Below are 1,153,433 nucleotides of genomic sequence, written 5' to 3' on the forward strand. Positions count from 1 at the left end.
CAGGATCCCTCTCCAGCAGAGAGGGTGCTGCGACCGCTTCAGGTCGGGACGGCAGCTTGCTGACCAGGTCTTTAGCAACAAGGTTTGCCGAGGGCAGGGCATCCGGACCCCTCTCCAGCGGAGAGGGTGCTGTGACCGCTTCAGGTCGGGACAGCATGGGCGTCGCACCAGGTGTCGATGGTAGCGCCGGTGGGATCAGCACACCTGGTAGGGCAGGGGTTGTTTTGGACTCACCCGGGGTCGTGCTGGAGACATCCAGTAGCGGGGTCGCTGTTACTGACGGTGGCTTAGGCTGAGCATGGGCGGTGCCTCCAGGCGGGCCTCGCTGCGGGAACAACCGCAGGTTTCGGATCGCCATTAACATTTTGTTCCTCCAGGCAGCTACCTTCCGTTTCCGCTGCTCCTCCATGCGGTCAGCAATTCTCTCCACCTCCGCTTCCAGCTCCTCCGCTGACATGGGCCTTGACCAGCCCTGCTCCTTCTGATCACTTTCTGCTGATGCTATCCTGCTCCTTCCCTCGCTCATGAGCTTCTGGTCTTAGTTTCGTTTTTGTTTCTCCTCCCACAGGACTGGGGATGTCCCAGCAGTCCGGGGACAGATCAATCCTCCCATTTCCTCTTCTTGTGGGGTCAGAGCGCTCTCGGGATTCTGGGACGATCACTCCTCTCCGTGGGCAGTTACTTCTTCTGCGCAAGCTGCAGCTTGTTGATGACGCACTTTCAGCGGTGGCAAAGAAAATGGCGGCGGTTCAAATTTTTCAATCGGACCGCTGAGGCACACTGTCACCCATCTGAACGGGTCTAGTCCAGGATCCTGTTCGTGACGCCAAAAGAGAAGATGTGTTGCCCCAGGGATACCGATCCAGCTTCAGGGACGCCACAGGGTCTTCTTCTGTATATGGCAAACAGGTATGTCAGTTTTGTTATATGTGTCGTGACGCCACTCACGGCTTGCGGTCAGGGATATGGGTGACCGCCACTGCAGATTTAACGAACATCTGGGGCTGATAGGGTCTGCAGTCGGATGTTGTGGCCTCCTGTGAGTGAGGCTGGCCCCAGGAGCTCAGGTGTGTAGAACAACAGGTCCCAGAATAACTCAGTCTCAGTCCAGAAAGTCTTTCAACTGCTCTTTACTCACTTTTGATATTGCTGTCGTGAGCTGACCCGGGCAATGCTGAGATAAACCAGGTTGAACAAGGGCTCCTTCAGGCCAGTCTGAGGGTAACCATTAACTCACCTTCCTAGCACTCTTTTTTCGGATAACCCCTCACTTGAAGTACCGTGGGGTCTATCCAGAGAAGTCGCTACTGCCTTTTCTCCCCTTTTTGGACCGTTTGCCGGCAGCGTGGACCAGGTGAGATGGCTTCTGGCTCTGTCTCCTTATGGGTCCCTGCATTGCTGCTGAGGCTCGGACTCTGTATGGTTGGTGAGGGACTTGTAGTTCCCCTCACCGGCAGGTTTAGCAGATAGTTAAAGTTGAGTCTACTCTAGGGACCTGTTCCCCGTACGTGCCTAGTCACCAGCAGTCCCCGTACTCGACTGACTCTCTCTCTGTCTTTATGACTGACTGCTAACTGTTCTCTTCTGCTAATGGCTACTCCACGCGCAGGGTCTGACTAGTGTGAGCGCGTGTCTGCGTCTCCTAGCAACCGCCGCTCACCACTATCAGACTGGCTCACTCCACTCCTTCCCTTTCAGCCTCTGCATTTTAGCTCCCAGGCCCTCCACTACACCCCTTGACAAGAATTGAAGGCCAGACCCCTCCAGGGACTGCCCAAGGGTCCCATCTTATGGTGTTGGAGCCCTGGTTGCTATGTGTCTGTGCATACACACCTCTTTCCGGCCTTTAGAACTACCTGGAACCACTGTCCCACCATGGGTGCAGTACTCAGTGGTGCCTAACCAGGTCAGGGGCGTCACAGGTACATTTACAGCTTTTTCTTCAACTCTACCCACAAGTGTTTGATAGCTTGAGGTTAGGGGACTGTGTGGATAATCTATCACCTCTACTTCATTGTTTCTGAATGATTTCTTCTGCAATCTCGACATATGCTTCCAGTCATTGTCCTGATGGAACATTATGTTGCTCTTTTCATACCTACAGTACTCGAGTGTACGAAGTAACTCATCTTGTAGGATATTCACATATATTTTAGCATTGAGACCACCACTGATCTTTGTCAAGTATCCTTCGTCTTTGGCTGTGAAAAAACCCAAATCATCAGGCTTCCTCCACTAACTTGACAGTTCCTTCAATTTCTCTATCTGTTAGCCCTATTTTCCCTTGTTTGCTCCAGACCCATTTGCACTCATCAGTAGAGTTGAGCGCGGTTCGCGGTTCGCGGTTCTCCAGTTCGCGGTTCAAGTGATTTGGGGGGCTGTTCTAGATCGAACTAGAACTCGAGCTTTTTGCTAAAAGCTCTATAGTTCTAGATACGTTCGAGAACGGTTCTAGCAGCAAAAAGCAGGGCTTTTTACAGCTACAGTGTGCAGGAGCCATCGCTGGCAGCCTGCCAGAAGCTGGTAACCAAGATAAACATCGGGTTTCCAAGCAAAGCGCTTTGGTTAGTAACCCGATGTTTATCCTAGTTACGTGCAGGAAGCCCACACTTCCCCGCTCAGCTCGCTCCGCCCCCTCCTGCACGCGGCATGTACACACGTACACACACACACACACACTCTGCACACATGGCCCCGCTCGGCTTACCTGCGGTGATGAAGTCCCGCCATCCCGACCTCAGCACTGTCACTGTCCTCCATGGCCGCCGCTTGTCACATCACCTTCTCTCGCTTCCGACCCGAGACTGACTAGCGGTGACGTCACGGGCCTCTTGCGATACTTGGCTGTGAAGAAGGCGGCGGTCATTGAACTCAGTGACCGGTGCTGTCAGTGTGCTGGAGATCACCACCGTGCGGAGCTGCCGCCCCACCACCGTGCGGAGCTGCCGCCCCACCACCGTGCGGAGCTGCCGCCCCACCACCGTGCGGAGCTGCCGCCCCACCACCGTGCGGAGCTGCCGCCCCACCTACACCCCACCTACTGTCTCCTCCCCAAAATCCTTTAGGATGTAAGCCCGCAAGGGCAGGGCCCTCTTCCCCCTGTGCTAGTCTGTCTATTGTAACGTGTACATGTATTCTGTATGTAACCCCCTCATGTACAGCACCATGGAATCAATGGTGCTCTATAAATAAACAATAATAATAATAATAATAATAATAATCAGCGCAGGTAATGTACCTCGCTGACAGCAGCACTTTTCATCCCCTGCAGTGACCTGGGCTGACCCATTGATGTTAGCTCAGGTCACTGCATTGCTCTCCCAGCCAATGGGGAACATCCTGCTCTTCATTGACTGGGACAGTGTGGATCGTCATGGCAACCCCTTGGATTACACCAGACCTGGATTTGTTTTTCTTTCTAATAAATTGGTTAAAGAGGGAATGTTTTGGGGAGTGTTTTTTCAAATAAAAATGTGTTTGTCGTCTATTTTTTTTATTACTGACTGGGTTGGTGATGTCGGGTATCTGATAGACGCCTGACCTCACCAACCCCAGGGCTTGATGCCAGGTGACATTACACATCTGGTATTAACCCCATATATTACCCTGTTTGCCACCGCACCAGGGCGCGGGATGAGCTGGGGCGAAGCACCAGGATTGGCGCATCTAATGGATGTGCCACTTCTGGGGCGGCTGCGGCCTGTTATTTTTAGGCTGGGGAGAGTCCAATAACCATGGACCTCCCTAGTCTGAGAATATCAGACCCCAGCTGTCTGCTTTACCTTGGCTGGTGATCCAATTTTGGGGGGACCCCTACGTGTTTTTTTTTTTTAATTATTTATTTAATTTAAAATAACAGCGTGGGGTGCCCTCAGTTTTGGATTACCAGCCAAGGTGAGGTTGCCAGCTGTGGTCTGCAGGCTGCAGCCGTCTGCTTTACCCTAGCTGGCTACAAAAATAGGGGGAACCCTACGTCATTTTTTTTTTTTCATTTTTTTGGCTAAATACAAAGCTAAGCACCCCTTAGTGGCACATGAAAGGCACCAATGGGTGCAAAATTACAAAATGCAGGAGAGTGGGACATTATGTGTCTTTCTGCCATTATAATGACAGAAAAGACTGATATGAAGTGTACAAGCACAAGAAAATCACCAGAGCGCTCTACGCTGTGAAAAGCAGTACAAAATGGCACTGGAGTGAACATGTGACCGCCTCATGTAGGATGAAGCTATGGATCCTGGGTAAATTTATGCATTTACCCTCCTTCAGTTTTTTTCCAGTACACAAAAAAAAACGGAAGGCACACGGATGACAAACAGATGACATGCGGACCGTCTACGGAACGGAAACGGATGCCACACGGATGCACCCGTGAAAAAAAACCGACTGTTTTTTGCAGACCGCAAAAATGGATCGGTCGTGTTAATGTAGCCTTATTCTGATCTGCCGTTTATAAACAGCAGGCAGAAATAAGTGAATAGCGCCCCCCCGGCGTCAGAAAATCTCCAGGGTTTCAGGGCTAGCTGAGACCCTGGAGATCATGATTCAGGACGTTTTTTCCGGTCCCCGCTCACGTGATCACAGGTATACACCGTACACCGATGATCACGTTACAGTAAATGACAGCGCCGGTAAAAAATTATTTATCTCCCATCTGGCATGAACAAACACTTCTCCACTTCTTCTCCACTTCTTCTCCACTTTTTCTCCACTTTTTCTCCACTTCTTCTCCACTTCTTCTCAACCTTTTCTCCACTTTTTCTACATTTTTTCTCCACTTTTTCTACATTTTTTCTCCACTTTTTCTCCACTTCTTCTCCACTTCTTCTCCACTTTTTCACCACCTTTTCTCCACTTTTTCTACACTTCTACATTTTTTCTCCACTTTTTCTCCATTTTTTCTCCACTTTTTCTCCACTTTTTCTCCACTTTTTCTCCACTTCTTCTCCACCTTTTCTCCACTTTTTCTCCATTTTTTCTCCACTTTTTCTACACTTTTTCTACATTTTTTCTCCACTTTTTCTCCACTTTTTCTCCACTTCTTCTCCACTTCTTATCCACTTTTTCTCCACCTTTTCTCAATTTTTTCTTCACTTTTTCTCCACTTTTTCTCCATTTTTTCTACATTTTTTCTCCACTTTTTCTCCACTTTTTCTCCACTTTTTCTCCACTTTTTCTCCACTTCTTCTCCATTTCTTCTCCACTTTTTCTCCAACTTTTCTCCACTTTTTCTACATTTTTTCTCCACTTTTTCTCCACTTCTTCTACACTTCTTCTCCACGTCTTCTCCACTTTTTCTCCACTTTTTCTCCACTTTTTCTCCACTTTTTCTACATTTTTTCTCCACTTTTTCTCCATTTTTTCTCCACTTTTTCTCCACTTTTTCTACATTTTTTCTCCACTTTTTCTCAACTTTTTCTCCCCTTTTTCTCCACTTCTTCTCCACTTCTTCTCCACTTTTTCTCCACCTTTTCTCAATTTTTTCTCAATTTTTTCTCCACTTTTTCTCCACTTTTTCTCCACTTTTTCTCCACTTTTTCTCCATTTTTTCTACATTTTTTCTCCACTTTTTCTCCACTTTTTCTCCGTTCTTTTTCTACCCATTAGCTCTGCCATGCATAGTGTAGCTCTACACCTACTGCACATGTTACTTTATGATTGACATCTCTTTCGTACCAGAGCTGTCTAAGCCTACTCTGACCCCATATTTGTCATTACTATATTGTCCTTGTACTGTATTATGACATTTGTATCATGTGTTTCATTTCTTGCTGTGTTGCAATTTTTTTGCTGCATCCCAATTGTACCTCTACATTGTTCGAGTTTATGTTATTGTTCTCTCACTCTTATGTGATACTGATTATTGTCATTTTTCATGATTACATGCAGATAAGTCCAATCTGACGAAAGCTCAGGCCGAAACGTCATTTGTAACTTGTTTTGGACAAAAACATATATGCTTCTGAAAAAAAATTTTTTCTTAATACGGACCAATAAAAAGTGATTTTGCATTACTATCCGTTGTGACTTACTGACTTAGTCTGGGAGATTTAGAGTGCCGAGGTTTCTCACTAATTTTATCTATTATTACCTCTGAGCACCTATATACCAGTGAGCAGAGCTTCCTCTACAGTAGTTCTCCTGATTAGGCATGCCCTTACCTCATGAGCAGGGCATTGCAGCTTTGGTAGCAACCATTACGACATGGACTCTGCTGCTGTGGACCCGGGGAGAGTGAGTGCAGATTCATTGCACCCACACTCCTCACATGAAGGGTCCGCACTCCTAGAAAATGGGGGATACGTTCCCTGAGTGTCTCCCCCCCCCCATATTCTAGACGGTCCAGAGTCGTCGTGGGACCCCTTTATTTTTTTTATTACAATAAATTGATGAAAGAGGAAATGTTTTGGGGACTGTTTTTTCAAATAAATTTCTTTTGTCGATTTTTTTTTTTTTTTGTTAGTACTGACAGTTTATGATGTTGGGTATCTAATAGACGCCATGACATCACAAACTGCTGGGTTTGATCTCAGGTGACTTTACAGCTAGTATCAACCCGATTTATTACCCCGTTTGCCACTGCACCAGGGCACGGGATGAGCTGGGGTGAAGCGCCAGGATTTGTGCATCTAGTGGATGCGCCACGTCTGGGGTGCCTGTGGCCTGCTATTTTTAGGCTGTGAAGGCCCAATAGCTATGGACCTTCCCACCCTGAGAATACCAGACCACAGCTGTCCGCTTTACCTTGGCTGGTGATCCAATTTGGGGGGGGCCCTACTTTTATTGTGTAATAATTAATATTTATAAAATAATTATAAAAAAGAGCCTGAGGGGACCTCCACATTGGATCCCCAACCACGCTAAAGCTGCCAGCTGTGGTTTTCAGGCTACAGTCATCTGCTTTACCCTAGCTGGCTATCAAAAATGGGGGGACCCAACGTCATTTTTTTTTAACTATTTTTTAAATAGAAAAAATTAATGGGCTTCCCTGTATTTTGATTGCCAACCAAGGTAACGGCAGGCAGATGGGGGTGGCAACCCATAGCTGTCTGCTGTATCTGCGCTGAGAGTCAAAAATACCGTGGAGCGCTACGTCATTTTTTAAAAGATTTATTTTTACAGCACTGTGATGTCCAGCAATCAAAATACAGGGAAGCCCATTTTGTTTTTAGTTATTTAAATAAATAATTAAAAAAATATATATGTGCTCCCGCTGCATTTTTTGTATTGCTAGCTAAGGGTAATCCAAGCAGCTACTGGCTGCTAACCCCCACTGCTTGGTGTTACCTTCACTGGCAATGGAAAATCCAGGGAAGCATTTTTTATTTTTTTTGCCAAAAAACTACAAAAAAAGGACTGGTCACATGGCTATTTTGACGTCACGATAGGTCCTGCATCTCTGCTGGCAGTGCGGTCACCGGGAGGATTCAGCGATCATCGGATGGAATAGCGGCAGGAGACAGAGTGCAAGAGGGATCACGGGGACCGGTAAGTGTTATGGCAATGTTTATTGACTGTATGTGTACATTTATAATGCATTTTTATGTGTTTGTGATTGCCTCCCATTATAGCCTATTGGTTCGAGTTCGGTTCGTCGAACGTTCGACGAACCGAACTCGAGCCGAACCGCGACCGGTTCGCTCATCTCTACTCATCAGTAAAGATGAGCAATGTTTGAGTCGAACGGTTCGCCAATTTAATGTTCGAGTGATTTTGGGGGGTGTTCGACGAACTCGAATGATTTGCTAAAAGTTCGACAGTTCGAGTTACGTTCAAGAAGAGTTCGATCACTGAAAGTGTGACTTTTCACAGTAAGTATGTGCGCACGTTGCGTATCTGCATGCGTCCTGCGTCCCCAGCACAATCCCTCTCTCTTTCCTACTCACCGATCACGGGCGCCTCGCTACACGGCTGTCACAAATCTCCGGCCGCTTTTCCTCTTTTGAAAATGGCTGCCGCTTCATTATTCAATCAGGTATTCCGTGCCTTCCCAGCCCACCGTCGCCCATGATTTGTTGCAGTCAGACAAGCCCCCACGATGAGTGACAGCTGTCTCACTGTAACCAATCACAGCCGCCGGCGGGCGGATCTATATCGTGCAGTAAAATAAATAAATAAATAATAAGAAAAAAAAAATGTGATCCCCCCAATTTTGATACCAGCCAGGATAAAGCCACACGGCTGGAGGCTGGTATTGTCAGGATGGGGAGCACCACGTTATGGGGAGCCCACCACCCTAACAATATCACCCAGCAGCCGCCTGGAATTGCCGCATCCATTAGATGCGGCAGTCCCGGGACTCTACCCAGCTCATCCCGAATTGCCCTGGTGCGGTGGCAATCGGAGTAATAACGGGGTTAATCATGACAAGCGTCTCCCCGAGACACCTTCCATGATTAACCTGTAAGTGAAAGTAAAGAAACACACACAGCGAAAAATCCTTTATTTGGAATAAAAGAAAAAAAACCCCTCATTTACCTCTTTATTAATCCCCAAACAACAATCCAGGTCCAAAGTAATCCACACGACACCATCAGCTCTGCTACATGAAGATGACAGGAAGCCCCGTAGAACACGAGCGCTTTGTGTCCTCTCCACGCAGCACCTGAAGTGAGCCACGCTGTCACCAGAGACTTCACTCTGCAATCCAGACGTCAAGATAACCAAATCTTCCTATGTTTCTCATTAGAGCCGGTGGCTCAATGGTTAGAGCTACTGCCTAAAAAGCATTAGTTCATGAGTTCAAGTCCCGGCTGCCCCGGTAAAGAATTTAAATTATACTTATTATTTATTTATAATTATAATTTAATTTAATTTAATTATGCACTGAGGGGAGGAGGCGGACATCAGCTGTCAGCCGCGGGCCACACCTCTAAAATCGGAGCAGTTCACGGAATGAGGCTGCATTGCTCTCTCCTCTTTCTCTCCTCTCTCTCTTCTCTCTCTTGTTCTCTCTCTCTCTTGTTCTCTCTCTCTTGCTCTCTCTCTTTCTCTTTCTTTCTCTCTCTCTCCTCTCTCTCTCCTCTCTCTCCTCTCTCACTTCTCTCTCTTATCTCCCCTCATTCATCTCTCTCTCTTCTCTCACTCTTCTCTCTTGTTCTCTCTCTCTCTTGTTATCTCTCTCTTGTTCTCTTTCTCGCTTTCCTCTCTCTCTTTCTCTCTCTCGCTTCTTTCTCTTTCTCTCTTGTTCTCTGTCTCTTGTTCTCTCTCTCTCTTGTTCTCTCTCTCTCACTCTTTCTCTCTCACTTTCTCTCTCTTTCTCTCTTTTTCTCTCTCTTTTTCTCTCAAATTCAAATTCAAATATGCTTTATTGGCAGGAGCAAAATATAATTAGTATTGCCAAAGCAAGAGAAATACAGTAAGTGTGGTGGGAGGGGATCAGGGTTATGGGGAGTTGGGGACACAATTTGGGCTCTGAAAATCCTTTGAGGGGCCTTATGTTCCACTCTCTTTCTCTCTCTCCTCTCTCTCTCCTCTTTCTCTTCTCTCTCTCCTCTCTCTCTTCTCTCTCTCTTCTTTCTTGTTCTCTCTCTCTCTCTCTTTCTTTCTCTCTCTCTTTCTCTCTCACTTTCTCTCTCTTTCTCTATTTCTCTCTCTCTCTCCTCTCTCTCTTTCTCTCTCTTGTTCTTTCTCTCTCTTGCTCTCTCTCTCTCTCTCTTTCCCTCTCTCTCTCCTTCTCTCTTTCTTTCTCTTTCTCTCTCTTTCTCTCTCTTTCTCCTCTCTCTCTCCTCTCTCTCTTTTCTCTCTTCTCTCTCTTTCTCTCTCTTGTTCTCTCTCTCTTGTTCTCTCACTCTCTCTTGTTCTCTCTCTCTCTTTCTCTCTCTCTTTCTTTCTCTCTCTTTCTCTCTATCTCCTCTCTCTCTTCTCTCCTCTCTCTCTTCTCTCTCTCTTCTATCGCTTCTCTCTCTTTCTCTCTCTTGTTCTCTCTCTCTTTTTCTCTCTCTCTCAAGTTCTCTCTCTCTCTCTTGTTCTCTCTTTCTCTCTCTTTTCCTCTCTTTCTCTCTCTTTCTCTCTCTTTTTCTCTCTTTCTCTCTCTCTCTCCCTCCCTCTCCTCTTTTCTCTCTCATTTCTCTCTCCCTCTCTCTCTTCTCTTTTCTCTCTCTCAGACCTGGCGATGATCAGCTGATGCAGTCATCTTAGTCGAGCGGTGAGGCCGGCTTTTTACCGCCCGGCCGCCTAAACTATCAGCTGCTGCTGTCGGACAGGAGTCTGCACAGAAGTATGTAGTTTTTGGGGTTTTTTTGCACTGATGCATCAGCTGATTGTATAAAAGCCATTTATACAATCAGCTGCTGTGTCATGTGATTCAGGCCCTTGAACCTGACACATCATCTGATCGCTTTGCCTTCCAGCAAACCGATCAGATGATATTGGATCCGGATTGGACGGCACGGGACCCTTGACCCAGGATTACTGCGGAGGGGGGTTCTTTATTTCAATATAGATGGAGTCACTAATTGTGCTGTGTTTTATTTCTAATAAAAATATTTTTCTGTGTTGTGTTTTTTTTTATCTGTACTAGAAATTCATGGTGACCATGTCTAATATTGGCGTGACACCATTAATTTTGGGCTTAGGGCCAGTTGATAATATACAGCTAGCCCTAACCCCATTATTACCCAGCGAGCCACCCGTCACCAGGGTAGCTGGAAGAGTTGGATACAGCGCCAGAAGATGGCGCTTCTATGAAAGCGCCATTTTCTGGGGCGGCTGCAGACTGCAATTCGCAGCAGGGGTGCCCAGAAAGCTTGGGTACCCTGCGCTGTGCATTTCAATCCCCAGCTGCCTAGTTATACCTGGCTGGACACAAAAATTGGGCGAAGCACACGTCTTTTTTCTTTTTAATTATTTCATCAAATTCATGAAATAATTAAAAAGAAAAAGGGCTTCCCTATATTTTTGGTTCCTAGCCGGGTACAAATAGGCAGCTGGGGGTTGGGGGCAGCCCGTAGCTGCCTGTTGTACCTGGCTAGCATACAAAAACATGGCGAATAATAATTTTATGGGGGGGGGCAAAAAACTCCTGCATACAGTCCTGGATGGAGTATGCTGAGCCTTGTAGTTCTGCAGCTGCTCTCTGCTGTCTGTCTGTATGGAGGAGAGCAGACAGCAGCTGCAGAGCTACAAGGCTCAGCATTCTCCATCCAGGACTGTATGCTGGAGGGAGAGGCAGGAGGAGCAGAACTACAAGGCTCAGCATGCTCCATTCACTAGTGTATGCAGGAGAGCAGACAGCAGCTGCAGAAAGACAAGGCTCAGCATACTCCATCCAGGACTGTATGCAGGAGTTTTTGCCCCCCCAAAAAATGACGTGGGCTTCGCCATATTTTTGTATGCTAGCCAGGTACAGCAGGCAGGTACGGCTGCCCCCAACCCCCAGCTGCCTATTTGTACCCAGCTGGGAACTAAAAATATAGGGAAGCCCTTTTTTTTTTAATTATTTCACGAATTTCATGAAATAATTAAAAAAAAAATGACGTGGGCTTCGCCCAATTTTTGTGTTCAGCCAGGTACAATTAGACAGCTGGGAATTGGAATCCGCAGCACAGGTTGGTGAGAGCTTTCTGGGCCACTCTGCTGCGAAATGCAGTCCGCAGCCGCCCCAGAAAATGGCACTTCCAACTCTTCCAGCAGTCCTGAAGCCGGGTGGCTTGCTGGGTAATAATGGGTTAATACTAGCTTTGTTTTACTAGCTAGTATTAAGCCAGAGATTCTTAATGTCAGGCAAGTTTGACCCGGACATTAAGAATCTCTAATAAAGGGTTAAAAAAAAGACACCACACAGAGAAAAAATACTTTAATAGAAATAAATACACAGACACATTAGAGACTCCATGTTTATGACTCCCTGTCAGCCCTCCACGATCCTGGTCTTCTGTCTTTTTTCTCCTTCAACCCATGCAGCTCTGCTACATCAGACACTGCATGGGAGGAAGACGCTGCTGCTCCGTGCAGTCTAATCACTCAGTGAGTGAGCAGAGGCTGCGGGCTGTAAGCGGTGATGTCACCACTGACAGGCAGGTTACTATAGCAATGGTGCTCTGATCCCGTGATTCCCAGTGCCGCAATTCCCCGGCTGTGGTAGCCAGTCCTTGCATGTGGGCTGACTCTGTAAAGAGCGCCCACATGCAGGAACGGGGAAGCCGACCATGTGCCAGAGCATCTTGCTGGTACACGGAGATGCTGGAACGAGCACCGCGTACCGGAGAGATGCACTGATAGGACCTAGCATGACATCTAGCCATGTGACCAGTCTGTAGCCAATGAGATAATAGACACGTGACTGGTCACATGGCTATTTTGACGTGATGGAAGGTCCTATCATCAGTGCTGGTTACCGGGAGGACACAGCAATTATCGGAAGGAAAAGCGGCAGGAGACAGAGTGCAGGACGCGTCGCGGGGACCTGTAAGTGTAATGGCAATGTTTATTACCTGTATGTGTACATGTATAATGTGTTTTTATGTGTTTGTGTATGCCTGACATTGTTTTCAATGGGGTTCGAGTTGGTTCGTCGAACTTGTCCTCCGTTCGACAAACCGAATCGAACTCAAACTCTAGGGGGGTGGCTCATCTCTACTCATCAGAGCCTAATCTATTGACTTTCATCTCATCACTCTAAATCACCCATTTCCAATCTTCTATTGCCCACATTTTGTATTTCTTCGCAAACTAGAGCCAATGCTTCTTATGATGAGATTGAAGTCTAGGCTTCTTCACCTTTTGTTTTGGGCCACCTTTCCAGACGTGTGTAATGTGCATCACACGGTGCTTGCATCAACATCTGTGATCTCTCTATTACGAAACATACGAGCTGCCTCCACTGTCGTGTCTGTCGCGCCAGAATTGATAGACCTTGTGATGAGCTGACTTGTTGACTATGATATTTTGACTGGTTGTCCACCTCTTAACTATTGCATGGATGAAAGGACTTAATTTCTTATTCTTCCAACTGTCATAGCACTCACATGATGTTTGTCAGTTTTCTTCGCCGAGAGACCACTGTTGATGAGCTTGATGATGCTGTTTTTCTTTTCTTTGGAAATCTTCTTCATGGCTGCTCCTCGATTCAAACCAGTACCAGTTCACTTGAGAATCAAAATAATAAAGCACGGAGCTATTAGTTAATGTAAGAACAGGTTGTGAGTTTTATTATACAGGAAGATTTTTTTTTTTTTTCAAACAACAGAAGTAAAACAGTAACAATGCAGTAACATGACAAGAATCTGCATAACTAATCATATGCTGAATAATTGCAAATCAAATTTATGTATGAGAAATCCAAGATGATTGCCTATAAATGATGGTAGTCTCGTGCTTAAAGCTGTAGTGGATGGTGAGATATGAGCATGAAAGTCAAAAGTCCAAAACATTGTTACCTTTTGCTTGTCCAAAAGTCCAACACACTGAGATTACTTTGCTGTAGGTGTAAGAGTGTTTTGAGTCTACACAGAGATATTTCAGTAGCGAAAAAGCTGTTACAATTGTTCCATAAAAGAACTAATAAATCAGATGTCTTTGGTGAATATTGGTGCAAAATCAATATGAGGAATTATCCAAAATGGAAAAAGACTGTATGATGACGTCTCAAAACTAGAGGGTAAAATTGTGAAGATTCTGAAGGACTGTATCACCTTCACTTCACTTACACCTTCATGACCAGGCCAAATTTTAAAGTTCTGACCAGTGTCACTTTATAAGGTATTAACTCTGGAATTCTTCAATATTTCCCAGTGATTCTGAGAATGTTTTTTTCATGACACATTATACTTCATGTTAATGGCAAATTTTGGTTGATATGATTTGCTGCTTTTATAACTGAAAATATTGAAAAAAATGTGAAAATTGTACTCTTTTCCACAAAAATATTGCTATAGCCCTAATTTTTCGTTTTCATAAGGGTAATGTGAAGCCCCGCAAGTATTGTGTCGGTGCATTACCTTCAGGGACTCCACTCGGCTGGATCCTGTCACAGGTAGGAAATCTTCTATTTGTCGTGACGCCACTCTCAGAATTGCGGTCAGTGGGGACCGCCACTGCAGATTAAGGGATGCCTGGGGCTGATGGTGGGTGCAGTCGGTTGTAGTAGCCTCCTGAGAGTGAGGCAAGCCCCAGGGCCCTGTGTAGGTGTGTAGAACCACAAGGCGCAGAATAACTCCACACAAGCAGAATGTCTTTCAGGGGTTTTACTCACAGTTGATGGCAGGGTGAGTAACCCGGGCGTAGCTGGGATGAACCAGGCTGGAACCAGGCGTCCTTCAGGCTGACTGATGAGGGTGACTACCGACTCGCCTTCCTTAGCCCTTTTCGTTTTGGGGTAACCCCGACTTTTAGTCCCTATGGGGGTCACCCAGGGAAGTTGCTGAAGCCTCTCTCCCCTTCGTTTTGTCCGTTTGCTTGTAGCCTGGACCAGGACACTCCGGCTGCTTGCCTCCTGTGAACTATGGGCCCTAACTGTGGCGACGTGGCTGCGGCTTTTGTGGTGTTGTGGTGTGGGCTTTGAGGGCCCCACACCGGCAGGTTTAGCAAGGAAAGGTGGATCTATCCCCGCTCTGGGATCTGCCGCCCGTTTGGGCCTGGTACTCCCTAGCAGTCTCCTTACTTCCCACGCCGTGCTCTCTCTTTAGCTGGAGATGGGTTTCGGGTAGCACTCCTAGGTGACCGTTCTCCCCCGTCGGTAGCCACTGCGCGGACGCTGTCAGACTGCAACAGCCCCAGGGGTAGGGGTCTGCTCCACTCGGAGCTCCCTGGACTCTGCACTGAACCGGCTCACTGCTCCTCCTCTCCTGTTCTTGCCTACGCCACCTAGCAACCAGGCTCTCTTACCACACCCCTTGAGTGGAGATGGAGGCTTTTGGCCCCCTCCACTATTCCAGTGGAGGTGAAGGCTTTGCCCCCTCCTGGGATCCCCAGGGGTCCTCTCAAAGGTACATGTGTGAGACCTGATCACTATGCGCCTGTGTAGTCACACCTCGGTCAGCCTTCTGGATTACCTGTATTGTACTGTCCCCAGCATGGGTGCAGTACTCAGTGGTGCCTGACCAGGTCAGGGGCGCCACATTCCCCCTTAGTTATCACCAGCACGTCCTCGGGCTGCAAGACAACATTTTAAAATGCTTAAAACATTAAAACATGTAAAACATTTTTAAAACCACCAGGTACCATACATCACCACCCTCCACCCACAAGTCCGTTAACCCACCCAAAACCCTCTCACGTTGGCCGCGCCTTCAGCCACTTCTGGCAGGATGTAGAGGCGGCTTTCATGGTCTGGTGGTCTTCAGGGTATACCTGGCCTGGTGGAGCCGCGCCTTCAGCCTCTTCTGGCAGGATGTAGAGGCGGCCTCCACAGTTGGTGCTGACCAGGTACCCTCTTTGTGGTGGAGAGCCAGGCCCCATAAACAGGCATGCTCTCTGGTCGCAGGTGAGCCAAGACCCTATATACGGACGTGCTCCCTGGTTGCAGACGAGCCAAGCCCCTAAACAGGCTGACTCTGGTGGTGGTGGTGCCCTCTGGTGTAACTATTTACACTGCGAGAGTTTGTGGCTATAGCCAGTTCATAGCCTTAAGGTTCATTTCTCACATTAGTTTATGTGGGCACATTGCTTAAACTTGAAAACGTTGCAAAACTTCAAACTGGTCAAACAGTAACTTCTCTTCTTACTTTACTTTTCTCTACTCCTCCATACCAGGGCTTGGGCCTGTAGGGCTGCGGCACCTGTTGGTTTCTTGATCTCTTTCATCGTCCGTAGTGGTCTCATCAGTGGGCTCTTTGTCTGTTCTTTCTCTATCTCTGTCTTTTCTTTCTTCCTCTGTGTCTGTTTCTCTTTCTTTAGGACATGGTGTTACATCTAGCGCATACCAGCCTCTTTCTCCTTGATGCATGGTAAACTGCACTGTGTCTCCCATTCTTAGGTTTCTTCCAGGATGTCCTCTGGGCAAATGAGCTCTCACGTCTCTTCTGTTGACAAAAATGCCTTCTTTCATACCAGGTGCTACTATGAAGCCGTATCCTGATTTTAGGCTAAAATCTTCCACTACTCCTCGACAAAGGGGTCCTCTGACCTGGGCTTTGGCTCTTCTCAGGAACCGTTTCTCCTCTAGGTCTCTGGCCGTTATTTCATCTCTCTGCTCTGGGGACTGCGGTGCAGGGAAAGACTGGGTTCTGTTACGGCGCCGTGTCTTGCGGACTGGATTCTGCGAGGTACAGCTTACAAGCTCCCAGGTGAGGCTTTTGGGTAGATCTTCTTCAGCAGACAGTGTTAGGTCTTCCTCATCCCAGCGGGAATATGGCAACATCTCCGGCTCTGGGCATGGATCCACTGCTGGTGGCTCCTGAGTCAGCTCCTCAGCTTCCTGGCCTCCCCTCCCCCTTAGTTCTTCTGAGCACTCCTTTGGTGGCAGTGCTGGGGATGGACTTTCATCAGCAGGCCCAGGCGGGGGACTCTTTGGCGTGGTTGCTGCAGGGGTTGCCGGAATCCTCTTGGGGGTATGCGGAGGTAGCATGTACCGGTCCACCATCTCCTGTGGGAACTTGGCCTCCAGGTCAGCCTTCAGCTGCCAGTATGCGGGGTCCTCACCTACCAGGGACTTCCTAGCAGGGACCTCCTTGGACTGGGGAGCGGTGTCTGCTCTGGCCTTGCAGGCCGGGGTAAATGGTGATACAATCTTATCTTGGCGGGCCGGGCAGGGCATCGCTGCGGCGGCCTGGATCGGCGTCGCTGTCGCGGCTTGGATCGGCGTCGCAGCTGCGATGGGGTCTTTGCAGGCTGGGCTGGGCGTCGCTGCAGCGATCTGGGCTTGGCGGGCCGCACCTGACGGGGCTGCGGCCTGGTTCAGCACCTCACTTGCGGCGCGGACGAGCGTTGCGGCTGCGGTAGGGTCTCGGCGGGCCGGGCCTAGCATGGCGGCGGCCTGGGTCAGCGTCACACCTGCGGCGCGGATGAGGGTCGCGGTGGCAGCCGGTTCTCTGCGGGCCGGACTGGGCGTTGCTGCAGGGACCGGGTCTTGGTGGGCCGAGCAGGGCATCGCTGCGGCGGCCTGAGCTTGGCGGGCTGCACCTGGCGTGGCTGCGGCCTGCTTCAGCGTCGCCGCGCCGGACGCCTCTTCAGGGACCGCGGACGTGGCAGCAGGGGTCGGGGCACTCGCGCTGGCAGGGGCATCACTGGACTCACCCATCGGTGGCAGCATCGGGGTCTGAGTCGTCACCGCCCGGTCTGGCACTCGGCGCGCGGCTCTCTCTTCATAGGCCTGAACCGCCGCGGTCATTCCCAGGAACTCCGCACGTCCCTCTCTGATCAGCCTTCCGACCCTGGCCTCCAGTTGATCGCAGAACTCGGCAAGCTCCCGACACCACCAGGCAGCGGAGCCTGGCTCTGGGTCTCTGCATTCAGACGCCATTTTCTCTAACAACAAGCTGCTGGCTTCTTTTCCGTTCCGCCGTCTCTGGACGCTTCCGCTCTCTTCACAAGCGAGGTCAGAACTCTGCAGGGGATCTCTGGGTAGCCACACCTCTTCGTGGGCGGTAACTTCTCCCAGCGCGGGCTGCTGCTGTTTTTCAGCGCGCTTTTCATGGTGGCAATATGGCGGCGCTTCCAATTTTCCAAGCGGACCGCCCAGGCACATAGTCACCTGTCTGAACAGGTCTAGTCCTTATCCTGTTCGTGACGCCAGATGTGAAGCCCCGCAAGTATTGTGTCGGTGCATTACCTTCAGGGACTCCACTCGGCTGGATCCTGTCACAGGTAGGAAATCTTCTATTTGTCGTGACGCCACTCTCAGAATTGCGGTCAGTGGGGACCGCCACTGCAGATTAAGGGATGCCTGGGGCTGATGGTGGGTGCAGTCGGTTGTAGTAGCCTCCTGAGAGTGAGGCAAGCCCCAGGGCCCTGTGTAGGTGTGTAGAACCACAAGGCGCAGAATAACTCCACACAAGCAGAATGTCTTTCAGGGGTTTTACTCACAGTTGATGGCAGGGTGAGTAACCCGGGCGTAGCTGGGATGAACCAGGCTGGAACCAGGCGTCCTTCAGGCTGACTGATGAGGGTGACTACCGACTCGCCTTCCTTAGCCCTTTTCGTTTTGGGGTAACCCCGACTTTTAGTCCCTATGGGGGTCACCCAGGGAAGTTGCTGAAGCCTCTCTCCCCTTCGTTTTGTCCGTTTGCTTGTAGCCTGGACCAGGACACTCCGGCTGCTTGCCTCCTGTGAACTATGGGCCCTAACTGTGGCGACGTGGCTGCGGCTTTTGTGGTGTTGTGGTGTGGGCTTTGAGGGCCCCACACCGGCAGGTTTAGCAAGGAAAGGTGGATCTATCCCCGCTCCGGGATCTGCCGCCCGTTTGGGCCTGGTACTCCCTAGCAGTCTCCTTACTTCCCACGCCGTGCTCTCTCTTTAGCTGGAGATGGGTTTCGGGTAGCACTCCTAGGTGACCGTTCTCCCCCGTCGGTAGCCACTGCGCGGACGCTGTCAGACTGCAACAGCCCCAGGGGTAGGGGTCTGCTCCACTCGGAGCTCCCTGGACTCTGCACTGAACCGGCTCACTGCTCCTCCTCTCCTGTTCTTGCCTACGCCACCTAGCAACCAGGCTCTCTTACCACACCCCTTGAGTGGAGATGGAGGCTTTTGGCCCCCTCCACTATTCCAGTGGAGGTGAAGGCTTTGCCCCCTCCTGGGATCCCCAGGGGTCCTCTCAAAGGTACATGTGTGAGACCTGATCACTATGCGCCTGTGTAGTCACACCTCGGTCAGCCTTCTGGATTACCTGTATTGTACTGTCCCCAGCATGGGTGCAGTACTCAGTGGTGCCTGACCAGGTCAGGGGCGCCACAGTAACAGGACAAAATGGACCATGTAATCTGTTGTGCAATTTCCCCTGAGTACACCAATATGCAGTGGAAAACTACTATTTGGGAGTACGGCAAAACTACTAGAAATTTTCAGTTAAAAATTGACTAGCATGACATTTCCAGGAGGGATTTTCCGGTCGTTGATTCCTATATTATTCCCAATTACCCTTACCCGGTATCAATAATATCACGGACACTGCTTGCGAATTTGTAAAAAATGGCCACAGCAGCCCTTTATTGCCTATTGTTTACACACTAACACAAGGGGGCGCCGTCCAACGGGCGTCCCCAACATTTAACAATAGGTAATACCATAATAATAATAATACAGTACGTAATACAATACGTAACCCTGGGTAGGCCCGGTCCAAAAACCACCTTCCACCACCAAAACATGATCCCTGGCCGCAACACACACCGGGCCGGAGATGAGGTATGAATCACCAACGGATCAATACCCCCCACCTTGCAGGACCCATGCCTGCAAGATCCTTGTAACCGGAGCCACTATATCCTACAAGTGACTCTCCAATCAAATAACATTATCCGTTAAACCGCCTCTGGACCAGACCTACCACCGCCATAAGTCCGGTCCAGAAGCCATACTCCACCACCAGAACACAATCCCTGGCCGCAACACACCGACCCAGAGATACGAGGCATTAATCACCTACGGATCAATACCCCAACCTTGCAGGACCCCATGCCTGCAAGATCCCTGTAACCAAAGCCACTGTATTCCGCAAGTGACTCTTCAATCACACAAACTGTCAGAAAAACACGATCCCTGGCCGCAACACACCGACCCAGAGATACGAGGCATTAATCACCTACGGATCAATACCACAACCTTGCAGGACCCCATTCCTGCAAGATCCCTGTAACCAAAGCCACTATATCCTACAAGTGACCCTTCAATCACACAACCGTCAGAAACACGATCCCTGGCCGCAACACACCGACCCAGAGATGGGGCATTAATCACCTACGGATTAAACCCCCCCAAGAAGCATCAAGTATCAACCGTGTCTCAAAACCTTCCTCTTTACCTCCAACTCAATATTATCCCCGGCTGCAACCTCCAGCCCAGAGATATGAGGCATCAATCACCTACGGATCAATCCCCCATGTGCATAACAGTAACTGTGACCTCAAAAACCTTAAAGCCCGTTAGCGACTTTAATCCAACAACATCCCTGAGCTGCAACCAGCCCTGAGATAAGAGGTACAGTCAGGGCCAGAAATATTTGGACAGTGACACAAGTTTTGTTATTTTAGCTGTTTACAAAAACATGTTCAGAAATACAATTATATATATAATATGGGCTGAAAGTGCACACTCCCAGCTGCAATATGAGAGTTTCACATCCAAATTGGAGAAAGGGTTTAGGAATCATAGCTCTGTAATGCATAGCCTCCTCTTTTTCAAGGGACCAAAAGTAATTGGACAAGGGACTCTAAGGGCTGCAATTAACTCTGAAGGCGTCTCCCTCATTAACCTGTAATCAATGAAGTAGTTAAAAGGTCTGGGGTTGATTACAGGTGTGTGGTTTTGCATTTGGAAGCTGTTGCTGTGACCAGACAACATGCGGTCTAAGGAACTCTCAATTGAGGTGAAGCAGAACATCCTGAGGCTGAAAAAAAAGAAAAAATCCATCAGAGAGATAGCAGACCTGCTTGGAGTAGCAAAATCAACAGTCGGGTACATTCTGAGAAAAAAGGAATTGACTGGTGAGCTTGGGAACTCAAAAAGGCCTGGGCGTCCACGGATGACAACAGTGGTGGATGATCGCCGCATACTTTCTTTGGTGAAGAAGAACCCGTTCACAACATCAACTGAAGTCCAGAACACTCTCAGTGAAGTAGGTGTATCTGTCTCTAAGTCAACAGTAAAGAGAAGACTCCATGAAAATAAATACAAAGGGTTCACATCTAGATGCAAACCATTCATCAATTCCAAAAATAGACAGGCCAGAGTTACATTTGCTGAAAAACACCTCATGAAGCCAGCTCAGTTCTGGAAAAGTATTCTATGGACAGATGAGACAAAGATCAACCTGTACCAGAATGATGGGAAGAAGAAAGTTTGGAGAAGAAAGGGAACGGCACATGATCCAAGGCACACCACATCCTCTGTAAAACATGGTGGAGGCAACGTGATGGCATGGGCATGCATGGCTTTCAATGGCACTGGGTCACTTGTGTTTATTGATGACATAACAGCAGACAAGAGTAGCCGGATGAATTCTGAAGTGTACAGGGATATACTTTCAGCCCAGATTCAGCCAAATGCCGCAAAGTTGATCGGACGCCGCTTCATAGTACAGATGGACAATGACCCCAAGCATACAGCCAAAGCTACCCAGGAGTTCATGAGTGCAAAAAAGTGGAACATTCTGCAATGGCCAAGTCAATCACCAGATCTTAACCCAATTGAGCATGCATTTCACTTGCTCAAATCCAGACTTAAGATGGAAAGACCCACAAACAAGCAAGACCTGAAGGCTGCGGCTGTAAAGGCCTGGCAAAGCATTAAGAAGGAGGAAACCCAGCGTTTGGTGATGTCCATGGGTTCCAGACTTAAGGCAGTGATTGCCTCCAAACGATTCGCAACAAAATATTGAAAAAAAAAATATTTTGTTTGGGTTTGGTTTATTTGTCCAATTACTTTTGACCTCCTAAAATGTGGAGTGTTTGTAAAGAAATGTGTATAATTCCTACAATTTCTATCAGATATTTTTGTTCAAACCTTCAAATTAAACGTTACAATCTGCACTTGAATTCTGTTGTAGAGGTTTCATTTCAAATCCAATGTGGTGGCATGCAGAGCCCAACTCGCGAAAATTGTGTCACTGTCCAAATATTTCTGGACCTAACTGTATTAATCACCTACGGATCAAAACCCCTATGCCTTGCAGAACCACGTGCTTGCACTGCACTTGGATCCAGAATCATGACCCCAACCAGTGACTCCTCCTGCGATTACCATTTCACCAAAATGGATCACTGACCATAACAATGGTCCCATATTTAAATGAGGTAAAAGTCACCAAAGGAGTAATACCCTTACCCAAACCAAAAACACCCGTACTTTCAATTACCTATCACCTGGGGCACTATAGCCACCTGTGACTCCCTGGCAACCATCAACTCCTTAATATATAATCCTTGGCAACAACCCTGACCCATATATAAGGCATTGATCACCAACGGAGCAATACCTCCTCCCTGCAGACAACCTTGTACCTGCAGGTCACCAGTAACCGGAGCCACTGTACCTTCCCCAGTGGCTCTCCATCCAAACACCAGTAACAATTAGAGCTCCTCTGGACCAGACCTACCCCCGCTGCTGTGACAAAGAACATAATCCCCATTATTTATGCTGACCATACACATATACATCATACACATCATATACATATATTCCCACATTACCCCCATCTTATTCACCCACTTCCAAGAATCCCAAATGACAATATACATCACAATCCACAAAGAAATCTCTTTTCTTTCGTTTTTTTTTTTTTTTTTCGTTTTATTTTATACACGACACTTTCTCCAATCCTTTCTTTTCTCATTTTTTTTTTTTTTGTTGTAATGGCTCTTAAAATTGAATAATTATACATGCTACATAAAGCTCCCTCTTTTCCTTCCACCACACTCCACCCCCTAACCAATCACCTTCTTTTCCTCATTGTTAAACGAACCAACACTGTTTAACCCCATCAACTCCCTACCCTCCGGGCTGTCATGTCGCCCCTACACCCTATGGGTTCCATGGCTTTCTTGACATTTCCAGGAGGGATTTTCCGGTCGTTGATTCCTATATTATTCCCAATTACCCTTACCCGGTATCAATAATATCACGGACACTGCTTGCGACTTGGTAAAAAATGGCCACAGCAGCCCTTTATTGCCTATTGTTTACACACTAACACAAGGGGGCGCCGTCCAACGGGCGTCCCCAACATTTAACAATAGGTAATACCATAATAATAATAATACAGTACGTAATACAATACGTAACCCTGGGTAGGCCCGGTCCAGAAACCACCTTCCACCACCAAAACATGATCCCTGGCCGCAACACACACCGGGCCGGAGATGAGGTATGAATCACCTACGGATCAATACCCCCCACCTTGCAGGACCCATGCCTGCAAGATCCTTGTAACCGGAGCCACTATATCCTACAAGTGACTCTCCAATCAAATAACATTATCCGTTAAACCGCCTCTGGACCAGACCTACCCCCGCCACAGAACAGGCCACGTGACACCTTGCGTGACCTGGACCCCCACACACCCAACGCTTGCTCCCCCAACTTGCAAGCCAAACCAACCATTAAAACCTTTCCATCTATCACTTAAACTCTGAGCATCCAATATATGCACCAGCCAGCGTACCCAGTCCACCTTACTGCACCGCACTCCCCTGATCCTTGGTGGCAGGAGCCACCGGGTCCCTGTGACGGCCACTCAGGCCCACCATGCCACAAGCTCCCAAACTATACCGGAATCCACACCATGCCCCGCTGGCTTTATTATAACCAATTAAATGCAGTACCGACTGTACCATCATCCTCCCCAGTACCGACCAAAGAACCACTGTACAGTCACCCTGTACAGTCAGTCCTCCTCCTGTCTCCAGCTGAATTAAACCACCACTGGGGTTGAGATACAACAACAGGATGACACTCACACTGCTTATGCTACTGGGTCACTTCGCACCCCAAACCTAGTTCTCCCAGGAAACCGCTAAAGTGAAACCCCGCTGTAAAACGACTGCAATCCATAGCCTTGAAATTTCCCCTACAGCTGACCTTGCAGCTTCCCCAGAGCCAAATATCACTACCGGCCTCCCCTGACCGATTTATTCCGCCATCACACCCTCTGACAACAACAGAGGCTCGAGCTGTCTTCCCCAGAAAATCCCAAAATCTTCCCACATACTCAACTACCACACTAATGGACCTTCTTCATCCGAAATCAGGCCCACTTAATTTCAACGAGGCCCACACGGCCTAACGGAACCATGCTCCACTCCAAAATTAACACGGCCTCAAAAAGCAAAACAACCGCAACCATCGCCCTGTACCCCTTACTGAGGCGAAGATATTGAAGCATTACCTTCGATCCCAAGGTCCCCAACAAGACCTCCAACCATAATGCATAGTCCGCTTGCCTCCGCAAACTGGACCACGACAAGCTCCCTGTACTACAATGCCCACCGGAAAATTGCAGCCACACCACTGGCCCGATTGACTCCATATGCAACTATGGGCATCAGGAGACACAACTTTACCAAACACCATGTCCGGGCCTTTCGATCTCAAGGAAAACCTTGTGACACGCAACCCTCTTTGAGCTCTCATATTACACCCCAAGATAAATTAAAACCTTGGCCACACCATAGTATCCGCTCAAAGCCGACCACCGAGGGGCGTACCACTATTTTCCCGTAACGCACAACTGCACCTTCAAACCAAATACCTTCGTGCCGTGAGACCGGAGCACCACGACTCCCTAAACAAACCCTTACCCAGATGCCCATACCTACCACCGGGCCAAGCATTCCTTTTTTTTTTTTTTAAATTGTATATGAATATTAAATAGACTCCACCAGCCCACAGATGCCAGGAATCCACCCATGCAAAACACCCAATAATACCAGATGGACCTAAGCTATCCGACTTACACTCTATCCACCACAAGTACCCAATCCTCTAGTCCAAACCATAACTCGCATAGTCCCCACCCGTAATCACGGCTGTCCGAAGAACTCCATTATTCCGTCCGTAGCCCACCATTGCTGATTAACCGAGTTCACCCACAGCAGCCCAAAGCTGCCCAGCACCTACATTGACACCAATTCAGTCACGCTGGACTCAACATTCCTCCCAGCACCAACCTCCACAATGGGATAACATGCTGACTAGCCACAAATTAACCCCATGTTACCATTGATGCGGTTGCAAACCTACAAGCCCATTACAGCAACCAACACTTCACCTTCTCCTACATTTCCGCTCTCCTTTATTCACTTATCCACAGCAACCCTCGCACCACACCGGGGCCCCGCACCTACACATCACTCACAAAAACCCCCTGAAAACTCCTCGCACACACACCGTACCGCGGGACCCCTCGCCCCTTTACCTTACCCACCATAATTCATCCAATAAGAACCACCATGCATCAGAAGATTAATAAGGAAACACCCCAGCAAACCTTCAATAACTGCGCCGTCTCACCCGCTCACATGTGCTGCAATCATCAGCCCCCTTAACCAAGTCTCACAAGACCTAAACTGCGGTCAACGCCGAACCTCGCCATCCCCAATCTGCAACTGTAACCACCGGACCTGACGCCACCTGCACCCTCACGGCCCCGCTGCCATGAGACCACCCCGTCCGTAACTCTGCCCCTGGCCTCCAGAACATGAACCCACACCCCCCGGGGACCACGGCACCAACCGACCTATGAACTAACCACATGCACCAAACCCCCCCAGCTGCTACCCATATCTCCAGACACTACTCCACTACAGCGACTGTCCCCCCACCACTACAAAAAGGCTGAAACTTAAATTGATTACCGCGCCAGGCTGCCTCCAGAGGACGCCCTCAGATCAGCCGTCACCGTCCTTTTCGCCAGTCGTCCGTCGCTGATTCCGGGACAGTCCCTCAAGCTGCAGGCACCAAATGCCCGCCGGGTTTGCCCCCTGACGCCAGGAGCACCGTGTCCACATGCCCTGTTTGGGCCAATTGTCGCCTCCACAATGCTGGGCGCTCCCCTCCTGGGGGAAGCCGCTACTGATGAGAGCTGCACCCTTGTCCCAATGCCTGCTCCAGGATAGACAGCAGGCCTCCTGTCTCCTCCTCGTCGCCACCTGCTGCGCCCAGTACTCCGGTCCCGATGATCCAGCCACACAGGTGAGGTGACCCTGCAGGCGCCTCCTGTCTCCTCCTCGCCGCCGCCTACTGCGCCCAGTCCTCCGGTCCCGATAATCCAGCCACACAGGTGAGGTGACCCTGCAGGCGCCTCCTGTCTCCTCCTCGCCACTGCCTGCTGCGCCCAGTCCTCCGGTCCCGATAATCCAGCCACACAGGTGAGGTGACCCTGTAGGCAGCCGTCCTCCGCCCCCCCCCGCGGAGGGAGGGGGGGGTGTTGTCCATCCACCGCCACTGGGCGCGCTCCCTGCCGGGAGCGGCCACATCGCTCAAAAAATCCAGCCTGAGGCCTCACACCGGAAGTAGGCCCCCGGGCTGGACACGCCCCCTTTTCGGCCGTCGCGGCCCTGCAGGAGATTCCTCCCGACAGCCAGAGCGGGCGCTGCAAGCTACCGCTGCCCACCCAGCTGCGGAGGGTCCCCACGGGAGTGGGGGCTCTCACGTTGTCCTCCTCACCCCCACCTTCCCCAAAAGACCCCGGCGAGTCCTGAAACTGCCAGCACTGCAGCAAAGAGGGGGGGGGGGAGGGGAAGGTGCCGAGGAGACACCCAGGCAGCTTGGGTGTGGGACTGCACTGCCTGGGTGCCCTGCACCGCCATGCTGACCAGATCCGAGGATTCCTCAGGACATCATGATGGAGGTTCCCCAGCCCGTCCAAGCTGCAGATCTGCGATGTCCGGATCCATAAGGCTGGATGTCATGATGGAGGTTCCCCAGCCCGTCCAAGCTGTCATCCAGGAAATGCAAGAGGAGGTAATTGACTCCCACCTCCTATTATATACACCATGAAGCTCCCTCCTTTACTACCACCACACTCCACTCCCCAAACCAATCACCTTCTTTTCCTCATTGCTAAACGAACCAACACTGTTTAACCACATCAACTCCCTACCCTCCGGGCTGTCATGTCGCCCCTACACCCTATGGGTTCCATGGCTTTCTTAGATAGCAGAAGCAATGTCACATTTGCAGAGCTCCTGATATCTCTAAACAGTGGAAATCCCCCACATATTTTGGTTACTACATCCCTCAAGGAATGTATCTAGAGGTGTGATGAGTAGAGTTGAGCGCGGTTCGAGGTTCGAGGTTCTCCAGTTCTAGGCTCGAGTGATTTTGGGGGCTGTTCGAGATCGAACTAGAACTCGAGCTTTTTGCAAAAGCTCGATAGTTCTAGATACGTTCGAGAACGGTTCTAGCAGCAAAAAGCAGGGCTTTTTACAGCTACAGTGTGCAGGAGCCATCGCTGGCAGCTTGCCAGAAGCTGGTAACCAAGATAAACATCGGGTATCCAACCAAAGCGCTTTGGTTAGTAACCCGATGTTTATCCTAGTTACGTGCAGGAAGCCCACACTTCCCCGCTCAGCTCGCTCTGCCCCCTCCTGCCCGCGGCATGTATTGTACACACGTACACACACACACACACACACACACACACACAGACACACACACATGGTCCCGCTCGGCTTACCTGCGGTGATGAAGTCCCGCCATCCCGACCTCAGCGCTGTCACCGTCCTCCATGGCCGCCACTTGTCACATCACCTTCTCTCGCTTCCAACCCGAGACTGACTAGCGGTGACGTCACGGGCCTCTCGCGATACTTGGTGTGAAGGCGCCGGTCATTGAACTCAGTGACAGGGGCTGTCAGTGTGCTGGAGATCAGCGCAGGTAATGTACCTCGCTGACAGCAGCACTTGTCATGCCCTGCAGTGACCTGGGCTGACCCATTGATGTTAGCTCAGGTCACTGCACTGCTCTCCCAGCCAATGGGGAACATCCTGCTCTTCATTGACTGGGACAGTGTGGATCGTCATGGCAACCCCTTGGATTACACCATACCTGAATTTGTTTTTCATTCTAATAAATTGGTTAAAGAGGGAATGTTTTGGGGAGTGTTTTTTCAAATAAAAATGTGTTTGTCGTCTATTTTTTTTTATTACTGACTGGGTTGGTGATGTTGGGTATCTGATAGACGCCTGACCTCACCAACCCCAGGGCTTGATGCCAGGTGACATTACACATCTGGTATTAACCCCATATATTACCCCGTTTGCCACCGCACCAGGGCGCGGGATGAGCTGGGGCGAAGCACCAGGATTGGCGCATCTAATGGATGCGCCACTTCTGGGGCGGCTGCGGCCTGTTATTTTTAGGCTGGGGAGAGTCCAATAACCATGGACCTCCCTAGTCTGAGAATATCAGGCCCCAGCTGTCTGCTTTACCTTGGCTGGTGATCCAATTTTGGGGGACCCCTACGTGTTTTCTTTTTTAATTATTTATTTAATTTAAAATAACAGCGTGGGGTGCCCTCAGTTTTGGATTACCAGCCAAGGTGAGGTTGCCAGCTGTGGTCTGCAGGCTGCAGCCGTCTGCTTTACCCTAGCTAGCTACAAAACTAGGGGGAACCCTACGTCATTTTTTTTTTTCATTTTTTTGGCTAAATACAAAGCTAAGCACCCCTTAGTGCCACATGAAAGGCACCAAAGGGTGCAACACTTTTTCTCCACTTTTTCTCCACTTTTTCTCCACTTTTTCTCCATTTTTTCTCCACTTTTTCTCCACTTTTTCTCCATTTTTTTCTCCACTTTTTCTCCACTTTTTCTCCACTTTTTCTCCATTTTTTTCTCCACTTTTTCTCCACTTTTTCTCCATTTTTTTCTCCACTTTTTCTCCACTTTTTCTCCACTTTTTCTCCATTTTTTTCTCCATTTTTTCTCCACTTTTTCTCCACTTTTTCTCCACTTTTTCTCCACTTTTTCTCCATTTTTTCTCCACTTTTTCTCCACTTTTTCTCCATTTTTTCTCCACTTTTTCTCCACTTTTTCTCCACTTTTTTTCCACTTTTTCTCCACTTTTTCTCCATTTTTTTCTCCATTTTTTCTCCACTTATTCTCCATTTTTTTCTCCACTTTTTCTCCACATTTTCTCCACTTTTTCTCCACTTTTTCTCCACTTTTTCTCCATTTTTTTCTCCACTTTTTCTCCACTTTTTCTCCATTTTTTCTCCACTTTTTCTCCATTTTTTTCTCCATTTTTTTCTCCACTTTTTCTCCACTTTTTCTCCACTTTTTCTCCATTTTTTCTCCACTTTTTCTCCACTTTTTCTCCATTTTTTTCTCCATTTTTTCTCCACTTTTTCTCTGTTCTTTTTCTATGGTTGGTCTACCCATTAGCTCTGCCATGCATACTGTAGCTCTACACCTACTGCACATGTTACTTTATGATTGACATCTCTTTCGTACCAGAGCTGTCTAAGCCTACTCTGACCCCATATTTGTCATTACTATATTGTCCTTGTACTGTATTATGACATTTGTATCATGTGTTTCATTTCTTGCTGTGTTGCAATTTTTTTGCTGCATCCCAATTGTACCTCTACATTGTTCGAGTTTATGTTATTGTTCTCTCACTCTTATGTGATACTGATTATTGTCATTTTTCATGATTACATGCAGATAAGTCCAATCTGACGAAGGCTCAGGCCGAAACGTCATTTGTAACTTGTTTTGGACAAAAACATATATGCTTATGAAAATTTTTTTTTTCTTAATACGGACCAATAAAGAGTGATTTTGCATTACTATCCGTTGTGACTTACTGACTTAGTCTGGGAGATTTAGAGTGCCGAGGTTACTCACTAATTTTATCTATTATTACCTCTGAGCACCTATATACCAGTGAGCAGAGCTTCCTCTACAGTAGTTCTCCTGATTAAGCATGCCCTTACCTCATGAGCAGGGCATTGCAGCTTTGGTAGCAACCATTACGACATGGACTCTGCTGCTGTGGACCCGAGAAGAGTGAGTGCAGATTCATTGCACCCACACTCCTCACATGAAGGGTCCGCACTCCTAGAAAATGGGGGATACGTTCCCTGAGTGTCTCCCCCCCATATTCTAGACGGTCCAGAGTCGTCGTGGGACCCCTTTATTTTTTTTCTTACAATAAATTGGTGAAAGAAGAAATGTTTTGGGGACTGTTTTTTCAAATAAATTTCTTTTGTCGATTTTTTTTTTTTTGTTAGTACTGACAGTTTATGATGTTGGGTATCTAATAGACGCCATGACATCACAAACTGCTGGGCTTGATCTCAGGTTACTTTACAGCTAGTATCAACCCGATTTATTACCCCGTTTGCCACTGCACCAGGGCACGGGATGAGCTGGGGTGAAGCGCCAGGATTGGCGCATCTAGTGGATGCGCCACGTCTGGGGTGCCTGCGGCCTGCTATTGTTAGGCTGTGAAGGCCCAATAACTATGGACCTTCCCACCCTGAGAATACCAGACCACAGCTGTCCGCTTTACCTTGGCTGGTGATCCAATTTGGGGGGGACCCTACTTTTATTGTGTAATTATTAATATTTATAAAATAATTATAAAAAAGAGCCTGAGGGGACCTCCACATTGGATCCCCAACCACGCTAAAGCTGCCAGCTGTGGTTTTCAGGCTACAGCTGTCTGCTTTACCCTAGCTGGCTATCAAAAATGGGGGGACCCAACGTCATTTTTTTTAACTATTTTTTAAATAGAAAAAATTAATGGGCTTCCCTGTATTTTGATTGCCAACCAAGGTAACGGCAGGCAGATGGGGGTGGCAACCCATAGCTGTCTGCTTTATCTGCGCTGAGAATCAAAAATACCGCGGAGCGCTACGTCATTTTTTTAAAGATTTATTTTTACAGCACTGTGATGTCCAGCAATCAAAATACAGGGAAGCCCATTTTATTTTTAGTTATTTAAATAAATAATTAAAAAAAATATATATGGGCTCCCGCTGCATTTTTTGTATTGCTAGCTAAGGATAATCCAAGCAGCTACTGGCTGCTAACCCCCACTGCTTGGTGTTACCTTCACTGGCAATGGAAAATCCAGGGAAGCATTTTTTATTTTTTTTGCCAAAAAGCTACAAAAAAAGGACGTGAGCTTCGCCATATTTTTGTATGCTAGCCAGGTATAGCAGGCAGGTGCTGGAAGAGTTGGATACAGCGCCAGAAGATGGCGCTTCTATGAAAATGCCATTTTCTGAGGCGGCTGCAGACTGCAATTCGCAGCAGTGGGGCCCAGAAAGCTCAGGCCAACCTGTGCTGCGGATTCCAATCCCCAGCTGCCTAGTTGTACCTGGCTGGACACAAAAATGGGGCGAAGCCTACGTCATTTGTTTTCTAATTATTTCATGAAATTCATGAAATAATAAAAAAAGGGCTTCCCTTTATTTTTGGTTCCCAGCCGGGTACAAATAGGCAACTGGGGGTTGGGGGCAGCCGTACCTGTCTGCTGTACCTGGCTAGCATACAAAAATATGGCGAAGCCCACATAATTTTTTCAGGGGGCAAAAAACTTCTGCATACAGTCCTGGATGGAGTATGCTGAGCCTTGTAGTTCTGCAGCTGCTGTCTGTTTGTATGGAGAAGAGCAGACAGCAGCTGCAGAACTACAAGGCTCAGCATACTCCATCCAGGACTGTATGCAGAATTTTTTTGCCCACCAAAAAAATGATGTGGGCTTCGCCATATTTTTGTATGCTAGCCAGGTACAGCAGGCAGCCGCAGGCTGCCTCCAACCCCCAGTTGCCTATTTGTACCCGGCTGGGAACCAAAAATATAGGGAAGCCCGTTTTTTTTAATTATTTCACTTATTTCATGAAATAATTAAAAAACAAATGACGTTGGCTTCGCCCAATTTTTGTGTCCGGCCGGGTACTCTGCACTCTGTCTCCTGCCGCTATTCCATCCGATGATCGCTGAATCCTCCCGGTGACGGCACTGCCAGCAGAGATGCAGGACCTATCGTGACGTCAAAATAGCCATGTGACCAGTCACGTGGCTATTATCTCATTGGCTACAGACTGGTCACATGACTATGACGCGTCATGTAGGACCTGCGAGTGCATCTCTCCGGTACATGGTGCACATATGTGTATCGCCGTGTACCGGCGACATGCTCTAGCACACGGTCGACTCCCCGTTCCGTTAGGGACCGGCTGACACAGCCGGTCATTAACAGAGATCACCGTTGCCATAGCAACGCAGTTAGCGGTGACATCACCGCTAACCACGGCTCCGAGAGCACCGTTGCTATGGTAACGCGTCTGTCAGCGTTACTGCTGTTACCGCTGACAGCCAGCACTGATCACTCACGGAGTGAAGGCTGCACGCTGCTTCCCGATTGTAGTGAGGATTGTAGTGAGGATGAGGTTCCCCAGCCCCAAGTGATGAGCTGGTGAACCTCATCCTCACTACAATCGTCACTACTACTACACTAGTGAGGATTGTAGTGAGGATGAGGTTCCCCAGCCCCAAGTGATGAGCTGGTGAACCTCATCCTCACTACAATCGTCACTACTACTACACTAGAAAGAAAGAAGACAGAAGAGCAGGATTGTGGAGGGCTGACAGGGGGTAATAAAGATGGAGTCTCTAATGTGTCTGTGTATTTATTTCTATTAAAGTATTTTTTCTCTGTGTGGTGTTTTATTTTAACCCTTTATTGGAGATTCTTAATGGCCGGGTCAAACGTGCCTGACATTAAGAATCTCTGGCTTAATACTGGCTAGTAAAACAAAGCCAGTATTAACTCATGATTACCCAACAAGCCACCCGGCTCCAGGGCTGTTGGAAGAGTTGGATACAGCGCCAGATGATGGCGCTTCTATGAGAGCGCCATTTTCTGGAACGGCTGCGGACTGAAATCCGCAGCAGATGCGCCCAGAAACCTCGGGCTAACCTGTGCTGCGGATTCCAATCCCCAGCTGCCTAGTTGTACCCGGCTGGACACAAAAATTGGGCGAAGCCAACGTCATTTGTTTTTTAATTATTTCATGAAATAAGTGAAATAATTAAAAAAAACGGGCTTCCCTATATTTTTGGTTCCCAGCCGGGTACAAATAGGCAACTGGGGGTTGGAGGCAGCCTGCGGCTGCCTGCTGTACCTGGCTAGCATACAAAAATATGGCGAAGCCCACGTCATTTTTTTGGTGGGCAAAAAAATTCTGCATACAGTCCTGGATGGAGTATGCTGAGCCTTGTAGTTCTGCAGCTGCTGTCTGCTCTTCTCCATACAAACAGACAGCAGCTGCAGAACTACAAGGCTCAGCATACTCCATCCAGGACTGTATGCAGAAGTTTTTTGCCCCCTGAAAAAATTATGTGGGCTTCGCCATATTTTTGTATGCTAGCCAGGTACAGCAGACAGGTACGGCTGCCCCCAACCCCCAGTTGCCTATTTGTACCCGGCTGGGAACCAAAAATATAGGGAAGCCCGTTTTTTTTAATTATTTCACTTATTTCATGAAATAATTAAAAAACAAATGACGTTGGCTTCGCCCAATTTTTGTGTCCAGCCGGGTACAACTAGGCAGCTGGGGATTGGAATCCGCAGCACAGGTTAGCCCGAGGTTTCTGGGCGCCTCTGCTGCGGATTTCAGTCCGCAGCCGTCCCAGAAAATGGCGCTCTCATAGAAGCGCCATCATCTGGCGCTGTATCCAACTCTTCCAACAGCCCTGGAGCCGGGTGGCTTGTTGGGTAATCATGAGTTAATACTGGCTTTGGTTTACTAGCCAGTATTAAGCCAGAGATTCTTAATGTCAGGCACGTTTGACCCGGCCATTAAGAATCTCCAATAAAGGGTTAAAAAAAAACACCACACAGAGAAAAAATACTTTAATAGAAATAAATACACAGACACATTAGAGACTCCATCTTTATTACCCCCTGTCAGCCCTCCACAATCCTGCTCTTCTGTCTTCTTTCTTTCTAGTGTAGTAGTAGTGACGATTGTAGTGAGGATGAGGTTCCCCAGCTCATCACTTGATGAGCTGGGGAACCTCATCCTCACTACAATCCTCACTAGTGTAGTAGTAGTGACGATTGTAGTGAGGATGAGGTTCACCAGCTCATCACTTGGGGCTGGGGAACCTCATCCTCACTACAATCCTCACTAGTGTAGTAGTAGTGACGATTGTAGTGAGGATGAGGTTCACCAGCTCATCACTTGGGGCTGGGGAACCTCATCCTCACTACAATCCTCACTACAATCGGGAAGCAGCGTGCAGCCTTCACTCCGTGAGTGATCAGTGCTGGCTGTCAGCGGTAACAGCAGTAACGCTGACAGACGCGTTACCATAGCAACGGTGCTCTTGGAGCCGTGGTTAGCGGTGACGTCACCGCTAACTGCGTTGCTATGGCAACGGTGATCTCTGTTAATGACCGGCTGTGTCAGCCGGTCCCTAACGGAACGGGGAGTCGACCGTGTGCTAGAGCATGTCGCCGGTACACGGCGATACACATATGTGCACCATGTACCGGAGAGATGCACTCGCAGGTCCTACATGACGCGTCATAGTCATGTGACCAGTCTGTAGCCAATGAGATAATAGCCACATGACTGGTCACATGGCTATTTTGACGTCACGATAGGTCCTGCATCTCTGCTGGCAGTGCCGTCACCGGGAGGATTCAGCGATCATCGGATGGAATAGCGGCAGGAGACAGAGTGCAGAAGGGATCGCGAGGACCGGTAAGTGTTATGGCAATGTTTATTAACTGTTTGTGTACATTTCTAATGCATTTTTATGTGTTTGTGATTGCCTCCCATTATAGCCTATAGGTTCGAGTTTGGTTCGTCGAACGTTCGACGAACCGAACTCGAACGGGACCCCCGTTCGGCGAACCGACCTCGAGCCGAACCGCGACTGGTTCGCTCATCTCTAGTGATGAGCACCACCCACAGGTGCTTCACATAATGTTGAACCATGAAAATGAAAAAATACCACAAAAATGTTGCTTTAATACCAACTTTTTCCATTTTCACAAGTATAACAGGAGAAAATGGACCATACAATGTTATACAATTTCTGCTGTGTACACGAATACCCCATTTCTGGTGGCAAACTACTGAATGGGTATGTAAAATGCTGTAGAGGGTCAGTCGTGGGCGAGGGCTGTGGACCCCAGCCCACCCTGGCACATCACAGACACGGGGGCAGTGTGGTGTGGGTGGTAAGTCGTGTGGAGGTGGTACCTTTCAGCTGCCATTTATCTGGGTCCTGTTCACTTCTATGGGCCTTTGGCCACGCTCGGTCAGAAAGGAGACAAACACCCGGTAATGCTTGCATAACTTTACTGAGCAACTTGCCCGCAGACAATTTCCATTTCTTTACAACAGACTCGTCATCATCATCATCTTTCAAGTACATCAACTTCTGTATCCGGCTCGACTCTACAGGAATGGCTGTAATGGGGCGACTTAACCTCCCATTTCAGACCCACTCCTTCAACATGGCAGCGGATTGTGCGGCCTGGCGCGCTAGACGGATGGACTCTCTTGCACTCCTGCCATGACTGCATTCCCTGATGTACTAGCAGGTGCCAGCCTAAGGTAGGAGCGCCCCAATTTCTCCTTTACGTCTCCATGACACACTGGACTTAGGCGGGCTTTGCACGTTGCGACATCGCCAGCCGATGCTGCGATGTCGCACGCGATAGTCCCCGCCCCCGTCGCAGGTACGATATCGTGTGATAGCTGGCGTAGCGAAAATTATCGCTACGCCAGCTTCACATGCACTCACCTGCCCTGCGACCGTCGCTCTGGCCGGCGAACCGCCTCCTTCCTAAGGGGGCGGGTCGTGCGGCGTCATAGCGACGTCACACGGCAGGCGGCCAATAGCGGCGGAGGGGTAGAGATGAGCAGGATGTAAACATCCTGCCCACCTCCTTCCTTCCGCATATCCTACGGAAGCCGCGGTGACGCCGGTAGGAGATGTTCCTCGCTTCTGCGGCTTCACACACAGCGATGTGTGCTGCCGCAGGAGCGAGGAACAACATCGGACCGTCGCGTCAGCGTAATTATGGATTACGCCGACGCTGCACCGATGATACGATTACGACGATTTTGTGCTCGTTAATCGTATCATCTAGGCTTTACACACTACGATGTCGCATGCGATGCCGGATGTGCGTCACTTTCAATTTGACCCCACCGACATCGCACGATGTCGTAGTGTGCAAAGCCCGCCTTACACTCCTCTGCAGTTGAGCCCTCTTCAGGTATCTTTGCTTCTCTCTCTTTCTTTCTCTTTCTATCCTGTCTCTGTTCTGCTGCTTTCACCTCCACCCGATGCACTACATGCTGCTTCTTCTGATTTTCTGTTAATCCTCCTATATTCCGAGAGCCTGCATATTCATGCTACCAGGGTGTTGTCATAGCTCATAGCTGTTTCATAAATAATGGAATGCAGATTCATCTGATCACAACATGATACTGTGTGTCATAGCTTACAGCATGTACTGCAGGCATTGGCTGTGCTGTTTATTCGCCGTCGGTCTTCCTGCATCACTATGTGCTATGGTGATGTGGGTGGGGGTCATTGGACTGCTCTAAGGGTATGTGCACACGTTGCTTTTTTTCCGCGCGGAAAAAAACGCACCCTCTGGCAGAGGGGAGAATTGTAAACAATGCTTTTTGAGAAACAACGCATCGAAAACGCATGCGTTTTTCATGCGTTTTTCATGCGTTTTTCATGCGTTTTCCATGCGTTTTTTTAGGTGCGTTTTTTAAGACTTGGGTACCTATACGTCAGAAAACCCCCACAAGTGACCCCATTTTGGAATCTGCACCCCTCAAGGATTTTATTCAGGAGTATATTAATCATTTTGAATCCACAGCTACTTCCCCCAAAATGTAGCTGTAGCAACAATATTCTCACTGTTGGGCTATGTGGCCATGATCCAGCGACACGGCGTCTAGTACACAGTGTCAGCCTTCCTGCAGAGATGTGAGTGTTTCCCACGGGAGAACGCAGCTGCCCATGCCCACGATTTGGGTTCAGGCTGCTGTGGAGCTCTATTCTACCTGCAGAGAACACTCAGCTATGCAGCATAAATTGACATGCTGAGGCTCGGGAAGCTGCTTCACAGGTCAGTTTATGCTGCAGAGAAAAGAAGCACAGTGGGCATGAGATTTCTAAAAATCCTTCCACTGTGCTTCTACTGCACAACGCAGCGTCATGGACGCAGGGAAAACACTCTGCGCCCAAAACGCTGCAAACCCCGATTGTGGGCATCCAGCCTAAAAAGCGTCAATGGAGGTCAAATATATATACAACGTCCCACCCCCCCCTGCATATTCTAAGCTGGCACCTTTAGTACCTTTCATGTGGCACTAAAGGGTGCCTAGCCTATTTTTGATCACAAAAACAAACAAAAAAAATGGCGTGGGGTCCCCCCTATTTTTGATAGCCAGTCAGGGTAAAGCAGACAGCTGTAGCCTGCAAACCACAACTGGCAGCTTCATCTTGTCTGGTGATCAATTTGGAGGGCTCCCCAGGTTTTTTTTTTTTATTTATAAATAAAAATAATAAAAAAAAAATAACATGGGGTCCCCCCAAATTAGATCACCAGCAAAGGTGAAGCTGACAGCTGAGGTCTGGTATTCTCAGGGTGGGAAGAGCCATGGTTATTGGACTCTTCCCAGCCTAAAAATAGCAGGCCACAGCCGCCCCAGAAGTGGCGCATCCATTAGATGCGCCAATCCTGGCGCTTCGCCCCAACTCATCCCGCGCCCTGGTGCGTTGGCAAACGGGGTAATAAATGGGGTTGATACCAGATGTGTAATGTCACCTGGCATCAAGCCCAGCAATTAGTGATGTCACGGCGTCCATCAGACACCCGACATAACTAATTGACAGTAAACAAAAGCAAAAAAAGACAACAAAAAATTTTTTATTAGAAAAAACACTCCCCAAATCATTCCCTTGTTCTCCAATTTAATAAAAAAAATGGGTCCGCAGAAATCCATTTGGATGTCCCACGTCGGCTCTGGACCTTCTAGAATATGGGGGCACGTTCAGGGAACGTATCCCCCATTTTCTAGGAGGGCAGACCCTCCATTTGAGGAGAGTGGGTGCAAAAATCTGCACCCACTCTCCCCGGGTCACAGCTGCAGAGTTCGAGCAGCCAGCACAGCTCACACTGAACACAGTGCTGGCTGTCAGCTGCTCTGCTCATGTGACCGGCCGGCGTCTGCTGTGAAGGAGGAGGGGGCCGCGGGGGATCAGCGCTGCGACCGGACAGGTATGTATGACACCGGGGGGAATTGGGGTGAACGGGCAGGGCCTGGGTGCATTTTTCTGTTGCATGTCTCAAGGCACATGCGACAGATAACATAGGAGCAGGGCGGCCGGTGCGCTACTGTGCGCGCGGCCATGTTGGATTTTGTTGGGTCGGGGCGGGCACTTTGGCGACTCCGGGGGCTTTCCTGAACTTTGCCAGGAAGTGAGGTCAACAGGAAACCTCTTGACCTCACTTTCAGGTAAATGCCTGTGTTCTGGCGTGCCGACAAAGGCCGCGGACCGCAACAAAAAAGCAGGTCACTGCGGCGTAGCTGCGTTCTGACCCCACATCATTGATTTCAATGGGGGAGAGAATGCAGCCACAACGCACAAAAGAAGTGACATGCTGCTTTTTTTTCCGCACCGATTTTTGGCATCAAAAACACTGCGTTTAGAAACGCAGCGTGTGCACTGATTTTTCAGCTTTCCCATACACTTTGCTGGGAAAGCTGAACGCATGCAATTTGCCACTGAAACGCTGCGGTTCAAAACGCAGCGTTTCCGCGGTAAAAAAACGCAACGTGTGCACACAGCCTAACAGATTCTCTGATTTGCTGTATAATCCTATGTGTCAGTGTTGGGGGCGGTCAATCATTTATTTAAACCTAAACAGAAGCGAGAAGGAAAGTAACTATTTTTTGGAGCCACAAACTTTTGGTTCAAAGTGGTTTATTGGAGTGTGCTGAAGTTTTAATGAAAGGATTAGTAAAGAGAATACAATATAATTGGAAATAAAAAGACAAAAAAAATGAATGTTTTAGGAACAACAAAGAGTAATGAGAAAGAGGAATAGTGAAAGGAGAAAGAAATTGTGGTGAAGCCAAAGATAGTATGTAGAGTTAAAGAAAAATTATGTTAGATAGGAGTTTGTGTTTGTTGTATCTTTTAAAAAGGGATAAGTATAACAGATAGTGTGAGACAAGGTAAGAGGATAGAATAAACTAACTAATAAAAGTTTTTCCACTTAGGAAGTATAAAGTAAGGAAGTTATTAGAGCTAGAAGTAGGGGTAAGGAGATGTGGAAAATGAAAAAATAAGGAGATTTTGGGGTTTTGTGTTTGATCTAACTTTAAAAAGTGGTGAAGAAAAGCAATTGATTTAAAGAAAAAGGGTAGAATAAGAGAAATATAGTCTGTGAAAGTATGGCCTTCGGACAAAGAGGTGAGGAGAATGGCGTGAAGTTAGAAGGGATGTCAAGTATGAGGAAAAATGTAAGTGACATTAACCTGAATATTTTGTAAAACAAGGGAGAAAAGTGTTAACAAAATTGGATTCTGAAATGAAAATGTTTGTGGAAATCAAAAATTTGTTGTGAGGACATAGAAAAATAGACAGGAAACAAAGAACTTTTAATTTAGTAATTTTTTTCTGGAGGATTTCTTCCCCAGCCATGCAGTAGCTTGTATTCTTCGTTGGTTCAGCAGTTATTTCTCAGCACTAATTGTTTCCGTGGCCTCCTCCATTTGGGTTTTACTCAATGTTCTGGCACTCTTTTACTTATAAAGCTTCATTTTCTAAAAGGAGAAGATTATGTCATACATATCTACAGTGGCATAACTAGAGTCTGATGGGCCCCGATGCAAAGTTTGAGCTTCTTCCATCCCCACATGTTGGGACTAACATGTGATCTCAACCCTATTTTAAAATGTGCAATTTTTATTAATATTCATTAAAATGTATCCACAAACAGACACACAAACATATAAATGAGAATGGATCACGTTAACCTTGTAAATAACCAAGGAGTTTTATATACGCACTCACTTTAGGAAAGGGAAGGGAAACTAATATAGCCCTATAAGGGTAGTGTATCCCTACCTAACAACGGAGGGTATGACACCATATGTTACCGGGCGCCCCCGTTCCATGTCGGCTCTCCCTCTCCCTCTCCCTGACACTGATATAGGGATGGGATGGAAAGCCCTATAGTGGTGCTTGCACAGTACAATATATATGAGTTCCCAAATGGTAATACTCCTCCCTGTATTGTTTTCCTTAGATCAAGAAGGTATCAATTTACTGATCTATAACCAGGAATTCCTATTCATGATACTAGCACTGTACAAGACGTATAGACTTCTATTCCTAATAAATTATCTTTATGCAAGGTAGTGATCCATAAGAGTTATTTACAACCACATATGTTACAGGGTGGTATACCCCAAAAGTATATTACAGTCACCTAGAGTCATATCACAAGTGGTTCAGATAATCTCCCCATTATACCTCAGGAGCTGATAGAAAAATGGGATACAGACACCCCTGCAAATTACTGCAAAATAGAAAAGGTTGCTCCAATCATATTCTATATAATATAGTATAACAGGGAGAAAAGATTAATTACTTCCCTGAGAAGCAGGAATCTAGGACTGCCAGACCTCAACGCATTTCTCCTCTCCCTTCAGAGGTTCATCAGGAGGCTAAGGGGAGACTGCAGCGGGTCCTGTTCAATAACAATCCATGGCTGGACTATAGAGCTTTCCATCCTATCCCTATATCAGGGTCAGGGAGAGAGAGAGCCGACGTGGAACGGGGGCGCCCGGTAACTTATGGTGTCATACCCTCCGTTGTTAGGTAGGGATACACTACCCTTATAGGGCTATATTAGTTTCCCTTCCCTTTCCTAAAGTGAGTGTGTATATAAAACTCCTTGGTTATTTACAAGGTTAACATGATCCATTCTCATTTATATGTTTGTGTGTCTGTTTGTGGGTACATTTTAATGAATATTAATAAAAATTGCACATTTTAAAATAGGGTTGAGATTACATGTTAGTCCCATTTTGAGCACTCTACCCATCTATTTAACTCTGTTAGTTCCATCCCCACATGTTGGTCAGATCTATGGGCCATTTCAGAATTTTAAATCCTATAAAGACATGCGAGTTCCTCCACCCCTGTTGTTCCTTCCCGGTGAAAGACCTGGCTCGTTACCTGCCAGCGTTGAGAAATATGTGATGGTGTCTCCGTAGCTTCCTTGTTTTGCATATTTCCCAGGGGGCATTGCTCTAGAATCACTGCGTTGAGAAACACGTGATTGTGCTCCGCGGTGCTGGATGTTGATCTCCCTAAGGTCAACCATCCTTACCTATGTAGTCTTCTACTAGGCATTGCTTCCACTAGCCAGTTTCCTACTCCACACTGATGAGAGGCAAATACCCCGAAACAGCTGTCTGTGGATGGATACCATGTTTTGGCATAGGTGGTTTCCTTGACTGGAGACTGCCCTTCCCATGGTTGTTCCTTCCCGATGAAAGACCTGGCTAGTTACCTGCCAGCGTTGAGAAACATGTGATGGTGTCTCCGCGGCTTCCTTGCTTTACTGAGCCTAGGCACTTCGGCGCTGACTAGGGAATCTGAAACTGTATTACATTGTGCAGGAGCACCGCCAAGGATCCTAGGATTCGGCTGGAAGAAATCCAGATTGGGGACGATTCGGTTACCTGACTACAGACTTTTCTGTGCTCGTGAAGCTTCCTACGCTTGTCACTATCCTGTTCTCAGTGGGTGCCTGCCAAAAGCAGGATGCTGCTGGTTTGGGGTATGTGATCCTGGAAGCTCCAAAGGCATGAATAGTCTACTCCCTGGTGAGCCAGTGCAAGGGTGAGACTCTGTTGCCTGTTACATTGTGTGGTTTGTATGGTTTTGTATTATATGCCTTTGACTGTTTGGGATACAATAAAGTCTAATTATTGTGGTTCCCACACCCTGTTTTGTCTGAGTAGTGTTCTGCCAATGGGTATGGAGTTCGAGCATTCAGTTGGGATGAGCCCTGGTCAATGCAGTTTTTCTAAAGGCGGCCAGACCAGCGGACAAGAGCACCCACTGACCCCATGTCTCCACAATTGGTGGCAGCGGTGGGATTCTACTCAGCCTGGGTTATACAGGGGAGCTGCAGGGAATGACCCAGCGGATGAAGACTATGTGCTACATAATAGAACCAGTAACAGCCTGAAAACAAATCGGTCCCAAGCAGATAGAATCAAGGATATTGGGGCCTGAAGCCATGAGAGAGGAGAGGGCTTGTGTTATGCAATCAGTTTTAGGAGTTTCAGTTTCCCTGCTGCCAGCGCCTACCGCCACCAAGGAAATTATCTCCGCTACAGGGTCATGCCAGTGTTTAAGGAGTCCAGCACTTTGAGACGCTAATGTTGATGCACCAGGTACCCACAGCTGATTGGGCCAAATGCCTGTAGACTAGTTTGACTGGTCGAGCCCAGGAGGCTGTCTGATCGCTTGGGCCTCAGGACTGCCTGGACTATGAGATTATTAAGGAAACTCTGTTGGTTGATTCGATAATCAGACATGTGGGGCTAACAGGCACAGGAGGATCGAAGATCCTGTTAAGCATTTACATCACGCCTTCAAACACTGACAGCGCAATTTAAATGGCCCCAGCAGCGATCGCGCTGCGATCGCGGGGCGCCAATGCTTCTCCATAGTAGCATGGAGTCAGCTGATGACCCCTGACACCGCAATGACTCATTTCCTCTGAGAGCAAACAGAGCACTGACTCTCACAGGAACGCTGCATTTCTGCTGATCAGAGCGATGCTGCTCTGCTCAGCAGAAATGAACAAGCAATCGGACTGTGCAGTGATAAAATCTCCTAGGGGGATTAGTTAAATAAATAAAAGCTGTAAAGTTCAAATCACCCCCTTTTCGATCCATCTAATATATAAAGCTGAATGTGTGTGTGTGTATGTCCGGGATTGGCATCTGCACCGTCGCAGCTACAGCCACAAAATTTTGCACACTCACACGTCTGGACCCCGAGAGCGTCATAGGCTATGTTTTGAGGGGAAATTTTAACCCCGCTCTTTAGTTATTCGCCAAAAAATCTGCCTCCATTAAAGCGAATGGAGCAGGGAGCCACAGTGCAGCCAGAACTTCAGAAGCATGTGCAGCCACGCCCTTATATGGAATGTTGGCGTGTCACAATGCAGCCAGGGAAAGAGACAGACGCAGACAGGGAAAGAGGCAGAAACAGACTGGGTAAGAAGCAGACATAGACAGGGTGAGAGACAGACATGGAGAGACAGACACAGACAAAGAGACAGACTGACAGGGAAAGAGACAGACAGGGAAAGAGAGGGAAAGAGACAGACAAAGACAGGTAAAGGGACAGACAAAGAGACAGACACAGGAAAAGAGACAGAGGGAAAGAGGGAAAGAGACAGGCAGGGAAAGAGACAGACAGGGAAAGAGACAGACAGGGAAAGTGACAGAGATAGACTATTTTGTTAACAGCAGTTATTAACCCGGGCTTAGCCGGGTAGTATAGCTAGTTTAAAATGAAGCAGTTAAAAAAAATAAAAAATACACATATTTGGTATAGCCGCATTCAGAAATGCCCGATCTATCAAAATATAAAATCAATTAATTTGATTGGTACAGGCGATCAAAACGTAGCATCTGCACAAAAATGGTACCATTAACAACGTAAGCTCGAGTCGCAAAAAATAAGCTGATCCCCAGATCCTAAAAAATGAGAGGGCTACAGGTTTCAGAGAATGGCGACAAAAGCGCTACTCTAATATTGGACGAACTTCTACACTGTGTTCCAAATTATTATGCAAAAAATATTTTTTCATATTTTCCTAAATTAACTTTATGAATTGCAGTCATTGTTATTTTCCAGTCATCTACTATTCGAGTATAATTGAAATGTTTTGATCAAGCTGCCTATGAAAACAGTATATTTTTTAAAATAATAAACACTCAAAATGCACTCAAAATACATGTTTCAAATTATTATGCACAGCAGAGTGTTCAACCTTTTTATTTTTATTTTGAAAAACAAAATGGTCAATTGTGAAATTATAAGCATTATCAGCTTATTACAAAATGAAATCAAACAGTTTTCAAGTCAAAACTTAATTCTAGGTGATGTTACATTTGCACATAGGACCCCTTGTTCGAAAGAAGCTTCTGAACTCTCTCTTCCATTGAATTTTTCAGTTTTTGGATGGTTTGTGCTTCAATTGTTTTGCATGTGGACTGAATACCCTCCCAGAGCTGTTGCTTAGATGTGAACTGCCTCCTGCCATCATAGACACTCCTTTTGATGATGCTCCAGAGGTTCTCAATGGGGTTGAGGTCAGGGGAAGATGGTGGCCACACCATAGGTTTGTCCTCTTTTATGCCCATAGCAGCCAGAGATGCAGATGTGTTATTTGCAGCATGAGACTGTGCATTATCGAGCATGAAAATGATCTTGCTGCGGAATGCACGGTTCTTCCTCCTGAACCATGGCAGGAAGTGCTGTTTTAGAAACTCCACATAGATTATGGAGTTCATCTTTACCCCTTCAGGGATCCTAAAGGGGCTGACAATCTCTCTCCCCATGATTCCAGCCCAAAACATTACTCCACCACCTCCTTGTTCGCACCTTAGTCGTGTTTTCATGGGGTTTCCATCAACCAGCCATCCTCCACTCCATCTATTTGGACCATCGAACGTTGCACGGAACTCATTGGTGAACAAAGCAGTTTGGAAGTCAGTCTTCATGTATCGTTTGGCCCACTGGAGCCATTTCTGCTTGTGTGCAGTGGATAGAGGTGGTCGACAGGATGGCTTGCGCAGCTGCAAACCTCTGAAGGACCCTGCATCTTGTTGTTTGGGGGACGTTGGAGGCACCAGCAGCTTCAAAAACTTGTTTGCTGCTATGACAAGGCATTTTAGCTGCTGCTCCTTTAACCTTACGCAATTGCCTGTTGGAAAGAGTCCTCAATTTTTTCTTATCAGCGCGCACACGTGTGTGCTGTGAATCAGCTACATACTTCTTGATTGTGCGATGATCACGATGAAGTGTCTTGGTAATGTTGATTGTAGTCATGCCTTGACCTAAATACTCCACAATTTGTTGCTTCTCAGCAGCCGACACATCCTTTTTCTTTTCCATTTTGGCAAAAATGTAGGCTGCTTAATAATGTGGAAAATCCTTCTAAGTAGTCTTGCCTTTATTTGGACACACCGGCCAAACTAATTTGCACAGGTATCTGCAATTGATTTCAGTGATATAAAGAGCCCTGACACACATCACCATCAATGAGTTTAACTGACAAACAAAAAATTTCTAACCTTATCACTCCTAAACTCTTTTTGCATAATAATTTGGAACACAGTGTATATAGTGAACACGGTAAATAGAAGACCCCAAACACAATTGTGCAATTGCACTTGTTTTGCAATTTCGCTATACTTGGATTTTTTTTTTCCAATTTTCCAGTACACTATATGGTAAACCTACTGGTTTTATTCAAAAGTACAACTCATCCCATAAAAACAAGCTCTCAAATGGCAATATTGATGTAAAAATAAAAAAGTTATGGCTCTCAGAAAAAAGGAAGGAAAATCGCCAGGGGGTTAAGGGGTTAATGAATATGAATATTCACTGCTCCCCACACCCATAGTCCCACCCACCTCTCAGCAGCAGCTTCAGTGCAAAGAGGTGGGCAGGATTACAGCCATGGGAAGAAGGCTATTCATATCTTTAATCGGCGGCCGGCACATTCCAGTGCAGGGACCTGACGGGTCTCTGTGCTGCAAATGAAAATAAAAATCACAAAGTTTGTCACTTCAGAGTTTTTAGATCTTTTAGTCAGATGTGTCTATGGTTCTTGAAAAACAATTATCAGCATTTCATCAGTTTTAATTTTTTTCTTGACAAATAAATCAAGTTTATGCAAAGACTCAATACTTAAAGTGTTGACTTCTATTTTTCAAGACTTCTGCACTCCGCACTGACATTCTGGATATCAGCTTCTGGGCTAATTCCTGACTGATCTTTACACATTCTTTCCTAACCAATTCTTGGAGCTTATCACAATTTCTGTGTTTTTGTTTGCCCACCCGCTTGTTTTTGGATTGACCACTGGTTCTCAATGGAATTGATACCTGAGGAGTACATAGAGCTACATCTCTATACAACATTTCGAAAATCCAGGTTATCATTTTTTTTTTTAAAACATGTCCCATAGTGACTCATATTTAGGCCAGGGCCACACGGGGATTGCTGCAATCCCCTCACATGACACTTGGCTCACGCTGGCAGTACAGCAGAGCCGAGTGTCATGCGAGTGTCCCTGCGACTGAGGTCTGACCGTGCGATCGGACCTCAGCTGTGGGGGGTGGGCCAGCACTGAGAAGGGAAGGGAGGGATTTATCTCCCTCTCTCTTCCGTAGCCGGCTATTGCCATTCTCGCCCTGCACTCGCGGTACACCAGTGTACCGCGAGTGCAGTGTGATTTTTCTCTCGCCCCATAGACTTGAATGCATTACAGTCGCAGCATTCTGCGATTGTTTTCTTGGTCCTATTAGGGCTGAGAAAATAATCGCTCATTTGTGCTGACACACAGGCTAATATTGGTCTGAGTGGAATGCGATTTTTTATCGCACTCCACTCACACCGATTTTCATGCCGTGTGGCTTTGGCCTTAGGCTTGAGTCACATTAGCGTATGGCATCCGATGCAAGAGCAACGGATGAGATATGCTAATGACCCCTGGCTCAAGTTCTGCTGTGAGCCTGAGCCAAGTGTCATACGACTGTGACCCAATCTTGCGATCGGGTCACAGCTGCAAAGCTGAAGGGGGGCGCTGTAGAGGAGAGGGAGGGGTTAATCCCCCCCATCTCCTCAATTTTCAGCCTGTGCGTATATCGCACTGCACTTGGATAACATCCGAGTGCAGTCCGATGTTTCTCTCGCATTCATGCACTAGTATCACTAGTATGGGTGTGAGTTATACGGCTCTCGCAAACAATCGCAGCATGCTGCAATTTTTTTCCTGAGTCCATTTAGGGCTGAGGAAAAACTTGCAGATGTGAGCTGCAGCATTGTCTTACATGGAGTCGAGGGCAATGTGAGATTTTCTAACATTGCACTCGTGCGAGTCCTACGCAAGTGTGATTCCAGCCTTAAATGTACTATTCAAGAGAACATCGATTCCCAGTCCAGGGAACCCCGTACGTGCATTTTCACGTTTTGCTTCCTCAAGGGGCAAGGCTTCACTGTAATATTGTGAAATTTATGTATTTCTATCAATTGTCTAGGGTATGTGCAATCAGTTTTTTGACATATAGAAAAAATCAAAATAATATTATGGTATAGCAATATGATTCAATGTTCTCTTGAACAGTATTTCTATATACCAGTGCATTTCTGTGTACCTGTATGCTATAGAGAAAATAAAAGGCAGACATTTTTTCTACTAAAAAAATAATGAAAAACAATTACTATAATTTCATTTTTTAATGTGGCTTTTAAAAAATAAATATTATAAACCAGCAAATAACAGACATATTTGGTATTCTTGTAATCGTCACAACATACTATACAGTAAACAGATTACTTATGGTATAATTGATAAATAGTGTAAAAAAATTATGTGATTGATTTTTTTCTCCATTAAACCTACTAAATAATTAACAAAAATATAACACTGAGGATGTGTTCATACATAAGTGCACATGCTGGTTTTCATCTGCACATTTTTATGTCGGTGTTCACATCACAAAACACTAATACAATCTTATCTGACTATTGCTGGTTTGCTTTTTTGCTGCATTTTTTTATGCTTTTTCACCTTATTTGATATGTTTTTGGTTCAGATTTGAAAGTTTTGAATTCTTATGTTTATAATACAGAAAAGCATTGACTCTTGCAATTGCATTTTTTAAATGCGTTCAGACTGCTCATAGAGAATCAAGACAAGAACTAAGCAAAAATTTGAGCACACCACTAGTAATAATTTTAAAACTCAAAAAAGTTCATTAGCATAATAACTAAAACAGCTACTAAAAACATCTAAAAACACCATAGGCAAAATGTCCAAAAAATAGAGCCCATACTCCATATGAATGAACCTGTAAACCTCACCATGGATCAAAATACTATATTTAAGAATTAAAAAGTAAACGTATACATCAGATATGCTTATCAAAAGAAATTAAGTGTAAGCACATAAATAACCTCAGGTGTATGACTGATGGTATGGTCCACACACTAAAAAGACAAGTCTTATATCAAAAATGAAGACAAATAAATACACAAAGTATTGTCCCTGACATAAGGCAGAAAACCTAAGGAGATCAGCAAACATGAGTGGAGATGAGCGAAGCCGCAAATGTTTGGGTTCCGCGAGTCTGAACGGACGTTAAAAAAAAGTCTGGTTCCAGACCAAACTTGACCCCGACTTTGAACCTGGATGCCAAACCCCTTATAAATCCATGGCATCCAAACTTGTTGTGCTGTAAAATAGTGTTTGTAAGGGCTGGAGGGCTGTCAAAGAAAGAAAATAAGGAATAAAGCAGGACCGTAATACTTACCAATCGTCCCTGCAGTTGTAAAGGCGGCTTTACACGCTGCGATATCGGTAACGGTATATCGTTGGGGTCACGCCGTTAGTGACACATCCGGCGCCGTTACTGACATCGCAGCGTGTAACACAAATGAGCGACGATCAATGAGCACAAAAACGTGAAAAATCGTTGGTCGTTGACACGTCGCTCATTTCCTTAATATCGTTGCTGCAGCAGGTACGATGTTGTTCGTCGTTCCTGCGGCAGCAGACATCGCTGTGTGTGATGCCGCAGGAACGATGAACATCTCCTTACCTGCCTCCACCGGCAATGCGGAAGGAAGGAGGTGGGCGGGATGTTACGTCCCGCTCATCTCCGCCCCTCTGCTTCTATTGGCCGGCCGCTTAGTGACGTCGCGGTGACGTCGCTGTGACGCCGAACGCACCTCCCCCTTGAGGGAGGGATTGTTTGGCCGTCACAGCGACGTCGCTGCACAGGTATGTGCATGTGCCACTGCCGTAGTGATAATGTTCGCTACAGCAGCGATCACCACATATCGTGGCACCGACGGGGGTGGGTGCTATTGCACGCGACATCGCTAGCAATCGCTAGCGATGTCGCAACGTGTAAAGCACCCTTTACATTAATTCTGGGTCCGATCATTAGCTCTCATACATATTCTGTTCTGCCCATACAGGCATAGGACAGTTGTCAGAGTTGTTAAGTGCTAATAAAGTTATTGTTACCTTACATCAATGTTAAATGATGTTAAGCTACTAGATGGTGCTCTAATTTTGTAGTGTTCAGTGTTTTCTTTTGTGGGAGTGTCTTGCTGCTGGGGATTTCCTGTGCATTCTGAGAGCAGTCTCCATTTTATAAGGAAAATACATCTGAAGGAAGACTGTGCTCTCTTGCATCTCTCTTGTTAAAATACACCATCCGTATGAAAATATATCTGGTAGTACTACGTGTAGAAACATTATGTTGAAACCTGTTATTGCATTGCATAAGTTGCAATGACGCATGTAATTAGACAGGATAGAAATCCACATGTATATGCCACCATTTTGTGGAGCATTTCCCCTATACAGTGTAATGTAATATCCGGATGCGTTGTGTGCTCCACACTTATTATTGTTGTCTGTATTCTTACAGTTTTACCATACTCAAATACATTCAACTCTGTTAACCAATAAACAAGTTTAGACTTCAAACAAACAGTCTGCTTACTTGGAACAGAGAACAGGTTTAGGCTGTATGTCGGATTGCACACCGTGAAAATGTGCATGAAGACAGAACAGTAAAACAGATGCTATTCAAAAGAAGATAGTGGATTGGACTATACGGAGCCATTACCCCCCACACAGTGCAACGTACAGGTACAGCAGTGGCCTCCATACAGTCACAAGTAAAGCATGCAGCCCCCCGCAAGTGCAGCACAGATCCATCCGCACTGAAGTCCCTTCCTGCATAGACTAAAATCTGTAAACAGGCATGCAATGTCTGCGACTCGGGCATCCTCAGTCAGGATGAGGTCGCAAGCAAGCTGCTCTAACAAGTCTTCAGTAAAAGAGTTTGCTGCTCTCGTTTGTGCAGAAGCGGAGGCCGCAAAAGTAAAATCCTCCTTCGCAGCACAAGAGATGCAACTAAAGCTAAGACAGCAGATCGAGAAGCAGAAAGTGAACGTCTGCAAGCAGAAAGAACATGCTTGCTAGCAGAACAAGCAGCTGAGAAAGCATGCCTGCAGACCTCTCTGGACAAACTTATTGCAGAAATGGAGGCAGCAGCGGCAATAGCCAAAGCAGAGTTCCTGGAGGCCGTGGAGTATCATGAATCCGAGGAACACAGCAATGTACTTGGACCAGACCTAGATTAACAGGATCTAACTCAGCGCATCTCAGAGTATGTCCACCAGCATCCCAGAATAGATGACAACCCTGATCCACGACACCGACGAGCCTATACCGACTACCCGAGATCCCATCCCGCAGTACTGCAAGCAAGAAAGTATGCAACAGATCGACGTCGACCACAACTACAGTTCTAAAGAACAGAAGGTTTCACCTCCATTCCGACTTAAAGGGACACCCTTTGCTTCAGAACCATATTATACAGACTACTCTGAGACTGAAGCTCCTAACAGGAATAATTTTGCTCCACACATGCAGCACGACAACAACACACCAGATAATTATGGCGCTAACAAAGCCACCATGGACTTTGCAAAGTTCACCGATCGTGCTGAGAACTATAGGTCATGGCAAGCCTCCTTCCGGGATGCCATCAAAGACTTGGGTCTTTCTCCTAGTGAGGAGTTAGATCTTCTTGTAAAGTGGCTCTGAAATGAATCTGTTGAACATGTCAAAAGAATCAGACATTAACATAAGGTATACAGACACTGGTCTTCGTATGGTATAGGAAAGACTCGATGAACTTTATGGTTCAGTAGAAACTATAGAAAATGCTTTGTATAAGAGAATATGCCTTTCCCAAAATAGTGAGTAAAGGTTACCAAAAACTCAGGGAACTAAGCAACTTCTTAGCTGAGATACAGGTTGCACAGGCAAAAGGAGATCTGCCACAATTGGCATTCCTGGACACTGCCAGGGGTGTCAATCCAATTGTTCAAAATCGTCCTTATAACCTTCAAGAGAAGTGGATCATGCAAGGTTACCGTTATAAACAGACTCATAATGTACCATTTCGTCCTTCCACAGTGTTTGTAGATTGTGTCACTCAACAGGCTAGAATTAGAAATTATCCCAGTTTTGATTTCACTCTGTCATGTTCCACTGCCCCTGGTGTCAAGCCCTCTAAAATACCAGTGGCAGTCCATAAAACTAATGTTACCTTCACAGGTTTTCCTCTCAGGGCAAGCAAGTCCTCTCAAGAAGAACTCAAATCTATGGACTTCAAGAAGCAGTGTCCCCTACACCGGAAATCACATCCTCTTCTGAAATTCAGAGCCTTCAGGGAGAAGTCTCTAGAAGACCGTAAAGGTTTCCTCAAGGAAAATAACATCTGCTTCAAATGCTGTGCTACAACATCACACTTCGCCAGGAACTGTGAAGCCAATGTTAAATGCGCATAATGTGGTAGTGTAGATCACAATACAGCCTTCGGCGGGCTTTACATGTTGCTACATCGCTACCGATAAATCGTCGGGGTCACGTCGTTAGTGACGCACATCGGGTGCCGGTAACAACATCGCAACGTGTAAATCCTAGGTGCGACGATGAATGAGCACAAAAGCGTAAAAAATCGCTGATCTGTGTCACGTCGTTCATTTCCATAATGTCATTACTGCTGCAGATACGATGTTGTTTGTCGTTCCTGCAGCACCACACATCACTGTGTGTGAAACCGCAGGAACGACATACATCTCCTTACCTGCGTCCACCAGCAATGCAGAAGGAAGGAGGTGGGCGGGATGTTATGGGATGTTATGTCCCACTCATTTCCGCCCCTCTGCTTCTCTTGGCCGGTCGCTTAGTGATATTGCGGTGACATCGCTGTGACGCCGAACGCGGGACATTGACACCCCAGTAGTCACCTCTCAGAGTAAAGAGATCTGTAAAGAACTTAAAGGAGGAAAATCTTGTTCAAAAATATGCCTCATCAGAGTGTATCCAGCAGGCGATCGGGATAAGGTGATCAAGATCTATGCAATCTTAGATGATCAAAGCAACAGGTCCCTAGCTAAATCCATCTTCTTCAACACCTTTAAGATTTTAGGCCCTTGTCCTCCCTACTCCTTGAGGACGTGTGCATGTACTGGCGAGACGGCAGGGAGGAAAGTAACTGGTTATAAAATGGAGTCTATGGATGGTCAGACTTGTTTACCGTTGCCAACGATACTGGAGTGCAACGTGATTCATGACAACAGGTCCGAGATACCTACACTGGAGGTAGCGGTGCATCATTCCCATTTGAAGAGTACAGCTCACCAGATACCAGAACTGGACTCCGAAGCTCCAATAGTCTTAAGGGGGCTTTACACGCTACGATATCGTTAATGTTTTGTCGTCGGGGTCAAGTTGTTAGTGACGCACATCCGGCGTCATTAACGATATCGCATCGTGTGACACTGACCAGCGACCTTAAGCGACCTCAAAAATGGTGAAAATCGTTCACCATGGAGAGGTCATCCCAAACTCAAAAATCGGTAAGGGTTGTTTATCCAGGAGGTTCATCGCTCATGCGGCAGCACACATCGCTATGTGTGACACCGCAGGAGCGAGGAACGTCTCCTTACCTGCCGCCGGCCACAATGCGGAAGGAAGGAGGTGGGCGGGATGTTACGTCCTACTCATCTCCGCCCCTCCGCTTTGATTGGCCGGCCGCTTAGTGACGTTGCGGTGACGTCGCTGTGATGCCAAATGTCCCTGCCCCTTGGAGGAGAGATTGTTCGGCAGTCACAGCGACGCCGCCGACCAGGTAAGTATGTGTGACGCTGCCGTAGCGATAATGTTCGCTATGGCAGCAATCACAAACAATTGCATGCGCGACGGGGGCGGGTACTTACACGCTCGCTATCGCTACAAATTGCCAGCGATATCGCTACTGTGTAAAGCCCCCTTAACTCCTCAGAAGAGACATACTACGTGTTCATAAGGCTAGAAGACAGATTAACGGCCACCAGAATGCTCCCTATGCGCAGAAACGTGACCAAGGATGACTCATTATTAGAGATGTCTGCCTAGGTGGGGTACACAAGCCGACTTCAGTCAACAGTATGCTCACCAGTACACTTGAAAATGGACACCCATCTCTCTTCCAGCCATGCCAGAGCAGTTTCCTAGTAAAATACTTACCACGCAGTGCCTCCCTGCCTTGTCCTTTTGCAGACCGTTCCTGTGAAGACCACGCTTGTGATAGCGAGCAAGATCACATACGAAGTAAAGCTTTCCACAGGACAAGAGAAGACAACAAGACAGCAATGACCATAAAAGACAGACTGTTCTTGGACATCATGGAGCAAGAAATAATAAAAGACGAGTCAAGAAGTTGGGTCGCACCTCTATCAATCAGACCCCAGAGACAACGCTTACCCAACAACAAAGAACCTGTCAATGGTCTATTTCTCTCCCTGAAACACAAACTTCAAAGGTCACCAAATACGAGAGAACATTTCTTTGCCTTCATGGAGAAGATATTCAAGACTAACCATGCAGAAATTGCACCCCCACTCCAAGACTCTAAAGAGTGCTGGTACTTACCCATTTTCAGTGTGTATCATCCTAAGAAACCAGGTCAGATAAGAGTAGTATTTGACTCAAGCACCAGATGTGAAGGTGTCTCACTAAATGATGTCCTACTGTCTGGCCCAGACCTCAATAACAGACTTCTGGAAGTCCTTCTCTGCTTCTGCAGAGATAAGGTGGCATTTATGGCAGACATACAACAGATGTTTCACTGCTTTCTTGTCAAAAAGGAACACAGAAACTACTTGAGGTTCACTGGTACGGCGACAATGACCCTGATAAAGGCATCGCAGAATACAGTCATGGCCAAAAGTTTTGAGAATGACACCAAAATTATATTTTCACATGATCTGTTGCCCTCTGGTTTTTAATTGTGTTTGTCTGATGTTTACATCACATACAGAAATATAATTGCAATCATATTATGAGTACCAAAAGGTTATATTGACAGCTAGAATGAGTTAATGCAGCAAGTCAATATTTGCAGTGTTGACCCTTCTTCTTCAGGACCTCTGCAATTCTCCCTGGCATGCTCTCAATCAACTTCTGGATCAAATCCTGACTGATAGCTGTCCATTCTTGCATAAGCAATGCTTGCATTTTGCCAGAATTTGTTGGTTTTTGTTTGTCCACCCGTCTCTTGATGATTGCCCACGAGTTCTCAATGGGATTAAAATCTGGGGAGTTTCCAGGCCATGGACCCAAAATCTCTATGTTTTGCTCTTAAGCTGATCACCCTTTATCACATTCTGGAGTATATGCAAATTGCCATTAGAAAAACTGAAGCAGTAGACTTTGTAAAAATTAATATTTGTAGCATTCTCAAAACTTTTGGCCATGACTGTACAAGATGAGAGTGCACATTTTTGGGAACAGTCCTTCTCCTGCAGTTGCTATTTATGGTCTCAGACATTCAGCTAAAGAAGGTGATGCAAGGTACGGGTCAGATGTTAGATCCTTTGTGGAAAAAGATTTCTACGTGGATGACTGCCTAAAATCCACATCCACTAGTGAAGCTGCAATCAGTCTCCTTAGAAGAGCTCAAGAAATGCTTGCTCTAATATGAGGTTGCACAAGATCGCTTCCAACAGCAAAGAATTAATGGAAGCTTTTCCCTCTCAAGACTACTCAAGTGATTTGAAGGACTTGGACCTAAGCACTGACTCCCTACCCATGCAGCGGAGTCTTGGTTTGCTCTGGGTTTTGAAGGTGGATGCATTCACTTTCCAAATTAGCAGAGAAGAGAAGCCTTTCACACGCAGAGGTATTCTGTCTTTTGTAAACAGCTTGTATGATCCTCTGGGATTGGCAGCTCCTGTGACCATCCAAGGTAAAATGATGTTAACAGACTTCACCCAAGATACATCTGATTGGGATGACTTGCTTCCAATGGAGAAAAGAGACCTATGGGCAGACTGGAAGAATTCTCTTGAAGCCTTGTTCAGCCTTCAGGTGAGACGACCATATGCTCCTGTGCCATCAACAGAAGTCAAATTGCAAAGACTTTGTATCTTCTGTGACGCCTCAGTCAAAACAATTACAGCAGTGGCATATCTAAAAACTGTAGATGTCAAGGAATAATGCCACATACGGTTTGTCATGAGTCACACAAAACTGGTATCTCTCCGCGAACATATGATACCCAGACTGGAACTCTGTGCCACTGTGCTTGCAGTTGAGTTGGCCGAACTTATCTCGACAGGAATGAGCCTAAAAATTAAGGATGCTGAATTCTACACTGACAGCAAAATAGTACTAGGGTACATTTGCAATGACATTCAACGTTTCTATGTCTATGTCAGCAATCTGATGCTAAGGATCAGGAGATACCCCTGCCCTAAACAGTGGCACTATGTGTCTACACAACATAATCCTGCAGACCATGCAACCAGATCTGTTGCAGCGAGCCACCTAAAGGACTCAACATGGTTTTCAGGTCCTGTATTCCTACACCATTCAACATCCTGCACTACCGGATCCAACATGTTTGAGCTGATAGATCCAGAGGCTGATGAAGAAATCCACCCGCCGGTATCCGTTCTAAACACGGTGACCAACTCAATTCGCATCGTTTCAGCAAGTTCTCAACCTGGAGGTCGCTTGTTGATGCCATTGCCTTTTTAATTCACATAGCCCAGTCTTCCAAGTCAGCATCACCTGCGAGTCAAAAACCTTGCAAAGGTTGGCATCACTGCAAACATGCCTTTACCGTTCCCAACCTAGAAATATCCAGGAATGTGATAATTTGCACCATTCGATATGAGTGTTATACTAAAGAAATAGACAAGCTCACCAAAAAGCAACCCATTCCTAAGGACAGTGCCTTGAAGAAGCTTGATCCAATGATTGACCAAGAAGGGCTGTTAAGAATTGGAGGTCGTCTTCAAGAAGCCGAAGTGGAATTTATGGAAAAACACCCTATAATAATTCCCGGACATCATCATGTTACGACTCTGCTTGTGCAGCACAACCACATCCTAGTGAAACATCAGAGTCGATTGTTTACTGAAGGGAATCTACGAGCCACGGGACTATGGATAGTTGGCGCAAAGAAATGTGTGAGCAAACTCATATACAACTGTGTTACCTGTCAAAAACTTTGTGGCATGTTTCAGACCCAAAAATGGCTAATCTTCCACCTGACAGGTTTAGTACAGATCCACCCTTCACCAATGTCGGTCTGTATGTATTTTGTCCCTGGTCTGTAGCTACACGGCACACTAGAGGAGTCCATTACAATGCGAAGTGCTGAAGGAGAGAGAAGCTGTGGAGAGATAAGGCGCAAATAGGGTATTATCCGGTAAACAGATGGGAGGTGAATACTCACCTGGTATGGTTGTGCCAGTCACAACCCCTTATTGAGCATGGAAATAGCGTGGAAGGCAGCGGTCCCGCAGCGGTATAACAATAATAAAAGCAGGAGGAAAGCGGGTTTAGATACCGTGCCAAAACCACAGGAGTCTGGAGGCTTCATTGAAACAAATGTGCTTTTCTTTCAAAAACAAGGATATATCTAAGTGACCCTAAACTTTTGAACTGTAGTGTATATGCCGCCATTTTGTGGAGCATTTCGCCTATACAGTGTAATGTAATATTCGGATGCGTTGTGTGCTCCACACTTATTATTGTTTTCTGTATTCTTACAGTTTTACCATACTCAAACACGTTCAACTCTGTTAACCAATAAACAAGTTTAGACTTCAAAGAAACAGTCTGTTTACTTGGAACAGAGAACAGGTTTAGGCTGTATGTTGGATTGCACACCATGCAAACGTGCATGAAGACAGGACATATTCATTGCGTCCCCTGTCCACTGTGAGTCCCAGCATCTGTGAGTGTTTGCAGTCAGATCACGCCCCCACCCTGTGTGACAGCGTCTGTGATTTGTTGGAATCACACATGCTGTCTGCATCTCTATAGTGGTGTAAAAAAAATAAATATCAAAAATGGCATAGGCCCCCCATATTGTGATACCCAGCGCAGATAAAGCAGATGGCTACAAGCTGCAGCCCCCAGCCATGTGTTTATCTTGGCTGTGTATCAAAATAAGAGGGACCCTAATTTTAAAAAATGGTTTGTGGTACCCCTCCAATTTTTATACCCAGGCATGGTAAAGCCGACAGCTGGGGGCTGGTATTCTCAAGCTAGGGAGGCACCAAAACACATCAAAACGCAATGTAGTTTCCTGTCAGAATATGCAGATTTGGTGCAGAAATTTAGAGTATAAATTCTATCATCAATCTATATTTCCTGCCAGAAAACCGCACCTAAACTGCATTTTTTTGTATTGAGATGCAAATATGGTCTGTGGTCTCTCTCCAATTTTGATACCCAGTCATGATAAAGCCGATAGCGGGGGGCTGGTATTCTCAAGCTGGGGAGGCACCAATACTGTATCTTCTATTAAAAAAATGCATCAAAACCAAGAGATATAGAGTTGGTGCAGGAATTTGGTGTATAAATTCTAGCACCAAATCTGCATCATCTCGTGCAGTTCTCTGCCAGTAGATGCAAATTTAGTGCAAAAATCTGGTGCAGACATTTCTGCACCAAATATGAATCTCATTGCACAAAAACGCACCTAAACTGCGTTTTTTTGCCAGGCGATATAGATTTTGTGCTGAATTTTATACACCAAATGCCTGAAACATATCTAAATCTCCTGTTAAAAAAAGCATCAAAATCGCATTTTGTTTAGATGCGGTTTTCTGCCAAAGAATGCAAATTTAGTGGAGTAATTTGGTGTATATATTGCAGCACCAAATCTGCATCTGCTGCCAGAAACAACGCAGTTTAAGTGCAGTTTTCTGCCAGGAGATGCAGATTTGGTGCTGGAATATATACACCAAATTTCTGCACCAAATCTGTATCTCCTGGAAAAAAAAGCATCAAAACCACATTGCGTTTTGATGCAGTTTTCTGCCAGAGAATGCAGATTTGATGCAGGAATTTGGTGTATAAATTTCTGCACCAAATTTGCATCTCCTGGCAGAAAACCGCATTGAAACTGTGTCAACGGTGTGTGTCGGTGCAGTTTTCTGTTAGCATATGCAAATTTGGTGCTGGAATTTATATACCAAATTCCTGCACCAAATTTGCATCTCCTGGCAAAAAAACCCCATCAAAACCGCATTGTGTATTGATGCGTTTTCTTGCCAGAAGATGCAGATTTGGTGAAGAAATTTGATGTATAAATTTAAACACCAAATCTGCATCTCTTGGCAAAAAAAACGTTTAGGTTTGGTTTTCTGCAAAGAGATGCAGATTTGATACTGGAAATTATACACCAAATTCCTGCACCAAATCTGCTTCACCCTCTAAAAAAAGCATCACAACCGAATTGCATTTTGATGCAGCTTTTTTTGCCTGCAGTTGCAGTATTGGTGCAGGAATTTGGTGTATAAATTCCAGCACCAAATTTGCATCTCTTTGCAAAAAGACTGTGCTTTACTGCACATTTGGTGCAGAAATGTCTGCACCAGATTTCTGTACCAAATTTGCATCTCCTGGTGGTAAAAAAACGTACCAAAAATGTGTCAAAGGTTTGGTGTGGTTTTCTGCAAACAGGTGCAGATTTGTTGCTGAAATTTATATACCAAATTCCTGCACCAAATTTGCATCTCCTGGCAAACAAAACATGAAAAATGCATCGCGTTTTGATGTGTTTCTTTGCTAGAAGATGCAGATTTGGTGCACAAATTTAATGTATAAATGTCAGCACCAAATCTGCATCTCCTGGTAAAAAAACCAAGTGTAGGTGCGGTTTTCTGCCAGGAGATGCAGATTTGGTGCTGAAATTTATACATCAAATCTGCATTTCCTTGCAAAAAAAGCGTCAAAACTGCATTGTGTTTTGTTTTTTTTTTGCCTGGAGATGCAGTATTGGTGCTGGAATTTGGTGTATAAATTCCAGGACCATAGCTACATCTTTTTTTAAAAAAATGTGGTTTTCTGCCAGAAGATTCAAGTCTCATTGAACTCAATCAGTTCACCTGAGATGAGGTCACTGAGTTCATCTAAGGTCAGTTTACCTGCAGTAACAGGTGGTGTACCTTGAAATCTCCAGCTGTGACTGCAGGTGAACTCAGTGGCATCACTGCAGTGTATGCCTAAAGCTGCAGCGGGCAGTCATGTTCTCTAATGTGCCCATGTACTTCAGTATGTCCAAAATAATTCACCAAAAAGGACATATATTCAAACTAAAAAGTAAAAAAAAACTCACCAATAAAAACCCATCATATTAAACATGCACACTAATGAGGTTTAACATAGGGCACCAGTCACACAGGTATGTGCAATGCACAGTGTCCGGCTTACAGCCTATTAATGACACCCTTCTATTAGATCAGGTGGGCTTCCCAGCACTATATACCGTATTTTTCACTTTAGAAGACGCATTGGATTATAAGACGCACCCCAAATTTAGACATAAAAAAAGTTGAAAAATGGGGTCCGTTTTATACTCCGGTGTTCTCTTACCAGAGGGGGGCAGCAGTGGTGGTGAAGCGGGGTCACAGAAGGCAGAGGTTGTGCTGGCAGGCGCGGCGAGTCAGTGGCAGCGGGGTCCATGGTGGCAGGTGCAGTGGCGTCTCTGGTGGCAGGTGCGGTGGCGTCCGTGGTGGTAGGTGCGGTGGCAGGTGCTGTGGCGTCCGTGGTGGCAGGTGTGGTGGCATCCGAGGTGGCAGGACGCGGTGGCGTCCGTGATGGCAGGAGCCACGGGGTCCGTGGTGGCGGCAGCAGCGGCGGCGGGTGAGTGATGCAGCAGGCCGGTGCAGTGAGTGTCTCAGTGTCCGCGGTCCCGGTTCAAATGATGGAACCTGGAGCAGCGCATGCACAGATGGATCTCTCATCCAAGGGCTCCATCTGCACACGCGCTGACTCCCGGAGCAGCATGTGCACGGATGGAGCTCTCATCCAAGAGCTCCATCTGCGCACGCGCCCACTCCCGGTGCCATCATTTGAAACTGGGACAATGGACAAACTGGGTAACCTGCTGCACAGCCGCCCACCCCGCACGCACAGAGTGGCAGCCAGTAGGCTGCCCGCCCACCCTGCGTGCAAGCGGCCGGGTACCTGTGCTTGCGTGCGTTCGGGTGGCAGCCGGGTACCTGTGGCTGTGTGTGGGCGGCAGCCGGGTGCCTGTGTGCGAGAGGTAGCCGGTTGCCTGTCGGTGTCGGCTGCCTCCCGCACATAGGCACCCGGCTGCCTCTTACACAGGCACCCGGCTGCCGCCCGCACGCAGGCACAGGCACCTGACTGCTGCCCACACGCATGCACAGGCACCTGACTGCCACCTGCACGCAAGCACAGGTACCCGGCTGCTTGCACGCAGCCACAGGCACCCAGCCGCCCAATCGCCGCACAGACAGGACCCCCAGGTAAAGCTATATTCGAATTTTAAGACGCACCCCCATTTTCCTCCCAAATTTTTGGGAGGAAAAGTGCGTCTTATAATCCGAAAAATACGGTAAATGCATTGACACACAGAACAGACATCGCAAAAGGGCCCGACTGCATCCTGCGGGAAATTGTGTAATAAAAAAATAATATACAGTAAAATTATAATAAATGTAAGATATTGGTCCATATTTTGGCCAAAATACATAAGCTCGTAACCCAAACGTCATTGGTCCCCTCACATTTATTATCATTTTACTGTATATCATTTTTTATTGCACAATATTCCACAGGATGCAACCGGGCCTTTTTGGGGTGTCTGTCCTGTGTGTCAATGCACTTATATAGTGCTGGGCAGCCCACCTGATCTAATAGAAGGGAGTCATTAATAAGCTGTAAGCCGGATACTGTACATTGCACGTACCTGTGTGACTGGTGCCCTATGTAAAACCTCATTAGTGTGCATGTTTAATATCAGCAACCACCCCATCCATGAGTCAGTAGGTTGAGAGTGTCTCTCTCATTGGTATTCTGCACCTGTGTTACCCCCATCTTTATCATGGGGGGCCGGCTGCATCCTGTAAGTGCAGTTGCCATTTTGACCTGTGTTGGCTGATGTTTTTTTTCTGGTGAGTTTTTTTTACTTCAGTATGTCACAGAGAAGGGATCATTACGGGACCTCTTGTGCATAACATCGGACTTGGGTGAAAGAGGAATCACAGGTGGACAAGGAATGCAGCATGCAAATATTTTTATTATTAATGTAAAATTTAGTCAAATTTCTTTCAGTGAAAAAAGTTATATCAAAATCAAAGATACAGTATGGAACAAAAGGACAGTGAACATGCAATTCATGGTAACAGCATATCATAGGCAAGATAGAGAGTAAAGGGTGGACTAAAATCACATTTATTTATCAAAAAGTAAAGTGCAAGTGCATGTACAAATTCCCCAAATATAGCAGCAAAGACGGTATAGGCTACATAAAGATAGCGTTAGTCAAAGTTGGTCAAACAATGTTAATATACTATTAGAGATAAAAATTCTGACCTGCACTATAATACGGGAATAATACTATAAATAATACGGGAATCAACCACCACCCCTCATAATGAGAGACTCCAACTTATGTAGCCTATATCGTCTTTGCTGCTTTAATTGGGGACTTTGTACATGCACTTGCACTTTACTTTTTGATAAATAAATGTGATTTTAGTCCACCCTTTACCTTCTTTATTGCCTATGATATGCTGTTACCATGAATTATGCATGTTCACTGTCCTTTTGTTCCATACTGTATCCTTGATTTTGATATAACTTTTTTTCACTGAAAGAAATTTGATAACATTTTATATTATTAATAAAAATATGTGATTTCTGCTTGCTATGGAGTTTGTGCAAATGTCCTTAGGCGCATGTAGACATGAGCCTGATTGGACCACTTAAAATGGTATTTTTTGGAATTTGGTTGATAACTGGGTGAAAGAGGGTGTTTTTTGTATTTTGTTTCAAATGCAGGATTTTTTTTCGGTGTTTGTTAATTTTCTTACATTTAGTAATGGAGGGGTCTCATAGGCCCCATCCCATTACTATTCTAGGGCTTAGTGGCAGCTGTGAGCTGTTATTAACCTCTTATATTACCCCGATTGCCTGACCACCAAGGCAATCGGAATGAGCTGGGTAAAGCTCCGGAGCATCTAATGGATGCAACAATTTTGGGGAGCCGGGGTGATACTTTTAGGCTGAGGGGGGCCCAATAACCATGGGTCTCTCCAGCCTAAAAAAACAGACAATAAGGAGAGCAGTACCTGCTACGCAGGCCAGATAAGGAGCCCAAATTCTAATCAGTATGAATATAGAGCAAGAATTAAAATATAACTTTTAATTTATACTGTCTAAAAAAGACCAACATACAAAAAGTGCAGTGCAATAAAGAATAATAAAATGGATAGATCTCACCAAAATTCTTTCCGAGTAGATCTCACACCACTGCATATGCGGGCAAAAGAGGGCCGACTTGGAAAAAAGGGGGGTAACAGAGTCAGTATATGCTAACCCCTGTCGTGCCCATGCATAAGCTTCCGCCCTAACAAGGGCAGCACCCAAGTCAAACAAACTGCCCCAATGATTAGCCCCTCCCAATGCGTTTCCCTTTCCAAATTAACAGAGAGTTCATCAGGGGAGAATTGGGACGTATAGCCTGCAATGGCAGGTATATACATACCCACAGCACACTTCCAGTCTATGTGTTCACACAGCTCAATTTCAGCATGTGTGATATTGGCCAGTGGGACCTCTGGCCATTAGCACACATGCTGAAATTGTTACCCCCCTTTTTTCCAAGTCGGCCCTCTTTTGTCCGTGTATCCAGTGGTGTGAGATCTACTCCGAAAGAAGTTTGGTGAGATCTATGCATTATATTATTCTTTATTGCACTGCACTTTTTGTTTGTTGGTCATTTTTAGACAGTATAAATTCAAAGTTATATTTTAATCTATATTCTTAAAAATACCAGACCCCAGCTGTCGAATTTATCATGGCTGGGTATTACATTTTGGGGTAACCACACACCATTTTATAAAAATCTTTATTTAAATATTGGAAAAAAAAAGCCGCACAGGGTGCCTCTTATTTTGATACATAACCAAAATAAGCACACAGCTGGGGACTGCAGCCTGTAGCCATCTGCTTTAGCTGCGCTTGGTATCACAATGTGGGGGACCCTACGCAATTTTTTAAATTATTTTTACACCACTATAAGGATGCAGACAGTGTGTGACAGTCTAAACCAATCACAGACACTGTCACAAAGAGTGAAGGCGCGGTCTAACTGCAACCAATCACAGATGCCAGGACTGATGGTGGGTGGGGGAAGCAGTGAATATATATGAGAGTTAATGAGCGGACCCTGAAGCAGTGTGACAGCCGCATGGGAGAATCAGTAAGTATAATGGTCCTCCTTTGCAGTCCCCCTAGCCCTGTCTACCGCCATTTTACAGCATAATGTTCAGGTCCCCATAGACTCTTATAAGGTTTGTCGTCCAAGCAGATGTTGAGAATCAAGAATCAAGTCTGGTCCTGAACTGGACTTTTTTTTTTTTCAAGTCCGGCCAGACTTGTTGAAAATCTGTGAGTTCACTCATCTCTACTTTGGACATTATGTACTGTGCTTTGTTAGAAGGGTTTTTGAAACAGTGGTTCCTCTTTAGATTTCCTTCCTACTTTACTCTCTCCAGTATCTCAGAAGATTTTTTTTCCAAAAAACACTTTTTATTGAGATACAAAAATTCTTTAAAAAAGGAGTATCCTCCTATTGAAACAATCTAAACATCTATTATTATACAAAAACAAAACATAAATTCTGCACATATGTGAGGAAATATTAATGCTTTGAACAGGAGGTGTTGAATCATCAGAACCTTGGGGTATATCAGTGCCCACAGTGGTTGAGACCTTTGAATACTTCATTGAAATTTCATATTGAATTTCTTTTGGTTGGTTGAAACTGAGCATACAGTGAAGATCAACAGGGGATGATACCTATAAGAATCGGATTGAGACTAATACCATATGATACTACTGGGGACAATGAAGATTATCATTGATTCGTCCTGAAGGGATGCAACAGTATTCCATCTTTCATAGAAATGAAATCAATGCAGTATATTTATGTATACCCTTAAGTAATGACAACTTAGAGCTCAACAAAGGAGAACGGATGAACTAAGCCATCTGTAACCACAGGACTCCTGTAATTATATCTTTGGCTAAATATTGTTTTTGCAGATTTATAGATGGACTCATCTTTTTGAAAAACAAATACTATCCATTTGTAAACCCCTGAAGAACCTCACTTCTATAAGGAGGGGAAACGCGTTGGGTATTTTTGGAAGATAGATATTGATGGGTTAGCATGTCTAGAAAAGAAGATTGGATTTAGACTCTGCTTGGATATACTGTATATGCAGGTTGTACTTTTGACTGGGACAAATTTGGCAAGAATGCTCACTAAGAACTTTATGTTGATACCTTTTGAGTTGAACGTTTAACAAATAAGTGGGTATTTCATAGCCAGTATTTATACAGAAATTATCATTTAGTCCTGTCCTGCATAAGTAAAATAGGAATTCTAATGGAGAACCATTTCATGTATTGTGTTTGATGTACAACTGTAGGATTTCTTCCTTCGGTATGACATCTCTACTGAGAGGTCCTCTCAAGGACAATATTGGTTAATCAGCAAGGGATAGATGCCCCTCACCTATTGTTTTGAATACAATATTGTCTCACATGTATGCAGAATTTATGTTTGTTTTTGTATAATAATAGATGTTTAGACTGTTTCAATAGTCTGCATGGATACTCCTTTTTTAAAGAATTGTTGTATCTCAATAAAAAGTTTTTTTTAGAAAAAAATTTCTTCTCTAATACTGGTAACAGTGAACACAAAGCATCAGTAAACTGTGAATAACTATTTTACTCTCTCTGCATTGCTGTCAGGGAAAAGACTCTTCTTCTCCCAAACTATGACAGAACTGTCTGCTTATTCCCATACTCTATTATACTGGTGGTAATAGTGTATTTTTCCCCACACTGGGTGTAATACAAATAGTGGAGATGAGCGAAACCGCAAGTGTTTGGGTTCCGCGAGTATGAACGGACGTTAAAAAAAGTCCGGTTCCAGACCAAACTTGACCCCGACTTTGAACCTGGATGCCAAACCCCTTATAAATCCATGGGATCCAAACTTGTTGTGCTGTAAAATAGTGTTTGTAAGGGCTGGAGGGCTGTCAAAGAAAGAAAATAAGGAATAAAGCAGGACTGTAATACTTACCAATCTTCCCTGCAGTTGTAAAGGGGGCTTTACACGCTGCGATATCGGTAAAGGTATGTCGCCGGGGTCACGTCTTTAGTGACACATCCGGCGCCGTTACCGACATCGCAGCGTGTAACACAAATGAGTGACGATCAACGAGCACAAAAACGTGAAAAATCGTTGCTCGTTGACACGTCGCTCATTTCCTTGATATCGTTGCTGCAGCAGGTATGATGTTGTTCGTCGTTCCTGCTGCAGCAGACATCGCTGTGTGTGACGCCGCAGGAACGATGAACATCTCCTTACCTGCCTCCACCGGCAATGCGGAAGGAAGGAGGTGGGCGGGATGTTACGTCCCGCTCATCTTCACCTCTCTGCTTCTATTGGCCGGCCGCTTAGTGACGTCGCGGTGACGTCGCTGTGACGCTGAACGCACCTCCCCCTTGAGGGAGGGATTGTTTGGCCGTCACAGCGACGTCGCTGCACAGGTATGTGCATGTGACGCTGCCGTAGTGATAATGTTCGCTACGGCAGCGATCACCACATATCGTGGCACCGACGGGGGTGGGTGCTATTGCACGCGACATCGCTAGCAATCCCTAGCAATGTCGCAACATGTAAAGCACCCTTTACATTAATTCTGGGTCCAACCATTAGCTCTCATATATATTCTGTTCTGCCCATACAGGCATAGGACAGTTGTCAGAGTTGTTAAGTGCTAATAAAGTTATTGTTACCTTACATCAATGTTAAATGATGTTAAGCCACTAGATGGTGCTCTAATTTTGTAGTGTTCAGTGTTTTCTTTTGTGGGAGTGTCTTGCTGCTGGGGATTTCCTGCGCATTCTGAGAGCAGTCTCCATTTTGTAAGGAAGATACATCTGAAGGAAGACTGTGCTCTCTTGCACCTCTCTTGTTAAAACCCACCATCCGTACGAAAATATATCTGGTATGTACTACGTGTATAAACATTATGTTGAAACCTGTTATTGCATTGCATAGGTTGCAATGATGCAAGTAATTAAAACGGATAGAAATCCACATATATATGCCGCCATTTTGTGGAGCATTTCCCCTATACAGTGTAATGTAATATCCGGATGCGTTCTGTGCTCCACACTTATTATTGTTGTCTGTATTCTTACAGTTTTACCATACTCAAATACATTCAACTCTGTTAACCAATAAACAAGTTTAGACTTCAAACAAACAGTCTGCTTACTTGGAACAGAGAACAGGTTTAAGGTCCAGTCACACTAAACAACTTACCAGCGATCCCAACAACGATAGGGATCGCTGGTAAGTTGCTAGGAGGTTGCTGGTGAGATGTCACACTGTGACGCTCCAGCGATGCCACCAGCAACCTGACCTGGCAGGGATCGCTGGAGCGTCGCTACACGAGTTGCTGGTGAGCTCACCAGCAACCAGTGACCAGCCCCCAGCACCGCGTGGAAGATGCTGCGCTTGGTAACTAAGGTAAATATCGGGTAACCAACCCAATATTTACCTTGGTTACCAGCAGCACGCAGCTACACGTGCAGAGAGCAGGGAGCAGCGCACACTGAGCGCTGGCTCCCTGCTCTCCTAGTTACGGCACACATCGGGTTAATTACCCGATGTGTGCTGCAGCTAAATGTGCACAGAGCAGGGAGCAGCGTACACCGGGTGCAGCTGCACAGGGTACATATATAGGGTATAGAGTACAGGGCGCAGCTGCACAGAGTAGGGAGCAGCGCACACTGCTTAGCGCTGGCTCCCTGCTCTCCTAGTTACAGCACACATCGGGTTAATTACCTGATGTGTGCTGCAGCTAAACGTGCACAGAGCAGGGAGCAGCGTACACCGGGTGCAGCTGCACAGGGTACATATATAGGGTATAGAGTACAGGGCGCAGCTGCACAGAGCAGGGAGCAGCGCACACCGCTTAACGCTGGCTCCCTGCTCTCCTAGTTACAGCACACATCGGGTTAATTACCTGATGTGTACTGCAGCTAAATGTGCACAGAGCAGGAGCCGGCACTGACAGTGAGAGCGGCGGAGGCTGGTAACAAAGGTAAATATCGGGTAACCAAGGACAGGGCTTCTTGGTTACCCGATGTTTACTGTGGTTACCAGCCTCCGCAGAAGCCGGCTCCTGCTGCCTGCACATTTAGTTGTTGCTGTCTCGCTGTCACACACAGCGATCTGTGCTTCACAGCGGGACAGCAACAACTAAAAAATGGCCCAGGACATTCAGCAACAACCAACGACCTCACAGCAGGGGCCAGGTTGTTGCTGGATGTCACACACAGAAACATCGCTAGCAACATCGCTGTTACGTCACAAAAGTTGTTCGTTAGCAGCGATGTTGCTAGCGATGTTGCTTAGTGTGACGGGGCCTTTAGGCTGTATGTCGGATTGCACAACGTGAAAATGTGCATGAAGACAGAACAGTAAAACAGATGCTATTCACAAGAAGATAGTGGATTGGACTATACGGAGCCGTTACCCCCCACACAGTGCAACGTACAGGTACAGCAGTGGCCTCCATACAGTCACAAGTAAAGCATGCAGCCCCCCGCAAGTGCAGCACAGATCCATCCGCACTGAAGTCCCTTCCTGCATAGACTAAAATCTGTAAACAGGCACGCAATGTCTGCGACTCGGGCATCCTCAGTCAGGATGAGGTCGCAAGCAAGCTGCTCTAACAAGTCTTCAGTAAAAGAGTTTGCTGCTCTCGCTTGTGCAGAAGCGGAGGCCGCAAAAGTAAAATCCTCCTTCGCAGCACAAGAGATGCAACTAAAGCTAAGACAAGCAGATCGAGAAGCAGAAAGTGAACGCCTGCAAGCAGAAAGAACACGCTTGCTAGCAGAACAAGCAGCTGAGAAAGCATGCCTGCAGGCCTCTCTGGACAAACTTATTGCAGAAAAGGAGGCAGCAGCTGCAATAACCAAAGCAGAGTTCCTGGAGGCCGTGGAGTATCATGAATCCGAGGAACACAGCAATGTACTTGGACCAGACCTAGATTAACAGGATCTAACTCAGCGCGTCTCAGAGTATGTCCACCAGCATCCCAGAATAGATGACAACCCTGATCCACGACACCGACCAGCCTATACCGACTACCCGAGATCCCATCCCGCAGTACTGCAAGCAAGAAAGTATGCAACAGATCGACGTTGACCACAACTACAGTTCTAAACAACAGAAGGTTCCACCTCCATTCCGACTTAGAGGGACACCCTTTGCTTCAGAACCATATTATACAGACTACCCTGAGACTGAAGTTCCTAACAAGTATGATTTTGCAACAGATCAGATAATTATGGCGCTAACAAAGCCACCATGGACTTTGCAAAGTTCACCGATCGTGCTGAGAACTATAGGTCATGGCGAGCCTCCTTCTGGGATGCCATCAAAGACTTGGGTCTTTCTCCTAGTGAGGAGTTAGATCTTCTTGTAAAGTGGCTTGGAAATGAATCTGTTGAACATGTCAAAAGAATCATAGACAGTAACATAAGGTATCCAGACACTGGTCTTCATATGGTATAGGAAAGACTCGATGAACTTTATAGTTCAGTAGAAACTATAGAAAATGCTTTGTATAAGAGAATTGATGCCTTTCCCAAAATAGTGAGTAAAGGTTACCAAAAACTCAGGGAACTAAGCAACTTCTTAGCTGAGATACAGTTTGCACAGGCAAAAGGAGATCTGCCACAATTGGCATTCCTGGACACTGCCAGGGGTGTCAATCCAATTGTTCAAAATCGTCCTTATAACCTTCAAGAGAAGTGGATCATGCAAGGTTCCCGTTATAAACAGACTCATAATGTACCATTCACTCCTTCCACAGTGTTTGTAGATTTTGTCACTCAACAGGCTAGAATTAGAAATGATCCCAGTTTCGATTTCACTCTGTCATGTTCCACTGCCCCTGGTGTCAAGCCCTCTAAAATACCAGTGGTAGTCCATAAAACTAATGTTACCTCCACAGGTTTTCCTCACAGGGCAAACAAGTCCTCTCAAGAAGAGATCAAATCTATGGACTTCAACAAGCAGTGTCCCCTACACCGGAAACCACAACCTCTTCTGAAATGCAGAGCCTTTAGGGAGAATCTGCTTCAAATGCTGTGCTACAACATCACACTTCGCCAGGAACTGTGAAGCCAATGTTAAATGCGCATAATGTGGTAGTGTAGATCACAATGCAGCCTTCGGCGGGCTTTACACGTTGCGACATCGCTACCGATATATCGTCGGGGTCACGTCGTTAGTGACGCACATCCGGCGCCGGTGGCAACATCGCAACGTGTAAATCCTAGGTGCGACGATGAATGAGCACAAAAGCGTAAAAAAATCGCTGATCTGTGTCACGTCGTTCATTTCCATAATGTCGTTACTGCTGCAGATACGATGTTGTTTGTCATTCCTGCAGCACTACACATCGCTGTGTGTGAAACCGCAGGAACGACAAACATCTCCTTACCTGCGTCCACCAGCAATGCAGAAGGAAGGAGGTGGGCGGGATGTTATGGGATGTTATGTCCCGCTCATCTCCGCCCCTCTGCTTCTCTTGGCCGGTCGCTTAGTGACGTCGCGGTGTCATCGCTGTGACGCCGAACGCACCTCCCCCTTCAAGGAGGGATTGTTCGGCGGTCACAGCGACGTCGCCGACCAGGTATGTGTGTGTGAAGCTGCCGTAGCAATAATGTTCGTTACGGCAGCAAGCACCAGATATCGCATGTACGACGGGGGCGGGTGCTATCGCACTCGAAATCGCTAGCAATTGCTAGCGATGTCGCAACAAGTAAAGCCCGCCTTACACCCTGGACCAACCTCACCGGTGCCATCGCAAACAGTGGAGCATAGTGAAAAGCACATGGACACTGACATTGACACCCCAGTAGTCACCTCTCAGAGTACAGAGATCTGTAAAGAACTTAAAGGAGGAAAATCTTGTTCAAAAATATGCCTCATCAGAGTTTATCCAGCAGGCCATCTGGATAAAGTGATCAAGATCTATGCAATCTTAGATGATCAAAGCAACAGGTCCCTAGCTAAATCCATCTTCTTCAACACCTTTAAGATTTTAGGCCCTTGTCCTGCCTACTCCTTGAGGATGTGTGCAGGTACTGGCGAGACGGCAGGGAGGAAAGTAACTGGTTATAAAATGGAGTCTATGGATGGTCAGACTTGTTTACCGTTGCCAACGATACTGGAGTGCAACTTGATTCATGACAACAGGTCCGAGATACCTACACTGGAGGTAGCGGCGCATCATTCCCATTTGAAGAGTACAGCTCACCAGATACCAGAACTGGACTCCGAAGCTCCAATAGTCTTACTCCTCAGAAGAGACATACTATGTGTTCATAAGGCTAGAAGACAGATTAACGGCCACCAGAACGCTCCCTATGCGCAGAAACGTGACCAATGATGACTCATTATTAGAGATGTCTGCCTAGGGCGGGTACACAAGCCGACTTCAGTCAACAGTATGCTCACCAGTACACTTGAAAATGGACACCCATCTCTCTTCCAGCCATGCCAGAGCAGTTTCCTAGTAAAAGAATTACCACGCAGTGCCTCCCTGCCTTGTCCTTTTGCAGACTCTTCCTGTGAAGACCACGCTTGTGATAGCGAGCAAGATCACATAGGATGTAAAGCTCTCCACAGGACAAGAGAAGACAACAAGACAGCAATGACCATAGAAGACAGACTGTTCTTGGACATCATGGAGCAAGAAATAATAAAAGACGAGTCAAGAAACTGGGTCGCACCTCTACCAATCAGACCCCAGAGACGACGCTTACTCAACAACAAAGAACCTGTCAATGGTCTATTTCTCTCCCTGAAACACAAACTTCAAAGGTCACCAAATACGAGAGAACATTTCTTTGCCTTCATGGAGTAGATATTCAAGACTAACCATGCAGAAATTGCACCCCCACTCCAAGACTCTGAAGAGTGCTGGTACTTACCCATTTTCAGTGTGTATCATCCTAAGAAACCAGGTCAGATAAGAGTAGTATTTGACTCAAGCACCAGATGTGAAGGTGTCTCACTAAATGATGTCCTACTGTCTGGCCCAGACCTCAATAACAGACTTCTGGAAGTCCTTCTCTGCTTCTGCAGAGATAAGGTGGCATTTATGGCAGACATACAACAGATGTTTCACTGCTTTCTTGTCAAAAAGGAACACAGAAACTACTTGAGGTTCACTGGTACCGCGACAATGACACTGACAAAGACATTGCAGAGTAAAAGATGAGAGTGCACATTTTTGGGAACAGTCCATCTCCTGCAGTTGCTATCTATGGTCTCAGAAATTCAGCTAAAGAAGGTGAAGCAAGGTACGGGTCAGATGTTAGATCCTTTGTGGAAAAAGATTTCTACGTGGATGACTGCCTAAAATCCACATCCACCAGTGAAGCTGCAATCAGTCTCCTTAGAAGAGCTCAAGAAATGCTCGCTCTAATTTGAGGTTGCACAAGATCGCTTCCAACAACAAAGAATTAATGGAAGCTTTTCCCTCTCAAGACTACTCAAGTGATTTGAAGGACTTGGACCTAAGCACTGACTCCCTACCCATGCAGCGGAGTCTTGGTTTGCTCTGGGTTTTGAAGGTGGATGCATTCACTTTCCAAATTAGCAGAGAAGAGAAGCCTTTCACACGCAGAGGTATTCTGTCTTTTGTAAACAGCTTGTATGATCCTCTGGGATTTGTAGCTCCTGTGACCATCCAAGGTAAAATGATGTTAACAGACTTCACCCAAGATACATCTGATTGGGATGACTTGCTTTCAATGGAGAAAAGAGACCTATGGGCAGACTGGAAGAATTCTCTTGAAGCCTTGTTCAGCCTTCAGGTGAGACGACCATATGCTCCTGTGCCATCAACAGAAGTCAAATTGCAAAGACTTTGTATCTTCTGTGACGCCTCAGTCAAAACGATTACAGCAGTGGCATATCTAAAAATTGTAGATGTCAAGGAATAATGCCACATACGGTTTGTCATGAGTCACACAAAACTGGTACCTCTCCGCGAACACATGATACCCAGACTGGAACTCTGTGCCACTGTGCTTGCAGTTGAGTTGGCCGAACTTATGTCGACAGGAATGAGCCTAAAAATCAAGGATGCTGAATTCTACACTGACAGCAAAATAGTACTAGGGTACATTTGCAATGACATTCAACGTTTCTATGTCTATGTCAGCAATCGGATGCTAAGGATCAGGAGATACCCCTGCCTTAAACAAAGAAAAACAAAAAGCCAGCACTAAATGTGCACTTCAGCACTAAAAATTCCAAACTGTACTTATTATAAAAAATTTTGAGATTTTTGGCAAAAAATTGCAATTTCTTGAGCTGCCTCGCCACGTCACGGCAAATCTCATTTGAGGCAGTCCTATACTAAAATATTTTTATAAAATGTGCCATACGGCCTCACATATGAATAGTAGAACTGCTCTTAGCAGCACTCACCTGGTCTATTTCAATCCCGTACCCATGACTGAGTCATGGCTGTGGGCGGGACAGGTCCAAGCGAATGCTGCATGAAGTAAATAGCCTGTGGACAAGGCCTGATGACTGATGTGAACAGTCACCAACCGCCAAAATCTAGACAGATGGAATACATCCCAAATTGTGGTGCATAGCAAGGTGGGGTTCAGCCACTGACCAATTCAATGAAGAAAAACAAAAAGCCAGCACTAAATGTGCACTTCAGCACTAAAAATTCCAAACTGTACTTATTATAAAAATTTTTGAAATTTTTGGCAAAAAATTGCAATTTCTTGAGCTGCCTCGCCACGTCACAGCAAATCTCATCTGCCTTAAACAGTGGCACTACGTGTCTACACAAAATAATCCTGCAGACCACGCAACCAGATCTGTTCCAGCGAGCCACCTAAAGGACACAACATGATTTTCAGGTCCTGTATTCCTACACCATTCAACATCCTGCACTACCGGATCCAACATGTTTGAGCTGATAGATCCAGAGGCTGATGAAGAAATCCACCCGCCGGTATCCGTTCTAAGTATGGTGACTTCTGACAACCAACTCAATTTGCATCGTTTCAGCAAGTTCTCAACCTGGAGGTCGCTTGTTCATGCCATTTACATTTTAATTCACATAGCCCAGTCTTCCAAGTCAGCATCACCTGCGAGTCAAAAACCTTGCAAAGGTTGGTATCACTGCAAACATGCCTTTACCGTTCCCAACCTAGAAAGATCCAGGAATGGGATAATTTGCACTATTCGATATGAGTGTTATACTAAAGAAATAGACAAGCTCACCAAAAAGCAACCCATTCCTAAGGACAGTGCCTTTAAGAAGCTTGATCCAATGATTGACCAAGAAGGGCTGTTAAGAATTGGAGGTCGTCTTCAAGAAGCCGAAGTGGAATTTATGGAAAAACACCCTATAATAATTCCCGGACATCATCATGTTACAACTCTGCTTGTGCAGCACAACCACATCCTAGTGAAACATCAGAGTCGATTGTTTACTGAAGGGAATCTACGAGCCTCGGGACTATGGATAGTTGGCGCGAAGAGATGTGTGAGTAAACTCATCTACAACTGTGTTACCTGTCAAAAACTTTGTGGCATGTTTCAGACCAAAAAATGGCTAATCTTCCACCTGACAGGTTTAGTACAGATCCTCCCCACCAATGTCGGTCTGTATGTATTTTGTCCCTGGTCTGTAGCTACACGGCACACTAGAGGAGTCCATTACAATGCGAAATGCTGAAGGAGAGAGAAGCTGTGGAGAGATAAGGCGCAAATAGGGTCTTATCCGGTAAACAGGTGGGAGGTGAATACTCACCTGGTATGGTTGTGCCAGTCACAACCCCTTATTGAGCATGGAAATAGCGTAGAAGGCAGCGGTCCCACAGCGGTATAACGATAATAAAAGCAGGAGGAAAGGGGGTTTAGATACCGTGCCAAAACCACAGGAGTCTGGAGGGTGTTAGTAAATCCCTTTTTGTTATTTTCTCAGGTCTACGCGTTTCAGGGACATATCCGTCCCCTTCATCAGGACAATATACAGAGAATACTAGTATTTAATTTAATGCTAGCTTAATTGAAACAAATGTGCTTTTCTTTCAAAAACAAGGATATATCTAAGTGATCCTAAACTTTTGAACTGTAGTGTATATGCCGCCATTTTGTGGAGCATTTCGCCTATACAGTGTAATGTAATATCCAGATGCGTTGTGTGCTCCACACTTATTATTGTTTTCTGTATTCTTACAGTTTTACCATACTCAAACACGTTCAACTCTGTTAACCAATAAACAAGTTTAGACTTCAAAGAAACAGTCTGCTTACTTGGAACAGAGAACAGGTTTAGGCTGTATGTTGGATTGCACACCATGCAAACGTGCATGAAGACAGAACATATTCATTGCGTCCCCTGTCCACTGTGAGTCCCAGCATCTGTGAGTGTTTGCAGTCAGATCACACCCCCACCCTGTGTGACAGCGTCTGTGATTTGTTGGAATCACATATGCTGTCTGCATCTCTATAGTGGTATAAAAATAAATAAATATCAAAAATGGCATAGGCCCCCCCATATTGTGATACCCAGCGCAGATAAAGCAGATGGCTACAAGCTGCAGCCCCCAGCCGTGTGTCTAATAAGAGGGACCCTAATTTTAAAAAATGGTTTGTGGTACCCCTCCAATTTTTATACCAATCCATGGTAAAGCCGACAGCTGGGGGCTGGTATTCTCAAGCTAGGGAGGCACCAAAACACATCAAAACGCAATGTAGTTTTCTGTCAGAATATGCAGATTTGGTGCAGAAATTTAGAGTATAAATTCTATCATCAATCTGTATTTCCTGCCAGAAAACCGCACCTAAACTGCATTTTTTTGTATTGAGATGCAAACATGGTCTGTGGTCTCCCTTCAATTTTGATACCCAGTCATGATAAAGCCGATAGCGGGGGACTGGTATTCTCAAGCTGGGGAGGCACCAATACTGCATCTTCTATCAAAAAAATGCATCAAAACCAAGAGATGAAGAGTTGGTGCAGGAATTTGGTGTATAAATTCTAGCACCAAATCTGCATCATCTCGTGCAGTTCTCTGCCAGTAGATACAAATTTAGTGCAAAAATCTGGTGCAGACATTTCTGCACCAAATATGAATCTCATTGCACAAAAACGCACCTAAACTGCGTTTTTTTGCCAGGCGATATAGATTTTGTGCTGAATTTTATACACCAAATGCCTGCACCATATCTGCATCTCCTGTCAAAAAAAGCACCAAATCGCATTTTGTTTAGATGCACCAAATTTCTGCACCAAATCTGTATCTCCTGGAAACAGTCACAGTCACAGCTGGAGATTTCAAGGTACACCACCTGTTACTGCAGGTAAACTGACCTTAGATGAACTCAGTGACCTCATCTCAGGAGAAGAACTGATTGAGTTCAATGAGACTTGAATCTTCTGGCAGAAAACCACATTTTTTTTGAAAAAAGATGTAGCTATGGTCCTGGAATTTATACACCAAATTCCAGCACCAATACTGCATCTCCAGAAAAAAAAAAAACGCATCAAAACACAATGCAGTTTTGATGCTTTTTTTGCAAGGAGATGCAGATTTGGTGTATAAATTTTAGCACCCAATCTGCATCTGCTGGCAAAAAACTGCACCTAAAAATAATTGCAGTTTAGGTACGGTTTTCTGCTAGGAGACGCAGGTTTGGTGCAGAAATGTCTGCACCTTATTTATGCACCAAATTTGCATCTCCTGGCAGAAAACCGCATTGAAACTGTGTCAACAGTGCAGTTTTCTGTCAGCATATGCAAATTTGTTGCTGGAAGTTATATACCAAATTCCTGCACCAAATTTGCATCTCCTGGCAAAAAACCCCCATCAAAACCGCATCGCGTATTGATGCGTTTTCTTGCCAGAAGATGCAGATTTGGTGCAGAAATTTGATGTATAAATTTCAACACCAAATCTTCATCTCTTGGCAAAAAAAACAGTTTAGGTTTGGTTTTCTGCAAAGAGATGCAGATTTGATACTGGAAATTATACACCAAATTCCTGCACCAAATCTGCATCTCCCTCTAAAAAAGGCATCACAACCGCATTGCATTTTGATGCAGCTTTTTTTGCCTGGAGTTGCAGTATTGCTGCAGGAATTTGGTGTATAAATTCCAGCACCAAATTTGTATCTCTTTGCAAAAAGACTGCTTTTCTGCAGTTTTGGTGCAGAAATGTCTGCACCAGATTTCTGTACCAGATTTGCATCTCCTGGTAGTAAAAAAAACGTACCACAAATGTGTCAAAGGTTTGGTGGGGTTTTCTGCAAACAGGTGCACATTTGTTGCTGAAATTTATATACCAAATTCCTGCACCAAATTTGCCCCTCCTGGCAAACAAAACATGAAAACTGCATCGCCTTTTGATGTGTTTCTTTGCTAGAAGATGCAGATTTGGTGCAGAAATTTAATGTATAAATTTCAGCACCAAATCTGCATCTCCTGGTAAAAAAAACACAGTGTAGGTGCGGTTTTCTGCTAGGAGATGCAGATTTGGTGCTAAAATTTATACATCAAATCTGCATCTCCTTGCAAAAAAAGCATCAAAACTGCATTGTGTTTTGATGCGTTTTTTTTTTTTTGCCTGGAGATGCAGTATTGGTGCTGGAATTTGGTGTATAAATTCCAGGACCATAGCTACATCTTTTTTCAAAAAAATGTGGTTTTCTGCCAGAAGATTCATGTCTCATTGAACTCAATCAGTTCACCTGAGATGAGGTCACTGAGTTCATGTAAGGTCAGTTTACCTGCAGTAGCAGGTGGTGTACCTTGAAATCTCCAGTTGTAAACTCAGTGGCATCACTGCAGTGTATGCGTAAAGCTGCAGCGGGCAGTCATGTTCTCTAATGTGCCCACGTACTTCAGTATGTCCAAAATAATTCACCAAAAAGGACATATATTCAGAGAAAAAAGTAAAAAAAACTCACCAGTAAAAACCCACCATATTAAACATGCACACTAATGAGGTTTAACATAGGGCAACAGTCACACAGGTATGTGCAATGCACAGTGTCTGGCTTACATCCTATTAATGACGCCCTTCTATTAGATCAGGTGGGCTTCCCAGAACTATATACCGTATTTTTCACTTTATAAGACGCACCGGATTATAAGACGCACCCCAAATTAATTTAGACATAAAAAAGTTAAAAAAAGAAAAATGGGGTCCGTTTTATACTCCGGTGTTCTCTTACCAGAGGGGGGCAGCAGTGGTGGTGAAGCGGGGTCACAGAAGGCAGAGGTTGTGCTGGCAGGCGCGGCGAGTCAGTGGCAGCGGGGTCCATGGTGGCAGGTGCAGTGGCGTCCGTGGTGGCAGGTGCGGTGGCGCCCATGGTGGTAGGTGCGGTGGCAGGTCCCGTGGCATCCGAGGTGGTAGCAGCGGCGGCGGGTGAGTCATGCAGCAGGCCGGTGAAGTGAGTGTCCCAGTGTCCGCGGTCCCGGTTTAAATGATGGCACCTGGAGCAGCGCATGCGCAGATGGATCTCTCATCCAAGGGCTCCATCTGCACACGTGCCCGCTCCCGGCACCATCATTTGAAACTGGGACCGCGGACAAACTGGGTAACCTGCTGCACAGCCGCCCGCCCCGCATGCACAGAGTGGCAGCCAGTAGGCTGCGTGCAAGCGGCCGGGTACCTGTGCTTGCGTGCGTGCGGGTGGCAGCCGGGTACCTGTGTCTGTGTGCGGGCGGCAGCCGGCTGCCTGTGTGCGAGAGGTAGCCGGTTGCCTGTCGGTGCCAGTTGCCTCCCGCACATAGGCACCCGGCTGCCACCCACACAGGCACCCGGCTGCCACCCGTACGCAGGCACAGGCACCTGACTGCCACCCGCTCGCAAGCACAGGTACCCGGCTGCTTGCACGCAGCCACAGGCACCCAGCCGCCCAATCGCCGCACAGACAGGACCCCCAGATAAAGCTATATTCGGATTTTAAGACGCACCCCCATTTTCCTCCCAAAGTTTTGGGAGGAAAAGTGCGTCTAATCCGAAAAATACAGTAAGTGCATTGACACACAGAACAGACACCCCAAAAGGGCCCGACTGCATCCTGCGGGAAATTGTGTAATAAAAAAAATAATATACAGTACAATTATAACAAATGTAAGATATTGGTCCATATTTTGGTCAAAATACATAAGCACGTAACCCAAACGTCATTGGTCCCCTCACATTTATTATCATTTTACTGTATATCATTTTTTATTGCACAATATTCCACAGGATGCAACCGGGCCTTTTTGGGGTGTCTGTCCTGTGTGTCAATGCACTTATATAGTGCTGGGCAGCCCACCTGATCTAATAGAAGGGAGTCATTAATAAGCTGTAAGCCGGATACTGTACATTGCACGTACCTGTGTGACTGGTGCCCTATGTAAAACCTCATTAGTGTGCATGTTTAATATCAGCAACCACCCCATCCATGAGTCAGTAGGTTGAGAGTGTCTCTCTCATCGGTATTCTGCACCTGTGTTACCCCCATCTTTATCATGGGGGGCCGGCTGCATCCTGTAAGTGCAGTTGCCATTTTGACCTGTGTTGGCTGATGTTTTTTTTTCTGGTGAGTTTTTTTTACTTCAGTATGTCACAGAGAAGGGATCATTACGGGACCTCTTGTGCATCACATCGGACTTGGGTGAAAGAGGAATCACAGGTGGATAAGGAATGCAGCATGCAAATATTTTTATTATTAATGTAAAATTTAGTCAAATTTCTTTCACTGAAAAAAGTTATATCAAAATCAAAGATACAGTATGGAACAAAAGGACAGTGAACATGCAATTCATGGTAACAGCATATCATAGGCAATATAGAGAGTAAAGGGTGGACTAAAATCACATTTATTTATCAAAAAGTAAAGTGCAAGTGCATGTACAAATTCCCCAATTATAGCAGCAAAGACGGTATAAGCTACATAAAGATAGCGTTAGTCAAAGTTGGTCAAACAATGTTAATATACTATTAGAGATAAAAATTCTGACCTGCACTATAATACGGGAATAAAACTATAAATAATACGGGAATCAACCACCATAATGATATAATGAGAGACTCCAACTTATGTAGCCTATACCGTCTTTGCTGCTTTAATTGGGGACTTTGTACATGCACTTGCACTTTACTTTTTGATAAATGTGATTTTAGTCCACCCTTTACCTTCTATATTGCCTATGATATGCTGTTACCATGAATTATGCATGTTCACTGTCCTTTTGTTCCATACTGTATCCTTGATTTTGATATAACTTTTTTTCACTGAAAGAAATTTGATAACATTTTATATTATTAATAAAAATATGTGATTTCTGCTTGCTATGGAGTTTGTGCATATGTCCTTAGGCGCATGTAGACATGAGCCTGATTGGACCACTTAAAATGGTATTTTTTGGAATTTGGTTGATAACTGGGTGAAAGAGGGTGTTTTTTGTATTTTGTTTCAAATGAAGGATTTTTTTCGGTGTTTCTTTATTTTTTTACATTTAGTAATGGAGGGATCTCATAGGCCCCATCCCATTACTATTCTAGAGCTTAGTGGCAGGTGTTACTAACCTCTTATATTACCCCGATTGCCTGACCACCAAGGCAATCGGAATGAGCTGGGTAAATCTCCGGAGCATCTAATGGATTCAACAATTTTGGGGGAACCGGGCTGATACTTTTAGACTGAGGGGGACCCAATAACCATGGGTCTCTCCAGCCTAAAAATACCAGATAATAAGGAGAGCAGTACCTACTATGCAAGCCAGATAAGCAGCCCAAATTCTGATCAGTATGAATATAGAGCAAGAATTAAAATATAACTTTTAATTTATACTCTCTAAAAAAGACCAACATACAAAAAGTGCAGTGCAATAAAGAATAATAAAATGGATAGATCTCACCAAACTTCTTTCCGAGTAGATCTCACACCACTGGATAAGCGGGCAAAAGAGGGCCGACTTGGGAAAAAGGGGGGTAACAGAGTCAGTATATGCTAACCCCTGTCGTGCCCATGCATAAGCTTCCGCCCTAACAAGGGCAGCACCCAAGTCAAACAAACTGCCCCAGTGATTAGCCCCTCCCAATGCGTTTCCCTTTCCAAATTAACAGAGAGTTCATCAGGGGAGCATTGGGACGTATAGCCTGCAATGGCAGGTATATACATACCCACAGCACTCTTCCAGTCTATGTGTTCACACAGCTCAATTTCAGCATGTGTGATAATAGCCAGTTGGACCTCTGGCCATTAGCACACATGCTGAAATTGTTACCCCCCTTTTTTCCAAGTCGGCCCTCTTTTGCCCGTGTATCCAGTGGTGTGAGATCTACTCGGAAAGAAGTTTGGTGAGATCTATCTATTTTATTATTCTTTATTGCACTGCACTTTTTGTTTGTTGGTCATTTTTAGACAGAATAAATTCAAAGTTATATTTTAATCTATATTCTTAAAAAATACCAGACCCCAGCTGTCGAATTTATCATGGCTGGGTATTAAAATTTGGGGGGAACCACACACCATTTTATAAAAATATTTATTTAAATATTGAAAAAAAAAAAAAGCCGCCCAGGGTGCCTCTTATTTTGATACATAACCAAAATAAGCACACAGCTTGGGGCTGCAGCCTGTAGCCATCTGCTTTAGCTGCACTGGGTATCACAATGTGGGGGACCCTACGCAATTTTTTAATTATTTTTACACCACTATAAGGATGCAGACAGTGTGTGACAGTCTAAACCAATCACAGACACTGTCACAAAGAGTGAAGGCGCGGTCTAACTGCAACCAATCACAGATGCCAGGACTGATGGTGGGTGGGGGAAGCAGTGAATATAAATGAGAGTTAATGAGCGGACCCTGAAGCAGTGTGACAGCCGCATGGGAGAATCAGTAAGTATAATGGTCCTCCTTTGCAGTCCCCCTAGCCCTGTCTACCGCCATTTTACAGCACAATGTTCAGGTCCCCATAGACTCTTATAAGGTTTGTCGTCCAAGCAGATGTTCAGAATCAAGTCTGGTCCTGAACTGGACTTTTTTTTTTCTTCAAGTCCGGCCAGACTTGTTGAAAATCTGTGAGTTCACTCATCTCTACTTTGGACATTATGTACTGTGCTTTGTTAGAAGGGTTTTTGAAACAGTGGTTCCTCTTTAGATTTCCTTCCTACTTTACTCTCTCCAGTATCTCAGAAGATGTTTTTTTCCAAAAAACACTTTTTATTGAGATACAAAAATTCTTTAAAAAAGGAGTATCCTCCTATTGAAACAATCTAAATATCTATTATTATACAAAAACAAACATAAATTCTGCACATATGTGAGGAAATATTAATGCTTTGAACAGGAGGTGTTGAATCATCAGAACCTTGGGGTATATCAGTGCCCACAGTGGTTGAGACCTTTGAATACTTCATTGAAATTTCATATTGAATTTCTTTTGGTTGGTTGAAACTGAGCATACAGTGAAGATCAACAGGGGATGATACCTATAAGAATCGGATTGAGACTAATACCATATGATACTACTGGGGACAATGAAGAAGATTATCATTGATTCGTCCTGAAGGGATGCAACAGTAATCCACCTTTCATAGAAATGAAATCAATGCAGTATATTTATGTATACCCTTAAGTAATGACAACTTAGAGCTCAACAAAGGAGAACAGATCAACTAAGCCATCTGTAACCACAGGACATCTGTAATTATATCTTCGGCTAAATATTGTTTTTTGTGGATTTATAGATGGACTCATCTTTTTGAAAGGCAAATACTATCCATTTGTAAACCCCTGAAGAACCTCGCTTCTATAAGGAGGGGAAACGCGTTGGGTGTTTTTGGAAGATAGATATTGATGGGTTAGCATTAGACATGAGCGAACCGGTCGCGGTTCGGCTCGAGTTCGGTTTGCCGAACGGACGTCTCGTTCGAGTTCGGTTCGGCGAACCGGTTCGGCGAACCACTCGAACCGCATAGGAAACAATGGGAGGCAATCACAAACACATAAAAACACCTAGAAAACACCCTCAAAGGTGTCCAAAAGGTGACAAACAACTCACAACATAACACAAACACATGGGAAAGTGACAAGGACATATACTCATGCGAAAACAAAAGAGCTGGACAAGGAAAAAGAGGAGGAGACACAGATATAGGCATGGCACGCCCTTCTAAAATCATGTAAAACACCGCAAGGTGACTCCAAGCGGAGTCTCCCTTTTTTCCAAAAATTGGGCCACACACACACCCACCCCTTCAGTGGCAGCACTTGCGCCCCAGTTGTACACTTCACAGGTAGATTTGCATCAAGCACATTCAAAAATACGCCATACTTAACCGTCCCCAGGATGACACCGGGGTAGGTAGCAAAGTCTTTCCTAATCCCAGCTCTGTGCATCTTGGATCATTTTTAAAAACAATGTAAGCAAGGGTTACTCCAAGCGGAGTCTCCCTTTTTTCCAAAAATTGGGCCACACACACAAACACCCCTTCAGTGGCAGCACTTGTGCCCCAGTTGTACACTTCACAGCTAGATTTGCATCAAGCACATTCAAAAATACACCATACTTAACCGTCCCCAGGATGACACCGGGGTAGGTAGCAAAGTCTTTGCTGAACCATGACTTGTTCATCTTGGCTCCTTTTAAAAAACACAGCAAGCAAGGGTTACTCCAAGTGGAGTCTCCCTTTTTTCCAGAAATTGGGCCCCACACACACCCACCCCTTCAGTGGCAGCACTTGTGCCCCAGTTGTACACTTCACAGCTAGATTTGCATCAAGCACATTCAAAAATACGCCATACTTAACCGTTCCCAGGATGACCCCGGGGTAGGTAGCAAAGTCTTTCCTGATCCCAGCTCTGTGCATCTTGGATCATTTTTAAAAACAATGTAAGCAAGGGTTACTCCACGCGGAGTCTCCCTTTTTTCCAAAAATTGGGCCACACACACACCCACCCCTTCAATGGCAGCACTTGTGCCCCAGTTGTACACTTCACAGCTAGATTTGCATCAAGCACATTCAAAAAAACGCCATACTTAACTGTCCCCAGGATGACACCGGGGTAGGTAGCAAAGTCTTTCCTGATCCCAGCTCTGTTCATCTTGGATCATTTTTAAAAACAATGTAAGCAAGGGCTACTCCAAGCGGAGTCTCCCTTTTTTCCAAAAATTGGGCCACACACACACCCACCCCTTCAGTGGCAGCACTTGTGCCCCAGTTGTACACTTCACAGCTAGATTTGCATCAAGCACATTCAAAAATATGCCATACTTAACCGTCCCCAGGATGACACCGGGGTAGGTAGCAAAGTCTTTCCTGATCCCAGCGCTGTGCATCTTGGATCATTTTTAAAAACACAACAAGGGTTACTCCAAGAAGAGTCTCCCTTTTTTCCAAAAATTGGGCCACACAGACACCCCATCAGTGGCAGCACTTGTGCCCTAGTTGTACACTTCACAGCTAGATTTGCATCAAGCACATTCAAAATACACAAGCATTTACTCTCCCCAGGATGACACAGGGGTAGTAAATTCCTTGTGGATCCATGACTTGTTCATTTTGATGAACGTTAGTCTGTCCACATTGTCACTGGACAGACGCGTGCGCTTATCTGTCAGCACACACCCAGCAGCACTGAAGACACGTTCAGAGACAACGCTGGCAGCTGGACACGACAAAATCTCCAAGGCGTAAGTGGAGAGCTCTGGCCATTTTTCAAGATTTGAAGACCAAAATGAGCAAGGCTCCATTTGCAAAGTAATGGCATCGATGTTCATTTGGAGATACTCCTGTATCATCCTCTCCAGACGTTGAATATGTGTCAGACTTGTTGTCTCTGGTGGCCTTGCAAAGGAGGGTCTAAAACAATTATGAAAAGATTCAATAAAATTGCTGTTACCAGCACCAGATACGGTGCTACTGGTACAGGTAGACTGTTGAAGATGACGAGACCGTCCCATGTTTGTCAAATTACAACTGGGAGATTCACTCCCTGCACCTGCACGGTTGTTTGGTGGAAAAGCCGAGCTAAGATCGACTAACAGCTTCTGCTGATACTCCTGCATACGTGCGTCCCTTTCTATGGCTGGAATTATGTCACAAAATTTGGACTTGTACCGGGGATCTAATAGTGTGGTAAGCCAGTAGTCATCATCACTTCTAATTTTGACAATACGCGAGTCATGTTGGAGGTAGTGCAGCAAGAAGGCACTCATGTGTCTTGCGCAGCCATGTGGACCAAGTCCACGCTGTGTTTGTGGAATAGAGGTGCTAACCGTTCTTTCTTCCTCTGACATCTCCCCCCAACCTCTTTCAACTGAAATTTGACCAAGGTCTCCCTCATCCGCTGAGTCTTCCATGTCCATGGACAGTTCGTCCTCCATTTCTTCATGTTCTCCTGCTCCTTCCTCAACTTCAGCTTCTCTCCTAGTTCCCTGTAATCATTTTTAGAGGCAGGTGGAAGGTCCTAAAAAATGATTACAGGGAACTAGGAGAGAAGCTGAAGTCCTGGACCTCCAAGGTGGTGTTTTCAGAAATACTACCGGTGCCACGAGCGTCACTAGAAAGACAGCGGGAGCCTATGGAGATAAATATGTGGCTTAGAAATTGGTGCAGGAAGGAAGGGTTCGGGTTCATGGAGAACTGGGCCGACTTCTCAGTCGGCTACAGGCTCTACGGTAGGGACGGGCTGCACCTCAATGGGGAAGGTGCAGCTGTGCTGGGGGAGAAAATGGTCAGACGGATGGAGGAGCTTTTAAACTAGGATCGGGGGGAGGGAGGGTAGTGGAGCAAATAAGGGGATAGATAGAGCAGATAGAGACAGGGAGACGGTAGGGGTCAATGAAGGATTAGGGGGGATGGGACATACAAGGAACGTAGGGAGGCTAGGAGTAATAAAGGTGTTAATAGGATTAAATGTCTACTGGCAAATGCAAGAAGTCTTGCAAACAAAATGAATGAATTGGAGACTCTTATGTCAACCATGGATTATGATGTGGTGGGCATTACGGAAACCTGGCTGGATGAAAGCCATGACTGGGTGACAAACATACAGGGTTATAGTACATTTAGGAAGGACAGGAAAGGCCAAAAAGGTGGTGGGGTGTGTATATTTATTAAATCTAACCTAAAACCTGTGTTGTATGATGACATTGAGGGGAACAGCAACAATGTAGAGTCAGTATGGGTAAATGTACATGGGGAGGGGAATAATGGAAAAATGCTAATTGGAGTTTGCTATAAGCCTCCTAACATACCTGAACAAATAGAGGGTGAAATGCTGGAACAAATTGAAAAGGCAGCTAATAATAATAATCGGGTTCTTATTATGGGGGATTTCAACTATCCAGACATTCAGTGGGACATAGAATCTTCTGGTTCTGCTAAAAGCTGTAAGTTCTTATCTACCATTCAAGACCATTTCCTCTCTCAGATGGTAGGTGAACCGACCAGGGGAGATAATTTGCTAGATCTGGTCCTGTCAAATAGACCGGATACAATTTCAGATCTACAGGTCCGGGAGCACTTGGGCACCAGCGATCATAATATGATAAGCTTCAACATAATATTCAATAGAACATTTCAAAGGGGGAATGCTAAAACCTGGAATTTTAGGAAAGCTGATTTCAACAAATTAAGGGAAGAGCTTAAATGTGTAGATTGGGACAAAGTCATGGTAACTGGGGATACCGAACATAAATGGGGTAAGTTTAAGGATATACTACTAGAGTCCTGTAAAAAACGTATACCCTCTGGTAATAAAATGTCCAGGAATAAAAAGAAACCACTATGGATAAATAAGACTGTACAAAGTATAATAAAACAAAAACAAAGGGCATTTAAAATCTTAAAGGCTGAGAATACAGAAATAGCATTGCAGGAGTATAAAGATATCAATAGGAAATGTAAAAAAGAAATCAAACAAACAAAATTAGCTAATGAAACAAAAATCGCCAATGACATTAACCCCTTCACGACCGTGGGCAGTAAAATTACGTCCTATTTTAACGTGACTTAACGACCAGGGACGTAATTTTACTGCCTAAACTTCATTTGATTGCCGTGGCCATAGCAACGGCTTTCAAATGATGTCCCCTGCTGTTTCTTACAGCAGGGGACCTTTGCTTGACCCCAGGGGGGCGGCATCGCCACTCCCTATCGACGATCGATGTGATTGGCTGTTCAAATCTGAACCGCCAACCACATCGATCGCACTAATTTCGGCAAAAATAATGCCCGAATTAGTGCGATCCTGTGAGATCCAGCTATGAGATGCCGCAGCTGCAGCAGCATATCATAGGTGGACCTCAAACATGCCGCCCCCAGCCCCTGCAGCACTGATTGGAGCGATCGTGCTATGACGCGCAATCGCTCCAATCAGTGTGCAGTGGGGCGGTCTGATCTGCCGGTGGCCGCCCTCCCCAGGCCTGTGCTGGCCTGTGAGCCCTCCCCCAACATGTCTGCAGCGTGGAGTGGCTGGTACTTTTGGTACCACGCCACCGCTGCTGCTGCCGCCGCCGCCTCTGATGTCTCCGCCGCTCCTGCTCCAATGGTAAGTATTCCGCTCCCTGCGCGCTCCCGTGAAGGCCCCTGCGCGCTCCCGTGAAGGCTCCTGCCCGTGCCCCCCCCCGATCTGCCCCCCTACGCCCCGATCTGCCCCCGGCATCCCGATCTGCTACCACCGCTGCTGCTGAGGTCACCGCTGCTGCTGCAAAGTGAGTACTGTGCTCACTTTGCAGCCCGTGCGCGCTCCCGTGGTGCCCCTGCGCGCTGCCGTGATAGCCCCTGCCGTGCCCCCCCTGATCTGCCCCCCTACGCCCCGATCTGCCCCCCGGCATCCCGATCTGCTACCACCGCTGCTGCTGAGGTCACCGCTGCTGCTGCAAAGTGAGTACTGTGCTCACTTTGCAGCCCGTGCGCGCTCCCGTGGTGCCCCTGCACGCTGCCGTGATAGCCCCTGCCGTGCCCCCCCCGCGATCTGTTCCCCCCAAGCACCCCCCCCAACATCCCGATCCGCTCCCCCCGCGATCTGACTGCCTCCCCCATTATTTCTATTCTGCTTCAGCAGCTCCCTCTCCGGTCTCCCCCTCTGCCCTCCCCCTCCCCCTCTGCTCTCCCCCCCCTCTGCTCTCAACCCCCTTTCTGCTCTCCCCCCCCTCTCCCCCTCTGCTCTCCCCCGACGTACTCTTACCTGTCTTCACCGGCCTGATCACATCTGCGTCCATCGCTGGGTCCTTCCTGGGCATTCTGCTGATCTGCCTGCTGCTCCTGTAAAGCTGTCCATCTCTCTGCCATCTGTTCCTCTGCAGCTCTTCTGGTCAGTGATCCTCCTGCTAGTTCTCTGGGTACTGTGAGTATAACTTTTTTTTTTTCCATATCCCCTGTCCATTTTTACACCTCATCCGTCCGTGCGTCACGCCAAGCGCTGATCAGGGATGCAGATAACGGATCGGCATCCCTGCTCAATTTTTGGCGTGACTTTTTTTTCCGTATCCCCGACGCTTTTTGTATCGCATCCGTCCGTGCGTCCCGCCAAGCGCTGATCAGGGATGCACATAACGGATCGGCATCCATGGTCAATTTTTGGCGTGACTTTTTTCCGTATTCACGACGCTTTTTGTATCGCATCCGTCCGTGCGTCCCGCCGAGCGCTGATCAGGGATGCAGATAACGGATCTGCATCCGTGGTCAGTTTTTGGCGTGACTTTTTTCCGTATTCACGACGCTTTTTGTATCGCATCCGTCCGTGCGTCCCGCCGAGCGCTGATTAGGGATGCAGATAACGGATCGGCATCCCTGCTCAATTTTTGGCGTGACTTTTTTCCATATTTGCGACGCTTTTTGTATCGCATCCGTCCGTGCATCCCGCCAAGCGCTGATCAGGGATGCACATAACGTATCTGCATCCATGGTCAATTTTTGGCGTGACTTTTTTTTTTACGTATCCCCGACGCTTTTTTTATCGCATCCGACCGTGCATCCTGCAGCGGCCGATCAGTGCACTGCGTTTGAAAAGGCAAATGGCGCTCCTTCTCTTCTGAGCCCCGCCATGCGCTCAAACAATTACTTTCCACCACATATGAGGTATCTGCGTACTCAGGAGAAATTGCACAATACGTTTTATGGTGCATTTTTTCCTGTTACCCTTGTGAAAAAAAAAGCTACCTAGTTGAAGCAACCGTTTTGTGGTAAAAAAAAAATGTTTCTTTTCACGGCTCAACGCTATAAACTTCTGTGAAGCCCCCAGGTGTTCAAAGTGCTCACCAAACATCTAGACAAATTATTTGAGGGCTCTAGTTTCCAAAATGGTGTCACTTGTGGGGGATCTCCACTGTTTAGGCACCATAGGGGGTCTCCAAACGTGACATGGCGTCCGCTAATGATTCCAACCAATTTTGCTGTCAAATGGCGCTCCTTCTCTTCTGAGCCCCGCCATGCGCCCAAACAATTACTTTCCACCACATATGAGGTATCTGCGTACTCAGGAGAAAATGCACAATACATTTTATGGTGCATTTTTTCCTGATAGCCTTGTGAGAAAAAAAAAGCTACCTAGTTGAAGCAACCGTTTTGTGGTAAAAAAAATTTTTTTTCTTTTCACGGCTCAACGCTATAAACTTCTGTGAAGCCCCCAGGTGTTCAAAGTGCTCACCAAACATCTAGAAAAATTATTTGAGGGCTCTAGTTTCCAAAATGGTGTCACTTGTAGGGGAGCTCCACTGTTTAGGCACCATAGGGGGTCTCCAAACGTGACATGGCGTCCGCTAATGATTCCAACCAATTTTGCTGTCAAATGGCGCTCCTTCTCTTCTGAGCCCCGCCATGCGCCCAAACAATTACTTTCCACCACATATGAGGTATCTGCGTACTCAGGAGAAAATGCACAATACATCTTATGGTGCATTTTTTCCTGATAGCCTTGTGAAAAAAAAGCTACCTAGTTGAAGCAACCGTTTTGTGGTAAAAAAAAATTTTTTTCTTTTCACGGCTCAATGCTATAAACTTTTGTGAAGCCCCCAGGGGTTCAAAGTGCTCACCAAACATCTAGAAAAATTATTTGAGGGCTCTAGTTTCCAAAATCGGGTCACTTGTGGGGGAGCTCCATTGTTTAGGCACCTCAGGGGGTCTTCAAACCCGACATGGCGTCCGCTAACAGGTGCAGCTAATTTTGCACTCAAAAATTCAAATGGCGCTCCTTGCCTTCCGAGCACTGCTGTGTGTCCAAACATTTGATTTCCACCACATATGAGGTATCTGCGTACTCAGGAGAAAATGCACAATACATTTTATTGTGCATTTTTTCCTGTTACCCTTGTGAAAAAAAAAGCTACCTAGTTGAAGCAACCGTTTTGTGGTAAAAAATTTTTTTTTTTTTCACGGCTCAACGCTATAAACTTCTGTGAAGCCCCCAGGTGTTCAAAGTGCTCACCAAACATCTAGAAAAATTATTTGAGGGCTCTAGTTTCCAAAATGGTGTCACTTGTGGGGGAGCTCCACTGTTTAGGCACCATAGGGGGTCTCCAAACGTGACATGGCGTCCGCTAATGATTCCAACCAATTTTGCTGTCAAATGGCGCTCCTTCTCTTCTGAGCCCCGCCATGCGCCCAAACAATTACTTTCCACCAAATGTGAGGTATCTGCGTACTCAGGAGAAAATGCACAATACATTTTATGGTGCATTTTTTCCTGTTACCCTTGTGAAAAAAAAAGCTACCTAGTTGAAGCAACCGTTTTGTGGTAAAAAAAATTTTTTTTCTTTTCACGGCTCAACGCTATAAACTTTTGTGAAGCCCCCAGGGGTTCAAAGTGCTCACCAAACATCTAGAAAAATTATTTGAGGCCTCTAGTTTCCAAAATGGGGTCACTTGTGGGGGAGCTCCATTGTTTAGGCACCTCAGGGGGTCTTCAAACCCGACATGGCGTCCGCTAATGAGTGCAGCTAATTTTGCGTTCAAAAATTCAAATGGCGCTCCTTCCCTTCCGAGCTTTACCGTGCACCCAAACAATTGATTTTTACCACATATGGGGTATCAGCGTACTCAGGAGAACATGCACAATAAATTGTATTGTGTACTTTCTCTTTTCTCCCTTGTGAAAATGAAAATTTTATGGCTAAAGTAACATTTTTGTGTTAAAAAGTAACATTTTCATTTTTTCCTTCCACATTGCTTTGGTTCCTGTGAAGCACCTAAAGGGTTAATAAACTTATTGGATGTGGTTTTGAGCAGTGTGAGGGGTGTAGTTTTTAGAATGGGGTCACTTTTGGGTATTTTCTGTCACCTAGGCCTCTCAAAGTCACCTCAAATGTAATGTGGTCCCTAAAAAAAATTATTTTGTAAATTTTGTTGGAAAAATGAGAATTTGCTGATGACCTTTGACCCCTTCTAACTTCCTAACGGAAAAAAAATTTGTTTCGAAAATTGCGCTGATGTAAAGTAGACAAGTGGGAAATGTTATTTAGTAACTATTTTGTGTGACATATCTCTCAGATTTATGGGCAGAAATTTTCAAAGTTTGAAATTTGCGAAATTTTCAAAATTTTCGCCAAATTTCCTAAATTTTCACAAATAAACGCAAAACATATCGGCCTAAATTTACCACTGACATGAAGTACAATATGTCACGAAAAAACAATCTGAGAATCGCCAGGATCCGTTGAAGCGTTCCAGAGTTATAACCTGTCAAAGTGACACTGGTCAGAATTGCAAAAAATGGCCCGGTCATTAGGGTGTTTTAGTGGCCGGGGGTGAAGGGGTTAAAATAAATCCCAAAATCTTTTATAAATACATTAATGCCAAAAGGAAAACAAAGGATAGTATCGGCCCCTTAAAATATAATAACAAGTTAGTTATAGAGGACAAACAAAAGACTGAGATATTAAATAGGCATTTCTCATCTGTATTCACCAAGGAACTGACTGTACCAGGGATCATTCAACAAGTGAAAAATCAAAGTCCACCACCCGATATAATTAATTTAACACAAGATGAAGTACGCCTACGTCTGAGTAAATTAAACATAGACAAATCTTCAGGGCCAGATGGCATTCATCCACGAATATTGAGGGAATTGAGCTCCGTAATCGACAGACCGCTGTATCTCATCTTTTTAGACTCACTTGTAACAGGGTTGGTGCCTCAGGATTGGAGGATTGCTGATGTGGTACCGATATTTAAGAAAGGTAAGAGGGTAGATCCAGGCAACTACCGTCCAGTAAGCCTGACATCAGTAGTATGCAAAGTTTTTGAGGGCATTTTAAGGGATGACATGCAAAAATATATTGCAGAAAATAATATGATAACTGACAAACAGCATGGATTCATGAAAGATAAGTCGTGTATAACCAACCTGTTGGGGTTCTATGAGGGGGTAAGTTCAAACCTGGATATTGGTAATGCAGCTGATGTGATTTATTTGGACTTTGCAAAGGCATTTGATACTGTACCACATAATAGCCTTATACTAAAGCTCCAGAAGCAAGGACTAGGGGACACAATATGCAACTGGGTAAGGAATTGGCTAAAAGATAGGAAACAAAGAGTAGTCATAAATGGTACATTCTCTAAATGGGCTATAGTCAGCAGTGGGGTGCCGCAGGGATCTGTGCTTGGATCGATTCTTTTTACTCTCTTTATTAATGACCTTGTGGATGGGATTGATAGTACAGTGTCAGTCTTTGCCGATGACACCAAACTATGTAGGAAATTAAAAACTGACCTGGATAGTACAATATTACAAAAAGATCTGGATAAGATGTCAGAATGGGCAGATACTTGGCAAATGAGATTTAATGTTGATAAATGTAAAGTAATGCACCTAGGACGGAGTAATCCTATAGCTGCGTATACATTAAATGGAAGTAAACTCGGGACTACAGAACAGGAGAAGGACTTGGGTATTCTCATTACAAATAAGCTGAGCAGCAGCACTCAATGTCAAGCAGCAGCTGCTAAAGCAAACAAGATTTTAGGGTGTATAATAAGAGAGATTAGATCCCGTGATCCCAACGTATTGTTACCCCTCTATAAATCACTTGTAAGGCCACATCTGGAATACGGGATCCAGTTTTGGGCTCCACATTTTAAAAAGGACATTCAGAAGTTAGAGTCAGTTCAAAGGCGGGCAACTAGACTATTACAAGGAATGGAAGGCCTCCCATATGATGACAGGTTGAAAAAGTTAGATATGTTTAGCTTAGAAAAAAGACGTCTCAGAGGAGATCTCATTTATATGTATAAATACATGTGTGGTCAATATAAAGGACTGGCACATGACTTATTTCTTCCAAAGACAGTACTAAGGACCAGGGGGCACTCACTGCGAGTGGAAGAAAAGCGATTCCGACACCTAAATAGGAAAGGGTTCTTTACAGTTAGAGCGGTCAGACTGTGGAATACACTACCACAAGAGGTAGTAATGGCAGATACTATAACAGCTTTTAAAAAAGGGCTGGATGATTTCCTCAGTACACAAAACATTGTTGGTTTTAAATGACTTAGTGACTAAATGTAGAACTGGTGGAGGAAGGTTGAACTAGATGGACCTAGGTCTTTTTTCAACCTAAGTAACTATGTAACTATGTAACTATGTAACTATGTAACATTTTGCCTGCTACCATGCGCCCTTGTTGATCCCTGTCCACCATGGTCCCATGCCTGCCGCGTTGGTGATGATGAACGTCTGGACCTTGGTGATGTTGTTGTGTCTTGCGCATATGAATCCTCCTGTAGTTCCTCCCCTTCCTGTTGTCCCACTCCTGACTCCGAATAGTGTTTAGCGTGTGCTCTAGCATGTAAATGACTGGAATTGTCATGCTGATAATGGCATTGTCAGCGCTAAACATATTCGTCGCCATGTCGAAACTGTGCAGAAGGGTGCATAGGTCCTTGATCTGAGACCACTCCATCAGGGTGATCTGCCCCACCTCTGCATCTTGTTGGCCCAGGCTATACGTCATGACGTATTGCACCAGGGCTCGGCGGTGCTGCCACAGTCGCTGTAACATGTGGAGAGTCGAATTCCAGCGTGTCGCCACATCGCATTTCAGGTGATGAACCGGCAGGCCGAAAGACTTCTGGAGCGATGCAAGTCGCTCAGCAGCGGTGGTTGAACGGCGGAAGTGAGCAAACAGTTTTCGTGCCCTGTTCAGAAGGCCATCTAGGCCGGGATAGTGTGTTAAAAATTGCTTGACAACAAGGTTCAACACGTGATCCATACAAGGCACGTGTGTCACCTTGCCCAGGCGAAGGGCCGCACCCAGGTTTGCAGCATTGTCGCACACGGCCTTACCAGGCTGCAGGTTGAGTGGAGACAACCATTTACCAAACTCAGTCTCCAGAGCTGCCCACAACTCAGCCGCTGTGTGACTCTTATTTCCAAAACATTTCAAGCTAAAGACCGCCTGATGCCGTTACGCTCTGCTGCCAGCATAGTAATGAGAAGTGCGTGATTCCTTCTGCGCAGTGAGAATGCTGGTGGCCTGACCAGGCAGGCTTGGGGCAGAGGTGGAGGACCCAGATGAGGCGGAGGAGGCAGAAGCAGTGGCGGAACTTGGACAGACAGAGGATTGACACACAAGTCGTGGGGATGGCAAGACTTGTGCAGCAGACCCTTCACCATCTATCACTATAGTTACCCAGTGCCCAGTCAGCGACATGTAACGTCCCTGTCCATGCTTACTGGTCCAAGTATCGATGGTGAAATGCACCCGTTCACACACAGAGTTTCTCAAGGAAGCGGTGATGTTGTGTGCGACATGCTGGTGTAGCGCGGGCACACCTTTCTTAGAGAAGTAGTGGCGACTGTGCATGTGGTACTGGGGCACAGCGAAAGACATAAGGTCTCTAAAATCCTGTGTGTCCACCAGGCAGAAAGGCAGCATTTCAGTAGCCAAGATCTTACAGAGGGATAAAGTCAACCTCTTAGCTTTGTCATGGGTCGCAGGAAATGGCCTTTTATTTGTCCACATCTGAGGGACAGAGATCTGGCTGCTGTGTGTAGACGGTGTTGAGTAGGGTGTCCCTGGAAAAATGCAGGTTTGTGAGGAAAGTGCAGGCGTAGACATGATGTTGCCTTCATCCAACGTTGGTGCTATCGATGTCTGAGAGAGCTGTACACACGCACTTGTTTCAGCTTCCAAACCAACTGACGAAATACCAAGCAAACTGCCTGTTGCGGTTCCACAGTGGTGGAAGTTGTGCGTGGAAAACCAGGTGTGACAGCTGTCCCCACAGTCCTAGAAGATTAAGAGCGCGCGGATGCACTGGAATGGGCAGGCGGTGGATGGTTCGCTCCGCTAGGCCGCATTGCAGCACGGTGAGCTTCCCACTGGGACATATGATATTTATTCATGTGACGATTCATGGAAGAAGTTGTCAAACTGCTGAGGTTTTGCCCTCTACTAACAGAATCACGATAAATTTTACAGATCACATAATTTGGGCGATCTTTTGCTATGTCAAAAAAGGACCAGGCTAGGCAAGGCTTAGAGGGCATACGACCTGCTGATCCACCCCGACTAGTGCTCAGAGGTACAGTGGTGGCTGAGGATGCAGTTGTAGACGTGCTACCAGTACTCTGACTCTGTCCAGGAAGGCGCAAGGTAACTTCATCGTCAGTTGCATCCTCATCCACCGTCTCTGTTGACCTCCTCGAGGGCCTGACTGTGGGTTGACAGTAGGTGGGATCTAGAACTTCCTCATCAATTATTGTGTTTGCACTCCCCTCACCCTCAGACTGAGCCTCTTCTTGCCCTGACCGAATATTTAAGTTGTCATCCCAATCTGGTATCTGCGTCTCATCGTCATCAGTATGTTCCTCATTGTCTATTACAACAGGTGTTTCAGTTTGTGAATAAGGGTCAACATTATGCTCAGAAAAGTGGTCATCACGGCCTGAATCTGAGTTACAAAGGTTCTGGGCATCACTGCAGACCATTTCCTGGTCTGTACTCACTGTAGCTTGGGAGCAGGCCTCTGATTCCCAGGCTATAGTGTGACTGAACAGCTCTGCAGACTCAGCCATCTCTGTTCCACCATACTGTGCAGGGCGGATGGAGACTTCAGAGCTGGGAGAAAGCAAGTGTGATTGGGATGACAACTCAGAGGACTGGTGTTTTTTGGATGCGGTAGTTGAGGTGGAGGAGAGGGCACTTGTTGGACCACTTGAGATCCAGTCAAGCATTTTCTTTTTTTGGCCATCATCTACCTTTGTTCCAGTTGTTCGTGTCCGTAAAAAAGGGAGCACATCAGATTGTCCACGGTAAGTAGTAGACATCTTACTTTTGCTGGAAGATGGTCTATCTTCAGAAGATGTTAATGGAGCTTTGCCACCTTCCCCACGGACAAACCCTTTTTTTCCTTTTCCAACACGCCTCTTCCTCTTTCCACCAGCATCTGTCATTTTGCCACTCATTTTGATTGCGACAAGATTGTGCACTTAAAATGTGGTAGTAAAAATGAGAGGTGGTGTAGATTGTAGCGGGGGTCTATCTTTATTAACAGCAGAATAAACAACAATAACTATCCCTGACAATGCAACTACGGCCCTTAAACTGGCAGCATAGTTTGCTAGTATAATGGCTTAGTAACAATGAGTTTGAGTGTGCAATGCAGAGGTGCTGCACATAGGTTTGCACCAGTGGGACACTAATGGAAGTCCAACAGCCACTTTTAGGATGCCACTAAGTTTACTCAGTGTTTGCTAGTATAATGGCTTAGTAACAATGAGTTTGAGTGTGCAATGCAGAGGTGCTGCACATAGATTTGCACCAGTGGGACACTAATGGAAGTCCAACAGCCACTTTTAGGATGCCACTAAGTTTACTCAGTGTTTGCTAGTATAATGGCTTAGTAACAATGAGTTTGAGTGTGCAATGCAGAGGTGCTGCACATAGGTTTGCACCAGTGGGACACTAATGGAAGTCCAACAGCCACTTTTAGGATGCCACTAAGTTTACTCAGTGTTTGCTAGTATAATGGCTTAGTAACAATGAGTTTGAGTGTGCAATGCAGTGGTGCTGCAAATAGCTTTGCACCAGTGGGACACTAATGGAAGTCCAACAGCCACTTTTAGGATGCCACTAAGTTTCCTCAGTGTTTGCTAGTATAATGGCTTAGTAACAATGAGTTTGAGTGTGCAAAGGGCAGGAGGGTACAGTGGCAGGGTTGTGGGTCTGGGTAGAGGAAAGGAAGCCTCCCTTTCTATCCCTCCTAATGGGGAAATGCAGCGAGGAAATCCCTGACCTTAGCTACACAGACGCTGTCATCTTGTGTAGCTGTTAAAATCTGTTTTCACGGACCTGACTGTCACCTACGGCTCTGACCCTGCCGGTATTAGCCCTTACAAGGACTAATAGAAACTTCTATCCCTATTCTGTATAGCGCTGTGTATGGAGCGTACACAGCAGTATCGGAGACAGGAGCTACGCCAGCGGTGACTGACACCAAGACGCAGAAGGCAGATAATGGCGTGCTGGAGGAAAATGTCCGTTTTTATAATGCATGGACATGTGACATGGACATCCTATCACACATGCCGTTGCTTCTCTGGCTAAAAGTCCACTTAGCTGTGTGTGTGTCTGGGATTGGCTGACATGCTGGCCCGCCCCACTACACGCGCGCGCTTAACAGCAGTGATCTGAATGCGCTGTTCCCGCACACTATACGCTGAAATTTCATAATAGTGTGAGTCACAGAGTGACTTACACTATTACAGCGGAAAGCCAGCTAGTAATTAGCTTGTCTTTTTGCTGCTAGAACCGTTCTCGAACGTATCTAGAAATATCGAGCTTTAGCAAAAAGCTCGAGTTCTAGTTCGATCTAGAACAGCCCCCAAAATCCACTCGAGCCGCGAACTGGAGAACATCGAACCGCGAACCGCACTCAACTCTAGTTAGCATGTCTAGAAAAGAATCTTGGTTTTAGACTCTACATGGATATACTGTATATGCAGGTTGTACTTTTGACTGGGACAAATTTGGCAAGAATGCTCACTAAGAACTTTATGTTGATACCTTTTCAGTTGAACGTTTAACAAATAAGTGGGTATTTCATAGCCAGTATTTATACAGAAATTATCATTTAGTCCTGTCCTGCATAAGTAAAATAGGAATTCTTATGGAGAACCATTTCATGTATTGTGTTTGATGTACAACTGTAGGATTTCTTCCTCTGGTATGACATCTCTACTGAGAGGTCCTCTCAATGACAATATTGGTTAATCAGCAGGGGATACATGCCCCTCACCTATTGTTTTGAATACAATATTGGCTCACATGTGTGCAGAGTTTGTTTGTTTTTGTATAATAATAGATGTTTAGACTGTTTTAATAGTCTGCATGGATACTCCTTTTTTTAAAGAATTGTTGTATTTCAATAAAAAGTGTTTTTTTAGAAATAATGATACTGGTAACAGTGAACACAAAGCATCAGTAGACTGTGAATAACTACTTTACTCTCTCTGCATTGCTGTAAGGGAAAAGATAGTTCCTCTTCTTCTCCCAAACTATGACAGAACTGTCTGCTTATTCCCATACTCTATTATACTGGTGGTAATGGTGTATTTTTCCCCACACTGGGTGTAATACAAATAAAGAAATGAAGTATATCTATAAGGATAGTTATGTTTTATACAAGATGATATGTGTTTCTTCTCTGTTTATGTTTATCGGCTAAATCATTTGCTCTGCAAACACACTGAGGCATACCGAGAGGTTCTACCTTTTCTATTCCTGGAGGTTGATCTTCTCTCTGCAGTTGACTTGCGGTGCTGTAATGGTTTAAGAAAATCAATTTAAGTCCTCTTTCACGTCAGTATTTTGCGTCAATGTTTCACCAGCGTTTCATCAGTATTTGTATGCCAAAAATAGGAGTGACTCCAAAACACACAACAGGTGTCAGTCTTTAAATTATAGTTTTTCTCTGTACATTCCACTTCTGGTTTAGGCCAATGAGTAACAATGAGTAATTATATCTTATCTGCTGCAGATCTACCAGTTTTCTCATTGATGAAATCTTTCTAACCCTATTTGCAACATTGATTGACAGCTTTCCATCTTTATTGTGCATAGACAGACAGGTAACAGTTAATAAATAACATTTCCCACATCTCTACTTTACATCAGCATCACTTTTGATACATAATTTTTGTTAGGACGTTAGAAGGGTTACAATTTTATCAGCAATTTCAATTTTTTTTAATACAATTTAGAAAACCATTTTTTGTAGTGACCACATCACATTTGAAGTGACTTTGAGGGGCCTATATGGCATAAAAATAACCTAAAAAATGACACCATTCTAAAAATGGCACCCCTCAAACTACTCAAAACCAAAAACAAAAAGTTATTAACCCTTCACGTGCTTCACAGAAACTAAAGCAATGTGAATGAAAATTTTGCTTTTTCCCACAAAAATATTACTACAGCCCCAAATTTTGCATTTTCACAAAATTTTCAGAAATTGCAGAGTACAATTTGTTGTGCAATTTATTGTTTGGGTGCATAGCAAGATTCAGAAGGGAAGGAGTACCATATGACTTTTTGATTTCAAAATTGACTGAAATTGTTACCGGACTCCATGTCGTGTTTGGCGAGCCCCTGATGTGCCTAAACAGTGGAAACCACCCCCAAATGACCCCATTTTGGAAACTAGACTACCCAAGGAATTTGTCTAATTGTATGGCGAGCACTTTGAACCCTAAGATGCTTAAAAGAATTTTACAATGTTGAGCCGTGAAAATGAAAATAATACATTTTTACCACAAAAATCTTGCTTTAATCTAAATTTTTCTTTCATTTTCACAAGGGTAATAGGAGAAAATAGACCCCAAAATTTGTTGTGCATATGTAGGGGGAAAGTACTATTTAGACACACTGTTGAGCTCTGAAAGGAAGGAGTGATGTTTTCAAGAGCAGATTTTGATGGAATGGTCTGCAGGTGTCATGTTGCATTTGGAGAGCCCTTGAGGTGTCAAAATAGTAGAACCCCCCCCCCCCACAAATGATCCTATATTGGAATTGATCTAGTGTTTTCCCAATATGTGAGTTTTATAATGTGGTGGCATATTTGCGTTGTGAAGAGTACCTCAAATTGACATATGTGAGTTGTGTAGAGTGCATCAGGGTGGCATATGTAAGTTGTGTAGAGTAAATCAGGTTTGCAGATATGAGATGTGGAGTAAGTCAAGTTGGCATATGTGAGTTTTGTAGAGTATGTAAGTATCACAACCGTTTCTCTGCATCTAGAGACTTCTTACAGGATCTGGTCCAGAATCTTTTTTTGCAGTTTGAGACTCCCCGCATTACACGTAATTCCCTTTTCTTTGGTGCTGAAAGGGTTAATTTCAGTTTTACTTTCCAGCACCCTCTGACTCCTGGCCTCAGGTGCTTCCGATTGGTGACCACTTCCTTCCCCTATATATGGTCACATCTCCTGGTAGAGGGCACCGGTTATTCTGATTCATTCTGAAGCTAGCCCTTGAGGTAGAAGCTGCTGTAGCCCTTGTTGTTTGAAGCCGTGTAGGCTGCAGTCCTGGTGTCTGACTGCATCCGTGAAGTTGGGCTTTATCCTATGTTGTTTCCCCTGTCTGTTGTACCTTCCCATATTGTTGTATTAGTGCAGTGGGAGGCCTAGTGATCCTCACATGCTAGCTCCCTAGCCAGGATTATTACAGGTTCTCTCAGGGCTTCAGGTATCTTGCACGGCAACAGGTGTGGAACCTGTATATGGACTGTCTAGCATAGTTAAGTACGGCTGCAGGTGAGGGCAGAATGTGTCCCATCATCCCTTTCCCTAGCACCAGGACCCACCATTGTTAAAGTGTCCCCAGTGTACAGCTTGTTTATTGTAGTGAAACCCCTGTTTGTTGTCTGTCTTGCACCATTATGGACCTTCCCCAAGTTTGTGCATGACATAATAAGCGTCCCAATCATTTCTATTGAGCCCTTATGGCTCAGGCTGCAGCATTAGCACACCTTTTCAGACTGTCAGAAGATGAGATTAATTTGCGATCTTAGGAGGTGCAACAACTGCAGCATATTGCGGGTCTGCTGGTCTCGGCCCAGACACATTCTGAACCCCAGATCGTCCTACCAAATAGGATTTCTGGAGGGCCTGACAAATTTTCCGTGTTCCAAGAGGCCTGTAAATTATATTTCTGGCTCCACTCTCGTTCCTCAGGAAGTGAGGAACAGCAAGTGGGGATTGTAGTCTCCATGTTGCGGGGAGATCCCCAGTCCTTGGCCTTCTCTCTGCTGACCAATTCTCTGGCAATACGGTCAGTGGATGAGTTTTTACGGCTTTGGCCCTGGTTTATGGTGATCCTGATGGCGTCTCCCTCACACAGCTGGCTGAGGAGTACTGCTCTGAGTTCCGGAGATGGGCTACAGACACCCAATGGAATGATTCGGCTCTGAAGGTCAGTTCTTTCAGAGTCTGTCTGATAGGCTGAGGAATTCTCTGATTCAGTATGCTGCTCCAAAATCTCCGGAGGCCGCCATGTCCCTCGCTATTAGGGTAGATAGACACATTTTGAAAGACCAACCGTGATCCGGTTCCATATAGTCCCTCCCCAGGAAGAGGTCCCACTGGTGCAATCTCATGAACCCATGCTGTTGGAGGGGGTGCCTCCTCCCATTGTAGGTCTCATGCAGTTCACTATCGGATGGGAGCCTCTTTCTAATGTGGTCACAGAAGTCATTACATTGTGGTTTGTCTGTCTAAACCCAAGCTCATAACTCCATCTAAAAAAACACTCCATTTTCCCCTCATTTCTGGTTAAAGATTTCCCAGGCCAAAGAGGAAATATCTCTACCACTCCTCAGGATAATATAAGGTCTTAGTTTTCCCCGATCCTACTCCTGAGAGTAAGGTTATGAAGTCGGAAGTTATTCTGATTCTGTTATAATTGACCGAGGAGGATCAAAAAATGCGGAATCCCAAAAAGGTTACAGAGAGGCTGGAAACTTAATGGACTGCAGACCTAATCCTGACACACAACTAACAGTAGCCGTGGGGCGTGCCTACGATGACCTGGACGCCTCGACAAAGCCGGAGAACTAAATAATCTCACAGATAGAAATATAAGAAAGCTAATCTGCCTCAGAGTAGTCCCCAAAGATAGATAGATAGCTCCCCACATGTAAAGGCTACGGTGATATAGAAAAAAACAATACAGAACCAGAAAAGACAGATTCAGCAAAAGTGAGGCCCAAACTATCTTTATAGGAAAGGATAGGAAGGAGCACTGTCTGCAGCCGTAAAAACCCTAATATATACCAGCACTACTGATATGGAAAAATCCTGAGGTCACACAACCTCTCCCCCACTTTACCAGCACTCAGATGTTACTGGGATCCAAAAACACTAATACAGATGAGGGACTGAATTAATACCAAGCATGACAAAACACATATCCTGCAGAATCATGGAGCTAAGTATACAGACACTCCCAGCAGGGAATGATCCCATTCCACCACGAACTCCAAAAAGGCAAAATAGGAATCATGCATTAGTATCAAAGCAGAAAAAGCAACAAGAAAGTGGAAAACAAACAGCAGAGGTACAAAGACTACTAATCTGAGATTGGTTCTGGAAGTGAGCAGAGCTGGTTACAGAATGTCCTTAACACACAGGAGCAATTGACCACCGGCAAGTAACAAGAGAAAGCTACTAAGTTAAATAGCCCAATCTGACCCTTGTTGCCAGTCCTCCACAGGTGTGTCGCTTTCATTCCACACATCAACTGCACCACCAGCACTGACAACAAGAGGGAGCTCCAAACTGGAAAATGTATTCACAACAGATTCATTCTGAAGCTAGGCCTTGAGGTGTAAGAAACTGCTGAAGTCCTTGTTGTTTGAAGTGGTGTAGGCTGCAGTCCTGGTCTGACAGTAACCGTAAAGTTGGACTTTATCCTTTGTTGTTCCTCCTGTCTGTCGTACCTTTACCTCTTATTTTATTAGTGCAGCGGTGGGACTAATAATCCTCACCTGTCAGCTCCCTAGCCAGAGTTATTATAGGGTCTCTCAGGGCTTCAGGTATCCTGTTGTGAATGTCATCCAAGTGGGTGCTGGTGTGGAGCTCCCTCTGGTGGCCAGGAATGGTAATGAAGCAGAGTCTGAATCTGTGACTCAAACAAGTGTTGGAATTAATTAGGAATCCAGGAAGTCCTATTGCAGACCAGCCTGGTGTATTTAGAAGAGCAGTTTCTGCTTAGCTGCCGCTGGTGATAAATATTCATTCTGCCTCTGAAGATGGCTTGGAGTTTGTCCTTCAGTTTCCACTATTTATCCTGCGCCAGAATTCACTCCAGATAAGTCTGCTGGTTTTCTTTGCCAAATTGCTGGTTTGGCATCTACGAGTGTTTGTTTTTTTGTTTCCATTTTGTGCTGTGTTTGTTTTCTTGTATTTGAGGATCTGGCTCTCTGCTATTTTCGAGAGGGCAGTTCCTTCAGCAAGAAAGGGAGTTTCTCCCTGTTCTGATTTTGATTATTTGCACCTTTGAATTCCATTTGTTCTGTGATTTAGTTTTTTCCCATTATATCTGCAGTTCTGTTTAAAGTGTTGGGCACAAGAGTACCTGCTATAGTGGGGGGAAGACTGTGTGGTCTTAGGGCTTTTTTCTGTCAGGCGTTTGGTATCTTTTGCAGGGTTTTTGCTGGCTGCAATCACTTTTCTTTCCTGTCCTATTATATCTAGTAAGTAGGGCCTCACCTTTGCTAATCTGTATTTTCTATCTGTGTATTATATTTTCTTACATCACCATTGTTACATGTTGGGGGCTTCCTATTCCTTTGGGGACTGCTCCGAGGCAAGTTAGGATTCCTTATTTCTATCTTTGAGGTGTAGTAAGTTTCTCCGGCAGTGCCGAGGTGTCTAGATGTGTTAGGAACATCCCACTGCTACTTCTAGTGATGTCCGATAAATAGGGGATTGCGGTCAGCTTAGTTTCCAACTACTTTTGTGGTTTTTGTTTTTTCCTGATTGATGGGATTTTTTGTGATCATCCACTGTTACCAGTTCATAACAGTATCCTGCTCAGCGACAGGTGCGGAACCTGTATAGAGACTGGCTAGGAGAGTAGGCTACGGCTGCTGGTGGGTGCAGGAGGGGTCCCATCATCCTCTTCCTAGAACCAGGGCCCACCATTGTTAAAGTGTTCCTGGTGTTGAGAATTTAGTAGTTCAGTGATGTGTGGTAGAGTCTGAAGCAGTCTTATATACACAGGACAGGTTTGTCTGGGCAGGTGTCGCATTGCCAAGTGGTGTCCTTCATTACCCCCCTTCTGTAACACTCTTGGTACCTTTCTTGTGACCTTCCTTTCTTTGTTGTTTGAGTAACCTCATCTGGGAAATGATGCATGGGTACAACATGAGCACCTTCAGTTCAAGAGGTACTGGGGCTCACTCCTTCCTGATTTCCAAATACTATGGCCTTAAACACTACCTCCTGTAAATGAAAGAAGGTGATGGTATGGCCTGCACATCATAATAGCACGAAAGCGTTATTTATGATGTACGATGTGCACAGCCAGCTTCTTGTACTACACCCTAGTTTTTCTCATGGCACTGTCGGGTTGGAGGACTTGATCAGAAAGAACAACTCCTCATATGTTTTTATTGTATTCAAGGGCACAGTTTGGTTTGTGGACCTGTGTAGATGAACCTCATGCAGTGGTGGTGGTGCTTCCATCACCATGTATTGTGGTCAAGAAAATGACATCCCTCTTGTACTTGACCACAAGCAGGTTGTCGCTATATTGGGCTCTGCTCTTTCCCTTTCTGAGCAATTGCCTGTGAGGATTATTCTGAGAAATATTATGAGGATTATGACAGTCAAATGTCAGTCAGCTTTCACTGTTCATTCAACCACCCCCCTGTCCTGCCCCTGCATCAAAGAATCCCCCCAGATCACTCACTAACTGGCTAAGGCGACAAAATACCATTAAGTCCAAGGAAGACAGCAAGTCCCCCTGCTGAGCTGAGTGTCAGCTTAGGATATAGGCGGGCATTTACAGGCTTTATGACCAATCTTCAAAGACAGTCTTCAGAGTTCGAGGTGCCTATGTAAGAGTTAAAATATTGGGGAGCGCGTCATTCCCACAAATAGGGCAGGCATATTTCTAGCTTCCTGACTGTGAGATGCAAGTCACACATATTTCCGCTAAATTGTGAGACGTACATTGTCATCGAAAATTAATAACTGGCTGTAGCAAAGCCAACAGACACCCCCTATTTCATATCTATGGATAGATAAAATCCTGATGGGAAATATAATGGTGATATCTTCCATGTGAGATGATTAGGGGCGGAGATATGTGGAAAACTGAAAATCCATATCTTTGTGGAAGATAAAAGGCACAACCCATGTCCAGCCCAGTCTTAAGTCATAAGGTGGGAGGGGGCATGGAATGTACCTAGATTCATAACATCAGTGTGGACATCTTGTGGGTGTTCTTCTCTGAGAGGTCATGTGCGATACACGTATGAGGAGTCCCAGGAATTCGTAGCTCTACAGCGCCTCTCCGTACAAGCCAACACCAGGCATATTCATAAGGAGTAAAGTAACTGATCCATTTGTGTATCTGTTTTTAACCATACTTTATCTCTAACTAGGCTTTTGACATATCTGTAAATTCCATCTTGTACGAGGTGCTACTGATAAGTCTTTGGCTTTGTGATCTTTTTTTGCTTTTATGGTAACGAATGTTACATCACATGAAAGCCTTATGTCTCTAATATATGTTTTCGAAATTTTGTGTTTGTTGCTTATGGCAACAGTGTTCTACGCACGAGGGAAAACAAAATGGTGGAGTCTAATGCGATATTAACAGCAACTGAGACCACAGGACTTATACAATTCTTGTTTCTGCAAGGAACATCTGCAAGGGATAATTATGGTGATATGTCGCAGACATTGGGGGATCAATGTCCTTCATATTCCACAGTTAAAAACTGAGTTGCCAAATTTAAAATGGGCCACTTCAGCACCAATGATGAGGAACGTCCTGGACGACCCAGAGTGGTTGTTGTTCCAGAGATCGTTGATGCTGTGCACATCCTAATACGGTCAAATCGACAAATTTCAACTAAAGCAATAGCATACATCATGGGGATTTCCCGTGAACGTGTTTGTGTCATTATTCATGAACATTTGGACATGAGGAAGCTATCTGCTTGGGTTGCCAAATGTTTGACAACTGATCTGAGAAGCATGCGAGCAAAATCGTCCCGGTCCATTTGTCAGCGTTTCCATAGGGACCAGTCGATCCAGGAAAAACTTCCTGGATCGACTGGTCCCTATGGATGAGACTTGGATTTATTTATATGACCCTGAAAACAAGGAGCAGTCAAAAGAGTGGAGGCACAGTAGTTCTCCTCCTCCAAAGAAGTTCAGGGTGCAAAAATCAGCCACTAAGGTGATGGCGTCTGTGTTCTGGGATAAGGAGGACGTGCTGCTAGTAGACTACCTTCAAAAGGGTTCCACCATCAATGCAAAGTATTGCATTGAACTTTTGGACCAATTGAAGGCAGCTCTGAAGGCTAAAAGGTGCAGCAAGCTGTCTAAAGGAATCTTGTTCTTGCAAGACAACACCTCCGCTCACACTGCACAAGCAACCACAGCAAAACTGGCAGAGCTGGGCTTCCAGTTGGTTGACCACACATATTATTCACCAGATCTAGCTCCCTCCGACTAACATCTGTTTCCAAACCTGAAGAAACACCTCAATGGTACCAAATTTCACACCATTTCTGATGCCATGGTTGCTATGGATGCCTGGTTTGAGGCAAAACCAAAATCCTTCTTTTTGCTGGGCTTACAGAACTTGGAATACAGAAGTAAGAAGTATGTTGACATCAGTGGAGAGTATGTCATCATCCTATCTCGTTTCTTTCTGGGTAAAGCCAAAGACTTATCAGTAGCCCCTCGTGTATAGTATATTATCTAGTGTGCCCTTAAGGCGATTACATTTATCATTTAATCTTAAGCTGTTGCTTTTATCTCAATCCACAGATCCCATTTCCGTGAGTTTAGCTTAGTGTTATACGCTATCTGGGCTAGGTTTTGGCGCTATATTGTAATGTTAACGGACCAGGCCTATATCTAAGGAGGAACTGGTGGCTGTCTACCACAATGTACTGAACTGGTAGAAATCTGTTCCACTGGGGCTAGTGGAAAGTTCCTGTTGGCATGTTGAGGTTGTGGGAAAGCTGGGTGCTGCGCCGGATGTTGCGTGGCCTGCTCTGTTCCTTTTTCTGTGCCTTCCTGTGCCCGCGGGGACAGGAGGTGTCAGTGCTGCATTGTGCCAAGCGGACCTTATGTACCCCTTGGGGGCGCGGAACGTCACGTGCTGGGGGAAGTGACGAGGACGCCATGCATGGCTTTGATGTATTAGAGACATCAGGGAGGGCCTGTGAGGTGCCGTTTCATCACGGATTGACAGGTCAACAACCGAGTGGAGCGCCCACAACTGACACTAACCCTGTCTATCTTCAGTAAAAAATACTGTAGTAGACAATGATTACTACAGTAATTTTTTACTATGCTTAATCCAGCTCTGTCAGCTAATCTAAATTATTATTTATTTTTGTTGGATTCCTATTTCCCCGTTTTTTGGAAACCAACAACTGGATGCTGATTAGTGATGTGCGTCACTGATCAGTGTTCAACATTTGCAGGAAGCAAGCATGCATTTGGTGCAAAATGGGGGAAAATTATGCACAAAAAAAGAAGTACTGGCCAAAAGTGGGCAGGGATGCTGATCAGTGATGTGCGCCACTGATCAACACTGTGGCTGAAGGATGCACGCACGGGGGTTGTGCAATAAAAAAAACTGCCAAAAATCGAGCCAGCGCTCAGCAGCAGAAGAGGTTGAGTGGGGAAGGGATTAGGAACTGAGGTATATAAGTCCCCAAGCCGATCTGTATAACATAAAAAGAAATTTTCTTATACTCGCCTGCGGGGAGGTCCAGTCCGATAGGTGTCACTGATCTTGATCCGGCGCCTCCTATCATCTTGCGATTGTCGTCCTCTTTCCCTGCTCCATGTCTATGACGAGTGCTACGCACTTCTCTCTGCCCTGCCAAGCGCAGAGCAACAAAGTATTGTACTGTACATGCACGGGCATTCTTTGACCTTTCCCCGCACCTGTGCATTACAGTTAAAAAGAAGTGTGCATGCGCATGAGAGCGATGGAGATCTCTGTGTGGATGGCATAGGATGCGTCATCCGCACAAAGCAGGGAAAGAGGATGGCGATCGCAAAAAGAGAGGAGGCGCTGGACCGAGACCAGTGACACCCATCGGACCAGACCGCCCGGCAGGTGAGTAAAATAAAAGATTTTTTTATGTTATACAGATCGGCTTGGGGACTTATATACAGAATTATAGAATGTTATAAAAAGGGCTCACTGGTGGTGACTGCAGTTTATACGGGAAAAACCTGATAACAGGTTCCCTTTAACCCCTTCACCCCCGGCCAATTTTTCGTTTTTTGGGGGGGTTTTTGCTCCCCTTCTTCCAAGAGCCTTAACTTTTTTCATTTTTCTGTCAATCTTGCCATATGAAGGCTTGTTTTTTGCAAGACGAGTTGTACTTTTAAATGAAACATAAGTTTTACCATATAGTGTACTGGAAAACGGCAAACAAAATTCCAAGTGCGGAAAAATTGCAAAAAAAGTGTGACTGCATTATTGTTTTTCGGATTTTTTATTCACCATGTTCTCTATATGGTACAACTAATGTGTCGGTGTGATGCCTCAGGGCGGTATGAGTTCGTAGACACCAAACATGTATAGCTGAACGTTTATCTAAGGTGTTAAAAAAAAATTCAGACGTTTGTCCAACAAAAGGGGCACACTTTTTGCGCCAGTTTGCAAGACCCGTAGCGTTCTCATTTTTAAGGATCTATGGCTTAGTGATGGCTTATTTTTTGCGCCTCAAGCTGACGTTTTTAATGGTACCATTTCTGCGCAGAGACCAAGTTTTGATTGCTTGTTATTGCACAATTTGCGGCAACCAAAAACGTAATTTTGGCGTTTGGAATTTTTTGCTGCTACGCCGTTTACTGATCAGATTAATTGATTTTAGATTTTGACAGATCAGGCATTTCTTAACGTGGCAATATTAAATGTGTGGATATTTTTTTTTAACCCTTTAATTTTTAATACAAAAACTTGTGAACGAGGGGGGGTATTTTTCATGTTTTTTTTGGAGGAAGAATTACTGCACCACAATTGTGAAAAAAGTATAGTTTTTATTACTACAAAAAATACAAAATACTGGAAATCACATGTGATTGCAGTTAGTGATTAGACATACATAGTTAAAATCCAATTAAATGAGACAGCGAAAAGAAGGTCACAGGGAGGAAGACAGGCTACCCCTTAATTTCTGTGCAGGGAACAGGATAGTTTGATTATATCCCAGATGGCCATATAAATAATCAGAGAAGCATAGGTATATCCCCTAAGATAATAGAGTAATGGAGTGCTTATACATAAAAAGTAACCAACAGGATAAGGTCCGAATCAGGGCCTGAACACAATAGTATGGAACACCACCAGCGAGTACATAGCATAATCTCATATGAGAGGGAAAAAAAAAAAATAAATATTATACAATGGTGGAGATTGGCACCTGAAGGACCTACCTGTGGTATGTATAGCACCCAAGGAGGGGAGTCTGTCAGCCTCACATGTAGACCCGGTCCCAACACGTGTTTCGCAGGTGCTTCAACGGGAGACCGTGACCAGCAGTGTACCAGCGGTGTATAAATAGAGATAAGGGGCGGGAATTAGCTGTGATAATCACCGCTGTGTCCAGACTCAGCTGAGTGCCCTTAACACACCAAGAGCCAGCACTCGATATGACCTCCGGGTTCCAGGAAATCCTCCCGGTGACGTCATACCCAGAAGCCATAGCGCCGAGGCCGGGTTGGAGTGAGCGCGCTCAGGAGTCTGTGACAGCGCTGAACAGCAATATCCATCTTAACTCCTGGCAGCAGTATGGGCAAAGAGCGCAATTCATATAACCATGATAGTTTCATGCAAAAGTTGACAGCAATTAGTGTTAATGATGTCTGGTGCTTGGTAAGCAGACACAATATGTTGTTTAAGTGTGAAATTCCTTATATTAGATCAGTTATACCATGGGCAATCCAGACAGACACTGAACAACAGCGCTCATCTTAAGTCCTGGCAGAAATAAGGGCAAGCAGCATGAATCATGTTACCATAACAATCTTAGTCGGAGAACCACACCAACATCATAACACACCCACAAAGTGACACCTATGGTGTCTGACCATTAGTAAAAAAAAAAAATAGACAATGGTTGCGGTTCGCTAGTAAAGTTCACAGTGAACGCAGATGTTCATGGCCGCTCCTCCAGTACTTCTGGATATACAGTTCACATTGTCCATCCCCTATACAGATGGTATATTATACACCGCAGGCATGAAGAGTAAGATAGAAATAAGAGAGATACAAGAATAAGAGTCAATATGGATCCCTGCTAAAAATAATATCGACAATTAAGGCATGTGGAAAAGCCGATGCCAAGACTTAAAGCACCAGATACTTATAATAAATTAAAAATAAAACTGATGAATCAATAATAATGAGATAGGGTGAAGAGGGAAACAACTCCATATATCCAAAAGAATGGAAGTAATGTTAATGCTGGGGGATCCCTCGTCTACCACAGTCGTGGGATGGCCATTTGCAAGCAAAATGGGGGAGGGGGGAGGGGATCTAAAATGGCCATAGCTCAGGCAAATCAGAAACATGTATGAGTTGGTGCTGAGAACCAGCTGAGTGTATATTATAGGAAGGGTGAAAATGAAAGCCTCTCATTTAGCCCATCAGGAGCAACTGTCCCAAGCCGAAAAATCCATTGGGCTTCTCACTGTGACAGTCGCTTCATGAGGTCGCCTCCGCGTATGCCCATATGTATCTTATCAATACCACAAACCACTAAGCTAGATGGATCGCAATTATGCTTCAGCTTAAAGTGGCGTGGTAATGTCTTGAGGGACTCAGTAGACTCAACCTCAGCTGCCGCCGCAATATCGCGTACATGTTCACGTGTCCTCCTACGGAGTTCACGTGAAGTTAACCCGATATATATCAATCCACACCCACATGTGGCATGATAGACAACTCCAGCAGTGCTACACGTAATGTAGTGAAGAATCTCATATTGTTTGCTGGAGTTGGCTGCCACAAAAGTGGTGGTCCGTCTGATATTGCGGCAGGCGAGGCAAGAACCACAGGGGAAACAACCTCATTTGGGGCGACCTGTATGAAAGGGCAGGCCCGATTTTGGAATGTAGTGGCTGTGAACTAATAAATCGTTCAGGCTTCTGCCCCGTCTAGCTGTCATAAGTGGGCGATCAGAGACCACCTTCCTCAAAACAGGATCTGTCTTAAGCACCCCCAATGCTTCACAAAAATCTGTTGTATATCATGCCACTGGCTGTTGTAAGGGGAAATTAATCGAGTGGCACCGGAGGATGACGAGCTGCGACTGATATAGGCACGGAACAGGAGACTGTTTCTGTTAGTGCCTTTTGCCCTCTGGTATCCTTTCTTAATCCACCTCTGACTGTACCCACGCTCCGTGAATCTCTCCCGCATGTCCACCGCCTGTTGTTCAAAGCATTCATCAGTCGAGCATATCCGTCTGAGACGTAGGAACTGCCCGACTGGAATTGATCGTATGGTTGACGGTGGATGACTAGATGTAGCATGCAGGAGAGAATTCACGGACGTGGATTTCCTAAAAATATCTGTTGCCACCGCACCATCTTCCATCACCGATATTCTCAGGTCCAGGAAGTCGATGGTTCGAGTATGGTGCTGGCAAGTGAGGTGGATATTGTAGCTGTTGGAGTTCAGCTGACGCACAAAATCCTCAAGCCCGGGACCGGTAACTCCCCAGACGACAAACACGTCGTCAATATAGCGAAGCCAGGACTGCGCATGGGAGCTGGCAACAATGTCCCCCCAAACACCTCCCTCTCCCAGTAGCCAAGGAAGAGGTTGGCGTAGGAGGGGGCACATGCCGCCCCCATCGCAGTGCCGCGTCGCTGGAAGAAGTACCGGTCATCGAAAACGAAGAAATTGTGTGAAAGCACGAACTCCAACAGCTCAAGGACCAGAGAGCGCAAGGGAGGATCCCAGTAGCTCATCCCGAGAAAGTATTCAATGGCCCGCAGGCCGTGTTGATGGTAAATACTGGTATAAAGGGTCTCAACATCCAAAGTCACCAGCAAAATCCCACCCTCCACATATAATCCATCCAGTCTCCTCAGGACGTCAGAAGTGTCTCTGACATAGGAGGGCAGCGTCTCCACAAGTGGATGTAAATAGAAATCAATAAATTTGCATGCCATATTGCTTAGCCCTCCAATGCCAGAGACAATTGGACGCCCTGGTGGACTGGTCGGATGTTTGTGAATTTTTGGAAGTAAATAGAAGGTGGGTATCACTGGCGACTTTGGTAGGAGGCCATCCAGTACCTTTCTCGGGATTATGCCTAAGTCAAATGCCCTCTCCAAGATCAGCCGCAGCTCAGTCAAAAACTTACTGGTGGGGTTGGAGGGGAGAGTGGTGTATGAATCCTTATTCATAAGCTGTTTATTAGCCTCTTTAACATAGGCTTCTTTTGACCAAACCACCACATTGCCCCCCTTGTCAGCCGGCTTAAATACAACTCCCTCCATAGACTGAAGCTCCTGCAAAGCCACTCTGAGTCTATGTGGTAGATTGGAACAACTCCTCCTGGTGGAGAGCATTCATAAATCACTCACCACCAGGTCATGGAATATCTGTAGTTGTGGGCAGAGCGACAAGGGGGGAAAAGTGGTGGATTTGGGCATAATATCTGTAGGAAAAAGGTTAGTAACAGCACTCTCACTCTCCATCTCCAAATACTCCAAATCCTGAAGAACCACTCGATCCACGTCCACCAGGGGGGTATCTTCAGTCTTGCTAGTGTAAATCCTGCGGAGACTGAGTTTTCGCAGAAAAAGATTCAGGTCTCTAGTTACTGAAAATAAATCAAAAGTAGAGTCAGGAAAAAAAGATAAGCTGAGTTTCAAGACTTCAATCTGATCATGGGAGAGTTGTATATTTGTCAGGTTTGATATCTCCATGTTACGCGTTTCCCCATTTCTAGTAGGTTCTTTGCCTCTTTTCCCTGTTGTCAAAAGGTAATTTAGGGGGCGCTTGGGTGGTTGTTGGCCTTTTGATCTTGCAGCTGTTGCCCTAGTAATAGGGCCCATAGGGAGATTACTAGCGTATGGCCCCTCCTCACATGATGAAATCGAAGACATAGAAACAGAACCGGACATAGTGGGCTTTCTGTTCTTTTTCATAGATTGCCCCTTCCACCTGTATACCAGATTGTTTTTATAATCAGAGACGTCTCTCTGGTACTTCTTAACTTCTTAGACTTGACAGATAATATATCTTTTTCCCATTTTGAGAATCCTTATCTATAGATTCATAGAATTTTTTAAAAAAATCAGCCCTACAAGACCTGATAATTTCTCCTGCGACTGCCCAATCTCCGCTTCCACCTCCTGGATGGATTCATCGTTTTGTTTGATCAATAATTGCATAAATGCTTTAGAGCAGCCAGTGGCAGCTGCCTCCCATTGTTGCTTGAATACCTCACTAGTAATGTTAAAAGAGGGAAATACTTGAATCCTCAACCCCCTAGGGATTAAATCCTTCTCCAAATATTTTTGCTCAGCTGAGTCTGGACACAGCGGTGATTATCACAGCTAATTCCCGCCCCTTATCCCTATTTATACACCGCTGGTACACTGCTGGTCACGGTCTCCCGTTGAAGCACCTGCGAAACACGTGTCGGGACCGGGTCTACATGTGAGGCTGACAGACTCCCCTCCTTGGGTGCTATACATACCACAGGTAGGTCCTTCAGGTGCCAATCTCCACCATTGTATAATATTTTTTTTTTCCCTCTCACTTGAGATTATGCTATGTACTCGCTGGTGGTGCTACATACTATTGTGTTTAGGCCCTGATTCGGACCTTATCCTGTTGGTTACTTTTTATGTATAAGCACTCCATTACTCTATTATCTTAGGGGATATACCTATGTTTCTCTGGTTATTTATATGGCCAACTGGGATATAATCAAACTATCTTGTTCCCTGCACAGAAATTAAGGGGTAGCCTGTCTTCCTCCCTGTGACCTTCTTTTCTCTGTCTCATTTAATTGGATTTTAACTATGTATGTCTAACCACTAACTGCAATCACATGTGATTTCCAGTATTTTGTATTTTTTGTAATAATAAAAACTATACTTTTTTCACAATTGTGGTGCAGTAATTCTTACTCCAAAAAAACATGAAAAATACCCCCCCTCGTTCACAAGTTTTTGTATGTATCCTATGGGGTTCATGTACACTACCATCATTATGAGGTTCGCTGTACTTGGTCTTTGTTTTTCCTTTAATTTTTAATGTGGTGAATGAGGGGTGATTGGAACTTTTAGATTTTTTTTTTTGTTTTTTTAATTTTTTAAAACTTTTTTTTTACTAGACCCCCTAGGGGATTATAAGGATCAGCAGTCTGATCGAGCATTCATTTCTCACACCTGTGGAATGTGGAATACCCACCTCTTGTTACTGGCAGCACTCGACCGGGTGAAACAGGAGGTGAGTCATGTGAGCTACAGGAGTCATCATATGACCATGTGCTACCATGGCAATCATCGGCTCACAGTGATCATGTCACAGCACTGACGATGGGGCCGGGTGAGTGAAGATTTACAGCGGCAGGGATTTAAATCGCTGTCACATTTTGATGGGTGCGATTTAAGGGTTTAACAAGCAGGATTGGATCATGGATACACCCGTGCCTGTGAGGCACACATGTCAGCTGTTCAAATCAGCTGACATGTGCAGGAATCCCCGCCGGCTGCTTTCAGCAGCCGCCGGTGATTACAACTACTGTATATGGCTTAGGATGTGCCGTTACGGCCCGCAGTCGTTAAAGGGTTAATGGCTCTCACTCGGTATAAAATTCCAGTGTTTGGTGGACGAAGCCCCGTCCAACTAAACAAAACTCAGACCACTCAACATTTAGTTGTAAGTGGGTGGGGGTTTTCCAGTTGTTGGGCAGGGTTATGGCCACATTACCATCATCTTAAATATGTGTTCACATGGGGTGAACACATATTTAGCAGGGATGCATTTAGGATCCAAAATATCAAGCTCTTTTTTGAGGAGCAGAGCTAAGGGAGTTGGATCACCAAAAAGAGTGGGACTGCCCTTCACTAATTGGTGCTGATATTGCACCAGTAATAGCTGGCCCTCAATGTTTCAGGCAATATCATTGCCTGAAACACTGGAATCACTGTGATTGGCTGTTTAGAATAAAGCAGTCACTCACAGCGATCGTAATTGTGGGGGAATGGCAATCCCTCCCACCCGTAGCCACAAATTCCTAAACGGTGCTGTCAGAGACAGGCGATACTCTCATGTGATCACTGTCACTGCAGTCACAGTGAAGCATAAAATCCAGGATGTCCTAGGTCAGGAACACATTGTCAATCAGGACATACGGTAGTGGCGTGCCGCCAATGGCACTTTTAAATATCGGAGAACTCTTTTAACGGTATTCCAGTCCTTTTGGCGCGGTTTCTCCACATATCTGCACAATATATACATTGTAAGTGACTGATCTTGTCGCTAACAAAATGAGTGGCAAAAGGACAGATGCTGTTGGAAAGGGGAACAGGTGTGTTGGAAAAGAAAAAAAAGTTTGTGTCCGTGGGGAAGGTGGCAAAGCTACATTAACATCTGCTGAAGATAAGCCATCTTCCAGCAAAAGTAAGATGTCTACTACTTTCCGTGGACAATCCGATGTACTCCCTTTTTTACGGACCCGAACAACTGTAAGAAAGGTAGTTTAATACTATTGTATGAACTGAGGATTTCGATCGCGTTAGGGCAATGACAACCAGAGATGGGTTCTAGGTGCAAGGAAGTTTTATAATATGCCACCAACAAATATGTACACAGAAAAGAATCATAAACACGGTATATACCTGCCGGGTTCAGAGCAAGGGGAATTCCCAGGACTGCACACCGGACTCCCCCAGGGAGGCCACCAGGAGCGAACCCCTATACAGGGGCTGTCTGGCGATCACCCCAGAAGGTCTAAATGCGCAGCAGCTGGGACACGAAAGGGCAACAGGTTATAGTCCAAAAATGTCCGTACGTGATGTGGAACGTGAGTCCTAGGGTGGATATGAACCGGAAGGAACCGGGCAGAAGCGCCGAACAGAGACGGCAGACGGAGTCCGGGACCAGCGAGGGCACAGCTTGATGAGACCAGGTGGAGTCCAGAGCCGGTGTCGGGTGTTTCAACAGGATCCAAATAGCAATCAGGAACTAAGAGCAGCAGGGCAGGAGTAGACAGGAAGCAGTATACTTAAGCAACTAGCCTAAGCTTACGGGCGGGCTTTTAAACAGATGAACAGGAAGTAGGGCAACAGAACAGAAAACTCCATGTTAACAAAGGGCAAGATCCTTCAGAAGCAAACTGGAAATCCCAGAACACTGACAGTACTCCCCCCCCAGAAACGTCCTCAGGACGAACCAGGGCCAGGCTTGTCCGGGTACCTCCGATGAAACTGAGCAACCTTCTGGGGCGCTCGGATGTTACCCACAGGTTCCCAGGAATCGTCCTCGGGGGAGTACCCCTGCCAACAAACCAGATACTGAAGCTGATGCCGATGGAGCCGGGAGTCAATAATGTCCTCAACCACATACTGCTCCTGGCCATCAACCATCACCGGTGGAGGAGGAGGCACAATACGTCCCTGAAACGAATTAGGGGAAACCGGTTTCAGCAGGGAAACGTGAAAGACCGGGTGTACCTTCAAATTCCGTGGTAGCTTCAGCCGACAGGTCACAGAGCTCACTATCCCGGTGATCTTTAACGGACCAATGAATTTCTGCCCCAGCTTCTGCGAAGGATCACCCAGTTTTAGATTCTTGGTGGATAACCACACCGAGTCCCCTACCTTATACATGGGTGCCTGTTTCCGGTGAGTGTCTGCCGACTTCTTGTAACGCTCCTGAGCCGAAGCCAGAGTTCTTCAAAACCTCTAGATTTTGCTGTAGCTCCGTCAATTTGTCTTCCACTGCGGGCACCGAAACTGCTACCGGTGACCTAGGCAAAATACTCGGATGATAACCCAAGTTATTGAAAAAGGGCGTTACCTTAGTGGAGCTGCTCTGAGTGTTGTTATACAAGAACTCAGCCAAAGGAAGCAGCTTCAACCAATCGTCCTGCAGATGGCTGACATAACATCGCAGGTACTGCTCTAGGGTTTGATTAGTCCGTTCTGTTTGCCCATTTGTCTAGGGATGGTATGCAGAAGACAAACAGACATCAATATGGAGTGCCGAACAAAACCCTTTCCAGAACTTAGAAGTGAACTGCACGCCCCGGTCAGAGATGATCTCATCCGGTACCCCATGCAACCGAAATATATTCTGGATAACCAAATCCACTGTCTCTGCGGCTGAGGGAAAACCGGTACATGGAATAAAGTGAGAAGCCTTTGTCAACTGATCCACTACCACCAATAATGGTATTGTTACCACCCGAGACGGGCAACTCCACAATAAAATCCATTGAGATGGATCCCCAAGGGCGAGATGGTACGGGTAACGGTTGAAGGAGTCCCGTAGGAGCCACACGAGGGACCTTGCACCGGGCACAAACCAGACACGAGTGGACATAGTCTTTCACATCCTTCAAACAGGTAGGCCACCAGAAAAAACGACTCAGAAATTCCTGCGTCTTCTGTACCCCCCTATGACCTGCCAACACGGAGTCATGGATCAACTTGAGAACCCGAAGTCTTACAGTCTCCGGGACATAAATACGTCGCTCTCTCAACCACACACCATTCCGAAGGACAAGAGTCACATCATTTGTGGGGGCAGCAAGAAATACGTCACCATCATAGGCCAGCTTGATGTCCTTCCACAAATCCTGGTCCCGGATTACTCCAACAATATTGGCATCTGATAAAACGGTCTGAGACAGGGTTCCAGGCACGGAGTCCGTGGCGTGGATTCGGGACAAGGCATCGGCTTTCCCATTACGTGACCCTGGACGGTATGTAACGATAAAATTGAACTGGTTAAGAAACAGGCTTCACCGGGCTTGCCGTGGAGACAGGCACCTGGCAGATTTAAGGAATTCCAGGTTACGATGATCTGTGAGAACTATCACTTGTTGCGCTGCTCCCTGTAAGTGGTGTCTCCATTCCTTAAAAGCGGAAATAATAGCCAACAATTCCTTGTCCGCAATGTCATAGTTCTTTTCTGCAGGGGACAACCGGCGAGAAAAAAAGGCACACGGGTGCAGGAGACCCTTGTCCCCACTCCTCTGTGAAAGGATAGCCCCTAATGCATAATCGGGAGCATCGACTTCCACAATAAAAGGGAGTGCGGAATCCAGGTGTATTAGTATTGGGGCCGAGGTAAAACAAACCTTGAGGCGATCAAAGGCTTCCTGGGCCTGGGCGGACCACACAAACTTCTGCCCCTTTTTGGTCAACAAGGTGATAGGATGGACAATCTCCGAAAACGTTGTACCTCCTTGATGTTTCTCGGTTCCGGCCAGTCTAGAATTGCCCGGATCTTGCGAGACTCCATGTTCAGTCCCCGCGGAGAGATAACATATCCTAAGAATTGAATCTTTGAGCAATGGAATTTGCACTTCTCCAGTTTAATATACAGGTGGTTATCCCTCAGACGGGCAAGGACTGTCTTGACGTGCTCCTGGTGTTCCTGTAGGGAATCAGAAAAGATCAAGATATCATCCAGGTAAATCACCATGAACTGGTCCATTATATCCCTAAAAATATCGTTGACTAGGTGTTGGAAAGTCGAAGGGGCGTTACACAGTCCGAAGGGCATCACTAGATACTCATAATGTCCATACGACATCTGAACGCTGTTTTCCACTCATCCCCGGGACGTATGCGGAGTAGATTATATGCCCCACGGAGATCCAATTTAGTAAATATTTTGGCCTGTCGTACTCTCTCCAATAGTTCAGAAATCAACGGTAACGGATACCGGTTCCGGATGGTTATCTTATTAAGTTCCCGGTAGTCGATACAAGGTCGCAGAGTCCCCTCTTTCTTCTTCACGAAAAATATGGGAGCCCCCGCTGGTGAGGTAGAAGGTCGAATAAATCCCTTGGCTAGGTTTTCATCGATATAATCTTTCAGTGCTTGTAACTCTGGGGCTGCCAACGGGTAGACAAGACCAAACGGGATTTCTGCCCCTGGGAGTAATTCTATGGGACAGTCATACGGTCTATGCGGGGGAAGCCGATCTGCTTTTTTTTGTCGCATATATCTGCAAATTCATTATAAACCGGGGGTAAAACAGGTACCTGTACAGTGCCCTCCACGTTCTGTGTTACCGGAACCGGTACAGTTGGCCTAATGGTCGGACCAATCTGGGGTGGGAAGGATATTTCTTTAGTCTCCCAATCGATGACTGGATTTTTAGACCGCAGCCAAGGAATTCCTAAAATTATCGGAAAATGGGGAGAAGAAATCAACATGAAAACAAGGGTCTCCTGCTGACCTGGTTTCATCACACATTCAAGGGGTACTGTCTCCCGATCAACTGGTCCGGAAACTAATGGAGAACCGTCTACCGTCTCCATGGTAACCGGTGAGGATCTTTGTTGAGTCTGGATACCGTGCTTCCTGGCAAAAGAAGAGTCCATGCAATTTCTCCCTGCCCCAGAGTCTATCACAGCAGATGTAGGAATTAACTGTCCCTCCCACCGAATCTGAATGGGAAGCGAGCAATGGGTGTATTTCCCTTCCGGGTCCTTAGGTGAAGTTGACATCAGTGTCGAGGGAACTACCGCATCCAGGTGTATACTTTTTTCAGAGACGTCGGACTCTGCGTCCGTGTTGTCACACTCTGCCACTGCTGCCAGTACCTTTTTCGGGCGATTGGGACGTTTTGGGCAGTCAATCAGAAAATGGTCCAATTGACCACAATAGAAACACAAACGCTCACGGAGCCGATGTTCACGACGTTCGTTGGTCTCTCGCCTTTGCAGAGAGTCCATTTGCATAGGAACATCCTCAGCCTCCCGTGGCGTCTTGTGAGCAGGTTCCCTAGAAGGAAAAGCAAAGTTGGTTACCCGGTTTACAGCTGCCCATTTTTCCTGTCTGCGTTCCGTCAAGCGGGTATCGATACGCACACAGTGTCGGAGAAACAGTTCAAAATCCTGTGGAGATTCGGCACGAGCTAACTCGTCCTTGATGGTACCGGACAGACCTTTTCTGAAAACCGACAATAGCGCATTGTTTCCCCAGTTGGTGTCTACCACTAACCTTTTGAACTCTGTGGCGTATTCGATGACAGACCACTTTCCCTGACGTAAGGAAAGCAGAGCCGATTCAGCGGTAGCACGGCGATTAGGATCATCAAACATTTGTGCCATGGCTGTTAAAAAGTTATCCAGGTTATTTAAGCGGATATCACGATTTTCAATCATAGGATTAGCCCAAGCCAGTGCTCGTGATGTTAACAACATGATTATGCATAATACCTTTGACTGGTCAGACCGGTAATAATCAGCATGTACATCAAAAAACAGAATACACTGATTAACAAACCCACGGAACTGACTTTGATCGCCACCAAAACTAAATGGAGGTAACCTAGGCATACCGGGGGCTGATACGGATGTAGTGGAGGCGGCTTCCTGAACCTTCACTCTGGCTTGTAACTCCTGAAAAGCCGGACCAAGTACCTGGTGATTGTGGCCCAGCTGTACCTCCACTTCTCTAAGCTTAGTTTGCATCGCCTCCATCTCCTGCTGCAAGGAGTTAATCATGGAGAAAAGTTGATCCACCCGTGTCTCCGTCATTGCCCCAGCGAAATCCTCTTTTTGTGGCTTGAGTATAATGTAATACTATTGTATGAACTGAGGATTTCGATCGCGTTAGGGCAATGACAACCAGAGACGGGTTCTAGGTGCAAGGAAGTTTTATAATATGCCACCAACAAATATGAACACAGAAAAGAACATAAACACGGTATATACCTGCCGGGTTCAGAGCAAAAGGAATTCCCGGGACCTCGCACCGGACTCCCCCAGGGAGGCCACCAGGAGCGAACCCCTACACAGGGGCTGTCTGGCGATCACCCCAGAAGGCCTAAATGCGCAGCAGCTGGGACACGAAAGGGGAACAGGTTATAGTCCAAAAATGTCCGTACGTGATGTGGAACGTGAGTCCTAGGGTGGATATGAACTGGAAGGAACCGGGCAGAAGCGCCGACCAGAGACGGCAGACGGAGTCCGGGACCAGCGAGGGCACAGCTTGATAAGACCAGGTGGAGTCCAGAGCCGGTGTCGGGTGTTTCAACAGGATCCAAATAGCAATCAGAAACCAAGAGCAGCAGGGCAGGAGTAGACAGGAAGCAGTATACTCAAGCAACTAGACTAAGCTTAGGGGCGGGCTTTTAAACAGATGAACAGGAAGTAGGGCAACAAAACAGAAAACTCCATGTTAACAAAGGGCAAGATCCTTCAGAAGCAAACTGGAAATCCCGGAACACTGACAGGTAACTGATGCACAAAAAAAGAACATGCTTGAATGGATCTCAAGTGCTCCAACAAGTGCCCTCTCCTCCACCTCAACTACCACATAAAAAAAACCAGTCCTCTGTGTTACGAGGGGGACCCGGGGAAGCGTGCCAAGATGGGAAATGGACAGCTTCCGCCGGTCAAGGTCCACTGTGCGGTGTAAGGGACCGCCGCTATGGTGGGTGAAGAGTGAGCGGGTTGCTGCTAGCGATCGTCTGGAATGTCACAGACGATCTATGTACACCGATCTGCCCTAACCCGTGAGGGTTGTATGGCACGGATCTCACGGCTCGGTGTACCTGTTGCACGGGGAAGCACAGAGGTGCCCACGCACGTGTGCCAGTGGAAGTCACGAGAATATGGCACGAGGGTAGCACAGAGGTGCCCACGCACGTGTGCTTTCAATAACCAGGTGAGTCCGGTGGAGACTTGAGGAGCTCACCTGGGACAGGAACACGGCCTGTTGAAGGGGATACTGCCGGAGCAGCAAGGCAGGAACACGGCCTGCAAACAAGGTACTGCCTAAGCAGCAAGGGCCAAGCCCACAAGAGACAGTAATGCCTGAGCAGTGGCGTGGCAGCACGCTGCCAGACATCCAAACATAGAAGGACGGTCGCGCGCCGCCATGATGGCAGGGGGAGCTTTTAAGGAGGTGCAGCTCCACCCGAGGGCGGGCGCGAGGCGGAGATGACGGACTTGACCCAATCAGGGTCCACGACGTCCCAGCCTGGCCAGTCAGGATTCACCACGTCACCAGCCTTGTCATCAAGCCGTGTGACGTCAGTGAGCGAATCAGGACCCACCACGCTTTGCACATGCTCACCCTCCTGCCTCTGGGAAATAGAGGCGGGATCCTCGGTCTCACAATGTGCAGAGATAACGGGAATCTCACTGCTTCCCTGAGCAGTAAACCTCTGCACATTGCGCAGCCTCGCAGACCTTCGGGGCCGCTGAGCAGGAGGGTCTGCGGCAGGCCAGGAATGGGGGACCGCTTCACTCCTTGTAACAGGAGAACCACTAGGTGTCACCCTTCTGCTGCCTCTCTGAGAAGGTATCTCCTGCACACTGCGCAGTCTGGCAGACCTTCGGCGCTGCTGAGCAGGAGTGCTCGTGGCAGGCAAGGAATGGGAGACTGCCTCAGTCCTTGCCTCAGGAGAGCCACGAGATGTAACACCTCTGAGTTGTCATCACAATTGCTTTCTCCCAGCTATCAAGTCTCCACCGGCCCTGCACAGTATGGTATACCAGAGATGGCTGAGTCTGCAGAGCAGTTCAGTCACACTATAGCCTGGGAATCAGAGGTCTGCTCCCAAGCTACAGTGAGTACAGACCAGGAAATGGTCTGCAGTGATGCCCAGAACCTTTATGAATCAGATTCAGGCCCTGATGATCAACTTTCTGAGCATAATGTAGACCCTCATTACCAAACTGTAACACCTGTTGGTGGAGACAATGAGGAACATACTGATGACGATGAGACGCAGGGAAGTGCAAACACAACGCTTGATGATGAAGTTCTAGATCCCACTTACTGTCAACCCACAGTCAGGCACTTGAGGAGGTCAACAGAGGCGGTGGAGGAGGATGCAACTGACGACGAAGTTACCTTGTGCCTTCCTGGACAGAGTCGGAGTACTGGTAGCACGTCTACAACTACATCCTCAGCCACCACTCTGCCTCTTAGCACAAGTCGGGGTGGCTCTGCAGGTCGCATGTTCTCTAAGCCTTGCCTAGCCTGGTCCTTTTTTGACCTTGCAAAGGATCTCCCAAATCATGTGATCTGTAAAATTTGTTGTGAATCTATAAGTAGAGGCAAAAAGCTCACCAGTTTGACAACTTCTTCCATGAATCGTCACATGAATACCAAGCATAATTCCCAGTGGGAAGCTCACTGTGCTGCAATGCGGCCTAGCGTAGCGGGCCAACCACCGCCTGCCCCTTCCAGTGCATCCGCGCGCTCTTCATCTTCTATTTCTGGGGGGACAGCTGTAACACCTGGTTTTCCACACACACCTTCCACCACTGTGGAACCGCAACAGGCAGTTTGCTTGGTAGGTTGTCAGTTGGTTTGGAAGGGGAAACAAGTGCGTGTGTACAGCTTTCTCAGACATCGATAGCTTCAACGTTGGATGAAGGCAACATCATGTCTACGCCTGCACTTTCCTCACAAACCTGCATTTTTCCAGGGACACCCTACTTACCACCGTCTACACACAGCAGCCACATCTCTGTCCCTCAGATGTGGACAAATAAAAGGCCATTTCCTCCGACCCATGACAAAGCTAAGAGGTTGACTTTATCCCTCTGTAAGGTCTTGGCTACGGAAATGCTGCCTTTCCGCCTGGTGGACACAGAGGATTTTCGAGACCTTATGTCCGTTGCAATGCCCCAGTACCACATGCCCAGTCACCACTACTTCTCCAAGAAAGGTGTGCCTGCGCTACACCAGCATGTCGCACACAACATCACCGCTTCCTTGAGAAACTCTGTGTGTGAACGGGTGCATTTTACCACCGATACTTGAACCAGTAAGCATGGACAGGGGCGTTACATGTCGCTGACTGGGCACTGGGTAACTATGGTGATAGATTGAGAAGGGTCTGCTGAACAAGTCTTGCCGTCCCCACAACTTGTGCGTCAATCCTCTGTATGTATAAGTTCCTCCAACGCTTCTGCCTCCTCAACCTCCTCTGGGTCCTCCACCTCTGCCCCAAGCCTGCCTGGTCATGCCACCAGCGTTGTAACTGCACACAAGGAATCACGCACACCTCCTTACTATGCTGGCAGCACAGTGCAACGGCATCAGGCGGTCTTTAGCTTAAAATGTCCTGGAAATAAGAGTCACACAGCGGCTGAGTTGTGGGCAGCTCTGCTGTCCGAGTTTCATAAATGGTTGTATCCACTCAACCTGCAGCCAGGTTAAGCCGTGTGCGACAATGCTGCAAACCTGGGTGCGGCCCTTCGCCTGGGCAAGGTGACACATGTGCCTTGTATGGCTCATGTGTTGAACCTTGTTGTCCAGCAATTTTTAACGCACTATCCCGGCCTAGATGGCCTTCTGAACAGGGCATGAAAACTGTCTGTTCACTTCCGCTGTTCAACCGCCGCAGCTGAGCGACTTGCATCGCTCCAGAAGTGTTTCGGCCTGCCTCCAGAAGTGTTTGCACCCTTCTGCACAGTTTCGACATGGCGACAAATATGTTTAGCGCTGACAATGCCATTATCAGCATGACAATTCCAGTCATTTTCATGCTGGAGCACACGCTAAACACTATTCGGAGTCAGGGGGTGGTTCAACAGGAAGGGGAGGAAGTACATGAGGATTCATATGCGCAAGGGATAACATCACCAAGGTCCAGAGGTTCATCATCACCAAGGCGGCAGGCATGGGACGGTGGGGGAGAGGGATTAACAAGGGCGCATGGTAGCAGGCAAAATGTTGAGGAAGGTGCAGGAGAACATGAAGAAATGGAGGACGAACTGTCCATGGACATGGAAGACCCAGCAGATGAGGGAGACCTTGGTCACATTTCAGTTGAAAGAGGTTGGGGGGAGATGTCAGAGGAAGAAAGAACGGTTAGCACCTCTATGCCACAAACACAGCAAGGACTTGGTCCACATGGATGTGCAAGACACATGAGCGCCTTCTTGCTGCACTACCTACAACATGACCCTCGGATTGTCAAAATTAGAAGTGATGATGACTACTGAGTTGCCACACTATTAGATCCCCGGTACAAGTCTAAATTTTGTGAAATAATTCCAGCCATAGAAAGGGACGCACGTATGCAGGAGTATCAGCAGAAGCTGTTACGCAATCTTAGCTCAGCTTTTCCACCAAACCCCAGTGGTGCACAGAGTGAATCTCTGTTAAAAATATACTCTTAAATATATTTTTCTTCAAATACGTAAAAGCGCATGAAAGAAAGGACTTCAAAAATGTAAAAAATAAATGTATTTTATCTATTTAAAATGGTTGCCAAAATTCAGTTACAGAAAGGAAAAATAATATACTTCATTAGCTTACGTAAAAAAGTTCAATGAGTCCATACTGATCAATAGAAAATCTTCATCCATCTCTCCTTGGATCCTGAATGGTAAGGCAGGGGTGATATACTGTAGCTTTTCAGCATGTGTTCATTTTGCAGCCTGGAAGGATTCTGGGACAACTGACGACGTGCAGGAGCAGGACTGAGCAGCCACCTCCTCCCACCGTGTGTTATATGACAACTGTCCAATCCATATAGGGTGTTTCAGTTGAACACAGTTACACATGACATAATCATTAGAAGCTTCTAGATGGAAGGATATATATATACCATGCTATGTCAGCATCTTAATACAGATACCTTATTATTTATTCCTTATAAAAACTTTATCAATAAACTATGTCCTTCCAATATAGACAAAACTGTGAAAACATATAATATGTCCTACTATAAAATGTTTGATAACTAGATGTATTAATTTTAATGTTTTTACAATTCCCCCTTGAAGCGGGTGAATTATTAATTATTATTAATGAAACCCCAAAAATGAATTAATACATCATTAAAATAACAAATCTTCTTTCCTTATTTCGCGATAATGGATTAATATCAATAATAACGATGAATAATAATCAATTTGCATTATTCATGTTGTAAGTTCAATAATATAATAATGTGGATTCATGTTATGGTAGGCCGTGACTGATAATCATATAAAAATATATAATTATACTTCCCTAAACCTAAAAAGATGCAAAACAAATCCGGTCACCATATGATGTCCTCTGGGTTGATGTCTTCTTATCTCCCATGCAATCTGGCATAAACACAGTCTCTTAGAAATAAATCCTTTGATAAAAGATGAATGGTTACCAATTTAATACAGTCCCGTATTGCGTTTATCATCATTAGATCAAGTCCATAAACTTTATTCTTTATTACAAAGTCCATAGCCAATGTTATTAAACCACAGTTCATGAGTGTAGAAGAATAGCATAAGTCTTTGATGTCTGTGCAGTGTAATTTACATTAGTCACCTTTATCCTCCGCGCTGCCTGTTGTCAAATCCTGGAACAGATGTTAAGTCGTTCTTGGTCAGCACGACAGGGGTTAACTTTAACACGTTATTGCTCTCCTTAGTAACTGTAGTGAGGTCTTAATGTACAGACCATGTGTCAGGGTTGTCCATCCTGGAACCATAAGATCACTGTCTTTCTGAGGTCCAGACGCGGTAATTATTTTGTATGTAACACAGTCTTATTTGAGATGTTACCTTTTGGACCGTTGAATTTCAGCCTTTTAAACCTTTTTGTAGAATCCCTTTTAACTTTAGAAAAATTAGTCTTTTATCTTAATCTTGATTGAAGTCTTCATTCCCTAATCTATATTCCAAATATGGCAATAACTATCACTAATAAATGTCACAGCGCATCATAACTCTAATACTATAATACCATGTCATTATTATTATCGTAGAAGTATTAATATAATTGATACTTAGAATGATAAAATAATACTGCATAATGGTATAGAGAATAGTATTCTCATGTAATAACCTTTTTTGCCATTGGTGTAATTACCTTTCCAAACCCATAGGTGGCAATGTGTTGAATGTAACCAAAATGTAATATAAAATATGAAATAATATAATGTGTACCTATAACATGTACCATACTATAAATATGAAAGGCAACAATGTGGCTTATTTAGTTAGATAATTTGTAAAATTATAAACCAAAGCAAAAAACCTTTTAGAAAAGACTGGATGATTCCATCAAAACACAATATTATACATTATAAATTATTATTGATTAAAAATATATGTATATTATTTGTAAATATAGGAAGGTAAACCTAGATGTACCTCGATCTTCCATCTTTATTACTCTAATTTAATTTATTTGATTTGTCTATTATTTATTAAATAACCTACTATATAAGAAAATGTGTAACTATAAGTAATATTTCATCCTTATTGTGTTAACATACTAATATAAGAATAATGTATTACTAGGAAGTAAATAATTGTATATATTGATGAAGGAAGTATTCTTTTCTTCCAAAAAGTGGAACTTTCCCTTTTAATATGATTCATATTTAATAAAGTAATATTCTTATATTAGATATTACTTAACTAAATGTTGAAGTGTTTTCTCAATTGAGATATTTAAAATTTGAATATTAAATAAAAATAATTAATATAAAAAATAGGAATAAAAGGAAAAATGAAAATCGGAATAAAAATAAAAATTGAAATAAAAATAAGGCCTTCTATGTATATAACACTTATGTCTTTAATAATACATCACCTTAATATTACCAGTATCTTATAGGATTTCCATACCTATCATATCAGTAACCTATAAAAATAATTAAGTCATGTAACTTTGCAAATAATACTCTTCTCTTAGTATATAAATGCATTATGATATACTTCAAATATATATTTTTTTCAATTCTTCCTTTGTACTTGAAATATTAATTATTAAAGTATTCTGTAGACACGTATATTTATCAAATATAAATATGTAATTTAAAACCCAACCTTTCCCTTTCAATATCATGAAATATGATGTTATAAAAATTAATATGTCAAGATTAAATTAAATTAAAATTTATGTTGTATATCTTCAAGACCATATTATAAATATTACTTCCATATTTGAAAAGAAAAATGATTACCAATCTGTGTATCAGTAAAAGAAGTAAGTAACACAAACCTGTATAAAAATTAAAACGTTAAAACCTTATTCTAGAATGTAATTCTTCAGAATAAACCCTTAATAAAGATCCTAACACATCTATACTAAAGAAATATGTCTATATTTAAAATATATTCTGTATAAATTCCTTCATTATTTATACTTATGTACTATAACTTATTTATTCTAAATAATATACATACATATATATATCTCCTCGAAGTTAAAACAGAAAAATTCTTTCTTTTTTTTCCTTTCCTTTGGAAGCTTCAGAGACCTCTCTTAACCAAAAAATTGACATCGGCAGCTGCTCAGACAATCAATCATTCATAGACACATCTATGCACACAAGACTGTCATGGTTCTTTAACATACATCCACATAGAAACATTGACAGACACATATCCATGTTTTTGATTTTCAATTTCTCTATGCGCATTTCAAAAATATGATAGTAATATGAAGTACTTCTTGAAGTATACGAATAATTTATTACATATACTCATGAGAAATAGGTGCCTTTGATAGTCACATACTGTACATTTGACCATAGAACAAACAGACATTTATTATTAGCTTTAGTAATTCAAGTGTTACATGCTCTAGTTACGTGCAAAGAACATTCCATTCCAAAACAGCAAGCAGTTTTTAATTACTCCACTTCAAAACCCAGATTACATTTCTAATAACTCTAAGGAAAATATATATTCATAAAAGAAACGTTAAACTAATGGTCCTCTGGCAATTGGTACCTGAGAAAATAATAATTATTATTATTAATCATGCTTTCGCGATCAGCCTTATCAGCCTTACACAATAAGATATATGTTACCTGATTGTGGACAAGAACAAATTTATAAATAAAAAGTTAATACTTCATCAATCTGCTTTACTGATAAATTCTGAGGGAAATAAAAGAATAAAATTATTATCATATTTATAATAAAAATGAAACACTTAGAATCAGTTACTTTCTCTTATTATTACATTTTAAATATTATTATTCATATACAGAGATCAAATTATTAATTTATAACATTTTAGATTATCATAACTAAATGAAGATATGACTTTGATTATACTATCACTACTTTTAACATATATATATATATATATATATATATATATATATATATATATGTAATGCATAGATTCACTGTATATGAATAATCATGATTATCAAATAGCAAAATTATTTTATCCAGAAAACCCCTTTTATCCAGCTAAAACCCAAACCTCAATTTTTTCAAGATCCGATCTATTACAGTAATTTCCAGAATATTGGAATGGAAATTATTTTGTAACTCAATTTTTCTCCTTAAATGAGAAAGAATGTCTCTCTCTGAAAGACCACCAAACTGTCGCTGGCTGTCAAATTCTCTGGACGACATTTTCTCTTTCACTAGTGACCAGGGGAGAGAATCTGCACAAGACACCTGTTTCTGTCTTTCAAAGCTTTTACTCATCATTTGTCTGGGATCATCAATATCTGATCCTGTGACCAATCCCTTCACTGGAGACAAGGGAACCAAAGGTTTTTCCTGTGGAAAAAGATTTTTAGATGCTAATAATTGTGATGGATTGTATGGTTTGTAATTTATATGCAATTTCCTGCAAATTTCATACATTTTGTCACAGAAATATCTAGATCTGGGAGACACTGTTGGTTTTTCACAGAATCTCTCCTTTTTTCGTGTTGGTTTTTCAGAATTACTTAATTTCTGTTTTGATTGACTTTGGTGATTTCTAACAAAATCGATAAATGTCGTACATTCAAATAGGGACTTTTTCTTTAATGCCACATCACAAGCTGTACCATCAAGGAAATTAAATTTCCTGATGTTTGTTTTAATGTTTTGTTTATTGAAGCAAAAGAAAATAAAAATACAAATATATCAGAAATCACAGTTTTAGCTTATACAATTACATTTGCATTAGCTGCTTCTCATTTTAACTCTAAGGCTCTAGTTACCTATGCGTTGTCTAGGCTTTCCTAATAATAAGCTGAACCATCGGAGACTGGGAAAGCCTAAATTAAATTAGTATCCTGGTTTCTGTTTTAAATTGCAACAATTTTTAACAACAAGTATCAAGGGAACAAGAAGTAGGGGGGGGAGCCAGAATCTAGAAGAGCGAATTTTTATCGCATGAAATTCAATTCCAAGACTAGAGACAGAGGGATAAAGAGACAATAGGAAAGGGGAGACAGAAAGAAAGAAGAGGAGAAAGGAGAAGATTTTGGTCCTAGGTCCGTTCATTCTATGGCAAGAATGGTTAGATAGCTATCACTCATCCCAATGGTGGAGGAGAGGTGTGGCTTATACTCCCCTATGTTGCCGTCTGCGAAGTCACTACTGAAAAATGAGGTTTAGACCTGTATACCTGCCAAGCCTCCCAGACCTGGAGGAAAGAGAGCATATTTTGACGTGAGAGGGCTGAGAGTTCTTCGACATAATATAATTGATCGATCTTCAGCAAAAGCTGTGTGAGAGTGGGAATTTTCGTTGTGCGCCACAGTTGGGCTATGAGTAGCTTACAAGCTGAGCTTACAAATGACGCCAGTTTTGAAGAAGCTTTATCTTTAGGCCACATTGGAAAGTTCAAAAGCATTTGACCAGGTTCCAGAACCCCCTGTTTGCCTGTGAGGTCTAATATTAACTGTGATGCCATCCGCCAAAAGGTCTGGACAATCGGACAAGTCCACCACATATGTAAATAAGTACCCTTGTCCCTCTCGCATCGCCAGCATTGATCGGAGTTGGAAGAGCCCCATGTACTAGACCAGGTGGGGACAATGTACCATCTCGTGATCACTTTAAATGAATTCTCTTGAACTCTCACACAGCAAGACGGACCGTGTGAGGCATTGTAAATTTGGTTTGTTTGTAAATCAGTAAATGTAGTACTCAGGTCCCTCTCCCATCTTAATATGTATGCTCTCTTTACCACCAGTTTTTTCGTAAGCAGGGTCTGGTACAGGTTAGAAAGAATTTTCTTGGGAGCCCGGGTTTGCATACAAGAAGATTCAAATGCAGTTAAAGGCCTGTCAAGATGAGTATGAGGTAATAATGGCTGAATCACATGCTTTAACTTTGTATAATGAAGAAACGGGAGCTTAGAAAGGCCTGGGTTCATACCCATCTCCTGTTCAGAAATCAGAGAGCCGTCCACCAGAAGATCAACTAGCGGAACATTCACCTTGGTCAGGAATGAGGATTTCATGGATGCGGTTTGATTTACATCGGCGTCTAATATGTCGGAAACTTGAGTTAAAGGGGAGAGAGGCGGGGCCAATATCTCTCTGTTTTCCTTCCATTTGTGCACGAGAGTTCTTGTGAGCACATTTGTGAAGGATCTTTTATCCCTCTGGGTAGCAGGGAAAAGTAGCATAGCTCGCAGGGGTGTGGGGGCTAGGTATTCTTCTATAGATATCCACAATTTAGTCGGAGGGCGTCTGATCCAGTCTATCGTTCTAGAAAGGATGGCGGCATTATAATATAACGATATATTGGGTAGTCCCATGCCCCCCCTATCCCTTGGGAGACTCAGCGTTTGAAAATTGATTCTCGATTTATGTTTGTGCCAGACATAATTGGAAATTAAGGAGTTACACTGAGAGAGAAAAGATGAGGGAATTGGTATGGGTAACATTTGAAAAAGGTAGATAAACTTTGGAAGTATAATGCTTTTAATTAAATTTTTCCGACCTATCCACGAGAGGAAGGGAGCCTTCCATGAGGCTATATGTGCGGTAAGTGTAGGAAGAAGGGGCTTGTAATTGAGGGCAAATAGGGATTTGAAGGTTTTCCCCAACTTAATGCCTAAGTATGTTATGTGACTATTTGGCCACCGAAAGGGGAACGTGTTTTGGAGAGATTTAGTAACTTTGCTGGCGATATTAATGCTTAATGCTTCTGACTTTGATAGGTTAATTTTGAAGTTAGACCAACGGCCATATTCCTCTAGTATTTTCATAAAGGCAGGGAAACCCCTCTCCGGTCTGGACATTACCACCATCAAATCGTCCGCAAAGGCGGCGGACTTGTGGTGAACTCCCTGTACATTGAACCCCTCTATGTCCCGGTCCTGTTGAATGGAGGCTAGCAATGGCTCCATGACCAGGACAAAGAGTAGGGGGGATAAGGGGCAACCCTGCCTTGTGCCATTTTTAATGTCAAGAGGGTGAGTGAGGGTATTATTTATTTTAATCCTGGCCGTGGGGGATGTGTACATCTGAAGGATTGCGCGTATGATATCTGGGGGAAAGTGAAAGGCCTCCAGCGTCCCCCGTAGGAAGGTCCAGTCCACCCTGTCAAACGCCTTCTCGGCGTCCGTTCCCAGCAGCACTAGAGGCAATTTATGAATCCTGGCGTATTGCATTAGGTTTATTACTCTCAGTGCGTTATCCTTCCCCTCTCTGCCTCTGACAAAACCTGATTGTTCTGGAGAGATGAGATCTGGAAGAATATCTGCCACTCGATTGGCTATTAAGCTAGCATATATCTTTAGGTCTACATTCAAGAGAGAGATGGGCCTATAATTTCCACAGCACTCTGGGTCTTTCCCATCTTTGTGTATTAATGATATGTGCGCCTCTATTGCTTGTTTGGGTATAGGATCACCGTGTAGAATAGCGTTGCATGAAGCTAGGAGATAATCCCCCAAAATATCAAAGAATTTCTTATAATAGATAATGGGAAGGCCATCTGGACCTGGAGCCTTCCCCACGGGGCTCCTGGACAGGACGGCCTGAATCTCCGCCCGGGAGAACGGTTTTCCTAAGGACTCCTGTTGTGTTTTAGAGAGTTTCGGGAGATTTAATTTAGTTAAGTAGTTTTGTATATCACATTTCCTCTTGTCTCTCTCTAATGTCGACTCTTCCGGTCGGATTTGGTATAGGTTTTTATAAAAGCGAAGAAATTCATCCGAGATTTGAGAGTAGTCTTGCGTACGGTGACCATGTGTGGTTTTAATTGCACGTATGAACGTACGAGCCTGTCTTTTTTTTATCATGGACATCATAAGTTTAGACGCCCTGTCCCCATGTAGGAACAAACGATTCCTCCAACTGAGATAGAACTTAGCCGACTGCTTATTGAGTATATCTCTCAGTTCAATGCGCTTCGCAGTCAGCTGTTCTAATGTCTGTTGGGAGAGGGACTTCTTATGCTGGGCTTCCAACATGGCTATCTCAGCATACAGAGTCTGCAAGAACAAATTTCTCTGCTTGTTGAGATGTGAGGAGATGGAAATCAGTTCTCCCCTAATGACCGACTTATGCGCTTCCCACAGCAACGGGGCCGCAATATCTGGTGCCTTGTTCTCTGCAAAATAATTACGGAGACATTCAGATATGCGCTTCTTATTTTCTTCCGAGGAGAGAATTGCTTCATTCAATCTCCACGTACGATGTAGCCGATATGGCCTCAGAAGTGAGAAACTAGTTGCAACATAAGCATGGTCAGAATAGGGTGTTGATTGGATCTCTGAATCTTTGACATTGGACAATAGGTGTCTAGGTAAAAAAATGTAGTCTAGTCTGTGGTATGATTTATGAGGATTAGAGAAGAATGTGAAGTCTTTTGCTGTGGGATGTTGATAGCGCCAGATGTATATAAGAGAGAGGGATTGGAGAGAGCATTTTATCCGAGATAGGTCTTTTAAAGAAAGGTGACTTTTCTTTGCAGTAGAGTCTAACTTGGGCTCCATAGCCACATTAAAGTCACCGCACAATATTGGAGTACCCTCTGAAAAATTGCGAAATTTTTTGAGCGTGGATAACAACCATCGAATCTGTCTAACATTTGGGGCATATACATTCCCTAGGGTTACCACAGAGCCCACTAACATACCCTTGACGAAAATATATCGACCCTCAGGGTCAGTAGCGACATCTTGGGTTAAAAAGGGTATATCCTTAGCGAGCGCTATAGAAACCCCTCTAGAGCCTTTGCGTGTGGAAGGGGCGTGAAACCAGGTGTTGTAGTGTGCTTTGGTAAAGCTTGGGATTTTGCCCTCACAAAAATGCGTTTCTTGGAAGAATATCATATCGGCATGCCTCTTTTTTAGGCTATGCAAGGTCTGTGACCTTTGTACAGGGGAGTTCAGTGCATGTGCATTAAGGCTTATTACCGTAAATACCTTATGGTGTGATGCCATGTTGGTACAATCGGGAGGACAATCTGTTCTTTTCCCATAGGAGTGAATGGCCCGGACCTATGACCAATGAAAGAGTGAAGAAGACAGAGAGACTGGGGAGTAGAGAAAGGTTTAAAGAAGAACAAGGTATTAGTATCAACATTTTCAACTTTTGAAATTCAAACAAAAGAGAGTGTGCCTCAAGAGGGAGCAAAAAGTGCAAAACCTCTGTAATAACTTCATATTTTAGGTTAGCATAAACAGTTATATATATCAGAAGACCCAGTCAGGAGACCCCTTCAAGGTGGCTCGCCAGCAAAGTTCATCTGCAGTTTCTTCGCCGCTTTGCGCCGGGATCTGTGGGTCTTTGGGGTGAGGCTATGCCATGGAGCCGGATCTGGAAGCATTTGTAGTGTAGCCGCCGAACGATGAATTTCCAGCTCCGGATATTTATCCAGTGTGATCCCCAAATCTTCACAGACCTTTCTTATGTCCGCAGAGGTCTTGGCTTGGTAGTGCTTTCCATTAGCAGTTATGGCGATGCCGAACGGAAATAACCATCGGTACGGAAACTGGCGTTGGCGTAACACCATTGTGAAGGGTTATAGTTGCCTTCTTTTGGTCAGGGTGGAGGAAGCAAGATCTTGAAAAATCATAATATTAGAGCCTTCATGACTTATAGAGTCCGCTTCTCTGGCTTTTTTAAGAATAAGTTCTTTAACTCGATAATCCAGGAAGCGGCAAATGACATCCCTTGGTGGTTCCCCTTGTTTAGGTCGGGGTCTCAGAGATCTATGGGCTCTTATCAGGTCCAATATTGGAGCAGGGTCAGAATCTATCAAATCAGAAAAGATGCCCTGTAGGGTCGGGATCAAAGCCTCATTTGCTACCGATTCTGGAAGACCCTTTAATCTGAGGTTGTTTCGCCTTTCTCTATTTTCATGGTCTTCCAGAATGGTATGAATTTGATTGATATTATCCTCCTGTTGGCGAAGACAGGAGATGACAGTGTTGGAGGTGGAGGTTATTGTGGCTTGAGCCGCTTCGAGGGATTCCACCGTGTGTCCAATTTGGCCAATTTCTTGCTTGATATCTGAAAGCTCCCTTGCTACCGGTTCCAACGCATTTTTAAGGATCCGTTTTATAAAAGATCTTGAGATGGGGAGACTCTTGCTATTATCCGCACCTTCAATGTCACTGTCCTCATCATCCATATCTGGTATGTCGTTAGTAGATGTACTTTGAGGGCTGCCTGTTTTGGTGTCAACTGTATGAAGATGTTTTTTAAGAAATTTGTCGACATCAGCCTGGGTGGTAGACTTAACTGGTCTGGGCAAAGAGCTGGCCCGTGCGTTGCCGATTTTTACCATGTTAAAGTCAGACATATATACTTTTATGCTTGAAAGAATATATAATGTGGGTTAGGTCACTCCGCTCCCTCCAGATAGCACAGATTTTAGAACATTATATTCCCTCAAAGAGGTGGAAATAGGCGAGGAGAGAAAGACTTTATGTTGGCGATACGGCTATGTGGTCTCTCTCTGCATCCTCTTCCTCCAAAGGCCACTCCTATAGCCTCAGTGCCCGTGCCGGTGTATGGGGCCTGTATTTGAGAATTTTTCCTGCCGCCCGCTAGTCCGCCACTTAAGGAAAGTCCAGATCTGGGCCGATGGGGTTCCCTGTAGTGTGTGAAAAGGGGAGAGGGGTGGAGTGCAGAGTAACCCCCTATGGCTCCTGATGCCTCCTTGCAGATCAGGAAAGAGGTCCCCTGCAACCGAGTCCCCTTCTCTATCCTCACCCTCCACCAGGCTGACCCCCAGCTCCGGGAAATGCTTCCCTGCACCTCTCACTCAGCACCAGCCTCTGGTCTCTTAGCTCCTTCAGCAGTAACCACCAGCAGCGTGTCCTGGCACTGAGCTGCGTGGACAATCTGTGCAGGGGGGCGCAGGACGCCGGCTGCACGTGACTGGGCCCGGCCGGTACCTCAGGACGGATTCAGGGCCTTTGTGCGGGGAAGCTGCCAACACGTTGACGGACAGAGGGAGAGGACACACTCACCGCCCGTTCTTCTCTCTGTGACCCGCCGAGGCTCCTGAAACTAAGCTCCCGGCCGTCGCGAGAACTCCCGCCCCGTCTTCTTGACTCCGCGCGGCCTCTCAGTGATCCCAGCAGCCTGCAGTATCCTCGGTCAGATCCCCTCGTTCACCCGACTGACGAGTGGAGAGTATCAGGACTCCGGGGCCCAGCTGGTCTGCTGATTAGCCCCGAGGACTTCAGGGCCGCAGAGCCGCCTGCAGTCTTCACAGCGCCACTCAAGATGGCGGCCGCTCTCCACCCGCAGCCGTCCGGGACGTCAGGGAAGCTGGGTCCGGGCCGGAGGGAAGGGTGAGAGGCGTCCTATCTCTTCTCCTCAATCCGCGCCCCCTGAGCCCCCGGTTCTCTCCCGGTGTCTTCCAGCAGGTGTCCGCAGCTCTCCGGGTCCGCACCACTTGGGCCCTGTCACTCCCGTTGCCCTCACCAGTCACAACGTTGGGGGGTCCCCAGAAGGTGTCCCGCAGATTGTAGCGGCCAAATAGGGGTCTCTCCTCTCTCTGGTGGTCCCCAGGACCTGGAAGCGGGGGCTAGGCGTGGGTATTGTCTGCCAGGGAGCTGGATGGTAGAGGATTTTCAGGAGCTCCCACATCCACGTCTGCCTCTGACGGTGGCCATTTTGGACTCTAAATTTCCTTATGAATGTGGAAATTAAAGATTTTAATCTGACATTTGGAATGACCGCCCTACATAAACGTTCAAAAACGGACATAAATGAGAACGTACTTTCATTCATTCAATTTGTAATTCCTTGAACATCTCATAATCTGGATTCTTCTTTCACAGATGAGATTTTTCAGCCTTGATATCTTTATCATTTGAACAATCTAATGTCTCATTGTCAGAAGACTTTTTTAATGCCAATTGTCTAAAGAAATGTTGGGATATCCACATACGAAATAACTGATTCGTCTCATTATTGGTTAAATTTAATTTTTCAACGGAACTTTCAAATATCTCTGAATTTCTGCATACATGTATTTTAGGATTATATGTGGGAATTAATTTGCATAAGTCCAATAGATTCTTTCTTAGTTTAATCCCTAACTTAGCCTGTTCTATTTTTAGAAACTGATCGTCGCCATGTTCTCTCTGCACGTGTCCTTCTCTGAAAACTTTCTGCACGTCTCCTACTCTGGCTCCTCCCCCTTCTGGCTTCTCTACATCATTTCCTGCTTCTTCTCAAAAGTCCCGAAGACATGGCACATGTCTACGGCCATCTTCATTACAGTCAGAATTCACAATATCACCTACTGACATTTCAGGTTCTACGCAGTCTTTGGATTTCTCTATCACTGACTTTCCTGACCATTCAGGTTGTCCATTTCTACCATTTTTACATTTTTCTAACACTAACTTGTGAAATTCATAGACTAAATGAAAGACATTTCTGATTTTCTGTTTCTCTCTATTAAAAGACCTTGCACATTCTACACGTGAATTCTCAAGTTCACACTCCCCATAAAGGCATACCCAGAGCTCCTCTACATTAGAAATATCTGAATAAGTGAACTGAAGTTTACTTTGCTTAACAAAAGAAGAGATAAAATCCATTTTCTTACCTGAAATGATCAGATGATCTCATGGATGATCCTCTAAGACTTGATTCACCTTGTTCAGCACGTCCAATACTTCTTATGGACTGACTTATTCTTTCTTGCTCAAAGACACGTCAAAAGAGTATCATCTGTGGCTTAGCAAAGTCTTTAAAGTTCATTTAAAAAAACATTCATGCAACTTGACTTATCCGTATTTCCTAGGTTCTGCGTGATTTTTATAAATTGTCGATTCCTGATCCTTTGCAGGAGATACTTATTACTTCTGACCCCCCTTATGCAAAGTGAAGGAAGAAGTACAAAAAATGTAAAAAAAAAATCACGAATGGCTGGCTCTCCAAAATGTTAAAAATATACTCTTAAATATATTTTTCTTCAAATACGTAAAAGCGCATGAAAGAAAGAACTTCAAAAATGTAAAAAATAAATGTATTTTATCTATTTAAAATGGTTGCCAAACTTCAGTTACAGAAAGGAAAAATAATATACATTAGCTTACGTAAAAAAGTTCAATGAGTCCATACTGATCAATAGAAAATCTTCATCCATCTCTCCTTGGATCCTGAATGGTAAGGCAGGGGTGATATACTGTAGCTTTTCAGCATGTGTTCATTTTGCAGCCTGGAAGGATTCTGGGACAACTGACGACGTGCAGGAGCAGGACTGAGCAGCCACCTCCTCCCACCGTGTGTTATATGACAACTGTCCAAACCATATAGGGTGTTTCAGTTGAACACAGTTACACATGACATAATCATTAGAAGCTTCTAGATGGAAGGATATATATATACCATGCTATGTCAGCATCTTAATACAGATACCTTATTATTTATTCCTTATAAAAACTTTATCAATAAACTATGCCCTTCCAATATAGACAAAACTGTGAAAACACATAATATGTCCTACTATAAAATGTTTGATAACTAGATGTATTAATTTTAATGTTTTTACAATCTCCCAGTTGTAACTTGACAAACATGGGACGGTCTCATCATCAACAGTCTAACCGTACCAGCAGCACCTGGTGCTGGTAACAGCAATTTTATTGAATCGTTTCATAATTTTTTTAGACCATCCTTTGCAAGGCCAACAGAGACAAGAAGTCTGACACAACGGCTGCAGAGGATGATACAGGAGTATCTCTAAATGAACATCGATGCCATGACTTTGCAACTGGAGCCTTGCTCATTTTGGGCATCAAATCTTGAAAAATGGCCTGAGCTCGCCACTTACGCCTTTGGGATCTTGTCGTGTCCAGCTGCCAGCGTTGTCTCTGAACGTGTCTTCAGTGCTGCTGGATGTGTGCTGACAGATAAGCGTACGCGTCTGTCCAGTGACAATGTGGACAGACTAACGTTCATCAAAATGAACAAGTCATGGATCCGCAAGGACTTTACTACCCCTGTGTCATCCTGGGGAGAGAAAATGCTTGTGGATTTGGAATGTGCTTGATGCAAATGTACCTGTCAAGTTTGCAACTGGGGCACAAGTGCTGCCACTGAAGAGGTGTCTGTGTGGCCCAATTTTTGGAAAAAAGGGAGACTCCTCTTGGAGTAACCCTTGCTTGCAATGTTTGTAAAAATGAGCCAAGATGAACAAGTCATGGTTCAGCAAAGACTTTGTTACCCACCCCGGTGTCATCCTGGGGACAGTTAAGGCTTGCGTATTTTTGAATGTGTTTGATGCTCAAGTTTGATGTTCATTGTTCCTCATGGTTCAGCAAAGACTTTGCTACCTACCCCGGTGCCATCCTGGGGACAGTTAAGGATGGCGTATTTTTGAATGTGCTTGATGCAAATCAACCTGTCTAGTTTGCAACTGGGGCACAAGTGCTGCCACTGAAGTGGTGTCTTTGGGGCACAATTTTTGGAAAAAAGGGAGCCTCCGCTTGGAGTAACCCTTGCTTGCAGTGTTTCTAAAAATGATCCAAGATGAACAGATCTGGGATCAGCAAAAACTTTGCTACCTACCCCGGTGCCCTCCTGGGGACAGTTAAGGCTGGCGTATTTTTGAATGTGCTTGTTGCAAATATATCTGTCAAGTGTACAACTGGGGCACAAGTGCTGCCACTGAAGGAGTGTCTGTGTGGCCCAATTTTTGGAAAAAAGGGAGACTCCGCTTGGAGTAACCCTTGCTTGCGATGTTTTTAAAATGAGCCAAGATGAACAAGTCATGGTTCAGCAAAGACTTTGCTACCCACCCCGGTGTCAACCTGGGGACAGTTAAGGCTTGCGTATTTTTGAATGTGTTTGATGCAAATCAACCTGTCCAGTTTGCAACTGGGGCACAAGTGCTGCCACTGAAGTGGTGTCTGTGGGGCCCAATTTTTGGAAAAAAGGGAGACTCTGCTTGGAGTCCCCTTGCTGTGTTTTACATGATTTTAGAAGGGCATGCCATGCCTATATCTGTGTCTCCTCTTTTTCCTCGTCCAGCTGTTTAGTTTTTGCATGAGTATTTGTCCTTGTCACTTTCCCATGTGTTTGTGTTGTCTTGGTGTTTTTAGGTGTTTGTGATTGCCTCCCATTGTTTCCTATGGGGTTCGAGAGTTCGACGAATGGTTCTACGAACGGCTCGTCGAACGGGGCACCATTCGACGAACCGAACCGGACTTGAACTCTAGGTGGGTGGCTCATCTCTAGTCAGGAGGTCTAGCAGCGTCTAAAGTCAGATTGTTGCTACTGAGGGCTATTGTCAGGCTGTTGTTTTGCCTCCCCCCTCTATTGGACAAAACGTCTCTTTTTTTATTTATTTCACCTCAGTGTGTATTATGACCATGTGTATGTTTTGGTGACATTTCTCAACACTGTAGGGTGCTTTAGTTTGTGATAATCGCATTTCTGGCGTACACACTATTTTGGACATTGGTTGGATACAATTGATGTTTCATTTGTGTAACTAACACCTGTGTACACAGTGAGAGATTTGTTTCTCTTAGGCTACTTTCACACTTGCGTTGGACAGCTTCCGTTGCTATCCGCAGCCTTGCGGAATTACGGTAACCATTGCAGGAAACCATTTTATTCCTCATAGACTTATATTAGCTAAGGATAGCAACGGATGGCCTTGTGTTGCATCCGCCCCGCGGCGCATCAGTTGTTTTGTCGCTGACCGTCAGTGACCGCCAGGCGGATGGAACGCTGCATATAGTGTTTTTCTGCACTTGGCGAAGTGTCAAAAAAACGCAACCTGCAGGAATCATTTGGTGTCCGTTGTTTTCATAATGGATGCCTATGGTGGCGGATTCCGTTAGAATCCGTCATTTAACAGATTCTGTTAATGCATCCGTCTTAACACAACTGCGCATGCCCAGATGTGTAAAGTCAAGGAAAAAAAACTATAACGGATTGCGTTATTTTTTACGATACGTAGCATCTGTTGTGCCACTATATGCAACGCATCCGTTGCATGCGTCACACAACGCAATGCTACGGATGCCGTTCAACGCAAGTGTGAAAGTAGCCTAACTGTTATTGTCCTTATTGGTGTATACAGTGGGAGCTTTGCATAATGTCAGCTCCTCGTGCTGTATTTATTGGTTGGCTCTACAACCGTTTATGTTGTGTGTGTAAAATATTTTAATTGGGAATCATTAAAAGTTATATTTTATTATTGTTTTCACACATTTAGTCACACTACTTGCTTGGCTTATATCATCCGTTTTTTTTTCAACACGAATCGTTCTCTCGGTATAATCGCAGCATGCTGCATTTTGTACTGCGTCTCAGCTCTCACACCCCCATGCAAGCCTATGGGAGAGAGAGAAAAAAACGCAATACGGATGTCATATGCATGTCATACAGATGGCATACGCATGTCATACGGATCCTTGGTGTTAACAATCTACAGACTTGCATAGCATGACACTCACATGACACTCGCATGTCATATGGATGCTAGGTGAGAAAAAAAATGCCAATTAACAACGTATATATAGGGAATATATATACATATAAGTTTCAAAAAATTATTCCCAAAGTGCAAAAATATTTATTAGATATAAAGGTGAAATATAATAGGTGCTAAACACCACATTAGCAACCCAAGGTGATCTCTTTAGCTTTACTAATCATGGGATCATGGGATAGTCTCGCCATCTGCTCCTGGATACCAGGGGCAGACCGGAGAATCACACAGGTAACGGTTTTATACCAACAAATATACACAGAGGTCAATAGGTTCAGTAATAAGCCAATACTCAGCAGTATCTCGATAGATAATAGCAATATCTCGATAGATAGTAAGGATCTTCAATCAGATGGTCCATCCACTTTTGTGGGCACATGAAATTGCTGTTGGCAAATGATATGACAGTCCTCAATGTATTGAAAACACCGTTGTATATAGATGATAAGCCTGGTGATTTTGCCTCAACGCGTTTCCCCATAAACAATGGTTCTTCAGGAGGCTATGAATATAAATATAGTCCATCAGAGATCCCGCCATAAAATCAGAGTACAAGATAGACACAAAATACAAGTTATACATATACTTGCCCATTAAAAGAAATAATAAAGCTAGAAAAAAGAAGCGCTAATATTTTACCAGATAAGCACACGGTTAAAATGTAATAAAATACACTCACCACAGATAGCATGAGATAATGGCGGCTGCCGCGGCCCCACGTGATTCAGACTTCAAAGTGGAGGGGAAGGAGGGGTTAAAAATACAAAATACAAGTTATACATATACTTGCCCATTAGAAGAAATGAAAGATATAAGATAAACATCAGAGATGCAGTTCCATGATGAGCCAATCCACTGATAATCCTGCCTGGGCACAGACAATGCTGCAGAGATTCAGCCCTCAGCAGTCAAGAAGGCACCATGTAAATGCATGTCTGCATGGGATATATATACCCACACCCAATTACAGCTGTCTCCCATCAAGACTTAGTAAATGAACGAGCAGTGACGTGTGACGTCATAACAAAGCCATCGTGCATGTGCGGGTCGCCTGGCAACAGGAAAAAACACAAATAATAGCATGTCAGTGTTTATATCCATCGCGCGCATGCGCGGGCCGACTATGGGACACCACAATGATCAAAAATAGTGAGCCGTTTTCAGACCGACCCCGCGCATGCGCACAACGGTCGCCGCTAATGTGAGCACGGATGAACACAGCGCTAGATCGGCAGTTATGCCCAGCGCCCAACTCACACATCACGTGAGCGGAGAGGGGCGTGCAATAGATAACGCCCATATCACCGTACACATATACAACCGCTGCACGCGCATGCGCGGGCCGGCTACGGGGCATCACAATAGTCAAAAACAGTGGGCCATTCGCAGCCGGTCCCGCGCATGCACACAGCGGCCGCCGCTAGTGCAAACGCCACATAAACAGATAAGCACAACGCTGAACCAGCGGCCCCGCCCCGCGTCTACCTCTCACGTCACATGACCGGAGAGGAGCGTGCATTGAGTAACGCCCACGTCACTGCTTGTGAAAACATAATGAGCATATTCCACTTTGATGGGACAGAAGCGGTGGAAATAAAATAGCCAAATGCATATAGGCAGGTATAAACAAACACAGCAATTGTGCAGATATAGATACATACATTAATGGTTTATACACTGTGTTCCAAATTATTATGCAAAAAGAGTTTAGGAGTGATAAGGTTAGACATTTTTTGTTTGTCATTTAAACTCATTGATGGTGATGTGTGTCAGAGCTCTTTATATCACTGAAAGCAATTGCAGATACCTGTGCAAATTAGTTTGGCAGGGGTGTCCAAATAAAGGCAAGACTACTTAAGAAGGATGTTCCCCATTATTTGGCAGCCTACATTTTTTGCCAAAATGGGAAAGAAAAAGGATGTGTCAGCTGCTGAGAAGCAACAAATTGTGGAATATTTAGGTCAAGGCATGACTACAATCAACATTGCCAAGACACTTCATCGAGATCATCGCACAATCAAGAAGTATGTAGCTGATTCACAGCACAGACGTGTGCGTGCTGATAAGGAAAAATTGAGGACTCTTTCCAACAGGAAATTGCATCATGTTAAAAGAGCAGCATCTAAAATGCCTTGTCATAGCAGCTGACAAGTTTTTGAAGCTGCTGGTGCCTCCAACGTCCCCCAAACAACAAGATGCAGGGTCCTTCAGAGGTTTGCAGCTGTGCATAAGCTATCCTGTCGACCACCTCTATCTACTGCACACAAGTAGAAACGGCTCCAGTGGCCAAACGATACATGAAGACTGACTTCCAAACTGTTTTGTTCACCGATGAGTGCCGTGCAACGCTCAACGGTCCAGATGGATGGAGTGGAGGATGGCTGGTTGATGGACACCCCATGAAAACACGGCTAAGGCACCAACAAGGAGGAGGTGGAGTAATGTTTTGGGCTGGAATCATAGGGAGAGAGATTGTCGGCCCCTTTAGGATCCCTGAAGGGGTAAAGATGAACTCCATAATCTATGTGGAGTTTCTAAAACAGCACTTCCTGCCATGGTTCAGGAGGAAGAACCGTGCATTCAGCAGCAGGATCATTTTCATGCATGATAATGCACCGTCTCATGCTGCAAATAACATCTGCATCTCTGGCTGCTATGGGCATAAAAGAGAACAAACTTATGGTGTGGCCACCATCTTCCCCTGACCTCAACCCCATTGAGAACCTCTGGAGCATCATCAAAAGGAGTGTCTATGATGGCGGGAGGCAGTTCACATCTAAGCAACAGCTCTGGGAGGGTATTCTGTCCACATGCAAATCAATTGAAGCACAAACCATCCAAAAACTGACAAATTCAATGGACTAGAGAGTTCAGAAGCTTCTTTCGAACAAGGGGTCCTATGTGCAAATGTAACATCACCTAGAATTAAGTTTTGACTTGAAAACTGTTTGATTTCATTTTGTAATAAGCTGATAATGCTTATAATTTCACAATTGACCATTTTGTTTTTCAAAATAAAAATAAAAAGGTTGAAAACTCTGCTGTGCGTAATAATTTGGAACATGCATTTTGAGTGCATTTTGAGTGTTTATTATTTTTAAAAATATACTGTTTTCATAGGCAATTTGATCAAAAACATTTCAATTATACTCGAATAGTAGATGACTGGAAAATAACAATGACTGCAATTCATAAAGTTAATTTAGGAAAATATGAAAAAATATTTTTTGCATAATAATTTGGAACACAGTGTATACTTAGAAATAATTTTAACGGGTACATATTATTAAGATTGAAACCTACAGCTGTGGTGTAAATACATATAGACAAAATCACAAGGGCAGTATAGGGAAAAATAACGATAAAGTCTGCCAATACAGACAATTCCCTAGAGGGGAATTGTTGCTCTCTTGAGTATGGATTACAGGGTCACGTATATCAATAAAGGACCATCAAACAGCTATGAGGGGAGAAAACATGTAAATAGCAGTTCTTCAGTGTCATTGAGCCCATCCTAAAAATCCAGGCTGCCTCCTTTTGCAAGAGTACCTTATCAAAGTTGCCTCCTTTCACATTTGGTTTAACCAGTTCAATCATTGCAAAACTAATATGTTTCACATCCCCCCCATGCACCGTGTTCACATGTCTCGCAATGGGCGTGTCTCTCCCATTGCGAATGTTGAGGAGAGCCATAAGATGAAATACTTAATTAACTTCTTGACAAGGGATTGTGGGAAATATATCGATTTGCCTTACATAATTCAGGTTTCAGATCATATACATGACACAGATATAAAGATGGTCACCATTTCCTGTTATCCACACCTTGCTTGGAATGCAAGGTATGTCCAGATGAAAGAAGACCACCATATAAGGGAAGATCCCTGGTCAAGCTGGAAGGCATCCCAGACCAAACCATCAGCATGGATGCACCAGATGACGTCCCTCCCATCGTCATGGTTTCATCCACTGGAGTCAGACCTGCCCATCAACAGCAACACGGATCTCCCCATTCGCTAGCCCATGAACTGTCCCACTAAATGGGCACATCTGAACTTGTGTACGCCCCTAGCCTATATCAAGAGGATGCGTGAGTCTCCTCTGTCTGTTTGGTGCCATTTTCTACTGTGACCAAGAAGAGATTACACATCCGACTGTGTCTGGTGTGGATTCTTTTATGCATGCACTTGGCCCATATCAATTCGGCCAGGCAGTAGGCAACTAGTGATCTCTGGTTAAGAGTTCACCTTAACATTATTGGTGCCCAACGTGGAGCCAATAGATGGAGACACCTGAAATCCTGATGAACCGGCAACTGGAATGGCATGACGTGCTGGACACCCCAGGAAACTGATCACTTCCTAACGAGAGTATGGTAAGTCTGCTGATTGGTGTGTGGCACTGATTGCCTGACTGTGTCCGGTTTGTTGGGGTATCTGTTGACGGGCAGACGGGTCTCACGGCTATTTGCCATATTAATCTCGGAAGAACCGTCACATATTCAGTTGCCTGCTGCCTGTTGTGTATTTGTGAAGAGAGCATGTGGGTTTGTGAGTGGTGTCTGTAAAACGTGTAAAGTATATGGTTTGTGGTTGCCTGTGATACGGTTTGTGGTTTTTGTAGTGCCAAGCTCAGATTGAGTGCAGAGCTTTTTGTAGTGCCAAGCTCACTGAGTGCAGAGCCAGATGTAAGTGCCAAGCTCAGATTGAGTGCAGAGCTTTTGTAGTGCCAAGCTCACTGAGTGCATAGCCAGATGTAAGTGCCAAGATCAGCTAGACTTAAGTGCAGAGCCATATGTAAGGGCCCAGCTTTAGCTAGACTGAGTGCAGAGCCTTACGTTATACATAAATCTAACCTTTTTAAAGTGTTTTCCTGGAGTGAATCGGCCGGTATAGACACCTTGTAGTCAGGGGTGATACTAGGTGGTTTTTTATTAGGCTAGTTATAAGTCCTCCAAGAGAGGCGAATCGGCCGGTATAGACACCTTGTAGTCAGTGGTGATACTAGGTATTTTTTGTATATTACTGAATGCAGAAATCAGACAGGAACCACGTGGCAGTATAAGGAAGGATTTGGAAGTGTGTGCTGCAAACTGCAGGTTTTCTTTAGTGTTTCAGTTATTTGTCATCTCCCCCGTCTTTTTGTTTGTCTCTTTTTATCTGGTATGCATAGAGAAAGATTGCTTGTTTGGTGTTGTTTATCTTGAGAGAAAGATGGAAAAATTGATGAAGCGGTGTCTAGTTGTGCCGGAAAGATCCAGATGAAAGTGGACTGTGTTGAGATGTGGGGACTCTAGGCTGTAATCTTGTGATAAACCATGTGCTAATCATGGAGGCAGACATTTTAGGTAAGATTTTAAAATGGTGGATGAAGCACATGGCTACAGCATGATTGAGACAAAGAAAACAAAGTGAGTCAGGGGTTGGTGTGAAGAAGACCATGTGCTCTGTAAATGTTTGAGCAATGGATTGGATGGAGTACTATATACTTAGACAGAAAAAAAAGTGTTTTTATCTATAATTAGACTTAGATCTGGGACATATGTGTGTGTATAAATATATATATGTATAAGTACAGACTATAGAAAATGGGGAGACAGAGTTTGAGCAGATGTGAGGTCAGTTTTCCCTTTTCTCTGCCACATGTTCCTACAGATTTTAAAATGGTGGATGAAGCACATGGCTGAATGGAGTAGTACATACTTAGACAGAAAAATTAGTGTTTTTAACTGTAGTTGGACCAGGACTGTGGATATGTAAATCTGTGTGTATATGTATAGAGTATGGAATATAGGCAGGAAGGATAATTGGTTGAACTTGTAAGTTTAGCAAAGTAAAATCAGTTTCTCCCTTCCCCCTCTCATGTGGTTCAACCACCCTTACACAAAGAAGCCATGTGCTATTCTGGCAGTGGCCATTTTGTTAGTAAATCTGTATGGAGCCCTTCAGTGGAGCTGACAAAACTGCAGCCACTGAATAACATGAAGTGTTAGTAAATGTTTATAGCACTAAAAGATGGAATATTGTATGATTGGGTAGTTGTGGAAGACACTTAATATAGATCCAGTGTGCAGGTTGGATTGAGTCAGGACAGTCACAAGGAGCAATATCTTATTAAATAATATGCAATAAAATTAGAAAAAAAAACCTTTAAATAACGTACCTTTGCAGTAGAGGTCATGATAAAGAAGTAAATAATAAATATTTCCGTTATGGATCTGATAGATTTAGCCTGAGAGTTGCATGTTTTAAAAAAAATAAAAATAAACAAATAAATCAACAGAAGAAGGGAAATGTGACTAGTCTCCTGCAGCTGAGGAAGCCTCTTTCCATCTGGTTTTGGGGGGGGAGCAATCTTAAAAACTTGTGGAACAGGGTTTTTTTTTGTCTCCCTTTGGAATCTATTGTGAGAGCAGCCCAAAAGAAAAAAAATAGGGGCTTCCTGCATTTAATTCATTGCAAATTATATTGGAAAAAGGTCATTGACAGTAGTTTTATTTTACTAATTTTATCCCAAAGAAATAAAAGTCAACTGTGGACATGTTTAGATTCATTGATAGCTTTTCAAGCATAGAAGTCTGTTAGATAATTTTTCTATGGCAAATCAACATTTTGTTTTCCCACATGGCCAGTTTATTTGTTCTAGATTCTTTTATCCCTTCAAGTTATAGGACAGTATCACAGAGATGCTGATAATGTCCTCAATGATTTAAAAATAAACGCCCCTACATCCAATATCCAAAGGTGTGCTACGTTATTATAGTTAATAATAATAATAATAATAATATAATAATTTATTAATATATTTATTAATAATTACAATAATTTGTTTTAAGGAATGTGGATAATTTATTGAATTCTATGTTTTATATTTAATGTATTGAATAATCTGCTTTCTTTTTATAGAAAGAATGAGTGCAATGCAGATTTCTGTGGTTCAAGCAAAGGTTATAAAAGCCATTGAAAGGGTTTTCCATTATTACGTTACAGATAAAAACAATATTTCTGGTGTTCCCGATTAGGTACAATCTATACAATGTGACTTTCATGCCTAAATGTAGAGCTCCGGGGCCACACACTTTTTGAATCTAATTATGTTTTGGATAATAGATTCATAAAGGGGGGGAAAGATGATGTGGAAAATCACACATATTATTTAAGGTTTTAATGTGTTCATCGATTGAGTTTTTCTATTGTTTTCTTTATATTTTTATCTGTAAGGAGTAGAGTTGAGCGCGGTTCGTGGTTCGTGGTTCTCCAGTTCTAGGCTCGAGTGATTTTGGGGCATGTTCTAGATCGAACTAGAACTCGAGCTTTTTGCAAAAGCTCGATAGTTCTAGAAACGTTCGAGAACGGTTCTAGCAGCCAAAAAACAGCTAAATCTTAGCTTGGTTTCTGCTGTAATAGTGTAAGTCACTCTGTGAATCAAACTATTATCACATTTCAGTGTATAGTGTGCGTGAACAGCGCCTTCAGATCACTGCTGTTTCTATAATGGCGATCGCCATTTTTTTTTTTTTTTCTTGTCTTCCTTCCCTAAGCGCGCGCGTCTTGTGGGGCTGGCCAGCATGTCAGCCAATCACAGACACACACACACCTAAGTGGACTTTGAGGCAGAGAAGCAACGGCATGTGTGATAGGATCTGCATGTCACATGTCCCTGCATTATAAAACCGGACATTTTCTTCACGATCGCCATTATCTGCCTTCTGCGTCTTTGGTGTCAGACATCACTGTCGCAGTTCCGTCCTTTGTCCTATCGCCGATACAGCTGTATGCGCTGCATACACAGCGTTAGACAGCTTAGGGAGAGCACATTCTAGCAGTCCTTTTAAGGGCTCGTACCGGCAGGGTCAGAGAGCCATAGGTGACAGGTCCTGCAAACAGCAACAGCGTCTGTGTAGCCCAGGTCAGGGATTTCCTCCCTGCATTTCACCATTAGGAGGGAATAGAAAGGCAGGCTTCCATTCCTCTACCCAGAGCACCACAATCCTGCCACTGTACCCTCTTGTCCTCTGCACACTCCAACTCATTCTAACTAAGCCATTATACTAGCAAACACTCAGTGTACCTAGTGGCATCCTATCTGTGGCTATTGGACTTTGCTATAGTCCCACTAGTGCAAAGACATTTGCAGAGCACATCTGCCTGCATTGCACACTCCAAGTTTTTTAAACTAAGCAATTTTACTAGCAAACACTCAGTGTACCTAGTGGCATCCTATACGTGGCTATTGGACTTTGCTATAGTCCCACTAGTGCAAAGACATTAGCAGAGCACATCTGCCTGCATTGCACACTCCAAGTTTTTTAAACTCAGCCATTATACTAGCAAACACTCAGTGTACCTAGTGGCATCCTATACGTGGCTATTGGACTTTGCTATAGTCCCACTAGGGCCAAGACATTTGCAGAGCGCATCTGCCTGCGTTGCACACTCCAACAAATTATAACGAAGCCATTATACTAGCAAACACTCAGTGTACCTAGTGGCATCCTATACGTGGCTATTGGACTTTGCTATAGTCCCACTAGTGCCAAGACATTTGCAGAGCGCATCTGCCTGCGTTGCACACTCCAACGAATTATAACTAAGCCATTATACTAGCACACACTCAGTGTACCTAGTGGCATCCTATACGTGGCTATTGGACTTTGCTATAGTCCCACTAGTGCCAAGACATTTGCAGAGCACATCTGCCTGCGTTGCACACTCCAACTAATTATAACGAAGCCATTATACTAGCAAACAGTCAGTGTACCTAGTGGCATCCTAAACGTGGCTATTGTACTTTTGTCAATTCACAGTATTGGAACGTTATTTGCAGCACGTCTGCCTGCATTGCACACTCTAACTTTTTTAAACTCAGCCATTATACTAGCAAACAGTCAGTGTACCTAGTGGCATCCTAAACGTGGCTATTGTACTTTTGTCAATTCACAGTATTGGAACGTTATTTGCAGCACGTCTGCCTGCATTGCACACTCTAACTTTTTTAAACTCAGCCATTATACTACCAAACAGTCAGTGTACCTAGTGGCATCCTATACGTGGCTATTTGACTTTGCTATAGTCTCACTAGTGCCAAGACATTTGCAGAGCGCATCTGCCTGCGTTGCACACTCCAACTAATTATAACGAAGCCATTATACTAGCAAACACTCACTGTACCTAGTTGTATCCTAAACGTGGCTATTGTACTTTTGTCAATTCACAGTATTGGAACGTTATTTGCAGCACGTCTGCCTGCATTGCACACTCTAACTTTTTTAAACTCAGCCATTATACTAGCAAACAGTCAGTGTACCTAGTGGCATCCTATACGTGGCTATTGGACTTTGCTATAGTCCCACTAGTGCCAAGACATTTGCAGAGCGCATCTGCCTGCGTTGCACACTCCAACAAATTATAACGAAGCCATTATACTAGCACACACTCAGTGTACCTAGTGGCATCCTATACGTGGCTATTGGACTTTGCTATAGTCCCACTAGTGCAAAGACATTTGCATAGCACGTCTGCCTGCATTGCACACTACAACTTTTTTAAACTAAGCAATTTTACTAGCAAACACTCACTGTACCTAGTTGTATCCTAAACGTGGCTATTGTACTTTTGTCAATTCACACTACTGCAAATCTATGTGCAGCACCTCTGCATGACAACCTCGTGCTCTGTTTTTAATAAGCTATAATGATAGCACAAAATACTGCCATTTTGTGGCATCATAGAACTGGCTGTTGTATTCCATTAGTGCCCCACTGGTGACAAGCTATTTCTAGCACCTCTACATCACACCCTCATGCACATTTTGCTACGCTAATGTTATAGCAAACTCATGGAATTCATTGCTGCATTTCATAATTCGGAGGGATAGAAAGTCAGGCTTCCTTTAGCTTTTCCTTCTGTTCATAGACAGCATCTCCAAGACAAATTTCCCCTCCACGTCTAAGTGTGGAGAGGCAGCTAGTGCGCATGCGTGTGCCGATGTACCCCAGCTGCAGCATAATTACAGTGTTTCGCCTAGTGAGTATGCTCAGCCTGACTGTGCCATTCCTGACGCTAAGTTTTCATTTCGGGATACAGCGCATGCTCCCACACTAAGTGTGAAAAGCCTCTTTGCACAGGTGCTTGCATTCCGTGCCGGGTCTAAGTCCTGTTTTGGGCATAGACACCATGCTAAAGCTGATAGTCTTTTTTCAGAGACTGTATTTCATGCTACTGAGCATGCTCAGGCACTTCCTGCATCAGAGACTAGGTCCGGTAATGAACTCTTTGGCCCTGGCCCTGATGTGGGGGTCCCATATAGACCACAGGGCATCAGGTGTCCTCCCAAATGGCTTGCAGAGGCCCACACCTATGACTTGTCACCGCATTATTGATGCTCAGACGATGACTGGTGAGGTGTTTGGGTCATGGCAGCCATGAGGTCATCATTGAAGTTGCGTTTCCAAATAGGACGCTAGTTATGCCACTCATGACGTGTCACTCTACTTTTGTCTCCAGGAGGTGCATTGTGGTTCACCCTGGTTTGGGGCGGACCCAGGTTATAAAAGGGGCTGGAGCCAACAAGGAGGTGCGCAGTCTTCTATTATGCTCCGAAAGAGCACACCTCCATGTGTTGAACCCATTGCGGCTTTAGGCCAGAGGTAGGCAGGGATCGGGTGGTGGATGCAGGCCACCACCACAGTTGGTAACGCAGAACGGTTAAGACCAGCTCCTGTCCTAACAGTCCTGCTTGTGCAGCCCAGTGGCATTAACAGGCCTGCTGCTGCTGATGCGCCTGCTGTCCACAGGTGTGGCCCCTACGCACACGGTCAGCGTACTCAATGGCCCCTGTGTTGTTAACAGGGAGTTCCTGGGCTGGGTGGGCATGTGGACCCTGTGACGCTAACAGGGCTCACAGTCTCCAGATCCGAATGGCGTCTAACTCGGTTCAGGCTACTATTAGTTTCATAGCCACACAGCTCTGTATCCTCCACCAAACCTTCAAGTTGCCAACCTCTCCTTTTCCAACTGGGAGCACGGTGGACACTGACTGCTGATGGGGATATATACCTTTCTCTTTCTTTTCTTATTAATTTTCGTTATATAGCGGTCACAGATTATATACCACTTTATCCAAATCTGCCAGTCCCACTGTAACAGATGTTGTTTCTTCAGCAAATGTTACAGTTGCTTAACCACCAAATCCACGGACCAAAACTTTTTTCCCCTTTCCAACACACCTGTTCCCCTTTCCAACAGCATCTGTCCTTTTTCAACTCATTTTGGGATATGACCAAAAGTGCAACTGTGCAGGGACACCGTACTCAACGCCATCTCAGCACAGCAGCCATCCCTCGGTCCCTCCGATGTGGACAAGTAAAAGACCATTTCCTCCTATCCATGACAAAGCGTTGAGATTCACTCTGTGCAGCACTGGTGTTTAGTGGACAAGTAGATCTAAGATTGCGTACCACATTCTGCAGATACTCCTGTATACGTGCGTCTATTTCTATGGCAGGAATTAGTTCGCCAAATTTTGTCTTGTACCGGGGATCTAACAGTGTGGCAACCCAGTATTCAGGATTAGTTCAAATTCATACAATCCGAGGGTCATGTAGGTAGTGCAGCAAGAAGGCGCTCATGTGTCTTGTGCATCCAGGAGGACCAAGTCCTTGGTGTGTTGGTGGCAGAGAGGTGAGAATCGTGCATCCTTCCTCTGCCCTCTACCCACAACCTCGCACAACCGAAATGTGAGCAAGCTCTCACTCATCTGCTGAGTCTTCCATGCCCATCGCCAGTTCGTCCTCCATTTCTTCATGGGCTCCTGCACTTTCATCAACACTTTTTGCTGATACTATGCGCCCTTGTTAATCCCTCTCCCTCACCATGAATGCCGCATAGGTGCCGCTGACCATCTGGACCTCGTAGATCTTGTTATCCCTTCCGCATATGACTCCTCCTGTACTTCCTCCCCTTCCTCTTGTCCCAACACCTGACTCAGAATAATAATTACAGTGTGCTCCATCATGTAGATGACCAGAATTGTCACGCTGAGAATGACATTGCCAGTGCTAAACATCTTCGTCGACATTTCAAAACTGTGTAGCAGGGTGCATAGGTCCTTGATCTGACACCACTCCAGCAGCGTGATCTGCACCACCTCTGGATCAAGTTATCCCAGGCTATATGTCTTACCGTATTTCAGCAGGGCTCTGCGGTGCTGCCACACACGCTGCAACATGTGCAGATTCCAATTCCTGCGTGTCGAAACATCGCATTTACGGCGTTTAACTGCCAGACCCTAAGACTTCCGGAGTGATGAAAGTTGTTGAGCTGCTGTGTGCGCACGATGGAAGTGAGCACATAGCGAGCGTGCCCACTGCACAAGGCCATGTAGGCCGTGATGGTGTTTTAAAAATTGCTGGCGAATTCGGTTCAACACGTGAGCCCTAAAAGGCACGTGTGTCACATTGCCCTGAGGATGGCCCGCAGCCAGGTTTGCATCATTGCCGCACACGGCTGTTAAGTCACCAACGTAGTCCGCTCCGTCAATTTGTACTCCGGTTGCCAGGTGACAACGTGTTCCTTTCATGAATAGTGCTGATGATGTGAGAGTAGTCGATGCCAGCGGCGCAGGTGGACGCAGGTTATGCTCACCCACTGGGCTGCATTACCTTGACAGATGCAGAATCTCTGGCTGAATGTAGCTGGTGGGTATCTCACAGATGAAATACCATCATTCAGCTACAACCAATGGGAAGACACCACACCCTTTTTTATGCCCATCCTGTCTGCAGACCACTGCCAGACATAGCTATGAACCTCTGGTTAATTTTACCCCCAGTTCAGTTTTATGATTTTGTGTGCTTGTTACCTGACTACTTTTCCTGCTTGCTGTTTATGTACCTTGTTGGCCGATACGCATTTCAACTCTGCTTGTTTTCTGATTCTTTCCTGGCCGTCCCATTCTGTTCCTGTTCCTCAATTAATGTTTTGACCCTGCCTGACTACTATTCTCTGTAATAGCGGTGTGACTCACATTTCCCATACATTTCAAAGTAAAGCTTTGACCGCCTGATGGCATTGAGCTCTGCTGCCAGCATAGTAAGGAGGTGTGTGGTAGTCCTTGTGCGCAGTTGCAAGGAAGGGTGGCCTGACCACACAGGGTTTGCGCCAAGGTAGAGGACCCACACGAGGTTGAAGAGGCAGAAGCAGTGTATTAACTTCTACATACAGAACAAGGATTGAAACAACTCGTGGGGACGGCAAGACTTGTACAGCAGACCCTTCTCCATCTCTCACCATAGTTTGCCAGTGCCCAGTCAGTGACATGTAATGACCCTGTCTATGCTTACTGGTCCAAGTATCTGTGTTGAAATGCACCCTGTCGCACACAGATTTTCTCAAGGAAGTGGTGATGTTGTGTGCGACATGCTGGTGTAGCGCGGGCATGCTTTTCTTGGAGAAGCAGTGGTGATTGGGCATGTGGTACTGGGGCACAGCGACAGACATAAGGTCTGTAAAATCCTGTGTGTCCACTACGCGTAAAGGCAGCATTTCGGTAGCCAACAGCTTACAGAGGGATAGAGTCAACCACTTAGCTTTGTCATGGGTCGCAGTAAGTGGCCTTTTATTTGACCACATCTGAGGGAAAGAGATCTGGCTGCTGTCTGTAGACGGTGTTGAGTAGGGTGTCCCTGGAAAAATGCAGGTTTGTGAGAAAAGTGCAGGCGGAGACATGATGTTGCCTTCATCTTGCCTTCAGATCTGTTCATCTTGTATCATTTTTAAAAAACACATCAAGCAAGGGTTACTCCAAGCGGAGTCTACCTTTTTTCCCAACATTGGGCACACAGACACCCCATCAGTGGCAGCACTTGTGCCCTAGTTGCAAACAGGATGTTTTGATTTGCATCAAGCACATTCCAAATCCACAAGCATTTACTCTCCCCAGGATGACACAGGGGTAGTAAATTCCTTCTGGATCCATGACTTGTTCATTTTGATGAACGTCAGTGTGTCCACATTGTCACTGGACAGACGCGTGCGCTTATCTGTCAGCACACACCCAGCAGCACTGAAGAAGACACGTTCAGAGACAACGCTGGCAGCTGCACACGACAAAATCTCCAAGGCGTAACTGGAGAGCTCTGTCAATTTTTCTAGATTTGAAGCCCAAAAGGAGCAAGGCTCCATTTGCAAAGTCATAGCATCGATGTTCATTTGGAGATACTCCTGTATCATCCTCTCCATCCGTTGACTATGTGTCAGACTTGTTGTCTCTGGTGGCCTTGCAAAGGAGGGTCTAAAAAAATTATGAAAAGATTCCATAAAATTGCTGTTACCAGCACCAGATACGGTCCTACTGGTACGGGTAGACTGTTGAAGATGACAATGCCGTCCCATGTTTGTCAAGTTACAACTGGGAGAATCACTCCCTTCACCTGCACGGTTGTTTGGTGTAAAAGCCGAGCTAAGATCGAGTAACAGCTTATGCTGATACTCCAGCATACGTGCGTCCCTTTCTATGGGTGGAATTATGTCACAAAATTTGGACTTGTCCCGGGGATCTAATAGTGTGGCAAGCCAGTAGTCATCATCACTTCTAATTTTGACAATCCGAGGGTCATGTTGGAGGTAGTGCAACAAGAAGGCACTCATGTGTCTTGCGCAGCCATGCGGACCAAGTCCACGCTGTGTTTGTGGCATAGAGGTGCTAACCGTTCTTTCTTCCTCTGACATCTCCCCCCAACCTCTTTCAACTGAATTTTGACCAAGGTCTCCCTCATCCGCTGAGTCTTCCATGTCCATGGACAGTTCGTCCTCCATATCTTCATGTCCTCCTGCACCTTCCTCAACATCTCGCCTGCTACCATGCGCCCTTGTTGATCCCTGTCCCCCATGGTCCCATGCCTGCCGCGTTGGTGATGATGAACGTCTGGACCTTGGTGATGTTGTTGTGTCTTGCGCATATGAATCCTCCTGTAGTTCCTCCCCTTCCTGTTGTCCCACCCCCTGACTCCGAATAGTGTTTAGCGTGTGCTCCAGCATGTAAATGACTGTAATCGTCATGCTGATAATGGCATTGTCAGCGCTAAACATATTCGTCGCCATGTCGAAACTGTGCAGAACGGTGCATAGGTCCTTGATCTGAGATCACTCCATCAGGGTGATCTGCCCCACTTCTGCATCTCGTTGGCCCAGGCTATACATCATGACGTATTGCACCAGGGCTCGCCGGTGCTGCCACAGTCGCTGTAACATGTGGAGAGTTGAATTCCAGCGTGTCGCCACATCGCATTTCAGGCGATGAACCGGCAGGCCGAAAGACTTCTGGAGCGATGCAAGTCGCTCAGCTGCGGCGGTTGAACGGCGGAAGTGAGCACTGCAGACAGTTTACGTGCCCTGGTCAGAAGGCCATCTAGGCCGGGATAGTGTGTTAAAAATTGCTGGACAACAAGGTTCAACACGTGAGCCATACAAGGCACGTGTGTCACCTTGCCCAGGCGAAGGGCCGCACCCAGGTTTGCAGCATTGTCGCACACGGCCTTACCAGGCTGCAGGTTGAGTGGAGACAACCATTTATTAAACTCGGACCGCAGAGCTGACCACAACTCCTCAGCTGTGTGACTCTTATTCCCAAGACATGTCAAGCTAAAGACCGCCTGATGCCGTTGCGCTCTGCTGCCAGCATAGTAATGAGGGGTGCGTGATTCCTTCTGCGCAGTGAGAACGCTGGTGGCCTGACCAGGCAGGCTTGGGGCGGAGGTGGAGGACCCAGATGAGGTGGAGGATGCAGAAGCAGTGGCGGAACTTGGACAGACAGAGGATTGACACACAAGTCGTGGGGACGGCAAGACTTGTGCAGCAGACCCTTCACCATCTATCAACATAGTTACCCAGTGCCCAGTCAGCGACATGTAACGTCCCTGTCCATGCTTACTGGTCCAAGTATCGGTGGTGAAATGCACCCGTTCACACACAGAGTTTCTCAAGGAAGCGGTGATGTTGTGTGCGACATGCTGGTGTAGCGCGGGCACACCTTTCTTAGAGAAGTAGTGGCGACTAGGCATCTGGTACTGGGGCACAGCGACAGACATAAGGTCTCTAAAATCCTGTGTGTCAACTAGGCGGCAAGGCAGCATTTCGGTAGCCAACAGCTTACAGAGGGATAGAGTCAACCTCTTAGCTTTGTCATGGGTCGCAGGAAGTGGCCTTTTATTTGACCACATCTGAGGGACAGAGATCTGGCTGCTGTGTGTAGACGGTGTTGAGTAGGGTGTCCCTGGAAAAATGCAGGTTTGTGAGGAAAGTGCAGGCGGAGACATGATGTTGCCTTCATCCAACGTAGGTGCTATCGATGTCTGAGAGAGCTGTACACACTCACTTGTTTCCCCTTCCAAACCAACTGACGACCTACCAAGCAAACTGCCTGTTGCGGTTACAGTGGTGGAAGTTTTGCGTGGAAAAACAGGTGTGACAGCTGTCCCCACAGTCCTAGAAGATGAAGAGCGCGCGGATGCACTGGAAGGGGCGGGCGGTGGATGGTTCGCTCCGCTAGGCCGCATTGCAGCACAGTGAGCTTCCCACCGGGACCTATGATATTTATTCATGTGACGATTCATGGAAGAAGTTGTCAAACTGCTGAGGTTTTGACCTCTACTAAGAGAATCATGACAAATTTTACATATCACATGATTTGGGCGATCTTTTTCTATGTCAAAAAAGGAACAGGCTAGGCAAGGCTTAGAGGCCATGCGACCTGTTGATGCACCCCGAATAATGCTCATAGGCAGAGTGGTGGCTGAGGATGCAGTTGTAGACGTGCTACCAGTGCTCCGACTCTGTCCAGGAAGGCGCAAGGTAATTTCGTCGTCGGTTGCATCCTCCTCCACCGCCTCTGTTGACCTCCTCGAGTGCCTGACTGGGGGTTGACAGTAGGTGGGATCTAGAACTTCATCATCAATTGTTGTGTTTGCACTCCCCTCCCCCTCAGACCGAGCCTCTTCTTGCCCTGACCGAATATTTAAGTTGTCATCCCAATCGGGTATCTGCGTCTCATCTTCATCAGTATGTTCCTCATTGCCTATAACCACAGTTGTTGGAAAGGCAGCATTTTGGTAGCCAACAGTTTGCATTTTATGAAAGTCAACCTCCAAGCCATGTCATGCCCTTCTAAAAGCATGTATAACACAGCGAGGGGACTCCAACCACAGTCTCCCTCGTTTCCACTCACTGGGCCACACACACCCCACTTGACTGGCATCGGTTGAGCTCCCTTTTGAAAAAGAAAAAGATGCTTTGCATGAAGCACTCTCAAAAATACGCGTGCCTTTCCCGTCCCCTGGCTGACCCAGGGGAAGAAAAGTCCTCTGAGAGCCATGACTTGTTCATCTTGGTTCTTTTAGAGACACAGCGAGGGGACTCCAACCACAGTCTCCCTCGTTGCCACTCACTGGGCCACACACACCCCACTTGACTGGCATCGGTTGAGCTCCCTTTTGAAAAAGAAAAAGATGCTTTGCATGAAGCACTCTCAAAAATACGCGTGCCTTTCCCGTCCCCTGGCTGACCCAGGGGAAGAAAAGTCCTCTGAGAGCCATGACTTGTTCATCTTGGTTCTTTTAGAGACACAGCGAGGGGACTCCAACCACAGTCTCCCTCGTTTCCACTCACTGGGCCACACACACCCCACTTGACTGGCATCGGTTGAGCTCCCTTTTGAAAAAGAAAAAGATGCTTTGCATGAAGCACTCTCAAAAATACGCGTGCCTTTCCCGTCCCCTGGCTGACCCAGGGGAAGAAAAGTCCTCTGAGAGCCATGACTTGTTCATCTTGGTTCTTTTAGAGACACAGCGAGGGGACTCCAACCACAGTCTCCCTCGTTTCCACTCACTGGGCCACACACACCCCACTTGACTGGCATCGGTTGAGCTCCCTTTTGAAAAAGAAAAAGATGCTTTGCATGAAGCACTCTCAAAAATACGCGTGCCTTTCCCGTCCCCTGGCTGACCCAGGGGAAGAAAAGTCCTCTGAGAGCCATGACTTGTTCATCTTGGTTCTTTTAGAGACACAGCGAGGGGACTCCAACCACAGTCTCCCTCGTTTCCACTCACTGGGCCACACACACCCCACTTGACTGGCATCGGTTGAGCTCCCTTTTGAAAAAGAAAAAGATGCTTTGCATGAAGCACTCTCAAAAATACGCGTGCCTTTCCCGTCCCCTGGCTGACCCAGGGGAAGAAAAGTCCTCTGAGAGCCATGACTTGTTCATCTTGGTTCTTTTAGAGACACAGCGAGGGGACTCCAACCACAGTCTCCCTCGTTGCCACTCACTGGGCCACACACACCCCACTTGACTGGCATCGGTTGAGCTCCCTTTTGAAAAAGAAAAAGATGCTTTGCATGAAGCACTCTCAAAAATACGCGTGCCTTTCCCGTCCCCTGGCTGACCCAGGGGAAGAAAAGTCCTCTGAGAGCCATGACTTGTTCATCTTGGTTCTTTTAGAGACACAGCGAGGGGACTCCAACCACAGTCTCCCTCGTTTCCACTCACTGGGCCACACACACCCCACTTGACTGGCATCGGTTGAGCTCCCTTTTGAAAAAGAAAAAGATGCTTTGCATGAAGCACTCTCAAAAATACGCGTGCCTTTCCCGTCCCCTGGCTGATCCAGGGGAAGAAAAGTCCTCTGAGAGCCATGACTTGTTCATCTTGGTTCTTTTAGAGACACAGCGAGGGGACTCCAACCACAGTCTCCCTCGTTGCCACTCACTGGGCCACACACACCCCACTTGACTGGCATCGGTTGAGCTCCCTTTTGAAAAAGAAAAAGATGCTTTGCATGAAGCACTCTCAAAAATACGCGTGCCTTTCCCATCCCCTGGCTGACCCAGGGGAAGAAAAGTCCTCTGAGAGCCATGACTTGTTCATCTTTGTTCTTTTAGAGACACAGCGAGGGGACTCCAACCACAGTCTCCCTCGTTTCCACTCACTGGGCCACACACACCCCACTTGACTGGCATCGGTTGAGCTCCCTTTTGAAAAAGAAAAAGATGCTTTGCATGAAGCACTCTCAAAAATACGCGTGCCTTTCCCGTCCCCTGGCTGACCCAGGGGAAGAAAAGTCCTCTGAGAGCCATGACTTGTTCATCTTGGTTCTTTTAGAGACACAGCGAGGGGACTCCAACCACAGTCTCCCTCGTTTCCACTCACTGGGCCACACACACCCCACTTGACTGGCATCGGTTGAGCTCCCTTTTGAAAAAGAAAAAGATGCTTTGCATGAAGCACTCTCAAAAATACGCGTGCCTTTCCCGTCCCCTGGCTGACCCAGGGGAAGAAAAGTCCTCTGAGAGCCATGACTTGTTCATCTTGGTTCTTTTAGAGACACAGCGAGGGGACTCCAACCACAGTCTCCCTCGTTTCCACTCACTGGGCCACACACACCCCACTTGACTGGCATCGGTTGAGCTCCCTTTTGAAAAAGAAAAAGATGCTTTGCATGAAGCACTCTCAAAAATACGCGTGCCTTTCCCGTCCCCTGGCTGACCCAGGGGAAGAAAAGTCCTCTGAGAGCCATGACTTGTTCATCTTGGTTCTTTTAGAGACACAGCGAGGGGACTCCAACCACAGTCTCCCTCGTTGCCACTCACTGGGCCACACACACCCCACTTGACTGGCATCGGTTGAGCTCCCTTTTGAAAAAGAAAAAGATGCTTTGCATGAAGCACTCTCAAAAATACGCGTGCCTTTCCCGTCCCCTGGCTGACCCAGGGGAAGAAAAGTCCTCTGAGAGCCATGACTTGTTCATCTTGGTTCTTTTAGAGACACAGCGAGGGGACTCCAACCACAGTCTCCCTCGTTTCCACTCACTGGGCCACACACACCCCACTTGACTGGCATCGGTTGAGCTCCCTTTTGAAAAAGAAAAAGATGCTTTGCATGAAGCACTCTCAAAAATACGCGTGCCTTTCCCGTCCCCTGGCTGACCCAGGGGAAGAAAAGTCCTCTGAGAGCCATGACTTGTTCATCTTGGTTCTTTTAGAGACACAGCGAGGGGACTCCAACCACAGTCTCCCTCGTTGCCACTCACTGGGCCACACACACCCCACTTGACTGGCATCGGTTGAGCTCCCTTTTGAAAAAGAAAAAGATGCTTTGCATGAAGCACTCTCAAAAATACGCGTGCCTTTCCCGTCCCCTGGCTGACCCAGGGGAAGAAAAGTCCTCTGAGAGCCATGACTTGTTCATCTTGGTTCTTTTAGAGACACAGCGAGGGGACTCCAACCACAGTCTCCCTCGTTGCCACTCACTGGGCCACACACACCCCACTTGACTGGCATCGGTTGAGCTCCCTTTTGAAAAAGAAAAAGATGCTTTGCATGAAGCACTCTCAAAAATACGCGTGCCTTTCCCGTCCCCTGGCTGACCCAGGGGAAGAAAAGTCCTCTGAGAGCCATGACTTGTTCATCTTGGTTCTTTTAGAGACACAGCGAGGGGACTCCAACCACAGTCTCCCTCGTTGCCACTCACTGGGCCACACACACCCCACTTGACTGGCATCGGTTGAGCTCCCTTTTGAAAAAGAAAAAGATGCTTTGCATGAAGCACTCTCAAAAATACGCGTGCCTTTCCCGTCCCCTGGCTGACCCAGGGGAAGAAAAGTCCTCTGAGAGCCATGACTTGTTCATCTTGGTTCTTTTAGAGACACAGCGAGGGGACTCCAACCACAGTCTCCCTCGTTGCCACTCACTGGGCCACACACACCCCACTTGACTGGCATCGGTTGAGCTCCCTTTTGAAAAAGAAAAAGATGCTTTGCATGAAGCACTCTCAAAAATACGCGTGCCTTTCCCGTCCCCTGGCTGACCCAGGGGAAGAAAAGTCCTCTGAGAGCCATGACTTGTTCATCTTGGTTCTTTTAGAGACACAGCGAGGGGACTCCAACCACAGTCTCCCTCGTTTCCACTCACTGGGCCACACACACCCCACTTGACTGGCATCGGTTGAGCTCCCTTTTGAAAAAGAAAAAGATGCTTTGCATGAAGCACTCTCAAAAATACGCGTGCCTTTCCCGTCCCCTGGCTGACCCAGGGGAAGAAAAGTCCTCTGAGAGCCATGACTTGTTCATCTTGGTTCTTTTAGAGACACAGCGAGGGGACTCCAACCACAGTCTCCCTCGTTGCCACTCACTGGGCCACACACACCCCACTTGACTGGCATCGGTTGAGCTCCCTTTTGAAAAAGAAAAAGATGCTTTGCATGAAGCACTCTCAAAAATACGCGTGCCTTTCCCGTCCCCTGGCTGACCCAGGGGAAGAAAAGTCCTCTGAGAGCCATGTCCACATTGTCAGTGGACAGACACGTGTGCTTATCTGCCAGCAGACCCACAGCAGCACTGAAGACAGGTTCCGAGAGAACGCTGGCTGCAGGACACGACAAGATCCCCAAGACGTACGTGGCGAGCTCAGGCAATTTATCAAGATTGGAAGCCAAGAATGAGCAGGGCTCAAGTTGCACATTAATGGAATCGATGTTTCCTTGCATATACTCATATATCTGTGTGTCCTCCTCTTTTTCCTTGTCCAGCTCTTTTGTTTTCGCATGAGTATATGTCCTTGTCACTTTCCCATGTGTTGTGAGTTGTTTGTGACCTTTTGGACACCTTTGAGGGTGTTTTCTAGGTGTTTTTCTGTGTTTGTGATTGCCTGCCATTGTTTCCTATGCAGTTCGAGTTCGGTTCGTCGAACGTTCGACGAACCGAACTCGAACGGGAGGTCCGTTCGGCGAACCAACCTCGAGCCGAACCGCGACCGGTTCGCTCATCTCTAGTAAGGAGGATACAGCAGACATACATATATCTCATGATTGCTCTGATGTAACAAGAATTGTCAGGTTTTGAACATGTCTCAGACGAGGCCATTGCTAATGCAGATTTTGAGTTTTTCCGTAGATGGATCCAGATACCAAGATGCTGGTTGATTCTGCACTGGATATGCTGAGGTTACACAACATGAGGTATTAAAAATCAAACCACTCCTCTCTCATCGGAATAGGAGAATGAGATGAAGATTTGCGATCACTGTGGTTTGTAGAGCGGAAAGGGGTAAGATAGTCAAAATGTGGATATAGGCAGCAGCCGGAGGAGATTCTCGCACAGGTGCACAACAAAGAAGCAGTGAATGGGCCTAGAGTTGAGAGTCCTTATACAAAGCAGACCAGTACCTCGGTGGCTCCTGTCACGTCGTCCGTGACATTGGTCACTCCTTGTGTTCTTAAATCCTTACAGGAACAAGCGATTCAGCAAGGAACGGAGTGTGAGACGCAGGGAGCCAGTGACTGAGAAAGGTCTGTGGATAAAGGGCGGTAAGCTTTCTCTGCCGTGAGCGTTCTACTCAATAATGGCCCAGGTAACCCATGTGACAAAGTTGTTGGGATGGACAAGATATGGGCGGCACCACTGCTCAGTACCCAGGTGGCCAGACACCTCCAGTCTAGTAAGACGTGTGCCTATTAAGGTAGAAAAAAAAAAACTGTAAAGACCTCATAGAAACACCCCCCTCATCTGCTCTACTGCTCCGGTGATTGCAGATTAGTCATATACATCTACCATGAGTAGGTTTATATGAGTTTTGTGCATGTTGTGTGAATTTCTTTTCAGGCCTGCTCTGAAACATATCCAGTATGGAAAACATTACTGCTGAAAAACTCATGATGCTGGTGGTATGTAAAGATGGAGTTCCTAAAAAGTGGTAAAAAGTACATATTCTATAGCACAGGTCATTATAAAGATCTTACAGTACCTGGGGATGCCCCTGATGAACCCATCTGCCATTGTGAAGAGGGGAGAAATGCGTTGCGCTTCTTTCATGCTAAATGTCTGACAAATATGCGTTTATTTTATTAGCCTGAGTGTGAATTGGACAGCGGAGGGTCTGTGATTGGACGAGATCTCCTCATGACTTTACCTGGCCTTATTATTATATTTATACAGTGGGTACATGTTATACATGTGAAATATTTAATTTATTTTAGGGTTTGGTCCTTGAATTTGCTGTATCATATTGATTTAAGCTACCAAACAGCTATGTAAATACAGAGGGTGAATATTTAATCTTTGGGAATGATTGGATATATATAATTGCATATTGACGCCTCTTTATCCCCGGTATCTCATGGTTTCTATATTTCCTCACTGACATTAGCAGCACGTATTAGCTTAGCAGTGTAGGGATAGGGAGGGTGAGCCGTCGGTGAGCGGGGGCGCCCATTCGCCTTATAGGGTGCCAACCTCCGCTGCGAGGTAGAGAGAGTTTAGGGCTATTGCCCCAATCCCTGCCCCCTCCTGTATTGAAATATCTTATTGTGTCTATAGTCACATGGGTGTATGTTGTTTGGAATTTTAATGATTATAACATAAACATGTAACGATCCACAAGATAATGGTGATCGCTGCAAATCATGTAACAAATTTTCCTTTTTCTTAATAATTAGATCTTTATATAAGATATTTTTGGTTTAGCACCTAGAACGTGATTATATTTCTCACAGATACTGCACATACAGTGTGATATCCTGACCAGTGATGTACGAGCCGTATACAACTGCCTGTATAGTGTGTTAAATATGTGTATCCTCCAATTCCAGATCCTAAATCAATGTCAGGAGCACGTGGTCTCCAGCCAGGAGACTGGGTGATCCTAAAAAGACAAGTCAGAATGAGCCATGAGTCAGAATCAGATGGGCTGATCCAGCTTTTCCCAACCACAGCAACTTCCATGAAGCTTGAGGGAAAACCCATCTGGAGACAACAGCCGCTGTAAAGAGTCCATCGTACCAGCAGAATTAGGGTCACAACACACATAGTGCTGGATTATCTCACATAGAACCTTATGGAGAATTTCTAGATTGGGGATGATACATGGGAAATAACCATAAGGGAACAATGGGTACAGGAACATTACGCAAATAAGGGCTCATGGTGGGAAAAACATTATCTGACCTGAACCAATCAATTATTTTAAGGGTTTAAGTGACTTAAGGATAACATACACTTATAGGTAACTGGTATTGTTTTATTTGTTGGTATTTGAAGCCGTAAAAGTGCTACTCTGTGTTACTGAAGGTAATCGGATCCATGTGTAAGGGAAATCTTGTTAAAGGCCTCCTGGTGGTAGATTATAGACCCGAGACAAGAAGAGATCCATTAGAGTTGTGATACAATCAGGTGTATTCGGGTAGAAAAGTCTCGAAAACGCGGACAGCACTCGGATATTGACTGAGAATCAGCCTTTCAGAAATAGTAATGCTAAAAGCTGCAGCATAACAGTAAGAAGCTTATTCTTACAATTGCCTTACTCTTTCTAATCGATTAATCTCAAATTCTGAGTAAGCTCTTCAGCATTAAATAAATCTGTTCTAGTTACCTGTACCTCTGTGAACTGTGTGTGCGGGATGTGATCAACTCTCTGATCAGCAGTCTGTATCAGCGGGGGCAAAGGCTTAGTATTGCTTGTATAGCGGATAGAAAAATGAAAAAGGGTTGCAGTTAAAGCATTAGAGCTGATGTGTTAGAGGACCATTGTAGGGTCAGAAGGTTAATAAAGTATTTAGGGGGGACTGTTGAGGAGAGCCATAAGATGAAATACTTAATTAACTTCTTGACAAGGGATTGTGGGAAATATATCGATTTGCCTTACATAATTCAGGTTTCAGATCATATACATGACACAGATATAAAGATGGCCACCATTTCCTGTTATCCACACCTTGCTTGGAATGCAAGGTATGTCCAGATGAAAGAGGACCACCATATAAGGGAAGATCCCTGGTCAAGCTGGAAGGCATCCCAGACCAAACCATCAGCATGGATGCACCAGATGACGTCCCTCCCATCGTCATGGTTCATCCACTGGAGTCAGACCTGCCCATCAACAGCAACACGGATCTCCCCATTTGCTAGCCCATGAACTGTCCCACTAAATGGGCATATCTGAACTTGTGTACGCCCCTAGCCTATATCAAGAGGATGCGTGAGTCTCCTCTGTCTGTTTGGTGCCATTTTCTACTGTGACCAAGAAGAGATTACACATCCGACTGTGTCTGGTGTGGATTCTTTTATGCATGCACTTGGCCCATATCAATTCGGCCAGGCAGTAGGCAACTAGTGATCTCTGGTTAAGAGTTCACCTTAACAGCGAATATCAGAAAAGTGTTCTCCTATTCGTTTTTTGATTTCCCAAAATGTCTTCTCCACATAATCTAAGGGACAGGAACATGTTGCTCTATAGATAACCCCAGATGTATTGCAGTTCCCAAAGTCTCTTAGAACGAATCTCCTGCCATTGGTCGAACTGGAGAAGAAGTTGCATTGATCAACAGACTTGCAAACACTACAATGGCCACATCTAAAAAAAGCGCAAATGCGCCTATCCAACCACGTACCTTCCGGACGTGGGGCCTGATACATACAATGGATCAGGTTATCACCTATAGTGCGTCCTCGCCTGTAGGTGATTCCGGGGTTATCCGGGATAAACTTGGTCAAATCGGGATCTGCTTTAAGGATACTCCAGTACTTTTTAACTATCCCATAGACCCGCTCTGATTGTACATCAAAGGTGCCTATCATCCGCACTAGTTCAGAATTTGTCTGTCACAATCTTGGGGTTATACGGGAATGCCTGTTAACATTTTTAACAAATCCTAATGATTGGTTCAAAATCTGCTTGGGATAACCCCAGTCTAGGAATCTGCAAAAAAGATCATTAGATTGGGCACTAAAGTCCCTATCCCTGGAACAGTTCCTGCGTATCCACAGGAACTGTCCCTTGGGAATTCCTCTCCTAAGTGGATAGGGATGGTGGCTATCCCACCTCAGGAGGGAATTCGTGGCCGTGGGTTTACGGTACGTAGTGGTATGTAATCTACCAGTATCGTCCTTACAAATGGTCAGATCCAAAAAATTAATAACATGGGGGTCACAGACAGATGTAAAACGTAAACCAAGCTCATTTTTGTTCAGGGAATCAACAAAACACTGAAAGGCAGACACAGAACCAGTCCAGAGGATGAGGATGTCATCAAAGTATCGGACCCAAAGTCTGATACATTGATGAGAGTCCCCATCCTCCCCCCCCAAAAAAAAACACCGTTTCCTCCCACCAGCCTAGGAATAAGTTTGCACAACTGGGGGCACACGGGCTCCCCATTGCTGTACCCTTAGCTGTACTTGGTGTTAAAAATAAAATAATTATGGGTTAATGTAAAAGACAGAAGCTCCTCTATCAGGCCACTATGTCTGCCCCAATCAACAGCTCTAGATCTAAGGAAATGATTAACCGCCATAATGCCCAAAAGGTGGGGGATGGAACTGTATAATGCCTCTACATCAATGGAGGCCAAGATGGTATTAGGTCCTACACTCATAGCTTCCAATAGTTGAAGAAGATGAGGTGTATCGTGGACATATTAAGGTAGAGAAGTTACAAAAGGACGTAAAATCCTGTCTATATAGATGCCTACATTTTGTGACAGAGAATCAATCCCTGCCACAATAGGCCTCCCTTTCAATGGGTGAAGGTCCTTGTGGACCTTCGGAAGGGCATAAAACACAGGAACCATAGGTGTATGGGGTGTGAGAAAATCATATTAATTCTGCGAGATGAGTCTATCAGATTTTGCTTTATCCAATATGGAGAGGAGGGCGCCCATATAGGATTTTGTTGGATCAGATAAAAGAGGTCCATAAGTACTTCGGTCTTTGAGGATGTCATAACACATTTTCAGATAAACAGGATGGCTCAAGACAACCAAATTTCCTCCTTTATCTGATGCCTTAAAAATAAGGCTATCATCATTCATCAAATCCTTCAAAGCTTTGCATTCCCTTCCAGATATATTAGATGAATGAGGAGGGCCAAACTGCGGGATCTTCATTAGATCCTTCTGAACTAATTTTAGAAAAATATCAACACTAGTACAGTTTTGACCAGGGGGGGATTTTTTGCTTGGTCGTTTTAAATTTGTGAATGGTCCATCACCCCTATTCCTGGTGTTCTCCACAAGTAAATCCGTTAGGGCACTAAAACAATCATAGTCCTCCTTTGAAATACCCATGGACCTGCACTGTTCTCGATTGTGTTGCTCAAAAAATAACTTCCATTTTAGTTTGCGACCAAAGAGCTCAAGGTCCTTCACCCATCTGAAGCAATCAAAGGGATTTGATGGAACAAAATTCAACCCTTTAGATAGCACAGCATACGCGTCTCTAGACAGTGTGCGATCAGATAGGTTTAGTATCTGCCCCTGCCCCGAGGTGTTCATGTTCGCAGGTAATAATTTCCAATGTTCCTTTGTTACAAAAAAGATCCAGAGGTACCCACTGAGGAGAAGGAGGATCTCTGTTGGACCAAAGGCCTATCCCGTTTTTTCTTGTGTTTTCTTGGACCCTGCCATATGTGTGGTAAGAAGGTACCTGCTTCTGTAGAATTATTGGTGGTTTAAGGTCTCTCTAAGTCTGATGTATCAATATCGGATGATGATACCACAGACTGGGGTCTATCAGTACCTGGGCCTGGATAGGCCTTGTTTTCTTTAAACTCTGCTAAATCCCTAACAAATTGTAGGTGTTTACGTTCCTTTAGGGTATTTTGATATCTTTCTACAGATGTTTGCAGGATCCCTTCCTGCCTCACAAAATCTGGATCACCCTTAAGATGTAGAATCCTATCAATGTTATTGTTGAGGACCTTAGTGGTTTCTGCAAATAATTTTTGTTCCTCTTCTAATAAGAGAGTCATACACCTCAAAGAGGATGCAATGGACTCTTTTTTCCAGAGTGCTAAGGAGAGAGACTATGGAAAAACAAGCGCAAATAGGGTCTTACCCCAATATATGTGGGGAAGGGAGGGGGGAGTCAAATTACTCACCAATTGCAGTTGTGAAAAGTCACAACTACTGTAAACGCATGTAATGTCGATCCAGGGCTGCAGCCACCAAAACCGGTAGATAACAGAAAGCGAAGGAGAGAGATGTTCAAATGCTGCGCCAATGGATCACTTAAGCAGATGTTCAGATCAATGTCACTTTATTGTCATTCAGGTAGATGCGTTTCTGGAGCATCTGCCCCCTTCATCAGGACCACCAGGAATAGAAATAACATCAAATCTGTCCCAGTCGGACGATACATACAATATATACATACAATGACGTCATAGGAACATCCCTCAAAAGAAAAAAATAGGCTGGAAAGGATGCCACGTTGTCAATCGTGATGTACTATATAACCTCTCCACGAATACATAAAAAAACTTCACGTGTAATCTAACAAAAGAGCGCTCAAATGCAGCTCCTCAAAAAAAATAATGAAAACAGTAAGTAATAAAAATATAAATACATCCAAAAAATACCTGTGTAAGGCTATGTGCGCACTGGGAAATGGAATTTTCTTGAGAAAATTCCGCATGCTCTCAAAGATTACCGCACCCATGGTAAAAAACCGCGGGAAACCGCACCCAAAAATCGCATGCGGTTTGCCGCGGTTTGCTGCGGTTTTACCGCGGTATTATTCGCGGTATTGCCGCGGTTTTGCCGCGTGCGGGTTGGGATGTGCTTTATTGCATTCAATGCAATAAAGCACATTGAAAAAAAAAAGAAAAAAAAAAGTCATTTAATTCTGAGATAGTAGACAGAAGAATAGATAGAGGGATAGACGGATAGACAGATAGAGGGATAGATAGATAGATAGATAGATAGATAGATGACAGATCACTGCATTTCCCACGGTCGGCAGTGAGTTCACATTACCGGCCGTGGGAAATGACTGGTAATTACCTCTGCTGTCTGCTGCTTTCATTCAGCGCTGTGTCTGTGACAGTCGCGGCTGGATGTAAGCAGCACAGGACCTGTGGATTATGCCGGAGCGGTGGATTACGCCGGAGCTTTGGTGCGGGAGGGGTTAATAAAATGGTGAACGAGGCTTGTTTGTTTTATTTAAAATAAAGGATTTTTCGGTGTCTGTGTTTTTTTCACTTTACTTACGGGTTGATCATGTCAGCTGTCACATAGACGCTGCCATGATCAAGCCTAGAGTTAATGGCGGTGGTCCCCCACCATCATTAACCCCTTGTATTACCTTGCTGTCACTGCTACACGGCGGCAAGAAGAGCCGGGGACACGCCGGTACTGCCGCATAATGCATGCGACAGTGCCGGGGCAGCTGCGGCTCATATTCTCGGCTGCCGGAGGGGGAGTGAGGCGGGGGACATTAACCCTGCCCCTCTCCCTCCCCAGCCTGAGAATACCGGGCCGCCGCTGTGTGCTTACCTCGGCTGGAAGGTAAATATGCAGCGGAGCCCACGTTCTTTGTTTTCTATATTTCCGTTTTCTTTCTATGTGTGTTCTATGTGTCTGTGTCTGTGTTCTATGTCTGTGATGTCTATCTGTGTCTGTGATGTGTTTGTGTTTACTCTCTGCTTTGCTTCCTCTTCCTGTAATGACATCACTTCCCTGCAAACCGCAGACAAGCGATGTACATTACCGGAGGTAAACCGCGAAATACCGCAGGGAATAACGCAGGAAAACGCAGTGAACCGCACAGAATTTGCTGCCTGCGTTATTCCCTGCGGGATTTCATGATTAACATTGGAGTCAATGGAGTGAAATCCCGCAGCGACGTGCGGAAAATAAGTGACATGCACTTGTGTTTGCTGCGGTATTCCCGCAGCAAAACATGCAGCTGTCAAATTCCGCCCAGTGCGCACAGGATTTTTTTTCTCCATAGGATTTGCTGGTGATTCACTGCAGAGATGTTATGAACATTTTCTGCAGCGAAACATGCAGCAAATCCGCGGCAAAATCCGGTAAGTGCGCACATAGCCTAAAACATAAATGTGTAAAACCCATTCGATTGTATACAATTACAATTTTATAAGTACAAGATCGTGAGCCTCACATTATTACATGTGCAGAATAGATGTGTGTTCTCCCGGGGTCAGGGAAGGGTAAAGAACCCTCAATCCTCTGAGTTTATTTGACATAGTATATAAACCGACAACATGGCATAAACACATGCCGCCACCAGAGCATGTCTATCTTACACCCGAAGTGTGGGAGCATAAGTGATGTGAAAGGATTAGGGAAACTTTACTAGCACTATAGAAAAAACTAGAAGCACGCTTCTGATCAATGGACTCAGACAGCGGTTCATCCAAGGACAGGAGTGTGGGAAAAACTGATAAGCGCATGCGTCAAAGTCTGGATCAAGAGCAAACCATAGTTCACTGGAGGGCATTAGCGTGGGAAAAAAACCCGTGCGCATGCGTTGCAGGTCTGAAGCTAGACAAAACAGTGTACCAAGTACATAATCGTGAGACACTAGCACATAGAAGATACGTGATAATGATACACACCTGGCACCCGTCCGGGCTGAAAATATAGTAACACACCATAGATATACACCAACGGAATAAATGGCAATGCAACCGGGGCAATAACCTAAGTGTATAAACGTGTATAGTGATGTGGAAAGCGAGAATGCATAAGGATCTGGAGGTAACAAAGAAAATTATCACCTTATCCCTGATCGACCCAGGAAAGGGGAGGAGTGAAAAATAAAAAACCGCCTGCATCACCTCTAAATGCCACCCGTGAAACCATAGAAAAATTCCACAATGGAGGTGATGAGCAAGAGTTCAAAGAAGAAACACTGGACAAAATGATGTGCAAAAATTTATACATGTAGATATAACCCATACGACTGTACCCGCTAAAACAAAGGGGGAGCTGAACCCAAATATGTGTAAGAATAGAAACCCGGTCCTAAAACACAAGACAAATTTAAAATATAAAATCCCAGGGCAAACGCTCTAATGCAAGCGTGCCAGAAACGACTTAATAATATATATAAAACATACATAAATAAAAACCTGAGCAAAGCTGCAATAAATTATTCTATAAAAAATTCCCAGCATCAGAATAGTAAATAAATAACATATATAAATCTGATAAAATTCAAAATGGTAATAAAAAACACATAAAAAAGTAAGGCTGACAAACCTATGCAACTTAAAATCAATGGAATAAATCAGTAACCTCATTAAGGCCATGAGGTTTTAAGGTATTCAATTTATAGATCCAATAAGTTTCTTTCTTATTTAAAGTATCCATCCTATTCGTAACATATGGGGGTATCCGTTCGATTGGAGTAACCTTCAGTGTGATTTTTTTATCATGACATATAGTAGTGTGTCGGGAAAGCCCGTGAAGCATGTACCCCACCTTAATGTTATGTCTATGAGAATTGATTCTATTGTGCAGGGCTTGAATGGTTCTCCCTATATATCGCTTATTGCAGTCACATTCAATCAAATAAATAACATAATCAGATTGACACGTAAGATGTCCTCGTATTTCAAATTCCACGCTCCCAGGGATACATCCAAAACCGACCCTTCCATGTTGGATGGACCTACAACATAGGCAATTCCTGGTAAGACACCTATAGGACCCCACAGGTTTGTTAGTCCCCACAATGCTAGAGGGACTCCCTCTAGCATTGTGGGGACTAACAAACCTGTGGGGTCCTATAGGTGTCTTACCAGGAATTGCCTATGTTGTAGGTCCATCCAACATGGAAGGGTCGGTTTTGGATGTATCCCTGGGAGCGTGGAATTTGAAATACGAGGACATCTTACGTGTCAATCTGATTATGTTATTTATTTGATTGAATGTGACTGCAATAAGCGATATATAGGGAGAACCATTCAAGCCCTGCACAATAGAATCAATTCTCATAGACATAACATTAAGGTGGGGTACATGCTTCACGGGCTTTCCCGACACACTACTATATGTCATGATAAAAAAATCACACTGAAGGTTACTCCAATCGAACGGATACCCCCATATGTTACGAATAGGATGGATACTTTAAATAAGAAAGAAACTTATTGGATCTATAAATTGAATACCTTAAAACCTCATGGCCTTAATGAGGTTACTGATTTATTCCATTGATTTTAAGTTGCATAGGTTTGTCAGCCTTACTTTTTTATGTGTTTTTTATTACCATTTTGAATTTTATCAGATTTATATATGTTATTTATTTACTATTCTGATGCTGGGAATTTTTTATAGAATAATTTATTGCAGCTTTGCTCAGGTTTTTATTTATGTATGTTTTATATATATTATTAAGTCGTTTCTGGCACGCTTGCATTAGAGCGTTTGCCCTGGGATTTTATATTTTAAATTTGTCTTGTGTTTTAGGACCGGGTTTCTATTCTTACACATATTTGGGTTCAGCTCCCCCTTTGTTTTAGCGGGTACAGTCGTATGGGTTATATCTACATGTATAAATTTTTGCACATCATTTTGTCCAGTGTTTCTTCTTTGAACTCTTGCTCATCACCTCCATTGTGGAATTTTTCTATGGTTTCACGGGTGGCATTTAGAGGTGATGCAGGCGGTTTTTTATTTTTCACTCCTCCCCTTTCCTGGGTCGATCAGGGATAAGGTGATAATTTTCTTTGTTACCTCCAGATCCTTATGCATTCTCGCTTTCCACATCACTATACACGTTTATACACTTAGGTTATTGCCCCGGTTGCATGGCCATTTATTCCGTTGGTGTATATCTATGGTGTGTTACTATATTTTCAGCCCGGACGGGTGCCAGGTGTGTATCATTATCACGTATCTTCTATGTGCTAGTGTCTCACGATTATGTACTTGGTACACTGTTTTGTCTAGCTTCAGACCTGCAACGCATGCGCATGGGTTTTTTTCCCACGCTTATGCCCTCCAGTGAACTATGGTTTGCTCTTGATCCAGACTTTGACGCATGCGCTTATCAGTTTTTCCCACACTCCTGTCCTTGGATGAACCGCTGTCTGAGTCCATTGATCAGAAGCGTGCTTCTAGTTTTTTCTATAGTGCTAGTAAAGTTTCCCTAATCCTTTCACATCACTTATGCTCCCACACTTCGGGTGTAAGATAGACATGCTCTGGTGGCGGCATGTGTTTATGCCATGTTGTCGGTTTATATACTATGTCAAATAAACTCAGAGGATTGAGGGTTCTTTACCCTTCCCTGACCCCGGGAGAACACACATCTATTCTGCACATGTAATAATGTGAGGCTCACGATCTTGTACTTATAAAATTGTAATTGTATACAATCGAATGGGTTTTACACAGGTATTTTTTGGATGTATTTATATTTTTATTACTTGCTGTTTTCATTATTTTTTTTGAGGAGCTGCATTTGAGCGCTCTTTTGTTAGATTACACGTGAAGTTTTTTTATATATTCGTCGAGAGGTTATATAGTACGTCACGATTGACAACGTGGCATCCTTTCCCGCCTATTTTTTTCTTTTGAGGGATGTTCCTATGACGTCATTGTGATTATATATTGTATGTATCGTTCGACTGGGACAGATTTGATGTTATTTCTATTCCTGGTGGTCCTGATGAAGGGGGCAGATGCTCCAGAAACGCGTCGACCTGAATGACAATAAAATGACATTGATCTGAACATCTGCTTAAGTGATCCATTGGCGCGGCATTTGAACACCTCTCTCCTTCGCTTTCTGTTATTTTCCAGAGTGCTAACAGTTGCTCTGAGGAGGCTCTAGGTGAAGGATGTATATTTATTCTTAGTCCTCTAGGGACAATTTGATGTTTTAAATAGTTGTCCAACCCCTTAATTTCCCACCAAGAGCGTATATTATTCTTATAGTTATACAATAACTCTTTAAAGGAGTCCCTTAAAGATGGTGTAGAACCCCCAGAGGTAAGATCATTAGTAGAAAAAACCTGGTTGGCATCCTCCAACCATAAAGCTATATTGATAGATCCTGTAAGGAACCCTGCCATACTCAAGAGGCTATTTCAATGCCAATTAACAACGTATAAATAGGGAATATATATACATAAGATTCAAAAAATTATTCTCAAAGTGCAAAAATATTTATTAGATATAAAGGTGAAATATAAAAGATGCTAAACACCACATTAGCAACCCAAGGTGATCTCTTTAGCTTTACTAATCATGGGATAGTCTTGCCATCTGCTCCTGGATACCAGGGGCAGACCGGAGATTCTAGATATAATCCATAACACATTTACATCACACAGGTAACGGTTTTATACCAACAAATATACACAGAGGTCAATAGGTTCAATAATAAGCCAATACTCAGCAGTATCTTGATAGATAATAGCAATATCTCTATAGATAGTAAGGATCTTCAATCAGATCGTCCATCCACTTTTGTGGGCACATGAAATTGCTGTTGGCAAATGATATGACAGTCCTCAATGTATTGAAAACACCGTTGTATATAGATGATAAGCCTGGTGATTTTGCCTCGACGCGTTTCCCCATAAACAATGGTTCTTCAGGAGGCTATGAATATAAATATAGTCCATCAGAGATCCCTCCATAAAATCAGAGTACAAGATAGACACAAAATACAAGTTATACATATACTTGCCCATTAGAAGAAATAATAAAGCTAGAAAAAAGAAGCGCTAATAGGGTTTTACCAGATAAGCACACGGTTAAAATGTAATAAAATACACTCACCACTTGTGGTTGTGAGAAGTCACAACCACCACAGATAGCATGAGATAATGGCGGCTGCCGTGGCCCCACGTGATTCAGACTTCAAAGTGGAGGGGAAGGAGGGGTTAAATCCGCGCAATCCGTCAAAGAATGCAGAAGAGATGTTGATAAGTTAATCAATCTTTTATTCCATCGGTCTACGCGCTTCAAGATGTATAACCTCTTCTTCAGGACCAGAATATCAACAATGCATGTACAGAGAGATGTAGCCCTTATATACATATAGGACCGCCTCCTAACACTTTGAAAAAAATCGGCGGGTAAAGAAAAAAACATCTGCATGCATGATACAGCGTTTTTACAATACTTTGTAAAAAGTTCATATAATGGTCACAGTATTTAATTGCATTTAAACTGAATAATAAATGGATAAATATTCATATAAATAGATGGGATAAAAGGAGGGGAAATTTTTTTGATGATCAGAAAAAAGATGAATTAGTGTGTCCTCTTAAGGGGCTAGAACCCCACAGAGGATAGGTATATCTGTTAAAAAGGGGAGCATCAGATAATCAATGGTTGACGCCACCAGGGATTTATCAATCTATGTATATATAAATAAATAAATAAATAACGCAATCCTAAAAGGTTATTAAGTATATATATAAAAAAAATGTATTAAGTATATATAAAAAAGTATTTTCGATAAGCATTCTTCGTCCCTATATGTATACCTAATGATGTTAAAAGTTTTTTATGTATAAAATTATAAATACTGTATAAAAGTATGTACTGGGTAAACCTGGAATAAAACTAATAAAAAAATTAATAAAAAATATGGTTTTATCATAAAAATGTGTGTTATAATTTTTATTTTATTTAATAAAATTAAAAAAGTTAAAACATTTAATTAAAAACAAGTTAATACTCGTTCCAAGAGAAACTAAAGGGTTGTTCTAGTCTGTAAGTATGGCAAATTGTATGAGCGCATGTACATGGTCTTGGCTGTAAAGCCACAAAGAGCAGCGGTAAGGAGAGGTTAACCGAGTTTGGAGCGTGGGGAAAAATGTTAGAGCGCATGCTCTGGATCTCGGCCATGTTACAGCAGCGGTAAGGAGAGGTTACCCGAGTTGAGAGCATGGGAAAAAAAGAGAAGGCGCCTGCGCTACAAGGTAAAAAAAAGTCAAAGAGCTGTACATAGATCTCCAGCAGAGAGAAAATCGCAATAATGGAGAAAACACACATCATATTCGGGATAAACATGTAAATAGATGATAAATATTTAAGAACATTTACCAATAACTAAACATGGTAATCATAGCAAATTTCGAGGCCAATAATTGAAAATACATGTGAAAAAAGGGGGGGAAGGGAGTATGGTAAATAGAGGAAGAACATATGTTATATTACAAACTGTATATGTATATTATAAAAAGGATGATCATACAATCCAGGAGATAAAAATCAATAAAAGAGATGTCTGCCTTTTTCTCATGTGTTAACGTACAATGCCGAGAAAGTCCATGTAAACAAAAACCTTTTTTAATGTTGTGCCTGTGGGAATTTATATAAATATTAAGGGGCACCTCACATGCCAATCTGAATATGTGGTGTACCTTATCGATTGTATTTGTGGGAAGCAATATATAGGGAGAACTGTACAAGCCCTACATAATAGATTAAATTCCCACAGGCACAACATTAAAAAAAGTTTTCTTTTACATGGACTTTCTCGGCATTGTACGTTAACACATGAGGAAAAGGCAGACATCACTGTAACACCTATTGAGCAGATCCCCACAGATGTTCCGAATAGATTGGAGGTTCTCAGTAAAAAAGAGACCTTCTGGATTTATAGACTCAATACATTAAAACCAATAGGACTGAACAAAGTAACAGATCTCTTTTATTGATTTTTATCTCCTGGATCGTATGATCATCCTATTTATAACATACATATGCAGTTTGTAATATAACATACAGTCATATGAAAAAGTTTGGGCACCCCTATTAATGTTAACCTTTTTTCTTTATAACAATTTGGGTTTTTGCAACAGCTATTTCTGTTTCATATAGCTAATAACTGATGGACTGAGTAATATTTCTAGATTGAAATGAGGTTTATTGTACTAACAGAAAATGTGCAATCCGCATTTAAACTTGGCCTGCCACTTCTGGGTTTAACAAGAACTGTACCTGTGTTCTTCCATTTCCTTACTATGTTCCTCACAGTGGAAACTGACAGTTTAAATCTCTGAGACAACTTTTTGTATCCTTCCCCTGAACAACTATGTTGAATAATCTGTGTTTTCAGATCATTTGAGAGTTGTTTTGAGGAGCCCATGATGCCACTCTTCATAGGAGATTCAAATAGGAGAACAACTTGCAAGTGGCCACCTTAAATACCTTTTCTCATGATTGGATACACCTGCCTATGAAGTTCAAAGCTCAATGAGGTTACAAAACCAATTTAGTGCTTTAGTAAGTCAGTAAAAAGTAGTTAGGAGTGTTCAAACCAAGAAATTGATAAAGGTGCCCATACTTTTGCACCGGTCAAATTTTGTTTAAATGCGGATTGCACATTTTCTGTTAGTACAATAAACCTCATTTCAATCCAGAAATATTACTCAGTCCATCAGTTATTAGATATATGAAACTGAAATAGCTGTTGCAAAAACACAAATTGTTATAAAGAAAAAAGGTTAACATTAATAGGGGTGCCCAAACTTTTTCATATGACTGTATGTTCTTCCTCTATTTACCATACTCCCTCCCCCCCTTTTTTCACATGTATTTTCAATTATTGGCCCCGAAATTTGCCATGATTACCATGTTTAGTTATTGGTAAGTGTTCTTAAATATTTATCATGTATTTACATGCTTATCCCGAATATGATGTGTGTTTTCTCCATCATTGCGATTTTCTCTCTGCTGGAGATCTATGTACAGCGCTTTGAACTTTTTTTACCTTGTAGCGCAGGCGCCTTCTCTTTTTTTCCCACGGTCTCAACTCAGGTAACCTCTCCTTATTAGTATTAACTTGTTTTTAATTAGATGTTTTAACTTTTTTAATTTTATTAAATAAAATAAAAATTATAACACACATTTTTATGATAAAACCATATTTTTTATTATTTTTTTTATTAGTTTTATTCCAGGTTTACCCAATACATACTTTTATACAGTATTTATAATTGTATACATAAAAAAACTTTTAACATCAATAGGTATACATATAGGGATGAAAAATGCTTATCCAAAAATTTTTTTATATATATACTTAATAAATTTTTTTTTATATATATATACTTAATAACCTTTTAGGATTGCGTTATTTATTTATTTATTGATTTATTCATATATACATAACGTAGATTGATAAATCCCTGGTGGCGTCAACCATTGATGATCTGATGCCCTTTTTTTTACAGATATACCTATCCTCTGTGGGGTTCTAGCCCCTTAAGAGGACATTCTTGTCCTGAAGAAGAGGTTATACACCTTGAAACGCGTAGACCGATGGAATAAAAGATTGATTAACTTATCAACATCTCCTCTGCATTCTTTGACGGATTGCGCGGATTTAACCCCTCCTTCCCCTCCACTTTGAAGTCCATTAGAAGAAATGAAAGATATAAGATAAACATCAGAGATGCAGTTCCATGATGAGCCAATCCAAAGATAATCCTGCCTGGGCATAGACAATGCTGCAGAGATTCAGCCCTCAGCAGTCAAGGAGGCACCATGTAAATGCATGTCTGCGTGGGATATATATACCTACACCCAATTACAGCTGTGTCCCATGAAGACTTAGTAAATGAACGAGCAGTGACGAGTGACATCATAACAAAGCCATGCACGGGACCGGGCTGCGAATGGCCTACTGTTTTTGACTATTGTGGTGCCCCGTAGCCGGCCCGCGCATGCGCGCGCAGCGGTTGTATACGTGGACGGTGATATGGGCGTTATCTATTGCACGCCCCTCTCCGATCACGTGATGTGTGAGTTGGGCGCTGGGCATGACCGTCGATCTAGCGCTGTGTTCATCCATGCGCACACTAGCGGCGACCGTTGTGCGCATGCGTGGGGTCGGTCTGGAAACGGCCCACTATTTTTGATCATTGTGGTGTCCCGTAGTCGGCCCGCGCATGCGCGCGACGGATAGAAACACTGACATGCTATTATTTGTGTTTTTTCCTGTTGCCAGGTGACCCGCACATGCGCGATGGCTTTGTTATGACATCACATGTCACTGCTCGTTCATTTACTAAGTCTTGATGGGAGACAGCTGTAATTGGGTTTGGGTATATATATCACACGCAACATTGCATTTACATGGTGCCTTCTTGACTTTGGATTGGCTCATCATGGAACTGCATCCCTGATGTTTATCTTACATCTTTCATTTCTTCTAATGGGCAAGTATATGTATAACTTGTATTTTGTGTCTATCTTGTACTTGATTTTATGGAGGGATCTCTGATGGACTATATTTATATTCATAGCCTCCTGAAGAACCATTGTTTATGGGGAAATGCGTTGAGGCAAAATAACTAGGCTTAGGCTTATCATCTATATACAACGGTGTTTTCAATACATTGAGGACTGTCATATCATTTGCCAACAGCAATTTCATGTGCCCACAAAAGTGGATGGACCATCTGATTGAAGATCCTTACTATCTATCGAGATATTGCTATTATCTATTGAGATACTGCTGAGTATTGGCTTATTATTGAACCTATTGACCTCTGTGTATATTTGTTGGTATAAAACTGTTACCTGTGTGATGTAAATATGTTATGGATTATATCTAGGATTCTCCGGTCTGCCCCTGGTATCCAGGAGCAGATGGCGAGACTATCCCATGATTAGTAAAGCTAAACAGATCACCTTGGGTTGCTAATGTGGTGTTTAGTAGAGTTGAGCGTGGTTCGCGGTTCGAGGTTCTCCAGTTCGCGGCTCGGGTGATTTTGGGGGCTGTTCTAGATCGAACTAGAACTCGAGCTTTTTGCTAAAGCTCGATAGCTCTAAATACGTTCGAGAACGGTTCTAGCAGCAAAAAGCAGGGCTTTTTACAGCTACAGTGTGCAGGAGCCATCGCTGGCAGCCTGCCAGAAGCTGGTAACCAAGATAAACATCGGGTATCCAAGCAAAGCGCTTTGGTTAGTAACCCGATGTTTATCCTAGTTACGTGCAGGAAGCCCACACTTCCCCGCTCAGCTCACTCCGCCCCCTCCTGCACGCGGCATGTACACACACACACACACACACTCACACTCACCTGTCCCCAGCCAAGCAGTCCACGACACTGACGTCCTCAGCGCCACCCACTTCGCACTCCGCCGCCAGCACACATGGCTCCGTCCACCTGCACTCTGCACACATGGTCCCGCTCGGCTTACCTGCGGTGATGAAGTCCCGACCTCAGCGCTGTCACTGTCCTCCATGGCCGCCGCTTGTCACATCACCTTCTCTCGCTTCCGACCCAAGACTGACTAGCGGTGACGTCACGGGCCGCTCGCAATACTTGGCTGTGAAGGCGGCGGTCATTGAACTCAGTGACAGGTGCTGTCAGCAGTGCAGGAGATCAGTGCAGGTAATGTACCTCGCTGACAGCAGCACTTGTCATCCCCTGCAGTGACCTGGGCTGACCCATTGATGTTAGCGCAGGTCACTGCACTGCTCTCCCAGCCAATGGGGAACATCCTGCTCTTCATTGACTGGGACAGTGTGGATCGTCATGGCAACCCCTTGGATTACACCAGACCTGGATTTGTTTTTCTTTCTAATAAATTGGTTAAAGAGGGAATGTATTGGGGAGTGTTTTTTCAAATAAAAATGTGTTTGTCGTCTATTTTTTTTTATTACTGACTGGGTTGGTGATGTCGGGTATCTGATAGACACCTGACCTCACCAACGCCAGGGCTTGATGCCAGGTGACATTATACATCTGGTATTAACCCCATATATTACCCCGTTTGCCACCGCACCAGGGCACGGGATGAGCTGGGGCGAAGCACCAGGATTGGCACATCTAATGGATGCGCCACTTCTGGGGCGGCTGCGGCCTGCTATTTTTAGGCTGGGGAGAGTCCAATAACCATGGACCTCCCTAGTCTGAGAATATCAGACCCCAGCTGTCTGCTTTACCTTGGCTGGTGATCCAATTTTGGGGGGACCCCTACGTGTTTTTTTTTTAAATTATTTATTTAATTTAAAATAACAGCGTGGGGTGCCCTCAGTTTTGGATTACCAGCCAAGGTGAGGCTGCCAGCTGTGGTCTGCAGGCTGCAGCCGTCTGCTTTACCCTAGCTGGCTACAAAAATAGGGGGAACCCTACATCATTTTTTTTTCATTTTTTTGGCTAAATACAAAGCTAAGCACCCCTTAGTTGCTACATGAAAGGCACCAAAGGGTGCAAAATTACAAAATGCAGGAGAGTGGGACATTATGTGTCTTTCTGCCATTATAATGACAGAAAAGACTGATATGAAGTGCACAAGCACAAGAAAAACACCAGAGCGCTCTACGCTGTGAAAAGCAGTAGAAAATGGCACTGGAGTGAACATGTGACCGCCTCATGTAGGATGAAGCTATGGATCCTGGGAAAAATTTATGTATTTTCCCTCCTTCAGTTTCTTTGCAGTACACAAAAAAAACGGAAGGCACACGGATGACAAACAGATGACATACGGACCGTCTACGGAATGGAAACAGATGCCACACGGATGCACCCGTGAAAAAAAACGGACTGTTTTTTGCAGACCGCAAAAATGGATCGGTTGTGTGAATGTAGCCTTATTCTGATCTGCCGTTTATAAACAGCAGGCAGAAATAAGTGAATAACGCCCCCCAGCGTCAGAAAATCTCCGGGGTTTCAGGGCTTGCTGAGACCCTGGAGATCATGATTCAGGACAGTTTTTCCGGTACCCGCTCACGTAATCACAGGTATACACCGTACACCGATGATCACGTTACAGTAAATGACAGCGCCAGTAAAAAATTATTTATCTCCCATCTGGCATGAACAAACATGATAAATCTCCTCCCCGGTCCCCTTCGGTCCCCCGGTGTCACCAAAGTGCCCCCCCCGATGCCTTCCCAGAAATCCAAGATGGCCGCGCGCTCAGCAGCGCGCCGGCCGCATTCACCCTACTCCTCTGATTTCTGTCGCATGTGCCATGACACATGCGACAGAAAACTCCTCCCAAGGCCCTGCCAGGTCACCCCCAATAACCCCACCGGTGTTCCCCGGTGTCCCACGGTACCTGTGCAGCGTTGATCCCCCCACTGCCCTCTCCTTCACAATAGACGCTGCCGCATGCACAGAGCGGCTGTCAGCTCAGCTTCCTGTGTTCAGACACAGTGAGTGGTGGTTATGCATCTGTAAGCTAAATGGGCGGCACGGTGGCTCAGTGGTTAGCACTGCAGTCTTGCAGTGCTGAGGTCCTGGGTTCAATTCTCACCAAGGACACCATCTGCCAGGAGTTTGTATGTTCTCCCCGTGTTTGCATGGGTTTCCTCCGGGTACTCCGGTTTCCTCCCACACTCCAAAGACATAAAGCGCTATGGAATTAATAACGCTATATAAATGAATAAATTATTATTACTGCAATACCCTGCTCATGAGGTAAGGAACATAATTGATCAGGAGAGCTATATACTACATTTCCAAATGGAGGGATTTGCTTTTATAGTTTCCCTGCTGAACGACTACCAAACATGAGAGTCCGTTATACGCCACAAGAAAACACATTTAAATAGCGAGCTCTGTTGTTAAGTATTCATTCAGCTGGATAACTGGACTTAAAGGGGTATTCCATACCCAAGATCCTATCCCCAATATATAGTAGGTGGAATAGCAATAATATCAACAAATACCAATATTTGGAAATGTAGAATAGTTCTCCTGATTAGGCATGCCCTTACCTCATGAGCAGGGCATTGCAGCTTTGGTAGCAAGCATTACGACATGGACTCTGCTGCTGTGGACCCGGGGAGAGTGAGTGCAGATTCATTGCACCCACACTCTTCACATGAAGGGTCTGCACTCCTAGAAAATGGGGGATATGTTCCCTGAGTGTCTCCCCACCATATTCTAGACGGTCCAGAGTCGTCGTGGGACCCCTTTATTTTTTTTCTTACAATAAATTGGTGAAAGCGGAAATGTTTTGGGGACTGCTTTTTCAAATAAATTTCTTTTGTCGATTTTTTTTTTGTTAGTACTGACAGTTTCTGATGTTGGGTATTTAATAGACGCCATGACATCACAAACTGCTGGGCTTGATCTCAGGTGACTTTACAGCTAGTATCAACCCGATTTATTACCCCGTTTGCCACTGCACCAGGGCACGGGATGAGCTGGGGTGAAGCGCCAGGATTGGCGCATCTAGTGGATGCGCCACGTCTGGGGTGCCTGCGGCCTGTTATTATTAGGCTGTAAAGGCCCAATAGCTATGGACCTTCCCACCCTGAGAATACCAGACCACAGCTGTCCGCTTTACCTTGGCTGGTGATCCAATTTGGGGGGACCATACTTTTTTTGTGTAATTATTAATATTTATAAAATAATTATAAAAAAAGAGCCTGGGGGCACCTCCACATTGGATCGCCAACCACGGTAAAGCTGCCAGCTGTGGTTTTCAGGCTACAGCCGTCTGCTTTACCCTAGCTGGCTATCAAAAATGGGGGGACCCAACGTCATTTTTTTTTTAACTATTTTTTAAATAGAAAAAATTAATGGGCTTCCCTGTATTTTGATTGCCAACCAAGGTAACGGCAGGCAGATGGGGGTGGCAACCCATAGCTGTCTGCTTTATCTGCGCTGAGAATCAAAAATACCGCAGAGCGCTACGTAGTTTTTTTTAAAGATTTATTTTTACAGCACTGTGATGTCCAGCAATCAAAATAAAGGGAAGCCCATTTTGTTTTTAGTTATTTAAATAAATAATTAAAAAAAAATATATATGGGCTCGCGCTGCATTTTTTGTATTGCTAGCTAAGGGTAATCCAAACAGATACTGGCTGCTAACCCCCACTGCTTGGTGTTACCTTCACTGGCAATGGAAAATCCAGGGAAGCATTTTTTATTTTTTTTGCCAAAAAACTACAAAAAAAAGGACGTGATCTTCGCCATATTTTTGTATGCTAGCCAGGTATAGCAGGCAGGTGCTGGACGAGTTGGATACAGCGCCAGAAGATGGCGCTTCTATGAAAGTGCCATTTTCTGAGGCGGCTGCAGACTGCAATTTGCAGCAGTGGGGCCCAGAAAGCTCAGGCCAACCTGTGCTGCGGATTCCAATCCCCAGCTGCCTAGTTGTACCTGGCTGGACACAAAAATGGGGCGAAGCCTACGTCATTTGTTTTCTAATTATTTCATGAAATTCATGAAATAATAAAAAAAGGGCTTCCCTTTATTTTTGGTTCCCAGCCGGGTACAAATAGGCAACTGGGGGTTGGGGGCAGCCGTACCTGCCTGCTGTACCTGGCTAGCATACAAAAATATGGCAAAGCCCACATAATTTTTTCAGGGGGCAAAAAACTTCTGCATACAGTCCTGGATGGAGTATGCTGAGCCTTGTAGTTCTGCAGCTGCTGTCTGTCTGTATGGAGAAGAGCAGACAGCAGCTGCAGAACTACAAGGCTCAGCATACTCCATCCAGGACTGTATGCAGAAGTTTTTTGCCCACCAAAAAAATGACGTGGGCTTCGCCATATTTTTGTATGCTAGCCAGGTACAGCAGCCTCCAACCCCCAGTTGCCTATTTGTACCTGGCTAGGAACCAAAAATATAGGGAAGCCCGTTTTTTTTAATTATTTCACTTATTTCATGAAATAATTAAAAAACAAATGACGTGGGCTTCGCCCCATTTTTGTCTCCAGCCAGGTACAACTAGGCAGCTGGGGATTGGAATCCGCAGCACAGGTTAGTCCGAGGTTTCTGGGCGCCTCTGCTGCGAATTGCAGTCCGCAGCCGCCCCAGAAAATGGCGCTTTCATAGAAGCGCCATCATCTGGCGCTGTATCCAACTCTTCCAACAGCCCTGAAGCCGGGTGGCTTGTTGGGTAATAATGAATTAATACTAGCTTTGTTTTACTAGCTAGTATTAAGCCAGAGATAATAATGTCAGGCACGTTTGACCCGGCCATTAAGAATCTCCAATAAAGGTTTAAAAAAAAGACACCACACAGAGAAAAAATACTTTAATAGAAATAAATACACAGACACATTAGAGACTCCATCTTTATTACCCCCTGTCAGCCCTCCACGATCCATGGTCTTCTGTCTTTCTCGTTCAACAAATGCAGCTCTGCTCCATCACTGCTGCATGGGGGAAGACGCTGCTTCCCGTGCAGCCTTCACTCCGTGAAGGCTGCACGGGAAGCAGCGTGCAGCCTTCACTCCGTGAGTGATCAGTGCTGCTGGCTGTTAGCGGTAACAGCGGTAACGCTGACAGACGCGTTACCAAAGCAAGGGTGCACCGATCATGTAATTCCCGGAGCCGCGGTTAGCGGTGACGTCACCGCTAACTGCGTTGCTATGGCAACGGTGATCTCCGTTAATGACCGGCTGTGTGAGCCGGTCCCTAACGGAATGGGGAGTCGACCGTGTGCTAGAGCATGGCCCCGGTACACGGCGATACACAAATGTGCACCGTGTACCGGAGAGTGCAATGACAGGACCTAGGACAGGACATGACGTCAAAGCCATGTGACCAGTCTGTAGCCAATGAGATAATAGCCACGTGACTGGTCACATGGCTATTTTGACGTCACGATAGGTCCTGCATCATTGCTGGCAGTGCTGGTCACCGGGAGGATTCAGCGATCATCGGATGGAATAGCGGCAGGAGACAGAGTGCAGGAGGGATCGCGGGGACCGGTAAGTGTTATGGCAATGTTTATTAACTGTATGTGTACATTTAAAATGCGTTTTTATGTGTTTGTGATTGCCTCCCATTATTTCCTATTGGTTCGAGTTCGGTTCGTCGAACGTTTGCCGAACTGAACTCGAACGAGACCTCCGTTCGACTAACCGAACTCGAGCCGAACCACGGCCGGTTCGCTCATCTCTAGTGTTTAGCATCTTTTATATTTCACCTTTATATCTAATAAATATTTTTGCACTTTGGGTATAATTTTTGGAATTTTATGAGAAAAAAAATGCACACCATACACAGGACACTCGACTCACTTTTCTTGGTGGGTTATCACAGAGATTGTTTAATCGCAAGTGGACATAGCCCATAGAAGGAAATCAGGTTGGTCTCACAAGATTTATTGGTCATAAAGCTGTGCTGGCTTTGGTTGATTAATGCCTTTCCATCCAGGTACCTAAATAAATGTTCTTTGACAATTTGCTCGAGGATTTTTCCTGCAATAGAGGTCAGGCTTACTGGTCTGTAATTCCCTGGATCCTCCTTTTTTACCTTTTTGTGGATAGGAACTACATTTGCCCTTTTCCAATCTAAAGGGACCATTCCTGTTTCCTATGACTTATTAAAGATTATAGTAAGCGGTGCTATTATTTCCTCAGCTATCTCTTTCAGGACTCTAGGGTGTAAATCATCTGGACCTGGGGACTTTGTTTCCTTTAAGTTGGCTAATATCAATTATTTTTTTTATGGTCAACTTGGACTCCTCCTGACCATCATTTCTATCATGATTATTGTTGATGCGCATTAGTTTTTGGGAGAAAACAGATACGAAATGTGAATTTAGTAGCTCTACCTGCTGTTCCACTTTGTTGACTGTTTCACCCTTTTGATTCTCCAGGACTCCAATGGTATTTTTCACTTTTCTTTTGCTTTTAACATACCTCCAAAATCCTTTTAACTTACTCTTGGCCTCTTCTGCAAGCCTCAACACCTGTTCGGCCTTAGCTCCTTTGATGCATGTCTTGCAGAGTCTGCAAATTGCCATGTATTCTTCTCTAGGTATAATCCTCATCTTCCACTTGTTGTATGTTTCCATTTTCTTTTTAAGCAGGTGATGTATTTTTTTGTTCATCCAACCTGGTTTCTTTAGGTCTTTCCCATTTTTCATTGTTTTAGGTTTTGTTAGTTCTTGTGCTTTAAGGATTTCCTTACGGAAGATTTCCCATCCTTTGTGTGGATTTGTGCTTAAGAATTATGTGGCATGGAATTCTAGCAACCCTTGCCTTTAGGCTATTGAAGTCTGCTCTGCTAAAGTCAAGCCTTGAAGTCTGTGTCTTCTCAGGGGTCCTTCCTCTTGCAACCTCAAATTCAAGGATAGCATGATCACCGAGTCCCAGTGTCCTTGCTACCCTTAGTCCCTTAACTATATCCTCATTGTTTGTTAGGACTAGGTTCAAGATGGTTGTTCCACTTTTATTTTCTTCTACCAGCCGGGAGATTAAGTTGTCTGCAAGACAGGATAAAAATTGGAGGGAGCCTTTACTCTTAAGGTACCGTCACACTAAGCAACTTACCAGCGATCCCAACAACGATAGGGATCGCTGGTAAGTTGCTAGGAGGTTGCTGGTGAGATGTCACACTGCGACGCTCCAGCGATCCCACCAGCAACCTGACCTGGCAGGGATCGCTGGAGCGTGGCTACACGAGTTGCTGGTGAGCTCACCAGCAACCAGTGACAAGCCCCCAGCGCCGCGTGGAAGATGCTGCGCTTGGTAACTAAGGTAAATATCGGTAACCAACCTGATATTTACCTTGGTTACCACCGCACGGAGCTACACGTGCAGAGAGCAGGGAGCAGCGCACACTGAGCGCTGGCTCCTTGCTCTCCTAGCTACAGCACACATCGGGTTAATTACCCGATGTATGCTGCAGCTAAATGTGCACAGAGCAGGGAGCAGCGCACACCACTTAGCGCTGGCTCCTTGCTCTCCTAGTTACAGCACACATCGGGTTAATTACCCGATGTGAACTGCAGCTAAATGTGCACAGAGCAGGGAGCAGTGCACACTGCTTAGCGCTGGCTCCCTGCTCTCCTAGCTACAGCACACATCGGGTTAATTACCCGATGTGTACTGCAGCTAAATGTGCACAGAGCAGGGAGCAGTGCACACTGCTTAGCGCTGGCTCCCTGCTCTCCTAGCTACAGCACACATCGGGTTAATTAACCCGATGTGTCCTGCAGCTAGCTACATGTGCACAGAGCAGGAGCCGGCACTGACAGTGAGAGCGGCGGAGGCTGGTATCGAAGGTAAATATCGGGTAACCAAGGACAGGGCTTCTTGGTTACCCGATGTTTACATTGGTTACCAGCCTCCGCAGAAGGCGGCTCCTGCTGCCTGCACATTTAGTTGTTGCTGTCTCGCTGCCACACACAGCGATCTGTGCTTCACAGCGGGACAGCAACAACTAAAAAATGGCCCATGACATTCAGCAACAACCAACGACCTCACAGCAGGGGCCAGGTTGTTGCTGGATGTCACACACAGCAACATCGCTAGCAACGTCACAAAAGTTGTTCGTTAGCAGCGATGTTGCTAGCGATGTTGCTTAGTGTGACGGGGCCTTTACCTGTGAGGGTTTCCCAATAAATGTCTGTGTAGTTGATATCTTCCATGATCACTATTTCATATTTATTTGAGAATGTGGCCATTTGATGTGGAAAAAAATATCATCCATATCCTCTGTTTGACCCGGTGGTCTATAATAAACACCTATTATGATGTCCTTCTGGTTTTTAACTCCATACATTCTTAAGGGTGCTTTACACGCTGCGACATCGCTAACGATATATCGTCGGGGTCACGTCATTAGTGTCGCACATCCGGCGCCGTTAGCGACATCGCAGCATGTGACACCAATGAGCGACGATCAATGAGCGCAAAAACGTGAAAAATCGTTGCTCGTTGACACGTCGTTCATTTCCTTAATATCGTTGCTGCTGCAGGTACGATGTTGTCCATCATTCCTGCAGCAGAACACATCGCTGTGTGTGACACCCCAGGAACGACGAACATCTCCTTACCTGCATCCACCGGCAATGAGTAAGGAAGGAGGTGGGCGGCATGTTCCGGCCACTCATCTCCGCCCCTCCTCTGCTATTAGACGGCTGCCGTGTGATGTTGCTGTGACGCCGCACGAACCGCCCCCTTAGAAAGGAGGCGGTTCGCCGGCCAGAGCGATGTCGCAGAACAGGTATTTGCATGTGACGCTGCCGTAGAGATAATGTTCGCTATGGCAGCGATTACAACATATCGCACCAACGACGGGGGTGGGTGCTATCGCTCGCGACGTCGCAGCATGTAAAGCACCCTTTAACCAAATATTTTCTAATAGATTTTCATTTCTGAAACTTTCATCTCCGTGGATATGTGTTCTTTTTTTACATACAGTGCAACTCCTCCTCCTCATTTGTTAGTTCTATTCTATTTAAATAGGTTATATTCCTGCATCTGTATGTACCAATCGTGCATGTCACTCCACCAGGTTTCTGTGATGCCGATGACATCATATTTTCCTTCTGTATTACTACCTCTAATTCTCCTTGTTTGTTTCCCATGCTTTGTGCATTTGTGTAAAAACATTTTAGTTTGTGCTCTTTTGCTCCCCTTTTCTTAGATTCCTTCTGAGTATCCTGTCCTCAGTCTTCTTTACCATATCTAGTATCCTTGTTTTATATGTTCTTTTCTAGCGTTTTTCTTCCCATCCCTTTTTCTTCTTTTCACTTTTCTCTCCTGATGAATGTGGCAAGTCTTCAGGCAAATGTGTGTTTTCCAGGTTTTGTGAGGTGTAACCTGTCTCTAGCGAGGAGTCCATCGTAGAGATAATTCACACTGTGGTCCAAAAATCTGAATCCTTGCTGTCTGCACCACCATCTTAGCCAGTTGTTCATTTTTAAGATACTATTCCATCTCCTGATGGCCATGACCATCAACTGGGAGAATTGATGAGAAAACTACCTGCACATACATTTCCTCACTTTCTTCCCCAGATTTTCAAAGTCTTTGCAGATAGTGGTTAGGTCATTATTTGCTGTGATATTTGTGCCAACATGTATCAGTAGGAATGGGTACTCGTCCTTGGAACTTAGGAGGTTTGGTATTTTGTCGGCCACATCATTGATTTTTGCTCCAGGGAGGCAGCATACTTCCCGTGCGGATAATTCCGGCCTGTAGACAGCTGCCTCTGTGCCTCTTAGTAGTGAGTAGCCCACAACTACCACTCTTCTTGTCTTCCTATGCACACTATTTTTTGACACTCCTAATTGTTTCTGGGTGACTTTTGCTCTTTTTTTTGTTGGAATAGTCTGTTTTTGAATTCTGCCATTTTCATTATTTTGCATGAGAGTTTAATAACGATTCCTAAGATGTGTGGGTGGTGACGGCTTTATGATTCGCCGGATTCTTTTGGTCACGTGCAGGGCTGGCCTTAGCCTGAATGGTGCCCTGTGCAAAACTGCCCTTTGGTGCCCCCCTACTGATTTTTTACCTAATTTCCCAGGAAACAAACGAGGACAGGAGGCCATTTTTTTTATATCCTAATAAAATTGATCTCTTCAAATGTAAAATAAACTCTAAATTTGTGCTGGAGAATCTGCACCTCAAATCCACCACGTTTGATCTCATTCTTTTAGAGGTCTTCCAATTTCAACCATTTATACCGTATCCCTGGATATTACATCATAGATGGTACATGCGGATCTCACCTATGGGGTGCACATGTATCTGGAGAATGAGGTGCTGCTGCTCTTCGTAGAGAGGTGATATAAATTCCTATACACTTAGAGCGGCGAAGGTCGAGGCCCCATTGGTGGGATCAGCATCTACTATACAAATCCTAAGGATAAACGTACAGGATCATGCCAGATAATGCACGATAGAGTCGGCGGCCGATGCTGTGTGTACTCTGGACTAAAAAGTCCAAAATACAAATGTTAAAGGGGAATGTGCGAAATTAGAAAAAAATCTCTGCTTTCTATGTAATAAAGAGTCCGCAGGTTGTATGTGTCACTGCCTCTCAGCTCCACTGACCGGAACAGACTGAGGTGCAGTACCACATACACACCATGAGGACGGGGGGCGCTGTGTATGTGTCACTGCCTCTGAGCTCCAATGACCTGAACAGACTGAGGTGCAGTACCACATACACACAATGAGGACAGGGGTTGCTGTGTATTTGTCACTGCCTCTCAGCTCCACTGACCTGAACAGACTGAGCTGCAGAACCACATACACACCATGAGGGAGGGGCCCTGTGTATGGAAGAATTATGGCATATATACTGTAATCCCTTTATTAATCAGTCTGGGCTCACACCAGCTGGCAATGCTGCAAATAATTTTGTTGGAAAATTTGTAAGATAAATCCACGCCGAATCGTGATATTCTGCAGAATTTCATAATACACACCTCAGCTGCTGCAGAACCTCATCATACACATCTAAGTTGCTGCAGAACCTCATCATACACACCTTCCATGCTGCAGAACCTCATTATACACATTTCAGTTGCTGCAGAACCTCATCCTACACACCTTCTATGCTGCAGAACCTCATCATACACATCTCAGTTGCTGCAGAACCTCATCATACACACCTTCTATGCTGCAGAACCTCATTATACACATTTCAGTTGTTCCAGAATCTCATAATACATCTCAGCTGCTGCAGAACCCCATAATACACATCTCAGCTGTTGCAGATCCTCATAATACACCTTAGCTGCTGCAGAACCCAATAATACACATCTGAGCTACTGCAGAACCGCATAATACACCTCAGCTGCTGCAGAAACCCATAATACACATCTCAGTTACTGCAGAACCCCATAATACTCATCTCAGCTGCTGCAGATCCTCATAATACACCTCAGCTGCTGGTGATGCATTACATTGATAAGGTCTTCATACCTACACTAAACCATTATATGTGATGTACAGACGGCAGTGACACCATGTCACGTATGAGACTCCAATGATAAGTTCTCTGAAAGTTGATTCCTCCTGCACGACCTCGAGTGGAAGGAATCAGACACTGACTCCATTATAGCAGTTGTGTATATTTTACTCTGATGCTGCCGCGTTTCAGATAAAACACATTTAATATCTGGCCGGGGACGATGCCACCAGGATGACGAGGCCGGTCCCCGGTGGCTTCTCCCTGCTTTGCTGCTCTGGACTGACCAGTTTCTCCCCTGTGTGACAGTCTGCACATTAGCCGCATCCCCAAAGTATATAATATATGGCTAGGATTTCACTTGCCAGTCTGAGTGGTCATGTGATCGCCCACCAGTGATTTGCGGACTGGGGGTCATCTGCAGAATGACGTCTCCTCCTGCTTCTCTCATTGTTATAATTTTCAATTTGAGAGAAACAGGAGGAGACATCATTCTGCAGATGACCACACATTGTAAATCGCATGTGAGCAAACAGAGGATGACCACTCGAATCAGCAAGTGAAATCCTAACAGAGCACATATTCCACACCTTTAGGATATGGCAGGTCAATATTCAGAATTATATTACATTACATGTGACAGGTACAGGGCATATGTAGGGTGTATAATAAAATATATATGTATTACCCTTACACATGCTCTGCAGCTACTCTGGCCGCAGCTGCAGGACCCACTGACATCATGTCACAGGCTCCCCCTGATGTCATTACACCTATCCAGGGCCCACAGTTGCAGAGCAATGGCGAAACAGGGAGCCAGTGGCCATTCACTCCTCAATGGTGTTCAACCATGCATCCAAGGAAATAGCAATGGCCGCCATCACCCACAGGCCCAGTCATTTTGCCACTGCATAAATTACACCATATACATGACACACATACAGTAGATACTATATAAAAGATAGATGGATGCAGGGTCAGACTGGGGTGTCACACTACAACTATATGCAAATACCTGCAGGAGCCCCCACACAGCCTCCTACGCGCAGCAGGAGACCCCACAAAGGCTCCTATATTAAGAAGTGGCCTCCACACAGCCTACTATGCACAGCAGGAGCCCCCACCCAGCCTCCTACGCACAGCAGGAGCCCCCACACAGCCTCCTACGCACAGCAGGAGCCCCCACACAGCCTCCTATGCGCAGCAGGAGCCCTCATACAGCCTCCTACACACAGCAGGAGCCACCACACAGACTCCTACACGCAGCAGGAGCCCCCAGACAGCCTCCTACGTGCAGCAGGAGCCTCCAGACAGCCTCCTACGCGCAGCAGGAGCCCCCCCACAGCCTCCTACGTGCAGCAGGAGCCCCCACACAGCCTCCTACACGCAGCAGGAGCCCCCACACAGCCTCCTACGTGCAGCAGGAGCTCCAACACAGCCTCCTACATACAGCAGGAGGCCCCACACAGCAGTAAAATCAGTAAAAACGCAGTGCTGGGACTGGAGGAGACAGGAAATTTACAACTTCTTACCTCTCTGCGGCGCCACCCCTGAAGCATGGCCGTCGGCGCCCTGTGCGACCGCACATGCCTAAAGCCGGCTATGGTCACGTGTATCCATTTTTCTGCATCTGTAGGTGCTCTGAAGCTTTTCTCCCTTTCCGTGTCCTTAAGGGTTGCTTCTGCTTTGTCCAAGAAATCCTTCCCTTCTTTAATGAGCTTCAGTGTCGCTATTCTTTCTTCCAACCCCTGTAGCTTTTCTTCTAAAAGGGCCATTAATTTGCATTTGTGGCAGGTGAAATTAAATTGTCCATTTTGTGCAGTAGATCCGTGAACATGTAGCATGTGTTGCAGCTCACCATGTGGATTTTCACCCGTTCCATATTTGTGTTAAATTCAAATGAATACTATATGGAGGAATATGGGAGCTGCATAATACTGTATGGAGGAAGATGGGAGCTGCATAATACTATATGGAGGAATATAAGGGGTGTATTATATTATATGGAGGAATAAAAGAGGTGCATTATACTATATGGAGGAATATGGAAGCTGCATAATACTATATGGAGGAATATAAGGGGTGCATTATACTATATGGAGGAATATGGGGCATGCATTATGCTATATGGAGGACTATGGTGGCTGCAATATACTATATGGAGAAATATGGGGGCTGTATAAAACTATATGGATGAATATAGTGTCTGCATAATAGTATATGGAGGACTATGGGGGCTGCATAATACTATATGGAGGAATATGAGAGCTGCATAATACTTTATGGAGGAATATAAGGGGTGCATTATACTATATGGAGAAATATGGGGGCGCATTATACTATATGGAGGAATATAGGGGCTACATAATACTATAAGGAGGACTATGGGAGCTGCAATATACTATATGGAGGACTATGGGGGCTGCAATATATCATATGGAGGACAATAGGGCTGCATTATACTATATGGAGAAATATGGTGGCTGCATACTATATGGATGAATATAGTGGCTGCATAATAGTATATTGAGGACTATGGGGGCTGCCTAATACCATATGGAGGACTACGGGGGCTGCAATATACTTTATAGAGGAATATGGGGTACATTATACTATATGGAGGAAAATGGAGTACATTATACTGTATTGAGGAATATGGGGGCTGCATTATACTAAATGGAGGAATATTGGGACTGCATAATACTATATGGAGGAATGTGGGGGCTGCATTGTGATATATGGAGGAATATGGGGTGCATTATTCTAGATGGAGGAATATGTGGGCTGCATAATACTATATGGAGGAATATGGGGGCTGTATTATAATATCTGGAGGAATATTGTGTGCATTATACAATATGGGGTGCACTATATTATATGGATGAATATGGAGGATGCATTATAATACATGGAGAACTATGGGGAGTGCATTATAATACATGGAGAACTATGGGGAGTGCATTCTAATACATAGAGGACTATGGGGTGCATAAACCATATGAAGGACTATGGAGTGCATTATACTATTGAGGACTATGAGGGTACATTATACTATATGGAGGACTATAGGGGCTGTATAATACTATATGGAGAACTATAGGGTGCATTATAATATATGGAGGACTATGAGGGTACATTATACTATATGGAGGACTATGGGGGCTGTATAATACTATATGGAGAACTATGGGGAGCATTATAATATATGGAGGACTATGAGGGTACATTATACTATATGGAGGACTATGGGGGCTGTATAATACTATATGGAGAACTATGGGGAGCATTATAATATATGGAGGACTATGGGGTGCATTATACTATATGAAGGACTATGAGGGTACATTATTGTTTTGTTAATATTTTTAGCACTAAGGTTCAGATACGGCTTTAAAGAAGGCAATTAAGTAATTTTATTATAAAGGTTAATATGAAATACAAACTTAAAGGAAAAGTATGATATTGCGTACACTTTTGTATATTGAACATACAAAGGTTAAGTACAGTTAAATACTTACATCACCAAGGAGTTTTGGACATCATCTGACTACAGTCAGAGAAGCATGACATAGACAGAGGACTCCTGGACATCACTGCCCGGACGTCTCACAGTGCAGCAAACACAAGCTTCTGTCTGTGCTATATTTCATCTGATCTTATATAGAGGCTTGAACAATATTACAAGCCTTAAAGTTAATGTGTTGTAGTCTTATTGATCCATGCCCTTTGATGGCCAGTCATTGGGCATAGATGAATCAGAGATACACCACACATCAGACAATGGGGTAATAAACCCACAGCATTCAAATCTCCCAAGAATACACATCAGGTATTTGAGCTAGGTAAATGGATATATTGTCTGTCTGTGTATATAGCAAACCCATAAAACATCAGATTGTTGAACTAAAGTAAATCATAAGGATTCTCTTACAATGGTATATTGTCTGTCTGTATATTCAAGACAAACACACAGGAACCCTTAGGGGTGCTTCACACATAGCGAGATCGCTACCGAAATCGCTACTACGGCACGGTTTTGGTGACGCAACAGTGACCTCATTAGCGATCTCGCTGTGTGTGACACTGAGCAGCGATCTGGCCCCTGCTGCGAGATCGCTGCTCGTTACACACAGCCCTGGTTCGTTTTCTTCAAAGGCGCTCTCCCGCTGTGACACACAGATCGCTGTGTGTGACAGCGAGAGAGCGACGAAATGAAGCGAGCAGGGAGCAGGAGCCGGCATCTGGCAGCTGCGGTAAGCTGTAACAAGGGTAAACATCGGGTAACCAAGGTGGTTACCCGATATTTACCTTAGTTACCAGCCTCCGCAGCTCTCACGCTGCCTGTGCTGCCGGCTCCGGCTCTCTGCACATGTAGCTGCAGTACACATCAGGTAATTAACCCGATGTGTACTGTAGCTAGGAGAGGAAGGAGCCAGCGCTAAGCAGTGTGCGCGGCTCCCTGCACATGTAGCTGCAGTACACATCGGGTTAATTAACCCGATGTGTACTGTAGTGTGACGTTGCACCTTGCAACATAGGGGGTTACTCGCTCAGCATGAGGGCTTCAGGTAGACACAGGAGGCACAGTTTCTTAAGATCACAGCCTGCTTTATTCTACTTCATAAAGCACCGCGCTGGTACGGACATCACATGGCATGTACAGGCAGGAAAACAGGTACATTCCCAAACCTCAGCCCTTCAGGTTATGTTCAGTCCACAAGTCCCTGCAGAGCCTTCTCAGATGCTGTTTCCTTACCTCCACCCATCAATACACCCAGCTACTTCCTCCAGCACAGGAACTTCAGTGCAGGGCCATGGGTGTGTCCAGAGGCCTGACTTTCATTCCTGGGACCACACCCCGAGGTGGAGATATGGTGAACAGCCGTCCCACCTATCTCATTAGCTGTCCACAACAGAGCCGGCCCAGGTAACACACCTTAACCCTCTCAGCACAGTACCAGTGATTATATCACATATCCTCCCCCTCTGCCCAAAGCCGGGGGGTTTTGGCACCTTGACATAGCGGACAAGAGCACCCGCTCTGTCCGCCCCGGACTACAGCCCTTGATGTACCATCCGCCACAGTCACCGGACCCTCCCCAGCGAACTCTCTCATACGCCCCCTGGTCAGTCCCAGCTCTCCAAGGCTGCCACCCACGGTCAGTGTAGGAGGGAGTCTCTCTCCCAGTCGATACTACCGTTCCGTCCAACCCTGAGCTATCCCGACCACTAGAGGGGTCACTATCGAGGGGTCTCAGCGGTGAACTGCCAGAAGAGGCGCCATATCCAAGCCCTCCGTAGGGTCTGTGTATAAATCTATCGTGGGCTCTTCTACCCGGGCATCGTCGTCTGTTTCTCGGATTGTGCACTCTCTTGTCAACGACATTGGCTAACGACACATCGCTACTTTCGTTCAGTCCTCTGGATTGTGTCTCACAGGCCTGAGACAGTTCAGAGTCTGTGTTATAGCCCAATGAATACCTGGGTCCTCTATGACCCTGGCTCCTTTTACCATTGGACTTGCTTTTGCCCTCTGAAGCAACACGTTCATAGAGCGGGCCACCTTTCTCTTCGGGGCCATAGCCCCTATATGGTCGCCATCCCACACCAACGTGGCGAAGTTGGTTTGCAATCCTCCGTCTTTCTCGATTCAATTGTTTTAACTCTTCCAGGTATCCCAAACGGTATTCTAGGAGGGCTCGTATATCTTCAACACACCCAGTTGTGCCCACAATGGCACATGGAACCATACCGACTTCACAGGGCCTCCTGGCTTCGTTATGAATATCAATTCTTAATGTCGTCACCCCGGTCTTATCAACCATCTCCTGCATGGCTCTTCCATGTCGTCCAATAAGTTTCAAGACCATCTCTCTGGGCACTTGCATGATCTCTTCCACAAACTCCAACAACCGTCGAGCTGTCTTCACCGCTTCTGCAGTTGTCCCATAGATACAAAATGTTCCACTGTCTTTATCTAAATGCACAGCTGTGACACCTGGAACCTTCCTGGCTTGCTTAATATTATTTCTTAGTGCTCTCAATGCCAGTCCAATTAATGCTTTCTTCACAACCACCACTTCTTGAAAGCCTGCGGTCAGCTGCGCCAAGCGTCTGGTGTCTTCATCCTTCTTTGCAGTGATGATCCACTTCGTACGAAGACACCGTAGGTGCATGTCACTCAGGATTGCCAGTCGCTTCTTTGTGACATCACTGAAAGAGCACACCACTAACTGATTAGTCTCTGCGGCAAAGTACACTTTACAGGCCCCTACTGCCTTCTGGAATCTCTCATGCACCTTCTCACTGGCACAGGCTTCTCTTAAGTCTTCCGGCACGTCTATCCGGCACTTGAAGACTGGTCTGCTTCCTTCACTGTCAAGGACACCAGACTGTTCCTGAGGTCTCTTGCCTTCCTCCATATTCTCCACCAAAGTCTTCACATGTTGAGTTACACACGCCTCGGGTTCCGCCCCGGCCTCAGAGCCTTCGGGTTTCAGGCTCTTAGCTGAGCCAATCTTCTTGTCTGCGATCTTGGTCTTACCCACTGAGTCAGTCAGGCTCTCAGCTTCTGATGAGACCTCATGTCCAGACTTCACCTCTTCCTCAGAGGCTCTTTCCGCTTTTACAGCACCTGCTGTGTCTTGGGACTTCACTGCATTCCCTCCAACTTCCACTTGGGTCTCTGCAGTGTCACCCTCTGCCTTCTCTTGGGCATTTACAGCATCGACTTCTACCAGGGTGTTACGCCCTTCAGCACGGTACTCTGTTCTTCTTAGAACCTTGGCACCATTTTCAACATTCATCACTTCACCACTGGGTAGCTTACCAGTCTGCTCACCATGACCTTTGTGGATTTGTACTCCACCAACACTGCCCTGGATTCCTTCTCCTATATTATTCTGTAGGATGTCATCTCGTACAGCGCTATCATCCAACAGACCTCCAGCTTCATGCATGGAAATTATAGGAGACACCGCCATTACGTCTTTGGTTGGTTCCTCCCCTGCAATTTCACCCTGCTGGTTTCTGTCGTGACAATGTGTCAGTTCAGTCTTTGATTCCTCTTTCTTTTGCAGGATATCACTGTCTGACTCTTCCATAGCAGTTGCTACTGGCAACGTGTTGTCATTACCCAGGTATTTCACTTTCTCTGCACCCTCAGGCGGCATACACTGTGCTACCTCTCGGCGCTTATTACGTCTTCGGCGTCGGGAGGAAGTTTTCCCCTTCTCACACTTCTGTACCTCACTGTCATGGCTTGTCACCTTTCTGGAGTCAGTGTCTTTACTGGAGTCATCGTCACTCCCCCTGGTGTCCTGGACTAACACGTCCCCACTTAACCAGATGTCGGCCCCCTTTTCTGGAGCTACTATAACTGTAGTGGTCACACTGTCACTTCCTTTTGGAGACGTCATGGTCACCCCTAACTCTTGACAGTCCTTATGTGGAGGTACCATCTCCTCATTGCACCCCAATATCCCACAGGGAATCTGTATAACCTCATACGGAAAAGAGGCTTTCTTAGGCGAGGGCCGACTCATTCCATTGCAATCGGTCCCGGCCTCTGTCTTCCATAAATCCTGAAAGAGCTCAAAGTCCCGTCCTATGATAACTGGATATAACAGATCTGGCGCTACACCCACATCAGGGCGTCCCAAACGTTTGGCCGTTTGAATCATCACCCTGGCCAGAGGATATACTTTAGTGGTCCCATGCACACAACTTCCTTCTATCGTTCTACCCACCATCACATGGAGATCAGGCATGGGTCTAACTAAGGTCAACCGGCTCCCCGGGTCTAACAGACCAGACACACGTAGCCCATTCAAGTCCACGGAGCACTTCTGTGGCCTCATACTGGATGGATAGCCTATACCGCAGGTAGGACATATGTAAGGCGAACCCCATTGCCCCTTGCTATAGTCTACCTGTTTGGCTTGTAAATGCTCCACCCCCTTGTGGGTCACCATCGCTTTCTGAGGCTCCGCCCCCTGTTGGGTAACTACCCCGTTCCGGGCCTCCGCCCCCTTTTGGGCAACCACCCCGTTCCGGGCCTCCGCCCCCTTTTGGGCAACCACCCCGTTACGGGACTCCGCCCCCTTTTGGGCAACCACCCCGTTACGGGACTCCGCCCCCTTTTGGGCAACCACCCCGTTACGGGACTCCGCCCCCTTTTGGGCAACGACCCCGTTACGGGACTCCGCCCCCTTTTGGGCAACCACCCCGTTACGGGACTCCGCCCCCTTTTGGGCAACCACCCCGTTACGGGACTCCGCCCCCTTTTGGGCAACCACCCCGTTACGGGACTCCGCCCCCTTTTGGGCAACCACCCCGTTACGGGACTCCGCCCCCTTTTGGGCAACCACCCCTTTTTGGGACTCCGCCCCCTTTTGGGGTTTCCATGCAACGTCCTTAGCCCCCAGTTCACACCGTTCGCCCTTATCTCCCTGGGCACCGAGTGTCCATACCGGCCCCCGAAGGGAACGCTCAAACTGGTCCATGGCTGCCACATCGCTGCACACTGACAGCTCCTGCTGTCCCTGCACCAGGAACTGGTACAGCTCCTCCACAACGTCTGCAGGGACCATTCCCTCTTTTTGGCTTTTAGCCCCCACTGCTGTCACTGGACCTCCAGGCACATGCTGTTGGTGCTGCTGGCTCTGCAGCAGCTGGTTCAGGAGCTCCTCCATGCTGCAACGAAAAGAGGAACAGGAGGGGCGCTCCAATGGGTAATACCCGGTGGTCAAAGACAGGGGGGGGGTTAGAGAACCACTAACCTTTCCGGGTTGTACCGCCCGTACAACCAGGATCTCCAGCCTGTGGTGTATCACTGCTCACCAAGCAGGGCCTTGCAATTCCGGCTGGCCTGGAACCTCCAGTCGCTGGACTCTCGCCACTGCAGCACGGGTCCCCAACGACCTGCTGATTCACCACCAGGTGCTTGAGAGCGCTGTCCCTGTTCGTGGACCCGCCGATCCACCGCAAACCGCTTCAAAAAATTTTCGTGGACCCACCGATCCACCGCAAGCAGTCCGTATCCACAGGAATATGTCCTAGGCCGTTGCCCCTAGCAACCAGGCTGCGTTGCCCCTAGCAACCAGACCGCATGCCCGCATTCTCCACCATATGTGACGTTGCACCTTGCAACATAGGGGGTTACTCGCTCAGCATGAGGGCTTCAGGTAGACACAGGAGGCACAGTTTCTTAAGATCACAGCCTGCTTTATTCCACTTCATAAAGCACCGCGCTGGTACGGACATCACATGGCATGTACAGGCAGGAAAACAGGTACATTCCCAAACCTCAGCCCTTCAGGTTATGTTCAGTCCACAAGTCCCTGCAGAGCCTTCTCAGATGCTGTTTCCTTACCTCCACCCATCAATACACCCAGCTACTTCCTCCAGCACAGGAACTTCAGTGCAGGGCCATGGGTGTGTCCAGAGGCCTGACTTTCATTCCTGGGACCACACCCCGAGGTGGAGATATGGTGAACAGCCGTCCCACCTATCTCATTAGCTGTCCACAACAGAGCCGGCCCAGGTAACACACCTTAACCCTCTCAGCACAGTACCAGTGATTATATCACAGTAGCTAGGAGAGCAAGGAGCCAGCACTAAGCAGTGTGCGCGGCTCCCTGCTCTCTGCACATGTAGCTGCAGTACACATCGGGTTAATTAACCCGATGTGTACTGTAGCTAGGAGAGCAAGGAGCCAGCGCTAAGCAGGCCGCTTTTTAGCTGTGTTTGACAGCTAAGCAGTGATCATAACAGCGACTTACAAGGTCGCTGTTACGTCACAGAAAATGGTGACGTAACAGCGACCTCGACCTCGTTGTCGCTGTCGCTTAGTGTGAGCCAGCCCTAAAGGATACACAAGATTTTGTAACCATGTACACTTTGTCTGATTAAACAATATGTTTTAGTATAACATAATGTATAAACTCAAAAATAGCCATTTTTATATTTGCAATACAATTATACAATATGGAGGACTATGGGGGCTGCAAAATACTATATGGAGAACTATGGGGTGCATTATAATATATGGAGGATTATGGGGGTGCATTATACTATATAGAGGAATATGGGGGCTGCATAATGGTATATGGAGAAATATGGGGAGCATTATAATATATAGAGGGCTGTGTGGGCGTCACAGTTGGGGATTTTACTGTGTTGGGGTCACCATTCATTCACACTGGCATATGAATTATAAGGCTATGTACACATTTCCGTTGTTTAGGATCAGTCACAATCCGCCACTCTGATAAACAACGCAATCTGTTTGGCGGATTCCATTGTTTCCCATAGACTTGTATGAGCGGCGGATTGTCACTGATGACCCTGCATTGCATCAGCCGCGTGGCGCATCAGTCGTTTACTGACTGACCGTCGACCGGGAGGGACGCAGCATGCAACGTTTTTTGTTGCGGCAAAAAAACGCACCTCGCAGGATTCCATTGGAATCCGTCAGGAGGCAGAATGTAAGTCTATTGTGCAGGATTCCGTTATCCTGTGTCATGCAACGGATTTCAGTGCAGGAATTTGTCACGTTTTACTGAGCATGCCCAGCATGTCCAGCAGAACGTGCACAATCATGTAAAAACAGTTTCTCTCTCCCCCTCCCCCCACGCATTTTTGAAACTGAAATGATCTCCCAGCGGCCAGCTTTTCATTGCATCAGATTATCGACTTTTGAGAGCGATCAGCTGATCGCCTGGCGGCCGGCTTTTCAGAGAGATCAGCTGATCGTTCTCTCTCTCAACGGAATCCGCTTTCTCATGACAAGAAATTCCATTTCTTGTCACCCGTTGTACAACGCATCAGTCACAAGCAGTAACGCAGGTGACTGATGCAAAAAAACGGAAATGTGAACATAGCCTAAGAGAGCAATGTGAGAAAATCTCACAATGCACTTTGCCCTATGGCCCCATTGTAAGAAAATGTTGCTGCTCAGATCTGCATGTTTTTCCTCAGCCGTAATCGGACTGAGGGAGAAAATCACAGCATGTTGTCATTGTCTGCAAGAGCCTTGTCACTTGCACCTATACTATATATATATATATATATATATATATATATATATATATATATATATATATACTAGAAGGTGGCCCGATTCTAACGCATCGGGTATTCTAGAATTTATTGTGTAGTTACTGTATGATTTTTGTTATATATATATATAGATGTTGTCTGTAGTTGCCAAGTATTTGTGTAGTGCGCTGTAAATGTTCTGGGTGTTGTCTGGGTGGGGGTGTGTGAAAGCGGTGTTGTTTGTGTGTTGCGTTGTTTGTAGAGCACTGTGTGTCTGCAGCGTTGTGTGTGTGTGTGTGGTGCTGTGTGTTGCGTTGTGTGTGTTGTGTTGTTTGTAGAGCGCTGGTGTGTCTGCAGCGTTGTGTGTGTGTGTGTGGTGCTGTGTGTTGCGTTGTGTGTGTTGTGTTGTTTGTGGAGCGCTGTGTGTCTGCAGCGTTGTGTGTGTTTGGTGCTGTGTGTGTTGTGCGGTTTGTATGGGTGTGTGTGTGTTTTGGGGGGAGGTATGTTTTGTGCAGTGTGTGTGTGGTGTTGGAGTAGTCCTGGAGGAGAGGAGTATAATAGTAGGAATAGTCCTGGGGGGAGAGGAGGATACTAGGAGGAGTAGTCCTGGAGGTGAGGAGTATAATGGGGGGAGTAGTCCTGGGGGGAGAGGAGTATAATAGGAGGAGTAGTCCTGGGGAGAGAGGAAGACAAAAGGAGGAGTAGTCCTGGGGGAGAGGAGTATAATAGGAGGCGTAGGTAGTCCTGGGGGAGAGCAGGATAATAGGAGGAATAGTCCTCTTGGGAGAGGAGGATAATAGGAGGAGTAGTCCTAGAGGTGAGGAGTATAATAAGAGGAGTAGTTCTGGGGGGGAGAGGAGGATAATAGGAGAGTAGTCCTGGGGGTGAAGAGTCTAATAGGATGAGTAGCCCTGGGGGAGAGGAGTCTAATAGGAGGAGTATTCCTGGGGGGAGAGGAGGATAATAGGAGGAGTAGTCCTGGGGGTGAGGAGTCTAATAGGAGGAGTAGTCCTGGGGGGAGAGAGTCTAATAGGAGTATTCCTGGGGGGGAGAAGAATAATAGGAGGAGTAGTCCTGGGGGGAGAGGATGATAACAGGAGGAGTAGTTCTGGGGGAAGAGGAGGATAATAGGAGGAGTAGTCCTGGGGGGAGACGAGTATAATAGGAGGAGTAGTCCTGGGGGGAGAGCAGGATAATAGGAGGAATAGTCCTGGGGGAGAGGAGGATAATAAGAGGAGTAGTCCTGGAGGTGAGGAGTATAATAGAGGAGTAGTCCTGGGGGGAGAGGAGGATAATAGGAGGAGTAGTCCTGGGGTGAGGAGTCTAATAGGAGGAGTAGTCCTGGGGGGAGAGGAGTCTAATAGGAGGAGTATTCTGGGGGGAGAGGAGGATAATAGGAGGAGTAGTCCTGGAGGTGAGGAGTATAATAGGAGGAGTAGTCCTGGGGGGAGAGGAAGATAATAGGAGGAGTAGTCCTGGGGGAGAGGAGTATAATAGGAGGAGTAGTCCTGGTGGGAGAGCAGGATAATAGGAGGAATAGTCCTGGGGGAGAGGAGGATAATAGGAGGAGTAGTCCTGGAGGTGAGGAGTATAAAGGAGGAGTAGTCCTGGGGGGAGAGGAGGATAATAGGAGGAGTATTCCTGGGGGGAGAGGAGGATAATAGGAGGAGTAGTCCTGGGGGGAGAGGAGTCTAATAGGAGTATTCCTGGGGGGAGAGGAGGATAATAGGAGGAGTAGTCCTGGGGGTGAGGAGTCTAATAGGAGGAGTAGTCCTGGGGGGAGAGGAGTCTAATAGGATTATTCCTGGGGGGGGAGAAGAATAATAGGAGGAGTAGTCCTGGGGGGAGAGGAGTCTAATAGGATTATTCCTGGGGGGGGAGAAGAATAATAGGAGGAGTAGTCCTGGGAGGAGAGGAGGAGATAATAGGAGGAGTAGTCCTGGTGGGGAGAGCAGGATAATAGGAGGAGTAGTCTTGGGGAGAAAGGAGGATAATAGGGAGGAGTAGTCTGGGGTGAGAGGAGTATAATAGAAGTAGTCCTGGGGGGAGAGGAGTATAATAGGAGTAGTCCTGGGGGGAGAGCAGGATAATAGGAGGAGTAGTCTGCGGAGAAAGGAGGATAATAGGAGGAGTAGTCCTGGGAGGAGAGGAGTCTAAATAGGAGGAGTAGTCCTGGGGGTGAGGAGTCTAATAGGAGGAGTCAGTCCTGGGGGAGAGGAGTCTAATAGGAGGAGTATTCTGCGGGGAGAGGAGGATAATTGGAGTAGTCGTCCTGGGGGTGAGGAGTCTAATAGGAGGAGTAGTCCCTGGGGGGAGAGAAGAATAATAGGAGGGAGCAGTCCTGGGGGGGAGAGAAGAATAATAGGAGGAGTAGTCCTGGGGGGAGAGGAGGATAATAGGAGTAGTCCTGTGGGGAGAGCAGGATAATAGGAGGAGTAGTCCTGGGGAGAGGAGTATAATCAGAAGTAGTCCTGGGGAGAGAGGAGTATAATAGAAGTAGTAGTCCTGGGGGGAGAGGGATGATAATAGGTGGAGTAGTCCTGGGGGGAGAGGAGGATAATAGGAGGAGTAGTCCTGGGGGGAGAGGAGTCTAATAGGAGGAGTATTCCTGGGGGGGAGGAGGATAAAAGGAGGAGTAGTCCTGGGGAGAGGAGTCTAATAGGAGGAGTATTCCTGGGGGGGAGAAGAATAATAGAAGGAGTAGTCCTGGGGGGAGAGGAGGATAATAGGAGGAGTAGTCCTGGGGTGAGGAGTCTAATAGAAGAGTAGTCCTGGGGGGAGAGGAGTCTAATAGAGGAGTAGTCCTGGGGGAGAGGAGTATAATAGGAGGAGTAGTCCTGGGAGGAGAGGAGTCTAATAGGAGGAGTAGTCCTGGGGGTGAGGAGTCTAATAGGAGGAGTAGTCCTGGGGGGAGAGGAGTCTAATAGGAGGAGTATTCCTGCGGGGAGAGGAGGATAATTGGAGTAGTCGTCCTGGGGGTGAGGAGTCTAATAGGAGGAGTAGTCCTGGGGGAGAGAAGAATAATAGGAGGAGCAGTCCTGGGGGGGAGAGAAGAATAATAGGAGGAGTAGTCCTGGGGGGAGAGGAGGATAATAGGTGGAGTAGTCCTGGGGGGAGAGGAGGATAATAGGAGGAGTAGTCCTGGGGGGAGAGGAGTCTAATAGGAGGAGTATTCACTGGGGGGGGAGGAGGATAAAAGGAGGAGTAGTCCTGGGGGAGAGGAGTCTAATAGGAGGAGTATTCCTGGGGGGGGGAGAAGAATAATAGGAGGAGTAGTCCTGGGGGGAGAGGAGGATAATAGGAGGAGTAGTCCTGTGGGGAGAGCAGGATAATAGGAGGAGTAGTCTTGGGGAGAAAGGAGGATAATAGGAGGAGTAGTCCTGGGGTGAGAGGAGTATAATAGAAGTAGTCCTGGGGGGAGAGGAGTATAATAGGAGTAGTCCTGGGGGGAGAGCAGGATAATAGGAGGAGTAGTCCTGGGAGAAAGGAGGATAATAGGAGGAGTAGTCCTGGGAGGAGAGGAGTCTAATAGGAGGAGTAGTCCTGGGGGGAGAGGAGTCTAATAGAGGAGTATTCCTGCGGGGGAGAGGAGGATAATTGGAGTAGTCGTCCTGGGGGTGAGGAGTCTAATAGGAGGAGTAGTCCTGGGGTGAGAGGAGTCTAATAGGAGGAGTATTCCTGGGGGGAGAGAAGAATAATAGGAGGAGCAGTCCTGGGGGGAGAGAAGAATAATAGGAGGAGTAGTCCTGGGGGGAGAGGAGGATAATAGGAGGAGTAGTCCTGTGGGGAGAGCAGGATAATAGGAGGAGTAGTCCTGGGGAGAAAGGAGGATAATAGGAGGAGGAGTCCTGGGTGAGAGGAGTATAATAGAACTAGTCCTGGGAGAGAGGAGTATAATAGGAAGAGTAGTCCTGGGGGAGAGGAGTATAATAGGAGGAGTAGTCCTGGGGGAGAGGATGATAATAGGTGGAGTAGTCCTGGGGAGAGGAGGATAATAGGAGGAGTAGTCCTGGGGGGGAGAGGAGTCTAATAGGAGGAGTATTCCTGGGGGGGAGGAGGATAATAGGAGGAGTAGTCCTGGGGGGAGAGAAGGATAATAGGAGGAGTAGTCCTGTGGGGAGAGCAGGATAATAGGAGGAGTAGTCCTGGGGAGAAAGGAGGATAATAGGAGGAGGAGTCCTGGGGTGAGAGGAGTATAATAGAAGTAGTCCTGGGGAGAGAGGAGTATAATAGGAGAGAGTAGTCCTGGGGGGAGAGGAGTATAATAGGAGGAGTAGTCCTGGGGGAGAGGATTGATAATAGGTGGAGTAGTCCTGGGGGGAGAGGAGGATAATAGGAGTAGTCCTGGGGGGAGAGGAGTCTAATAGGAGGAGTATTCCTGGGGGGAGGAGGATAATAGGAGGAGTAGTCTCTGGGGGGAGAGGAGGATAATAGGAGGAGTAGGTCCTGTGGGGAGAGCAGGATAATAGGAGGAGTAGTCCTGGGATGAGAGGGAGTATAATAGAAGTAGTCCTGGGGGAAGAGGAGTATAATAGGAGGAGTAGTCCTGGGGGAGAGCAGGATAATAGGTGGAGTAGTCCTGGGGGGAGAGGAGGATAATAGGAGGAGTAGTCCTGGGGGGAGAGGAGTATAATAGGAGGAGTAGTCCTGGGGGGAGAGCAGGATAATAGGTGGAGTAGTCCTGGGGGGAGAGGAGGATAATAAGAGGAGGAGTCCTGGGGGGAGAAGAGTATTATAGGAGGAGTAGTCCTGGAGGTGAGGAGTATAATAGGAGGAGTAGTCCCGGAGGTGAGGAGTATAATAGGAGGAGTAGACCTGGGGGAAGAGGAGGATAATAGGAGGAGTAGTCCTGGGGGGAGAGGAGTATAATAGGAGGAGTAGTGCTGGGGGTGAGAAGTATAATAGGAGGAGTAGTCCTGGAGGTGAAGAGTATAATATGAGGAGAAGTCCTGGGGAGAGAGGAGGGTAATAGGAGGAGTAGTTCTTGGAGAGAGAGGAGGATAATAGGAGAAGTAGTCCTGGGGAAGGGGAGTATAATCGGAGGAGTAGTCCTGGAGGAGAGGTGTCTGATAGGTGGAGTAGTCCTGGGGGGAGGTGTATAGGTGCCCAATGTGTGTGGGGGGCATGGCCGAGCGGGGCAGACGTGGCCCGAGCGGCGGGGAGGCGTAGCTGAGCGTTTGTGGGGCGTGGCCGAGGGGGCAGAGTGTGGGGGGGCGGTGGCCGAGGGGCAGAGTGTGGGGGCGTGGCCGAGGGGGGGCTGGCAGAGTGTGGGGGCGTGGCCGAAGAGGGGGCAGAGTGTGTGGGCGTGGCCGAGCGGGGTAGAGGCCGAGCGGGGGGCGTGGCCGAGCATGGGAGGCGTGCGCCGAGGGGGCAACTATGCAAAGCGGTTTCCATAGTTACCTGATGTATATCATTGTTATCAGCGTACATGTGTCGGGAGTCGGGGTATGCTAGTAAGCATGGTACACATCAGGTAAGTATTCAAAGAGACAGTGCTGGGTCCCTTGTTGGTCTCCTGCTGTGCAGCATGCATCAGCGTATGACAGCGGGAGACCAACGATCTGAATGGGCAGGGAGCGGGCATACGCTGGTAACCATGCTACACAATATTACCCGATGTGTACCATGGTTACCAGCGTACCCCGCCCCCCGCACGCACGGGAGCCGCACACCAGCGTACGCCGGCAACCCCAGCAATGCGAGGGTATGTGTCGGCTGGAATGCCGGCGTACGCTGGTGTGGGCTCCCGGGGGTACAGCACTCACCTGGGAGTCGGGGCTCTGGGTCGGTTCGAGGAATGCGTGTGGGGGGGCGGGGCCAGAGCGAGCATGCAATGCCTGAGGGGGACGGGGCGTGGCCGAGTTGCCAATGCGTGCAGGGGGCCGGGGCGAGAGGCCAATCCGTGTGGGGGGCGGAGCCTGGGCGAGCGGCCAATCCGTACGGGGGGGCGGAGCCGAGGCGAGGCGAGCGGCCAATGAGACGCTTGTCACGGTAATGACAGAATTTTGGAGCAAGACAGACAGACAGACAGACAGAATAAGGGAATTGTATATATATATATATATATATATATATATATATATATATATATCTATATATATATATATATATATATATATATATATATAAGTCTATGGGTGCGAGAGAAACATCAGGCTGCACTCGGATGTTTTCCAAGTGCAGAGGGAGGGATATACGCACAGGCTGACAATAAGATTAACCCCTCCCTCTCCTCTGCAGGAGCTGTGATCTGATCTCAGGAACGGACCACAGTCGCATGACGCTCGGCTCACACTCGCAGCAGAGCTTGAGGGTCATTAGCATATGGCATCCGATGCACTCAAATCAGAAGTGATACACAAGGGGTGACGATGATAACAACTACAGGTAAAATATATCTTTGTACCATGTTAGCCAGTAGAGATAAAAAAAATTGTTTGATTTTGTGTTATACTAAAGGCCACTTTACACGCTGCGATCTCGCTAGCAAGATCGCTAGCGTGTGTACCCGCCCCCTTGTTTTTGCGTCACGGGCAAATTGCTGCCCGTGGCGCACAATATCGTTAGGCCCCGTCACACATACGTACCTTCCCTGCAACGTCGCTGTTGTCGGCGAACCGCCTCCTTTCTAAGGGGGCGGTTCGTTCGGCGTCACTAAGCGGCCGCCCAATAGAAGCGGAGGGGCGGAGATGAGCGGGCCGAACATCCCGCCCACCTCCTTCCATCCTCATTGCGGGTGGCCGCAGGTAAGGTGAGGTTCCTCGTTCCTGTGGTGCCACACGTAGCAATGTGTGCTGCCGCAGGAACGACAAACAACCTGTGTCCTGCAACAGCAACGATATTTGGGAAATGGACGGCGTGTCAACAATCAACAATAAGGTAAGTAATTTTGATCGTTAACGGTCGTTTTTGCGTTTCACACGCAACAACGTCGCTAACGAGGCCGGATGTGCGTCACGAATTCCGTGACCCCAATGACATCTCGTTAGTGATGTCATTGCGTGTAAAGCGGCCTTAAGCCTGATTAAGAGATCTGAGTAGTCTCGAAAGCTTGCCATTATTACCATCTTTTCAGTTAGCGATTAATAGGTATCAACCACTGAGGACTCTCAGTTCTTTTCAACAATTTTTTTGATGATAACAGCTGACAGGTGTTTGCACACACCGGTAGCTATAGTGTGGGCCCTTAGAGTGAGTTCCTTCTGTGGGCCCTATACACCCGAGTCTGACCCTGGCTCCTAGTAAAGCCCACCGTTATATTTAGCTTAGGGTACTTTCACACTTGCGTTCAGCGGAGTCCGTCACTATGGAGAATAGCGCAGTCCGTTAACGCACTGCGCTATTCTCCATAGACTTGTATGGACAACGCACTGTAACGCAAGTGTCAGCATTGCATCCGCTGGACGACGCAGCGTCGTTATTTTGACGCTGCGTCGGGCGGAAGAAACGCATGTAACTTTTTTTGAGCAGCGCAATCCATAGGATTTCACTGCGGATGCTTTTTTTTTTATTAAATCACAAACTTTATTTTGTCTCTTGGTGGCTGAACGTTCAGCGGAGCGCCCGCCCGCCGGCATATGAGAGCGCTCAGCTGAGCGACTGGCCGCTGGCATGTGAGAGCGCTCGGCTGAGCGCCCCGCCCGCCGGCATGTGAGAACGCTCAGCTGAGCGACCGGCCGCCGGCATGTGAGAGTGCTCAGCTGAGCGACCGGCCGCCGGCATGTGAGAGCGCTCAGCTGAGAGCCCACCTGCCGGCATGTGAGAGTTATCAGCTGAGCGACCGGCCGCCGGCTATTGAGAGCGATCAGCTGATCGTTCACAATAGTCTGCTGCCAACTGTAAAGAAGAAAAAAAAATTAAAACAAAAAAAGCTTTCCGTTGTTTTGTACGATCCGTAGCATCCGTTGTGCCACTATATACAATGCATCCGTGCATCCGTGCATCCGTTGCATCCGTCACACAACACAATGCTGCTAGGTTCCCACTTCCGTTGTTTTAAATCCGTCAGGTCCGTCAGCAACGGATCAGTCGTTTTTTAGTTGTCAACTGATGCAACGGATGTGTTTTTCACAGGATTCCTTTCACAGGAATCCTGTGAAAAACTGATCCGTTGCATCTGTTGCATACGCTGTGCGTCCGTTTTTTGACTGATCAGTCATGATCCGTTTGTGTTTGGGACAGCCCAGTGGGTGTGCCAAACATGCTGGGCATGCTCAGTAGAGCATGACGGAATCCAGCGCTGGATTCCGTCGTAAGACGGATTACGACGGAATCCAGCACCATAGACATACAGTACAAGCATGACGGACTGCGGCGGATTCCTGCGCGGTGCGTCAATTTTGACGGCCAGAAAAACGTTACATTCTGCATTGCTCCCGCCCAGCGGTCAGTCAAAAAACGACTGACCGCGACGCAGCGGATGCAACGCAAGGACATCAGTCGCAATCCGTCACTAATAGAAGTCTATGGGGAAAAACTGGATTACTGCAAAATATTTAGCAGGATACTGTAATTCCTCAAGGCGATGGAATTTAAGGCTAGTTTCACACTTGCGTTGGACGGGATCCGTAGCATTGCGTTGTGTGACGCATGCAACGGATGCGTTGCATATAGTGGCACAACGCATGCTACAGATCGTACAAAATAACGGAAAGCTTTTTTTTTTTCTTTTCTTTTTACAGTTTACCGGCAGCCGACTATTGTGAACGATCAGCTGATCGCTCTTAATAGCCGGCGGCCGAGTGCTCTCACATGCCGGCGGTCGAGCGCTCAGCTGAGTGCCCTGACATGCCGGCGGCCGAGCGCTCAGCTGAGTGCCCTGACATGCCGGCGGATCAGCTGAGCGCCCTGACATACCGGAGGCCGAGCGCTCAGCTGAACGTTCGGCCATCGAGAAATAAAATAAAGTTTGTGATAAAAAAAAAAAAAAAAAAGGAGCATGCGCAGTGAAAAATAAAGGTTTCCGCTGCTCAAAAAAAGTTACATGCAGCGTTCCATCCGCCCGACGCTCACTAACGGTCAGCGTCAAAACAACTGATGCGCTGCGGATGCAATGCAAGACCATCCGTTGCTATCCGTAGCTAATAGAAGTCTATGAGGAATATAACGGTTTCCTGTAACGGTTACCGTAATTCCTCAAGGCTGCGGGATAGCAACGGATCCCGTCCGACGCAAGTGTGAAACTAGCCTAAGGCTAGTTTCACACCTGCGTTGGACGGGATCCGTAGCATTGCGTTGTGTGACGCATGTAACGGATGCGTTGCATATAGCGGCACAACGCATGCTACAGATCGTACAAAATAACGCAGTCCGTTGTAGTTTTTTTTCCTTGACTTTACACATCTGAGCATGCACAGTTGTGTAAAATCAGCTGCGTTAACGGAATCCGTCAAATGACGCATTCTAATGGAATCCACCACCATAGGCGTCCATTATAAAAACAACGGACGCCAACGGATTCCTGCAGGTTGCGTTTTTTTGACACTCCGCCAAGCGCAGAAAAACGTTACATGCTGCGTTCCATCCGCCCGACGGATGCAGCGGATGCAACGCAGACACTTGCGTTACAGTGCGTCGTCAATACAAGTCTATGGAGAATAGCGCAGTGCGTTAACGGACTGCTCTATTCTCCATAGTGACGGAATGCGCTGAACGCAAGTGTGAAACTAGCCTAACTGATGCAAAACACCTAGCCGAAGCCAAAACACCTAGCCGAAGCATCCAACGCAAGTGTGAAAGTAGCCTTCCAGAACCTTCTCAGCGGACACATACAGACCAGTCATGCCCACCAACAATATGGCCGCGCCTTCCACATAGAGCGACACTGAGTTTACTTCACTGCGCATGCTCGCTCTGAACTGCCGCTCTCATGATGTCATGCGTTCTCAGACTGACCCGGATGTGTTCGCCAGCTCCTTTCCCTTTTCCGGTGCTTTGGCAGCGTGTGAACACAGCCGATCAGCCATGAGTGTCCCGGCGTTTATAGATGTGTCTGAGGAGGATCAGGTGAGCGGGTCTCTGCGCGTCTTGTCCCAGAGAGGGAAGCAGTATGGAGCTGAGGTGGCTAATAACAGAGCCTTAAGATCTGCTGGGACTGTTAGTGCCACAGTATACGGAGACATGAAAACGGAGTGCATGGCTGTGCGACCGCATAGTAACCTTCAGGCAAATCCATTACTGTAAATTATCGTCAGTGAGATGTTATTTTAGCGTTACTAGGGCGGATAAATGGGCGCAGTGTCTGTAGTAACCACTTTGTGTCATGGGGTGTCGGGGCCCATCTTTTCTGTGGCTCTTGGGTAAATGACTGACAAAGCAGAGTCCTGATTGGTCGCAGACCAGTTTCAGGCACAGTGATGGAGTCCAGCAGATTCCCCCAGTGGTTGCTATGGTAACGGCCCCTTTTTCAGCAGTAGCCGTGCACCAACTGCCCCTTTTTGTATGGAGTTCTGTCAGGTGAAGTGTGGCATAAGGGCTCCAGGCTGCACATCCATGGTAGCCCGATCACATGATCCTGGAGCTGTCCCCCTCCGCCATAGTAATCTTCGGATAGCGGCGCTGTCTTCCCCCCACTGCTGACGCTGAGTCTCGGAGCGGTTGGAGATCCGCAGCACATCCATTTCTCTTCCTGTAATGTGCTTTTGTTTATTTTTCCTCATAGACTTAAGGCTGGTTTCACACTACGTCTTTTTAACATCCGTTGAAAACGTTATTTTAGCGGAAGTACGGATCCAGTGCAAATGCGTTTTCATTCAAAGGCATTTGCAATGGACTCGCGTTAACATCCGTTCACCTGCGTTTGCCTGCGTTATAGTGAGGATCCAGTGACTTGCAGTTTTTTAACATGTTTCAAAAACGCTACTTGTAGCGTTTTTGAGCTGCGTCAAAATACTGCAAATTGCTGGATCCTGAATATAACGCACGCAAACGCAGGTGAACGCTGGCGTGCTGATAGACAGGATCCTGCTTTTGTACTGAGCATGCCAGAACCAGTCTCGCGTGATCTGTCTCTCTCTCTACTCCCTCCCTCACCCTCTCTCTCTCTATCTCTGTCTTTCCCCCTCCCTCTCTCTCCCACCTGAGAGCTGCGGACACTCGTAACCAAAGTAAATATCGCGTAACCACTTCTCTTAGTTACCCGATGTTTACGTTGGTTACGCGTGCAGGCAGCCCGGCTCCTAGCAGCTGCAGACACTCGTAACCAAGATAAATATCGGGTATCCAAGCCCGATGTTTACCTTGGTTACCAGTGTCTGCAGCTGTCAGAAGCCTCCTCCCAGTCTAGTTCCCCTCACTCCCGATCACATGACTCCAATGCCCGCCCCTAAACATCCAGTGCAGGATCCTGCAAAATAACAGATGCGTTTGCATACGTTATTTGCTGTAAAAGCAGGATCCGTATTTCCACTAAAATAACGTTTTCAACGGATGTTAAAAAGACGTAGTGTGAAACCAGCCTAAATGTGATGTAGCAAAAATAAGTGACTGGATCTTTGTGTTTCCACAGCACAAGGTTCATCAATAGTTTATCAGAACTTAGAGACTCTCAACAAGCTAGAGTGACTGAAAATAAGAGACCAGACCCGCAGTGTAATAAAATGCACTAAAATACAGCTTAGTCTGCTTTCACACTACGTTTTTTTAACATGTGTCATGAACGGTTTTTTAACGCAAAAACGGATCCAGTGCAAATGCGTTTTTCATTTCAATGCATTGAAATGGACTTGCGTCAACATGCGTTATAGTGAGGATCCAGCGACTTGCAGTTTTTTAACTTTTTTCAAAAACGCTACTTGTAGCGTTTTTGAGCTGCGTCCAAATACTGCAAATTGCTGGATCCTGACTAAACAGCACGCAAACGCATGTGAACGCTGGCATGCTGATAGACAGGATCCTGCTTGCTCTACTGAGCATGCCCAGAAACCAGCCTCGCGTGATCAGTCCCTCTCTCCCCCTTCCTCTCTCCCCCTCCCGAGAGCGGACGCTCGTAACCAAGGTAAATATCGGGTAACCGCGGGCTTAGTTACCCAATGTTTATCTTGGTTACGTGTGCAGGGAGCAGGCAGCCCTGCTCCTAGCAGCTGCAGACGCTCGTAACCAAGGTAAATATCGGGTATCCAAGCAAATTACCCGATGTTTACCTTGGTTACGAGCCTCCGCAGCTGTCAGACTGAGAGCCGACATCTATCACGTTCAGTTCCCCTCACTCCCGATCACATGACTCCAATGCCCGCCCATAAACTTCAAGTGACAGGATCCTGCAAAATAACACATGAGGTTTTCTTTGCAAAAACAGGATCCGCTTTTGCAGCAAAAAAAACGTTCATGACGCATGCTAAAAAAAACCGTAGTGTGAAAGCAGCCTAAGAAACACAAGTACCCTGTATTATCGGACTGCAGAAACACTTGAAAATCCGCACAGTGGGAACTTAGCCAAAAGGGTATTAAGCAGCACATCACAGTCCAGGAAGCAAATGGGCTAGATATAAAATCCACCAATAGTTCACCCAGAGCGGATACATAGCAGGAATTGCATGCAGCTCAGGCTCTGGTAGAGAGTATTGCAGTGAAATGAGCATGTTACCTGAGAGATCCCTGCTGCTCCTGTGCTCTCTCATCTGCCTGTATTTGTTTACGTGAAAACTGCAGCTGATCACTTGTCTAAGCCATGATGCCCAGGTGGACAACAGGAGGTGCTGATCCCAGTGACTGGGTCATGTGTTGTAGACGGCACGTCACCACAGCAGGCCCTGTAATCATAGGTGTTTGCTGTTTTCTGGAGGAAAGCAGTCATGTTTTTCTAATTCCATAATATATGAATATCGTCATGTGCACATCTGTCTGGGCAGTGGCTGTTAGACTCGTGCTGCAGACTGATCCTCAGTGATAAGGTTTTGTGGTCTCCAGTAAATGTCCCCTGTCTTCCAGGCTGGAGAGCTTCGTTCTTGTCTGAAATCTAAAGGCGCAGAGATCTCGGAGGAGAATTCGGAGGGCGGCCTTCACATCGACTTAGCCCAGATCATAGAGGCCTGTGATGTTTGTCTAAAGGAGGATGATAAAGGTACAGATGTGCATTTTTCATGTTGCCGATGAAGCTATATATGACATCTGTCATCTGATGACCGCTCTAATGTTCTCATTCACAGATATTGAGAGTGTGATGAATAGTGTGGTATCCCTGCTACTGATACTGGAGCCAGACAAGCAGGAAGCTCTCATAGAAAGCCTATGTGAGAACTTGTCAAATTTCGGGGAAGTGAACGGCCATCATTGAGGCTGCAATTGTGAGTAATCCCTTCACATTGTGCTGTAGAATACAAACTTAGTTTTCACATGAAGCCGATACTATAGAGGTTTCCATGCCAGATTACTGGTTTGTGGACAACACCCAAATTGCTTTACCAAATGTTAGTCCTATACTCCGGCTAACAGAATTGTAATAGTGATGAGCAAATGAGTCACTATTTAGTTGATAGTTCTTTATTCTCATGTCATTACATGGAGTATTGGGGGTATCACACTTTCTGGTCCCGTCCATATCCATTTTATTGTACCAATGGGAGTTACCCCATATGCTATCCCAGGCCAGAAAATGGCCAAATTGTAGAACCCTATAATTTAAAGAGTTGTTGATGACTGAGTAAAAACTAATCTGAAGGCGATCTGTCAGGTCATTTGTGGTGGTGCAAGTAATATGCTACCTGAGCATTCTCCAGCCATGTAATTTTTAGTATTTTTTTTTTCCCCCCACCCTCCTTTGTTTGCTGTACCCTATGAAGCTTGCATGTGCTACAGCACTGAGTAGGTCATTATATGTTGCGGTACCTCCTATTCCACCATGTGTTAATGAATCACTAGGACACATGCCCATCTAATCCCGCACTTAGTCCTTCATTCTCATCCTGCCGCTCTCCTCTGTAAGTTTCCAAACTCACACACGTGGTTGCAGAGCATGTGCTGTGTAATGTCCTGGCATAGCGCCTGTATATTATACTTAAAATTTGTAGGCAAGTCTGAGGGACTGAGCTCTTCATGCCTACAGATTGGCAGGAGTATACAGGCGCTATGACAGCATAGTGTGGGAAAATAGCCCGGCGCATGCGCCATGTGATCTGTGACCGCACATCCTCATGATTGTGGTTCTGTACCATGGTGCTATATACCTCTATATAGCATCATGTTAAAGTGGTTTTTTACTGGGGAATGTATTTTTAATATATTGTGTTATACGAAAAAAAATCTGGCTTGTTCCATAAGTCCATAGGATGAAATCCCTTTGTCTGTTTATTAAATCAGATTTACCCTATGGGCCCATAGATTTCCTTGGGTACAATATTATGGAGCTGTAGAACAGCTAGTCTAGAGAATACATGATGTGCAGATAGTTTAACTGCTTTCCAAATCTGTTATAAATATCTAATCTATGATATAAATGTCTAGTTAATAAACAAAACTCTGCGTTATCTGACTTGTGTTCTGAATTTTATTTTCTTCCATTTGTACCGGAGTTGTGATTCTTATGGTGGATCAGTTTGAAATTGATATTGGTGAATCTCAATTAACCATACTGCCTGGCACAGAGTGGTCGTAGACGTCTCCAGCTGGCGATTCTGAGGCAACCAGTGATGGCAGAGCAACTCTGGTGGCAGGGCGTCACTGCCATCATCATGCTTATTGACAGCTGGCTGTGCGCTGCCTGACTGCAAGGAGCTGCTGCTCTATTAACCCTTTCAGCCCCAAGCCTATTTTGACACTAAAGACCAGGCCATTTTTGCAATTTTGACCAGTGTCACTTTGAGGTTATAACTTTGGAACGCTTCAGCGGATCCCGGTGATTCTGAGATTTTCTCGTGTCATATTGGGCTTCATGTTAGTGGTAAATTTAGGCCGATAGTTTTTTGCGTTTCTTTGTGAAAAAAACTGAAATTTCGCGAAAATTTTGTAATTTTGAAACTTTTTTAATTTTTATGCTCTAAAACCAATGAGGCATATGACACAAAATAATTAATAAATAACATTTCCCACATGCCTACTTTACATCAGAACAATTTGGGGGAAAAAAAAAAAAAATTTAAGGAAGTTATAGGGGTTCAAAGTTTATGAGCAATTTCTCATTTTTACAACAAAATTTACAAAGCCACATTTTTTAGGGACCACATCACATTTGAAGTGATTTTGAAAGGTCTACATGACACAGAACACCCAAAAGAGACACCATTCCAAAAACGGCACCCCTCAGGCTACTCAAAACCACATTCAAGAAGGTTATTAACCCTTCAGGTGCTTCACAGTAACTAAAGCAATGTGGAAGGAAAAAATGAACATTTTACTTTTTGCAACAAAAATGTTAATTTAGCCTCAAATATTGCATATTCACAAGGGTAGTAGGATTAAATGAACCCCCAAAATTTGTTGGGCAATTTCTTCTGAGCACGCAGATACCTCATATGTGGCGAAAAAACACTGGGCGCACGGCAGGACTCGGAAGGGAAGGAGGGTCATTTGACTTTTTGAACAGAAAATTAGCAAGAATCGTTAGCCGCACCATGTTGCGTTTGGAGAGCCCCTGAGGTGCCGAAACAGTGGTGCTCCCCACATGTGACCCCATTTTGGAAACTAGACACCTCATGGCATTTATCTAGATGTTTATTGAGCACTTTGAACCTCTGGGGGCTTCACAAAAGTTAATAGAGTTGAGCCGTGAAAATAAAAAAATTTTTTTTACACAAAAATGTTACTTCAACCAGGTAGCTTTTTTTTTCACAAGGGTATCAGGAAAAATTGCACCATAAAATGTATTGTGCAATTTCTCCTGAGTACACAGCCATCTCATATGTGGTGGAAATGAAATGTTTGGGCGCACAGCAGGGCTCAGAATGCAAGGAGCATCATTTGACGTTTCAAACGCAAAATTGTCTGGGATAATTAGCATATTCCATGTTGTGTTTGGAGACCCCCTGAGGTGCCAAAACATTGGAGCTACCCCACATGTGACCCCATTTTGGAAACAAGACCCCCATGGCATAGAAAAAAAAATAGGATGCACGCACAAATGTTCTGCAAAAAAGAGGGGGGGGGGACTACTAGGTGGGATGGAAAAAAGAAGTCCTGTCCAAAGTCGAGCACGACTGCAGGACGATTGCTGATCAGGTACCTAATTGTACATGTTTTGTTTTGTTTTTTTTTATTTGGGGTGCACAAAAAAAAAAGCAAAAACTACAGCAACAATTATGTACCTGATTAGCCAATCACGTAGCTGATCAGCACTTGGCGGCAGGCAGGTGGGGGAGGAGGGGGGGGGGGGAGGGAGTGGAAGATGTGATTGGGGATAGTTAGAAAAGAGCCACGAACAATACTTACAGGATGGATCAGAACAGCGGCAGATTGGGGGATGGCAGATGGGGGGGCAGCGGCATATAAAGGGAGCATCTGTGAATGTGAGACGGCGGCGGCTGGGATAGGGTGGGGGCGGATGGGAGAGGGCGCAGTGGATGCAGGAGCGGCAGAGGATGGGGGAAGGGGGGGATGGCAGAGAAGGGGAGTGGGAGGTGAGATTGGGGATAGTTGCCCTACAGGATGGATCAAGGCAGCAGGATCACAGGAGATGAAGGAGGCAGCAGATCAGGGAGGGTGAGAGGTGGGAGAGGGAGCGCAGAGCGGATCACGGGGGAGACAGGTGAGCAGAGCACAGATCACGGGGGGTGACAGGTGAGGGAGCGCAGATCACGGGGGGTGACGGGGTGAGGGAGCGCAGATCACGGGGGTGACGGGTGAGGGAGCGCAGATCACGGGGGGTGACGGGTGAGGGAGCGCAGATCACGGGGGTGACGGGTGAGGGAGCACAGATCACGGGGGTGACGGGTGAGGGAGCACAGATCACGGGGGTGACGGGTGAGGGAGCACAGATCACGGGGGTGACAGGTGAGGGAGCACAGATCACGGGGGTGACAGGTGAGGGAGCACACATCACGGGGGTGACAGGGGAGGGAGCACACATCACGGGGGTGACAGGGGAGGGAGCACAGATCACGGGGGTGACAGGGGAGGGAGCACAGATCACGTGGGTGACAGGGGAGGGAGCACACATCACGGCGGTGACAGGGGAGGGAGCACACATCACGGCGGTGACAGGGGAGGGAGCACACATCACGGTGGTGACAGGGGAGGGAGCACACATCACGGCGGTGACAGGGGAGGGAGCACACATCACGGCGGTGACAGGGGAGGGAGCACACATCACGGCGGTGACAGGGGAGGGGGCGGGTAGCTGACCAGGGGGGGTGAGAGGTGGGGGGAGCGTGCAGCACATCATGTAGGGGAGGGGGCGAGCAGCACATCACGGAGGGGAGGGGGCGAGAAGCACATCACGGAGGGGAGGGAGCGGGCACCGATCACGAGGGGGGAGGGGCCGGGCAGCAGATCGGAGGGAGCGGTGGCACTATGACAGATGGAGGAGGACAGGGATCGCGCATCACATCACGGAGGTGAGGGGGCGGGCACCGATCACGAGGGGGAGGGGCCGGGCAGCAGATCGGAGGGAGCGGTGGCACTATGACATATGGAGGAGGACAGGGATCGCGCAGCACATCACATCACGGAGGTGAGGGGGGCGGGCACCGATCACGAGGGGGAGGGGCCGGGCAGCAGATCAGAGGGAGCGGTGGCACTGTGGCAGATGGAGGGCGGCGTCAGCGGATCGGGAGATGTGGGGGGTGAGGGTGCGGGCAGCAGATACAAGGGGTGGGGGTGCGGGCAGGAGATCGGGGAGACAGGTGGCAGATCGCGGAGGGCAGCGGCGGCGCATCGGGAGGCTTTTCGCCGGTTTCATACAGTGCAATGGCAGCGCGGCAACTTCCGGGTCCCATGCGCCGGTCTCATAACAGCATGGGACCGGAGCTTGTCGCCCTGCCATTGCACTGTGCATACCTCCCAACTTTTCAAGAAAGGAAAGAGGGATAAAGTATGCGGCAAATTTTGGCCACGCCCCTAGCCACACCCCTAGCCACACCCATTTAGCAGTAAGGGTCATTCAGCAGATGCCCCGGACTGTTCATTCATACTTATAGCAGTCAGAATTTTTTTATATTTCTATGTGTCACTATGACATGTTGCTTATTTGTGCCTATCACACACGTTGCATAAATTCTGTTTCTTTTTGTTTCTGTCTGCACCAAACTACACAATAACAATCTTCTCTGTTTTTTTGGTTCAGATGTGAATCTGCGTTTTTAAGTGTTTTTATCGTACAGAGAAGCTTTTTCCTGCATTTTTTAAGCTCCACATAGAAACCTCCAAAGAAACCCCCCCACCCCCCCCCCCCCCCCGAAAACCGCAGAATTCAGCAGCGTCTTTTCATGGAATCACATCCACTTTACTTGGACAATTACACACAGCAGAATAAATGTGCAAAGAAACAGCAGAAAAAAATGCAGCATTTACACTACATGTGAATATGGACTAATTGTCCAAGCAAAGTGGATGAGACGTCCTGAAATCTCCGCTCCTGGTGCGTGTAAACACGCCGCTGAACGGTGCGGATTTGGTGTTTCTTTCTTTATAAGCTTCAGGATTCACATCAGCAACAAACATGTATCAAATAAGGGGGACAATGTATAAAAAATACCGCAAACACGCAATAATCAGAGAACATTGTTATTGCACTCGTGGCGCGGACACCTGCAGAAAAAATGCCGCATTTACGCTATGTGTGAACACGGCCTCAGTGATCCATTTTTATTACATTTTTTATGGGTTTTAATAAAGAAAAATAATAAATTGCGCCTTTTTTTTCCCGCCATTTACCGATCCCCATAAATAACCTGATCGCTGTGTTGTTCAGGTCATTACGATTACAGGGACATCAAATATGTCCATGTTATTTGCTGATTTGTGATGTTTATTATTTTATAAAAAAGTGCAATAAAATTACATTATTCTATTTTTTTTTATTATTTTTAGTAACTTTATTAGAAGAAAAAAAAATCCTCTTTTCCTCTCCCTCCAGAATACAGGACATAGAGATGCTGCTCTGTACAATGTAGCTGTGTCCTGTGTAATCTGCTGTGTAAGAGGCTGCATTGTAGGTTCATGTATGTGAAATCCTCCCTCTGACATCATCAATCCTAGTGGCTCAACAGCTAGAGCAGCTAGGAAAGCCAGGAGGTTGCTAGACACAAGTTTTGAACGTTGCTGGTTTGAATGCAAGGTGGTGAAGATAAAAAAAAAAAATAAAAAATTGTATTTGTATTTTTTTCCTCATTTCTTTATAGTAGTTTTATGGGAACAAATGAATCTGACTCTTTCACCAACATTGAGATACAGTATCTATCTATCTATCTATCTATCTATCTATCTATCTATCTATCTATCGCTATCCCTCTATCTATCTATCTATCGCTATCCCTCTATCTATCTATCTATCTATCTCTATCCCTCTATCTATCTATCTATGATTCTATCTATCTATCTATCTATGATTCTATCTCTATCTATCTATTATCTGTCGTGTATCTATATATCCCTCTATCATCCATCCCTCTATGATCCATCCATCCCACTATCATCCATCCCTCCCTCTATCCCTCCCTCTATCTCTCCATTCATCCCTCCATTCATCCCTCTATCCCTCCATTCATCCCTCCTTCTATCCCTCCATTCATCCCTCCATTCATCCCTCTATACCTCCATTCATCCCTCTATCATCCATGCATCCATCCCTCCCTCTATCCCTCCATTCATCCCTCCATTCATCCCTCTATCATCCATCCATCCCTGCCTCTATCCCTCCATTCATCCCTCTATCCCTCCATTCATCCCTCCCTCTATCCCTCCATCCCTCCCTCTATCCCTCCATTCATCCCTCTATCCCTCCATTCATCCCTCTATCCCTCCATTCATCCCTCCTTCTATCCCTCCATTCATCCCTCCATTCATCCCTCTATCATCCATCCATCCATCCCTCTATACCTCCATTCATCCCTCTATCCCTCCATTCATCCCTCCTTCTATCCCTCCATTCATCCCTCCATTCATCCCTCTATCATCCATTCATCCCTCCCTCTATCCCTCCTTTCATCCCTCTATCCCTCCATTCATCCCTTCTTCTATCCCTCCATTCATCCCTCCATTCATCCCTCTATCATCCATCCATTTCTCCCTCTATCCCTCCATTCATCCCTCAATTCATCCCTCTATCATCCATCCCTGCCTCTATCCCTCCATTCATCCCTCTATCCCTCCATTCATCCCTCCCTCTATCCCTCCATTCATCCCTCTATCCCTCCATCCTTCTATCCCTCCATTCATCCCTCTATCATCCATCCATCCCTCCCTCTATCCCTCCATTCATGCCTCCATTCATCCCTCTATCATCCATCCATCCCTCCCTCTATCCCTCCCTCTATCCCTCCATTCATCCCTCCATCCATCTTTGCAGCTGAATAACCTGCTTCTGGTGTCTGACCTGCAGTATATAGGTCAAGATAACAAAATCTTCCTATTGGTTTCAATAGAGGCAATAGCTCAGTGGTTAGAGCTGCTGCCTTTGAAACAATGACTCACAGCTCCACGAGTTCGAGTCCCGGCCGCCCCGAAAATCCAGAGCGATGATAATTTAATTTAATTTATTCACTCCACTGAGGGGAGGAGTCGGGACATCAGCTGTGAGCCGCGGGAGTGCGGGACAGCCCTGATAAATCGTGCAAGTCCCGCAGAATCCGGGACGGTTGGGAGGTATGACTGTGTACACTCACTGTGCTGGCGTGCTGCAGGGACGACAAGTGAAGCTGATGGGGCGGTCACCGGTAACACGTCCACTGTGATTGGAGAAATCGGTCACAAGGCCGATCTCTCCAATCAGAGCTACTGGAGCTAGGGAAGGGTGATCCAGTGAGGTCACCCAGCTCCAGCCAATGGCCAGTGCTACAGCTGCACTGGCCAGGGCTGGATTTCAATGTTTCAGTCATTTAAATGGCTGGAACATTACAGTGGCTGTGATTGGTTGAGCGGCGTTCGTCAGCCAATCACAGCCTCCGTAGGTCCGGGGAGGAGGCACCACCCCTCCTGAGGTCAGGAACAGGTCCCCTCCTCCCCGAATCTGCGGTTTATGTTAACATATTGCAGTCACCGGAGGCTCCGGTGACGCGATTCCGCCATGACGGAAAGATCCGTCCTTGGTCGTTAAGGCCCAGGGCACAAGGACGGATCTTTCCGTCCATGGTCGTGAAGGGGTTAATGTGACGTCATTGGAAGCCGCAGAGTGGCCGGCAGGAGCCGTCTGTCACTACTCTGAGCTGGTGCTGTGCAAAACGTGCAGATGATTACAAGCTACCTGCCTGTTAGTTCTTAAGACTGTAGATAAAAAATAACATTATCCAGGGTAACCCCTTTAATGTGTTATTGCTAGTATTGTATATTTCTATTTACAGGTTGAGCAATCTCTTCCATGGCATGGATAAGAGCACCCCAGTAAGGTACACCGTGTACTGTGCCCTCATAAAGGTGGCTGCTACCTGTGGCGCGATCATTTACATTCCTACAGACCTTGACCAGGTGAGTGCCCTCATCACATAACGGACGGGTATGATCCCCGGTATCTGTGCTAGATATATTTTACTGTATTTTGTGTGTCAGGTTCGAAAATGGATAATTGACTGGAACCTCAACACAGAAAAGAAGCACGTTCTGCTCCGATTACTCTACGAGGCTTTGGTAGACTGCAAAAAGAGGTACAGAACTTTCACCCATGTATATTCGAGGATGTTGGCGGGGAAGGATTTTTTCTTTTTTCCCTGCCATTGTTAGTGATGGGCGATCGTGCTAGTTACTTGATTGAGCATTGGATTTTTCAGACACAACTCCAGTATCAAGTATAATTGAAGTCAGTAGGAAACTCGAGTATTTTCAAACTCGGATGCTCGATCGAGTAACGAGCTGTGGTGAGCATGGTCACCCATCACTAGTCATTTTCTGTCTTTCGTATGTGCGCTTAGAAATGTTAGGATAAAGCTGCTGGACTTGTGATATTTGTGTGACCGACTGCTAGTTCAGAAGCAGGGTACATACCGTATTTTTTTGGTTTATAAGATTCCCAGTATATAATACACACCAAATTTAGAGGAGGAAAATAGGAAAAAATTATTTTTAATGTTAAAATGAGGGTCTTGCTTATAATCCTAGTGTATCTTAATCCTAATGCTCACCATGGGGGAGCTGCTCAGGAAGGTCACAGAAGGCAGGGTCGGCAATACTGCGGCCTCGGGGGTGTTGTGGCAGCGGGCGCCATTAATCTGGCGTGCTGCGGGGGTTTCACTGCAGTGGAGCGACTCAGGAGGGGTCACAGGATGCGGTGTTGCTGCAGCGGCAGGTGTCTGATTTCACTGCAGGCTCCATTGAATTGGCTGCAATTGACACAATGGACTTCAAGAACATGGTTGCGAAGGCGGCGCATGCGCAGAAAGGCCTCTGCCACCATTGTCTTGAAGTCAATCTGCGCAAGTTTATTGCATCAACTGCAGACAATTCAATAGAGCCCAGTCAGATAAGGCGCCCGACACTGCAGTGACACCCTCACTATCGCTGACCCTGCCTCCTATGGCCCCGCTCCACTGCTGCCGCCACCCTGGTAAGCCATATCAGCATTGTAAGACGCACCCCCAGTTTTTGGGGAAAAATGCGTCTTACCATCCGGAAAATACGGTAATAACTGCTTGCTTTGAGCTGGTTGAACAACACTCCTTGTTCATGCTTATGCAAAGTAATAAATAATGCTAACTAATTTTATAGGAAACAGTGTGAAACACCTTTTGCCTCCCACACCCATGCCTGGTGTTTTCAAGCTCAGTGTAAACTTTTGGCTGAACCAATTGAATTTGGCAGCCAAACCCCCCCCCCCCCCCTCCTTTCTCTTGTCACTTGTGATAGTGCCAATGGAGCCTGTAGTTATTAGTTTCTTTATATATGGTATAGCAATCGATTAATATTGCTGTCTCCAGAATTTCCGGACGCTGCAGACAAAACTTAGTTTTCCACGCATTTATCAAACCTGATGATTGCTATCCATGTGCTCCTCTGCCAGGGTGGTCTTTCATTCATAAAAACGAATATTGCAGCAGTGATTTATCATAGCTTGAATACTTTTGGGAAGTAGCGACAAAAGTGTGAAGACTTCTGCAAAGATTGTTCCCACTTGGGCAAGGATTTATGCGGGCGTCACACGATACGATCTATCGTGATCGCACGAGCGATCGTACCCGCCCCCGTCGTTTGTGCATCACGGGCAATTAGTTGCCCGTGCCGCACAAAGTTGTTAAACCACCGTCACACGTACTTACCTGCTGAGCGACGTCGCTGTGGGCGGCGAGCATCCTCTTCCTGAAGGGGATGGGACGTTCGGCGTCACACAGCGGCCGGCCAATAGAAGCGGAGGGGCGGAGATGAGCGGGACGTAAACATCCCTCCCACCTCCTTCCTTCCACATAGCCGGCGAGAGCCGCGGGACGCAGGTAAGCTGTGTTCATCATTCCCGGGGTGTCACATGGAGCGATGTGTGCTGCCCCGGGTACGATGAACAACCGGCGTAAAGAAAAATAAAACGACTTTTTAAAAATAAACGATGTGTCAACGATACACGATTTGCAAATGTTCTGCTTCGCTCATAGGCGTCACACGGGACGACGTTGTAAACTATGCCGGATGTGCGTCGCGAAAACCGTGACCCCCCGACGACATCGCACGATAGATCGTTTCATGTGACGCCCGCATTATTCTTATGGTTGTGAGATTAATGGATTGGTAGAAGCCTGAACACTCAGGACATGAGACTGGGTTCCGTTAGGACCTTTTGGCCTCTGCTCCTCTTCCTAGTCACTCCCATTCTCTGGGAAATCTGCAAAACCCAGAGCATACCCCTTCCAAGATCTTTAGCCTCTGGTGTGCTGAGTGTATGACATTATGGTCGCTGCTACATTTGCTAGTCATCGTGTCTTAGTAGAAGCTGCCACAGATAATATTATCCGGTTCGATTTTTAGCAAGAAAGATGATTTACCCAATAAATAAAAACAAACTGCAGCCAAAACTGCACCCTGTCAGAGCCTGGAAATGTCACAAAAAACACTTGTAATTGTAGGTGTGTTTTTGCTGCATTTTCAGTGCGTTTTTCACAACATGCGTTTTTATGACAAATGTTGACAAACGCAGGAAGAATGAACATGCTGCATTTTTTTTGTCACAGCTTTTGACAAAATGCTGACAAACTGCAATGTGTGCATAGCAAATCTGACTTCTCATAGACTTTGCTGGGAAGTCAAATGTCAAGTTCTGACAACAAAACTGCAGCCAAAAACGCAGCAAAAAACGCAGCGTGCGCATGTAGCCTAAGTGTGCCAGTGCAGGGCCGCAATTCTGTCCTGTAGTGATGACGTGCACACTGGGCTGGGAAAAGGGAGGATGGCAATTGCACAAGATGGAGGAGGCACCGGACCTCCCCCTAGGTGAGTTTACTAAAAGTGTGATTTTACGTTCTACACAGCGGCATGGGCTCTTTACAGTATTCTAGAATGCTGTATATAAGATCTCACTGGTGGTGGCCGCAGCTTATAGTCGCCAAATCTGGTGACAGGTTCTCTTTAAGATATCCTTGAGAAATCTTTAGTTTCGGTTGTGCTGGTCAGTATATTCAGATCAGGTTTACTGTGAAGGCTTTCCTTTCTAATTGTACACATGTGGAGATGTATTGTATGCACCTAAGTAACATTCAGCTTTTCTTTTCAGCGAGGAAGCAGCTAAAGTGATGGTGGAGCTTCTGGGAAGTTACACAGATGATAACGCCTCTCAGGCCCGCGTTGATGCACATAAGTAATATATTAGCTAAGTTTGTTTTTCTTTTAGATTTCCGAACAAGTGCATTTCTTGCCTGTGTTCACACTTTGCTCCCATTGGAGGTATTGCCTACTATATACCATGTGATGCCGCCTTTGTATAGGTATAATGTGGATGCATCTAGGCTTTGAGATACGCTGAGCCTGTGCTCCAGGAGCTTTCTTGTGCCTATGATGTATGTAACATTAAGTAAATCTAAAATGAAGCCTCCTATCCTTTACTTGTTGTATGTCGTTACCGTCTGGTATTACTGTGTCATTCTTGGTGTAAAGCCAGGAGATTGAGCAATGAGCTCTTACAACTCCCAATCATAGCAGATGCTCAGTGTGGATTATATGGTGCCTCCTTACAGCAATCACTTTACTATGGCACTAGTCTTGTTCCCAACAAATATTTATATGAATCCTTAAAGAGCTTGTCCTTTTTCCTGTTTATTTGATTGGCCCGTATATGTGCACAGATACAAAATAACAGTGATGTACTGACCCTCCCCGGGTCCAGCACTGCCTCTCCGCCTCTGCTTTTGTTCAGTAGTTGCAGAGGTGACGTCATATCAGTACACATCACCATGTAGATGGCATTAGCTGATGAGCGGAGTTATAGGCAGCGTGGATGATGTGTACTGTAGCCATGGTGTCACCACTACAAGACTGAAACTGGCGGAGAGGCACTGCTGGACCCAGGGAGGGTGAATACATCCCATTTATTTGTTTACATCTGTGCACACCTCATACAACAAAAACATTAAGAAGTACAAGGCCTAAAATATAAAGTTCCCTTACCTGTCTCACCATATTTACTACTCTTGTTTATTTTTGCCTTCTTTTAATTTGAGAAATAAAAGTTTATAATTTAGGCCTTGCTCCTTACTGTTTTTGTTGTATGATCTCTGATAGTTCATGGCCTTCTGTTCTGCGCACACCTATCAAGCCCCCACAAGTTGATTAGGGACAACTTTTATGAGAAAACCATTGACTACCTACTTTTCCAATTGGAGGCGTACAGAGGTACAATATAACTGCATATACCTCTAGTTGCTCCCTGGGTGTTGTGACCCCTTAGTATGTTTGGTAATACGGTGCTGGGCACAAGGCCTTACTGTGTATGATTGGAATCATTAGTTCTCTTAACAAAATAAAACATTGTCGGCTAACCACTTTTGACAGGTGTTACTCCCATTCATAGAAGCCCAATAAAGGGCAGCAGTAAATTGAAAAATGTTCTGGCATCCAGGGAGTTCTTTAGTAAAACACCTAGCTTTCTTTGAAGGAAATCCGTGACCAGGTTTTTCTGCCATATCTGAGGGCAGCATAATTAAGAGACCCTGATTTCAGCAATCATTTACCGGGCTGTTTTCTTTCATTTGCTGCAGACCTACCCGTTCTTTGAATGCTCGGCTCTGTATAACCCCCACCCACACCACACTGATTGGCAGATTTCTGTGTACACTGTGCATAGGCAGAAAGCTGCCAATCGGTAGTGGCGTCAGGGTTCTACTGAACTCGTATATATGGAAGATACTGCAGCAGAATTACTAGTCCTTTTGTGATAAAATCACTGTTTTGTGAGCAGGCGATCATCAAAACCATACAGCCTAGTAAGTGACACTTAGGTGGAATCATGGAATCAGGGTCTCTGCCCCTATATTATGCTGCTTTCAGATTAAGTGGCAGAATCCTGGTGACAGATTCCCTTTAAACCATATTAGAATTTATATACACCCAGTTTCTGGTCTTGCCAACATATTTCAAACTGTAGTTCTTACTCAAGTAACCCATGAGCAAGGATGGATGCCGGCCGAGCCTTGTTAGCCACACACGGGCTCTAGATGGCTTTTACTATGGTTTCAATATCGTTTAATGTTTTTATGAAGAGCTCCAAGATGCTGATCTGTGTTTCAGTACATTTTGCAAAGGAAAGGTTCTTCTAGGGTAACAAAACAATTATGAGAAGGAATGCTTGATACTTGAGGGATTCAATTGGCTTATCAAGTCCTATACTGATAAACCAGTCCCCATGGTTCCCATGCTTATGTTTCATATAGATAATGTATAGACCCTCAGTAGATCTACCTGCTTTTTTCCGTCAGGGCTGTGATGATGTGCTTCCCTTACAAAGCCATTCTTTTTGTTTGACTTAGATGCATTGTGAGAGCATTGAAGGATCCTAAGACATTCTTGCTTGATCACCTCTTAGCTTTGAAACCAGTGAAGTTTCTGGAAGGCGAGCTCATTCATGATGTACGTAGTGTGTTCCGTAATATTAATGATAAAGAAATGAATTGTAAAATATGACAAATGGGTTCTCCAGGACTATATTAGTGACTCGCACTGGTTGGCGGCTGTATCCCTTCCGATCAGCTGTCAGGTCCCGGTGAGGGTGCTGGGCACCGGACTCACTCTGATCTGATATTGATGACCTGTCATTATAGTCCTGGACAGACTTTTCCAATATTGAGTAACTGCTGATCATGTACAGTGCTGGCCAAAAGTATTGGCACCCCTGCAAATCTGTCAGATAATACTCAGTTTATTCTTGAAAATGATTGCAATCACAAATTCTTTGGTATTATTATCTTAAGTTATTTTGCTTGCAATGAAAAAACACAAAAGAGAATGAAACAAAATTTGTTGGTAGTCTTCAGACTTCATAATGCCATGATCACGGTCAAGCAGTCCAGTGCCAGAGCATCAAAGCAACCCCAAAACATCAGGAAACCTCCGCCATGTTTGACCGTAGGGACCGTGTTCTTTTCTTTGAATGCCTCTTCTTTTTTTTTTTTTTTCCCCTGTAAACTCTGTTGATGGCGTTTCCCAAAAAGCTCTACTTTTGTCTCTTCTGACCAGAGAACATTCTTCCAAAACATTTTAGGCTTTCTTAGGTAAGTTTTGGCAAACTCCAGCCTGGCTTTTTTATGTCTTTGGGTAAGAAGTGGGGTCTTCCTGGGTATCCTACCATACAGTCCCTTTTCATTCAGACGCCGACGGATAGTACGGGTTGACACTGTTGTACCCTCGGACTGCAGGGCCGCTTGAACTTGTTTGGATGTTAGTCGAGGTTCTTTATCCACCATCCGCACAATCTTGCGTTAAAATCTCTCGTCAATTTTTCTTTTCCTTCCACATCTAGGGAGGTTAGCCACAGTGCCATGGGCTTTAAACTTCTTGATGACACTGTGCACCGTAGACACAGGAACTTTCAGGTCTTTGGAGATGGACTTGTAGCCTTGAGATTGCTCATGCTTCCTCACAATTTGGATTCTCAAGTCCTCAGACAGCTCTTTGGTCTTCTTTCTTTTCTCCATGCTCAATGTGGTACACACAAGGACACAGGACAGAGGTTGAGTCAACTTTAATCCATGTCAATTGGCTGCAAGTGTGATTTAGTTATTGCCAACACCTGTTAGGTGCCACAGGTAAGTTACAGGTGCTGTTAATTACACAAATTAGAGAAGCATCACATGATTTTTCAAACAGGGCCAATACTTTTGTCCACCCCCTTTTTTTATGTTTGGTGTGGAATTATATCCAATTTGGCTTTATGACAATTTTTTTTTTTTTCATTGAAGACAAATTAAATGAAGATAATAATACCAAAGAATTTGTGATTGCAATCATTTTCAAGAAGAAACTGAGTATTATCTGACAGAATTGCAGGGGTGCCAATACTTTTGGCCAGCACTGTATGATCATTAATTCTTATAATAGACAAGATTAATAACTTGTGTTCTACTTCTATTACAAAAATGACTTTTCCTATGACCAGAGCATGTGGGAGCTTAGTGTATACATATATACACCTCGCCTTTTAACCCTTCCTAAAATGATTGAGATGAGCAATCTGTTTGGTTATAGCTCCTGACAATATTCGTGAGTGCTAAACTTTCTTCGTATGTCAAGTTTTACCAGAATAACAAAGATTTCATCGACTCACTAGGTAAGTGAATTGATGATCTGTAAAGTGTCTTTAAAATTATATTTTCTTTTATACTGAAACACAAGGATGTGTTCCCATCGCTGTGTTTCAACCTGTGACTCTCAGCATAGGGTTTCTTATTAAAAGAAATCTGTCAGTAGGTTTTTGCTACTCCATCTGAGAGCAGCAAAATGAAGGGACAGAGGCTCCGATCTCAGTGATGTGCCACTTGGTTTATTGGGTGCAGCCGCTGTGATAAAATCACAGGTTTCTCTGCTGCAGATGTTTGTAGATGAACCTCTCAATTTGTAAAGCGCTGCGGAATATGTTAGCGCTATAGAAATAAAGATGATTATTATAGCGCCCAGAATGCTGAGCTCTGTATAACTCCACCCATACCACTGACTGGCAGCTTTCTGTGTACATTGTATATCGACAGAAAGTTCCTAAACAGTGGTTGGGGAGGAGTTACACAGAACAGGAGACACCCAGTGCTCAATAATCTCCTGCTGATAAAACACTGATCTTGTTGAAACGACAACAGTCTACACAAAAGTGACCCATTGCTCCCATCAGGGTCTCTGCTTGTACATCATTGTGCACTTTGAATACAAAGAAAAAACCTGCTGACAGATTCCCTTAAAGATGTTCCACTCAGGCTAAGGCTTTGTTGAGGTTTCTTTCCTTTTTTGTCTGCTTCATTTCAAACAGATATGTGGAATAAACCTCCTGTGCCTTCCAGTTTCAAATGAAATCTGAGGGAACCTGTTGATTTAGATGGGGATTTAGACTGTCGGCAGGATTTAACACACCATTCTTTTTATGCATATATGTTTTCAAAGAAAAGTCCAGCAATACCGTTACATGGCCAGTCTGTTCCTTTGTTACTGAGAAATCAGTGTTTTAATTGACTTGAAAATGATGCTGAAGAGCTAGTGAACATCTGAAGCCTGTCAATCCAGCTCTGTTCTCCGCCCCCAGTGCTGACGCTGCCTCCTGCTTGGCTGAATGCTTATTTGCCTGGAGGAGGGGGTGCTGGTTGGAAAATACAGCTGCAGTCACAGAGGCTTCAGATCTATTCTAGCTTTTCAGCCTCATATAAATACTACTAGTAATGATATCCTAAAAAAAAAATTGAAGCCCATAGGTGTCAACAAGTCGTCATATGTTAAACAGTATCTGTGATATCAGACTACTTATGGTGCATGTTGTTTTACATCTGTGTTCCGTGGCACACGTGGCCTGCAATGCCATTTTATGTGGCCCCAATTATAGTCATGGTCGAAAGTGTTTACACCCTTGAAATAATTCCAGGAAATGAACTATTTCTTCCAGAAAACTATTGCAATTACTCATGCTTTGTTAAGCACTTTCTTTTGTGTGTATTGGAACAACACAACAAACGGGACAAAAAAGGCAAATTAGACATTTCACACAAAACTCCATCAATTTTTTTGGCTGACACTGTACCACAAATATAACTTTGTATTGCACAACACCCAAACCCAAGAATGGTGCAGACAGAATTGTCCCCCCCCCCCCCTCCCCTTAAATTAATATTTGGATACACACCTTTTGGCATAAGCTGCAATCAATCACTCCCTTTAACCATCATCAAGCTTCTTACACCTCTCAACTGGAATTTTGGGCTCTTTTGCAAACTGCTCCAGGTTTTTCATATTTGAAAGCGCCTTGCCCTAACAGCAATTTTAAGGCTACATGCACACGCGTTTTTGCCGCGCTTTTTGCTGCAGTTTTGTTGTCACAAAGTTCTCTCTTTTGACTTACCAGCAAAGTCTGAGAATTCAAATCCTGCGCGCATGTTGCCGTTTATTTGCCACAAACTTCGGACAAAATGTGTTTTTGCATTTTTGTCCCTGCATTTCTCACTATGCAAATGAGAAAGCCGCGGAGACACCATCACATGTTTCTCAACGCTGGCAGGAAACTAGCCAGGTCTTTCACCGGGAAGGAACAACCACGGGAAGGGCAGTCTCCAGTCAAGGAGACCACCTATGCCAAACATGGTATCCATCCACAGACAGCCGTTTTGGGGTATTTGCCCCTCATCAGTGTGGAGTAGGAATCTGGCTAGTGGGAGCAATGGCTAGTGGGAGCAATGCCTAGTAAAAGACTACTTAAGCAAGCATTGTTGACCTTAGGGAGATCAACATATCCACTGCGGAGACACCATCACGTGTTTCTCAACGCAGTGATTCTAGAGCAAAGCCCCCTGGGAAGTATGCAAATGAGAAAGCCGCGGAGACACCATCACATGTTTCTCAACGCTGGCAGGAAACTAGCCAGGTCTTTCACCGGGAAGGAACAACCACGGGAAGGGCAGTCTCCAGTTGCTCTAGAATCACTGCGTTGAGAAACACGTGATGGTGTCTCCGCAGTGGATATGTTGATCTCCCTAAGGTCAACAATGCTTGCTTAAGTAGTCTTTTACTAGGCATTGCCCCCACTAGCCAGATTCCTACTTCACACTGATGAGGGGCAAATACCCCGAAACGGCTGTCTGTGGATGGATACCATGTTTGGTATAGGTGGTCTCCTTGACTGGAGACTGCCCTTCCCGTGGTTGTTCCTTCCCGGTGAAAGACCTGGCTAGTTTCCTGCCAGCGTTGAGAAACATGTGATGGTGTCTCCGCGGCTTTCTCATTTGCATACTTCCCAGGGGGCTTTGCTCTAGAATCACTGCGTTGAGAAACACGTGATGGTGTCTCTCTGCAGTGGATATGTTGATCTCCCTAAGGTCAACAATGCTTGCTTAAGTTGCATTTCTCACTAGTGATGGGAGGAGTCGTAAATCAATCCCCCATTGACGTGGGGTCGGCGGGAGATTGATCCCTGTTATCTGGCCAGATGCTGGTCCCAATATAATCTATTGGGACAAGAATCCGACGCAAAGGGGTAGGAGCAAGCGCTTTATTCGCACTCATCACCAATGCGGCTGTCACATCGCTCCCATGGCCTCTCATTCTTCTTTCGGGGACGCTCATTAGGCTCATACATATTCACTGCTTCCTCTGCCCACCAGTGTCTGTAATTGGTGACATCGTGTGTGATGCTTCCAATCACAGACCCAATCTGCAGGTCTGTCGTGGTATAAAAATAAAATTTGGCGTGGGGTCTCCCCATATTATGATAACCAGCACAGGTAAAGCCCACGACTACAGGCTGCAGCCCCCATCCGTGCCCTTATCTTGGCTGTGTATCAAAATAGGAACAACATGTGGCTTTTATTATTTTTTTTTTTTTTTTATAGAATGTACCGTATTTTTCAGACCATAAGACGCACTTTTTTCCCCCCAAATGTTGGGGGAAAGTAGGGGGTGCGTCTTATGGTCTGAACATGGGGCTGCGGCCGGGAATGAGGGTGCTGCGGTGGAGCAAGTCATCGACGGCACGAGCAGGCTGTGGCAGCGCCTGCCGTGACCACGTGGGCCCGCTCATTACATATGCACGCCCATCATCCCGCCCATCATCTCTCAGCACTGAAGCCAGCGCTGACAGGTGGGAGGAATGATGGGCGGGGGGTGCTTGCATAGTAAAGAGCCTACCCGCATGATCACCCCTGGCAACTACAGCCTAGAGTGATCATGTGCGGCTGTATTCACTACCTCCCACGCATCATTATTAGCGCGGGGGGCAGTGAATAAGTACGGTACACTCAACCGGGCCGTAACTGTTCCCCTGCAGCATCGCGATCTCCTCCTGTCTGCCGGCCAGCTGATCTGTATAGCAAGCGGTGAGCACAGAGATGACGTCATCCCTGTGTGCGCTCTCCACACACATCAGCCGGCAGACAGGAGGACATCGCGATGCTGCAGGGGAACGGCTCCACACAGGTCACCGCCGGGGGCAGTGAATCAGTATACTCACCCGTCACCGTTCCCCCTGCAGCACCGTGATCTCCTCCTGTTTGCCGGCCAGCTGATCTGTGTAGTGAGCGGTGAGCACAGCGATGACGTCATCGCTGTGCGCGCCGCTAGTCACGCAGGTCAGCTGACCGGCAAACAGCAGGACGAGCGATGCTGCAGGGAACAGTGACTGCTCCACACAGGTCAGCAGTGCTGCTGCCGCCACAGACAGGGGGAGAGTGATGCTGCATGGACCGAGGAAAGGAGTATAAACGTTTATTTTTTTTGTGTGATACAGGATACGGGCCATATAGCATGATGGATGGGGCCATATAGCAGGATGGATGGGGCCATATAGTAGGATGGATGGGGGTATATAGCAGGATGGGGGTATATTTCAGGATGGCAGTATATAGCAGGATGGGGGTATATAGCAGGATGCCAGTATATAGCAGGATAAGAGCATATACCAGGATGGGGTACATATACAAGGCAGGAGGATCATTACCAGTATGGGATACCTTAGCAGAGCATTTGGGGACATTACCCCCATAACAGTGTAGGCAGCAGATCCTCGCCCCCTAACAGTGTGTCATGACCACATTTTTTGCTTAAAATGTTATTTTCCTATTTTCCTTCTCTAAAACCAGGGTGCATCTTATAGTCCGAAAAATACAGTAAATACCGTATTTTTCTTTTTATAAGACCCACCGGATTATAAGACACACCCCAAATTTAGAGAGAAAAAAAAAATATAAAAATGGAGTCAGTCTTATACTCCAGTGTTGTTTTACTGGAGGGGGGCAGCAGCAGTGGTTGAGCGGGGTCACCGGAGGCAGAGGCTGTGCTAGCAGTAGCAGCGGGTCCGTGGTGGTGTCAGCAGCGGATCAGTAGTGGCAGCGGCAGGTCAGTGGCAGCGGCGGGTCAGTGGTGGAACAGGCCAAGCGGTGAGTGTCCCAGTCTGTCCGCAGTCCCGGTTCAAATGATGGCGCCGGGAGGGAGCGGCGCGTGCGCAGATGGAGCGGCGCGTGCGCAGATGGAGCTCTCATCCAAGAGCTCAATCTGCGCACGTGCTGACTCCCGGCGTTATCATTTGAAACCGGGACCGCAGACAGACTGGGACACTCACCATAAAGCCACCGCAGTCCGCACAGCTACCTGCCCACCCGCACAGAGAGGCAGCTGGCCGTCAGCAACCAACATGCACCTGGCCGCCTGCATGCAGCGACACGCACTTGGCTGCCCGCACGCACCCGGCCACCCGCACACAGAGCTGCACAAATAGCCCCACCCCCCCGGTAAGCTATATTCGGAGCTTAAGACACACCCCTCATTTTCCTCCCAAATTTTTGGAAGGAAAAGTGCATCTTATACTCCGATAAATACGGTAATATAATTTAAAAAAAAAAAAAAAACGGCATGCGTCCCCGTCCCCCACCCCCTCCCCCCAGATTTGATAACTAGCCAAGATAAAGCCAGACAGCTGGGGGCTGGTGTTCTCATCAGGCTGGGGAGACCCACAGTTATTGGGAGCCCCCAAGCCTAAAAATATCAGCCTGTAATCGCTCAGGGTTGTCACATTCATTAGAAGAGACAACCCCAGGACTCTACCCGGCTTTTCCCGATTGCCCTGATGCGGTAACAGTCTGGGTAATTTAGGGGTTAATGGCAGCCCACAGCTGCTACTAAGCCCTAGATTAGTAATTGAAGGCAAAACAAATGACTTATGGCACATTTTTATATTATGTGGGTACAACCATGCAATCAAGTGACAGCTTAGGGCCCACAACCCACTCCATTTACAATATGGAAAACAGTTTTTTTGGGTACAAAAGTGAAAAGGCTTTATTGATATAAAAGATTAAAAGACAAAATTTACTAATGACAATACATGATTACACACGTAGTCAATATGCACAATACGTGGTAACACAATAATACCTGAAAATAGAGAACAGTTACAAAAAGGTACAGTGGGTGGGCTTAGACCAACGCTAAGAGTGCACCACCTCCTATCCGTTTACACTCGGCCTTCCCAAAAGTTTAAAGAAGCAACCATAGCTATAGTAGATGTCTCAGCGGGAGAGGGGGAAAAACGGTGAGGAGTATTACCAGTCAGGGTCTCGGTGCTGGAAGAAGCAAGCCGGTAGGAGAATCTCCCGTATAACCCGACGTACATTTCGCAGTATTTACGATGGCTTAAAGGGAACCGGTCACTAGAATTTTCGCTATGAAACTAAAAGAATCCCCTTTTGCAGCTCCTGGGCTGCATTCTAGAAAGGTTCATCTTCCTACTGGCCCACCTTTGAGACGTAAATAAACACTTTATAAAATCTTACCTTTTGGTATGCTAATGAGCTTTGCTGGTCACTGGAACGGGCTGCGTTGCGTCCGTTATTCCCCCTGTTCGCCGTCCCCTAGTGTTGATTGACATAGATGAGGCTGCCGCCCTCATGTTACTCAGTGCTCCTGAAGTCTCGCACATGCCCAGTGGCACTATCGCGGGACTGAGCACTGTTTAAATTGCGAGCGCCGGTGATCTTATAGTGCAGGCGCGAGATTATGGGCGGGTACTTGGATGACGCTGGTGATGACATTGTCTTCACGGGGACTAACGATATTGTGCACCACAGGCAGCCATTTGCCCGTGACGCACAAACGACGGGGGCGGGTGCGATCGACAGTGACATCGCTAGCGATGTCGCTGTGTGTAAATGGGCCTTTATTCTGTTTTTGGTAAACAGTAGAATGTTGTGCTTTATCAAAAACTAAAACTCTATCTTGGTCTCATCTGTCCACAAGACACTTTCCCAGAAGGATTTTGGCAACCTGCAGTCTAGCTTTTATTTTTTTATTTTTTTGTCTCTGTGGCAGGAAAGGGGTCCTCCTGGGTCTCCTGCCATTGTGATTTATTTGATTCAAATGTGGACGGATAGTTTGTACTTAAACAGATGTACCCTGAGCCTGCAGGGTTGATTTCTTATTTTGGCTGGTTATTCATCACCTGAACTATCCTGCGTTGCAATCTTTCAGAAAATTTTCTCTGCTATCAACACTAGGGAGATTAGCTACAGTGCTATGGGTTGTAAACTTCTTGACTTGCGCACCATGGACAAAGGAACATCAAATCTCTGAGAAGAATTGTAACTTTGTAGTTATTTTTCAACAATTTTGGCTCTCAAATCCTCAGACAGTTCTCTTCTCGTTTTGCTCTCCATGCTTAGTGAGGCACACGCAGACACACAATGCAAAGATTGAGTCAACTTCTCCCATTTTTATCTGGTTGCAGATGTGATTTTCATATTGCCCAGATCTGTTACTTGCCACAGGTGAGTTTGAATGAGCATCACATGCTTGAACCAAAGTTCTTTACCCACAATTTTGGAAAGGTGCCAACAATTTTGCCCTGCCTATTTTGGGGGTTTTGTGTGAAATTATGTCTAATTTGCCTTTTTTTCCCTTAGTTGTTCCAGTACACACAACCTAAATAAATGCGTATAACCAAAAATGTGTAATTGCAATGATTTTCTGGGAGAAATACTTGATTTTTCTGGAACAATTTCAAGGGTGCCAACACTTTTGGCATTGACTGTATGTATAAAGTAGTTGGTATCTCAGAGGGAAAAAGACCATCTCTGCTTAGGAGCAGGGGTGGGCAAGTGTAAAAAGAACATGGAGTGCCCCAGGGTTTCTTAACCCCTGTTTAGTGCTCCAGAAAGGCACATGTGAGTAAATAGTGACCTCCTTAGCCTGCAATTCTCCATTGTAGTTTATGGGAATGTGACGTACAACCAGCTACTATAACACCAATATCCTTCAGTGCAATAAATTATGGGTGTGCGGGGTCTGATTTGTGGGCAAGGGGACCCCCTATTTTTCAGATGTATTGAGTACTTATAGTGAAACTTGCATCAGTTACAGTTATGGCATATACTGTTGATATGCCATGAATCTCTAAAAAAAAATTACCTTTTCTGTTTTATTGCGGCTTTTGGAAGTAGTTAATGTGACAATATGGCCGTTGGGCCAGAAAAGGTGGTGCACCCCTGGTATGTGGCATTTCAACCCCTGAAAATTGTAACGTGGGCGTTAAAGGAAAATCCCGTGCTTGGGTTACCTGACGTGAGCGGTGTTGCTTTTCTACATACATAATCTCCAGTCGGGTCTGCCCTCCTATTCCGTCATGCACCACGGCACTGTCAGTTGCGCAGCCGCAGTTCAAACGATGCTCCTCCGATTTCCAGGTCCTCACTATACACACACACACACACACACACACACACACACACGTGAGCACACACACGGACGTGAGCACACACACACACACAGACGTGAGCGCACACACACACACAGACGTGAGCACACACACACACAGACGTGAGCACACACACACACAGACGTGAGCACACACACACACAGACGTGAGCACACACACACACAGACGTGAGCACACACACACACAGACGTGAGCACACACACACACAGACGTGAGCACACACACACACAGACGTGAGCACACACACACACAGACGTGAGCACACACACACACAGACGTGAGCACACACACACACAGACGTGAGCACACACACACACAGACGTGAGCACACACACACACAGACGTGAGCACACACACACACAGACGTGAGCACACACACACACAGACGTGAGCACACACACACACAGACGTGAGCACACACACACACAGACGTGAGCACACACACACACAGACGTGAGCACACACACACACAGACGTGAGCACACACACACACAGACGTGAGCACACACACACACAGACGTGAGCACACACACACACAGACGTGAGCACACACACACACAGACGTGAGCACACATACACACACTAAACATAGACATACACACACTGCTGTATACTCAACTGTCCGGGGCCGCTGCTTCTACTGTCAAAGATTTATTGCAGTTGAATGCTTTGTGGCGCCGTAAAGCATTCAACTGCAGTAAATCCATGATGACATCCTGCAGCGGCCGCTCCGTACACCGGATGCTATCACGGAGGGGTCTGTGCTGCAGCTGGAGGCACCGCGGGCACGGAGGACAGTTGAGATATGGCATAATAGGGGGCAGAAAGAAGCCAGCAGTAGCACATTACTAAACAATGGGCTCATTACTGTAGGGGACATGAGACACCCCCCTCCCCTGCCCCCCCAACCAGATCTGTATGCCCCCAGCCCCCCCCACAAGATCTGTATGCCCCTAGCACCCCCCACCACATCTGTGTGCCTCCAGCCCCCCCCCCCCCCACCAGATCTGTGTGCCTCCAGCCCCCCCCACCAGATCTGTATGCCTCCAGCCCCCCCCCCCACCAGATCTGTATGCCTCCCAGTCCCCCCCCACCAGATCTGTATGCCTCCCAGTTCCCCCCCCACCAGATCTGTATGCCTCCAGCCCCCCCCCCACCAGATCTGTATGCCTCCAGCCCCCCCCCCACCAGATCTGTATGCCTCCAGCCCCCCCCCCCACCAGATCTGTATGCCTCCAGCCCCCCCCCACCAGATCTGTATGCCTCCAGCCCCCCCACCAGATCTGTATGCCTCCAGCCCCCCCCACCCCAGATCTGTATGCCTCCAGCCCCCCCCCACCCCAGATCTGTATGCCTCCAGCCCCCCCCACCCCAGATCTGTATGCCTCCAGCCCCCCCCTACCAGATCTGTATGCCTCCAGCCCCCCCCCACCAGATCTGTATGCCTCCAGCCCCCCCCCACCAGATCTGTATGCCTCCAGCCCCCCCACCCCAGATCTGTATGCCTCCAGCCCCCCCCACCCCAGATCTGTATGCCTCCAACCCCCCCCACCAGATCTGTATGCCTCCAGCCCCCCCCCACCAGATCTGTATGCCCCCAGCCACACTCACCACTGCTCCTGTCAGTACCACTAAGCATAGACAGATGTGTTCAGTTCACCGCACTCCCAATGCGATAGTATCGAGCCTATTCCTAGTATTTTATAAAGAACAGTCTTTACATTTTAAGTTTTTCATTTATGAAATATATGAATTCCTCATTTTCAAGTCCTCTGCTTGCTGTCTGTGATCCTTCCTTGTTTGCATCTGGCAGTGTGGGGGAAATTCTGATATGGACCTGTATGTATCCATGACAGGTTATCTGGAGTAAAGTTTGCCATTCAGTGGCTAACAAAAGATTTTGAAAACTGGATTTAAAACAATTGATTTTCTTCTGCCTTCCATATCCGATATTGATCAATTGCACACTGACAGTAGCGTACGTTTTAGTTTTGATGATGTAATCGGAATTTTTACAGGGAATGTAACGTCAGAAAATGACCTATGACTTAAAGGGAACCAATCACCAGGATTTTTGTATATAACCTAAAGCCAGTGCTGTATAGGCACTATCAGGCTGATTCTCTACATACCTGTAGTGGTCAGCTCGGATGTATAGATTTTCAAACGCTAGAAAGTAAAGTTTATAAAATCGGCAGCGTCTTGAGTGACAGCAGCTGAGGATCAGATAATATCTGGGGGGAGGGTATTCAGAGGTATCCCCTCCCCCTGTTAGAATTAGCATAAGTATTATAGAAGCGATTCACTTTTTCTCTTGCAGGACCTGTGAGGTCATACCCATGTGACCAGAAGGGGCGGGACTTCAGGCAAGGAAGCTGATACATTAAAGCAGCATTCTTCTGTTGGCTGTGGCCCCGCCCCTTCTGGTCACATGGGTATGACCTCACACAGGTCCTGCAAGAGAAAAAGTGAATCTCTTGTATAATACTTATGCTAATTCTAACAGGGGGAGGGGATAACTATGAATCCCCCCAGATATTATCTGATGCTCAGCTGCTGTCACTCAAGAAGCTGCTGATTTTATAAACTTTACTTTTTTGTATTTCAAAACCTAAACATCCGAGCTGACCACTACAGGTATGTAGAGAATGAGCCTGATAGTGCCAGTATAGCACCGACTTTGTTATATACAAAAACCCTGGTGATTGGTTCCCTTTAAGTCAAGTGTTTATGTTGCATGTATTTTTTTAAAATGCTTTTGTTATTTATTCATATTACAATCTTTGTGTATTTTAAAAAAAAAAAAAAAAACAAAACAAAAACTGCAATTTTCACACTGGTCACAGGGACTATAGACTACTTCCTGCCCTTTCAGGAAGAGTTTTCAGCAGCTTCTTATCATGAGAGGCAGGGTTATAAGGACAGGTAACCCCTCTATACCCAGCTGATAGCACAGGAATCCACCAATAACAATAGTTGATGTCTCCGCTCCTTTCTATTCACAATCCGTTTTGCACACACTAATCTGACACTTTAGTACAAAAGTTAAGGTGTGCATCGGACTATTATAGCTATGTATATGTGCTATTACCTGAAGCAATAGGAAGTTAGTGTTACAAATAAAATAAAAATATAAAAAAAAACAATAGCCGGTGTGAAAATTGCATTTTTTTTTTTTTTTTTTTAAATCTGCATTGTACTGTGTGTGGAAAAAAAGAATGTAACACACAAATCTGATTTCAACACTTACAGGGAATGTGTCATCACAAAGTAAGTCCAGGCTGTCAGCTTATCTCTTAGAGCAGCAAAGAATTGGGAGTGTTGAATCCATCATGCCCAATACTCATCTAATCATGAACTATCCATAAATATATATCTATTCATGTCCCTCTATATAATAAATGCTTTCAATATTAACATTCCTGTTGTAAGTAATAAAGGTACACTTTGAAGCCAGCTTGTCACTACCTTTGTGACCATTGAAATAGGAAATCTCAATATAGGCTGCATGGAGGGTGTCGTGTTGAAATTTGGAATCTGCATTAATTGCAACTGCTGAGTGATGATGGTAAGAGGCAGGTGCCTCCAGATTTCTGCTCTTCATGCAATTTGGTTGATTAAGAAAAGTGTCAATAGACTTGTAAGGAAAACACAAAACTGGGGTCCTGCAGACTTGGCAATCTTGTCTTTTGCGGTTAATTTGTTTCATAGCGTGCATCGCTTTGATGGAATGTTAATGTCAGCAGCTCTTTTATTTACAGACCAAGGAAAAAGGGAGTAGTCATTAACACTGTGACGCTCCCCCATTCATGTGTAATTGACTGTTTCAAAAGAGCACAGGTCCATCAGCTATTGTGCACATTACAATTACATTTTCCATATTGAATCCCCCTCTTTCCCCATCCATTCTGACACTACTACCTTTCTGTGGAAAGGGGTCAGCGCCAATGCCAGACACCGCAAATGATGCATTTCAGAAATAAATGCTCTGCTGTTCTGACAACTACATCTGACATGAGATGAGGAGAAACAATACACTTGAAATGTGTAAACCCTTCTGCAATGCATGTACACATATGTTCCATATGGCATGGGAGTTATGAAACGATAGAGAAAACCAATATAACTGTATCCTTCCTCTCAAAGTGTTGTTCCTGTAGCTCCTATTTGCCTGATTGTAATCAAGAGGATTGTCACACTTCCATCTGTACAAAATTAGATACACCTCTATATCATAAACATGTATTAGTTTACAGCCGTATGAACCAGATATGAATAACCCCCCCCCCCCTCAGTATTTATAAAATTTCAAGGCAATCATGGGAAATATATACTCAACTTTATTCATAACTTGATTAATTAAAACAATTGCAAAGAGATCTGGCAGCAGCAGCAGCTTTTGATTATTTCCCAAGTGCATTCAGTGTGACAGAACATTTCTTAGACAACCATTGATAGCAGCCGGTGTGCGGAAGTGCGGAGACTTCTGCATGTGGCACGAATACGTGATACTGAATAAAAATTCTGTTTCTATTTTTTTTTTTTCCCTCCATTTGCATGTCAGTAATATCTCTCTCCGTCCTGTGAGCTTCTTAATTCCTGGATAGAGGTCATCGAACGGCCAATAATCCGGGGCCGGCGGATCACTAACAGATTTAAAAAAGAATCCGATCCGCTCCGGAATCCGGTGCCCATATAAGTCAATGGGGACTGGAATCCGGAGGCTAAAAACGTTTCTGGATGAGCTAGGGGGCTAGGAGCGAGCGCGGCATACTCACCGAGGCGCTGTCATGGCGGCACACTCTTTCCGGGTCACGCTGTTAACTTCCGGAGCCGACAATTCAATATTCATTGTTTTCCCCGCCCACCGGCTCGCGTTGGTTGCAGCTAGACACGCCCCCACCCTGAGTGGCAGCGTGTCAGCTAACTGCAACCAATCACAGGATGGCCGGTGGGCGGGGAAAGCAGTACAGTCTGTCTGTCAGTTCACAGTAGTAAACACTCGGCAGTACAGTTATAGCGCTCGGCTGCAGCCTCAGCCGTCGCGCAGTATCTGTGCTGTGTATACAGTGTCCGGAGTCACACGTGCGAGGCTGCAGACTCGCATGAGCTTCTCGCACGTGTGACTCCGGTGAAAGTAAAAAAAAAAACAAAAAACGACATGCGGTCCCCCTAATCTTCACATCCAGCCATGATAACGCCGACCGGGGGCTGGTATATCCTCAGCCGCAGCCGTCCGGTATGTCGCATCTATTAGATGCGACATACCTGTTTGTGATACCGGCTCTTCCCGCTGGCGTGATGTGGTGCCAGTCGGGGTAATAGCAGGGGTTAATAGCGGTGCACGGCTGCTGCTAAACCCTAGGTTTGTGTGATAGCACAGGCGTGTCTCAGATACCTGCATCACACAAACCTGTAAGTGACAGTAAATAAACACAGACACACAGAAAAATCCTTTTATTGGAATAAAATACAAAACACTCCTCCTTCTCCACTTTATTAAGCCCCAAAGAAACCCTGCAGCCCCGACACAACCCACAGTATCCACAGGAGAAGTCCCGCGGCGACACATACAGCTCTGCTACATCTCAGAGCGAGCAGCCATAGAGCACGGCTGCCTGCTCTGAGTGCAGCCTAGCAGCCTATTACTGAGCTGCGATGACTGCACGGCAGAGCTGTCACAGGCTGGGGGCGCGTCAGCCAGGAACCAATCACAGCTGAGAGGACGGCCGGTGGGCGGGGAAAGCACGGAAAGCTGTGTAACTGCATGCACAGCACAGGAAGTGAAAGCGCGACCCAGAAGCAAGTGTGCCGCCATGACAGAGTCTGGTAAGTATGAAACGCTCATTTATTTATTGTTTTTAACATTTTTTATGAATTGCAGATTCCGGATCGTGCAGCCGGAATCCCGCGCCCGGTCCGGGGATAGCGCTGAAACCGCGCGGATCCGGATGTTTACAGTCCGGGTCCGCTCAGCACTATTCCTGGACTCTTCCTTCTTGGTGTTGCAATTTCAAGTGTTGATCATCATATGATTGATGCTAGTTTGTCTCCTGTGTTTCTGGGACATTTATATTACCATATTTCTCGTACCATAAAACACACCCCAAATTTAGAGGTGGAAAAAAAGTTGTGTGTTTTTTTAATGTAAAAATGGGGGGCAGTTTTGTAGTCTTATATTCCGTCTTATAAGCTGAATGTAGCTTATAGGGTGGCCGGTGGAGTGGGGACATTGGAAGGCGGCGGCAGCATGAGTGGGGCGATACTGTGGGCTGGGAGGAGGTGTGTACTGGCGGTGTGAGGCCATTAATCTCCAGGCAACAGACGCAATGGACTTCAGGAAAATGGTGCCGGAGGCGATGCATGTGCAGATTGAGATCTTAGTTTTGCATTTGTTTTTTTGTTTTTTTTTCTTCCTTTTTTCCAAGGGACACTTGTTTTGTGCAGTTGTGTGACGTAGAGCTAGAGGAAGCCAGTCAATGCGTGCAGTCACAATTGTGTAATTTAAATGCCATTAGCAGCAGCATTTAAGTGGTTAAACTGCAGAAATCATAGTGCGTGCCAGACGCTGCAGTTACAGGCAGGTGCCAGCTAAGGAAAGCTGCATCCACACCCGTTCAGTAAATCATTTCAAGGAAGGGTCTTCACAAAAAGAGCTAAATTAGTGTTATTTGATTTCTTGGTAAGGCTGCTTTCACACATCCGGTTTGAGCCGTGCGGCTCAATCCGGCTGTGAATCCTATGCAACGGATGCGGTGAAAACACTGCATCCTTTGCATAAGTTTTTTTACATGCGGCCCGTCCGGTTTTTGCCGATTGCGGCATGTTACTGAGCATGCGCAGTGGCAAAAACCGCATGCGGCTGCCGGATGCAGGTTTTTGCCACATCGCGCCACATCCGGCATCCATAGGGATGCATTGAGAAAAGCGCCTCATCGGCCGGATGCGGTGCGATGCGGGTTTTTTTGCCGCACAAAAAATGTGCCAGGCAACGTTCCATCCGGCCGCCACATCGGCTAAATCTGCCGCATGCCGCAAAAACCGGACCGAACGCAAGGCCATGCGGCACAATACGGCACTAATTAAAGTCTATGCAGGAAAAACGCAACCGGCAGCAACAAAAAAAACGATTGCGTTTTTCCTGCAAAGTGCCGGATTGTGCCGCATAGGAAAAACCGGAGGTGTGAAAGCAGCCTAATAAAAATAAACAAAGAAAACAAATTTTGCAGGTACTAAAAATACAATGTGTGTGAACCACATGGATGCGGCTGTAGCTACCATGGAAAGCAATGCTTGAGACTGATGACCGTGCAGTGCGCCTCACAAATTCCCATGATGGCAGAGCATTAGCGAGCATTGGCTGAAGTTAATTGTACTGGGAAGTTTATTTTAGATGAGATCTAATTTGATTTGTGTTATTTCTCCGGCAGGAATGTGCTGATTGCTTGATTACTAATTAGAATTCAAGCGTTACAATTTGTCATCCAGATCGCCCTCTCTTGTACACCTAATATTTCTCTGCACACATCAACCCTGTTTGTGCTTTTCAAAATTAATCAGCCTACATTTGTTAATTATGTTAATTTGTACTAATTGATTTTTATACTTTTAAGATGCTTGACCAAAGGCCTTTTGGTTGCTTTAATTTGTTTTTGCTTCATAGGTGGTCTGCTCTTCTGCTGTAATTCCTGCTAATTATACACTTAATTAGTAACTTCTCTTGTAATGCTGTAAACCCTGTGTTTTATGTGTCCAATACAGTACATTTGTCATTTCATAAAGGATTTTATACATTATGTATAATAGGAATATGGGTAGAAAACATCAGTTTTGAATGCATCTTAAGCAGTTTGCTGCCTTTCAATTAAAGCACCACTCCAGCAGGTTTAGTTTTTATTTTAGCGCTGAAGTGGCGCTTTAAATCTAAGTCCCCTGCCCTCTGTCATATACTCGCCCTCTGTCATATACTCGCCCTCTGGCGGTTTCAGCTTTTTTTTTTCTTTTTTTCCCCAGCATGGCTCCAGTCCCGCTGCACCATCTTGTGCCTATTGCTTCTGACTGGCCGGACATTACATCACAAGCTCCCAATGCATCTCTTTAAGAGCCAAAACCAGGCTCTCATAGACTTGTATGGAGTGGTGAACTCTGGTATGCTCCAGCAAATACTGGCGCAGCCAGCAGGTCACAAACTATCTGAGACCATCCGGAGCGGTGACAATATCCAAATAAGACACTGGCAGGTGAGTATATGACAGGGGTCAGGGGTCTTATGTCTAATGCACCACAGCGGTGGGAAAAAACCCCACTTTGGAGTGGTTCTTTAACCCCATAGCGACGGCCTAACGTCTCAAGACGTCGGAAAAACAGGGTACTTATTCTGTTCCGACGTCTTGAGACGTCAGGCCGGAAAAACCCTGTAGCGCCCCCCAGTGACGAAAAATCTCGGGGGTTTCAGCTACCGGGGGTAGCTGAGACCCCCCAGATTATGAATCGGGGTGTTTTGTATGCACCCCGTTAATGCGATCGCCGGTATACACCGTATACCGGCGACAACAAAAAAAAAAAAAAAAATGGCTGGTAAAATTTATTTATTTCCCATCTGACGTGATCAAACATGTCAGATGAGAAATAAATGTGAGCCCTTAGTGCCCCCAAAGCCCCCGGTACCGGAGAAATCCATCCAACCCCCCCCCCCCCTCTGGAAAATCCAAGATGGCGCCGACGCGCGCTGAAAACTCCCGCCGCCGCCGCCTCTGCATTCATTTCCCTCCGATCTGAAATGATCAAACATTTCAGATCGGAGGGAAATGTCCCCCTCCTGACCTCTCCTCCGGTACACCGGAGCTCTTTGGTCCCTGGAGCCCCCTCCAGTTCTTCAGAGCCCCCCTCCGGAGCGTGCAAGATGGCGCCGACGCGCGCTGAAAACTGCCGCCGCCGGCTCTGCATTCATTTCCCTCCGATCTGAAATGATCAAACATTTCAGATCGGAGGGAAATGTCCTCCCCCTGACCCCTCCTCCGGTCCACCGGAGCCCTCTGGTCACCGGAGCCCCCTCCGGGTCTCCAGAGCCACCCCCCCTCCCCCGCATTCATTCTGCTCTTTCTGCCGCATGTGACACGTCACATGCGTCAGAAAGGTGTCCCCAGGTCCCACTAGGTCACCCCCCATCACCCCCCCCAGCCCCCCAGCCCCCGAGCCCCCGGTCATACGTTACCTGTCTGGTGATCCGTCCCGCGATCACGCCGCCTCCTTCTTGAATGCTGACGGCGCATGCGCAGACAGCGGCTGTCAGCTGGATTCCTCCCCCGGTCCACAGTGGAGCAGCCTGTGCATCAGCGACGTCAGTCTTGCAGGGACGCTGACGTCACTGATGCACAGGCTGCTCCACTGTGGACCGGGGGAGAGTGAGTGCAGTAATCAGCAGTCTCTCCATGTGAGGAGTGTGGTCCTCACATGGAGAGACTGCTGTTCCAGAAAATGGGGGGTACGTTCTGTGAGCGTGCCCCTCATATTCTGGAATGAGGTTACTGCAGGTCACTCTGCCCTAAGTTGGACCGGGGCAGTGTGAGTGCAGTATTCTCAGATTACTGCACCCACACTGCTCATGGAGAGCTTGCTCTTCCAGAAAATGGGGGATACGTTCCCTGAACGTGCCCCCCATATTCTAGAAGATCCAGAGTCGGCGTGGGACCTCACGGATTACAGCGGATTACAGCGACCGTAATTTCTTTATTTTCAATAAATTGGGGAAAGAGGAATGTTTCGGGGAGTTTTTTTTTCAAATAAATTTTTTTTGTCTTTTTTTTTTTGTCTATTACTTGACTGGGTTAGTGATGTCGGGTATCTGTTTAGATGCCGTGACATCACTAACCCCAGGGCTTGATGCCAGGTGACATTACAGCTGGTATCAACCCCATATATTACCCCGTCTGCCACCGCACCAGGGCGCGGGATGAGCTGGGGCGAAGCGCCAGGATTGGCGCATCTAATGGATGCGCCACTTCTGGGGCGGCTGCGGCCTGCTATTTTTAGGCTGGGAAGAGTCCAATAACCATGGCTCTTTCCACCCTGAGAATACCAGACCCCAGCTGTCCGCTTCACCTTGGCTGGTGATCTAATTTGGGGGGGACCCCACGTTTTTTTTTTTTTAAAAAAAACGCCTGGGGAGCCCTCCAAATTGATCACCAGACAAGGTGAAGCTGTCAGCTGTGGTTTGCAGGCTACAGCTGTCTGCTTTACCCTAGCTGGCTATCAAAAATGGGGGGGACCCCACGTCGTTTATTTTAATTATTATTTTTTTGGGGGGCTAAATACAAGGCTAGGCACCCTTTAGTGCCACATGAAAGGCACTAAAGGGCGCCAGCTTAGAATATGCAGGGGGTGGGACGTTATATATGTTTGACATGTATCCATTCATCCATTGTAGCATTTTACGCTGTACGCCCACAATCAGGATTTGCAGCGTTTTGGGCGCAGAGTGTTTTCCCTGCGTCCATAACGCTGCATTGTGCAGTAGAAGCACAGTGGAAGGATTTTTAGAAATCCCATGCCCAATGTGCTTGCCCAATGTGCTTCTTTTCTCCGCCACATAAACTGACCTGTGGCGCAGCTTCCCGAGCCTCAGCATGTCAATTTATGCTGCGGAGATGAGTGTTCTCTGCAGGTAGCATAGAGCTCCACAGCGGCCTGAACCCAAATCGTGGGCATGGGCAGCTGCGTTCTCCCGTGGACAACACTCACATCTCTGCAGGAGGCTGACACTGTGTACTAGACGCCGTGTCGCTGGCTCATGGCCACATAGCCTAAAAGTGAGACATTGGTTGCTACAGCAACATTTTTGTGAAGTACCTGTGGATTCAAAATGCTTATTATACTCCTGAATAAAATCCAGTTTCCAAAATGGGGTCACTTGTGGGGGTTTCTAATGTATAGGTACCCAAGGGGCCCTGCAAATGTGACATGGTGCCCGCAATTTATTTCAACTTTTCCAGAATTCAAATGGTGCTGCTTCCATTCCAAGCCCTCCCATTTATCCAAACAGAGGTTTTTGGCCACATGTGGGGTATCCCTGTGCTCATAAGACATTGGATAACAACCTGTTGGGTCCACGGTTTGTTGTTGTCTCTTGAAAAAGTGAGAAATTTGATGCTGAAGCAACATTTTTGTGAAAAAAATGAAAATTTTCAATATGGCAACCTAAGCTTATCAAATTCTGTGAAGTATTCGTGGATTCATACTGCTCACTATACACCTAGATAAAAGCCTTGAGGTGTCTTGTTTCCAGAATGGAGTCACTTGTGGGGGACCTCCACTGTTTAGGCACCTCAGGGGCTCTCCAAATGCAACCTGGCGTCCGCTATTGATTCCAGCCAATTTTGCAGTCAAATGGCACTCCTTCCCTTCCGAGCCCTGCCATGCGCCCAAACAGTTGATTTCCACCACATATAAGGTATCGCCAAACTCAGGAGAAATTGCACAATAAATGTTATGCTGAATTTTTTCCTTTTACTCTTGTAAAAAAAAAGCTACCTGGTTGAAATAACAATTTTGTGGTAAAATTTTTTTTTTTTTTTTCATGGCTCAACGTTATAAAATTCTGTGAAGCACCTGGGGGTTCAGGGTACTCACCAAACATCTAGATAAATTCCTTGAGGGGCCTAGTTTCCAAAATGGGGTCACTTGTGTGGGGTTTCTGCTGTTTAGGTACCTTAGGGGTCCTCCAAATGTGACATGGTGCCCGCAATCTTTTTCAGCCAAATTTCCTTTCCAAAATTCAAATATTGCTCCTTTCGTTCCAAGCCCTCCCATTTGTCCAAACAAAGGTTTCAGACCACATGTGAGGTATCACCGCGCTCATAAAAAAGTGGTTAACAAACCTTGAGGTCAAATTTTTGGAATTACCTCTTGAAAAAGTGAGAAAATTGATGCTAAAGCAACATTTTTGAGAAAATTATTAAAGTTTTCAATATGACAACGTAACGTTAACAAAATCTGTGAAGTACCTGTGGATCTAAAATGCTCACTATACCCCTAGATAGAAGCCTTGAGGGGTCTAGTTTCCAAAATGGTGTCACTTGTGAGGGGTTTCTTCTGTTTAGGTACCTTAGCGGACCTGTAAATGCAACATGGTGCTCGCAATCTATTTCAGCCAAATTTGCTTTCCAAAATTCAAATATTGCTCCTTCTGTTCCGAGCCCTCCCATTTGTCCAAACAGAGGTTTCTGACCACATGTGGGGTATCGGCGCACTCATAAGAAAGTGGGGAACAAGTTTTGGGGTCCATTTTGTTGTGTTAGTTCTTCTAAAAGTGAATAAATTTGGGTTAGAGCAACATTTTTAGGTAAAATTTAATTTTTGCTTTTTTTCATTCCACATTGCTTTTGTTCATGTGAAGCACCTGAAGGGTTAATAAACTTCTTGAATGTGGTTTTGAGTACTTTGGGGGGTGCAGTTTTTATAATGGTGTCACTTTTGGGTATTTTTTGTCATCTAGGCCTATTGAAGTCACTTCAAATGTGATGTGGTCCCTAAAAAAATGGTTTTGTAAATTTTGATGTAAAAATGAGAAATCGCTGATAAACTTTGAACCCCTCTAACTTCCTAACAAAAAAAAATTTTGTTTCCAAAATTGTGCTGATGTAAAGTAGACATGTGGGAAATGTTATTTATTAACTATTTTGTGTGACAGAAATCTCTGGTTTAACGGTATAAAAATTCAAAAGTTGAAAATTGCTAAATTTTCAAACTTTTTGCCAATATTCAATTTTTTTCTTCAATAAACGCAAAAAATATTGTCCTAAATTTGGTACTAACATGAAGTCCAATATGTGACGAAAAAACAATCTCAGAATCACCGGGATCCGTTGAAGCGTTCCAGAGTTATAACCTCATGAAGTGACACTGGTCAGAATTGCAAAATTTGGTCTGGTCATTAAGGTGAAAATTAGCTCCGTCACTAAGGGGTTAAGTTCTTATTCTGGATGTCATTTTACTAATGAACAAACAAACCACACTGTACTTGCTTTCTCCAGGTCCAGCAAGTCTCCACTAATGTGTATGGCATTGGCTGCGACCCTGACGTCGTATAGGCAGCACAAAAGCCAATCATTGAGCTCCGCAGTTCTGAAGGCAGCGCTACAGCAACACTACAGCCAATGTCAGACACTGGAAGAAAACAAACCCTTGAAAATATAAAAAAATGTTTTAAAGTAAATTTTTATATCTTCTCATGGGATGACACTTTGGTACAATATGAGGTACTCCGTATACAGCTTGTATACCGGTGTCAATTTGGTTTGCCCTCTAACTCAAGTCATTAACCCTTTCACATCCCAGCCTGTTTTCACCTTCATGACGAGGCCAATTTTTTTCAACTCTTGAATTGTTATGCCCTTAAAGCAGAGAATTGTCATATTTACCACATATCGGCTTTACATCAGTACCATTTTTTTTTTTAAACATCAGTTTCTTTTGGTTAGGAACCTCTTTTGCATTGCTGTATTGAGGTGTAGCTTTATTTTTTCGCTAATAGTGCCATTTGGTGGCTTGTTTTTTTGTGGGACAAAATAACGTTTTCATCAATACTTTGTTTATACATGAGTTTTTGATTGCATTTTTTTTTGTCAGCTGTATGATGAAGAGACTTAGTTTTTACGATTTTTTTCTTTTTTTTGTTTTTTTTGTTCTTTCTACGGTGGTCACTGAAGGGGTTAACTAGTGTGACCATTTTATAGACACAGCGATACCATACCATATATTTGTTCTGAATGGAACCTGTCTTGTTAACCTCTTTATGGTCTTGGCCACCGTACTGCAGCTCAGTTAGTGTGTTGACAGTCTTATAGTCTAGGCCAGGGGTGGGGAACCTCCGGGCCGCATGCGGCCCGCCATGACCTTTTATGTGGCCCCCGGGCAGATTCCCGGGGGAGGCAGTGCTCGTGCTGTCACTGTGGTCTTGCTGCCGCCGGCCCTTTAAATCCACACATTGCTGTTTGTGCTGCAATGTGTTCTCCCGTCGGCCAGTGCCAATTGTGGGCGGGTCTACAGCAGCCTCACAGCTTCCAGCGTTATGTGTCCGCCCCCTGCCCTCCGGAGATCAGTGCCTGCCTTCTCCTTCTGATGATGTGTGTCCGGCTCCTGCACTCCGGTGATGTGAATGCAATGCTCCTGTGAGTCCAGCGCCGACCCTCTGCTGCTATGTGCCTTGCCCAATGCTTTGTGCCTCCCCACCCCAGTTCTGTAAACCTTCTCCCCCAGAGTTGCATGAAACTCTCAGCGCAGTGTGCCCCCCAATGTCCTGTGTGCACCCCTCCCCCATTCCTGTGTGCAGCCCCTTAATGTCCTGTGTGCACCCCCACACAATCCTATGTGCAGCCCATCACCCAGTCCTGTGTGCACCCCCCCAATCCTGTGTGCAGCCCATCCCCCAGTCCTGTGTGCAGCCCATCCCCCAGTCCTGTGTGCAGCCCATCCCCCAGTCCTGTGTGCAGCCCATCCCCCAGTCCTGTGTGCAGCCCATCCCCCAGTCCTGTGTGCAGCCCATCCCCCAGTCCTGTGTGCAGCCCATCCCCCAGTCCTGTGTGCAGCCTCCCCGTGATGTCTGTGCCCCCAGCCCCGCTTGTGGAGTCTGTGGCCCCAGTTAATTAATTGCTTCACCCAATATAGCAGGGTCATTTAAACATTGATAATTTTGTGCGGCCCCCGAAGGTTGGTAGAAATTTCCAAATGGCCCCCTACAGAAAAAAGGTTCCCCACCCCTGGTCTAGGCCATCTTTATGTAGAGCAACAATTCTTTACAGACCCTCAGAAACTTCTTTGCCGTGAGGTGTCATTTTGATTTTTCAGTGACCATTATAGGAGTGTGTAGCGATATTGCTAAATTTAAAACACTTCCCCATTCATACCTGAGACCTTGTGACACTGAGTCACATTACACTGAGGAGGGAAAATGGCTGATTGGGCACAATTTGTTCATTTTTACTTAGGGGTGTACTCACTTTTGTTGCCAGCAGTTTAGACATAGCTGTGTACACATTTTGCAGTACTAGACTCAGTCAGTGCTATTTCTTGATAAGCCTAGATCTTTTTATAATATTCACCCACTTTAAGATGCTCATAAAATTCAAGATTACATTGTGTATTATACAAAGAACATTATCCTCCCATACTGATGGCTGATATATGAATACAAAATGGTTTAAAAATAAAGAGCAGCATCTAGAGGACAGGTACGGGTTTTAGGTTTTTTTTTACGTTATGTAATTCTTTGTATCTTTTTAGGACTTTCACATGAGCAAAACATGGAAAAAATGAGGCTTCTAACCTTTATGGGAATGGCTGTTGAAAATAAGGAGATTTCATTTGATACCATGCAGCAGGAGCTGCAACTTGGGGCAGATGATGTGGAAGCGTTTGTAATTGATGGTAAGTCTCCCTCTATGGTAGTCAGCTAAACGTATGTAACAGTTTTCTATGTGAAAAACTAGAGCGATAAAAATAAAGAAAAGCGCTCCATGTGTGTATCAATCGGGCTAATATATTGTGAGCATGTCAAAGGCGCTCCTCTAAGGGAGTTGTGCTCACCATGGGCTAAGCGTGTATACTCCAAAGAGCTGAGGAAATAGGGAAAGGGAAACTGTCGTCTGGGTGCTACAGGAAATAGGATTCAAAGTAACGAGACTTTTAATTCCTACTCACTTCAAGGATGGACAGTTTACTTCATCACATATACACACACAATATGACACATGGCCTTTATACAGGCCGGTAGTAAGATCAAACTCAAAATAATTACCATATTTTTCGGACTATAAGACGCACCGGACCATAAGACGCACCCTGGTTTTAGAGGGGGGAAAATAGGAAAATAACATTTTAAGCAAAAAAATGTGGTCATGACACACTGTTATGGGGCGAGGATCTGCTGCTGACACTGTTATGGGGGTAACGTCCCCAAATTCTTTACTAAGGTTCCCGATCCTGGTAATGATCTTCCTGCCTTGTATATGATTCCCATTGTGGTATATATGTCCCTCATCCTGCTATATACTGCCATCCTGCTCATATACCCCCATCCTGCTACATACCCCCATCCTGCTCATAATATACCCCCATCCTGGTATACTGCCGGTATCCTATGGCACAGACAAAAAATAAACGTTTTTACTCACCTTTCCTCACTCCCTGCAGCATCGATCATCTTCCTCTCTGTGTCAGCGACAGCGCCGCTGACCTGTGTGGAGCAGTCACTGTTCCCCTGCAGCATTGCGATTTCCTCCTGTAATGCGGCCGCTGCTGTGTGTGGAGAGCGGAGCGCAGAGTGATGACGTCATCGCTGTGCTCACCGCTCTTTACATAGATCAACTGGCCGGCAGACAGGAGGACATCGCGGTGCTGCAGGAACGGTGAGTATACCGTACCCCCCGCGCTGATGATGATGATGTGTGGGAGGCAATGAATATAGCCGCACATGATCACTCCAGGCTGTAGTTGCCAGAGGCGATTATGCGGGCCGGCTGCTTACTATGAGCGCATCCCCACCCATCATCCCGCCCACCTGTCAGCGCCGGCTTAAGCGCTGAGAGATGATGGGTGGGAGGATGCATACATATGAAATGAGCGGGCCCACGTGGTCACGGCAGGCACTGCACAGCCTGCTCGTGCTGCTGATGACCCGCTCCACCGCAGCACCCTCATTCCCCCGCAGCCCTACATTCAGACTATAAGAAGCACCCCCCACTTTCCCCCAACATTTGGGGGAAAAAAAAGTGCATCTTATAGTCCGAAAAAATACGGTACTTATTTTGTTTATTGGGCTCTTTTAGAACCATATATTCTCCCAAAACCGCACAATAAAAATTATTGGTAAACAACAAATAACAATTACAACTTTGTATACTGCAAATATACTATATTTGAATATGATTAAAAAAAAAAAAATGAATTTAAAAAAATGTTGTCCAACCAGCTCCAGAGAGAGTGAGTGTTAACCCTAACCTTGCCGTGTAAGCTCAATAGTTTCATTGAGATCCTCATGAGTAAGTGTAGGTAACTTAAAGATCCAGAAGGACTTCTTGATCAATCTCTGAGATCGATCAGGATATTCATCCAGTATATATTCTATTATTTTTAAACGTAAACACTATAATTTTTTTGGTGGTTGCTTATAAAATATCTAGATAAGATGTGGGTGAGTACTCCACTTCTGATGTTACAGTGCCTTGCGAAAGTATTTGGCCCCTTTGAATTTTCAACCTTCTTTGTCGCTCTATTGGGAGACCCAGACAATTGGGTGTATAGGCTATGCCTCCGGAGGCCGCACAAAGTATTACACTCAAAAGTGTTAAGCCCCTCCCCTTCTGCCTATACACCCCCCCGTGCTCCCACGGGCTCCTCAGTTTTTTGCTTTGTGCGAAGGAGGTCAGACACGCACAGCACAGCTCCACAGATTAGTCAGCAGCAGCTGCTGACTATGTCGGTTGGAAGAAAAGTGGGCCCATATAGGGCCCCCAGCATGCTCCCTTCTCACCCCACTCTTGTCGGCGGTGTTGTTAAGGTTGAGGTATCCATTGCGGGTACAGAGGCTGGAGCCCACATGCTGCTTTCCTTCCCCATCCCCCTCAGGGCTCTGGGTGAAGTGGGATCCTATCGGTCTCCAGGCACTGAGACCGTGCTTCATCCACAACTCCTGTGGAGCCTGCTGGATAGGAGCCGGGTACAGTTCAGGGACATGGCCCTGCTACGTGAAGGTACTCTGTATCCCTGTTGGGACCGCGCACGGCAACACCTCAGCTTTGCTGGGTGTGCTGGTGCACCGGGGACCGCGGCGCTGACCGGGTTCAACTGTGCCATTACACACTCAGCGTCGCTGAGTGTGTTTATATGTAGGGGCTACCGCGCTAACCGCCGCTGCCATGGGAGACTGCGGCGCGGCTGAGACTTGTAGTTCGCCGGGGACTTCGGCGTCGGCAGCGCTTTTACGGCGGCCACGCGTATACTCGAGTCCCCGGCTTGCTTGCGGCCTAGTTTCCCTTTCTCCCGCCCTCAGCCCTGACAGGCAGGGGGAAGGGCGGGACGCTGCACGGAACGAGCAGCACTGAGGGCTGGAGTATGATTTCCATACTCCACCCCCCTCACTGTGCACAGTGTGAGCACCTCGGCCACGCCCACGGCTCCCTCCTCTCGTCAGGACGCCGCAGCCATTTCTGTCAGCTCCTCCGACGCTGCAGAGGGGGACAAACCCTGGGAGACCCAGACACGGTCTCTGGTGGCCTCATAACCGCTTTAGGCGGATGGTAAGCAGCACCTGTGGTGCTAGCCCCATGGTGCTGTAGTGTATTGATACATTATTTGTTTATAGTATATATTTTACACTGTAGGTGCACAGTTCATTCTGGGTATATACCCTAGTGTGTTACTCAGGGAAAACAATAGCATGGCCCACAAAAGGCAGGGGTGCCAAAACACAGGCTTATTATGCTGCCTGCGTCGCTTGTACGACCCAGCTGCCGGCAGGTTCCATTGACCCTCATTGTGTGCAATGTTCGGCCCTGTGTCACGTCTTCAGCCAGGGCCTCTGCTAAGAGGGGCCCAGGGGGAGCCACCTGTTGACACTGTCCTAGTGACGGGGACGGAGTTTGCAAAACTCTCTGAGAATATGGCTAGATACTAGAAGCCTTGCAGTCCAGGCCGGTATCTCAGCAAAGGGACTCTGTTGAATCATTGTTCCCTGGCCCCCCTCAGTTGGACCAACAATGTCCTCCCGGGGTATCTCATACATCCCAGGCTGAGGGTTCTGACTTAGACCCCAGCCCCAGACCGACTAAGCGGGCTCGCTTAGAATTTCCCTCGACATCATATTGTTCAGGGTCTCAGCGGGGGGAATCTCTGATTGATGATGCGGAGACAGCTGATCAGGATTCTGATCCTGAGGGCGCTCTCAATCTTAATACTCCAGACGGGGACGCCATAGTGAACGTTCTTATTGCGTCCATCGATCAAATGCTGGATATTTCTCCCTCAGCTCCTCCGGCGGAGGAGTCAGCTTCTCTTACACCGAGTATGTTTCTGGACCACTCTGATTTCAGAGAGGCAGTCCAGATTCATCATGCTTGTCCAGATAAGCGGCTTTCTAAGCGCCTTAAGGATACACGTTATCCTTTTCCCCCTGACGGGGTTAAAGGTTGGACTCAGTGTCCCAAAGTGGATCCTCCATTCTCCAGACTGGCGGCTAGATCCATACTTGCAGTGGAAGAGGGGGCCTCGCTTAAGGATGCCACTGACAGGCAAATGGAGCTCTGTTTGAAATCCATCTATGAAGCTATCGGAGCTTCTTTTGCCCCAGCATTCGCAGCTGTATGGGCGCTACAAGCTATCTCAGCAGGTCAAGCGCAAATTGAAGCAGCCACATGCACGGCCGCGCCACAAGTGTCATCCATTACCACCCAGACCTCGGCAATTGCGTCTTACGCTATTATTGCTGTCCTGGACTCTGCGAGCCGTACGGCGGTCGCGGCCGCCAATTCGGTGGTACTCCGCAGGGCCTTGTGGCTACGGGAATGGAAGGCAGATTCTGCTTCCAAAAAAGCGCTTAACCAGTTTGCCAATTTCTGGCGATAGGCTGTTTAGCGAGCGTCTGGATGAAATCATCACACAATCCAAGGGAAAGGATACATCCTTACCCCAGTCCGAACAGGACATACCCCAACAGAGGAGAGGGCAGTCGAGGTTTCGGTCCTTTCAGGGCGGGGCAGGTCCCAATTCTCCTCGTCCAAAAGGTCTCAGAAAGAACAAAGGAACTCTGATGCATGGCGGTCTAAGTCACGTCCTTAAAAGGCCACCGGAGGCGCCGCTAACAAAGCGGCTTCCTCATGACTTTCATCATCCTCTAGTAGCATCCTCGGTCGGTGGCAGGCTCTCTCGCTTTTGCGACACCTGGCTGCCACAAATAAAAGACCGCTGGGTGAGAGACATTCTGTCTCACGGTTACAAGATAGAGTTCACCTCTCGTCCCCCGACTCGATTCTTCAGGTCATCCCCGCCTCCCTAGCGAGCCGAGGCTCTTCTGCAGGCGCTGCGCACTCTGAAGGCAGAAGGAGTGGTGATCCCGGTTCCTCTTCAGCAACTGAGCCACGGTTTTTACTCCATCTTGTTTGTGGTCCCAAAGAAGGACGGGTCTTTCCGCCCGGTCCTGGACCGGAAACTGCTCAACAAACATGTAAAAAACCAGACGGTTCAGGATGGAATCCCTCCGCTCCGTCATCGCCTCAATGTCCCAAGGAGATTTCCTTGCATCGATCGATATCAAAAATGCTTATCTCCACGTACCGATTGCTCCAGAGCACCAGCGCTTCTTGCGCTTCGCCATAGGAAACGAACACCTGCAATTCGTGGCACGGCCGTTCGGCCTGGCAACAGCCCCACGGGTTTTTACCAAGGTTATGGCTACTGTAGTAGCGCTCCTACACTCGCAGGGTCACTCGGTGATCCCGCACTTGGATGCTGATCAAGGCACCCTCTCAGGAGGCATGCCAACGCAGCCTCGACGCTTCCCTGGAGACTCTCCAGGGTGTCGGGTGGATCATCAATTTTCCAAAGTCAAATCTGACACCGGCCCAATCGCTGACATACCTTGGCATGGAGTTTCATACCCTCTCAGCGATAGTAAAGCTTCCGCTGATCAAGCAGTAGTCACTACAGAAAGGGGTACAATCTCTCCTTCAAGGCCAGTCACACCCCTTGAGGCGCCTCATGCACTTCCGGGGGAAGATGGTGGCAGCAATGGAGGCAGTCCCTTTCGCGCAGTTTCACCTGCGTCCCCTTCAATGGGACATCCTACGCAAATGGGACAGGAAGCCGACGTCCCTCGACAGGACCGTCTCCTTCTCTCAGGCGACCAAAGCTTCCCTTCAGTGGTGGCTTCTTCTCACTTCATTATCGAAGGGGAAATCCTTCTTACCCCCATCCTGGGAAGTAGTCTCGACGGACAAGAGTCTGTCAGGGTGGGGAGCGGTTTTTTCTCCACCACAGGGCTCAGGGTACGTGGACCCAGCAAGAGTCCTCGCTTCAGATAAACGTTCTGGAAATACGGGCAGTGTATCTTGCCCAGAAAGCGTTCCAGCAGTGGCTGGAAGGCGAGCAGATCCGAATTCAGTCGGACAATTCCACAGCGGTGGCATACATCAACCACCAAGGTGGCACACGCAGCCGGCAAGCCTTCCAGGAAGTCCGGCGGATTTTGATGTGGGTGGAAGCCACGGCATCCACCATACCCGCAGTTCACATCCCAGGCGTGGAAAACTGGGAAGCAGATTATCTCAGTTGCCAGGGCATGGACGCAGGGGAATGGTCCCTTCACACGGACGTGTTTCAGGAGATCCGTTGCTGCTGGGGGGTGCCGGACGTCGACCTCATGGCGTCCCGGCACAACAACAAGGTACCAATGTTCATGGCACGGTCTCAAGATCCCAGAGCTCTAACGGCAGACGCCTTAGTTCAGGATGGTCGCAGTTTTCAGCTCCCTTATGCGTTTCCTTCGCTGGCACTGTTGCCCAGAGTGTTACGCAAGATCAGGACCGACTGCCGCCGCGCCATCCTCGTCGCTCCAGGCTGGCCAAGGAGGTCGTGGTACCCGGATCTGTGGCATCTCACGGTCGGCCAACCGTGGACACTACCAGACCGAACAGACTTGCTATCTCGAGGGCCGTTTTTTCCATCGGAATTCTGCGGCCCTCAACCTGACTGTGTGGCCATTGAGTCCTGGACCCTAGCGTCTTCAGGGTTATCTCAAGACGTCATTGCCACTATGAGACAGGCTAGGAAACCAACGTCCGCCAAGATCTACCACAGGACGTGGAAAAATTTTCCTGTCGTGGTGCTCTGCTCAGGGTTTTTTCTCCCTGGCCTTTTGCCTTGCCCACTTTTCTGTCCTTCCTTCAATCTGGACTGGAAAAGGGTTTGTCGCTCGGCTCCCTTAAGGGACAAGTCTCAGCGCTCTCTGTGTTTTTCCAGAAGCGCCTAGCCAGGCTTCCACAGGTACGCACGTTCCTGCAGGGGGTTTGTCACATCGTTCCACCTTACAAGCGGCCATTAGATCCCTGGGATCTAAACAGGGTTCTGATGGTTCTTCAGAAACCACCATTCGAGCCAATGAGAGATATTTCCCTCTCACGACTTTCGCAGAAAGTGGTTTTTCTAGTAGCAGTCACTTCTCTTCGGAGAGTGTCTGAGCTAGCAGTATTGTCGTGCAAAGCCCCTTTCCTGGTGTTTCACCAGGACAAGGTGGTTCTACGTCCGGTCCCGGATTTTCTCCCTAAGGTGGTATCCTCCTTTCATCTCAATCAGGATATCTCCTTACATTCTTTTTATCCTCATCCAGTTCACCAATGTGAAAAGGATTTGCACTTGTTAGATTTGGTGAGAGCACTCAGACTCTACATTTCTCGTACGGCGCCCCTGCGCCGCTCGGATGCACTCTTTGTCCTTGTCGCTGGCCAGCGTAAAGGGTCACAGGATTCCAAATCAACCCTGGCTCGGTGGATCAAGGAACCAATTCTCGAAGCTTACCGTTCTGCTGGGCTTCCGGTTCCCTCAGGGCTGAAGGCCCATTCTACCAGAGCCGTGGGCGCGTCCTGGGCTTTGAGGCACCAGGCTACGGCTCAGCAGGTGTGTCAGGCGGCTACCTGGTCGATCCTGCACACTTTCACGAAGCACTATCAGGTGCATACCTATGCTTCGGCGGATGCCAGCCTAGGTAGACGAGTCCTTCAGGCGGCGGTTGCCCACCTGTAGGAAAGGGCCGTTTTACGGCTCTTTTACGAGGTATTATTTTACCCACCCAGGGACTGCTTTTGGACGTCCCAATTGTCTGGGTCTCCCAATAGAGCGACAAAGAAGAAGGGAATTTTGTTTACTTACCGTAAATTCCTTTTCTTCTAGCTCTAATTGGGAGACCCAGCGCCCGCCCCTGTTTTTTTGTGTACACATGTTGTTCATGTTGAATGGTTTCAGTTCTCCGATATTCCTTCGGATTGAAGTTACTTTTAACCAGTTTATAATTCTTTTTCCTCCTTCTTGCTTTTGCACCAAAACTGAGGAGCCCGTGGGAGCACGGGGGGTGTATAGGCAGAAGGGGAGGGGCTTAACACTTTTGAGTGTAATACTTTGTGCGGCCTCCGGAGGCATAGCCTATACACCCAATTGTCTGGGTCTCCCAATTAGAGCTAGAAGAAAAGGAATTTACGGTAAGTAAACAAAATTCCCTTCTTTTCCCACATTTCAGGCTTCAAACATAAAGATAAAAAATTTAAATGTTATGATGAAGAATCAACAACAAGTGGGAAACAATTGTGAAATTGAACAAAATTTATTGCTTATTTTAAACTTATTTTAAATAACTGAAAATTGAGGCGTGTAATATTATTTGGTCCCTTTTAAGTTAATACTTTGTTGCGCCACCTTTTGCTGCGATTACAGCGGCTAGTCGCTTGGGCTATGTATCAGTTTTGCACATCGAGAAACTGAAATTCTTGCCAATTCTTCCTTTGCAAATAGCTCGAGCTGAGTGAAGTTGGATGGAGAGTGTTTGTGAACACTAGTTTTCAGCTCTTTCCACAGATTCTCGATTGGATTCAGGTCTGGACTTTGACTTGGCCATTCTAACACTTGGATACGTTTATTTGTGAACCATTTCATTGTAGATTTTGCTTTAAGTTTTGGATCATTGTCTTGTTGAGAGACACAAATATCCGTCCCAGTCTCAGGTCTTTTGCCGACTCCCAACAGGTTTTCTTCAAGAATGGTCCTGTATTTGGCTCCATCCATCTTCCCATCAATTTTAACAATCTTCCCTGTCCCTGTTGAAGTAAAGCAGACCCAAACCATGATGCTGCCACCACCATGTTTGGATGTGGGGATGGGGTGTTCAGGGTGATGAGCTGTGTTGCTTTTACGCCAAACATATCATTTGGCATTGTGCCCAAAAAATTCGAATTTGGTCTCATCTGACCAGAACACCTTCTTCCACATGTTTGGGGTGTCTCCCAGGTGGCTTGTGGCAAACTTTAAATTACACTTATTATGGATATCATTGAGAAATGGCTTTTTTCTTGCCACTCTTCCATAAAGGCCGGATTTATGCAGTGTACGACTGATTGTTGTCCTATGGACAGACTCTCCCACCTCAGCTGTAGATCTCTGCAGGTCATCCAGAGTATTCATGGGCCTCTTGGCTGCATCTCTGATCAGTCTCTCCTTGTTAGAGATGAAATTTTTGAGGGACAGCCATGTCTTGGTAGATTTGCAGGTATGTAATACTCCTTCCATTTCAATATGATCGCTTGCACAGTGCATCTTGGGATGTTTAAAGTTGTGGAAATCTTTTTGTAACCAAATCCGGCTTTATACCTCTCCACAACAGTATCATGGACCTGCCTGTTGTGTTCCTTGGTCTTCATGATGCTCTTAGTGCATTAACCAGAACACTGAGACTCACAGAGCAGGTGCATTTATACAGAGATTTGATTACACACCGATGGCTTATATTTATCATCATTAGTCATTTAGGACAACATTGGATCATTCAGAGATCCTCAATGAACTTCTGGAGTGAGTTTGCTGCACTGAAAGTAAAGGGGACGAATAATCTTGCACGCCCCAATTTCTTTGTCGCTCCATTGGGAGACCCAGACAATTGGGTGTATAGCTTCTGCCTCCGGAGGCCACACAAAGTATTACACTTTAAAAAGTGTAACCCCTCCCCTCTGCCTATACACCCTCCCGTGCATCACGGGCCCATCAGTTTTTCTGAAGACAGAAGGAGTGGTGATCCCCGTTCCCCTTCAGGAACGCGGTCGCGGTTTTTACTCCAACCTGTTCGTGGTGCCAAAAAAGGACGGCTCATTCCGTCCCGTTTTGGACCTCAAATTGCTCAACAGACATGTGAGAACCAGGCGGTTTCGCATGGAATCCCTCCGATCGGTCATCGCTTCGATGTCCCAAGGAGACTTCCTAGCATCAATCGACATCAAAGATGCCTATCTCCATGTGCCGATCGCTCCAGAGCATCAACGCTTCCTGCGTTTCGCCATTGGGGACGAACACCTTCAGTTTGTGGCACTGCCTTTCGGCCTGGCGACAGCCCCACGGGTCTTCACCAAGGTCATGGCATCCGTTGTAGCGGTCCTACATTCTCAGGGCCACTCGGTGATCCCTTACCTAGACGATCTCCTAGTCAAGGCACCCTCCCGGGTGGCTTGTCAACACAGTCTGACCGTTGCTCTGGAGACTCTCCAGAGGTTCGGGTGGATCATCAATTTTCCAAAGTCAAAATTGACTCCGACCCAGTCACTGACTTACCTTGGGATGGAGTTTCATACTCTCTCAGCGATAGTCAAGCTGCCGCTGGACAAACAGCGGTCGCTGCAAACAGGGGTGCAATCCCTTCTTCAGGCCCAGTCGCACCCCTTGAGGCGCCTCATGCACTTCCTGGGGAAGATGGTGGCAGCAATGGAGGCAGTTCCATTTGCGCAATTTCATCTGCGTCCACTCCAATGGGACATTCTCCGCAAATGGGACAAGAGATTGGCGTCCTTAGACAGGAACGTCTCTTTCTCTGGCAGCCAAGACCTCTCTTCAGTGGTGGCTTCTCCCCACTTCTCTGTCGAAAGGAAAATCCTTTCTGCCCCCATCCTGGGCTGTGGTCACGACGGACGCGAGCCTGTCAGGATGGGGAGCGGTTTTTCTCCACCACAAGGCTCAGGGAACCTGGACTCCGACAGAGTCCTCCCTTCAGATCAATGTTCTGGAGATAAGTGCAGTGTATCTAGCCCTCAAAGCGTTCCATCGGTGGCTGGAGGGCAGGCAGATACGCGTACAGTCGGACAACGCCACGGCGGTTGCGTACATCAACCACCAGGGCGGCACTCGCAGTCGTCAAGCCTTCCAAGAAGTCCGGTGGATTCTGCTGTGGGCGGAGGCCACAGCCTCCACCATCTCCGCGGTTCACATCCCGGGCGTAGAAAACTGGGAAGCAGACTTTCTCAGTCGCCAGGGCATGGACGCGGGGGAATGGTCTCTCCACCCGGACGTGTCTCAAGAGATCTGTTGCCGCTGGGGAACGCCGGACGTCGATCTCATGGCGTCTCGGCACAACAACAAGGTCCCGGCCTTCATGGCACGGTCTCAGGATCACAGAGCTCTGGCGGCGGACGCCTTAGTTCAGGATTGGTCGCAGTTTCAACTGCCTTATGTATTACCTCCTCTGGCAATGCTGCCCAGAGTGTTGCGCAAGATCAGGTCCGACTGCCGCCGCGCCATCCTCGTCGCTCCAGATTGGCCGAGGCGGTCGTGGTACCCGGATCTGTGGCACCTCACGGTGGGTCAACCGTGGGCGCTCCCAGACCGATCAGACTTGCTGTCTCAAGGGCCATTTTTCCATCTGAATTCTGCGTCCCTCAACCTGACTGTGGCCATTGAGTCCTGGCTCCTAGCGTCCTCAGGGTTATCTCAAGATGTCATTGCCACTATGAGACAGGCCAGGAAACCAACGTCAGCCAAGATCTATCACAGAACTTGGAGGATCTTCTTAGCCTGGTGCTCTGAGAAGGGGTTTACCCCCTGGCCGTTTGCCTTACCCAGGTTTCTTTCCTTCCTTCAAGCTGGATTGGACAAGGGTTTGTCTCTCGGCTCTCTCAAGGGACAAGTATCGGCGCTATCCGTATTTTTTCAAAAGCGTCTAGCCAGGCTTCCGCAGGTCCGCACGTTCCTGCAGGGAGTTTGCCACATAGTCCCACCTTACAAGCGTCCGCTGGAACCCTGGGATCTCAACACGGTTCTACGGGCTCTTCAAAAACCACCTTTTGAGCCGCTGCGGGATGTCTCTCTATCACGTCTTTCGCAGAAGGTGGCATTTCTAGTGGCGGTTACATCACTCCGAAGAGTGTCAGAGCTTGCAGCGCTGTCATGCAAAGCCCCTTTCCTGGTATTTCACCAGGATAAGGTGGTTCTGCGTCCTGTCCCGGAATTTCTCCCTAAGGTGGTATCCTGATTGAGATGAAAAGGGGATATCTCCTTACCTTCATTTTGCCCTCATCCAGTTCACCAATGTGAAAAGGATTTGCATTTGTTAGATCTAGTGAGGGCTCTCCGGATCTACGTGTCTCGCACGGCGCCATTGCGCCGTTCTGATGCGCTTTTTGTCCTTGTCGCTGGCCAGCGTAAGGGGTCGCAGGCTTCCAAGTCAACCTTGGCTCGGTGGATCAAGGAACAGATTTTTGAAGCCTACCGTTCTTCTGGGCTTCCGATTTCCTTCAGGGCTGAAAGCCCATTCTACCAGACCCGTGGGTGCATCCTGGGCATTGCGGCACCAGGCTACGGCTCAGCAGGTGTGTCAGGCGGCTACCTGGTCGAGTCTGCACAATTTCACAAAACACTATCAGGTGCATGCCTATGCTTCGGCAGATGCCAGCCTAGGTAGGCGAGTCCTTCAGGCGGCGGTTGCCCACCTGTAAGAGGGGGCCGTTGTTTCGGCTCTTTTTATCGAGGTATTCTTTTACCCACCCAGGGACTGCTTTTGGACGTCCCAATTGTCTGGGTCTCCCAATGGAGCGACAAAGAAGAAGGGAATTTTGTTTACTTACCGTAAATTCCTTTTCTTCTAGCTCCTATTGGGAGACCCAGCACCCGCCCCTGTTCCCTTCGGGCTGTTTGTTCTTTTGTGTACACATGTTGTTCATGTTGAATTGTTCTTTTGGTTCATGGTTTCAGTTCTCCGAACATCCTTCGGATTGAATTTACCTTAGACCAATTTATAAGTTTCCTCCTTCCTGCTTTGGCACCAAAACTGATGGGCCCGTGATGCACGGGAGGGTGTATAGGCAGAGGGGAGGGGTTACACTTTTTAAAGTGTAATACTTTGTGTGGCCTCCGGAGGCAGAAGCTATACACCCAATTGTCTGGGTCTCCCAATAGGAGCTAGAAGAAAAGGAATTTACGGTAAGTAAACAAAATTCCCTTCTTTCAGTTTATTCTTTGTTACAAAAGTTTAAAATAAGCAATAAATTTCGTTCAACTTCACAATTGTATCCCACTTGTTGTTGATTCTTCACCAGAACATTAAATTTTTTATCTTTATGTTTGAAGCCTGAAATGTGGGAAAAGGTTGAAAAGTTCAAGGGGGCAGGATACTTTCGCAAGGCACTGCATGTCCATGCTTATTCAGTCTATGTGGTTGGGTTGGATGATACATTCCATATTGAAGACCACAGCTGCATTGAAGCAACTAAATCACAAAGCATGAGATACAGTTTAACCCCTTCACCCCCGGCCACTAAAACACCCTAATGACCGGGCCATTTTTTGCAATTCTGACCAGTGTCACTTTGACAGGTTATAACTCTGGAACGCTTCAACGGATCCTGGCGATTCTGAGATTGTTTTTTCGTGACATATTGTACTTCATGTCAGTGGTAAATTTAGGCCGATACTTTTTGCGTTTATTTGTGAAAATTTAGGAAATTGTGCGAAAATTTGGAAAATTTCGCAATTTTCAAACTTTGAAAATTTATGCCCATAAATCTGAGAGATATCTCACACAAAATAGTTACTAAATAACATTTCCCACTTGTCAACTTTACATCAGCGCAATTTTCGAAAGAAATTTTTTTTTCGTTAGGAAGTTAGAAGTGGTCAAAGTTCATCAGCAATTTCTAATTTTTCCAACAAAATTTACAAAATATTTTTTTTAGGGACCACATCACATTTGAAGTGACTTTGAGAGGCCGAGGTGACAGAAAATACCCAAAAGTGACCCCATTCTAAAAACTGCACCCCTCACACTGCTCAAAACCACATCCAAGAAGTTTATTAACCCTTTAGGTGCGTCACAGGAACCAAAGCAATGTGGAAGGAAAAAATGAAAATTTTACTTTTTACACAAAAATGTTACTTTAGCCATAAAATTTTCATTTTTACAAGGGAGAAAAGAGAAAGTGCACCCTACAATTTATTGTGCATTTTCTCCTGAGTACGCTGATACCCCATATGGGGTAAAAATCAATTGTTTGGGTGCACAGCAGAGGTCGAAAGGCAAGGAGCGCCATTTGAATTTTTGAACACAAAATTAGCTGCACTCATTAGCGGACGCCATGTCGGGTTTGAAGACCCCCTGAGGTGCCTAAACAATGGAGCTCCCCCACAAGTGACCCCATTTTGGAAACTAGAGTCCTCAAATAATTTTTCTAGATGTTTGGTGAGCACTTTGAACACCTGGGAGCTTCACAGAAGTTTATAACGTTGAGCCGTGAAAAGAAATAAAACATTTTTCTTCAGCGCTCTATTGGGAGACCCAGACGATTGGGGGGTATAGCTACTGCCCTCCGGAGGCCACACAAAGCACTACACTAAAAAGTGCACGGCCCCTCCCCTTCTGGCTATACCCCCCGTGATATCACGGGTTCTCCAGTTTTAGCTTTGTGTGCGAAGGAGGTCAGACATCCACGCATAGCTCCACAGATTTTAGTCAGCAGTAGCTGCTGACTATGTCGGATGGAAGAAAAGAGGGCCCATATAGGGCCCCCAGCATGCTCCCTTCTCACCCGTGGATGGTGTTGTAAGGTTGAGGTACTTATTGCTAGTACAGAGGCCGGAGCCCACATGCTGTTTTCCTTCCCCATCCCCATGAGGGGCTCTGGGTGAAGTGGGATCTTACCGGTCTCCAGGCACAGAGACCGAGCTCCATCCACAGACCCAAAAGAACCTGCTGGATATGGAGCTGAGTATCGTCAGGGACAGGGCCCTGCTACATCAAGGTACTCTGTGTCCCCATGCACATCGCGCCCACACACACCAGCATTGCTGGGAGTGTTAGTGCGCCGGGGACAACAGCGCGGAGCGCTGGTGCTATTATTCACTGCAGCTTTGCTGAGTGAATTTATGTATTGAAAACGGCCGCGCCGGCCGCTGCTGGTTGTTTTTTTTTTTTTACATTGCGGCGCGGCTGGGACTTGTGGTGCGCCGGGGGACTTCGGCGTCGGCCGTGCACATAGGACGGCCGCGCTTATTACTCGAGTCCCCGGCTTTGCGGCCTAGTTTTCGTTTCGTTCCCGCCCCAGCCCTGCCAGTCAGAGGAGGGGCGGGACGCTGTACAGAAGCTCAGCGCAGGGAGCTGGAGTCTGCTTTGCATTCTCCAGCCCCCTCTCACTGAACACAGTGAGACGCCGGGTTCCCGCTCTTGGCTGGGGCTCGCCCACGGCCCGCCCCTCTGCACAGGACGGGGAAGAGAAGCCGGCAGCCATTATGGTTTCCACTCTGGGAGAACGGAACCAGTCACAGGTTTTTGGGCGACCTCGCACCCGCTCTTGTGCGGGCGGTAAGCAGTACTGACACCATTAATGCTGAAGTGGGTTTTTGGACTGTGTGCTGATATGCTATGCACTGTACTGTACTGTCGCTATTCTGGGCAACAGCAGCAAATAAGCAATGCTGCTGAGGCACAAGCTTTCAATGCTTCTTCGTTTGCATGTGCTGCAGTGTTTACTGTCAGATTGGGCAACAGTAGCAGTAGAGCAATTTGTGCTAAGGCACAAGCTTTCAATGCTGCTTCGCTTGCATGTGCTGCACGGTTTATTGTTATGCTATACATTCACTGTATGTCGCTACTCTTGGCTAATGCGCCCAGATAAACAGACAAAGGCAGCAGTAGAGCAATGGTGCTACGGCACAAGTTTTCAATGCTGCTTGACTTGCATGGGCTGCAGTGTTTACTGTCATGCTTGTATGCTATACATTCACTGTATGTCGCTATCCTTGGCTAATGTTCCTGGATAAATAGACAACAGCAGCAGAAAGGCTAGGGTGCTAACGCGCAAGCTTTCAATGCTGCTTGGATTGCATGGGCTGCAGTGTTTACTGTCATGCCCGTATGCTATACATTCACTGTATGTCGCTATCCTTGTCTCATGCTCCTAGATAAAATGTGCCAAGCCACAAGTTTTCAATGCTGCGTGTACTACATGTACTGAAGTGTTTATTTGTACTTCATGCTTGTATGACTATTCACTGTACGGTCGCTATCCTCGGCTAGGCTCTTAGATAGCTAGACAACAACAGCAAAAAAAAAAAAAAAAAAGACAAGTTGCCAATGCACGGGCTTTCTATGCTGCTTGTACTGCATGTCATACGGTCCCAGGACCCCCAGTGCGTGCTATTGCTCAACCGGGGTCTCTGCTATATGTGGCCAAAGGAACCGCCTGTGATCTCTGTCCAGAGACAGGGACGAAGTTGCAGTTTTTTCCGCTGATATATTGTCTGTGACTATGACTGACATCTTACAGACTTTGCACCCCAAGCAGACCGTGGGCAATATGGTTGCAATGACCCTGGCCGCCCTGATTTGGAGCATCTCAAGGCGCCAGAGTGATTCCAGGCATCCCAGAGAGCAGGCATCCGACACGGTCGACAGTCCCAGATGGCCTAAGCGGGCTCGCTGGGATTAGCCCTCGACTCCATCACTGGTCAAGGTCCCAGCTGGAGTACTCTCTGTACGATGAGGCAGACGTAGCTGTTCAGGACTCTGATCCTGAGACCGCTCTCAATCCGGATACACCGGATGGTGACGCTATAGTGAATAATCTTATTGCGTCCATCAACGAAAGGTTGGGTATTTCTCCCTCAACTCCTCCAGTGGAGGGGTCAGCTTCACAGCAAGAGAAATCTCTATTTCAGTATCTCAAGCGTATATTGAGTACTTGTTTAGCACTCTGACTCCAGAGACGCAGTCCAGAAACGACACGCTTATCACGATAAGCGTTTCTCCGACCGTATTAATGAGACACGTGTCGCTCCCCCCTGACGTGGTCAAGCGCTAGACCCAGTATCCAAATGTGGATCCCCCAATCTCCATGCTTGCAGCTAGATCTATAGTTGTAGTGGTGGATAGGACTTCACTTCAAAATGCCATTGACAGGCAGATTGGCCTCTGGTTGCAATCTGTCTATGAAGCTATCGGCAAGTCGGTTGCTCCGGCAGTCGCAGCCGTGAAGGCACTCCAAGCTATTTCAGCTAGTATTGCGCAGGGGGTCGCTGTCACAGGTACTCTCGGTCCCAGCAGCGTCTTTAACTCGCAATGTCGGCATGGCGAATCATTCTGTTATTGCTGTCCGAGACTCTACGAGCCGGACGTCAGTGGCCTCCGCCAACTCCGTGTTTTTACGCAGAGGCTAGTAGTTGAGAGATTGGAACAGAGGCTGCTTCCAACGAAGTGCTTAACCAGGTTGCCTTTATCTAGTGATAGTCTGTTGGTAAGGGTTGAATGAAATCATTCAACTATCCAAGACGACTCAAAAAGCCCAGAAGGGCATAGATTCCTAGCGGGCTCAATCACGCCCGGGGAAGGCAGCCGGAGGAACCGCTACCAAAGCGTTTTCCTCATAATTTTCAGCCCTCTCACTCCGCAACCGCGGGGGGGCAGACTCCCCCGCTTTAGCGGCATTTACCTACCGCAGGTCAAGGGCCTGTGAGTGAGAGTCAGTTTGTTTTCAAACTACCGCACCGACCGAGCCGAGGCTCTTCTGCAGGCGGAAAGAGCGGTAATCCCTGTTCCTCTTCAGGAACCAGATACGCATTTTGCTCCGACCTGGTCGCGGTGCCAAAATAGGACGGCTCCTTCCGTCCCGTTCTGGAATTTATACTGCTTAACAAGCACGTGAAAACCAGGCGGTTCCGGATGGCGTCACTCCGCTCCGTCATTGCCTCTCTGTCTCAAGGAGTTTTCCTAGCATCAATAGACATCAGGATGCTTATCTACACGTGCCGATTGCTCCGAGGCACCGGCGTTGGCTACGATTCGTTATTAAAGACGAGAATATTTCGTTTCGTAGCCATACCCTTTGGCTGGCGACAGCCCCACGGGTGTTCACCAAGTTCGTGGCAGCAGAGGGAGCAGTCCCGCGCTCTCACGGTCACTCTGTGATCCTTTACTTGGGCAATCTACTGGTCAAGGCACTCTCCTTTAGAAGCATGCCAACACAACCTGAACATGGCGCTGGACCCTTCCCAGAGTTTCGGGTGGGTCTTCAACTTTTCAAGGTTGAACCCAATCGCTGGCATCTCCTGGAGAGTTTTCACACTCTCTCAGCGATAGTGAAGCTTCCGCTGGACAAACAGCGTTCACTACAGACGAGGGGGCAGTCTCTCCTTCAAGGAGGCGCCTCATCCAGAGGCGAGTTTTTTTCACGCAGTTTCATCTGCGTCCGCTTCAATAGCACATTCTTCGCTTATGGGAGGGAAGTCGATGTCCCTACACAGGAACGTGCCACTTTTCCAGACGGTCAAAGACCGTCTTCAGAGGAGTCCACTCTTCAACTCAGTGGTCTGGAGCTCTGGGCAGTGTATCTTGCACTGCAAGCCTTCCTGCAGTGGCTGGAATGCAAATAGATCCGAATTCAGTCGGACTATCCACAGCGGTGGCATACACCAACCACCAAGGCGGACTACGCAGTCGACAAGCCTCCCAAGAGGTCCGGCGGATTCTGCTATGGGTAGAAGACAGAGCATACACCATATCAGCTGTTCACATCCCGGGCGTACAACACTAGGAAGCAGACTTCCTCAGTCGCCAGGGCGTGGACGCAGGGGAATGGGCTCTGCACCCGTTTGTTTTCAAGAAATCTGTAGCCGCAGGATGAAGACGGACGTCGACGTCATGGCTTCTCGGCAACAACAAGGTCCCGATTTTCATGACGCGGTCTTACGATCAAAGAGCTCTGGCGACAGGCGCCTTGGCTCAGGATTGGTCACAGTTCCAGCTACCGATTGCTGCCACACCATCCTCGTCGCCCCAGATGGCCGGGGAGGTCGTGGTACCGAGATCTGTGGCATCTCACCGTCGGTCGACCGTGAGCACGACGTCATTGCCACCATGAGACGGGCTAGCCAGCCGCGGTCTGCCAAGATCTACCACAACTCGTGGAAGATATTCTTATCTTAGTGTTCTGCTCAGGGAGTGTCTCCCTGGCCATCGGCATTGCCTACTTTGCCTTCCCTCCTGCAATCTGGTTGGGAAAGAGGTTGGTCGCTCGGCTCCCTTTAAGGGCAAGTCTCGGCACTATCCGTGTTCTTTTCAGAAGCGTCTAGCACGTCTTCCTAAGGTGCGCACGTTACTACAGGGGGTTTGTCATATTGTGCCCCCGTACAAGCGGCCGTTAGATCCATGGGATCTGAACAGGGTACTAGTTGCTCTCCAGAAGCCGCCTTTCGAGCCTCTGAGGGAAGTTTCCCTTTCGCGCCTGTCACAGAAAGTGGCCTTTCTGGTTGCGATCACGTCGCTTCGGCGAGTGTCTGAGCTGGCGGCTCTGTCATTCAAGGCTCCCTTCCTAGTTTTCCACCAGGACAAGGTGGTGCTGCGCCCTATTCAGGAGTTTCTCCCTAAGGTTGTATCCGCGTTTCTTCTTAATCAGGATATATCCTTACCTTCCTTTTTGTTCTCATCCGGTTCTCCGGTATGAAAAGGATTTACAGTTGTTAGTTCTGGTGAGAGCACTCAGAATCTACATTTCCCGCACGGCGCCCATGCGCCGCTCTGAGGCATTTTTTGCCCTTGTCGCTGGTACGCGCAAGGGGTTGCAGGTTTCTAAAGCCACCATGGCTCGATGGATCAAAGAACCAATTCTTGAAGACTACCGTTCTGCGGGGCTTCCGGTTCCTTCAGGGCTGAAGGCCCATTCTACCAGAGCCGTAGGTGCGTCCTGGGCATTACGACACCAGGCTACGGCTCAACAGGTGTGCCAGGCAGCTACCTGGTCGACCCTGCACATTTTTCACCAAACATTATCAGGTGCATACCTATGCTTCGGCGGACGCCAGCCTAGGTCGAAGAGCCCTGCAGGCGGCAGTGGCTTCCCCATAGGGGAGGGCTGTCTTGCAGCTCTAACATGAGGTATTTCTTTACCCACCCAGGGACAGCTTTTGGACGTCCCAATCGTCTGGGTCTCCCAATAGAGCGCTGAAGAAGAAGGGAATTTTGTTACTTACCGTAAATTCCTTTTCTTCTAGCTCTTATTGGGAGACCCAGCACCCGCCCTGTTGTCCTTCGGGATTTTTTTGTTGTTTGCGGGTACACATGTTGTTCATGTTGAACGGTTTTTTCAGTTCTCCGATGTTACTCGGAGTTAATTTGTTTAAACCAGTTATTGGCTTTCCTCCTTCTTGCTTTGGCACTAAAACTGGAGAACCCGTGATATCACGGGGGGGTATAGCCAGAAGGGGAGGGGCCGTGCACTTTTTAGTGTAGTGCTTTGTGTGGCCTCCGGAGGGCAGTAGCTATACCCCCCAATCGTCTGGGTCTCCCAATAAGAGCTAGAAGAAAAGGAATTTACGGTAAGTAACAAAATTCCCTTCTTTACCACAAAACTGTTGCTTCAACTAGGTAGTTTTTTTTTTCACAAGGGTATCAGGAAAAAATGCACCATAAAACGTATTGTCCATTTTCTCCTGAGTACGCAGATACCTCACATGTGGTGGAAAGTAATTGTTGGGCGCATGGCGGGGCTCAGAAGAGAAGGGCACCATTTGACAGCAAAATTGATTGGAATCATTAGCGGACGCCATGTCACGTTTTTAGACCCCCCCATGGTGCCTAAACAGTGGAGCTCCCCCACAAATTACCCCATTTTGGAACTAGACCCCTCAAGGAATTTATCTAGATGTTTAGTGAGCCCCTTGTACCCCCAGGGGCTCCACTGAAAGTTGATAACGTTGAACCGTGAAAATTATTTATTTTTTTTTAAAAAAAATTTTTACATTTTTGCAGCAACAAGGTAGTTTTTTTTTTTTTCTCTTTTTACAACGGTATCAGGAAAAAATGCACCATAAAACGTATTGTGCAATTTTTCCCGAGTACGCAGATACCTCACATGTGGTGGAAATCAATTGTTTGGGCGCATGGCGGGGCTCAGAAGACAAGGAACGCCATTTGACTTTTCAAACGCACAGACGCGGTGCACTGATCGACCGCTGCAGGACGCACGGTCGGCTGAGATACAAAAAGCGCTGGGGATACGGAAAAAAAAAAAGTCACGCCAAAAATTGAGCAGGGATGTTGATCAGCGCTCAGCGGGACGCACGGACAGATGCGATACTTTTTTTTCCGTATCCCCGACGCTTTTTGTATTGCATCAGTCCGTGCGTCCCGCCGAGCGCTGATCAGGGATGCACATAACGGATCGGCATCCCTGCTCAATTTTTGGCGTGACTTTTTTTTCCGTATCCCCGATGCTTTTTGTCACGCCAAAAATTGAGCAGGGATGCCGATCCGTTATGTGCATCCCTAATCAGCGCTCGGCGGGACGCACGGACTGATGCAATACAAAAAGCGTCGGGAATACGGGAAAAAAAGTCCCGCCGAAAACTGACCACGGATGCAGATACGTTATCTGCATCCCTGATCAGCGCTCGGCGGGACGCACGGACGCATGAGGTGTAAAAATGGACAGGGGATAGAGGGAAAAAAAAGAAAAAAAAAAAAGTTATACTCACAGTGCCCAGAGGTTTAGCAGGAGGAACAGCTTTACAGCAGCAGGCAGGAAGTTGGACAGCTCAGCAGAAGACCCAGGAAGAAGGACCCAGCGATGGAGGCAGATGTGATCGGCCGGTGAAGACAGGTAAGAGGACGTCGGGGGGACAGCAGAGGGGGACGGGGACAGCAGAGGGGGACGGGGGAGGGGGACAGCAGAGGGGGAGGGGGACAGCAGAGGGGGAGGGGGACAGCAGAGGGGCAGGGGGACAGCAGAGGGGGACAGCAGAGGGGGAGGGGGACAGCAGAGGGGGAGGGGGACAGCAGAGGGGGAGGGGGACAGCAGAGGGGGAGGGGGACAGCAGAGGGGGAGAGCAGAGGAGGGAGATACCGGAGGAGCTGCAGAATAGAGATCACGGGGGAGGCCGGCAGACCGGGATGTCTGGGGGCAGACCGGGATGTCTGGGGGCAGACCGGGATGTCTGGGGGCAGACCGGGATGTCTGGGGGCAGACCGGGATGTCTGGGGGCAGACCGGGATGTCTGGGGGCAGACCGGGATGTGGGGGGGCAGATCGGGATGTCGGGGGGGCAGATCGCAGGGGGCACGGGCAGGGGCCATTACGGGAGCGCGCAGGAGCAAATCACAAGAGCGCGCAGGGGCTGCAAGAGAGCAGGGGAGGAGGGATACCGGAGGAGCTGCAGAATAGAGATGTCGGGGGGGCAAATCGGGATGTCGGGGGGGCAGATCGGGATGTGGGGGCACGAGCAGGGGCCATTACGGAAGCGCGCAGGGGCTGCAAGGTGAGCACAATACTCACCGCTCCTGCTCCTGCGACGTGACGTGACAGCAGCAGCAAAGGTGGCGTGGTACCACTAGTACCAGCCAGTGCTGCACGCTGCAGACATGTTGGGGGAGGGTCCCCAGACAAGCACAGGCCTGGGGAGGGCGGCCACCGGCAGATCAGACCGTCCCACTGCACACTGATTGGAGCGATTGCGCATCATAGCACGATCGCTCCAATCAGTGCTGCATGGGGGGGCCACGGTGTCTGCTTGCTTCCAGCCAATGATCGGAGCTGCTGCAGCTCCGGTCCTAGCTGGATTTTACAAGATCACACTATTTTTGGCATTTTTTTTTTGCCGAAAACAGCGTGATCAATGTGATTGGCTGTTCAAATCGGAACCGCCAATCACATCGATCGCCTATGGGGGGTGGCGATGCCACCCCCCCTGGGGTCAAGCAAAGGTCCCCTGCTGTAAGAAACAGCAGGGGACATCATTTGAAAGCCGTTGCTATGGCCACGGCAATCAAATGAAGTTTAGGCAGTAAAATTACGTCCCTGGTCGTTAAGTCACGTTAAAATAGGACGTAATTTTACTGCCCGCGGTCGTGAAGGGGTTAAGAATACATAAATAGGGAAGTCCTCACCAGTAGTCCTCGACTGGAAGTTTTTACACCAATGTGAGATTATCCTGATTTGAGTTCAGAGAATCAATAGCAGGGGTGGGCAATTAATTTTCCCATGGGGCCGCATGAGAAATTGGGATGGTTTTAGAGGGCCGGACTAATATAATAAACTCAGTTCTACCCAATGCTGCATATAGTATATACACTAACCCTCCATAAACAAACAGTAAGTTAAACAATACAAAGATTCAATAAAAATATGGAGGTCAGTGGGAGCATACATACTGGCCCTGGTGGCCAGTGGGAAGCATACGTACTGGTCCCGGTGGCCAGTGGGAAGCATACGTACTGGCCCCGGTGGCCAGTGGGAAGCATACGTACTGGCCCCGGTGGCCAGTGGGGAGCATACGTACTGGCCCCGGTGGCCAGTGGGGAGCATACGTACTGGCCCCGGTGGCCAGTGGGGAGCATACGTACTGGCCCCGGTGGCCAGTGGGGAGCATACGTACTGGCCCCGGTGGCCAGTGGGGAGCATACGTACTGGCCCCGGTGGCCAGTGGGGAGCATACGTACTGGCGGCGCTGAGGGCACAGGCGGGCAGCACTGCAGCAGCAGAGCCTGAGGGCTCCTCTGGCTGCCTTCTCTGAGTCCCCTGTGTGTCTGCTTCTTCTATTGCAGGCACAGGGGGGACCTGATAAGACACAAGTGCTGGACTCTCCCCTGCTCCCCCCTCTTGCATGCACTCTGCTCTCTGCCTGCTGGTGCACTTACCTCAGTTGCAGAACAGACGTTTTTGAAGTGGCCACTGTGCAGATGAGCCGGTCATATGTGAGGATCCTGGGTAGAAGGGGCAGGCAAAGGGGGCGTGGCCAGCATCAACAGCAGCAGGAGGGGACAAGGAAGGCATCCGAGGAGTGTGTGTGTCCAGCATTCAGAGGGGGCGTGGACGACGGCAAAAGGGGCGTGGCTAGCAGCATAGACGCCATGGAAGGCATCCAGAGACTGTGACCAGCATCCAGAGGGGCATAACTGGCAGCAAGAGGCGGCGTGACCGGCAGAGTGGGGGCGTGGCAGCTGCTTATCACTACACTGTGGGATACATAGCTCCCGGCAGTGAGAGTAGGGCTGAGGCATAGATCAGGCCACGCCTCCAACTCTGAGCTAAGACGGGCGGGCCGGTCACAGACAGGTGCCCAGGTCTGATCAATAGAGTTCATCTAGATCAGAGGTCTCACACGCGGCCCTCGGGCCGCATGTGGGTTCCAAGGCTGCTTGTTGCGGCCCGCAGACCTCTGACTATTGCGGCCCAATTCCCGGGAGTCTGCGCCGGCAGGACTTTACTACAATTGAATCATTTGTGGTGCCGCGCAGAGAAGCGTTCTGCATTATACCAATGGCTGCTGCCCGCCAATCAGATGCAAGGAAGTGACGTCGCTGTATGACGTTACCTCCTTGCATCTGATTGGCCGGCGGTAGCCATTGGTATATACACAAACAGTTCCTCTTCGCTGTACCGCAAATGATTCAATTGTAGTAAAGTCCTGCTGGCCCTCGGGCATAGAGCTGCGATCGTCACAGGCCGCAACAAGCAGGTCGATCAGTACTCGCTGCGTCCTGGATGTTGCGAGTCCTGACCTGCGGGGCTGCAAGTCTCCTCCTTAGGAGACCGCAGCTGCCCGTGCCCGCAATCAGGGTCCAGAGTGCTGCAGTCTCCTTGCTGTGTTCTCCCTACGGGAGGGCATGTGACTCCACAGCATAAATTCACATGCTGCGGCCTCTGCAAGCCGCACCGCAGGTCAGTTTTTACTGCTGGCCGCACAAGCACAGTGGGCACGGGATTTTTAGAAATCCCATCCACTCTGCTTGTACTGTACACATTAGCGTTTTGGACACAGCTGAAACATGCTGCATCCAAAATGCTACAAACCCTGATCGTGGGCACAATACTACAAGGATGGGCACAATACTGCAGGGCACAATACTGCAGGACATAGTACTACAAGAATGGGCACAATACTACAGGGCACACAGATGGAGACATTCCTACAAGATGTTGGCTAAGATTACTATATGATGCTGCTAAATTTAAAACAATATTACAAGAAGGTGATAAAGTTCAAAATAAAGCATGAATTTTATTTTATTTTTTGCCATTAAAAATGCTGTTTTAGATATAAACTTGACTAAACAAAAAAATGCAGGTTTGTTATAATAAGCAAAAAAATGTTCAAAGAGTGATCCAAGGGTGTATAGAAAAAAACATGAATTCATTAAAAAATGTCACTTTGTCCTGCAAAGAATGCGGCCCCTCTCAATTTTATTTTTTTTTCTATATGCGGCCCATACAGCTAGCTGAATTTGAGACCCCTGATCTAGATCTTTAAATTGGCTGCACTTACACTTGAAACACTCAATGAAACACTTTACTGGAGAGACAATTTCAATGAAACACTATAAGGTTGAGGTTAATACACTCCACACTCTCTCTGAAGTTGGTTAGAGCACAGTTTGATCAATTTAAAAATATTTTAGTGTTGCGTTTTAGATATTCGTCTTTTATGTATGTGCAGTATACAAATGTGTTTGTGTTTTTATGGCTGCTGTGATGGGTGCAGCAGGACACAGAATTTGTCGGCCGGCACTGGCGTTAGCTGATCGGGAGTCAGCTGAACTCCTGATGTCACAGACCGCACACGCTGCGATGGATGCAGGTTAACAGCAGTCACTGCCTGCTGCCGATCACATGTGACTGTGTGCGGGCTGTGTGGTCAGGAGTTCAGCTGAGTTCAGATCAGCTGACTCCAGTGTCGGTCGATTACTTGTTCTGTGTCCTGTTGCATCCATCACAGAGTGTGCGGGCTGGAGTTCAGCTGAGTTTAGATCAGCGGACTCCAGTGCTGGCCGAAGTCAGCTGACCTCACAGCCCGCACACGCTACGATGGATGCAGGGGGACACAGAACAAGTAATCGGCCGACACCAGAGTCAGCTGATCTGATTACTTGTTCTGCTGGCTGTGTGGTTAGGTGTAGAGATGAGTGAGCAGTAAAATGGTCGGGTGCTCGATGGGCAAAGCCCATGTTGATTTTTTTTTTTCTCTTTCTTTCATAAAAAATTAATTAACAAATAAAAAAAAAGAAAAAAAAACCCAAACATATAACCCTAACCCTAGTGTTAGGGGTAAAAAAGAAAATGCGTTGGATCCCGCTGCATTTTCTATTGCTAAGGGTAACCCAAGCAGCTACTGGCTGCTAACCCCCACTGCTTACCTTCACTGGCAATGGAAAAGCCCTTTTTGCCCAAAAACTAAAAATAAATGACGTGGGCTTCGCCAATTTTTTTTTGTATGTTAGCCGGGTACAGCAGGCAGGTACGGGCTGCCCCCAGCTACCTATTTGTACCCGGCTGGGAACCCAAAATATAGGGAAGCCTTTTTTTTTTTTTTTTTTTTTTTTTTTTTTTTTTTTTTTTTTTATCGCCGCTCAGTGCCAGAACTGGAAATAGAAGCCAATTAAGAAGAGACTTGAAATAGTAAGATACATTCATAGAGAAAATAAAAAAAATGGGTGAACCACCCCTTTAAGTCTCCTTACTTTGGACTAGGCTTGCCACTGTGTCTTCTTTCTGCAGCACCCGGTTGACACAGTTTCCTTTCCCTTTTCTCCAAATACAGGAGTGAGTAATGTTGTGGTGGTTTGTTTTTTTTTTTTTATATCTCATAACTATGTACTGTAGGTTTTTTGACGCCTCATTGGGGGACACAGGACCATGGGTATTATGCTGCCTATCCATAGGAGGACACTAAGTAGATGCAAAAGCATAGCTCCTCCTCTGCAGTATACACCCCCTGGCTGGGCCAGGCAACCTCAGTTTTAGCTTAGTGTCTATAGGAGGCACATCTCTGCAGACTACTGCAGCAAGAATTTTGTTTTTAGAGGTCGACGGTTCCTTCGGGGACCGATTTCCCAAAACCATCAACAGGTGGGAACGCGGAGTGTTGCCTTCCCGTACCACCTCCTGCGACGCTGGATCCTGGGCTGTTACTCACTGGACGACAGGTCTCATGGCACTGATTTTCCAGAGCCCAGAGCAGATGAAAAACTTCCTCAGTTCCTCTTGCAGGCTCTGAGTTGATATTCGCTCCGCACCAGCGTGACCAGACTGCCATCTCCACAGGAGCTGAGGTGAGATAATTCCGATTTTTTTTTTCCAGAGCCCCAGAGCATTCCTCAGTCCCTCTGGCAGGCTCTGAGTTGATGCACGTTCTATGACCGGGCACAGCTGGTGTCCGAATCTGCACACTGGCTCCCTGACAGGAAATTGGAGCAAAGGTCACACTGACAGGATGCACATGGGCTGTGATTGCAGACACCTGCATAGCATTCCACCTGTGGCGGGGGGGAGGGGACAACTCCCTGGACTAAGTGCACCCGCAGCTGCGGTACACTTGCAGAGGTTTTTCTGTCCACCATTGTTGTACAGGGCTGGAGGGGGGAAGGGGAGTCCCTTCCCACCATTTTTTTGTTTATTATATTTTCTCATGCCTTCTTCTCAGAGCTAAGCCCTGCCCCCTATGACACTCGATAAGCCACGCTCCCTCACGAAAGCACGCGTAACCCTCCTCACACAGGATCTGCAGAGCATTGCTGCAGAGTATTGCTCCCTCTTGTGATCAGAGCCTGTGGGCGTCTCTCAGAGCTGGCTTCCTCCTTCCCACAGGAACTGTGACGCAGGAGGGGGAAGGGGTCATCAGGGTTCTGGATGAGTTATAGCCTCACTTGCATATTAACTCTGCAGAGCATTGCTCCCTCATTACAATCAGAGTTTGTGGCTCATCAGCCAGGGGCTGCAGTCACATGTTTTATGCCCTGCACAACTACAGCAACAACTATAAGACTATTAATGTATCCTGCCACGCTGAGCTACTAGGGGATGATAGCACCTCTTCCTTCTGTGAGTCCGGTGCCTTTGTAGCTCCCCCCCTCCCCCGCCACCACCGCAGCAACCGCTGCCAGCCCAGAGAATACGGCTCCCAGTCCCCCAGAATGGGCACAGTTCCCAGAACCTGGTGCTGGCTATGCAACATCGTCCTACACCCCTCGGGGCCCCTGGACAGAACGCAGCCTGATGACACCTCTATAGAGGGTCCTTCTGATAAGAATCAGCCCTCTGCTTCACCGGTTGCAGATCAGAAAAAGGGCATGACCCCCATGGGTCTCCCTCTGGGGTACACAGATGGGGTTCTCCCACATGTTCCGCGGTCTCTGAGGAGCCGGAGGAAGGGGAATGATGCTTGTACCGGGATGATTCCTTGATTTCAACCTCCCCGAGCGATCAAGCTGCGATGGACTCCCTTATTGCAGCAATCCACCAAAACTCTGCATGTGGAAGATCTCCCATCCACTACTACTGACTCTGCGGTCTCCTTTAAAAGGGTGAAGAAACCTCAAAAAAAAGAGCTTTTTGACGCCGCTTCGGTATCCGTAAACTCATGGACTCCCGGTACCCTTTGGCTTAGCTGTCTCTAAGGGCTGGGCCGATCCGGCCTTGGTGGACCCTCACCCGCCTTCCGCCTGCCTGAAGGACCACTCCTGTCTTTTACTTGATGGATCCTCCTTCAAGGACCCGACAGACAGACAAGTGGAGCAGCTCGATCACTCTGCCTCGAGGTCGCGGGTCCCTATCCCCTTCCGTGTGGGTCGCACAGGCACCAAGACTACCAGTTTCCCTCAGACCCTCACAGATGTAACTGTTCACATTGCTGCGGCGGCAGAGTACCTCATGCAGGCCACCCTTGGCGCTGCTACCTGCGCAGTTATTGCCGCCTCAAATACCATAGCCATCCGTAAGACCCTCTGGTTCCAATAATGGAGAGCGGACTCGGTCTCTAAGAAGCCTCTCACAGTACTCCTTTCCAGACCGATGGTTTGCCGATTGTCTGGACAGGCTCTTTTTTTGTCTGACGCCACGGTAGGAAAAGAGTACCTCCCTCCCCCAACTCTAGCCCAGGATGTTGTTTTTTTTTTTGTTGGTTTTTTTTTACTAGACACGCAGGGCCCGACCTTCTCAGCCCTCCCCGAGTCCACCTCGTCCTGGCAGTCTAGACAAAGACCGACTCCATCTGGGCCGCCGCCTCAGACCACAAATGGGTGTGATACCTTGTGTCTTCCGGTTACCACATTGAATTCTGGACCCGATCCCCTGGTCAGTCTTTTCACTCAAACCCCCCCAAACGCTCAAACACCACGAGGCCTTCTCGGCAATCCACTCCCTCCAGACGGCGGGGGTGATGCTACCTGTTCCAGACGGCGAGAGGTTCAAGGCCTTCTATTCCAACCTCTTGTGGTCCTCAAAAAAGGACAGGTCAGTTCGTCCCATCCTGAACCTTTAATACCTGAGCAAACATGTGCACGTAAGGAGATTCAGAATGGACTTCCTAGGGTCCATTATTACCTTTATGGTCGAAGGAGAATTCCTTGCCTCCCTAGCTTCAGGGACGCGTACCTGCACATACCCATCGCTCCAGCTCACCAAAGTTCCTCCGCTTCGCGGTTCAGGACTTTTTTTTTTCATTTGTGGCCCTACCCTCGGCTCTGCCACAGCACCAAGGGTCTTAACTAAGGTCATGGCGGCCGCCATGAGTGCCCTTCACGCCAGGAGAGTGGCTGTTCTGCCTTGCTTGGATGACCTCCTCATCAAGGGCTCAACCAGCGTGCAGATCTCTGTGGGCACCCTATCCCGCTTAGGGCGGCTTCTAACTCCAGTCAAATCATCCCCGGTCGCGTCAAAATCCGTCACCTCCCTGGGCATGTCCCTGGACACTCTTCGGGGCTTGATATTTCTCCCTCAAGTCAAGGCGACCGCTCTACAACAAGCGGTACACTGCCCTCTACGTACTCCTGTCACTTAATACGATTCAGTATGAGAGTGCTAGGTAGGATAGCGTCGGCTATAGAGGCAGTGCTGCTCGCTTAGCCACACCACCGCCCACTGCAGCTTGCGCTTCTAGCTGCCTGGGATAAGAGCCCCTTTTCCTTGGACGAACTTTTTACCTGACACCTTCAGTCAGGTATGCGCTTTACTGGTGGCTTCAGTCCTCTTCCATATCGAGAAGGAGTTTTTCTCCCCCCAAGTAGACTGGCTACTCCTGACCACGGACGCCAGCCTCTTAGTCTGGGAAGCAGCGTACTGGCTCCACACTGCTTCGGGACGTTGGACACCCCAGGAGTCTTCCCTTCCCAGAAATCATCCTGAAAATCAGCGTGATCTTCTCGCGCTCAGGTCATCCCCCCCCCTTCTGCTAGCAGGTCGTTTGATTCGGGTCCAATTGGACAATGCAACAGCTGTGGCCTATGTCAATCAGCAGGGAGGTACCAGCAGCAAGACAGCTTATCTCGAGGTCTTCAGGATCCTCATCTGGGCTGAATCGACGGGGGTCTGTGTTTTCAGCGTTACACATACCGGGAGTAGAGAACTGGGTGGCGGACCTTCTAAGTCGCCAAGGCCTGGCCGCCGGAGAGTGGTTTCTCCACCCAGAAGTGCTCCCACACATCTGCACTCACTGGAGTACACCAAGTCTATGGGGATGCTGCAGAGCCGAGTGGGACCGCACTGTCAAAAAATGTGTGTTCTGGATGCTTTTCCCACTCTGTCTATGGAAGAGCAAGCATCCAGAACGCATGAATTCTCCAGGAATGTGCGCACGTTGCGTTCTGCCGATTGTGTCTCAGAACGCAGCTTTATCGGCTGCGTTCTGAGACACACATGCAGTGAATTACATGCTGCGGAATAGAACGCAACGTGCGCACATAGCCTTTGTGTTACTGTGAGATGCATTTTTTTTTTTTTATTGCGGTGTAGTATAGGACAGGTGTGAGTCTTTCATGTGGTTTTAGACATAAATAACATTACGTTTTTATAGCTGGTCTTGTGTATATGTCTATATACTTAGTAGTTATATATCGGCATCACTCCACAGTTAAACCCTGCAGCCCTCACAGTCTTTATATAAAGCATTATGCAGATTTTCCAGTAGGATTTTACCCTAACTATAGTGATCTCTTACAGAGCCATATTCCCCTAGCTCTGCAATACAACATTCATTCTGACTGTATGATATGAGACAGAGCTATAGTTGATCTCCTGAGAAGTCTATGACGGAGCCATAATATCTCCTCGGAAGTAAAACCCCTACTATAGCCATGTGGCCAGCACGTTTTAGGGGATATTATGAGAAATTTGCCCTGATTTGACTTATGAGAAAGTTCTTATTCCGTTGTTTGGTGTATAATGTCAATCACTATCAAGCCCCCTTTTAGAAAAAGCTGGTAGTTTGCAGTATGTCCATGACTTTTAGCACAATCTAGCTCCTTTTTGCAGCATTTTCATTTTGTAACATACATGATGCTCATATTTGTAATTACAGCCGTGAAAACAAAGATGGTGTACTGCAAAATTGACCAGACACAGAAGAAAGTTGTTGTGAGGTAAGGTAATCATTTCTCTGCTGCAATGTGCAATCTAGAGTTTTTTTTCTTTTTTTTTTCTTTTAATTATTTCTCATAATATATGTTTAATATTTTAGCCCGTTGCCATCATGTGCTTGTAGTTAAATGCTGCCTATTTATTATAATTTTATTAAAGCACAGAGCTGAATGTGATTAGCTTACTTAATGAAAGTGTCCTATTTTCCAGCACATTTCACTTAATGACCGTGAAAGTGGCCTGAATGCTAATTAGCTGCGCATCTTTCTATAGTTGGGCTTGTAAAATGGGAATTGTACTTTGGAAGCGGCGGCGCAGAATGAGATGATTAAACAACAGTTTGAGTAATTGCAGCCCGATCATGGCTGTATTCTAGGATTTACATTTTGATTTAATTTTTATAGTCACAGCACACACAGAACGTTTGGGAAGCAGCAGTGGCAACAGTTGTACGATATTCTCAACTCCTGGAAAATTAACTTAAACAAAGTGAAAAACAGTCTCCATAGCATTTCTGACGCCTGAACACTAAGAGCGCATCCCAGCAACTCTGGACTTGGACCGTTTCATCTGGGCTTCACATGGATCTGAGGGGCTGTACATGTTATAAATAAAGCTGTTTGATTCTAAAGTTAAGTGGTCATTATGAAATCTATACCTTTTTATTCTACATAAGCTGAAGGCAGCCAACAGTGTTTTTCATGTGTTTGTACGTTATATAGCTATCCATTGTTTACATTGTTGGTCTATATTTAAAAGCCATGTATAACAGAAAAAAGACAGTTAATGCTGGCTACATGGTTTGCTTTCATGTGGGAGGCCAGGATATTCTGCTAGCTGCTTTTTGCGCTATTCATGATGTTAGATGTGTCAACCCCACAGGCTCCTAACAACTATGTAAGCGAGAGACTTCCATTTTTTCATTTGATAAACACAGAATTATTAAAGGTAGTAGTGTATATGTAATCCTAACTTCTAAACGTATATGGAAAAGCTTGGCATGGAAGGGCATTTCCCTTCAGGCAGGGCAGTGGCAAAGCCGAGCCCTGGACAATTGTAATCCTCTCTTTTCTCACATCAGGAAGATCTTGTGGTTTTTTTTTTTTTAAGTTCTGTAGGTAAACCTGAACAACAGTAAGAACTGTTCATATGCAGATTCATATAAAAGAAAAGCAATGTGCTTTAGAGTCTTCAACTATTTAAAGAGAAACTGACATTTGATAAATGCTGCCCAATCCAGAGGCAGCATGCATCAGGCACTTGCCATCACTGTTTGAACATGCTATTAATAGCCGCCAGGGACCGAGCTGCACTGTCGACTAGTCCTACAGATGGGTCCCCATTGCTGTCTCTCACCAGCTGCTCTAGACTGACAGGTCTCTGTCTACATGCTCATATAGGAAGAGACCAGTCAGTCCAATCATGTAACTAGTTTGGCACATTTCTGTTTTCTTTCACATAAAATCCATATAAAGAATATGTGAATACAATGGAACGGGTTAATCATTACCTGCATGTCTTTCACACTCGGCAGCCCTTACATCACTTTTTTTTTTTTTCTTTTTAAATTATTTATCTGATACATGATGGTTCCTGCACCACACCATGACATAGGGCTGTTGCAGCCAAATCACTCTGTGTCTGGCTTTAAGAAAGGGTTGTACCTGGTATGTGCACATGTCTCCAAGGTGAATGTACAACCATATGCCCCATCGGCTCTCACCATCTTCACTTAAAGGATTGCTGCACTTTTTCTTCATTGACATATCAAGTCCAGACTAGAGCTGCTCAGAATCGCAAAAAAACGGAATCTGCTCTGGAATCTGATGCCCATATAGGCCTATGGGGACCAGAATCTGGAGATTAAAAACTTTGGTGGCAGGGATAGGGGGTAGGAGTGCGTGCGGTATACTCACCGAGGCTGTGTCATAGCGGCAAACTCCTTCCGAGTCACGCTTGTCCCTTCCGGAGCCGACAATTGACTATTCACTGCTTTGCCCGCCCACTGGCGCGTGTAATTGGTTGCAGTTAAACGTGCCCCACTCTGAGTAGCAGCGTGTCAGCTGACTGCAATCAAACCCAGGCGCTAGGAAGGCCGGTGGGCGGGGAAAGCAGTAACTACACCATACTGACCTGAGCGTGCATGTAGACAAACATACGGCCCGCTCCTGTCAGAATATGCGGCTGTGCTGGGTGATGCGATGTCAGACTCGTACAAGTTTGACATGAAATCACCCGGCACGGCCTGCCGCTCTCTGAACATGAGCTTGCATGTACACATAAACGCAGACTGCCCGCTCCTGTCAGAAGAGTGTGCGGCTGTGCCAGGTGGTGCAACGCGAGATTTGCACGAGTCCCTCGCAAGTGTGACTCTGGGGTAAGAGAAACCGCATGTGGCTTTTTTTAATTAAATAAATAATTTTAAAAAAAAATAAACGAGCCAAGATAAAGCCAGCTTGGGGGCTGGTATTCTCAGCCCACAGCTGCCCGGTATTGTCGCATCCATTAGATGTGACAATCCTGGTGCTTTATCGGCTCTTCTCGTTGCCCTGGTGCAGTGGCAATCCGGGGTAATAGGAGGGGTTAATAACCGCTCAGCTGCTATTAAACACTGGGTTAGTGATAGCACAGGCGTCTGAGATACCTGCATGCAATAACCTGTACATGAAAGTAAAGAAGTACAAACACAGAGAAAAATCCTTTACTTGGAATAAAATATGAAAACACACCCTCTATCACCACTTTATTAACCCCCAGCACCCTGCAGGTCCGGCGTAATCCACACATGGTCCCAAGACGACGCATCCAGCTCTGCTACATCTCACAGCTAGCGGCCATAGAGAACGACCGCCGGCTGTAAGTGTAGCCTATGACTGAGCCGCGATGAGCAATGACTGCAGGCAGACGCTGTCACAGGCTGGGGGCACATCTGACTGCAACCATTCACAGACGACAGGACGGCTGGTGGGCGGGGAAAGCACAAAAAGCTGAAGTGCACAGTACAGGAAGTGAATGTGCGACCCAGAAGCAGTTTGCCGCCATGACACCGAATCTCGTAAGTATGAAACTCTCAATTCTTATTTTCTTTATTTTTCCAGTGCCAGATCCGGATCGTGCACCTGGAATTCCGGGTCCGGCACTCGGGCATCTTTGAAACCGCGTGAATCCGGACTTTTACAGTCCGTATCCGCTCAGCCCTAGTCCAGACATGTATTGTAGTCAGACACTCCTGATTTCTGAAGAGCCATATGTGTGTGGTTGCACAAGTTGGAGTACACCTCTGTGCCTCATCACAAATACGTCCTAAATCTTACTCAACCAGGTACAGCAGTGATTAACATTTCAACTAGAGATGACCAAACCTGAGGTTTGAAGTTTGGGTTTGAACACAGACTTAACAAAAAAAAAAAAGACTTTGGGTTAAAAGTTTGAGTGAGTTACAATTGCAAACCACTCAAGCGAGCAGCGCTGTGCTTGTGTACGAGTGATTCTCAGCCCTGTGCAAGCCATGTGCAGTGTTTGAACGGCTCACGCCAAGGGTAAAAGCGTGATCAAATGCAGTGTGCACACAAAATAAAAATTGGAAAACCTCACCCGCCCCACCTGTAAGTGTTTTGCTTATGGCTGGCTACATGTGGGTGGAGCCACAAACTGCCCAATTACTGACTGTCATTGAGGTCTGGGTCAGACCAAATCTTATCGGTTCGACTGTACTGGCGAACCAAACTTCAGAAGTTCGCTCATCTCTAACTGCCACTCGTCATGAATTTGCCAAATGGCAGTCTCCACATCCCTGTCCTGCCCCAGCTCTGATAACTTGGGCAGGACAGGGAGACTCTCATTCGTCAAATTCATGACGAGATAGGCTAGAGATAGAGAGTGAGAATGCCAAAAAGTTGCAATATTTTAGCAGCCTCAAGTTGTGCCAAAAATGATGCGACTTTTCAAAGCTTTGCACCAAAATTCTGATGTTAAAGCTTTGATAAATCAGGCCCTTTCTCTGACGCCTCATTGGGGGACACAGGACCATGGGTGTTATGCTGCTTATCCATAGGAGGACACTAAGTAGATGCAAAGATGTTAGCTCCTCCCCTGCAGTATACAGCCCCTGGGCTAGCCAGGCTACTCCAGGTTTAGCTTAGTGTCTATAGGAGGCACATCTCTGCAGACTACTGCAGCAAGAATTTTTTGTTTTTAGAGGGCGACTGTTCCTTCGGGGACCGATTTCCCAAAACCATCAACAGGCGGGAACGCGGAGTATCGCCTCCCCGTACCCCCTCCTGTGACGCTGGATCCTGGGCTGTTACTCACTGGACGACAGGTCTCATGGCACTGATTTTCCAGAGCCCAGAGCAGATTAAAACTTCCTCATCCCCTCTTGTAGGCTCTGAGTTGATACACGTTCTGCACCAAGTGTGACCAGACTGCCATCTCCACAGGAGCTGAGGTGAGATCATTCCGATTTTTACAGAGCAGATGAAAACTTCCTCACTCCCTCTGGCAGGGTCTGAGTTGATACACGTTCTGCCAGCAGGCGTCAGAATCTGCACACTGGCTCCCTGACAGGAAATTGGAGCAAAGGTCACACTGACTGGATGCACATGAGCTGTGATTGCAGACTCATGCATAGCATTCCACCTGTGGCGGGGGGGAGGGGAGAGCTCCCAGGACACAGTGCAGTCGCAGCTGTGGTAGACTTATTGAGGTTTTTCTGTCCACCATTGTTGTGCAGCGCTGGAGGAGGGAAGCGGAGTCCCTTCCCACCATTTTTTTTTGTTATATTTTCTCATGCCTTCTTGTCAGAGCTAAGCCCCGTCCCCTCCAACACTCGATAAGCCACGCCCCCTCACACAGGATCTGCAGAGCATTGCTCCCTCTTGTTGTGATCAGAGCCTTTGGGCGTGTCTCAGAGCTGGCTTCCTCCTTCCCACAGGAACTGTGACACAGGGGGAGGGGGGGGGGGAGGGAGCATTGCTCCCTCATTACAATCAGTTTGTGGCTCATCAGCCAGGGGCTGCAGTCACATGTTTTATGCCCTGCACAACTACAGCAACAACTATAAGACGCTGAGCTACTAGGGGATGATAGCACCTCTTCCTTCTGTGAGTCCGGTGCCCCTGTAGCTTACCCCCCCCCCCCCGCCACCACCGCAGCAACCGCTGCCAGCCCAGAGCCTACGGCTCCCAGTCCCCCAGAATGGGCACAGTTCCCAGAACCTGGTGCTGGCTATGCAACATAGTCCTCACACCCCTCGGGGCCCCTGGACAGAACGCAGCCTGATGACACCTCTATAGAGGGTCCTTCTGATAAGAATCAGCCCTCTGCTTCACCGGTTGCAGATCAGAAAAAGGGCATGACCCCCATGGGTCTCCCTCTGGGGTACACAGATGGGGTTCTCCCACATGTTCCGCAGTCTCTGAGGAGCCGGAGGAAGGGGAATAATGTTTGTACCGGGATAATTCCTTGGTTTCAACCTCCCCGAGCAATCAAGCTGCGATGGACTTATTGCAGCAATCAACCAAAACTCTGCATGTGGAAGATCTCCCATCCACTATTACTGACCCTACGGTCTCCTTTTAAAAGGGTGAAGAAACCTCAAAAAAAAAGGGATTTAACGCCGCTTCGGTATCCGTAAACTCATGGACTCCCGGTACCCCTTTGGCTTACCTGTCTGTAAGGGCTGGGCTGATCCGGCCTCGGTGGACCCTCACCCGGCTTCCGCCTGCCTGAAGGATCACTCCTGTCTTTTACTTGATGGATCCTCCTTCAAGGACCTGACAGACAGACAAGTGGAGCAGCTCGATCGCTCTGCCTCGAGGCCGCGGGTCCCTCTCCCCTTCCGTGTGGGTCGCATAGGCACCAGGACTACCAGTTTCCCTCAGACCCTCACAGATGTAACAGTTCACATTGCTGCGGCAGCAGAGTACCTCATACAGGCCTCCCTCGGCGCTGCTACCTGCGCAGTTATTGCCGCCTCAAATACCATAGCCATCCGTAAAGCCCTCTGGTTCCGATAATGGAGAGCGGACTCGGTCTCTAAGAAGCCTCTCACAGTACTCCTTTCCAGACCGATGGTTTGCCGATTTGTCTGGACAGGCTCTTTTTTTGTCTGACGCCACGGTAGGAAAAGAGTACCTCCCTCCCCCAACTCTAGCCCAGGATGTTTTTTACTAGACATGCAGGGCCCGACCTTCTCAGCCCTCCTCGAGTCCACCTCGTCCTGGCAGTCTAGACAAAGACCAAGGAGTCTCGTCCTCCTCCATCTGGGCTGCCGCCTCAGACCACAAATGGGTGTGATACCTTGTGTCTTCCGGTTACCACATTGAATTCTGGACCCGATTCCCTGGTCAGTCTTTTCTCTCAACTTCCCCCCCACCCCTAAAGGCTCCAAAACACCACGAGGCCTTCTCAGCAATCCCTCCAAACGGCGGGGGTGATGTTACCTGCTCCGGACGGCGAGAGGTTCAAGGCCTTCTATTCCAACCTCTTGTGGTCCTCAAAAAAGGACGGGTCAGTTCGTCCCATCCTGGACCTCTAATACCTGAGCAAACGTGCACGTAAGGAGATTCAGAATGGACTTCCTAGGGTCCATTATTACCTTTATGGTCGAAGGAGAATTCCTTGCCTCCCTAGCTTCAGGGACGCGTACCTGCACATACTCATCGCTCCAGCTCACCAAAGTTCCTCCGCTTCGCGGTTCAGGACTTCTTTTTTTCATTTGTGGCCCTACCCTCGGCTCTGCCACAGCACCAAGGGTCTTAACTAAGGTCATGGCGGCCGCCATGAGTGCCCTTCATGCCAGGAGAGTGGCTGTTCTGCCTTGCTTGGATGACCTCCTCATCAAGGGCTCAACCAGCGTGCAGATCTCTGTGGGCACCCTATCCCGCTTAGGGCGGCTTCTGACTCCAGTCAAATCATCCCCGATCCCGTCAAAATCCGTCACCTCCCTGGCCATGTCCCTGGACACTCTTCGGGGCTTGATATTTTCCCCTCAAGACAAGGCGACTGCTCTACAACAAGCGGTACACTGCCCTCTACGCACTCCTCTCGCTCCATACGATTCAGTATGAGTGTGCTAGGTAGGATAGCGGCGGCTATAGAGGCAGTGCTGCTCGCTTAGCCACACCACCGCCCACTGCAGCTTGCGCTTCTAGCTGCCTGGGACAAGAGCCCCTTTTCCTTGGATGAACTTTTCACCTGACACCTTCAGTCAGGTATGCGCTTTGCTGGTGGCTTCAGTCCTCTTCCATATCGAGAAGGAGTTTTTCTCCCCCAAGTGGACTGGCTACTCCTGACCACGGATGTCAGCCTCTTAGTCTTTGGAGCAGCATACTGGCTCCACACTGCTTCGGGACGTTGGACACCCCAGGAGTCTTCCCTTCCCAGAAATCATCCTGAAAATCAGCGCGATCTTCTCGCGCTCAGGTCATTTCCCCCTTCTGCTAGCAGGTCGTTTGATTCGGGTCCGATTGGACAATGCAACAGCTGTGGCGTAGGTCAATCGGCAGGGAGGTACCAGCAGCAAGACAGCTTATCTCGAGGTCCTCAGGATCCTCACCTGGGCTGAATCGACGGGGGTCTGTGTTTTCAGCGTTACACATACCGGGAGTAGAGATCTGGTTGGCGGACCTTCTAAGTCGCCAAGGGCTGGCTGCCGGAGAGTGGTTTCTCCACCCACAAGTGTTCCCACACATCTGCACTCACTGGAGTACACCAGACGTGGATCTAATGGCCTCAAGGTTGAACGCAAAGGTACCCGCGTTCTTAGCCAGGTCACGTGATCCACAGTCCATTGGCGCGGATGCTCTAGTCTCCTGAAGTCGTTTCAGTCTGCCTTACATGTTTTTCGCCTCTGCCCCTGCTGCCGCGAGTAATCAGGAAGATCAAGGCAAAAGGATTCCTGGTGATACTAATAGCACCGGACTGGCCCAGGTGCGCCTGGTATGCTGAATTAGTACGATTGCTCATGGCGCCTCCTAAGCATCCCAGACCTGCTGACCCAAGGGCCCATTTCTCATCAGAACTCCAGAGCCCTGAAGCTGACGGCCTGGCTATTGAGACCTGGACTTTAGCAAGAGCGAGATTCTCTCCTGCGGTCATCTCCACCATGTACAGTGCCCGAAAGCCGGCCTTCATCCCGTTTTTTCCACCGTACGTGAAAAACTTTCCTTTCCCAGTGCAGGGAATCTAATGTCCAACCTATGCCTCTGGCGATCCCCAGAATTCTTTATTTTTATTTTTTTTTTTTTTTGCAGTCAGGTTGCAAAAGGGGTTGGCCCTCAGCTCCCTTAAGGGGCAGGTTTCATCTCTCTCGATATTCTATCAATACCGCCTAGCTTGCAATCCGCAAGTCAAGACTGTCCTCAAGGGTGTTTCCCATCTAGTTTCCCTGTAGAAACGGTCGCTGGACCCATGGGACCTCAATCTCATTTTGGACGGTATCCAGAGGTCCCCTTTTGAACCTGTTAAGGAATCTTCTCTTGCTCTTCTCTCCTGGAAGGTAACATTCTTAGTGGCGATTACGTCCATCAGACAAGTTTCGGAACTGGCAGCACTCTCTTGCCGCGAACCCTTTCTGATCTTTCATCAGGACAAGGTGGTTCTACGCCCCCTTCTGGATTTTTTCCCGAAGGTTACTTTGCCGTTTCATATGAACGAGGACATTGTTCTGCCTTCCTTTTATTCACACCCAGTCCTTGGGGTGGAAAGGGTTCTATATTCGCTAGACCTTGTGAGGGCTCTCAGATATTACATACCTAGGACAGCCCCTTTAGGAACATAGACTCCTTGTTCGTCATTCTTGAAAGGCCCAAGAAAGGAGAGGCAGCTTCATAGGCAACGCTGGATTCGCTTTGTGATCCAGGAGGGCTGCGGACTCATTCCACGCGAGCAGTTGGCGCCTCTTGGGCCATTAGGCATCAGGCTTCAGTGGAACAGAGGTGTAAGGCTGCGACCTGGTCTTGCCTACATACTGTTTCAAAGCATTACTGAGTCCATACCCAGGCTTCGGCTGAGGTGAACCTAGGTAGGAAAATTCTGCAAATGATAGTGGAGTACCTATCTCAGTAGGCGCTCCTGGCTATCTGAGACTGGTTCCTAGTCCTTGGGTTGCGTTGTTTATTGTTTACCCACCCATGGGCTGCTTTAGGACGTCCCATGGTCCTGTGTCCCCCAATGAGGCGTCAGAGAAAAACGGATTTTTGTGTACTTACCGTAAAATCGTTTTCTCTTAGCCATCAATGGGGGACACAACACCCTCCCTTTTGCCCTGTTGGGCCTTAGCTTTTTTCTGTCTCAATACTTTTTTGTTATGAGTATTCACTCACGTTTTTTGTTACTTGTTCTCCTTCTGCTTGTGTACTAAAACTGAAGTAGCCTGGCTGGCCCAGGGAGTGTATATTGCAGGGGAGGAGCTAACATCTTTGCATCTACTTAGTGTCGTCCTATGGATAAGCAGCATAACACCCATGGTCCTGTGTCCCCCAATGATGGCTAAGAGAAAACGATTTTACGGTGAGTACACAAAAATCCATTTTTTTTCACAAGTCTTCCAAGTGCATGATTGACGCCAGGATCCATTGCTCCGTTTGCTTTAATGGTAAAAATAACCTGACATTCTTTTATTTTTTATTTTATTTTTTTATGTGCAACAGGTTAGATTACCGTTCGCAAAGATAATGAGGATGTTAATGTTTTTATTCTGAAATAACAATGGAATGTAATAACCTGGATAATAGTTTAACCTATTAATAAATAAAACAAATTATACACAGAAACCTAAAAGTGAATAACAGCATGTACATATAATATACTAACACAGCTCACAAATTACAGATGTGAATCTTTCCTCTCATTCCTCTTGTATCCCAGTATCCTCAGACTTCCTCTTCCTTGACCCATTTAGTTTGTTATTAAATAAGAACCTCTCGATTGCACTTATCTGCCGCTGTATGCTAGAAATATCGTAGTTGTCTTTGTTGCTGACTGTGACCTCCGTACCTGTAGCGTTCGGCAGGTTAATAAGAGAGGATCCCATAGAGTCAGTTACAGCAGGGCAAAGATTTTGTTTTTTTTCAACCAAATCTGACTAGAAAAGGAAAAATTTGAAATCAGTTAAACAAGAAAAGGTTGGTACAAATGCAGACAAGTGCTCTGTTTACAGATTGTTTTCTTAGGGGAAAAAAAAAAACTTAGTTGAAAAAAGACAGATGTCCTTCCAAGTTCAACTGATGGGATGAGACGGGGTAAAAGCCCAAGAAAAGCTTTTATTGCCCTCCTGACCCCATTTGTCGATCTACGGCATCAAACATTTAGATTTACATGTACATATTGATGTTGTTTTCTTATAAAAAGCATTTTTTTTAAACATTCATGGTTTCCATTGCAACCAGCCCTTACAGTGCACTACTCCACAGAGTCATAGGACTTCTTCACCATGAGAACGCTCTTCTGATGATTGAGCCTTTCTTTCCTGACGGATGGAGAACACCTTGTATTTTTACAGAGTTTGACATGAAACTGCTTTTGACTATAGTTTTTGTGTGGGCCATTTACACGATAAAAATATTACTCTCCCACTCCTTCACCCTTTAAGATGTCTTCTTAACCTTTCCTGCCAAAGCCTTTTACTTTCCTAACCAGACCAAATTTTTCAGATCTGACCTACGCCAATTTGTGGTAATAACTCTGAACTTCTTCAACGTATTCCAGTGATTCAGAGACTTTTCTTGTGACACGTACTTCATATTAATGATACATTTAGGTGGATATGATTTGTGTTTATGGTGATGTAAATTTGCCAAATTTTTTTTAAAAAATTTCACAATTTTATTACTTTTAATTCTTATGCACTAAAAACCGTTATACTGCACAAAATAACATTTACCACTTCTGATTTACATCAACATCATTTTTTTTGTTTTTTTTTTGTTTTAGGAAGAATGTTTAAACGTGTAGCAGTAATTTTTCATTCTTAAAATGAAATTTACAAATCCCTAAATTTTTATTTTTTTTTCAGTTTTAGGGACCACTTCACTTAATTTACTTTAAGGGTGCTTGAGCGTTCCTTTTTTTGTTGCAAATTTGATGCAGTTTATCATGCAGATTGTTGCCCAAATCTGCATGTATATCCTTATGCCAGTGAAGTCTGAGAATTCTAAATTGCTTTGTGTTGTTTTTGTTTTGTCCTTGCAGTTTTGAGTGCAGAACAAAATCTGCAGCATGTTAATTCTTGGTGCGTTTTTTTTTCCCTAGCAGCTTTTTCTTTGCCCTTCCAGGCATTGATTTAACAAAAAAAAATGTGTGGTAAAAATACTCACCAAAACATGCATGCATTTTTTTTGGTTAGTTTTTCTGCCACATGGTGTTTATCAGAAAATTTCTACAGCATACGTACATACCCTTAGTGGTCTATATGTTAAGAAACATGACCCCCATTGTAAAAATGGCACCCCTCATATTATGCGGTATTCAAAACTACAAAAATATTGCTTTGGCTCCAAATTTTTTTTCATTTTCAAAAAGGTAACAGGAGAAAATGTACCCCAAAATTTGTTGTGCAATTTCTCTGATGAATCATATGTGGAGGAAAACTGGGCACATGAGAAGGCTTGGAAGGGAAGGGCTATTTTACTTTTTGATTGGAGCACAGATTTGGCAAGAATAAACTACTCAATCACCAGAAACCCCCAAAACTAACCCATACAGTCCTCAAAGCTTTAATCCATTTGCATATTGAACCTACAAATGTTTCACAGAATTTTAAAACATTGCACAGTGAAAATGAAAAAAACAAAAACATTGCACAAAAATGTTGATTTAGCCCCAATTTTGTTTTTTTATTTTCACAAAGGTAACATGAGAAAATGGAACCCAAAATTTGTTGTGATATTTCTCCAGAGTTCACTGTTACAATCATGCGTGGTGGACAACTACTGTTTGAGCACACTGCCAAGCTCCAAGAGGAAGGAGCGATGTTTTAGAGCTCATGCTTTGATGGAATTGTTTGGGGGTGCCATGTCACATTTGAAGAGCAATTGAGGTGCCTGAACAGTAGAAACCAACCACAAGTGACCCCATTTTGGAAACTCCTTCCTTCAAGGCATTTAGGGGTGTGATTAGCACCTTTAACCCACAGATGGTTCATAGAATTTTATAATGTTGAGCCATAAACATGAAAAATTACATTTTTACCACACAAAAAATTGGTTTAGCCCCAAATTTTTCATTTTCACAAGGGTAACAGGAGAAAATAGATCCCAAAAGTTGTGCAATTTCTCCTCAGTATGCTGATACCCCATATTTGATGGGAAACTACTGTTTGGGTACACTGCCAAAAGGAAGTAGTGACGTTTTGGAGTTAGTTTTAATGGAATGGCTTGTGGGTGCCATAATTCATTTGAAGAGCCCTTGAGGTGCCAAAACAGTAAAATCCCCCCACAAATGATCCCAGGTTGGAATTAATCAAGGGTTGTAGTTTACATGTATGTGAATGTATAATGTGTTGGCATATGTAATTTGTGCAGAGTACATCAGGGTGGCATATCTAGGTGGTGCAGGGTAATAAGAAATAAATTTAGCAAACTATGGATGTATTGTGCACTTTGAAACATTCCTTTTATGCATAGGCCAGGTTTGTCGGGGGGTAGGTATCACACTGAACAATTGTGTCCTTTCTTATCCCACTTCTGTAGCTACGAGCGACTGTTAACGAGCAAAAATACTCACCTTATCGTTGCTCGTTGACACGTCGTTCATTTTCAAAATATCGGTCACATTCCTGGATGGAGGTTGTTCGTCATTCCTGAGGCAGCACACATCGCTCCGTGTGACACCTCGGGAATGACGAACACAGCTTACCTGCATCCCGCTGGCAATGAGGAAGGAAGGAGGTAGGCGGGATGTTACGTCCCGCTCATCTTCGCCCCTCCGCTTCTATTGGGTGGCCGCTGTGTGACGTCGCTGTGACGCCGAACATTTCTCCCTTGTCAGGAAGAGGATGTTCGCCGCCCACAGCGAGGTCGTTCGAGAGGTAAGTACGTGTGACAGGGGTGACCGACTTTGTGCGACACGGGCAACAAATTGCCCGTGACGCACAAACGATGGGGGCGGGTGCGATCGCACGATAAATTGACGCATGTAACGGGGCCTTTAAATGTTCAATCTTACAGTATTGAAGGGGTCAGAAAACCAGTCAGTATCTGGTGTGACCATCATGTGCCTCACACTGTGCAACACTTCTTCCCAAAGAGTTGATCAAGTTGTTGATTGTGGCTTGTGGAATGTTGGTCCACTCCTCTTCAGTGGAACTTTAACACGCTGTCCTATACGCCGATCCAGAACATCCCAAAATACTCATTGGGTGACATGTCCGGTTATTATGCTAGCAATTTAAGAAGTCAAATGTTTTCAGATCCCCGGAAATGCATACAGATTCTTGCAATATGCGGCCAGACATAATCATGGTGCAACATAAAGTGATGATCGTGAATGAATGGCACAACAAAAAGCCTCATAATCTTGTCACTGTATCTCTGTGCATTCAAAATGCCATCAATAAAATGCACCTGTGTTCGTTGTCTATACCATACGCCAGTCCATACAAAAACCTCACCACCACCATGGGTAACTCGATTTACAACATTGACATCAGCAAACCGTTCACTCACATACATTTATCTGCCATTTGCAAGGTAGAGTGAAAAACAGGATTCATTTGTTGAGAGAACACCTCTCCAAGCCAGATGCCATAGAATGTGAGAAATTGCCCACTCAAGTTGGTTACGACAACAAACTGAAGTCAGGTGGAGATTCAGATGAGCATGCAGTTCCCTGAGACATTTTTGACAGCTTGTGCACAAATTCTTTGGTTATGAAAACCAATTGTTGCACCAGTTGTCTGGGTGGTTGGTCTGATGCGATCTTAGGCGGGCTTTGCACACTACCACATCGCAGGTGCGATCTCGGTGGGGTCAAATCGAAAGTGACGCACATGCGGCGTCGCTGTCGATGTCGTAGTGTGTAAATCCTTTTACATACGATTAACGAGCGCAAAAGCGTCGTTATCGTATGATCAGGGTAGGGTCTGACATTTGCAATAATTTAGCAGCTGCGATGGTACGATGTTGTTCCTCGTTCCTGCGGCAGCACACATCGCTGTGTGTGAAGTTGTAGGAGCGAGGAACATCACCTTACCTGCATCCCGGCTGCAATGTGGAAGGACGAAAGTGGGCGGGATGTTTACGTCCCGTTCATCTCCGCCCCTCCGCTCCTATTGGCCGCCTGCCGTGTGACGTCACTGTGACACCGCACAACCCGCCCCCTTAGGAAGGAGGCGGGTCGCAGGCCAGAGCGACGTCGCAGGGCAGGTGAGTGCATGTGAAGCTGCCGTAGCGATAATGTCCGCTATGGCAGCAACACAAGATATCGCTACGGGGGCGGGGACTATCGCGCTCGGCATTGCAAGCATCGGCTTGCGATGTCGCAGCGTGCAAAGTACCCCTTAGAGGTGAAGATGCTGGAAGTTCAGTTCCCGGGCTGGTGTGGCTATATACAGTTAGGTCCAGAAATATTTGGACAGTGACACAAGTTTTGTTATTTTAGCTGTTTACAAAAACATGTTCAGAAATACAATTATATATATAATATGGGCTGAAAGTGCACACTCCCAGCTGCAATATGAGAGTTTTCACATCCAAATCGGAGAAAGGGTTTAGGAATCATAGCTCTGTAATGCATAGCCTCCTCTTTTTAAAGGGACCAAAAGTAATTGGACAAGGGACTCTAAGGGCTGCAATTAACTCTGAAGGCGTCTCCCTCGTTAACCTGTAATCAATGAAGTAGTTAAAAGGTCTGGGGTTGATTACAGGTGTGTGGTTTTGCTTTTGGAAGCTGTTGCTGTGACCAGACAACATGCGGTCTAAGGAACTCTCAATTGAGGTGAAGCAGAACATCCTGAGGCTGAAAAAAAAAGAAAAAATCCATCAGAGAGATAGCAGACATGCTTGGATTAGCAAAATCAACAGTCGGGTACATTCTGAGAAAAAAGGAATTGACTGGTGAGCTTGGGAACTCAAAAAGGCCTGGGCGTCCACGGATGACAACAGTGGTGGATGATCGCCGCATACTTTCTTTGGTGAAGAAGAACCCGTTCACAACATCAACTGAAGTCCAGAACACTCTCAGTGAAGTATGTGTATCTGTCTCTAAGTCAACAGTAAAGAGAAGACTCCATGAAAGTAAATACAAAGGGTTCACATCTAGATGCAAACCATTCATCAATTCCAAAAATAGACAGGCCAGAGTTAAATTTGCTGAAAAACACCTCATGAAGCCAGCTCAGTTCTGGAAAAGTATTCTATGGACAGATGAGACAAAGATCAACCTGTACCAGAATGATGGGAAGAAAAAAGTTTGGAGAAGAAAGGGAACGGCACATGATCCAAGGCACACCACATCCTCTGTAAAACATGGTGGAGGTAACGTGATGGCATGGGCATGCATGGCTTTCAATGGCACTGGGTCACTTGTGTTTATTGATGACATAACAGCAGACAAGAGTAGCCGGATGAATTCTGAAGTGTACCGGGATATACTTTCAGCCCAGATTCAGCCAAATGCCGCAAAGTTGATCGGACGGCGCTTCATAGTACAGATGGACAATGACCCCAAGCATACAGCCAAAGCTACCCAGGAGTTCATGAGTGCAAAAAAGTGGAACATTCTGCAATGGCCAAGTCAATCACCAGATCTTAACCCAATTGAGCATGCATTTCACTTGCTCAAATCCAGACTTAAGACGGAAAGACCCACAAACAAGCAAGACCTGAAGGCTGCGGCTGTAAAGGCCTGGCAATGCATTAAGGAGGAGGAAACCCAGCGTTTGGTGATGTCCATGGGTTCCAGACTTAAGGCAGTGATTGCCTCCAAAGGATTCGCAACAAAATATTGAAAATAAAAATATTTTGTTTGGGTTTGGTCTATTTGTCCAATTACTTTTGACCTCCTAAAATGTGGAGTGTTTGTAAAGAAATGTGTACAATTCCTACAATTTCTATCAGATATTTTTGTTCAAACCTTCAAATTAAACGTTACAATCTGCACTTGAATTCTGTTGTAGAGGTTTCATTTCAAATCCAATGTGGTGGCATGCAGAGCCCAACTCGCGAAAATTGTGTCACTGTCCAAATATTTCTGGACCTAACTGTATGGTCAGCGATTGTGTGACTGGTTTGGATGTACTGACAAATTCTCTTAATCCCTTCAGCCCTCAGGCGTTTTGCGGTTTTTTTTTTTTTTTCCTCTCTTTCTTCCCATAGAGAGAGCTGTAATTTTTTTATTTTTCCATCAATTTTCCCATACGAGTGCTTGTTTTTTGTGGGACGAGTTGTAGTTTTAAATGAAACCATAAGCTTTAGCATATAGTGTACTGGAAAACAGCAACAAAATTTCAAGTGTGGAAAAACTGCAAAAAAATGTGCGATGGCACAATAGTTTTTGGGATATTTTATTCACCACATTCACTATTTGGTAAAACTGATGTACTGCTTTAATGCCTGAGGTCGGTGCGAGTTTGGAGACACCAAACATTAATGGGTTTACTTGTATCTAAGGGGTTAAAAAAATTCACAAACTGTCCAAAAAAGTGGCGCACATTTTGCGCCATTTTCCAAAACTCGTAGCGTACTAATTTTTCGGTATCTATGGCTTAGTGAATGCTTAATTTTTGCGTCTCAATCTGACGTTTTTAACTGTACTATTTTTGTGCAGATGCTACATTTTAATTGCCTGTTATTGCATTTTGCGCAAAATTTGCGGCGACCAAAAAATGTCATTTTGGCGTTTGGAATTCTTTTGCTGCTACACTGTTCACTGATCAGATTAATTGATTTTATAATTTGATAGATTGGGCATTTCTGAATGCGGCGATACCAAATATGTGTATATTTTTTATTTTTCTTAGCCTTTTAATTTTTAATAGGGCGAAAGGGGGTGATTTGAACTTTTAGTTGTTTTTTAAATTTGTTTAAAACTTTTTTTAACTTTTTTTTTTATTTTATTAGACCCTCTAGGGGGCTATAACGATCAGCTGTCTGATCGCTCTTCCATTTCTCCAGATCACAGCTACACAGCTGAGATCCAGAGAAAAGCTGCTTTCTTCACACACACAGCAGCCTGCCGGCATTGAGAGAAAGTGACCCATGATAGCTACAGGCGTCATCACATGACCCTGTGCTACCACGGCAATCACCAGAAGTCACATGATCACGTCACGTGACTTCCGATGGGGGCGGGTAAGTTATCGTTATGGCTGTGCACATATGCATCTCGCTGTCATATATATATATATATATATATATATATATATATATATATATATATATATATAATATAGAGAAAAAGACATGGATCGCACATCCCAAAAATACATTGCTCTAAAAGCCGCTAGGCAAAAATTTAAATAGAACGTGAGGTTTTTAGTTACAATTCTGATCAGACTGTATTAAGCCCACTGCCACGTCACGGCGAACCTCTAGGGTGGGTCCCTATCCTAAGCCTTTGTGGTGCGGCACTGTGCACCAACCACTGCTGCAGCGACAAAGCACCAGCAGGGCAGGCGACCCGGTGCCTCACAGCACCCATGCTGCAAGGCAAAGCCCCCAAGGCTCCAGGCTGCACTGCCCCACTGTCACGACACCATCACAACAGCGGCCACCGCACAGCACCAACACACAGTGAGAGGAGCTGCGCACTCACCTCCCACTGGCTCCCATAAGTGAACTGGGAGCAAAAAAGGCTGACCCCTCTTGCAGTCTCCTGCTAATTAAAAACACCTGTGCCAAATGGGGGGAGTGCAGATCCAAGCAAAAAAGGAGGGGGATAGAACATATTAATATAACAAATGTCGCTGCAGCAGTGGTTGGTGCACAGTGCCGCACCACAAAGGCTTAGGATAGGGACCCACTCTAGAGGTTCGCCGTGACGTGGCAGTGGGCTTAATACAGTCTGATCAGAATGGTATATATATATTTAAATACAGAGTGGAAGCCTGCATTTCATGATTCATTTTTTCACTTTTCAGTTAGCACATTGCATTTTTCATTGCATTTGTCAACATGCTTGTGGCATTATACTATTATCAAATTGTTGATGTGCAGCCTTCATCTTTAGTGATTATGTATTTTTGGCTTGCACTCTGTATATATATATATTGGTGCTCACTTCAGTTACTTTTTTAATATGAAGTTTTTTTCTGAATGTGAATACAGCTCCGCCCCTTTTCGGACATGTTTTTTCCATTTCCTATATAAGTTAGTCCTTGGTTACCCCTCTCCACACACAGCAGTTTGTAATTGCAATGAGATGACACATAGGGTCACAGAGCTAGGGGTCCCAATATAGAGATACAGCTTGGCGAGGTTTTGGGGCTCGGTTACATTAATCAATGCAATTGCTAAATATCTCTTTTTTCCTAATAGTCTTGGCAGGTATGCATTTCATGATTCATGTTTTCAGTTAGCACATTGCATTTTTCATTGCATTTGTCAACATGCTTGTAACATTATACTAGTATCAAATTGTTGATGTGCAGCCATCCTCTTTAGTAGCAGGCACACATGTCAGCTGTTGAAATCTGCTGATATGTGCGCAAATCGCGTGGACAGCCCACGGTAACCTGTGGGGATTAACCTCACACAATCCATGACGTACCCAGTACGTCATGGGTCGTGAAGGGGTTAAACGCCTTTGAAGATGGCTTATGGTTTACATAGACGCCTTTTGTTTACATAGAAAAATTTTAGATCTTTGAGTTCAGCTCAAAAATGGGGTAAAAGGGAGCAAAATCAAAAGTGTTTTATTTATTTTTTGTTCAGTATATGTTATAAGTAGGGATAAGCGAATGTATTCGCCCCTATTTGGTATCCGAAGGTGTGACGGGGTGTACATCAGAGCAAAGAGAGACAACAGGCCGAGGATGATCCAACAGGTTTACTAACAGGAATACAGGAACAGCACACGACAAGTCCAAATAAAACAGATTCGGGGGCACCTCCCGATAATCCAAAGTGCCAGATCACAACGTAATAGTCCTTTTCAGAGTCCCAGAAATCCCACACAATCCACTGGACGGCGAGGTCTGTCCGCAGATTCAGATCTCGCTCCCTTCCTCTTCAAAAACTCAACTCCCAACTGCATTTAGAAACAGGAGTGAATTGTTTGAGCTCGTGGGCCCGCCCCTCAAGGGTAGGGGTCTATGCAATGGTTGGGCCCACTAGAAGATTCTAGAAGGTTGGCTCCGAGATGTCTACAGGTTTGTGTAGTTGGCGTTATCCACTGCTTACGAAACAATGAGAAGTTCCCCTGGCTGTGTGGACAAGAGATAATTGCATTATGGGCCCAGAGACACAGGAGATGGGGGGAAGGTATGGTTACTTACATCCCAAGACATTTCAAAGTGTTCAGTAAGTACAACCAAAGGAAAGTGACATCACATCCTGACATAGTATACAGCAAATACAGTGAGAAGGTAAAATACATCATGACAATTCCTTCCCCTCCCAACTTGTGTACGTACTAGGGACCTCTACAGGTCGCTGGTTAAGTACACGCAGGCATGGCTGACAGGACTCAAGGCTCCTCTTGCCTGGACAGTCCATCTGCATTTTGGTGTTGGCTGCCCCTTCTATATTGTATGGTAAAGTTATAGGGCTGCAGAGCCAGGCTCCATCGCAGTAAGCGTCCATTGTCCCCAGAGACTCTGTTCAGCCAGGTGAGGGGATTGTGATCAGTAACCACAGTGAATTCCCGTCCATACAGATACGGCCGTAGTTTCTTAAGGGCCCACACTACAGCCAGACATTCCTTCTCAACAGTTGCATAGGCCACTTCTCGGTCCAGCAGTTTCCGGCTGAGATAGGCGATGGGGTGCTCGTCCCCAGCTGCATTCACCTGGCTGAGGACAGCTCCCAGTCCATAAGCAGAGGCATCCGTTTGCACAATGAATCTCCTCTTGTAGTCTGGAGCAGCCAGGACAGGATCGCAGATCAAAGCATCCTTCAGCCGGTTAAAAGCCTCATCACAGGCTGGAGTCCAGATCACCAGCCGGGGCATTGTTTTCTTGGTCAGGTCGGTAAGAGGCTTGGCCACAGTACTGAAATGAGAAACAAATTTTCGGTAATAACTGGCAGTGCCCAGAAAAGCCATAACTTGTTTCTTAGTTTGGGGTACAGGCCAGTCTCTAATAGCCTGGATTTTGGCAGGCTCAGGTCGGAGCTTCCCTCCTCCCACTCTATGTCCTAGGTACTGGACTTCCCCCATCCCCAATTGGCATTTATCGGGTCGAATAGTTAGGCCGGCTGCAAGAATCAGGTCCAAAATAATGGCTACTTGATTCAGATGTTCCTCCCATGTGTGGCTGAAGACGGCGATATCATCCAAGTAGGCACAAGCAAAGTCATCACATCCCCGGAGGATCTGATCCACCATTCTCTGGAAGGTGGCCGGGGCATTTTTCATTCCAAAAGGCATGCTTAGAAATTCATACAGACCAAAGGGGGTTATAAAAGTGGACCGTTCTCTCCCTTCATCCGTTAGAGGGATCTGCCAGTATCCCTTACTGAGATCCAAGGTAGTGACATATCGGGACCCAGCCAGTCGGTCTAGAAGTTCGTCAATACGAGGCATTGGGTAAGGATCGCTGACGGTATGGTCGTTTAGTCGCCGATAGTCCACACAAAATCGAGTACTCCCATCCTTCTTGGGTACTAACACCACAGGGGAGGCCCAAGGGCTATGGGAGGCCTGGATTACCCCAAGCTGTAACATCTCCAGTTCGTGCTGCATGGTGTTTCGAACTGATTCAGGTACCCGGTAAGGAGCCAGTTGTATGGGACGGATGCCCTGAGTGTCCACATGATGTTGGGTGACGGTGGTTCGACCTGGTTGGGATGAGAAAGCAGCCCGTCTCTGTTGAAGCACTTCCAGCATCTGGATTTTCTGTAAGGAGTCCAGGTAATCTCCCAGGGGAACCTGTTCCACAGTGGATGGGGCTCTCGCTGCTTCCACGAGATCAGGTAGAGAGTCCTCATCCTCTTGACCATCTTCTGAAGCCAACCGACAGCTTGCTATCATTGGAATGTTCCGGTCATGGTACTCCTTAATCATATTCACATGGACAGTCTTTTGCCTTAGCCCCTGATCATCTAAAGCAAGAAGGTAATTGGTATCATTCAGTTTTCTGAGAACCCGGAAGGGACCCTCCCATGTGGTCTGCAGTTTATTCTGCCGATGGGGAACAATCATTAAGACTTGTTGTCCTTCTACAAACTCCCGATAGCGTGCGTTACGGTCATACCATGTCTTCTGTCTGGTTTGAGCCATACGCAAATGACTCTGTGCAAAACAAGCAAGTTGGGCCAAGGTTTCTCGCAGCTTTAGGACATAAGGGACAACAGGGGTTCCTGTATCTTCAACTTGCCCCTCCCAGTATTCCTTGAGCAGGGTTAAGGGTCCTCGGACCTTTCTTCCATAGAGTAGTTCAAAGGGGGAGAACCCAGTGGACTCCTGGGGAACTTCCCGATAGGCAAACAAGAGATGGGGTAGGTACTTCTCCCAGTCTGAATCTCGGTCCGTGAAGGCCCTCAGCATATTCTTCAGAGTGCCGTTGAATCGTTCACAAAGTCCATTTGTTTGGGGATGATACGGGGTCGTTCGGATCGCTCGTACTCCACAGGTGCGCCACAGACACTGGACCAACTCTGACATAAACTGGGAGCCTTGGTCCGACAAGATCTCACTGGGGAATCCTACTCTGGTAAAAATAATAACCAAGGCCTCGGCCACCTTGGCTGCAGAGATACTTGACAAGGCCACGGCTTCTGGATATCGGGTGGCGTAGTCCACAACAGTGAGAATGTACTGCTTTCCAGATTTACTTGGTTTAGCCAGAGGTCCAATGATATCAACAGCTACTCTTTGAAAGGGTTCTTCTATTATAGGGAGCGGTTGCAGGGGTGCCTTTGGGTGATCTCCGGGTCGCCCTCTACGCTGACATATGTCACAAGTTCGGCAGAAATGCGCCACTGCTTGGGAAATCCCCGGCCAATAAAAAGTTTGAGTCAATCGTCTCTCGGTGCGGGTTTTGCCTTGATGGCCAGCCGTAGGAATGTCATGAGCCAGGTGTAATAGGGGAATTCTGTACTTCTGAGGAACAATCAGCTGTTTGCTATAAGTCCAGGGCTTATCTAGGGAGTCGGCATTGGCAACCCGATACAGAAGTCCATTTTCTCTGATAATTCTTTCTCCGTTTTCCCCTAGCTGCCCTATTTCAGCCCGAGCTCTAAAGCTAGCCAGGGTGGGGTCAGTCTCTACTTCTTGTCTAAACTGAACTTTATCCCAAGTAACATTCATATTATCCCCACAAGAAGAATCACTCACCGGCTGTAATGGCAGTTCTGGTGGCCTCAGTTCCATGGATGGGTTGTACACGTCCACATGGGCTGCTCTCTTGGCTTGACTTCTGGTTACCGCACCGACAAAGTGGCAATGAAGATTCCCCACATCATTTCCTAGAAGAACGTCTGCAGGGAGGCCGCTCATCACACCGACCACACATTGTTTTGCCCCAAAGCCATAATCCAGGGTCACACTCGCTCTTGGAATATATCTCTGGGTACCTCCTGCCAGTTCAATGGCAATTCCTGGTCCCTTTTGAATTGCTTGTGGTTGAATTACTCGGGGATCGGCTATGGTGAGGAAAGCCCCAGTGTCACGGAAGCCAACAACTTTTTGGCCATCCAGCACGACCTCCTGTAGATGTTTGTCCTGAAGATCAGAAGAACAGGTGGCTGGAGCTCGCACCCCATAGACTCCGGGTAGGGGAGCCAGGATATCTGAGTCACTTGGCAAGTCATCAGGCACAGAATCCAGCTCTTCTCCTGGTGAAGGTGTCTGTAGGTAATGAACAGGCAAAGGCGGTCTGTAGCTGTTCTGTCTACGAACACCTGGACATTGGAATTGCATGTGCCCAGGCTGCCCACATCCATAACATCTGCGCTCTGGGATTCTTCCTCCGCGTCGTATTCCCAAAGGTGGAGCATGAGTAATGCGAGGCACAGTCACACGAAGGTCCCCATGAGTTGACGGTCTAGGGTGATGGTGAACATTGGGGCCAGAAGGACCAGGGGCCACCAGCGTTGGGGGGTTGGTGTTTTTTTTCTCACTGGGTAGTAGTTTTTTCCACTGAGGCTTGATGGTGAGAGCCTCATCAGCTAGAGCTGCAGCTTCCTCCACAGTGGCTGGTCTCCTTTCACGCACCCATTCCCGGATCTCAGAGGGGGACTTGAAGTAAAACTGCTCTTTTAGGAGGACCTGGAGGACGGTCTCCAAGGTTAAGGCCTCCTCTGCCTCCAACCAACGATGCCACAGATGTTTGAGTTTGTGGGCATACATCTTGAAGGACACTTCCTCATCACATGCTAGAGTACGGAACTGAGTCCTGTAAGTGTCTGGCATTACAGCATAATGTTCTAGAATAGTCTGTTTAATATCCGCATACTCACAGTTCCACCGAGGGTCCATAGCTCTATAGGCTGCAGCAGCTCCACCCTCTAAGAGCCCAACCAGATGCCGGACGCGCTCCCTTTCTGGGACTTCCATTAATCGACACTGATGCTCAAAGTCCTGGAAGAAGCCCTCAATGTCACCAGCAGCCTCATTAAACTGCTTGAAGTCTTTGCGGGACACTCTGGGAAGTTCCCTCATGATGGGTGCTGGGGTTACAGTCTGTCTGGAACCTCTCGCGGCTTCCACAGCGAGCTGCTTATCCAGCAATGCCATCTCCTCCATCCTGCGCTCCTTCTCTTCAGCTCCACGCATGGCCTCCCTCTTATCTTCTATGGTGGCCTCATCTCCAAGCAGTGCCATCTTTTCCTTGTACCACACAACCCATTGACTTTTTTGGGTATTCACCTCCGGCTCCCGTCTTTGCTCCCCTTGCTGTGGAAATTGTTCCTCGGTGCCATCTTGCAGGCAAGCGTGTTCCAATGCCTCAATTAGTTGCTCCTTAGAGAGTCCTTTTTAGCCGACACCTAATTCACGGGCCTTTGTTTGTAGACTCGCCACAGTCCAGTTCCTGTATCCTGAGGTTCTGGTTTCAGACGTCGATTGGCTGTTGTCCTCCATTTCTTCTGCTCTGATCCCGCCGCTGCCACCAGTTTGTGACGGGGTGTACATCAGAGCAAAGAGAGACAACAGGCCGAGGATGATCCAACAGGTTTACTAACAGGAATACAGGAACAGCACACGACAAGTCCAAATAAAACAGATTCGGGGGCACCTCCCGATAATCCAAAGTGCCAGATCACAACGTAATAGTCCTTTTCAGAGTCCCAGAAATCCCACACAATCCACTGGACGGCGAGGTCTGTCCGCAGATTCAGATCTCGCTCCCTTCCTCTTCAAAAACTCAACTCCCAACTGCATTTAGAAACAGGAGTGAATTGTTTGAGCTCGTGGGCCCGCCCCTCAAGGGTAGGGGTCTATGCAATGGTTGGGCCCACTAGAAGATTCTAGAAGGTTGGCTCCGAGATGTCTACAGGTTTGTGTAGTTGGCGTTATCCACTGCTTACGAAACAATGAGAAGTTCCCCTGGCTGTGTGGACAAGAGATAATTGCATTATGGGCCCAGAGACACAGGAGATGGGGGGAAGGTATGGTTACTTACATCCCAAGACATTTCAAAGTGTTCAGTAAGTACAACCTGATATAGTATACAGCAAATACAGTGAGAAGGTAAAATACATCATGACAGAAGGATAATGGGGTATTCGAGGTATTCGCTATCTGACGTTCGCTTCGATACTTTCAGTTTATTTTTTGACTTCCTGGCGCCTTTTTCCAGCCAAAGAACACATCTGACATTGCTTGCCCTCACAGTAATACCGCAGCCATCTTTGTTGTGGTGTTACTGTGATTTGGCTTGGCCGCACAGCGTCATAGGGGCTATATAAGGCTGCCGCCATTTTGTGCACGCATTCATTCCTGAGCTGGGTGTGTAGATATACTGTACTGTGTGCGGAAGAGCATTTCTACAGCCAACTAATAATAGTCCTTCTAAGGGCTGAAGACATTTTGCATTAGCTGCTAGCGACTGTGTTAATCATAGAACCAGGTATACGGACAGTGCAGTGCGTTGTTTGATATTGCGTTCCTGCTGCAAAATCCAAAATAGTCCTTTTAAGGGCTGAAGATAGTGTTTATTAGGTACTAGCAGGTGAAGAAATCGCAGAAATAGCTATAGGGTCAGTGGTAGTGCATTGCTTTTTTCGGTGAGATCCGTTCCTGTTTAAACCGGCAAAAAACAAAAATCATCATAGTGCTGCATACAGTCTGTTACTGCAGTGTGTAATATAGGGAGAGCTTTTTCACAGGCAGGAAGAGATTTAAAGCTGTCCTGACATCTGCTACTAATAATCAACAATCCCAGCACTGCTACATCCCTTGTGTGTGTTCTACTACGAATAGGTATTACAACTTCCTAAAAAAAAGTCCCAAAATTGACAAAACAATGGGTTCAAGTGTAGTGTAGTGCCTGTCGGCCACCATCTCGATTCATACCAGCTCAGTTGCGTCCTTGTGTTGGCTTCATGGCGTACATAAACTCCATAGTACCCTATTGCTTAAAAAATAGTGTAAGTTTAAAAAAAAAAGTAAATAAAAAAAAATTGCTGTCACAGCCTGTAGTTCTGCCTGAAGCCTAATACCATAATATATAGCATTCTGGTGGTGGCTTCATGTCTTACAGAACTTAGATAGTGGCCTGCTGAAACTAACACACAGTGTCAGGGTTACCAAATTTTAATTAATATCTGTGTCAGTGGCTGTACTTCTGCCTGAAGGCCAATACCTTACTAGCAGCAACCTAGCATACTTTTGGCGACTTTATATCTTACAGAACCTACATAGTGTCCTGCTCTAACTAAAACACAGTGTCAGTGTTACCAAATTTTAATAAATACTCGGTGTCAGTGGCTCTACTTTTGCCTGAAGGCCAATACCTTACTAGCAGAACCTAGCATACTGGTGGCAGCTTCATATCTTACAGAACATACGTAGTTAAACACCGGGAAAAGCTGGCCATACCAAAATGGGTATAACACCGGGGAATCACTAAATAGTGATCCCTCGGTGGGTATATTCTTTAAATAACATGGTGAAATCGGAGAAGAAAAGAACAAAACCAAGGGAAAGAATGATGGTGTAATATAAATACTTTATTAATTATAGTGCAAAAAATGTCCATAAAAGCATAAATGGTCAGAGACAAGAGAATGAGGTAAAATGTCAAGGGATCGGCTGCACAAAATGACAGTAACAGTGAAAGGACCCCTTTCCTGCACAGAGCGACCCAGTGTGGTAAGGGCAAAAAGGAGGAGGAGAGATGAGAAACAGGCCTGATAAGGAAAAAAGGTGGTGTACTGGGAAACATACGTTTGAATCTAGCAGTGGCTGCAGTAACGAAGTGCATGGGCTGGGAATCTAGTTTACCACAATGCAATGTAAAATAGTGTTTCTTTATTTAGTGGTTAGATGGCCAGTCCATGCGCTAGGACAACCAGTAAAGACATACAGGCTGTGCATATAGATAAGATGTCCCTCCTATACATGCACTTCCACTGCAGAGAAGTTTGGTATAAGTGAACTGAGATTAAATATACATGGGTAAGAAAAGCGACCCTTTGTCTTTTAACAGGTAACTTTTGAATTTCTCCAGAACATACATAGTGTCCTGCTCTTATTAAAACACAGTGTCAGTGTATTACCAAATTTGAATTATTACTCTGTGTCAGTGGCTCTACTTCTTCATGAAGGCCAATACCTTACTAGCATCAACCTAGCATACTTTTGGCGGCTTCATATCTTACAGAACCTACATAGTGTCCTGCTCTTACTAAAACACAGTGTAATTTTTTCCAAATTTTAATTAATTCTCAGTGTCAGTGGTAGAAATGAGCGAGCCTCTAAAGGCTCGAGTTTGGTTTGGTTCGTCGAACGGAGGCCCCGTTCGAGTTCGGTTCGGTGAATTGTTCGACGAACCTCTCGAACCCCATTGAAAACAATGGGAGGCAAACACAAACACATAAAAACACAAAGAAAACACTTTCAAAGGTGTCCAAAAGGTGACAAACAACTCCCAAGACACCACAAACACATGGGAAAGTGACAAAGACATATACTCATGCGAAAACAAAACAGCTGGACGAGGAAAAAGAGGAGTTGACACAGATATAGGCATGTCATGCCCTTCTAAAATCATGTAAAACACAGCAAGGGGACTCCAAGCAGAGTCTCCCTTTTTTCCAAAAATTGGGCCCCACAGACACCACTTCAGTGGCATCACTTGTGCCCCAGTTGCAAACTTGACAGGTAGATTAGCATCAAGCACATTCCAAAATATGCCAGCCTTTAGTCTCCCCAGGATGACACAGGGGTAGTAAATTCCTTGCTGATCCATGACTTGTTCATCTTGATGAACGTTAGTCTGTCCACATTGTCACTGGACAGACGCGTGCGCTTATCTGTCAGCACACACCCAGCAGCACTAAAGACATGTTCAGAGACAAAGCTGGCTGCGGGACACGACAAGATCTCCAAGGCGTAAGTGGCGAGCTCAGGCCATTTTTCAAGATTTGAAGCCCAAAATGAGCAAGGCTCCAGTTGCAATGTCATGGCATCGATGTTCATTTGGAGATACTCCTGTATCATCCTCTCCAGCCGTTGACTATGTGTCAGACTTTTTGTCTCTTGTGGCCTTGCATTGGATGGTCTAAAAAAATTATGAAACAATTACATAAAATTGCTGTTACCAGCACCAGATACGGTGTTGCTGGTACGGTTTGACTGATAATGACGAGACAGTCCCATGCTTGCCAAGTTACAACTGGGAGACTCACTCCGTGCACCACTGGTGTTTGGTGGAAAAGCCGAGCTAAGATTTAGTAACAGCTTCTGCTGATACTCCTGCATATGTGTGTCCCTTTCTATGGCTGGAATTATTTCGCCAAATTTGGACTTGTACCGGGGATCTAATAGTGTGGCAACCCAGTAGTCATCATCACTTCTAATTCGGACAATCCGAGGGTCATGTTGTAGGTAGTGCAGCAAGAAGGCACTCATGTGTCTTGCGCATCCATGCAGACCAAGTCCTCGCTGTGTTTGTGGAGGCGAGGGGAGAATCGTGCTTTCTTCCTCTGACATCTCCCTCCAACTTCGTTCAAGCGAAATTTGAGCAAGGTGTCCCTCATCTGCTGAGTCTTCCATGGCCATCGAGAGTTTGTCCTCCATTTTTTCCTGGTCTCCTGCACCTTCCTCAACATTTTGGCTGCTACCATGCGCCCTTGTTAATCCCTCTCCCCCACCGTCCCATGCCTGCTGCCTTGGTGATGCTGAACGTCTGGACCTTGTAGATGTTGGTATCCCTTGCGCATATGAATCCTCCTGTACTTCCTCCCCTTCCTCTTGTCCCACCCCCTGACTCCGAATAGTGTTTAGCGTGTGCTCCAGCATGTAAATGACTGGAATTGTCATGCTGATAATGGCATTGTCAGCGCTAAACATATTCGTCGCCATGTCAAAACTCTGCAGAAGGGTGCATAGGTCCTTGATCTGAGACCACTCCAGCAGCGTGATCTTCCCCACCTCTGCATCTCGTTGGCCCAGGCTATACGTCATAACGTATTGCACCAGGGCTCGGCGGTGCTGCCACAGTCGCTGCAACATGTGGAGAGTCGAATTCCAGCGTGTCGCCACATCGCATTTCAGGCGGTGAACCGGCAGGCCGAAAGACTTCTGGAGCAATGCAAGTCGGTCAGCTGCGCCGGTTGAACGACGGAAGTGAGCAGAGAGTGACCGTGCCCTGTGCAGAAGCCCATCTAGGCCGGGATACTGGGTTAAAAATTGCTGGACAACAAGGTTCAACACGTGAGCCATACAAGGCACGTGTGTCACCTTGCCCAGGCGAAGGGCCGCACCCAGGTTTGCAGCATTGTCGCACACGGCCTTCCCAGGCTGCAGGTTGAGTGGAGACAACCATTTACGAAACTCGTACCGTAGAGCTGACCACAACTCCTCAGCTGTGTGACTCTTATTTCCCAGACATTTCAACGTAAAGACCGCCTGATGCCGTTGATCTCTGCTGCCAGCATAGTAAGGAGGTGTGCGGGATTCCTTGTTTGTAGTTACAATGTGGGTGGCCTGACCAGGCAGGCTTGGGGCGGAGGTGGAGGACCCAGACGAGATTGAGGACGCAGAAGCAGTGAAGGAACTTCTACATAAAGAGGATTGACGCACAAGTCGTGGGGATGGCAAGACTTTTTTCAGGAGACCCTTCTCCATCTCTCACCATAGTTACCCAGTGCCCAGTGAGTGACATGTAACGCCCCTGTGCACGCTTACTGGTCCAAGTATCGGTGGTGAAATGCACCCTGTCACACAGAGTTTCTCAAGGAAGCGGTGATGTTGTGTGCGACATGCTGGTGTAGCGCAGGCACACCTTTTTGGAGAAGTAGTGGCGACTGGGCATCTGTTACTGGGGCACTGCGACTGACATAAGGTCTCGAAAATCCTCTGTGTCCACCAGGCGGAAAGGCAGCATTTCGGTAGCCAAGAGCTTACAGAGGGTGAAAGTCAACCTCTTAGCTTTGTCATGGCTCGGACCGAGATCTGGCTGCTGTGTGGAGACGGTGTTGAGTAGGGTGTCCCTGGAAAACTGCAGGTCTGTGAGGAAAGTGCCGGCGGAGACATGATGTTGCCTTCATCCAAACTTGGTGCTCTTGATGTCTGAGAGAGTTTTACACCAGCACTTGTTTCCCTTTCCAAAACAACTGATGACCTGCCAAGCAAACTGCCTGTTGCGGTTAAGAGGTGGAAGGTGTGCGTAGAAAAACATGTGTGACAGCTGTCCCCACAGTCATAGAGGAAGAAGAGCGCGCGGGTGCACTTGAAGGGGCAGACGGTGGTTGACCTGCTCCGCTAGGCCGCATTGTAGCACAGTGAGCTTCCCACTGGGACTTATGCTTGTTATTCATGCGACGATTCATCGAAGAAGTTGTCAAACTAGTGAGCTTTTGGCCTCTACTTATAGATTGGTGACAAATCTTACATATCATATGATTTGGGAGATCCTTTGCGAGGTCAAAAAAGGACCAGGCTAGGCAAGGCTTAGAGCCCATGCGACCTGCAGAGCCAGCACGACTTGTTCTCAGAGGCAGAGTTGTGGCTGAGGATGCAGTTGTTGACATGCTTTCCAGTACTCCGACTCTGTCCAGGAAGGAGCAAGGTAACTTCGTCGTCAGTCGCATCCTCATCCACCGCCTCTGCTGACCTCCTTCAGTGCGTGAAAGTGGGTTGACAGTAAGTGGGATCTAGAACTTCATCATCAAGCGTTGTGTTTGCACTTCCCTCGCCCTCAGACCTAACCTCTTCCTGCCCTGACTGAATAGTTAAGTTGTCATCCCAATCAGGTATCTGCGTCTCATCGTCATCAGTATGTTCCTTATTGTCTCTACCAACAGGTGTTACAGTTTGGGAATGAGGGTTTACATTATGCTCAGAAACTTGGTCATCAGGGCCCGAATCAGAGTCACAAAGCTTCTGGGCATCACTGCAGACCTTTTCCTGCTCTGTACTCATTGTAGCTTGGGAGCAGACCTTTGATTCCCAGGGTATAGTGTGACTGAACTGCTCTGCAGAATCAGCCATCTCTGTTACACCATACTTTGCATGGCGGGTGGAGACTTGAGAGCCGGGAGAAAGCAAGTGCGATTGGGGTGACAACTCAGAAGACTGTTGTTTTTTGGATGTTGAAGTTGAGATGGAGGAGAGGCCACTTGTTGGAGCACTTGCGATCCATTCAAGCATGTTCTTTTTTGGTGCATCATCTACCTTTGTTACAGTTGTTCGGTTCCGTTAAAAAGGAAGCACATCAGATTGGCCACGGAAAGTAGTAGACATCTTACTTTTGCTGGAAGATGGCCTTTTTTTCAGCAGATGTTAAGGTAGCTTTCCCACCTACCCCACGGACACAAACTTTTTTTCCTTTTCCAACACGCCTGTTCCCCTTTCCACCAGCATCTGTCCTTTTGCCACTCATTTTGTTAGCAACAAGATTGGATACTTAAAATGTGGTAGCAAAAATGGAGAGGTGGTGTAGATTGCAGTGGGGGTCTAGCTTTATTGACAGCTGAAGAACCAACACTGACTATCCAAAACAATTTTAGTATGCCCCTAAGGGGCCCTTTGCACACTACGATATCGCAAGCCGATGCTACGATGCTAAGCGCGATAGCCCCCGCTCCTGTCGCAGCTGCGATATTTTGTGATAACTGCCGTAGCGAATATTATCGCCACGGCAGCTTCACATGCACTTACCTGTCCTGCGACGTCGCTCTGGCCGGCGACCCGCCTCCTTCCTAAGGGGGCAGGTCGTGTGGCATCACAGCGACGTCACACGGCAGGCGGCCAATAGAAGCGGAGGGGCGGAGATGAGAGGGACGCAAACATCCTGCCCACCTCTTTCCTTCCGCAATGCAGACGGGACGCAGGTAGGAGATGTTCCTCGCTCCTGCGACTTCATACACAGCAATGTGTGCTGCCGCAGGAGCGAGGAACAACATCGTACCGTCGCAGCAGCCAAAATAATGAAAATGACCGACACTACACCGATCATACGATACCGACGCTTTTGCTCTCCGTAATCGTAGTTAAAACGATTTACACACTACGATGTCGAGAGCGATGCCGGAAGTGCGTCACTTTCAATTTGACCCCACCGACATTGCACCTGCGATGTCATAGAGTGCAAAGGGCCCCTAACAGTGGCAGCACAGTTTGCAATTAGAATTACGTTGCTAAAAATTGACAGGTGTGTACAATGCCGAGGTGGTCTAGCTTTATTGACAGCTGAAGAACCAACACTGAGTATCCCGGTCAATTTTAGTATGCCCCTAACAGTGGCAGCACAGTTTGCAATGAGAATTACGTAGCTAAAAATTGACAGGTGTGTACAATGCCGAGGTGGTCTAGCTTTATTGACAGCTGAAGAACCAACACTGAGTATCCCGGTCAATTTTAGTATGTCCCTAACAGTGGCAGCACAGTTTGCAGTTAGAATTGCGTAGCAAAAATGGACAGGTGTGTAGCATGCACAGGTGCTGTACCGTGATTGGCAGCAAAGGAACACTAAGGTAGTATTCCAGACACTTTTATGATGCCACAAAAAGTGTCAGCTCTTTGGGAAAATAAAATAGCGTGGCAAAAAATGGGCAGGTCGGTAGAATGCACGGGTGCTGTGGGTCAGTGGACAGAAAAGGAACACTAACTTAGTATTCCATACACTTTTAGGATGCCACAAAAAGTGTCAGCTCTTTGGGGAAATAAAATAGCATGGCAAAAAATGGGCAGGTGGGTAGAATGCACAGGTGCAGTATGTCAGTTGACAGCAAAGGAACACTAACTTAGTATTCCAGACACTTTTAGGATGCCACAAAAAGTGTCAGCTCTTTGGGGAAATAAAATAGCGTGGCAAAAAATGGGCAGGTGGGTAGAATGCAGGGGTGCTGTGGGTCAGTGGACAGCAAAGGAACACTAATTTAGTATTCCAGACACTTTTATGATGCTACAAAAAGTTTCAGCTCATTGGGGAAATAAAATAGCCTGGCAAAAAAATGGGCAGGTGGGTAGAATGCACGGGTGCTGTGGGTCAGTTGACAGCAAAGGAACACTAACTTAGTATTCCAGACACTTGTAGGATGCTACAAAAAGTGTCAGCTCTTTGGGGAAATAAAATAGCGTGGCAAAAAAATGGCCAGGTGGGTAGAATGCACGGGTGCTGTGGGTCAGTGGACAGCAAAGGAACACTAACTTAGTATTCCATACACTTTTAGGATGCCACAAAAAGTGTCAGCTCTTTGGGGAAATAAAATAGCCTGGCAAAAAATGGGCAGGTGGGAAGAATGCACGGGTGCAGTATGTCAGTGGACAGCAAAGGAACACTAACTTAGTATTCCAGACACTTTTAGGATGCTACAAAAAGTGTCAGCTCTTTGGGGAAATAAAATAGCGTGGCAAAAAATGGGCAGGTGGGTAGAATGCACGGGTGCTGTGTGTCAGTGGACAGCAAAGGAACACTAACTTAGTATTCCAGACACTTTTATGATGCTACAAAAAGTTTCAGCTCATTGGGGAAATAAAATAGCCTGGCAAAAAAAATGGGCAGGTGGGTAGAATGCACGGGTGCTGTGGGTCAGTGGACAGCAAAGGAACACTAACTTAGTATTCCAGACACTTTTAGGATGCCACAAAAAGTGTCAGCTCTTTGGGGAAATAAAGTAGCGTGGCAAAAAAATGGCCAGGTGGGTAGAATGCACGGGTGCTGTGGGTCAGTGGACAGCAAAGGAACACTAACTTAGTATTCCAGACAATTTTAGGATGCCACAAAAAGTGTCAGCTCTTTGGGGAAATAAAATAGCGTGGCAAAAAAAATGGCCAGGTGGGTAGAATGCACGGGTGCTGTGGGTCAGTGGCCAGCAAAGGAACACTAACTTGCTATTCCAGACACTTTTATGATGCCACAAAAAGTGTCAGCTCTTTGGAGAAATAAAATAACGTGGAAAAAATGGCCAGGTGGGTAGAATGCACGGGCGCTGTAGGTAGCGGGACAGCAAAGCCCAGCACAGAGTTTGCACGGACCTGCTTAACAGCTACGGCTATGAACGCCTGTAAATCAGCCCTGAAAAGGGCTTAAATAACCAGTAGCAGCGGGAGCGGGAGCAGTGTATCTCACCCACACGCAGCAGACAGATAATGGCGGCGACGGGGAAAATGGCCGGATCTTATAGAGCAAAGACATGTGACATGCACAGCCTATGACACAAGCCCTTGCTTGTCTGGCAAAAATCCACTGTGCAGTGTGTGTCTCTGTGATTTGCTTACAGCCTGACCCGCCCCACTGTACACGTGGTTAGTGAAAAAAAAAAAAGGCGATCGGCATTCTCTCAGCACTCAGCTCAGCAGCAATACTGATCTAAACCCCGTCCCCCCCCCACCGCACACTATACGCTGAATTTTGATAATAGCATGATTCACACAGTGACTCACACTATTACAGTGAAAAGCCAGCTAGTAACTAGCTTGGCTTTTTGGTGCTCGAACCGTTCTCGAACGTAACTCGAACTGTCGAGCTTTTAGCAAAAAGCTCGAGTTCGTCAAGCCTCTCGAACAACCCCCAAAATCACTCGAACATGCAATTGGCGAACCTCGAACATCGCTCAACTCTAGTCAGTGGCTCTACTTCTGCCTGAAGGCCAATTCCTTACTAGCAGCAACCTAGCATACTTTTAGCGGCTTCATATCTTACAGAACCTACATAGTGCCCTGCTCTTACTAAAACACAGTCTGAGTGCCAAAAACCAATACTAAAATAAAAGTGGTGTCAAACCCAGTTTTCTTTTAGGGCTGAAAGACATTCACAACATCTTTGTCGACTCCTCCAAGTGGTACTTTGTCAGACTTAGAATGGTGTTCCAAACGTTATTCCTTATTGTTAGTAGTTTTTCGTTTGTGAACCCTCCCCAACCACACCTATTGCCAATCCATATCATACGCATAAATAGCCTGGGTCTCAGCTTCCCATACACGGTAAGTTTTTTAACTGCATGAGAGGACACACACAAGCTAGGGACCCCAACGTAGAGAAATACTTTGGTGTAGTGTTGGGGCTCTATTGCATTGATCAATTCAGTAGCTAAATTTCTCTTGATTCATATGTTCATGGCAGTAATGCAGATTCCATTTTTCACATTTTCACTCTTACATATAGCTATTGGATTTTTCAAGTCAGTATTCACACAGCAGTTTCTGCTATTTCATGTATTCCCCTTACATAGTCACTGGTGTGCATACCTTATCTCCCCATAGTGATGTTTTTTTAGGTTTTTGCACCCAGTTCAGACTTAGAATGGTGTTCCAAACGTTATTCCTTATTGTTAGTAGTTTTTCGTTTGTGAACCCTCCCCAACCACACCTATTGCCAATCCATATCATACGCATAAATAGCCTGGGTCTCAGCTTCCCATACACGGTAAGTTTTTTAACTGCATGAGAGGACACACACAAGCTAGGGACCCCAACGTAGAGAAATACTTTGGCGTAGTGTTGGGGCTCTATTGCATTGATCAATTCAGTAGCTAAATTTCTCTTGATTCATATGTTCATGGCAGTAATGCAGATTCCATTTTTCACATTTTCACTCTTACATATAGCTATTGGATTTTTCAAGTCAGTATTCACACAGCAGTTTCTGCTATTTCATGTATTCCCCTTACATAGTCACTGGTGTGCATACCTTATTTCCCCATAGTGATGTTTTTTTAGGTTTTTGCACCCAGTTCAGACTTAGAAAGGTGTTCTAAACGTTATTCCTTATTGTTAGTAGTTTTTCGTTTGTGAACCCTCCCCAACCACACCTATTGCCAATCCATATCATACGCATAAATAGCCTGGGTCTCAGCTTCCCATACACGGTAAGTTTTTTAACTGCATGAGAGGACACACACAAGCTAGGGACCCCAACGTAGAGAAATACTTTGGCGTAGTGTTGGGGCTCTATTGCATTGATCAATTCAGTAGCTAAATTTCTCTTGATTCATATGTTCATGGCAGTAATGCAGATTCCATTTTTCACATTTTCACTCTTACATATAGCTATTGGATTTTTCAAGTCAGTATTCACACAGCAGTTTCTGCTATTTCATGTATTCCCCTTACATAGTCACTGGTGTGCATACCTTATCTCCCCATAGTGATTTTTTTTTAGGTTTTTTGCACCCAGTTCAGACTTAGAATGGTGTTCCAAACGTTATTCCTTATTGTTAGTGGCTCTACTTCTGCCTGAAGGCCAATACCTTACTAACAGCAACCTAGCATACTTTTAGCGGCTTCATATCTTACAGAACCTACATAGTGCCCTGCTCTTACTAAAACACAGTCTGAGTGCCAAAAACCAATACTAAAATAAAAGTGGTGTCAAACCCAGTTTTCTTTTAGGGCTGAAAGACATTCAAAACATCTTTGTCGACTCCTCCAAGTGGTACTTTGTCCTATAAAGGTATCTTGCAGTTTTTAGACTTACAGAAACCGCTATCATGGGAAACTATTAACACAAGTTTAACAACCCGGCATCAGTGTTGTTCCACTGACTGTACAAAAGGTCACGTTACAGTATTCAAATAATCAAACCAAAAAAATGGGAAAAAGAGGCGGTAAGGGCCGTGGACGAAGTGGTAGTGACAGTGGTGGTCGCCCAAGCAGTGTGACCAAGCCAAAGAAAAAGGTTCCTGTTTTATCTACCTCTGCCTTCCTATCCCAATTTTCTTGTCCATGTGGGAAACCACTCTTGCGCCCTGAGCAGTGCGAACAGGTAATGAGTTGGCTAGCAGAAAATACCTCCAGTTACTTGTCGAGTAGCAAATCCCAAGGGTCAAAACAGACAGACTTGAGTAGCCCAGAGGCTGGCCTATCGAATCCTCAGCCTGGTCCTCCTTCCTCACAGCATCAGTATTCTAAGGAAACATATGACCCCAAAGCAGGTTACTCTGAGGAACTGTTTACAGGACCCTTTGACCTTTCTTGCCTCTCACCACGCAAAACCACCAATGCAGGTGAAGCCATGGGGTGCAGTGATGCACAGATCTTTCAGCACCAGGGCCAGAAGAAAGCCATGTTGTTGGCCGTGATATGCTGGGCAATCAGATGGAAGTGTTGGAGGATGATGAGACACAGTTGCCCTCAGGTCAGCCTGAAACCTCCATTACCGAAGATGTTGACCTTCAGCAATTTGAAGACGACCTGGTCGATGATGAGGTGACTGATCCAACATGGACGGGTGGCATGGATTGCAAGAGCAGCAGTGCAGAGGAACATGTGCCCATAGTCCGCAAAAAGGCTGTAAGAGATAGGGTTTTGACCACTGCCAGAGGTCAAAAACTGTGCACATGACACCACCACCTGTGCCATCTCAGAGTCCAAGGGTCTGTGCACCACCTGTGCCATCTCAAAGTCCAATGGTCCGTGCTGCGATTGTGTGGGAGTTTTTTTCCAAGAGTCCTTCGGACCAAACGGTTGCCATTTGTCAAATCTGTCAGACCAAGCTTAGCAGAGGCAGAAATACTTCCAGCTTGGGCACCTCCACCATGAGAAACCATATGTTAGCCAAGCACACCACTAGGGGGTTGAAAGCCCTAGGTGAAAAAAACACTCTGCCACTTCCCCCGGACTGCCTGCTTCCCAAACTGGTGTGCAAGAAGGTGGCACTGATGCCTCCTTCTCCCAACCTGATGTTGGCCAAACTCAATCATCAATGCCCACATCCGCTTTGGTGTCCCAGTTCAGTTGTCCATAACACAGATCTTCAAAAAGAAGCGAAAATACCCCGTTACACACCCAAGGGCAGAAACCATAACTGCACACATTGCACAATTGATAGCCCTTGAGATGTTGCCGTATCGGCTTATGGGAACAGAGGCTTTCCGCGACCTTTTGGTGGTGTTAGAGCATCGGTACTCTGTGCATAGCCGCCACTATTTTTGACGTTGTACCGTCCCCGTGTCGCGGGCGGAGGAGGGGACGCTGCGCTCTCCCACTGCTCGGGTCCGGCCGCTGCTGCTGCTCGGTGGTGGCTCGAGCGATGGGCCGGATCCCGGGGACTCGAGCGGCGTTCCTCGTCCATGAGTGAAAAGGGTGGGGATTGATTGTGGGGATTTGAGATTGTCCGTGACGCCACCCACGGTTGTGGTGAGATTGGTGACACCACCGCTGCTCTCGACGGGGATCCCGGGAGCGATGACAGGGAGCAGCCTGGATGTTAGTTCTCCCCTCCGTGGGTAGGGGGGGTTGGTTGTCCCAGGGCCCGGGGATGGGGTAGGGATGGATGGCAGGTGGGTTACGGGGCCTGGCGAGGTGCAGGGTCGCGGGGGCAGCGCTGTGCCGCACGGCACGGTGGTACTCACTCAGCCAATGATGAACACAGAGTCTCCGGTAAAACAAACGGCTGGATGGACGGGTGCCACAGACGGCTGCGGTGTTTTTCCTCCCGGCAGGTTGATGGTGACTGCCTTTCCCTGCACCTGTGTAGTGTAACGGTTCCATTGGGTTCCCACCGGTAACCCGCTCCCCAGCTTGAAGGTTGCTGAAGGAGCCCTTTTTGCCCGCAGGCTCTGGCCCTGGGAACTTTAGCCTTGGCGGTGACTGTGTTTCCCTCTCTCGGTTGGACTGTTGCCTTCTGTTGGGACTTGGCTGCTGGGAAACCCAGGAGGTTCCCTTCGCTAACGGATTCGACAAATTCACGGCGACTCCTAGCCTTGTCGGGGTCCGTAAGCCCCTGCCGGATGGTGCTGGCTTCTCTTTGCGTACCGGTCCGGTACCGCCGAGCCACCGCCCGTCCACGGTCCTTACGGCTGGCTCCAATAGGCCTCTCCTGCAGACGGTCACCACCGTCTGCCAACCTTGCTGATCCGTCCGGGCCACACACCCGGACCACTTTCTGTCTGCTCGTTTACCACTTTCCTTCCTCTCACTTTCACTTCCCAACTAAAACTGACTCTTTTTCCCGCCTCCAGGACTGTGAACTCCTCGGTGGGCAGGACCAACCGCCTGGCCCACCCCCTGGTGTGAACATCAGCCCCTGGAGGAAGACAACAAGGGTTTTTGTCTGACTTCGGTGTGCCTGATCGGGAGTGTGGGGTGTGTTGGTGTAGTGCTCGTGACGTCCTGGATTGCCCAGGGCGCCACACCCGCGCTCCACAATCACGTGTCCGTAAACATTAAATGGGCTCTCACCAACGCCATAACAGGGAAGGTCCACTTAACCACAGACATGTGGACAAGCGGAAGTGGACAGGGATGCTACATCTCACTGACGGCACACTGGTTGAACCTGGTGGCGGCTGAAACAGAGTCTGAGCCGGCAACATCCCGTATAATTCCCACACCCAGAATAGCGGGCCCCACTTCAATCACAGTTTCAGTAGCTTCCTACACAGCAACAACTCCCTCCTCCTCCTACTCTTCATCTGGCTTCTGTGCATCCTCCTCAACATCCGCCGGTGTCCAACCATCAATATCATTCCCCAGCTGGGATCTCTGCAGCACTGTCTCCGCAACACGCTCTACTGAAGCTCATCTGTATCGGTGACAAATCGCACATGGCACCTGAGGTTTTCTTGAAAGCAATAACTGAGCAGACAGATGAGTGTCTTGCACCGTTAGACCTCCGTCCAGGGATGGTAGTGTGTGATAATGGTCGTAATCTGGTGGCGACTTTAAAGCTTGGAAAGCTTGTACACATTCCGTGTATGGCCTACGTTATAAATTTAGTAGTTCAGCACTTTCTCAAGAAATACCTTGGGATACCAGACCTACTTACCAAGGTACGACGTATTAGTGCCCATTTCTGTAAGTAATCGCCCTCTTTTGCTGGCCTGGCAGTGCTGCAGCAGCTCTTACACTTGCCTCGTCTCAGAAAAATATGTGACCTCCCTACGAGATGGAATTCAACTTATCATATGTTGGCCAGGATCCATGAGCAGCAGATGGCTGTATCCCAATTCCAGCTTGGACATAACCGTCTAACGCAGCTGCCAGACATAAGTACTGCAGAGTGGGTGTGGATTGCAGACATTTGTCAGGTCCTAGAGAATTTTGATTATTGTACCAACATTGTGAGCAGTGATGATGCTCTTATCAGCATTACCATTCCACTGATTTGTTTATTGAAACGCTCTCTGGATGGTCTGACTGACCAAAGTGTTCATGCACCTGAGGTGTCTGTGGATCCTGACTTCACAATGGTTGCTAGTAATCCACATAACCTCGGCCAACAGGCTCAGGCCACCTTTGGTCAGCATCATGAGGATGAGGAGGAGGAGGATGAAGAACAGGAATGCTTTGAAGTTGGTAACCAAGGGATTGACAACCCAAGCTTCAGGGCTATCCAGCATGGATGGCCTGAGGAGGAGCAGGAGGAGGAGAGAGAGACTGAGGAGGAGAGGAGGTTTAGGGAAACAGAATGTATTCTTAGCAGTGACTCACAAAGGTTTCCAGTTCAGAGTCTGGAACACATGGCACAGTTCATGTCACACTGCCTTTATCATGACTGTCGGCTAGTACATATTTTGGCAGACAACAAATACTGGTTATGTACCATCCTTGACCCATGCTACAAAGACAAGTTCGCTTCGCTACTTGTCGAGGCAAATAAGGATTGTACTACGGAAACATTCAAGAGGGGTGTAGTGGAGCAGTTGATCAAATGATTATCCTCAGATCATGCTGGCATCAGAGGTAGTATATCATCTCAAGCAGCATGATTACAAGGGAGGGCTACGCATAGTAGGAGCAACACAGACGGGGGACTAATGTGCCAAAACTGGTCCATTTTCCACAAACCGTCAACTCAGAACCAGACACCGGTTGGGGGAACTATGACAAGGAGGGAACACTTGAGTAAGATGGTGAGGGACTATGTAGGTGACCGTATCAGCGTGCTTTCAGAGTCTACAGTTCCCTTTAACTATTGGGTTTCTAAGCTCAACAGTTGGCCAGACCTCGCCTTATACGTTTTGGAAGTGCTAGCTTGCCCTGCTGCGAGTGTGTTCTCTGAGCATGTTTTCAGCTCAGCGGGGTCAATAATAACAGATACTCGTACACAACTATCCACGGAAAGTGCAGACAGTTTGACGATGATCAAAATGAACCATAGATGGATTGCCCCAGAGTATCACAGGCCGCCTGTTAACAAGACCCAATAATAAGTGTAGCCTCAAAATGTTTAAGTTCAAATAAGTTCCATTGTTTCTCATTCAAGACTATTTTGTCATGACTAATCTAACTTGTTATGCTGCTGCGATGTAATTGTTTGGCCCAATCACCCAGGGCAATATTTTTCAAGCCTTTGTACTTTATGCACTGGCACAACCACAGTCGAGGCTACACTACCTATAACAATTGGTCAGACAGTCTTTATTTGTGTTCTTTATTGATGCTGTGCTGCACGGTATTACACATGGCCCCCTGCGGAATCAGAATTTTTTTTATCTCTTTGGCATGTTATGCTCTGTTGCTTATCCTACCAATTTTTTAAAAAAAGTTGTTGGGAGTACCTTCTGATGCTTTGCTACATGGTGTCTGAACCATCACATCCTAGGGGAACTGAATGTATAAAACTCCTTCTCACGTTATGCTCTGTTGCAAATCCTACTAATTTTTTTCAAAAAAGCTGTTAAGAGTTATTGGGAGTACCTTCTGATGCTGTGCTACATGGTGTTTGAACCATTTTCCCTGGGGAAACTGAATTTTTTGAAATCCTCAGTGTTAGCTAGTGGAATAAAGCCTGAGTTCCAGAGTGAAACAACTGCCACTTCCATCGTGCTGGATGCTTCAGAAACTGCAGTCTAAGAAGCAGGCGATGATGCCTCCTGGTCCCAACCTGCTTTTGGTCAGATGCAATCATCATTAATGACATCAGCTTCTATGTCCCAGCGTGGTGTTCATTTGTCCATAAAACATACATTACTAAATCATTTGAATAGAATTTGAATAGAGGACCACTTTAGCTGGTGGTGTTGGTGGAGGAGGATGAGGGCAAGGCCAACACCCAACTGGCCACATTGGCAATAGCACTGTAAAGTGTTATGGAGTACGTATTCCAACCTTCACACTAATGATAAAGGGGACACAGAAAACTACAAATGACTGCCATCCCTCCCCAATTTATGTTACAAGGCCCACCTGAGAGCCGTAAGAAGTCTGAGATTTGAGGACAGCCAGTGGTCCTTTCTACATTTGAATAGAGGGTCACTGGAGCCGGTGGTGTTGATTGAGGAGGAGGAGGAGGGCAAGTCCAACACCCAAATGGTCACTGTGAGGAAATAGGGATATATTCCGATCTAAGCCATATTCCTATAGCCGCCATCTTGTCAGGGTACGACCATATCTCTTGTGTGTGACTGGGCCTTAAGGCCTAAGGAGGCTTTAATCAGTATGCTAATTAACTGAGGAAATTGTCTGTTTAGCAGTGGTGTGACAAAAGGGAAAAGTCCTATGATATGGAAATTAGGTGAGCTGTTAGGCTTTGAGGACACAAAAGAGAAGGAAGACCCCCTCGGTGACGCTGTAGAAGAAGTCACAGACTAATTACAGGCATCCTGAACACCTGAGACAGACAGGCACCAGGAATAAATGTTTAACATCTCATGAGCCGTGCTTCCTATAAACATGTTGGGTCGAAATATTGCATCTCGGCATGCTGACGATTCCAGAACATATTTTATATAGGTGTGGGACCTCTGTAGGTATCCCGAACTTGATATGGGCCAGTGGGGTACCAGCCGACTACCCATGTGTCCTATCATTGTGAAGGTAAAATCATAACTGTAAAAATGAAAGCATTGGCATCCGCCTACGATATTCCCAGGCAAGTTATGGTCAATAATCTCTTTTGAATATTATTTTAGACTCAAGACAGGGGTGGGGCAGTGCTCACCTGTGAGGTCACTAGGTAGGAGGGGACGTGAATTGTAGCCAATTTGATAAAGGTAGTGTGGCCATGTTCTGTTTTTGTCCATGCGTACTATACACATGTGAGAAAGTCCCTGGAACCCTGGTCGAACGGCACCCCCCCTGTGGCCAGACGCATAAGGTAACTGCCTGATCTGCCTCTGTTTGTAACCATGTCTTATTTGTAGATGTACTCTGACCTATATATATATTCTGCAAATTCCATATTGTATATATTGTAGTTTCTAGTGTGCCTTAGGCCCATTAAAATATATAATTTAATCTTGGGCTGTTCTGTTATCTCGATCCTGAATTCCATGTCTGTGTGCTCGGCGTAATAGTTATCGTAATCGATTGTTGGCAGCGAGTTTATGCCAAGGATCCTTGTGGGGCAACAAGTGAGATTTGAGGGAGATTTAGATATATTCCGTCCGCAGAGGTCGGGGGAATTGATACCTTACTCTTACCAGGAGCCCTTCAATCATCGGCATAGTAGAATAGCGGCCTCCTTGCTTATTGTCGGGCAATTCCATAATTGGCCTAACTATAAGAGGGGCGCTAGAGAGCGCGTCACGTGCTCGGTCTGTCGGGTGGTGGAAAGGGGGCTGTAACTTCCACTTCCTACCCCCCATTTCGTGACAGTGGTGGCCAGTGGTGGGATCGAGATAATAGTGTGTGTGAGTGTGAGACCCATACTCCCAGACACTAAAGACTGCCAGTAGCAGCTGTGGCTGCTGGGGTCTTAAGACCAGCTCAACACTAGAGTGTCAGAGTGCAGATACTGTAAGGTGTGTGGGTGCATCAGGTGGCAGTTCTGTGTCAGTGACCAAAGTCTGCAAGAATGGCTGATGGCACCAGGAGCAGAACTATGCAACTGGCCAATGCTAAGGCAGGAGCCAAAGAGGCGGAGGATGGTGTTGTGTACAGCGATGAGGAGGTTGTCCACGAGCCCTCCAGGAGCCCGACGCCAGAGAGCCGCTCTGCAGAGGACAGTGCACAGCCTGGCAATTATGGACAAGGCGAGGAGGAGCTCATACAAAGGTCCTCAGGGAGCCAGATGCCAGTCCTCCACCCTTCAGCGGGTCGCTCATCACCTGGCTCTGCAGCGTACCGCAGATCACCACTTGCCAATCCTCCCAGCCTGAGAGGTTCAGAGGCCCTCTTTCAAGCTGTCATGGCCCGTCTTACAGCTGGTGACCAGAACACCTACCAGATACTCATAGCAGAGCAAGGGCGTCTTGCAGCACAGGAGGCTGCGGAGCGACAAGCAGAGCGTGAGGTTGCGGAGTGACAGGCAGAGCGTGAGGCTGCGGAGCGAGATCGACGGGCAGAGCGTGTCCACCAGCTGCAGCTAGCTCAGCTCCAGCCCTCATCATCCACCCGTGAGCATCGAGACACCAAGCTTTCAAAGGTCCGTGTTGAGGACTTCCCAGTGCTGGAGAAAGATGGAAACTTGGACTCTTTTCTGACGGCCTTTCAACGGACTTGCCTGCAGCACCATCTGGACAAGGACCAGTGGGTCAAGTACCTGACCCCCCGTTTAAGGGGTAAGGCCCTGGAAATCCTTGGGGACTTGCCTGCTGAGGCAGATCAAGGCTATGACACCATCAAGCGGGCCCTGATCCAACAGTACAACCTTACTCTGGAGTCCTACCGCAAGAAGTTCCGGAGCCTGCAGAAGGGACCAAAGGACACCTGGGCTGACCACCGGCGGGCCCTTGCCAGAGCTGCCGACCACTGAACCCAAAGCCTGCAGCTTACCACCGGACCGGAAATCCTGGATTTGTTCATCACAGAGCAACTCTTGTGGAACTGCCCTGAGGATCTCCGCCAGTTCATCAGAGACCAGAAGCCAAAGGGGTCCACTGCTACAGCTGCCCTGGCGAATGACTACACCAACAATCGGGCCCCTGAGGCAAAGAGAGCAGCCACCAGCGGCACCTGGAGAGGGGGTAAGATGAATTCTGCGACTGCCTCACCTGCTCTTAGACTGCAGGGGGTGTCCCCCTCGACTCCCCTTTCCAGGCCAGTGGCAGAACCAAGACTGTGCCACCAGTGCAACCAAGCTGGACACTTCAAGGCCATGTGCCCTCAGTGCCCCAAGGCCCCGTCCCCGTCCCAACAACCGCCCACAGTGATGTGTGTGGGTGGGGGTGGTGGTAGGTCCCTGGACAACTTCCAACCTGTCACCGAATGGCCGGTCTATGACCCTGGGACTGCTAGACACCGCCGCTGAGATGACCCTCGTACGGCCTGAGATGGTGTCCCCCCAAGACTTGGTACCCGGAAAAACCCTCGCTGTCTCCGGGATTGGAGGCATTGAACTGGCGCTGTCCATCGCCAAGGTTTGTTTGGATTGGGGCCCAGGACAAGGGGTGAGGGAGGTGGGAATAAGTGATAGGATTCCTGCCAAAGTGTTACTTGGGACAGATATGGGGCGGATAACCTCCCAATTTGAGGCCCCCGAATCCCCAAGGGCTGATCTTTCAGCCAGTACTGACATACAGTTAGGTCCAGAAATATTTGGACAGTGACACAATTTTCGCGAGTCGGGCGCTGCATGCCACCACATTGGATTTGAAATGAAACCTCTACAACAGAATTCAAGTGCAGATTGTAACGTTTAATTTGAAGGTTTGAACAAATATATCTGATAGAAATTGTAGGGATTGTACACATTTCTTTACAAACACTCCACATTTTAGGAGGTCAAAAGTAATTGGACAAATAAACCAAACCCAAACAAAATATTTTTATTTTCAATATTTTTTTGCGAATCCTTTGGAGGCAATCACTGCCTTAAGTCTGGAACCCATGGACATCACCAAACGCTGGGTTTCCTCCTTCTTAATGCTTTGCCAGGCCTTTACAGCTGCAGCCTTCAGGTCTTGCTTGTTTGTGGGTCTTTCCGTCTTAAGTCTGGATTTGAGCAAGTGAAATGCATGCTCAATTGGGTTAAGATCTGGTGATTGACTTGGCCATTGCAGAATGTTCCACTTTTTTGCACTCATGAACTCCTGGGTAGCTTTGGCTGTATGCTTGGGGTCATTGTCCATCTGTACTATGAAGCGCCGTCCGATCAACTTTGCGGCATTTGGCTGAATCTGGGCTGAAAGTATATCCCGGTACACTTCAGAATTCATCCGGCTACTCTTGTCTGCTGTTATGTCATCAATAAACACAAGTGACCCAGTGCCATTGAAAGCCATGCATGCCCATGCCATCACGTTGTCTCCATCATGTTTTACAGAGGATGTGGTGTACCTTGGATCATGTGCCGTTCCCTTTCTTCTCCAAACTTTTTTCTTCCCATCATTCTGGTACAGGTTTATCTTTGTCTCATCTGTCCATAGAATACTTTTCCAGAACTGAGCTGGCTTCATGAGGTGTTTTTCAGCAAATTTAACTCTGGCCTGTCTATATTTGGAATTGATGAATGGTTTGCATCTAGATGTGAACCCTTTGTATTTACTTTCATGGAGTCTTCTCTTTACTGTTGACTTAGAGACAGATACACCTACTTCACTGAGAGTGTTCTGGACTTCAGTTGATGTTGTGAACGGGTTCCTCTTCACCAAAGAAAGTATGCGGCGATCATCCACCACTGTTGTCATCTGTGGACGCCCAGGCCTTTTTGAGTTCCCAAGCTCACCAGTCAATTCCTTTTTTCTCAGAATGTACCCGACTGTTGATTTTGCTATTTCAAGCATGTCTGCTATCTCTCTGATGGATTTTTTCTTTTTTTTCAGCCTCAGGATGTTCTGCTTCACCTCAATTGAGAGTTCCTTAGACCGCATGTTGTCTGGTCACAGCAACAGCTTCCAAATGCAAAACCACACACCTGTAATCAACCCCAGACCTTTTAACTACTTCATTGATTACAGGTTAACGAGGGAGACGCCTTCAGAGTTAATTGCAGCCCTTAGAGTCCCTTGTCCAATTACTTTTGGTCCCTTTAAAAAGAGGAGGCTATGCATTACAGAGCTATGATTCCTAAACCCTTTCTCCGATTTGGATGTGAAAACTCTCATATTGCAGCTGGGAGTGTGCACTTTCAGCCCATATTATATATATAATTGTATTTCTGAACATGTTTTTGTAAACAGCTAAAATAACAAAACTTGTGTCACTGTCCAAATATTTCTGGACCTAACTGTACCCCCTGGCGATGTTGATGTGTTATCTGTACACGATGTCAGGGAGGAGGGAGTGAGCTCCGCGTCTTCCGGTTACACTGACACCGCAGACACACAAGCAGCTGCAGCTGTGACAGGGGAGGGGGTCAGAGAAAGGTATGACAATGCCTTTACAAGTGATCAGCCAGTAAGCTGGGATCTGTTGCCGTCTGCAGGGATAAGCAGAGAGCAGGATACTGCAGGGAGAGAGCCAGTGTGTGAGGTGGGGGCTACCACAGCAAATTCGGGGTCCCCAGAGATTTCACAGCTGGGTTCTGTTGCTGCAGGGGGGGAACAGGCAGGTGAGATTGGGGCTGACCCAGGAGCGGAAGTGCTCCCAGGTAAGATCTCGGTGCAGGGTTTCCCCACAACCGGGGTGTCAGGAAGCCAGGTAGGTCTGCCTAAGCCGGCTACTTCGTCAGGAACGGAGGAGAAGCAGGCACGACCCACGGTAACAGCAGCTGTGGCCACTGTCACCCGCAGTGGCAGTGCTGGAACCCAAGGGGCCTCCCAGAGGTCCGATAGCTCTTCCCCTTCTGACCAAGTGGCAGCCGAGTCAGGCGGAGGACAGGACACAGGTCCCGGGATACTGACTGAAGACGTGGCAGTCTCCTTGATTCTGGCCACATCTAGTCAGGGGTTTCACGCGGCATTAGAAGCTGATGACAGCCTGAAAACTCTTAAGGAGCAGGCGGCACAGCCTCCCTCAGACTCGGACCCGGAGCGATGTTCTGGGACCAAGGACGGCTGTACCGGGTCACGGTCCAGCAGGGTTCACCAGAGGCGTGGCCCAGGGACTGACAGTTGGGGGTACCCTATCCATTCCAAAAGAAGTTGTTGCGGATTGCACATGAGATTCCAATGCCCGGACACCTAGGGATCGCTAAAGGCTGCTTTACACATTTCAATTACATATGCGATCTCGTATACGATCGCACATGCCCCCATCTTATGTGCGGCACGGGCAATTTGTTGCCCGGATCGCACAAACGATTAACCCCCATCACACGTACTTACCTTCCAAACGACCTCGCTGTGGGCGGCGAACATCCACTTCCTGAAGTGGGAGGGACGTTCGGCATCACAGCGACTTTTTTCCGCATAGCCGGCAGGACGCAGGTTAAGCTGTGTTAATCGTTCCCGGGTGTCACACGGAGCGATGTGTGCTGCCCCGGGAACATTGAACAACCGGACGTTCAATTTTTAGAAATTGAACGACGTGTATGCGATCAACGTTTTAATGCACAATCATGATCATACGTAGGTGTCACACTACAATATCACTAACGATGCCGGATGTGCGTCACTTACGACATGACCCCGCCGACACATCGTTAGATATATTGTGGCGTGTAAAGCCCGCTTAAGACCAAGGCCAGGATAACCCAGCATTTCTACTGGCCAAAGATTGGGGCCGATGTGGTTGCCTACTGTCATTCGTGTGACACCTGTCAGAGAGTGGGGAAGGCGGGGCCACACCCCAAAGCCCCACTGGTATCTTTGCCCATCATTGATGAGCCTTTAAGGAGGGTGGCTGTGGATCTGGTAGGCCCACTGGCCATCCCCAGCAGCTCCGGGAAACACTTCATTCTGACGGTAGTAGATTATGCCACCCGGTACCCTGAAGCGGTAGCCCTGTCGTCCATTCGGGCTGACAAGGTGGCCACCGCATTGCTGGAGATTTTCTCCCGAGTGTTTTTTCCCCAGGAAATGCTCACTGACCGGGGGACCCAATTCATTTCACAGCTGATGGAATCCCTCTGTAAGCAAATCCAGGTGCAACATCTGGTGACCAGCCCGTACCACCCACAGACTAATGGCCTATGCGAGCGGTTCAATGGCACTTTAAATCAGATGCTTAAGATGTTGGTCGACCCCCATGGGCGTGACTGGGAGCGGTATCTCCCACACCTGTTATTTGCTTATCGGGAGGTTCCACAGGCCTCAACGGGATTCTCACCTTTTGAGCTCCTGTACGGGCCCCTTGGCTCTGGTGAAAGAGGTTTGGGAAGGGGATTTGGTCACCCTTGGAGTGTCAATCATCGAGTATGTCGTGTGCTTCCGGGACAAAATACAGGCCTTGACGCAGCTGGTGCACGACAATATGGCTCAAGCCCAGGCCGATCAGAAGCGTTGGTACGACCAGAATGCTTGTGAGAGGACCTACCAAGTGGGTCAAACGGTGTGGGTGCTGGTCCCCGTACCACAGGATAAGCTTCAGGCAGCCTGGGAAGGCCCATACCTCATGTACCAGCAGCGCAACCCTGTAATGCACCTGGTCACCCTGGACCCTGCCCATGGAAGGCAGAAGGCCTTCCATGTGAACATGATGAAGGCACATCATGAGCGGGAGGCATGTGCACTCCCCGTGTGCAACCTGCCCGAAGAGGGAGAGGTGGAAACCCTCTTGGATATGCTTGCCCAGGTCAGGGCGGGTGGATCCCTCGAGGATGTGGAGGATGGCCACCAACTTTTGGAGGACCAATGGTCCCAGCTGTGGGCCACCCTACACCCCTTCCGGGAGTTGATTACCAACCAGCCCGGAAGGACTGAGTTGGCCGAACATCACGTGGACACTGGGGTCACCCCCCGATCCGGCGCTCAGCATATCGGGTCTCCCTGGAGGTGCAGCAACACATGCGCCAGGAGATTGACGAAATGCTGAAGCTGGGGGTTATCCAGGCATCCAACAGTGCTTGGGCCTCCCCTGTAGTCCTCGTCCCTAAGAAGGACCGAACCACTCGGTATTACGTGGACTACAGGGGGCTCAATGCTGTCACGGTCGCCGATGCGTACCCAATGCCATGCATCGATGACCTGATCGATCAGTTTGCCGGAGCTCAGTACCGGACCATCATGGATCTGAGCCGGGGATATTGGCAGATCCCCCTGACTCGCAAGGCCAGGGAACGCTCTGCCTTTATTACCCCATTTGGATTGTACGAGTCCACGGTGATGCCATTCGGAATGAAGAATGCCCCTGCCACTTTCCAGCGGATGGTCAACACCCTGCTCAAGGGACTTGAAGGATACGCGGCTGCGTACCTGGATGACATCGTCATCTTCAGTCCCACCTGGGAGGATCACCCAAAGCACCTAACACAGGTGCTCAGGCAAATCCACCAGGCAGGTTTGACCATCAAGCCGGGGAAGTGCCAGCTGGGCATGAGTGAGGTCCTCTACCTGGGTCACCGGGTAGGCGGGGGAGCTCTGAAGCCAGAGCCTGGGAAAGTGGAGGCCATCACGTCCTGGCCCACCCCCAGGACCAAGAAGCAGGTGATGTCCTTCTTGGGGACCGCCGGGTACTATAGGAGGTTTGTTCCACACTATAGTAGCCTGGCAAAGCCCCTGACGGACCTCACCAAGAAGAAGCTGCCCTCTGCAGTCGATTGGACAGTGGGCTGCGAGACAGCCTTCCGGGCCCTCAAGACTGCACTGTCCAGCTCACCAGTACTACAGGCAGCCGACTTCACGCGGCCGTTTGTAGTACAAACCGATGCCAGTGACTTCGGCCTTGGTGCGGTGCTCAGCCAGGTGGACTCTGTGAGCCAAGACCACTCCGTCTTATATCTGAGCAGGAAGCTGTTGCCGAGGGAGGTGGCCTACTCCACGATGGAAAAGGAATGCCTAGCCATAGTGTGGGCTCTGCAGCGTTTGCAACCCTACCTATACGGGCGCCGCTTCATCGTGGAAACGGACCACAATCCCCTCAGCTGGGTACACACAGCTCCGGGACGAATGGGAAGTTGTTGCGATGGAGCCTTGCCGACGGGCTGTCCCGGCAAGGAGAGGTCGCGGACAGGCGCGCGGGGGAACACAGGAATGTGCTGCCCCTTAGCGCCCTCTAAAGGAGGGAGGTGTGAGGAAATAGGGATATATTCCGATCTATTAAGCAATATTCCTATAGCCGCCATCTTGTCAGGGTACGACCATATCTCTTGTGTGTGATTGGGCCTTAAGGCCTAAGGAGGCTTCAATCAGTATGCTAATTAACTGAGGAAATTGTCTTTTTAGCAGTGGTGTGACAAAGGGAAAAGTCCTATGATATGGAAATTAGGTGAGCTGTTAGACCTTGAGGACACAAAAGAGAAGGAAGACCCCCCTCGGCGATGCTGTAGAAGATGTCACAGACTAATTACAGGCATCATGAAGACCTGAGACAGACAGGCACCAGGAATAAATGTTTAATATCTCATGAGCCGTGCTTCCTATAAACATGTCGGGCAGAAATATCACATCCCGGCATGCTGATGATTCCAGAACATATTTTATATAGGTGCGGGACCTCTGTAGGTATCCCAAACTTGATATGGGCCAGTGGGGTACCAGCCAACTACCCATGTGTCCTATCATTGTGAAGGTAAAATCATAACTGTAAAAATGAGCATTGGCGTCCGCCTACGACATTCCCAGGCAACGTTATGGCCAATAATCACTTTGGGATGTTATTTTAGTCTCAAGACAGGGGTGGGGCAGTGCTCCCCTTTTAGGTCACTAGGTAAGAGGGGACGTGGATTGTAGCCAATTTGATAAAGGTAGTGTGGCCATGTTCTGTTTTTGTCTTTGCTCGGGGGCCATGCGTTCTATACACATGTGAGAAAGTCCCTGGAACCCTGGTCGAACGGCGCCCCCCTGTGGCCAGACACCAGACGCCTGATCTGCCTCTGTTTGTAACCATGTCTTATTTGTAGATGTACTCTGACCTATATATATATTCTGTAAATTCCATATTGTATATATTGTAGTTTCTAGTGTGCCTTAGGCCCATTAAAATATATAATTTAATCTTGGGCTGTTCTGTTATCTCGATCCTGAATTCCACGTCTGTGTGCTCGGCGTAATAGTTATTGTAATTGATTGGTGGCAGCAAGTTTATGCCAAGGATCATTGTGGGGCAACCAGTGAGATCTGAGGGAGGTTTAGGTATATTCCGTCCACAGAGGTCGGGAGAATATATACCTTACTCTCACCGGGAGCCCTTCAATCATCGGCATAGTAGAATATCGGCCTCCTTGCTTATTGTCGGGCAATTCCATATATGGCCTGACTATAAGAGGGGCGCTAGAGAGAGCGTCACGTGCTCGGTCTGTCAGGTGGTGGAAAGGGGGCTGTAACTTCCACTTCCTACCCCCCGTTTCGTGACAGTCACATTGGCAATAGCACTGTAAAGTGTTATGGAGTACGTATTCCAACTTTCACACTGATGATATAGGGGACGCAGAAAACTACAAATGATTGCCGTCCCTCCCCAATGTATGTTACAGGGCCCACCTGAGAGCCCTAAGAAGTCTGAGATTTGAGGACAGCCAGTGGCTCTTTCTTCCTTTGAGTAGAGGGCCACTGGAGCCGGTGGTGCTGCTGGAGGAGGAGGAGGGCAAGGTCAACATCCCAACGGGCACATTGTAGCTGACCTTTTAAAGTGCTGTCAAATATGTCCCACAAAAGGAGGTGTGAGACAGATACCAATATAATGATTAAGTTACAGCCCTTTCTAATCGAAAAAGAAAGAAATTGTAAAAAATGAAACATGTGAACATATGCTAAAGTGTTTGTTTTTTTTGGAGGTCGGGGCTTTATTTGACATTTTATTACAGTAATTAGGCACTAGAAACTGTTTCCTAGCAATTTCCCCTCTTTTACTTTGGCTTACTTTCTAAGGGGGTGGTTTGTGCGGCGTCACAGCGACGTCACACGGCAGCTGTCCAACAGCAGAGGAGGGGCGGAGATGAGTGGCCGGAACATCCGCCCAGCTCCTTCCTTCCTCATTGTCGTTCCTGCGGTGTCACACATAACGATGTGTGCTGCCGCAGGAACGACGAACAACATCATACCTGCAGCAGCAACGATATTAAGGAAATTAACGTGTCAACGAGCAATGATTTTTCACACTTTTGCTCAGTGGTGTCACACGCTGCGATGTCGCTAACGGCGCCGGATGTGCGTCACTAACGACGTGACCCTGACGATATATCGTTAGCGATGTCGCAGCGTGTAAAGCACCTTTTACATTGGGGGTCGAATATTCGCAAATAGTCGAATATCAGCGAGGTATTCGCCGGATATTCGGCAAAGCGAATATTAGGGTATTCGATCATCCCTAGTTATAAGCCATATCAATGTCATGAATGCAATAAATGCGCTGGATAAATTTAAGATACCTGAATTTAAATACTCATACAAAAAAAGGAATATGTTTTGTTCCAGATTGAACAAACTTCAAACCCCCTTAAACACTAAACACATACAACAACATTTCTCTCTGGTAAAGAGAGCAGGGGCCTTTACCATTAATAGGCTGGCAAGGAAAACATAAGCATATATGTAGTAACCAGGGGGCAGAGTGTCCAGGTCCGGTCTCGTACCTGTTTACTCGTCACAGGGCCGGTGCAAAGGTCTGGGATGTTGTGGTGGTCTGCCCACATTCGTTCCCCGAGGTGTACATCAATAGAAGGGGAATAGGAGGTGGAGGTTGGGAATGATTGTTGTGACGCCACCTGCGGTACACGGCCAGGGATTAGCCGCAGCTGCTGTCGCTGTCCTCCGGGACGGATGGTGGTAGCAACAGGGATGGTTTTGCTCCCCACAGGTGAAGCGGGCCCCAGGGAGATGATGGAAGTAGTAGTGGTGCGTTGGGGTGCAGGACTGAGAGCGCCGACAGTAACCAGATGACACAGATTGGTAGTTTCCTTTTACCTTGCTAACTGTGGTCGGGTCAGCCTGGTAGCAGGGAAGAATGTCTCTTTGCCAGGTACATTGGATGCCTTCCTTTATGCGCTTTGGATGTCGGATCCCCGTGGCTTGATGCTATTTGGGGACCCCGGTCATTGGTTGCTTAGTACTATGTCCCTCTCTGACGAGAGCGAGCCGGGTCAGGCAATTCACAGCAACCCCACAAAACCACTGGCCTGGTGACGAGTTATGCCCTGCAGGTCCCGTGGGGTGCTACATTTGGTGCTGCGAGCAGGGTCGCGAGCCCATAACAATGGGTACTGTGTGCCTTCATAGACTTTACAAAAACTGTATGGCCACCATTAATCATCCGGCGCAGGAAAAGAAGGGGCGTGCCATTGTGGGCGGTACCCAAACAGAGCGCAAAAGCGTTGGTGGAGCCCAGAAAAAGCGCAAAAGAGAGCCCCTCTGCCAGAGAATTCCAGGACATGACTTTATGGAAAACCAAAACTTAACACAAGAGCTGGGAGCCCCTGCCTTCCCAGGACGCAGGAAAAGATGGGATAGTGGCTCGGATGGAGCAGGTGCGGGCCATGGCGAGCGGTGACCGGAGGGACCCAGGGCACGGGGTGGAAGAGTTGTGCTCCCCTAGCTGTCCAACAGTGATTCCGGTGGGGCGGCCCGCACTGAGACTGGCTGTTGTTGTCCCCAACCCTGGATCCCCAGAGTGCCCTTGGCTGTGGCACTGTGCACCTGTAGTGCAACAGTGAGGCATGTAAATATGTATTTGACAAAGGTGTAAATAGTTACAGACTTGGTAGCCTTCATAGAAAGTACTGAATGATTTTTTTTTCTTTTGCTTGACAAAGTGGATATCTGGGCCACCGTGATATGCGAGGCCATGACTGCCTTTGTAAACAACTAATACCCGTTTTTAACACCATAGACACTGCTGATGAAAAGTTTGATGCTATTAATGTACAGATATAGAATTATGATATCCTATTCTGGTCTGCTGTTTTGCTATTTTCATTTTTCTGCCTTTCGTGTAAAGTGTATAAGGATCTATAGAACTGATAGGAGTAATGATGTTTGCAACATTCAAGTGATCCTGCCTCCCATAAAGGGAAGAATGTTCAATTTTTTATATGCATAAAAAAAAATTGCGGTGTACTAATTTTACTTGGATGCAGCCCGGGAGTGCTGCCATTTGCTGTGGGGGAATGTGGCACCCCTGAGGCTTCAGCCACCACAAAGTATTGCATCTGTCTTAAGGTGTAATGATTATCCCGGGTAAGAGGAGGTTAACCACTGGTTTTCACTTACACAATACATTTAGGTGGTTTCCAGCCAGCCAGCACTTCACTTACATTACTCAGGAAGCCAGGCTGGGAATTTCCCGGGCAGGATGAGTCATTAAAAAGGTGGGGGCTGCCTGGGAAGGGAGCGAACACATTTAGTTTCACTTTAGAAGGGTTTTTACCTCAGAACAGTTTGGGAGCAAAAGAGAGCAGACAGCCTTAAGAGAGCAGCGTATAGTAGACTGGTCCTGGGGATGGGAGACTGGATGAATTAGTCCCAGGACCAGAGGCCATGACACCACACTGAGTTTGCACAGGACGAACTGGGAGAAGCAGGAGATGACCGAGTAGAGCTGTGAGACAGCGGAGTTCATACAGTAGCCGGAGTGTGAGCCGCAACAGCCCCTTCGAGACCGGTGCCAGTCAGGGTGCAGAGCCTTCGGTGAGGGGAACCTTCACGTACTCTAACGAATCTGCAGGGAAAGGGGATTTCACGTCCCAATGCCCAACATGAAAAGTTTCGGGGCAGAGCAGCAGATAGAGACAGGAGCCACTGCCACGGTCGGGTCCATAACAAGTTTCGTGCTGCCTCTGTACGGAACGGCAACTAAAGCCAAGAACACTGGGGTCCCCAAGTAGCTTCACGCCACGGGAATACACACTACAAGGTGCAAGGAGGAAGGTCTCACATGCTTCACCACATCGGTGGTGACATCTGCTTCATCCGGGATCAGCTGGGGCTCATCACGACGATGACTGATAGTCTGCGGGGGCAGCACACGAACTGTGAGTAAAACACCTGGCGCTGCAGCCCCTGTGTGAGACTCTGATATTGCCAGCGCCACCGCCCCACGCTTTGGTGCCAACGGCCCTTCCCCCATCACCACCGTCCTCCTCGGGGCTTGCTCCACCTGTGGGGAGCTGGACTATCTGAGCTGCGGTAACATCAGCCCCGGAGGAGAGTGACATCTCGCAGCGGCAACTAATCCCTGGCTACACACCACGGGTGGCGCTGCAAAGCAAACCCCCATTTCCCCCTTTTTGACTCTTTCTTTGCCTGTAGCCGATGGGGCCACGGAGCCAAGTCAGGCCATTCACAGCAACCCCACAAAACCACTGGCCTGGTGACGAGTTATGCCCTGCAGGTCCCGTGTGGTGCTACATATACATTTAACCAGCAAACATTCCATAAAAGGAACATAGCATCCTGCCAGGACTGGAGCAAGGGGTAAGTACCTGCCTAGGGCGCTACCTCCGAGAGGGGCGAATTTTGGGGGGAAAAAAATACCCTGCCTGAGATTGCTGAAAGCCTGCGACCACCTGTCAACTTCCGCTGACCGTAGATATTTAGCACAATTATGACCACGGGCTCACAGGGGAGCAGTGTCACTCAGTGGGGACATTACAAGAGGGGGCTGGCTATGGGGACTTAAGAGGCTGCCTATGGGTACATTACAGGAGGGAGCTGGCTATGGGGATGTAAGGGGTAGTGTTAAGCTGACTCGCAGATAACTGGAACCAGCGGGTCCATGTTGTCTGGTTCTTAAATTCCGGTTCCAGGCCAGATTCTGCTCCCCATATAAGTATATAGGGAAAAGAATCCAGTGATTAAAAATGTTGGTAGAAGGGATAGCGGGAATGGGAGCAAGCGCAATGTCAGCTGTACACTACTTCCAGGTGGCACATTCACTTCCAGGGCGATAATTTACCTTCATTGCATATGCACTGCTTTCCCTGCTCACCGGCGCCTGTGATTGGTTGCAGTCAGACGCACTCCCACGCTGAATGACAGTGTGTCAGCTTACTGCTTCCAATCACAGACACTATCTGCAAGTCAGTATCGTACAGTAAAATTAAATGAATAAATAAAATATTTGCCGTAGAATGCCCCCGTATTATGATACCCAGCACAGATAAACGATATGGATACAGGCTACGGCCCCCAGCTGTGCAGGTCTCTCTTGGCTGTGCATCAAAATAAGAGGAACTGCACGGGGCTTTTTTTTTAATTATTTAAATAAATAATTTTAAATAAATGGCATGCAGTCCCCCCAATTTTGGTACCCAGCCATGATAAAGCCCAACAGCTGGGGGCTGGATGTCACCACCGATGTTGTGAAGCATGTGAGACCTTCCTCCTTGCACCTCATCCTGGGGAGTCCTATGGTTATTGAGACTCCCCCAGGCTACAAAGAGCAGCCTACAGCTGCCCCGGAATTGTCGCATCCATTAGATGTGACAGTCCCGGTGCTTTACCAGACTCTTCCCTGTAATGCCCGGACCCCACACCTAGGCTCCAGTGGGGTACCCTCCCTCTCACCTGCCCGGTCCCAGTCTCAGCACGTTGTTCCTGCGGGGGCTTCCTCCCTCTCACTTGCCCGGCAGCTCCACATGCTCTTCACCTGTCGCGGGGTCTACTGCGGCCTCCTCCAGTGTTCAGGCTATGCGCAGCCTTTCTGTGAGTGCCCATAGGGTGCGCACACTGCCACGCCCCCTTTCTTAAGGGACCAGGATCCCTCTACCCAGAAGTAACCTCTGAGCTCATCTGTTTCCCTAAGGTATTTAAGTCTGCCTCCCATTACAGGAGGCGCCTGAGCAACATTGCCTATTAGTGCATTGCTAGTACACAGGTCCCTGTACGTTATTGTGTCTAGCTCCGCTTTTGAGTCCTGGTTCCAGTCTTGTGTGCCTAACCTCTGTCCCATCCTAGAGCCTGCTCTCTACCGCCACCTCCATGCTGCCACATCTGAGCCACGACCTCTGTGCTGCCACGTCTGAGCCACTACTTCCATGCTGCCACGTCTGAGTCACTACCTTCGTGCTGCCATGTCAGAACCATCACCACCGTGCTGCCACATCCTTGCATCGGACATTAAGAGACTGTACCCCTCCTTATGAGACAGTCTCCACTGGTCCCTGGCTGTCATGCATTTAGGCCTTCTGTTAGTGCATCACACAAATCCCTGTATAGGGGTTCGCTGCAGGTTGATGCCTCAGGGGAGTCTGGTGCACGGCCCAGTGGGTCCAAACCCGGATGTTCGCTGCCCCTTGGCGACCGTAACATTCCCAATTGCCCTGGTGGGATGGCAATTGGAATAATAGGGGATAATGACAAGTGCACAAATGTCATCAAACCCAGTATTAGTGATGGGTAGGGCTCTGACCCCACCGATGACTAATTCTATGAGTAAAAAGAAATAAACACAAACACAGAGAAAAATCTTTTATTAAAAATAAAATACTGCACCCTCTTTCCCCTCTTTATTAATGCCAAAAAGACCCTTGAAGTTCCTGCTAATCCATACGACGTCCCACGAAGGTCCTGGCTTTGCTACATCTGAGCCTTGAGAGACTGAAAACATGTTCAATCTCTCCAGGCTCCAGAAAGGCTAACAAGGGGGACCCGGCTGGCAGGAATGAGGTCACTTAGTTCACTAGATGTCATATCTGGGTTCCCACGGTATGACCTCCAGTGACCTGAGTACTGCACTCTGGCTTAAAGTGCGGGGCCATGACCCACACCCCACCAGCCCTTTAACAGGGACAGTGCCGACCGTGGGGCGGGGAGTCTGGCACTGTCAGTGTTAAAGGGCTGGCGGGGTGCGGGGCATGACCCTGCACTTTAACAGTGAAAATACTGGCCGGGGACAGGGGGTCAGGGGCTGCACCACACTCCCTGACCCCCAGCTGGCACTGTCAGTGTTAAAGAGCTTTAAAATTAATGGCAGGCACACAATCCTTGTAATAGACAGGTGCCAGTGGAAAAGGATCAAAAGCTGCTCAGGAACACTGTAAAATGTGGATCTACAGTACCACTGCGCTGCTAGAGATAAGACACACGTCCAAGAGAAGTACAGTGCTGGCCAAAAGTATTGGCAACTCTGCAATTCTGTCAGATAATACTCAGTTTCTTCTTGAAAATGATTGCAATCACAAATTCTTTGGTATTATTATCTTCATTTAATTTGTCTTCAATGAAAAAAAAAAAAATTGTCATAAAGCCAAATTGGATATAATTCCACACCAAACATAAAAAAGGGGGTGGACAAAAGTATTGGCACTGTTTGAAAAATCATGTGATGCTTCTCTAATTTGTGTAATTAACAGCACCTGTAACTTACCTGTGGCACCTAACAGGTGTTGGCAATAACTAAATCACACTTGCAGCCAATTGACATGGATTAAAGTTGTCTCAACCTCTGTCTTGTGTCCTTGTGTGTACCACATTGAGCATGGAGAATAGAAAGAAGAATAAAGAGCTGTCTGAGGACTTGAGAATCCAAATTGTGAGGAAGCATGAGCAATCTCAAGGCTACAAGTCCATCTCCAAAGACCTGAAAGTTCCTGTGTCTACGGTGCACAGTGTCATCAAGAAGTTTAAAGCCCATGGCACTGTGGCTAACCTCCCTAGATGTGGAAGGAAAAGAAAAATTGACGAGAGATTTTAACGCAAGATTGTGCGGATGGTGGATAAAGAACCTCGACTAACATCCAAACAAGTTCAAGCTGCCCTGCAGTCCGAGGGTACAACAGTGTCAACCCGTACTATCCGTCGGCGTCTGAATGAAAAGGGACTGTATGGTAGGATACCCAGGAAGACCCCACTTCTTACCCGAGACATAAAAAAGCCAGGCTGGAGTTTGCCAAAACTTACCTGAGAAAGCCTAAAATGTTTTGGAAGAATGTTCTCTGGTCAGATGAGACAAAAGTAGAGTATTTTGGGAAAAGTCATCAACATAGTGTTTACAGGAAAAAAAAGAGGCATTCAAAGGAAAGAACATGGTCCCTACAGTCAAACATGGCGGAGATTCCCTGATGTTTTGGGGTTGCTTTGCTGCCTCTGGCACTGGACTGCTTGACCGTGTGGATGGCATTATGAAGTCTGAAGACTACCAACATATTTTGCATCATAATGTAGGGCCCAGTGTGAGAAAGCTGGGTCTTCCTTAGAGGTCATGGGTCTTCCAGCAGGACAATGACCCAAAATACACTTCAAAAAGCACTAGAAAATGGTTTGATAGAAAGCACTGGAGACTACTAATATGGCCAGCAATGAGTCCAGACCTGAATTCCATAGAACACCTGTGGAGAGATCTCAAAATGGCAGTTTGGAGAAGGCACCCTTCAAATCTCAGGGACTTGGAGCAGTTTGCCAAAGTAGAATGGTCTAAAATTCCAGCAGAGCATTGTAAGAAACTCATTGATGGTTACCGGAAGCGGTTGTTCACAGTTATTTTGGCTAAAGGTTGTGCAACCAAGTATTAGGCTAAGGGTGCCAATACTTTTGTCTGGCCCATTTTTGGAGTTTTGTGTGAAATGATCAATGATTTGATTTTTGTTTCATTCTCTTTTGTGTTTTTTCATTGCAAGCAAAATAAATAAAATAATACCAAAGAATTTGTGATTGCAATCATTTTCAAGAAGAAACTGAGTATTATCTAACAGAATTGCAGGGGTGCCAATACTTTTGTGGTTTAATTCAATGCATTGCAATGTGTACCCCACTTCTTCATCAGGAAATCCATCAGAATCTGTTGTTGGTAGAAGTTTAGACATTAATGGCTGTTATTTAGCGGACACACCTAATTAACACTGTTACACAAGCTGTAGACTGACTACTTTACATTGTATCCAAGTGTCATATGTTCAGTGTTGTTCCATGAGAAGATATAATAAAATATTTACAAACAGGTGAGGTGTGTACTCACTTTTTGTGATATACTGTACATTTTGTAGTATTTGAGTAAAGTGTAATCAAATGTCTTGGTTTCTCACTGGAGCAATTTAACTGCATCTAATAAACTTAATCCAGTGAAGATACGTGAAACGTTCACTGCCGGAAGATAAGGTGATGAGCAGGGATAGTGTATCCACTGGACCACAGGTGGAACTTACTCTTTAGTGGGAGGGGCTTAACTAAGTGTGACGCCCCTGGACTAGTCACAGGGTACTGCACGCTCTTTATCTCCCAGTGCAGGACTCAACCCCCCATGGTTCTGGGTTCCCAACTTGCAGCACTGCCTCCATCAGCATCCAAAACTCCAATTACACCTCGCACCACACCCTGTCAGGCACACCAGTGGGCTGCTAAGCTGGAATAGGGCCGTCCACCTAGGAGTCAGGCAGGGAGGTGGGAGGTGACAAGTGAGTCGGCTCCAGGGGAGCAAAGTGAGAGGAGTTCGGTGGGAGCCTTGAGCAGTGAGGAGCTTGGGGAAGCTGAAAGTTGGAGTTCCCAGGGGAGAAGCGGATTGGGTTGCAGACGGTGGTCTGGACCCGGAGGAGTCAGAGACCCGGTCGCAGAATATTGTGACTGGCTGCCTGGCTTAGTGGAGGAGGACGGTCGGCAGCTGCAGTCCAATACACTTGCTTCCCATACAGGGCAAGTTTTTTAACCTTCCTCTTGTGTTAGCTTTCTGTTACTCTTTCTTATGTTAACGGGTCGGTTTTGACCCATGTCTTAAATCACCCCTAGGATACCCTAAAAACAGTTATTTATGATCCAATTTGTTTCTTACCTCTTAGTTACCTAGTTAGGGTTTCTCATCCATGGAAGGATTGATTTTAATACTTTTGTTGTAGCCCACTGGGCCTTTCATTTGAGAGCATACCCTTCATTTTCAATATAAAAATATTATCAAATGAACCTCAAGAGAATAATATAAACTTAAAAAAGTTTGTTATATTATCTGACTATTACTGAAGGGTTTTAGAACACAATTCTTAAATGTAAAAAAATTATACATATATATATATTTTATATTATTAACTCTAGTAACATCTATGGTGTTACGGGTTAATTTTGACCCATATCTAACTACTTTATGAAAAAGGCAAAAAACAGATTTTTTTTTTATAGAACTTTTTTTTTTTTAAATTCGTTTACTAAACAGTAGAAAACATTTATCAAATACAAAGCAAAAGACACATAAAATATGCACATATAAATTGGCTGTGAGTCGCTCAAATAGGCTCACTAAATAGACATAGTACTGTATTATTTAACCGGTGTTCACTTCAAAACTGCTATAGTGTACGGTCAAAGAAAAAAGCTGATTACATTGCATTTGAGTGTATAATAAATTCTACAGACAAACAAAGAACCAGGAAACAACTATTAACTAGCTGTGCTGACAACGTTATCCCACACATTCCGAATTTGTATTCTTCTATAATCACTGTTGTTGTACTCAGTGCTGGTAGAGACATGTGAAGATATTATTTTCAATCAGTCAGAGTCAAAGGGGATGAATTCCACATTTCCCATATCCGGCTGAACTTCTCCGGACACCCTCTGTTTTGATATACTGTCCTCTCATACGGGAGCATTTTGTTCACCAATTCTATCCACGCTCGCACCGTAGGAGGAGAACTGCCCATCCACCGCATGGCTATGAGTTTCCGGGATATAAAAAGGGATTCCCGCAGAAATATTTTGTGATAGTGTGACCATGTCCCTTCGTCCATAATCCGAAACAGGCAAAGAAGTGGTTCAAGGGGTATAGGAAAAAGAGCCAGAGAGGACAAGACCGAGATAACCTCCTTCGAAAAGGTTGTAATCACCGGGCAGTCCCATACCATGTGAAGGAAATCAGAATCCCCTCCATGGCACCGCGGGGAGACAGGAGTCGCCCGGTGTCGCATTTTCTATAACCTTGAAGTGAGTGAGTGCGCCATGTGAGCTCCAAAAGATGGAGGACTGGTATTCTAATAGCATAGGAAAATATGTGTTCTGCCATAAGGGCATCTCGGCGATAATGTCCGAAAAATTCACCACCCTTTTAACCTGTCTCCAAACCCGTCGCGCCAACCTGAGTAGTGGCAGCATCCTAGACAGGCCAGTTCCATCCAGTTCCAGAAAACCAAGTAAGCACCTTGTTCCAGCAGCGTGTGCAAGGTGGCTCTCTGAGTTCGGAAGGTCAGATCCTGGCAGCCACGAGGACAGCGCCCTCAGCTGGCCTGACAGGTAATATAAGTAGAAATCCGGCAGAGCCAGCCCCCCCCCCTGTCGCTTAGATCTCTGTAGTGTGGTCAGTTTCAGTTTAGGTCGTCTGTTGCCCCAGATGAACCCAGATAATAACAAATTCAGGGAAGGGAAGAAGGATTTAGGAACTGGAACTGCACTGTGCTGGAGGAAATAACTGAGTTTGGGAAGTAAGATCATTTTTACCAAATTGACACGGCCCGGAACTGATAGAGGCAGCTTGCTCCATAACGAGAACTTAGTTTTGGCCAATGTCAATAGAGGGTAAATGTTAGACTGTAGGTCCTGTTGGCTATCTCGATTTATTATAATCCCCAGATACTTAAAGCTAGAGACCAGCGGCAGCGGAGACAGCGCCCCCAGGCCAGAAATCGTGCTGAGGGACAGGGGCATCAAATGGGACTTGTCCCAGTTTATTCTAAGTCCTGAAAATTTTCCGAATTCGTCAATAACGTCAACCACCTGAGGCAAAGACCGCTCCACATCCTCCATGAATATAATCATGTCATCCGCATACAGTATCTACCCAATCTGCTATGCGTATGCCCTGAATCAGTCTATCTGATCAAATCTTGATTGTCAAGGCTTCGATGGCCAGAGCAAAAAGAGCCGGGGACAAGGGGCATCCCTGCCGAGTTCCTCTTCCCAAACGAAAGGAGTCTGAGAGAATACCATTGACCACCACCCTAGCCCGGGGAGCATGATACAGCATCTGGATCCAATCACAAAATTTAGGACCAAATCCAAACTTTTGAAGGCAGGCCCGCAGGAAACTCCTCTCCACAGAGTCAAATGCCTTGTCCGCGTCCAGCGAGGCCAAGGCCCATTTATTATCCGTCACCAAGGTACTTGATTGGACCACCGACTGAACTCTTCTGATGTTAATGGAAGTACTCTTCCCTGGCATGAACCTCGTCTGGTCAGGGTTAATCAGTACAGATGAGCGAACTGGCCGTGGTTCGGCTCGAGTTCGGTTCGCCGAACGGAGGTCTCGTTCGAGTTCGGTTCATCGAACGTTCGACAAACCGAACTCGAACCAATAGGATATAATGGGAGGCAATCACAAACACATAAAAATGCATGATAAATGTACACAAACAGTTAATAAACATTGCCATAACACTTACCGGTCCCCGCGATCCCTCCTGTACTCTGTCTCCTGCCGCTATTCCATCCGATGATCGCTGAATCCTCCCGGTGACCAGCACTGCCAGCAGAGATGCAGGACCTATCGTGACGTCAAAATAGCCATGTGACCAGTCCCGTGGCTATTATCTCATTGGCTACAGACTGGTCACAAAACTATGACGCGTCATGTAGGACCTGCGAGTGCATCTCTCCGGTACACGGTGCACATTTGTGTATCGCCGTGTACCGGCGACATGCTCTAGCACACGGTCGACTCCCCGTTCCGTTAGGGACCGGCTGACACAGCCGGTCATTAACGGAGATCACCGTTGCCATACCAACGCAGTTAGCGGTGACGTCACCGCTAACCGCGGCTCCGAGAGCACCGTTGCTATGGTAACGCGTCTGTCAGCGTTACCGCTGACAGCCAGCAGCACTGATCACTCACGGAGTGAAGGCTGCACGGGGAGCAGCAGCGTCTTCCCCCATGCAGCACTGATGGAGCAGAGCTGCATTTGTTGAACGAGGAAGACAGAAGACGATGGGTCGTGGAGGGCTGACAGGGGGTAATAAAGATGGAGTCTCTAATGTGTCTGTGTATTTATTTCTATTAAACTATTTTTTCTCTGTGTGGTGTCTTTTTTTTAACCCTTTATTGGAGATTCTTAATGGCCGGGTCAAACGTGCCTGACATTAAGAATCTCTGGCTTAATACTAGCTAGTAAAACAAAGCTAGTATTAACTCATTATTACCCAACAAGCCACCCGGCTTCAGGGCTGTTGGAAGAGTTGGATACAGCGCCAGATGATGGCGCTTCTATGAAAGCGCCATTTTCTGGGGTGGCTGCGGACTGCAATTCGCAGCAGAGGCGCCCAGAAACCTCGGGCTAACCTGTGCTGCGGATTCCAATCCCCAGCTGCCTAGCTGTACCCGGCTGGACACAAAAATGGGGCGAAGCCCACGTCATTTGTTTTTTAATTATTTCATGAAATAAGTGAAATAAAAAAAACGGGCTTCCCTATATTTTTGGTTCCCAGCCGGGTACAAATAGGCAACTGGGGGTTGGAGGCAGCCCGTGGCTGCCTGCTGTACCTGGCTAGCATACAAAAATATGGCGAAGCCCACGTCATTTTTTTGGTGGGCAAAAAACTTCTGCATACAGTCCTGGATGGAGTATGCTGAGCCTTGTAGTTCTGCAGCTGCTGTCTGCTCTTCTCCATACAGACAGACACCAGCTGCAGAACTACAAGGCTCAGCATACTCCATCCAGGACTGTATGCAGAAGTTTTTTGCCCCCTGAAAAAATTATGTGGGCTTCGCCATATTTTTGTATGCTAGTTAGGTACAGCAGGCAGTTACGGCTGCCCCCAACCCCCAGTTGCCTATTTGTACTCGGGTGGGAACCAAAAATAAAGGGAAGCCCTTTTTTTATCATTTCATGAATTTCATGAAATTATTAGAAAAGAAATGACGTAGGCTTCGCCCCATTTTTGTGTCCAGCCAGGTACAACTAGGCAGCTGGGGATTGGAATCCGCAGCACAGGTTGGCCTGAGCTTTCTGGGCCCCACTGCTGCGAATTGCAGTCTGCAGCCGCCTGAGAAAATGGCACTTTCATAGAAGCGCCATCTTCTGGCGCTGTATCCAACTCTTCCAGCACCTGCCTGCTATACCTGGCTAGCATACAAAAATATGGCGAAGCTCACGTCCTTTTTTTGTAGTTTTTTGGCAAAAAAATAAAAAATGCTTCCCTGGATTTTCCATTGCCAGTGAAGGTAACACCAAGCAGTGGGGGTTAGCAGCCAGTAGCTGCTTGGATTACCCTTAGCTAGCAATACAAAAAATGCAGCGGGAGCCCATATATATTTTTTTTAATTATTTATTTAAATAACTAAAAACAAAATGGGCTTCCCTGTATTTTGATTGCTGGACATCACAGTGCTGTAAAAATAAATCTTTAAAAAAAATGACGTAGCGCTCCGCGGTATTTTTGATTCTCAGCGCAGATAAAGCAGACAGCTATGGGTTGCCACCCCCATCTGCCTGCCGTTACCTTGGTTGGCAATCAAAATACAGGGAAGCCCATTAATTTTTTCTATTTAAAAAATAGTTAAAAAAAAATGACGTTGGGTCCCCCCATTTTTGATAGCCAGCTAGGGTAAAGCAGACGGCTGTAGCCTGAAAACCACAGCTGGCAGCTTTACCGTGGTTGGGGATCCAATGTGGACGTCCCCCCAGGCTCTTTTTTTATAATTATTTTATAAATATTAATAATTACACAAAAAAAGTAGGGTCCCCCCCAAATTGGATCACCAGCCAAGGTAAAGCAGACAGCTGTGGTCTGGTATTCTCAGGGTGGGAAGGTCCATAGTTATTGTGCCTTCACAGCCTAAAAATAGCAGGCCGCAGGCACCCCAGACGTGGCACATCCACTAGATGCGCCAATCCTGGCGCTTCACCCCAGCTCATCCCGTGCCCTGGTGCAGTGGCAAACGGGGTAATAAATCGGGTTGATACTAGCTGTAAAGTCACCTGAGATCAAGCCCAGCAGTTTGTGATGTCATGGCGTCTATTAGATACCCAACATCATAAACTGTCAGTACTAACAAAAAAAAAAAATCGACAAAAGAAATTTATTTGAAAAAACAGTCCCCAAAACATTTCCTCTTTCACCAATTTATTGTAAGAAAAAAAATAAAGGGGTCCCACGACGACTCTGGACCGTCTAGAATATGGGGGGGAGACACTCAGGGAACGTATCCTCCATTTTCTAGGAGTGCAGACCCTTCATGTGAGGAGTGTGGGTGCAATGAATCTGCACTCACTCTCCCCGGGTCCACAGCAGCAGAGTCCATGTCGTAATGGTTGCTACCAAAGCTGCAATGCCCTGCTCATGAGGTAAGGGCATGCCTAATCAGGAGAACTATTCTACATTTCCAAATATTGGTATTTGCTGATATTATTGCTATTCCACCTACTATATATTGGGGATAGGATCTTGGAGATGGAATACCCCTTTAAGTCCAGTTATCCAGCTGAATGAATACTTAACAACAGAGCTCTCTATTTAGATGTGTTTTCTTGTGGCGTATAACGGACTCTCATGTTTGGTAGTCGTTCAGCAGGGAAACTATAAAAGCAAATCCCTCCATTTGGAAATGTAGTATATAGCTCTACTAATCAATTATGTTCCTTACCTCATGAGCAGGGCATTGCAGTAATAATAATAATTTATTCATTTATATTGCGTTATTAATTCCATAGCGCTGTGTGGGAGGAAACCGGAGTACCCGGAGAAAATCTACACAAACATGGGGAGAACATACAAACTCCTTGCAGATGGTGCCCTTGGTGAGAATTAAACCCAGGACCTCAGTGCTGCTAGACTGCAGTGCTAACTACTGAGCCACCGTGCCACCCATTTAGCTTACAGATGCATAACCACCACTCACTGTGTCTGAACACAGGAAGCTGAGCTGATAGCCGCTCTGTGCATGCGGCAGCGTCTATTGTGAAGGAGAGGGCCGTGGGGAGATCAACGCTGCATAGGTACCGTGGGACACCGGAGAACACCGGTGGGGTTGTAGGGGGTGACCTGGCAGGGCCTGGGGAGGAGTTTTCTGTCGCATGTGTCATGGCACATGCGACAGAAATCAGAGGAGTAGGGTGAATGCGGCCGGCGCGCTGCTGTGTGCATGGCCATCTTGGATTTCCAGAGATTTTATGACGCTGGGGGGCGTTATTCACTTATTTCTGCGTGCTGTTTATAAACGGCAGATCAGAATAAGGCTACATTCACACGACCGATCCGTTTTTGTGGTCCGCAAAAAACGGTCAGTTTTTTTCACGGGTGCATCCGTGTGGCATCCGTTTCCATTCCGTATACGGTCCGTATGTCATCTGTTTGTCATCCAAGTGACTTCCGTTTTTTTTGCATACTGCAAAAAAACTGAAGGAGGGAAAATACATAAATTTACCCAGGATCCATAGCTTCAACCTACATGAGGCGGTCACATGTTCACTCCAGTGCCATTTTCTAATGCTTTTCACAGCATAGAGCGCTCTGGTGATTTTCCTGTGCTTGTACACTTCATATCAGTCTTTTTTGTCATTATAATGGCAGAAAGACACATAATGTCCCACTCTCCTGCATTTTGTAATTTTGCACCCTTTGGTGCCTTTCATGTGGCACTAAGGGGTGCTTAGCTTTGTATTTAGCCAAAAAAAATGAAAAAAAAAAATGACGTAGGGTTCCCCCTATTTTTGTAGCCAGCTAGGGTAAAGCAGATGGCTGCAGCCTGCAGACCACAGCTGGCAGCCTCACCTTGGCTGGTAATCCAAAACTGAGGGCACCCCACGCTGTTATTTTAAATTAAATAAATAATTAAAAAAAAAAAAACACGTAGGGGTCCCCCCAAAATTGGATCACCAGCCAAGGTAAAGCAGACAGCTGGGGTCTGATATTCTCAGACTAGGGAGGTCCATGGTTATTGGACTCTCCCCAGCCTAAAAATAGCAGGCCGCAGCCGCCCCAGAAGTGGTGCATCCATTAGATGCGCCAATCCTGGTGCTTCGCCCCAGCTCATCTCGTGCCCTGGTGCGATGGCAAACGGGGTAATATATGGGGTTAATACCAGATGTGTAATGTCACCTGGCACCAAGCCCTGGGGTTGGTGAGGTCAGGCGTCTATCAGATACCCGACATCACCAACCCAGTCAGTAATAAAAAAAATAGACGACAAACACATTTTTATTTGAAAAAACACTCCCCAATACATTCCCTTTTTAACCAATTTATTAGAAAGAAAAACAAATCCAGGTCTGGTGTAATCCAAGGGGTTGCCATGACGATCCACACTGTCCCAGTCAATGAAGAGCAGGATGTTCCCCATTGGCTGGGAGAGCAGTGCAGTGACCTGAGCTAACATCAATGGGTCAGCCCAGGTCACTGCAGGGGATGACAAGTGCTGCTGTCAGCGAGGTACATTACCTGCGCTGATCTCCTGCACTGCTGACAGCACCTGTCACTGAGTTCAATGACCGCCGCCTTAACAGCCAAGTATCGCGAGAGGCCCGTGACGTCACCGCTATTCAGTCTCGGGTCGGAAGCGAGAGAAGGTGATGTGACAAGCAGCGGCCATGGAGGACAGTGACAGCGCTGAGGTCGGGACTTCATCACCGCAGGTAAGCCGAGCGGGACCATGTGTGCAGAGTGCCAGGAGGACATCAGTGTCGTGGACTGCATGGCTGGGGACATGTGTGTGTGTGTGTGTGAGTGTGTGTGTGTGTGTGTGTGTACATGCCGCGTACAGGAGGGGGCGGAGTGAGCTGAGCGGGGAAGTGTGGGCTTCCTGCACGTAACTAGGATAAACATCGGGTTACTAACCAAAGCGCTTTGCTTGGATAACCGATGTTTATCTTGGTTACCAGCTTCTGGCAGGCTGCCAGCGATGGCTCCTGCACACTGTAGCTGTAAAAAGCCCTGCTTTTTGCTGCTAGAACTGTTCTCGAATATATCTAGAACTATCGAGCTTTAGGAAAAAGCTCAAGTTCTAGTTCGATCTAGAACAGCCCCCAAAATCACTCGAGCCGCGAACTGGAGAACCTCGAACCGCGAACCGCGCTCAATTCTAATAGGGAGCTGTGAGCCCATCATACCGTGTATATGTGACACCCCAGGGTTCAGTTGCTACAAATATACCTGTACCTTGGGCAGGGAAGGATCTCCGCATCAGGTAATGCCACATACAACATTTCCACTCCAAGCCTGGAGGGGGAGCTTTACAAGTCGAGTTCAGGTGAGGTCCCCTTTAAATCCAGGTTTGGAGGCGGAGTCAGAGAGACAGTTGACAGTTGGAGAAAAGGAGACTGTGCGAGCACAGAGTGAGGGAAGACATCAAAATGGAGAGGGCTGTGCTTAGCCCGTACGAGTAACTGTGTGACCGCCTAAGGGATCAGGAGTGAGGCAAAAGAGGAGTGACCGGGGAGGTGGAGCCAGATCAGTTCATCCCCAAGGAACAGCGCTGATTACCGGACACCGGCGTCCGAGTTTGTGAGGGATCTAATCTACCCAGCAATAAAGACCGCAGGCCAGGGAGACTCCAGATCTCCTGGCCGCAGCAGCACCTGAAGGCAAAGCCGCTACACAGAGCTTAGGGACCGCAGTGAGTACAGCAGTGCCCCTTAGAGAAGCTCCCGCCGCCTGCCATACAGGTGAAGACAGTGAGAGAGGGACAAGGTATAGCTACAGGCAGCCTAGTACGAAGGAGAGACATAGCGCAGCAGGGAGGCCTCACAACTAACCTGGTGCAGAGATCCTGAACTGTTCCCAGATTACCCAATAACTGTCACATCAGAAACTGAACCCATTTTTAATAACACCTGCAAGTAAAACCTGGTCAGAGTTAATGAATTGGTGTGACGCAGTTTATTTCTTCATCTGAGGAGCCATAGGCTGCTGCACTAAAGTGACAGTTGAAAAGGCTGTGAAGAAAAACCGCCATATCTGTGTACTACTAAAACTGCCCTGGGGATCCTTCACATATGGGAAGTGTAAACAACTGGCTGCCTAACCATCACCCCAGAGGTCTGACCTGCAGCCCCAGTAACCATACTGGAACCGTAGGTGGCGTCACAAAATACTTTTATTTTTTTTTTATTTTTTTTATTTATTTTTTTTCTTTATTTATTTTTTTTATTTACTGACTTTCAGCGACCACCAGGGCCACAGAACCGGGCACAGGCCCCCATGACATAATCCCATTAACCAACACCCGGAACCGAGTACCTCACGGCCCTGGGGCGGGTCATATAGGGGAGTTGTGGGCCCATTATACTGTGTATAGAAGAGCTGTGGGCCCATCATACTTTGTATATGAGAGCTATGGGCCCATTATAATTTGTATAGGGGAGGTGTTGGCCCATCATACTGTGTATAGAGGAGCTGTGAGCCCATCATACTGTGTATAGGGGGGTTGTGGGCCCATTATACTTTATAGGGACCTGTGGGATCATCATACTCTGTATAGAGAACTGTGGGGACATTATACGTTGTATAGATAGCTATGGGGACCATCATATTGTGTACCTGGGAGACTCAGGAGACATTTTTAAATGTTAAGTAGTGGACATTTAAGAAGCATTATTGTTCTAGGGAAGGGGTGGGGAACCTCTGGCCCGTGGGCCGCATGACCTTTTGTGCGGCCCCCAGGCAGATTCCCGGGGGAGGCAGTGCTTGTGCTGTCACCGCAGTTTTGCAGGCCGCCGGCCCTTTAAATCCACACATTGCTGCTTGTGCGCACCAATGTGTTCTCCCGCCGGCCAGTGCCAACGTGATCAGGACTTACTTTGTGGGCGGATCCCACAGCAACCTCACAGCTTACAGGAGTGTGTGCCCGCCCCCTGTCCTCCAGAGCTTTGTGCCCGCCTTCTCCTTCTGATGCTGTGTGTCCGGCTCCTGCACTCCGGTGCTGTGAGTGCGATGCTGCTGTGAGTGCAGCGCCAACCCTCTGCTGTTGTGTGCCGCGTCCAGTGCTTTGTGCCCCCCCACCCCAGTTCTGTAAACCCTCTCCCCCAGAGTTGCATGGAACCCTCAGCGCAGTGTGCCCCCCAATGCTGTGTATCACTCAAGGTTTGCGTCGTCCTCTCCCCCTCAGTGATGTCAGGGCTCCCACAGTCCTATGTGCACCCCCCCCCGTCCTGTGTGCAGCCCCCCAGACCTATGTGCAGCCCATCCCCCAGTCCTGTGTGCACCCCCCCGTCCTGTGTGCAACCCCCCAGAGCTATGTGCAGCCCATCACCCAGTACTGTGTGCAGCCCCCCCCAGTCTTGTGTGCAGCCCATCCCCCAGTCCTGTGTGCAGCCCATCCCCAATCCTGCGTGCAGCCTATCCCCCAATCCTGCGTGCAGCCCATCCCCCCATCCTGCGTGCTGCCCATCCCCCCGTCCTGTGTGCAGCCCATCCCCCCATCCTGTGTGCAGCCCATCCCCCCATCCTGTGTGCAGCCCATCCCCCAATCCTGTGTGCAGTCCATCCCCCAGTCCTGTGTGCAGCCCATCCCCCAGTCCTGTATGCAGCCCATCCCCCAGTCCTGTGTGCAACCCCCCCGTGATGTCTGTGGCTCCCCCCAGTGATGTCTGTGCTCCCTCTTGTGGTGTCCGTGCCCCCAGCCCCTCTTGTGGTGTGCATGCCCCCAGCCCCTCTTGTGGTGTGCATGCCCCCAGCTCCTCTTGTGGTGTGTATGCTCCCAGCCCCTCTTGTGGTGTGCATGCCCCCAGACCCTCCTGTGATGTGCATGGCCCTAGCCCCTCTTGTGATGTGCATGCCCCAGCCCCTCTTGTGATGTGCATGCCCCAGCAACTCTTGTGATGTGCATACCCCCAGCGTCTCTTGTGATGTGCATGCTCCCAGCGTCTCTTGTGATGTGCATGCTCCCAGCCCCTCTTGTGATGTGCATGCCCTCAGCGTCTCTTGTGATGTGCATGCCCCCAGCGTCTCCAGTGATGTGTATGCCCCCTGCGTCTCCAGTGATGTGTATGCCCCCTGCGTCTCATGTGACTTACACATCACATGGAGATGCTGGGGGCATATACATCAGATTGGAGATGCTGGGGGCATTTACATGTCCCCAGGCCCTTGTGTAATGTATGTGCCCCCAGCGTCTCCTGTGATGTATATACAGCGTCTGTTATGTGAGGTATATGATTTACCATTCTTATTATCACAAAGAGTTGACTATGATCCAGATGGAGACAAACCCGAAAAAACAGTTGTGAGAAGAAACATGATTAGTATCACTGAACATCACAGCCGGGTACAACATCACAACAGGGTAATTTAAACATTGATAATTTTGTGCGGCCCCCGAAGGTTGGTAGTAATTTCCAAATGGCCCCCAGCAGAAAAAAGATTCCCCACCTCTGTTCTAGGGACACTCAGCGTATTGTGATCATCACAGGCACACTGGGGGGCATTATTACATTCTAGGGGCAAAGTGTGGACACTTTTCTAGGGCACGTTCCAAGGGCAATAATAATTTTGAGGGGCAAATTTTACCATTTAGAGAGAACAAATGAGGCATTATTACCATGTGGGGGTATAGCGGTGGCATTAGTATGTGGGGTGGTAAGAGGAGCACTGTTATTGTACCACACAGCAGGTGCAGTAATAGGGGCACATATGGCAGCAGTGGCTCAGTATTGGGGGTATCAGGAGGATGAGGGGTTTGTGCAGGTCGGGAATAGATGGGGTCGAGCTGGAAATGTGAGAAGTCAGATGAGTCTGTTTTGTAATTTCTGCAGACGAGCCCTGTATGGAGAAGTTGTCATGTCGGGCTGGGCCAGAAAGGAAAGACGAGAAAAGTGAATGAGTTCATCAGAAAGAACATTAGCTGTATGTCACCACCTATAACTGTACTATAATCTCTCACATGTATTGCAGGACTGATATCTACCACTATATGGCCACTATATGGCGGTAATATCAGTGTTTGTATAGATTTATTTTCAGTAGCAGCCTGGTCATCTGCTGAGGTTTCTGTTTACCCATTATTAAGGCGTGATACTATAGTTGTTACCAGGTTAGGGACCATTCAGATGTTGCACTACCCCTGAGCTGGACCACTAGCTACGCCACTGGTGAGACAACTTACTTCTGAATTACGTGCATATTTTTGGGGGTCTTGTTTACTTCTCAAATGAATTATTACTCGTATGATAACATTACTCACCGATACTATGTTTTTATAAGAGGGTGTCCAGTGCCCTACCACCCCCTGAAGACGTCATGACGTATGCAGTATAGTGTATTATCTAGTGTGCCTTTAAGGCGATTAAATATATAATTTAATCTTGGTCTGTTGAATTTATAACGATCCATGAATCCCATGTCTGTGAGTTCAGCTTAGTTTTACCTGCTACCTGGGCTGGTTTCTGAGTCTCCATTTAATGGAGGTCTTGCTGCATCCTGGCAGTGCATTAGTCTTTTTAGCCTGGGCAGTTTACATCTTCTGCCATTAGTCTGTGAGTTTTTGCTTAGCTTTCGGAGGATTTTTAAACCAAGGTGCTGGTGGCCGGCGCCGCGGCCGGTTGCATTCGTATCCCCCACCCGGGCTGGTGGTCTCTGTGACGCCCTGGACCCCAGGGGTCACAGGTAATAACATCTACCACATTTCACACACACCCCCAACCCTGTGAGGTCACACACATGTCACCCGAAAGGGAGACCTGATGCCTCCCTCAGGGCCAGTAGGGCACACCAGGTGGGCGGAGTCAGGTGGAAAGACACGCCCACCGAGGAGACTACTGTCCTGAGGCAGGAAACACAGAGAGTCTAGTGTGAGGAGTGCAGTGGACAGGAGGTGTAGAGGAGCAGAGCTGTCAGGGACCCAGGTGGCCGCCTGCAGGAGTACCGGTACAGCAACCGGCGGAACCGTACGGACCGGACCTGGGTGGGAGCCCGCCTGTCCTTAACCGGGGAGTCAACCGTGTACCGGAGCACCAGAAACCGGGTACTCAGACCCCGTCCTAGCTTAGCAGCCACTGAGTTCACCGATACCGGGTGAGAGCCACCACCAAGGGCCAAACACCCGACAGGCCAGCGCCTGCGGGCAACTGAGGGCTCCTCCGGCAGCTCAACGCCGGGGAGCGGGCTACCACTGCTCAGGCAGGGGAGCCGAAACACAACAACCAGAGGTGCACGGGAAAGGGGCCACCATCAACCCCACAGGGGACATCAGCAGCCGGCCGCGGGAACTGACCATACCCGAACTTTGGTTTACCAGTGACTCTGAGTGTGAATTAATCGTGAGTACACCAGTGCCATCCGGGCACGACACTGCACCGCAGCACGGCACCCTGCACCCCGACAACAACACCATCGCCAGTTCCCCCACCGGGCCCCGGGACACACCGCCCCTACCCACGGAGGGGCTAACATCTCGGCTGCGGCCACAACACCAATCCCGGACGAGCCCGCCATCACTTCAGCCGCAGCGGTGGTGCATCCCGTCACCACGTCCCATGGGTGGCGTCATGACCCGTAGGACGACAACGTGGCCCTCCCCGGCTGCGCGCCTCATCCCACCCCACCACCACCCTACTGTCTCTCCCCCCCAGCCGGGCCCCTCTCAGGGCGGTACATCTCTATCCTTTTCCTCCTCACTGACTTTGTGTAAGGTGGACTTCCTAGTTTGGAACTGAGTCCGCTCCCGGCTGGATGTGGCCTAAGGAGCCCGTGGGATCTATGGGCCCTGGTGGTGACCTCTTATCCCTATCTGTGGGCTGTTGTCTTCTATGAGGGACTTTGGGTGGGATAGGACCTCTAGTCCTGGCCTCAATCGGTTAATTAACCAGGCTGCTTGTTTCCGGTCCTGGCTTCAGGGTCCGAGTACCCCCTTTTGTGCTCCGGTTTTTGGGTCGGTTCCCCGTGTCGGTACCGGCGGGCTACAACCCTGTCCCGGTCCACCTCAGTTCTGCCAAGCCATCTTCCCGTCTCCTGCTGACGGAGACCACCGTCTGCTTTCTAGCCAAAGGCGCCAGGGCTCCTACCCTGGTACCGTTCAACTTGAACTTTCTCTGCTGGAGCTACACTTAGCTCCAGCCCACACTCCTCTCCAAACTCACTCCAAACTTTTTCTGCTTGTTTTCCCACCCCTGGCTGTCTAGACCCCTGGGTGGGCGTGTCCAACTGCCTGGTCACGCCCACTGGTGTGTCTATCTTTCCCTAAGGGTGGAGACTAGGGTTTCAGGTGTGCTGTGTGTTTCCTGAGTGAGGGAAGGTGTTACGCGGGGGCCTATCTGTGACTACCTGGTTTTGCCAGGGCGTCACAAAAGCACAGCCCCGAAGCTAGTCTGGCGGTGGAGTTTAGCTAGTGGAAGCAGACTGTAGAATGTTAGTCAGCCAGGAAGTGGACGCAGAGGAGAGAGGTCCTTGGGTCTGGAGCTGGACCAGCTCGTCCCAGGATCAGGGAAGAAGGAGTCCCAGAACCACGGGAAGTGCGCCATACATCCATGGGCTCACATCCACAGCCGGTATACTGGTGTGGAGGGACTTGGCCGCAAAGGGGACCAGCCCCTCAACTAGTGGAGAACTACAAGGCTCAGCTAGCAAACCGGAGGCTGAGGCTACTTTAAGTACCGAAGCCACATCCACACAGATCCAGTGAAAAGGTTATCACATAGGACCAAGGGACAAGGCAAGATAACCACCCATCAAAAGGACCCGCGAACACTAGCTCAGGGCTCTTTGTGTGAGGCGCTGGGCAGGCAGGAGAGGCCAGCGCAGGAAGATGACCAGGGAAGGAACACAGAAGGGTGTATCGCGTGGTGCCTCCGAACTATCCGGGGATCGGCTGGGGCCCATCACAGCAGGACTTAGCACTCCAAGGGCAGCATTTGACCGATCATGTTATTCTGGAACGCTTAACTGTGAGTAAAGACCTTGTGACTGCATTCCTGTGTTGCCCCGTCATTGTCTGTGCCTCCGGCCCTGCACCCCATCATTACATCTCAACCCCATAAGCCCTGGGGCCCAGCTCTACCGGTAGAGAGCTATATCAACTTATCTACATCACCATCGACTCCCCCAGGGAACTGAAAAGCAGCAGCAGCAGCGCTTATCTTGCCACATACCACGGGTGGCATCACAAACGCATCATCCCATGTAAATATTCCCCCATTTATCATTTAAAAGCGTGTCAGCTGCATGGTGCAGTTTCGTCAAAGATTGACAGGTCCAGGACCGAGCGGAGGGATATTGAGTGGCCCTTCCCAGCCCGGTTCATGACAGTGTGTATAATGTGTAATGTGTAAATCTCCAAATGCCCTGCCATGTGCGGTTGTGTCACAGTGTGACGCCCCTGGACTAGTCAGGTCGTCACAGGGTACTGCACGCTCTTTGTCTCCCAGTGCAGGACTCAACCCCCCATGGTTCTGGGTTCCCAACTTGCAGTACTGCCTCCATCAGCATCCACAAATCCCAATCACACTTCGCACCACACCCTGTCAGGCACACCAGTGGGCTGCTGAGCTGGAATAGGGCCGCCCACCTAGGGGTCAGGCAGAGAGGTGACAAGTCAGTCGACTCCAGGGGAGAAAAGAGTTGAGTGGTAGCCCTCGAGCTGTGAGGAGCTTGGAGGAAGCTGGGAGTTGGAGCTCCCAGAGGAAAACGTAGATTGGGTTGCAGACGGTGGTCTGGACCCGGAGGAGTCAGCGACCCGGTCGCGGGAGATTGGGACTGGGTGCTGGCTTAGTCAAGGAGGACGGTCAGCAGCTGCAGTCCAAAAGCTGGTCTGGGGCCGAAAGCATGTCGGGGTACTGGACCCTAGGTCGCGGAGAAGCTTCAAGCAACCCGGCAATTAACCTGCGGAGGACAGGGCCTTTATGGACTGTTCCCACGAAGCTTAGAGATCTGGGGCACTAGCGCAACAAGGGGGATAGGGCTTTCCAAGCAAAGCAGGCCACTGAAATCCCAAGTGTGAGCTCCTGAGAGCAAGCTCCTCTGCTACCCATAGTAGGGAGCGGGGCCCGAACAGCTCCAAGCTTATGGGCTACCTGAACACTTTCAAATTCTGTGCACGGAGGCAGGTTACAGACCACCAGGCAATGCTGCAGGGGACGGAACCCAGACAAGCTCCCCAAGAGGGCAGCGGCACCCAGAGACTTGGTTTACTACGTTGTCAGTGCCTGCTTTCCTTCTGAGTGAGTACCTGATTAACCCCTGCTACCAGCGAGCCTGCGCTCCCCCTGCAATCCATCCCACCATTTGGGGTCTCGGGGCCTTTCCCTACCAGTGGAGGGTAACATCATCTGGCTGCCCCAGTCCATCACCCCGGGTACTCCCAACGGCAGCGGCAGTACTCCCTATTACCGCACACCACGGGTGGTGTCACAAACTATATCCAACTCCCCTGTATTTAACCCCCATCACGTTTCGGCGTGACCCCGAGCCCCTGGGCCCAGAGACCCTCGAGCAGTGACAGCCGGATCCGAGCGGTTAGACCGCTGCTGGGACGGGACTGGCCCGAAACAGCAGTACTGCCAGATACCACTAGGTGTCATTGGTCCTGGGCTTCTTAGCTTGGAAGCAGGGGGGTTCATAAAAATCATGGGGCCCAACAGAAAAAGTCTGAATGGGGCCTCCCCTATAAAAAAAACAAACATTAAAATAGGAACACAATAAACTGCATATATGTTACTAGGGGCTGGCACATCACTTATCATCACATACACATCACTGGGTGGGGAGTTTACATGTTACTGTGGGAGACCTACAAGTTACTGGAGGAACATACAAGTTACTGGGGGCAGCATACAAGTTACTAGGGGCCAGTGGGGGGTATACAAGTTACTGGGGAGCATATATACACATTATGAATTAATCTTTATCCTAGCCAGGTTATATATCCTATATACAGTCATATGAAAAAGTTTGGGCACCCCTATTAATGTTAACCTTTTTTCTTTATAACAATTTGGGTTTTTGCAACAGCTATTTTTGTTTCATATATTTAATAACTGATGGACTCAGTAATATTTCTGGATTGAAATGAGGTTTATTGTACTAACAGAAAATGTGCAATCCGCTGTTAAACAAAATTTGACCGGTGCAAAAGTATGGGCACCCTTATCAATTTCTTGATTTGAACACGCCTAACTACTTTTTACTGACTTTACTGACTTACTAAAGCACTAAATTGGTTTTGTAACCTCATTGAGTTTTGAACTTCATAGGCAGGTGTATCCAATCATGAGAAAAGGTATTTAAGGTGGCCACTTGCAAGTTGTTCTCCTATTTGAATCTCCTATGAAGAGTGGCATCATGGACTCCTCAAAAAAACTCTCAACTTGATCTGAAAACAAAGATTATTCAACATAGTTGTTCAGGGGAAGGATACAAAAAGTTGTCTCAGAGATTTAAACTGTCAGTTTCCACTGTGAGGAACATAGTAAGGAAATGGAAGAAGACAGGTACAGTTCTTGTTAAGCCCAGAAGTGGCAGGCCAAGAAAAATATCAGAAAGGCAGAGAAGAAGAATGGTGAGAACAGTCAAGGACAATCCACAGACCACCTCCAAAGACCTGCAGCATCATCTTGCTGCAGATGCTGTCAATGTGCATCGGTCAACAATACAGCGCACTTTGCACAAGGAGAAGCTGTATGGGAGAGTGATGCGAAAGGAGACGTTTCTGCAAGCACGCCACAAAAAGAGTTTCCTGAGGTATGCAAAAGCACATTTGGACAAGCCAGTTACATTTTGGAAGAAGGTCCTGTGGACTGATGAAACAAAGATTGAGTTGTTTGGTCATACAAAAAGGCGTTATGCATGAGGCAAAAAAACTCGGCATTCCAAGAAAAGTACTTGCTACCCACAGTAAAATTTGGTGGAGGTTCCATCATGCTTTGGGGCTGTGTGGCCAATGCCGGCACCGGGAAGCTTGTTAAAGTTGAGGGTCGCATGGATTCAACTCACTATCAGCAGATTCTTGACAATAATGTGCAAGAATCAGTGACGAAGTTGAAGTTACGCAGGGCATGGATATTTCAGCAACACAATGATCCAAAACACCGCTCCAAATCTACTCAGGCATTCAATAGGAAAGAGGGGCGTGCACACTAATTTGAGGGCGAGGTGCTAGTGAATGGGAAGAACCCTTCAGTATACATAAAGAGGTACACTGCACACTCAATGTGATGAATAATGTTTTAATTTATTGAAAATTCAAAAAAACCATGCAAAGGAAATGAACTAAAGACAGAAAATAGCTCTGACGTTGCGGCCACAGGCCTTGTTCACAGAGTCTGTCACTAATAGTTCTGTATTCCAGGGAGAATGCTGGATCAATATAGAGGTAATGGTTGCATATAGGATATGGATGGGATAACAGGAACGCCTGGGATGTATTCCCTGAGCCTGTGTGGACGCCGGCACTCACGTGCCTTGGCTGTATAGGACGGCTATACAGCCAAGGCAAGCTATTTTCTGTCTTTAGTTCATTTCCTTTGCATGGTTTTTTTGAATTTTCAATAAATTAAAACATTATTCATCACATTGAGTGTGCAGTGTACCTCTTTATGTATACTCAGGCATTCATGCAGAGGAACAATTACAATGTTCTGGAATGGCCATCCCAGTCCCCAGACCTGAATATCATTGAAAATCTGTGAGATGATTTGAAGCGTGCTGTCCATGCTCGGCGACCATCAAACTTAACTGAACTGGAATTATTTTGCAAACAGGAATGGCCAAATATACCTTCATCCAGGATCCAGGAACTCATTAAAAGCTACAGGAAGTGACTAGAGGCTGTTATTTATGCAAAAGGAGGATCTACAAAATATTAATGTCACTTTTATGTTGAGGTGCCCATGCTTTTGCACCGGTCAAATTTTGTTTAAATGCGGATTGCACATTTTCTGTTAGTACAATAAACCTCATTTCAATCCAGAAATATTACAGAATCCATCAGTTATTAGATATATGAAACTGAAATACAGTTAGGTCCAGAAATATTTGGACAGTGACACAATTTTCGCGAGTTGGGCTCTGCATGCCACCACATTGGATTTGAAATGAAACCTCTACAACAGAATTCAAGTGCAGATTGTAACGTTTAATTTGAAGGTTTGAACAAAAATATCTGATAGAAATTGTAGGAATTGTACACATTTCTTTACAAACACTCCACTTTTTAGGAGGTCAAAAGTAATTGGACAAATAAACCAAACCCAAACAAAATATTTTTATTTTCAATATTTTGTTGCGAATCCTTTGGAGGCAATCACTGCCTTAAGTCTGGAACCCATGGACATCACCAAACGCTGGGTTTCCTCCTTCTTAATGCTTTGCCAGGCCTTTACAGCCGCAGCCTTCAGGTCTTGCTTGTTTGTGGGTCTTTCCGTCTTAAGTCTGGATTTGAGCAAGTGAAATGCATGTTCAATTGGGTTAAGATCTGGTGATTGACTTGGCCATTGCAGAATGTTCCACTTTTTTGCACTCATGAACTCCTGGGTAGCTTTGGCTGTATGCTTGGGGTCATTGTCCATCTGTACTATGAAGTGCCGTCCGATCAACTTTGCGGCATTTGGCTGAATCTGGGCTGAAAGTATATCCCGGTACACTTCAGAATTCATCCGGCTACTCTTGTCTCCTGTTATGTCATCAATAAACACAAGTGACCCAGTGCCATTGAAAGCCATGCATGCCCATGCCATCACGTTGCCTCCACCATGTTTTACAGAGGATGTGGTGTGCCTTGGATCATGTGCCGTTCCCTTTCTTCTCCAAACTTTTTTCTTCCCATCATTCTGGTACAGGTTGATCTTTGTCTCATCTGTCCATAGAATACTTTTCCAGAACTGAGCTGGCTTCATGAGGTGTTTTTCAGCAAACTTAACTCTGGCCTGTCTATTTTTGGAATTGATGAATGGTTTGCATCTAAATGTGAACCCTTTGTATTTACTTTCATGGAGTCTTCTCTTTACTGTTGACTTAGAGACAGATACACCTACTTCACTGAGAGTGTTCTGGACTTCAGTTGATGTTGTGAACGGGTTCTTCTTCACCAAAGAAAGTATGCGGCAATCATCCACCACTGTTGTCATCCGTGGACGCCCAGGCCTTTTTGAGTTCCCAAGCTCACCAGTCAATTCCTTTTTTCTCAGAATGTACCCAACTGTTGATTTTGCTACTCCAAGCATGTCTGCTATCTCTCTGATGGATTTTTTTCTTTTTTTTCAGCCTCAGGATGTTCTGCTTCACCTCAATTGAGAGTTCCTTAGACCGCATGTTGTCTGGTCACAGCAACAGCTTCCAAATGCAAAACCACACACCTGTAATCAACCCCAGACCTTTTAACTACTTCATTGATTACAGGTTAACGAGGGAGACGCCTTCAGAGTTAATTGCAGCCCTTAGAGTCCCTTGTCCAATTACTTTTGGTCCCTTGAAAAAGAGGAGGCTATGCATTACAGAGCTATGATTCTTAAACCCTTTCTCCGATTTGGATGTGAAAACTCTCATATTGCAGCTGGGAGTGTGCACTTTCAGCCCATATTATATATATAATTGTATTTCTGAACATGTTTTTGTAAACAGCTAAAATAACAAAACTTGTGTCACTGTCCAAATATTTCTGGACCTAACTGTAGCTGTTGCAAAAACCCAAATTGTTATAAAGAAAAAAGGTTAACATTAATAGGGGTGCCCAAACTTTTCCATATGACTGTATCTACCAGTCCAGTAAGTATAGTATTACCGGGTGTGGCTCTATATGCAGAGGACCAGTCTAGGCAGTGCTGTGCGCCTGTGCTCCTGTTTTGTGACTGTGTGCGATACTGACACTCGCTGTGTGCCTGACGCTTGCTGAGCACCGCAGTGCCTGCAAACAGTGGAATAAGCCGCAGCCAACAAACCAAAGAACGCCAGAGTAAACAGTACTAAAAAAAATAGTCCTACCAAAGTGTCTCACAGTAATTAGTGATACATTTACTGTCATCATAATAAAAATAATTAAATAATACAAATCTATAAATATCTACTTTTCTTTTTAGTAATGCTGTGACAAAAAAGTCATACAATTACCAAATAACACATTCTATATAGTGTTACTGAACAATACCCACCATATTAAAACTAAAACTACTATTATATGTGTAGCACCCCATGGGGCCTCATGGGTCACTCGTCACCGGGCCAGTGGTTTTGTGGGGTTGCTGTAACTGGCCTGACCCGGCTCCATGGCCCCATCGGCTACATGTAAAAGGACAAATGAATGGGTGTCTGGTGTAAAGGGGGATGGAAGGAGTGTGAAGGGTCCCTGGGAAGCAGGTCACCGGTTGCAATGGCAATGTGGGTCCTGGCTTCCTCCGCCACGGACCCTTCCTGTGACTTTTCCTCTTCCAGGAGTGGTGTTGGATGGGAATAGGGGGTTGCTTTGCAGCACCACCAATAGTGCACGGCCAGGAATTGGCCGCCTCTGCGAGATGTTGCTCTCCTCCAGGGCTGATGTTAATGCAGCCTGGCTCCCCACAAGTGGAGCGAGCCCCAGGGAGGATGAGGACAAAAGGGACGGCTGACGGCGCTGAAGCGTGGGGCGGCGGCACCAGCAATGACAAGGACAACACCGGGGCTGCGGTTCAAAGTTCTGTTTACTCACAGTTCTTAAAGGTCCCCGAAGGTGCCGTTTTCCGCCACCATGGATGGACTCCAGACGGTCCCGGTTGAATTGAAGGCAATCACCGGTGTCTGTGAAAATGTGTGAGACCTTCCTCCTTGCGCTGACTCGCGGCTACCCATGGCCTGAAGCTACTTGGGGACTCTGCAGTCCGTGTTAAGTGTCCCGTCTTGTATGCAGGTGACGCGGGTCCTATCCATGGGGCCTGGCTGTAAACCCGACCCCGGATCCTATATGTCACTGTGCTCCAGGAAAGTGGGTGGTGGACGATGGGACATGAAATCCCCAACCCCTGCAGATTTGTTAGACCCATAAAGGTTTCCCCAACCAAGGGTTCTGCATCCTGACTGCGCTGGCACTGTGGAAGCTGTTAAGCTCCCCCCAGCTGCCATGTCTCCTCTGTCTCACCATCTCGACCGGTCGCCTCTGTCTCTCATCCTCTTCGAGTCTGACCGGTCATAGCTATAGAAATTCTGTGAAACACTCTCTATAGTAGCCGTGGTACTACAAGTCCCATGATGTTCTGGCACTCTCTCCTCCTTCCCCAAGATGGCTCCTAAGCATACATCCCGGGCGGTTCCCCTGAGGGGAGCTGGGTGTAGCACTCCCCCCAGGGGACCTGTTCTCTCTTCGCTGTCTCAGACTCTTCTGACTAGAATCTGTTTGTGTGTCTCTCACTCACTCAGTGCCCCCACCCTTGGAATAACTCGTAGTGGCTGTTGCCCTGGTAACCTGGATTTCCCCAGATTGCCTGGCTTCCTGTGTTGTAAGTAGTGACTCATAGCTAGATGTTTTGCAAGTGGGTCATTCCATGTCAAGTGGACCAGTGCTCCCCACTCGACCTTCTCCGATTTTGCTGAAAATTTATAAGGATGTATCATGTATGTTTGAAAAGAGGTTCTGTAAATTTTTAGGGCCAGATCTCAAATACATTGGGCACTGTTGACCTTTCACTGGAGGTTCCACCAAACCTGCGGCTTCAGCTAAGAGAATTTTGCAAACTTTGGCACATAGCCATTAGAGTTCTAAACTGGCTATGATGCTGAAATTTGTCATACTAGCTCAACTTTTGCTGCTAAACAAAATTATTACCGGTTATGACAAAACAATATTTCGGCCGCAATTTTGTGTCAAAGTAGCTTGTAAAACGCATCGCATAAAATGTATGCCTAACTTTGCCCATATATAACTCAAGACCAAAAACCAATAGTAACTGGTGCTTTGCCCTGTACACCAAACATCTACATGACTGTGCATTGCTGCAATATCACGGTCAAAGCATATGTATTTGTGGAAATATTCACACCCACATATGATGTAAAACTTAAAAAAAAAACGAATTTTAGCTATTTTTAGGTCAAATTTCTCAAAAAGGGTACCCCTAAAATATATTAATTCTGATATCATTATAAAGAGCACATTTTTCTCTACAAGGATCATTGTTTTTTTTTTTGGAGTCTCTCCATTTAAGAAAAGAAAAATGCCACTGAACATGGTGTTATTTATGCGCGTAATGCATTGAGTTATTGTTTGATTTTCAGATTCTTATCACATGTTACAGAGTTGTATTGTTGCTAGCAATGTCTATTATAATCAAAAACCTATAAACCTTTTTATTTATGAAAAGTTATTGACTATTGTTACATTTTAATGCATATAATATATATTTTTTAGCGATGGAGAATGAAATTGATTAAGAATCGGCCCAGTGCTCTATCGGCCTTGCGAACAATTCGAAGTGCCACCTTAAGACATTCACCCATAGCAAGGATGAGTTGAAATTGTTTACCAGCTTTGGATTGGATGAACAGAAATTGCTGCGTTGACGAGTGGGACTAAATTTTGACGAACATTCACAAATCTGTTTATGTGGAGCCCAGGGCTGCTGCAGCGGTCTGGTGCGTTACCTTCAGGGACTCCACGGGACTGTCTGGTCACAGGTAAGATGTCTTCTCTTAGGATTGTCGTGACGCCACTCTCGGTATTGCGGTCATTGGGGACCGTCACTGCAGATTAAGGGGTGTCTGGGGCTGATGGTGGGTGCAGTTAGTTGTAGTGGCCTCCCGAGAGTGAGGCAAGCCCCAGGGCCCTGTGTAAGTGTGTGGAACCACAGGTTGCAGAATGACTCAAACACAGTCCAATAAGTCTTTTAACGTGTTTACTCACTGTTTGGTGGTCACTGTGAGATGCCCGGGCGACACTGCGATAACCAGGTGGAACCAGGAATTCCAGAAGGCCGTTCTGAGGGTAGCTGTCCACTCGCCCTCCTTGCACTCCTTTTTGTTTTTGGGAGGACCCCTCACTTGAAGTATGGTAGGATTACTCCAGGGAAGCTGTTTTCAACCCCGCTCCCCTCTCTGGCCCGTCTGCATGCAGCGTGACCTTGGTGGGATGGCTTCTGGCCCTGTCCCCTTATGGGCCTCCTGATTGTTGCTTGACTCGGGCTCTATGTTGTGGTGGTGGGGGCATGAAGTACCCCCACCTGAAGGTTGAGCAGCTCTGGATGATTTGCTGTCTGCTCTGGGGACCTGTCTCCCCTTGCATCCTGGAATACCAGGGATTCCCTTACTCAGCCACCCCTCTCTCTGGGTGTCTTTCAGGCTGACCCACAGGTACCCTTTCTCCCCCGTTTTCAGCTACTGCACTCCGCAGGGCCTGGCTGACCTGAGAGACCCTCTGCTCCCTTCCACAATCCTGAACACACTGCTGCAGACTGCCTGCTGCTCCTTCTCTTCCTGTCTGCCCTGCTTCCTAGCAACCAGCCTCTGAGCACACCCCTTGATGGGAATTGAAAGTTAACCCCTTCTGGCTACCCAAGGGTCCCTTCTAATGGTGTGGGAGACCTGGTCACTATGTGTTTGTGTGCGCACCTCATCCTGGCCTTTGGAGATTACCTGGAAGCACTGCCCCAGCATGGGTGCAATACTCTGTGGTGCCTGACCAGGTCAGGGGCGCCACATTTATACCATGAAGCTCCTTTCTTGACCAAATATGAGCCTTTGCAAAAATCGAGTTGCAATCCTTTTGGGAAGAAAGGTCATAACACCAAAAAGAATTTGCGAGCTATCAATTTGTTAGCCTTGTCCTTGTTGTTTGACATACAATTGCTGGAACAAGAGAAAATCACAAGTTTGTGCCAATTGATGACAAAAAGATTCACATTTCAAGGTTGTCAAATGACCCATAATCTTTCATTGCCCATGTAGATAGATCTGTCAGATCAGAAATGCCTTTTGTGCCAATTGCAAACCTCCTGCCAGGGCAATACATTGCCTGCATTTACGATAGGAACTGGTGAATTGGAAATATTTCTGAAATTTCAGTCGACGACCATGATGCATTAATACATTTTATGCATCCTCATGGACCAGCTAGCTTCTTTCACTGGCCTGTGAGAAATGATACATGCTGGATTCCCGCGCAGTCAATCATTGCAATAATTCCAGCACCAGCTGCAACAGCAATGGGCCGACAATACAGCTTCTCTGAACCAATTATGTTACAAATTCAGCAACAGTTCCAGACCACTTAGACTGAACATTATGGCTTGGGAACCAACAAAAGATATCCAATATTAGGCTTGGGATTCTAGGCAAAGACACCCACCCTCAGGCTTCGAAACCTGCGATAAAGAGACCGCCCGCGGCTGGCCTTGCACGGCTATCGGCCGTGGCTCCTAGGTGATGGGGCTGCTAATTCTCGAAAGACAGCATTATTACAATTCTTAATAGGATTATAATTCTAATTCTTAGGGAATTGGTTGTGGTATAACCACCATGGACCAACGCAAGGGTTTGAATAGTGCAGTTACCATTCAGTGGCATTTTTCTTTTTTTAAACTGAGAAACTCAAAAAAACAAAACAATGATCCTTGTAGAGAAAAATGTGTTTTTTATAATGATATCAGAATTAATGTATTTTAGGGGTACCCTTTTTGAGAAATTTGACCTAAAAATAGGTAAAATTCGTTTTTTTAAAATTTTTCATCATATGTGGGTGTGAATATTTCCACAAATACATATGCTTTGACCGTGATATTGCAGCAATGCAAAGTAATGTAGATGTTTGGTGTACAGGGCAAAGCACCAGCTACTATTAGTTTTTGGTCTTGAGTTATATATGGGCAAAGTTAGGCATAAATTTTATGCGACGTGTTTTACAAGCTACTTTGACACAAAATTGCGGCCGAAATATTGTTTTGTCATAGCCGGTAATAATTTTATCGTGTTTAGCAGCAAAAGTTGAGCTAGTATGCCAAATGTCAGCATCATAGCCAGTATAGAACTCTAATGGCTATGTGCCAATGTTTGCAAAATCCTCTTAGCTGAAGCCGCAGGCTTGGTGGAACCTCCAGTGAAAGGTCAACAGTGCCCAATGTATTTGAGATCTGGCCCTAAAAATTTACAGAACATCTTTTCAAAAATACTGTCACACTCCCCGGCTCCCCTGCCACGCTCCCCGGCTCCCCTGCCACGCTCCCCGGCTCCCCTGCCACGCTTCCCGGCTCCCGTGCCACGCTTCCCGGCTCCCGTGCCACGCTCCCCGGTCCCCCGCTCTACAGCCTCCATGCTCCCTCACCTGCGTCCTCCAGGCAACCCGGTCACCGCTCCCGGCGCCCGTTTGCGATGCTGAGCCAGCCCGGCACTCCTGCCTCCTGTGCACGGCTTCCTGCTCTGGCCTCTGACACCTGGGCCTCGCGCATGCGCATTAGGGCGTGCGCGCGGTCATTGAACCTCTCTTAAAGGGCCAGCATCCTCCAACAGGATATTGAAGATCCAGGTACAGGGTATATAGGGGGATCCTTTCCAAGTGGGCGGGGCCTGTTCTTCGTGTTTGCTAAGCTAGGAGTCAGGTCTCCCTGTGCTTTGTCCCGTACTCGCCTATCTCTCTTGTAGAGTCGCTCCTGTCTCGCCAACCGGTCCTGACGGTTCCAGAACCCCGAACGGTGACTGTCCGCCATCTCGTCAGTCCCTACCGTCTCCGATCCCTGGATCCGTGTGGTGACCGACCTCCTCGCTCAGCTGGTTCCAAACTCTGCCTGACATCATCTCGGCCTCCGAACCTGAGCTCCGTCACCTGGACTACCTTCAGAGACTCCGTGGTCCCAGGGACTTCTTCACTCCATTCCTCTGAACGGACTGTCCTGCTACACGTAGTGCTCTGGCTACCGGGCAACATGCCCTCGGTGGGGTGCTCAGTCCAGTGGATCCACCTCCTGGGCCTACCCGTCCTCCTGGTCCTAACAAATACATGTACATCCTTATAAATTTTCACCAAAATAGGAGAAGGTCGAGTGGGGACTATTTTTAAAACTGGTCCACTTGAAGTGGAATGACCCAAGTGAAAAAAACCCACTAGTGATTAACTCCTTCATCACTTGAGTCTAAGCACTACATGTTAAATGAAATGCAATGCCCTGTGACGACTGGAGCCTTAGGAGCGCCACATATGTACATTGCAAAATAATGCAACCACACCATGATCAAATAATATCACCACATAGAGTCTGAATACAACTACCATCCTGTTACTGAGCAAAGCTGGAACGAGGGATCAGAAAGCGCCCATTCCTGAAGAGGGCTATCATCAACGATGCTGACAGTCAGCGGAGTCGGTGTTAACTGACAGGGCCACTGATACCACAAGAAGACGACGAGTTATCCTGTGAAAGTAGCATAGCATTCCAGGGAACAGCACAGCGCCTAACAGCAGCGTCAAACCCTCAAACTCTTTGATAGCCGGTGGGACTCTGACTGCAGTCGTAATGGGAGAGCCGGAATGTATAGATAAAAAAATGCCTGTTGGAGAATGTAATATCAAACCTGTAAATAGTGAAAGGAAACAGTGTTTTGAGCAAATGTACCATAAAGCTGTTGAAGTTTTAACTGGTTGTAGATTCATCTCTAGTAACGCCAAATGTAACATCGCACAGTGTGAAAGGGAGCCAGAAAGGCCGGCTGAAGCTTGGGGCGTCCAGCTTAAAACAGGTACCACCTTCACACCCACTCCATTATCCATTCTGGACCCCATGCCTGTAGCGTACCGGGGTGGGTTGACAACTGCAGCACTTGCCCATGACTATCGTCCCTCGCTGCGTTACATTTTTACATTACTTTTTTACTTTTTCTACATGTTACAGCATAATATGTCTCCCTGGTGACTGTACTAAAAGCTTCTTGAATGTCTGATACCAGCAGAGTTGTTCATACAGTCAGGGCCAGAAATATTTGGACAGTGACACAAGTTTTGTTATTTTAGCTGTTTACAAAAACATGTTCAGAAATACAATTATATATATAATATGGGCTGAAAGTGCACACTCCCAGCTGCAATATGAGAGTTTTCACATCCAAATCGGAGAAACGGTTTAGGAATCATAGCTCTGTAATGCATAGCCTCCTCTTTTTCAAAGGACCAAAAGTAATTGGACAAGGGACTCTAAGGGCTGCATTTAACTCTGAAGGCGTCTCCCTCGTTAACCTATAATCAATGAAGTAGTTAAAAGGTCTGGGGTTGATTACAGGTGTGTGATTTTGCATTTGGAAGCTGTTGCTGTGACCAGACAACATGCGGTCTAAGGAACTCTCAATTGAGGTGAAGCAGAACATCCTGAGGCTGAAAAAAAAGAAAAAATCCATCAGAGAGATAGCAGACATGCTTGGAGTAGCAAAATCAACAGTCGGGTACATTCTGAGAAAAAAGGAATTGACTGGTGAGCTTGGGAACTCAAAAAGGCCTGGGCGTCCACGGATGACAACAGTGGTGGATGATCGCCGCATACTTTCTTTGGTGAAGAAGAACCCGTTCACAACATCAACTGAAGTCCAGAACACTCTCAGTGAAGTAGGTGTATCTGTCTCTAAGTCAACAGTAAAGAGAAGACTCCATGAAAGTAAATACAAAGGGTTCACATCTAGATGCAAACCATTCATCAATTCTAAAAATAGACAGGCCAGAGTTAAATTTGCTGAAAAACACCTCATGAAGCCAGCTCAGTTCTGGAAAAGTATTCTATGGACAGATGAGACAAAGATCAACCTGTACCAGAATGATGGGAAGAAAAAGGTTTGGAGAAGAAAGGGAACGGCACATGATCCAAGGCACACCGCATCCTCTGTAAAACATGGTGGAGGCAACGTGATGGCATGGGCATGCATGGCTTTCAATGGCACTGGGTCACTTGTGTTTATTGATGAAATAACAGCAGACAAGAGTAGCCGGATGAATTCTGAAGTGTACAGGGATATACTTTCAGCCCAGATTCAGCCAAATGCCACAAAGTTGTTCGGACGGCGCTTCATAGTACAGATGGACAATGACCCCAAGCATACAGCCAAAGCTACCCAGGAGTTCATGAGTGCAAAAAAGTGGAACATTCTGCAATGGCCAAGTCAATCACCAGATCTTAACCCAATTGAGCATGCATTTCACTTGCTCAAATCCAGACTTAAGACGGAAAGACCCACAAACAAGCAAGACCTGAAGGCTGCGGCTGTAAAGGCCTGGCAAAGCATTAAGAAGGAGGAAACCCAGCGTTTGGTGATGTCCATGGGTTCCAGACTTAAGGCAGTGATTGCCTCCAAAGGATTCGCAACAAAATATTGAAAATAAAAATATTTTGTTTGGGTTTGGTTTATTTGTCCAATTACTTTTGACCTCCTAAAATGTGAAGTGTTTGTAAAGAAATGTGTACAATTCCTACAATTTCTATCAGATATTTTTGTTCAAACCTTCAAATTAAACATTACAATCTGCACTTGAATTCTGTTGTAGAGGTTTCATTTCAAATCCAATGTGGTGGCATGCAGAGCCCAACTCGCGAAAATTGTGTCACTGTCCAAATATTTCTGGACCTAACTGTACCTATGGGGTTATATCAGTGTAGGGCCGGCAGTGAAGATTTGTAATAGACTTACGTTTTCCAAGGAGGTTGCCCGTCTGGGAATAGAGGAATTGTAAAATGCCTGATCTGCATTCTTGGAAACTGGAAGAACAGCGGAAAACAAAATGTCAAATAACTAATACTTAATTATTGAGACTGATGAATAATGATTTAGAAGATCTATTGCTAGACACATTCCAGAGTAAATCAGCTGCATCAGATGACATTTTTTTTGTTTGGGCCCTTTTTTCACAGCACAGCTCCTTGTGCTGCTGTAAAGGCTCCTGCAGAAGCACTGTGTATCCCCACCTAGAAGTTGTGCTAAGTGCTACATGCACCGTTTGATGATGACCCATACCATAATGTCACTTATTGGCTTCTGTATGGTATCAGCTATGGGCATGGGACCTAACAATCCCAAATCACTAAGAATACCTCCTGCTCAGCGTGTAGCAGCTTTTCACTGCATTTCTTCTTTGGGCTAAAATGCTGCAGTTGCTCAAAGGGGAATATAAAAATGTCTACATTGTCACATTGTCTTCATTTTTTAATTTGTATGGTCAATGACATGTATAGATACAAATTATATGTAAATTGCAGAATGTTTTCAGGGGTTTTTCTCTATTTTCAAATTAAACATCGGTATAATTGCTACAGCCAAACTTTGGCCATAGTGGTCTCATGCTTTACATATTGGCATGAGGCAAGTGATTGGCTGCAGCAGTCATGTGAATGATAAATGACAATTTGCAGGACTAGCAGAGAGCGACATCTGGGAGAAAATCTGTGAGGAATTGGAATGGGAAGTATGGTTATTTTATTATGATATTATAAATGTCTTTTTCAAGCAGATACATTATGTAAACCACTTGAAAAAATCTAGATAGATGGTAAAAATAAAGAACATAGTAATGTAAAAATGACTTGATTTTCATTTTTTTTTCCTTCTTTTAACTGCTTCAGTGTCACAATGACTATGGGATAGCAGGGAACTGGGGCTCACAATCTGTCCCTCAAGCTAGGGCTGGTCATGCTATAAATAATCTCAGGAATACTCCCGATGGTGGAGAGGTCCGAGTCTCCTTCCTAGCCCTGCTACTAACCAGTCATGATCTGATTATCCCTCCCCCTCCTTCCAGGGATGGACAGGACAGTAGTGTGATGAAGTCCACATATAAAGACACACAAGCAAAACCAAAACTCTGTCACACAGCACGCACACACAAAATAAGACAGTAAGAGATTCAGGAGGAAAACAAGAGCAGGAAGGAAGTACAAAACAACAGAGGTAATCTCCAAAACCGCACAAATTAATAAGCACATATTTCAGCAGACAGTCTGGGATACCACACTTCACAGACCAACATAGAACAAACTATAGCTGGCATGGGTGGAAGGATTCAACCAGCATAAATAGGAGGGGAGCAGATGTGAAAGGCCTCTCAACAACATGTGATAAAAGGAGCAAGCAGACCAGCAGAGATTGACTCATCCTAGCCTGCCTATAAATAGACACACAGCAGGTCGATGCCCGAGTCTGCCAGTGTTGATCTCAGACACCAGAAAAAACATCTGGCGGAGTGTCAGAATCTGCAATTTCAGCAGAAGCCGATGCTGCCATGACGGACGGCGAACTTTGTGCAAAACTCCATGTGATATTTAGGTTTCCAAACATGCAAACGGGTTAAAAGCAGTGACTTGACCGTTCTCTAGGCAAATTGCACTCACCGCTGATTAGTTTATTCAATACAGTTTTCAAAAAAAGCTGGTGGCCAAAAACATTGCAAAACAATATTGGAAAAAAATCTTCAGGACAAAAGTTTTCAGAAGCATCTTCCTTTTGAAAAACTTGGCTGGTTCATTCATATTTAAAAGACATATCCACATAATTTACCAATCAAACAGTTTACAAAAGCTAGTGGCAACTCACCATGCTCGTCTTTGGAGAGTAAATCTTGCCCTGACAGTTTAGTTTCATTGATGGGTAAAATGTTTAGTCCATCCCTCAAATTTGATCCTGGTAAATAAACTAATTTTGCCAAATTGTTTGGATTTATTGGGCTTTTTCCACTGGGTTTGGACTTTTCCTCCTTCTTTGATGATAACTCTACACCAGATTTCTCATCTGAAAGCATGCTGTCGAATTCTTGAGACATGCAGCCAGCAGCTATATTATCATTTTCTTCAATGCAAGCTGCTTTGTCTCCTACCTTCCCTGGGTCACTAGTTTGATCTGTCAGGTTATCAGTGCACAATTTACTCTTTTCATTTACATCTTCAACTGTTTCTTCTATATTTGTGTCTTTTCTAGTATCCAGAGTGCAGTTCTCCATCAGATACACATTTTTAACATTAAAGACATCTGTATTTTCAGTATAGTGTAATGATTGTATATTGCTGTCCCCCTGCTTAAGATCTAAAGCAGACTGTAAATGTAAATTGCCTACTGGGTATTGAGGACTAAGAGTTAAAATAATTTCTTGACCCAAACATTTAGTCTTAATTTCTCCTTTTTCGAGATTGGTAATGCTTGTATTTAAAGTCACCATATCCATACAGTGCTTGGCTATATCTTTGATCTCGACTGACTTTAGATCAATTTTTTCTGTTAGTTTAGAAAAGAGGGAGTGCGCACATACTCCATGTGGATTCTCAGTTTTTTGCAGCATTGGTTCTTCTATACCCAATAGTATGTGATCATGGCTGCAAGACTTTGTGCTCATAGCTGATGTCTCCCTATTCAAAGCAGATAAGTGATAATTTCCATCCTTAAGAGCACAACTGGGACCGTTTCCAGTTGGGGCGCTGTCCCTGGTTGTACCCTGCTCATATATTAACTGTTCTGCAGATTTATTAAGTAATTGGGATTCTTCTGAGCATACCTCATTTATCAAGTCACCTCGGTCATAGCCTGTCCTGTCTGGCTTTTCAACTACAATATATACTTCTCTACTAGTACCATCTTCAGACTTACAATGACTGGAGTCTGTCTGCAGACTTGCTTCTTCACTGCAGACAGCTGGAAGTTTATTATTGTCTGGCAGCATCTCCATGGACATTGCCATGACTTTTTTCTGCACTGTTGTATGGAGTTTGGCCATTCTCTCTACATACTCATCAACAACATGACATCCCATGTTAACTGGGATTTCTTCTGTACATTTTCCATCCAAGGACCCTCTTATATTCTGTTCCACAATGGGAACGTCGACTTTGTTCTCTGAGAGACAACTCTCATCTTTCTGTTCTTCACTAAGATGTCCCTTATCTGTGATGTTATAAACATATTGAATGTTGTTTGCATCTATGTTAAAACAAAAAGTAAGTAACATTACCACCAAATATCAAACTGTCTATATCAAATATCACTGTATATATTATTAGCTACAGTATATCACAAAAGTGAGTACACCCCTCACATTTTTGTAAATATTTTAATATATCTTTTCATGGGAAAGCACTGAAGATCTGACACTGATACAATGTACAGTAATCAGTGTACAGCTTGTATGACAGTGTAAATTTGGTGTGACCTCTAAATAACTCAACACACAGCCATTAACCTCTTAACGACCCTTGATGTACTGGGTACGTCATGGTGACATGGTGCTAAACGACCCATGACGTACCCAGTACGTCATGGCGAAATCGCGGTCCCGGAGCCCCGGGGAGTGAAATTTGTTTAATTAAACAGTAGATTCGGGAAGGAGGGGACCTCTGCCTGACCTCAGGAGGGGTGGTGCCTCCTCCCCAAACCTACAGAGGCTGTGAATGGCTGACGAACGCCGCTCAGCAAATTACAGTCACTGTAATGTTCCAGCCATTGAAAATGGCTGGAACATTGAAATCCACCCTTGATCAGTGCTGCTGTAGCACTGGCCATTGGCTGGAGCTGGGTGATCGGTTCTTCATCCGCCCCCAGCTCTGATTGTAGAGACCGGTCTTGTGACCGATCTCTCCAATCACCGTGGATCTGGTGCCGGTGACCTGTGTCCGTCCCTGAAAGCCGAGGAAAGCGGTCTCTGCGGGTGCCCATCGGTAAGTTGCTACCCCCGCCGCCCGCCCCTGTCCCCGATCGCCCTGCCAGCCCCGCCGCTGTCTCCTATCACCCCGCCCGCCACCGCCAGCCCCGCCACTGTCTCCGATCGCTCTGCCAGCCCCGCCGCTGTCTCCGATCGCCCCGTCCGCCACCGCCAGCCCCACCGCTGTCTCCGATCGCCCCGCCCGCCAGCTCCAGCCCCGCCGCTGTCTCCGATCGCCCCGCCCGCCACCGTCAGCCCCGCCATGGCTCCGATCGCCACCGCCAGCCCCGCCGCTGTCTCAGATCGCCCCGCCTGCCACCGCCAGCCCCGCCGCTGTCTCCGTCGCCCCGCCCGCCAGCGCCAGCCCCGCCGCCGTCTCCGATCGCCCCGCCCGCCACCGCCAGCCCTGCCGCGGCTCCGATCACCACCATCAGCCCCGCCGCTGTCTCCGATCGCCCCGCCGCTGCTCCCAATCCACCGCTGTCCCCGATCGCCCCGCCCGCCACTGTCCCTGCCGCCACGTTCGCCACTGTCCCCGCCGCCACGCTCGCCACTGTCCCCGCCGCCATCGCACCCACCTTTTTCAGCCGCTGCTGCCCCAGAATCGGCCCCCACTGTTCCCGATCGGCCGCCGCCGCCTCCTTCATCGGCTGCCCCTTCTCCATCGCCACTACACCTCCTCCCCCTCCATGTGCTGCAAGCCACCCTCCCCCCACATGTGCTGCAAGCCACCCTCCCCCCACATGTGCTGCAAGCCACCCTCCCCCCACATGTGCTGCAAGCCACCCTCCCCCCTCCATGTTCTGGGCGCTCCCCTCCTCCATGTGCCATCTCTCTCTCCCATCAGACTCTGCCCCCCCTCCCCAATCTGCTGCCTGCTCTCTCCCATCCTCTTCATCTACTGCCCCCTCTCACACTCCTCAATCTGTTGCCTCCTTCATCTGCTGCCTCTTCTGTCTGCTGTGATCCTGCTGCCTAGATCCATCCTGTAAGGTAGGTATCCCCATCTCACCTCCCTCCCCCCCATCCTCCGCCGCGCCATTTCCCATCATCCATCCGCTGCGCCCTTTCCCATCCTCTGCCGCTCCTCCATCCGCTGCGCCCTTTCCCATCTTCCATCCGCTGCGCCCTTTCTCATCTGCCGCCCCGCCCTCTCGCATCGCATTATCCAGCGCAGTTGCTCGCTTCCAGACTGGAGTGGATGATGCGATGCGAGACTCGTGCATTGCTCTCACGTTTGGCACTGGTCTTAGTGGCAGGCGCCCATATTTTTTTTTTTTATTCATTTTTTTTTTTTTACTGATGTCTGTATTTTTTATTTCGCCAAACTAATTTTTTTGTATGGGGGGAGGTGTAGTTTCCAAAATGGGATCACATGTGGAAGAGCTCCATTGTTTAGGCACCTCAGGGGGTCTCCAAATGCAACATGGCGTCTGCTAATAATTCCAATCAATTTTACTGTGAAATGGCGCTCCTTCTCTTCTGAGCCCCACCGTACGCCTAAACAATTGATTTCAACCACATATGAGGTACCTATGTACTCAGGAGAAATTGCACAATACATTTTATGGTGCATTTTTTCCTGATACCCTTGTGAAAAAAAGCTACCTGTTTGAAAAAAACAATTTTGTGGTAAAAAAAAGAGCAAAATATTTTCACGGCTGAACATTACAAACGTTTGTGAAGCCTCCAGGGGTTCAAAGTGCTCACTAAACAGCTAGATAAATTCCATGAGGGGTCTAGTTTCCAAAATGGGGTCAATTGTGCGGGAGCTCCATCATTTAGGCACTTTAAGTGGTCTCTAAACGCAACATGGCGTCCGCTAATAATTCCAACCAATTTTGCTGTGAAATGGCGCTCCTTGCCTTCCGAGTCCTGCTGTGTGCCCAAACATTTGATTTCCACCACATATGAGGTACAGTCAGGGCCAGAAATATTTGGACAGTGACACAAGTTTTGTTATTTTAGCTGTTTACAAAAACATGTTCAGAAATACAATTATATATATATAATATGGGCTGAAAGTGCACACTCCCAGCTGCAATATGAGAGTTTTCACATCCAAATCGGAGAAACGGTTTAGGAATCATAGCTCTGTAATGCATAGCCTCCTCTTTTTCAAGGGACCAAAAGTAATTGGACAAGGGACTCTAAGGGCTGCAATTAACTTTGAAGGCGTCTCCCTCATTAACCTGTAATCAATGAAGTAGTTAAAAGGTCTGGGGTTGATTACAGGTGTGTGGTTTTGCATTTGGAAGCTGTTGCTGTGACCAGACAACATGCGGTCTAAGGAACTTTCAATTGAGGTGAAGCAGAACATCCTGAGGCTGAAAAAAAAGAAAAAATCCATCAGAGAGATAGCAGACATGCTTGGAGTAGCAAAATCAACAGTCGGGTACATTCTGAGAAAAAAGGAATTGACTGGTGAGCTTGGGAACTCAAAAAGGCCTGGGCATCCACGGATGACAACAGTGGTGGATGATCGCCGCATACTTTCTTTGGTGAAGAAGAACCCGTTCACAACATCAACTGAAGTCCAGAACACTCTCCGTGAAGTAGGTGTATCTGTCTCTAAGTCAACAGTAAAGAGAAGACTCCATGAAAGTAAATACAAAGGGTTCACATCTAGATGCAAACCATTCATCAATTCTAAAAATAGACAGGCCAGAGTTAAATTTGCTGAAAAACACCTCATGAAGCCAGCTCAGTTCTGGAAAAGTATTCTATGGACAGATGAGACAAAGATCAACCTGTACCAGAATGATGGGAAGAAAAAAGTTTGGAGAAGAAAGGGAACGGCACATGATCCAAGGCACACCGCATCCTCTGTAAAACATGGTGGAGGCAACGTGATGGCATGGGCATGCATGGCTTTCAATGGCACTGGGTCACTTGTGTTTATTGATGACATAACAGCAGACAAGAGTAGCCGGATGAATTCTGAAGTGTACAGGGATATACTTTCAGCCCAGATTCAGCCAAATGCCGCAAAGTTGTTCGGACGGCGCTTCATAGTACAGATGGACAATGACCCCAAGCATACAGCCAAAGCTACCCAGGAGTTCATGAGTGCAAAAAAGTGGAACATTCTGCAATGGCCAAGTCAATCACCAGATCTTAACCCAATTGAGCATGCATTTCACTTGCTCAAATCCAGACTTAAGACGGAAAGACCCACAAACAAGCAAGACCTGAAGGCTGCGGCTGTAAAATCCTGGCAAAGCATTAAGAAGGAGGAAACCCAGCGTTTGGTGATGTCCATGGGTTCCAGACTTAAGGCAGTGATTGCCTCCAAAGGATTCGCAACAAAATATTGAAAATAAAAATATTTTGTTTGGGTTTGGTTTATTTGTCCAATTACTTTTGACCTCCTAAAATGTGGAGTGTTTGTAAAGAAATGTGTACAATTCCTACAATTTCTATCAGATATTTTTGTTCAAACCTTCAAATTAAACATTACAATCTGCACTTGAATTCTGTTGTAGAGGTTTCATTTCAAATCCAATGTGGTGGCATGCAGAGCCCAACTCGCGAAAATTGTGTCACTGTCCAAATATTTCTGGACCTAACTGTATCTGCGTACTCAGGAGAAAATGCACAATACATTTTATGGTGCATTTTTTCCTGATACCCTTGTGATAAAAAAAAAGCTACCTGGTTGAAGCAACAGTTTTGTGGTAAAAAAAATTTTTTTTCTTTTCACGGCTCAACGTTATAAACTTCTGTGAAGCCCCCAGGGGTTCAAAGTGCACATCAAACATCTAGAAAAAATATTTGAGGGCTCTAGTTTTCAAAATGGGGTCAATTGTGGGGAAGATCCATTGTTTAGGCACCTCAGGGGGGTCTCCAAACGCAACATGGCGTCCGCTAATAATTCCAACTAATTTTGCTGTGAAATGGCGCTCCTTGCCTTCAGAGTCCTGCTGTGTGCCCAAACATTTGATTTCTACCACATATGAGGTATCTGCGTACTCAGGAGAAAATGCACAATACATTTTATGGTGCATTTTTTCCTGATACCCTTGTGATAAAAAAAGCTACCTGGTTGAAGCAACAGTTTTGTGGTAAAAATTTTTTTTTTTCTTTTCACGGCTCAACGTTATAAACGTCTGTGAAGCCCCCAGGGGTTCAAAGTGCACATCAAACATCTAGAAAAAATATTTGAGGGCTCTAGTTTCCAAAATGTGGTCACTTATGGGGGAGCTCCATTGTTTAGGCACCTCAGGGAGTCTTCAAACCCGACATGGTGTCCGCTAATGAGTGCAGCTAATTTTGCACTCAAAAATTCAAATGGCGCTCCTTGCCTTCCGAGTCCTGCCGTGTGCCCAAACATTTGATTTCCACCACATATGGGGTATCTGCGTACTCAGGAGAAAATGCACAATACTTTTTTTGGTGCATTTTTTCCTGATACCCTTGTGATAAAAAAAGCTACCTGGTTGAAGCAACAGTTTTGTGGTAAAAAAAAAATTTTTTATTTTCACGGCTCAACGTTATAAACTTCTGTGAAGCCCCCAGGGGTTCAAAGTGCACATCAAACATCTAGAAAAATTATTTGAGGGCTCTAGTTTCCAAAATGGGGTCAATTGTGATGAAGATCCATTGTTTAGGCACCTCAGGGGGGTCTCCAAACGCAACATGGCGTCCGCTAATAATTCCAACTAATTTTGCTGTGAAATGGTGCTCCTTGCCTTCCGAGTCCTGCTGTGTGCCCAAACATTTGATTTCTACCACATATGAGGTATCTGCATACTCAGGAGAAAATGCACAATACATTTTATGGTGCATTTTTTCCTGATACCCTTGTGATAAAAAAAAGCTACCTGGTTGAAGCAACAGTTTTGTGGTAAAAAAAAAATGTTTTCTTTTCACGGCTCAACGTTATAAACTTCTGTGAAGCCCCCAGGGGTTCAAAGTGTACATCAAACATCTAGAAAAATTATTTGAGGGCTCTAGTTTCCAAAATGGGGTCACTTATGGGGGAGCTCCATTGTTTAGGCACCTCAGGGAGTCTTCAAACCCAACATGGCGTCCGCTAATGAGTGCAGCTAATTTTGCACTCAAAAATTCAAATGGCGCTCCTTGCCTTCCGAGTCCTGCCGTGTGCCCAAACATTTGATTTCCACCACATATGAGGTATCTGCTTACTCAGGAGAAAATGCACGATACATTTTATGATGCATTTTTCCTGATACCCTTGTGAAAATACTAATTTTTATGGCTAAAGTAACATTTTTGTGTTAAAAAAGTAAAATTTTCATTTTTTCTTCTACATTTCTTTGGTTGCTGTGAAGCTCCTAAAGGGTTAATAAACTTTTTGGATGTGGTTTTGAGCAGAGTGAGGGGTGCAGATTTTAGAATGGGGTCACTTTTGGGTATTTTCTTTTGCCTAGGTTTCTCAAATCACTCCAAATGTGATGTGGTACCTAAACATTTTTTTTTTGTAAATTTTGTTGGAAAAATGAGAAATTGCTGATGAACTTTGAACCCTTCTTACTTCCTAACGGAAATTATTTTTTTTTTCCAAAAATTGCGCTGGTGTAAAGCAGACAAGTGGGAAATGTTATCTAGTAACTATTTTGTGTGACATATCTCTCAGATTTATGGGCATAAAATTTAAAATTTTGAAAATTGCAAAATTTTCAAAATTTTCGCCAAATTTCCGAAATTTTCACAAATAAACGCGAAACATATCGGCCTAAATTTACCACTGACATGAAGTACAATATGTCACGAAAAAATAATGTCAGAATCGCCAGGATCCGTTGAAGTGTTCCAGAGTTATAACCTGTCAAAGTGACACTGGTCAAAATTGCAAAAAATGGCCGGGTCTTTAAGGTGAAAACAGGCTGGGGGCTGAAGGGGTTAATGTAAAAACCCCTAAGCGATGCAGTGAGCTGGAGGAAAAATAGCACAATCTGAAGTTTTATCCAAGAAAGATGATTACAAAATGTTGGAAATGCTCAACTTGGCAAGTTGTGTGAGTCATAACCAACTGGAAATGACCAAAATGACAGCTGTAGCAGCCCTAAGAAAGTAACAGCAAACACCAGCAGAAGAAGAATGGGTATGATTGCCGCCCTGCTATAGTCAGAGAAACATCCAAGAGATGGTCAATAGTGATTTATTTCTACACGTTTCCTCTTCTTCCTAAGGGAAAATGGTTAATTTGGGCAATTTGACCATTTCCACTTACAGGTGTACTCACTTTTGTTGTCAGTGGATTAGACATTTATGGCTGTATTTTAAGTAATTTAGAGGCACCAAATTTACACTATTATAGAAGCTGTACACTGACTACTTTACGTTGTATCAAAGTGTCATATCCTCAGTGTTGTCCTATGAAAAGATGTAAAAAAATGTTTAATAAAAAATTTACAAAAATGTGAGGGGTGTACTCATTTTTCTGATATATGGTATATATAGCCCAAAACACTTCTCATTGTAAATAAGCCTAGAATCCTAATTTAATGTTCATTATTATTATTACTACTATCATTAAAGTTTTTTAAATCTGTAACCTGTTAATCCACTAATCTGATATTCAATAAAAATAATTCCAAAGCTAGAAAAATAAGGCCCAAACTCAGAAGTATGTGGTAACTGAGTTAGTAGGTGCTTGTGATAATCTACTAAGGTTGTATTACTATGATGTAGAACAGCATGGCAAAGACCTGTACAGCTACTATACAACTATATATATTTGGAAAAGAAAACTGTATTTAAACAACAGGGAAAACTTTTTGTTGTTGCATGTGATTTTGCTCCTTTCTTTTGTGGTGTGAATACACCCAAATTATTCATTTTAAAGGGGTTATCCAGGACTTAAGTGAGCTTTACATGCTACGATATATCTAACGAGATGTCGGTGGGGTCATGTCGTAAGTGACGCACATCCGGCCTCGTTAGTGATATCGTAGTGTGTGACAGCTATGAACGAGCAGAAATACTCACCTTCTCGTTCATCATTGACACGTTGCTCATTTTCTAAATATCGAACGTCCGGTTGTTCATTGTTCCCAAGGCAGCACGCATTGCTCCGTGTGACACCCCGGGAATGATGAACTGCAACTTACCTGCGTCCCGCCGGCAATGCTGAAGGAAGGAGGTGGGCGAGATGTTTACGTCCCGCTCATCTCCGCCCCTCTGCTTCTATTGGCCGGCCGCTGTGTGACGTCGCTGTGACGCCAAACGTCCCTCCCCCTTCAGGAAGTGGATATTCGCCGTCCACAGCGAGGTCGTTTGGAAGGTAAGTACGTGTGACGGGGGGTTACAACATTGTGCGTCACGGGCAAGAAATTGTCCGTATCGCATAAACGATGGGGCGGGTGCGATCGCAAATGCGATCGCACGAGAAATCGACACATGTAAAGCAGCCTTTAAAGTGTTTTTCCTATTGGGCTAAAAGTTTACAGGCAGGTAGTTTTTTAACTACCTAGCTATATTGCCCTGCAACAATTGCCCCTGGCTTAGATGGTGACTCTCCTGCTTTTTTTGACCTCACACAACACAACAGCTCTTCCTCATCCATGTTGCTCAGTCGATGAGGCATCAGTGCAATGTCCTTCTGATTGACTGCCAGCTCCCTGCAATTAACCAGCAGGGATCCGGCAGTCAATTTGCATGACTTCGGCAGAGATGCTCTGTTTACAGAGCAGAGCAGAACAAAAGAAACTACTTTGTCGATGTGACATCACTGGAATCTCTGGCAGGAACTGTTTGTGACTGCTCTGAACTCGAACAGATTGATGCAGGGTAGAAAAGGCAGGTGGTTAGCAGCTACCTGATTCTTAAGCCCACTTTACACACTACAATATATCTTACGATGTGTCGGTGGGGTCACGTCGTAAGTGACGCACATCCGGCATCGTAAGATACATTGTAGTGTACGTGTGATTGCGATTGAACGGTAAAACGTTCATAGCACGCACGTCGTTCATTCCTCATGGATTGAACGTCAGGTTGTTCATCGTACCCTGGGTAGCACACATCGCAGTGTGTGACACCCCGGGAACGATGAACAGCTCTTACCTGCGTCCTGCGGCTCCCGACCAGCAATGCGGAAGGAAGGAGGTGGGTGAGATGTTTACGTTCCGCTCATCTCCACCCCTCTGCTTCTATTGGCCGGCTGCCGCGTGACGTCGATGTGACGCCGAACGTCCCTCCCACTCCAGGAAGTGGACGTTCGCTGCCCACATCGAGGTCGTATGGACGGGTAAGTACATGTGACGGGGGTTAATCGTTTGTGCAGCACGTTCAACAAATTGAAGTGCCACACATACGATCGGGGCGTTGCAAATCGCATACGATATCGTATGCGAAATTGCAACGTGTAAATCAGGCTTTAGTTCTTGGGTCCACAGAAACAAAACCCTAACTCTTAGGGTGCGTGCCCACGATCAGTGTTTGCAGCATTTTGGACGCATCATGCTTCAGCTCCATCCAAAATGCTGCGTTCTACACTACAAGCATAGTGGACAGGATTTCTAGAAATCCCGTGCCCAATGTGCTTGTTTTTTTGCAGCAAACACTGACCTGCAGTGCATCTTTCCAGACCGCAGCATGTCAATTGTTTGCTGTGGATTCGTATGCATCCTCCGTAGGGAGAACACAAGCGAGAGACTGCAGTGCACTGAACCCTGATCGCGGGTACGAGCAGCTGCGGTCTCCTGCGTTCTCCTATGAAGGAGACGCGCGGCCCCACAGGTCAAAACCCTCTGCGTCCAGGATGCAGTGAGTCCTGATCGTGGGCACATACCCTTAGATTACCTAAATCTATTTTGAACAGCTTATTTTCACTTAAACATTTGCATGTGAACTTTTTAAATATTATTGATCTTGTTCCTAGGGCCCCAATAATCCTCTGCAACTGAAGAAGAACTAGATTTTAGGCATTATGTAAGTTATTAAACCCAATTTGCAGCTCCAATTACCTCCCAAAGGTATATCGAAGCATAAGAAAGAAGTTGTCCCCAGCAGACAACCAAACCAAACTTTGAAAAGTATGGAGTAAGTGATAAATCGATGTATGATTGGTCAGAACTGCAACAGTAGAGTTATTCACATACAGTTTGCCCTGATATCTCTCTGTAACAAAACTCCATGATTCCTAGAAAATTATATACATTCGATTCTCAGCTTGCCGTGTTCAAAAACTAAGAGACAACATAGCCACAAAGCATGAATTATCTAGAAACTTTATTTTCTAACATTAATAATAGGAATGATGCTCACTTTAGCTTAAAGGGAACCTGTCGTGCCCAAAAACAGTATTTACCTGCAGATGAAAAGTTGACCTGCCAGTAAATAGCATTAAATTCCTGCCTGGATGCTTAAGTGGAAGAGTTGTTACAAGAAGAAAGTAAATATATATATCCTCCCTGCAGCTGCTCATTTCCAGTCATTAGGACAGTGCAGAGAGGTATTAGACTATGTGCGCACTAGAAATGTGAAGTTTCTCAAGAAAATTTCTTGAGAAACTTCTGGGAGTGAAAGATTTCCGGACCTCCGGAAAAAATCCGCACCAAATCCGCATGCGGATTTGCCGCGGATTAGCCGCGGATTAGCCGCAGAATAGCCGCGAAATTGCCGCGATTTTCCCGCGGGTGGTTCCCTGCGGATTTTTGCAGGCTGTACTGCCGAAATCCGCAGGGTACCTGCGGAAATAATGGACATGTTCATTTTCTCAAGAAATTTTCTCGAGAAATTCTTCTCAAGGAAATTTCTTGAGAAAAATCCGCACAAGTGCGCACAGCTATTTTTTTTTTTCATAGAAATTGCTGGGAAATGTCTGCACAAAGATTGCAGACATTTCTCAAGAAATTTCCGCGGCAAATCCGCGGGTAAATCCGCGGGTAAAAAGGTCTAGTGCGCACAGAGCCTTACAGTCCTTGCTCACTACATGATAAGAGTGGCTGTAATCACATTATAGTGCAGGCTGTCAATCTATGTACAGAGGAATAATTACAGCACATCCACTGTGTAGTGAACGGGGACAGTAACCTCTCCCTGCATTGCCCCAAGAGTGGAAGCAAGCAGCTACAGGGAAGACACAAGTTCATTTTCTCTGTGTAGCTGTTGCTCCAGTAAAGCAGCCAAGCAGGACGATAACACTATTTTCCTGCAGATTACGGTAAACCATTATCTCTTGGCAAATAGCATTTTTGGACATGACAGGTTCACATTAATCATAAGTATTTAAACAATAAACACAGAAATATAAATATTCTGACCGACCTTTCTGGACCATTTCCACTTTGCTTCCATCCATCTTCTGTATTTTATTACAAGTCAATGACAAATTCCCATTTTCTGAGCTGCTTACATGAGAGGTTTTATTAACTTCCAGATTATTTTGGATTATATGTTCATATGTGATATTTTCTTTATCACACATGGATACATCACACATATTATATCTACTCTGATGTTCTTCATCCTTCAATATGAAATAAAGGAAAACCAATTAAGTGTATTATATAAAAACTACATGTAATGTATTTCTTAAAGGATTGCTAATAAAGATGAGCGAACTTGAGGTTTGGGGTTTCCTTGTTTGTATTGAATACAGGCTTTATAAAAAAAACAGAGTTCGCGTTCAGAGATCAGGGGCTTTATGTATGCTGACCACTCATGCGAGCATCACTGTGCTCAGGTACGCTCAGTGCTCAGCCCAGTGCAAGCCGCTTGCAGTGTTTTCTCGGTTAAAACAGCATAACTAATGTAGTGTGCACGAAAAGAAAAATGGAAAAATCCTACCCACCCGCTAGCCACTGGAAATGTTCAGTTTATGGCTGACTGCATCTGGGCGGAGGCCGGAACTGGCCAATTAGTGATTTCTATTAGGGTTCAGGTCAAGTCCAGGTCCCACACCAAACTTTTTCAAAAGTCCGGCTGAACCCGCTGAACCCGCTGAACCGACCTTGCACAGGTGTGCTCATGTCTAATTACTATCTGTATAATTACAGTCATATGAAAAAGTTTGGGCACCCCTATTAATGTTAACCTTTTTTCTTTACAACAATTTGGGTTTTTGCAACAGCTATTTCAGTTTCATATATCTAATAACTGATGGACTCAGTAATATTTCTAGATTGAAATGAGGTTTATTGTACTAACAGAAAATGTGCAATCCGCATTTAAACAAAATTTGACCGGTGCAAAAGTATGGGCACCCTTATCAATTTCTTGATTTGAACACTCCTAACTACTTTTTACTGACTTACTGAAGCACTAAATTAGTTTTGTAACCTCATTGAGCTTTGAACTTCATAGGCAGGTGTATCCAATCATGAGAAAAGGTATTTAAGGTGGCCACTTGCAAGTTGTTCTCCTATTTGAATCTCCTATGAAGAGTGGCATCATGGGCTCCTCAAAACAACTCTCAAATGATCTGAAAACAAAGATTATTCAACATAGTTGTTCAAGGAAGGATACAAAAAGTTGCCTCAGAGATTTAAACTGTCAGTTTCCACTGTGAGGAACATAGTAAGGAAATGGAAGAAGACAGGTACAGTTCTTGTTAAGCCCAGAAGTGGCAGGCCAAGAAAAATATCAGAAAGGCAGAGAAGAAGAATGGTGAGAACAGTCAAGGACAATCCACAGACCACCTCCAAAGACCTGCAGCATCATCTTGCTGCAGATGGTGTCAATGTGCATCGGTCAACAATACAGTGCACTTTGCACAAGTAGAAGCTGTATGGGAGAGTGATGCGAAAGAAGCTGTTTCTGCAAGCACGCCACAAACAGAGTCGCCTGAGGTATGCAAAAGCACATTTGGACAAGCCAGTTACATTTTGGAAGAAGGTCCTGTGGACTGATGAAACAAAGATTGAGTTGTTTGGTCATACAAAAAGGCGTTATGCATGGAGGCAAAAAAACTCGGCATTCCAAGAAAAGCACTTGCTACCCACAGTAACATTTGGTGGAGGTTCCATCATGCTTTGGGGATGTGTGGCCAATGCAGGCACCGGGAATCTTGTTAAAGTTGAGGGTCGCATGGATTCAACTCAGTATCAGCAGATTCTTGCCAATAATGTGCAAGAATCAGTGACGAAGTTCAAGTTACGCAGGGGATGGATATTTCAGCAAGAAAATGATCCAAAACACCGCTCCAAATCTACTCACGCATTCATGTAGAGGAACAATTACAATGTTCTGGAATGGCCATCCCAGTCCCCAGACCTGAATATCATTGAACATCTGTGGGATGTTTTGAAGCGTGGTGTCCATGCTCGGCGACCATCAAACTTAACTGAACTGGAATTGTTTTGTAAACAGGAATGGTCAAATTTACCTTCATCCAGGATCCAGGAACTCATTAAAAGCTACAGGAAGCGACTAGAGGCTATTTTTGCAAAACGAGTATCTACAAAATATTAATGTCACTTTTATGTGGAGGTGCCCATACTTTTGCACCGGTCAAATTTTGTTTAAATGCGGATTGCATATTTTCTGTTAGTACAATAAACCTCATTTCAGAAATATTACTGAGTCCATCAGTTATTAGATATATGAAACTGAAATAGCTGTTGCAAAAACCCAAATTGTTGTAAAGAAAAAAGGTTAACATTAATAGGGGTGCCCAAACTTTTTCATATGACTGTATGTTGACTTTATCACAAAATATACTATAAGATTTCTACCTGTATAATAGTTTTTGGTGTCTTATTCGGTGATTCACCACTGTATTTGTGAGGATTATGATTTAATTCCTTTATTGAATCCAGTTCCTTTCTGACTGTTTCACATTCTATATCCAAGCTTTCTTTCTGATAGGACAAAAAAATTGAGAATCTATTATCTTCAGCCTTAGAATAAACACTACATGCTTTTGCCTCATGCCATTTGCTATTGATCTAACACTACAAATATCAATATCAGGGGTTTAAAATCCTGTATGAATATAACTGACAGATGGACTAGTACAGCATTAAGCTTTCTTCTTCAGTCCCGTAGACTTTAAACGAAGAGTCAATGAGTATGCTCAACCACTGATCCATTTAAATGAGAACCATTGATCCATTTAAATGGGGGACATGGGGCCCCTGTTGCTGCAAGAATCTACAGGGATGAGATACTAATTCTTTATACTAAGGATAGATGACAAGTTTGTTTTCATTCTGGTAAAATAAATATCTAAATTAGTGAGAACATTTGTTGATGTGGTTGATGGTCAGTGATATTCAGTTTCTCCAGGCGTTTTATATTCCAACAGTGTCCACCCCCCCCCACCCAAAAAAAATAAAATAAATAAAAAAAACTGTGCTCAAAATGTGTACAAAGGATTCTACCTGTGCTCTCCACTCTGTAAGAGCATGCTCGTGCTCATTCCGGAGAGTCAGGAACTTTTCCTCATTTTCCGTTGCCTTTGCCCTTTGAAGCTCATTATCTCTTTCAAGGGTCTGCAATAAAATTAATTATCCAAAAAATAATCAATACCACATTAATGAATTTTGATGAGTTTTATGTAGCTTGGACCTTTTGTTTCTAACATGCTAGAAGTGCCACATAGATCAGTGATAACGTGCTATCAACAATAATTTTCATAAATTAACAGAAAGGTACTTATAGTTTAGCTAACAGGAGACAGTGGGAGTTTAGAGAGAAGAAATGGTAATAAAAGGATATAAAAACACTTGCCATTACTCAGATTCACTGCATGAGTTTTAATGTGCTCCCAGAAAAATAAACTAATACAAGACACAGGCAAATCCGAAATGTAATATAAAGAAATGGCCAATAAATGAAATTATTTTGGTGTACTTATTAATGGAATGCACAGCATAATGGCTATATGAACTGTCTACATAATGAAACATCCATGTTCACATGTAGTATTTGCTTTTACTGTCAGAAGCACACGGCATATGAAGACACTTCAGCAGTGTTTTCCGAGCAATGCGCATCATCGTGACTTTAGTACTGCCAAAGAAGAAGCCTTTTTTTTTCTGCCTTTACTCAACACTAGCATTGCTGTCACTTTGATTAATTGAGCTAATTCTGTATGAATCAACAGTAACTGTTCACACACAATTCAGGTTCTCCTGGAATTTTTACTTTAATCATATTTTTTTCTCAGCTGTAAGGATAAATGGCTTTGCCTCCATGACAATGAACTGATTCCAACCTCTAACAAGATGTAAACACTACTTTACCGGACAATAGCTGTCAATGTATGAAACACTGGATCAATTATATTTATGGGTCTATGCTTTTATTTTTTTGGATTCACATCAGAGTGACCAGTCAAGTATGAAATTGTAAGCTGTAACAAAGTTCTCGCTATTTTGTCTTTTGACCAAAATTCCCAAGGACATTTCTTGAAATAAAACAGTTTAGCAAGGCTTTCTTTTTAAATTATGCTATTATAATACTTGATAAAATCACTTCATAAACAGTTCTCAGCCCACAAAAATCTATGCAGTGTAAATCAGTAAAGAGGAGGGGTATGCAGCTGCAGGAACAGCATTAGGGGGAGATGTCTGATAGATAATAAGGCCTTAGGAGCTTATTGTACACCCTTTCTACATTATACACATTAATAAAACAGTACACACTAAACTCCTAAGTTCCTCCAAGTGGTGTCTACTGGCAGCCAAAATGTTATCATTTCTAGCACTTTTAGTGGTTAGGACAGCCTCATAGTTTCAGTAGGGTGCCCCCAGGATATTGGTGAGGCTCAGCTGAAGTGACATACACAGTACAAAGAGACATGAGGGACTCTATTCTCTATGTTTAGAAGCAGCAGCTTTGATGACATGGGTGTAACTATGAATCCAGCTGGGTAGGGTTACTTGTGCTGACTAGATAAGAGCAGCACTGTTTTTCTGCCACTTTCTCACTTGGCTCCTCTCTCCCGTCTCTATAAACTTCAATGTGTCACTTTCTGAGCTGTTTGCTGTCATTTTGATAAAATCAATGTTTTCTCTGCTGCAGATCTAACAGTTATACAAAGCTCAGGAATATGCTGGCCTACCCCGTAGTCCTGCAATGATAATCTACTGGTGAGAAAACAGTGATTTTATCAAAACCACACTAAACAGCCCAGTAAGTGATACATTGCTGGAATTGGGGTGTCTGTCTCTACATTATGCTGCTCTCAGATTAGGTGGCAGAAACTAGGTGACAGATTCCCTTGAGCAACACAGATTTTACCTGTTTTTTAGAGTGAATGGTTCAGTGTGCAATGGGGGGGGGGGGGGGTTGAAAAGACTCATAAGTGGAAAATGAAGCAGAATGTTCTGATAAGATCTATTTTAATATTATTGTCTTTGCTTGTACTATTGATTTATGACAGTTACCAATTAACTATATGTCTCTGAAGTGGATTTGGAGCTCTGTACCAAAAAAAGTGAACTCCACATGACATGCAGATATTTTAGGAAATTAACTAGAACAGCAAGCTTGACTTAAAGAGGAAATTGTATTAAAAGGAGAACACTCAGTTCCAAAAACTGGCCTTAAACGGTTATTACTGTTTCTGACATGAAAGGCTGACATGGGTATGTCCCTTTAATACTGGCCATTGTATGCGTGCATTCAATCATTTTACTAAATACTTTGCCTCATGTTTGGGAAAATGTAGTTTCATACTATTTGGAAAGGTAAAACAAAATATATACCATCACCTTGTAATCTTCTCTGAGTGCAGACATTTGACTTTCTAAACTTAATATGGTCCGAGTATGTCGTTGACATATAGTTTGCATGTTGCTCAACGCTCTAATATCCTCCTTTTTAAGAATCAAGATTTAGTAGAATTAGCTGCACAGCACGATACGTTGCACAAAGTCAGCCTAAACATATTTTACAGAAATCTTATTAATATATTGAGTAGAAATGAGGAATTGTCCATCTGACTTAGTTTCTGTTCACTGTAATTCAGCCACATACAGTTGCAGAAATCAAATCAACATGGAATTTTGCTGTGAATATAAAGCAAATCTACAATAAAATCTGTAGCTAAAATCAGGAGCAATTCTGCAAAGTAAAAGGTAATAAATACTGTAATTAAATCAAGCTCGAGTTGCTAATATGTTTGTTATGAGAGAAAGTTCAGTCTACAGCGCTGTGTAGTTACATGTCTCACATTGGTAACTTTTTTAATTAAAAAGAAGCTCTGGATTCAGATTCTCATGCAGATTAGGGTCCGGCCCACAGCCCCGAACAGCTCATTTACATATAAGAAAAATGTAGATATCTCTGGATCTCTGGACTAAGGGCGGCTTTGCACGTTGCAACAACGCACGTGCAATGTCGGTGGGGTCAAATCGAAAGTGACGCACATCCGGCGTCACTTTCGACATCGTTGTGTGTAAATTCTAGATGATACGATAAACGAGCGCAAAAGCGTCGTTATCGTATCATCGTTGCAAGCTTCGACATAATTTTGCTGCAGCGACGGTACGATGCTGTTCCTCGTTCCTGCGGCAGCACACATCGCTGTGTGTTACGCCGCAGGAGCGAGGAACTGCACCTTACCTGCCGCCAGCGGCTCTACGGAAGGAAGGAGGTGGGCGGGATGTTTACATCCTGCTCATCTCCGCCCCTCCGCCGCTATTGGCCGCCTGCCGTGTGACGTCGCTATGACGCAGCACGACCCGCCCCCTTAGGAAGGAGGCAGATCGCCGGCCAGAGCGACGGTCGCAGGGCAGGTGAGTGCATGTGAAGCTGGCGTAGCGATAATGTTCGCTACGCCAGCTATCACAAGATATCGTACCTGAGACGGGGGCGGGGACTATCGCGTGCAACATCGCAGCATCGGCTTGCGATGTCGCAACGTGCAAAGCCCGCCTAAGACACCAGATCACAGATATCAAGTGGTTTCTTTTTATATTAAGCTTTGTATGGTTTGCATGCCCATATACATATATATATATACATATATATATATATATATATATGTATATATATATATATATATATATATGTACTTTGTATATTTGGTATCATTGTGCTCCACACTTTAGAGTGAGGATGATATTTATACCACCCTGGAAATGCTATTAAAATGCAATGGTCTCCATTTATAATAAATCACTTCAGGCAGGGGCGTAACGATCGTCGCCCGGGGCTTCAAAGGGCCCGTCCTGGACCTCAGCACTTGGTTCAGCTTGATGTGAACCCGAGTACCACATCCAACTGACATGTGTTGCAGAACTGAGCCCAGTCTGGACCCTGTGCTGCAAACTGCAGTGTAACAGGGTCATTGCAGCTAACTTTGGGATAACACATGTCCCAGCTACTTAAAATATGCATATGCACTTCTATCTCCGCCTATAATCCCACCCACATCTTTCCAGTGAAGCCGGTGCTGAGAGGTGGGCGGGCTTATGAGTGGGGAGAGCAGTAATAGCAGCATAGTGATCACCCGGCCCCCGGCTTTGTGTTTCTGCTGGGCGATTGTCTGATGCTATTAAAGAGAGCAATTTCACTGCTCTGTGCCCACCTGGAAGTCAGTGGATCCCCCGCTGGGCCCTGAAAGCCTCTCCTCCTGTATACAGCACAGATGCTGTATGTTCCATTTAGGTTCTACCCCTCCTGTCCATCAGAAGAAGGGACAGAGCTGATCATTGCCTCCTCGTCAGCAAAGCCAGCCCCTCGTGCATATATGTTTTCTGTAGACGGACACCCGAACGTAGTCGACTACGTTCGGGTGTCCGTCTGCAGAAAACGTATATGGACGAAAATGGTACAAAACAGATCACACACTAACGTAGTGTGCTCCATTACAGTCAATGGCCCTGTCGGCGCATGCGTCCGAAACACGTTTTGCATGGTGGCGGAGGGGCAGTTCGGACGGATGCCCCGACGGGACCACTGAACGTAAGGTAAAACGCAGTGTGAAAGTAGCCTATGGCTCTTTCCCTCAACACCCAGCTTTTCCATGCTCTGCTATACATTTTCCCTTCAGTACCCAGCTTTGCCATGCTTTGATATCAAGGGCAAGCTGGGTGCTGAGGTAAAGATGTACAGCAGAGCATCGGAAAGCTGGATGCTGAGGTAAAGATGCATAGCAGAACATCAGAAAGCTAGTTGCTGATGGAAAGATGTATAGCAAAACATGGGAAAGCTGGGTGCTGAAGAAAAGAAGGATATCAGAGCATGGGGAAAAAGGAAAATATGTATAGAAGACCATGGGAGGGCAGGGTGCTGAGGGAAAGATCCGAGTGTCAGCATAATTATACTGTATTCCGAGCTGGGGGGAGGTGAGAGGAGACGGGGACGGGGGGGGGGGGGCCCAGGTCCGAATTTTGCACCTGGGCCATTTGAACTCTAGTTACGCCACTGACTTCAGGTCTTAAAGTTAGTGCTCAGGTATGGTCCAACCCTGTTAATGATACAAATTGTAAATCCGGCACTCGAAATTTGTAAAATAAAAGAAAATTTTATTTACAGGCTTATTATTTGTTTGATAGTCAATGATGTTTTGGTCAGTAGACCTTCTAGAGATTGGCACACACAGATAGCCTTGTCCTGAAAAGTACTGCCAAAAGCACTGGTGCAGTGAATCGCCTAAAAGGTCCTGTAGAAACTGTGCACCAGTGCGTTTGACAGTACTTTTCAGGACAAGGCTATCTGTGTGTGCCAATCTCTAGAAGGTCTGACTTCCCCGGAAGAAGGCACAGCGCCGAAACGCGCATAGGGAAGGGTCTGTGGCTCCACGTGGATACAGGTAGCACATGGGTGGGATATTTTTATTTCTATTATGTCCCCCCTGATTTTTGTATGGATAGCTATGGATAGCTAGGATGGTAGCTGTGGTTTACATTTATAATAGCATGGTCTAGGTTAATATATTCTGAGATTTGTACTTTGTGTATACTCCAATCTCCTTTTTATACAACTACACAAAAAAATTTCACAAGGAAATTTTATTGTGATCTATTTATTAATTTATAGTACAGATATTGATTAAATAAATGTATTTATCGGTATTTATTTAAACTTCGGAGTGCTTATACTTTTTGTAATTTAGATATTTTTCTGGATTTTCATTATGTATGTAATTATTTTTGGTGACCATTGGGCAAGGTGCATAAAAGTTTTTTATTCAACTTTTGCCACTAATTAATGAATATTTATTATACAATTTCATATTTATATATTTATTTAATTTATTGTTGATTATTGGGCATTTGAATGAGAAGTATATAATCTGGGTACCATCTAATAAGTGCTGTTTGTGCATTTTTCATAATATTTATTTATTTTTTTATCTATTAGTGTTGAGACACAATATGTTATTTTGCGATTATTATTATATTGCTAAAAACTTTTAATGTTAATAAATTCCAGATAATTTTAAACAATCTTCAATAAATACATTTTATTATTATTATGGTCTCGAGTGCACTTTCCTTTAGGCCTGCGCCACACATCCGTGCCTCCGGTACGTGTTTGGCATTTTTTACACGTACCGGCGGCACGGAGACACTTTAACCAATGCTACCCTATGGTAGCAGGCACACACACGTAAAACCACACGGAACGTGTGTCCGTGTGCGTTTGTACGTGTGTGCGATTTTCAAAGCGCTGACATGTCCGGTTTCTCGCCGGCAGCACGGGTGTCACACGGCCCGCACCCGTACCACACGGGTGTAGTGTGGATGCGGTCCCGTGTGACACGCGCCGGAGAAAACACACATGTCAGTGGAAAAAAAAAAAAACATTAACTCACCTTCTCCAGCCCTCCTGTCTCTGCCGCTGCTGCCTCTTGCTGCCGACCGCCGCTCATTATTCTCATTGAATATTCACTTCACTGCCTGGCAGCAGCGGGGAGACGGGAGAGCTGGAGACCGAGGATCAGCACCACAGACAGCAGCGCGGACATCAGGAAGGACCAGGTGAGTATAATAATTACTGATTCTACGTGTGCTATCGCGGATAGCACACGTAGAACACACGTGTCACGCACGTACCAGAGACACGTACTTACCTGCACGCAACACGCAGGGAAAATACGTGTCTCTCGGCACGTGCGTGAATTTCACGTGAGTGTGGCAGAGGCCTTATATGGTTATCAATTAAATGGTGCTTGATCAAGTATATATATATATATATATATATATATAAATATATATATATATATATATATATATATATATATATATATATATATATAAAATAAAATGTGTTCACAAAATCACATACACCCCAAAATAATGGCAATAAAAGATACAACTCGTTCTTCTTCTTCAAAAAAAATCTCAATTAACAGAAAAATAAAATGGTTACATACGTCAACAGATTAAAAATAAGGGTACTTCTCTCAGAATCTGGTAACAGAAATATATTTGTTTTTTACAAAATATTTTTATTGTGCAAACATAGTAAAACATAAAAAAAGTACAAATTTGGCATCGTTGTAATGGCTCCAAAACTCAGAATACAGAAAATTTATACTCTCTGCCAGTCAACGAAAAAAAACACACACTAAAGCTCTAATTGAGGAAAAAAAAAAAATTGCAATTTCTTTAAGGCCTCCAACACACATCCGTTGAAAACGTGCGCGTTTGGTCCGTTTCCGTGTATACCGGAGACACGGACAAACGTGCACCAATGTTATGCAATGTTTGAGGACATATGTGCGTTTTTCATTAAGGTCCGTGTGTGTGCTATGTTTGTGTCTCCGTTTTGCACGGAAGCATGTCCGTTTTCAGCACGCAACACGCACGCACGGACCCAATGAAAGTCAATGGTTCTGTGCGCACGCCTAAGTGACACGGATGCATTTCTGTTTGCTCCGTGTACGTTTTGTGCTTTTTTCATGTGATGTCGGTCATTTTCTTTATTTCTGAGTCGGTCTCTCTGTCTGTCGGACGGTCTCTCTGTCTTGTCTGTCCCTCTCTCAGTCCGTAGGTCATTTTCCCCCCCTCTCTCATAATTACCGTTCCCCGATCTCCGGCGCAGTGCTGCACAGCTGATAAAAAACTCCGGCGGCTTTTCCTCTTTTGAAAAAGCTGGCCGCTCATTAAACAATCTAGTATTCCCTGCTTTCCCCGCCCACCGGCAAATATGATTGGTTGCAGTGAGACACGCCCCTACGCTGAGTGACAGCTGTCTCACTGCAACCAATCACAGCCGCCGGTGGGCGTGTCAATATGTAGCAGAAAAATAAATAAATAAATAAAAAAAACGACGTGCGGTTCCCCCCATTTTGATACCAGCCAGGGTAAAGCCAAACTGCTGAAGGCTGGTATTCTCAGGATGGGGTGCCCCACATTATGGGGAGCACCCCGGCCTAACAATATCAGCCTGCAGCCGCCCAGAATGGCCGCATCCATTAGATGCAACAGTTCTGGGACTGTACCCGGCTCTTCCCAAAATGCCCTGGTGCGTTGGCATTCGGGGTAATATGGAGTTAATGGCAGCAACCCATAGCTGCCACTAAGTCCAAGATTAATCATTGCAGACATCTATGAGACACCCCCAATGATTAACCTGTAATGTAAAGTTTATAAACACACACAGTTTAAAAATCCTTTATTTGAAATTATAAACACTAACAAATATCCTCGTTCACCAATTTATTAAGTCCCCAAAAACCCATCCATGTCCAGCGTAATCCACGGAGGTCCCGCGACGCTCTCAGCTCTGCTACATGAAGGTGACAGGAGCTGCAGAAGACACCGCCGCTCCTGACAGCTCCATGCAGCAACTGAGGTGAGTATCGCGATAAGCGATGATGTCAGTCAGGTCACTCGCGTCCACCACTGGATCCTCCACCTGTGACTGCAAGTCGCCCGAGTGACAGCGATGAAGTCACAGGTGAGTTGCGGTCACGGGGGGTGTACTCCAGCTAGCCGCGTGTAACCTGATTGATGGCAGCGCTAATCGCGCTGCTCAATTCAGTCACTCAGGGGATTAGCGGTCACCGGTGAGTCCTGCACGGGTGACCGCTAATCAGTACACAACACAGACAGAGCCGCGGCATGAAAATGAAGTCGGGTACAGTTCACCCGAGTTCATTCTCTACGCGCAACTCTGTCTGCTGTCAGCCGACATGTATCAACGACATCAACGTGCATCACACACAAACGGAACATTTCACACGGGCAACACACACACATGTCAGTTATTTTACTCATGCACACACGGACATTCCACACACACATACGGCTAGCATACGGGATACACAGGCAGGCCACACATATCATAAAAACGGACCTAGAAAACGGACCCGAAAAATGGCCCGTTTTACACGCACGTGCTTTTCAAGGATGTGTGTTTTAGGCCTAAGAGACACTTTTGAGGTCAAAATGGTCACTACAATCTGTGATAAATACTTTGTGGGGTACAGTTTCCAAAATAGTCTGGGGAGGGTTTTGTCTTTACTAAAACCTTGGGAGCTCTGTAAATACAATATAGTGTAAGGAAACCATTCGGTTCGAAGCAGGGCATTTCCTTGTAGACAAAATGCCTGACTCAGAGTCACTGAGCTCACGGATTGGCCGTCACTCCATTTATGTGATGTCAGCACCGCAGCCAATGACTAACACTGGTATCAAGACTCGACAGCGGATCCAGGTAGGGTGAATACAGCATGGTTTATTTTTACTATATAATATCCCACAGAAAAGGATTAACTTTTAATAAAAGGGACCAAATCCTTTAAGGAAAAAAAATACATTTTTTTTCTTTTCATTGCATTAGTTCATGTGAGTACTTCATGGGTTAACAATAGTGATGAGCGAGTACTAAAAAGCTCGGGTGCTCGAGGCTCGGGCCGAGCATCCCAAGATACTCGTGTACTCGGCCCGAGCACCGAGCCCAATGTTATCCTATGGGAGACCCGAGTATTTTTGTGAAATGACCCCCCGGCAGCATGTAGAAACCCTAAAAATGTCACAAAAGTCTCAGAAGAGTGCTCAAATGGCATGGCATCAGCATGGGGAAGACCCCTTGAAGCATTTATCACTCAAAAGTCACAGCTCTGAACAATTTTGTCCGAGTTTTACGCCATTTTTACGGACTCATCAGAAAACCTTCCAAAATGACACCAAAATGAATTTTCATGGCGGAAATGTTAAGGGCACATACCCAATAGTGAGATAGAGCTGGTGTATGTTACTTTTTGAGATTAATACATGAAAGATTTTACGTAAAACATTGTGTGGCACTCCGATGTCCAAAACGCACGTTTTGTGCTTTTTACTAACGATGTCTGTCATTTTTTTTTTCATTCTATCTCCCGTCGGTCGGTCTCGCTCTGTCTTGTCTGTCCCCCTCTCACAGTCTGTCGGTCAGTTCCCCCCCCCTCTCTCTTACTTACCGTTCCCCGATCACCGGCGCGGCGCTGCACGGCTGTTCACTAAACTCCGGTGGCTTTTCCTCTTTTGAAAAAGCCGGCCGCTCATTAATCAATCTCGTATTCTCTGCTTTCCTGCTTTTCGGCGCCTATGATTGGTTGCAGTGAGACACGCCCCCACACTGAGTGACAGCTGTCTCACTGCACCCAATTACAGCAGCCGGTGGGTGTGTCTATACTGTGCAGTGAAATAAATAATTAAATAATTTAAAAAAACGGCGTGCGGTCCCCCCAATTTTAATACCAGCCAGATAAAGCCATACGGCTGAAGGCTGGTATTCTCAGGATGGGGAGCTCCACGTTATGGGGAGCCCCCCACCCTAACAATATCAGTCAGCAGCCGCCCAGAATTGCCGCATACATTATATGCGACAGTTCTGGGGCTGTACCCGGCTCTTCCCGATTTACCCTAGTGCGTTGGCAAATCGGGGTAATAAGGAGTTAATGGCAGCCCATAGCTGCCACTAAATCCTAGATTAATCATGTCAGGCGTCTCCCCGAGATTCCTTCCATGATTAATCTGTAAATTACAGTTAAAAAACACACACACACGAAAAATCCTTTATTAGAAATAAAAAACACTAACAAAGTCCCTCATTACCAATTTATTAACCCCGACAAACCCTCCATGTCCGGCGTACTCCACAGTCCTCCAGCGTCGCGTCCAGCTCTGCTGCATGGAAGTGACAGGAGCTGCAGAATACACCGCCGCTCCGGTCACCTCCACGCAGCTAATGAGATGAGTATAGCGATCAGCTGAGCTGTCACTGAGGTTACCTGGATCCAACGGTGGATGCAGCGGTGGCCGCGGGTAACCTCAGTGACAGCTCAGCTGATCGCGCTACTCACCGCTGCTTCGGTCAGCTCCATGCACTAACTGAGGTGAGTATAGCGATCAGCTGCTGTCACTGAGGTTAATCGCGGCCACCGCTGGATCCAGCGGTGGCCGGGAGTTACCTGACTGACAGCAGCTGATCGCGCTATTCCCTTCATTAGCTGCGTGGAGGTGACCGGAGCGGCGATGTCTTCTGCAGCTCCTGTCACTTCCATGCAGCAGAGCTGGACGCGACGCCGGAGTCCGTGGAGTACGCCGGACATGGAGGGTTTGTCGGGGTTAATAAATTGGTAATGAGGGACTTTGTTAGTGTTTTTTATTTCTAATAAAGGATTTTTCGGGTGTGTGTGTTTTTTAACTGTAATTTACAGATTAATCATGGAAGGTATCTCGGGGAGACGCCTGACATGATTAATCTAGGCTTTAGTGGCAGCTATGGGCTGCCATTAACTCCTTATTACCCCGATTTGCCAACGCACTAGGGTAAATCGGGAAGAGCCGGGTACAGCCCCAGAACTGTCGCATATAATGTATGCGGCAATTCTGGGCAGCTGCTGACTGATATTGTTAGGGTGGGGGGCTCCCCATAACGTGGGGCTCCCCATCCTGAGAATACCAGCCTTCAGCTGTATGGCTTTATCTGGCTGGTATTAAAATTGGGGGGGACCGCACGCCGTTTTTTTTAATTATTTATTTATTTATTTTACTGCACAGTATAGAACCGCCCACCGGCTTCTGTGATTGGGTGCAGTGAGACACCTGTCACTCAGCGTGGGGGCGTGTCTCACTGCAACCAATCATAGGCGCCTGTGGGCGTGGAAAGCAGGGAATATGAGATGGTTGTGTACAGAGCACAGCGCGCCCGCCGGTATAAAGGCTCGGTCACGCTGTGCGGGCCGGCCAATCACTGCAATTCCACAACTAACAGGGCTGTGGCATTGCAGTGGTCTGCCAGCCAATCCCTGCATGAGGGCTGGCTCTCAAAAGAGCGCCAACATGCAGGGATGAAGACCACGAGTAAAGCACGAGTATTGCAAAATTACTCGGTACCCGCCGAGTAGCCCGAGTACAGTGATACTCGTGCGAGTACCGAGTAGTAACAAGCATACTCGCTCATCACTAGTTAACAAACTTCCTAAATACAATTTTGAATACTATAAGGGGGGCCCTTTTAAAAATCGGAGTGATTCGTGTGAAACTTCTAATATTTCAGTCCCTTAAAAGTACTTGATAACAGAATCTACTCCTAAAAAATAAATTTCTTAAAGTTTCTTGAAAAATTGCTGCTAAATCTTTAAAATTATGTAACAAAAATAAATAGACATATAAAAATGATGCCAGCATAAAGTGGACATATGGGAAAGGTTAATTAGTAATTATTTTGTGTGGTATAACTATTTATTTTAAGGGAAGACACAATAAAAGTTTGACAAGTGAACATTTTTCCAAATAGTTTGGAAATTTCAGAGTTATGTGTTAATAAATTCAAATCATACAGATCTACTGTAAATTTACTATTACTGTAATGTACAATACATCACAGTCTTACCCCAATAGGATACACAAAGAAAATTCAAAATTTATTCCTATGTAAAATGAAACATGCGAGGTTAGAATTTTGCAGTGTAAATTCAGAACTTTGATCTTTCCAGGTTTGATGATTTTTTTGAAGATATTGTCATGATGTGAGTGGGATAGCGAGGGATAGGGGCTCCTATGCTGTCCCTCAAGTGTCCCAGGGTCCCTAGGCTATCCCATTTCTCAGGGATAGCCATAATGGTGGAGAGGTGTGAGTCTACTGCCTGACTTCGGTCATGACCAGAACTAATCTCATTTCCCCTCCCACCAGTGAAGGAAGGAGCAGGAGTGAAATGGAAACACAGATAAAGACAGATGAAGAGGAAAACCAAAACGCTGACACACTGCAAACTCACAGGAAAAACAATGAGAGACTCAGGAGAAAAGCAAGAGCAGGAAGGTAGCACAAGCAACAAAAAGACAACAAGGATTAACTTCACAACCACACACAGCAACACATACTGCAACCACCAGTTAGTCTGGATCATAACACCTCACCAGAGCAGCTTAAATAAACCACAGCTGGCATAGAATGAAGGATCTAGCAAGCATATATAGGATGGAAGCAGATGTGAATAGCTCTCCCACAACATGTGATCAATTTAGACTAACAAGGAGACCAGCAGAGATTAATGCTTGCTAGACTGTCTATGAACTACCAATCTGTTGGTCAACGCCCAAGTCTACCTGCAATGATCACAGACATCAGAGAAGTTATCAGGTTAAGTGTCAGAATCTGTAGTCTGAACAGATCCGGACATCACCATGACAGTCGGGATGTTCATAAAAACCTCAGTGTGACAGATATATAAAATGATTATGACTGAGCTCTACCACTCGGGGATAAACTAACCAGGAGAGATGTTAAACTTGCAATCCACAGATCAGTAATCAGAATAGGAAAAGCCCTAAATCTGACTCTGGTTTGTCCATGCTTGACAGTGAAGATTGGCACCCTAAGATTACACAATGGTGCCCCAAATCAATGTTGGCTAACCCTGAGTGACCTTAACTGCACCCTCAACTATCAAAAAGTATAACACTAAACAACAATAATCATAATTAAAGTGCACATGGGCAAAGCATGAGTCACAGGGCTAAGAACATGTTCACACAGTCATACAAGAGACAGAGGAAAATGAAAGAAACCCAAAACATATACGGAAAACGTGGATTCTCCCTAAACACCATGCTATAGTAATAGAATGGGAAGAATACCAGGAAAGGAAACTCACAAACAAACTGCAGTACAAAAGCAATAAGGGTGATTCAGTAAGATAATCTCTAACTGAGGAGCTGGGACTCCAACCTTCCATCTATCCTAGAATATAGCCAGCAGTGAATACATGAACATGGTGAGTATAAATAGCCCCTCCCAAGATAAGGCAAACCAAACAAGGAGGAAACACACCTAAATAAAATGGAACAAAAAGTAAAGCAAATGAAAGAAAAGATAGGAGACCTAACAGCGGTAGGACAGAGACAAAACAGGTTGTTCTGATCCAACAGAGAGTGAGACCAGCCACACAATCAGAGGTGTTGTATCTATTTTTATGCATTTTTTAATGCAAAATGTCAGCTTGTCACAAAAGTTCATAAAGATTGCTGCATGTATATCTTGTTGAGTGCAATTTTGCCAATATACCAGGTGTCTACTTTCATGAAATATGTATGACTATTTAATATCAATATTTTAGTTTCTAAATTAGATTTTATTTGTATGCCTCAAAATGTGAAAATTGTTTGACCAACAGAGGTGTAGAATGTAAAAGAAAAACCCTGGCAGCAAAAGGATTAAAGGATTATTTCCTTTTTCTAAAATAGGTATTGCTGAATAGTGCTTCCAAATGCAAGTAATTTTGCCATTTATTGTTTCTTAAAATTTTCAGCTGTTCTTGAGATATTAATTAAGAAATAACGTTTGGAACACCATGGTAAGTTTGAACTGGGTGCAAAAAACCTAAAAAAACTTCACTGTATAAAGAGATGGGCTGCACACCAGCGACAGTGCAAGGGGAATAAATGTAAAGAAAAAACTTCTATGTGAATACTGACATGAAAAATACAATAGCTATATGTAAAAATGAAAATATGACAATGGTATCTGTATAACTATTATGAACTTTAAGAATAAAGAGAAATTTAGCTATTGAATTGATCAATGCAACAGAGCCCCAAACCTCTTCACAGTATTCTCTTACATTGGGGTCCCTAGCTAATGTGTGTCCTCTCTTGCAGTTAAAAAACCTACCGTGTATAGGAAGCTGGGACCCAGGCTATATATATATATTATGTGGACCAGCAATAGGTGTGGGTGGGGTTGAGTTCACAAATGAAAGACTACAAACTAATTAAGAAATAACGTTTGGAACACCATGCTAAGTCTGAACAGGGTGCAAAAACCCTAAAAAAAACTTCCTTATATAAAGAGAAGGGCTGCACATCAGCGACTGCTATGAACTTTAAGAATAAAGAGAAATTTAGCTATTGAATTGATCAATACAACAGAGCCCCAGCACCTCGTCACGGTAGTCTCTTACATTGGGGTCCCTAGCTAATGTGTATCCTCTCTTGCAGTTAAAATAGTATATAGTGAAGTTTTTTTAGGGTTTTTGCACCCAGTTCAGACTTAGCATGGTGTTCCAAACGTTATTTCTTAATTAGTTTGTAGTCTTTCATTTGTGAACTCAACCCCACCCACACCTATTGCTGGTCCACATTATACGTATATAGCCTGGGTCTCAACTTCACATACACGGTAGTGTGACGCCCTGGCTGGGCCAGGTAGTGACAAATAGGGCCCCGCATTACACCTGTCCCTCATAGGTAACACACAGCCAAACATTTAAACCCTCAGGGCTTGATGGACACACCAGGGGGCGGAACCAGGCGGTTGGAAGACACCCACCGAGGAGTTCAGAGAGCCTGAGGCGGGAAAGTAAACAGAACAAGTCTATAGTTCAAGTTGGAGAGGTTTGTGGGCTGGAGCTGTGTGCAGCTCCAGCATAGGAGAGAAACCAATTTGAGCAGGTGCCAGGGTAGGAGCCCTGGTACCTTTGGCTAGGAGGCAGATGGAGGCCTCCGTCTGCAGGAGCCGGGAAGACGGCTCGGTGGAACTGAGGTGGACCGGGACAGGGTTGTAGCCCGCCGGAACCGACCCGGGGAACCGACTTGGAAACCGGAGCACAAAGGGGGGGTACTCAGACCCTGAAGCTAGGTCCAGAAGCTACTGGGGGCTAGTTAATTAACTGATTGCGGCCAGGACTAGAGGTCCTGTCCTACCCAAAGTCCCGAATGAAGGCAACAGCCCAATGAGGGGGATAAGCAGCCACCGCCACGGTTCAGAGATTCCACGGGACAGCGTCTGCGGGCAAAGGGCTCCTTAGGCAACAACAAGCCGGGAGCGGACTCCTGAAGTTGCAAGCACAGGCAGTCCACCATCCAACACAGGTGCGGGAGAAAGACAGAGACCACCAGCCGGGTGGGGGACCAGACTGCAGCCGGCTGCGGGCACCGACCACTATCACCTTGGTTTACCAGAGACTCGTGTGTTTAACTAATAGTGAGTACAACAGCACCCTCCGGTCGCCTATCTCCCTGCACCGCCAAACATCCCCAACGGGCCCGGGGCCACCTTCCCTGCCCACGGAGGGGTTAACAACTTGCTGCCGAACATCTCCCCCGGATGCCCCGTAACTGCAGCGGTGGTGTCCACATTCACCACATCCCGTGGGTCGCGTCACGAACTTAACACGGCTCCGGCCATACATCTACGTCCCCAAACCACAACCCCCCTTTCAGTTGAAGTGACCGCGAGACCCCCGGGTACGGAGACCCTCGAGCCACCCACTGAAGGTCCGGATCCGAGCGGTTCGGCTGCCAAGCACGGAGCAGTACAGTAGGTTTTTTAACTGCAAAAGAGGACACACATTATCTAGGGACCCCAATGTAAGAGAATACCATGACGAGGTGTTGGGGCTCTGTTGTATTGATCAATTCAATAGCTAAATTTCTATTTATTCTTAAAGTTCATAGCAGTTATTCAGATACCATTGTCATATTTTAATTTTTACATATAGCTATTGTATTTTTCATGTCAGTATTCACATAGCAGTTTCTGCTTTACATTTAAGGGTGCTTTACACGCTGCAACATCGCAAACCATATATCGTCGGGGTCACGGTGTTTGTGACGCACATCCGGCGTCGTTAGCGACATCGCAGCATGTAACACCTCTGAGCGACCAAAAACGATCGCAAAAGAGGTAAAAATCGTTTGTATTGGAGAGGTCACTCCAACACTAAAAATCGTTGACAGGTGAGTAGCGAGGTTGTTTGTCGCTCCCGCGGCAGCACATATCGCTATTTGTGACACCACAGGAACAAGGAAACTCACCGTACCTGTGTCCCACCGGCAATGGGGAAGGAAGGAGGTGGGCGGGATGTTTGGCCCGCTCATCTCCGCCCCTCCTCTGCTATTGGGCGGCCACTTGGTGACATCGCTATGACGCCCAACGAACTGCCCCCTTAGAAAGGAGGCGGTTTGCCGGTCACAGCGACGTCGCTAAGCAGGTAAGTAGTGTGACGGGTGTAAGCAATGTTGTGCGCCACGGGCAGCGATTTGCGATTTGGTTCGCTGAACGGAGGTCGCGTTCGAGTTCAGTTCGGCGAACCGGTTCGGCGAACCACTCAAACAACATAGGAAACAATGGGAGGCAATCATAAACACATAAAAAGACATAGAAAACACCCTCAAAGGTGTCCAAAAGGTGAGAAACAACTCACAACACAACACAAACACATGGGAAAGTGACAAGAACAAATTCTCATGCGAAAACAAAACAGCGTTACGAGGAAAAAGAGGACGAGACACAGATATAGGCATGGCATGCCCTTCTAAAATCATGTAAAACACAGCAAGGGTTACTCCAAGTGGAGTCTCCCTTTTTTCCAAAAATTGGGCCACACAGACACTTCCTTCAGTGGCAGCACTTGTGCCCCAGTCGTACACTTCACAGGTAGATTTGCATCAAGCACATTAAAAAATATGCCATCCTTAACAGTCCCCAGGATGACACCGGGATAGGTAGCAAAGTCTTTGCTGATCCCAGATCTGTTCATCTTGGATCATTTTTACAAACACTGCAAGGGTTACTCCAAGCGGAGTCTCCCTTTTTTCCAAAAATTGGGCCACACAGACACCTCCTTCAGTGGCAGCACTTGTGCCCCAGTTGTACACTTCACAGGTAGATTTGCATCAAGCACATTCAAAAATACGCCATCCTTAACCGTCCCCAGGATGACACCGGGGTAGGTAGCAAAGTCTTTGCTGATACCAGATCTGTTCATCTTGGATCATTTTTAGAAACACTGTAAGCAAGGGTTACTCCAAACGGAGTGTCCCTTTTTTTCCAAAAATTGGGCCACACAGACACCTCCTTTAGTGGCAGCACTTATGCCCCAGTTGTACACTTTACAGGTAGATTTGCATCAAGCACATTCAAAAATACGCCATCCTTAACCGTCCCCAGGATGACACCGGGGTAGGTAGCAAAGTCTTTGCTGAACCATGACTTGTTTATCTTGGCTCCTTTTTAAAAACACAGCAAGGGTTACTCCAAGCGGAGTCTCCCTTTTATCCAAAAATTGGGCCACACAGACACCCCTTCAGTGGCAGCACTTGTGCCCCAGTCGTACACTTCACAGTTAGATTTGCATCAAGCACATTCAAAATACACAAGCATTAACCTTAACCGTCCCCAGGATGACACAGGGGTAGTAAATTCCTTGCGGATCCATGACTTGTTCATTTTGATGAACGTTAGTCTGTCCACATTGTCACTGGACAGACGCGTGCGCTTATCTGTCAATTTTTTGTTAAAAGAAAAAGGTTTTGGTACCACTTATCTGTCAACACACACTTAGCAGCAGTGAAGACACGTTCTGAGACAACGCTGGCAGCTGGACACGACAAGATCTCCAAGGCGTAAGTGGAGAGCTCTGGCCATTTTTCAAGATTTGAAGCTCAAAATGAGCAAGGCTCCATTTGCAAAGTCATGGCATCGATGTTCATTTGGAGATACTTCTGTATCATCCTCTCCAGCCGTTGACTATGTGTCAGACTTGTTGTCTCTGGTGGCCTTGCAAAGGATAATCTAAAAAAATTATGAAACGATTCAATAAAATTGCTGTTGCCAGCACCAGATACGGTGCTGCTGGTACGGTTAGACTGTTGATGATGACAAGACCGTCCCATGTTTGTCAAGTTACAACTGGGAGATTCACTCCGTGCACCACGGTTGTTTGGTGGAAAAGCCGAGCTAAGATCGAGTAACAGCTTCTGCTGATACTCCTGCATACGTGCGTCCCTTTCTATGGCTGGTATTATGTCACAAAATTTGAACTTGTACCGGGGATCTAATAGTGTGGCAACCCAGTAGTCATCATTACTTCTAATTTTGACAATACGAGGGTCATGTTGTAGGTAGTGCAGCAAGAAGGCGCTCATGTGTCTTACGCAGCCATGCGGACCAAGTCCACGTTGTGTTTGTGGCATAGAGGTGCTAACCGTTCTTTCTTCCTCTGACATCTCCCCACAATCTCTTTCAACTGAAATTTGATCAAGGTCTCCCTCATCCGCTGAGTCTTCCATGTCCATGGACAGTTCGTCCTCCATTTCTTCATGTTCTCCTGCACCTTCCTCAACATTTTGCCTGCTACCATGCGCCCTTGTTGATCCCTGTCCCCCATGGTCCCATGCCTGCCGCCTTGTCAATGATGAACGTCTGGACCTTGGTGATGTTGTTGTCCCTTGCGTATGTGAATCCTCCTGTACTTCCTCCCCTTCCTGTTGTCCCACCTCCTGACTCAGAATAGTGTTTAGCATGTGCTCCAGCATGTAAATGACTGGAATTGTCATGCTAATAATGGCATTGTCAGCGCTAAACATATTCGTCGCCATGTCGAAACTGTGCAGAAGGGTGCATAGGTCCTTGATCTGAGACCACTCCATGAGGGTGATCTGCCCCACCTCTGCATCTTGTTGGCCCAGGTTATACGTCATTATGTATTGCACCAGTGATCGGCGGTGCTGCCACAGTCGCTGTAACATGTGGAGAGTAGAATTCCAGCGCGTCGGTACATCGCATTTCAGGCGATGAACCGGCGGGCCGAAAGACTTCTGGAGCGATGCAAGTCGCTCAGCTGTGGCGGTTGAACGACAGAAGTGTGCAGACAGTTTTTGTGCCCTGTTCAGAAGGCCATTCAGGCCGGGATAGTGTGTTAAAAATTGTTGGACAACAAGGTTCAACACGTGAGCCATACAAGGCACATGTGTCACCTTGCACACGTGAAGGGCCGCACCCAGGTTTGCAGCATTGTCGCACACGGCCTTACCAGGCTGCAGGTTGAGTGGAGACAACCATTTACCAAACTAAGTCTCCAGAGCTGCCCACAACTCAGGCGTTGTGTGACTCTTATTTCCAAGACATTTCAAGATAAAGACTGCCTGATGCCGTTGCGCTCTGCTGCCAGCATAGTAATGAGGGGTGCGTGATTCCTTCTGTGCAGTTACAACGCTAGTGGCCTGACCAGGCAGGCTTGGGGCGGAGGTGGAGGACCCTGACGAGGTTGAGGAGGCAGAAGCAGTGGAGGAACTTAGAAAGACAGAAGATTGAAGCACAAGTCGTGGGGACAGCAAGACTTGTGCAGCAGACCCTTCACCATCTATCACCATAGTTACCCAGTGCCCAGTCAGCGACATGTAACGTCCCTGTCCATGCTTACTGGTCCAAGTATCGGTGGTGAAATGCACCCGTTCACACACAGTTTCTCAAGGAAGCGGTGATGTTGTGTGCGACATGCTGGTGTAGCGCAGTCACACCTTTCTTAGAGAAGTAGTGGCGACTGGGCATCTGGTACTGGGGCACAGCGACAGACATAAGGTCTCGAAAATCCTGTGTGTACACCTGGCGGAAAGACAGCATTTCGGTAGTCAAAAGCTTACAGAGGGATAAAGTCAACCTCTTAGCTTTGTCATGGGTCACAGGAAATGGCCTTTTATTTGTCCACATCTGAGGGACAGAGATCTGGCTGCTGTGTGTAGACGGTGGTGAGTAGGGTGTCCTTGGAAAAATGCAGGTTTGTGAGAAAAGTGCAGGCGTAGACATGATGTTGCCTTCATCCAACGTTGGTGCTATCGATGTCTGAGAGAGCTGTACACACGCATTTGTTTCCCCTTCCAAACCAACTGACGACCTACCAAGTAAACTGCCTGTTGCGGTTACAGTGGTGGAAGATGTGCGTGGAAAACCAGGTGTGACAGCTGTTTCCACAGTCCAATAAGATGAAGAGCGCGCGGATGCACTGGAAGGGGCAGGCAGTGGATGGTCCGCTCCGCTAGGCCGCATTGCAGCACGGTGAGCTTCCCACTGGGACATATGATATTTATTCATGTGATAATTCATGGAAGAAGTTGTCAAACTGCTGAGGTTTTTGCCTCTATTAACAGATTCCCGACAAATTTTACAGATCACATGATTTGGGCGATCCTTTGCAAGGTCAAAAAAGGACCAGGCTAGGCAAGGCTTAGAGGACATGCGACCTGCTGAGCCACCCCGACTAGTGCTCAGAGGCAGAGTGGTGGCTGAGGATGCAGTTGTAAATGTGCTACCAGTACTCCTCATCTGTCCAGGAAGGCACAAGGTAACTTCGTCATCAGTTGCATCCTCCTCCACCGCCTCTGTTGACCTCCTTGAGTGCCTGACTGTGGGTTGACAGTAGGTGGGATCTAGAACTTCATCATCAAGCGTTGTGTTTGCACTCACCTCACCCTCAGACCTAGCCTCTTCCTGCCCTGACCGAATAATTAAGTTGTCATCCCAATCTGGTATCTGCGTCTCATCGTCATCAGTATGTTCCTCATTGTCTCTACCAACAGGTGTTACAGTTTGTGAATAAGGGTCAACATTATGCTGAGAAACTTGGTCATCATCACAGCCTGAATCTGAGTCACAAAGGTTCTGGGCATCACTGCAGACCATTTCCTGGTCTGTACTCACTGTAGCTTGGGAGCATACCTCTGATTCCCAGGCTGTAGTGTGACTGAACAGCTCGGCAGACTCAGCCATCTCTGTTCCACCATACTGTGCAGGGCGGATGGAGACTTGAGAGGTGGGAGAAAGCAAGTGTGATTGGGATGACAACTCAGAGGACTGTTTTTTTTTGGATGCAGAAGTTGAGGTGGAGGAGAGGGCACCTGTTGGAGCACTTGAGATCCATTCAAGCTGCAAAAACATTAGTACATGCCCTTATTATCTCCCGCTTGGATTATTGCAACCTCCTGCTCTGTGGCCTCCCTTCTAACAGTCTCGCACCCCTACAATCAATTCTAAACTATGCTGCCCGACTAATCCACCTGTCCCCCCGCTACTCCCCGACCTCTCCTCTCTGCCAATCCCTTCGGTGGCTTCCCATTGCCCAACGTCTCCAGTTCAAAACCCTAACCATGACCTACAAAGCCATCCACAACCTGTCTCCTCCTTACATCTCTGACCTAGTATCCCGGTACTTACCTGCACGTAACCTTCGATCCTCACGTAACCTTCGATCCTCTCCAGTTCAAAATCCTAACCATGACCTACAAAGCCATCCACAACCTTCCTCCTCCTTACATCTCTGACCTAGTATCCCGGTACTTACCTGCACGTAACCTTCGATTCTCACAAGATCTCCTTCTCTGCTCCCCTCTCATCTCATCTTCCCACCATCGCATCCAAGATTTCTCCCGTGCCTCCCCCATACTCTGGAATGCTCTGCCACAACACATCAGACTCTCGCCTACCTTGACAAGCTTCAAAAGGAAACTGAAGACCCACCTTTTCCGACAAGCCTACAACCTGCCATAACCCTCAGTCTGATGCAGCGCCGCACAATCAGCTCTACCCTCACCTACTGTATCCTCACCTATCCCTTGTAGACTGTGAGCCCTCGCGGGCAGGGACCTCTATCCTCCTGTACCTGTCTGTGTCTTGTATTGTTTATGATTATTGTACTTGCCCTATTATGTATACCCCTTTCACATGTAAAGCGCCATGGAATTGATGGCGCTATAATAATAAATAATAAATAATAAAATAATAAGCATGTTCTTTTTTTGTGCATCATCTACCTTTGTTCCAGTTGTTTTGTTCCGTAAAAAAGGGAGCACATCGGATTGTCCACGGAAAGTAGTAGACATCTTACTTTTGCTGGAAGATGGCCTATCTTCAGCAGATGTTAATGTAGCTTTGCCACCTTCCCCACGGACAAAAACTTTTTTCCTTTTCCAACACGCCTGTTCCCCCTTCCACCAGCATCTGTCATTTTGCCACTCATTTTGATAGTGACAAGATTGTCCACTTAAAATGTGGTAGTAAAAATTGAAAGGTGGTGTAGATGGCAGAGGTGGTCTAGCTTTATTGACAGCTGAAGAAACAACACTGACTATCCCTGACAATGCAACTATGGCCCTTAAACTGGCAGCACAGTTTGCTATTTATATAGTTTTTGGATGCCACTAAGTTTCCTCAGTGTTTGCTATTATAATAGCTTAGTAAAAATGAGCTTGAGGGTGCAATGCAGAGGTGCTGGAAATTGCTTGGCACCAGTGGGACACTAATGGAGTCCAACAGCCACTTTTTGGATGCCACTAAGTTTCCTCAGTGTTTGCTATTATAATAGCTTAGTAAAAATGAGCTTGAGGGTGCAATGCAGAGGTGCTGGAAATTGCTTGGCACCAGTGGGACACTAATGGAGTACAGCAGCCACTTTTTGGATGCCACTAACTGGCAGCACTCTTTTAAATTAAAATGGCTTTGCAAAAATGTGCAGGAGGGGAGAATGCAGAGGTGGTGGGACTTGCTTGGCACAAGTGGCACAATAATGGAGTCCAACAGCCACTTTTTGGATGCCACTAACTGGCAGTACTCTTTTAAATTAAAATGGCTTTGCAAAAATATGCAGAAGGGGAGAATGCAGAGGTGGTGGCACTTGCTTGGCACAAGTGGCACAATAATGGAGGACAGCAGCCACTCTTTGGATAGCAGTAACTGGCAGCACTCTGCAATTAAAATGGCTTTGCAAAAAAGGGCAGGAGGGTACAGTGGCCGGGTTGTGGGTCAGTGTAGAGGAAAGGAAGCCTCACTTTCTATCCCTCCTAATGGTGAAATGCAGCAAGGAATTCCCTGAGCTTAGCTACACAGACGCTGTTATCTGAAGCTGTAAAAAGCATTTCCACTGACCTGACTGTCACCTATGGCTCTGAGCCTGCTGTAATTAGCCCTTAAAAGGGCTGAAATAAACTTCTGTCCCTAATCTGTAGAACGCTGTGTGTATAGCGTACACAGCAGGACCGGCGACATGAGATGCGTGAGCGGTGACTGATGCCCAGACACAGAAGGCAGATAATGGCGTCCTGGGCGAAAATGTCCGTTTTTATAATGCAAGGACATGTGACATGGACAGCCTATGACACATGCCCTTGCTTTTCTGGCAAAAATCGTGAAAACACTGTGGAAAGAGAGCGCAATAGGGTCTTACCCTACAAACAAATAGGGTGTAATACACAGAGGTTACTCACCAAGTGGAGTTGTGAAAGTCACAACCACTGTAAAGGCATATAAACTGGGTCAGCGGCAGCAGTCACCCCTTGGATGAAAATATATTCTTATAAGGAGAAGGGTATTTAGGTACCGCGCCAACGACCACTCATGCAGGAGATGAAATTAACGTGACTTTATTCCATACTCAGGTCTACGCGTTTCAGGAGCATCTGCTCCCTTCCTCAGGACAATACAGGCACAAGCAACATCAAAATCCAATGGTTTTTGATGTTGCTTGTGCCTGTATTGTCCTGAGGAAGGGAGCAGATGCTCCTGAAACGCGTAGACCTGAGTATGGAATAAAGTCACGTTAATTTCATCTCCTGCATGAGTGGTCGTTGGCGCGGTACCTAAATACCCTTCTCCTTATAAGAATATATTTTCTGGCAAAAAGTACACTTAGCCGTGTGTGTGTCTGGGATTGGCTGACATGCTGGCCCGCCCCACTACACGCGCGCTTAGGGAAGGAAGAAAAAAAAAATGGCGATCGCCATTATCCCAGCAGCAGTGATCTGAATGCGCAGACCCCGCACACTATACTCTGAAATTTGATAATAGTGTGAGTCACAGAGTGACTCACACTATTACAGTGAAAAGTCAGCTAGTAATTAGCTAGGCTTTTTGCTGATAGAACCGTTCTCGAACGTAACTCGAGCTAACGAACGTTTAGCAAAAAGCCCGAGTTCTAGTTCGATCTAGAACACCCCCCAAAATCACTCGAACCGCGAACTGGAGAACCACGAACCACGAACCGCGCTCAACTCTACTCCTAATCCTCACCAGCCTCAGTGCAGTGCTTTCAAGCTAGACAACAGCAGTGGCATCTGATGAAAGCCTGATAGGGATGAACTGTTTGTATGATGTGCCACTTCATAGAATACAAGTAGAAAATTGATTCCACAGCAATATGTGTCAAACCAAGCAACAAAACGTATCATAATAGCTAATCAATACACTAACTAGTAAAACATAATCCAGTCTCAAAATTTGCTAATTTATAGTGTCCATTGACCACCTAAATATTGTATGGTAACAGAAAAATAGATAAAGTTTACATGGAAAAAAGTGAAAAAGGGTTTTCATACTCATAACTATTATACAGTTCTATGCTAAAAATAGGTGCAGGAATAATATAATTTCTGCACCCTTGTATGCCTAATCAAAAATGATATTTAACAGAATCCCTTTTGAGTATCAATGCAAAATAATTTAATGGGCAAAACAAAATTAGTATTTTTACTTTTCCAACAAACATCTAACCTAAAAATATATGAAGATTGAGAGTTGAGAATTTTAGCCACAACACAGTGAGTTAGATTTGCAACAAATTATTTTACTGCAAAATAAAAGACAGGTCCTGCAGCATAAGATAATGAATGTACATCAGATGGAGAAGAAAAGCAAAGGGCTAAAAGTGACTGTGACTGATTTGCAGTATGAGGCACAGTCACATAGCTGCATATGTCGCTGTATCTGAGTAAACTATGACAGGGTCTTTTCATTCTGCAGATCTACATCTACTACAAGTAGATGAACTACAGACTGAATATCAGAAGGCTACAAAAAAAATCAGAGGTCCCCAAGTATGTAATTATTATACATAAAGTGGTGAGACACTTCATCCCCAAGGCAGAGAAAAACCAATACATGGAGTTTGCAAACATCTGGTTTATCTTAAAAGTGAACTAAATAGGATTTTTAAAATTACTACTATACAAGACTAACTTTGCATTAAATCTGATTATTTAACCCCTTCACACCATTTGACGTACATGTAACTCATATGTCATGTTCATGCCTTGGATGCAGACTCGCCCGTCAAGCCCACATCTTTCCCTGCATATGATGGCTGATTTAATCAGCCATCATGTGCTTTTAACAGCCATGGTTGGATCAGAGCTCAGTACATAGTTGTTAAACTGTTAAAAAAGTTATCATTCTCTGACAGCGGCATTTAACATGCATCAGCAGAGGGGCACGACATTCCACATGGCTATCCGCTCACCCGCGATGTGATCACGGGGCACCAATGTATTGTAATGACAGCCAGCTGATAACCCCTAAGCCTGTCATTATAATTCTCCTGTAAACACTGGCTTGTGGCCGGTGTTCCTAGGAGATTGTGATTTCTACTAAATATCGCAGTGCTGATACAGTCCTGCTCATCGGCATTGGCACTCATGAAGTTTAAGTACATAATGTGGTATATCTCCATAAAAAAATGAATCAAGTGAAACTGCTTTTTTGTATAGAGCACTTGTGTTAAATACAAAAGAGCAAATAATAAACAACAATTTAAAACAAAAAACAATTGCAGGAAAAAAATAGAAAAACCTAAAACTTGCCTTGACACTGATATTGACTAGTAGACTTCCAAAGGGTATAAGGCCATCTCCAAAGAACTTGGTATCCCAGTTTAAACAGTGTGCAATGTTATTAAGAAGTTTGCCAAGCAAGGAACCATTAACAATCTCCCTGGAAGTGAGGGAAAGAGGAAAATTGACAAGACATGTCTTCGAGGTTTGGTGCGAATGGTGGAAAAACCACCACATCAAACATCCAAAGACCTGAATGCCAACCTAGAACAGTCTGGGGTAATGGTTTCAACAAGTATGGTACATACACCGCACGCTAAAAAAAAAGCTTTATGGACAAAGGTCAAGGAAGAAACCATTGCTGAAGAAAATACATAAAATAGAACAACTGGTCTTTGCCAAAGAATGCCTTGACAAACCACAATGCTTTTGGGAAAATGTTCTCTGGACAGATCAATAAAAAAATAGACCTTTTTAGCAATGCAAAGCAACAGTTTGTTTACAAATGGCTCAATGAAGTGTGACGCCCTAGCAGCAGTCGGACTGCTCGGCAGACACTTTGATGAAAAAAAAAGGGTTATTTACAGGGGAGAATATTTGTGACGCCACCTGTGGTGTGCGGTAATAAGGAATACCGCCGCTGCCTTATGGGAGTGCCGGGCTGATGGTGCTGGGGCAGCCTGGTGGTGATTACCTCCGCAGGTAGGGGCCCCGGGACTCAGGGTAGGGAATAGGTAGGAACAGTCTATATTGATATAGGGCCGGCAAGGCGCTGGGGAGCCAGGGTACTCACTCAGGTGTGATGACGCATTCAGTGGACACAGACTCTGAGGTAAACAAAGTCTCTTGGTACTGCTGCATTCGGTGACAGCACGTCCGGTGGTCCCTTTCAGTGATTCTGTGGTGGACTGGAGCCTTCCTCCATACACTGTGTACTGTGTGTGTCCCTGGCCCTGTTGGCTTGAAACCTTCAGGTCCCATCCCTCTTTTTACTGGGGACCGGCTCTTATCAGCTGGCACGTGGGATTTTGTGACTGCTCTGTGTGGGAAGTCCTATCCCTCCGTTGTGCTGACACCGCTAATCTCTGAGCCGTTGCAGATAGCACGTGAAGCTACTTCCCGCTGCAGGTTAATTGCCGGGTTGTGTGAAGCTACCTCCCGACTTAGGGGCCTGTCCTCCGCTGTGTGCTCGGCCCCCAGACCGGTTAATGTGGATCCGATGGCTGACGGTCCTCTTGCCCCGTCCAGCCCTGTCCTCCAGTTTCCCGCGACTGGGTTTCCGTCTCCTCAGGCACAGGCCACTGTCTGCGACCCAGCCAGACTCTCCTCAGGGAGCTCTTAATCCCCAGGTCCTCTCTCTTTTTCAGTTACTACCAACTGTCTAACTGACTCCTCCCACCAGCCTGTCTGACTCATAGGTGGGCGGTTCCTTTCCCAGCTGGAACCACGCCCCTGGTGTGCCTGACAAGTGTAGTGTTTGGGTGACTAGGATTTGTGCTGTTGGTACAGAATCACTGTTGCGGACCCCAGAACCAAGGAGGGTGGGCCCTGCACCAAGGATAGAGAATAGTGCAGTTCCCTGTGACACCCTGGACTAGTCCAGGGGCGTCACATTCCCCCTTGGTTAAACGTAGCTCGTCCCCGAGCTACAGTGCACCCAGAGTGCTTATTTTTATCTGCAAAAAGTGAACATTTTAATAAGAAAAACATCTATTTATCCCACGCAGGGGAGGCACTTTGCTTGAACCCAACGTTTTGCTTTCCCAGTCCTTCATCCCACCCCCAAAGTTCCAAAAGGAGGCAAGCCACCGCTCCTGTTGGTGGCCAGACCTGGGCCATATGTCTCCCAGGTCTCTACTCCACCTGTGTCTTCTCCTGTAGGTGGGGATGCAGTCCGTGGCTATGAATGGGAAATAACCATTTACAATAGCACCAGTTCGTGCTGGCTACCACCAGTCCTGTAGCCAAAGGTCCATTTTCAATAAAACTTATCATTGGTTGTCAATCAGGTCATGAATCCAGGTAATTAAAATAAAATCAACATTCTTCTTATCAACACTCTATATCAACATGTCTTACATGACTATCATTAGCATGGAAAATAGTAGAATTAAAAGCATGGAAAATACTAAATATTTTTAAATTTACTCTATATTTAGACTATTTACATTAGGGTAGAGTAGCTGGGTTCCGCTACCATTCCTCATCTCTGAACCTATGTGGAGGCTGACCAAAGTTCACACGGGTGGACCTTCTCAGCTCCTGGCTTCCCTCTAACCCTTGTACTGTGGTGTTTGCTACTACCTGTTCCCCACTACTGGTGCTAAGTGTTGTAGGTGGTAATCTACGTGTTCGTGGTGCTGGTATGGGTACTTCTCTAGGTGCAATGATTTCAGGCCTCCTTGGTTCTGGTTCTTCCGCGGGTTGCGGGAATGTGAGTACAGGCACAATCACTGCTCCATTGTACATAGGCCAATTTTCCGGGAAGTCACCTAGGATGGTGTGGATCACTCTCTTCTTTTTCTCAGTCACTTGAGGTTGGGGCTGTTCTTCCTTCTGGATGTTCAGGGGTTCAGGACACTTTTTCAAGTGATCACGGGAAAGGACAGCTGTGGTTCTTCCTTGGTCCTTGCTGACAAGACAGGTCTTCTGGTTGTTGAAATTGGAAGGCTGGACCACATATGGCTTTCTTTCCCACTGGTCGTCCAGTTTATGCATCTTTCTTTTTCTTTTTAAGACCACTTCTCCTGGTGAAAATGGAGGGGCTTGGGCTTGCTTGTTAAAGCTTCTTTCTTGCTTTTCCCTACTTTGGTCCAGATTCTTCTCAACATAGTCCTGAATTTGCCTGTATTGGGCTCTACGCTTGGTATCCCAATCTGCATTTGGGGAATAAACTTCAGGCATCTCAACTTCCATCTCCAGATCCACTGGCAGTCTCCCAGGTCTAGCCCTCATGAGATAAGCGGGTGTGCATTTAGTGGAACTCACAGGAATACTATTGTACATGTCCACAAGATCTGGCAATTTTTCAGGCCACTGGTTCCGCAAGGGGTAGAGTTTTCAGCAGGTTGATGACTACATAGTTCATTTTCTCACACATCCCATTTGTTTGTGCGTGGTAGGGGGCAGTGCGTATCTTCTTACACCCATACAATTTACAAAATTCTTGGAAGATTTCTGCTTCAAAAGCGGGACCTCGATCTGTTAGAACATGATCTGGGTAACCATGGGGTCTGCAGAAGTGTGCCTGGAAAGCCTTCGCCGCAGTGCTGGCAGTTAGATCTTTGACAGGTACCACCACCAGGAATCTTGAATAGTGATCTACTATGGTGAGTGCATAAGTGTACCCATTCCTGCTTGGTGTGAGCTTGACGTGGTCTAAGGCAACGAGTTCTAGAGGCTGGGTAGTTACTATTGGTTGCAAAGGCGCTCGCTGACTGGTGCTATCTTTTCTCCTTAATGTACATGGACCACAGTTCCTGCACCAAGCTTCTATGGTGTCTCTCATCCCAGTCCAATAAAAGCGACTTCTCAGCAACATTTCCAACTTCTTCCAACCAAAGTGCCCAGCTCTATCATGATAGGCCTCCAACACCACTGGTGCATATGCTGTGGGTATCACTATCTGGCATATTCTCTCATGCGTTTTTGGATTAATAAGACTTCTGCACAACTTGCCTCCATGGAAACAAAGTCGACTTCTTTCTTTCCACAATTTCTTAGCTTCTTCTGGAGCATCTGGTTCAAGGTGTGAATCAGCCTGGGATATCAATGCCTTTATCAATCTGATTGCAGGGTCATTATCTTGGGCTTCTTGCCAACCATGGTGGGGCAATGGGTTGAAGGTCGCCTCTTGCTGATCACTATAAGGTCGCCTCTTGCTGATCACTATAATATCGGGGTTTCACTCTATCAATAGGGCGATGGAAAGCAGGTAGCTCAATCTCCTCCAGGTCATCTTCATCCCTCCTATCATCACACAACTGGGGCATCCTGGACAACGCATCAGCGTTAGCGTTCTTGCGACCAGCCCTGTACTTTATAGTGAAATCGTAATTTGCCAGTCGTGCTACCCACCGTTGCTCCAAAGCTCCAAGCTTCGCCGTGTCCAGGTGTGTCAACGGGTTGTTGTCTGTATACACGGTGAATTTTGCAGAAGCCAGGTAATGCTTAAACTTCTTTGTCATGGCCCAAACAAGTGCTAAGAACTCCAGCTTGAAAGAACTATAGTTCTCAGGATTTCTTTCTGTTGGACGGAGTTTCCTGCTGGCATATGCAATCACCTTTTCCTTGCCATCCTGTACCTGGGATAGAACAGCTCCCAGTCCCACGTTGCTGGAATCAGTGTACAGCACAAATGGGAGGTTATAGTCAGGATATGCCAGAATCTCATCTCCTGTCAAAGCTGACTTCATCCACTGCTCCTCACCCCATGTGAATGGAGAGCCAGAAGTCTTGCCGTGCTTTGTTTGTCCGACTAGGAGATCTTGCAAGGGGGATGCCATCTTGGTATAGCCTTTCACGAACCTCCGGTAGTACCCCATCAATCCCAGGAACTGGCGCACCTCTTTGATGTTCTGAGGCCTGGGCCAGTTCTGGATAGCCGTGATTTTCTCAGGGTCCGGAGCCCCACCTTCGGCACTCACTACACGCCCCAGGTATTGGACTTTGGGCTTCAGCAGGTGACATTTGGAGGGTTTTAGTTTCATCCCGTACCTGGAAAGGGCTTCAAATACTTCTGCCAGATGTCCCAGATGCTCCTCATAGGTCTTGGAATATACAATTACGTCGTCCAGGTACAGCAGGACAGTCTCGAAGTTGCAATGGCCCAAACAGCTCTCCATGAGTCGTTGAAACGTACCAGGTGCATTGCACAGCCCGAATGGCATGCTGTTAAATTCACATAATCCCATCGGGGTGGCAAAAGCGGTCTTCTCGCGATCCTCCTCAGCAACGGACACTTGCCAGTAACCACTAGTGAGGTCAAGGGTAGAGAAGTAATTTGCAGATCTTAATGCAGTCAGGGACTCTTCAATTCTGGGCAGTGGATAGGCATCCTTATGTGCGATGTTGTTAATTCGCCTATAGTCCACGCACATCCTCATAGTGCCGTCTTTCTTCTTCACTAGGACTAGCGAGGCTGCCCAGGGGCTGCAACTATCACGGATGACCCCAGCCTCCTTCATACTTCTCAGCATGGTTTTTGCACACTGGTAGTGAGTAGGTGGTATGGGCCTATACCTTTCCTTTATAGGTGGATGAATGCCTGTGGGTATATGATGCTGAACCCCTTTCACCCTCCCAAAGTCTAATGGGTGTTTACTAAACACTTGCTCATACTCCTGAACCACCCTGTAGACCCCTTGTTTTTGATGTAGTGGAGTGGAGTCAGTACCTACATGTAACTCTTGACACCACTGTTCTTGCTGAATCTGGGAACTGTCTGTGGCTGACTGATCTGGTGTGGCTGAGGACTTTACTGTCTGGATGGAATTCTCACTCACAGTGTACAATTTGGCTATGGTAGCATACCTGGGCAGTCTAACCTTTTCCACCCCACAATTCCACACTCGCACGGGCACTCTCCCCTTACGGACATCGACTACCCCTCTGGCTGTCAGTACTGTAGACCAGTGCTCTGAAGGTAGGGCCTCTACCACTGCCTGGTAATTCTGTCCACGGGAGCCTACAGCTGCCCTGCACCATATCATCATCTCACTCCGTGGGGGCACTACCACAGGAGCTGCATCCATTACCCGTACACTGCCAATTTCCCCACCAGACAAAATTACCTGTTGCATCTGCTGGAGGGCTCGAATCTCTCTTTGCAGGACCCTCTGGCGTCCCGCTCCTGCAGTTTCAGAGAGCTGTTGGAGCAGAAACAATACTTCCCCCATACAATTCTCAATAACATTAGTCCCCAAATTCATCTTAGGGTTCCGGTCACTAGGGTCATTCTGCACTACTATGAGTCCTTGGCGTGCTAACTCCACCCTGCCCACCTTGATGGTCACCTCCTTGAACCCGAGTTGTGTTACTGGTAAACCATTAACAGCGTAAATAGTGAGATCATTGTCCGGTGGGGCGAGTTCCTCAGTTGACCAGAATTTGGTATACAGTACTTGGGGTATAGTTGTTACCTGGGAGCCGGTATCAAGAAGTGCTGAAATCGGAATCCCATCCAAGGTGATGGAAACGATGGTCCTTCCTCCAACATACCGCTCCCGCCAGTCTGCTGGGCCTTGTTGATTTAGTCCTGGGGAGTGGCCCTTGGCCCCAGGGGTGGCCCGTTTAAAGGACAAAAACGGGCGTAGTGACCAGTCTTGTTGCACCTAAAACAAACAAGGTTTTCATACCGGTCACGGTTCCTTCCTCTGTATGTCGAGGTCCTCCCTCTCATCCAAGGGACGTCATCTGGGCGGTAAGCAAGCTTCTCCGACGGCTCTGTCTTGGGCTGGAGCTGCATTGCCTCTAGGATCCTTGCAACATCACTGCTCAGCTGCTGCACCTGTAAATACAAATCACTGGTACCGCCTGCAGGCGCTGCTGGGGTCTTTGGCTCTGGCAGTGCTCTAACAGGAGGTGGCACATGTAGAGGAGAAGTGCCAGCTTGCCAGGACGTAGCAGAAGAATCAGCTGGCTCTGGGGTTTGCAAAGCTTTGATGGCTCGGTCTTTTAAAACAGCAAAGTCCATTGCAGGATATTCCAGATTCCACAGCCGTAGCTGCTTGCGGTCCTCCACTGACCCCAGGCCTTGCAGAAACTGTTCAACAAGCATCTTGTTTCCTTCAGCTTCACTGATGGGGATGGTTAGTTTGAGAGTCTGTAGCGCTGATTGCAGCCTCAGGGCATAGTCTCTAATGCTTTCTTGTGGGCGCTGCTTGCAGTTGTAAAACTTTATCCGGAGTTCTGCCTCAGTGCGGTTTTCAAAGGAAAGTCGCAGACGTTCACAAATGGCAGTTACTGAGGCCCGGTCCTGATCTGTCCAGGTTTCCGCCTCCAGCTCTGCAGCGCCTGATAACTGACCGAGTAGTACAGACGCTTGCTGCCGGTCATTCATCCCATACATATCCAGGAGTGTGCGGATTTTTCTTTTGAATCCTTGCAGTGTGTCAGGGGAACCATCATATTGTGGTAGCCAGATAGCGCCTGGCACATACGGTAAAGTCATTGGCATTATCGGCGCGGTCGCTCGTGCGTCCATGTCACCTTGATCTTGAGGGGGAACCGCTGCTGCTCTCGCTTCACCCGGCGCCGACATCTTTCTATGCCCCCTTGGTTTTCAGTGGCAAGATGGTGGCAACTGAATTATTTTATTCACTTCGGGCTCAACAGTTTTGGAGAAGGCGCACGTCACCCAGGTTAGTGGGTCCAGTCCGATCCTGTTCGTGACGCCAAAAATCAATGTGTGATGCCCTAGCAGCAGTCGGACTGCTCGGCAGACACTTTGATGAAAAAAAAAGGGTTATTTACAGGGGAGAATATTTGTGACGCCACCTGCGGTGTGCGGTAATAAGGAATACCGCCGCTGCCTTATGGGAGTGGCGGGGCTGATGGTGCTGGGGCAGTCTGGTGGTGATTCTCTCCGCAGGTAGGGGCCCCGGGACTCAGGGTAGGGAATAGGTAGGAACAGTCTATATTGATATAGGGCCGGCAAGGCGCTGGGGAGCCAGGGTACTCACTCAGGTGTGATGACGCATTCAGTGGACACAGACTCTGAGGTAAACAAAGTCTCTTGGTACTGCTGCATTCGGTGACAGCACGTCCGGTGGTCCCTTTCAGTGATTCTGTGGTGGACTGGAGCCTTCCTCCATACACTGTGTACTGTGTGTGTCCCTGGCCCTGTTGGCTTGAAACCTTCAGGTCCCGTCCTTCTTTTTACTGGGGACCTGCTCTTATCAGCTGGCACGTGGGATTTTGTGACTGCTCTGTGTGGGAAGTCCTATCCCTCCGTTGTGCTGACACCGCTAATCTCTGAGCCGTTGCAGATAGCACGTGAAGCTACTTCCCGCTGCAGGTTAATTGCCGGGTTGTGTCAAGCTACCTCCCGACTTAGGGGCCTGTCCTCCGCTGTGTGCTCGGCCCCCAGACCGGTTACTGTGGATCCGATGGCTGACGGTCCTCTTGCCCCGTCCAGCCCTGTCCTCCAGTTTCCCGCGACTGGGTTTCCATCTCCTCAGGCACAGGTCACTGTCTGCGACCCAGCCAGACTCTCCTCAGGGAGCTCTTAATCCCCAGGTCCTCTCTCTTTTTCAGTTACTACCAACTGTCTAACTGACTCCTCCCACCAGCCTGTCTGACTCATAGGTGGGCGGTTCCTTTCCCAGCTGGAACCACGCCCCTGGTGTGCCTGACAAGTGTAGTGTTTGGGTGACTAGGATTTGTGCTGTTGGTACAGAATCACTGTTGCGGACCCCAGAACCAAGGCAGTTCCCTGTGACACCCTGGACTAGTCCAGGGGCGTCACAGAAGCTTATAAGGAAAAACACACTCTACCAACAATTAAGCATAGTGGAAGATCCATAATGCTGTGGGGTTGCTTTGCTGAGTCTCGTACTAGAAGCCTTGATCATATCACAGAGAATCATGACATTAGAGAATTATCAAGAGATTTTAGAGCAAAATATGTTACCCAGTGTAAGAAAACTTGGTTTGAGTTGAAGATCATGGGTCCTCCAGCAAAACAATGACCCAAAATACACATCCAAAAGCACCAGGAATGGTTGAAAAACAAAAAAATAGACTATTTTAAAATGGCCAGCAATAAGTCCTGACCTCAATCCCATTGAAAATCTTTGCGGTAAGCTGGAATCTGCTATTGGGAAAAAGAACCCTGCAAACATTGAAGAGTTTGAACAAACTACAATGGAAGAGTGGGAAAAAAATACCAGGTGAGACGTGCAAGAATCTTATAGATGGCTCCAAGAAACAATTGGAAGTTGTCATCAATGCCAAAGGGTGTGCAACCAAGTATTAATTAGGGGCCTTTATTGCTGCACATGGTTTATTCTGTTTCTTCTTTGAAATTGCCACATGTACAGTAAGTTGACAAACAATATTTTATTGTTGTATTAGTTTGGACCACTAATTAAAAAATCCTGAGGATAAAACTTTGGTACATTCCCATTGGTTTCTGAAGATATTGTACAGTCTTTGTCAATAATTAAGGGATTCCAATAATGGTAAGCAGTGCTGCACAGGCGATCAGAGAATTACAGCTTCAAGACCCTTAAGGGGATTATTAAGTACAATTAAGAGTGAAAAAAGTTTAAAAAAAATCTGAAAAAAATCCCACAAAAGTGTACATGACCCCCTTTTGCCACAAAAAGAAACAATAAAAAAATACACATATTTGGTTTGCTGCATTTATAAATGTCTGATCTATCAAAATATAAAATAGATTAATCAGATATGTTAACAGTGTAAGGAGAAAAATATAAAAAACACCAGAATTACTTTTTTTTTGTCCACAACAATGTTGCAATAAAAATGCAATTAGAGGCGAACCAAAGATCATATCTACGCCAAAATGATATAAGTAAAAATCTCAGCTCAGATTGCAAAAAATAACCCTCATCCAGCAGCACATCCCGAAAAATGTTTCAGTTCATGGATAATGGCAACACAAAAAAAACATTTTTTTTTATAAAGTTTGAAAAAATATTCTAAACTTAAATAAAAAAAACATTTGGTAACTGCTTACTCGTACTGACCTGGAGAATCATTGTGTCAGGTCAATTTAACCATATAGCATACTGTACATGTTAAAAAACAAATACATTTGGAATTGAACTTTTTTGCAATTTCAACGCACTTGCAATTTTTTTCTTGTTTTCCAGTACACAATTTCATAAATGGTGTCATTCAAAAGTACAATTCATCCCACAAACAAGCCATCATACGGCTATGTGGACGGAAAACAAAAAGCCATGGCTCTTGAAGAAGGGGAGGATTAAATGAAAGTGCAAAAACAGAAAATTGCCTGGTCATGACAGTTAATCTCCAAAAATTACCCTACATTACATGCCTGTGCCATACTTTTATTAGTGACAATACAATGTAGTCCATCCAGCATTGCCCCATTCAACCAGAAAGCTGATGTAAATGTAACGCCCTGGCCTATCAGGTCATCACAAGGGTGCCGTGCAATCTGCCCTTCTGCATGGTACCCGCTCCTCTTTGGTTACGGGTCCTGTCAGTTTGGTGTTGCTACCAACAGGTGTACATAAATCCTGAGGAACACTCTGCACCACACCCACCAACCACCCATTGGGCAGCCTGAGGGGAATAGGGCCACCCAGATGGGGGGGATGGATGAGGGAGGGCAGAGATGTCAGTTAGTTGAGTAGAGTTGAGCAGTGAGACAGCGGTGACAGTGCAGGTCACGCTGTGGAGCTGGGCTCCTGTACCCATCCCAGGTGCCAGACGTTGGCCTTGCCAGAAGGAGCTGGAACCCCGGTCGCAGGGGGTAGTGACAGAGGGTACGGTGCTGCTACAGAGAGCAGGCCGGCTGCCTTGTGCTACAACCAGGAAGGGGCCAGGGCACGACGGGGTACGCGGACCCTAGGCTGGGAAGAAGCTTCACGCAGCCCACTAATTCACCTGATGGGAATGGAGTCTTCAGGAACCGTTCCCCACCCGCTCCAGAATCGGGGTACTAGCGCAACGAGGGGGATAGGACTTCCCAAAATCATCCAGAAAATCCCAAGCGTGAACCCTGAGAGCAGGCTCACCTTGCTAGCCACGCAGGTGAGGGGGACCTGAGTAGTCTTAGGTGAAAGGGATCCACCAAGTGCCAGGGGACAAGGCTTCAGACCAACCAGCAACACCAAAGGGGCACGGACCCAGTGTGCTCGACTAGGAGAAGCAGAGCATTTCAAAAGTTTGGTTTACCTGGTGTCAGCGTCAGTGACTTTGGACTGTGTGAGTACCCGATATCCCTTCACCCCGACGGGTTCCCCACTCCATCCCATCAACGGGCCCCGGGACACCAAACTCCCTACCCATGGAAGGGTTAAAACATCCTGCTGCTTCAACATCGTCACCGGGCTCCCCAACAGCAGCGGTGGTCTCTCCCATTACCACGCACCGTGGGTGGCATCACAAACATTATCCCATTTACCACCGCAAAACACCAATTCCCCCTTTTTTATTTCCAAGGCAGTCGCGCGACCCCGCCTCGGATTCGGAGACCTCTCGAGCCACTGCGGATCTGGGTCTGAGCAGCCCGTCGGCTGTCGCAGGGGCGGCACATAAACATTGAAGAGATGGCAGTGTTTACATAAGTGTTGTAAGAAAGGTATGATTTTGGTAGCACTCAGGAGGCACAGCGGAAAGTGAGGAGTAGTAAGTATAATTCCTTTAGGAGCTGGGAGACGGCACCAGGGAAGAACTACTCAGATGAGCAGGGTAACAATGGATGTACCAATATGTAAGGTGGTGGCGAGCTGCCCAGTGAAGGTATATGGTACCCTATTCAGCCAATATTACCTTTAGGGCTCATTCACATGACCGTTCCGTTTTTGCGGTCCGCAAAACACAGTCCGTTTTTTTCATGGATGCATCCGTGGGACATCCGTTCTGTTCCATATACGGGCCGTGTGTCATCCGTGTGTCATCCGTGTGCCCTCCATTTTTTTTTTGCGGACAGAGATAGAGAGATAGACAGATGGATAGAAGATAGATAGATTGATAGATAGAGGAATGAATGAATGAATGAATGGATAGATAGATGGATAGATAGATAATAGATGAGAAAGACATATAATGTCCCAGTCCTCAGCATTTTGTAATCTTGCACCCTTTAGTGCCTTTCATGTGGCACTAAAGGGTGCTTAGCCTTGTATTTAGCCAAGAAATAAATAAATAATTTAAAAAAACGACGTGGGGTCCCCCCTATTTTTTGTAGCCAGATCGGGTAAAATTTCAATGTTTAGTCCACAGAAACACAGTATTTATCAGATTTGTCTTGTAATTCCATAAAGCTGGAAAAATATTGCTTATCTCCAAATTTCTCCTAGATTGAGAAAGTTGCTCTTGCACAATGTTTAGAATGCCATTCTTTGTTCATGGCAGTATTCTGTGAGTGAGTAATCTCCCTTGGATGAAAAACAAGCCAATACATTAACCCAGCAGCCAGGTGTCAGAGCATCTACACCTGCAATGAGGCAATGGCTTTTGGAGGCTTGTTTGGTGTCAATAACTGCAGCAAAGTACAGACTAACATTTTGAAGCAAGTACAGGGATTGGACAACATAGGACTGGGGTGAACTTTTTATCTGATGAAGCCCACCTTCAGACTGTCTACGACATCTGGACAATTGATTGTCAGGAGAAGAAAAGATGAATGCTATTATGAATCATGTGTCATGCCCATTGTGAATCATCTTGACACCACATATTTGAGGTGTTGCTTCCTACAACCATTCCTCACGCCACCCCCATGCAAAGCGATAGGGAGTGCCAGAGGAAACTGCATGCCCCATTGTCCACCATGATTGTATACCTACAAGTGCATCTCAATAAATTAAAATATCTTTAAAACATTAATTTATTTAAGTAATTCAATACAAAAAGGGAAATGCATATATTATATAGAGTCATTACAAACAGAGTAATCTATTTCAAGTATTTATTTCTGTTAATGTTGATGATTATGGCTTACAGCCAATGAAAACCCAAAAGTCACAATCTCAGAAAATTAGAATAATTACGACAAAACACCTGCAAAGGCTTCCTAAGCATTTAAAATGATCCCTTAGTCTGGTTCAGTAGGCTACACAATAATGGGAAGACTGCTGACTTGACAGATGTCCAAAAGGCAGTCATTGACACACTCCACAATGAGGGTAAGCCACAAAACAATCATTGCTAAAGAAGCTGGCTGTTCACAGAGTGCTGCATCCAAGCATATTAATGGAAAGTTGAGTGGAAGGAAAAAGTGTGGTAGAAAAAGGTGCACAAGCCACCAGCATAACCGCAGCCTTAACAGGATTGTTAAGAAAAGGCCATTCAAAAATTTGTGGGAGATTCACAAGGAGTGGACTGCTGCTGGAGTTAGTTAGAGTCACCACACACAGACATATCCAGGACATGGGTTACAACTGTCGCATTCCTTGTGTCAAGCCACTCATGACCAATATACAACGCCAGAAGCGTCTTACCTGGGTCAAGGAGAAAAAGAACTGGAGAACTGGGCCAAGGAAAAAAAGTGGTCCAAGGTGCTGTTTTCAGATGAAAGTAGATTTTGCATTTCATTTGGAAATCAAGGTCCTAGAGTCTGGAGGAAGAGTGGATAGGCCACAATCCAAGCTGCTTGAGGTATAATGTGAAGTTTCCAAAATCAGTGATGGTTTAGGGAGTCATGTCATCTGCTGGTGTAGATCCACTGTGTTTTATCAAGACCAATGTCAGTGCAGCCATCTGCCAAGAAATTTTAGAGCGCTTCATGCTTACTTCTGCCAACATGGATTTTGGAGATGGAAATTTAATTTTCCAGCAGGACTTGACACCTGTCCACACAGCCAGAAGTATCAATACCTGGTTTAATAACCAAAGTATCACTGTGCTTGATTGGCCAGAAAGAGAATCTTTGGGGTATTGTCTAGAGGAAGATCAGAGACACCAGACTCAACAATGCAGATAGGCTGCTATCAAAGTAGAGATGAACCACCCCCTTAGAGTTCGAGTTCGGTTCGGTTCGTCAAACGGTGCCCCGTTCGACTAACCGTTCGACAAACCGTTCGACGAACCTCTCGAACCCCATTCAAAACAATGGGAGGAAATCACAAACACCTAAAAACACCTGGAAAACACCCTCAAAGGTGTCCAAAAGGTGACAAACAACTCCCAAGACAACACAAACACATGTGAAAGTGACAAGGACAAATACCCATGCAAAAACTAAACAGCTGGACAAGAAAAAAGAGGAGGAGACACAGATATAGGCATGTCATGCCCTTCTAAAGTCATGTAAAAAACAGCAAGGAGACTCCAAGCAGAGTCTCCCTTTTTTCCCAAAATTGGGCCACACAGACACCCCTTCAGTGGCATCACTTGTGCCCCAGTTGCAAACTTGACAGGTAGATTTGCATCAAGCATATTCCAAAATACGCCAGCCTTAACTGTCCCCAGGATGACACCCGGGTAGGTAGCAAAGTCTTTGCTGAACCATGACTTGTTCAACTTGGATCGTTTTTAAAAACACAGCAGGGGGACGCCAAGCAGAGTCGCCCTTTTTTCCAAAAATTGGGCCACACAGACACCCCTTCAGTGGCATCACTTGTGCCCCAGTTGCAAACTTGACAGGTACATTTGCATCAAGCACATTCCAAAATACGCCAGCCTTATCTGTCCCCAGGATGACACCGGGAAAAGTCTAGCAAAGTCTTTGCTGATCCCAGATCTGTTCATCTTGGATCATTTTTAAAAACACAGCAAGGGTTACTCCAATCAGAGTCTCCCTTTTTTCCAAAAAGTGGGCCACACAGACACCCCTTCAGTGGCAGCACTTGTGCCCCTGTTGTACACTTCACAGGTAGATTTGCAGCAAGCACATTCAAAAATACTCCAGCCTTAGCTGTCCCCAGGATCACACAGGGATAGATAGCAAAGTCTTTGCTGAACCATGACTTGTTCATCTTGGCTCATTTTTAAAAACACAGCAGGGGGACTCCAAGCAGAGTCTTTACTCTCCCCAGGATAACAGAGGGGTAGTAAAGTCCTTGCGGATCCATGACTTGTTCATCTTGATGAACGTTAGTCTGTCCACATTGTCACTGGACAGACGCGTGCGCTTATCTGTCAGCTCACACCCAGCAGCACTGAAGACATGTTCTGAGACAGCGCTGGCAGCTGGACACGACAAGATCTCCAAGGCGTAAGTGGAGAGCTCTGGCCATTTTTCAAGATTTGAAGCCCAAAATGAGCAAGGCTCCAGTTGCAAAGTCATGGCATCGATGTTCATTTGGAGATACTCCTGTATCATCTTCTGCAGCTGTTGACTATGTGTCAGATGTCTTGTCTCTTGGCCTTGCAAAGGATGGTCTAAAAAAAATATGAAACAATTCAATAAAATTGCTGTTACCAGCAACAGATACGGTGCTGCTGATACGGTTAGACTGTTGATGACGAGACCATCCCATATTTGTCAAGTTACAACTGGGAGATTCACTTTGTGCATCACTGGTGTTTGGTGGAAAAGCTGAGCTAAGATTGAGTAACAGCTTCTGCTGATACTCCTGCATATGTGCGTCCCTTTCTATGGCTGCAATTATTTCACAAAATTTGGACTTGCACCGGGGATCTAATAGTGTGGCAACCCAGTAGTCATCATCACTTCTAATTTTGACAATCCGAGGGTCATGTTGTAGGTAGTGCAGCAAGAAGGCGCGCATGTGTCTTGCGCATCCATGCAGACCAAGTCCTTGCTGTGTTTGTGGCATAGAGGTGCTAACCGTTCTTTCTTCCTCTGACATCTCCCCCCAACCTCTTTCAACTGAAATTTGACCAAGGTCTCCCTCATCTGCTGAGTCTTCCATGTCCATGGACAGTTCGTCCTCCATTTCTTCATGTTCTCCTGCACCTTCCTCAACATTTTGCCTGCTACCATGCGCCCTTGTTAATCCCTCTACCCCATCGTCCCATGCCTGCCGCCTTGGTGATGATGAACGTCTGGACCTTGGTGATGTTGTTATCCCTTGCGCATATGAATCCTCCTGTACTTCTTTCCCTTCCTGTTGAACCACCCCCTGACTCCGAATAGTGTTTAGCGTGTGCTCCAGCATGAAAATGACTGGAATTCTCATGCTGATAATGGCATTGTCAGCGCTAAACATATTCGTCGCCATGTCGAAACTGTGCAGAAGGGTGCATAGGTCCTTGATCTGAGACCACTCCATCAGGGTGATCTGTCCCACCTCTGCATCTCGTTGGCCCAGGCTATACGTCATGACGTATTGCACCAGTGCTCGGCGGTGCTGCCACAGTCGCTGTAACATGTGGAGAGTCGAATTCCAGCGTGTCGGCACATCGCATTTCAGGCGATGAACCGGCAGGCAGAAAGACTTCTGGAGCAATGCAAGTCGATCAGCTGCGGCAATTGAACGACGGAAGTGAGCAGACAGTTTTCGTGCCCTGTTCAGAAGGCCATCTAGGCCAGGATAGTGTGTTAAAAATTGCTGGACAACAAGGTTCAACACGTGAGCCATACAAGGCACGTGTGTCCCCTTGCCCAGGCGAAGGGCCGCCCCCAGGTTTGCAGCATTGCCGCACACGGCCTTACCTGGCTGCAGGTTGAGTGGAGACAACCATTTATGAAACTCAGACCACGGAGCTGCCCACAACTCAGCCGCTGTGTGACTCTTATTTCCAAGACATTTCAAGTTAAAGACCACCTGATGCCGTTGCATTCTGCTGCCGGCATAGTAAGGAGGTGTGTGTAATTCCTTGTGCGCAGTTCTAATGCTCGTGGCCTGACCAGGCAGGCATGGGGCGGAGGTGGAGGACCCAGACGGGGTTGAGGAGGCAGAAGCGTTGGAGGAACTTATACATACATAGGATTGACGCACAAGTCGTGGGGACAGCAAGACTTGTTCAGCAGACCCTTCTCCATCTATCACCATAGTTACCCAGTGCCCAGTCAGTGACATGTAACGCCCCTGTCCATGCTTACTGGTCCAAGTATCTGTGGTGAAATGCACCCGTTCACGCGCAGAGTTTCTCAAGGAAGTGGTGATGTTGTGTGCAACATGCTGGTGTAGCGCAGGCACACCTTTCTTAGAGAAGTAGTGGCGACTGGGCATCTGGTACTGGGGCACAGCAACAGGCATAAGGTCTCGAAAATCCTGTGTTTCCACCAGGCGGAAAGGCAGCATTTCGGTAGCCAAGAGCTTAAACAGGAATAAATTTAACCTCTTAGCTTTGTCATGGGTCGGAGGAAATGGCCTTTTACTTGTCCACATCTGAGGGACAGAGATCTGGCTGCTGTGTGTAGATGGTGGTGAGTACTGTGTCCCTGGAAAAATGCAGGTTTGTGACGAAAGTGCAGGTGGAGACATGATGTTGCCTTCATCCAACATTGGTGCTATCGATGTCTGAGAGAGCTGTACACCCGCACTTGTTTCCCCTTCCAAACCAACTGACGACCTACCAAGCAAACTGCCTGTTGTGGTTACAGTGGTGGAAGGTGTGCGTGGAAAACCAGGTGTGACAGCTGTCCCCATAGTCATAGAAGATGAAGAGCGTGCGGATGCACGGGAAGGGGCAGGTGATGGTTGGCCCGCTACGCTAGGCCGCATTGCAGCACAGTGAGCTTCCCACTGGGAATTATGCTTGGTATTCATGTGACGATTCATGGAAGAAGTTGTCAAACGGGTGAGCTTTTTGCCTCTACGTATAGATTACCGACAAATTTTACAGATCACATGATTTGGGAGATCCTTTGCAAGGTCAAAAAAGGACCAGGCTAGGCAAGGCTTAGAGGACATGCGACCTGTAGAGCAACCCCGACTTGTGCTCAGAGGCAGAGTGGTGGCTGAGGATGCAGTTGTAGACGTGCTACCAGTACTCCGACTCTGTCCAGGAAGGCGCAAGGTAACTGTCAGTTGCATCCTCCTCCACCGCCTCTGTTGACCTCCTCAAGTGCCTGACTGTAAGTTGACAGTAGGTGGGATCTAGAACTTCATCATCAAGCGTTGTGTTTGCACTCCCCTCGCCCTCAGACCTAGCCTCTTCCTGCCCTGACTGAATATTTAAGTTGTCATCCCAATCTGGTATCTGCGTCTCATCGTCATCAGTATGTTCCTCAATGTCTATTACAACAGGTGTTACAGTTTGTGATTGAGGGTCTACATTATGCTCATAAACTTGGTCATCAGAACCTGAATCTGAGTCACAAAGCTTCTGGGCATCACTGCAGACCATTTCCTGGTCTGTACTCACTGTAGCTTGGGAGCAGACCTCTGATTCCCAGGTTATAGTGAGACTGAACAGCTCGGCAGACTCACCCATCTCTGTTACACCATACTGTGCAGGGCGGATGGAGACTTGAGACCTGGGAGAAAGCAAGTGTGATTGGGATGACAACTCAGAGGACAGGTTTTTTTTTTTATGTGGTAGTTGAGGTGGAGGAGAGGACACCTGTTGGAGCACTTGAGATCCATTCAAGCATGCTCTTTTTTTGTGCATAATCTACCTTTCTTACAGTTGTTCGGGTCCGTAAAAAAGGGAGCACATCGGATTGTCCAAGGAAAGTAGTAGACATCTTACTTTTGCTGGAAGATGGCTTATCTTCAGCAGATGTTAATGTAGCTTTGCCACCTTCCCCACGGACACAAACTTTTTTTCCTTTTCCAACATGCCTGTTCCCCTTTCCACCAGCATCTGTCCTTTTGACACTCATTTTGTTAGCGACAAGATTCGTTACTTAAAATGTGGTAGCAAATATTTAGAGGTGGTGTAGATTGCAGAGGTGGGCTAGGTTTATTGACAGCTGAAGAACCAACACTGACTATCCTTGACAATGCAACTATGGCCCTAAAACTGGCAGCACTGTTTGCTATAAAAATAGCGTAGCAAAATGTGCAGGAGGGTAGAAAGCAGAGGTGGTGGGACTTGCTTGGCACAAGTGGGACTCAAAATTAGTATAGCAGACACTTTTTGGATGCCACTTATATTCAGCACTGTTTGCTATAAGAATAGCGTAGCAAAATGTGCATGAGGGTAGAATGCAGAGGCGCTGGGACTTGCTTGGCACAAGTGGGACACTAAATTAGTATAGCAGACACTTTGTGGATGCCACTAATTTTCAGCACTGTTTGCTATAAAAATAGGGTAGCAAAATGTGCATGAGGCTAGAATGCAGAGGTGCTGGGACTTGCTTGGCACCAGTGGGACACTAAATTAGTATAGCAGACACTTTGTGGATGCCACTAAGTTTCAGCACTTTTTGCTATAAGAATAGCGTAGCAAAATGTGCATGAGGGTAGAATGCAGAGGTGCTGGGACTTGCTTGGCACAAGTGGGACACTAAATTAGTATAGCAGACACTTTGTGGATGCCACTAATTTTCAGCACTGTTTGCTATAAAAATAGGGTAGCAAAATGTGCATGAGGCTAGAATGCAGAGGTGCTGGGACTTGCTTGGCACCAGTGGGACACTAAATTAGTATAGCGGACACTTTGTGGATGCCACTAAGTTTCAGCCCTTTTTGCTATAAGAATAGCGTAGCAAAATGTGCATGAGGGTAGAATGCAGAGGTGCTGGGACTTGCTTGGCACCAGTGGGACACTAAATTAGTATAGCAGACACTTTGTGGATGCCACTAATTTTCAGCACTGTTTGCTATAAAAATAGCATAGCAAAATGTGCATGAGGGTTGAATGCAGATCTGGTGGGAGTTGCTTGGCACAAGTGGGACACAAAATTAGTATAGCAGACACTTTTTGGATGACACTTATGTTCAGCACTGTTTGCTATAAGAATAGCGTAGCAAAATGTGCATGAGGGTTGAATGCAGAGATGCTGGGACTTGCTTGGCACCAGTGGGACACTAAATTAGTATAGCAGAAACTTTGTGGATGCCACTAATTTTCAGCACTGTTTGCTATAAAAATAGCGTAGCAAAATGTGCATGAGGGTTGAATGCAGAGGTGGTGGGACTTGCTTGGCATAAGTGGGACACAAAATTAGTATAGCAGACGCATTTTTGATGCCACTTATGTTCACCACTGTTTGCTATAAGAATAGCGTAGCAAAATGTGCATGAGGGTAGAATGCAGAGGTGGTGGGACTTGCTTGGCACAAGTGGGACACAAAATTAGTATAGCAGACATTTTGTGGATGCCACTTGTGTTCAGCACTGCTTGCTATAAAAATAGCGTAGCAAAATGTGCATGAGGGTAGAATGCAGAAGTGCTGGAACTTGCTTGGCACCAGTGGGACATTAAATTAGTATAGCAGACACTTTGTGGATGCCACTAATTTTCATCACTGTTTGCTATAAAAAATGCGTAGCAAACATGGGCAGGAGGGTAGAATGCAGAGGTGCTGGAGATTGCTTGGCACCAGTGGGACAATAATGGAGTATAGCAGCCATTTTTTGGATGCCACTAAGTTTCAGCACTGTTTGCTATAAAAATAGCGTGGCAAAAGTGGGCAGGTGGGTACATTGGCCGGGTTCTCTGGGTCAGTGGACAGGGAAGGAAGCCTCACTTTCTATCCCTCCTAATGGTGAAATGTAGCAAGGAATTCCCTGAGCTTAGGTACACAGACGCTGTTATCTGAAGTTGTATACAGCGTTTCAATGGACCTACCTGTCACCTATGGCTCTGAGCCCCAGGAAATCAGCCCTGAAAAGGGCTTAAATAAACTTCTGTCCCTAATCTGTAGAGTGCTGTGTGTATAGTGTTCACAGCAGGAGTGGTGACAGGAGCTGCGTGAGCGGTGACTGTCACCTACACGCAGAAGTTGAAAAATAAGGAGCGCTGATAGTGTAATTGTGATGCCCTGGGCAAGCCAGGGATCACAGGTCATCACACCACCACACCCTACATCCCAGTTAGGAACACCAAGGCTACTAAAATCCTTGTTGCCTTCCTCCAGGGGCTGATGTTCACACCAGGGGGTGGGCCAGGTGGTTGGCTCCGCCCACCGAGGAGTACACAGCCCTGGAGGCGGGAAGAACCAAGCAGTTAGTTAGTGAGAGAGAAGTGAGGGAAGTGAAAGTGAAGTGGTAGTGGAGCAAAGAAGAAAAGGAGTAAAAGTGAGCGTAGAAAGACCTGAAGTTAGTCCAGCTAAGTGCAGGACAGTGTCAGCAAGGTCAACAACAGCGGTGATCGTCTGGAGGGGGACTGCTCGGAGGTTGCTGGAAGGACCACGGACGGGTAGTGGCTCGGCAGTCTGGAGCAGTATACAAAGGACAGTCAGCACCAGGGCAGGGGCCTCTCGGACCCCGGCAAGGCTAGGAGTCGCCATAATTTGCCGAATCCGTCAGTGAAGGGGACGTCGATCCCCCAACAACCAAGTCCCGACTGAAGGCAACAGTCCAACCATTGAGGAGAAACACCGCGACTGCCAGGGCACCAGTTTCTCAGGGCCAGCGCCTGCGGGCAAAGTAGGGCTCCTCCGGCCCATATCCAAGCCGGGGAGCGGGTTACCGGTGGGAACCCATCGCTACCAACACAGAAACACTAGGTGCAGGTCAAAGGGACATCACCGTTACCTACTGGGAGAGCAAGTGCAGCTGTCCGTGGGAACCGTCTTTCCAGCCGTGTGGTTTACCGTAAAACTGTGTCAACGTCTCAGGCTGAGTGAGTACCACAGTGCCGCAAGGCACAGCGCTGCCCCCGCGTCCCTGCGCCCACCAGGCCCTGCACCTTCCACACCATCACTGGGCCCCGGGATCACCAACCCCTACCCAAGAAGGGGCAACACAACACCTGGCTGCTCCGCATCACCACTCCCGGGATCCCCATATTGAGCAGCGGTGGTGCTACAAATCACCACAACCGTGGGTGGCGTCACGGACAATAAACAATCCCCACACCCAACAACCCCCTTTCACTCATGGGTGAGGAGCGCCGCTAGAGTCCCCGGGATCCGGCCCACCGCTCGAGCCACCGAGCAGCAGCAGGCCGCAGCAGGCGCGGCAGCCGGACCCGAGCAGCAGTGGGAGAGCGCGGCGTCCCCTCCTCCGCCCGCGACAACTTGGCGTCACGAACAGGATCTTACCACTCTGCCGTTGTGTAGAGGTGCGCCTTGTGACCGCCGGAGGTATCCGGCTGAAAATTTCCAGAAGTCGCCATCTTTGGCGCGAAAAGTTCCCGCTCGAGCGTCTTCTTGAGTAGCAGAGGCGCGAAGGCCAAAACTCCGCCCCAATAGAGGAGTGGCCGGAAAGAAGCCAGGGGGGACGCGATGGCGGCTGGATGTATGTAGCGCGCGGCTGTACGAGCCAAGCCGCTGGGACCCCGTGATTTGCCGAGCCTTACAACGAGATGTCTGTCCCGCCCAGCTACGCGGAGGCTACTGAGCCGGTGCCCGGAACAGCGGCATGGGTGAGGGCCCGAGCGGCAGGGATCTGCCGACACTACCGGAGCCAGATCTGCAGGCTGATGGAGCAGTGGACCGCGGAGGTGGAGGATATAGCTGCGGTTGCACGAGTGTGTGGGATGGAGGCCATGATGGAAGAGCTGGTGAGTGACCCACGCCCCTGTGTCCCCGAGGGACCGGTCGCTGCGGCTGAGGGACCCGGTCTGCCCCTGGCTCCCACGCCACCTCCGCCCTCCTTACCCGTGCACCGTACTGTGCCTGGCCCGTCGGGCGTACACCCCTCCGTGACTGTGGCCAAGAGAGCAGCCAGCCTAGAAGCTACGGCAGTTGGTAGCCACCCGTCTGGTGCAGAGGCCGTCGATAGTGATTCCGGGCCTGACACCGAGCCCATGTCGAAAGAGGATGGGTCCGCCGCAGCCGAAGAATCAGAGTAGGGCAGCGGAGCACCATTGTCCAGTCCCCGTTGGGACCACCTTTGTGTTTGTTTGAAAAAGTTTAAAGCGAATGATAAGAAAAATGATGATTACCGTGTACTTCACCAGATTTACAGTGATTGAACCGGCCGGAGCCGGCACCGTTGTCCCCGTGGGGACCGTTTAAAAAGTTAGCATGGGAACTATCCATGGACAAGCCCGTGAACTTGCAGGGCAACCACAAACGTTATTGGCTTGTAAATATGTTGTTTTACCGTACCGTTTTCCGCATTGCCGCCTCCGGAGAGGCAGGTTGGAGGGAGGGCCCTCAGCAGAGCAGGCTGGGGCCCTGCCACCACAGGAACCGGTGGCTACCCTCTGGAGGGGAAGGACATATCCCGCTCGGGTAACTTGTGCTGGACTGTGGGTCAAGGGGTGCTGCCTGGGCTTTAGGGGCAGCATCAGGGCCAGGTTGCTTGGGTGGGAGAGAGCGGAAACCGTACCCGTAAAACCGTTTAGTAACGTTTAAGAAATGTGTCTCCCGTTGTGGGATGATGTTATGATTCATATGTTTACTTTTTATACTTTACAGAAAATAAAACCGGTGTTGGACGGGCATCCTGCGGACGGTCTGCATTTTGCTAAGGGGGAATGTGACGCCCTGGGCAAGCCAGGGGTCACAGGTCATCACAGCACCACACCCTACATCCCAGTTAGGAACACCAAGGCTACTAAAATCCTTGTTGCCTTCCTCCAGGGGCTGATGTTCACACCAGGGGGTGGGCCAGGTGGTTGGCTCCGCCCACCAAGGAGTGCACAGCCCTGGAGGCGAGAAGAACCAAGCAGTTAGTTAGTGAGAGAGAAGTGAGGGAAGTGAAAGGAGAAGGAAGTGGTAGAGGAGCTAAGTGAAAGTGAAGTGGTAGTGGAGCAAAGAAGAAAAGGAGTAAAAGTGAGCGTAGAAAGACCTGAAGTTAGTCCAGCTAAGTGCAGGACAGTGTCAGCAAGGTCAGCAACAGCGGTGATCATCTGGAGGGGGACTGCTCGGAGGTTGCTGGAAGGACCGCGGACGGGTAGTGGCTCGGCAGTCTGGAGCAGTATACGAAGGACAGTCAGCACCAGGGCAGGGGCCTCTCGGAGTCGCCATAATTTGCCGAATCCGTCAGTGAAGGGGACGTCGATCCCCCAACAACCAAGTCCCGACTGAAGGCAACAGTCCAACCATTGAGGAGAATCACCGCCACCGCCAGGGCACCAGTTTCTCAGGGCCAGCGCCTGCGGGCAAAGTAGGGCTCCTCCGGCCCATATCCAAGCCGGGGAGCGGGTTACCGGTGGGAACCCATCGCTACCAACACAGAAACACTAGGTGCAGGTCAAAGGGACATCACCGTTACCTACTGGGAGAGCAAGTGCAGCCGTCCGTGGGAACCGTCTTTCCAGCCGTGTGGTTTACCGTAAAACTGTGTCAACGTCTCAGGCTGAGTCAGTACCACAGTGCCGCAAGGCACAGCGCTGCCCCCGCGTCCCTGCGCCCACCAGGCCCTGCACCTTCCACACCATCACTGGGCCCCGGGATCACCAACCCCTACCCACGAAGGGGCAACACAACACCTGGCTGCTCCGCATCACCACTCCCGGGATCCCCATATTGAGCAGCGGTGGTGCTACAAATCACCATAACCGTGGGTGGCGTCACGGACAATAAACAATCCCCACACCCAACAACCCCCTTTCACTCACGGGCGAGGAGCGCCGCTAGAGTCCCCGGGATCCGGCCCACCGCTCGAGCCACCGAGCAGCAGCAGGCCGCAGCAGCCGGACCCGAGCAGCAGTGGGAGAGCGCGGCGTCCCCTCCTCCGCCTGCGACATAATACCAACAGATCAGTGAGGTAGATCAGGAAAAATACACTCACCTGAAATGGTTGTGATAGTCACAACCACTGATAGAGCATAGAATGATGGCGTCTGCTGCAGCCCCACGTGGATGTGCATACAAATCAGAGTGAAAAGGGGGTTAATGCCGCGCATCAGCCAAAATGAAGATGTAGCACGTTGATGTTATAAACGTATTCTTTTATTCCATCGGTCTACGCGTTTCGAGGATATACCTCTTCTTCAGGACCAGTGCATCAACATAGTATCTACATATCTCATAGATACTATGTTGATGCACTGGTCCTGAAGAAGAGGTATATCCTCGAAACGCGTAGACCGATGGAATAAAAGAATACGTTTATAACATCAACGTGCTACATCTTCATTTTGGCTGATGCGCGGCATTAACCCCCTTTGCACTCTGATTTGTATGCACCTACACGCAGAAGGCAGATAATGGCGCCGTGAGGGAAAATGGCCGTATTTATAATGCAAGGACATGTGACATTCACAGCCTATGACACATGCCCTTGCTTGTCTGGCAAAAAAGTCCACTTAGCTGTGTGTGTGTCTGTGATTGGCTGACATGCTGGCCCGCACCACTGCACGCATGCTTAGGTAAAAAAAAAAATGGTGATCGCCATTATCCGAGCAGCACTGATCTAAATGCGCCCCCCCGCACACTATACGCTGAAATTTGATAATAGTGTGAATCACAGAGTGACTCACACTATTACAGTGAAAAGCCAGCTAGTAACTAGCTAGGCTTTTTGCTGATCGAACCGTTCTCGAACGTAACTCGAGCTGTCGAGCTTTTAGCAAAAAGCTCGCGTTCGAGTTTGATCTCGAGCACCCCCAAAATCACTCGAACATGAAATTGACAAACATCGAACTTCGAACATCGCTCAACTCTATATCAAAGCAACCTGGGCTTCCATAACACCTCAGGAGTGCCACAGGCTGATCGCCTCCATGCCACAACCCTAATGCAGTAATTCATGGAAAAGGAGCCCTGACCAAGTGTTGAGTGCATTCACTGTACAGACTTTTCAGTAGGCCAACATTTCTGAGTTTAAAATAATTTTTTAAGTTGATCTCATATAATCTAATTTTCTGAGATAATGACTTTTGCGTTTTCATTGGCTGTAAACCATAATCATCAACATTAACAGAAATAAACACTTGAAATAGATCAGGGCTGGCCTTAGCCTGAATGGTGCCCTGTGCAAAACTGCCCTTTGGTGCCCCTTCCTACTAATTTTTTTACCCAGTTTCCCAGGAAACAAACGAGGACAGGAAGCCATTTTTTTTTATATCCTAAGAAAAGTAATCTCTTCAAATGTACAATAAACTCCTCCAGATTTGTGCTGGAGAATCTGCATCTCAAATCCACATTAATGTCACCACGTCTGATCTTGTTCTTTTAGGGGTTTTCTGATTTCAACCATTTATGCAGTATCCCTGGATATTACATTATGGATGGTACATGCGGATCTCACCAATGGGGCACACATGTATCTGGAGAATTAGGCGCTGATGCTCTTCGTGGAGAGATGGTATAAATTCCTGTACACTTGGATGGAAGTTCTGCATCTCTGGACTGAGTGCGGCGCAGGTCGTGGCCCCATTGGTGGGATCAGCATCTACTATACAAATCCTGTAGATAAATGAACATGATACCAGACAAGGGACCATGAAGCTGGCGGCCGATGCTGCGTGTACTCCGGACCAAAAAGTACAGATGTTAGAGGGTAATGTAAAAAAATAGAAAAAAATCTCTGCTTTCTACATAATAAAGAGTCCTCAGGTTATATGTGTCGCTGCCTCTCAGCTCCATTGACCTGAACAGACTGAGGAGCAGCACCACATACACACCTTAAGGATGGGGAGCGCTGTGTATGTGTCACTGCCTCTCAGCTCCACTGACCAGAACACACTGAGATGCAGTACCACATACACACCATAAGGACGGGGGGCCCTGTGTATGTGTCGCTGCCTCTCAGCTCCAATGACCTAAACAGACTGAGGTGCAGTACCACATACACACCATGAGGGAGGGGCACTGTGTATGGAAGAACTATGGCATATATACTGTAATCCCTTTATTCATCAGTCTGGGCTCACACCAGCTGGCAATGCTGCAAATAATTTTTTTCTTGCAAAAGTTGTAAAATAAATCCACGCCAAATCATATGATATTCTGCAGAATATTCTGCTTCTCCCTGCTCTGCTGCCCTAGACTGACCAATGTCTCCCCTGGGTTTGACATTCTGCACATTGACTGGCCAGATCTCCAAAGTGTATACGCTGTCAAGATTTCATTTGCCAATTTGAGTGGTTATGTGATCGCTCACCAGTGATTTGCAGACTGGGGGTCATCTGTAGAAAGACATCTCCTCCTGCTTCTCTCATTGTTATAATTTTCAATTTGAGAGAAACAGGAGGAGACGTTATTCGGCAGATGACCACACATTGCAAATCGCATGTGAGTGATCAGATGACAACTACTCGAATTGGCAAGTGAAATCCTAACAGTGCATATTACACACCTTTTTTATATGGCAGGTTAATGTTCAGAATTACATTACATTATACGTGACAGGTACAGGGCATATGTAGGGTGTATAATAAATATATATATCTATTATCCCCTACACATGCTCTGCACCCATTCTGACCGCAGCTGCAGTGCCCACTGGCAACACGTCACAGGCTCTGCCTGAAGTCATTACACCTATCTGGGACCCACAGCTGCAGAGAAAGTGCAGAATAGGGAGCCAGTGGCCATTCACTCCTCAATGGTGTTCAACCATACATCCAAGGAAATAGCAATGGCCTCCATCACCCACAGGCCCAGTTGTTTTGCCACTGTATATGTTACACCATATACATGACACACATAGATACTATATAAAAGATAAATGGATGCAGGGTTGGACTGCGGTGTCAGGAGTTAAATCTAGAGGCCACACTACAACTATATGCAAATACCTGCAGGTGCCCCCACACAGCCTCCTATGCACAGCAGGAGCCCCCACACAGCCTCCTATGCACAGCAGGAGCCCCCACACAGCCTCCTATGCACAGCAGGAGCCCCCACACAGCCTCCAATGCACAGCAGGAGCCCCCACACAGCCTCCTATGCACAATAGGAGCCCCCATACAGCCTCTTATGTACAGCAGGAGCCCCCACATAGCCTCCAATGCACAGCAGGAGCCCCCACACAGCCTCCTATGCAAAGCAGGAGCCCCCACACAGCCTCCTATGCACAGCAGGATCCCCCACACAGCCTCCTATGCACAATAGGAGCCCTCATACAGCCTCTCATGTACAGCAGGAGCCCCCACACAGCCTCCTATGCACAACAGGAGCCCCCACACAGCCTCCAATGCACAGCAAGAGCCCCCACACAACTTCCTATGCACAGCAGGAGCCCCCACACAGCCTCCTATGCACAGCAGGAGCCCCCACACAGCCTCCTATGCACAATAGGAGCCCCCATACAGCCTCTCATGTACAGCAGGAGCCCCCACACAGCCTCCAATGCACAGCAGGAGCCCCCACACAGCCTCCTATGCACAGCAGGAGCCCCCACACAGCCTCATATGCACAGCAGGAGCCCCCACACAGCCTCCTATGCACAGCAGGAGCCCCCACACAGCCTCCTATGCACAGCAGGAGCCCCCACACAGCCTCCTATGCACAGCAGGAGCCCCCACACAGCCTCCAATGCACAGCAGGAGCCCCCACACAGCCTCCTATGCACAATAGGAGCCCCCATACAGCCTCTTATGTACAGCAGGAGCCCCCACATAGCCTCCAATGCACAGCAGGAGCCCCCACACAGCCTCCTATGCACAGCAGGAGCCCCCACACAGCCTCCTATGCACAGCAGGAGCCCCCACACAGCCTCCTATGCACAATAGGAGCCCTCATACAGCCTCTCATGTACAGCAGGAGCCCCCACACAGCCTCCTATGCACAACAGGAGCCCCCACACAGCCTCCAATGCACAGCAGGAGCCCCCACACAACTTCCTATGCACAGCAGGAGCCCCCACACAGCCTCCTATGCACAGCAGGAGCCCCCACACAGCCTCCTATGCACAATAGGAGCCCCCATACAGCCTCTCATGTACAGCAGGAGCCCCCACACAGCCTCCAATGCACAGCAGGAGCCCCCACACAGCCTCCAATGCACAGCAGGAGCCCCCACACAGCCTCCTATGCACAGCAGGAGCCCCCACACAGCCTCCTATGCACAGCAGGAGCCCCCACACAGCCTCATATGCACAGCAGGAGCCCCCACACAGCCTCCTATGCACAGCAGGAGCCCCCACACAGCCTCCTATGCACAGCAGGAGCCCCCACACAGCCTCCTATCCACAGCAGGAGCCCCCACACAGCCTCCTATGCACAGCAGGAGCCCCCACACAGCCTATGCACAGCAGGAGCCCCCACACAACCTCCTATGCACAGTAGGAGCCCCCATACAGCCTCTTATGCACAGCAGGAGCCCCCACACAGCCTCCTATGCACAGCAGGAGCCGCCACACAGCCTCCTATGCACAGCAGAAGCCGCCACACAGCCTCCTATGCACAGCAGGAGTCGCCACACAGCCTCCTATGCACAGCAGGAGCCGCCACACAGCCTCCTATGCACAACAGGAGCCGCCACACAGCCACCTATGCACAGCAGGAGCCCCCACACAGCCTCCTATGCACAGCAGGAGCCACCACACAGCCTCCTATGCACAGCAGGAGCCCCAAGACAGCCTCCCATGCACAGCAGGAGCCCCGCACTCAGCCTCCTATGCACAGCAGGAGCCCCCACTCAGCCTCCTATGCACAGCAGGAGCCCCTACACAGCCTCCTATGCACAGCAGGAACCCCCACACAGTCTCCTATGCACAGCAGGAGCCCCCACACAGATAGACAGACAGATAGAAAGACAGATATATACCGTAATAGAGACATAGATGGATAGACAAATATATAATTGAGAAATAGATCGATAAGACAGATATTTTAGATGGATAATAGACAGATACAGACAGATAGATATATAATAGAGATACATAGATAGATATAGACAGATATATAATAGAGAGATTGCTAAACAGACAGATAGATAGATAGATAATAGACAGAGGGATAGATAGATAGATAGATAGATAGATAGATAGATAGATAGATAGATAATAGGTAGATATACATAGACAGACAGCCAGAATGGATATATAGACAGACAGCTAGATATTGCACAGTATACAGAACACACATGTTATATATAAGACATACAAACAGCACATAATACATTACAGATATGACACACAGCACAGTATACTCACATACAGTTACTTCCTGGGCTCCAGGAGTTCAGCGAGGCTTTAGCAGCATCTCTGGTAGTGCAGGCGCCTCTCCCCCCTCTCTCTCTGGTAGAGACAGGAGAAGAGAGGAAACCAAGCCTAGAAAAGGGGAAGGCACCCCCTGCTGTAGACAGTGCGGAGCGGGAGGAAACCAGACACAGGGCACAGAGGAGGGGGGGGGTGTGCTCCCCGCTGGAGCCTGTACACCAAAGGAGCAGCAAAGTGAAAGTGAATAGCTGCTCACTGGGAGCCCCCTCTGCTGTTTTCTGGCCGGCGCCCTGTGCGACCGCACCACTCGCAAATAGGTAAAGCCGGCCATGAAATAGAACCCTCTGTGTGTAATGACCATTTGTTGTATAGAGCACATATTGGTATCAATCAGAACTACAGTTCACTTTGGGAAAAACAGACCCACAAAAATGTCTCACAGAATATGGATAACTTTTACTTATAACCTCTTAGGACCCATGGCGCACCATGTCCATTATCCCCCTGCCTTTGATGTGGGCTCGCATGCCGATCCCGCATCTTTGCCTGCACATGTCAGCTGGTTTAATCAGCTGACATGTGCCTCCAACAGCTGCATGTGGATAGCAGAGCCGCACGCAGCTGTTAACCAGCTGAATCCCGCTGTCACTCTTTGACAGCAGGTTTTAACTCACGCCGGTGAGGAACGCATCATTCAATGCTCCCAATCGGTGCTCTGGTGACGTGATCACAGGGCACTGATGGGTTGCTGATAACCCCTGTGTCTGTCATGATAATCTTCTTGTGATCATTGTCTGCAAGTTGGCATTCATAGGGGATTTTCATTTCTGCTGTACAGGGCAGTGCATCAGCACTGCTCCATATAGCACAAGAGACTAGATGTTCAAAGCTTCAAGTCCCCTAAGGTAACTAGTAGAAACAATAAAAAGTATGATAAAATAAAAAAAAACAAAAGTTCATATCCCCTCCCTTTTGCCTAAATGAAAATAAAACAATAAGGAAAAAAAGAACATATATTTGGTATCACTGCATTTGTAAAATCCGCTCTAACAAAATATTAAATAAATCAAAATGAGAGAATTGCAGAAAGAAAATAATAACAGGTGAGAAAAACACTGTATATACCCTAAAGTAATATCAGTAAAAACATCAGCTTGGGACACAAGCCCTTACACAGCCTAGATCCTAAAAATTGAAAATGTTACAACTCAGGGAAAGTCATGACACAAGCAAGATTTTTTTCAAGACGTCCCCACTTAAATAAAACAAAAGCAATATATGTTTGGTATCTATATAATCGTACTAACCTAGAGAATCATACTGCCAGGTCACCTTTATGGTAATACACTAAATTAATTAGAAAAAACAACTGCAGAATTTACTTTTTTCCACCACATTTGGAATTGTTTCCCTACTTACCATTACATCATATGAAAACATCAATGGTGTCATTCAAAAGTACAACTCACCCTGCAAAAAAACAAGCTCTCATGCGGCCATATCGACCAAAAAATAAAAAAGTTATGACTCTTGGAATAAGGGGAGGAAAAAACAAAAGCTGAAATTTTGCCCATTCCTTAAAACCCCTTCATGACTGAGGATGTACTGGTACGTTCTAAATCATGAAAGGGTAATCATCGCTGGCTGCTGCGGTGAGCCAGCGGAGATCCCCGCACATGTATGCTGATTTGTACAGCAGACATGTGTGCCTCGCAGGCGGAGATGGATCTGCGATTCACCAGCGCCTGTTAATCTCTTAAAGCACGCTGACAAAATGTGACAGCGCGATTTAAAGCGCCGTAGTGGGTAACACGCACTTACCTGCTGCTATCGGAAGCCCCGTGACGTTATCATGGGGAGCCACTGGTTCCCATGGTAGCACAAGATCATGTGATGACTCCTGTTGCTATTATGACTCACATCCTGTGAGCATTTCTCCTGTGAGCATTTCTCCTGGTCTGAGCTGTGCAGTTCTGATCATGACAAATGAATGAGCGATCAGACTGCTGATTGTTATAGTCCCCTGGGAGGGGGTCTAGTGAAATTAAAAAAAGTTAAAAAAAAAGTTTAAAAAAAAAACAAAACAAAAACATAAGTTCAAATAACCCCATTAAAAATTAAAGGGTTAAAAAAAAATAAAAATAATATATATATATATATATATATATGTTACATAGTTACATAGTTAATAAGGTTGGAAAAAGACCTAGGTCCATCTAGTTCAACCTTCCTCCACCAGTTCTACATTTGGTCACAAAGTCATTTATAACCAACAATGTTGTGTGTAGTGAGGAAATCATCCAGCCCTTTTTTGAAAGCTGTTATAGTATCTGCCATTACTACCTCTTGTGGTAGGGTATTCCACAGTCTGACTGCTCTAACTGTAAAGAACCCTTTCCTATTTAGCTGTCGGAATCGCTTTTCTTCCACTCGCAGTGAGTGCCCCCTGGTCCTTAGTATTGTCTTCGGAAGAAATAAGTCATGTGCCAGTCCTTTATATTGACCACACATGTATTTATACATATAAATGAGATCTCCTCTGAGACGTCTTTTTTCTAAGCTAAACATACCTAACTTTTTCAACCTGTCATCATATAGGAGGCCTTCCATTCCTTGTAGTAGTCTGGTTGCCTGCCTTTGAACTGACTCTAACTTCTGAATGTCCTTTTTAAAATGTGGAGCCCAAAACTGAATCCCATATTCCAGATGTGGCCTTACAAGTGATTTATAGAGGGGTAACAATACGTTGGGATCACGGGATCTAATCTCTCTTTTTATACATCCTAGAATCTTGTTTGCTTTTGCAGCTGCTGCTTGACATTGAGTGCTGCTGCTCAGCTTATTTGCAATGAGAATACCCAAGTCCTTCTCCTGTTCTGTAGTCCCGAGTTTACTTCCATTTAATGTATACGCAGTTATAGGATTACTCCGTCCTAGGTGCATTACTTTACATTTATCAACATTAAATCTCATTTGCCAAGTATCTGCCCATTCTGACATCTTATCCAGATCTTTTTGTAATATTGTACTATCAAGGTCAGTTTTTAATATCCTACATAGTTTGGTGTCATCAGCAAAGACTGACACTTTACTATCAATCCCATCCACAAGGTCATTAATAAAGAGATTAAAAAAAATTGGTCCTAGCACAGATCCCTGCGGCACCCCACTGCTGACTATGGCCCATTTAGAGAATATACCATTTATGACTACTCTTTGTTTCCTATCTTTTAGCCAATTCCTTACCCAGTTGCATATAGTTTTCCCCTAGTCCTTGCTTATGGAGCTTTAGTATAAGGCTATTATGTGGTACAGTATCAAATGCCTTTGCAAAGTCCAAATAAATCACATCAGCTGCATTACCAATATCCAAGTTTGCACTTACCCCCTCATAGAACCCTAACAGGTTGGTTAGACACGATTTATCTTTCATGAATCCATGCTGTCTGTCAGTTATTATATTATTTTCTGCAACATATTTTTGCTTGTCATCCCTTAAAATGCCCTCAAAAACTTTACATACTACTGATGTCAGGCTTACTGGACAGTAGCTGCCTGGATCTACCCTCTTACCTTTCTTAAATATCGGTACCACATCAGCAATCCTCCAATCCTGAGGCACCAACCCTGTTATATATATATATATATATATATATATATATATATATATATATATATAGATGTATATGTATACATTGTTGGTATCGCCGCATTCAGAAATGCCCAATCTTTCAAAATATAAAATCAATCAACCTGATCGGTAAACAGCATAGCGGACAAAAAATTCCAAACACCAAAATTAAGTTTTTGCGCAAAATGCAATTACAGGTGATTAAAAAGTAGCATCTGCGCAAAAATGGCACCATTAAAAACGTAAGCTCGAGACACATAAAATAAGCCATTACTAAACCCAATAACCCAAAATATGAAACCGCTCTGGGTTGCGGAAAATGGTGCAAAAAGTGCACCACTTATTTTGGACAAATTGCTGATATTTTTTTTAACTCTTTAGATAAAAGTAAACATATACATGTTTGGTGTCTACAAACTCGTATCGACCTGAGGAATCATACTGATACATTAGTTTTACCACATAGTGAGCACGTTGAATACAATATCCCAAAAACAATAATGCAATTGAACCTTTTTTTGCAATTTTTCCGCACTTGGAATTTGTTTGTCATTTTCCAGTACACTATATGGCAAAACGTCTGGTTTCTGTTAAAAGTACAATTGCAAAAGTGCAAAAAAAAAAGCTCTCATATGGCAAGATTGATGGAAAAATAAAAAAAGTTACAGCTCTTGGAAGAAGGGGAGGAAGGAAAAAATGGAAAATGGCCCAAGGTTAAAGGGGTTAAACTTAAGGGGCTAAAAAAATTTGTTTATTTGTAACATAAAACTCCAAAATTATATATTTAATAAAATGTAATATCACCATAACCATATTGACCCATACATTTTTTTCAAAGGTCCATTTTTCAGTGAATGTTGTAAAAACAAATCCCCAAATTGTATTTAGAGATGATGCATCTGATTAAAGTATTTGTTTTAACATTATCATTTTTCAAACATTATTACACAATCGTGTAAAGGCAAAGTTTGCAATATACATTAAACCCAGACACCTCTTGCTTACAGTGCTGTGCAAAACGTGTAGGTATAGTCATATGAAAAAGTTTGGGCACCCCTATTAATGTTACCCTTTTTTCTTTATAACAATTTGGGTTTTTGCAACAGCTATTTCAGTTTCATATATCTAATAACTGAAGGACTCAGTAATATTTCTGGATTGAAATGAGGTTTATTTTACTAACAGAAAATGTGCAATCCGCATTTAATCAAAATTTGAACAGTGCAAAAGTATGGGCACCCTTATCAATTTCTTGATTTGAACACTCCGAACTACTTTTTTCTGACTTACTAAAGCACTAAATTGGTTTTGTAACCTCATTGAGCTTTGAACTTCATAGGCAGGTGTATCCAATCATGAGAAAAGGTATTTAAGGTGGCGACTTGCAAGTTGTTCTCCTATTTGAATCTCCTATGAAGAGTGGCATCATGGGCTCCTCAAAACAACTCTCAAATGATCTGAAAACAAAGATTAGTCAACATAGTTGTTCAGGGGAAGGATACAAAAAGTTGTCTCAGAGATTTAAACTGTCAGTTTCCACTGTGAAGAACATAGTAAGGAAATGGAAGAACACAGGTACAGTTCTTGTTAAGCCCAGAAGTGGCAGGCCAAGAAAAATATCAGAAAGGCAGAGAAGAAGAATGGTGAGAACAGTCAAGGACAATCCACAGACCACCTCCAAAGACCTGCAGCATCATCTTGCTGCAGATGGTGTCAATGTGTATCGGTCAACGATACAGCGCACTTTGCACAAGGAGAAGCTGTATGGGAGAGTGATGCGAAAGAAGCTGTTTCTGCAAGCACACCACAAACAGAGTCGCCTGAGGTATGCAAAAGCACATTTGGTCAAGCCAGTTACATTTTGGAAGAAGGTCCTGTGGACTGATGAAACAAAGATTGAGTTGTTTGGTCATACAAAAAGGCGTTATGCATGGAGGCAAAAAAAACGGCATTCCAAGAAAAGCACTTGCTACCCACAGTAAAATTTGGTGGGCATCATGCTTTGGGGCTGTGTGGCCAATGCCGGCACCGGGAATCTTGTTAAAGTTGAGGTTCGCACGGATTCAACTCAGTATCAGCAGATTCTTGACATTAATGTGGAAGAATCAGTGACGAAGTTGAAGTTACGCAGGGGATGGATATTTCAGCAAGACAATGATCCAAACACTGCTCCAAATCTACTCAGGCATTCATGCAGAGGAACAATTACAATGTTCTGGAATGGCCATCCCAGTCCCCAGACCTGAATATCACTGAAAATCTGTGGGATGATTTGAAGCGTGCTATCCATGCTTGGCGACCATCAAACTTAACTGAACTGGAATTGTTTTGTAAATTGGAATGGTCAAATATACCTTCATCCAGGATCCAGAAAATCATTAAAAGCTACAGGAAGCGACTAGAGGCTGTTATTTTTGCAAAAGGAGGATCTACAAAATATTAATGTCACTTTTATGTTGAGGTGCCCATACTTTTGCACCGGTCACATTTTGTTTAAATGCGGATTGCACATTTTCTGTTAGTACAATAAACCTCATTTCAATCCAGAAATATTACTGAGTCCATCAGTTATTAGATATATGAAACTGAAATAGCTGTTGCAAAAACCCAAATTGTTATGAAGAAAAAATGTTAACATTAATAGGGGTGCCCAAACTTTTTCATATGACTGTAGGTGTGAAAAAAAAAAGCTGAAATGTATGACTGCTTTAAAAAATGGAGGTGTTCATAGTTTAGTCTGATCAATTAAGACAATATAAAGTGAATGAATAAATGAGAAATCTAAAGTAAATCAATATTTGAGTGACCATCTTTTGCCTTCACAACCACATCAGTTCTTCTTGGTTCACTTGCGCAAAGTTTTTAAAGAATGTTGGAAGAATATTGTTCCAAACATCTTGGAGAACTAAAAACAGATCTTCTGTGGATGTGGGTGTCATTTATCCTAAATCCTTCGAGCCGGCCTAGATGGTGCCTCGTGGATGGTATTACGTGTAGAGATTAGCGAACCGGTCGCGGTTCGGCTCTAGGTCGGTTCGCCGAACGGAGGTCTCGTTCAAGTTCGGTTCGTCGAACATTCGACGAACCGAACTCGAACCAATAGGCTATAATGGGAGGCAATCACAAACACATAAAAATGCATGATAAATGTACACAAACAGTTAATAAACATTGCCATAACACTTACCGGTCCCCGCGATCCCTCCTGCACTCTGTCTCCTGCAGCTATTCCATCCGATGATCGCTGAATCCTCCCGGTGACCGGCACTGCCAGCAGAGATGCAGGACCTATCGTGACGTCAAAATAGCCATGTGACCAGTCACGTGGCTATTATCTCATTGGCTACAGACTGGTCACATGACTATGACGCGTCATGTAGGACCTGCGAGTGCATCACATATGTGTATTGCCGTGTACCGGCGACATGCTCTAGCACACGTCGACTCCCCGTTCCGTTATGGACCGGCTGACACAGCCGGTCATTAACGGAGATCACCGTTGCCATAGCAACGCAGTTAGCGGTGACGTCACCGCTAACCGCGGCTCCGAGAGCACCGTTGCTATGGTAACGCGTCTGTCAGCGTTACCGCTGTTACCGCTGACAGCCAGCAGCACTGATCTCTCACGGAGTGAAGGCCGCACGCTGCTTCCCGATTGTAGTGAGGATTGTAGTGAGGATGAGGTGCCCCAGCTCATCAAGTGATGAGCTGGGGCACCTCATCCTCACTACAATCCTCACTACTACTACACTAGTGAGGATTGTAGTGAGGATGAGGTGCCCCAGCTCATCAAGTGATGAGCTGGGGCACCTCATCCTCACTACAATCCTCACTACAATCCTGAAGTGCAGTTTCTTCAAATTAATTTAAAGGCACTTGGAACGCTGAAATTGCTGCTTATAATTTAAGCCTCTATTAAAAACCTTTTTCCTTATGGATTGAAAAAAACTCTCCAGGTATCTGAAAAATCATATTGCAGTGATAGTTTCAATTGGCATTAAATATCATATGCCTTGAAGCATCACTTAATATACTATACTAGATTTAATAATTGCTCTACTACCGGCCGGGGTACTGCAACCAGACACCTGGTATCTGTTTGCTGCACTATCAATTACTTATTCTTTATTTTTACTTTTATTTTTATTTCTACCATATGTGGTTTATTCTTCTTTCTTTTTCCTTGTTCTATTGTGTGAATTGTTTTGAATAAATTTGTGTCTAAAACAAGGATAGCAATAAAAAGTATAACATATTAATAAAAAAACCTCTTATCAGCGCTGGTTTATTGGGGATTTATTGGGCTGACAGGGGGTAATAAAGATGGAGTCTCTAATGTGTCTGTGTATTTATTTCTATTAAAGTATTTTTTCTCTGTGTGGTGTCTTTTTTTTAACCCTTTATTGGAGATTCTTAATGGCTGGGTCAAACGTGCATGACATTAAGAATCTGTGGCTTAATACTGGCTAGTAAAACAAAGCCAGTATTAACTCATGATTACCCAACAAGCCACCCGGCTCCAGGGCTGTTGGAAGAGTTGGATACAGTGCCAGATGATGGCGCTTCTATGAAAGCGCCATTTTCTGGGATGGCTGCGGACTGAAATTCGCAGCAGAGGCGCCCAGAAACCTCGGACTAACCTGTGTTGCGGATTCCAATCCCCAGCTGCCTAGTTGTACCTGGCTGGACACAAAAATGGGGCGAAGCCCACGTCATTTGCTTTTTAATTATTTCATGAAATAAGTGAAATATTTAAAAAAAACGGGCTTCCCTATATTTTTGGTTCCCAGCCGGGTACAAATAGGCAACTGGGGGTTGGAGGCAGCCCGTGGCTGCCTGCTGTACCTGGCTAGCATACAAAAATATGGCGAAGCCCACATCATTTTTTTGGTGGGCAAAAAACTTCTGCATACAGTCCTGGATAGAGTATGCTGAGCCTTGTAGTTCTGCAGCTGCTGTCTGCTCTTCTCCATACAGACAGACAACAGCTGCAGAACTACAAGGCTCAGCAAACTCCATCCAGGACTGTATGCAGAAGTTTTTTGCCCCCTGAAAAAATTATGTGGGCTTCGCCATATTTTTGTATGCTAGCCAGGTACAGCAGGCAGGTACGGCTGCCCCCAACCCCCAGTTGCCTATTTGTACCCGGCTGGGAACCAAAAATAAAGGGAAGCCCTTTTTTTATTATTTCATGAATTTCATGAAATAATTAGAAAACAAATGACGTAGGCTCGCCCCATTTTTGTGTCCAGCCAGGTACAACTAGGCAGCTGGGGATTGGAATCCGCAGCACAGGTTGGCCTGAGCTTTCTGGTCCCCACTGCTGCGAATTGCAGTCTGCAGCCGCCTCAGAAAATGGCACTTTCATAGAAGCGCCATCTTCTGGCGCTGTATCCAACTCTTCCAGCACCTGCCTGCTATACCTGGCTAGCATACAAAAATATGGCGAAGCTCACGTCCTTTTTGGCAAAAAAAATAAAAAATGCTTCCCTGGATTTTCCATTGCCAGTGAAGGTAACACCAAGCAGTGGGGATTAGCAGCCAGTAGCTGCTTGGATTACCCTTAGCTAGCAATACAAAAAATGCAGTGGGAGCCCATATATATTTTTTTTAATTATTTATTTAAATAACTAAAAAGAAAATGGGCTTCCCTGTATTTTGATTGCTGGACATCACAGTGCTGTAAAAATAAATCTTTAAAAAAAATGACGTAGCGCTCCGCGGTATTTTTGATTCTCAGCGCAGATAAAGCAGACAGCTATTGGTTGCCACCCACATCTGCCTGCCGTTACCTTGGTTGGCAATCAAAATACAGGGAAGCCCATTAATTTTTTCTATTTAAAAAATAGTTAAAAAAAAATGACGTTGGGTCCCCCCATTTTTGATAGCCAGCTAGGGTAAAGCAGACGGCTGTAGCCTGAAAACCACAGCTGGCAGCTTTACCGTGGTTGGGGATCCAATGTGGAGGTCCCCTCAGGCTCTTTTTTTATAATTATTTTATAAATAATAATTACACAAAAAAAGTAGGTTCCCCCCAAATTGGATCACCAGCCAAGGTAAAGCGGACAGCTGTGGTCTGGTATTCTCAGGGTGGGAAGGTCCATAGTTATTGGGCCTTCACAGCCTAAAAATAGCAGGCCGCAGGCACCTCAGACGTGGCGCATCCACTAGATGCGCCAATCCTGGCGCTTCACCCCAGCTCATCCCGTGCCTTGGTGCAGTGGGAAACGGGGTAATAAATCGGGTTGATACTAGCTGTAAAGTCACCTGAGATCAAGCTCAGCAGTTTGTGATGTCATGGCGTCTATTAGATACCCAACATCATAAACTGTCAGTACTAACAAAAAAAAAATCGACAAAAGAAATTTATTTGAAAAAACAGTCCCCAAAACAGCTCCTCTTTCACCAATTTATTGTAAGAAAAAAAATAAAGGGGTCCCACGACGACTCTGGACCGTCTAGAATATGGGGGGGAAACACTCAGTGAACGTATCCCCCATTTTCTAGGAGTGCGGACCCTTCATGTGAGGAGTGTGGGTGCAATGAATCTGCACTCACTCTCCCCGGGTTCACAGCAGCAGAGTCCATGTCGTAATGGTTGCTACCAAAGCTGCAATGCCCTGCTCATGAGGTAAGGGCATGCCTAATCAGGAGAACTACTGTAGAGGAAGCTCTGCTCACTGGTATATAGGTGCTCAGAGGTAATAATAGATAAAATTAGTGAGTAACCTCGGCACTTTAAATCTCCCAGACTAAGTCAGTAAGTCACAACGGATAGTAATGCAAAATCACTCTTTATTGGTCCGTATTAAGAAAAAAGTTTTTTTCATAAGCATATATGTTTTTGTCCAAAACAAGTTACAAATGACGTTTCGGCCTGAGCCTTCGTCAGATTGGACTTATCTGCATGTAATCATGAAAAATGACAATAATCAGTATCACATAAGAGTGAGAGAACAATAACATAAACTCGAACAATGTAGAGGTACAATTGGGATGCAGCAAAAAAAATTGCAACACAGCAAGAAATGAAACACATGATACAAATGTCATAATACAGTACAAGGACAATATAGTAATGACAAATATGGGGTCAGAGTAGGCTTAGACAGCTCTGGTACGAAAGAGATGTCAATCATAAAGTAACATGTGCAGTAGGTGTAAAGCTACACTATGCATGGCAGAGCTAATGTGTAGACCGACCATAGAAAAAGAACGGAGAAAAAGTGGAGAAAAAATGGAGAAAAAGTGGAGAAAAAATGGAGAAAAAGTGGAGAAGAAGTGGAGAAGAGGTGGAGAAAAAGTGGAGAAAAAGTGGAGAAAAGTGGAGAAAAAATGGAGAAAAAGTGGAGAAGAAGTGGAGAAGAAGTGGAGAAAAAGTGGAGAAAAAGTGGAGAAAAAGTGAAGAAGTGGAGAAGAAGTGGAGAAAAAGTGGAGAAAAAGTGGAGAAAAAGTGGAGAAAAAATGGAGAAAAAGTGGAGAAGAAGTGGAGAAGAGGTGGAGAAAAAGTGGAGAAAAAGTGGAGAAAAAGTGGAGAAAAAGTGGAGAAAAAGTGGAGAAAAAATGGAGAAAAAGTGGAGAAGAAGTGGAGAAAAAGTGGAGAAAAAGTGGAGAAAAAGTGAAGAAGTGGAGAAGTGGATAAAAAGTGGAGAAAAAGTGGAGAAAAAATGGAGAAAAAGTGGAGAAGTGGAGAAGAAGTGGAGAAAAAGTGGAGAAAAAGTGGAGAAAAAGTGGAGAAAAAGTGGAGAAAAAATGGAGAAAAAGTGGAGAAGAAGGGGAGAAGAAGTGGAGAAGAAGTGGAGAAAAAGTGGAGAAAAAGTGGAGAAAAAGTGGAGAAAAAGTGGAGAAAAAATGGAGAAAAAGTGGAGAAAAAGTGGAGAAAAAGTGGAGAAGAAGTGGAGAAGAAGTGGAAAAGAGGTGGAGAAAAAGTGGAGAAAAAGTGGAGAAAAAATGGAGAAAAGGTGGAGAAGAAGTGGAGAAGAAGTGGAGAAGAAGTGGAGAAAAAGTGGAGAAAAAGTAGAGAAAAAGTGGAGAAAAAGTGAAGAAGTGGAGAAGAAGTGGAGAAAAAGTGGAGAAAAAGTGGAGAAAAAGTGGAGAAAAAATGGAGAAAAAATGGAGAAGTGAAGAAAAAGTGGAGAAAAAGTGGAGAAAAAGTGGAGAAAAAATGGAGAAAAAGTGGAGAAAAAGTGGAGAAGAAGGGGAGAAGAAGTGGAGAAGAAGTGGAGAAAAAGTGGAGAAAAAGTGGAGAAAAAGTGGAGAAAAAATGGAGAAAAAGTGGAGAAAAAGTGGAGAAAAAGTGGAGAAGAAGTGGAGAAGAGGTGGAGAAGAGGTGGAGAAAAAGTGGAGAAAAAGTGGAGAAAAAATGGAGAAAAAGTGGAGAAGAAGTGGAGAAGAAGTGGAGAAAAAGTGGAGAAAAAGTGGAGAAAAAGTGGAGAAAAAGTGAAGAAGTGGAGAAAAAGTGGAGAAAAATTGGAGAAAAAATGGAGAAAAAGTGGAGAAGAAGTGGAGAAGAAGTGGAGAAGAAGTGGAGAAAAAGTGGAGAAAAAGTGGAGAAAAAGTGGAGAAAAAGTGGAGAAAAAATGGAGAAAAAGTGGAGAAGAAGTGTAGAAGAAGTGGAGAAGAAGTGGAGAAAAAGTGGAGAAAAAGTGAAGAAGTGGAGAAGAAGTGGAGAAAAAGTGGAGAAAAAGTGGAGAAAAAGTGGAGAAAAAAATGGAGAAAAAGTGGAGAAAAAGTGGAGAAGAAGTGTTTGTTCATGCCAGATGGGAGATAAATAATTTTTTACCGGCGCTGTCATTTACTGTAACGTGATCATCGGTGTACGGTGTATACCTGTGATCACGTGAGCGGGGACCGGAAAAACGGTCCTGAATCATGATCTCCAGGGTCTCAGCTAGCCCTGAAACCCCGGAGATTTTCTGACGCTGGGGGGCGTTATTCACTTATTTCTGCCTGCTGTTTATAAACGGCAGATCAGAATAAGGCTACATTAACACGACTGATCCATTTTTGCGGTCTGCAAGAAACAGTCCTTTTTTGTTTCACGGGTGCATCCGTGTGGCATCCGTTTCCGTTCCGTAGACGGTCCGTATGTTATCTGTTTGTCATCCGTGTGCCTTCCGTTTTTGTTGTGTACTGCAAAAAAACTGAAGGAGGGTAAATGAATAAATTTACCCAGGATCCAAAGCTTCATCCTACATGAGGCGGTCACATGTTCACTCCAGTGCCATTTTCTACTGCTTTTCACAGCGTAGAGCGCTCTGGTAATTTTCTTGTGCTTGTGCACTTCATATCAGTCTTTTCTGCCATTATAATGGCAGAAAGACACATAATGTCCCACTCTCCTGCATTTTGTAATTTTGCACCCTTTGGTGCCTTTCATGTGGCACTAAGGGGTGCTTAGCTTTGTATTTAGCCAAAAAAATGAAAAAAAAAAATGACGTAGGGTTCCCCCTAGTTTTGTAGCCAGCTAGGGTAAAGCAGACGGCTGCAGCCTGCAGACCACAGCTGGCAACCTCACCTTGGCTGGTAATCCAAAACTGAGGGCACCCCACGCTGTTATTTTAAATTAAATAAATAATTAAAAAAAAAAAACACGTAGGGGTCCCCCCAAAATTGGATCACCAGCCAAGGTAAAGCAGACAGTTGGGGTCTGATATTCTCAGACTAGGGAGGTCCATGGTTATTGGACTCTCCCCAGCCTAAAAATAGCAGGCCGCAGCCGCCCCAGAAGTGGCGCATCCATTAGATGCGCCAATCCTGGTGCTTCGCCCCAGCTCATCCCGCGCCCTGGTGCGGTGGCAAACGGGGTAATATATGGGGTTAATACCAGATGTGTAATGTCACCTGGCATCAAGCCCTGGGGTTGGTGAGGTCAGGCGTCTATCAGATACCCGACATCACAAACCCAGTCAGTAATAAAAAAAAATAGACGACAAACACATTTTTATTTGAAAAAACACTCCCCAAAACATTCCCTCTTTAACCAATTTATTAGAAAGAAAAACAAATCCAGGTCTGGTGTACTCCAAGGGGTTGCCATGACGATCCACACTGTCCCAGTCAATGAAGAGCAGAATGTTCCCCATTGGCTGGGAGAGCAATGCAGTGACCTGAGCTAACATCAATGGGTCAGCCCAGGTCACTGCAGGGCATGACAATTGCTGCTGTCAGCGAGGTACATTACCTGCGCTGATCTCCAGCACACTGACAGCACCTGTCACTGAGTTCAATGACCGCCGCCTTCACAGCCAAGTATCGCGAGAGGCCCATGACGTCACCGCTAGTCAGTCTCGGGTCGGAAACGAGAGAAGGTGATGTGACAAGCGGCGGCCATGGAGGACAGTGACAGCGCTGAGGTCGAGATGGCGGGACTTCATTACCGCAGGTAAGCCGAGCGGGGCCATGTGTGCAGAGTGTGTGTGTGTACGTGTGTACATGCCGCGGGCAGGAGGGGGCGGAGCGAGCTGAGCGGGGAAGTGTGGGCTTCCTGCACGTAACTAGGATAAACATTGGTTTACTAACCAAAGCGCTTTGGTTGGATACCCGATGTTTATCTTGGTTACCAGCTTCTGGCAGGCTGCCAGCGATGGCTCCTGCACACTGTAGCTGTAAAAAGCCCTGCTTTTTGCTGCTAGAACCGTTCTCGAACGTATCTAGAACTATCGAGCTTTTGCAAAAAAGCTCAAGTTCTAGTTCGATCTAGAACAGCCCCCAAAATCACTCGAGCCGCGAACTGGAGAACCACGAACCGCGAACCGCGCTCAACTCTAATTACGTGATGGATAAGTATCTGTCTGAATTTCTCAGCATTAAAGACACTATTAATCCTGACCAAATCCCCAACTCCATTTTCTGAAATGCAACCTCATACCTGCAAGGACCCCCCACCGTGCGGCACTGTTGCTGCAGACACTTCTCTCCAGTCTGTTTTTGTTAGAGCCAAATATTTCAGATTTCCATATTTTTCAGAACCCCAAGTCATATATTTTTGTGCATAGTTGAGTAGCTTGGCCTTGTTTCGATGTGGGACTTATGACTTTTTGGCCACAATTCTTTCATATAGACCACTTCTTGCCAAATTGCGCTGAATAGTAGAAGGGTATAGCTGGGTCCCACTATTTGCTGCCAGTTTTGAGATGATGGCACTGTTGTAAATCTTTTGATATTGTAGGGAAGTGAGCATGATATGTCTGACATCTGCTGCACGAAGTGTCATTGGCAACCACTCATTGGTCCTCAATATTGCACATTTCTTGGTGCAACTTCAACAGAACTTGAACAGAACAGCACATCTTAAAATCCCAGTCTGCTTTGAAATCTTTGCTCAGGAGAGACCTTACTGATGCAGTATAACTACCTATAGTCTTGTTGCTGTGCTCATTTTTGCTATGGTGTGTGACTTGTGACATGAAATCTTCTACAATCTTACTTTTTGTAGCAGAGTTTGATTGTTCCTTGCCTAGTTTTTAAGGGAAACTGTAAGAAGGTTTTTGCTATCTCATCTGAGAGCAGTATGATGTAGGGAAAGAGATCCTGAATCCAACGAGGTATCACTTAGGTTACTGAGTGCAGTCGTTCTCACACAGTCAAACTTTTTAGATTTCGCAATGCAGCAGAGCTGAGAGAGCTCATTGAACAATGACAGTGAGGTGTCAATCAAAGGAGGGGGCATCGAACTGCTGTGCAAGTCTGTCTCATGTGCACAAGGTCATGTAGTCTGAGAAAATATAAGTCCTGCTGCTTAAACAAACCTTCCAGGAAAATAACAAATCAGACCTTGATAAGACAGGCATCCCTAAATTCTATATTTTAACCTTTACAGCATGCTGTCTAAAGATTACACGTAAAAAAAAAAAAACCTGCTGATAGATTCCCTTTAAGACTTCTACAAAGCTGTTTCTGTTTTAGTTAATGGTTGTTTCAATCTGCATACTATGATCATTATCATCTGTTAGGTATAATTGGTTACTCATACATCAGACTATAATTCTACAAACTCCCTGACTTTGCCTTCCAAACAGCCTCAATTCTTCAACGTACCCCTACGGCAAGCATGGTCACACTAAATAATTTGATGTACTTTCTCTTTTATCTGAAGAGGCCACAATTTTCAATACAAATGTTGCGACAAATCACCAGATTCATCAAAGCTTTCCTGACAGAATTCTGTTGTAAAAGCTTTTGAAAGTCACAAAATGTAGGAGCAATTTGGTGTTGCATCTAAATTTTTGCGACTTTTGGCATTTACACACTAGTTTTTTCCAGCTCTGACAAAATGGTCAGAGCTGGGGCAGGATGAGTGCACAGCTGGATATCAAGGCTCGTCTAATTCTTGACAAGCTGGGACATTCCCTACACAAGAGCTCTCACTCCAATATACTGTATGATTGTAGTGAGATTTCTGGCATAGCACATGGAGGAGCGTGCAACTTGCCAGATGATCAAGAGAATCATAAATGTCTTCTGACTTCAGCATGCCCCCTGATCAAGACTGGCAGGAACAATGCTGGTCTTTATTAGAGAAGAGCCACCCCCCTAGAGTTCGAGTTCGGTTCGGTTCGACGAACCTCTCGACGAATCTCTCGAACCCCATTGAAAACAATGGGAGGCAATCACAAACACATAAAAAAACATTATAAATGTACACATACAGTTAATAAACATTGCCATAACACTTACCGGTCCCTGCGATGCGTCCTGCACTCTGTCTCCCGCAGCTTTTCCATCGGTAATCGCTGCATCCTCCCGGTAACCAGCAGTGATGACAGGACCTATCGTGACATCAAAATAGTATGTGACCAGTCACGTGTCTATTATCTCATTGGCTACAGACTGGTCACATGGCTTTGACGTCATGCTAGGTCCTGTCATTGCATCTCTCCGATACACGGTGCATGTTTGTGTAATGCCGTGTATTGGCAACATGCTATGGCACACGGCCGACTCCCCGTTCTGCTTCCCCGTTCCGTTATTGACCGGCTGACACAGTCGGTCAATAACGGAGATTACTGTTGCCATCACCGCTAACAGCAAGCAGCGGTATGATAACCCGTCTGTCAGCGGTGACGTTACCGCTAACAGCCAGCAGCACTGTTCACTCACGGAGTGAAAAGCCTGCACGGGGAGCAGCAGCGTCTTTCTCCCATGCAGTGCTGCTGGTGAAGCAGAGCTGCATGGGCAGAAGGAGAAAGAAGACAGAAGACCATGGATCATGGAGGGATAAGAGGGAGTAATAAACATAGAGTCTCTAAGTGTGTCTGTGTATTTATTTCTATTAAAGTATTTTTTCTCTGTGTTGTGTCTTTTTTTAACCCTTTATTGGAGATTCTTAATGGCTGGGTCAAACTTGCCTGACATTAAGAATCTCTGACTTAATACTAGCTAGTAAAACAAAGTTAGTATTAACTCATTATTACCCAGCGAGCCACCCGGCTTCAGGGCTGCTGGAAGAGTTGGATACAGCGCCAGAAGATGGCGCTTCTATGAGAGCTCCATTTTCTGGGGCGGCTGCGGACTTCAATTCGCAGCAGAGGGGCCCAGAAAGCTCGGGCTAACCTGTGCTGCGGATCCAATCCCCAGCTGCCTAGTTGTACCCGGCTGGACACAAAAATGGGGCGAAGCCCACGTCGTTTTTTTTTTTTTAATTATTTCATGAAATTCATGAAATAATTAAAAAAAGGGCTTCCCTATATTTTTAGTTCCCAACCGGGTACAAATAGGCAGCTGGGGGTTGGTGGCAGCCGTACCTGCCTGTTGTACCTGGCTAGCATACAAAAATATGGCGAAGCTGATGTCAATTGTTTTGTAGTTTTTTTGGCAAAAAAAATAAAAAATGCTTCTTTGGATTTTCCATTGTCAGTGAAGGTAATACCAAGCAGTGGGGGTTAGCAGCCAGTAGCTGCTTGGATTACCCTTAGCTAGCAATACAAAAAATGCAGCGGGAGCCCATATATATTTTTTTTAATTATCTATTTAAATAACTAAAAAGAAAAACGGCTTCCCTGTATTTTGATTGCTGAACATCACAGTGCTGTAAAAAAAAATCTTCAAAGAAAATGACGTAGCGCTCTGCGGTATTTTTGATTCTCAGCGCAGATAAAGCAGACAGCTACGGGTTACCACCCCCATCTGCCCGGCGTTACCTTGGCTGGCAATCAAAATACAGAGAAGCCCATTAATTTTTTTTATTTAAAAAAATAGTTAAAAAAAATGACGTTGGGTCCCCCCATTTTTGATAGCCAGCTAGGGTAAAGCCGACGGCTGTAGCCTGAAACCCACAGCTGGCAGCTCTACCGTGGTTGGGGATCCAATGTGGAGGTCTCCCCAGGCTCTTTTTTAATAATTATTTTATAAATATTAATAATTACAAAAAAAATGTAGGGTCCCCCCCAAATTGGATTACCAGCCAAGGTAAAGCGGACAGCTGTGGTCTGGTATTCTCAGGGTGGGAAGGTCCATAGTTATTGGCCCTTCACAGCCTAAAAATAGCAGGCCGCAGGCGCCCTAGAAGTGGCGCATCCACTAGATGCACCAATCCTGGCGCTTCACCCCAGCTCATCCCGTGCCCTGGTGCAGTGGCAAACGGGGTAATAAATGTGGTTGATACTAGCTGTAAGGTCACCTGACATCAAGCCCAGCAGTTTGTGATGTCATGTCATTTCACCAATTTATTGTAAGGAAAAAAAATAAGGGGGTCCCATGATGACTGGACCATCTAGAATATGGGGGGACACGCTCAGGGAACGTATCCCCCACTTTCTAGGAGTGCAGACCCTCCATGTGAGGAGTGTGAATGCAATGAATCTGCACTCACTCTCCCCGGGTCCACAGCAGCAGAGTCCATGTTGTAACTGTTGATACCAAAGCTGCAATGCCCTGCTCATGAGGCAAGGGCATGCCTAATCAGGAGAACTATTCTACATTTCCAAATATTGGTATTAGCTGATATTATTGCTATTCCACCTACTATATATTGGGGATAGGTTCTTGGAGAAGGAATACCCCTTTAAGTCCAGTTATCCAGCTGAATGAATACTAAACAGAGCTCGCTATTTAGACATGTTTTCTTGTGGCGTATAACGGACTCTTATGTTTGGTAGTCGTTCAGCAGGACAACTATAAAATCAAATACCTCCATTTGGAAATGTAGTATAGCTCTCCTGATTAACTATGTTCCTTACCTCATGAGCAGGGCATTGCAGTAGCTTACAGATGCATGGTTACCACCACTCACTGTGTCTGAACACAGAAAGCTGAGCTGACAGCCGCTTTGTGCACGCGGCAGCATCTATTGTGAAGGAGGGGGCCGCGGGGATCAACGCTGGACATGTACCGTGGGACACCGGGGAACACCGGTGGGGTTATATGGGGTGAACTGGCAGGGCCTGGGGAGGAGTTTTCTGTCGCATGTGTCATGGCACATGTGACAGAAATCAGAGGAGTAGGGTGAATTCGGCCGGCGCGCTGCTGTGTGCATGGCCATCTTGGATTTCCGGAGATTTTATGACGCTGGGGGGCGCTATTCACTTATTTCTGCGTGCTGTTTATAAACGGCAGATCAGAATAAGGCTACATTCACACGACCGATCCGTTTTTGTGGTCCGCAAAAAACGGTCAGTTTTTTTCACGGGTGCATCCGTGTGGCATCCGTTTCCATTCCGTATACGGTCCGTATGTCATCTGTTTGTCATCCAAGTGCCTTCCGTTTATTTTGCATACTGCAAAAAAACTGAAGGAGGGAAAATACATAAATTTACCCAGGATCCATAGCTTCAACCTACATGAGGCGGTCACATGTTCCCTCCAGTGCCATTTTCTAATGCTTTTCACAGCATAGCACACTCTGGTGATTTTCTTGTGCTTGTACACTTCATATCAGTCTTTTCTGTCATTATAATGGCAGAAAGACACATAATGTCGCACTCTCCTGCATTTTGTAATTTTGCGCCCTTTGGTGCTTTTCATGGTGCACTGAGGGGTGCTTAGCCTTGTATTTAGCCAAAAAATAAATACATTTTAAAAAAAATGACGTAAGGTTCCCCCTATTTTTGATAGCCAGCTAGGGTAAAGCAGACGGCTGCAGCCTGCAGATCACACCTGGCAGCTTCACCTTGGCTGGTAATCCAAAACTGAGGGCACCCCACTCTGTTATTTTAACCCCTTCACGACTGCGGGCAGTAAAATTACGTCCTACTTTAACGTGACTTAATGACCAGGGACGTAATTTTACGGCCTAAACTTCATTTGATTGCCGTGGCCATAGCAACGGCTTTCAAATGATGTCCCCTGCTGTTTCTTACAGCAGGGGACCTTTGCTTGACTCCAGGGGCGGCGGCATCGCCACCCCCTATCGACGATCGATGTGATTGGCTGTTCAAATCTGAACCGCCAACCACATCGTTCGCACTAATTTCGGCAAAAATAATGCCGGAAATAGTGCGATACTGGGAGATCCAGCTATGAGATGCCGCAGCTGCTGGAGCATATCATAGGTGGACCTCAAACATGTCACCCCCGGCCCCTGCAGCACTGATTGGAGCGATCGTGCTATGACGTGCAATCGCTCCAATCAGTGTGCAGTGGGGTGGTCTGATCTGCCGGTGGCCGCCCTCCCCAGGCCTGTGCTGGCCTGCGAGCCCTCCCCCAACATGTCTGCAGCGTGCAGTGGCTGGTACTTGTGCATACCTCCCAACTTTTCAAGAAAGGAAAGAGGGACAAAGTATGCGGCGCGCGCAGCGCGGCGCGGCAAATTTTGACCACGCCCCTAGCCACACCCATTTGGCAGTAAGGGTCATTCAGCAGATGCCGTGGACTGTTCATTCATATTCATAGCAGTCAGAATTTTTTTATATTTCTGTGTCACTATATGACATGTTGCTTATTTGTGCCTATCAATCCGTGTTCACACGCTGCATAAATTCTGTTTCTTTTTGTTTCTGTCTGCACCAAACTACACAATAACTATCTTCTCTGTTTTTTCCATTTTTGCTGCATTGTTTCTGCCTTTTCTCCATTATTTATCCCCCCCGAAAACCGCAGAATTCAGGAGTGTCTTTTCATGGAATCACATCCACTTTACTTGGACAATTAAACACAGCAGAATAAATGTGCAAAAAAACAGCAGAAAAATATGCAGCATTTACACTACATGTGAATATGGACTAATTGTCCAAGCAAAGTGGATGAGACGTCCTGAAATCTCCGCCCCTGGTGCGTGGAAAGACGCCGCTGAACGGTGCGGATTTGGTGTTTCTTTCTTTATAAGCTTCAGGATTCACATCAGCAACAAACATGTATCAAATAAGGGGGACAATGTATAAAAAATACCGCAAACACGCAATAATCAGAGAACATTGTTATTGCACTCGTGGCGCGGACACCTGCAGAAAAAATGCAGCATTTACGCTATGTGTGAACACGGCCTCAGTGATCCATTTTTATTACATTTTTTATGGGTTTTAATAAAGAAAAATAATAAATTGCGCCTTTTTTTTCCCGCCATTTACCGATCCCCATAAATAATCTGATCGCTGTGTTGTTCAGGTCATTACGATTACAGGGACACCAAATATGTCCATGTTATTTGCTGATTTGTGATGTTTATTATTTTATAAAAAAGTGCAATAAAATTACATTATTCAATTTTTTTTTATTATTTTTAGTAACTTTATTAGAAGAAAAAAAATCCTCTTTTCCTCTCCCTCTAGAATACAGGATATAGAGATGCTGCTCTGTACAATGTAGCTGTGTCCTGTGTAATCTGCTGTGTAAGAGGCTGCATTGTAGGTTCATTTATGTGAAATCCTCCCTCTGACATCATCAATCCTAGTGGCTCAACAGCTAGAGCAGTTAGGAAAGCCAGGAGGTTGCTGGACACAAGTTTTGAACGTTGCTGGTTTGTATCCAAGGTGGTGAAGATAAAAAAAAATTTGTATTTGTATTTTTTTCCTCATTTCTTTATAGTAGTTTTATGGGAACAAATGAATCTGGTAAATAGCTACTGGGTACTAATTCACTAAAAAATGAACAGCATATAGCAAGGTGAATAATAATGATTACGCCTAAAAATTAACTTTTAATATCACCAAATAATAAAAAGGTCAGAATAGGACCTGTATTAAAAATGGACAGTACAAAAACAATTGGCTATTTTTTCTAATTGTTTTTGTACTGTCCATTTTTAATACAGGTCCTATTCTGACCTTTTTATTATTTGGTGATATTAAAAGTTAATTTTAGGCGTAATCATTATTATTCACCTTGCTATATGCTGAACAAATGAATCTGACTCTTTCACCAACATTGAGATACAGTATTTATCTATCTATCTATCTATCTATCTATCTATCTATCTATCTATCTATCTATCTATCTCTATCCCTCTATCTATCTATCTATCTATCTATCTCTATCCCTCTATCTATCTATCTATGATTCTATCTCTCTATCTATCTATGATTCTATCTATCTATGATTCTATCTCTATCTATTATCTGTCGTGTATCTATATATCCCTCTATCATCCATCCCTCTATCATCCATCCCTCCCTCTATCTCTCCATTCATCTCTCCATTCATCCCTCCATTCATCCCTCTATCCCTCCCTCTATCCCTCCCTCTATCCCTCCATTCATCCCTCCATTCATCCCTCTATCATCCATCCATCCCTCCCTCTATCCCTCCATTCATCTCTCCCTCTATCCCTCCATTCATCCCTCTATCATCCATCCATCCCTCCCTCTATCCCTCCCTCTATCCCTCCATTCATCCCTCTATCATCCATCCATCCCTCTATCCCTCCATTCATCCCTCTATCATCCATGCATCCATCCCTCCCTCTATTCCTCCATTCATCCCTCCATTCATCCCTCTATCATCCATGCATCCATCCCTCCCTCTATCCCTCCTTTCATCCCTCTATCCCTCCATTCATCCCTCCTTCTATCCCTCCATTCATCCCTCCATTCATCCCTCTATCATCCATCCATCCCTCCCTCTATCCCTCCATTCATCCCTCTATCATCCATGCATCCATCCCTCCCTCTATCCCTCCTTTCATCCCTCTATCCCTCCATTCATCCCTCCTTCTATCCCTCCATTCATCCCTCCATTCATCCCTCTATCATCCATCCATCCCTCTATCCCTCCTTTCATCCCTCTATCCCTCCATTCATCCCTCTATCATCCATCCATCCCTCCCTCTATCCCTCCATTCATCCCTCCATTCATCCCTCTATCATCCATCCATCCCTGCCTCTATCCCTCCATTCATCCCTCCCTCTATCCCTCCATTCATCCCTCTATCATCCATCCCTCCCTCTATCCCTCCATTCATCCGTCTATCATCCATCCATCCATCCCTCTATCCCTCCATTCATCCCTCTATCATCCATGCATCCATCCCTCCCTCTATCCCTCCATTCATCCCTCCATTCATCCCTCTATCATCCATCCATCCCTCTATCCCTCCATTCATCCCTCTATCATCCATCCATCTCTCCCTCTATCCCTACTTTCATCCCTCCCTCTATCCCTCCATTCATCCCTCTATCATCCATCCATCCCTCCCTCTATCCCTCCATTCATCCCTCTATCATGCATCCATCCATCCCTCTATCCCTCCATTCATCCCTCTATCATCCATGCATCCATCCCTCCCTCTATCCCTCCATTCATCCCTCCATTCATCCCTCTATCATCCATCCATCCCTCTATCCCTCCATTCATCCCTCTATCATCCATCCATCTCTCCCTCTATCCCTACTTTCATCCCTCCCTCTATCCCTCCATTCATCCCTCTATCATCCATCCATCCCTCCCTCTATCCCTCCATTCATCCCTCTATCATGCATCCATCCATCCCTCTATCCCTCTATTCATCCCTCTATCATCCATGCATCCATCCCTCCCTCTATCCCTCCTTTCATCCCTCTATCCCTCCATTCATCCCTCCTTCTATCCCTCCATTCATCCCTCTATCATCCATCCATCCCTCTATCCCTCCATTCATCCCTCTATCATCCATCCCTCCCTCTATCCCTCCATTCATCCCTCTATCATCCATCCATCCCTCTATCATCCATCCATCCCTCCCTCTATCCCTCCATTCATCCCTCTATCCCTCCATTCATCCCTCCTTCTATCCCTCCATTCATCCCTCTATTCATCCCTCTATCATTCATCCATCCCTCCCTCTATCCCTCCTTTCATCCCTCTATCCCTCCATTCATCCCTCTATCATCCATCCATCCCTCCCTCTATCCTTCTTTTCATCCCTCTATCCCTCCATTCATCCCTCCATTCATCCCTCTATCATCCATCCATCCCTTCCTCTATCCCTCCTTTCATCCCTCTATCCCTCCATTCATCCATCCCTCCATCCATCTTTGCAGCTGAATAATCTGCTTCTGGTGTCTCACCTGCAGTATAGAGGTCAAGATAACAAAATCTCCCTATTGCTTTCATTACAGGCAGTAGCTCAGTGGTTAGAGCAGCTGCCTTTGAAACAAAGAACTCACAGTTCCACGAGTTCGAGTCCCGGCCGCCCCGAAAATCCAGAGCGATGATAATTTAATTTAATTTATTCACTTCACTGAGGGGAGGAGCCGGGACATCAGCTGTGAGCCGCGGGAGTGCGGGACAGCCCTGATAAATCGTGCAAGTCCCGCAGAATCCGGGACGGTTGGGAGGTATGCTTGTGGTACCACGCCACCGCTGCTGCTGCCGCCGCCGCCGTAGCTAAGGTCACCTCTCCTGCTGCACGCGAGTACTGTGCTCACCTTGCAGCCCGTGCACGCTCCCATGGTGCCCCTGCGCGCTCCCGTGTTAGCCCCTGCCCGTGCCCCCCTGCGATCTGCCCCCTCGACATCCCGATCTGCCCCCCCCCCCCTTTCCCCGACATCCCGATCTGCTCCCCCCGCGATCTGACTGCCTCCCCCATCATCTCTATTCTGCTTCTGCAGCTCCCTCTCCGATCTCCCCCTCTGCTCTCCCCCCTCCCCCTCTGCTCCCCCCCCCTGCTCTCACCCCCCCCCCCCTCTCCCCCTCAGCTCTCCCCCCCTCTGCTCTCCCCCGACGTCCTCTTACCTGTCTTCACCGGCCCGATCACATCTGCCTCCATCGCTGGGTCCTTCCTGGGCATTCTGCTGATCTGCCTGCTGCTCCTGTAAAGCTGTCCATCTCTCTGCCATCTTTTCCTCTGCAGCTCTTCTGGTCAGTGATCCTCTGGGTACTGTGAGTATAACTTTTTTTTTTTTTTTCTGTATCCCCTGTCCATTTTTACACCTCATCTGTCCATGCGTCCCGCTGAGCGCTGATCAGGGATGCAGATAACGTATCTGCATCCCTGCTCAATTTTTGGCGTGACTTTATTTTTTCCGTATCCCTGACGCTTTTTGTATGGCATCCGTCCGTGCGTCCCGCCAAGTGCTGATCAGGGATGCAGATAACGTATCTGCATCCCTGCTCAATTTTTGGCGGGACTTTTTTTTCCGTATCCCTGACGCTTTTTATATCGCATCTGTCCGTGTGTCCCGCCAAGCGCTGATCAGGGATGCAGATAACGTATCTGCATCCCTGCTCAATTTTTGGCGTGACGTTTTTCCGTATCCGCAACGCTTTTTGCATCCCATCCGTCCGTGCGTCCCGCCGAGCGCTAATCAGGGATACACATAACGGATCGGCATCCCTGCTCAATTTTTGGCGTGACTTTTTTCCGTATCTGCGACACTTTTTGTATCGCATCCGTCCGTGCGTCCTGCAGCGGCCGATCAGTGCACTGCATCTGTGCGTTTGAAAAGTCAAATGGCGCTCCTTCTCTTCTGAGCCCCGCCATTTGCCCAAACAATTACTTTCCACCACATGTGAGGTATCTACGTACTCAGGAAAAATTGCACAATACGTTTTATGGTGCATTTTTTCCTGATAGCCTTGTGAAAAAAAAAGCTACCTAGTTGAAGCAACCGTTTTGTGGTAAAAAAACATTTTTTTCTTTTCACGGCTCAATGCTATAAACTTCTGTGAAGCCCCCAGGTGTTCAAAGTGCTCACCAAACATCTAGAAAAATTATTTGAGGGCTCCAGTTTCCAAAATGGGGTCACTTGTGGGGGAGCTCCACTGTTTAGGCACCATAGGGGTCTCCAAACGTGACATGGCATCCGCTAATGATTCCAACCAATTTTGCTGTCAAATGGCGCTCCTTCTCTTCTGAGCCCCGCCATGCGCCCAAACAATTACTTTCCACCACATATGAGGTATCTGCGTACTCACGAGAAAATGCACAATACATTTTATGGTGCACTTTTTTCTGATAGCCTTGTGAAAAAAAAAGCTACCTAGTTGAAGCAACCGTTTTGTGATAAAAAAACTATTTTTTCTTTTCACGGCTCAACGCTATAAACTTCTGTGAAGCCCCCAGGTGTTCAAAGTGCTCACCAAACATCTAGAAAAATTATTTGAGGGCTCTAGTTTCCAAAATGGGGTAACTTGTGGGGGAGCTCCATTGTTTAAGCACCTCAGGGGGTCTTCAAACCCGACATGGCGTCCGCTAATGAGTGCAGCTAATTTTGCGTTCAAAAATTCAAATGGCGCTCCTTCCCTTCCGAGCTCTGCCGTGCGCCCAAACAATTGATTTTTACCACATATGGGGTATCAGCGTACTCAGGAGAACATGCACAATAAATTGTATTGTGCACTTTCTCTTTTCTCCCTTGTAAAAATGAAAATTTTATGGCTAAAGTAACATTTTTGTGTTAAAAAGTAAAATTTTCATTTTTTCCTTCCACATTGCTTTGGTTCCTGTGAAGCACCTAAAGGGTTAATAAACTTATTGGATGTGGTTTTGAGCAGTGTGAGGGGTGCAGTTTTTAGAATGGGGTCACTTTTGGGTATTTTCTGTCACCTAGGTTTCTCAAAGTCACTTCAAATGTGATGTGGTCCCTAAAAAAAATTATTTTGTAAATTTTGTTGGAAAAATGAGAAATTGCTGATGACCTTTGACCCGTTCTAACTTCCTAACGAAAAAAAAATTTGTTTCGAAAATTGCGCTGATGTAAAGTAGACAAGTGGGAAATGTTATTTAGTAACTATTTTGTGTGACATATCTCTCAGATTTATGGGCATAAATTTTCAAAGTTTGAAAATTGCGAAATTTTCAAAATTTTCGCAAAATTTCCTAAATTTTCACAAATAAACGCAAAAAATATCGGCCTAAATTTACCACTGACATGAAGTACAATATGTCACGAAAAAACAATCTCAGAATCGCTAGGATCCGCTGAAGCGTTCCAGAGTTATAACCTGTCAAAGTGACACTGGTCAGAATTGCAAAAAATGGCCCGGTCATTAGGGTGTTTTAGTGCCGGGGGTGAAGGGGTTAAATTAAATAAATAATAATTAAAAAAAAAACACGTGTGGGTCCTCCCAAAATTGGATAACCAGCCAAGGTAAAGCGGACAGCTGGGGTCTGATATTCTCAGACTAGGGAGGTCCATGGTTATTGGACTCTCCCCAGCCTAAAAATAGCAGGCCGCAGCCGCCCCAGACGTGGCGCATCCATTAGATGTGCCAATCCTGGTGCTTCGCCCAAGCTCATCCCGTGCCCTGGTGCGGTGGCAAACGGAGTAATATATGGGGTTAATACCAGATGTGTAATGTCACCTGGCATCAAGCCCTGGGGTTCATGAGGACAGGCGTCTATCAGATACCCAACATCACCAACCCAGTCAGTAATAAAAAAAGACGACAAACACATTTTTATTTGAAAAAACACTCCCCAAAACATTCCCTCTTTCACCAATTGATTAGAAAGAAAAACAAATAAAGGTCTGCTGTAATCCAAGGGGTTCCCATGACGATCCATACCATAGTCAATGTCCCAGTCAATAAAGAACTTCACCCACCTCGCACTTCGCACACATGGCCCCGCTTGGCTCCACCCACCTCGCACTCCGCAGACATTACCCTGCTTGGCTCCACCCACTTCGCACTCCGCACACATTACCCCACTTAGCTCCACCCACCTTGCACTACACACACATTACCCCGCTAGGCTCCACCCACCTCGCACTCCACACACATTACCCTACTTGGCTCCACCCACCTCACACTCCACACACATTACCCCGCTTGCCTCCACCCACCTCGCACTCCGCACACATTACCCTGCTTGGCTTACCTGCTGTGATGAAGTCCCGCCCTCCCGACCTCAGCGCTGTCACTGTCCTCCATGGCCGCTGCTTGTCACATCTCCTCCTCTTGCTGCCGACCCGAGACTGTGACTAGTGGTGACGTCACAGGGTCTCGCGATACTTGGCTGTGAAGGCGGCGGTCATTGAAGTCAGTGATAGCTCTGCTATCAGCAGTGCAAGAGATCGTCACCGCAAGTAATGTACCTCGCTCCTGACAGCAGCACTTGTCATGCCCTGCAGTGACCTGGGCTGACCTATTGATGTTAGCTTAGGTCACTGCATTGCTCTCCCAGCCAATGGGGAACATTCTGTTCTTCATTGACTGGGACATTGACTATTGCGCAGTCATGGCGAACCTTTCACAAGCCGAGTGCCCAAACTGTAGCCCTAAACCCATTTTTTTTCCCGAAGTGCCAACCAATGCTATTATGTAAATAATTGATTGTAACCTTACCTTTGTAGTCTTCTCTTCTCTTCAGCAGGGAGCATCACGCTCATGCCTGCTTACCACACATTGAAGCTTAGCCACTGCCCTTTCCAGACACAGCAGTTGGATTGATCTTTCTGGAAAAAATTGCAGCATATTAGACAGAGATTTTAGCCTGGAATGCAATCAGATTTCACCCTGTAATCCACATCTACATTTCAAAGTCTGAACAAATTGAAATCCCATAAAGATGTATGAGTTGCTCCCCCTCCCCCTTCATTGTGTAGTTATGTCCCCCTTCCTGAGCCACTTCCTGGTAAACATGTCCCCCATCCTGATATATATTTCCTACATTCTGGTATGTTTGTCACCATCCTGGTAAATGTACCCCATCCCAGCATATTCCCCATCCTGGTAAATGTACCGCATTCCTGGTAAATGTCCTCCACTCTGGTAAATGTACCCCATCCTTGTAAATGTACGCCATCATTGTAAATGTATCCCATCCTGGCATGTTCCCCCATGCTGTTAAATGACCCCATCCTGGTAAATGTACCTCATCCAGGCATGTTCCCTTATCCTGGTAAATGTCCCCTTTCCTGGTAAACGTACCCCATCATGGTAAATGTACCCCATCCTGCTAAATGTCACCCTTCCTGGCATTTTTCCTCATTCTGGCATGTTCATGTACCCCCATCCTGGCATGTTTCCCCTCATCCTGGTAAATGTATCCCCCCATCCTGGTAAATGTATCCCCCATCCTGGTAAATGTATCCCCCATACTGGTAAATGTACCCCATACTGATAAATGTCACCCTTCCTGCTAAATCTTCCCCATCCTGGCATGTTTCCCCCCCATCCTTTCATGTTTCCCCCATCCTTTCATGTTCCCCCCCCATCCTGGTAAATGTATCCCCCATCCTGGCATGTTCCCCTTCCTGCTAAATGTTCCCCATCCTGGCATGTTTCCCCCATCCTTGCAGCCATGTTTCCCCCTTCCTTGCAGCCATGTTTTCCCCATCCTTGCAGCCATGTTTCCCCCATCTTTGTACGTTTCTCTCCATCTTTGCATGTTTTCCCCATCCTTGCAGCCATGTTTGCCCCGTGCTCTGTTTGCCCCGTGCTCTGTTTGCCCCATGCTCTCCATGTTTGCCCCGTGCTCTGTTTGCCCCGTGCTCTGTTTGTTTGCCTCATGCTCTGTTTGTTTGCCCTTTGCTCTATTTGTTTGCCCTGTGCTCTATTTGTTTGCCCCTTGCTCTGTTTGTTTGCCCCATGCTATGTTTGCTTGCCCCATGCTCTGTTTGCTTGCCCCGTGCTCTGTTTGATTGCCCCGTGCTCTGTTTATTTGCCCCGTGCTCTATTTGTTTGCCACGTACTCTGTTTGTTTGCCCCGTGCTCTGTTTGCCCCGTACTCTGTTTGTTTGCCCCGTTTGCCCCCATGCTGGCACTGTCCCCCACACCTTGGCACAGCCGCACAATGCTTAAAAATAAAAAAAAACAAAAACCTCACCTTCCAGCACTCGCTCCACCGCTGGGTCCTCAGTCAGTTCAGTTCCCGCACGGCCACAAGACGCCGGCGCCGCCTACTGATGCTCCTCCGTCTCCTAGGCAACAGGCCTGCGGCCCAGGAGAGGAGGCGTGTCAGAAGGAGGAGAGATGTCTCCTCTGCTAAACACCACTTTGAGCTGCTGGCGTGATCACACCGACAGTGCAAAGTGGCTCAGTGTGGTGACAGCGCGCGTGCCAGCAAAAAGGGCGCCCAGTCTGGCACGCGTGCCATAGGTTCGCCATCACTGGACTTTGGTATGGTTCGTCATGGGAACATCTTGGATTACAGCAGATCTTAATTTGTTTTTCTTTCTAATAAATTGGTGAAATAGGGAATGTTTTGGGGAGTGTTTTTTCAAATAAAAATGTGTTTGTTGTCTATTTTTTTTTTTATTACTGACTGGGTTGGCGATGTCGGGTATCTGATAGATGCCTGACCTCATGAGCCCCAGGGCTTGATGCCAGGTGACATTACACATCTAGTATTAATCCCATATATTACCCCGCTTGCCACCGCACCAGGGCACGAGATGAGCTGGGGCGAAGCTCCAGGATTGGCGCATCTAATGGATGCGCCACTTCTGGGGTGGCTGCGACCTGCTATTTTTAGGCTGGGGAGAGTCCAATAACCATGGACCTCCCTAGTCTGAGAATATCAGACCCCAGCTGTCCGCTTTACATTGGCTGGTGATCCAATTTTGGGGGGACTCCCACGTGCTTTTTTTTTTTTTTAATTATTTATTTAATTTAAAATAACAGTGGGGTGCCCTCAGTTTTGGATTACCAGCCAAGGTGAAGCTGCCAGGTGTGGTCTGCAGGCTGCAGCCGTCTACTTTACCCTAGCTGGCTATCAAAAATAGGGGGAACCTTAAGTCAATTTTTTTAAATGTACTTATTTTTTTGCTAAATACAAGGCTAACCACCCCTTTGTGCCACATGAAAGGCACCAAAGGGTGCAAAATTACAAAATGCAGGAGAGTGGGACATTATGTGTCTTTCTGCCATTATAATGACAGAAAAGACTGATATGAAGTGCACAAGCACAAGAAAATCACCAGAGTGCTCTACGCTGTGAAAAGCAGTAGAAAATGGCACTGGAGTGAACATGTGACCGCCTCATGTAGGTAGAAGCTATGGATCCTGGGTAAATTTATGTATTTTCCCTCCTTCAGTTTTTTTGCAGTATGCAAAAAAAAACGGAAGGCACTTGGATGACAAACAGATGACATACGGACAGTATACGGAATGGAAACGGATGCCACACGGATGCACCTGTGAAAAAAACTGACCGTTTTTTACGGACCGCAAAAACGGATCGGTCATGTGAATGTAACCTTATTCTGATCTGCTGTTTATAAACAGCAGGAAGAAATAAGTGAATAGCGCCCACCAGCGTCAGAAAATCTCCAGAGTTTCAGGGGGTAGCTGAGACCCTGGAAATCATGATTCAGGCCGTTTTTTTTCGGTCCCCGCTCACGTGATCACCGGTATACACCGTATACCGATGATCACATTACAGTAAATGACAACGCCGGTAAAAAATTATTTATCTCCCATCTGGCATGAACAAACATGTCAGATGGGAGATAAATCTCCTCCCCGGTCCCCCGGTGTCACCAATGTGCTTCCGCCCCAACCCCCTCCCGGAAATCCAAGATGGCCGTGCACACAGCAGCGCGCCGGCCGCATTCACCCTACTCCTCTGATTTCTGTCACATGTGCCATGACACATGCGACAGAAAACTCCCCAGGCCCTGCCAGTTCACCACCTATAACCCCACCGGTGTTCCCCGCTGTCCCACGGTATCTGTGCAGCGTTGATCCCCCGCGGCCCCCTCCTTCACAATAGACGCTGCCGCATGCATAGAGCGGCTGTCAGCTCAGCTTTCTGTGTTCAGACACAGTGAGTGGTGGTAACCATGCATCTGTAAGCTAATGCAATGCCCTGCTCATGAGGTAAGGAACATAGTTAATCAGGAGAGCTATACTACATTTCCAAATTAAGGTATTTACTTTTATAGTTGCCCTGCTGAACGACTACCAAACATGAGAGTCCATTATACGCCACAAGAAAACATGTCTAAATAGCGAGCTCTGTTGTTTAGTATTCATTCAGCTGGATAACTGGACTTAAAGGGGTATTCCTTCTCCAAGATCCTATCCCCAATATATAGTAGGTGGTATAGCAATAATATCAGCTAATACCAATATTTTGAAATGTAGAATAGTTCTCCTGATTAGGCATGCCCTTACCTCATAAGCAGGGCATTGCAGCTTTGGTAGCAACAGTTACGACATGGACTCTGCTGCTGTGGACCCGGGGAGAGTGGGTGCAGATTCATTGCACCCACACTCCTCACATGGAGGGTCTGCACTCCTAGAAAATGGGGGATACGTTCCCTGAGCGTGTCCCCCCCATATTCTAGATGGTCCAGTCATCGTGGGACCCCCTTATTTTTTTTCCTTACAATAAATTGGTGAAAGAGGGAATGTTTTGGGGAGTGTTTTTTCAAATACATTTTTTTTTGTCTATTTTTTTTGTTAGTACTGACAGTTTGTGATGTCGGGTATCTGATAGCCGCCATGACATCACAAACTGCTGGGCTTGATGTCAGGTGACCTTACAGCTAGTATCAACCCCATTTATTACCCAGTTTGCCACTGCACCAGGGCACGGGATGAGCTGGGGTAAAGTGCCAGGATTGGCGCATCTAGTGGATGCGCCACTTCTGGGGCACCTGCGGCCTGCTATGTTTAGGCTGTGAAGGGTCAATAACTATGGACCTTCCCACCCTGAGAATAACAGACCACAGCTGTCCGCTTTACCTTGGCTGCTGATCCAATTTGGGGGGGACCCTACTTTTTTTTTGTAATTATTAATATTTATAAAATAATTATAAAAAAAGAGCCTGGGGTGACCTCCACATTGGATCCCCAACCATGGTAAAGCTGCTAGCTGTGGTTTTCAGGCTACAGCCGTCTGCTTTACCCTAGCTGGCTATCAAAAATGGGGGGACCCAACGTCATTTTTTTTTAACTATTTTTTTAAAGAAAAAAAATTAATGGGCTTCCCTGTGTTTTGATTGCCAGCCAAGGTAACGCCAGGCAGATGGGGGTGGCAACCCATAGCTGTCTGCTTTATCTGCGCTGAGAATCAAAAATACTGCAGAGCGCTACGTAATCCAAGCAGCTACTGACTGCCAACCCCCACTGCTTGGTGTTACCTTCACTGGCAATGGAAAATCCAGGGAAGCATTTTTTATTTTTTTTTGCCAAAAAACTACAAAACAATTGACGTGAGCTTTGCCATATTTTTGTATGCTAGCCAGGTATAGCAGGCAGGTGCTGGAAGAGTTGGATAAAGCAGGTACGGGCTGCCCCCAACCCCCAGCTGCCTATTTGTACCCGGCTGGGAACTAAAAATATAGGGAAGCCCTTTTTTTAATTATTTCATGAATTTCATGAAATAATTAAAAAAAATAAAAACGACGTGGGCTTCGCCCCTTTTTCGTGTCCAGCCAGGTACAACTAGACAGCTGGGGATTGGATCCGCAGCACAGGTTAGCCTGAGCTTTCTGGCCCCCCATGCTGCGAATTGCAGTCCGCAGCCGCCCCAGAAAATGGCACTCTCATAGAAGCGCCATCTTCTGCGCTGTATCTAACTCTTCTAGCAGCTCTGAAGCTGGGTGGCTTGCTGGGTAATAATGAGTTAATACTAGCTTTGTTTTACTAGCTAGTATTAAGTCAGAGATTCTTAATGTCAGGCAAGTTTGACCCAGCCATTAAGAATCTCCAATAAAGGGTTAAAAAAAGACACCACACAGAGAAAAAATAGTTTAATAGAAATAAATACACAGACACACTTAGAGACTCCCTGTTTATTACTCCCTCTTATCCCTCCACAATCCATAGTCTTCAGTCTTCTTTCTCCTTCAGCTCATGCAGTTCTTCTCCATCAGCAGCACTGCATGGGAGAAAGACGCTACTGCTCCCCGTGCAGGCTTTTCACTCCGTGAGTGATCACTGCTGCTGGCTGTTAGCGGTAATGTCACCGCTGACAGACGGGTTACCATAGCAACGGTGCTCTGATCATGTGATTCCCGGTGCCGCTGCGTGTTCTTAGCGGTGATGTCACCGCTAACAGGTGCGTTGCTATGGCAACGGTGATCTCCGTTATTGACCGGCTGTGTCAGCCGGTCAATAACAAAATGGGGAAGCAGAACGGGGAGTCGACCGTGTGCCAGAGTATGTCACCGGTACACGGCGATACACAAACGTGCACTGTGTACCGGAGAGATGAAATGACAGGACCTAGCATGACGTCAAAGCCATGTGACCAGTCTGTAGCCAATGAGATAATAGAGACATGACTGGTCACATGCTATTTTGACGTCACGATAGGTCCTGTCATCACTGCTGGTTACCGGGAGGACGCAGCGATTACTGATGGAAAAGCGGCGGGAGACAGAGTGCAGGACGGATCTCTGGGACAGGTAAGTGTTATGGCAATGTTTATTAACTGTATGTGTACATTTATAATGTTTTTTATGTGTTTGTGATTGCCTCCCATTGTTTTCAATGGGGTTCAAGAGGTTCGTCGAACGGTTCGTCGAACGGGGCACCGTTCGACGAACCGAACTGAACTCGAACTCTAGGGGGGTGGCTCATCTCTAGTCTTTATGAATTGGGACCAATTTTTTTCTCTGAATTGTGTACCATATAAATGTCTGTGTTTATTGCACTTTTTACTGCCCTTGATAGACTGTGTATTGAGTTACTTTAAGCATGTAATTGTCTGTGCATTCTGGAGACGACCCTAGCTCTCAAGTCACACTATAACAGTAATACTTTAAAGCTTCTATCCCATTAAAAATGTATGAATTTCATGACCACTAAGGCAGACAAACTTGTATAACTTCCTCCTCAAAAAGACTGGCACTACGTCTTTTGCACGAACCACACGACACTTCTCCAGCTGCCTCACATCATCCATTAGCCCTTAACTTAATATTGTAAACATCATAAAGACATGCAAAAGATGCACAAGATACCAAGATATGCTACAGTGTCGAAATAGAAAAACTTTATTTAGAGAACAATCAAGTTATCCATCTAATAAATATGTACAAATTATATTAAGCTCAATCTGTTAATTAAAACCCAATGCTTCCATAGGAATAATTAAATTTCCTTCTTTTTTTAAGAGGATCTTATGTCCCTTAACAACCAGATCAGAATTCCTACAAATTTTAGATACAACACATCTCTTTCATATCAATGTGTTTAATGAATCTGGGAGTATCTTCTCCTTTTACAATAGTTCTCCTTTGTTCCCTATATCAAAAAGTAGACATATGAAGAAACTTGAAAAGACAAAAGACGCCAATAGAGTACTAACGTTAAAGAACGTTTGTAGGTAGTACCAGAAGTTCTCACCTGATGCAGTTGTGAAAATAGTCACAACTGCTATAGAAAGAGTGTAGGTTACGGCTGTAGCAGGTACCACAAGGAGAATAGCATCAAACGATCAAGTAGAAGTGGACTCGCGCTGGCGTATAAAGATGGTCAGCAGTAGAGATGAGCCACTCCCCTAGTGTTCGAGTTCGGTTCGTTGAACGGCGGATGTGTTTGTCGAATGTTCGACGAACACCTTCGAACCCCATTGAAAACAATGGCAGGCAAACACAAACACATACAAACACATAGAAAACACCTTCTAAGGTGTCCAAAAGGTGACAAACAACTCAGTAGACACCACAAGCACATGGAAAAGTGACAAGTACATATACTCATTCTGAAACAAAAGAGCTGAACGAGTAAAAGGAGGAGAAGACACAGATATAAGCATGTCATGCCCTTCTAAAATCATGTAAAACACAGCAAGGGGACTCCAACCAGAAGCTCCATTTTTTCCAAAAATTGGGCCACAGACACCAGTTAAGTGGCATCAATTGTCCCACAGTTGCAAACTTAACATGTTGATATGCATGAAGCACAATCAAAAATCCACAAGCCTTTACTCTCCCCAGGATGACACAGGGGTAGAAAAGTCCTTGCGGATCCATGACTTGTTCATCTTGATGAACGTTAGTCTGTCCACATTGTCACTGGACAGAGGCGTGTGCTTATCTGTCAGCACACACCTAGCAGCACTGAAGACACGTTCCAAGAAAACGCTGGCTGCGGGACACGACAAGATCTCCAAGGCGTAAGTGGCGAGCTCAGGCCATTTTTCAAGATTGGAAGCCCAAAATGAGCAAGGCTCCAGTTGCAGAGTCTTGGCATCGATATTCACTTGGAGATACTCCTGTATCATTCTCTCCAGGCATTGACTATGTGTCAGACTTCTTGTATCTTGTGGTCTTGCAAAGGATTGTCTAAAAAATTCATTAAACGATTCCATAAAATTGCTGTTATTATCAGATACGGTGTTGCTGGTACGGTTTGAGTGATGATGACTCTACAGTCCCATGGTTGTCAAGTTAGAACTGTGAGATTCACTCTGTGCACCACTGGTGTTTAGTGGAAAAGCCGAGCTAACATTGTGTAACAGCTTCTGCTGATACTCCTGCATATGTGCGTCCCTTTCTATGGCAGGAATTATTCGCCAAATTTTGACTTGTACCGGGGATCTAAGGCGGGCTTTGCACACTACGACATCGCAGGTGCGATGTCGGTGGGGTCAAATCGAAAGTGACGCACATCCGGCGTCGCTGTCGATGTCGTAGTGTGTAAACCCTTTTGCATACGATTAACGAGCGCAGAAGCGTCGTTATCGTATGATTGGTGTAGGGTCTGACATTCCCATACTTTAGCAGCAGCGACAGGTACGATGTTGTTCCTCGTTCCTGCGGTAGCACACATCGCGGTGTGTGAAGCCGCAGGAGCGAGGAACATCCCTTACCTGCCTCCCGGCTGCAATGCGGACGGACGGAGGTGGGCGGGATGTTTACGTCCCACTCATCTCCGCCCCTCTGCTGCTATTGGCCGCCTGCCGTGTGACGTCGCTGTGACGCCGCATGACCCGCCTCCTTAGGAAGGAGGCGGGTCGCCGGGCAGAGCGACGTCGCAGAGAAGGTGAGTGCATGTGAAGCTGCCGTAGCGATAATGTTCGCTACGGCACCAATCACAAGACATCGCTGCTGCGACGGGGGCGGGGACTATCGCGCTCGGCATCGCAAGCATCGGCTTGCGATTTCGCAGTGTGCAAAGTACCCCTAAGAGTGGGGCAACACAGTAGTCAGCATTACTTCTAATTCTGACAATCGGAGGGTCATGTTGTAGGTAGTGCAGCAAGAAGGTGCTCATGTGTCTTGAGCATCCAGGAGGACCAAGTCCTTGCTGTGTTGGTGGCGGCGAGGTGAGAATCATGTTTCCTTCCTCTGCCCTCTCCCCCTAACCTTGCACAACATAAATGTGATCAAGGTCTCCCTCATCTGCTGAGTCTTCCTTGGCCATTGCCAGTTCGTCCTCCATTTCTTCCTGGGCTCCTGCACCTTCCTCAACAGTTTGGCTGCTACCATGCGCCCTTGTTAATCCCTCTCCCCCACCGTCCCATGTCTGGCACCTTGGTGCTGCTGACCATCTGGACCTTGTAGATCTTGGTATCCCTTCCACATATGAATCCTCCTGTACTTCCTCCCCTTCCTCTTGTCCCACCACCTGACTCCGAATACTGTTTAGAGTGTGCTGCAGCATGTAGATGACTGGAATTGTAATGCTGATAATGGCATTGTCAGCGCTAAACATCTTTGTCGTAATGTCGAAACTGTGCAGAAGTGTGCATAGGTCTTTGATCTGAGACCACTCCAGAAGTGTGATCTGCCCCACCTCTGGATCTCGTTGGCTCAGGCTATACGTCATAACGTATTGCACCAGGGCTTGGCGGTGCTGTCACAGTCGCTGCAACATGTGGAGAGTCAAATCCAGCATGTCGACACATCGCATTTCAGGCGGTGAACTGGCAGGCCGAAAGACTTCTGTAGCGATGCAAGTCGTTCAGCTGCCGCGTGTGAACGGAGGAAGTGAGCACATAGTGACTGTGCCCTGTGCAGAAGCCCATCTAGGACGGGATAGTGGGTTAAAAATTGCTGGACAGCAAGATTCAACACGTTAGCCATACAAGGCACGTGTGTCACATTGCCCCGGCGAAGGGTCGCACCCAGGTTTGCAGCATTGTTGCACATGGCCTTCCCTGGCTGCAGGTTGAGTGGAGACACCTATTGACGAAACTCGGTCTCCAGAGCTGACCACAATTGGTCAGCTGTGTGACTCACATTTCCCAATTATTACCATCTTTTCAGTTAGCCATTAAAAGGTATCAACTACTGAGGACTCTCAGTTTGTTTAAACAATTTTTTTATCCCTACTGGCTAACACGGTACAAAGATATATTTTACTTGTATCACATTTCCCAGACATTTCAACTTAAAGACCGCCTGATGCCCTTGAGCTCTACTGCCAGCATATTAAAGAGGTGTGCGAGATTCCTTGTGCGGAGTTACAATGCTGGTGGCCTGACCAGACAGGCTTTGGGCAGAGGTGGAGGACCCAGACGAGGTGGAAGAGGCAGAAGCAGTTGAGGAACTTCTACATACAGAGGATTGACGCACAACTCGTGGGGATGGCAAGCCTTGTACAGTAGACCCTTCTCCATCTCTCACCATAGTTACCCAGTGCCCAGTCAGCGACATGTAACGCCCCTGTCCATGCTTACTGGTCCAAGTGGTAAAATGCACCCTGTCACACACAGAGTTTCTCAAGGAAGCGGGGATGTTGTGTGCGACATGCTGGTGTATCGCAGGCACATCTTTCTTGAAGAAGTAGTGGCGACTGGGCATCTGTTACTGGGGCACTGCGACGGACATAAGGTCTCGAAAATCCTGTGTGTCCAGCAGGCGGAAAGGCAGCATTTCTGTAGCCAAAAGTAGAGTTGAGCGCGGTTCTAGGTTCGAGGTTCTCCAGTTCTAGGCTCGAGTGATTTTGGGGCCTGTTCTAGATCGAACTAGAACTCGAGCTTTTTGCAAAAGCTCGATAGTTCTAGAAACGTTCGATAATGGTTCTAGCAGCAAAAAAACAGCTAATTCCTAGCTGGCTTTCCGCTGTAATAGTGTAAGTCACTCTGTGGCTCACACTATTATGAAATTTCAGTGTATAGTGTGCGTGAACAGCGCCTTCAGATCACTGCTGTTTGTATAATGGCGATCGCCATTTTTTTTTCCTTGTCTTCCTTCCCTAAGCGCGCGCGTCTTGTGGGGCGGGCCAGCATGTCAGCCAATCCCAGACACACACACAGCTAAGTGGACTTTTAGCCAGAGAAGCAACGGCATGTGTGATAGGATGTCCATGTCACATGTCCCTGTATTATAAAACCGGACATTTTCCTCCAGCACGCCATTATCTGCCTTCTGCGTCCTTGGTGTCAGACATCACTGGCGCAGCTCCGTCCTTTGTCCTATCGCCGATACAGCTGTATGCGCTCCATACACAGCGCTGGACAGCTTAGGGATAGCACTTTCTATAAGTCCTTTTAAGGGCTCGTACCGGCAGGGTCAGAGCCATAAATGACAGGTCCTGAAAACAGAGACAGCATCTGTGTAGCTAAGGTCAGGGATTTCGTCGCTGCATTTCCCCATTAGGAGGGAATAGAAAGGCAGGCTTCCTTTCCTCTACCCAGAGCCCCACAACCCTGGCACTGTACCCTCCTGTCCTCTGCACACTCCAACTCATTATAACTAAGCCATTATACTAGCAAACACTCAGTGTACCTAGTGGCATCCTAAACGTGGCTATTGGACTTTTGTCTAGTCACACTAGTGCAAAGACATTTGCAGCACGTCTGCCTGCATTGCACACTCCAACTCATTATAACTAAGCCATTATACTAGCAAACACTCAGTGTACCTAGTGGCATCCTAAACGTGGCTATTGGACTTTTGTCTAGTCCCACTAGTGCAAAGATATTTGCAGCACGTCTGCCTGCATTGCACACTCCAACTCATTATAACTAAGCCATTATACTAGCAAACACTCAGTGTACCTAGTGGCATCCTAAACGTGGCTATTGGACTTTTGTCTAGTCACACTAGTGCAAAGACATTTGCAGCACGTCTGCCTGCATTGCACACTCCAACTCATAACTAAGCCATTATACTAGCAAACACTCAGTGTACCTAGTGGCATCCTAAACGTGGCTATTGGACTTTTGTCTAGTCACACTAGTGCAAAGACATTTGCAGCACGTCTGCCTGCATTGCACACTCCAACTCATAACTAAGCCATTATACTAGCAAACACTGAGTGTACCTAGTGGCATCCTAAATGTGGCTATTTGACTTTTGACTAGTCACACTAGTGCAAAGATATTTGCAGCACGTCTGCCTGCATTGCACACTCCAACTCATTATAACTAAGCCATTAATACTAGCAAACACTCAGTGTATCTATTGGCATCCTAAACGTGGCTATTGGACTTTTGTCTAGTCACACTAGTGCAAAGATATTTGCAGCTCGTCTGCCTGCATTGCACACTCCAACTCATTATAACTAAGCCATTATAATAGCAAACACTCAGTGTACCTAGTGGCATCCTAAACGTGGCTATTGGACTTTTGTCTAGTCACACTAGTGCAAAGACATTTGCAGCACGTCTGCCTGCATTGCACACTCCAACTCATTATAACTAAGCCATTATACTAGCAAACACTCAGTGTACCTAGTGGCATCCTAAACGTGGCTATTGGACTTTTGTCTAGTCACACTAGTGCAAAGACATTTGCAGCACGTCTGCCTGCATTGCACACTCCAACTCATAGTTACTAATCCATTATACTAGCAATTTATGCTGCCAGTTTAAGGGCCGTAGTTGCATTGTCAGGGATATTTATTCTTTATTATTCTGCTGTTAATAAAGCTAGACCACCGCTGCAATCTACACCACCTCTCAATTTTTACTACCACATTTTCAGTGCACAATCTTGTCGCAATCAACATGAGTGGCAAAATGACAGATGCTGGTGGAAAGGGGAAGAGGCGTGGTGGAAAAGGAAAAAAAAGGGTTTGTCCGTGGGGAAGGTGGAAAAGCTCCATTATCATCTGCTGAAGATAGACCATCTACCAGCAAAAGTAAGATGTCTACTACTTACCGTGGACAATCCGATGTGCTCCCTTTTTTACGGACACGAACAACAGGAACAAAGCTAGATGATGGCCAAAAAAGCAAAATGCTTGAATGGATCTCAAGTGGTCCAACAAGTGCCCTCTCAGCCACTTCAAGTACCGCATCCAAAAAACACCAGTCCTCTGAGTTGTCATCCCAATCAAACTTGCTTTCTCCCAGCTCTGAAGTCTCCATCAGCCCTGCACAGTATGGTGGAACTGAGATGGCTGAGTCTGCAGAGCTGTTCAGTCACACTATAGCCTGGGAATCAGAGGTCTGCTCCCAAGCTACAGTGAGTACAGAACATGAAATGGTCTGCAGTGATGCCCAGAACCTTTGTGACTCTGATTCAGGCCGTGAGGACCAAGTTTCTGAGCATAATGTTGACCCTTTGTCACAAACTGTAACACCTGTGGTTATAGACAATGAGGAACATACTGATGAAGATGAGACGCAGATACCCGATTGGGATGACAAATTAAATATTCGGTCAGGGCAAGAAGAGGCTCTGTCTGAGGGGGAGGGGAGTGCAAACACAACAATTGATGATGAAGTTCTACATCCCACCTACTGTCAACCCACAGTCAGGCACTCGAGGAGGTCAACAGAGGTGGTGGAGGAGGATGCAACTGATGACGAAGTTACCTTGCGCCTTCCTGGACAGAGTCGGAGTACTGGTAGCACGTCTACAACTGCATCCTCAGCCACCACTCTGCCTCTGAGCACTAGTCGGGGTGGATCAACAGGTCGCATGCCCTCTAAGCCTTGCCTAGCCTTGTCCTTTTTTGACATAGAAAAAGATCGCCCAAATTATGTGATCTGTAAAATTTGTCATGGTTCTATTAGTAGAGGTCAAAACCTCAGCAGTTTGACAACTTCTTCCATGAATCGTCACATGAATAAATATCATATGTCCCGGTGGGAAGCTCACCTTGCTGCAATGCGGCCTAGCGTAGCGAACCATCCACCGCCTGCCCCTTCCAGTGCATCCGCGCGCTCTTCATCTTCTAGGACTGTGGGGACAGCTGTCACACCCGTTTTTCCACGCACAACTTCCACCACTGTAACCGCAACAGGCACTTTGCTTGGTAGGTCGTCAGTTGGTTTGGAAGGGGAAACAAGTGAGTGTGTACAGCTCTCTCAGACATCGATAGCACCAACGTTGGATGAAGGCAACATCATGTCTCCGCCTGCACTTTCCTCACAAACCTGCATTTTTCCAGGGACACCCTACTCAACACCGTCTACACACAGCAGCCAGATCTCTGTCCCTCAGATGTGGTCAAATAAAAGGCCACTTCCTGCGACCCATGACAAAGCTAAGAGGTTGACTCTATCCCTCTGTAAGCTCTTGGCTACCGAAATGCTGCCTTTCCGCCTGGTTGACACACAGGATTTTAGAGACCTTATGTCTGTCGCTGTGCCCCAGTACCAGATGCCTAGTCGCCACTACTTCTCTAAGAAAGGTGTGCCCGCGCTACACCAGCATGTCGCACACAACATCACCGCTTCCTTGAGAAACTCTGTGTGTGAACGGGTGCATTTCACCACCGATACTTGGACCAGTAAGCATGGACAGGGACGTTACATGTCGCTGACTGGGCACTGGGTAACTATGGTGATAGATGGTGAAGGGTCTGCTGCACAAGTCTTGCCGTCCCCACGACTTGTGTGTCAATCCTCTGTCTGTCCAAGTTCCGCCACTGCTTCTGCCTCCTCCACCTCATCTGGGTCCTCCACCTCCGCCCCAAGCCTGCCTGGTCAGGCCACCAGCGTTCTCACTGTGCAGAAGGAATCACGCACGCCTCATTACTATGCTGGCAGCAGAGCGCAACGGCATCAGGCGGTCTTTAGCTTGACATGTCTTGGGAATAAGAGTCACACAGCTGAGGAGTTGTGGTCAGCTCTGCGGTCCGAGTTTAATAAATGGTTGTCTCCGCTCAACCTGCAGCCTGGTAAGGCCGTGTGCGACAATGCTGCAAACCTGGGTGCGGCCCTTCGCCTGGGCAAGGTGACACACGTGCCTTGTATGGCTCACGTGTTGAACCTTGTTGTCCAGCAATTTTTAACACACTATCCCGGCCTAGATGGCCTTCTGAACAGGGCACGAAAACTGTCTGCTCACTTCCGCCGTTCAAGCGCCGCAGCTGAGCGACTTGCATCGCTCCAGAAGTCTTTCGGCCTGCCGGTTCATCGCCTGAAATGCGATGTGGCGACACGCTGGAATTCAACTCTCCACATGTTACAGCGACTGTGGCAGCACCGCCGAGCCCTGGTGCAATACGTCATGACGTATAGCCTGGGCCAACGAGATGCAGAGGTGGGGCAGATCACCCTGATGGAGTGGTCTCAGATCAAGGACCTATGCACCCTTCTGCACAGTTTCGACATGGCGACGAATATGTTTAGCGCTGACAATGCCATTATCAGCATGACAATTCCAGTCATTTACATGCTGGAGCACACGCTAAACACTATTCGGAGTCAGGGGGTGGGACAACAGGAAGGGGAGGAACTACAGGAGGATTCATATGCGCAAGGGACAACAACATCACCAAGGTCCAGACGTTCATCATCACCAACGCGGCAGGCATGGGAACATGGGGGACAGGGATCAACAAGGGCGCATGGTAGCAGGCTAGATGTTGAGGAAGGTGCAGGACAACATGAAGAAATGGAGGACAAACTGTCCATGGACATGGAAGACTCAGCGGATGAGGGAGACCTTGGTCAAATTTCTGTTGAAAGAGGTTGGGGGAGATGTCAGAGGAAGAAAGACCGGTTAGCACCTCTATGCCACAAACACAGCGTGGACTTGGTCCGCATGGCTGCGCAAGACACATGAGTGCCTTCTTTTTGCACTACCTCCAACATGACCCTCGTATTGTCAAAATTAGAAGTGATTGGATTGCCACACTATTAGATCCCCGGTACAAGTCCAAATTTTGTGACATAATTCCAGCCATAGAAAGGGACGCACGTATGCAGGAGTATCAGCAGAAGCTGTTACTCGATCTTAGCTCGGCTTTTCCACCAAACAACCGTGCAGGTGCAGGGAGTGATTCTCCCAGTTGTAACTTGACAAACATGGGACGGTCTCGTCATCTTCAACAGTCTACCCGTACCAGTAGGACCGTATCTGATGCTGGTAACAGCAATTTTATGGAATCTTTTCATAATTTTTTTAGACCGTACTTTGCAAGGCCACCAGAGACAACAAGTCTGACACATAGTCAACGGCTGGAGAGGATGATACAGGAGTATCTCCAAATGAACATCGATGCCATGACTTTGCAAATGGAGCCTTGCTCATTTTGGGCTTCAAATCTAGAAAAATGGCCAGAGCTATCCAGTTACGCCTTGGAGATTTTGTCGTGTCCAGCTGCCAGCGTTGTCTCTGAACGTGTCTTCAATGCTGCTGGGTGTGTGCTGACAGATGAGCGCACGCGTCTGTCCAGTGACAATGTGGACAGACTGACGTTCATCAAAATAAACAAGTCATGGATCCAGAAGGAATTTACTACCCCTGTGTCATCCTGGGGAGAGTAAATGCTTGTGGATTTGGAATGTGCTTGATGCAAATCAAAACATCCTGTTTGCAACTAGGGCACAACTGCTGCCACTGAAAGCGGTGGGTGTGTGTGGGGCCCAATTTTTGGAAAAAAGGGAGACTCCGCTTGGAGTCACCCTTGCTTGCTGTGTTTTTTAAAAGGAGCCAAGATGAACAGAGCTGGGATCAGGAAAGACTTTGCTACCTACCCCGGTGTCATCCTGGGGACGGTTAAGAATAGCGTATTTTTGAATGTGCTTGATGCAAATCTAGCTGTGAAGTGTACAACTGGGGCACAACTGCTGCCACTGAAGGGGTGGGTGTGTGTGGGGCCCAATTTTTGGAAAAAAGGGAGACTCCGCTTGGAGTCACCCTTGCTTGCTGTGTTTTTTAAAAGGAGCCAAGATGAACAGAGCTGGGATCAGGAAAGACTTTGCTACCTACCCCGGTGTCATCCTGGGGACGGTTAAGTATGGCGTATTTTTGAATGTGCTTGATGCAAATCTAGCTGTGAAGTGTACAACTGGGGCACAACTGCTGCCACTGAAGGGGTGGGTGTGTGTGGGGCCTAATTTTTGGAAAAAAGGGAGACTCCGCTTGGAGTAACCCTTGCTTGCTGTGTTTTTAAAAATGATCCTAGATGAACAGATCTGGGATCAGGAAAGACTTTGCTACCTACCCCGGTGTCATCCTGGGGACGGTTAAGTATGGCGTATCTTTGAATGTGCTTGATGCAAATCTACCTGTGAAGTGTACAACTGGGGCACAACTGCTGCCACTGAAGGGGTGGGTGTGTGTGGGGCCCAATTTTTGGAAAAAAGGGAGACTCCGCTTGGAGTCACCCTTGCTTGCTGTGTTTTTTAAAAGGAGCCAAGATGAACAGAGCTGGGATCAGGAAAGACTTTGCTACCTACCCCGGTGTCATCCTGGGGACGGTTAATTATGGCGTATTTTTGAATGTGCTTGATGCAAATCTAGCTGTGAAGTGTACAACTGGGGCACAACTGCTGCCACTGAAGGGGTGGGTGTGTGGGGCCCAATTTTTGGAAAAAAGGGAGACTCCGCTTGGAGTAAACCTTGCTTGCTGTGTTTTTTAAAAGGAGCCAAGATGAACAGAGCTGGGATCAGGAAAGACTTTGCTACCTACCCCGGTGTCATCCTGGGGACGGTTAAGAATAGCGTATTTTTGAATGTGCTTGATGCAAATCTAGCTGTGAAGTGTACAACTGGGGCACAACTGCTGCCACTGAAGGGGTGGGTGTGTGTGGGGCCCAATTTTTGGAAAAAAGGGAGACTCCGCTTGGAGTAACCCTTGCTTACATTGTTTTTAAAAGAAGCCAAGATGAACAGAGCTGGGATCAGGAAAGACTTTGCTACCTACCCCGGTGTCATCCTGGGGACGGTTAAGAATAGCGTATTTTTGAATGTGCTTGATGCAAATCTAGCTGTGAAGTGTACAACTAGGGCACAAGTGCTGCCACTGAATCGGTGGGTGTGTGTGGGGCACAATTTTTGGAAAAAAGGAAGACTCCGCTTGGAGTCACCTTGCGTTGTTTTACATGATTTTAGAAGGGCATGCCATGCCTATATCTGTGTCTCGTCCTTTTTTTCCTTGTCCAGCTCTTTTGTTTTCGCATGAGTATACAGTTAGTTCCAGAAATATTTGGACAGTGACACAATTTTTCGCGAGTTGGGCTCTGCATGCCACCACATTGGATTTGAAATGAAATCTCTACAACAGAATTCAAGTGCAGATTGTAACGTTTAATTTGAAGGTTTGAACAAAAATATCTGATAGAAATTGTAGGAATTATACACATTTCTTTACAAACACTCCACATTTTAGGAGGTCAAAAGTAATTGGACAAATAAACCAAACCCAAACAAAATATTTTTATTTTCAATATTTTGTTGCGAATCCTTTGGAGGCAATCACTGCCTTAAGTCTGGAACCCATGGACATCACCAAACGCTGGGCTTCCTCCTTCTTATTGCTTTGCCAGGCCTTTACAGCCGCAGCCTTCAGGTCTTGCTTGTTTGTGGGTCTTTTCGTCTTAAGTCTGGATTTGAGCAAGTGAAATGCATACTCAATTGGGTTAAGATCTGGTGATTGACTTGGCCATTGCAGAATGTTCCACTTTTTTGCACTCATGAACTCCTGGGTAGCTTTGGCTGTATGCTTGGGGTCATTGTCCATCTGTACTATGAAGCGCCGTCCGATCAACTTTGCGGCATTTGGCTGAATCTGGGCTGAAAGTATATCCCGGTACACTTCAGAATTCATCCGGCTACTCTTGTCTGCTGTTATGTCATCAATAAACACAAGTGACCCAGTGCCATTGAAAGCCATGCATGCCCATGCCATCACGTTGCCTCCACCATGTTTTACAGAGGATGTGGTGTGCCTTGGATCATGTGCCGTTCCCTTTCTTCTCCAAACTTTTTTCTTCCCATCATTCTGGTACAGGTTGATCTTGGTCTCATCTGTCCATAGAATACTTTTCCAGAACTGAGCTGGCTTCATGAGGTATTTTTCAGCAAATTTAACTCTGGCCTGTCTATTTTTGGAATTGATGAATGGTTTGCATCTAGTTGTGAACCCTTTGTATTTACTTTCATGGAGTCTTCTCTTTACTGTTGACTTAGAGACAGATACACCTACTTCACTGAGAGTGTTCTGGACTTCAGTTGATGTTGTGAACGGGTTCTTCTTCACCAAAGAAAGTATGCGGCGATCATCCACCACTGTTGTCATCCGTGGACGCCCAGGCCTTATTGAGTTCCCAAGCTCACCAGTCAATTCCTTTTTTCTCAGAATGTACCCGACTGTTGATTTTGCTACTCCAAGCATGTCTCCTATCTCTCTGATGGATTTTTTCTTTTATTTCAGCCTCAGGATGTTCTGTTTCACCTCAATTGAGAGTTCCTTAGACCGCATGTTGTCTGGTCACAGCAACAGCTTCCAAATGCAAAACCACACACCTGTAATCAACCCTAGACCTTTTAACTACTTCATTGATTACAGGTTAAGGAGGGAGACGCCTTCAGAGTTAATTGCAGCCCTTAGAGTCCCTTGTCCAATTACTTTTGGTCCCTTGAAAAAGAGGAGGCTATGCATTACAGAGCTATGATTCCTAAACCCTTTCTCCGATTTGGATGTGAAAACTCTCATATTGCAGCTGGAAGTGTGCACTTTCAGCGCATATTATATATATAATTGTATTTCTGAACATGTTTTTGTAAACAGCTAAAATAACAAAACTTGTGTCACTGTCCAAATATTTCTGGACCTAACTGTATGTCCTTGTCACTTTCCCATGTGTTTGTGTTGTGTTGTGAGTTGTTTGTCACCTTTTGGACACCTTTGAGGGTGTTTTCTAGGTGTTTTTATGTGTTTGTGATTGCTTGCCATTGTTTCCTATGCAGTTCGAGTTTGGTTCGTCGAACGTTCGACGAACCGAACTCGAACGGGAGCTCTGTTCGGCGAACCGACCTCGAGCCGAACCGGGACCGGTTCGCACATCTCTAGCCAACAGCTTGCAGATGGTGAAAGTCAACCTCTTAGCTTTGGCATGGCTAGGAGGAAATGGTCTTTTACTTGTTCACATCTGAGGGACCGAGGGCTGGCTGCTATGCTGAGACGGCATTGAGTAGGGTGTCCCTGGAAAACTGCTGGTCTGTGAGGAAGGTGCAGGTGGAGACGTAATGTTGCCTTTATCCAAAGGTGGTTCTCTCAATGTCTGAGAGAGATCAACACCAGCAGCTGTTTCTACTTCCAAAACAACTGACGACCTGACAATCACACTGCCTGTTGCAGTTAAAGAGGCGGAAGGTCTGCAGCCAAAAGCATGTGTGGCTGCTGTCCCCAAAGTCACAGAGGATGAAGAGCACACGGATGCACTTGAAGGGGCAGACGGTGATTGGCCCGCTCCGCTAGGCCGCATTGTAGCACAGTGAGCTTCCCACTGCGACTTATGCTTCATATTCATGGACGAAGTACTCAAACTACTGAGTTTTTGGCCTCTACTTAGACATTGGTGACAAATCTTACAGATAACATGAGTTGGATGATCCTTTGTGATGTCAAAAAAGGGCCAGGCTAGGCAAGGCTTAGAGCCCATGCGACCTGCAGAGCCACCACGACTTGTGCTCAGAGGCAGAGTTCTGGATGAGGATGCAGTTGTTGACATGCTTCCAGTACTCCGTCTCTGTTCAGGAAGGCGCAACCTAACCTTGTCGTTAGTCGACTGCCTGACTGTGGGTTGACAGTAAGTGGAATCTACAACCTCATCATCACCCTGTGTGTTTGCACTAACCTCACCCTCAGAGCCAACCTCTTCCTGCCCTGACCGAATACTTAAGTTGTCATTCCAATCAGGTATCTGAGTCTCATCATCATCAGCATGTTCCTCATTGTCTCCACCAAGAGGAGTTACAGTTTGGGAATGAGGGTCTACATTATGGTCAGAACCTTCTTCATCTAGGCCTGGATCTGACTCTGAAGCTTCTGGGCATCAGTGCAGATCATTTCCTTGTCTGGATTCACTGCAGCTTTGGAGCAGACCTCTGATTCCCAGGCTATAGTGTAACTGAACAGCTCTGCAAACTCAACCATCTCTGTTACCCCATACTCTGCAGGGCGGGTGGAGACTTGAGAGCTGGAAGAAAGCAAGTGCGACTTGGGTGACAACTCAGAAGACTGAAGTTTTTGGGATGTTGAAGTTGAGGTGGAGGAGAGCAGAAATGGAGAGGTGGTGTAGAATGCAGAGGTGGTGTAGCTTTCTTGACAGCTGAGGTACATCACTGACTATCCCAGACAATGATACTATGTGCCTGCACTTTTTTCAGTTACAATTGCGTAGCAGTAATATAAAGGTGGTGTAGAATGCAGAGGTGGTGTAGCTTTCTTGAAAGCTGAGGTACGTCACTGACTATCACAGACAATGATACCATGCCCCAAAGAATTGTCTGCACTTTTTGCAGTTAAAATTGCGCAGCAGAAATGTAGAGGTGTTGTAGCTTTCTTGACAGCTCAGGTACGTCACTGACTATCACAGACAATGATACTATGCCCCAAAGAATTGCCTGCACTTTTTGCAGTTACAATTGCGTAGCAGAAATGTAGAGGTGGTGTAGAATGCAGAGGTGGTGTAGCTTTCTTCACAGCTGATGTACGTCACTGACTATCATAGACAATGATACTATGCCCCAAAGAATTTCCTGCACTTTTTGCAGTTAAAATTGCGTAGCAGAAATGGAGAGGTGGTGTAGAATGCAGAGGTGGTGTAGCTTTCTTGACAGCTGAGGTACGTCACTGACTATCACAAAGAATGATACTATGCCCCAAAGAATTTCCTGCACTTTGTGCAGTTAAAATTGCGTAGCAGAAATGCAGAGGTGGTGTTGAATGCAGAGGTAGTGTAGCTTTCTTGACAGCTGAGGTACATCACTGACTATCCCAGACAATGATACTATGCCCCAAAGAATTGCCTGCACTTTTTGCAGTTACAATTGCATACTTGGGGGGTTGGTAGGGGAAAGTGAAAAAGTGAAAGTTGAACTGAAAAGGAGTGGAAGGAGTAGGAGGTTGAGTTGAGACTCTTGAAGGGAGAGGTCACAGGTCAGGAGCAGGGCTCCTTGAGTCTACTAGGGGGCAGACGTTGGTCTGGGCTTGGTAGGAGCCTGAACCCCAGTCGCAGGGGATCGTGTCAAGGGGCACGGATTGCCGAGAAGGGCAGCCGGCGGCCTTGAGCCATTTCCGGGCAGGGCACGACGGGGTACGCGGACCCTAGGCCGTGAAGTAGCTTCAAGCGTCTTGGTAATTTACCAGACGGAGGTGAAGTCTTTAAGATTCATCCCTCACCCGCTCCAAAATCGGAGTACTAGCGCAACGAGGGGATAGGACATTTCCCAAAGACACAGTCCACCAAATCCCAAGCGTGAACCCTGAGAGCAAGCTCACTCTGTTAGTCATACAGGTGAGCAGGACCCAATTAGTTCCATATCATAGGGTCCAACAAGTGAGAAGGTGCCACGGAAAAGGCCACAGGCTAACAAGCAACACCAAGGGCACGGATCCACGCGTGCTCCCTCCCTGCTGCAGCGGTGCTCAGAATTCTGGTGTACAAGCTGTCGGTGTCAGTATTCTTGGACTGAGTGAGTACGCAGAAACCCTTTTCCTCTTCCCAATGGCACCCCTTCACCACCTCCACCAAGCCCCGGGGCGCAACCCCCTATCCACGGAGGGGTTAAACACCTTGCTGCCATACCACTGCCACCGGGCTCCCCAACAGCAGCGGTGGTACTCCATATTACCACGCACCGTGGGGGGCGTCACAAACTTCTAACTCCCCTGTACATACTCCCATTTACAAACACGAGTGTCCGCACGAACCCCCGGGTACGGAGACCCCTCGAGCCACCGCGGTTCCGGATTTGAGCGGCTCGGCCGCTGACTCAGGGGCGGTAGACCTTGACAAACCTGGCATCATGAACAGGATACGAGCAGGACCCACTTACCTGGGTGACGTGCGCCTTGAAAATCGAAAACCGTGAGTCAAGAGTCCTTTTCCCGCAAATTCTGCCATCTTTTAACGCCAAAATGCTGTCTTCCCCGAGAAAGCACGCGAAGTCTAAGCCCCGCCCTTCATCTTGCGTGTGAGGCCAGAACCGGAAGTTCCCAGAGGGCCACCGTGCGCAAAAGAGTGCTGCGAAAAGATCAAGGGGGCGCGCAGAGATGTCGGCTCCGGACGATGGGAGTGTGGTGGCGCTGCCTCCACCCGACCAGGGTAATGATGGCGCAGCGGACGCCGCTCTGGCCGCAGGGGCGGCAGTATCGGGACCTGAGGCGGTTGTTCCAATAATGCCGATAACATTGCCGTATGTACCAGACGCTGCCTGGCTCCCACAGTATGATAGCTGACCAGGCGCGCTGCAAGGATTCAAGAGAAAACTCTGAAACGTTCTCGACATTTATGCCCTGAACGGGCGGCAGCGGGCGGCGGTAGTGCTCGGGCAGCTGACTGGTGCTGTCGAGCTGGAAGTGGAGACATGGACTAAGGCAGATCGGACATTGGTAGCCGCCATTTTCAGGAGACTGGGAGCTGCATTTGAAACCCGCACGGAAGCGGAACTCAGAATGAGATTTTATAGCTGCAAGCAACGGCCCCAAGACAGCATCCGAGATTACGCCTTAAAATTGCAAGCAGCGTTGCGGACCCTGAGACTGATCAATGATATCGGAGAGCCGGAGGGGAACAAGATGCTGGTGGAGCAGTTCCTGCAAGGCCTCAGGTCGGTGGACCTCGGCATACAGAGGACGGAGCAGTGACTGGTATGGCCCACCTGTTTGTTATAAGTGTAACAAGACCGGCCACTACGCAAGAATCTGTCCTTTAAAGGGGCAACCCCTGGGGCCAAGGGCCAATCCCCAGGAATAAATTGTGAAGGCCCAGCGGATTGGAGGGAGCGGTATGTAGGATGACGGCCCATTGTTTCTATTACCCTGGATGGGATCCCTACCTCTGCACTTCTCGATACCGGCTTCCAGGTAACGACTATTCCCTATGTACTTTATAAGAAATTCTGGCTTGATGATAACTTGATGCCTCCGGATGACGGTTTGACAATCTATGCTGTCAATGGGTTACCTGTGACTCAAATTGGGTTCAAGGAGGTGACCATAAAGGTGGGCCGAGTAGAATTAGCCAGACAAGGCCTAATAGTAGTACAAAATGACCCTAGTGATCGGAACCCGAAGATCATTTTAGGAAGAAATGTCATTGAGAATTGCATGGGAGAAGTGTTGTTTTTGCTGTAACAGCTGTCTGAGACTGCCGGAGCAGGGTGGCAGAGAGTCCTGCAACGTGAGATCTGAGCTCTCCTGCAGCGGCAAGAGGTAAATCTCTCCGGAGGTGAGATAGGTGGTGTACGGGTAATGGATGTAGCCCCTCTAGTAGTGCCCCCACGAAGTGAAATGTTGATATAGTGCAGGGTGGCTATAGGCTCCTGGGGACAGGATTACCAGGCACTGGTAGAGCACCTACACTCAGAGCATTGGCCCACTGTGTTCACAACCAGAGGAGTAGTCGATGTCCAGAAGGGGAGAGTGCCCGTGTGAGTGTTAAACTGTGGGGAGGAGGAAGTTACCCTACCCCAATATGCCACCATAGCCAAGCTGTTTACGGTAAATGCAGACGACATCCATGCAACATGGTCTCCAGACATGCAGAGTCAGCGCCCTACTGCTAACCCCCAGGGCTGGGTAGAGAAGTGGTGTCAGGAGCTACATGTGGGCACCGACTTTACACCTGCACATCATAAATAAGGGGTCAATAGGGTGGTCAAGGAGTATGAGCAGGTCTTTAGCAAGCACCCACTGGATTTTAGCCGGATTAAAGGGGTACAACACCACATACCCACAGGCACTCACCCACCTATCAAGGAGAGGTATAGGCCCATACCACCTGCCCATTACCAGTGTGCCAAAGATATGCTCAGAAGCATGAAGAAAGCAGGAGTAATCCGCGATAGCTGCAGTCCATGGGCCGCCCTATTGGTATTAGTGAAGAAGAAAGATGGGACTATGAGGATGTGCGTAGATTACCGCGAGATCGTAGTCCCCAAGTCGTACGTCCCAGTGGTGCTGGAGGCATACCATGACGGAGCCAGGCACTTTGGGTGCAAGAAGCTGGAGATGTTGCTGAGAAGCTGCTTCTACTGGATAGGAAATCAAAAAGGTCCGTGGGGCCTCTGTTAGGAGTCTCAACACAGAAACCAGTCAGATATCCCTCCGGGAAGGGCCCAGCCAAGGGGTGACTCTTTTTAGGAGACCACCATAACCACCATATTAAGTGGCCCTTTTAGTCAATATCCAACTTTTTGACAAGTTTAAAGATATGACAAGAGAAATACCAAGGCCAGGTATCCATCCACAGACAGCTGTTTCGGGGTATTGCCCCTCATCAGTGTGGAGTAGGATTCTGGCTGGGTGGGAGCAATGCCTAGTAGACCAACAAAACAAAACAATCACTGATCTCGAGGAGACCAGCCAGAGAAAACACTGCCGGCAGCCAGCGAGGGCGCTCAAGACAGTGAAATCCTAGGTACATTGCCCCCTGGGAAATATGCAAATCAAAAAGGTCCGTGGGGCCTCTGTTAGGAGTCTCAACACAGAAACCAGCCAGATATCCCTCCGGGAAAGGCCCAGCCAAGGGGTGACTCTTTTTAGAAGAACACCATAACCACCATATTAAGTGGCCCTTTTAGTCAATATCCAACTTTTTGACAAGTTTAAAGATATGACAAGGGAAATACCAAGGCCAGGTATCCATCCACAGACAGCTGTTTCGGGGTATTGCCCCTCATCATTGTGGAGTAGGATTCTGGCTGGGTGGGAGCAATGCCTAGTAGACCAACAAAACAAAACAAATCAATGATCTCGGCGAGAACAGCCAGAGAAAACACTGCCGGCAGCCAGCGAGGGTGCTCAAGACAGTGAAATCCTAGGTAATTTGCCCCCTGGGAAATATGCAAATCAAAAAGGTCCGTGGGGCCTTTGTTAGTTAGGAGTCTCAACACAGAAACCAGCCAGATATCCCTCCGGGAAGGGCCCAGCCAAGGGGTGACTCTTTTTAGGAGACCACCATAACCACCATATTAAGTGGCCCTTTTAGTCAATATCCAACTTTTTGACAAGTTTAAAGATATGACAAGGGAAATACCAAGGCCAGGTATCCATCCACAGACAGCTGTTTCGGGGTATTGCCCCTCATCAGTGTGGAGTAGGATTCTGGCTGGGTGGGAGCAATGCCTAGTAGACCAACAAAAGAAAACAATCACTGATCTCGGGGAGACCAGCCAGAGAAAGCACTGCCGGCAGCCAGCGAGGGCGCTCAAGACAGTGAAATCCTAGGTACATTGCCCCCTGGGAAATATGCAAATCAAAAAGGTCCGTGGGGCCTCTGTTAGGAGTCGCAACACAGAAACCAGCCATATATCTCTCCGGGAAGGGCCCAGCCAAGGGGTGACTCTTTTTAGGAGACCACCATAACCACCATATTAAGTGGCCCTTTTGGTCAATATCCAACTTTTTGACAAGTTTAAAGATATGACAAGGGAAATACCAAGGCCAGGTATCCATCCACAGACAGCTGTTTCGGGGTATTGCCCCTCATCAGTGTGGAGTAGGATTCTGGCTGGGTGGGAGCAATGCCTAGTAGACCAACAAAACAAAACAATCACTGATCTCAAGGAGACCAGCCAGAGAAAATCTGGCTGGTTTCTGTGTTGAGACTTAATATGGTGGTTATGGTGGTCTCCTAAAAAGAGTCACCCCTTGGCTGGGCCCTTCCCGGAGAGATATATGGCTGGTTTCTGTGTTGAGACTCCTAACAGAGGCCCCACGGACCTTTTTGATTTGCATATTTCCCAGGGGGCAATGTACCTAGGATTTCACTGTCTTGAGCGCCCTCGCTGGCTGCCGGCAGTGTTTTCTCTGGCTGGTCTCCCCGAGATCAGTGATTGTTTTGTTTTCTACTGGATAGGAATGAGAGACTTCAGAGAAGCCTGATGTAGGAATTGTGGCCCCTGTGCTTTGAGGAGGCAAGATGGCACCAGTCAGCGAGCACCACTTCAGCCGATTGTCACCAAGAAGCCCCTGGAGATCGTGTCTCTTGACCATGTCAAGTTGACCCCCAGCCGAAGTGGGTACACGTATGCGCTTATGATGGTTGACCACTACTCACGGTTCCTGGTGGTGGTACCCGTTAAGGATTTGACTGCCAGCACAGCAGCAAGGGCGTTCCAAGCCCACTTCTGAAGGCCGCATGGATATCCTGACCGGGTCTTGACAGACCAGGGTCCTGCGTTCGAGGCGGAGATCTTCCAGGAGTTCTGCAGTCTGTACGAGTGCAAGAATATCTGCACTACCCCCTATCATGCACAAACAAATGGGATTTGCGAAAAGATGAACCATCTGGTGATCAATCCACTGAAGACCCTTCCCCTAGAGGAGCGGATCCAATGGCCTGAAAAACTGCCAGACCTGGTCGACATCTACAACAACATCCTAGTGGGATCAACCAAGTGTACCCCAGCATACCTGATGAGAGCCCACCCGGGAAGGCTCCCCGTGGACTTGGAGATGGAGGTTGAATTGCCTGAGACCTACACACCTGGAGAAGATTGGGACTCATGTCGCCAAGCCCAGTACAAACAGATTCAGAAGTGCGTCGAGGAAAGTTTGGACCAAAACCGGGAGCGGCAAGATGGAAACTTTAACAAGCAAGCAAAAGCAGCCCCCTTTACCCTGGGCAAAATCGTGCTAAAGAGAAAGAGGAAACACAAGTTGGATGATCAGTGGGAGAAGGAGCCGTATGTGATACAGCCATCCAACTTTGACAATCAGAAGACCTGTTTAATCAGCAAGGATAATGGGAGAACAACGGCTACGGTATCCAGGGATCATCTGAATAAGTGCCCCGAACCATTAAACAGTGCAGAAGAACCTTGGTCCCAGCCTCCAGTGGTGGAAAAAAGAAAAAAGGGTGATCCATACCGTTCTAGGTGATTTTCCAGAAGATTGGCCTATGCAGAATGGATCAGTAATAGTCCCTGTGTTGATATTCCCACAACCCGTGGAAGAACCAGAGCAGGAAAGGCATATTGACACTGCACCCACTCCAGCACCTAGTGTAGTACCCGTCCCCTTGCCACAGACACGTCGGGTCTTGCCAGTTACACCCGGCACAGAGGGCGAGGGACCTGTAGGGAGTGTAGACACTTCATCAGAAGGGGATGAGAGCCCAGAATTGAGGAGATCAACTCATGTAAACTATGGTCAACCTCCACGGAGGTACAGAGAAGAGTGTTGAAAAATTTTATACTGTAATGCCAATAGTTTTGCGATGCCATAGTACTATTAGGTATCGGTGCTTTCGTTTATTATTTTTCATAGTTTGTTGTTTTTCATATAGAAAATGCTAGTAAATAAGTGCTAATTAACCAGTTTTTATGAAAAGAGTGAAAGTTACCAGATTTGCAAGAAGATTGTTAAATTGCGTACAACTGGTACATGGACTCTGTTAAAGTTTTATATTTAGTAAAAATGGATCACGGTCACAGGACTCGCGTGACCAACACGAACTCGTGTATTGTACATAATTGCACCTCCTGTGCCAACCAGAGTCGTCTAAAGACGGCACCCGGGACCTTAACCTGGTCACGGACCCGCGGATAGGTTTCCAGGGGGTCAGATTGTTTGGGTGGCAGGTTATTGGGTCCAGGATGTTGGGACTGGACTGTCACAGGAAGAGGCTGCAACGGAGTAGGTTGAGCCTCCGTTACCATTGAAAACGGTACCATCCCACTGTTGGACGGTGAACTCTTAAAAAAGTTAGTAACGTTTAAGTAAAGTGCCTCCCCTGTGTGGGATGAAACCCATTAATAAAATTGTGTAATGTTTAAAATGTTCCTTTTTTCTTCTACAGTTGAAAACAAAAATAAACCTCTGGTGTCCTGTAGCTCGGGGATGAGCTACGTTTAACCAAGGGGGAATGTGACGCCCTGGCCTATCAGGTCGTCACAGGGTATTGTGCAACCTGCCCTTCTGCATGATATCCAATCCTCCTTGGTTACGGATCCTTGTCCTTTGGTGTTGCTAAGAGCTTAGCCAGTCAAAACCCTAGGAACACTTTACACCACACCCACCAGACACACCATTGGGGGCCTGAAGGGAATAGGGCCGCCCACTTGGGGGGTTGGTAGGGGAAAGTGAAAAAGTGAAAAGAGAACTGAAAAGGAGTGGAAGGAGTAGGAGGTTGAGTGGTGACTCTCAAAGGGAGAGGTCACAGGTCAGGAGCAGGGCTCCTTGAGTCTACTAGGTGGCAGACGTTGGTCTGGGCTTGGTAGGAGCCTGAACCCCGGTCGCAGGGGATCATGTCAAGGGGCACGGATTGCCGAGAAGAGCAGCCCGTGGCCTTGAGTCATCTCCGGGCAGGGCACGACGGGGTACGCGGACCCTAGGCCGGGAAGTAGCTTCAAGCGTCCTGGTAATTTACCCAACGGGGGTGAAGTCTTCAAGATTCATCCCTCACCCGCTCCAATATCGGTGTTCTAGCGCAACGAGGGGATAGGACTTTTCCCAAAGACACAGTCCACCAAATTCCAAGCGTGAACACTGAGAGCAAGCGCACTCCGTTAGCCATACGGGTGAGCGGGACCCTATTAGTTCCAGACTATAGGGTCCAACAAGTGAGAAGGTGCTACAGAAAAGGCCACATGCTAACAAGCAACACTAAGGGCACGGATCTACGTGTGCTCCCTCCCTGCTGCAGTGGTGCTCAGAATTCTGGTTTACAAGCTGTCGGTGTCAGTATTCTTGGACTGAGTGAGTACGCAGTAACCCCTTTCCTCTTCCCAATGGCACCCCTTCTCCACCTCCACTGGGCTCCGGGGCGCAACCCACTACCCACGGATGGGTTAAACACCTTGCTGCCACACCACCGCCACCGGGCTTCCCAACAGCAGCGGTGGTACTCCATATTACCACGCACCCTGGGTGGCGTCATGAACTTCTAACTCCCCTGTACATACTCCCCTTTACAAAATCTAGTGTCCGCACGAACCCCCGGGTCCAGAGACCCCTCGAGCCACTGCGGTTCCGGATCCGAGCGACTCGGCCACTGACACGGGGGAGGTACACACTTTCTGCAGTTATAATTGCGTAGCAGAAATGGAGAGGTGGTGTAGAATGCAGAGGTGGTGTAGCTTTTGTGACAGCTGAGGTACGTCACTGACTATCACAGACAATGATACTATGCCCCAAAGAATTTCCTGAGCTGATTTAGACAGACGCTGTGAAAAACCCTTGCACAGCGCTGGCACAGACTTGCCTAGCAAAAATGGCTATGAACTGCTCTAATCTAGCCCTGAAAAGGGCTGAAATTACAACTAGTCACTACTCCCTAAACCGATGTCTCGATTGCACTTTATAGCGCCCACAGCAGAAGCAGCAGCGGGAGCGGTGACTGTCACACACCTGCAGCACTGAGATAATGGCGGCGATGGGGAAAATGGCCAGGTCTTATAGGGCAAGGACATGTGACATGCACAGGCAATGAAACATGCCCTTGCTTGTCTGGCAAAAATCCACTTTGCTGTGTGTGTGTGTGTGTCTGTGATTGGCTGACAGCCTGGCCCGCCCCACTGTACACGCGGTTAGGAAAAAACAATAATGGCGACAGCCATTCTTTCAGCACTCAGCAGCACTGATCTATACCTTGTCCTCCCGCACATTATATGCTGAATTTTTATAATATCATTAGTAACAGTGACTGACAGTATAACAGTGAAAAGCCAGCTAGTAACTAGCTATGCTTCTGGTGAACGAACCGTTATCGAACGGTAATTCGAATGGTCGAACGTTAAGCAAATCGTTCGAGTTCGTCGAACGACTCGAACACTACCCAAAACAAACTCGAATTTGAAATTGGTGAACAATTCGCTCCGAACACCGCTCATCTCTAATACTGGATACCCTGGTATGTTTTTGGGTTCCATTGTTTTAAATGTTTTTAAGTTCATTATTCTTATAAATACTTTTCACTTTTGTGTTTGTATACACTTCTGATGTTTTGAGTTTTATTGAGAGCTCTGGTGCAGTTATTGCACTTCCTTTCTCTTTTCTCTCTCACATCAATGTTAAATGCATGCACAGAGCTGTTCATATTTTTTGGTGGTGCCCTGTCTTCCTTGTTTCTATCCGTTCATGACCCTGCGATATTCTGTTTTTATACTTACATTTTTTCATCTCCTTCTTCCAAGAGCCATAATTTCTTTATTTTGCCGTCAATATAGCCATATGAGGGCTTCTATTTTGCTGGATGAGTTGCATTTTTGTATGAAACCATTCATTTTATCATATAGTGTACTGAAAAATGGGAAAAAATTCCAAGTGCGGTAAAATTGCAAAAATGTTCAGTTCCGCAATTGTAAAACTGACCTAGCAATATAACTCTCCAGGTCAGTTCGAGTACACAGATACCAAACATGTATTATTTTAACTTTTTTTAATTGGTGAACAAAAAAATCTGAAATTTGTAAAAAAAAAAAAAAAAAGTTATCTTTGTAGCCATTTTCCAAGAGCAGTAACGTCCTCAGTTTTTGGGATCTGGGGCTGTGTGAGAATTTTATTTTTGCGACCTGATCTGACGTTTTTACTGATACGATTTTGGAGTAGATGTGATGTTTTGATTGGCTCATATTGCATTTTATTGCAATGTTGTACACTGACAAAAACCTGTAATCCTGGCGTTTTTAATTTTTTTTCTTTATGCTGTTTGCCTATTAGATTAATTTATTTTATTTTATATTTTGATATATTGTAAATTTCTGAACACAATGATACCAAATATGTATATTTTTTATTTATATTTTTTATTTATTTTTATTTGTTTTATTTTCCATGGGGCTGATTTTAACATTTATTTGAGTTTATGGAAAGTTTCTGCTATACAGAGAAGTGCATCAGCATCAGCACTGCTCCGTATTGCTGAAATCATTATCTCCTATGAATGCTGGTGTCGCGGGCGGAGGGGGACGCACTCGCCACACTCGGGTCCGGGGCTTCTGCTGCTGCTCGGTGGCTCGAGTGGTGGGCCGGTCCCGGAAACTCGAGCAGCGCTCCTCGCCCGTGAGTAAAAAGGGGTGGTTTGTTTGGGAGATTGTTCGTGACGCCACCCTCGGGTCGTGGTGATTATTAGCACCACCGCTGCTGGTGACGGGGATCCCGGGAGAGATGGTAGGGAGCAGCTAGGATGTTGTCCCCTCCGTGGATAGGGGTTGGTGATCCCGGGGCCCGGTGGTGTAACGGGGAGGCTGGATGGCTGGGAGTGCAGGGTTGCAGGGACAGCGAGGCGCGGCGCCGTACGGCACTGGTGTACTCACTCAGACAATCAACGACAAAGTCTCTGGTGAACCAAACGGCCGGATGGACGGGTCCCACAGCCGGCTGCAGTGTTGTTGCTGTGCTCTCCCCGGACGGCTGATGGTGGCTGTCTTTCCCTGCACCTGTTAGTTTGTTCTGACTCCTGTGGTTGCCCACCGGTAGTCCGCTCCCCAGCGTATAGGTGCCGTAGGAGCCCGTTTTGCCCGCAGGCACTGGCCCTTGAATCTCTAGCCTGTGGCGGTGGCTGTATATCCTCTCGGTTCGGACGGTTGCCTTCTAACGGGACTTGGTTGTTGGGAAACCCCTGGGGTTCCTGTCACACTCGGATTTGACTATTAACGGCAGCTCCAAGCCTGGTCGGGGTCCGATGGCCCTGCCTGTGTGCTTAGCTTCACTCCGCTCCCCTGTTCGGTACCGGTGGGCCACCGCCCAACCCCAGTCCTACGGTTCCACGAAGATCCACCACTCCTGCAGACGGCCACCACCGTCTGCCAACCTTGCTGTCAGTGCCTGGGCTCCTACCCGTATAGACGGGAGCTGTGGACAAGAAAGCGCAAATAGGGTCTTACCCCGATATGTGTGGGGTGGGGAAAGGGGAGTAAACTTGCTCACCTGATGTAGTTGTGACAGTCACAACTACTATATGTGCATGTAAACCACGATCCACGGCAGCAGCCACCCAGTGGCAGATAACAGAGAGTAAAGGAGAGGGGTGTTCAAATTGTCGCGCCAACAGATCACTCGTTCAGATGATGGAGACCAATGTCACTTTATTTTCATATGGGTCTACGCGTTTCAGGAGCACCTGCTCCCTTCCTCAGGACCGTCAGGATAAAAACAACATCAAATCTGTCCCACTGGGATCAGACACATCATTAATAGTCAAAATGACGTCATAGGAACATCCCTTTTCAGAAAAAAACCGGCGGGAAAAGGGTGCCACGTTGTCAGCTCTGACGTTTTACATAGAAAAAAATATATATAGAACATCAAATTTATACAATCAGAAAAAACTCCATAAAATGTGAATCATTCAAATTACATGTTTCAACAAAACCAGGATGTGTGTAAAAAAATATAGGACCAATGAATAAACTAAATATATGTATAACATTACCACATAATCTGAAAAAAATATATACGTGAAGTGAAATAGTGTAGAACCCGAAGGAGTATGGGCTCATAGAACCATCAAATGCATGCAGTGCTTGAACAGAGGTGGAGAAACGTCGGCATTAGACTCTGTCACCACCACAGGAGAATGTGACTCAAGTGAAAAACGATGCTGATTGAGACTCAAGTATGAGACAAACATGGTGAAAATGTGTAGAAAATGGGACCATGGAAACCACCACGAGTGTAGCTCATAGGCAAACACCCCTGATAATAGTGTATTACAGGGCAAAAGCGTGGGAAAAAAACGGTCTGAGCATGCGCCCAGGATAAGTATCTAGAACCGACAGGTCAGACAAGTTCAAGACCGTGGGAAAATAATCTACAGCGCATGCGTAGCGGCCGAAAATAGAACAGACACCAGATTATGCAGAAAAGAGGGAGGAAAGCAAGATCCCAGGAGCACCAAAAACAGGAGTGGTATAAGGGAATGGAACAAAGGAAAAGAAAAGAACCAGGGGGACAGGAGAACACCAATTATTAAATTGTATTTAAAAACTCAGGTGAACCGACATATAAAGCCAAATGGAAAGGGATAAGTAAATGAATAAAACATCCATAAAAGTGAACAAAACGGGTCCAATTAAAATATAATCATGAGTGATGGGACAAATGTATATCCACATCTAATTGTCCATATGAAGAATTATAAAACGATAATGTAAACCCTAAGTACCGATTAATACATATATATATATATATATATGTCACACATATACACCCATAATGAAGGTATATATATAAAACACATGGACCAAGATCCACAGAGGACGATGATATGAGCGGATAAAGTCACAAATTGTACATATAAAAAAATATATATATATATATAAAAAAAAAATATATATATATATACACACATACATATATGTACATATACACAGGAAACACATAAAAAAACCTAAATAACCCATGTCTAAATGACCAGGAAATAAATAAATTCTCAAAGATGGGAAAGTATGGGTTAAAATGACTAAAATGACTAAAAAATGGTGGTTCCCATATAATATAGAAACCAGAGATAAGAGAAATGTAGTTTAAAAACATGATAACCAGATGTCAGTTAAATAAATCAGTTACCTCATTGAGGCCCTGAGGTTTTAAGGTGTTAAGTTTGTAGATCCAATAGGTTTCTTTTTTGTTAAGAACCTCCATCCTATTGGGATTATGAGCGGGTATCTGCTCGATTGGAGTGACTTTTAACTCAATTTTTTTGTTATGATATACAGTAGTGTGCCGGGATAAACCATGCAACATATACCCCACCCTGATGTTATGCCGGTGAGAATTAATTCTGTTATGCAGGGCTTGGGTCGTCCTCCCCACATACCGCTTATTGCAGTCACACTCGATCAAATAAATAACGTAATCTGAATGACAGTTGAGATGTCCTTGTATGGGGAAAAAAATATCCCCCGAAACGGACCCAAAACTGACCCTTCCATGTTGAATCGATTTACAGCATAAACAGTTTCTAGCCATACATCTATAGCTTCCCAAGGGTTGATTGATATTAATAGTGTTGGAGGGGCTCCTAAGTCTACTTGGTGCCAACTGGTTCTTTAAGTTGGGGGCCCTGCGGAACGTGATTCCGGGATGGGGGGGTAGAATATTCTTAAGAAAAGGATCATTATGAAGTATAGACCAATGTTTCTTTAGTATCCCCCTGATAGCATCACTATCACAACTGAACGTGGTAAGAAAATTCGACGTGAACTTATTATTGGGAGTGGGTTTTTCATTAAAAGATATGGTTGAGAGGGAGGAGATCTCTCGAACCTGTTGCTTATTCATCTGATATGCTTTTTTAATAACAGGCAAGGGGTATTTTTTATTTATAAATCTTTCTTTCAGGATCAGTGCTTGGTCCTTAAAATCATTATCTGATGTGCAGTTCCTTCTTACTCTCTGGTATTGGTTTTTAGGGATGTTGAGTAACCATTTGTCATAATGGTTACTGTTGAAGTTGATGTACCCATTACAATCTACCTTCTTGAAAAAGGTTTTAGTCACAGTGGGACAGATTTGATGTTGTTTTTATCCTGACGGTCCTGAGGAAGGGAGCAGGTGCTCCTGAAACGCGTAGACCCATATGAAAATAAAGTGACATTGGTCTCCATCATCTGAACGAGTGATCTGTTGGCGCGGCAATTTGAACACCCCTCTCCTTTACTCTCTGGGCTCCTACCCGGGCACACGCAGACGTTTCACTCCTCTCACTTTCACCTCCTAAACTGATCTGTCTGTTTTTCCCGCCTCCAGGCCTGTGAACTCTTTGGTGGGTGGGGCCAACTGCCTGGCTCCGCCCCCCCTGATGTGGACATCAGACCCTGGAGGGAGGCAACAAGGGTTTTTGGTTGACTGTTGTAACTGTCTAGGGTGGGGGGGGTGTGGTGTTATGTATGTGACTACCTGGCTAGTCCAGGGCGTCACACTGGCTCGTAGCCGGCATTCACAGGAAGATCGTCATGACATACATAGAGGTCATCAGCTGACCCCTGGCTGTCATAACAACCCATCGGCGCCCTGCAATGACATCAAGGGAGCAGAGATGGGAGCGGGGAATGATGTACTTCCAGGTGCGTGTAAAATCCGGATGTCAGAGATTGACAGTGACAATGGTCACCAGCTGTGGTAGATCTCCAATCAGATCAGCCAATATATGTGGGGAAACATGCGGGCTTGCGGCGTGAGTCGGCATTAAAGGGATAGACAAAATTTGATCATTTGCAGATTTTAGCGGCACCTGCTACTTCCTCAATTTGTATAATCTAACGGTTTGTCCTAATTGGTGTTACAATTTAAATTTTGAGGAGTGTATATAGACCACATATGGTAACTCTGTACAGTTCTCTCCGAATATGATTTTCATAATAAGAACATGATACACATTTGTAATTTCCTAGTGGTAAATTTCCTCCTCAATAAATTCAACTTTTAAATTCTTGCATGTTTAAATGATGCAATTGGTTTCTTTATTGCCATCTTCTTTGAAGAGAATCTGTCACCAGAATTTTGCAATGTAAACTGAGGACAGCATGTTGTGGGGGTTAAAAAAGTAGAAACATCTGTGATTCTCTTATCTTTGTGTGAGCTGTTGTTTACTCATCACTAAAGGGTTTATTGCTCTTTGAGTAACATTTGTGTGACTCCTCTGCATGTGCAGAGCAGACTGGCACACGCCCTGGTGTGACTGACATGTCGCGGGCGGAGGAGGGGACGCTGCGCTCACCCACTGCTCGGGTCCGGCTGCTGCTGCTGCTCGGTGGTGGCTTGAGCGGTAGGCCGGATCCCGGGGACTCGAGCGGCGCTCATCGCCCGTGAGTGAAAGGGGGTTTGTTTGGTTTAGGGATATTGTCCGTGACGCCACCCACAGTTGTGGTGAGGTTGTGACACCACCGATGCTCTGGATGGGGATCCCGGGAGCGATGACAGGGAGCAGCTTGGATGTTGGTTCTCCCCTCCATGGGTAGGGGTTGGTTGTCCCGGGGCCCGGTGAGGGAGGTAGGGATGTATGGCAGGCGGGTTACGGGGCCTGGTAAAGTGCCGGGTCACGGGGGCAGCGCTGTGCCGCACGGCACGGTGGTACTCACTCAGCCAATGATGAATGCAAAGTCTCTGGTAAAACAAACGGCTGGATGGACGGGTCCCACAGACGGCTGCGGTGTTTCTCCTCCCGGCAGGTTGATGGTGACTGCCTTTCCCTGCACCTGTGTTGTGTTACGGTTCCAATGGCTTCCCACCGGTAACCCGCTCCCCAGCTTGGATGGAGGCTGAGGGAGCCCCTTTTGCCCGCAGGCTCTGACCCTGGGAACTGTTGCCTTGGCGGTGACTGTGTTTCCCTCTACGGTTTGAGCTGTTACCTTCAATTGGGACTTGACTGCTGGGAAACCCTGGAGGTTCCCTTCGCTAACGGATTTGACAAATTCAACGGCGACTCCTAGCCTTGTCGGGGTCCGTAAGCCCTGCCGGATGGTGCTGGCTTCTCTTTGCTTGCACTTCCGGTACCGCCGGGCCACCGCCTGTCCACAGTCCTTACGGTTTGCTCCAATAAGCCTCTCCTGCAGACGGTCACCACCGTCTGCCAACGTTGCTGTTCCGTCCGGGCCACACACCCGGACCGCCTTCAGACTGCTCCTCTACCACTTTACTTCCTCACTTCTCAAACTTCAAAAACTGATCTGCTTCCTTTTCCCGCCTCCAGGACTGTGAACTCCTCGGTGGACGGGACCAACCGCCTGGCGCACCCCCTGGTGTGGACATCAGTCCCTGGAGGAAGGCAACAAGGATTTTGTGTTTGGCTTTGGTGTGCCTAACCGGGGTGTGGGGTGTGTTGGTGTAGTTCTGTGACGACCTGGTTTGTCCAGAGCACCACATTACCCCTTAGTAAAATGTAGACCGTCCGCGGGCTGCCCGTCCATCACCGGTTTTATTTTAACTGTAAAAGATAAAACGGTAAAAACATTTAAAACACAAGCATTTTTCATTCTTCCCACATCGGGAGGCACATTTCTTAAACGTTACTAAACGGTTGTCTTTATTAACGGTACGGCTTCCGCTCTTCTCCCACCCAAGCAACCTGGCCCTGATGCTGCCCTTAAGCAAATGGGCAGCACCCCTTGACCCCAGTCCAGCACCAAGTTGCCCGAGCGGGTTCTGTCCCTTTCAGGGGACCCACGTCCATGGGGACCCCTGAACCCCCGGAGGATCGCCACCAGTTACGGTAGTGGCGGGCCTGGGCCATCACTTTCCTCCAGGCCCATCCTCCAAATCAGCCTCTCCGGAGGCGGTCACGGTATCAAGCCAAACATTTTTATTTACATACCACAAGTTCGTGGTTGCCCTGCTAGTTCTCGGGCTTGTCCGTAAGCAGTTCCTTACGCAAGGATTGCAGACAGTCCCCACGGGGACAACAGTTGCCGGCAATGACCGGTTCAATCACGGTTGTTAATCAGATAAACTTTCGGTTGATCATTCTTTACTTATCATTCTCAAACTTGACGGTACTACCAACATACAAAGCCCCCCTCTAAAGAGTAGTTTCCCTGTACCTAAGTGGGGGTCTACCTAGGTTGGGACGAGTGGACCTTCGGGGCCCGGTATCAGTGGTGACAGGCAATGGGGCAGGGGTAACAACCAGTTCCTCCTCCCCGCTATCATATGGGACAGGCGGAGGTGTAGGGGAGCTGGGTACAGGTTCATCCTTGGGCACTGGCTCATGGTTGATCACTTCCATTACTTCCTCATCCACGGGTTGCGGGAACAGTATCACTGGAAGAATCACCGCACCGTTCTGCGTAGGCCAGTCTGCCGGAAAATCACCCATCATGGTATGGATTACCTCCTTTTCTTTCTCCGCCGGTCTGGGAACTGGAGTTTCAGCCGCTACCCTCAACGCTGGTGGGCACCTCTTTAGATGGTCTCGGGAAACCATGGCCAAAGTTCCTCCTTGGTCACGGCTGATCTGGTAAGCCTTCCCATTCTCCCATCCTGTGGGCTGTATTACATACGGGGTTTGTTCCCATTGATCATCCAGCTTGTGGGTCTTTCTTTTTCGCTTCAGCACTATATCTCCAGGCTGGAAGGGACCAGCAGACACCTTCTTGTTGAAGCTCTGGTCCTGTTGTCCCCGACTCCGACACAAGTTCTTTTCAACATATTCCTGGATCTGTCAGTACTGCACCCTCCACCGAGTGTCCCATTCAGCTGTCGAAGGGAGCGCTTCCGGGGCTTCCAACCCCATTTCTAAATCCACTGGTAGCCTGCCGGGGCGAGCCCTCATCAGGTATGCTGGAGTGCATTTCGTCGAGCTGGAAGGGATGTTGTTATACATATCGACCAAGTCAGGTAGCTTCTTCGGCCACAGGTTCCGTTCTTCTAGCGGCAACATCTTAAGGAGGCCCAGGACCAGGTGGTTCATCTTTTCACACATGCCATTGGTTTGGGCATGGTACGCCGTGGTCCGGATTTTCTTGCAGCCGTACAACTGGCAGAATTCTTGGAATACCTCCGCTTCAAAGGCCGGACCTTGATCGGTAAGCACCTTCTCAGGGTACCCATGTGGTCGGCAGAAATAAACCTGGAACGCTCTAGCGGCGGTACGGCCGGTTAGGTCTTTGACTGGGACAACCACCATGAACCTTGAGTAGTGGTCCACAATAGTTAGAGCGTAGGTGTACCCACTTCGGCTGGGGGTGAGCTTTACATGGTCCAGGGCAACCAGCTCCAGCGGTTGATGCGTAATGATCGGGTGTAGGGGTGCCTTCTGGCTGGCCTCGTTTTTCCTTCTTAGTGCACAAGGGCCACATTCTCGGCACCAGGCCTCCACAGATTCCGGCATTCCACTCCAATAGAACCACTCTCTTAACAACATCTCCAGTTTCTTCCACCCGAAGTGCCCAGCACCATCATGGTACGCTTGCAGGACGGTGGGCACGTTAGCTTGGGGAATCACCAGCTGGCGGATCTTGTCATGGGTCTTCGGATTAATCAGCTCACGATACAACTTCCCCTGGTGTAGATACAGCCGGGTCCATTCTCGCCACAGGCGTTGGGCTTTGGCAGGGGCGGCAGGGTCTATCCCAGCAGCGCCCTGTTCCACCAGGGTCTTGACCAGGCGGACAGCGGGTGCCTGGTCCTGAGCTTCCTGCCACTCCTGACTGGGCAGCAGGTCCAGGTTCACCCGTTGTTGATGGACATGCACCTTCTCGGTGGACGGCCGGTGAAATGCAGGTAACTCAATCTCTTCGAGGTCATCATCCTCGGGCCCCTCTTCCGACCAGTGGGGCATCCGAGAGAGTGCATCGGCATTAACGTTGGCACGGCCGGCCCTGTACTTGATGGTGAAATAGTAGTTGGCTAGCCTGGCCACCCACCGCTGCTCCAACGAGCCCAGCTTGGCTGTGTCCAGGTGGGTCAGCGGGTTATTGTCCGTGAAAGCGGTGAATTTAGCCGCTGCCAAGTAATGGCGAAACCGCTCGGTGATAGCCCACACCAGTGCCAGGAGCTCAAGCTTGAAAGAGCTGTAGTTCTCAGGGTTCCTCTCAGTCGGTCGGAGCTTTCGGCTAGCATAAGCAATCACCTTCTCCTTCCCGTCTTGGACCTGGGATAGGACTACCCCCAAGCCCACATTGCTGGCATCGGTGTAGAGGATGAATGGGTGGTTGTAATCAGGGTACGCTAGGATTTCCTCTCCGGTCAGGGCTGCTCTCAGCTTGCGGAAGGATTCCTCATGCCTTTCTTCCCACACCAGTGGGGCTCCTAGGGGTCTACCACCTTTGGTCTGTCCCACGAGGAGGTCTTGTATGGGGGCAGCCATCTTCGTGTACCCTTTGATGAAGCGGCGGTAATACCCCACCAGGCCCAGGAACTGCCTCACTTCCCTCACCGTGGTCGGCCTCGGCCAGTCCTGGATTGCGGTGATTTTCTCGGGGTCGGGGGCGACACCCTCCGCACCCACCACATGTCCAAGGTACTGCACTTTGGGCTTCAGCAGATGACACTTGGAGGGCTTCAGCTTCATCCCATACTTAGCAAGGGACGCGAACACCTCGGCTAGGTGCTCCAGGTGGGCTTCATACGTTTGTGAGTACACAATCACATCATCCAAGTACAGCAAGATGGTCTCGAAATTTAGGTGTCCTAGACAGCATTCCATCAGCCGTTGGAAGGTCCCGGGGGCATTGCACAGCCCGAATGGCATGCTGTTGAACTCGCAGAGTCCCATAGGAGTGGCGAATGCAGTCTTCTCTCGGTCTTCTGGCGCCACAGCCACCTGCCAGTACCTGCTGGTGAGGTCGAGGGTGGAAAAGTAGTTAGCGGTTCTCAACGCAGCTAGGGACTCTTCAATGCGGGGCAGAGGGTAAGCGTCATTATGCGTTATCTGGTTAATCTTCCGGTAATCCACACACATCCGCATGGTGCCATCCTTCTTCTTAACCAGCACCAACATGGCGGCCCAGGGACTACAATTGTCCCTAATAACCCCTGCTTCCTTCATGTTCCTCAACATGTCCTTGGCTCATTGGTAGTGTGCAGGGGGAATAGGACTGTACCTCTCTTTAATAGGGAGGTGTTCACCGGTGGGGATGTGGTGTTGGACCCCTTTAATCTGCCCAAAATCTAGAGGATGTTTGCTAAAAACTCGCTCATACTCCCGTACCACCCGGTATACCCCCTCTTTGTGATGTGTAGGGGTATCGTCAGTGCCTACGTGTAGCTCTCGGCACCACTCGTCTAACTCCCCCTGGGATGGGTGAGTGCTGGCAGTAGGCGGTGAGATTGGGGGAACGGCCTCGTGGATGGTGTGGGGATCTAGAGTGAGCAACTTGGCAAGGGTAGCGTACCGGGGAAGACTGACCTCTTCCTCCCCGCAGTTCAGCACCCTCACGGGCACTCTCCCCTTCTTTACGTCTACCACCCCTCGGGCGGCCATTACTGTGGGCCAGTGTTCGGAGGGCATGGGCTCTATCATGGCGGGGTAGTCACACCCCTGGGGCCCGACCGCTGCCCTACACCAAATCATCATCTCACTCCTGGGAGGCACAATCAAAGGGGCACTCTCACTCCTCCAATCTACCTTCTGTCGAGTTCACATGCTGGCGATACATCAGGGCCCGGATCTCACGCTGCACAGCTCTCTGTCGGCTCCCCACCGCTGTGGCGGCCAGCTGCTGCAGTACGGTCAGCACGTCACTCATACAGTGCTCCATCACAATAGTCCCTAGCACTACCTTCGGGTTATGATCACTGGGTTCATTCATTATCACAATCATAACCTGGTGCTGCAGTTCAGCTCGTCCCACGGACATGGCCACTTGTTTGTACCCTACTTGGGTCAATGGGAGTCCATCAGCGGCAATCAGTGTCATACTGGCGTCTGGGGGGGCCAGTTCGTCTTTTCCCCAATACCGTTGATACAGTGTGTATGGTATGGTGGTTACCTGTGATCCAGTGTCCAGGAGAGCCATCAGCGGGATACCGTCCACTGCCACGGGGATGATGGGTCGGGCTCCAATGTACCGGTCCCGCCAGTCTGGGGGGCCATGGGGTTCTACTCCTGAGGATTGGCCCGTGGCCCCAGGGGTTGCTCGTTTAACGGACACCGTCGGGAGTAGTGGCCGGGCTTGCTGCACCTGTAACAAATCGGGGGTCCATACCGTGAGTCATTGGCCCTTCTCCGCTGCATCCAGGGGACGTCCTCGGGGCTGTCGGCGAGCTGTATCTTCGCTGGGGGCTGGGACCTGGTCGGAGGCTGGAGTGCGGCAAGGATCTTGGCAAGGTCCCCATCCATGCGGCGGACTTGGGCAGCCAGTTCCTCCATCATGCCGCTTGGGGTTGCAGGTATCGGAGGTGTTGGGAGGGCAGGGGCCACCACGACGGGAGCCGTCTCAGCTGGCCATGGGGCTGCCTCAGGGACTTCCGATGCTGGGGGCTGCAGCGCTTTAATGGCCCGTTCCTTTAACACGGCAAAGCCCACATCAGGGTGTTCCAGGGCCCAGAGCCGAAGTTGCTTGCGGTCCTCCGAGGACCTCATCCTCTGTACAAACTGTTCCACTAGCATATTGTTGCTGTCCGCATCGTTGATGGGGTCTACCCGCTTCAGTGTGCGGAGGGCAGTTTGCAGACCCAAGGCGTAGTCCCGAATACTATCCGTGGGCCGTTGCCGGCATTGGTAAAACTGCATCCGCAACTCGGCTTCGGTACGGGTCTCAAAGGCAGTCTGTAGCTTTTCAAAGATGGTGGCTGCAGAGGACCGGTCCCCCTCGGCCCAGGTCCCCACCTCCTGCTCAGCCGCACCAGTTAGCTGCCCCAGCACTACTGCTGCATGTTGCTTATCAGTTAGGGGGTACAATTCCAGTAGCGGGCTAAGCTTCTTTCGGAAGACCTGCAACGCATCAGGTTTCCCATCGTACTGCGGCAGCCAGGTAGCTCCGGGCACATAGGGCAAGGCGAACGGCACCTGGGCCAGTGCGGCCGGGACCTGGGCGGGCCCATTCCCATCCGCGGGTGCCTCTGTGACTGCGACCGCCGCTCCTCCAGCGGCTTTGTCGGGCGCAGACATCTTGTTTCCGTCCCCCTTAGTCTTTTTCCGGCTCCTCCTCTATCGGGGCGGGGTTTTAGCTCTCTTCTCCTCCTCGGGAAGACGCTCGAGTGGGGATTTTTCGCGCCCAAAATGGCGGCTTCTCCAAATTTTCGGCCGGACACCTCCGGCGGTCACAAGGCGCACCTCTACCAGATGGCAGAGCGGTAAGATCCTGTTCGTGATGCCAAGTTGTCTCGGGCGGAGGAGGGGAAGCTGCGCTCACCCACTGCTCGGGTCCGGCTGCTGCTGCTCGGTGGTGGCTCGAGCGGTGGGACGGATCCCGGGGACTCGAGCGGCGCTCCTCACCCGTGAGTGAAAGGGGGTTTGTTTGGTTTAGGGATATTGTCCGTGACGCCACCCACGGTTGTGGTGAGGTTGTGACACCACCGCTGCTCTAGACGGGGATCCCGGGAGCGATGACAGGGAGCAGCTTGGATGTTGGTTCTCCCCTCCGTGGGTAGGGGTTGGTTGTCCCGGGGCCCGGTGAGGGAGGTAGGGATGTATGGCAGGTGGGTTACGGGGCCTGGTGAGGTGCAGGGTCGTGGGGGCAGCGCTGTGCCGCACGGCACGGTGGTACTCACTCAGCCAATGATGAATGCAAAGTCTCCGGTAAAACAAACGGCTGGATGGACGGGTCCCACAGACGGCTGCGGTGTTTCTCCTCCCAGCAGGTTGATGGTGACTGCCTTTCCCTGCACCTGTGTTGTGTTACGGTTCCAATGGCTTCCCACCGGTAACCCACTCCCCAGCTTGGATGGAGGCTGAGGGAGCCCCTTTTGCCCGCAGGCTCTGGCCCTGGGAACTGTAGCCTTGGCGGTGACTGTGTTTCCCTCTACGGTTTGAGCGGTTGCCTTCAATCGGGATTTGACTGCTGGGAAACCCCGGAGGTTCCCTTCGCTAACGGATTTGACAAATTCAACGGCGACTCCTAGCCTTGTCGAGGGTCCGTAAGCCCTGCCGGATGGTGCTGGCTTCTCTTTGCTTGCCGATCTGGTACCGCCGGGCCACCGCCCGTCCACGGTCCTTATGGTTTGCTCCAATAAGTTTCTCCTGCAGACGGTCACCACCGTCTGCCAACCTTGCTGTTCCGTCCGGGCCACACACCCGGACCGCCTTCAGACTGCTCCTCTACCACTTTACTTCCTCACTTCTCAAACTTCAAAAACTGATCAGCTTCCTTTTCCCTCCTCCAGGACTGTGAACTCCTCGGTGGGCGGGACCAACCGCCTGGCCCACCCCCTGGTGTGGACATCAGCCCCTGGAGGAAGGCAACAAGGATTTTGTGTTTGGCTTTGGTGTGCCTAACCGGGGTGTGGGGTGTGTTGGTGTAGTTCTGTGACGACCTGGCTTGTTCAGGGCGCCACAGACACCTCAGTCAATCTGCTGAGAGCCTGGTGTGGGTGGGGACAGCTCCCAGCTCTGTTACACTGAATTCTGAGATAAAGTCAGAATGGCTGCATGAAGTAATCTAAGATATATGTGGTTAGTTTCAGAATCTCTTTGCCTACAGTAGCAAAAACCTGGTGACAGATTCCCTTTAAATCAAGATTGTTTTATAAAATGTGACAAGGCCGATAGATCTTGCACTAAAAAGGAAAAAAGCTAGTTTTTCACCTCGTAGAAAACATAAAACTGACAAGGTTTTACCTGCTTTCCTTCTTTCATATTGGCATTTACTTCCATGAGTTTTTTGTTTATTTCTGTTTCCTGTGAAAGTATAAATGACAGATGTCAATGTTAAAGTGATTCTCCTGTCTGAAATGAAGGGTTGTAGTTACTAGAGATGGGCGAACCTGCAGATGTTTCAGTTAGGCTGGTCTGGCCGGATTTAGAAAGAAGAAAAAAAAAAGTCCAGTTCGGGAACGAACTTGACCCGAACTTGACCGCTGATGCCGAATCCCATATAAGTCTAAGGGACCTGAATTTAAGTGTTTGAAAATGATGTTAGTAGGGGGCTGCAAAAGGAAGCAATACAGGGATTATAGCAAGACAATTAGGGTACCTTCACACTTTAGCGATGCAGCAGCGATCCGACCAGCGATCTGACCTGGTCAGGATCGCTGCTGCATCGCTATTTGGTCGCTGGTGAGCTGTCAAACAGGCAGATCTCACCAGCGACCAGTGACCAGCCCCCAGCCAGCATCGACGTGCAAGCGACGCTGCGCTTGCACGGAGCTGGCGTCTGGAAGCTGCGGACACTGGTAACTAAGGTAAACATCGGGTATGGTTACCCGATGTTTACCTAAGTTACCAGCTCACACCGCTTAACTTAGCGTGTGCAGGGAGCAGGAGCCAGCACTGGCAGCGTGAGAGCTGCGGAGGCTGGTAACGAAGGTAAATATCGGGTAACCACCTTGGTTACCCGATGTTTACCTTGGTTACAGCTTACCGCAGGCTGTCAGACGCCGGCTCCTGCTCCCTTCACATTCAGGATTGTTGCTCTCTCGCTGTCACACACAGCGATGTGTGCTTATCAGCGGGAGAACAACAATAAAAAAATGAACCAGCACTGTGTGTAACGAGCAGCGATCTCACAGCAGGGGCCAGATCGCTGCTCAGTGTCACACACAGCGAGATCGCTAATGAGGTCACAAAAAACGTGACTCAGCAGCGATCTCAGTAGCGATCTCGCTGTGTGTGAAGTACCCCTTATACTTACTGAGTTTCTGCGTGGCTGTCGCATTACTTCCGAATCTGCTGATTGTCACTATTATCCTATCTCCAGATTACTATACTTAAAGAGGTTATCCACTACCTAAACATTACATCGGATAGGTCATCAATGTCTGTCTGGACAGGGCCCGACACTCTGCATCCCCTCTGATCAGCTGTTCCCGATGCCAGCGGTGGCAGCAGGCAGCCAGAAATGCTCACTTCTGGAGCTGCTCCGTCCTCTGATAAATGAACTCGTCTGGGTACTGCACATCCGCTTCCTATTCAGGGAATTTACTTGTACAAACTGCGGAAACCTAAATATTAACAGGTATCATTCTACATTTAGAAATACTGATTGGTTTACTGAAAGAAATCTAAAATGTTCTTTGAGAGAAATGGAATTTAAATCCAGCAGACGAACTTCTTTGGCTAAAACGTTTTTCTTTAGCTAACATGAGCTTAAGAACATAGGGAATGTACTTGGCAAAAACGTTTCTGGGAAAAGAGAGGTTCATTTTTTATTTTTCAACATGAAAGGGACACTTTAAACATCCAACAATCACCAGAACCATTTCACTGTGCAGACACCATTGTAACATAAGCAGATACACTAACATAAAGGATGCAATCAGTTAGTAACAAGAGGTATTAGAAATACTGTATGTTCTAATATCACATCACACTGGATGCCTTAAATTCTGGAGAGCTACAGAACATATTTATTCATACCGTTTGAAGTCTTTCTTTCAGTTCTTTCACGTACTGCTCAGAAATACTGATGTTGTCCTCTTTTGCTCTTTGCTTGAAAGTCACTTTATAGTTCAGAAAGTCAGAAGACAGTTTCTTTAACTCCTTCAAAAAAAAAAAAAAAGACAATTTCATAGCCATTTCTTGTATCATACATTAACAATACAGACCTGTCAATATCTGTAGACAATGGTCACTTAAGCCCAGTGCTTTTTTTGTAAAAAAATATTTGCTGGTACGCATCTCTCTGAGGCGATGAGCGGGGGGGTGCTTTCAGGCACCGGCGGCTTAGATTGAGAAGGATTCACTCGCTGGCTTCAGACGCGCACTGCGCATGCGCCTTGCGCGTCTGAAACTGACAAGGAGAACCCGAAAGAGAAGCCTGCCACAATGGTAAGTATAAACGTGCGCAGGATAGAATGAGCGACGGGGCGTCACTCATGTGACTCCATGGTATCACGCCCACAGGGGCGTGGTACTATGGAAAGTATGCAGATGCCCATGGGGCAAGGCGCCGCCCATGGGGCCAGCAGCTCTGTAATCTACATAGGAAATATGAAAGTAATAAAACGTTTTTTATTACTTTCATATTACATAAATTTAGAGCACAGGGATGGGTAGGGAGCAGCTATTAGGGCAAATATGCGTCTGCTAATATGTCAGATCGCATACTGACACTAGGGATACAGGATAATGACACAGGGGGTACAGGATAATGACACTGGGGGTACAGGGTAATGAGACTGACACTGGGGGTACAGGATACTGACACTGTGACTGGGGTTACAGGATACTGATGCTTGATACTCTGTACAGGATAAGCCACATGGGGTACAGGATAATTACTCTGGACACTCGGTTCTGTTGTAGCTGTTCTGTTTTGTCACAAGTCAGCTTATGGGATCACCAGTGAGGTCCTCTGAATTAGGCCTCTTCAGACCTAATCAAGATCGAGCGCTCGGAGAAAAGACCTGCATTCATGTGAGCATGATCAATTTTCTGTTTATTCAGCTAAGGTACAGTTTATTTATACCATTTACAGATCAATGTGATATTGCAAAAAAGGCTTCTAGCTGGACTTTACAAGTTGCTCATATGACCTTTAAGTTTTAGCAAAACAAAAATGTAGAGTCATGCATATGAGATAAGAAGAAAATAAGAAGAACATTTAGAGACAATAATAATCCTTGAGCTTGTCTCTAATTCCGAAGGCTCCATAATGACTATGAACTACCACCAGATATACTTACTAATGGAACAATAAAATATCTTTAATAAAGAAATAGAGAAACTATTAACCCTTCTATATCAATTTCCCCCTTTTGTAAATGGCATAACCTTCACTACAGGGTCAGTAGGCGTCCAAACAGGAGCTGCTGGCTCATGGGCCTAGTACCCATGAGGGGTCTACCTACCACTTCACCCATCCACCCTCAGTGTGGACACCTACTCCCAGTCAGCAGAGGCCATTTGGGGTCCGTAGTAAACTACAGAGGGTTCAATACTGGAACTCTTAGCACATACATTATTCAGTAGTTTAGGTAATGCATATATCTATGCTTTTACAGCTATATAAAGCAATAGACAGAACAACAATATTTGCATACAGGTTTGTATAATGCCAGAAACCCAACCTGCTAGGCCCTTAAACCAATTGGCTGGATTCATAAGAGAAAATGTATTTCCCCACCAGGAGTCCTTGTTGGCATCGTGCTCTTTTAACCATTTATCCCTAAGTTCACTTGTTTTCTGTATATCTGCTCTAACCTGGAGGTTGCCTGCAGGGTCAATGTAATGGCAACAGGCAGGACCAATTATTTGACACATTCCGCTCTTTTGCTGTCACAAAGTCTAGCACTAAGGGATATGCTGGTTAGTGACTACAATTAATTGTTTTTGTATAGCATTGGTAGCATTAAGAATCTCAAGAACCCGAAAAATTTGATCATCCAGGTAGTCAGTGGACTCTACTAGCTTGTCCCACATTTGCATTAAGAAAGGGTGTATGAAAATAGCACTAAATACCTTATTTGCTTTTCCCAATTCTACTACATGAGGCCTACCATTTGGCCGGGGTGTATTATCTGGTGCTCGTTTATACAAGGTATGAATTGGGACAGCTGCTACATCTACTTTACTATGAAGAACTATGAAAGTGGCTGGTGTTAGTCTGGCAAGTGTGCAAACCCCTCTCATGTCAGGGCTCACCCACTTGTGAGCACGATTCCCACAAACCAAAAACACTCCCTCTGGGAAAATACAAAAGTGAGTTTGACTTTGTACACAATAAAGCAGATTCAGAAGCCCCTTCATGACTTTATGAGCACACCACGTATTGTTCATTTGTTTTCCGGTCATACCCGAGATACAGCTACCCCGCTCCCTCCTAAAAGTCCGTCTAATAAATGATGATGTACAGCCCTCAATACCCTTCTGATATACTGTCTCATTGTCCTTGGTTAAGTCATGTGTATGTATATAGAAACAGTTATTGTCTTTTCCACAATTTCCAACACCATTGTATTGAAGACTGAACCATAATCCATCATGGGGAATGGAGCCCGAATGAGGAATCTTAGTCTTTATTTTGGCAATTATGCCCTTGTCTGAATCGTATTTCATCCACCACGAGTATCCATCGGGCCGTGTGATATTTAGCTGGAACCAGGGTTTAGTGACCCATCCAACTATAGTCAATGTAGCAGATACATCACGAGGTACATCTTCTCCCAAAAATCTAGATTGAGTCCAGGTTTCATTGTGTATACAGTCTGGTACCAATACCTCCTGTGGTTCCAGAGGTAAGGCTAAATAAGGCATAGTCTTTGAAGAAATAGGACTGTGTGTGCAGATCCAACAGTCTTTTGGCTTTTCTCCTTTCATGTCCTCAGTAAGAGAAATATGGTGGCGAATGAGTTTATTATCCCAGTCCGTATTTAAAAGTTCGGTCAGTGTCTTTGGTGCAGCAACCCTGCTACACCTAGCAGGATAATTAGCAAAACTATCATTTTGCCGGTGGAGTGACCTTTTTACAGTGACTGGCGTGAATCCAGGTGGGTTTTCCTTCAAGTTTCACTGAGGTGGATGTGGTCAGCTGGACTTGGAATGGGCCATCAAAGCATGGATCTAGGCTCCTTCTCACGTGTCTGCGCATGACCACCCAATCACCTGGATTCAGCTGATGCACATCTGCACTTGCATTGGGATCTGGAATGGATGAAAAGACATGTTTATGCACCACATTAAGTCTTTCCTGTAAGGCCTGGACATTGGCTGTCATAGTGCCGTGTTGCATCTGTAACACTTGTGGAAAGTACAGACCTGTTTTTGGGGCACTACCAAACAGGACTTCAAAAGGAGACAAGCCTGTCTTTCTATTTGGAGTGTGTCTGACTGAAAAGAGTGCCAGGGATAAGCACTCTACCCAATTCTTTCCTGTCTCTGCCATGGCCTTTTGAATTTTTAGTTTAAGTGTCCCATTTAATCCCTCTACTTTTCCACTGCTCTGTGGATGATAAGGGGTATGGAATGCCTGCTCTATTCCCAGGGCCTGCATAATGTCCCACATTATTTCTCCAGTGAAGTGTGTACCCCTGTCACTTTCTATGGCTTCTGGGATGTCATACCTACAGACTAGTTCCTTCATCAGTTTACTGCAGTTGTTTTAGCATTTGCACATTTTACTGGATAGGCCTCATCCCATCCTGAGAAGAGATCTACACATACCAGGACGTATTCATACACTCCTACCTTGGGTAGTTGTATGTAGTCTATTTGCAGTCATTGAAACGGGTAGAGCGGTCTGGGTGTTGTTTTCTTAGGGACTTTTACTGTTTTACCTGGGTTGTGTTGTGCGCAGATAATGCAGGATTGTACGTGTTTGGAGGCTACGTAACTGAAGCCAGGAGCGATCCAGAAGACATTCACCTGGTTACACATGTGACTTTTTGAGGCGTGAGTGGGGCCATGTGTTGCTTGTGCCATCATAGGGAACAGGGACCTTGGTAAACACAACCTATCCTTACTTTCCCATACTCCATTCGAGTTCAGCCCAGCTCCCATTTTCCCCAAGTGTTCCTTCTCTGTTTGGCCAGCCTGATTCTGGAGGGATTTCAGGACATCCAGACTCACTGTGGCTGGGACTTGCTGGCTCCCTGCCACTATCCTCTGATACCTAGGCCTCTTTGCCGCTGCTTTCGCAGCCGCATCCGCCCTTCTGTTGCCCGATACCTCCAGTGAGTCACCTTTTGTGTGTGCTTTCACCTGCCAACCTGGACTGGTAACATTAGTGCCTCCATTAACCGTTTTACCAATTCTGCATTTTTAATAGGCTTACCAGCTGACGTAAGAAAAGCTCTACTTCTCCAGATAGGGCCAAAATCATAACAGATCCCAAATCCATAATTTGAGTCTGAATAAGCATTAATTTTCCTACCCGATCCTGCTCTACACGCCTCAATGAGCGCTGTTAGCTCCGCCTCCTGCGCGGACATGTGCGGCGGGAGTGGTTCAGCTCGGATTACCTCATGTGAGGATACTACTGCATATCCAGTGTAGAATCTCCCATCCAGGTGGTATCTGGAGCCATCTACAAAAAACTCAAAATCTGCATTAGTAATAGGTGTATCATAGACATGTGGAAACCCTGCTGTCTCCTGACTCATCAGCTCTATGCAGTCATGCTCGTGTGTCATGTCAAAGTATCCATCCTCACTTGCTACCATTGTCACTAATTCCCCCTTTTCTGAATCTACTGGCAAAAGAGTGGCTGGATTCAGAACATTACATCTTTTGAGGGAGACATACTCAGGAATCAGAAGGGCACATTCAAGTCTGAGCTGTCTGGCCATAGACAGGTGTTTTGGTTGGACTTGCACAAGTATAGCATGGATGTCATGCGGGGAGTAAATTGTTAAGGGAAAATGTCAATGTGATCTCGCAAGCTTTCCCTAGCAGTACTGCAGCAGCCGCTACAGCACGGACACACGTGGGAGACCCTCTGACAACTGGGTCCAATCGCGCTGAGTAGTAAGCTATTGGTCTCTGTTTGTCACCATGTTGCTGTGTGAGGACGGCTGTCGCATGCCCTCCCTGTTCCGTGCAAAACAAGAAAAATGGTTGATCGTAATTTGGAATACCTAGGGCCGGGGCCAATACAATGAGCAGTTTAAGAGAATGAAAGGAATCAATAGCTTCCTGAGCGAGGTCAAAGGGGTCAGATGACAGACAATCATAGAGGGGTTGCATCATTTGCGAGGCAGACCTTATCCAAGGCCTGCAGTATGACACTAAGCCCAAAAACGTGCGCAGTTGCTGGTGGGACCTGGGTAAGGAGAGATTTTAAACTGCTTGTTTTCTCTCCTCAGTCAGGTGTCTTGTACCTTCAGAGATACAGTGACCCAAAAATGTCACCTTGTGCTTACAGCACTGTAATTTTTCACATGAAACTTTGCAACCATTCTCTGCCAGAAAACACAGCAAAGAAATTGTGGCTTCCTTGCAGGACGTCTGGTCTGGACAGCAGAGCAAAAGGTCATCCACGTACTGCAATAGCGTAACCTGTGGATGAGGCAATTGCCACTGTAGCTGGAAGGCTAAATCAGCATTCACTCTCACCTGCTACACTTGCAGGGCGTATTAGGAAGGGTTAAAAAAACCACCTCTCTCACCCAATAGACCAGATGACTAAAGCAGGAAGGACCAGGTGTGATAGTCCTCTCATCTACTAGACCACCTCCATGTAAGTGGGAAGGCCACATTGCTCTCTAACCCACTTAGACCTGATGTGCAGTTGGGTACTCTATGCTGGTTCTTTACAAAGTATTCCAGCAACGAACGTAAACTAGAGTTAAACCCAAACAATCCTCAGAGCTGACTTCTCACAGAGGGCAGAAAACAGAAAATCGCTCAGCTGTTCACTTGCCCCCTCCCAACAGAATAGCAGCGCCAGCGTCCAGATTCCGCTTTCCAATACATTCCTAATACCCACTGGTATACACAATCCCAGCAGAAAATTGAGACTACTTATATACCTTCACACCACTTGATTCTAGAAACATATGTAACAATACACCTTCCAAGGATCAGTTAACCTCACACGTAAATAAAATTATCTAAACCGCTCTTGACACTGATGGGAAAAAATACATATGTCAGGTATCCACTCAAATACTCTATATGGCTATGCCCTGTGACATTTCACAACCAGAACATCTTTTCACAGTCCACAGTATGACCTATAACCATTAAACTTATACATACATATTATTACACCAAGTCTATTATCTCAATTACTTGTCACTTTGTTATTCAGAGGCTTCTCATCAATATACATCAATATACAACAACCTATTGCCTGCCTACTTTATCTAGGCATTAATATGAAACCACTTATGAACACATATCCCTAGACCAGTGTATTGCCCATCAAAGATGCAAAGATGGCCAAAGCAAAACACAGCAACACAGCAAATGTAATTATACAGAGACTGTCCCAAATTCCGTGCTATGCAATCTATGCAATCAGTTAATGGACGGACAACAGATTATCTTATTACTCTATATTTCAACTCTCATTCAGACATGCATGAAAAAACAATACTCACTGGTGATGCCAGAGTTCTTGAACCGTGTGTACAGCCTTACCCAGAATAGTCGGGAAATCAGAGAGAGTGAAATAAAGTGTAAGAATAAATCTTCTCACCTTGCTGCAGCTGAAATTTCACTGTCTCAAGAGTCCCCAAAACTTCTTCCGAATAGGCTGGTTGGCCACGGCTCCAGGTTGGGCACCAAAAACTGTTGTAGCTGTTCTGTTTTGTCACAAGTCAGCTTATGGGATCACCAGTGAGATCCTCTGAATTAGGCCTCTTCAGACCTAATCAAGATCGAGCGCTCGGAGAAAAGACCTGCATTCATGTGAGCATGATCAATTTTCTGTTTATTCAGCTAAGGTACAGTTTATTTATACCATTTACAGATCAATGTGATATTGCAAAAAAGGCTTCTAGCTGGACTTTACACGTTGCTCATATGACTTTTAAGTTTTGGCAAAACAAAAATGTAGAGTCATGCATATGAGATAAGAAGAAGATAAGAAGAACATTTAGAGACAATAATAATCCTTGAGATTGTCTCTAATTCCGAAGGCTCCATAATGACTATGAACTACCACCAGATATACTTACTAATGGAACAATAAAATATCTTTAATAAAAAAATAGAGAAACTATTAACCCTTCTATATCAGTTCTTTTCCTCAGCTCCCAGCTTTTCTATGTTTTGGGTGATGAGGAAAAGAGCCTCTTTCTCTCAGCTCAGCACCCAGCTTTCCCAATTCCATCCCATGCTCTAACTGCTGCAATCCCTCTTTCCCTAATCCCTACTGATATATGGTTACTGTGTGGACTTTACCCACGTCACACAGCAGAGACTGGTGCACACACCCTGCATCCTTAAATCACACACACCCAGCACCCCCAAATCACACACACCCTGCACCCTCATGCCCTGCATATCTCACACACACACCCAGCACCCTCATGCCCTGCACATCTCACACACACACTCAGCACCCTCATGCCCTGCACATTTCACACACACCCAGCACCCTCATGCCCTGCACATCTCACACACACACACACACACACACCCAGCACCCTCATGCCCTGCACATCTCACACACACACAGCATCCTCATGCCCTGCACATCTCACATACACCCAGCACCTTCATGCCCTGCACATCTCACACACAAAGCGGCCATAATGGGATTGGATCTGCAGGGGAAAGAGGTCTTAATGGGATGGGATCTGCAGGGGAAAGAGGCCATAATGGGATGGGATCTGCAGGGGAAAGAGGCAATAATGGGATGGGATCTGCAGGGGAAAGGGGCCATAATGGGATGGGATCTGCAGGGGAAAAAGGCCATAATGGGATGGGATCTGTAGGGGGAAAGGAGCCACATGAGTTCTGCAGGGGAAAGAGACCACATGGGATGGGATCTGCAGGGGAAAAAGGCCGTAATGGGATGGGATCTGCAGGGGAAAGTGGCTATAATGGGATGGGATCTGCAGGGTAAAGTGGCCAATAGGATAGGATCTGCAGGGAAAAGAGACCATAATGGGATGGGATCTGCAGGGGAAAGAGGCCATAATGGGATGGGATCTGCAGGGGAAAGAGGCAATAATGGGATGGGATCTGCAGGGGAAAGGGGCCATAATGGGATGGGATCTGCAGGGGAAAAAGGCCATAATGGGATGGGATCTGTAGGGGTAAAGGAGCCACATGAGTTCTGCAGGGGAAAGAGACCACATGGGATGGGATCTGCAGGGGAAAAAGGCCGTAATGGGATGGGATCTGCAGGGGAAAGTGGCTATAATGGGATGGGATCTGCAGGGGAAAGGGGCCATAATGAGATGGGATCTGCAGGGGAAAGAGGTCATAATGGAATGGGATCTGCAGGGGAAAGAGGCCATAATGGGATGGGATCTGAAGGGGAAAAAGGCCATAATGGGATGGCATCTGCAGGGGAAAGAGGCCATAATGGGATGGCATCTGCAGGAGGAAAGGAGCCGATGGGATCTGCAGGGGAAAGAGACCACATGGGATGGGATCTGCAGGGGAAAGGGGCAATTATGGGATGGGATCTGAATGGGAGAGAGGCCATAATGGGATGGTATCTGCAGGGGAAAGAGGTCATAATGGGATGGGATCTGCAGGGGAAAGAGGGCATAATGGGATGGGATCTGCAGGGGAAAGAGGCCATAATGGGATGGGATCTGCAGGGGAAAGAGGCAATAATGGGATGGGATCTGCAAGGGAAATGGGCCATAATGGGATGGGATCTGCAGGGGAAAGGGGCCATAATGGGATAGGATCTGCAAGGGAGAGGGGCCATAATGGGATGGGAACTGCAGGTGAAAGGGACCATACTGGGATGGGATCTGCAGGGAAAAGGGGCCATAATGGGATGGGATCTGCAGGGGAAAAAGGCCATAATGGAATGGGATCTGCAGGGGAAAAAGGTGCTACATGGGATGGGTCAAACCATAGAAAAAGAAGGAGGAGTAACTGGCACCATTCATCGAGCTAACCGCTCTTATTCCAGGCTTATGCACGCATTATATGGCAGTAAATTCCATTGCATACTGGCCACGGTGCTCATTCCAATAGACAGACTTCAATGGAAATTGTTTTTTAAAAAATGTTGACAAGAAGTTAATCCCATTGCAAGCCACTATAAAGGAACGAAAAAAGGAAAAATTCCTTAGGGATAAGTCAGATTATGACTCGGGTAAAATCTTTAACTGGAGTAACAATGTGGACGGTCCATCGGTTTTTAATAAATATAAATCTAAGAAGGGTCCATATAAGCAATCATTCAAAAATAAAAATAGAAATGCAAAGAACGGATGGACCACAGATTCGGACTCGAGTGGCATGGACGAGCCTCCCCCTCAGAAAAGGAGATTAAGTATGGAGTCAGAAACTATATTACAGGAGGCTGCCCCTTTAGGTCGAGAACCTGAAGGGGTCAAGGCAAGCACAAGCACCATGGCTGCAGGAAAGAGAAAACAAGTGTCATGGAGAGCCTGAGCCCCCCCCGATAAGTGTAAAGTTTTCAATTTGACAGAACATTCATTGGATATGATTGCTGTATTAGAAAAAGGTTTAAACTTTTGTGTCCCGGAACATTTTGACCCTATTGAATTTGAAATAGATTTGTTTAAAGCATGTAGAAAGTTACATTTGCGTAAATTCTTTGATAACAGATGACAGATCAATTAACAACTGAGATGCAGGGCGGACCCCTTGAACATATAGGTCCCTTAGGCTTTTACCATAGCGAGCCCACATTGAATGCGATCAGACAGGATGCGGTTCTACTGCTCAGCCTCACTGAAAATGTTACAAACATTGACAGTGGAGCTGATACCAGCAGACCAGCATTCACAGGAGGCGTTAGTTCAACTTTCTGTCCACCAGTAGTAGCGGGTAATAATGTTGACCTGTTCCAGGAGGCAGTCCTACGTGAAGTGCAAGCATTGCACTATCAATGTTTACCAGACAATCTGTCCATGGCAGAAAAACAAGCTTTGCAAAGAATTAAAAAACTTAAAAATGTAACAATCAGAAAGGCTGATAAGGGGGAGGTACATTGTTGCTTGATACCCACTATTATTTGGAGGAAGCTCAAAAGCAATTAAACAATACGAAAGTCTATGACCCTTTAAAAAGTGACCCCACTAATTCCTATAAAGAAAAACTGCGGAGCCTTTTAAATAAGCAGGTGCTTTTAGGAGCGTTAACAAGAAAGAAAGCAGAGAAATTGCTACCATCATATCCAAAGAGGCCCCATTGGTACTTTGTGCCCAAAATACATAAGTCCCTGCAGATGCCACGAGGTCACCCCATAGTGTCAGGGGTGGGCTCCCTGACTGAGCCCCTCTCTAGATACTTAGATTGGGTGTTACATCTGCTTTTAAAGTCTATTCCATCTTTTGTGCAGGACACGGGGGGGCTTGGTAAAGCATCTGAAGGGTTTTAATTGGCAAACAGGGTTCCGATGGGCCTCTTTGGATATAGAGAGCCTATATACGCAGATCCCGCAAAAATTGGGGGTTAATGTAGTGGTTGACACTTTAGAAAAATTAGGTGAGGATAAACTGGTAACTAATTTTGTACGTGACTCTCTTTCTTTTATTCTGGAGCACAATGCCTTAAAATTCGGACATGATTGGTTTAGACAAAAAAGCGGGGTGGCCATGGGTACACCAGTGGCATGTACATTAGCCAACATATTTTTGGCAAGAGTAGAAATGGAACTGGTGTACAGCCCTACCAATCCCTTTATTAGACACATTAATAAATTTATTAGGTACGTGGATGACGTCCTGATAATTTGGGATGGTACAGAAGAGGAATTCGGTATGTTTGTTTCTTATCTCAATACGGCTAATGAGTTTAACATGTTATTTACATACGAGTTTAACATGGAGACCATAGACTTCCAAGATGTAAAATTGTCAGTAAAAGAAGGTAAAATCATTAGGGAACTTTACAGAAAGCCGACTGCTGTGAACATGCTCCTACACTTTAAAAGCGCACACTCGCAACATGTCAAAAAGTCAGTCCCCTTCAGCCAGTTTTTACGTTTAAATCGAATTACTAATGATCCCTTAAAATTGAGTGAACAGACCACTGAATTAAAAAATCGTTTTTTAGAACGGGGTTACCCAGGTAAGAATATAGAAGAGGCTAGTGAAAGAGCTAAATCAGTTTGTGCCTCGAGTATTGGTAGTACATCGAATAAGAAGGGTAAAGATGGTCCCTCTAGGTTTGTTTTCAATTTTCGGTTTGGTCCTATGGATAGTCAAATTCGTACCATCATTAATAAGAACTGGTATTTAATAGAAAGGGATAAAGATCTCATGGAACTAGGCAAACAGAAACCTATTATATCACACAGGAGATGTAAAAATTTGGGAGATATTTTAATCAAAAAGCAATATATACCCCCTCAAACTTGGCTGCATTCTTTTAGCCCCAAAGGTAACCCCAAATGTAGACACTGTTCCTTTTGTAGGTTCCGTATGGTAGGCAGAGGTTTTAAGGTGGGGGGAAATTGGCATGTGGTAATTCAATTAATTACATGCAGGACCAGAATGGTAGTATATATCATTTTTTGTCCCTGTGGGATGTTTTACATAGGGAAGACCATTCGCCCTATGTTTGTTCATTTTAGAGAGCATAAAAATTCAATAACAACTGGAATAGGAGGAACCAAATTGATCAATCATATTAGAGAGGCACATCAGGCAGATAGTACAGTTCTAAGATTTGCAGGTTTGGAGAGAGTGGAGCAGAAAGTAGAGGGAGGAGACATTCATAAATTTCTTCTACAGAGAGAGTCTTGGTATATTATTAAATATGATGCATTGGGCCCATTAGGATTGAATGAGAGGAATGACCTGACTGTCTTCCTCTGAGGCATTATTTTCCTCATTGGAATACATTTTTTGCTATTAGAAAGAAAAAATTCTCTCTCATTACTAGAAATAAAAGGAAAAGTTTTTTTCAGCGAAAAAGGTCCTCCTCACTCTGCTTTGTGGCTCCATTTTGCAAAAGTAATATATAATATATAAAATATATCTAGGAGCTCCAGTGTAATAGATATTACTGAAAAATGTATTGAACTGGAAATTTAGTGTATTTTGTATGTCCGTTTTGTTTCTACCATTGCATTCTGTATGTTTGGTTGTTTTTAAACACTTGTTTTAAATTCACTAATTGACGTTGCACATCAGGTGTGTCCTTAATGTGCTTAAGAGTAGTACACTCACGTCACTTTGTATGGACTCGTGGAAGTGTGAAGCCCCGCTAGTATATGTCTGTGCAGTACCTTCAGGGACTCCACGCGGATGGAACAGTCTGGTCACAGGTAGGGAACCTTCTTTTAGGATTGTCGTGACGCCACTCTCAGTATTGCGGTCAGCGGGGACCGCCACTGCAGATTAAGGGATGCCTGGGGCTGATGGTGGGTGCAGTCAGTATATTAGCCCCCTGAGAGTGAGGCAAGCCCCAGGCCCCGGTGTATGTGTGTGGGACCACAGGTCGCAGAATGACTCAAACACAGTCCAAGAAGTCTTTCAACGTGTTTACTCACTGTTTGGAGGTCACGGTGAGATGCCCGGGCGACACTGTGATAACCAGGTTGAACCAGGAATTCCAGGAGGCCGTTCTGAGGGTAGCTGTCCACTCGCCTTCCTTGCACTCTTTCTGTTTTAGGAGGATCCTTTGCTTGAAGCGTGGTAGGACCCCTCCAGGGAAGCTGTTACCACCCTGCTCCCCTCTCTCTCTGGCTCGTCTGCCGGCAGCGTGGCCTTGGTGGGATGGCTTCTGGCCCTGTCCCCTTATGGGCCTGGTGATTGCTGCTTGGCTCAAGCTCTGTGTAGTCGTGGTGAGGGCATGAAGTACCCCCCCACCTGTAGGTTAAGCAGCTCTGGATGATCTGCTGCCTGTACTGGGGACCTAGTTCCCCTTGTGTGCTCGGATACCGGGATCTCCGTACTCAGCCACCCTTCTCTCTGGATGATTTTCAGGCCGACCCACGGTACTCCTTTCTCCCCCGCTTTCAGCTACTGCACTCCTCAGGACCTGTCTCACACTCTAGAGCTCCTCTGCCCTGCTTCCTCACACTTCAACTTCTTCCTCCAGACTCTCCTCTTCCTCTCTCTCTCTGCCCTGCTTCCTAGCAACCAGCCCCTGAACACACCCCTAGCTGGGAATTGAAAGTTAACCCCTTATGGCTACCCAAGGGTCCCCTCTGGTAATGTGGGAGGCCTGATCACTATATGTTTGTGTGTGCACCTCATCCTGGCCTTTGGAGATTACCTGGAAGCATTGCTCCCGCATGGGTGCAATACTCTGTGGTGCCTGACCAGGTCAGGGGCGCCACATTCCCCCTTAGTTATCATCAGCACGTCCTCGGGCTGCAAAGACAAGAGAAAAGGTAAATACAAACTTTTCCCACACAGGGGCAATTATTTACATTTAAACATGCCAGGTACCATTCCACCACCAACCACCCACATGTCCGAACCCCACCCAAAAACCTCCAGGAGGTAGGTCGCCGGTCCTTTTGGTGACCAGGGCTGGGCCATCACATTCCCCAGACCTTTCCTCCAATCTTCCTCTCCTGAGGAGAGTGGTGTAAGGTAGGCCCCATAAACAGGCGTACCCGTTTCCGAGTGTTGGAGGGCAGGCCCCATAAACAGGCGTGCCCCCTTGTTGGTGCAGAGCCATGCCCCTCAACAGGCAGACTCTGTGGTTGATACCAAGGAGGTAACTTTTTACAATGCAAAAGTTTGTGGTTAAAGCCAGTTTATAACCAGTGGTCTAACATTTTAAGGAGGTCTCACAATAGTCCTTGTGGGCACATTTCACTTAAACGTTACCTAACTGTAAACAGGTTAAACATTACATTTCATACCGTCACTTTGAACTAAACTGTACTTTCTCTATAGCGTAATGGGAGCTGACCAAAGTTGCTGCGGGTTGATCTACGCAGTACTATACTGTCATCTGTCTGAGGTTGTGTCCTCCCACCCGATGTATGTGTCTCGATGTGAATAATAGGTGTACTAGGTATTGATACCAGTGCATGGTCTTCTGCTTCAGCTACATTTGGCTCTTCCAGGTTCTGAACAGGTTCTTCTGGGTCTCTTACTTCTCCAGATTGAGGGAATGTAATAACCGGAATAACTACTGCTCCATTGTATTGAGGCCAACTTGCTGGAAAATCTCCAAGTACAGTATGGATCATCTTTTCTTTTGGTTCTTGAACTGGCAAATGGTTGGGAATTTCTTCAGGGATTCTTAGTTGTTCAGGACATTTCTTTAGGCGATCTCTAGAAACGACAGCTGTTGTTTTTCCTCCATCTTTGCTGATAAGGCATGTCTTTTCATTGCTAAGCGTCGATGGTAACACAGTATAGGGTTCTTCTTCCCAGTGATTGTCAAGTTTATGACGTCTTCTCTTTCTTTTGAGAACTATATCTCCTGGCATCAAAGGAACAGCAGGTGCTTTTCGATTGTAGGCCTTTTCTTGTTTCTCACGCTGCTGAGTCAGGCTTCGCTCCACACACTCTTGTACTTTCTTGTATTGGGCTTGGCGGTTGGAATCCCAATCAGCACCTTGTAGATGGTCTTCAGGGGTCTCAACTCCCATTTCCAGATCTACTGGCAATCTCCCTGGTCTGGCCCTCATCAGGTATGCCGGTGTGCAGTTCGTGGAACTCACAGGGATGTTGTTATACATGTCCACTAGATCGGGCAGTTTTTCCGGCCACTGACTTCGTTCTTCTAGTGGGAGCGTCTTCAGAAGGTCGAGAATGATGTGGTTCATCTTCTCACACATGCCATTGGTCTGAGGATGGTAAGGCGTAGTACGGATCTTCTGGCAGCCGTATAGGTTACAAAACTCCTTAAACACTTCAGCTTCAAAGGCTGGTCCTTGGTCAGTGAGCACTTGATCTGGATAGCCATGTGGTCGACAGAAGTGTGTCTGGAAAGCTTTGGCTGCAGTTTGACCTGTCAAGTCCTTGACTGGTACTACCACCAGGAATCTGGAGTAGTGGTCAACCATAGTGAGAGCGTAGTTGTAGCCTTGTCTGCTGGGTGCCAACTTTACATGGTCCAGGGCCACGATCTCCAAAGGCCGTTTAGTTTGGATTGGCTGGAGTGGTGCTCTCTGGCTGTGCTGGTCTTTTCTTCTAAGATTGCAGGGCCCGCAGTTTCGACACCACTTCTCTAGGGCAGATCTCATGCCCACCCAGTAGAATCTTACTTTAAGTAGGGCCTCCAGTTTCTTCCAACCAAAATGGCCTGCACCATTGTGATAGGCTTCTAGCACCATCCTCGTGTCCTTCTGTGGTACAATCACTTGCCACACCTTCTCATGCGTCCTCGGGTCAATGATGCTCCTGTAAAGTTTGTCTTGATAGATGAATAATCGACCCCTCTCCTTCCATAGGTACTGTGCCTCAGGTGGAGCTCCTTTGTCAAGGCTGGCGCCCGGCTGGCTGATCAGTTTCTTTACCAAGCCTACCGCTGGATCATTTTCCTGGGTCTCCTTCCAGTTGTAGTGAGGTAGTGGGTTCAGGGTCACCTCTTGGCGGTTGGCACGCGACTGCCGACACTGTTTTGCTCCATGGCGATGGAACGCTGGCAGCTCAATCTTTTCAAGATCATCTTCATCTTCACCCTCGTCTGCTAGGTGAGGCATCCTGGACAGAGCATCTGCGTTGCCGTTCTTGCGGCCAGCTCGATACTTGACAGTAAAGTCATAATTCGCCAGTCGGGCTACCCAACGCTGCTCCATGGCACCCAATTTAGCAGTATCCAAGTGGGTCAGGGGGTTGTTGTCCGTGAAGACAGTGAATTTGGTGGCTGCCAGGTAGTGCTTGAACCGCTCTGTGATAGCCCATACCATGGCCAGGAACTCTAGCTTGAATGAGCTATAATTCTCTGGGTTTCTTTCAGTAGGCCTGAGCTTCCTGCTGGCGTAAGCAATCACACGCTCTTTGCCTCCCTGCACCTGTGAAAGCACTGCTCCCAGTCCCACATTACTGGCATCGGTGTACAGTACGAATGGCAGACCGTAGTCCGGGTAGGCTAGGATCTCTTCACCCGTCAAGGCCCCTTTCATTTGTCTGAAGGAGTGTTCTTCTGCTTCTCCCCAGTGAAATGGCGGGCCGGAGATCTTTCCTTTCTTCTTTGGGTGGCCTACCAGGAGCTCTTGCAAAGGCGCTGCCATTTTCGTGTAGCCCCTGATGAACCTTCTGTAGTAGCCTACCAAGCCAAGGAACTGACGTACCTCCCGGACGGTAGTAGGTGTGGGCCATTCCTGGATGACTGTGACCTTCTCTGGGTCCGGTGCTACTCCTTCTGCACTGACCACGTGACCTAGGTACTGGACCTTTGGCTTCAGTAAATGGCACTTGGATGGTTTCAGCTTCATTCCATATCGGGATAGCGCTTCAAAGACTTCAGCCAGGTGTTTCAGGTGGTCCTCGTAGGTCTTGGAGTACACGATGACATCATCCAGGTAGAGCAGGACGGTTTCAAAGTTGAGGTGCCCTAGGCAGCATTCCATAAGCCTCTGGAAGGTCCCGGGGGCATTGCAGAGTCCAAATGGCATGCTGTTGAACTCACAGAGGCCCATTGGGGTGGTGAAGGCCGTCTTCTCCCGATCTTCTTCTGCTACAGATACTTGCCAGTAGCCACTAGTAAGTTCTAGGGTAGAAAAGTAGTTAGAGGTTTTTAAGGCAGCGAGGGATTCCTCTATCCTTGGCAAAGGGTAGGCATCCTTGTGTGTTATCTGATTTATCCGTCTGTAATCCACACACATCCTCATCGTGCCATCCTTCTTTCTTACCAGGACCAGGGGAGCTGCCCAGGGGCTGCAACTGTCCCTTATGACTCCTGCCTCCTTCATGTCCTTCAGCATGTCCTTTGTGCGCTGGTAATGGGCTGGTGGAATAGGCCTATGTCTTTCCTTAATGGGAGGATGACTGCCTGTGGGTATGTGATGTTGCACCCCTTTGATCCTACCAAAGTCTAGTGGGTTCTTACTAAAGACCTGCTCGTATTCCTGCACGACCCTGTAAACCCCATGTTTCTGGTAGACGGGTGTAGAGTCAGTCCCCACGTGTAGTTTCTGGCACCAGTCCTCTAACTGCTTTTGGGAGGTCTCGCCCTCTTTTGAGTCAGCTTGTGTCAGGGGACCTACAGGTGTTATGGCGTCATCTGAGCATGTAAACAGTTTGGCTATGGTAGCGTACCTTGGTAGTCTGGCTTCCTCCTCCCCACAGTTCAACACTCGTACAGGCACTCGTCCCTTGTGTACATCAACTACCCCCCTGGCTGTCAGAATCGTGGGCCAGTGGTCTGAATGAGTGGGCTCTAGTACAGCCTGGTAATCTTGTCCTCTGAGACCTACCGCTGCTCTACACCACATCATCATTTCACTCCGTGGGGGTATCACAATGGGGTTTGCATCCATCACCCGTACACTACCAATCTCACCGCCAGTCTGTTTTACCTGTTGCTTCCTCAGAATGATTCGGATCTCCTTTTGCAAGGCTCTTTGCGACCTGCCCTCAGCACCTTCAACAATCTGGTGAAGCAACAACAACACTTCCCCTAGGCAATTTTCTATGACATTAGTGCCTAAAATCATTTGCGGGTTCCTTTCTCTAATATCAGTGTCCACAACAATCAGTCCTTGTCCCTTCATTTCCTGCCTTCCCACCTTTATGGTTACCTCTTTGACCCCGATCTGGTCTATAGGTTGTCCGTTGGCAGCATAGATGGTGAGGGAGGGGTCCGGTGGTCGGAGATCGTCGTCCGACCAAAACCTCCGATAAAGGACATACGGGATCGTGGTGACCTGAGAGCCGGTGTCCAATAACGCCGGGGTAGGGATCCCGTCCAGGACGATGGACAGGACAGGACGTCCACCCACGTACTGATCACAGCAGCGACTTGGGCCTGATCTTCTTAATCCTGAGGACTGGCCCCCGGCCCCAGGTTTGGCTCGTTTAAAGGACAGGCCCTTGCATAGTGTCCTGCCTCCTGGCAACGACGACAGATGGGTTGTCCAGATGAGTCATAGCGATCACTGCTCCTGCCTTGGGTTGGGGGACCTCTTCTCCTCCGCATCCAAGGGACGTCCTCTGGGTTGTCAGCTAGCAGGATCCGATGAGGGACTTTGGTCTCTGAGGGCAACTGCATTGCTTTCAGGATTTGTGCGACGTCCTTAGTGAGCTGTTGCACCTGGGAGGATAGCGTACTTATGGTCTCTGCTGGCGTGTTGAGTCCTTTTGCAGTTACCAGGGCCTGCGAGGAGGATTCCGCTCCTGCAGCCGTGGAACTGGCAGGCCATGCTGGTGCGACGGGGTCTGTGTCCACAGGAGGTTGGAGTGCTTTCACTGCCCTGTCTTTCAGAATGGCAAAGTCCACGTCAGGGTGTTCCAGGGACCACAGCTTCATCTGCTTCCCATCCTCAGGAGAGCGCAGGCCCCGCAAGAATTGTTCCTTCATCATCCGGTTTCCTTCCTGATCACTGACAGGGTCCACCAGCCTGAGAGCCCGTAGTGCAGCCTGCAGCCTGAGGGCATAGTCTCTTATACTATCTTGGGGCTTCTGACGGCAGTTATAGAAGTCCGTCCTCAGCTCTCCCTCTGTGCGGTGTTCAAAAGCAGCTGCTAGTTTGGCAAAGATGGTCTCAACAGAGCCCCGGTCATCATTGGTCCAGGACTCAGCCTCCAATTCTGCTGCTTCAGTCAATTGTCCCAGCACCACAGCGGCCCTCTGCTTACCAGTCATCGCGTGCATGTCTAGCAGGGTGTTGATCTTCTTCTTAAACCCGGTCAGCGTGTCTATTTTACCGGCGTATTGGGGCAGCCATTGCGCTCCTGGGACATACAGTAAGGAAACTGGCATTATGGGGGAGACTTCGGCCGGCGCGGCTGCGACCGCGGCACCGGGCGCTGCTGCGTCCAGCGCGACGGGGGCTGGCATCGCTTGGGCTGCGTCGCCCTGACCAGGGGCATTACCTCCTGCAGCGTCCATTTTTTCTTCAAAAATCTCCGCGCTCCCTCTCCACTTCCGGGGTCAGTACGCTCTCCGAATTGTGGGGATTCTGGGGCGGCCACACCTCTTCGTGGGCGGTGCTCTTCTCCCTCGCGCGGGCTGCAGCGCGCGCTTTTGAAGATGGCAATATGGCGGCGATTCAATTTTTGCGGTCGGACCTCTGAGGCACACGGTCACCTGTCTGAACAGGTCTAGTCCTTATCCTGTTCGTGACGCCAGAAGTTGTGAAGCCCCGCTAGTATATGTCTGTGCAGTACCTTCAGGGACTCCACGCGGATGGAACAGTCTGGTCACAGGTAGGGAACCTTCTTTTAGGATTGTCGTGACGCCACTCTCAGTATTGCGGTCAGCGGGGACCGCCACTGCAGATTAAGGGATGCCTGGGGCTGATGGTGGGTGCAGTCAGTATATTAGCCCCCTGAGAGTGAGGCAAGCCCCAGGCCCCGGTGTATGTGTGTGGGACCACAGGTCGCAGAATGACTCAAACACAGTCCAAGAAGTCTTTCAACGTGTTTACTCACTGTTTGGAGGTCACGGTGAGATGCCCGGGCGACACTGTGATAACCAGGTTGAACCAGGAATTCCAGGAGGCCGTTCTGAGGGTAGCTGTCCACTCGCCTTCCTTGCACTCTTTCTGTTTTAGGAGGATCCTTTGCTTGAAGCGTGGTAGGACCCCTCCAGGGAAGCTGTTACCACCCTGCTCCCCTCTCTCTCTGGCTCGTCTGCCGGCAGCGTGGCCTTGGTGGGATGGCTTCTGGCCCTGTCCCCTTATGGGCCTGGTGATTGCTGCTTGGCTCAAGCTCTGTGTAGTCGTGGTGAGGGCATGAAGTACCCCCCCACCTGTAGGTTAAGCAGCTCTGGATGATCTGCTGCCTGTACTGGGGACCTAGTTCCCCTTGTGTGCTCGGATACCGGGATCTCCGTACTCAGCCACCCTTCTCTCTGGATGATTTTCAGGCCGACCCACGGTACTCCTTTCTCCCCCGCTTTCAGCTACTGCACTCCTCAGGACCTGTCTCACACTCTAGAGCTCCTCTGCCCTGCTTCCTCACACTTCAACTTCTTCCTCCAGACTCTCCTCTTCCTCTCTCTCTCTGCCCTGCTTCCTAGCAACCAGCCCCTGAACACACCCCTAGCTGGGAATTGAAAGTTAACCCCTTATGGCTACCCAAGGGTCCCCTCTGGTAATGTGGGAGGCCTGATCACTATATGTTTGTGTGTGCACCTCATCCTGGCCTTTGGAGATTACCTGGAAGCATTGCTCCCGCATGGGTGCAATACTCTGTGGTGCCTGACCAGGTCAGGGGCGCCACAGAAGCGTCAGTTGTAAAGATGCGAAACGGCTGTGGTCCGACGGATTGTGTGTTCCCACCTCCCCACACCTTTTCCCCCTGACCTGATGGGTGAAGAAACAGCTTTTTTTTATCGCATTTCTGGTGAGTGCCTTCCGTCTCTCCTCCATGGCTACATGGGATGGGATCTGCAGGGGAAAGAGGCCATAATGGGATGGGATCTGCAGGGGAAAGAGGCAATAATGGGATGGGATCTGCAGGGGAAATGGGCCATAATGGGATGGGATTTGCAGGGGAAAGGGGCCATAATGGGATGGGAACTACAGGGGAAAGGGGCTATAATGGGATGGGATCTGCAGGGGAAAGGGGCAATAATGGGATGGGATCTGCAGGGGAAAAAGGCCATAATGGAATGGGATCTACAGGGGAAAAAGGCCATAATGGGATGGGATCTGTAGGGGGAAAGGAGCCACATGGGATGGGATCTGCAGGGGAAAGAGACCACATTGGATGGGATCTGCAGGGGAAAGAGGCCATAATGGGATGGGATCTGCAGGGGAAAGAGGCAATAATGGGATGGGATCTGCAGGGGAAATGGGCCATAATGGGATGGGATTTACAGGGGAAAGGGGCCATAATGGGATGGGAACTACAGGGGAAAGAGGCAATAATGGGATGGGATCTGCAAGGGAAATGGGCCATAATGGGATGGGATCTGCAGGGGAAAGGGGCCATAATGGGATAGGATCTGCAAGGGAGAGGGGCCATAATGGGATGGGAACTGCAGGTGAAAGGGACCATACTGGGATGGGATCTGCAGGGAAAAGGGGCCATAATGGGATGGGATCTGCAGGGGAAAAAGGCCATAATGGAATGGGATCTACAGGGGAAAAAGGCCATAATGGGATGGGATCGTAGGGGGAAAGGAGCCACATGGGATGGGATCTGCAGGGGAAAGAGACCACATTGGATGGGATCTGCAGGGGAAAGAGGCCATAATGGGATGGGATCTGCAGGGGATAGGGGCCATAATGGGATGGGATTTGCAGGGTTAAGGAGCCATAATGGGATGGGATATGCAGGGGAAAGAGGGACATTTCTCCTAAAAGAACATGGAAAAAAGTGCAAAAACTAAAGTTTTCTCTGGGGGAAATGATTAATGCTATACTTCGGCAGGGAATTTAGACTTCCAGATCAGAAAACAATATTCCAATTATTATACTCATTAATTAAAATTTTAACCTATAAAAAAGAAAAATAGTGTCTATTTTTGGACTCTAAAAAGGACATTGATACAATTAGTCCAGTTTGCTTAGGTGTATTTCATGGTCTATATACAGATCGCAATGTCCTGAATGTCCCTGGGTCCCGATTCCAGCAATGTGTCACTTACTGGGCTGATTAGTGTAGTTTTGATAAAATCACTGATTAATCAGCAATAGATCATTATTGGAGGACTACTTGGCCTGCTGCAGATAGTCCAACATATTCATGAGCTATATATCACTGCTAGATCTTCAGCAGAGAAAACATTGATTTTATCAAAATGACAGCAAACAGCTCAGTAAGTGACACATCACTACATCACTGGAGTCAAGGTCTTTGTCTCTACATTATGCTGCTATCAGATGGGTGGAGCAAAAACCTGGTGACAGATATTCCCTTTAAGTTACTAAGGTCAGTGTAACAGTTACTGCAAGCTCTGTGGCTGGTACTGACAAAACTGTAATGATTACTGGTAAGGCCGAGTTGCCACTATGGTTTTGCTGATGAAGCTTCAGAAGAAAATGTTTTAGAAACTTTTGTCATAGATTGGTAATAGTAGTAAAAGGAATTTCTGACAAACAGCTTTCTTGATTTAAAGCGAAAAGCTCACTTTAGACTGAATGGCTAGTCTCCCTCATAATAGATGGTAAACAATGTGTTGTTGCGGGGCCTAGTAAGAGGCTTGGTACGAGGCCTAGAGTAGACTTAAGTTAAATTACGGAATGGAATGCAGAAATAAGACAAGAACCATGTGGCAGAACAGGGATGGATAGGAAGTGTCTGTTGCAAACTCAAAGTCTCCTTAGTATCCAAGTTGTGATTCCTCCGCCCCGTCTTTTTGATTGTTTGTCAGATAATATGAAGAAATTGATTGCCAGAGAATGTTAAGTGTGTTTTGAAATTTAAAATGGCTGCCGAAAGCATGGTGTTTAAATTTAAAGTGGTGGATGAAGCACATGATATGTCTAAATCTAAAATGGCTGACAGAGCATGTGGTTGTATTCAAATCCAAAATGGTGGCCGACGGATGGTTAAGACAAAAACAGGATGTGAGTGGGGGATGTGTGAAGACCACGTGTTGTGTGAATGTTTGAACAAAGAACTAGGTGGACTACTACACACTTAGACAAAAATATGAGTGATTTTATTTATAATTGGATTAGGACCGTGGACATGTACAGTGTATATATATGTATATATATATATATATATATATATAGTTTTATATATATATATATATATATATATATATATATGAACAACAACAAGGCAGAGTCCAGCAATAACGTGAGCAATCCAGGATGCTGTTAAAAAATTTTTTTCTTCTTTTTATTCATAAATTTATTAAAATATAATGGTCCAAGCAATTCAGAACAGCATTATCGCAGGAAAATAGCGCAGATAGGACTACGCGTTTCAGCGGTAAAATCCGCCTTCTTCACGGTCCAGAATCTGATCTGCTTTCCAAACATAGAACCTTATATACATCTCACTCCCATCAGGGTAATTACAAACATGTGTGAGAGATTTAAAAACATGAGCTAGAAAAGCAAATCAAACATGTAAGCTATCCGCATATTAATCAATATACAGCATGCATAACATTTATAAGGAAAGGATTCAGCATTTTGGAGAAAAATACAATCAGAAAATCCAATAACCTGACCATAAAATTATTTTTAAGTGATACAAAAACATAACACAGTAGTAATAGCCAGCAACATATAATGCAACAATGTATCAATAGTGCATAATGATATCCATACGATTGTTAAAGCCCTGTGGCATGCGGGTCCCCAGCTCAAATATCCACCTACTCTCTCTTGCAAGCACTTTTTTATGAAAATCTCCCCCTCTCAGTGTTTTTTTTACATGCTCTATGCCCATAAAAGAAAAACCGCGTAAATCCCCATTGTGTTTTTTTAAAAAATGTCGGGATACTACTGATGCACCAACCATTGGCAAATTGCTAGCATCTGAAAGATGTTTGCGGATTCTGGTTTTAAGGGGGTTCATCGTGCAACCTACATATTGCATGCGGCATATATTGCAATTAATTAGATAAACTACATTCTCCGTATTACAGTTTATAAAAGAACGAACATTAAACTGTTTTTCATTGGAAATAGATGTAAATATTTTAGACTTATTAGCAAAACCGCAGCACTTACAAATATTAGCACCGCATTTAAAAAATCCTATTGTTTTCAACCAGTTGCTAGGGGAGATTTTGTCTGGCTCTTTGAACATGCTAGGTGATAATAATGTAGCTAAGGTTGGGGCTCTTTTTGCCACAAAGGCAATATCATTATTTTCCACAATGTTTTTCAAAATATCATTCTGAGATAATAACGGAAGATATTTTCTGATAATTTTGACAATAGAATTAAACTGAGGACTATAGTTGGTGCTGAAACCTACCCCAGATTTTTTGGAGTCAAACTGTCTTTTTTTCTTAGTAGAATCCAACAGCTTAACCCTATCAATGCCTGCTATTTTTTTCTTGGCTCTCTCCAAAGACCAATTGGGATACCCCCTTTTTTTTAAATTGTTACAAGTTATTTCAATTTCTTCCTCCAACCTATCACTAGATGTGGTATTCCTTTTTAGTCTAATAAGCTCCCCCACAGGAATATTCTGAATGACATGTTTGGGATGATTAGAGGAACCCATTAAAATACTATTGCATGCAGTAGATTTTTTATAGGGAGATATCAAGACCTTATTGCTATTCAAATCTGCGGTCAATTTTAAGTCCAAGAAGTTTGTTGATACCTCATGACCACTACTCGTAAATTTTAGATTGAAATCATTCGAATCCAAATAAGAAAAAAAACCCTTCGCAGACGAGAGACTACCCCTCCAGACAAATATCAGATCATCAATAAATCTACCCAGCCAAACAATATTATCCTTGTATGGGTTATCAATGTTAAAAATATAATTTTCCTCCCACACGGACATAACCAGGTTAGCTAGGGAAGGTGAAAACTTAGCGCCCATACTCACGCCTTGTGTCTGGAGGAAGTATCTCTCATCAAACGAAAAATAATTGTGACTTAAAAGAAGCTGAATTGAAGAGACAATAAACTTCTGGATGGAATCCTCGTAATTCATGTCTCTGGACAAATAATATGTGATACATCGTATCGCGATGTGATGGGGGATAGAGGGATATAACCCCACCACATCGCAAGATAGCCACATATAGTCAGATTGCCAGTGAAATTTTTCCATAATCTGTATCATACTTTTGGAATCTTTAAGGTGACTTGGTGTTAATGGCACTAAGGGTTGAAGATAAAAATCCACCCACTCCCCTAGTTTCTCGCTGAATGACCCTATCCCAGACACAATAGGTCTGAGAGGGGGAGGAAATACCTCTTTATGAACTTTGGGGAGTGAGTGGTATATTGGGACAATCGGTGTTTCACAAAAGATAAACTTCTTAATTCTGTCTGAGATAGCACCCATACTGATCCCCTCCTGTAACAGATGTAATAATTCAGAATTAAATGAATTAGTTGGATTTGATGGCAATTCAACATAGGTGCTACTATTTTCCAGATCCAACAAGTTCACCTTCCTGTATAAACCAGCATTGAGAGCTACAACAGCGCCCCCCTTGTCCGCCTGGACAATAAGGAGATCGCTGTTTGCTCTCAGCTCATTAATTGCCCTATGTTCAGAAGTACTCAGATTGAATTTAACCTCTTGATGTTCTACCTGGTTGTAAAGAGACACCAACTCACTTTCAATTGTTTCCTGAAAAAAATCAAGGATATATATATATATGAATGTACAGTACAGACCAAAAGTTTGGACACACCTTCTCATTCAAAGAGTTTTCTTTATTTTCATGACTCTGAAAATTGTAGATTCACATTGAAGGCATCAAAGCTATGAATTAACACATGTGGACAAAATACTTAACAAAAAAGTGTGAAACAACTGAAAGTATGTCTTAGGCTATGTGCGCACGTTGCGTAAATACATGCAGTTACGCTGCGCTTTGTAGCGCAGCGTAACTGCATGCGTCCTGCGTCCCCTGCACAGTCTATGGAGATTGTGCAGGGGCCGTGCGCACGTGGCGTTTTAGAGCGCAGCGCAGCCGTGACATCTCACTTCTTCCGTGCGCTTTGCCGGCAGCTCCTGCTCTGTCTATGGGAGGAGCTGCAGGCAGAGCGCATGGAATCGGCTTCACTACGGACATTTCTGCAGCAATTTAAAGTGCACATGTGCTCTTCAGATCGCTGCAGAAATTTCTGCAGTGAACTGTACGCAACGTGCGCACATAGCCTTATATTCTAGGTTCTTCAAAGTAGCCACCTTTTGCTTTGATTACTGCTTTGCACACTCTTGGTATTCTCTTGATGAGCTTCAAGAGGTAGTCAACGGAAATGGTTCTCCCTTCACAGGTGTGCCCTGTCAGGTTTAATAAGGGGGATTTCTTGCCTTATAAATGGGGTTGGGACCATCAGTTGTGTTGTGCAGAAGTCTGGTGGATACACAGCTGATAGTACTACTGAATAGACTGTTAGAATTTGTATTATGGTAAAAAAAAAACAGCTAAGTAAAGAAAAATGAGTGGCCATCATTACTTTGAGAAATGAAGGACAGTCAGTCAGAAAAATTGGGAAAACTTTGAAAGTGCTCCCAAGTGCAGTGGCAAAAACCATCAAACGCTACAAAGAAACTGGCTCACATGAGGACTGCCCCAAGAAAGGAAGACCAAGAGCCACCTCTACTGTGGAGGGTAAGTTTATCCGAGTCACGAGCCTCAGAAATCGCAGGTTAACAGCAGCTCAGATTAGAGACCAGGTCAATGCCACACAGACTTCTAGCAGCAGACACATCTCTAGAACAACTGTTAAGAGGAGACTTTGTGCAGCAGGCCTTCATGGCAAAATAGCTGCTAGAAAACCACTGCTAAGGACAGGTGTGACGCCCTGGACTAGTCACATACAGAACACCACACACACACCCCCACCCTAGACAGTTACATTAGTCAGACAAAAACCCTTGTTGCCTCCCTCCAGGGTCTGATGTCCACACCAGGTGGGGCGGAGCCAGGTGGTTGGCCACGCCCACCGAGGAGTTCACAGGCCTGGAGGTGGGAAAAACAGATCAGTTTAGGAGGTGAAAGTGAGAGGAGTGAAATGTCTGGTGTGCCTGGGTAGTGGCCCAGGCACTGACAGGAAGATTGGCAGATGGTGGTGGCCATCTGCAGGAGTTGGTGGAACTCCGCAGAGTCGTAAGGACCGGGGTCGGGTGTCGGCCCACCGGTACCGGATCAGGGAACGGAGTGAAGCTAAGCACACAGGCAGGGCCATCAGACCCCGACCAGGCTTGGAGCCACCGTTAATAGTCAAATCCGAGTGTGACAGGAACCCCAGGGGTTTCCTAACAACCAAGTCCCGATTGAAGGCAACCGCTCACACCGTGAGGATATACAGCCACCGCCACAGGCTAGAGATCCAAGGGCCAGCACCTGCGGGCAACACGGGCTCCTATGGCACCTATACGCCGGGGAGCGGACTACCGGTGGGCAACCACAGGAGTCAGAACAAACTAAAAGGTGCAGGGAGAGACAGCCACCATCACCTGTCTGGGGAGAGACACTGCAGCCGGCTGCGGGACCCGTCCATCCAGCCATTTGGTTTACCGGAGACTTTGTGCATCTTTCGCTGAATGAGTACACCCGTGCCATCTGGCACCGCGCCGTGCTGTCCCTGCAACCCTGCACCTCACCGACCCTGCCTCCCCGTCACACCACCGGGCCCCGGGACCACCAACCCCTACCCACGGAGGGGGAAAACAACATCCCAGCTGCGCCCTGCCATTGCTCCCGGGATCCCCGTCACCAGCAGCGGTGGTGCCCATCTTCACCACAACCCGTGGGTGGCGTCACGGACTAAATCCCCAAGCCAACCACCCCCTTTTCACTCACGGGCGAGGAGCGCCGCTCGAGTCCCTGGATCCGGCCCACCGCTCGAGCCACCGAGCAGCAGCAGCAGCGCCGGACCCAAGCATGGCGAGCGCGTCCCCTCCGCCCGCGACAACTTGGCGTCACGAACATGATCGAGCCGATCTACTTACCAGTAGAAGTGTGCCTTGTGGTCTCCGCCGGCAGTGTCCGGCTGAAAATTTTGAAGTGCCGCCATCTTTGGCGCGAAGATTTCCCGCTCGAGCGTCTTCCCCAAGCAGGGAAGGTGCGAAAGCGAAGCCCCGCCCCCAAAGCGGAAGTGCTAGAAAGAACCAAAGGGGGATGGGTGAAGAATGGCGGCATGTAACTAGCGCTGCAGCATGCAGGGACGCCAGTACTCTGCCGAAACACGTTCCTGGACCCAGCCGCAAGATGTGCCAGGAGCTCCTGGCCCAAGTCCACTTCATGCTGGCGAAGTGGACATCGGAGAAGAAGGGCCTGGCCGCAACCATTTGGGCATCCGAAGTGGAGGTGGTCTCAGAGGAGCGGGTAAGCGACCCACGCCCTTATGTCCCCGAGGGATCGGTCGATACGGCTGGGGGGCCCGGCCTGCTGCCATCCAACACGCTACCTCCCTCACTGCCCATGCCCGCGGCCAGCGCCCTGACCGACCCGTTACCGGGACCCTCAGCACCGTGTTTTCAGTTGAATGAATACAAATCAAACCGAGTTTTTCATCTGATTGTCGACAGTGATTACCCTGGCCGTTGCCGGCAAGTTGTCCCCGGAGGGACCCTATGTGTTTTACTGTCCGCATGAGGAACTGCTCATGAACATGGCCGAGAACTGGCAGGCCACCCACGAACTTGTGGGCCTGTAAATAATGTTGTGGGATGGATACCATTGCCGCATCCGGAGAGGCTGATTTGGAGGATGGGCCTGGAGGAAAGAGATGGCCCAGGCCCGCCACTACCATAACCGGTGGCGATCCTCCAGGGGTCAGGGGCCCCCCTGGACTTGGGGTCCCCTGAAGTGACAGTCGGGTGCGAGTTACCGTACCCGTTCTCGCTAGGGCAGCCTGAACCTGGACTGGGGTAAAGGGGAGCTGCCCACTTCTTAGGGGCAGCATCAGGGCTAGGTTGCTTGGGTGGGAGAGTGGAAGACATCAGTCCGTTATTAAAAATGTTTATGTGTTGTAACGTTTAAGAGGATCTAAAGTATGTTTATGTTTATGTTTTACCGTTTCCCATGTTATTTATATTTTTACAGTTTGAAAGAAAAATAAAACCGGTGGTGGACGGGCAGCTCGAGGACGGTCTGCGTTTTACCAAGGGGGAGTGTGACGCCCTGGACTAGCCAGGTAGTCACATAGAGAACACCACACACTCCCCCCACCCTAGACAGTTACATTAGTCAGACAAAAACCCTTGTTGCCTCCCTCCAGGGTCTGATGTCCACACCAGGTGGGGCGGAGCCAGGCGGTTGGCCCCGCCCACTGAGGAGTTCACAGGCCTGGAGGCGAGAAAAACAGTTAGATCAGTTTAGGAGGTGAAAGTGAGAGGAGTGAAACGTCTGGTGTGCCTGGGTAGTGACCCAGGCACTGACAGCAAGGTTGGCAGACGGTGGTGGCCATCTGCAGGAGTTGGTGGAACTCCGAAGAGCCGTGAGGACCGGGGTCGGGCGTCAAACCGTCGGTACCGGATTGGGGAACGGAGTGAAGCTAAGCACACAGGCAGGGCCATCGGACCCCGACCAGGCTTGGAGCCGCCGTTAATAGTCAAATCCGAGTATGACAGGAACCCCAGGGGTTTCCTAACAACCAAGTCCCGATTGAAGGCAACCGCTCACACCGTGAGGATATACAGCCACCGCCACAGGCTAGAGATTCAAGGGCCAGCGCCTGCGGGCAACACGGGCTCCTATGGCACCTATATACCAGGGAGCGGACTACCGGTGGGCAACCACAGGAGTCAGAACAAACTAAAAGGTGCAGGGAGAGACAGCCACCATCACCTGTCTGGGAAGAGACACTGCAGCCGGCTGCGGGACCCGTCCATGCAGCCGTTTGGTTTACCAGAGACTTTGTGCACCTTTCGCTGAGTGAGTACACCCGTGTCATCCGGCACTGCGCCGCGCTGTCCCTGCAACCCTGCACCTCACCGACCCTGCCTCCCCGTCACACCACGGGGCCCCGGGACCACCAACCCCGACCCACGGAGGGGGAAAACAACATCCCAGCTGCGCCCTACCATCGCTCCCGGGATCCCCGTCACCAGCAGCGGTGGTGCCCATCTTCACCACAACCCGTGGGTGGCGTCACAGACTAAATCCCAAAGCCAACCACCTCCTTTTCACTCACGGGCGAGGAGCGCCGCTCGAGTCCCCGGATCCGGCCCACCGCTCGAGCCACCGAGCAGCAGCAGCAGCGCCGGACCCGAGCGTGGCAAGCGCGTCCCCTCCGCCCGCGACACAGGCAACAAGCAGAAGAGACTTGTTTGGGCTAAAGAACACAAGGAATGGACATTAGACCAGTGGAAATCTGTGCTTTGGTCTCATGAGTCCAAATTTGAGATCTTTGGATCCAACCACCGTGTCTTTGTGCGACGCAGAAAAGGTGAACGGAGGGACTCTACATGCCTGGTTCCCACCCTGAAGCATGGAGGAGGAGGTGTGATGGTGTGGGGGTGCTTTTCTGGTGACACTGTTGGGGATTTATTCAAAATTGAAGGCATACTAAACCAGCATGGCTACCACAGCATCTTGCAGTGCCATGCTATTCCTTCCGGTTTGCGTTTAGTTGGACCATCATTTATTTTTCAACAGGACAATGACCCCAAACACACCTCCAGGCTGTGTAAAGCCAGCTTTACACCTTACAATTAGGTATGCGATCTCGTATGCGATGTGACACGCCCAGGTCGCATATGCGATCTAATGAGATTGCACGTAGGTCGTTCATTTGCTGTCACACGTGCGTTAGTAGCCTATGTTAAATTGATCAATTTTGTGTGCGATCCTTTAGATCATGTGTTCTGTGACGTATGCATTGGGCACCCTTCTTTTTTTTTATTTATTGACTTGCCAAGCGTGTGTAATGTGTAGGGATGTGTTTTTACTGTCATCTGCCATTCAGCTCTGCTACATGGCCGCTGACAGCAGACACAGACAGCCATGTAGCAGCGGTGAATGGCAGATGACAGCAGACACAGACAGAGCCGCACTGTCAGAATGAACTCGGGTGAACTTCACCCGACTTCATGGTCTGTGCCGCGTCCTGATTAGCGGTCACCAGTGATGGATTCACCGGTGACCGCTAATCCCCTGAGTAACTGAATTGAGCAGCCCTCTCTCATACTCACCAATCCCCGATCCCCGGCGCTGCACGGCATTCACACTGCTCCGGCGGCTTTTACTGTTTTGAAAAAGCCGGCCGCCCATTAAACAATCTCGTATTCCCTGCTTACGCCGCCCACCGGCGCCTATGATTGGTTACAGTGAGACACGCCCCCACGCTGAGTGACAGGTGTCACACTGCACCCAATCACAGCAGCCGGTGGGCGTGTCTATACTGTGTAGTGAAATAAATAAATAATTAAAAAAAACGGCGTGCGGTCCCCCCCAATTTTAAAACCAGCCAGATAAAGCCATACGGCTGAAGGCTGGTATTCTCAGGATGGGGAGCTCCACGTTATGAGGAGCCCCCCAGCCTAACAATATCAGCCAACAGCCGCCCAGAATTGCCGCATACATTATATGCGACAGTTCTGGGACAGTACCCGGCTCTTCCCGATTTGCCCTGGTGCGTTGGCAAATCGGGGTAATAAGGAGTTATTGGCAGCCCATAGCTGCCAATAAATCCTAGATTAATCATGTCAGGCGTCTCCCCGAGATACCTTCCATGATTAATCTGTAAATTACAGTAAAAAAAACACACACACCCGAAAAAAATCCTTTATTAGAAATAAAAAACACAAACAAATTCCCTCATTACCAATTTATTAACCCCGACAAACCCTCCATGTCCGGCGTACTCCACGGACCTCCAGCGTCGCGTCCAGCTCTGCTGCATGGAGGTGACAGGAGCAGCAGAAGACACCGCCGCTCCGGTCACCTCCACGCAGGTAATGAAGACAGCCGTGCGATCAGCTGCTGTCACTGAGGTTACCCGCTGTCACTGGATGCAGCGGTGGCCGCGGGTAACCTCAGTGACAGCGCAGCTGATCGCGCTACTCACCTCAGTTGCTGACTGGAGCTGACCGGAGCGGAGGTGAGTAGCGCGATCAGCTGAGCTGTAACTGAGGTTACCCGCGGCCACCGCTGCATCCAGTGACAGCGGGTAACCTCAGTGACAGCAGCTGATCGCACGGCTGTCTTCATTACCTGCGTGGAGGTGACCGGAGCGGCGGTGTCTTCTGCTGCTCCTGTCACCTCCATGCAGCAGAGCTGGACGCAACGCTGGAGGACTGTGGAGTACGCCGGACATGGAGGGTTTGTCGGGGTTAATAAATTGGTAATGAGGGAATTTGTTTGTGTTTTTTATTTCTAATAAAGGATTTTTTTCGGGTGTGTGTGTTTTTTTACTGTCACTTACAGATTAATCATGGAAGGTGTCTCATAGACGCCTGACATGATTAATCTAGGACTTATTGGCAGCTATGGGCTGCCAATAACTCCTTATTACCCCGATTTGCCAACGCACCAGGGCAAATCGGGAAGAGCCGGGTACTGTCCCAGAACTGTCGCATATAATGTATGCGGCAATTCTGGGCGGCTGTTGGCTGATATTGTTAGGCTGGGGGGCTCCCCATAGCGTGGAGCTCCCCATCCTGAGAATAGCAGCCTTCAGCCGTATGGCTTTATCTGGCTGGTTTTAAAATTGGGGGGAACCGCACGCCGTTTTTTTTAATTATTTATTTATTTATTTCACTACACAGTATAGACACGCCCACCGGCTGCTGTGATTGGGTGCAGTGTGACACCTGTCACTCAGCGTGGGGGCGTGTCTCACTGTAACCAATCATAGGCGCCGGTGGGCGGGGTAAGCAGGGAATACCAGATTGTTTAATGGGCGGCCGGCTTTTCCAAAACAGTAAAAGCCGCCGGAGCAGTGTGAACGCTGTGCAGCGCCGCGCTGGAGATCGGGGATCGGTGAGTATATGAAAGAGGGGGTAAGAGGGATAGACTGACATGGACAGAGAGAGAGGGACAGAGATAGTGACGAACTGACAGAGATTAGTGAATGACAGACATTGTGAGGCGCTTCAGAACGCAGCTTTTCAGCTGCGCTCTGAAGCAGAGCTTTTTTAAGCTGCGGTGCAGAGCGCACACCTGAGCACATAGCCTCAGACATAAAAATCGTATGAGGGATGTCACACGTTACAATTGACTAGTTTCGTACAACCAAACGTCCAATGTATGAGGAATAAACGACGTGTATGCGATCACCGTATTTTCGTTCAATATCGATCGCATGTAGGTTTCACACGCAAACACGTCACGAACGATGCCGGATGTGCGTCACTTACAACTTGACCCCGACGACGGATTGAAGGATTTATTGAAGTGTGTAAAGCAGGCTTAAGGGCTATTTAACTAAGAAGGAGAGTGATAGGGTACTACGCCAGATGAACTGGCCTCCACAGTCACCAGGCCTGAACACAATCGAGATGGTTTGGGATTTATTGAAGTGTGTAAAGCAGGCTTAAGGGCTATTTAACTAAGAAGGAGAGTGATAGGGTACTACGCCAGATGAACTGGCCTCCACAGTCACCAGGCCTGAACACAATCGAGATGGTTTGGGGTGAGCTGGACCGCAGAGTGAAGGCAAAAGGGCCAACAAGTGTTAATCATCTCTGGGAACTCTTTCAAGACTGTTGGAAGACCAGGGGGGAGGAGCAGAATACAGGTTTCCCCAGCTTGAAGAAAGAACTATGTCTCACCTTACAGGGAGGAATAGTCCTATCTATTGTTTGTTATCTAAAGGCCAGCTGTGAAGAAGCAGCCCAAACATGGTCCTATTGTTTGCTATAAAAAAAGAGGTTTCCCTATTTTTGCCACACTTTAGGATATTGGAAAAAGTAATTGACAATAGTTTTTTATTTTACTAATTTTATCCCAAAGGAATACAATTCATTGTCCACATGTTTAGATTTATTGATAGATACTGGAGCATAGAAGTCTGTTTATTGAGATAGTTTTCTATGACAAATCAGCATTTTATGGTGATTTGCTTGGAAAATTAATTTGTATTTCATACATTTGTTCCCAGATGGTCAGTATTTATTTATTCTAATTTTTTTTCTCCCTTCATGGACATAAAGAAGTTATAGTATACATTATCACAAAGATGCCAACAATTTGCTGTTAATGTCCTCAATTTTTGCAAATATGGACGTCTCTATATCCAGAGGTTGTGTTGTGTTAGTTATAATAATCATTATAATTAATCTAGTTTCTTAATAATTATAATCATTTAGTTGTGGATCATTTATGGCAGTCTGTCTTTCTGATATTTTCTGTCTTGAATCATCAATCATCTACTTTCTTTTTGTGGGAGGAAAAATTGCAATGCCGATTTCTGTGGTTCAAGCAAAGGTTGAAAAGACATTGAATTTTTTTTCCATTATAAAGTTACACATAACACAATATTTATAGTGTTCTCAGTTACAATCTAGCCGCAATGTGACTTTCTTATGCTCTAAATGTAGAACTCTTGTGCCACACAGTTTTTGAATCCAGTTATGCTTTAGGGGGAGGGGGCGAAAGATGATGTGGAAAGTCACAGTCACCTATTTTTAAGTTTTTAATAAGTTTTTCTTCTAAGTTGTCTTTATATTTTTATCCCTAATGGAGAATAGGGACATGCAGTGTAGGGAAAGGTGTGTAAAAAAAAAAAAGGTGTGTGCCACAGATAGGGATTGCTACTTGTGAGTGCCTGCTAAAGTGTTGCCAATGAATGATCGAAATAGGTATTGCTACTTACTACTGCCTGCTACAAATTAGCTAGTGAAATACATTTTTAGGTATTGTTAGTTAGTAGTGCCTGATGTAAATTTGCTAGTGAACTAGTTAAATAGGTCTTGCCACTTTTGAGTACCTGCTCCAAATTACGCAGTGAACCAAATTTCTAGGTATTGCTACTTATTACTGCCTGCTACAAATTACGCACTGAACTACATTTCTAGGTATTGTTAGTTAGTAGTGCCTGCTGTAAATTTGCTAGTGAACAAGCTAAATAGGTCTTCGTACATTTGAGTGCCTGCTCCAAATTACGCAGTGAACCAAATTTCTAGGTATTGCTACGTATTACTGCCTGCTGCAAATTAAGCTTTGAACCACATTTCTAGATATTGTTAGTTAATAGTGCCTGCTGTAAATTTGCTAGTCAACTAGCTAAATAGGTCTAAATAGGAGAGACGATTTGAATATTTCTTAGAGGGGCGTGGCAGCTATAAGTCCCCTTACTTGGCAGCCAGACTGGCTTGCAAAGTCTCCTTAAGGAGAATAGTGTTCCCCCGTGGTCCCCACATAGCTTTCTCATGAGCCAGATCAGACACCCCCCATACTTTGCACTGACGAGGGGCAAGCACCCCGAAACACCGTGTCTGCAAATTGGGATTCTGATCTGGCTTATATATCCTGAGTCATATTGCAAAGGATTGTTAAAAATCCACTTGTGACTTTTAGGATCACTACTTCCAATAGGTGGCGCTGTGCTAGAGTTTGTCTCCTTTACTGGAGAGACGATTTGAATATTTCTTAGAGGGGCGTGGCAGCTATAAGTCCCCTTACTTGGCAGCCAGACTGGCTTGCAAAGTCTCCTTAAGGAGAATAGTGTTCCCCCGGGGTCCCCACATAGCTTTCTCATGAGCCAGATCAGACACCCCCCATACTTTGCACTGACGAGAGGTAAGCACCCCGAAACACCGTGTCTGCAAATTGGGATTCTGATCTGGCTTATATATCCTGAGTCATATTGCAAAGGATTGTTAAAAATCCACTTGTGACTTTTAGGATCGCTACTTCCAATAGGTGGCGCTGTGCTAGAGTTTGTCTCCTTTACTGGAGAGACGATTTGAATATTTCTTAGAGGGGCATGGCAGCTATAAGTCCCCTTACTTGGCAGCCAGACTGGCTTGCAAAGTCTCCTTAAGGAGAATAGTGTTCCCCCGTGGTCCCCACATAGCTTTCTCATGAGCCAGATCAGACACCCCCCATACTTTGCACTGACGAGGGGCAAGCACCCCGAAACACCGTGTCTGCAAATTGGGATTCTGATCTGGCTTATATATCCTGAGTCATATTGCAAAGGATTGTTAAAAATCCACTTGTGACTTTTAGGATTGCTACTTCCAATAGGTGGCGCTGTGCTAGATTTTGTCTCCTTTACTGGAGAGACGATTTGAATTTTTCTTAGAGGGGTGTGGCAGCCAGACTGGCTTGCAAAGTCTCCTTAAGGAGAATAGTGTTCCCCCGTGGTCCCCACATAGCTTTCTCATGAGCCAGATCAGACACCCCCCATATTTTGCACTGACGAGGGGCAAGCACCCCGAAACACCGTGTCTGCAAATTGGGATTCTGATCTGGCTTATATATCCTGAGTCATATTGCAAAGGATTGTTAAAAATCCACTTGTGACTTTTAGGATCGCTACTTCCAATAGGTGGCGCTGTGCTAGAGTTTGTCTCCTTTACTGGAGAGACGATTTGAATATTTCTTAGAGGGGTGTGGCAGCTATAAGTCCCCTTACTTGGCAGCCAGACTGGCTTGCAAAGTCTCCTTAAGGAGAATAGTGTTCCCCCGTGGTCCCCACATAGCTTTCTCATGAGCCAGATCAGACACCCCCCCATACTTTGCACTGACGAGGGGCAAGCACCCCGAAACACTGTGTCTGCAAATTGGGATTCTGATCTGGCTTATATATCCTGAGTCATATTGCAAAGGATTGTTAAAAATCCACTTGTGACTTTTAGGATCGCTACTTCCAATAGGTGGCGCTGTGCTAGAGTTTGTCTCCTTTACTGGAGAGACGATTTGAATATTTCTTAGAGGGGCGTGGCAGCTATAAGTCCCCTTACTTGGCAGCCAGACTGGCTTGCAAAGTCTCCTTAAGGAGAATAGTGTTCCCCCGTGGTCCCCACATAGCTTTCTCATGAGCCAGATCAGACACCCCCTATACTTTGCACTGACGAGGGGCAAGCACCCCGAAACACCGTGTCTGAAAATTGGGATTCTGATCTGGCTTATATATCCTGAGTCATATTGCAAAGGATTGTTAAAAATCCACTTGTGACTTTTAGGATCGCTACTTCCAATAGGTGGCGCTGTGCTAGAGTTTGTCTCCTTTACTGGAGAGACGATTTAAATAGGTCTTGGAACTTTTGAGTACCTACTCCAAATTACGCAGTGAACCAAAGGTCTAGGTATTGCTACGTATTACTGCCTGCTCCAATTACGCATTGAACCACATTTCTAGGTATTGTTAGTAAGTAGTGCCTGCTGTCAATTTGCTAGTGAACTAGCTAAATATGTCTTGGCACTTTTCAGTGTCTGCTTCAAATTACGCAGAGAACCACATTTCTACTTATTGGTACTTTTTAGTGCCCTAACAATATTGCCATCTCAGGCAAGAAATAAATAATCTATATTTTGTGTCAGGTGTCTGACAGGTGTGGGCATAGGGTTGCGAAACATCTGTTTGAAAGGGGAAGGATAAATCAACTATGAGTGGTAAATCGACAAGGTTGTGGTGGAAGGGTGAATAGGCGGCGTGATCGAGGTGTACGTGTGGGACGTTCTAATATTAGTCAAAGCTCTAGATACCAAATACCTTCTCATCCTATCCCAAGAGAAATGAGAACAACATCTGTTACTAGAAAGTTTACTCCACTAGATTTCTTTGGCAGCCGCACATTGCTTCAACTCGATAAGCAGCATGTTCTAGAAAGGATGGCAAGAATTGCATCAAGTGGCCTCTCATCCTCTTCCTACACCTCCACATCACATACAGTTCATTCCACACAGGTGCCAGCCCAATCACATTTGCTTCAACCTACATGACAAATCTCCAACCACCAAACTGACTGTGGTGAAGTACATATGGGTGAGTCTGCAGAGCTGTTCACACATTATATCCATTGGGCATCAGAGCTCTGCGCCAAAGATTCCCAAACTCAACATGAGAAAAGTATCTGCACCGATGTCCAAAATCTTTGACAGTTGGATCCTGCACAAACCATCAAAAAAAAACAAAACCCTAAAAACAATTTTTATTAGATTAATTTAAAATCTGGTATCCAAAAAACAACAAAAAACAATAAATATTTTTGGGTAAGGGGCTCAAATGTTTTTTGGTAGGGATTGGGCCAATAGCCCTCTTTCTTCCCCTACCTAACCGCGGAGGTTGGCATCCTAAGGTCATGAAATGGAGCCCCCACTCAACAACGGCTTGCCCTTCTTCCCCTACACTGGTCTAAACGTGCAGCTAATCTGGGAATTACGGGAGTGCTGGGATTACCTCTATATAAATACCGACCTCACATCTATTAAATTTTCAAAAAATGAGTCAAACACCAAACCCAATTGTCAGTGAAAAATCAACAAACCCCTATCGGTCTAATGGAGAAAACTATTTTTCTTATATATTCTCCGAAATCAGACACACAAAAAGTCACACCAAGAATACTGACCTGGTTAGGTAAGCGGCAAGATTGTTTGCTGCAGGTCTAAAGGAACCCCATTGAGGGAGCCCCTGATGAACCCTGGAGACTCTATAAGCCAGGGGGAAACGCGTCGGGAAGGGTAGTGGCAATCCGGCCACCTGGAGCTAAGTACTGGGAAGGATAGTGGCAATCTGGCCACCCGGAGCTAAGTACCAGTGTTAATTATGGATTTGCAGACTAATTTTGGTCAGTGATAGTACTGCATATAGAGCTTTATAACATCCTAAAGCTTACTTATAGGCTTAGAAATCCATCTCTGCTTTTTTGTCCTTTTTATTACATTGTTAGACTCTCATGTGCATTCTATATCTGTTTAAACTGTTTGATGACAGATCTGCATGCTATAAATTGCTGCTATTAGGAAAACCTGTTTGTTTTAGAAGCATAGGAGGCTTATTTGCTGCTAAGAGAGTATTTGTTTACAAAAAAAACCTGATGCTGCTAACTAGAGTTGAGCGCGGTTCGCGGTTCGAGGTTCTCCAGTTCTAGGCTCGAGTGATTTTGGGGCCTGTTCTAGATCGAACTAGAACTCGAGCTTTTTGCAAAAGCTCGATAGTTCTAGAAATGTTCGAGAACGGTTCTAGCAGCAAAAAAACAGCTAATTCTTAGCTGGCTTTCCGCTGTAATAGTGTAAGTCACTCTGTGACTCACACTATTATGAAATTTCAGTGTATAGTGTGCGTGAACAGCGCCTTCAGATCACTGCTGTTTGTATAATGGCGATCGCCATTTTTTTTTTTTTTTTCCTTGTCTTCCTTCCCTAAGCGCGCGCGTCTTGTGGGGCGGGCCAGCATGTCAGCCAATCCCAGACACACACAAAGCTAAGTGGACTTTTAGCCAGAGAAGCAACGGCATGTGTGATAGGATGTCCATGTCACATGTCCCTGCATTATAAAATCGAGAATCTGCCCGTCCGGACGCCATTATCTCTTCTGCGTCCTTGGTGTCAGACATCACTGGCGCAGCTCCGTCCTTTGTCCTATCGCCGAAACTGCTGTATGCGCTCCATACACAGCGCTAGACAGCTTAGGGAGAGCACTTTCTATCAATCCTTTTAAGGGCTCGTACCGGCAGGGTCAGAGCCATAGGTGACAGGTCCTGAAAACAGAGACAGCGTCTGTGTAGCCAAGGTCAGGGATTTCGTCGCTGCATTTCCCCATTAGGAGGGAATAGAAAGGCAGGCTTCCATTCCTCTACCCAGAGCCCCACAATCCTGGCACTGTACCCTCCTGTCCTCTGCACACTCCAACTCATTATAACTAAGCCATTATACTAGCAAACAGTCAGTGTACCTAGTGGCATCCTAAACGTGGCTATTGGACTTTTGTGTAGTCACACTAGTGGAAAGATATTTGCAGCACGTCTGCCTGCATTGCACACTCAAACTCTATTTAACTAAGCCATTATACTAGCAAACAGTCAGTGTACCTAGTGGCATCCTAAACGTGGCTATTGGACTTTTGTCTAGTCACACTAGTGCAAAGATATTTGCAGCACGTCTGCCTGCATTGCACACTCAAACTCTTTTTAACTAAGCCATTATACTAGCAAACAGTCAGTGTACCTAGTGGCATCCTAAACGTGGCTATTGTACTTTTGTGTAGTCACACTAGTGGAAAGATATTTGCAGCACGTCTGCCTGCATTGCACACTCCAACTCTTTTTAACTAAGCTATTATACTAGCAAAGAGTCAGTGTACCTAGTGGCATCCTAAACGTGGCTATTGGACTTTTGTCTAGTCACACTAGTGGAAAGATATTTGCAGCACGTCTGCCTGCATTGCACACTCAAACTCTTTTTAACTAAGCCATTATACTAGCAAACAGTCAGTGTACCTAGTGGCATCCTAAACGTGGCTATTGGACTTTTGTCTAGTCACACTAGTGCAAAGATATTTGCAGCACGTCTGCCTGCATTGCACACTCAAACTCTTTTTAACTAAGCCATTATACTAGCAAACAGTCAGTGTACCTAGTGGCTTCCTAAACGTGGCTATTGTACTTTTGTCTAGTCACACTAGTGGAAAGATATTTGCAGCACGTCTGCCTGCATTGCATACTCAAACTCTTTTTAACTAAGCCATTATACAAGTAAAGAGTCAGTGTACCTAGTGGCATCCTAAACGTGGCTATTGTACTTTTGTGTAGTCACACTAGTGGAAAGATATTTGCAGCACGTCTGCCTGCATTGCACACTCAAACTCTTTTTAACTAAGCCATTATACTAGCAAACAGTCAGTGTACCTAGTGGCATACTAAACGTGGCTATTGTACTTTTGTCTAGTCACACTAGTGGAAAGATATTTGCAGCACGTCTGCCTGCATTGCACACTCAAACTCTTTTTAACTAAGCCATTATACTAGCAAACAGTCAGTGTACCTAGTGGCATCCTAAACGTGGCTATTGGACTTTTGTCTAGTCACACTAGTGGAAAGATATTTGCAGCACGTATGCCTGCATTGCACACTCAAACTCTTTTTAACTAAGCCATTATACTAGCAAACAGTCAGTGTACCTAGTGGCATCCTAAACGTGGCTATTGGACTTTTGTGTAGTCACACTAGTGGAAAGATATTTGCAGCACGTCTGCCTGCATTGCACACTCCAACTCTTTTTAACTAAGCTATTATACTAGCAAAGAGTCAGTGTACCTAGTGGCATCCTAAACGTGGCTATTGGACTTTTGTGTAGTCACACTAGTGGAAAGATATTTGCAGCACCTCTGCCTGCATTGCACACTCAAACTCTTTTTAACTAAGCCATTGTACTAGCAAACACTGACTGAACTTAGTGGCATCCTAAACGTGGTTATTGGACTTCTGTATAGTCCCACTAGTGCAAAGATATTTGCAGCACGTCTGCCTGCATTGCACACTCAAACTCATTGTTACTAAGCCATTATACTAGCAAACACTGAGTGAACCTAGTGGCATCCTAAACGTGGCTATTGGACTTCTGTATAGTCCCACTAGTGCAAAGATATTTGCAGCACGTCTGCCTGCATTGCATACTTAAACTCATTGTTACTAAGCCATTATACTAGCAAACACTGAGTGAATTTAGTGGCATCCTAAACGTGGCTGTTGGACTGCTGTATTGCCCTAGTAGTGCAAAGATATTGGCAGCACGTCTGCCTGCATTGTACACTCCAACTCATTGTTACTAAGCCATTATACTAGCAAACACTGAGTGAACTTAGTGGCATCCTAAACGTGGCTGTTGGACTGCTGTATTGCCCCAGTAGTGCAAAGATATTTGCAGCATGTCTGCCTGCATTGCACACTAAAACTCATTGTTACTAAGCCATTATACTAGCAAACACTGAGTGAACTTAGTGGCATCCTAAACGTGGCTATTGGACTTCTGTATAGTCCCACTAGTGCAAAGATATTTACAGCACGTCTGCCTGCATTGCACACTCAAATTCATTGTTACTAAGCCATTATACTAGCAAACACTGAGTGAACTTAGTGGCATCCTAAACGTGGCTTTTGGACTTCTGTATAGTCCCACTAGTGCAAAGATATTTGCAGCACTTCTGCCTGCATTGCACACTCCAACTCATTGTTACTAAGCCATTATACTAGCAAACACTGAGTGAACTTAGTGGCATCCTAAACGTGGCTATTGTACTTTTGTGTAGTCACACTAGTGGAAAGATATTTGCAGCACGTCTGCCTGCATTGCACACTCCAACTCTTTTTAACTAAGCTATTATACTAGCAAAGAGTCAGTGTACCTAGTGGCATCCTAAACGTGGCTATTGGACTTTTGTCTAGTCACACTAGTGGAAAGATATTTGCAGCACGTCTGCCTGCATTGCACACTCAAACTCTTTTTAACTAAGCAATTATACTAGCAAACAGTCAGTGTACCTAGTGGCATCCTAAACGTGGCTATTGGACTTTTGTCTAGTCACACTAGTGCAAAGATATTTGCAGCACGTCTGCCTGCATTGCACACTCAAACTCTTTTTAACTAAGCCATTATACTAGCAAACAGTCAGTGTACCTAGTGGCATCCTAAACGTGGCTATTGTACTTTTGTGTAGTCACACTAGTGGAAAGATATTTGCAGCACGTCTGCCTGCATTGCACACTCAAACTCTTTTTAACTAAGCCATTATACTAGCAAACAGTCAGTGTACCTAGTGGCATCCTAAACGTGGCTATTGGACTTTTGTCTAGTCACACTAGTGCAAAGATATTTGCAGCACGTCTGCCTGCATTGCACACTCAAACTCTTTTTAACTAAGCCATTATACTAGCAAACAGTCAGTGTACCTAGTGGCTTCCTAAACGTGGCTATTGTACTTTTGTCTAGTCACACTAGTGGAAAGATATTTGCAGCACGTCTGCCTGCATTGTACACTCAAACTCTTTTTAACTAAGCCATTATACAAGTAAAGAGTCAGTGTACCTAGTGGCATCCTAAACATGGCTATTGTACTTTTGTCTAGTCACACTAGTGGAAAGATATTTGCAGCACGTCTGCCTGCATTGCACACTCCAACTCTTTTTAACTAAGCTATTATACTAGCAAAGAGTCAGTGTACCTAGTGGCATCCTAAACGTGGCTATTGGACTTTTGTGTAGTCACACTAGTGGAAAGATATTTGCAGCACCTCTGCCTGCATTGCACACTCAAACTATTTTTAACTAAGCCATTGTACTAGCAAACACTGACTGAACTTAGTGGCATCCTAAACGTGGCTATTGGACGTCTGTATTGCCCCACTAGTGCAAAGATATTTGCAGCACGTCTGCCTGCATTGCACACTCACTCATTGTTACTAAGCCATTATACTAGCAAACACTGAGTGAACCTAGTGGCATCCTAAACGTGGCTATTGGACTTCTGTATAGTCCCACTAGTGCAAAGATATTTGCAGCACGTCTGCCTGCATTGCACACTTAAACTCATTGTTACTAAGCCATTATACTAGCAAACACTGAGTGAATTTAGTGGCATCCTAAACGTGGCTGTTGGACTGCTGTATTGCCCTAGTAGTGCAAAGATATTTGCAGCACGTCTGCCTGCATTGTACACTCCAACTCATTGTTACTAAGCCATTATACTAGCAAACACTGAGTGAACTTAGTGGCATCCTAAACGTGGCTGTTGGACTGCTGTATTGCCCCAGTAGTGCAAAGATATTTGCAGCATGTCTGCCTGCATTGCACACTAAAACTCATTGTTACTAAGCCATTATACTAGCAAACACTGAGTGAACTTAGTGGCATCCTAAACGTGGCTATTGGACTTCTGTATAGTCCCACTAGTGCAAAGATATTTACAGCACGTCTGCCTGCATTGCACACTCAAACTCATTGTTACTAAGCCATTATACTAGCAAACACTGAGTGAACTTAGTGGCATCCTAAACGTGGCTATTGGACTTCTGTATAGTCCCACTAGTGCAAAGATATTTGCAGCACTTCTGCCTGCATTGCACACTCCAACTCATTGTTACTAAGCCATTATACTAGCAAACACTGAGTGAACTTAGTGGCATCCTAAACGTGGCTATTGTACTTTTGTGTAGTCACACTAGTGGAAAGATATTTGCAGCACGTCTGCCTGCATTGCACACTCCAACTCTTTTTAACTAAGCTATTATACTAGCAAAGAGTCAGTGTACCTAGTGGCATCCTAAACGTGGCTATTGGACTTTTGTCTAGTCACACTAGTGGAAAGATATTTGCAGCACGTCTGCCTGCATTGCACACTCAAACTCTTTTTAACTAAGCCATTATACTAGCAAACAGTCAGTGTACCTAGTGGCATCCTAAACGTGGCTATTGGACTTTTGTCTAGTCACACTAGTGCAAAGATATTTGCAGCACGTCTGCCTGCATTGCACAATCAAACTCTTTTTAACTAAGCCATTATACTAGCAAACAGTCAGTGTACCTAGTGGCATCCTAAACGTGGCTATTGTACTTTTGTGTAGTCACACTAGTGGAAAGATATTTGCAGCACGTCTGCCTGCATTGCACACTCAAACTCTTTTTAACTAAGCCATTATACTAGCAAACAGTCAGTGTACCTAGTGGCATCCTAAACGTGGTTATTGTACTTTTGTCTAGTCACACTAGTGGAAAGATATTTGCAGCACGTCTGCCTGCATTGCACACTCAAACTCTTTTTAACTAAGCCATTATACAAGTAAAGAGTCAGTGTACCTAGTGGCATCCTAAACATGGCTATTGTACTTTTGTCTAGTCACACTAGTGGAAAGATATTTGCAGCACGTCTGCCTGCATTGCACACTCAAACTCTTTTTAACTAAGCCATTATACTAGCAAACAGTCAGTGTACCTAGTGGCATCCTAAACGTGGCTATTGGACTTTTGTCTAGTCACACTAGTGGAAATATATTTGATGCACCTCTGCCTGCATTGCACACTCAAACTCTTTTTAACTAAGCCATTGTACTAGCAAACACTGACTGAACTTAGTGGCATCCTAAATGTGGCTATTGGACTTCTGTATAGTCCCACTAGTGCAAAGATATTTGCAGCACGTCTGCCTGCATTGCACACTTAAACTCATTGTTACTAAGCCATTATACTAGCAAACACTGAGTGAATTTAGTGGCATCCTAAACGTGGCTGTTGGACTGCTGTATTGCCCTAGTAGTGCAAAGATATTTGCAGCACGTCTGCCTGCATTGTACACTCCAACTCATTGTTACTAAGCCATTATACTAGCAAACACTGAGTGAACTTAGTGGCATCCTAAACGTGGCTGTTGGACTGCTGTATTGCCCCAGTAGTGCAAAGATATTTGCAGCATGTCTGCCTGCATTGCACACTAAAACTCATTGTTACTAAGCCATTATACTAGCAAACACTGAGTGAACTTAGTGGCATCCTAAACGTGGCTATTGGACTTCTGTATAGTCCCACTAGTGCAAAGATATTTACAGCACGTCTGCCTGCATTGCACACTCAAACTCATTGTTACTAAGCCATTATACTAGCAAACACTGAGTGAACTTAGTGGCATCCTAAACGTGGCTATTGGACTTCTGTATAGTCCCACTAGTGCAAAGATATTTGCAGCACTTCTGCCTGCATTGCACACTCCAACTCATTGTTACTAAGCCATTATACTAGCAAACACTGAGTGAACTTAGTGGCATCCTAAACGTGGCTATTGTACTTTTGTGTAGTCACACTAGTGGAAAGATATTTGCAGCACGTCTGCCTGCATTGCACACTCCAACTCTTTTTAACTAAGCTATTATACTAGCAAAGAGTCAGTGTACCTAGTGGCATCCTAAACGTGGCTATTGGACTTTTGTCTAGTCACACTAGTGGAAAGATATTTGCAGCACGTCTGCCTGCATTGCACACTCAAACTCTTTTTAACTAAGCCATTATACTAGCAAACAGTCAGTGTACCTAGTGGCTTCCTAAACGTGGCTATTGTACTTTTGTCTAGTCACACTAGTGGAAAGATATTTGCAGCACGTCTGCCTGCATTGCACACTCAAACTCTTTTTAACTAAGCCATTATACAAGTAAAGAGTCAGTGTACCTAGTGGCATCCTAAACATGGCTATTGTACTTTTGTCTAGTCACACTAGTGGAAAGATATTTGCAGCACGTCTGCCTGCATTGCACACTCAAACTCTTTTTAACAAAGCCATTATACTAGCAAACAGTCAGTGTACCTAGTGGCATCCTAAACGTGGCTATTGGACTTTTGTCTAGTCACACTAGTGCAAAGATATTTGCAGCACGTCTGCCTGCATTGCACACTCAAACTCTTTTTAACTAAGCCATTATACTAGCAAACAGTCAGTGCACCTAGTGGCATCCTAAACGTGGCTATTGTACTTTTGTGTAGTCACACTTGTGGAAAGATATTTGCAGCACGTCTGCCTGCATTGCACACTCAAACTCTTTTTAACTAAGCCATTATACTAGCAAACAGTCAGTGTACCTAGTGGCATACTAAACGTGGCTATTGGACTTCTGTATAGTCCCACTAGTGCAAAGATATTTGCAGCACGTCTGCCTGCATTGCACACTCAAACTCATTGTTACTAAGCCATTATACTAGCAAACACTGAGTGAACCTAGTGGCATCCTAAACGTGGCTATTGGACTTCTGTATAGTCCCAATAGTGCAAAGATATTTGCAGCACGTCTGCCTGCATTGCACACTTAAACTCATTGTTACTAAGCCATTATACTAGCAAACACTGAGTGAATTTAGTGGCATCCTAAACGTGGCTGTTGGACTGCTGTATTGCCCTAGTAGTGCAAAGATATTTGCAGCACGTCTGCCTGCATTGTACACTCCAACTCATTGTTACTAAGCCATTATACTAGCAAACACTGAGTGAACTTAGTGGCATCCTAAACGTGGCTGTTAAACTGCTGTATTGCCCCAGTAGTGCAAAGATATTTGCAGCATGTCTGCCTGCATTGCACACTAAAACTCATTGTTACTAAGCCATTATACTAGCAAACACTGAGTGACCTTAGTGGCATCCTAAACGTGGCTATTGGACTTCTGTATAGTCCCACTAGTGCAAAGATATTTGCAGCACGTCTGCCTGCATTGCACACTCACTCATTGTTACTAAGCCATTATACTAGCAAACACTGAGTGAACCTAGTGGCATCCAAAACGTGGCTATTGGACTTCTGTATAGTCCCACTAGTGCAAAGATATTTGCAGCACGTCTGCCTGCATTGCACATTCAAACTCATTGTTACTAAGCCATTATACTAGCAAACACTGAGTGAACTTAGTGGCACCCTAAACATGGCTATTGGACTTCTGTATAGTCCCACTAGTGCAAAGCTTTTTGCAGCACGTCTGCCTGCATTGCACACTCAAACTCATTGTTACTAAGCCATTATACTAGCAAACACTGAGTGAACTTAGTGGCATCCTAAACGTGGCTATTGGACTTCTGTATAGTACCACTAGTGCAAAGATATCTGCAGCACGTCTGCCTGCATTGCACACTCAAACTCATTGTTATTTTTCCATTATACTAGCAAACACTGAGTGAACCTAGTGGCATCCTAAACGTGGCTATTGGACTTCTGTAAAGTCCCACTAGTGCAAAGATATTTGCAGCACGTCTGCCTGCATTGCACACTCAAACTCATTGTTACTAAGCCATTATACTAGCAAACACTGAGTGAACTTAGTGGCATCCTAAACGTGGCTGTTGGACTGCTGTATTGCCCCAGTAGTGCAAAGATGTTTGCAGCACGTCTGCCTGCATTGCACACTCAAACGCATTGTTACTAAGCCATTATACTAGCAAACACTGAGTGAACCTAGTGGCATCCTAAACGTGGCTCTTGGACTTCTGTATAGTCCCAATAGTGCAAATATATTTGCAGCACGTCTGCCTGCATTGCACACTCCAACTCATTGTTACTAAGCCATTATACTAGCAAACACTGAGTGAACTTAGTGGCATCCTAAACGTGCCTGCTGGACTGCTGTATTGCCCCAGTAGTGCAAAGTTATTTGCAGCATGTCTGCCTGCATTGCACACTCCAACTCAATGTTACTAAGCCATTATACTAGCAAACACTGAGTGAACTTATTGGCATCCTAAACGTGGCTATTGGACTTCTGTATAGTCCCACTAGTGCAAAGATATTTGCAGAACGTCTGCCTGCATTGCACACTCAAACTCATTGTTACTAAGCCATTATACTAGCAAACACTGAGTGAACCTAGTGGCATCCTAAACGTGGCTCTTGGACTTCTGTATAGTCCCACTAGTGCAAATATATTTGCAGCACGTCTGCCTGCATTGCACACTCCAACTCATTGTTACTAAGCCATTATACTAGCAAACACTGAGTGAACTTAGTGGCATCCTAAACGTGCCTGTTGGACTGCTGTATTGCCCCAGTAGTGCAAAGTTATTTGCAGCCCGTCTGCCTGCATTGCACACTCCAACTCAATGTTACTAAGCCATTATACTAGCAAACACTATGTGAACTTAGTGGCATCCTAAACATGGCTGTTGGACTGCTGTATTGCCCCAGTAGTGCAAAGATATTTGCAGCACGTCTGCCTGCATTGCACACTCCAACTCATTGTTACTAAGCCATTATACTAGCAAACACTGAGTGAACTTAGTGGCATCCTAAACGTGGCTCTTGGACTTCTGTATAGTCCCACTAGTGCAAATATATTTGCAGCACGTCTGCCTGCATTGCACACTCCAACTAATTGTTACTAAGCCATTATACTAGCAAACACTGAGTGAACTTAGTGGCATCCTAAACGTGGCTATTGGACTGCTGTATTGCCCCAGTAGTGCAAAGATATTTGCAACACGTCTGCCTGCATTGCACACTCCAACTCATTGTTACTAAGCCATTATACTAGCAAACACTGAGTGAACTTAGTGGCATCCTAAACGTGGCTATTGGACTGCTGTATTGCCCCAGTAGTGCAAAGATAATTGCAGCACTTCGGCCTGCATTGCACACTAAAACTCATTGTTACTAAGCCATTATACTAGCAAACACTGAGTGAACTTAGCGGCATCCTAAACGTGCCTGTTGGACTGCTGTATTGCCCCAGTAGTGCAAAGTTATTTGCAGCACGTCTGCCTGCATTGCACACTCCAACTCAATGTTACTAAGCCATTATACTAGCAAACACTGAGTGAACTTAGTGGCATCCTAAACGTGGCTATTGGACTGCTGTATTGCCCCAGTAGTGCAAAGATAATTGCAGCACGTCGGCCTGCATTGCACACTAAAACTCATTGTTACTAAGCCATTATACTAGCAAACACTGAGTGAACTTAGTGGCATCCTAAACGTGGCTATTGGACTTCTGTATAGTCCCACTAGTGCAAAGCTTTTTGCAGCACGTCTGCCTGCATTGCACACTCAAACCCTTTGTTACTAAGCCATTATACTAGCAAACACTGAGTGAACTTAGTGGCATCCTAAACGTGGCTATTGGACTTCTGTATAGTCCCACTAGTGCAAAGATATTTGCAGCACGTCTGCCTGCATTGCACACTCAAACTCATTGTTACTAAGCCATTATACTAGCAAACACTGAGTTAACTTAGTGGCATCCTAAACGTGGCTGTTGGACTGCTGTATTGCCCCAGTAGTGCAAAGATATTTGCAGCACGTCTGCCTGCATTGCACACTCCAACTCATTGTTACTAAGCCATTATACTAGCAAACACTGAGTGAACTTAGTGGCATCCTAAACGTGGCTGTTGGACTTCTGTATAGTCCCACTAGTGCAAAGATATTTGCAGCACGTCTGCCTGCATTGCACACTCAAACTCATTGTTACTAAGCCATTATACTAGCAAACACTGAGTGAACCTAGTGGCATCCTAAACGTGGCTCTTGGACTTCTGTATAGTCCCACTAGTGCAAATATATTTGCAGCACGTCTGCCTGCATTGCACACTCCAACTAATTGTTACTAAGCCATTATACTAGCAAACACTGAGTGAACTTAGTGGCATCCTAAACGTGGCTATTGGACTGCTGTATTGCCCCAGTAGTGCAAAGATAATTGCAGCACGTCGGCCTGCATTGCACACTAAAACTCATTGTTACTAAGCCATTATACTAGCAAACACTGAGTGAACTTAGTGGCATCCTAAACGTGGCTATTGGACTTCTGTATAGTCCCACTAGTGCAAAGCTTTTTGCAGCACGTCTGCCTGCATTGCACACTCAAACTCATTGTTACTAAGCCATTATACTAGCAAACACTGAGTGAACTTAGTGGCATCCTAAACGTGGCTATTGGACTTCTGTATAGTACCACTAGTGCAAAGATATCTGCAGCACGTCTGCCTGCATTGCACACTCAAACTCATTGTTACTAGGCCATTATACTAGCAAACACTGAGTGAACCTAGTGGCATCCTAAACGTGACTATTGGACTTCTGTATAGTCCCACTAGTGCAAAGATATTTGCAGCACGTCTGCCTGCATTGCACACTCAAACTCATTGTTACTAAGCCATTATACTAGCAAACACTGAGTGAACTTAGTGGCATCCTAAACGTGGCTGTTGGACTGCTGTATTGCCCCAGAAGTGCAAAGATATTTGCAGCACGTCTGCCTGCATTGCACACTCCAACTCATTGTTACTAAGCCATTATACTAGCAAACACTGAGTGAACTTAGTGGCATCCTAAACGTGGCTGTTGGACTGCTGTATTGCCCCAGTAGTGCAAAGTTATTTGCAGCCCGCCTGCCTGCATTGCACACTAAAATTCATTGTTACTAAGCCATTATACTAGCAAACACTGAGTGAACTTAGTGGCTTCCTAAACGTGGCTATTGGACTTCTGTATAGTCCCACTAGTGCAAAGCTTTTTGCAGCACGTCTGCCTGCATTGCACACTCAAACTCATTGTTACTAAGCAATTATACTAGCAAACACTGAGTGAACTTAGTGGCATCCTAAACCTGGCTATTGGACTTCTGTATAGTCCCACTAGTGCAAAGATATCTGCAGCATGTCTGCCTGCATTGCACACTCAAACTCATTGTTACTAAGCCATTATACTAGCAAACACTGAGTGAACCTAGTGGCATCCTAAACGTGGCTATTGGACTTCTGTATAGTCCCACTAGTGCAAAGATATTTGCAGCACGTCTGCCTGCATTGCACACTCAAACTCATTGTTACTAAGCCATTATACTAGCAAACACTGAGTGAACTTAGTGGCATCCTAAACGTGGCTGTTGGACTGCTGTATTGCCCCAGAAGTGCAAAGATATTTGCAGCACGTCTGCCTGCATTGCACACTCCAACTCATTGTTACTAAGCCATTATACTAGCAAACACTGAGTGAACTTAGTGGCATCCTAAACGTGGCTGTTGGACTGCTGTATTGCCCCAGTAGTGCAAAGATATTTGCAGCACGTCTGCCTGCATTGCACACTAAAATTCATTGTTACTAAGCCATTATACTAGCAAACACTGAGTGAACTTAGTGGCATCCTAAACGTGGCTATTGGACTTCTGTATAGTCCCACTAGTGCAAAGCTTTTTGCAGCACGTCTGCCTGCATTGCACACTCAAACTCATTGTTACTAAGCAATTATACTAGCAAACACTGAGTGAACTTAGTGGCATCCTAAACCTGGCTATTGGACTTCTGTATAGTCCCACTAGTGCAAAGATATCTGCAGCACGTCTGCCTGCATTGCACACTCAAACTCATTGTTACTAAGCCATTATACTAGCAAACACTGAGTGAACCTAGTGGCATCCTAAACGTGGCTATTGGACTTCTGTATAGTCCCACTAGTGCAAAGATATTTGCAGCACGTCTGCCTGCATTGCACACTCAAACTCATTGTTACTAAGGCATTATACTAGCAAACACTGAGTGAACTTAGTGGCATCCTAAACGTGGCTTTTGGACTGCTGTATTGCCCCAGTAGTGCAAAGATATTTGCAGCACGTCTGCCTGCATTGCACACTCCATCTCATTGTTACTAAGCCATTATACTAGCAAACACTGAGTGAACTTAGTGGCATCCTAAACGTGGCTGTTGGACTGCTGTATTGCCCCAGTAGTGCAAAGATATTTGCAGCACGTCTGCCTGCATTGCACACAAACTCATTGTTACTAAGCCATTATACTAGCAAACACTGAGTGAACTTAGTGGCATCCTAAACGTGGCTATTGGAATTCTGTATAGTCCCACTAGTGCAAAGATACTTGCAGCACGTCTGCCTGCATTGCACACTCAAACTCATTGTTACTAAGGCATTATACTAGCAAACACTGAGTGAACTTAGTGGCATCCTAAACGTGGCTGTTGGACTGCTGTATTGCCCCAGTAGTGCAAAGATATTTGCAGCACGTCTGCCTGCATTGCACACTCCATCTCATTGTTACTAAGCCATTATACTAGCAAACACTGAGTGAACTTAGTGGCATCCTAAACGTCGCTGTTGGACTGCTGTATTGCCCCAGTAGTGCAAAGATATTTGCAGCACGTCTGCCTGCATTGCACACTCAAACTCATTGTTACTAAGCCATTATACTAGCAAACACTGAGTGAACCTAGTGGCATCCTAAATGTGGCTATTGGACTTCTGTATAGTCCCACTAGTGCAAAGATATTTGCAGCACGTCTGCCTGCATTGCACACTCAAACTCATTGTTACTAAGCCATTATACTAGCAAACACTGAGTGAACTTAGTGGCATCCTAAACATGGCTATTGGACTTCTGTATAGTCCCACTAGTGCAAAGATATTTGCAGCACATCTGCCTGCATTGCACACTCCAACTCATTGTTACTAAGCCATTATACTAGCAAACACTGTGTCAACTTAGTGGCATCCTAAACGTGGCTGTTGGACTGCTGTATTGCCCCAGTAGTGCAAAGATAATTGCAGCACGTCTGCCTGCATTGCACACTAAAACTCATTGTTACTAAGCCATTATACTAGCAAACACTGAGTGAACTTAGTGGCATCCTAAACGTGGCTATTGGACTTCTGTATAGTCCCACTAGTGCAAAGATATTTGCAGCACGTCTGCCTGCATTGCACACTCAAACTCATTGTTACTAAGCCATTATACTAGCAAACACTGAGTGAACCTAGTGGCATCCTAAACGTGGCTATTGGACTTCTGTATAGTCCCACTAGTGCAAAGATATTTGCAGCACGTCTGCCTGCACTGCACACTCAAACTCATTGTAACTAAGCCATTATACTGGCAAACACTGAGTGAACTTAATGGCATCCTAAACGTGGCTGTTGGACTGCTGTATTGCCCCAGTAGTGCAAAGATATTTGCAGCACGTCTGCCTGCATTGCACACTAAAACTCATTGTTACTAAGCCATTATACTAGCCAACACTGAGGAAACTTAGTGGCATCCTAAAAGTGGCTGTTGTACTCCATTCGTGCCCCACTGGTGCAAATCTATGTGCAGCACCTCTGCATGACACCCTCCTGCCCTGTTTTTAATAAGCTATAATGATAGCAAAAAATACTGCCATTTAGTGGCATCATAGAACTGGATGTTTTATTTCATTATTGTCCCACTGGTGCCAAGCTATTTCTAGCACCTGTGCAGGACACCCTCCTGCTCTATTTTTAATAAGCTATAATGATAGCAAAAAATACTGCCATTTAGTGGCATCATAGAACTGGATGTTGTATTTCATTATTGTCCCACTGGTGCCAAGCTATTTCTAGCACCTGTGCAGGACACCCTCCTGCTCTGTTTTTAATAAGCTATAATGATAGCAAAAAATACTGCCATTTAGTGGCATACAAGAAGTGGCTGTTGGACTCCATTAGTGCCCCACTGGTGCAAATCTATGTGCAGCACCTCTGCATGACACCCTCATGCACATTTTGCTACGCTAATTTTATAGCAAACTTAGGGAATTCCTTGCTGCATTTGATCATTCGGAGGGATAGAAAGTGAGGCTTCCTTTAGCTTTTCCTTCTGTTCATAGACAGCATCTCCAGGTCCACACCCGAAGGCTATGTGTCCACGGTAGAATGTACCTGCGGATTTTTCTGCATGAAAATCCGCGACTTTCGCGGCAAATCCGCACCTTATTTTTGCCGCGGATTTGCCGCGGATTTACCGCGAATTTGCCACGGATTTTGATGCGGATTTTTTTTTTTTCCCCCATTCTATACCCAAAATCCGCACCAAAATCCGCAACAATAATTGACATGCTGCAGATTTTTCCAGATCAAAATCCGCGGCAAATGCGCCGCGGAAAAATCCGCAGCATGGACACAGCATTTCCAAAATGCCATTGAAATGGCTTGGAAGTGCCGCTGCTGCAGATTTTCGGAAAGTCCGCGGTAAATCTGCGGCAAATCCGCGGCAAAATCCGCGGTAAATCCGCAGCGTGGGCACATAGCCTAAGTGTGGAGAGGCAGCTAGTGCGCATGCGTGTGCCGATTTACCCCAGCTGCAGCCTAACTACAGTGTTTCGCCTAGTGAGTATGCTCAGCCTGACTGTGCCATTCCTGAGGCTAAGTCTTCATTTCGGGATACAGCGCATGCTCCCACACTTAGTGCGAAAAGCCTCTTTGCACAGGTACTTGCATTCCGTGCTGGGTCTAAGTCCTGTTTTGTGCCTAGACACCATGCTAAAGCGGATAGCCTTTTTTCAGAGACTGTATTTCATGCTAATGAGCATGCTCAGGCACTTACTGCATCAGAGACTAGGTCCGGTAATGAACTCTTTGGCCCTGCCCCTGATGTGAGGGGCCCATATAGACCACAGGGCATCAGGTGTCCTGACAATGTGGCCAGGCCACTCCCAAATGGCTTGCAGTGGCCCGCCCCTATGACTTGTCACCTCATTATTGATGGTCAGACGATGACTGGTGAGGTGTTTGTGTCGTGGCAGCCATGAGGTCATTATTGAAGTTGCGGTTCCAAATAGGACGCTAGTTATGCCACTCATGACGTGTCACTCTGCTTTTGTCTCCAGGTGGTGCATTGTGGTCCACCCTGGTTTGGGGCGGACCCAGGTTATAAAACGGGCTGGAGCCAACAAGGAGGTGCGCAGTCTTCTATTATGCTCCGAAAGAGCACACCTCCATGTGTTGAACCCATTGCGGCTATAGGCCAGAGGTAGGCAGGGATAGGGCGTTGATGCAGGCCACCACCACAGTTGGTAACGCAGAACGGTTAAGACCAGCTCCTGTCCTACAAGTCCTGCTTGTGCAGCCCAGTGGCATTAACAGGCCTGCTGCTGCGCCTGCTGTCCACAGGTGTGGCCCCAATGCACACGGTCATCGTACTCAATGGCCCCTGTGATGTTAACAGGGAGTTCCTGGGCTGGGTGGGCATGTGGACCCTGTGACGCTAACAGGGCTCACAGTCTCCAGATCCGAGTGGCGTCTAACTCTGTTCAGGCTACTATTAGTTTCATAGCCACACAGCTCTGTATCCTCCACCTAACCTTCCAGTTGCCAACCTCTCCTTTTCCATCTGGGTGCATGGTGGACACTGACTGCTGATGGGGATATATACCTTTCTCTTTCTTTTCTTATTAATTTTCGTTATATAGTGGTAACATAGTATATACCACCTTATCCAAATCTGCCAGTCCCACCGTAACAGATGGTGTTTCTTCATCAAATGTTACTTTTGCTTAACCAAAAAACCCACGGAGAAAAACTTTTTTCCACTTTCCAACACACCTGTTCCCCTTTCCACCAGCATCTGTCCTTTTTCAACTCATTTGGTATATGACCAAAAGTGCAACTCTGCAGGGACACCGTACTCAATGCCATCTCAGCACAGCAGCCAGCCCTCGGTCCCTCAGATGTGGACAAGTAAAAGACCATTTCCTCCTATCCATGACAAAGCGTTGAGATTCACTCTGTGTAGCACTGGTGTTTACTGATAAAAGCAGATCTAAGAATCCGTACCACCTTCTGCAGATACTCCTGTATACGTGCGTCCCTTTCTATGGCAGGAATTATTTAGCCAAATTTGGTCTTGTACCGAGGATCTAACAGTGTGGCAACCCAGTAGTCAGCATTACTTCGAATTCGTACAATCCGAGGGTCATGTTGTAGGTAGTGCAGCAAGAAGGCGCTCATGTGTCTTGTGCATCCAGGAGGACCAAGTCCTTGGTTTGTTGGTGGCAGAGAGGTGAGAATCTTGCCTCCTTCCTCTGCCCTCTCCCCCCAACCTCGCACAACCGAAATGTGAGCAAGCTCTCACTCAGCTGCTGAGTCTTCCATGCCCATCGCAAGTTCGTCCTCCATTTCTTCATGGGCTCCTGCACCTTCCTCAACAATTTTTGCTGATACTATGCGCCCTTGTTAATCCCTATCCCCCACCATGACTGCCGCCTAGGTGCCGCTCACCGTATGGACCTTGTAGATCTTATTATCCCTTCTGCATATGACTCCTCCTGTACTTCCTCCCCTTCCTCTTGGACCAACACCTGACTCCGAATAATGCTTACAGTGTGCTCCATCTTGTAGATGACCAGAATTGTCACGCTGAGAATGGCATCGCTAGTGCTAAACATCTTCGTCGACATTTGTAAACTGTGTAGAAGGGTGCATAGGTTCTTGATCTGACACCACTCCAGCAGCGTGATCTGCACCACCTCTAGATCAAGTTAGCCCAGGGTATACGTCATACCGTATTTCAGCAGGGCTCTGCGGTGCTGCCACAGACGCTGCAACATGTGCAGATTCCAATTCCTGCGTGTCGGTACATCGCATTTCCGGCGTTTAACCGCCAGACCCTAAGATTTCAGGAGCGATGAAAGTTGTTGAGCTGCTGGGTGCGAAGGATGAAAGTGAGCACATAGCAGCGTGCCCGCTGCACAAGGCCATGTAGGCCGGGATGGTATTTTAAAAATTGCTGGAGAATCAGATTTAACACGTGAGCCATACAAGGCACGTGTGTCACATTGCCCTGACGAAGGCCCGCAGACAGGTTTGCATCATTGCCGCACACGGCTGTTAAGTCACCAACGTAGTCCACTCAATCAATTTGTACTCCGGTCGCCAGGTGACAACGTGTTCCTTTCGTGCATAGTGCTGATGATCGGAAAGGAGTCGATGCCTGCGGCGCAGGTGGACGCAGGTTATGGTCACCCACTGGGTTGCGTTACCTTGACAGATACAGAACCACAGGCTGAATGTAGGTGGTGGGTATCTCACAGATGAAGTACCATCATTCAGCTACAACCAATGGGAAGACACCGCACCCTTTTTTAGGCCCCTCCTGTCTGCAGATCACTGCCAGACAAAGCTATGAACCTCTGGTTACTGTTACCCCCAGTTCAGTTTTATGAGTTTGTGTGCTTGTTACCTGACTACTTTTCCTGCTTGCTGTTTATGTACCTCGTTGGCCGATCCGCATTTCACCTCTGCTTGTTTTCTGATTAAGTCCTGGCCGTCCCATTCTGTTCCTCTTCCTCAATTAATGTTTTTGACCCTGCATGACTACTATTCTCTGGAACTGCAGCCTTCCACAGGTATTGATCAACTTGGGCCCTGTGTAATTCCAAATCACTGTATAGGGGTTAAAGGGTTTCAGGGTTCTGGGTGTCCAGCTTGGTGAGTGGCTTGCCTCTAGCCTATCCTTTACAGCCCATCTGAGTGTGTTGATCCAGGCAGGCGTTACACCGTGCCCTCTGCAAAAGGCCATGTAGGCCGGGATAGTGTTTTAAAAATTGCTGGACAACCAGGTTCAACACGTGAGCCATACAAGGCACGTGTGCCACATTGCCCTGAAGAAGGGTCGCAGATTGGTTTGCATCATTGTCGCACCCGACCATCCCTGGCTGCTGGTTGAGTGGAGACAACCATTGAAGAAACTCGGTCTCACTCTCCAGAGCTAACCGTCCACAATTCCTCAGCGGTGTCTCACATTTCCCCTACATTTCAAAGTAAACATTTGACCGCCTGATGGCCTTGAGCTCTGCTGCCAGCATAGTAAGGAGGTGTGTGGGATTCCTTGGGCGCAGTTACAACGCGGGTGGCCTGACCACACAGGGTTTGGGCCGAGGTGGAGGACCCACACGAGGTTGAGGAGGCAGAAGCAGTGGAGGAACTTGTACATACAGATGAAGGATTGACAAACAAGTCGTGTGGACGGCAAGACTTGTACAGCAAACCCTTCTCCATCTCTCACCATAGTTACCCATTGCCCAGTCAGCAACATGTAACTCTCCTGTCCATGCTTACTGGTCCAAGTATCTGTGGTGAAATGCACCCTGTCACACACAGAGTTTCTCAAGGAATCGGTGAGGTTGTGTGCGACCTGCTGTGGTAGCGCGGGCACGCCTTTCTTGGAGAAGGAGTGACGACTGGCCATCGGCTCTTGGGGCACTGCAATGGGCATAAGGTCTTGAAAATCCTCGGACTGAAAAGGGTGTAAAGGCAGCCTTTCTGTTGCCAACAAGTTGCAGATGATGAAACTCAACCTCTTAGGCGTGTCATGCCCTTCGAAAATCATGTAAAACACAGCGAGGGGACTCCAACCACAGTCTCCCTCGTTGCCACTAATTGGGCCACACACACCCCACTTGACTGGCATCAGTTGACCCCCCTTTTGAAAAAGAAAAAGATGCTTTGCATGAAGCACTCTCAAAAATAAGTGTGCCTTTCCCGTCCCCTGGATGACCCAGGGGAAGAAAAGTCCTCTGAGGGCCATGACTTGTTCATCTTGGTTCTTTTAGAAACACAGCGAGGGGACTCCAACCACAGTCTCCCTCGTTGCCACTAATTGGGCCACACACACCCCACTTGACTGGCATCAGTTGACCCCCCTTTTGAAAAGAAAAAGATGCTTTGCATGAAGCACTCTCAAAAGTACGCGTGCCTTTCCCGTCCCCTGGATGACCCAGGGGAAGAAAAGTCCTCTGAGAGCCATGACTTGTTCATCTTGGTTCTTTTTTCAAAAGCGAGGGGACTCCAACCACAGTCTCCCTCGTTTCCACTAATTGGGCCACACACACCCCACTTGACTGGCATCACTTGATCCCCCTTTTCAAAATGAAAAAGATGCTTTGCATGAAGCACTCTCAAAAATACGCGTGCCTTTCGCCTCCCCTGGCTGACCCAGGGGAAGAAAAGTCCTCTGAGAGCCATGTCCACATTATCAGTGGACAGACACGTGTGCTTATCTGCCAGCAGACCCCCAGCAGCACTGAAGACAGGTTCCGAGAGAACGCTGGCTGCAGGACACGACAAGATCCCCAAGGCGTACGTGGCGAGCTCAGGCAATTTATCCAGATTGGAAGCCTAAAATGAGCAGGGCTCAAGTTGCACAGTAATGGCATCGATGTTTCCTTGCATATACTCATATATCTGTGTCTCCTCCTCTTTTTAATTGTCCAGCTGTTTTGTTTTCGCATGAGTATATGTCCTTGTCACTTTCCCATGTGTTTGTGTTGTGTTGTGAGTTGTTTGTCACCTTTTGGACACCTTTGAGGGTGTTTTCTAGGTGTTTTTCTGTGTTTGTGATTGCCTGCCATTGTTTCCTATGCAGTTCGAGTTCGGTTCGTCGAACGTTCGATGAACCGAACTCGAACGGAACCTCCGTTCGGCGAACCGACCTCGAGCCGAACCGCGACCGGTTCGCTCATCTCTAGTGACGACCTGCCAATCACACTCCCGCTTAGGGGTAAAGGGGTGGAAGTTCAGCGTGAAAAAGCATGTGTGACTGCTGTCCCCACAGTCACAGAGGATGAAGAGCACGCAGATGCACGTGACGGGGCAGGCGGTGGTTGCACAGCCCTGGTAGGCCGCATTGTAGCACAGTGAAATTCCCACGGCGACTTCTGCTTCATTTTAAGTCGTGTACAGGGTGGGCTCCCCAGTATGCAGCAAAATGACGCAACAGGAAAAGGACTCTAGGCAGTTGGGTTGATAAATGATTGTTTAACTTTCCCAAAACAAACAATGTGAACCATGCATAAAATTGAAATAATAGAACAATCTATTCAGTTGCCTACTACCTGATAATCCCTCTGCGTAGCAGAAGTAATTGTGTATTTGTTCGTGTGTGTGTGTGTGTGTCTGTGTGTGTGCGAACACGACTTACCAGTGGCGCATCACAAGAGCTTCCAAGTTATCTACCTAAACATAGACAAAACACATTACCCCCCCTGAATACCTTTGTTAGCTGAAGCCTCACAGATAAGACAGAAGATAACAGTGTGAATGCAAACCACACAGCTCTGCAACACAGTCATGGAAATCTTGAAAAAACAGTCAATGCAAACATGTCGCTGTCCCTCTATGATTTAAACTGTACGTGACAATTTGACAGTGCAGAGGCAGCAAGTCTTATTGTCTATATAGTCGGCCTACCCAGAACAGATTTGTGTTTTGCTAATAAAACAAAGTGTTGCGTGCACGCATTACTGTCTGGGCACAGCCTACCGTACCGGGTACTGTGATTTCCAGTTGCCAGAAATACAGACTTTACGCTCCTCTCTTCGTAAACAGTATAGACAGCACCGGAAGAATGTTGCTCTGTGGCACAGGATGCTGCTCAGTGGCGTTAGGGTGTTCCTCACCAAACTCCAACACGACTCCCCTCACAATTGAACAAAGTGTTTCCGCGGTGGCTCCTTGCTGTAACACACACCTTTATCTTTTCCTTCTGTTCATAGACAGCATCTCCAAGTCCACACCCGAAGACAAATTTGCTATTGCTATAGTGACCAAAGAGACAAAGGCAGATCCAAAAAAACAGCAGCCCCTTGTGTGTAGTCTGCAACAATGCATGCAATGAACGGCAAATAAGCATGTTGCATTGACAGTGGCTAAAGCTGAGCAATACACCCTCACGCTATCAATTCATATCCATGTGACACTTCATGGTGGAAGTACTCAAAGTTGTGAGTTTTTGCCTTCTACTTAGAAATTGTTGACAAATCTTACAGATTACATGACTTGGGTGATCCTTTGCGATGTCAAAAAAGTCTCAGGCTAGGCAAGGCTTACAGCCCATGCAACCTGCATAGCCAACATGACTTATGCTCAGAGGCAGAGTTGTTGCTGAGACTTCAGTTGTTGACGTGCTTCCAATACTTTGTCTCTGTCCAGGAAGACACAATGTGAACTCATCGTCAGTAGCATCCTCCTCCACCTCCTCTGCTGACATCATCGACTGGCTGACTTTGGTTTGACAGTAAGTGGGGTCTCCAAACTCATCATCACGCTGTGTGTTTTCATTACCCTCGTCATGAGTCCTCCGTGACAACCTCTTCCTGCCCTGACCGAATAGCAAAGTTGTCGTTACAATCAGGTATCTGAGTCTCCTCATCATGTTCCCCATTGTCTCCACCAGGATGATGTACGGTTTGGAAATGAGGGTGTATATTATGCTCAGCACCTTCTTCATCGGGGCCTGGATCCGACTCACAAAGCTTCTGGCCATCTGTGCAGATAATTTCCCCTGTCTCCTGGAACTCGCTGCCTCAACACGTCAGATTATCTGCTACAACCGCAAGCTTCAAATGGAACCTGAAAAATCATCTGTTCAGAAATGACTATAACCTTCAATGACACCACCACCGTGCGTAGCTGCCGCCCAACCTACACCACACCTGCTGTCTCCTCCCCAAAATACTTTACAATGTAATCCCGCAAGGGCTGGGCCCTCTTCCCTCTGTACCAGTCTGTCTATTGTTACTTGTATATGTATTCTGTATGTAACACCCTTCTCATGTACAGCACCATGGAATCAATGGTGCTCTATAAATAAATAATAATAATAATAATAATAATAATGATAATAATAATAACTTCTTTGTCTGTACTCACTGCATATTTGAAGCAGACCTCTGATTCCCAGGCTATAGTGTGACTGAACAGCTCTGCAGACTCAACCATCACTGTTACCCCATACTCAGCAGGGCTGGTGGAAACTTGAGAGCTGTTAGGAAGCAAGCGCGATTGGGTTGACACCACAGTGGAATGGAGTATTTGTGATATTGAACTTGAGGTGGAGGAGAGGCCACGTTATGGAGCACTTGAGATCCATTGAAGTAGCTGCTGTTTTGGTGCCTCATCTACATTTGTTAGCGATGGTCGTGTCCGTGAAAAAAGGATCATATAAGATTATCCATGAGAAGAAGTACACCTGTTATTTTGGCTGTTATTTGTTGTTACGAATCGGTGCCGCCGTAAGCGCAAGCAACCTGCTGCGGTTCCAGTTGCGCCCAGGCGTCAGCTGTCATTTAGTGCTGTGCCTCGGGTTGTCCAGCTGGCTGCTTTCTACTCCACGTCTAAGTGTGGAGAGGTGGCTAGTGCGCATGCGTGTGCCGATTTACCCCAGCCGCAGCCTAACTCCAGTGTTTTGCCTACTGAGTATGCTCAGCCTGACTGTGCTATTCCTGAGGCTAAAGCGGGCTTTACACGCTACGATATCGCTAGCAATTGCTAGCGATATCATACGCAAAAGCACCCACCCCCGTCGTGCATGCGATTTCGTGTGATCGCTGCCGCAGCGAACATTATCGCTACGGCAGCGTCACACGCACTTACCTGGTCGGCGGCGTCGCTGTGACCGGCGAACAATCCCTCCTTCAAGGGAGAGGGATGTTCGGCATCACAGTGACGTCACCGCGACGTCACTAAGCGGCCAGCCAATCAAAGCGGAGAGGTGGAGATGAACCTGACATAACATCCCGCCCACCTCCTTCCTTCCGCATTGCGGCCGGCGGCAGGTAAGGAGATGTTCGTCACTCCTGCGGTGTCACACACAGCAATGTGTGCTGCCGCAGGAGCGACGAACATTATCGATAATCAACCATTACCGATTTTTGGTTTTGGGATGACCTCCATGGTAAACGATTTTCACCATTTTTGAGGTTGCTTAAGGTCGCTGGTAAGTGTCACACGCTGCGATATCGTTAATGACGCCAACGATAAAACATTAACGATATCGTAGCATGTAAAGCCCCCTTTAGTCTTCATTTAGGGCTACAGCACATGCTCACAGACTTAGTGCGAAAAGCCTCTTTGCACAGGTACTTGCAATCCGTGCCGGGTCTAAGTCCTGTGTTGTGCCTAGACAGCATGCAGTCTTTTTTCGGAGACTGTATTTCATGCTACTGAGCATGCTCAGGCACTTACTACATCAGAGGCTAGGTCCAGTAATGAACTCTTTGGCCCTGCCCCTGATGTGGGGGGCCTATATAAACCACAGGGCATCAGGTGTCCTGACGATGTGGCCAGGCCAATCCCAACTGGCTTGTGGAGGCCCGCCCCTATGACTTGTCACCTCATTATTGTTGGTCAGACGATGACTGGTGAGGTGTTTGGGTCGTGGCAGCCATGAGGTCATCATTGAAGTGGCGGTTCCGTATAGGACGCTAGTTATGCCACTCATGACGTGTCACACTGCTTTTGTATCCAGGAGGTGCATTGTGGTCCACTCTGGTTTCGGGCGGACGCAGGTTATAAAAGGGGCTGGAGCCAACAAGGAGGTGCGCAGTCTTCTATTATGCTTCAAAAGAGCACACCTCAATGTGTTGAACCTATTGCGGCTTTAGGCCAGAGGTAGGCAGGGATAGGGCATCGATGCAGGCCGCCACCACACTTGGTAACGCAGAACGGTTAAGACCAGCTCCTGCCCTACCAGTCCTGCTACTGCAGCCCAGTGGCATTAACAGGCCTGCTGATGCGCCTGCTGTCCACAGGTGTGGCCCCAATGCACACGGACAGTGTACCCAATGGCCCCTGTGTTGTTAACTGGGAGTTCCGGGGCTGGGTGGGCGTGTGGACCCTGTGACGCTAACAGGGCTCCCAGCCTCCAGATCCAATTGTCGTCTAACTCGGTTCAGGCTACTATTAGTTTCAGAGCCACCCAGCTCTATATCCTCCACCTAACCTTCCAGTTGCCAACCTCTCCTTTTCCATCTGGGAGCACGGTGGACACCGACTGGCGATGGGGATATATACCTTTCTCTTTCTTTTCTTCTTAATTTTTTTTATATAGCGGTAACATAGTATATACCACCTTATCTAAATTTGCCAGTCCCACCATAACAGATGTTGTTTCTTCAGCAAATGTTACTGTTGCTTAACCACCAAACCCATGGACACAAACTTTTTCCCCTTTCCAACACACCTGTTCCACTTTCCACCAGCATCTGTCCTTTTTCAACTCATTTGGTATATGACCAAAAGTGCAACTCTGCAGGGACACCGTACTCAACGCCGTCTCAGCACAGCAGCCAGCCCTCGGTCCTTCAGATGTGGACAAGTAAAAGACCATTTCCTCCTATCCATGACAAAGCGTTGAGATTCACTCTGTGCAGCACAGGTGTTTAGTGGAAAAGCAGATCTAAGATTGCGTACAACCTTCTGCTGATACTCCTGCATACGTGCGTCCCTTTCTATGGCAGGAATTATTTTGCCAAATTTTGTCTTGTACCGGGGATCTAACAGTGTGGCAACCCAGTAGTCAGCATTACTTCGAATTCGTACAATCCGAGGGTCATGTTGTAGTTAGTGCAGCAAGAAGGCGCTCATGTGTCTTGTGCATCCAGGAGGACCAAGTCCTTGGTGTGTTGGTGGCAGAGAGGTGAGAATCGTGCCTCCTTCCTCTGCCCTCTCCCCCCAACCTCGCACAACCGAAATGTGAGCAAGCTCTCACTCATCTGCTGAGTCTTCCATGCCCATCGCTAGTTCGTCCTCCATTTCTTCATGGGCTCCTGCACCTTCCTCAACAGTTTTGCTGATACTATGCTCCCTTGTTAATCCATCTCCCCCACCATCCCATGACTGCCGCCTAGGTGCCGCTGACCGTCTGGACCTTAGAGATCTTGTTATCCATTCCGCATATGACTCCTCCTGTACTTCCTCCCCTTCCTCTTGTCCCAACACCTGACTCTGAATAATGCTTACAGTGTGCTCCATCATGTAGATGACCAGAATTGTCATGCTGAGAATGGCATCGCCAGTGCTAAACATCTTCGTCAACATTTGTAAACTGTGTAGAAGGGTGCATAGGTCCTTGATCTGACACCACTCCAGCAGCGTGATCTGCACCACCTCTGGATCAAGTTAGCCCAGGTTATACATCATAACGTATTTCAGCAGGGCTCGGCGGTGCTGCCACAGACGCTGCAACATGTGCAGATTCAAATTCCTGTGTGTCGGCACATCGCATTTCAGGCGTTCAACCGCCAGACCAAAAGACTTCTGGAGCGATGAAAGTTGTTGAGCTGCTGGGTGCGAACGATGGAAGTGAGCACATAGCGAGTGTGCCCGCTGCACAAGGCCATGTAGGCCGGGATGGTGGTTTAAAAATTGCTGGAGAATCTGATTCAACATGTGAGCTATACAAGGCATGTGTGTCACATTGGCCTGACGAAGGCCCGCAGCCAGGTTTGCATCATTGCCGCACACGGCTGTTAAGTCACCACCGGAGTCCGCTCCATCAATTTGTACTCCGGTCTCCAGGTGACGTGTTCCTTTTGTGCATAGTGCTGATGATGGGAGAGGAGTCGATGCCAGCTGCGCAGGTGGACGCAGGTTATGCTCACCCACTGGGTTGCGTTACCTTGACAGATGCAAAACCACTGGCTGAATGTAGGTGGTGGGTGTCTCACAGATGAAGTACCATCATTCAGCTACAACCAATGGGAAGACACCACACCTTTTTTAGGCCCATCCTGTCTGCTGACCACTGCCATACACAGCTATGAACCTCTGGTTACTGTTACCCCCAGTTCTGTTTTGTGATATTGTGTGCTTGTTTCCTGACTACTTTTCCTGTCTGCTGTTTATGTACCTCGTTGGCCGATCTGCATTTCACCTCTGCTTGTTTTCTGATTAAGTCCTGGCCGTCCCATTCTGTTCCTCTTCCTCAATTAATGTTTTGACCCTGCCTGACTACTATTCTCTGGAACTGCAGCCTTCCACAGGTATTGATCACCTTGGGCCCTGTGTAATTCCAAATCCCTGTATAGGGGTTAAAGGGTTTCAGGGTTCTAGGGGTCCTGCTTGGTGAGTGGCTTCCCCCTAGCCTATCCTTTACAGCCCGTCTGAGTGTGTGGATCAAGGAAGGCGTTACACCGTGCTCTCTGCAGAAGGCCATGTAGGCCAGGATAGTGCTTTAAAAATTGCTGGACAACCAGGTTCAACACGTGAGCCACACAAGGCACGTGTGTCACATTGTCACGTCGAAGGGCCGCACCCAGGTTTGCATTATTGTCGCACCCGGCCTTCTCTGGCTGCTGGTTGAGTGGAGACAACCATTAATGAAACTCGGTCTCACGCTCCAGAGCTTACCGTCCACAACTCCTCAGTGGTGTGACTCACAATTCACTGACATTTCAAAGAAAAGAGTCGACCGCCTCATGCTGTTGAGCTCAGCTGCCAGCATAGTAAGGAGGTGTGTGGGATTCCTTGTGCGCAGTTACAACGCGGGTGGCCTGACCACACAGGGTTTGGGCCGAGGTGGAGGACAAACACGAGGTTGAGGAGGCAGAAGCAGTGGAGGAACCTCTACATACAGAGGAAGGATTGACACACAACTTGTGGGGACGGCAAGACTTGTACAGCAGACCCTTCTCCATCTCTCACCATAGTTACCCAGTGCCCAGTCAGCGACATGTAACTCCCCTGTCCATGCTTACTGGTCCAAGTATCTGTGGTGAAATGCACCCTGTCACACACAGAGTTTCTCAAGGAAGCGGTGATGTTGTGTGCGACCTGCTGTGGTAGCGCGGGCACGCCTTTCTTGGAGAAGGAGTGGCGACTGGGCATCGGCTCTTGGGGCACTGCGATGGGCATAATGTCTCGAAAATCCTCGGTCTCAAAAGGGTGTAAAGGCAGCCTTTCTGTTGCCAACAAGTTGCAGATGCTGAAACTCAACCTCTTAGGCATGTCATGCCCTTCGAAAATCATGTAAAACACAGCGAAGGGACTCCATCCACAGTCTCCCTCGTTTCCACTAATTGGGCCACACACACCCCACTTGACAGGCATCAATTGACCCCCATTTTCAAAATGAAAAAGATGCTTTGCATGAAGCACTCTCAAAAATACACGTGCCTTTCGCCTCCCCTGGATGACCCAGGGGAAGAAAAGTCCTCTGTGAGGAATGACTTGTTCATCTTGGTTCTTTTAAACACAGCGAGGGGACTCCAACCACAGTCTCCCTCGTTTCCACTAATTGGGTCACACACACCCCACTTGACTGGCATCAGTTGACCCCCATTTTCAAAATGAAAAAGATGCTTTGCATGAAGCACTCTCAAAAATACACCAGCCTTTCACCTCCCTTGGCTGACACAGGGGAAGAAAACTCCTCTGTGATCCATGACTTCCTCATCTTGGTGAACGTTAGTATGTCCACATTGTCAGTGGACAGACGCGTGTGCTTATCTGTCAACACACCCCCAGCAGCACTAAAGACACGTTCAGAGAGAACGCTGGCTGCGGGACACGACAAGATCCCCAAGGCGTACGTGGCAAACTTAGCCAATTTATCCAGATTGGAAGCCTAAAATGAGCAAGGCTCAAGTTGCACAGTAATGGCATCGATGTTCCCTTGCATATACTCATATATCTGTGTCTCCTCCTCTTTTTCCTCGTCCAGCTGTTTTGTTTTCACATGAGTATATGTCCTTGTCACTTTCCCATGTGTTTGTGTTGTCTTGTGAGTTGTTTGTCACCTTTTGGACACCTTTGAGGGTGTTTTCCAGGTGTTTTTAGGTGCTTGTAATTGCCTCCCATTGTTTTCAATGGGGTTCGAGAGGTTCGTAGAACGGCTCGTCGAACGGCTTGTCGAACAGGGCATTGTTCAACGAACCGAACCGAACTCGAACTCTAGGGGGGTGGCTCATTTCTAATCGTAAGGTCTCAAAATTCCCCAGCAGTGTATATTGTTGCAGAGATATGGGTTATATCCAGTGTTTGTCTTGATTAAGTTTTATAGTAAATTATTGTCTGCTGTCTTATTTTTCATTTAGAGAGTAGCAGCATAAAACTGTGAACTTTGCTAGATTTGTACACAAAAAAAGGGGGGAAAGAAGTCAGCTAGCCCTTCCCCCGCAAAAGTCCTATTTACTGGACTACTATGAAACATGTCTGCTAACTGAAAAAGGAAAATCTTGTCCTTTATGTTTTTTTATTTATTTAGTATTTTCAACCATATAAGGTATAGATGACCACTAACTGTATCATGGTCAGAGTAAAGGGGGCTTTACACGCTACGACATCGCTAATGCGGAGTCGTTGGGGTCACGGAATTTGTGACGCACATCCGGCCGCATTAGTGATGTTGTTGCATGTGACACCGATGAGCAATTTTGCATCATCGCAAAAACGTGCAAAATCGCTCATCGATGACATGGGGTCCAATCTCAATTATCGTTACTGCAGCAGTAACGAAGTTGTTCCTTGTTCCTGCGGCAGCACACATCGCTTCGCGTGACACCGCAGGAACGAGGAACCTCACCTTACCTGCCTCCCGGCCGCTATGCGGAAGGAAGGAGGTGGGAGGGATGTTACGTCCCGCTCATCTCCGCCTCTCCGTTTCTATTGGGAGGCGGTTCAGTGACGCAGCTGTGACGTTGCTGTGATGCTGAACAAACCGCTCCCTTAGAAAGGAGGCGGTTTGCCGGTCACAGCGACGTCGCCGGGAAGGTAACTACGTGTGACGGGTCTGGGCGATGTTGTGCGCTACGGGCAGCGATTTGCCCATGTCGCACAACAGATGAGGGTGGGTACCCACGCTAGCGATATCGGTACCGATTTTGCAGTGTGTAAAGCGGCCTTTAAAGTTATAAGAATGATCTAATGCATATTTTTAGTTTTTGTTGTCATAGATGGATCAAGATGTTGGTCGATTCTACACTGGATATGCTACGGTTTACACAACATGAGGTAATAAAAATTTGAACCACTCCCTCCCCTACTAATGGTACAGGAGGCAGTGATGTATTGATGCCCTCTCTGAATTGGTAGAACAGAAGTGGGGGGTAAGATGGTCAAATGTGTATGTAGGTTGTAGATCTTTCCTGTTGTCAAATGAGCCAAGTATACTGAAGATAAAGTCTAGACCTGAGCTGACGGTGATGGAGCCAGAGGAGATCCCTGCACAGGTGCAGCCGACAAAGAAGCAGAGAACGAGCCTAGAGTTGAGAGTCCTTTACCAATGCAGACCTGTACCATACCTCGGTGGCACCTATCACGTCCGTGACATTTGTCACTTTTTGTGTTCTTAAATCCCTACAGGACAAGCGATTCAACAAGGAATGGAGTGTGAGATGCAGGGAGCCCAGCTGACTGAGGAAGGTCTGTGGATAAAGGGTGGTAAGGGTTGTAAGCTTTCTCTGCCATGAGTTTTCTTCTCATTAATGGCCCAGGTAACCTATGGACTAACATCTGTTAAAGACAGACCCCAGGGATCAGTACTCAGGTGGGTAGACTCAACCAGTCTTGTAAAACACGTCCTTAAAACAATGTGAAAAAAAACTGTAAAGAGTCAGCAGAAACACACCCCGCATCTGTTCTACCTATTTCAGAGACTGCAGATTGATTATAGATGCATATCATGAGCAGGTTTTATGCAAGTTTGTGTGTGTTGTGTAAATATCTTTCCAGGTTTGGTTAGAGGCATTCCAGTGCAGAAAATGACGTTATTGCTGAAAAACACATGATGGAGGTGGTATATAAAAAATGGGTTTCCAGAAGTGAAAAAAGTGTATATTTTATAGAAAGGTAGAAACTAGCAAGTCGTGAACCAAATGTATGTTTTGTTTTCTTTTTGTAATAAACAGGTCTATTTGTAAGATATTTTTTGGTTTAGCACAGGCAGGTACAATTTTTTAAACGTTTGACTAAATAGTGTGATAAACAGGTGTATTCTCCAATTCCAAATCTTAAATCAGAGCTAGTAGCATATGGTCTTCAGTCAGGGGATTGATTGATCCTAAAAGGACAAGCAAGAAAGAGCCATGAGTCAAGACTAGATGAGCTGATCCAGCTTCTTCAAATCACAGAAATTTCGATGAAGCTCAACGGCAGGGCAACATGGATTCACGCTTCGCATTGCAGAAGGGTTGACTCACCAAAGCTGCACTGAGCATCTTGATTGTATTTATCCTTTTCAAAAGACCTTTACCGTCTCAGGCCACCATTGCCAAAATAGGTAGAAGAGCGCACTTAGAGAACCTTGAGACATGGGAAAGTCCAACTACAAAGGGTGAGGACTCGTCTAGGAGTCCTATGTCTCAAACCGGTGAAGAAAACCCTTTCCCCTCTCTGCCCATGCCTCAACGTTCAGTCACGAAGTTTTTCCCAACAGATCTCTCTTCCTCTCTTCCTAAGGGAACACAATACACTTAGTATTCGGAAAAAGGCAGAAATAAGTCTTTAGGGGGGACTGTTGAGGGTAAGAATTGAGTAACCTGAAACACTTAATTCAGCCATTTCACAGACCCAAATATGTAGTTTAGTAGATGTAGCTTAATATATATATTTATAAATGCTTTTTTTTCTACTAACACATATATAAATATATTCAGTGATTTTCCTGAATACAAAATGCCAACTATAAACCCTCTAATCCCGGGAAAAGTTTTGGGAGAGCCCATCCCACCAGGCTCATGTCTCCCCGGCCTAGTCTGCTGAGCACTGTCAGTGACACGCGAGTTAACGTCTCGCCTCAGAAACCAATGGACCTGAAACAACTGAAGCAGAGAGCGACTGCCATTCTACCCTTTATTTCAGAAGGCTTCTCTGAGTCAGCGTCTCAAACTGTTCACATGAAGCCTCACGCTTTGGCTCTTTATCAAGAGCAGATCACCATGGTTCACGAGTCGGCCCTGGATGGACTAGCACCAACCAAGTATCCTCCATCTCATTTAAAATCTGAAAAAGAACCACAGACAATCTGTAGCGGATGTTTTTTGGTTATGTGCTGACCTCAAGATAAGATCTAGACTAGAACTTCCTTGGTCAGGACAATGGGCCATAATGAAAGTGTTAATGCTAATCCTAATAGCACCTGTAAAGCAAGGAGTTTACCCATGAGAAGATAAGAACAAGTACCCAAGATAAAGCCAAAACCCTAAAGGTACCGTCACACTAAGCAACTTACCAGCGATCCCAACAACGATAGGGATCGCTGGTAAGTTGCTAGGAGGTTGCTGGTGAGCTGTCACACTGCGACGCTCCAGCGATCCCACCAGCAACCTGACCTAGCAGGGATCGCTGGAGCGTGGCTACACGAGTTGCTGGTGAGCTCACCAGCAACCAGTGACAAGCCCCCAGCGCCGTGTGGAAGATGTTGCGCTTGGTAACTAAGGTAAATATCGGTAACCAACCCGATATTTACCTTGGTTACCACTGCACGGAGCTACACGTGCAGAGAGCAGGGAGCAGCGCACACTGAGCGCTGGCTCCCTGCTCTCCTACTTACAGCACACATCAGGTTAATTACCTGATGTGTGCTGCAGCTAAATGTGCACAGAGCAGGGAGCAGCGCACAATGCTTAGCGCTGGCTCCTTGCTCTCCTAGCTGCAGGACACATCAGGTTAATTAACCCGATGTGTCCTGCAGCTAGCTACATGTGCACAGAGCAGGAGCCGGCAGCACAGGCAGTGAGAGAGGCTGGTATCGAAGGTAAATATCGGGTAACCAAGGACAGGGCTTCTTGGTTACCCGATGTTTACATTGGTTACCAGCCTCTGCAGAAGCCGGCTCCTGCTGCCTGCACATTTAGTTGTTGCTGTCTCGCTGTCACACACAGCGATCTGTGCTTCACAGCAGGACAGCAACAACTAAAAAATGGCCCAGGACATTCAGCAACAACCAACGACCTCACAGCAGGGGCCAGGTTGTTGCTGGATGTCACACACAGCAACATCGCTAGCAACGTCACAAAAGTTGTTCGTTAGCAGCGATGTTGCTAGCGATGTTGCTTAGTGTGACGGGGCCTATAGACCTGTGTCAAACAATGACCTATTGGAAGACCCTCATGTATATATTAATGTAATTGGAGTCCCAAGGGGGGTCCCAGATGAGCATAAGGCCAGAGATGAAGTAGCAGTAGGATTTGAGTCCTTACTTTCCGTTATTACTGTGAATAAGAATGTTGCATGGATCAATTATCTCTAATATAATCAACAGAGATTGTTAATTACTCCAGGAATACTTTAACTGGGTTAGCTATTCAGTTGAGTGAGACTACTCTGCTGGCTGACCAGAACCGGATGGCTCTGGATATGTTATTAGCAGAAAAAGGAGGTGTTTGTGCAATGATAGGAGAGGCCTGTTGTATTTATGTGTCGGATGAAACAGGCCCAAATGGTAAGGTCACCCAGGCCCTGAAACAATTAAATTCCCTATCTAAAGAATTGAAAGAAAATTCAGGGGTAACCAATCCTTGGAGTGACTAGTTTAGTTGAATGACTTCTGAAAGAGATTATAACCTTTCTAGTGTTGGTTTTTGTTATAATTATTGTTTACTGTATTTTGCCTTGCTGTAAGAAGATTTGTACTAAGGGGACAAATGAGGCTATAGCCATGGCAACCTTTCCTTCAGTATTACATACACCAGTAGCCCCCTCCAAATCTGACACAATGGTTACCATCAAAGCTCAACGACCCAAAGCCAAACTTAAGAAGTTGTTATAGAAGTGGGCCACTGGGCTCAGATGCCCTCTGTGGGAACTGAGGTGAAGACGTTAGGAAAGACCTGAGGGCGTGATTAGCGTGCACCTATATGTACCGCCCCCATGTCAGCAGCCGGAACTGCTCGGATCCGAATCCGCGGTGGCTCGAGGGGTCTCCGGCCCACTCAAAACAAAAAGGGGGGTATTTACAGGGGACTGTACGTTTAAAGTTTGTGACGTCACCCACGGTGTGTAGTAAGGTGGGATACCACCGCTGCCGTTGGGAGCGCCTGGTGTCGATGGGATAGCAGCCAGGTGTTTAAACCCTCCGTGAGTAGGGGGGATGCCCCGGGGCTTGGTGATGCTGGCAGAGGGATACCTTCGGGGAGGTAAGGGTCACTGCATACTCACTCAGTCCAATAATGCTGACCCCGACAACTTGTGAACTGAAGTTCTGAGCACTGCTGCAGCAGGGAGGATCCCGTGCCCTTTGGTATTGCTTGTTAGCCTGTGACCTTTTCCTTAGCACCTTTTTACTGATTGGTCCCTGTAGTGTAAAACTAGCCAGGTCCCGCTAACCAGTATGGCTAACTGGGTCAGCTTGCTCTCAGGGTTCACAGTTGGGATTTTTTGGACTGCGGATTGGGAAAGTCCTATCCCCCTCGTTGCGCTACTACCCCGATTTTGGAGCGGGTGGAGAATGAATCTTGAAGGCTCTGTCCTCCTCGGGTGAATTACCAGGATGCTTGAAGCTACTTCCCGGCCTTTGGTCCATGTACCCCGTCATGCCCTGGCCCCTGCCCGGAGATGGCACAACGCCACCGGGCTGCCCTCCTCGGCTGTTCCTTGCCCCTTGTCACGATCCCCTGCGACCGGGGTTCCAGCTCATACCAGGCCCAGACCAATGTCTGCCATTTACTAACAAGGAGCCCAGCTCCTGACCTCTTCTCACTTTCACCTTCAACACAACACTGACTGTCTCCTGACACTCCTGACACTCCCTAACCAACCCCCCAAGTGGGCGGCCCTATTCCCTTCAGGCTACCCATTGGTGTGTCTGGCGGGTGTGGTGCAGAGTGTTCCTAGGATTTTGATTAGCTTGTTCTTAGTAACACTAAAAGCTAGGGACCCGTAACCAAGGAGGATGTGGATACTGTGCAGAAGGGCAGATTGCACAATACCCTGTGACGATCTGATAGGCCAGGGCGTCACATATATACCATAGCTGTGGGACATTGTAGTCTCTGGGTAGCCCTCACGGAGTAAGAAGACAGATACTCTTATTAAGGGGGGACTGTGAAGGCCTAGGCTATGAATCATTTGTCAAGTATAATAATAAGATAATCTGTATTCTGAATGCTTTGTGTATTTGTTTCCACATATACCTGACTGAAATGTTAAAGGAATGTATAAACAATAGAGTTGAGCGCGGTTCGTGGGTCGTGGTTCTCCAGTTCTAGGCTCGAGTGATTTTGGGGCCTGTTCTAGATCGAACTAGAACTCGAGCTTTTTTGCAAAAGCTCGATAGTTCTAGAAACGTTCGAGAACGGTTCTAGCAGCAAAAAAACAGCTAAATCCTAGCTTGGTTTCTGCTGTAATAGTGTAAGTCACTCTGTGAATCACACTATTATGACATTTCAGTGTATAGTGTGCGTGAACAGCGCCTTCAGATCACTGCTGTTTCTATAATGGCGATCGCCATTTTTTTTTTTTTTTCTTGTCCTCCTTCCCTAAGCGCGCGCGTCTTGTGGGGCGGGCCAGCATGTCAGCCAATCCCAGACACACACACAGCTAAGTGGACTTTGAGCCAGAGAAGCAACGGCATGTGTGATAGGATGTCCATGTCACATGTCCCTGCATTATAAAACCGGACATTTTCTTCCAGGACGCCATTATCTGCCTTCTGCGTCTTTGGTGTCAGACATCACTGTCGCAGCTCCGTCCTCCTCCTGAGTCCTATCGCCGATACAGCTGTATGCGCTGCATACACAGCGTTAGACAGCTTAGGGAGAGCACTTTATAGCAGTCCTTTTAAGGGCTCAAACCGGCAGGGTCAGAGAGCCATAGGTGACAGGTCCTGAAAACAGCAACAGCGTCTGTGTAGCCAAGGTCAGGGATTTCCTCCCTGCATTTCACCATTAGGAGGGAATAGAAAGGCAGGCTTCCATTCCTCTACCCAGAGCACCACAATCCTGCCACTGTACCCTCTTGTCCTCTGCACACTCCAACTCATTATAACTAAGCCATTATACTAGCAAACACTCAGTGTACCTAGTGGCATCCTAAACGTGGCTATTGTACTTTTGTCTATTCACAGTATTGGAACGATATTTGCAGCAAGTCTGCCTGCATGGCACACTCAAACTTTTTTAAACTCAGCCATTATACTAGGAAACACTCAGTGTACCTAGTGGCATCCTAAACGTGGCTATTGTACTTTTGTCTATTCACAGTATTGGAACGATATTTGCAGCAAGTCTGCCTGCATGGCACACTCAAACTTTTTTAAACTAAGCCATTATACTAGCAAACACTCAGTGTACCTAGTGGCATCCTAAACGTGGCTATTGGACTTTGCTATAGTCCCACTAGTGCAAAGACATTTGCATAGCACGTCTGCCTGCATTGCACACTCCAACTTTTTTAAACTCAGCCATTATACTAGCAAACACTCAGTGTACCTAGTGGCATCCTAAACGTGGCTATTGTACTTTTGTCTATTCACAGTATTGGAACGATATTTGCAGCACGTCTGCCTGCATTGCACACTCAAACTTTTTTAAACTCAGCCATTATACTAGCAAACACTCAGTGTACCTAGTGGCATCCTAAACGTGGCTATTGTACTTTTGTCTATTCACAGTATTGGAACGATATTTGCAGCACGTCTGCCTGCATTGCACACTCAAACTTTTTTAAACTCAGCCATTATACTAGCAAACACTCAGTGTACCTAGTGACATCCTAAACGTGGCTATTGTACTTTTGTCTATTCACAGTATTGGAACGATATTTGCAGCACGTCTGCCTGCATTGCACACTCAAACTTTTTTAAACTCAGCCATTATACTAGCAAACACTCAGTGTACCTAGTGGCATCCTAAACGTGGCTATTGTACTTTTGTCTATTCACAGTATTGGAACGATATTTGCAGCACGTCTGCCTGCATTGCACACTCAAACTTTTTTAAACTCAGCCATTATACTAGCAAACACTCAGTGTACCTAGTGGCATCCTAAACGTGGCTATTGTACTTTTGTCTATTCACAGTATTGGAACGATATTTGCAGCACGTCTGCCTGCATTGCACACTCAAACTTTTTTAAACCCAGCCATTATACTAGCAAACACTCAGTGTACCTAGTGGCATCCTAAACGTGGCTATTGTACTTTTGTCTATTCACACTATTGTAAACATATTTGCAGCACGTCTGCCTGCATTGCACACTCAAACTTTTTTTAACTCAGCCATTATACTAGCAAACACTCAGTGTACCTAGTGGCATCCTAAACGTGGCTATTGTACTTTTGTCTATTCACAGTATTGGAACGATATTTGCAGCACGTCTGCCTGCATTGCACACTCAAACTTTTTTAAACTCAGCCATTATACTAGCAAACACTCAGTGTACCTAGTGGCATCCTAAACGTGGCTATTGTACTTTTGTCTATTCACAGTATTAGAACGATATTTGCAGCAAGTCTGCCTGCATTGCACACTCAAACTTTTTTAAACTCAGCCATTATACTAGCAAACACTCAGTGTACCTAGTGGCATCCTAAACGTGGCTATTGTACTTTTGTCTATTCACAGTATTGGAACGATATTTGCAGCACGTCTGCCTGCATTGCACACTCCAACTTTTTTAAACTAAGCCATTATACTAGCAAACACTCAGTGTACCTAGTGGCATCCTAAACGTGGCTATTGTACTTTTGTCTATTCACACTATTGGAACGATATTTGCAGCACGTCTGCCTGCATTGCACACTCAAACTTTTTTAAACTCAGCCATTATACTAGCAAACACTCAGTGTACCTATTGGCATCCTAAACGTGGCTATTGTACTTTTGTCTATTCACACTATTGTAAACATATTTGCAGCACGTCTGCCTGCATTGCACACTCAAACTTTTTTAAACTCAGCCATTATACTAGCAAACACTCAGTGTACCTATTGGCATCCTAAACGTGGCTATTGTACTTTTGTCTATTCACACTATTGTAAACATATTTGCAGCACGTCTGCCTGCATTGCACACTCAAACTTTTTTAAACTCAGCCATTATACTAGCAAACACTCAGTGTACCTAGTGGCATCCTAAACGTGGCTATTGTACTTTTGTCTATTCACACTATTGTAAACATATTTGCAGCAAGTCTGCCTGCATTGCACACTCAAACTTTTTTAAACTCAGCCATTATACTAGCAAACACTCAGTGTACCTAGTGGCATCCTAAACGTGGCTATTGTACTTTTGTCTATTCACACTATTGTAAACATATTTGCAGCACGTCTGCCTGCATTGCACACTCAAACTTTTTTAAACTCAGCCATTATACTAGCAAACACTCAGTGTACCTAGTGGCATCCTAAACGTGGCTATTGGACTTTTGTCTATTCACACTACTGCAAATCTATGTGCAGCACCTCTGCATGACAACCTCCTGCTCTGTTTTTAATAAGCTATAATGATAGCACAAAATACTGCCATTTAGTGGCATCATAGAACTGGCTGTTGTATTCCATTAGTGCCCCACTGGTGACAAGCTATTTCTAGCACCTCTACATCACACCCTCATGCACATTTTGCTACGCTAATGTTATAGCAAACTCATGGAATTCATTGCTGCATTTCATAATTCGGAGGGATAGAAAGTCAGGCTTCCTTTAGCTTTTCCTTCTGTTCATAGACAGCATCTCCAAGAGCAATTTCCCCTCCACGTCTAAGTGTGGAGAGGCAGCTAGTGCGCATGCGTGTGCCGATGTACCCCAGCTGCAGCATAATTACTGTGTTTCGCGTAGTGAGTATGCTCAGCCTGACTGTGTTATTCCTGACGCTAAGTCTTCTTTTCGGGATACAGCGCATGCTCCCACACTAAGTGTGAAAAGCCTCTTTGCACAGGTGCTTGCATTCCGTGCCGGGTCTAAGTCCTGTTTTTTGCCTAGACACCATGCTAAAGCTGATAGTCTTTTTTCAGAGACTGTATTTCATGCTACTGAGCATGCTCAGGCACTTACTGCATCAGAGACTAGGTCCGGTAATGAACTCTTTGGCCCTGCCCCTGATGTGGGGGTCCCATATAGACCACAGGGCATCAGGTGTCCTCCCAAATGGCTTGCAGAGGCCCACACCTATGACTTGTCACCGCATTATTGATGGTCAGACGATGACTGGTGAGGTGTTTGGGTCATGGCAGCCATGAGGTCATCATTGAAGTTGCGTTTCCAAATAGGACGCTAGTTATGCCACTCATGACGTGTCACTCTACTTTTGTCTCCAGGAGGTGCATTGTGGTTCACCCTGGTTTGGGGCGGACCCAGGTTATAAAAGGGGCTGGAGCCAACAAGGAGGTGCGCAGTCTTCTATTATGCTCCGAAAGAGCACACCTCCATGTGTTGAACCCATTGCGGCTTTAGGCCAGAGGTAGGCAGGGATAGGGTGGTGGATGCAGGCCACCACCACAGTTGGTAACGCAGAACGGTTAAGACCAGCTCCTGTCCTACCAGTCCTGCTTGTGCAGCCCAGTGGCATTAACAGGCCTGCTGCTGCTGATGCGCCTGCTGTCCACAGGTGTGGCCCCTACGCACACGGTCAGCGTACTCAATGGCCCCTGTGTTGTTAACAGGGAGTTCCTGTGCTGGGTGGGCATGTGGACCCTGTGACGCTAACAGGGCTCACAGTCTCCAGATCCGAATGGCGTCTAACTCGGTTCAGGCTACTATTAGTTTCATAGCCACACAGCTCTGTATCCTCCACCAAACCTTCCAGTTGCCAACCTCTCCTTTTCCAACTGGGAGCACGGTGGACACTGACTGCTGATGGGGATATATACCTTTCTCTTTCTTTTCTTATTAATTTTCGTTATATAGCGGTCACAGATTATATACCACTTTATCCAAATCTGCCAGTCCCACTGTAACAGATGGTGTTTCTTCAGCAAATGTTACAGTTGCTTAACCACCAAATCCACGGACCAAAACTTTTTTCCCCTTTCCAACACACCTGTTCCCCTTTCCAACAGCATCTGTCCTTTTTCAACTCATTTTGGGATATGACCAAAAGTGCAACTGTGCAGGGACTCAACGCCATCTCAGCACAGCAGCCATCCCTCGGTCCCTCCGATGTGGACAAGTAAAAGACCATTTCCTCCTATCCATGACAAAGCGTTGAGATTCACTCTGTGCAGCACTGTTGTTTAGTGGAAAAGTAGATCTAAGATTGCGTACCACATTCTGCAGATACTCCTGTATACGTGCGTCCATTTCTATGGCAGGAATTAGTTCGCCAAATTTTGTCTTGTACCGGGGATCTAACAGTGTGGCAACCCAGTATTCAGGATTACTTCAAATTCATACAATCCGAGGGTCATGTAGGTAGTGCAGCAAGAAGGCGCTCATGTGTCTTGTGCATCCAGGAGGACCAAGTCCTTGGTGTGTTGGTGGCAGAGAGGTGAGAATCGTGCCTCCTTCCTCTGCCCTCTCCCCACAACCTCGCACAACCGAAATGTGAGCAAGCTCTCACTCATCTGCTGAGTCTTCCATGCCCATCGCCAGTTCGTCCTCCATTTCTTCATGGGCTCCTGCACTTTCATCAACACTTTTTGCTGATACTATGCGCCCTTGTTAATCCCTCTCCCTCACCATGACTGCCGCATAGGTGCCGCTGACCATCTTGACCTCGTAGATCTTGTTATCCCTTCCGCATATGACTCCTCCTGTACTTCCTCCCCTTCCTCTTGTCCCAACACCTGACTCCGAATAATAATTACAGTGTGCTCCATCATGTAGATGACCAGAATTGTCATGCTGAGAATGACATTGCCAGTGCTAAACATCTTCGTAAACATTTGTGAACTGTGTAGCAGGGTGCATAGGTCCTTGATCTGACACCACTCCAGCAGCGTGATCTGCACCACCTCTTGATCAAGTTATCCCAGGATATATGTCATACCGTATTTCAGCAGGGCTCTGCGGTGCTGCCACACACGCTGCAACATGTGCAGATTCCAATTCCTGCGTGTCGGAACATCGCATTTCCGGCGTTTAACTGCCAGACCCTAAGACTTCCGGAGTGATGAAAGTTGTTGAGCTGCTGTGTGCGCACGATGGAAGTGAGCACATAGCGAGCGTGCCCGCTGCACAAGGCCATGTAGGCCGTGTTGGTGTTTTAAAAATTGCTGGAGAATTCGGTTCAACACGTGAGCCATACAAGGCACGTGTGTCACATTGCCCTGAGGATGGCCCGCAGCCAGGTTTGCATCATTGCCGCACACGGCTGTTAAGTCACCAACGGAGTCCGCTCCGTCAATTTGTACTCCGGTCGCCAGGTGACAACGTGTTCCTTTCATGAATAGTGCTGATGATGGGAGAGTAGTCGATGCCAGCGGCGCAGGTGGACGCAGGTTATGCTCACCCACTGGGCTGCATTACCTTGACAGATGCAGAATCTCTGGCTGAATGTAGCTGGTGGGTATCTCACAGATGAAATACCATCATTCAGCTACAACCAATGGGAAGACACCACACCCTTTTTTATGCCCATCCTGTCTGCAGACCACTGCCAGACATAGCTATGAACCTCTGGTTAATTTTACCCCCAGTTCAGTTTTATGATTTTGTGTGCTTGTTACCTGACTACTTTTCCTGCTTGCTGTTTATGTACCTTGTTGGCCGATCCGCATTTCACCTCTGCTTGTTTTCTGATTAAGTCCTGGCCGTCCCATTGTGTTCCTGTTCCTCAATTAATGTTTTGACCCTGCCTGACTACTATTCTCTGGAATAGCGGTGTGACTCACATTTCCCATACATTTCAAAGTAAAACTTTGACCGCCTGATGGCATTGAGCTCTGCTGCCAGCATAGTAAGGAGGTGTGTGGTAGTCCTTGTGCGCAGTTGCAAGGAAGGGTGGCCTGACCACACAGGGTTTGCGCCAAGGTGGAGGACCCACACGAGGTTGAAGAGGCAGAAGCAGTGTATTAACTTCTACATACAGAAGAAGGATTGAAACAACTCGTGGGGACGGCAAGACTTGTACAGCAGACCCTTCTCCATCTCTCACCATAGTTTGCCAGTGCCCAGTCAGTGACATGTAATGACCCTGTCTATGCTTACTGGTCCAAGTATCTGTGTTGAAATGCACCCTGTCGCACACAGATTTTCTCAAGGAAGTGGTGATGTTGTGTGCGACATGCTGGTGTAGCGCGGGCATGCTTTTCTTGGAGAAGCAGTGGTGATTGGGCATCTGGTACTGGGGCACAGCGACAGACATAAGGTCTGTAAAATCCTGTGTGTCCACTAGGCGTAAAGGCAGCATTTCGGTAGCCAACAGCTTACAGAGGGATAGAGTCAACCACTTAGCTTTGTCATGGGTCGCAGTAAGTGGCCTTTTATTTGACCACATCTGAGGGACAGAGATCTGGCTGCTGTCTGTAGACGGTGTTGAGTAGGGTGTCCCTGGAAAAATGCAGGTTTGTGAGGAAAGTGCAGTCGGAGACATGATGTTGCCTTCATCTTGCCTTCAGATCTGTTCATCTTGTATCATTTTTAAAAAACACAGCAAGCAAGGGTTACTCCAAGCGGAGTCTACCTTTTTTCCAAAAATTGGGCACACAGACACCCCATCAGTGGCAGCACTTGTGCCCTAGTTGCAAACAGGATGTTTTGATTTGCATCAAGCACATTCAAAAATACGCCATAATTAACCGTCCCCAGCATGACACCGGGGTAGGTAAAGATTTTGCTGAACCATGACTTGGTCATCTTGGCTCCTTTTAAAAACAATGTAAGCAAGGGTTACTCAAAGCGGAGCCTCCCTTTTTTCCAAAAATTGTGCCCCACACACACCCACCCATTCAGTGGCAGCAGTTGTGCCATAGTTGTACACTTCACAGCTAGATTTGCATCAAGCACATTCCAAATCCACAAGCATTTACTCTCCCCAGGATGACACAGGGGTTGTAAATTCCTTCTGGATCCATGACTTGTTAATTTTGATGAACGTCAGTCTGTCCACATTGTCACTGGACAGACGCGTGCGCTTATCTGTCAGCACACACCCAGCAGCACTGAAGACACGTTCAGAGACAACGCTGGCAGCTGTACACGACAAAATCTCCAAGGCGTAACTGGATAGCTCTGGCCATTTTTCTAGATTTGAAGCCCAAAATGAGCAAGGCTCTATTTGCAAAGTCATGGCATCGATGTTCATTTGTAGATACTCCTGTATCATCCTCTCCAGCCGTTGACTATGTGTCAGACTTGTTGTCTCTGGTGGCCTTGCAAAGGAGGGTCTAAAAAAATTATGAAACGATTCCATTAAATTGCTGTTACCAGCACCAGATACGGTCCTACTGGTACGTGTAGACTGTTGAAGATGACGAGACCGTCCCATGTTTGTCAAGTTACAACTGGGAGATTCCCTCCCTGCACCTGCACGGTTGTTTGGTGGAAAAGCGGATCTAAGATCGAGTAACAGCTTCTGCTGATACTCCTGCATAAGTGCGTCCCTTTCTATGGCTGGAATTATGTCACAAAATTTGGACTTGTACCGGGGATCTAATAGTGTGGCAAGCCAGTAGTCATCATCACTTCTAATTTTGACAATACGAGGGTCATGTTGGAGGTAGTGCAACAAGAAGGCACTCATGTGTCTTGCGCAGCCATGCGGACCAAGTCCACGCTGTGTTTGTGGCATAGAGGAGCTAACCGTTCTTTCTTCCTCTGACATCTCCCCCCAACCTCTTTCAACTGAAATTTGACCAAGGTCCCCCTCATCTGCTGAGTCTTCCACGTCCATGGACAGTTCGTCCTCCATATCTTCATGTCCTCCTGCACCTTCATCAACATCTCGCCTGCTACCATGCGCCCTTGTTGATCCCTGTCCCCCATGGTCCCATGCCTGCCGCGTTGGTGATGATGAACGTCTGGACCTTGGTGATGTTGTTGTGTCTTGCGCATATGAATCCTCCTGTAGTTCCTCCTTTTCCTGTTGTCCCACCCCCTGACTCCGAATAGTGTTTAGCGTGTGCTCCAGCATGTAAATGACTGGAATCGTCATGCTGATAATGGCATTGTCAGCGCTAAACATATTCGTCGCCATGTCGAAACTGTGCAGAAGGGTGCCTAGGTCCTTGATCTGAGACCACTCCATCAGGGTGATCTGCCCCACCTCTGCATCTCGTTGGCCCAGGCTATACGTCATGACGTATTGCACCAGGGCTCTGCGGTGCTGCCACAGTCGCTGTAACATGTGGAGAGTTGAATTCCAGCGTGTCGCCACATCGCATTTCAGGCGATGAACCGGCAGGCCGAAAGACTTCTGGAGCGATGCAAGTCGCTCAGCTGCGGCGCTTGAACGGCGGAAGTGAGCAGACAGTTTTCGTGCCCTGTTCAGAAGGCCATCTAGGCCGGGATAGTGTGTTAAAAATTGCTGGACGACAAGGTTCAACACGTGAGCCATACAAGGTACGTGTGTCACCTTGCCCAGGCGAAAGGCCGCACCCAGGTTTGCAGCATTGTCGCACACGGCCTTACCAGGCTGCAGGTTGAGTGGAGACAACCATTTATTAAACTCGGACCGCAGAGCTGACCACAACTCCTCAGCTGTGTGACTCTTATTCCCAAGACATGTCAAGCTAAAGACCGCCTGATGCCGTTGCGCTCTGCTGCCAGCATAGTAATGAGGCGTGCGTGATTCCTTCTGCGCAGTGGGAACGCTGGTGGCCTGACCAGGCAGGCTTGGGGCGGAGGTGGAGGACCCAGATGAGGTGGAGGATGCAGAAGCAGTGGCGGAACTTGGACAGACAGAGGATTGACACACAAGTCGTGGGGACGGCAAGACTTGTGCAGCAGACCCTTCACCATCAATCACCATAGTTACCCAGTGGCCAGTCAGCGACATGTAACGTCCCTGTCCATGCTTACTGGTCCAAGTATCTGTGGTGAAATGCACCCGTTCACACACAGAGTTTCTCAAGGAAGCGGTGATGTTGTGTGTGACATGCTGGTGTAGCGCGGGCACACCTTTCTTAGAGAAGTAGTGGCGACTAGGCATCTGGTACTGGGGCACAGCGACAGACATAAGGTCTCTAAAATCCGGTGTGTCCACTAGGCGGAAAGGCAGCATTTCGGTAGCCAACAGCTTACAGAGGGATAGAGTCAACCTCTTAGCTTTGTCATGGGTCGCAGGAAGTGGCCTTTTATTTGACCACATCTGAGGGACAGAGATCTGGCTGCTGTGTGTAGACGGTGTTGAGTAGGGTGTCCCTTGAAAAATGCAGGTTTGTGAGGAAAGTGCAGGCGGAGACATGATGTTGCCTTCATCCAACGTTGGTGCTATCGATGTTTGAGAGAGCTGTACACAATCACTTGTTTCCCCTTCCAAACCAACTGACGACCTACCAAGCAAACTGCCTGTTGCGGTTACAGTGGTGGAAGTTGTGGGTGGAAAAACAGGTGTGACAGCTGTCCCCACAGTCCTAGAAGATGACGAGCGCGCGGATGCACTGGAAGGGGCAGGCGGTGGATGGTTGGCTCCGCTAGGCCGCATTGCAGCACGGTGAGCTTCCCACCAGGCCATATGATATTTATTCATGTGACGATTCATGGAAGAAGTTGTCAAACTGCTGAGGTTTTGACCTCTAGTAAGATAACCATGCCAAATGTTACAGATCACATAATTTGGGCGATCTTTTTTTATGTCAAAAAAGGACCAGGCTAGGCAAGGCTTAGAGGCCATGCGACCTGTTGATCCACCCCGAATAATGCTCAGAGGCAGAGTGGTGGCTGAGGATGCAGTTGTAGACGTGCTACCAGTGCTCCGACTGTGTCCAGGAAGGCGCAAGGTTACTTCGACGTCAGTTGCATCCTCCTCCACCACCTCTGTTGACCTCCTCGAGTGTCTGACTGTGGGTTGACAGTAGGTGGGATCTAGAACTTCATCATCAATTGTTGTGTTTGCACTCCCCTCCCCCTCAGACCGAGCCTCTTCTTGCCCTGACCGAATATTTAAGTTGTCATCCCAATCGGGTATCTGCGTCTCATCTTCATCAGTATATTCCTCATTGTCTATAGCCACAGTTGTTGTAAAGGCAGCATTTTGGTAGCCAACAGTTTGCAGATGATGAAAGTCAACCTCCAAGCCATGTCATGCCCTTCTAAAAGCATGTAAAACACAGCGAGGGGACTCCAACCACAGTCTCCCTCGTTTCCACTAACTGGGCCACACACACCCCACTTGACTGGCATCGGTTGAGCCCCCTTTTGAAAAAGAAAAAGATGCTTTGCATGAAGCACTCTCAAAAATACGCGTGCCTTTCCCGTCCCCTGGCTGACCCAGGGGAAGAAAAGTCCTCTGAGAGCCATGACTTGTTCATCTTGGTTCTTTTAGAGACACAGCGAGGGGACTCCAACCACAGTCTCCCTCGTTTCCACTAAATGGGCCACACACACCCCTCTTGAATGACATCAGTTGATGCCCCTTTTCAAAATGAAAAAGATGCTTTGCATGAAGCACTCTCAAAAATACGCGTGCCTTTCCCGTCCCCTGGCTGACCCAGGGGAAGAAAAGTCCTCTGAGAGCCATGACTTGTTCATCTTGGTTCTTTTAGAGACACAGCGAGGGGACTCCAACCACAGTCTCCCTCGTTTCCACTAACTGGGCCACACACACCCCACTTGACTGGCATGGGTTGAGCCCCCTTTTGAAAAAGAAAAAGATGCTTTGCATGAAGCACTCTCAAAAATACGCGTGCCTTTCCCGTCCCCTGGCTGACCCAGGGGAAGAAAAGTCCTCTGAGAGCCATGACTTGTTCATCTTGGTTCTTTTAGAGACACAGCGAGGGGACTCCAACCACAGTCTCCCTCGTTTCCACTAACTGGGCCACACACACCCCACTTGACTGGCATCGGTTGAGCCCCCTTTTGAAAAAGAAAAAGATGCTTTGCATGAAGCACTCTCAAAAATACGCGTGCCTTTCCCGTCCCCTGGCTGACCCAGGGGAAGAAAAGTCCTCTGAGAGCCATGACTTGTTCATCTTGGTTCTTTTAGAGACACAGCGAGGGGACTCCAACCACAGTCTCCCTCGTTTCCACTAAATGGGCCACACACACCCCTCTTGAATGACATCAGTTGATGCCCCTTTTCAAAATGAAAAAGATGCTTTGCATGAAGCACTCTCAAAAATACGCGTGCCTTTCCCGTCCCCTGGCTGACCCAGGGGAAGAAAAGTCCTCTGAGAGCCATGTCCACATTGTCAGTGGACAGACATGTGTGCTTATCTGCCAGCAGACCCCCAGCAGCACTGAAGACAGGTTCCGAGAGAACGCTGGCTGCAGGACACGACAAGATCCCCAAGGCATACGTGGCGAGCTCAGGCAATTTATCAAGATTGGAAGCCTAAAATGAGCAGGGCTCAAGTTGCACAATAATGGAATCGATGTTTCCTTGCATATACTCATATATCTGTGTGTCCTCCTCTTTTTCCTTGTCCAGCTCTTTTGTTTTCACATGAGTATATGTCCTTGTCACTTTCCCATGTGTTGTGAGTTGTTTGTCACCTTTTGGACACCTTTGAGCGTGTTTTCTAGGTGTTTTTCTGTGTTTGTGATTGCCTGCCATTGTTTCCTATGCAGTTCGAGTTCGGTTCGTCGAACGTTCGACGAGCCGAACTCGAACGGGACCTCCGTTCGGCGAACCGACCTCGAGCCGAACCGGGACCGGTTCGCTCATCTCTAATAAACAAACAAACTATGTTTTAGGGCTAAATAGAACAGATACTTTGAAAACCGGTTAGACTCATGGATAAGTTACATTCTTGAGTAGACTCTCGTCCACGCCCAGACACACCTGAATAACTTACTATGGAATGTTGCTGTACAGGAAAGACTGTCCAAAAAGCTGTATAAAATATTATGCTCTTGAATACAAGGGTCAGAAGAACACAACTTTGCTTCTCCCAAATAAAGATATGTCTCTGAGTGATCATTTTCCTGATTCATATACATCTGCACAGTTCTGATTTGAAATCCTCCTCTGAGACCCTGAGAGACCCGAAGGACTCCCTTAACAGTGTATCATAGTTGCATAGTTAAAAAGGTTAAAAAAAGACCTAGGTCCATCTAGTTCAACCTTCCTTAACCAATTACATATTTTGTCATTAAATAATTTATGACCGACAATGTTGTGTGTACTGAGGAAATCATCCAGCCCTTTTTTAACAGTTGTTATAGTGTCAGCCATTACTATCTCTTGCTGTAGGGCATTCCATAATCTGACTACTTTAACTGTAAACAACCCTTTCCCACTTAGATGATGGATTAGCCTATCTTCCACTCGCAGTGAGGGCTCCCTGGTCTTTAATACTGACTTTGGAAGTAATAAGTCATGTGCCAATGCTTTGTATTGACCACACATGTATTTATGCATATAGTGTAAATGAGATCTCCTCTGAGACGTCTTTTTTCTAAGCTAAATAAATCCATTTTTTTCAACCTCTCATATGGGAGGCATTCCATTCCATTCAATAATCTTGTTGCCCACCTTTGAACTGACTCTATCTTCTTAATATTATTTTTAAAATGTGGAGCCCAAAGCTGGATCCCACATATCTGTCTGTATTTTTATACATGTAATATTATATTTAAAATAAGCCAATTTAAATTTTTACATGACCACAAAAAACTAAAAGTATCCAAATTGCAACAGATTTCTGAGCACATGCAATAATGATTTGCAGGTTTAAATATTAATACTACTTAGGTAAACGGGCTACATACAGTATATCATATTATGCAATTGCCTATAATCAATACAAATAAAATAGATTTAGTGGACTGTAGAGAATATAGAATTCATCGGATGACAAACTTTACACTGTGTGCAGAATTATTAGGCAAATGAGTATTGATCACATGATACTTTTTATACATGTTGTCCTATTCCAAGCTGTATAGACTTGAGCGCCAACTACCAATTAAGTAAATCAGGTGATGTGCATCTCTGTAATGAGGAGGGGTGTGGTGTAATGACATCAATACCCTATATAAGGTGTGCTTAATTATTAGGCAACTTCCTTTCCTTTGGCAAAATGGGTCAGAAGAGAGATTTGACTGGCTCTGAAAAGTCCAAAATTATGAGATGTCTTGTAGAGGGATGCAGCAGTCTTGAAATTGCCAAACTTTTGAAGCGTGATTACCGAACAATCAAGTTTTTCATGGCAAATAGTCAACAGGGTTGCAAGAAGTGTGTTGGGCAAAAAAGGTGCAAAATAACTACCCATGAATTGAGGAAAATCAAGCGGGAAGCTGCCAGGATGCCATTTGCCACCAGTTTGACCATATTTCAGAGCTGCAACGTTACTGGAGTATCAAAAAGCACAAGGTGTGCCATACTCAGGGACATGGCCAAGGTAAGGAAGGCTAAAAAATGACCACCTTTGAACAAGAAACATAAGATAAAACGTTAAGACTGGGCCAAGAAATATCTTAAGACTGATTTTCAAAGGTTTTATGGACTGATGAAATGAGAGTGACTCTTGATGGGCCAGATGGATGGGCCAGAGGTTGGATCAGTAAAGGGCAGAGAGCTCCACTCCGACTCAGATGCCAGCAAGGTGGAGATGGGGTACTGGTTTGGGCTGGTATCATCAAAGATGAACTTATGGGTCCTTTTCGGGTTGAGGATCGAGTGAAGCTCAACTACCAGACCTACTGCCAGTTTCTGGAAGTCAACTTCTTCAAGCAGTGGTACAGGAAGAAGTCAGTATCGTTCAAGAAAAATATGATTTTCATGCAAGACAATGCTCCATCACATGCATCCAGCTACTCCACAGAGTGGCTGGCCAGTAAACGTCTAAAAGATGAAAAAATAATGACATGGCCCCTTGTTCACCTGATCTGAACCCCATAGAGAACCAGTGGTCTCTCATAAAATGTGAGATCTACAGGGGGGGAAACAGTACACCTCTCAGAACAGTGTCTGGAAGGCTGTGGTGGCTGCTGCATGCAATGTTGATCGTAAACAGATCAAGCAACTGACAGAATTTATGGATAGTAGGCTGTTGAGTGTCATCATAAAGAAAGGTGGCTATATTGGTCACTAATTTTTTGGGGTTTTGTTTTTGCATGTCAGAAATGTTTATTTCTAAATTTTCTGCAGTTATATTGGTTTACCTGTTGAAAATAAACAAGTGAGATGGGAATATACAGTATTTGTTTTATTAACCTCATAACGACGGCCGTACGACTTAAAGCGGCGGCAAAACAGGGTACTTATTCTGTTCCGCCGCTTTAAAGCGGCGGCCCGGAAAAACCCTGTAGCGCCCCCCAGCGACCGAAAATCTCGGGGGTTTCAGCTACCGGGGGTAGCTGAGACCCCCCAGATTATGAATCGGGGTGTTTTTTTTGGACCCCGATCATGTGATCGGCGGTATACACCGTATACCGACGAACACATGAAAAAAAAAGAAATGGCCGGTAAAACTGATTTCTTTTTCATCTGACATGATCAAACATGTCAGATGAGAAAGAAATCTAACCCCCTAGTGCCCCCAAAGCCCCCGGTACCGGAGAGTCCCCCCACCCCCACCCCTACCCCCACCGGACATCCAAAATGGCGCCGAAGCGCACAGAAAACTGCCGCCGGCGCCGGCTCTGCAGTCATTTCCCTCCGATCTGAAATGATCAAACATTTCAGATCGGAGGGAAATGTCCTCCCCCTGACCCCTCCTCCGGTCCACCGGAGCCCTCTGGTCACCGGAGCCCCCTCCGGTTCTCCAGAGCCACCACCCCCCTCCCCCCTCCGGAGCGTGGAAGATGGCGGTGCACAGCGCGCGGCCGCCTTCATTCTGCTCTTTGTGCCGCATGTGACACGTCACATGCGGCAGAAAGGTGTCCCCAGGTCCCACTAGGTCACCCCCCGTCACCCCCCCCCCCCCAAGCCCCCGGTTATACGTTACCTGTCTGCCGCTCCGGGCCCGCGATCGCCGCCTCCTTCTTCAATGCTGGCGGCGCATGCGCAGACAGCGGCTGTCAGCTGGATCCCTGCAAGCAGGGATCCTGCTGACGTCGCTGATGCACAGGCTCCACTGTGGACCGGGGGAGGGTGAGTGCAGTGATCTGCAGCCACACTCCTCACATGGAGAGGCTGCTGTTCCAGAAAATGGGGGGTACGTTCTGTGAGCGTGCCCCTCATATTCTGGAATGAGGTTACTGCAGGTCACTCTGCCCTAGGTTGGACCGGGGCAGTGTGAGTGCAGTATTCTCAGATTACTGCACCCACACTGCTCATGGAGAGCTTGCTCTTCCAGAAAATGGGGGATACGTTCCCTGAACGTGCCCCCCATATTCTAGAAGATCCAGAGTCGGCGCGGGACCTCCAAAATGGATTACAGCGACCGGAATTTCTTTATTTTCAATAAATTGGTAAAAGAGGAATGTTTCGGGGAGTGTTTTTTCAAATAAATTTTTTTTTTGTCTTTTTTTTTTCTATTACTGACTGGGTTAGTGATGTCGGGTATCTGTTCAGATGCCGTGACATCACTAACCCCAGGGCTTGATGCCAGGTGACATTACAGCTGGTATCAACCCCATATATTACCCCGTCTGCCACCGCACCAGGGCGCGGGATGAGCTGGGGCGAAGCGCCAGGATTGGCGCATCTAATGGATGCGCCACTTCTGGGGCGGCTGCGGCCTGCTATTTTTAGGCTGGGAAGAGTCCAATAACCATGGCTCTTCCCACCCTGAGAATACCAGACCCCAGCTGTCCGCTTCACCTTGGCTGGTGATCTAATTTGGGGGGGACCCCACGTTTTTTTTTTTTTTTAAAAAACGCCTGGGGAGCCCTCCAAATTGATCACCAGCCAAGGTGAAGCTGTCAGCTGTGGTTTGCAGGCTACAGCTGTCTGCTTTACCCTAGCTGGCTATCAAAAATAGGGGGGACCCCACGTCGTTTATTTTAATTATTAATTTTTTGGGGGGCTAAATACAAGGCTAGGCACCCTTTAGTGCCACATGAAAGGCACTAAAGGGCGCCAGCTTAGAATATGCAGGGGAATGGGACGTTATATTTGTTTGACATCTATCCATTCATCCATTGTAGCATTTTACGCTGTGTGCCCACAATCAGGGTTTGCAGCGTTTTGGGCGCAGAGTGTTTTCCCTGTGTCCATAATGCTGCGTTGTGCAGTAGAAGCACAGTGGAAGGATTTTTAGAAATCCCATGCCCAATGTGCTTCTTTTCTCCGCAGCATAAACCGACCTGTGGCGCAGCTTCCCGAGCCTCAGCATGTCAATTTATGCTGCGGAGATGAGTGTTCTCTGCAGGTAGCATAGAGCTCCACAGCGGCCTGAACCCAAATCGTGGGCTTGGGCAGCTGCGTTCTCCCGTGGACAACACTCACATCTCTGCAGGAGGCTGACACTGTGTACTAGATGCCGTGTCGCTGGATCATGGCCACAGAGCCTAACAGTGAGACATTTGTTGCTACAGCAACATTTTTGTGAAGTACCTGTGGATTCAAAATGCTTACTATACTCCTGAATAAAATCCAGTTTCCAAAATGGGGTCACTTGTGGGGGTTTTCTGATGTATAGGTACCCAAGGGGCCCTGCTAATGTGACATGGTGCGCGCAATTTATTTCAACTTTTCCAGAATTCAAATGGTGCTCCTTCCATTCCAAGCCCTCCCATTTATCCAAACAGAGGTTTTTGGCCACATGTGGGGTATCCCTGTGCTCATAAGACATTGGATAACAACCTGTGGGGTCCACGGTTTGTTGTTGTCTCTTGAAAAAGTGAGAAATTTGATGCTAAAGCAACAGTTTTGTGAAAAAAATGAAAATTTTCAATATGGCAACCTAAGCTTATCAAATTCTGTGAAGTACTCGTGGATTCAAACTGCTCACTATACACCTTGATAAAAGCCTTGAGGTGTCTTGTTTCCAGAATGAAGTCACTTGTGGGGGACCGCCACTGTTTAGGCACCTCAGGGGCTCTCCAAATGCAACCTGGCGTCCGCTATTGATTCCAGCCAATTTTGCAGTCAAATGGCACTCCTTCCCTTCCGAGCCCTGCCATGCGCCCAAACAGTTGATTTCCACCACATATAAGGTATCGCCAAACTCAGGAGAAATTGCACAATAAATGTTATGCTGAATTTTTTCCTTTTACTCTTGTAAAAAAAAAAGCTACCTGGTTGAAATAACAATTTTGTGGTAAAATTTTTTTTTTTTTTTTTTCATGGCTCAACGTTATAAAATTCTGTGAAGCACCTGAGGGTTCAGGGTACTCACCAAACATCTAGATAAATTCCATGAGGGGCCTAGTTTCCAAAATGGGGTCACTTGTGTGGGGTTTCTGCTGTTTAGGTACCTTAGGGGACCTCCAAATGCGACATGGTGCCCGCAATCTTTTTCAGCCAAATTTCCTTTCTAAAATTCAAATATTGCTCCTTTCGTTCCAAGCCCTCCCATTTGTCCAAACAAAGGTTTCAGACCACATGTGAGGTATCACCGCGCTCATAAAAAAGTGGTTAACAAACCTTGAGGTCAAATTTTTGGAATTACCTCTTGAAAAAGTGAGAAAATTGATGCTAAAGCAACATTTTTGAGAAAATTATTAAAATTTTCAATATGACAACGTAACGTTAACAAAATCTGTGAAGTACCTGTGGATCTAAAATGCTCACTATACCCCTAGATAGAAGCCTTGAGGGGTCTAGTTTCCAAAATGGTGTCACTTGTGAGGGATTTCTTCTGTTTAGGTACCTTAGCGGACCTGTAAATGCAACATGGTGCCCGCAATCTATTTCAGCCAAATTTGCTTTCCAAAATTCAAATATTGCTCCTTCTGTTCCGAGCCCTCCCATTTGTCCAAACAGAGGTTTCTGACCACATGTGGGGTATCGGCGCGCTCATAAGAAAGTGGGGAACAAGTTTTGAGGTCCATTTTGTTGTGTTATTTCTTCTAAAAGTGAATAAATTTGGGTTAGAGCAACATTTTTAGGTAAAATTTAATTTTTGCTTTTTTTCATTCCACATTGCTTTTGTTCATGTGAAGCACCTGAAGGGTTAATAAACTTCTTGAATGTGGTTTTGAGTACTTTGGGGGGTGCAGTTTTTAGAATGGTGTCACTTTTGGGTATTTTCTGTCATCTAGGCCTATTGAAGTCACTTCAAATGTGATGTGGTCCCTAAAAAACTGGTTTTGTAAATTTTGATGTAAAAATGAGAAATTGCTGATAAACTTTGAACCCCTCTAACTTCCTAACAAAAAAAAATTTTGTTTCCAAAATTGTGCTGATGTAAAGTAGACATGTGGGAAATGTTATTTATTAACTATTTTGTGTCACAGAAATCTCTGGTTTAACGGTATAAAAATTCAAAAGTTGAAAATTGCTAAATTTTCAAAATTTTTGCCAATATTCAATTTTTTTCATAAATAAACGCAAAAAATATTGTCCTAAATTTGGTACTAACATGAAGTCCAATATGTGACGAAAAAACAATCTCAGAATCACCGGGATCCGTTGAAGCGTTCCAGAGTTATAACCTCATGAAGTGACACTGGTCAGAATTGCAAAATTTGGTCTGGTCATTAAGGTGAAAATTAGCTCCGTCACTAAAGGGTTAAGTTGTTGCCTAATAATTCTGCACAGTAAAGGCCCAGTCACACTAAACAACTTACCAGTGATCCCAACAATGATACAACCTGATAGCGATCGCTGGTAAGTTGCTAGGAGGTCACTGGTGAGATGCCACACTAAGCGACGCTCCAGCGATGCCACCAGCAACCTGACCTGGCAGGGATCGCTGGAGCGTCGCTACACGGGTTGCTGGTGAACTGACAGATCTCACCAGCAACCAGTGACCAGCCCCCTGCCAGCAGCGACGCTGCACTTGGTAACTAAACATCGGGTAACCAAGTTTTTGGTTACCCGATATTTACATTAGTTACCAGCGCACGCCACTTAGCGCTGGCTCCCTGCACTTGTAGCCACAGTACACATCGGGTTAATTACACGATATGTACTCCGGCTATATGTGCAGGGAGCAGGGAGCCAGCACTGGCAGCGTGAGAGCACACCGCTTAGCGCTGGCTCCCTGCACTCCTAGCCAGAGTACACATCGGGTTAATTACCCGATGTGTACTGCAGCTACGTGTGCAGAGAACAGGGAGCTGGCACTGACAGCGTGAGAGCAGCGGAGGCTGGTAACGAAGGTAAATATCGGGTAACCAAGGAAAGGGCTTCTTGGTTACCCGATGTTTACATTGGTTACCAGCGTCCGCAGAAGCCAGCTCCCTGCTCACTGCACATTTAGTTGTTGCTCTGTCGCTGTCACACACAGCGATGTGTGCTTCACAGCGGGAGAGCAACAACTAAAAAATGGACCAGGACATTCAGCAACAACCAACAACCTCACAGCAGGGGCCAGGTTGTTGCTGGATGTCACAGACAGCAACTTCGCTAGCAACGTCGCTGTTACGTCACAAAAGTTGTTCCTCAGCAGCGATGTTGCTAGCGATGTTGCTTAGTGTGACGTGGCCTTAATAGTTACCTGCACAAACAGATATCCTCCTAAGATAGCCAAATCTAAAAAGAACCCACTTTAACGTCCAAAAATATTAAGCTTTGATATTTATGAGTCTTTTGGGTTTATTAAGAACATACTTGTTGATCAATAATAAAAAAAAATCCTCTAAAATACAACTTGCCTAATAATTCTGCACACAGTGTAGAAAACAAGTTAATGGAACGCTACTAGCATTAGAGATACTTCCATCTCTTTGAATAAGTTATAGAGTCTTTAGCCATAAATATTGTGCCCTTCTCTTGCTCACCCGTCCCTCTTCCCTTACAGGGGTAGTCTGTTTTCTATCTCTCCTTGAGTGCTCTGACATCCACACAGACGAATAGCAGAGGTTATTAATGCTTGACGATAGTATCAAGAATTTAACATAATGCCACAGTGGTAACCAAGCATTTAGTGTAGTAATAGTTTTATCTAGCCACAAAGTTTGGTCTGTTTAACTTTTCTCCACAGAACTGGAATTCCATCTTATCACAGACCTCTGGCTCAACTGTTCTGGACAAAATCAAATAACGATATAAAGAAAAATAAAGATACTCAAATGGCTAAAAATTCATAAACACTAGGTTCATACTACACTTATACAGCATTACCTTTACATGTGAGTGTGTAAATAACAAGTAGGAGACTGATAGAAAAAAGCTGCAAGGAGACCATAAATTCAAGTACTTACAGTATGAAACAAGATGTCACAAAAAAACAAAAGTTTAATGGAAAATATTCTGAAATTAATGTTATTCCTGAAGCTTAATTCTGATGTCTATGCAACAGAATCTGTGTAAAAAGCATGATGCACTGGATGGCCGCAGGTCTCCTGACCTGAACTTGACTGCCTTAAAGTAATATGAAAGCCTGTCAAGTTCAGCTCAGGAGAACCACTGCCAGGGCATGCATTACAGTCTATTCATGGACTGTGTTGCACAAGTGTCTGCATGCAGCTCAAGATTGTAAATTCCCATGTGACTACTGTGCTCAAAGCTCCATATCTGGGAATAGTTTTTTTATCTAATATTGTGAAAATTGGGTTTTTGTCTCCATAGATATTGATGGCTACTATCAGCGCTTTTTTGTTAAAAAATATTTGCCAGTACGCCTCTCTGTGAGGAGCGGGAGGGTGCTGTCAGGCGCCAGTGGCCGAGATTGGGAGCGGGGGGTGGGGGGAACTGTCAGCTGGCGGCCGAGATTGAGGAGCGGGGAGGGGGTACTGTCGGGCGGCCGGGAGAACCTGTACACGGTTTACCTGTTGAGGCACTGGGAAGCAGAAAACAGCAGTCCCCACACAGCTCCGCCCCCCCGGCCGCATTGCTGCCCCCCTGAATATAGTGCCGCCTCAGCAAACTGCTCAACTTGTCCAATGGACCGTGCGGCCCTGTTTCTCATTATTTAGTTTTGTAGTCTGTGCGCTAATTTCAATCAAAAACCATGTAATTCATATTTCGAAAGAAAAATAAAAAATGACTAATACTGTATAATTATTTTTTTCACTTGCAAAATAAGGTTTTTGACTTACCTAGGCTGTATTCTATAAGAAACGCCAAATTTCAACCAAATTTTTATCAGCCTTCTGGTCTAGAGTCCAGCATGTTCGCCAGTCGGGAACCTTTGAATCACCAGACGACAGCAGCTTTACGTCATCAAGATCATTAACACTAGCTGATGCAAGTTCGATAGTTGAAGAACCGGTGGCCACGTTCTGCTCTATCATCTGATTTGTTTCAGTCTCCACATCTGTTCGGGGTCTTTTGCGTGCCGGAGCCGCACCGACCGAGAAATAGTGCATTATTTTATCCATCTAAGACAAGTTTGACGAAACAAAACTCAATGAACCCTGCTCCCTCCATTCTCCATCCCTCTGTTCCCTCCATCCTCCATCCCCCTGCTCCCTCCATTCTCCATCCACCTGCTCCTTCCATCCTTGATCCTCCTGATCTCTCCATCCTCCATCCCCCTCGGCTCTCAATTCTCCATACCCCTGATCTCACTCTATCCCCCCTGCATCCTTCTTCCCCCTGCACAGCATGCCGCCCTCTGCACCCCTCTCTCACATACCCTGCATTCCTCCATCTTCTCCAGCTTCTTTCCAGCTGGGCAAAACTCCATGGCTCTGCCCACCCGAGTCACATGTACGTGACATCATTGCAGGTCCTGCAGCTCCAGTAGCTGCTCTGCTTGTGCCTCCGCTCCACACATGGCTAATTTGTATAGTTTACAAATTAGCCATGTGAACAGAGCCAGAGGTGCTCTTCCGATTTTCCTTTACGCCGTACCGGCACGTACCGCCGCAAAAAAAGCACTGGCTACTATACTGATTTATACTGACAGAAAAGGCCTTTGCTCAGGGAACGAATATGGTCTTTTTCCACTCTAAAGGCAATTCAACAAATGACATTTCTGTAAAGTCGACAGCGGCATCCCTGCACCGCCCCACTTCCTTCTTTCGTCAGGACCACCACCGCTTTCACCTTCCTGGCCATCCTGTTCCTGCCGCGGCTCTTCTCCCTGTTGCCTTCTGCTTCTGGGACCTGCTCATGCAGCGCAGGTTTTCTGGGAGTACATTTAAGGTGCGAGTGTGCACAGGTACCTCCTACCTCTTAGAAGGGCAGCACTTTCAATGAGGTCATGCCTCCTGCCTATCCCTGGGAGGCATTAGGTATTTAGGGCACACTCCCACTCAAAGAGGTGCCTTTGCAACAAGGTTCCTAACCCTGTACTACTGTGTGTTTATCCTGTTCTTTTATCCCATTCTGTAGCCAGTACCCATGTCTTGTATCCTGGCTCTGTATCCAGTAACTGTGTGCTGTGTAATTGTGTGATGTGGCTCTGTCGTGCACCAGGATACACCTGCCTGCACCTGTAACCAAACCAGTTTTGTTCAGGACCTGGAACCAGAACCTGACTAGTCTGAACCATCCATTCTATTGGTACCAGCACCTGAAATCTCTCCAGTCTGTGATCCTGCTCTGTCCACCTCCCGAATCTGTACAAGCATTCCTGAGATTTTGGGGTCAACTGTTACTGTATAACATACTCCTATGGAGTGGCATCTGCCGGATATCAACAGCAGCAAGCCTAACCTCACCTTCAGAGCTTCTAGTGAAGAACCTGGTAGTGCTTAGCTACGTCCCTCCTGGGTGAGCCCAGTCCCATGCATAGTGGGTCCACACCCGCATGTGTGACAGTTTGCAAAGGCCATGGACCCCATGGATTCCATTACCGCTTGTCTCACAGAGTTGTTCCAGTAGAGGACCAACCAATGGGAGCAGCTAAATCAGATTATGACATACTTGTGTGACACCCTGGACTAGCCAGGTAGTCACAGTTAGTGCCCCGCACAACACCTGTCCCCTAAAAAGGTGTCATCAGCCAACCATTAAACTCTACTCACCCCTCTCTGAGCTTGATGGCCGCACCAGGGAGCGGAACCAGGTGGTTGGCCACTCCCACCGAGGAGTTCAGAGGGCCAGAGGCGGGAAAAACAGTCAGATCAGTTTGGAGTGGAGGAGAGATTAGTTCAGGAGGTGGAGAAAAGTGGAAGCAGGCCTGTGTGTCAGGTCTGCAACAATCTGACAGGTGCCAGGGTTGGAGCCCGGGCACCTTTGGCTAGGAGGCAAGTGGTGGCCTCAGCCTGCAGGAGACGGGAAGACGGCTCCGTGGAATTGTGGTGGACCGGGACAGGGTAGTGGCCCGCCGGTACCGACCCGGGGAACCGAATCGGAGACCGGAGCACAAAGGGGGTTACTCAGACCCTGAAACGAGGTCCAGAAGCCACTGAACCGAGTTAAGTAACTGATTGCAGTCTGAACTATAGGTCCTTTCCCACCCAAAGTCCCGACTGAAGACAACAGCCCAACAAGGGGGATAGAAAGCCACCGCACAGGCAGAGAGATCCCACGGGCCAGCGTCTGCGGGCCAAAGGGCTTTCCCGACATTCACAAAGCCGGGGACTGGACTCCCGTCGCTGAAGCACAGGCAGTCCTCAGCTACACTACATGGTGCAGGAGAAAGGCAGAGACCACCAACCGGGTGGGGGACCAGACGCAGCCGGCTGCGGGCACCGACTACTATCAACTTGGTTTACCAGAGACTTGTGTGTGTTTCTAATCGTGAGTACAACAGTGCCCTCCGACCGCGCACCTCCCTGCACCGCTCAACCAAACAACTCCCAACGGGTCCCAGGGCCACCATCCCTGCCCACGGAGGGGTTAACAACTTTCTGCGTAACATCTCCCCCGGGTGTCCCGCAATAGCAGCGGTGGTGTCCACCTTCACCACAACCCGTGGGTGGCGTCACAAACTCAAACACGGCTCCGGCTGTACACCTACGTCCCCTAAAGGCTGGCGGCCCTTTCAGATCGAAGTGACCACGGGGCCCCCGGGTCCGCAGACGCTCGAGCCACCCACCAGCAAGCCCGGATCCGAGCGGCTCGGTCGCAGCCGAGCCCGGAGCGGTACACATCGACTCTTCTGGTGTCACGAACAGGATACTTACCCATTCACTCACCTGGTGAAGTGCGCCTTGTATGGACAGTCAGCGGTGATCCGTTGTGAAATTTCTGAAATCTGCCATCTTACCGCCATCTTTTGGCGCGAAGATTCCCGCCAGAGTCTTCTTCCCTGCAGAAAAGGCGCGAAAGTTGAAGCCCCGCCCCCTGGGAACACGGCCGTAAAGCAAGGCCGGAAGTTGAAAAACAAAACTTACCGGCCGGAGAAGGGAGTGCCGCAAAAAGACCAAGGGGGAGAAGGGGGAAGATATCCGCGCCTAACCCCGACGGCAGAGTGGTGCCGGCTGCTGGAGCGGTGGCGCCCGCGGGTGTGCCCAACGATGGGAATGTGGCGGCGCTCGCTCCGGTCGCAGGAGCGGAGGAGGCCGCGGCTCCGACGGTCGCCCACGTAATGCGAATCTCCTTGCCCTAAGTGCCCGTTACTGCCTGGCTACCCCAGTACGATGGGAAGCCTGACGCCTTGCAGGTGTTCCGGAAAAAGATATGCACAATTCTTGATTTGTATGCCATGACTGGCAAGCAACGTGCAGCGGTAGTGCTAGGGCAGCTGACCGGCACGGCCGAGCAGGAGGTGGAGACTAGGGCAGACGTGGATCGGGCCTTGGTACCCACCATTTTTGATAAACTCCAGGTTGCCTTTGAAACCCGCACGGAAGCGGAGTTACGGATGCAGTTTTACCATTGTTGGCAGAGACCAAAGGACAGTATAATAGACTATGCCTTGCAGCTGCAAACAGCCTTGCGTACACTACAGCGGGTGGACCCCATCAACGAGACTGTTAGCAACAAAATGCTAGTGGAGATCGCAAACAATTGTGGCTGTGGTCTTTGGAACACGCCGACCTGGACTTTGCAGTGCTGAAAGAGCGGGCCATCAAAGCCCTACAAACACCAGAAGCCGGCACCCCCGATCTGCCATCTTGGCCGGTTGATACTGCTCCCGTTTCGGTAGCGCACCCCTTGCTGGCCCTGCCGACCCCTGCTGCAGCCACCAGAGCTCCGGAAGACCTGTCATCGCAAGTCCGGCGCCTGAATGAGGACGTCATCCGGATCCTCACCGCTCTCCAGCTACCGACGAGATGCAAGCCCGCGGAGAAGATCCAGCTCGCCGACAGTCCGGAAGACGTCCCCTGGATGCAGCGGAGGAGGAACAACGACCCACAGTATGGACCGCCTGTCTGCTACAAGTGTAACAAGACCGGCCACTACTCCAGACGCTGTCCCTTAAACGAGCAACCCCTGAGGCCAAGGGCCAATCCTCAGGAGTAGCTCCTCAAGGCCCAGCTGATTGGCGAGATCGGTACATTGGAGGCCGCCCCATCATCTCCCTGGCAGTGGACGGTGTCCCGACCATGGCCCTGCTCGACACCGGATCGCAGGTAACGACTATGCCTTACACGTTGTACCAGCAATATTGGGCTGATAGTGAACTTACTCCTCCGGACGATGGGTTAACTATCATTGCGGCCAATGGGCTCCCTATGATCCAGGTGGGGTTCAAGGAAGTGACCCTGACTGTAGGACGGACGGAGCTGAGACGTCAAGGGATGATTGTGGTGCTGAATGATTCAAGTGACTGTAACCCAAAAGTGGTCCTTGGGACCTTGGGACTGATTGAGAATTGCATGGCGGAAGTGTTGAGCCTGTTGCAACAACTGTCTGCCACTGCGGGAGGGGGTCGGCAGAGGGCACTGCAGCGTGAGATCCAGGCCCTCTTGCAGCGGCAGCAGGTGAATATGACAGGTGGAGAGATTGGTGGTGTACGGGTGATGGACGCCGCGCCTTTGGTGGTACCGCCACGGAGCGAGATGATGATTTGGTGTAGGGCAGCAGTAGGCCCCCAGGGACAGGATTACCCGGCAATGGTAGTGCCCCTGCCTTCGGAGCATTGGCCCACAGTAATAGCAGCCAGAGGGGTGATTGATGTCAAGAAGGGGAGAGTGCTCGTGAGAGTGATGAATTGCGGAGAGGAAGAGGTCAGGCTTCCCCGCTACGCCACCATAGCCAAATTGTTCACCGTAGACGCACACGCTGTCACGTCGCCACCGGAGCCCGCTCCTGCGACTTCTGCTCTGATCGCCAGACGACGCCATGTTCCCACCATGGATAGTGCTGGTGATGGGAGAGGAGTCGGTGCCCGTGGCTCTGCGGTGCACAGGCTCCGCTCATCCACTAGGATGGGTTTCCCTGGAACTTGCAGTACAACTGGCTGACTGTAGGTGGTGTGTGTGTCTTCCAGCTATAGTTGCCAGCATTCACCTGCAGCCAATGGAAAGACACCACACCCTTCTTATTCCCCCTCCTGTCACATGACCACTGCCAGAGATAGTTCTGTACTCCTGGCTCATGTGCTGTTTGTATGTTGATTCCTGTGCGCTGACCTTTGCTTGTTTTTTGACTACCCTCCTGCCTGTCGTTTTTGTACCTTGCTGCCAGTTCCGGATTTGACCTCTGCTTTGTCTCCTCACTACGCCCTTGCCTGCCGATTCGGTTCCTGTTTTGCATCTCCTGGTTTTTGACCCTGCCTGAGGACCACGGACTACAGCCTACCACAGGTAGTGATCTCTGGGGCTCTGTGTAATTCCAAATCCCTGTAGAGGGGTTAAAGGGTTGCAGAGTTTTTGTGGTCCTGCTTTGTGAGCGGCTTCTCTTTAGACTCCTGTCTGAGTCTGTGGCTCCAATCAGGCATTACACACGCTATCCATGAAACAACCCCCACGGCCACCACATTAGATTCGGGCAGCGACCCACCACCCAGACGGTTAGAGGAGTGGTGCCGAGAGTTGCACGTTGGCACCGAGTCCACACCCATGCACCACAAGGAAGGGGTATACCTGGTAGTCCAAGAGTACGGGCAGGTTTTCAGTAAGCACCCGCTAGATTTTGGGAGAATTAAGGGGGTTCAACACCATATCCCCACGGGTGCACATCCGCCCATTAAAGAAAGGTATAGGCCTATCCATTCTGCACACTACCAGTGCGCCAAGGACATGTTGAGGAACATGAAAGAGGCAGGGGTCATCCGGGATAGTTGTAGTTCCTTGCCAGCTCCATTGTTGCGGGTGAAGAAGAAGGATGGGACCATGAGAATGTGCGTGGACTACCGGAAGATCAATCAGATAACGCATAAAGATGCCTACCCTCTCCCCCGCATTGAAGAGTCACTGGCTGCACTGAAGACTGCTATTTATTTCTCTTGACCTTACTAGTGGCTACTGGCAGGTGGCGGTTGCACGGCAAGACTTTGAGAAGACGGCATTCGCTACTCCAATGGGACTCTGCGAGTTCAACAGCATGCCGTTCAGACTGTGCAATGCCCCGGGGACCTTCCAGAGGCTCATGGAGTGCTGTTTGGGGCATCTCAACTTCGAGACTGTTCTGCTGTATTTGGATGACATGATTGTGTATTCCAAGACGTATGAAGCCCATCTGGAGCACCTGGCAGAGGTGTTCGCGGCCCTCTCCAAGTACGGGATGAAGTCGAAACCCTCTAAGTGCCACGTGTTGAAACTCAAAGTGTAGTACCTTGGGCATGTGGTGAGTGCGGAAGGCGTAGCCCCAGACCCTGAGAAGATTACCGCTATCCAGAGATGGCCGCAACCAACCAAGGTGAAGGAAGGGAGACAGTTCCGTGGGCTACTACCGCCGTTTTATCAAGGGGTACACGAAGATGGCCGCGCCCATGCAAGACCTCCTTGTGGGACAGACCAAGAATGGTAGAACTTCCGGACCCCCGTTTGTCTGGGGTGAGAAGCATGAGGAGTCCTTCCAACAGCTGTAGTCGGCCCTGACAGGGGAAGAAATCTTGGCTTATCCTGACTACGGCCTCCCGTTCATTCTTTACACTGACGCCAGCAATGTGGGCCTGGGTGCGGTCCTGTCCCAAGTACAAGATGGAAGAGAGAAGGTGATCGCCTATGCCAGCAGGAAACTCTGGCCAACGGAGAAGAACCCTAAGAATTACAGCTCCTTCAAGCTCGAGTTCTTGGCCCTCGTATGGGCGATAACAGTGAGGTTTAAACATTACCTCGCGGCGGCGAAGTTCACTGCCTACACGGACAACAAGCCGCTGACACATCTGGATACGGCCAAGCTGGGCGCCCTGGAGCAGCGGTGGATGGCTCGACTGTCCAATTATGATTTCACCATCAAGTACAGGGCTGGCCTCAAGAACACCAATGCGGATGCGCTGTCTCGGATGGCACACTTGTCCAAGGAAGGGACGGAAGAAGACAGCCTGGAGGAGATCGAGCTACCCGCATTCCATCAGCCGAGGGATGATAAGCCCTGTGTTAGCTAACAGCAGGTGAACCTTGACCCGCTGCCTAGCCAGGGGTGGCAAGAAGCCCAGGATCAGGAGCCTGCAGTTCAGCTGGTCAAAACGATGATTGCCCAAGGCTCCTCCAGGATGAACCCCACAGCCCCCTCTGAAGCTCAGCGGTTGTGGAAAAAGAGGGACCGTCTTTACCTGTACCAAGGGAAGCTGTATAGGGGATTAATCAACCCGAAGACCCATGAAAAAGTCTGCCAGCTGGTGGTGCCCCAGGCATGCGTGCCCAAGGTCCTGCAGGCCTACCATGATGGCGCAGGACACTTCGGCTGGAAGAAGCTGGAGATGCTGCTTAGGGAACGCTTTTACTGGAGTGGGATGCGGGAGTCCGTGGAAGCCTGGTGCCGAGAGTGTGGTCCCTGTTCGCTGAGAAGACGGGACGAAACCAGTCAGAAGGCCCCGCTACAGCCGATTGTCACCCACCAGCCGCTGGAGTTGGTCGCCCTGGACCATGTCAAGCTCACGCCCAGCCGGAGCGGGTATACCTACGCCCTGACCATTGTAGTCCACTACTCGAGATTCATGGTGGTTGTCCCCGTTAAAGATTTGACAGGCCGTACTGCAGCCAGAGCCTTCCAGGCCTACTTTTGCCGACCGCATGGCTATCCGGAGAAGGTGCTCACGGATCAGGGCCCGGCCTTCGAAGCAGAGGTGTTCCAGGAGTTCTGCCACTTGTACGGATGCATGAAGATTCGGACCATGCCCTACCATGCCCAAACTAATGGGATGTGCGAGAAAATGAACCATTTGGTACTTAACCTCCTCAAGACACTACCCCTGGAAGAACGGAATCTGTGGCCGGAGAAGCTGCCTGATTTGGTGGACATGTATAATAACATCCCCTGCAGCTCCACCAAGTGCACACCTGCGTGATGAGGGCCCGGCCGGGGCAGCTGCCAGTGGACCTAGAAATGGACGTAGAAGTGCCCAAAACTCTTCCCCCCCACTGCCAACTGGGATGCCAAGCGACAGACGCAGTACTGACGGATCCAAGAGTATGTGGAAAGGAATCTGCGCCAGAATCGAGGAAAGCAAGAGCAGCGCTTCAACAAGCGGGCTCAGGCTGCCCCTTTTGGACCTGGGGATGTGGTACTGAAGCGTAAAAGGAGGATGCACAAGCTCGACGATCAGTCGGAAAGAACCCCCTACGTCATACAGCCAACTGGATGGGAGAACGAGAAGACCTACTTGATTAGCCGCGACCAGGGGAAAACTACGGTCACTGTTTCCAGGGACCACCTGAAGAGATGCCCGGGTCCCCTGAGACTGGTAAACGAGACCCCCGTGCCCACGCCGAGCGTGGAAAAGAGGAAAGAGGTGATCCATACAGTGATGGGTGACTTTCCAGTTGACTGGCCTATGCAGAATGGTGTGGTGATTGTTCCCGTGATAATGTTCCCACAACCCGTGGAAGATGTGGAACCAAAGACGCCCACCAGTGAGCCATCCAAGCAAGTGCCCAGGGAAGCACCTACATCACGCCCCGCAGGTCTCTAGCCGCCATACCTGACATTTGGGAAGAGGGACCAGTCATCCCCTCTCCCCCATTGCCTCCACCTGAGAGTATTGGGCCCAGAAGGTCCACACGCCCTAATCTGGGTCAGCCCCTGCTTAGATACAGGGAAACTGCCATCTAGGGGTGCAACATGTTAATTGTGTAAATAGATGTTTGAATGAATGCCAATCACCCGAGACTCTCACCTGATTCCGAAGTTGAAGAGTATTAAAAGGTAGCAATTTCCGGCTGCCATACTGCCCGTCCCCGTTGGGACTTTGTTGACTCTCCTGTTGTTTTACCCCCATTTTACATAGACAACGCTGAGAAGTAGCAGGCCACCCAAAAACATTATTGGGCCTTGTAAATAATCCCTGGACCACCCTTTTAGGTCCTACAGTCTCCGGAGAGGCTGGTTGGAGGAAGGGCCTGCGGCAGAGTAGGTCGAGGTCCCGTCACCATGCAAACCGGTGACAACCCTCCGGACCAGGAGTCCCCTGGACGTGGGGCCTCTGAGAGACTGCCGGGTATGGAACTTTGTACCTGGCCCATTGGGCAACACCCGGACCTGTATCCGATTCCTGGACTGGGGAAAAGGGGTGCTGACCTGTTTTTAGACGCAGCATCAAGGTTTAGGTTTGCTTGGGAGGGCGAAATGGAAAGGACCTGGTCCCATTTCGTTCCCGGTTAATAAAAATGTTGGTAACGATTAAGCAAAATGCCTCCCGTAAGGGATTAATCCAAAAGCTTTCGTAAATGTAAATATGTTGGTATACTTGTAAACATGTTCTCTTTTATCTTTTGCAGTTCAGAAAATAAACGGTGGTGGTCGGACAGCCCGCGGACGGTCTGTAGTAAACCAAGGGGGAGTGTAACGACTTGGAATAGCCAGGTAGTCACAGTTAGCACAACACCTATCCTCTAAAAAGGTGTCATCAGCCAACCATTAAACTCTAGTCACCCCTCTCTGAGCTTGATGGACACACAAGGGGGTGGAGCCAGGTGGTTGACCACGTCCATCGAGGAGTTCAGAGGGCCAGAGGTGGGAAAAACAGTCAGATCAGTTTGGAGTGGAGGAGAGATTAGTTCAGGAGGTGGAGAAAAGAGGAAGCAGGCCTGTGTGTCAGGTCTGCAACAATCTGACAGGTGCCAGGATTGGAGCCCGGGCACCTTTGGCAAGGAGGCAAGCGGTTGCCTCAGCCTGCAGGAGCCGGGAAGACGGCTCGGTGGAACTGTGGTGGACCGGGACAGGGTAGTGGCCCGCCGGTACTGACCAGGGAAAACGAATCGGAAACCGGAGCACAAAGGGGGGTACTCAGACCCTGGGGGGACCAGACGCAGCCAGCTGCGGGCACCGACCACCATCAACTTGGTTTACCAGAGACTTGTGTGTGTTTCTAATCGTGAGTACAACAGTGCCCTCTGGCTGCGCACCTCCCTGCACCGCTCAACCAAACAACTCCCAAACGGGTCCCGGGGCCACCATCCCTGCCCACAGAGGGGTTAACAACTTGCTGCGTAACATCTCCCCCGGGTGTCCTGCAATAGCAGCGGTGGTGTCCACCTTCACCACAACCCGTGGGTGGCATCATGAACTCAAACACGGCTCCGGCCGTACACCTACAACCCCTAAACCGCCAGCCCCTTAAAGATTAAAGATCGAAGTGGCCAAGGGGCCCCCGAGTACGCAGACGCTCGAGCCACCCACAAGCTAGCCTGGATTCGAGCGACTCTGTTGCAGCCGAGCCCGGGGCAGTACACTTGCGCTCGGTGAATACCCAGTTAAATATTTTGACGATGACAGCTGCACCAGCTGTTGTTCAACCTGTTGATCCTCTGCTTCCTGTCACACCTGCACCTGGAGTTGGTCCATGCCTGTATACCCTGCCAAGGTTCAACGGGGATCCTAAGCAGTGCCGAGGCTTTTTTAACAAGTGTACAAATCTTTTACGAATTGCTGTCACATCAGTTTCCCTCTAACCAGTCCAAAGTAACATTCTAAAGGGTCCCATCTAGGTTGAGAAGCTCTTGCATTCCTTAATCCTTTGTGAGAGAAGTGATCCGGTGACCACAAATCTGCAACTCTTTTTCAAGGTGTTTTGCAAGGTCTTTAATGAGCCAGATCAAGTCACATCAGCCGCATCCTCTCTTCTCAGACTGCGGCAGGATAGCCTGATTCTGGGCCAATATGTGGTACAGTTCTGTACTCTCTACACCAAGCTTGGATAGAACAATGAGGCACTGGTAGCCAACTTCTGGGAGAGTCTGGTAGGATAAAGGATGAGATGGCTGGCCACGATGTTCCTACCATTCTGGACAATCTAATCTCAACCTGATCTAATCTCAGCCTGAGGTTCCAGAAGCAATCCACAGAGATGACCCATGACAGGAAATAATTGAGTCTAGCACTGTCCTTCCAGAGGCTGCTCATGTCCCTGCCCTCTGCACCTGCCGCCCCTCCTGAGTGCTGTCACGCTCCCGGTGTCCCAGCACCGCTCCTTACCCATTGATCCGGTCGCACCATCCCGGCACCGCTCTGTACTCACTGATCCGGTCTCGCAGTCGCGGCACCACTCCGTAACCACTGATCCAGCCCACATGTCCACCGGTCATGGCTGCCGCTCCCGCTCATGCTCTCCTGCGTCCTGCTCCTGGTCTCATGAGTCTGACTCTGAATCTTAGGCGGGCTTTGCACGTTGCGACATCGCAAGCCGATGCTGCGATGTCGCACGCAATAGTCCCCGCCCCTGTCGCAGGTACGATATCTTGTGATAGCTGGCGTAGCGAAAATTATCGCTACGCCAGCTTGACATGCACTCACCTGCCCTGCAACCGTCGCTCTGGCCGGCGACCCACCTCCTTCCTAAGGGGGCGGGTCGTGCGGCATCATAGTGACGTCACACGGCAGGCGGCCAATAGTGGCGGAGGGGCGGAGATGAGCAGGATGTAAACATCCCGCCCACCTCCTTCCTTCCGTATAGCCGCCGCCGGCAGGTAAGGAGATGTTCCTCGCTCCTGCGGCTTTACACACAGCGATGTGTGCTCCCGCAGGAACGAGGAACAGCATCGTACCTGTTGCGGCAGCGTAATTATGAAAAAGTCGGAGCCTGCACCGATGATACGATAACGACGCTTTTGCGCTCGTTAATCGTATCATCTAGGATTTACACACAACGATGACGAAAGTGACGCCGGATGTGCGTCACTTTCGATTTGACCCCACCGACATCGCACGTGCGATGTTGCAACGTGCAAAGCCGCCCTTAGACTCATGCCTCTGTATAGGACCGGGCCGCGCCCACTCTCCTGGTGTTATGGACCCAGCACACCTGAAGCAGGATATGACATAGGGCTGTGCTGGGTATATAAGACTGGCCTTTCCATGTGGGCGGGGCCTGATCAACGTGTCTTTAAGCTTAGTCTTGTGAGCTAGGTGCTCAGGTTCCCTTGTGCCGTGTCCCATTACCTGTACTACTGCCTGTCATTATTTCCCGGCTCCTGTACCAGGGTACTGCACTGTCTTAAGGAACTCTGTGACCCCGGTGACTTTGTTCTACCCGTCCCCTGTGGGACGCTGTCCCTGTCCCATTAGTGCCCCGGCTACCACGCACCCGGACCTCCGGTGGGGTGCACAGCCCAGTGGATCCACCTCCTGGACCTAACAAGTGCATGCAGGTTGACCGTGTCTAGAAACTCCGTAGGGTCAAGGGGTTGTGTTATTACTGTGGAAGGGCAGCACACTCTTGTATAAAAATGCCAGGAAACTGATAAGCCTAGTGTTTGTTGGAGAGGCAACTCTAGGCGAGAGAAAAGGCCACTTCACACATAATGAGATCGTGAACGAGATCGTTGCTACGTCACAGTTTCTGTGATGCAACAACGACTTTACTAGCGATCTCGTCATGTTTGAAACGTACCAAAGATCCGCCCACTGCTGTGAAATCGTTGGTCGATGCTGAACAGCCTGGGCCATTTTTGGCTCGTTGGAGTCCTGCTGGGCAGGATGGATCTGTATGTTTGACACCTACCTACGATTTCATTAACGACCTAGATTAGAACTTCTAGTGTGGCACACAGGCGTGTAGTTGCATCCCCGTTTCCGCTCCCCCTCTGCACCGATTGGTTGGTGCTGATAAACACTCGGGAATGAAGGAGGGATGAATCCGGGTGCAGATGCAGCTTCGATCCGAAAAGCAAGCAAGCAACTGGGTACAAAGTACGAATGGATCAGGGTGGTGTCGCAGGTTCTATTCTCAAAGCAAAGCTCAAAAGAAGTGACAAAGGATGACGCAATACAAAAGTTACCTTTTAGAACCGTCCAATCAGAATGCAGTATTGGCCACCAATCGGAGCAGAGGGGTGTGGAAAAGGCGACGCAAATGCACGCCTATGTGGCTCACTGCATTTCACTACGCCCCTAATCGAGATCGGAATCGTTACCACAGCTGTTGTGTGACAGGGTCCCGACGATTTACAAGATCGTTATACGGGTCGCATGCTCGTTCCTAAAGTCAGTGTGTGTGACACCTCCCATACGATTTCACCAACGACTCAGCAACGATCCGGGAACTGTGACGTAGTAGCGATCTCGTTCACGATCTCGTTATGTGTGACTGGACCTTTACTCCTCTTCACCATTGAGTATGTTCATGTTTGTGTCGTTTGGAGATGTCCTTTTCATGGAGGTGGCCTATCTGGAGTCCAGATTATCAAGAAATTTCTTGTAGCAGGCTGTGGTGGAATGGTATCATGTTCTTGTTATACGTCTTATCAGTCCTCTGATAATATAGTCTGTCGATTAAAGAGCCTTGTCCAAGACAGTGCACTTTGTCACAGAGCGGTGGAGCTTTGGGTAGGAGCTCTGTATACAAAGAAGATTGCCTATTATGTCCTACAGAATCTATCTCGTTCACTTCTCCTAGGCCTGCCCTGGTTACGTATTCACAAACTTGTCCTAGGCTGTTTATCCAGAGAGGTGCTTCAATGGGGATAGTTCTGTCATGAGAGGTGTCTCACCTACGTCTGTCCTGCTTGCTCGCTGATGCAGCCGTCTACACTGCTAGGTCTGCAGTCCACTTATTGGCCATACGCGGATATGTTTGACAAGAAAAAATCAGAGATGTTACCACCTCATAGGCCTTATGACTGTCCTATAGATCTTTTTCCGGGATCCTTCCCTCCTTCAGGTCATATCTATCCTCCGTCACAGGTGGAGACCCTAGCCATGACAAACTACATCAAAGAGAATCTGGAGAGAGAATTTATCTAGAGGTTTACTTTGCTGGCAGGAGCTGGCTTCCTTTTTGTCAACTACTCGTGGTTCTGGGTGCATATTACACCTGACAGGTTCACTTTAACCCTTGCAACAACAAACCAAGGATAATCTCCACAGCTAACTGAAAAGCAAAACAGATTCAACCCATGCAAGTGAGAGTGTAGCCATGCACTGCGATCTCCTGACACCTGAAATAGAAGGGATCACTCTTCGTTGGGGTACTCCCATGACAGTTGCTTTATCTGGTCTACAATTTGTTTCCATGTTGGCAAAAGACTTCATTCAGCACATATTCTGTCTTCATAGGTTTCCTCAACACATCGTGTTGGGCGTTCAGTTCACATCCAGACTCTGGAGAGCTCCCTGTAGGCTTCTGGATATATTGTTGAATTTCTCTTCAGCATACCATCCACAGTCCAACGGTCAGGATGAGCATGTCAATCAAATCTTCAATACCTTTATGTGGCATTTCACGAATGCGCACCATGATGATTGGGTCAAGTTGTTACCCCAGGTGGGGATCTCTTAAAATAACCACGTAATTGAGGCTTCTGAAAAATCAGCATTGCCACATAGACAGTGGTGGACACAGAGTCATACCTGACTATGCCAGTTGCCAAGTTGCTATACCTTCTGAGGACCTCCTGCACGCACACTGATGAAGGTCTTTGATCGAAACGTCTGTGCTTGTGCTGGTCCTACAAGTTCTTCTCAATAAAAGACCACTATTCACATTTATCTTGAGTGCCAAGTTTCTACATGTATCTGAACTGATGAAGAGACATGCTGACAAGAGATGCATTGATCCACCAATTTTTCATCCTGGAGATAAAAAGGCTATCTTCAAAGTATATCCATCTTAAGATTCCTTCCTGAAAGTTGGGTCCTTACTTCATCAATACTTTTGACGTTTTCAGACGCATCAATGATGTCTCATATAGAGTAGTGCTCCAAAGTTTACATACCCAAGCAGATTTTTTGCTTTCTTGGCCTTTTTTCAGAGAATATGAATGATAACACAAAATCTTTTTTTCCACTCATGGTTAGTGGTTGGGTGAAGTCATTTATTGTCAAACTACTGTGTTTTCTCTTTTTAAATCATAATGACAACCAAAAACATCCAAATGACCCTGATCAAAAGTTCACATACCCCAGTTCTCAATACCATGTAGTGCCCCCTCTAACATCAATGACATCTTGAAGTCTTTTGTGGTAGTTGTTGATGAGTGTTATGATCCAGGCCAGTATCTGCCGCTGTGGAATCTCCCAGCTTCGGCCTGGTCATGTCAGGGGTTAATTTCTCCCTGGCTCCTTCTGGTTTTCAGGAAACTATATCTGGATACTGCACATCTGGTTCAGCACCAGTGATAGTCTATGTCTCAGTGTGTGTAGCTGGCTCTGCTGAGGTACCCGATCTGTTCTGCCATGCACCCTCTCCCGCCTAACCTGTTTCTATCTGTCCTCCCTCAGCCACGTCCTGCTTGTCATACCTTTTGTTTGTAGTTTGGACTTCCCGGTACTTGACTTATGCTCCCATCCCTGACTTGGCTCTGTGTCTCCCTTCAGCGTCCTCTATTACCGTTAGGCTCCTGACCCCTTTGCTTGCTTCTTACTCTGAGTTTGTTCACCCTTTGTACATTGTTTTGGCTTCCTCTTGCTGACTCAGCTCTCTGGCTACTCTGCTGCCACCTTGTGGTGACTTTGCTGTACTACTCCGGGTCACATTTTAGCACAGCGTGACGCTACTCTGCTACCACCTTGTGGTGACTCCGCTGTGCTACTCCAAGCCATGTCTTAGTGCAGCGTGACATTATCACTGCTCAGATACTTTTTTTTCTCTCTATGGACCCGTTATGCACCCTTGCAGATCAAATGTCAAATCTAACCCAGATGATGCAAAATTTGTCCATTGAGCATAAGGCCTTGGCCCCTTCCCAAATGAACTCCAGGAGGAGCTTACGGTTGCCATAAATGCCATAAAAGCCTTCCAGAGTTCCATGACACTGTTGGCCATTAGACAGCCTGATCCCTTTGATATCTCTTTACAGTCTCCTGAAACCACAATCAGGCTTTCTGATACATTCTTCAGGGAGAATGAGAAGTTTCATATATTCAGGGAGAGTTGTAAACTACTTTTTTCTCTTAGACCCCAATCCTCTGGGACGAGAGTCAGCGGGCTGGGATAATAATCTCCTTACTCAGAGAGGGTCCTCAGACTTGGGCCTTCTCATTACCCCCAACAGCCCCTGAACATATGTCTGTGCATAGGTTTTAGATGCCCTTAGACTTATTTATAATGAACCTGACCAGACTTATAGAGAAAAGAACAAAAACCGCTCACCACTGCAGAGACAAGCCTGAATATATCCTCCTGTTAATGTCCTTTAGTCCGGCACGGATTACAGCAGCAAGCTGAGAAGGTAATGGAGCAGAACAATGGAAAAGATCCAGCTGGACTCCAAGGGGATGAATAAAAATGCTTCTTTATTTGTAACTTGGTTAAAAATAAATATCCATATTCCAAATGAAAACACCGGCTTGTGCACACTGATGAATGGCAGATGTATACCACAACGCGTTTCGGCGGAACGCCTTCCTCAGGTCATAGTCAGTACAACACAAAGGATATTTATAAATGTTTTTCCTAAGCAGCAGACCAACCCACATGTTCTCAATGAATTAATTAAATAGAGGAGTATACGCTGCTCAGGCAAAATCACATGTTCATAAAAAAACAGAAAATACAAAAATAGACCATGAAGTATTTATCCAACCATGTATTACACAAATATTCATCTAGATAGAACACAGAAAAATTAATAATTATAGATCATTCAGTTTGTATTTAGGTACATGTACCCTATATATGAGTATATATGCATTTTTTTTTCTTTCCTTCTTTAGAAAATGGACATTAAAATCATTAGATACACTAAAACCTCTGTTATATAAACACATTATAGGAATCCCGATATACATAAAAAACATTTCTCAAAAATATATGAAAAAATTCCAAAAACATCAATAACATAAAATCAAATCATGTCTGCTATTTAGTCCCTTGGGGAGGCGAGTATCCAGCATAAAAATCCACCGACTTTCATGATTGAGTAACTTTCTTCTATAATCACCTCCTCTCGATGGTTTAAAAACCCTTTCTATACCTTTAAATTTAAATGCTGTCAGATCACCTTTGTGAACAGTGGCAAAATGTCTGGATACTGAAGAGATACCAATTGCATTAACATTTATTGAGTCGGACATGTGTTTACGTATACGTTTTTTAAGGGGCCCCACTGTGCAGCCTACATACTGAATCTGACACTGTTCACACTCTATCAGATACACCACATGGTCACTATTACAGTTAATGAACGTGTCAATTTTGAAACTGCTGCCATTGTAAAAAGATAAAAAAGTATCACTTTTACTGACAAAGGTGCAGAATTTACATTTGGCGGCACCGTACCTGAAAAAATCTTTGAGTTCCAGCCACGTGGCAGATCTGACAGGCCGTGCGGAGACAAATGTGCTGGGAGACAGAATGTTCTGCAAAGTGGGGGCTTTTCTGGCAACAAATCTGACTGTGTTCTTATTCATAATCTCCTTCAGTCTCAGATCTTGGTTCAGCAGAGGTAAGTATTTTTGTATAATATTTTTTATACTATCAAATTGATCACTAAATTGTGTAGAGACGGTAATAAAACGATTATCATTGTCCTTCTGTTTAAATTTTTCGGCAAGAAGGTCTGCTCTATTTGCTCTATCAACTATATGCTCAGCTCTGTCTAACACCCACCCTGGGTAATCTCGTGCTCTAAGTCTGTCTTTAACCCTTTGTGCCTCTTTCTTGTATTTAGCTGGCCTGGAGCTGTTTCTCTTAGTACGCACCAGTTCTCCCACTGGAATATTCCTCAAAACATGTTTGGGGTGACAGGATGATACATTGAGTGTATTATTGGTGGCCAAAGGTTTCCTGAATGGGGAAATGCACACTCTATTATCTTCAATGGAGAACTCAATATCCAAAAAAATAATTTTAGTTTTATGTAGATTGTGTGTTTAATTTCAAATTAAACTCATTATTATCCAGATATAGAAACAGTTCCTCAGCTCTGGACTCCGTGCTCCTCCATATAAGTATCATATCATCTATGTCAGATCTGCCACGTGGCTGGAACTCAAAGGTTTTTTCAGGTGCGGTGCTGCTAAATGTAAATGCTGCACCTTTGTCAGTAAAAGTGATACTTTTTTATCTTTTTACAATGGCAACAGTTTCAAAATTGACACGTTCATTAACTGTAATAGTGACCATGTGGTGTATCTGATAGAGTGTGAACAGTGTCAGATTCAGTATGTAGGCTGCACAGTGGGGCCCCTTAAAAAACGTATACGTAAACACATGTCCGACTCAATAAATGTTAATGCAATTGGTATCTCTACAGTATCCAGACATTTTGCCACTGTTCACAAAGGTGATCCGACAGCATTTAAATTTAAAGGTATAGAAAGGGTTTTTAAACCATCGAGAGGAGGTGATTATAGAAGAAAGTTACTCAATCATGAAAGTCGGTGGATTTTTATGCTGGATACTCGCCTTCCCAAGGGACTAAATAGCAGACATGATTTGATTTTATGTTATTGATGTTTTTGGAATTTTTTCATATATTTTTGAGAAATGTTTTTTATGTATATCGGGGTTCCTATAATGTGTTTATATAATAGAGGTTTTAGTGTATCTAATGATTTTCATGTCCATTTTCTAAAGAAGGAAAGAAAAAAAAAAAAAGGAAAAAAAAATGCATATATACTCATATATAGGGTACATGTACCTAAATACAAACTGAATGATCTATAATTATTAATTTTTCTGTGTTCTATACAGATGAATATTTGTGTAATACATGGTTGGATAAATACTTCATGGTCTTATTTTTGTATTTTCTGTTTTTTTTATGAACATGTGATTTTGCCTGAGCAGCGTATACTCCCCTATTTAATTAATTCATTGAGAACATGTGGGTTGGTCTGCTGCTTAGGAAAAACATTTATAATTATCCTTTGTGTTGTACTGACTATGACCTGAGGAAGGCGTTCCGCCGAAACGCGTTGTGGTATACATCTGCCATTCATCAGTGTGCACAAGCCGGTGTTTTCATTTGGAATATGGATATTTATTTTTAACCAAGTTACAAATAAAGAAGCATTTTTACTCATCCCCTTGGAGTCCAGCTGGATCTTTTCCATTGTTCTGTTCCATGACCAGACTTATGGTGGTGGAGGACACGATCATGGGTCTCCCTCAGGGTAGACACACTACTGAATGGTATTGTTTGGAGTTCAGGTGGTGCTCCACCAAGGTGTCCTTGAATGACTACTTTGAGATGCCAGTTTAGGAGAGGCTGTCAGTTCATCTCAAGGACACTCTGGCCCTGCATCCTCCACCCAGTTCTTTGGAGGAGGCCATGACCCAGGCAATACGTATGGATTGGAGGTTGCAAGAGAGAGCAGTGACCCAATGAGAAGCCCCATTATGTCCTGTCAAGTCCGAGGTTGTTCTACACATGGAGCCCATGGAGGTTGGTGCCACTGATTCCAAGGAGAAAGAGAGGAAACGGAGAACGTATTGGAGGTTATATTTCTATTATGGAGGTCCAGGAAATGGGAAAAAGGACTGCCCCACTTGACCTCCGACCACCAAGTCATTGGGAAACATCTAAGTCTGGGTGATGGTCGAGGAGGTCACCCAGACTCTCAGGTGCCCTTTTCCTCATTTCAAAAGATTCTGTTGAAGGTTGAGCTTCTAAGATTCTGTTGAAGGTGGAACGCTAAGGAGTTTCTCCTCAAAGTGGGTTGCCTTTATCAGGAATGTATTTCATGTCATATCATGGATGTCCTCACAGTGAGACTGGTTTTGGGATTCCCCTGGTTACAGATGCATAACCCTGTTATTGACCGAGAATCTCGTGATATTATAAAATGGGGTCCTAACTGTTCTAATGGCTGTCTTTCTTCTGTTCAAGTGTCTTCCATTAATCTGGAGGGTGTTCCGGAGTACCTAAAATATTTTGGAGGTGTGTTATCTGAAAAGGAGGCTTTGCCATCACATCATATCTTATGATTTAGGACGGAACGGTGCATCCTAAATCATGAAGGGGTGCTTACCATCGGCTGCAGGTGATTCCGCGATCCACCCGCGTCTGTTATCCCCTTAAATTGCGCTGTCAAAATGTGACAGCGCAATTTAAAGTGCTTCAGCAGGTAACACACCATTTCCTTCTGCTACTGGAGGCCCCATGACAAGATCATGGGGAGCTGATGGTTGCCATGGTAGCACAGGGTCATGTGATGACTCCTGTCACTATCATGGCATAGTTCCTGTTACAGCCAACAGAGAGCTGGCTGTAACAGTAACACAACATTTCTCCTGATCAGAGCAATGAATGAGCGATCAGACTGCTGGTTCTTATAATCCCCTAGGGGAACTAGTAAGATGAAAAAAAAAGTTCAAATATGAAAAAAATATACACATTCAGCTCACCAACTTGCTGCAGTCATCATTCCAAGCCAAGCGCATGGATGGTTGAGGTCACCAGTAATATAGATTATATGCAAAGGATTCCAGCACAGTCTTGTAATTTCCATAAAATCTTTGTCTTTATTGTTATAAATTCTAAAAATTTAACTCCAAGGACATGCAGCATAAATTACAGTGTCTAAATCAGAGCGACGTGTGCCGCCTCCGTGGAAGCAGCCGAGCTGCTCGGATCCGGGTTCGCTATGACTCGAGGGGTCTCCGGACCCGGGGGTCATGCGGCCACTCAAATGAAAGGGGGATATTTACAGGGGAGTTGATGTATAGTTCGTGACGCCACCCATTGTGTACGGTAATTTGGTGGAGTACCGCCGCTGCCGTTGGGAGTACCCAGGGTGATGAAGTGAGGCAACAAGGTGTCGTAGCCCTCCACGGGTAAGGGGATGCCCCGGGACTCAGTGTAGGGGTGCCATGTAGTGCAGGGGTCACTCTCGTACTCACTCAGTTCATAAGCAGACACTAACAACCGGGTAAACCAAGTCTCTGGGTACCGCTGCCACTGAGGGGAGCTCGTCCGGGTCCCGTCCCCAATAGTGTTGACTGGTGATCTGTGACCTGCCTCCTGGCACTAAGTTTGATTTCAACTTGGTGGCCCAGTATTATGGAACTGGCCGGGCCCCGCTCCACACTATGGCTAAGTGTGGGAGCTTGCTCTCAGGGCTCAACTATGTTTGATAACACGCCAGTATAAAAAAATTGGTAGCAAAACATTTAAAAACTTTAACATTAAGGAGCTTTAACATTTACTAGCTGTAGTACCCTGGCATTGCTAGGGATAGTAACTGTCTCTTTGTCTCTCTCCCAGTCTCTGTCTGTTTGTGTATGTCTCTGTGTGTCTGTCTCAGTCTGTCTGTCTGTGTGTCTGTCTCTTTGTGTCTGTCTCTGTGTGTCTCTATGTGCCTCTGTCTCTGTGTCTGTCTCTGTGTGCTTGTCTCTGTCTGTGTCTGTCTGTCTCTGTCTGTCTCTGTGTGTCTGTCTCTCTTTCCTTGTCTGTCTCTTTCTGTCTCTTTCCATTTCTGTCTCTTTCTGTCTGTGTGTCTGTCTCTATCTATGTGTGTCTCTGTCTCTATGTCTGTCTTTCTGTTTCTATCTCTCTGTCTGTCTCTGTATCAGTCTCTGTCTGTCTCTATCTCTGTCTCTCTCTATCTGTGTCTGCCTCTCTCTCTCTGTATCTGTCTGTCTCTCTAACTCTGTGTCTGTCTGTCAGTCTCTTTCCCTGCCTCTCTCTTTCCCAGTCTGTCTCTTTCATAGTCTGTCTCTTTCATAGTCTGTCTCTTTCCCAGTCTGTCTCTTTCCCAGTCTGTCTCTTTCCCAGTCTGTCTCTTTCCCAGTCTGTCTCTTTCCCAGTCTGTCTCTTTCCCAGTCTGTCTCTTTCCAGGTCTGTCTTGTTCCAGGTCTGTCACTTTCCAGGTCTGTCACTTTCCAGGTCTGCCTCTTTCCAGGTCTGCCTCTTTCCAGGTCTGCCTCTTTCCAGGTCTGTCTCTATCCCCATCTGGTAACAAATGTCATATAGGAAAAACGGGTTTTATGCCACGCTAAAAAACCACTGATGTCAAGAGGATAAAAGTAATCTCTTTTATTTTAGCCAATCCAACGCGTTTCAGAGACAAGGACCGTCTCCTTCTTCAGGGTAGAAAAGAAGTCTTACAAACAGCTAACAGTCTAGTTACTTATAGAAGAATCTATACTGCCACGTTAGCAGCTCTGACGTCAACACCCACATGGTATCAGAGTGATGAGTCATATGCACGTGGAATGAGCTGTAAAGATCATGAAAAGAGAAGGAAAAAAACAAAGAAGGAAAAGAAAGAAAAAAAAGAAAAAAAGGAAGAAAAAAAAAGAGAGGGGAAAGTGATTTCCGTTAACATATATAAGTGCACAAATAAAATTATTCAAAAAAAGGATTTTGTGTAATTATTGTGCAGAAATAATGCAAAGAAAGCAGATTTATATGCAAACCTTCAGAAAAAAAATGTAAATGTAAAATGTACAATAGTGAGTAAGTAACTGGGGAAATGTGTTAAAAAGGAATAAGGAATAGATTCCTAGAAAGCAATGAATTATGAATGGATCACGGGGATGGAAGAAAGTGAAGAGCGCATGCGTGAGGAAACTAAGCAGGTTTCAGAAAGAGTAGGGTGAGATGAGTTCAAACCGTGGGAATTAGTAGAAGTGCGCACGCGCACAGAAGCAGGTGAAGTTCAGTGAAGGTACCCAGAGTTCAAGACCGTGAGAAAATGACAAAGCAGTGTACAGAATACAGCAAGGGAACTAGTGTATAGGAGAACAACACATAATATGAAGATTAAAAAAGTTTTATGAAAAATATTTCGGATTACAAGAAATAGTGTAAAGAGGGCAGGTTTGTATATGAACCTGCAGAAAGGAAGGCGGATCAAATATAACGGGATTCATATGTAACCATTACCCCACCAGCCAGTGGGTATGGAATGGGAAAGAAAAGGGGATAAAATAGCTCATTAGAGTGTGTAAGAATAGAAAAGAAATTGTGAAAAAATGGCAGAGCAACTGGGGAGAAAATTTTTTTTAGAGCGGAGACTGGATAGAGATGTTACGTGTGCCATATGAAACTTATGTAGATACATAGATAAGTAAAGAGGAATATAAAGAAAGTAAGAAAAAATTTGTTGAAATTCAGTGTTATCATAAAACGTAAAATAGTGAGATGATTCACTGGGGACGTGTGTTGAAAGAGATGAGGAGTGGATTCCTAGAAAGCAGAGAATTGTGAATGAATCTCGGGGATAGAAAAAGGTGAAGAGCGCATGTGTGAAGAACATAAGCTGGTTTCAGGAGGAATCGGGGTGAAATGGGTACAGACCGTGAGAATTAGTAAAAATGCGCACGCGCACAGAAGCAAGTGAAGTTCAGTAGAGGTAACCAAAGTTCAAGACCGTGGGAAAAAGATGAAGCGGTGTTCAAGATACAGCGGGGGAACTAGTGTATAGGAGAACAACACATAAGGTGAAGATTAAACAATTAGCTGAAACTTAGTGTAGATAGAGCTAGTGCAGATAGATAGTCATGATGAAAAAAAATCACATTTGGTATATTACAATGACACTGATTATTATGAAAAACAGAAGATATATGCAAAAATCTTTTGAAAAATATTCAAATAGTATGAACAATAGAAATATATATATCTTAAAAACATGGAAACGCGCTGGATAAAATCAATTAATATGAAGAAAAACAATATGAATATAATGTTGTGCACAATTGAATATATAAATATATAAATAAATATATATAAATAAAGAAATTTTTAAACGATAAAAACCCCTAAAATTGTTGTTTGTTATAAGAATCAATATAAAAGCTAAATAAATTAAAACAAGGTCTGCTAATAACGCCATAATAAAAATTAATAACCAATCAACACTGGAAAACGGCATAAAATTATATAAAAAATATATAGAAAAAATTGTGTATATATATAAAAATACATACTCCTACAGCAAAAATATTCTTACAACAAAAACATTAATGGAAATGCCATATCTTTCAGTTTAAAAGGGTTACAATGAAAAAAGAATAATATCAAGAACAAGATGAAATAAAACCAGTAATGAGAGGGCTAATAAAATAGATCAGATCTTTCCCCATCTGAATCTGTCTCTTTCCCTGTATCTTTCCTTGTCTCTGTCTCTTTCTCTGTTTTTGTCTCTTTCCCTGTTTTTGTCTCCTTCCCTGTCTGTCTCTTTCCCTGTCTCTATCTCTTTCCCTGTCGCTGTCTCTTTCCCTGTCTCTCTGTGTCTGTCTGTCTGTGTCTGTCTGCCTCTGTCTCTTTGACTGTCTGTCTCTCTCTGTCTCTTTCCCTGTCTGTCTGTCTCTGTCTGTCTCTGTCGGCCTCTGTTTCTTTGAGTGTCTGTCTCTCTCTCTCTCTTTCTCTTTGTCTGTCTGTCTCTGTTTGTCTGTCTCTTTCCCTGTCTCTTTCCCTGTCTGTTTGTGTCTGTCTTCCTCTGTCTCATTGACTGTCTCGCTCTGTCTGTCTCTGTCTCTCTGTCTCTTTCCCTGTCTGCCTCTTACTCTGTCTGTGTCTATGTCTATCTGTCTCTTTCTGTCTCTATCTGTCTCTTTCCCTGTCTGTCTCTGTCTGCCTCTGTCTCTTTGACTGTCTGTCTCTCTCTCTCTGTGTCTCTTTCCCTGTCTGTCTCTGTCTGTCTCTGTCTCTTTCCCTGTCTTCCTCTTACTCTGTCTGTGCCTGTCTGTCTGTCTCGATCTGTTTCTCTACCGACATCTTATTTCCTCACACATAAGCTTGTTATACTATCAATGTCTTTTGTTCCTATAGCAACCACTTACAGCTTCTATTAATAACCTATAGATTGTAGCTCCATTGACTTTAATGGAGACAGGTTTGCTGGAGAGTAACTGTAAACGCGGGGTTAAATTTTCCCATCAAAACATAGTCTATGACGTTCCTATTTATCTAGAGGTTTACTTTGCTGGCAGGAGCTGGCTTCTTTTTTGTCAACTACTCGTGCTTTTGGGTGCATATTACACCTGACAGGTTCACTTTAACCCTTGCAACAACAAACCAAGGATAATCTCCACAGCTAACTGAAAAGCAAAACAGATTCAACCCATGCAAGTGAGAATGTAGCCATGCACTGCGATCTCCTGACACCTGACATAGAGGGGACCATTCTTCGTCGGGGTACTCCCATGACAGTTGCTTTATCTGGTCTACAATTTGTTTCCATGTTGGCAAAAGACTTCATTCAGCACATATTCTGTATTCATAGGTTTCCTCAACACATCGTGTTGGGCGTTCAGTTCACATCCAGACTCTGGAGAGCTCCCTGTAGGCTTCTGGATATATTGTTGAATTTCTCTTCAGCATATCATCCACAGTCCAACGTTCAGGATGAGCATGTCAATCAAATCCTCAATACCTTTATGTGGCATTTCATGAATGCACACCATGAAGATTGGGTCAAGCTGTTACCCCAGGTGGGGATCTCTTAAAATAACCACGTAATTGAGGCTTCTGAAAAATCAGCATTGCCACATAGACAGTGGTGGACACAGAGTCATTCCTGACTATGCCAGTTGCCAAGTTGCTATACCTTCTGAGGACCTCCTGCACGCACACTGATGAAGGTCTTTGATCGAAACGTCTGTGCTTGTGCTGGTCCTACAAGTTCTTCTCAATAAAAGACCACTATTCACATTTATCTTGAGTGCCAAGTTTCTACATGTATCTGAACTGATGAAGAGACATGCTGACAAGAGATGCATTGATCCACCAATTTTTCATCCTGGAGATTAAAAGGCTATCTTCGAAGTATATCCATCTTAAGATTCCTTCCTGAAAGTTGGGTCCTTGCTTCATCAATACTTTTGACGTTTTCAGACGCATCAATGATGTCTCATATAGAGTTGTGCTCAAAAGTTTACATACCCAAGCAGATTTTTTGCTTTCTTGGCATTTTTCCAGAGAATATGAATGATAACACAAAATCTTTTTTTCCTCTCATGGTTAGTGGCTGGGTGAAGTCAGTTATTGTCAAACTACTGTGTTTTCTCTTTTTAAATCATAATGACAACCAAAAACATCCAAATGACCCTGATCAAAAGTTCACATACCCCAGTTCTTAATACCATGTAGTGCCCCCTCTAACATCAATGACATCTTGAAGTCTTTTGTGGTAGTTGTTGATGAGTGTTATGATCTAGGCCAGTATCTGCCGCTGTGGAATCTCCCAGCTTCGGCCTGGTCATGTCAGGGGTTAATTTCTCCCTGGCTCCTTCTGGTTTTCAGGAAACTATATCTGGATACTGCACATCTGGTTCAGCACCAGTGATAGTCTATGTCTCAGTGTGTGTAGCTGGCTCTGCTGAGGTACCCGATCTGTTCTGCCATGCACCCTCTCCCGCCTAACCTGTGTCTATCTGTCCTCCCTTGGCCACATCCTGCTTGTCATACTTTTGTTTGTAGTTTGGACTTCCCGGTACTTGACTTACGCTCCCATCCCTGACTTGGCTCTGTGTCTCCCATCAGCGTCCTCTATTACCGTTAGGCTCCTGACCCCTTTGCTTGCTTCTTACTCTGAGTTTGTTCACCCCTTGTACAATGTTTTGGCTTCCTCTTGCTGACTCAGCTCTCTGGCTACTCTGCTGCCACCTTGTGGTGACTTTGCTGTACTACTCCGGGTCACATTTTAGCACAGCGTGACGTTACTCTGCTACCACCTTGTGGTGACTCCACTGTGCTACTCCAAGCCATGTCTTAGTGCAGCATGACATTATCACTGGTCAGATACTTTTTTTTCTCTCTATGGACCCGTTATGCACCCTTGCAGATCAAATGTCAAATCTAACCCAGATGATGCAAAATTTGTCCATTGAGCATAAGGCCTTGGCCCCTTCCCAAATCAACTCCAGGAGGAGCTTACGGTTGCCATAAATGCCATAAAAGCCTTCCAGAGTTCCATGGCACTGTTGGCCATTAGACAGCCTGATCCCTTTGATATCTCTTTACATTCTCCTGAAACCACGATCAGGCTTTCTGATACATTCTTCAGGGAGAATGAGAAGTTTCATATATTTAGGAAGAGTTGCAAACTACTTTTTTCTCTTAGACCCCAATCCTCTGGGGACGAGAGTCAGCGGGCTGGGATAATAATCTCCTTACTCAGAGAGGGTCCTCAGAATTGGGCTTTCTCATTACCCCCAACAGCCCCTGAACGTATGTCTGTGCATAGGTTTTAGATGCCCTTGAACTTATTTATAATGAACCTGACCAGACTCATGGTGGTGGAGGACACGATCATGGGTCTCCCTCAGGGTAGACACACTACTGAATGGTATTGTTTGGAGTTCAGGTGGTGCTCCACCAAGGTGTCCTGGAAGGACTACTTTGAGATGCCAGTTAAGGAGAGGCTATCTGATCATCTCAAGGACACTCTGGCCCTGCATCCTCCGCCCAGTTTTTTGGAGGAGGCCATGACCCAGGCAATACGTATGGATCGGAGGTTGCGAGAGAGAGCAATGACCCAATGAGAAGCCCCATTATGTCCTGTCAAGTCCGAGATTGTTCTACACATGGAGCCCATGGAGGTTGGTGCCACTGATTCCAAGGAGAAAGAGAGGAAACGGAGAACGTATTGGAGGTTATATTTCTATTATGGAGGTCCAGGAAATGGGAAAAAGGACTGCCCCACTTGCCTTCTGACTACAAAGTCATTGGGAAACATCTAAGTCTGGGTGATGGTCGAGGAGGTCACCCAGACTCTCAGGTGCCCTTTTCCTCATTTCAAAAGATTCTGTTGAAGGTTGAGCTTCTAAGATTCTGTTGAAGGTGGAACTCTAAGGAGTTTCTCCTCAAAGTGGGTTGCCTTTATCAGGAATGTATTTCATGTCATATCATGGATATCCTCACAGCGAGACTGGTTTTGAGATTCCCCTGGTTACAGATGCATAACCCTGTTATTGACTGTGAATCTCGTGATATTATAAAATGGGGTCCTAACTGTTCTAATGGCTGTTTTTCCTCTGTTCAAGTGTCTTACATTAATCTGGAGGGTGTTCCGGAGTACCTAAAATATTTTGGAGGTGTGTTCTCTGAAAAGGAGGCTTTGCCATCACATCGTATCTTATGATTTAGGACGGAACGGTGCATCCTAAATCATGAAGGGTTGATTACCATTGGCTGCTGTGGTGAGCCAGTGGTGATTCCCGCACATGTCTGCTGATTTGTACAGTAGACATGTGTGCGTCGCAGGCGCAGGTGATTCCTCGATCCACCCGCATCTGTTAACCCCTTAAATTGCGCTGTCAAAATGTGACAGCGCAATTTAAAGTGCTTCAGCAGGTAACACACCATTGCCTTCTGCTACCGGAGGCCCCATGACAAGATAATGGGGAGCTGATAGTTGCCATGGTAGCACAGGGTCATGTGATGACTCCTGTCACTATCATGGCATAGTTTCTCTTACAGCCAATAGAGAGCTGGCTGTAACAGTAACACAACATTTCTCCTGATCAGAGCGATGCTGCTCTGATCATGAGCAATGAATGAGCGATCAGACTACTGGTTCTTATAATCCCCTAGGGGAACTAGTAAGATGAAAAAAAAGTTCAAATATGAAAAAAATATACACATTCCGCTCACCAACTTGCTGCAGTCATCATTCCAAGCCAAGCGCATGGATGGTTGAGGTCACCAGTAATAAAGAAAATATTCAAAGGATTCCAACGCAGTGTTGTAATTTCCATAAAATCTTTGTCTTTATTGTTATAAATTCAAAAAATTTAAATCCAAGGGCAGGCAGCATAAATTACAGTGTCTAAGTCAGAGCGACGTGTGCCGCCTCCGTGGAAGCAGCCGAGCTGCTCGGATCCGGGTTCGCTGTGGCTCGATGGGTCTCCGGACCTGGGGGTCATGAGGCCACTCAAATGAAAGGGGGATATTTACAGGGGAGTTGATGTATAGTTCGTGATGCCATCCGTGGTGTACGGTAATTTGGTGGAGTACCGCCGCTGCCGTTGGGAGTACCCAGGGTGATGAAGTGGGGTAGCAAGGTGTCGTAGCCCTCCACGGGTAGGGGGATGCCCTGAGACTCAGTGTAGGGGTGCTGTGTGGTGCAGGGGTCACTCTCGTACTCACTCAGTTCATAAGCGGACACTAACAACCGGGTAAACCAAGACTCTGGGTACCGCTGCCACTGAGGGGAGCTCGTCCGGGTCCCGTCCCCATTAGTGTTGCCTGGTGATCTGTGACCTGCCTCCTGGCACTAAGTTTGATTTCAACTTGGTGGCCCAGTAGTATGGAACTGGCCGGGCCCCGCTCCCCACTATGGCCAAGTGTGGGAGCTTGCTCTCAGGGCTCACGCTTGGGATTTTCTGGATCGTTTGGATTGGAAAGTCCTATCCCCCTCGTTGCGCTAATGCCCCGATTCTGGAGCGGGTGGGAACAGATTATAAAGGCTCTGTTCTCTTCAGGTGAATTGTCGGGTTGCCTGAAGCTACTTCCCGACCTAGGGTCCGTGTAGCCCGTCGTGCCTTCGATCCCGGACCGGTGACAGTGCTAGGCTGAAAAATGAAAAATCGCCTGGTCATGAAAGGGTTAAAGAAGCACTCTGGGAAAAATCTTTTCCTTTGTTTCTAATAGGTTTGTGGTAAATACCTGTGCAGTTACTGATTGCTGAGTTGTAAACTAACAGAATGCTTATTCTTAATTTACCAGATTTGTTTTTTTTTGTTGTACCATGAAATCCTCAAACTGACACCCAGTCATCTTCAGTGTGGACCAAAAGTAAGTCTCTCTATGTATTACTAAAAACTCACATGGACATTAGAGACAGACTTCCAGTTCACAAGGAAGGAGCTGTATGTTTAGGGCAGCTTTTAGGGGAAATTTTCAAGTGCACAACTATTTAACATGTCAGAGAAAAACAGATTTTTTTTTCCCAAATTGAAAATTATGCCACTAATAACCTACCAATAATTGTGTCCCATAGCTATTATCTCAGCCTCATGTACGCAATGTAATCCAAATGTGGAAGCTGCGTATGAGGTCATAGTTGATGCCCATATCTAATAGCCCATGGGCAGTTGCAAAGGATGCACACCTGACAAGTCCATATCTGTGCTTATAGGTTAAACTAGATGGGCTTATGTTTTTTTATCTTATCAACTATGTTTGATACTACGCCAGTATAAAAAAATTGGTAGCAAAACATATAAAAACTTTAACATTAATTAGCTTTATCATTTACTAGCTGTAGTACCCTGGCGTTGCCCGGGATAGTAACTGTCTCTTTGTCTCTCTCCCAGTCTCTGTCTGTTTGTGTATGTCTCTGTGTGTCTGTCTCAGTCTGTCTGTCTCTGTCTGTCTGTGTGTCTGTCTCTGTGTGTCTGTCTCTGTGTGTCTCTGTCTCTGTGTGTCTGTCTCTGTGTGTCTGTCTCTGTGTGCTTGTCTCTGTCTGTGTCTGTCTGTCTCTGTCTGTCTCTGTGTGTCTGTCTCTCTTTCCTTGTCTGTCTCTTTCTGTCTCTTTCCATTTCTGTCTCTTTCTGTCTGTGTGTCTGTCTCTATCTATGTGTGTCTCTGTCTCTATGTCTGTCTGTCTGTTTCTATCTCTCTGTCTGTCTCTGTATCAGTCTCTGTCTGTCTCTATCTCTGTCTCTCTCTATCTGTGTCTGCCTCTCTCTCTCTGTATCTGTCTGTCTCTCTAACTCTGTGTCTGAATGTCTGTCAGTCTCTTTCCCTGCCTGTCTCTTTCCCAGTCTGTCTCTTTCATAGTCTGTCTCTTTCCCAGTCTGTCTCTTTCCAGGTCTGTCTCTTTCCAGGTCTGTCTCTTTCCAGGTCTGTCTCTTTCCAGGTCTGTCTCGTTCCAGGCCTGTCTCGTTCCAGGCCTGTCTCGTTCCAGGTCTGTCACTTTCCAGGTCTGTCTCTTTCCAGGTCTGTCTCTTTCCCCATATGAATCTGTCTCTTTCCCTGTATCTTTCCTTGTCTCTGTCTCTTTCTCTATTTTTGTCTCCTTCCCTGTTTTTGTCTCCTTCTCTGTCTGTCTCTTTCCCTGTCTCTATCTCTTTCCCTGTCGCTGTCTCTTTCCCTGTCTCTCTGTGTCTGTCTGTCTGTGTCTGTCTGCCTCTGTCTCTTTGACTGTCTGTCTCTCTCGCTCTATCTCTTTCCCTGTCTGTTTGTCTCTGTCTGTCTTTGTCGGCCTCTGTTTCTTTGAGTGTCTGTCTCTCTCTCTGTCTCTTTGTCTGTCTGTCTCTGTTTGTCTGTCTCTTTCCCTGTCTGTTTATGTCTGTCTTCCTCTGTCTCATTGACTGTCTGTCTCGCTCTGTCTGTCTCTGTCTCTCTGTCTCTTTCCCTGTCTGCCTCTTACTCTGTCTGTGTCTATGTCTATCTGTCTCTTTCTGTCTCTCTCTGTCTCTTTCCCTGTCTGTCTCTGTCTGCCTTTGTCTCTTTGACTGTCTCTCTCTCTCTCTCTGTGTCTCTTTCCCTGTCTGTCTCTGTCTGTGCCTATCTGTCTGTCTCTCTCTGTTTCTCTACCGACATTTTATTACCTCACACATAATCTTGTTATACTATAAATGTCTTTTGTCCCTATAGCAACCACTCACAGCTGCTGTTAATAACCTATAGATTGTAGCTCCATTAACTTTAATGGAGGCAGGTTTGTTGGAGAGTAACTGTAAACGCGGGGTTAAATTTTCCCATCAAAACATAGTCTATGAAGTTCCCTGAGTCATACGGAGTGTCTGTGCAAAATTTCGTGATTGTAAATGCGATGGAGCGGATTCCTTTAGCGGATATACACACACACACACACATATACATGCATACATGCATACATGTCTGGAGGACCACGAGCACCTGCAAGTCCTGGAGCGCAGTTGCCTATGGTAAGCTGAAGTCTCATTACTTTTTTCATACATACATACATACATACAGTCATATGAAAAAGTTTGGGCACCCCTATTAATGTTAACCTTTTTTCCTTATAACAATTTGTGTTTTTTCAACAGTTATTTCAGTTTCATATATCTAATAACTGATGGACTGAGTAATATTTCTGGATTGAAATGAGGTTTATTGTATTAACAGAAAATGTGCAATCCGCAGTTAAACAAAATTTGACCGGTGCAAAAGTATGGGCACCTCAACATGAAAGTGACATTAATATTTTGTAGATCCTCCTTTTGCAAAAATAACAGCATCTAGTCACTTCCTGTAGCTTTTAATGAGTTCCAGGATCCTAGATGAAGGTATATTTGACCATTCCTGTTTACAAAACAATTCCAGTTCAGTTAAGTTTGATTGTCGCCGAGCATGGACAACACGCTTCAAATCATCCCACAGATTTTCAATAACGGAGAGTAGTAGAATTGGGTTTTAACACCGTGCCAATGACCGCTATGGACGTCTGTAAGATTAATGTTACTTTTTATTTAATTTACAGGTCAACGCGTTTCTGGAGTCTCGGCTCCCTTCCTCAGGACATGCAGGAAAAAGAACATCAAATCTTTTGAAAAAACGGGGCACATAGGATATATATACACTCCGTCACATTGACGTCAAGAGCCGGCCTCCTTTAAAAAAATCCGCGGGAAGAACATACATACAAGACTAAACATGACGTAGTACAATGATTTGGACGAAAAATACAGAAACTCACAAATAAAAATATTGCTCCAATATGTCACAATACATGAAAAATCATTAAAATTGATTTTAAGAAAAATGTGTCTTTTATGTGTAAAAAATTGAACACTTCTACATCTAGTAAAAAATCATCACTGTGAATCAGTATCAAACCTCTATATTAATATGGTTACTGCATACTAAGTGAAAGCAAGTGAAGCATATACCCGTGCCACCCCCAGACTATTTGATGGGGTGAAGCGCACGCAAGAAATTGGAGATGAAAGGAAATTATTTGATATATCACAGAATAACATAAAAAATATATATATATAAAAATATAAATCAAAAAATATATATATATATATATACATTGTGAGGTAGCGTGGTCGGCTGCGTAGCAGAAGACACAGGATCTAGGCACCAAGGGTCACAGCACACGGTTTATTGTACAAACCACAAGTCCAATACAGCATACACTTGTTTCTCCGGCAGATACTCAGGGAGTTGTGTTCACTCCCTCACACACTAGGGACCCACGCCCATGTTCCTGTTTCCTTTTAACCCTCACTTCAGCCTGTAGGGAACAGGATTAACCCTGGAGTGGAGTTGCCTTCTATACATGGAGGGAGCACAACCAGGGCGAGACGTACCGGCCGTCATGGACCAGCCCGGTCACAGTCTCACATACCCCCCCCTCAGTTCAAGCGTGCGGGGTTGAACTCCCGCCATCAAACACGGGCCACGGGACAAGGCATCGGCGTTGCCCTGCAACCTACCGGCCCGGTGTTCAACCGTAAAACAGAAGTTCTGCAGAGAAAGGAACCACCGGGTAACCCGGGCATTCCGTTCCTTGGCGGACCTCATCCAGACCAGCGGAGAGTGATCAGTCACCAAGCGAAACTGCCGTCCCAGCAGGTAATAGCGCAGGGACTCCAAGGCCCACTTAATCGCCAGGCACTCCTTCTCCACTACGCTTTAATTCCGCTCGGGAGGGGTGAGCTTCCTACTCAAGAAGGTGACGGGGTGTTCCTCCCCCTGAACCACCTGAGACAGCACTGCCCCCAGGCCGACCTCAGAGGCATCAGTCTGTACTATGAACTCCTTCCGGAAATCAGGGTTGACAAGAATGGGCTGTCCGCACAGGACCCCCTTCAGGGCCCGGAAGGAGTCCTCGGCCTGCGGAGCCCAGCGCACCATGACGGACTTCTTGCCTTTGAGAAGGTCCGTCAAGGGGGCCGATAGTCCCGCAAAATCCTTTACAAACCTCCTGTGGTACCCCACAATACCCAGGAAAGCCCTAACCTGCTTCGTGGTCAGGGGTCTAGGCCACTTCTGGATCGCCTCCACTTTGTTAATTTGGGGCTTAATCACTCCTTGGCCTATTACGTAGCCCAAGTAGCGGGCTTCCGTGAGCCCCAACGCACATTTCTTGGGATTGGCTGTCAATCCGGCTGTTCGGAGCGCGTCCACCACCGCTTGTACCTGTTCCAAGTGGGTCTGCCAATCGGAGCTGTAAATAATGATGTCATCAAGGTACGCTGATGTATACGCCTGGTGGGGTTCCAGCACCAAGTCCATCAACCTCTGGAATGTGGCCGGAGCGCCGTGTAACCCAAAAGGCAAGACAACATAGTGGAAGAGACCCTCCGGCGTAACAAACGCGGTTTTCTCCTTTGCGGACTCCGTCAGTGGCACCTGCCAGTACCCCTTGGTCAGGTCGAGCGTGGTGAAGTATCGCGCCTGTCCCAGCCTATCAATCAGCTCATCCACCTGGGGCATGGGGTAGAGATCGAACTTGGATATTTCGTTCAATCTCCTAAAGTCATTGCAGAACCTTAAGGAGCCATCGGGTTTTGGTATTAGGACAATAGGACTAGCCCATTCACTCCGGGATTTTTCGATGACCCCTAGTCGTAGCATTGTCTTCACTTCCTCTGATATGGCTTGTCTTCGAGCCTCCGGTACCCGGTATGACTTCAGGCGTACCTTCAGGTGAGGCTCGGTGACAATGTCATGTCGTATCAGACTTGTCCTACCAGGCAGCTCGGAGAAGACCTCGGGGCTCTGCTGAACCAGCCGTCTGGCCTCTCGCCTCTGTTGCTTGGTGAGGGCTTCTCCAATCCTTACTTCCGGTTCGTCCTCTCCGGAGGTCGCTGGAGCCGGGTTTGAACGACCCGAAGAGGAGGGAGATGGGGAAAAAGCAACCATCAGGCTTTCCCGTTCCTGCCAAGGTTTTAACAGGTTGACATGGTATATTTGTTCAGGTTTCCGCCTACCGGGCTGCAATACCTTATAGTTGACTACCCCGCTTCTTTCCTTTATCTCGTAGGGGCCTTGCCACTGAGCCAGGAATTTACTCTCCGCCGTGGGGATTAATACCAACACCCGATCCCCGGGTTTAAAGGTCCGCACGGTGGCTTGTCTATTGTAGCGGCCGCTTTGCGCGGCCTGAGCCTCCTGTAAATGCTCCTTCACAATTGGCATTACCGCGCTTATGCGGTTCTGCATTCCTAAAATGTGTTCAATCACACTTTTATGGGGGGTGGGCTCCTGCTCCCAGGTTTCTTTTGCCAGGTCCAACAATCCCCGGGGATGTCGCCCGTATAACAACTCAAAAGGCGAAAACCCCGTGGATGCCTGTGGCACCTCTCGGATGGCAAACATCAAATAGGGAAGCATCATATCCCAGTCTTTCCAGTCTTTTGCAATCACCCTTTTGAGCATGGTTTTCAGGGTTTTATTGAAACGCTCGACTAAACCGTCCGTTTGAGGATGATACACAGACGTACGCAACTGCTTGATCTGGAGTAGCCGGCATAGCTCTTTGGTCACTTTAGACATGAATAGGGTCCCCTGATCCTTAAGGATCTCCTTGGGCAACCCCACCCGGCAGAACACAGCAAACAACTCCCGAGCTATAAGCTTTGCTGCAGTATGTCTGAGAGGTATCGCCTCGGGATACCGGGTGGCATAGTCAACGATCACTAGGATGTGTTGGTGCCCTCGAGCGGACTTTACGAGGGGCCCCACCAGATCCATCCCTATCCGTTCAAAAGGGACTTCTATAATGGGTAAGGGCACCAACGGACTGCGAAAGTGGGCCAGGGGTGCGGTAAGCTGACACTCCGGGCAGGTTTCACAGAACCGTTTTACCTCCCCGAAGACCCCGGGCCAATAGAACCTTTGCAATATTCGCTCCTGCGTTTTCTTGACCCCCAGGTGGCCACTCATCAGGTGTTTATGAGCCAAGTCGAGGACCCGCCGGCGATACGGCTGGGGCACCACCAACTGCTCTACCCCCACGCCCCTTATTTCATCTACCCGGTAGAGTAAATCCTGCTTAAGGGCGAAATGGGGGTACCTTACCTGGGCACCGGGTAGCTGTGCCACCCCGTCAACCACTGTCACCCGACTCCGGGCATGTATTAATGTAGGGTCCTGGAGTTGGGCTGTCCCAAACGTATCCGGGGACGCCTCCAACTCCGGGATGGGCTCGACCATCTCAGCCTCTCCTGCCAATACCTCTAGGGGCGACCTATCGGGTTCACACTCTGTCCCTATCATGGGGACCCCTACGGCAGGCGTCCCGGATTCGGGATTGTCGGGCTCAGGTCCCGGACGGTCCAATACCTGAAGGGACTTAGGAGGCCCCTTCCATAGAGTCCAAAAATACGGCAGATCCCTTCCTAGGATCACGTCATAGGGAAGAGAGTTCATAAGTCCCACCTCATGTTGCACCTGTCCGCAGGGTGCTGTGATAGTGACAACCCCCGTGGGATAGTCTCGTCGGTCCCCATGTATGCAAACCACCCCCACGGTACGTCCTGTGGCCTTTATGTTAGCCCTTAGGGTTGATCGCACCAGGGTCACTAAGCTTCCGGAATCCAACAAGCCTGTAACCGGACGTCCATTCACCTGTATTTGGCACAAGTGGGGCTCAGTCTCCGGGGAGACAAGGTCCGCGGTATATACCGCCTGAGCATACATTGAACCCCGCCGGGTAACCCCACAATCCATGGGCTCCGTGGTGAGTGGACACTGGGCCTCCATATGTCCCACCCGCTGGCACCGCCAACATCTAATAGGGAAGGATACCTCCTTGACGAGTTGTCGTTTAGGGTACATAGCCTTCCGGACCGCAGGGACGGCGGGCGCGACCTCAGACGGGACGGTAACGGACTCCCGCACCGGTGTCAGCGGTGGGTCCTTGGCCCGAGGCTTGGAGGGGCCGGACCGACGGGCGGCACGCAAAGTCTCAGTGTCCCGTATCAAGTCCTGCGTAGCCACATGCCGCTCCACCAGACCTACTAATTGGTCCAGGGTACTTGGGTCGCCCTGTCCTACCCACCGTTGAATGGTGACGGGTAAGGTACGCACAAAGCGATCCACCACTACCCTTTCCACCATTTGCACAGGGCTCAGAGTGTCAGGCTGCAACCACTTCTTTAACAGATGCAACAAGTCATAGGCCTGGGAGCGTACGGGTTTGGCTTCCTCATAGAACCACTGATTTACCCGCTGAGCCCGTACATAGGTATTCACCCCCAACCGAGCAAGTATTTCGGCTTTCAGGGTCGCATAGTCTATGGCGTCCTCGGTACAGAGGTCCAGGTATGCTTTTTGGGGCTCCCCCGTCAGATAGGGCGACAATACCTCAGCCCACTGGGGGGTCGGCAGCTTTTCCCGCTCGGCCACCCGCTCAAACACCGCCAGGAATGCTTCCACATCATCCCCCGGGGTCATCTTTTGCAACGCTTGTCTCACCGTTTTCCGGACGCTGCCGTCGTCACCCGGTCCCGGGGTTGTTGCTGCCGGTCCGCCACGGATCGCCTTGGCCAGGAGAACCATCTGTTCTTGGTGTCTTTGTTCCTGCAATTGCAAGGCTTGCTGCTGACGTGCATTGGCCTGAACCAGCTGCTTTAGTATGTCCTCCATGGCGTCGCCGGGTTTGGGCCGTAGTATAGCCGCTTGAATTTAGGACATGTGCTACTGGGTCACCAGAAATGGAAGCTACACCTCACCGGGCTGGCATGCCCGCATTCTCCACCATATGTGAGGTAGCGTGGTCGGCTGCGTAGCAGAAGACACAGGATCTAGGCACCAAGGGTCACAGCACACGGTTTATTGTACAAACCACAAGTCCAATACAGCATACACTTGTTTCTCCGGCAGATACTCAGGGAGTTGTGTTCACTCCCTCACACACTAGGGACCCACGCCCATGTTCCTGTTTCCTTTTAACCCTCACTTCAGCCTGTAGGGAACAGGATTAACCCTGGAGTGGAGTTGCCTTCTATACATGGAGGGAGCACAACCGGGGCGAGACGTACCGGCCGTCATGGACCAGCCCGGTCACAGTCTCACAACATATATACCCTTTTTAATCAAAAAAGGGGGGAACAACAAACAAGTAAGAAAACATTATAGAATGCTGAACATATGTAATGTGTCTGAATAAAATATTAGATATAAGATCATATTAATTTAAAGCGTAGACGGTGAAAGCAAACCGCAATAATAAAGAAAAACACAGTGCATTGTCAATACACAGACTATACTCCACAGCCCACATAAACTCCGGAGGTGAGGTGAATTGAGTTCAGAGCGTGGGAAAAATTGAAGTGCGCATGTCAGAACATGAGGGGAACCACGGTAGTAAGCAAAAGAACAGTGTATTGCAAATCCAGAGCCTATAATCCAAAAGAAACGTAAATTCTGGAGGAGGGGTGAAGTGAGTTCAGAGCGTGGGAAAAAATTAAAGTACTCATGTCAGAGAATGAGATAAGTAGCAAGTGTGCCAACCAAAGTCACAGCACACAAGAGATTGCATTAGTGCTGAAAACAACCTCATGTTCCGTCATCAAGGACGGAGGATCATATGTTCAAAGCGCAATGTGCGATATATATAATATTAGTATGACAGAATAAAAAAATCAATTTCAAACGGACAACACAAATATAAATATTTCTGATAAGATCCATAAAAAATATAAATGTAAGATAAAATATGACCTGAAAATGTAAAAACAATGATAAAAAGCACACATGTAAAAACTAAAGGACTTAGATTATTGATTAAAAATACAAGTACCGAAAACATTAAAAACATAACCTATTAAACCATTAATAAAATAAATCAGTCACCTCATTTAAACCCAGGGGTTTCAGTGTATTCAGCTTGTAGATCCAATATGTCTCTTTTTTACTCAATAATTCAATGCGATTAATGGCAAAAGGAGGTATCTGCTCAATGGGAGTAATCCTCAATTGGGATTTTCCTTTATGGCTCAGGGTCACATGTCTGGAAAGGCCATGTAGCATGAACCCTATTTTAATATTAAATTAAATATTACAGATTTTCAATGATATTCAGGTCTGGGGACTGGGATGGCCATTCCAGAACATTGTAATTGTTCCTCTGCATGAATACTTGAGTAGATTTGGAGCGGTGTTTTGGATCATTGTCTTGCTGAAATATCCATCCCCTGCGTAACTTCAACTTCGTCATTGATATTGTCAAGAATCTGCTGATACTGAGTTGAATCCATGCGACCCTCAACTTTAACAAGATTCCCGGTGGCGGCATTGGCCACACAGCCCCAAAGCATGATGGAACCTCCCCCAAATGTTACTGTGGGTAGCAAGTGCTTTTCTTGGAATGCCGTGTTTTTTTGCCTCCATGCATAACGCCTTTTTGTATGACCAAACAACTCAATCTTTGTTTCATCAGTCCACAGGACCTTCTTCCAAAATGTAATTGGCTTGTCCAAATGTGCTTTTGCATACCTCAGGCGACTCTTTTTGTGGCGTGCTTGCAGAAACGGCTTCTTTTGCATCACTCTCCCATACAGCTTCTCCTTGTGCAACGTGCGCTGTATTGTTGACCGATGCACATTGACACCATCTGCAGCAAGATGAAGCTGCAGGTCTTTGGAGGTGGTCTGTGGATTGTCCTTGACTGTTCTCACCATTCTTCTTCTCTGCCTTTCTCATATTTTTCTTGGCCTGCCACTTCTGGGCTTAACAAGAACTGTACCTGTGTTCTTCCATTTCCTTACTATGTTCCTCACAGTGGAAACTGACAGTTTAAATCTCTGAGACAACTTTTTTATCCTTCCCCTGAACAACTATGTTGACTAATATTTGTTTTCAGATCATTTGAGAGTTGTTTTGAGGAGCCCATGATGCCACTCTTCATAGGAGATTCAAATAGGAAAACAACTTGCAAGTGGCCACCTTAAATACCTTTTCTCATGATTGGATACACCTGCCTATGAAGTTCAAAGCTCAATGAGGTTACAAAACCAATTTAGTGCTTTAGTAAGTCAGTAAAAAGTAGTTAGCAGTGTTCAAATCAAGAAATTGATAAGGGTGCCCATACTTTTGCACCGATCAAATTTTGTTTAAATGCGGATTGCACATTTTCTGTTAGTACAATAACCCTCATTTCAATCCAGAAATATTACATCAGTTATTAGAAATATGAAACAGAAATAGCTGTTGCAAACACCCAAATTGTTATAAAGAAAAAAGGTTAACATTAATAGGGTGCCCAAACTTTTTCATATGACTGTACATACACACACACACATACACTCAGCTTTATATATTAGATGTACTTTTCATTAACTTCAATGCAGAGTGACCATGTACGGACAGCTGTTCTTCCAGTGACTTCTGCTTCCACGCCACCTCGTTCTGTATGTGAAGGAAACAAGAGTCTACAACTACACTAAGTACACTTACAACATCTCTGTCTTCATAACTGAGTCTTTTATAGAGATGAGCGATGTTCGAGGTTCGGCAACTTCATGTTTGAGTGATTTTGGGGGGTGTTCGAGTCGTTCGACGAACCCGAACGATTTGCTAAACGCTCGGCAGTTCGAGTTACGTTTGAGAACGGTTCGATCACCAAAAGCGTGGCTTTTTACAGCTACATGTGCAGGGAGCCATCGCTGGCAGCCTGCGATAAGCTGGTAACCAGGGTAAATATCGGGTATCCAAGCAAAGCGCTTTGCTTAGTAACCCGATGTTTACTCTGGCTATGTGTGCAAAAATCCCCGAAAGCCACTCAGAAGCACTTCCGTGTGACTTCCGTCGGATGCCGCTGCAGTCTGTGTCCCGCTCCAGCCCAAGCCCCAGCCCCGCAGCTGTCCGCTCAGCAGTGTCCACAGCTGCCCGCACTGTACGGTGTCCGCAGCTGCCCACACTGCAGTGACAGCAGCCGCGGGGATGACAAGCGCTGCCGTCAGGAGGTTAGTGAAGTTCCTTACCTGCGGTGATGAAGTCCTGCCCTCCAGACGTCAGCACTGTCACTGTCCTCCATGGCTGCCGCTTGTCACATCTCCTGTTGCTGCCGACCCGAGACTGTCACTAGCGGTGATGTCACAGGCACCCGAGATACTTGGTTGTGAAGGCGGCGGTCATTGAACTCAATATATCAAAAAAATCCAGCACTCAAAGCATTGAAATTAAATTATTTTGTATTTTTATTTATTCGTTTTTAGAAAGCAATTTTGTGTAAATGTTTTATCAATGACGTTTCGGTCTTCCGACCTTCATCAGATAACACAAAAAGGCTCTAGTATAACATATGAGAAATCCTGGAGAATCCTGGAGAAGAAGGAGAAGCTGCCCGTCCGGGTCTGCGGTCTGTGACAGACCGCAGACCCGGACGGGCAGCTTCTCCTTCTTCTCCAGGATTTCTCATATGTTATACTAGAGCCTTTTTGTGTTATCTGATGAAGGTCGGAAGACCGAAACGTCATTGATAAAACATTTACACAAAATTGCTTTCTAAAAACGAATAAATAAAAATACAAAATAATTTCATTTCAATGCTTTGAGTGCTGGATTTTTTGATATTTTGATCTGGGGTGGGACCCTATCCAAGCACCAGCGAACAAGGAGTGCCACATTTCTACATCTATATGGTCATTGAACTCAGTGACAGCTCTGCTATCAGGACTGCAGCGATCATCGCAGGTAATGTACCCTCGATCCTCCTGACAGCAACGCTCGTCATGCCCGGAAGTGACAGCTCTGCTATCAGGAGTGCAGCGATCACCGCAGGTAATGTACCTCACTATCCTCCTGACAGCAGCACTTCATGCCCTGCAGTGACCTAGGCTGACCTATTGATGTTAGCTCAGGTCACTGCATTGCTCTCCCAGCCAATATGGAACATTCTGTTCTTCATTGACTAGGACATTGACTATGGTATTGATCGTCATGGGACCCACTTGGATTACACCAGACCTGGATTTATTTTTCTTTCTAATAAATTGGTGAAAGAGGGAATGTTTTGGGGAGTGTTTTTTCAAATAAAAATGTGTTTGTCGTCTATTTTTTTTTATTACTGACTGGGTTGGTGATGTCGGGTATCTGATAGACGCTTGACATCACAAACCCCAGGGCTTGATGCCAGGTGACATTACACATCTGGTATTAACCCCATATATTACCCCATTTGCCACCGCATCAGGGCAACGGGATGAGCTGGAGCGAATCACCAGGATTGGCGCATCTACTGAATGCGCCACTTCTGGGGCAGCTGTGGCCTCCTAATATCAGGCTGGGGAGAGTCCAATAACCATGGAACTCTATAGTCGGAGAATATCAGACCCCAGCTGTCCGCTTTACTTTGGCTGATGATCCAATTTTGGGGGGGACCCCCACGTGTTTTTTTTTTTTAATTATTTATTTAATTTAAAATAACAGCATGGGGTGCCCTCAGTTTTGGATTACCAGCCAAGGTGAAGCTGCCAGCTGTGGTCTGCAGGCTGCAGCCATCTGCTTTACCCTAGCTGGCTATCAAAAATAGGGGGAACCCCACGTCATTTTTTTTTTTAAAATTTATTTATTTTTTTGGCTAAATACAAGGCTAAGCACCCCTTAGTGCCACATGAAAAGCACCAAAGGGTGCAAAATTACAAAATGCAGGAGAGTGGGACATTGTGTGTCTTTCTGCCATTATAATGACAGAAAAGACTGATATGAAGTGTACAAGCACAAGGAAATCACCAGAGCGCTCTACGCTGCGAAATCAGTAGAAAATGGCACTGGAGTAAACATGTGACCACCTCATGTAGGTTGAAGATATGGATCCTGGGTATATTTATGTATTTTTCTTCCTTCAGTTTTTTTGCAGTACGCAAATAAATGGAAGACAAACGGATGACATACGGACCGTATACGAAATGGAAACGGATGCCACACGGATGCATCCATGAAAAAAACGGACCTTTTTTTGCGGACTGCAAAAACGGAGCGGTCGTGTGAATGTAGCCTTATTCTGATCTGCCATTTATGAACAGCAGGCAGAAATAAGTGAATAGCGCCCCCAGCGTAAAAAAAAAAGAAAAGAAAATCTCCGGGTTTTCAGGGGTAGCTGAGACCCTGGAAATCATGATTCAGGCCGTTTTTTCCGGTCCCCGCTCACGTGATAAATCTCCTCCACGGTCCCCCGGTGTTGCCAAAGTGCCCCCCCTGACCCCCTCCCGGAAATCCAAGATGGCCGCGCGCACAGCAGCGCGCCGGCTGCATTCACCCTACTCCTCTGATTTCTGTCGCATGTGCCATGACACATGCAACAGAAAACTCCTCCCCAGGCCCTGCCAGGTCACCCCCTATAACCCCACCGGTGTTCTCCGGTGTTCCACGGTACCTGTGCAGCGTTGATCCCCCGCGTCCCCCCCCTTCACAATAGATGCTGCCGCATGCACAGAGCGGCTGTCAGCTCAGCTTCCTGTGTTCAGACACAGTGAGTGGCGATAACCATGCATCTGTAAGCCACTGTAATGCCCTGCTCATGAGGTAAGGAACATAGTTGATCAGGAGAGCAATACTACATTTCCAAATGGAGGTATTTGATTTTATAGTTGCACTGCTGAACGACTACCAAACATGAGAGTCCATTATACGCCACAAGAAAACATGTCTTAATAGCGAGCTCTGCTGTTTAGTATTCATTCAGATGGATAACTGGACTTAATGGGGTATTCCATCTCTAAGATCCTACCCCAATATATAGTAGGTGGAATAGCAATAATATCAGCAGATACCAATATTTGGAAATGTAAAATAGTTCTCCTGATTAGGCATGCCCTTACCTCATGAGCAGGGCATTGCAGCTTTGGTAGCAACAGTTACGACATGGACTCTGGTGTTGTGGACCCGGGGAGAGTGGGTGCAGATTCATTGCACTCACACTCCTCACATGGAGGGTCTGCACTACTAGAAAATAGGGGATACGTTCCCTGAGCGTGTCCCCCCATATTCTAGACGGTCCAGAGTCGTCATGGGACCCCCTTATTTTTTTTTCCTTACAATAAATTGGTGAAAGAGGGAATGTTTTGGGGAGTGTTTTTTCAAATACATTTTTTTTTGTCAAATGTTTTTGTTAGTACTGACAGTTTGTGATGTCGGGTATCTGATAGACGCCATGACATCACAAACTGCTGGGCATTATGTCAGGTGACCTTACAGCTAGTATCAACCCCATTTATTACCCCATTTGCCACTGCACCAGGGCACGGGATGAGCTGGGGTGAAGCGCCAGGATTGGCGCATCTAGTGGATGCACCACTTCTGGGGCGCCTGCGGCCTGCTATTTTTAGGCTGTGAAGGGCCAATAACTATGGACCTTCCCACCCTGAGAATACCAGACCACAGCTGTCCGCTTTGCCTTGGCTGGTCATCCAATTTGGGGGGGACCCTACTTTTTTTTGTAATTATTATTATTTATAAAATAATTATAAAATAAGAGCCTGGGGTGACCTCCACAAAAGCTGCCAGCTGTGGTTTTCAGGCTACAGCCATTTGCTTTACCCTAGCTGGCTATCAAAAATGGGGGGACCCCATGTCATTTTTTTTTAAACTATTCTTTTAAATAAAAAAAATTAATGGGCTTCCCTGTATTTTGACTGCCAGCCAAGGTAACGCCAGGCAGATGGGGGTGGCAACCCATTGCTGTCTGCTTTATCTGCGCTGAGAATCAAAAATACCGCGGAGCGCTACGTCATTTTTTTTAATGATTTATTTTTACAGTACTGTGATGTCAGGCAATCAAAATACAGGGAATCCCATTTTTTTTTAATTATTTAAGTAATTAAAAAAAAAAATATATGGGCTCCCGCTGCATATTTTGTATTGCTAGCTAAGGGCAATCCAAGCAGCTACTGGCTGCTAAGCCCCACTGCTTGGTGTTACCTTCACTGGCAATGGAAAATCCAGGGAAGCATTTTTTTATTTTTTTTGCCAAAAAACGAAAAAAAAAAAAAAAATAAAAATGACGTGGGCTTTGCCATATTTTTGTATTCTAGCCAGGTACAGCAGGCAGGTACGGGCTGCCCCCATTCGCCAGCTGCCTATTTGTTCCCGGCTGGGAACTAAAAATATAGGGAAGCCCTTTTTTTTAATTATTTCATGAATTTCATGAAATAATTAAAATTAAAAACCACGTGGGCTTCACCACATTTTTGTGTCCAGCCAGGTACAACTAGGCAGCTGGGGATTGGAATCCGCAGCACAGGTTAGCCCGAGCTTTCTGGGCCCCTCTGCTGCGAATTGCAGTCCACAGCCGCCCCAGAAAATGGCGCTTTCATAGAAGCGCCATCATCTGGCGCTGTATCCAACTCTTCCAGCAGCCCTGAAGCCGGGTGGCTTGCTGGGTAATAATGAGTTAATACTAGCTTTGTTTTACTAGCTAGTATTAACACTGAGATTCTTAATGTCAAGCAAGTTTGACCCGGCCATTAAGAATCTCCAATAAAGGGTTAAAAAAAAACCACACCACACAGAGAAAAAATACTTTAATAGAAATAAATACACAGACACACTTAGATGTTTATTACTCCCTGTCACCCCTCCACGATCCTGGTCTTCTGTCTTCTTTCTCCTTCAAACCATGCAGCTCTGCTACATCACACAGCACAGCATGGGAGGAAGAATGCTGCTGTTCCCGTGCAGTGAGTGAGCAGAAGCTGCGTGCTGTATGCGGTGATGTCACCGCTGACAGGCGGGTTACCATAGCAACGGTGCTCCGATCACGTGATTCTCAGTGCCGCTATTTACCGGCTGTGACAGCTAGTCCCTGCATGTGGGCTGACTCTGTAAAGAGTGCCCACATGCAGAAACGGGGAGTCGACCATGTGCCAGAGCATTTCGCCGGTACACAGAGATGCTTGAACGATCACCGCGTACCGGAGAGATGCACTGACAGGACCTAGCAATGACGTCTAGCCATGTGACCAGTATGTAGCCAATGAGATAATAGACATGTGACTGGTCACATGCTATTTTGACATCACAATAGGTCCTATCATCAGTGCTGGTTACCGTGAGGACGCAGCTATTATCGGAAGGAAAAGCGGCGGGAGACAGAGTGCGGGATGCGTCGCGGGGACCTGTAAGTGTTATAGCAATGTTTATTAACTGTATGTGTACATGTATAATGTGTTTTCATGTGTTTGTGTTTGCCTCCCATTGTTTTCAATGGGGTTCGAGTGGTTTGTCGAATGGTTCGTCGAACGTTTGTCGAACGGAGCCTCCGTTCGGTAAACCAAACCGAACTCGAACACTAGGGAGGTGGCTCATCTCTAGTATTTACTTCTTAACCTTGTTTTGTCTTAAAGTGTAAATAAACTTTGATATGCTGTAACACTTAAAAGACCTGTAGACTTGTGTGGATCTGAGTCCTGAGACCCTCATCGATCACTCAAACCACATAGCATAAGCTATCTAAATGGATTTTAATGAGATAGTACTTTTTATTAAAATGTATATATACAGTGGGTGAAATAAATATTGAACATATCATCAGTTTTCTAACTAAATACATTTCTAAAAGTGATAGTAACATGAATTTCTTACAAGATGTTGGTAACAACCCAGACCTTCACAACCGTATTGTTGCACAACACAATCTGATTGATGGCTTTGGTTACTGAAGAATTTCTAATGTACAGAAGGTTCCAGTGAGCAATATTATTATATATTGGGACCAAAATCTGGAACAGGACAGAACATTGTTTCATGATAAATCAGTCATGACCAGGCACTCATCACAAGATATCAGACAGAAAAGTGAAAAGAATTAACAGAAGAATTGTCCAAGAGCCACATATTTCGACAAGCCTGCAAAATACTGGGAGAATATAATCTTGTCAGGTAAGACCAAAACTTAACCCTTTTGGATGCCAAAATACACACCATGTTTGGAAGCTAAAAGGCATTGTATATATCACTCCAAAACACCATATCAACAGTAGAGATGAGCGAACCAGCCGTGGTTCGGCTCGAGTTCGGTTCGTCGAACGGAGGTCTTGTTCGAGTTCAGTTCGGCAAACGTTCGACGAACCGAACTCGAACCAATAGGATATAATGGGAGGCAATCACAAACACATAAAAATGCATTATAAATGTACACATACAGTTAATAAACATTGCCATAACACTTACCGGTCCCCGCGATCCCTCCTGCACTCTGTCTCCTGCCGCTATTCCATCCGATGATCGCTGAATCCTCCCGGTAACTAGCACTGCCAGCAGTGATGCAGGACCTATCGTGACGTCAAAATAGCCATGTGACCAGTCACGTGGCTATTATCTCATTGGCTACAGACTGGTCACATGACTATGATGCGTCATGTAGGACCTGTCATTGCACTCTCCGGTACACGGTGCACATTTGTGTATCGCCGTGTACCGGCGACATGCTCTAGCACACGGTCGACTCCCCGTTCCGTTAGGGACCGGCTGACACAGCCGGTCATTAACGGAGATCACCGTTGCCATAGCAACGCAGTTAGCGGTGACGTCACCGCTAACCGCGGCTCCGGGAATGACATGACCGGAGCCCTGTTGCTATGGTAACGCGTCTGTCAGCGTTACCGCTGTTACCGCTAGCAGCACTGATCTCTCACGGAGTGAAGGCTGCACGCTGCTTCCCATGCAGCCTTCACGGAGTGAAGGCTGCACGGGAAGCAGCGTCTTCCCCCATGCAGCAGTGATGTAGCAGAGCTGCATTTGTTGAATGAGAAAGACAGAAGACCATGGATCGTGGAGGGCTGACAGGGGGTAATAAAGATGGAGTCTCTAATGTGTCTGTGTATTTATTTCTATTAAAGAATTTTTTCTCTGTGTGGTGTCTTTTTTTTAACCCTTTATTGGAGATTCTTAATGGCCGGGTCAAACGTGCCTGACATTAAGAATCTCTGGCTTAATACTGGCTAGTAAAACAAAACCAGTATTAACTCATGATTACCCAACAAGCCACCCGGCTCCAGGGCTGTTGGAAGAGTTGGATACAGCGCCAGATGATGGCGCTTCTATGAGAGCGCCATTTTCTGGCGCGGCTGCGGACTGAAATTCGCAGCAGAGGCGCCCAGAAACCTCGGGCTAACCTGTGCTGCGGATTCCAATCCCCAGCTGCCTAGTTGTACCTGGCTGGACACAAAAATGGGGCGAAGCCCACGTCATTTGTTTTTTAATTATTTCATGAAATAAGTGAAATAATTAAAAAAAACGGGCTTCCCTATATTTTTGGTTCCCAGCCGTGTACAAATAGGCAACTGGGGGTTGGAGGCAGCCCGTGGCTGCCTGCTTTACCTGGCTAGCATACAAAAATATGGCGAAGCCCACGTCATTTTTTTGTTGGGCAAAAAACTTCTGCATACAGTCCTGGATGGAGTATGCTGAGCCTTGTAGTTCTGCAGCTGCTGTCTGCTCTTCTCCATACAGACAGACAGCAGCTGCAGAACTACAAGGCTCAGCATACTCCATCCAGGACTGTATGCAGAAGTTTTTTGCCCCCTGAAAAAATTATGTGGGCTTCGCCATATTTTTGTATGCTAGCCAGGTACAGCAGGCAGTTACGGCTGCCCCCAACCCCCAGTTGCCTATTTGTACCCGGCTGGGAACCAAAAATAAAGGAAAGCCCTTTTTTTATTTTTTCATGAATTTCATGAAATAATTAGAAAACAAATGACGTAGGCTTCGCCCCATTTTTTTGTCCAGCCAGGTACAACTAGGCAGCTGGGGATTGGAATCCGCAGCACAGGTTGGCCTGAGCTTTCTGGGCCCCACTGCTGCTAATTGCAGTCTGCAGCCGCCTCAGAAAATGGCACTTTCATAGAAGCGCCATCTTCTGGCGCTGTATCCAACTCTTCCAGCACCTGCCTGCTATACCTGGCTAGTATACAAAAATATGGCGAAGCTCACGTCCTTTTTTTGTAGTTTTTTGGCAAAAAAAATAAAAAATGCTTCCCTGGATTTTCCATTGCCAGTGAAGGTAACACCAAGCAGTGGGGGTTAGCAGCCAGTAGCTGCTTGGATTACCCTTAGCTAGCAATACAAAAAATGCAGCGGGAGCCCATATATATTTTTTTTAATTATTTATTTAAATAACTAAAAACAAAATGGGTTTTCCTGTATTTTGATTGCTGGACATCACAGTGCTGTAAAAATAAATCTTTAAAAAAAATGACGTAGCGCTCCGCGGTATTTTTGATTGTAACCGCAGATAAAGCAGACAGCTATGGGTTGCCACCCCCATCTGCCTGCCGTTACCTTGGTTGGCAATCAAAATACAGGGAAGCCATTCATTTTTTCTATTTAAAAAATAGTTAAAAAAAAATGACGTTGGGTCCCCCCATTTTTGATAGCCAGCTAGGGTAAAGCAGACGGCTGTAGCCTGAAAACCACAGCTGGCAGCTTTACCGTGGTTGGGGATCCAATGTGGAGGTCCCACCAGGCTCTTTTTTTATAATTATTTTATAAATATTAATAATTACACAAAAAAAGTATGGTCCCCCCAAAATTGGATCACCAGCCAAGGTAAAGCGGACAGCTGTGGTCTGGTATTCTCAGGGTGGGAAGGTCCATAGTTATTGGGCCTTCACAGCCTAAAAATAGCAGGCCGCAGGCACCCCAGACGTGGCGCATCCACTAGATGCGCCAATCCTGGCGCTTCACCCCAGCTCATCCCGTGCTCTGGTGCAGTGGCAAACGGGGTAATAAATCGGGTTGATACTAGCTGTAAAGTCACCTGAGATCAAGCCCAGCAGTTTGTGATGTCATGGCGTCTATTAGATACCCGACATCATAAACTGTCAGTACTAACAAAAACAAAATCGACAAAAGAAATTTATTTGAAAAAACAGTCCCCAAAACATTTCCTCTTTCACCAATTTATTGTAAGAAAAAAAATAAAGGGGTCCCACGACGACTCTGGACCGTCTAGAATATGGGGGGGAGACACTCAGGGAACGTATCCCCCATTTTCTAGGAGTGCGGACCCTTCATGTGAGGAGTGTGGGTGCAATGAATCTGCACTCACTCTCCCCGGGTCCACAGCAGAGTCCATGTCGTAATGGCTGCTACCAAAGCTGCAATGCCCTGCTCATGAGGTAAGGGCATGCCTAATCAGGAGAACTATTCTACATTTCCAAATATTGGTATTTGCTGATATTATTGCTATTCCACCTATTATATATTGGGGATAGGATCTTGGAGATGGAATACCTTTTTAAGTCCAGTTATCCAGCTGAATGAATACTTAACAACAGAGCTCGCTATTTAGATGTGTTTTCTTGTGGCGTATAACGGACTCTCATGTTTGGTAGTCGTTCAGCAGGGAAACTATAAAAGCAAATCCCTCCATTTGGAAATGTAGTATATAGCTCTCCTGATCAATTATGTTCCTTACCTCATGAGCAGGGCATTGCAGTAATAATAATAATAATTTATTCATTTATATAGCGTTATTAATTCCATAGCGCTGTATGTCTTTGGAGTGTGGGAGGAAACCGGAGTACCCGGAGAAAACCCACGCAAACACGGGGAGAACATACAAACTCCTTGCAGATGGTGTGTTTGGTGAGAATTGAACCCAGGACCTCAGCGCTGCAAGACTGCAGTGCTAACCACTGAGCCACCGTGCCGCCCATTTAGCTTTCAGATGCATAACCACCACTCACTGTGTCTGAACACAGGAAGCTGAGCTGACAGCCACTCTGTGCATGCGGCAGCGTCTATAGTGAAGGAGAGGGCCGTGGGGGGATCAACGCTGCACAGGTACCGTGGGACACCGGGGAACACCAGTGGGGTTATAGGGGGTGACCTGGCAGGGCCTGGGGAGGAGTTTGGTACATGGCACATGCGACAGAAATCAGAGGAGTAGGGTGAATGCGGCCGGCGCGCTGCTGTGCGCGCGGCCATCTTGGATTTCAGGGAGGGCATCAGGGGGGGGAATTTGGCGACACCGGGGGACCGGAGGGGACCGGGGAGGAGATTTATCATGTTTGTTCATGCCAGATGGGAGATAAATAATTTTTTACCGGCGCTGTCATTTACTGTAACGTGATCATCGGTGTACGGTGTATACCTGTGATCACGTGAGCGGGGACCGGAAAAAACGTCCTGAATCATGATCTCCAGGGTCTCAGCTAGCCCTGAAACCCCAGAGATTTTCTGACGCTGGGGGGCGTTATTCACTTATTTCTGCCTGCTGTTTATAAACGGCAGATCAGAATAAAGCTACATTAACACGACCGATCCATTTTTGCGGTCTGCAAAAACAGTCCGTTTTTTTCACGGGTGCATCCGTGTGGCATCCGTTTCCGTTCCGTAGACGGTCCGTATGTCATCTGTTTGTCATCCGTGTGCCTTCCGTTTTTTTTTTGTGTACTGCAAAAAAACTGAAGGAGGGTAAATGCATAAATTTACCCAGGATCCATAGCTTCATCCTACATGAGGCGGTCACATGTTCACTCCAGTGCCATTTTCTACTGCTTTTCACAGCGTAGAGCGCGCTGGTGATTTTCCTGTGCTTGTGCACTTCATATCAGTCTTTTCTGTCATTATAATGGCAGAAAGACACATAATGTCCCACTCTCCTGCATTTTGTAATTTTGCACCCTTTGGTGCCTTTCATGTGGTACTAGGGGGTGCTTAGCTTTGTATGTAGCCAAAAAAATGAAAAAAAAATGATGTAGGGTTCCCCCTATTTTTGTAGCCAGCTAGGGTAAAGCAGACGGCTGCAGCCTGCAGACCACAGCTGGCAACCTCACCTTGGCTGGTAATCCAAAACTGAGGGCACCCCACGCTGTTATTTTAAATTAAATAAATAATTAAAAAAAAAAACAATTGGATCACCAGCCAAGGTAAAGCAGACAGCTGGGGTCTGATATTCTCAGACTAGGAAGGTCCATGGTTATTGGACTCTCCCCAGCCTAAAAATAGCAGGCCGCAGCCGCCCCAGAAGTGGCGCATCCATTAGATGTGGCAATCCTGGTGCTTCGCCCCAGCTCATCCCGTGCCCTGGTGCGGTGGCAAACGGGGTAATATATGGGGTTAATACCAGATGTGTAATGTCACCTGGCATCAAGCCCTGGGGTTGGTGAGGTCAGGCGTCTATCAGATACCCGACATCACCAACCCAGTCAGTAATAAAAAAAAATAGACGACAAACACATTTTTATTTGAAAAAACACTCCCCAATACATTCCCTCTTTAACCAATTCATTAGAAAGAAAAACAAATCCAGGTCTGGTGTAATCCAAGGGGTTGCCATGACGATCCTCACTGTCCCAGTCAATGAAGAGGAGGATGTTCCCCATTGGCTGGGAGAGCAGTGCAGTGACCTGAGCTAACATCAATGGGTCAGCCCAGGTCACTGTAGGGGACGACAAGTGCTGCTGTCAGCGAGGTAAATTACCTGCGCTGATCTCCTGCACTGCTGACAGCACCTGTCACTGAGTTCAATGACCGCCGCCTTCACAGCTAAGTATCGCGAGCGGCCCGTGACGTCACCGCACCGGGGTAATGTATGCAGAGTGTCAGGTGGGTGGAGCCTAGCGGGACCATGTGTGCAAAGTACCAGGTGGGCGGAGCCTAGCGGGATCATGTGTGCAGAGTGACAGGTGGGCGGAGCCTAGTGGGGTAATGTGTGCAGAGTGTCAGGTGGGTGGAGCCTAGCGGAACCATGTGTGCAGAGTGCCAGGTGGGCGGAGCCTAGCGGGATAATGTGTGCAGAGTGACAGGTGGGCGGAGCCTAGTGGGTAATGTGTGCAGAGTGACAGGTGGGTGGATCCTAGCGGGACCATGTGTGCAGAGTGACAGGTGGGCGGAGCCTAGTGGGGTAATGTGTGCAGAGTGACAGGTGGGCGGAGCATAGCGATGTAATGTGTGCAGAGTGCCAGGTGGGTGGAGCATACCGGGACCATGTGTGCAGAGTGACAGGTGGGCTGAGCCTAGTGGGGTAATGTGTGCAGAGTGTCAGGTGGGTGGAGCCTAGCGGGACCATGTGTGCAGAGTGACAGGTGGGCGGAGCCTAGTGGGACAATGTGTGCAGAGTGTCAGGTGGGCGGAGCATACCGGGACCATGTGTGCAGAGTGACAGGTGGGCGGAGCCTAGTGGGGTAATGTGTGCAGAGTGTCAGGTGGGTGGAGCCTAGCGGGACCATGTGTGCAGAGTGACAAGTGGGCGGAGCCTAGCAGGACCATGTGGGCAGAGTGAAAGGTGGGCGGAGCTTAGTGGGGTAATGTGTGCAGAGTGACAGGTGGGCGGAGCCTAGTGGGGTAATGTGTGCAGAGTGTCAGGTGGGTGGAGCCTAGTGGGACCATGTGTGCAGAGTGACAGGTGGGCGGAGCCTAGCGGGACCATGTGTGCAGAGTGCCAGGTGGGCGGAGCCATGTGTGCTGGCGGCGGAGTGCGAAGTCTGTGGAGCCTAGCGGGGTCATGTGGCGCTGAGGACGTCAGTGTCGTGGACTGCTTGGCTGGGGACAGGTGAGTGTGAGTGTGTGTGTACATGTCGCGTGCAGGAGGGGGCGGAGTGAGCTGAGCGGGGAAGTGTGGGCTTTCTGCACGTAACTAGGATAAACATCGGGTTACTAACCAAAGCGCTTTGCTTGGATACCCGATGTTTATCTTGGTTACCAGCTTCTGGCAGGCTGCCAGCGATGGCTCCTGCACACTGTAGCTGTAAAAAGCCCTGCTTTTTGCTGCTAGAACCGTTCTCGAACGTAACTAGAACTATCGAGCTTTAGCAAAAAGCTCGAGTTCTAGTTCGATCTAGAACACCCCCCAAAATCACTCGAACCGCGAACTGGAGAACCGCGAACCGCAAACCGCGCTCAACTCTAATCAACAGTGAAGTTTGGATGTGAGAACATCATGGTGTGGGGTTGTTTTTCAGCATACGGCACAGGAAAACTTCATATGGTTGAAGGAAGGATGAGTGGATAAATATACCAAGACATTATTGGTAAAAACCTGCTGCCATCTACCAATATGATGAACATGAAAGATTTCAGCAAGTCAATGATTGCAAACACAGAGCCAAGGAAACTCTCAATTGGTTTTAGAGACAGAAAATAAAGCTGCTAGAATGGCTCAGCCAATCACCTGAACTGAATCCAATAGAACATTTATGGAAAGAACTAAAGCTCAGAGTTAATAGAAGGAACCCACAGAACTTTCAGGATTTAAAGCGTGTTTGTGTGAAAAAATGGACCCGAATCAAATATGAACAATGCATGCGACCAGTTTCTCTATAGATGAGGTGTCTTGAAAATGCCTTTACCAACAAAGGCTTTTGGGAAAAGTATCTATATATATAATTGCCTTATTCTGTCTGTGTGTCTGTCTGTCTGTCTTGCTCCAAAATTGTGTCCTTACGGTGACAAACAGCGGATTGGCCGCTCGCCTCACCACGTCTCCGCCCCCCCGCACAGATTGGCCGCTCGCCCAGGCTCCGCCCCCCCACGGATTGGCCTCTCGCCCCGGCCCCCTGCACGCATTAGCAACTCGGCTACGCCCCGCCCCCCTCACGCATTGCACGCTCGCTCTGGCCCCACCCCCTGCACGCATTCCCCGAAACGACACGGATCCCCGACTCCCAGGTGAGTGCTGTAACCCCGGGAGCCCACACAGCGTACGCCGCCAACCCAGCCGACACATACCCTCGCATTGCTGGGGTTGCCGGTGTACGCTGGTGTGGGCTCCCGTGCGAGCGGGAGGCGGGGTACGCTGGTAACCATGTAATATTGTGTTGCATGGTTACCAGCGTACACCAGGTGAGCGCATCAAGTTCCTGCAGCGGCGGAACACACACACAGGCACACACATAACAACAGACACACACACACACATCAGATCACACTCACTCTCACACACACCTCACACACACATCAGATCGCATCCACACACTCACAACATCCCGTGATATCGCTTGCTTCTCGGCGGCGATACTGTGCAGTGACCTTCCAGGACCTGCCGGAGGATCACATGGCCGGAAGCATGTGGTATCTCTGGATGTTGTGAGTGTGAGCGCGTATGTGCGATATCGTCAGTGTGTGTGTGCGTGTATGCGATCGGATGTGTGTGAGTGTGTTCTGATGTGTGTGTGTGTGTGCATGTATGCGATCGGATGTGTGCGTGTATGCGTTAGGATGTGTACGTGTATGCGATCAGATGTGTGCGTGTATGCGATCAGATGTGTGCGTGTATGCGTTAGGATGTGTGCGTGTATGCGATAGGATGTGTGAGTGTCGGTAGAAGGCAGAGGAGCACGGCGTGCAGCACAGCTGCTGGGACCGCCCACCGGAGGGCACAAGCAGAAGTGGGGTGTGAGTGTATGCGATCAGATGTGTGCGTGTATACTGTCTGATGTGTGACTGTGGAGACCGATGGGGGGTGCACAGCATGGGGGATGGAGCACGATGGGGGATGCACAGCATGGGGAATGGAGCACGATGGGGAGTGCGCAGCATGGGGGATGAAGCACGATGGGGGGAGCGCAGCATGGGGGATGGAGCACGATGGGGAGTGCGCAGCATTGGGGATGGAGCACGATGGGGAGTGCGCAGCATGGGGGACGGAGCACGATGGGGAGTGCGCAGCATGGGGGATGGAGCACGATGGGGAGTGAGCAGCATGGGGGATGGAGCACGATGGGGGGTGCGCAGCATGGGGGATGGAGCACGATGGGGGGTGCGCAGCATGGGGGATTGAGCACGATGGGGGGTGCTCAGCATGGGGGATGGAGCACGATGGGGGGTGCACAGCATGGGGGATGGAGCACGATGGGGGGTGCGCAGCATGGGGGATGGAGCACGATGGGGGATGCGCAGCATGGGGGATGGAGCATGATGGGGGGTGCACAGCATGGGGGATAGAGCACGATGGGGGGTGCACAGCATAGGGGATGGAGCACGATGGGGGGTGCACAGCATGGGGGATGGAGCACGATGGGGGGGCGCAGCATGGGGGATGGAGCATGATGGGGAGTGCACAGCATAGGGGATGGAGCACGATGGAGAGTGCGCAGCATGGGGGATGGAGCACGATGGGGAGTGCGCAGTATGGGGGATGGAGCACGTTGGGGAATGCGCAGCATGAGGGATGGAGCACGATGGGGAATGCGCAGCATGAGGGATGGAGCACGATGGGGAGTGCGCAGCATGGAGGATGGAGCACAATGGGGAGTGTGCAGCATGGGGGATGGAGCACAATGGGGAGTGCACAGCATAGGGGATGGAGCACGATGGGGAATGCGCAGCATGGGGGATGGTGCATGATGGGGAGTGCACAGCATGGGGGATGGAGCACGATGGGGAGTGCGTAGCATGGGGGATGGAGCACGTTTGGGAGTGCGCAGTATGGGGGATGGAGCACGATAGGGAATGCGCAGCATGGGGGATGGAGCATGATGGGGAGTGCGCAGCATAGGGGATGGAGCACAATGGGGAGTGCGCAGCATGGGGATGGAGCACGTTTGGGAGTGCGCATCATGGGTGATGGAGCACGATGGGGAATGCGCAGCATGAGGGATGGAGCACGATGGGGAATGCGCAGCATGAGGGATGGAGCATGATGGGGAGTGCGCAGCATGGAGGATGGAGCACAATGGGGAGTGTGCAGCATGGGGATGGAGCACGATGGGGAGTGCGCAGAATGGGGGATGGAGCACGTTTGGGAATGCGCAGCATGAGGGATGGAGCACGATGGGGAGTGCACAGCATGGAGGATGAAGCACAATGGGGAGTGTGCAGCATGGGGGATGGAGCACAATGGGGAGTCCGCAGCATGGTGGATGGAGCACGATGGGGAGTGTGCAGCATAGGGGATGGAGCATGATGGGGAATGCGCAGCATGGGGGATGGAGCACGATGGGGAGTGCACAGCATGGGGGATGGAGCACGATGGGGAATGCGCAGCATGGGGGATGGAGCAAGATGGGGAGTGCGCAGCATGGGGGATGGAGCACGTTTGGGAGTGCGCAGCATGAGGGATGGAGCACGATGGGGAATGCGCAGCATGGGGGATGGAGCATGATGGGGAGTGCGCAGCATGGGGGATGGAGCACAATGGGGAGTGCGCAGCATGGCGGATGGAGCACGATGGGGGGTGCGCAGCATGGGGGATGGAGAACGATGGGGGGTGCGCAGCATGGGGGATGGAGCACGATGGGGGGTGCGCATCATGGGGGATGGAGCACGATGGGGGTGCGCAGCATGGGGGATGGAGCACGATGGGGGGTGCACACCTCCCCCCAAAACACACACACACACACCGCCACACACGCACTGCACAACACACCACACACACACTGGGAACTACAAACACCGCCCTACACAGACACCCACACACACATATAACGCCGCACACACACAACACCCAACACACAAACACCGCGGCACACACAAATATACGCACATGCCGCACAACACACACATTGCACAAAACATACCTCCCACCAATACACACACACACTCCACACCCACACAAACCGTGCAACACACACACACACAACGCTACAGACACACAGCGCTCCACAAACAACGCAACACATACAACTCAACACACAAACAACACCGCTTTCACCCCCCGCCACACCCAGACAACACCCAGAACATGTACAGCGCCCTACACAAACACTTGGTAACTACACACAACAACATCTATATATATATATATATATATATATATAACAAAAATCATACATTAACTACACAATACGTAAATTCTAGAATACCCGATGCGTAGAATCGGGCCACCTTCTAGTTAAATATATTTCAGTAGTGTGCTCAATACTTTTTCTCTGTATCATTTCTCATTTACAAATCACTAAATTTATGGACAGCTATGGTGTTTGACTTCTTTGACTATATGGATTGGATGAGTTGTTACTGACATCTGGTGAGAAATTCATGTCAATAGCACCTTTAGAAATTTATTTACTTAGAAAATTGGTGATATGTTCAATATTTACTTCACCCACTGTATTGTAGCAAAGCCAGGTAGAACTGGTTTAAATATTAGTATTGCAGATCTTAATTACATGCACCTAGCTAGCTTTGACTAAGGACACATGTGACGCCCTAGAGCTATGGGGTACTCGGCCGTATATATAAGGGGATGCTGTGTCACGGTTGTGTAACGGCTGATGCCTGGTTCCGTGACCCTGGGGGTCTCTTTTTAAAGGGGATTATATACAGGGGATAAAAGAGTTTATATTGTGACGCCACTTGCGGGTTGCGGTTATAGTGATGGAACTGCCGCTGCACAGTCTGTTACCACTGGGGCTGATGGTGATTGCAGTCTGGATGTTAGGCCCTCCGCAAGTATGGCCAGGCCCCAGGGAGTGAATGGTGGGATCCGGAGCAGAAAGAAGGGAGACCACACGATGGGGATGCAGTGCAATTTCTGTTTTTCACTCACGGTGGTGTTACGCCGAGGCACTGAGGATGGCTGGTTCAGACCCCTGGTCCCTTTTTTCACAGTGCCGATGTGGTAAGCTGGTGGCCTCTTTCCCCGGCACCTCTTACTGGTTGGTGGGACCCCGTAGCTTGGAGCATTTGTGTGCCCCTTACTGTCTGTTGCCAGTCTCTCATCCTTACGGCGGGCAGTGCGAACCCTTTAGGGTCGGTGTTCTGTTTCGGTCCCTGGCTCAATCTTTACTGCTGGTGCCCCCGGATTCTTGGGTCAGTGAGGTCCATAAAGGTCCCCTCACTGTGCAGGTATTTGTCAGGTTACCTGAAGCTGTCGCCTGACCTAGGGCCCTGTGCCCCGTCGGTGCTCTGGTTCCAGGAGTACCAGGCTATACCCTCACTGGCAACCACTCTCCTACACCACCTAGGTCACTAGTACACGACCCCGTCTGGAGACACGTCCGTCCCCTTCCACTGTCACTACCAGACTCTCTACTGTCTTTTTGTCTCTGTCCCCTCCCACTTGGTTGTCGGCTAGAGGACTGGACTGGCTCCACCCCTGGGTGGCAATCCATTGGGTCCCAGACTAGTCAGTCATCCCTAATTGGGAGTGGGGAACTGGGGATGTTATGTATTTTGGTGGTAGCGGCACTGGTCTTTCAGGTTCCTGGGGGTAGCCCCTGCATCTTTGTCAGGATGCAGTACCTAGTAGTGCCCTGATGAGTTCAGGGGCACTACACAAAGGCAAGTGTTCACCTGAGTGTCTGATTGGGCAGAGTACAGTGTGTGGAAACTGATGAGTGAACAAGTCATTCAGTGTGAACTATGCACAGGGTGGAATACATCTGTTTGGTGCTGGAAGCTACAGGATCTCAGGCTAAAGTGGACACTAAGACTAGCAGGACCGTAATACTTGTTTATGGAAAGTTTGCTTTAGAGAAATGGACTTTAATCTGTTGAGGTGACATATAGGTGCCTGCTTAACCCTTTCACGACTGGCCAATTTTGCGCTTTCCGGTTTTTCAGTACACCCTTCTTTTCTGAGAGAGGTAACTTTTTTATTTTTTAGTCAATCTGGTCATGTGAGGGCTTGTTTTTTGCACAACGAGCTGTACTTTTAAATGATATCATATAGTGTACTGGAAAACAGCAAAAAAAATCCAAATGCGTAAAAAATTACAAAAAAAGTGCAATTATATGATTGTTTTTGGGATATTTTATTCACCATGTTCACTATGTGGTGAAACTGATATGTTGGTGTGATGCCTAAGGTTGGTGTGAGTTTGTAGACACCTAACATTTATAGGTTTACTTTTATCTAAGGGGGTTAAAAAAAATCAGAAGTTTGTCCAAAAAAAGTGGTGTACGTTTTGCGCCATTTTCCGCGACCTGTAGTGTTCTCATTTTTCAGGATCTATGGCTCAGTGATGGCTTATTTTTTGTGTCTCAGGCTGACATTTTTAACGGTACCATTTTTGCGCTGATACTATGTTTTGATCGCCTGTTATTGCATTTTGCGCAAAATCTGCGGCGACATAAAAACTTAATTTTTGCATTTGGAATTTTTTTTTGCTGCTACGCCGTTTACCATATTTTTCAGATTATAAGACGCACCGGACTATAAGACGCACCCTGGTTTTAGAGAACGAAAATAGAAAAATAAAATTTTAAGCAAAAAATGTGGTCATGACACACTGTTATGGGGCAAGGATCTGCTGCTGACACTATTATGGAGGTAATGTGCCCAAATTCTCTACTAAGGTACCCCATCCTGGTAATGATCCTCCTGCCTTGTATATATATATGTCCCTCATCCTGGTATAGCCCCATCTTGCTATATACTGCCATCCTGGTATGTGCTCCCATCCTGCTATATACCCCATCCTGGCATATGGCCGCATCCTGTCCTGCTATATACCCCATCCTGGCATATGGCCGCATCCTGCTGTATACCCCCATCCTGGTATGTGCTCCCATCCTGCTATATACGCCATCATCCTGCTATATACGCCATCATCCAGCTATATGCCATCATCCTGCTCATATGCCATCATTCTGATCATATGCCATCATCCTGCTCATATGCCATTGTAACGGGGTGCCAGGGGCGCCTCTGGGCTTGTAGTCGTGGCCCCTTCTGACAGGCTTCCCCCTGGTTCCACCGTCACTTTGGGGACAGGAGAGGTCTTGGTGGGGCAGAGTGTGGTGGTGCAGGTGTTGTCCGGCGCACAAACACTCTTCAGGCATGGTTCAATGCAAATAACAAACATGTTTTATTCTTCGCAAGTCTCCACACGTGGCAGTAACAAAACACAGTGCTGTGGCGCTTTCTTTAGCTGAGGGAAAGCCTGCCCTAGCGTCCCCTCAAGTGGGTGACTTGCCTGACTACTCCTCTTCGCCCGGCTCCCACTTCTGGCTACCCACAGCCCGGACCCACACCGGACTGCTTCACCCTACGAGGTTACGCCCGCTCCTGTTCTCTCCGGCTTCCCTGAACTTCAGCTGCCACACTCTGCCCCCGGCTGTTCCTTCCTCTTTCCTGTCCCAGAGACAACTGCCTGAGTCACACACTTTCTTCCCTCCTAAACTGCCGGCTCCTCCTTCCCAATGTGGTGACAGCCGTCCCACCCGGCCACTAGGGGGTACCCTAACTCAACACACATACATACAATATAAAACATTTTTATTAATAACATTTCCGGGTTAACTAGGCTTCTTTGTGAGGGGTCTGCCCACCCCTTACACCATCATCATGCTCATACACCTCTATCCTGCTATATGTCCTGCATCCTGTGGCACACAAAAAAAAATAAATATATGTTTATACTCACCTTTACTCGCTCCACGCAGCATTGCTCCTCCTCCTGTGTGTTCCAGCAGTGCTGTGTGGAGCCGGCTACGATCCCTGAAGCATTGCGATGTCCTCCTGTCTGTGCTGGCGGCGCGGCTGCATGTGGACACGTGCACACAGCGATGACGTCATCGCTGTGAGCACCACTAGTCTCCACACAGCCACACCGCCAGCACAGACAGGAGGACATTGCGATGCTGCAGAGATCATGGCCGGCTCCACACAGCACTGCCGACACAGACAGGAGGAGATTGCGGTGCTGCAGGGAAGTGACCGGTGAGTGTACTGATTCACTGCCCCCCGCGCTGATGATGATGCGCGGGGGGTAGTGAATACAGCTGCACATGATCACTCCAGGCTGTAGTTACAAGAGGTGATCATGCGGCTGGCTGTTTAATAAGCGCGCATCCCCCGCCCATCATCCTGCCCACCTGTCAGCGCTGGCTTCAGCGCTGAGGGATGATGTGCGGGAGGATGGGCGTGCATATGTAATGAGCGGGCCCACGTGGTCACGGCAGGCGCTGCTGCAGCCTGCTCATGCCCCTGATGACCTACTCCACCGCAGCACCCTCATTCCCCACAACCCTACATTCAGACTATAAGACGCACCCTCCACTTTCCCCCAACATTTGGGGGAAAAAAAGTGCGTCTTATAGTCCGAAAAATACGGTTCCGATCAGATTCATTTATTTTATATTTTGATAGATTGGGAATTTCTGAAAGCAGCGATATCAAATGTGTTATATTTTTTATTTTTTTAACCCTTTAATTTTTAATGGGGAAAAATGGGTATGATTTGACCTTTTATTTTTTTTTTTAATTTCTCAAAACTTTTTTAAACTTTTTTTTTTTTATTTTACTAGTCCGCCTAGGGGGCTATAAGGATCAGCAATCTGATTGCTCATTCATTTCTCCCAATCAGAGCAGCATGAATCAGAATGGGAGAAATGATCATCTCCTGTAAGCGGCAGTACTCGGCTACTTCTTACAGGATCTTAGTCATGTGAGCTACAGGAGTCATCACATGACCCTGTGCTACCATAAGAACTACTGGATCCACGTGATCACGTCACGTGACTTCTGGTATCGGCCGGGGAGTAAAGTTTTAGCGCCGATTGCGATTTGTAATGGCGCTGTCACATATTGACAGCGCCATTTAAGGGGTTAAGAGTTACGGGTGGATAGCCCTTCCACTTGTACCTTCTAGGCACACATGTCATCTGTATAAATCAGCTGACATGTGCGCAGATCCCCGTCTACAGCCCGCAGCAGCAAGGGGGGGATTAAAGGCCGCTTTACACGCTACGACATCGCTAAAGCGATCTCGTTGGGGTCACGGATTTTGTGACGCACATCCGGCCGCGTTAGCGATGTCGTTGCGTGTGACATCTATTAGCGATTTTGAATCGTTGCAAAAACGTTCAAAATCGCTAATCTGTGACAACCCCCCTAATCTCAATTATCGTTGCAGCTGCAGTAACGATGTTGTTCCTCGTTCCTGCGGCAGCACACATCGCTATGTGTGACACCGCAGGAACGAGGAACCTCTTCTTACCTGCGTCCCACCAGCAATGAGGAAGGAAGGAGGTGGGCGGGATGTTCGTCCCGCTCATCTCCGCCCCTCCGCTTTGATTGGGCGGCCACTTAGTGACGTCGCTAAGAACGGTGCCAAGGAAAAGGTCACAGGCTAACAAGCAACACCAAAGGGCATGGGATCCAGGCGTGCTCCCTCCCTGCTGTAGCGGTGCTCAGAACTTTGGTTTACAAGTTGTCAGTGTCAGCGTTATTGGACTGAGTGAATATGCAGTGACCTTTAGCTCCCCGACGGTATCTCTTTGCCAGCATCACCAAGCCCCGGGGCATCCCCCTACCCACGGAGGGGTTAAACACCTGGCTGCTATCCCATCGCCACCGGGTGCTCCCAACGGCAGCGGTGGTACTCCACCTTACAACACACCGTGGGAGGTGTCACAAACTTTAAAACGTACAGTCCCCCTGTAAAGATCCCCTTTTTTGTTTTGAGTGACCGCACGACCCCCGGGTCCGGAGACCCCTCGAGCCATAGCTGAACCGGATCCGAGCAGTTCCGGCTGCTGACACGGGGCGGTACATTAGAGCCATATTTAATATTTTGTGTGACTTCCATGAGCTTGAATGACTGCATCAATGCGGTTCAACAATGATTTATACAATTTATTGATGAAGTCATCAGGAATAGCAAAGAATGCAGTCTTTCATGCCTCCCAGAGTTCATCTAGATTCTTTGGTTTTAGTATTCCAAGCTGCCTCTTTCATCCTACCCCAAAATGCTCAATGATGTTCATGTCTGGTGCCTGGGCTGGCCAGTCCTTGAGCACCTTTTTCTTCTTTGCCAGGAGGAACTTCGTTGTTGAAATTGATGTATGAGATGGAGCACCATCCTTCTGCAGAATTGACCTCTTTTATGATTGGGAATGTAAGAGGTGCTAATACTTCTTGATATTTTAGGCTATTGATATTGCCTTTCACCTTGCAAATGTTTCGCACACCCCCATACTGAATGTAACCCCAGACCATGATCTTTCCACCACCAAACTTAACTGTTTTCTGGATCCAAACGGGCTCCAGTAGGTCTCCTGCAGTATTTGCAGTGGCTGTGGTGTAATTCAACTGAAGATTCATCAGAAAAATCCACCTTCTGCCACTTTTCCAGCATCCATCTGTTTAGCAGGCTGTGGGATTTGGCAAATGCCACACGGTTTTTTAATTGCCTTTTGTTTAGTGCTGGCTTCTGGGCACTGATTCGACCATGGAGGCTATTTTAAGACAGAATCCTACAAACTGTTCTAGTTGACACAGGGACTTGAGGTGACCAGACCTTTTGGAGCTCTGCTGCAGTGGAATAGGGGCTGGCTTTGGATTTTCTAACCAACAAACGTTCCTGCTGAGCTCTGCCAGACCTGGGCTTGTCAAAAGCATCTCCAGTCTCTTCAAATCTTTTTTCAATTCTTTGTATCAAAAATAGCAACAAAAAGAGGGGATACTAATTAACCGATCATTTAGTGAGCACAGGTGAGGATGTAAACTAGGATTGGGGACATTATACAACAAGGCGACAAAACGTTTTTCTTGCCAAAATCTGACCTTTCTGTGTTCATTAAGTGATCAATATTTCAGTTTTGCAGCAACTTTATTTTCACAGTAACGCCGCAGCCATCTTTGCTGTGGTGTTACTGTAATTGGCTTTGCCGCACAGCGCCATAGGGGCTATATAAGGCTGAAGCCATTTTGTGCACGCATTCATTCCTGAGCTAGCGGTGTAGATACACTGTACTGTGTTTCTCCAGCCAACTAAAGCGGGCTTTACACGCTACAATAAATCTAACGATGTGTCGGCGGGGTCACGTCGTAGGTGACGCACATCCGGCATCGTTAGTGTTGTTGTAGCATGTGAAACCTACGTGTGATTGCAATTGTACGAAAAAACGTTGATCGCATACACGTCGTTCAATTTCTAAAAATTGAACGTCCGGTTGTTCAATGTTCCCGGGGACAGCACACATCGCTGTCTGTGACACCCCGGGAATGATGAACACATCTTACCTGCGTCCCGCCTGCAATGCGGAAGGAAAGAGGTGGGCGGGATGTTTACGTCCCGCTCATCTCCGCCCCTCCGCTTCTATTGGCCGGCTGCCGTGTGACATCGCTGTGATGCTGAACATCCCTCCCACTCCAGGAGTTGTTGTTCGCCGCCCACAGCGAGGTCGTATGGAAGGTAAGTATGTGTGACGGGATATAATCGTTTGTGCGACACGGGCAACAAATTGAACGTGCCGCACATTCGATGGGGGCGGGTGCAACAATCGCATACGAGATCGCATGTGTAATTGTAACGTGTAAAGCAGCCTTAATACTAGTCCTTCTAAGGGCTGAAGATATTTAGCATTAGCTGCTAGCGGCTGTGTAAATCATAGAACCAGATATAGGGACAGTGCAGTGCTTTGTTTGATATAGTGTTCCTGCTGCAAAAGCCAAAATAGTCCATTTAAGGGCTGACGATAGTGTGCATTAGCTTCTAGCAGCTGTGTAAATCGTAGAAATAGCTATTGGGTCAGTGTTAGTGCATTGCTTAGTTAGGTGAGAGCCGTTCCTGTTTTACACCGCCCAAATAAAAAAAACAAATCCTCTTATTAGTGCTGCATACGGTCTGTTACTGCAGTGCGTGATATAGGGAGAGCTTATTTACAGGCAGGGAGAGATTTAACGCTGTCCTGACATCTGCTACTAATAGTCAACAATCTCAATGTGGCACCCCTGACCTGGTCAGGCACCACTGAGTACTGCACCCATGCTGGGACAGTACTTCCAGGTAATCCTAAAGGCCGGAATGAGGTGTGTACGCACAGACACATAGCAACCAGGTCTCCCACACCTTTAGAGGGGACCCTTGTGTAGTCTCCAGAGTGGAGTTAGCCTTCAATACTTGTCAAGGGATGTAGTGGAGGGCCTGGGAGCTAAAATGCAGAGGCCGAAAGGAAAGGAGTGGAGCGAGCCAGTCTGGTAGTCTGGTAGTTGTGAGCGGTGGTTGCTAGGAGACGCAGACGCGCGCTCACACTAGTCAGACCCTGCGCGTGGAGTAGCCGTTAGCGGGGGAGAACGGTTACCTGTCAGTTAGTCAGAGAAGAGTGTTCGGGGTGACTAGGCACGTACGGGGAACTGGTCCCTAGAGCAGACCCCATTTTAATGATCTGCTAAACCTGCCGGTAAGGGGAACTACAAGTACCTCACCAACCACACAGAGTCCGAGCCTCAGCAGCAACGCAGGAACTCATAAGGAGACAGAGCCAGAAGCCATCTCACCTGGTCCACGCTGCCGGCAAACGGTCCAAAAAGGGGAGAAAAGGCAGTAGCGACTCCCTGGATAGACCCCCATGGTATTTAAGGTCAGGGGGTTATCCGAACACAGAAGTGCTAGGAAGGCAAGCTAACCTGTTACCCTCAGACTGGCCTGAAGGAGCCCTGGTTCTTACCTGGTTTATTGCAGCATCGCCCGGGTTACCTCACAATAACCACTAAAGTGAGTAAAAATGAGTTGAAAGACTTTCTGGACTGAGACTGAATTATTCCGGGACCCGCTACTCTGCTCACCTGAGCCCCTGGGGCCTGCCTCACTCACGGGAGGCAACACCATCTGACTGCAGACCCAATCAGCCCCAGACGCTCATAAAATCTGCAGTAGCGGTCATCCATACCCCTGACCGCAAGCCGTGAGTGGCGTCACGACACATACAAAATCTGACATACCTGTTTGCCATATTAAAAGAAGACCCTCTGGCGTCCCTGAAGCTGGATCGATGTCCCTGGGGTGACACATCAGCACTGCTACATCCATTGTGTCTGTTCTACTAGGAATAGGTATTACAACTTGCAAAAAAAAGGTCCCAAAATTGTTGTAATACTATTGTATGTACTGAGGATTTCGATTGCGTTAGGGCAATGACAACCAAAGACGAGTTCTTGGTGCAAAAGACGTTTTTATAATATGTAACCGCAATATGTAAACAGAACAGAATATACACAGTAATATGTAACCGCACTATGTACACAGAACAGAATATACACAGTGGAACATAAACACAGTAAATACCTGCCGGGTTCTGAGCAAAGGGGAATTCCCGGGACCGCGCACTAGACTCCCCCAGGGAGACCGCCAGAAGCGAACCCCTATACAGGGGCTGTCCGGCAATCACCCCAGAAGGCCCAAATGCACAGCAGCCGGGACACAAAAGGGCAACAGGTATAGTCCAAACAATGTCCGTATGTGATGTGAGTCCTAGGGTGGATATGAACGGAAGGGACCGGGCAGAAGTGCTGACCAGAGACGGCAGACAGAGTCCGAGCACAGTTGGATGAGAGGTGAAGTCCAGAGCTGGTGTCAGGTGTTTCAACTGGATCCAAACAGCAATCAGGCGATGAGAGCAGCAGGGCAGGAGTACACAGGAAGCAGTATACTCAGGCAACTAGACTAAGCTTCGGGGCGGGCTTTTAAACAGATGAACAGGAAGTAGGGCAACAGAACAGAAAATTCCATGTTAACAAAGGGCAAGATCCTTCAAAAGAAAACTGGAAATCCCGGAACTCTGACAATTGTCAAAACAACGGGTTCAGGTGTAGTGTAGTGCCTGTCAGCCACCATCTCAATGCATACCAGCTCAGTTGCGTCTTTGTGTTGGCTTTGTGTACATAAACTCTATAGTACCCTACTATTACAAAAAATAGTGTAAGTTTAAAAAAAAATAAATAAATAAAATTGCTTTCACAGCCTGTAGTGCGTCCTGGAACCAAATACCATAATATATAGCATCCTGGTGGTAACTTCATATCTTACAGAAATTAGATGGCCTGCTGCAAGTAACACACAGTGTCAGTGTTACCAAATTTTAATTAATACTCGGTGTCAGTGGCACAACTTCTGCCTGAAGGCCAGTACCTTCCTAGCAGCAACCTAGCATAATTTGGGGGGCTTCATATCTTACAGAACTTAGATAGTGGCTTGGTCTTATTAAAACACAGTCTCAGTATTACCAAATTTTTATTAATACTCAATGTCAGTGGCACAACTTCTGCCTGAAGGCCAGTACCTTCCTATCAGCAACCTAGCATAATTTTGGGGGCTTTGTCTTATAAAGTGGTAGTTTGTCCAATAAAGGTACCTTTTGGATTTTAGACTTACAGAAACAGCTATCGTGAGAAACTATTAACACAAGTTTAACAACCCGGCATAAGTGTTCTTCCAATGCCTGTAGAAAAGGTCACGTTAGAGTGTTCACCTTCAAATAATCAAACCAAAAAAATGGGTAAAAGAGGGGGTAAGGGCCATGGACGAGGTGGTAGTGACAGTGGTGGTCGCCCAACCAGTGTGATCAAACCAAAGAAAAAGGTTCCTGCTTTATTTACCTCTGCCTTCCTATCCCAATTTTCTTGTCCACGTGGGAAAGCACTCGCGCTCTGAACAGTGCGAACAGGTAACGAGTTGGATAGCAGAAAATGCCTCCAGTTATTTGTCGAGTAGCAAATCCCAAGGGTCCACACAGACAGACTTGAGTAGCCCAGAGGCTGGTCCATCGAATCCTCAGTCTGGTCTTCCTTCCTCACAACATCAGTATTCTGAGGAAACATGACACCAAAACAGGTTACTCTGAGGAACTGTTTACGGGACACTTTGACCTTTCTTGCCTCTCACCACGCAACACCACCAACGCAGGTGAGGCTGTGGTGTGCAGTGATGCACAGATCTTTGAGCACCCAAGGCCAGGAGAAAGCCATGTTGTTGGCCGTGACATGCTGCGCAATCAGGTGGAAGTGTTGGAGGATGATGAGACACAGTTGCCCTCAGGTCAGCCTGAAACCTCCATTCCCGAAGATATTGACCTTCAGGAATTTAGAGACGACATGGTCGATGATGAGGTGACTGATCCAACATGGATGGGTGGCATGGATTGCGAGAGCAGCAGTGCAGAGGAGCATGTGCCCATAGTCCGCAAAAAGGCTGTAATACATAGGGTTTTGACCACTGCCAGAGGTCAATCGACTGTGCACATGACACCACCACCTGTGGCATCTCAGAGTCCAAAGGTCCGTGCACCACCTGTGGCATCTCAGAGTCCAAGGGTCTGTGCACCACCTCAGCCATCTCAGAGTCCAAGGGTCCGTGAACCACCTCAGCCAGGGCCGGATTGGGACTAAAATTCCCACAGGCCCACTTGGTGAATGTGTTATATCTTTGTGCACTTGTAGATTGTGTAATATGACCATATAACATGTAGTCACGGCTGCATCCAGTAATACAGCTCAGTCCTGTTTATTGCTCTTAGTAGCAGGACCTGGTGAAGCCGCTATTTTCCCTACAGAGCTGAGTCTCATGGATAAAGAGGATGCTGCTCTCCACATAATGCTGAGGCCTCATCATATGACTGATGGGCAGGGATGCAAAATCAGACCCCCCTGAACTAATATTGATGACCTATTCTACAGATAGGTGATCAGGGAAGCTGTTGTTGTCACTGGTGCTAATTTTGGCTGCATACCACTTAGGGAATGTGCAATGACATTTTTGGGGGGCAGATCCCACCATGGAAACCACTATGAAAAATACAATGAATGACCATCTGCATCTACTCGCTGTGCACAGGCTCAAGCTTTTCAGCATTTTTTTTAACCACTTCAGGTTTCTAAAACCACCAAGTGGTTAAAAGAAGTGACTGGTCCATTCTTCTGGTGTTTTCCACTCAGCAGACGCTCTGTACTTTTGTGGAGCCCTATCACCTTCAGGTCGCCTCAGGGTCTTCAGGGACTCCACGTACCAGGATTCTTCTGACAACAGGCAGGTCAGGTTCACTTCAATGGGGATCGTGACGCCACTCTCGGTAATTGCGGTCAGGGGGTGACCACCATTGCAGTTTAGGGAGCGCCTGGGGCTGATGGTAGATGCAGTCAGTTGTTGTGGCCTCCCGAGAGTGAGGCTGGCCCCAGGGCCCAGTGTAAGTGTGTAGTACCACAGGTCGCAGAAGAACTCACACACAAACAGTAATGTCTTTCAGGGTTTTTACTCACTTTCAGATGGTAGCTGTGAGTCAACCCGGGCGATGCTATGATGAAACAGGTGGATCCAGGTATCCCTCCAGCTAATGTAGGGGTGACTGCTGACTCGCCTTCCTAGCCCTTCTTTTTTGGGGTGACTCTTACTTGTAGTATTGCGGGGATCACCCAGGGAAGTTGCAACTACTGTTCTCCCCTTTCTGCCCGTTTGCTGGCAGCGTGGACCAAGGTTAAGATGGCTCCAGGCTCAATCCTCCTTATGGGCCCCCTCGTTGCTGCTGATGCTGCGGACTCTGTGTGGTTCGGTGAGGTACATTCAGTACCCTCACCAGCAGGTTTAGCAGGCCAAGTAAATGGGTTCCTGCTCTAGGGACCTGTTTCCCCGTGCGGGCTTGGTCTACTGGTAGTCTCCTTACTCTGCCACCGCTACACTAGCTGTATTTCAGGCAGCACTACTGGGGTAGCCTCTCTTCCCCGCCAGCAGCCACTATAGGTGCAGGGTCTGACAGGGTCCTGCTCCTCTGCTCTACCCTCCAGACACGGCTCCTCTACTCCTACTCCTTCGGCTGCCACTGCACAACTCTCTCTTTCCAGTCCCACTACCCACCACTAGCTGGCATGTGAGGTCTACGCCCCCTTCCTGGAACTGCCCAGGGGTCCCCTCTAAGCTGTGTGTGTGTCCACACCCTAGTTAGCCTTTGGGATTGCCTGTTTTGTACTGACCCAGCATGGGTAAAGTACTCAGTGGTGCCTGATCAGGTCAGGAGCGTTACATTCCCCCTTAGTTATCATCAGCACGTCCTCCGGCTGCAAAGACAAGAAAGGTTTAAAGTGCAAACTTGTAAAACATTTAAAACCGTATAAAAACATCATAAAACATTCAAACCAGGTACCATGCATCACCATCCTCCACCCACAAGTCCATTTACCCACCCAAAACCCTCTGATCTTCTTTCTTGAGGTTGGTGGTTAAAGGGTAAGCCCCGTCACAGCTGAGTTGCGTCTTCGGCCACTTCTGGCAGGAATGTAGAGGTGGCGTTCTTGGTAATTTCAGACAGGGTACCCACTTCTTTGTGGTGGAGAGCTAAGCCCCATAAACAGGCGTGCTCCCTTGTCGTAAGTGAGCCAGGCCCCATAAACAGGCGTGCTCTTGGCGTTTGGACAGCAAGCGCCATCACAAGCGTGCTTCCAGGTGGTGCAGAGCCAGGCCCCATAAATAGGCGTTCTCTGGGTTGGTACCTCTGGGGTAACTATACACACTGCGAGAGTTTGTGGCTAGAGCCAGTTCATAGCCTTATGGTCCGTAGTTTAAAGTGCACAACAAATCCAGGTGCAAAGAATTTTTCAAAGGGTTCTCACAATAGTTCTTGTGGGCACATCATCTTGAACAGGTAACGTTGCTTAACTGGTAAACTTGTCTGTACTTTTCTTTCCGTTGCAGGACTCAGATGGACTTTCTCCTCTCGCTGGCGCTGTGCACTGCTCTTGCGCTGTCATCTGGAACTGTAGTGTCATCTGATGTTTCATCTTAATCTGTAGCTGTAGCTGTATCTGTACCTGTATCTTTAGCTGTAGCTGTAGCTGTGTCTTCTTCACCAATATTTTCAGTGTAGATGCCTTGCTCTTTTTCAACATCAACTTCTTCTGATGGCGGTTTCTTTAGGGACTTGGTAACAGCAGTTGGGGTAGGGCTTGGTCTTGCTGCGATGTTCTTTGGGCACTGCAGTACATCCAATGCATACCAGCCTCTCTCACCCTGGTGTCTGGTGTATTCCACGAGGTCTCCCATAAATAGATCACGGCCCGGGTGTCCTCTTTGCAGGTGGGACTGGACATCCCTTCTGGACACGAAAATGCCTTCCTTCACTCCAGGCTTTACTATGAAGCCGTAGACGGTTCTCAGGTTGAATTCCTCAACCACTCCGCGGTGGAGAGGACCTCTGACCTGGTGCTTGGCTTTTCTGAGAGACTACTTTTCCTCCAGATCTCGGGCTGTCACCTCTTCATTCTGCTTGTCTAGGGTTGGATGCACAGGCGGTAGTCTTGCCCTCATGCGGTGCTGTCCTTTGCGGGCTGGTATTCTCATCACCGCCACCTCACTGTCTGCGGGCTCCCAGGTGACACTCATACTGGGCATGAAGATGGTCAGCTCTTCTTCAGCAGAGGGTATTGCAACCTCTTCCCAGCGGGAGTAGGGCAACATCACGGCCTCCAGGCCTCCCCTCCCCCTTAGTGGTGTTGAGCACTCCTCCGGTTGCTCCGACAGCAGCGCTGGGGACAGGCGTTCATCAGAAGGCCAGGGTAGTGGGCTCTTCTTAGCCGCAGAAGTTGCTGGGACCGCTCTGGCTCCAGGTGACTGCCTGGGGACTATGTATCTGTCCACCAGGTTTATAGGGAAACGTGGACTCAGCTCCTCCTTAAGCCACAGGAATACTGGGTCTTCTCCTTGCAGGGACGTAGGACCCAGTTCTTCAGTCGGCGACTAGGGAGCGGTGGCTGCTTCTGCTTTGCAGGCTGGGGTAGACAGCATTGCAGCCTGGTCTGGTCTGGCCGGACGGGACGCTGCTGCGGCCTGGTCTGGTCTGGCCGGACGGGACACTGCTGCCGCCTGGTCTGGTCTGGCCGGATGTGGCATGGCTGCGGCCTGGTCTGGTCTGGCCGGATGGGTCACTGCTGTGGCTGAGTCTGGTCTAGCCGGACGGGACGCTGCTGCGGCCTGGTCTGGTCTGGCCGGGCGTGGTGTTGCAGCAGGGGTCTCAGCAGGAACTGCAGCGGGGATCACCGCGGGCATCGCAGCATGGATCACAGCGGGCATCGCTGCAGGGATCGCTTCCGGTAACTGCGCCGGCGAGGTCAGCGTACCCGAGCGGGCGGGGACAGCGTGGGACTCACCCAAAGGCATCAGCATGGGGGTCTAGGTGGTCACCTCCAGGTGTGGCACTTGTCGCGCGGTCCACCTCTCGTAGGCCCGAACCGCCGCCGCCAGCTCACGTGGCTCTGAGCGCCCTTCTATCACTTGCTGCATGATTCTCACTTGCAGCCGGTCACAGAACTGGGCGAGCTCCCAGTCCCATCAGGCAGCGGAGCCTGGTTCTGGTTCGCTGCGCGCGGACGCCATTCTCTCTGCGTCGTCGCTGCTCACCAGGTCCTCTCTGCACTCTCTGGGTTTCGTTTCTTGCAGCAGACTCGTGCCTTTTCCTTCATTTTCACCAGCCTTGAACATCTCCGCCGGGTAAGGTCAGATCTACCCCCATCGCTCGCGAGGTCAGAGCGCTTCACGGGTTCTCTGGATAGCCACACCTTTTCGTGGGCGGTTACTTTTTCTTGCGCGGGCTGCTGTTGTTTCTTGGCACGCTTTCTGCGGTGGCAATATGGCGGCGCTTCAAATTTTTCAAACGGACCGCCAAGGCACATGGTCACCTGTCTTAACAGGTCTAGTCCTAATCCTGTTCGTGACGCCAAATGTGGAGCCCCATCACCTTCAGGTCGCCTCAGGGTCTTCAGGGACTCCACGTACTGGGATTCTTCTGACAACAGGCAGGTCAGGTTCACTTCAATGGGGATCGTGACGCCACTCTCGGTAATTGCGGTCAGGGGGTGACCACCACTGCAGTTTAGGGAGCGCCTGGGGCTGATGGTAGATGCAGTCAGTTGTTGTGGCCTCCTGAGAGTGAGGCTGGCCCCAGGGCCCAGTGTAAGTGTGTAGTACCACAGGTCGCAGAAGAACTCACACACAAACAGTAATGTCTTTCAGGGTTTTTACTCACTTTCAGATGGTAGCTGTGAGTCAACCCGGGCGATGCTATGATGAACCAGGTGGAACCAGGTATCCCTCCGGCTGATGTAGGGGTGACTGCTGACTCGCCTTCCTAGCCCTTCTTGTTTGGGGTGACTCTTACTTGTAGTATTGCGGGGATCACCCAGGGAAGTCGCAACTGCCGTTCTCCCCTTTCTGGCCCGTTTACTACCAAGCGTGGACCAAGGTTAAGATGACTCCAGGCTCAATCCTCCTTATGGGCCCCCTCGTTGTTGCTGCTGATGCTGCGGACTCTGTGTGGTTTGGTGAGGTACATTCAGTACCCTCACCAGCTGGTTTATCAGGCCAAGTAAATGGATTCCTGCTCTAGGGACCTGTTTCCCCGTGCGGGCTTGGTCTACCGGTAGTCTCCTTTCTCAGCCACCTCTACACTAGGTGGATTTCAAGCAGCCCTACTGAGTAGCCTCTCTCCCCCCGCCAGCAGCCACTACAGGTGCAGGGTCTGACAGGGTCCTGCTCCTCTGTTGTACCCTCCAGACGCAGCTCCTCCACTCCTACTCCTTTGGCTGCCACTGCACAACTCTCTCTTTCCAGTCCCACTACCCACCACTAGCTGGGATGCGAGGGCTACGCCCCCTCCCTGGGACTGCCCAGGGGTCCCCTCTAAGCTGTGTGTGTGTCCACACCCTAGTCAGCCTTTGGGATTACCTGTTTTGTACTGACCCAGCATGTGTGCAGTGCTCAGTGGTGCCTGATCAGGTCAGGGGCACCACACTTTACAATGCAGATCATTGTGAAAGCTCAAAAGATGCCCAGACGGTTTTTATTGCATTTTACCAACATTTTTTCTTAAAGCCACATTAAAAAATATGTGATAAAAACATTAGGAAATCACTAAAAAAGCCAAAGATGGTCAAATGACTGTAAAGGGTACTTTACACACTGCGACATCGCTATCAATCTCGTTAGCGATGTGAAATTCTACATCGCAAGTGCGATCTTTCGAGATCGCACATGCGTAAAATGACCTATGTGCGATCTCAAAAGATAGCACTTGCGATCTAGAATTTCACATCACTAACGAGATCGATAGTGATGTTGCAGTGTGTACAGTACCCTTAAGGCTATGTGCGCACGTTGCGTAGTGTCCATGTTGAAAATTCTGCAGCAATTTGGCAACACATGTGCGCTTCAAAACGCTGCAGAAACACTGCATAATGGATGCAGTGTGTCTGCAAAATAGATGCCGATTTCATGCGCTCTGGATGCTGCCTCTCCCATAGACAGAGTGGGAGCAGCATCCAAAGCGCACGAAATAAGTGACATGTTGCTTTTTTGAGCGCAGCAATTTGGATCAGAATTTCAGCATTCAAATCGCTGTGCTCTCAAACACAACGTGCACACGTCTCATGCAGAATCTGTTTCGTCACCGCCGGAGTCTGCTCCAGCGACTTCTGCTTCGATCACCAGGCAACGCCGTGTTCCTGCCGTGGATGGTGCTGATGATGATAGAGGAGTCGATGCCAGCGGCACCGGTGGGCGCAGGCTCTGATCATCCACTGGGCTGGGTTATCTTGGGATCTGCAGTATACCGCTGGCTGACTGTGGGTGGCGTGTATCTTCCAGCTGAAGTTGCCAGCGTTCAGCTACAGCCAATGGGAAGACACCACACCCTTCTTATTCCCCCTCCTGTCACATGACTACTGCCAGAGATAGTTCTGATTTCCTGGCTCTTGGTCCGCCCTATTCTGTTTTGTGATTCCTGTGTACTGACTTCTGCGTGTTTGCTGACTACCCTTCTGCCTGCTATTTATGTACCTCGCTGCCCGATCCGGATTTGACCTCTGCTCCGTTTTCTGATTACATCCTTGTCTGCCGATTCTGTCCCTGTTCTGCTATTCCTGGTTTGACCCTGCCTGACGACTATTCTCATCGGACTGCAGTCTTCCACAGGTAGTGATCTCCAGGGCCCTGTGTAATTCCAAATCCCTGTATAGGGGTTACAGGGTTTCAGGGTTCTGGGGGTCCTGCTTGGTGAGTGGCTTCCCTCTAGTCTGTCCATTACATCCCCCCTGAGTCTGTTGATCCAGGCAGGCGTTACACAATCTTCATAGATTGTGCAGGGGATCCAGGACGCATGCAGTTATGCTGCAGTGCAATACGCAGCGTAAATGCATGAAATTACGCAACGTGCGCACATAGCCTAAAACTACACAGTAGATGGTTCAGGAAAAAAATGCCATAGTTTTCAACATCTACTTAAAAAACTTGATGGTGTTGCTTGAGTTTAAAACACCTTGTGTGCACATACCCTTAGGTTTTCCGGTTTTGGAAACCCATTCCCTGCATTGTTTACTTGTTTTACCCACTCTCCCCAGGTCTGCTATTGTCTGCTGCGCTGATGTCACATCACAATGACAGTGCTGCAACCAATCAAGGTGCTCAGTAGCTAACTGATTGGCTACAGCGCTGCTGCTGTGATGTCAGAGATGCAGACAGTTATAGACTCCAGGCGCAACAGCAGTTTGTATTTTTTATAACAAAAAGGACGCATCAGACTTCAAGAGGATGTGAGCAGTCAGCGTCATGGAAGGGCTACTTACATTAATACATCACTGGAAATAAATATTTGAGGAGGAATTGGAGACATTCTGCTTAAAAAATATTGTGTAAACATATATTAATTTACACTGTTTTTGGAGCAGAAATTAAGCAGAATCTTGCCAAATTCTCCTCATAATCTCAAAACAAAGTTTTGATTATTTTTAAGCTTTTTTAACATAGCCATGAAACTTGTTTTGGATTGTCAAGTTCAGAACCACCATCAGTACATGAATGCTGCACCAGAACCATCTTCAGCACATAAATGCAGCACCAGAACCACCATAAAGGCCGCTTTTACACGCTGCGACATCACTAACAATATATCGTCGGGGTCACGGTGTTTGTGACGAACATCCGGCGTCGTTAGCGACATCGCAGCGTGTGACAGGCAGGAGCGACCTTAAATGATTGCAAAAGAGACAAAAATCGTTGGTGCAGTCATATGAAAAAGTTTGGGCACCCCTATTAATGTTACCCTTTTTTCTTTATAACAATTTGTTTTTTTGCAACAGCTATTTCAGTTTCATATATCTAATAACTGATGGACTCAGTAATATTTCTGGATTGAAATGAGGTTTATTTTACTAACAGAAAATATGCAATCCGCATTTAATCAAAATTTGAACGGTGCAAAAGTATGGGCACCCTTATCAATTTCTTGATTTGAACACTCCTAACTACTTTTTACTGACTTACTAAAGCACTAAATTGGTTTTGTAGCCTCATTGAGCTTTGAACTTCATAGGCAGGTGTATCCAATCATGAGAAAAGGTATTTAAGGTGGCCACTTGCAAGTTGTTCTCCTTTTGAATCTCCTATGAAGAGTGGCATCATGGGCTCCTCAAAACAACTCTCAAATGATCTGAAAACAAAGATTAGTCAACATAGTTGTTCAGGGGAAGGATACAAATAGTTGTCTCAGAGATTTAAACTGTCAGTTTCCACTGTGAGGAACATAGTAAGGAAATGGAAGAACACAGGTACAGTTCTTGTTAAGCCCAGAAGTGGCAGGCCAAGAAAATTATCAGAAAGGCAGAGAAGAAGAATGGTGAGAACAGTCAAGGACAATCCACAGATCACCTCCAAAGACCTGCAGCATCATCTTGCTGCAGATGGTGTCAATGTGTATCGGTCAACAATACAGCGCACGTTGCACAAGGAGAAGCTGTATGGGAGAGTGATGCGAAAGAAGCCATTTCTGCAAGCACGCTACAAACAGAGTCGCCTGAGGTATGCAAAAGCACATTTGGACAAGCCAGTTACATTTTGGAAGAAGGTCCTGTGGACTGATGAAACAAAGATTGAGTTGTTTGGTCATACAAAAAGGCGTTATGCATGGAGGCAAAAAAACACGGCATTCCAAGAAAAGCACTTGCTACCCACAGTAAAATTTGGTGGAGGTTCCGTCATGCTTTGGGGCTGTGTAGCCAATTCCGGCACCGAGAATCTTGTTAAAGTTGAGGGTCGCATGGATTCAACTCAGTATCAGCAGATTCTTGACATTAATGTGGAAGAATCAGTGATGAAGTTGAAGTTACGCAGGGGATGGATATTTCAGCAAGACAATGATCCAAAACACCGTCCCAAATCTACTCAGGCATTCATGCAGAGGAAGAATTACAATTTTCTGGAATGGCCATCCCAGTCCCCAGATCTGAATATCATTGAAAATCTGTGGGATGATTTGAAGCGTGCTATCCATGCTCGGCGACCATCAAACTTAACTGAACTGGAATTGTTTTGTAAATAGGAATGGTCAAATATACCTTCATCCAGGATCCAGAAAATCATTAAAAGCTACAGGAAGCGACTAGAGGCTGTTATTTTTGCAAAAGGAGGATCTACAAAATATTAATGTCACTTTTATGTTGAGGTGACCATACTTTTGCCCCGGTCAAATTTTGTTTAAATGCGGATTGCACATTTTCTGTTAGTACAGTAAACCTCATTTCAATCCAGAAATGTTACTCAGTCCATCAGTTATTAGATATATGAAACTGAAATAGCTGTTGCAAAAACCCAAATTGTTATGAAGAAAAAGGGTTAACATTAATAGGGGTGCCCAAACTTTTTCATATGACTGTATATGAAAGGTCGTTCATTTACCAAAAATCATTGTTTGGTAAATAGCGATGTTGTTCTTCATTCTTGCGGCATCACACATCGCTATGTGTGACACCGCAGGAGTGACGATCATCTCCTTACCTCCGCCCACTGGCAATGAGGAAGAAAGGAGGTGGGTGGCATGTTCCGACCGCTCATCTCCGCCCCTCCTCTGCTATTGGACGGCTGCCGTGTGATGTCACTGTGACGCCGCACGTACCGCCCCCTTAGAAAGGAGGCGGTTCACCGGCCACAGCGACGTCGCAGGGAAGGTAAGTCTGTGTGTTGGGTGTTAGCGATGCTGTGCACCACGGGCAGCGATTTGCCCGTGACACACAACCGACGGGGACGGGTACGCTCGCTAGCGATATCGGTACCGATATCGCAGCGTGTAAAGTACCCTTTAGTACATGAATGCAGTGCAAGAACCACCATCAGCACATGATAGCAACTTCAGAATCACCGTCAGCACATGAATGCAGAGTAAATACCACAATCAGTACATTAGTAAATCACCATGCTTAGCCCCATGTACAATTGTATCACATGACCCGACAACTCCCAGGTTGTCCTTAAAAATCATAAGGAGATGCTGAGAGTTGTTGTTATCAATAATTATCAGACTTTGGACCATACAGGAACCTAAGTACTGATAAAACGCAGGCAGCATCACAAATAAACATTTACATCCAGGTACCTTATAGATGACATTTTCTTTGATCTGAGTTGTTCTCGTCCCTTATGTCTCACCATAGTACAGATGCCATGATGAGATTTTGTGCCCACTGCTCATCTCTGAAGACCTCCCTCTTTATTCTTCAGCAGCACGTCCCCACACAGCACCTTTAAAAATAACAGTATCATTATACTGCTCCAAAAATATAAATATCTCCCATGCTGTGCCCCTTAATAAATAATTGATGTGCTTCCTTCACAAAATATCTTCACCCACATACACACTGCCCCTCTCCAAAATATTATACCCTCCCACACACACACTGCCCCTCTCCATAATATTATATCCCCCTCCACACACACCCTGCCCCCCACCATAATATTATACCCCCCATATACACAAACTGCCACTCTCCAAAATATTATATCCCTCCACACACACACTGCCCCCCTCCATAATATTATACCCCCATATACACACACTGCCCCTCTCCAAAATATTATACCCCCATAGATATATATACATACACACACACTGCCGTTAAGTAAAATATTCCCCCCTCACACACACTGCCCCTCTGGATAAAGTACCCCCCCCTCCCACCACTGCCTCTCGGAAAGCTGTGTCCCTTTCACAAATATTCCCCTGTTATGTGCCCTAATCCCCTCCTCACTCACCTACAGTGAGTACACATTCCATCTTTGGCTCCTCCACGGAGCTCTTACTGCTGTCCAACGTGTCTCAGCAGCGCCCGCAGCAGTGTGATGACGTCAGCAAGTTGCTGATCTTATCACGTTGTTGCACGTCGGAACCCCAAAACCGGCGCTGTCACTGATCAAATGTATTTACATCTGAGAGACGCAAACACATTTGAACAGGAAGGAGTAAGCTGCGGTCACTGGCGCTTTCCTCAGCAGTACGCCGAGCACAGTATCTCACTAAACAGCAGTTCCGGGACAGCACAGCACAGCGTGCTGCCACCTGCTGTTTTCAGTGATACTGCTGCACGCAAGGCAAATTAATGCCGCCCGGCGTGCTGACTGCTGAGGAGAGTGGTAGTGACTGTAGAGTGAGTGGCCCACTACAGGCACCAGCCTACTACAGGGACCAGCCCTTCTGGCATTTGCCAGAATTGCCCTATGGCCAGTCTAGCCCTGACCTCAGCCATCTCATAGTCCAAGGGTCCGTGGTGTGATTGTGTGGGAGCTTTTTTCCAAGAGTCCTTTGGACCAAACAGTTGCCATTTGTCATATCTGTCAGACAAAGCTTAGCAGAGGCAAAAATACTTCCAGCTTGGGCACCTCCAGCATGAGAAACCATATGTTAGCCAAGCACACCACTAGGTCGTTGACAGCTCTAGGTGAAAAACACGATTTCCAGACTCAAAACTCTGCCACTTCCCCTAGGCTGCCTGCTTCCCAAACTGGTGTGCAAGAAGGTGTCGCTGATGCCTCCTTCTCTCAACTTGATGTTGGCCAAACTCAATCATCAACAACATCAGCTTCGATGTCCCAGCGTTCCGTTCAGTTGTCCTTACCACAGACCTTTGAAAAGAGGCGAAAATACCCTGTTACGCACCCAAGGGCAGAAACCATAACTGCACACATTGCACGACTGATAGCCCTTGAGATGTTGCCGTATCTGCTTGTGGGAACAGAGGCTTTCCGTGACCTTTTGGCGGTGTTAAAACATCGGTACTCTGTGCCTAGCCGCCACTATTTTTCTCATTGTGCCGTCCCCGCTCTCCACAATCACGTGTCTGTAAACATCAAACGGGCGCTCATAACAGGGAAGGTCCACTTAACCACAGACACGTGGACAAGCGGAAGAGGACAGGGACACTACATCTCACTAATGGCACACTGGGTGAACCTGGTGGTGGCTGGTACAGAGTCTGAGCCGGCAACATCCCATATAATTCCCACACCCAAAATAGCGGGGCCCACTTCAATCACAGTTTCAGTAGCCTCCAACACAGCAACAACTCCCTACTCCTCCTACTCTTCATCTGGCTCCTGTGCATCATCCTCAACATCCGCCGGTGTCCAACCGTCGACATCCTTCCCCAGCTGGGATCTCTGCAGCACTGCCTCGGCTAAGCGTCAACACACTCTACTGAAGCTCATCTGTATTAGTGACAAATCTCACATGGCACCTGGGCTTTTGAAAGCAATAACTGAGCAGACAAATGAGTGGTTTGAGCCTTTGGATCTCTGTCCAAGGATGGTAGTGTGCAATAATGGTCATAATCTGGTGGCGGCTTTAAAGCTTGGAAATCTCGTACACGTTCCTTGTATGGCCCACGTTGTAAATTTAGTAGTTCAGCACTTTCTGAAGAAATACCCTGGGATACCAGACCTACTTACCAAGGTACAATGTATTAGCGCACATTTCCGCAAGTCATCTCCCCCTTTAGCTGGCCTGGCAGTGCTGCAACAGCGCTTACACTTGCCTCGTCACAAACTAATATGTAACCTCCCTACGAGATGGAATTCAATCTATCATATGTTGGCCAGGATCCATGAGCAGCAGAGGGCAGTATCCCAATTCCAGCTGGAACATGCCCGTCGTACGGAGCTGCCAGAAATAAGTACTGCCAAGTGGGTGTGGATTGCAGACATTTGTCAGGTCTTGGAGAATTTTGATTACTGTACCAACATTTTGAGCAGTGAGGATGCTGTTATCAGCATTACCATTCCACTGATTTGTTTATTGAAACGCTTTCTGGATGGTCTGACTGACCAAGGTGTTCATGCACCCGAGTTGTCTGTGGATCCAGACTTCAGAATGGTTGCTAGTAATCCACACAACCTCGGCCAACAAGCTCAGGCCACCTTTGCTCAGCATCATGAGGAGGAGGAGGAGGATGATGAAGAACAGGAATGCTTTGAAGTTGGAAACCAAGGAATTAACAACCCAAGCTTCAGGGCTACTGTTCAACATGGATGGCCTGAGGAGGAGCAGGAGGAGGAGAGATAGACTGAGGAAGAGAGGAGGTTTAGGGAGACAGAATGTATTCTTAGCAGTGACACACAATGGTTTCCAGTTCGAAGTCTGGGACACATGGCACAGTTTGTCACACTGCCTTTCTCATGACTGTCGGCTAGTCAACATTTTGGCAGACAACAAATACTGGTTATGTACCTTCCTTGACCCATGCTACAAAGACAAATTTGCTTTGCTACTTGTCTAGGCAAATAAGGATTGTACTACGGAAACATTCAAGAGGGCTGTAGTGGAGCAGTTGATGAAATGATTACCCTCAGATCATGCTGGCGACAGAGGTAGCATGTCATCTCACGCAACAGGATTACAAGAGATGGCTACGCATAGTAGTAGCAACACAGGCGGGGGACTAATGTGCCAAAACTGATCCATTTTCCACAAACCGTCAACTGCGAATCAGATACCAGCTGGGTGAACTATGACAAGGAGGGAACACTTAAGTAAGATGGTGAGGGACGGACTATGTAGGTGACCGTATCAGCGTGCTTTCAGAGTCTACTGTTCCCTTTAACTATTGGGCTTCCAATCTCAACACTTGGCCAGACCTCGACTTATACGCTTTGGAAGTGCTAGCTTGCTCTGTTGTTAGTGTGTTGTCTGAGCGTATTTTCAGCTCTGCGGAGTCAATAATAACAGATACTCTCACATGACTATCCATGGAAAGTGCAGACAGTTTGACGATGATCAAAATGAACCATAGATGGATTGCCCCAGAGTATCTCAGGCCGCCTGTCAACAAGATCCAATAATAAGTGTAGCCCCAAAATTTGCATTTGTTCAAATAAGTTCCATTGTTTCTCATTCAAGACTATTTTGTCTTCTATCATCTAATGACACCGCATGACTAATGTAACTTGTTATGCTGCTGCGATGTAATTGTTTGGCCCAATCACCCAGGGTAATATTTTTCAAGCCTTTGTACATTATGCACTGGCACAACCACTGTCGAGGAAACACTGTCTAGAACAATTGGTCAGGCAGTCTCTATTTGTATTCTTTATTGATGCTGTGCTCCACGGTGTGTTGCACATGGCACCCTGCGGGATCAGAATTTTTTTAGCTCCTTGGCATGCCACATGCACCGTCTTGGAGGGACATATGCTGCCATATGTGCGGTTGAACATCAGAATGGCGATTGGGCCGTAACTCCTGATGAACCCCAATATATGAGTGGGGGGAAACGTATCGAGTTTTTGTTTTGGACTCTTTGCGGACAGTGTTTATGGAAAGCTTGGACATGATTATATACCAAGGGAAACAATGTTGAGAGGCTGCCGTGAATATAGCTAAGATAAGTGATTATTGTGAATTATTGTCTATTTGTCTAATCTACCCGAATCTAATTTAGTGAGGGAGATTAGGGGCAGCTTCCAAGAGATAGCTGCCGCGGAATGGGGGCACCACTTGAACCCTAGGGTGTGTGTAACGTAAGTTTTATCTCCATTGATAGGTAGCGGACAGTTTTGGTATAGGGTGCATATAGATTACCTGCCACGTTATAGATAGATTATACCAAGAAATCCATAGTGACTCTTTGACAAAAGAGTTTTTTGTGGCTTCAGAGAGTTCAATTTTGTGTTTTATTTTGTTTGTGTATTTACTCACGGTATGGGATAGTTTTGTGATTTTAAGATATCTTTAATAAAGGAATTGTTTTAGAATCTAATTAAGGTAGATCTGGTGTAAAATATTGATCCACTGCCTGAAAACTACTTTTACGTCTCTACTGTTGCTTATCCTACCAATTTTTTTAAAAAAAGCTGTTGGGAGCTGTTGGGAGTACCTTGTGATGCTGTGCTACATGCTGTTTGAACAATTCCCCCCTGGGGAAACTGAATTTTTTTTAAATCCTCAGTGTTAGCTAGTGGAATAAAGCCTGAGTTCCAGAGTGAATGCCATCCTTACATCCTGCTCATTAAAATTAATGGACTTAATTGTGAAAGAAGAATTATCACGTATCTCTGATCTGGACAGTAAGATAAAAGGTGTACATGATCATCTGGTGAAAAATTATGATAAGTCTGATTTTGATAAGCTAAATTCCCGTTTCAAGAATACAATTGATAAGATTGAATCAGAGATTATGGAACTGAAACAGGGCAAGTATCATAGGGATATCAGAGACTATGAGTCAAAACAAGTATATACATGGCAAAATGCCAGAAAGAATAAGTCAATCTTGAAAAAACGCCAGCTGAACCTCCATAGCAATAGATCGGTCAATTTTTCCTCAACAGATTTGGATTCCACTGATGGTAGTGTGGGCTCGCATGAATCTGCCAGAGACACTTATATCTCACGGCATACAAAAAACTTGTTGCCCATAAGGAACGTAAACCGCGGAGAGGGGGGAGGAAGCACAGACATTACAGAAGAGAGGTATCCCCTACGCTCCAGGAGGCGCCGATTTTGGAGGAATTAAATAAACCTGTATCCCCTGATATTGCCGTCATTAACCTTTCTGCTTGTTCCCTGGACTCCTCTCAAATTAAAATCTTACAGAAAGGTCTCAATTTCGCTCCTACAAATCGGGCCAACCTTTTTCAAACTATCAAGGATGTGAATAAATTTATCAGAAATCTGACCGTTAAGAGACATTTTTTCAATACTGATAAAGAGACTCAGGATGAGGATTTTGTCCCAACGACGACAGTAGATACCATCACTCACATTCCACTCCATTTGGATCTTAAAGAACAGATTGCAATTTCCAATCTTCAGGATTTGGGTGATCCATCTCCCGTACTAACTGAGCCTCCTCCCTTTTCTACTAGTAATCCACATTTTTACCCGGTGGCCTCCAGAGTGCCAGCAATGGACACTTTTCAGGATGTTATGGAGATGGAGATTAGACGTATCCTAACTTCTACCTCTGGATTTCAAGATAATCTATCCATATCAGAGAGAAAGGCTCTTAAGTCCCTGAAAAATAATGAGTACATTGTGATCCGGAAAGCGGATAAAGGGGGATCAGTAGTTATACTGGACAGTTCACTTTATGAAAGGGAGATAAACTCCATATTAGACGATGCCACTACTTACAGGCGTTTATCTAGTGATCCCTCGACTGCTTTCCTGGGCAAGTTACAGAACATATTGACACATGGTTTTGACCGGGGCATCATAAATAAAAAAACCTATGATTATCTCCTCATTGACAAACCTATATGCCCGGTGTTCCAGGGGCTTCCCAAAATACATAAGGGCATTTTTCCACCTCCTTTGAGACCAATTGTGGCCAGTACGGGTTCCCTAACCAGCAATCTCAGTGACTGGGTGGACAACATCCTCCAACCCCTTATGAAGCGTGCAACTGGCTATATTAGGGACACCAAAAGCTTGCTACAAAATCTGGATAGAATAAATTGGACCACAAATTCATTTTGGATTACTAGTGATGTGATCTCATTATACCCCTGTATTCCACATGATAAAGCCTTACAGGCCCTTTTCTTCCATTTGGAGAAATACAGTTCTTTAGATGACCATTTTAAGGAATACATTCTTATGGTCACTGGGTTCCTTTTGAGACACAACCACTTCCAATTCAATGGTTCTTATTATCTCCAGATTTCAGGGTGCCCAATGGGTGCCAGCTTTTCTTGTGCCCTGGCCAATATTTATATGGCATACTGGGAGGAGCACTATGTTCACATTGATACCAACCCTTTCTTACATCAGGTCTCCTGGTATGCCAGGTATATCGATGACCAGTTATTGATATGTAATACCCGTGACCAAGGCACACCTCATGAGTTTGCAGAAGCCCTCAGTCTGTATTTTAACAACAATAGTCTAAATTTGAAATTTACTATAAATGTTCATTTACAGCAAGCACCTTTTTTAGACATCTGCCTATTTGGCGACTCCATTACTGGTACCATCGGTTCCACTCTCTATAGGAAACCCATTAGTGGCAACACATCCCTTAATGCGGATAGTTGCCACATCCCCCACACTTTACTCAACCTTCCTGTGGGAGAATTTTTTCGGGCAAAGAGACTCTGTTCCTCCGATCAAGCTTATTCTAAAGAAGCTTCCCACATTAAACACAGATTGAGAACCAGAGGCTATTCTAACCAAACAATCAATAGAGCATCGTCCATTGTGGACAATCGGACCCGTTCCAGTTTGTTACTAGATCGCATCAAACCCACCACATATAAAGAGAAGATCACTTTTTCCACTCCATATAGTGTGGATTTTTCCACATTAGAGATGCGGTTTTGCGGTTTCTTCCCCTTCTCGAGCAGGTCTGTTCTTTCTAAGGGAGTTAATATTGTGGCGAAGAGAGCTTGCACAGTCGGTAACATGATAGCACCGACCGCTTACACAGTTCGTAACCCTAAGAAAACATGGCTTAGTGTCTCAGGTTCTTATAAATGTAATTCCAATCGCTGCGGTTTATGTAAATTTATGAATAACACCAAGATCATCACTAATGTTGATAATACTGACTATAGGATCAATTCATTTATTAATTGTGCCACTACTCATGTCGTGTATAAAGCCACATGTTCTATCTGTAGCATGAGTTACATCGGTTGTACATCCAGACCTTTGAGAACCAGGATATCTGAACACACTAGGATAACATCTTGCTTTGAACCGACTAATTCTAATAGTCTTCCGTCACAAAAACGTTCCCTGTCGGGCCTTACCCGACACTTCATGGAACACCATTCAGCGGATTTTTCGTCGCTCACAGTTACTGGCGTTGAGTTTGTTCCCAAGCCATTTCGAGGAGGGGACTGGTTTCAGGCACTTTTGCACACAGAGGCGAAATGGATACTTAAATTAAATACCAGACATCCGCATGGTCTGAATTATCGTTCCGATTTGAGATATATTTTCTGATTATTTATTCTGTCCATTCCCTCCATCATACCCCCTCCCTCTCCCCCCCCCCCCCCCCTCCCTACCCTGTACAGCACATTATCACATCAGGATTTCTGCATAAATCATCTAGCCCGCATATTTATGTGTGAGATATTGTCATCTTTCAGATTGGCTTTTTTGCCATTGACATTATATGTATTTCACTTATATACATTTTACCTTCACCCCCTTTTTTTTTTTTTTTTTTTTTTTCTCTCTTTTGTTTTGTTTCTCCCCCCCCCCCCTCCTAGATTTGCATTACATCACCACATAGGGATATTAGTATGGATTATTATGCCCGTATTTTTTATGCATAAGGTCTTGCCTTTGTTCAGATTGACATTTAAATTGACATCTTTATCATCAACATCTTATATAATTCATATTTATTTATACGCATATATGTATATATATATTTTTCTACTTACTAATTATCTTGCCTTTTGTCGGATTTTATCTTACAATCATGTTGTATGGTGTTCATTTTTTTATCAGCTTATATTGATTTTCGTTTATTTGCTGTGGTTAGGGAAGGCTTGCTTTTCTGTTTACAACCCATTTATTCCCATGTGATTTTTTGGCTAAGATTTTTCTACATTTGGATGTCTATTTGTATATGACAATATGGTTGTATATTTATATATCTATCTCATGTATGTTGAGTGTCCTTTTGTCTCTTAATTGAAGTGGGTACAGGTGGTTTGGTTTGTTCCTTCCACCTATGGACTTTTTTCACTTCCGCCCCCTTTTTCCTGGTGTGTATTTCATTTCCTCCCCTATATGAGTTGCTTCCAGCTAAGCATAGGTCACTTATGATTAAGGACTCCGTTGTTTTTACCCCCCCAGTCCGAAACGCGTAAAGTTTGCCTATGCGCCCACTGTAAATATGTTCCCTACTTCGGGTCTCTGATGATCTTTTAAATTTTTGAAATAAAGGATGTTTTTTTACTTTTAACCACGAGGATTTGTGCTGGATCCCTCCTTCCTTCGTTCTATTTTCCCATTTCCACGGTGCTGCATGCTTCACAAACTGCGGTCTAGGAAGCAGGCGATGATGCCTCCTGCTCTCCCAACCTGCTTTTGGTCAGATGCAATCATCATCAGCGACATCAGTTTCGATGTCCCAGCGTGGCATTCATTTATCCATAAAACATACATTACTGAAACATTTGAAAGGAATTTGAATAGAGGGCAACTTTAGCTGGTGCTGTTGGTGAAGAAGGAGGAGGAGGAGGAGGGTAAGGCCAACACCCAAATGGCCACATTGCCAATAGCACTGTAAAGTGTTATGGAGTACGTATTATAACTTTCACACTAATGATATAGGGGAGGCAGAAAACTACAAATGACTGCCATCCCTCCCCAATGTATGTTGCAGGGCCCACCTGAGAGCCCTAAGAAGTCTGAGATTTGAGGATAGGCAGTGTCCTTTCCTTTGAGAAGAGGGCCACTGGAGCCGGTGGTGCTGGTGGAGGAGGAGGGCAAGGTCAACATCCCAATGGGTGCATTGTAGCTGACCTTTTAAAGTGCTGTCAAATACGTCCCAAAAAAGGAGGTGCCAGACAGACACCAATATAATGTGTAAGTTACAGCCCTTTCTAATTGAAAAATAAGGAAAAATGTAAAAAACGAAACGTGTGAACATATGCTAAAGTGCTTTTTTTTTTTTTAAGTCGGGGCTTGATTTAACGTTTTATTACAGTGATTAGGCACTAAAAACTGTTTCTTCTCAATTTCCCCTCTTTTACTTTGGTTTGAGAGCTGTTCTGGCGACTACGTAAACGCCGCATGCTGCTCTGAGCACGTTATTCAAAAACACAAGAAATGCAGTGAGGCACCTTCTACAGGCTGTGCCCATACTGTTTTAGCCTTTTCCCATCCATTTCAGCCTTTTCCTCAGTCACCACAGGTCACCGTTAGGTTATGTCTAGAGATGAGCGAACCGGTCCCGGTTCGGCTCGAGGTCGGTTCGCCGAACGGAGGTCCCGTTCGAGTTCGGCTCGTCGAACGTTCGACGAACCGAACTCGAACTGCATAGGAAACAATGGCAGGCAATCACAAACACAGTAAAACACCTAGAAAACACCCTCAAAGGTGTCCAAAGGTGACAAACAACTCAAACACATGGGAAAGTGACAAGGACATATACTCATGCGAAAACAAAACAGCTGGACAAGGAAAAAGAGGAGGACACACAGATATAGGCATGGCACGCCATTCTAAAATCATGTAAAACACCGCAAGGTGACTCCAAGCGTAGTCTCCCTTTTTTTTCCAAAAATTGGGCCCCACACACACCCACCCATTCAGTGGCAGCAGTTGGGCCCCAGTTGTACACTTCACAGCTAGATTTGCATCAAGCACATTCAAAAATACACCATTCTTATCCGTCCCCAGGATGACACCGGGGTAGGTAGCAAAGTCTTTCCTGATCCCAGCTCTGTTCATCTTGGCTTCTTTTAAAAACACAGCAAGCAAGGGTTACTCCAAGCGGAGTCTCCCTTTTTTCCAAAAATTGGGCCACACAGACACCCACCCCATCAGTGGCAGCACTTGGGCCCTAGTTGCAAACAGGATGTTTTGATTTGCATCAAGCACATTCAAAAATACGCCATTCTTATCCGTCCCCAGGATGACACCGGGGTAGGTAGCAAAGTCTTTCCTGATCCCAGCTCTGTTCATCTTGGCTTCTTTTAAAAACAATGTAAGCAAGGGTTACTCCAAGCGGAGTCTCCCTTTTTTTCCAAAAATTGTGCCCCACACACACCCACCCATTCAGTGGCAGCACTTGTGCCCTAGTTGTACACTTCACAGCTAGATTTGCATCAAGCACATTCAAAAATACGCCATTCTTATCCGTCCCCAGGATGACACCGGGGTAGGTAGCAAAGTCTTTCCTGATCCCAGCTCTGTTCATCTTGGCTTCTTTTAAAAACAATGTAAGCAAGGGTTACTCCAAGCGGAGTCTCCCTTTTTTTCCAAAAATTGTGCCCCACACACACCCACCCATTCAGTGGCAGCACTTGTGCCCTAGTTGTACACTTCACAGCTAGATTTGCATCAAGCACATTCAAAAATACGCCATTCTTATCCGTCCCCAGGATGACACCGGGGTAGGTAGCAAAGTCTTTCCTGATCCCAGCTCTGTTCATCTTGGCTTCTTTTAAAAACAATGTAAGCAAGGGTTACTCCAAGCGGAGTCTCCCTTTTTTTCCAAAAATTGTGCCCCACACACACCCACCCATTCAGTGGCAGCACTTGTGCCCTAGTTGTACGCTTCACAGCTAGATTTGCATCAAGCACATTCAAAAATACGCCATTCTTATCCGTCCCCAGGATGACACCGGGGTAGGTAGCAAAGTCTTTCCTGATCCCAGCTCTGTTCATCTTGGCTTCTTTTAAAAACAATGTAAGCAAGGGTTACTCCAAGCGGAGTCTCCCTTTTTTTCCAAAAATTGGGCCCCACACACACCCACCCATTCAGTGGCAGCACTTGTGCCCTAGTTGTACACTTCACAGCTAGATTTGCATCAAGCACATTCAAAAATACGCCATTCTTATCCGTCCCCAGGATGACACCGGGGTAGGTAGCAAAGTCTTTCCTGATCCCAGCTCTGTTCATCTTGGCTTCTTTTAAAAACAATGTAAGCAAGGGTTACTCCAAGCGGAGTCTCCCTTTTTTTCCAAAAATTGGGCCACACAGACACCCACCCTATCAGTGGCAGCACTTGGGCCCTAGTTGTACACTTCACAGCTAGATTTGCATCAAGCACATTCAAAAATACGCCATTCTTATCCGTCCCCAGGATGACACCGGGGTAGGTAGCAAAGTCTTTCCTGATCCCAGCTCTGTTCATCTTGGCTTCTTTTAAAAACAATGTAGGCAAGGGTTACTCCAAGCGGAGTCTCCCTTTTTTTCCAAAAATTGTGCCCCACACACACCCACCCATTCAGTGGCAGCACTTGTGCCCTAGTTGTACACTTCACAGCTAGATTTGCATCAAGCACATTCAAAAATACGCCATTCTTATCCGTCCCCAGGATGACACCGGGGTAGGTAGCAAAGTCTTTCCTGATCCCAGCTCTGTTCATCTTGGCTTCTTTTAAAAACAATGTAAGCAAGGGTTACTCCAAGCGGAGTCTCCCTTTTTTTCCAAAAATTGTGCCCCACACACACCCACCCATTCAGTGGCAGCACTTGTGCCCTAGTTGTACACTTCACAGCTAGATTTGCATCAAGCACATTCAAAAATACGCCATTCTTATCCGTCCCCAGGATGACACCGGGGTAGGTAGCAAAGTCTTTCCTGATCCCAGCTCTGTTCATCTTGGCTTCTTTTAAAAACAATGTAAGCAAGGGTTACTCCAAGCGGAGTCTCCCTTTTTTTCCAAAAATTGTGCCCCACACACACCCACCCATTCAGTGGCAGCACTTGTGCCCTAGTTGTACACTTCACAGCTAGATTTGCATCAAGCACATTCAAAAATACGCCATTCTTATCCGTCCCCAGGATGACACCGGGGTAGGTAGCAAAGTCTTTCCTGATCCCAGCTCTGTTCATCTTGGCTTCTTTTAAAAACAATGTAAGCAAGGGTTACTCCAAGCGGAGTCTCCCTTTTTTTCCAAAAATTGTGCCCCACACACACCCACCCATTCAGTGGCAGCACTTGTGCCCTAGTTGTACACTTCACAGCTAGATTTGCATCAAGCACATTCAAAAATACGCCATTCTTATCCGTCCCCAGGATGACACCGGGGTAGGTAGCAAAGTCTTTCCTGATCCCAGCTCTGTTCATCTTGGCTTCTTTTAAAAACAATGTAAGCAAGGGTTACTCCAAGCGGAGTCTCCCTTTTTTTCCAAAAATTGGGCCACACAGACACCCACCCTATCAGTGGCAGCACTTGTGCCCTAGTTGTACACTTCACAGCTAGATTTGCATCAAGCACATTCAAAAATACGCCATTCTTATCCGTCCCCAGGATGACACCGGGGTAGGTAGCAAAGTCTTTCCTGATCCCAGCTCTGTTCATCTTGGCTTCTTTTAAAAACAATGTAAGCAAGGGTTACTCCAAGCGGAGTCTCCCTTTTTTTCCAAAAATTGTGCCCCACACACACCCACCCATTCAGTGGCAGCACTTGTGCCCTAGTTGTACACTTCACAGCTAGATTTGCATCAAGCACATTCAAAAATACGCCATTCTTATCCGTCCCCAGGATGACACCGGGGTAGGTAGCAAAGTCTTTCCTGATCCCAGCTCTGTTCATCTTGGCTTCTTTTAAAAACAATGTAAGCAAGGGTTACTCCAAGCGGAGTCTCCCTTTTTTTCCAAAAATTGTGCCCCACACACACCCACCCATTCAGTGGCAGCACTTGTGCCCTAGTTGTACACTTCACAGCTAGATTTGCATCAAGCACATTCAAAAATACGCCATTCTTATCCGTCCCCAGGATGACACCGGGGTAGGTAGCAAAGTCTTTCCTGATCCCAGCTCTGTTCATCTTGGCTTCTTTTAAAAACACAGCAAGCAAGGGTTACTCCAAGCGGAGTCTCCCTTTTTTCCAAAAATTGGGCCACACAGACACCCACCCCATCAGTGGCAGCACTTGGGCCCTAGTTGCAAACAGGATGTTTTGATTTGCATCAAGCACATTCAAAATCAACAAGCATTTACTCTCCCCAGGATGACACAGGGGTAGTAAATTCCTTTTGGATCCATGACTTGTTCATTTTGATGAACGTCAGTCTGTCCACATTGTCACTGGACAGACGCGTGCGCTTATCTGTCAGCACACACCCAGCAGCACTGAATACACGTTCAGAGACAACGCTGGCAGCTGGACACGACAAAATCTCCAAGGCGTAAGTTGCGAGCTCTGGCCATTTTTCTAGGTTTGAAGCCCAAAAGGAGCAAGGCTCCAGTTGCAAAGTCATGGCATCGATGTTCATTTGGAGATACTCCTGTATCATCCTCTCCAGCCGTTGAGTATGTGTCAGACTTGTTGTCTCTGGTGGCCTTGCAAAAGAGGGTCTAAAAAAATTATGAAAAGATTCCATAAAATTGCTGTTACCAGCACCAGATACGGTCCTACTGGTACGGGTAGACTGTTGAAGATGACGAGACCGTCCCATGTTTGTCAAGTTACAACTGGGAGATTCCCTCCCTGCACCTGCACGGTTGTTTGGTGGAAAAGCCGAGCTAAGATCGAGTAACAGCTTCTGCTGATACTCCTGCATACGTGCGTCCCTTTCTATGGCTGGAATTATGTCACAAAATTTGGACTTGTACCGGGGATCTAATAGTGTGGCAATCCAGTAGTCATCATCACTTCTAATTTTGACAATACGACTGTCATGTTGGAGGTAGTGCAACAAAAAGGCACTCATGTGTCTTGCGCAGCCATGCGGACCAAGTCCACGCTGTGTTTGTGGCATAGAGGTGCTACCCGTTCTTTCTTCCTCTGACATCTCCCCCCAACCTCTTTCAACTGAAATTTGACCAAGGTCTCCCTCATCCGCTGAGTCTTCCATGTCCATGGACAGTTCGTCTTCCATTTCTTCATGTTCTCCTGCACCTTGCTCAACATTTCGCCTGCTACTATGCGCCCTTGTCGATCCCTGTTCCCCATGGTCCCATGCCTGCTGCGTTGGTGATGATGAACGTCTGGACCTTGGTGATGTTGTTGTCCCTTGCGCATATGAATCCTCCTGTAGTTCCTCCCCTTCATGTTGTCCCACCCCCTGACTCCGAATAGTGTTTAGCGTGTGCTCCAGCATGTAAATGACTGGAATCGTCATGCTGATAATGGCATTGTCAGCGCTAAACATATTCGTCGCCATGTCGAAACTGTGCAGAAGGGTGCATAGGTCCTTGATCTGAGACCACTCCATCAGGGTGATCTGCCCCACCTCTGCATCTCGTTGGCCCAGGCTATACGTCATGACGTATTGCACCAGGGCTCTGCGGTGCTGCCACAGTCGCTGTAACATGTGGAGAGTTGAATTCCAGCGTGTCGCCACATTGCATTTCAGGCGATGAACCGGCAGGCCGAAAGACTTCTGGAGTGATGCAAGTCGCTCTGCTGCGGCGCTTGAACGGCGGAAGTGAGCAGACAGTTTTCGTGCCCTGTTCAGAAGGCCATCTAGGCCGGGATAGTGTGTTAAAAATTGCTGGACGACAAGGTTCAACACGTGAGCCATACAAGGTACGTGTGTCACCTTGCCCAGGCGAAGGGCCGCACCCAGGTTTGCAGCATTGTCGCACACGGCCTTACCAGGCTGCAGGTTGAGTGGAGACAACCATTTATTAAACTCGGACCGCAGAGCTGACCACAACTCCTCAGCTGTGTGACTCTTATTCCCAAGACATGTCAAGCTAAAGACCGCCTGATGCCGTTGCGCTCTGCTGCCAGAATAGTAATGAGGCGTGCGTGATTCCTTCTGCGCAGTGAGAACGCTGGTGGCCTGACCAGGCAGGCTTGGGGCGGAGGTGGAGGACCCAGATGAGGTGGAGGATGCAGAAGCTGTGGCGGAACTTGGACAGACAGAGGATTGACACACAAGTCGTGGGGACGGCAAGACTTGTGCAGCAGACCCTTCACCATCTATCACCATAGTTACCCAGTGCCCAGTCAGCGACATGTAACGTCCCTGTCCATGCTTACTGGTCCAAGTATCGGTGGTGAAATGCACCCGTTCACACACAGAGTTTCTCAAGGAAGCGGTGATGTTGTGTGCGACATGCTGGTGTAGCGCGGGCACACCTTTCTTAGAGAAGTAGTGGCGACTAGGCATCTGGTACTGGGGCACAGCGACAGACATAAGGTCTCTAAAATCCTGTGTGTCCACTAGGCGGAAAGGCAGCATTTCTGTAGCCAACAGCTTACAGAGGGATAGAGTCAACCTCTTAGCTTTGTCATGGGTCGGAGGAAGTGGCCTTTTATTTGACCACATATGAGGGACAGAGATCTGGCTGCTGTGTGTAGACGGTGTTGAGTAGGGTGTCCCTGGAAAAATGCAGGTTTGTGAGGAAAGTGCAGGCGGAGACATGATGTTGCCTTCATCCAACGTTGGTGCTATCGATGTCTGAGAGAGCTGTACACACTCACTTGTTTCCCCTTCCAAACCAACTGACGACCTACCAAGCAAACTGCCTGTTGCGGTTACAGTGGTGGAAGTTGTGGGTGGAAAAACAGGTGTGACAGCTGTCCCCACAGTCCTAGAAGATGAAGATCGCGCGGATGCACTGGAAGGGGCGGGCGGTGGATGGTTCGCTCCGCTAGGCCGCATTGCAGCACAGTGAGCTTCCCACCGGGACCTATGATATTTATTCATGTGACGATTCATGGAAGAAGTTGTCAAACAGCTGAGGTTTTGACCTCTACTAAGAGAATCATGACAAATTTTACATATCACATGATTTGGGCGATCTTTTTCTATGTCAAAAAAGGACCAGGCTAGGCAAGGCTTAGAGGCCATGCGACCTGTTGATCCACCCCGAATAATGCTCATAGGCAGAGTGGTGGCTGAGGATGCAGTTGTAGACGTGCTACCAGTGCTCCGACTCTGTCCAGGAAGGCGCAAGGTAACTTCGTCGTCGGTTGCATCCTCCTCCACCGCCTCTGTTGACCTCCTCGAGTGCCTGACTGGGGGTTGACAGTAGGTGGGATCTAGAACTTCATCATCAATTGTTGTGTTTGCACTTCCCTCCCCCTCAGACCGAGCCTCTTCTTGCCCTGACCGAATATTTAAGTTGTCATCCCAATCGGGTATCTGCGTCTCATCTTCATCAGTATGTTCCTCATTGTCTATAACCACAGGTGTTACAGTTTGTGACAAAGGGTCAACATTATGCTCAGAAACTTGTTCCTCACGGCCTGAATCCGAGTCACAAAGGTTCTGGGCATCACTGCAGACCATTTCCTGTTCTGTACTCACTGTAGCTTGGGAGCAGACCTCTGATTTTCAGGCTATAGTGTGACTGAACAGCTCTGCAGACTCAGCCATCTCAGTTCCACCATACTGTGCAGGGCTGATGGAGACTTCAGAGCTGGGAGAAATCAAGTGTGATTGGGATGACAACTCAGAGGACTGGTGTTTTTTGGATGCGGTACTTGAAGTGGCTGAGAGGGCACTTGTTGGACCACTTGAGATCCATTCAAGCATTTTCCTTTTTTGCCCATCATCTACCTTTCTTCCTGTTGTTCGTGTCCGTAAAAAAGGGAGCACATCGGATTGTCCACGGTAAGTAGTAGACATCTTACTTTTGCTGGTAGATGGTCTATCTTCAGCAGATGATAATGGAGCTTTGCCACCTTCCCCACAGACAAAACCTTTTTTGCCTTTTCCACCACGCCTCTTCCCCTTTCCACCAGCATCTGTCATTTTGCCACTCATGTTGATTGCGACAAGATTGTGGACTGAAAATGTGGTAGTAAAAATTGAGAGGTGGTGAAGATTGCAGTGGTGGTCTAGCTTTATTAACAGCAGAATAATAAAGAATAAATATCCCTGACAATGCAACTACGGCCCTTAAACTGGCAGCAAAAAATGCTACTATAATGGCTTAGTTATGAGTTGGAGTGTGCAACGCAGGCAGATGCGCTCTGCAAATGTCTTGGCACTAGTGGGACTATAGCAAAGTCCAATAGCCACGTATAGGATGCCACTAGGTACACTGAGTGTTTGCTAGTATAATGGCTTAGTTATGAGTTGGAGTGTGCAACGCAGGCAGATGCGCTCTGCAAATGTCTTGGCACTAGTGGGACTATAGCAAAGTCCAATAGCCACGTATAGGATGCCACTAGGTACACTGAGTGTTTGCTAGTATAATGGCTTAGTTATGAGTTGGAGTGTGCAACGCAGGCAGATGCGCTCTGCAAATGTCTTGGCACTAGTGGGACTATAGCAAAGTCCAATAGCCACGTATAGGATGCCACTAGGTACACTGAGTGTTTGCTAGTATAATGGCTTAGTTATGAGTTGGAGTGTGCAACGCAGGCAGATGCGCTCTGCAAATGTCTTTGCACTAGTGGGACTATAGCAAAGTCCAATAGCCACGTATAGGATGCCACTACGTACACTGAGTGTTTGCTAGTATAATGGCTTAGTTATGAGTTGGAGTGTGCAACGCAGGCAGATGCGCTCTGCAAATGTCTTGGCACTAGTGGGACTATAGCAAAGTCCAATAGCCACGTATAGGATGCCACTAGGTACACTGAGTGTTTGCTAGTATAATGCCTTAGTTATGAGTTGGAGTGTGCAACGCAGGCAGATGCGCTCTGCAAATGTCTTGGCACTAGTGGGACTATAGCAAAGTCCAATAGCCACGTTTAGGATGCCACTAGGTACACTGAGTGTTTGCTAGTATAATGGCTTAGTTATGAGTTGGAGTGTGCAACGCAGGCAGATGCGCTCTGCAAATGTCTTGGCACTAGTGGGACTATAGCAAAGTCCAATAGCCACGTATAGGATGCCACTAGGTACACTGAGTGTTTGCTAGTATAATGGCTTAGTTATGAGTTGGAGTGTGCAACGCAGGCAGATGCGCTCTGCAAATGTCTTGGCACTAGTGGGACTATAGCAAAGTCCAATAGCCACGTATAGGATGCCACTAGGTACACTGAGTGTTTGCTAGTATAATGGCTTAGTTATGAGTTGGAGTGTGCAACGCAGGCAGATGCGCTCTGCAAATGTCTTGGCACTAGTGGGACTATAGCAAAGTCCAATAGCCACGTATAGGATGCCACTGAGTGTTTGCTAGTATAATGGCTTAGTTATGAGTTGGAGTGTGCAACGCAGGCAGATGCGCTCTGCAAATGTCTTGGCACTAGTGGGACTATAGCAAAGTCCAATAGCCACGTATAGGATGCCACTAGGTACACTGAGTGTTTGCTAGTATAATGGCTTAGTTATGAGTTGGAGTGTGCAACGCAGGCAGATGCGCTCTGCAAATGTCTTGGCACTAGTGGGACTATAGCAAAGTCCAATAGCCACGTATAGGATGCCACTAGGTACACTGAGTGTTTGCTAGTATAATGGCTTAGTTATGAGTTGGAGTGTGCAACGCAGGCAGATGCGCTCTGCAAATGTCTTGGCACTAGTGGGACTATAGCAAAGTCCAATAGCCACGTATAGAATGCCACTACGTACACTGAGTGTTTGCTAGTATAATGCCTTAGTTATGAGTTGGAGTGTGCAACGCAGGCAGATGCGCTCTGCAAATGTCTTGGCACTAGTGGGACTTTAGCAAAGTCCAATAGCCACGTTTAGGATGCCACTAGGTACACTGAGTGTTTGCTAGTATAATGGCTTAGTTATGAGTTGGAGTGTGCAACGCAGGCAGATGCGCTCTGCAAATGTCTTGGCACTAGTGGGACTATAGCAAAGTCCAATAGCCACGTATAGAATGCCACTACGTACACTGAGTGTTTGCTAGTATAATGCCTTAGTTATGAGTTGGAGTGTGCAACGCAGGCAGATGCGCTCTGCAAATGTCTTGGCACTAGTGGGACTTTAGCAAAGTCCAATAGCCACGTATAGGATGCCACTAGGTACACTGAGTGTTTGCTAGTAAAATTGCTTAGTTTAAAAAAGTTGGAGTGTGCAATGCAGGCAGACGTGCTCTGCAAATGTCTTTGCACTAGTGGGACTATAGCAAAGTCCAATAGCCACGTTTAGGATGCCACTAGGTACACTGAGTGTTTGCTAGTATAATGGCTTAGTTATAATGAGTTGGAGTGTGCAGAGGACAAGAGGGTACAGTGGCAGGATTGTGGTGCTCTGGGTAGAGGAATGGAAGCCTGCCTTTCTATTTCCTCCTAATGGTGAAATGCAGGGAGGAAATCCCTGACCTTGGCTACACAGACGCTGTTGCTGTTTGCAGGACCTGTCACCTATGGCTCTCTGACCCTGCCGGTTTGAGCCCTTAAAAGGACTGCTATAAAGTGCTCTCCCTAAGCTGTCTAACGCTGTGTATGCAGCGCATACAGCTGTATCGGCTATAGGACTCAGGAGGACGGAGCTGCGACAGTGATGTCTGACACCAAAGACGCAGAAGGCAGATAATGGCGTCCTGGAAGAAAATGTCCGGTTTTATAATGCAGGGACATGTGACATGGACATCCTATCACACATGCCGTTGCTTCTCTGGCTCAAAGTCCACTTAGCTGTGTGTATGTCTAGGATTGGCTGACATGCTGGCCCGCCCCACAAGACGCGCGCGCTTAGGGAAGGAAGACAAGAAAAAAAAAAAAAAAAATGGCGATCGCCATTATACAAACAGCAGTGATCTGAAGGCGCTGTTCACGCACACTATACACTGAAATGTCATAATAGTGTGAGTCACAGAGTGACTTACACTATTACAGCAGAAACCAAGCTAGGATTTAGCTGTTTTTTTGCTGCTAGAACCGTTCTCGAACGTTTCTAGAACTATCGAGCTTTTGCAAAAAGCTCGAGTTCTAGTTCGATCTAGAACATGCCCCAAAATCACTCGAGCCTAGAACTGGAGAACCACGAACCACGAACCGCGCTCAACTCTATTTATGTCCTTTATGTCTTTTTTAAATGTTTTTAACATGATTCACTTTGTACTTAATAAAGGTGTTTTTTGACATTGAAATTCAACTGGTGTGCCCCTGACTCTATGTGCAGTATCTTTCCTCTTTTTTTCATGTTTCCTCCTCACTGCACCAGGGAGAAAACTTGGACATGTTGCAGAATCCATTTTGTGTACAGTAATTATGTGCTGTCTGTGAGGTAGGGAACCCTAACAAGGGCAGGACAAACTCTAATACCTATATATTAGTAAGTGCCAGAAAATCATGTCGCCGACACATTTGTTAAAATAAAGATCACATTGTCAACCCCTTTAAAGGGAACCTGGCAGCTGGTATATGCTGCCCAATTCACGGTCAAACAGTGGCCACATGATTTCAATTGTGTATATTTTGACTCTGAAAAACTGCGGCATTTCAGATAAAAAATAAAATGCACCGAGCCGCACAGCAGATTAGTCAAACAGATGAGTCCCTGGCGGATTCTTCCCGCCTGTTGCACTGGAGTGAGCAGAAATATCGTCAGTTGGTGATAACTTTCTTTTGAACTAGAATGAAAAATTAGCCAAGCAGTCAACAAGAAATAGCATATTAATATTACTTTAATCTACCAAGATACATATAATTTATATGTATTTACGCTGCTCCTTACAAAAGTCGTTTGCACTGTATATGAGTTGAAAAATTTCCATGCTAGTTTAATATTAACAAGAGCCAAAAAAACAAGTCACCTTGAAACTGGTTTTTTTTTTTCAATAAAAGAGTTTAAAAAGCTCAGCAATTTAATTAAGTGACTTAGCCCAATCATTTTTTTAATGACTTTTTACCTCTTTTAGTTGTTCCAACTCGTTATTTTTTTGGCTAATTTCAGTGTCCAGCTTTTTATTGGTTTGAATTGCTGCCTTGGCTGAAAGAAAAAGAATAAGTAGAAAACATAAGTCAAATAAATTATGGTCCCGTTTTCATCTTAAAATTTTCTTCGTAGGCTTCCTTGTCATAAAGTGCTTATCTATAAAATTATTAATTGTATGTAGACTGTGAGCCTTCGCGGGCAGGGACCTCTATCCTGTACCTGTCTGTGTCTTGTATTGTTTATAATATTGTACTTGTCCCTACTATGTAAACCCCTTTCACATGTAAAGCGACATGGAATTGATGGCGCTATCTATATAAATAATTGCCTTATTCTGTCTGTATGTCTGTCTGTCTGTCTTGCTCCAAAATTGTGTCCTTACGGTGACAAACAGCGGATTGGCCGCTCGCCGCGCCTTGGCTCCGCCCCCCCCCACACGGATTGGCCGTTCGCCTCACCTCGGCTCCGCCCCCCCACACGGATTGGCCTCTCGCCCCGGCCCCCTGCACGCATTAGCAACTCGGCAAAGCCCCGCGCCCCTCACGTATTGGACGCTCGCTCTGGCCCCGCCCCCTGCACGCATTCCCCGAAACGACACGGAGCCCTGACTCCCAAGTGAGTGCTGTACCCCCGGGAGCCCACACCAGCGTATGCCGCCATCCCAGCCGACACATACCCTCGCATTGCTGGGGTTGCCGGTGTACGCTGGTGTGGGCTCCCGTGCGAGCGGGGGGCGGGGTACGCTGGTAACCATGTAATATTGTGTTGCATGGTTACCAGCGTACACCAGGTGAGCGCATCAAGGTCCTGCAGCGGCGGAACACACACACACGCACACACATAACAACAGACACACATACACATACACATCAGATCACACTCACTCTCACACACACCTCACACACACATCAGATCGCAATCCACACACTCACAACTTCCCGTGCTATCGCTTGCTTCTCAGGCGGCGATACTGTGCAGTGACCTTCCTGGACCTGCCGGAGGATCACATGGCCGGAAGCATGTGGTATCTCCGGATGTTGTGAGTGTGAGCGCGTATGTGCGATATCGTCAGTGTGTGTGTGCGTGTATGCGATCGGATGTGTGTGAGTGTGCGACCAGATGTGTGCGTGTATGCGATCAGATGTGTGCGTGTATGCGTTAGGATGTGTGCGTGTATGCGATAGGATGTGTGAGTGTCGGTAAAAGGCAGAGGAGCACGGCGTGCAGCACAGCTGCTGGGACCACCCACCGGAGGGCACAGGCAGAAGTGGAGTGTGAGTGTATGCGATCAGATGTGTGCGTGTATACTGTCTGATGTGTGACTGTGGAGCACGATGGGGGGTGCACAGCATGGGAGATGGAGCACGATGGGGGGTGCACAGCATGGGGGATGGAGCACGATGGGGAGTGCGCAGCATGGGGGATGGAGCACGATGGGGGGTGCGCAGCATGGGGGATGGAGCACGATGGGGAGTGCGCAGCATGGGGGATGGAGCACGATGGGGGGTGCGCAGCATGGGGGATGGAGCACGATGGGGATTGTGCAGCATGGGGGATGGAGCACGATGGGGGGTGCGCAGCATGGGGGATGGAGCACGATGGGGGGTGCACAGCATGGGGGATGGAGCACGATGGGGGGTGCACAGCATGGGGGATGAAGCACGATGGGGAGTGCGCAGCATGGGGGATGGAGCACGATGGGGAGTGCGCAGCATGGGGGATGGAGCACGATGGGGGTGCGGAGCATGGGGGATGGAGCACGATGGGGGGTACGCAGCATGGGGGATGGAGCACGATGGGGAGTGCGCAGCATAGGGGATGGAGCACGATGGGGAACGTGCAGCATGGGGGATGGAGTACGATGGGGAGTGCGCAGCATGGGGGATGGAGCACGATGGGGAATGTGCAGCATGAGGGATGGAGCACGATTGGGAGTGCGCAGCATGAGGGATGGAGCACGATGGGAAATGCGCAGCATGAGGGATGGAGCACGATGGGGAGTGCGCAGCATGAGGGATGGAGCACGATGGGGAGTGCGCAGCATAGGGGATGGAGCACGATGGGAAATGCGCAGCATGGGGGCTGGAGCACGATGGGGAGTGCGCAGCATGGGGGATGGAGCACGATGGGGAGTGTGCAGCATGGGTGATGGAGCACGTTTGGGAGTGCACAGCATGGGGGTTGGAGCACGTTTGGGAGTGCGCAGCTGGGTGATGGAGCACGATGGGGAGTGCGCAGCATGGGGGATGGAGCACAATGGGGAGTGCGCAGCATAGGGATGGAGCACATTTGGGAGTGCGCAGCATGGGTGATGGAGCACGATGGGGAATGCGCAGCATGAGGGATGGAGCACGATGGGGAATGCGCAGCATGAGGGATGGAGCACGATGGGGAGTGCGCAGCATGGAGAATGGAGCACAATGGGGAGTGTGCAGCATGGGGGATGGAGCACAATGGGAAGTGCGCAGCATGGCGGATGGAGACGATGGGGGGTGCGCAGCATGGGGGATGGATCACGATGGTGGGTGCGCAGCATGGGGGATAGAGCACGATGGGGGGTGTGCAGCATGGGGGATGGAGCACGATGGGGGGTGTGCAGCATGGGGGATGGAGCACGATGGGGGGTGCACAGCATGGGAGATGGAGCACGATGGGGGGTGCGCAGCATGGGGGATGGAGCACGATGGGGGGTGCGCAGCATGGGGGATGGAGCACGATGGGGAGTGCGCAGCATGGGGGATGGAGCACGATGAAGGGTGCGCAACATGGGGGATGGAGGACGATGGGGAGTGCGCAGCATGGGGGATGGAGCACGATGGGGGGTGCGCAGCATGGGGGATGGAGCACGATGGGGGTGCACAGCATGGGGGATGGAGCACGATGTGGGGTGCACAGCATGGGGGATGGAGCACGATAGGGAGTGCGCAGCATGGGGGATGGAGCACGATGGGGAGTGCGCAGCATGGGGGATGGAGCCCGATGGGGAGTGCGCAGCATGGGGGATGGAGCACGATGGGGGGTGCGCAGCATGGGGGATGGAGCACGATGGGGAGTGCGCAGCATGGGGTATGGAGCACGATGGGGGGTGCGCAGCATGGGGGATGGAGCACAATGGGGGGTGCACAGCATGGGGGATGGAGCACGATGGGGAGTGCACAGCATGGGGGATGGAGCACGATGGGGAGTGCGCAGCATGGGGGATGGAGCACGATGGGGAGTGCGCAGCATGGGGGATGGATCACGATGGGGGGTGCGCAGCATGGGGGATGGAGCACGATGGGGAGTGCGCAGCATGGGGGATGGAGCACGATGGGGGGTGCGCAGCATGGGGGATGGAGCACGATGGGGGGTGCACAGCATGGGGGATGGAGCACGATGGGGAGTGCGCAGCATGGGGGATAGAGCACGATGGGGGGTGTGCAGCATGGGGGATGGAGCACGATGGGGGGTGTGCAGCATGGAGGATGGAGCACGATGGGGGGTGCGCAGCATGGGGGATGGAGCACGATGGGGGGTGCGCAGCATGGGGGATGGAGCACGATGGGGAGTGCGCAGCATGGGGGATAGAGCACGATGAAGGGTGCGCAGCATGGGGGATGGAGCACGATGGGGAGTGCGCAGCATGGGGGATGGAGCACGATGGGGGGTGCGCAGCATGGGGGATGGAGCACGATGGGGGGTGCACAGCATGGGGGATGGAGCACGATGGGGGGTGCACAGCATGGGGGATGGAGCATGATGGGGAGTGCGCAGCATGGGGGATGGAGCACGATGGGGGGTGCGCAGCATGGGGGATGGAGCACGATGGGGAGTGCGCAGCATGGGGGATGGAGCACGATGGGGGGTGCGCAGCATGGGGGATGGAGCACGATGGGGGGTGCACAGCATGGGGGATGGAGCACGATGGGGGGTGCGCAGCATGGGGGATGGAGCATGATGGGGAGTGCGCAGCATGGGGGATGGAGCACGATGGGGGGTGCGCAGCATGGGTGATGGAGCACGTTTGGGAGTGCACAGCATGGGGGTTGGAGCACGTTTGGGAGTGCGCAGCTGGGTGATGGAGCACGATGGGGAGTGCGCAGCATGGGGGATGGAGCACAATGGGGAGTGCGCAGCATAGGGATGGAGCACATTTGGGAGTGCGCAGCATGGGTGATGGAGCACGATGGGGAATGCGCAGCATGAGGGATGGAGCACGATGGGTAATGCGCAGCATGAGGGATGGAGCACGATGGGGAGTGTGCAGCATGGAGAATGGAGCACAATGGGGAGTGTGCAGCATGGGGGATGGAGCACAATGGGAAGTGCGCAGCATGGCGGATGGAGACGATGGGGGGTGCACAGCATGGGGGATGGATCACGATGGTGGGTGCGCAGCATGGGGGATAGAGCATGATGGGGGGTGTGCAGCATGGGGGATGGAGCACGATGGGGGGTGCAAAACATGGGGGATGGAGCACGATGGGGGGTGTGCAGCATGGGGGATGGAGCACGATGGGGGGTGCGCAGCATGGGGGATGGAGCACGATGGGGAGTGCGCAACATGGGGGATGGAGCACGATGGGGAGTGCGCAGCATGGGGGATGGAGCATGATGGGGGGTGCGCAGCATGGGGGATGGAGCACGATGGGGGGTGCACAGCATGGGGGATGTAGCACTATGGGGGGTGCACAGCATGGGGGATGGAGCATGATGGGGAGTGCGCAGCATGGGGGATGGAGCACGATGGGGGGTGCGCAGCATGAGGAATGGAGCACGATGGGGGGTGCGCAGCATGGGGGATGGAGTACAATGGGGAGTGCGCAGCATGGGGGATGGAGCACGATGGGGAATGCGCAGCATGAGGGATGGAGCACGATGGGGAGTGCGCAGCATGGAGGATGGAGCAAAATGGGGAGTGTGCAGCATGGGGGATGGAGCACAATGGGGAGTGCGCAGTATGGCGGATGAAGCATGATGGGGAGTGCACAGCATAGGGGATGGAGCACGATGGGAAATGCGCAGCATGGGGGATGGAGCACGATGGGGAGTGCGCAGCATGGGGGATGGATCACGATGGTGGGTGCGCAGCATGGGGGATGGAGCACGATGGGGGGTGTGCAGCATGGGGGATGGAGCACGATGGGGGGTGCGCAGCATGGGGGATGGAGCACGATGGGGGGTGCGCAGCATGGGGGATGGAGCACGATGGGGGGTGCGCAGCATGGGGGATGGAGCACGATGGGGAGTGCGCAGCATGGGGGATGGAGCACGATGAAGGGTGCGCAACATGGGGGATGGAGCACGATGGGGAGTGCGCAGCATGGGGGATGGAGCACGATGGGGGGTGCGCAGCATGGGGGATGGAGCACGATGGGGGTGCACAGCATGGGGGATGGAGCACGATGTGGGGTGCACAGCATGGGGGATGGAGCACGATAGGGAGTGCGCAGCATGGAGGATGGAGCACAATGGGGAGTGTGCAGCATGGGGGATGGAGCACAATGGGGAGTGCGCAGTATGGCGGATGAAGCATGATGGGGAGTGCACAGCATAGGGGATGGAGCACGATGGGAAATGCGCAGCATGGGGGATGGAGCACGATGGGGAGTGCGCAGCATGGGGGCTGGAGCACGATGGGGAGTGCGCAGCATGGGGGATGGAGCACGATGGGGAGTGCGCAGCATGGGGGATGGAGCATGATGGGGGGTGCGCAGCATGGGGGATGGAGCACGATGGGGGGTGCACAGCATGGGGGATGGAGCACGATGGGGGGTGTGCAGCATGAGGAATGGAGCACGATGGGGGGTGCGCAGCATGGGGGATGGAGTACGATGGGGAGTGCGCAGCATGAGGGATGGAGCACGATGGGGAATGCGCAGCATGAGGGATGGAGCATGATGGGGAGTGCGCAGCATGGAGGATGGAGCACAATGGGGAGTGTGCAGCATGGGGGATAGAGCACAATGGGGAGTGCGCAGTATGGCGGATGAAGCATGATGGGGAGTGCACAGCATAGGGGATGGAGCACGATGGGAAATGCGCAGCATGGGGTATGGAGCACGATGGGGAGTGCGCAGCATGGGGGATGGAGCACGATGGGGAGTGCGCAGCATGGGGGATGGAGCACGATGGGGAGTGCGCAGCATGGGGGATGGAGCACGTTTGGGAGTGCGCAGCATGGGGGATGGAGCACATTGGGGAGTGCGCAGCATGGGGGATGGAGCACGATGGGGAATGCGCAGCATGAGGGATGGAGCACGATGGGGAGTGTGCAGCATGGAGAATGGAGCACAATGGGGAGTGTGCAGCATGGGGGATGGAGCACAATGGGAAGTGCGCAGCATGGCGGATGGAGACGATGGGGGTGCGCAGCATGGGGGATGGAGCACGATGGGGGGTGCGCAGCATGGGGGATGGAGCATGATGGGGAGTGCGCAGCATGGGGGATGGAGCACGATGGGGGGTGCGCAGCATGGGTGATGGAGCACGTTTGGGAGTGCACAGCATGGGGGTTGGAGCACGTTTGGGAGTGCGCAGCTGGGTGATGGAGCACGATGGGGAGTGCGCAGCATGGGGGATGGAGCACAATGGGGAGTGCGCAGCATAGGGATGGAGCACATTTGGGAGTGCGCAGCATGGGTGATGGAGCACGATGGGGAATGCGCAGCATGAGGGATGGAGCACGATGGGTAATGCGCAGCATGAGGGATGGAGCACGATGGGGAGTGTGCAGCATGGAGAATGGAGCACAATGGGGAGTGTGCAGCATGGGGGATGGAGCACAATGGGAAGTGCGCAGCATGGCGGATGGAGACGATGGGGGGTGCACAGCATGGGGGATGGATCACGATGGTGGGTGCGCAGCATGGGGGATAGAGCATGATGGGGGGTGTGCAGCATGGGGGATGGAGCACGATGGGGGGTGCACAGCATGGGGGATGGAGCACGATGGGGGGTGTGCAGCATGGGGGATGGAGCACGATGGGGGGTGCGCAGCATGGGGGATGGAGCACGATGGGGAGTGCGCAACATGGGGGATGGAGCACGATGAGGAGTGCGCAGCATGGGGGATGGAGCATGATGGGGGGTGCGCAGCATGGGGGATGGAGCACGATGGGGGGTGCACAGCATGGGGGATGTAGCACGATGGGGGGTGCACAGCATGGGGGATGGAGCATGATGGGGAGTGCGCAGCATGGGGGATGGAGCACGATGGGGGGTGCGCAGCATGAGGAATGGAGCACGATGGGGGGTGCGCAGCATGGGGGATGGAGTACAATGGGGAGTGCGCAGCATGGGGGATGGAGCACGATGGGGAATGCGCAGCATGAGGGATGGAGCACGATGGGGAGTGCGCAGCATGGAGGATGGAGCAAAATGGGGAGTGTGCAGCATGGGGGATGGAGCACAATGGGGAGTGCGCAGTATGGCGGATGAAGCATGATGGGGAGTGCACAGCATAGGGGATGGAGCACGATGGGAAATGCGCAGCATGGGGGATGGAGCACGATGGGGAGTGCGCAGCATGGGGGATGGATCACGATGGTGGGTGCGCAGCATGGGGGATAGAGCACGATGGGGGGTGTGCAGCATGGGGGATAGAGCACGATGGGGGGTGTGCAGCATGGGGGATGGAGCACGATGGGGGGTGCGCAGCATGGGGGATGGAGCACGATGGGGGGTGCGCAGCATGGGGGATGGAGCACGATGGGGAGTGCGCAGCATGGGGGATGGAGCACGATGAAGGGTGCGCAACATGGGGGATGGAGCACGATGGGGAGTGCGCAGCATGGGGGATGGAGCACGATGGGGGGTGCGCAGCATGGGGGATGGAGCACGATGGGGGTGCACAGCATGGGGGATGGAGCACGATGTGGGGTGCACAGCATGGGGGATGGAGCACGATAGGGAGTGCGCAGCATGGAGGATGGAGCACAATGGGGAGTGTGCAGCATGGGGGATGGAGCACAATGGGGAGTGCGCAGTATGGCGGATGAAGCATGATGGGGAGTGCACAGCATAGGGGATGGAGCACGATGGGAAATGCGCAGCATGGGGGATGGAGCACGATGGGGAGTGCGCAGCATGGGGGCTGGAGCACGATGGGGAGTGCGCAGCATGGGGGATGGAGCACGATGGGGAGTGCGCAGCATGGGGGATGGAGCATGATGGGGGGTGCGCAGCATGGGGGATGGAGCACGATGGGGGGTGCACAGCATGGGGGATGGAGCACGATGGGGGGTGCACAGCATGGGGGATGGAGCACGATGGGGGGTGTGCAGCATGAGGAATGGAGCACGATGGGGGGTGCGCAGCATGGGGGATGGAGTACGATGGGGAGTGCGCAGCATGAGGGATGGAGCACGATGGGGAATGCGCAGCATGAGGGATGGAGCATGATGGGGAGTGCGCAGCATGGAGGATGGAGCACAATGGGGAGTGTGCAGCATGGGGGATAGAGCACAATGGGGAGTGCGCAGTATGGCGGATGAAGCATGATGGGGAGTGCACAGCATAGGGGATGGAGCACGATGGGAAATGCGCAGCATGGGGTATGGAGCACGATGGGGAGTGCGCAGCATGGGGGATGGAGCACGATGGGGAGTGCGCAGCATGGGGGATGGAGCACGATGGGGAGTGCGCAGCATGGGGGATGGAGCACGTTTGGGAGTGCGCAGCATGGGGGATGGAGCACATTGGGGAGTGCGCAGCATGGGGGATGGAGCACGATGGGGAATGCGCAGCATGAGGGATGGAGCACGATGGGGAGTGTGCAGCATGGAGAATGGAGCACAATGGGGAGTGTGCAGCATGGGGGATGGAGCACAATGGGAAGTGCGCAGCATGGCGGATGGAGACGATGGGGGGTGCGCAGCATGGGGGATGGATCACGATGGTGGGTGCGCAGCATGGGGGATAGAGCATGATGGGGGGTGTGCAGCATGGGGGATGGAGCACGATGGGGGGTGCACAGCATGGGGGATGGAGCACGATGGGGGGTGCGCAGCATGGGGGATGGAGCACGATGGGGGGTGCGCAGCATGGGGGATGGAGCACGATGGGAGGTGCGCAGCATGGGGGATGGAGCACGATGGGGAGTGCGCAGCATGGGGGATGGAGCACGATGAAGGGTGCGCAACATGGGGGATGGAGCACGATGGGGAGTGCGCAGCATGGGGGATGGAGCACGATGGGGGGTGCGCAGCATGGGGGATGGAGCACGATGGGGGTGCACAGCATGGGGGATGGAGCACGATGTGGGGTGCACAGCATGGGGGATGGAGCACGATAGGGAGTGCGCAGCATGGGGGATGGAGCACGATGGGGAGTGCGCAGCATGGGGGATGGAGCACGATGGGAAGTGCGCAGCATGGGGGATGGAGCACGATGGGGGGTGCGCAGCATGGGGGATGGAGCACGATGGGGAGTGCGCAGCATGGGGTATGGAGCACGATGGGGGGTGGCCAGCATGGGGGATGGAGCACAATGGGGGGTGCACAGCATGGGGGATGGAGCACGATGGGGAGTGCACAGCATGGGGGATGGAGCACGATGGGGAGTGCGCAGCATGGGGGATGGAGCACGATGGGGAGTGCGCAGCATGGGGGATGGATCACGATGGGGGGTGCGCAGCATGGGGGATGGAGCACGATGGGGAGTGCGCAGCATGGGGGATGGAGCATGATGGGGGGTGCGCAGCATGGGGGATGGAGCACGATGGGGGGTGCACAGCATGGGGGATGGATCACGATGGGGGGTGCACAGCATGGGGGATGGAGCATGATGGGGAGTGCGCAGCATGGGGGATGGAGCACGATGGGGGGTGCGCAGCATGAGGAATGGAGCACGATGGGGGGTGCGCAGCATGGGGGATGGAGTACGATGGGGAGTGCGCAGCATGGGGGATGGAGCACGATGGGGGGTGCGCAGCATGAGGAATGGAGCACGATGGGGGGTGCGCAGCATGGGGGATGGAGTACGATGGGGAGTGCGCAGCATGGGGGATGGAGCACGATGGGGAATGCGCAGCATGAGGGATGGAGCACGATGGGGAGTGCGCAGCATGGAGGATGGAGCACAATGGGGAGTGTGCAGCATGGGGGATGGAGCACAATGGGAAATGCGCAGCATGGGGGATGGAGCACGATGGGGAGTGCGCAGCATGGGGGATGGATCACGATGGTGGGTGCGCAGCATGGGGGATAGAGCACGATGGGGGGTGTGCAGCATGGGGGATGGAGCACGATGGGGGGTGCACAGCATGGGGGATGGAGCACGATGGGGGGTGCGCAGCATGGGGGATGGAGCACGATGGGGGGTGCGCAGCATGGGGGATGGAGCACGATGGGGGTGCACAGCATGGGGGATGGAGCACGATGAAGGGTGCGCAACATGGGGGATGGAGCACGATGGGGAGTGCGCAGCATGGGGGATGGAGCACGATGGGGGGTGCGCAGCATGGGGGATGGAGCACGATGGGGGTGCACAGCATGGGGGATGGAGCACGATGTGGGGTGCACAGCATGGGGGATGGAGCACGATAGGGAGTGCGCAGCATGGAGGATGGAGCACAATGGGGAGTGTGCAGCATGGGGGATGGAGCACAATGGGGAGTGCGCAGTATGGCGGATGAAGCATGATGGGGAGTGCACAGCATAGGGGATGGAGCACGATGGGAAATGCGCAGCATGGGGGATGGAGCACGATGGGGAGTGCGCAGCATGGGGGCTGGAGCACGATGGGGAGTGCGCAGCATGGGGGCTGGAGCACGATGGGGAGTGCGCAGCATGGGGGATGGAGCATGATGGGGGGTGCGCAGCATGGGGGATGGAGCACGATGGGGGGTGCACAGCATGGGGGATGGAGCACGATGGGGGGTGCACAGCATGGGGGATGGAGCACGATGGGGGGTGCGCAGCATGAGGAATGGAGCATGATGGGGGGTGCGCAGCATGGGGGATGGAGTACGATGGGGAGTGCGCAGCATGGGGGATGGAGCACGATGGGGAATGCGCAGCATGAGGGATGGAGCACGATGGGGAGTGCGCAGCATGGAGGATGGAGCACAATGGGGAGTGTGCAGCATGGGGGATGGAGCACAATGGAGAGTGCGCAGTATGGCGGATGAAGCATGATGGGGAGTGCACAGCATAGGGGATGGAGCACGATGGGAAATGCGCGGCATGGGGGATGGAGCACGATGGGGAGTGCGCAGCATGGGGGATGGAGCACGATGGGGAGTGCGCAGCATGGGGGATGGAGCACGATGGGGAGTGCGCAGCATGGGGGATGGAGCACGTTTGGGAGTGCGCAGCATGGGGGATGGAGCACATTTGGGAGTGCGCAGCTGGGGATGGAGCACGATGGGTAGTGCGCAGCATGGGGGATGGAGCACAATGGGGAGTGCGCAGCATGGGGATGGAGCACATTTGGGAGTGCGCAGCATGGGTGATGGAGCACGATGGGGAATGCGCAGCATGAGGGATGGAGCACGATGGGGAATGCGCAGCATGAGGGATGGAGCACAATGGGGAGTGTGCAGCATGGGGGATGGAGCACAATGGGGAGTGCGCAGCATGGCGGATGGAGCACGATGGGGGGTGCGCAGCATGGGGGATGGATCACGATGGTGGGTGCGCAGCATGGGGATAGAGCACGATGGGGGTGCGCAGCATGGGGGATGGAGCACGATGGGGGGTGCACAGCATGGGTGATGGAGCATCATGGGGGGTGCGCAGCATGGGGGATGGAGCACGATGGGGGGTACGCAGCATGGGGGATGGAGCACGATGGGGGGTGCACACCTCCCCCCAAAACACACACACACACCGCCACACACGCACTGCACAACACACCACACACACACTGGGAACCACAAACACCGCCCTACACAGACACCCACACACACAGACAACGCCGCACACACACAACACCCAACACACAAACACCGCGGCACACACAAATATACGCACATGCCGCACAACACACACATTGCACAAAACATACCTCCCACCAAAACACACACACACACCCCACACCCACACAAACCGCGCAACACACACACACAACGTTACAGACACACAGTGATCCACAAACAACGCAACACACACAACGCAACACACAAACAACACCGCTCTCACCCCCCGCCACACCCAGACAACACCCAGAACATGTACAGCGCCCTACACAAACACTTGGTAACTACACACAACAACATCTATATATATATATATATAACAAAAATCATACATTAACTACACAATACGTAAATTCTAGAATACCCGATGCGTAGAATCGGGCCACCTTCTAGTAATAATAATAAATAATAATAATAATATAACAGATATAGGTGAGGTTACAGGTTATATTTGGACGTAGTACCACAGTGTTGCTCCTAATAGAGCCCATAGAAATTATTTTGAAAGACTGATAATCTCATTAATAAAATCATTAAGGCCATAAAAGAAAGAAACAATCATACACTTGAAAATTGAAGATGGTGCAGGAGTATCTCAAGTTCAATATTGATGACATCAGGGGTGGGTTACACCCTTTTGCATTTTGGGCTTCGAAAATGGAAGAGTGGCCTGAGCTCACCAGTCACGCCTTGGAGGTTTTGTCATGCCCAGCAGCCAGTGTTCTCTCAGAATGTGTCTTCAGCGCTGCTGGTGGTGTTCTGATGGATAAGCGATTTTGCTGTCCCCTGAAAGTGTAGATTGCCTAACTGTCACCAAGATGAACAAATAATAGATCTCCAATGACTTTTCTTCCCTAGTTGAACACTGTGCAGACTAGGCAATGTTGTACTTTTCAGTGTGCTGCAATTATATTGCGTTATTGCAGGATATTACACCATTGTCGTGGCTTCTGTGGCTCCTGTTGCTACTGCTGCTGCTGCTGGTGTTACTAACAAGTGCCTTGGTGGTACAACAATCAAGTGGTGTGTCCACCATTGTTATTTTTCCACCTTGGCTTTTTCTAATGAATGAAGCTCCTTCTCCTTTTGCTTCCTCTTGAATCACGACAAGTCTATTTTTTTTTAAAATGGAGTCTCCTTGTGTGTTGCCTGTAGTGGCAGGGGTCTCAAAGCAAGATTCCTACACCTGTGACTCATCCAACTACCTTTTGATTTAAAAAATGTAAATGCTGGGCCACACCATGTGTCGTGTATGGCCCATGCCGGACTGCTGTGAACAGACACTATGGGTACTCTGGGGCAATTGATGAAACTGTCCTGGGATGTGCCACGATTTTTTGGAAATATGGAAACTCCTAGTTGGGTCTCCAAGTTGTGTCTTGTCTATAGATAGTTCCAGGAGTCTCAGAGCAAGATGCATATCAGCTGTCACTCATCCACCTACCTCCTGATTTGAAAAATGTAAATGCTGGGCCACACTCTGTGTGGTGCATGGCGAATGCCAGCTTGCTGTGAAAAGACAGTATGGTTACTGTGGGCTAATTGATGCCACTGTATTGCTTTCTGCCTCTAATTTTTGGAAATATGGAGATGCCAAGTTGGGTATCCAAGTTGTATCTTGTCTGTCATTGCAGGGTTCACAAAGCAACATGCCTACTCCTGTCACGCATCCACCTCTTCATTTGAAAGCAGTAAATGCTGGGCCAGATCCTGTGTTGTACATGGCCCATACCTAACTGCAGCACTAAGACACTATCGGGACTGTGGAGCAATTGATGCCACTGTCCTGCTGTCTACCTCTAATTTTTGGAAAGGCGGAGACTCCAAGATTGGTCTCCAAGTTCTATCTTGTCTGTAGTGTTCGATGCTGGAGTGAGGAAGCGGGATTAATGCCACACTACCGCCAATAAGGAGAAATGTTGATTAATAATAATTCCTTTATTCCATAGGTCAGGTCTACACGTTTCAGAGATCCAGTCCCCTGCTTCCGGACCAAGAAAATCAACAATAACATTATCTTTGATACCTTCATATGTGTTGTGACTTTGCACAACCACACCAGGTGAGTGTTATTCTGTATACACAACTATTTTTTAATCTGGTAAGACCCTATTGTGCTCTCTTCTCCCTAGTTTCTGATCTTGTCTGTAGTGGCACAGTTCTCAGACCAAGAGGCCTACTTGTACACTCATCCAGCTCTTGATTTGAAAGCTGTAAATGCTGGGCCAGACTGCAGCGTTAAAACAATATGTGTACCGTGGGGCAATTGATGCCATGATCCTGCTGTCTGACTCTAAGATGGGTCTCCAACTTGTATCTTGTCTGTAATGGCATGGTTCTCAGGGCAACAGGCATACTCCTGTCACTCATTCAATATTTCTTATTTTAATAGTCTCGGAAGTTAATTGCTGTGCCACAACACTGTGGCTCCCTGTAAAATAGTTTGAGCTGTTTTTTTGTAGCTTTTGGGCCCCAGTATAGGTGTTGTCTATGCCTTTGCTTTTCCTTCCCATTGAATTCAAACCATTTGGCAAAGCATTTGGTGAAGAAAGGCGAGCTTGGCGAATCCAAACAGAACCAATCCTCGGCCAGTTTGCTCATCTCTAGTGGTGACAGTCAAAGAGGAAATCTAACATTATACAAAGACAGCCCCTCCTTTTTCTCATCTAAGACAAACAATCACATGACACCATCATAAAAGGAAAAAGAAAACTTTTCTTATATATTTATTTAAATGACATGAAGATGATTAAGTTATGTTTTCAATCATGAACGAAATATTAAACACTAGCACCCACTGATTGGAAAAAGGATGGTATAAGCGTTTAGCTACAGGGAAACCAATAGCCTCTGTGTCATGGCCCATGAAAAATGAAACCAATAAAATACAATAAGCAAGCCCTGCCTTATTAATAGTAATAAAGCAGACAAGGTAAACTAGAAAGCTAAACTATATATCTGTAAACACAATGTATATCTACTGGGTGGATAACACTGGCACAAAAAACTCCACTTGTCAAACAAGCTATATTACTGTAATGAAAAAACTATGTATGCTTAGATAGTGAATCCACAATGTAGAGCCGATAGGATCTTGGTGTGTATCTGTCAGGATATGCCAAAGGACAACAGGACTGTCTATGTAGCAAGGGAAAATATCAGCAGCATCCAGTTACTGATAGTGAACGTTGTATGAAGAGCTTCTTATGTTGTAAAAAATCCAATTTGTGGGGATCCCCAAGGTCAAGTGCACTGTACATGTGTGTATTAAAGCTCCACCAATGTCCAGATAGTAGCGTGAGTGGTTAGAACAGGGGCGATCAGAGAAACAAATGTTACTCACTTTAGTTAGGCCCAGTGAGTGCAGCAGGGACCAGTATGCTACCCTCTGTTCATCACAGCGAGCTTGTGAATGAAGGAGGAAGCAGGCTTTCCAAACAACCACAGCATAGCTCCTTGCCTGAGTGTGCTCTTGTGCCAATGAACAGAAGGTACAATGAAAAATAACACTGACTGCAGTATGCAGCAGAATTCACCTGTGGACTTCGAGCTGTTGGGTTAGTCATAACAGCAAGTCCTTAGATGAAGAAAAAGAAAGATGGAATAATAATGGAGCAACATGTGTGTGATATATGGAAACAATTAGAGTTGAGCGCGGTTTGTGGTTCGTGGTTCTCCAGTTCGCGGTTCGAGGGGGGGTGTTCTCGAACTAGAACTCGAGCTTTTTGCTAAAAGTTCGTTAGCTCGAGTTACGTTCGAGAACGGTCCTATCAGCAAAAAGCCTAGCTAATTACTAGCTGGCTTTTCACTGTAATAGTGTCAGTCACTCTGTGACTCACACTATTATCAAATTTCAGCGTATAGTGTGCGGGGGCTGCGCGTTCAGATCACTACTGCTGGGATAATGGCGATCACCATTTGTTTTTCTTCCTTCCCTAAGCGCACATTTAGTGGGGCGGGCCAGCATGTCAGCCAATCCCAGACACACACACGGCTAAGTGTACTTTTTGCCAGAGAAGCAAGGGCATGTGTCATAGGCTGTCCATGTCACATGTCCTTGCATTATAAAAATGTACATTTTCCCCCAGGACGCCATTATCTGCCTTCTGCGTCTGGGTGTCAGTCACCGCTCACGTATCTCATGTCGCCGGTCCTGCTGTGTACGCTATACACACAGCGTTCTACAGATTAGGGACAGATGTTTATTTCAGCCCTTTTAATGGCTAATTACAGCAGGCTCAGAGCCATAGGTGACAGTCAGGTCCGTGGAAATGCTTTTTACAGCTTCAGATAATAGCGTCTGTGTAGCTAAGCTCAGGGAATTCCTTGCTGCATTTCACCATTAGAAGGGATAGAAAGTGAGGCTTCCTTTCCTCTACACTGACTCACAACCCAGCCACTGTACCCTCCTGCCCTTTTTTGCAAAGCCATTTTAAGTGCAGTGTGCTGCCAGTTACTGCCATCCAAAGAGTGGCTGCTATCCTCCATTATTGTGCCACTTGCGTCAAACAAGTCCCACCACCTCTGCATTCTCCCCTCCTGCACATTTTTGCAAAGCCATTTTAATTTAAAAGAGTGCTGCCAGTTAGTGCCATCCAAAGAGTGGCTGCTGTCCTCCATTATTGTGCCACTTGTGCCAAGCAAGTCCCACCACCTCTGCATTCTCCCCTCCTGCACATTTTTGCAAAGCCATTTTATTTTAAAAGAGTGCTGCCAGTTAGTGGCATCCAAAAAGTGGCTGTTGGACTCCATTAGTGTCTCACTGGTGCCAAGCAATTTCCTGCACCTCTGCATTGCACCCTCAAGCTCATTTTTACTAATCTATTATAATAGCAAACTGTGTTGCCAGTTTAAGGGCCATAGTTGCATTGTCAGGGATAGTCAGTGTTGTTTCTTCTGCTGTCAATAAAGCTAGACCACCTCTGCAATCTACACCACCTTTCAATTTTTACTACCACATTTTAAGTGGCCAATCTTGTCGCTATCAAAATGAGTGGCAAAATGACAGCTGCTGGTGGAAAGGGGAACAGGCGTGTTGGAAAAGGAAAAAAAAGTTTTTGTCCGTGGGGAAGGTGGCAAAGCTACATTAACATCTGCTGAAAATAGGCTTCCAGCAAAAGTAAGATGTCTACTCTTTTCTGTGGACAATCCGATGTGCTCCCTTTTTTACGGACCCGAACAACTGTAACAAAGGTAGATGATGCACAAAAAAAGCACATGCTTGAATGGATCTCAAGTGCTCCAACAAGTGCCCTCTCCTCCACCTCAACTACCGCATCCAAAAAAAAAACCAGTCCTCTGAGTTGTCATCCCAATCACACTTGCTTTCTCCCAGCTCTCAAGTCTCCATCCGCCCTGCACAGTATGGTGGAACAGAGATGGCTGAGTCTGCCGAGCTGTTCAGTCACACTATAGCCTGGGAATCAGAGGTATGCTCCCAAGCTACAGTGAGTACAGACCAGGAAATGGTCTGCAGTGATGCCCAGAACCTTTGTGACTCAGATTCAGGCCGTGATGACCAAGTTTCTGAGCATAATGTTGACCCTTATTCACAAACTGTAACACCTGTTGATAGAAACAATGAGGAACATACTGATGACGATGAGACGCAGATACCAGATTGGGATGACAACTTAAATATTCAGTCAGGGCAGGAAGAGGCTAGGTCTGAGGGTGAGGGAAGTGCAAACACAACGCTTGATGAAGAAGTTCTAGATCCCACCTACTGTCAACCCACAGCCAGGGACTCGAGGAGGTCAACAGAGGCGGTGAAGGAGGATGCAACTGACGACGAAGTTACCTTGCGCCTTCCTGGACAGGGTCGGAGTACTGGTAGCACGTCTACAACTGCATCCTCAGCCACCACTCTGCCTCTTAGCACTAGTCGGGGTGGCTCAGCAGGTCGCATGTCCTCTAACCCTTGCCTAGCCTGGTCCTTTTTTGACCTTGCAAAGGATCGCCCAAATCATGTGATCTGTTAAATTTGACGGGAATCTGTTAGTAGAGGCAAAAACCTCAGCAGTTTGACAACTTCTTCCATGAATCGTCACATGAATAAATATCATATGTCCCAGTGGGAAGCTCACCGTGCTGCAATGCGGCCTAGCGGAGCGGACCATCCACCGCCTGCCCCTTCCAGTGCATCCACGCGCTCTTCATCTTCTAGGACTGTGGGGACAGCTGTCATACCTGGTTTTCCATGCACACCTTCCACCACTGTAACCGCAACAGGCAGTTTACTTGGTAGGTCGTCAGTTGGTTTGGAAGGGGAAATAAATGCGTGTGTACAGCTCTCTCAGACATCGATAGCACCAACGTTGGATGAAGGCAACATCATGTCTACGCCTGCACTTTCCTCACAAACCTGCATTTTTCCAGGGACACCCTACTCACCACCGTCTACACACAGCAGCCAGATCTCTGTCCCTCAGATGTGGACAAATAAAAGGCCATTTCCTGCGACTCATGACAAAGCTAAGAGGTTGACTTTATCCCTCTGTAAGCTCTTGGCTATTGAAATGCTGCCTTCCGCCTGGTGGACACACGATTTTCCAGACCTTATTTGTGTCGCTGTGCCCCAGTACCAGATGCCCAGTCGCCACTACTTCTCTAAGAAAGGTGTGCCTGCGCTAAACCAGCATGTTGCACACAACATCACCACCTCCTTGAAAAACTCTGTGTGTGAACGGGTGCATTTCACCACCGATACTTGGACCAGTAAGCATGTACAGGGACGTTACATGTCGCTGACTGGGCACTGGGTAACTATGGTGATAGATGGTGAAGGGTCTGCTGCACAAGTCTTGCCATCCCCACGACTTGTGTGTCAATCCTCTGTCTATCCAAGTTCCTCCACTGCTTCTGCCTCCTCAACCTCGTCTGGGTCCGCCACCTCCGCCCCAAGCCTGCCTGATCAGGCCATCAGCGTTGTAACTGGGCAGAAGGAATCACGCACCCCTCATTACTATGCTGGCAGCAGAGTGCAACAGCATCAGGCGGTCTTTATCTTGAAATGTCTTGGAAATAAGAGTTGTGGTCAGCTCTGGAGACTGAGTTTGGTATATGGTTGTCTCCTCTCAACCTGCATCCTGGTAAGGCCGTGTGCGACAATGCTGCAAACCTGGGTGTGGCCTTTTGCCTGGGCAAGGTGACACACGTGCCTTGTATGGCTCACGTGTTGAACCTTGTTGTCCAGCAATTTTTAACACACTATCCCGGCCTAGATGGCCTTCTGAACAGGGCACGGAAACTGTCTGCTCACTTCCGTCGTTCAACCGCCGCAGCTGAGCGACTTGCATCGCTGCATAAGTCTTTCGGCCTGCCGGTTCATCACCTGAAATGCGATGTGCAGACACGCTGGAATTCTACTCTCCACATGTTACAGCGACTATGGCAGCACCGCCGAGCACTGGTGCAATACGTCATGACGTATAGCCTGGGCCAACGAGATGCAGAGGTGGGGCAGATCACCCTCATGGAGTGGTCTCAGATCAAGGACTTATGCACCCTTCTGCACAGTTTCGACATGGCAACGAATATGTTTAGCGCTGACAATGCCATTAACAGCATGACAATTCCAGTCATTTACATGCTGGAGCACACACTAAGCACTCTTCGGAGTCAGGGGGTGGGACAACAGGAAGGGGAGGAAGTACAGGAGGATTCATATACGCAGGGGTCAACAACATCACCAAGGTCCAGACGTTCATCATCACCAAGGCGGCAGGCATGGGACCATGGGCGACAGGGATCAACAAGGGCACATGGTAGCAGGTAAAATGTTGAGAAAGGTGCAGGAGAACATGAAGAAATGGAGGGCGAACTGTCCATGGACATGGAAGACTCAGCGGATGAGGGAGACCTTGGTCAAATTTCAGTTGAAAGAGGTTGGGGGGAGATGTCAGAGGAAGAAAGAACGGTTAGCACCTCTATGCCACAAACACAGCGTGGACTTGGTCCACATGGCTGCGCAAGACACATGAGCGCCTTCTTGCGGCACTAACACGACCATGACCATCATATTGTCAAAATTAGAAGTGATGATGACTACTGGCTTGCCACACTATTGGATCCCCGGTACAAGTCCAAATTTTGTGACATAATTCCAGCCATAGAAAGGGACACACGTATGCAGGAGTATCGGCAGAAGCTGTTACTCGATCTTAGCTCGGCTTTACTACGAAACAACCGTGGGGTACGGAGTGAATCTCCCAGTTGTAACTTGACAAACATGGGACGGTCTCGTCATCATCAACAGTCTAACCGTACCAGCAGCACCGTATCTGGTGCTGGTAACAGCAATTTTATTAAATCGTTTCATAATTTTTCTAGACCATCCTTTGCAAGGCCACCAGAGACAACAAGTCTGACACATAGTCAACGGCTGGAGAGGATGATACAGGAGTATCTCCAAATGAACATCGATGCCATGACTTTGCAAATGGAGCCTTGCTCATTTTGGGCTTCAAATCTTGAAAAATGGCCAGAGCTCTCCACTTACGCCTTGAAGGTCTTGTCGTGTCTAGAGTTGAGCGCGGTTCGCGGTTCTCCAGTTCGCGGCTCGAGTGATTTTGGGGGCTGTTCTGGATCGAACTAGAACTCGAGCTTTTTGCTAAAGCTCGATAGTTCTAGATACGTTCGAGAACGGTTCTAGCAGCAAAGAGCAGGGCTTTTTACAGCTACAGTGTGCAGGAGCCATCGCTGGCAGCCTGCCAGAAGCTGGTAACCAAGATAAACATCGGGTATCCAAGCAAAGCGCTTTGGTTAGTAACCCGATGTTTATCCTAGTTACGTGCAGGAAGCCCACACTTCCCCGCTCAGCTCACTCCGCTCCCTCCTGCACGCGGCATGTACACACACACACACACACACATACACTCACCTATCCCCAGCCAACCAGTCCACGACACTGACTTTCTCAGCGCCACCCACTTTGCACTCCGCCGCCAGCACACATGGCTCCGCACACCTGCACTCTGCACACATTACCCCGCTAGGCTCCGCCCACCCGCACTCTGCACACATGGTCCCGCTCGGCTTACCTGCGGTGATGAAGTCCCGACCTCAGCGCTGTCACTGTCCTCCATGGCCGCCGCTTGTCACATCACCTTCTCTCGCTTCCGACCCGAGACTGACTAGCGGTGACGTCACGGGGCTCTCGCGATACTTGGCTGTGAAGGCGGCGGTCATTGAACTCAGTGACAGGTGCGGTCAGTAGTGCAGGAGATCAGCGCAGGTAATGTACCTCGCTGACAGCAGCACTTGTCATCCCCTGCAGTGACCTGGGGTGACCCATTGATGTTAGCTCAGGTCACTGCACTGCTCTCCCAGCCAATGGGGAACATCCTGCTCTTCATTGACTGGGACAGTGTGGATCGTCATGGCAACCCCTTGGATTACACCAGACCTGGATTTGTTTTTCTTTCTAATAAATTGGTTGAAGAGGGAATGTATTGGGGAGTGTTTTTTCAAATAAAAATGTGTTTGTCGACTATTTTTTTTTATTACTGACTGGGTTGGTGATGTCGGGTATCTGATAGAGGCCTGACCTCACCAACCCCAGGGCTTGATGCCAGGTGACATTACACATCTGGTATTAACCCCATATATTACCCCGTTTGCCACCACACCAGGGCGCGGGATGAGCTGGGGCGAAGCACCAGGATTGGCACATCTAATGGATGCGCCACTTCTGGGGCGGCTGCGGCCTGCTATTTTTAGGCTGGGGGAAGTCCAATAACCATGGACCTCCCTAGTCTGAGAATATCAGACCCCAGCTGTCTGCTTTACTTTGGCTGGTGATCCAATTTTAGGGGGAACCCCTACGTATTTTTTTTTTTAAATTATTTATTTAATTTAAAATAACAGCGTGGGGTGCCCTCAGTTTTGGATTACCAGCCAAGGTGAGGTTGCCAGCTGTGGTCTGCAGGCTGCAGCCGTCTGCTTTACCCTAGCTGGCTACAAAAATAGGGGGAACCCTACGTCATTTTTTTTTTCATTTTTTTGGCTAAATACAAAGCTAAGCACCCCTTAGTGCCACATGAAAGGCACCAAAGGGTGCAAAATTACAAAATGCAGGAGAGTGGGACATTATGTGTCTTTCTGCCATTATAATGACAGAAAAGACTGATATGAAGTGTACAAGCACAAGAAAATCACCAGAGCGCTCTACGCTGTGAAAAGCAGTAGAAAATGGCACTGGAGTGAACATGTGACCGCCTCATGTAGGATGAAGCTATGGATCCTGGGTAAATTTATGCATTTACCCTCCTTCAGTTTTTTTGCAGTACACAAAAAAAACGGAAGGCACACGGATGACAAACAGATGACATACGGACCGTCTACGGAACGGAAACGGATGCCACACGGATGCACCCGTGAAAAAAAACGGACTGTTTTTTGCAGACTGCAAAAATGGATCGGTCGTGTTAATGTAGCCTTATTCTGATCTGCCGTTTATAAACAGCAGGCAGAAATAAGTGAATAACGCCCCCCAGCGTCAGAAAATCTCCGGGGTTTCAGGGCTAGCTGAGACCCTGGAGATCATGATTCAGGACGGTTTTTCCGGTCCCCGCTCATGTGATCACAGGTATACACCGTATACCAATGATCACGTTACAGTAAATGACAGCACCGGTAAAAAATTATTTATCTCCCATCTGGCATAAACAAACATGATAAATCTCCTCCCCGGACCCCTCTGGTCCCCCGGTGTCGCCAAAGTGCCCCCCCTGATGCCCTCCCAGAAATCCAAGATGGCCGCGCGCACAGCAGCGCTCCGGCCGCATTCACCCTACTCCTTTGATTTGTGCCATGACACATGCGACAGAAAACTCCTCTCCAGGCCCTGCCAGGTCACCCCCTATAACCCCACCGGCGTTCCCCGGTGTCCCACGGTACCTGTGCAGCGTTGATCCCCCCACGGCCCTCTCCTTCACAATAGACGCTGCCGCATGCACAGAGCGGCTGTCAGCTCATCTTCCTGTGTTCAGACACAGTGAGTGGTGGATATGCATCTGTAAGCTAAATGGGCGGCACGGTGGCTCAGTCTTGCAGCGCTGAGGTCCTGGGTTCAATTCTCACCAAGGACACCATCTGCAAGGAATTTGTATGTTCTCCCCGTGTTTGCGTGGGTTTCCTCCGGGTACTCCGGTTTCCTCCCACACTCCAAAGACATACAGCGCTATGGAATTAATAACGCTATATAAATGAATAAATTATTATTATTACTGCAATGCCCTGCTCATGAGGTAAGGAACATAATTGATCAGGAGAGCTATATACTACATTTCCAAATGGAGGGATTTGCTTTTATAGTTTCCCTGCTGAATGACTACCAAACATGAGAGTCCGTTATATGCCACAAGAAAACACATCTAAATAGCGAGCTCTGTTGTTAAGTATTCATTCAGCTGGATAACTGGACTTAAAGGGGTATTCCATCTCCAAGATCCTATCCCCAATATATAGTAGGTGGAATAGCAATAATATCAGCAAATACCAATATTTGGAAATGTAGAATAGTTCTCCTGATTAGGCATGCCCTTACCTCATGAGCAGGGCATTGCAGCTTTGGTAGCAACCATTACGACATGGACTCTGCTGCTGTGGACCCGGGGAGAGTGAGTGCAGATTCATTGGACCCACACTCCTCACATGAAGGGTCTGCACTCCTAGAAAATGGGGGATACGTTCCCTGAGTGTCTCCCCCCATATTCTAGACGGTCCAGAGTCGTCGTGGGACCCCTTTATTTTTTTTCTTACAATAAATTGGTGAAAGAGGAAATGTTTTGGGGACTGTTTTTTCAAATAAATTTCTTTTGTCGATTTTTTTATTGTTAGTACTGACAGTTTATGATGTTGGGTATCTAATAGACGACATGACATCACAAACTGCTGGGCTTGATGTCAGGTGACCTTACAGCTAGTATCAACCTGATTTATTACCCCGTTTGCCACTGCACCAGGGCACGGGATGAGCTGGGGTGAAGCTAGTGGATGCGCCACGTCTGGGGTGCCTGCGGCCTGCTATTTTTAGGCTGTGAAGGCCCAATAACTATGGACCTTCCCACCCTGAGAATACCAGACCACAGCTGTCCGCTTTACCTTGGCTGGTGATCCAATTTGGGGGGGAGCCTACTTTTTTTGTGTAATTATTAATATTTATAAAATAATTATAAAAAAAGAGCCTGGGGGGACCTCCACATTGGATCCCCAACCACGGTAAAGCTGACAGCTGTGGTTTTCAGGCTACAGCCGTCTGCTTTACCCTAGCTGGCTATCAAAAATGGGGGGACCCAACGTCATATTTTTTTAACTATTTTTTAAATAGAAAAAATTAATGGGCTTCCCTGTATTTTGATTGCCAACCAAGGTAACGGCAGGCAGATGGGGGTGGCAACCCATAGATGTCTGCTTAATCTGCACTGAGAATCAAAAATACCGCGGAGCGCTACGTCATTTTGTTTAAAGATTTATTTTTACAGCACTGTGATGTCCAGCAATCAAAATACAGGGAAGCCCATTTTGTTTTTAGTTATTTAAATAAATAATTAAAAAAAAATATATATGGGCTCCCGCTGCATTTTTTGTATTGCTAGCTAAGGGTAATCCAAGCAGCTACTGGCTGCTAACCCCCACTGCTTGGTGTTACCTTCACTGGCAATGGAAAATCCAGGGAAGCATTTTTTATTTTTTTTGCCAAAAAACTACAAAAAAAGGACGTGAGCTTCGCCATATTTTTGTATGCTAGCCAGGTATAGCAGGCAGGTACTGGAAGAGTTGGATACAGCGCCAGAAGATGGCGCTTCTATGAAAGTGCCATTTTCTGAGGCAGCTACAGACTGCAATTCGCAGCAGTGGGGCCCAGAAAGCTCAGGCCAACCTGTGCTGCGGATTCCAATCCCCAGCTGCCTAGTTGTATCTGGCTGGACACAAAAATGGGGCGAAGCCTACGTCATTTGTTTTCTAATTATTTCATGAAATTCATGAAATAATAAAAAAAAGGGCTTCCCTTTATTTTTGGTTCCCAGCCGGGTACCTATAGGCAACTGGGGGTTGGGGGCAGCCGTACCTGCCTGCTGTACCTGGCTAGCATACAAAAATATGGCGAAGCCCACATAATTTTTTCAGGGGGCAAAAAACTTCTGCATACAGTCCTGGATGGAGTATGCTGAGCCTTGTAGTTCTGCAGCTGCTGTCTGTCTGTATGGAGAAGAGCAGACAGCAGCTGCAGAACTACAAGGCTCAGCATACTCCATCCAGGAATTGGTTGAAGGATTTCACCAGCACAAAACTCCAGGCATTTTGTTCTTTAAAATAAAAATTCCTTTATTTTCTTATCATTAAAAAGTCCATGCTATGGTGGTCAAGCCCATGTCAGAGAGGACGCGTTTCGAACATCCAGTTCTTATTCAGTCTCTAAACCATCTAGTCACAGAACTGTTTAAAAAGGGCTGAACCCAAACATGTGATCAAATGCAAGGAGAGAGCAAGACAATTACAAAAATATTAACCCCTTGAGTTATATCACTCCATATAATGCTTATAACACTATATATATACAAAGTTTTTTTGGCCAGATTAATATGCAAACATCAATTCATTTCTTTTATTTAAACCTTTCGGAAATCTTGTGCCCATTAAAAACATCCATTTTATTTCTCTCTGAAAGAGGATATCTTTCAAATTTCCACCTCTTCTAGGTAGTTGAATTTTTTCAATGGCATTGACTTTCATGCCTGTTAAATTACCTGCATGTGCGTCACGAAAATGTTGAGACGCTCCTGATAATTTTCTGGTGGTGGCATTATTAACATCATAAATGTGTTCAGATATCCTCTTTCTGAGAGAACGACAAGTGCTGCCTATATATTGTAACTGGCAAATAGTACACGATATTAAATAAACCACATGGTCTGAACTGCAGTTTATGAGTGACATTATTTTATACGTTTTTTTATCTGTAAATGAAGAAAATTCCTTCACATTTGACATATAACCGCATAGTCCACACGATCTGTGGCCACATTTGAAAGAGCCTGTGCTGGGTAACCAATTGCCAGTGTTTTTTTCTTTTTTAGTGGAACCGCACCTATTCATATGATCACTAGGTGATAACATGGATCCCAATGTAATGTTCCTTTTTGAAACAAATTTAACTCCATTTTTTAAAATTTTGTGTAATGTGTCATCTGTAGATAAAATGGGTAAATATTTTTTAATAATTTTAATTACATCATAATAATTCTTACTGTATGTTGTTGAAAAACAACTGACAATTCTTTCTGGGGATTATCTCTGGTTTTATTCATGTCCAAATATTGTGACCTACTCACTTTGATTGCCTTGGTTTTGGCTTTCTGGAGATTTGTCATTTTATACCCTCTTGCCAAAAACCTTTTTTCAATAGTGCTGCATTCTACCTCAAAACCATCTTGGGTGTTGCAACATCTCCTAGCACGGACATATTCACCTGTAGGGATGTTATTTATAACATGCTTTGGATGGCAACTTCCCGCATGTAATAGTGAGTTGCCTGATATGGGTTTTCTATAAAGACTGCAATTAATTTCTCCATTGTCACCCTTCCCATGGAATTTTTATCCAAAAAATTAATTATTGATACATCATGAAAAAAAGTGAAAAAAAGATTATGGGCATTATTATTAATATATGATATGAAATCCTCAATTTTTTTGTTTGGATTTTGCCATACAATAAGTACATCATCTATAAATCTCAGATATAATGCTATATCCGAGAAAAAAGGATTGCACTGATTAAAAATATATTGTTCTTCCCACCAAAACATAAATATGCCTGCTAGAGAGGGGGAAAACCGTGCGCCCATTGAACATCCCTGTAACTGAATATATCCTTTATTTAAAAAGGTAAAATAGTTGTTTTTGAGTAAAAACTCAGTTACGTCAATCAAATAGTCCTGTAATTCAAGTGAGTAGTCAGAATATTTTTTGAGCAAATCTTTCAACGCTAAAATGGCAAGAGAATGTGGAATGGATGTATACAGTGATTGCACATCACAAGTTAACCAACTAAAATTATCTTGCCATTTCATCTGGGAAATAATATTCAACACATGTTTGCTATCCAGGACATAGCCAGGAGACATTTTAGGAAGAAATTGAAGGTGGTTATCCAACCACTCTGCTAGATGTTCAGTATAAGAATCTATACCTGAGACAATCGGTCTCATTTTTGGGGGAAATTGGTTTTTATGTGACTTGGGTAAGGCATGTAATAATGGTATTAAACAATAAGATGGATTAAGATAATCTCTCAATTTTTCATCAATTAAACCCAAATGTAAGCCTTCTTCTAGAATTTTTTCCAAGGATTTTTTTATATCTGCAGAGGGGTCATGATCGACTCTCCTGTAGGTATCACTATCCTGTAACATAGTCAATACCTCCCTTTCATAAAGTCCAGTATCCAAAACTACGACTGCCCCCCCCTTGTCAGAATTTTTTATTATGATGTTAGAGTTTTTTTGCAAGGAAATAATCGCATCCTTCTCAGTCTTAGACAAATTTTGAACCATAGGTTCTTGTAAATGAGAAAGAGCAGTTAATTCCTTTTCTACTATGTTCTGGAAATCAGTCATCTGATCACACCTCGAAGGTATGGGATAAAAACTGGGATTAGGAACATTAAAGTGGGAAACCGCACAATGTGGATTGGGTCCGGCACCACTATCACTTGACAAATCATGCAAATCTTGTAAAGCCATTTGTTCTTTAAATGACATAGGAGAGAAAAAAATGTCAGTTGATGCATTTGAAACATTAGGAACATTAACCTCATTTTCATCGTGAAAGAAGTGTTTTTTTACTGTTAATTTTCGGATAAACTTATTAACATCTAGTATTGTTTTAAAAAGATCAAACCTCTTGTTGGGAACAAAATTTAAACCCCTTTTCAAAACACTAATTTCACTGCTGTTTAAAATGCATGCCGACATGTTTATAACAGAATAATTATTATTATCAATATTCATTTCCTTTTCCCCCTCGTGTAATGATTGTGTTGGTACACATGACTTTCTATGTTTGCGGCCGCTCCTCCTTGTTTTTTTCGATTTTTTTGAAAAAACGGCTGGTTTTTCAAGTTTTTTGACACACTTGAAGAAGTGGATGGGGTGTCAAAATTATTATCGGACGTGTCAGTATTATAGTCTGTAGAGTCCACATCAGTCGTTTCAAAGTCCGTAGAAGAAAAATTGACACGAGTAGAATTGTTACGTCTTTTATGATTTTTCAATATGGATCTGGGACCAGCTTGGAAAAATCTCCTGGAATTATGCCAATTGTAGATTTTATTATCCTCATAGTCCCTTAAATCACGAACAAACTTTTTTTCTTTGAATGCAGTGATTGTAGAGCTGCATTTTTTGAACGAGAAAGACAGAAGACCATGGATCGTGGAGGGCTGACAGGGGGTAATAAAGATGGAGTCTCTAATGTGTCTGTGTATTTATTTCTATTAAAGTATTTTTTCTCTGTGTGGTGTCTTTTTTTTAACCCTTTATTGGAGATTCTTAATGGCCGGGTCAAACGTGCCTGACATTAAGAATCTCTGGCTTAATACTGGCTAGTAAAACAAAGCTAGAATTAACTCATTATTACACAACAATCCACCCGGCTTCAGAGCTGTTGGAAGAGTTGGATACAGCGCCAGATGATGGCGCTTCTATGAAAGCGCCATTTTCTGGGGCGGCTGCGGACTGCAATTCGCAGCAGAGGCGCCCAGAAACCTCGGGCTAACCTGTGCTGCGGATTCCAATCCCCAGCTGCCTAGTTGTACCCGGCTGGACACAAAAATGGGGCGAAGCCCACGTCATTTGTTTTTTAATTATTTCATGAAATAAGTGAAATAATTAAAAAAAACTAGCTTCCCTATATTTTTGGTTCCCAGCCGGGTACAAATAGGCAACTGGGGGTTGGAGGCAGCCCGTGGCTGCCTGCTGTACCTGGCTAGCATACAAAAATATGGCGAAGCCCACGTCATTTTTTTGGTGGGCAAAAAACTTCTGCATACAGTCCTGGATGGAGGTAGAAAAAGGTTTTTTGCCCAGCTCACCTGTGTGATGGAAGCCAGTAATCCTGGGCTGTGCACGGAGAAGAGGTTTGGACTAGGAGTTTTAGTGCAAAAGTAGAAATTTATTATAAATACCATAAAATACCAACAATTTATATAAAGGACATATGGCGAGCAAAATAGAGGGATTAGGTACCCGGATCCCAAAAACCACACTGAAAAAGCCTTCTATAAGGTCAGGGTGTCAGAGCTGAAGCAGGCCAGCCTGTAGGTGATCTGAATAAATGTAAAATGCTGAATCATAGAGATTCCATTAGTCAGCAGATATAACAGATCCTATACAACGGGCCTGATTCAAAACAAAAGCACCCATACTGGTGCATACACTGTTGCTGGATTAGGAATTATATATATACTATTCGTAGAGTCATCAGAACCATAGTGAAGGACCCATGTATATAAATCAAGACCCATACATCAGTTTGTATGTCCACACAGGGAGGGTAAAGGGGTGCTTACCAAGGTGCAGTGGTGGTTAGAGGGATCCAGGCCAAGCCAGAGGGGACCTCCGACGGCCGTTTCGCGGTAAACACCGCTTCTTCCGGGAGGGGGTATCTTGCTTATTCAATGAAAACATTTTTGCTGCTCTCTCCATACGTAGTCTATCTGAAGTAACAAAAATCTGATTGCTATTAGCTTCATTCATCTGGTCTTCCATTTTATGACACAATTTTTTATAAGGAACTATAAGTCATGCAATTTCATCATATGTAGTATACAATGTCTCTTATTGAAAAGATCCAAAACAATGATAATTGACTTACTGACAGTTCCTATTCATGAATCACAGGGAGCACGGGTATAGCAGCTCAAGGTGAAGGTAGAAAAAGGTTTTTTGCCCAGCTCACCTGTGTGATGGAAGCCAGTAATCCTTCCATAATATCAGGAGCGTCTCAACATTTTCGTGACGCACATGCAGGTAATTTAACAGGCATGAAAGTCAATGCCTTTGAAAAAATTCAACTACCTAGAAGAGGTGGAAATTTGAAAGATATCCTCTTTCAGAGAGAAATAAAATGGATGTTTTTAATGGGCACAAGATTTCCGAAAGGTTTAAATAAAAGAAATGAATTGATGTTTGCATATTAATCTGGCCAAAAAAACTTTGTATATATATAGTGTTATAAGCATTATATGGAGTGATATAACTCAAGGGGTTAATATTTTTGTAATTGTCTTGCTCTCTCCTTGCATTTGATCACATGTTTGGGTTCAGCCCTTTTTAAACAGTTCTGTGACTAGATGGTTTAGAGACTGAATAAGAACTGGATGTTCGAAACGCGTCCTCTCTGACATGGGCTTGACCACCATAGCATGGACTTTTTAATGATAAGAAAATAAAGGAATTTTTATTTTAAAGAACAAAATGCCTGGAGTTTTGTGCTGGTGAAATCCTTCAACCAATTTCAATGCACATGGACTGGCTCTCCAAACCTCTTCTCCGTGCACAGCCCAGGATTACTGGCTTCCATCACACAGGTGAGCTGGGCAAAAAACCTTTTTCTACCTCCATCCAGGAATGTATGCAGAAGTTTTTTGCCCACCAAAAAAATGACGTGGGCTTCGCCATATTTTTGTATGCTAGCCAGGTACAGCAGGCAGCCACGGGCTGCCTCCAACCCCCAGTTGCCTATTTGTACCCGGCTGGGAACCAAAAATATAGGGAAGCTAGTTTTTTTTAATTATTTCACTTATTTCATGAAATAATTAAAAAAGAAATGACGTGGGCTTCGCCCCATTTTTGTGTCCAGCCGGGTACAACTAGGCAGCTGGGGATTGGAATCCGCAGCACAGGTTAGCCCGAGGTTTCTGGGCGCCTCTGCTGCGAATTGCAGTCCGCAGCCGCCCCAGAAAATGGCGCTTTCATAGAAGCGCCATCATCTGGCGCTGTATCCAACTCTTCCAACAGCTCTGAAGCCGGGTGGATTGTTGAGTAATAATGAGTTAATTCTAGCTTTGTTTTACTAGCCAGTATTAAGCCAGAGATTCTTAATGTCAGGCACGTTTGACCCGGCCATTAAGAATCTCCAATAAAGGGTTAAAAAAAAGACACCACACAGAGAAAAAATACTTTAATAGAAATAAATACACAGACACATTAGAGACTCCATCTTTATTACCCCCTGTCAGCCCTCCACGATCCATGGTCTTCTGTCTTTCTCGTTCAAAAAATGCAGCTCTGCTCCATCACTGCTGCATGGGGGAAGACGCTGCTTCCCGTGCAGCCTTCACTCCGTGAAAGCTGCACGGGAAGCAGCGTGCAGCCTTCACTCCGTGAGTGATCAGTGCTGCTGGCTGTCAGCGGTAACATCGGTAACGCTGACAGACGCGTTACCATAGCAAAGGTGCTCCCGGAGCCGCGGTTAGCGGTGACGTCACCGCTAACTGAGTTGCTATGGCAACAGTGATCTCCGTTAATGACCGGCTGTGTCAGCCGGTCCCTAACGGAATGGGGAGTCGACCGTGTGCTAGAGCATGTTACCAGTACACGGCGATACACAAATGTGCACCGTGTACCGGAGAATGCAATGACAGGTCCTACATGACGCATCATAGTCATGTGACCAGTCTGTAGCCAATGAGATAATAGCCACGTGACTGGTCACATGGCTATTTTGACGTCACGATAGGTCCTGCATCACTGCTGGCAGTGCTGGTCACCGGGAGGATTCAGCGATCATCGGATGGAATAGCGGCAGGAGACAGAGTGCAGGAGGGATCGCGGGGACCGGTAAGTGTTATGGCAATGTTTATTAACTGTATGTGTACATTTAGAATGCGTTTTTATGTGTTTGTGATTGCCTCCCATTATATCCTATTGGTTCGAGTTCGGTTCGTCGAACGTTCGCCGAACTGAACTCGAACGAGACCTCCGTTCGACGAACCGAACTCGAGCAGAACCAAGGCCGGTTCGCTCATCTCTAGTCGTGTCCAGCTGAGAGTGTTGTCTCAGAACGTGTCTTCAGTGCTGCTGGGTGTGTGTTGACCGATAAGCGCACGCGTCTGTCCAGTGACAATGTGGACAGACTAACGTTCATTAAAAATGAGCAAGTCATGGATCAGCAAGGAATTTACTACCCCAGTGTCATCCTGGGGAGAGTAAATGCTTGTGTATTTTGAATGTGCTTGATGCAAACACTAACTGTGAAGTGTACGACTGGGGCACAAGTGCTTCCACTGAAGGGGTGTCTGTGTGGCCCAATTTTTGGAAAAAAGGGAGACTCCGCTTGGAGTAACCCTTGCTTACAGTGTTTCTAAAAATGATCCAAGATGAACAGACCTGGGTTCAGCAAAGACTTTGCTACCTACCCCGGTGTCATCCTGGGGACGGTTAAGTATGGCGTATTTTTGAATGTACTTGATGCAAATCTAACTGTGAAGTGTACGACTGGGGCACAAGTGCTGCCACTGAAGGGGTGTCTGTGTGGCCCAATTTTTGGAAAAAAGGGAGACTCCGCTTGGAGTCACCTTGCGGTGTTCTACATGATTTTAGAAGGGCGTGCCATGCCTATATCTGTGTCTCGTCCTCTTTTTCCTCATAACACTGTTTTGTTTTCGCATGAGAATTTGTTCTTGTCACTATCCCATGTGTTTGTGTTATGTTGTGAGTTGTTTGTCACCTTTTGGACACCTTTGAGGGTGTTTTCTGGGTGTTTTTATGTGTTTGTGATTGCCTCCCATTGTTTCCTATGGGGTTCAAGTGGTTCACCGAAACGGTTCGCCGAACCAAACTCGAATGCGACCTCCGTTCAGCGACACCAAGCTCGAGCCGAACCGCGACCGGTTCGCTCATCTCTAGAAACAACCCATTTTATGCATAGTCCAACTCATTGTGCTAAAAAAGTTACGGTAACTATGGTGAATTAGCACCAAGCTTTAATCAGACCTTTATTTCTTATGTTTCCGCCTATACTGTACAGTAGAGATGAGCCACCCCCCTAGCTTTCGAATTCGGTTTGGTTCGTCGAACGGAAGCTCCGTTTGATGAACGTTCGATGAACTCCTTCGAAATTCATTGAAAACAATGGCAGGCAAACACAAACACATAAAAACACATTATACATGTACACATACAGTTAATAAACATTGCCATTACACTTACAGGTCCCCGCGACGCGTCCTGCACTCTGTCTCCCGCCGCTTTTCCTTCCGATAATCGCTGCGTCCTCCCGGTAACCAGCACTGATGATAGGACCTTCCGTGACATCAAAATAGCATGTGACCAGTCACGTGTGTATTATCTCATTGGCTACAGACTGGTCACATGGCTAGACGTCATGCTAGGTCTTGTCAGTGCATCTCTCCGGTACGCAATGCTCGTTTGTGCATCTCCGTGTACCAGCGAGATGCTCTGGCACATGGTCGGCTTCCCCGTTCCTGCATGTGGGCGCTCTTTACAGAGTCAGACCACATGCAAGGACTGGCTGCCCCAGCCGGTGAATTTCAGCACTGGGAATCACGTGATCGGAGCACCGTTGCTATAATAACCCGCCTGTCAGATTACTTTAGCAACGGTGGCTGCGGTGACATCACCGCTTACAGCCCGCAGCCTCTGCTCACTCTCACTGAGTGATAAGACTGCACGGGGAGCAGCAGTGTCTTCCTTCCATGCAGTGCTGTCTGATGTAGCAGAGCTGCATGGGTTGAAGGAGAAATAAGACAGAAGACCAGGATCGTGGAAGGCTGAGAGGGAGTAATAAACATGGAGTCTCTAAGTGTGTCGGTGTATTTATTTCTCTTAAAGTATTTTTTCTCTGTGTGGTGTTTTTTTTTTAACCCTTTATTGGAGATTCTTAATGGCCGGGTCAAACTTGCCTGACATTAAGAATCTCTGGCTTAAGAATCTCTGGCTTAATACTAGCTAGTAAATCAAAGCTAGTATTAGACCATTATTACCCAGCAAGCAACCCGGCTTCAGGGCTGCTGGAAGAGTTGGATAGAGCACCCGATTATGGCGCTTCTATAAAAGCGCCATTTTCTGGGGCAGCTGCGGACTGCAATTCGCAGCAGAGGGGCCCAGAAAGCTTGGGCTAACCTGTGCTGCGGATTCCAATCCCCAGCTGCCTAGTTGTACCTGGCTGGACACAAAAATGGGGTGAAGCTCATGTCGATTCTTTTTTTAATTATTTCATGAAATTCATGAAATAATTAAAAAAAGGGCTTCCCTATTTTTTTGTTCCCAGCTGGGTACAAATAGGCAGCTGGGGGTTGGGGGCAGCCGTACCTGCCTGCGGTACCTGGCTAGAATACAAAAATATGACGAAGCCCATGTCATTTTTTGGGGGGGGCAAAAAACTCCTGCATACAGTCCTGGATGGAGTATGCTGAGTCTTGTAGTTCTGCAGCTGATGTCTGCTCTCCTGCATGCACTAGTGAATGGAGCATGCTGAGCCTTGTAGTTCTGCAACTGCTGTCTGCTCTCCTGCATACACTAGTGAATTGAGCATGCTGAGCCTTGTAGTTCTGCAGTTGCTGTCTGCTCTCCTCCATACAGACAGACAGCAGACAGCAGCTGCAGAACTACAAGGCTCAGCCTACTCCATCCAGGACGGTATGCAGGAGTTTTTTGCCCCCCCCCAAAAAATTACGTGGGCTTTGCCATGTTTTTGTATGCTAGCCAGGTACAGCAGGCAGCTACGGGCTGCCCCCAACCCCCAGCTGTCTATTTGTACCCGGCTGGGAACCAAAAATATAGGGAAGCCCTTTTTTCTTTTAATTATTTCATGAATTTCATGAAATAATTAAAAAAAAAAAAGACGTGGGCTTAGCCAAATTTTTGTGTCCAGCCAGGTACAACTAGGCAGCTGGGGATTGAAATCTGCAGCGCAGGGTGCCCAAGCTTTCAGTCCGCAGCAAGCCCCAGAAAATGACGCTTTCATAGAAGCGCCATCTTCTGGCGCTGTATCCAACTCTTCCAGCTGCCCTGGTGACGGGTGGCTCGCTGGGTAATAATGAGGTTAGGACTAGCTGTATATTATCAATTGGCCCTAAGCCCGAAATTCATGTTGTCACGCCAATATTAGACATGGCCACCATGAATTTCAAGTACAGATAAAAAAACACAACACACAGAAAAATATTTTTATTAGAAGTAAAACACAATTAGTGACTCCATCCTTATTGAAATAAAGAACCCCCCTCTGCAGTAATCCTGGGTCAAGGGTCCCGCGCCGTCCAATCTGGATCCAATATCATCTGATCGGTTTGCTGGAAGGCAAAGCGATCAGATGATGTGTCAGGTTCAAGGGTCTGAATCACATGACACAGCAGCTGATTGTATAAACGACTTTTATATAATCAGCTGATGCATTAGTGCAAACAAAAAACAAACTACACACTTCTGTGCAGACTCCTGTCAACAGCAGCAGTTGATAGTTTAGCCGGCCGGGCGGTTAAAAGCCGGCCTAACCGCTCGACTTATAGTGTCAGCTGATTCCGTCAGGTGACCGCATCAGCTGATCAACGCCAGGTCTGAGAGAGAGAAAAGAGAGAGAAAAGAGAAGAGAGAGAGGGAGAGAGGGAGAGAGAAGAGAGAGAGAAGAGAGGAGAGAGAGAAAAGAGAGAGAGAAAAGAGAGAGGAGAGAGAGAAAAGAGGAGAGAGAGAAGAGGAGAGAAAAGAGAGAGAGAGAAGAGAGAGAGAAGAGAGAGAAGAGAGAGAGGAGAGAGAAGAGAGAGAGGAGAGAGAGGAGGGAGAGGAGAGAGAGGAGAGAGAAGAGGAGAGGAGAGAGAGAGTAGAGAGAGAGGAGAGAGAGAGAAGAGAGAGAGGAGAGAAGAGAGCGAGAAGAGAGCAATGCAGCCTCATTCCGTGAACTGCTTTGATTTTAGATGTATGTCCCGCGGCTCTCAGCTGATGTCCGGCTCCTCCCCTTAGTGCATAATTAAATTAAATTATAATTATAAATAAATAATAATTATTATTTAAAGTTAAAAATAAATTAAATTCTTTACTGGGACGGCCGGGACTAGAACTAGAACTAATTCTTCTTAGGCAGTAGCTTTAACCATAGAGCCACTGCCTCTAATGTAAAGCATAGAAAGATTTGGTAGTCTTGACCTCTGTTTTGCACTTGAGAATCTAGAAGTAGATTATTCAGCTACAAAAGGAGAGAGAGAGGGAAAAAGAGAGAAAAAGAGATAGAAAAAGAGAGAGAGAGAAAAAGAGAGTGAGAAAGAGAGAAAAAGAGTGAGAAAGAGAGAAAAAGAGAGAGAAAGAGAGAAAGAGAGAAAAAGAGAGAACAAGAGAGAGAGAGAAAAAGAGAGAAAAAGAGAGAGAAAGAGAAAAAAAGAGAGAGAGATGAGAGAGAGAGGAGAGAGAGAGGAGAGAGAGAAGAAAGAGAGAGGAGAGAGAAGAGAGATATAGAGGAGAGAGAGAAAAGAGAGAGAGTGAGAGAGAAGAGAGAGAGAGGAGAGAGAGGAGAGAGAAATGCAGCCTCATTCCGTGAACTGCTCCGATTTCAGAGGTATGTCCCGCGGCTCACAGCTGATGTCCGGCTCCTCACCTCAGTGCATAATTAAATTAAATTATAATTATAAATAAATAATAATTATAATTTAAAATATTTACCGGGACTTGAACTCATGGAATAATGCTCCTTAGGCAGTAGCTCTAACCATTGAGCCACTGCCTCTAATGAGAAGCATATGAAGATTTGGTTATCTTGACCTCTGCATTGCAGAGTGAAGTCGCCGGTGACAGCGGGGCTTACTTCAGGGGATGCGTGGAGATGACACAGAGCGCTCGTGTTCTACGGCGCTTTCTTTCATCTTCATGTAGCAGAGCTGACAGTGTCGTGTGGATTACTTTGGACCTGGATTGTTGTTTGGGGATTAATAAAGAGGTAAATGAGGGTTTTTTTTGTCTTTTATTCCAAATAAAGGATTTTTCGTTCTGTGTGTTTATTTACTTTCACTTACAGGTTAATCATAGAAGGTATCTCAGGGAGACGCCTGCCATGATTAACCCCGTTATTACCCCGATTGCCATCGCACCAGGGCAATTCGGGATGAGCCGGGTAGAGTCCCGGGACTGTCGCATCTAATGGATGCGGCAATTCCGGGCGGTTGCTGGGTGATATTGTTAGGGTGATGGGCTTTCCATAACGTGGCGCTCCCCATCCTGACAATACCAGCCTCCTGCCGTGTGGCTTTATCCTGGCTGGTATCAAAATTGGGGGGGACCGCAGGTTTTTCTTTTGTTAATTATTTATTTATTTTACTGCATGATATAGACCCGCCCGCTGGCGGCTGTGATTGGTTGAAGTAAGACAGCTGTCATTCATCATGGGGGCATGTCTGACTGCAACCAATCATGGGCACCGGTGGGCGGGGAAAGAAGGGAATACCTGATTGAATAATGAAGCGGCAGCCTTTTTCAAAAGAAGAAAAGCCACCGGAGATTTGTGACAGCCGTGCAGCGAGGCGCCTGTGATCGGTGAGTAGGAAAGAGAGACTGTGCTGGGGACGCAGGATGCATGCAGATACGCAACGTGCGCACATACTTACTGTGAAAAGCCACGCTTTTGGTGATCGAACCATTCTCGAACGGTAACTCGAACTACTGAGCTTTAAGCAAATCGTTCGAGTTCGTCGAACGACTCGAACACCGCCCAAAATCACTCGAACTTCAAATTGGCGAACCGTTCGACTCGAACATCGCTCAACTCTACTGTACAGTGCCCTCTGCAATGCCTGAAAAACTGTCAAAGTCACATAAACATACAGTCCAAACAGTGTCATATTGCTAATAGCGACAGTCCACATGACTACTATGGGGCCAAGTGCCAGGTTTCCACCGTTGTGCTTTCAATTGTATCCATATCCTGGATGCAGTTGCAGTTAAAAGCAGTGAAGGAGGAGGGAGCGTCAGAAGACTCTCTGACCTCCATCATTCTCCCTGTCTGTCTGATGTCTTAACGCAGCAGGCGTATTTAAATTATTTAATCGTAACGACTGTGTTGAACAGTGCAGAAGATCAGACCACACGCTGCAGAAACCGGAGCAACAGGTGAATATGGTGAGGTGAGTATTTTTTCATTTTAATCAAGTACTTTTTGGGGTCATGATTTTATTTGAAGTGCTATGTGGGAGCTATCATGCTACTTGGGATGCAATCAAACTATTTGGAAGGCTATTTGGGGTGCTATCATAATATTTGAAGAGCTATGTGGGGGCCGTCATACTATTTGAAGTGCTATGTAGGGTACCATCATACTATTTGGAGTGCTATGTGGGGCCGTCATACTATTTGGAGTGCTATGAGAGGGCGATCATACTGTTTGTTGTGCTATATGGGGGCATCATACTATTTGGGGGACATAATACTATTTGGAGGGCTAAATGGGAGGTCATAATTAGAGTTGAGCGATATTCGAGGTTCGAGGTTCGCCAATTTCATGTTCGAGTGATTTTGGGGGGGCTCAAGATCGAACGTGAACGCGAGCTTAATACTAAAAGCTCGATAGCTCGAGTTACGTTCGGGAACGGTTCGATCAGCAAAAAGCCTAGCTAGTCACTAGCTGGCTTTTCACTGTAATAGTGTGAGTCACTCTGTGATTCACACTATTATCTAATTTCAGCGTATAGTGTGCAGGGGCGGCGCGTTTAGATCAGTGCTGCTGGGATAATGGAGATCGCCATTTTTTTTTCCCCTAAGTGCGCATGCAGTGGAGCGGGCCAGCATGTCAGCCAATCCCAGACACACACACAGCTAAGTGGTCTTTTTTGCCAGACAAGCAAGGGCATGTGTCATAGGCTGTCCATGTCACATGTCCTTGCATTATAAACACGGCCATTTTCCCTCACGGCGCCATTATCTGCTTTCTGCGTGTAGGTGACAGTCACCACTCACGCAGCTCCTGTCGCCTCTCCGACTGTGTATGCTATACACACAGCGCTCTACAGATTAGGGACAGAAGTTTATTTCAGCCCTTTTCAGGGCTCATTTTCTCGGGCTCAGAGCCATAAGTGAAAGGCAGGTCCGTGGAAATGCTGTATACAGCTGTCACGCTCCCCAGCTCCCCTGCCGCGCTCCCCGGCTCCCCTGCCACGCTCCCCGGCTCACCTGCCTCGCTTCCCGGCTCCTCTGCCAGGCGTCCCCCGCTCCACAGCCTCCATGCTCCAGCACCTGTGGTCCCCAGGCAGCCCGGTCCCCGCTCCCGGCGCCCGTCAGCATCAATGCTCCAGCCCGGCTCTTCTGCCTCCTGTTCACCGCTCCCTGCTCTGGCTTCTGGCACCCGGGCCTCGCGCATGCGCATTAGGGCGCGCGCGCGGTCATTGACACTCTCTTAAAGGGCCAGCGTCCACTGACAGGATATTGAACACACAGGTACAGGGTATAAAGGGGTTTAATGTCCAAGGGGGCGGGGCCTGTTATTCGTGTTTTGCTAGCTAGGAGTCAGGTCTCCTTGTGTCTGGTGATATACTTACCTATCTCTCTCCTAGAGCCACGCCTGCCTCGCCAACCGATCCTGACGATACCCGAACCCCGAACGGTGACTGTCTGCCATCCCGTCAGTACTTACCATCTCCGATCCCTGTGGTGACCCGTCTTCTCGCTCCATCGGTTCCGGACTCTGCCTGACGTCATCTCGGCCTCCGAACCTGAGCTCCGTCACCCGGACTACCTTCAGTGACTCCGTGGTCCCAGGGACTTCTGCACTCCACTCCTCGGAACGGACTGTCCTGCTACCTGTAGTGCTCCGGCTACCGGGCACCTTGCCTTCGGTGAGGTGTTCAGCCCAGTGGATCCACCTCCTGGGTCTGCCCGTCCACCTGGCCCTAACAGTAAGAACAGGCCATGGATCCCGCCGAAGCACTAGCGGCCTTGCAGGAGGAACTCACACGCCAGCGCGAGACCCAGACCCGCATGCTGAACTTCATGTCTTCTGTGGATACCCGCTTGAACACGCTACAAGCGACGGCCACATCCCTGGCATCTCAGGTTTCCACTGTACAATCCACGGCCACAGCTCCCGTGGCAGCCTCCTCGGAAGCTTCCAGACTTCGTTTGGCTTCACCACCCCGGTACGCCGGAGATCCCAAGACCTGCAGGTGATTCCTAAACCAGTGCTCCCTTCATTTCAAGCTGCTTCCGCACTTGTTTGCCTCCGACCAAGCCAAGGTGGCGTTTGTGATGTCACATCTAGAGGGTGAGGCACTGGCCTGGATGAACCCCTTGTGGGAAAAGGAGGACCCTGTGACTACCAACATCCAGGACTTCCTGCAGGCATTCAGAAACACCTTTGACAAACCTGGACGTGCCGCTGCATCCGCCTCATCACTCCTCAGGCTACGTCAGGGGACCATGACAGTGGGGCAGTATGCCATCCGCTTCCGCACTTTGGCCTCAGAATTGGGGTGGAACAATGAAGCCCTCACCGCCGCCTTCTGGGAAGGACTCTCCAGTCGTATTAAGGACGAGCTGGCAGGCCGCGATGTTCCTTCTACTCTGGATGCCCTGATCGCACTAGCCACCCGAGTAGACCTCAGATTCCAGGAACGATCCAAAGAGGTGTCCCGTGAGAGACGTCCGATACGGCATTCCTCTCCTCCACAGAAGCCCGCCGTACTTCAGTCAGCATCGTCTGGTGTCTCTGTCCATGAGCCCATGCAGATCGACCGTTTGCGGCAGTCCGAACAACGCCGAGCAGAACGGCTCGCCAAGGGCCTCTGCTTCTACTGCGGAGAGGGCACACACCTGCTACGTTCCTGTCCAGAGAGGCTGGGAAACGCCAAAGCCTAGGGTTGGTAGGAGAGGCCACCCTAGGTGCTGGGACTCTCTCAGATCCGGTCACGTGGACTGTTCAAGTAACAACGGGAGAGACGCGGTTCACGGCCGAGGCGTACCTCGATTCCGGGGCAGCAGACAATTTCATCCAGCAGGCCACGGTGGACAAGTACCAGGTGCCTGTTACTCCACTCAACAAACCCCTCGTGATTGCCTCTGTAGATGGGAGACCCCTCTTTGACACCATCTCGTGGATCACTAAGCCGGTGGAACTACGTATCGGTGCCCTGCACACCGAGAACATCGCTCTCTACGTCCTCCCACACACGTCTCATCAAATCCTGCTGGGACTTCCCTGGTTACGGACACACGAACCGTCAGTCAGCTGGTGTACTGGTGAAATCACCCGATGGGGGTCCTCTTGCCACGAGAACTGTCTGAAGACCATACAGCCCATCCGATGACCTCCGGCTCCGGAGTCCCTACCGGGACTGCCCTCGGCCTATTGGTCCTTCGCGGATGTCTTTGATAAAAAGGAGTCAGAGGTACTGCCGCCACATCGTCCTTATGACTGTGCCATCGACCTACTCCCAGGAACTACACCACCTCGAGGACGGATATATCCTCTGTCTCCTGCTGATACAAGGGCCATGTCTGCCTACATCACGGAGAACCTGGCAAGGGGATTCATTCGGAGATCCTCCTCTCCTGCTGGAGCAGGCTTCTTCTTCGTTAAGAAGAAAGAGGGCGACCTACGCCCATGCATAGACTACCGGGGATTGAACCAAATCACCGTGAAAAATAAATACCCCCTGCCGCTCATCCCCGAATTGTTTGATCGGCTTAGAGGAGCTCGTGTGTTTACCAAGTTGGATCTTCGGGGTGCCTACAACCTGGTCTGCATCCGCTCTGGGGACGAATGGAAGACCGCATTCAACACTCGCGATGGGCACTATGAATACTGTGTGATGCCCTTCGGCCTGTGTAACGCACCAGCAGTCTTTCAGGAATTGGTGAACGACGTGTTCCGGGACCTTCTCTACGTCTGTGTGGTGGTGTATCTTGATGATATCCTGGTCTTCTCTCCGGACCTTCAGACCCACAGAGAGAACGTGCAGCTGGTACTACAAAGACTGAGAGAGAATCGGCTGTACGCCAAGTATGAGAAGTGTGTCTTCGAGCAGTCTTCTCTTCCCTTCCTGGGTTACATTATCTCCGATGCCGGCCTGCAGATGGACCCAGAGAAGGTATCTTCCATTCTTAACTGGCCCCCTCCTTCCGGACTGAAGGCAATCCAACGCTTTCTTGGATTCGCAAACTATTACCGTCAGTTCATTCCTCACTTCTCTGCCCTGACTGCACCTCTCTCCGCCTTGACCAAGAAGGGGGCTAATCCGAAGGACTGGTCACCTGTGGCCGACGCCGCGTTTGGCTCCCTGAAACAGGCATTTGCTTCCTCCCCTGTGCTCCACCGTCCTGAGTTAAACCGACAGTTCACCTTGGAGGTGGATGCCTCCTCCTCGGGAGCCGGAGCAGTGCTCATGCAGAAGTCCTCCTCTGGGAAGATGGTTACTTGCGGTTTCTTCTCCAAGAGCTTCTCAGCGCCTGAACGCAATTACACCATCGGTGACCGAGAGCTATTAGCAGTCAAACTGGCTCTGGAGGAATGGCGCTACCTTCTGGAGGGAGCAGTGTACCCCGTGATCATCTACACGGATCACAAGAACCTGGAATACCTGCGGTCTGCTCAGCGACTGAACCCACGGCAAGCCAGGTGGTCCCTGTTCTTTGCCAGGTTCGATTTTCAGCTCCATTTTCGACCCGCAGACAAGAATGTGCGAGCAGATGCCTTGTCCAGGTCATTCATGCCCATGGAACAGGAGGAGGAGACATCCCAGCCAATCATCTGTCCAAGTAAAATCATTCCGGTGGCCCCTGTCAGCCTGGCCCAGATACCGCCCGGGAAGACCTATGTCTCTGAGACTGACAGGGAAAAAGTGTTGCACTGGGGCCATGCCTCGAAAATAGCCGGCCATGCTGGTCAGAAGAAAACATGGAGTACAATTGTACGTCACTACTGGTGGCCATCCCTTCGCACGGACGTCGCTTCTTTTGTCTCAGCCTGCTCCTCTTGTGCCAGGAACAAGACGCCCAAACACCTGCCATATGGTCGTCTTCTGCCTCTGCCTATACCCTCCGTTCCGTGGCAACACATTGCAATGGACTTTATTACAGACTTGCCCCTGTCCTCCGGACACACAGTCATATGGGTCGTGGTGGATCGGTTCTCCAAAATGGCTCATTTCGTCCCTATGGCTGGACTGCCTTCTGCCCAGGAACTCGCTGACGCCTACATACAGCACATCTTCCGGTTGCATGGCTTTCCATCACACATTGTGTCCGACAGAGGAACTCAGTTTACCTCCCGCTTCTGGAGGGCCCTCTGCAAACATCTGGGAGTGACTCTGGACTTTTCTTCAGCCTACCATCCTCAGTCGAATGGCCAAGTGGAACGAGTCAATCAGATCTTGACCTCCTTCTTACGTCACTACGTTAACGCCCATCACGACGACTGGTCCACGCTTCTTCCTTGGGCTGAATTCTCCCATAACCACCACGTCAGTGAGTCCTCCTCCAGCTCTCCCTTCCATGTCATTTACGGACTTCAGCCTTCCGTCCCATTACCTGTATCCTCTTCCTCGGATGTCCATGCTGCTGATGCCGTAGTCCGTGACTTTAGAACAATTTGGGACTCGGTCAAGACGTCCCTTGGACGTGCTTCCCTGCGGATGAAGAGACACGCAGACAAGAGGCGTCTGGATCCTCCCTGTTTCTCTCCAGGAGATCTGGTCTGGCTTGCTTCCAAGTATGTCCGATTGAAGCTGCCCTCATACAAGCTGGGTCCTCGCTACATCGGGCCATTTAAAGTCCTCAGCAAGATCAATGAGGTCTCCTACAAGCTGCAGCTCCCGGCCACGATGAGGATACCCAACTCCTTCCACGTCTCCCTGCTCAAGCCGGTTGTCCTTGGTCCCTTCTCCGCTGCTGCCAGTTCTGCTCCTGCCCCTATTGCTGATGATGACATCTATGCGGTAAGGGATATCGTGGCCATGAAAACCGTACGGGGCCGACAGTTCTTCCTGGTGGACTGGGCAGGGAATGGTCCTGAGGATAGGTCCTGGGAACCCCGGGAGAATGTGGGTACTCCCCTTATACGTGCCTCCCTGTCCCGGTTGCGGGGAGGGGGGCGTGGGGGAGGGGGTACTGTCACGCTCACCGGCTCCCCTGCCGCGCTCCCCGGCTCCCCTGCCACGCTCCCCGGCTCACCTGCCTCGCTTCCCGGCTCCTCTGCCAGGCGTCCCCCGCTCCACAGCCTCCATGCTCCAGCACCTGTGGTCCCCAGGCAGCCCGGTCCCCGCTCCCGGCGCCTGTCGGCATCCCTGCTCCAGCCCGGCTCTTCTGCCTCCTGTTCACCGCTCCCTGCTCTGGCTTCTGGCACCCGGGCCTCGCGGATGCGCATTAGGGCGCGCGCGCGGTCATTGACACTCTCTTAAAGGGCCAGCGTCCACTGACAGGATATTGAACACACAGGTACAGGGTATAAAGGGGTTTAATGTCCAAGTGGGCGGGGCCTGTTCTTCGTGTTTTTCTAGCTAGGAGTCAGGTCTCCTTGTGTCTGGTGATATACTTACCTATCTTTCTCCTAGAGCCACGCCTGCCTCACCAACCGATCCTGACGATACCCGAACCCCGAACGGTGACTGTCTGCCATCCCGTCAGTACTTACCATCTCCGATCCCTGTGGTGACCCGTCTTCTCGCTCCATCGGTTCCGGACTCTGCCTGACGTCATCTCGGCCTCCGAACCTGAGCTCCGTCACCCGGACTACCTTCAGTGACTCCGTGGTCCCAGGGACTTCTGCACTCCACTCCTCGGAACGGACTGTCCTGCTACCTGTAGTGCTCCGGCTACCGGGCACCTTGCCTTCGGTGAGGTGTTCAGCCCAGTGGATCCACCTCCTGGGTCTGCCCGTCCACCTGGCCCTAACAACAGCTTCAGATAACAGCGTCTGTGTACCTAAGCTCAGGGAATTCCTTGCTGCATTTCACCATTAGGAGGGATAGAAAGTGAGGCTTCCTTTCATGTCCACTGACCCAGAGAACCCGGGCACTATACCCACCTGCCCACTTTTGCCACACTATTTTTATAGTAAACAGTGCTGAAACTTAGTGGCATCCAAAAACTGGCTGCTGTACTCCATTGTTGTCCTACTGGTGCCAAGCATTTTCCAGCACCTCTGCATTAAACCCTCATGCACATTTTGCTACGCTATTTTTTATAGCAAACAGTGCTGAACATAAGTCGCATCCAAAAAGTGTCTGCTATACTAATTTTGTATCCCACTGGTGCCAAGCATATCCAGCACCTCTGCTTTAAACCCTGATGCACATTTTGCTATGCTATTTTTATAGCAAACAGTGCTTCACATAAGTGGCATCCAAAAAGTGTCTGCTATACTAATTTTGTGTCCCACTTGTGCCAAGCAAGTCCCACCACCTCTGCTTTCTACCCTCCTGCACATTTTGCTACGCTATTTTTATAGCAAACAGTGCTGAACATAAGTGGCATCCAAAAAGTGGCTGCTATACTAATTTTGTGTCCCACTGGTGCCTAGCATTTTCCTGCATCTCTGTATTAAACCCTGATGCACGTTTTGCTACGCTATTTTTATAGCAAACAGTGCTGAACATAAGTCGCATCCAAAAAGTGGCTGCTATACTAATTTTGTGTCCCACTAGTGCCAAGCATTTTCCAGCACCTCTGCATTAAACCCTGATGCACATTTTGCTACGCTATATTTATAGCAAACAGTGCTTCACATAAGTGGCATCCAAAAAGTGTCTGCTATACTAATTTTGTGTCCCACTTGTGCCAGGCAAGTCCCACCACCTCTGCTTTCTACCCTCCTGCACATTTTGCTACACTATTTTTATAGCAAACAGTGCTGAACATAAGTGGCATCCAAAAAGTGTCTGCTATACTAATTTTGTATCCCACTGGTGCCAAGCATATCCAGCACCTCTGCTTTAAACCCTGATGCACATTTTGCTATGCTATTTTTATAGCAAACAGTGCTTCACATAAGTGGCATCCAAAAAGTGTCTGCTATACTAATTTTGTGTCCCACTTGTGCCAAGCAAGTCCCACCACCTCTGCTTTCTACCCTCCTGCACATTTTGCTACACTATTTTTATAGCAAACAGTGCTGAACATAAGTGGCACTCAAAAAGTGGCTGCTATACTAATTTTGTGTCCCACTGGTGCCAAGCATTTTCCAGCACCTCTGCATTAAACCCTGATGCACATTTTGCTACATTATTTTTATAGCAAACAGTGCTGAACATAAGTGGCATCCAAAAAGTGTCTGCTATACTAATTTTGTAACCCACTTGTGCTAAGCAAGTCCCACCACCTCTGCTTTCTACCCTCCTGCACATTTTGCTATGCTATTTTTATAGCAAAAAGTGCTGAACATAAGTGGCATCCAAAAAGTGGCTGCTATACTAATTTTGTGTCCCACTGGTGCCAAGTATATTCAGCACCTCTGCATTAAACCCTGATGTACATTTTGCTACGCTATTTTTTTAGCAAACAGTGCTTCAAATAAGTCGCATCCAAAAAGTGTCTGCTATACTAATTTTGTGTCCCACTTGTGCCAAGCAAGTCCCACCACCTCTGCTTTCTACCCTCCTGCACATTTTGCTACATTATTTTTATAGCAAACAGTGCTGAACATAAGTGTCATCCAAAAAGTGGCTGCTATACTAATTTTGTGTCCCACTGGTGCCTAGCATTTTCCTGCATCTCTGCATTAAACCCTGATGCACATTTTGCTACGCTATTTTTATAGCAAACAGTGCTTCACATAAGTGGCATCCAAAAAGTGTCTGCTATACTAATTTTGTGTCCCACTTGTGCCAAGCAAGTCCCACCACCTCTGCTTTCTACCCTCCTGCACATTTTGCTACGCTATTTTTATAGCAAACAGTGCTGAACATAAGTGGCATCCAAAAAGTGGCTGCTATACTAATTTTGTGTCCCACTGGTGCCAAGGAATTTCCAGCACCTCTGCATTAAACCCTCATGCACATTTTGCTACGCTATTTTTATAGCAAACAATGTTGAACATAAGTGGCATCCAAAAAGTGGCTGCTGTACTAATATGTGTCCCACTGGTGCCAAGCATTTTCCAGCACCTCTGCATTAAACCCTGATGCACATTTTGCTACGCTATTTTTATAGCAAACAATGCTGAACATAAGTGCCATCCAAATAGTGTCTGCTATAGTAATTTTGTGTCCCACTTGTGCCAAGCAAGTCCCACCAGCTCTGCTTTCTACCCTCCTGCACATTTTACTACACTATTTTTATAGCAAACAGTGCTGAACATAAGTGGCATCCAAAAAGTGGCTGCTATACTAATTTTGTGTCCCACTTGTGCCAAGCAAGTCCCACCACCTCTGATTTCTACCCTCCTGCACATTTTGCTATGCTATTTTTATAGCAAACAGTGCTGAACATAAGTGGCATCCAAAACGTGTCTGCTATACTAATTTTGTATCCCACTGGTGCCAAGCATATCCAGCACCTCTGCATTAAACCCTGATGCACATTTTGCTACATTATTTTTATAGCAAACAGTGCTTCACATAAGTGGCATCCAAAAAGTGTCTGCTATACTAATTTTGTGTCCCACTTGTGCCAAGCAAGTCCCACCACCTCTGCTTTCTACCCTCCTGCACTTTTTGCTACGCTATTTTTATAGCAAACAGTGCTGAACATAAGTGGCATCCAAAAAGTGGCTGCTATACTAATTTTGTGTCCCACTGGTGCCAAGTATATTCAGCACCTCTGCATTAAACTCTGATGTACATTTTGCTACGCTATTTTTATAGCAAACAGTGCTGAACATAAGTCGTATCCTAAAAGTGTCTGCTATACTAATTTTGTGTCCCACTTGTGCCAAGCATGTCCCACCACCTCTGCTTTCTACCCTCCTGCACATTTTGCTACGCTATTTTTATAGCAAACAGTGCTGCCAGTTTTAGGGCCATAGTTTCATTGTCAGGGATAGTCAGGGTTGGTTCTTCAGCTGTCAATAAAGTTAGACCACCTCTGCAATCTACACCACCTCTCAATTTTTGCTACCACATTTTAAGTGACTAATCTTGTCGCTAACAAAATGAGTGGCAAAAGGACAGATGCTGGTGGAAAGGGGAACAGGCGTGTTGGAAAAGGAAAAAAAGTTTGTGTCCGTGGGGAAGGTGGCAAAGCTACATTAACATCTGCTAAAGATAAGCTATCTTCCAGCAAAAGTAAGATGTCTACTACTTTCCGTGGACAATCCGATGTGCTCCCTTTTTTATGGACCCGAACAACTGTAAGAAAGGTAGATGATGCACATAAAAAGAACATGCTTGAATAGATCTCAAGTGCTCCAACAAGTGCCCTCTCCTCCACCTCAACCACCACATAATAAAAAAACAGTCCTCTGAGTTGTCATCCCAATCACACTTGCTTTCTCCCAGCTTTCAAGTCTCCACCCGCCCTGCACAGTATGGTGTACCAGAGATGGCTGAGTCTGCAGAGCTGTTCAGTCACACTATAGCCTGTGAATCAGAGGTCTGCTCCCAAGCTACAGTGTGTACAGACCAGGAAATGCATGGGTGCTGTGAGGCACCAGGTCGCCTGCCCTGCTGGCGCTTTGTCACTGCAGCAGTGGTTGGTACACAGTGCCGCACTAAAAGGTTTAGGATAGGGACCCACTCAAGAGGTTTGCCGTGAAGTGGCAGTGGGCTTAATACAATCTGATCGGAATGGTAACAAAAGAACCTCATGTTCTATTTAATAAATTTTTGCCTAGCGGCTTTAGATCATTGTATTTTTGTGGGATGTGCGATCCATGTCTTTTTCTTCATAGCATGACAGACCAGGAAATGGTTTGCAGTGATGCCCAGATCCTTTGTGACTCAGATTCAGGCCCTGATGATGACATAGTTTCTGAGCATAATGTAGACCCTCATTCCCAAACTGTAACACCTGTTGGTGGAGACAATAAGGAACATACTGAAGACGATGAGACGCAGATACCAGATTGGGATGAAAACTTAAATATTCGGTCAGGGCAGGAAGAGGCTAGGTCTGAGGGCGAGGGAAGTGCAAACACAACGCTTGATGATGAAGTTCTAGATCCCACTTACTGTCAACCCACAGTCAGGCACTTGAGGAGGTCAACAGAGGCGGTGGAGGAGGATGCAACTGCCGACGAAGTTACCTTGCGCCTTCCTGGACCATGCCTGATTTCTGACAGGAGAGGAGGACTTTTATCCACAGCCTTACATCCTTACAATCAGCTGAAGGGGACTTCTGTGGTTATTTAAACCCTCCATCCCCCTTTTGTCTCTTCTTATCAATATAAGAAGTAGACTTACTTCTGATGAAACATGCAGTCACAGGAATGTTTTTCCTGAATGGATTTATAAAAACAACTGATTAACCAATGAAGGGTTCACTGACCTGTTATGAGCTGAGAGCCCTCTGTTGTGAAATATTTCATCAGAGTGAGGCTATATTTATGAATGGAAAAGAGGCCCCACTGATGAATTTTATTACATTGTAAAAATATCTTTTATTTGAAGAATGAGAATCTAAACTGATATATTACAACGTGTGATACACTATGGAACATATGTAATATTTATACCCCTGATGAACCTCCACCCAAGGAGGCGAAACGCGTTGGGTAATATTTCTTGGGGCTAACTTGTTTATGCTTTTTTTTTTACATAAAAAGAATACTGTATGTTTGTTTATCCCACTACAGTACTCTATAATTATATCTTCTTACACTGTCCTACCAATAATACATATAGTTCAAGTTTCTGTATTTGAGAGATATATGCCAAATCTATCTATAAATTTACATTTTATGTAAGTCTCTTTTTCAATGCATGGTTAATTATTGGATCTGGATGATAATAATTGTGTATTAAAAATGTTTCTGCAATGAATGTTAAAAAATTGATGTATAATCATTTATAAAGTTGACTGGTGGAGCGATATAAGCCTTTCCCACCATTTGCTGGGATATACCGCTGGCAGGTCCACTAGACTATTTTATATTGTACTTTAGACCCTTGGAGTATTTTTTATTTTTCTGAACACCCCCCCTCACTTCATGTTTCAATATATTGATATTTAATAAAAGTTTAACGAAAAAAAATTTAGGAGTATTTTTTCTGTGATTATATTTTCGGGTTACACCCCTTTGATCGTTTTTTCTGTGATTTGTTTTACCTTGCGCCTTCCTGGACAGAGTCGGAGTACTGGTAGCACGTCTACAACTGCATCCTCAGCCACCACTCTGCCTCTTAGCACAAGTAAGGGTGGCTCTGCAGGTCGCATGTCCTCTAAGCCTTGCCTAGCCTGGTCCTTTTTTGACCTTGCAAAGGATCTCCCAAATCATGTGATCTGTAAAATTTGTCGGGAATCTATAAGTAGAGGCAAAAAGCTCACCAGTTTGACAACTTCTTCCATGAATCGTCACATGAATACCAAGCATAATTCCCAGTGGGAAGCTCACTGTGCTGCAATGCGGCCTAGCGTAGCGGGCCGACCACCGCCTGCCCCTTCCAGTGCATCCGCGCACTCTTCATCTTCTATGACTGTGGGGACAGCTGTCACACCTGGTTTTCCACGCACACCTTCCACCACTGTAACCGCAACAGGCAGTTTACTTGGTAGGTCGTCAGTTAGTTTGGAAGGGGAAACAAGTGCGTGTGTACAGCTCTCTCAGACATCGATAGCACCAATGTTGGATGAAGGCAACATCATGTCTACGCCTGCACTTTCCTCACAAACCTGCATTTTTCCAGGGACACCCTACTCACCACCGTCTACACACAGCAGCCAGATCTCTGTCCCTCAGACAAATAAAAGGCGATTTCCTCCGACCCATGACAAAGCTAAAAGGTTGACTTTATCCCTCTGTAAGCTTTTGGTTATCGAAATGCTGCCTTTCCACCTGGTGGACACAGAGGATTTTCGAGACCTTATGTCCGTCGCAGTGCCCCAGTACCAGATGCCAAGTTGCCACTACTTCTCCAAGAAAAGTGTGCCTGCGCTACACCAGCATGTCGCACACAACATCACCGCTTCCTTGAGAAACTCTGTGTGAACGGGTGCATTTCGCCACCGATACTTGGACCAGGAATCATGGAAAGGGGCGTTACATGTCGCTGACTGGGCACTGGGTAACTATGGTGATAGATGGAGAACGGTCTGCTGAACTAGTCTTGCCGTCCCCACGACTTGTGCGTCAATCCTCTGTATGTATAAGTTCCTCCACTGCTTCTGCCTCCTCTGGGTCATCCACCTCCGCCCCAAGCCTGCCTAGTCAGGCCACCAGCATTGTAACTGCGCACAAGGAATCATGCACACCTCCTTACTATGCTGGCAGCAGAGAGCAACGGCATCAGGTGGTCTTTAGCTTGAAATGTCTTGGAAATACGAGTCACAGCGGCTGAGTTGTGGGCAGCTCTGCTGTCCGAGTTTCATAAATGGTTGTTTCCACTCAACCTGCAGCCAGGTAAGGCCATGTGTGACAATGGTGCAAACCTGGGTGCGGCCCTTCGCCGGGGCAAGGTGACACACGTGCCTTGTATGGCTCACATGTTGAACCTTGTTGTCCAGCAATTTTTAACACACTATCTCGGCCTAGATGGCCTTCTGCACAGGGCACAAAAACTGTCTGCTCACTTCCGCCTTTCAACCGCCGCAGCTGAGCGACTTGCATCGCTCCAGAAGTGTTTCGGCCTGCCGGTTCATCGCCTGAAATGTGATGTGCCGACACGCTGGAATTCGCCTCTCCACATGTTGCAGTGACTGTAGCAGCACCCCTGAGCACTGGTGCAATACGTCATGACGTATAGCCTGGGCCAATGGGATGCAGAGGTGGGGCAGATCACCCTGATGGAGTGGCCTCATATCAAGGACCTATGCACCCTTCTGCACAGTTTCGACATGGCGACGAATATGTTTAGCGCAGACAATGCCATTATCAGCATGACAATTCCAGTCATTTTCATGCTGGAGCACACGCTAAACACTATTCGGAGTCAGGGGGTGGTTCACCAGGAAGGGGAAGAAGAACATGAGGTTTCATATGCGCAAGGGATAACAACATCACCAAGGTCCAGACGTTCATCATCACCAAGTTGGCAGGCATGGGACGGTGGGGGAGAGGGATTAACAAGAGCGCATGGTAGCAGGCAAAATGTTGAGGAAGGTGCAGGAGAACATGAAGAAATGGAGGACGAACTGTCCATGGACATGGAAGACTCTGCAGATGAGGGAGACCTTGGTCACATTTCAGTTTAAAGAGGTTGGGGGGAGATGTCAGAAGAAGAAAGAATGGTTAGCACCTCTATGCCACAAACACAGCAAGGACTTGGTCCGCATGGATGCGCAAGACACGTGAGCGCCTTCTTGCTGCACTACCTACAACATGACCCTCGGATTGTCAAAATTAGAAGTGATGATTACTACTGGGTTGCTACACTATTAGATCCCCGGTACAAGTCCAAAGTTTGTGAAATAATTCCAGCCATAGAAAGGGACGCACGTATGCAAGAGTATCAGCAGAAGCTGTTAATCTTAGCTCGGCTTTTCCACCAAACCCCAGTGGTGCACGGAGTGAATCTCCCAGTTGTAACTTGACAAACATGGGACGGTCTCGTCATCAACAGTCTAACCGTACCAGCAGCACCGTATCTGGCGCTGGTAACAGCAATTTTATTGAATCGTTTCATAATTTTTTTAGACCATCCTTTGCAAGGCCAACAGAGACAAGAAGTCTGACACATAGTCAACGGCTGCAGAGGATGATACAGGAGTATCTCCAAATGAACATCGATGCCATGACATTGCAACTGGAGCCTTGCTCATTTGGGGCTTCTAATCTTGAAAAATGGCCTGAGCTCGCCATTTACGCCTTGGAGATCTTGTCGTGTCCAGCTGCCAGTGTTGTCTCTGAACGTGTCTTCAGTGCTGCTGGGTGTGTGCTGACAGATAAGCGCATGCATCTGTCCAGTGACAATGTGGACAGATTAACGTTCATCAAGATGAACAAGTCATGGATCTGCAAGAACTTTACTACCCCTGTGTCATCTTGGGGAGAGTAAATGCTTGTGTATTTGGAATGTGCTTGATGCAAATGTACCTGTCAAGTTTGCAACTGGGGCACAAGTGCTGCCACTGAAGTGGTGTCTGTGGCCCAATTTTTGGAAAAAAGGGAGACTCCGCTTGGAGTAACTATTGCTGTGTTTTTAAAAATGAGCCAAGATGAACAAGTCATGGTTCAGCAAGGACTTTTCTACCTACCCCGGTGTCATCCTGGGGACAGTTAAGGTTTGCGTATTTTTGAATGTGCTTGATGCAAATCAACACGTCCAGTTTGCAACTGGGGCACAAGTGCTGCCACTGAAGGGGTGTCTGTGTGGCCCAATTTTTGGAAAAAAATGAGACTCCGCTTGGAGTCTCCTTGCTGTGTTTTACATGATTTTAGAAGGGCATGCCATGCCTTTATCTGTGTTTCCTCCTCTTTTTCCTCGTCCAGCTGTTTAGTTTTCGCATGTGTATTTGTCCTTGTCACTTTCCCATGTGTTTGTGTTGTCTTGGAAGTTGTTTGGCACCTTTTGGACACCTTTGAGGGTGTTTTCCAGGTGTTTTTAGGTATTTGTGATTGCCTCCCATTGTTTTCAATGGGGTTCGAGAGGTTCGTCGAACGGCTCATCGAACGGGGCACCGTTCGACGAACCGAACCGAACTCGAACTCTAGGGGGTTGCTCATCTCTAGTCATAATACTATTTGGAAGTGGGTATCATGCTGTTTGGAGCCATCATACTATTTGGAAAGCTATGTGGAAGTCGGCATACTGTTTGCCGTGCTATATGGGTGCCATTGTCCTATTTGGAGGGCTACATGGAAGCCATCATACTATTTGGAGTGCTATGTGGAGGCTATCATACTGCTCGGAATGCCATCATACTAATTGCAGGGCTGTGTAGGGGGTCATCATGCTATTTAGAGTGCCCTACATCATACTGTTTAGAGGCCTGTGTGTGGGTCAATTATACTGTCTGGAGCACTGTTTGGGAGCCAATTGTACTGTTTGGAGGGCTGTCTGGGGGCTAATTATACTGTTTGGAGGGTTGTGTGGAGTCCATTACACTGTATGCAAGGGTGTACGTGGGCTATTATACTGTGTGGAGAGTTGTATAGGGTCCATTATACTCTCTAGAGGGATATGTGGGAGGCCATCATACTATTTGGAGGGCTAGTGCGGGGGCAATTTTAATGTGTACAGGCCATTACACAGTGTGGAGCGTTGATTGGCGACCACTATACTGTATGGAGGGCTGTGTGGGGGCCATCATGCTATTTGGATGCAATCATACAATGTATAAGGATATCTGGGGTGCCATTGTACCGCCCCGCGGGCTCGGCTGCGACTGCCGAGCCGCTCGGATCCGTGTTCGTACTGCGAGTGGTGGCGCGAGCTTCTCACGGACCCGGGAGTCACGTCGCTCTGCAAGGGAGTTGGCGCTACACGCGGGGATTTGGGTGGTGAGTTCCACGGCCGGGGCGGTTTGGTTTTGGATGTTAGTTCGTGACGCCACCCACGGGTTGTAGTGATTGTAGACACGACCGCTGTGGTGAAGGTATGGGGGCTCCCGGGAGCGGTGTAATGGCGCAACTAGGTGTTGACCCTTCCGTGGGTAGGGGGTGTTGGACCCGGGGCCCGGTAGGCGAGGGCCGGGGTTGCAGGGTGAAGTGTTGCGGTGCAGTGCCTGATGGCACTGGTGTAGTCACTCTGACACAAGACACTGGAGTCTCTGGTAAACCAAACGGAGTGATGAACGGGGCCCTCAGCCGGCTGCAGCTTCTCCTAGAATAGGTTGGTGGTTTCCGCCTTTCTCCTGCACCTCTGTGTGTAAATGTTTGACTACTATGCCTAGACACCGATAGTCCACTCCCCGACTTGTATATTGCATAGGAGCCCTTTTGCCCACAGACGCTGGCTCTTTGGGTATCTATGCCTTGGCGGTGGCTTTACCCTGTATGGTTGGGCTGTTGCCTTCTAACGGGACTTGTGTGGGATAGGTCCTTAAGTCCAGTCCGCAATCAGTTGATTCGACCGGCCCTGTCGGTTCAGGGCTTTGTACTGGGTCTGAGTACCCTGCCTGGTACTCCAATTGACTCCCCGGTTCGGTCCCGGTGGGCCACTACCCTGTCCCCGTCCCTTACGGTTCCACCGATCGTATTCTCGGTCTCCTGCAGGCGGGACAGGACATATAAAACTGGGACGGGACGGTCCGGGTCCTTCTCACCTCACACACCCAAAACAACCTCTCAACTGGTGTCACCAGTAAGCACTGGTCCGCATCCCTTGCCCAAGTCCAGGACAGGTCCGGGTGTTGCTCGTACGGGCCGGGTAAAAAGTTCCTTACCCGGCAGTCTTTTTCAGGGACCTCACGTCCAGGGGACCCCTGAGCCGGAGGGTAGTCACTGGTTTTGCTGGTGACAGGGCCTTGGCCGACTCTACCGCAGGCCCTTCCTCCAATCAGCCTCTCCAGAGACTGCGACAGGTGGGAAGGTTGGTTCTGTAGATGGCAACACATCTGCGCCGTCCGGGCTTCCACCCACGCCGCTGTTCCTGGCGTGGGCTCCGGGATTTCGGGTCTGCCGAACGGGATGGACATGCTGCTGTTGAGGAGTCCAGGAACCATATGGGTAGCAGATTCCTGGCGTCCCTGCCTTTTATCTCCTCAGTCACATGAGGCTGGATCTTCACCCGTCCCCCCTTGGTGTTTTCCGAGCACTTCACTTGCTTTTTGCTCCGCTCCACTCTCGGGGGGCGGGGATTCGTCTTTGCGCCCTTTCTGTTCAGGGAAGACAGCTCGAGCGGGAACTTTTCGCGCTCAAGATGGCGGATTCTCCAATTTTTCTAGGTGTTGACCCCTCCGTGGGTAGGGGGTGTTGGTCCAGGGCCCGGTAGGCGAGGGCCGGGGTGCAGGGTGATGTGTTGCGGTGCAGTGCGGTGTGGTGCCTGATGGCACTGGTGTACTCACTCTGACACAAGACACTGAAGTCTCTGGTAAACCAAACGGAGTGATGAACAGGGTCCGAAGACGGCTGCAGCTTCTCCCAGAATAGGTTGATGTTTTCCGCCTTTCTCCTGCACCTCTGTATGTAAATGTTTGACTCCTATGCCTAGACACCGGTAGTCCACTCCCCGACTTGTATATGCCGTAGGAGCCCGTTTGTCCACAGACGCTGGCCCTTTGGGTCTCTATTAGTGATGAGCGAGCATGCTTGTCACTACTCGGTACTCGCACGAGTATCGCTGTACTCGGGCTGCTCGGCGGGGACCGAGTAATCTCGCGATACTCGTGCTGTACTCGTGGTCTTCATTTCTGCATGTTGGCGCTCTTTTGAGAGCCAGCCCTCATGCAGGGATTGGCTGGCAGACCACTGCAATGCCACAGCCCTGTTAGTTGTGGAATTGCAGTGATTGGCCGGCCTGCACAGCGTGACCGAGCCTTTATATCGGCCGGCGCGCTGTGCTGTGCTCACAGCTATCCAGACTGTCAGTGCAGGGAGAGTGTCGCTGATTCAGGGAAAGCTTTGCGGCCCTTTATAGCTTTTTCAGTTGCAGGGCTGCAAACAGTGTGACCAAAAGTCCTTCTCAGGACTATTCTAGTTGTATACAGGCAGGCAGGGTATAGCCAGGTCGGAGTACAGTAGCAGAGTCCTTCTCAGGACTATTGTTGCTATATACAGGCAGGGTATAGCCAGGTCTGAATACAGGCTAGTGACCAAAAGAGTCCTTGTCAGGACTATTGTACCAGTATACAGGCAGGCAGGCAGGCAGGCAGGGTAGTGGTGACCGTATACCAGCCTTCATCATATCTGGGGCTGGTGTACACAGTGTAAAACAGTCCAGATAGTGTCTGACTTGTCTGTAATTGTCGCTCCCCAAAAAAACCTGTTAGGTTCTTATTGCGTCCGTGCTTGGTTTTTAAAACCGCACGTGTGTGCCTGTTGGTGGCAGCGTACAGGTGCACTTGTGTGCAATTTCCACAAACTTTTATATAACGCACAAGTAGTGAATATACACGTCAGCAGTGCACAGCATTGCAAAATGCGCAAGGGCATTGGCAAGGAACAAGGAAGTGGACGTGATGGTGGTGCAGGCAGAGGCCGAGGTCGTGGGCAAGCTCTAATTTCGCCACAACAAAGGGCCACATCTAGTCGGTCGCACGTCCTGTCCCAAATTCTTGGGGACCGCAGCAGTACACCGCTCTTGAACCAAGACCAGTGTCAACAGGTTGTTAGTTGGATAGCAGATAATGCTTCCAGTCAGATTGGCACCACCACAAACACTCTGTCTTCCACACGGTCAAGTGTCAGTAGCCGTGATACTGCACCGCACATTTCTGAACCTGATCCTCCTTCCTACCACCAGGCTGAGTACACGTCCTCCTCGGACATTAATGATCCCACACTTGGACACTCGGAAGAGCTGTTCACGTTTCCATTCACACATTCTGGCCTCTCGCCAGCTCATATTGAAGTGGGTCATGAGGAGATCGTCTGTACAGATGGCCAAATATTTGAGCAGCCACGTTCTCACGAAGTTGGCAACGTGTCTCAACAAGTGGTGGACGATGATGAAACACAATTGTCAGGAAGTCAGGAGGAGGAGCAGGGTGCGGAAGAGGAAGACGACGTGGTGGATGATCCAGTAACTGACCCAACCTGGCAGGAGGATATGCAGAGCGAGGACAGCAGTGCACAGGGGGAGGGAGGCGTAGCATCACAACAGGCAGTAAGAAGCAGGGTGGTGGCCCCAGGCAGAAGTCAGGCAACCGTTCCCCGGAACAACACGACGACACAAGGTGCCTGTACAAATGTTAGGTCTTCTCGAGTCTGGCAGTTTTTTAAGTTGGATCCAGATGATTCAAAAAAGGCCATTTGCAACACCTGCCGTGCCAGCATCAGCAGGGGTACCAAAACTAGCAGCCTGACCACCACCAGCATGATCAGGCACATGTCAGCCAAGCACCCGACTTTGTGGGAAGTACAACAGAGTCGAGGAGCAGTGCTTGCTGATGTCACTGCTACGTCTTCGCTGGTTGTGCATGCGAGCCAATCCTCTGTCCATGCTGCCTGCGAACAAGCCTCCTCCACTCCTGCACCTGCAGTTGCCTACGCAGAAAGAACACCATCATCAAGCACGTCCTTGTCCCAGCGCAGCGTTCAGTTATCCATTCAGCAAACCTTTGAACGCAGGCGCAAATACACTGCCAACACCCCACATGCCACAGTTCTAAATGCTAACATTTCGCGACTGCTTGCGCTGGAAATGTTGCCTTTTAGGCTGGTGGACACAGAAGCATTCCGTGACCTGATGGCGGCAGCTGTCCCACGTTACTCGGTCCCCAGCCGCCACTATTTCTCCCGGTGTGCCGTCCCCGCGTTGCATAACCACGTGTCACAAAACATCACACGTGCCCTGAACAACGCTGTTTCACCCAAGGTCCACCTAACCACAGACACGTGGACAAGTGCTTGTGGGCAAGGCCGCTACATCTCGTTGATGGCACACTGGGTTAATATTGTGGAAGCTGGGACCCAGTCTGAGCGAGGGACGGAACACGTCCTTCCCACACCAAGGTTTGCAGGCCCTACCTCAGTCAGTGTTTCACCCACACTCTACAGCTCCGGAATGTCATGCTCTTCAGCCTCCTCCTCCTCCTGCGCATCCTCATCCACTGTGCCCTCCACACCAGTCACAAGCTGGAAGCACTGCAGCACTGCCTCGGCGAAGCGGCAACAGGCTGTGCTGAAGCTAATCTGCATAGGTGACAAACCCCACAATGCAGAAGAGCTGTGGACAGCTCTGAAACAGCAGGCAGATCACTGGCTCACACCTCTGAACCTAAAGCCAGGAAAGGTCGTGTGTGACAATGGCCGGAACCTGGTGGCGGCTTTGAGGCGAGGCCAGCTGACACATGTTCCATGCGTGGCCCATGTGCTCAACCTCGTGGTTCAGCGGTTTATAAAGTCATACCCAGAGCTGTCTGATCTGCTGGTAAAAGTTCGCCGCCTGTCTGCACATTTTCGAAAGTCACCTACTGCTTCAGCCGGCCTTGCCGGCTTTCAGCGCCGTTTGCATCTTCCGGCTCACAGACTGGTGTGTGATGTCCCCACGCGTTGGAATTCAACTCTGCACATGTTGGTCAGGATATGTGAGCAGAAGAGGGCAGTTGTTGAGTACTTGCATCACCTAAGCCGTCGGGAAATGGGTCAAACTCCACACATAACACCTGAGGAGTGGAGATGGATGTCAGACCTATGTACCATCCTCCAAAACTTTGAGGACTCCACCAAGATGGTGAGTGGTGATGACGCCATTATTAGCGTCACCATACCGCTACTCTGCCTTCTAAAACGGTCTCTGCTGAAAAACAAACATGATGCATTGCAGGCGGAGCGCGATGAGTTGCAGCAAGAAACAGTAGTGGGTGTGGGTGATAACACACAGCCCAGCCTCGTCTCATCACAACGTGCAGTGGAGGACTATGACGAGGAGGAGGATGAAGACATGGAGCAACTCTCCGGCCAAATTGAGGATATGACATGCACACCAGTCATATCCTCGGTTCAGCGTGGCTGGCCAGAGGACAGGGTAGATGAGGAGGAGGAGGAGGAGGAGGAGGAGGACAGCATGTTCAGTCATCTTGTTGGTCAGGCTACTGAAGTCCTGGCTGTTAAGAGTCTGGCGCACATGGCTGACTTTATGGTAAGCTGCCTGTCTCGTGACCCTCGCGTTAAGAACATCTTGGCCGACAATCATTACTGGTTGGTAACACTGTTAGACCCACGCTACAAGGAGAACTTTTTGTCTCTTATTCCCGTGGAGGAGAGGTCAACCAAAATGCAGCAGTTCCGGAAGGCCATACTCACGGAAGTAGGCAAAGCATTCCCCTCACAAAACGCTAGCGGCATAGGTCAGGAATCAGTGGACAACCGAGGCGTACAGCCGAGAGAGGCACAAGTCCAATCCGCCAGAGGTAGGGGAACAGTCTTTAAGATGTGGGACAGTTTTCTCAGCCCCTCACGTACCACAGCCCCTGAGGTGCGGGGTAGTGCCACAAGAAATCCTAAGTTTGCCCAGATGCTGAAGGAGTACCTTGCAGATCGAACAACTGTACTCCGACATTCCTCTGTGCCTTACAATTATTGGGTATCCAAGCTGGACACGTGGCATGAATTGGCTCTCTACGCCTTGGAAGTCCTGGCCTGCCCTGCCGCTAGCGTTTTGTCAGAGCGTGTTTTTAGTGCCGCAGGTGGAATCATTACAGATAAACGCACCCGCCTGTCAACTGAAAATGCTGACAGGCTGACTCTGATCAAGATGAACAAGGGTTGGATTGGGCCAGACTTCACCACACCACCAGCAAATGAGAGCGGAATTTAAAGTTTGCCATGTACCTCCACTCACCCATGGGTACACACTTCTGGACTTTGGATAATCGCTGGACTGCTCCTCCTTCTCCTCATGCGCCACCATGATGATGACCGTTACAAATTGCAATACTTAGGCCTTTGTTTCAGGTATACCCCCAGTGGTAAATTTTTTCGCCCATTCTTTGCAGAATGGACATTACAACGACAGGAGACCCGCTCCTTTGCAATGGGAACAATGTTTTGAGGCCCTCATGCACGTCTCTACCCAGGGACAACATGGAGCCTCCCAATTTTTGGCTGCCCTGCCTAAGGGCTATACTATAATACACCCACTTCCTTAAAATGGACACTTAATGTTTTGAGGCCCTCATGCACGTCTCTACCCAGGGACAACGTGGAGCCTCCCAATTTTTGGCTGCCCTGCCTAAGGGCTATACTATAATACACCCACTTCCTTAAAATGGACACTTAATGTTTTGAGGCCCTCATGCACGTCTCTACCCAGGGACAACGTGGAGCCTCCCAATTTTTGGCTGCCCTGCCTAAGGGCTATACTATAATACACCCACTTCCTTAAAATGGACACTTAATGTTTTGAGGCCCTCATGCACGTCTCTACCCAGGGACAATGTGGAGCCTCCCAATTTTTGGCTGCCCTGGCAAAGGGCTATACTGAAATAGACCCACTTCCTTACAATGGGCACTTCAGGTTTACAGGCCATCATGCACGTCTCTATCCAGGGACAATGTGGAGCCTCCCAATTTTTGGCTGCCCTGGCAAAGGGCTATACTGAAATAGACCCACTTCCTTACAATGGGCACTTCAGGTTTACAGGCCCTCATGCACGTCTCTATCCAGGGACAATGTGGAGCCTCCCAATTTTTGGCTGCCCTGGCAAAGGGCTATACTGAAATAGACCCACTTCCTTACAATGGGCACTTCAGGTTTACAGGCCCTCATGCACGTCTCTATCCAGGGACAATGTGGAGCCTCCCAATTTTTGGCTGCCCTGGCAAAGGGCTATACTGAAATAGACCCACTTCCTTACAATGGGCACTTCAGGTTTACAGGCCCTCATGCACGTCTCTATCCAGGGACAATGTGGAGCCTCCCAATTTTTGGCTGCCCTGGCAAAGGGCTATACTGAAATAGACCCACTTCCTTACAATGGGCACTTCAGGTTTACAGGCCCTCATGCACGTCTCTATCCAGGGACAATGTGGAGCCTCCCAATTTTTGGCTGCCCTGGCAAAGGGCTATACTGAAATAGACCCACTTCCTTACAATGGGCACTTCAGGTTTACAGGCCCTCATGCACGTCTCTATCCAGGGACAATGTGGAGCCTCCCAATTTTTGGCTGCCCTGGCAAAGGGCTATACTGAAATAGACCCACTTCCTTACAATGGGCACTTCAGGTTTACAGGCCCTCATGCACGTCTCTATCCAGGGACAATGTGGAGCCTCCCAATTTTTGGCTGCCCTGGCAAAGGAAAATACTACAAAGACTCACTTCCTCAAAATGGGCACATTAGACTCAAGAGGCCTTCATGTACGTCTCTTCTCAGGGACATCGGAGTGCCACACAATGTTTTCACGTAAAATCTTTCATGTATTAATCTCAAAAAGTAACATACACCAGCTCTATCTCACTATTGGGTATGTGCCCTTAACATTTCCGCCATGAAAAATCATTTTGGGGTCATTTTGGAAGGTTTTCTGGTGAGTCCGTAAAAATGGCGTAAAACGCGGACAAAATTGTTCACAGCTGTGACTTTTCAGTGATAAATGCTTCAAGGGGTCTTCCCCATGCTGTTGCCATGTCATTTGAGCACTCTTCTGAGACTTTTGTGCCATTTTTAGGGTTTCTCCATGCTGCCGGGGGGTCATTTCACAAAAATACTCGTGTCTCCCATAGGATAACATTGGGCTCGTTGCTCGGCCCGAGTACACGAGTATCTTGGGAGGCTCGGCCCGAGCTTCGAGCACCCGAGCTTTTTAGTACTCGCTCATCACTAGTCTCTATGCCTTGGTGGTGGCTTTACCCTGTATGGTTGGGCTGTTGTCTTCTAACGGGACTTGTGTGGGATAGGTCCTTAAGTCCAGTCCGCAATCAGTTGATTCGACTCAGCCCTGTCGGTTTAGGGCTTTATACTGGGTCTGAGTACCCTGCCTGGTGCTCCGGTATCCAATTGGCTCCCCGGTTCGGTCCCGGCGGGCCACTACCCTGTCCCTTACAGTTCCACCGGTCGTATTCCCGGTCTCCTGCAGGCAGCCACCACCATCTGCCTCCTTGCCAATGGCGACTGGGCTCTGACCCAGCCACTTGGTAGTCTTTTATCAGGGCATGGACACAGGACTGCCCATGACCTTGACTGCTCTCAACCCTGCACTTGGCTCGACTCCTTCTTTACTCTGTGTTTTCCCGCCTCCAGGCCTGTGAACTCCTCGGTGGGCGGAGCCAACCACCTGGCTCCGCCCCCCCTGGTGTGGACATCAAATCTGGAGGGTGGTGACAAGGTTTCTAGTTTGCCTGGTGTTACCTAACTGGGAGGGGGTGTGGTGTTATGTGTGACTACCTGGGACGACCCGACTAGTCCGGGGCGTCACACCATCATACTATTTCAAGGTTTATGTGGGAATCGTTACACTATTGGAAGGGCTATGTGGGGCATCATAAAATTTGAAATGCTATGTGGAGGCCAACATACTATTTGGGGGGCATAGTACTATTTTAACGGCATCATGCTATTTGGGGGTCATCATTCTATTTGGAGTGCTATGTGATGGTCATAATACTATTTGAAATGCTTTATGGAAGCCATTATACTATTTGGAGGCCTATGTGGAGGCCATCATACTATTTGGAGTGCTATGTGGATGGACATCCTACTACTTGGGGGGCTATCATACTATTTGCAGGACTATGTGGGGGTGGCGGGCATCATACTATTTAGAGTGCCTTTTAGGGTCTATCATATGGGGGCATGTTACTATTTAGAGGCCTGTATGGGGGGCCACTATACTGTATATAGAGCTGTGTGAGGGCCATCATATTATATAGAGGGCTGTGTTGTGATCATCGTACTGTGTGTGGGGGACTATATTGGCAATCATACAGGTTTGGGGTTACTGTGAGGGTATCATACTTTGTGAGGGGTATTGTGGGGTCTTCATACTGTGCGTGAGTAGGGTGTTGTGGAGGAATTCACTGTGGGAGTATCTTAGTGTGTTCGGTGGGGCACATTTGTTGGCATTGTACTTTGTGGGGGCCATGAAAATGGCATCTTAGTGTGTGGGAATAATAAGGTGCTGTAATAGGGGCTAAATTACTTTGTATGGGCTGCAAAGTTGTGGGCTATACTATTCTGTGACCCCGAATAATATATATATATATATATATATATATATATATATATATATATATATATATTTATTTTCTTATGGAGGGGTCCCAATTAGGACTTCTGCTCTTGGGCCCCATGATTTCGATGTACACCTTTCATCTCAAGGCCATTGTACCCATTCCCATTCCAGTAACTGCATATTGATTTCATACATACCCAAAGTAGACATGAATATGTCCTTGTCTGTGTGACCTTGTGCATATGAAACAGAAATAGCTGTAGCCAAGATACTGATTTCAGAAGTGGTACATAAATTGGGACTCAGAGGGAATAGAAAGTGACCCTAGAACCTATTTCATAGGACAGATACTGATGAAAACATCTGAAGACTTGAACATGTGTGGCGCCCCAGGACCTGGTCGCCACAACAGCATTGCCCTCCCAAAGAGTTAATGCTGAGCCTGGAGGTAATTTGGAGGTCCATTGGCCTGCAAGTTTAACATCCAACGCAGTTCTCCCTCCGGCCAGCAGGGGGAGCTCTGAACCTGGAATTCCAGGGAGCATTCCTTAAGTCTGACCTGAGGGAGGAAGTAGTGTTCAGTCTGTAGAGAGAAGTGAAAGGAAGCAGACGCAGAGTGCGCTGTCCTGTGGATCTGGGGCCTGGAGCTGGAACAGCTTGGCCCAGGGAAGCAGGAGTAGCAGAGAGGCAGAGAAGAGACTCGGACATCGGAGTCTGTGGCCACCAAGGCTTAAAATACTCCCTGGTAGCCGAATCCGAAGGGCAGGAGAGCTGCAAGCACCTGGCCCATAAACAGCCCGAAGGTACAGCTGCAGCATCAGGCCCCGGTGTGGACTCCAGCAGAGAAGCACCAGAGAGGGCCTGTGCAGCTTACCACAGAGGGAAAGGGATGTACCACCGGTCCCAGCAGCAAAGAGGGCCATTGCTGGATCCAGAGAAGCAGGGTCCTATCGTAGTAAAGAAAGGAACAGGAGTAGGCCTCATACTCAGCTGGCCAGAAAGATCACCCCAAGTACTTCCAGGCCGACCGGATCCCCTTCACCACCTGTGACGGTCTCCCAGGATTGGACTGTTCCTAAAGTAAAAGAGGAAAAGGTAAAGAGACTGTTGTTTGTGCCTGGTTCTTTCATTGCCTGTCGGCCCTGCACCGTGTTAGCCACACAACACCATAGACTTTCACGAGCACTAACAGTGTCCCCGGGGCTCCGCTCCACCTGTGGGGAGCAGTACCACCATTGCTGCCGTATCATCACCCCGGAGGCCTCACACAGCAGCGGCGGCTTAATAGCCGCAGACCACAGGTGGCGTCACGAAACAAATACTTTAATTGCTCCCAAGTCACCAGCCATATTAAACTGACACCCACCAGGGCCACGGAGTCGGGCCCGCCACCACTGACGTCCCCCGGACTAGTCCGGCCCGGCACCGGGTGTCCCATAGCCCTGGGGTGGGCGAGTCACATGCAGCTGGCATTGCACACCCTATACCATCTGAAAGAAGGCTAATTTATAAGACTGGAATCCTAAGAGCCCAGTTGACTATCCTGGCTAAATCCTGTTAACTGGTTTAAGTGTCTATGTGATTGGTTTTCAAGAATATTACAATTGGTAGTACAATTATTACAGGATTAGTTATACTGTATATGAAGAGATATGCATAATAATGATTTGTGTACCAGCTTAAGTATGTTTCCAGAAATAAAATAGTGTATTTTCTGCCCTAGCACTCCTGTCCTTCTAATGAATTAGGACCAGCTGAACAATAGTCTCATTGACATCTCAAAAACGCATCACTAATAAATATCAAAGTCACACATGTTGAACCAACCCCCAAATTGTCACCAAATACATCCACACAGGCTTCTCCTTGCAGGCTTATGTGGGCATCACACAGTACGATCTATCATGCGATTTCACGAGCGATCGTACCCGCCCCCGTCGTTTCTGCATCACGAGCAATTAGTTGCCCATGGCGCACAAAGTCGTTAAACCCCGACACACGGACTTACCTCCCGGACGACCTCGCTGTGGGCGGCGAACGACCACTTCCTGAAGGGGGAGGGACGTTCGACGTCACAGCGATGTCACACAGCGGCCGGCCAATAGAAGCGGAGGGGCGGAGATGAGCGGGACGTAAACATCCCGCACACCTCCTTCCTTCCGCATTGCCGCCGGGACGCAGGTAAGCTGTGTTCATCGTTCTCGGGGTGTAACACGGAGCAATGTGTGCTAATGTGGCGCCCCTGACCTGGTCAGGCACCACTGAGTACTGCACCCATGCTGGGGACAGTACAAAACAGGTAATCCAGAAGGCTGACCGAGGTGTGACTACACAGGCGCATAGTGATCAGGTCTCACACATTTACCTTTGAGAGGACCCCTGGGGATCCCAGGAGGGGGCAAAGCCTCCATCTCCACTCGAGGGGTGTGGTAGAGAGCCTGGTTGCTAGGTGACGTAGGCAAGAACAGGAGAGGAGGGAAGAGTGAGCCGAAGACAGTTGAGTGGTGAAGTTCAGGGAGGGCAGAAGCAGACCCTGTAGCTCTACACAATTCTGACAACGTACGCGCAGTGACTACCGACGGGGGAGAACGGTCACCTGGTAGTGCTGCCCGAAATCCACACACGGCTAAAGAGAGAGCAACGGAGTGGAAAGTAAGGAGACTGTCAGGGAGATACCAGGCCCAAACGGGTAACAGGTCCCGGTGCAGGGATAGATCCACCTGTCCTTTGCCAAACCTGCATGAGGGGGCACTTTACACCCCCAAGACAACACCACAGAGTCCGCAGCCACGTAGCCAAAGTGAGGGCCCATAGCTCACAGGAGGCAAGCAGCCGGAGTGACCTGGTCCAGGCTACAAGCAAACGGGCCAAAAAGAAGGGGAGAGAGGCACCAGCAACTTCCCTGGGCGACCCCAGCAGGGCTTCAAGCAGGGGTTACCCCAAAACACAACGGGCTAAGGAAGGCGAGTTGGTAGCCACCCTCACCAGTCAGCCTGAAGGACACCTGGTTCCAGCCTGGTTCATCCCAGCTACGCCCGGGTTACTCACCTTGCCACCATCAGTGAGTAAAATCCCTGAAAGACATCCTGCTTGTGCGTGTGAGTTATTCTGCGACTTATAGTTCCACACCCCTACACGGGACCCTGGGGCATGCCTCACTCTCAGGAGGCTATTACAACTGACTGCACCTACTATCAGCCCCAGGCACCCCTAACCTGCAGTGGCGGTCTCCACTGACCGCAATTCTGAGAGTGGCGTCACGACAATCAAAATAGAGGATTTCCTACCTGTGACGAGATCCAGCCGCGTGGAGTCCCTGAAGGTAATGCACCGCTGCACCGACACCGCACCTCGGGGCCCCACACTACCTCGGGTACGATGAACAACCAGTGCAAAGTAGAATAAACGATTTTTTAAAAATGAGTGACGTGTAAACGATTCGCGATTCGTAACCGATTTGCAACCATTTACAGACGCTTGTAGGTGTCACACAGGACGACGTCACAAACGATGCCGGATGTGCGTCACGAAAACCGTGACCCCAACGACATATTGTATGACAGATCATCTCGTGTGACACCCGCATTAGGGTGCATGAGTGTCAGCACAAACTATCCCCTAAAATGTGAATGAAATTAAACTCTTTGGCAGAAAACCCAGGAGGACCACACTGCTGACATAGAGACAGAGAAAAGCTAGACTGCAGGTTACTAAAATGTATGTGAGTAAGCCTAAATCCTTCTTGGAAAATCTTGTGGACAGATGAGACCTATATAGAGCTTTTTGTTAAAGTACATAATTCTACTATTTAATAAAAATGGAATGTGGCCTACTAGTAAAGGAACACATTACTACAGTCAAACATGGTAGCATTTAAATCATGTTTTAGGATTGTTTTGCTGTCTCTATGCCACCCCCGTGCCAGCAGCCGGCGCTGCTCGGATCCGAGCCTTCTGGGGTGGTGGCTCGAGGGTCTCTGGACCCGGGAGGCTTGCGGACATGCCAAATAAAAAGTGGGACGTAGATGTACGGGATAGGCCGTATTAAGTTCATGACGCCACCCACGGTGTGTGCTGAAGTGGGACACCACCGCTGCTGTTGTGGGGCACCCGGGGGAGATGTTGTGGCAGCTAGTTGTTAACCCCCCGTGGGTAGGGATGGTTGCCCCGGGGCCCGGTGTCTCTGTGCAGGGTTTAGCGACCGCAGGGAGTGTTTGTTTACTCACAGCTAATAAACCACACAAGTTTCTGGTAAACCAAGGTGCTGGTGGCGGGTGCCGCGGCCGGTTGCATTCGGGTCCCCCACCCGGCTGGTGGTCTCTATTCTTTTCCTCTGCACTGTTTTGTGTCAGGTGGACTTCCTAGTCTGAAACTCAAGAGTCCGCTCCCGGCTGGATGTGGCCTAAGGAGTCATGCCCGCAGACGCTGGCCCGTGGGATCTATGGGCCCTGGCGGTGACCTCCTATCCCTATCGGTGGACTGTTGTCTTCTATGAGGGACTTTGGGTGGGTCAGAACCTATAGTCCTGGCCTCAATTGGTTAATTAACCAGTCCGCTTGTTTCCGGTTCTGGCTTCAGCGTCCGAGTACCCCCCATCGTGCTACGATTTTCGGGTCGGTTCCCCGTGTCGGTACCGGCGGGCTACAACCCTGTCCCGGTCCACCTCGGTTCTGCTGAGCCATCTTCCCATCTCCTGCTGACGGAGACCACCATCTGCCTCCTAGCCAAGGCACCAGGGCTCCTACCCTGGCACCGTTCAACTTGAACTTGCTCTGCTGGAGCTACACTTAGCTCCAGCCCACACTCCTCTCCAAACTGAACTCTAAGCTTGTCTGATAAGAACTGCTTGTTTTCCCGCCCCGGGCTGTCTAGACCCCTGGGTGGGCGTGTCCCAACTGCCTGGTCCCGTCCACTGGTGTGTCTATCTTTCCCTAAGGGGGGGTGACTAGCTTTCTAGGTTGGCTGTGTGTTTCCTAGTGAGGGAAGGTGTTATACGGGGGCCTATTTGTCACTACCTGGATTGGCCAGGGCGTCACACTAGCACTGGGTGCCTTGACTGTGTGCAAGGCATCATGAAATCTGAAGATTACCAAAGTATTTTGGGTCACAATATAGTGCACAGTTTCAGAATGCTGGATTTGCATCCTAGGTCATGGGTCTTCCAGCAGGACAATGACCCCAAACATACTTCAAAAAGCACCCAGAAATGGATGTACCGTATACTATGGTGCCCCCGAATACATCAGGGTGCCACAGGGAACTGCATCCTTACCCAGGGTGCAGGGCCTACCCCCCATGGTTCCAGGTACCCAAGAAATCGATGTCACTCCTATCTGCACAAAATCCAATCACCTCACATCAGTCACTGCCAGACTTACCAGGGGGGTTGGACAAACTGGAAAATGGGCCGGCCACTGGGAACTGAGCAGACTGTGAGAGGGAGACAGAGAGAGGAAAGGGAAGTAGGCTCCAAAGAGAGAGGGGTGGGAGAGTGAGCTCCTGGGGAGCTAGGGAGGACTGGTTAGGTCGCAAGTGGTGATCCAAGTCCAGAGGAGTCGGGGACCGGTAGCAGTGACATTGGACAAGGGTGTGACGGACGTAGTCTGAGAGGACTGTCGGCACCAGAAAGCCCAAAAGAACTGACCGGTACCAAGCACAACATGGGTACAGGACCCTAGGTCAGGAGCCGATTCAACGCCCTGGCAATTAACTTGAAAGGGAGAGGACCTTCAAGGACTTCCCTATGAGCTCAGAGGTTGAGGGCATCAGCACAACGAGGGGGACAGGGGTGTATCCAAAAACAGTAACCCACAAAAGTCCCTTTTGCCAGCCCTCAAGAACACGGCTACACTACACATAGTGAGCAGGGCCCCCAACAGCTTCAAGCCACGGGGACCACTAACGTACTATAACTATAACGGAGACAGGCTCTGGATCACTAAGTGACATTGGTGGGACTGGGTACTTGGACGGGCTCCCAGCAGCGGCAGCTGTACACAGAGACTTTGGTCTACCTATAGCGTGTGTGTCTCCTTTCTAAACCTCATCTAGCACCACAACTACCCACAGTGAGCACCCTGGTCCCCTACACCCTGTTGTCCCAAACACTACCAACCCCCTGAGCCCGGGGCCTTCCCTACCTGCGGAGGGATTGACATCTTGCTGCGTAACACCATCTGCCATGGTACTCCTTCAGCAGCGGCAGTACTCCCATTACTACAACCCACAGATGGCGTCACGAACTTATCCCCTGTAAATATCCCCTTTTTACGGATCAAAGTGTCCGCCAAGCTGGGTCCGGACCCCCTAGGGCCATGATCCCGGATCCGAGCAGCCCGACTAACACCGGGGTGGTACACCTTGAATCTTACCTGGCATCTCGAACAGGATAAGGACTGGACCCATTAACCCGGGTGACGTGTGCCTTACAGAACTGTTCAAAACTGTGCTATGACTGTCCATTTGAATCGCCGTTATTTTTGCCGCCATTTTTGCCCGCCATCCTGGTGCCTAAAAACCACAACTGCGCCATTATCCCTGCAAAAGGGCGCGAAGCCTGAGCTCCGCCCCGTAGGGGAACAGAATCTAAGGGTGGAGATTGGCGCAGGGACACCAGGACTCTGCACAAAAGTTCCTGGAAAAGAAAGCAATAGGATGTCAGTGCCAAGAGACTGGTCGCCTGAGCCTTCTGCTCCTGGAACGGCTACCTGGATCGAGGAGGAGATGGAGCTGCTCTGCAGGAGGATGCGAACGCAGTTCCTGTTCTTGTTGGACGACTGGAGGATCGAGATGAGGAGTGTGGACGCGGTTGTGCGGGCCTGTGAAGTGGAAGCCCTGCGTGTGGAGCAGGTAAGCAGAAACCCAGTTCCGGTTAATCCGGCCTACCCAGCCATGGAACCCAGTCTGCCCCCAACCACCGTCACAGCCATGTCTCCTCCTCCACCCTCGGCCGAAGCTATGGCCGAGACGCTGCCCCCAACACCGGCAGTGGAGCCTCCTGCCCCCGCGGAAGATGAGCAGGCCACAATGCTTCCGGCCCTACCACCGGCCAGACCAGACCAGGCCGCAACGCCTCCGGTACCATCCCCGGCTAGACCAGACCAGGCTGCATCACCGGGCCTGTACCCTGGTACAGAGCACCCGGCCACTTCTACCCCAGCTATGGAACAGCCGGCTCATCTTGTTGCTGCTGCAGGGGGGGAACCCACCAACATGCCGATTCCACTGCAGCGTGGCCTCCCGGTAGCTACCGGGGCTGCGGGACTCTGAATACATCTGGTTCCTCTGGAGGAAGTGGAACCTGAGGTCCGCGCTCCATACTGGGGCAGACGCCAGCAGCAGCTGCTCGCAAAGATATCCGCCAGAGAGCAGCATCGGGCAGAGGTCACCGCCCGTACTCACCGTGAAAAGGAGCATCTGAGGAAGGCTACCTACCGGGTCACAGGGCCGTGGTACCGGGTCCTTGTTGAGCGTTTAGACCCCATCAAGGGGTGGGGGTTTATTGCCGAGTCGGGCCTTGCTGCTGGGGTGTTTGTTTCCAGGAGGGAACACTTCCCAAAGGGACACCCCGATCGAAACCTGAAACCAGGAGATATGGTTTCGTATTACCGGCATTGTGGGGAGCGGGGCTGGTATGCCTTAGAGGTCAACAGATTTGCCATGAAAGAAGGGAAGATAGTACCAGCCTCCGCAGTAGTCCCAAGAGAGTAATGGTAGCTGAACCCGGCTATCTCATACCAAATGTAAATATGCATGTAAAATGTAAGCATAATGCTTAAATAATTTGAAATGTTTTACAGTTTTGCACCCAGTGCATGGACCCTGTTTAATTCATTTAGTTTAAAAATGGACCATGGCTGCAGGACTGGCAGCAGCCGACATGAACTTGTGCTCTTTGTAAATAGTTGCACCTAGTGTGCCTACCAGAGTAGTCCTCTGAACCATCCGGACTTCAATTCCATCACGACGGACAATGCAAGGAACTCGGGGTGGTGCAACACCATGATTAGAGGTGACACCAGGGGTTCAGGTGTTTTGGGTGGCGGGTTGAGGGGAAAGGGACAATGGGAATGGACTGTCACAGGAAGGGGCTGCAGTGGAGTAGGCTGAGTCCCCAGCTACCACTACAACTGGTAGCATTCCCAGGTGTTCCAGTGTTGGACTCTATCTGTTTGCAACGTTATAAGAAATGTGCCTCCCCTGCGTGGGAAGAATATTTATATGTTATTTTTAATTTCCAGTTCAATAAAACTCTGTGTGCGCTGTAGCTCGCGGACGACCTATGTTTAACCAAGGGGGAATGTAGCACCCCTGAATACATCAGGGTGCCACAGGGAACTGCATCCTTACCCAGGGTGTAGGGCCTACCCCCCATGGTTCCAGGTACCCAAGAAACAAATGTCACTCCCATCTGCACAAAACCCAATCACCTCACATCAGTCACTGCCAGACACACCAGGGGGGTTGGACAAACTGGAAAATGGGCCGGCCACTGGGGAACTGAGCAGACTGTGAGAGGGAGACAGAGAGAGGGAAGAGAAGTAGGCTCCAAAGAGAGAGGAGCTGGGAGAGTGAGCTCCTGGGGAGCTAGGGAAGACTGGTTGGGTTGCATGTGGTGATTCGGGTCTAGAGGAGTCGGGGACCGGTAGCAGTGACATTTGACAAGGGTGTGACGGATGTAGTCTTGGAGGACTGTCGGCACCAGAACGCCCAAAAGAACTGACTGGTATCAAGCACGACGGGTTACAGGACCCTAGGTCAGGAGCCGATTCAACATCCTGGCAATTCACCTGAAAGGGAGAGGACCTTCAAGGACTTCCCTATGAGCTCAGAGGTTGAGGGCATCAGCACAACGAGGGGGACAGGGGTGTATCCAAAAACAGTAACCCACAAAAGTCCCTCGTGCCAGCCCTCAAGAACACGGCTACACTACACATAGTGAGCAGGGCCCCCAACAGCTTCAAGCCACGGGGACCACTAACGGACTATAACTTGTGCACGGAGATGGGCTCCGGATCACTAAGTGACATTGGTGGGACCGGGTACTTGGACGGGTTCCCGGCAGCGGCAGCTGTACACAGAGACTTTGGTTTACCTACAGCGTGTGTGTCTCCTTTCTAAACCTCATCCAGCACCACGACTACTCACAGTGAGTACTCTGGTCCCCTGCAAGCTGTTTTCCCAAATAACTACCAACCCCCTGAGCCCGAGGCCTTCCCTACCTGCGGAGGAATTGACATCTTGCTGCTTAACACCATCTGCCCCGGTACTCCTTCAGCAGCGGCGGTACTCCCATTACCGCAACCCACAGGTGGCGTCACGAACTTTTCCCCTGTAAATATCCCCTTTTTATGGATCAAAGTGTCTGCCAAGCTGGGTCCGTACCCCCTCGAGCCACGATCCCGGATCCGAGCAGCCCGACTAACACCGGGGCGGTACAATACAAAGCGCTGGAGAGTTCTGAACTGTTCTGAAGTGGCAGCAATGAGTCTGGACCTTTGAACACCTATGGAGAGATCTTAAAATTTCTGTTGGGAGAAGGCGCCTTCAAATATGAGAGAACTCGAGCAATTTGCAAAAGAAGAGCTGCTCAAAATTCCAATTGAGAGGTGTAAGAAGCTTGGTGATGGTTATGCGATTGATTGCAGTTACTTATTCCAAAAGGTGTGCAACCAAATATTAAGCTGAAGGTGCCAACAGTTTTGTCCGGCCCATTTTTAGAGTTTTGTGTGAAATTCTGTCCAATTTGCCTGTTGTCTCTCTGGGGTCGTTCCAATACACACAGAGGAAATAAACGTGTATAACAAAACGTCCGTAGCTGCAATAATTTTCTGAGATAAATACAGTACTTTATTTTCTGGAACAATTTCAAGGGTGCCAACACTTTCAGCCATGACTGTATACACACATGGACAAACTTGTTGGTAATCTTCTTTTAAAGTAAGAAAAAACAACTGTAATAGTTTGAAACTGACAAAAGTAATTTTGTATTTAAATTTATTGAATGTCAATCAATAAAAATCAGACATTGCCTTTAAATTTTGGTTCAACGGAATAAAATTAAACAGCTAATATGTACTTTGACAGGTCTGTGGCTATGCATCCTCTTAAGGCCACTTTACACACACAGATAAATCTGCGTCAGATCTGTGGTTGCAGTGAAATTGTGGACAATCAGTGCCAGGTTTGTGGCTGTGTACAAATGGAACAATATGTCCATGATTTCACTGCAACCACAGATCTGCCAAAGATTTATCTCTGTGTGTAAAGTGGCCTTTATGCAACAGCCTGTGATGCACTGTGTGTTCTGCCACTTTTCTATTATAGACATCAATTAATGCAACACTAAAGGCTGCTTTACACCAGACAATCTATCGTGCGATAGATCGTCGGGGTCACGGTTTTTGTGACGCACATCCGGCATCGCTGGCGATGCCGGCCTGTGTGACACCTCCTAGCGACGCAGTATCGCTCACAAATTGTGAGTCGTGTACTGGTCGCTAGGTTCCATAATATCGTTTAATTTAGTTGTTCATCGTTTCCGTGGTAGCACACGCCGCTCCGTGTGACAACCCGGGAACGATGAACAGCAGCTCACCTGCGTCACGCGGCCGCCGCCGGCTATGTGAAGGAAGGAGGTGGGCAGGATGTTTACGTCCCGCTCATCTCCGCCCCTCCGCTTCCATTGGCTGGCGGCCGTGTGACGTCGCTGTGACGCCGAACGTCCCTCCCACTCCAGGAAGTGGACGTTCACCGCCCACAGCGTGGTCGCACGAGAGGTAAGTACGTGTGACGGGGGTTACCGACTTTGTGCGACACGGGCAGCGATTTGCCCGTGACGCAAATAGGACAGGGGCGGGTACGATCGATTGTGAAATTGCACAATCGGTCATAGGCGGGCTTTGCACACTACGACATCGCAGCCCGATGCTGCGATGCCGAGTGCGATAGTGCCCGCCCCCGTCGCAGCAGCGATATGTGGTGATAGCTGGCGTAGCGAAAATTATCGCTACGCCAGCTTCACACACACACTCACCTGCCGTGCGACGTCCCTGTGGCCGGCGACCCGCCTCCTTGTTAAGGGGGCGTGTCGTGCGGCGTCACTGCGACGTCACACGGCAGGCAGCCAATCAGAGCGGAGGGGCGGAGATGAGCAGGATGTAAACATCCTGCCCACCTCCTTCCTTCCGCATATCCTACGGAAGCCGCAGTGAGGCCGGTAGGAGACGTTCCTCGCTCCTGCGACTTCACACACAGCGATGTGTGCTGCCGCAGGAGCGAGGAACAACATCGGACCGTCGCGTCAGCGTAATCATGGATTACGCCGACGCTGCACCGATGATACGATTACGACGCTTTTGCGCTCGTTAATCGTATCATCCAGCCTTTACACACTGCGATGTCGCATGCGATGCCGGAAGTGCGTCATTTTCAATTTGACCCCACCGACATCGCACCTGCGATGTCGCAGTGTGCAAAGTGCCCCATACCGTGTAAAGCAGCCTTAAATCCCTTGTTGGATTGAATCATTCAAAAGGCTAGCTTTTATGCCTCATGTGCTGTGCATAAATAAGCAACTTATGACCTATTTACTTGCTGGTTTACTGTTCTCCTTCCTTGAATCACTTTAGACAGGTACTAACCTTTTTATGTGAGTCAAACCCTACACAATCTATTGTTTTAGGGGTACTTTGCACGCTGCGACATTGCAAGCCGATGCTTGCAATGCTGAGCACGATAGTACCCGCCCCCATCGCAGCAGCGATATCTTGTGATAGCTGCCGTAGTGAACATTATCGCTACGGCAGCTTCACATGCACTTACCTGCCCTGCGACGTCGCTCTGGCCGGTGAACCGCCTCCTTCCTAAGGGGGCGGGTCATGCGGCGTCACAGCGACGTCACACGGCAGGCGGCCAATAGGAGCGGAGGGGCGGAGATGAGTGGGACGTAAACATCCCACCCACCTCCGTCCTTCCGCATTGCAGCCGGGACGCAGGTAAGGTGATGTTCCTCGCTCCTGCAGCTTCATACACAGCGATGTGTGCTGCCGCAGGAGCGAGGAACAACATCATACCTGTCGCAGCTGCTAAATTATGGAAATGTCGGACCCTACACCGATCATACGATAACGACGCTTTTGCGCTCGTTAATCGTATGTAAAAGGATTTACACACTATGACATCGACAGCGACGCCGGATGTGCGTCACTTTCGATTTGACCCCATCGACATCGCACCTGCGATGTCGTAGTGTGCAAAGCCCGCCTTAGAGATGCTCTGACCTAGAGATCTAGAAATCACAATATGTTATTTGTTAAAATCACTGTGATCCTTCAGTTAAGCATTATTTTTCAACTTTAAGACCTAATTGTACACTTGCAGCCTAATATAATTCACCTTTTATCTGGTTCTGTTGTAATCAGATAATAAATGTTGTGAGTCTTGTGACTGATTCATGTAAATTCTTGGGCAAGTTGGGTATCCATAGAAGGTTTTTTTTGCCCTTTATTGCACCTTTTTATCTCTATTTTTTTTTCTTCAAAAACCAGTACCCAATATGTAACTGCCCATACCTGTTGAGGCATCAACAGTACGCTATAAAGTGGTCTTTTGTGTGGTCGTTTTTGAGCCAATATTTGTTTTAGTTTATAATTTACAAGTATGCAGAATGTTTTTTCCTAAACAATGAATCAAGTACACAAACATATATTTATGGAGTGTCTGGCCATCAGATTTTGCAGCTCACCTCAAGCTGGACAGTTGTCCACTTGGGAGAATAGTTCACTTTAATGCAAACATGCTTCCTTCCAATATGCATGAAATCTTTTCAGTGACAAAAATGGTGGGAAAATCAAACTAGGTTACACAAGCACACATTTTGGACATAATATTTGGACTTAAGTTAAATAGTCTTTACATCAAATTTACATGCAAGGTGGTTACAATTGAATTAATTTAGCACAGATCTAGTACGTTTTTACTATTTTTACTGAAAAAAACACTATTTGCATAAAGACACTTTTTATTAGATAAACTGGCATCACATGCATAAAAGTAGCTTATTGCTCCTAGTAGGGCTTATTTCACACGTCAGTGATTCTGGTACGTATGTGACAGTTTTTATACGTACCAGAATCATAGACATACGCAGACCCCTTAAAATCAATGGGTCTGCGCACAGATCAGTGATTTTTCACTGACTGTGTCTCTGTGCGTACATGCGTATCCATGATTTCCGCACAGAGACATGTCCGGTTTTTTTTTGTATCACTGATATCCCACGGACCACACTATGATGTGATCCATGAAACATGTACATTGAAAATAAAAAACTTTTTTAAACTCACCCATCTCCAGTGACATGGTCTCCGGCTGCTGCTGCTTGTTGCTTCCAGGCCAGCTCATTATTTTCATGCATATGCAGTTATGCACTGCACAGCCGACCCGGAAGTAGCTGCAGCAGTGAGAGACACAGTGGCCAGTGTTGTGAATACGTTTTCCAGTTTGGGGCTCCCTCTTGTGGTCAGTGCTAGCGGTGCAGTTGATTTCTGGAATGAAAGTCACACACACACAAAAAACACTTATCTCAGAGGGGTTCTGGCTATGAGCAGGGCTGGTTACAGAATGTCCTTAACACACATGAGACCATTGAGCACCGGCAAGTAACAAGAGAAAACTACTCAGTTATATAGTTCCAGTCTGACCCTGATTGCCAGTCCTCTGCAGGTGCGTGGCTTTCATTCCACAAATCAACTGCACCGCCAGCACTGACCACAAGAGGGAGCCCCAAACTGGAAAATGTATTTACAATAGGCCGGACACAGACTTCAGCACCACGGACAGCAGGAATAGGGACAGGTGAGTTTAATTACATATGCTATCACGGATCACAGATAGCACATGGAGAACACACGTGTGCCGAGAATCACAGCATACGGAGGGACATATGCGTTTTTAACACGTCAGTGAAAAATGTCTGTGTTTTTCACTGATGTGTGAAACAGGCCTAAGAGAAGGAGATGTCATGTATTTCTGATGCCTTTTAATGGTGAACTAATACATAAAATATGTTTAAAAAGCAAACATTCGAGACTGACTAATTATCTTCATTAGTAAGCAACATTTCCAGAAAAATAGTATGTAAAATAATTTTATTTTATTTATTGTATTAATCTAGTATAAGGTATCACTACAGCAAGACTTTAATTTTCTCCAAGGCCTTATTCAAGTGTCAGTTTTTTCATCTGCTTGGCAAATAAAAAGCTAATGGAGAGACATGTCCTATTCTAGTATGACTTATGGACCAAATTCGCCCATGTAAATGAACTAACTGCGAAAAAGAAAGGAAAACATATAAAGGGAATCTGTGGCTTTAAGCAGAATAAAAACTAGAAAAGTAAAATGCTGGCAGTAAAGTTCTTGTACATTCAATTATGGAATTCATTGTGACATTAATTAGGCTAAAAAAAAAATCTATGATTAACAGACTTCATATAATGCAATGTAGTTTTACTATAGAGGATTTACCAGTTTGCTCCAGCATTTCATGCACCTCTTTTATCATTCCAAATTGCTGTGTCACATTCTCAATGCATTTTTTGCATTCACCTAACTGTTTAATGTGGTCTTCCTTTGCTAAAATGTGCAACTGTAGTTTCTGCTCCTGTATGACAAATATGATAGTCTATATATTAATAATCAGTCTCCTATTATCACATTAATTAAAAACTAGACATTATATATACACCAAAAATAATACTATGATGTCTAACTAGTTTGTGACTGGTGTAAAAATAATATACATTTATTATATTTTTTAAATTAATTAAAAAAACAATTGTAATTGAATGTGCATGCAGGAAAGTAAACTTATTAAAATGCATAAGAGAGATCATCTAAGCATCACTTCTTACGACACCACGTTCTTGTTTTTTTTATGTCCCTATATTGAAAAATAACGCTGATCTCATTTAATTACTCTTGACCAGATGCTTGTTAAATACTTTCAAATTTTTCTATTAAATATCTATTAAAAGAAATATATTTTATGTTTTCTTTAATGATACGATATTCAGGATTAAAAATGTATGTATGCATAAAGATTAGCAGTAAAAGTGACTGTAATCAAAAGGAATGGATAACATAACATAGGAAGAGAGAAATGCACAATACTCATTTTTCATGTTTTATAAGGTATGAAATTAAACACAGCGCAATAAAGGGAATATCATCATAAGCAAAGAAACAACAACTATTTTAAAATTACCTCTGACTCTCGCACTAAATGTACTGTGGGTTTTCATGGACATTCTTTAATTACATAATAAAATTGGTGATATAATATTTAGGGCAATTACAACATCTAGAAAATGAGTTTGTCCTGGTTGTAATATAGTCCTGGTTGTTCTTATCTCAAGGTGTCTTTTAAGAAAAGTTCCAATTTATGATAAACACTGTTAGGGAGGCTTTGCACGTTGCGACATGTCGGTGGGGTCAAATCGAAAGTGACGCACATCCGACGTCAGTTTCGACATCGTACTGTGTAAATGCTAGATGAGACGATGAACAAGCGCAAAAACGTCGTTATCGTATCATTGTTGCATTCACCGACATTTCCATAATGCTGGTGCAGCGACAGGTACGATATAGTTCCTCGCTCCTGCGGCTGCACACATCGCTGTGTATGAAGCCGCAGGAGCGAGGAACATCACCTTACCTGCCGCCGGCGGCTATACGGAAGGAAGGAGGTGAACGGGATGTTTACATCCTGCTCATCTCTGCCCCTCCGCTGCTATTGGCCACCTGCCGTGTGATGTCGCTATGACGCCGCACGACCCGCCCCCTTAGGAAGGAGGCGGGTCGCCGGCCAGAGCGACGGTCGCAGGGCAGGTGAGTGCATGTGAAGCTGGCGTAGCGATAATTTTCACTACGCCAGCTATCACACGATATCGTACCTGCGACGGGGGCGGGGACTATCGCGTGCGACATCGCAGCATCGGCTTGCGATGTCGCAACGTGCAAAGCCCGCCTTAATGTTATTAGTAATGTAAACTAAAGAAGTGCAATATATCAAACTTCAGGAATGATCTGTCTACATTTCAGACTTGGCAAGCTAAACTAAGACTATGTACTCATATTTGCTGAGTTTTTGTTGTTGCAGATTTTTTGCAGATTTTCTGTAGCTATTTGCTCAGCTAGGTTACTTGTGTTTTTTACATGCTTTTGTGACGCCCTGGACTGGTCAGGTCGTCCCAGGTAGTCACACACACAACACCACCCCATCCCCGACCAGGTGACAGCAGTCAACCTAGAAACCCTTGTCACCACCCTCCAGGTTTGATGTCCACACCAGGGGGGCGGAGCCAGTCAGTTGGTTCCGCCCACTGATGAGTTCACAGGCCTGGAGGCGGGAAAACACGGAGTCGAGTTGTAGTGGAGGGAGAGAGAAGTTAAGTTCAAGGGCAGACCTGTGTCCAGGGTTGCCAACAGACTTCTCCGGTGGCTGGGTTGGAGCCCAGTCACCTCTGACAAGGAGGCAGACGGTGGTGGCCATCTGCAGGAGCTGGGATTATAGCCGGTGGAATCGTAGGGACCGGGGTCGGGCGGTGGCCTGCCGGTCCCGACCGGGGAACTGATTGGAAAACGGAGCACCAGGAGGGGTACTCAGACTCAGTACAAAGCCCTGAACCGACAGGGCCGAGTCAAATCAACTGATTGCGGACTGAAATTTAGGACCTATCCCACACAAGACCCGTTAGAAGACAACAGCCCAACCAGTCAGGGTAAAGCCACCGCCAAGGCATAGAGACCCAAAGGGCCAGCGTCTGTGGGCAAACGGGCTCCTACGGCATATACAAGTCGGGGAGCGGGCTACCATTGCTTAGGCATAGGAGTCAAACATTCATACAAAGAGGTGCAGGAGAAAGGTGGAAACCACCAACCTATTCTGGGAGAAGCTGCAGCCAGCTGCGGGCCCCTTTCATCACCCCGTTTGGTTTAGCAGAGACTCCGGTGTCTTGTGTCATAGTGAGTACACCAGTGCTTTCGGGCCGCGCACTGCGCCGCACAGCATCAGCACCCAGCCCGCACATGCTCCCACGCCTCAGCACCTCCCTCGGGCCCCCGGGACCATCGCTCCCCTACCCACGGAGGGGTCAACACCAAGATGCGCAACACCGTCCCTGGGAGGCCTAGTTAACGGCAGCAGTGGTGTCCATCTATTCACCACAACCTGTGGGGGCATCACGAACTTACATCCCATACCAAACCACCGCGGCCCCGGCCATGGAACTTCCCCGTCAAACCCCTGCTTGTAGGGCCAACTCCCTTGCAGAGCGACGTGACCCCCGGGTCCGTGAGAGGCTCGAGCCACCACCCACAGTACGAGCACGGATCTGAGCGGCTCGGCGGTCGTAGCCGAGCCCGCGGGTCGGTACACATCGACTCTTTTGGCGTCATGAACAGGATAGAACCATCCACTTACCTTTGGAAGTGCGCCTTGAAATTGTTGTTAGCGGCTTCCCGCTGAAAAATTGCAGAATCCGCCATCTTTGGCGCCAAAAGTTCCCGCCCGAGACGTCTTCCCTGAGCAGAAAGGGCGCGAAAGTGAAACCCCACCCCCCCGAGAGCAGAGCGGTGTGAAGAGCAAGGAGAGTGCTCGGAAAAGACCAAGGGGGGGGCGGGTGAAGATTCGGCCTCATGTGACTGAGGAGATGAAGGGCAGGGATGCCAGGACTCTGCGACCCGTTGTGCTCCTGGATCCCGAGAGTGCAACATGTCTGCCCCATCTGAGAAGCCTGAATTCCCGGAGCCCGCGCCCGGAACAGCGGCATGAGGGGAAGCCCGGACGACTCTTATGTGCTGCCGCCTACAAGTACAGATGAGGTACTTAATGGAGCAGTGGGCAACCGAGATGGGGGAGCTAGCTTCGGCTGGCTGTCCGGGCACGCGAGATGGAGGCGAATTTGGAGGAGCGGGTGGGCGACCCACGCCCCTATGTCCTGGAGGGACCGGTCGCTGCGGCTGAGGGACCCCGTCTGCCCCCGCTTCCCCTGTTGCCTCCTCCACGGCCCGTTCTAGCTGCAGCTGCCCTCCCGCTCAGTCCGCCGCCCCTAACACCGGCGGTGGAACCCGTCCTAACTGCCCATGAGGACCCACCTGTGGACACGGCTCGCGGATGGCCGTATACCCGGCCCGCACAAACCCCGTAACCATGGAAGGTGCCCATCCCGGACATGATCCCGCCAGTCCCGGTGAAGGCAATGCCCAGAGAGGCCCCGGCCCCGGCAGTTCGCCCTGCCGAGGGGGAGAGCGTTAGCCAAAAGAAGGCCCCGAAGGTGAGGCAGGCCGTTCCCGGGTCTAAGGCCTTGGCTGAGGTCCCGAGGGGAGGCCGCTGCAAGGCAGCAGGGCCAGCCACGATGCAGTGGGGTTCCCCCCAGAGGGTGACGGTCATGGCCGCCACCGGAGAACTCCAGCTGGGCCAGACCCCCACCCGTACAGACCCCGGGCACGCAGATGCCCCGTATTGGGAGCGGCGGCCAAACCAGACGGACCGGGAGATCGAGGCCTGCGAGAGGAGAAAAGAGGAGATCCTCGCCTGCACGATCCGGGAAAAGGACAATTTGAGGAGTGCCACCTACCGGGTACGAGGCCAAAAGTACCAGGGCCAGGTCCGGAGGTTCGACCGTGACCGCGGATGGGGGTTCATGTATGAGCCCGGCCTGGAGGCCGAATTGTTCTTCTCCCGCAGAGATGTAAACCCGCACTTACCCTATGGTCACCCGGATTGTGACCTGCTACCCGGTGACTTGGTCCAGTATACCCGGCATTGTGGGGAGAGGGGCTGGTTTGCCCTGGATGTCCACCTGAGAGAGGGCCGCAGTGCCCCAGAGCAGCCCCAGTCCCCTCCCCCGCCGTACAGCCTTGGAGTGACCATTGAGGCTGAGTACGAGGAGGATGAAGACCAAGAGTAAAGGCAGTGGAACCCGGCTGCCAAAGTGACACAGTCCCCGTTGGGACCCTACTGCCGTCCCCGTTGGGAATTTGTTTTGCCCCAGTTACCTAGAGACAAGGGGTAGAACTTGCAGGCCACCCAAAAACTTTTGGGCTTGTAAATAATACCTTTCCTTAACCGGCCTTCCAGTTTCACAGCCTCCAGAGAGGCAGACTGGAGGATGGGCCTGCGGGAAATAAATGGCCGAGGCCCGCCACTACTACAACCGGTGGCCATCCTCCGAGTCAAGGGTCCCCTTGGACGTGGGGCCTCTGAAAAGACAGGCAATTGTGAAACCTGCACCCGTCCTGTTGGCAAACACCTAGGCCCATTCCTGGACTGGGGAAAAGGGGTGCAGGTACAGGTTGTTTGGGTGGGTGAGTGAAGGACCCGGACCCATTTCCCGTAACAATAAAAATAAAAATGTTTTACCGTTTTGCAACGTTCAAGTATGTGCCTCCCGTAAGGAAAGATCTAAAAAGTTAAAATTTGAAAGTTTGTACAACCGTTAGTATACTTGTATGCTCATTTTTAATATGACCTTTTGTGTCCTTTTTTGTTCACAGTCCACCTTGTCCTGTGTCTTCTTATATTCTTGCCGGATGTTCCCTGTCTTCTGAAACTGACGTCCTACTGCTCAGAAATAAACCCAGCTGCGATCATCATATCATGCTGTTTGGCTGATTGATGTATATGAATACTGACATTGTGCTAATATTTTGTAACTATTTATTCTAATGCATAATTTCTGATCCAAATTGTAATAATTAGTCTTGTGCCTTTGCTGTGGCGCTCTTTTAATGCATTTTCTGCTGTTTCTATGCATGTATATGATTGCGTGGGTTTTCTTCAGTTATATGATCTGCCCTTACCTTTGCCAGTACCTAATATGGCATTTGTTGTCGCACTTCCGGGTTCAGGAACTGAGCATGCTCAGTATGGGCGGCTCTCCTCCCAGCGTCCTCTGGGTAATCTGACGTCATGTGTTGGATTTCCCTCAACCCAGTGGACGCCGGAGTAGCCGCCCATGCTGATGCAATGCATTCCTGCACCGCCCAACTGCGACAGGTGTTACAGATCCCATTAGGCTACGGCAAGTATATATACCCACCTTGTCTTACTGTTGTCCATGGTCCCCTGAGGAAGTCACATGAAACACGTGTTGGGACTTGTCCCCATGTTTGTCCACATGCAAGGTGTTTTATCCTGGTAAGCTCCCTCACTTTAAGTGTAGTGCTGTGGAGATACTCATGCTTTACTGTTTTGCAGCATGCAGCCCTCTGACTTTGTTCAGTGTATGTAGTAAGGTGCTTTGCTGCAAACGGCTTTCTTACCTATATATGTGATTTTCTCAGCACTTTATTAGGGAGCAAGTATATACGTTGTTTTGACATGTGGCCCCACATGGGGTGTTTTTCACCTTTTTGTGTCATTTTTCTGGTTATGATATACTTCTCTGTACTTTTATATCCCATGTACTTTATGTTCCAATAAATTTCTATGCTTATCATAGAAATTTTTCTTGTTTATCTTTTGATCATGGGATGTATGGATATATTTAGGCAAATTTAATGACTTCTGTCTTTTCTTATATATTTACACTAATTGAAGTTGTTGCCTGTGTACTTTCAATGAAATCCACTCTTGCTGCTCAAACTTTTTCTAATCCGTTTTTCTGTGTTTTTTTTCACAGCCTTATTTCTGAGCAGCATGGATTATAAACCATTATAGACCCAACTTAACCAGGTTTTTGACACTGAGGGTGAAGTGGACAACTCTGCTGACTCCCGATCGCACAGGGAGCTCTGTAACCAGACCAAACTTTTGTTCAATCGCAGAATGAGACTTTGGTGGAATAGGGCGTTCATGCAGCGTTATCTTGAGCGGGGATTGATACCCAGGGGTCTAAGGGTTCAGGTCTTTCCCTCTTTCAGTGTCACGGATGAGGTATTTAAGAGGGATTGGGAGGATGCAGCTTCTGCATGCTCCAGGACTTTTATGCAATTACTCATTAAAAATAATGAGACCTCTCTCTGTGACATTGATTCAGAGATTACTACCCTACAGGACCGCCTGTCTAAAGAACTTAACCCCCCTGGAATTTTCCAACTTTAACGAGACCATGAATAAAGAATTTGTCAAATGGGAGAAGGAGCTGGTCACTAATAAAACCACAAAATATCAGCGTGATGCTACAGATTACAAAAACCAGCAGGTCTACCGCTGGAAGGGGATGACACGCCACAGGAGACATGTTGTTGGCCTTTCGGCATCTTTATCAGCCTCCTCTATCTCGTCAGGAGAAGATGATAATTTGGCACCTGCATCTACATCCAGACCTTTTACTAGAGGCCTTGCTGGTAAAAGTAGACCGGGGAAAGTGCCTCCGGGCCCTGTTAAATCTACACCACGTCCAATTATGAAGAAGGGCAATATGAATGAGTTGGAGGTGATTAATCTTTCAAAAATTGAATTGACTAATGATCAGGTTGAAGTCTTGAAATTAGGGTTAACTTTTGTACCTGATTCTAACTTTGATCTTTTCACAGTCTCTAAAGATCTGAACCTCTTCCTCAGGAAGCTCGTCCTCCATAAACTACATTCAAAAAACCTCCAGCCTGGTCTGAATCCTGATGAGATCGAGTAGGAGGCCATTCACACTCTTGAGGAGTTGGAGGGTCAGGCGTCTGGTGAGCTTTCTGGCATCTTCCCTATACATTTATATCCGCGCTCCACTACGTTCCCCCCTTTTTCGTTGTGCCCCCAGGTCCAGATCTTCCATGACTTGGTCTTGGGGGATCTCAAAGGACTTTCCAAGAGACACTTGAGTAACAATCTTTCTGTGAAACACCAAAGGACTCTTGAGGAATTAAGAAATCTGGATGGGATAGGGATTAAACCGGCGGATAAAGGGGGCAATGTGGTGGTCTGGCCAACCGCCATGTATGAGTGTGAAGTTTTTAAACAACTGAAGAATGCTGATTTTTACCAGGCACTCCCTTCAAATCCGCTTGATGCATTCCACACCCAATTGACCTTAATACTCGAAAATGCTCTTGCCTCTGGTACCATCAATAAAAAGATCTATGACGGTCTCCTTCCAAAGATGCCGGTGACACCACCTTCTACCTATTGCCAAAAATTCACAAGAACCCTCGGGTTCCCCCTGGACGTCTGATTGTCTCTGGCATTGGAGGGCTATGCGATGCAGTCTGTAAGTTCATTGATTTTTATCTTCAGCCACTGGTTGAGACGCTGCCCTCCCATGTTAGAGACACCTCGGACGTCCTTAGGAGGCTTAATGGCATACCGGTGGATGGTGGAGTGTCACTGGTGACACTGGATGTTGAGACATTATATACTAATATCTGTCACGAAGATGGTCTTCTGGCAGTAGAGTATTTTCTGAGTATGAGCAATTGGGAATCCTCCCTGCGATGTCTCATCCTTGAATTATTGGAGTTTGTACTGACGCACAATGTCTTCACCTTCGGCCAGTGGTTCTTCCTCCAGCGGCGCGGCACTGCGATGGGGGTGGCTTGAGCACCGGCGTACGCAAACCTCTTCCTGGGATTCTGGGAGAGGGAGGTTTTCGGCGGCGGTGTGCCTGCTAGCTCCCATGTGCAGTGCTGGCTCCGTTTCATTGACGACATTTTCGTCATCTGGGTTGTAACCGCCCCTGAGCTTGAGGACTTTGTGCGCCAATTGAACTTCAATCCCTACAACATCTACCTTACATTTCGGTCTGACCCAATTAAAATTTATTTTTTGTATCTCACGATATCCATTAGTGATCACGGGGTGTTAACCACCGATATCTACCGTAAGCCCTCCTCCGTGAATGCACTGTTGCACGCGTCCTCTGGCCATCCCAAATCCACTATTAATGCTATACCAACTGGACAATTCATTCGATTGAAGCGAATTTGTTCCGACATAAGTGTATTTGAGGATCGGGCCAAGGAAATGCGTGACAGATTCAGAGAGAGAGGGTATAGCGGAAGATCCATTAAAAAGGCGTATAAACGCGCCAAATTGGCACCACGTGACCAACTCCTTCTGAGATTTAACCCCGGAAGGACACGATCGACCGAGCCTAAGGTTCGGTTCATCTCGTCTTTCAACCATCAATGGGACCAAATAAGACAAATTCTTACTAAACAATGGCCGGTTTTACAAACCGAACCAGTGCTGAGGGACATGTTGCCTGAGCGACCTCTCATGACGGCTCGCCGGGGCCGGAGTTTGCGTGACATGCTGGTTCATAACCATTATGTCACGCAGACTAGCCTGCCTTTTGCCACGGGACGCCCCAGGTGGGGGTCCTACCCCTGTGGTTCTTGCCTTGCGTGCCGTCACGGAAACATCATCAGGGCCACATCCTTTGAGTCCTCCAACGGATCCAAAACTTTTCAAATCCGACATTACATTTCCTGCAGCAGCACAGGCGTAATTTATTACGCTACGTGTGGTTGCAATTTAATATATGTCGGGTTTACAAGCCGTGAGTTGAGGACCCGGACGAGGGAACATAATAGGGATATAGTCGCCGCTAGGCAGACTAAACCCGAGGATGTTGATACCCTCAAAACCATTCCCCGCCACTTCAGGATGCATCATGGGTCTGATCCCTCTGGCCTTAAGGTCAGGGGGATCAATCGTGTGCATCTTGGAATAAGGGGTGGGGACATTCATAAAGCGCTGGCGCGTGTTGAGTGCCGCTGGATTTTTCTCCTTGGCACAGTAGCACCCAATGGGCTAAATGAGAGACAGACTTTTGCGTCCTTTTTGTAATCCCCATACTCATTCTGCTGTTGAATTTTTGAACCATTTTCTATTGGATTTTTCTTTTTTGTTTGGTTTGCAGGGCTCTGGTGTTATCGCATTTTTTGAGTCTTTTAGCTTTTTTTAATGCTCATTTTTAATATGACCTTTTGTGTCCTTTTTTTGTTCACAGTCCACTTTGTCCTGTGTCTTCTTATATTCTTGCTGGATGTTCCCTGTCTTCTGAAACTGACGTTCTACTGCTCAGAAATAAACCCAGCTGCAATCATCATATCATGCTGTTTGGCTGATTGTTGTATAATGAATACTAAGAAACAAATGGGGACGGCACCACTTTGAATAAATAAATTACGGAAGTGTGCTCCAACCCATAAATAGAACTTAGAACACAACACATGGGAAAGAGTGGGCACAACTATACCAAACATGTACTGGAAAATCCAGAATAATGGAATGAAGCAAGAGGAGTCCCTTGTTGCATGCAAAAAGTGTGAAAAAGTTTATTAATAACACAGAGAAATATTATTAAGAACACTTAAAACTGGGAAAGATCAAAGGGGTGATCCACCCATGAACAGATTAGCACATCACCACTAAAACCTCATGAAATAATGCAGATGGAGCAAATCACATAGGCTCAAAAATAACAGTACCAGAGAACAGTATACAGCAATACATAGTCACCAATGTAGGACTAACATAAATATGGTACAGATCAAAGAGAGCCAATACAATACCAGATGAGTAAATAATGAGAGAGGAAGTGTGGGTGCGCCTGCCCCACGCGTTACGCCACCATGTGTGGCTTCATCAGGGGTAAATGAAGGAATGACCAGAGCCAAGATATATATATACAGAAGGACCATAGATAATTACTGACCAGTGTGTTGAGTTCACAGGCCTGGAGGCGGGAAAACACGGAGTCGAGTTGTAGTGGAGGGAGAGAGAAGTCAAGTTCAAGGGCAGACCTGTGTCCAGGCCTGCCAACAGACTTCTCCGGTGGCTGGGTTGGAGGCCAGTCACCTCTGACAAGGAGGCAGATGGTGGTAGCCATCTGCAGGAGCTGGGATTATAGCCGGTGAAACCGTAGGGACCGGGGTCGGGCGGTGGCCCGCCGGTACTGAACCAGGGAACCGATTGGAAACCGGAGCACCAGGAGGGGTACTCAGACCCAGTACAAAGCCCTGAACCGACAGGGCCGAGTAAAATCAACTGATTGCAGACTGGACTTTAGGACCTATCCCACACAAGACCCGTTAGAAGACAACAGCCCAACCAGTCAGGGTAAAGCCACCGCCAAGGCAAAGAGACCCAAAGGGCCAGCGTCTGTGGGCAAACGGGCTCCTACTGAATATACAAGTCGGGGAGCGGGTTACCGTTGCTTAGGTATAGGAGTCAAACATTCATACAAAGAGGTGCAGGAGAAAGGCGGAAACCACCAACCTATCGTGGGAGAAGCTGCAGCCGGCTGCGGGCCCCTTTCATCACCCCGTTTAGTTTACCAGAGACTCCAGTGTCTTGTGTCACAGCATCAGCACCCAGCCCGCACCCGCTCCCACGCCTCAGTACCTCCCTCGGGCCCCCGGGACCATCGCTCCCCTACCCACGGAGGGGTCAACACCAAGCTGTGCAACACCATCCCCGGGAGGCCTCGTTAACGGCAGCGGTGGTGTCGATCTATTCACCACAACCCGTGGGTGGCGTCACGAACCTACATCCCAAAAACCAAACCACCGCAGCCTCGGCCGTGGAACTTCCCCATCAAGCCCCTGCGTGTAGGGCCAACTCCCTTGCAGAGCGACGTGACCCCTGGGTCCGTGAGAGGGTCGAGCCACCACCCACAGTGCGAGCACGGATCCGAGCGGCTCGGCGGTCACAGCCGAGCCCGTGGGGTGGTACTCTTTTTTATTGTGTTTTTGTGTTCCAGAAATTTTTATTAAATTTTAAAGGGGAAATAATACAGGAAATAGAAGGAATCATTAGCAGATGAATTAAAGCAAAAAAAATATTTCCATAAAGCAGATTCCTAAGGAAGGAGTGGGTAGGATAAGGAATGGGGTAAGGGGATGGGAAAAACTTTAACAGGGAAGGGAAAGAAGAGGAGGGGAATGGAGGATCAAGGAGTATTCTTAAACATAGCTGAAAAAGCTTAAAATGTTGATTTCTGGTAATGTATTAAACATAAGGAAACATAAACAAAGTCCACAAGTAAATAATGATAAAAAAGGGGGAAGTGAGAGGCGATAAAGTAAGAATAGAAAAGAAAAAATAAAGAGAAAACATTGAAGAGGTGCTTAGAAAGGACAAGGGAAAACTTCTGTCCAAGGCTGCCATCTACGGTAATAGGAAGAGAAAGTATTGTTTACAGTAGCATGACACATTTCAAAACAGTTATGAAGGGATACTTTACCTAACAGGTGTATAGTACCATCTGGAATAAAGTTTAAAATGAGATTCAAATAAATTGGTACATTTACTTGATTTATAAGCCCACTCAAGGCTATCCTGCCAATTGAATTCTGAGAAAGTCTTATTGAGATCTCTCTCCCAGTTATGAATATGCAATGACTTTGCAAACTGGAGATCCTCATTAAAGAAATCATAAATATTCCTAGTTTTCCATCTGGATGAACTCACTGGATTAGACAAAAGAGAACCCACAGATGAAGGGATAGAATATTTGTTTGCAATTAATTTTCTAATAGCATTCTTAATAGACAGGAATGGGAGGAAGTCCAACTCCGGTAAAGTAAATTTCTGTTTTAGTTTTTGAAAGGAGACAAGATCAGACCCCTCTAAAAGATCTCCAACTGTTCCAATACCCCTATCAGGCCATGTTTTAGGAACCTGTAGCTCTGAAAATTCCTCGATTACCCAGATAGAGAGATCTTTAATATTATCTAGTTTTAAGGAATGGGATTTTGGAGATTTTATGGCTAATTTTTTTCCAGGCAGATATGGTGGCTGAAATAGATGGTTGGTTTGGGTTTTTTTTTTTTTATATTATATTTTTTATGGTTCTATGTACTGTGATTTATTATTCTTATCCTATCTAGAACAAGGATAGCAACAAATTGTTACTAATAAAAAGATTTTCTGTTAAAACCCTTTTCTAGCGCTGGTTTTTGAGGATTTTTTAATAAATCCCATCTATAGAATTTGTGGTATCAGGCAAATTGAAGGGGCCATTTTGTCATTTAACCTAGGTGCAAGAGTATAAGGGTTATTAGGTCAAGCTCTGACAACTGCCTACGGGCAGTTTATATTAAATATGTTTTAAATTAAAGATGCCCTCCCATTAACTATTTTCCCTCTAAACCTATTTATATGTGTATGTACTGTGGTATCCGTCCGTTAATACACTAACATATTTCTATCTTCTCCAGTATCCAACAATATCCAACGCCGTTCACCTCCTCTTCTGCCACACATACAGTGCCTTCCGAAAGTATTTGGCCCCCTTGATTTTTTCAACTTTTTCACACATTTCAGGCCTCAAACATAAAGATAAAAATTTAAATTTTATGGTGAAGAATAGGGCTGAGCGTATCAAAACTGTAAAAGTCCGGATCCGCGTGGCTGCAGGCTGAGAATACCACCATCACCAGCACACCCGCGCACACTTCTGACAGGAGTGTGCATGTGTTTCTGTCTACATGCACGCTCATGCTCAGAGAGCGCAGGCTGTGCCGGCTGATGTCATGTCAGACTTGTACGAGTCTCACAGCGCATCACTGGCACAACCGCGCACACTTCTGACAGGAACGTACATGTGTTTCTGTGTACATGCACGCTCACGTTCGGAGAGCGCAGGCTGTGCCGGCTGATGTCACGTCAGACTTGTACAAGTCTGACAGCGCATCATTGGCACAGCCGCGCACACATCTGAGAGGAGCGTGCATGTGTTTCTGAAACACATGCACGTACAGCATACTGACTCGCAGACACTTGTGTGACGCCCTGGCCGGGCCAGGTAGTCACAAATAGGGCCCCGCATTACACCTGTCCCTCATAGGTAACATACAGCCAAACATTTAAACCCTAGTCACCCCACTCAGGGCTTGATGGACACACCAGGGGGCGGAACCAGGCGGTTGGAAGACGCCCACCGAGGAGTCTCAGATAGCCTGAGGCGGGAAAGTAAACAGATCAAGTCTAGAGTTCAAGTTGGAGAGGTGTGTGGGATGGAGCTGTGTGCAGCTCCAGCAGAGGAGAAAAACCAATTTGAGCAGGTGCCAGGGTAGGAGCCCTGGTACCTTTGGCTAGGAGGCAGACGGCGGTCTCTGTTTGATGGAGCTGGGAAGTAGGCTCGGTGGAACCAAGGTGGACCAGGACAGGGTTGTAGCACGCCGGTGCCGACCCGGAGAACCGACTCGGAAATCGGAGTGCAAAGGGGGGTACTCAGACCCTGAAGCTAGGTCCAGAAGCATGCTACTGGGGGCTAGCTAATTAACTGATTGCGGCCAGGACTAGAGGTCCTGTCCCACCCAAAGTCCCGACTGAAGGCATCAGCCCAACGAGGAGGATAAGCAGCCACCGCCACGACTCAGAGATCCCATGGGCCAGCGTCTGTGGGCAAAGGGATTCTTAGGCAATAACAAGCCGGGAGCGGACTCCTGAAGTTGCAAGCACAGGCAGTCCACCATCCAACACAGGTGCGACCTGTGTTGGATGGACCATCAGCCGGGTGGGGGACCAGACTGCAGCCAGCTGCGGGCACCGACCACCATCACCCTGGTTTACCAGAGACTCGTCTGTTTACTAATAGTGAGTACAACAGCACCCTCCAGTCGCCCATCTCCCTGCACCACCAAACACCCTCAATGGGTTCCGGGGCCATTATCCCTGCCCACGGAGGGGTTAAAAACTTACTGCCAAACATCTCCCCGGGTGCCCCGTAACTGAAGCGGTGGTGTCCAACTTCACCACATCTCGTGGGTGGCGTCATGAACTTAACACGGCTTCGGCCGTACATCTACGTCCCCATACCACAACCCCCCTTTCAGTTGAAGTGACCACGAGACCCCCGGGTCCGGAGACCCTCGAGCCACCCACTGAAGGTCCGGATCCGAGCAGCTCGGCTGCCGAGCATGGGGCGGTACACCTCAATTTTTGGCGTCGCGAACAGGATACTTATCCATCCACTTACCTTGTGGAAGTGCACCTTGTAATGAAGTCAGCAGTGATCCGTTACAAGATTTTCAGAATCCGCCATCTTGTTGCCATCTTGTTGGCGTGAAAATTCCTGCCCAAGGTCTCCTTCCCCGAGAAAGGGCGAAAAGCTGAAGTCCCGCCCCCTGGGAACACGGCCACAAAGCAAAGCTGGAAGTCGAAAAACGAAACTTACCGTCCAGCTAGAGGAGGGCCGAGAAAAGACCAAGGGGGGGCGGGTGAAAATTCTGCAACATGTGACCGAGCAGATTAAGGGCAGGGACTCCAGGACCCTGCCACCCTTCTGGTTCCTGGACCCGGAGAGAGCACCATGGCCGACCCGTCCAGCAAGCCCGGAGTGCCGGCGATCAGGCTGAGGGACCGGGTCTGCCCCTGCCCTCTATATTGCCTCCCTCGCCATCCATACCGGTTGCTGCTGACCCCCCGCTAAGTCATCAACACCTAGATAAGATAACTGTGGAAAGATAAGGCGCAAATAGGGTCTTACCCGGTATACACGTGGAAGTGAATACTGGCAGGTCAACTCACCTGGTTCGGTTGTGCCAGTCACAACCCCTTTCAAAGCATGTAAATCACGATGTGATGGTGTAGGAGGCAGCGGTCCCGCGGTGATGAGAAAATTCAAACAGTGTAAGAAAGCAGGTTGATATACCGCGCCACACCACAGAAGCCAAAAGTTGTTAAAAGTAAATCCCTTGTTCTTTATTTTCACAGGTCTACGCGTTTCAGGGACATATCCGTCCCCTTCCTCAGGACAATGTACAGAAAATACTATCCATATAGTATTTTCTGTACATTGTCCTGAGGAAGGGGACGGATATGTCCCTGAAACGCGTAGACCTGTGAAAATAAAGAACAAGGGATTTACTTTTAACAACTTTTGGCTTCTGTGGTGTGGCGCGGTATATCAACCTGCTTTCTTACACTGTTTGAATTAAGTCATCAACACCAGCAGCGGAGTCCGTTCCACCAGTCCATGAGGAAGCCGCCAACAGTAAGCCCATTACCGCCCCGGCACCAACATCAGCTCCGAAAAAGATCAGCCTCCGGAGGGTGCCCTGTGCCACAGAGAACCTGTCAGTCCTGGAAGAGGTCGCACCCCGGATAACAGAGGCCCCGGCAATCCGCCCGGCCAAGATGGAAGTGGCTGCTGACTGGAAGTCGGCCCAGCGGGCAAAGCTGGCCGTTCCCAAAACCCAGGCCTCGGCTGAGGCACCGCGGGGTTGCCGCTGTCAGGCAGCTGAGCAGTCCGCGACACAGCGGGGTTCCCTAGTGTAGAGAGTGTCGGTCGTAGCCAAAACGGGGAAACTCTGGCTGGGCCCGACCCCCATGCAGAGTGAGCAGGAGCAGGCAGACGCTCCATACTAGGAGCGGCAGCAGTGCCAGCTGGGCCGGGAGATCGCCGCCCGTGAGAAAAGGAAAGCGAAGGTGCTGGCCCGGACCTACTCAGAGAAGGACCACCTCCGGAGGGTGCCCTGTCCCGCAGAGAACCAGTCGGTCCTGGAAGAGGTTGCGCCCCGGATAACAGATCCCCCAGCAATCCGCCCGGCGGCCAAGATGGAAGTGGCTGCTGACTGGAAGTCGGCCCAGCGGGCAAAGCTGGCCGTTCTCAAAACCCAGGCCTCGGCTGAGGCACCGCGGGGTTGCCGCTGTCAGGCAGCTGAGCAGGCCGCGACACAGCGGGGTTCCCTAGTGCAGAGAGTGTCGGTCGTAGCCAACATGGGGGAACTCCAGCTGGGCTCGACCCCCGTGCAGAGTGAGCAGGAGCAGGCAGACGCTCCATACTGGGAGCGGCAGCAGCTCCAGCTGGGCCGGGAGATCACCGCCCGCGAGAAAAGGAAAGCGATGGTGCTGGCCCGGACCTACTCGGAGAAGGACCACCTCCGCAACGCCACCTTTCAGTTGAGGGTCCCGACATACGAAGGCCAGGTCCGGCACTTCAACCCCCAAAGAGGATGGGGGGTCATCTTCGAGATGAGATGTGCGCCGATCGCGGCAAGCTGCCGGAAGCAGACCGCGTGCAGTAACACTATGACCGCTAGAACGTAATATTACTGCACGCGGTCTGCCTCCGGCAGCTTGCCGCGATCGGCGCACATCTCAGCTGAGTTTCACAGCATAGATGTGTGCCTGCTAGCCACGAGCAGAATTGTTATCTGCTCGTGCCGTTTAACCCCTTAAATGGCGCTATCAATATGTGACAACGCCATTATAACGGCATCAGCGGTAAACATTTACTTACCGGCCGATACCGGAAGTGACGTGACGTGATCACGTGACTTCCGATGGTTGTCATTGTAGCACAGGGTCATGTGATAACTCCTGTAGCTCACATGAATTACTTTCGGTTACACTCGGCACTGAGCTGAGTGAAGTAGAAAATGGGCATATCTGCTGTTTACAGCTGTATAGCTGTGATCCTCAGATATGGCAGAGCGATCGGATTGTTGATCCATATAGCCCCCTAGAGGGACTAGTAAAATAAAAAAAAAGTTTTAAAAATTTAAAAAAAACCCAAAAACCTAAAAGTTGAAATAACCCCACTTTAGCCCCATTGAAAATTAAAGGGTTAAAAAAATAAAAAATATACACATATTTGGTATCGCCGCATTCAGAAACACACGATTTATCAAAATATAAAATCAACTAATCTGACCAGTAAACGGCGTAACGGCAAAAAAAATACCAAACACCAAATTTGTTTTTTGGTCGCTACAAATTTTGCGCAAAATGCAATAACAGGCGATCAAAACATAGCATCTGCGCAATAATGATACCGTTAAAAATGTCAGCATGAGACGCAAAAAATAAGCCATCACTGAGTCATAGATCCTAAAAAATAAGAACGCTACGGGTCACGGAATATGGCGTAAAATGTGCGCCACTTTTTTCGGAGAAACTTCTGATTTTTTTTAACCCCTTATATAAAAGTAAACTTATACATGTTTGGTGGCTATGAACGCGCACTGACCTGAGGCATCACACTCACACATCAGTTTTACCATATAGTGAAACAGTGAATAAAATATCTTAAAAACAATAGTGCTATCGCACATTTTTTGCAATTTTTCCGCATTTGGAATTTCTTTCCCAGTACGCTATATGGTAAAACTTATAGTTTCATTTAAAAGCACAGCTCGTTCTGCAAAAAATGAGCCCTCACATGACCATATTGACTGAAAAATAAAAAAGTTACGTCTCTCGGAAGAAGAATGGCAGAAAAAAAAAAAACGGAAAGCAAAAAATTGGCCGGTCGTGAAGGGGTTTAAAAAACTCATTCTCCCTTACTCTGTACTGGTGATAGGTCTAATACCCTTAACAAGTCTTCAGTGAAAGCAGTTGGCTAGCATTCATCTGGAGAAACTTTGTTGTTGTTGCAGTTCCTCTCCCTGTGTCATCGGGAGATAAGTTATTAATTTACGTCTTCCTGTGTGTTCTTTAGAGCTTTGTGGGATTGACTAAGAGCTCATCCCATCCATTCCCTACCTAGGGCCTATTTCAGGGTCAGGCATCGGCTCAGTGCATAGGTGCGGAACCTATCTAGGGTAGTGTGGAAAGCCACAGGCCAGCAGGTTTGGTCAGGGGTCACCATCTTCCTCTTCCCTATACACAGGGTTTCCCTTTCCTCCCTTTTCATCATTGGTTTGGTATTTAACCATACCTAGCGTGACATTATCACAAGCCGCACAATAACAGGGAAAAAAACACATGAAATGCAGGGTTTTTTTTGTGGTTGTTGGGGGGGGGGTGTTATTTTTTTACCCATGTATCCCATCACTGTTATGGCTTCAGGGTTTGTCCTTGGAGCTGTTCAGCAGGGGCAGCGGTCGCACACTCCTAATTTCCTCTCCTTGTAGAAACCCTTAATAAATCTCCTGTAATAATTGGCAAATCTTCCAAAAATTCTGTAATGCCTTGACGTTAACGGGTTGTGTCCATTCTAACACCACCCTCACCTTCTCAGAATCTATCCGAAACACTGACAGAAAGGATGACTCCCAAGAACCCCAAATTCTGCACTTCAAAATATATATTTTTATTTATTGATGTAAAGATAATGATCCTCTAACCTTTTCAAAACAGTGCGCACCTGTGCCCTATGCATAGTGTCACGCTCCCCAGCTCCCGTGCCACGCTCCACGGCTCCCGTGCCATGCTCCCCGGCTCCCCTGCCACGCTCCCCGGCTCCCCTGCCACGCTTCCCCGCTCCCGCATCACGCTCCCCGGCTCCCGTGCCACGCTTCCCCGCTCCCGTGCCACGCTCCCCGGTCCCCCGCTCCACAGCCTCCATGCTCCCTCACCTGCGTCTTCCAGGCGACCCGGTCCCCGCTCCCGACGCCCGTCGGCGTCGCTGAGCCAGCCCGGTACTCCTGCCTCCTGTGCACCGCTTCCTGCTCTGGCTTCTGGCACCCGGGCCTCGCGCATGCGCGTTAGGGCGTGCGCGCGGTCATTGACCCTCTCTGAAAGGGCCAGCGTCCTCCAACAGGATATTGAAGACTCAGGTACAGGGTATATAGGGGGTTCCTTTCCAAGTGGGCAGGGCCTGTTCTTCGTGTTTGCTAAGCTAGGAGTCAGGTCCCCCTGTGCCTTGTCCCGTACTCACCTATCTCTCTTGTAGAGCCGCTCCTGTCTTGCCAACCGGTCCTGACGGTTCCAGAACCCCGAACGGTGACTGTCCGCCATCTCGTCAGTCCCTACCATCTCCGATCCCTGGATCCGTGTGGTGACCGACCTCCTCGCTCAGCTGGTTCCGGACTCTGCCTGACATCATCCCGGCCTCCGAACCTGAGCTCCGTCACCCGGACTACCTTCAGAGACTCTGTGGTCCCAGGAACTTCTTCACTCCACTCCTCTGAACGGACTGTCCTGCTACCCGTAGTGCTCCGGCTACCGGGCACCTTGCCCTCGGTGGGGTGCTCAGTCCAGTGGATCCACCTCCTGGGCCTACCCGTCCTCCTGGTCCTAACACATAGCAAGGTCTCTAGAAAAGATGAGGATATCATCGATGTAAACTTTAACACAGATACCCAAGAAATAGCACTTTGAAAGTCTAGTCATGCCATTTGGCCTCGCTAATGCCTTCTCTGATTTCCAGCATTCTGTGAATGATATTTTTCACCATTTGGTCGGCAGATTTGTGGTAGTATATTTGGACGATATATTGATCTACTCACTCGATATGGAGACACATCAGGTACATGTTAAACTGGTATTATAAATCTTAAGAGATTACAATTGTATGCCAAACTAGAGAAGTGTGTTTTCGCTTTCCAAGAGTTGCAATTTTTGGGGTGCCAGTTGTCAGCTTCGGTAAAGCCTCTCCACTGACATGACAAAAAGGGGCTGCATTTCCCTAAATGGTCTTGTACCGCCCCCATGACAGCGGCCGAGCCGCTCGAATCCGGAGCCACGGTGGCTTGAGGGGTCTCCGGACACGGGGGTTCGCGCGGACACTCGAATTAAAAGAAGAGGGGGAGTATGTACAGGGGATTAGAAAGTTCGTGATGCCACCCACGGTGTGTGGTAATGTAGGTAACCGCTGCTGTTGGGGGAGCCCGGTGGCGATGGTGTAGCGGCAGGATGTTTAACCCCTCCGTGGGTATGGGGTTTGTGCCCCGGGGCCTGTTTGGGTGTTGGCGTTTGGGGTGCCGTTGGGTAGAGGAAAAGGGGCTTTTCAGTGTACTCATTCAGTCTATGAATACTAACACCGACAGCTTGTAAACCAGAATTCTGAGCACCACTGCAGCCTGGAGGGAGCACGCTGGGATCCGTGTCCTTGGTGTTGCTGTTAGCCTGTGGCCTTTTCCGTGGCACCTTTTCACTAGTTGGACCCTCAAGCTTGAAACTTTTTGGGTCCCGCTCACCCGTATGGCTAACGGAGTGAGCTTGTTCTCAGGGTTCACGAGTAGGATTTCTTTGGCTGTATTTGGGAAAGTCCTATCCCATGGGTGCGCTAGTACCCCGATTTTGGAGCGGGTTGGGGATGAATCTTGAAGTCTTCACCCCCGTCGGGTAAATTACCGGGATGCGTGAAGCTACTGACTCGCCCACCCCAGGGCCTTAGGTGACTCGGCGTCGGGCCGGACTAGTCCGGGGTAGCCAGCGGTGGCGGGGCCCGACTCTGTGACCCTGGTGGAGTCAATTAAGGTGGCGATATTAGGGGTGATGATTATAATAAAGTTTATGAAAGATTTGTGATGCCACCTGTGGTAAATTGCAGCTCTTTAGGCCGCAGCTGCTGGAAGGGACCTCCGGGGCTGATGTTATGGCAGCTGAGATGTTGCTTGCTCTCCACAGGTAGAGGGGTACCCCGGGGCAACCTTTGGTACTTTGTAGGTTCTATGGTGTTGTGTAGGCAGTGCAGGATAAAGCAGACGACACAGGGTTTGCAGTTAAGGTCTTTACTCACTGTTTTGGTCTTGGTGCTGCAGCAAACCGGTTGCCCACAGTATGCTGGGATCCACTGTCAGGTGCTTCCGCCGATCCTGGGTAGTTCAGAGGTCAATACCGGTGCACCCCTCCTGTGTCTCTTTCCTGACTGACTTCTTAGCCTTGACCGTTGTAGCTGTGCTGGTCTTGGCCTCCACCACAGGGCCTGAACAAAGAGAGCTAACCGCAGTTGTATCTTGCCCCCTTCACAGGTGATCTGTGGCAGGATGTGGCCGTGGGCACTTGCAACCACCCCAGGCCTTTCGGTGTTACTCTTAAGGAATTGTCTTGCTTCCCTCTGTCTGGGGACCGTCCCCGAATGCAGCCAGATTCCTCCACCCGATCTTTCAGTGGAACATGCCACGAGCCAATATGCCCTTCCGTTGCCCTGGGATTCTTTCTTTCTTGGAGTCACCTGGGCCTAACTAGACCCCAGGATCTCCACCAGGAACTTCCTTCTGTCCCTTTCTCTTCAGACATTACTCCTTCACTCTCCTGAGGTAACTACCTCCCTCTGTCTGACTCCTCTACTTCACTGCCCCTGGCAAACTACACTTGAACTTCCTAGTTTCCTTTGTCTGCTCTCTCTTTCTGACTCCTCCCACACACCCACTTACTAGGCCCCACCCACACTATTGGGACCAGAAATGGGACTTACGGCCCCATGAATACATCTATGGGGGTTGCTGCCACTATCCCTGACCCAGTGTATGCCTACCAATTGGTATGTGCAAGTTTAGTCTGTGGACCGGCATATGACCTCATTCTTACCAAGGATGGGATACCACACCTTTGCCTGAGGTGCAATATCGATACCACACCTTTGGCTGAGGTGTAATATCTCTGTGGCGACGAAAGCCTCAGGGGCGCCACACTACATCCCGGCCTAGGGTCCACGTACCCCGTTATGCCCTGGCCCCTGCCCGGCGATGGCTCGAGGCCACCGGCTGCCCTCCTCGGCAGTCCGTGCCCCTTGACACGATCCCCTGCGACCGGGGTTCCAGCTCCTACCAGGCCCAGACCAACGTCTGCTACCTAGTAAACTCCAGGAGCCCTGCTCCGGACCGGAGACCTCTCTCTCCCAGAGAGTCACTTTCCACCCCCTACTCCTTTCACTCCTGTTTCACTTCTCTGTCACTTTCTCAGTTTTCCCTACCAACCCCCATATGGGCGGCCCTATTCCCTTCAGGCCCCCCAATGGTGTGTCTGGTGGGTTCAGTATAAAGTGTTCCTAGGATTTTGACTGGCTAAGCTGTTAGCAACACCAAAGGACCAGGATCCGTCACCAAGGAGGAGTGGATACTGTGCAGAAGGGCAGATTGCACAATACCATGTGACGACCTGATAGGCCAGGGCATTACAGTCTGACTCCGCCCAGCAGACTTTTTTCCTTTAAAAAATGTTTTTCGACAGCACCTATACTCATTCAGCCTGATGTTTCACAACCTTTTAGTGGTATAGGTGCCTCGGGAGGAGGAGAGTTTTGCCTCATCACTCTCTTCTGTATGGCAAGGGGTTCAGAGTAATTTGAAACTGATGGGAGACAGATACAAACGTATGGCAGATACAAACGTATGGCTGACAAAAAAAGCTTGCCACGTCTGGACCTAGGTGTGAATGACTAAGTGTAGTTGTCTAACCAGGAATTTAAAGTGGAAGATTCCTTCCTGGAAGCTGAGACCTTGGTTTATTGGTCCCTATAAAGTAACCACTGTCATTAACCCAGTATCATTTCATCTGGAGTTACCTTAGGCTCATAGGAGCCACACTGTGTTCAACAGGTCACTGTTCAAAAAGTATGTGGTATCTTTGGAGCCGCCCCCTTGCCGCTGACCTCAATCATGGTTGATGGTAATTTAGAGTTTCAAATAGCTAAGATTGTTTATTCTCTTTTTTTACATTGTTCCCTTCAATACTTGCACTTTAGGGGTTATGATCCAGAAGAAACAATGTGGGCTACAGCACTGGATGTGAATGCCTTTAGGTTGGTTCATTTATTCTATGCATCTAGATACATCTGGTCCTGAGTGTCCGGAGACCACTTGTAGAAGGGTACGGGGACGGGTGTGTCATGCTTTACACAGTCTTGTCGTTTCCGGCTGTAGAAGGTTGCAGTGTTTCACTACACAAGCTGCTCCCTGACATTCCCTTTTTCCCTGCTTGGGGTTTATCCGTTTCTCTTTAGGACCCTGTGGATTTCACCTTTTCAGCTGTTAATTAGAGATGAGCGGTGTTCAAATCGAACCGTTCGCCAATTTCAATTTTGAGTTGTTTTGGGCAATGTTCGAGTCGTTCAACGAGCTCGACCGATTTGCTTAACGTTCGACCATTCGAGTTACCATTCGATAACGGTTCGATCACCAAAAGCGTAGCTAGTTACTAGCTGGTTTTTCACTGTAATACTGTCAGTCACTGTTAATAATAATAGTATCAAAATTCAGCGTACAGTGTGCGGGGGGGACGGGTTTTAGATCAGTGCTGCTAAGTGCTGAAAGAATGGCGATCGCCATTTTTTTTTCCTAACCGCGCGTACAGTGGGGCAGGCCAGTCCGTCAGCCAATCACAGACACACAACTTCATCAACATCCCAAATACTCCAGTCCTCCGAGGTGTCACCCCAATCGCACTTGCTTCCTACCAGCTCTCAAGTCTCCACCCGCCCTGCTGAGTATGGGATAACAGAGATGGTGGAGTCTGCAGAGCTGTTCTGTCACACTATAGCCTGGGAATCAGAGGTCTGCTCCAAAGCTGCAGTGAGTCAAGACAAGGAAATTATCTGCACTGATACCCAGAAGCTTTGTGAGTTGGATCCAGGCCCAAATTATCATTACAAAACTGTAACTCCTCTTGGTGGGGACAATGAGGAACATGCTGATGACGATGAGACTTAGATACCTGATTGAAACAAAAACTTGACTATTCGGTCAGGGCAGGAAGAGGTTGGCTCTGAGGACGAGGTGTGTGAGAACACAAAGGGTGATAATGAGGTTGTAGATCCCACTTACTGTCAACCCACAGTCAGGCACTCGATGAGGTCAGCAAAGGAGGTGGAGGAGAATGCTACTGACCGACGAGGTTAGGTTGTGCCTTTCTGGACAGAGACGGAGTACTGGAAGCACATCAACAACTGCATCCTCAGCCACAACTCTGCCTCTGAGCAGAAGTCGGGATGGCTCTGCAGGTCGCATGTGCTCTAAGCCTTGCCTAGCCTTGTCCTTTTTTGACATCGCAAAGGATCACCCAACTCATGTCATCTGTAAGATTTGTCACCAATCTGTAAGTAGAGGCCAAAAACTCACAAGTTTGAGTACTTCGTCCATGAACCGTCACATGGATATGAAGCATAAGTCGCAGTGGGAAACTCACTGTGCTACAATGCGGCCTAGCGGAGCGGGCCAACCACCGTCTGCCCCTTCAAGTGCATCCATGTGCTCTTCATCCTCTGTGACTGTGGGGACAGCAGTCACACATGCTTTTGGACGCAGACCTTCCACCTCTTTACACACAACAGGCAGTGTGATTGGCAGGTCGTCAGTTGTTTTGGAAGGGGAAACAGCTGCTGGTGTTGAGCTCTCTCAGACATCGAGAGCACCACCTTTGGATGAAGGCAACATTATGTCTCCGCCTGCACCTTTCTCACAGACCAGCAGTTTGCCAGGGACACCCTACTCAACACCGTCTCAGCACAGCAGCCAGCCCTCGGTCCCTCAGATGTGGACAAGTAAAAGACCATTTCCTCTTCCATTTCCATGACAAAGCTAAAGGCAGCTTTGCACGCAGTGACATCGCTAGCAATGTCGCTAGCAAAAGCACCCGCCCCCGTTGTTTGTGCGTCACAGGCAAATCGCTGCCCGTGGCGAACAATATCGCTGATACGTGTCACACATACTTACCTTCCTAACGACGTCACTGTGGCTGCCGAACAACCTCTTTTTTAAGGGGGCTGTTCGTTCGGTGTCACAGCAACGTCACTCAGCCGGCCACCAATAGAAGCGGAGGGGCGGAGAGCAGCCGCATTCACGTCACTCCCACCTCATTGCCGGAGGACGCAGGTTCGTTGTTGTTCGTCATTCCCGGGGTGTCACAGGTAGCGATGTGTGCTGCCTTAGGAACGACGAACAACCTGCATCCAGCACGAGCAACGATATTTTGAAAATAAACAACGTGTCAACGATTCACAATTTGGTGAGTATTTGTGATCGTTAGTGGTCGCTCGTAGGTGTCACACGCAATGAAGTCACTAACGAGGCCGGAGGTGCATCACGAATTCCATGACCCCGACGACATATCGTTAGATACGTCATTGCGGAGGCCTTTAGAGGTTGACTTTCAGCATCTGCAAGCTGTTGGCTACAGAAATGCTGCCTTCCGCCTGGTGGACACACAGGATTTTCTAGACCTTATGTCCATCGCAGTTCCCCAGTACCAGATGCCCAGTCGCCACTACTTCTCCAAGAAAGGTGTGCCTGCGCTACACCAGCATGTCCCACACAACATCACTACTTCCTTGAGAAACTCTGTGTTTGACAGGGTGCATTTCACCACAGATACTTGGACCAGTAAGCATGGACAGGGGCATTACATGTTGCTTACTGGGCACTGGGTAACTATGGTGAGAGATGTAGAAGGGTCTGCTGTACAAGTCTTGCTGTCCCCACGAGTTGTGCGTCAATTCTCTGTATGTAGAAGTTGCTCAACTGCTTCTGCCTCTTACATCTCATCTGGATCCTCCACCTCTGCCCAAAGCCTGTCTGGTCAGGCCACCCGCGATGTAACTGCGCACAAGGAATCCCACACACCTCCCTACTATGCTGGCAGCAGAGCTCAACGGCATCAGGCGGTCTTTACATTGAAATGTCTGGGAAATGTGAGTCACACAGCTGACGAGTTGTGGTCAGCTCTGGAGACCAAGATTCATCAATGGTTGTCTCCACTCAACCTGCAGTCAGGGAAGGCCGTGTGTGACAATGCTGCAAACTTGGGTGCGGCCCTTTGCCGGGGCAATGTGACACACGTGCCTTGTATGGCTCACGTGTTGAACCTTGTTGTCCAGCAATTTTTAATCCACTCTCCCGGCCTACATGGGCTTCTGCAGAGGGCACGGTCACTATGTGCTCACTTCTGCCGTTCCCACCCCGCAGCTGAACGACTTGCATCACTTGGGAAGCCTTTCGGCCTGCCGGTTCACTGGCTGAAATGCGATGTGCTAACACGCTGGAATTCAACTCTCCACATGTTGCTGCAACTGTGGCAGCACCGCTGAACCCTGGTCCAATACGTTATGACGTATAGCCTGGGCCAACGAGATCCAGAGGTGGGGCGGATCCCACTGCTGGAGTGGTCTCAGATGAAGGACCTATGCACCCTTCTGCACAGTTTCGACATGGCGACGAAGATGTTTAGCGCTGACGATGCCATTATCAGCATGACAATTCTAGTCATTTACATGCTGGAGCACACTCTAAACAGTATTCGGAGTCAGGTGGTGGGACAAGAGGAAGGGGAGGAAGTATAGGAGGATTCATATGCCGAAGGGATACCAAGATCTACAAGGTCCAGACGGTCAGCAGCACCAAGGCGGCAGGCATGGGACGGTGGGGAAGAGGGATTAACAAGGGCGCATTGGTAGCAGCCAAACTGTTGAGGAGGGTGCAGGAGCCCAGGAAGAAATGGATGACGAACTGGCGATGGGCATGGAAGACTCAGCAGATGAGGGAGACCTTGATCACATTTCTGTTGTGCGAGGTTGGCCCTACAGGGCAGAGGAAGATTGATTCTCACGATGACATGACGATTCTCACGATTCTCATGATTGACATGATTCTCACCTCGCCGCCACCAACACAGCAAGGACTTGGTCCTCCTGGATGCACAAGACACATGACCACCTTCTTGCTGCACTTCCTACAACATGGCCCTCGGATTCTCAGAATTCAAAGTAATGCTGACTACTGTGTTGCCACACTCTTCGATCCCCGGTACAAGTCAAAATTTGGCAAAATAATTACTGCCATAGAAAGGGACGCACGTATGCAGGAGTATCAGCAGAAGCTGTTACGCAACCTTAGCTCGGCTTTTCCACTAAACACCAGTGGTGCACAGAGTGAATCTCACAGGAGTATCTCCAAGTGAACATCGATGCCATGACTATGCAACTGGAGCCTTGCTCATTTTGGGCTTCCAATCAGGAAAAATGGCCTGAGCTTGCCACTTATGCCTTGGAGATCTTGTCGTGTCCTGCAGCCAGCTTTCTCTCAGAACGTGTATTCAGTGCTGCTGGGGGTGTGCTGACAGATAACCGCACGCGTCTGTCCAGTGACAATGTGGACAGACTAACGTTCATCAAGATGAGCAAATCTTGGATACGCAAGCACATTTCTATCCCTGTGTCATCCTAGGGAGACGAAAGGATTGTGTATTTTTGATTGTGCTTCATGCAAATCAACATTTTAAGTTTGCAACTGTGGGACAATTGATGCCACTTAAGTGGTGTCTGTGGCCAAATTTTTTGAAAAAATGGAGACTCTTGTTGGAGTCCTTTTGCTGTGTTTTACTTGATTTTAGAAGGGCATGACATGCCTATATCTGTGTCTTCTTCTCCTTTTACTCGTTCATCTCTTTTCTTTCAGCATGAGTATATGTACTTGTCACTTTTCCATGTGTTTGTGGTGTCTTCTGAGTTGTTTGTCACCTTTTGGAAACCTTAGAAAGTGTTTTCTATGTGTTTGTATGTGTTTGTGTTTGCCTGCCATTTTTTTCAATGGGGTTTGAAGGCGTTCGTCAAATGTTCGTCAAACGGTTGACAAACACACCCGACGTTCGACGAACCGAACTTGAAAACTAGGGGGGTGGCTCATCTCTACTGTTAATTTTCAGCACTTCCCTTTGTATCTTTAAATACCCTCATTTCCCCTTACTGTGTGCTGGTGATAGGTCTAATATCCTTAGGCATACCTCCCAACTTTTAAAGAAGGGAAAGGGGGGCAAAGTTTGCGGCAAATTTTTAGGTCATGCCCATATCCGCACCCCTAACCACACCTATTCAGCAATGCCGATCTCATTGTTTTAGAAACATTTAAAAATATATACATAGATTTATTTTTAATAAGCAGTAAATCTAATATATAAAGCTGAATGTGTGTATGTATGTCCGGGATTGGCATCTGCACCGTCGCAGCTACAGCCACAAAAGTGAAAAAAAGGAAAAAGTGAAACGAAAAGTGTATCCATTCAGTCGCATTTACAATCACGAAATTTTGCACAGACATCTCATGTGACGCAGGGAACGTCGTAGACTATGTTTTGACAGGAAAATTTAACTCCGCGCTTTACAGTTACTCTCCAAAAAACATGCCTCTATTAAAGTAAATGGAGCCTGGAACTACAGGTTATTAGTAGGAGCTGTGATTGATTGCTATAGGAACAAAAGACATTCATAGTATAAGAAGCTTATATGTGAGGTAATAAGATGTCGGTTGGGAGACGGATAGAGAGAGACAGAGAGATAGAGATAGACAAGGAAAGACAGACAGAAACATGCAGACAGCGAAAGAGACAGACAGGAAAAGACACAGACAAAGAGACGGGGAAAGAGACAGACCTGGAAAGAGACAGATGGGGAAAGAAACAGAGAGATAGAGACAGACAAAGAAAGAGACAGACAGAGACAGACAGACGGGGAGAGAGACAGACGGGGAAAGAGACAGACGGGGAAACAGACAGACGGAGCATGTTACTTGGCCAATTTAGTTAAATCCGTGTGGAATATCTATGGTGTTGAAATATATGTTGTGAAATGCTTCTATTAGCTTAGTTTTTGCCTTTAAATAATTACATTTCTATCTATTTGTTTTGTGGTTTTTGTGTGCAGAATACATTTTTGTTAATACATTCTATTTTGTTAACAGCAGTTATTAACCCGGGCGAAGCCAGGTAGTACAGCTAGTTAAAATATAAATGCAACTTGAAGTTATGTTTAAATTAGAATATTTTAAACTACAAAATTCTGTTTTAAAGCCGATCTGTCACCTAAATCTGCCCTGTGTACAAAACTGCAGACGTCATGACAGATCCGCTCTATTAGATAAGATATCTGTACTAATATTGTGTTTTTTGGTAATGGGAGAAATTAGTGAATACGGGCGACTTACTGCTCTCCATGTTTGCTGAAATCATAGTAAACATCACCCTCTCTCCAGTGAGGTGAAAGGCTTGGAAGACTAAATACTCACCGGGGGTATTTTTATGGATGTAATTCCATAATGTCTACAAGTCTAAGACATTCTCACCTTGATATCCAAAAGAAAAATCCATCCTCCATCTTAAACTCCATGAGTTTAACCTTTACTGTGGGTAAAATCCTTCAGGGGTTCTTAAAAGATGCCATCCTGGAATATCTCAAGAAGAATAACCTTATGACTCAATATCAACATGGGTTTATGAGGGATCGGTCCTGTCAAACTTATCTGATCAGCTTCTATGAGAAGGTAAGTTCCAGACTGGACCAGGGAAATGCAGTGGATGTTGTCTATATGGATTTTTCAAAGATAATAGATATAGTGCCATAGAAAAGGTTGGTACATAAAATGAAAATAAGGGAAAATATGCGTAACTGGGTTAAGACCTGGCTCAGTGATAGGAAACAAAGGGTTGCTTATAATGGAACACACAAACTGGGTCACAGTTAACAGTGGGGTACCACAGGCGTCAGTATTGGGCCCTCTTCTTTTTAACAAATCTATTATTGATCTTGTAGAGGGCATAGAGAGTAAAATTTCAATATTTGCAAATTATCCTAACTTCTGCAAGGTAATCAATACAGAGGAGTATAATTTAATATTACAAAGGAATTTGTGCAAGCTGGAGGCTTGGACTGAGAAATAGCAATTGAAGTTTAATGTGGATAAATGTAAGGTTATATACTTGAACAGAGGTAATCAAATGTATAACAATGTATTAGAAAAGGAGATCCAGCACGGTCCACTCAATAAACCTCCACTTTATTTAGGTTTTCTTAAAATCCAGCATATACAGCTCATGATACAGAGGTCAGGGAGAACTATGCGTTTCGACGCTAGGTCTTAATCATGTTCTGACAGAACATGATTAAGACCTAGCATCGAAACGCGTAGTTCTCACTGACCTCTATCATGAGCTGTATATGCTGGATTTTAAGAAAACCTAAATAACGTGGAGATTTATTGATTGGACCGCACTGGTCTCCTTTTCTGATCCTATTACCTGGTGGGCAGATCATTCCATGCGCAGGACATTTTCATTACCAGCCTTCAGCTGATCGGTGAGCTGGATTCTCTCTTTATCTCTATAACAATGTATAACTAAATTATAAAACACTGGGTAAAGCTGTCCCTGAAAAATACTTGGGTATACAAGTAGACAGCAATCTCAACTTTATTGACCAGTGTCAGGCAGCTGCTGCCAAAGCTAATAAAATAATGGGATGAATTAAAAGAGGCATAGAGGGTTATGACAAGACCATGTTCTTGCCCCTATATAAGTCACTAGTGCGACCACACTTAGAATACTGTGTACAGTTTTGGTCTCCGGTGTATAAGAAGGACAGAGCTGAACTAGAGCAGGTGCAGAGAACAGCAACCAAGGATATTAAAGGAATGGGTGTAATGCAGTACTAAGACAGGTTATTAAACTTCAGGTTATTCAGCTTTTCAGCTTGGAAAAACAAAGTGTCAGGCTATCACCAGGGGGAGCTGGAGCCCTGCAGGAAAAGACACTACACAGAGCTGAATCAGCATGGAGGTGGACACACAGTGTCATACACAACCCAGGTCATACACAGTATGGTGAGAAAGAAGACTGGAGGAACGAGCAAAAGCGGGGTTGAGGTCAGGCCGAGGTCAGTACCAGAGGAAGCAACCGAGTGGGGAGGTAGGAGAAGGAAGAACGACTGGGGCTATTGTGGGAAGGCAGGAGGTGGGACGCAACACAGACCGAGCACAGGGGAAGGACGGATCAGGAAACACTTAGGGGTACTTTGAACGCTGCGACATCGCTAGCCGATGATAGCGATGCCGAGCGCGATAGTACCGCCCCCGCCGCACATGCGATAACTTGTCATAGCTTGTGATAGCTGCCGTAGCGAACATTATCGCTACGGCAGCTTCACACACACTTACCTGCCCTGCAACGTCGCTCTAGCCGGCGACCCGCCTCCTTCCTAAGGGGGCGGGTCGTGCGGCATCACAGCGACGTCACACGGCAGGCGGCTAATAGAAGCGGAAGGGCGGAGATGGGCGGGGCGTAAACATCCTCCTTCCTTCCGCATAGCTACTGGACGCAGGTAAGGAGATGTTCCTCGCTCATGCGGCTTCATACACAGTGATGTGTGCTGCCGCAGGAACGAGGAACAACATCGTACCTGTCGCTGCAGCAAAATTATGGAAATGACCGACACTACACAGATCACCGATTTTCGACGCTTTTGCGATCGTTTATCGGTGCATCTAGGCTTTACATGTTGCGGCATCGTTACTGGCGCCGTATGTGCGTCACTTTCGATTTGACCCCGATGATATTGCAGGGACCAGCAATCACAGGCAAAGCAGTGCTAAGCTTATAGCCGGCGCTGGTTCACCAGACATGACAGAATTTAAAGCATCCAAGCTCCGGAAGTGAGGCCCAAGAGAAGGCTCTGTCCCCTAGCCATGTGGACGGGAAGGTGGAACCATGACACAAAGGCTTAGGGGCGATCTTATTACACTATACAAATATATGAGGGGACAGTACAGAGCTCTCTCTAATTATCTTTTTACACCTAAGCCTGCAACAGGGACAATGGGAAGCCACTACGGTTAGAGGAAAGGAGGTTTAATCATAATAAGAGATGCAGATTCTTTACTGTAAGAGCAGTGAGATTATGGAACTCTCTTCCACATAATGGTGTAATGGTTGATTGATTACTAAATGTAAGAGTCCTGGATGCCTTTCTTGAAAAACTATGATATTACAGGTTTTGTGCACTAGATTCTGTAATGGGGTACTGATCCAGGGAACTAGTCTGATTGCCGTATGTGTAGTCGGGAAGGAACTTTTCCTCAAATGTGAAACTTACTGTCTGTCACATGGTTTTTTTTTTGCCATCCTCTGAATCAACATGTTAGGCTATGGGTTGAACTTGATGGACTTAAGTCTACCTTCAACCTTAAAACTATGAATCTATTCAATTATGAATATGGGTCCAGTCCAGAATTGGCGAGACAAGTGACAAAAAGATCAGTGGTTAGTAGTGAAGAGCAGATTCGGAGATAACGGGACTGGCAAATCCCGGTGATCCGGTTTCCAAAACACGGTTCCAGGCTGGATTCTGGCCCCTATATAAGTCTATGGGGACTAGAATTCATAGATTAAAAATGGTGGTATTTGGGATAGGGGGATGGGAGAAAGCGTGCTATACTTACCAAGGCTCCGGCATGGCTGTATTTACTTCCTGGGTCGCTATTTACTGCTCATCTGTCATGGTTCGCCTCCTCGTCCACATGGCTAGGGGACGGAGCCTTCTCTCAGGCCTCACTTCCGGACCCTGGATGCCTTAAAAGCTGACATTTCCCGTCAACCAGCCGGCTATAAGCTTAGCACTGCTTTGCCTGTGATTGCTGGTCCTGTGAGTGATATCCTGATCTGTCTGTTCCTGTGCCCCTGTGCCCTTGTCTGTGTTCCGTCCCCTGGTCATCCCTCCTGTCCTCTGTCCCCTCTCCTATTTCCCCACTCGGTTGCTTCCTCCGGTACTGACCTTGGCCTGACTTTGCCTCTGCTTCTGCTCGTTCCTCCGGTCCTGCTTCTGCCCGTACGGTGTATGACCCAGCCTGCTTGACTATTCCTTGCATGCTCTGCAGCTCTGCTTCTCAGTTGTGCTTTGAGGTAGTGTATGAGAACGCTGTGTAGTCAATTCCTGGTTCTCATTGCTCTGTGTAGTGTCTTCTGCTGCAGAGCTCTGGCTCCCCCTGGTGGCAGCATTACAGTATAGCCGGCCGCAATAGGCTTATCTCCCATAGGAGAAAGGAAAAAAAAACCAAAACGTTTATTTCTTGGTAGTGGGATCCAACTTTACAGGATAAAAGACTGTAATGGATCCACTCAGTACTTTGTGCGAGCAAGTAGCCAACCTTATGCAGCTGGTGCAGGATTTGGCTGCAGAGCATCGCACCCTGGTAGCTTTACACAATATACTGCGGAGTGAGGTCTCCGCTTCTGCGAGGGTCACCTCAATGGCAGCTACCTCACAAGCCGTAGGACAGCATAGTCCCACTGATGTCCAACTGACCTCCCCGAACCTACGGTGATGCTCCCCAATAAATTCTTGGGGGAGAAAAACCTATTTTGGACATTTAGGGAGAGTTGCAGGCTCCTTTTCACTCTCCGGCCTCGGTCCTCGGGGAATGAGGCCCAGCGGGTGGGGATCATCATGTCGTTACTTAGAGGGGATCCCCAGACCTGGGCGTTTTCTCTACCCCCTTCGGCCCCGGAATGGCATTCGGTTGACCTCTTCTTTGACTCCCTCGGGGTGATATATGATGAACCAGACCATATACGAGTGGCTGAGGACAGGATCATTTGTCTCACTCAGGGAAAATACACTGCTGAGCTATATTGTTCTGAGTTTCGGCAGTGGTCCGCTGAGGTACGGTGGAATGATTCTGCACTTAGGTGCCAATTCCGGAGAGGTCTTTCGGATTCACTGAAAGATGCTTTGGCTCTGCACCCTCCTCCCAGCACCATTGATGATGCAATGACGGAGGCAGTTCGTATGGACCGCAGATTACGGGAAAGAAGAGGCACCATGCGTGAGATTCTGCCCCCTCTACCTAGGGCACCTTCTTTGCCGGCTACGGAACACATGGAAGTTGGAGCCATCAGTCCGGATGAGAAGGAGAGGAGAAGACGCCGGGATCTCAAGCTGTGCTTCTATTGTGGACACCATGGACACTGGAGGAAAGACTGCCCGGCTTGCCCCTCCACTAAACAGTCGTCGGAAAACTTCTAAGTCTGGGTAACTGTCGAGGAGGTTGCCCAGACTATCAGGTACCTTTCCTCTCCTCCAATAAGATACTTCTGAATGTTGACCTCCGGGTCAAGGAGTCGGTCTGGTCTGCTACTGCCTTTGGTGACTATGGGTCCGATATGAACTTCATTGACTCTGAGTTGGTCCAAAGATTAGAGTTAGGGACAGTGAGGTTAGAAGGACCCATTCAACTCCTGGCAATTGATAAAACACCGCTGCCTCAAAACCTCATTCGGTTTGCTACTGAAAAATTTACTCTTGTGATCGGGTCTCTGCATTCTGAAACTATTTCTTGTTTTGTAATGACTAATCTCCCTGTTGGATTAGTGTTGGGGTATCCATGGTTAATGTTACATAATCCCGTTATTGATTGGGAGTGTCGTACCATAGTCAAATGGAGTCCTGCTTGTCATAAAAGGTGTTTACAATCTGTACCTGTGTTCTCCGTAAGTTCTGAGGGTCTTCCGGAATACCTGAGGGACTACGGAGACGTATTCTCGGAAACAGAGGGCGAGGTTTTGCCTCAAGAAATTCACTCCGGCTGAGAGGAATTATGATGTGGGTAACCATGAATTTTTGGCGGTAAAGTTGGCATTTGAAGAATGGAGGCATTTTTTGGAGGGTGCTGTTCACCGTATTACTGTCATCACCGATCATAAAAACCTTGCGTATATCGAGTCCGCCAAGAGATTGACGCCTCGACAAGCAAGGTGGGCTCTTTTTTTTTCTAGATTCCATTTTTGTATTACTTTTCGGGTCTAAACTACGGGACAGTGCATCTGCCCTCACGTTTTTCGAATCTTCTCTAGATTTTTCTTATAGTTCACTTATTGCACGCACAAGCGAGTGTTTTCTCGTGTGCCATTATCATGGAGTGAACTAAATATATAACTATCTTTTGTGGTAAGGCAAAATTTCTTAAATTAGTGTCAATTGAGTCCTCCCGACAATTTAGGGATGTTTATTTTATTTCTTTTTTTCCAGACAGTCATTCATTTCTACCTGCCCTGGAATTCTTCATAATATAAACATTACCACGGAATATTTATTTTAGCCACACCCCCGTTTTTCAGGTATGATTCTCTACTTTCAGGATTTCTCACCATTTTTCTTCCTGCTTTTACTATTTTTCCTCCTATTTTTTTCTTCTGTTTCCCCCTCTTTTTCCCTTTTCTTCTTTCTGCTCCTTTTTTTTCCCTCCATTACAATACTTATATATTTTCCACCTCCCTCTTTTCACTTGACAGTTAATCTATGTCTATTACAGATACGTACTATCATCTCTTATTTTCTCTTCATTGATCATATGTGATTCTTCCAAACTACTCCACACAGATAGGTAAGCCTCACATTACTTTCATTCCTCCTTTCAGTTGCATATATCATTTTCTATACGCCTCCTTCCCTTTATTCCCTAATCCCCCTTTCCCCTTTCCTATCCTTCACTATGTAATTTGCTATATACAAAAAATATTTTTCTGAATAAATTGTAATTTTCAATTAATATGTGACATATATTGTCTAAATCTTCATCACTCTGTATATGTGACATTTTATTTCATGACGGACAGTCAATTGTCTTCTGTTAATTCTCTATATACTTGTATGTGTCTTTATATTTACTAGTTCATCTGATGAAGGTCAGCTTGATGACCGAAACGTTACTGAGCTGAACTATTTACTGTGAACCACAAAATAAACAATTTTTTCTTTTCAATTCTGACATTGAAGTGCCTGGCTTAAATTATTTTTGTCTGTATGGAGTTGGACTCTTCCAGAGCACCCATTGTTTTTCACAGAAGTGCCGTGTTATCTTCTTTTTTTGGTTATAGTTAGGGGCACCCCCACCATGAGTGGTAGCATGTCAGCTGACTGCAACCAATCACAGTTTCCAGAACGGCCATTGGGCGGGAAAAGCAGTGCAACTGTCTGCGGGTAAGTATCGTGGTAGAAAAATAAATAAATAGAAATGCCATAGGCTCCCCCCATTTTATGATACCCAGTACAGGTAAAGCCCACAGCTACAGGCTGCAGCCATGCGCCTATCTTGACAGTGTATCAAAATAGGAGGAACCGCATGTGGCTTTTTTTTTTAATTAATTATTTATTTAAATAAACAATTGAAAAAATCGGCATGCAGTCCACCTCAAATTTGATTTCCAGTCATGATAAAGCTGAACAGCTGGGAGATGGTATTCTCAGCCTATGGAGTCCTATGGTTATTAGGTTGCCCACCAGGCTAAAAATAGCAAACTTCAGCCACCAGGATTTGTTGCATTTGTTAGATGTGACAAGCCCGGCGCTTTTCCCGGCTCTCCTTGATTGCCCTGTTGCGGAGGCAGTCGGGGTAATAAGGGGCTAAAAACAGCCCACAGCTGCTGCCAAGCCCTAGATCAGTAATGGCAGGCATATATGAGAGCCCCCATCACTAATCTGTAAGTGAAAGTAAATAAACATAAACACCGGAAAAATCCTGTACACCCAGGTCCACACAAGGTTCCACGTCGATTTGTTGAGGAGGACCTTTACATCAAATACTTAATTAACCTTTTGACAAGGGATTGTGAGAAATATATCGTTTTGCCTTACATAATTCAGGTTTCAGATCATATACATGACACAGATATAAAGATGGCCACCATTTCCTGTTATCCACACCTTGCTTGGAATGCAAGGAATGTCCAGATGAAAGAAGACCTCCATATAAGGGAAGACCCCTGGTCAAGCTGGAAGACATCCCAGACCAAACCATCAGCATGGATGCACCAGATGACGTCCCTCCCATCGTCATGGTTTCATCCACTGGAGTCAGACCCGCCCATCAACAGCAACACGGATCTCCCCATTGGCTAGCCCATGAACTGTCCCACTAAATGTGCATATCTGAACTTGTGTACGCCCCTAGCCTATATCAAGAGGACGCATGAGTCTCCTCAGTCTGTTTTGGTGCCATTTTCTACTGTGACCAAGAAAAGATTACATATCCGACTGTGTCTGGTGTGGATTCTTTTATGCATGCACTTGGCCCATATCAATTCGGCCAGGCAGTAGGCAACTAGTGATCTCTGGTTAAGAGTTCACCTTAACATTATTGGTGCCCAACGTGGGGCCATCAGACGTCGACACCCGAAAACCCTTGGAATCGGCAATTGGAACGGCAGGACGAGCCCCACACCTTGAGAAAGGAGATTGATCGCCTCCTAACATTATTTTGCACGGTGAGTCTGCTGATTTTTATAATCTGTAGTCTTCCCTGTGTATTCTCGGGTGTGTGGCACTGATTGCCTGACTGTGTCCGGTTTTCAGGGTCTCTCTACACGGCAGACGGGTCTCACGGCTGCTGGCCATATTAATTGCGGAAGAACCATCACGTGTTCAGTTGCCTGCTGCCTGTTTGTCTCAATGGGGAGATTGACTGGTAGTTAAAAGAGCAAGTGGGTTTGTGAGAAGTGTCTGGAAACAAAAAGGATATTGTCTGTCACATGGTTTATGGTTGCCTGTGATATGGTTTGTGGTTTTTTGTAGTGCCAAGCTCAGATTGAGTGCAGAGCTTTTTGTAGTGCCAAGCTCACTGAGTGCAGAGCCAGAAGTAAGTGCCAATATCAGCTAGACTTAAGTGCAGAGCCATATGTAAGGGCCCAGCTTTAGCTAGACTGAGTGCAGAGCCTTACGTTATACATAAATCTAACCTTTTTAAAGTGTTTTCCTGGAGTGAATTGGCTGGTATAGACACCTTGTAGCCAGGGGTGACACCATTGGTGTCTTTGTGAACTACAGAACACAGAAATCAGGCAGGGACCACATGACAGAGTAAGGAAGGATTTGGAAGTGTGTGCTACAAACCCTAGGCTTTCTTTAGTGTTTCAGTTGTGTCATCTCCCCATCTCTTTGTCTGTTATTCTTATCTTGGTCTGCATAGAGAAAGATTGTTTGGTGTTGTTTATCTTGGGAGAGGATGGAAAAATTGATGAAGGTTTGTCGTATTGGCAATAAGCCGAATTCAGATGGCAAATTAGACCCATGCACATTAGTTGCAGCTCGTGAAGGGAAGAGTCATATAAAACAATGTAGAAAACTCATGAAATTGTGTGGGATGCCAGCAGGAGGAAGATTGCAGCCTTTAGAGTGGAAGCTTGTGTTAACAGAGAGAAAAGGTGTTTTGGAAGACAACGGATTGCTATCTGCGGCTTGTGCATGGGGAAGAGTTTCTGAAAGATTATATAGAGAGAACTGGGTAGAAGAAGTGAGGAAAAAGAAAGACAAAGTTTTAAATTATGTGTATTACAAGACTATACCTTGTGAGCGACCACCTCCATATAATGCTGATACTGTGGTATGGACCTGTTCTGGTTGTAGAAATTCGGATGAGGATAAATTTTGTTGTGGATGTGGTGACTCTAGGCCGCAAAATGGTGGACAAAAGCCATGTGCTGAATCTGCTGGTGGCCATCTTGGAGGAGGAACATGTGCTACTTCCAGTGTCGGCCATCTTGGAGGAGGAACATGTGCTACTTCCAGTGTCGGCCATCTTGGAGGAGGAACATGTGCTACTTCCAGTGTCGGCCATCTTGGAGGAGGAACATGTGCTACTTCCAGTGTCGGCCATCTTGGAGGAGGAACATGTGCTACTTCCAGTGTCGGCCATCTTGGAGGAGGAACATGTGCTACTTCCAGTGTCGGCCATCTTGGAGGAGGAACATGTGCTACTTCCAGTGTCGGCCATCTTGGAGGAGAAACATGTGCTACTTCCAGTGTCGGCCATCTTGGAGGAGGAACATGTGCTACTTCCAGTGTCGGCCATCTTGGAGGAGGAGCAGGTGCCACTTCCGGTGGTAGCCATTTTGTTGAAGACAAATGTGCTCGACCCGGTGGTAGCCATTTTGTTGAAGACAAATGTGCTCGACCCGGTGGTAGCCATTTTGTTGAAGACAAATGTGCTGTCCCTAGTGGTACCCGCCCAGATTCCCTCTACCCAGTAATGACCATTAACGGTCAGTACTACATCCCTCTGGGAAGTGAACAGACATTACCCACATTTCCTGTGACAACGATTTCCAGTGAAGCATCAACCCTTTCCTCCACCACTTCTGCTGTGAATCCAGCTATCCTCCCACCTGGATCATCCCCAGCACCGACACTTTCCACTGTCACTTCCGCTGCTAATTTAGCTGCACAACCACAGGAATCACTCTCAGCACCAACCCTTTCCACTGTCACCTTTGAGGTCAATCCAGACACACACTCACGTGAGCCACTCCAAGCAGCAACCTTTCCTCCCAACACTTCTGATGCAACAGCACGCTCACGCTCACGTAGTCTCTCTAATACTACTCCCGGTGTCTCGAGGGTCCTTTCACAGCCAAGTGCACATCTATATGGGACGGTAGCCACTGTATCAGAGGAAGGCACATTTTGGGAAGGGAACACTAATACCACAGGAAGCATAGGGGGAAGGGAGTACTGGCAACCAATTCTTGAAAAAGAGATTTTAGAAGGACCTTTATTGGTGGTGGGTAAGGGGGATATAACAACAATGGAGACAGATGCTATTGTCAATGCTGCAAATTCTCATTTAAAACACAATGGAGGTATAGCTAGAGCTATAGTGGAGGCAGGAGGGGCGACTATTCAAGCTGACAGTCGAGTCATTGTTGAGTCACATGGGCAGATAGCTATTGGGGACATAGCAGTGACTAAACCTGGCAGTCTTCCCTGTAGATTGATTATACACGCTGTGATATCTACTTTTGACCCCATGCATCCAGACGTTAGTACACAACAACTTCGCACAGCAATAACTCGCATTTTAGAATATGCGAATACTAGTCAGCAGATTGAGACCCTGACAATCCCCGCTATTGGTTCTGGCATTTTTGGATATCCCATTCATGCATGCGCAAGAGAGATAGTAGGCATTATAATGAACAAATGCAGCCCCCCAAACATTTGCTGTCTCTCTGAAATCAGGTTAATTAGTAATGAAGACAGGATTGTAAAGGCTCTCAAGACTGCCTGCCTCACCTGGACTCCACCTCATGATATAGGAACTGTTCAGTCGGAAACTCTCCTTCCAGGCTTACCACCTCCTCCTGCTCCTCTCATACAAGTGTCAATGCCCACATCCCCGCTGCCACCTCCAATCCCACCGCTGGTGCCACTACCGATAGCGGAAAAGCCCACGTCTGGAGAGCCCACCCTCTATGTCAAGTTTACACCACAACAAGCTGCTACTCTATTGAACCAGCTTCCAGATCCGGAAAAACAGCCGATGCCTTTTTACAGAAGCATGCTTCAAATCCAGAGAAATTACTCCGCAACGTGGCAAGATCTAATTTCCCTGGCAAATCTTAAAGCGGGCGATGCATATTGGCCTGTTATGGAAACTGCATTCAATGACGCCACACTTGTCAGTGACACCACGTGGGACTCCGGTGTTGAGTTCTGCCAACAACTTAAAACATGGGCCTCAGATAAGCTGGCTGATCAATCAACATCTTTCAAGGATGTTACACAAGACTCAGGAGAATCCGTGGAAAGATATCATGCTCGTTTAACTCAAATGTTTAGTGACCTCGGTTTCAGTAACCAAATCAATGTTCAACGGACACTGCTCGTCTCCTCATTTGTTGAAGGCCTTCGAGAAGTCCTGAAGAAGCAATTTCAACTAATCAGACCTGAGTATGCTACATTGGATCCTAAGGATGTCTTAACAATAGCTAAAGGATTCGAGAAGGCACTTCCTGAAAAATCTACAACAGCCTCAAGCAAGAAGACCCATATCCTATGGACTAACGTACGAGATCAAGACCAGTTATCTCCAGCACCACATAACAAAAATGCCTGCTTCAATTGTGGCAATACCGGACATTATAGACGAAACTGTAAGGCACCTCCTCAAGGACGCAGATTCAGGAACCACAATGAAGATAATCGAAGATTCAACTATTCTCATCGCAATGATCAATATTATGACCGTCCATCACAAGCTCAGACTCATGCTAACCATACCGCTGCTCTGATGCATCTAAGTAACCAATAGGACAGGGGCAAGCCCGTGTCCACTACTTTGGCTTCTGCATCTGGTCCAATAGCCAAAGTAACCATCAACGTTCAAGGCAAACCCTTACCGTTCCTTGTGGATACAGGTGCAGCCAGAAGTGTTATCAGACTACAGGACCTGCCTTTTCCCGACCTGATATCCTCTGAAGCTGTGACATGCGTGGGAGTAGATGGCAAGCCTACTTCTAACAAGCTCACCCGAGAAGTGCAGGTTGGACCATACGAAGATGTATTTATGCACCTAGTGGTGTCCCCCACTTGTCCCACTAACCTTCTGGGAGCAGACCTTCTCCAAAGATTGAGAGCGACTATCAACTATTCATCTAATGGTCTTACCATCACCATTACTGATCCGCTCGATCCGAGTGAAGAGTGTCAACTTCAAGCAGCACCGTTGCTTATGATGATGGACGAAGTCGTTAATGCTGCCTCGGGTATTCCACCAGAAGTGATGTCGCAAGTTCCATCTACTCTATGGTCCACTGGTCCTGAAGATATTGGACGTCTTGCTGTACCTCCTGTACGGGCCATTCTGAAACCTGGAGCTCAACTCCCCAGGGTGCCTCAGTATCCACTCAAATCTGCCCAGGAAGAGTCTTTAGGCACTCAAATTAAGACTCTCTTGGATAACGGGGCACTAGTCAAATGTACCTCTCTCTGTAACACACCTTTGTTCCCAGTCAAGAAGAGGACATTGAAGGGAGAAGCCCCAAAGTACCGTATGGTTCAAGATCTCCGGGCTGTTAATGCAGCAACTGTATTGGAAAGTCCCATTGTGCCCAATCCACATACATTGCTGTCTCAGATACCATCGGATGCTACACGTTTCACTGTCATCGATCTAGCCAATGCTTTCTTCAGCGTACCATTGCATCCAGAAGATTGGTACCTGTTTGCCTTCACTTACCAAGGATCACAATACACCTGGACGGTCTTGCCACAAGGAGCACAGAATTCACCAAGTCATTTCTCTCAAGCCCTTGCCTCTTGTCTGAAGCTTTGGAGAGAGATGAACCATCAGGTTGTTCTCCTTCAGTATGTCGATGATCTTCTATTGTGTTGTCCTGATCAAGCAGTAGCTGAAAAATCAAGTCTCAGTCTTCTACTTCACCTCGCACAACAGAACTGCAAAGTGTCCCTCAACAAAGTTCAATGGTGTCAACCCAAAGTTGTGTTTCTAGGACACTGTCTCTCTCCAGGGTTAAAACATCTCACAAGTGAAAGAAAAGACGCAATTGAGACAGTTCCTCTACCAAAAGGAACTAAGCAGCTACCAGCTTTCTTGGGACTTATCACCTACTGCCGGCAGTGAATTCCAGACGCCTCCAAGTTGATGCAACCATTGTATGATGACCTCAAGATGTCTGCTTTCCCACTAAAACCAGAGTCTGTGGAAGCTTTCTATGCTCTTAAACAAGCCATACAATCTGCACCAGCCCATGGAATCCCGAATTATCAGCTGCCTTTCTACCTGTTTATCAGTGAAGTAGCAGGACATGCCTCCGGAGTCCTGGCCCAGAAACATGGGGGAAAAACAAGGCCCATCGGTTATTACTCTGCCCGTCTGGACACTGTGTCTCAAGCTTCACCAACTTGCCTTAGAGCCGTACATGCTGCACATATGCTCCTGGACAAGTCTTCGGACATCATCTTAGGACATCCAGTGCTCTTGATGGCTCCACATGATCTCAAAGCTATACTTGACCAGACTCAACCTAAACATCTGTCACTACAGCGTCATATGAGACTCCAATGTTCCCTCCTAATTCCGGATAATGTCACTCTTGTCCGCTGTACTGTCCTTAACCCGTCCACACTGCTTCCTCTTTCCAGGGGGGATGTAGATGATGACAGTCATGCTCCAGGAGAAGAGGTCTATACGTACTCAGATGATCATGACTGTCTACAACAGATGCAGCAAGAAGCAGCCTCAAAGAAAATTGTCAAGTAGGTTAGGACCCTGCTTCACCAATTAGGTGCTCTGGAGAAAAATATATATATATGTAGGAAAGAACTCCGGCACTCTTAGTAACCCCAATAAGAGACTTTAAGCAGTAGTGATGTTCAAATAGAGTTTTTTTATTCAGAGAAAAAGTCCATAAATAAATAAACGTTTTCGACCTAATTCGGTCTTCCTCAGAAAGGACTTATCTATGGAGATGCAGGGTAAAATTATGATCTTCCTTTGTAAGATCCTCCTTTATGGATCCACCGCTTCAGAACAGACCAAAGTGGACATATGTGTGTGGGGAACCGCTCCGTGGACTTCACTGACAGTGAAGTCCACGGAGCGGTTCCCCACACACATATGTCCACTTTGGTCTGTTCTGAAGCGGTGGATCCATAAAGGAGGATCTTACAAAGGAAGATCATAATTTTACCCTGCATCTCCATAGATAAGTCCTTTCTGAGGAAGACCGAATTAGGTCGAAAACGTTTATTTATTTATGGACTTTTTCTCTGAATAAAAAAACTCTATTTGAACATCACTACTGCTTAAAGTCTCTTATTGGGGTTACTAAGAGTGCCGGAGTTCTTTCCTACTCAAAGAAAATTGTGTCCGAAGACCCACTCCCGCACGCTGACCTGACGTTTTTTACCGATGGTTCCAGATTTGCAGATGAAACAGGAAGGTTCCATACAGGATATGCCGTGGTTACATATGACCAGGTTATCTCAGCAGGATCCCTACCACCACACATGTCTGCACAAGAAGCGGAACTTAAGGCTTTGACGCTGGCCTGTCAAGAAGCGGCAGAGAAGGTGGCCAACATCTACACGGATTCAAGATATGCTTTCGGAGTGGCTCATGACTTCGGCAGTATCTGGGCAGCCAGAGGATACCTAACGTCCAGTGGAAATCCTGTAAAACATGCTGCTGCCATAAAAGAACTTGTGGCTGCTGTGGACCTACCTTCAGAGGTTGCAGTGATCAAGATTAAAGCTCACGGTAAATTAAATTCTCCAGAGGCGAAGGGAAACTTCTTTGCTGACAAAATAGCGAAAACGTATGCTGTGCACCCACCTGGGAAAGAAAAAGCAGTGGTGTACGTGTCTCAAGATCCTGAAGAGGGACTCCAGAGCTCTCCTATGAAGTTTATTCATCTACACCAAGACAAGGCACCCGATGATGAGAAAAAGCATTGGCAAGAAACAGGAGCAAAAAAGGATGAAGATGGAGTTTGGAGGAAGAACAAAAAGATCTGTCTACCCCGCAACCTATACCCCCCAGTGACAGAATGGGCACACGGTATCACCCATAGAGGCAAGAACCAGATGAATGACTTGATTTGGAAGACGTATCTGGCACCAGGGATCTCTACTGTCACCCAAAACTATTGCAAGTCCTGCCTTGTGTGCAAAATGCAATCCAGCACCACCCCAGAAAGTTACTCAAAAACATTTGGCCAAACCACTCTATCCTTTCCAAAGAATTCAAATTGATCATATTCAAATGCCAAAAGTAGGGAAGTATGAGTATGTACTGGTAGTGACTGACATGTTCTCAGGATGGCCCGAAGCCTATCCGGTAACCAATATGACTGCCAGGGTGACTGTTAAGAGACTGATAACTGAGTTAGTATGCAGATATGGGGTCCCAGAGGTAATTGAGAGTGACCAAGGACCTGTATTCACGGCAGTATTGATGAAGGAGCTATGGACGTTTGTAGGAGCGGATTTGGGTCTACATACCCCATATCACCCTCAGAGCAGTGGAAAAGTAGAAAGACTTAATGGTACCTTGAAAAACAAAATCCTGAAAGCTAGTCAGGAGGTCAAACTTCCCTGGACAGACATTTTGCCTATTGCCTTATATTCAGTCAGAAACACTCCGAGGGGTCCCACTAAACTCACACCATACGAGATTATTTTTGGGGGGCCTCCAAGGCTGGGTCAATACTTCCCACAACAGCTAGCTTTAGGAAGTGATACTCTTGTGAATTATGTTGTTGCCCTTGCTAAAGAATTGTCAATAACACATGCACGAGTTTTATCATCCATTCCAGATCCAGATTCCAGTGAAGGTGTCCATAGTTTCCAACCTGGTGACTACGTGCTGGTAAAGAAGTTCACCAGAAAGACATCCCTGGAACCGAGATTTGAAGGTCCCTACCAAGTGCTCCTGACTACTCCCACTTCTGTCAAACTTGAAGGAAGGCCAACGTGGATACACGCCTCCCACTGCAAGAAGTTCACGCCTCCATCAGAGCCTTCTGCATAATGCCGCATAATATCTTTTACCTTATGTGTTACACAGTTCTACACTCCTTTGTAAGAGCACAACAGGCCGCGATCACCCAAGCAGGGGGGGTGATTACGTTCTGGTATAACACCACTACACATGTTGCTTCTTTTAAATTCGATTATTGTGATGTAGTACAGTGTGACACTCAATGGGCTTCCTCACCTTCCTCAATGAGTCAACCAGCACAATTAAGATCAGGACAACAATATATATGTGTTACAGGTGATGGTTGGGGACAAACATGTGGTTCATGGAGGGCAGTCGGGTGGAACACTGGTGAAGATTGGGGGTATAGACCGAAGACAGCCCTAAATAAACTAGACTCCCATGGCAAATCCCTACTCAACAGGATGACACTCTCCCGTACAAAAGTCATCAAGCCCTGTGATACCATTGGCCAATGTAATCCACTAGTCCTTAACCTGGAGAACCCTCAACCTGGCGATAATGGCACCTATCTACTGGGCACATATGTATATGGTGGGTGTGCTAGTTGTGCCCATCTAGGGGTGTTCAGATTAGCGGACATAAGAGAAATGTCGACAAAAGATAGAAACACACACTCAAACTCCCTAATGTTCCGTATTCAAAAACTTAATAAAATGATGGCCATTGCAAACCCCACATTTGAAGATATCCTTGCCGTTGAAACAGGGTACACTGAGACCAACTTATGGTTGAAGTGGATGAAATATACCGCTAATCAATATAATAAGTCTAATTGCTTTGTCTGTGCAGGGGCGAGACCCCACCTAGGATCTGTCCCTCGCGATCTTCCCCCAGATGTGGAAAAATGTTTCCTGAGTCTGTTCACTAACAAATCCCTTAGTGAATTAAATTGTGAAAACTGGAAAAAGAAGTACCCCATAGTCACAGACACACCTAACCCAGGTCAAGGCATCACCATATATCCAGGAAAATACATCTGTTATACTAGCACTGAGGGGAACACATTTGTGGGTAATTTCACAGAGGGATATTGCAGCAGATATAGTAATGCCACCAGAGAGGACCTGGTCAACCAGACCCAGTCCATTTCTGATGTCTTCTGGGTATGTGGGGACATGAAGATCAGAACTCATTTAGAAGGTGAATGGATGGGGGAATGCACATTAGCCAAAGCCATAATGCCCTTCTACATAGCAGCAGAAGGAGAGGAAGCCCTAACCTCAGAAGAGCTACACAGAACAAAAAGAGAGACAAATCCCGAACCCAAAGGCAGTTTTGATCCCCATGTTTGTATCGATGCTATAGGAGTCCCAAGGGGTTTAAAGCCAGGGATCAAGTCAAAGCAGGTTTGGAGTCATTCATACTACCTCTAGTGACCATAAATAAAAACGTAGACTGGATCAATTCCATCTATTATAACCAACAAAGATTTGTCAATTACACTAGAGAAGCTCTTCAAGGTTTGGCAGATCAGCTAGGCCCCACATCAATAATGGCCTTTCAAAACAGGATGGCCCTTGACATGATACTGGCAGAGAAAGGAGGTGTTTGTAAAATGGTGAAGTCCGCGTGTTGTACCTACATTCCAGATAATACAGGTCCCACCGGGAAGGTTACGGTAGCCATAAAAAAGCTAGCTTCTCTACAAAAAGAATTAAAAAGGAATTCAGGTGTAGAGGATCCCTGGGACCAATACTTTTCATGGATGAAGGGATGGCAGAGATGGCTGGCTCAGATAGGCATAGTGATCCTTGTTGTCTTAATTGTTGTAGCTATTGTTGTTTGTTGTGTTTTTCCCTGTATAAGGAAGATGGTCGAGAAAGGAGTAGAAACGTCAGCCCCCACTTTCCTAGCTCAGGAGGTCAGCTATTCTATAGATATAGAGCAGCTAGGCCCCCTTCAGTCTGTCACAGTCCCCAGCTAGGCAGTCAGGGTAGGGCGAGTACATCAGGCTCCAATTGAAGTCTGTACCAATGGGGGCAAAGGCTTAGCATTGCTCGTATAGCGGGCAGCAAAAAGAAAAGAGTTGCAGCCAGGTATTGGAGACTGATGGGTTAGCAGTAGGGTCAGAAGGTTAATAAAGTATTTAGGGGGGACTGTTGAGGAGGACCTTTACATCAAATACTTAATTAACCTTTTGACAAGGGATTGTGAGAAATATATCGTTTTGCCTTACATAATTCAGGTTTCAGATCATATACATGACACAGATATAAAGATGGCCACCATTTCCTGTTATCCACACCTTGCTTGGAATGCAAGGAATGTCCAGATGAAAGAAGACCTCCATATAAGGGAAGACCCCTGGTCAAGCTGGAAGACATCCCAGGCCAAACCATCAGCATGGATGCACCAGATGACGTCCCTCCCATCGTCATGGTTTCATCCACTGGAGTCAGACCCGCCCATCAACAGCAACACGGATCTCCCCATTGGCTAGCCCATGAACTGTCCCACTAAATGTGCATATCTGAACTTGTGTACGCCCCTAGCCTATATCAAGAGGACGCATGAGTCTCCTCAGTCTGTTTTGGTGCCATTTTCTACTGTGACCAAGAAAAGATTACATATCCGACTGTGTCTGGTGTGGATTCTTTTATGCATGCACTTGGCCCATATCAATTCGGCCAGGCAGTAGGCAACTAGTGATCTCTGGTTAAGAGTTCACCTTAACAGATTCAGCTCTGCTACATCTGAACCTCACAGCGCGCGCCCATAGAACAATGACTGCCCGCTGTGAGCTCCAGAGAATGAATGAGTCGCAGAGATCGACGGTGACATCACTCAGCTTAGTTATAGTCACAGCTAGAGTTCTCCACTTATAACCGCACTCCCCGATCCCCAGCCAGCACTGTCAGTGTTTAAGGGCTGGCAGTGCACGGGGCATGGCCCGAACATTAACAGTGTCACTGTCGGTCGGGGATGCGGGGCATCCCTGCACTCCTCGGTTGGCACTGTCAGTGTTAAAGAACTGGCGGGGTGCAGGGCACAGCCCTGCACTTTAAGCCAGAGTGCTTCAGGTCACCAGAGTTCATACCGTGGGAACCTGGGTATTAACTCGGGTGAACTGAGTGACATCACTGCTGCCAGCCAGGTCCCATTTGTCAGTGTTTCCCGAAGCCTAGAGAGATCAGACATGTTTTCGGTCTCTCCAGGCTCAGATGTAGCAGAGCCAGGACTATCGTGGGACATCGTGTGAATTACAGAAAAACTTCAAGGGTCCTTGGGTGGTTAATAAAGAGGGGAAAGAGGGTGCTGTATTTTATTTCAAATAAAGAATTTTTCTCTGTTTGTGTTTTTCTTTTTACTTATAGAATTAGTGATGGAAGGTCTCATAGACCGCTACCCATCAATAATACTGGGCTTGATAATAGTTGTGCACTGTCATTAACCCCTATTACCCCGATTGCCACTGCATCAGGGCAATCGGGATGAGCCGGGTAAAGCACCGGGCTTGTCGCATCTAATAGATGGGACAATTCCGAGGCAGCTGTAAGCTGATATTCTTAGCCTGGGGGTAACAAATAACCATGGGACTCGCCAGGCTGAGAATACCAGTCCCCAGTTGTTCGGCATTGTCATGGTTGGGTATCAAAATTGGTGGGGGACAGCAAGCCGTTTTTTAAAAATTATTTATTTAAATAATTAAAAAAAAGCTGCATGTGACATTTACACTGCTTTCTCCGCTCACCGCCCATCCTGGCGCTTGTGATTGTTGGCAGCCAGACGCTGTCACACAGGCTGGGGGCACGTCTGAGTGCGACCAATCACAGACACAAGGATGGCTGGTGGACAGGGAAAGCAATGCATATGGATGAGCAATGATGAGCGGCCCAGGAAGTAAATGAGAGGCCGCTGGAGCAGTGTACAGCTGCGTGGAAGCAGTGTACAGTTGGGCCGGAGGCTTCATAAATATGAAGCGATTGCTTCATTAGTCTTTTCTTTATTTTTCCCTGTTTTTTTTTTTTTTTCCAAGTGCTGGATCCAGTTCAATACCTGTAATCCTGGGCCCGGGTATAGTCGCTTTAAAAGATATAATTAAAAGGTATATTTTATTTGGTGAACTGCGTGGTTTCAATAGTGCCCGAGTCCAGACTTTTACACTATTAGTGCAGTTCATCGAAAAAAATATACCTTTTATTTATATCTTTTAAAATGACTATACTAGTCACACAGAAAAATATTCTATTACACAATTAATTAAACAACCACTACATAAGATCAACATCAATAATGAATCCACACAGAGATATATTCATGTGTAATTGTACTCATCTCACGCAATGCTATGGGTTCATCAGGAGTGGCAGATATATAAATCAGATGTTCAGACTGGGTACAGTCTTCCACACAATGTGCTATTATTATGCTGTTGCTCCTAATAGGTACGTTAATGGTGTGAGCATCCTAAGGCTGCGGGAGTAACGCAGTTAGATGACCCTTATATGCTGTGTGGATTCATTATTGATGTTGATCTTATGTGCAACAGATGCTAAGTGGGAATTTCGCCCACAAATCTATATAACTTGAGGTGCAGCACAGTGTATGTTCTCACCAAGCTCTTATTATTGCAAGAACTTTTTTTTGCCAGTGTATAAACAGATTATACCGGAAGAAGACTGTATACACTGGTTTAATAATCCTGATATGTTAGGGTGTCAGGGAGGGGCATAGACCCTCACCCAGACATAGATTAGAAGTAGTACCCACACTTAGTCTAGACTAGGATTATTTAGTATACAAGGTTGGTGAAGAACTTGTTTTAGGGGTCTCTAAGTATATTTCTTGTTACCCCAACGTTACACTTACATGTCAAATACGGTGTAACAGGTTAAGAAAGGGATAGCTGTCGAGGAACGGGGGCATCACTTGAACCCTAGGTTGCATAAAGCTCCATGGATAGGCAGGGCCCAGTAGGGTCAGACTCTGAGTATTTTAAACATATACCATTTTTCCCTCCTAATTTTTGTTACCTTTTATGTACTGGTTGTTTAATTAGTTATGTAAAAGAATATTTTTCTGTGTGACTAGTATAGTCTTGTTAAAAGATATAATTAAAAGGTATATTTTTTTCTGTGAACTGAACAGATTTTTTAAATATACATATTATTACTATATGGTGAAACACCATCACTATTAGTGATGGGAGGAGCTGTGATGCTATAGTATGTTAGGTTTTTTTCATGTATTATTTTGTATATTTTTACATATCTATATATGTGTATAAAAAGAATGTATTTGATATGATTCAGTGACCGAGGAGGATCAGAAAAAGGACAAAAACTCGGAAACCCAAAAAATAACCAGAGTGGCTGGAACCTTAACAGACTGCAAACCTAATACTGACACACAACTAGAAGTAGCCATGGGGTGTCACGCTTCCCGGTCCCCGTGGCCCGCTTCCCGGCGGCGTCCCCGACTCACCACTCCGGTCCCGGTCTCCTCTTCCTCGCCTGCGCCCTCCATGCGTCCAGCTCCCCACTCCCGGCGCTCCTCAGCGACGTGGGACACCCTACCGGGCACCCCTGCTTCCTCTGCACCGCTCCCTGGACTGGCTTCTGGCACACGGGCCTCGCGCATGCGCATTAGGGCGCGCGCGCGGTCATTGACCCTTTCTTAAAGGGCCAGCACCTTCAAACAGGAAATTGCATAGACAGGTACAGGGTATATTAGGATTCTCCTTCGTGGTGGGCGGGGCCTGTTCTACGTGTTTAGTAAGCTAGGAGTTCAGGTCCCCTTATTGTTTTGCCCTGTATTAACCCTGTCTGTCTCGCAGAGCCTGTCCTGCCACGCCAGCCGCTCCGAACCACGTCCATACCCTGACGGTGACTTTGGCGGATGTTCCACCACCTCTGCAGCTCCGCCAGTCTCCAGTCCCTGGCTCCGTGGGGTGACCCCTCCCATCGCTCAGCAGGTTCCGGATCCCGCCTGACCCTTCAACCCGGCCTTGGACCCTGAGCCTCGTCACCCGGACTACCGTCCAGAACTCTGTGTGTTCAGCAACATCCACCTTTCCAGCTCCCCTACGGACTGTCTGGCTACCAATAGTGCTTCGGCTGCCGTGCATCAAGACCCTCTGGCGGGGTGACCGGCCTGGCTGCCTCCTCAGGGGAAACCGGTTTACGGTCCTGAGTTTCCACCACCCGGACGTAACAGCTAGAACAGGGCATGGATCCCTCCGAAGCACTAGTGGCCTTGCAGCAGGAACTCGTACGACAGCGCGAGACCCAGACCCGCATGCTGTCCTTCATGTCTTCTGTGGATACCCGCCTGAACACGCTACAAGCAACGGCCACGTCCTAGGCATCTCAGGTTTCCACTGCACAATCCACGGCCGCAGCTCCCGTGGCAGCCTCCTCGGATGCTTCCAAACTTCGTTTGGCCTCACCACCCCGGTACGCCGGAGATCCCAAGACCTGCAGGGGATTCATAAATCAATGCTCCCTCCTTTTCAAGCTGCTGCCGCACCCTTTTGCCTAGGTCGCCAAGCCAAGGTCGCGTTCATGATGTCCCATCTAGAGGGAGAGGCACTGGCCTGGATGAACCCCTTGTGGGAGAAGGAGGATCCGGTAACCACCGACATCCAGGAGTTCCTGCAGGCTTTTCGTAGCACCTTTGACGAGCCCGGACGCGCCTCCGCGTCTGCCTCATCCCTCCTCCGGCTACGTCAGGGGACTCTGACGGTGGGCCAATATGCTATTCGTTTTCGCACCTTGGCCTCGGAACTAGGGTGGAACAATGAGGCCCTAACCGCCGCCTTCTGGGAGGGACTCTCGGGTCGTATTAAAGATGAGCTGGCTGGTTGTGACGTGCCTTCCACCCTGGATGCCCTGATTGCTCTAGCGACTCGAGTGGATCTTCGCTTTCAGGAACGATCCAAAGAGGTGTCCCGCGAGAGGCGTCCGATAAGGCACTCCTCCCCACCCCAGAAGTCCATCGCTCCCCAGTTGGCGTCACCTGGCGCATCTACCTACGAGCCCATGCAGATTGACCGCCTGAGGCAGTCGGAGCAACGCAGAGCAGAACGACTAGCAAAGGGTCTCTGCTTCTACTGCGGTGATGGCACACACCTGCTACGCTCTTGTCCCGAGAAGCCGGGAAACTCCAAAGCCTAGGCTTGGTAGGAGAGGCCACCCTAGGTGCTGGGACTCTCTCAGACTCCGTTACATGGACTATTCAAGTCACTACAGAAGAGACCCAGTTCACGGCAGAGGCGTATCTCGATTCCGGAGCAGCAGGCAACTTCATCCAGCAGGCCACGGTGGATAAGTACCAGGTGCCTGTCCTCCCACTAGAAAAACCGCTGGTGATCGCCTCTGTAGATGGGAGACCCCTCTCTGACACCGTCTCACTGATCACCAAGCCTGTGGAAGTACGGATCGGTGCTCTGCACACCGAGAAGATCACCTTCTACGTCCTCCCGCGCATGTCTCATCAGATCCTGCTGGGACTCCCATGGTTACGGGCACACGAACTGTCGGTCAGCTGGAGTACAGGTGAAATTACCCGATGGGGCTCCTCGTGTCACGAGAGATGTCTGAAATCCATCCAGCCCATCCGACGACCTCCGGTTCCAGAGTCTCTACCAGGACTGCCTTCTGCCTACTGGTCCTTCTCGGACGTTTTTGATAAAAAGGAGTCAGAGGTACTACCGCCTCATCGTCCCTACGACTGTGCCATCGATTTACTGCCAGGAACTACGCCTCCTAGAGGAAGGATATACCCCTTGTCCCCTGCTGAAACACGGGCTATGTCTGCCTATATCACCGAGAGCCTGGATAAGGGGTTCATTCGGAGATCTTCGTCCCCTGCTGGAGCAGGTTTTTTCTTCGTCAAGAAGAAGGAAGGTGATCTGCACCCTTGCATTGACTACCGGGGATTAAACCAGATCACCGTAAAAAACAAATATCCTCTGCCACTTATCCCCGAACTATTCGATCGGCTCCGAGGTTGTATTCACCAAGTTGGACCTCCGTGGGGCCTGTAACCTGGTTTGCATTCGCTCTGGAGTCAAATGGAAGACCGCATTCAACACTCGGGATGGGCACTACGAGTATTGTGTCATGCCCTTTGGTCTGTGTAATGCTCCGGCAGTCTTCCAAGAATTGGTAAACGACGTGTTCAGAGATCTCCTCTATGTCTGTGTCGTGGTATATCTGGATGACATCCTTGTCTTCTGTCCGGACCTACAGACCCACAGAGAGAACGTGCAGCTAGTTCTCCAGAGGCTTAGAGAGAACCGTCTGTACGCCAAGTACGAGAAGTGCGTCTTTGAAAAGTCGTCTCTTCCCTTCCTGGGTTATGTAATCTCGGACACTGGCCTGCAGATGCACCCAGAGAAAGTGTCTGCCATCATCAACTGGCCTCCTCCTTCCGGACTGAAGGCTATCCAACGCTTTCTCGGCTTTGCGAACTATTATCGTCAATTCATCCCGCACTTCTCTGCCTTGACTGCGCCTCTCTCTGCCTTGACTAAGAAAGGAGCTAATCCTAAGGACTGGCCACCGGCGGCCGATGCCGCGTTCTGCTCCTTGAAACAGGCGTTTGCTTCTTCCCCGGTTCTCCATCGCCCTGAATTGAACCGACAGTTCACCTTAGAGGTGGATGCCTCCTCCTCAGGAGCCGGGGCAGTGTTGATGCAGAACTCCTCCTCCGGAAAGATGGTCACTTGTGGATTCTTCTCCAAGAGCTTCTCGGCACCCGAACGCAACTACACCATCGGGGATCGGGAGCTACTGGTCGTTAAGCTGGCCTTGGAGGAATGGCGCTATCTCTTGGAGGGAGCAGTATACCCTGTGATCATATACACTGACCACAAGAATCTGGAGTACCTGCGGTCAGCCCAAAGACTGAACACGCGACAAGCCCGCTGGTCCTTGTTTTTTGCTCGATTTGATTTCCAACTCCATTTTCGGCCTGCAGATAAGAACGTGCGGGCAGACGCTTTGTCCAGGTCCTTCGTGCCCGTGGAGTTGGAGGAGGAGACGTTCCAGCCCATCATCAACCCCAGTAAAGTAATTCCGGTGACTCCTATCGCTCTAACTCAGATACCCCCTGGGAAAACCTATGTCTCAGATACTGACAGACAGAGAGTCCTGCACTGGGGCCATGCCTCGAAGATCGCCGGCCATGCTGGTCAGAAGAAAACTTGGAGTACGATTGTCCGTCACTACTGGTGGCCGTCCCTCCGTAAAGACATCGCAACCTTCGTCTCAGCCTGTCCATTCTGTGCTCGGAACAAGACACCCAAGCACCTACCATATGGACATCTTCTGCCTCTGCCCATTCCTTCTGTTCCGTGGCAACATATTGCAATGGACTTCATTACGGACTTACCCTTATCCTCCGGACACACGGTCATATGGGTTGTGGTGGATCGCTTCTCAAAGATGGCTCACTTCGTTCCCATGGCAGGGCTGCCCTCTGCCCAGGAGCTAGCTGACTCCTTCATACAGCAAATATTCCGATTGCATGGCTTCCCCGCACACATTGTGTCCGACAGAGGAACTCAGTTTACCTCGCGCTTCTGGAGGGCTCTCTGCAAACATCTGGGAGTATCCTTGGACTTTTCTTCGACCTACCATCCTCAGTCGAATGGCCAAGTGGAACGGGTCAATCAGATCCTGACCTCCTTCCTGCGCCACTACGTCAACATCCATCATGACGATTGGTCCACGCTCCTACCTTGGGCTGAATTCTCCCACAACCAACACATCAGCGAGTCCACCTCCAGCTCTCCCTTCCAGGTCGTTTACGGACTTCAGCCTTCTGTCCCGTTGGCAGTATCCTCGGCTTCCGATGTCCCCGCAGCAGATGCTCTGGTTCGGGACTTCTCAGCTATATGGAACTTTGTCAAGTCTTCCCTAGAATGTGCTTCTTTGCGGATGAAGAGACATGCGGACAAGAGGCGCCTGGATCCCCCGTGTTTCTCCCCAGGTGATCTGGTCTGGCTTGCATCCAGATATGTCCGATTGAAGTTACCCTCGTACAAGTTGGGTCCTCGTTACATCGGGCCGTTTAAAGTCATCAGCAAGATCAATGCAGTCTCCTACAAACTGCAGCTTCCGGCCACGATGCGGATACCCAACTCCTTCCATGTCTCCTTGCTCAAGCCTGTCATCCTTGGTCCCTTCTCCGCTGCTGCCAGTCCTGCTCCTCCTCCTATCGCTGACGATGACATCTATGCGGTAAGGGATATCGTGGCCATGAAGACCGTACGAGGTCGGCAATACTTCCTGGTGGACTGGGCGGGTTGTGGCCCCGAGGATAGGTCCTGGGAGCCCCGGGAGAATGTTGGCACTCCTCTGATTCGTGCTTTCCTGTCCCGGTTGCGGGGAGGGGGGCATGGGGGATTGGGTACTGTCACGCTTCCCGGTCCCCGTGCTCCACTCTCCGGTCCCCGTGGCCCGCTCCCCGCTTCCCGGCGGCGTCCCCGACTCACCACTCCGGTCCCGGTCTCCTCTTCCTCGCCTGCGCCCTCCATGCGTCCAGCTCCCCGCTCCCGGCGCTCCTCAGCGACGTGGGACACCCTGCCGGGCACCCCTGCTTCCTCTGCACCGCTCCCTGGACTGGCTTCTGGCACACGGGCCTCGCGCATGCGCATTAGGGCGCGCGCGCGGTCATTGACCCTTTCTTAAAGGGCCAGCACCTTCAAACAGGAAATTGCATAGACAGGTACAGGGTATATTAGGATTCTCCTTCCTGGTGGGCGGGGCCTGTTCTATGTGTTTAGTAAGCTAGGAGTTCAGGTCCCTTTATTGCTTTGCCCTGTATTAACCCTGTCTGTCTCGCAGAGCCTGTCCTGCCACGCCAGCCGCTCCGAACCACGTCCATACCCTGACGGTGACTTCGGCGGATGTTGCACCACCTCTGCAGCTCCGCCAGTCTCCAGTCCCTGGCTCCGTGGGGTGACCCATCCCATCGCTCAGCAGGTTCCGGATGCCGCCTGACCCTTCAACCCGGCCTTGGACCCTGAGCCTCGTCACCCGGACTACCGTCCAGAACTCTGTGTGTTCAGCAACATCCACCTTTCCAGCTCCCCTACGGACTGTCTGGCTACCAATAGTGCTTCGGCTGCCGTGCATCAAGACCCTCTGGCGGGGTGACCGGCCTGGCTGCCTCCTCAGGGGAAACCGGTGTACGGTCCAGAGTTTCCACCACCCGGACGTAACATGGGGCATGCCTACGATGACCTGGTCGCCTCGAAACAGCCGGAAAACTAAATATTCTTACAGAGAGAAACATTAGAAAAGCTAATCTGCCTCAGAGCAGTCCCCAAAGAAATAGATAGCCCCCCACATGTAAAGACTACGGTGATATAGGAAAACACAATACGTAGCTAGAGAATAGATTCAGCAAAGATGCGGCCCAAACTATCTGCATAGGAAAGAATAGGAAAGAACACTGACTGCAGCCATAAAAACCCTAGTAAATACCAGCACGCCTGGTATGGAAAAAATACTGAGCCTACACAGGCTCTCCCCCACTATATCAGTATTCTGGTGTTACTGGGATCCAAGAAAAACACTGATATAGAGGAGGGACTGAGTTTAGTACCAAGCATGAAAAAACCTAGCAGAACATGGAGCAAGGTACACAAATACTCCCAGCAGGGAATGATCCAACTCCACCAAGAACTCCACACAGGCAAAATAACAAGAAAGTGAAAACCATAGGGTGTATTTAGGGTGTATAAAAAGAGAGATTAGATCCCGTGATCCCAACGTATTGTTACCCCTCTATAAATCACTTGTAAGGCCGCATCTAGAATACGGGATCCAGTTTTGGGTTCCACATTTTAAAAAGGACATTCAGAAGTTAGAGTCAGTTCAAAGGCAGCTAACTAGACTACTACTCTTACGGTTCCCGTTTCTGGGGATCTGTGTGTCTCCTTATCCTTTGCTGTGGTCTGGCTATGCTATATCTTGGTCCCAGGTCTGTGTGGCGCTGGAGACTATGTTCTGATTTCATGCTACTGAGCATGTGCGAGCGCTGGAGACTAAGTCCTATCTTGGAGCCACTGCACATGTGCGGGTGACATCATCGCTGACACGAGGTCACATGTCTCTGACACATTCTAAGCCGATTGGCCGCTGGTCATGTGCTTATGATGCTTCGCTCTGTGATAGGCCAGCGTGACGTCATTGCTGACGATTCTCGCAGCGGATTGGCTGGTGTCCTCCATCTTGGATGAGGCACAGAGTCTATATAAGACCCTGACGCACGCTGCTCGGCGCTCAGTCCTCTTGGTTCCTGCATAGGAGTAGACGCTCTGTGCATGTCCCTTGCAGCACCTATTGTCTATCTAGGTGAGCGTTATCGGTAGGGTAAAAGCTCTTGTACCTTGCAGCTTATGATGTGGTCCGTATCCTTGCACCTTACTGGAGCGGACATAGGCAGGTGCTTGCTGCCCTTGTTCTGACTGGGCCTTGTGGTTCTACTCTGAGGGGAGCGCTATCGGTAGGGTAGCGCTCTTGTACCTTTCAGCCGTACTGTTGTCCGTGTCCTCGCACCTTAGGGGAGCGGACATAGGTAGGTCAGGTGGTCGTTGCCTTCTAGGGTAACGCTCGACTACGCTGCCTCCTGCAGCAGTCCGTATCCTCGCACACTAGGGGAGCGGTCATAGGCAGGAGTTTCAAGCTAGCAGCATTGCACAAGTGGAGCGGACATAGGTAGGTGTCATATTGGACACACTACACTTAAGGCTACTTTACACACTGTGATATCGGTCCCGATATCGCTAGTGTGGGTACCCGCCCCCATCTGTTGCGCGACACGGGCATATCGCTGCCCGTGCCGCACAACATCGCCCAGACCCGTCAAACATACTTACCTGTCCGGCGACGTCGCTGTGACGGGCGAACCGCCTCCTTTCTAAGGGGGCGGTCCATGCGGCGTCACAGCGACGTCACTGAAACGTCACTGAACCGCCGCCCTATAGCAGCGGAGGGGCGGAGATGAGCGGGACGTAACATCCCGCCCACCTCAATCCTTCCGCATAGCGGCCGGAGGCAGGTAAGGGGAGCTTCCTCGTTCCTGCGGTGTCACACGGAGCGATGTGTGCTGCCGCAGGAACGAGGAACAACTTCGTTACTGCTGCAGTAACGATTTTTAAGAATGGACCCCCGTGTCGCCGATTAGCGATTTTGCACGTTTTTGCAACGATGCAAAATCGCTTATCGGTGTCACACGCAACGGCATCGCTAATGCGGCCGGATGTGCGTCACAAATTCCGTGACCCCAACGACTCCGCATTAGCGATGTCGCAGCGTGTAAAGCCCGCTTTAGTCTCTGTGACTGTTAACTGAGACAGGTGCTTTCACGCTCACAGATTGGGAGACTTCTTTGCACTTTTATGTTGTATTCCTCACTCTTTTGCATTTCCACTCCTATGTTATGCTAAGAGGTAGTCGCTATGACTTAAACAGTATACACCGCTATTGGCCTTGGTGACACTGTGACGCAACAGTGTCAGTACCGCTTTGGTGGTACAGGTTTCCCCTACCCTCTGCCCTACTCTGCAGCAGAGCTCTGCACGGTGGACCCTGACTGTTGGATAGCCTTCCATTCCCTTATTATCCGACAGCCCCCGTAACAACTACAAGGAATGGAAGGCCTCCCATATGATGACAGTTTTGAAAAAGTTAGATATGTTTAGCTTAGAAAAATGACGTCTCAGAGGAGATCTCATTTATATGTATGTGTGGTCAATATAAAGGATTGGCACATGACTTGTTTCTTCCAAAGACAATACTAAGGACCAGGGGACATACACAGAGGTACAAAGACCAACTTATCTGAGAGGAGTTCTGGTAGACACAGACAAAAGGGCTGGTTTCAGAATGTCCTTAGCACACAGGAGATATATTGAGCACCAGCAAGGAACAGGAGGAAACTACTCAGTTATATAGGCCCAATCCGAATGGCCTGATTGCCAATCCTCCTCAGCTGTCTGTTTCCCATTCAGCAAGTCAACTGCCCTACCAGCACTGACCACAAGAGGGAGCCCCAAACTGAAATCTAATTCAAATGTATTTACAACAGTATTATAAAAGAATGTAAAATAAAAAAAACAGCACTAGATGCCACCATGAAGTTTTCTTTCAAATTTCTGGATGGTAAACTGTCAGCCATGATGCCCACATCACAGTGTATATGGCAGAGCAGGTCAATGCGCCGCTGCCTGGTAGGATCCACTGAAGTTCCGTCACCGCTGAAATCACCTGCACATGACCAACTGCTGTTTCAAACGTCAACAGAGGTGATTGCACTGAAGTCTACAGACGGGAAGAAATTTCTGACAATGGTATCCCCTGGACATGGAGAAGACAGTGAGAAGAAGAGAAAAGAGAAGGGAAAGAGAGAAGAGGACAGAGATACCACTGTATTCAAGGAGATCTCAAAGAAGATGAGGGAGGACAAAGACAATGGATTGGAGGATAAAGAACCAACACCTAGATGCAGTGGAGACCCCAGAACATCCAGCCCCTACCCCAGGGTTAACATGAGCCACTTCAATGTCCACAAAATCTTGGGTATGGGCAGCTTTGGCAAAGTGAGTATATATTTTTTTTTATAAAACTATCTTTGCCATTTTATCTCCATCAGTGTACCTCTGTAGGTAGATATTCATTGAAATGGTCTTCTAGGTGGTGGCTGAAAAAAAACCTCCAGACCCTCCCCTGCCGCCATGACCACTTTGTATTTCACATATTGGCACATCTTATCACCATAGTTAGGTGTAATGCTGCTATAAATGGGTGTTCTGATTAATTGAAGAGCTAATCCCTGGGGTCACATCTTTGGGGAGTGGGGGGGACATGGTTTATTTCCTTGTACTGGTCCATATATGCTATTATCAGGATACAATATATACTTTGACCTCTATGTTTCAGTAAACCTTAAATCAGCTTCACATTGACATAAAACCAACACTGACCCTAATTAGGACAAACACTACATGGCTCTTTGAGCTATTTGTACGCATATGATAATGGTCAAATACTCCATTAAGATGTCTCCATAAAGGATCCAAGAGTCAGACAGTTCATTATGTCGATAGCTTAGCTTTGCTCAGCTATAAGGTCCTTTTTACTAAAAGTCTCCCACACCACTTATTCCACCGGTTTCTTGTGCAGTAGATAAACCAGCTAAGTTCTGTCTCCCTACACTTTCTAAGCATTCGCAATTAATTTTCCCAGGTGGTCCTGGCATCAGTCCCAGGCCGAAACATCCAGATAGCTGTAAAAATTATTGCCAAAAAAGAGGGCAACACAACCACCATCATGAGAGAGCGGCGGATACTCCTAGGGACCAGAGACTGTCCATTCATATGTCACCTGTATGCCGCACAACAGTCTCAGAAGCTTGCGTATTTCATCATGGAGTATCTCTCTGGTGGCAGCCTGAAGGCTTTGATTGATATGTGCGGGTACTTGGACACTGACACTGTAAGGTAAAAAATAGGACGGTATACCAAAATAATAAAAGCTGAGGTTGGGATGTAGCTGAGACAGGGATGGAAGGGTATGTGGTCCATGCGGGCAGATGTAACGATGATGACATCGATACTACACACTGTTGTCTCCATCAGATTCTACACAGCAGAGATAGTATGTGGCCTCTAGTTCCTCCATGGACACAACATCGTCCACCGGTAAGCAGAACTCTCCTCCTTCTATCTGTCCCCTGTATATTCTTGTCTTCGCCATCCAGTCTTGCAGTTACCCATTTCTCATCTCTAGTATCAATGGGAAGAGTTCTCATTCTGTTTTCCTATTTAATTGCAGAGATCTAAAGCTGCAAAGCATCATGTTGGATGCAGATGGCCACATCCGAATTATCGAGCTGGGACTCGCCCGAGATGGTGTCACCGTCTCTGATACTATCTGTGGAGTGATGGCTAGTCTTCATTACATGGCTCCTGAGGTGCTTTGCAAAACAGCATACAGCACAGCAGTTGATTGGTGGAGCCTGGGGACTGTGGTGTCCATGATGGCAACAGGTCGCTCCCCATTTCCATCTTGGCTTGATGCTGACTTGAAACACCTAATCCAGCAACTACTTCACAAGGATCCTCAGAAGCAATTGGGTGTGTGCAGGAAAATCAGAGCACATCCATTCTTTACCACCATTGGCTGGGAGGAGCTGGAGGAAAGGAGAGCACGGCCGCCATTTACACCATTCAGACCAGTTAAGGAGAACCATCTTATGCAGTGGCCGGAGGAAAACAAAGACCTAGACCCGTGGCCGGATTTAACTACATATTTCCAAGCTGCGCCCGGTAAGAAACATCTTGTCTGGGGATTACACTCATCAGATGTTCTTCTCACCTTGTGGTCATTTGCATTGTCCTTGTCTTCTCCCCCTGTCTTTGCCAATGACTAAACTATGACTCTGTTATTCTTAAGAGGATGAAAAGATCAGGGCTATGAGAGAATCCAAGACCATCTGGTGAGTGACTGCTGTGCATGCAGGACACCAATCATTATATCCGTACATCATATCTGATGTTACATAGGGGAATGCTTCATTATAAAGATCATTCTAAGATAACAGATGATCTAGGAAATACAAGTTTCTGAATAATCTTCTTATGTCTTGCAGGATGAGCCCATGCCAACTGCTCAAAACTTCTTGCCTCCTGACCCTTACCTAATGTCTCTGCTGCCATGTGTCACCTCGGCTGCCATAAAACATCATCTCTCTCTGTAACATCTTCATGCCCGACTACTGCCATCGTAGCCCTGCACCATGCTCTTCACTGCATCCTCCAATCTTGGGCTAGCACCTGACATCATCCAGCCTGAAGATACTCTGCCCCCCAGGAGCGGCTTGTGCTTGATGTCCATTATTCCTGAACTCCGCTCCGCACAGTCTGGGTAAGTATATCACCAATCACACACCACATCATCCACACTACATGATAGGTATAGACACCCTCACATAGACAAGTAGATCAAAGACGGAGATTTTGGCTTTGATCCTGGGATTTAATTTGATCGCCATATTTGGGGTCGGTAAGTAATTTTTCCCCCTAAAATAAGGACAAGTGGCCCATTCCTCAAAGGGCATTTTTGCCTCCCTCTGGATCTACATAGCCTTAAAAAGGTTCAGTATAATAGAACAATCAGTAGATTTACACATAAGTAGTGTCCAAAAAAGATATAAAAATTGAAAAATATTTTTAAAAAATTATTTATTTTACACAAGCTTTTTTTAGTCAATATATACAACAATAGATTATATATTTTTTTAAAAAAAAATTCTCACACAACTATCAGGTTAGGACCCTTTGATCCTGGGATTTAATCTGATCGCCATATTTGGTGTCGGGAAGGAATTTTCCCACCTAATATGAGGATAATTGGCCCAGTCCTCACAGGGGGGTTTCGCCTTCCTGGTAGTCAATGCGGCCCATAAATAGGATTATTAATCTGATATTTGTATAAATGACACATATATAATAATAAAATAAATAATAACCTCCACCCATTATAAAAATCTTTTTTTTATCACTTTACATCTTTGTTCTTGTCTTTAATTCATTGGACGTCTATTTGGTGAATGTGGGTTTAGCCGTACCGCCCAACTTTTAAAGAAGGAAAAGAGGGATAAAGTATGCAGTGCGCTGTGCGCGCCACACTAAATTGTGGCCAAGCCTCAGCCACACCCCCAAACCACACCCATTTGGCAGTGAGGGATGTTCAGCAGACACCCCGGGCTGGTCATTCATTCAAAGTTGTATCAGCTAGAATTTTCTCATATTTACAGTGCCTTGCAAAAGTATTCGGCCCCCTTGAATTTGTTAACCTTTTCCCACATTTCAGGCTTTAAACATAAAGAAAAAAATATTGTTATGGTGAAGAATCAACAACAAGTGGGACACAATTGTGAAGTTGAACAAATTGCTTATTTTAAACATTTTTTTTAAAAAATAAAAAACTGAAAATTGAGGCTTGCAATATTATTTGTCCCCTTTACTTTCAGTGCAGCAAACTCACTCCAGAAGATCATTAAGGATCTCTGAATGATCCAATGTTGTCCTAAATGACTGATGATGATAAATATAAGCCCCCTGTGTGTAATCAAGTCTCCGTATAAATTCACATGCTCTGTGATAATCTCAGTGTTCTGTTTAAAGCGCAGATAGCATCATGAAGACCAAGGAACAGAACAGGCAGATCCGTGATACTCTTGTGGAGAGGTTTTAAGCCGGATTTGGTTACAAAAAGATTTCCAAAACTTTAAACATCCCAAGGAGCGATCATATTGAAATGGAAGGAATATTATACCACTGCAAATCTACCAAGACCCAGCTGTCCATCCAAACTTTTATCTCAAACAAGAACTGAAAGACTGATTAGAGATGCAGCCAAGAGGCCCATGATCACTCTGGATGAATTGCAGAGATCTACAGCTGGGAGAGTCTGTCCATTGGAAAACAATCAGTCGTACACTGCACAAATCTGGCTTTTATGGAAGAGTGGCAAGAAGAAAGCCATTTCTCAAAGATATCCATAAAAAGTGTCGTTTACAGTTTTCCACAAGCACCTGGGAGACACACCAAACATGTAGAAGAAGGTGCTCTGGTCAGATGAAACCAAACTCGAACTTTTCGGGAACAATGCCAAATGATATGTTTGGCGTAAAAGCAACACAGCTCATCACCCTGAACACACAATCCCCACTGTAAAACATAGTGGTGGGAGTATCATGGTAGGGCCTGCTTTTCTTCAGCAGGGACAGGGAGGATGGTTAAAATTGATGGGAAGATGGATGGAGCCAAATACAGGACCATTCTTGAAGAAAACCTGTTGGAGTCTGCAAAAGACCCAAGACTGGGACGGAGATTTGTCTTCCAACAAGACAATGATCCCAAACATAAAGCAAAATCTACAATGGAATGGTTCAAAAATAAACGTATCCAGGTGTTACAATGGCCAAGTCAAAGTCCAGACCTGAATCCAATCGAGAATCTGTGGAAAGAGCTGAAAACTGCTGTTCACAAACGCTCTCCATCTAACCTCACTCAGTTTGAGCTATTTGCAAAGGAAAAATGGGCAACAGTTTCAGTCTCTCAATGTGCAAAACTGATAGAGACATACCCCAAGCGACTTGCAGCTGTAATCGCAGCAAAAGGTGGTGCTACAAAGTATTAACTTAAATGGGATGAATAATATTGCCCGCCCCTCTTTTTTCATTTTTTTATTTTTTAAAACTGCTTAAAATAAGCAATAAATTTTGTTCAACTTCACAATTGTGTCCCACTTGTTGTTGATTCTTCACCATTAATGAAAAATGTTTATGTTTGAAGCCTGAAATGTGGGTAAAGGTTGACAAATTCAAGGGGGTCGAATACTTTTGCAAGGCTATGTATATAAGCTTCACAATATGACATTGCTTTCTTGCTTCTATAAAGCCGTGTTCAAACATTACAGAAATCCTGTGTTCTTGTTTTCCGCACCAAATTATACAATAACAATCTTCTTATCTTCTCTGATTATTGCATTTTTGCTGCATTTTTTATGCCTTTTCCCCTTTGTTTCATGCGTTTTGGGTGCAGATGTAAAACCGTGGTTTTTAGTGCTTTTATAATACAGAAAAGCTTTGATTCTGCACTCAGTATCTGCGGTTTTCTCCTGCATTTTTTAAGCTCCACATAGAAACCTCTAGAGAAAAAAAAGCTCCAAAACTGCAGAGTTCAGCGGCGTCTTTTCATGAAATCACATCTACTTCGCTTGGACAGTTAAAGACAGCAGAATTTATGTGCAAAAAATAAAAACCAGCAGAAAAAAATGCAGCATTTACGCTAAATGTGAACACGGACTAAATGTCCAAGCAAAGAGGATGTGATTTCATGAAAACTCAGCTCTCGGTGCTGCTGCTGAACTGTGCGGTTTTGTTGCTTTTTTTTTCTCTATAGACGTCTTTGTGGAGCCTGGGAAAAAACGCCAGCGAAAAAAATGCCATTGTATTTTTAAATGCAGAATCAAAGCTTTTCTGTAGTATTAAAAAGCATTAAAATCCCGGATTCACATCGGCACCAAACATGTATCAAATGTTAAGGAAAACGCATAAAAAACACAGCAAACACTCAATAATAAGAGAAATTTGTTACTGCGTTGTGTGCTGCGGACACTTGCAGAAAAAAAAGTAGCATTTACGCTATGTGTGAGCACGGCCTCCGCAATACATTTTTTATGGGTTTTAATAGAGAAATATAAGCAATTGCGACATTTTTTTTTATACCATTTGCTGATCCCTACAACTAATCTAATTGCAATGTTGTGCGGGTCGTTACGATTACAGAAACCCCAAATATGTCCATATTATTTGCTGATTTGTGCCGTTTATTTGTTTTTTAAAAATGCACAATAAAAATTACATTACTCTATTTTTTTATTTTTAATTTTATTATTAGAAAAAAAAAATCTTATCCTCTCCCTCTAGAATACAGGGCACAGATTCTGCTCTCTACAATGGATATCTATGTCCTGTGTAATCTGCTGTGGAGGCAGAGGCTGCTGCTTCATCTGTATAAAATCCTCCCTGTTGTCATCATAGTTTGTAGCTCAAAAGCTAAGCGCTCCCCTTGCAGTAATGTGTTTGAAAGCTGCAGGTTTGATTGAGGTGATGGGTTGAAAATATTTTTTTTTCTCATTTCTTTATAATAGTTTTATAGAAACAAAAGAAACTGACTTTTTCCTTCACCTACATAGACATACAGTATATATATACACTGTATCTCTATGTAGGTGAAGGAAAAAGTGAGATTATTTTTTCCTATAAAGCTACTATAATAATCTGTTTCTGGCTTCGGCCGGTTTCACACATCCGGCTTTTCGCCGGTTTGCCGGATCCGGAGCTCTCCCATACAGTGACTACAGTACAGTGACAGCGCAACAAGCGCCGGTCACATGCTGTCATGTGACCGCCGCATGTGACCCGGAAGTTACAGCGCTGTCACTGTACTGTATTGTCTGTACGGGAGAGCGCCGGATCCGGCAAACCGGCAAAAAGCCGGATGTGTGAAACCGGCCTTCTCAGCCTGCAATACAGGTCAAGTTACCAAATCCTCCCAGGCCTCTTAATACAGGCAATGGCTCAATGGTAGAGCTGCTGCCTATGGACAAACAAGTTCATGAGTTTTAACCAGGGCAGGTGAGGTTTTCAAGTTATGCACTGCTCTTGAGTTAATTTATTTACTGCAGTGAGAGGAGGAGCCAGGACAACAGCTATGAACAACAGTAATGTGGGAGGGAGCCCTCAAATCAGGACAGTCCCACTGAATTCAAGACGGTTAGGAGGTATGCACAGGTATTAGATACAGATCCCAGTCTAGCACATGATGGGAGTATTTAGGACGTCTCAGAGGGCACAGTGCACTGAAAAATATTAGGCCTATTCCTGAACAGAAGCAATCCAGAGTAGAGGAAGACCAGCATCCGCAGATAATTAATAAAAACCTTTGCTTTATTATTCCGTTGGTTAGAACATAGACACCATCCGGTCTACGCATTTTGAACAAAAATTGTTCTTCATCATGATACATCATCATTTTTGTTCCTTTTACTCTGGATTGCTCATATAGTGGGTCTTGCTTCTTGTACTGTGCTGTTATAGTATGTTCATAGTAGAACCTGCGCAAAAGGTGACACAGCCCGGGGAAGCTGTCACACAGGTAAATCATGATTCCTATAGATGTAGAAAATGACATGTCCTTTGTTTCCACATGCAAGCCAATGGCTAGAAAGGGCCTTGAAATTAATAGCTGAGGTACGCATAAAACTTGTTTTAACCCCTTTACCCCAGGCGATTTTCAGTTTTTCCAGGTTTTTTTTTGCTCCCCTACTTCTGAGAGCTGTAACTTTTTTATTTTTTGTCAGTCTTGCCATATAAGGGCTTATTTTTTGTGGGACGAGTTATATTTGTAAATGATGCCATTTGTTTTACTGTATAGTGTACTGGAAAACGGCCAAAAAATTACAAGTGAAAAAAAATTCCAAAAAAAAAGTGTGATTGCATGATTGTTTTTGGGATAGTTTATTCACAGTGTTCACTATATGGTAAAACTGAGGACGGTACGAGTTCGTAGACGAACATGTGTAGGTTTACTTTTATCTAAGCGGTTAAAAAAAATTCAGAAGTTTGTCCCCAAAAAAAAGCGCACTTTTTGCGCCATTTACCATGATCTGTAGCGTTCTCATTTTTCTGGATCTATGGCTCAGTAATGGCTTATTTTTTGCATCTTGAGGTGATGTTTTTAATGGCACCATTTTTGCACCGATGCTACTTTTTAATCGCTTTTTATCGCATTTTGCGCAAAATTTGCAGCGGCCAAAAAATTTAATTTGGAATTTTTTTGCCGCTACGCCGTTTACCAATTCAATTAACTGATTTTATATTTTGATAGATCAGCCATTTCTGAACACGACGATACTAAATGTGCGCATATTTTTTATTTTTTAACCCTTTAATTTTCAATGGGGTGAATAGGGGGGTGATTTGAACTTTTATCTTTTTATTTTTTTTTTAATTTTTTAAAACTTTTTTTAACTTTTTTTTTAATTTTACTAGTCCCCCTGGGGGTCTATAAGGATCACCATTTCTCCAGATAACAGCTACACAGCTGAGATCTGCAGAAAAGGAGCTCTCCTGTTACAAATGGCAGTCTGCCGGGTGTAAGAGGAAGTGACTCATGATACCTACAGGAGTCCTCACATGACACTGTATTACCATGACAACCATCGGATCCACGTGATCACATAATGTGACTTCCGATTAAGCCTGGTAAGTGAATGCTTACCGTGGCCCACTGTAATAAGGTAACAGACACAAGGGGAGAGCGAATCCTCTCCTGCTTGATAGCCGCACATGTCAGTTGTTCAAATCAGCTGATACGTGCAGCGATCGCTGCCAGCTGCCGGTGGCAGCAGGCAGACATTAACCTGACACGATCCATGACGTACCCAGTACGTCATGTGTCATGAAGAAATTAAACATCTTTTAATAGATTGATCTTTCAGTGGCTTGCAGAAATGGAAATCTACACTAGTTATAAAATAGTGTAATATTGTTCTATGATTTCCAGTAAACTAGCATTTGGAGTACATTTGGAGCCCACTAAGTTTCACCCACTTTTTAAAAAGTGGAAAGGGCAGTGTAAAAAGTACAAAAAGTTGCAAATTAAGGTTATACAGAGTGGTTAACCTGGCCTACAACAGTAAAAAAAAGTCTGGTGAGCACCACCACACAAAGTGGTTCAATAAATGTCAGTACAGTTCCATCACTGTTTGAAATTTCTGTAACTCTGTAAAACTTTGACAACAGTGAGATTTTAAGCACTTTTGAAAATCTGTAATTGGTAGTAAACAGTCTTATAATAGACCTTACATACACAAAGCGGAGATTGAAGGCACACAATGGTCTGAAATATTAACACACAAGATATGTTTTGTTTTATTGCGTGTTGATGTTTAACTCCCTTTCAGGTCAAAGGACAAGTTATTCAATTTTGCAATATTCTGTGTAAAACCGGTCTAGCGTTAAAAATGATTTTCAACCAAAATGTCACGGTAGTTAAAGTTAAATCAGACATTTATTTTTCAGACGGTTAATTAAAATCCCTATTTGTAACAGTCTGACAATATAGTTTTTCTCTCAACTCAGCAGAAGACTTTTTGCAGCTTTTATTCAATCAAGCTTGTCAGTGTGTCCAGCATGAAGCTATTCATATCCATCATTATATAAAATCAGACTTGCTGCAGATATTCACAGGGAGGTTTGTTTTCATTCAATTACTGTCATTAGATGGCTTTGAAATGATACTAGTACACTGTGAAGGCAGCAGCAAATTAGTAGGGCTCAGTTATTGATGAAAAAAATGTCATAAGTTAAACTTTGCCAGGTTGAATCCGTAACTTTTGACGGCAATATTAAACTAGTCTTTGTGTACCTGGCTTAAAACATGTGTTTAATAGTTGGTCTGGTATAGTTCAGGACTACAACTTCATAAAATAAAATAAAAGAACAAATTAATGAGGGGCTGAGTTTTGGACTAGGTTTCTATCAATGGGATGCAAATTTGTCATTTGGCTTTCACCCCCTTGCAATACTGCTCATTAACACATAAAAATCCAATGCATATATTTAGGTACTGTAATAGAATGGAAGTTTTGATGCATGTCTTGGGTTTGTGGTTTAAAAAGCCCCTCCCTGTCATGTGTCATTCATGTACATAGCATCTAGTAGGCATCTATGGAGTGGTTCTAATTAGTGATAGTGTAAAGTTTGCGTTCAGGTTCTGATATAACGCGAACTTGCATCCGAACACCGAACTTGGACTGTAAAATTAGCTGTAAAATAAAGAATACAGTTAATAAAAATGTACCACCCACTGTGGAAGCAGCCAAGCTGCTCGGATCTGGGTTCGCCATGGCTCGAGGGTTTCCGCACCCGGGGGTTGTGCGGCCACTGAAATGAAAGGGGGTATTTACAGGGGAGTTGATATGTAGTTCGTGATGCCACCCGTGGTGTACGGTAATTTGGGGAGTACCACCGCTGCTGCTGGGAGTACCCAGGGTGATGAAGTGGTGCCGTAGCCCTCCACGGGTAGGGGCGATACACCAGGACTCGGTGAGGGGGTGCCGTGGGGTGCAGGGGTCACTCTCATACTCAGCTCATAAGCAGACACTGAAAACCGGGTAAACCAAGTCTCTGGGTACCACTGCCGCTGAAAGAAGCTCATCCAGGTCCCATCCCCAATAGTGTTTCCTGGTGATCCGTGACCTGCCTCCTGGCACTTAGTTTGACTTCAACTTGGTAGCCCGGTAGTGTGAAACTTGCCGAGCCCTGCTCCCTACTATGGCTAAGTATGGGAGCTTGCTCTAAGGGCTCATGCTTGGCATTTTCTGGACCGTTTTGGATTGGAAGGTCCTATCCCCCTCGTTGCGCTAATGCCCCAATTCTGGAGCGGGTGGGAACAGATCATAAAGGCTCCATTCTCCTCAGGTGAATTGTTGGGTTGCCTGAAGCTACTCCCTGACCTAGGGTCCGTTTACCCCGTTGTGCCTTTGGTCCTGGACCTGTGATAGTGCTAGGCTGCCGGCTGTCCTCCTCGACAGGTCCAAGCACCTCGCCACAATCCCCTGTGACCGAGGGTCTGACTCCTCTAGGCCCAGACCACCATCTGCAACCTAGTCAGTTCCTTCAGGAGCCACCACTCCCGACTTCCTCTGTGCCCCTCACAGCTCGAGGGCTACTTCCCAATCTCTCACTTTCAACTCTCAGACTGACTCTCTACACTCCTCACTTCCACTCCCTGACCCCCCAGGTGGGCGACTCTATTCCACTTAAGTGTCCGCTGGTGTGTCTGGTGGGTGTGGTGCAGGGTGTATGTAGGATTTGATTTGCTGTTGGAGGCAACACTATTTAGTTAGGGACCCAGAACCAAGAGGGAGGTGGAATACTGCACGGAAGGGCAGCTTGTGCAGTACCCTGTGATAACCTGATAGTCCAGGGGCGTCACAATAAACATTGTCATTATACTTACAGGTCTCGAGACGTGTCCTGCAGACTCTGTCTCCCGCTGCTTCTCCTTCCGAGTCCAATCAATGCTGTGCCGCCCGGTAACCAATGGACCTTCAGTGACATCATAGCATGTGACTAGTCACATTTAAATGTTTCATTATCTCATTGGCTACAGACTGATCACATGGCTATGACATCATGCTAGATCCTGTCAGTGCATCTTGCTGGTACGCGGTGCTCACCCAAGCATCTCAGTACTCGGTATACTCGGCGAGTGCTGTGTACCGGCAAGATGCTCGGGCACATGGTCGGCTCCCCGTCCCTCCATGTTGGCACTCTTTATAGTCAGCCCACATGCAGGGATTGGCTGGAACAGCCGTTGATGAATAGTGTCACCGGGAATCAGGTGATCGGAGATCACCGTTGCTATAGTAACCCGCCCATCAGGTTACTATGGTAACGGTGGCAGGGGTACCGTCACCGCTTACTAACCCGCAGCTTCTGCTCATTCATTGAGTGATTAGATTGCACGGGAAGCAGCAGCGTTCTTCCTCCCATCCTGTGCTGTCTGATATAGCAGAGCTGAAAGGGGTTGAAGGAGAAAGAAGACAGAAGACCAGGATCGTGGAGGGGTGAGAGGGAGTAATAAACATGGAGTCCCTGAATGTGTCTGTGCATTTATTTTTTATTTCCAATAAAGTGTCTGTGTATTTCTTTTTTTCCCTGCTGATGTCTTTTTTTTAACCCTTTATTGGGATTCTTAATAACCGGATGAAACCTGCCTGACATTAAGAATCTCTGGCTTAATATTAGCTAGCAAAACAAAGCTGGTATTAACCCCTTATTTCCCAGCGTGCCACACAGCACCAGGGCCGCTGGAAGAGTTGAATACAGTGCCAGAAGATGGCGCTTCTATGAAAGTGCATTTTTCTGTGGCGGCTGCAGACTGCAATTCACAGCGAGGGGGCCCAGAAAGCTTGTGCCAACCTGCACTGAAGATTCCAATCCCCAGCTGCCTAGTTGTACCTGGCTGGACACAAAAATTGGGCGAAGCCCTTGTCGTTTTTTTATTTCATGAAATAATTAAAAAAAAGGCTTCCATATATATTAGGTTCTCAACTGGGTACAAATAGGCAGCTGGGGGTTGGGGGCAGCCCGTACCTGTCTGCTGTACCTGGCTAGCATACAGAAATATTGTGAAGCCCATGTCATTTTTTTTTTAGTTTTTTTGGCAAAAAGCTTAAAAAAAAAGAGGCTTCCCTGGATTTTCCATTGCCAATGAAGGTAACACCAATCAGTGGGGGTTAGCAGCCAGTAGCTGCTTAGATTACCCTTAGCTAACAATAAAAAATTCACCGGGAGCCCAAGCATATTTTTTTTAATTATTTATTTAAATAACTAAAAAAAATGGGCTTCCCTGTATTGCTTGACATCACAGTACTGTAAAAATAAATAAATCATTAAAATAAATGACATAGCGCTCCTTGGTATTTTTGATTCTCAGCGCAGATAAAGCAGACGGCTATGGGCTGCCACCCCCATCTGCCTGATTTACCTTGGCTGGCAATCAAAAGACAGGGAAGCTCATTAATTTTTTTTTATTAAAAAAATAATTAAAACAAAAAATGCGTGGGCTCCCTCCGTATTTTGATCGCCAGTCAGGTAAAGCCAAGCAGATGAGGGCTGGGATTCTCAGCAGCTTGCAGCCGCCCCTGGAAATGGCGCATTGTTTCTTAGCGCCATTTAAAGGCGCTATACCCAGCGGCTGTGATGGTGGTGGCTCGCTGGGTAACAAAGGGGTTAATACCAGCTTTGTATTCTCAGATAGTACTAAGCCCGAAATTCATTGTGTCACGCCAAATTAGACATGGCCACTATGAATTTCTAGGAAACAGTAAAAAAAAACACAACACAGAGAATTTTTTTTTATTAGAAATAGAACAAAAAAAACATTTAGAGACTCCATCTTTATTATAAAAAAATCCTTAGTCTGACGTAGTCCACTGGGACAGGAATGTCAACTTTGCTTCATCACTGTGCACAGACACAGTCTATACACAGTGAGAAGCAAAGCGTAATGTCAACTCTGCTACATCATTGTGCACAGGCAGAGTCTATACATAGTGAGAAGCAAAGCACAATATCACCTCTGCTTCATCACTGTGGACAGACACAGTCTATACACAGTGAGAAGCAAAGTGCAATGTCAACTCTGCTTCATCACTGTGCACAGACAGTGTGTACTGTATACACAGTGAGAAGCAAAGCGCAATGTCAACTCTGCTTCATTACTGTGCACAGACAGTGTCTATACACAGTGAGAAGCAAAGCGCAAGGTCAACTCTGCTACATCACTGTGCACAGACAGTGTCTATACATAGTGAGAAGCACAGAGAGCCATGTCAGGTCTGCTACATTGCTCTGGACAGAGCGATGAAGCAGAGGCTGACAGTGAGGGGATGATTGCACTTGCGTCTCGCATTTCATCACCCCACTCTCAGGACAGGAGCGCCATAGCTGCATGGAAATACATGCAGCTGACCCGCTACTGTTGGGAGATTGTGCGCCGTGATGCGATGACACTCGCATCACGGTGCACCAGGACATTTGATGACGTCATACTCATGTGACCAGTCTGTAGCCAATGAGGTAATACAACATTCACACGTGACTGGTCACATGGGTATGACGTCATGGTCAAGGCAGGTCCTTCTAGCCAGAGGTGCTTACCAGTGGGAACAGCAATGATCGGACAGATGAGGAAGAAGAAGCGCTGGGAGACAGAGTCGACAGGATGCATCGTGGGACCTGTAAGTATGATCATAATGTATCTTTAATAACTTGCTTTTTTTTTTTTTAAAGGGAACCAATCATAAGGATTTTCGTATATAAAGTAAAGCCAGTGCTATACTGGCACTATCAGGCTGCTTATCTACATACCTGTAGTGGTCAGCTCGGATATTAAGGTTTTGAATTCCAAGAAACTGAAGTTTGCAAAATGAGCAGTTTCTTGAGTGAGAGTTGCACTGGAGCAGATCCTATATTCATAGTTATCCCCCCCCCCCCCTGTTAGAATTAGCAAAAGAATTATACAAACAACTCACTTTGTCTGTGGGAGGACCTGTCTGACGTCATACCCATGTGACCTGGTATCCAGCTTTGGTGGTTGAGGCTCCGCCCCTTCTGGTCACATGGGTATAACCTCACCACAAGTCCTGCTAGACAGTGAGTCATTTGTATAATACTTATGCTAATTCTAACAGCGATTGAAGGCAGGTAGTTGGGTAGAGATGTGAGGAGTCTTACCAGACATGACCAGAGCGCTCCAGGCTGGATGGATTCAAATGTACACACGCTGAGGTGAAGCAATGGTGGTTTATTTTTCCTCCATGAACGAAAACATGCAGCAATACAGTGGTTCAAGTGGCTGTAACTGTGGTAATCTTGTGATGGTTGTCCTAGAGCTGCTACTATTGTCAAAAACTTTTCCTTTCTGAGGCCCAAAGGACAGAGATGTGCTCCTCATGATGCACTGACTGAAAGGGAAAGTAACTTGGAGTCAGGATGTGAGGTCACATGTAGGGCTGAAAACACTCCCACAGGGTGGACTAAAAAGAACCAGGGGAACAGAATGGTCTGACCAGTAGATGGCAGCAAAGGACAAGCATGTATATACATTGAACAAAATTAATTAAATAAAAGTAGATATGTCATTAAAGGTTTTAAAGAAAACAGGCAAGAACAGCACACTCCCCATCTGAAATTCACTTTTGGGGATTTCACTATTGAGTCCATAATATATCCTGAAAGGAAAGGCATATTAAATGTAAAAGCAAACATCAATTGAGTCCAAAACAAGAAGGATGACCCAAAGTTCAGGTCCGGTACATTCATCCGTAGGGACGCTCTTGACAGGCAACAGCCCAACGCTTACTGTGTGCGTGGCAATGGCAAGTTCTGGGTGTAGACACCATCCATGTCCCGAAGATGTCTAGGCCAACGTAGGTCAAAGGTGGCTCTGTAGAAAGTCTGTCCATAACTGGGTTTAAATTGGCAAGAGGGCTTCTTAATGGAATCTGCTGTTTGTTGTATAAACACTTCCATTCCATGGCAAATTCACTCTGTTGGAGGTGGCGTATTATGAGGAACTCACTATGGGAGATGTCCTCAGCAGAAAGGGGTTTGTGGCAGACATGCCAGCGATGACCGTTTTTATTTTCAAGGTCCTTGCGATAACATCTGGCGATATGTACTAACCTTGCGACAATCCTGACGAGTCTCATCCAGCTGGAGAAACGTTCAAAATTTTGGCAACCAAGGTTGGAAGCTTTTTTCTGCACTAGTGGCCAGGGTGTTGACTTCAGCTCGGACTTCTGGATCGTTGTCTGGATCTAGGATGCTAAAGGCTTCCTGGACACTTTCTTCTGACTGTCTCAGAAGGAACTCTGGACCTGTAAGCCAAGAAGAGTTAGCAAAAGAACTAATAGACATAGGTCTGGTGGCGTGATCTGTTGGATTCAGTTAAGATGGTACATAATGCCACTGTTCTGGTTTGGAGGATCTCCTGATTCTTTCAATGCGGTTACTGACATACACATAAAAACGTCTTGATTGATTGTAGATGTAGCCTAAAACGACTTTACTGTCAATGTAGCATTGGACCTCATCTATGTCAACACACAGTTCTTGTCGTATGAAGTCAGCAATTTCCACTGCCAAAATGGTGCCGCAGAGTTCCAGTCTGGGAATGGGATGGTCGGGCTTCAGAGCCAGCTTAGCCTTGCCAAAGATAAATCCAACGTAGTTTTGCCCATTGGGGTCTGTCACCTTCAGGTAAGCGACCGCTGCTATAGCTTCTGTGGAGGCGTCTGAGAAGATGTGGAGTTCCTTCTTTATGCTAGAGTTGATGGAGGTTTTGATGTAGCATTTTGGGATGTGGATGTTGTCTAACCCACACAAGGACTGTTTCCAAGCTTCCCATTTTTGCTCTTTGTCAAGAGGGAGTGGGGTATCACAGTTCTTGACGGTTTCAGAGAATTGTCTCAGCAGGGATTTGCCTTGTATAGTGATAGGCACTACGAATCCCAGCGGGTCGAATAAGCTGTTCACAATAGAAAGGACACCACGTTTTGTGAATGGCTTGTCTAAACAACTTACTTAAAATCCGAAGTAGTCAGCTTCAAGATCCGATCTCATGCCCAGGCTCCTCTGCACGGGTGGACTGTCTAGCCCCAAGTCTATGTCCTTGAACCCAGGCGTGTGATCACCCGACTCAAAGGCTCTCATTACGGTCAGGCTGTTTGAAGCAATTTTGTGTAACCTGAGTTTTGCCTGGGACAGCATACATTGGGTCCTCTTGAGCAAATAAATGGCTGCTTCTTTGGTGGGTAGTGATTTGGGCCCGTAATCTACATAAAAGTCTTTCTCAACAAAGTCTCTGGCATCTGTTCCATACTCAGACTTTCCCTCTAATGCAGTTCTCTGGAGGCCATAAGTTGCAACTGTGGGTGAAGGGGTGTTTCTAAATACGTGGCCCCTCATACGATATTCCACCATCTATTTATTAGTGTCATTGTCCTTGTACCACAGAAATCTGAGGAAGTTCCGGTGGTCCTCTCCGACTAGGAAACAGTGGAACATCTGTTCAATGTCAGCAGTGATGGCGACAAGCTCTTTTCTGAACCTCAGCAATACTCCTACCAAGTTGTTTGTTAGGTTGGGACCTGTGAGGAGAACATCGTTAAGGGATACGCCTTGATGTTTGGCACTGGAGTCAAAGACAACCCTAAATTGATTGGGTTTCCAAGGATGGTATACTCCGAATGAAGGCAAATACCAGCACTGTTCATTTTTCTTCAAGGATGGAGCAGGTTCTGCGTGGTTATTGCGGAATAGTCTGTCCATAAAGGCGACAATGTGTTCTCTCATTTCAGGCTTGCTGTTCATGGAACGTTGAAGAGAGCTAAATCTAGACTGAGCTTGCTCTCTGTTGTTTGGGAGCCTAAGGCTAGGAACGCACTTTGTGTTTCCACCTGCGTTTCCACTGCTTTTTTGGTCCGTTTTGAGAAGCACCTTTTTTCTGCCAAAATGCATCCGTTTTGATTTCCCAGCAAAGTCAATGAAAAATGTTGATTTTCCGACCGCACTTAGCGTTTCTAAACACAGATTTTAATTTGCATCTTTTGTGGCAAAAACCATGTGTTCAAAGAAGGAGCATGTAGTTGTTTTTGCTATTTTAGGTCAGTTTTGCTAACATTGAAGTCAATGAGAAATGGTAAAAACCAAGATTCCTTTCAATTCCTGCGTTTTACCTGCTTTTTCAGTGCAGAAAACATGCGTTTTGGACTACCAAAACGCATGTTTTTTGGACATCAAAATAATGATTTCATATGTCCCTTTACACACACATAATCTGACAATTAAATTGTAGTAAAATATGCTTTTATTGCTATTTTTTTTAAAAAATGTATATTACCGCTATCATTTTATGAAATATATCTATTTTCTTTATTTTTCCCATTAATATAGATTTGTTCCTTTTTTTTTCTCTTTTTTCATTCTGTTTGACTGATTAAACTTTATTTAGCAGTGTCTTGATGTTCAAAACGCATCTGTCAAAACGCAGATGAAAACGCATGTTAAAAGCGCTGAAAACGCATCTAAAACGCGGTAAATATGCATGCGTTTTCAGCGCTAAAGTTCTGAAAAAGGCAACTTTGGTCAAATCAATTAAGCCCAAAACGTCTGTTTAGAACTGCAAGTAGGTGAACGCAAAGTGCGTTCCTAGCCTTACCCTAGTAGATCGGAAGGGTAATGGAGAGACCCAGTGGTTGGTTTTGTCTTTAGAAAACTCATAGTCCCTTATTTTGATGAATTCTCTGTCCTCTACTGACAAGGCTACTTTATCGTCGTCCTTGGTTGTGTGAAAGACTGATCTTCCCAAGTTGTCGATATGCAGAGAAGAAGCCATGTCAGTAAGCTGTATGGAGTCTGGAGACTTTTCTTTCACTCCATAGTGATGAGGTCATGGCTTTAAGCAGGTTGTGCGCCCATCTCTACGCATATAAGTTTTGAAGGAATCAATTCCTGATCGTTCAACGCACACGTTTCCAATAACTACCCATCCCAAGTCAAGTCTCTGGGCGTATGGTGCATAGTCAGGCCCATTACACTGTTGTCTCACCTTATGTACCCTTAGATTGTCTCTGCCGAGCAGGAGTAGAATCTCTGCATTGTTGTCCATAGGTGGGATAACACTAGCCAGGTGCCTTAGGTGTGGTTGATGAAGTGCAGCTTTGGGGGTAGGAATCTCATCCCTGTGGTTGGGTATTTGGTCACATTCAACGAGCGTTGGTAGAGGTATTTCAGTCTTCCTGTTGATAAGAGAAGCGATGAATCCCTGGGCTCTTCTGCCGCTAGTTTCTATGCAATCCGAGCAGGTGTTCAAGGTGTAGGGTTCTGACGGTCCTTTAATTCCAAAGGCTTCAAAGAATTTGGATCCTGCAAGGGACCGGTTGCTTTGATCGTCTATGATGGCATACACCTTCATTGCTTTCTCTGGATGTCCCTCTGGATAAACCTTGATCAGGCATATTCAGGCACAACATTTCTCCATTTGGCCTACTCCACATACCTCTGAGCATGAGCAGGAGACGGCTGTGATGGTGTCAATCTGATTCTTGAGCTCCCCGCCATGACTTGGAGTGGGAGCAGTGGTGACTGCAGCCTGTGTGTCTTTAGTGACTGGGGTTGGGTGCATGGCTGAGGCGTGTTTTTCACTATGACACTCCTCACACTTGATGATGGATTTACAGTCCTTGGCCATGTGCTCCAGGGATGTGCAGCATTTGAAACATACCCCAAGCTCGGTGAGGACTTTCTTGCGCTCCTCTAAGATTTTGGATCTAAACCCTCTGCACTTGTTCAGTGAGTGTCGTTTTTTTATGGATAGGACACTCTTGATTGAAAAACTTATCCCGTGATGAGGTGGTGATCTGTTTATCTGGGGGTGCTGTAGGTGATGGTAGCTCAGTCTTCCTAACATTCACAGTGTTCTTAACATCTCTGCGTTTGTGTATGGCACCTTCATACCTTGATGATGATGTCGTTGAAGCTTTCTTGAGCTGTGTTCAGCCATTCCATAGCGGCTTGCAAGCATGTGGCATCACCTGATGAGGATTCAAGTCTTGACATGTAATAATTAACTTGTTCCCACTGTTTTTCCAGGTGCTCACATAGCTCATCTTTCATAGTGTGATAGTTTTCAATGGCCTTTATCGTTGGTGAGTGTCTTGGTCAGATAACTTGGTCTGCTGGAAGCATGGGATCTGCCCCCTGGGCTTCATAATGGACAGTATCAGGTTGTATTTTCTCTGTTTCAGCAGTGGGGAACTGTCCGAGGTCTTTTGCGGCCATTTTGATTTAAGGTCTACTGTCTCTTTAAGAAACTCGACTTTTGAATAGGGGTCCGAAAATCGCTGTATAGTTCCGTAGGGACTCCCTGATGAGATTTCCAAGGTGTTTTTAGTGAATCTTGGGGGTTTGCAGTCCGGCAATCTGCAGCGATGAGGTGTGATATACTGCAAGTCTATAGAAGGGGTATGGCTAGTTATGCACAGCAGGTGCATAAACTTTTACTTTACAATGCAGGCAGAGGAGACGCAGGACACGGCAGGTGGGAGAGCTTCCCCTTAGGCTTGTCCAGGCATGCACTGTTGTAGGCAGATTACTGCACGAGGCCTGATACTAGGCAGATTACAGAGAGGGATACAAGGTCCTTAGGGCTCTGTAGCCAGGGTATTGGGCTAATAATGAGTCTTCTGACTGATTTGGGCTCTAAGAAAGTTATGACTGTCCCCACTTAAAAGCGATTGAAGGCAGGTAGTTGGGTAGAGATGTGAGGAGTCTTACCAGACATGACCAGAGCGCTCAAGGGTGGATGGATTCAAATGTACACACGCTGAGGTGAAGCAACGGTGGTTTATTTTTCCTCCATGAACGAAAACATACAGCAATACAGTGGTTCAAGTGGCTGTAACTGTGGTAGTCTTGTGATGGTTGTCCTAGAGCTGCTGCTATGGTCAAAAACTTTTCCTTTCTGAGGCCCAAAGGACAGAGATGTGCTACTCACGATGCACTAACTGAAAGTGAAAGTAACTTGGAGTCAGGATGTGAGGTCACATGTAGGGATGAAAACACTCCCACAAGCTGGACTAAAAAGAACCAGGGAAACAGAATGGCCTGACCAGTTGATGGCAGTAGAAGGACGAGCATGAACGTATATACATTGAATAACATTAATTAAATAACAGTAGATATGTCATTAAAGGTTTTAAAGAAAACAGGCAGGAACAGCACAATGGGAGAGCATTAAAATGCTTTGGTGCTCATTATTTGAATCAAACATGCTGGAAAGCTCAGGTGCTCGACTTGAGTCATGAGCGATGTTCGAGGCTCGAGGTTCGCCAATTTTATGTTTGAGTGATTTTGGGGGGTGTTTGAAAGGCTCGACGAACTCGAGCCTTTTGCTAAAAGCTCGACAGTTCGAGTAGCGTTCGAGAACGGTTCGATCAACAAAAAGCCTAGCTAGTTAGTAGCTGGCTTTTCACTGAAATAGTGTGAGTCACTGTGAATCACGCTATTATCAAAATTCAGCGTATAGTGTGCGGAGAGGACGTGGTTTAGATCAGTGCTGCTGCTGAGTGCTGAGAGAATGCCGATCGCCATTTTTTTTTAAAAAAAAATTTCCCCCCTAACCGCGCGTACAGTGGGGTGGGCCAGGCTGTCAGCAAATCACAGAGACACATACTGCATACTGTGGAATTTTGCCAGACAAGCAAGGGCATGTGTCATAGGCTGTGCATGTCACATGTCCTCGCCTTATAAGACACGGCCATTTTCCCCGTCGCCGCCATTATGTGTCTGCTGCGTGAGGGTGACAGTCATCACTACCGCTGCTGCTGCTGCTGTGTGCGCTATTGAGATACAGTGCAATCTACACAGCGCTTTAGGGATTTTGGACTACTGGTATTTCAGCCCTTTTCAGGGCTGATTTACAGGCGTTCATAGCCATAGCTGCTAGGCAGGTCCGTGCAAACGCTGTGTAGGGCTTTAGATAACAGCGTCTGGCTACCTCAGCTCAGGCAATTCCTTGCAAGTGCTCCAACAAGTGTCCTCTCCTCCACCTCAACTTCAACATCCAAAAAACAACAGTCCTCTGAGTTGTCACCCCAATCGCACTTGCTTTCTCCCAGCTCTCAAGTATCCACCCGCCCTGAAGAGTATGGTGTAACAGAGATGGCTGAGTCTGCAGAGCAGTTGAGTCACACTAAAGGCGGGTAATTAGAGGTCTGCTCCCAAGCTACAGTGAGTACAGACCCGTAAATGATGTGCAGTGATGCCCAGAAGCTTTGTGACCCAGATTCAGGCCCTGATGAGCAAGTTTCTGAGCATAATGTAGACCATCATTCCCAAACTGTAACACCTGTTGGTGGAGACAATGAGGAACATACTGATGACAATGAGACGCAGATACCTGATTGGGATGACAACTTAACTATTCAGTCAGGGCAGGAAGAGGTTAGGTCTGAGGGTGAGGGGAGTGCACAAAAAACGCTTGATGATGAAGTTCTAGATCCCACTTACTGTCAACCTACTGTCAGGCCCTCTAGGAGATCGCCAGAGGCGGTGGAGGAGGATGAGACTGACGATGAAGTTACCTTGCGCCTTCCTGGACAGAGTCGGAGTGCTGGAAGCACGTCAACAACTGCATCCTCCGCCACAACTCTGCCTCTGAGCACAAGTCGGGGTGGCTCTCCAGGTCGCATGGGCTCTAAGCCTTGCCTAGCCTGGTCCTTTTTTGACATCGCAAAGGATCTCCCAAATCATGTGATCTGTAAGATTTGTCGCCAATCTATAAGTAGAGGCCAAAACCTCACTAGTTTGACAACTTCTTCCATGAATCGTCACATGAATAACAAGCATAAGGGGCACTTTGCACACTACGACATTGCAGATGCGATGTTGGTGCGGTGAAATCGAAAGTGACGCACATCCGACGTCGCTGTCGACATCGTAGTGTGTAAATCTTTTTTGATACAATTAACGAGCGCAAAAGCGTCGTAATCGTATCATCGGTGTAGCATCGGTCATTTCCATGAATTGGGAAAGACTGATGTTACGATATTGTTCGTCGTTCCTGCGGCAGCACACATCGCTGTGTGTGAAGCCGCAGGAGCGAGGTACAGCTCCTACCTGCGTCACCGCGGCTCACGCCGGCTATGCGGAAGGAAGGAGGTGGGCGGATGTTTACGTCACGCTCATCTCCGCTCCTACGCTTCTATTGGCCGCCTGCCGTGTGACGTCGCTATGACACCGCACGACCCGCCCCCTTAATAAGGAGGCGGTTCGCTGGCCAGAGCGACGTCGCAGGGCAGGTGAGTGCATGTGGAGCTGCCGTAGCGATAATGTTCGCTACGGCAGTTATCACCATGATATCGCAGCTGCGACGAGGCCGAGGACTATCGCGCTCGGCATCGCAGCATCGGCTTGCGATGTCGTAGTGTGCAAAGTGCCCCTAAGTCCGAGTGGGAAGCTCACCGTGCTACAATGCGGCCTAGCGGAGCGGGCCAACCACTGTTACGAGGGGGACCCGGGGAAGCGTGCCAAGATGGGAAATGGACTGCTTCCGCCGGTCAAGGTCCACTATGCGGTGTAAGGGACCGCCGCTATGGTGGGTGAAGAGTGAGCGGGTTGCTGCTAGCGATCGTCTGGAATGTCACAGACGATCTATGTACACCGATCTGCCCTAACCCGTGAGGGTTGAATGGCACAGATCTCACGTCTCGGTGTACCTGTTGCACGGGGAAGCACAGAGGTGCCCACGCACGTGTGCCAGTGGAAGTCACGAGAATATGGCACGAGGGTAGCACAGAGGTGCCCACGCACGTGTGCTTTCAATAAGCAGGTGAGTCCAATGGAGACTTGAGGAGCTCACCTGGGACAGGAACACGGCCTGTTGACGGGGGTACTGCCGGAGCAGCAAGGCAGGAACACGGCCTGCAAACGAGGTACTGCCGGAGCAGCAAGGGCCAAGCACACAAGAGACAGTAATGCCTGAGCAGTGGCGTGGCAGCACGCTGCCAGGCATCCAAACATAGAAGGACAGTCGCGCGCCGCCATGATGGCAGGGGAAGCTTTTAAGGAGGTGCAGCTCCACCCGAGGGCGGGCGCGAGGCGGAGATGACGGACTTGACCCAATCAGGGTCCACGACGTCCCAGCCTGGCCAGTCAGGATTGACCACGTCACCAGCCTTGTCATCAAGCCGTGTGACGTCAGTGAGCGAATCAGGACCCACCACGCATTGCACATGCTCACCCTCCTGCCTCTGGGAAATAGAGGCGGGATCCTCGGTCTCACAATGTGCAGAGATAACGGGAATCTCACTGCTTCCCTGAGCAGTAAACCTCTGCACATTGCGCAGCCTCGCAGACCTTCGGGGCCGCTGAGCAGGAGAGTCTGCGGCAGGCCAGGAATGGGAGACCGCTTCACTCCTTGTAACAGGAGAACCACTAGGTGTCACCCTTCTGCTGCCTCTCTGAGAAGGTATCTCCTGCACACTGCGCAGTCTGGCAGACCTTCGGCGCTGCTGAGCAGGAGTGCTCGTGGCAGGCAAGGAATGGGAGACTGCCTCAGTCCTTGCCTCAGGAGAGCCACGAGATGTAACAAACCACCATCTGCCCCTTCAAGTGCATCCGCGCGCTCTTCATCCTCTATGACTTTGGGGACAGCTGTCCATATGTTTTTCCATGCAGACCTTCCACCACTTTAACCGCAACAGGAAGTTTGCTTGGCAGGTCGTCAGTTGTTTTGGAAGGGGAAACAAGTGCTGGTTTAGAGCTCTCTCAGACGTCAAGAGCACCAAGTTTGGATGAAGGCAACATCATGTCTCCGCCTGCACTTTCCTCACAGACCTGCAGTTTTCCAGGAACACCCTACTCAACACCGTCTCCACACAGCAGCCAGATCTCGGTCCCTCAGATGTGGACAAATAAAAGGCCATTTTCTCCGAGCCATGACAAAGCTGAGAGGTTGACTTTATCCCTCTGTAAGCTCCTGGCTGCTGAAATGCAGCCTTTCCGCCTGGTGGACACAGCGGACTTTCGAGACCTTATGTCAGTCGCAGTGCCTCAATACCAGATGCCCAGTCGCCACTACTTCTCCAAGAAAAGTGTGCCTGCGCTACACCAGCATGTCGCACACAACATCACCGCTTCCTTGAGAAACTCTGTGTGTGACAGGGTGCATTTCACCACTGATACTTGGACCAGTAAGCATGGACAGGCGCATTACATGTTGCTGACTGGGCACTGGGTAACTATGGTGAGAGATGGAGAAGGGTCTGCTGAACAAGTCTTGCCGTCCCCACGACTTGTGCGGCAATCCTCTGTATGTCAAAGTTCCTCCACTGCTTCTGCCTCCTCAACCTCGTCTGGGTCCTCCACCTCCACCCCAACCTGCCTGGTCAGGCCATCAGCGTTGTAACTGCGCACAAGGAATCCCGCACACCTCCTTACTATGGTGGCAGCAGAGCTCAACGGCATCAAGCGGTCTTTACCTTGAAATGTCTTGGAAATAAGAATCACACAGCTGAGGAGTTGTGGTCAGCTCTTGGAGCGAATTTACTAAATGGTTGTCTCCACTCAACCTGCAGCCAGGGAAGGCCGTGTGAGACAATGCTGCAAACCTGGATGCGGCCCTACACCGGGGCAAGGTGACACACGTGCTTTGTATGGCTCACGTGTTGAACCTTGTTGTCCAGCAATTTTTAACGCACTATCCTGGCCTAGATGGGCTTCTGCACAGGGCACGGTCACTCTCTGCTCATTTCTGCCATTCAACCGCCACAGCTGACCGACTGACATCGCTCCAAAAGTCTTTCGGCCTGCCGGTTCATCGCCTGATATGCGATGTGTCGACACGCTGGAATTCGACTCTCCACATGTTGCAGCAACTGTGGCAGCACCGCCAAGCCCTGCTGCAATATGTTATGACATATAGCCTGGGCCAACGAGATGCAGAGGTGGGGCAGATCACGCTGCTGGAGTGGCCTCAGATCAAGGACCTATGCAACCTTCTGCACAGTTTCGACATGGCGACGAATATGTTTAGCGCTGACAATGCCATTATCAGCATGACAATTCCAGTCATTTACATGCCGGAGCACACGCTAAACACTATTCAGAGTCATGGGGTGGGTCAAGAGGAAGGGGAGGAAGAACAGGAGGATTCATATGCGCAAGGGATACCAACATCTACAAGGTCCAGACGTTCAGCATCATCAAGGCGGCAGGCATGGGATGGTGGGGGAGAGGGATTAACAAGGGCGCATCGTAGGAGCCAAAATGTTGAGGAAGGTGCAGGAGACCAGGAAGAAATGGAGGACGAACTCTCGATGGGCATGGAAGACTCAGCAAATGAGGGAGACGTTGGTCAAAATTCGGTTGAACGAGGTTGGGGGGAGATGTCAGAGGAAGAAAGCACGGTTATCACCTCACTACCACAAGCACAGCAAGGACTTGGTCTGCATGGATGCGCAAGACACATGAGCGCCTTCTTGCTGCACTATCTACAACATGACTCTCGGATTGTCCGAATTAGAAGTAATGATGACTACTGGGTTGCCACACTATTAGGTCCCCGGTACAAGTCCAAATTTGGCGAAATAATTCCAGCCATAGAAAGGGACGCACGTATGCAGGATTATCAGCAGAAGCTGTTACTCAATCTTAGCTCGGCTTTTCCACCAAACACCAGTGGTGCACGGAGTGAATCTCCCAGTTGTAACTTGCCAAGCATGTGACTGTCTTATCATTATCAGTCTAACCATACCAGCAACACCGTATCTGGTGCTGGTAACAGCAATTTTATGGGATCTTTTCATAATTGTTTTAGACCATCCAATGCAAGGCAACAAGAGACACATAGTCAACAGCTGGAGAGGATGATACAGGCCAGCGTTGTCTCTGAACGTGTCTTCAGTGATGCTGGGTGTGTGCTGACAGATAAGCAGACGCGTATGTCCAGTGACAATGTGGACAGACTAACGTTCATCAAGATGAACAAGTCATGGATCCGCAAGGACTTTACTACCCCTGTGTCATCTTGGGGAGAGTAAAGGCTAGCGTATTTTGGAATGTGCTCCATGCAAATCTACCTGTCAAGTTTGCAACTGGGGCACAAGTGATGCCACTGAAGGGGTGTCTGTGGGGCCCAATTTTTGGAAAAAAGGGAGACTCTGCTTGGAGTACTCTTGCAGTGTTTTTAAAAATAAGCCTAGATGAACAAGTCATGGTTCAGCAAAGACTTTGCTACCTACCCCGGTGTCATCCTGGGGACAGTTAAGGCTGGCGTATTTTTGAATGTGCGTCATGCAAATCTACCTGTCAAGTTTACAACTGGGGCACAAGTGATGCCACTGAAGTGGTGTCTGTGGGGCCCAATTTTTGGAAAAAAGGGAGACTCTGCTTGGAGTCCTCTTGCGGTGTTTTTAAAAATGAGCCAAGATGAACAAGTCATGGTTCAGCAAAGACTTTGCTACTGTGGCGCCCCTGACCTGGTCAGGCACCACTGAGTACTGCACCCATGCTGGGGACAGTACAATACAGGTAATCCAGAAGGCTGACCGGGGTGTGGAACACAGGCGCATAGTGATCAGGTCTCACACATGTACCCATGAGAGGACCCCTGGGGATCCCAGGAGGGGGCAAGCCTTCACCTCCACTGGAATAGTGGCAGGGGGTTAAAAGCCTCCATCTCCTCTCAAGGGGTGTGGTAAGAGAGTCTGGTTGCTAGGTGGCGTAGGCAAGAACAGGGGAGGAGGAGCAGTGAGCCAGTTCAGTGTAGAGTCCAGGGAGCTCAAGTGAGGAGCAGATCCCTGGAGCTGTGCAATCTGACAGCGTCCGCGCAGTGGCTACAGACGGGGGAGAACGGTCAACTAGGAGTGCTGCCTGAAAGCCAGCTTCAGCTAGCGAGTGCAACGGAGTGGGAAGTAAGGAGACTTCTAGAGAGCACCAGGCCCAACCGGGCGGCAGATCCCGAAGCGAGGATAGATTCACCTTTCCCTGCTAAACCTGCCGGTGTGGGGCTCTTACAGCCCACACCACAACAACCAAAAGCCGCAGCCACGTAACCGCAAGTAGGGCCCATAGGTCACAGGAGGCAAGAGGCTGGAGTGGCCTGGCCCGGGGAACAAGCACACGGCAAAACAAGAAGGGGAGAGAGGCTTGGAGCATCTTCCCTGGGTGACCCCCATAGGGACTCAAAGTCGGGGTCACCCCAAACCACCAAGGGCTAAGGAAGGCGAGTTTGTAGTCACCCTCATACAGTCAGCCGGAAGGATACCTGGTTCCCACCTGGTTCATCCCAGCTACGCCCGGGTTACTCACCCTGCCACCTGAAGTGAGTAAAAACCCTGAAAGACACTTTGCCTGTGTGGTTATTCTGCGACTTGTGGTACTACGAACTCACACCGGGCCCTGGGGCTTGCCTCACTCTCAGGAGGCTATTCCAACTAACTGCACACACCATCAGCCCCAGGCGTCCCCTAACCTGCAGTGGCGGTCCCCACTGACCGCAATACTGAGAGTGGCGTCACGATCAAACAAGAAGATTTCCTACCAGTGACGGAGATCCAGCAACGTGGAGTCCCTGAAGGTAATGCACCGACACCGACACAGCACCTGCGGGGCATCACATCTGGCGTCACGAACAGGATAAGGACTAGACCTGTTGAGACAAGTGACCATGTGCCTGGGCGGTCCGCTTGAAAAATTGGAAGCGCCGCCATATTGCCACCATGAAAAGCGCGCTGAAAAACAACAGCAGCCCGCGCTGGAAGAAGTTACCGCCCACGAAGAGGTGTGGCTACCCAGAGATCCCCTGGGGAGTTCTGACCTTGCCGGCTATGAGAGTGGAAGCGTCGAGAGACGGCGGGAAGGAAAGGAAGCCACAAGCCTGCTGCTGGGAGAGGAGCTGCTGAAAGAGGCAGAGCAGAAACTGGACAGCTTGTTACAGGAGGCAGCGAAGAGTCCACTGCTGGGAGACCGTGCAGAAGACGGCGCAGAAGAAATGGCGTCTGACCGCAGGAACCCAGAACCAGGCTCCGCTGCCTGGTGGTACCGAGAGCTGGCCCAGTTTTGCAACCGGCTGGAGACCCGGGTCGTGGAGCAGATTCGGGAGGAACGGATGGAACTGCAGGAGATGACCGCGGCGGTTCGGGCCTATGAAGGGAGAGCTGCGCGCCGGGTGTCAGGCGGGACGGCGACGACGCAGACCCCAGTGCTACCAACAACGGGTGAGTCGAATGATGCCCCGGCCCGCGCAAGTGCCCCGACCCCTGCTGCCACGTCCGCGGTCCCTGAAGAGGCGTCCGGTGCGGCGACGCTGAAGCAGGCCGCAGCCACGCCAGGTGCGGCCCTCCAAGCCCCAGCGGCTGCAGCGATGCCCTGCTCGGCCCACCAAGGCCCAGTCCCTGCAGCGATGCCCTGCCCGGCCCGCCAGGACCAGGCCGCCGCCATCCTGGGCGCGGCCCGCCAAGACCAGGCCGCCGCCATACAGGGCGCGGCCCGCCAAGCCCAGACTGCTGCAGCGACGTCCAGCCCAGCCTGCACAGAGCCCCCTGCAACAGCGACACTGATCCAGGCCGCCGCCATGCCAGGCGCGGCCCGCCAAGACCAGGCCGCCGCCATCCCGGGCGCGGCCCGCCAAGACCAGGCCGCCGCCATCCCGGGCGCGGCCCGCCAAGACCAGGCCGCCGCCATACAGGGCGCGGCCCGCCAAGACCAGGCCGCCGCCATACAGGGCGCGGCCCGCCAAGACCAGGCCGCCGCCATGCCAGGCGCGGCCCGCCAAGAAAAGACTACCTCAGCATTTACCCCGGCCTGTAAGGCCAGAGCAGACACCGCTCCCCGGTCCACAGAGGTTCCTGATAGGCAGCCCACGGTGGGTGAAGACCCTGCATATTGGCAGATGAAGGCTGACCTGGAGGCCAAATTTCCACAATGGTTGGTGAGCCAGTACATACCCCCTCCGCATACCCCAAAGAGTCTCCTGCTAACTCCTGCAGCAGCTACACCAAGGAGTCCCCCACCTGGGCCGGCTGAAGAGCATCCATCCCCGGCACTGCCACAGCTGGAGTGCCAGGAAGAACTAAGGGGGAGAGGAGGCCAGGAAGCAGAAGGGTTGACTCCGACTCCAGTGCCACCAGTAGCAGTTGTGTATTCAGAGCCGGAAATGCTGCCATACTCCCGCTGGGACGAGGAGGATCTGACCCCCTCTGCAGAAGAAGAGCTGCCTAAGAGCTTCACCTGGGAGCCCACAGGCATGGATCCAGCCCGCAAGACACGGCGCAGAAGAACACAGTTTGCTCCAGCACCACAGTCTCCTGAACAGAGAGCAGTCACCGCCAGAGACCTAAAGGAGAAGCGTTTGTTGAGAGAGTCCAAAGCCCAGGCTAGAGGACCCCTGTGTTATGGCGTAGTGGAAGACTTTAATCTGAGAAGCGGCTATGGATTTATTGTAGCACCTGGCATCAAAAAGGGAATATTTGTTAACAGGAGAGATGTCAGCGCACACCTGCCTAGAGGACACCCTGGCAGAAATCTGAAAATGGGAGATTCGGTACAGTTTACCATGCACCAAGGTGAAAGGGGATTGTACGCACTTGATGTAGCCTTACGTACCAGCAAACCCTACAGCCATCCCATGCCACAAGAAAGACAAGAAAGACAAGAAAGACAAGAAAGACAAGAAAGACAAGAAAGACAAGAAAGACAAGAAAGAGATAAAGAAACAGATACAGAAAAGGAATCAGATGCAGACCAAGAAAGGAAAGACACAGAACCTATAGATGAGGCAACCACAGATGAAGACAGAGACAAAGAGCAGGAAAGTCACAGGTGCCAGTGCCCAACGTGCCCTCGCCCTAGTGAAAAAGAGGAGTAAAGTAAAGTAAAGGAAAGTAAGAAGTTTTGACCAGTTAAAGTTTGAAAAGTTTTGTTTGCAACGTTAAAGAAATGCGCCCACAAAAACTATTGTGAGAAATAAACTTAAGGCTATGAACTTGCTATAGCCACAAACTCTCGCAGTGTAAATAGTTACACCAGTGGCACCACCACCAGGGCCAGCCTGTTTAGGGGCTTGGCTCGTCTGCAACCAGGGGGGCCCGTCCGTAGAAAAGGGCCTTGGCTCACCTGCGACCAGAGAGCACGCCTGTTTATGGGGCCTTGGCTCACCACCACAAAGAGGGTACCTGGTCAGCACCAACTGTGGAGGCCGCCTCTGCATCCTGCCAGAAGAGGCTGACGGCGCGGATCCACCAGGCCAGGTATACCCTGAAACCACCAGCCCATGAAAGCCGCCTCTACATCCTGCCAGAAGTGGCTGAAGTCGCGGCCAACGGGAGAGGAAGATTGGAGGAAAGGTCTGGGGAAGTAGATGGCCCAGACCTGGTTACCAACAGGACCGGTGACCTGCCTCCTGAGAGGGTTTTGGGTGGGTTAACGGACTTGTGGGTGGAGGGTGGTGATGTCTGATATCTGGTGGTTTTAAAAATGTTTTACATGTTTTAATGTTTTATGCATTTTAAAATGTTGTCTTGCAGCCCGAGGACGTGCTGGTGATAACTAAGGGGGAATGTGGTGCCCCTGACCTGGTCAGGCACCACTGAGTACTGCACCCATGCTGGGGACAGTACAATACAGGTAATCCAGAAGGCTGACCGGGGTGTGGAACACAGGCGCATAGTGATCAGGTCTCACACATGTACCCATGAGAGGACCCCTGGGGATCCCAGGAGGGGGCAAGCCTTCACCTCCACTGGAATAGTGGCAGGGGGTTAAAAGCCTCCATCTCCTCTCAAGGGGTGTGGTAAGAGAGTCTGGTTGCTAGGTGGCGTAGGCAAGAACAGGGGAGGAGGAGCAGTGAGCCAGTTCAGTGTAGAGTCCAGGGAGCTCAAGTGAGGAGCAGATCCCTGGAGCTGTGCAATCTGACAGCGTCCGCGCAGTGGCTACAGACGGGGGAGAACGGTCAACTAGGAGTGCTGCCTGAAAGCCAGCTTCAGCTAGCGAGTGCAACGGAGTGGGAAGTAAGGAGACTTCTAGAGAGCACCAGGCCCAACCGGGCGGCAGATCCCGAAGCGAGGATAGATTCACCTTTCCCTGCTAAACCTGCCGGTGTGGGGCTCTTACAGCCCACACCACAACAACCAAAAGCCGCAGCCACGTAACCGCAAGTAGGGCCCATAGGTCACAGGAGGCAAGAGGCTGGAGTGGCCTGGCCCGGGGAACAAGCACACGGCAAAACAAGAAGGGGAGAGAGGCTTGGAGCATCTTCCCTGGGTGACCCCCATAGGGACTCAAAGTCGGGGTCACCCCAAACCACCAAGGGCTAAGGAAGGCGAGTTTGTAGTCACCCTCATACAGTCAGCCGGAAGGATACCTGGTTCCCACCTGGTTCATCCCAGCTACGCCCGGGTTACTCACCCTGCCACCTGAAGTGAGTAAAAACCCTGAAAGACACTTTGCCTGTGTGGTTATTCTGCGACTTGTGGTACTACGAACTCACACCGGGCCCTGGGGCTTGCCTCACTCTCAGGAGGCTATTCCAACTAACTGCACACACCATCAGCCCCAGGCGTCCCCTAACCTGCAGTGGCGGTCCCCACTGACCGCAATACTGAGAGTGGCGTCACGATCAAACAAGAAGATTTCCTACCAGTGACGGAGATCCAGCAACGTGGAGTCCCTGAAGGTAATGCACCGACACCGACACAGCACCTGCGGGGCATCACACTACCTACCCCGGTGTCATCCTGGGGAGAGTTAAGGCTGGCGTATTTCTGACTGTGCTTGATGCAAATCTACCTGTCAAGTTTGCAACTGGGGCACAAGTGATGCCACTGAAGTGGTGTCTGTGGGGCCCAATTTTTGGAAAAAAGGGAGACTCTGCTTGGAGTACCCTTGATGTGTTTTACATGATTTTAGAAGGGCATGACATGCCTATATCTGTGTCTCCTCCTCTTTTTCCTCATCCAGCTGTTTTGTTTTCACATGAATATATGTCCTTGTCACTTTCCCATGTGTTTGTGGTGTCTTGGGAGTTGTTTGTCACCTTTTGGACACCTTTGAAGGTGTTTTCTATGTGTTTTTGTGTGTTTGTGTTTGCCTCCCATTGTTTTCAAAGGGGTTCGAGAGGTTCGTCGAACGGTTCGTCGAGCCGAACTCGAACGCGGCCTCCGTTCGACGAACCGAACCGAACTCGAGCCTTTAGAGGCTCGATCATCTTTAGTCATGAGTGTACTGGAAGTTAATAGGAAACTAGAGCATTTTTCCTGAAGACCTTCCTAGTAGGAAACAGTGTTCAAATTTAATGGTAACAGCAAGAGCAACATGCATGGACACATCTCTGACTTCCAGGTTGCTGTTGGGAACAATGTTGTCAGAGTATTACGCCACTTTTACAGAGTGACAATAAAACACATAAAACCAAAGATAAAATTGATTTTACAGGACAAAAATGTTAGGAAAGGTTCTTTCCTGTACAATGACTTGTATATAAGACATAATAAAAAATAAAAAAGTAAATGCCTCCTCCACCCTTTAGGCTAATCATTCACTCTCTCTTTAATAAAGCATACACAAACATACATTAATTCATACCTATCTAACAGGATGACAACAGCTGTCTAGACCTGCATCATACCACAAAAACCACTCCATAGTAACCTCTGGAGAATTAAATCATCCTCAGTGACAAAATGAGGGGCTACGTGCCCCATGAGATCTCAGGGTATTAACTTTTCTAAGAGTGATGCTCAAACTGCTGGGGTGCAACTGTGGGAACTTATTTTCAGAGATGATGTCCTCCACCCAACTCTCAAAAAGCTGAAATGATCTTCAATAAGGATGGGTATTCGAGCTGGGCTGTCGGTCACCTCTGTAGCTGTAGTGTCATACAAAAAATGTGCATGTTTGTAATTGCCACATCCATAACGACCTTTGTATAAAATCGTAACATAACCCATACAATGAATGCCATTTAAAAAAAATAAAATAAAATAAACAAAAATGGTTTAAAAATGATCAAAACGTATATTGAAAAAAGAAATGGTATTGCTAACAATGTCACTTTGTGCTGAAAAAAATGCGGTCCCCTCAAATTCAATTTTTTTCTCTTGAGACCCCTGCCTAAAGGTCCATTTACACACAACGATACCGCTAACGAGATATTGTCGGGGTCACGGTGTTGGTGACGCACATCCGGCCTCGTTAGCGATGTCGTTGTGTGTGACACCTTTTTGCGATCAGTAACGATCACAAAAAGGTGTCAAATCGTTTGTCGTGTACACGTCGTTCATTTTCAAAAAATAGTTTCTCGTTTGGAACGCAGGTTGTTTGTCGTTCCTGTGGCAGCACACATCGCTATGTGTGACACCACAGGAACGAGGAACAACATCGTACCTGCGGCAATGAGGAAGGAGGTGGGCGGGATGTTCCGGCCGCTCATCTCCGCCCCTCTGCTTCTATTGGGTGGCCGCTTAGTGATGCCGCTGTGATGCCGAACGAACCTCCCCCTTAAAGGAGAGATTGTTCGGCGGCCACAGCAACGTCGGTGAACAGGTAATTGCATGTGACGCTGCCGTAGCGATATTGTTCGCTACGGCAGCGATCACCCTGTGACGCGCCATCGACGTGGGCGGGTGCTATCGCTCGCAACATCGCTAGCGATTTCAGTCAGGGAAAAATAAAAAATTGTGTGCATTGGATTTCTGAAATCTCATAGCTTTTACTGCAAAAAACAGCTTTTATCTTGTATAAAACTCATTAAAATCACTGCAAAAAAACGAAGCAAAATTTAACGTGTGAACGAAGTGTAGCACCAGCGTCCCTAGAGAGACACAGATTTAAGCGGGCTTTACGCGCTACGACATCGCTAGCTATTGCTAGCGATATCGAGCGTGTAAGCACCCTCCCCCGTCGTGTTTGCGATATCGTGTGTTCGCTGCCGTAGCGAACATTATCGCTACGGCAGCGTCACACGCACTTACCTGGTCGGCGGCGGCCAAACAATGCCAAACAGTGCCAAACAATCACTCCCTCAAGGGGGAGGGACGTTCGGCATCACAGCGACGTCACCACGACGTCAGTAAGCGGCCGGCCCACCTCCTTCCTTCCGCATTGCGGCCACCGGCAGGTAAGGAGACGTTCCTCGCTCCTGCGGTGTCACACACAGCGATGTGTGCTGCAGCAGGAGCGACGAACAACATTGATAATCAACCACTACCGATTTTTGGTTTTGGAACAACCTCTCCATGGTGAATGATTTTCACGATTTTGAGGTCGCTTAAGCTCGCTGGTAAGTGTCACACGCTGCGATATCGTTAATGACGCCGGATGTGCGTCACTAACAACGTGACCCCGACGATAAAACATTAACGATATCGTAGCGTGAAAAGCCCCCTTCTCACCGCCCTGGCCAGGTTGCATCCACCCCTCAGTCTCCGGTCATCCACGTGTGCTCCTCTCCCCTCTTCTCTCTGGAGGCCTGTGCATGTGGCATAGGCTCCCCGATAACACGCCTAGCACATGCTCGCGCGCACTGGCTCTCCTCTTAAAGTGCCTAAGCACTATTTACAGGAATTGCCTCTCAGCCTATGGCTGAAAGGCACTATGTATTTAAGGCATCCGCCCATTAGAGGAGGGGGCTGCGCAGTGCCCTTAGTTAGTCAGTCTCCAGTATGCTAGCTACTTGTTATCCTTGTGTCCGTCACCTTTACCTGCCTTCCCATACCTATCTGTCTCTGCTGTGCCCACCATATCTGTCCATACTCACCTACTTGTCTGCCCCAGCCATCCCGCCTGTACCTTCCCGCACCTGAGCCTATACCTGAGTCCATCTCCTGTCCTGTGGGCCACTGCTTTGGGAGTGGTACCTAGCCTCCACCTCACGGTAGGTGCTTATTTGAGTCCTTTCCACTAAATTGTAAGCCTGGGTCCCTCCTTTGGTCCAGTGGCTCCACTAACGTCGCCCGCTGCCCCTATACCAGCTGCAAGCATTATACAAAGCCTTAATAGCTGGGCTACCAGATGACAGCACTGGAACATAAAGCCAAATAAAATGTTTCTTTTTTTTCTGGGATATTCCCATGTTGCCCTTCCCACCCACAGAAGGATATATGGTTCATGATTCCTTTTTTGTCTTGCCCTCTTTCTCCTCCACCACCAAATCAACAAGATCATTATGCAGCCCTTGTTCCAGATTTTTAAAGGGCTATCAGGCAGCCCTCACTCATAATTATTAGAGGGCCATCCTGTAGTACTCGACCTCAAGCTACCACTATTATTCAATGGTGTCATTCCCGCCTTACAATAGCACGTGTCCTATAACATTACCTGTGCCTTGACTAATGCAGTTATTGGGAAGGTTATCTTGACAACTGACACGTGGGCAAGTACTTGTAGCCAGGGAATCTACATTTCCCTGATGACACATAGGGTGAACCTTGTGAAGGCCAGGGACCGAATCGGACCATGGAACGGCACACATGCCACCAAAGGAATGGATTATGGGCCCTAGTTCCATCAGGGTTCCTCCACCTCCTACTTCAGTTTCTGCACCCCATTCTCCTCCATCTCCGAATTGTCATCTCGGAGCACGTTATCCATATCAGTTGAAAGCTGGAAGCAGTTCATCACTTCATTGCTGAAGTGGCAATAGACTTAGCTGAAACAAATTGATTTAGGTGACAAACAACACACCACTGCAGAGTTTTTGAAAGGTATAATAGAGGAGACAGATCTGTGGCACTCGCCGAAGAACCTACAACCAGGCATGGTCATGTGTAATAATAGCCGTAACCTGGTGGTAGCTCTGAAGTTTGGCAAGCTTGCACACACACAATGCCTTGCACAAGTGCTCCACTTAGTGGTTCAGCGGTTTCTGAAAACCTACCCAGATTTGCCAGAGTTAATTGTGAAGGTACGCCATTTGTGTGCCCATTTCCACAGGTCAGCTAGAGTTGCCGCCGGTCTGGCAGTCCTGCAGCAGTGCATGCACATGTCCCCTCACTGACTAGTGTGCAACATGACCATGTGTATTCCAGTCGACCTCTTCCTTAAGAATCGATAAGTGGGAATAGATATATGACATCTCTGAGGTTCTACAACACTTTAGGTGCTTTACACGCTGCGACATTGCTAACAATATATCGTCGGGGTCACGTCGTTAGCGACGCACATCCGGCACCGTTAGCGACATCGCAGCATGTGACACCAATGAGCGACGATCAAGAAGCGCAAAAACGTGAAAAATCATTGCTCGTTGACACGTTGTTCATATTCTTAATATCGTTGCTGCTGCAGGTACGATGTTGCTCATCGTTCCTGCGGCAGCACACATCGCTATGTGTGACACCGCAGGAACGACAAACATCTCCTTACCTGCGTCCACCGGAAAAGAAGCAAGGAAGGAGGTGGGCGGGATCTTCCACCCGCTCATCTCCGACCCTCTGCTTCTATTGGGCGGCTGCTTAGTGACGCCGCAGTGACGTCGCTATGACGCCGAATGCACCTCCCCCTTGAAGGAGGGATTGTTCGGCAGTCACAGCGACGTCGCTAAGCAGGTATGTGCGTGTGACGCTGCTGTAGCGATAATGTTCGTTACGGCAACGATCACCACATATCACAAGAATGACGAGGGCAGGTGCTATCGCTTGCGACATCGCTAGCAATGTCGCAGCATGTAAAGCACCCTTTTGAGTAATGAAGCAAGATGGTGTGAGACGATGATGCCATAATTGGTGTACTCATCTCGCTTCTGCTCACAATTAATAAGGAAGCTTTGCATGTGGACCAGGTGCATATGTAGAAAGAAAGTACACTGGGTGGTTTGTGCTTGCATACCTTGACTACTTGCCCCTGAAATGTTGCCGGTTAGGCATGTGAACACTAAGGCTTTCCGCCACCTCATGACAACAGTCTCTCGCGGTACTAAGTTTCCAGCCGACACTATATTTTCTGGTGTGCCATCCCCACCTTACACCAGCCATAAGATCATGTGTCCCATAAGATCACACATACCCTGACCAATGCAGTTAGGTTAAATCAGCAGTATACCTATATGTCACGCTCCCCGGGTCCCGACGCCATCCCTCACTCACCGTTCCGGTCCCTGGTCCTCCTGCCCATGGCCACACAGCTCACTCTTCCCCCTCTGCGTCCTCCATGCTTCCTGTCCCCCGCTCCCGGCGTTCCCTTGTGACCCAGGACACACTGTCGGGCTCTCCTGCATCCTCTGCATCGCTTCCTGCTCTCGTCTCCGGCACTCGGGCTTCGCGCATGCGCATTAGGGCACGCAAGCGGGCATTGACCTCCTCTTAAAGGGCCAGCGTTCCAGAAACAGGATATTGCCAAATCCAGGTACAGGGTATATTAGGACCTTCCTTCCATGTGGGCGCTGCCTGTTCAACGAGTTTCCTAAACTAGGTGTTCAGATCCCCTCTTGCCTTGTCTCCTAGTAACCCATTCCTGACCACGGTTCGTCCAGGAAGTCTTTCGGCGACTGTCGGCCGTGACCCTACCATCTTCTTCAGCCTGAACCCGTCTCCGATCCTCGGCTTCACCCGCTGATCTCTGACCTCTTGTTCACCTGGACCTGGATCCTGCCTGACGTCTCTACCCGGCACCTGAGCCTGAGCCTCGTCATCTGGACTACCTCCATGAGCTCCGTAGTCCCAGAGACATCTTCATCCCAGTCTCCTGAAGGACTCTGTTCCTGTACCATTAGTGCTCCGGCTACCGTGCATCTAGGCCCTCTGGTGGGGTAATCGGACAGTCCCTGTACAGGAGTTAGCTCCGGGTTGCCTCACTGGAGGAGTCCAGTGCACGGCCCAGAGTATACACCACCAGGACATAACACTATAGAAGGACTGTAAATAAATAAACCCTGCCTATATGCCTCTAATCCAAAACTATCCCTTCTCCAGCAGGTGCCCCTACACTGAATGCAGCTAACAGTGGCATTAATAGGGAATAGAATAGAATAGAAGTATCCCTGATAAGGACGTAAGGTTTTAGGCTGCAGCAGGTGCTATAATCACTGCCTAGATGCTTTTAATACACCATCACTTCTCCATCAGCTCTCCCTACACTAATTGCAGCTAAGAGTGGTATTATTAGAGAATAAAATTGATTTTAATTAGCCCTGAAAAGAACCTTTTAGTCTACATAGCAGCAGCAAGGTCTGTAGGGCTACAATCCCTGCCTATATGTCTCTAATACGATACGATACGATACGATACGATATACTTTATTGATCCCATGGGAAATTATGGTATCACAGCAGCACAACTTAAATCATAACATGAATTACTTAATTGACAAGACAGTAGGGTTGACAGAAGAACATTATACATTAGATTAGGACATACACAGCGGGTGAACTGAAAGTAGAAGAAATAAAGTAGACATTCACCTTGATGATTTAACACTAATGTTATTGTTGTACATTCCCATAGCACTTGGCACAAATGATTTCCTATATTTTTCCTTCTTACACCTCAGAAGGATTAGCCTGCTACTGAAGGTGCTCTTCTGTCTCATGAATAGCTCATATAATGGATGTGCATTATTATTCATAATCGCCATACACTTTTTCAGAGTTCTTCTCTCCACTACCTCCTCAAAAGAGTCCAGATTGCTGCCAACAGCAGAGCTTGCCTTCTTGATAAGCTTATTCAGCTTATTAGCATCAGAGACCCGCACACTACTACCCCAACATATGAGTGCAAAAAAGATGGCACTTGCCACTACAGACTGGTAGAACATTTCTAACATTTTGCTGCACACATTAAAAGACCTCAATTTCCTTAGGAAATACAATCTGCTCATCCCCTTCTTGTAGACCATCTCTGAGTGGCATCTCCAGTCCAGTTTGCTATCCAGGTGGACCCCCAAATATTTGTAACTCTCCACCTGCTCTACCTTCTGACCAGCAATAGTGATCGGTAAACATTCCATCTTTCTCCTGCTATAGTTGGCCACCAACTCCTTAGTTTTCTTAACATTTAGTTGTAGATAGTTACCATGGCACCAATCCACAAAATTCAACACCACCCTTCTATATTCCTTATCCCCCTGGCCCCCCCTAATACATCCCACAACCACGGAGTCATCCGAGAATTTTTGAAGGTGGCAAAAATCAGATTTATACTGAAAGTCTGATGTATACAGTGTGAATAGAAAGGGCGCTAGCAAGGCAGATGTATCTCTCCCTCGCTTTTGCGCGGCATGGGAGGTAGAGCTCAATCAGACGTTCCCAAGGAATCAGTGGGAACGCTGTTTCCGTCTGACCCACAGATCCGTGGTCGCCACCAGGATGCAAGAAACCAGCTATAAAATACTTTCCAGGTGGTACAGGGTCCCAACGTCACTCCATGCGTGGTGTCCCGAAGTACCTGATACCTGTTGGCGTTGTGGAGCACATGGGGGTACCATGTCCCACATCTGGTGGCACTGCCCGAGTTTGGCGGTCTTTTGGAACAAAGTGTTGGCAGCCATACAGGAGGTCACCGGGGTCACAGTCCCTAGCCGTCCGGAGGCAGTCCTTTTGTACATCTTTAACGTTTCGGAAAAGGCCTATAAAAAATCCCTCTTGGGTTACCTCCTTCAAGCAGCCAAGACGGTGGTTCCGCGGCGCTGGAAAGACCCTGCCCCCCCTACGCTAGATGAGTGGGTAATGGAGGTGAACGTGATCCACCGCATGGAAATGGTGATGGCCCAGTCGCATGGACAGACGGTAGAAACGGCCACTAAATGGTTTCAATGGGACTCATTCCTTTCGGGCAAAAAATTTCTTGAACTAATTTAATCTCCGGAAGTTAGGCACCTTGGCTATATCCCTTTCAGACAATATACAGCATCCCTATGACAAGTTTTGGTACAACGGACAATGCATTAGACCCGGCCAACACTCTCTACTCTTTATCTTCCTTCCTCCTTTCCGGACTCATTCTTTCTTTTCTACTCATGGTGACTGCCCTTTTCTTAATCTCTCCTTTTTTGTTTTAGTGTTTTCTGAGATTTAAAATGACTACCCAAGCATTATATTAATCATCTATATTTTGTTATGAAGTTTGCGAATGTGTTATGTCACTTAGACTTTTGATTCGCGTCATTCGTTACAACAGGGATCTATGTTTTCTCAATGTATGCTTTTAAAATTCAATAAAACTTTCAATTGGAAAAAAAAAAAAAAAAGAAAGGGCGCTAGCACCGTTCCCTGAGGGGCACCTACACTGCTCAATAATCTGCTAGACACAACTGCTCCCATCTGTACAAACTGTGGCCGATCTGATAGGTAGTCAGTTATCCAATTTCTCATCCCCTCCTCCACCTTCATATCAGTCATCTTTTTGTGTAGTAAAAGTGGCTGCAGGGTGTTAAATGCACTCGAGAAATCGAAGAACATCGCTCGCACAGTGGTTCCGTCATTCTCCAAAAATGAATGTACAGTATGTAACAGAGAAAGAATAGCATCGTCCACCCCCAATCTATGCCGGTAAGCAAACTGTAGGGGATCAATAAAACCCCTCACCCTCGGACTCAAGTGAACAAGCACTAATCTTTCCAAAGCCTTCATACCATGAGATGTTAAGGCTACAGGATGATAGTCATTTAGGGTTGCAGGAGAAGTAGTCTTGGGTACCGGAACCAGACAGGAAGTTTTCCATAACAATGGTACCCTCTGTGTTTGTAGACTTCCATTAAATAGGTGTGTAAAAACTGTACACAGCTGGTCTGCACACACTTTAAGGACACGTGGCCTGAGTCCATCTGGCTCCAGCAGTTTACCCTACACTAATTGTAGAGAAGAGCGGTATTATTATAGTACAGAGTAGATTGCTATGTAGCAGCAGCTAGAATCCCTACCTACATCTCTCTAATACACTATCCCTATTCCACCACATTAATTGCAGCTAAGAGTAGTATTATTAGAGAATAGAATGGATTTGAATTAGCCCTGAAAAGGACCTTTGAATTAACGCAACAGCAGCAAGATCTGTATGCACAATGTCTCTAATACACTATCCCTTCTTCAGCAGAATGCCCTACACTAAATGCAGGAGCAGTATTATTATAGAATACAATAGATTTGTTATGCAGCAACAGCAAGGTCTGTGAAGCCTGCTTTACACGGGATGACCGATCGTGCGATTTCACGATCGATCGTAGCCGCCCCCGTACAAAGTCGTGAAACCCCCGTCACACATACTTACCTGCTGAGCGACCTCGCTGTGGGCGGCGAACGTCCTCTTCCTGAATGGGGAGGGACGTTCGGCGTCACAGAGACGTCACACAGCCGCCGGCCAATAGAAGCAGAGGGGCGGAGATGAGCGGGATGTAAACATTCCGCCCACCTCCTTCCTTCCGCATAGCCGGTGGGAGCCGTGGGACACAGGTAAGCAGAGTTCATCGCTCCCATGGTGTCACACGGAGCGACGTGTGCTGCCACGGGACCGATGAACAACCGGCCCAAGTAAAAATAAACGATATTATGAAACTGAGCGACGAGTACACGACTCACGATTTGTGAGCGATACTGCGTCGCTCAGAGGTTTCACACGAGACGACGTCGTGTATGATGCCGGATGTGCGTCACAAAAACCGTGACCCCGACAATACATCGCACGAACTGTCGTCTCATGTAAAGCACCCTTAAGGCTTGAATCCTTTCCTAAATGTCTCAAACACACTATCCCTTCTCCAGCAGCTCTCTCTACACTAATTTCACCTAACATCAGTATTATTAGTGAATAGTATAGATTTGAATTCACCCTGAAAGGGACTTTTGAAATAATGTAGCAGCAGCAAGGTATGTAAAGCTAGAATCTCTGCCTATATGCATCTAATACACTATCCCTTCTGCAGCAGCTAGCCCTACAATACATGCAGCTAGGAGCGATATTATTAGAGAATATAATAGATTTTTTAAGTTGCAGCAGCAAGGACTGTAAAGGGGGCTTTACACGCTGCGACATCGCTAATGCGGAGTCGTTGGGGTCACGGAATTTGTGACGCACATCCGGCCGCATTAGCGATGTTGCTGCGTGTGACACCGATGAGCGATTTTGCATCGTTGCAAAAATGTGCAAAATCGCTCATCGGTGACATGGGGGTCCATTCTCGATTATCGTTACTGCAGCAGTAACGATGTAGTTCGTCGCTCCTGCGGCAGCACACATCGCTATGTGTGACGCCACAGGAACGAGGAACCTCTCCTTACCTGCCTCCCGGCCGCTATGAGGAATGAAGGAGGTGGGCGGGATGTTCCAGCCACTCATCTCCGCCCCTCCGCTTCTATTGGGCAGCCGCTCAGTGACGTCGTTGTGACGCCGCACGGACCGCCCCCTTAGAAAGGAGGCGGTTCGCCGGTCACAGTGATGTCGCCGGGCAGGTAAGTATGTGTGACGGGTCTGCGCGATGTTGTGCGGCACGGGCAGCGATTTGCCCGTGTTGCACAACAGATGGGGGCGGGTATCCACGCTAGCGATATCGGGACCGATATCGCAGCGTGTAAAGTAGCCTTAAGACTAGAATCACTCTAATGCACTATCCCTTCTCCAGCAGAAGTTCTCCCTACACTATTTCCGATGTACAGTGTACTGAACATGGCGTCACCGTGTCTTATATGGAACCGATGACGTGATGCTGCCGGCCATTCACAGTAAGGCCAGTAGCCAAATGGCTACTGGTATTGCCATGATTGGCAGTCAGTCCCTGCATGTTAGTGGCTAAACAACAGCAGTGAAACATGCGGGGTGAGGACTCGACCATGTCGCCTGAGCAAAAGCATACTCGATCGAGTACTGAGCGTGCCAAGTACCCCAATGCTCGGTTGAGTACCGAGGAAGCTCACTCATCACTAATAATCATATTATCTTGTGTAGTCATTTTACCAGGTGATTATTTTACTACACCGTGAATTATGTAAAAACATTTTTCAACATTTCATACTATTTACAATCTTTTTCCTGTTCTCCCCTACAATATATGGTAAAATGAAGGGTGTGATTCCAAATTATAATTGCGAAGGGTCCAAAGCACCACCAAATAAATCTTTCCATGTTTTATTGTAAAGCACAAGTCCACATATCATCAACACTTGGGCATTCAGACCTTTCCTCTACTGTTAGTTGACAGCTTGTGTGATGCAGTAGTGCTGTATATACAAGGGAGCAGAGCAGAGCACCTGCGTCGTGGAGAAACTGTGTGCAGAATGGCAAGCGGTCACCGGCAAGGGTCGGCGGCACCGTCCATGCGGTACCCAGAGTTCCTAAAAGAGGAGATGGAGGAGCTCACCCGCAGACTGCTGGATGTCCAGATTGCGGAAGTGGCGAGATGGCGGGAGTCCCTGCCCTAGAGAGTGGTGGAGGAACCCGCAGCGCCAAGACCGGCAGCATCAACCCCAGCAGAGGAAGAGAATAGCACCGGAGAGGTAACCACCATGAGACCACTAGTTGCCCCGGTAGCCGAAGCCCTCCTGGTGGGGCTGCTAGCGACCCCAAAGGTCCCTGTACCTGGCCAAATTTCCCGGTTCTGGGCTAATGACCGGCAGCGGGGAAGGACAGATGGCCCCTCTGGAACCGATGACCATACCCCGGGGTGTGGAAGGAGGAGAAGGCTACGGGATCCCCAGTGCCAACCTTAATACCCAAGGCAAGGCACAATACACTGCGGCGTTAGCGAGATCTACTGTCAGCGGCAGGTGGTCAAGCTGGCTGCAGAGGAGGAAGAGCGTCGGGCTCAGTGGGAAGTTATGGAGGCCCGAAACATGAAGGCCAAATAACAGCTCAGAAAGGCAAGCCCAAAAGAGTGGGGATCACTCCATCCAGGATGTTGTAAACCTGGTGAGCAGCCATGGAAGACAGGACACTAAATGGTACAGTACCATATGAGCGCATGTAAATAGTTTACCTTGTACGAATTATGTAAGTCGTGCTTTATATCCATATACCTGGTTAGGAATAATAGTTTTGTTTGGATAACAGTTTTTTTTCTTGCTGCATGAACAGTACATGTGTGACATTAGGAAAATGTTGAAAAGACTGTAAGGTCGTGGACAGTGAACACCTGAACTTATTTTATATAGTTCGCACTGGTTACAGTGCCCCCTAGCAGAATTATGAGACCACCAAGTTATAACCCGTCTGGCGTGGCCGAAGAACTGAAAAACAGAAGAGTGGTCAGGCCATTCTCTGTCGCCATGCCAAGAGCCTACGTTGGGGGTTTGTTGGTGGCGGGTCCCCTCCATCTTGTTATGTTACTGCTGTTTGTATTTGGAGCAGGTGGAAAAAGAACACTCTGCAAGTGAATCATCATGGACTCCTGAAAGTTGTACAAAGTGTTAATTATGCAAATGTTCTATTTTCCTAAAATGTTCTATTTTCTTAAATTTTGTAATTTTATAATTTTTGTTTGCAACGTTCAAGGAAATAGTACCTCCCATAAAGAAATTAAATGTTTAACTGTTACCTGTTACAGAGCATTGTTGAACATTTTGCATGTTCTAACCCCAGTTGTGTTTTCTTTGTTCCAGCTGGGTTTTGCTGTGGGGGAGTGTACGACTTGAGGGTCCTGTCGCCACAGAGGTACTACACCTCATTAAGAGGTGTGGGACCCCCATGCCTGGTAAGGAGGAGGTCACAGACTATTGCATGGACACACACACTTTTGATTTTGCTACACTCCATTAGGCTGGGATAAGGGCGAGTTGCTCCTTTGGGAGAGCACAGTCCCAAAACCAGTCTGGAGATGGTGTTGGTTAGTGAGGGGGTGGAGACTTATGACAGTGATAGCAGAAAGAAGGAAGGAGATGTGGAGGAGAGTGGTCCCGAAGGCTGGAGCTTCAGGAGCTCATCCAAGGGATCATAAAGAAGTTGGAGGGAAGGAAGAAGGCATTTTAGAGCCAGAGCAAGTGAAAAATCCAGTTGTAGACTCGCATCCATAGTCATATACTGTTGTAGAGGGACTAGGCCACAAAAGGGACCAACCCCTAGATTAGTGGAGAACAACCAGGCTCAGCTAGCAAACCGGAGGCTACGGCAACTTCAAGTGCCGAAGCCATCCAAGAATAAAAGGTCGGCAGCACTCTGCAGTATGAAAAGTTTAATGTTGCTTCATGCAAACAGGTGAGACAATGGAGGGGAAATGAGGGGGGGACTGCACACAGGACAACGGTACCATTTCGCACCTCTAAGGGTACCGTCGTCCTGTGTGCGTTCCCCCCCCTCATTTCCCCTCCGTCGTCTCACCTGTTTGCATGAAGTAACATTAAACTTTTCGCATCACAGAGTTCTGCCAACCTTTTTTTCTTCGATGGCCACTTCTAATACTTGGCAATAGCACCACGGTGGCTATCAGCTTTATTCTAGTCATGCTACTTCAGGTGTGGGCTTAGCAAGATTCTGCTGCAGGACAGCATAAGCGCAAGCGGCTCCTACAACAAGGACAGATTGGACCAAGGAAACGCCGTCGGCGGCAAGCAGTGCCCAGATTTTTTTCCTTCTACCTGTCATTACTATCAAGTGCCGAAGGCCCATCCACAAACATCCAGTGAAAAGGTGACCACATAGGGCCCAGGGATAGGAAAAACAAGCCACCCATAACAGGGTCCATGGACACCTGCTCAGGGCCCTGTGTGTGAGGGCGCAGGGAAGGAGGGCGAAGCCAGCACAGGAAGACAACCTGGGAAGGTTTTTACAGAAAGGAACACCGGTCTTAGGCCTACGAACTACCCGGGATCGGCTGGATCCCATCACAGCAGGACTCAGCACTCTAAAGGGGGCTTTGCACGCTGCGATATCGCTAAGGAAATATTGTCGGGGTCACGGTGGTTGTGACGCACATCCAGCCGCGTTAGCGAGATCGCAGCGTGTGACTCCTCTGAGTGACCGTAAACAATAGCAAAAGAGGGAAATATCGGTGGTCATGGAGAGGTCGTTCTAAATCAAAATATCGTTTTCTGCCCAGTAGCGATGTGGTTCGTTGCTTCTGCAGCACCACACATCGCTATGTGTGACACCGCAGGAGCGACAACCATCACATTCCCTCCGTCCACTAGAAAAGGAGGAAGGAAGGAGGTGGGCGGCATGTTCCAGCCGCTCATCTCCTCCCCTCCTTTTCTATTGGGCGGCGGTTCAGTGACGCTGCTGTGACGTCACTGTGACGCTGAATGAACCGCCCCCTTAAAAAGGAGGTGGTTCGCCGGTCACAGTGACGTTGCAGAGCAGGTATGTTGGTGTGACGCTGCCGTAGTGATAATGTTCGCTACGGCAGCAATCACCACATATCGGCCGTACGACGGGGGCAGGTGCTATCGCGCTCAACATCGCTAGCAATGGCTAGCGATGTCACAGCGTGTAAAGCCCGCTTAAGGGCAGTCTCTGACCGGCTGTAACAACCTGGAAATGACAAACCGTGAGTAAAGAACTTGTGACTGCATCCCCCTGTGTTTCGAACTCTTTATCTGCTCCGCCAGCTCTGCGCCGTCTCTCTTAAGGATGACTACTACTCCCAACTTACACCATCAACAGCCCTGTGGCCAGCTCTACCTGTGGAGAGCTATACCAACTCAGCTGCATCACCACCAACCCCAGAGGAAATGAATAGCAGCGACAGCCCATATCTTGCCGCATACTACGGGTGGCATCACAACATATCACATGTAAATATCCCCCCACGTCATTTTAAACAACACCGCCAGGGTCACGGAGTCGGGCTCTGCTGCCGTGACATCCTCCCAAATTGAACCGGCCCAGTTCCGAGTGCCTCACGGCCCTAGTGGGCATGTCAGCAGGGCATTTTTTGCATAACCTTATGGTATTTAACAAAACGCAATAAATTTACTTGCACTTCTCTATAATCTTTAGTGGCATGCTGACCACATCTGAATGTACCTTAAAAATGCCAAATTTTGCTAGTGTGCCACCCCCGTGCCAGCAGCCGGGCTGTTTGGATCCAGATCCGCAGTGTGGCTCGAGGGATTCTACCGGACCCAGGGGTCGCGCGGACACTTCAAATAAAATGGGACGCATTTGTACGGGATTTGCCGTAAACTGTCTGGGATGCCACCCACGGTGTGTGGTGAAGTGTGGCACCACCGCTGCTGTTGTGGGGCACCCGGGGGCTATGGGATGGCAGCTGGATGTTAACCCCTCCGTGGGTAGGGATGGAAGCCCCGGGGCCCAGTGTCTCTATGCTGAGGATGGTGACTGCAGGAGCCAGCGCGCCCGATCAGACCAGAGGATGTTAGTTTACTCACGATTAAATGAATCACACAAGTCCAATGGTAAACCAAGGTGCTGGTGGCCGGCCGCCGCGGTCGGGTGTATCTGGTCCCACACCCAGGCTGATGGTCTGTGTCACTTTCCTCTGCACTCTGTGTTTTGTGTGGTGGACTTCCCGGTGTGAAACACGGGAGTCCGCTCCCGTTCCTTTTGTTGGGAGCCGTGCCCACTGACGCTGGCCCGTGGGATCTACCGGGCCCTATCCCCTGCGGTGGGCTGTTGTCTGCTTTTGGGACTTTGGTTGGGACAAAACCAACCCCCTATGGGGTTCTCCATTCACCTGGTCCCGCCCACTGGTGTGCCTTTCCTACTCTGGGGGGGTGAATAGGGTTTTAGGTCGGCAGTGTGTAACCCTGTGTAAGATGGTGTTATCCGGGGGCCTATTTGTGTGACTACCTGGTTTTGCCAGGGCATCACACTAGTTATTTGCAAATATTAACTTTTGAAATTAGTTAGAGATTTAGTCTTATTATTCACTTCATCTTGTTTGTTTTTTTAATCTACAACTAAAACAATATGTGCTCATAGAAACTTCTAAAGTCCTGCAAAATATAAAGTACAAATTTGTGATGTGAAATATTAAAATTTATTATCAACCATTGCGCTTTATGGTTCACAGCCATTCTGTTCAATCATTGATAGTAGTTTGATTAGTCTTTCCATATATGAAATGTTATCAGTTACTCCCTATTTTGCAACTAATCTTATACTAATCAGATAGGACCACCCAATGTATAGACATTAAACTTCAACATTTGGTATGTTCTAGAATGTTGTTCTTAAATCATTTATTACGTATCAAACTGCATACTTGTAATCACAAAAATCACAAAATACTTCAGTTACCTAAATAGTTTTTGTGAGTTCTCAGCAAACTTTGTTATTTTAGATTTTTATGGCTTTCCAAGTATTATAAACTGGTAAATATCATAACACAGAAAACAAATGGAATGAAAAAGTATCGGAAATTAACTGCACTTTAAGAAAATTTTTGATATGATATAAAAAAAATGTCAGAGGTTTTGATCTGTGGAGGTCTAAGTGCTGAAACCCCCACTGATCACTACATTAAAGAGGTGCTAGTAATGGGTCTAGCACCACTCTCCTCTGAAACCGAAGGTCTTTTTAATAAAAAGTCTGTGAGTCTCAGAGGGAAGCAAATATCACGGGGTATGAAATTACTAAATAAGGACACCTATACTGGCCCTCAGACTGGGGTCCCTGCACCGTTCCTTTTCTCAAAGGTACACTTTGAGGTAGCGAGGTCTGAGCCGCCAGCGTGACCCTGACTCCTGTCCGAACCTTGTTCTTAATCCTCCTCTTCTTGACCCTTGGGGCATGTTGGACACAACGTAACAAACCCCAAAAAATGACACAGACGGAAAAAAAAACAAAATTTTAACATACTGCACACAAACACAAAGGAGAGATTATACGTGTATGGGAGGAAATAAAATATAAGGAACAAAGTAAATGCACAATGGGGAAACTTTCACACCACTCAAACAGCAAACTACTGGTCACCAAGAATAGGTTTGCCACAAAGATCGGAATTGCAAGAGCTTAAGCTGAAGCAGCAACAAACAAACTCCCAAACCTTAAATAGGGAGGAGGAAGCTGAATAGAAATAAGCAACCAGAGTGTCAAGGAACCGCACACCACTCCACAGGAATTAACTCCTGCAGGACTGGAAAGCAGTGGAAAAGACTCATCTGATTCCCGGCTGAGGCTGAGCAACTAGGAGAAATGAGGTTGCCTTTCAGAGTCCTCAATGTGACCAGAATCCGACGCTGCCGTGGCACCCCGCAAGTGTGGACCTGAACACCGCATGACAGCAGCATGCGACTTTGCACCTTTACCAATTTGACTGTGATGTTTATTTAGTATAAGCATCTTTCAGAGATCTGTATGTTTCTAATTTGAGGAGTGTGACAGAGAAGAACACATGATGAAAGCACAAAACGCCACAGAGTAGCGAAGTCAACAGCTTGTAATAGTTCATATTTATAATGTCAAATCATTTTTTTACTTAGAGAAACAGGTTATTCATGTTAGAATCATGTGGGTATCTATGTATATAATTGCCTTATTCTGTCTGTCTGTCTGTCTGTCTGTCTGTCTGTAATGCTCCAAAATTGTGTCCTTACGGTGACACAAAGCTGATTGGCCGCTGGGCTCACCATGGCCCCGCCCCCCCACACGGATTGGCCTCTCGCCCCGGCTCTCTGCAGGCCCCGCCCCCCTCACGCAATGCACGCTCGCTCTTGCCCAACTGACACGTAGCTCCGACTCCCAGGTGAGTACACACACACACATCAGATAACACTCACTCTCACACACACCTCACACATCACATCCACACACTCACAACATCCTGGGATATCGCTTGCTTCTACACCGGCTCCATCACGATCCCAGCAGCTCCACACATAACCTTGCGATGCTGGGATCTTCACGGAGCCCGTGAACGCTGGTAACCATTATACACATCGGGTAACTAAGGTCCCTTGGTTACCCGATGTGTATCATAGTTACCAGTGTACACCGGCTCACACTCACTCTCACACACACCTCACACATACATCACATCGCATCCACACACTCACAGCATCCGGCGATATCGCTTGCTTCTCGGCCTCGATACTGTGCTGTTGTGACCTTCCAGGACCTGCCGGAGGATCACATGGCCAGAAGCATGTGGTATCTCCGGATGTTGTGAGTATGAGCGCGTATGTGCAATATCGTCAATGTGTGTGTTCGTGAGTGTATGCGATCGGGTGTGTGTGAGTGTATGCGATCGGGTGTGTGAGTGTCGGCAGAGGAGCATGGCGTGCTGGAGGAGGCTGGGAGGAGAGAGGCTGATCCTGGGGAAGGCTGGGATGGAGAGGCTGATGCTGGGGACAGAGAGGCTGATGCTGGGGACAGAGAGGCTGATGCTGGGGACAGAGAGGCTGATGCTGGGGACAGAGAGGCTGATGCTGGGGACAGAGAGGCTGATGCTGGGATGAGAGAGGCTGATGCTGGGGACAGAGAGGCTGATGCTAGGGACAGAGAGGCTGATGCTGGGGACAGAGAGGCTGATGCTGGGATGAGAGAGGCTGATGCTGGGGACAGAGAGGCTGATGCTGGGGACAGAGAGGCTGATGCTGGGGACAGAGAGGCTGATGCTGGGATGAGAGAGGCTGATGCTGGGGACAGAGAAGCTGATGCTGGGGACAGAGAGGCTGATGCTGGGGACAGAGAGGCTGATGCTGGGGACAGAGAGGCTGATGCTGGGGACAGAGAGGCTGATGCTGGGATGAGAGAGGCTGATGCTGGGGACAGAGAGGCTGATGCTGGGGACAGAGAGGCTGATGCTGGGGACAGAGAGGCTGATGCTGGGGACAGAGAGGCTGATGCTGCGGGGAGAGAGGCTGATGCTGGGAGGAGAGAGGCTGATGCTGCGGGCAGAGAGGCTAATGCTGCGGGTAGAGAGGCTGATGCTGGCGCAGCATGGCGGATGGAGCACGTTTGGGAGTGCGCAGCATGGCGGATGGAGCACGTTTGGGAGTGCGCAGCATGGCGGATGGAGCACGTTTGGGAGTGCGCAGCATGGCGGATGGAGCACGTTTGGGAGTGCGCAGCATGGCGGATGGAGCATGTTTGGCAGTGCGCAGCATGGCGGATGGAGCACGTTTGCGAGTGCGCAGCATGGCGGATGGAGCACGTTTGGGAGTGCGCAGCATGGGGGATGCAGCACGATGGGGAGTGCGGAGTATGGCGGATGGAGCATGTTTGGGAGTGCGCAGCATGGCGGATGGACCACGTTTGGGAGTGCGCAGCATGGCGGATGGAGCACGTTTGGGAGTGCGCAGCATGGGAGATGGAGCACGATGGGGGGTGCGCAGCATAGGGGATGGAGCACGATAGGGAGTGCGCTGCATGGGGGATGGAGCACGATGGGGAGTGCGGAGTATGGCGGATGGAGCACGTTTGGGAGTGCGCAGCATGACGGATGGAGCACGTTTGGGAGTGCGCAGCATGGCGGATGGAGCACGTTTGGGAGTGCGCAGCATGGGAGATGGAGCACGATGGGGAGTGTGCAGCATGGCGGATGGAGCACGTTTGGGAGTGCGCAGCATGGGGGATGGAGCACGATGGGGAGTGCGCAGCATGGCGGATGGAGCACGTATGGGAGTGCGCAGCATGGCGGATGGAGCACGTTTGGGAGTGCGCAGCATGGCGGATGGAGCACGTTTGGGAGTGCGCAGCATGGCGGATGGAGCACGTTTGGGAGTGCGCAGCATGGCGGATGGAGCACGTTTGGGAGTGCGCAGGATGGGAGATGTAGCACGATGGGGGGGTGTGCAGCATAGGGGATGGAGCACGATGGGGAGTGCGCTGCTTGGGGGATGGAGCACGATGGGGAGTGCGCTGCATGGGGGATGGAGCACGATGGGAAGTGCACACCTCCCCCCAACACACACACACACGCGCGTGTGCACTGCACAACACACCACACACACACACTGGTAACCACAAACAACTGCCCTACACAGACACCCACACACAGACAACGCTGCACACACAAATATATGCACATACCGCACAACACACACATTGCACAAAACATACCTCCCCCCAAAACACACCACTCACACACAAACCACGCAACACACACACAACGCTACAGACACACAGCGCTCCACAAACAACGCAACACACAAACAACACCGCTCTCACCCCCCGCCACACCCAGACAACACCCAGAACATGTACAGCGCCCTACACAAACACTTGGTAACTACACACAACAACATCTATATATATATATATATATATATATAACAAAAATCATACATGAACTACACAATACGTAAATTCTAGAATACCCGATGCGTAGAATCGGGCCACCTTCTAGTAATTTATAAAGCTTTATAAACATTTACTTGTTCTAACATGCATTAATTAAATTATAATTGGAAAACCAGGTTTTGGTAGTTACACTGGGACAACCATTTTTCAACTGTGATTACATTCTTTTTGCATGATCATATGTAGTGCCGCACGGGGCAGGTATTTTAACCTACTCGTCGCCAGGCCTGGGGGTGCAGATCGTCTGTGTTGTCACAGAGTGAAAACAACCTCTACTCAAAATATTATGTATTGCAAAGTGTGCACAGTACCAACATTCCAAGCTGTACTATTGAAAAAATGAGATTTTTAGCAAAAAAATAGCAATTTTACGAGCCACCCCGCCAACGTCACGGCAAATCTCTTGGGGCAGTCCTATCACTAAAATATTTTCATTAAAAGTGTGCCAGCAGCCTCACATACACAAAAATTAGGACTGCACAGCATGTACCTGGTGCTTTTCAGTCACCGTCTCCATGACTGATTCATGGTTGTGGGCGGGACAGGCCTGAGCACTAGAGATGAGCGAACCGGTCGCGGTTCGGCTCGAGGTCGGTTCGCCGAACGGAGGTCCCGTTCGAGTTCGGTTCGTCGAACGTTCGACGAACCGAACTCGAACCAATAGGCTATAATGGGAGGCAATCACAAACACATAAAAATGCATTATAAATACACATACAGTTAATAAACATTGCCATAACACTTACCGGTCCCCGCGATCCCTCTGTCTCCTGCCGCTATTCCATCCGATGATCGCTGAATCCTCCCGGTGACCGGCACTGCAGCATTGATGCAGGACCTATCGTGACATCAAAATAGCCATGTGACCAGTCACGTGGCTATTATCTCATTGGCTACAGACTGGTCACATGACTATGACGCGTCATGTAGGACCTGCGAGTGCATCTCTCCAGTAAACGGTGCACATTTGTGTATCGCCGTGTACCGGCGACATGCTGTAGCACACAGTCATCACCGTTGCCATAGCAACGCAGTTAGCGGTGACGTCACCGCTAACTGCGGCTCCGGGAATCACATGATCGGAGCCCTGTTGCTATGGTAACGCGTCTGTCACTGCCAGTAGCCAGCAGCACTGATCTCTCACTCCGTGAAGGCTGCAAGCTGCTTTCCGTGCAGCCATCACGGAGTGATTTCTGCACGGGAATCAGCGTCTTCCCCCATTCAGCAGTGATGGAGCAGGGCTGCATTTGTTGAACGAGAAAGACAGAAGACCATGGATCGTGGAGGGCTGACAGGGGGTAATAAAGATGGAGTCTCTAATGTGTCTGTGTATTTATTTCTATTAAAATATTTTTTCTCTGTGTGGTGTCTTTTTTTTAACCCTTTATTGGAGATTCTTAATGGCTGGGTCAAACGTGCCTGACATTAAGAATCTCTGGCTTAATACTAGCTAGTAAAACAAAGCCAGTATTAACTCATGATTACCCAACAAGCCACCCGGCTCCAGGGCTGTTGGAAGAGTTGGATACAGAACCAGATGATGGCGCTTCTATGAAAGCGCCATTTTCTGGGGCGGCTGCGGACTGCAATTCGCAGCAGAGGCGCCCAGAAACCTCGGGCTAACCTGTGCTGCAGATTCCAATCCCCTGCTGCCTAGTTGTACCCGGCTGGACACAAAAATGGAGCGAAGCTCACGTCGTTTTTTTTTTAATTATTTCATGAAATAAGTGAAATAATTAAAAAAAATGGGCTTCCCTATATTTTTGGTTACCAGCCGGGTACAAATAGGCAACTGGGGGTTGGAGGCAGCCCGTGGATGCCGGCAATACTTGGCTAGCATACAAAAATATGGCGAAGCCCACGTCATTTTTTTGGTGGGCAAAAAACTTCTGCATACAGTCCTGGATGGAGTATGCTGAGCCTTGTAGTTCTGCAGCTGCTGTCTGCTCTTCTCCATACAGACAGACAGCAGCTGCAGAACTACAAGGCTCAGCATGCTCCATCCAGGACTGTATGCAGAAGTTTTTTGCCCCCTGAAAATTTTATGTGGGCTTCGCCATATTTTTGTATGCTAGCCAGGTACAGCAGGCAGGTACGGCTGCCCCCAACCCCCAGTTGCTTATTTGTACCCGGCTGGGAACCAAAAATAAAGGGAAGCCCTTTTTTTATTATTTCATGAATTTCATGAAATAGTTAGAAAACAAATGACGTAGGCTTCGCCCCATTTTTGTTTCCAGCCAGGTACAACTAGGCAGCTGGGGATTGGAATCCGCAGCACAGGTTGGCCTGAGCTTTCTGGGCCCCACTGCTGCGAATTGCAGTCTGCAGCCTGCCTCAGAAAATGGCACTTTCATAGAAGCGCCATCTTTTGGTGCTGTATCCAACCCTTCCAGCTGCTATACCTGGCTAGCATACAAAAATATGGCGAAGCTCACGTCCTTTTTTTGCAGTTTTTTGGCAAAAAAAATAAAAAATGCTTCCCTGGATTTTCCATTGCCAGTGAAGGTAACACCAAGCAGTGGGGGTTAGAAGCCAGTAGCTGCTTGGATTACCCTTAGCTAGCAATGCAAAAAATGCAGCGGGAGCCCATATATATTTTTTTTAATTATTTATTTAAATAACTAAAAACAAAATGGGCTTCCCTGTATTTTGATTGCTGGACATCACAGTGCTGTAAAAATAAATCTTTAAAAAAAATTACACGGTATTTTTGATTCTCAGCGCAGATAAAGCAGACAGCTATGGGTTGCCACCCCCATCTGCCTGCCGTTACCTTGGTTGGCAATCAAAATACAGGGAAGCCCATTAATTTTTTCTATTTAAAAAATAGTTAAAAAAAAAATGACGTTGGGTCCCCCCATTTTTGATAGCCAGCTAGGGTAAAGCAGACGGCTGTAGCCTGAAAACCACAGCTGGCAGCTTTACCGTGGTTGGGGATCCAATGTGGAGGTCCCCTCAGGCTCTTTTTTTTATAATTATTTTATAAATATTAATAATTACACAAAAAAAGTGGGGTCCCCCCCAAATTGGATCACCAGCCAAGGTAAAGCGGACAGCTGTGGTTTGGTATTCTCAGGATGGGAAGGTCCATAGTTATTGGGCCTTCACAGCCTAAAAATAGCAGGCCGCAGGCACCCCAGACGTGGCGCATCCACTAGATGCACCAATCCTGGCGCTTCACCCCAGCTCATCCCGTGCCCTGGTGCAGTGGCAAACGGGTAATAAATCGGGTTGATACTAGCTGTAAGGTCACCTGACATCAAGCCCAGCAGTTTGTGATGTCATGGCGTCTATTTAATACCCAACATCATAAACTGTCAGTACTAACAAAAAAAAAAATCGACAAAAGAAATTTATTTGAAAAAACAGTCCCCAAAACATTCCCTCTTTCACCAATTTATTGTAAGAAAAAAACTAAAGGGGTCCCACGACGACTCTGGACTGTCTAGAATATGGGGGGGAGACACTCAGGAAACGTATCCCCCATTTTCTATGAGTGCTGTCACGCTCCCCGGCTCCCCTGCCACGCTCCCCGGCTCCCCTGCCACGCTCCCATGCCACGCTCCCCTGCCACGCTCCCCAGCTCCCCTGCCACGCTCCCCGGCTCCTTTGCCAGGAGTCCCTTGCTCCACGGCCTCCATGCACCCTCACCTGCGTCATCCAGGCAACCCGGTCCCCGGTCACGGCGCCCATCTGCGATGCTGAGTGCTCCTGCCTCCTGTGCACCGCTCCCTGCTCTGGCTTCTGGCACCCGGGCCTCGCGCATGCGCATTAGGGCGCGCGCGCGGTCATTGACCTCTCTTAAAGGGCCAGCGTCCTCCAACAGGATATTGAAGATTCAGGTGCAGGGTATATAGGGGGTTCCTTTCCAAGTGGGCGGGGCCTGTTCTTCGTGTTTGCTAAGCTAGGAGTCAGGTCTCCCTGTGCCATTATCTCGTACTTACCTATCTCTCTTGTAGAGCCGCTCCTGTCTCGCCAACCGGTCCTGACGGTTCCAGAACTCCGAACGGACTGTCCGCCATCTTCTCAGTTCCTACCGTCTCCGATCCCTGGATCCGTGTGGTGACCGACCTCCCCGTTCCGCTGGTTTCGGACCCTGCCTGACATCATCTCGGCCTCCGAACCTGCGCTCCCTCACCCGGACTACCTTCAGAGACTCCGTGGTCCCAGGGACTTCTACACCCACTCCTCTGAAGGACTGTCCTGCTACCCGTAGTGCTTCGGCTACCGGGCACCTTGACCTCGGTGGGGTGCTCAGTCCAGTGAATCCACCTCCTGGGCCTACCCGTCATCCTGATCCTAACAAGTGCAGACCCTTCATGTGAGGAGTGTGGGTGCAATGAATCTGCACTCACTCTCCCCGGGTCCACAGCAGCAGAGTCCATGTCGTAATGGTTGCTACCAAAGCTGCAATGCCCTGCTCATGAGGTAAGGGCATGCCTAATCAGGAGAACTATTCTACATTTCCAAATATTGGTATTTGCTGATATTATTGCTATTCCACCTACTATATATTGGGGATAGGATCTTGGAGATGGAATACCCCTTTAAGTCCAGTTATCCAGCTGAATGAATACTTAACAACAGAGCTCGCTATTTAGATGTGTTTTCTTGTGGCGTATAACGGACTCTCATGTTTGGTAGTCATTCAGCAGGGCAACTATAAAAGCAAATCCTTCCATTTGGAAATGTAGTATAGCTCTCCTGATCAATGTTCCTTACCTCATGAGCAGGGCATTGCAGTAATAATAATAATTTATTCATTTATATAGCGTTATTAATTCCATAGCGCTTTATGTCTTTGGAGTGTGGGAGGAAACCAGAGTACCCGGAGGAAACCCACGCAAACATGGGGAGAACATACAAACTCGTTGCAGATGGTGTCCTTGGTGAGAATTGAACCCAGGACCTCTGCACTGCAAGACTGCAGTGCTAACCACTGAGCCACCGTGCTGCCCATTTAGCTTACAGATGCATAACCACCACTCACTGTGTCTGAACACAGGAAGCTGAGCTGACAGCCGCTCTGTGCATGCGGCAGCGTCTATTGTGAAGGAGAGGGCCGTGGGGGGGATCAACGCTGCACAGGTACCGTGGGACACCGGGGAACACCGGTGGGGTTATAGGGGGTGACCTGGCAGGGCCTGGGGAGGAGTTTTCTGTCGCATGTGTCATGGCACATGCGACAGAAATCAGAGGAGTAGGGTGAATGCGGCCGGCGCGCTGCTGTGCGCGCGGCCATCTTGGATTTCTGGGAGGGCATCAGGGGGGGCACTTTGGCGACACCGGGGAACCGGAGGGGACCGGGGAGGAGATTTATCATGTTTGTTCATGCCAGATGGGAGATAAATAATTTTTTACCGGTGCTGTCATTTACTGTAACGTGATCATCAGTGTATGGTGTATACCTGTGATCACGTGAGCGGGGACCGGAAAAACCGTCCTGAATCATGATCTCCAGGGTCTCAGCTAGCCCTGAAACCCCGGAGATTTTCTGATGCTGGGGGGCGCTATTCACTTATTTCTGCCTGCTGTTTATAAACAGCAGATCAGAATAAGGCTACATTAACACGACCGATCCATTTTTGCGGTCTGCAAAAAACAGTCAGTTTTTTTTCACGGGTGCATCCGTGTGGCATCCGTTTCCGTTCCGTAGACGGTCCGTATGTCATCTGTTTGTCATCCGTGTGCCTTCCGTTTTTTTTGTGTACTGCAAAAAAACTGAGGGAGGGTAAATGCATAAATTTACCCAGGATCCATAGCTTCATCCTACATGAGGCGGTCACATGTTCACTCCAGTGCCATTTTCTACTGCTTTTCACAGCGTAGAGCGCTCTGGTGATTTTCTTGTGCTTCTGCACTTCATATCAGTCTTTTCTGTCATTATAATGGCAGAAAGACACATAATGTCCCACTCTCCTGCATTTTGTAATTTTGCACCCTTTGGTGCCTTTCATGTGGCACTAAAGGGTGCTTAGCTTTGTATTTAGCCAAAAAAATGAAAAAAAAAAATGACGTAGGGTTCCCCCTAGTTTTGTAGCCAGCTAGGGTAAAGCAGACGGCTGCAGCCTGCAGACCACAGCTGGCAACCTCACCTTGGCTGGTAATCCAAAACTGAGGGCACCCCACGCTGTTATTTTAAATTAAATAAATAATTAAAAAAAAAAAACACGTAGGGGTCCCCCCAAAATTGGATCACCAGCCAAGGTAAAGCAGACAGCTGGGGTCTGATATTCTCAGACTAGGGAGGTCCATGGTTATTGGATTCTCCCCAGCCTAAAAATAGCAGGCCGCAGTCGCCCCAGAAGTGGCACATCCATTAGATGCGCCAATCCTGGTGCTTCGCCCCAGCTCATCCCGCGCCCTGGTGCAGTGGCAAACGGGGTAATATATGGGGTTAATACCAGATGTGTAATGTCACCTGGCATCAAGCCCTGGGGTTGGTCAGGTCAGGCGTCTATCAGATACCTGACATCACCAACCCAGTCAGTAATAAAAAAAAATAGACAAACACATTTTTATTTGAAAAAACACTCCCCAAAACACTCCCTCTTTAACCAATTTATTAGAAAGAAAAACAAATCCAGGTCTGGTGTAATCCAAGGGGTTGCCATGACGATCCACACTGTCCCAGTCAATGAAGAGCAGGATGTTCCCCATTGGCTGGGAGAGCAGTGCAGTGACCTGAGCTAACATCAATGGGTCAGCCCAGGTCACTGCAGGGCATGACAAGTGCTGCTGTCAGCGAGGTACATTACCTGCGCTGATCTCCAGCATACTGACAGCACCTGTCACTGAGTTCAATGACCGCCGCCTTCACAGCCAAGTATCGCGAGAGGCCCGTGATGTCACCGCTAGTCAGTCTCGGGTCGGAAGCGAGAGAAGGTGATGTGACAAGCGGCAGCCATGGAGGACAGTGACAGCACTGAGGTCGGGATGGCGGGACTTCATCACCGCAGGTAAGCCGAGCGGGACCATGTGTGCAGAGTGTGTGTGTGTGTATGTGTGTGTATGTGTGTACGTGTGTACATGCCGCGGGCAGGAGGGGGCGGAGCGAGCTGAGCGGGGAAGTGTGGGCTTCCTGCACGTAACTAGGATAAACATCGGGTTACTAACCAATGCGCTTTGGTTGGATACCCGATGTTTATCTTGGTTACCAGCTTGTGGCAGGCTGTCAGCGATGGCTCCTGCACACTGTAGCTGTAAAAAGCCCTTCTTTTTGCTGCTAGAACCATTCTCGAACGTATCTAGAACTATCGAATTTTAGCAAAAAAGCTCGAGTTCTAGTTCGGTCTAGAATAGCCCCAAAATCACTCGAGCCACGAACTGGAGAACCTCGAACCGTGAACCGCGCTCAACTCTACTGAGCACATGCTGCTTGAAATAAATGACTAGTGGATGGGGCTGGACGGCATGTGTGAACAGCAACCAACCGCCAAAAATCAGGACAGATGGAAAAATAAAAATGAGGTGCAAGATGGGAACCAACCGAAAACCTATATAACAATGAAAAACACAAAAAAAACCTCAACTCAAAATAAATCTCATTTTTTCAATAGTACAGCTTGGAATGTTGGTACTGTGCACACTTTGCAATACATAATATTTTGAGTAGAGGTTGTTGTCACAGAGTGGCCTGGCTCGGTTCTGTTACCCCGAGGCGTACAAGAAGGAGGATTTTAGGGTGGCAGAGAGGATGGAGGTAGTAGTTGGAGGTTATGAAAGTCTTTTAGCATAGTGACGCCACCTGTGGTACGCGGCCAGGGATGGGGGCCGCCGCTGCAGGGTCTCTCACTAGGGCAGATGTCGGGTGCAAGCGGGATGGTGTCGCTCCCCACAGGCAGAGCGCGATTAGCCTGGGGAGGATGGCGGGAGTTGGTGGTAGTACCTGTTGGCGCCGCAGCGCTGGGTGACAGCGACGGTAAAAGAGAGGCAGAGACAGGGGCTGCGGTTCCAGGTCTTTTTACTCACAGGTAATTCAAGCGCTGCCCCAGAGCACCGATCTTTGCCACAATGGGCTCCAGCCGATCCCAGATCAGTGAAAGGTCAAGCCTGGTGTGTGTGTCAGCTTGTGAGCCCTTTCCTCCTTTGATGCGATAATTATTGGGCCCCCGTGGCGTGAAGCACTTGAGGGTGCCAGTGTCAGTAAAATGTCCCGTTTTGTATGCTGATAGTGCGGTTCCGTTGTGGGGCCGGTCCTCAACCCCGAATCCTATATGCTATTTGCTGCAGACTCGTTGGGACGGGTCCGGTGACTGTTCCCCGCCATTCCCCATTACCCTTGCAGAGTTGGTAGATAACGTGAAGTGTATCTGCCCTAGGATTCTATATTCTGACATCGCCGGTCCTGTGGAAGCAGCTGCCTGCTTCTCCCCAGCAAACGTGTTGAACGCCCTGGCCCACAGAGCTGCTTGCGGCACGTCCGCTCTGCTCTGTGTCTGAAGCTGTTCTTCTCTTGTGGTAGTTGTGGTGTTGTGTGCTCTGTGCTGTTGTTCCCAGTCGCTGCCACCGGCTGGTTCACTACTCTCACTAGGTCAACCTGCTCTTCCCACTGTGTGCTCCTGACTCCCCCTGGTGGTTGCTTCTCCCTGATCCTGAGTCCTCAATTCCAGTGGATTGCGGAGCCCCTGGTGTGGTGGCGTCCTGTAAAGCCTCCACTATAGTGACCCCCTACTGTGATCCGACACTGGCCCAGTCCCCATTGGGGAGGGCAACCCACTGACTGTATGTTTGTGTATGTGTATACCGGCATCGACCTTCCCTGGAACCGAGATAAGTACTACACCCTAATGGGTGTGCAGTAACCTGTGTCGCCTGAAGCCGCAGGGGCGCCACACATACAGTACAGTACACTTCTTCTTGTTTTTCATATACAGTCATATGAAAAAGTTTGGGCACCCCTATTAATGTTAACCTTTTTTCTTCATAACAATTTGGGTTTTTGCAACAGCTATTTCAGTTTCATATATCTAATAACTGATGGACTGAGTAATATTTCTGGATTGAAATGAGGTTTATTGTACTAACAGAAAATGTGCAATCCGCATTTAAACAAAATTTGACCGGTGCAAAAGTATGGGCACCTCAACATAAAAGTGACAATAATATTTTGTAGATCCTCCTTTTGCAAAAATAACAGCCTCTAGTCGCTTCCTGTAGCTTTTAATGAATTCCTGGATCCTGGATGAAGGTATATTTGACCATTCCTGTTTACAAAACAATTCCAGTTCAGTTAAGTTTGATGGTCGCCGAGCATGGACAGCACGCCTCATATCATCCCACAGATGTTCAATGATATTCAGGTCTGGGGACTGGGATGGCCATTCCAGAACATTGTAATTGTTCCTCTGCATGAATGCCTGAGTAGATTTGGGACGGTGTTTTGGATCATTGTCTTGCTGAAATATCCATCCCCTGTGTAACTTCAACTTCATCACTGATTCTTGCACATTATTGTCAAGAATCTGCTGATACTGAGTTGAATCCATGCGACCCTCAACTTTAACAAGATTCCCGGTGCCGGCATTGGCCACACAGCCCCAAAGCATGATGGAACCTCCCCCAAATTTTACTGTGGGTAGCAAGTGCTTTTCTTGGAATGCCGTATTTTTTTGCCTCCAAGCATAACGCCTTTTTGTATGACCAAACAACTCAATCTTTGTTTCATCAGTCCACAGGACCTTCTTCCAAAATGTGACTGGCTTGTCCAAATATGCTTTTGCATATCTCAGGCGACTCTGTTTGTGACGTGCTTGCAGAAACGGCGTCTTTCGCATCACTCCCATACAGCTTCTCCTTGTGAAAAGTGCGCTGTATTGTTGACCTATGCACATTGACACCATCTGCAGCAAGATCTTTGGAGGTGGTCTGTGGATTGTCCTTAACTGTTCTCACCATTCTGCTTCTCTGCCTTTCTGATATTTTTCTTGGCCAGCCACTGTTGGGCTTAACAAGAACTGTACCTGTGTTCTTCCATTTCCTTACTATGTTCCTCACAGTGGAAACTGACAGTTTAAATCTCTGAGACAACTTTTTCTATCCTTCCCCTGAACAACTATGTTGAATAATCTTTGTTTTCAGATCATTTAAGAGTTGTTTTGAGGAGACCATGATGCCACTCTTCATAGGAGATTCAAATAGGAGAACTACTTGCAAGTGGCCACCTTAAATACCTTTTCTCATGATTGGATACACCTGCCTATGAAGTTCAAAGCTCAATGAGGTTACAAAACCAATTTAGTGCTTTAGTAAGTCAGTAAAAAGTAGTTAGGAGTGTTCAAATCAAGAAATTGATAAGGGTGCCCATACTTTTGCACCGGTCACATTTTGTTTAAATGCGGATTGCACATTTTCTGTTAGTACAATAAACCTCATTTCAATCTAGAAATATTACTGAGTCCATCAGTTATTAGATATATGAAACTGAAATAGCTGTTGCAAAAACCCAAATTGTTATGAAGAAAAAAGGTTAACATTAATAGGGGTGCCCAAACTTTTTCATGTGACTGTATAGACTGGTTATATGATTTCTTAACTCCTTAAAGGGAATCTGTCAGAAGGCTTTTGCTACCGCATCTGATAATAGCATGATGTAGGCAAAGAGATTCTGAATCTAATGATGTATCACTTATATTTCTGGGTGCAACCATTCTGATTCAGTGAACTGCTCCCAACCACACCAGGCTTTCAGTGTACATATCCATAGACAGAAGCTGCTAATCACAGAAGGGGGTAGAGTCGGACTACAGCTCATGTGCTCCTCAGAGCCACTAATGATAAAATTAACAGGCTTAAACTAATATTGCAGGTAAACAAAAACACACTTTGAGATAGGAGATGGCTGGCTGAAAACTGTATGTTAACTCTTACAGCATGCTGGCTTCCAATTACATAGGAAAAATGTCCTGACAGAGTCCCTTTAAATTTTAGACTGATTGTACTGTATATACTGCATAGTCACAATAAGTGATGTTACAGCTCCCCTGCTCTCCCTCTCTTTATAATGACCTGTGCACACACATGTGAGATAAGGTTTGAGTCAGTATTATATTGTTGCTACTGTACACCTGGATTTCCTAAAAACTGAAACAAATGACCAAAGGCTAGTTTGAAATTTCCATGATTTAGACTTTTTATTACAATACAGAATATGAAAAAAATGTTGCCAAAAAATAAAACTAACACAAAAACTTGTAGTTTTCTGATGACAAATTACTTTTAAAGGGGTTGTCCATGACTGAACAACCCCTGTTTAATCAATTCAGTGACCCCAATTAAAAAAAAAAAAACAATGGACTCTCATCTCCAACTGCAGTGCCCTTTCTGCTCTGTTGGCACCATTGTTCCCATTGGGTAACATGACATTGCTGGATCACATCTCTGCTGCAGTCAACCAACACCCACTGATTGGCTACAGCCTTTACAATTCCAATAAAATAGATGTTTGCACTGCTGGAATATTGTTGATCTGCGGTCACTGATTACTTGCAGCGTACATGTGACACAATAATATTACTTCACCCATCAGGTATAGCACAGGCAATGTGAAATGAATATTTGTTGTTTTTTATTTAATTGTGATCCTAAATTGATTAAGGTGTGGCTGTCCAGTAGTGGGCAACCCCTCTAAAGTTAGGTGTTCTGTAATTTCTGGGGTACATCATGAATTGGAACATGAGTGTGATTTTGTATCTAATCCACTTTGCATAGTAAAAATACAAAAAGCATTTTTGGTGGAAAATATAAGCTATGTTCTTCTGCTTTGCACTGCAAGTTTGGTATATGTCCAACTGATGACTCAAACTTAAAGTCAACCAAGTCTAAAATATACAAATATAATTGAACATTTTGTAGGAGTACTTACCATTTCGTGTACTTTTTTCTGCAAGTTATATTTTGTAATCTACAGAAGAAAAAATATTGGTCCAGTGTTAATTCTATGCAAAAGAAAATAAGTGTAGATGAGTGTGCAGATTCAATTGATTCAGTCATCAGTAGACATAAGCGAACTTGTTTGAAAAACGTTTACCAATCTCAAATTCGGCATGAACCTTGCCCATTTGGATTTGTGCTCAGAAGCCTGAACACTTTCTCAAAAATTGTCAATTTTTGGCTTTGTCCGGTACCTGTTTGCAGTTGCACTAATGCAAATGCTGCACTAATACAGTGGTGCTGTATAATGAGCGATGGGGCGGGGCTGGTCTTTGATGATTGGAATACTTACCAGTCTCCGAGTGCGCGGCTGTCACACTGCTTCTGTGTTCCCTCATTACATCTCATGCATATTCACTGCTTCCACTGCCCACCAACTTCCTGTACCAAATCTGCATATTCTAACAAAAAACTCACCAAAATGGCATCAAAATCGTTTTAGTCAATTTTTTTGCCACAAAATGTAGAGGTGGTGCTGAAATTTATACATCAAATTCCTGCACCAAATATGCATCTCCTGGCAAAAAATCATATTAATACTGCATGAATATCGCATTTTGTTTTGATGCAGTATTTTTGCCAGGAGATGCAGTATTGGTACAGGAATTTGGTGTATAAATTTCAGCACCAAATCTGCAAATCTGCATCTGAAAAAACAGGAGAAGACGGGAGTATAAGTGCTGCAAAAATATTTTATTTGAAGATACTGTGGCAATAAAAACCCTTATGGTTAGAGATAAAGAAAGAAGGAAGTACAAGGTTTTGTGAAAAAGTGACCGAGGATAAAAAATGAACTGACACAATCAAATGTCCAAACAATAATTACACAATATGAAATATTGCACATAGCCCATATAAATACATTCCCTTCACGACCATGGACGGATCTATCCGTCATGGAGCGTGTCACATTAAGCCCCGCCCACTGCCGCTGGCAGGGTGCGGCGATCGGTGCACATATCAGCTGTTTTAAACAGCTGACATGTGTGCCTGCATGTTACGAGTGGAATCGCATTCCACCCGTAACATTAACCCCTTACATCTCACTGCCAAAGTCTGGCAGCGAGATGTATATACAGTACGTGTGGTGAAGATTTTCACTCACCGCCGCCCCCACCGGAAGTTACGTGAGTGATCACGTGACTTTCGGTAGTTGCCATGGTAGCACAGGGTCATGTGATGACGCCTGCAGCTATGATGAGTCACTTTCATTTTCACCCGGCCCGGAGGCCAGTGAAGCAGGAAGTGACCGTATCTGCTGTTTACAGCTGTATAGCTGTGATCAGCAGATAGATCAGAGCGATCGGATTTCTGATCGCTATAGCCCTCTAGGGGGACTAGTAAAATAAAAAAAAGTAGAAGAAAAGTTTTAAAAAATTAAAAAAAAACAAAACTAAAAGTTCAAATCACCCCCCTTTCACCCCATTGAAAATTAAAGGGTTAAAAAAAAATAAATATACACATATTTGGTATTTCCGCATTCAGAAATGCCCGATCTATCAAAATATAAAACCAATTAATGTGATATAGTGGCAAAAAAATTCCAAACGCCAAAATTACGTTTTATGGTCGCCGCAAGTTTTACGCAAAATGCAATAACAGGCGATCAAAACGTAGTATCTGCGCAAAAATAGTACCATTAGAAACGTCAGCTTGAGACGCAAAAAATAAGCCACCACTGAGCCATTGATCCCAAAAAATGAGAACGCTACGGGTTTTGGAAATGGCGCAAAATGTACGCCACTTTTATTGGACAAGCTTGTGAATTTGTTTTAACCCCTTAGATACACATAAACCTATACATGTTTGGTGTTTACAAACTCGCACTGACCTCAGGCATCATGCCCACACATTAGTTTTACCATATAGTGAACACCGTGAATAAAACATCCCAAAATCTATTGTGCCATCACACTTTTTTGCAGTTTTTCCACACGTGGAATTTTTTTTGCTGTTTTCCAGTACACCATATGGTAAAACTTATGGTTTCATTTAAAAGTACAACTCGTCCCGCAAAAAACAAGCCCTCATAAGGCAAGATTGATGGAGAAATAAAAAGTTACGGCTCTCGGAAGAAGGAGAGCAAAAAACAAAAACGCAAAAACGGAAAGTGCTCTGGGGCTGAAGGGGTTAAAATAATTTTACTCCCGTCTTCTCCTGTTTTTTCATATGTTCTTGGAGTATGCTCTTTGCTCTTCATACCCACATATATAGAAGAGCGTATTATATGTAATGCCTATGGATTTTGTTATTTACATTTGTTCTGTGTTTTTCAGTTTTTCCTTGGATTACCATGGATTTCAGAGCCCGGGACCAGACGTGGCTCAATAAACTAAATGATGAATTGAAAACTGATGGCAATTTTAATTCTGAGACTGAAGATAATTTATCAACAGGGGTACTTCTCCCTAAGTGTAAGGGCCTCTTATATAAGCGTACAAAAATCTCTTGGTACTGGACTTTTTTAGACAAATACTTTGACAAAAACCTCATTCCCCGTGGCCTTAGAGTACAAGTCTTCTCCTCTTTCCCTATTGAGGATGAAGACTTTAAAACGCAATGGGAGTAATATTCACATTACTGCTCCAAAGGATATTTGGAACTAATTAGCGATCTTAATAGTTCCTCTCTACAATTGATTGAACCGGAGATTGATGGTTTGGACTCCACTTTGAAAAAATCGTTTACATCTGAGGCCCTTGAGACACTTAATGCTGAGGTTGAGGGTGAACTCACTAAGTGGGAAAAAGAAATTAAAGCCCTTAAATTTAAGAAATTCTATAGAGATTGACATGATTATCTCATGAATTGAACCTATAAATGGAAGACTACCATACACGAGAAAGATCGACCACTCGCAATAACTCCTTTTCTCGGTCTAGATCTGCCTCCTTACAATCTTTAATTTCCACTGAAGATGGCCATTCTGGGAGACCGAGTAGGACATGTGATGACAATCCTGGCATTAGCACAGGACCTAAAAAGGCCAAAATTCGTCATCAACCTGCACGAACTGTAGCCACCTATAATAAACAATCTACTAACAAATTGGAGGTAATCAACCTTTCATCACATGCTCTCTCGGAGTCGCAGATGGAGGTGTTATCAAAGGGGTTCAATTTCTCACCTACTAACCCATTTAACCTTTTTACAGCCATGAAGGATGTACACATTTTCGCCCGCAAAGTGATTCTGACCAAACTCCATCATAAATGCCCTATCCTGGAAGATTAAGCGGAGAGGGTGGCTTTAAGGGCACTAGAGGATTTACTGCAGGAACAACTACCCTTATCTACTGGTAAGTTTCCTTCTTCTCTGCTGCCGAAATCCACTAGGTTCCCTCCCTTTACATTGTGTCCAGCTGTTGATGTGTTTGTCAAACTAGCTATGGAAGACTTTAGAACCATCACTTCAAAACGTAAATTTGATAATTTAACACATCGGCAGTGTAGTGCCCTTTAACAACTTAAATCACTGGATGATGTTTTCATAAAACCAGCAGATAAAGAGGGGAACGTAGTGGTTTGGCCAGTTGAGAAGTATGAAAGAAAAGTGTTACGCCAATTAAGAGATAAATCAACTTACAGTAGATTATACTTCTGCCCTTTATCCTCCTTCTCCGCTGAATTAGAAAGGATACTCACTAAAGCCACAGATGATGGTCTAATTGACAAAAAAATGGCTGAGGGTCTTGCTGTCAGATATCCCCGCATTCCAACATTCTATCTCCTCCCTAAAATCCACAAAGACGCTGTCATCCCCCCGGGATGTCCTATCGTGTCTGGCATCGAGGGCTTGTGTGATCCTATATGTAAATTTATTGACTTTCATTTGAAATCATTAGTTGACACACTGCCCTCGTTTGTCAAAGACACGACGGACATCCTTACCAGGATTGATGGTGTTTTTGTGGAAGTGGATATGTACTTTGTCACGGCGGACGTCGATACATTATATACCATCATTAGACATGAGGATGGGTTGGCAGCAGTGCGCTTTTTCTTGGAGGCTGGTGGTCGGGATGGCGGTATGGTGGAACTGGTCATGGAGTTCCTCCGTTTTGCCCTAACGCATAACTTTTTCGTTTTTAAGGATGTCTTTTATCTTCAGCAGCGCGGCACTGCGATGGGTGAGGCCTGTGCGCCTTTGTACGCTAACCTCTTCCTGGGCTTCTGGGAGAGGTTGGTCTTTGGTGACGGAGGCGTGGAGGTTAGCGCCCATGTGCAGTGCTGGCTGCGTTATATCGACGACATCTTTATCATATGGCAGGGCACAACGGAGGAGCTTGAGCTGTTCAAGCAGAATCTTAACCTCAATGATTTTGGTATCAGGCTGACGTATAAATACAGCAAAACTAACATGGATTTCCTTGATATAAACATTGGGGTTGATTCATTTAATATGGCTCAAACTGATGTTTTTAGAAAAAGTACCTCTACAAATTCATTCTTACATGCATCGTCAGCCCATGACGCTTCGACCATCTGTGCCATCCCTACAGGTCAGTTTCTATGTGTGAGGCGTATCTGCTCCACCCAGGAAAAATTTGAGTCACAATCAGTTGATCTACGCCATCGTTTTTTGGATAGATGTTACAGTAAGCGGAATATTAAGCGGGGATATTTGAGAGCTAAGAATACTTCTCGTGATGAATTATTACAATACAAGAAGAAGACTTCTGTACAAGATCCAGTAATTAGATTCATCAGTACGTACAATGTTGAGTGGGAAACTATGCGCTCAATCTTCAAACACCATTGGCCGGTTCTTAGAACAGATCCCATACTGTCTAATGTTTTAACGAATTTTCTGCCTATGACCTCAAGGAGAGCGCCAAATTTACGTGATGCCCTGGTTCATAGTCATTATATACCCTTATTAGAAACCCTTTTGGTAGTAGGGGGCCAATTCATGGGTGTTTTCCATGCGGCCACTGTGTTGCCTGCACCAATATCCTTCGTTGTACCACCTTCCACTCTGCTGATGGCGGACGTGTGTATGAGATTAAACATCATATCTCATGTGGTACAACACACGTGGTGTACTTTGCCACGTATGCATGCTCCCTCATCTATGTCGGCCTCACATCTCGTGGGCTTCGGGTACGGGTGAGGGAGCATGTGAGGGATATCGGTGCGGCCAGGACAGTGGACAATTTTTCGCGTCTCAAAACATTGCCCCGTCACTTTAAGACACGTCATAACTGTGATTGTAGCTCACTAAAAGTGAGAGGTTTCGATGTGATACATGGAGGAAACAGAGGTGGAAACCTTAAAAAACTGCTTGCCCGTTGTGAGGTGAAGTGGATCGCTACACTTGGAACCATTACCCCGAAAGGCCTCAATGAGAACATTAGTTTCTCATCATTCTTATGATTCTGTATTGTCTTTTCAGTCTCTGTCTTATGGTATTTATTCCTTTAAAATAATTTCCCTTTTTTTTTCTCTATTTTTCTTTTTTCTTTTCCCCCCATCTCTATTTGGATGTGATTTTAATGGTATCTTATCCCATCTATTTATTAATTTGTATTTTATTAAACTTTTTTGTTTTCAGACATATTTTCTTCACTTTATTATCTACCTACTGAGACCTGTGTGCTGCGCTTGAATTCCCTGCATGTAAAGGCAATAACTGCGTCTGAGGACTTTACTGAATCTGCAGATATGAAAATATATTATGCCTCCGGATTAACTGCTACCTTAACTACATGTATTAACTATTATCTAATTATTGCTGGCACTCCGCTTTTGTATGCTTGTAATCTCTTTAAATGTCCGCAGCTTCTGTCATCTCTACAGCACACTGTCTGTGCGCATGCGTGCATGCTCGCCTTCCCCCCGCCCTCTATCTCTGGCATCCTTAGGGCCTCTGCGCATGCGCAGTCATCATGGTTTCTCCGTGCCGCCCGCGCATGCGTGGAGCGCCCGGACGGCCGGATTTGCGGTATAGGGTGACAGTGACCATGTGCGCATTCGCTGCCATGGCAGCATGTGGATGTATGATTGTCTGATCAGGTGACCGGTATCATGCAATTAAGCGGAGGATTTAAAACAGCACACACCACATCCTAGCACTATTGTCTTTTTTCCCCTGATGAAGCTGGTGGTTACCTCACTCATGTGAAACGTACGTAGGGTGTTTTTCCAGGTCCCAGGATATAATATTGCTGACTTTGATGCCTGTATTTTGTTGTTAATAGACTCTCCTGGTATGTGCACCTTTATTTAAAGGTCCCTTAGCACTTGAGCACTTTATCTCTTTAATGCACATCCAGTCTTTGTTTACTTTTACCTCTATTTATATAGGCACATTTATACACACTATTTATGTAACTTGTGTCCAACCTTCTGCATTCTTGTATTTATATGGGCTATGTGCAATATTTCATATTGTGTAATTATTGTTTGGACATTTGATTGTGTCAGTTCATTTTTTTATCCTGGGTCACTTTTTCACAAAACCTTGTACTTCCTTCTTTCTTTATCTCTAACCAAAAGGGTTTTTATTGCCACAGTATCTCCAAATAAAATATTTTTGCAGTACTTATACTCCCGTCTTCTCCTGTTTTTTTCATGTGTTCTTGGAGTATGCTCTTTGCTCTTCTTACCCACATATATAGAAGGGCGTATTATATGTAATCCCTATGGATTTTGTTATTTGAATCTGCATCTGGCCTGAGGTGAGGTCACTGAGTTAAATCAGTTCACGTGAGGTTAGTTTACCTGCGGTCACAGGTGGGGTACAATGGGAATCTCCAGCTGTGATTGCAAATAAACTTATTGACATCACTGCTCACAGTTGTAGCTCAGTCAGTGTTTGCCTGAGCAGCAGCGGGTGGTCACATTCTGTACTGTGCCCACGCACTGCGACTTCAGTGTGTTGCAGAGCTGGCTTCGTCGTGGGACCTTGTGTGGATTACATCAGACCTAGGTGTGTGTGAGGTTAATAAATTAGGTAGAGAGGGTGTTATTTTTGGTATTTTTTTTCAAATAAACAATTTTTGATGTTTTTTATTTCTTTTTACTTACAGAGTTAGTAATGGGGGGTCCCATTGACCCCTCCACATCACTAAAATGGGGCTTAAGGGCAGCTGTCATTTTTTCACAAATCACAGCTGTTATTAGCACCTTATATTACCTTGATGGGGAGAGCACAGGGGACAGGGGCTCCTAGAATGGCCGTCAGGCTAGGAGTCCACAGCTATCCCTTATCTCAGAGTTACCTCTGAAGGTGAGGATATTAAAGCCTATACCCTGGCCCTGTTCCTGACCAGCCTTGATCTTATACTCCCCTCCCTCAACCCCAGGGGAAGGCCGAGACAGGAGTGTGATGATACCAACAGAGATAGGCAAAACTCTATCTCACCGCACACGTAAGACAATAAGGGTATATGACTAAAATAAGAGCAGGGAGGAAACCAGACAATGAGTTTTTCCAAGTGCAAAACAACACAATAACCATCAGGACTCGGAAACAACAACACACCGACCAACACACCATAAGTCTATAGTTGGCATGGGAAGACAGATTTCACCATATTAAAAAAGCAGGGAGTAACTGTAGCAGTTTTCCAACAACATGTGATCTCAAAGGTAACCAGCAAACTAGCAGAGTTTAACTCTTGCTAACCTGACCATTAATGAACACACAGCTGGTCGACGCCCAAGCCTGCCTGTTTAATGAGAAATATCAGAGCAAGCATAGCATACAGTGTTAGAATCTATAGTGTGAACAGAGTCTCATGCCGTCATGACACTCGCCAAGTTTTGAGCAAAACTCTGTGTGACACGAATCGTCACTATATCTATATGAGTGGCTGTAAACATGAATACCTAAGCTGCAATGCTCTGCAGATGAGGTAAGCAGCATAGCTAATCAGGAGAACTATACTACATTTCTAATTAAAAGTGTTTACTAATAAGATTATTATTATTATTACACCTACTACATATTGGAATATGATTGTGGAGATGGAAATACCCCTTTAAGCCACCTTTGAAACTCTCTAGACCTGCATGTGGGTCTTCAGTTCTTCTAACACTGATGCCATTGATTGGCTTCAAGCAGTCACATTTGGGGTTGAAGCACAACATTGAACACTTATTTAACTCCTTCCCAGCAAAATGGTCTATATTGTCATAGATTTGAGCACTTCAAATCCCCCAAATCTCAGATTTGAATTCATTACATTCATTCTGAAAAATAACCAATTCATAGACTAACTACTAATCTTTTTTCATTATAAAAATGATTATATATACTGTATTAACATTGTGGAATATGTTTGCAATATACAAATAAAGGATATCACTATTATGCATTCACACCTCTGTACAGTAGGTAGTAGGCTCTGTTGCAGGGTCTATTATTTTAACTGGAAGAAAAAGAGCAGCATGTTGCACTATTTTATCAGTTAAAATGACACACAACGTAAGTGAAATAAAAAAAACCCCTATTATACTCCATGGAGTCAGTTGAGCGCCATCATGTGATGGGCTTGTTTACTGCATGAGTTTAATTTTCCTGTTCAAAAAACTAAATTGAGAATGGCAATGTGAATGATAGCCTTGTTATATATGTATTTGCATACAAGTATGTGTCTATGCATGTACAGTACATACGGTTAATTATTTCAAACCAGCATACATAAAAACATATATCATGTGCATATACCCATTTCCCAAGAGTATAAATGTTTTACGTTCAGGCTCAATTATGTTGAAAAAAATAATAAACCCTGTTTTTCCATCCAGTGAGGACTGTGGTCTCCCCAATAATCTTAGCACTTTTAAATTGTACATTTCCCTTTTAAAGTCTTTGGTACATTGACGTATACAGTATGTGAAGAGATGTTCCCGGCATATACTGTACACCAACAGTGCAACAAGGAGGTGGTGACAATAAAAGCTTACTTGTTTATCTACCTTACTCCACCTTCTAGATTACAAACATGCATATTTTATTCTCCATGTGGTGAACTTTATTGTTTTTATGGTGAATTTTATGTTAAACTGTAAAGAAAGTTGTAAAAGCTATCTACAGCACATACTTTGTTGGTGTAAGTCGCTACAATGTTTGCTTATTACACTAGGCAACACAATTTCAAAAGTTGTCTGGTTCAGAAATCAAATTAGCCATTTCTTAATGATTTTATGTGCTGAATTCAAATATGACAAAGAAAGCTATTATTTGGCTCTATTTTCAATTAAATTGAAGAGATTGCATTTTACTGTTACGCAAATTAATAATTATAACATGTAGTTATTACTTCTCCGATATAAAACTGCATATGTATTGTCAAACAAATTTTATTAGATGTATTCAGAGGAAACTCAGGTGTATTTACTATATAATTAATTAGTTCACATGTCTAAGTACTTTGAACAATTATAATTTTAACTATTAATATGTGTTATTGCACAGTACAAAATATGTCCTCAGTCACTGGATACTCGGCTCCTTTCTACTTGTCTCTTGTATTCAAGCATTGGATTATATCTCTGGTGATTGTCCAACAGTAGTCTGCAAGCATTGAAGGGTTCCACTTACCCTGATATCTTTTTTCCATAGTCACAAATTCCTGCTTGTCACTCACTGCTCCGCAGTTTCTTGCAAAGTAGTCTAGATGCGAATGCAAGAGATGAATCTTTAATGACATGTTGCAACCAAGATTATGATACGTCTAAAAGATTTTCCACCAGCTCTTTATTGTTGTCTGACTTGGTGTTTCCATGGAAATTTGTTACCACTAACTGGATTGCTACCCATGCAGCCTTTTCCTTGCCATGCAGTAAACGGGGAAACTCCTCATCTTGCAGAAGCACACAAATCTGAGGACCAATGAAGACTCCTTCCTTTATCTTTGCTTCACTCAAACTTGGAAATTTACAAATGAGATACTTGAAAGAAAGCCATGGACCCCATAGGGGGGAGGGGCGACATGACCAGAGGGAAGGGAGGGAGTGAGGGGTTAATAAAGGTATAATGAGGGGCATTATGGGAAGGTATAGGGGATTGGTGGAGAAAAGGATCCCTGTAGGGGAGGGGGGGGGGAGTATAAAAGCGATGAGGGAGGGTCTTACCTCCCCTTTTGGACTCCGGACGGCGACAGATTGAGAGACCCAGGACCAGGACCACAAGGACCAGCATGGCGGACCTCCAGGAGCTGAATCGGCTGATTAGAGCGGCGATGGCGGTGCACGGGGCCCAGGCAGTGCAATCCCACGTCAGGGCTGCCTGTGTGTCCCCGTCGGCACCTGCCCCTTGTTCCCCCCCTCGCCGTGGGCGGCGTTCCAGGCCCCCTGTGCGGTACTCTCCGGGTGCGGGGGGAGCAAGGAGGCCAAGTGAGAGCCCCCCCCGGGACCCTCCGCGGCGGGGCGGGCAGCGGCAGCTCCCTGCGTCCGCTCCGGCCGCCGGGAGGAATCTCCGACGCGGCCGCGACGGCCGAGAAGGGGGCGTGGCCAGCCCGGGGCCTTCTTCCTGTCTCAGGCCTCGGGCTGGAGTGCAGAGCCCAGCGGCGTCTCCCGGCCGGGAGCGAGCCCGGCGCTTGAATGAGGCCAGCGGTGGCCTGGATGGAGGCGGGCCCGGCCTGGGGCCTACTTCCGGTCCCAGGCCGCGGGCTCGAGTGACCAGGCCGGCGGCAGCCCGGGGACCGGGCCGAGCCCTGCATGAATCGGAGGCACGGAGAGGGGGCGTGTCCAGCCTGGGGCCTGCTCTGGACGCCGGGCCCCCGGCGGTGGGGCACGTCCCGGCGGCTGCTCCTGATCAGGAGCGTGCCCGGCTGATGGAGGCCAGCAATACCCCCCGGGGACGTTGGGGGGGCCGGGCGCAGGCAGCCAGCAGGGGGACCGGTGTGGGCAGGCGCCACCCGGATACCTGCACGGCTGCAGAGGAGAGGAGGGACGGTGGGACCCCCGCAGGGCGCGCCAGGTCCCTCGGGTCATCAGCTCTGCGCCCGGCGGACGCGGTCTCCCTCGGGGGGGGGGAGGACCCAGCGGGAGGTCTCGGTCGGAGGCCCGGGAGGGCGGGAACCGGCGGTGGGGAGCCCCCTGAGCTCGGGGAGAGGCTCCTCCAGGAAGAGGACTCGGTCGGCGGCGGCCCAGGGGACAGGACGGTCTTGTGGGCTGTCGCCGCAAAGAAAGCAGCGGACGCCCACCGCCAGTGCCCACGCGGCTGCCCAGGAGGGTGGCTGTGGTGGAGGGGACGCATCGGCTGCGTCCTCTGGAGCTGGGACGGTGGAGGACGGCTACAGCGAAGAAGAAGAAGGAGCCCTCAGGTCGGGGGATGAATTCGAGGAGCCGCTGGCGGACGACATCGCAGTATCGAATTCCGTCTCCGCGTCACGGTCGGGTGAGCTAGCCGTGGATTCGGCATTGCTTGCGGCGCGGGGTGCGGGTGCTGGGGAGGTGGCTGCGGGCACGGCAGCGCCAGAGGGGTCAGTTTTACTTAGCCAGTTGCTGGGGCTTTTGCAGGGTTTAGCGCGCGCGCCGGCGGCGGCGACGGCCTGGACAGGGTCGGCGGTGGATGGCGCGGCGGCGGCTAGCGGCGAGAAGGTGCCGGTGGGGGCGGGTGTAGGTAGCGGAGTAGTGGAGACTGCAGGCGAAAAAGCGGGAGAAAAGGAAAAGGAAAAGGAAGATGAGGTGGTGCGGCTGGATGATAGGGCTAAGAGCGAGGTGTATGTGTGCTTTGAGGGACCGCTAGGGGCGCACCTCAAAAAAGAGGTGAGGGAAAAAATTTGGAAAGGGGAGTATGTGGAGATATTTTCCCTGCTGCCCCTGGAGAAATTTAACCTAGACAAGGTGAAGCCGAGCGATTCCAAGAAGGAAAAGGAGGAGGAAGAAAAACGCCGTTATAGGCTCATTCCTCGTTCCTTTTCCAATTGGTTGCAGGCGTTCGCAATTTTGGCTAGCGTGGTGGGGGAAAAGGAGCCGGAGCACTGCTCGGCTCTATTTGGCTATATGGATGCAGTCGGGGAGGCGTATCGCACGTACGGGGGTTTGGCATGGCTGCGGTATGATGAGCAGTTTAGGCAGCGGAAGGCGTTGCGGCCCGGCATGCGATGGGACCATAAGGACATTTCCTTATGGATGCGCTTAATGGCGGCCCCGAGCCAGCCCTTTCGTGGCGGTGCCGGGGGACCGGGCGCCGGGCCCTCGGGGATTCAGAAAAAGGGATTGTGCTGGCAATTTAACGAAGGCCAGTGCAAATTTGGCGCAGCGTGTAGGTTCAAGCATGAGTGCTCCGGCTGCGGGGGGGGACATAGCTTGTCCAAATGCTTTAAAAAAGGGAGAGGCAAGGCTGGGGACGGGTCTGGAAAAAGGGAGGACGCCGGTGAAAATAGAGGCGATGGCGCCGTTTTTAAGTAGGTACCCGGACGGGGCAGCGGCGTCGCTTTTGCGGTTTGGTTTTTTGTACGGTTTTCGGATTCCGTCGGCGGTTGAGGCGTTGCCTCCGGTTTGTCGCAACTTACGGTCGGCGAGGGACCACCCTATGGTTGTGGGTGAGAAGTTGGGTAAAGAGGTTGAGCTGGGCAGGATGGGGGGGCCATTTGAGAGCCCTCCGTGCAGTAATTTGGTGGTGTCCCCGCTGGGGGTGGTGCCAAAGAAGGAGCCGAATAAATTTCGGCTCATTCATCATCTTTCATTTCCGGAGGGGTCGTCTGTGAATGACGGCATTGCGCCGGAATTGTCGGCAGTGTACTACGTCTCGTTTGACAAAGCGTTGGACTTGGTACGGGCGGCAGGACGCGGTGCATTGATGGCAAAGGCGGATGTAGAATCGGCGTTTCGTTTGTTGCCGGTGCATCCGGAGAGTCAGCACCTTTTGGGTTGCTGGTGGAACGGGAAGTTTTATGTTGATCGTTGTTTGCCCATGGGCTGTTCGATTTCTTGTTCATATTTTGAGGCGTTTAGCTCCTTTGTTGAGTGGGTGGTGCGGGACGTGTCCGGCTTGTCGTCCATTATTCATTATTTGGATGATTTTCTGTGTGTTGGTCCGGCGGGTTCCATGGTTTGCGCTGGTTTGTTGTTCGCCTTGCAGAGAGTGGCGGATCGGTTCGGGATCCCTTTGGCGCAGGAAAAAACGGAGGGGCCGGCGCCGGTTATGCGGTTCCTGGGGATTGAGATCGACTCGCTGGCCATGGAATGTAGGTTGCCAGAGGACAAGATTGTGGATTTGCGGAGTGCGGTTGCAGCAATGCTGGCAGCAAAAAAAGTGCGGCTTAAGGTGGTGCAGTCTTTGCTTGGAAAGCTGAATTTTGCATGCAGGATTATGCCGATGGGGCGTGTTTTCGCCAGGAGGTTGGCGGCAGCTACGGCAGGCGTACGGTCATCGGCGCATTTTGTGCGGGTCACGCGGGAGATCAAGGCAGACTTGTTGGTTTGGGACGTCTTCTTGCGACATTTTAACGGCCGCACTTTGTGGTTGAAGAAGGTGGTGCCCAATGATGCTCTGGAACTATATACGGATGCGGCCGGGTCGGCGGGTTTCGGCGCCATTTTTCAGGGTCATTGGTGTGTGGGAAGGTGGCCCGAGGATTGGCGACAGGGTGGCCTTGTCAAAAATCTGGCCCTGCTCGAGTTGTTTCCAATCGTGGTGGCGGTGGAGTTGTGGGGGTCGCAATTTTCGGGACGAAAGGTGTGCTTCCATTGCGATAATCAGGCAGTTGTACATGCAATCAACAGCTTGTCAGCGAAATCTGGACCTGTAGTAGCATATTTGCGGCATTTGGTGCTCAAGTGTTTGCTGTGGAATATTCATGTGGTTGCAAAACATGTGCCGGGTGTGGATAACGGGGTGGCTGACGCTTTATCTCGTTTTCAGTTCCACAGGTTTCGGGAGTTACTGCCGGGGGCGGACGAGGTCGGAGCGGTGTGCCCAGAGGAATTGTGGAGCCTGGTGAGGCAGTGATTGCGGGTTTGATTAGGAATTCGGTGACCGAGGTGACTTGGTGCCGTTATGCTAAGGTGTGGGTTGAGTGGCAGGCAGTGCTGGGCGAGATGTTTGGTAACGGGCGAGCGGATTATTTACTGGCGCTCTTGGCATTGGTGAGTGAGGATTTTAGGGCTGGGAGGTCAGCGTCGGCGGTGGCGATTAGGGTGGCGGCCGTGGCCTTCTGGTTAAAGGTTAGGGGTGTGCAGGACGTTTCAAGGGACTTTCGGGTACGGCAAGCATTGAAAGGTTTTCGGAAAGGGGTGAAGGTGCGGGACACTAGGCGGCCCATTTCATTGGACTTGTTACGGCGTTTGGTGGATGGTTTGCAGGGGATTTGTGTCTCAGTGTATGAGACGGTGTTGTTTAAAACTGCTTTCGTGTTGGCTTTTTTCGGGGCTTTTCGGATAGGAGAATTGGTGAGCCCGTCAAGGGTGATTGGGGGTGGTGTGCTATTCGAGGATGTGTCGGTAGAGGGACGGAGAGTGGAGTGTCGGCTTCGGCGGTCCAAGACGGACCAGATGGGTCGGGGCAGGTTGGTAGTGTTGTATGCGGTGCAAGGGGATGGCTTGTGCCCGGTGCAGGTGGTGAGTCGGTTTTGTGGTCTGCGGGGCGGTCTTCCGGGCCCGCTGCTACGTCACGAGGACGGGGCTTGGTTGTCTCGTTATCAGTTTGTGGCAGTGCTGAGGAGTTGTTTGCGCTGGGCGGGTGAGCGCCCAGAGGATTATGGGTCCCATTCGTTCAGGATTGGGGCGGCTACCGAGGCTTCTCGTTGGGGTCTTGGAGATGACATGGTGAGACGGATTGGTCGGTGGGAGTCCTCTCGTTTTCGTGGTTATGTGCGCCCGCAGTTATTATCTCGTTGAGGGTTCTGATGGGGAGTTGTTTGTTTTGCCGTTAGGTTTTGTTGTTCTTTGTTGCAATCTGGAGTGCTGGTGTTGTTGTTAAAATTGTTTCCTTTATTGTAGGAGTGTGTCTGGTCTGGATCCTGGGGCACTCGTTCGTTTTTTGGGGGGCCCGTCGGGCCGACGCTCGCCCGAATGGTCGGCAGTTGGGTCTGGACAGGTCGCTGGCGTCGGTCAAGTGGATTGGAGTGCGGGGCATGGAATGGAGCAGGGTCGTGCCGGAATTCGAGTACTATTGTAGGATGGACAGACCCCCGAACGTGTTGGTTTTGCACGTGGGGGGTAATGACCTGGGTTCGCGGGCATCCCGCGATCTGATTCGGGACATTAAGATCGACCTACTGCGGTTATGGGCAAGGTATCCGGGCCTGGTAGTGGTGTGGTCGGATATTGTGGCCAGATTATGGTGGAGGGGGGCCCGGTCGGTTGAGAAGATTAATCGCGCCCGGGCACAAGTGAACAGGGTGGTTGCGCGTTTCGTGCGGAGAAACGGCGGCGTGGTGGTGAGGCATGTGGACCTGGAATCGGCGAAGTGGCAGTTTCGGAGAGGTGATGGGGTTCATCTTAATGACATTGGTTCTGATTTATGGGCCCTGGGTTTGCGGGATGGCGTGGAGCAAGCCTTGGGCGTGTGGCGGGTCCAGGCCACGTAAGGTGTCACGTGTCCTGTCCTGTGGCGGGGGTAGGTCTGGTCCAGAAGCGGTTGGAAGGGATTTGTAGCTGGACCGAGAGGCACTGTCTTGGTATGGTGTCTCTGGGTTCCGGGAAATTGCAGGCACGGGGTTCTGCAAAGTTTGGGGGGTATTAATCCGTGGGGTGATTAATACCTCATCTCTGGGTCGGAGTGTTGCGGCCAGGGATTTGGTGTAGGAAAGGGTTTCTGGACCGGGCCTACATAGGGTTTCATGTACCGTTTATTATTATGTGTTACCTATTATTGTGTGTTTGGGGGTCGCCCGTTGGACGGCGCCCCCTTTGTGGTAGTATGTTAATAATAGGTAATAAAGGCTGCTGTGGCCAATTTGTTTAACCAAGTCGCATGCAGTCGGTGTATTATTTTTAGGTTAAGTTTTAAGGGGTATAGTAACCATCACGACCGGAAAATCCTTCCTCAGTGGTCAAGAAAGCCATGGACCCCATAGGGGGGAGGGGCGACATGACCAGAGGGAAGGGAGGGAGTGAGGGGTTAATAAAGGTATAATGAGGGGCATTATGGGAAGGTATAGGGGATTGGTGGAGAAAAGGATCCCTGTAGGGGAGGGGGGGGAGTATAAAAGCGATGAGGGAGGGTCTTACCTCCCCTTTTGGACTCCGGACGGCGACAGATTCCCGCCCACCCTCCCTTTTTTGCGTTTGTGAGTTTGTTTAACTATGTTCAAAAAAAAAAAAAAAAGGAATTATTATAAAAGGAATGTATGTTTTGTCGCAGCAGCGGGGGTAGGTCTGGTCCAGAAGAGGTTGGAAGGGATTTGTAGCTGGACCGAGAGGCACTGTCTTGGTATGGTGTCTCTGGGTTCCGGGAAATTGCAGGCACGGGGTTCTGCAAAGTTTGGGGGGTATTAATCCGTGGGGTGATTAATACCTCATCTCTGGGTCGGAGTGTTGCGGCCAGGGATTTGGTGTAGGAAAGGGTTTCTGGACCGGGCCTACATAGGGTTTCATGTACCGTTTATTATTATGTGTTACCTATTATTGTGTGTTTGGGGGTCGCCCGTTGGACGGCGCCCCCTTTGTGGTAGTATGTTAATAATAGGTAATAAAGGCTGCTGTGGCCAATTTGTTTAACCAAGTCGCATGCAGTCGGTGTATTATTTTTAGGTTAAGTTTTAAGGGGTATAGTAACCATCACGACCGGAAAATCCTTCCTCAGTGGTCATGCTTCTGCATTTTTGTCCATTGCCTTTACGAAGTTCTTCATGAGACCCAACTTGATATGCAATGGAGGTAACAGAATTTTCTGTGGTTCGACATGTGATGGATGAAGAACATTTTTAGTCCCTATCTGCAGTGCATTTCTGAGGAGCCAGTCTTTTTTCTTGTAGTGTTCTTGTCTTGTTCGACTGTCCCATTCTCATAAGAAACAACAGTACTTTGTGTAACCAACCTGGAGACCAAACATGAGGGCAACAACCTTTAAGTTACCACAGAGGCACCATAGATGTTAGTCATAGTTTATGCACCTCAAAAACTGGACCGCATAACTGATTGGAACTGATGGTAGCACGTTACCAATGTGCAGTAACACAACTTTGAGACTCTGTTTTGAAGAATCAATAAATAGCCTTCACTCATCTGGATTATAATCCAGATGAAGAGCCTCCATTAAACTATAGACGTTGTTGCATGCAACAAGATTGCCTTCTCTGAATAAGAATTGGACAAGATGTTTTTGACGGTCCTGGAGCAAAGAAATCCGAACATCTCCTGATAGCAGATTCCACTGTTGAAGTCTTGAACGTAAGAGCTCTGCCTTGCATTTGGGCAGATCTAGATCTCTAACAAGATCATTGAGTTTGCTTTGTGTTATAAGATGTGGTTCGGTAGAGATTGAAGAGCTAAAATCTGGGTCGTGCGAGGTCGAGGGTTTGTTATCACTTGCCTCTTCTTCTTCCTTGATGGATTCGTTTGAGAATTCTTCTGGTGCTTTTGGAACTGGAAATTGTTCTGAATGAGCTACTGGGCGTATTGCAGATGGAGTATTTGGGTACTGTACAATCGACTTCTTTTTCTTAAAAATTCCTTTCCCAATTGGAGGCACCATTCAGAAGTAAAAATTGATAGTATGGTCAGTTGGCTCTCTCCATACCATTGGCACTGCAAAAGGCATTTATTGTCTTTTCCCATTCAACCACTATGATGAACATTGATTACAGCATGTATGTGGAGCCCAACTCTTGTCATGATCTCCAATTTTGCAGCCAAAATGCAGGTTGTAGGCTTTCTTAACCATTTGAGTCAAGTTTCGCTTTTGTGACTTAAAAGTCACCTCACCAAAGATATAGCAGAAATTATCTGCTTTATTAATGCAAGTCCGAGACATCATTGAATAGTTGAACCATGATATCACTTGACCGCTGAAAATGCTGTGTGACTGATAGAGGGAGAACATGCTCCTTTTATAGAGTTGTGTGATGCAAGTCTAATTAGGACTGCATCATCTTTCTTTCTTTGGCATCTACCATTGGTCATTTAGAGTTGATGAAATACTGATGACTCAATTCATTAGTCATTTGAAGATGATGCAATATTAATGATGAAGCAATCCATTAGTCAGTTGGATGGTGCAAAACTGATGACGCAAGGCTGATGATGTATTCCTTGCCTAGCGTTGTATCAAAGGCTGTGAGAAATATAGACGCACCTCTGTATCATAAAAACTAGAGCCAATTTCAAAATTTAAGCATCATTTTCATTTTCAGCACTCTAAAATTAGTTTAGTCCAACTGTTTTCAGGTCTGAACCAATTTTGCTGTTGACTAGTGTTATTAGAAATGAGCGGACCCGTGAATGTTCGGTTTGGCGAGTTCAGCTGAACTGTTCATAAAGTTCAGTTTGGGACCCAGACTTGACCTCAATCCTAGTGGAAGTCACTAATTGGGCAGTTTGGGTCTCCACCCACATGCACCCAGCCACAAACAGATCACTTTCGGGATTGGGATTGGTGGGCAGGGTTTTTCCAATTTTTATATATCAGATCAAGCTCTGATATCACGGGAATGGTGGATGCTGGTGGATGCTGAGGAAAAGATGTAAAATAATAACAATACTAATAATAATACTAATAATATTTATTAACTTAAATAGCGCCATTAATTCCATAATGCTTTACATACATCAGTATATAGCAGTGCATGTGAATGCTGAGGGAAAAATGTATAGCAGAGCATGAGAAAGCTGGGTGCTGAGAGAAAGATGTACAGCAGAGCATGGAAAAGCTGGGTTCTAAGGGAAAGATGTATAGCAGAGCATATGAAAGCTGGGTGCTGAGGGAAATAAGTACAGCAAAGCATAGGAACGGTGGGCGGCCCATCGAACTCTAGTTACGCCACTGCCTAGGCTGGTCACATGCAGTGATATCGCCCACTTCAGAGCAGTGTGAACAGGCTTTATAACATAAAGTCTGATAGTGGCATAAGCACTTTACCTAGTTAATCACCACTGTGAAACCACAGGGTGGCTGGCCACTAGCACAGGCTAGAGAGTACACTGTGAAATTAAAAATCTTTTCAAATTTTTAATAAGAAATAAACTAGAAAGTTGTTTATTTTTACAAACAATTTGCAACTTAAACATATACAAAGTTGAGACAACTTATTTAACTTAACCTTTTCTCTAAAATCATAGGTAATGTGGTTTGTTAGTAAACAGAGTTTGTAATGTCATATTTCTTCTTGTTCCATTTGCTAGAGTAGAAGTAAAAACAACAAAATCCAGCATGCACTTTTTCCCCGGATATTTATTATTCTCATTTAAGAATGGGTCAAGTATTTACAAGCACATCATTATATTTTACTGTGGCAGGTATCATTGTTTCATTTACAGGTCAGAATATCATTTAGTATAAAATGTCATTCTTTCACTTAATGGCTGGCGTTCAATTTCTCATCTGTCTTGTGTATCAGGAGCGGTGGACCATGACATGCACTATGCATCACTTCTGCTGTGGCATGAACTGGACAAGGAAAACAAATCCTAACTGATCTCAAGAATAAGGTCATCCTTGTGAGGGCATTTTCTTTGCTTCCAAAATGTGACTAACATTAAAACAAACATTAAAAAGATGATAATGCATGCTCCGGTGACAGAGAAAAACTATTTGTAAAATAAGTTTTATAAGACACAAATAAAGCATAGCATAGTCTTAAGAACCATAAATATGTTTAGTTTAGCTAATCTTAGCCCTAAATAAGATTAAACTGATTAAACATTCTAGATAGAAAAATGTATTCCTACTTTGTTACTGAGTTGTGCTCCAAATAAGTTCAAAGCAACATTTAGGGAATTATTTTAATGTAAAATTTCAAACAGATCTTTTCTAACATCCACATCCAAAATCTTTTCAAGACTGTTTGAATATTATGTGAATTTTGGAGCAGATCCACATCAAAATCATTACATAAAAACCTCCACGTGAACATTTTAAGTGCAGCCTGATGTGTCTTTTATCTGCTACACTAAAGCCTGCTTTACACGTTGCAATTTCGCATATGATATCATATGCGATTTGCAACGCCCCCTTCGTATGTGCGGCACGTTCAATTTGTTGAACGTGCCGCACAAACGATTAACCCCCATCACACGTACTTACCTTCCATACGACCTCGATGTGGGCGGCGAACGTCCACTTCCTGGACTGGGAGGGACGTTCGATGTCACGCGGCAGCCGGCCAATAGAAGCGGAGGGGCGGAGATGAGCGGGACGTAAACATCCCGCCCACCTCCTTCCTTCCGCATTGCTGGCCGGGAGCCACAGGACGCAAGTAAGATCTGTTCATCGTTCCCGGGGTGTCACACACTGTGATGTGTGCTACCCCGGTTACGATGAACAACCTGACGTTCAATCCATGAGGAATGAACGATGTGCATGCGATGAATGTTTTACCATTCAATCGCAATCGCACGTAGCTGTTAGACACTACAATATATCTTAGGATGCCGGATGTGCGTCACTTACGACGTGACCCCGCCGACACATCGTAAGATATATTGTAGTGTGTAAAGCGGGCTTAAGGGGTACTTTGCACGCTGCTACATCGCAAGCCGATGCTTGCAATGTCGAGCGCGATAGTCCCCGCCCCCGTCGCAGCAGTAATGTCTTGGAATTGCTGCCGTAGCGAACATTATCACTACATCAGCTTCACATGAACTCACCTGCCCTGCGACGTCGCTCTGCCCGGCGACCCGCCTCCGTCCTAAGGGGGCGGGTTATGCGGCCTCACAGCGACGTCACACGGCAGGCGGCCAATAGGAGCGGAGGGGCGGAGATGAGTGGGACGTAAACATCCCGCCCACCTCCGTCCTTCTGCATTGCAGCCGGGAGGCAGGTAAGGAGATGTTCCTCGCTCCTGCGGCTTCACACACAGCGATGTGTGCTGCCGCAGGAACGAGGAACAACATCGTACCTGTCACAGCTGCTAAAGTATGGAAATGTCGGACCCTACACCAATCATACGATAACGACGCTTTTGCACTCGTTAATCATATGCAAAAGGATTTACACACTATGACATCGACAGCGATGCCAGATGTGCGTCACTTTCAATTTGACCCCAACGACATCGCACCTGCGATGTCGTAGTGTGCAAAGCCCGCCTAAGATTCCTAAGGCCACATACACACGTTGAATATTTGGTAGGGCTGAGTTTCCACTGAGTGGTTTCAAAGATGTCCAGGTGCAGAACTCGGGCCCGGGATTCCGGGTGTACGATCTGTATTCGGCACTGGGGAAATTAAAGGAAAAATAAAGAAAACAAAATTTAAGCAAGCATTTCATACTTTCATGACTCAGTGTCATGGTGGCAAACTGCAACCGGGTGGCGCATTCACTTTCTGTACTGCCTATTAGGCTCATCGCATAGACACAGCTTTCTGTGCTTTCCCTGCCCACCAGCCGTCATGTCGTCTGTGATTGGTTGAAGTCAGACGCGCCCCAAGACTGTGACAGTGTCTACCTGTAGTTATCACTCATCGCAGCTGAGTCATTGTCTACATTCACAGCTGGCAGTCTTGTTCTATGGCTGATTGCTGTGAGATGTAGCAGAGCTGGAAGCAGCATGGAACCTCATGTAGATTACGCTGGACCGGGAGGGGTGTTTGAAGTTAATAAAGTGGTGAAAGAGGGTGTGTTTTTGTATTTTATTCCAAATAAGGGATTTTTTTTCTCTGTGTTTATACTTATTTACTGTCATTTACAGGTTAGTGATGCAGGTGTCTCATAGACACCTGTGCCATCATAACCTAGGCTTTAGTAGCAGCTGTGGCTGTTATTAACCCCTGCTATTACCCAGATTGCCACTGCACCAGGGCAATGGGAAGAGCCAGTAAAGCACAGGGATTGTCACATCTAATGGATGCGGCAATACCGGGCGGCTACTGGCTGAAAATACCCACCTCGAGCCGGTTTTATCTTGGCTGGGTATCAAAATTAGGGGGGGCCCGCATGTCGTTTTTTTATTATTTAAATAATAATAATAATAATAGTAAAAAAAAAAAAAAAGAAAAAAAACACATGTGGTTTCTCTTAGGCCTCAGTTACACTTGCGAAAGACTCGCGTGAGTCTCGTGTTGCATCACCAGGCACAGCAGCACACTCTTCAGACAGGAGCGGATTGACCATTATGTTTCTATGTACCTGCACACTTGTGTTTGGAGAGCGGCAGGCCGTGCCGGGTGATGTCATGCCAAACTCACACGAGTCTCGCGTCACATCTCCTGGCACAGTGTCACACTCGCCAGACTTGAGTGGGTTGGCCGTTGTTTCTATGTACATGCACGCTCATGCTCGTAGAGCGGCAAGCCATGCCGGGTGATGTCATGCCAGACTCGCACGAGTCTTGCATCGCATCACCTGGCACAGCCGCACACTCTCTTGACAAGAGTAGGTCGGCCACATGTGTTTCTGTGTGCCTGCATGATTGATTGCTCTCAGTGAGAGAAACAAAATTAAAATTTTGTAGTTGTGATACCTTTTAATGGATAACTAAAATAAAATATGATGTTATAAAGCAAGCTTTCGAGACATCTCAGGTCTCTTCCTCAGGCATGGTATGACAAAATATCTGAAGAAACACAAATATATACACAAAACAGGGCAGAGCGATGCATAGTAAAAGGACATTTAAAAAGAATGTGCCTGCACACTCATGTTCGGAGAGGGGCAGGTCGTGATGGTGATGTGATGTGAGTCCCTCACACATGTGATTCTGGGCTTATTTTGATACACAGCACAGGTGAAGCCCAAAAGCTGGGGGTTGCAGCCGTGGGCTTTATCTGTGCTGGCATATGGGGGACCCTGCGCCAATTGAAGTTTAATGTAGATAAATGTAAGGTCATGCACTTGGGTAGAGGAAATAACATTTATGATTATGTACTTAATTGTAGAACACTGGGTAAAACAGACACAGAAAAAGACTTGGGTGTATGGGTGGATGGTAAACTTCACTTTAGTGGACAGTGTCAGGCAACTGCTGCCAGGGCTAATAAAATAATGGGATGTATTAAAAGAGGTATAAGTGTTCATGAAAAAAATATAGTTCTACCTCTGTACAAGTCACTAGTGCGACCACACTTAGAATACTGTGTACAATTCTGGTCACCGATATATAAGAAGGACATAGCTGAACTGGAGAGGGTGCAGAGAAGAGCCACCAAGATTATTAGAGGAATGGGTGGGCTGCAATACCAAGACAGGTTATTAAACTTGGGGTTATTTAGTTTGGAAAAACGAAGTCTTAGGGGGGATCTAATCACAATGTATAAATATATGAGGGGACAGTACAGAGACCTTTCCAAAGATCTTTTTACACCTAGGCCTGCGACTGGAACACGGGGGCATCCGCTACGTCTTGAGGAAAGAAGGTTTAATCATAATCACAGACGAGGATTCTTTACTGTACGAGCAGTGAGACTATGGAACTCTCTGCCGCATGATGTTGTAATGAGTGATTCACTACTAACATTTAAGCAGAGCCTGGATGCCTTTCTTGAAAAATTTAATATTACCAGTTATGTATATTAGATTTTATGACAGGGTATTGATCCAGGGAACTAGTCTGATTGCCGGATGTGGAGTCAGGAAGGAAATTTTTTCCCCATTGGAACTTGTTTGCCACATTGGGGTTTTTTTGCCTTCCTCTGGATCAACATGTTAGGCTACGGGTTGAACTAGATGGACTTAGAGTCTCCCTTCAACCTTAAAAACTATGATACTATGATACTATGAATTGTTTTCTGTATTTATTTATCTTTATAGCACCGTGCTGACCCACAGACACTTGCACTGCTTTCCCCGCATACCGGCTGTTCTGGTGAATGTGATTGGTTGCAGTTGTGACGCCCCTGGACTATCAGGTTGTCACAGGGTATTGCACAATCTGCCCTCTCGTGCAATATAAACCTCCTTCTTGGTTATGGGTCCCCAACTACATGGTGTTGCCTACATCAGCTAAATAAATCCTAAGTACACTCTGTACCACACCCACGAAGCATACCAGTGGACGGCCGGAGTGGAATAGGGTCGCTCACTTGGGGGGTTGGTTAGGGAAGGTCAGAAGTGTCAGGACTGGAGAGAAGTGTGTTGGAAGTGAAGGAGAGAGGAGGTCAGGATCAGGGCTCCTAGAAAGCTGTCTAGGTAGCAGATGGTGGTCTGGGCCTAGAGGAGCTGGACCTCTGGTCGCAGGGGATCGTGGCAAGGGGCACGGAACTAATGAGGAGGACAGCCGGTGGCCTTGCACCATCACCGGGCTGGGACAGGGCACGACAGGGTACGTGGAGCTTAGGTCAGGGAGTAGCTTTAGGCAACCTGACAATTTACTCGACAAGAATGGAGCCTTCAAGATCCGCTCTCCACCCGCTCCAAAATCGGGGTACTAGCGCAACGAGGGGGGATAGAACTTTCCACTAAAACGGTCCAGGAAATCCCAAGTGTGAACCCTAAGAGCAAGCTCCCACACATAGCCATAGTGGGGAGCAGGACCTGGCAAGTTCCATACTACCGGGACCAACAGAGAAGTAAACTTAGTGCCAGGAGCTAATTATCCTAAGTTATATTGAAAGGATTGTTAAAAATCCACATTTAACTTTTAGGATCACTACTTCCAATAGGTGGCGCTGCGCTAGAGTTTGTCTCCTGTCCTGGAGAGAAAATTTGCCAGGAGGCAGGTCACGGATCACCAGGCAGTACCATTGGTGACGGGACCCGAGCTAGCTCCCCTCAGCGGCAGCGGTATCCAGAACTTTGGTTTATCCAGTTGTTGGTGTCAGCTTAATGGACTGAGTGAGTATGCAAGTGACACCTTCACTCCCCACGGCACTCCCCAAACACCATCACCGAGTCACGAGGCATCCCCCCTAACCGTGGAGGGTTCTAAATAGAGATGAATGATGTTCGATTCAAACCATTTGCCAATTTCAAATTCGAGTGATTTTGGGCGGTGTTCGAGTCGTTCGACGAACTCGAACGATTTTCTTCAAGTTTGGCTGTTCAAGTTACCGTTTGATAACGGTTCGATCACCAAATGCGTAGCTAGTTACTAGCTGGCTTTTCACTGTAATAGTGTCAGTCACTGTTTATAATGATATTATCAAAATTCAGCGTATAGTGTTCGGGGGGACCTGGTTTAGATCAGTGCTGCTGAGTGCTGAAAGAATGGTGATCGCCATTTTATTTTTCCTAACCGTGCGTACAGTGGGGCGGACCAGGCTGTCAGCCAATCACAGAGACACACACAGCAAAGTGGATTTTTTCCAGACAAGCAAGGGCATGTGTCATAGGCTGTGCATGTCACATGTCCTTGCCCTATAAGACGCGGACATTTTCCCCTTCGCCGCCATTATCTCTCTGCTGCGGGTGTGTGACAGTCACTGCTCTTGCTGCTGCTTTATGTGTGCGCTATAGATTTATACAGTGCAATATACACATCGGTTTAGGGAATAGGGACTACTTGTAATTTCAGCCCTTTTCAGGACTACATTACAGCTGTTCATAGCCATTTTCGCTGGGCAGGTCTGTGCCAGCGCTGTGCAGGGGTTTTTCCACAGCATCTGGCTAAATCAGCTCAGGCAATTCCTTGGGGCATAGTTTCATTGTCTTGGATAGAAAGTGAGGGTTCCTCTGCTGACAAGCAAGCTACACCACCTGTGTATTGTACCCCACCTGTCCATTTTTGCTACGCAATTTTAATTGCAAAAAGTGCTACGAGTTTTAGGGCTATAGTTTCATTGTCTGGGATATTACGTGAGGGTTCCTCTGCTGACAATTTTGCTATACCACCTGTGCATTGTACCCCACCTGTCCATTTTTGCTACGCAATTTTAATTGCAAAGAGTGCTGCCAGTTTTAGTGCCATAGTTTCATTGTCTGTGATAGTCAGTGTTGGTTCTTCAGCTGTCAATAAAGCTAGACCACCTCTGCAATCTACACCACATCTCCATTTTTGCTACGCAATTTTAATTGCAAAAAGTGCTGCCAGTTTTAGGGCCATAGTTTCATTGTCTGGGATAGATAGTCAGTGAGGGTCCCTCTGCTGACAATTTTGCTATACCACCTGTGCATTGTACACCACCAGTCCATTTTTGCTATGCAATTTTAATTGTAAAAAGTGCTGCCAGTTTTAGGGCCATAGTTTCATTGTCTGGGATAGTTAGTCAGTGAGGGTTCCTCTGCTGACAATTCTGCTATACCACCTGTGCATTGTACCCCACCTGTCCATTTTTGCTACGCAATTTTAATTGCAAAAAGTGCTTCCAGTCTTAGGGCCATAGTTTCATCATCTGGGATATTACGTGAGGGTTCCTCTGCTGACAATTTTGCCATACCACCTGTGCATTTTACCCAACTGTCCATTTTTTTGCTACGCAATTTTAATTGCAAAAAGTGCTGCCAGTTTTAGGGCCATAGTTTCATTGTCTGGGATAGTTAGTCAGTGAGGGTTCCTCTGCTGACAATTTTGCTATACCACCTGTGCATTGTACCCCAACTGTCCATTTTTGCTACTCTATTTTAATTGCAAAAAGTGCTGCCAGTTTTAGGGCCATAGTTTCATTGTCTGGGATAGTTAGTCAGTGAGGGTTCCTCTGCTGACAAGTTTGCTATACCACCTGTGCATTGTACCCCACCTGTCCATTTTTGCTACGCAATTTTAATTGCAAAAAGTGCTGCCAGTTTTAAGGCCATAGTTTCATAGTCTGGGATATTATGAGAGGGTTCCTCTGCTGACAATGTTGCTAAACCACCTGTGCATTGAACACCACCTGTCCATTTTTTTGCTGCGCAATTTTAATTGTTAAAAGTGCTGCCAGTTTTAGGGCCATAATTTCATTGTCTTGGATAGATAGTCAGTGAGGGTTCCTCTGCTGACAATGTTGCTAAACCACCTGTGCATTGAACACCACCTGTCCATTTTTTTGCTGCGCAATTTTAATTGTTAAAAGTGCTGCCAGTTTTAGGGCCATAGTTTCATAGTCTGGGATATTACGTGAGGGTTCCTCTGCTGACAATTTTGCTATACCACCTGTGCATTGTACCTCAACTGTCCATTTTTGCTATGCAATTTTAATTGTCAAAAGTGCTGCCAGTTTTAGGGACATAGTTTCATTGTCTGGGATATTACATGAGGGTTCCTCTGCTGACAATTTTGCTATACCACCTGTGCATTGTACCCCACCTGTCCATTTTTGCTACGACATTTTAATTGCAAAGTGTGCTGCCAGTTTTAGTGCCATAGTTTCATTGTCTGTGATAGTCAGTGTTGGTTCTTAAGCTGTCAATAAAGCTAGACCACCTCTGCAATCTACACCACATCTCCATTTTTGCTACGCAATTTTAATTGCAAAAAGTGCTGCCTGTTTTAGGGCCATAGTTTCATTGTCTGGGACAGATTGTCAGTGATGGTTCCTCTGCTGACAATTTTGCTATACCACCTGTGCATTGTACCCCACCTGTCCATTTTTGCTACGCAATTTTAATTGCAAAAAGTGCTGCCAGTTTTAGGGCCATAGTTTCATCGTCTGGGATATTACGTGAGGGTTCCTCTGCTGACAATTTTGCTATACCACCTGTGCATTTTACCCCTCCTGTCCATTTTTTTGCTATGCAATTTTAATTGCAAAAAGTGCTGCCAGTTTTAGGGCCATAGTTTCATTGTCTGGGATAGTTAGTCAGTGAGGGTTCCTCTGCTGACAATTTTGCTATACCACCTGTGCATTGTACCCCAACTGTCCATTTTTGCTACGCAATTTTAATTGCAAAAAGTGCTGCCAGTTTTAGGGCCATAGTTTCATTGTCTGGGATAGTTAGTCAGTGAGGGTTCCTCTGCTGACAAGTTTGCTATACCACCTGTGCATTGTACCCCACCTGTCCATTTTTGCTACGCAATTTTAATTGCAAAAAGTGCTGCCATTTTTAAGGCCATAGTTTCATAGTCTGGGATATTACGTGAGGGTTCCTCTGCTGACAATTTTGCTATACCACCTGTGCATTGAACACCACCTGTCCATTTTTTTGCTGCGCAATTTTAATTGTTTAAAGTGCTGCCAGTTTTAGGGCCATAGTTTCATTGTCTGAAATAGTTAGTCAGTGAGGGTTCCTCCGCTGACAATTTTGCTATACCACCTGTGCATTGTACCCCACCTGTCCATTTTTGCTATGCAATTTTAATTGCAAAAAGTGCTGCCAGTTTTAGGGCCATAGTTTCATAGTCTGGGATATTACGTGAGGGTTCCTCTGCTGACAATTTTGCTATACCACCTGTGCATTGTACCTCACCTGTCCATTTTTGCTACGCAATTTTAATTACAAAAAGTGCTGCCAGTTTTAGGGCCATAGTTTCATTGTCTGGGATATTAAGTGAGAGTTCCTCTGCTGACAATTTTGCTATACTACCTGTGCATTGTACCCCACCTGTCCATTTTTGCTGCGCAATTTTAATTGCAAAACGTGCTGCCAGTTTTAGGTCCATAGTTTCATTGTCTGTGATAGTCAGTGTTGGTTCTTCAGCTGTCAATAAAGCTAGACTTCCTGTGCATTGTACACCACCTGTCCATTTTTGCTACGCAATTTTAATTGCAAAAAGTGCTGCCCGTTTTAGGGCCATAGTTTCATTGTCTGGGATAGTTAGTCATTGAGGGTTCCTCTGCTGACAATTTTGCTATACCACTTGTGCATTGTACACCACCTGTCCATTTTTGCTACGCAATTTTAATTGCAAAAAGTGCTGTCAGTTTTAGGGCCATAGTTTCATTGTCTGGGATAGTTAGTCATTGAGGGTTCCTCTGCTGACAATTTTGCTATACCACCTCTGCATTGTACCCCACCTGTCCATTTTTGCTACCCAATTTTAATTGATTGCAAAAAGTGCTGCCAGTTTTAGGGCCATAGTTTCATTGTCTTGGATAGTCAGACCACCTCTGTAATCTACACCACCTATCCATTTTTGCTACGACATTTTAAGTGTCCAATTTGGTCACAAAGAAAATGAGTGGTGAAAAGTCAGATGTTGGTGGAAAGGGGAACAGGCGTGTTGGAAAGGGAAAAAAAGTTTGTGTCCGTGGGGTAGGAGGTAAAGCAACAGTAACATCTGCTGAAGAAAGGCCATCTTCCAGCAAAAGTAAGATGTCTACTACTTTACATGGACAATCTGATGTGATCCCTTTTTTACGGAATCGAACAACTCTACCAAAGGTAGATGATGCATAAAAAAGCACATGCTTGAATGGATCTCAAGTGCTCCATCAAGTCGCCTCTCCTCCACCTTAACTTCAACATCCCAAAGTCTCCAGTCCTCTGAGTTGTCACCCCAATCGCACTTGCTTTCTCCCAGCTCTCAAGTCTCCACCCACCCTGCAGAGTATGGGGTAACAGAGATGGTTGAGTCTGCAGAGCTGTTCAGTCACACTATAGCCTGGGAATCAGAAGTCTGCTCCAAAGTTACAGTGAGTCCAGACCAGGAAATAATCTGCAGTGATGGCCAAAAGCTTCGTGAGTCAGATTCAGGCCCTGTTGAAGAAGTTTCTGAGCATAATGTAGACCCTGATTCCCAAACTGTAACTCCTCTTGGTGGAGACAATGAGGAACATGCTGATGACGATAAGACTCAGTTACCTGATTGGAATAACAACTTAACTATTCGGTCATGGCAGGAAGAGGTTAGCTCTGAGGACAAGGGGAGTGCAAACACACAGGGTGATGATGAGGTTCTAGATCCCACTTACTGTCAACCCACAGTCAGGCACTCGATGAGGTCAGCAGAGGCGGTGGAGGAGGATGCGAATGACGACGAGGTTAACTTGCGCCTTCCTGGATAGAGACGGAGTACTAGAAGCACATCAACAACTGCATCCTAAGCCACAACTCTGCCTCTGAGCACAAGTAGGGGTGGTTCTGCAGGTCACATGGGCTCTAAGCCTTGCCTAGCCTGGTTCTTTTTTGACATCGCAAAGGATCTCCCAAGTCATGTCATCTGTAAGATTTGTCGGCAATCTCTAAGTAGAGGCCAAAACCTCACTAGTTCGACTACTTCGTCCATGAACCGTCACATGGATATCAAGCATAAGTCCCAGTGGGAAGCTCACTGTGCTACAATGCGACCTAGTGGAGCGCGCCAACCACCGTCTGCCCCTTCAAGTGCATCCGCGCGCTCTTCGTTATCTATGACTGTTGGGACAGCAGTCACACATGCTTTGTGACACAGACCTTCCACCTCTTTAACCGCAACAGGTAGTGTGATTGGCAGGTCGTCAGTTGTTTTGGAAGTGGAAACAGCTGCTGGTGTTGCACTCTCTCAGACATCGAGAGCACCAACTTTGGATGAAAGCAACATTATGTCTCCGCCTGCAGTTTCCTCAGAGACCAGCAGCTGTGGCTGTTATTAACCCCTGCTATTACCCAGATTGCCACTGCACCAGGGCAATGGGAAGAGCCAGTAAAGCACAGGGATTGTCACATCTAATGGATGCGGCAATACCGGGCGGCTACTGGCTGAAAATACCCACCTCGAGCCGGTTTTATCTTGGCTGGGTATCAAAATTAGGGGGGGGGCCTGCATGTCGTTTTTTTTATTATTTAAATAATAATAATAATAATAATAATAATAATAATAAAAGAAAAAGAGAAAAAACACATGCGGTTTCTCTTAGGACTCAGTTACACTTGCGAAAGACTCGCGTGAGTCTCGTGTTGCATCACCAGGCACAGCAGCACACTCTTCAGACAGGAGCGGATTGACCATTATGTTTCTATGTACCTGCACACTTGTGTTTGGAGAGCGGCAGGCCATGCCGGGTGATGCCATGCCAAACTCACACGAGTCTCGTGTCGCATCTCCTGGCACAGCATCACACTCTCCAGACATGAGTGGGTTGGCCGTTGTTTCTATGTACGTGCACCCTCATGCTCGTAGAGCGGCAAGCAATGCCGGGAGATGTCATTCCAGACTCGCACGAGTCTCGCATCACATCACCTGGCACAGCCGCACACTCTCTTGACAAGAGTAAGTCGGCCACATGTGTTTCTATGTGCCTGCACACTCATGTTCGGAGAACGGCAGGCCGTGACGGTGATGTGATGCGAGTCCCTCACACATGTGATTCTGTGCTTATTTTGATACACAGCACAGGTGAAGCCCACAAGGGGGTTGCAGCCGTGGGCTTTATCTGTGCTGGCATATGGGGGACCCTGCGCCAATTATTTTCTTTATTTATTTATCTTTATAGCACCGTGCTGACCCGCAGACACTTGCACTGCTGTCCCCGCATACCGGCTGTCCTGATGCCTGTGATTGGTTGCAGTTGTGACTAGAGTTGAGCGCGGTTCGAGGTTCGAGGTTCTCCAGTTCTAGGCTCGAGTGATTTTGGGGGCTGTTCGAGATCGAACTAGAACTTGAGCTTTTTGCAAAAGCTCCATAGTTCTAGATACGTTCGAGAACGGTTCTAGCAGCAAAAAGCAGGGCTTTTTACAGCTACAGTGTGCAGGAGCCATCGCTGGCAGCCTGCCAGAAGCTGGTAACCAAGAAAAACATCGGGTATCCAACCAAAGCGCTTTGGTTAGTAACACGATGTTTATCCTAGTTACGTGCAGGAAGCCCACACTTCCCCGCTCAGCTCGCTCCGCCCCCTCCTGCCCGCGGCATGTATTGTACACACACACACACACACACACACACACACATGGTCCCGCTCGGCTTACCTGCGGTGATGAAGTCCCGCCATCCTGACCTCAGCGCTGTCACTGTCCTCCATGGCCGCCGCTTGTCACATCACCTTCTCTCGCTTCCGACCCGAGACTGACTAGCGGTGACGTCACGGGCCTCTCGCGATACTTGGTGTGAAGGCGCCGGTCATTGAACTCAGTGACAGGGGCTGTCAGTGTGCTGGAGATCAGCGCAGGTAATGTACCTCGCTGACAGCAGCACTTGTCATGCCCTGCAGTGACCTGGGCTGACCCATTGATGTTAGCTCAGGTCACTGCACTGCTCTCCCAGCCAATGGGGAACATCCTGCTCTTCATTGACTGGGACAGTGTGGATCGTCATGGCAACCCCTTGGATTACACCAGACCTGGATTTGTTTTTCATTCTAATAAATTGGTTAAAGAGGGAATGTTTTGGGGAGTGTTTTTTCAAATAAAAATGTGTTTGTCGTCTATTTTTTTTTATTACTGACTGGGTTGGTGATGTCGGGTATCTGATAGACGCCTGACCTCACCAACCCCAGGGCTTGATGCCAGGTGACATTACACATCTGGTATTAACCCCATATATTACCCCGTTTGCCACCGCAGCAGGGCGCGGGAAGAGCTGGGGCGAAGCACCAGGATTGGCGCATCTAATGGATGCGCCACTTCTGGGGCGGCTGCGGCCTGCTATTTTTAGGCTGGGGAGAGTCCAATAACCATGGACCTCCCTAGTCTGAGAATATCAGGCCCCAGCTGTCTGCTTTACCTTGGCTGGTGATCCAATTTTGGGGGACCCCTACGTGTTTTTTTTTTAATTATGTATTTAATTTAAAATAACAGCGTGGGGTGCCCTCAGTTTTGGATTACCAGCCAAGGTGAGGTTGCCAGCTGTGGTCTGCAGGCTGCAGCCGTCTGCTTTACCCTAGCTGGCTACAAAACTAGGGGGAATCCTACGTCATTTTTTTTTTCTTTTTTTTGGCTAAATACAAAGCTAAGCACCCCTTAGTGCCACATGAAAGGCACCAAAGGGTGCTCCACTTTTTCTCCACTTTTTCTCCATTTTTTCTCCACTTTTTCTACCTTTTTTCTCCACTTTTTCTACATTTTTTTCTCCATTTTTTCTCCACTTTTACTCCACTTTTTCTCCATTTTTTTCTCCACTTTTTCTCCACTTTTTCTCCACTTTTTCTCCATTTTTTCTCCACTTTTTCTCTATTTTTTCTCCACTTTTTCTCCATTTTTTCCCCACTTTTTCTCCACTTTTTCTCCACTTTTTCTCCATTTTTTCTCCACTTTTTTCTCCATTTTTTCTCCACTTTTTCTCCACTTTTTCTCCACTTTTTCTCCACTTTTTCTCCACTTTTTCTCCATTTTTTTCTCCACTTTTTCTCCACTTTTTCTCCACTTTTTCCTCCACTTTTTCTACCTTTTTTCTCCACTTTTTCTCCATTTTTTCTCCACTATTTCTCCACTTTTTCTCTACTTTTTCTCCACTTTTTCTCCATTTTTTTCTCCACTTTTTCTCCACTTTTTCTCCACTTTTTCTACATTTTTTTCTCCACTTTTTCTCCACTTTTTCCTCCACTTTTTCCTCCACTTTTTCTCCATTTTTTCTCCACTTTTTCTACCTTTTTTCTCCACTTTTTCTACATTTTTTTCTCCATTTTTTCTCCACTTTTTCTCCATTTTTTCTCCACTTTTTCTCCACTTTTTCTCCACTTTTTCTCCACTTTTTCTCCATTTTTTTCTCCACTTTTTCTCCACTTTTTCCTCCACTTTTTCTACCTTTTTTCTCCACTTTTTCTACATTTTTTTCTCCACTTTTCCTCCATTTTTTTCTCCACTTTTTCTCCACTTTTTCTCCACTTTTTCTACATTTTTTTTCTACATTTTTTCTCCACTTTTTCTCCACTTTTTCCTCCACTTTTTCTACCTTTTTTCTCCACTTTTTCAACATTTTTTTCTACATTTTTTCTCCACTTTTTCTCCACTTTTTCTCCACTTTTTCTCCACTTTTTTCTCCACTTTTTCTCCACTTTTTCTACATTTTTTTCTCCATTTTTTCTCCACTTTTTCTCCACTTTTTCTCCACTTTTTCTCCATTTTTTTCTCCATTTTTTCTCCACTTTTTCTCCACTTTTTCTCCATTTTTTCTCCACTTTTTCTCCACTTTTTCTCCACTTTTTCTCCACTTTTTCTCCATTTTTTTCTCCATTTTTTCTCCACTTATTCTACATTTTTTCTCCACTTTTTCTCCACTTTTTCTCCACTTTTTCTCCACTTTTTCTACATTTTTTTCTCCATTTTTTCTCCACTTTTTCTCCACTTTTTCTCAATTTTTTCTCCATTTTTTTCTCCATTTTTTCTCCACTTTTTCTCCATTTTTTCTCCACTTATTCTCCATTTTTTCTCCACTTATTCTCCACTTTTTCTCCATTTTTTCTCCATTTTTTTCTCCACTTTTTCTTCACTTTTTCTCCACTTTTTCTCCACTTTTTCTCCACTTTTTCTCCATTTTTTTCTCCACTTTTTCTCCACTTTTTCTCCACTTTTTCTCCGTTCTTTTTCTATGGTCGGTCTACCCATTAGCTCTGCCATGCATACTATAGCTCTACACCTACTGCACATGTTACTTTATGATTGACATCTCTTTCATACCAGAGCTGTCTAAGCTTACTCTGACCCCATATTTGTCATTACTATATTGTCATTGTACTCTATAATGAAATTTGTATCATGTGTTTCATTTCTTGCTGTGTTGCAATTTTTTTGCTGCATCCCAATTGTACCTCTCCATTGTTCGAGTTTATGTTATTGTTCTCTCACTCTTATGTGATACTGATTATTGTCATTTTTCATGATTACATGCAGATAAGTCCAATCTGACGAAGGCTCAGGCCGAAACGTCATTTGTAACTTGTTTTGGACAAAAACATATATGCTTATGAAAAAAATTTTTTTCTTAATACGGACCAATAAAGAGTGATTTTGCATTACTATCCGTTGTGACTTACTGACTTAGTCTGGGAGATTTAGAGTGCCGAGGTTACTCACTAATTTTATCTATTATTACCTCTGAGCACCTATATACCAGTGAGCAGAGCTTCCTCTACAGTAGTTCTCCTGATTAGGCATGCCCTTACCTCATGAGCAGGGCATTGCAGCTTTGGTAGCAACCATTACGACATGGACTCTGCTGCTGTGGACCCGAGAAGAGTGAGTGCAGATTCATTGCACCCACACGCCTCACATGAAGGATCCGCACTCCTAGAAAATGGGGGATACGTTCCCTGAGTGTCTCCCCCCATATTGTAGACGGTCCAGAGTCGTCGTGGGACCCCTTTATTTTTTTTCTTACAATAAATTGGTGAAAGAGGAAATGTTTTGGGTACTGTTTTTTGAAATAAATTTCTTTTGTCGATTTTTTTTTTGTTAGTACTGACAGTTTATGATGTTGGGTATCTAATAGACGGCATGACATCACAAACTGCTGGGCTTGATCTCAGGTTACTTTACAGCTAGTATCAACCCGATTTATTACCCTGTTTGCCACTGCACCAGGGCACGGGATGAGCTGGGGTGAAGCGCCAGGATTGGCGCATCTAGTGGATGCGCCACGTCTGGGGTGCCTGCGGCCTGCTATTTTTAGGCTGTGAAGGCCCAATAACTATGGACCTTCCCACCCTGAGAATACCAGACCACAGCTGTCCGCTTTACCTTGGCTGGTGATCCAATTTGGGGGGGACCCTACTTTATTGTGTAATTATTAATATTTATAAAATAATTATAAAAAAGAGCCTGAGGGGACCTCCACATTGGATCCTCAACCACGGTAAAGCTGCCAGCTGTGGTTTTCAGGCTACAGCCGTCTGCTTTACCCTAGCTGGCTATCAAAAATGGGGGGACCCAACGTCATTTTTTTTTTTAACTATTTTTTAAATAGAAAAAATTAATGGGCTTCCCTGTATTTTGATTGCCAACCAAGGTAACAGCAGGCAGATGGGGGTGGCAACCCATAGCTGTCTGCTTTATCTGCGCTGAGAATCAAAAATACCGCGGAGCGCTACGTCATTTTTTTAAAGATTTATTTTTACAGCACTGTGATGTCCAGCAATCAAAATACAGGGAAGCCCTTTTTTTTTTTAGTTATTTAAATAAATAATTAAAAAAAATATATATGGGCTCACGCTGCATTTTTTGTATTGCTTGCTAAGGGTAATCCAAGCAGCTACTGGCTGCTAACCCCCACTGCTTGGTGTTACCTTCACTGGCAATGGAAAATCCAGGGAAGCATTTTTTTTTTTTTGCCAAAAAACTACAAAAAAAGGACGTGAGCTTCGCCATATTTTTGTATGCTAGCCAGGTATAGCAGGCAGGTGCTGGAAGAGTTGGATACAGCGCCAGAAGATGGCGCTTCTATGAAAATGCCATTTTCTGAGGCGGCTTCAGACTGCAATTCGCAGCAGTGGGGCCCAGAAAGCTCAGGCCAACCTGTGCTGCGGATTCCAATCCCCAGCTGCCTAGTTGTACCTGGCTGGACACAAAAATGGGGCGAAGCCTACGTCATTTGTTTTCTAATTATTTCATGAAATTCATGAAATAATAAAAAAAGGGCTTCCCTTTATTTTTGGTTCCCAGCCGGGTACAAATAGGCAACTGGGGGTTGGGGGCAGCCGTACCTGCCTGCTGTACCTGGCTAGCATACAAAAATATGGCGAAGCCCACATAATTTTTTCAGGGGGCAAAAAACTTCTGCATACAGTCCTGGATGGAGTATACTGAGCCTTGTAGTTCTGCAGCTGCTGTCTGTCTGTATGGAGAAGAGCAGACAGCAGCTGCAGAACTACAAGGCTCAGCATACTCCATCCAGGACTGTATGCAGAATTTTTTTGCCCACCAAAAAAATGACGTGGGCTTCGCCATATTTTTGTATGCTAGCCAGGTACAGCAGGCATCCACGGGCTGCCTCCAACCCCCAGTTGCCTATTTGTACCCGGCTGGGAACGAAAAATATAGGGAAGCCCGTTTTTTTTAATTATTTCACTTATTTCATGAAATAATTAAAAAACAAATGACGTGGGCTTCGCCCCATTTTTGTGTCCAGCCGGGTACAACTAGGCAGCTGGGGATTGGAATTCGCAGCACAGGTTAGCCCGAGGTTTCTGGGCGCCTCTGCTGCGGATTTCAGTCCGCAGCCGTCACAGAAAATGGCGCTCTCATAGAAGCGCCATCATCTGGCGCTGTATCTAACTCTTCCAACAGCCCTGGAGCCGGGTGGCTTGTTGGGTAATCATGAGTTAATACTGGCTTTGTTTTACTAGCCAGTATTAAGCCAGAGATTCTTAATGTCAGGCACGTTTGACCCGGCCATTAAGAATCTCCAATAAAGGGTTAAAAAAAAGACACCACACAGAGAAAAAATACTTTAATAGAAATAAATACACAGACACATTAGAGACTCCATCTTTATTACCCCCTGTCAGCCCTCCACGATCCTGCTCTTCTGTCTTCTTTATTTCTAGTGTAGTAGTAGTGACGATTGTAGTGAGGATGAGGTTCCCCAGCTCATCACTTGATGAGCTGGGGAACCTCATCCTCACTACAATCCTCACTAGTGTAGTAGTAGTGACGATTGTAGTGAGGATGAGGTTCACCAGCTCATCACTTGGGGCTGGGGAACCTCATCCTCACTACAATCCTCACTAGTGTAGTAGTAGTGACGATTGTAGTGAGGATGAGGTTCACCAGCTCATCACTTGGGGCTGGGGAACCTCATCCTCACTACAATCCTCACTACAATCGGGAAGCAGCGTGCAGCCTTCACTCCGTGAGTGATCAGTGCTGGCTGTCAGCGGTAACAGCGGTAACGCTGACAGACGCATTACCATAGCAACGGTGCTCTCGGAGCCGCGGTTAGCGGTGACGTCACCGCTAACTGCGTTGCTATGGCAACGGTGATCTCCGTTAATGACCGGCTGTGTCAGCCGGTCCCTAACGGAACGGGGAGTCGACCGTGTGCTAGAGCATGTCGCCGGTACACGGCGATACACATATGTGCACCGTGTACCGGAGAGATGCACTCGCAGGTCCTACATGTCGCATCATAGTCATGTGACCAGTCTGTAGCCAATGGGATAATAGCCACGTGACTGGTCACATGGCTACTTTGACGTCACGATAGGTCCTGCATCTCTGCTGGCAGTGCCGTCACCGGGAGGATTCAGCGATCATCGGATGGAATAGCGGCAGGAGACAGAGTGCAGAAGGGATCGCGAGGACCGGTAAGTGTTATGGCAATGTTTATTAACTGTTTGTGTACATTTATAATGCATTTTTATGTGTTTGTGATTGCCTCCCATTATAGCCTATAGGTTCGAGTTTGGTTCGTCGAACATTCGACGAACCGAAATCGAACGGGACCCCCGTTCGGCGAACCGACCTCGAGCCGAACCGCGACCGGTTCGCTCATCTCTAGTTGTGACGCCCCTGGACTATCAGGTCGTCACAGGGTATTGCACAATCTGCCCTCCCGTGCAATATAAACCTCCTTCTTGGTTATGGGTCTCAAACTACATGGTGTTGCCTACATCAGCTAAATAAATCCTAGGTACACTCTGCACCACACCCACGAAGCACACCAGTGGACGGCCTGAGTGGAATAGGGTCGCTCACTTGGGGGGTTGCTTAGGGGAGGTCAGAAGTGTCAGGACTGGAGAGAAGTGTGTGTGATACCAATGTGATATGACTGAAGACTGAATGTGATTTAGATAGATATCATAATCAAAAGATAGGAGTGATCCCAGATATTATTTGACCTATCAATAATTCAGTATCAAAGAGATGTCCTCTTGATAACCAATTTCACTATGATGACCAAAGAATACATGTCAAACAGATTTTAAGATAATGAGGAAGTAACATTTACAGTTCCACTTACCGGAAACTTGTGGTTGGCTTAAAGACAGGTGTAAGGAAGCTTGCATATGAACTTTACGGCTCATTGCAATATTTCACTAATAGTGATGAGTGAGCATGCTTGTTACTACTCGGTACTCGCACGAGTATCACTGTACTCGGTCTACTCGGCGGGGACCGAGTAATCTTGCGATACTCGTGCTGTACTCGTGGTCTTCATCCCTGCATGTTGGCGCTCTTTTGAGAGCCAGCCCTCATGCAGGGATTGGCTGGCAGACCACTGCAATGCCACAGCCCTGTTAGTTGTGGAATTGCAGTGATTGGCCGGCCTGCACAGCGTGACCGAGCCTTTATACCGGCGGGCGCGCTGTGCTCTGCTCACAGCTATCCAGACAGTCAGTGCAGGGAGAGGGTCGCTGCTTCAGGGAAAGGTTTGCGGCCCTTTATAGCTATTTCCGTAGCAGGGCTGCAAACAGTGTGACCAAAAGTCCTTCTCAGGACTATTCTAGTTGTATACAGGCAGGCAGGGTATAGCCAGGTCGGAGTACAGTAGCAGAGTCCTTCTCAGGACTATTGTTGCTGTATACAGGCAGGGTATAGCCAGGTTGGAATACAGGCTAGTGACCAAAAGAGTCCTTGTCAGGACTATTGTAGCAGTATACAGGCAGGCAGGCAGGCAGGGTATATAGCCATTCCTAGTGGTGACCGTATACCAGCCTTCATCATATCTGGGGCTGGTGTACACAGTCTAAAACAGTCCTGATAGTGTCAGACTTCTCAGCAATTGTCGCTCCTAAAACCTGTTAGGTTCTTAGTGCGTCCGTGCTTGCATTTAAAAACCGCACGTGTGTGCCTGTCGGTGGCAGTTTACAGGTGCACTTGTGTGCGTTTTTACCAAACTATTATATAACGCACAAGTGTAGTGTATAATACACGTCAGTCAGCAGTGGCTGATAGTGTCAGAGTTCTTAATTTTTGCTCCTAAAACCTGTGTTAGGTTCTTAGTGCGTCCGTGCTTGCATTTAAAAACCGCACGTGTGTGCCTGTCGGTGGCAGCGTACAGGTGCACTTGTGTGCGTTTTTACCAAACTATTATATAACGCACAAGTGTAGTGTATAATACACGTCAGTCAGCAGTGGCTGATAGTGTCAGAGTTCTTAATTTTTGCTCCTAAAACCTGTGTTAGGTTCTTAGTGCATCCGTGCTTGCATTTAAAAACCGCACGTGTGTGCCTGTCGGTGGCAGTGTACAGGTGCACTTGTGTGCGTTTTTACCAAACTATTATATAACGCACAAGTGTAGTGTATAATACACGTCAGTCAGCAGTGGCTGATAGTGTCAGAGTTCTTAATTTTTGCTCCTAAAACCTGTGTTAGGTTCTTAGTGCGTCCATGCTTGCATTTAAAAACCGCACGTGTGTGCCTGTCGGTGGCAGCGTACAGGTGCACTTGTGTGCGTTTTTACCAAACTATTATATAACGCACAAGTGTAGTGTATAATACACGTCAGTCAGCAGTGGCTGATAGTGTCAGACTTCTTAATTTTTGCTCCTAAAACCTGTGTTAGGTTCTTAGTGCGTCCGTGCTTGCATTTAAAAACCGCACGTGTGTGCCTGTCGGTGGCAGCGTACAGGTGCACTTGTGTTCATTTTTACCAAACTTTTATATAACGCACAAGTGTAGTGTATAATACACGTCAGTCAGCAGTGGCTGATAGTGTCAGAGTTCTTAATTTTTGCTCCTAAAACCTGTGTTAGGTTCTTAGTGCGTCCGTGCTTGCATTTAAAAACCGCACGTGTGTGCCTGTCGGTGGCAGCGTACAGGTGCACTTGTGTGCGTTTTTACCAAACTATTATATAACGCACAAGTGTAGTGTATAATACACGTCAGTCAGGAGTGGCTGATAGTGTCAGAGTTCTTAATTTTTGCTCCTAAAACCTGTGTTAGGTTCTTAGTGCGTCCGTGCTTGCATTTAAAAACCGCACGTGTGTGCCTGTCGGTGGCAGCGTACAGGTGCACTTGTGTGCGTTTTTACCAAACTATTATATAACGCACAAGTGTAGTGTATAATACACATCAGTCAGCAGTGGCTGATGGTGTCAGAGTTCTTAATTTTTGCTCCTAAAACCTGTGTTAGGTTCTTAGTGCGTCCGTGCTTGCATTTAAAAACCGCACGTGTGTGCCTGTCGGTGGCAGCGTACAGGTGCACTTGTGTGCGTTTTTACCAAACTATTATATAATGCACAAGTGTAGTGTATAATACACGTCAGTCAGCAGTGGCTGATAGTGTCAGAGTTCTTAATTTTTGCTCCTAAAACCTGTGTTAGGTTCTTAGTGCGTCCGTGCTTGCATTTAAAAACCGCACGTGTGTGCCTGTCGGTGGCAGCGTACAGGTGCACTTTTGTGCTTTTTTACCAAACTATTATATAACGCACAAGTGTAGTGTATAATACACGTCAGTCAGCAGTGGCTGATAGTGTCAGATAGTGTCAGAGTTCTTAATTTTTGCTCCTAAAACCTGTGTTAGGTTCTTAGTGCGTCCGTGCTTGCATTTAAAAACCGCACGTGTGTGCCTGTCGGTGGCAGCGTACAGGTGCACGATTTGCACAAACTTTGATATAACGCCCAAGTCTAGTGAATACACGTCAGCACAGCATTGCAAAATGCGCAAGGGCGTTGGCAAGGAACAAAGAAGTGGACGTGATGGTGGTGCAGGCAGAGGCCGAGGTCGTGGGCAAGCTCTAATTTTGCCACAACAAAGGGCCACATCTAGTCGCTCGCACGTCCTGTCCCAAATTCTTGGGGACCGCAGCAGTACACCGCTCTTGAACCAAGACCAGTGTCAACAGGTTGTTAGTTGGATAGCGGATAATGCTTCCAGTCAGATTGGCACCACCACAAACACTCTGTCTTCCACACGGTCAAGTGTCAGTAGCCGTGATACTGCACCGCACATTTCAGAACCTGATCCTCCTTCCTACCACAAGGCTGAGTACACGTCCTCGGACATTAATGATCCCACACTTGGACACTCGGAAGAGCTGTTCACGTTTCCATTCGCACATTCTGGCCTCTCGCCAGCGCATGTTGAAGTGGGTCATGAGGAGATCGTATGTACAGATGGCCAAATATTTGATCAGCCACGTTCTCACGAAGTTGGCAACGTGTCTCAACAAGGGGTGGACGATGATGAGACACAATTGTCAGGAAGTCAGGAGGAGGAGCAGGGTGCGGAAGAGGAAGACGACGTGGTGGATGATCCAGTAACTGACCCAACCTGGCAGGAGGATATGCAGAGCGAGGACAGCAGTGCACAGGGGGAGGGAGGCGTAGCATCCCAACAGGCAGTAAGAAGCAGGGTGGTGGCTCCAGGCAGAAGTCAGGCAACCGTTCCCCGGAACAACAACACAACACAAGGTGCCTGTACAAATGTTAGGTCTTCCCGAGTCTGGCAGTTTTTTAAGTTGGATCCAGATGATTCTAAAAAGGCCATTTGCAACACCTGCCGTGCCAGCATCAGCAGGGGTACCAAAACTAGCAGCCTGACCACCACCAGCATGATCAGGCACATGTCAGCCAAGCACCCGACTTTGTGGGAAGTACAACAGAGTCGAGGAGCAGTGCTTGCTAATGTCACTGCTACGTCTTCGCTGGTTGTGCATGCGAGCCAATCCCCTGTCCATGCTGCCTGCGAACAAGCCTCCTCCGGTCCTGCACCTGCAGTTGCCTACGCAGAAATAACACCATCATCAAGCACGTCCTTGTCCCAGCGCAGCGTTCAGTTATCCATTCAGCAAACCTTTGAACGCAGGCGCAAATACACTGCCAACACCCCACATGCCACAGTTCTAAATGCTAACATTTCGCGACTGCTTGCGCTGGAAATGTTGCCTTTTAGGCTGGTGGAGACAGAAGCATTCCGCGACCTGATGGCGGCAGCTGTCCCACGTTACTCGGTCCCCAGCCGCCACTATTTCTCCCGGTGTGCCGTCCCTGCGTTGCATAACCACGTGTCACAAAACATCACACGTGCCCTGAACAACGCTGTTTCACCCAAAGTCCACCTAACCACAGACACGTGGACAAGTGCTTGTGGGCAAGGCCGCTACATCTCGTTGACGGCACACTGGGTTAATATTGTGGAAGCTGGGACCCAGTCTGAGCGAGGGACGGAACACGTCCTTCCCACACCAAGGTTTGCAGGCCCTACCTCAGTCAGTGTTTCACCCACACTCTACAGCTCCGGAATGTCATGCTCTTCAGCCTCCTCCTCCTCCTGCGCATCCTCATCCACTGTACCCTCCACACCAGTCCCAAGCTGGAAGCACTGCAGCACTGCCTCGGCGAAGCGGCAACAGGCTGTGCTGAAGCTAATCTGCATAGGTGACAAACCCCACAATGCAGAAGAGCTGTGGACAGCTCTGAAACAGCAGGCAGATCACTGGCTCACACCTCTGAACCTAAAGCCAGGAAAGGTCGTGTGTGACAATGGCCGGAACCTGGTGGCGGCTTTGAGGCGAGGCCAGCTGACACATGTTCCATGCGTGGCCCATGTGCTCAACCTCGTGGTTCAGCGGTTTCTAAAGTCATACCCAGAGCTGTCTGATCTGCTGGTAAAAGTTCGCCGCCTGTCTGCACATTTTCGAAAGTCACCTACTGCTTCAGCCGCCCTTGCCGGCTTTCAGCGCAGTTTGCATCTTCCGGCTCACAGACTGGTGTGTGATGTCCCCACGCGTTGGAATTCAACTCTGCACATGTTGGTCAGGATATGTGAGCAGAAGAGGGCAGTTGTTGAGTACCTGCATCACCTAAGCCGTCGGGAAATGGGTCAAACTCCACACATAACACCTGAGGAGTGGAGATGGATGTCCGACCTATGTTCCATCCTCCAAAACTTTGAGGACTCCACCAAGATGGTGAGTGGTGATGACGCCATTATTAGCATCACCATACCGCTACTCTGCCTTCTAAAACGGTCTCTGCTCAAAACCAAACATGATGCATTGCAGGCGGAGCGCGATGAGTTGCAGCAAGAAACAGTAGTGGGTGTGGGTGATAACACACAGCCCAGCCTCGTCTCATCACAACGTGCAGTGGAGGACTATGACGAGGAGGAGGATGAAGACATGGAGCAAATCTCCGGCCAAATTGAGGATATGACATGCACACCAGTCATATCCTCGGTTCAGCGTGGCTGGCCAGAGGACAGGGTAGATGAGGAGGAGGAGGAGGAGGAGGAGGAGGACAGCATGTTCAGTCAACGTGTTGGTCAGGCTACTGAAGTCCTGGCTGTTAAGAGTCTGGCGCACATGGCTGACTTTATGGTAAGCTGCCTGTCTCGTGACCCTCGCGTTAAGAACATCTTGGCCGACAATCATTACTGGTTGGTAACACTGTTAGACCCACGCTACAAGGAGAACTTTATGTCTCTTATTCCCGAGGCGGAGAGGTCAACCAAAATGCAGCAGTTCCGGAAGGCCATAGTCACGGAAGTAGGCAAAGCATTCCCCTCACAAAACGCTAGCGGCATAGGTCAGGAATCAGTGGACAACCAAGGCGTACAGCCGAGAGAGGCACAAGTCCAATCCGCCAGAGGTAGGGGAACAGTCTTTAAGATGTGGGACAGTTTTCTCAGCCCCTCACGTACCACAGCCCCTGAGGTGCGGGGTAGTGCCACAAGAAATCCTAAGTTTGCCCAGATGCTCAAGGAGTACCTTGCAGATCGAACAACTGTACTCCGACATTCCTCTGTGCCTTACAATTATTGGGTATCCAAGGTGGACACGTGGCATGAATTGGCTCTCTACGCCTTGGAAGTCCTGGCCTGCCCTGCCGCTAGAGTTTTGTCAGAGCGTGTTTTTAGTGCCGCAGGTGGAATCATTACAGATAAACGCACCCGCCTGTCAACTGAAAATGCTGACAGGCTGACTCTGATCAAGATGAACAAGGGTTGGATTGGGCCAGACTTCACCACACCACCAGCAAATGAGAGCGGAATTTAAAGTTTGTAACGGGAATTTGCCATGTACCTCCAGTCACCCATGGGTACACACTTCTGGACTTTGGATAATCGCTGGACTGCTCCTCCTTCTCCTCATGCGCCACCATGATGACCATTACAAGAGTTAGGCCTTTGTTTCAGGTATACCCCCAGTGGTAAATTTTTTCGCCCATTCTTTGCAGAATGGACATTACAACGACAGGAGACCCGCTCCTTTGCAATGGGAACAATGTTTTGAGGCCCTCATGCACGTCTCTATCCAGGGACAACGTGGAGCCTCCCAATTTTTGGCTGCCCTGCCTAAGGGCTATACTACAATAGACCCACTTCCTTCCAATGGGCACTTCAGGTTAACAGGCCCTCATGCACGTCTCTATCCAGGGACAACGTGGAGCCTCCCAATTTTTGGCTGCCCTGCCAAAGGGCTATACTACAAAAGACCCACTTCCTTCCAATGGGCACTTCAGGTTAACAGGCCCTCATGCACGTCTCTATCCAGGGACAACGTGGAGCCTCCCAATTTTTGGCTGCCCTGCCAAAGGGCTATACTACAAAAGACCCACTTCCTTCCAATGGGCACTTCAGGTTAACAGGCCCTCATGCACGTCTCTATCCAGGGACAACGTGGAGCCTCACAATTTTTGGCTGCCCTGCCTAAGGGCTATACTACAATAGACCCACTTCCTTCCAATGGGCACTTCAGGTTTACAGGCCCTCATGCACGTCTCTATCCAGGGACAACGTGGAGCCTCCCAATTTTTGGCTGCCCTGCCTAAGGGCTATACTACAATAGACCCACTTCCTTCCAATGGGCACTTCAGGTTTACAGGCCCTCATGCACGTCTCTATCCAGGGACAACGTGGAGCCTCCCAATTTTTGGCTGCCCTGCCTAAGGGCTATACTACAATAGACCCACTTCCTTCCAATGGGCACTTCAGGTTTACAGGCCCTCATGCACGTCTCTATCCAGGGACAACGTGGAGCCTCCCAATTTTTGGCTGCCCTGCCTAAGGGCTATACTACAATAGACCCACTTCCTTCCAATGGGCACTTCAGGTTTACAGGCCCTCATGCACGTCTGTATGCAGGGTCATTGGTGAACCTCAAAATTTTGGACTGCCCTGGCAAAGGAAAATACTACAAAGACTCAGTTCCTCAAAATGGGCACATTAGACTCAGAGGCCTTTATGTACGTCTCTTCTCAGGGACATCGGAGTGCCACACAATGTTTTACGTAAAATCTTTCATGTATTGATCTCAAAAAGTAACATACATTAGCTCTATCTCACTATTGGGTATGTGCCCTTAACATTTCCGCCATGAAAATTCATTTTGGTGTCATTTTGGAAGGTTTTCTGGTGAGTCCGTAAAAATGGCGTAAAACGCGGACAAAATTGTTCACAGCTGTGACTTTTGAGTGATAAATGCTTCAAGGGGTCTTCCCCATGCTGTTGCCATGTCATTTGAGCACTCTTCTGAGACTTTTGTGCCATTTTTAGGGTTTCTACATGCTGCCGGTGGTCATTTCACAAAAATACTCGGGTCTCCCATAGGATAACATTGGGCTCGTTGCTCGGGCCGAGTACACGAGTATCTTGGGAGGCTCGGCCCGAGCTTCGAGCACCCGAGCTTTTTAGTACTCGCTCATCACTATTCACTAACACTATGGTCAACTGTGGTCGGTCAGTTGTCAACTGGCAGGATGTACAAGTAAATGTGCAGGAAGCTGCTGGTGCCCACAGCAGTTTGTGGTCAAGTTACATGAACATGACTCAGCTGTCACATGCTGGTGACCATTTAAACACAACCTACAAAGTTTTCCTATAAAAATACACCGGACTCGCTTATTGTTAGGGAAACCTTCCAGGACATTGAAGTGTATGTACGCACTGTTCCTGTGATGCAAGAGGCTGGGTTGTTGTTTCCTTATCATTAAATCGAGTCCCTCCGATGAGAAGGATTGCTGCAACAAACGGTAATGTTGATGCATATTTCTGTTATTGTATAAGATTCTATGCTAATGCCTATATGTACCATTGACTATTCATGTGCTATTAAAATAAATAGTATCTTGCTATAAAGAATATTAGTATTTGTGCCTGATTAGGATATCAGTGAGTGCTTCGTAAGTACGGGCTTTCAGCCCCCTTTTTAGTAGAATTTAGCAAGACATAAATTGGCGTAGTCGGCAGGATTACTTCTATAAGAAGTAATTAATGAATTTTTGTAATTTAGAAATTAAAAACATATATTTGGCAAATTTCCAGATATTTTTTCAATCTTTTTGCATTTTGTCAAAATGTTCAGAAAAAGTAAGGATAATGATAAGGAGGTTGTTGTGGAGATCCCCAGCTGGACTGAGGCTCCCTACAATCTTATAGCACATGAATTGGTCAATTGTGGATTGGCAGAACAATGGCAGAATAAGCTCAAGGGTTGTGAAGCTACTGATGTTGTGAAGGTACACAGTGGTGCCCCTGTGAAAGCAGGTGATGTAGTGTCTTGTGGATTGACAGAACAATGGCAGGATAAGCTTAAGGGTAGTGAAGCTACTGATGTTGTGAATGTATTCGGTAGTGTCCCTGTGAAAGCAGGTGATGTAGTGTCTTTAGCACGGCGCAAACAATGGCAGGATAAGCTTAAGGGTAGTGAAGCTACTGATGTTGTGAATGTATTCAGTAGTGTCCCTGTGAAAACAGGTGATGTAGTGTCTTGTGGATTGGCAGAACAATGGCAGGACAAGCTTAAGGGTTGTGAACCTACTGATGTTGTGAATGTATTCGGTAGTGTCCCTGTGAAAGCAGGTGATGTAGTGTCTTTAGCACGGCGCAAACAATGGCAGGATAAGCTTAAGGGTAGTGAAGCTACTGATGTTGTGAATGTTTTCGGTAGTGTCCCTGTGAAAGCAGGTGATGTAGTGTCTTTAGGACGGCGCATCTGGATTTTGGCAAGTGCATATAGTGTAATGCATGAGCGTAATCTAAAGATGCAGAAGAAAAGTTCCCAGATGGAACAAAAGATGATAGAATTAGGTTGCCTGAAAACAGTTCTGGAATGTAATACCAGACTGTTGAAGGATAAATTGGAACATATATATGTATTGGAACAATAGTATCTTGCTATAAAGAATATTAGTATTCGTGCCTTATTAGGATATCAGTGAGCGCTTCGTAAGTACGGGCTTTCAGCCCCCTTTTTAGTAGAATTTAGCAAGACAGTGTGTTAGAAGTGAAGGAGAGAGGAGGTCAGGATCAGGGCTCCTAGAAAGCTGTCTAGGTAGCAGACGGTGGTCTGGGCCTAAAGGAGCTGGACCCCTGGTTGCAGGGGATCGTGGCACGGGGCACGGAACTATCTAGGAAGACAGCCGGTGGCCTTGCACCATCACCGGGCTGGGACAGGGCACGACAGGGTACGTGGACCTTAGGTCAGGGAGTAGCTTTAGGCAACCTGACAATTTACTCGACGAGAATGGAGCCTTCAAGATCCGCTCTCCACCCACTCCAAAATCGGGATACTAGCGCAACGAGGGGGATAGGACTTTCCACTAAAACGGTCCAGGAAATCCCAAGTGTGAACCCTAAGAGCAAGCTCCCACACTTAGCCATATTGGGGAGCGGGACCTGGCAAGTTCCATACTACCGGGACCAACAGAGAAGTAAACTTAGTGCCAGGAGGCAGGTCATGGATCACCAGGCATCACCATTGGGGACGGGACCCGAGCTAGCTCCCCTCAGCGGCAGCGGTATCCAGAACTTTGGTTTATCCAGTTGTCGGTGTCAGCTTAATGGACTGAGTGAGTACGCAAGTGACCCCTTCACTCCCCACAGCACTCCCCAAACACCATCACCGAGTCACGGGGCATTCCCCCTAACCGTGGAGGGTTCTAACTAGAGTTGAATGATGTTTGATTCAAACTATTTGCCAATTTCAAATTCGAGTGATTTTGGGTGGTGTTCGAGTCGTTCGACGAACTCGAACGATTTTCTTCAAGTTCGGCTGTTCAAGTTACTGTTTGATAACGGTTCGATCATCAAAAGCGTAGCTAGTTACAAGCTGGCTTTTCACTGTAATAGTGTCAGTCACTGTTAATAATGATATTATCAAAATTCAGCGTACAGTGTTCGGGGGGACCTGGTTTAGATCAGTGCTGCTGAGTGCTGAAAGAATGGTGATCGCCATTTTTTTTTTCCTAACCGCGCGTACAGTGGGGCGGGCCAGGCTGTCAGCCAATCACAGAGACACACACAGCAAAGTGGATTTTTTCCAGACAAGCAAGGGCATGTGTCATAGGCTGTGCATGTCACATGTCCTTGACCTAAAGGCGCGGACATTTTCCCCTTCGCCGTCATTATCTCTGACAGTCACAGCTCTCGCTGCTGCTGATGTGTGCACTATAGATTTATACAGTGCAATCTACACATCGGTTTAGGGAATAGGGACTACTTGTAGGGAATAGGTTTAGGGAATAGGAACTAGGGAATAGGGACTACCAGTCACACATGCTTTGTGACGCAGACCTTCCACTTCTTTAACCGCAACAGGTAGTGTGATTGGCAGGTCGTCAGTTGTTTTGGAAGTGGAAACAGCTGCTGGTGTTGCACTCTCTCAGACATCGAGAGCACCAACTTTGGATGAAGGCAACATTATGTCTCCGCCTGCAGTTTCCTCACAGACCAGCAGTTTTCCAGGGACACCCTACTCAACGCCATCTCAGCACAGCAGCCAGCCCTCGGTCCCTCAGATGTGGACAAGTAAAAGACCATTTCCTCTTAGCCATGACAAAGCTAGGAGGTTGACTTTCACCCTCTGCAAGCTGTTGGCTACAGAAATGCTGCCTTTCCACCTGGTGGACACAGAGGATTTTAAAGACCTTATGTTCCTCGCAGTGCCCCAGTACCAGATGCCCAGTCGCCACTACTTTTCCAAGAAAGGTGTGCCTGTGATACACCAGCATGTCGTACACAACATCACCACTTCCTTGAGAAACTCTGTGTATGATAGGGTGCATTTCACCACCGATACTTGGACCAGTAAGCATGGACAGGGGCGTTCCATGTCGCTGACTGGGCACTGGGTAACTATGGTGAGAGATGGAGAAGGGTCTGCTGTACAAGTCTTGCCATCCCCATGAGTTGTGTGTCAATCCTCTGTATGTAGAAGTTCCTCCACTGCTTCTGCCTCCTCAACCTCGTCTGGGTCCTCCACCTCCGCCCAAAGCCTGTCTGGTCAGGCCACCCGCATTGTAACTGTGCACAAGGAATCCCGCACACCTCCTTACTATGCTGGCAGCAGAGCTTAACGGCATCAGGCGGTCTTTACGTTGAAATGTCTGGGAAATAAGAGTCACACAGCTGACCAGTTGTGGTCAGCTCTGGAGACCGAGTTTCGTAAATGGTTGTCTCCACTCAACCTGCAGCCAGGGGAGGCCGTGTGCGACAATGCTGCAAACCTGGGTGAGTCCCTTCAGCAGGGCAAGGTGACACACATGCCTTGTATGGCTTACGTGTTGAACCTTGTTGTCCAGCAATTTTTAACCCACTATCCTGGCCTAGATGAGCTTCTGCACAGGGCACGGTCACTATCTGCTCACTTCCGCCGTTCAAACGGCGCAGCTGACCGACTTGCATCGTTCCAGAAGTCTTTCGGCCTGCCGGTTCACCGCCTGAAATGCGATGTGTTGACACACTGGAAATCGACTCTCCACATGTTGCAGCGACTGTGGCAGCACCGCAGAGCCCTGGTGCAATACGTTATGACGTTTAGCCTGGGCCAACGAGATGCAGAGGTGGGGCAGATCACGCTGATGGAGTCGTCTCAGATCAAGGACCTATGTACCCTTCTGCACAGTTTCGACATGGCGACGAAGATGTTTAGCGCTGACAATGCCATTATCAGCATGACAATTCTAGTCATTTACATGCTGGAGCACACTCTAAACAGTATTTGGAGTCAGGTGTTGGGACAAGAGGAAGGGGAGGAAGTACAGGAGAATTCATATGTGGAAGGGATACTAAGATCTACAAGGTCCAGATGTTCAGCATCACCAAGGCGTCAGGCATGGGACGGTGGGGGAGAGGGATTAACAAGGGCGCATGGTAACAGCCAAATTGTTGAGGAAGGTGCAGGAGCCCAGGAAGAAATGGAGGACGAACTGGCGATGGGCATGGAAGACTCAGCAGATGAGGGAGATCACATTTCGGTTGTTCGAGTTTGGGGGGGAGAGCTCAGAGGAAAGAAGCATAATTATCACCTTGCCGACACAAAAACAGCAAGGACTTGGTGCGCATGGATGCGCAAGACACATGAGCGCCTTCTTGCTGCACTACCTACAACATGACCCTCAGATTGTCCGAATTAGAAGTAATGCTGACTACTGGGTTGCCACATTCTTAGATCCCCGGTACAAGTCAAAATTTGGAAAAATAATTCCAGCCATAGAAAGGGACTCATGTATGCAGGAGTATCTGAAGATGTTATGCAATCTTAAGGGTGCTTTACATGCTGCAACATCGCTAGCGATCTCGTTAGCGATGTGACACGCCAGATCACAGATGCGATCTGCCGAGATCGCACATGTGACCGGCGCTATAAAAATGACCTATGTGCGATGTCTGCAGATCGCATCTGCAATCTGGCGTGTCACGTCGCTAACGAGATCGCTAGCGATGTCGCAGTGTGTAAAGCACCCTTTAGCTCGGCTTTTCCACTAAACACCAGTGGTGCACAGAGTGAATCTCACAGGAGACAGTAACACCGTATCTGGTGGAAACACCAATTTTATGGAATCGTTTCATGACTTTTTTAGACCATCCTTTGCAAGGCCACAAGAGACAAGAAGTCATATAGTCAATGGCTGGAGAGAATGATACAGGAGTATCTCCAAGTGAATATAGATGCCATGACTTTGCAACTGGAGCCTTGCTTATTTTGGGCTTCCAATCTGGAAAAATCGCCTGAGCTCGCCACTTACGCCTTGGAGATCTTGTCATGTCCCACAGCCAGCGTTCTCTCGGAGCATGTCTTCAGTGCTGCTGGGTGTGTGCTGACAGATAAGCGCACGCATCTGTCCAGTGACAATGTTGACAGAAGACTAACGTTCATCAAGATGAACAAGTCATGGATCCTCAAGGACTTTTCTACCCCTGTGCCATCCTGGAGAGAGTAAATGCTTGTGGATTTTTTAATGTACTTGATGCAAATCAACCTGTCAAGTATGCAACTGGGGGACAACTGATGCCACTTAAGTGGTGTCTGTGGCCCAATTTTTGGAAAAAAGGGAGACTCTGGTTGTAGTCCCCTTTTTGCTTTTTTAAAAATGTTCCAAGATGAATCTGCAAGGACTTTTCTACCCCTCTGTCATCCTGGGGAGAGTAAATGCTTGTGGATTTTTGAATGTGCTTCATGCAAATCAACATATCAGGTTTGCAACTGGGGGACAACTGATGCCACTTAAGTGGTGTCTGTGGCCCAATTTTTGGAAAAAAGGGAGACTCTGGTTGTAGTCCCCTTTTTGTTTTTTTAAAAATTTACCAAGATGAACAAGTCATGGATCTGCAAGGACTTTTCTACCCCTGTGTCATCCTGGGGAGAGTAAATGTTTGTTGATTTTTGAATATGCTCATTGCAAATCAACATGTCAAGTTTGCAACTGGTGGACAACTGATGCCACTTAAGTGGTGTCTGTGGCCCAATTTTTGGAAAAAAAGGAGACTCTGGTTGGAGTCCCCTTGCTGTGTTTTACATGATTTTAGAAGGGCATGACATGCCTATATCTGTGTCTCCTCCACCTTTTACTCGTCCAGCTCTTTTGTTTTCGCATGAGTATACGTACTTGTCACTTTCCATGTGTTTGTGGTGTTTTTTTAGTTGTTTGTCACCTTTTGGACACCTTAGAATGTGTTTTCCATGTATTTGTATATGTTTGTGTTTGCCTCCCATTGTTTTCAATGGGGTTCGAAGGTGTTCGTCGAAGGTGTTCGACGAACCGAACCGAACTCGAACACTAGGGGGGTGGCTCAACACTAGTTCTAACACCTGGCTGCCCCGCTCCATCACCCCCAGGTTCTCCCAACTGCAATGGTGGGTGGGGGGGCTGCTTGTTTTTCCTCCCTGAAGACTGGCGCTTTGTTACCAAAACAACTCTTTTCCTTTGGTAAGGAAAATATTTTATTACAATCTATTTCCCTAGGAAAACTTCTTTTGCGGTTATCTATATAGCTTTGATCTATAAACTCTGCACACTTTACCTTATGCACTACCAGCACTTTATTTGCATATTAAGGTTCCAGCAAAAAGGAGTATTTTTCATCTTATATGCACTATGGCACTTTTTTAGGTTGTATCCATAACCCTTGGCCGGCCTTTCATATGCATTTTCTCTAGCTGTGTTTCTCTACCAACTAAGTGCACTTTGAGAATTGTTCTCCCTGCTTTTTTGAGCCAGTCTCCCTCAAGGGGGAAAGGAATTGTTTTATGTGTGTTTTAATGTGAAAATCCTTGTCAACCCCTCCTTGTTTATTCTAATAAATACATTTTTGCACAATTTATGCTCCCTCTTTTTCTCCTGTTCTCATGTAATTTCTGGAGTATGTGCTTACGTCTGGAGGACCCTAGAGTGTTCTCCATTCGTTAACATAGCTTACTATGGTGCTATGGAGATTTTTTTGTTTAATCAGCTAATTAAATCCTAGGTACACTCTCACCACACCCACCAAGCACACCAGTGGACAGTGGATGGTCTGAGTGGAATAGGGTCGCCCACTTGGAGGGTTGGTTTGGGGAGGTCAGGAGTGTCAGGAGTGGAGAGAAGTGTGTTGGAAGTGAAGGAGAGAGGAGGTCAGGAGCAGGGCTCCTAGGAAGCTGTCTAAGTAGCAGACGGTGGTCTGGGCCTAGAGGAACTGGACCCCCGATCGCAGGGGATCGTGGCAAGGGTCACGGAACTGTTAAGGAGGACCGCCGGCGGCCTTGCACCATCACCGGGCTGGGACCAGGGCACGACAGGGTATGTGGACCCTAGGTCAGGGAGTAACTTCAGTCAACCTGACAATTCACTCGACGAGAACAAAGCCATCAAGATCCACTCTCCACCTGCTCCAAAATCGGGGTACTAGCGCAACGAGGGTGATAGGACGTTCCACTAAAATGGTCCAGGAAATCCCAAGCGTGAACCCTGAGAGCAAGCTCCCATAATTAGCCATAGGGGGAGCGGGACCCAGCAAGTTCCATACTACCAGGACCAACAGAGAAGTAAACTTAGTGCCAGGAGGCAGGTCATGGGTCATCAGGCAGCACCATTGGGGACGGGACCCGAACTAGCTCCCCTCAGCGGCAGCGGTATCCAGAACTTTGGTTTATCCACTTGTCAGTGTTAGCTTAATGGACTGAGTGAGTACGCAAGTGACCCCTTCACTCCCCACGGCACTCCCCAAACAACATCACCGAGTCCTGGGGCATTCCCCCTACCCATGGAGGGTTCTAACACCTGGCTGCCCCGTTCCATCACCCCCGGGTTCTCCCAACTGCAGCTGTGGTATTCCAAATTACCACATACCACGGGTGGCGTCACGAACTCTAACAGCATCCCCTGTAAATACCCCCTTCATTTGAGTGGCCGCACGACCCCCGCTGATCCGGATCCAAGCAGCCCGGCTGCTGACTCGAGGGCAGCACACAGTCAGCTGCCACGCTGCCACTCAGGGTGAGAGCGCGTCTAACTGCAACCAATTACACATGTCAGTGGGCAGGCAAAGCAGTGAATATTCAGTTGCCGGCTCCGGAAGGGAAACCGTTATCCGGAAGTAGTGTGCCACCATGACACGACCTTGGTGAGTAAACCGCGTGCGCTCCTACTCTACTATCCCTTTCACCAACGTTTTTAATCTTCGGATTTTGGTTCCCATAGACTTATATGGGTACCAGATTCCGGAGCAGATCCATTTTTTTTAAAAAATTTAGTAGGGACCCGTCAGTCCCGTTTTTTTGCGAGTTCAACCAGCTCTAGTATTTGGTCATTTTTTTACCTAAGTATTTGTAAGCCAAAATCAGAAGTGGGCCAATTAAAGGAAAAGTATAATAGAAACACGGGTACCATTTCTGTATTTTGTTTGCACTCCGGGTTGTTGCTTATAAATACTGAGGTAAAAATGTCATCAAATTCTCCATGTGTGCACATGGCTTTAGACAACCAGTGCGTCAACAGTTCTCAATGCTGCTATATTTCTTGGTGTCCTCAATGCTCAGAAATACAGGCAGATACTTATCCACTATGCATATGATCAGTATTGAGTCTTATTTTCTCCAAATTTGTTCTCCATCAGGGATACTAACTTAAACCTACACCAATGTCATTCAAAACTGTATGCTTAAAAGGGAAACTGGCAGTAGGATCAACCCCCCTAAGTCATCTGTAAGGGTATGTAGATAATAGGAAACTGAATAAAATGATACCTTGACATCTGTGATCTGATGTCTTATTTCAGAGAAGTCCATGTTTTTCTTATATGTAAATAAGCTACTCCAAGTTATGGGCCGGAAACTGATCTCCCTAAGATTCTACCTCCAGAGCTTTTTTTTAATAAAATGGGATGTTACCATGTAACAAACATACCATAGTACAGGAGAACTTAATGTTGTCTTCTTACAAACACATTTGCTGTTGCTCTAACAGCTCTGCTATATTGCAACAATATTGCAACACTGTCTGACTGTGAGATGGCATCTGGAGCACTGAGAGGACCCTGCAGATGCGTCATTGAGGGTACGGTTCGACTTGCGATTTTCATGGACGAGTGCAATCTGATAAAACATCGGATTGCACTCGCACCAGTGCAAACATATGGGTAAGTGTCCATCTGCGATTAATTTTTGCCACTAGGTTTTTGCCACCTAAACTAGGCTGTTCATAGGCACAAGGCTAACAATCAGTAGTGTGGGTGGGTTATACAGAGCTCAACATTCAGAGAACTACTTGATCTGCAGTAGACAAAACAGTGATTTTATCAAATGACAGTAAGTGATGCATTACTGGAATCAGGGTCACTACTTCTACATTATGTTGAAATATGCTCTTAGATGGTGTAGGACAAAATAGTGACAGATTTACTTTAATTTATAAATATGAACTATTAACATTTCCATTTTTTAAAGCATTCTTACTTTGTAGTGTTTTTGGTGCAGCCCACGGGGCCTGGGGAATACTCGTCACTGGGCCGGTGAGGGTCAGGGGATGTCACGGGTGGCCCTGCCTGGTTTCGTGACCTTGAGGTGTCCACGAAGGGATGGATGATGGGATGATGGTGGGGAGATGAGGATGAAGAGGTTGAGGATGTTGGGAGTTGTTGTCTCGTGACGCCACCTGTGGTGTGCGGCCAGGGATTAGCTGCCGCTGTGGGTGCTGTCATGTGGGGCAGATGGTGTCACAGCCGGGATGGTTCAGCTCCACACAGGTAGAGCTAGGGCCCAGGGAGGATGATGGGGGTGGCATTCTATGGTGGTGTGCGCTGGGGTGCAGGACTGAGGACGCCGACAGTAACTGAACACACAGGCCGGTAGTTTCTTTTACCTTTTACTGGTCAGTCTTTATGGTCCAGAACTTACAGTGGTCCGGTCAGCTTGGAGCAGTAGGGAATCTCTCTTTGCCAGGTGGGTTGGAGGCCTTCCTTAGTGCGCTCTGTGCGTGGGTCGCTGCGGCCTGAGGCAGCACAGTGTCCCTCTTCTTAGATGCTATATGTCTTGCCCCTTGTGGCGAGCAGCGCAAGCCGGATGCAGGGCTCACTTGCATTTCTGCGGCCCCAGGCTCTATTGTGCTACTTTGCCTTGGGAGTCTCTGGTGAGCCAGGAGATGTGGAATCTCCTGCTGTCTGCGTTTTATTGCTGGGCCGTTAGCACCCAACAGTCGAGGACCCCGGTGTCCTGATTCTTCCTCTCGGTCCTGGAAAGCTTACACAACAGCGCTCTTACAGTGATCGTTCTCTTTTCTCCCCTCTCGTGTTCTGAGGTTCCTCTTTCTGTCTCCCTGTCTAACCCCTTCCCAGCCCAGAATGCACAGGGAAGCTTGTCCCGACCAGGACTTGAGCTCCCCCTTCTGGCCTAAGTTTAGGAAGTGTTGTGTGTGATTTGTAGCGCCCCTGAGCCACTCAGGGCACTATTAGGTACTGCATCCCCACAAGGATGCAGGGCCTACCCTCTGGGACCTGGAACACCAGTGCCAGTAACACCAACACACACCTAAATTCCCAGTTGCCACTCACACCAGGGCTCAAAGGGTTTGTCAGATAAGGGGAGGGCCACCCAGTGGGCAGAACCAGGCCACGGACTAGACCACCTGGTGGGAGGGGGCAAGCCAGTCTGTTAGAGTCGTGGGAGGGAGAGCACAATATGAGGTGCAGGAGGAAGTGTGCCTAGAGCTGGGTCCGTGTAACGGTGATCCAGGGGCACGGGAGTCAGGTTGCCAGCATAGGGGCACCTAAGGACCTCTGGGCTGGAGTCAAGACCCCAGGGACAGTTCCAGGGAGCACCACTGGAACCTGGCCATGCACGGGGCACAGGGCCTTAGGTCAGGCGACAGTTTCATATGGCCTTCCAAATTCCTGCACGGTGAGGGTCGTCCACAGGTCTCACTGACCTACAAATCCTGGGCTAATAGCAGTAAAGCGAGGATCGGGGTTAAGACACATACCTCCCCACAGGGTCCACACTGCCAGACGAATGGACAGACCGCTATATCACAGCCGGGGGACCCCTAAAGTTCCAAGCTTCGGGGTCTCAACTACACTGAGAGTGACGGGGACAGAGCAACCGAGTCATTAAACTGGCACTGCAAATACAGGGACCTGAACCAGCCGTCCACAGGTTAAAGTGAGTAGAGACTGTTCATTACAACCCCGGTGTGGTCTCCTTTATTATAAAGTGCAAAGCTCCTATCTCACAAATCCCCTGGCTCAGCCCTGCCTGCGGAGAGCCTACCACCATAGCTGCCAGCACCATCAGCCCAGGGGTAATTTCACTAAGCAGCGGCAGTTCCATCCTATTAACCGCAACCCGCAGGTGGCGTCACATGAACATTAACTCTTATCTCCCATGTATATAAGCCCCTTTTCAAAAAGCACCCAGGGCACGGGACCGGGCAACGGCCACCACAGTGACATCCCCAATTGTATATACTGCCCGGGACCGAGTACCCCATTCCCTGGGCGGCACAGATTGTACCTGACATGGAGATTTCCCCGCTGCTTCTAGGCATAGCATTGCCCCTCAGTGAGGAGAACAACACCACAGTGGCTCCCATGATCACTGGAATGACAATTTTTTTTCAAACATGCCTACAAATCTTGTGTATATGCATCATGAGTTTTGTCTCTGATGTCATGCTACATTATGTTTTGTAGTGGTTTAATAAAAACCTAATTTTCCTGTTATACAAATGATAACAAATCAGCTAATATTTTGTGATAGAGTGTATAATATTCCTGTCTTAAAATATAGAAAAAAAATGCAGCTTAAAATAGGATGTGTAAATGAGAACTTTCAAAAGCATTATAGAAAAAGTCTCTTTTCTGTACATCAGATATTGTTGCATGAAAACGTGTGGACATTGGTGTGGATGGTGGGTTAAGATCCAAGCAATGTCCCTATTCTAAAATAGATGTATCTTCATGAGAGAAAGAGGATCAGAGTGGCTGCACCCTTCCCATAAATACTATGCTGTATCTTCACTTGAAAAAAGTAGTAAAAATAAAATTCACATCTTTTACATAATAGTTTAGATTTTTTTCTTAAAAAGGAATATTGCAAATTAAATATCGTGTAACATATGCTACAAGGAGAAGGCCATGAGTGCATGAGCAGCAATGATGCTTTGCAGCTCTGAGATTCTGGTTCAAATCTGGCCAAAGACATCATCTGCTAGGAGTCTGTATTCTCCATATTTATGTGTTTCCTGAGGGTACTCCAGTTTCTCAGTCAGTGGATGTAGGGGCACAGTGCTCAGATAAGTGCAATGCCTTGTTTTTTGTAGCTACCAGTTTGGGATCACAAAGCACAAAGCCCGTCTGATGACATCCTTTGAATATTCTTAGTGACTAGTTAAGGGCTCATGCGCACGTAACTGCTGAATATTCTGCAGTGATTTGTCAGCACTTGTGCGCTTCAAATCGCTGCAGAAACACTGCATAATGAATGCAATTTTTTTGTAGAAAAAAGCCGATTCCATGTGCTATGGCTGCTGCCCCCACCATAGACAGAGTGGGAGCTGCATTCAAAGCGCACGGAATAATTGACATGTTGCTTTTCTGAATGCTCTGATTTGGGTAAAAATTTTAGCACCCAAATCGCTGCGCTCAAAAAAGCAACGTGGGGGGCGTGGCCTAATAATGGACCACACAGGACGTATCTTTTAATTGCTGCTGTATCTCCAACCTCAAAAGCGACATAGAAGAAGATAAAACTCATCCATTTGTGGTAAAAAAAGAAGTATAAAAGCTTCAGGAAGACATGAGGAGCCTTTAGAGACTAAATTTGACAGATTTCACATCAAAATAGTTGTAACCCAGGTCTCCTGTAAGTTGTAAGTGGCGCATGGAAGTGCCTCTGTGACAGGACAATTATTCTACTACTAAACACCAGAGAAGATAATTTCTCACAAAATAATCTAATATTCTTTATCTGCTTTTATCAATAATCTAAATTATCCCACAATTAGTGGATAATCTCCTCACACTGCTGAATAACATCCCTCTGAGACAGCAAACTGCTTCTATGTAGTGAGGGAGCCATCTAGTTGTCATGGGGACACCTCAGAAAACATAAGTTACAGCTATTCAGGAAATTTACTTCGACTAAATTTGCCCTCAAAGGAGTAAGAAACATCCCCACCTACAATTTAAGATCTTTTTGGAGCAATTCTGACTTGGTAGAAGAGAATTATTTAAAGCTGAAATTGACAGTGTTGAATTCCTGTCAGTGGTGCCTATGAACCCTGTTTAACTCTGATCTATGACAGGATAACTGCCCTGACAGAAAGCATTCTTGACAGCTTTTTGGAGAAATTGTTCTGATTAAAACGAACTACCCTTGATAAGAAGAGACCCTAATAAATATATTAAGACCATAATTGATAATATCTGTGCAAATTCACAGGATAAATCGGCGGCTGAAATCAGTGGTGCCAACAACTGTAGCCAGCCTGACAGACTTATATGCAGTTTACATATCAGAGATCTTCTATAGCCTCAGTTGTGACACTGTGGCGCCCCTGACCTGGTCAGGCACCACTGAGTACTGCACCCATGCTGGGGACAGTACAATACAGGTAATCCAGAAGGCTGACAGGGGTGTGGTACACAGGCGCATAGTAATCAGCTCTCACACATGTACCCATGAGAGGACCCCTGGGGATCCCAGGAGGGGGAAAAGCCTTGACCTTCACTGGAATAGTGGAGGGGGCCAAAAGCCTCCATCTCCTCTCAAGGGGTGTGGTAAGAGAGTCTGGTTGCTAGGTGGCGTAGGCAAGAACAGGAGAGGAGGGGCAGTGAGTCAGTTAGAGCAGAACTCCATAGGGCTCAGTGAGGAGCAGACCTGTGGGGCTGTTGCTGTCTAACAGCGCCCGCGCAGTGGCTACTGACGGGGGAGAACGGTCAACTAGGAGTGCTACCCGAAACCCATCTCCAGCTAAAGAGAGAGCACAGAGTGGGAAGTAAGGAGACTGCTAGAGAGTACCAGGCCCAAATGGGCGGCAGATCCCGAAGCGGAGATAGATCCAGCTTTCTTTTGCTAAACCTGCCGGTGTGGGGCTCTCAAAGCCCACGCCACAACACCACAAAAGCCGCAGCCACGTAGCCACAGTTAGGGCCCATAGCTCACAGGAGGCAAGAAGCTGGAGTGATCTGGCCCAGGCGACAAGCACACGGCGAACGAAGGGGAGAGAGGCTGCAGCATCTTCCCTGGGTGACCCCCATAGGGACTCAAAGTCGGGGTCACCCCAAACCACCAAGGGCTAAGGAAGGCGAGTTGGTAGTCACCCTCATAAAGTCAGCCTGAAGGATACCTGGTTCCCACCTGGTTCATCTCAGCTACGCCCGGGCTACTCACCCTGCCATCAAATGTGAGTAAAGCCCTTGAAAGACAGTTCTGCCTGTGTGAGTCATTCTGCGACTTGTAGTACTACGCATCTACACCGGGCCCTGGGGCTTGCCTCACTCTCAGGAGGCTATTCCAACTAACTGCACACACCATCAGCCCCAGGCGACCCTCAACCTGCAGTGGCGGTCCCTACTGGCCGCAATACTGAGAGTGGCGTCACGACAAGAAGAAGATCTCCTACCTGTGACCAGATCCAGCTGAGTGGAGTCCCTGAAGGTAATGCACCGACACTACACCTGTGGGGCTTCCCATCTGGCGTCACGAACAGGATAAGGACTAGACCTGTCCAGACAGGTGACCATGTGCCTGGGCGGTCCGCTTGAAAAATTGGAAGCGCCGCCATATTGCCACCATGAAAAGCGCGCTGAAAAACAACAGCAGCCCGCGCTGGGAGAAGTTACCGCCCACGAAGAGGTGTGGCTACCCAGAGATCCCCTGCAGAGTTCTGACCTTGCCAGCTATGAGAGTGGAAGCGTCCAGAGACGTCGGGACAGAAAGGGAGCCAGAAGCCTGCTGCTGGGAGAGGAGCTGCTGAAAGAGGCAGAGCAGAAACTGAACAGCTTGCTATTAGAGGCAACGGCGAGTCCACAGCTGGAGAGTCGTGCAGAAGAGGGCGCAGAAGAAATGGCGTCTGACCGCAGAAACCCAGAACCGGGCTCCGCTGCCTGGTGGTATCGAGAGCTGGCCCAGTTCTGCGACCGACTGGAGACCCGGGTCGTGGAGCAGATCCGAGAAGAACGTATGGAACTTCTGGAGATGGCTGCCGCGGTTCAGGCCTATGAGAGGGGAACCGCACGACGAGTGCCAGACCGGACGGCGACGACTCAGACCCCGATGCTGCCACCGATGGGTGAGTCCAGTATTACCCCTGCCGGCCCGGATGCCCCGACCACTGCTGCCACGCTCGCGGTCCCTGAAGAGGCGCCCGGCGCGGCGACGCTGAGCCAGGCCGCAGCCACGCCAGGTGCGGCCCGCCAAGCCCAGGCCGCCGCAGCGATGCCCTGCTCGGCCCGCCAAGCCCCGGCCGCCGCAGCGATGCCCTGCTCGGCCCGCCAAGCCCCGGCCGCCGCAGCGATGCCCTGCTCGGCCCGCCAAGCCCCGGCCGCCGCAGCGATGCCCTGCTCGGCCCGCCAAGCCTCGGCCGCCGCAGCGATGCCCTGCTCGGCCCACCAAGACCCGGTCCCTGCAGCGACGCCCAGCCCAGCCTGCACCGATTCCATCGCGACAGCGACGCCGATCCAGGCCGCCGCCAAACAGGGCGCGGCCCGCCAAGACCAGGCCGCCGCCAAACAGGGCGCGGCCCGCCAAGACCAGGCCGCCACCATACAGGGCGCGGCCCGCAAAGAGATTGCATCACCATTTACCCCGGCCTGCAAGGCCAGAGCAGACACCGCTCCCCAGTCCAAAGAGGTCCCTGCTAGGAAGTCCCTGATAGGAGAGGACCCCGAATACTGGAAGCTGAAGGCTGACCTAGAGGCCCAGTTCCCACAAGAGATGGTGGATCGGTATCTGCTCCCTCCGCACACCCCCAAGAGGATTCCGGCAACCCCTGCAGCAACCACGCCAAAGAGTCCCCCGCCTGGGCCTGCTGAAGAAAGCCCATTCCCAGCACTGCCACCAAAGGAGGGCCAAGAAGAACTAAGGGGGAGAGGAGGCCAGGAAGCTGAGGAGCTGACTCCGGAGCCACCGGCAGTGGAGCAATACTCAGAGCCGGAGATGTTACCCTATTCCCGTTGGGATGAGGAGGACTTGACACCGTCTGCTGATGAAGACCAGCCCAGAAACCTCACCTGGGGCCCTGCAGGCATTGAGGTAACAGCCCAGCAGAACCCAGCCCGCAAGACCAGGCGTCGCAACAGAACAACGCTGTCCCCTGCACCACAGTCTCCAGAGCAGAGAGAAGTCACAGCCAGAGACCTACAGGAGAAAAGGTTCCTGAGAAGAGCCAAAGCCCAGGTCAGAGGACCCCTTTGTAAAGGAGTAGTAGAGGACTTCAGCCTAAAGTCAGGATACGGGTTCATTGTTGCACCTGGTATCAAAGAAGGTATCTTCGTCAATAGAAGAGATGTGAGAGCTCATCTGCCCAGAGGACACCCTGGCAGAAACTTAAAGATGGGAGACTCCGTACAGTTTACCCTGCATCGAGGCGAAAGAGGCTGGTACGCGCTAAATGTAGTGCCATGTCCCAAAGAAGAAAGGAAAGACAGTAATAAAGAAAGAAAAGACCAAAGACCTAATGATGAGACCACTACAGATGAGGAAAAAGGTCAAGAAACCAACAGGTGCCGCAGCCCTACAGGCCCAAGCCCTGGTGAAGAGGAGTCTGCATAAGTTCAAGTAAAGTACAGCAAGTTTTGACCAGTTGGAAAGTTTGTTTTGCAACGTTTTAAAAGTTCAAGTATGTGCCCACATAAACTTGTGTGAGAAAACCATAAACCTTAAGGCTATGAACTGGCTATAGCCACAAACTCTCGCAGTGTAAATAGTTACACCAGAGGGCACCACCACCACCAGAGTCAGCCTGTTTAGGGGCTTGGCTCGTCTGCAACCAGGAGGAGCCCGTCCGTATATAGGGCCTTGGCTCACCTGCGACCAGAGAGCATGCCTGTTTATGGGGCCTGGCTCTCCACCACAAAGAGGGTACCTGGTCAGCACCAACTGTGGAGGCCGCCTCTACATCCTGCCAGAAGAGGCTGAAGGCGCGGATCCACCAAGCCAGGTATACCCTGAAACCACCAGCCCATGAAAGCCGCCTCTACATCCTGCCAGAAGTGGCTGAAGTCGCGGCCAACGTGAAAGGGTTTTGGGTGGGTTAACGGACTTGTGGGTGGAGGGTGGTGATGTATGGTACCTGGTGCTTTTAAAAATGTTTTTACATGTTTTAATGTTTTATGCATTTTAAAATGTGTTCTTGCAGCCCGAGGACGTGCTGGTGATAACTAAGGGGGAATGTGGCGCCCCTGACCTGGTCAGGCACCACTGAGTACTGCACCCATGCTGGGGACAGTACAATACAGGTAATCCAGAAGGCTGACAGGGGTGTGGTACACAGGCGCATAGTAATCAGCTCTCACACATGTACCCATGAGAGGACCCCTGGGGATCCCAGGAGGGGGAAAAGCCTTGACCTTCACTGGAATAGTGGAGGGGGCCAAAAGCCTCCATCTCCTCTCAAGGGGTGTGGTAAGAGAGTCTGGTTGCTAGGTGGCGTAGGCAAGAACAGGAGAGGAGGGGCAGTGAGTCAGTTAGAGCAGAACTCCATAGGGCTCAGTGAGGAGCAGACCTGTGGGGCTGTTGCTGTCTAACAGCGCCCGCGCAGTGGCTACTGACGGGGGAGAACGGTCAACTAGGAGTGCTACCCGAAACCCATCTCCAGCTAAAGAGAGAGCACAGAGTGGGAAGTAAGGAGACTGCTAGAGAGTACCAGGCCCAAACGGGCGGCAGATCCCGAAGCGGAGATAGATCCAGCTTTCTTTTGCTAAACCTGCCGGTGTGGGGCTCTCAAAGCCCACGCCACAACACCACAAAAGCCGCAGCCACGTAGCCACAGTTAGGGCCCATAGCTCACAGGAGGCAAGAAGCTGGAGTGATCTGGCCCAGGCGACAAGCACACGGCGAACGAAGGGGAGAGAGGCTGCAGCATCTTCCCTGGGTGACCCCCATAGGGACTCAAAGTCGGGGTCACCCCAAACCACCAAGGGCTAAGGAAGGCGAGTTGGTAGTCACCCTCATAAAGTCAGCCTGAAGGATACCTGGTTCCCACCTGGTTCATCTCAGCTACGCCCGGGCTACTCACCCTGCCATCAAATGTGAGTAAAGCCCTTGAAAGACAGTTCTGCCTGTGTGAGTCATTCTGCGACTTGTAGTACTACGCATCTACACCGGGCCCTGGGGCTTGCCTCACTCTCAGGAGGCTATTCCAACTAACTGCACACACCATCAGCCCCAGGCGACCCTCAACCTGCAGTGGCGGTCCCTACTGGCCGCAATACTGAGAGTGGCGTCACGACAAGAAGAAGATCTCCTACCTGTGACTAGATCCAGCTGAGTGGAGTCCCTGAAGGTAATGCACCGACACTACACCTGTGGGGCTTCACAACACTTCTGACCGTAATACTAAAACCTGGTCTAACTTGTTTTGACACTTGGCAGAAAGAGAGCCCTTTACTGAATGATTCTAGGCATACCCTATGAAAAATTAAGCTGGTACAACATAAATATTATTATTATTATTACTAGAAGGTGGCCCGATTCTAACGCATCGGGTATTCTAGAATTCAATGTGTAGTTAATGTATGATTTTTGTTATATATATAGATGTTGTTGTGTGTAGTTGCCAGTGTTTGTGTAGGGCGCTGTAAATGTTCTGGGTGTTGTCTGGGTGGGGGGGTGTGAGAGCGGTGTTGTTTGTGTGTTGTGTTGTGTGTGTTGCGTTGTTTGTAGAGCGCTGTGTGTCTGCAGTGTTGTCTGTGTGTGGTGCTGTGTGTGTTGCGCAGTTTGTGTGCGTGTGGGTGTGGGGTGCATGTATGTGTTTTGGGGGAGGTATATTTTGTGCAATGTGTGTGTGCTGTGCGGTATGTGCGTATATTTGTGTGTGCCGCGGTGTTTGTGTGTTGTGTGTGTGCGGCGTTGTCTGTGTGTGTGGGTGTCTGTGTAGGGGGGTGTTTGTGGTTCCCAGTGTGTGTGTGGTGTGTTGTGCGGTGCGTGTGTGGCGGTGTGTGTGTGTTTTGGGAGGAGGTGTGCACCCCCCATCGTGCTCCATCCCCCATGCTGCACACCCCCATCGTGCTCCATCCCCAATGCTGCGCACCCCCCATCGTGTTTCATCCCTCCATTCTGGGCACCTCCCATCATGCCCCATGCTGCACCCCCATCGTGCTTCATCCCCCCATGCTGAGCACCTCCCCATCGTGCTCCATCCCCCATGCTGCACCCCCCATCGTGCTCCATCCCCCATGCTGCACCCCCCCATCGTGTTCCATCCCCCATGCTGCGAACCCCTCAGAGAGGAGTATAATAGGAGGATTATAATAGGAGGAGTATAATGGGAGGAGTTGTCCTGGGGAAAGAGGAGTATAATGAGAGGAGTTGTCCTGGGGCAAGGTGTACAGATGCCCAACGTGTGCAGGGGGCGTGGCCTATCAGGCATAGTGTGAGGGGGTGTAGCCTAGCGGTATAGTGGGAGGGGGCATGGCCTAGCATGCATAGTGTGAGGGGGCGTGGCCTGGCGGGCATAGTGTGAGGGGGCGTGGCCTAGTGGGCATAGTGTGAGGGGGCGTGGTCTAACGGGCATAGTGGGCGGGGGACGTGGCCTAACGAGCATCGTGTGCGGGGGCGTGGAATAACGGGCATCGTGTGCGGGGGGTGTGTGGCCTAGCGGGCATCGTGTGGGGGCGTGGCCTAGTGGGCATCGTGTGTGTGGGGTGTGGCCTAGCGGGCATAGTGTGCGGGGCGTGTGGCCTAGCGGGCATAGTGTGCGGGGGGCGTGGTCTAGCGGGCATAGTGTGTGGGGGCGTGGCCTTGCTGGCATAGTGTGCGAGGGGCGTGGCCTAGGGGGCATCATGTGCGGGGGGGCGTGTGGCCTAGCGGGCATCGTGTGGGGGGCATGGCCTAGCGGGCATAGTATGCTGGGACGTGCATTGCTGGCATAGTGTGTGGGAGGCGTGGCCTAGCGGGCATCGCGTGCAGGGGGTGTGGCCTAGCAGGCATCACGTGCGGGGGGCGTGGCCAATCCATGTGGAGGGCGGGGCCAGGCCAAGCCGAGTGGCCAATCCGTGTGGGGGGCGGGGCCAGGCCGAGCCCAGCGGCCAATCCAACGGTTGTCACTGTAAGGACACAATGTCACTGTAACGACACAATTTTGGAGCAAGACAGACAGACAGAATAAGGCAATTATATATATAGATTATTGCCTGTGTAAACTGCATAGATGAATACCAGTGTAACTTTAATATAAACCCTTGCATGTCAGTCACTTCTGAACATCTGACAGCTTAAATTAAAGTGTGGTCCAATTAATCTCAATACTCAAGTGAGAGAGGACCCTCTCCTGCATAATTCCAGACATTGTTCAAGAAAAATAAAGCTGGCACAAAAAAGTTATTGAACCTAAAACATTGCAGGATTGCTGACAGCAATAATGGATAGTAAAGCTCTGTAGACATCAAAGAGATATAATAGATTAGGCAAACTAGTTATAGACCAAGTTTAAAAACTATAATTAACCCCTTAAGTGACCTACTATATAATATTAATATTCCTGAAACAAATTGTCTCAAAAAGATAACAGAAAAGGAAAAGAGGAAAATACTTCGACTACATCAACAAACACCAAAGAGGCACTAACTAACACAACAAATATTTCACCTGGGAATCCAAGCTCTGGAGCAATTCCCAAAATAATTAAAGACAAACGCCACCAAGGGAAGAAAAGAGGCTCAAGACAAAAAGAAAAGGATGCGTCAAAAAACAGAGATGCTGACTGGGATGCTTGGGCCATGGATTCAGATTCAGATTCTGGAAATGAACTTTCTTCTTCACTCAACAGCCCAGATAAACAAAGAGCACACTTGGTTGTCGAAAATAACTCACCTGATACCTCACCTATGGACTTAGGAGCTGTAAAAGAAAATGTTTGTTTATCATAAGACATACTCTCACTCCAAAAATTCATTTCAGACTCACTTTCTAATTTCAGAATGTCAATTCAGTCGGACTTAGATCAACGGTTCAAAACAGGACTGCCGCGGAAACACCATCACATGTCTCAACGCTGGCAGGAAACTAGCCAGGTCTTTCACCGGGAAGGAACAACCACGGGAAGGGCAGTCTCCAGTCAAGGAAACCGCCTATGCCAAAACATGGTATCCATCCACAGACAGCTGTTTCGGGGTATTTGCCCCTCATCAGTGGGGAGTAGGAAACTGGCTAGTGGGAGTAATGCCTAGTAAAAGACTACATAAGCAAGGATGAACGGTTCAACAAGATGAGATCAACTTTTAAATCTATGTCCACAAGAATTAAAAAAACAGAAACTGAAGTCGATCCATTGAAAAAAGATACCAAAATGGTCGCTATAGAGCAATTGAAAATGAAAGAAGAAATCAGAATTTTGAAACAAAAAGTAACTGACCAAGAAGACAGGAATCGCAGGAATAATTTTAAGGTTAGAGGCATTCCTGAAAATGTCAAAAATAACGAACTTTTGCAATATATCCAGAAACTACTGAAAACAACCCTGCCTAACATGTCAGAATTGGATTTGACTGTAGATAGGGCTCATAGGCTACCTAAACCAAAATTTATATCACAAGACACTCCAAGGGATACCATTCTCAGGATACATTTCTATAAAACGAAAGAAAAACTATTTGAATACCTAAGACTTCACAAGAATCTTCTTTCACCCTACAAGAATTTAAAGATTTTTTCGGATTTATCTAAGGAAACCCTTCTACAGAGGAAAAGTGTCAACAGCATCACTCAAAAGTACTTAGACAGAACAACATATCATATAGATGGGGATTTCCTACAAAGCTCCTAATCCATCATCAAGGAAAGACTTTGTCTATCATCTCTGCGAAAGAAGGCGAGAAGATGCTAAAGGATCTTGGACCTTTTTCCTTCCATACAGGAACAAAATAATAGTCAAGTTATATGTTTGTACAAATCTAATCTTTGGTTACCCCAAACAACATTCAGAATAACCACTTTTTTCAATACTATTGCTAATGACACTTAATCTCTTGACATATAATGTCAGGGGACTAAACAGTCCGAGGAAGAGATTTGCAGTATGGAAATTCCTGAATGAATCAAAGGTGGATGTTGTAGGTAGAGATGAGCGAACCTCTAGAGGTTCAAGTTCGATTTGGTTCGCCGAACGGAGGCCGCGTTCGAGTTCGGTTCAGCGAACCGTTCGACGAACCTCTCGAACCCCATTGAAAACACTAAAAAGCAATCACAAACACATAAAAACACCTAGAAAACACCCTCAAAGGTGTCCAAAAGGTGACAAACAACTCCCAAGACAACACAAACACATGGGAAAGTGACAAGGAAAAATACTCATGCGAAAACTAAACAGCTGGACGAGGAAACAGCTGGACGACCCTGCACCTCGCCAGGCCCCGTAACCCGCCTGCCATCCATCCCTACCCCATCACCTGGCCCCGGGACAACCAACCCCCCTACCCACAGAGGGGAGAACTAACATCCAGGCTGCTCCCTGTCATCGCTCCAGGGATCCCTGTCCAGAGCAGCGGTGGTGTCACCAATCTCACCACAACCGTGGGTGGCGTCACGGACAATCTCAAATCCCCACAATCAATCCCCACCCTTTTCACTCACGGGCGAGGAACGCCGCTCGAGTCCCTGAGATCCGGCCCATCGCTCGAGCCACCACCAAGCAGCCGCAGCAGCAGCGGCCGGACCCGAGCAGTGGGAGAGCGCAGCGTCCCCTCCTCCGCCCGCGACACCATTACTGTGCAACTTGAGCCTTGCTCATTCTTGGCTTCCAATCTGGATAAATTACCTGAGCTCGCCACTTAAGCCTTGGGGATCTTGTCGTGTCCTGCAGCCAGCATTCTCTCGGACCATGTATTCAGTGCTGCTGGGTGTGTGCTGACAGATAAGCGCACGCGTCTGTCCAGTGAAAATGTGGACAGACTAACGTTTATCAAGATGAACAAGTCATGGATCCACAAGGACTTCTTTACCCCTGTGTCATTCTGGGAAGGCGAAAGGCAGGTGTATTTTTGAGAGTGTTTCATGCAAAGCATCTTTGTAAGATTGCAACTTTCTATCCCTCCTAATGATGAAATGCAGCAAGGAATGAGGTACACAGACACTGTGATCTAAAGCTGTATACAGCGTTTGCACGAACCTGCCTAGCAGCTATGGCTCTGAGCGCCTGGAAATCAGCCCTGAAAAGAGCTGAAATAAACAGCAGTCCCTAATCTCTACAGCGCTGTGTCTATAGCGCACACAGCAGGAGCAGCGGCAGTAGCAGCGTGAGCGGTGACTGTCACCCACACGCAGAAGGCAGATAATGGCGGCGTGAAGGAAAATGGCCATATTTCTAAGGCAAGGACATGTGACATTCAAAGCCTATGACACATGCCCTTGCTTGTCTGGCAAAAAGTACACTTAGCTGTGTGTGTGTCTGTGATTGGCTGACATCCTGGCCTGCCCCACTGCACGCGCGCTTAGGAAAAAAACCCCAAAAATGGCGATCGGCATTATCTTAGCACTCAGCTGAAGCACAGATCTAAACCGCGTCCCCCCCGCACACTATACGCTGAAATTTGGTAATAGCGTGAATCACAGTGACTCACACTATTACAGTGAAAAGCCAGCTAGTAAATAGCTAGGCTTTTTGCTGATTGAACCGTTCTCTAACGTAACTCGAGCTATCGAGCTTTTAGCAAAAAGCTCGAGTTCGATCTCGAGCACCCCCCAAAATCACTCAAACATGAAATTGGCGAACCTCGAACCTCGAACATCGCTCAACTCTAGTTGTAGGTCTCCAAGAGACAAAATTTAAAAAATCCAAACCGCCTTCATTCAACCATAGACGTTTTCCCCACAAATATACTTCCTCAAGAGAAAAAAAAAAGTCTGGAGTGGCTATTCTAATTAGAGATTCTGTAACCTTTGAACTTATTACTAAGGTATCTGATAATGCAGGTAGGTATTGCATAATAGTGTGCAAAATCAACAACACAATATATACATTTGTTAATGTATACGCACCAAATAGAGGCCAGATACACTTCCTTAATAAGTTGATAACTATTGTCAGAGAAGTTCAGAAGGGGGATTTAATTCTTTTTGGTAATTTTAATATAGTACCAAATGGCATGCTAGATTCAACATCTAAAACAAGATATCTTCTACCTACATTAAATAATTGGCTTGAAGATGAAGAATTGTTTGATAAGTTCAGCTGCTTATGTGACACCTTGGCCTATCAGGTCATCACAAGAGTGCCTTGCAATCTGCCCTTCTGCATGGTACCCGCTCCTCCTTGGTTACGGGTCCTGTCATTTTGGTGTTGCTACCAACAGATGTACACAAATCCTGAGGAACACTCTGCACCACACCCACCAAACATCCATTGGACAGCCTGAGGGGAATAGGGCCACCCAGATGGAGGGATGGAAGAGGGAGAGCAGAGATGTCAGTTGTTGAGTAGTAGTTGAGCTGTCAGACAGCGGTGACATGACAGGTCACGCTGTGGAGCTGGGCTCCTGTACCCGTCCCAGGTGCCAGACGTTGGCCTGGCCAGAAGGAGCTGGAACCCCGATCGCAGGGTGTAGTGACAGTGTGTACGGTGCTGCTAAAGAGAGCAGGCCAGCTGCCTTGTGCTACAACTGGGCAGGGGCCAGGGCACGACGGGGTACGCGGACCTTAGGCTGGGAAGAAGCTTCACGCAGGCCAGTAATTTACCCGACGGGAACGGAGTCTTCAGGAACCGTTCCCCACCCGCTCCAAAATTGGGGTACTAGCGCAACGAGGGGGATAGGACTTCCCACAACCATCTAGAAAATCCCAAGCGTGAACCCTGAGAGCAAGCTCACCCTGCTAGCCACGCAGGTGAGCGGGACCCGAATCACTTCATGTGAAAGGGATCCATACGTAGGACACACAGTCCCAAGGGACAAGCCTTCAGGCTAACCAGCAACACCAAAGGGGCACGGACCCAGCGTGCTCAACCTACAGCGACAGAGCATCCAAGAGTTTGGTTTACCTGGTGTCAGCGTCAGTAACTTTGGACTGTGTGAGTACCCGACACCACTTCACTCCCGACGGGTTCCCCACTCCATCCATCACCGAGTCCCGGGACACCATTCCCCCTGCCCACGGAGGGGTTAACATCTCTAGCTGCCACACCATCGTCACCGGGCTCCCGCCCAAACGGTAGCGGTGGTCCCTCACATTACCACACACTGTGGGTGGCGTCACGAACATTATCCCATTAACCACTAAAATTAACATCTTCCCCCTTTTTTTTCTGGGTAGCCACGCGACCCCGCCTCTGATCCGGGGACCCCTCGAGCAACTGTGGATCCGGGTCCGAGCAGCCCGTCGGCTGTCGCGGGGCGGCACACTTTAGGAAAACTTGGCGTCATGAACAGGATGCGAGCAGGACCCACTAACCTGAGTCACGTGCACCTTAAGAAGTGAAAATCGCAATCCAAAATTCCATTTTCTGCGGCGCCCACCATTTTTCTGCTGTTTTCACGCCAAATATGCCATCTTCATGGGAAAAGGGCGTGAAGCCGAAGCCACGCCTTTTGTCTTCAGCCTGAAACAGGAACCGGAAGTTCCCAGAGGGCCACAGCGCGCGAAAGAGTGCTGGGAGAAAAGCGAGGGGGCGTGCCTGAATGTAGCAAAAGTGGAAAAGAAGCAGGGACGCCAAGACTCTACCGTACTGTTCCTGGACAACGCAGAGGCAAGATGGCAGAGAGGAGCTGGTCACCGGAACGTGCTGTTCCCGGGACCGCGACTTGGATTGAAGAAGAGACCGAGCAGCTGTTCAGGAGAATGCGGACGCAGTTACTGTTCATACTAAACCACTGGAGGGAAGAGATGAGGAGTCTGGCGGTGGCGGTGCGAGCCCATAAGATTGAAGTCCCACATGAAGAAAGGGTAAGCGGTTACCCAGTCCCTATTGATTACCCTAATCCGGCAATGGCGGCTGAGGAATCCGGTCCGGCCCCGCTTGCGGCAACCACTCCACTGTCACCTACCCCTGTTGAGGAGAGCCATAAGATGAAATACTTAATTAACTTCTTGACAAGTTATTGTGGGAAATGTCGATTTGCCTTACATAATTCAGGTTGCAGATCATATACATGACACAGATATAAAGATGGCTGCCATTGCCTGTTTCTCCACACCTTGCCTGGAATGCAAGGAATGTCCAAATGTAAGAAGATACCATATAAGGGAAGACCCCTGGTCAAGCTAGAAGACCAACCCAAAGATCAGATGACATCACAGACCAAACCATCAGCATGGATCCACCAGATGACGTCCCTCCCATCACCATCACCATGGATCCATCCAATGATGTCATAGACCCGCCTACAATGATGCCCACCAATCATGCCCCTTTGCAAGGTTATATCAGAGCAAGCTCAATTGTAATAAAGGCAGAGCATGGGCTTACTTCTGTCGAGGAAAGATGAATATCCGACTGTGTCTGATCTCATTTTTCAAGCATGCACTCGATCCACACCAATTAGACCAGGCAATAGGCAACTAGTGATCTCTGGTTCACCCTAACATTATTGGTGCCCAATGTGGGGCCAGTATAGGAGAAACTCTACAATCTTGAGGACCGGCGATTGGAATGGCAGGACGTGCTAAATACCCTGATCCAAGAGTCTGATCAGCTCTTTATACGAGAACATGGTAAGTCTGCTGATTTTTATAATCTGAAGTCTTACTCGTGTGTCTCAGGGTGTGTGGCACTGATTGCTTGACCGTGTCCGTTTTTTGCGATATCTGTGACGGCAGAAGAGTTTCTCCGCTGCTGGCCATATTATTCTCGGAAGAACCGTCACATATTCAGTTGCCTGCTGTCTCTTCTGTATTTATCTAGAGGGGAGATTGACTGGTAGTTAGGATAGCAAGTGAGTTTTTGAGCGGTGTTTAGAAACGTGGAGGACGCTCCGTGTGGTACGGTTTTTGGTTGTTGCCTGTCATGTTTTGCGGTTCTGGTAGAGATTTAAATAGAGTTGTGGCTCGAGGCCTAGAGTGAATGACTCGGCTCGAGGTGTAATAAATAGAGTTTTGGCTTCAGGACTAGAGTGAATGACTCGGCAAGAGGCCTAGAGATAAAGAGCAAGTTTTAATTGGTCAGGTTAGGCACGTGTTTTTCACGGGCTCTCAAAGCTGTATTAGAGAGGCTAGTTACAAGTCCTCCAAGAGAGGCAGGTTAACGGAAGTCTGTGTTATAGAGGCAAGTTACAAGTCCTCCAAGAGAGGCAGGTTAACGGAAGTCTGTGTTATAGAGGCAAGTTACAAGTCCTCCAAGAGAGGCAGGTTAACGGAAGTCGGTGTTATAGAGGCTAGTTACAAGTCCTCCAAGAGAGGCGAATCGGCCGGTATAGACACCTTGTAGTCAGGGGTGATACTAGGTATTTTTTTGTATATTACGGAACGCAGAAATCAGACAGGGACCACGTGGCAGTATAAGGAAGGATTTGGAAGTGTGTGCTGCAAACTGCAGGTTTTCTTTAGTGTTTCAGTTATTTGTCATCTCCCCCGTCTTTTTGTTTGTTTGTTTTTATCTGGTATGCATAGAGAAAGATTGCTTGTTTGGTGTTGTTTATCTTGAGAGAAAGATGGAAAAATTGATGAAGCTGTGTGTAGTTGTAGTCGGAAAAAATCCGGAAACCATGTGCTATTTTTGGTTGCAGCCATTTTAGGTCAGATTTTAAAATGGTGGACGAAGCACATGGCTGAGGCATGATTGAGACAAAGACAGGAAGTGAGTCGGGGGATGTGTGAAGACCATGTGCTCTGTAAATGTTTGAACAAAGACTGGGTGGACTATTATATACTTAGACAGAAAAATAAGTTTTTTTTTATCTACAATTAGACTTAGATCGTGTGTGTGTATAAATATATATATAGGAGTACAGACTACAGAAAATAAGAGAGAGTTGGAGCAGATGTGAGGTCCTTTTCCCTGCCACATCCAAAATGGAGGATAAAGCACATGGTGTCTGAGGCATGCATGGTTTAAACAAAGAAAAGGTCGGGGGATGTGTGAAGACCATGTGCTCTGTAAATGTATGAACAATGGATTAGATGGAGTACTATATACTTAACTATAGTTGGACCAGGACTGTGGATATCTGAATATGTGTGTATATATGATATATATAATTGTATGTGTATGTATGTATAAAAACACAGACTATGGAATATAGGGGGTAACAGTTGAGAGAAAAAAAAAAAATCAGTTTCCCTTCCCCTTCCCCCCACATGATGCTGCAATCCCAACAAAGAGAAGGAAATCACGTGCTGTGAGGCCATTTTCTATAGGCCTCAGTGCAGCTGACAAAACTGCAGCCACTGAATAACATGAAGTGTTAGTAAATGTTTATAGCACTAAAAGATGGAATATTGAATGATTGGGTAGTTGTGGAAGACACTTAATATAGATTCAGTGTGCAGGTTGGATTGAGTCAGGACAGTCACAAGGAGCAATATCTTATTAATTAATAAGCAATAAAATAATAAGAGAAAAACCTTAAAATAAACGTACCTTTGCGGCAGATGTCATGATAAATAATACATATTCCAATTACGAATGTGGCGAATAATCCTGAGAGTTGAATGTTTTAAAAATTAAATAGATAAATATATCCATGGGATATCCATGTCTTGCAGAAAGGAAAATAAATAAATAAATAAATAATAATAAAAAAATCCAACAGAAGGAGGGAGATATCACTCGTGTTCAGGGAAAATGAACAGTGTGCTTTTGGGGGAAGTAGCAACTTTTAGAAAAAAAAAACAAAAACCTGTAGGGCAGGCTTTTTATCTCACCTTCGATCTATTGTGAGAGCAGCCCAAGAAAAAAAAAAAGGGGGCTTCCTGCATTTAATTCATTGCAAATTATATTGGAAAAAGGTCATTGACAATAGTTTTATTTTACTAATTTTATCCCAAAGAAATAAAAGTTAACTGTGGACATGTTTAGATTCATTGATAGCTTTTCAAGCATAGAAGTCTGTTAGATAATTTTTCTATGGCAAATCAACATTTTGTTTTCCCACATGGCCAGTTTATTTGTTCTAGATTCTTTTATCCCTTCAAGTTATAGGACAGTATCACAGAGATGCTGATAATCTCCTCAATGTTTCAAAAATGAACGCCCCTACATCCAATATCCAAAGGTTGTGCTACATTATAGTTAAAGTTAAAGGTTAAAATTAATAATAATAATAATAATAATAATAATAATAATAATAATAATATAATTTATTAATACATTTATTAATAATTACAATAATTTGTTTTAAGGAATGTGGATGATTTATGGAATTCTGTGTTTTATATTTAATGTATTGAATAATCTGCTTTCTTTTTATAGAAAGAATGAGTGCAATGCAGATTTCTGTGGTTCAAGCAAAGGTTATAAAAGCCATTGAAAGGGTTTTCCATTATTAAGTTACAGATAAAAACAATATTTCTGGTGTTCCCGATTAGGTACAATCTATACAATGTGACTTTCATGCCTAAATGTAGAGCTCTGGGGCCCACACACTTTTTGAATCTAATTATGTTTTGGATAATAGATTCAAAAAGGGGGGGAAGATGATGTGGAAAGTCACACGTATTATTTAAGGTTTTAATTTGTTCATCGATTGGGTTTTTATATTAAGTGTTCTTTATATTTTTATCTGTAAGGAGGATACAGCAGACATACATATATCTCATGATTGCTCTGATGTAACAAGAATTGTCAGGTTTTGAACATGTCTCAGATGAGCCCATTGCTAATGCAGATTTTGAGTTTTTCCGTAGATGGATCCAGATACCAAGATGCTGGTTGATTCTGCACTGGATATGCTGAGGTTACACAACATGAGGTAATAAAAATCAAACCACTCACTCCTCTCTCATCGTAATAGGAGAATGAGATGAAGATTTGCGATCACTGTGGTTTGTAGAGCGGAAAGGGGTAAGATAGTCAAAATGTGGATATAGGCAGCAGCCGGAGGAGATGCTCGCACAGGTGCACAACAAAAAAGCAGTGAATGGGCCTAGAGTTGAGAGTCCTTTACCAATGCAGACCAGTACCTCGGTGGCTCCTGTCACGTTGTCCGTGACATTGGTCACTCCTTGTGTTCTTAAATCCTTACAGGAACAAGCGATTCAGCAAGGAACGGAGTGTGAGACGCAGGGAGCCAGCTGACTGAGGAAGGTCTGTGGATAAAGGGCGGTAAGCTTTCTCTGCCATGAGCGTTCTACTCAATAACGGCCCAGGTAACCCATGTGACAAAGGTGTTGGGATGGACAAGATATGGGCGGCACCACTGCTCAGTACCCAGGTGGCAAGACACCTCCAGTCTTGTAAGACGTGTGGCTATTAAGGTAGAAAAAACTGTAAAGACCTCGTAGAAACACCTTCCTCATCCGCTCTACTGCTCCGGTGATTGCAGATTAGTCATATACATCTACCATGAGTAGGTTTATATGAGTTTTGTGCGTGTTGAGTGAATTTCTTTTCAGGCCTGCTCTAAAACATATCCAGTGTGGAAAACATTACTGCTGAAAAACTTATGGTGTTGGTGGTATGTAAAGATGGAGTTCCTAAAAAGCGGTAAAAGAACATATTCTATAGCAGAGGTCACTATAGAGATCAGTACCTGATGAACCCATCTGCCATTGTGAAGAAGGGAGAAACGCGTTGGGCTTCTTTCAAGCTAAATGTCTGACAAATATGCGTTTATTTTATTAGCCTGAGTGTGAATTGTACAGTGGAGGGTCTGTGATCGGACAAGATCTCCTCATGACTTTACCTGGCCTTATTATTATATTGATACAGTGGGTACATGTTATACATGTGAGATATTTAATTTATTTTAGGGTTTGGTCCTTCAATTTTGCTGTATCATTTTGATTTAAGCTACCAAACAGCTATGTAAAATACAGAGTGTGAATATTTAATCTTTGGGAATGAATTGGATATATATAATTGCATATTGACGCCTCTTTATCCCCTGTATCTCACGGTTTCTATATTTCCTCACTGACATTAGCAGCACGTATTAGCTTAGCAGTGTAGGGATAGGGAGGGTGAGCCGTCGGTGAGCGGGGGCGCCAATTCGCCTTATAGGGTGCCGACCTCCGCTGCGAGGTAGGGAGAGTTTAGGGCTATTGCCCCAATCCCTGCCCCCTCCTTTATTGGAATATCTAATTGTGTCTATACTCACATGGGTGTATGTTGTTTGGAATTTTAATGATTATAACATAAATATGTAACGATCCACAAGATAATGGTGGACGCTGCAAATCATGTAACAAATGTTCGTTTTCCTTAATAATTCGATCTTTACATGAGGTATTTTTGGTTTAGTACCTAGAACGTGATTATGTTTCTCACAGATACTGCAGATACAGTGTGATATCCTGACCAGTGATGTACGAGCCATATACAATTGCCTGTATAGTGTGTTAAATATGTGTATCCTCCAATTCCAGATCCTAAATCAGTGTCAGGAGCACGTGGTCTCCAGCCAGGAGACTGGGTGATCCTAAAAAGACAAGTCAGAATGATCCCTGAGTCAGAATCAGGTGGACCGATCCAGCTTATCCCAACCACAGCAACTTCCATGAAGCTTGAGGGAAAACCCATCTGGAGACAACAACCACTGTAAAGAGTCCATCGTACCAGCAGAATGAGGGTCACAACACACATAGTGCTGGATTATCTCACATAGAACCTTATGGAGAATTTCTAGATTGGGGATGATACATGGGAAATAACCATAAGGGAACAATGGGTACAGGAACATTACACAAATAAGGGCTCATGGTGGGAAAAACATTATCTGACCTGAACCAATCAATTATTTTAAGGGTTTAAGTGACTTTTTAAGGATAACATAAACTTGTAGGTAACTGGTATTGTTTTATTTGTTGGTATTTGAAGCCGTAAAAGTGCTACTCTGTGTTACTGAAGGTAATCGGATCCATGTGTAAGGGAAATCTTGTTAAAGGCCTCCTGGTGGTAGATTATAAACCCGAGACAAGAAGAGATCCATTAGTGTTGTGATACAATCAGGTGTATTCGGGTAGAAAAGTCTCGAAGACGCGGACAGCACTCAGATATTGACTGAGAATCAGTCTTTCAGAAACAGTAATGCTAAAAGCTGCATCATAACAGTAAGAAGCTTATCCTTACAATTGCCTTACTCTTTCTAATCGATTAATCTCAAATTCCGAGTAAGCTCTTCAGCATTAAATTCATCTGTTCTAGTTACCTGCCTCTGTGAACTGTGTGTGCGGGATGTGATCAACTCTCTGATCAGCAGTCTGTATCAGTGGGGGCAAAGGCTTAGTATTGTTTGTATAGCGGATAGCAAAATGAAAAAAGGTTGCAGTTAAAGCATTAGAGCTGATGTGTTAGAGGACCACGGTAGGGTCAGAAGGTTAATAAAGTATTTAGGGGGGACTGTTGAGGAGAGCCATAAGATGAAATACTTAATTAACTTCTTGACAAGGAATTGTGGGAAATGTCAATTTGCCTTACATAATTCAGGTTTCAGATCATATACATGACACAGATATAAAGATGGCTGCCATTGTCTGTTTCTCCACACCTTGCCTGGAATGCAAGGAATGTCCAGATGTAAGAAGATACCATATAAGGGAAGACCCCTGGTCAAGCTAGAAGACCAACCCAAAGATCAGATGACATCACAGACCAAACCATCAGCATGGATCCACCAGATGACATCCCTCCCATCACCATCACCATGGATCCATCCAATGATGTCATAGACCCGCATACAATGACGCCCACCAATCAGCTCATGGACTAACACATTGTTCGACCCACTGACCAATGAACATATCTGGACATGCCCCTTTGCAAGGTTATATCAGAGCAAGCTCAGTTGTAATAAAGGCAGAGCATGGGCTGACTTCTGTCGAGGAAAGATGAATATCCGACTGTGTCTGATCTCATTTTTCAAGCATGCACTCGATCCACACCAATTAGACCAGGCAGTAGGCAACTAGTGATCTCTGGTTAAGAGTTCACCCTAACACCCCGTCCTCGGCGGACGGCGAGCTGCCAGTATCTATCCCGGCAGCGGAACCTGCAGTCTGTTTTTATGAAGCTCCAGCAGCAGCCCCAAGGTCCATCACCATCCCGGTTATGTCAGCGGTTCCCCGGAGCCCGGCCAGACTAGACCCGGAGGCATCACCGGGCCCGTCCTTAGAGGCAGAGCACCTGGACCCTGCAACACTGGCTGCAGAGCAGTCGGTCTTTTTACCTACAGCTGCGGGAGTGGGACCTCCCAGTTCACCGGTTCCACTACCGGGTGGTATCCCAACGACTGTTGAGGCCGCACGAGTCCAGTTCAAGCTAGAGCCAGTTAGGGAGCTGAGGTCGGAAACCGACGCCCCCTACTGGGAGCGACACAGTCAGGAATTGCAACAAGAAATTGCTACCAGAAACCAGCGGCGGCAGGAGCTGGCCGCTCGCAACAGGGCGGAGAAGGAGCAGGTGAGGAGCGCTGCTTCACGTGTCAAAGGGCCACGGTGCCGCGGTCTGGTGGATTGCTTTGACGCCGAGCAGGGGTCCGCGGTGCACAGGATGTTAGTTCACCCCTCGGCTACTTCTAGTGTTGATGGTTAGTAAGGGGATGGCGGCCAGATTAGTTGCCAATGCTCTTGTCACCTTTTACCAATAATTTGTGGTGGTCTTCCATGGTTCCGGATCATAACAGTTACTCTGCCTGTGTCATTTAAAATTCACAATGTCTTCCATAAGTCCTTATTAAAGAAACATGTGGAGCCGACAGTTCCTGCAGCAGTGCCTCCTGACCCTGTTTTGGTACAAGGGGATCTGGAGTATGAGGTTGAAAAAATTCTGGATTCGCGTCGCAGTAGGCGTCAGCTTCAGTACCTTGTGAAATGGAAGGGTTATGGGCAGGAGGATAACTCTTGGGTTGTGGCTTCTGACATTCATGCGGACAGGTTGGTTCGCGCCTTCCATCATGCTCATCCCGAGCGACCCGGTGGCGTTGGTGAGGATTCGGTGACCCCTCTTCAAGGGGGGGGTACTGTTGTGAATGTCAGTTATGCTTTGGCTGCTGGGAGGCTCCCTCTTGTGGCCAGGAATGGTTTGGACATTGACCAGGTGTGTTGAGCAATGGGCGTTTCCATTGCTAACTCTCTGCTTATTTAAATCCTGGTCTGATTGCAGGCTATAATGGATGTCAGTTGTTCTTTGTTCACCAGCCTGCTTCATTCTGCTCCACACCACATCTACCTCAGATAAGTGCTTCCTCTTTATTTGTTGTTTGGTTCTTTTACTCTTATCTGAGTTTGTCATTTACTGTGGTTGTTTTCAGTTTATTTGCTTGCAGGGATCTTCCCTTTCAGCTTGCTTAGCTGGGGAACTCCCTGCAGTTATGTGTGGAGTATAGCTCCTTTATGTCCATGTGTTTGTGGCTTTTTGAATTTGTAATGATTCTTGTTTTCTGTTCATTGGTATGACAAGAGCGCCTGGTATAGGTCGGAGTGCAGATCGTGCGATCTGAGGGCCTTTTTGTACTATCAGAAATTTGGAATTTTGCAGGGTTTTTCTCTGGCCACCATCAGCCCCTTTCCTGTCCTTTCCTATTTTAGTCAGTAGGGGCCTCACCTTTTGCTAATCCTATCATCTATCTGTGTATTGTGTTTTCCTATATCACCACAGTCTTTGAATGTGGGGGGCTTGCTATTCTTTGTCTATTTTCTGAGGCAGAGAGTTATTCATCTTTCCTTCCTTTAGGATAGCTAGTTCTCCGGCTGGGTCCACGGTGCACAGGATGTTAGTTCACCCCTCGGCTACTTCTAGTGTTGATGGTTGGTAAGGGGATGGCGGCCAGATTAGTTGCCAGTGCTCTTGTCACCTTTTACCATTGATTTGTGGTGGTCTTCCATGGTTCCGGATCAAAACAGATACCGTAAAACTGCTAGGTATCTGTGTTTTCCGTTTGTTATTTTCCGCAGTTTGTTATTTTTCATATAGAAGATATTAGAAAATGAGAGAATTAATGAAAAGCTAATTGCATGGGAAAGTAACCTGATTTTCTCCTAGACTGACAGCAGGTGTACTACGGTACAGGGACTCTTGTTATGTTTTTACAAAGATTTCCACGGTTTTATAGTTATTAGTTAATTAAAAATGGACCACGGTCACAGGACTGTTGTTACTAGAGTTGAGCACGGTTCGTGGTTCGTGGTTCTCCAGTTCGCGGTTCGAGTGATTTTGGGGGGTGTTCTAGATAGAACTAGAACTCGAGCTTTTTTGCTAAAGCTCGATAGTTATAGATACGTTCGAGAACGGTTCTAGCAGCAAAAAGCAGGGCTTTTTACAGCTACAGTATGCAGGAGCCATCGCTGGCAGCCTGCCAGAAGCTGGTAACCAAGATAAACATCGGGTATCCAAGCAAAGCGCTTTGGTTAGTAACCCGATGTTTATCCTAGTTACGCGCAGGAAGCCCACACTTCCCCGCTCAGCTCGCTCCGCCCCCTCCTGCACGCGGCATGTATACACACACACACACACACACACGTCCGTCATCCTGGCACTCTGCACACATGGTCCCGCTCGGCTTACCTGCGGTGATGAAGTCCCACCCTCAGCGCTGTCACTGTCGTCCATGGCCGCCGCTTGTCACATCACCTTCTCTCGCTTCCGACCCGAGACTGACTAGCGGTGACGTCACGGGCCTCTCCCGATACTTGGCTGTGAAGGCAGCGGTCATTGAACTCAGTGACAGGTGCTGTCAGCAGTGCAGGAGATCAGCGCAGGTAATGTACCTCGCTGACAGCAGCACTTGTCATCCCCTGCAGTGACCTGGGCTGACCCATTGATGTTAGCTCAGGTCACTGCACTGCTCTCCCAGCCAATGGGGAACATTCTGCTCTTCATTGACTAGGACAGTGTGGATCGTCATGGCAACCACTTGGATTACATCAGACCTGTATTTGTTTTTCTTTCTAATAAATTGGTTAAAGAGGGAATATATTGGGGAGTATTTTTTCAAATAAAAATGTGTTTGTCGTCTATTTTTTTTTATTACTGACTGGGTTGGTGATGTCGGGTATCTGATAGACGCCTGACCTCACCAACCCCAGGGCTTGATGCCAGGTGACATTACACATCTGGTATTAACCCCATATATTACCCCGTTTGTCACCGCACCAGGGCGTGGGATGAGCTGGGGCGAAGCACCAGGATTGGCACATCTAATGGATGCGCCACTTCTGGGGCGGCTGCAGCCTGCTATTTTTAGGCTGGGGAGAGTCCAATAACCATGGACCTCCCTAGTCTGAGAATATCAGACCCCAGCTGTCTGCTTTACCTTGGCTGGTGATCCAATTTTGGGGGGACCCCTACGTGGTTTTTTTTTTAAATTATTTATTTAATTTAAAATAACAGCGTGGGGTGCCCTCAGTTTTGGATTACCAGCCAAGGTGAGGTTGCCAGCTGTGGTCTGTAGGCTGCAGCCGTCTGCTTTACCCTAGCTGGCTACAAAAATAGGGGGAACCCTACGTCATTTTTTTTTTTCATTTTTTTTGACTAAATACAAAGCTAAGCACTAGTGATGAGCGAGTACTAAAAAGCTCGGGTGCTCGAGGCTCGGGCCGAGCATCCCAAGATACTCGTGTACTCGGCCCGAGCACCGAGCCCAATGTTATCCTATGGGAGACCCGAGTATTTTTGTGAAATGACCACCGGCAGCATGTAGAAACCCTAAAAATGCCACAAAAGTCTCAGAAGAGTGCTCAAATGACATGGCAACAGCATGGGGAAGACCCCTTGAAGCATTTATCACTCAAAAGTCACAGCTGTGAACAATTTTGTCCGCGTTTTACGCCATTTTTACGGACTCACCAGAAAACCTTCCAAAATGACACCAAAATGAATTTTCATGGCGGAAATGTTAAGGGCACATACCCAATAGTGAGATAGAGCTAATGTATGTTACTTTTTGAGATCAATACATGAAAGATTTTACGTAAAACATTGTGTGGCACTCCGATGTCCCTGAGAAGAGACGTACATAAAGGCCTCTGAGTCTAATGTGCCCATTTTGAGGAACTGAGTCTTTGTAGTATTTTCCTTTGCCAGGGGAGTCCAAAATTGTGAGGTTCACCAATGACCCTGCATACAGACGTGCATGAGGGCCTGTAAACCTGAAATGCCTATTGGAAGGAAGTGGGTCTATTGTAGTATAGCCCTTAGGCAGGGCAGCCAAAAATTGGGAGGCTCCACGTTGTCCCTGGATAGAGATGTGCATGAGGGCCTGTAAACCTGAAGTGCCCATTGGAAGGAAGTGGGTCTATTGTAGTATAGCCCTTAGGCAGGGCAGCCAAAAATTGGGAGGCTCCACGTTGTCCCTGGATAGAGACGTGCATGAGGGCCTGTAAACCTGAAGTGCCCATTGGAAGGAAGTGGGTCTATTGTAGTATATCCCTTAGGCAGGGCAGCCAAAAATTGGGAGGCTCCACATTGTCCCTGGATAGAGACGTGCATGAGGGCCTCAAAACATTAAGTGTCCATTGTCAGGAAGTGGGTGTATTATAGTATAGCCCTTTGGCAGGGCAGCCAAAAATTGGGAGGCTCCACGTTGTCCCTGGATAGAGACGTGCATGAGGGCCTCAAAACATTAAGTGTCCATTGTCAGGAAGTGGGTGTATTATAGTATAGCCCTTTGGCAGGGCAGCCAAAAATTGGGAGGCTCCACGTTGTCCCTGGATAGAGACGTGCATGAGGGCCTCAAAACATTAAGTGTCCATTGTCAGGAAGTGGGTGTATTATATTATAGCCCTTTGGCAGGGCAGCCAAAAATTGGGAGGCTCCACGTTGTCCCTGGATAGAGACGTGCATGAGGGCCTCAAAACATTGTTCCCATTGCAAAGGAGCGGGTCTCCTGTCGTTGTAATGTCCATTCTGCAAAGAATGGGCGAAAAAATTTACCACTGGGGGTATACCTGAAACAAAGGCCTAACTCTTGTAACGGTCATCATGGTGGCGCATGAGGAGAAGGAGGAGCAGTCCAGCGATTATTCAAAGTCCAGAAGTGTGTACCCATGGGTGACTGGAGGTACATGCCAAATTCCCGTTACAAACTTTAAATTCCGCTCTCATTTGCTGGTGGTGTGGTGAAGTCTGACCCAATCCAACCCTTGTTCATCTTGATCAGAGTCAGCCTATCAGCATTTTCAGTTGGCAGGCGGGTGCGTTTATCTGTAATGATTCCACCTGCGGCACTAAAAACACGCTCTGACAAAACGCTAGCAGCAGGGCAGGCCAGGACTTCCAAGGCGTAGAGAGCCAATTCATGCCACGTGTCCACCTTGGATACCCAATAATTGTAAGGCACAGAGGAATGTCGAAGTACAGTTGTTCGATCTGCAAGGTACTCCTTGAGCATCTGGGCAAACTTAGGATTTCTTGTGGCACTACCCCGCACCTCAGGGGCTGTGGTACGTGAGGGGCTGAGAAAACTGTCCCACATCTTAAAGACTGTTCCCCTACCTCTGGCGGATTGGACTTGTGCCTCTCTCGGCTGTACGCCTTGGTTGTCCACTGATTCCTGACCTATGCCGCTAGCGTTTTGTGAGGGGAATGCTTTGCCTACTTCCGTGACTATGGCCTTCCGGAACTGCTGCATTTTGGTTGACCTCTCCGCCTCGGGAATAAGAGACATAAAGTTCTCCTTGTAGCGTGGGTCTAACAGTGTTACCAACCAGTAATGATTGTCGGCCAAGATGTTCTTAACGCGAGGGTCACGAGACAGGCAGCTTACCATAAAGTCAGCCATGTGCGCCAGACTCTTAACAGCCAGGACTTCAGTAGCCTGACCAACACGATGACTGAACATGCTGTCCTCCTCCTCCTCCTCTTCCTCCTCATCTACCCTGTCCTCTGGCCAGCCACGCTGAACCGAGGATATGACTGGTGTGCATGTCATATCCTCAATTTGGCCGGAGATTTGCTCCATGTCTTCATCCTCCTCCTCGTCATAGTCCTCCACTGCACGTTGTGATGAGACGAGGCTGGGCTGTGTGTTATCACCCACACCCACTACTGTTTCTTGCTGCAACTCATCGCGCACCGCCTGCAATGCATCATGTTTGGTTTTGAGCAGAGACCGTTTTAGAAGGCAGAGTAGCGGTATGGTGACGCTAATAATGGCGTCATCACCACTCACCATCTTGGTGGAGTCCTCAAAGTTTTGGAGGATGGTACATAGGTCGGACATCCATCTCCACTCCTCAGGTGTTATGTGTGGAGTTTGACCCATTTCCCGACGGCTTAGGTGATGCAGGTACTCAACAACTGCCCTCTTCTGCTCACATATCCTGACCAACATGTGCAGAGTTGAATTCCAACGCGTGGGGACATCACACACCAGTCTGTGAGCCGGAAGATGCAAACGGCGCTGAAAGCCGGCAAGGCCGGCTGAAGCAGTAGGTGACTTTCGAAAATGTGCAGACAGGCGGCGAACTTTTACCAGCAGATCAGACAGCTCTGGGTATGACTTTAGAAACCGCTGAACCACGAGGACATCAGCAAGCACTGCTCCTCGACTCTGTTGTACTTCCCACAAAGTCGGGTGCTTGGCTGACATGTGCCTGATCATGCTGGTGGTGGTCAGGCTGCTAGTTTTGGTACCCCTGCTGATGCTGGCACGGCAGGTGTTGCAAATGGCCTTTTTAGAATCATCTGGAGCCAACTTAAAAAACTGCCAGACTCGGGAAGACCTAACATTTGTACAGGCACCTTGTGTCGTGTTGTTGTTCCGGGGAACGGTTGCCTGACTTCTGCCTGGAGCCACCACCCTGCTTCTTACTGCCTGTTGGGATGATACGCCTCCCTCCCCCTGTGCACTGCTGTCCTCGCTCTGCATATCCTCCTGCCAGGTTGGGTCAGTTACTGGATCATCCACCACGTCGTCTTCCTCTTCCGCACCCTGCTCCTCCTCCTGACTTCCTGACAATTGTGTCTCATCATCGTCCACCCCTTGTTGAGACACGTTGCCAACTTCGTGAGAACGTGGCTGATCAAATATTTGGCCATCTGTACATACGATCTCCTCATGACCCACTTCAACATTAGCTGGCGAGAGGCCAGAATGTGCGAATGGAAACGTGAACAGCTCTTCCGAGTGTCCAAGTGTGGGATCATTAATGTCCGAGGACGTGTACTCAGCCTTGTGGTAGGAAGGAGGATCAGGTTCTGAAATGTGCGGTGCAGTATCACGGCTACTGACACTTGACCGTGTGGAAGACAGAGTGTTTGTGGTGGTGCCAATCTGACTGGAAGCATTATCCGCTATCCAACTAACAACCTGTTGACACTGGTCTTGGTTCAAGAGCGGTGTACTGCTGCGGTCCCCAAGAATTTGGGACAGGACGTGCGAGCGACTAGATGTGGCCCTTTGTTGTGGCGAAATTAGAGCTTGCCCACGACCTCGGCCTCTGCCTGCACCACCATCACGTCCACTTCCTTGTTCCTTGCCAACGCCCTTGCGCATTTTGCAATGCTGTGCTGATGTGTATTCACTAGACTTGGGCGTTATATCCAAGTTTGTGCAAATCGTGCACCTGTACGCTGCCACCGACAGGCACACACGTGCGGTTTTTAAATGCAAGCACGGACGCACTAAGAACCAACAGGTTTTAGGAGCAAAAATTAATGAGAACTCTGACACTATCAGCCACTGCTGACTGACGTGTATTATACACTACACTTGTGCGTTATATAATAGTTTGGTAAAAACGCACACAAGTGCACCTGTACGCTGCCACCGACAGGCACACACGTGCGGTTTTTAAATGCAAGCACGGACGCACTAAGAACCTAACAGGTTTTAGGAGCAAAAATTAATGAGAACTCTGACACTATCAGCCACTGCTGACTGACGTGTATTATACACTACACTTGTGCGTTATATAATAGTTTGGTAAAAACGCACACAAGTGCACCTGTACGCTGCCACCGACAGGCACACACGGCGGTTTTTAAATGCAAGCACGGACGCACTAAGAACCTAACAGGTTTTAGGAGCAAAAATTAATGAGAACTCTGACACTATCAGCCACTGCTGACTGACGTGTATTATACACTACACTTGTGCGTTATATAATAGTTTGGTAAAAACGCACACAAGTGCACCTGTACGCTGCCACCGACAGGCACACACGTGCGGTTTTTAAAGGCAAGCACGGACGCACTAAGAACCTAACAGGTTTTTAGGAGCGACAATTAATGAGAAGTCTGACACTATCTGGACTGTTTTAGACTGTGTACACCAGCCCCAGATATGATGAAGGCTGGTATACGGTCACCACTAGGAATGGCTATATACCCTGCCTGCCTGCCTGCCTGCCTGTATACTGCTACAATAGTCCTGACAAGGACTCTTTTGGTCACTAGCCTGTATTCCGACCTGGCTATACCCTGCCTGTATACAGCAACAATAGTCCTGAGAAGGACTCTGCTACTGTACTCCGACCTGGCTATACCCTGCCTGCCTGTATACAACTAGAATAGTCCTGAGAAGGACTTTTGGTCACACTGTTTGCAGCCCTGCTACGGAAATAGCTATAAAGGGCCGCAAACCTTTCCCTGAAGCAGCGACACTCTCCCTGCACTGACTGTCTGGATGGCTGTGAGCAGAGCACAGCGCGCCGGCCGGTATAAAGGCTCGGTCACGCTGTGCGGGCCGGCCAATCACTGCAATTCCACAACTAACAGGGCTGTGGCATTGCAGTGGTCTGCCAGCCAATCCCTGCATGAGGGCTGGCTCTCAAAAGAGCGCCAACATGCAGAAATGAAGACCACGAGTACAGCACGAGTATCGCGTGATTACTCGGTCCCCGCCGAGTAGCCCGAGTACAGTGATACAACAAGCATACTCGCACATCACTACTAAGCACCCCTTAGTGCCACATGAAAGGCACCAAAGGGTTCAAAATTACAAAATGCAGGAGAGTGGGACATTATGTGTCTTTCTGCCATTATAATGACAGAAAAGACTGATATGAAGTGCACAAGCACAAGAAAATCACCAGAGCGCTCTACGCTGTGAAAAGCAGTAGAAAATGGCACTGGAGTGAACATGTGACCGCCTCATGTAGGATGAAGCTATGGATCCTGGGTAAATTTATGCATTTACCCTCCTTCAGTTTTTTTGCAGCACACAAAAAAAACGGAAGGCACACGGATGACAAACAGATGACATACGGACCGTCTACGGAACGGAAACGGATGCCACACGGATGCACCCGTGAAAAAAAACGGACTGTTTTTTGTAGACCGCAAAAATGGATCGGTCGTGTTAATGTAGCCTTATTCTGATCTGCCGTTTATAAACAGCAGGCAGAAATAAGTGAATAACGCCCCCCAGCATCAGAAAATCTCCGGTATTTCAGGGCTAGCTGAGACCCTGGAGATCATGATTCAGGACGGTTTTTCCGGTCCCCGCTCACGTGATCACAGGTATACACCGTACACCGATGATCACGTTACAGTAAATGACAGCGCCGGTAAAAAATTATTTATCTCCCATCTGGCATGAACAAACATGATAAATCTCCTCCCCGGTCCCCTCCGGTCCCCCGGTGTCGCCAAAGTGCCCCCCCCTGATGCCCTCCCAGAAATCCAAGATGGCCGCGCGCACAGCAGCGCGCCGGCCGCATTCACCCTACTCCTCTGATTTCTGTCACATATGCCATGACACATGCGACAGAAAACTCCTCCCCAGGCCCTGCCAGGTCACCCCCTATAATTCCACCGGTGTTCCTCGGTGTCCCACGGTACCTGTGCAGCGTTGATCCCCCCACGGCCCTCTCCTTCACAATAGACGCAGCCGCATGCACAGAGCGGCTGTCAGCTCAGCTTCCTGTGTTCAGACACAGTGAGTGGTGGTTATGCATCTGTAAGATCAATGGGCGGCACGGTGGCTCAGTGGTTAGCACTGCAGTCTTGCAGCGCTGAGGTCCTGGGTTCAATTCTCACCAAAGACACCATCTGCAAGGAGTTTGTATGTTCTCCCCGTGTTTGCGTGGGTTTCCTCCGGGTACTCTGGTTTCTTCCCACACTCCAAAGACATACAGCGCTATGGAATTAATAACGCTATATAAATGAATAAATTATTATTAATACTCTATTGCCCTGCTCATGAGGTAAGGAACATAATTGATCAGGAGAGCTATATACTACATTTCCAAATGGAGGGATTTGCTTTTATAGTTTCCCTGCTGAACGACTACCAAACATGAGAGTCCGTTATACGCCACAAGAAAACACATCTAAATAGCGAGCTCTGTTGATAAGTATTCATTCAGCTGGATAACTGGACTTAAAGGGGTATTCCATCTCCAAGATCCTATCCCCAACATATAGTAGGTGGAATAGCAATAATATCAGCAAATACCAATATTAGGAAATGTAGAATAGTTCTCCTGATTAGGCATGCCCTTACCTCATCAGCAGGGCATTGCAGCTTTGGTAGCAACCATTACGACATGGACTCTGCTGCTGTGGACCCGGGGAGAGTGAGTGCAGATTCATTGCACCCACACTCCTCACATGAAGGGTCCGTACTCCTAGAAAATGGGGGATACGTTCTCTGAGTGTCTCCCCCCATATTCTAGACGGTCCAGAATCGTCGTGGGACCCCTTTATTTTTTTTCTTACAATAAATTGGTGAAAGAGGAAATGTTTTGAGGACTGTTTTTTCAAATAAATTTCTTTTGTCGATTTTTTTTTTTTTAGTACTGACAGTTTATGATGTTGGGTATCTAATAGACGCCATGACATCACAAACTGCTGGGCTTGATCTCAGGTGACTTTACAGCTAGTATCAACCCGATTTATTACCCCGTTTGCCACTGCACCAGGGCACGGGGTGAGCTGGGGTGAAGCGCCAGGATTGGCGCATCTAGTGGATGCGCCACGTCTGGGGTGCCTGCGGCCTGCTATTTTTAGGCTGTGAAGGCCCAATAACTATGGACCTTCCCACCCTGAGAATACCAGACCACAGCTGTCCGCTTTACCTTGGCTGGTGATCCAATTTGGGGGGACTCTACTTTTATTGTGTAATTATTAATATTTATAAAATAATTATAAAAAAAGAGCCTGGGGGGACCTCCACATTGGATCCCCAACCACGGTAAAGCTGCCAGCTGTGGTTTTCAGGCTACAGCCGTCTGCTTTACCCTAGCTGGATATCAAAAATGGGGGGACCCAACGTAATTTTTTTTTAACTATTTTTTAAATAGAAAAAATTAATGGGTTTCCCTGTATTTTGATTGCCAACCAAGGTAACGGCAGGCAGATGGGGGTGGCAACCCATAGCTGTCTGCTTTATCTGCGCTGAGAATCAAAAATATCGCGGAGCACTACGTCATTTTTTTTTCAAGATTTATTTTTACAGCACTGTGATGTCCAGCAATCAAAATACAGGGAAGCCCATTTTGTTTTTAGTTATTTAAATAAATAATTAAAAAAATATATATGGGCTCCCGCTGCATTTTTTGTATTGCTAGCTAAGGGTAATCCAAGCAGCTACTGGCTGCTAACCCCCACTGCTTGGTGTTACCTTCACTGGCAATGGAAAATCCAGGGAAGCATTTTTTATTTTTTTTGCCAAAAAACTACAAAAAAAGGACGTGAGCTTTGCCATATTTTTGTATGCTAGCCAGGTATAGCAGGCAGGTGCTGGAAGAGTTGGATACAGCACCAGAAGATGGCGCTTCTATGAAAGTGCCATTTTCTGAGGTGGCTGCAGACTGCAATTCGCAGCAGTGGGGCCCAGAAAGCTCAGGCCAACCTGTGTTGCGGATTCCAATCCCCAGCTGCCTAGTTGTACCTGGCTGGACACAAAAATGGGGCGAAGCCTACGTCATTTGTTTTCTAATTATTTCATGAAATTCATGAAATAATAAAAAAAGGGCTTCCCTTTATTTTTGGTTCCCAGCCAGGTACAAATAGGCAACTGGGGGTTGGGCGCAGCCATAACTGCCTGCTGTACCTGGCTAGTATACAAAAATATGGCGAAGCCCACATAATTTTTTCAGGGGGCAAAAAACTTCTGCATACAGTCCTGGATGGAGTATGCTGAGCCTTGTAGTTCTGCAGCTGCTGTCTGTCTGTATGGAGAAGAGCAGACAGCAGATGCAGAACTACAAGGCTCAGCGTACTCCATCCAGGACTGTATGCAGAAGTTTTTTGCCCACCAAAAAAATGACGTGGGCTTCGCCATATTTTTGTATGCTAGCCAGGTACAGCAGGCAGCCACGGGCTTCTTCCAACCCCCAGTTGCCTATTTGTACCCGGCTGGGAACCAAAAATATAGGGAAGCCCGTTTTTTTTTAATTATTTCACTTATTTCATGAAATAATTAAAAAACAAATGACGTGGGCTTCGCCCCATTTTTGTATCCAGCCGGGTACAACTAGGCAGCTGGGGATTGGAATCCGCAGCACAGGTTAGCCCGAGGTTTCTGGGCACCTCTGCTGCGAATTGCAGTCCGCAGCCACCCCAGAAAATGGCGCTTTCATAGAAGCGCCATCATCTGGCGCTGTATCCAACTCTTCCAACAGCCCTTAAGCCGGGTGGCTTGTTGGGTAATAATGAGTTAATACTAGCTTTGTTTTACTAGCTAGTATTAAGCCAGAGATTCTTAATGTCAGGCACGTTTGACCCGGCCATTAAGAATCTCCAATAAAGGGTTAAAAAAAAGACACCACACAGAGAAAAAATACTTTAATAGAAATAAATACACAGACACATTAGAGACTCCATCTTTATTACCCCCTGTCAGCCCTCCACGATCCATGGTCTTCTGTCTTCCTCGTTCAACAAATGCAGCTCTGCTCCATCACTGCTGCATGGGGGAAGACGCTGCTGCTCCCCGTGCAGCCTTCACTCCGTGAGTGATCAGTGCTGCTGGCTGTCAGCGGTAACGCTGACAGACACGTTACCATAGCAACGGTTCTCCCGGAGCCGCGGTTAGCGGTTACGTCACCGCTAACTGCGTTGCTATGCAACGGTGATCTCCTTTAATGACCGGCTGTGTCAGCCGGTCCCTAACGGAATGGGGAGTCAACCGTGTGCTAGAGCATGTCGCCGGTACACGGCGATGCACAAATGTGCACCGTGTACCGGAGAGATGCACTCGCAAGTCCTACATGACGCGTCATAGTCATGTGACCAGTCTGTAGCCAATGAGATAATAGCCACGCGACTGGTCACATGGCTATTTTGACGTCACGATAGGTCCTGCATCTCTGCTGGCAGTGCTGGTCACCGGGAGGATTCAGCGATCATCGGATGGAATAGCGGCAGGAGACAGAGTGCAGGAGGGATCGCGGGGACCGGTAAGTGTTATGGCAATGTTTAGTAACTGTTTGTGTACATTTATCATGCATTTTTATGTGTTTGTGATTGCCTCCCATTATATCCTATTGGTTCGAGTTCGGTTCGTCGAACGTTCGACGAACCGAACTCAAACGAGACCTCCGTTCGGCGAACCGAACTCGAGCCGAACCACGGCCAGTTCGCTCATCTCTAGTTGTTACCAACACAAACTTGTGTCTTGTAAAAAAACTGCAGTGGTTGTGCCTATCTGAGTCATCTGGCATACCCTGGGACCTTACCTTAACCCGACCCAAGGACCAATCAAGGTTTCCAGGGGAACCAGGTTGTTTGGGATGGGGGTTATTGGGATCCGGGATGTTGGGACTGGACTGCCGCAGGGAGGGACCACAACGTGGCAGGTTGGGTCCCCGCTGCCACTAAAACTGGTGGCGTCCCCTGTGGCAGACGAACTCTAAAGTTGGTAACGGTTTAAGAAAATGACTCCCTAATGTGAGATGAACCTGTTAAAATAAACGTTTATGTTAACCTTTTTCTTTCCTTTAAACAAAAATAAATGCTTGGTGTTTTGTAGCTCGCGAATGAGCTACGTTTAACCAAGGGAGAATGTGACGCCCTGGCCTATCAGGTCATCACAAGGGTGCCTTGCAATCTGCTCTTCTGCATGGTACCCGCTCCTCCTTGGTTACGGGTATGTAATTTTGGTGTTGCTACCAACAGGTGTAGACAAATCCTGAGGAACACTCTGCACCACACCCACCAAACACCCATTGGGCAGCCTGTGGGGAATAGGGCCGCCCAGATGGAGGGATGGAAGAGGGAGGGCAGAGATCTCAGTTGTTGAGTAGTAGTTCCTCAGTGAGACAGCGGTGACAGGACAGGTCACGCTGTGGAGCTGGGTTCCTGTACCCGTCCCAGGTGCCAGACCTTGGCCTGACCAGAAGGAGCTGGAACCCCGGTCGCAGGGGGTAGTGACAGGGGGTACGGTGCTGCTATAGAGAGCAGGCCGGCTGCCTTGTGCTACAACTGAGCAGGGGCCAGGGCATGATGGGGTACGCGGACACTAGGCTGGGAAGAAGCTTCACACAGGCCAGTAATTTACCCAACGAGAACGGAGTCTTCAGGGACCGTTCCCCACCCGCTCCAAAATCGGGGTACTAGCGAAACGAGGGGGATAGGACTTCCCACAACCATCCAGAAAATCCCAAGCGTGAACCTTGAGAGCAAGCTCACCCTGCTAGCCACGCAGGTGAGCAGGACCCGAATCACTTCATGTGAAAGGGATCCATACTTAGGACACACAGTGCCAAGGGACAAGGCTTCAGGCTAACCAGCAACACCAAAGGGGCACGGACCCAGCGTGCTCAACCTACAGAGACAGAGCATCCAACAGTTTGGTTTTCCTGGTGTCAGCGTTAGTGACTTTGGACTGTGTAAGTACCCGACACCCCTTCACTCCCGACGGGTTCCCCACTTCATCCATCACCGAGTCTCGGGACACCTTTCCCCCTGCCCACGGAGGGGTTAACATCTCTAGCTGCCACACCATCGTCACCGGGCTCCCTCCCAAACGGCAGCGGTGGTCCCTCACGTCACCACACACCATGGGTGGCGTCACGAACATTATCCCGTTCACCACCTAAAACAAACATCTTCCCCCTTTTTATTCCGGGTAGCCGTGCGACCCCCCCTCAGATCCGGAGACCCCTCGAGCCACTGTGGATCTGGATCCGAGCAGCTCGTCGGCTGTCACGGGGGCGGCACACCTTAATACGAGTTCAAGAGAGTATACGTATTATTCTGACTCCCATAAGACTTTTTCAAGAATAGACTTGGTTCTAACTACGTTATTTACAATAAATAAATTTAAATTTGTAAGCATAGGTCAAAGAACCTGGTCTGACCATTCCCCTGTAAATTTTCAGATAGAATATGGAGGTGCAATTCGTATTTGCTTAGAAACCCAAAACATACTGCAGTAATTGAAGAAGCCCTTAAAAATTATTTCAAGGAAAATGACACAAGCGACATCTCAATTAGCTCTCTTTGGAACGCACATAAAGCGGTCATAAGAGGGATAATGATACAACTAACAGTAAAGATAAAAAGGAAAAATTGAAGAAATTCAAAGAAATTTCAGACAAAATTAGGGAAGCTGGACACATACAAATAAGAAACCCATCGGATGCAAATCACTCCCACATTCTGAATCTGAGATTAGAACTAAATTCTTTACTAACCCAAGAGTACAACAAAGTGACGTTAATAAACAAAACAAATTTTTACCATTCTAATAATAGACCCACAAAATTAATGATGAAAAGAATTAGGCAAAACAGAGTTAAAAGTAGAATACCAGCAATTAAAAATAAAGACAGTATCCTTTGTAAACATCCTAAAGATATTGCAAATTCCGTCGAAAGATACTACCACGATTTATATAACTTGAAAGATAACGATAACCTAATACAACCCACTGAAAAATCAATAAAGGATTTTCTAGATAAAATTGACCTTCCCAAAATTTCAAATAATGATTTAAAAACTTTAAATAAGCCATACACAAAAGAAGAAGTTTTATTAATCATCAAACAACTTAAATTAGAGAAATCACCAGGTCCCGACGGGCTAAATAATGAATATTATAAAACATTTGGAGATATATTATTCCCATATCTGACCAGATTAATTACCGTATTTTTCGCTTTATAAGACGCACCGGAATATAAGACGCACCCCAAACTTAGACATAAAAAAAGGTAAAAAAAAGAAAAATGGGGTCCGTCTTATACTCCGGTGTTCTCTTACCGGAGGGGGGCAGCAGTGGTGGTGAAGCGGGGTCACAGGAGGCACAGGATGTGCTGGCAGGCGCGGCGGGTCAGTGGCAGCGGGGTCCGTGGTTGCAGGTGCCGTGGCGTCCGTGGTTGTAGGCGCGGTGGCGTCCGCGGTGGCAGGAGCTGTGGGGTCCGTGGTGGCGGCAGCAGCCGTGGCGGGTGAGCCGTGCAGCAGGCCGGTGCAGTGAGTGTCCATGGTCCTGGTTCAGTGGTGGCAGCGGCGACGGCTCAGTGGTGGGAGCGGCGGCGACTGCTTAGTGGTGGCAGCGGCGGGGACTGCTCAGTGGTGGCAGCGGCAGGGACTGCTCAGTGGTGGAGCAGACGGATGCGGTGTTTTCCCAGTGTGTCCGCGGTCCCGATTCAAGTAATGGCGCCCGGAGCGATGCATGCGCAGATGGAGCTCTCATCCAAGGGCTCCATCTGCGCATGCGCTGACTCCCGGAGCAGTGCGTGCGCAGATGGAGCTCTCATCCAAGAGCTCCACCGGCGCCATCATTTGAAAGTGGGACCGCAGATAACTGGTAACATGCTGCACAGCCACCCACCCCGCATGCACAGAGTGGCAGCCAGCAGGCTGCCCGCTTACCCTGCGTACAAGCCGCCGGGTACCTGTGCTTGCGTGCGGTGGCAGCCGGGTACCCATGGCTGTGTGCGGGCGGCAGCTGAGTGACTGTGTGAGGGCGGCAGCCGGCTGCCGCCCACACGGGCACCCGACTGCCGCTCGCACACAGTCCCCGGCTGTCGCCCGCACACAGCCATGGGTACCCGGCTGCCACCGCATGCAAGCACAGGTACCCGGCTGCCGACCCCACACAGCACCCGGCTACCGCCCGCACACATCCACGGGTACCCGGCTGCCACCGCATGCAAGCACAGGTACCCGGCCGCTTGCATGCAGCCACAGGCACCCGGCCGCCCGATCGCCTCAGACAGGACCCCCCCCAGGTACCGCTTCATAAGACGCACCCCCCATTTTCCTCCCAAATTTTTGGGAGGAAAAGTGCGTCTTATAAAGCGAAAAATATGGTAACTACTTATTTACAGAAGGACATATCCCAAAAGAGATGCTTACAGCTAATATTACTATTATCCCAAAATATAAAGGTGTTCCTCTAGACATGTCAAATTATAAGAAGAGAGCCTTGTATACTTCTCACTGTTTGGCTTTGGAACCTGAAGTGCACCCCAATGTCTCCTAGACGCATATATAGGAAGTGCCATTCTCTTCTTGCTATGTCAAATTATTGGCTGATATCCTTGATTGACACAGATATGAAGTTAATCTCTAAGCTTAATGCAAACCGGCTTCAGAAAATTCTCCCTAATTTGATCCACTTGGATCAGGTGGGGTTTATTAAAGATAGGCAGTCCTGATGCGACACGTAAAATTTTGAACCTTGTGGATCTGGTTGAGAAAAATCGGGAGCCTTCTCTGCTCCTTTCATTGGATGCAGAGAAGGCTTTCGATAGGATCCACTGGGGTTACATGATAGCAACCTTGAAAAAATTTGGATTTAATGGTCAGATATTAAAATTAATATTAGACATTTATTCCCAACCCACTTCAAAAATCTACGTTAATAACTTCCTCTCTAGTAATTTCCCTATAAGCAATGGAACCAGACAGGGCTGCCCACTCTCTCCTTTATTATTTGCCATGATGATGGAACCCCTAGCTGAAAAAATTAGAGTAAGAGAAAATATAAAAGGTATTTCCACAAATCACAAACAGTATAAAATCACACTATATGCTGACGATGTAATTCTTAGTATAACCGACCCACTAGAGTCACTTAGAAATACAATTAATATTCTGGATGATTTCTCAGCCGTATCATATTATAAAATAAATTATTCTAAGTCCCAAATTTTGGGTTATAACATAGACCCTGATTTAAAAGATTGTATTCAGAAGGAATTTGCCTTCAAGTGGGAAACTGAAAAATTGAAATATTTAGGGATATACATCACAAACCCAACCAAAAGAATTGTATCTGTGAACATTACCCAATTATTAAACAACATCCAAAACGAATTGAAAAATGTAAATGACTGAAGTTTCATGGATGGGAAAGGTCATATCATATAAATCTATTATTTTGCCGAAAATTCTATACCTATTCCAATGTTTAACAACAACAATTCCTAAGCACTGGATCCAGAAACTACAATCTCAGTTATCACTATTCATTTGGCAAAATAAGAAATGTAGAATTTTCCAAAAAATCTTATGTAAACATAAGAGGAATGGAGGCCTAGGTTTACCGAATATTTACGCTTATTATTTAACTAGTCTCATTAAATAGACCCAAAATAGTCTAATTACAGAATTTAAAAATAGTTGGGTACATAAAGAAAAACATTATAATCGAAACATTCCCAAATCAGATATCATTTTGGCCCAACTTTTAAACACACAAAAAACATTAACTAAATTTCAAACAAGTAAAGCAGAACTATGGGCATGGAAATCCCTATTAAAAACATTGATGAAAGATAACGTACCTTTGGAGGATATTAAATGTTGCCTCATTGAAACAATACAAATTCTGACTCCCAAAATGAACATAATAAAATGGAAACAATACAACATAAACAACCTAATAGAAAACAACAAAATCTTGCTCTTCAAAAACATACAAAGTAAATTCAACATCCCAAATAAAGAGAAAAAAAATTGGTACCGTATAGAAAATTTTCTTAGAAACAAAAAACCTAGATTTCAGCTTCCTAAACCCCTAATAAATTTATTGAATAATCCACTAAACCAAATTATTTGGAAAACCAGTAATATATATTCCTTGCTAAATGAAGATTATGAATTTGAGAAAAAGCTAAACCTAAATAATTGGGAGAAAGATTTGCACAAGGAATTCCCTATAAGTACATGGAAACAAGCTCTGGAAACAACTTATGCAACTGCAACCTGTGCTTCTCTTCAGGAGACATATTATAAAGCGTTTTCCAGATGGTACTATACCCCTCTAAAAATATGCAAGTTTTCTGCTGAAAACTCACCACTATGTTGGAGAGGTTGCAGGAAAAATGGATCCTTTAGCCACATTATCTGGGGATGTCCTTTACTTAAACCCTTATGGAAGGAAGTCAGAGACCTCTTAAAGCAATTAACTACAAAAGATATAAATCTTACTCCAGAATTGGTTGTTCTTTCCATCGGGTTAGAAGAATACGAGAAAAAATATAGATACATTGTCTGTCACATTTTCTTAGTTATTAAGAATTTATTAGCAGCCAAATGGAGAGAAGGAAGAATACCATCTATTTCAGAAGTTACGGACAGGGTTTCAGGTGATAATTTATATGAGTATAATATTGCATTAAAAGAAAAAAACTATCAAAGATATAAAATAAGATGGTCTCTTTGGTCCCAGAAATACATGCCAAACCTTGTTTTCACTTAGTTCCTTGACATTTTCTAAATAATATAAATGTAATATGTTATTTCCGAATGTGTTTATTTACTGTGCTAAACTAATATGAGTTTATAATCTTGCTTAACTTTGAAACTTAACAAATTGCCTCAACGTCTTCCTCCTTCCCTTACTCCTCCCCCTTTATATTCCCTAACTCCTTCCATTCCCACTTCCCCTCCAATACCCCTTCCCCATCCACTTTTGGCCTACGCTTTCTTCCCTTCCTCTTCCCCTTCTTTGTTATTTCAACAATATTTTTAAGAATGCATTTTAAATACTTCAATTACCCCCTCCCCTGTTATTGTAAACCCCTTAAAATTTAATAAAGTATACAAAAAAGCAACGTGCGCACGGATTATGCACAATCTACATAGATTGAGCAGGGGATGCAGATCGCATGCATTTATGCTGCAGTGCAATACGCAGCGTAAATGCATGTAAGTAAGCAATGTGCGCATGAGCCCTAAAAGATGTTTAAAAACAAACCTTTTACTTTATTTCTAAAGGATTCAATACTTCACCTGCAAGACTTTAATTTCCTCTCTTAAATTAATGTTTTCTCTTTCCTTTGTTTCTGCAACCAATTCAAATCGACCCTAAAGTGATGAAAAAATAAACAATAAAAGTATAAGGCATAATAGTTAATTTTTGTAACATGTGCGTATGCTCTCTAATCTCCTTGAGAGGTTCTCAGGAATAGGAAAGAAAAGTAAAAAAAAAGTATATAATATTAAAATGGCCGCTGCGTTGTTACACTAATAGAAAACTGTCCTTGAATGTAAAATGGACAAGTATATGTGAGCGTATGCAGTAGAAAGCTTCACTGCTGGGACTTGGAGATTAAATATATCACACAGTATTTTCACGCTCTCTCCACGTAACAGCAGCTGCTCAGTGTTCAGAAAGACATGAAGGACAGCATTGTGAGCAAACACTTTTTATCTCAGCACTGTCTCCAGTATTAGAACAGATAGACAAGGAGGAAAGCAGTGTCAGCAGCCTCTTCTTCCTTCAGCATTCCTGGTATCTCTACTATTAGACCACAGAGATTTGGTGGACAGCAGAGATGACTTTTTAATTATTCTGGACAGCATTTGAAAAATCAAGGACAGAAATATTTTTTATGAACACATTGGAAATCTTAATAAATCATCATTATTAAAAGTGATTAATTTCTAATGATGATAATTCTGATAACAAGACATTATCTACATTCAATACAAACTGTAAAATTATGATAATTACAGAAAAAATAATCTGTATAAGTTTGTTTTATTTCAACAGAATCACAGACACCTTAAGTTTGTTTACGGACAGGGCAAAAAAGTGCTCTATTTTTACGGACAGTCCTAGTATGTCTGCGTGGTTCACAACCTTGGTGGACAGAAGTGTGAGCATCCATTTCTTATCTCAGTACCCCTGGTATTTCCAGTATCTATATATATATATAAGAGCTGTTGTGATTACACGTGGTTACTCACTAATCCCTCCCCTCCATGTGACGTCATCACAGCTGAGCCATCCCACACATAAACTCGCATGCACCGCTACCGTATGAGGGAAGTTACCTAGCTGCTCCCCGCTCTGCTCCAGCACAATGTCAGCGCTGCTGCCATTGCCTGCCGTGTGGTGCAGAGTCGGCGCTGCTGCCATTGCCTGCCGTGTGCAGAGTCAGTGACCTCTTTACTAGAGTTGAGCGATGTTCGAGGTTCGAGGTTCGCCAATTTCATGTTCGAGTATTTTTGGGGGGGCTCGAGATCGAACACAAACGCGAGCTTTATGTTAAAAGCTCGATAGCTCGAGTTACGTTCGAGAATGGTTCGATCAGCAAAAAGCTGACTTTTCACTGTAATAGTGTGAGTCACTCTGTGATTCACACTATTATCTAATTTCAGCGTATAGTGTGCGGGGGCGGCGCGTTTAAATCAGTGCTGCTGAGATAATGGCTATCTCCATTTTTTTATTTTTTTTTTCCCTAAGCGTGCATGCAGTGGGGCGGGCCAGCATGTCAGCCAATCACAGACACACACACAGCTAAGTGGTCTTTTTTGCCAGACAAGCAAGGGCATGTGTCATAGGCTGTCCATGTCACATGTCCTTGCATTATAAATACGGCCATTTTCCCTCACGGCGCTATTATCAGCTTTCTGCGTGTAGGTGACAGTCACTGCTCATGCAGCTCCTGTCGCCGCTCCGGCTGTGTATGCTATACTCACAGCACTCTACAGATTAGGGACAGAAGTTTATTTCAGCCCTTTTCAGGGCTCATTTTCTCAGGCTCAGAGCCATAGGTGACAGTCAGGTCCATGGAAACGCTGTATACAGCTTCAGATAACAGCTTCTGTGTACCTAAGCTCAGGGAAGTCCTTGCTGCATTTCACCATTAGGAGGGATAGAAAGAGAGGCTTCCTTTCATGTCCACTGACCCAGAGAACCCGGCCACTGTACCCACCTGTAGAGATGAGCGAACCGGTTGCGGTTCAGCTCGAGCTCGGTTCGCCGAACCGAGGTCTGGTTCGAGTTCGGTTTGGCGAACCACTCGAACCCATAGGAAACAATGGGAGGCAATCACAAACACATAAAAACGCATTATAAATATACACATACAGTTAAAAAACATTGCCATAACACTTACCTGTCTCCGGGATACATCCTGCACTCTGTCTCCTGCAGCTTTTCCATCGGTAATCGCTGCGTCCTCCGGGAACACTAGCAGTGATGCAGGACCTATCGTGACGTCAAAATAGCCATGTGACCAGTCACGTGTCTATTATCTCAATGGCTACAGACTGGTCACATGACTATGACGCGTCATACTAGGACCTGTCATTGCATCTCTCTGTTACACGGTGCACGTTTGTGTATCGCCGTGTACCGGCGACATGCTCTAGCACACGGTCGACTCCCCGGTCTGCTTCCCCGTTCCCTTAAGGTACCGTCACACTAAGCAATGCTCCAGCGATCCCACCAGCAACCTGACCTGGCAGGGATCGCTGGAGCGTTGCTACACGGGTTGCTGGTGAGCTGTCAAACAGGCAGATCTCACCAGCAACCAGTGACCAGCCCCCAGCCAGCAGCGACGCGTGGAAGTGATGCTGCGCCTGGTAACTAAGGTAAATATCGGGTAACCAACCCGATATTTACCTTGGTTACCAGCGCACACCGCTTAGCGCTGGCTCCCTGAACTCCTAGCCAGAGTACACATCGGATTAATTACCCGATGTGTAGTCTGGCTATGTGTGCAGGGAGCAGGGAGCCGGCACTGGCAGCGTGAGAGCGGCGGACGCTGGTAACGAAGGTAAATATCGGGTAACCAAGGAAAGGGCTGCTTGGTTACCCGATGTTTACCAAAGTTACCAGCGTCCGCAGAAGCCGGCTCCTGACCAGCTGACACAGCCGGTCAATAACGGAGATCACCGTTGCCATAGCAACGCGCTTGGTAGCGGTGATGGTGACGTCCCGCTACCAGCACTCAGCGGCACCGGAATCACGTGATTGGAGCAGCGTTGCTATGGCAACCCATGCCACCGCTTACAGCCGGGAGCCTGTGGTCACTCTCACAGAGTGATTTCTACACGGAGCACAGCGTCCCTTCTCCCATGCAGCTGTGCTGTCTGATGTAGCAGAGCTGCATGTGTTGAAGGAGAAAGAAGACAGAAGAGCAGGATCGTGGAGGGGTGACAGTGGGTAATAAAGATGCAGTCTCTAATGTGTCTGTGTATTTATTTCTATTAAAGTATTTTTTCTCTGTGTGGTGTTTTTTTTTAACCCTTTATTGGAGATTCTTAATGGCCGGGTCAAACGTGCCTGACATTAAGAATCTCTGACTTAATACTGCAATTCGCAGCAGAGGGGTTCAGAAGCCTCAGGCTAACCTGTGCTGCGGATCCAATCCCCAGCTGCCTAGCTGTACCCGGCTCGACACAAAAATGGGGCAAAACACACATCGTTTTGTTTTTTTTAATTATTTCATAAAATTCATGAATTAAGTAAAAAAAGATCTTCCCTATATTTTTAGTTCCCAGCCAGGTACAAATAGGCAGCTGGGGGTTGGATCCGCAGCACAGGTTAGCCCGAGGCTTCTGGACCCCTCTGCTGCGAATTGCAGTCTGCAGCCGCCCCAGAAAATGGCGTTGTGCGTCATTTATAGGCCATTATTCAGACACTGTGCGTCTTGTGTATCCGTGCGAGATGCACCTATATAGTGCTGTTTTGCCCGCCTGACCTGGGTTTCTGGCGTCATTTATAGGTCACAGTTCAGACACTGTGCATTTCACTCATTATATGATGGGCTCCCAGTGCAAGCCTTATTAGTGTGCATGTCTTATGCTAAGCAGCCGCCCCTCCCCTCTAGTGTGGAGGTTGAGTGGCTGTGACATCAGCATCTTGCACCTCGGCTGCAGCCATCTTTATGAGGAAGGCTCACCACATTCTGTGTGTGCACATATCATTTGTCTTGGCTCCTTTTTGGTGTTTTTTTGATATAGTTCTTTGTGGTTTTTCTAACTAATTCAGTGTAGGGACTCGCAAGTGTGAGAATCCTTGACGAACGGATTGCGACCTTACGTATTTTGGGCCAAAATATAAACTAATATCTCACTATTTGAGGTATGGTACATTTTATCCATTTTTGCAGGATGTGTGTGGACCTTTTGAATTCAGGTGTTTAAATGGTGAGCCTGTCATGTGTTATGTACTCATAGTGCTAACTGACCCGCCTGGACCTGGTGTTGTGCGTCATTTATAGGCCATTATTCAGACACTGTGCGTCTCGTGTATCCGTGCGAGATGCACCTATATAGTGCTGTTTTGCCCGCCTGACCTGGGTTTCTGGCGTCATTTATAGGTCACAGTTCAGACACTGTGCATTTCACTCATTATATGATGGGCTACAAGTGCAAGCTTTATTAGTGTGCATGTCTTATGCTAAGCAGCCGCCCCTCCCCTCTAGTGTGGAGGTTGAGTGGCTGTGACATCAGCATCTTGCACCTCGGCTGCAGCCATCTTTATGAGGAAGGCTCACCACATTCTGTGTGTGCACATATCATTTGTCTTGGCTCCTTTTTGGTGTTTTTTTGATATCGTTTTTTGTGGTTTTTCTTACCCGATGTTTACCAAAGTTACCAGCGTCCCCAGAAGCCGGCTCCTGACCAGCTGACACAGCCGGTCAATAACGGAGATCACCGTTGCCATAGCAACGCGCTTGGTAGCGGTGATGGTGACGTCCCGCTACCAGCACTCAGCGGCACCGGAATCACGTGATCGGAGCAGCGTTGCTATGGCAACCCATGCCACCGCTTACAGCCGGGAGCCTGTGGTCACTCTCACAGAGTGATTTCTACACGGAGCACAGCGTCCCTTCTCCCATGCAGCTGTGCTGTCTGATGTAGCAGAGCTGCATGTGTTGAAGGAGAAAGAAGACAGAAGAGCAGGATCGTGGAGGGGTGACAGTGGGTAATAAAGATGCAGTCTCTAATGTGTCTGTGTATTTATTTCTATTAAAGTATTTTTTCTCTGTGTGGTGTTTTTTTTTAACCCTTTATTGGAGATTCTTAATGGCCGGGTCAAACGTGCCTGACATTAAGAATCTCTGACTTAATACTAGCTAGTAAAATAAAGCTAGTATTAACTCATTATTACCCAGCAAGCCACCCGGCTTCAGGGCTGCTGGAAGAGTTGGATACAGCGCCAGATGATGGCGCCTTTATGAGAGCGCCATTTTCTGGGGCGGCTGCAGACTGCAATTCGCAGCAGAGGGGTCCAGAAGCCTCGGGCTAACCTGTGCTGCGGATCCAATCCCCAGCTGCCTAGCTGTACCCGGCTGGACACAAAAATGGGGCAAAGCTCACGTCATTTTGTTTTTTTTAATTATTTCATAAAATTGATGAGTTAAGTAAAAAAAAATCTTCCCTATATTTTTAGTTCCCAGCCGGGTACAAATAGGCAGCTGGGGGTTGGGGGCAGCCGTACCTGCCTGCTGTACCTGGCTAGCATACAAAAATATGACAAAGCACATGTCATTTTTTTTGTAGTTTTTTGGCAAAAAAAATAAAAAATTCTTCCCTGGTTTTTCCATTGCCAGTGAAAGTAACACCAAGCAGTGGGTGTTAGCAGCCATCAGCTGCTTGGATTACCCTTAGTTAGCAATACAAAAAAATGCATTGGGAACCCATATATATATTTTTTTAATCATTTATTTAAATAATTAAAAACAAAAAGGGCTTCCCTGTATTTTGATTGCTGGACATCACAGTGCTGTAAAAATTATTCTTTAAAAAAAATGACGTAGCACTCCGCGGTATTTTTGAAGCAGACAGCTATGGGTTGCCACCCCTATCTACCTGGCGTTACCTTGGCTGGCAATCAAAATACAGGGAAGACCATGAATTTTTTTTATTTAAAAAAATGGTTAAAAAAAAAATGACGTTGGGTACCCCCATTTTTGATAGCCAGCTAGGGTAAAGCAGATGGCTGTAGCCTGAAAACCACAGCTGGCAGCTTTACCGTGGTTGGGGATCCAATGTGGAGGTCACCCTAGGCTCTTTTTTTATAATTATTTTATAAATATTAATAATTACAAAAAAAAGTAGGGTCCCCCCCAAATTGGATCACCAGCCAAGGTAAAGCGGACAGCCGTGGTCTGGTATTCTCAGGTTGGGAAGGTCCATATTGGTCCTTCACAGCCTTAAAATAGCAGGCCGCAGGTGCCCCAGAATTGGCGCATCCACTAGATGCGCCAATCCTGGTGCTTCACCCCAGCTCATCCTGTGCCCTGGTGCGGTGGCAAATGGGGTAATAAATGGGGTTGATACTAGCTGTAAGGTCACCTGACATCAAGCCCAGCAGTTTGTGATGTCATGGCATCTATCAGATACCCGACATCACAAACTGTCAGCACTAACAAAACAAATAAACGAAAAAAAAGTATTTGAAAAAACACTCCCCAAAACATTCCCTCTTTCACCAATTTATTGTAAGGAAAAAAATAAGGGGGTCCCACGATGACTCTGGACCATCTAGAATATGGGGGGACACGCTCAGGGAACGTATCCCCCATTTTCTAGGAGTGCAGACCCTCCATGTGAGGAGTGTGGGTGCAATGAATCTGCACCCACTCTCCCCGGGTCCACAGCAGTAGAGTCCATGTCGTAGCTGTTGCTACCAAAGCTGCAATGTCCTGCTCATGAGGTAAGGGCATGCCTAATCAGGAGAACTATTCTACATTTTCAAATATTGGTATTTGCTGATATTATTGCTATTCCACCTACTATATATTGGGGATAGGATCATGGAGATGGAATAGCCCTTTAAGTCCAGTTATCCAGCTGAATGAATACTAAACAGAGCTCGCTATTTAGACATGTTTTCTTGTGCCATATAACGGACTCTCATGTTTGGTAGTCGTTCAGCAGGGCAACAGAAATAGCAAATCCCTCCATTTGTAAATGTAGTATAGCTCTCCTGATCAACTATGTTCCTTACCTCATGAGCATGGCATTGCAGTAGCTTACAGATGCATGGTTACCGCCACTCAATGTGTCTGAACACAGGAAGCTGAGCCGACAGCCGCTCTGTGCCTGCGACAGCGTCTATTGTGAAGCAGGGGGCCGCTGGGGATCAACGCTACACAGGTACTGTGGGACACCGGGGAACACCGGTGGGGTTATAGCGGGTGACCTGGCAGGGCCTGGGGAGGAGTTTTCTGTCACATGTGTCATGGCACATGCAACAGAAATCAGAAGAGTAGGGTGAATGCGGCCGGCGCGCTGCTGTGCGCGTGGCCATCTTGGATTTTTGGGAGTGGGTCGGGGGGGCACTTTGGCGACACCGGGGGACCGGAGGGGACCGGGGAGGAGATTTATCTCCCATCTGACATGTTTGTTCATGCCAGATGGGAGATAAATAATTTTTTACCGGCGCTGTCATTTACTGTAACATGATCACTGGTATACGGTGTATACTGGTGATTACATGAGCGGGGACCAAAAAAACCAACCAGAATCATGATCTCCAGGGTCTCAGCTACCCCTAAAACCCCAGAGATTTTCTGACGCTGGGGGGGCGCTATTCACTTATTTCTGCCTGCTGTTTATAAACAGCAGATTAGAATAAGGCTACATTCACATGACCGATCCGTTTTTGCGGTCCGCAAAAAACGGTCTGTTTCTTTCACGGGTGCATCCGTGTGGCATCCATTTCCGTTCCAGATTGTTAGGTCCAAGTGGTGGATCCACTGGGCCATGCACCCCCCCGGAGGCCTGGGTGCACGTTAGCCGGAGCACTAGCATGGCAGGGACTGCATCCCACAGGGGACGGGTAGAACAGTCACTGGGGCTTCAGAGTTCCTGGAGACAGTGCAGGAATCCGGCACAGGTGCCGGGTAGGAATGTCAGGCAATAGTATTGATCCCAGGACACGGCACAAGGGGGACCTGAGCACCTAGCTTTCAAGACAAGGCTTACAAGACACATTGATCAGGTCCCGCCCACATGGCAAGGCCAGTCTTATAAACCCAGCACAGCCTCATGTCATATCCTGCTGTAGCAGTGCTGGGCCCATAAGACCAGGTGAGTGGTCCGACCCTATACAGAAGCATGAGTCAAACACATGAGACTGGGGACAGGACACAGGAGAGCACAAGCGGGAGCGGCAGCCGTGACCGGTGGACACGTGGACCGGATCAGTGGGTAAGGAGCGGTGCCGTGCAGGTGTGACCGGATCAGTGGGTAAGGAGCGGTGCCGAGGCATCGGGAGCGTGACACGTATACGGTCCGTATGTCATCCGTTTGTCATCCGTGTGCCTTCCGTTTTTTTGGCGTACTGGCAAAAAACTGAAGGAGGGAAAATGCATAAATTTACCCAGGATCCATAGCTTCATCCTACATGAGGCGGTCACATGTTCATGTGGTGATTTTCTTTTGCTTGTACTCTTCATATCAGCCTTTTCTGTCATTATAATGGCAGAAAAACACATAATGTCCCACTCTCCTGCATTTTGTAATTTTGCACCCTTTGGTGCCTTTCATGTGGCACTAAGGGGTGCTTAGCCTTGTATTTATCAAAATAAATAAATACATTTTTAAAAAAAATGACGTGGGGTTCCCCCTATTTTTGTAGCCAGCTAGGGTAAAGCAGACAGCTGCAGCCTGCAGACCACAGCTGGCAGCTTCACCTTGGCTGGTAATCCACAACTGAGGGCACCCCACACTGTTATTTTAAATTAAATAAATAATTAAAAAAAACAAACACGTAGGGGTCCCCCCAAAATTGGACCACCAGCCAAGGTAAAGCAGACAGCTGGGGTCTGATATTCTCAGACTAGGGAGGTCCATGGTTATTGGACTCTCCCCAGTCTAAAAATAGCAGGCCGCAGCCGTCCCAGAAGTGGCGCATCCATTAGATGTGCCAATTCTGGTGCTTCGCCCCAGCTTATCCCGTGCCCTGGTGCGGTGGTAAACGGGGTAATATATTGGGTTAATACCAGATGTGTAATGTCATCTGGCATCAAGCCCTGGGGCTGGTGAGGTCAGGCGTCTATCAGATACCCGACATCACCAACCCAGTCAGTAATAAAAAAAAAATAGACGACAAACACATTTTTATTTGAAAAAACATTGCCCAATACATTCCCTCTTTCACCAATTTATTAGAAACAAAAACAAATCCAGGTCTGCTGTAATCCAAGCGGTTACCATGACGATCAATACCATAGTCACTGTCCCAGCCAATGAAGAACAGAATGTTCCCCATTGGCTGGGAGAGCAATGCAGTGACCTGAGCTAACATCAATAGGTCAGCCCAGGTCACTGCAGGGCATGACAAGTGCTGCTGTCAGGAGCGAGGTACATTACCTGCGGTGACGATCTCCTGCACTGATGATAGCAGACCTGTCACTGAGTTCAATGACCTTCACAGCCAAGTATCGCGAGAGCCTGTGACGTCACCGCTAGTGACAGTCTCTGGCCGCAGTGAGAGATGTGAAGCGGCGGCCATGGAAGACAGTGTCAGCGCTGAGGTTGGGAGGGCGGGACTTCATCACCGCAGGTAAGCTGAGCGGGGCAATGTGTGCGGAGTGCGAGGTGAGCGGAGCCTAGCGGGGTAATGTGTGCAGAGTGTCAGGTGGGCGGAGCCTAGCGGGGCCATGTGTGCAGAGTGCCAGGTGGGCGAAGCCTAGCGGGGCCATGTGTGCAGAGTGTCAGGTGGGCGGAGCCTAGCGGGGTAATGTGTGTAGAGTGCCAGGTGGGCGGAGCCTAGCAGGGTAATGTGTGCAGAGTGCCAGGTGGGCGGAGCCTAGCGGGGCCATGTGTGCGGGCGGTGGAGTGCGAAGTGGGTGGAGCCTAGCGGGGCCATGTGGCGCTGAGGACGTCAGTGTCGTGTATTGCATGGCTGGGGACAGGTGAGTGTGAGTGTGTGTGTGTGTACATGCCGCGTGCAGGAGGGGGCGGAGCGAGCTGAGTGGGGAAGTGTCGGCTCCCTGCACACGTAACCAGGGTAAATATCGGGTTACTAACCAAAGCGCTTTGCTTGGATACCTGATGTTTATCTTGGTTACCAGCTTACCGCAGGTTGCCAGCGATGGCTCCCTGCACACTGTAGCTGTAAAAAGCCACGCTTTTGCTGATAGAACCGTTCTCGAACGTAACTCGAACTGTCGAGCTTTTAGCAAAAAGCTTGAGTTCGAGTTCTAACTAGAACAGCCCCCAAAATCACTCGAACCGCGAACTGGAGAACCGCAAACCACGAACCGCGCTCAACTTTACCCACCTGCCCACTTTTGCCTCGCTATTTTTAAAGCAAACAGTGTTGAAACTTAGTGGTATCCAAAAAGTGGCTTCTATACTCCATTGTTGTCCTACTGGTGCCAAGCATTTTCCAGCACCTCTGCATTAAACCCTGATGCATATTTTGCTACGCTATTTTTATAGCAGAGTGCTGAACATAAGTGGCATACAAAAAGTGGCTGCTATACTAATTTTGTGTCCCACTGGTGCCAAGCATTTACCAGCACCTCTGCATTAAACAATGATGCACATTTTGCTACGCTATTTTTATAGCAAACAGTGCTGAACATGAACATAAGTGGCATCCAAAAGGTGGCTGCTATACTAATTTTGTGTCCCACTGGTGCCAAGCATTTTCCAGCACCTCTACATTAAACCCTGATGCACATTTTGCTATGCTATTTTTATAGCAAACAGTGCTGAACATAAGTGGCATCCAAAAAGTGACTGCTAAACTAATTTTGTGTCCCACTGGTGCCAAGCATTTTCCAGCACCTTTGCATTAAACCCTGATGCACATTTTGCTACTCTATTTTTATAGCAAAGTCTGGGAATTCCTTGCTGCATTTCATCATTGGGAGGGATAGAAAGTGAGGCTTCCTTTACTGTCCTGGTACCCACAGAACACGGCCACTGTACCCACCTGCCCATTTTTGCCACGCTATTTAATTTGTCCAAAGAGCTGACACTTTTTCTGCCATCCTAAAATTGTCTGGAATACTAAGTTAGTGTTCCTTTGCTGCCAGGCAAGGTACAACACATGTGTATTCTACACTCCTTTCCATTTCTGGAACACAATTATTAACTGCAGGTAGTCCAGCCAATCTTTGACGAAGGTGCAGGCGTGGATATAATGTTGCCTTCATCCAATGGTGGTTCTCTCGCTGTCTGACAGCTCATCAATACCATCTGTTTCCACTTCCAAAACAAGTGACGACCTGCCAATCACACTCCCGCTTACGGGTGAAGGGGTGGAAGTTCAGCGTGAAAAAGCATGTGTGAATGCTGTCCCCACAGTCACAGAGGATGAAGAGCACGCAGATGCACTTTACGGGGCAGGCGGTGGTTGCACAGCCCCGCTAGGCCGCATTGTAGCACAGTGAAATTCCCATTGCGACTTATACTTCATTTTAAGTCTTTTACTTGGTGGGCTCCCCAGTATGCAGCAAAACCACGCAACAGGAAAAGTATTCTACGCAGTTGAGTTGAAAAATGATTGTTTAACTTTCACAAAACAAACAATAAGAACCATGCATAAAATTGAAATAATAGAACAATCTAATCAGTTGCCTACTACCTGCTAATCCCTCTGCGTAGCAGCTGTAATTGTGTCTTTCTGCATATGTGTGCGAACACGACTTACCAGTGGCGCATCACAAGAGCTTCAAAGTTATCTACCTAAACATAGACAAAACACATTACCCCCCCTGAATACCCTTGTTAGCTGAAGCCTCACAGATAAGGCAGATGATAACAGTGTGAATGCAAACCACACAGCTCAGCAACACAGTCATGGAAATCTTGAAAAGCAACAGTCAATGCAAACATGTGTCGCTGTCCCTCTATGATTTAAACTGTAAGTGACAATTTGACAGGGAGGCATTAAGTCTTAAGGCCCTGTCACACACATCTGCGGCAGATCTGTGGTTGCAGTGAAATTGTGGACAATCAGTGCCAGGTTTGTGGCTGTGTACAAATGGAACAATATGTCCATGATTTCATTGCAACCACAGATCTGCCAAAGATTTATCTCTGTGTGTGACGGGGCCTTTATTGTCTATATAGTCGGCCACCCAGAACAGATGTGTTTTGCTAATAAAACAAAGTGTTGCGTGCATGCATTACTGTCTGGGCACAGCCTACCGTACCCGGGTACTGTGATGACCAGTTGCCATAAATACAGACTTTACGCTCCTCTCACGGTAAACAGTATAGACAGCACCGGAAGAATGTTGGTCTGTGGCACAGGATGCTGGTCTGTGGCACAGGATGCTGCTCACTGGCGTTACGGTGCTACTCACCAAACTCCAACACAACTCCCCTCACAATTGAACGAAATGTTTCCGCGGTGGCTCCTTGCTGTAACACACACCTTTAGCTTTTCCTTCTGTTCATAGACAGCATCTCCAAGTCCACACCCGAAGACCAATTTGCTATTGCTATGGTGACCAAACAGACAAAGGCAGATCCAAGAAAACAGCAGCCCCTTGTGTGTAGTCTGCAACAATGCATGCAATGAACGGCAAATAAGCATGTTGCATTGACAGAGGCTAAACCTGAGCAATACACCTTCACGCTATCAATTCATATCCACGTGACACTTCATGGAGGAACTACTCAAAGTTGTGAGTTTTTGCCTTCTACTTAGAGATTGTTGACAAATCTTACAGATTACATGACTTGGGTGATCCATTGCGATGTCCAAAAAGTCCCAGGCTAGGCAAGGTTTACAGCCCATGAGACCTGCATAGCCAACATGACTTATGCTCAGAGTCAGAGTTGTGGCTGAGTATTCAGTTGTTGACGTGCTTCCAGTACTTTGTCTCGGTCCAGGTAGACACAACGTAAACTCGTCATCAGTAGCATCCTCCTCCACCTCCTCTGCTGATGACATTGACTGGCTGACTTTGGTTTGACAGTAAGTGGGGTCTCCAACCTCATCATCACCCTGTGTGTTTTCATTCCCCTCGTCCTGAGTCCTCTGTGACAACCTCTTCCTGCCCTGACCGAATAGCAAAGTTGTCGTTACAATCAGGTATCTGAGTCTCCTCATCATGTTCCCCATTGTCTCCACCAGGATGATGTACGGTTTGGAAATGAGGGTGTACACTATGCTCAGCACCTTCTTCATCGGGGCCAGGATCCGACTCACAAAGCTTCTGGCCATCTGTGCAGATCATTTCCCCTGTCTCCTGGAGCTCACTGCCTCAACACGTTAGATTGTATGCTACACCCGCAAGCTTCAAACGGAACCTGAGAACTCATCTGTTCAGAAATGGCTATAACCTTCAAGGACCCCACCACCATGCGTAGCTGCCGCCCAACCTACACCCCACCTACTGTCTCCTCCCCAAAATCCTTTAGAATGTATTCCCGCAAGGGCAGGACCCTCTTCCCTTTGTACCAGTCTGTCTATTGTTCCTTGTATATGTATTCTGTATGTAACCCCCTTCTCATGTACAGCACCATGGAATCAATGGTGTTTTATAAATAAATAATAATTATAATAATAATAATAACTTCTTTGTCTGTACTCACTGCAGCTTTGGAGCAGACCTCTGATTCCCAGGCTATAGTGTGACTGAACAGCTCTGCAGACTCAACCATCTCTGTTACCCCATACTCAGCAGGGCTGGTGGAAACTTGAGAGCTGTTATGAAGCAAGTGCGATTGGGTTGACACCACAGTGGAATGGAGTATTTGTGATATTGAACTTGAGGTGGAGGAGAGGCCACTTTATGGCGCACTTGAGATCCATTGAAGCAGCTGCTGTTTTGGTGCCTCATCTACTTTTGTTAGCGATGGTCATGTCCGTGAAAAAAGGATCATATCAGATTATCCACGGGAAGAAGTACACCTGTTATTTTGGCTGTTATTTGTTGTTACGAATCGGTGCCGCCGTAAATGCAAGCAACCTGCTGCGGTTCCAGTTGTGCCCAGGTGTCAGCTGCCATTTAGGGCTGTGCCTCAGGTTGTCCAGCTGGCTGCTTTCTCCTTTACCTAAGCCACAGCCTAACTCCAGTGTTTGGCCTAGTGAGTATGCTCAGCCTGACTGTGCCATTCCTGAGGCTAAGTCTTCATTTTGGGCTACAGCGCCTGCTCCCACACTTTGTGCGAAAAGCCTCTTTGCACAGGTACTTGGACTTCTGGCCGGGTCTAAGTCCTGTGTTGTGCCTAGACAGCATGCTTAAGCTGATAGTCTTTTTTCGTAGACTGTATTTCATGCTACTGAGCATGCTCAGGCACTTACTGCATCAGAGGCTAGGTCCGGTAATGAACTCTTTGACCCTGCCCCTGATGTGAGGGGCACATATAGAAATCAGGGCATCAGGTGTCCTGACGATGTGGCCAGGCAACTCGAAACTGGCTTGCAGAAGCCCGCCCCTATGACTTGTCACCTCATTATTGTTGGTCAGACGATGACTGGTGAGGTGTTTGGGTCGTGGCTGCCATGAGGTCATCATTGAAGTGGCGGTTCTGAATAGGACGCTAGTTATGCCACTCATGATGTGTCACTCTGCTTTTGTCTCCAGGAGGTGCATTGTGGTCCACCCTGGTTTGGGGCAGACTCAGGTTATAAAACGGGCGGGAGCCAACAAGGAGGTGCGCAGTCTTCTATTATGCTCCGAAAGAGCACTCCTCCATGTGTTGAACCCATTGCGGCTTTAGGCCAGAGGTAGGCAGGGATAGGGCGTCGATGCAGGCTGCCACCACAGTTGGTAACGGAGAATGGTTAAGACCAGCTCCTGTCCTACCAGTCCTGCTAATGCTATCCAGTGGTATTAACAGGCCTGCTGCTGCTGATGCGCCTGCTGTCCACAGGTGTGTCCCCTATGCACACGGACAGCGTACCCAATGTCCCCTGGGTTGTTAACAGGGAGTTCCTGGGCTGGGTGGGCGTGTGGACCCTGTGACCTTAACAGGGCTCCCAGTCTCCAGATCCGAGTGTCATCTAACTCGATTGAGGCTACTATTAGTTTTACAGTAACCCAGGTCTGTATCCTCCACCTAACCTTAGAGTTGCAAACCTCTTCTTTTCCATTTGGGAGCACGGTGGACACCGACTGGCGATGGGGATATATACCTTTCTCTTTCTTTTCTTCTTAATTTTTTTTATATAGTGGTAACATAGTATATACCACCTTATCCAGATCTGCCAGTCCCACCATAACAGATGTTGTTTCTTAAGCAAATGTTACTGTTGCTTAACCACCAAACCCACGGACACAAACTTTTTTCCCCTTTCCAACACACGTGTTCCCCTTTCCACCAGCATCTGTCCTATTTCAACTAATTTTGTATATGACCAAAAGTGCAACTCTGCAGGGACACCGTACTCAACGCCGTCTCAGCACACCAGCCAGCCCTCGGTCCCTCAGATGTGGACAAGTAAAAGACCATTTCCTCCTATCCATGACAAAGCGTTGAGATTCACTCTGTGCACCACTGGTGTTTAGTGGAAAAGCAGATGTAAGATTGTGTACCACCTTCTGTTGATACTCCTGCATACGTGCGTCCCTTTCTATGGCAGGAATTATTTCGCCAAATTTTGTCTTGTACCGGGGACCTAACAGTGTGGCAACCCAGTAGTCAGCATTACTTCGAATTCTTACAATCCGAGGGTCATGTTGTAGGTAGTGCAGCAAGAAGGCGCTCATGTGTCTTGTGCATCCAGTAGGACCAAGTCCTTGGTGTGTCGGTGGCGGAGAGGTTAGAATCGTGCCTCCTTCCTCTGCCCTCTCCCCCCAACCTCGAACAACCAAAATGTGAGCAAGCTCTCACTCATCTGCTGAGTCTTCCATGCCCATCGCCAGTTCGTCCTCCATTTCTTCCTGGGCTCCTGCACCTTCCTCAACAGTTTTGCTGATACTATGCGCACTTGATAATCCCTCTCCCCCACCGTCCCATGACTGCCGCCTAGGTGCTGCTGACCGTCTGGACCTTGGAGATCTTGTTATCCCTTCCACATATGACTCCTCCTGTACTTCCTCCCATTCCTCTTGTCCCAACACCTGACTCCGAATAATGCTTACAGTGTGCTCCATCATGTAGATGACCAGAATTGTCATGCTGAGAATGGCATCACCAGTGCTAAACATCTTCGTCGACATTTGTAAGCTGTGTAGAAGGGTGCATAGGTCCTTGATCTGACACCACTCCAGCAGCGTGATCTGCACCACCTCTGGATCAAGTTAGCCCAGGGTATACGTCATAACGTATTTCAGCAGGGCTCGGCGGTGCTGCCACAGACGCTGCAACATGTGCAGATTCAAATTCCTGCGAGTCGGCACATCGCTTTTCAGGCGTTTAACCGCCAGACCTAAAGACTTCTGTAGAAATGAAAGTTGATGTTGAGCTGCTGGGTGCAAACGATGGAGGTGAGCACATAGTGAGCGTGCCCGCTGCACAAGGCCATGTAGGCCGGGATGGTGTTTTAAAAATTGCTGGAGAATCAGATTCAACACGTGAGCCATATAAGGCACGTGTGTCACATTGCCCTGACGAAGGCCCGCAGCCAGGTTTGCATCATTGCCGCACACGGCTGTTAAGTCACCACCGGAGTCCGCTCCGTCAGTTTGTACTCCAGTCGCCAGGTGACGTGTTCCTTTCGTGCATAGTGCTGATGATGGGAGAGGAGTCGATGCCAGCGGCGCAGGTGGACGCAGGTTATGCTCACCCACTGGGCTGCGTTACCTTGACAGATGCAGAACCACTGGCTGAATGTAGATGGTGGGTGTCTCACAGATGAAGTATCATCAGTCAGCTACAACCAATGGGAAGACACCACACCCTTTTTTAGGCCCATCCTGTCTGCTGACCACTGTCAGACATAGCTATGAACCTCTGGTTACTGTTACCCCCAGTTCAGTTTTATGATTTTGTGTGCTTGTTACCTGACTACTGTTTATGTACCTCGTTGGCCGATCCGCATTTCACCTCTGCTTGTTTTCTGATTAAGTCCTGGCCGTCCCATTCTGTTCCTTTTCCTCAATTAATGTTTTGACCCTACCTGACTACTAATCTCTGGAACTGCAGCCTTCCACAGCTATTGATCACCTTGGGCCCCGTGTAATTCCAAATCCCTGTATAGGAGTTAAAGAGTTTCAGGGTTCTGGGGGTCCTGCTTGGTGAGTGGCTTCCCTCTAGCCTATCCTTTACAGCCCGTCTGAGTGTGTGGATCAAGGAAGGCATTACACTGTGCTCTCTGCAGAAGGCCATGTAGGCCAGGATAGTGCTTTAAAAATTGCTGGACAACCAGATTCAACACGTGAGCCACACAAGGCATGTGTCACATTGTCACGGCGAGGGGCCGCAACCATGTTTGCATCATTGTCACACCCGGCCTTCCCTGGCTGCTGGTTGAGTGGAGACAACCGTTGATGAAACTTGGTCTCCAGAGCTAACTGTCCACAACTCCTCAGTGGTGTGACTCACAATTCACTGACATTTCAAAGAAAAGAGTCGACCGCCTCATGCTGTTGAGCTCTGCTGCCAGCATAGTAAGGAGGTGTGTGGGATTCCTTGTGCGCAGTTACAAGGAAGGGTGGCTTGACCACACAGAGTTTGGGCCGAGGTGGAGGATCCAGACGAGGTTGAGGAGGCAGAAGCAGTGTATTAACTTCTACATACAGAGAAAGGATTGACACACAACTCTGGGGACGGCAAGACTTGTACAGCAGACCCTTCTCCATCTCTCCCCATAGTAACCCATTGCCCAGTCAGCGACATGTAATGCCCCTGTCCATGCTTACTGGGCCAAGTATCTGTGGTGAAATGCACCCTGTCACACACAGTTTCTCAAAGAAGCGGTGATGTTTGGTGCGACATGCTGGTGTACCGCGGGCACGCCTTTGTTGGAGAAGGAGTGGCGCCTGGGCATCGGCTCTTGGGGCACTGCGATGGGCATAAGGTCTCGAAAATCCTTGGTTAAAAAGGTTGGAGAGGCAGCATTTCGGTAGCCAACAGTTTGCAGATGCTGAAAGTCAACCTCTAAGCCATGTCATGCCCTTCGAAAAGCAAGTAAAACACAGCAAGGGGACTCCAACCACAGTCAACCTTGTTTCCAAAAATTGGTCCACCCACACCACACTTGACTGGCATCAGTTGACCCCCATTTTCAAGAAGAAAAGGATGCTTTGCATGAAGCACTCTCAAAAATACACGTGCCTTTCGGCTCCCCTGGATGGCCCAGGGGAGGAAAGGCCTCTGAGAGCCATAACTTGTTCATCTTGGTTCTTTTTTCAAAAGCGAGGGGATTCCAGCCACAGACTCCCTCGTTTCCACTAATTGGGCCACACACACCCCACTTGACTGGCATCACTTGACCCCCATTTTCAAGCTGAAAAAGATGCTTTGCATAAAGCACTCTCAAAAATACACGTGCCTTTCACCTCCCCTGGATGACCCAAAGGAAGAAAAGTCCTCTGAGAGCCATGACTTCCTCATCTTGGTGAACGTTAGTATGTCCACATTGTCAGTGGATAGACGCGTGTGCTTATCTGTCAGCACACCCCCAGCAGCACTGAGGACACGTTCCGAGAGAACGCTGGCTGCGGGACATGACAAGATCCCCAAGGCGTACGTGGTGAGCTCAGGCAATTTATCAAGATCGGAAGCCTAAAATGAGCAGGGCTCAAGTTGCACAGTAATGGAATCGATGTTCCCTTGCATATACTCATATATCTGTGTCTCCTCCTCTTTTTCCTCGTCCAGCTGTTTAGTTTTCGCATGAGTATTTGTCCTTAGTTATCTGAAAAAGGGTAGGGTGCACCGCAATATATATTTAGTCAAAAAAGGGTGCTGTCACATGCAATAAAACACACAATGGGGAAGAGAAGAAAAGCCACTGCATATAAAGGGCAGCACACCTAATGCATAATAAGGGAGTTTTTATTAGAAATCAACAATTTTAAAAACATTTAAAAACATGTATAAATCCACACCGGGATGTCTCAATCCCACAAGGTATAACAAGTCACAAAGTGCACACAATAATCAGATGCCCAAAGGTCTGGGTCCATGCACTAGAACATTGTATAGAAAAAGCAGGAGCCTGGGTTGCCTAGTATAGTCTAAGGGTGCAGCTATGATAATAACAATAATAGCAGATCAGAATGTACATATAAAGATAGCTAAGTAAGGATTAATACAACATGAGCTGCATCCCACACCTACAACATGATGGCAAAAAATTCAAGGTATACCCATATAATTCAAAGACCAGCTCCAAGAGGGAGGGGGGAGAGAGAGAGAGAGCCCGGGGTGTTACCCCACGCGTATCGCCAGAAGGCTTCGTCAGGAAAAAATGGTGTAGAATTCACATAACATCCTCCTTTATATGTCAGTAAAATGATTAAGGAACACTTTTTACCTGTGTGTTTGGGGAGGGTTGCTAGGTCCGGACCAGCTGGAGTGTATGTTGCTCCACATGTGCGCAGCACTAACTATGCAGCACATGGGCCATAGTCAATACTGCGCAGGCATTTAGGAGCAGGGGGAACGCTGGACGTCATCGCACAGCCTCTGCTGCGCACTCCGCATGTGAGGATTGTAGTGAGGATGGAGGTTAGTGCAGGGACGGCTCCATCATGGGTGGAGAGTGCACGCTGTGAGCGGTTAGAAAGGCTGGCATAAGATGTAACCATGGTGATGGGCGTTTGTTTAGAGACAGCCTTACAGGAAGTATCAATGCATTTGTGGGAATGCTATATACAGTCATATGAAAAGTTTGGGCACCCCTATTAATGTTAACCTTTTTTCTTCATAACAATTTGGGTTTTTGCAACAGCTATTTCTGTTTCATATATCTAATAACTGATGGACTCAGTAATATTTTTAGATTGAAATGAGGTTTATTGTACTAACAGAAAATGTGCAATCCGCATTTAAACAAAATTTGACCGGTGCAAATAATAGGGGTGCCCAAACTTTTTCATATGACTGTATATACATATATATACACATATAAAGTTGCCCAGAGGATAGGGGAAATTTGTAGGAAGATGACCCAGAGGAAATAAGATGTATAGAAAAAGAGATACAGCTGGCACACAAGGCATCACAATATTCATACAATATGTTTTGGATATCTGGCACTGTACAGACATTAAGTTGAAAGCAGGCAAAAGCCACCCCATACAAAGTGTTGCAGTGCTATATGGGTCACTTTATATGTATATATACATATATATGTATATACATATATGCAAACATAGCATTGTTGCATGGAGGCAGCCAAAGAACATTCAGTAATTATCAAGGGGACTTAAGCTATTCCTTACAGCTTATGGAACAACAAAGGAAAAAATCTGTACAGAGACTTTATAGTTGAAAATAGATGCAAATTTTATTAAATAGAGAATACAAAAGACAAAAGTTATTTTGATTAAAATTTGTAGAGACGGGTGATGATAACCACCAAATGGTACCCACATACCAACCTGGCACATATTACATGTTAGAAACAGTCAGAAGGCCAAAAGAGGCCAAAGTAGATGGTCAAAGAATGATCGATCCACATAGATGCAAACAAACTGCTGCAGAAGCCCTGTGCTGAAATTGTAATGTAATACTCAAAGACTACAAATGTAACTAATGACGCAGGGCATCAACCCCCACTATGCTGACCAACTACGATGTACCCCCCACATTGTGCAGGATAAATATATGTGTGGCGTTTCGTCAGCCTATGGGAACCCTGCTGTGCCCTGGAGTTGCAGGTAGAGGGCCCCCCCAAAAAAGAAAAAATTATGAGTCAAGGCAAAACTCAATAAGTTCATGACAAAGTCCCTCTCGGTCCCCTTATGTGACGTGGCGGACACACCTCCCAGCTGATGATGCGTTGCCCACTGTGGTGCCGCGTCAGATGGGGGAGTGTTGTTTTGATTTATACTTTGGGGCCATTTACCAATACTGACTGAGCAATATGTATACACCCCTTATACTATGTGATTGGCACGCCCCCTGGGTGATGACGCGATGCCCATACTTGCATACTTCCGGTTTCGCGTCATTTATGTGGGCGGAGCCTGACTCGGCTCCTTAGACCACTCACTAATGGCAGATGCCGTTACAAAATATTTCGGTGGGATAGTGTATAATTGGACGCTTTGATTGGCCGGGACTAATAGGGTTTAGGATTGGATGGGTCTTATTTATAAGGACGCTCTTTTTTATTCTGAGACCACCCCCGGAAGAAGAATTACGAAACCTATAGGTCGGGGTTCCTTACCCTCATACCACACCTCAGGTACGATATGGTTTTGTGCTTTGATACCATGTGCCACTAGTTATATTTGTATTTGCATTTTTTGCTGGGATCATATTATAATGCTGGCACAGGATATCTTTAGCAGTCAGTGGTTTTTTACATTTATACTAATTGATCACATGGTCGCTTCTGCATTTTGCATGTACGACTACTTCTACTGCTGTATTTGATAGCCTGGGTGTTCAGGCTCAGGGTTCCCATAGGCTGACGAAACGCCACACATATATTTATCCTGCACAATGTGGGGGGTACATCGTAGTTGGTCAGCATAGTGGGGGTTGATGCCCTGCGTCATTAGTTACATTTGTAGTCTTTGAGTATTACATTATAATTTCAGCACAGGGCTTCTGCAGCAGTTTGTTTGCATCTATGTGGATCGATCATTCTTTGACCATCTACTTTGGCCTCTTTTGGCCTTCTGACTGTTTCTAACATGTAATATGTGCCAGGTTGGTATGTGGGTACCATTTGGTGGTTATCATCACCCGTCTCTACAAATTTTAATCAAAATAACTTTTGTCTTTTGTATTCTCTATTTAATAAAATTTGCATCTATTTTCAACTATAAAGTCTCTGTACAGATTTTTTCCTTTGTTGTTCCAATCGTATTCTGTATATGGCTTTTTCCATATGTTAATTATGGCACGAGACCTCTCGTGTATATTGGTATTGTCTGTTTATTTCCTTACAGCTTATAGAGAGAATTTTTGATCATGGGTGGATATAATGTGCCAATTTAAATCGCACTTCAACATGACAGTATGTGCCCAATTGGTAAGAGCCGCAAGTCTCATGTTGAGTTTTAGCCTGAATGGCGGTAAGTAAAACCATCAACATTCAAGCGTGTATATATATATATATATATCAATCATACTGGAAAGTACGTCAATAATCCAAGGAGTGGCCACTGAGGCACTTAGTACATATAGATTAATTTATAGTATTCTATCCATTATAATACCTTGCTTATCTAGTATAAAGAAGCAGGTAGGCCAGAGTTATCAGAGTTTCCCAAAGCTTCCCAATTGGGCACATATAGTAAAGTCAACAGTCCATGATGTAAAGAGAATCAATTTCTACGTGATTGCAGCGGCCTCCAAAAGCAAAATTACGGTGTTCAAAATGTCCCATCTATAGCCGCAGTATGGTGGGTATGGTTCAAATATACGGTCCTGCATACATTTTTTGCTTGGAGTCCAAAGTGCCACCAAAATAAGGAAGATCCAGCGGGGATTATCCAATTCTCCTATAGAAGCTGGATCCATGTCCAAAATGAAACAGCCATAGCCAGAACCAACAGTCTTATTTTGTGAGTACGTCATCATTTGAGGTTGAAATAAAGGTACGCAGATGTACATGTACGCCTCTCTTCAAATGAGCAGGATGAACTGTTGAATTGTAGGAGGCTGTTTGTGGCCATTGACTTCCGATAAAGACTGGTTGTTAGACCATCGTCCTTTCTTGAGACTTCCAAATCCAGAAATGTAACCTTCAAGTGTGATAAGGTACAAGTTAGAAATATGTTGAGATCATTCTGATTCAGTAATTTGATGAAATCACGACATTCCTCTTCCGTCCCATTCCAGACAAAGAAGATGTCGTCTATATATCTTGCCCAGTGGGTCACCCGGGTGCGGAATTGATCTAAGACATAAACAGTAGTGGCCTCCCACCAACCTAAGAAAAGGTTGGCGAAGGCTGGTGCGCATCTAACCCCCATAGCCACGCCGGAGATCTGTCTGTAGAAAGTCTGATCAAACAGGAAGTAGTTGTGTTGTAACACAAAATCCAAGAGGTCGAGTAGGAACGAGTCATGCATACGATCAAATTGTAGCTGTTTGTCCAAAAAGTGCATGACCGCCCGCATACCATGAAGATGTCCAATATCGGTATATAGTGACTCGACATCACACGTTACCAACAGGGAATGCGGTAATAATTGGACATTTCTACAGATCTGGATAAAGTTGGAACTATCCTGAGCATATGATGGAATATCAGTAACCATGGGTTGGAGGAAAAAGTCGACGTAGATACTGGCCTTTCACACAAACTCCCGATGCTTGAAATAATCGGTCTCCCCGGTGGTTTGTTGACATTTTTATACACTTTGGGGAGTAGATAAAACGTTGGTGTTACTGGGTGTTCCACCCACATATATTTCTTTTCAGTATTGTTAATCACCCCATGGTGGTGGGCAGCAGTCAGCATCCTTTGGAGTTTTTGTGTGAAGATGGATGTAGGATCAGAAGGTAGTCTATTGTAGAACCGAGGATTGCTAAGTTGGCGTTTAGCTTCCTCCAAATACATCTCTAGGGGCCAGATCACGATATTCCCTCCTTTATCCGTCTCTTTTATCAAAAAGGTGGTATTATTTTTAAGATTTTGTATGGATTTTTTCTCCTGAAGCGTCAGGTTGGGTATAGATGGAATATTTTGTTTAAGTGATAGTATGTCTCGTTTGACCAGTTCAAAAAATATACGCACAGAGGGTACTAGAGAGAATGATGGCAACACTGGATTTGTTTTTATATGGAAATTTCTTCCTACCTGGACCATTTTCATTTTCATCCAGAAGGTCAAGAAGGTCACGGAGAACTTGCTGGTCGGTGGTAGAGATGAACGAACCGGTCGCGGTTCGGCTCGAGCTTAGTTCGCCGAACGGAGGTCTCGTTCGAGTATGGTTCGGCGAACCAGTTCGGCGAACCACTCGTACCCATAAGAAACAATGGGAGGCAAACACAAACACATAAAAACACCTAGAAAACACCCTCAAAGGTGTCCAAAAGGTGACAAACAACTCACAACACAACACAAACACATGGGAAAGTGACAAGAACAAATTCTCATGTGAAAACAAAACAGCGTTACGAGGAAAAAGAGGAAGAGCCACAGATTTAGGCATTGCATGCCCCTCTAAAATCATGTAAAACACCGCAAGGTGACTCCAAGCCATCCTTAACCCTTCCCAGAATGACCCGGGGTAGGTAGCAAAGTCTTTAATGAACCATGACTTGTTCATCTTGGCTCCTTTTAAAAAACACTGTAAGCAAGGGTTACTCCAAGCGGAATCTCCCTTTTTTCCAAAAATTGGGCCACACAGACACCCACCCCATCAGTGGCAACACTTATGTCCCACTTGTACACTTCACAGGTAGATTTGCATCAACAACATTCAAAATTACGCCATCCTTAACCCTTCCCAGGATGACCCCGGGGTAGGTAGCAAAGTCTTTGCTGAACCATTACATGTTCATCTTGGCTCCTTTTAAAAAACACTGTAAGCAAGGGTTACTCGAAGTGGAGTCTCCCTTTTTTCCAAAAATTGGGCCACACAGACACCCCTTCAGTGGCAGCACTTGTGCCCCAGATGTACACTTCACAGGTAGATTTGCATTAAGCACATTCTAAAATACGCCATGATTAACCGTCCCCAGGATGACACCGGGGTAGGTAGCAAAGTTTTTCCTGATCCCAGATCTGTTCATCTTGGATCATTTTTAGAAACACTGTAAGCAAGGGTTACTCCAAGCGGAGTCTCCCTTTTTTCCAAAAATTGGGCCACACAGACACCCCTTCAGTGGCAGCACTTGTGCCCCAGTTGTACACTTCACAGGTAGATTTGCATCAAGCACATTCAAAAATACGCCATCCTTAACCATCCCCAGGATGACACCGCGGTAGGTAGCAAAGTTTTTCCTGATCCTAGATCTTTTCATCTTGGATCATTTTTAGAAACACTGTAAGCAAGGGTTACTTTAAGCGGAGTCTCCCTTTTTTAAAAAAATTGGGCCACACAGACACCCCTTCAGTGGCAGCACTTGTGCCCCAGTTGTACACTTCACAGGTAGATTTGCATCAAGCACATTCAAAAATATAACATCCTTAACCGTCCCCAGGATGACACCGGGGTAGGTAGCAAAGTATTTCCTGATCCCAGATCTGTTCATCTTGCATCATTTTTAGAAACACTGTAAGCAAGGGTTACTCCAAGCGGAGTCTCCCTTTTTTCCAAAAATTGGGCCACACAGACACCCCTTCAGTGGCAGCACTTGTGCCCCAGTTGTACACTTCACAGGTAGATTTGCATCAAGCACATTCCAAATCCACAAGCATTTACTTTCCCCGGGGTGACACAGGAGTAGTAAATTCCTTGTGGATCCATGACTTGTTCATTTTGATGAACGTTAGTCTATCCACATTGTCACTGGACAGACGCGTGCGCTTATCTGTCAGCACACACCCAGCAGCACTGAAGACACGTTCAGAGACAACGCTGGCAGCTGGACACGACAAGATCTCCAAGGCGTAAGTAGAGAGCTCTGGCCATTTTTCAAGATTTGAAGCCCAAAATGAGCAAGGCTCCATTTGCAAAGTCATGGCATCGATGTTCATTTGGAGATACTCCTGTATCATCCTCTCCAGCCGTTGACTATGTGTCAGACTTGTTGTCTCTGTTGGCCTTGCAAAGGATAGTCTAAACAAATTATGAAAAGATTCAATAAAATTGCTGCTAGCAGCACCAGATATGGTGCTGCTGGTATGGTTAGACTGTTGATGATGACGAGACCGTCCCATGTTTGTCAAGTTACAACTGGGAGATTCACTCCGTGCACCATGGTTGTTTGGTGGAAAAGCCGAGCTAAGATCGAGTAACAGCTTCTGCTGATACTCCTGCATACGTGCGTCCCATTCTATGGCTGGAATCATGTCACAAAATTTGGACTTGTACCGGGGATCTAATAGTGTGGCAAGCCAGTAGTCATCATCACTTCTAATTTTGACAATATGAGGGTCATGTTGGAGGTAGTGCAGCAAGAAGGCGCTCATGTGTCTTGCTCAGCCATGAGGACCAAGTCCACGCTGTGTTTGTGGCATAGAGGTGCTAACCGTTCTTTCTTCCTCTGACATCTCCCCCCAACCTCTTTCAACTGAAATTTGACCAAGGTCTCCCTCATCTGCTGAGTCTTCCATGTCCATGGACAGTTCGTCCTCCATTTCTTCATGTTCTCCTGCACCTTCCTCAACATTTCGCCGGCTACCATGAGCCCTTGTTGATCCTTGTCCCCCATGGTCCCATGCCGGCCGCCTTGGTGATGATGAACTTCTGGACCTTGGTGATGTTGTTGTCCCTTGCGCATATGAATCCTCCTGTACTCCCTTCCCCTAACTGTTGTCCCACCCCATGACTCCGAATAGTGTTTAGCGTGTGCTCCAGCATGTAAATGACTGGAATTGTCATGGTGATAATGGCATTGTCAGCGCTAACCATATTCGTCGCCATGTTGAAACTGTGCAGAAGGGTGCATAGGTCCTTGATCTGAAACCACTTCATCAGGGTGATCTGCACCACCTCTGCATCTTGTTGGCCCAGGCTATACGTCAAGACGTATTGCACCAGGGCTCGGTGGTGCTGCCACAGTCGCTGTAACATGTGGAGAGTCGAATTCAAACGTGTCGGTACATCGCATTTCAAGCGATTAATCGGCAGGCCTAAAGACTTCTGGAGCGATGCAAGTCGCTCAGCTGCGGCGGTTGAACGGCGAAAGTGAGCAGACAGTTTTCGTACCCTGTTCAGAAGGCCATCTAGGCCGGGATAAGGTGTTAAAAATTGCTGGACAACAAGGTTCAACACGTGAGCCATACAAGGCACGTGTGTCACCTTGCCCAGGCGAAGGGCCGCACCCAGGTTTGCAGCATTGTCGCACACGGCCTTACCAGGCTGCAGGTTGAGTGGAGACAACCATTTACCAAACTCAGTCTCCAGAGCTGCCCACAACTCAGTTGCTGTGTGACTCTTATTTCCAAGACATTTAAAGATAAAGACCGCCTGATGCCGTTGCGCTCTGCTGCCAGCATAGTAATGAGGGGTGCGTGATTCCTTCTGCGCAGTTACAATGCTGGTGGCCTGACCAGGCAGGCTTGGGGCGGAGGTGGAGGACCCAGACGAGGTTGAGGAGGCAGAAGCAGTGGAGGAACTTGGACAGACAGAGTATTGACGCACAAGTCGTAAGGACGGCAAGACTTGTGCAGCAGACCCTTCACCATCTATCACCATAGTTACGCAGTGCCCAGTCAGCGACATGTAACGTCCCTGTCCATGCTTACTGGTTCAAGTATCAGTGGTGAAATGCACTCGTTCCCACGCAGTTTCTCAAGGAAGCGGTGATGTTGTGTGCGACATGCTGGTGTAGCGCAGGCACACCTTTCTTAGAGAAGTAGTGGCGACTGGGCATCTGGTACTGGGGAACAGTGACAGATATAAGGTCTCGAAAATCCTGTGTGTCCACCAGGCGGAAAGGCAGCATTTCAGTAGCCAAGAGCTTACAGAGGGATAAAGTCAACCTCTTAGCTTTGTCATGGGTCGCAGGAAATGGCCTTTTATTTGTCAACATCTGAGGGACAGAGATCTGGCTGCTGTGTGTAGACGGTGGTGAGTAGGGTGTCCCTGGAAAAATGTAGGTTTGTGAGGAAAGTGCAGGTGTAGACATGATGCTGCCTACATCCAACGTTGGTGCTATCGATGTCTGAGAAAGCTGTACACACGCACTTGTTTCCCCTTCCAAACCAACTGATGACCTACCAAGCAAACTGCCTGTTGCGGTTACAGTGGTGGAAGGTGTGCGTGGAAAACCAGGTGTGACAGCTGTCCCCACAGTCCTAGAAGATGAAGAGTGCGCCGATGCACTGGAAGGGGCAGGTGGTGGATGGTCCGCTCCGCTAGGCCACATTGCAGCACGGTGAGCTTCCCACTTGGACTTATATTTATTCATGCGACGATTCATGGAAGAAGTTGTCAAACTGCTGAGGTTTTTGCCTCTACTAACAGATTCACGACAAATTTTACAAATCACATGATTTTAGCGATCCTTCGCAAGGTCAAAAAAGGACCAGGCTAGGCAATGCTTAGAGGACATGCGACCTGCAGAGCCACCCCGACTTGTGCTCAGAGGCAGAGTGGTGGCTGAGGATGCAGTTGTAGACGTGCTACCAGTACTCCTCCTCTGTCCAGGAAGGCGCAAGGTAACTTCATCGTCAGTTGCATCCTCCTCCACCGCCTCTGTTTACCTCCTCGAGTGCCTGACTGTGGGCTGACAGTAGGTGGGATCTAGAACTTCCTCATCAAGCGTTGTGTTTGCACTCCCCTCACCCTCAGACCGAGCCTCTTCGTGCCCTGACCGAATATTTAAGTTGTCATTCCAATCTGGTATCTGCATCTCATCGTCATCAGTATGTTCCTCATTGTCTATAACAACAGGTGTTACAGTTTGTGAATAAGGGTCAACATTATGCTCAGAAACTTGGTCATTACGGCCTGAATCTGAGTCACAAAGATTCTGGGCATCACTGCAGACCATTTCCTGGTCTGTACTCACTTTAGCTTGGGAGCAGACCTCTGATTCCCAGGCTATAGTGTGACTGAACAGCTCTGCAGACTGAGCCATCTCTGTTCCACCATACTGTGCAGGGCGAATGGAGACTTGAGAGCTGGGAGTAAGCAAGTGTGATTGGGATGACAACTCAGCGGACTGGTTTTTTTTGGATGCGGTAGTTGAGGTGAGGAGAGCGCACTGGTTGGAGCACTTGAGTTCCATTCAAGCATGTTTTTTTTGTGCATCATCTACCTTTGTTCCAGTTGTTCATGTCCGTAAAAAAGGGAGCACATCGGATTGTCCACGGAAAGTAGTAGACATCTTACTTTTGCTGGAAGATGGCCTATCTTCAGCAGATGTTAATGTAGCTTTGCCACCACGGACAAAAACTTTTTTTCCTTTTCCAACACGCCTGTTCCCCTTTCCACCAGCATCTGTCATATTGCCACTCATTTTGATTGCGACAAGATTGTCCACTTAAAATGTGGTAGTAAAAATTGAGAGGTGGTGTAGATTGCAGAGGTGGTCTAGCTTTATTGACAGCAGAAGATACAACAACACTGACTATGCCTGACAATGCAACTATGGCTGTTATGATCCGGAACCATGGAAGACCACCACAAATCATTGGCAAAAGGTGACAAGAGCATTGGCAACTAATCTGGCCGCCCTCCCCTTACTAACCATCACAACTAGAAGTAGCCGAGGGGTGAACTAACATCCTGTGCACCGCGAACCCAGCCGGAGAACTAACTATCCTAAAGGTAGGAAAGATGAATAACTCTCTGCCTCAGAAAATAGACAAGAATAGCAAGCCCCCCACATTCAAAGACTGCGGTGATATAGGAAAAACACAATACACAGGTAGATGACAGGATTAGCAAAAGGTGAGGCCCCCGCTGACTAAAATAGGAAAGGACAGGAAAGGGACTGATGTTGACCAGAGAAAAACCCTGCAAAATACCAACTTCCTGATAGTACAAAAAGGCCCTCAGATCGCTCGATCTGAACTCCGTCCTATACCAGGTGCCCTTGTCATACCAATGAACAGAAAACAAGAATTATAACAAATTCAACAAGTCACAAACACATGGACCCAAAGGAGCTATACTCCACACAGAACTGCAGGGAGTTCCTCAACAATCCACTGAGGGGAAAAATCCCTGGAAGGAAATAAACTGAAACCAACCACAACAATTGACAAACCCAGATAAGCAAAAGAACCAGACAATAAATAAAGAGCAAGCACTTATCTAGAGTAGATGTGGTGTAAAGCAGGATTAAGCAGGCTGGAGATACAAAGAACAACTGACATCCGGCAACAGCCTGCAATCAGACCAGGACTTAAATAAGCAGAGAGTTAGCAAAGGCAACACCCACTGCACAACACACCTGGTCCAAGTCCAAACCATTCCTGGCCACCAGAGGGAGCCTCCCAGCAGCCAAAACCTAACTAACATTCACAACAATACCCCCCCTTGAGGAAGGGTCACCGAACCCTCACCCACGCAACCGGGTCGCTCGGGATGAGTATGATGGAAGGCGCGAACCAACCTGTCCGCATGAATGTCAGAAGCCACAACCCAAGAGTTATCCTCCTGCCCATAACCCTTCCATTTCACAAGGTACTGAAGCTGACGCCTACTGTGACGGGAATCCAGAATTTTTTCAACCTCATACTCCAGATCTCCTTGTACCAAAACAGGGTCAAGAGGCGCTGCTGCAGGAACTGCTGGCTCCACATGTTTCTTCAACAAGGACTTATGGAAGACATTGTGAATCTTAAATGATGCAGGCAGAGTCAAACGGAAAGATACAGGGTTATTAATCTCCAAAATCTTATAAGGTCCAATAAATCTTTGCTTAAATTTAGGAGATGGAACTCTCATAGGAATATTTTTAGAGGACAACCACACCATGTCCCCTACTTTAAACCGGGGACCAACAGTCCGACGCCGGTTGGCAAACTTTTGGGCAGTTTCTTGGGACTGAAACAATTTATCCACTACCTGCCCCCAAATCTGCTGCATTCTATTGACCACCGAATCCACCCCTGGAAAGTCAGACGCCTCAAGCTGCCCTGAGAGGAACCTAGGGTGATACCCAAAATTGCAGAAAAAGGGGGACACCAATGTGGTAGAGCTAGCTCTATTGTTAAGGGCAAATTCAGCCAAAGGCAAAAACGAAACCCAGTCATCCTGATCCGCAGAAACAAAACACCGTAAATAGGTCTCTAGGGTCTGGTTAGCCCTTTCAGTCTGACCGTTGGTCTGAGGATGAAACGCCGAGGAGCAAGACAGCTGAACACCCAATTTGGAGCAAAAAATCCTCCAAAACCTGGATACAAACTGCACTCCTCTGTCAGAAACAATGTTATCGGGAATACCATGCAAACGAACAACATGTTGGAAAAACAAAGGCACCAACTCTGATGAAGACGGCAACTTAGATAGGGGAACCAAGTGGACCTTCTTGGAGAATCTGTCACAGATCACCCAAATCACAGTCATTTTCTGAGAGACGGGAAGCTCTGAAATATAATCCATAGAGATGTGCATCCAAGGTTTCTTAGGTACAGGCAAAGGCAATAATAGCCCACTAGAACGTGAACAACAGGGCTTGGACCTAGAACAAACTCCACACGACTACACAAAACGACAGACATCTCGGGACAGGGAAGGCCACCAAAAAGAGTGTCTCACAAGATCCTGAGTACCAAAAATGCCAGGATGACCCGCCAAAACAGAGCAATGAACCTCAGAGACAACTCGGTCTCTCCATTGGTCCGGGTGAAACAGTTTCCCTGTAGGACATCTCTCAGGTTTATCCCCCTGAAATTCCGCCAGTGCCAACTGCAGATCAGGCGAAATAGCCGAGAAAACTACACCATCATTCAGGATAGTAGACGGTTCGACAACCTCCAAAGAGTCAGCGCAGAAACTCCTGGAAAGGGCATCGGCCTTAATATTCTTGGTGCCCGGCAAAAAAGAGACCACAAAATTAAACCGGGTAAAAAACAAAGCCCACCTGGCCTGCCGAGGATTCAACCTCTTGGCTGATTCCAGATAGATGAGATTCTTGTGGTTCGTAAGCACCACAACTTGATGCCTAGCCCCCTCCAACCAATGCCTCCACTCTTCAAATGCCCACTTCAAAGCCAATAATTCCCGGTTCCCCACATCATAATTCCGTTCAGAAGGAGCAAACTTCCGAGAGAAAAAGGCACAGGGCTTAAGTTTACCCGAAGTAGCGTCTCGTTGAGACAGAACAGCACCTGCTCCGATCTCTGAGGCATCGATCTCAACTTGAAATGGGCGAGACACATCAGGTTGCTGGGGCAGAAGTGAATCGCCTTTTAAGACCCTGGAAGGCCACAATAGCCTCAGGGGTCCAATGCTCCGCATCAGCTCCCTTCTTTGTCAAATCCGTCTTGTTTGACAATGGCAGAAAAATTGGCTAAAAATTTACGGTCAAAAATTAGCAAACCCCAAAAACCGCTGCAGGGATTTTAGAGAAGTCGGTTGCACCCAGTCGTAAATAGCCTGAACCTTAACGGGGTCCATTTCGATAGCGGAGGGAGACAGGATGAAGCCCAAAAAGGAAATCCTTTGCACCCCAAAGAGGCACTTTGACGCCTTAACGTACAGTGCATTATCCTTAAGTATCTGAAAAACATCCCGTACTTGCCCAACATGAGAGTCCCAATCATCAGAAAAAATCAAGATGTCATCCAAATACACAATCAAAAATTTACCAATAAGGTCCCGAAAAATATCATTCATGAAGGCCTGGAAGACGGAGGGTGCATTAGTGAGCCCAAAAGGCATCACTAGGTACTCAAAATGCCCCTCAGGAGTATTAAAAGCCGTCTTCCATTCATCACCCTCCTTAATACAGATGAGATTATACGCACCCTTGAGATCCAATTTCGTAAACCATTTGGCACTCTTCACTCTAGAGAACAGATCAGACATCAGAGGCAAAGAGTACTGATATGTAATCGTAATTTTATTAAGAAGACGATAATCAATACAAGGCCTCAACGAACCATCTTTCTTAGCAACAAAAAAGAAGCCGGCACACAAAGGAGAAGATGAGGGCCGAATGTGCCCCTTCTCCAATGATTCCCTGATGTATGACCGCATGGCATCATGTTCGGGCACAGACAAATTGAAAATCCGCCCCTTGGGAAATTTACAACCAGGCACCAACTCAATGGCACAGTCACAGTCCCGGTGTGGGGGCAGAGAATCAGATTCCTGGTCATTAAATACATCACGGAAATCAGACAAGAAGGCCAGAACATCAACTGCCTGAGCAGACGTGGATGACACGGAAAGGTCCTGATGCACACCTTGACAACCCCAACTAGCTACCGACAAGGATCTCCAGTCAAGAACCGGATTATGGGTCTGCAACCACGGAAATCCCAGTACCAAGGCAGGCGCAAACAGGCACATTGTTTTTCCAGAAGAATACTGCAATTGACACCTCTGATGAGTTTTCGTTATTAATGTCAGATCTTACGACCGCTCACAAAACCGGTATCCGCTTATGGTGGAATATACGCAGCCTAGAGGAGTACCTTAAGGCAGGTATTGCTCCTAGAGGACTGCGTGTATCCATCTTCCCTGCCTGGGAGCCGTCACTAAACTTCTAGGAAACATTGGAACAGGGGTTGCTACAATGCTCAAGCATACTTATTAATATTCTTCTAGAGCACGATAGAACACTTCTGGCAACCACAAGAACAAACATTAAGGACTTAGAGGCCAAATTAGCAAGAAACGGAAACACTACTAGAGTTGAGCGCGGTTCGCGGTTTGCGGTTCTGCAGTTCGCGGTTCGAGTGATTTTGGGGGGTGTTCTAGTTAGAACTCGAACTCGAGCTTTTTGCTAAAAGCTCGATAGCTCGAGTTATGTTCAAGAACAGTTCTAGCAGCAAAAGCAGGGCTTTTTACAGCTACAGTGTGTAGGGAGCCATCGCTGGCAGCCTGCGGTAAGCTGGCAACGAAGATAAACATCGGGTATCCAAGAAAAGCGCTTTCGTTAGTAACCCGATATTTATCCTAGTTATGTGTGCAGGGAGCCGACACTTCCCCGCTCAGCACGCTCCGCCCCCTCCTGCACGCGGCATGTACATGTACACACACACACACACTCACACTCACCTGTCCCCAGCCATGCAGTCCACTACACTGACTTCCTCAGCGCCACATGGCCCCGCTGGACTCCACCCACTTCGCACTCCGCCACCAGCACACATGGCCCCGCTAGGCGCCACCCACTTCGCACTCTGTCGCCCGCACACATGGTCCCGCTAGGCTCCGCCCACCTGGCACTCTGTACACATTACCCCGCTAGGCTCCTCCCACCTGGCACTCTGCACACATTACCCTGCTAGGCTCCGCCCACCTTGCACTCGGCACACATGGCCCCGCTCGGCTTACCTGCGGTGATGTAGTCCCGCCCTCTCGACCTCAGCGCTGTCACTGTCCTCCATGGCTTCCGCTTGTCACATCACCTTCTCTCGCTTCCGACCCGAGACTGTGACTAGCGGTGACGTCACGGGCCGCTCGCGATACTTGGCTGTGAAGGTCATTGAAGTCAGTGAAAGGTCTGCTGTCAGCAGTGCAGGAGATCAGCGCAGGTAATGTACCTCGCTGACAGCAGCACTTGTCATGCCCTGCAGTGACCTGGGCTGACCCATTGATATTAGCTCAGGTCACTGCACTGCTCTCCCAGCCAATGGAGAACAGCCTGCTCTTCATTGACTGGGACAGTGTGGACTGTCATGGGAACCCTTTGGATTACAGCAGACCTGGATTTTTTTTTCTTTCTAATAAATTGGTGAAAGAGGGAATGTGTTGGGGAGTGTTTTTTCAAATAAAAATGTGTTTGTCGTCTATTTTTTTATTACTGACTGGGTTGGTGATGTCGGGTATCTGATAGACGCGTGACATCACTAACCCCAGGGCTTCATGCCAGGTGACATTACGCATCTGGTATTAACCCCATATATTACCCCGTTTGCCACCGCACCAGGGCACGGGATGAGCTGGGGCGAAGCACCAGGATTGGCGCATCTAATGGATGCACCACTTCTGGGGCGGCTGCGGCCTGTTATTTTTAGGCTGGGGAGAGTCCAATAACCATGGACCTCCCTAGTCTGAGAATATCAGACCCCAGCTGTCTGCTTTACCTTGGCTGGTGATCCAATTTTGGGGGGACCCCCACGTGTTTTTTTTTAAAATTATTTATTTAATTTAAAATAACAGCGTGGGGTGCCCTCAGTTTTGGATTAACAGCCAAGGTGAAGCTGCCAGTTGTGGTCTGCAGGCTGCAGCCGTTTGCTTTACCCTAGCTGGCTACAAAAATAGGGGGAACCCCACGACTTTTTTTTTCATTTTTTTGGCTAAATACAAGGTTAAGCACCCCTTAGTGCCACATGAAAGGCACCAAAGGGTGCAAAATTACAAAATGCAGGAGAGTGGGACATTATGTGTCTTTCTGCCATTATAATGACAGAAAAGACTGATGTGAAGTGTACAAGCACAAGAAGCATGAAAAAAAGCAAAAAAGCATGAAAAGAAGCAAGAAAAAGCGCATGAAAGCATGAAAAGAAGCATGAAAAAAGCATGAAAAGAAGCACGAAAAAAAGCAGCTTTTTTGTGTTGAAAAAAAAGCACCGTGGGCACATAGCCTTATTGTTATTATCATAGCTGCACCCTTAGACTATACTCAGTTGTTACACCTCGTGGCTCTACGGTTGCAAGGGATGAGGTGGTCTCACATTCCTTGTCTGCCATGTGAGCCCTTCTGTTCAGCAGCACCAAAGGTCTGGGAGACTGCGCAGACTGCAGGAGGTGCCTGCTCACAGACGCAGAAGAAGGATGACACCTCGTGGTTTTCCTTTTGCAAGGCATGAAGCAGTCTCCCATCCCTTGCCTTCCCCATGTCATCATGCTCAGCATCGCTGAGGGTCTGAGAGCTTACACAGTGGGCAAGGGATGGATGCTCAGGGAAGCAGCGAGACTTCCCTTATCTCTGCACATTGTGAAATCGAGGATCCCGCCTTTATGACCCAGAGGCAGGAAGATGAGCATGTGCCCCACGTGACGTCTTCTGATTTGCTCACTGATATCACACGGCCCGATGACGAGGCTGGTGATGTGCTGTATCCTGACTGGCCGGGCCAGGACGTCACGGATCCTGACTGGGTCACATCCACCTCGCGCCCGCCCTTGGGGGGAGCTACACTCCCTTAAAAGCTCCCCCTGCCATCATGGCGGCGTGTGACTGTCCTGCTATGTTTGGATGTCTGGCAGTGAGTGGCCATGCCACTGCTCAGGCATTATTGTCTTTTGTGGGCTTGGCCCTTGCTGCTTAGGCAGCACCTGGTTTGCAGGTCTTGCCCCTGCCTAGCTGCTCTGGCAGTATCCATTTAGCAGGCTGTGTTCCTGCCTCAGGTGAGCTCCTCGAGCCTCTGTCGGACTCACCTGATTTCTGAAGCACATGTGCGCGGGCACCTCTGTGCTACCCCCATGCCATATTCCGTGACTCCCGCTGGCACACGTGCGTAGGCACCTCTGTGCGTCCCCCTGCAAACAGGTACACCGAGCTAGTAGCCCCGAGCCGTACAACCCTCACGGGTTAGGGCGGACCGGTGTACATAGATCATCTGTGACGTAACAGACGATCACTAGCAGCAACCTGCTCACTCTTTCATGACCATAGCAGCGGTCCCCTACACCGCACAGTGGACCTTAACCGGCAGAAGCTGTCCATTTACCATCTTGGCACGCTTCCCTGGGTCCCCCTCGTAACATTACGGTCGCGCCAAAGGTCTGGTTATGGCTGAAGAGCAGCAGCAGTTGCTGCGTTATGTGCAGCAGTTGGAGTCATGGTTGGCAGCAGTGGAGCGGTCTTCCCCCAATAAGGCAGCTCTAGCGACAGTCGCCACCCAGGCGGCTACTCAGGCTGTGGAAATGGGCGGAAGGTCACCTCGCCTTGTGCTTCCTGAGCGTTTTAGCGGTGACAGCTCCGAGTGACGTGGTTTTATAAACCAGGTCACCACCTACCTGGAGTTGTCCACGACTCATTTCGCTACCGAGAAGGCGAAGGTGGCTTTCGCCAAATGGTCCACTCCATTGTGGGAGTGTGGAGATCGGGTGGTGAACAACCTTTCGGCTTATCTTGAGGCCATGAGAAAGGTGTTCCTCGGGCCTCAAGTCACCCACGACTCCGTGCTGTGGCTCTTACGCCTTCGGCAAAGGTCCAGTTCAGTCAGAGACTTTGCGGTGCACTTCAGGACACTCGCCGCAGAGCTGGACTGGCCGGATAAAGTCCTTGTCCCTATGTTTTGGGAGGGTCTGGCAGGGTTCGTCAAAGACACGCTGGCCACGCGTGAGGTGCCGACCACCATAGAGTCCTTGATTCGGCTTGCCTCTCGCATAGACATCCGCCATGCGGAGAGGAGACTCGAGATCTCTTTGGCACCCATGTCTACCTGGTCTACCGAGCCTCTGACTCCCCTTCCCCACCAGACAGGTCTCCCAGCCAGCTCTGTTGACGACTCTGTGGAGCCAATGGAAGTCTCCAAAGTGGTCTCCTCTACCACAGGTTCTCAACCTTCGGTTGTTTGCCTTGCCTGTGGGCAGAGTGGACATGTAGCTACCCGATGTTCGATACCATCGGAAAAAATACAGCCTCTTGTTTCACCTTCGGTCAGCGTGAGGAGGGTCATTTCCACTTCTATAGACCAGGTGCCACCTGGTAAGACCCTCGTTCCCCCTGAACCACGGAACGATGTGCTGTCATGGGATAATGCCTCTAAGGCCAGAGGTCACTTCAGGGTCGAAAGGACCAGAGACCTAGCGGCCAGGCATTATTGGTGGCCGATGGTTGCCCAGGACTTACAGAAGGATTTGTGAAGTCTGTACGTCGTGTGCGCAGAATAAACCGTTCCGGCAGAGACCTGCGGGTCTTCCTCACCCTGCACCATCTTTAGCACCTGATGACCTAGTCTGGCTGTCTTCTAACCACATCAACCTTCGGGTACAGACAGCCGAGTTCGCTCCTAGGTACTTGGGTCTGTTTACATTAATAGAGCGGGTAACCCCGGTGGCATATCGACTCCAGCTCCCTCCACGCTGGGCTATTTCTAATACCTTGCATGTATCTCTTCTGAAACCCGTACGACTTAAATCCTCGGGGTCTCTACTGTTCCGGGCCGGCTTCTCGTCCAACGACCCTCGAGTAGCGAAGCTGGTAAAATCAAAAATCGAACAGGGCAAGAGGTACTTCCTCGTGGAGTCGGTCGGTCATGGCCCAGAACATAGGTCCTGGGAATTGGAGGATCATGTCCACGCCCCAGGTTTGGTGGCGGCCTTCCAGCGCAGGCGGGGGGGGGGGTAATGTTACACCTCGTGGTTCTCCGGTTGCAAGGAATGAGGTGGTCTCCCATGAGCCCTTCTGTTCAGCAGCACCAAAGGTCTGGGAGACTGCATGGTCTGCAGAAGATGCCTGTTCACAGGCGCAGCAGAAGGGTGACATCTAGTGGATTTCCCCTTGCAAGGAATGAAGTGGTCTCCCATCCCTTGCCTGCCACATGTCATCCTACTCAGCATCGCAGAGGGTCTGAGAGCTTGCACAGTGGGCAAGGGATGGATGCTCAGAGAAGCAGCGAGACTTCCCTTATCTCTGCACATTGTGAAACCAAGGATCCCGCCTTTATGACCCAGAGGCAGGAAGAAGAGCATGTGCCTCACGTGATGTCTACTGATTCGCTCAATGATATCACAACACAGCCCGATGACGAGGCTGGTGATGTGCTGTATCCTGACTGGCGGGGCCAGGATGTCACGGATCCTGACTGGGTCACATACGCCTCGCACCCACCCTTGGGTGGAGCTACACTCGCTTAAAAGCTCCCCCTGCCATCATGGCGGCGCACGACCGTCCTTCTATGTTTAGATGTCTGGCAGCGTGCGGCCATGACACTGCTCAGGCATTATTATCTTTTGTGGGCTTGGCCCTTGCTGCTTAGGCAGCACCTGGTTTGGAGGTCTTGCTCCTGCCTAGCTAGTCCGGCAGTATCCCTTTAGCAGGCTGTGTTCCTGCCTCAGGTGAGCTCCTCGAGCCTCTGTCGGACTCACCTGATTTCTGAAGCACATGTGCACGGGCACCTCTGTGCTACCCCTGTGCCATATTCCGTGACTCCCGCTGGCACACGTGCGTAGGCACCTCTGTGCGTCCCCGTGCAAACAGGTACACCGAACTAGTAGCCCCGAGCCATACAACCCTCACGGGTTAGGGCGGACCGGTGTACATAGATCGTCTGTGACGTAACAGATGATCACTAGCAGCAACCCGCTCATTCTTTCCTGACCATAGCAGCGGTCCCCTACACCGCACAGTGGACCTTGACCGGCGGAAGCTGTCCATTTACCATCTTCGCACGCTTCCCCGGGTCCCCCTCGTAACACTAGGCAACCCAGGCTCCTGCTTTTTCTATACAATGTTCTAGTGCATGGACCCAGACCTTTGGGCATCTGATTATTGTGTGCACTTTGTGACTTGTTATACTTTGTGGGATTGAGACATCCCGGTGTGGATTTATACATGTTTTTAATTGTTTTTAAAATTGTTGAATTCTAATAAAAACTCCCTTATTATGCATTAGGTATGCTGCCCTTTATATGCAGTGGCTTTTCTTCTCTTCCCCATTGAGTATTTGTCCTTGTCACTTTCCCATGTGTTTGTGTTGTCTTGGGAGTTTTTTAGCACCTTTTGGACAACTTTGAGGGTGTTTTCCAGGTGTTTTTAGGTGTTTGTGATTGCCTCCCATTGTTTTCAATGGGGTTCGAGAGGTTCGTCGAACGGCTCGTCGAACAGGGCACCGTTCGACGAACCGAACCGAACTCGACTAGATGATCCGGACATGCTCAATGCAATTATATAGAGCAAAGCCCTAGTCACACATTGCATACTTGCAGTCACATGCCCGCTTGATCCAGGTGCTGAAATCAGAGAATCCTACAGAGCACAGTGTGTGCACTGTGAGGATTCATAAGATTGCAATCACATAAAGGGACTCCAGTCTTGTAGTTTAGGATTAGAAAACTCATTTTAGGAAAACATATTTTGTGCTATTTTTTGTTAACTTACCTTTTCCTCTTCAATCAAACACATCTTTGCCTGCAACTGTAATGTAAAATAGAAAATATGAGAACAATCATCTCAAATTAATGTCATTCAGTTGTTACACAGAGGCCAGGAATGAAACAAGCAGTAAAGGCAACTCAGTGGTGAGTTCACCAGGTTTTTATTAGGCGGGAACAAGCAGATGAAGAGGGGTGGAATTACTAAACAGCAGGCAATGCAGGAGTACGATCAAAAGAAATCAAATAGCAATTAGCACATTTCACAGTTATACTCGAAATATCAAGTACATGCAATCACTGAAGGTTTGTATGAACAAATTCTCTTACAATAACCCAACCCTAGTCCTTCCATCAGGGGAGCATCGGTGTCCCCCTACTAAGGCTCCTTTCACACTACGTTTTTTTAACATACGTCATGAACGTTTTTTTAACGCAAAAACGGATCCAGTGCAAATGCGTTTTCATTTCAATGCATTTGCAATGGACTCACGTCAACATGCGTTCACATGCGTTTGTGTGCGTTATAGTGAGGATCCAGCGAGTTGCAGTTTTTTAACATTTTTCAAAAACGCTACTTGTAGCGTTTTTGAGCTGCGTCCAAATACTGCAAATTGCTGGATCCTGACTAAACAGCATGCAAACGCATGTGAACGCTGGCATGCTGATAGACAGGATCCTGCTTGCTCTACTGAGCATGCCCAGAAACCAGCCTAGGGGGATCAGTCCCTCTCTCTCCCTTTCTGTCTCTCTCGCCCTCCCTCTCCCCCTCTGTCTCTTTCCTCCTCCCTCTCTGTCTCTCTCCTCCTCCCTCTGTCTCTTTCCTCCTCCCTCTCCCTCTCCTCTCTCTCCCCCGCCAGAGAGCCTCAGACACTCGTAACCAAGATAAATATCGGGTAACCAAGCAAAGAGCTTCTCTTAGTTACCCGATGTTTACGTTGGTTACGTGTGCAGGGAGCAAACAGCCCGGCTCCTAGCACCTGCGGATGCTCGTAACCAACGTAAATATCGGGTATCCAAGCAAGTTACCCAATGTTTACCTTTATTACGAGCCTCCGCACGTGTTAGGAGCCGGCTCCCAGTCTATCACGTTCATTCCACTGACTCCCAATCACATGACTCCAATACCCGCCCATAAACTTAAAGTCACAGGATCCTGCAAAATAACACATGCGTTTGCATGCGTTTTTTTGCTGTAAAAGCAGGATCCGCTTTTACAGCAAAAAAACGTTCATGACGCATGTTAAAAAAACGTAGTGTGAAAGCAGCCTTAGGGTGCCAACATACAATTAAACAGGAAAACTTAAAGAAGTCTTTTTATGGAGTAAAAGGAGATGGATATTTTCTAGCTGACCGTGCTACTGATGGAAAAGCACTCGTTCCACGCTATGGTAACATTTAATAGTAGCTTTATTACACGTTTCAAGTTCATATCAAACTTTAAAAGAAAAATACATAGAGAGATCAATGCAACAGTATAAGGTGTAACTAGAAAAAGAAGGATGATCAATATTCACAGACAATCCTTACTGGCCGTGATTGAAGTGTGGTATACATAAAAGAAAATGATTGCACAAAATATAAAGGGAAAAAATAGATAAATATATACAAAAATACAAGCTATATAATTATTGTGGGTGCTATAGTGAATAGACATAAAAGCATAACATATCTAAAATTGATAAAATGATTGGACCCATGAATGTTCGGGTTCAACATGTTTGTCAGGACTTTAAAAAGTTTGGTTTGGGAACTGGACTTGACCCGAACTTGAGCCTAGACACTGAACCCCATACAAGTCAATGAGGAGCCGAACTTCTGTGCGGAAAAATGGCTGTAAAATGGTCATAGTAAAGGCTAGAGGACTGCAAAAGGAAGCAAAATGGAGGTAAAAGCAAGATAATTATACATACTGTGTTTTCCTGAAGAAAACTCAGCAGTCAGATTCTTTTCTGGCCCACTCATTAAACTACATGTATATTCACTGCTTCTCCCACCCACCCTCTGTGCCAGCATCTGTGATTGGATGCAGTAAGACTGCTATGCATGCCCCTACCCTCTGTATTGGCATCTGTGATTGGTGGCAGTCCCTCAGCTGTATTAGTGTAAAAAGAAAAAAAATAGATAACTTCAAAAATGGTGTGGGGTCCCCTTATTTTGCTAAACAGCCAAGATAAAGCAACAGCTGCGGGCTGATATCAGGCTGGCAATGAGCCAATATCCATGGCTCTTCCCAGCCTGATAATAGCAGTTTCTAGCTTTACCTTGGATGGTTATCAAAAATAGGGGCACCCCATGCCTTAAATAACTAATTAACAAAAAACTACATGGCCCTCCCCCCATTTTTGATAACCAACCAAGATAAAGTGGACAGCTGGGGACTGGTATTATCAGGGTGAGAAGAGCGATGGGTATTGGCCCATCTGAGCCAAAAAATAGAAGCCTGCAGCTGCCCTTAATTTGGCACATCACATTACTTCTGCCAATTTTTGAACTTCACCTGGCTCATCCCGATTGCCCTAGTGTGGTGGTAATCGGGGTAATATATGGGGTTGATAATAGATGTGATTTTCATCAAGCCCTAAGTTAGTAATGAAGAGGTGTCCAATTACTAACCACATAAGTCAAAAGAAAAAACACAAATACAAAAAAATCTGGTTCTGAGAATGGTTTTTCGTGACATATACTTCATGATAGCTGTAAATTTAGGACAATATTTTGTGCGTTTATTCGTGAAAATACCCGAATTTTGGCAAAAATTTTGAACATTTCACAATTTTCAAACTTTGAGTTTTTGTGCCCTTAAACCAGAGAGTTATGTCACACAAAATAGTTAATAAATAAAATGTCCCATATGTGTACTTTACATCAGTGCAATGTTTGAAATATCATTTTTTTTTGTTAGGAAGTTCCAACAAATTTTACAAAACCATTTTGTAGGAGCCACATTACATTTGAAGTGATTTTGATATGCCTATGTGTCACTGTACAGTTTGTTGTGCAATTTCTCCTGAGTACGCCAATATCCCATATGTGGTTGAAAATAACTTGTGATGCACAGTGCAGAGTGAAGAAGCACCATATTTGAGATCAGATTTAGTTGGAATGGTTTGCGGGTGCCATGTTACATTGGCAAAGCCATAAACAGTGGAGCTCCTTCACAAGTGACCTTATTTTGGAAATTAGACCCCCTCAATGAATTTATATAGATATTTCATGAGCATCTTTCACTCCCAGGTGCTTGTCAGAATTTTATAACGTTGAGCTGTAAAAATGAAAAAATACATTTTTAACCACAAAATGTTGCTTTAATCCCACATTTTTCATTTTCAGTAGGATCATAGGATATAATGGACTATACAATTTGTTGTGCAATTCTCTTGAGTATGCCAATACCCCATATGTGGTCAAAAACTACTTTTGAAGCACAGTACAAATGGAATAAGGGAATGAGCGTTATATTTGAGTTCAAATTTAATTGGAATAGTTTGCGGGTACTACTTCATATAGAGCCCCTACGGTGCACAGCGGAAACCTTCCAAAAGTGACCCCATTTTACAAACTGCACCCCTCAATTAATTAATCCAAGGGTACAGTGAGCATAGTAACACTACAATTTTATACTATTGGGTGGTGAACAAAAAATAATTACATTTTTACTACTAAAATGTTGTTTTAACCCCAGATTTCCAATTTTTACAAGGGGAAAAGTTAAAAAAAGGCCACATATTAGGTTGCACAATTAATCCTGAACGTAGCAATACCCCACGTGTGAGTTTACAGTTATGTTTGGCCGCATTTGATTTTTGAAGCACAGGTTTTCCTAGAATAGTTTGTGATCTCTAATTGCAGAGCCTTTAATTGCCTGAACAGAAGAAATCCTCTCAATTTTGAAATTACACTCTTCTGGGAATTCATTGACGGGTGTAGTGATGATTTAGCCTCTGGAAAACACCCATGATATCAAACACAATGAATATTGCAGAATTAAAAATTGCAAATCATTCTTTGTCATGAACAGTATATTGTAGTGTCTGTACATTTAGAGCAGCTTGTGCTTCTGAAAACTTGCACCCCGAAAATTAAGTGGGCTCTCCTCACTAGAACAATGGCAAATATGTGGACACTAAGGGTATGTGCGCACGTTGCTTTTTACCTGCTTTTTACCTGCTTTTTTGCTGCTTTTTCTTCTGCGCTGTTTAATGCCAAAATGGATGTGTTCTTCTATTCAAGCAAAGTCTATGGGAATTTGGGTTTCTTGTTCACACTATGTTGTTCAAAATGCTGCCTTTTTGTGGCAGAACTTTGGTCAAAAACTCAGCTTTGCAGTGCAAAACCCAAATGGCAAAAACAATTGACATGTTGCTTCTTTGAAAAGCTGAGTTTTTGACCAAAGTTCTGCCTCAAAAAGGCAGCATTTTGAACAACATAGTGTGAACAAGAAACCCAAATTCCCATAGACTTTGCTTGAATAGAAGAACACATCCATTTTGGCATTAAACAGCGCAGAAGAAAAAGCAGCAAAAAAGCAAGTAAAAAGCAGGTAAAAAGCAACGTGCGCACATACCCTTACTGTGGTTTATGGACATTGTTGGGCTCAGAAGGAAGAAGGGAATTTGCATTTTGGGGTGCAGATTTTCCTTAATTTTTTTGTGGGAGGGGGTAGACATAGGGTTTTTCCACGAACCTTTGTGTTACCAGTAACATGGAAGCCTCCAATATTTCCTTTAAGAGATGATGAAGCTGAATGGGGACTTGTGTTTTTCTGGGTTGAATTGAATGCTATTTGGTGGTAATTTGGGTATAAAACATTTTGGATTAGTCCACATTTATCCTGCGCTCTAAGCTGAGCACATACATTGGGGCTTACATCTACATCTCCGAAATACATGATTCAGGTAAACCACCCGACGGATCCATTCACTAATGAGGCAGCATAGTTACTCTGGACTCTGTTTGGTCTCAGTTCAGCGGTGTCTGTCTTTTCAAAAGTGAACGAGAGGAGAGAGGGCACTCCTGTGTGAAACCGTAAAAGAATGGATAAAAGTGTAGTTTAATACACTCACCTGATAGTGTTGTACAGCACGTACAACACTGTTAAAGATGCTGACGGGGGTTCCAAGGCTCACCGTTCCTTACTGCCGGGGTCTTGTCCTGTCAGTCCCACTGGAGTTCTCGCCAGCATAGCCGCTGAAGCGATCCAAAGACACGTGCAGAGCAGAGCCGTGGATAGCGACTCCTCCTCCAAACTGAATGATCTCGTGATCCCGGTGACGTGTAAAACCAGCCCCGTATTCCAGCGTCAGTGGAGATAGCACCTCCTGACCTGGCTGCAGCAGCTCCATGGGCTCCCGATGGGAGAGATAAGCTTCAATTCAATATGAAAAAACCACGGTGTCGGCCGCGCTGCCCGGACTGGAGATGAGGATGGATATAGATAATTATGAAGTTATAAAGTTCTTTTATTAAATTATTATAAAGCCACAATGCGTTTCGGGGGCATGTCCTCCCCCTTTCTCAGGTAGCAGAGAATGAACATAATGATGAACCTATATATGCGGAGGCATTTACAACAATTAGATTAGAAACTCACAAAGACTAGTCAAGTAAATTAATTGATTAATTGACTAATTAATTATATCCTCCCCATACACAGCCCAGAAGAAAGAAAAAGAAAAAGAAAAAAAAAGGAAAAAAAATCCATAAAAATAGGGGGATTTCAGAAATAAATAAAAAAATTATACATTAAAAAGCATTATATCAACAGCTAATGAATTAAGTGATACAATTAAATTACATCATGATTAATAACAGAATAAAATTACATATAATAAATAATGGTAATATTATATTAAATTGTAATCACTTAAAAAATGATAAAAAAGATTAAATTGAAACAGTAGTGATAATAATAATAAACCTTACACTGTTCTCAAAATATTAAAATATTAGTGGTAATTGTTGGATCCCAAAGGGGGCACTCATCCTTTGTATAAAAACTGAATAAAGGAAACTGTGATCAAATTGTATATGAATGAACTATATGAAATTTATGAAATCTAAAACAACCAAAATTTGATGTTGTACCACTCCCCATCCTCCGTGGTCAACTGATTAATTAACCAAGGGGTCAAATAATTTTTAAATGATTTTTTAAATTAAATTACCATTATTTTATCGGTTCCGTCATAATATTCAGGTCTTCTGGGTGTAGTGTGGCCAGTTTGAAAATCCAAAAGGATTCTCGTTCTACCAGTTTCCAATATTTGTCATTATCATGTGCCAGAATTTGCTCAACAATCACTGTTTTAAAATTATCCTTGTCTTTATCATGTTCCAGTAAGAAATGTTTTGATAAACTGTGAGTGATTGTGCCATGACGAATGTTATATCGATGGCTGTTCAGTCTATTGTGTATCATTTGTGTAGTACGGCCCACATATTGAAGGCCGCATGGACATTCTAATAAAAAGATGACATAGGATGTATTGCAGTTTAGATATTGTTTAATTGGGAATTTCTCCCCCGTGATGTTGGATTTGAATGACACTCCTCAAAATATGCCAATGTTTACCCACTAATTCTTTCACTTGCTTATAGGAGTCACTGTAGGTGGTTACCAGACAGCTCTCATAGCTAGTAACAGCCCCCCCCCCTTTTTTAGGGGACCTCAGCATTTTCTCTTCAATCATGGCCAGACATTTCTCATGATCAAGTTGTATGTTTTTTGGAAGGCATCTGCTAGAATTTTCTTGGGGTATCCTTTGCTGGCAAATCTGGTTTTTAATATCTTGGCCTCAGTTCTGAAAGAATCTGTATTGGTGATACGCCAATACTGGCCATAGGGAATATTTCTGATCCAAGTAGGAAGATGACTACTGGAGAATTACAGATAGTTGTTCACATCCACCTTCTTAAAGAAGGTGGATGTTTCGATAACAGCTGCATCATTAACCCTGATATTCAGATCCAGAAACTGGATAGATTCCTTGGATATGGTTGCTGTAAAAGAAAGCCCCCATGTATTCTGGTTTAAAGAGTTTATAAAGACTTTCGCACTACTTTCAGATCCTGACCAAATGAAAAACAGATCATCTATAAATCTACGGTAAAACACCATGTGTTCAATGGCTAGAGGGGACTGTGCGATATATGAGGACTCAAAACACCCCATATATAAGTTTGCATAACTTGGTGCGAATCTCGTCACGTATCCTAGTTGGTGGTCAATATTGGAATACAGTGCGGAAATGTCCAAAGTAAAAAAGAGACAATTTGGTATTGGGGGGAACTTTTTCAAAGAACAAATAAGATGGAATGAGTCTCTAATGTGGGAGTCTAATCCTGCAACATATTTTTGCTACCAATTAGGATTAAAAAGTGTTAATTGTACTGCCCCGTGCTCGGCCGCAGCCGAGCCGCTCGGATCCAGGCTCGCTGGTGGGTGGCTCGAGCGTCTCTGGACCCAGGAGCCCCGTGGTCACTCCGATCTGAAAGGGGGGGCTGGCGTCTTAGGGGACGTAGGTGTATGGCCGGAGCCGTGTTTAAGTTTGTGACGCCACCCACAGGATGTGGTGAAGGTGGACACCACCGCTGCAGTTATGGGGCACCTGGGGGAGATGTTATGCAGCAAGTTGTTAACCCCTCCGTGGGCAGGGATGGTGGCCCTGGGACCCGTTGGGCTGTGCTGTTTGGTGGTGCAGAGAGATGGGCGGCCGGAGGGCACCGGTGTACTCACTATTAGAAATACACACAAGTCTCTGGTAAACCAAGGTGATGGTGGTCGGTGCCCGCAGCCGGCTGCAGCCTGATCCCCCACCCGGTTGGTGGTCTCTGCCTTTCTCCTGCACCTGTTTTGTGTGATATTGGACTACCTGAACTTGCAATACAGGAGTCCGCTCCCTGGCTTGTGCATGTCGGAGGAGCCCTTTGCCTGCAGACGCTGGCCCATGGGATCTCTCTGCCGTGGCGGTGGCTTTCTATCCCCCTAGTTGGGCTGTTGTCTTCAGTCGGGACTTTGGGTGGGAAAGGACCTATAGTCCTGGCCGCAAACAGTTAATTAGCTAGTCCCCAGTAGCTTCTGGACCTAGCTTCAGGGTCTGAGTACCCCCACTTGTGCTCTAGTTTCCAGTCGGTTCCCCGGGTCGGTACCAGCGGTCCACTACCCTGTCCCGGTCCACAACGGTTCCACCGAGCCATCTTCCTGCCTCCTGCAGGCAGATGCCTCCGTATGCCTCCTAGCCAAAGGTGCCCGGGCTCCAACCCTGGCATCTTTCAGGCCTGCCTCCTCCACTCCACTCTTAAACTCAACTCAACTGTTTTCCTGCCTCAGGCTCTCTGAACTCCTCGGTGGGCGTGGCCAACCACCTAGCTCCACCCCCTGGTGTGCCCATCAAGCACTGAGGGAAGTGACTAGGGTTTAAAGTGTTTGGCTGCTGTCACCTTGTTAGGGGACTGGTGTTGTGCGGGGCACTAACTGTGACTACCTGGCTAGTCCAGAGCGTCACATTAATCACTATTTGACTACCGATGGTCTCCTGCCAGCCCTACAGAGGAATTTTATCTTACAATCTACAGAATTTATTTTAAATCACAATGTATTTTCATTTGAGGGGAATATTTATCGTCAATTGAGGGGCTGTGCGATGGGGACGAGATTCGCCCCAAGTTATGCAAACTTATACATGGGGTGTTTTGAGTCCTCCTATATCGCACAGTCCCCTTTAGCCATTGAACACATGGTTTTTTATCGTAGATTTATAGATGATCTGTTTTTCATTTGGTCAGGATCTGAAAGTAGTGAGAAAGTCTTTATAAACTCTTTAAGCCAGAATACATGGGGGCTTTCTTTTACAGCAACCATATCCAAGGAATCTATCCAATTTCTGGATCTGAATATCAGGGTTAATGATGCAGCTGTTATCGAAACATCCACCTTCTTTAAGAAGGTGGATGTGAACAGCTATCTGTAATTCTCCAGTATTCATCTTCCTACTTGGATCAGAAATATTCCCTATGGCCAGTATTGGCGTATCACCAATACAGATTCTTTCAGAACTGAGGCCAAGATATTAAAAACCAGATTTGCCAGCAAAGGATACCCCAAGAAAATTCTAGCAGATGCCTTCCGAAAAAGCATACAACTTGATCATGAGAAATGTCTGGCCATGATTGAAGAGAAAACGCTGAGGTCCCCTAAAAAAGGGGGGGGGACTGTTACTAGCTATGAGAGCTGTCTGGTAACCACCTACAGTGACTCCTATAAGCAAGTGAAAGAATTAGTGGGTAAAAATTGGCATATTTTGAGGAGTGTCCTTTTAGGAATCCTACCCACTCAACACCGGGTCATATTTAGAAGGAGTAGGAAACTCAACAATTTGATTGCCCCCAGTAAAATTTCACATGTCAAAACTTTGGTGCCAGAGAACAGGCCAGGTTTAATAAAACAGGTAGGAAATTTTTGTTGTGGCCAACCCAGATGCCTGTGCTGTAAATCGTTAACCCAGGTTGCATGATCGTTCAAATCCAACATCACGGGGGAGAAATTCCCAATTAAACAATATCTAAACTGCAATACATCCTATGTCATCTATTTATTAGAATGTCCGTGCGGCCTACAACATGTGGGCCGTTCTACACAAATGATACACAATAGGCTGAACAGCCATCGATATAACATTCGTCATGGCACAATCACACACTGTTTATCAAAACATTTCTTACTGGAACATGATAAAGACAAGGATCATTTTAAAACAGTGATTGTTGAGCAAATTCTGGCAGATGATAATGACAGATATTGGAAACTGGTAGAACGAGAATCCTTTTGGATTTTCAAACTGGCCACACTGCACCCAGAAGGCCTGAATATTATGACGGAACCGATAAAATAATGGTAATTTAATTTAAAAATTATTTAAAAATTATTTGACCCCTTGATTAATTAATCAGTTGACCACGGAGGATGGGGAGTGGTACAACATCAAATTTTGGTTGTTTTAGATTTCATAAATTTCATATAGTTCATTCATATACAATTTGATCACAGTTTCCTTTATTCAGTTTTTATACAAAGGATGAGTGCCCCCTGTGGGATCCAACAATTAATAATAATAATAATAATAATAATAATTTTATTCATTTATATAGCGCTATTAATTCCACAGCGCTTTACATACATTGGCAACACTGTCTCCATTGGGGCTCACAATCTAGAGTCCCTATCTGTATGTTTTTGGAGTCCAACAATTACCACTAATATTTTAATATTTTGAGAACAGTATAAGGTTTATTATTATTATTATTATTATTATTATCACTACTGTTTTCAATGTAATCTATTTTATCATTTTTTAAGTGATTACAATTTAATATAATATTACCATTATTTATTATATGTAATTTTATCCTGTTATTAATCATGATGCAATTTAATTGTATCACTTAATTCATTAGCTGTTGATATAATGCTTTTTAATGTATATTTTATTGATTTCTGAAATCCCCCTATTTTTATGGATTTTTTTTCCTTTTCTTTCCCTTTTTTCTTTTTTTTTCTTCTTGGCTATGTATGGGGAGGATATAATTAATTAGTCAATTAATCGATTAATTTACTTGACTAGTCTTTGTGAGTTTCTAATCTAATTGTTGTAAATGCCTCCGCATATATGGGTCCATCATTACGTTCATTCTCTGCTACCTGAGGAAGGGGGAAGACGTGCCCCCGAAATGCATTGTGGCTTTATATTAATAATAATTAATAATTTAATAATTTAATAAAAGAACTTTATAACTTCATAATTATCTATATCCATCCTCATCTCCAGTCCGGGCAGCGCGGCCGACCCCGCGTTTTTTTTATATTGAATTGAAGTTTTTCAAAAGTGAACAAAACTGATGATTTTTTTGTGCACGCCTAAAAAAATGCTTAAAAAAATGAGCACTGCCGCACCACCGGCTAGATGGGAGTTCAAAAGTACTCCCTCTGGCTCATTATGGTGAATATTCAGTTGGGAATTTTGTCTGAATCACATTTTTCAGAGATGTACACATAATCCCCTGTGAAAGTGCATAGTGTATCTTTGGGAGGCAGAATAATTAAATTACTAGCAGTTGTAGAATTGGCTTTATTTATTTATTTTTTGTTATACACCATGCAGTATAAGTGATTAGGCGGCTTTATTCCTTCGGTCAGTACGATTACAGCAATACCAGATTTATATAGTTTTTCTTCGGTAGGGGTACTACAGTCATATGAAAAAGTTTGGGCACCCCTATTAATGTTAACCTTTTTCTTTATAAAAATTTGGGATTTTGCAACAGCTAGTTCAGTTTCATATATCTAATAAATGATGGACATGTGGCGCCCTGGACAAGCCAGGGGCCACAGAGAACAACAACCACAACACCCCAAACTCCCAGCAGGCACACCGAAGTCAGACACAAAATCCTTGTTTCCTTCCTCCAGGGGCTGATGTCCACCTCAGGGAGTGGGCCAGGCGGTTGGTCCCGCCCACCGAGGAGTTCACAGTCCTGGAGGCAGGAAACTGGAGTGAGTTTAGCTCAGGCAGAGCTTGAGTGCAGAGCATAGATAGAGTTTGGAAGTGAAAGTGAGCAGAAGGAAGTAGTAGTTGAGCAGCCTGAAGTTGGTCCGGGTGTGTGGCCCGGACAGATCAGCAAGGTTGGCAGACGGTGGTGACCGTCTGCAGGAGTGGCCTATCCGAGTTACCGTGAGGACCGTGGACGGGCGGTGGCCCGGCGGTACCAGACCGGTACACAAACAGAAGCCAGCACCAACTGGCAGGGGCTTTTCGGACCCCGGCAAGGCTAGGAGTTGCCGTGAATTTGCCGAATCCGTTAGTGAAGGGGACCTCCTGGGTTTCCAAACAGTCAAGTCCCGACAGAAGGCAACAGTCCAACCGAGTGAGAGAGACACCGCCACCACCAAGGCAACCGTTTCTCAGGGCCAGCGCCTGCGGGCAAAAGGGGCTCCATATCCAAGCCGGGGAGCGGGTTACCGGTGGGAACCCATTGGAACCGTACAGACATCTTAGGTGCAGGGAAAGGCAGTTGCCACCAACCTGGCGGGAGCAACAACACTGCAGCCGTCTGTGGGACCCGTCCATCCAGCCGTGTGTTTTACCGAGAACTGTGTCTTCATCATTGGGCTGAGTGAGTACCACCGTGCCGTGCGGCACAGCGCTGCCCCCGCGACCCTGCACCTTCCCAGGCCCCGTAACCTGCCTGCCATCCATCCCTACCCCATCACCGGGCCCCGGGACAACCAACCCCCCTACCCACGGAGGGGAGAACTAACAACAAAGCTGCTCCCAGTCACCGCTCCCGGGATCCCCGTTGAGAGCAGCGGTGGTGTCACCAAAATCACCACAACTGTGGGTGGCATCACGGACAATATCCATAATCAAAACCCCCACAACCAATCTCCCCCCCCCTTTTCACTCACGGGCGAGGAGCGCCGCTCGAGTCCCCGGGATCCGGCCCACCGCTCGAGCCACCACCGAGCAGCAGCACCAGCGGCCGGACCCGAGCAGTGGGAGAGCGCAGCGTCCCCTCCTCCGCCCGCGACAGACACAGTAATATTTCTGAATTGAAAAGAGGTTTATTGTACTAACAAAAAATGTGCAATCTGCATTTAAACTAAATTTGACAGGTGTATAAGTATGGGCACCCTCATCAATTTCTTGTTTTGAACACTCCTAACTACTTTTTACTGACTTACTGAAGCACTAAATTGGTTTTGTAACCTCATTGAGCTTTGAACTTCATAGGCATTTGTATCCAATCATGAGGAAAGGTATTTAAGGTGGCCACTTGCAAGTAGTTCTCCTATGTGAATCTCCTATGAAAAGTGGCATCATGGGCTCCTCAAAACAACTCTCAAATGATCTGAAAACAAAGATTATTCAACATAGTTGTTCAGGGGAAGGATACAAAAATTTGTCTCAGAGATTTAAACTGTCAGTTTCCACTGTGAGTAACATAGTAAGGAAATGGAAGAACACAGGTACAGTTCTTGTTAAGCCCAGAAGTGGCAGGCCAAGAAAAATATCAGAAAGGCAGAGAAGAAGAATGGTGAGAACAGTCAAGGGCAATCCACAGACCACCTCCAAAGACCTGCAGAATCATCTTGCTGCTGCGGCAGATGGTGTCAATGTGCATCGGTCAACAATACAGCGCACGTTGCACAAGGAGAAGCTGTATGGGAGAGTGATGGGAAAGAAGCCATTTCTGCAAGGACGCCACAAGCAGAGTCGCCTGAGGTATGCAAAAGCACATTTGGACAAGCCAGTTACATTTTGGAAGAAGGTCCTGTGGACTGATCAAACAAAGATTGAGTTGTTTGGTCATACAAAAAGACGTTATGCATGGAGGCAAAAAAACACGTCATTCCAAGAAAAGCACTTGCTACCCACAGTAAAATTTGGTGGAGGTTCCATCATGCTTTGGGGCTGTGTGGCCAATGCCGGCACCGGGAATCTTGTTAAAGTTGAGGGTCGCATGGATTCAACTCAGTATCAGCAGATTCTTGACAATAATGTGCAAGAATCAGTGACGAAGTTGAAGTTACGCAGGGGATGGATATTTCAGCAAGACAATGATCCAAAACACCGCTCCAAATCTACTCAGGCATTCATGCAGAGCAACAGTTACAATGTTCTGGAATAGCCATCCCAGTCCCCAGACCTGATTATCATTGAACATCTGTGGGATGATTTGAAGCGTGCTGTCCATGCTCGGCGACCATCAAACTTAACTGAACTGGAATTGTTTTGTAAACAGGAATGGTCAAATATACCTTCATCCAGCATCCAGGAACTCATTGAGAGCTACAGAAAGCGACTAGAGGCTGTGATTTTTGCAAAAGGAGGATCTACAAAATATTAATGTCACTTTTATGTTGAGGTGCCCATACTTATGCACCTGTCAAATTTAGTTTAAATGCAGATTGCACATTTTCTGTTAGAACAATAAACCTCATTTCAATTCAGAAATATGAGTTCATCATTTATTAGATATATGAAACTGAAATAGCTGTTGCAAAAACCCAAATTGTTATAAAGAAAAAAGGTTAACATTAATAGGGGTGCCCAAACTTTTTCATATGACTGTATCATGCTAAAAACAATTTTTACAAATAAAGGTTTTTGCATCACTGAACTTTGAAGGCTATAGTTTTTTTATTTTTCTGCCAACAGAGTCATGTGAGGGCTTTTATTTCCTGGATGAAAAAAAGTGATAAGTGATACCACAATTATATAGTTTTTAATGTTTTGTTGCTTTTACACCATAAAAACTATTTTATAGACAAAAAAAGGTTTTGTATTTTGAGAGCTATAGCCTTCTTTTTTTTGCTGATAGAGCTGTATGGCAGAATTTTTTTTTGTTGAACAAGATGACGTTTTCAGTGGTACAATTTTTATTTATGCATGACTTTTTGATTGTGTCTTATTCCATTTTTTTTGTCAACTGTATGTGTTGTGTAACGCCCTGGCGCCGCCAGGTGGTCACACACAAAATAGGCCCCCACATAACACCATCCCTCACAGGGTTACACCGAGCCAACAAAACCCTAGTTACCCCCCCATGGTAGGAAGGGCACACCAGTGGGCGGGACCAGGCAGAAGGACAACGCCCACCTAGGGGTCTAGAGAACCCAGGGCGGGAAAAGTGGAGTTGAGTTAAGTCCAGAGTTTGAGTTGAGAGGGGTGAGAGAGGAGAGAGGAAAAAGGTCAAGTGAAGCCAGAGAGGAAAGGCGTCGGGATTGGAGCCCTGGCGTACTGGATAGGTGGCAGATGGTGGTCTGTGTCTGTCAGGAGACGGGAAGACGGCTGCTGGAGATCTGAGGTGGACCGGGACAGGGTAGGAGCCCACCGGTACCGACACCAGCGAACTGACCCGGAAACTGTGCACAGAGGGGGTACCTGGACCCTGAAGCAGAGATCGGAACCACCGACTTTGTTAATTAACCAGTTGAGGACAGGATTACAGGTCCTGTCCCACCCAAAGTTCCAAAAGCAGACCAGCAGCCCACCTAGAGGGATAGGGCATCCGCCAGGGCCGCTTTAGGTCTGTTACGTCACCGCCGGAGTCTGCTCCAGCGACTTGTGCTCCGATCGGCAGGCGACGCCGTGTTCCTGCCGTGGATGGTGCTGGGAGAGAAGTCGATGCCAGCGGCACCAGTGGGCGCAGGCACCGATCATCCACTGGGCTTAGTTAGCTTGGGATCTGCAGTACCGCTTGCTGACTGTGGGTGGCATGTGTCTTCCAGCTGAAGTTGCCAGCGTTCATCTACAGCCAATGGGAAGACACCACACCCTTCTTATTTCCCCTCCTGTCACATGATTACTGCCAGATATAGTTCTGATTTTCCTGGCTCCTGTTACGTCCTATTCTGTTGGTGATTCCTGTGTTGACTTCTGCGTGTTTTGACTACCCTTCTGCCTACTGTTTTTGTACCTTGCTGCCCGACCCGGATCTGACCTCTGCTACGTTTGCTGACTACGTCACTGCCTGCCGATTCTGTCCCTGTTCCGCAATTCCTGGTTTGACCCTGCCTGACTACTACTCTCATCGGACTGCAGCCTTCCACAGGTAGTGATCTCCAGTTCCCGGTGTAATTCCAAATCCCTGTATAGGGGTTAAAGGGTTTCAGGGTTCTGGGGGTCCTACTTGGTGAGTGGCTTCCCTCTAGCCTTCCCTTTACAGCCCATCTGAGTCTGTGGATCCAGGCAGGCATTACAAGGTCCCACGGGTCAGCGTCTGTGGGCAAGGCTCCCATCCGTAGTTCTGGGAGCGGACTCCCGTGTTCTATACCGAGAAGTCCAAGGAGAACTAAGAATAGTGCAGAGGAAAGTGACACAGACCATCATCCTGGGTGAGGGACCAGAATACACCCGGCCGCGGCGGCTGGCCACCAGCACCTTGGTTTACCATTGGACTTGTGTGATTCATTTGACTGTGAGTACACTGACATCCCCGGGCGCGCCAACCCCTGCAATCACCATCCTCAGCACAGAGACACTGGGCCCCGGGGCATCCATCCCTACACACGGAGGGGTTAATATCCAGCCGTCAGTCCATCGCCCCTGGGTGCTCTCCAACAGCAGCGGTGGTGGTACATCTCACCACAAACCGTGGATCGCATCACCAGGGGATTACAGCAATCCCTGTATATATACGTCCCCTTTTATTTGAAGTGTCCGCGCGACCCCTGGGTCCGGAGAATCCCTCAAGCCACACTGCGGATCCAGATCTGAGCAGCCCGGCTGCTACTGACGTGGGGGCGGCACATATGATGAAAAGACATAGTTTTTGCTAGTTTTTTTAAGGTGTTCACTGATGGGGTTAACTAGTGTGACAGATTTGTATATAAGGTTGTTACGGACGTGGCAATACCAAATATGTATACATTTTTTGTTTGTTTTATTTTTTTGCACAAATATAACTATTTATTGAAAAAATAATAATTTATGTTTATTATTTTTTTGTTTACTTTTTTACTTAGTCCCTATATGGGAAATTACCTTTTGCGACTGTAAGTATAGCTGATCTATCATTGCAATACAGTACAGCTGTCAGTGGCATGATCCCTGAGGCTTCCCGTAGTATGGTGACCCGTAGGTCACCATGACAACCTTGGGTCAGCATGGCGATGATTAGGCCCTCACAATTACATCACAGGGCAATGATCAAAGGGGAGAGGGAGGGCGATCCTTCTCCAAATCCCATAAGTACTGCAATCAATATCTATTGTGGGATGTAGGGGGTTAAATAGCCTGTATGCACTGTAAGTGCTAAGGCTTGGCTGTTGGGAAAGCTGAGTCTCTGGCGGCAATCGCGCCTGGGACAGCACCTGTGACCCCTGTGACATATTCATCCTAGGTTGATAACTACTTCCCTTCTAGGACATACGGTATATGTGCATTCAAGGATGTAAAAGGGTAAATAATTTTAAAAAAGTGTGGGATCCTCTCTATTTTCAATAACCAGCCAAGGTTCAGCAGACAGCTGAGGGTTCCAGCCCATTGTTGTCTGTTTTACCCACGCTGGTTATAAAAAATAGGACTGGAGCTCACATCTTTTTTTTATTAGTTTGTTTTTCAAGTGGTGCACCTGCCAATCACTGCTATGTCAATGCTTGACATGACTGTGATTAAGCTGGAAGTGCCCACACTGATAAAGCTTGCTGATTGGCTGCTCTGCATCTTTTGCATCATAAGCTCTGTTCGGATGACAAACCCGAGCAGGAACTGGACATAAAGGTAAAAGTCTGTGTTTGGGTCCGAGAACCGAGTACTCGAACGCCGAGCTTTACAATTCTGGTTCGCTCATCCCTACTCTTGGGGTGTACAATTCTGATGGATTGATTGGTGGTGATATCTGAAAAAAAAATGAAAAATGATTGAAGAACTAACAGCGAATATAGGTGGATGTGGTGGGATAATGGGTGTGACCTGGGCGGCATCCAGTTTTTTCATTTGTATAACTCTATTTATGTTAGTGGTTCACTAAATGTGGTACAGGTTGCCCTGATGATTTTGGTGCCAAGTTCGTGTTTCCAATGCCGAGTCAGCCATTTATATTTAGTAAGTGTGTCACCTGTATCGGCGTCTACTTCTAACTTTTCCCTCGAGGAAACACACTCCTTACAGATTAGTTCCAGGTGACCTTGATCCTCATGCAGATGGTGATGTTGGTGCACAAATGCCTTAAAGCACTGAATATGAGTATCTTCTTCTGACTACATTGTTACTTTCTTCCATTCTTTTAATTTGTCAGTCTTTGGCCAAAGAGACTACTTCTGCACACCGATGTTCTTTGGTAGGAGTTCTAATGTGGACAACAGTTGTTCGTACTCCCGAACCTTCTGCATGATGTTTTGTCAGATGAACTCATTCCTTTGCGTATCTTGTAGGCGGGGTACCGGCAATAGCACACTCTACTTCTACTAAACTGTTCTTGAGGTCCTTCCACCTGGACATTTGAGGCTTCGGCTGCTCTGTGTGGGGTCTCAGATTCGGGCCCATCTTCTGGCTCAATGATAGATGGGGGTTCTACCCTTTGAAGTTCAATGGGCAGTGCAAACCATTCATCCTCCTTATCTGCGGACCTGCTACATATGTCGCGGGCGGAGGGGCCGCACTCGCTATGCTCAGGTGCGAGGCTGCTGCTGCTCAGTGGCTCGAGCGGTGGGCCGGACCCGGGGACTCGAGCAGCGCTCCTCGCCCACGAGTGAAAAGGGGGAGGTTGGTTTGGGGAGATAGTTCGCGATGCCACCCACGGGTCGTGGTGATAATGGGCACCACCGCAGCTGGTGACGGGGATCCCGGGAGCGATGGCAGGGAGCAGCTAGGATGTTGGTTCCCCCTCCGTGGGTAGGGGTCGGTGATCCCGGGGCCCGGTGGCAGGACGGGGAGGCTGGAAGGCTCGGGTGCAGGGTTGCAGGGGCAGCGCGGCGCGGTGCCGGATGGCACTGTTGTACTCACTCAGGCACAGATTCACAGAGTCTCTGGTAAACCAAACAGCTGGATGGACGGGTCCCACACCCGGCTGCAGTGTCTTTGCTTTCCCCGGACAGGTTGATGGTGGCTGTCTTTCCCTGCACCTTTGTAGAATGTATTGACTCCAATGGTTTCCCACTGGTAATCCGCTCCCCGGCGTGTACATACTGAAGGAGCCCGCTTTGCCCGCAGGCGCTGGCCCTTGGATCTCTAGCCTATGGCGATGGCTTTTTATCCTCACTGTGTGGACTGTTGCCTTCTGTCGGGTCTTGGGTGTTAGGGAACCCCTGGGGTTCCGGTCACTCTCAGATTTGACCGTTGCCGGCGGCTCCTAGCCTGGTCGGGGTCTGATGGCCTTGCCTTTGTACTTGGTACAACTCGGCTCCCCGGCTCGGTACCGGCGGGCCACCGCCCGTCCCCGGTCCTACGGTTTTGCTGACTTGCACCACCTCCTGCAGACGGCCACCACCATCTGCTGACCTTGCTGACAGTGCCTGGGCTCCTACCCAGACACCAACAGTTCTCCGTCCTGTCACTTTCAACTCCAAACTTAACTCACTGCTTTTCCCACCTCCAGGCCTGTGAACTCCTTGGTGGGTGGGGCTGTCGCGGGCAGGGAGGAGGGTGTCAGCACACCGCGCTCACCCCTTCTGCTCGGGTCCGGCAGCTGCTCCTGGTGGCTCGAGCTGTGGGCCGGATCCCGGGGTTTCTCGAGCGACACTCCTCGCCCGTGAGTGAAAGGGGGTGTTTGTTGGGTGTGGGGATTGTTATAGTTCGTGACGCCACCCACGGTTGTGGTGATTGCACCACCGCTGCTCAGTATGGGGGTCCCGGGGATGGTGATGCGGAGCAGCCAGGTGTTGTGTTGCCCCTCCGTGGGTAGGGGTTGGTGATCCCGGGGCCCAGTGAAGAGATGTAAAGTGTAGGGCCCGGTGGGCGCAGGGACGCGGGGGCAGCGCTGTGCCTTGCGGCACTGTGGTACTCACTCAGCCTGAGACGTGGACACAGTTTGTACGGTAAACCAAACGGCTGGTAGGACGGTCCCACAGACGGCTGCACCTGCACTCCCGGTAGGTGACGGTGATGTCCCTCTTCCTTGCACCTATGTTTTACTTGTGGTAGCGGTGGATTCCCTCCGGTTACCCGCTCCCCGGCTGCAATCTGGGCCGGAGGAGCTCTACACTTTGCCCGCAGGCGCTGGCCCTGAGAAACTGGTGCCGTGGCGGTGGCGGTGTCTCTCCGGTTCAGGTTGGGCTGTTGCCTTCAATCGGGACTTGGTTGTTGGGGGAGCTGCGTCCCCGTCACTGACGGATTTGGCAAATCTGGCGACTCCTAGCCTTGCCGGGGTCCGAGAGGCCCCTGCCCTGGTGCTGACTGTCCTTCGGAACACTGCTCCAGACCACCGGGCACACAGCCAACGGGGTCCTTCCAGGAACTTCCAAACGGTCCCCCTCCAGACAGTCACCGCCGTTGCTGACCTTGCTGTTCTGGCCCTCCACAAAGCTGGACCCTTCAGGCTGTCTCTCTCTTCTGTCACTTCACTTGCTTTCCTCCTTTACTACTTTCACTTTCTTAACTCCTCCACTTTAGCTCCTCACACTTGCCCTGCCTGGGCTAAACTCTGTTGTTACTCCTTCCACTTCCTCCTCCTGGACTCATCTGCCTGGTTCCTTCCTGCCTCCAGAGCTGTGAGCTCCTTGGTGGGCGGAGCCAACCGCCTGGCCCACCCCCTGGTGTGCATCATCAGACTCCTGGAGGAAGGCAACAAGGATTTCTGGTTAGCTGTGATGTGCCTACCTGGAGTGTGGGGTGTGGTGGTGGTGTGACCTGTGTCCCCTGGCTTGCCCAGGGCGACACATTCCCCCTTAGCAAAATGCAGACCGTCCGCGGGCTGCCGTCCTACACCGGTTTTATTTTTCTGTAAAAGGGGTAACAGGGTTAAGAAAACATAAATAACATTTTAATCAAAACTCTTCCCAAGACGGGAGGCACATTTACTTAAACGTTGCAACGGTATACGGTCACGGTTTCCGCTCTCTCCCACCCAAGCAACCTGGCCCTGATGCTGCCCCTAAAACCCAGGCAGCACCCCTTGACCCACAGTCCAGCACAAGTTACCCGAGCGGGATCTGTCCTTCCCCCTCCAGAGGGTGGCCACCGGTTCCTTTGGTGGCTGGGCCCTGGCCTGCTCTGCTCAGGGCCCTCCCTCCAACCTGCCTCTCCGGAGACGGTATAGCGGAAACGGTAATGGTACCCAACATATTTACAAGCCACTTAACGTTTGTGGTGCCCTGCAAGTTCACGGGCTTGTCCATGGATAGTTCCCATGCAAAACTTAAACGGTCCCCACGGGGACAACGGTGCCGGCTCCTGCCGGTTCAATCACAAAAGCAAATCAGGTGAAAAACTCGGTAATTTTCATTTTCCTTATCATTCTTTTGCAAACTTTCAAACAACAACAACACTCTTTTACATTTGCGGACCCCTTTTACTCATAGAACGGTCTCCCTGTACCTAAGTGGGGGTCTACCTATGTTGGAACGGGTGGACCTTCGGGGCCCGGTGTCAGTGGTGCCAAACAGTGGGGTAGAGGGAACAATTGGTTCCTCCTCCCTGCTATAGTGTGGAGCAGGCGGAGGTGCAGGGGGGCTGGGTACAGGTTCATCCCTGGGCACTGGCACTGGTTCTGGCTCACGGTTAACCGCTTCCACTACTTCTTCATCCACGGGTTGTGGGAACAGTATCACTGGAAGTATCACCGCGCCGTTCTGTGTAGGCCAGTCTGCTGGGAAGTCACCCATTACAGTGTGGATTACCTCTGCTGCCTTCTCCACTGGTGGAGGAACCGGTACTTCAGCCTCTGCCTTCAGCGCTGGGGGGCATTTTTTTAGATGGTCCCGGGGAACTGTGGCTAGGGTGCCCCCTTGGTCACGACTGATCTGGTAGGTTTTCCCATCTCCCCATTCTGTGGGTTGTATGACATAAGGGACTTGCTCCCACTGATCATCCAGCTTGTGGGTTTTTCTCTTCCGTTTCAGCACCACATCTCCTGGCTGGAAAGGACCTGCGGGCGCCTTCTGGTTGAACCGGTGCTCTTGCTGCTCTCGACTTCGACTGAGGTTTTTCTCCACATACTCCTGGATTTGCCGGTACTGTGCCCTCCTCCGACTTTCCCACTCCGCCGTTGAAGGGAGTGCTTCCGGAGCTTCCAACCCCATCTCCAGATCCACCGGCAGGCGGCCAGGCCGAGCCCTCATCAAATACGCTGGGGTGCATTTCGTCGAGCTGGACGGGATATTATTGTACATGTCGACCAAGTCAGGTAGCTTTTCCGGCCACATGTTCCGTTCTTCCAGCGGTAACGTCTTGAGGAGCCCCAGGACCAAGTGGTTCATTTTCTCGCACATGCCGTTGGTTTGGGCGTGGTACGGAGTGGTCCGGATCTTCTTGCAGCCGTACAACTGGCAGAATTCGTGAAACACCTCTGCTTCAAAAGCCGGGCCTTGGTCAGTTAGCACCTTCTCGGGGTACCCATGGGGTCGGCAGAAATAAGCCTGGAACGCTCGAGCAGCGGTTCGACCAGTTAGGTCCTTAACGGGGACTACCACCATAAATCTTGAGTAGTGGTCTACCATGGTCAATGCGTAGGTGTACCCACTTCGGCTAGGGGTGAGCTTGACATGGTCCAGGGCGACCAGTTCCAGCGGCTGATGGGTAACGATGGGATGTAACGGTGCCCTCTGGCTAGTCTCGTCCTTTCTCCTCAGTGTACAAGGACCGCACTCTCGGCACCAGGCTTCCACCGATTCACGCATCCCACTCCAATAGAACCGCTCCCTCAACAGCATCTCCAGCTTTTTCCACCCGAAGTGGCCAGCTCCATCATGGTATGCCCGCAGGACAGTAGCGACCTCAGCTTGAGGAACAATCAACTGGCATATTTTCTCATGGGTCTTTGGGTTGATCAGCTCACGGCACAGCCTCCCTTGGTGTAGGTAGAGCCGTTTTCGTTCTTTCCACAAGCGTTGGGCTTCGGCTGGAGCGCCAGGGTCTATTCCCATGGCGCCTTGTTCCACCAGAGTCTTGACAAGGTGGACAGCCGGCGCTTGGTCCTGGGCGTCCTGCCATTCTTGACTGGGCCGCGGGTCCAGATCTACCCTCTGCTGGCATACTTGTACCCTCTCAGTAGGCGGCTGGTGAAACGCAGGCAACTCGATCTCCTCGAGGTCGTCATCCTCGCACCCTTCTTCCGACAAATGGGGCATCCGGGAGAGGGCATCAGCATTTATGTTGACACGACCAGCTCGGTACTTTATGGTGAAATCATAGTTGGCTAGCCGAGCTACCCACCGCTGCTCCAGCGCGCCCAACTTGGCCGTGTTCAGGTGGGTCAGCGGATTGTTGTCCGTAAACGCAGTGAAGGTTGCTGCCACCAGGTAGTGGCGGAACCGCTCCGTGATAGCCCATACCAACGCTAATAGCTCAAGCTTGAAGGAGCTATAATTCTCGGGGTTCCTTTCGGTCGGCCGGAGTTTTCGGCTAGAATAGGCAATCACCTTCTCCTTTCCATCTTGGACCTGGGATAGGACCACTCCTAGCCCCACGTTACTGGCGTCCGTGTGGAGGATAAACGGGCGCCCATAGTCAGGGTACGCCAGGACCTCTTCTCCGGTCAAGGCCGCCTTCAACTGGCAAAAGGACTCCTCATGCTTGTCCTCCCACGACAGTGGGGCTCCAATGGGTCTACCACCTTTGGTCTGTCCCACGAGGAGATCTTGCATGGGGGCAGCCATCTTCGTGTACCCTTTTATAAAGCACCGATAGTACCCTACCAGACCCAGAAACTGCCTTACTTCCCTCACTGTAGTTGGTCTCGGCCAGCTCTGGATGGCAGTAATCTTCTCAGGGTCGGGGGCGACACCATCCGCACTCACCACATGCCCTAGATATTGCACCCTGGGTTTCAGCAGGTGGCATTTTGAGGGCTTCAACTTCATCCCGTACTTGGCAAGGGACGCGAACACCTCGGCCAGGTGCTCCAGATGGGCTTCATACGTCATATGGGAATAAACAATCACATCATCCAAATACAGCAGGACGGTCTCGAAGTTTAAATGTCCCAGACAGCACTCCATCAACCGTTGGAAGGTCCCGGGGGCATTGCACAGCCCAAATGGCATGCTATTGAATTCGCAGAGCCCCATCGGGGTGGTGAAGGCGGTCTTCTCCCGGTCCTCTGGGGCCACAGCCACTTGCCAGTATCCGCTGGTGAGGTCAAGGGTCGAGAAGTAGTTTGCAGTTCTTAGTGCAGCCAAAGACTCTTCAATACGAGGTAATGGATAGGCATCTTTATGGGTTATCTGGTTGATTTTCCGGTAGTCCACACACATCCGCATGGTACCATCCTTCTTCTTGACCAGTACCAACGGAGCGGCCCAGGGACTACAGCTGTCCCGAATAACCCCTGCCTCCTTCATATTCCTCAACATATCTTTGGCACACTGGTAATGTGCAGGGGGAATAGGTCTATACCTCTCTTTGATAGGGGGATGTTCACCCGTGGGAATGTGATGTTGGACCCCCTTGATCTGCCCAAAGTCTAGGGGGTGCTTACTGAAAACCTGCTCGTACTCCTGCACCACCCTGTATACCCCTGCCCTGTGATGTGTAGGGGTATCATCAGTGCCTACATGTAACTGTTGGTGCCACTCCTTTGTGTCCCCCTGGGGTGGGGGAGTGCTGACGGTAGGTGGGAGTGTGGATGGACTGGCTTCATGGATAGTGTGAGGGTCCAGGGTGAGCAGCTTGGCAATGGTGGCATACCGGGGGAGCCTGACTTCTTCCTCCCCACAATTCAACACTCTCACGGGCACTCTCCCTTTCTTCACATCTACCAGCCCTCGGGCGGCTACTACAGTGGGCCAGTGCTCGGAAGGCATGGGCTCCATCATCGCAGGGTAGTCACGCCCCTGAGGCCCTACTGCTGCCCTACACCAAATCATCATCTCACTCCTAGGGGGCACAGTCAATGGAGCAACATCCATCACTCTCACTCCACCAATCTCCCCTCCGGTTGAGCTTACATGCTGGCGGTACATCAGGGCGCGGATCTCCCGCTGCACAGCCCTCTGCCGGCTCCCCGCCGCTGTGGCGGCTAGCTGTTGCAATAGGTTCAACACATCACCCATACAGTGCTCCATCACATTGGTTCCCAGCACTATTTTCGGGTTATGATCACTGGGTTCATTCATGATCACAATCATACCCTGGTGTTGCGGTTCAGCTTGCCCCACTGTCATAGCCACTTGTTTATACCCCACCTGGGTCAATGGAAGTCCATTAGCGGCAATCAAATTTATACTATTGTCTGGAGGCGCCAGCTCGTCTGTGGCCCAATACTGCCGATACAACGTATACGGTATGGTAGTTACCTGTGATCCAGTGTCCAAGAGAGCCATCACTGGTATGCCGTCCACAGCAACGGGGATGATAGGGCGGGCCCCGACATATCGGTCTCGCCAGTCCGGGGGGCCACGGTGTTCTACTCCTGAGGATTGGCCCGGGGCCCCAGGGGTTGCTCGTTTAACGGGCACTGTCGGTAATAATGGCCCGGCTTACGGCACTTGTAGCAGATTGGGGGTCTGCTCCGCGGGTTGTTAGCGCTTCTCCGCTGCATCCAGGGAACATCTTCGGGACTGTCAGCAAGCTGTATCTGCGCTGGAGGCTGAGATCTGGTCAGAGGTTGTAGCGCAGCAAGGATCTTGGCAAGGTCTCCGTCCATGCGACGGACCTGGGCTGCCAGTTCTTCCACTGTGCTGCTCGGGGCTGCAGGTATTAAGGAGGTTGGTTTGGCTGGGGCCGCCACAACGGGAGCTGTCTCGACGGGCCACGGGACGGGTTCCAGAACTTCAGCAGCTGGGGGCTGTAGTGCCTTGATAGCCCGCTCCTTTAACACAGCAAAGTCCACATCAGGGTGTTCCAGGGCCCACAGCCGGAGTTGTTTACGATCCTCAGGGGACCTCATCCCCTGCGCAAATTGCTCCACTAACATCTTGTTGCTATCCACCTCATTAATAGAGTTCACCCGCTTCAGCGTGCGGAGGGCGGTCTGCAGACGTAGAGCATAGTCCCGAATGCTATCCCCAGCTCGTTGCCGGCACTGGTAAAACTGCATCCTCAGCTCATCTTCAGTCCGGGTCTCGAAGGCAGTCTGTAGCTTCTCGAAGATGGTGGCTACAGAGAGCCGGTCCCCCTCGGCCCAGGTCTCCGCTTCCTGCTCCGCCGCACCGGTTAACTGGCCTAGCACTATCGCTGCACGTTGCTTATCAGTCAGGGGGTACAGCTCTAGCAACGGGTTAAGCTTTTTCCGGAAGGCCTGTAGGGCATCCGGTTTCCCGTCGTACCGCGGTAGCCAGGCAGCTCCAGGCGCATAGGGCAAGGAAAATGGCATGACCTGAGCGAGCGCGGGGGCCGCGGCACCTCCCGCCAGTACGGCCGGGACCTGGGCAGGCCCATTCCCATCCGCGGGTGCCGCTGCGGCTGCGACCACCGCTCCTCCAGCGGCTCCGTCGGGCGCAGACATCTTGTTTCCGTCCCCCTTAGCTCTTTCCGGCCCCTCCTCTCTCGGGGCGGGGTTTTGGCCTTCGCGCCTCTACTGCTCGAGAAGACGCTCGAGCGGGAACTTTTCGCGCCAAAGATGGCGGCTTCTGAAATTTTCCTGCCGGATACCTCCGGCGGTAACAAGGCGCACCTCTACCAGACGGCAGAGCGGTAAGATCCTGTTCGTGACGCCAAGTTGTCGCGGGCGGGGAGGAGGGTGTCAGCACACCGCGCTCACCCCTTCTGCTCGGGTCCGGCAGCTGCTCCTGGTGGCTCGAGCTGTGGGCCGGATCCCGGGGTTTCTCGAGCGACACTCCTCGCCCGTGAGTGAAAGGGGGTGTTTGTTGGGTGTGGGGATTGTTATAGTTCGTGACGCCACCCACGGTTGTGGTGATTGCACCACCGCTGCTCAGTATGGGGGTCCCGGGGATGATGATGCGGAGCAGCCAGGTGTTGTGTTGCCCCTCCGTGGGTAGGGGTTGGTGATCCCGGGGCCCAGTGAAGAGATGTAAAGTGTAGGGCCCGGTGGGCGCAGGGACGCGGGGGCAGCGCTGTGCCTTGCGGCACTGTGGTACTCACTCAGCCTGAGACGTGGACACAGTTTGTACGGTAAACCAAACGGCTGGTAGGACGGTCCCACAGACGGCTGCACCTGCACTCCCGGTAGGTGACGGGGATGTCCCTCTTCCTTGCACCTATGTTTTACTTGTGGTAGCGGTGGATTCCCTCCGGTTACCCGCTCCCCGGCTGCAATCTGGGCCGGAGGAGCTCTACACTTTGCCCGCAGGCGCTGGCCCTGAGAAACTGGTGCCGTGGCGGTGGCGGTGTCTCTCCGGTTCAGGTTGGGCTGTTGCCTTCAATCGGGACTTGGTTGTTGGGGGAGCTGCGTCCCCGTCACTGACGGATTTGGCAAATCTGGCGACTCCTAGCCTTGCCGGGGTCCGAGAGGCCCCTGCCCTGGTGCTGACTGTCCTTCGGAACACTGCTCCAGACCACCGGGCACACAGCCAACGGGGTCCTTCCAGGAACTTCCAAACGGTCCCCCTCCAGACAGTCACCGCCGTTGCTGACCTTGCTGTTCTGGCCCTCCACAAAGCTGGACCCTTCAGGCTGTCTCTCTCTTCTGTCACTTCACTTGCTTTCCTCCTTTACTACTTTCACTTTCACTTTCTTAACTCCTCCACTTTAGCTCCTCACACTTGCCCTGCCTGGGCTAAACTCTGTTGTTACTCCTTCCACTTCCTCCTCCTGGACTCATCTGCCTGGTTTCTTCCTGCCTCCAGAGCTGTGAGCTCCTTGGTGGGCGGAGCCAACCGCCTGGCCCACCCCCTGGTGTGCATCATCAGACTCCTGGAGGAAGGCAACAAGGATTTCTGGTTAGCTGTGATGTGCCTACCTGGAGTGTGGGGTGTGGTGGTGGTGTGACCTGTGTCCCCTGGCTTGCCCAGGGCGACACAGGGCCAACTGCCTGGCTCCGCCCCACCTGGTGTGGACATCAGACCCTGGAGGGAGGCAACAAGGATTTTGTTTGACTGTTGTTGCCTAACCAGGGGAGGGGGTGTGTGTGGTGTTGTGTTTGTGACTACCTGGCTAGCCCAGGGCATCACACATACAGCATCCCGTTGTTTCTTTGGGAGCTCAACTGAGGGATTTTCTCATTCGGATACGCAGGGGAGGAGCATGTTGCAATGCAGTACTTAACTTGGTGCCTCCTCCTGCACCCTGTGACTTGTCACCTCCAACTGATAATCAAATTTGTACTTGGGATGCTTAGCACAGATAAACACCTGATCTCCTAGTTGAAGAGGCTCTTCTTAAACTGGAGTTGTATCCAGATGGTCCATTTCCCAAAACTTTTGCTCCACCAACCTTCTCAGTGTTTGGAGTCAGTGCCGATCATCTCACACCCAAGTACTGATGCTGGTTCTCATGCAGTCCTTTTCAGGGTCAAGTTCTAACTCAGTGGTCTAATTCTAGGATATTTAGACCAAACAGCAGAATGTAGGGGGTCTCTCTCTCTCTCTCTCTGTGATTTGCGCCAGGGCAATCACTTTGAAAAGAAAAGCAGTAATCCAACATCATTTGGATATCCCGATGTTGTCAGTATTTTTGTTCTTCAGTTCCAAAAGCTTGGTGGCACCTTTTACTCTACTCTTCACTTTACCAAGATTTTCTGGGAAATGATCCAAGTGTCTATGGAGATAATGCACCTTGATACTCATTGAACAGCCAAGATGATGGAAAGACAATACAATTCTTTCTACTAGTTCAGTATAACTATCTACTTTAGATTTCCCAAGAAAATGCTGTACTACCATAATGAAAGGATACCATGCATCTTCCTCTGCAGTAATATTACGTCCTAGCGGTCATAGTCTTAATCCCTGCGGGCTGCTGCAAGCAGCCTGTGGCGATAAGCGCATATCTCAGCTAACATGTGTGCCTGCTAAGCACGAGTAGAATTGCTATCTGCCCGTGTCTTTTAACCCCTAAATGCCGCTGTCAAGATGTGACAGCACCATATTATTGGCGATAGCGGTATATCCATACTCACAGGCCGATATCGGAAGTCACGTGACGTGATCACATGGATCCCGTCGTTGTCATTGTAGCACAGGGTCATGTGGTGACTCCTATGCTCACATGACTCAGGTTCTGTGGGAAACAGCCGAGTACTGCTTGTTACAAGAGATAATCATTTCTCCCGGTCTGAGCGGGGCTGCTCTGATCGGGAGAAGAGAATGAGCGATCAGACTGTTAATCATTATAGCCCCTCAGGGGACCTAGTAAAATAAAAAAAAAGTTAAAAAAAAGTTTCAAAAAATGAAAAAAAAATAAAAAAACCCTTAAAGTTCAAATCACCCCTGTTTCGCCCGATTGAAAATGAAAGGGTTAAAAAAAATAAAAAATATGCACACATTTGGTATCGCCGAGTTCAGAAACGCCTGATGTAAATATAAAATAAATCTGATCAGTAAACGGCGTAGCTGCAAAAAAATTCCAAACGCCCAAATAACGTTTATTGGTTGCCACAAATTTTGCACTAAATGCAATAACAAAAGTAGCAAAAAGTAGCATCAGCGTCAAAATGGTACCATTAAACACGTCAGCTAGAGATGCAAAAAATAAGCCATCACTAAGCCATAGAACCCGAAAAATGAGAACGCTACAGATTGCGGAAAATGGCACAAAACATACGCCACTTTTTTCAGACAAACTTCAAATTTTTTTTAACCTCTTAGATAAAAGCAAATCTATACATGTTTGGTGTCTACAAAATTGCACCAACCTCAGACATCACACTGACACATCAGTTTTACCATGCAGGGAATACAGTGAATAAAATATCTCAAAAACAATAGTGCAATTGCACTTTTATTGCAATTTTTTGCAATGTTTCCGCATTTGGAAAATTTTTTGCCATTTTCCAGTACACTATATGGTAAAACTCATGGTTTAATTGAAAAGTACAGCTCGTTCTGCAAAATCGAGGCCTCACATGACCATATTGACTGAAAAATAAAAAGGTTACGCCTCTTGGAAGAAGAATGACGAAAAAAAAACCCAGAAAGTCCAAAATCGGCCAGTCATGAAGGGGTTAATGTGCAGTGATGGTAAAATAATCTTATTCCTGTCAACCAATGGATCTGCAAATACGTTACTTTCTCCTAATACCATGTGTTCTCTCAGATGCCACTGTTTTCCCATCCAGTGCTCATTTTTGTTCTACTATCCCAGAGCCAGAAAAAACAGGGATACTTAGCATATTTGCTGTTCCAGGACAATATTCACAATTATTAGATGCCCATAGATTGGCCACTGGTGATCGTAGTATGATATGTTCTGTAGGACCAGACTAATTGTGTTTTGTTCTTCAGTTATCTTAGTTAAAGGTAAGGTGTCGCGTTTTTTTTTAATTTTTGTATTAATAATAGTGATTATGAAATCAAGTACCGTATTTTTCGGACTATAAGACGCACCGGACCATAAGATGCACACTGGTTTTAGAGTAGGAAAATAGGAAAATAAAATTTTAAGCAAAAAATGGGAGTCATGACACACTGTTATGGGGCGAGGATTTGCTGCTGACACTGTTATGGGGGTAATGACTCCAAATTCTCTACTAAGTAATCCCAGCCTGGTAATGATCCTCCTGCCTTGTATATACAGTATATGTCCCTCACCCTGCTATATACCCCATCCTGGCATATGACCCCATCCTGCTATATACGGTAACCCATCCTGGCATATGGCCCCATCCTGCTATATACCCCTATCCTGCTATATAGCCCCAACCTTTTATATACCCCCATCCTGCTCATATACCACCATCCTGCTATATACTCCCATCCTGCTTATATACCCCCATTATGCTCATATATCCCCATCCTGCTCAAATACCCCCATCTTGCTCATATACCCCCATCCTGCTCATAATATACCCCCATACTGCTCATAATATACCCCCATCCTGCTATACGGTACATCCTGTGGCACATAAAAAAAATAAACGTTCATACTCACCTCACCTCACTCCCTGCAGCATCGCTCCTCCTCCCGTCTGTGTCAGCGACAGCGCCACTAAGTGGAGCCATCCCCGTTCCCCTGCAGCATTGCGATGTCCTCCTGTGCCAGCGGCGGCTGCATTTGGACACGTGCGCACAGCGATGACGTCATCACTGTGCGCGCCGCTAGTCTCCACTTAGCGGCCGCCGCTGGCACATGAGGACATTGCAATGCTGCAGGGGAACCGGGATGGCTCCACTCAGCGGCGCTGCCGGCAGCCAGGAGGAGATCGCGAGGCTGCAGGGGAACGGTGAGTGTACTGATTCACTGCACCTCGCGCTGATGATGATGCACGGGGGGCAGTGAATACAGCCGGACATGATCACTCCAGGCTGTAGTTGCCAGGGGTGATCATGCGGGCCTGCTGTTTATCCCTCGCCCATCATCCTGCCCACCTGTCTGCTCCTGCTTCAGTGCTGAGAGAAGGGCGGGATGATGGGCGTGCATATTAAATGAGCGGGTCCACGTGGTCACGGCAGGCTCTGGTGCAGCCTGCTCGTGCTCCCGATGACCCGCGCCACCACAGCACCCTCATTCCCGGCCCTATATTCAGACCATAAGACGCATCCCCCACTTTCCCCCAACATTTGGGGGAAAAAAAGTGCGTCTTATGGTCCGAAAAAAACGGTATTTTAATACAAAACTAAATTCACTGTTTATTTAGTTTTTATTTAATTCTAGTTTTACTGAAACACTGGGGGCTGATGTCTTGGATTTGCTGTGTGTAACGTCAGTTACTCACCTCAAATACGGCAGCACCTGTGAATAGAAGACAGTTGTTGCTCTCCGACCCTATCTCCTGCACTTTGTCTGCTTCCTGCTGTGACCTGGACAAGCCCCCATTGCGGCAGAGCATCGCGGGCTGCCATGCGGCAGAGCATTGCGGGCTGGCATGCAGCAGAGCATTGTCTGCATGTGTGCGGCAGAGCATTGAGGGCGTGCGTGCAGCAGAGCATTGCTGATACACGTCATGCAGACCGCTGTGTGGAAAGCACAGCTGTCCTTGGTGACACTTTAGACATATTAGGATCACTTTGCGGTCACCATAAAAATTGTTCTGCACTGTGATCCCAAACTTCATCCTCCCTTATCTTTTTGGAAACACCCGGAATGGGAGGGGGAGGTGACATCACACACAGGAGAGAAGGTTCTGCCCACTTTTACTGCAGTTGTAATGTGAGCTAGTTCTACAGTAGTTCTACAGTAGGATTTCTGCAGCTGCTCTCCCTAGTGTATAAGAGTGGAAAATATCAAACTTTTTTTTTATATATATATATATATATTTTGCTTAATTAAAGACAAATAATAATATTTGAACAAAACATTAAAACATTAATACTTTACATTTTTTCAGTTATTGAAATGTGTTTTTTTGGATGACACCTACCCTTTAAATGACCTACTGGGGTTGACGTCGCAGAGCAGGTAAGCCGTGTGAAGGGGGAGCGCGATTTTGTGCGCGACGGGCAGCGATATGCCCATGTCGCACAACCGACGGGGGCGGGTACGCACGATAGCGATATCGGTAATGATATTGTTACTGTGTAAAGCCCCCTTGAGGCTGGCCCCAGGGGCTCGGGTGTATGTGTGTGGAACAACAGGTCGCAGAATAACTTAATCTCAGTCCAGAAATGTCTTTCAACTTGTTTACTCACGTTCAGCTGGTTTTGTGAGGTAACCCGGGCGATACTGAGATAGACCAGAGAGAACCAGGTATGCTTCAGGCTGGTATAGGGGTGACTGCTGACTAGCCTTCCTAGCACTTCTTGTTTTGGACAACCTCTGAAGTACCGTGGGATTTATCCAGGGAAGTCACAGCTGACTTTTCTCCCCTTTCTGGCCCATTTGCTGGCAGCGTGGACCAAGGTGGATAGCTTCAGGCTCGATCCTCCTTATGGGCCCCCTCGTTGCTGCTGATGCTCGGACTCTGTGTTGGTTGGTGTGGGACTTGTTGTCCACCCCACCGGCAGGTCTAGCTGACCACTAAATGGATGTCTGGCTCTAGGGGACCTGTTCCCCGTGCGTGCCTAGCCCTCCAGAAGTCTCCGTACACAACCAGCTGATTCCCTCAGTGTCCTCCAGACTGACTGGCTTCCTCAGAGTCTTTCTGTCTAACTTCTGGTGATCGTTCTCCCCTGAAAACAGCCACTACACTTGCAGGGTCTGACTAGCGTGTCTGCGTGCCCGCTCTCTGTTTCAGACTCGGCTTGCTCCGCTCCTCTTCTCTCTCTGACTTTTTTTTCCTGACTGCCACTGCAACACTCTATCTTCCAGTCCCTCCCCTCACCACTAGCTGAGATGTGGAGGCCATGCCCCCTCCTGGGACTGCCCAGGGGTCCCCTCTAAGGTGTGTGTGAGACCTGGTCACTATGTGTCTGTGCATACACACCCTACTCAGCCTTTGGGATTACCTGTTTGCACTCACCCAGCATGGGTGCAGTACTCAGTGGTGCCTGGCCAGGTCAGAGGCGCCACATTCCCCCTTGGTTATCAACAGTACGTCCTCGGGCTGCAAAGACAATAAAACATTTTAATGCAAACTTTTCGCATAAAAACATTTAAAACATTTAAAACATACCAGGTACCATTCTTCACCACCCACAAGTCCGAAACCCACCCAAAACCCTCTCAGAAGGCAGGTCGCCGGTCCCTTTAGTGACCAGGTCTGGGCCAGCTCTATCCCAAACCTTTCCTCCAATCTTCCTCTCCTGAGGATGGTGGTGTAAAGTAGACCCAATAAACAGGCGTACACGCTTCCGAGTGTTGGAAAGCAGGCCCCATAAACAGGCGTGCCCCCTTGGTGATGTAGAGCCATGCCCCTCAACAGGCGTGCTCGCTTTGTGCTGGAATGCCAGGCCCCATAAACAGGCATGCTCTCTGGTGTAGTGCAGAGCCAGGCCCCATCAACAGGCGTGTTCTGGTTGGTACCTCTGGGGTAACTTTATACACTGCTAGAGTTTTTGGTAATAGCCAGTTCATAACCTTATGGTCCATATTTTCAAGTGCACACAAAAACCAGGTGCGTAAACAGGTGAATGCTAGAACAGTTCTCACAAGAGTCCTTGTGGGCACATTTCTTTAAACGTTGAACGTTGCTTAACTGGTAACACTGTAAGCTTTACTGCAGATACATTTGTAAGCTACACCGACTTCCTCCTCTCAAGTTCAGGGCTTGGCACTTCGATGCTCTGGTTCTGGGAAGTGACATCTTGAGTGCTTTGGACTTCTTGGGCATTCTGGGTGTCTTGAGCTTCTTCTTATGCTTTAACTTGAGCTTCTTCTTGTGCTTCATCTGGTAGCGGTGAATTTGGGGACCTGGTAACAGCAGTGGGGGTGGAGCTTGGACTTGCCACTATGTTCTTAGGGCACTGCATAACGTCTAAGGCATACCAGCCTCCTTCACCTATGTGTCTGGTGTATTCTACAACATCCCCCGTATAGAGGTCTCGATCTGGGTGTCCTCGCTGTAGGTGGGACTGGACATCCCGTCTGGAAACAAATATGCCTTCTTTTACTCCAGACTCTACTATGAATCAGTAGCCTGTGCGCAGGTTAAATTCCTCCACTACCCCATGGTGGAGAGGACGTCTTGCCTGAAACCCGGTGTGCCGCAGGGACTGCTTCTCCTTCAGATCCCTGGCCTCCACTCGCTCTTTCTCTGGGGTAGGTTGCACAAGGGAGTGTCTTGCCCTCACATGCCGCTGTCCTCTGCGGGCTGACCTCCTCATCACCATCAATTGGTCTTCAGCTGGCTCCCAGGTCAAATACATGGTAGGCATATAGGCTGCCAGGTCTTCTTCCTTGGCAGGGGATGCTGCAACCTCCTCCGGTCGTTTGGAAATCGTTGGTTCAGCCTCCATGCTTCCCCTCCTCCTTAGAGGTGCTGGGTACTCCTCCGATTGCTCTGGCAGTGGCTCCGGGGATGAGCTTTCATCAGCAGGCCAGGGTAGTTGACCCCTCTCTGACATAGAGGGTGCTGGGACCACTTCAGGTCTGGAAGGCGGCTTTGGGATCAAGTATGTCTCCACCAGGTGTACGGGTAACCTAGTACTCAATTCCTTCTTCAGCTGCAGGACGACTGGGTCTTCTCCAGGCAGGAACACAGGACCCGGTTCTTCAGTCGGCAGCTGGGGTGCGGTGACCACCTCCGGTCGGGCAACCAGGACAGGACGCGTTGCGGCCTGGTCTGGTCTGGCTGGGACAGGAGGCATTGCAACCTGGTCTGGTCTGGCCGGGACAGGAGGCGTTGCAGCCTGGTCTGGTCTGGCCAAGACAGGAGGTGTTGCGGCCTGGTCTGGTCTGGCCGAGACAGGAGGCGTTGCGGCCTGGTCTGGTCTGGCCATAGGCACTGCTCTGGACGTCACAGCAGGGACCACAGCAGGGATTGCAGCGAGCATCACAGCAGGGATCGCATCGGCCTCCGGTAACAACGCCGGCGGAGTCAGCGCACCCGGTCGGGCAAAGGCAGTGTGGGATTCACCCAGGTTGAGGCCGGAGATATCCCGCAGCAGGGTCGCTATCACCGGTGGTGATTCCAGATGGGCGTGGGTGGCACCTCCACGCGGACCTCGCTGCACCGACATCTGCAGATTCCTTATTGCCAGCACCATCTCCTTCCTCCACACGGCTATCTCCCGCCTGCTCCGCTCCTTCATCATGCCGGCCATTCTCCTGACTTCAGTCTCCAGCTCAGCGGCGGTCATCGGCCTGGTCCAGCCCAGCTCCTCATGGTCGCTTCATGCGGACGCCATCTTGCCTCGCTCGCTGGTTAACAAGCCCTCTCCCAACTGCTCACACTTCTCTCTAAGTTTCATTTCTTCCACCAAACTGGGACGTCCCTCCAGCCCAGGGGCAGATCTGCCCCCATCTTTTTCTCTCGCGGGGCCAGAGTGCTCCAGGGATTCTAGGATACCCACACCTCTTCATGGGCGATTACTTCTTTTTGCGTGGGCTGCTGTTGTTTCTTTGGCGTGCTTTCAAACTTTTCAATCAGACCGCCAAGGCGCACGGTCACCTGTCTTAACAGGTCTAGTGCTTATCCTGCTCGTGACGCCAGAAGTGAGTCGCCCACCACAGCGCTGCAGCGGTCGCGAGCGGGACACTGCGGGGACTTCTCTGTAGGGACCCCTCTGGCAACAGGTATGTTAGGTTGTTTTTTTCTAAGTCGTAACGCCACTCTTGGTTTGTGGTCAGGGTGAGGGGTGACCACCACTGCAGTTTAACGAGCGTCTGGGGCTGATGGTATCTGCAGTTAGATGGTGTGGCCTCCCGAGAGTGAGGCTGGCCCCAGGGGCTCGGGTGTATGTGTGTGGAACAACAGGTTGCAGAATAACTCAGTCTCAGTCCATAAATGTCTTTCAACTTGTTTACTCCCGTTCAGCTGGTTTTGTGAGGTAACCCGGACGATACTGAGATTGACCAGAGAGAACCAGGTATCCTTCAGGCTGGTATAGGGGTGATTGCTGACTAGCCTTCCTAGCACTTCTTGTTCCGGACAACCCCTGACTTAAAGTACCGTGGGATTCATCCAGAGAAGTCGCAGCTGTCTTTTCTCCCCTTTCTGGCCCGTTTACTGGCAGCGTGGACCAAGGTGGATAGCTTCAGGCTCGATCCTCCTTATGGGCCCCCTCGTTGCTGCTGATGCTCGGACTCTGTGTTGGTTGGTGTGGGACTTGTTGTCCACCCCACCGGCAGGTTTAGCAGACCACTAAATGGATGTTTGGCTCTAGGGACCTGTTCTCCGTGCGTGCCTAGCATTCCAGAAGTCTCCGTACACAACCAGCTGATTCCCTCAGTGTCTACCAGACCAACTGGCTGCCTCAGCGTCTTTCTGTCTAATTTCTGGTGACCATTCTCCCCGCTAACAGCCACTACACTTGCAGGGTCTGACTAGCGTGTCTGCGTGCCCGCTCTCTTCTTCAGACTCGGCTTACTCCACTCCTCCTTTCTCTCTGACTCCTTTTTCCTGACTGCCACTGCAATACTCTATCTTCCAGTCCCTCCCCTCACAACTAGCTGAGTTGTGGAGGCCACGTCCCCTCCTAGGTCTGCCCAGGGGTCCCCTCTAAGGTGTGTGGAAGACCTGGTCACTATGCGTTTGTGCGTACACACCCTACTGAGCCTTTGGGATTACCTGTTTGCATTCACCCAGCATGGGTGCAGTACTCAGTGGTGCCTGACCAGGTCAGGGGTGCCACATTTGTATACACTATCTAAAAAGACACATCTGCATCTCATTATTTGACATGAAATCAGAATAAAAAAAAATCCCATTTTACGTCAAATAGGAACCAAAATTATTTATATTTGCCAAATGCCAGAATAATAAGAGACAGAGAATGTTTTAAGGCATCTTTATTACTTTCTGCAAAGTTAAAAGTATTTTGTACCATTGCCCTTAAACTGTAAGACTTGGGTCAAACGTTTTGGATATCCTTCCACAAGCTTCTCACAATTGTTGGTATGAATTAGGGCCCATTCCTCCTGACAAGAGATGAGCGAACCGGTCGCGGTTCGGCTCGAGCTCGGTTCGCCGAACCAAGGTCTGTTTCTAGATCGGTTCAGCGAACCGGTTCGGCAAACCACTCGAACCCATAGAAATCAATGGGAAGCAATCACAAACACATAAAAACACCTAGAAAACACCCTCAAAGGTGTCCAAAAGGTGACAAACAACTCACAACACAACACAAACACATGGGAAAGTTACAAGGACATATAATCATGCGAACACAAAACAGCTGGACAAGGAAAAAGAGGACGAGACACAGATATAGGCATGGCATGCCCTTCTAAAATCATGTAAAACACAGTCTCCCTTTTTTCCAAAAATCGGGCCATACACACCACTTCAGTGGCAGCACTTGTGCCCCAGTTGTACACTTCACAGGTAGATTTGCATCAAGCACATTTAAAAATACGCCATCCTTAACCGTACCCAGGATGACACCGGGGTAGGTAGCAAAGTCTTTGCTGAACCATGACTTGTTCATCTTGGCTCCTTTTAAAAAACACTGTAAGCAAGGGTTACTCCAAGCGGAGTCTCCCTTTTTTCCAAAAATTGGACCACACAGACACCCACCCCATCAGTGGCAACACTTGTGCCCTAGTTGTACACTTCAAAGGTAGATTTGCATCAACAACATTCAAAATTACGCCATCCTTAACCCTTCCCAGGATGACCCCGGTGTAGGTAGCAAAGACTTTGCTGATCCCAGCTCTGTTCATCTTGGCTCCTTTTAAAAAACACTGTAAGCAAGTGTGGCGCCCTGGACAAGCCAGGTCGTCACAGGAACAATACCAACACACCCCACACCCCGGTTAGGCACACCAAAGCCAAACACAAAACTCTTGTTGCCTTCCTCCAGGGGCTGATGTCCACACCAGGGGGTGGGCCAGGCGGTTGGCCCCGCCCACCGAGGAGTTCACAGTCCTGGAGGCAGGAAAAGGAAGGGAGTTGAGAGTTTGAAGTGGAAGTGAAAGGAAGTGAAGTGGTAGAGGAGCAGAAAGAAAGCGGTCCGGGTGTGTGTACAGCAAGATTGGCAGACGGTGGTGACCGTCTGCAGGAGAGGCCGATTGGAGTGAGCCGTAAGGACCGTGGACGGGCGGTGGCCCGGCGGTACTGGACCGGTGAACAAAGAGAAGCCAGCACCATCCAGCAGGGCTTACGGACCCCGACAAGGCTAGGAGTCGCCGTTGAATTTGTCAAATCCGTTAGCGAAGGGAACCTCTGGGGTATCCCAGCAGCCAAGTCCCAATAGAAGGCGACAGCTCAAACCGTGAAGGGAAACACAGTCACCGCCAAGGCTAAAGTTCCCAGGGCCAGAACCTGCGGGCAAAAGGGGCTCCTTCAGCACCCATCCAAGCTGGAGAGCGGGTTACCGATGGGAACCCATTGGAACCGTACACACTACACAGGTGCAGGGAAAGGCAGTCACCATCAACCTGCCGGGAGGAGAAACAACGCAGCCATCTGTGGGACCCGTCCATCCAGCCGTTTGTTTTACCGGAGACTGTGTATTCGTTACTGGCTGAGTGGGTACCACCGTGCCGTGCGGCACAGGGCTGCCCCCGCAACCCTGCACCTCACCAGGCCCCGTAGCCCGCCTGTCCTCCCATCCCCTCACCGGGCCCCGGGACAACCAACCCCCCTACCCACGGAGGGGAGAACCAACATCCAAGCTGCTCCCAGTCATCGCTCCCGGGATCCCCGTCCAGAGCAGCGGTGGTGTCACAAGCTCACCACAACCGTGGGTGGCGTCACGGACAATAAATCCCCAAAACGATTCCCCTTTTCACTCACGGGCGAGGAACGCCGCTCAAGTCCCCGGGATCCGGCCCACCGCTCGAGCCACCAACAAGCAACAGCAGCAGGCGGACCCGAGCAGTGGGAGAGCGCAGTGTCCCCTCCTCCGCCCGTGACAACTTGGCATCACAAACAGGATCTTACCGCTCTGCCGTCTGGTAGAGGTGCGCCTTGTGACCGCCGGAGGTGTCCGGCCGAAAATTTGCAGAAGCCGCCATTTTGGGCGCGAAAAGTCCCCGCTCGAGCGTCTCCGAGTAGTGGAGGCGTGAAAGCCGAAACCCCGCCCCGATAGAGAAGGAGCCGGAAAAAGACTAAGGGGGACGGATGGCGTCTGGCCGCATGTAGCCCGCAGCTATAAAAGCAGGGACGCCAGGACCCTGCGGCCATCTTTCTGTTCCTGGAAGAGGCCGCCGGAACGATGTACATGCCGTCCCGCAGCACCGTAGCCCCCACGCCTGGAACCGCAGTGTGGGTGGAGGACCGGACCGCCCAGCTCCAACAGCGGCTGCAGGTCAAGATGCAACTCCTCTTGGAGGAGTGGGAGGCCGACATGGCGGAGGTGGTGGCGGCCATACGGAGACGCGAGGAGGAGGGAGTCTTGGAAGGGAGGGTAAGTGACCCACGCCCCTGTACCCCTAGTGGGTCGGTCATCACGGCCGAGGGACCCGGTCCATTCCCGCTCGCCCTGCTACCTGCCCCGCCACCCTTGTTGGCTGCTGCTACCCCGCCACTAGGCCCGCTACCACCACCACCGGTAGCGGTACCCCGGCCATCCGCTCAGGCGCACCGGCCTGCAGCTGGAGCCCATGACCGATCGGAACTGCTCCCGTGGAAGGTGCCGAAGCCCGAACCGGAGGCACCTGTGGAGACTTCCCCCGAACCGGGGCTGACAAGCCGCTCCGTGCAGGAGGTCCAGCGGGAGACGATCCCTGTGCCCATTTCCCACGCCTCAGCTGAAGCCGCGCCGGGTTGCCCCAAGGCCATGACACCGCGGGACCTTCCCCCCAGAATGCCAATCCTGGGCAGCGTGAAGGAGGTCTCGCGGGGCCCGACCCGTGCACCGGAGCCTGCAATGGCCCCTTACTGGGACAGAGGACAGACCCCGCTGGGCCAGGAGATCGCTGAGAGGGAGCAAAAGAAGGCAGAGCTGGTGGCCCGTACGATTTGAGAGAAGGAGAACCTTCGCCAGGCCACCTTCCGTGTCTGGGGCCCGTTCTATGAGGGGCAGGTGAGGAGGTTTGACGTCCGTCGGGGCTATGGATTCATCTACGAACCGGGCCTGGAGGTCGAGATCTTTATTGCCGAACGAGACGTCCACGCCCATCTGCCGGAGGACCATCCGGGCCGCAACCTAATGCCGGGGGACCTGGTCCGATACACCAGGCACTGCAGGGAGCGGGGTTGGTTCGCCCTGGATGCAAGGCTGAGAGGCAGTCAGGAGGCCCAAGCCGTGACCCAACCCCCTCCTCAGGCCGACACCGTAGATGAGCAGTGAAGTCGGCGGTCCTCCGCCTGAAAGTTGTCCCCGTTGGGACCACCAGTAATGTTGTTTAGAAAAATTTTGAATGATAAGTAAGAATGATTAACGAAGAAGTTCACCTGATTTGCAACTTGATTGAACCGGTCGTTGTTGGCAACTGGTCCCCGGAGGGACCTATTGTAACCACTGCGTAGAAACTGCTACGGACAAGCCCGAGAACTAGCAGGACAACCACGAACTTGTGGTATGTAAATAAAATGTTGGCTTGAAACCGTGACCGCCTCCGGAGAGGCAGATTGGAGAAAGGGCCCGCAGTGAAGTAGGCTGGGGCCCAGCCACCACCGTAACCGGTGGCGATCCTCCGGGGGGTTCAGGGATTCTCCATGGACGCAGGGCCCCTGAAAGGGACAGAACCCGCTCGAGCAACTTGGTGCTGGACTGGGGTCAAGGGGTGCTGCCCATTTCCTTAGGGGCAGCATCAGGGCCAGGTTGCTTGGGTGGGAGAGAGCGGAAGCCGTAACCGTTATTTATTAAAAATGTTAGTAACGTTTAAGAAATGTGCCTCCCGATGTGGGAAGAGTGAAAAATATGTTTATGTTTTTTTTGTTTACCGTTTTATCTTTTCAGTTGTGAAAATAAAACCGGTGATGGACAGGAAGCCCGCAGACGGTCTGCATTTTACTAAGGGGGAATGTGGCGCCCTGGACAAGCCAGGTCATCACAGGAACAACACAAACACACCCCACACTCCGGTTAGGCACACCAAAGCCAAACACAAAACCCTTGTTGCCTTCCTCCAGGGGCTGATGTCCACACCAGATGGTGGGCCAGGCGGTTGGCCCCGCCCACCGAGGAGTTCACAGTCCTGGAGGCGGGAAAAGGAAGGGAGTTGAGAGTTTGAAGTGGAAGTGAAAGGAAGTGAAGTGGTAGAGGAGCAGAAAGAAAGCGGTCCGGGTGTGTGGCCCGGACGGTACAGCAAGGTTGGCAGACGGGGGTGACCGTCTGCAGGAGAGGCCGATTGGAGTGAGCCGTAAGGACAGTGGACGGGCGGTGGCCCGGCGGTACCAGACCGGTGAACAAAGAGAAGCCAGCACCATCCGGCAGGGCTTACGGACCCCGAAAAGGCTAGGAGTCGCCGTTGAATTTGTCAAATCCGTTAGCGAAGGGAACCTCCGGGGTTTCCCAGCAGACAAGTCCCGATAGAAGGCGACAGCTCAAACTGTGAAGGGAAACACATTCACCGCCAAGGCTAAAGTTCCCAGGGCCAGAGCCTGCGGGCAAAAGGGGCTCCTTCAGCACCCATCCAAGCTGGGGAGCGGGTTACCGAAGGGAACCCATTGGAACCGTACACACTACACAGGTGCAGGGAAAGGCAGTCACCATCAACCTGCTGGGAGGAGAAACACCGCAGCCGTCTGTGGGACCCGTCCATCCAGCCGTTTGTTTTACCGGAGACTGTGTATTCGTTACTGGCTGAGTGAGTACCACCGTGCCGTGTGGCACAGCGCTGCCCCCGCGACCCTGCACCTCACCAGGCCACGTAGCCCGCCTGTCCTCCCATCCCCTCACCGGGCCAACCAACCCCCCTACCCACGGAGGGGAGAACCAACATCCAAGCTGCTCCCAGTCATCGCTCTCAGGATCCCCGTCCAGAGCAGTGGTGTTGTCACAACCTCACCACAACCGTGGGTGGCGTCACGGACAATAAATCCCCAAAACCATTCCACTTTTCACTCACGGGCGAGGAACGCCGCTCGAGTCCCCGGGATCCGGCCCACCGCTCGAGCCACCACCGAGCAGCAGCAGCAGCCGGACCCGAGCAGTGGGAGAGCGCAGCGTCCCCTCCTCCGCCCGCGACACAAGGATTACTCCAAGCGGAGTTTCCCTTTTTTCCAAAAATTGGGCCACACAGACACCCACCCCTTCAGTGGCAGCACTTGTGTCCCAGTTGTACACTTCACAGGTAGATTTGCATCAAGCTTATTCAAAAATACGCCATCCTTAACCCTTCCCAGGATGACCCCGGGATAGGTAGCAAAGTCTTTGCTGATCCCAGCTCTGTTCATCTTGGCTCCTTTTAAAAAACACTGTAAGCAAGGGTTACTCCAAGCGGAGTCTCCCTTTTTTCCAAAAATTGGGCCACACAGACACCACCCCTTCAGTGGCAGCACTTGTGTCCCAGTTGTACACTTCACAGGTAGATTTGCATCAAGAACATTCAAAATTACGCCATCCTTAACCCTTCCCAGGATGACCCCGGGGAAGGTAGCAAAGTTTTTGCTGAACCATGACTTGTTCATCTTGGCTCCTTTTAAAAAACACTGTAAGCAAGGGTTGCTCCAAGCGGAGTCTCACTTTTTTCCAAAAATTGGACCACACAGACACCCACCCCATCAGTGGCAACACTTGTGCCCTAGTTATACACTTCACAGGTAGATTTGCATCAGCAACATTCAAAATTACGCCATCCTTAACCCTTCCCAGGATGACCCCGGGGTAGGTAGCAAAGTCTTTGCTGAACCATGACTTGTTCATCTTGGCTTCTTTTAAAAAACAGTGGAAGCAAGGGTTACTCCAAGCGGAGTCTCCCTTTTTTCCAAAAATTGGACCACACAGACACCCACCTCATCAGTGGCAACACTTATGCCCTAGTTGTACACTTCACAGGTAGATTTGCATCAGCAACATTCAAAATTACGCCATCCTTAACCCTTCCCAGGATGACCCCGGGGTAGGTAGCAAAGTCTTTGCTGAACCATGACTTGTTCATCTTGGCTTCTTTTAAAAAACACTGTAAGCAAGGGTTACTCCAAGCGGAGTCTCCCTTTTTTCCAAAAATTGGGCCACACAGACACCCACCCCTTCAGTGGCAGCTCTTGTGTCCCAGTTGTACACTTCACAGGTAGATTTGCATCAAGCTTATTCAAAAATACGCCATCCTTAACCCTTCCAAGGATGACCTCGGGGTAGGTAGCAAAGTCTTTGCTGATCCCAGCTCTGTTCATCTTGGCTCCTTTTAAAAAACACTGAAAGCAAGGGTTACTCCAAGCGGAGTCTCCCTTTTTTCCAAAAAATGGGCCACACCGACACCCACCCCTTCAGTGGCAGCACTTTTGTCCCAGTTGTACACTTCACAGGTAGATTTGCATCAAGAACATTCAAAATTACGCCATCCTTAACCCTTCCCAAGATGACCCCGGGGTAGGTAGCAAAGTCTTTGCTGAACCATGACTTGTTCATCTTGGCTCCTTTTAAAAAACACTGTAAGCAAGGGTTACTCCAAGCGGAGTCTCCCTTTTTTCCAAAAATTGGGCCACACAGACACCCACCCCTTCAGTGGCAGCACTTGTGGCCCAGTTGTACACTTCACAGGTAGATTTGTATCAAGAACATTCATAATTACGCCATCCTTAGCCCTTCACAGGATGACCCCGGGGTAGGTAGCAAAGTCTTTGCTGAACCATGACTTGTTCATCTTGGGTCCTTTTAAAAAACACTGTAAGCAAGGGTTACTCCCAGTGGAGTCTCCCTTTTTTCCAAAAATTGGGCCACACAGACACCCACCCCATCAGTGGCAACACTTGTGCCCTAGTTGTACACTTCACAGGTAGATATGCATCAACAACATTCAAAATTACGCCATCCTTAACCCTTCCCAGGATGACCCCGGGGTAGGTAGCAAAGTCTTTGCTGATCCCAGCTCTGTTCATCTTGGCTCCTTTTAAAAAACACTGTAAGCAAGGGTTACTCCAAGCGGAGTCTCCCTTTTTTCCAAAAATTGGGCCACACAGACACCCACCCCTTCAGTGGCAGCACTTGTGTCCCAGTTGTACACTTCACAGGTAGATTTGCATCAAGAACATTCAAAATACGCCATCCTTAGCCCTTCCCAGGATGACCCGGGGTAGGTAGCAAAGTCTTTGCTGAACCATGACTTGTTCATCTTGGCTCCTTTTAAAAAACACTGTAAGCAAGGGTTACTCCAAGCGGAGTCTCCCTTTTTTCCAAAAATTGGACCACACAAACACCCACCCCATCAGTGGCAACACTTGTGCCCTAGTTATACACTTCACAGGTAGATTTGCATCAGCAACATTCAAAATTACGCCATCCTTAACCCTTCCCAGGATGACCCCGGGGTAGGTAGCAAAGTCTTTGCTGAACCATGACTTGTTCATCTTGGCTTCTTTTAAAAAACACTGTAAGCAAGGGTTACTCCAAGCGGAGTCTCCCTTTTTTCCAAAAGTTGGGCCACAAAGACACCCACCCCTTCAGTGGCATCACTTGTGTCCCAGTTGAACACTTCACAGGTAGATTTGCATCAAGCTTATTCAAAAATACGCCATCCTTAACCCTTCCCAGAATGACCCCGGGGTAGGTAGCAAAGACTTTGCTGATCCCAGCTCTGTTCATCTTGGCTCCTTTTATAAACACAGTAAGCAAGGGTTACTCCAAGTGGAGTCTCCCTTTTTTCCAAAAATTGGACCACACAGACACCCACCTCATCAGTGGCAACACTTGTGCCCTAGTTGTACACTTCACAGGTAGATTTGCATCAGCAACATTCACAATTACGCCATCCTTAACCCTTCCCAGGATGACCCCGGGGTAGGTGGCAAAGTCTTTGCTGATCCCAGTGTCGCGGGTGGGGAGGGGACGCTGCGCTCACCCACTGCTCGGGTCCAGCCGCTGCTGCTGCTCGGTGGTGGCTCGAGCGGTGGGCCGGATCCCGGGGATTAGAGCGGCGTTCCTCGCCCGTGAGTGAAAAGGGGGAATTGATTGTGGGGATTTGTTATTGTCCGTGACGCCACCCACGGTTGTGGTGAGATTGGTGACACCACCGCTGCTCTGGACGGGGATCCCGGGAGCGATGACAGGGAGCAGCTTGGATGTTGGTTCTCCCCTACGTGGGTAGGGGGTTGGTTGTCCCGGGGCCCGGTGATGGGGTAGGGATGGATGGCAGGCGGGTTACGGGGCCTGGCGAGGTGCAGGGTCGTGGGGGCAGCGCTGTGTCGCACGGCACGGTGGTACTCACTCAGCCAATGATGTACACAGAGTCTCCGGTAAAACAATTGGCTGGATGGACGGGTCCCACAGACGGCTGCGGTGTTTCTCCTCCCGGCAGGTTGATGGTGACTGCCTTTCCCTGCACCTGTGTAGTGTGTACGGTTCCAATGGGTTCCCACCGGTAACCCGCTCCCCAGCTTGGATATGTGCTGAAGGAGCCCCTTTTGCCCGCAGGCTCTGGCCCTGGGAACTTTAGCCTTGGCGGTGACTGTGTTTCCCTCTCTCGGTTGGACTGTTGCCTTCTGTCGGGACTTGGCAGCTGGAAAACCCAGGAGGTTCCCTTCGCTAACGGATTTGGCAAATTCACGGCGACTCCTAGCCTTTTCGGGGTCCGTAAGCCCCTGCCGGATGGTGCTGGCTTCTCTTTGTGTACCGGTCCGGTACCGCCGGGCCACCGCCCGTCCACGGTCCTTACGGTTAGCTCCAATAGGCCACTCCTGCAGACGGTCACCACCGTCTGCCAACCTTGCTGATCTGTCCGGGCCACACACCCGGACCAACTTCAGGCTGCTTAACTGCCACTTTACTCCTCTCTCCACTCTACTCAAAACTGATCTTCTCCACTCCTCAACTCATCTGCCTGCTTTTCCCGCCTCCAGGACTGTGAACTCCTCGGAGGGCGGGGCCAACCGCCTGGCCTACCCCCTGGTGTGAACATCAGCCCTTGGAGGAAGGCAATAAGGGTTTTTGTCTGACTTTGGTGTGCCTGACCGGGAGTGTGGGGTTTGTAGGTCTTGTTCTGTGACGACCTGGCTTGTCCAGGGCGCCACACCAGCTCTGTTCATCTTGGCTCCTTTTAAAAAACACTGGAAGCAAGGGTTACTCCAAGCGGAGTCTCCCATTTTTCCAAAAATTGGACCACACAGACACCCACCCCATCAGTGGCAGCACTTGTGCCCTAGTTGTACACTTCACAGGTAGATTTGCATCAAGAACATTCAAAATTACGCCATCCTTAACCCTTCCCAGGATGACCCGGGGTAGGTAGCAAAGTCTTTAATGAACCATGACTTGTTCATCTTGGCTCCTTTTAAAAAACACTGTAAGCAAGGGTTACTCCAAGCGGAGTCTCCCTTTTTTTCCAAAAATTGGGCCACACAGACACCCACCCCATCAGTGGCAACACTTATATCCCACTTGTACACTTCACAGGTAGATTTGCATCAACAACATTCAAAATTACGCCATCCTTAACCCTTCCCAGGATGACCCCGAGGTAGGTAGCAAAGTCTTTGCTGAACCATTACATGTTCATCTTGGCTCCTTTTAAAAAAGACTGTAAGCAAGGGTTACTCGAAGTGGAGTCTCCCTTTTTTCCAAAAATTGGGCCACACAGACACCCACCCTTTCAGTGGCAGCACTTATGTCCCAGTTGTACACTTCACAGGTAGATTTACATCAAGAACATTCAAAATTACACCATCCTTAACCCTTCGCAGGATGACCCCAGGGAATGTAGCAAAATCTTTGCTGAACCATTACATGTTCATCTAGGCTCCTTTTAAAAAACACTGTAAGCAAGAGTTACTCCAAGCGGAGTCTCCCTTTTTTCCAAAAATTGGGCCACACAGACACCCACCCCTTCAGTGGCAGCACTTGTGTCCCAGTTGTACACTTCACAGGTAGATTTGCATCAAGCTTATTCAAAAATACGCCATCCTTAACCCTTTTCCAGGATGACCCCGGGGTAGGTGACAAAGTCTTTGCTGATCCCAGCTCTGTTCATCTTGGCTCCTTTTAAAAAACACTGTAAGCAAGGGTTACTCCAAGCGGAGTCTCCCTTTTTTCCAAAAATTGGGCCACACAGACACCCACCCCTTCAGTGGCAGCACTTGTGTCCCACTTGCACATTTCACAGGTAGATTTGCATCAAGCTTATTCAAAAATACGCCATCCTTAACCCTTCCCAGGATGACCCCGTCGTAGGTACCAAAGTCTTTAATGAACCATGACTTGTTCATCTTGGCTCCTTTTAAAAAACACTGTAAGCAAGGGTTACTCCAAATGGAGTCTCCATTTTTTCCAAAAATTGGGCCAGACAGACACCGACCCCATCAGTGGCAACACTTGTGCCCTAGTTGTACACTTCACAGGTAGATTTGCATCAAGCTTATTTAAAAATACGCCATCCTTAACCCTTCCCAGGATGACCCCGGGGTAGGTAGCAAAGTCTTTGCTGAACCATGACTTGTTCATCTTTGCTCCTTTTAAAAAACACTGTAAGCAAGGGTTACTCCAAGCAGAGTCTCCCTTTTTTTCAAAAAATTGGGCCACACAGACACCCACACCTTCAGTGGCAGCACTTGTGTCCCAGTTGTACACTTCACAGGTAGATTTGCATCAAGAGCATTCAAAATTACGCCATCCTTAACCGTTCCCAGGATGACCCCGGGGTAGGTAGCAAAGTCTTTGCTGAACTATTACATGTTCATCTTGTCTCTTTTAAAAAACACTGTAAGCAAGGGTTACTCCAAGCGGAGTCTCCCTTTTTTCCAAAAATTGGGCCAGACAGGCACCCACCCCATCAGTGGCAACACTTGTGCCCTAGTTGTACACTTCACAGGTAGATTTGCATCAACAACATTCAAAATTACGCCATCCTTAACCCTTCCCAGGATGACCCCGGGGTAGGTAGCAAAGTCTTTGCTGATCCCAGCTCTGTTCATTTTGGCTCCTTTTAAAAAACACTGTAAGCAAGGGTTACTCCAAGCGGAGTCTCCCTTTTATCCAAAAATTGGGCCACGCAAACACCCACCCCTTCAGTGGCAGCACTTGTGTCCCAGTTGTACACTTTACAGGTAGATTTGCATCAAGAACATTCAAAATTACGCCATCCTTAACCCTTCCCAGGATGACCACGGGGTAGGTAGCAAAGTCTTTGCGAAACCATGACTTGTTCATCTTGGCTCCTTTTAAAAAACACTGTAAGCAAGGGTTACTCCAAGCGGAGTCTCCCTTTTTTTCCAAAAATTGGGCCACACAGACACCCACCCCTTCAGTGGCAGCACTTGTGTCCCAGTTGTACACTTCCCAGGTAGATTTGCATCAAGCTTATTCGAAAATACGCCATCCTTAACCCTTCCCAGGATGACCCCGGGGTAGGTAGCAAAGTCTTTGCTGAACCATTACATGTTCATCTTGGCTCCTTTTAAAAAACACTGTAAGCAATGGTTACTCCAAGCGGAGTCTCCCTTTTTTCCAAAAATTGGGCCACACAGACACCCACCTCATCAGTGACAGCACTTGTGCCCTAGTTGTACACTTCACAAGTAGATTTGCATCAAAAACATTCAAAATTACGCCATCCTTAACCCTTCCCAGGATGACCCCGAGGTAGGTAGCATGACCAGCTGAGGGAGTATTCTCCGGTCGTGATGTCTGTGTTACCAAACCCCTTATACTATAAATAAACACACGGACTGCATGCGACTTGGTTCAAAATGGCCACAGCAGCCTTTTATTGCCTATTGTTCACAAACTAAGCACCTTAGGGACGCCGTCCAACGGGCGACCCAAAACAACACACAGATAACAATAGACAATGCCAATTACATGACCCTCCCGGGGGCAGGCCCAGTCCATAACTACTACTCCCCTTGCCCCTGGCCGCAACACACCGACCCAGAGACGAGGTGCCAATCACCCACGGATTGACACCCCCACACTTTGTCAGAACCCCGTGCCTGCCACATCCCGGAACCGAGAGCCACCATACCGAGACAATGACTCCCGGTCCAGTTACCAGTCACTTCCAACCTCTGGACCAGACCTACCCCCCCCCCGCCGCTGTGACAAATAGCATCCCAGCATCCCAAACCACGTCCCCCAGATGACAACACAAAAAAGGGAGGGTGGGCGGGGATCTCTTGGCGTCCGGAAGAAGAAGAGGAGGTAACCCCCTCCTCTCCCAGACTAACCCTTTCCCTACTCCTCCTCTTCCTCCCAAGCTAAAACCACCCCTTAATGCCATATTAGGCCTGCCAAGCAAACTGTCCCTATTAACCCCATCACTCCCTAACTCCCCCTTGGTCATGTCGCCCCTCCTCCCCAAGGGGGGATCCATGGCTGTCTTGACCAGCTGAGGGAGTATTCTCCGGTCGTGATGTCTGTGTTACCAAACCCCTTATACTATAAACACACGGACTGCATGCGACTTGGTTCAAAATGGCCACAGCAGCCTTTTATTGCCTATTGTTCACAAACTAAGCACCTTAAGGACGCCGTCCAACGGGCGACCCAAAACAACACACAGATAACAATAGACAATGCCAATTACATGACCCTCCCGGGGGCAGGCCCAGTCCATAACTACTACTCCCCTTGCCCCTGGCCGCAACACACTGACCCAGAGACGAGGTGCCAATCACCCACGGATTGTAACAGGAGAGGATAAGTTGTGCTCACTGCTATAATCCTGGTGCTCAGGAAAAAAATTAGTCAATCAAGAGGGGTAGTCCCGGCACACAGTGTATGAAAAAAATGGTAAGTCCAGGTATAATATGCTTGAACAAAATTTCTTTATTTTTCACCAAAATATTGTACTGCCCGCCCAACGTTGCGGCTCACGCAGGAGCCTTCACCAGGGGTCAAGAGCACTAAGACAAACATGGTATGAGAAAGAAAACAAACAGAAACAATATTTACAAAATGCATCATGACATTACATCAAGGGAAAACATAAGGAAAATAACCTATTAGGGACTATGGAAGTAACAAGAGACAATTGTCGTGGTGTGAGGCGTAACACAAAAGGATCTAACCGCTAAAGAGAAAAAGAGGAAGAAAATCCTGAGGATATGAACAGAGAAGAAAAGAAGAAGACAAAGAAAAAGAAAAAGAAAGTAGAGATAAAGGAGGAACATGGAAAAATTAGTGAAAAGGAGAGGGACACAAGGAAAAAGAGAAAAAGAGAAAGGTATGCAGTAATCAAGAGGCAAAAAATGATAAAGGACATACCCGAGAAAATGGTTATGGTAAAAGATCATGTAGGTACATCAGGACCTGTGAACAGGAGGGAAGTTGTAGGGAAAGAAAAGGGAAGGGGAGATACATAAGATATAAAATAGTGTAAATAGGGAGGAAGGAGTAGTAAGACCAGAGCAGCAACATACTTTCTGCCAAGACCTCCTACGCATTGTATTGGAACACAACTTTTTCTTATTTGGTGACCAATACTACATCCAGCGGAAAGGTACTGCGATGGGGTCAAATGTGGCACCCCCTTACGCCAATATTTTCATGGCCTGGTTCGAGGATCGCCATGTCTACAACTCTCCACTATTTCAGTCTCACGTACTGACTTGGAAACGTTACATAGATGACGTGTTTGTCATCTGGCATGGTGAGCTCCCTGATCTTCTTTTATTCTTTGACTCTCTGAATGTATGTATCCCTACCCTTACCTTTACATTACATCATGATCCTAGATCTATCAACTTCCTGGATACCACTGTAACACTGGACAGAGATGGTCATATAATCACTGACTTATATACCAAGCCAACTGACCGGAATAGCCTCTTACACTACACTAGTAGTCATCCCAAACACATGAAGAATTCTTTACCCCTTTCTCAACACCATAGGATTGCCCGCATTGTATCCGACCCGGAGACCAGAAACACTCGTCATGTTGACATGAGCTTGAAATTTCAGGAACGTGGTTATCCACCACATATATCCCACCATAATGTGTTACCTACTGATAATATTCCTAGAACCGCTATGCCTACGAGGATTCCTTTTGTGTCAACATACCATCCTTTCAAGACACCCATTCGGAATATCATCCGCCAACATTGGCCCTTACTCTCCCGGTCGTATCCATCTATTCCTGAATTCAGCCATCCTCCACTCTTCTGTCATAAGAAATCTAAAAATTTGAGAGATCATTTGGTAAGAGCCGACATCGGCTCTTCAAAACCCTCTCACCTTCAGCCCACTTTGACCACACAGAGGAATGGAACTTTTCCCTGTCTAGGCTGTACACAATGCTCTAATGTGACTAAGGGGCACACCTTCACCCACCCACATACCGGTCAGCAATTTCCCATTAAGGGTCTTTTCACATGCGACTCTTCGTATGTCGTCTATCTTATCAAATGCCCCTGCGGTCTCGGGTATGTTGGGGAGACGACCCAGCATATCCGAGACCGCATAAGCAAGCATAAATCCACAATTCGCTGCAAACAAACCTTACTACCAATCCCTTTTCATTTCATCTCACACAACCATTCCATAGCCCAGTTACGGTACCAGGTTATCGAACATGTCCCCCCGATTCGCAGAGGTGGCAGTCGGATCCAGAGACTTAAGCTGCGAGAAGCCTTCTGGATCCACACACTTAAAACCCTGGAGCCCATGGGGCTCAACAGGGAATATGAAATTGTCTGTTGAAATTATATTTGCTCATAATGCTTTTTATATGTTTTATGAGGTTCTAAAGGAGTCCTTTCGTACCTATGATACCTATCCTTGACGTTACGGTATTCATTTGTCCTTGTATCTTCTACAGCTTTGCATTTTGACATTCTATATGATCACATTACTTTGTACTTCGTATTATATTGCCTCCTTTATGGCATACTGTATCATGTTTTGGTACTATAATAATGTTCTTTATATCTTACTAGTTCATATTGTTATTTGAGACAAATGTGTTAGCACTTATTTAACATATCACTCATGTAATTCCATGTATGTGATTTTACTTATGTTTTTAATGATATTTTCTATCCCTTTTTCTTAGATATCCTAGAACACCCTCCACAAGTCTTATAATATGCACTCAGGCCGTCTTCCGCTTCAGCATGCTCCACAGCTGCCTATCTGTCTCACCTAGGATTTCTCATCCACAAGGAGTTGCTACGGATAATGTTGTTCATCACTGATCCCTCTGCACAGCGCATGCGTCCGTTCCATACCGTCCATCTACGCTCTATACACTGGAGCGTAGAATGGGTACTGTGCAACGCGCATGCACGTCATCATCGCGTCATATATTTACCCCTGAATCATCACACACTATGGGCGTATGCCTGGCGCGCGTCCCCCGCCTATACCCCGCCCACGGGGGCGTGGCGGCCACCGCGCGTCACGCATACACCCATCTGTCACTTCTTCTGACACACATCTCACTGTGTGTGTGCCTGGCGCGCGCTGCCCGCCGATGTCCCGCCCACCGGTGGGCGCGGCGGATGCCGCGCGTCACGCACACGCTCGCACACTTGCACTGCCACTCCTGCGTGTGGGCGCCTGGCGCGCACCGACCGCCTATGCTCCGCCCATTGGTGGGCGTTGGCTGCGCGTCATGCACACACCCACGGGCCTTCCCCACACCTGAAAGCGGTGATTCACACTCCACCAATGGATATTCACGTGCCTGTATATAGAGGCTCACTCCCATCACAGTCCCTGGGCTCCCTCCACGTAGTGATCATACTACCATGCCACTTTAGGTAAGATGTTTCCTCTATGCTGCTTTACTATGATCTCTTTTTTCATGTGACTCACTCTATATCTTGATGACATTACAGGTTTTCTCCTGGTGCTCTCACCCTTATCCTAAGTGCTCCTAGGTATGTTCCTACCCTCTCCTTGTCTCTTTTTGCCACCTACATACCATTACAGTCATTATTACCTTTCTTCTCTAGCATCACTGACGTCATCTTGACAATTCATTTGTCATACTACATATGATCAATAATTGTAGTACACATATGACAGTGTCTCTTTGGTATATATTCCCATCCTCATACCTGCTTTAATATTTACAACATACTACCTTTTACTGACACTGGTTTCATTTGGCAGCATTCATCCTGTACCCTAATCTACCGTGTGAGCCCCTTCACATTGTATGCTAGCCCCTTATTGGTATGTATCCATTATATACAATCCCCCTCTCGTCTCTTTTTCACTGTTGTCCCTTTAACTCTTTCCGCTTATACTATTCATATGTCTCCACATTAGGCGTTTCCCTTGTCTACTTTACATGTAGCAACAATCTCCTCTTGCCGGAATAACCCTTTAGCTGACTTTACTAAGTAAGTCAATCATGGTCTTACTACTCCTTCCTCCCTATTTACACTATTTTATATCTTATGTATCTCCCCTTCCCTTTTCTTTCCCTACAACTTCCCTCCTGTTCACAGGTCCTGATGTACCTACATGATCTTTTACCATAACCATTTTCTCGGGTATGTCCTTTATCATTTTTTGCCTCTTGATTACTGCATACCTTTCTCTTTTTCTCTTTTTCCTTGTTTCCCTCTCCTTTTCACTAATTTTTCCATGTTCCTCCTTTATCTCTACTTTCTTTTTCTTTTTCTTTGTCTTCTTCTTTTCTTCTCTGTTCATATCCTCAGGATTTTCTTCCTCTTTTTCTCTTTAGCGGTTAGATCCTTTTGTGTTACGCCTCACACCACGACAATTGTTACTTCCATAGTCCCTAATAGGTTATTTTCCTTATGTTTTCCCTTGATGTAATGTCATGATGCATTTTGTAAATATTGTTTCTGTTTGTTTTCTTTCTCATACCATGTTTGTCTTAGTGCTCTTGACCCCTGGTGAAGGCTCCTGCGTGAGCCGCAACGTTGGGCGGGCAGTACAATATTTTGGTGAAAAATAAAGAAATTTTGTTCAAGCATATTATACCTGGACTTACCATTTTTTTCATACACTGTGTGCCGGGACTACCCCTCTTGATTGACTAATTTTTTTCCTGAGCACCAGGATTATAGCAGAGAGCACAACTTATCCTCTCCTGTTACTATCGATTTTTTGGTTGTTGCTCCTGCTTTTCTATTCCTCCTCCGGATATGTCGTTTTCTACATTCTCATATAATGATGATGATACTTCCGCTATATTATCTAAAGTGCATGTATCCAATCAATTTCTTGTGACTCCAACTGAGGAGATTCGAAACAAGGACTACGAGAAGGAGTTACGCCGACACACCGCCTTGGAATTACATTACATCACTCTAGCCGAGTACCATAGGGCGAAGAGGTTTCCTCGCGGACTTCGCATCCCCCTACGACCGACCCTTTTTTCGGACAATACCTCTTACTGCGATAAATACGAGAGCATTCTAAATAAATGCTCTATGGACCTTATATTACTAACCATAGAATTCTTAGAGAAGGAGATCAATGATATTGGTGCCAACATTACCACCATTGAGCAACAACTACAGAATACCCTTTCATCCACAGAGTTTTCGTCCATCAAAACTAAAACCGAATCCACGATTCTTGAATTTCGTAAAAACCTACAAATACGCAAACGATCGAAATTCCAGCGAGACCAAGAAGATTACGTTAAGAACCAAGTGTACACATGGCGTTCATCCAGCTACACCTACCCAAGACGTCCACCCTACCCTGGACATTACACCTCGTCCAACAGCTCGGACAGCGAGCAAAATCAAGCTCACTCTTCTCTTTTTTTAGGTCAGCGACGACCGCAAAAAGGAAAACGCGGCGGAGCAAGGGAATTCGTTCCAAGAACCGTGACGACACGCTCGCAGGTAAGACCAATCTGGTCTTCAACATTTCTTCATACACCCTGTCCCCCAGCGAGTCATCAGTCCTCCAGAAGGGCTTATCGTTCTGTCCCACCCCACCCTTCGATTCCTTTACCTTAGATCAAGAGACAAGGAGATTCTTTAGGAACCTCCGCCTCAAGGTGCACTTTGACAACCTACAACCTAGTCCCATGGACACTAGTAGTCCTGTGTCCTCAGATACATTTTGTCTAAAGGGTTTAGGTCTACGTATTCCTAGTACTTTTTCTCCACCTAAAAATCACCATCCAGTGGAGACATATATTTCCTTGGTTTCTAACGATATCAACCATATCGTGGATAGTATACACAGAGGCACATTCCGCCTTAAACACAATTGCACACCTGACGAGACACGTGCAATCTCTAGTCTCAAGAACAATCCACACATTATTGTCAAACCTGCAGATAAGGGCGGGGCCATAGTGGTCTTGGACAAAGCCTACTATCTCTCTGAGATTACTCGCCAGCTTAGTGATGTCAATACTTACACTCCGATTTCACGAGATCCCACTTCTAGCATATGTAGTATCATCACTAACACAGTCGACTATCATCTACAGATCGGTACTATTGATAAAAAGCTAGCTGAGTATCTCCATAAGACTAATCCCATTATACCAGTCTTCTATATCTTACCCAAGATCCACAAAAATTTGACCCGCCCCCCTGGACGACCCATCGTTGCATCCACCGATTCTATCCTTTCCCCTCTGGCCATCACTCTTGATAAAATTTTGTCCCCTCTGGTTCCTTCCATCATCTCATATCTTAGGGACACCACAGAATTCCTATCCCATGTGCATACTTTTGGAACACTACCCACCAACTGCCTACTAGTGACTATGGATGTTAACAGCCTCTATATCAGTATTGACCACCATCTTGGTATAGAGGCTGTTAACTGGTTCCTCGAACGGTACAGCCCTTTTTCTGAGCAGCAACATACTTTCTGCCAAGACCTCCTACGCATTGTATTGGAACACAACTTTTTCTTATTTGGTGACCAATACTACATCCAGCGGAAAGGTACTGCGATGGGGTCAAATGTGGCACCCCCTTACGCCAATATTTTCATGGCCTGGTTCGAGGATCGCCATGTCTACAACTCTCCACTATTTCAGTCTCACGTACTGACTTGGAAACGTTACATAGATGACGTGTTTGTCATCTGGCATGGTGAGCTCCCTGATCTTCTTTTATTCTTTGACTCTCTGAATGTATGTATCCCTACCCTTACCTTTACATTACATCATGATCCTAGATCTATCAACTTCCTGGATACCACTGTAACACTGGACAGAGATGGTCATATAATCACTGACTTATATACCAAGCCAACTGACCGGAATAGCCTCTTACACTACACTAGTAGTCATCCCAAACACATGAAGAATTCTTTACCCCTTTCTCAACACCATAGGATTGCCCGCATTGTATCCGACCCGGAGACCAGAAACACTCGTCATGTTGACATGAGCTTGAAATTTCAGGAACGTGGTTATCCACCACATATATCCCACCATAATGTGTTACCTACTGATAATATTCCTAGAACCGCTATGCCTACGAGGATTCCTTTTGTGTCAACATACCATCCTTTCAAGACACCCATTCAGAATATCATCCGCCAACATTGGCCCTTACTCTCCCGGTCGTATCCATCTATTCCTGAATTCAGCCATCCTCCACTCTTCTGTCATAAGAAATCTAAAAATTTGAGAGATCATTTGGTAAGAGCCGACATCGGCTCTTCAAAACCCTCTCACCTTCAGCCCACTTTGACCACACAGAGGAATGGAACTTTTCCCTGTCTAGGCTGTACACAATGCTCTAATGTGACTAAGGGGCACACCTTCACCCACCCACATACCGGTCAGCAATTTCCCATTAAGGGTCTTTTCACATGCGACTCTTCGTATGTCGTCTATCTTATCAAATGCCCCTGCGGTCTCGGGTATGTTGGGGAGACGACCCAGCATATCCGAGACCGCATAAGCAAGCATAAATCCACAATTCGCTGCAAACAAACCTTACTACCAATCCCTTTTCATTTCATCTCACACAACCATTCCATAGCCCAGTTACGGTAGCAGGTTATCGAACATGTCCCCCCGATTCGCAGAGGTGGCAGTCGGATCCAGAGACGTAAGCTGCGAGAAGCCTTCTGGATCCACACACTTAAAACCCTGGAGCCCATGGGGCTCAACAGGGAATATGAAATTGTCTGTTGAAATTATATTTGCTCATAATGCTTTTTATATGTTTTATGAGGTTCTAAAGGAGTCCTTTCGTACCTATGATACCTATCCTTGACGTTACAGTATTCATTTGTCCTTGTATCTTCTACAGCTTTGCATTTTGACATTCTATATGATCACATTACTTTGTACTTCGTATTATATTGCCTCCTTTATGGCATACTGTATCATGTTTTGGTACTATAATAATGTTCTTTATATCTTACTAGTTCATATTGTTATTTGAGACAAATGTGTTAGCACTTATTTAACATATCACTCATGTAATTCCATGTATGTGATTTTACTTATGTTTTTAATGATATTTTCTATCCCTTTTTCTTAGATATCCTAGAACACCCTCCACAAGTCTTATAATATGCACTCAGGCCGTCTTCCGCTTCAGCATGCTCCACAGCTGCCTATCTGTCTCACCTAGGATTTCTCATCCACAAGGAGTTGCTACGGATAATGTTGTTCATCACTGATCCCTCTGCACAGCGCATGCGTCCGTTCCATACCGTCCATCTACGCTCTATACACTGGAGCGTAGAATGGGTACTGTGCAACGCGCATGCACGTCATCATCGCGTCATATATTTACCCCTGAATCATCACACACTATGGGCGTATGCCTGGCGCGCGTCCCCCGCCTATACCCCGCCCACGGGGGCGTGGCGGCCGCCGCGCGTCACGCATACACCCATCTGTCACTTCTTCTGACACACATCTCACTGTGTGTGTGCCTGGCGCGCGCTGCCCGCTGATGTCCCGCCCACCGGTGGGCGCGGCGGATGCCGCGCGTCACGCACACGCTCGCACACTTGCACTGCCACTCCTGCGTGTGGGCGCCTGGCGCGCACCGACCGCCTATGCTCCGCCCATTGGTGGGCGTTGGCTGCGCGTCATGCACACACCCACGGGCCTTCCCCACACCTGAAAGCGGTGATTCACACTCCACCAATGGATATTCACGTGCCTGTATATAGAGGCTCACTCCCATCACAGTCCCTGGGCTCCCTCCACGTAGTGATCATACTACCATGCCACTTTAGGTAAGATGTTTCCTCTATGCTGCTTTACTATGATCTCTTTTTTCATGTGACTCACTCTATATCTTGATGACATTACAGGTTTTCTCCTGGTGCTCTCACCCTTATCCTAAGTGCTCCTAGGTATGTTCCTACCCTCTCCTTGTCTCTTTTTGCCACCTACATACCATTACAGTCATTATTACCTTTCTTCTCTAGCATCACTGACGTCATCTTGACAATTCATTTGTCATACTACATATGATCAATAATTGTAGTACACATATGACAGTGTCTCTTTGGTATATATTCCCATCCTCATACCTGCTTTAATATTTACAACATACTACCTTTTACTGACACTGGTTTCATTTGGCAGCATTCATCCTGTACCCTAATCTACCGTGTGAGCCCCTTCACATTGTATGCTAGCCCCTTATTGGTATGTATCCATTATATACAATCCCCCTCTCGTCTCTTTTTCACTGTTGTCCCTTTAACTCTTTCCGCTTATACTATTCATATGTCTCCACATTAGGCGTTTCCCTTGTCTACTTTACATGTAGCAACAATCTCCTCTTGCCGGAATAACCCTTTAGCTGACTTTACTAAGTAAGTCAATCATGGTCTTACTACTCCTTCCTCCCTATTTACACTATTTTATATCTTATGTATCTCCCCTTCCCTTTTCTTTCCCTACAACTTCCCTCCTGTTCACAGGTCCTGATGTACCTACATGATCTTTTACCATAACCATTTTCTCGGGTATGTCCTTTATCATTTTTTGCCTCTTGATTACTGCATACCTTTCTCTTTTTCTCTTTTTCCTTGTTTCCCTCTCCTTTTCACTAATTTTTCCATGTTCCTCCTTTATCTCTACTTTCTTTTTCTTTTTCTTTGTCTTCTTCTTTTCTTCTCTCTTCATATCCTCAGGATTTTCTTCCTCTTTTTCTCTTTAGCGGTTAGATCTTTTTGTGTTACGCCTCACACCACGACAATTGTCTCTTGTTACTTCCATAGTCCCTAATAGGTTATTTTCCTTATGTTTTCCCTTGATGTAATGTCATGATGCATTTTGTAAATATTGTTTCTGTTTGTTTTCTTTCTCATACCATGTTTGTCTTAGTGCTCTTGACCCCTGGTGAAGGCTCCTGCGTGAGCCGCAACGTTGGGCGGGCAGTACAATATTTTGGTGAAAAATAAAGAAATTTTGTTCAAGCATATTATACCTGGACTTACCATTTTTTTCATACACTGTGTGCCGGGACTACCCTTCTTAATCACCCACGGATTGACACCCCCACACTTTGGCAGAACCCCGTGCCTGCCACATCCCGGAACCGCGAGCCACCATACCGAGACAATGACTCCCGGTCCAGTTATCAGTCACTTCCAACCTCTGGACCAGACCTACCCCTCCGCCACAGGACAGACCACGTGACACCTTACGTGGCCTGGACCCGCCACACACCAAAAGCTCGCTCAACACCATCCTGCAGGCCCAATGCCCATAAATCCACTCTAATGTCGTTGAGGTGCACTCCGTCACCCCTCCGAAACCGCCAATCTGCCGGCTCCAACTCCCTGTGCCTCACCACAACCCCACCGTTCCTGATCACAAACCTGGCAACCACCCGATTCACCTGGGCCCTGGCCTTATTTTTTCCACCGACCGAGCCCCCCTCCATGACAACCTGGTCACTATGTCTGACCACACGACAATCAAACCCGAGTACTGCTTCCACAACCGCAGTAAGTCAATCTTTATATCCCGGATCAGATCCCGTGACGCCCGGACTCCCAGATCATTACCTCCCACGTGTAATACCAGCACATCCGGAGGCCGGTCAACCTTACAATAACGACCAAATTCTGGGACCACCCTGCCCCACTCCATGCCCCGAACACCGATCCACCGAACAGTCGCCTGCCCACGATCCAGCCCTAGCTGCCGACCATTCGGGCGAACCGCCGCCCGCCGAGCACCCCAGAACACGAAGGAATGCCCCAGAATCCAGATTAGGCACATCCCTACAACAAAGAAAGACAACGAAAACAGAAATTAAAAACCAATAACATCACCACCATCAACGCCTCTCAGAAAAAACCCCATTCTACCTCCGTCCTCTAACACTTGTACATTACCCCCTCTTTTTTTTTTTTTTTTTTTAGATATATAAACCACTTCCAAACCGCCAAACCACCTGTACCTAGACCAAAGTTACCATAATGCTACAACAGCTGCGGCCTCACGTACCGCCGAAAACAAGAAGATTCCCATCTACCAATACGCTTTACCACCTCATCTCCAAGCCCCCAACGAGCGGCCTCCGTAGCTGCCCCTATCCGAAAGGAATGCAACCCGAAATCCTCCGGGCGCTCCCCCACATTCCGCAAACTTCGCCGCAGAACCGCTACAAACTGGAACCTTGATAAAAAGGACCCATCCACGTGCCGCAAAAATGGGCCCGGTAAACCCCCCCTCACGGCTATGAATTGCTCCACCAAACGTACTGGGCACAACTCCTCCCCCGGGACCGCGTATAACACCACCAACCTACCCCGACCCAGCTGATCCGTTTTCGACCGACTAATCCGGCACTCCACCTGATCACCGCCCACTCGCACATCCTCAAGCAGCAACCCGCCGCCTGTCACCCTAGACGGGCTTACCAACTCACCGATCCGGAAAGCCCCATAAAAAGCAAGACCGAAAGCTGTTGTAAACAAAACAGTCTCGTAAACCGACTCACAAATGCCGCTCAGGCCCCCCACCAACCGCCTCAACAAACCAAACAATACGGGACGCCTCTTGTCCCTCTCCCGCACACCGCGGCGGAACCCCCGCAAGGCCCGTCGAACCCGAAAATCCTGCGAAACATCTTGTTCCCCTCTCATTTTTAACCAAAACGCCACCGCCGCCACCCGATGCACCACGGCCGACGCCGATCGCCCGGCCGAGAAATCCACACTCACCAACGCTAGTAATGCCACCAAGTAATCCACGCTTACCCCATCAAACATCCGACCCAGCAACTCCTCCCATTCAGCCCACACCTTAGCATATCGGCACCAAGTCACCTCAGTCACCGAATTCCGAATCAATTCTGAGATCACCGCCTCACCAGATTCCATAAATCCACGGGACACTCCACTCCGACTTCGTCCGCCCAAGGCAGTAGCGCCCGAAACCTGCTGAACTGAAAACGAGACAAAGCGTCAGCCACCCCATTGTCAACTCCCGGAACGTGCTTTGCCACCACCTGTACATTCAGCTGCAGACATCTCAACACTAAATGCCGTAAAAACACCACCACTGGCTCCGACTTAGCCGACAAGTTGTTAATAGCAAACACCACCGCCTGGTTATCACAATGGAAGCAAACCTTCCTCCCGGCAAAACGCGACCCCCACAGCTCCACTGCTACCACGATAGGAAATAGCTCCAACAGAGCCAAATTCCTGACCAAACCGCTCTCCCGCCACGCCTGTGGCCACCGACCCACACACCAGTGACCTCGAAACACGGCCCCAAACCCTGCCGACCCAGCCGCATCGGTGAACAGCTGTAACGCCCCGTTAGACGCCACCTTCTCCATCACCAGGGCCCGGCCATTGAAACACTGCAAAAATTGATCCCATACCAAAAGATCGTCCTTGATCGCCTTCGTGATTCGCACGAAATGTGTCGGCGACCGCACACCTGCCGTCGCCGTTGCCAAACGTCTCGCAAAAACTCTCCCCATCGGCATAATCCTGCAAGCGAAATTCAATTTCCCAAGCAAGGACTGCACCACCTTAAGCCGCACCTTCTTTGCCGCCTTCACCCCTGCCACTGCGGCCCTCAAATCACGAACCTTCTCCTCCGGCAACCTACATTCCATGGCAATAGAATCAATCTCAATCCCCGAAAAACGCATCACAGGCGCCGGGCCTTCCGTCTTATCGGGGGCCAAGGGAATTCCGAAGCTGTCTGCGACTTTCTGCAACGCAAATAACAACCCCGCACAAACCATTGAACCCGCCGGCCCAACACAAAGAAAATCGTCCAAATAGTGAATAATGGACGTAAGCCCAGACACATCCCGAACCACCTACTCTACAAACGAATTAAACGCCTCAAAATACGAACACGAAATTGAACAACCCATTGGCAAACAGCGATCAACATAATAACTGCCATCCCACCAGCAACCTAACAAATGCTGACTATCTGGATGAACCGGTAACAACCGAAACGCCGCTTCCACATCAGCCTTTGCCATCAACGCACCCCGACCCGCAGCCCTGACCAGGTCCAACGCCTTGTCGAACGACATATAATATACCGCCGCTAACTCAGGTGCAATGCCATCATTCACCGATAACCCCTCTGGGTAAGACAAATGATGGATAAGCCGAAATTTGTTCAACTCTTTCTTCGGCACAACCCCCAACGGCGAAACCACCAACTTCGAACACGGCGGGGCGTCATAAGGACCGCCCATTCTGCCCAAAACCACCTTCTTTCTCAGCTTCTCATCCACCACATCCGCATGATCCCGAGCAGAACGTAAATTACGGTACGGCGGGGGCAATGGACTAACAGCCGACGGGATACGGAAACCGTCAGAAAAACCAAACCATAACAACGCCGCTGCCTCGCCGTCCGGATACCTATTTAAAAAGGGGGCCATCGCTTCTACCTTCACCGGCGTCATCCCTTTTTCCAACCCCGTCACCCGCTTTTCCTTTCCCCTTTTTAAAGCACTTGGACAGGCTATGTCCTCCCCCACAACCTGAGCATTCATGCTTAAACCGGCATGCCGCTCCAAACCTGCACTGCCCCTCATTATATTGCCAACAGAAACCTTTTTTCTGACTTGCCGGGGACCCGGCCCCCGGTCCCCCGGCACCCCCCCGAAAGGGCTGAGTCGGTGCCGACATCAGTCGCATCCATAAGGAAATATCCTTATGGTCCCATCGCATATCCGGCCGCAACGCCTTCCGCTGCCGGAATTGCTCGTCGTAACGCAGCCACGCCAGCCCGCCATAAACCCGATAAGCCTCCCCTATCGCATCCATGTAACCAAACAAGGCCGAACAATGCTCCGACTCCTTTTCCCCGACCACGCTCGCCAAAATCGCAAACGCTTGCAACCAGTTTGCAAAAGTCCGAGGAATAAGCCTATAACGGCGCTTTTCCTCCTCGTCCTTCTCCTTTTTGGAGTCGCTCGGCTTAACCCTATCCAAATTAAATTTCTCCAGGGGAAGCAGAGAAAAAATCTCCACATATTCCCCTTTCCAAATTTTTTCCCGCACCTCCTTCTTTAAATGAGCCCCCAGCGGGCCCTCAAAACAAACATAAACTTCGCTTTTAGCCCTATCATCTAGGCGCACCACCTCATCCTCCTTCTCCTTTTCTTTTTCCTTTGCCCCCTCCGCCGCACTCCCCCCTGCACCCCCCCTTCCGCCGCGCCCGCTCCGTCCCCCCCTCCCACCGCCGCCGCCCCCCGACCTGTCGTCCCCACCCACGCCGCCGCCGGCGCCTGCGCCGCCCCCCCCCAACCCCGGCAACCGCCGCCAACCCCTGCAACAGCCCCAACAACTGGCTCCACACTGCTACTCCGTCGGGCGCTGCCGTGTCCACAGCCGCCCTCCTGCCCCCGACACTCCCCGCCAGCGCAGCCCCTGCCGCCGCCGCTGTCGTCTCACCCAACCGCGGCTCAGCGTCCCCCGATACCGCAGCCTCACTGTCCTCCGTCTGCCGACCATCCGACTCTTCCAACAGCACGACCTCCTGATCCTCGCCGCTGACATCTTCTTCCATCCGACATCCGGGGGGCGCCGCCGCGGCACCCCCCCACCACGGCCGCCAAACCGGGCCGCCGCGTGGGCAGTGCCGTCCCCGCTCCGTCTCTTGCCCTGGGGCGAAAGCCCAGGAGACCGTCCTGTCCCCGCGCCGGCACCCCAGGCCTCGACCTCTTGCGCCCGCGCCCACCCCCTCGCCGACTGCCAGGGGACTCTGAACGCGGACTGATGGACGCCCGGCTCTGGATCCCAGCCGTCGCCGCCTCTGGCCCTCCTGGGCCGCCGCAGGCCTCCTGCCGCTGGGTCCTCCTGCTCCCACGGGACACCGCCACATCCGGGGGCTGCACAGCGGTCCTGAGTGACCGGGCGGTCGCCGCATGGCTCACGCCGTCACCCCTGCTCACTGCCGCGCCAGGGTCAGGCACCACAGACCTCCCCCTGGCGCTGGACCTACCGCCGCCTGCAGCCCCTCGGTCCCCCCGCCGACTGCAGGGGGAACTGCTGGCCTCCATCCCTCGCCGAGCGCGCTCCCGACCTGGAGCCGCTGCTCTCACTGGAAATCCAGCCCGGAGGCCGGGACCGGAAGTAGACCCCACGCTGGCCACTCCCACCTCCCGACCACCGCGGCTGGAACGCAGATTCCTCCCACTGCTGCTGGGAGCAGCAGCCGGACTGCGCTGCTGCTCGGCCCGCTGCGGAGGGTCCCTGGAGGGGCTCTGGCATCTCCTCCTCGCCCCCCCCGCACCCGGGGAATACCTGCGGGGGGGCCGCGACTGGCGCACACCACGGCTGGGGGAGCGAGGGGCAAGCGCCGACGGGTTAACACCGGCAGCCTTGATGTGGGTCTGCACTGCCAGGGGCCCGTGCGCTGCAATGGCTGCTGCAATCAGGCGCTGAAGTTCCTGGAGATCAGCCATGGTGACTCGTGCTGCTGATCTCTTGGCGTCCGGAAGAAGAAGAGGAGGTAACCCCCTCCTCTCCCAGACTAACCCTTTCCCTACTCCTCCTCTTCCTCCCAAGCTAAAACCACCCCTTAATGCCATATTAGGCCTGCCAAGCAAACTGTCCCTATTAACCCCATCACTCCCTAACTCCCCCTTGGTCATGTCGCCCCTCCTCCCCAAGGGGGGATCCATGGCTGTCTAAGTCTTTGCTGAACCATGACTTATTCATCTTGGCTCCTTTTAAAAAACACTGTAAGCAAGGGTTACTCCAAGCGGAGTCTCCCTTTTTTCCAAAAATTGGGCCAGACAGACACCCACCCCATCAGTGGAAACACTTGTGCCCTAGTTGTACACTTCACAGGTAGATTTGCATCAACAACATTCAAAATTACGCCATCCTTAACCCTTCCCAGGATGACCCCGGGGTAGGTAGCAAAGTCCTTGCTGATCCCAGCTCTGTTCATCTTGGCTCCTTTTAAAAAACACTGTAAGCAAGGGTTACTCCAAGCGGAGTCCCCCTTTTTTCCAAAAATTGGGCCACACAGACACCCACCACTTCAGTGGCAGCACTTGTGTCCCAGTTGTACACTTCACAGGTAGATTTGCATCAAGAACATTCAAAATTACGCCATCCTTAACCCTTCCCAGAATGACCCCGGGGTAGGTAGCAAAGTCTTTGCTGAACCATTACATGTTCATCTTGTCTCCTTTTAAAAAACACTGTAAGCAAGGGTTACTCCAAGCGGAGTCTCCCTTTTTTCCAAAAATTGGGCCACACAGACACCCACCCCTTCAGTGGCAGCACTTGTGTCCCAGTTGTAGACTTCACAGGTAGATTTGCATCAACAACATTCAAAACTACGCCATCCTTAACCTTTCCCAGGATGACCCCAGGGTAGGTAGCAAAGTCTTTGCTGAACCATGACTTGTTCATCTTGGCTCCTTTTAAAAAACACTGTAAGCAAGGGTTACTCCAAGCGGAGTCTCCCTTTTTTCCAAAAATTGGGCCAGACAGACACCCACCACTTCAGTGGCAGCACTTGTGTCCCAGTTGTACACTTCACAGGTAGATTTGCATCAACAACATTCAAAATTACGCCATCCTTAACCCTTCCCAGGATGACCCCGGAGTAGGTAGCAAAGTCTTTGCTGATCCCAGCTCTGTTCATCTTGGCTCCTTTTAAAAAACACTGTAAGCAAGGGTTACTCCAAGCGGAGTCCCCCTTTTTTCCAAAAATTGGGCCACACAGACACCCACCCCTTCAGTGGCAGCACTTGTGTCCCAGTTGTACACTTCACAGGTAGATTTGCATCAAGAACATTCAAAATTACGCCATCCTTAACCCTTCCCAGGATGACCCCGGGGTAGGTAGCAAAGTCTTTGCTGAACCATTACATGTTCATCTTGTCTCCTTTTAAAAAACACTGTAAGCAAGGGTTACTCCAAGCGGAGTCCCCCTTTTTTCCAAAAATTGGGCCACACAGACACCCACCCCTTCAGTGGCAGCACTTGTGTCCCAGTTGTAAACTTCACAGGTAGATTTGCATCAAGAACATTCAAAATTACGCCATCTTTAACCTTTCCCAGGATGACCCCGGGGTAGGTAGCAAAGTCTTTGCTGAACCATGACTTGTTCATCTTGGCTCCTTTTAAAAAACACTGTAAGCAAGGGTTACTCCAAGCGGAGTCTCCCTTTTTTCCAAAAATTGGGCCAGACAGACACCCACCCCATCAGTGGCAACACTTGTGCCCTAGTTGTACACTTCACAGGTAGATTTGCATCAACAACATTCAAAATTACGCCATCCTTAACCCTTCCCAGGATGACCCCGGAGTAGGAAGCAAAGTCTTTGCTGATCCCAGCTCTGTTCATCTTGGCCCCTTTTAAAAAGCACTGTAAGCAAGGGTTACTCCAAGCGGAGTCCCCCTTTTTTCCAAAAATTGGGCCACACAGACACCCACCTCTTCAGTGGCAGCACTTGTGTCCCAGTTGTACACTTCACAGGTGAATTTGCATCAAGAACATTCAAAATTACGCCATCCTTAACCCTTCCCAGGATGACCCCGGGGTAGGTAGCAAAGTCTTTGCTGAACCATTACATGTTCATCTTGTCTCCTTTTAAAAAACACTGTAAGCAAGGGTTACTCCAAGCGGAGTCTCCCTTTTTTCCAAAAATTGGGCCACACAGATACCCACCCCTTCAGTGGCAGCACTTGTGTCCCAGTTGTAAACTTCAGAGGTAGATTTGCATCAAGAACATTCAAAATTACGCCATCTTTAACCTTTCCCAGGATGACCCCGGGGTAGGTAGCAAAGTCCTTGCTGAACCATGACTTGTTCATCTTGGCTCCTTTTAAAAAACACTGTAAGCAAGGGTTACTCCAAGCGGAGTCTCCCTTTTTTCCAAAAATTGGGCCAGACAGACACCCACCCCATCAGTGGCAACACTTGTGCCCTAGTTGTACACTTCACAGGTAGATTTGCATCAACAACATTCAAAATTACGCCATCCTTAACCCTTCCCAGGATGACCCCGGAGTAGGAAGCAAAGTCTTTGCTGATCCCAGCTCTGTTCATCTTGGCCCCTTTTAAAAAGCACTGTAAGCAAGGGTTACTCCAAGCGGAGTCCCCCTTTTTTCCAAAAATTGGGCCACACAGACACCCACCTCTTCAGTGGCAGCACTTGTGTCCCAGTTGTACACTTCACAGGTGAATTTGCATCAAGAACATTCAAAATTACGCCATCCTTAACCCTTCCCAGGATGACCCCGGGGTAGGTAGCAAAGTCTTTGCTGAACCATTACATGTTCATCTTGTCTCCTTTTAAAAAACACTGTAAGCAAGGGTTACTCCAAGCGGAGTCTCCCTTTTTTCCAAAAATTGGGCCAGACAGACACCCACCCCATCAGTGGCAACACTTGTGCCCTAGTTGTACACTTCACAGGTAGATTTGCATCAACAACATTCAAAATTACGCCATCCTTAACCCTTCCCAGGATGACCCCGGAGTAGGAAGCAAAGTCTTTGCTGATCCCAGCTCTGTTCATCTTGGCCCCTTTTAAAAAGCACTGTAAGCAAGGGTTACTCCAAGCGGAGTCCCCCTTTTTTCCAAAAATTGGGCCACACAGACACCCACCTCTTCAGTGGCAGCACTTGTGTCCCAGTTGTACACTTCACAGGTGAATTTGCATCAAGAACATTCAAAATTACGCCATCCTTAACCTTTCCCAGGATGACCCCGGGGTAGGTAGCAAAGTCTTTGCTGAACCATTACATGTTCATCTTGTCTCCTTTTAAAAAACACTGTAAGCAAGGGTTACTCCAAGCGGAGTCTCCCTTTTTTCCAAAAATTGGGCCACACAGATACCCACCCCTTCAGTGGCAGCACTTGTGTCCCAGTTGTAAACTTCAGAGGTAGATTTGCATCAAGAACATTCAAAATTACGCCATCTTTAACCTTTCCCAGGATGACCCCGGGGTAGTTAGCAAAGTCCTTGCTGAACCATGACTTGTTCATCTTGGCTCCTTTTAAAAAACACTGTAAGCAAGGGTTACTCCAAGCGGAGTCTCCCTTTTTTCCAAAAATTGGGCCAGACAGACACCCACCCCATCAGTGGCAACACTTGTGCCCTAGTTGTACACTTCACAGGTATATTTGCATCAACAACATTCAAAATTACGCCATCCTTAACCCTTCCCAGGATGACCCCGGAGTAGGAAGCAAAGTCTTTGCTGATCCCAGCTCTGTTCATCTTGGCCCCTTTTAAAAAACACTGTAAGCAAGGGTTATTTCAAGCGGAGTCCCCCTTTTTTCCAAAAATTGGGCCACACAGACACCCACCTCTTCAGTGGCAGCACTTATGTCCCAGTTGTACACTTCACAGGTAGATTTGCATCAAGAACATTCAAAATTACGCCATCTTTAACCCTTCCCAGGATGACCCCGGGGTAGGTAGCAAAGTCTTTGCTGAACCATTACATGTTCATCTTGTCTACTTTTAAAAAACACTGTAAGCAAAGGTTACTACAAGCGGACACTCCCTTTTTTCCAAAAATTGGGCCACACAGACACCCACCCCTTCAGTGGCAGCACTTGTGTCCCAGTTGTACACTTCACAGGTAGATTTGCATCAAGAACATTCAAAATTACGCCATCCTTAACCTTTCCCAGGATGACCCCGGGGTAGATAGCAAAGTCTTTGCTGAACCATGACGTGTTCATCTTGGCTCCTTTTAAAAAACACTGTAAGCAAGGGTTACTCCAAGCGGAGTCTCCCTTTTTTCCAAAAATTGGGCCAGACAGACACCCACCCCATCAGTGGCAACACTTGTGCCTTAGTTGTACACTTCACAGGTAGATTTGCATAAACAACATTCAAAATTACGCCATCCTTAACCCTTCCCAGGATGACCCCGGGGTAGGTAGCAAAGTCTTTGCTGAACCATTACATGTTCATCTTGTCTCCTTTTAAAAAACAATGTAAGCAAGGGTTACTCCAAGCGCAGTCTCCCTTTTTTCCAAAAATTGGGCCACACAGACACCCACCCCTTCAGTGGCAGCACTTGTGTCCCAGTTGTACACTTCACAGGTAGATTTGCATCAAGCTTATTCAAAAATACGCCATCCTTAACCCTTCCCAGGATGACAGCGGGGTAGGTAGCAAAGTCTTTGCTGAACCATTACAAGTTCATCTTGTCTCCTTTTTAAAAACACTGTAAGCAAGGGTTACTCCAAGTGGAGTCTCCCTTTGTTCCAAAAATTGGGCCACACAGACACCCACCCCTTCAGTGGCAGCACTTGTGCCCTAGTTGTACACTTCACAGGTAGATTTGCATCAACAACATTCAAAATTACGCCATCCTTAACCCTTCCCAGGATGACCCCAGGGTAGTAAAGTCTTTGCTGATCCCAGCTCTGTTCATCTTGGCTCCTTTTAAAAAACACTGTAAGCAAGGGTTACTTCAAGCGGAGTCTCCTTTTTTTCCAAAAATTGGGCCACACAGACACCCACCCCTTCAGTGGCAGCACTTGTGTCACAGGGTTACACTTCACAGGTAGATTTTCATCTAGAACATTGAAAATTACGCCATCCTTAATTCTTCCCAGGATGACCACAGGGTAGGTAGCAAAGTCTTTGCTGAACCATGACTTGTTCATCTTGGCTCCTTTTAAAAAACACTGTAAGCAAGGGTTACTCCAAGCGGAGTCTCCCTTTTTTCCAAAAATTGGGCCACACAGACACCCACCCCTTCAGTGGCAGCACTTGTGTCCCAGTTGTACACTTCACAGGTAGATTTGCATCAAGCTTATTCAAAAATACGCCATCCTTAACCCTTCCCAGGATGACCCCAGGGTAGGTAGCAATGTCTTTGCTGATCCCAGCTCTGTTCATTTTGGCTCCTTTTAAAAAACACTGTAAGCAAGGGTTACTCCAAGCGGAGTCTCCCTTTTTTCAAAAAATTGGGCCACAAAGACACCCACCCCTTCAGTGGCAGCACTTGTGTCCCAGTTGTACACTTCACAGGTAGATTTGCATCAAGCTTATTCAAATATACGCCATCCTTAAACCTTCCCAGGATGACCCCGAGGTAGGTAGCAAAGTCTTTGCTGAACCATGACTTGTTCATCTTGGCTCCTTTTAATAAAACACTGTAAGCAAGGGTTACTCCAAGCGGAGTCTCCCTTTTTTCCAAAAATTAGGCCACACAGACACCCACCTTTTCAGTGGCAGCACTTGTGTCCCAGTTGTACACTTCACAGGTAGATTTGCATCACGAACATTCAAAATTACGCCATCCTTAACCCTTCCCAGGATGACCCCGTGGTAGGTAGCAAAGTCTTTAATGAACCATGACTTGTTCATCTTGGCTCCTTTTAAAAAACACTGTAAGCAAGGGTTACTCCAAGCGGAGTCTCCCTTTTTTCCAAAAATTGGGCCAGACAGACACCCACCCCTTCAGTGGCAACACTTGTGCCCTAGTTGTACACTTCACAGGTAGATTTGCATCAACAACATTCAAAATTACGCCATCCTTAACCCTTCCCAGGATGACCCCAGGGTAGGTAGTAAAGACTTTGCTGATCCCAGCTCTGTTCATCTTGGCTCCTTTTAAAAAACACTGTAAGCAAGGGTTACTTCAAGCGGAGTCTCCCTTTTTTCCAAAAATTGGGCCACACAGACACCCACCCCTTCAGTGGCAGCACTTGTGTCACAGGGTTACACTTCACAGGTAGATTTTTATCAAGCTTATTCAAATACGGTATACGCCATCCTTAAACCTTCCCAGGATGACACCGAGGTAGGTAGCAAAGTCTTTGCTGAACCATGACTTGTTCATCTTGGCTCCTTTTAAAAAAACACTGTAAGCAAGGGTTACTTCAAGCGGAGTCTCCCTTTTTTCCAAAAATTGGGCCACACAGACACCCACCCCTTCAGTGGCAGCACTTGTGTCACAGGGTTACACTTCACAGGTAGATTTTCATCTAGAACATTGAAAATTACGCCATCCTTAATTCTTCCCAGGATGACCACAGGGTAGGTAGCAAAGTCTTTGCAGAACCATGACTTGTTCATCTTGGCTCCTTTTAAAAAACACTGTAAGCAAGGGTTACTCCAAGCGGAGTCTCCCTTTTTTCCAAAAATTGGGCCACACAGACACCCACCCCTTCAGTGGCAGCACTTGTGTCCCAGTTGTACACTTCACAGGTAGATTTGCATCAAGATTATTCAAAAATACGCCATCCTTAACCCTTCCCAGGATGACCCTAGGGTAGGTAGCAATGTCTTTGCTGATCCCAGCTCTGTTCATTTTGGCTCCTTTTAAAAAACACTGTAAGCAAGGGTTACTCCAAGCGGAGTCTCCCTTTTTTCAAAAAATTGGGCCACACAGACACCCACCCCTTCAGTGGCAGCACTTGTGTCCCAGTTGTACACTTCACAGGTAGATTTGCATCAAGCTTATTCAAAAATACGCCATCCTTAACCCTTCCCAGCATGACCCCGAGGTAGGTAGCAAAGTCTTTCCTGAACCATGACTTGTTCATCTTGGCTCCTTTTAAAAAACACTGTAAGCAAGGGTTACTCAAAGTGGAGTCTCCCTTTTTTCCAAAAATTGGGCCACACAGACACCCACCCCATCAGTGACAGCACTTGTGCCCTAGTTGTACACTTCACAGGTAGATTTGCATCAAGAACATTCAAAATTACGCCATCCTTAACCCTTCCCAGGATGACCCCGGAGTAGGTAGAAAAGTCTTTGCTGAACCATGACTTTTTCATCTTGGCTCCTTTTAAAAAACACTGTAAGCAAGGGTTACTCAAAGCGGAGTCTCCCTTATTTCCAAAAATTGTGCCACACAGACACCCACCCCTTCAGTGGTAGCACTTGTGTCCCAGTTGTACACTTCACAGGTATATTTGCATCAAGCACATTCCAAAGGGTAGTAAATTCCTTATGGATCCATGACTTGTTCATTTTGATGAACGTTAGTCTGTCCACATTGTCACTGGACAAGCGCGTGCGCTTATCTGTCAGCACACAAGCAGCAGCACTGAAGACACGTTCAGAGACAATGCTGGCAGCTGGACACGTCAAGATCTCCAAGGCATAAGTGGAGAGCTCTGGCCATTTTTCAAGATTTGAAGCCCAAAATGAGCAAGGCTCCATTTGCAAAGTCATGGCATCGATGTTCATTTGGAGATACTCCTGTATCATCCTCTCCAGCCGTTGACTATGTGTCAGACTTGTTGTCTCTGGTGGCCTTGCAAGGGATGGTCTAAAAAAAATTATGAAAAGATTCAATAAAATTGCTGTTACCAGCACCAGATACGGTGCTGCTGGTACGGGTAGACTGTTGAAGATGACAAGACCGTCCCATGTTTGTCAAGTTACAACTGGGAGATTCACTCCGTGCACCATGGTTATTTGGTGAAAAAGCTGAGTTAAGATCGAGTAACAGCTTTTGCTGATACTCCTGCATACGTGCGTCCCTTTCTATGGCTGGAATTATTTCACAAAATTTGGAGTTGTACCGGGGATCTAATAGTGTGGCAAGCCAGTACTCATCATCACTTCTAATTTTGACAATACGAGGGTCATGTTGGAGGTAGTGTAGCAAGAAGGTGCTCACGTGTCTTGCGCAGCCATGCGGACCAAGTCCACGCTGTGTTGGTGGCATAGAGGTGCTAACCGATCTTTCTTCCTCTGACATCTGCCCCCAACCTCTTTCAACTGAAATTTGACCAAGGTCTCCCTCATCCGCTGAGTCTTCCATGTCCATGGACAGTTCATCCTCCATTTCTTCATGTTCTCCTTACTTTCATCAACATTTCGCCTACTACCATGCGCCCTTGTTGATCCCTGTCCCCCATAGTCCCATGCCTGCCGCCTTGGTGATGAACGTCTGGACCTTGCTGATGTTGTTGTCCCTTGTGCATATGAATCCTCCTGTACTTCCTGCCCTTCCTGTTGTCCCACCCCCTGACTCCGAATAGTGTTTAGCGTGTGCTCCAGCATGTAAATGACTAGAATTGTCATGCTGATAATGGCATAGTCAGCGCTAAACATATTCATCGCCATGTCGAAACTGTGCAGAAGTGTGCATAGGTCCTTGATCTAAGACCACTCCATCAGGGTGATCTGCCCCACCTCTGCATCTCGTTGGCCCAGGCTATACGTCATGATGTATTGCACCAGGGCTCGGCGGTGCTGCCACAGTCGCTGTAACATGTGGGGAGTCGAATTCCAGCGTGTCGGCACATCGCATTTCAGGCGATGAACCGGCAGGCTGAAAGACTTCTGGAGCGATGCAAGTCGCTCAGCTGTGGTGGTTGAACGGCGGAAATGAGCAGACAGTTTTCGTGCCCTGTTCAGAAGGCCATCTAGGCCGGGATAGTGTGTTAAAAATTTATGGACAACAAGGTTCAACACGTGAGCCATACAAGGCACGTGTGTCACCTTGCCCAGGCGAGGGGGACACCCAGGTTTGCAGCATTGTCGCACACGGCCTTACCAGGCTGCAGGTTGAGTGGAGACAACCATTTACCAAACTCAGTCTCCAGAGCTGCCCACAACTCAGCCGCTGTGTGACTCTTATTTCCAAAACATTTCAAGCTAAAGACCGCCTGATGTCGTTGCACTCTGCTGCCAGCATAGTAATGAGGGGTGCGTGATTCCTTCTGCACAGTTACAACACTGGTGGCCTAACCAGGCGGGCTTGGGGCGGAGGTGGAGGACCCAGACGAGGTTGAGGAGGCAGAAGCAGTGGAGGAACTTGGACAGAGAGAGGATTGACACACAATTCATGGGGATGGCAAGACTTGTACAGCAGACCCTTCACCATCTATCACCATAGGTACCCAGTGCCCAGTCAGCGACATGTAGCGCCCCTGTCCATGCTTACTGGTCCAAGTATTGGTGGTGAAATGCCCCCGTTCACACACAGATTTTCTCAAGGAAGCGGTGATGTTGTGTGCGACATGCTGGTGTAGCGCAGGCACACCTTTCTTAGAGAAGTAGTGGCGACTGAGCATCTGGTACTGGGGCACAGCGACAGACATAAGGTCTCGAAAATCCTGTGTGTCCACCAGGCGGAAAGGCATCATTTCGGTAGCCAAGAGCTTACAGAATGATAAAGTCAACCTCTTAGCTTTGTCATGGGTCACAGGAAATGGCCTTTTATTTGTCCACATCTGAGGGACAGAGATCTGGCTGCTGTGTGTAGACAGTGGTGAGTAGGGTGTCCCTGGAAAAATGCAGGTTTGTGAGGGAAGTGCAGGCGTAGACATGATGTTGTCTTCATCCAACGTTGATGCTATCGATGTCTGAGAGAGCTGTACACACGTGTTTCCCCTTCCAAACAAACTGATGACCTACCAAGCAACCTGCCTGTTGCAGTTACACTGGTGGAAGTTGTGCATGAAAAACCAGGTGTGACAGCTGTCCCCACAGTCCTATAAGATGAAGAGCGCGCGGATGCACTGGAAGGGGAAGGCGGTGGATGGTCCGCTCCGCTAGGCTGCATTGCAGCACGGTGAGCTTCCCACTGGGACATATGATATTTATTCACGTGACGATTCATGGAAGAAGTTGTCAAACTGCTGAGGTTTTTGCCTCTACTAACAGATTCACGACAAATTTTACAGATCACATGATTTGGGCGATCCTTTGCAAGGTCAAAAAAGGACCAGGCTAGGCAAGGCTTAGAGGACATGTGACCTGCTCAGCCACCCCGACTAGTGCTCAGAGGCAGAGTGGTGGCTGAGGATGCAGTTGTAGACGTGCTTCCAGTACTCCTCCTCTGTCCAGGAAGGCGCAAGGTAACTTCGTCGTCAGTTGCATCCTCCTCCACCGCCTCTGTTGACCTCCTCAAGTACCTGACTGTGGGTTGACAGAAGGTGGGATCTAGAACTTCCTCATCAAGCGTTGTGTTTGCACTCCCCTTACCCTCAGAACAAGCCTCTTCCTGCCCTGAACGAAAATTTAAGTTGTCATCCCAATCTGGTATCTGCGTCTCATCGTCATCAGTATGTTCCTCAATGTCTATTACAACAGGTGTTACAGTTTGTGAATAAGGGTCAACATTATGTTCAGAAACTTGGTCATCACGGCCTGAATCTGAGTCACAAAGGTTCTGGGCATCACTGCAGACCATTTCCTGGTCTGTACTTACTGTAGCTTGGGAGCAGACCTCTGATTCCCATGCTATAGTGTAACTGAACAGCTCTGCAGACTCAGCCATCTCTGTTCCACCATACTGTGTAGGGCGGGTGGAGACTTGAGAGCTGGGAGAAAGCAAGTGTGATTGGGATGACAACTCAGAGGACTGGTGTTTTTTGAATGCAGTAGTTGAGGTGGCGGAGAGGGCACTTGTTGGACCACTTGAGATCCATTCAAGCATTTTCTTTTTTTGGCCATCATCTACCTTTGTTCCAGTTGTTCGTGTCCGTAAAAAAGGGAGCACATCGGATTGTCCACGGAAAGTAGTAGACATCTTACTTTTGCTGGAAGATGGCCTTTCTTCAGCAGATGTTAATGGAGCTTTGCCACCTTCCCCACGGACAAACCCTATTTTTTTCCTTTGCCAACACGCCAGTTGCCCTTTCCACCAGCATCTGTCATTTTGCCACTCATTTTGATTGCGACAAGATTGTCCACTTAAAATGTGGTAGTAAAAATTGAGAGGTAATGTAGATTGCAGCGGTGGTCTACCTTTATTGACAGCAGAATAAACAACAATAACTATCCCGGACAATGTAACTACGGCCCTTAAACTGTCAGCACAGTTTGCTATTGTAATTGCTTAGTAACATTGAGCTTGAGTGTGCAATGCAGAGGTGCTGCAAATAGCTTTGCACCAGTGGGACACTAATGAAGTCCAACAGCCACTTTTAGGATGCCACTAAGCTTCCTCAGTGTTTGCTATTATAATAAATTAGTAAAAATGAGTTTGTCGGTGCAATGCAGAGGTGCTGAAAATAGCTTTGCACCAGTGGGACACTAGTAATGAAGTCTAACAGCAACTTTTAGGATGCCACTAAGTTTCCTCAGTGTTTGCTATTATAATGGCTTAGTAACAATGAGATTGAGTGTGCAATGCAGAGGTGCTGCAAATAGCTTTGCACCAGTGGGACACTAATGAAGTCCAACAGACACTTTTAGGATGCCACTTAGTTTCCTCAGTGTTTGCTATTATAATGGCTTAGTAACAATGAGCTTGAGTGTGCAATGCAGAGGTGCTGCAAATAGCTTTGCACAAGTGGGACACTAATGAAGTCAATCAACCACTTTTAGGATGCCACTAAGTTTCCTCAGTGTTTGCTATTATAATGGCTTAGTAACAATGAGTTTGACGGTGCAATGCAGAGGTGCTGCAAATAGCTTTGCACCAGTGGGACACTAATGAAGTCCAACAGCCACTTTTAGGATGCCACTAGGTTTCCTCAGTATTTGCTATTATAATAGCTTAGTAAAAATGAGCTTGAGTGTGCAACGCAGAGGTGCTACAAATAACTTTGCACCAGTGGGACACTAATGAAGTCCAACAGCAACTTTTAGGATGCCACTAAGTTTCCTCAGTGTTTGCTATTATAATGGCTTAGTAACAATGAGCTTGAGTGTGCAATGCAGAGGTGCTGCAAATAGCTTTGCACCAGTGGGACACTAATGAAGTCCAACAGCCACTTTTAGGATGCCACTAAGCTTCCTCAGTGTTTGCTAATATAATAAATTAGTAAAAATGAGTTTGACGGTGCAATGCAGAGGTGCTGCAAATAGCTTTGCACCAGTGGGACACTAATGAAGTTCAACAGCCACTTTTAGGATGCCACTAAGTTTCCTCAGTGTTTGCTATTATAATAGCTTAGTAAAAATGAGCAGGAGGGTGTAAAGCTGAAGTGCTGTAAATTGCTTGGCACCAGTGGGACACTAATTGAGTCCAACAGCCACTTTTAGGATGCCACTAAGTTTCCTCAGTGTTTGCTATTATAATGCCTTAGTAACAATGAGCTTGAGTGTGCAATGCAGAGGTGCTGCAAATAGCTTTGCACCAGTGGGAAACTAATGAAGTTCAACAGCCACTTTTAGGATGCCACTAAGTTTCCTCAGTGTTTGCTATTATAATGGCTTAGTAACAATGAGCTTGAGTGTGCAATGCAGAGCTGCTGCAAATAGCTTTGCACCAGTGGGACACTAATGAAGTCCAACAGACACTTTTAGGATGCCACTTAGTTTCCTCAGTGTTTGCTATTATAATGGCTTAGTAACAATGAGTTTGACGGTGCAATGCAGAGGTGCTGCAAATAGCTTTGCACCAGTGGGACACTAATGAAGTCCAACAGCCACTTTTAGAATGCCACTAAGTTTCCTCAGTGTTTGCTATTATATTAGTTTAGTAAAAATGAGTTTGACGGTGCAATGCAGAGGTGCTGCAAATAGCTTTGCACCAGTGGGACACTAATGAAGTCCAACAGCAACTTTTAGGATGCCACTAAGTTTCCTCAGTGTTTGCTATTATAATGGCTTAGTAACAATGAGCTTGAGCGTGCAACGCAGAGGTGCTGCAAATAACTTTGCACCAGTGGGACACTAATGAAGTCCAACAGCAACTTTTAGGATGCCACTAAGTTTCCTCAGTGTTTGCTATTATAATGGCTTAGTAACAATGAGCTTGAGTGTGCAATGCAGAGGTGCTACAAATAGCTTTGCACCAGTGGGACACTAATGAAGTCCAACAACCACTTTTAGGATGCCAAAAGGTTTCCTCAGTGTTTGCTATTATAATGGCTTAATAAAAATGAGGTTGAGTGTGCAATGCAGAGGTGCTGCAAATAGCTTTGCACCAGTGGGAAACTAATGAAGTCCAACAGCCACTTTTAGGATGCCACTAAGTTTCCTCTGTGTTTGCTATTATAATGGCTTAGTAACAATGAGCTTGAGTGTGCAATGCAGAGGTGCTGCAAATAGCTTTGCACAAGTGGGACACTAATGAAGTCCAACAGCCACTTTTAGGAGGCCACTAAGTTTCCTCAGTGTTTGCTATTATAATGGCTTAGTAACAATGAGTTTGACGGTGCAATGCAGAGGTGCTGCAAATAGCTTTGCACCAGTGGGACACTAATGATGTCCAACAGCCACTTTTAGGATGCCACTAAGTTTCCTCAGTGTTTGCTATTATAATAGCTTAGTAACAATGAGCTTGAGTGTGCAATGCAGAGGTGCTGCAAATAGCTTTGCACCAGTGGGACACTAATGAAGTACAACAGCCACTTTTAGGATGCCACTAAGTTTCCTCAGTATTTGCTATTATAATAGCTTAGTAAAAATGAGTTTGACGGTGAAATGCAGAGGTGCTGCAAATAGTTTTGCACCAGTGGGAAACTAATGAAGTCCAACAGCCACTTTTAGGATGCCACTAAGTTTCCTCAGCTTTTGCTATTATAATCGCTTAATAAAAATGAGCTTGAGTGTGCAATGCAGAGGTGCTACAAATAGCTTTGCACCAGTGGGACACTAATGAAGTACAACAGCCACTTTTAGGATGCCACTAAGTTTCCTCAGTATTTGCTATTATAATAGCTTAGTAAAAATGAGTTTGACGGTGAAATGCAGAGGTGCTGCAAATAGTTTTGCACCAGTGGGAAACTAATGAAGTCCAACAGCCACTTTTAGGATGCCACTAAGTTTCCTCAGCTTTTGCTATTATAATAGCTTAGTAACAATGAGCTTGAGTGTGCAATGCAGAGGTGCTGCAAATAGCTTTGCACCAGTGGGACACTAATGAAGTACAACAGCCACTTTTAGGATGCCACTAAGTTTCCTCAGTATTTGCTATTATAATAGCTTAGTAAAAATGAGTTTGACGGTGAAATGCAGAGGTGCTGCAAATAGTTTTGCACCAGTGGGAAACTAATGAAGTCCAACAGCCACTTTTAGGATGCCACTAAGTTTCCTCAGCTTTTGCTATTATAATCGCTTAATAAAAATGAGCTTGAGTGTGCAATGCAGAGGTGCTACAAATAGCTTTGCACCAGTGGGACACTAATGAAGTCCAACAGCCACTTTTAGGATGCCAATAAGTTTCCTCAGTGTTTGCTATTATAATGGCTTAATAAAAATGAGCTTGAGTGTGCAATGCAGAGGTGCTGCAAATAGCTTTGCACCAGTGGGAAACTAATGAAGTCCAACAGCCACTTTTAGGATGCCACTAAGTTTCCTCAGTGTTAGCTATTATAATAGCTTAGTAACAATGAGCTTGAGTGTGCAATGCAGAGGTGCTGCAAATAGCTTTGCACCAGTGGGACACTAATGAAGTACAACAGCCACTTTTAGGATGCCACTAAGTTTCCTCAGTATTTGCTATTATAATAGCTTAGTAAAAATGAGTTTGACGGTGAAATGCAGAGGTGCTGCAAATAGTTTTGCACCAGTGGGAAACTAATGAAGTCCAACAGACACTTTTAGGATGCTACTAAGTTTCCTCAGCTTTTGCTATTATAATGGCTTAATAAAAATGAGCTTGAGTGTGCAATGCAGAGGTGCTGCAAATAGCTTTGCACCAGTGGGAAACTAGTGAAGTCCAACAGCCACTTTTAGGATGCCACTAAGTTTCCTCAGTGTTTGCTATTATAATAGCTTAGTAAAAATGAGCTTGACGGTGCAATGCAGAGGTGCTGCAAATAGCTTTGCACCAGTGGGAAACTAATGAAGTCCAACAGCCACTTTTAGGATGCCACTAAGTTTCCTCAGTGTTTGCTATTATAATAGCTTAGTAACAATGAGCTTGAGTGTGCAATGCAGAGGTGCTGCAAATAGCTTTGCACCAGTGGGACACTAATGAAGTACAACAGCCACTTTTAGGATGCCACTAAGTTTTCTCAGTGTTTGCTATTATAATAGCTTAGTAAAAATGAGTTTGACGGTGAAATGCAGAGGTGCTGCAAATAGCTGTGCACCAGTGGGAAACTAATGAAGTCCAACAGCCACTTTTAGGATGCCACTAAGTTTCCTCAGCTTTTGCTATTTTAATGGCTTAATAAAAATGAGCTTGATTGTGCAATGCAGAGGTGCTGCAAATAGCTTTGCACAAGTGGGACACTAATGAAGTCCAACAGCCACTTTTAGGATGCCACTAAGTTTCCTCAGTGTTTGCTATTATAATAGCTTAGTAACAATGAGCTTGAGTGTGCAATGCAGAGGTGCTGCAAATAGCTTTGCACCAGTGGGACACTAATGAAGTACAACAGCCACTTTTAGGATGCCACTAAGTTTCCTCAGTATTTGCTATTATAATAGCTTAGTAAAAATGAGTTTGACGGTGAAATGCAGAGGTGCTGCAAATAGCTTTGCACCAGTGGGAAACTAATGAAGTCCAACAGCCACTTTTAGGATGCCACTAAGTTTCCTCAGTGTTTGCTATTATAATAGCTTAGTAACAATGAGCTTGAGTGTGCAATGCAGAGGTGCTGCAAATAGCTTTGCACCAGTGGGACACTAATGAAGTACAACAGCCACTTTTAGGATGCCACTAAGTTTCCTCAGTGTTTGCTATTATAATAGCTTAGTAAAAATGAGTTTGACGGTGAAATGCAGAGGTGCTGCAAATAGCTGTGCACCAGTGGGAAACTAATGAAGTCCAACAGCCACTTTTAGGATGCCACTAAGTTTCCTCAGCTGTTGCTATTTTAATGGCTTAATAAAAATGAGCTTGATTGTGCAATGCAGAGGTGCTGCAAATAGCTTTGCACAAGTGGGACACTAATGAAGTCCAACAGCCACTTTTAGGATGCCACTAAGTTTCCTCAGTGTTTGCTATTATAATAGCTTAGTAACAATGAGCTTGAGTGTGCAATGCAGAGGTGCTGCAAATAGCTTTGCACCAGTGGGACACTAATGAAGTACAACAGCCACTTTTAGGATGCCACTAAGTTTCCTCAGCATGAACAAGGAGAAAAGAAGAAAAATGGCACCAAAACGTAATGCAAAAAAGTATTAAATTTTATTCACATAAAATTACAACGATATGGAAGGTCAGCTTGTTATGAGAATAAATAGTACAATGTCAAAATGAGACAATGAATTGGACAAAAATGGGGAAAAGGGAATGAAGTTACCTGGGGATGAAGGATGTAAGTATATGTAGAACACAAAGGGAGGGAAATGTAGGGTCCAACCCGTCGCCGTAAAGAAACCCTGAGGGGGGGGTCCCCAAAGGAATATATAAGGGTGATGTTTAAGGGATAGTAGTATATCCCTGGGATGTGTACATCCAGGGATGGGCCCCTATGTCCCAAGATGATAAATGGTCAGGGTTACCCTCCACAATAAATGTAGTCAGGAATTAGAAAAGAGTAACCAATGTACTATTTATTCTCATAACAAGCTGACCTTCCATATCGTTGTAATTTTATGTGAATAAAATTTAATACTTTTTTGCATTACGTTTTGGTGCCATTTTTCTTCTTTTCTCCTTGTTCATAATGTTTTCTGAAGTAGGCACCCCTTCCTGCGGGAACCCCAGGTTGTGTTTCCCTCAGTGATTATTTAATTTAGCCATGCATATGTTGTTACTTAAGGCCCCGTCACACTAAGCAACATCGCTAGCAACATCGCTGGTAACGAACAACTTTTGTGACGTTGCTAGCGATGTTGCTGTGTGTGACATCCAGCAACAACCTGGCCCCTGCTGTGAGGTCGTTGGTTGTTGCTGAATGTCCTGGGCCATTTTTTAGTTGTTGCTGTCCTGCTGTGAAGCACAGATCGCTGTGTGTGACAGCGAGACAGCAACAACTAAATGTGCAGTGAGCAGGGAGCCAGCTTCTGCTGAGGCTGGTAACTAATGTAAACATCGGGTAACCAAGAAGCCCTGTCCTTGGTTACCCGATATTTACCTTTGATACCAGCCTCCTCCCTCCACGCTCACTGCCTGTGCTGCCGGCTCCTGCTCTGTGCACATGTAGCTGTAGCACACATCAGGTAATTAACCCGATGTGTGCTGTAACTAGGAGAGCAAGGAGCCAGCGCTAAGCATTGTGCGCTGCTCCCTGCTCTGTGCACATTTAGCTGCAGCACACATCAGGCAATTAACCCGATGTGTGCTGTAACTAGGAGAGCAAGGAGCCAGCGCTAAGCATTGTGCGCTGCTCCCTGCTCTGTGCACATTTAGCTGCAGCACACATCGGGTTAATTAACCTGATGTGTGCTGTAACTAGGAGACTGGGGGCTGGTCACTGGTTGCTGGTGAGCTCACCAGCAACTCGTGTAGCCACGCTCCAGCGATCCCTGCCAGGTCAGGTTGCTGGTGGGATCGCTGGAGCGTCGCAGTGTGACAGCTCACCAGCAACCTCCTAGCAACTTACCAGCGATCCCTATCGTTGTTGGGATCGCTGGTAAGTTGCTTAGTGTGACTGGACCTTAAGTTTCCTCAGTGTTTGCTATTATAATGGCTTTGTAACAATGAGTTTGACGGTGCAATGCAGAGGTGCTGCAAATAGCTTTGCACCAGTGGGACACTAATGAAGTCCAACAGACACTTTTAGGATGCCACTAAGTTTCCTGAGTGTTTGCTATTATAATAGCTTAATAAAAATGAGTTTGACGGTGCAATGCAGAGGTGCTGCAAATAGCTTTGCACCAGTGGGACACTAATGAAGTCCAACAGCCACTTTTAGGATGCCACTAAGTTTCCTCAGTGTTTGCTATTATAATGGCTTAGTAAGAATGTGCTTGGGTGTGCAATGCAGAGGTGCTGCAAATAGCTTTGCACAAGTGGGACACTAATGAATTCCAACATCAAAAACGAAGAAACTTCAGCTCTCCCCTCTTCACTCCCAAATCTTACCTCCGGTGCACGGAAACACCCTGACCTGGGTGGGAACACATGAAGAAAGGAAGAAATTCCAGCAACTTCAGGAGAAAGTAGAATTTTCTTAAAAAACAGTTTCTTTATTGGTAATAAAAATATTAATATTCCATCCAAGCAAGACAAAAATAGAGAGGCAAGACAGAGGAGCTGTTTCCTACGCGTTTCAACCTGAATAGGTCTTAATCTTGGCATTCCATGATTAAGACCTATTCAGGTTGAAACGCGTAGGAAACAGCTCCTCTGTCTTGCCTCTCTATTTTTGTCTTGCTTGGATGGAATATTAATATTTTTATTACCAATAAAGAAACTGTTTTTTAAGAAAATTCTACTTTCTCCTGAAGTTGCTGGAATTTCTTCTTTACTAATGAATTCCAACAGCCACTTTTAGGATGCCACTAAGTTTCCTCAGTGTTTGCTATTATAATAGCTCAGTAAAAATGAGTTTGACGGTGCAATGCAGAGGTGCTGCAAATACCTTTGCACCAGTGGGACACTAATGAAGTTCAACAGCCACTTTTTAGGATGCCAGTAAGTTTCCTCAGTGTTTGCTATTATAATAGCTTAGCAAAAATGAGCAGGAGGGTGTAATGCAGAGGTGCTGGAAATTGCTTGGCACCAGTGGGACACTAATGGAGTCCAACAGCCACTTTTAGGAAGCCACTAAGTTTCCTCAGTGTTTGCTATTATAATAGCTTAGTAAAAATGAGTTTGACAGTGCAATGCAAAGGTGCTGCAAATAGTTTGCACCATTGGAACACTAATGAGGCCCAACAGCCACTTTTAGGATGCCACTAAGTTTCCTCAGTGTTTGCTATTATAATAGCTTAGTAAAAATGAGTTTGACGGTGCAATGCTGATGTGCTGCAAATAGCTTTGCACCAGTGGGACAGTAATGAAGTCCGACAGCCACTTTTAGGGTGCCACTAAGTTTCCTCAGTGTTTGCTATTATAATGGCTTAGTAACAATGAGCTTGATTGTGCAATGCAGAGGTGCTGCAAATAGCTTTGCACCAGTGGGACACTAATGAAGTTCAACAGCCACTTTTAGGATCCTACAAAGTTTCCTCAGTGTTTGCTAATATAGTGGCTTAGTAACAATGAGCTTGAGTGTGCAATGCAGAGGTGCTGCAAATAGCTTTGCACCAGTGGGACACTAATGAAGTCCAACAGCCACTTTTAGGATGCCACTAAGTTTCCCCAGTGTTTGCTATTATAATGGCTTATAACAATGAGATTGAGTGGGCAATGCAGAGGTGCTGCAAATAACTTTGCACCAGTGGGACACTAATGAAGTCCAACAGCCACTTTTAGGATGCCACTAAGTTTCCTCAGTGTTTGCTAGTATAATGGCTTAGTAACAATGAGCTTGAGTGTGCAATGCAGAGGTTCTGCAAATAGCTTTGCACCAGTGGGACACTAATGAAGTCCGACAGCCACTTTTAGTATGCCACTAAGTTTCCTCAGTGTTTGCTATTATAATGGCTTAGTAACAATGAGCTTGAGTGTGCAATGCAGAGGTGCTGCAAATAGCTTTGCACCAGTGGGACACTAATGAAGTTCAACAGCCACTTTTAGGATCCCACAAAGTTTCCTCAGTGTTTGCTAATATAACGGTTTAGTAACAATGAGCTTGAGTGTGCAATGCAGAGGTGCTGCAAATAGCTTTGCACCAGTGGGACACTAATGAAGTCCAACAGCCACTTTTAGGATGCCACTAAGTTTCCCCAGTGTTTGCTATTATAATGGCTTAGTAACAATGAGATTGAGTGGGCAATGCAGAGGTGCTGCAAAAAACTTTGCACAAGTGGGACACTAATGAATTCCAACAGCCACTTTTAAGATGCCACTAAGTTTCCTCAGTGTTTGCTATTATAATGGCTTAGTAACATTGAGTTTGACGGTGCAATGCAAAGGTGCTGCAAATAGCTTTGCACCAGTGGGACACTAATGACGTCCAACAGCCACTTTTAGGATGTCACTAAGTTTCCTCAGTGTTTGCTATTATAATAGCTTAGTAAAAATGAGTTTGACGGTGCAATGCAGAGGTGCTGCAAATAGCTTTGCACCAGTGGGAAAATAATGAAGTCCAACAGCCACTTTTAGGATGCCACTAAGTTTCCTCAGTGTTTGCTATTATAATGGCTTAGTAACAATGAGCTTGAGTGTGCAATGCAGATGTGCTGCAAATAGCTTTGCACCAGTGGGAAACTAATGAAGTCCAACAGCCACTCTTAGGATGTCACTAAGTTTCCTCAGTGTTTGCTATTATAATAGCTTAGTAACAATGAGCTTGAGTGTGCAACGCAGAGGTGCTGCAAATAGCTTTGCACCAGTGGGACACTAATGAAGTCCAACAGCCACTTTTTGGATGCCACTTTCTTTCCTCAGTGTTTGCTATTATATTGGCTTAGTAACAATGAGCTTGAGTGTGCAATGCAGAGGTGCTGCAAATAGCTTTGCACCAGTGGGACACTAATGAAGTCCAACAGACACTTTTAGGATGCCACTAAGTTTCCTCAGTGTTTGATATTATAATGGCTTAGTAACAATGAGCTTGAGTGTGCAATGCAGAGGTGCTGCAAATAGCTTTGCTCAAGTGGGACACTAATGAAGTCCAACAGCCACTTTTAGGATGCCACTAAGTTTCCTCAGTGTTTGCTATTATAATAGCTTAGTAAAAATGAGTTTGACGGTGCAATGCAAAGGTGCTGCAAATAGTTTGCACCATTGGAACACTAATCAGGCCCAACAGCCACTTTTAGGATGCCACTAAGTTTCCTCAGTGTTTGCTATTATAATAGCTTAGTAAAAATGAGTTTGACGGTGCAATGCTGATGTGCTGCAAATAGCTTTGCACCAGTGGGACACTAATGAAGTCCAACAGCCACTTTTAGGATGCCACTAAGTTTCCTCAGTGTTTGCTAGTATAATGGCTTAGTAACAATGAGCTTGAGTGTGCAATGCAGAGGTTCTGCAAATAGCTTTGCACAAGTGGGACACTAATGAAGTCCAACAGCCACTTTTAGGATGCCACTAAGTTTCCTCAGTGTTTGCTATTATAATGGCTTAGTAACAATGATTTTGACGGTGCAATGCAGAGATGCTGCAAATAGCTTTGCACCAGTGGGACACTAATGAAGTCCGACAGCCACTTTTAGTATGCCACTAAGTTTCCTCAGTGTTTGCTATTATAATGGCTTAGTAACAATGAGCTTGAGTGTGCAATGCAGAGGTGCTGCAAATAGCTTTGCACCAGTGGGACACTAATGAAGTTCAACAGCCACTTTTAGGATCCCACAAAGTTTCCTCAGTGTTTGCTAATATAACGGCTTAGTAACAATGAGCTTGAGTGTGCAATGCAGAGGTGCTGCAAATAGCTTTGCACCAGTGGGACACTAATGAAGTCCAACAGCCACTTTTAGGATGCCACTAAGTTTCCCCAGTGTTTGCTATTATAATGGCTTAGTAACAATGAGATTGAGTGGGCAATGCACAGGTGCTGCAAATAACTTTGCACAAGTGGGACACTAATGAAGTCCAACAGCCACTTTTAGGATGCCACTAAGTTTCCTCAGTGTTTTCTATTATAATGGCTTAGTAACAATGAGCTTGAGTGTGCAATGCAGATGTGCTGCAAATAGCTTTGCACCAGTGGAAAACTAATGAAGTCCAACAGCCACTCTTAGGATGTCACTAAGTTTCCTCAGTGTTTGCTATTATAATGGCTTAGTAACAATGAGCTTGAGTGTGCAACGCAGAGGTGCTGCAAATAGCTTTGCACCAGTGGGACACTAATGAAGTCCAACAGCCACTTTTGGGATGCCACTTTCTTTCCTCAGTGTTTGCTATTATAATGGCTTAGTAACAATGAGCTTAAGTGTGCAATGCAGAGGTGCTGCAAATAGCTTTGCACCAGCGGGACACTAATGAAGTCCAACAGACACTTTTAGGATGCCACTAAGTTTCCTCAGTGTTTGATATTATAATGGCTTAGTAACAATGAGCTTGAGTGTGCAATGCAGAGGTGCTGCAAATAGCTTTGCTCAAGTGGGACACTAATGAAGTCCAACAGCCACTTTGAGGATGCCACTAAGTTTCCTCAGTGTTTGCTATTATAATGTCTTAGTAACAATGAGTTTGACGGTGCAATGCAGAGGTGCTGCAAATAGCTTTGTACCAGTGGGACACTAATGAAGTCCAACAGCCACTTTTAGGATGCCACTAAGTTTCCTCAGTGTTTGCTATTTTAATAGCTTAGTAAAAATGAGTTTGACGGTGCAATGCAGAGGTGCTGCAAATAGCTTTGCACCAGTGGGACACTAATGAAGTCCAACAGCCACTTTTAGGATGGCACTAAGTTTCCTCAGTGTTTGCTACTATAATAGCTTAGTAAAAATGAGATTGTTGGTGCAATGCAGAGGTGCTGCAAATAGCTTTGCACCAGTGGGACACTAATGAAGTCCAACAGCCACTTTTAGCATGCCACTAAGTTTTCTCAGTGTTTGCTATTATAATAGCTTAGTAACAATGAGCTTGAGTGTGCAATGCAGAGATGCTGCAAATAGCTTTGCACCAGTGGGACACTAATGAAGTCCAACAGCCACTTTTAGGATGCCACTAAGTTTCCTCACTGTTTGCTATTATAATAGCTTAGTAAAAATGAGTTTGACGGTGCAATGCAGAGGTGCTGGAAATAGCTTTTGCACAAGTGGGACACTAATGGAGTCCAACAGCCACTTTTAGGATGCCACTAAGTTTCCTCAGTGTTTGCTATTATAATAGCTTAGTAAAAATGAGTTGGACGGTGCAATGCAGAGGTGCTGCAAATAGCTTTGCACCAGTGGGACACTAATGAAGTCCAACAGCCACTTTTAGGATGCCACCAAGTTTCCTCAGTGTTTGCTATTATAATAGCTTAGTAAAAATGAGTTTGACGGTGCAATGCAAAGGTGCTGCAAATAGCTTTGCACCAGTGGGACACTAATGAAGTCCAACAGCCACTTTTAGGATGCCACTAAGTTTCCTCAGTGTTTGCTATTATAATAGCTTAGCAAAAATGAGTTTGACGGTGCAATGCAGAGGTCCTGCAAATAGCTTTGCACCAGTGGGAAACTAATGAAGTCCAACAGCCACTTTTAGGATGCCACTAAGTTTCCTCAGTGTTTGCTATTATAATAGCTTAGTAAAAATGAGCTTGAGTTTGTAATGCAGAGGTGCTGGAAATTGCTTGGCACCAGTGGGACACTAATGGAGTCCAACAGCCACTTTTAGGATGCCACTAAGTTTCCTCAGTGTTTGCTATTATAATGGCTTAGTAACAATGAGTTGAGTGTGCAATGCAGAGGTGCTGCAAATAGCTTTGCACAAGTGGGACACTAATGAAGTCCAACAGCCACTTTTAGGATGCCACTAAGTTTCCTCAGTGTTTGCTATTATAATGGCTTAGTAACAATGAGCTTGAGTGTGCAACGCAGAGGTGCTGCAAATAGCTTTGCACAAGTGGGACACTAATGAAGTCCAACAGCCACTTTTAGGATGCCACTAAGTTTCCTCAGTGTTTGCTATTATAATGGTTTAGTAACAATGAGCTTGAGTGTGCAATGCAGAGGTGCTGCAAATAGCTTTGCACCAGTGGGACACTAATGAAGTCCAACAGCCACTTTTAGGATGCCACTAAGTTTCCTCAGTGTTTGCTATTATAATAGCTTAGTAAAAATGAGTTTGACGGTGCAATGCAGAGGTGCTGCAAATAGCTTTGCACCAGTGGGACACTAATGAAGTCCAACAGACACTTTTAGGATGCCACTAAGTTTCC

At 47.3% G+C, this 1,153,433-nt stretch overlaps 2 protein-coding genes and 1 long non-coding RNA gene across 4 annotated transcripts; 2 read left to right on the forward strand and 1 right to left on the reverse strand.

Annotated features, from left to right (window-relative positions):
• Positions 1–213,539: 213,539 nt before the first annotated feature.
• Positions 213,540–287,601, forward strand: EIF3M (eukaryotic translation initiation factor 3 subunit M). The gene is given in 12 exon segments (XM_075325588.1): positions 213,540–213,645; positions 216,568–216,700; positions 216,786–216,872; positions 216,875–216,923; positions 225,066–225,189; positions 225,271–225,365; positions 228,410–228,493; positions 230,658–230,757; positions 232,372–232,453; positions 255,854–255,997; positions 286,912–286,972; positions 287,375–287,601. Coding segments are annotated over 12 exon segments (1,122 nt in total). The 5' UTR covers positions 213,540–213,603; the 3' UTR covers positions 287,496–287,601.
• Positions 287,602–296,657: 9,056 nt separating this feature from the next.
• Positions 296,658–924,623, reverse strand: CCDC73 (coiled-coil domain containing 73). Its single transcript, XM_075325586.1, has 11 exons — positions 924,586–924,623; positions 800,797–800,932; positions 722,545–722,624; positions 526,359–526,481; positions 524,622–524,681; positions 395,198–395,308; positions 394,550–394,675; positions 392,142–392,343; positions 379,814–381,187; positions 377,918–377,985; positions 296,658–297,057 (listed from the first exon to the last, which is right to left on the reverse strand). The coding sequence occupies exons 1-11, from the start codon at positions 924,586–924,588 to the stop codon at positions 296,821–296,823; spliced, it is 2,520 nt and encodes an 839-aa protein (XP_075181701.1). The 5' UTR covers positions 924,589–924,623; the 3' UTR covers positions 296,658–296,820.
• On the forward strand, positions 806,360–810,268 carry LOC142255142 (uncharacterized). Of its 2 annotated transcripts, none has more exons than XR_012727360.1 (3): positions 806,360–806,470; positions 807,811–807,951; positions 810,219–810,268. It is a non-coding gene; the product is annotated as an uncharacterized LOC142255142 (long non-coding RNA). The 2 variants fall into 2 exon arrangements; XR_012727359.1 differs by lacking the exon at positions 806,360–806,470 and adding an exon at positions 806,971–807,710.
• Positions 924,624–1,153,433: the final 228,810 nt, after the last annotated feature.

The sequence above is a fragment of the Anomaloglossus baeobatrachus genome, chromosome 10 (genome assembly GCF_048569485.1).
Source record: "Anomaloglossus baeobatrachus isolate aAnoBae1 chromosome 10, aAnoBae1.hap1, whole genome shotgun sequence".
Lineage (NCBI taxonomy): Eukaryota > Metazoa > Chordata > Amphibia > Anura > Aromobatidae > Anomaloglossus > Anomaloglossus baeobatrachus.

Bases quoted from the DNA above. Each gene is read 5' to 3' on its own strand.
- CCDC73 (XM_075325586.1), bottom strand. The intron at 526,482-722,544 runs GTAAAAAGTCAT...TTTTTTTTGAAG, and splicing joins AGTTGGAACAACTAAAAGAG to GAGTTAAAGAAACTGTCTTC. The intron at 395,309-524,621 runs GTAAAACCTTGT...ATTTTATTGCAG, and splicing joins ATATGAAAGAAGGAAAGCAG to ACCCTTGAAAGAGATAATGA.